The sequence below is a fragment of the Triturus cristatus genome, chromosome 2_2, assembly GCF_964204655.1.
Source record: "Triturus cristatus chromosome 2_2, aTriCri1.1, whole genome shotgun sequence".
NCBI lineage: Eukaryota > Metazoa > Chordata > Amphibia > Caudata > Salamandridae > Triturus > Triturus cristatus.
In genome coordinates this window covers 30,351,113-31,436,381 of record NC_140582.1, presented here as the reverse complement: position 1 = coordinate 31,436,381, position 1,085,269 = coordinate 30,351,113, and the positions used below count along the sequence as shown (strand labels likewise).

Genomic DNA, 1,085,269 nt, shown 5'->3' with positions numbered 1-1,085,269 from the left:
TGAAATGTGATGTGAAATGTGATGTGAAATGTGAAATGTGATGTGAAATGTGATGTGAAATGTGATGTGAATGTGAAATGTGAAATGTGATGTGAATGAAATGTGAAATGTGATGTGAAATGTGATGTGAAATGTGAAATGTAATGTGAAATGTGAAATGTGATGTGAAATGTGATGTGAAATGTGATGTGAAATGTGATGTGAAATGTGATGTGAAATGTGATGTGAAATGTGATGTGAAATGTGAAATGTGATGTGAAATGTGATGTGAAATGTGATGTGAAATGTGAAATGTGATGTGAAATGTGAAATGTGATGTGAAATGTGATGTGAAATGTGATGTGAAATGTGAAATGTGATGTGAAATGTGATGTGAAATGTGAAATGTGATGTGAAATGTGATGTGAAATGTGATGTGAATGTGAAATGTGATGTGAAATGTGAAATGTGATGTGAAATGTGATGTGAAATGTGATGTGAAATGTGAAATGTGATGTGAAATGTGATGTGAAATGTGAAATGTGATGTGAAATGTGATGTGAAATGTGATGTGAAATGTGAAATGTGATGTGAAATGTGAAATGTGATGTGAAATGTGAATGTGATGTGAAATGTGATGTGAAATGTGATGTGAAATGTGATGTGAAATGTGATGTGAAATGTGAATGTGATGTGAAATGTGAAATGTGATGTGAAATGTGAAATGTGATGTGAAATGTGAAATGTGATGTGAAATGTGATGTGAAATGTGATGTGAAATGTGATGTGAAATGTGATGTGAAATGTGAAATGTGATGTGAAATGTGATGTGAAATGTGATGTGAAATGTGAAATGTGATGTGAAATGTGATGTGAAATGTGAAATGTGATGTGAAATGTGAAATGTGATGTGAAATGTGAAATGTGATGTGAAATGTGAAATGTGATGTGAAATGTGAAATGTGATGTGAAATGTGATGTGAAATGTCATGTGAAATGTGAAATGTGATGTGAAATGTGATGTGAAATGTGAAATGTGATGTGAAATGTGATGTGAAATGTGAAATGTGAAATGTGATGTGAAATGAAATGTGAAATGTGATGTGAAATGTGATGTGAAATGTGAAATGTGATGTGAAATGTGAAATGTGATGTGAAATGTGATGTGAAATGTGAAATGTGATGTGAAATGTGATGTGAAATGTGATGTGAAATGTGATGTGAAATGTGATGTGAAATGTGAAATGTGATGTGAAATGTGAAATGTGATGTGAAATGTGAAGTGAAATGTGATGTGAAATGTGATGTGAAATGTGATGTGAAATGTGAAATGTGATGTGAAATGTGAAATGTGATGTGAAATGTGAAATGTGATGTGAAATGTGAAATGTGATGTGAAATGTGAAATGTGATGTGAAATGTGAAATGTGATGTGAAATGTGATGTGAAATGTGATGTGAAATGTGATGTGAAATGTGATGTGAAATGTGAAATGTGATGTGAAATGTGATGTAAAATGTGAAATGTGATGTGAAATGTGATGTGAAATGTGAAATGTGATGTGAAATGTGAAATGTGATGTGAAATGTGAAATGTGATTTGAAATGTGATGTGAAATGTGATGTGAAATGTGAAATGTGATGTGAAATGTGATGTGAAATGTGAAATGTGATGTGAAATGTGATGTGAAATGTGAAATGTGATGTGAAATGTGATGTGAAATGTGATGTGAAATGTGAAATGTGAAATGTGATGTGAAATGAAATGTGAAATGTGAAATGTGAAATGTGATGTGAAATGTGAAATGTGATGTGAAATGTGAAATGTGATGTGAAATGTGATGTGAAATGTGATGTGAAATGTGAAATGTGATGTGAAATGTGATGTGAAATGTGAATGTGATGTGAAATGTGATGTGAAATGTGAAATGTGATGTGAAATGTGATGTGAAATGTGATGTGAAATGTGAATGTGATGTGAAATGTGAAATGTGATGTGAAATGTGAAATGTGATGTGAAATGTGAAATGTGAAATGTGAAATGTGATGTGAAATGTGATGTGAAATGTGATGTGAAATGTGATGTGAAATGTGATGTGAAATGTGAATGTGATGTGAAATGTGAAATGTGATGTGAAATGTGAAATGTGATGTGAAATGTGAAATGTGATGTGAAATGTGATGTGAAATGTGATGTGAAATGTGAAATGTGATGTGAAATGTGAAATGTGATGTGAAATGTGAAATGTGATGTGAAATGTGATGTGAAATGTGAAATGTGATGTGAAATGTGAAATGTGAAATGTGAAATGTGATGTGAAATGAAATGTGAAATGTGATGTGAAATGTGATGTGAAATGTGATGTGAAATGAAATGTGAAATGTGATGTGAAATGTGATGTGAAATGTGAAATGTGAAATGTGATGTGAAATGTGATGTGAAATGTGAAATGTGATGTGAAATGTGAAATGTGATGTGAAATGTGAAATGTGATGTGAAATGTGATGTGAAATGTGATGTGAAATGTGAAATGTGATGTGAAATGTGATGTGAAATGTGAAATGTGATGTGAAATGTGATGTGAAATGTGAAATGTGATGTGAAATGTGATGTGAAATGTGATGTGAAATGTGATGTGAAATGTGAAATGTGATGTGAAATGTGAAATGTGATGTGAAATGTGATGTGAAATGTGATGTGAAATGTGATGTGAAATGTGAAATGTGATGTGAAATGTGAAATGTGATGTGAAATGTGAAATGTGATGTGAAATGTGAAATGTGATGTGAAATGTGATGTGAAATGTGATGTGAAATGTGATGTGAAATGTGAAATGTGATGTGAAATGTGAAATGTGATGTGAAATGTGAAATGTGATGTGAAATGTGATGTGAAATGTGATGTGAAATGTGATGTGAAATGTGATGTGAAATGTGATGTGAAATGTGAAATGTGATGTGAAATGTGATGTGAAATGTGATGTGAATGTGAAATGTGATGTGAAATGTGAAATGTGATGTGAAATGTGATGTGAAATGTGAAATGTGATGTGAAATGTGAAATGTGATGTGAAATGTGATGTGAAATGTGAAATGTGATGTGAAATGAAATGTGAAATGTGATGTGAAATGTGAAATGTGATGTGAAATGTGAAATGTGATGTGAAATGTGAAATGTGATGTGAAATGTGATGTGAAATGTGAAATGTGATGTGAAATGTGAATGTGATGTGAAATGTGAAATGTGATGTGAAATGTGAAATGTGATTTGAAATGTGATGTGAAATGTGATGTGAAATGTGATGTGAAATGTGAAATGTGATGTGAAATGTGATGTGAAATGTGATGTGAAATGTGAAATGTGATGTGAAATGTGAAATGTGATGTGAAATGTGATGTGAAATGTGATGTGAAATGTGATGTGAAATGTGATGTGAAATGTGAAATGTGATGTGAAATGTGAAATGTGATGTGAAATGTGATGTGAAATGTGAAATGTGATGTGAAATGTGAAATGTGATGTGAAATGTGATGTGAAATGTGATGTGAAATGTGATGTGAAATGTGAAATGTGAAATGTGATGTGAAATGTGATGTGAAATGTGATGTGAAATGTGAAATGTGATGTGAAATGTGAAATGTGATGTGAAATGTGATGTGAAATGTGATGTGAAATGTGAAATGTGATGTGAAATGAAATGTGAAATGTGATGTGAAATGTGATGTGAAATGTGAAATGTGATGTGAAATGTGAAATGTGATGTGAAATGTGATGTGAAATGTGATGTGAAATGTGAAATGTGATGTGAAATGTGATGTGAAATGTGAAATGTGATGTGAAATGTGATGTGAAATGTGAAATGTGATGTGAAATGTGATGTGAAATGTGATGTGAAATGTGAAATGTGAAATGTGATGGAAATGAAATGTGAAATGTGATGTGAAATGTGATGTGAAATGTGAAATGTGATGTGAAATGTGAAATGTGATGTGAAATGTGATGTGAAATGTGATGTGAAATGTGATGTGAAATGTGATGTGAAATGTGATGTGAAATGTGAAATGTGATGTGAAATGTGATGTGAAATGTGATGTGAAATGTGAAATGTGATGTGAAATGTGAAATGTGATGTGAAATGTGATGTGAAATGTGATGTGAAATGTGAAATGTGATGTGAAATGTGATGTGAAATGTGAAATGTGATGTGAAATGCGATGTGAAATGTGATGTGAAATGTGAAATGTGATGTGAAATGTGAAATGTGATGTGAAATGTGATGTGAAATGTGATGTGAAATGTGATGTGAAATGTGAAATGTGATGTGAAATGTGATGTGAAATGTGAAATGTGATGTGAAATGTGATGTGAAATGTGATGTGAAATGTGAAATGTGATGTGAAATGTGAAATGTGATGTGAAATGTGAAATGTGATGTGAAATGTGATGTGAAATGTGATGTGAAATGTGATGTGAAATGTGATGTGAAATGTGAAATGTGATGTGAAATGTGAAATGTGATGTGAAATGTGAAATGTGATGTGAAATGTGATGTGAAATGTGAAATGTGATGTGAAATGTGATGTGAAATGTGATGTGAAATGGTGAAATGTGATGTGAAATGTGATGTGAAATGTGAAATGTGATGTGAAATGTGAAATGTGATGTGAAATGTGAAATGTGATGTGAAATGTGATGTGAAATGTGAAATGTGATGTGAAATGAAATGTGAAATGTGATGTGAAATGTGAAATGTGATGTGAAATGTGAAATGTGATGTGAAATGTGAAATGTGATGTGAAATGTGATGTGAAATGTCATGTGAAATGTGAAATGTGATGTGAAATGTGATGTGAAATGTGAAATGTGATGTGAAATGTGATGTGAAATGTGAAATGTGATGTGAAATGTGATGTGAAATGTGAAATGTGAAATGTGATGTGAAATGAAATGTGAAATGTGATGTGAAATGTGATGTGAAATGTGAAATGTGATGTGAAATGTGAAATGTGATGTGAAATGTGAAATGTGATGTGAAATGTGATGTGAAATGTGATGTGAAATGTGAAATGTGATGTGAAATGTGAAATGTGATGTGAAATGTGATGTGAAATGTGAAATGTGATGTGAAATGTGATGTGAAATGTGATGTGAAATGTGATGTGAAATGTGATGTGAAATGTGAAATGTGATGTGAAATGTGAAATGTGATGTGAAATGTGATGTGAAATGTGATGTGAAATGTGATGTGAAATGTGATGTGAAATGTGAAATGTGATGTGAAATGTGAAATGTGATGTGAAAATGTGAAATGTGATGTGAAATGTGAAATGTGATGTGAAATGTGAAATGTGATGTGATGTGAAATGTGATGTGAAATGTGAAATGTGATGTGAAATGTGATGTGAAATGTGAAATGTGATGTGAAATGTGATGTAAAATGTGAAATGTGATGTGAAATGTGATGTGAAATGTGAAATGTGATGTGAAATGTGAAATGTGATGTGAAATGTGAAATGTGATTTGAAATGTGATGTGAAATGTGATGTGAAATGTGAAATGTGATGTGAAATGTGATGTGAAATGTGAAATGTGATGTGAAATGTGATGTGAAATGTGAAATGTGATGTGAAATGTGATGTGAAATGTGATGTGAAATGTGAAATGTGATGTGAAATGAAATGTGAAATGTGAAATGTGAAATGTGATGTGAAATGTGAAATGTGATGTGAAATGTGAAATGTGATGTGAAATGTGATGTGAAATGTGATGTGAAATGTGAAATGTGATGTGAAATGTGATGTGAAATGTGAAATGTGATGTGAAATGTGATGTGAAATGTGAAATGTGATGTGAAATGTGATGTGAAATGTGATGTGAAATGTGAAATGTGATGTGAAATGTGAAATGTGATGTGAAATGTGAAATGTGATGTGAAATGTGAATGTGAAATGTGAAATGTGATGTGAAATGTGATGTGAAATGTGATGTGAAATGTGATGTGAAATGTGATGTGAAATGTGAAATGTGATGTGAAATGTGAAATGTGATGTGAAATGTGAAATGTGATGTGAAATGTGAAATGTGATGTGAAATGTGAAATGTGATGTGAAATGTGATGTGAAATGTGATATGAAATGTGAAATGTGATGTGAAATGTGAAATGTGATGTGAAATGTGATGTGAAATGTGAAATGTGATGTGAAATGTGATGTGAAATGTGAAATGTGATGTGAAATGTGATGTGAAATGTGATGTGAAATGTGAAATGTGATGTGAAATGTGAAATGTGATGTGAAATGTGATGTGAAATGTGATGTGAAATGTGATGTGAAATGTGAAATGTGATGTGAAATGTGATGTGAAATGTGAAATGTGATGTGAAATGTGATGTGAAATGTGATGTGAAATGTGAAATGTGATGTGAAATGTGAAATGTGATGTGAAATGTGAAATGTGATGTGAAATGTGATGTGAAATGTGATGTGAAATGTGATGTGAAATGTGATGTGAAATGTGAAATGTGATGTGAAATGTGAAATGTGATGTGAAATGTGAAATGTGATGTGAAATGTGAAATGTGATGTGAAATGTGATGTGAAATGTGATGTGAAATGTGATGTGAAATGTGATGTGAAATGTGAAATGTGATGTGAAATGTGATGTGAAATGTGATGTGAAATGTGAAATGTGATGTGAAATGTGATGTGAAATGTGAAATGTGATGTGAAATGTGAAATGTGATGTGAAATGTGAAATGTGATGTGAAATGTGATGTGAAATGTGAAATGTGATGTGAAATGAAATGTGAAATGTGATGTGAAATGTGAAATGTGATGTGAAATGTGAAATGTGATGTGAAATGTGAAATGTGATGTGAAATGTGATGTGAAATGTCATGTGAAATGTGAAATGTTGAAATGTGATGTGAAATGTGAAATGTGATGTGAAATGTGATGTGAAATGTGAAATGTGTGAAATGTGAAATGTGAAATGTGATGTGAAATGAAATGTGAAATGTGATGTGAAATGTGATGTGAAATGTGAAATGTGATGTGAAATGTGAAATGTGATGTGAAATGTGAAATGTGATGTGAAATGTGATGTGAAATGTGATGTGAAATGTGAAATGTGATGTGAAATGTGAAATGTGATGTGAAATGTGATGTGAAATGTGAAATGTGATGTGAAATGTGATGTGAAATGTGATGTGAAATGTGATGTGAAATGTGAAATGTGATGTGAAATGTGAAATGTGATGTGAAATGTGATGTGAAATGTGATGTGAAATGTGATGTGAAATGTGATGTGAAATGTGAAATGTGATGTGAAATGTGAAATGTGAAATGTGAAATGTGATGTGAAATGTGAAATGTGATGTGAAATGTGATGTGAAATGTGATGTGAAATGTGGTGAAATGTAATGTGAAATGTGATGTGAAATGTGATGTGAAATGTGAAATGTGATGTGAAATGTGATGTGAAATGTGAAATGTGATGTGAAATGTGAAATGTGATGTGAAATGTGAAATGTGATTTGAAATGTGATGTGAAATGTGATGTGAAATGTGAAATGTGATGTGAAATGTGATGTGAAATGTGAAATGTGATGTGAAATGTGATGTGAAATGTGATGTGAAATGTGAAATGTGAAATGTGATGTGAAATGAAATGTGAAATGTGAAATGTGAAATGTGATGTGAAATGTGAAATGTGATGTGAAATGTGATGTGAAATGTGATGTGAAATGTGAAATGTGATGTGAAATGTGATGTGAAATGTGAAATGTGATGTGAAATGTGATGTGAAATGTGAAATGTGATGTGAAATGTGATGTGAAATGTGATGTGAAATGTGAAATGTGATGTGAAATGTGAAATGTGATGTGAAATGTGAAATGTGATGTGAAATGTGAAATGTGAAATGTGAAATGTGATGTGAAATGTGATGTGAAATGTGATGTGAAATGTGATGTGAAATGTGATGTGAAATGTGAAATGTGATGTGAAATGTGAAATGTGATGTGAAATGTGAAATGTGATGTGAAATGTGAAATGTGATGTGAAATGTGAAATGTGATGTGAAATGTGATGTGAAATGTGATATGAAATGTGAAATGTGATGTGAAATGTGAAATGTGATGTGAAATGTGATGTGAAATGTGAAATGTGATGTGAAATGTGAAATGTGAAATGTGATGTGAAATGAAATGTGAAATGTGATGTGAAATGTGATGTGAAATGTGATGTGAAATGAAATGTGAAATGTGATGTGAAATGTGATGTGAAATGTGAAATGTGAAATGTGATGTGAAATGTGATGTGAAATGTGAAATGTGATGTGAAATGTGAAATGTGATGTGAAATGTGAAATGTGATGTGAAATGTGATGTGAAATGTGATGTGAAATGTGAAATGTGATGTGAAATGTGATGTGAAATGTGAAATGTGATGTGAAATGTGATGTGAAATGTGAAATGTGATGTGAAATGTGATGTGAAATGTGATGTGAAATGTGAAATGTGATGTGAAATGTGAAATGTGATGTGAAATGTGAAATGTGATGTGAAATGTGATGTGAAATGTGATGTGAAATGTGATGTGAAATGTGATGTGAAATGTGAAATGTGATGTGAAATGTGAAATGTGATGTGAAATGTGAAATGTGATGTGAAATGTGAAATGTGATGTGAAATGTGATGTGAAATGTGATGTGAAATGTGATGTGAAATGTGAAATGTGATGTGAAATGTGAAATGTGATGTGAAATGTGAAATGTGATGTGAAATGTGATGTGAAATGTGATGTGAAATGTGATGTGAAATGTGATGTGAAATGTGAAATGTGATGTGAAATGTGATGTGAAATGTGATTTGAAATGTGAAATGGGATGTGAAATGTGAAATGTGATGTGAAATGTGATGTGAAATGTGAAATGTGATGTGAAATGTGAAATGTGATGTGAAATGTGATGTGAAATGTGAAATGTGATGTGAAATGAAATGTGAAATGTGATGTGAAATGTGAAATGTGATGTGAAATGTGAAATGTGATGTGAAATGTGAAATGTGATGTGAAATGTGATGTGAAATGTGAAATGTGATGTGAAATGTGAAATGTGATGTGAAATGTGAAATGTGATGTGAAATGTGATGTGAAATGTGATGTGAAATGTGATGTGAAATGTGAAATGTGAAATGTGATGTGAAATGAAATGTGAAATGTGATGTGAAATGTGATGTGAAATGTGAAATGTGATGTGAAATGTGAAATGTGATGTGAAATGTGAAATGTGATGTGAAATGTGATGTGAAATGTGATGTGAAATGTGATGTGAAATGTGAAATGTGATGTGAAATGTGAAATGTGATGTGAAATGTGATGTGAAATGTGAAATGTGATGTGAAATGTGATGTGAAATGTGATGTGAAATGTGATGTGAAATGTGAAATGTGATGTGAAATGTGAAATGTGATGTGAAATGTGATGTGAAATGTGATGTGAAATGTGATGTGAAATGTGATGTGAAATGTGAAATGTGATGTGAAATGTGAAATGTGATGTGAAATGTGATGTGAAATGTGAAATGTGATGTGAAATGTGAAATGTGATGTGAAATGTGAAATGTGATGTGAAATGTGAAATGTGATGTGAAATGTGATGTGAAATGTGATGTGAAATGTGAAATGTGATGTGAAATGTGATGTGAAATGTGAAATGTGATGTGAAATGGGATGTGAAATGTGAAATGTGATGTGAAATGTGATGTGAAATGTGAAATGTGATGTGAAATGTGAAATGTGATGTGAAATGTGATGTGAAATGTGATGTGAAATGTGAAATGTGATGTGAAATGTGATGTGAAATGTGAAATGTGATGTGAAATGTGATGTGAAATGTGATGTGAAATGTGAAATGTGAAAGTGATGTGAAATGAAATGTGAAATGTGATGTGAAATGTGAAATGTGATGTGAAATGTGAAATGTGATGTGAAATGTGAAATGTGATGTGAAATGTGATGTGAAATGTGATGTGAAATGTGAAATGTGATGTGAAATGTGATGTGAAATGTGAAATGTGATGTGAAATGTGATGTGAAATGTGATGTGAAATGTGAAATGTGATGTGAAATGTGAAATGTGATGTGAAATGTGAAATGTGATGTGAAATGTGAAATGTGAAATGTGACGTGAAATGTGATGTGAAATGTGAAATGTGATGTGAAATGTGATGTGAAATGTGATGTGAAATGTGAAATGTGATGTGAAATGTGAAATGTGATGTGAAACGTGAAATGTGAAATGTGAAATGTGATGTGAAATGTGATGTGAAATGTGATGTGAAATGTGATGTGAAATGTGATGTGAAATGTGAAATGTGATGTGAAATGTGAAATGTGATGTGAAATGTGAAATGTGATGTGAAATGTGAAATGTGATGTGAAATGTGATGTGAAATGTGATGTGAAATGTGAAATGTGATGTGAAATGTGATGTGAAATGTGAAATGTGATGTGAAATGTGAAATGTGATGTGAAATGTGATGTGAAATGTGATGTGAAATGTGAAATGTGATGTGAAATGTGAAATGTGATGTGAAATGTGATGTGAAATGTGATGTGAAATGTGATGTGAAATGTGAAATGTGATGTGAAATGTGAAATGTGATGTGAAATGTGATGTGAAATGTGATGTGAAATGTGATGTGAAATGTGATGTGAAATGTGAAATGTGATGTGAAATGTGAAATGTGATGTGAAATGTGAAATGTGATGTGAAATGTGATGTGAAATGTGATGTGAAATGTGATGTGAAATGTGATGTGAAATGTGAATGTGATGTGAAATGTGATGTGAAATGTGAAATGTGATGTGAAATGTGAAATGTGATGTGAAATGTGAAATGTGATGTGAAATGAAATGTGAAATGTGATGTGAAATGTGAAATGTGATGTGAAATGTGATGTGAAATGTGAAATGTGATGTGACATGTGAAATGTGATGTGAAATTAAATGTGAAATGTGATGTGAAATGTGAAATGTGATGTGAAATGTGAAATGTGATGTGAAATGTGAAATGTGATGTGAAATGTGAAATGTGATGTGAAATGTGATGTGAAATGTGATGTGAAATGTGAAATGTGATGTGAAATGTGATGTGAAATGTGAAATGTGATGTGAAATGTGATGTGAAATGTGATGTGAAATGTGAAATGTGATGTGAAATGTGAAATGTGATGTGAAATGTGAAATGTGATGTGAAATGTGATGTGAAATGTGAAATGTGATGTGAAATGTGAAATGTGATGTGAAATGTGAAATGTGATGTGAAATGTGATGTGAAATGTGATGTGAAATGTGATGTGAAATGTGAAATGTGATGTGAAATGTGATGTGAAATGTGATGTGAAATGTGATGTGAAATGTGAAATGTGATGTGAAATGTGATGTGAAATGTGATGTGAAATGTGATGTGAAATGTGAAATGTGATGTGAAATGTGATGTGAAATGTGAAATGTGATGTGAAATGTGAAATGTGATGTGAAATGTGATGTGAAATGTGAAATGTGATGTGAAATGTGATGTGAAATGTGAAATGTGATGTGAAATATGTGAAATGTGAAATGTGATGTGAAATGGGGGGGGGTGAAATTTGAATGTGAATGTGAAATGTGATGTGAAATGGTGATGTGATTTGAAATGTGATGTGAAATGTGAAATGTGATGTGAAATGTGATGTGAATTGTGAAATGTGATGTGAAATGTGATGTGAAATGTGATGTGAAAATGTGATGTGAAATGTGATGTGAAATGTGATGATGTGAAATGTGACTGTGATGTGAAATGTGATGTGAAATGTGAAATGTGATGTGAATATGTATAAATGTGAAGTGAAATGTGATGTGAAATGTATGTGAATGTGAAATGTGATGTGAAATGTGATGTGAAGTGAAATGTGATGTGAAATGTGAATGTGAATGTGAAATGTGATGTGAAATGTGATGTGAAATGTGAAATGTGATGTGAAATTGTGAAATGTGATGTGAAATGTGATGTGAAATGTGAATGTGATGTGAAATGTTGAAATGTGATGTGAAAAGTGAAATGTGAATGAAATTGAATGTGAAATGTGAAATGTGATGTTGAAATGTGATGTGAAATGTGATTGATGTGAAATGTGAATGTGGATGTGAAATGTGATGTGAAATGTGATGTGAAATGTGATGTGAAATGTGATGTGAAATGTGAAATGTGTATGTGAAATGTGATGTGAAATGTGATTGAATGTGAAATGTGTTGATGTGAAATGTGAAATGTGATGTGAAATGTGAAATGATGTGAAATGTGATGTGAAATTGAAATGTGATGTGAAATGTGATGTGAAATGTGAATGTGAATGTGAAATGTGAAATGTGATGTGAAATGTGATGTGAAATGTGATGTGAAATGTGATGTGAAATGTGATGTGAAATGTGAAATGTGATGTGAATGTGAAATGTGATGTGAAATGTGAAATGTGATGTGAAATGTGAAATGTGATGTGAAATGTGATGTGAAATGTGATGTGAATGATGAATGTGAATGTGAAATGTGAGTGAAATGTGATGTGAAATGTGATGTGAAGTGAAATGTGTTGTGAAATGTGAAATGTGATGTGAAATGTGAAATTGTGAGTAAGTGATGTGAAATGTGATGTGAAATGTGAAATGTGATGTGAAATGAAATGTGAAATGTGATGTGAAATGTGATGTGAATGTGAAATGTGATGTGAAATGTGATGTGAAAATGTGATGATGAAATGTGAATGTGAAATGTGATGTGAAATGTGATGTGAAATGTGATGTGAAATGTGAAATGTGATGTGAAATGTGAAATGTGAAATGTGATGTGAAATGTGATGATGTGAAATGTGATGTGAAATGTGAAATGTGATGTGAAATGTGAAATGTGAAGTGAAATGTGAAATGTGATGTGAAATGTGATGTGAAATGTGATGTGAAATGTGAAATGTGATGTGAAATGTTGTGAAATGTGAAATGTGATGTGAAATGTGATGTGAAATGTGAAATGTGATGTGAAATGTGATGTGAAATGTGATGTGAAATGTGAAATGTGAAATGTGATGTGAAATGTGAAATGTGATGTGAAATGTGAAATGTGATGTGAAATGTGAAATGTGATGTGAAATGTGATGTGAAATGTGATGTGAAATGTTGAAATGTGATGTGAAATGTGATGTGAAATGTGAAATGTGATGTGAAATGTGATGTGAAATGTGATGTGAAATGTGTAATGTGATGTGAAATGTGAAATGTGATGTGAAATGTGATGTGAATGTGATGTAAATGTGATGTGAAATGTGATGTGAAATGTGAAATGAGAATGTGAAATGTGATGTGAAATGTGAAATGTGATGTGAATGTGATGTGAAATGTGATGTGAAATGTCATGTGAAATGTGATGTGAAATGTGATGTGAAATGTGAAATGTGATGTGAATGTGAATGTGATGTGAAATGTGAAATGTGATGTGAAATGTGAGTGAAATGTGATGTGAAATGTGATGTGAAATGTGAAATGTGATGTGAAATGTGAAATGAAATGTGATGTGAAATGTGATGTGAAATGTGAAATGTGATGTGAAATGTGAATGTGATGTGAAATGTGAGTGAAATGTGAAATGTGATGTTGAAATGTGATGTGAAATGTGAAATGTGATGTGAAATGTGAAATGTGATGTGAAATGTGATGTGAAATGTGAAATGTGATGTGAAATGTGATGTGAATGTGATGTGAAATGTGATGTGAAATGTGATGTGAAATGTGAAATGTGATGTGAAATGTGAAATGTGATGTGAAATGTGAAATGTGATGTGAAATGTGATGTGAAATGTGATGTGAAATGTGATGTGAAATGTGAATGTGAAATGTGATGTGAAATGTGATGTGAAATGTGAAATTGATGTGAAATGTGAATAAATGTGATGTGAAATTTTGTGATGTGAAATGTGATGTGAAATGTGAAATGTGATGTGAAATGTGATGTGAATGTGAAATGTGATGTGAAATGTGATGTGAAATGTGATGTGAAATGTGAAGTGAAATGTGAAATGTGATGTGAAATGTGAAATGTGATGTGAAATGTGAAATTTGAAATGTGATGTGAAATGTGATGTGAAATGTGATGTGAAATGTGAAATGTGATGTGAAATGTGAAATGTGATGTGAAATGTGAAATGTGATGTGAAATGTGAAATGTGATGTGAAATGTGATGTGAAATGTGATGTGAAATGTGATGTGAAATGTGATGTGAAATGTGAAATGTGATGTGAAATGTGATGTGAAATGTGATGTGAAATGTGAAATGTGATGTGAAATGTGAAATGTGATGTGAAATGTGAAATGTGATGTGAAATGAAATGTGAAATGTGATGTGAAATGTGAAATGTGATGTGAAATGTGAAATGTGATGTGAAATGTGAAATGTGATGTGAAATGAAATGTGAAATGTGATGTGAAATGTGAAATGTGATGTGAAATGTGAAATGTGATGTGAAATGTGAAATGTGATGTGAAATGTGATGTGAAATGTGATGTGAAATGTGAAATGTGATGTGAAATGTGATGTGAAATGTGAAATGTGATGTGAAATGTGAAATGTGATGTGAAATGTGAAATGTGATGTGAAATGTGAAATGTGATGTGAAATGTGATGTGAAATGTGAAATGTGATGTGAAATGTGAAATGTGATGTGAAATGTGAAATGTGATGTGAAATGTGATGTGAAATGTGATGTGAAATGTGATGTGAAATGTGAAATGTTATGTGAAATGTGATGTGAAATGTGATGTGAAATGTGATGTGAAATGTGAAATGTGATGTGAAATGTGATGTGAAATGTGATGTGAAATGTGATATGAAATGTGATGTGAAATGTGATGTGAAATGTGATGTGAAATGTGAAATGTGATGTGAAATGTGATGTGAAATGTGAAATGTGATGTGAAATGTGATGTGAAATGTGATGTGAAATGTGATGTGAAATGTGAAATGTGATGTGAAATGTGATGTGAAATGTGAAATGTGATGTGAAATGTGATGTGAAATGTGATGTGAAATGTGAAATGTGATGTGAAATGTGATGTGAAATGTGAAATGTGATGTGAAATGTGATGTGAAATGTGATGTGAAATGTGAAATGTGATGTGAAATGTGATGTGAAATGTGAAATGTGATGTGAAATGTGAAATGTGATGTGAAATGTGATGTGAAATGTGAAATGTGATGTGAAATGTGAAATGTGATGTGAAATGTGATGTGAAATGTGAAATGTGATGTGAAATGAAATGTGAAATGTGATGTGAAATGTGATGTGAAATGTGATGTGAAATGTGAAATGTGATGTGAAATGTGAAATGTGATGTGAAATGTGAAATGTGATGTGAAATGTGATGTGAAATGTGATGTGAAATGTGAAATGTGATGTGAAATGTGATGTGAAATGTGAAATGTGATGTGAAATGTGATGTGAAATGTGAAATGTGATGTGAAATGTGATGTGAAATGTGATGTGAAATGTGATGTGAAATGTGAAATGTGATGTGAAATGTGATGTGAAATGTGAAATGTGATGTGAAATGTGAAATGTGATGTGAAATGTGATGTGAAATGTGAAATGTGAAATGTGATGTGAAATGTGATGTGAAATGTGATGTGAAATGTGATGTGAAATGTGATGTGAAATGTGAAATGTGATGTGAAATGTGAAATGTGATGTGAAATGTGAAATGTGATGTGAAATGTGATGTGAAATGTGAAATGTGATGTGAAATGTGAAATGTGATGTGAAATGTGATGTGAAATGTGAAATGTGATGTGAAATGAAATGTGAAATGTGATGTGAAATGTGATGTGAAATGTGATGTGAAATGTGAAATGTGATGTGAAATGTGAAATGTGATGTGAAATGTGAAATGTGATGTGAAATGTGATGTGAAATGTGATGTGAAATGTGAAATGTGATGTGAAATGTGATGTGAAATGTGAAATGTGATGTGAAATGTGATGTGAAATTATTCTCGAAGTCCATATTGATCATAAGGGGTACTAGACAGGGGTGTTCTCGTTCCCCATTAATATTCTCTCTAGTCATAGAGCCACTAGCAATAGCTTTACGTAATACAGCAGCTCAATGGGGTATACCACTGGGAGCAGAAACTCCTGCCATATTGTTATATGCGGACAATATCCTATTGTATATCAGGGACTTACAGGCGATACCCCCGGTCATACATAACACACTTAAATTATTTGTAGAAGTGTCAGGATCGGGTGTAAAATGGGGGAAATCATGTCTGTTCCCCTTCACTCCTGGTATAAATGCATCACCATTGACAGTGGACGGAGCAGCGGTGACATGGCAACCAGATATGTTTAGATATCTAGGTGTTCGTATATACCACACAGATCGAAATCTTTTGGATGGTAATCTATCCAGGGCCATCACAGCTTTAAGACCCCAAATTGAATTCTGGAAAATGCTCTATCTCTCTGTTGCAGGTAGAGTGGCGCTTATTAAAATGGTGATGGTACCCCGCCTGCTCTATTTTTTTGCGAACCTTCCACTGTATTTGCCAGGGTCCTTTATTTGACCATTACAGGGAATGATGAGGGACCTCATCTGGAATAATACGCGATGTAGGGTGGCACTTTCCAAATTGTACTCGCCCCAGACAAAGGTTGGTTTGGCTTTGCCCAACATGGAATTTTATTACCTGGCATCCCAGCTACAATGGGTTGCTAAATGGATGGAGGAACTCCACCTTGATGACACAGTGGAAGGAGGGTCCCCGTACACGTTGGACAGACTTCTTTTCCTTTTCCACCCATGCACCAGACCGAACAAACCTCTCCCATTCCTGGTACAGGCATCTCAGAAGTGTTTTCATAAGGCCCTGTACCTTACGAGACATATTACACCATATGCACCGTGCTAGAGAATCTAGGAATGCCAAAAGGGGGAGGCAGGGTCACCGGGACGACACTCTCAGTTTGATGGAATGCTAACATACACACCCTAGGGGACCTATTTATGGAAGGCGAGTTACGGCCATTCCTCTCTTTTACAGAGGAGGAAGGCGTTCCTCCAGGGCAATTCCTAAATCATACCTCCTGGATAACCACTTTGAAATGCCAGTGGGGTGACATATCGCAAGAATCCCCAACACACCTACTATTGCAACATATTCATGTTTTGGGCACGGGACGGCTCCTCATAAAATGGTTTGCAGACTCCATCCGCTCACATACTGTAGTTGACTTAATGTCTTTGCATAACAAATGGGAAGCAGACCTGACAAGACCTTATATGCCCAAAGAGTGGGGAATATTGCTGAATAGCCCTAGAAAAATTCTCTAGTAATGCAAAGTTTAGACTCATTCAATTCTATATAGTTCACAGAGCCTATTTTTCCCCAGATAAAATTAATAGGTTTAAAAAAAAAATGGATGCCTGTTGTTCGCAGTGTAACATGGTGGATGCAGACTTATTGCATATGTTGTGGTTGTGCCCCAGGCTCCTAGGTTACTGGCATGGAGTGATTACATTATTGAATGTCAGCATCGATAGGGTGTTGCCCAACACATGTGAGGCTTGTATAACAGGCGTATTTCCCAGGAAGGAAGAACAAAGGGCTACCTCTAGATTTTTACCTTGGGTGGTTTCTTAAGGGGCCAGCGAACCTAAGTGCCCTAGGCACTGTCTGTAGAATTGTCGTGGTTCTTATACCACTTTTTTAATATATGGTTTGGTCCCCCCCTGGGGCCCTATGATTCCAGTGCTATTTATTGTAACTATCAATGCTTGTTTGAATTGTATCTTTACCTCCGGTTTCATAAAGAGACTAGTGGATTATTCTTAGAATAAATACATATATTTTATATATATACCTGTGCGGGCTACTCTTTCATTTGGTCATTCAAGAGGTTATCTATGGTAAAACAATAATCTTAACACTCCTTCAAGACTTAGCCTGAAGGCTGCTCTCCACAGCTACCACTAGGATAGCTTTCTTTAAAGGTTGTCTTTTAACCTATCACCATAAGAGTCAAATTGGACTGGTACAAGGTGTCCCCTATAACTAGTAGACAGCATATGCCAGGCCAACTTCTCACATCCACCCTAAGGACATCAGACACGGACATACAGTCCTTTTTGGATGGTCTTGCCTTTCCCACACTCACACCTGACCAGTGAAAGGATCTAGATACTTCTATTACACTGGAGCAAGTGAAGGGCACAATGCGGACGCTACCCTCTGGCAGGGTATCGGGACCATATGGCTTTCCTCATGAATTTTATAAGACATACGCTGATATTTTAGATCCACGGTTGCTGGGGGTATATCAGGAGGCTTTTGAAGGCATTGCCCTTCCAGCTGCAATTAACTGAGGCCACTCTGATTTCCCTCCCGAAGCCGGGCAGAGATCTCATGCACACAGGTGCTTATCGCCCTCTGACTTTACTTAATGGGGATTATAAAATACTGGCGGGAGTTCTGGCAGGTAGGCTGGCCCGATCACTCCACATCTGGTACATCATGACCAAAATGGATTTGTTCCAGCCCACAACACCTCCCTGAATATCCGTAGGGTTTTCCAAGTGATGTGAAGTGCTGTGGAGAGTTAGCAAGCATCAGGATGTTTGATGCTGGATCTAGAGAAAGCCTTCGATATGGTGGAATGGCCATTTATGTTTGCGGTGGTACGGCGGTATGGGTTTGGGTCGTAATTATTAGCTTAGTCATATTGCTATACAAAACACCTACCCTGCGGGTCCGCTTGGGGAAATTATTCTCGAAGTCCATATTGATCATAAGGGGTACTAGACAGGGGTGTCCTCTTTCCCCATTAATATTCTCTCTAGTCATAGAGCCACTAGCAATAGCTTTACATAATACAGCAGCTCAATGGGGTATACCACTGGGAGCAGAAACTCCTGCCATATCGTTATATGCGGACAACATCCTATTGTATATCAGGGACTTACAGGCGATACCCCCGGTCATACATAACACACTTAAATTATTTTTAGAAGTGTCAGGATCGGGTGTAAACTGGGGGAAATCATGTCTGTTCCCCTTCACTCCTGGTATAAATGCATCACCATTGACAGTGGACGGAGCAGCGGTGACATGGCAACCAGATATGTTTAGATATCTAGGTGTTCGTATATACCACACAGATCGAAATCATTTGGATGGTAATCTATCCAGGGCCATCACAGCTTTAAGACCCCAAATTGAATTCTGGAAAATGCTCTATCTCTCTGTTGCAGGTAGAGTGGCGCTTATTAAAATGGTGATGGTACCCAGCCTGCTCTATTTTTTTGCGAACCTTCCACTGTATTTGCCAGGGTCCTTTATTTGACCATTACAGGGAATGATGAGGGACCTCATCTGGAATAATACGCGATGTAGGGTGGCACTTTCCAAATTGTACTCGCCCCAGACAAAGGTTGGTTTGGCTTTGCCCAACATGGAATTTTATTACCCGGCATCCCAGCTACAATGGGTTGCTAAATGGATGGAGGAACTCCACCTTGATGACACAGTGAAAGGAGGGTCCCCGTACACGTTGGACAGACTTCTTTTCCTTTTCCACCCATGCACCAGACCGAACAAACCTCTCCCATTCCTGGTACAGGCATCTCAGAAGTGTTTTCATAAGGCCCTGTACCTTACGAGACATATTACACCATATGCACCGCGCTAGAGAATCTAGGAATGCCAAAAGGGGGAGGCAGGGTCATCGGGACGACACTCTCAGTTTGATGGAATGCTGACATACACACCCAAGGGGACCTATTTATGGAAGGTGAGTTACGGCCATTCCTCTCTTTTACAGAGGAGGAAGGCGTCCCTCCAGGGCTATTCCTAAATCATACCTCCTGGATAACCACTTTGAAATGCCAGTGGGGTGACATATCGCAAGAACCCCCAACACACCTACTATTGCAACATATTCATGTTTTGGGCACGGGACGGCTCCTCATAAAATGGTTTGCAGACTCCATCCGCTCACATACTGTAGTTGACTTAATGTCTTTGCATAACAAATGGGAAGCAGACCTGACAAGACCTTATATGGCCAAAGAGTGGGGAATATTGCTGAATAGCCCTAGAAAAATTCTCTAGTAATGCAAAGTTTAGACTCATTCAATTCTATATAGTTCACAGAGCCTATTTTTCCCCAGATAAAATTAATAGGTTTAAAAAACAAATGGATGCCTGTTGTTCGCAGTGTAACATGGTGGATGCAGACTTATTGCATATGTTGTGGTTGTGCCCCAGGCTCCTAGGTTACTGGCATGGAGTGATTACATTATTGAATGTCAGCATGGATAGGGTGTTGCCCAACACATGTGAGGCTTGTATAACAGGCGTATTTCCCAGGAAGGAAGAACAAAGGGCTACCTCTAGATTTTTACCTTGGGTGGTTTCTTAAGGGGCCAGCGAACCTAAGTGCCCTAGGCACTGTCTGTAGAATTGTCGTGGGGTCTTATACCACTTTTTTAATATATGGTTTGGTCCCCCCCTGGGGCCCTATGATTCCAGTACTATTTATTGTAACTATCAATGCTTGTTTGAATTGTATCTTTACCTCCAGTTTCATAAAGAGACTAGTGGATTATTCTTAGAATAAATACATATATTTTATATATATACCTGTGCGGGCTACTCTTTCATTTGGTCATTCAAGAGGTTATCTATGGTAAAACAATAAGCTTAACACTCCTTCAAGACTTAGCCTGAAGGCTGCTCTCCACAGCTACCACTAGGATAGCTTTCTTTAAAGGTTGTCTTTTAACCTATCACCATAAGAGTCAAATTGGACTGGTGCAAGGTGTCCCCTATAACTAGTGGACAGCATATGCCAGGCCAACTTCTCACATCCACCCTAAGGACATCAGACACAGACATACAGTCCTTTTTGGATGGTCTTGCCTTTCCCACACTCACACCTGACCAGTGAAAGGATCTAAATACTTCTATTACACTGGAGCAAGTGAAGGGCACAATGCGGACGCTACCCTCTGGCAGGGTATCGGGACCAGATGGCTTTCCTCATGAATTTTATAAGACATACGCTGATATTTTAGATCCACGGTTGCTGGGGGTATATCAGGAGGCTTTTGAAGGCATTGCCCTTCCAGCTGCAATTAACTGAGGCCACTCTGATTTCCCTCCCGAAGCCGGGCAGAGATCTCATGCACACAGGTGCTTATCGCCCTCTGACTTTACTTAATGGGGATTATAAAATACTGGCGGGAGTTCTGGCAGGTAGGCTGGCCCGATCACTCCACATCTGGTGCATCATGACCAAAATGGATTTGTTCCAGCCCACAACACCTCCCTGAATATCCGTAGGGTTTTCCAAGTGATGTGAAGTGCTGTGGAGAGTTAGCAAGCATCAGGATGTTTGATGCTGGATCTAGAGAAAGCCTTCGATATGGTGGAATGGCCATTTATGTTTGCGGTGGTACGGCGGTATGGGTTTGGGTCGTAATTGTTAGCTTAGTCATATTGGTATACAAAACACCTACCCTGCGGGTCCGCTTGGGGAAATTATTCTCGAAGTCCATATTGATCATAAGGGGTACTAGACAGGGGTGTCCTCTTTCCCCATTAATATTCTCTCTAGTCATAGAGCCACTAGCAATAGCTTTACGTAATACAGCAGCTCAATGGGGTATACCACTGGGAGCAGAAACTCCTGCCATATCGTTATATGCGGACAATATCCTATTGTATATCAGGGACTTACAGGCGATACCCCCGGTCATACATAACACACTTAAATTATTTGTAGAAGTGTCAGGATCGGGTGTAAACTGGGGGAAATCATGTCTGTTCCCCTTCACTCCTGGTATAAATGCATCACCATTGACAGTGGACGGAGCAGCAGTGACATGGCAACCAGATATGTTTAGATATCTAGGTGTTCGTATATACCACACAGATCGAAATCTTTTGGATGGTAATCTATCCAGGGCCATCACAGCTTTAAGACCCCAAATTGAAATCTGGAAAATGCTCTATCTCTCTGTTGCAGGTAGAGTGGCGCTTATTAAAATGGTGATGGTACCCCGCCTGCTCTATTTTTTTGCGAACCTTCCACTGTATTTGCCAGGGTCCTTTATTTGACCATTACAGGGAATGATGAGGGACCTCATCTGGAATAATACGCGATGTAGGGTGGCACTTTCCAAATTGTACTCGCCCCAGACAAAGGTTGGTTTGGCTTTGCCCAACATGGAATTTTATTACCCGGCATCCCAGCTACAATGGGTTGCTAAATGGATGGAGGAACTCCACCTTGATGACACAGTGGAAGGAGGGTCCCCGTACACGTTGGACAGACTTCTTTTCCTTTTCCACCCATGCACCAGACCGAACAAACCTCTCCCATTCCTGGTACAGGCATCTCAGAAGTGTTTTCATAAGGCCCTGCACCTTACGAGACATATTACACCATATGCACCGCGCTAGAGAATCTAGGAATGCCAAAAGGGGGAGGCAGGGTCACCGGGACGACACTCTCAGTTTGATGGAATGCTGACATACACACCCTAGGGGACCTATTTATGGAAGGCGAGTTATGGCCATTCCTCTCTTTTACCGAGGAGGAAGGCGTCCCTCCAGGGCAATTCCTAAATCATACCTCCTGGATAACCACTTTGAAATGGCAGTGGGGTGACATATCGCAAGAACCCCCGACACACCTACTATTGCAACATATTCATGTTTTGGGCACGGGACGGCCCCTCATAAAATGGTTTGCAGACTCCATCCGCTCACATACTGTAGTTGACTTAATGTCTTTGCATAACAAATGGGAAGCAGACCTGGCAAGACCTTATATGCCCAAAGAGTGGGGAATATTGCTGAATAGCCCTAGAAAAATTCTCTAGTAATGCAAAGTTTAGACTCATTCAATTCTATATAGTTCACAGAGCCTATTTGTCCCCAGATAAAATTAATAGGTTTAAAAAAAAAAAAAATGGATGCCTGTTGTTCGCGGTGTAACATGGTGGATGCAGACTTATTGCATATGTTGTGGTTGTGCCCCAGGCTCCTAGGTTACTGGCATGGAGTGATTACATTATTGAATGTCAGCATGGATATGGGTGTTGCCGAACACATGTGAGGCTTGTATAACATGCGTATTTCCCAGGAAGAAAGAACAAAGGGCTACCTCTAGATTTTTAAACCTGGGTCTGGTGGTGACTAAAAGGCTTGTCACTCGCCGCTGGAAAGCAGCAGACCCCCTCTTCACCTACAATCTGAGCTAATTCCATGTTAAATTGGGCCATGGTTGAGGCGGTCTCATTATTAAGGGAAGACACGCTGGGACTTCGTAAGTTTCCCATTTCAGCAGCTTGGGGTACAATTCTGATGGCGCTTTAAGTAGGATTGATCCCAGACGACCCCCCGGATAATTCTGAGATAGTTTAATTCAATCTTTCATCAGATGTGGAACGACTTGTCAATGTGTTCAATAATATACATAATACTTACATATAATGGATCAGTGGGTAATAATCTGATACTGTGAATAACGCAGGCTGGGCTAAGTTGGATGGGGGTGTTGTGGTAGATGTAACTTTTTCCTTTCCTCTCCCAACCTCCCTCCTTCCCTGGTGGTTGTTCGCCTTTGTTAGTTGGAAAATAATCGATTTACTGTTACAGATCTAATAAACTGCTTGTTAAATGGGGCTTCTTGGTACTGTTAGAAAGATTGAGAGGGACCCCTTAGTAACCAAGGGAGATAGGGTACTACACCCAGATAAAAGGAAATGTTCCCTTGATTTTGCTAATTCACAGAGCATTAAGTATTGCGTCAGAAAAAGTTTATCTTTGGGAATTGAGTTTTTCTTTATTCTTTTAAAACAAATATATTCATCTTTGTAAATCATACAAATTCATTAAACAAAACATCCAGAATATTAAAAACCTTCTAAAATACAATACAGTTTCAATGCATTCACATAAACAAAAATGAAATTATATAAAAGGAATCTTTATAACACCATTATGACCAGCATAACGTTGAGACAAAAACACAATTTGTAAGATACAGAAACTTCTCTTTACGAGTGCACATCAGATTGAATTTTTGGAAATACAGTACATTATACATTGACAAATCTTGTATATACGTAATCTGTATTTGTTTTCTGATTGCGCTATCCACAGCGTCGACGCGTTTCGATGGTTTCAGACTGATAATCCCATTTTTATCAAGACCACATACTTTTGTCTCACACTTCAGGAATTTTCCTAGAACAAATAGATACAGTTACTATTCGTGCTTATACTAATTTTTGCCATACATTGATGGTCGTATTTAATTAAGTTTAGCGATTATCCGCTTAGTACTATTGCTTAGCTATTATTCGTCTTTCTATGTTGGGTCTATGGAAAGGATATATTTTGTAATTCTTTTTTTTTTTTTTTTTTTTTTATTAAAATTTTTATTGAAACAATAAAGCAGTTACAAGCATGGGCCTACAACCACCAGGGCCGGCCGCTAGATTCAGAAAGGATCGTACATTAGTTAAGGCAGTAGGCGACTCCTGGGGCCCAGCCCCGTAAATGGCACAGGATAGCTCGAAAGAAGCAGGAGACTTACATTTAACATAAATAACAACTAAAAACAAAAGGCGAGGCATAAGGGCAAAAAGGGTGGGTCAGGCTACATCCGGGGGACTCTACTCCAAATCTTCAATTAGCTATCAACAGGAGGGAGTACTGAAAGATCGGGGGTATTTTGTAATTCTTAAATCACATTTTGTTTAGAGTATCTGATGGTTATCCCTCTATGTTCTTAATATGGCAGCCGGATTCCCTGTATATTGACATCCTGTTTCCTGGCCTCGATATACGTGTGTATTCTACAATAGCCGCTGCTATTTTAATTAATGAGTTTTGGATGCGAATCTCCTCTCACCTCTGGGTTTGGCGATCTTATCCTGGCCCCTTATTCGTTTTAAAGTTCTATTAACCCACTTCTTTCAACTTCTTCGTGGTCTGGTATGATATATTTTGTTCTTTCTGAGTTGGAAGGGGGGAAGAGGGGAAAAAATCGGATTGTTTATAGAGCCTGGTTTATCTTTCTAGTTCACTTCGTTATAGGCATATGTCTTTCCTTGCCATTTAACTATCTCAATTACCTTCTCGTGATGAAGTCGGGTTTTCCTATTTTTAAAAGAAATCGTTTTTTCTTTTGTTTCTGTCTGTCAATTTTCTGTACTGCGCGGTATTTTAAAATGTTTCTTTCTGCGTCAGTATATCTGGAAAGAATGAGATAAAGAATTTTTGTCTAGGTTTTTCGTACTTGTCGTACTGGTAGTTTGTTGCTGCTAGCGTTTTAACAAGCCCTCATTGTCTCACCTGAATATACTTCTTGGTACTGCCTGAAGGAGATATTAGAACATTCTACAGGAGAAATACCTGTGGGTTCGTAATATACAACAATACTATGGAAATGTATTGCAAAAATGACTAGTTCTGAATATTGTTGTACAATGGTTGCGTAGATTGTTGCGTATACTATTACACCATATGGCATTGATTAGTATAAGTAGTGGTTGTATACCTACTGACTCACTGCAAAGTATAATTTGTAATATAGAGCTGGCTGATTCTATTGAATATATTACCTGTATGTATCGTAACATGCATATTTGAAAATGTCAATAAACAGATTAAACAAAAGAAATCACTGGATTTCGCACCCCGTTTGTGAACTAGGTTGCCTGCTTGAACAATCCCTTACTACCAACTTTGCTGCTCTAGTAAGAAATTGAGAGGAGAATGATCCTACTTGGTTAGTGAATGTTCTCTCCTTCCTGTGTACCCTGCTCATCAGTGATGTCACTGACCATGTCATGAATGATGTAATATGTGACGTCATCAGCAGTGCATTGTGGGGGAGCGAGTTATAGTTAGCTCAACTAACTATAACAGCTGAATTTCTCTGGCTTTGTATGAGTGAAATGTCCTACTAACTATAAAGTCCCTGAAACCTGTGCTTTTTTCAGTGAATTTGTAAGATTTTTTTAAATGCTAATTTCTAACTATGCCTACAGAGATAGGACATGTGCAGAAAGGTGCAGAAAGAAGCAAGAGATATACAGAAAGAACCAACAGAGGTGCAGAAAGAGGCCTTATTGTAAAGTTAAGCTGTGCCCTGGGCATCCCCCATTTTTCTGCTGACTGGTACTGGTGGTAACTGACTCTGACTGACCCTGGGCTCTGCCTAACCAGGCCCGGAGCCAGTGCTATGCTGAAATACACTTAGAATACAGTGAAACACCTACATACACTAGGGTACACTATGGGTTGGGGTACCCCTGTGATTGGCATGACCTCCCCTGTAAGGCCCTGGTACATAATAGGGCAGGGGGATTAAAACTACCTCTAAGTCCCTAGCATATAATAAGGCATGGCAGTTTAGAGGACAGCAGCCCTTTTCTGCACTTGCATGTGTGCACTGCAGAGCCTGAGGTCAGTTTAAAAGTAGCCCTGTGTGTGCAGAAAGAGGCAAGAGAGGTGTAGAAAGAGGCAAGAGAGGCACAGAAAGAGGGAAGAAGGCTGCAGAAAGAGGCAAGAGAGGTGCAGAAAGAAGCAAGAGAGGTGCAATAAGAAGCAAGAGAAGTACAGAAAGAAGCAACAGAAGTGCAGAAAGAGGGAAGAGGGGTGCAGAAAGAGGCAAGCAAAGTGCAGAAAGAAGCAAAATAGGAGCAGAAAGAGTCAAGAGAAGTTCCGAAAGAGGCATCAGAGGTGCAGAAATAGGCTGAAGAGATGCAGAAAGAGGGAACAGGGGTGCAGAAAGAGAGAAGAGGGGTGACGAAAGAGGCAAGAGGGGTGCAGAAATTTACAAGAGAGTTTCAGAAAGAAGGAAGAGCAGTGCAGTAAATACATGTGCAAGAGAGTAGCAGATAGAAGCAAGAGCAGTGCAGAAAGAACCAACAGAGGCTCAGAAAGAGACAAGAGGGGTACAGAAAGAGGCAAGAGAAGTACAGAAAAGAGCAAAAGAGGTACAGAAAGAGGTAAGAGGGGTTCAGAAAGAGGCAAGGGAGGTCCAGAAAGAACCAACAGAGATGCCAAAAGAGGCAAGAGGGGTGCAGAAAGAGGCAAGAGAAGGCCAAAAAGCAGCACAAGAGGTGCAGAAAGAGGCAAGGGAAGTTCAGAAAGAGGCAGCAGAGGTACACAAACAGGCAGAAGAGGTGCAGAAAGAGAGAAGAGGGGTGCCGGAAGAGGCAAGTAGGGGTGCAAAAATTTGCAAGAGAGGTGCAGAAAGAAGCAAGAGCAGTGCAGTAAGAAACAACAGAGGTGCAAAAGGAGGTAAGAGGAGTACAGAAAGAGGCAAAAGAAGAGAAGAAACAAGCAAAAGAGATGCGGAAAGAGGCTAGAGGGGTGCAGAAAGAGGCAAGAGAGATACAGAAAGAGGCAAGAGAGGTGGATAAAGAGGAAAGAACAGTGAGGAAAGAGGCAAGTGGGGTACAGAAAGAAGCAAGAGAGGTATAGAAAGAAGCAAGAGAAATGCAGAAAGAAACAACAGAGATGCAGAAAGAGGCAAGAGAACTTCAGAAAGAGGCAGCAGAGGTGCAGAAAGAGGGAACAGGAGTGCAGAAAGAGAGATGAGGGATGGCGAAAGAGGCAAGAGGGGGCAGAAATTTACATGAGAAGTGCAAAAAGAAGCAAGAGCAGTGCAGTAAATACATGTGCAAGAGAGTAGCAGATAGAAGCAAGAGCAGTGCAGAAAGAACAAACAGAGGTGCAGAAAGAGACACGAGAAGTGCAGAAAAAGCATAAGAAGTGCAGAAAGAGGCATGAGAGGAGCAGAAATAGGCAAGAGAGGTGCAGAAAGAACCAACATGGGTGCTAAAAGAGGCAAGGGGGTGCAGAAAGAGGCAAAAGAAGTGCAGAAAGGAGCAAAAGAGGTCAGAAAGAGGCAAGAGAAGTTCACAAAGAGGCAGCAGAGATGCAGAAACAGACAGAAGAGGTGCAGAAAGAGGGAGCAGGGGTGCAGAAAGAGAGATGAGGGGTGCTGAAAGAGGCAAGAGGGGTGCAGAAATTTGGACAAGAGGTGCAGAAAGAAACAAGCGCAGTGCAGTAAGAAACAACAGAGGTGCAGAAGGAGGTAAGAGGGGTACAAAAAGGGCCAAAAGAAGAGCAGAAACAAGCACACAAGATGCAGAAAGAGGCTAGAGAGGTGCAGAAAGAGGTAAGTGGGGTGCAGAAAGAAGCAAGACAGGTGTAGAAAGAAGCAAGAGAAGTGCAGAAAGAAACAAAAGAGGTGCAGAAGGAGGCAAGAGGGATGCAGAAAGAGGCAAGCGCAGTGCAGAAAGAACCGGTAAAGAAAGGGAAGGAGGATGTAGGAAGGTGGAATCGGACTATATGGTCACCCCCACTTTTTTCCTGGTGTTTTGCTGGTTTAGGACTTAGTTGGACTGGGATCCTGCTATTCAGGGCCCCAGTCTATCTGCTTTCTCTGTAAAATGGTTTCCATGTACATTAGGTACATTTATAATTGGATTCTGGAGTGCCTTATAAGCCCCTAGTATATGGTATACTATGTACCTAGGGCATAGGTACCACAGAGGCCTACCAGTGGCTGAATCATGTATTATGCCACCCCTGGGAAGCACTCCAAAATGGCACCACAGGTCTGCTACTGAAGCCTGGGTAAGGGTGTGCTTGCACCCCTTACAGTGGTATAGGCTACCTATATCCACACATATATACAGACACATATAAACCTATAAGTCACTCCTATGGCAGGCCTTGACAATCCTGAAGGCAGAGTGCTTGGTTTTGTGTGAGAGGGTGCCCAAGCATGAGCAGAGCCCCTCTGCAGCTTTTGGAAATACTTCCTTAAGGCTGGTCTGAGATACAGCCATACCATATACTCTTAAGTGCATTATAACCTCGCGGTAAATGCTAACTTTGGAATGGCTGCATCAAAACATGTCGTGTTTGGTGTCAAACGCTTTGCAATACTGCCCCCGCCAGTTCTGGCGGCGGGGGTAGCATTCCACCCTTCTAGAGGGAGAGACATGTTCACACTGGTCAAACCCGGTAGGACTTTCCTGAGCCCTGGCATCACAAAATGGATGCCTCTGCCACAGACACGGGTCTGGCCTCCTGCTGCTGACCGGAACTCCGGCAGGGGAGGCCTGGACAATAGGTTTCCTGTCGAAGGGCGGTGTAACCACCTCCCCAGAAAGGCAGATGTGTATTGGGGCTGGGCGAGAGCACTCTCTGGTGCTATGAAGTCCTGCACTGGGGGCACATTTGGTGTCCCTGTGCATAGTCCAGTTCAATATAGGAATCCAGTCCCTAGGACTAGAGATTACCCTGGACGAAACTCTGCAACATACATCCTGGACATTCGACGTTCTATCCTGACTAGAAGACTGAAGAAATCTCCCTTGGGGTCAAAGAGTGACTCCCCTGCTTGGCAGGCACAAAAGAAGCAACTGACCGGTCTGCATCGCTGAAGCTCTTGCCGGACGCCGAAATCTTTGCATCACCAGAGGTAGATTTCCAGACTTCCCCAAGGCTACCCTACATCCACAGCAAAGCTGAGGCCCGTGGCTATCGTGGGTGATGTGGAATCGTGACCCCTGGACACCGTGAACTTTTACAGCAACACTATCTTCCTGGTCCTCCTTGAAGTTGTGCTTTGGGCTCCGAGTAGCCCCAACCTTGAGCACCTCCTGCACCAAAGATTGCTGGCCTCCACTCCACGAGTGACCCGTGGGCCAGTTTCAAATGCGACCGCTCGAGGCTCTTTCGCGATCACTAGCCCGTTGGCTAGCAGGTCCCCATGAAGGCAACTCCTCTTCTGCTTGGGCTTTCCTGGTTGCTCCAGACGTGCCCTGACTTACCCTTGCTGGGTGAGTCCCTCAGACCTTGCTGGTCTGCACCGCAGTCCTTTCTCTAAATTCCAGTGACTTGCCGTTGCCAAGGCTTTTTGGATCCATTCTGGTGGACGACATCGCAGCACTCGACAGACTTTGTGGGACAGCTCGAATCTGGCTCGTGGACTTTGTCGACGCCTCCTGGAACTCATGGAGTCAAGACACCCATCAATTCACCTGAAGCACCCGACATCTGTGGGCATTGGTCCATCCTGCCCTCGGTCACTGGCAAGTGACCCAGACTCTGTCCCCTCTGCTTTCAGGTTCCTTCCATCCTAGATCGTGGTTGGATCTCTTCGGACACTTCTCCTCTTCCCGGCAGCAGCAGTTCTTTGCAGGCTTCCATTGAAATCGACGACGCGACCCGACACCAAAAGACACCTATGCACCCGGCTTCCCTGGGTGAGGTAACTTGAGTACTCCGGTGCTCCAGTGGGTGCTGGCCCCAGAACTTCTTAAGTCCAAAAGGGTTTAGTCCTGACTCGATTAGAAGTGGCCCTAATCTTTAAATTTCCAACCGCGACATTGCCTATAGAAGATAACGGGAACCCACGGTTGTGTTTACACACTGCATACAGTCCCCGTGGGTCCCCTGTGTCACTACCTTGGGTGGTTCCTTGGGGTCCCAGCGATTCTACAGGCTCTAGGCCTTTGTGTCTAGTTCAGTCGTGGTTCTTATACCACTTTTTTGGTATATGGTTTGGTACACCCCTAGGGCCCAAACATGTATTTGTGCTATTACTGATGCTTGCTCACTTATAAACTAAGTACTTCGAACTCCAGTCTCATAAAGAGACTAGAGGGGTGTGTTTTATCTTATATACATATATTTTGAATATATACCTGGTGTGATTGTCCTTTCATTTGATCATTCAAGAGATTATAGACTGGTAAAGCAAGCTGCTTTACGTTCCTTCAAGACTTAACCTGAGGCTGCTCTCCATAGCTACCACTAGGATAGCTTTCAATAAAGGTTGTCTTTAACCTATCACCATAAGGGGTTGTTTGGACTGATACAAGGTGCCCACTAGAACTAGTGGACAGCATATATCAGGCCACCTTCTCACAGAGGGTACAGAAAGAGGCACAAGGGGTGCAGAAAGAAGCAAGAGAGATATAGAATGAGGCAAGAGGGGTGCAGAAAGAGGCAAAAGGGGGGCAGAAAGAGGCAAGAGACGTACAGAAGGAAGCGCCAGAGGTGCAGAAAGAGGCAAGAAAAGTACAGAAAGAGGCATGAGAGTTGCAGAAACAGGTAAAAGAGGTGCACAAAGAGGGAACAGGGGCACACACAGAGGCAACAGAGGTACAGAAAGAACCAACAGCGATTCCAAAAAAGCAAGAGATGCAGAAATGTGCAAGAGAGTAGTAGATAGAAGCAAGAGCAGTGCAGAAAGACCCAACAGAGGTGCAGAGAGAGACAAGAGGGGTGCAGAAACAGGCAAGAGAAGTGCAAAAGAGGTGCAGAAAGAGGCAAGAGGGATGCAGAAAGAGGCAAGAGAGGAGCAGAGAGAGGCAAGAGAGGTGCACACAGAGGCACGAGGGGTGCGGACAGAGGCAAGAGAGGTGCAGAAAGAGGAAAGAGGAGTGCAGAAATTTGAAAGACAAGTGCAGAAAGAAGCAAGAGCAGTACCGAAACAACCAAGAGAAGTGCAGAAAGAGGCAAGAGGAGTGCACAAAGAGGCAAGAGAAGTGCAGAAAGAAGCAACAGAGATGCAGAAAGAGACAAGAGAACTGTAAAAAGAGGCAACAGAGTTGCAGAAACAGCAGAGATGTGCGGAAAGAGGAAACTGGGGTGCAGAAAGAGGCAAGAGAGGTGCAGAAAGAGGGAAAAGAGGTGTAGAAAGAGAGAAGAAGGGTGTAGAAAGAGGCAAGAGAGTTGCAGAAACAGGCAAAAGAGATACAGAAAGAAGCAAGAGCAGTGCAAAAAGAACCAACAGAGGTGCAGAAGGATGCAAGAGGGGTGCAGAAAGAGGCAAGAGGGGTGCAGAAATTTACAAGAGAGGCGCAGAAAGAAACAAGTGCAGCGCAGTAAGAAACAACAGAGGTACAGGTACAGAAGGAAGCAAGAGGGGTGCAGAAAGAGGCAAGAGCAGTGCAGACAGAACCAAGAGACGTGCAGGAAAAGAGAAGAAGGGTGCAGAAAGAGGGACAAGGGGTACAGAAAGATAGAAGAGAAGTGCAGAAAGAAGCAACACAGGTGCTAAAAGAGGCATGAAGGGTGCAGTAAGAGGCGAGAGAAGTGCAGAAAGAAGCAACAGAGGTACAGAAAGAGGCAAGAGAGGTGTAGAAAGAGGCAAGAGAGTTGCACAAAGAGAGAAGCGGGGTGCAGAAAGAGGCAAGAGGGATGCAGAAAGAAGCAAGTGGGGTGCAGAAAGAGGCAAGAGAGGTGCAGAAAGAGGCAAGAGAAGTACAGAAACGGCAAGAGAATTGCTGAAAGAAGCAACAAAGGTGTAGAAAGAAGCAAGAGAATTGCAGAAAGAGGTAAGAGAGATGCAGAAAGAGGGAAGACGAGTGTGGAAAGAGACAACAGGGGTGCAGAAAGAAGCAAGACAGGTCCAGAAAGAAGCATGGGAAGTGCAGAATGAAGCAACAGGGGCGCAGAAAGAGGCAAGAGAAGTGCAGAAAGAAGCAACAGAGATGCAGAAAGAGGCAAGAGAGTTGCAGAAACAGGCAAAAGAGATACAGAAATAGAGAACAGGGGTGCAGACAGAGGCAAGAGAGGTGCAGAAACAGGTCAGAGGGGTGCAGAAAGAGGCAAGAGGGGTGCAGAAGAAATTTGCAAGAGAGGTGCACAAAGAAGCAAGAGCAGTGCAAAAGAACCAACAGAGGTGCAAAAAGAGGCAAGTGAGGTACAGAAGGAGGCAAGAGAACTGCAGAAAGAGGCAAGTGAGTTGCAGAAAAAGGGAAAAGGGGTGCAGAAAGAGGGAACAGGTGGGCAGACTGAGGCAAGAGTAGTGGAGAAAGAGGGAAGAGGGGTGCAGAAAAAGGAAAGAGGGGTGCAGAAATTTGGAACAGGCGCAGAAAGAGGCAAGAGAATTGAAGAAAGAAGCAAAAGAGGTGCAGAAAGAGGCAAGAGAAGTTCAGAAAGAGGTAGCAGATGTGCGTGCAGAAACAGGCAGAAGAGGTGCATAAAGAGGGAGCAGGGGTGCAGAAAGAGAGAAGAGGGGTGCAAAAAGAGGCAAGAGGGGTGTAGAGATTTGCAAGAGAGGTGCAGAAAGAAGCAAGAGCAGTGCAGTAAGAAACAACAGAGATGCAGAAGGAGGCAAGAGGGGTACAGAAAGAGGTAAGTGAAGTGCACAACGAAGCAAAAGAGGTGCAGAAAGAGGCAAGAGGGGTGCACAAAGGATTAGGATAGGTGCACAAAGAGGCAAGAGGGGTACAGAAAGAGGCAGGAGGGGTGCAGAAAGAAGGAAGAGAAATGCAGAAAGAAGCAACAGAGGTGCTGAAAGAGGCACAAGGGGTGCAGAAAGAGAGAAGAGAGGTGCAGAAAGAAGCAACAGAGGTACAGAAAGAGGCAAAAGTGGTGCAGAAAGAGGCAAGAGAGGTATAGAAAGAGTCAAGAGAGTTGCACAAAGGGGGGAGAGGGGTGCAGAAACAGGCAAAAGGGGTGCAGAAAGAAGCAAGTGAGGTACAGAAAGAGGCAAGAGAGGTTCAGAAAGAAGAAAGGGAGGTGCAGAAACAGGCAAGAAAAGTGTTGAAAGGGTCAAGAGAGTTGCAGAAAGAGGCAAGTGAGGTGCAGAAGGAGGCAAGAGATCTACAGAAAGAGGCAAGAGAGTTACAGAAACAGGCAAAAGGGGTGCAGAAAAAGGGAACATGTGGGCAGACTGAGGCAAGAGAGGTGCAGAAAGAGGGAAGAGTGGTGCAGAAAGAGGCAAGAGGGGTGCAGAAAGCAGAAACAGAGATGCAGAAAGAAGCAAGAGACGTGCAGAAAGAAGCAACAGAGGTGCAGAAAGAGGCAAGAGGGGTACAAAAAGAGGCAAGTGAATTGCAGAACGAAGCAAAAGAGGTGCAGAAAGAACCAACACAGGTGCAAAAAAGAGGAAAGAGGGGTGCATACATTCGGAACAGAGGTGCGGAAAGAAGCAAGAGCAGTGCAGAAAGAACCAACAGAGGTGCAGAAAGAGGCAAGCGGCGTACAGAAAGAGGCAAGTGAAGTGCAGAGAAAAGCAAGAGGTGCAGAAAGGGTTAGGAGAGGCACAGAAAGAGGCAAAAGGGGTACAGAAAGAGGCAGGAGGATACAGAAAGAAAGAAGAGATCTGCAGAAAGAAGCAACAGAGGTGCTAAAGGAGGCAAGAGCACTGCAGAGAGAGACAAGAGAGTTGCAGAAACATGCAATAAAGCTACAGAAAGAGGGTACAGGGGTGCAGACAGTGGCAAGAGAGGTGCAGAAACAGGTAAGAGGGGTGCAGAAAGAGGCAATAGGGATACCGAAATTCGCAAGACAGGTGAAGAAAGAAGCAAGAGCAATGCAAACGAACCAACAGCGGTGCAATAAAGAGGCAAGTGAGGTGCAGAAGGAGGCAAGAGAACTGAAAAAAGAGGCAAGAGAGTTGCAGAAACAGGCAAAAGGGGTGCAGAAAGAGGGAACAGGTGGGCAGACTGGGGCAAGAGGGGTAGAGAAAGAGGGAAGAAGGGTGCAGAAAAAGGCAAGAGGGATGCAGAAATTTGGAACAGAGGTGCAGAAAGTAGCAAGAGCAGTGCAGAAAGAACAAACAGAGGTGCAGAAAGAGGCAAGAGGATACAGGAAGAGGCAAGTGAAGTGCAGAACAAAGCAAAAGAGGTGCAGAAAGAGCCAACAGAGGTGCAGCAAGAGGGGTGCAGAAAGGGTTAGGAGAGGTGCACAGAGAGGCAAGAGGGATACAGAAAGAGGCAGGAGGGGTTTAGAATGAAGACAGAGAACTGCAGAAAAAAGCAACAGAGGTGCTGAAAGAGGTACGAAGGGTGCAGAAAGAGACAAGAGAGGTGCAGAAAGATGCAACAGAGGTACAGAAAGAGGCAAGAGTGGTGCAGAAAGCAGGAAGAGAGGTGTAGAAAGAGGCAAGAGAGCTGCACAAAGAGGGAAGAGGGGTACAGAAACAGGCAAAATGTGTACAGAAAGAAGCAAGTGAGGTGCAGAAAGAGGCAAGAGAGGTGCAGAAACAGGCAAGAGAAGTGTTGAAAGAGGCAAGAGAGGTACAGAAGGAGGCTAGAGAACTGCGGAACGAGGCAAGAGAGTTGCAGAAAGAGGCGAGTGAGGTGCAGAAGGAGGCAAGAGAACTGCAGATAGAGGCAAGAGAGGAGGTGCAGAAAGAGGGAACAGGTAGGCAGACTGAGGCATGAGAGGTGCAGAAAGAGGGAGCAGAGGTGCAGAAAGAGAGAAGAGGGGTGCCAAAAGAGGCAAGAGGTGCAGAAAGAGGGAGCGGGGGTACAGAAAGAGAGAAGAGGGGTGCCAAAAGCGGCAAGAGGGGTGCGGAAATTTGCAAGAGAGGTGCAGAAAGAACCAAGACAAGTGCAGTAAGAAACAACTGAGGTGCATAAGGAGGCAAGAGGGGTACAGAAAGAGGCAAGTGAAGTGCAGAACGAAGCAAAAGAGGTGCAGAAAGAGCCAACAGAGGTGCAGCAAGAAGGGGTGCACAAAGGGTTAGGAGAGGTGCACAAAGAGGTAAGAGGGATACAGAAAGAGGCAGGAGGGGTTTAGAAAGAAGACAAAGAACTGCAGAAAGAAGCAACAGAGGTGCTGAAAGAGGCACGAAGGGTGCAGAAAGAGACAAGAGAGGTGCAGAAAGATGCAACAGAGGTACAGAAAGAGGCAAGAGTGGTGCAGAAAGAAGGAAGAGAGGTGTAGAAAGAGGCAGGAGAGCTGCACAAAGAGGAAATAGGGGTACAGAAACAGGCCAAAGGGGTGCAGAAAGAAGCAAGTGAGGTGCAGAAAGAAGCAAGAGAGGTGTAGAAAGAGGCAAGAGAGGTGCAGAAACAGGCAGGAGAAGTGTTGAAAGAGGCAAGAGAGGTGCAGAAGGAGGCAAGAGAACTACAGAAAGAGGCAAGAGAGTTGCAGAAAGAGATGAGTGAAGTGCAGAAGGAGGCAAGAGAACTGCAGAAAGAGGCAAGAGAGGAGGTGCAGAAAAAGGGAACAGGTAGGCAGACTGAGGCACAAGAGGTGCAGAAAGAAGGAAGAGGGTTGCAGAAAGAGGCAAGAAAAGTTCAGAAAGAGACAGCAGATGTGCTGAAACAGGGAGAAGAGGTGCAGAAAGAGGGAGCAGAGGTGCAGAAAGAGAGAAGAGGGGTGCCAAAAGCGGCAAGAGGTGCAGAAAGAGGGATCGGGGTGCAGAAAGAGAGAAGAGGGGTGCCAAAAGCGGCAAGAGGGGTGTGGAAATTTGCAAGAGAGGTGCAGAAAGAACCAAAACAAGTGCAGTAAGAAACAACAGAGGTGCATAAGGAGGCAAGAGGGGTACAGAAAGAGGCAAGTAAAATGCAGAACGAGGCAAAATAGGTGCAGAAAGAGCCAACAGAGGTGCAGCAAGAGGGGTGCAGAAAGGGTTAGGAGAGGTGCACAAAGAGGTAAGAGGGATACAGAAAGAGGCAGGAGGGGTTTAGAAAGAAGACAGAGAACTGCAGAAAGAAGCAAAAGAGGTGCTGAAAGAGGCACGAAGGGTGCAGAAAGAGACAAGAGAAGTGCAGAAAGATGCAACAGAGGTACAGAAAGAGGCAAGAGTGGTGCAGAAAGAGGGAAGAGAGGTGTAGAAAGAGACAAGAGAGCTGCACAAAGAGGAAAGAGGGGTACAGAAACAGGCCAAAGGGGTGCAGAAAGAAGCAAGTGGGGTGCAGAAAGAAGCAAGAGAGGTGCAGAAAGAGGCAAGAGAGGTTCAGAAACAGGCAAGAGAAGTGTTGAAAGAGGCGAGTGAGGTGCAGAAGGAGGCAAGAGAACTGCAGAAAGAGGCAAGAGAGGAGGTGCAGAAAGAGGGACCAGGTGGGACCAGGTGGGCAGACTGAGGCAAGAGAGGTACAGAAAGAGGGAAGAGGGTTGCAGGAAGAGGGAAGAGCAGTGCAGAAAGAAGCAACAGATGGGTGGAGAAAGAGGCAAGAGAAGTACAGAAACAGGGAACAGGGGTGCAGAAAGAGGCAAGAGTAGTACAGGAAGAAGCATGTGAGGTGCAGAAAGAGGCAACAGAGGTGCAGAAAGAGGCAAGAGAAGTGTAGAAAGAGGTAAGAGAGGTGCAAAAACAGGCAGGAGAGGTGCAGAAAGAGGGAACAGGGGTGCAGAAAGAGGCAAGCCTGGTACAGGAAGAAGCAAGTGAGGTGCAGAAAGAGGCAACAGAGGTGTAGAAAGAGGCAAGAGAGGTGCAGAAAGAGGCAAGAAGGTAGAAAAAGTGGAAGAGCTGAGCAGAAAGAGGCAAAAGAAGTGCAGAAAAAAAGAAAGTTGCAGAAAGTAGCAACAGAAATGCAGAAAGTGGCAAGAGAGACTCAGAAATCAGCAAGAGTGGTTTGCTCACCATTAGTGCCAATTTAACACCCACATTTAGCAATAAGTAACAGGTGACCAGACTAGGTTTGCAAAGGGCCTTCCACCATGCTGTAACACTTGTCACTGTGTTTTTGGTAATGTTTGACCCGTATGAGCTAGAAACAAGGCTTTTTTTTGTTCAAATCTGCAGATTAGGCAGTAGATGATAGATTATATGGCTAATGCGGAAAATGTATAACTGCGCGAAAGTCGGTGCAGTCAAACAGTAGCATAATTCCAGTCGCCCTGCTCATACCTCTCACTAGGTCCAGAAATGCTACTCACTGATTGCTTCTTTTTATCTTTGTATCCACATCATTTCACTGCACAAAATACCACATAATTCCACTACACACAAAGTACATCCACTCCACTCCAAAAACATTAGTAAGGAGGGCGGGGGGTAAAGAAGGCACAACAATGGGAGGGAGGGCGGGGGTAATGAAAGGCACAGACAATGGGATGGAGGATGCGGGGGGAGGGTAAAGAAGGCATGGACAATGGGAGGGAGGGTGGGGTTGTAAAGAAGGCATGATGGACTGAATGTAAGCAAAGCACATTGTGCCTGCAGTAAGGGAAACTTGATAAAGAAAATAGTGTTAAAGACTAAATAACAGGTACAGTGTAACAACCGAAGTAAAAGAGCCAATCGCCATGTGAGGCTACAAATGAAGACGAGGTGGTACTAAGGAGGGACTAACAAGCCTATTTAGGAATCAGAAGCCAGCATTTAGGAAGGACAATGACACAAGCCAATGGCAAATATGGGCGGAGAGTGGGCTGGGCTTCTATTGGGCTTCTATTCCCTACTCCACTACAACAAGTCCCGCAGAGCAGCGCATGTGCACTGACTCTAGGCTTGACCTAAAAAGAAGTGGGGGGACTTACCAACATAGGCAGAATAGATGTGATATCACAGCGCATAACATCACAGCGCATGACATCCCAAGAAGTGACATCACCACTTGTGACATCACGATGTGTGACATCGCATGTGAATCACATGAAGTGGCATCACAACCCATGACCTCACAGGAAGTGACATCAAATTTTAAACCTCACATATGTTTAGCAGGTCCATCATGAGTACATTTCAGTGCATTACAATATTTAGCTAATTAGATTTTGCCTTGGGGTTGCATCTATTTTTTTGCACAAACCCAATGCAAAATCAAATTTGTTAAATATTTTAATGCTCTCATCATGAGTACATTTGAGCGCATTACAATATTTAACAAATTAGATTTTGCATTGGGGTTGTGCCAAAATATTGATGTAACCCGACTCAAAATCTGGGTCTTAACTTATACAGTTATGTTTTTTAAACCTTGCCACAAAGAAATTGGCAACAAGGAGGAACATGGCAGTAAATCTGATCTGCTTAATTAGTTGCAATGTCTGTTTTTTTAAATATGTTATGAGGTTAAGGCATCTGCTGCAGAGATCTTTGTGTGCCAGCTAAACCTCAGGGAATAATAAGAATGGTAAGATAACTCTGGAGGATAATATATTTGCTGTAGAGATCTGTGTTTTGCCTAATCCAATTTTGAATCAAAGTGGCATAGATGGTTAATATGTCCCCTGCAAAGCTCATTATGTAACATGTAGATGGCAGATTAGTATTTTATGCAAATGGGTAAGTGGGTTAATGTTTTTAAGACAGAGATCCTTTTTTTACATGCAGTTCATAAATTGTAACCCTTCTAATATAACACAGTGTGGTATGAAGGACATGTGGCTCCTACACCATGTAACCCTCACTGCCTTATGTAACACATCATTTATATTGATGTACACATATGATTTGTTTTCAATATACACCCTGCATTGGGACGAGTTGTTCTAAAGCGCTATAAAAGAAATAAAACAAAAAAAGTGGTATTTAAATTGTTATTTGTGTAAATACTGGGGCGACCAACACATCTGACATTCTGGCATTGTATGCCTCTCTCTTATATACAGGGACTGCACAAAGTTAAAAGCATTTCTCTCCTAGGTATCTGTGAAGTGATAAGATGTGAGCCTTTGTTTTTCCCTCCATTGCATCTAGGTGTGAGGCTCCCAGACAGGATATTCCAACAAAAAGAGGCCAAATGGCCCCTTAACACCAGCGTTTATTAAGGGCGAAGCTGGAATCAAATAAGCCCTCTCCCCGCCTGCACTTTTCTGCAGGAGCTGCTGAAAGTGTCCCGGTGTCAGAAAAATATGACAGGACGAGTTCTGCATATTTCTGTGAATTCCGGGAGAAAGTGGCCATCTTTGCAGCAGGGGAGACGGGGTCTACTCTCTGAAAATTGTGGGTAGACAGCATCTACCCTCATCTATCGAGCCCTGGTTGTACCTCACTTTCCATTCCGCTGCAGCGGCTCCTTTATCCTAGCCCTGACACAATCCTCTGTCTTTTGTGGCCGTATCTGTGTAGCCATTCCCACGCTGCGGCCTCACAGATTTATTTATTGATGCTTTTCCACCTCAATTTTTGGTCCTTATGATTTAGACCATTCCTGTCTGACCTGAGGTGGCAGTTTCTTCCAGGGTGCTTAGCACTTCAGTGTCCTGGACTCTGTCACATCCTCTTTATGATCAGCAGGAGGGGCAACTGCTCTGGGCCATGAACATGGATTGCCAATATGGAGGTGAGAATAAGGTCCTGAGGAGTCTGCAAAAATGTTTTAAAAATCAGTTATATTGATGGCTGTGCTTGTGCATGGAATTTTTGTTAATCCTTTCCTGCATCAAACTGTGCTGGTGTGTTAATGCACTTTTCTCTAATGTCTCGCTTTGCTATTGTTATTCAGGATTTGCTTTTACTTTAATAGCAGGATGGCTGGTTGTTGAAAGTTGGGCGGGCAAAAGAAAAGTTTGGAACTCTGACCATGTTCAATTAATTAAGCTAGTTTTAGTCACAATTGGGAGAGGAGGGAGGGTCATCACCTGATTTAGATCCTGAGCCCGATGTATGGGTTGTGAAGGGCCCTAGGCATTAAGAATTCTAAAGAAAAGGGCAAGGATTCTGTCAAATCCTCAAGCTAGTCTTGCTTTACCCTCACCAGTGCAGATAGATAAGCTGATGCCTTGGTTTAACTTGTACCCAAACAAAAATGCAGCACAAATATTGTACCTTGGTTTCTCCCAGTGTTTTAGGATCTCCGACCCAGGGGTAGCACCAAAATTTCAGTGCAAAAACCATGTTCCAGTTCAGTCTCATGTGGTTGCTAAAAAAAACTTCAGAAGGAAGACTCTTTTGATAGGATAACGGTGTAGGAGAGTAGGATCTGCTTCACATGGGTACCCCCACTTTTTGCTGGTGTTTCACTGTTTTTCGACCTTAGTCTGGCTGTGGCCCTGCTAATCAGGACCACAGCCTAGCTGCTTCCTCTCTAAAATGGTTTCCATGTACATTAGGTACATTTCCAATTGGATTCTGGAGTGCCTTATAAGCCCCTAGTATATGGTATACTATGTACCTAGGGCATAGGTACCTCAGAGACCTACCAGGGGCTGAAGCATGTATTATGCCGCCCCTGGGAAGCACTCCAAAATGACACCACAGGTCTGCTACTGCAGCCTGGGTAAGGTGGTGCTTGCACCCCTTACTGTGATATAGGCTACCTATATCACTATCATTGCACACACATATAAAATCTATAAGTCACTCCTATGGCAGGCCTTAACAATCCTGAAGGCAGAGTGCTTGGTTTTTATGTGAGAGGGTGCCCCTGCATGAGCAGAGCCCCTCTGCGGCATTGGGAGTACCTCCTCTGATGCTGTTTGTGGTGCAGCCTGACCATATACTCTTAAGTGCATTATAACCACGCGGTAAATGCTAACTTTGGGATGGCTGCACTGAAACATGTTGTGTTTGGTGTCAAATGCTTTGGAATACTACCCCCCCCCGCCAGCTCTGGCATTCCACCCTTCTAGAGGGAGAGACGTGTTCACACTGGTCTAACCCGGTAGGGGAGGCCTGGACAATAGGTTTCCTGTCCCAGGGAGGTGTAACCACCTCCCCAGACAGGCAGATGTGTATTGGGGCTGGGCGGGAGCATTCTCTGGTGCTTTGAAGTCCTGCACTGGGTGCACATTTGGTATCCCTGTGCATAGTCCAGTTCAAAGCGGTTGCAGGGGTTACCTGCCCCTGCATGAAACTGGACAAAAGGAAATGGGTTTAACCACCCCTCTTTCCAAACCCTCCCATAGGTGGGTTCCCAGAGTATGTCCGACCCCCAAACTTTGTATAAGTATGGGAACCCAGTCCTTGCGTCTTTAGATTACCCTGGACGAAACTCTGCAAGATATATCCTGGACCTTTGACGTTCTACTTTGCTTAGAAGACTGAAGAAATCTCCCTTGGGGTCAAGGAGTTCCAGACTTCCCCGAGGCTACCCTGAGTCCACAGCAAAGCTGAGCCTGTGGCTATCGTGGGTGACATGGAACCGTGACCCCTGGACACTGTGAACTTTTGCTGCTCCAACACCTTCCTGATCTTCCTCGAAGTTGTGCTTTGGGCTCCGAGTAGCCCTAGCCTTGAGCATCTCCCACTCTGAAGATTTCTGGCCTGTACTCCACGAGTGACCCATGGGCCAGTTTCCAGTGCCACTGCTTGAGGCTCCTTCTCGATCGCTAGCCCGTTGGCTAGTAGGTCCCCATGAAGGCAACTCCTCTTCTGATTGGGCTTTCCTGGTTGCTCCAGACGTGCCTCAACTTACCATTGCTGGGTGAGAGGCCCAGACCTTGCTGGTCTGCACCGACGTCCTTTCTCTGATTCCAAGTGACTTGCCGTTGCCAAGGCTTGTTGGGTCCAATATGGTCGCTGATACCGCAGCACTCGACAGACTTCATGGGACAGCTCGAATCCAGCTCCTGGTTGTCATCAGCACTTCCTGGACCTCGTGGCTGAAGAGTCAAGACACCCATCAACTCACCTGAAGCACCCGACATATGTGGGCATTGGTCTATCCTACCCTTGATCACTTGTAAGTGACCCAGATTCTGTCCCCTCTGCTTTTAGGTTCCTTCCATCCTAGATCCAGGCTTGGATCTCTCCGGACACTTCTCCTCTTCATGGCAGCAGCACTTCCTGAGCAGCTTCCATTGAAAACAGCGACGCGACCCGACACCATTTGACACCTATGAACCCGGCTTCCCTGGGTGGGGTAACTCGAGTACTCCGGTGCTCCCGTGGGTGTTGGCCCTAGACACCTCTAAGTCCAAAAGGGTTCGCTCGTAGATATCTTCTAAGTGTCCTTAAACTCTAAATTTCCAACCGCGACATTCCTCATAGAAGTAAACAGCGATTTGCAGCTGTGTTCTCACACTGCACGCGTCCGCCGTGGGTACCCTGTGTCACTACCTTGGGTGGTTCCTTGTGGTCCAAGCACTTCTACAGGCTCTAGGCCTTGTGTCTAGCTCAGTCGTGGTTCTTATACCACTTTATTGGTAAATGGTTTGGTACGCCCCTAGGGCCCAAACGTATATTTGTGCTATTACTGTTGATTGCTAACTCGTAAATTAAGTACTTCGAACTCCAGTCTCATAAAGAGACTAGAGGGGTGTGTTTTATCTTGAATACATATATTTTAAATATATACCTGGTGGGGTTGTCCTTTCATTTGATCATTCAAGATATTATAGACTGGTAAAACAAGCTGCTTTACATTCCTTCAAGACTTAGCCTGAAGGTTGCTCTCCATAGCTACCACTAGGATAGCTTTCAATAAAGGTTGTCTTTGACCTATTCACCATAAGGGGTTGTTTGGACTGATACAGGGTGCCCATTATAACTAGTGGACATCATATATCAGGCCAACTTCTCACAAACAGGTCCTCTTGAGGCCCCATCTGTTGAGAGGTTTGTACGATCTCCTTGGCCTTGTCCCCATAAAAGAGCCTGTCCTGCACAGACTGATTCATAATCTCTCAGCCCCTAAAGGAGGGAACAATACTATAAACCCACAGGCTTGCTTAATAACATACCCATCTGTCTCTATGCATTATTAAGGTTAAGGAAGGTAGGACTTTGATCCCTCCTCGCCAAGATGGGCATTGAGTCTGCCTTTAGGCTTCTACCACAAAAGAGTGGGTTTCAAATTAGGAGCATGTATTATTATGACATGTGCATCTCCATGGGTTGTACAGTCTTCTGCGCCACCTATTTTAAACAGTTCAGTTCAGCTTTTGAGTGGATATTAACAAACAAAATTGTGTGTCAAGCTGTCATTCACTATCTGGACACCTTTCTCTTTATGGGGTAACTCTGCTCTGCTGACGACTGTGGGCATGCCTTGGAAGGTTTCGTTTAATCCTGAAGTTAGGGGTCCTGATTGCAGATGAAAAAGCAGTTGGCCAAGATACCTGCAGTAATTTCCTGGGCATTGACAATGACACTGTGGGCAACGAGTGTCACCTCCCGCCTGAGAAAGTGAGTGCCTTCAGCCAGCCAATCAGTACATTGTTATTGCCTTAATAAAATTGCTGAAGGTGCTAAAGATCATACTACCTACAGCCTTCATACTATGGTGAAAACTTTACAGATAGCCCATTTCTGAAGCAAAACAAGTACATGTATGTAGGTTAGTACCTGGTGAACATAGTCTTCTATGTTAAGTAAAAATTTTAATGTTGAGACGGTTCTGTCTAAGAGCACAAGACTGTTTACAATAGTTAGTAAGTAGTACGTAGAATCTTTAGGGTAAGTAAGGGCCACACAGCTGAGCTCGCAGGGCACCTCCTAGAGTGTCGGTCTTAGGGGAATCGGTTTCTGGAGAAGCAGGCCTTTCACTGTGGTGAAAACTTTACAGATAGCCCACTTCTGAAGCAAAACAAGTACATGTATGTAGGTTAGTACCTGGTGAACATAGTCTTCTATGTTAAGTAAAAATGTTAATGTTGAGACGGTTCTGTCTAAGAGCTCAAGACTGTTTACAATAGTTAGTAAGTAGTACGTAGAATCTTTGCCCTGCTGGAAACCTTTTCTGCAGTATCAAAAAACTTGTGTGGAACATACTGGACAGAACTTTTCCACTGTCACCTGCACACAGATTTACTGTTCAATACAGTTTTAGAACGTGTTCAATACCACTACACACCAATGGTGCATTGGGAGCACATCTGTTTTGTAAATGCTTACACCCAGTACCTGGACACAGGCTCTACAAAATTAGGTACAAAAGTAATATGGTAGCTACCCGCCACGAGCTAAACTATAAAACAAACTAGCATCAGTGACGGGATCAGTGATGTCATCAATGAAGTCATATGCGATGTCATCAGTGATTTCATAAATGATGTCATAGAACATGTAACGAGTGATGTAATATGTGAGGTCATAAGCAGCACATGGCGGGGACGCAAGTTACAGTTAGCTCTGCTAACTATAACTTGTGAATTTCTGTGTTTTTGTTTTGTTTAAAATGTTAATGTTGTCACTGACATATTCACCTAAGTATAACAGTACTTTAACTGTTGATTGTTTTCAGTGAATTTCTAGGGAGTTTTTAATGTAATACCCCAAAACCGTTCCCAGGATGCTTGTCTTCAGTCCAGGGGGGACCAGGCCTGGCAGTTCGGGCTAGACGGTTCCCATGAGGAACACGGTCAAGACATATTTGCATATGGCTGGGTCCAAACTCGGGTGGCTTAGTGAGGAAAATAACAATGGATTCAACCTAGATCTGTGACTAGGGGTGAGGGGTTGAAAAGTTTCAGCAATCTGTCCATCATCTTGTTGTATTTGCTATGTTCACCCTAAATGGCTAAGGGTATGCCCAGACGTGTGTCCCTTGCTCACCGTGCCACTGGATTCAAGCTCGCCTGACTGATGAGGGGTACTACTCCGAAACCGGTCCCAGGATGCTTGTTTCCGGACCAGGGAGGAATTGGCCTGGCAGTACGGGCTGGACTGTTCCCATGAGGAATAGGGTCAAGACTCTTTTGCATATGGCTGGGTCCAAACTGGGGTGGTATAGTGAGCAAAAGAACGATGGATTAAACCCAGATCTGTGACTGGGGATGAGTAGTTGAAAAGTTTCAGCACTCTGTACATCATCATGTTTGTAAAATGTTATTGCCATATGTAAAGCTAACCCCCACCACGCACGGCCTTTGGTCACAGGGCCTTCTGTTTTTTAAAAGGGAGGGGGCCACAGGGCCCCCCTCCCAGAGACTTATTAGGCCATGGGGACCCCATCCTCAGATCCTGTTCTTTTTTAGGTCTCGCCTGAGCTATCGCGTAAGTGATGCCCTGCGAGACATTTAGTAAGGGGCTTTTGAAAGTGCTCCCAAAGGCTGCAGGCAGATCAGGTACAGTGCATGTGCACCGGGCGCGCGCACCATCTGTCAGCCTGCGTGATCACTTTCGCGTCCTCTTTGATGTTCTCAGTGAGCCGAGTGGCCACTGAGAACATGAAAGCGGTCGCGAAAGTGCACATCATTTGCCAGCCTGCATGCCTCTCTCCACCTTAGTGCGCGCAACGTGCCCTACCCCCCTCCGTTATCCCACTTCCTGCTTGTTTTTTTAACCCAGAGCCTCCGTTCACATTGTATATCTTCTTGTTTCTTATTGCATTCCCTTTTTAGGGCTCGCGCTCCGCGTTGTTACTTACAGCTGACAACCCCGCACTGCGCTGTACTATCTGGAGCAGCGGCTTTAAAATAGGATTTTCTGATCTGCCCCTCCACCCCCCACTGACCCCCGAGCAGTGCCCACGCTGCGCGTGCCACTTTCCTGCCTTTCGCCACCAGAAGCCGGGCCAGAGTTTTAGCACTGATGCGGAAACCGAGCATTCATTGCCTCCTGCCTTCATACCAAGTCGCAGTCAAACTGAAAGCAAATAATTCCTGTCACCATTTCTGTTCCTCTGCGTTTTTACTGTTTTTAAAGAAAATGTGTGAAACGCATCTCTCAGCGAGTTGTCATAGGAGACTCGAGCTTCCTTATCGCTGGAATGTCTGATTACAGAATACCACTTTCCTGCGACGAGCCAACAGCGTGCTCAGGCCATCCAGGGCAAAGTTTCAGCTAAACCAACATATTCATGTTAAAATGTTGCGTATCGCACAACTCTACAAGGTTGAGAACTTTGTTTCAGCTTTTGCTCTGCTGTTTGACTCGAAACAGGCAACTGTAGCATGCTGAGCTTTAAGATTAGATTGTGTTTTTGTCTATTTTATCTATCTATCTATCTATCTATTCTCCCAGATTTCCATGTACTCTGTCATCCTTTCACACATCAATTCATCCTCTCATTTCCTTTTACTCTGCCATTCTTTCACCTACACATTCATCTATTCTCACCCACCCATCCATCTCTCACCCACACATTTACCAATCCTCTCACCCACTCATCTAACCACCCTCTCACCCACTCATATCACCATCCTCTCATCCATTTATCCATCCTTTCACCCACTTATTCAACCATCCTCTCACTCATTCATTATTCTATCCACCCAACCATCCATCTTTCACCCACCCACAAATGCATCCTTCCAGCCACCCATTCATCTTTTACCCACTCAGTGTTCATCCTTTCACCCATTCATCCATCATCCATCTTTTCACCCACTCATACACCCATCCTCTCACAAATTTATCCATGATTGCATGCACCCACTCATCCATATATCCTTTTATCAACCCATTCTTTCACCAGCTCATCCATCCATCCTTTTTTCCCCTTTTCTACTACTAGCCCATCTTTTTTCTTCTTTATTGCGTTAATGTTGCCCGTTTATCTGCCGAGTTGCAGACAGAAGAAGTACATATAGAGCCCCACCCCGCTCTAGCTGCTAAAGTGCGGGGTTCACAATGTCAATGCAATAGATCTATGATCTGTGGCTGAGAAGCTGGGGCGTGGCCTTTGGGGATGCTGCCCACCGGTTACTCGCGGCTGTCTCTCCCGTCTCCTTGTAACCCTACCCCTCCTTTAACCAGAGGCTCTCTGTTTCTAACCCGGTCACTTATTTCATCTCAGCCTTTCAGTCTATCCTTGTGGCACTCCCCACCACCACTCCAGGCTGTCTCTTCGCTCTCCTGGTCACCCTGTCCCTTCCTTCACTAGAGTCTCTGCTTCTTACCGGTCTCCTCCATTCACTTCACCCCTTCAGTCTCTCCTAATTGCCCTCCCTATGGGCTGTCTCTCCCTCTCCGAGTCACTCCTTTCCTCCTTTCACCAGAAGCTCTCGGCTTCTTAGTGGACTCCTCCTGCCACTGTCTTCTAGTGGCACTGCCATCCTGTACTACACGGGCTATCTCTCCCCTCGTCATTCTGTCCCTCCTTTCAGCAGAGGCTGTCCTTTTCTCAACCAGTCACTCATTTCATCTCAGTCTTTCAGTCTCTCATGGTGAGGATGGGGATGGAAGAAAGACTTGAGGGGACACCAGGGAGGAATAAAGTGATAACATTTGTGAACCTACATCATTCCAGTGCAGAGAAGCAAGGTGACTGGCTGCCTTCACCAGCTGGCATCTCATCATGCCAGTGCAGAGAAGCAGAGTGACTAGCTGCCTTCAGCAGCTGGTGCAGGGTGGCTGGCTGCCTCACACACATACACACACACACACACACAACCACAACCACACACAACCACACACATAACCACACACACACACACAACTACACACCCACACACACAACCACACAACCACACACACAACCACACACAACCACAAACACAACACACACAACCACACACACAACCACACCCACACAACCACAACCACACACACAACCACACCCAGCCACACACACCCAACCACACACACACAAACACACACACCACACACACACACCACACCACCACACACACACACAACCACACACACAACCACAACAACACACATAACCACAACCACACCTACAACCACACATACAGCCACACACACAACCACACACACAACCACACACACACAACCACACACAACCACACCATCCGTGCACACTTTCACCAGGCACAAACACCACCAGCTGTCAGTGCACGCTTTCACCAGGCACAAACACCACCAGCCGTCAGTGCATGCTTCCACCAGGCACACACCACCAGACGTCAGTGCATGCTTTCACCAGGCACACACACCACCAGCCGTCCATGCACGCTTTCACCAGGCACACACACACCACCAGCCGTCAGTGCACACTTTCACCAGGCACACTCACACCACCAGCCGTCATTGCATGCTTTCATCAGGCACACACCACCAGCTGTCAGTGCACGCTTTCACCAGGCACACACACCACCAGCCATCAGTGCACGCTTCCACCAGGCACACACACCACCAGCCGGTTGTGCACACTTCCACCAGGCACACACACCACCAGCCATCAGTGCACAATTTCTACAGGCACATACACCACCAGCCATCGGTGCACACATCAATTGTTAACGCATCCACAATTAACTATTGTAGCAATCGCAGTATGGAGCACTTACTTTTAAACATATTCATCTAAAGCGCAGCATGCCACCATTGCTACAAAAATAAATGCACATCATGTTGGCCTACAATTTATAGACTTTTGTTGCAATTGGTGTTGCAATATTTAGCAATGCCAATAGCTCAAACTTAATTAATGTGAGACCTATTGCATTGCAAATGCTTGTTACTAAAGGGGTGGAGGGCCACTTCCCCCACCCAACCCTTATTAGGCCCTAGGGACCCCATACCCCAGAGCTCCCTTTTTTTTTTAAAAAGAGGAGGTGGCCCAAGTGGAACCCTTCCCCAAGTCGTATTAAGCCCTGGGGACATTATCACCCTGGGCCTTTTTTTTAAAGAGGAGGGGGACCAAAAGTCCCTCTCCCTGAGCCTTATGAGGCCCTAGGGACCCCATTCCCAAGGGCCGTCTTTTTTATTTGTAAGGGGAGGGTGACCGTGCATCCACCTCCCTGAGCTTTAAAAAGCCCTGGGAACCCCATATCGCAGGACCTCTTTTTTTTTTTAAAGAAAGGGGACCAAGTGGCCCCCTTCCCTGAGTCTTATTAAGGCCGGGGGACCCCATTGCCATGGCCTTTTTCTTCATTAAAGGGTAGGAGGGCCATGCAGCTCTTCTCCAGAGCCTCATTAGGCCCTGGGGAACCCATTACCCAGGGTCATTTTCTTTTTATTAAATGGGAGGGGGCCCATATTAGGCCCCAGAGACCCCATTCCTCGGGGCCTTTTTTAAAAATAAAATGAGAGGGTCTTGTGGCACCCCTCCATGAGCCGTATTAGGTTCTGGGCACCCTATCCCATAGGGCCTTTATTTTTTTAAATAATGAGATGGGGGACCACGCGTCCACCCTCCTTGAGCCATTATCAGCCCCGGAAACCCCATGCCCGGGGCCCGTACTATTAAAGGTTGGTGGCCTGGTTCCTACCTAGGGCACCCACCATACATTTGTAGGGGACCACCAAGGGAGCCCCAAGGCCCCCACAACCCCAGCCGGCTCCCCACAGATGGCATTGCTCCCACCCAAAGGGAGCAGCTACTTATGCTGCTCCCTGTGGAAGGGAACAATATTTTGATCTGTTTCCCTGCCTGTATCAGTGCAGGCAGGGAAACATAAAATGTCCACTCGCAGCAGGCATAGGCATTGTTAAAGCTCTCAGCTACTGTCGTAGACTCAGTGTTTGCACCCTCTTGGCAAGAGTTTGAAAATGCTCCCGCCAAACAAGAGGAAACACATGTTTCCTTGCCTGCACTGGTATGGGGGGTAAACTACCTGGGATATATCTAGTGAGGGTGGGGTCCCCTGGGCCATTAAGGGCTGAGGGATGGGGGCTACATGGCCCCCTCCCCTTATTGAATACAGCCCCAGGGGTGGGCTCCCTGGGGCGTATAGTAAATAAATGCACCAGGACACCATTTTGGGGGTTTTTACGATCCCACAGGATCGCTAATTGTTTTTATAATGTTTTGGGTTTGACCCCAAGGGGGTCCTTCTGGGTCCCCCCCCCCCCCATGGCATAGAGGGCCAGAGGTGATCCTACCCTGTCCCCTTATATTATTTTTCTTTTTGTACTTCAGGGCAGGGAAGTAAGTCCCGAGTCCTGTAATGGCTGTCAGCAACATTTTTCTCATGTTGCTGGCAGCCAATCAGAGTGCTCGCTCATGCGGGAGTGAGATGGCCCAAGGAAAATAAAGCTCCCTGGGACAATCACAACACTCCATTTTTAAACTAGTCTCTCGACCCAACCATCCAGATATGCAATTATTTTTTACCTTTAATTTCTCAAAAACTACTGAACGGATTTACACCAAATCACACAAAGCACAATCTACTACCCAGTTCTAGCTTCCTGACAAATTTGGTTTAATTCCATTTAGCAGTTTTTGTTGTAGCCTTGTCTAAAGAATTCTATGAAAAATGCATGGGTTTTTTCAGTTTTGGGACCTTTCCTTTATCTCAGCCCCCGCATGGCGGATCACCCTGGAACTTTCCATGCACACGCTAATCAAATAGTAGCACCATTTTGCAAAGTTTGGTGGTTAATCGTCAAACGGTGCCAAAGTATTAGCAACACAAAAAAGGCGTTTCCTATGGAACAGCTGACCTAACTGTAGCCTCCTATTGGTGAATGCCACTAGGGTATACAAATATTATCTACTGGCAGCCCCCAGTAGGTAGTTATAGTTAGGACACCTAGTTTCCATAGGAAAATCATTTGTTGGCGTGCCTATATCTTTGGTGCCGTTTGATGAATAGTCACAAAAGTTTCCCAAAAAAGTGCCCCAGTGATTCTAGTTGTTCATGGAAGGTTTTGGGGTCATCCATCAAGTGGGGGACAAGAAAACAGGAATGGGTCAAATAAAGTGTGTTTCCCAAGTTAATTGCCAAAGGGACTTTAGAAACGACTACATTCCGAACCGCTGGACGGAGTTACACCAAACTTGGCAGAAAGGTACGTCTTGGTCCAGAAAGCACCCTTTTTGTTATTTGGTGTTAATCTGTTCAGGAGTTTTGGAGACATTAAAAGAAATCCAAATGTGTATAAATAGGTACGTGGCTCCTCCGAGAATCCGACAGTCCCTGTGCTGAAAACTGCTTGGCTGCCAACATTTCAACCAGGAAGTGTTAGCACCCATCTCGTGTCTCCCAAAAAGTTTTAAAAAAATTAAAGGACAGGGTAAGAATACCCTGACCCTCTAACCCTGGTCCTGGGGTGACCTTGGGCCAGGGCAAAAAACATAAAAAAATAAAATTGGCATGAAATCGCAACTGAGTTGCAAATCTGCTCTTGTTTACGGTTTAGCCTGTGAGTGGGCCAGGTCCCAGAGGCATAATAAGGAAAAGGAGGAGGGTGCACCTGGCACCCCTCCTGCGGCTCTTGTGAGCCCCAAGGACCACCACCTCCCCAGAGATAAATAAAAACAAATGGGGGGCCGTGCACCTACCACCTCCCCAAGGCTAAATAAAAAGTATTGGGGGCCCCAGAGGATGAGGTCCCCAGGGCCAAAATCGGCCTGGGGATGGGGGACATCTGTCCCACTCCCATTATTTAGTAATATGTGAGGTCATAAGCAGTGCATTGCAGGGGCGTAAGTTATAGTTAGCTTAGGTAACTATTACGTGCTGATATTCACTGGTTTTGAACGAGTGAAATTTGAGCCTAACTATAACGTTCCTGTAACCTTTGGTTTTTTCAGTGAATTTCTCAAGTTTTTTCAATTCTATTTCCTAATTATAATATCCCTGTAACCTTTGTTTTCTTTAGTGAATTTCTACAGTTTTTTAATTCTTTTTCCTAACTATAATATCCCTCTAACCTTTGTTTTTTAAGTGAATTTTTAATTTAAAAAAAATGTATTTCCTAATGGTAACCTGTAACCTTTGAGAGTGAGTGTGTGAGTGGCTATATAGGTAGGTGAGTGTGTGTGTGAATGGCTGTATGGGTCTGTGAGTAGGTGTGTGAATGGGTTTGTGGGTGTGTGATTGGCTGTATGGGTTTGTGAGTGGGTGTGTGAGTGACTGTATGGGTATGTACATGGCTGTGTAAGTGGGTGTAGGAGTGCCTGTATGGATCTGTGAGTGGGTGCATGAGTGTCTTAGTGGATCTGTGAGTGGGTGCATGAGTCACTGAGTGGGTCTGTACCTGGATGCATGAGTGTGTCTTTGAGCTGGTGAATGAGTGTCTGAGTGAGTCTGTTAGTGGGTGCATGAGTGTCTTTGAAGGTCTGTGAGTGGATGGATGAGTCTCTGGGTAGGTGTTTGAGTGGGTGCATGATTGTCTGAGTGGGCCTGTGTATGGTTGTATGAGTCTCTGAGTGGGTCTGTGAATGGATGAGTTAGTGTCTAAGTCAGTCAGTCAGTGGGTGCGAGAGTCTCTGAGTGGATCTGTGATTGGGTGCATAAATCTCTTAAGTGGGTCTGTAATTGGGACCATGAGTGTATGAGTAGTTCTGCGAGTGGGTGGATGAGTGTCTGAGTGGGTTTGTGAGAGTGTGCAAAAGTCTCTGAGTGGGTCTTTGAGTGGGTATGTGAGTATCTGAGTAGATCTGTGAATGGGTACGTGAGTATCTGAGTTTGTCTGTGAGAGGGTGTGTGAGTCTGAGTGGGTCTGTGAGTAGGTACATGAGTGTGTGAGTGGGTGTGTATCTCTGAATGGGTCTGTGAGTGTGTGTGTGAGTCTCTCAGTAGATCTGTGAGTAGGTGAATGAGTGCTTGAATGGATCTATGATTGGTTGCATGAGTGTCTGAGTGTGTCTGTCAATGGGTGCATGAGTCTTTGAGTAGGTCTGTGAGCGGGTGTGTGAGTGGGTCTTTGAGAAGGTGCGTGAGTGGGTCTTTCAGTGGGTGTGCGGTAAAAACAATAGGGGGCACATAGAAGCAGGTGCTTGTGCCAGCTCCCCCTGTGATTGTCCTCCTGTCCAGCTTGCCTGCAGTCCACTACCCTCTGTTGCCTTCAGTTTTGTGCCTCCTCTGCTTGTTTTCTGTTCGTTTTTCTCCTTCTACTTCTCTGCTCGCTCCTGTCCTCTATTTTGCTTCTTTCTGCTCATTCAGGCTGTTATTTAGCCTCTTTCTGATCGCTCCTGGCCTGTATTCTGCCTCTTGCTGCTGGTTACTGACCTCTATTTTGCCTCTTTCTGCTCACTCCTGACCTTTATTTTGCCTCCGTCTGCTCATTTCTGACCCTTCGTCTGCCTCTTGCATCTGGTTTCTGACCCCTGTTTTGTCTCTTTCTGCTCATTTCTGAACTTTAGTCAGCCTCTTTCTGCTCCCTTCTGACCTTTATTCTGCCTCTTTCTGCTCGTTTCTGACCTTTATTTTGCCTCTTCGTGCCTGTTTCTGACCTTTATTCTGTCTCTTTCTGCTCATTTCTGACCTTTATTCTACCTCTTGCTGCTCGTTTCTGACCTCTTTCTTCTTGTTCTGACCTTTATTCTACCTTTCTGCTAATTAATTACCTTTATTCCTCCTCTTTTTGCTCCCATCTGACCTTTATTCTGCCTCTTTCTGCTTTTTTCAAACCTTTACTTTGATTTTTTAAGCTTGTTTCTTACCTTTATTTTGTCTCATTCTGCTCATTGCTGACAGCTATTTTGCCTCTTTCTGCTCATTTTGTTATCTTTATTGTGCCCCTTTCTGTTTATTGCTGACCTTTATTTTGCCTCTTCCGGCTCATTTCTTACCTTTATTTTGCCTCTTTCTGCTCATTGCTGACCTTTATTTTGCTTCTATCTGCTCGTTGCTGACCCTCATGGTGCCTCTTTCTACTAATTTCTGACCTTTATTCTGCCTCTTTTTGCTTGTTTTTAACCTTTTTCTTGCCTCCTTCTGCTCATTGCTGACTTTTATTCTGCCTCTTTCAGCTACTTTCTAACCTTTATTCTGCCTCTTTCTGCTCATTGTTGACCTTTACTTTGCCTCTTTCTGCTAGTTTCTCACCTTTAGTTAGCATATTTCTGCTTGTTTCTCACCTATAATTAAGGCTCCCGGTTTTCCGTTATAACGGATTTTTACAGATAAATACAGACAGAAAACAATGTATTTTCTGTCTGTATTTATTTTAAAAATGAATAGATGCAGAAAATTGTGCTTCTTTTAAGTGACTCACAGTACTGTCTTTCATGATTTCTAGCCCAACACCTGAGCAGATGGACAGTATGGGAAATTAAAAAACAGGATGAAATTTCTTTAACCCCTTCAGCGCGGCGCGGATTTCCGCGCCACGCTGAAGATTCCGTGCGCGGGCGGGGCCATGACGGAACGGTTCCGTCATAAGCACAGCCCAACCGACGTGCATGACGGAACCGTTCCGTCAAGCGCGTCGAAGGGGTTAATCAATTGCATATGTCAACATACATTTGTGGTATTATGCTAATATTTAGTGGATGTATTGTTACGTAATATTTGGCAGCTTAACTAGCTAAATCACAACAGACATAAAAAAATGAGTGTGTGTCCATCAGTTAAATAAATATGGAATGTACAGATTTACAACTTCATTTATACTCAAAACACAAAATAAATATGGATAAATACATATCGAATGGCCCCAAAATAAATATGGATAAATACAGACGGAAAGGTTAAAAAAATAAATACAATAAAACTGGGAACCCTACCTATAATTTACTTTTTTTCCCTTGGGCCTGCGGGGGAGCATCAAGGCCCCTGTGGTCCCAGCTGGCTCCCGCCTCCTGCGGGAGCTGGCATTGCTGCTGCACGGTGGGAGCTGCTGGAAAGGCAGCTCCCTCCATGTAGGTGCCATCATTGCATCTCTTTCACTGACTGCATGTCTGCAGGCAGGGAAAGAAATAAAACCTCCACTTCCAGCAGGCGGGAGCACTTTGACAGCTCACGCCAGCTGGAACCAGAGTGTTTGCTTTTCCTTGGTGGGAGCTCCCACCAAGCAAAAGCAAACAGCTATGTCCGGGGGTGGGCACCCCAGGACATAGCAGGAGCCATCCTTGGGGGGTAGTGGTCCCCAGGGCCATGTTTGGCTCTGGTGGTGCGAGGCCCCCCTCCTTATTTTTGCACAGTCCACCTCATGGAGGTGGTGGTCACTGGGTCTGAGAACGCACGGCTCCCCTTCTTTAAAAAAAAATCCCTGGGGTGGTGGCGGCCCCTGGGGCACAGGGGGGTCTGCATGCCCTCTCTGCACCATATTAAAACAGACCCGGGCAGGTGGTGGTCCCGGGGGGTTTATTTGAGCCCATGGAGGGAGGTCCACATAGCCCCACTCCTATATTAATACATAGACCCGAGTAGGTGGTGGTCCCCGGGGCTCAAAGAACACCAGGAGGGGGATCCCATGTGCCCCCTTCCTATTTTAAGAAATTGTCCTCAGGACCTTACCGACCCAGGGACCCTTCACAAAATGGGCATGAAAACCCGCATTTGGTTTTTTTGCCGCAACTTTTGCAAATTTGTGGAAATCGTTTTTCCCCTGCCAAGATCCCTCTGGGACCCCAAGACCAAGGTTTGGGGGTCAGGGTATTCCTACCCTGCCCCTGCCCCCTTTCATTTTGTTCACATTTTTTAGTTGGACTCGGCTAAAGTCGAGTCCCGAGATGGCTGCCAACACTTCCTGGTTAAAGTGTTGGTAGCCAATCAGAGCTCTGCATTTCCCTGCACAAGCTTGTCATTATTCATGACACCAAATAACAACAAGCATTGGCATAGCCAATAGGTCTCACCTTTGGGACCTTATAAGTATTTAGTTATGCAGCACAATATCCTTGGTGCAACAACATCAACTGTTGCTTGGCTAAACACTTATAAGGTCCCAAAGGCGGTAGAGAGAGGTAGATAGAGAGAGGTAGAGATAGAGAGGTAGTGAGAGAGGTAGAGAGGTAGAGAGGTAGAGTGAGAGAGAGAGAGAGAGAGAGAGAGAGAGGTAGAGAGAGAGGTAGCGAGAGAGGGGTAGAGAGAGTGAGTTCGAGAGGTAGAGAGTTAGAGAGATAGAGAGTTAGAGAGAGAGAGTTAGAGAGAGAGGTAGAGAGAGAGAGGTAGAGAGAGAGAGGTAGAGAGAGGTAGAGAGAGGTAGAGAGGTAGAAAGAGGTAGAGAGAGTTAGAGAGAGAGAGAAAGGCAGAGAGGTAGAGAGAGAGGTAGAGAGGTAGACAGAGGTAGAGAGAGAGAGGTAGAGAGATAGGTAGGTAGAGAGGGAGAGAGGTAGAGAGAGAGGTAGAGAGAGAGAGGTAGAGAGAGAGAGGTAGAGAGAGAGAGGTAGGGAGAGAGAGAGAGGTAGAGAGAGAGGTAGAGAGGTAGAGAGGTAGAGAGAGAGGTAGAGATTGAGAGGTAGAGAGAGAGGTAGAGAGGTAGAGAGAGAGGTAGAGAGAGGGAGGTAGAGAGGGAGGTAGAGGGAGAGGTAGGTAGAGAGGGAGAGAAAGGTAGAGAGAGAGAGGTAGAGAGAGAGGTAGGGAAAGAGAGGTTGGGAGAGAGAGGGGTAGGGAGAGATAGAGGTAGGTAGAGAGAGACGTAGAGAGAGAGGTAGAGAGAGAGAGGTCGAGAGAGAGGTAGAGAGAGAGGTAGAGAGATAGAGAGAGAGAGAGAGAGAGAGAGAGAGAGAGAGAGAGAGGGAGAGAGAGAGAGAGAGAGAGGTAGAGAGAGAGGTAGAGAGAGAGAGGTAGAGAGGTAGAGAGAGAGAGGTAGTACATTGAGTGCAGTGACTGTCTTCCCTTGCAAAATAACTTGCAAGCCAGCAGGTGGTGGTACTGTAAATCGAGTCACCACACCGTACAGTTTATATTGCGCTATTCAAGACTTCAGCAGGAATTAAGATCACATTTAAGACCTATACCAGGAGTTCCTGGAATAACCATTATGGGGAAAGCACATGAACGGGGCACACATTAAAAACTTATCACACAAGTTTGGGGCAGCTAGAGCATCTACCTTTAAGTGGCAGACAGGCCCAGATAGCCCGAAAGCCACAAACTAGGTGGGAAGAAAATGTAAGTGTAAATAAGACAGGTTTGGCTTTAATATTCTCACCCTCATCTGATATCTGGTCATATACTCGACGAGGGCGAGATGTTTTGCGAAGTTTATCAGAGAATCTGCGGAGGGAGATGCATTGAAAATTACAACAAGGATTGGACAAATCAGACATGTCTTGGAAAATAATGCAACGAGCAAAGAGCCAGATACATATTCTTGTATCTTTCCTTATGGGAAAAAAATAAATAAAGGAAGCATAAAAATGCATTTAATAAAAAAGAAAATATTTCATTATATACGTAATCCTAGCAGCTATACCAGGAAGAGGGTGAGCAACAGAGGAAAGCCATCTGCTGATGCAGCTACCAATGAACTGGCAATCAGTGCAAGGGAACATTCTGGAAGCAGGAAGGCAAAAGTTGGTGAGGGAACGTAAGTAACCCAGAGTGTGAGAAATTAAACAAGCGAAGTAACTAAAGGGTATATAAATAAAAGGAGCATACGTCTTTTTACAAGGTTACCACTGAATTCGACAAGAAAAGCTTTTACGCGTCGACAAGTACACGGCAGAACAATATTTCAATCCATTTTCCTTTCTTACCAAACTCACAGAATAGTGTTTTGTTTAAAATATCCTTCACCTAGAAATGTCCGACCTTTTAGAAGAACGAGCTTTTTTTTAGCCCTTTTAGTGCTTGCAATAAAAAACTGAAAACTGCTTAGAGTGGAAATGCGAGTCTCTTTTCACAGTTTTCACAGCAGAGCCAAAGTGAAAGTTCGTGACGGAGGAGACAGATGGCGGCTGCACAATAGTGTGACATTTTCTGCCGGAGCCTGAAAATCGGAGAGGTTTTCTTTGTTCGCTGTCTCTGTAAGGCTTGTGAAATAGTTAAAAAATAGAGTTTCTCTGGTTGTAGCTCAGTTGAAATTAGAATTTAGTTACAAGCATGCTCATAAAATCACCCTTTTACATGAAGACAAGAGACTTGACACACCGATATAGTCTTCGTCCAAGATACGGAGACTAAAGGGCGAATAGAAAACAATGTTGAAGAAGGAGTGGAACTGAATAAACGGGCGCTAACCCGTTCCTGTGTTTATTGTAACATACGCCATCCCGAGTGGGCCATTGACACAGGGCTTAGTACCCCCAGGGGCACCCCGCTGTCCCCCCTCCCCCATAATAGGTTACCCAAATGACACACACAGGACAGTTGGTGTTGGGTAACAATGCTGCAGGTTTATTACATAATTCCAGAATATGTAATGGGTGGGTTATCTTACGGGCGATCCAAGGGCAGGCAACCAACTGGGTCGCCTGCCCGCCTGATGAGCCGGGCAGCGCGGGAGCGATGCCCGCGGTTGCTGCCCTCCAGGTGATTCTTTCTACGATCACGTGCCGTTGGTAATTCTACTCACGCCCCCCTTCTGGGGGCGGAGCGTCGCTTAGCAAGCCCCCGGTTGTTCAGGCCCACAACCGACCGCAGGACTAGCGGGGCGCCGACACGGCTTCCGGGACCCTCCCATGAGGCTCTTCGGTTTTGGCTCAGGCACCCCCTATGGTGCCGCGCAGAGGTACCCTTTGTACCGGCCTGCTTCCAGATCGCCCTGTAACTCCGCCACAGCCCTGGAGGCGGCTCACCGTCGCAGCCAGGGCCCCCCACCAACCCACTATAGTCTTTCCTGCAACCTCTCCTATCTAGGGCTTCCTGCAACTAGCTGGAAGGGAACCACCCTTGCAAAAGGAAGAGTTTGAAATTCTGCCACCTCATGACCGCGTGACAGCGCTAGCGGGACTCAAACCCTGTGAGATCCCTTATATCCACAGGCACAAGACTTACCAGTGAGCCATAGCTCCTGGTGTTGTAGATGGCCCCATCTATGTCCCCAAGGCCCGAGACGCTATCCTAGGGTCTGCTGAAATAAAGGACCCGTTGGGCCTGAGAAGATGTGCCAAGAACTATTCGCCCCCCATGCGGGAAGGTTACCCCCTTTACAATTCTGGGCCTGCCCGCTTAGGCTATTATGGCGAGAAGGGTTTTATTTAACCTTTGGACAGTCCCCTCTGACCGCTAAACCTGGAGCACAGGAGTGCTCCTGGCTGCCAGTGCGTGACCATGGGCAAGGGGCGACTCTTGCCCCTGCCCACCGTCCCTTATTCCTTATGGGAATTATGCCCCTACAAATCCCTCAGTGATGAAACCCCCTAGGCATACCAGCTGCGGGAATCTGACTGGCTTAAGTATTGCGCGCTGTCAGTAAAGTTCATGCATTGAGGATTGACTAAGTCCTGCTTCGCCCCTCCCATCATGCTCCCCAGTAGGAGGGTGGCAGGGGGGTGCCCCCCCTACAAACCCAGAGCATCCCCAGCGGTGCCAAATTCCTGCTCCGTTGAAGTGGAGATTTAGTGCACCGTGGGCGAGACAAATGTTCTATTGACATAATGTCCCCTTGTGTTTGCCCCACTGACACCCCAGTTCTTGGGACAGCAGCACCATATGTTGGCTGGCAGCGCCCCCTGAGCGCGGTAAAAGTGTCCGTAAACCAGGATCCCAGACTCCTGCAGCTGCAGTACGCGACCAGTGAATCCGGTGGGGATACCCCCAACCGCAATGGTCCTCTAGACATTAAGAAAAGCCCTCTTTTACCTGGGCCTATCTCCAAATGATGGTGTTTTCACCCAGCTGAAGGCCAGGGCCCGCCTATGGAGCCTGTTTACTTGTTTTGCTACTCGGCCCCCTTATGGGTAGGCCTCAGAGTTAGGGCATGCCGACTAGGCACCCACCTGGGTGTCCAGGTTACAGTCAGATATGTGTGATTTCCCCCATATCTATGCCACTATGAGTGACCGTTGAAGACGGCCCACATAAGCATGTTGGCGGGGCAGCATTGCGGGCTTAAGCATACCTCTTTTAGACTGTCGGCAGCGACCCGTGTTTAACTGTTACTAACATGGCAATGACCGTTCTCCGTTAGGACTATCCCCACTCTGGTCCGCCCTGCCCAAGGACTGATGCACTTGGGAGTGCGAGACCGTAAGCAACGGGGGTGGGTGTAAAGACAACAACAACGACAAACGACCCGAGCCCCCTTTCAGCCCAAGGTTGGAGACGAGGGACACGTGGTCACGTGTGGTCAGGATCGGACTGCGCGACCCTTGCTGTACATAGCACTTTTATATCGCGCGAACTCAACCCGAAGGTATAGCAGCGCTGTGCATATTTACACACATATTCGGGCACGGAGTGAGGTCATGACCCGCCAGGTCCGCGACCCTCGGGAACCCAGGCATACCAGGTCCAGCAGCTCGCATACATATTCGGGCACAGCGATATTCATTGATTTACCCAGCGTCACAAACCCAGCGCGAACTCGATTCGAACGTATTGGCGCGCAGAACGTGAGCACCGTATTTACATACATAATCGGGCACGGGGAGATTAAGTGATGTGCCCGGAGTCACAGCGCGACTCGCCCGACAGTATATGGAGCGCAGTCCATACGCCCCGTTTCTACATACATAATCGGGCACGGAAGTGGGATCATGAGCTGCCAAAATTCGCGACCCTCGGGGGCCCAGGTGGACCAGGCCCAGCAGCACGCATGCATATCTGGGCATGGGACGGTCAGTGATTTGCCCAGAGTCACAACCACAGCGCGAAATCGATCCGAAGGTAATGGCGCGCAGTTCATGAGCACCGTATAAACATGCATCATCGGGCACGTGGATATTAAATTATCTGCCCCGAGTCACAGGTGTTGGAGTGCAGTACATGAGCCCCGTATTTACATACCTATTCGGGCACGGTGGATTAGTGATTAGCTCAAACCGTAAAGTGTGCAAAATTAATAGAGCGCCGGACACGAGCATCGACCAAATAACCCATTCGGGTGCCGGGGGTGTCGTAATGCCCGGAATCACCGAATGCGCGCGAATGTGGGCACGAGCAAATTCTTGTGAATAATACATGCACTCGTATCAAGTGTCTGCATTATAGGAAGCCAGCCAATACATGTTTCATATTTATCTAGCGTGAACTCGACCCGAAGGTATCGGAGCAAAATCTTGTGAACCATGCCTGCATTTGTATCAAGTGTCTGCCTTATAGGAAGCCGGCACATACATACCGCATATTTGTATAGCGCGAACTCGCCGCCAAAGGTATTGGAGCGCTTTACATGAGCACCGTATTTACATTACACATGCCGGCACGGGGAGCGTAGGAGATTCGTACCATATAACACGATCCCCGTGCCAACTCACTCGAGCACCGCACCCGATTAACCATTGAGGTGCGGGGTGTTTAGTGATGCCCGTAATCGCGTACTGTGAACAATGCATGTAGTTGTGTCATGTATCTGCCTTATAGGAAGCCAGCACTTACATGTTGCATATTTATATAGCGCAAACTCGACCGGAAGGTATTGGAGGACTTTACATGAGCACCGTAATTACATTACACCTTCAAGCAGGGGTGCTTAAGAGAATCGTACCATATTACACGCTCCCCGTACCGCATCACGCGAGCACCGCACCAGATTATCCATTGAGGTGCGGGGGGGTTTAGTAATGCTCGTAATGTGAAAATGCATGAACTTATATCATGTATCTGCCTTATAGGAAGCCAGCAATTCATGTTGCATTATTATATAGCGCAAACTCGACCCGAAGGTATTGGAGCGCTTTACATGAGCACCTTATTTACATTACACATTTAAGCACGAGGAGCTTACAAGGTTCGTACCAGTTAACCATTGAGGTGCGGGGGTCTGAAATGCCCGTAATCGCATAATGCGGACGCGACCTCAAGGGGCGGAACCTGGCTTCCTTAAACCAGCGTCCAGCTCGCAGTCGTCGGACTACCCCCCCTCCGCAGGTCACCACGCCTAACGCACGCAGCCCACTGCATGCCCCCCCGCCCTCAACGGCAGCATAGCCGCAGGAGGGGGGACGATAACCGTACCCAGGGAGCGCCACGGGGGTTGCAGTGCTGGTGTATTAGGGCCGTGAACCCACGCTAATCTCCTAACGGCTCCCCCGGCGCAGGGTGTGCGGGTTCTTTGCCGGCCGCACCCCCATCCATTTACTTTGCTCACGAGGGCCGCTGCCATTGAGAAGTGTGCCCCGCGGGCGAAAGGCCGACGGACACACGATCGATACCGTGTGTAATGAGCGCTTTACCCTACACTGAATCTCGCTGCGGCGACGCTTGGGCAGGAGGTAGTCTAGAAGGCATTGAAGTGCTTTAACTAGTGCAGTGTTTCCATTACACATTCACGCATTCGGTGGCAGCGCATCCATTGCCCAGGACCACGCGGCCCGCTGCATGCCCCCGGCGCCCCCGGCAGCCAAAACCATGCATCCACGCGAATCATGTAAATGCCTCATAGGCAACCAGCAAACACCGCCTGCATAATTATATAGCGCCAACCCGACTTGCAGGAATTGGCGGCAATTCTTGTGCCCATACAACCTATGCATCCGCCTTGTTTAGGCAGCCTACCAGCCTGTTGCCTCATATATCGCGCAAATGACCGGAGGTATTGGAGCGCTTTACGTGTTCATCGCCGACATTGCAGGAATTGGCGGCGATTCTTGTGCCCATACAATCTATGCATCGCGCATCCGCCATTTTGTGCAGCCAACCAACCTGTTGCCTACTATGTAGCGCAAAATGCCCGGAGGTATTGGAGCGCTTTACGTGATCATCGCATTTCCCTTACACTAAGCAGTGGGAGCTCAGTACCGTAATACCGATCGAATACCAAAGCGTCCCGCGGTATTAGAGCACCTTACATGAGCGTCGTATTAACCTTACAAAGGGCGCTGGGAGAGCGCCCTCATGAGCATCGCATTACATTACCCAAGGCCCTGGGATCTCAGTACCGTAATAAACATTCGAGTACGAAAACGACCGAAGGTATTGTGGCGCCTTACATAGGCCTCGCATTCACTTTCACACAGGGCACTGTTGCTCAATCCCGTATTACCCGCTCAAATGCTAGCATCCCGCCGCCTGAATGCGGGAACACGGGGGAGGTTGCGGGCGTGCCAAAGCGGTGACGGTTCCTAACCCCCCCGCACCCTCAGCAGTCGTGCAAGCAGCGTGAGGGGGTCGGGGGGACCTGCTTCCTTAAATCAAGCTTCATTTTGGGGGCGACCGCGAGGCTCGAAATCCGCGACCACACTAAATACTGTCCTTATTTAAATCCGTTATATGGCGTGAACTCGACCCACAGGTCCTGGAGCGCTGAACATAGCATCGTACTTACATTACATACTCAGGCCCGGGGAGATTAACCGATTAGCCCCCGAATCACCGGGCGTGGACGCGGCCACGGGGCACGAACCCTGGTTTCCTGCACTGAGTCGGCAGTGCGGCCGGCGGACCACATCGCCCACGGAGATCTCGACCCGCGGGACCTGGAGCGCTGTACATAGCACCGCATTTACAATACCTCACAGGCACGGGGTGATTAAGTTCTTTTGCCCAGAATCACCGGGTATGGACGCGGCCACGAGGCTCGAACCCTGGATTCCTGTACCGAGTCGGCGGTGCAGCCAACGGACCACAGCGCCCACGGGATCTCGACACGCAGGTCCTGGAGTGCTGTACATAGCATCGTATTTACATTACGCATTCAGGCACGGGGAGATTAAGTGATTTGCCCAGAATCACCGGGTGTGGACGCGGCCATGGGCTCGAACCCTGGTTCCCTGCCCTGAGACGGCCGTGCCGCCGACGGACCGCATCGCCCACGGGGATCTCAACCCGCAATTCCTGGAGCACTGTATAGCCCGTATTTACATTACATATTCAGGTACTGGGGAATTAAGTGACTGTACATAGCCCGTATTTACATTACATATTCAGGTACTGGGGAATTAAGTGACTTGGGGCTTCTAACTTACGCAACCCTTTCGCGCCTTTTCCCCCGCACCACAAGGGGCCCCCAGTAGTCGGGCTAAGTCCATAAGTACACTGATGTTAACCGCTCTTTAGCCGGCGCCGCCGACGGACCGCTGCACCCGCCTGTCACGCCACCCATGCCCCCATCTTGCGCCCCCTCCGCCCGTGGCCAACCGAGCCACAGGGCCCCGTCGCCTGGTACTGCCCAGGGACAGGGCCGGGGCGGAGTGGGTGCAGCAAGACTCACCGTTGATCCTATTAACCGCGACGAGAGACGACCGATGCGGCATGGATCCGGGGACACAGCGACGAGCCTACGACCGTTGAAATGGCGAGGTGGGCCATTTGAGATGTCATCAGTGATGTCATGAGTGATGTCACTGACTATGTCATGAGTGATGTAATATGTGAAGTCACCAGCAGTGCATTGCGGGCGCACGAGTTATAGTTAACTGAACTAACTATAACGGGGGAATTTCAATGGTTTTGTACGAGTGAAAAGTCCAGCTAACTATAACGCCCCTGAAACCTATGGTTTTTTCAGTGAATTTTTAAGGTTTTTTAAATGCTAATTCCTAACTATAACATGCCTAAAACCTATGGTTTTTTCAGTGAATTTTAAAGGTTTTTTAAATGCTAATTTCTAACTATGCCTACAGAGATAGGACATGGGAAGAAAGAAGAAAAAACGCACAGAAAGAAAAAAAAGAAATGCAGAAAGAAGCAACAGAAGTCCTCAAAGACGAAGAGAAGTGCAGGAGGAAGGATGACGTGTAGAATGAACAAACAGAAGAGCAGAAAGAAGCCTTGTTGCAAAATCATCCTGTACCCTCAACTTTTTCAGACAGATACTGGTGGTAACTGAGTCTGACTAACCAGTCCTAGAGCCAGTGCTATGTTAAAAGACACTCAGAATACAGTGAAAACACCTACATACAATAGGGAACACTATGCGTTGGGGTCTCCCTGTGATTAGCATGACCTCCTCTGTAAGCCCCTAGTATATAATAGGGCAGGGGATTAAAACTACTTCTTAAAACGTGCCACAGGGCGTGTTTGCACACGTCACCTCAGGCCCCGTCCCCTCCCTTCCCCACTGTGTAAACACGGCCTGTGGCCGTTTTAAGTTGGGAGATTAAGTCCCCTTGAATCCTGAGGGTACCTAGGGGCAAAATAGCCCACTAGGTACGTCCAGTAAGCACCATTGCAGAGAGGTGTAAAAAGGGGCACGGCCTGCACCACCTCTCTGCAACGCAGAGCAGTGGCACTTACTGGAAGCACCTGGTGTGCTAGTTCGCCCCCAGGGTCCCTCAGGATTGAAAGGGAATTATTTCGCCAACTTAAAACGCGCCACAGGGCGTGTTTGCACACGTCACCTCAGGCCCCGTCCCCTCCCTTCACCATTGTGTAAGCGCGCCCTGTGGCCGTTCTAAGTTGAGAGATTAAGTCCCCTTGAATCCTAAGGGTCCCTAGGGTCAAACTAGCCCACTAGGTACCTCCAGTAATCGCCAAAGAGCTGCGTTGCATAGCGGTGTAAAAAGGGGCGTGGCCTCAGAACACCTGTCTGCAACACAGCTCCCTGGCGCATACTGGAGATACCTGTTGGGCTAGTTGGCCCTCAGGGACCCTCAGTATTGAAGGGGAATTAATTCCTCAACTTACAACTGGCCAGGGGGCGCGTTTGCAGAGTGCTGCAAGGAGGGGGCATGGCCTCCGGCGCGATGCCGGTCTTTTATTTATTTTATTTTTTTTAAGAAGGAGGGCTGTGTGGCCCCCTTCTTTTTCTAATTTATTGGCCCTGGGGACCCCATCCCCCAGGGCCTGCACCCTAATTTTTTTTGTTGAAAAAAATTAATTTGGAAGGGGGCCGCGTGGCCCCCCTCCCAAGGCACTAATCGGCCCCGGGGACCCCAACACCCGGATCATGGCCTTTTTTTTAAAATTCTTTAGGAGGGGGGCTGCGTTGCCCCCCTCCTCAGGCCGCTTATGGCCCCGGGGGATGGCCTTTGTTTTTTATTATTTAAAAAAATATATATTTATAGAAACACCTAGGACATGCTGGACAAACCGTATGTACCTATCACCATGTCGTTTATTTATAACAACATGGGTAGCTATTGACGGGCACATTTAATACACACGCACACCAAGCCATTCAGAGGGGATTCGACAAAAATTCGACCAAACTATGCAAGAAACCCCCCTCACGGTTAATAAAACACACATCCACCGCCGGATGTGTAATACTTTTTATTTTACTCTCTGGAAAGGAGACGAACCTCACTTGAGAGTCACAGCGTGCTCCTGGCTGAGCCCAATGCTGTGTTACACCCACCAGTGCCCGCCGAGTGCCACACACCTCTGTGTTGTATTCCACCAGCTAGTGCGTATGCTATGGCACTCTCTAGCCCATGTGCACTGTAACACCACCCCGTGAATATGTCATGCCACACTTGCCTTTGCACGGGTTATGTTGCCCCATCTAACGTGCCTTCCTCGATGCCTATGTTATAACGCACAGCGCTATGCCATACATATTACAATCTGGGATCCATACCTTTGTCACTGTGCATATGCAACGTTACACTCCCCAGCACATATTTTATATTACAACTTTAGAGACTAGTTAGGTTACACAACGCTGCCCTGTGCATATAACACTCCAAGACGCATATAGCATAGCACGCGCTAGTGCCTGTGCTATCTTGCGCTCTCCAATGAATCTGTCATTGCGCACAATGTATTGCATATTATATTTCATGCCCGGTTCATCTTATATCACACTTTTTGGTGCATAGTTTATACCATATACTATATCTAGTTTTCATTTTCAATTGTGCTCTCAGGACTAAGTTCTATATAACACTGCGTCCACCTACCCTTTTGACGGGCATTACATTTTGCGATGGGGGGTGGAGGGTCAGAGGGTGTTTCTGCCAAGTGAGCCCGGAGTCACAGTCACAAACGTCCTCTTCTTCATGAATAAAAGTGAGATTATGCTGAATACTTGTTCAAATTTTAAGTAGTTCGCACAGACACACATTTTAAAAACAATAAAGTTCCTAATACCCACCTTCTCTGAACAGTTAGCTTGCTGCCCCATCCACGTCCTCCCTATCCTAATTTGTCTGAATCCATGGATTAGGTTCCTCCCTCCTGACTTGTATGGTCTGATGTGCTGCCACTGCCCTCCATTTAGCATGATGTACCAGTCCACTCCTCCGGACCTCCATTGCCCAATTCTATGGCCCATCATTGACCTCCTGCTTAGCCTCTGTGCTTAGCTTGCTGCCCCTATTCTCCTTCCCCCTGCTCGTAGATGTCTTTGTGCATGCCCCTGCTCCATCCTTTTTGCCCACCATGTTCCATGGACATGCCACTCCTATCTACTCTGAGTGTTCTGTTGAGCTGCCACTCCCCTCCCACCTGCCTAGCATTGTCAGATGACTGTAACCTGTCCCTGCCACCTCCACCCTGCCTGTCCACATGCCATGCCCCTATCCCCTTCCTCCTGTCCTCCATGGTCCATTTTACTGCCACACCCTTCTGCCCTCCCTGGTCTGTTTTGCTGCAACTGCTCCTCCTGCCTGCCCCACGTCCTCTGTTGTGAGGCCCCTTCCCCTGAACTCTCTTGTCTGTGCCCAGGTGCTGACCCTCCCTTCTATCCACCATGGTCCTTTGTGCATGCCCCTGCACCCTCCTTCTTGCCCATCATAGCCATTGTGCTGCCACTAACCCCCCTGCTTGCCATGCATGGTCTTCTGTGCTGCCATGGCCCCTCCCACCTTCCCTGTCTGGTCAGCTAGCTGCCCCTGACCCCCCCCCCACCTTCCCCCCATGGTCTGTGTGTATGCCATCATAGTCTCACTGTTGCTCTCCATGCTGTGTCTTGTTTCTAGTGCCCATCCTGCCTGACCTCCATGGCCATCTTGTTGCTCCTGCTCTGCCCCCTTGCCCCCAGCCCTCTGTTTCCATGTGCAGACCCCTATTCCCTCCCTCCTGGCTTGTCTGTTCCATTGTAATGCCCCTGATCCGTCCCTCCTGCCCTTTATGGTCTGTTATGCTGCAGCTTTCTCTCCTGTCTGTCCATTATGGTCAGCTAGCTACCATTGCCTCTTTCCCTTCTGTTCTCTGTTGTCCATGTGCATGGTCCTGTCCCCTCCCTATTGCTTACTATGGATTGTTGTGCTGCACTCCCGTCCCGCATGCCCTGTGTGTTGTATTGTGCTGCTGCAAATCCTGATGCCTGCCCTGTAGGGTCAGTTTGGTGCACCTCTCCATGTCCCTCCTGTCCTCTGTTCTCCGAGTCCATGTCCCTACCCCAATTCCTCCTGCCTACCATGATCCAATGTACCATACTTGCGAACATTTTGAACTTGGTAAGAGGGAGATTTTGAAAAAAAAACTGGGGTATTGATTTTCCCCTTTGAGTTACATTGAAAAAGAGGAGATTGTAGACAGGAGACAGATCAAATAAAGCCCATTTGAGCTTAAAAACATTGGACGTTTCCTGGCTGAAACGGGTCTGTTGGCATGTATGGTTGTACTACCACTGCCTCTTCCTTCTGCCCACAATGGTCTATTATATTGCCACAGCCTCTCTTGACGGTCCTGTATTGTTGGTTTGTTGCCCCTGCCCCCCTTTCTACTGCCCTCCATAGTCTGTTGTGCTGCCACTGCCCTTCCTGCCTGCCCAGTGTGGTCAAATTGTTGCCTCTGCACTCTCCTACCTGCCTTCAATTTTCAGAGTCCGTGTCCCTGGCCTCTGCCTCTCAACAGTATCCCAATGAACAACTAGATTTCTAACATTCTATATTTATTACAAAAGTGTGGAACGCCTGAAGTCATCTTGATGTAATCAAAACTGTAATACCTAGAGCATTTCCTTTAGAAATTACATATATGAGAGGGTCTTTTTTGCATCAAAATTATGGTTAGTGCTCTAAAAAACTAAAATGAGGACATATTTTCTGAGTTTTCAAATAGCGACAAAGAACTTTTTAATTATTTGTAATCTTTATGTTTTTTTATCCAGTTGACCACTTGATTAAAGGTTGCACTTAGGGGAGAGGATGTGGTGTTACTTCCAGAGCTGCAGACTTTGCAACTGGGGAACCAGGTTGGAGTTTCTGCTTCAGCTCAACATTCTGTGATTCTGGTCAAATCACTTAATCTCCCCATGTCTACAACCAAAATGAATTTGATCTTGTGTGATGTAACCAATGCTCATGTAAAGCACTCCAATACCTGACAAGTCTGCACTATATAAATCTGCAAATACACAACAAATAAGTGTTTTGCACACTTCTTTCATTGGGCTACATGTGAGCTACATCTGGGTGATATTTGTGCTGCATTTGGCCTCTTTTGTCTCTGGTGGCCATCTTGGGAGATTTATTTGTTATGAAGTTTCCTAATTTTCTCATTTACTGCAGTTTCCTCAGTAGGAAATGCTTTCAGTTTTTTACTTTGATTCCATCAAGAAGAGATTCAGATATGTCACACATTTGCCATAAATTCTGAATGTTAGCACTCTAGTTGCTCATTAGATCACTGTAGTAAAGCTACTGCTCACCACGGAAGTCTGCTGCTGGTATTAAAAGTGCATGTTTCAGTCTGCATATCAGAATTTTTTAATGAAATAGAAAAGGATTTGAGAAGTCACTCAAAATGTGCCCTAATTTTTCTTTCTTCAGCACTAATCATAATTTCTATGGCAAAATGAACCCCCTCATTGTGTTCCTTTTTAAATTAAATGTTTTAAGTGTTACCAGTTTATTCCAATCAAGATGGCTTCAGGTGTGCCATACTTTTGTCATAAGTAAGACAGTAAGCGCTCTAGTTGTTCTTAAGAACACTCTGGGACATTCTGTCATTGGGCTATACTTGGGCTACATCTGGGTGATATTTGGGCTACATTTGGGCTCTTTTGTCTCTGGTGGCCATCTTGGGAGATTTATTTGTTATGAAGTTTCCTAATTTCCTCATTTACTGCAGTCTCCTCAGTGGGAATACTTTCAGTTTTTAATTTTGGTTCCATCAAGAAGGCATTCAGATGTGTCACACATTTGCCATAAATTCTGAATGTTAGCACTCTAGTTGCTCATTAGATCACTGTTGTAAAACTACTGCTCACCAGGGAAGTCTGCTGCTGGTATTCAAAGTGCATGTTTCAGTCTGCATGTCAGAATTTGTTTATGAAATAGAAGAGGATTTGAGAAGTCAAAATGTGCCCTAATGTTTCTTTCTGCAGAACTAATCATAATTTCTATGGCAAAATGAACCCCCTCATATTGTTCCTTTGTAAATTAAATGTTTTAAGTGCTACCACTTTATTCCAAGCAAGATGGCTTCAGGTGTGCCATACTTTTGTCATAAGTAAGACAGTAAGCGCTCTAGTTGTTCTTAAGAACACTCTGGGACATTCTGTCATTGGGCTATACTTGGGCTACATCTGGGTGATATTTGGGCTACATTTGGGCTCTTTTGTCTCTGGTGGCCATCTTGGGAGATTTATTTGTTATGAAGTTTCCTAATTTCCTCATTTACTGCAGTCTCCTCAGTAGGAAATACTTTCAGTTTTTTACTTTGGTTTCATCAAGAAGGCATTCAGATGTGCGACACATTTGCCATGAATTCTGAATGTTAGCACTCTAGTTGCTCATTAGATCACTGTAGTAAAGCTACTGCTCACCAGGGAAGCCTGCTGCTGGTATTCAAAGTGCATGTTTCAGTCTGCATGTCAGAATATTTTTATGAAATAGAAGAGGATTTGAGAAGTCAAAATGTGCCCTAATTTTTCTTTCTGCAGCACTAATCATAATTTCTATGGCAAAATGAACCCCCTCATTTTGTTCCTTTGGAAATTAAATGTTTTAAGTGTTACCACTTTATTCCAATCAAGATGGCTTCAGGTGTGCCATACTTTTGTCATAAGTAAGACTGTTAGCGCTCTAGTTGTTCGTTAGAACACTCTGGGACATTCTGTCATTGGGCTATACTTGGGCTACATCTGGGTGATATTTGGGCTACATTTGGGCTCATTTGTCTCTGGTGGCCATCTTGGGAGATTTATTTGTTATGAAGTTTCCTAATTTCCTCATTTACGGCAGTCTCCTCAGTAGGAAATACTTTCAGTTTGTTACTTTTTTTCCATCAAGAAGACATTCAGATGTGTCACACATTTGCCATAAATTCTGAATGTTAGCACTCTAGTTGCTCATTAGATCACTGTAGTAAAGCTACTGCTCACCAGGGAAGTCTGCTGCTGGTATTCAAAGTGCATGTTTCAGTCTGCATGTCAGAATATTTTTATGAAATAGAAGAGGATTTGAGAAGTCAAAATGTGCCCTAATTTTTCTTTCTGCAGCACTAATCATAATTTCTATGGCAAAACTAACCCCCTCATTTTGTTCCTTTGTAAATTAAATGTTTTAAGTGTTACCACTTTATTCCAATCAAGATGGCTTCAGGTGTGCCATACTTTTGTCATAAGTAAGACTGTTAGCGCTCCAGTTGTTCGTTAGAACACTCTGGGACATTCTGTCATTGGGCTACACTTGGGCTACATCTGGGTGATATTTGTGCTACATTTGGGCTCTTTTGTCTCTGGTGGTCATTTTGGGAGACTTATTTGTTATGAAGTTTCCTAATTTCCTCATTTACTACAGTCTCCTTGGTAGGAAATACTTTCAGTTTTTTACTTTGATTCCATCAAGAAGGCATTCAGATGTGTCACACATTTACCATAAATTCTGAATGTTAGCACTCTAGTTGCTTATTAGATCACTGTAGTAAAGCTACTGTTCACCAGGGAAGCCTGCTGCTGGTATTGAAAGTGCATGTTTCAGTCTGCATGTCAGAATTTTTTAATGAAATAGAAGAGGATTTGAGAAGTCACTCAAAATGTGCCCTAATTTTTCTTTCTGCAGCACTAATCATACTTCCTATGGCAAAATGAACCCCCTCATTGTGTTCCTTTTTAAATTAAATGTTTTAAGTGTTACCAGTTTATTCCAATCAAGATGGCTTCAGGTGTGCAATACGTTTGTCATAAGTAGGACTGTTAGCGCTCTAGTTGTTCTTTAGAACACTCTGGGAAGCTGCAGTAGAACACAAAGGAATCAACTGACAGTCTCTGCCCTTGTTGGATGTACATGTTTTACTGAGAATGCCAGACTTCATTCTCAGATGACTGAGAAAGATAATGTGAACTTACAGAAAATATGCTCGCAGTTTAGCTTATAGATCACCTTCCAAACCTCTGTGGGAAAAGCATGAGAAAATAGTTTTCTCTCAAACATGATTCATCATATCACAGCAGAAGGCTTTTTCACATGGTAAAATCACCTTAGAACACACCACAATTCCTAAAATGAGTATGGTACCATCAACCAATGATTTATAATGTAACTAAAGTCTTAAAACCTTCTATTAACTGCAACACTTTTTAATGAGGTGCTATCATGTATATTGGTCCCAAGATGGCTGCCAACACTTCTTGGATGAAGTACTGACAGCCAATCAGATCTCACGATGAGATGTGTGGTTAGGCTCCGCCCAGATATATCTATCTTTTTAACTAATTTTCTCAGGAACTACTGAACGGATTTACACCATTTAATCAAAAGGCACGAGTCTGAACTGAGGACTACCTCTTTGCCAAATTTGGTGTAATTCCGTTCAGCAGTTCGGGCTGTAGCTGCGTCAACTGGTCCTATGGGAAAATGCATGGGGAAATGGTATCATGTGATCAAGGCCTCCGCGAGGCTGAAACGCGTAATGGCGATGGTGCAGGGCATTTGAAAATACATTTTTGAATTTGCACAATAATTTGGGTCTATCTTCGTCTTGTGGATGGATGTTGGTGACGGAGGAATGGAAATATATATATATATACACACACACACACACACACACACACACATAAATATACGTTCTGTTGTGTACAGGAAGTTTTGGGGTGATTCGTTAAGCAGGTGCGAAGAAAACTGGGGTTAAAAAAGTGTTTTCCCATTTTAATTCTGAACATTTGTGTGAACGGTTATATAAGGCTGTGGTCTTCAAAGTTTACAATGCTGCACCACCCCAGTGGGGGGAAAAATCACCGGGCCCCCCTCAATTTTTCACAATCATTCTATTAAACTGCCAATGTTTAAATATGTAAAACTTATTTAAACATTGCAGTTAAGTTCTGTTACCATTTTAAAAATGCAATCAAATACATGATTGCTAAACATACCATTCTGATCAGGCTGGCCTTTCTAACGGGTAAAAGTATCCACAGTAGTAGAAATGGGGGTGGGGGTTTTGAAGAATATTTTGAGTCCCTTTCCTTTGACACCATCTACCAGACAGGATATAAATGACAAAAGTTTACAGTGGTGGCCCATTACAGAGCGGCTTACTGCAGCTAATTTGTTTCTGCGGAAAACAAACGGACTGTTATCAGTATAATGGCTTCTTTTGGCCAGAGCCTGGTGTTCCCCCTGGGACCACTTGAGGCCTCCTTAAGGGGGCCCACCCCCTAGTTTGAAAGAACCCTGATATAAAGGGACCAGGGTGGAGGTACTCTAACCCCATGTTTGAGAAATGGGGGTGCTATTGACACATGTTATGTGTGCAAAATGTATTTTTTTAATTGTGTGCTATATTCGCGACGATGCTGCAATTGTCAGCCCGGCCCCCATGTAATGTGTGGGGGCGTCACGAATATCATGGCGACATCACGAATATTGGTGGAAATATATATATTTTTTATATTTGTACAAACTTGCCGGTCACTGTCACAGACTCATGTACACACTCACACACTCACTCAGACATTTACATACATTCACATACCCACTCAGATACTCATGCACCTACTAACATACCCATTCAGGCACTCATGCACATACTTATAGACTCACTTGGAGAGTCAGGCACCCATGTACAGACCCACTCAGAGACTCACGCACCCACTTAGAGACCCACATATAGACTCATGCACACAGTCACACACCCACTTAAAGACTCTTACACCCAGGAGTTCATTACTATGCATGATATACTCTGTCTGCAGGAGACGTGGCTTACAGAAGAGATCTATCTTGATGGATATGTCACTTTTAATTGCCTGGCACAGAGCTCAAACATGGGTAGAGCCAAAGGAGGGTTGGTGATTTTGCTGTCAGTAAGTCTCCCGGTGCGAGTCAAATTCTATACCACAGTCGGCTCACACTCTCAGGTATTATGGTTGCAGCACAGGGGAGGGCGTAATGTCCTAATTATTAACCACTATAATAATGTATTTGATCAGGCCAGTACCCTAGTAGTTGATGAACTCGACTCAGCAGTTGACAGATTATGTGGGCTAAATCGCGTCTCCTTTGATATTCTGTGGGGAGGGGATTTTAACATTTATATGTGTCCTGATTCATTTACGAGCGTGTGTGGCTTTGAAGGGGACGGAGGGGTGGACCGGGCCCATTTTGTACATACGGCTTATGGGGAAGCTCTTAACACTCTTATGCAAAAACTGGATGTGTTAATACTTTTGCCAGGTAAAGATAATGAGGGCAATCAGGTCCCAACCTTCGTAGGAAGGAATTCAGCCACAATTATAGACTATCTATTAGTCTCAGAAAGTATTAATACTCTGTGTAGCACCCCGGAAATCCTAGATTTGGCCCTTAGTGATCATAATTGCATCACGATGCAATTGTTCTTCTGGGGGAGAAAGGATAGAGTAGTGTGTGGGACTGTTGGGGATATTATCCCCCATAGACCAAATGGCACAAGGATTAAATGGGCCAGGCATAATGCAGAGCAGCTGTTGACTAAAATTGTGGTTGCCTGTCTCCACGAGTTGGAACGCTGCCTCGATACTGATGTGGGTACCACTAGAATCCTTGTTGGGTTTGACAAAATAAATGAGATAACCAAAAAGATCTTGACAAACAACAAGGCTAAGGGACCAAGAGCTGTTATAGGCTGGCTTGATGGGGCATGCACAAAATCCTTACAAGAATTTAAAAAAAGCCCTCACTAGCAACCCCAGGGATAGGGTTGTTGTCAGTTCGCTAAGGTGTATTTATAAGGAGCACTTGATCCGAAGAAAGCAGGAGTTAAGGGAAGAAGCATGGGAAAATGTGTCTAAGGCAGCTGTGCTCAAGGATACTAAGTTATTTTGGAATACTGTAAATAGTCCCTTTCTCCAGAATGAGGTTTACCCAGTATTATCTGCCCAGGTTAGCGAGGAAAACTGGGTCTCTTATTTTTCTAGTATTTTTAATCCAGGGGGGTCAGCTCTGGGGAGTGCCGTGCCTATTGACTAGTCCTAATACTTTCCTTAATATTACCATCGCTGAGGTGGATAACGCCATCCGGTGTAGTAAGGGAGGTAAGGCACCCGGCCCTGACGGGGTTCCGATTGACCTTTACAAAGCTGATGTACAGCTATGGAGTCCTTTTTTAACTAAGGTCTTTAATGCAGTTGCCATGGCCACCTTCCCCCGGTCCTGGGGCGAGTCTATAATCATTCCAACATACAAGAAAGGAGATAGGGGCGAGGCTAAGAACTATCGCCCTATCTCACTTCTTGACTCCTCCCTGAAAATAATGAGTAGGGTGTTATTGTTGCGACTGGAGGAATGGGCAGAGGTCAATGGAATCCTTGCTGATTCCCAGTATGGGTTTCGCAAGGGGCTGGGCACGATTGAACAGTGCATTAACCTAGATTTGATTATAGGTAAATATACGCGTGCAAAACAGGGCTCTTTATTCCTCTGTTTTGCGGACCTTTCAAGTGCATTCGATCTGGTGGACCATGCATTACTGTGGACAACCCTACTGGATCTAGGTGCACCATCTGAAATTATTTATTTCCTGGCACGACTGTATAGTAAATTGTCGGCTAGGATTCGCTTTGGTCAAGCGGGAGAATGTACCACCAACATTAGAGTGGGTTGCGGCATTAGGCAAGGCTGTGTCCTCGCCCCCCTTCTTTTCTCCCTTTTTATTAATGCCATTGAGTCCGAGCTGAGACTGGTTAATGCTGATGCCCCAACTGCTGAAGGACTAGCAATTCCAGTATTGCTTTACGCAGACGACACAGTGCTTCTATCTAGAACCCCTGTCGGACTGCAGAGACTCATGGATACATTTTTGGATTTTATTAAAAGGAGAGAGCTCAAGATTAACAACTCTAAAACTTTCATTATGGCCTGTGGGAAGAAAGAAAAAAAATTAAGAACCTTTGTGTTTGATGATCAAACGATCCAAGTGGTTGAGAAATTTTGTTACTTGGGTATCACTTTTAATAGTGGTGGTTTATGGGCTCAGGAGATGTTTAATGTTAGGGCAAAAATGAGGAAATGTGCCTTTGGTATCTTTAAATTTGCTTCCAAATTGGGAAGTAGGCGCATATATGACATGTTGTATATTTACCGCCACAGATGTGTATCTTTGGCCCTTTATGGTTCAGGCGTGTGGGGACATTGTCGCCATGAGGCTTTACAAGTGGAGGAAAATACATTTTTAAAAAGGCTCCTTTGTTTACCATCCTCAGTCTCTACCAGACTGACCCACCATGAGGTCGTATTGGAGCACCTGGCAGACCTCATAGGATTAAGACCCCTACTGGTATGGAGATCTATCTGGTCTAAGGAGCAAACTGGCTTTACGAGGAAAATTATCAATGATTGCCTCCGTTTAGATAAATTTAGACTGATCCCATGGCTTAATTATACTATCACTACGTTTAGAGATGTGTTTAATTTGAACGTCTTTGAAGACCCTGCCTGCGCTATTGATATACCGAAGAAGGAGTTAAAACATGTTTATTTGGGCGGTAAAGCTAAACTACGTAGTGATGCCACATGCCAGTTCTCTACCCATATATATTACTATTCTTATAATTTGGCTGAATTTGGCTTCTCAAAGTATCTAAAAGTGGTCACTAAACACTCTCATCAGCATGTCCTTACTAGACTGCGACTAGGGATAGTTCATAAACTGGTAGCTTACCCTCCAATTAAGAAACATACCTCTGCCCCATGCCCGTGTGATGGGATTTCGAAACAAAGTTCTGAGCATTTTTTGTTGATTTGCCCATTATATTTGTGTTTTCGTATCACTTACCTGAAACCACTTTTTAAAAAATACTTTGTGCTCACTGCGAAATCCGCTATGAGCCTTCTATTTGCACTCGATGAACCTGATGTGTGTTACTTTACTGCTGTATATATTTTAAAATCTGTATCTGCAAGAAAAAGTATGTCCTTTTTATCTTAATGTGTTTAATCTGTTTTAGTCAAACCCATTGGTTTCCGTCTTCCCATTGTCATGAATTTTATTGTGCTTTTATGATTGTTTTCTAAAATGATCGAATAAAGTTTTCTGAACTGAACTGACTCTTACACCCACTCACAGACCCACCTGGGCACTCATGCACCCACTCACAGACACATTCAGAGAGTCATGCACCCACTCACAGACCCACTCAGACACTCATGCATGCACTCACAGACCCACTGAGAGACTCACATATCTACTCACAGACACACCCGGAGATGCATGCACCCACTCACAGACCCGCTGAGACCTGCAACCAGTTACAGACAGACTCAGAGACTCATGTACCCACTCACAGATATCTAATCAGATACTCAAACACACACTCATAGATCCATTGAGGCACTCTGCAACAACTCATAGACCCTCTTAGACACTCACATGACCAGTTAAAGACACACACACAGACTAATGTACCCACTGCCATTATTTAGTTAAAAAAGAACACTACTTTCTTAGGCTTGAGGAAGGCAAAGCAAGTGTGTTTTCTCTTGTATTCCATGTTTAAAATCGATCTAAAATCTGTATTGGAGAACAATCTGGGGTGACTGTGACAAGTGATTTCTTTCTCGTCCTCTCCTGGTGAAAGTCCATGATTCTACCTTTTAATTACGCTGAGTACATAAATGCCCAAAATCATCTGCAATCTTTGCCTGTTTGACCCCACCCCATTTTCCTTAGTAGTATGCAAAGGTCTTCCCATCTTTTCTCATGTTGAGAGGTCGCTTAACAAAAGGCCCCCAAGCACATTTCCCGCAGATTTTGGTGACACGTTATTGATGCAGAGGAATACGAGAACCTCTCCACCAAACAAGGAACACTTACATCATTTAGTTAAGGGAAAGCACCCCTGTTTGGTGGAGATTCACCTCTATGTAGTATCGTTGTTTTGGCTTGACGAGCATTTGTAGATGAAGAAGCTCGAGAACATTCACACTGGCGAAATGACATGCACACAAGGTCACCAGAAACATAACCTCGTGGTCCTTTACGCAGCTCTAGTGTCGAATATACACGAGACATTTACCCAACAAGACAGCACTTACTAATAAACCAAATGAAAGTACTCCAATTGGGTAGACATTTTCAGCAAAACTAGAGCCTCTTCTTGGAAAAAATGAGGCTCCATTCTGGCACTGGTGCTGATTTCATAGAAATTAAACATCAACGGGAAACACTTACAAATATAAACACAGAAGGTGCCCCAGTTGAAGCTCAACTGCAGTAAAGCACTAACTATCCCAACTTCTTGGGCTTGGCGATGGCAAACCAAGTTTATTTCATTTCATATTCCATGTTGAAAAATGATATGAAATCCTTAATAGAGGTGAATTCACCGCTGATCTATTGGAGCGCAATCTGATGTATAGTGAATGTGATGAGTGGTTTCTTACTTGTCGTGTCCTGTTGAGAGCAGAGTTCATGGTTCTCCCCTTAATTACCCTAAGTATGCAAAAGTGCAAAATGCATAGTACCACACACCCACTCACAGACATACATAGGTACTCACACACCAACTCACAGACTCACACAGGCACTCACACATCCACTCAGACACTCACACAGGCATTCACAGATCCACTCACAGACACACACAGGCACTCTTGGACACTCACACAGGTACTCACACACCCACTCACATATCCACACAGCCACTCACACACCCACTCACACAGGCACTCACAGACTCACTCACAGACCCACACAGCCACTCACACACCCACTCTCAAAGGTGACAGGATACAGTTAGGATTACAACGTTTTTAAAACTTAGAAATTCACTGAAAAAAACAAAGGTTACAGGAGCGTAAAGTTAGGCTCAGATTTCACACATACAAAACCAGTGAAATTCAGCAGTTATAGTTACCTGATCTAACTACAACATATGCCCCGCAATGCACTGCCTATGACCTCACACTTTACATCACTCATGACATGGTCAGTGGCATCACTGATGACATTAATGACAACATCACTGATTACTTTACTGATGACATCATCCAATGAGTGTGTTTTGTAAAAGTTTCTTGGAGTTAAAGATATATACTAAGCAGCTGTATTAGTTAAATTACTATTCTTTTTGTACTAGTAAATGAGTGACACTGTTTCTAATATATGTCATCTGAGTGGTACTGTAACTGTATCAGTGTGGGAGTCGGTGTCTGAGTAGCTGTGTGGGTGTGTGAGTGGCTGTATGGGTGAATAAGTGAGTCTGTGAGAGGCTGTATGGGTGAGTGAGTGACTGTGTGAGGGGCTGTATGGGTGGGTGAGTGTGTGCATGAGTCGCTGTCTCAGTGACTGTGGTTGCTGTGTGAGTGGCACTATGGGTGGATGCGTGTGGTTTTAAATGGCTGTATGGGTGACTGAGTGAGTGTGAATGGCTCTATGGGTGAGTGACTGGGTGTGTAAGTGGATGTATGGATAAGTGAGTGGATGTTTGACTAGGTGTATGGGTAAGTGAAAGGATGTGTGAGTGGCTGTTTTGTACAGTAAGTGTTTGAGTGGCTATATAGAGTGAGAAGGTGCATGAGTGATTGTATTGATGTGTGAATAGGTATGTATGTGGTTTTGTGGATGAGTGAATGAATATATGAGTGGCTCTATAGGTGAGTGAGTAGCTCCGGTAATAGTTGTATGGGTGAGTGAGTAGCAGTATGGGTGAGTGAGTGGTTGTGTGAGTGGCTGTGTAGGTGTGTGAATGGGTATGTGAGTGGTTGTATGGGTCTATGAGTGGGTGTGTGAGGGGTTTTGTGGGTCTGAGTAGCTGTATGTGTGGCTATATAGGTGAGTGAGTGGTTGTGAGAGTGGCTCTATAAGTGAGTGACTGTGTCGGTGATTATATGGGTCTGTGAATGGGTATGTGAGTGGTTGTGTGAGTGGGTGTATGAGAGGTTGTATGGGATGTGAGTGGGTGTGTGAGCAGTGCTGTGGATGATATCATCAGTGATGTCATTTGAGATGTCATCAGTGATGTCACTGACCATGTCATGAGTGATGTAATATGTGAGGTCATAAGCAATGCATTGCAGGGGCGTAAGTTATAGTTAGCTTGGGTAACTATTATGTGCTGATATTTACTGGTTGTGAACAATTGAAATCTGAGCCTAACTATAACGTTTCTGTAACCTTTGTTTTTTTCAATGTCCCTGTAACCTTTGTTTTCTTTAGTGAATTTCTACAGTTTTTAAATTCTTTTTCCTAACTATAATATTCCTCTAACCTTTGTTTTTTAAGTGATTTTTTAAGTTTGAAATGTTTTTATTTACTAATGGTAACCTGTAACCTTTGAGAATGAGTGTGTGAGTGTCTATATAGGTAGATGAATATATGTGTGTAATTGGCTGTATGGTTCTGTGAGTGGGTCTGTGAATGGGTTTGTGGGTGTGTGATTGGCTGTATGGGTTTGTGAGTGGGTGTGTGAGTGACTGTATGGGTATGTACATGACTATGTAAGTGGATGTGGGAGTGCCTGTGTGGATCTGTGAGTGGGTGCATGAGTGTCTTAGTGGCTCTGTGAGTGGATGCATGAGTGTCTGAGTGGGTCTGTGCCTGGATGCATGAGTGTGTCTTTGAGCTGGTGAATGAGTGTCTGAGTGAGTCTGTGAGTGGGTGCATGAGTGTCTTTGAATGTCTGTGAGTGGATGGATGAGTCTCTGGGTAGGTGAGTAAGTGGGTACGTGATTGTCTGAGTGGGCCTGTGTATGGTTGTATGAGTCTCTGAGTGGGTCTGTGAATGGATGAGTTAGTGTCTAAGTCAGTCAGTCAGTGGGTGCGTGAGTCTCTGAGTGGATCTGTGATTTGGTGCATGAGTCTCTAAATGGGTCCGTAATTGGGACCATGAGTGTATGAGTAGTTCTGCAAGTGGGTGGATGAGTGTCTGAGTGGGTCTGTGAGAATGTGCAAGAGTCTCTGAGTGGATCTTTGAGTGGGTATGTGAGTGTCTGAGTAGATCTGTGAATGGGTGCGTGAGTATCTGAGTTTGTCTGTGAATGGGTGTGTAAGTCTGAGTGGGTCGGTGAGTAGGTACATGAGTGTGTCAGCGGGTGAGTGAGTGGGTGTGTATCTCTGAATGGGTCTGTGAGTGTGTGTTTGAGTCTCTCAGGAGATCTATGAGTAGGTGAATGAGTGCTTGAATGGATCTATGAGTGGGTGCATGAGTGTCTGAGTGTGTCTGTCAATGGGTGCATGAGTCTCCGAGCAGGTCTGTGAGCAGGTGTGTGAGTGGGTCTGTGAGAAGGTACGTGAGTGGATCTTTCAGTGGGTGTGCGGTGAAAGCAATAGGGGGCACACAGAAGCAGATGCTTGTGCCAGCTCCCCCTGTGATGGTTCTCCTGTCCAGCTTGCCTGCAGTCCACTACCCTCTGCTGCCTTCAGTTTTGTTCCTCCTTCTGCTTGTTTTCTGTTAGTTTTTCTGCTTCTCCTTCTCTGCTCGCTCCTGCCCTCTATTTTGCTTCTTTCTCCTCGTTTAGGCTGTTATTTAGCCTCTTTCTGCTCGCTCCTGGCCTTTCTTCTGCCTCTTGCTGCTGGTTACTGACCTCTATTTTGCCTCTTGTTGCTGGCTTTTTACCTCTATTTTGCCGCTTTCTGATCATTGTGCCCATTGTTTTCCCTCTTTCTACTCACTCCTGACCTTTATTTTGCCCCTGTCTGCTCATTTTTTACCTTTAGTCTGCCTCTTGATGCTGGTTTCTGACCCCTGTTTTGGCTCTTTCTGCTCATTTCTGAACTTTAGTCAGCCTCTTTCTGCTCTCTTCTGACTTTTATTCTGCCTCTTTCTGCTCATTTCTGACCTTTAGTTTGTCTCTTCCTGCCTGTTTCTGACCTTTATTCTGTCTCTTTCTGCTCATTTCATACCTTTATTCTGCCTCTTGATGCTTGTTTCTGACTTCTATTTTACCTCTTTCTTCTCGTTCTTACTTTTATTCTACGTCTTTCAGCATGTTTCTCACCTGTTTTTTTGCCTCTTTCTGCTCGTTTCTCACCTTTATTTTACCCGTTTCTGCTCGTTTCTGACCTTTATTCTTCCTTTCTGCTAAGTTTTTTACCACTATTCCTCCTATTTTTGCTCCTATCTGATCTTTATTCTGCCACTTTCTGCTTTTTTCAAACCATCATTTTGATTTTTAACCTTGTTGCTGACCTTTAATTGCATCTGTCTGCTCATTTCTCAGCTCTATTTTGCCTTTTTCTGCTTGTTTCTTACCTTTTTAGCCTCTTGCTGCTCATTTCTGATCTTTATTCTGCCTCTTTCTTCTGATTTCTTACCTTTATTTTGTCTCTTTCTGCTCTTTGCTGACAGCTATTTTGGATCTTTCTGCTCGTTTCTCACCTTTATTTTGCCTCTTTCTGCTCATTTTTTACCTTTATTCTGCCTCTTTCTGTTTATTGCTGACCTTTAGTCTGCCTCTTTGAGCTCGTTTCTCACCTTTATTTTGCCTCCTTCTGCTCATTCCTGACCTTTATTTTGCCTCTTTCTGTTCATTTCTTACCTTTATTTTGCTTCTTCCGGCTCATTTCTTACCTTTATTTTGCCTCTTTCTGCTCGTCACTGACCTCTATTTTTCCTCTTTCTGCTCATTGCTGTCCTTTATTTTGCTTCTTTCTGCTCATTGTTATTCTTCCTCTTTCAGTTACTTTCTGACCTTTATTCTGCCTCTTTCTGCTCATTGCTGAACTTTATTTTGCCCCTTTCTGCTAGTTTCTCACCTTCATTTTGCATATTTCTGCTCGTTACTCACCTATAATTAAGGCTCCCTGTTTTCGTTTTTACTGCTTTTTACCGATAAATACAGACAGAAAACAATGTCTTTTCTGTCTGCATTTATTTAAAAAAATGAATAAATGCAGAAAATTGTGCTCCTTTTAAGTGACTCGCAGCACTGTCTTTCATGATTTCTAGCCAAACAGCTGAGCAGATGGACAGTATGGGAAATTAAAAACAGGATGAAATTTCTTTAATCAATTGCATATGTCAACATACATTTGTGGTATTATGCTAATATTTAGTGGATGTATTGTTACGTAATATTTGGCAGCTTAAATGGCTAAATCACGACAGACATAAAAAAATGAGTGTGTGTCTACGGGTTAAATAAATATGGAATGTACAGATTTGCAACTTTATTTATACTCAAAACACAAAAGAAATATGGACCAATACAGAAGGAAATGTTAAAAAACATAAATACAATAAAACCGGCGACCCTACTTATAATTTACCTTTTTTCCCCTGAGCCCGCGGGGAAGCCTCAAGGCCCCTGTGATCTCAGCTGGCTCCCCACCTCCTGCGGGAGCCGGCATTGCTGCTGCATGGTGGGAGCTGCTGGAAAGGCAGTTCCCTCCATGTAGGAGCCATCATTGCATGTCTTTCCCTGACTGCATGTCTGCGGACAGGGAAATAAATAAAACCTCCACTTTCAGCAGGCGAGAGCACTTTGACAGCTCACACCAGCTGGACCCGAAGTGTTTGATTTCCTTGGTGGGAGCTGTCAAAGCTCCGAACAAGCAAAAGCAAACAGTTATACCCGGGGGTGGGCACCCCAGGACATAGCAGGAGCCGGCCTTGGGGGGTAGTGGTCCCCAGGGACATGTATGGCTCCAGGCGATGCGAGGCCCCCCTCCTTGCCTTTGCACAGTCCACCTCGTGGAGGTGGTGGTCACTGGGTCTGAGAACGCACAGCTCTCCTTCTTTAAAAAAAATAAAAAAGAAATCCCCAGGCTGGTGGTGGTCCCTGGGGCACAGGAGGGTCTGCATGCCCCCTCCGCACCATATTAAAATAGACCCGGGCAGGTGGTGGTCCCTAGGGTTCATTTGAGCCCATGGAGGGCAGTCCGCCATGCCCCCCTCCTATTTTAAGAAATTGCCCCCAGGACCTGACCCACCGGGGAACCTTCACACAATGGGCATGGAAACCCGGATTTGTTTTTTTTGCCGCAAATTTTGCAAATTTGTTTTTTCCCTGCCGAGAACCCTCTGGGAGCCCAAGACCAAGATTTGGGGTTCAGGGTATTCCTACCCTGCCCCCTTTCCTTTTTTTCAAATTTTTTTGTAGGACTTGGCTGAAGCCGAGTCCCTAAATGGCTGCCAACACTTCCTGGTTAAAGTGTTGGTAGCCAATCAGAGCTCTGCATTTCCCTGAACGAGCTTGTCATAATATATGAATTAGTCACAATCGTAGATATACAAATTTGGATTTCTTTTAATTTCTCAAAAATTACTGAACGGATTTACACCAAATAACAAAAAGCACTATTTGTGTACAAAAAGCTAATTGTCTTCTAAATTTGGTGTAATTCTGTGCAGCTCTTTGGACTGTAGTCATGATCAAAACTCCTATGGGAATTAACATTGGAAACACACTTTTTTGACCTCCCCTTTTTCTTGGCTCCCGCTTGATGGATCAGCCCAAAACTTTCCATGTACAACTAGGCACACTTGTGAAGGAAAATTCCGTGAAGATTCATCAAAAGGCTCCAATGATATAGCCAAGTCAAAAACATGACTCTAACTATAATTACCTACTGGCAGTATGTATGTATGTATATAAGTTCGGTTAAGTTAAGTTCTGTTACAGTTTTAAAAATGCAATCAAATACATGATTGCTAAACATACCATTCTGATCAGGCTTGCCTTTCTAATGGGAAAAAGTATCCACAGTAGTAGAAATGGGGGTGGGGGTTTTGAAGAATATTTGGAGTCCCTTTCCTTTTGACACCATCTACCATCATCTGCCTGGTGACGGGCGTTCGGCAGGTCCTGTTGCGACGTTGCCGATGCCTCCGTGATTTCTCTGGATGGCCGCGGATGAGCCTGGCTGGGGCTCTCTCCTCCTGACCCTCCTGATTCGACGGCTGCTGCTTTTTGCTACCGCTGGCCCGCCTGCCTCACCGGAGGTTTTGGCAGGGTGGGAACTGCGGTGCGGCTCTCTGGGACTATCTGAGCCTGTCGGTTTCCGTCCCTGCCGGTGAAGCGCCCCTTCCGGTTTGGACTCATGCGGCGTCCCGTTCTCTGGACTGTTGCCTTGGAGCATGTGTCGGTCTCCCTTCGAACTGGGAGAACGGATTGGACACTGTTGCCCCCGCTGCCTGGGTGGTGTGCACATGGACGGCAGGGCTGTGCTTTGGAGACCACCTGCCCCCCCCCCTCCCTTTTGACTGTCTGGCTCCTTTCCCCTTCTTGTTCCTCCTCCGTTGGGTCGACTCCCTGGTTTTCTTCGGACTTGGCCCACCTTTTGGACTGGGACTCGTGTGTGCCCTGCCATTTTGGGACTGTCTCCTGTTGTCGCTCTTGTCCTTGGTCCGCCATCTTGCGAACGTTGTCTGTTCCTCCATCCCCACTGGTCTCCAGCTTGGCGACCTATCGATCGTCCTTCTTCTCCACGGATCTGCTCCCTGTTTGTGACTATTGTTTATTCATCTGGTCCCATCTCCGTTTTGTCTCTCTCTCTCTTTCCTGTCTCTATCTGCTTTTCTTACTTGTTTCTCGCTGATACTCTTGTGAATACCATGCTCTGTAAATTTGTAATATATAATTGTCCAACCCTAATCGCTTTTTAAATGTAATCTTGATTGTTTTGCAACTTGTATATATGTAATTCTAACCACTAGTATCTGTGGTAGAGGTATTTACTTATTACCGTTCTTATGTAATTTTAGAGTTTGTTCTGTTTGTTTCTTCTCCTTGGGTGAATCTTCAACTTGTATATATGCAACTGTAACCTCTAGTATTTGTAGTAGGCGTATGTACTGACTACTGTTCTTTTGCGATTTTAGAGTTGTTCTGTCTGTATCTTTTATGTAACTCCGAAGTCCTTATGTAATGTAACTGGTCCTTTTGTAAAGCGCTCTGAAACCTTTGGGTAAAGTTCGCACTATATAAAATCGCATTAAATAAAATTAAAATAAAATAAATAAAAATACCAGAAAGGATATAAATGACAAAAGTTGGTAGTGGTGGCCCATTACAGAGCGGCTTACTGCAGCTAATTTGTTTCTGCTGAAAACAAACGGACTGTTATCAGTATATTGGCTTCTTTTGGCCAGAGCCTGGTGTCTACCCTGGGACCACTTGAGGCCCCCTTAGGGGGAGTCCACCCCCCAGTTTGAAGAACCCTGATATAACGGATCAGGGTGGAGGTACTCTAACCCCATGTTTGAGAAATGGGGGTGCTATTGACACATGTTATGTGTGCAAAATGTTTTTTTTTAATTGTGTGCGATATTCGCGATGATGCTTCAATTGCAAGCACGGCCCCCGTGTAATGTGTGGGGGTGTCACGAATATCACGGCGACATCGTGAATATTGGTGGAAATATAATTTTTTTATATTTGTACATACTTGCTGGTTACTGTCACAGACTCATGTACACACTCACAAACTCACTCAGACATATACATCCATTCACATACCCACTCAGATACTCATGCACCCACTAACATACCATTCAGGTACTCATGCACACACTTATAGACTCACTCAGAGACTCACGCACCCACATAGAGACCCGCTCAAAGACTCGTGCGCAGTGACACATCCACTTAGAGACTCTTACACCCACTCACAGACCCACCTGGGCACTCAAGCACCCACTCACAGACACATTCAGAGAGCCATGCACCCACCTACAGACCCACTCAGACACTCATGCGTGCACTCACAGACCCACTGAGAGACTCACTGAGTGCACTCACAGACACACTCGGAGATGCATGCACTCACTCACAGGCCCATTGAGACCTGCAATCAGTTACAGACACACTCAGAGACTCACTCACCCACTCACATATCTAACCAGACACTCAAACACACACTCACAGATCCACTCAGGCACTCTGCACCACCTCACAGACCCACTCACAGGCCCGCTTAGACATTCACATAACCAGTTACAGACACACTCAGAGACTAATGCACCTACTGACTGACCCAATCAGACACTTATAAGCACTCGCATACCCACTGAGACACTTTTACATCTACCCACAGACCCACTGAGACACTCATGCACCCACTTACAGACCGACTCAGAGACTCATGCACCCACTAAGAGTAATGCACCTACTCACAGACCCACTTAGACACACAACTCACAGACCCACTCAGACTGATGTAGCCACTCACAGACCTTCTCAGAGACTCATGAACCTACTCACAGACCCACTGAGAGACTCATGTACCGAGTGACAGACCCACACAGAGAATCATGCACCTACTCACAGACCTACTCAGATACTCATGCATCCACTTATAGACCCGCTCAGATACTCATGCAGCCACTAACAGACCCACTGAGACACTCATACATCCACCACAGACCCTCTCAGAGATGCATGCACCCACTCACAGACCCGCTCAGACACTCACACAACCACTCACAGACACACTCAGAGACTCACACACCTACACACAAACCTAATCAGAGACTCAACCACACACTCACAGATCCTTTCAGGCACTCTTGCATCAACTCACAGACCAATTCAGTGACTCATGCCCTCACTCACAGACCTAGTACGAGACTCATGCCCATTCACAGACCCACTAAGAGATTCATGCACTCACTCACATACAAACTCATGCACCTGCTTGCATACCCACATAGAGACTCATGCATCCACTTTCAGACCCCAGTCAGAGAGTTATGCACCAATTTACAGACCCATTGAGAGACTGATGCAAACAGCTGCATAGTGACTGAGATAATCCTTTATCCACTGACATATTAAGTTATGAAGCCAGTTCTAAAAACACAACTTTGAAAACGACATCCCTAAACAACTAGTGTCAAACACAAATGTCTATGTATGTGTTTTAGAGTTTCTAAAAACTAAATACGCAGGGCCTGATTCACAAAGGTAAACTTAGACCAAAAGTCGAAGTGTAGACCTGAAGTCTAACCCTATTACTAGTAAAGTTAGATTTTATGTCTAAGTTTAGACCAAAAGTCTAACTTAGACCAAAAGTCTAACTTCACTACTACTAAAGTTAGACTTTTGGTCTAAGTTAGACTTTTGGTCTTAACTTAGACCAAAAGTCTAACTTTAGTAGTAGTAAAGTTAAACTTTAGGTCTAAAATTAGACTTCAGTTCTATACTTAGACTTTTGGTCTAAGTTTACCTTTGTGAATCAGGCCCACATTATCTGCGGTTAGCGAAGTCACCGCGAATTCCAGTATCGCCATGAAAACAGGAAATGCTAACTAAATGTGGTTTTGTTAAAAAATTATTATAGACTGACAACTTTAAAGAGGAGATAAGTAAAAAACTAGCGTCAAATATCAATTTAAATAGCTGTATATGCGTGTTTTAGAGTTTCTATAAAACAATCAGTATTCGCGAATAGCGAAGTCTCCGCGGACTCCGATGTCGCTGCAAAAACTGAAAACACTAAGTAAAAGTGGTTTTATTTAAAAAACATTATTGGTAGACAATTTTAAAGAGGAGATCAATAAACAACTACTCTCAAGCTTTAAAAATACTTGACATTTTCTCAAAATAAGTATAAATTAAACAGATGTTATAGTGAGGAAATATATTTTTACAAAACTTTTGAAATTCACTATAAAATTAAAGGTGGTAGGGACGTTATAGTTAGCAAACAGAATTTTAAAAAAACCTTAGAAATTCACTGAGAAAAACAAAGGTTACAGTGATATTAGAGTTAGGAATCAGCATTTAAAAAAACCTATGAAATTCACTTGTACAAAACCAGCAAAATTCAGCCTTATAGTTAGCGAGCCAATTATAACTAGTGACCCCGCAATGCACTGCTTATGACCTCACATATTACATCACTCATGTAATGGTCAGTGACATCATCCAGTGAATGGGAATGTTTTTGAGTCTTAAATATATATCTGTTGAATCAAAAGAGGGAGGGAGAAGCAGAGATTCATTCGGCTTCCATTAGGTACAGTCAAAATCAGAGTAGCATGAATCACATGTCCTGTTTTTTGCCAGGGTTTTACGATCTTGTGTTTTTGAGACCGTCATTCACATTTAACTCAGGGTGCGGTATATGTTGGTTCTCCGGATTATAGTCCAGAGCAGAGTTCTGGATTATAGTCGAGAGCATAAACTATTATATAACCAATGCCTGGAGGACTATAAACAGGCTATTATTAAAGCCAAAAGGACCTATTTCACTGCTAAAATAAACGAGGCGACACACTCCTCAAAAGAGCTGTCTAAAACTGTACAGACATTGGTCACCCCCCAACACTCAGGAAAATTTATACCTGACCAAGCCCTTTGTAATACAATGGCTGTTTTCTTCCAAAACAAAGTACAAGTAATATATGACGACCTTTTAAACTCAGTGAAAAGTAGGCCGGATAATAACCCTCCAAACATAAAGGTCTGGGCAACAAACAGCAGACTGGGCTGCTTTACGACGCTCAATATTGAGGAGGTTAATGACCTCCTGATATCCATTAAATCTGGTTCCCCAAATGATCCATGCCCCCCAGCAGTTTTCCATTTGGCCTCTAAGGCTATCAGCAAATATCTTACCCCCCTCCTGAAACAAGTATTAACAACAGGGAAATATCCTGAGGCATGGAAAAAAACCTGTATAAGGCCAATTCTAAAAAAACAGTCCTCAGATCCACTCGAACCAAAAAACTATCGGCCAATCTCCCGACTATCATTACCAGCAAAGGTTCTAGAAAAAGCCATAAATAAGGAGTTAATCCAGTATTTAGAAGACAATTCTTTACTGGATTGTACTCAACATGGATTTAGGCCCTGTCATTCAACAGAAACAGCATTGGTGCTGGCAACTGAGGAGATTCGAAGGACAGTGGATGGAGGCAGCAGAGCAATTTTGGTTCTGCTGGACCTCTCGGCGGCGTTTGACACCGTGAACCATTTGGTACTGGTGCAACGGCTGAAAGAGACAGGGGTGGAGGACACTGCACTAAACTTAATTTCCTCCTTTTTAGATGCCAGACAGCAAAATATACACTGGGAGAACATGCAATCGGGAACGTTCCTACTCCCATGTGGGGTTCCACAGGGGTCTGCCTTGTCTCCAACTCTTTTTAATATATATGTTGCCCCGTTGGCCAATCTGGTCAGGAAACATGGACTATCCATAATCATGTATGCCGATGATTCACAGCTTACTGTCTCAGTCGCGGAATCTTCTGATACAGTAGCTATCGGCTTCCATGCCTGTTTGAGGGACATTATGGAGTGGATGAGCATACATTTTTTAAAAATAAATACTGATAAAACCGAGGTCCTTGAATTTGGCAAAGGACCATCGGTATGGAACACTAGCTGGTGGCCTACGGAGGTGGGAGTATGCCCCACCCCGTTGCTATGGCTAAAAATCTAGGGGTGACTCTAGATAACCAACTAAATCTATCCGCCCATATTAATCAATTAACGTCCTCCTGTTTCTTCCTCTTAAAAACTCTGAGGAAAATATTCCCATTTATAGCAACCGAACTTCAAAAAACAATTGTAGTTGCACTTCTTTTATCTAAATTAGATTACTGCAACGCTCTTTTTGTGGGTATTGATAAAGCACAGGAAAGAAAGCTTCAGTCACTTCAGAATATGGCGGCTAGACTGCTCATGAATATTCCAAAGGGCCATCCTACCTCAGAGGCCGTTAAAACCCTTCATTGGCTCCCAGTCCGTCAGAGGGCTAATTTTAAAGCTTTATGTCTGGTACATAAGGCCCTCCATGGAGGTGTCTCCGGGGAATTTAGGAAACTCTTTACAAGATATCTCCCTGGTAGACCGCTCAGATCGTCCTCGGAAGGATTTGTCTGTGTTCCAAAAACACGGAAGGTTAGATGGGGAGGACGCACATTATCCTTCTGTGCGGCAAAACTATGGAACCAGATGCCATACCTTCTGCGCTGTCAACCGAATCGGGTGCGATTCAGGAAGGATCTAAAAACATGGCTTTTTGGAAAAAATTAAATACACACCTAGAGGGCTTATATCCAGGTTTCACAGTTTAGCGCCAAGACGCCACGGCATTTGCGCGCTCTACAAATAACAATTCAAATCAAATCAAATCAAATCCGCTCTGTCTGTTAGGTGAATAGCATCATCACTGTCTGTTGCTTATGACCTCACATATTACATCACTCATGACATGGTCAGTGACTTCACTGATGACATCTTAAATGACATCACTGATGGCATCACTGATGGCAGCATCCACAGAATCACTGATGCACCCACTCACACCCCATATAGCCTATCATACACACACTCCAACTTCCACACTAACATTCTGAAACTCATTTACATGCCCATACCAGTACTTACACACCCACTCACTTATTCATAGCTCTACACAAATATATCCACTCAGTCACCCATATAACCACTCATGCACCCACTTACTCACTAATACAGCCACTGACATATGCACTCATACACCCATACAGCCACTCACACACTGAGTCAGTCACTCATAGAGCTACTCACACACCTACTCATGCATACAGTTAGTCACACAGCTACTTACAGTTAAACACACACCTACTCACTTACCTATACAGATACTAACACATACTCACTCACCTACACAGTCACTGACACAAGTATACAATCAGCCATACAACCACTCTCAAATTCACTCACATACCCATACAGTCACTCATACACCCCATCACTCACCTATAAAGACTTTCACATACCAATCACTCACCGATATACCACGGACGCATGTACTCTGTCACCGATATAACCATACACACACATACTCACCCATACAACCCCTGGTGGACACATTCACTAACCCTTACAGCCACTGACTTTCCCACTCACTCACCCATACAGGCATTCACACACCCTCTCACCCACCCACATAGACACTCAGACAACCATACAGGTACTCAGACAACCAATCACTCACCCATACAGCAACTCACCTATCTACTCGCACACCCATTCAGCAACTTACACACCAACTGACAGACTGATACAGACATTCATACAACCAGTAATTCACCCATACATTCACTGAGACACCTAATCACTCATGTTTACAGTCACTCACGCAATCACTAAATCATCTATATAAGCACTCATACATCCACTGATTCACCAATACACCTTGCTATATATATTTAACATTCATAAACTGTTTAAAAACAGTCACAGTCACTGAATGAAGTCATCAGTGATGTAATTCAGGATGTCATCATTGATGTCATCAGTGATGCCACTGACCATGTCCTGAGTGATGTAATATGTATGATCATAAGCAGTGCATTGCAGGGGTGTGAGTTATAGATAATTCACTAACTATAATGGCTGAACTTCACAGTTTTGTTCAGTGAATATATATATATATATATATATATATATATATATATATATATATATATATATATATATATATATATATATATATATATATATATATATATATATATATATATATATATATATATATATATATATATATATATATATATATATTTGTTTTTTTTTAGCTCTGCCGCTGTCCCAGAAATGATGTTGCATTCCTCGTGATGTTTCCCTTTAAAACAAAAGCATACTTTTTAAAATCTATTCCTTGCGTGTTTCGGACTCTCATGAGTCCTTGATCACAGGCTACATATTTCGACATTGCAAACAAATTAAACCTCAGCTCACTTTGATATTTATTGCCTTCAGGTGGGTTCACTGCCAATTGCATTGTGGTGCTGGTAGTTTCTATATTTGCTTTCTCTCCAGTGGGAGTTTGTTAATGTCGAACTTTAAAACATTTTCATTGCCCTCCAGTGGGCTGTCAACTTTGCCAGTAAAATATTAAGTTTCTGTTCTCTCATATTCCGAAACTGACTTTACCCAGTCCAAGCCATGGACCTGAATTTCATTCAGCAGTGGTGCATACTTGCCAGCTAGACTGCCGTATAAATTGCTCTGCTTCTGTCCCAGAAATGAAGTTGCACTCCTCGTGAGGTTTTGCTTTAGAACAAAAGCAAACATACGAAATGCGTAAGGCATGAACTATTCCTGAATACGAATGGCCAGTTATTGCCTTGCAAATATTAAAACTCGGTATGAGTTATGAGTTGTGGAGTGCGCCTTCTTTGTGGACGAATTTGGGGTGAAGATATGACAGCTGTCCTGCCGTGAAGGTTGCACCGCCACTAGAATGAGAAGTGGAGCCGCAGGGGTACAGAACCAGTCACAGCCTCAAAGTGGAAACAGCGGATAGTAATTGAACTGGGCATTTGCTTTCAGAGGCGCACTGGAGGGCTAAAAATAATTATTACAAATTAGATGAAAGCAGAGCACACCCACTGAAGGGTAATATTTGTATCAAGGCACTACAAGTTCCATCATGCACGGAGACAAGTGAACTCACCTGTGAGGGTCCACTGGAGGGTGAAAAATGCTGGGATACGTTGCTGCTCCATTTGTCATGTAAGCCTCTGAACAAGGGCCGCGAGGCCCGAAATGCATTAGGCATGAACTATTTCTGAATAAGAATGGGCAGTTATTGTCTTGCAAATAATAAAACTCGGTACGAGTTACCTGTTTTGGAGTGTTCCTTGTTTCTGGACAAACTTGGCATATATATATATATATGTAGATAGTTATAGTTAGGACCATGTTTCCATAGGAAATCTGAAAATTCTATTTTGAATAACTTTGGCACCGGTTGACGAATCCTCGCGAAATTAATGGGGCGCTACGCTCCGCTCCTACCCTGAAAGTCTCGGGGTGATTCGTCAAGCGGGGGCTGAGAAAAAAGGGGGGTCCCAAAACGCGTTTTCCCCATGCATTTTTCCATAGGACCTTTAGACACAGCTACAGCCCGAACGGCTGAACAGAATTACTTGTAATTTGGCAGAGAGGTAGCCATAAGGTCAAGGAAGTGCCTTTTGTAGGTCTGGTGTAAATCTGTTCAGTAGTTCCTGAGAAAATAGTGTCAGCTTACCGTGCGCTTACGGTAAGCTTACCGTACGCGTACGGTGCCGTGCGCGAGCGCGTTTCTGATTGGTTGTTAGATCAAAGTAAACATTCGAATCGGTCGAAACCAGGAAGTATCGGCCGCCATTTTCTGTCTCTCGCACTGAAAAAAAAAGGTTGATAACATGAAAAGGGGGCAATGAAGAGAGTTGCGGACCCCCTAGCGTTCGTCAGGGGGTTCACGAAGGACCAAAAAGTATGAAAAAAGAAAAAAAAAGAATTAACAATCACATTTAATATATAAATCTAAGGACCCCCAAGAGAGAAAAAAAACAATTGATATTTTGTAAAAAATGGTGAGGCGTGCACGGTATGAAATGCGCCACGTGGGCGCACGGTGCGCGAAGCGCACCGAGTGCCCACAGCGCGTGCAGGGTGTGCGAAGCGCACCGCGCGCGCAAAAATTAAAAATAAATACATAACTTAGCATTTAAAAAACCGTACAAATTCACTGAAAAAACCATAGGTTTCACACACGTTATAGTTAGGAATTAGCATTTAAAAAACCTTGCAAATTCACTGAAAAAACCATAGGTTTCACACATGTTATAGTTAGCTGTACATTTCACTCGTAAAAAACCAATGAAATTCCACGTTATAGTTAGATCAGGTAACTATAACTTGCGCGACCGCAATCCACAATGTGTCATTTCAGATGTCATCATTGATGTGAAGAGTGATGTCACTGACCATGTCATGAGTGATGTAATATGTGACGTCATCAGCAGTTTATTGTGGGCGCGCAAGTTATAGTTACCTGATCTAACTATAACGTGGAATTTCATTGGTTTTTTACGAGTGAAATGTACAGCTAACTATAACATGTGTGAAACCTATGGTTTTTTCAGTGAATATATATATATATATATATATATATATATATATATATATATATATATATATATATATATATATATATATATATATTCTCCACAAAAGTTGCCCTTTAGGATCTGCCACTCACGCAGGGGTTACTGCACTCGATGCCACAGGTGGGTGGGTCTCAGCATGTCTCCAAGCCTTTCAGCACTGCCATACGCGTTTCGAGCTATAAGAAAGCTCTTGATCACTGGCACGATGAATGAAGAAGCAGGTGAGTGTGGAACATCTAATTTATTTAATTACAAGTCCCGCCCATGTGGGCGTCGCACTCGGGCATTCTGGATACTGTAGTTGCCTTCGTGTGCACAGACTCGAGGGAGTTATAGTTAGGACCTATTTTCCATAGGAAATCCGCAACATTCTATTTGGAATAAAGTTGGCGCCGATTGACGAATCTTCGCGAAATTTTCCAAACTTTTGGCCAGCTCCGGTCCGCTCCTATCCTGAACATTTCACGGTGATTCATCAAGCGGGGGCTGAGAAAAAATGGGGGGTCCCAAAACGCATTTTACCCATGCATTTTTCCATAGGACATGTTGACGCAACTACAGCGCGAACTGCTGAACGGAATTACACCAAATTTGGCAAAGAGGTAGTCCTCAGTTCAGACTCATGCCTTTTGCTTAAATGGTGTAAATCCGTTCAGTAGTTCCTGAGAAAATTAGAGTTAAAAAGATAGATATATCTGGGCGGAGCCTAACCACACATCTCATCGTGAGATCTGATTGGCTGTCAGTACTTCATCCAAGAAGTGTTGGCAGCCATCTTGGGACCAATATACATGATAGCACCTCATTAATAAGCATTGAAGTTAATAGAAGGTTTTAAGACTTTAGTTACATTATAAATCATTTGTTGATGGTACCATACTCATTTTAGGAATTGTGGTGTGTTCTAAGGTGATTTTACCATGTGAAAAAGCCTTCTGCTGTGATATGATGAATCATGTTTGAGAGAAAACTATTTTCTCATGCTTTTCCCACAGAGGTTTGGAAGGTGATCTATAAGCTAAACTGAGAGCATATTTTCTGTAAATTTACATTATCTTTCTCAGTCATGTGAGAATGAAGTCTGACATTATCAGTAAAACATGTACATCCAACAAGGGCAGAGACTGTCAGTTGATTCCTTTGTGTTCTACTGCAGCTTCCCAGAGTGTTCTAACGAACAACTAGAGCGCTAACAGTCTTACTTATGACAAAAGCATGGCACACCTGAAGCCATCTTGGTTGGAATAAAGTGGTAACACTTAAAACATTTCATTTACAAAGGAACAAAATGAGGGGGTTCATTTTGCCATAGAAATTATGATTAGTGCTGCAGAAAGAAAAATTAGGGCACATTTTGACTTCTCAAATCCTCTTCTATTTCATAAAAAAATTCTGACATGCAGACTGAAACATGCACTTTGAATACCAGCAGCAGACTTCCCTGGTGAGCAGTAGCTTTACTACAGCGATCTAATGAGCAACTAGAGTGCTAACATTCAGAATTTATAGCAAATGTGTGACACATCTGAATGCCTTCTTGATGGAACCAAAGTAAAAAACTGAAAGTATTTCCTACTGAGGAGACTGCAGTTAATGAGGAAATTAGGAAACTTCATAACAAATAAATCTCCCAAGATGGCCACCAGAGACAAAAGAGCCCAAATGTAGCCCAAATATTACCTAGATGTAGCCCATGTATAGCCCAATGACAGAATTTCCCAGAGTGTTCTTAAGAACAACTAGAGTGCTTACTGTCTTACTTATGACAAAAGTATGGCACACCTGAAGCCATCTTGATTGGAATAAACTGGTAACACTTAAAACATTTAATTTAAAAAGGAACACAATGAGGGGGTTCATTTTGCCATAGAAATTATGATTAGTGCTGAAGAAAGAAAAATTAGGGCACATTTTGAGTGACTTCTCAAATCCTCTTCTATTTCATAAAAAAATTCTGATATATAGACTGAAACATGCACTTTTAATACCAGCAGCAGACTTCCGTGGTGAGCAGTAGCTTTACTACAGTGATCTAATGAGCAACTAGAGTGCTAACATTCAGAATTTATGGCAAATGTGCGACATATCTGAATACCTTCTTGATGGAATCAAAGTAAAAAACTGAAAGCATTTCCTACTGAGGAGACTGCAGTAAATGAGGAAATTAGGAAACTTCATAACAAATAAATCTCCCAAGATGGCCACCAGAGACAAAAGAGCCCAAATGCAGCACAAATATCACCCAGATGTAGCCCACATGTAGCCCAATGACAGAAGTGTGCAAAACACTCATTTTTTGTGTATTTGCAGTTTTATATAGTGCAGACTTGTCAGGTATTGGAGTGCTTTACATGAGCATTGGTTACATCACACAAGATCAAATTCATTTTGGTTGTTGACATGGGGAGATTAAGTGATTTGACCAGAATCACAGAATGTTGAGCTGAAGCAGAAACTCCAACCTGGTTCCCCAGTTGCAAAGTCTGCAGCTCTGGAAGTAACACCACATCCTCTCCCCTAAGTGCAACATTTAATCAAGTGGTCAACTGGATAAAAAAACATAAAGATTACAAATAATTTAAAAGTTCTTTGTCGCTATTTGAAAACTCAGAAAATATGTCCTCATTTTAGTTTTTTAGAGCACTAACCATAATTTTGATGCAAATAAGACCCTCTCATATATGTAATTTCTAAAGGAAATGCTCTAGGTATTACAGTTTTGATTACATCAAGATGACGCCAGGCGTTCCACACTTTTGTAATAAATATAGAATGTTAGCAATCTAGTTGTTCATTGGGATACTGTTGAAAGGCAGAGGCCAGGGGCACGGACTCTGAAAGTTGAAGGCAGGTAGGAGAGTGTAGAGGCAACAATTTGACCATATTGGGCAGGCAGGAAGGGCAGTGGCAGCACAACAGACTATGGAGAGCAGTGGAAAGGGGGGCAGGGGCAACAAACCAACAATACTGGACTGGCAAGAGAGGCTGTGGCAATATAATAGACCATTGTGGGCAGAAGGAAGAGGCAGTGGTAGTACAACCATAGATGACAACAGACCCGTTTCAGCCAGGAAACGTCCAATGTTTTTAAGCTTAAATGGGCTTTATTTGATCTTTGTCCTGTCTACAATCTCCTCTTTTTCAATGTAACTCAAAGGGGAAAATCAATACCACAGCTTTTTTTCAAAATCTCCCTCTTACCAAGTTCAAAATGTTCGCAAGTATGGTACATTAGATCATGGTAGGCAGGAGGAATTGGGGTAGGGACATGGACTCGGATAACAGAGGACAGGAGGGACATGGAGAGGTGCACCAAACTGACCCTACAGGGCAGGCATCAGGGTTTGCAGCAGCACAATACACCACACAGGGCATGCGGGAAGGGAGTGCAGCACAACAATCCATAGAAAGCAATAGGGAGGGGACAGGAACATGCACATGGACAACAGAGAACAGAGGGGAAAGAGGCAATGGTAGCTAGCTGACCATAATGGACAGACAGGAGAGAAAGCTGCAGCATAACAGACCATAAAGGGCAGGAGGGACGGATCAGGGGCGTTACAATGGAACAGACAAGCCAGGAGGGAGGGAATAGGGGTCTGCACATGGAAACAGAGGGCTGGGGACAAGAGGGCAGGGCAGGAGCAGCAAGATGACCATGGAGGTCAGGCAGGATGGGCACTAGAAACAAGACACACCATGGAGAGCAACAGTGAGACTATGATGGCATACACACAGACCATGGAGGGAAGGTGGGAGGGGTCAGGGGCAGCACAGAAGACTATGTATGGTAAGCGGGAGGGTTAGTGGCAGCACAATTGCTATGATGGGCAAGAAGGAGGGTGCAGGGGCATGCACAAAGGACCATGGAGGATAGAAGGGAGGGTCAGGACCTGGGCACAGACAAGAGAGCTCAGGGGAAGGGGCCTCACAACAGACCGCGCGGGGCAGGCAGGAGGAGCAGTTGCAGCACAACAGACCAGGGAGGGCAGAAGGGTGTGGCAGTAAAATGGACCATGGAGGACAGGAGGAAGGGGATAGGGGCATGGCATGTGGACAGGCAGGGTGGAGGTGGCAGAGACAGGTTACAGTCATCTGACAATGCTAGGCAGGTGGGAGGGGAGTGGCAGCTCAACAGAACACTCAGAGTAGATAGGAGTGGCAGGTCCATGGAACATGGTGGGCAAAAAGGATGGAGCAGGGGCATGCACAAAGACATCGGAGGGCAGGGGGAAGGAGAATAGGGGCAGCATGCTAAGCACAGAGGCTAAGCAGGAGGTCAATGATGGGCCATAGAATTGGGCAATGGAGGGCAGGAGGAGAGGACTGGTACATCATGCTAAATGGAGGGCAGTGGCAGCACATCAGACCATGCATGGCAGGAGGGAGGAGGCTAGTCCATGGATTCAGACAACAGAGGATAGGGAGGACGTGGATGGGGCAGCAAGCTAACTGTTCAGAGAAGGTGGGTATTAGGAACTTTATTGTTTTTAAAATGTGTGTCTGTGCGAACTACTTAAAATATGAACAAGTATGCAGCATAATCTCACTTTTATTCAGGAAGAAGAGGACGTTTGTGACTGTGACTCCGGGCTCACTTGGCAGAAACACCCCCTGACCCTCCACCCCCCATCGCAAAATGTAATGCCCGTGAAAAGGGTAGGTGGACGCAGTGTTATATAGACCATAGTCCTGAGAGCACGATTGAAAATGAAAACTAGATATAGTATATGGTATAAACTATGCACCAAAAAGTGTGATAAAGGATGAACCGGGGCGTGAAATATAATATGCAATACATTGTGCGCAATGACAGATTCATTGGAGAGCGCGATATAGCACAGGCACTAGCGCGTGCTATGCGATATGCACCTTGGAGTGTAATATACACAGGGCAGTGTTGTGTAACCTAATTAGTCTCTAAATTGTAATATAAAATATGTGCTGGGGAGTGTAACGTTGCATATGCACTGTGACAAAGATATGGATCCCAGATTGTAATATGTATGGCATAGCGCTGTGCGTTATAACATAGGCATCGAGGAAGGCACGTTAGATGGGGCAATCTAACCTGTGCGAAGGCAAGTGTGGCATGACATATTCACGGGTTGGTGTTACAGTGCACATGGGCTAGAGAGTGTCATAGCATGCACACTAGCTGGTGGAATACAACACAGAGGTGTGTGGCACTCGACGGGCACTGGTGGGTGTAACACAGCATTGGGCTCAGCCAGGAGCACGCTGTGAATCTCAAGTGAGGTTTGTCTCCTTTCCAGAGAGTAAAATAAAAAGTATTACACATCCGGCGGTGGATGTGTGTTTTATTAACCGTGAGGGGGGTTTCTTGCATAGTTTGGTCGAATTTTTGTGGAATCCCCTTTGAATGGCTTGGTGTGCGTGTGTATTAAATGTGCCGTCAATAGCTACCCATGTTTGTATAAATAAACGACAAGGGTTTTTGCCATCTCATCAGTCACAGTGAAAAAAGACTATGTAAGTCAAAACCTTTTTAAAAACAAACAAAATTAAAAGTCATTTTGCAAATTAATTAAATAGCAGGTGCCTCACCTTGAAAAAATGAAAAGAAACTGTATATATATATACATGTATAAATGTCAGCTGAGAAACATGGAAAAAACATCACAGGTGAGAAATTGCAAGTGCAAGTGAATAACACCCAGGCATGATCCCTTAATGCGCTTTAAAAGGAAGAATTCCCCACCATATTCATAAAAGACAATTTAGCAAAATTGGTTCATTGGTCAAGTGACCATTGAGAGAATTGTTGGTATTGGGTGAGGGAGACAGAGGACCCTTCTAGGGATCGAGCGGTCGACTGGAGGGGACAGCAGGGTGATAAGGCAGTTAGGGAAATGGGAGATACTGTCAGAGAGAGAAACATCTGCACGTATGGGATAGAGTGGAATGACAGACAGGGACTGGCTACCTCCGGGCAAATGGTACTACCCTAAGCGAACATGAAGCTCTTCATCCTGGTTCAAACCTCCCGGGTGTTTGGAGTTGAGGCTGGATATGTACTTGGATTCTAGTCTTCTCAGTGCTCATTCCCTGTTCCCACCCTGATCCTGTCAATTCCAAAAAATGAGGTTTTTAAGTTCTCAGGTTTAGTGGAGCTATGTACAGTGTTGCAGTGTCTGTCCATGGGATATGTGACATCATTATTCCTGATTGCCCTTAAGTGCTCCAAAATACGCTTTTTTACCGGAAAGATAGTGCTCTCAACATACCTCAAACCACATACGCACACAAGGACATAAACAACAAATTCTGTGTTACAATTGATGAATTGGCGGATTTTGTATTGCCCGCCATTCGGAAGAGGCACTTTCTTGACATTGGTACTGTTGGAACAAGCCTTGCACTTCCCACATTTATGGAATCCTGGGAGCTCCCTCAACCACGTGTTGCTGTGTTTCTGACTGGGTTCCAATAAGCTGTGTACCAACATATCCCTCAGACAGTTACTCCTGCGGTATGTGATATTTGTGCTTGGGGTGACCAGTTTGCCAATAATAGGGTCCAGTTTAACTAGGTGCCAGCGTCTCCTGATAATGGCCTGGACCTTGCCACAATCAGAGTTGAAAGTTGTGATCAGTCTAATCACTGGTTCGCTTTCCTTCTTTTGCTTGGGTTTGAGTAGCGTTTCTCTCCCTACTCTACCCACCTTCCTCCTAGCCTCATCTACCACTTTGCATGTGTGGCCCCATGCAGAAATCTTTCTAGCATGACGCCTTCCTCTCTGGTGTATGCCTCTGCTGTGCTGCAATTATGCCTGGCTCTCAGCAGTTCACCATAGGGGATGCTATTCTTCAACTTGGGTGGGTGATGACTTTTAGCATGGAAGATGCTGTTACCAGCTGTTGCTTTCCTGTGTAGGCTAGTCTGTATGGTGTCATCCAGTACCTCTACACTGACGTCAAGAAAGTCTAGTCTTTTCCTACTGGTGGCGCTACTAAATTTCAAATTCAGTTCATTGTCCGAGATGGCTAGGAGGAATTTGTCAAGAGCATTCTAGGGGCCATACCAGATCAGAAAAATGTAATCAATGTATCTGGTCCAAAGGACCAGATACTTGGTGTATCCATAAAAGTCATTTGCCCAGACACATTCACACTCCCACCACCCCATGAGGATACAAGCGTAGCTCGGCGCGAAGCAACTGCCCATGGCAGACCGGACAGTTGCCTGTACCACTGCTGGCCATGCAAAAAGTAGTTGCTTTCTAGGCAGAAATGGAGCATCTCCAGTAGCATACTAGTGTGATCCCATGTGGCAATGGGTCTGTTCCTAAAATAGTGTTTGCAAGCGTTGATGCCTAGGTCATGGTTGATGCAGGTGTACAAGGACACCACATCAACCATTGCCATAATGTAAGTAGGTTGCTACGGGATGTCTGTGACCTTGGATATAAAATCCATGCTGTCACTGCAGTAAAAGGGCATGCTACACACATAGGGAAATAAAAAATGGTCCATATATATTGAAGTGTTTTCAAGGAGGCTATCACTGGCAGAATTGATCGGTCTTCCAGGTGGATTAGCGGGGTGTTTGTGCACCTTGGGTAACATGTAAAAGCAAGGGGAAACAGGTTTTTTTACAGTTAAAAACAAGAGTTCATCATTGTTCAAAAGACCAAGGGTGTGCCATTTTGACAACATGTTGTGGAAACAGTCAATGGTGGACACATACTGGGCTGCTGTGGTTCTCATGTAGCTACCAGAAAAGTCAAGCTGCCTCTTGGCTTCAGCGATATATTTCTTGACGTCCCATAAAACGACATTCCCGCCTTTGTCTGACAGCTTGATGACAAAGCCTGGAGCTTGCTTGAGGGATTCGAGTGCAACTTTCTGGCCTTTAGTTAGGTTAGTCGTGCACCCATTCTTATTCCCAGTTTCAAGTTTAAACATGTCCCGTACCACCACCTCATGGAAGGAATCAATGTTATTGTGTGAGGTGTTAGGATTGAACCTTGATTTGGGTTTAAAATTGCTGCGGTTTCTCTTGCTATATATATATATATATATATATATATATATATATATATATATATATATATATATATATATATATATATATATATATATATATATATATATATATATATATATATATATATATATATATATATATATATATATTAACTTATTAACTAAAGAAACCAAAGGTTACAGGGACGTTATAGCTAGGGTCAGATTTCACTTGTACAGAACTAGTGAAATTCAGCTGTTATAGTTAGCTGAGCTAACTATAACTTGCGCCCCCGCAATGCTCTGCTTATGACCTCACATATTACATCACTTATGACATGGTCAGTGACATCACTGATGACATCATCATCCAGTGAATGTGAATGTTTTTGAGTGTTAAATATATATCTGTTGAATCAAAAGAGGGAGGGAGAAGTAAAGATTCATTAGGCTTCCGTTAGGTACAGTCAAAATCAGAGTAGAATGAATCACATGTCCTGTTTTTGGCCAGGGTTTTACGATTATGTGTTTTTGAGACCCTTATTCACATTTAACTTAGGGTGCAGTATATGTTGGTTGTCCGCTCTGTCTGTAGGTGAATAGCATCATCATTGGGTCTTTTATCACTTGAGTGTTCAGTTCTCCAAGTGATTTACGTTCCTCCAGCTGGAGGGAGATCATCTGGTTTTTAGACAGTTGTAATTAGAAAGTGGATAGTATCTGAAAGAAATGAGCTAAATTAAAAATGACCTCCATTCCTTTGTGCGGCCTTTTATTATGGCAGGGAAGGGTCAACATTAGAAGGGGTGGGCGGTGCTAAGGTGGACGTGTTAATGATCCACTGCACCTGGTGTCAGGTCGTGGTAGGTCTACATATTTTGGCCCTCGGATGCCCTAACGGGTCTGTGGGCCTTCTTCAGGACCAAAGTGAAGCTGGCTACTTTTTATGTCGCTTGTAGGGAGTAAGAAAATCCCTTACCCCTCTTCATCAGTGAAGTCACTCGCTCAATTTCTTGTATATGTTATAGGTACCCCTTTTGCCTATAACTGGGAGAGATGGAATACAACAACAGTGTAGACATAACAACAGATCAATACATGTCATTGATTGTATTCATACAGTGGCTCATACTTAATGCAATGCTGTTCATGTAGTCTTTAACATAGTTGTCATTTCTCTTGGTGCTGCTGGGTACTATAGGTGCTGGTTTCTAAAGTGAAGTGTTAGTGCTTTTCTCTATCTTTGTCAGTGGAGATAAGATTGTATATTTCTCTTTGCAAGTACAGTCTTTTGGTGAAATAATCACAGTTTCCTTGTGGTATGGAATAATGTTATACCATACCAGTAAGGTAATGGTGATGTGTAGATCGGCTTGTGCATAAAGAATATTCCATTACAAGGTGTAGCTGTGCACGGGATTTGGTGTTAATTTTTATAGCGAGTCTTTAACATCCCACGGCTATAGTGCTGTTAAGTTGAGTGAAATGTCTTGAAGAAGTGGACGTTATATAGACGACATGCTGATGATCTGGAAAGGAACACCAGACACTCTTCCAGAATTTCATGCATGGATAAATACATTAGATTAATTTCTGAAGTCCACTACACAGCAAATGAGAAGAAACTAGACTTCCTCGACATCACTATCTATGTAGAGAACGACAACATCCATACTAAAACGTTCTACAAACCAACTGCCAAAAAGGAACAGTGGTGGGTGTACCGTCTAAAGACATACGATCAAGGATTGAATGATAACATACCTTGGCTTTCTATTACACATTGAAATATAGAATCTAGACATGAACAATGCAGTTCTAGGTTCAGTGGGAAAACAAGAGGGGTTCATTTATGTATTTCATTTTATTTTTAGAGTTTTCTATAGCGTGGACAAGAACCAGGAAAGGGTATCAGAGCGCTTTACAAAGAAACAGAGTAATTTGTAGAAACATTTTGCAGAGCAGACAAGGTATCAAAATATTTGTAAAAATGTTCAGCAGGTAGCAGACACAAAAAGGGAGACGATTTGTTTGGAGTAGTACGAACAAGTTCGGGCATGTGTATTTCAATGGGGCGACAATGTCATTAAGAGGTGTGGAGGGACAAATTTGGAGTTGTAGACTAGTTCAGTTCCATGCAATTCAGTGAGAGCTGGTGTGGAGGTGAGGTCCCATATGGTGAGGAATCTGCCAAGTTAAGGGAGGAATTTGCACATCAGGAATGAGTTTGCTTCCCTTTTGAATAGTGGTGTGGAAGAGATTATTCTGATGTACGGCGGTAGCGAGTTCCATATTCTGGTGCCGCTCCAGAGAAAGCTGTCAGACATTTTTTTCTTGCTGAAACGAGAGGGTTTCAGGAGTAGGTTGTTGGAGCTCCTTGAATGTCTGTTTCCTCTAGATAAGGTAAGTTTTGGGGATAGGTACTGTGGGGTATTGTGGTGTAGGGCTTTATGGGAAGTGCAAGCCAACTTTAGGTGGATTATAGCTTCATAAGGTAGCCTGTTGAGTGCCTTCAGGTGTGGCGAGATGTGGTCGAATTTTCTAGATCCTGCTAGGAGTTGTGCTGCTGCATCGAGACAGGCTTTTAAAGGGTCTGTTGAGATTTTAGGAAGTCCAGCAAGGGTGGTACATCCGTACTCCAACCTCGAGATGAGCAAGGCCTGCACTGCCGTTTTTAGGTCGTGGTTTTCAATGAATGGTTTCATTTTTCTGAGATAACTGAGGTGAAAACGGGCATTTTTAGCCAACAGGTTGATGTGTGTTTCCACGGTAAGGTTCTTATCCAGTGTAATTCCAAGCGATTTGGTGGAGTCCACCAGAGTTGGCGTGCAGTTCAGAGCAGTGATCACCTTGGTCCATTCTTTTATCTCCAGGGAGTTTTTAGGAGGTGAGATTAAGAGAAATTCAGTTTCTTCCGAGTTTAGCTTGAGGAAGTTGGTCGTTAGCCATTGGACGGTCTTTTTGAAAGCTTGATTCATCATTTTTATCTCTTTCACCGAGGAGATCTTGATGTACAATTGAGTGTCGTCCACGTACATGTGGTATGAAATATTTACCTGCTGTAATAGTTTGGTTAGAGGTTCAACATAGAGGTTGAATAGTGCTGGGGATAGGGTTGAGCCTTGTGGTACTCCTAGAAAGTTGGGTGAAGAGGGGGAGAGAATTTTGTTTACCATGAATGATTGCGTTCTGTTTTCCAAAAAAGATTTGAACCATTGAAGGACTGTGCCCGATAAACCCATCCTCATTTCCAGTCTTCTTAGTATTTTGTCATGATTGACCGTGTCGAACGCTGATGAGAGGTCGAGCAGGACTAGTAGGCAGGTTTTATTACGGTCAAGAGCGAGGAGAGCGTTGTCTACGATGTGCAGAATGGCTGTTTATGTGCTGTGGCCGGGTCTGAAACCCGATTGGCAGTCGTTTAGTAGTTTGAAATTCGTGATGTGTTGGTTCAGTTGTTGCTGAACACATTTTTCCAAGACCTTGGCTAGCATGGGAATGTTAGTTATAGGTCTGAAATTGTTAGGGTCAGAGGTGTTTGCTGTCGGTTTTTCTAGGATAGGGGTGACTTGACCAGTTTTTAGGCAATCTGGGATGTGACCTTGCGCTAGTGATGTGTTGATGATTTTAGTCCAGAGAGGTGTGATAATATGGTAGATACGGGGTAGGCAGTTTTAGGGTTATCTCTGCATACTGGAAAACTACACAGGAAATCAAATGCTGAACTCAGGAATCCCTGATCGCATAAAAACTGAAGAACTTAAACTGAACTGATAACTCGCTCTATACCTGAACCCTAGGGGATCTCTCTCAACACGACAAGTCCCACAACTCAAATTTATACATAACTGAGAACAATTCTACAATACAACAACCTCAGAATCGTAGGGGCTACAAATGAATTTAACATGGTGAATACTCTTTTTTGATCACCACTATTTAATTAATTAATCAAACGTTATGAACGTTGTAATTCCTTCTTGCAAAGAAAGATTCCAAAACTAGTCTTTCTACCATATTAACTACACTTGTGTGCTTAAAAAGCATCCACTTCGTGCCCACCTCTTCCACTCCCGGGGCACGAAGGACAGAGTCAGCACAAGCACGGACGTGACATCGCAAAGGTGAGGGTTAAGCTATTGGTCCCTGCTCTATAACCTTACTCGTTATTAGGCAACCAAACGTATTGATCTTGTGTTGCCCCTACAGGGCGAGTCTCCCCTTCAATCCCTGAAGGAGCAAAATCCATCTCCTAACAAATGTAACAATAAAAGCAACACAAACAGGACTTTATCTAATCAGAATACTTTAAGGTAAAAGTTAAAGTCATGTTTGTGTTGCTTTTATTGTTACATTTGTTAGAAGATGGATTTTCTAATCAGTATCTAATCAGAATACTTTAAGGTAAAAGTTACTCATGATCAAGGTTTAAGGAACACTTTATTCGATTGCTTTTTTAACAATCATAAAAGCACATAAAACATACAAAACTTTTACACAAAAATGTACACAAGATTAAAAATACGATAAACATTAAAAGCTTCTTAAAATTTGATATATAATTCAGCATAGTTAAAATCAAACAATACTAAAATGACTGTGCGCCTAAACAATCTCACTCCTTATATTACTATACTCTTCCTTTGGCAAAGCATTTTCTTCAGAAACATGGATATGCTACAGGCTATATTCTCGTTTTCTAGAAACTGGAGCTTGATTAGTGCCGGGCGAGATTGCCTCACCCCCAGAGCTTTTAAAAGTAGAACTAACCACACCTTCCTTAACTCCGTGTAAAATTTACAAAATAAAACTAAATGGATAGTAGATTGGACTGAGTGTTTATTGCACAGACATAATTGTAATTCTCGAACCCAATCATTCATTTTTGGAAAGGAGACGAATCTGTGGACAATCCCCAATCTAAACCTGGTTAGTAGCAGCCTATCATATCCACCAGGGACAAATGCTAAATATGGCTGCATACTAAAAGTAGTTAAAACCACCTGATGCTGCTGAACACTGAGCTTCACAGTCTCCCCAGACAATCTTAACATGTCCAATAACTAGAGACCCTCCTTTTTTAGGTTCTTTCTGGTATTCAGCTGGATAGTGCTCGGGTTAGTAAAATATTCTGGGTGACCTAAATCTCTCATAAACTCTTGCACAAACTTAACCCATTGGATCTTTAGGGCCCCATCCAAGTTCAGACTATCCCGTAGAATCTCCCTGTTCAACTTGGTCTGTTCTTTTGACCAGATCCTGTGCCAGAGGAGAATAGGTTCCAGTTTTATAAGGTCAGAGATAAATGGGAGGCCCAGCTCAGCATGACAGACGTATGTGGAGGTACTGGTTGGGACTGACAAAATATACATTAAAAAGTGTTTTCCACTAATTGTATAAGGTGTGTGTCTGCAAAGCCCCAGTCCCCCACTCCCTACATAGCGGTGGAAATGCATTTAGCTTTGTAAATTTGTATAAGCTCTCCTGGCGGTTTCCTACCCAATTTTTGGGAAAAGGTGGCCTGAGCAGTTGTTGTTCTAATAAACGCCAGCATTTTTGCAGAAACGGCTTGGGTCCATGGATCGTTCTGATTAAGTAAAATACCAAGAAATAAAAAACTCTTGGTGGGGGCTATTTTATGCCCATCCACAAACTTGTCCCTAGACCTTTGATTCCCCTGACCACATCTCATTATAAAAGTCTTTGTCGTGTTAATGGTAAGACCAAGATCCTTCATGAAATTAGAAAAACTGTTTAAAACCTCTTGGAGGTACGGAATCTGCGTACGGGACATCAGTACTGCGTCATCCGCATAAAGGAAGAGCAGGTATAGGAAAAGCACCTATTTGGGGAAAGTCTCAACCATTCTTAAGCAGTGCCTGCCCTAACCCATTAATATAAAGGTTAAAAAGGAAGGGGGCTAGAACACAACCTTGCCTAACCCCCCTCCTAATGGGGAAAGAGGTAGTACGCTCGCCACCCAGACCAAAGCGCACTCGTGCCTTTGCTCCACTGTAGAGGCGCATAAGAAAATGGATAATATTAGGGTCAACCCCCAGAATCTCAAGGACCTCCCCAACTATGCCATGCCATACAGAATCGAAGGCCTCAGTGAGGTCCACAAATGTTAAAAACAATCTGCCCTTCTTCACCCTAGTGTACCTCCCCACGAAGATGGCTAAATGTAAGCTCTGCTCTATTGTCCCTAGCCCCTCACGAAAAACCGTATTGAATATCAGATAAGATCTTGTTGTCCTCGACCCAATCATGTAGTCGTTCCAAAATAATTCGCCCCACAACTTTAGCCAAGGAATTCAATTAAGAAATGGGCCTATAGCAGCCAGGATCCTGACGGTCCCCTTTTAAAAAAAATAGGAACAATGATAGATTCCACCTAAGTCGACGGAAATGAGGCCTGGCAACTGGCATTTATTACTTGTGTGATAATTGGTCCCCAAAGATTGGTGTTTAACTTAAACAAGTCCACTGGGACCCCATCTGGCCCAGGGGCCTTGCCACCTAAACTAGCTAAGAGTGCTTTATTTACTTCCTCCAAGGTAAAATGGAGGTCCAAGTTATGGGTGGTTTCCTCTTGAATTTTGCTATGTTGGATGTTAGAGCTTCCCTGCCCGTTGTACATCGTGGAAAAATGTTCAATCCATTGATCCTCAGATATCGCAATTTCTATTGAGGGGCCCCCTCCCGGTGATAGCAATGGAGTTTTTACTGCTTTTCAAAAAGCAGCACTATCTTTTATTTGTGAGGCTATGTGGAGGGATTCCCACGCTTCTTTCCTCAGGGCGTTCTTTCTTTCTATGAGGGCCACCCTATAATACCTTCTTGCCTGCCTAATGTTAGTGTTCTTTCTTCGTAGTTTGTGTAACTCGCGCTTCAAGGTAGTATAAGGTCGTGTACACTTTGTGTCGAACCAACCCTGGGGGCCAGCCTTTTTTCGGTTTTGTGCATGTAATATTTTGCTTACCACACCTGCTATTACTTGGAAGGAAGATAAAATACTATCAGGAGTAGTTGACTCACTCAGGCAGGTGTCAAAGGCCAGTCTACATTTGATTACCAATTGTTTTGTAACCATTACGGGGTCCACCATGGACCAACGTAGAGTGTATCCATTTGACTTTATCGATCTTTACATTTGCTAGTGCCTGATCGACCTGATCTTCCCTTTCCGGTTTACTAGTAGGAAAAAAGACTGATATACACAGGGGGAAGTGGTCACTCAGCGAATTATCATCAACTATAAAGGAGTGCAACCTGGGTGCGTGGGTATTTGACAATAATTTATAGTCTATTGTTGAACATAGGCCTATGCCATAAACTCTGGGGCATAGAAAAGGGTCTGACACATAATTCATTTGCAAAACCCAGGTCCAGGGTAAAGACCAATTCATTAAACAACTCTCCTGTACTGGAGTGGCAAAAGTGGGTATTGCTTATACCTTCTTTATCATTAAAACCACATATTTTACTATCCTCATAGGAGCACAAAGCACAGTTAAAATTACCAGCCAATATTAGCATCCTATCTTTGGCATTATCATTACACAATTATTTCAAATCATTACTCAGTTTCTTAACCACGTTGAAAAGTTTGTCTGGTGGGATACTGTTGTAAATATTAGCCAATACAATACAATGGGTTACACTTAGATGCAGTATAGTTGGCTATTAATACCTTTCCCCTAGGTAAGTCTCAATCTTGTTTATTGTTAACCTATTAGATATATAAGTGCAGAGCCCACCTTTAGCTCTGCCACATGAGCCCCCAACTGCTTGCGTGTTACACATTTTGAATCCATTTATATGTATTGGTTCCTTCGCCCACGCTTCCTGGAAATACAAAATATCAAAATTTAATATAAAATCACACCATAGTGGATTACTAATCTTGGAACGTAAGCCTGATAAATTCCAAGAGATAAGACTACAGCCAGAACTCTCGGAAGTGCATTGTAGTCTAGCAGTTACCAAGGTATGGGAGTTAAGGTCGCCATCACAAATGGGTACTTGGGGTAAAGACTGAGGATCATGCGGTTCTAGGAGAGAAGCCTGGTTCTGTAGGGTAGAGCCGATATCTTGGGCTTCCTCCTTAGTAGAGTCTAGGAATGACATACAGTCTTCTTGCTCTATATTCACTTGAACTGTGTTGTCCTGCCTAAAAACCTTATCTCCAGAATACCCATATCGTCCACCAGCAGATCTTCGACAGGAGCTCAGAGGGGTCAGTCAGTCAATGTCTTCTAGAGTATTCAGAATATCAAATGATTACTGACTGGGACTGCATAATTTAACGGGTTTGCCCAAGTAAATCTCTCCTCCTCTGCAATATACCATGGGGGTCTAGGTGGTTGGTGGAAAAACCCCAGAGGTAGAATACTTATCCCCTTCGGCCTTACGGGCCAGTTGCCAGTCCTGTCTAGTATTGTCTGTACCAAACCTGGGGACCTGAATGTTAGACTTTCCTACCCAGCCGATCCGACGGGCCATCTTAAATTCTGAGAACAGCATATTAGTTATCCCCATCCTTGCACTCAGGAAACGTAGAGATTTATTCCTCAAGGTTGACCAATGCTCTTTGTCACTGGGCAACAAGGTAGGAACATCGGCCAACACCACAGTATACGGAGTTACTTCTGGGGGTAAATGTAGATTAGTAATTGGGCTGGGAGAAACCCTTTGATCAAAAGTCTGGCCCCTTAAAATACTTGTAGTCTGGGATCTCTCAGCTTGAGTATGACTTTCCATAACAGGGAGGGCCCTGTTTGAAACGTGTAAGGTCTGAGCGTGCCCAGTGCTCGCATCATCTATCACGTGTGGGGTCTCGGTGTTGTTTAATAAAGTGGATGCAAGTCTTGGACATGACAGATCACCCTTAGCCATATTGCTGGATTTAGCTATAGGGTTATGAGGTCTTGAATGGGGTTTAGAATGATACGCAACCCCATTCATATCATAGCCCTCAAGTTGATTATTGGAGAAAATGACTTCAGCCCTACTTTGACAATTATCAGGAGAGTTTGAAGAGGTACTAGTCACGGGTTTTTCAAGATTACCTAGCCTGGCTTACATTTGAGTTAACTTTTGCATTATCGGGTCCAGAAAGGCTGATACCATTGACTCTAACCTTTTCCAAAAGTCTTCCTTCTCCTGAGTTGGTGGTATTCCCTTTAACACTGCCTCCTTTAGTGCCGAAATCGGCCCCTGGTTAAACTCTTTATCAGCAGGTATAGTTTTGCGTCCTAATGACATTGGCAAGAGATGATTTTGTTTATGGCTACCTTTTCCTTTCGTAGATGGTGGTGCAAGGCTATTCCCGTGACTTACCTTTGCTTTCTGGCCCTTGGTGATTGCTTTTAGCCTAGATGGTTTATCAATTATCTCGGAAACATTAATAATTTCAGGGTCCGAGACCATAGAGGGTGACATGTTTGGTTGAGAAGAAATGTCTTTATGGTTAGTTTGTAACACAGTGGCAATAGATACAGATCGATTTTGGGAACTTTGGGGCTCTAGGGATAGTCTGCCGACTCGGCCCTCAATAAGAAGGTATCCAGTGTCCCTACAACTCCCTGCCCAGTTCCAGATTTGAGCCTATTCATTTTTTTTTTTAAACCCCCACTATGCAAACTCTAGTTCAACTATGCTAGTTTCACAATACCTTAGGATAATAACAGTAAAAAAAAAGTAATAATCGTCCCGGGATCGTAAAATGTCAATGATGTGGCCCAGCCTCCTTCGGTCTCTGATGGGCTCAGACGGCCCGTCCTTGGCCCGGGCTTTGCCCAGGCGTGGGCCAGGCACGCCAGCGCACGTCCCACGCTGCGGAAGCCCTGGCCTCCTTTTGAGCGCCTCTTGGATGACGTGTGTGGCGTACGCGCCGCTGAGGCTGCTGGGTGGTGTGGTCCATCACCCTCATGGCACTGAGAAAATAATCTGCGGCAACAGCGTAGTCCGGCGGCAAACTGAGGCAACGGCAGGCGTCAGTGAGTAAGTATGAGCTCATGATCAAAAACGGGACCACTAAACCCGCCAACACCTCGTAGCTTCCCTTTTCACAAACTATTTTTAAGTTCCTCTATTAAAGCATTATAGTCACGGAACTCAAAATTATCTTTTTCAAATGTCAATCAGTAGTGTATTGTGTCTATTACACTTTACCATCCATTCCCGATTTTACTTAAACCAACGGTGTCATCGGGATGAAACATGAATATTGTCGGGCTTTAATCCACCCATATTCGTTTGTCCATATTTACGAACAAAACGAGCCTACAGTCCTTTTATTTTATTTATTTATTCACTTAATCCTCCTCTTCAAGACATTTCACTCAACATCCGCGGGATATAAAAGACTTGCTATAAAAAGTAACACAAAATCTAGCACACAGCTACAGCTTGTTATGGAATGTTCTTTATGCACAAGCCAATCTAAACATCTAAACATCACCATCACTGTCAACTCACTGGTATGGGATAACATTATTCCATACCACAAAGGAACTGTGATTATTTCACCCAAAGACCGTACTTGCAAAGAGATATGTACAATCATATCTCCAATGACAATGACAGAGAAAAGTACTAACACTTTAGAAACCAGCACCTATAGTACCCAGCAGCACCCAGAGAAATGACAACTATGTTAAAGACCACATGAACAGCATTGCAATGTACCACTGTATGAATACAATCAATGAAATTTATTGATCTGTTGTTATGACTACACTGCTGTTCTATTCCATCTCTCCCAGTTATAGGCAAAAGGTGTACCTATAACCCATACAACAAGGTTAGCGCGTGAGCTTACTGATGAAGAGTTAAGTGATTTCCTTACTCCCTACAAGCTACATAAAAAGTAGCCAGCTTCACTTTGGTCCTGAAGTAGGCCAATAGAACCGTTAGGGCAGCCGAGGGCCGAATCATGTCGACCTACCAAGACCTGACGCCAGGTGTGGTGGATTATTAACACATTCACCTTAGCACCGCCGACCCCGTTTTAATATTGCCCCTTCCCTGTCATAATAAAAGACCGAGCAAGGGAATAGAGGTCATTTTTAATTTAGCTCACCTCTTTTGGACACTATCCACTTTCTAATCACAACTGTCTAAAAACCAGACGGTCTCCCTCCAGGTGGAGGAACACAAATCACTTGGAGAACTGAACACTCAAGTGATAAAAGACTCAATGATGATGCTATTCACCTAAGAGACAGAACGAAGAACCAACATAAACCGCACCCTGAGGTTAATGTGAACGAGGGTCTCAAGAATACAAGACCGTAAGATCCTGGCAAACAATTTGCGGTATACTGGCGTGCTGCCAGATCGCTGGTGGTGCTCAAACAGTAGCGCTACCGCTAGCGCTAGAAATGTAGAAAAATATCTCCAAAACCTTTTATGATAAAAGAGCCGGCACTCGTTGTCATGGGGTTTTCCCTGTTTATTGCGTCAGTCACATCGGACACAGGAACAAGCACAAGAGGTGCTCAATGAGCACCAATATGGCGCATTTTATGTCGAAAAAGGCAGCGTGACTGTCGAAACGCGTCCCTCTTGTGCTTGTTCCTGTGTCCGATGTGACTGACGCAATAAACAGGGAAAACCCCATGACAACGAGTGCCGGCTCTTTTATCATAAAAGGTTTTGGAGATATTTTTATATATATCTATATGTGTATATATATAGGTATATATATATTATTTACTGGCGGTCGCCAGTAGATAGTTATAGTTAGGACCGTGTTTCCATAGGAAATCCGCAACATTCTATTTTGAATAACTGTGGCGCCGGTTGACGAATCCTCGCAAAATTTTCAAAATAGGTGGGGCGCTCCGCTCCGCTCCGTCCCTGAAAGTCTCAGGGGGATTCGTCAAGCGGGGGCTGAGAAAGAGGGGGGGTCCCAAAACGCGTTTTCCCCATGCATTTTACCATAGTACCTTTAGTCCAAGCTACAGCCCGAATGGCTGAACAGAATTACTTGAAATTTGGCAGAGAGGTAGTCCTCAGGTCAGGGATGTGCCTTTTGCAGGTCTGGTGTAAATCTGTTCAGTAGTTCCTGAGAAAATAGCATTTAAAAGCATATATATATCTAGAAGCGCGCTCCGAGCGCGTACGGTAAGCTTACCGTACGCGCACGCTGCCGTGCGCGAGCTCAATTCTGATTGGTGGTTACATGACTGTAAACATTCGAATCAGTCGAAATCAGGAAGTGTCGGCCGCCATTTTGTGTGTCTCACACTGATAAACAAAGGTGGAGAACGTGAAAAGGGGGCAACGAAGAGAGTTGCAGACCCCCTAGCGTTTGTCAGGGGGTCCAAGAAGGACCCAAAAGTATGAAAAATACATTTAAATTTTTTTTTTTTAAACGCGGAGTGCGCGTACGGTAAGCTTACCGTACGCGCACGGCAGAAAAAAAACATTAAAAAAAAGAAATAAAAATCACATTTAAGTGTTTAGATATTAGGGGGCTCTAAAAAGAGCCGTTGTGTTTATGAAGTGTTTTTTTTGTGGTACCTACAAGTAAGTACCGATGCAGAGTCTAAAGTTCAAGAGGAAGACTCTGTTCCCTTCATCTGTGAAATGAGCGCGCACGGTGAAAAACCCAAAAAATGTTAAAAAAATTAAAAAAATTATTGTAAAATAAATATATAAAAAAAAAATAATACATACATAACTTAGCATTTAAAAAACCGTACAAATTCACTGAAAAAACCATAGGTTTCATACACGTTATAGTTAGGAATTAGCATTTAAAAAACCTTGCAAATTCACTTAAAAAAACATAGGTTTCACACATGTTATAGTTAGGTGGATATTTCACTCGTAAAAAACCAATGAAATTCCCCCGTTATAGTTAGTTCAGATAACTATAACTCGCGCGACCGCCACTCTATCACAAGGATGATCAGTGATGTCATGAGTGATGCCACTGACCATGTCATGAGTGATGTAATATGTGACGTCATGAGCAGGATTGCAGGGCAGAAGATGGTGTTTGATTTGTAAAAGCGGCGCGCCTTGCCGCAGAGATGCCCCACCGCAGATCCAGCGGGCCTGCAGCGCTTGGAATGTACGGGCGCTCCTTGGAAATGCAAAACGTGACTTTTGTGGGAGTTGAATATCAGCAAGCAATGGAGCTGTTTTCGTGTCTTAGCAAGCATTTGGAACCTACACTTTTATGATTGAAATTCCCTTTGCGCCCACCATGGCTAAAGTAGGACTACGGGTCCCATCATGCAAATTTGAGGGAAGTCCCATCTGGGCGGGGCCTATAGTATATCAGTCCACTCAGCTGTTGGGACTTTTAATCATTGCCAGTGAACAAGTGCATGGAGCACGAAACGCGTATGGCATTCGCTAGACTGTTTGACTGAGCCTTGCCTGCTGCCTGCAAAATAAAGAAGGTGAATTTTGCATTTGCGTGGCGTCTCTATGCAGGGCAGAAGATGGTGTTTGATATATATATATATATATATATATATATATATATATATATATATATATATATATATATCGGTCCGTCAGCTTGCTGCAGGAGCAGCCCCCAGGCCTGCGACGTTGGTGCTGTTAGTGGCAGCAGCAGCCACTATAATCCGATCAGAATCTTATATTCCGCTTCAATTCCAGGAATGAGAAGACAGCACACCAGGAAACCGCACAAAAACTTTAGTGTGCACTAGCTTTAGAAGGACGACGCGTTTCAGCGTTTGCCTTTGTCAAGTGACTTCCGACATGCCAATCATATATATATACCAAGGTGTATTTGTGAATCAGTGAGTGTATGACTGCCTGTATGGATGATTCAGTGGGTGCATGGCTAACTGTATAAGTGATTGGTTAGCAGTTGTGGCTGGCACAGAACGGGGCTGGGGGGCCAGGGGTGTAGTAAATTGTTTTTAAAATCTTACCTTATTGCCGTGTCTCTCATCATCCCTCTGTCAGGAAGCAGTAAGCACCCAGGCTCCCCATAGCCAATCACAACGCTGCAATGCAGTGTTGTGATTGGTAAGTACTGAGACTCCCCTGAGCCAATCACAACGCTGCAATGCAGCATTGTGATTGGTCTGAGTGCCGTCTTTTAGCGCTCAGCCAGGGACTGGGGGCCTGGGCATGTTCTCTACACAGGCTATATGCAGCCTTTGTGGAGAACATGCAAAGTGTGCATGACTGTTTGATCGGTCCCAGAGGGACGGCCAAACAGTCATGCACACTGATAACAGTGCATACCACTCCCCGTGGGTGCCTATTATCTCTCCTGGCCCCGCCTCCAAGACACAAAATAAATTGATAATAAACCATGGTTTATTATCGTTTTATTTTAATTTTATTTTTGCTGATGGAAGGAGGGGCGACACTCCTCCACCATAGCGGATGAGCCACCGCTGGTGATTAGGTGTCTCTGTGAATGTATGGGTGAGTTAGTAGGTTGTGTGAATGTCTGTATCAGCCTGTCAGTTGGTGTTTAAGTGGCTGTATGGGTTGGTGAGTGGGTGCGTGAGTGGCTGTATGGGTGACCGATTGGTCTGAGTACCTGTATGGGTGTATGAGTGTTTGTGTGGGTGAGGGAGGGGGTGTGACTGCCTGCATGGATGCATGAGTGGTGAGTCAGTGGCTGTATGGGTTAGTGAGTATGTGTGTGAGGTGCTGTATGGATGAGTATGTGTATGGCTGTGTCAGTAAGTGAGTGTCAGTGGTATATGGGTGAGTAACTGGGTATGAGAAAGGCAGTATAGGTGAGTTATGGGGTATGTGAGTGACTGCATGATTGAGTGAGTGAATGTGAGAGTAGGTGTATGGGTGAGTGTGTGCTTGTGTCAGTGACTGTATAGTTGAGTGAGCATGTGTTGGTATCTGTATGAGTGAGTGATTGGGTGTAAATGTATGAGTAGGTGGATGTATGATTGACTTTGGGTGAGTGAGTAGGTGTGTGAGTAGCTCTATGGGTGACTGACAATATGTGAGTGGGTGTATGTGTGGATATATCAGTGGCTGTATTAGTAAGTGAGTATGTGTATGACTGGCTGTATGGGTGAGTGAGTGGATGTGAGTACTGATCTATGAATCAGTGAGTAGCTGTATAAGTACTGGTATGGGTGTGTGAATGGGTTTGAGAATGGTAGTGTGGAAGTTGGAGTGGGTGTATGAAAGTTATATGGGGGTGTGAATGGGTGCGTCAGAGAGTCTGTGGATGATGTCCTGAGTGATGTCATTTGAGATGTCATCAGTGATGTCACTGACCATGTCATGAGTGATGTAATACGTGAAGTCATAAGCAGTGCATTGCGGGGGAGCGAGTTATAGAATGGCTGAATTTCACTGGTTTCGTACAAGTGAAATATGACCCTAAGTATAACATATCTGTAACCTTTGGTTTTATTTCAATTTCTAAGTTTTTAAAAAAAATTCTATTTGCTAACTATAATATCCCTGTAACCTTTGGTTTTTTTCAGTGACGTGCTAAGGTTCTTTAAATGCTAATTCCTAACGATAACGTCCCTGTAACCTTTGGTTTTTTTCAGTGAATTTCTAAGGTTTTTTATATTGTTAATTCCTAACTATAATGTCCCTGTAACCTTTGGTTCTTTTCAGTGAATTTCTATGGTTTTTTAACTAGTAGTCATGTTTGCAGAGTGGCCGAGAAAGGGGGCTGGGCCTACGACCAGGAATCAGGAATCCCACAGTGAAGAACTTACAGGAGGTAACAGGAGGTCTTCATGGTGCCCAAGGTCGCTCAGGAATAAAGTAGGCTTAATGTCCCAACCAGTAGTGCACCAAGACCCGCGTTTGCAGAGTGGTGGAGAAAGAAGGCATGGCCTCCCAAGACCACTTTGCAATCCCTCTGAGTGGGACTCACTGGAGATAACAGGAGGTGTAGTTGGCCCCCAAGGGCATCCTTGGGGGCCAACTACTCCTCTGTTACCTCGTAGGAGGCCATGCCCCTTTTCTCCATCACTCTGCAAGTGCACCTCCTGGCGTACTACTAGTAGGGGGATGTAGTCCTCTTGGTTGTTGGGTGTCCTTGGGGGCCAACTACCCCTCCTTTCACCTCCAGCAAGTCCCACACAGTGGATTTGCTAAGAGTTTTTTTCAGTGGCCACGTCCCTTTTCTGCACCAATCTGTAAAAGCACCTCCTGGCACTCTTCTAGTTGGTGGTTGAAATCCACTTGCCTCTTGAGGGTCCTTGGGGGCCAACTAGCCCTTCTGTTACCTCCAGTTACCTCCAGTGAGACCCACACTACTGGAGTGCAGAGAGGTGGTCGGAGGCCAAGATCCCTTTCTCCATCACTCTGCAAACGTGACTCTTGGCGCACTCCTGGTGGGGGGGAGAAGTCTACTTTAGTCCTGAGGCCCTCCGGAGGCAAGGGGACCTCATACCCCCACCAGAAGGGCACCCTCATTCTTCTAGCATCATCCAAATGGCACTGTGCAGGTAGGACTAATCAGCAATTCCATACTACAAGGTTGTCACAGAATTTCTAAGGGTAGTCCTGTCTCCATCCTCTCATTCTTCAGTGCCAGGGATCCTCCCTTTAGCTCCAGGATTTTCATGTCTGGGAAAGTTGTTATTGATCCACCATCATGTGCTACATTAAATCAAGGGTAATTCAAAATGGATCCCACTGGCTCCAGCAACCATACTCTCACCAAAACACTTAGTCTTGCAACCATCTATTCCTTACACACAAATAAACTCGACATGCATACAGAATATCAGTGCATGGGTCTGGGAGATCCACATAATCAGAACTTTACACGAGTGGGGCCAGTTGGCACCACATTCCATCTTAAGAAGAAAACATGCCTGTTAGAACTATGATCTACAAACACCAGTATGCTGCCACTACTACTTTATGTTAACAACCCAGGATATGGACAGTAGTCCCATGACAGGACAGAGAACGCACTTGGAGTGCCCTTCCAGGACACAAAACAGATTCTGGACTTCAGAGACATAATGGACAAACCCACACCACATTGCACATGCTAGCATAGGGTATTAGCAGTGCCACAAAAAATTCGGGATACCAGCTTCTTATAGTCGGTCACTTTGAGTGGGGGTACATGTCTGTTTATCAATTAGGGGACTTTCCTATTCAAGCGTTGCACAAATTTACTGTGAGGTACACTTTCTCACACCTCATTGGAAAGAAAGTTAAACTTCTAAATATCAGTAACAAATCATTACGTGGAACATATAATATTGAAATGTTCAGGCCATACACGTGTAGCAGTAGCAGTAACCTAACAAAGAGTTTGTGTTTTATTTTAAGCACAACACATAACTTAAGGGCAGACATTTCTTTAACAGAGAATACAAAAAGGAATACCTATCAAAAATCTATGTAGCATAACCTTCATACACTATTATTCAGAATACACAATCACTGAATATGTAAACATTCATTTTTGGAATGTATGTGGAAGTGAAGAAACAACCAAAATCTAGTGATCCAAGTTATATGGGACGGGTCATGTTAATTTCAAATGGGCTATACTATCAGTCGAAATCAGGAAGTGTCGGCCGCCATTTTGTGTGTCTCACACTGATAAACAAAGGTGGAGAACGTGAAAAGGGGGCAACGAAGAGAGTTGCAGACCCCCTAGCGTTTGTCAGGGGGTCCAAGAAGGACCCAAAAGTATGAAAAATACATTTAAATTTTTTTTTTTTAAACGTGGAGTGCGCGTACGGTAAGCTTACCGTACGCGCACGGCAGAAAAAAAACATTAAAAAAAAGAAATAAAAATCACATTTAAGTGTTTAGATATTAGGGGGCTCTAAAAAGAGCCGTTGTGTTTATGAAGTGTTTTTTTTGTGGTACCTACAAGTAAGTACCGATGCAGAGTCTAAAGTTCAAGAGGAAGACTCTGTTCCCTTCATCTGTGAAATGAGCGCGCACGGTGAAAAACCCAAAAAATGTTAAAAAAATAAAAAAAATTATTGTAAAATAAATATATAAAAAAAATAATAATACATACATAACTTAGCATTTAAAAAACCGTACAAATTCACTGAAAAAACCATAGGTTTCATACACGTTATAGTTAGGAATTAGCATTTAAAAAACCTTGCAAATTCACTTAAAAAAACATAGGTTTCACACATGTTATAGTTAGGTGGATATTTTACATTTGTAAAAAACCAATGAAATTCCCCCGTTATAGTTAGTTCAGATAACTATAACTCGCGCGACCGCCACTCTATCACAAGGATGATCAGTGATGTCATGAGTGATGCCACTGACCATGTCATGAGTGATGTAATATGTGACGTCATGAGCAGGATTGCAGGGCAGAAGATGGTGTTTGATTTGTAAAAGCGGCGCGCCTTGCCGCAGAGATGCCCCACCGCAGATCCAGCGGGCCTGCAGCGCTTGGAATGTACGGGCGCTCCTTGGAAATGCAAAACGTGACTTTTGTGGGAGTTGAATATCAGCAAGCAATGGAGCTGTTTTCGTGTCTTAGCAAGCATTTGAAACCTACACTTTTATGATTGAAATTCCCTTTGCGCCCACCATGGCTAAAGTAGGACTACGGGTCCCATCATGCAAATTTGAGGGAAGTCCCATCTGGGCGGGGCCTATAGTATATCAGTCCACTCAGCTGTTGGGACTTTTAATCATTGCCAGTGAACAAGTGCATGGAGCACGAAACGCGTATGGCATTCGCTAGACTGTTTGACTGAGCCTTGCCTGCTGCCTGCAAAATAAAGAAGGTGAATTTTGCATTTGCGTGGCGTCTCTATGCAGGGCAGAAGATGGTGTTTGATATATATATATATATATATATATATATATATATATATATATATATATATATATATATATATATATATATATATATATATATATATATATATATATATATATCGGTCCGTCAGCTTGCTGCAGGAGCAGCCCCCAGGCCTGCGACGTTGGTGCTGTTAGTGGCAGCAGCAGCCACTATAATCCGATCAGAATCTTATATTCCGCTTCAATTCCAGGAATGAGAAGACAGCACACCAGGAAACCGCACAAAAACTTTAGTGTGCACTAGCTTTAGAAGGACGACGCGTTTCAGCGTTTGCCTTTGTCAAGTGACTTCCGACATGCCAATCATATATATATACCAAGGTGTATTTGTGAATCAGTGAGTGTATGACTGCCTGTATGGATGATTCAGTGGGTGCATGGCTAACTGTATAAGTGATTGGTTAGCAGTTGTGGCTGGCACAGAACGGGGCTGGGGGGCCAGGGGTGTAGTAAATTGTTTTTAAAATCTTACCTTATTGCCGTGTCTCTCATCATCCCTCTGTCAGGAAGCAGTAAGCACCCAGGCTCCCCATAGCCAATCACAACGCTGCAATGCAGTGTTGTGATTGGTAAGTACTGAGACTCCCCTGAGCCAATCACAACGCTGCAATGCAGCATTGTGATTGGTCTGAGTGCCGTCTTTTAGCGCTCAGCCAGGGACTGGGGGCCTGGGCATGTTCTCTACACAGGCTATATGCAGCCTTTGTGGAGAACATGCAAAGTGTGCATGACTGTTTGATCGGTCCCAGAGGGACGGCCAAACAGTCATGCACACTGATAACAGTGCATACCACTCCCCGTGGGTGCCTATTATCTCTCCTGGCCCCGCCTCCAAGACACAAAATAAATTGATAATAAACCATGGTTTATTATCGTTTTATTTTAATTTTATTTTTGCTGATGGAAGGAGGGGCGACACTCCTCCACCATAGCGGATGAGCCACCGCTGGTGATTAGGTGTCTCTGTGAATGTATGGGTGAGTTAGTAGGTTGTGTGAATGTCTGTATCAGCCTGTCAGTTGGTGTTTAAGTGGCTGTATGGGTTGGTGAGTGGGTGCGTGAGTGGCTGTATGGGTGACCGATTGGTCTGAGTACCTGTATGGGTGTATGAGTGTTTGTGTGGGTGAGGGAGGGGGTGTGACTGCCTGCATGGATGCATGAGTGGTGAGTCAGTGGCTGTATGGGTTAGTGAGTATGTGTGTGAGGTGCTGTATGGATGAGTATGTGTATGGCTGTGTCAGTAAGTGAGTGTCAGTGGTATATGGGTGAGTAACTGGGTATGAGAAAGGCAGTATAGGTGAGTTATGGGGTATGTGAGTGACTGCATGATTGAGTGAGTGAATGTGAGAGTAGGTGTATGGGTGAGTGTGTGCTTGTGTCAGTGACTGTATAGTTGAGTGAGCATGTGTTGGTATCTGTATGAGTGAGTGATTGGGTGTAAATGTATGAGTAGGTGGATGTATGATTGACTTTGGGTGAGTGAGTAGGTGTGTGAGTAGCTCTATGGGTGACTGACAATATGTGAGTGGGTGTATGTGTGGATATATCAGTGGCTGTATTAGTAAGTGAGTATGTGTATGACTGGCTGTATGGGTGAGTGAGTGGATGTGAGTACTGATCTATGAATCAGTGAGTAGCTGTATAAGTACTGGTATGGGTGTGTGAATGGGTTTGAGAATGGTAGTGTGGAAGTTGGAGTGGGTGTATGAAAGTTATATGGGGGTGTGAATGGGTGCGTCAGAGAGTCTGTGGATGATGTCCTGAGTGATGTCATTTGAGATGTCATCAGTGATGTCACTGACCATGTCATGAGTGATGTAATACGTGAAGTCATAAGCAGTGCATTGCGGGGGAGCGAGTTATAGAATGGCTGAATTTCACTGGTTTCGTACAAGTGAAATATGACCCTAAGTATAACATATCTGTAACCTTTGGTTTTATTTCAATTTCTAAGTTTTTTAAAAAAATTCTATTTGCTAACTATAATATCCCTGTAACCTTTGGTTTTTTTCAGTGACGTGCTAAGGTTCTTTAAATGCTAATTCCTAACGATAACGTCCCTGTAACCTTTGGTTTTTTTCAGTGAATTTCTAAGGTTTTTTATATTGTTAATTCCTAACTATAATGTCCCTGTAACCTTTGGTTCTTTTCAGTGAATTTCTATGGTTTTTTAACTAGTAGTCATGTTTGCAGAGTGGCCGAGAAAGGGGGCTGGGCCTACGACCAGGAATCAGGAATCCCACAGTGAAGAACTTACAGGAGGTAACAGGAGGTCTTCATGGTGCCCAAGGTCGCTCAGGAATAAAGTAGGCTTAATGTCCCAACCAGTAGTGCACCAAGACCCGCGTTTGCAGAGTGGTGGAGAAAGAAGGCATGGCCTCCCAAGACCACTTTGCAATCCCTCTGAGTGGGACTCACTGGAGATAACAGGAGGTGTAGTTGGCCCCCAAGGGCATCCTTGGGGGCCAACTACTCCTCTGTTACCTCGTAGGAGGCCATGCCCCTTTTCTCCATCACTCTGCAAGTGCACCTCCTGGCGTACTACTAGTAGGGGGATGTAGTCCCCTTGGTTGTTGGGTGTCCTTGGGGGCCAACTACCCCTCCTTTCACCTCCAGCAAGTCCCACACAGTGGATTTGCTAAGAGTTTTTTTCAGTGGCCACGTCCCTTTTCTGCACCAATCTGTAAAAGCACCTCCTGGCACTCTTCTAGTTGGTGGTTGAAATCCACTTGCCTCTTGAGGGTCCTTGGGGGCCAACTAGCCCTTCTGTTACCTCCAGTTACCTCCAGTGAGACCCATACTACTGGAGTGCAGAGAGGTGGTCGGAGGCCAAGATCCCTTTCTCCATCACTCTGCAAACGTGACTCTTGGCGCACTCCTGGTGGGGGGGAGAAGTCTACTTTAGTCCTGAGGCCCTCCGGAGGCAAGGGGACCTCATACCCCCACCAGAAGGGCACCCTCATTCTTCTAGCATCATCCAAATGGCACTGTGCAGGTAGGACTAATCAGCAATTCCATACTACAAGGTTGTCACAGAATTTCTAAGGGTAGTCCTGTCTCCATCCTCTCATTCTTCAGTGCCAGGGATCCTCCCTTTAGCTCCAGGATTTTCATGTCTGGGAAAGTTGTTATTGATCCACCATCATGTGCTACATTAAATCAAGGGTAATTCAAAATGGATCCCACTGGCTCCAGCAACCATACTCTCACCAAAACACTTAGTCTTGCAACCATCTATTCCTTACACACAAATAAACTCGACATGCATACAGAATATCAGTGCATGGGTCTGGGAGATCCACATAATCAGAACTTTACACGAGTGGGGCCAGTTGGCACCACATTCCATCTTAAGAAGAAAACATGCCTGTTAGAACTATGATCTACAAACACCAGTATGCTGCCACTACTACTTTATGTTAACAACCCAGGATATGGACAGTAGTCCCATGACAGGACAGAGAACGCACTTGGAGTGCCCTTCCAGGACACAAAACAGATTCTGGACTTCAGAGACATAATGGACAAACCCACACCACATTGCACATGCTAGCATAGGGTATTAGCAGTGCCACAAAAAATTCGGGATACCAGCTTCTTATAGTCGGTCACTTTGAGTGGGGGTACATGTCTGTTTATCAATTAGGGGACTTTCCTATTCAAGCGTTGCACAAATTTACTGTGAGGTACACTTTCTCACACCTCATTGGAAAGAAAGTTAAACTTCTAAATATCAGTAACAAATCATTACGTGGAACATATAATATTGAAATGTTCAGGCCATACACGTGTAGCAGTAGCAGTAACCTAACAAAGAGTTTGTGTTTTATTTTAAGCACAACACATAACTTAAGGGCAGACATTTCTTTAACAGAGAATACAAAAAGGAATACCTATCAAAAATCTATGTAGCATAACCTTCATACACTATTATTCAGAATACACAATCACTGAATATGTAAACATTCATTTTTGGAATGTATGTGGAAGTGAAGAAACAACCAAAATCTAGTGATCCAAGTTATATGGGACGGGTCATGTTAATTTCAAATGGGCTATACTGCTACATGTAGAGCTATAACTGCTAGAAGGATGTGGAAAAAACATGGACCATATGAAACAGTCTTGTCTAACTGTCACTCTACTCTTCTTTGGGTGGAGTGATAATACGTTTACCCTTTTCCATTTTCAAAAAAACATGGTCCAAAGAAGCCAATATATTACAACTTATTTTTAAACTAGGCGCTAGGTGTATCATTGTGTGAATAATTTGTATTTAATTAGGCAGACAATTGCTAACCTCAATCAGTTATGTTTGTCAGTTTTTGTGTAGATGCTTCACTAAGGAACAAATTTAAAGAGGAAATCAAAAATGTATTGCTTTCCACTGCCATTGCTTTAGGAGTTCTGAGTGACATTACAACAGAAAGTTCTACTGGAAGGTTGAATGTAACAGGAAGTCCTCTACAACAAACTTTATTCATTTGTTAATTTGATTGGACAAAATTAATGTGTAGTACAATCAGTTATGAATATATCATAAATATCTCTGCAAATGGATGTTGGGAAAACTGTTTAAATGTAGCATTATCAAATCTCTCCACAGATTTGGAAAAATATGCATCAGAGAAAACCAAAACTCTCCTGGCTGATTGGAAGTGATCGTTTATAATACTAAAGTATATGATTCTCCTTTACATTCATTAATAACTACCAAGTAGATTGTTGATGAGGTTAGCTACACTGTCATTTTGGCCAAGAAACAGTACAGTCATTTTTCTGTGTTATTCTCTAGTTATAGTAAAAGAACCACATATCTTCTGGGAGGATCTTCTCTTCAGCTCCATACACTCTCAAACAGTTTCCACTTTCTCAGTAAAGACTTTTAGTTTGTTGGGCCACATAAATGTTGTGATGGTGCCAGGCTGATTCTATGCACCCCCCCAGGATGTGTAGGCCTAAAGTCCTGCTAGCTCACAGTGCCACCATAAGTACCCCTAAACCTAGTAAGGTAACAAATGGTTTGGGCAACCTCAGAACATGACAACCCTGACTCCCCAAGAAATCGTGGTAACGAATCTAGTACCTTTTTGCTCAAGTCACTTGTGCATTCTCAGGAAGATATACAAGAAATACACAAAAGGGTGTTTCAATATTTATTGAACCATTGTGATTCTTGTATAAAATATATGCACTGCAATGATTAATGACAAAAGCAGATAAAAGTAATTAGCAGTTTGAGAACAGTGAAAAGGAAAACAATGCCACCATTGTGCTAAAACAGTGTATATATGCTGGTATATAAGTACTGCGTATAGTGTACTCCTATGCGCTCCATAAACTAGTTACCTAGGGTGGGTGTTCTGCCAAGAATCCCCTACGGTCTGATTAACTCCCCATTACCTGAAGGCGAGTGTAAACAGGTCACAATCTTTTTCACAAGTTTGACATCTCTCCTCACAGAGGGTAAACAGGAATCAGCTGGGCTGAGACTCCAACAGCGACCTCGCAATGACAGCAGCATGCTCCTTTGATTTGAACATGGACATGCATGTATATTTATTATAACAGTAGCCATACTTTTGTGTCGAGGCTTCAGCCAGGCTGACATTGTTTTTTCTCTTATGACAAAAATGTCACCAAATGGACAAATAACAAACAACAGCATTTGCACAATGTGTGTTCAGGCCTTGTACAAAATATTCAACGTGTTGTGTTAGTGTGTTTACGAAGTGGAATTGTAAGCAGTGTGATTTCGGAGGAACTAATCCTGCACTGTCATGCAAGCAAATGTGTGTCAAAAGTACTTTTGTGGAAAAGACGGCAACTTAATAAATGTGTGTATGTAAAAATACACAGAGTTTCTTCTTGGGCTTAACCTAGCCATGTGACAACTCTTTGACTCATTCCCAGCCATCATGGAGAAATCTTGACACATATGTTTCTGTATGTGAATATCATTGCTAGTTTCTTGGCCTTGCTATCCTTACAGATAAAATTAAACAGTAGCCTTGGCACTTGAGTTCTGCCATACTGCCTAAATCCTTTTCAGTAACTGGGGCAACCACAAACTGCCCTATTTATAATGTCTAGTTTACAGAGTACTAATACTTGTGAAAGATACAGTGGACCTGATATCTGAGATGATTAAATAAGAGAATATATATGTGACATTTGGTGGCATGAATTCATGAGAATAAGGTCTTCATGTGGTAGAGTGGAACTTCGATAATGCTCTGTGATTAAAAGAGAAGGGTAGTATCCAATTAATCAAATCAAATCAAAAATTTGATTTGATTTGTATCCAATGAAATGTAGAACATTCCAAATTAACAATATTAATAACAATTATATTAACTGTGTCATTGTGCACACTTCTTTGCATAACAGATATTTATTTAGCAACGTTTTACCTCTTAACAGCAAATGTAAATTAGATAACATGTAAATATTATTTTCAAATCAATTGAAAACCACACTTAAACCTTTGTGCATATTTGTAATACTTTTAAGAGTCTTTCATATTTTTCCTTAGTATGTTGCAATTCCAGCAACAGTGTCTTTGACAATGTTACTGAGATATTGTTGATATTCACTTTCATCAGATTTTAAGATTTCTCAGTATCATGTTTTATGCAGACTATCATACAGTTGTCAGAACTGTAAACGAGTCCCAAAATCACACTTTTACTAAATTTCGTAGTTACAGAAAATTGAGAACAATAGGAATATTTAACTACTTGAGTATCTACTTGTTTGTGTTATGAAAGGAAGCTATCTGAAAAGAGTGAGATTTGAGCATTATTCTTATGTAATGCCTTAAGTTGGAATATTAAGTCAAGCGTAAGAATCTCAGAATATGGCATATTGATCCAGCGGATCAACAACAACAGATACTCCACTACCATATACTCACCTGGGCCCATAAACACACAGTGCATGAAACCGCTGGTTCTCGAGTTTATACTTTTCAATGTTTTAGGATTAGTTCTTTAATACTTATGCTCATCTCTGACTAACCCTTTCACAGATCAAAAAGTTCTTTCCTCTGGTCGATGGACCATTAATTGAACTAGTTGTTGGTGATAATTAACATAATTATAACTTTTCTATACTTTGGTGTAAATAACCACAGACTGAGGAAAGTTTTAAATCTGTAACTAAATTAAATGCATGTGAACCATTTCAAATACTGTACAGTCTGCATCATTCATAGGTGAGAAAATTCAATTCATTAAATCCAAAGAAAACATATACCTCGGACTCATACAATAATCAATGCTCAGAAAGGAGAGGACAGAGAGAAAAGTACATATGCAGGACAGGATAGTTGACATCTCTAAAATACCGACGATTGTGCCACACCCCTCTCTGACACTCTCTTCCTCCTCGAGATTCTTCTGTGATCTTCTGATCTAACCCAATTAAATTAGGATAGAAAATACTGCTTCAGGTTCTGCATTCGGCTCTTCATCAGCATCTCACAGCATCTCTTCCAGCATAAGCATAACATAGCATTGCGCTCTTCTCTCTCCAAATAACTAACTAAAGCTACCTTAATTATACCTTTCGTTCTTCATGTTCCACCCACTAAAGTTTTAATATCGTAAAAATACGAAATATGATTGGTCAGGCAAGGGGGGAAGCTTCATCACACCATGCTTACATGTCATTAACATCAGTTCAACTATTGTTCGCAAACCCATCCCATTCATTTTTATTCATAAATTGGGTTCTCACACGCCTTCATGTTTTATTGAAACAATATTGTAACATTTTTTATTAAGACTCAGCATCGTTGAACTCTTCACCGTCCGTTCCCAGGGAGTATCACTTTTACTTTGGCTCGCATTCAAAGTTTCAGTCATCGTTCCAGGCTCCCTTTCAGTGGACATGCGCAAACTTCACATGACTCAGCTTAATTCAGTTATACGAGAGAAGCCCAAATGCGCACTAGTGATAAAGTCAGAAAAACAAATATTAATTTCACAAATAAAGTAGTTGCACTGTATACCACCCACCTCTACTCTATTTCCCTTTACTTATTAATACTTTCCCCGCATTAGCATTATTACAATAGCTTGTTTTCGTTTCAAGTAAGCAGAAGCCATGAACGCGAGTCTTCAAGACTCCATTTTAGTATCTTCTGCTCATGCACCAGAATTTCCCTCCAAGCATTAAATCATCATCCTACGTAGATGTAGTTGATGCATGCGCACAACAGTTCCCCGTTTAAAGCGGTATTAGTCCGTCTTCATTGTTATCCGCATTTGCACACACATACGCAAGCTTCACTAACCCGCGTGTTCATGTGGTGCATATTAATTATTCACAAAACATTTATTTATTTATTTTGAAAGTTTTATAGAGCAAGAACAAGATCCTTGTGGATATCAGAGCGCTTTACATTACAACCAACTGTTAGTTAAACAAACAAGAATGTGCAGGTAACACTCATATAAAACAACATTTCGTGCAAATAGCGTAGGAGGCTTAAACATAGTAATGGATGGATAGTATAACAGGATCTCAAGAACTCGGGACTGAATAGATTGTGCTCATGTAAATTTTGCCATGAGAAACGCTTTAACTTCTTTTTTGAAAGATGCGGTGAGGCATTCAGTCTGGTTTCAGGGGGAGGTGTGTTCCATATTTTGGGCGCCATCCCTGAGAAGGATCGTTTATAAGTTTTCTTCTTGTTGAACCTTCGCGGTTTCAGTAATAGGTTTTCGACACTCCTTGAGGATCTTAGACCACCAGAGATCGTCAGTTTCTGCGCAAGGTAGCTAGGAGTGCTATGATGTAATGCTTTATGCGTCATGCACGCAATGTTTAGGTGGATTCTAGCTTCAAATGGTAGCCAGCTCAAGGCTTTTAAGTCAGGGGAAATGTGTGAACTTCTTTTCGAGCCAGTGATGAGTCTTGATGCAGCGTTGATAGAAGCTCTTAGGGGCGCTGTTGCAGCTTTCGGGAGGCCACATAAGGAGACACTTCCGTGCTCCACTCGAGGGATAGCTAGAGCTTGTACTGCCAGCTTGAAGTCATCGACTGGCAGGAAGGGTTTCAGCTTCCTCAGTGTGTTTATCTGGAAATTTGCTCCCTTTGTAGTGTTACTAATGTGTTTTTGCATCGTGAGGTTGCTGTCAAGAGTAATTCCCAAGGATTTTGCTGAGTCCACGATGGTTGGTTGAACGTTGAAGGCGGTAAGCTGTTTGATCAAGTCATGCATTAAGGGGACTTTGGCAGGTGGTGCTATGAGGAGGAGTTCTGTTTTTAGCGCGTTCAGTTTGAGATGGTTTTCTGATAGCCAGGACTGGGTGTTCCTGAGTGTGGAGTTAAGCACCTTAATGTCTTCTAGGGAGTTGATCTTGAGATATAGTTGTGTGTCGTCCGCGTACATATGAAAATGTATGTTAGATGCCTGTAGAATTTCAGTGAGAGGTTCCAGGAACAAGTTAAATAATGTCGGCGAAATTGAGGACCCTTGCGGAACCCCTAGTGTTACAGGTAAGGAATTGGAAAGCGTGTTGCTGACCTTGAATTTTTGTGTACGGTTATGGAGGAAGGAGGTAAACCAGTTTAACACTGTGCCTGACAGACCCATTCTATGCTCCAGGAGATCTATTAGTTTCTGGTGTTTGACCGTATCAAAGGCTGAGGAAAGGTCTAGCAGGATGAGTAAACACGATCCGTTCTGGTCAAGGATTTGTAACGCATCATCAATAATGTGTGTGATGGCTGATTCTGTGCTGTGACCTGCTCTGAAACCTGATTGGTGTTTATTTAGGAGGCCAAAGTGATCTATGTGATTAGTCAGTTGTCGGTGTACACATTTTTCCAGAAGTTTGGCCAAGGTGGGAATATTGGATATGGGACGATAGTTGTTAAGGTCCGTAGGGTCAGCTGTAGGTTTCTTTAGGATAGGTGAAACTTGACCTACCTTGAGGGAGTCCGGGATGCAGCCTTGTTGAAGTGAGCTGTTAATGATTTTGGTCCAAAGTGGAAGAAGCCAAGGTGAAAGGTCTTTGACTGCGTTGGCAGGAAGAGGGTCAATGAGGTGATTGGCCGGTTTCAGGGCGTTGAGAATCTTGCCCAGGGCTTCTTCAGTGTACGTGTCAAAGGAAGACCATGCTGCCTCGTTTTTGGACCAGGCTTAGAGGGGAGTTGGCATGGCGCGGTTGGAAATGAGGTGGTGATTTCCGTATGAGGAGCAGTGTGTAGTAATCGGTCATTGAGGAGATCCTTCATGATGTTATCGGTCTTCATATTAAAGAAGGTAGAGAATTCTTCACAGTTGGGTTGTGGGCGAGCTAGGTCTTGTAGCCGTTGGGGTGCGTCCTTGGATTGATTTTTGATTAATTCGAAAAGTTTTTTAGAACGATTTTTTGCTTGGTCTAGTTGGTGGCTTAAGAAGTCTGCTTTAGTGCGCTTAATCTTTTTGTAGTAGGCATTTCTCTTTTTCCTTAGTAGTTTAAGGTGGTTGGCAGATGGAACTGATCTCCAGTTGCGTTCCAAGGATCTGAGGGCCCGTCTGTCCTCATTAAGCAGAACTTTGTACCAGGGCTTGGAGTCTTTAGTGGGAGCTCTCTTAAGTTGCAGAGGGGCTACCTCATTATCAAGGTCATAGCGTTGAGATAGAGGTTGGTGAGATCATGGACGTCAGAGGTGCCTACAGGGGGCTGGAGCAGGTTGTAGCTGGAAGAGGATAGTGAGTTGGGGTGGAGTTTTTTCAAGTCTCTTTTCCAGATCTTGGGTTTTGTGGATTGCGCTGAGTCGAGTTTTGTAGTTTCCTTGATATAGAAGGCGATAATATGATGGTCCGACCAGTCACAGGGTTGAATCGACTCCAAATGGATGATGTCAATTTTGGAGATTATAAGGTCAAGGGTTGAGCCTTTATTGTGTGTCGGGCTGTTGCAAGATTGGATGAGGGCTAGATCTTCCAGGAAGTTTTTGAAGCTGTTGGCCACTGCGTCATTGTTGTCGTTCCAATGGAGATTGAAGTCGCCAAGGAATATTTGGGTATTTTGCTGCCCATTCTTAGTAGAGATCAAGTCCATGAGGTGTTCGATGAAGAGGAGGTGGTCTCCTGGAGGATGATAGATGATGTGGAGTGAGCATACTGGTTTGCCATTGCAGCTAATGTCCAGGCATAAGTATTAACACGATGCGAAAGTAGGCGATATGGCTCTGTTTATGGTGATATGATGTATACAGGCTATACCTCCCCCTATCTTGTCCGTTCTGTCTAATCTAATGATGTCGTAGTCGGGTGGTACTAGGATGTCGAGGAGAGGGGTGGGGGATTCTGTTAACCAGGTTTCAGTTAGAAATAACATGTCCAGCTCCTGAGAGATGATGAGGTCAGCTATGTCGGCTGCGTGTCTGGAGGCCGATCTACAGTTTAGCAGAGTGCATTTCAGATGGGGTGAAATGAGGGAAGAGGAGGGGTCCTGAGTGAGAGGGATTCTTCTTAGGTTATTATCACTGACTCTTCGGTTGTCGTGTGTAGCGGGTCTGCAGGGGTTGAGGGGGATAGTCGGGATGGTCATCTGGGAGGACGTAAGGGAGTTGGGGAGGGAGGGTTTGTAAGACTGCAGAAGAGAGAGAAGATCGCTCTCCGAGAACGGATTGATGCTGCGCATTGGGCGTGAAAGTGTGTTGTGGGAAGGAAGTGAGTTAAACGAGTGGATTGCATCCGAGCAAGTCTCTTTTCTACGAAGTCTTGCTCCATCAATCCCCTCTCTGATGGTATTTTGAGCCATCACAAAATTTCCCATCCCTAACCAGATGCCAACTTTAGCATATCTCAGCTCCTTTTTCTTCTCCTTTATTTTCGTCAATTTCTCCTTTTCCTTCCAAATGTTTAATCTTTTTATATAGCTTTCATTTTATCTCTTCCAGCTGAATTTCTTAGTATTCCCTCTTTCGTTTCTTTCCTTTCCCTTCTTTTTCTAAATGTATTCTTCTTCTCCCTTTGCTTCTGCAACACTTACATGTAATCATTATTGTCAATACTATTGTCATTATCACAACTACCGGTAATATTAGTTGATCTATGGAACTTTTCCCAAAATTAGCAAACCATTTCCCTATTGAAAATCCGATTGGCCGCACTCTGCTAGTCCTACCAGCGTGTTACCCCAAAGAATTGTGGTCCATGAAGTAGCGTCGGCGGGTACGCCTATGCCAAAAGTTTAAAATGAAAATGAGTGTCGCGTTAGCCATCCCTGGACACGTGTTTCGAGGTAGTTGCCTCTCGTCAGCAGGGAGTAGGTGTGGGTGTAGGGTTGCTGCGTAGGCTGCCAAAAAATATTCTCAGGTAAAGTACCACTCAAGGCGCGCAGGTGCGTAGCCAAGGGCTCGTCAGCCCCACCGGCTCAAGGGAGCCTGAATATAAACAAAAATCCGATTGGCCGCACTCTGCTAGTTCTACCAGCGTGTTACCCCAAAGAATTGTGGTCCATGAAGTAGCGTCGGCGGGTACGCCTATGCCAAAAGTTTAAAATGAAAATGAGTGTCGCGTTAGCCATCCCTGGACACGTGTTTCGAGGTAGTTGCCTCTCGTCAGCAGGGAGTAGGTGTGTGTGTAGGCTTGCTGCGTAGGCTGCCAAAAAATATTCTCAGGTAAAGTACCACTCAAGGCGCGCAGGTGCATAGCCAAGGGCTCGTCAGCCGCACCGGCTCAAGGGAGCCTGAATATAAACATACCACAAACTCCACCCTCTTCTGCCAATAAGATATCGAGAGCAAGACGATTTTGTAAAACCATAGACCTTATTGCAATCATTTCTGTATTAATCATTAAGAATCCTCCAGCCATATCTGAAGAGGATCAACAATTGTTGACAATTTGCAAATTTTACGTGAATTTAGAATGACTCCAACTGAGGGTATCAATGCACTAAATATATCACCTACAATTTCAGAAAAACTAGCTCTTCTTATCCGTGTTAGTCCATTAGATATTTCATTGATTCCATTGATTCTGTCCACATGATAGATCTTTGGAAAAACTATTCCAAAATAACAGTCCCATACCATCTTGCAGGTAACCTGTAATAGGCATTATTCCCGCACACGTAATAAACTCCTGGGAATACAGGATCGGTTCCCTCTTTTAATCCCCATCCGCCTAAAATTCGAAAGTTGTGTTCACATTCACTGGAACCAATGAAAATGTTATTGTAGTCTGTCTTTAACTTATGGAGGCAGAATTTCACAAAGTTTAGGGACATCGCAGCATGAGCCTCGCCCTTTGCATAAATTCCCTCTTTCTCAGCCCATGGAGGAACATGGGATTTCTGTTCAGAAGCCTTCTTTATTAAATCCTGTCTCCTTTCTTCTACTAAATTCAAAAACTCTTTTTCTTCTTCGCGTAATATACATGTTAGATTATCCTTGTGTGCTTGTGTTATATCTAGTTGAACTCATTGTTAAGAAAAATTCACTCATACACTCTGCATCTTTACTAGTTAGTATTGGATTCATACTCTTTCTAATAGGTAGTTCTGAAAATACTACATCTAAGTTAGAATAAAAATACTGAAGCTTTCCGGTTACATAAAATAAACTTGATAGAACGCTACATGATATACCATATGTCAAGGGTATATGGTGATAAGTCGCCCCCTCTGACACTGATGACGGTAATTTCATACAGGCATAACAATCACTAATTTCCATTGTAATAACGGACTGAAATAACAATTTAGCAAACACATTTAAAGACAAATCATTATCTGATTCATTATGATGATAGTTTATCTCAACTTCTACCCCTATTTCTATTTTAGTCTCCTTTATTCTATCTACTTTCTCATTAGTAGTTGTATTATTCTTTTTACTTGTCACCATTAACAAAGGTACTCCTACTGTTAATAATAACCACACTAATACTACTAATAAGGTACTACATAAGCAAAACCTAAGACATTTTTGTTTTATACTTCGTTTCGGTTGTTCAGTGACTTCAACTTCTGCCATTTTCATTTTTTTTTTTTTTTTTAAACAAATATTTGTCAAGTTGCACATATACTGCAGGGCTCTGCACCCCAGAGACAACTGCACAATACAACCATACAGTGATAATGACTTTGACTTTTGCATTTAATAACCAAACACATATTAACAACTCCCCCCACCTCCCCCCAGATCGCACCAAGTCCACATAAACCTGTCCACCGCCTAATGACACAGCAGGAAATGCTAGCCCCTCCGATCCCTCCCACAACCCGCCCCCATGGTCTAATAGTACGGGTGTGTATCATTCTGACAAATGTGCCTCTACCACCGGTGGCGGGTCCAACATCAGACCCCGATAGTCTGCCCACCGCTTCCAAATGTTGTAGTGTTTGCGCGGACACCCCCTAGCAATGAAAATGGGTTGTTCTAGCCCCATGCAGAAGTCCAGCCCATTCTTCCATGCAGCCACCGATGGGGCCCTAGATGCCTTCCATGCCCTGGCAATATCCTTTTTCGCCAGTGTAAAGCCCATTTGTAGGAGGTGTCGTTTATAGATATTACCCCCTACCTCCTCCATAACATGCAATAGGGTCAGCTGGGGTGTGCGGGGGAGCTCCCATCCCAGAACTTCCGAGAGGCAAGAACATACCCCACTCCAAAAGCGGCTGAGACGGACAGCTCCAGACCGTGTGAATAAATGTGCCCTCCTCCTGATTACAGCGAAGGCACATGGAGGAGGCAATCAGACCTGCCTTCCACAAACGCACTCTGGTGAAGTAGACCCCATGTAGATACTTGAACTGCACCAGCCGAAGGCGCATCGCTATTGCCGCTCCCCGCGGGGCTGCTAAGGCCTCAGTCCAATGCTCCTCCCCCAATGTGCCCACATCTTCCTCCCAAGCACTCCAAAGCCTCTGTAGCGTGGGGGAGCAATGAGTGACCAGGGATTGGTAAATTCAAGAGATCTTTCGGTCAGTGAGGTCTCCCATGAAGACTTTCGCCTCCAATGGGCTAAATTCTGGTAGTGACTCCAGGCCCTCTAAGCTAGGGGATAGGGCAAACTTCTGCCATTTTCAATTTGAGAAAAATTATTTTCTCTTTCTTTATTCACAATTTAGTCTCTTTTATTCTAAGGTGGTCTTAATCTGTTGTCATCAATCTGTGCAACATGAACTTTCTCAGGTTCCTCATGTAAATCTAAATTTTCAAATTCTTCTAGAATGACATTGGTCCACTTAGGGGCCTGCTTTTTTCTGTTTAGAATTCTCAGTCTTGGACTTCTTCGAGTGAGTTTTACTATTGGCTGTTTGGATTTAGTTTGACTTGAAATTTCATTTACTTGTTCTGGTGGTTTCTCTGATTTCCTTAAGTAGTTTCTTAATCTTTTCACTCCACCTGGCTAATTATCACCTTTTCTAACTCTTTTGACCTGAACTGCACTTTCACCTTTTTTGTCGTTTACTAAAGTTCTTTTATTCTCACTTGGTCTAGGCACAATCTGTTCTTGTTCTTCTTCCCTTTCTGTCTTTGTTCTGTATGTTCTGAATTTGGATTTTCTTCTACCTGCACCTGTTCAGGTCTTATTGTAGTTTGTTCTTCTTCTGCCTAAACCTGTTCTTCTAGATCTATCTGGTCATGTTCAGGTCTTATTTCAATTGGTTCTTCTTCTGTCTGAACTTCTTCTTCTTCTATCTCACCCTGCTCAGGTTTCTGAATAGCTTTGTTTCTTTCTACCTGTGTGTGTTCTTCTTTCCCTATCTTTTCCTCTCTACCTTCCTGTCTCTCTAATTTATTTGTTCTTCTTGTTTGGATAACTGGTATCCACTCTTCTTGACTTGTACGTGGTTGTTCATCATCTATTTGTCTTACAGAATCTGTCACCTTAGATTCTTCGACTTCACAACCTTCAGCTTCTGGTGTCTCATCTAATTCGGTCAGTTGCTGCTCTTGTTCTTCAGATGGGCTCGGAATTCTTCTGGTATGGCTAGCATGAATCCAATTGGGTAAACCTGCACACTTCACTGCTGTGGTAGTGACTAGTATGACTTGACGTGGTTTATCCCACCTGGGTGCTAGACACAATTTTCTTGCGTGTTTCCTCACTAACACCCAATCTCCAGGATTCAAATCATGCGCCTGGTCTGGCTGTCTGGCAACTGCGTCTTTTCCGACCTGATGAGAGACAGAACACACCATTTCAGCCAATCCTTTGCAATAGTCCAATACCAGATCATCAGTTATATTCATCAATTTATTTCCAGGAATAAATGCCTGTCTCATTGCCCTACCCATGAGCACTTCATGAGGACTCAATCTTGTTTTTCTGCCAGGAATGCTCCTGAGACCCATCAATACAAGAGGCACCGTTTCTGGCCATTTTAGCATTGCGGATGCACACACGTTCCCTAACCTTTACTTGATTGTGCCGTTCAGTTGTTCAACTATTCCAGAAGCCTCTGGACAATAAGCACAGTGCAGTTTTTGTTCAATGTTAAATGCAGCACAGATTAATCGAATTATCTCATTATTAAAATTAGGTCCTCTATCTGATTCCAAAGTAACTTAAAAACCGATTGAGGTATCAACTCCCTCAACAATAATTTAGCCACTGTGAGACTGTCATTTCTTCTTGTGGGGTATGCCTCTACCCATCTCGAGAACAGACACACTATGACAAGTACATACTGCAACCCATTGCACGGAGGCATCTCGATGGAATCTAACTGCAGTCTGGTGAAGGTTCCTTCTGCCTTTCCAATCTTTCTCCAACTGACCACTGTCTTCCTGCCTGCGTTTTGCTGCTGACAGATTAAGCATCTTTGGCAAAGGAATTCTGAGACTACCCTAAACTTTGGATTGTACCACCTCTGTCTGAATAGTCTGATCATGGAATCCCTGCCAATATGTGTTGTACCATGGTATACTCTTGCCATTTGAGAGAGTAGGTAATCTGGCATGACTGCACTGCCATCTAGGTACATCCACACTACATCTTCTGTCCTTTTTGTACAACCTGACTTTATCCAAATTTCTTTTTCCTTTTCCTCAACTTCTTCCTGCAACTGTCTGACCTCATCCTATGTTTCTGGAACTGAGAAAAACATAGGTTGACAGCTGGTTTCACCTGTTTCAACTTTTCTGTTAATTGCCATTGTATTTCTTGCACAATATTGAGCAATTTGATCTGCATACTTATTACCGGCAGTCACATAGTCATTTCCTGACTTATGTGCAGCACATTTGACAACAGCTATTTCTTTTGACAATTGCAATGCTTCCAATCAAGCCTTTACATTTTTACTGTTTCTGATCGGAGATCCTGAAGAAGTCAGAAATCCCCTCTGCATCCAGAGCTGGCCAAAGTCGTGCACAACCCTGAAACCATATTGACTATCCATAAATATGGTTATTTTCCAATTTTCCCAAATTTTACATGCCTTTGTTCAGGCCACCAATTCGGCTACTTGTGCAGACTTGACTCCCGGTAAACAGGATGCTTCAATGACTCCTGATATTTTGCATACAGTATATGCAGCGCTTAACCCTCCTTCTTCTGTTCTCAGACATGACCCATCCACAAACAACTCATGATCAGATTCCTTCAAGGGTGTTTCTTTTATATCCGGATGGGGCTTAGTACACAACTCAGTCACATCCAAACAATCATGATCAATCTCATCCTTCACTTCCTCACAACATGGATCTGGCAATAATGTGGCAGGATTCATTATTGTACATCTTATTACTGTTACATTTTCTGCTCCCAAAATCACTCTTTCATACTTTGTCAGCCGACTAGGAGTGAGATGTTGTGTTTGCGTTCTTGTCAAAAGAATCTCAACTGAGTGTGGAACGTACACCTTTATGGGATGTCCCATCACAATTGACTCACTTTGCTACAGACTCATACAGGTAGCAGCTACTGCTTTTAAGCAGCCAGGTAAGGCTGAAGCCACTGGATCCAAAGTGGCAGAGAAATATGCCACTGGACGTCGGCTCAATCCATGTCTCTGTGTTAAAATTGAAAGTGCACAATTTTCTCTCTCGCAACAAAACAGCGCAAATTCTTTCGAATAATCAGGCATGCCTAAGGCAGGGGCCTCACACAGACAATTTCACAATTTCACAAATGCTTCCAAACATTCGTCATTCCAATCAATTGGATCGTTCGCTCTTTTCCGAGTCAATTGTATCAGTAGTTTCCCTGGCAGGGATAAGCTATTTATCCACTGCCTACAATACCCAACCACTCCCAAAAACATTCTCATCTCTTTTTGTGTCTGGGGTAATTGCATTTGTTTGATTATTTTTATTCTTTCCGGGGCCACTTTTCTAACTCCTCTTTCTATTTTATCTCCTAAATATCTAACTTCTTGTTGACAAAACTGCAATTTTTCTGGAGATACCTTATGTCCTCCTTCGGCCAAATGGTTCAGTAATGCAATTGTGTCAGTGACACAATCTTCTTGTGTCTTTGATGCCACCAATAGGTCATCAATGTACTGAACCAGAACTGATTTCCTGGGCATAACTAATGACTCGAGACACTTTTTCAGGATTTGATTGAAAATTGAGGGACTCTCTGTGTACCCTTGACGAACTCTCGGCACCATGCCAAAATACGATTTTCGAACTGAAAGGAATGCTGTGTGCAAAGGTATGGAAAAGAATGCCTGACACATATCAATTACTGTAAACCAACCTGCATTCCAGGGTATTTGATAAAGAATCAATGCTGGATTCTGCACCACTGGGCAACAACGCACTACAATATTGTTTATTTTTCGCAAGTCCTGCACTATCCTGTACCTACCACTAGGCTTTTTTAGTCCCATGATTGGCGAATTACAAGGACTACTCATTATTTCTTTCAAAATTCCCTGTTTAATCATTTGGTCAATTACTGGTGCAACTCCTGCTTTTACTTCTGGACTCATTTTGTACTGTCGTGTGTTTGAGAAAACAGCACCTTCTTTTACCACTATTTTCACTGTATCTACATTCGCCATTAGCCCTATATCTTTTCCTGAAAAATCCCACACTTCTGGATTTACTGTGGCTCTCAATTCTTCTGGTAACTCACTTTCAGTTACTAATGAAAACATCTCATCCACTTCCGTACCTTGCTTAGCTAGCAACATCTTGTAAACAACATCCTCATCAGGTGTTTGGAAAGCAACACCATCAGGCGTACAGTAGATTGTGCAATTGATTTTGCACAATAGGTCTCTCCCTAACAGATTTACTGGGCTTGAGTCACAAACTACAAACCGATGCATGTCTTTAAAGTTTCCAATATGCACTTCCATTGGTTTTGTAACTGAGGTTCTAATCTGTTTGTTTGATACTCCTACAACTTGGATAGTTTCTCCCGAGAGGGGTTGGTTTGGAAAGTCTGCTGTTCTCACAGTAGACCGGGTAGCAACAGTGTCCAATAGAAAAGTGATGTCACTACCTTCAACTTTCCCATCAATAAATGGACCTGTCTGATCTACCGGCAAGGATGCGCCAATCACGCACTCCTCTTCCTCCCCCCTCAGGCACTGTCATTGCATATAGTCCGATTTGTCACTATTCTGCAAAAAATATTGTAAAACCACAGGGTTATTCTTACCACTTTCTCCGTGAAATCCGGTGTTCGCACTGTGTTTTTGAATGTTCACATGGTTGGGCATAGGAGGTTTTGGCACCTGATACTGTGGAGTAACTACCTGCTGCTGCTGTTGCTGTTTCGCAACCACTTCATTCTGCATCAGTGGATTTAAATTTGGATTTGGCCCATTATTATTCTGGACATTCTTACACTCGTTCTTCCAATGTCCAAGCTTTCCGCACGCATGACAAGGAAATGTCTTCCTTGCTTCCTCTCTATTCATTCGTCCTCGTCCTTTACCACCACTCGACACTTGGTCACTTTGACTCTAGTCTTTCATCTCATTATCAGTCTGGGAAATTAATTTTGCTTCCGGCTGCTCTACCAATTTCACTTGTGCCCACATCTTTTTCTCTTTTAGCTTTCTATGTTTTGCCTCAATGTCGTCGTCACAGTATTGTGCATAGTTCAATATTTCATCTATCGACTTACTTTCCTAGCACAACATGTGCTGCTGAATCATCTGACTAATCTCTGGTTTCAGACCATACACAAACCGATATACAAAATGTCCCATATCCTTATCTCCAATGTTCTTGAATCCACTATACTGCTTGAATACCTGCAACAATCTCTCATAGTATGCATGTATAGACTCGTTTGGCTCCTGAGTTGTTCTATCTATTTTTACCCAATCTGTCTCTTTAGGAGGAACTTTCCCTTTCAAAAACATAATCAGCTGGTGATACTTTTTCATCACCTCCTCTGATGGTGCTCCTGTTTTAGAATCTCTTGGATATTCCTCATTTGGCCAATCAACTGTAATCTCACATTATGTCCATAAATCAGCTGGTACAACAATATCGAATAAACCATCGAAATCCTTCAATAAAACCTTTCAAACTTTAACAAACCTTTCCACCTGTTTGTACCATTCAATTGGTTTCTCTCTCAACCTAGGGAAATCATTCGTAAATGACAAAATATCCTGTCTACTCCACGGAACATGAACATATCCACCACCAGGAACTTCTCTCATTGGACACATTCTCTCAGTCTTATCTGATTCTCTTACTGGAAATGCAGATGACGCTTCTCTCGCTTTTACTTCCTCTTTCTTTCTTATCCACCTAATCCTCCACTTGTCAATATCTCCCCACTTTCGCAAATTATTCATCAACTCTTTTATCTGTAGTCTTTTACCAGAAGTATTTACACATTCTAAATCCTTTTCAGTAAATTCCACTTGATATGGTTTCTGCAATAATTTCGACTTTCCTATATCTATTCCAAACTCAGAAGCAACTTCTGTTAATTTTTCATGAAATACTCTTGCTCTTCTAGTTATACTCTTACATAAGAATAACAACCCCTTATCATTGTAAAGGTTCAATCTTTCTGTGCTCACATTACCAGCTATCATCTCCTCTAAATCTACTTTCAATCTGCTGATATCTAGAATCTTTGGTTGGGAGTTTCGTTTTTCCATTCCCTGTGCCCATCTCTCTAAATCTTCATGAGTAACTGCTGTTGAACCTCCAGTCCCTATAGGGACCAAAGATCATTTTTCTCTCAAATTTCCCGGTAGAACTCTCTTCGGAGTTTCGGCTAACTGTTCCACATTCGGGAGATCCATTAATGAAATAACTGAATCACTCTAACTGGCCTGATCATCAGTAATCATTACTTCTTTCCTGGGATTACTTAATGGAATTGTCACAGCTTGAGGTTTCTGGTAAACCTTTTTATCTCCATATAATGGGATTACAGGACCAATAGTCACTGGTACTGTCAAATCGTCAGCATTTAAATTCAATTGACATATTTTCTGAACTAATTCTTCCTAGTTTTGTTTAAGGCTTCTCTCATTATCCTGCAACACCCTATTAACTGATACATCATGTAAAATTTGTGGGGTTAATGGCGTTCCTAGCATCGGTGCACTTGGGGTGACCCTACTGGGTTCTTCTTGATACGGTGGAGGCTTTTTAACTAAAATATCCTCCAATAATTCATCATTTGACTCACCATATCCTGTTGTATTCAAATGTTTCGTCTTTTCTTTACACTTGCCTCCTGACTGTTCTTCAGCCATTAATACTGGATACAAACCTTCTGTCACTACAGCTCTTCTCCAACGCTTCATTTGATCTCCACTTGACTCATACGGATGTCTAGGCAAAAATCCTCTAAATCTCCGACCACTTCTGAATTTTGGACGATCAAATGCCTCAATCTCCCATTCTTCCAACGCTTCATACTGTGTCATTCTATGATTTGGTTCTAACATATTCATTCTATCTCTCAAATTCTGAAGTATCTTTCGGTTAAAAGTGCCATGATACGGAAAAGCCAAAACACCATAACCTTTCGTATACTCCACCCAATTCTCCAACCAAACACATGTGTGATAGCCTTTCTCAATCATCATAAATGAAGCAGGCATTTTAGGTAGCGGAATAGGAATTCTCTCTCTAGTAATTACAGGTTTGTCCTTCTTAAAGAAATTTTTAATTTTCGTCATCGTCATTTTCTTTCGTCTTCCAAACATTTCAGACGGACGATACAGAAAATAGTCTTCTGTATATCTTTTAGCTCTATTACCTATGTCACGTCCTATATCAGCACGACTCACACCCGCAGTCAAATCAGGACTCAACATACGATTCTTTTCAACCACTCCTAGGGCGGCTTCTACCTATCAACCAATCAGACTTGGACTCGCGCTCGTGGTCTGACCAATGCCAGAGCGGCTTTTTGTGACGTCAGAATTGCTCCTTGCTACTGACCCTCCCTTTACAATTTGCTTCTTTCTCACGTCCGCTGTTCCAAACAATCCCAGCGTGGCTCTTTGTGACGTCAGTACAACTCCTGCCACTGACCCTCCCTTCACAAGGTAATACGAAAACGTATTTCTTCAACTTTTCTTAAAATAAATGTTTGTTAGTAACAACATAAAAACATTCGCTATTCTGTCTGTTCCACTAAACAAAAAATAGATTTCGACTTATTCTGGAGTTTCCGAATTACTCCTCTTCCACTGCGAGTAAAACCCCTGTTTACCTTTCATTCAAGCTCAGGGGAACCTGTTACTTCTTCAGTGTCACCCATATTGGGAAATAAGACCAAAGTTTCACCAGCGAACCCCTTTTGCTATCATTCGCACTCTACTTTTACACATATAGTCCTTAATTGAACACTACCAATCCTCCGTAGTTTCTCAGTGTTATGACAACAGACGAGTAACCTCCTGCACTGTGGCTTCTATCACCATCCGCTATTCCATTCCCAGGATGCCCAGGCAACCTCTGTACCTGTGCTTCTAGACGACAAAAAACAAGACACTAACTCTTTTGTTAAACATAAAACAATAATCAATAATACAATTTAGCACCAAACTAGTCAATAATAACCATAGCTTTGCTACCAGAAAACTGATCCAGCGGTTCAACAACAACAGATACTCCACTACCATATACTCATCTGGGCCCATAAACACACAGTGCGTAAAACCGCTGGTTCTCGAGTTTATAATTTTCAATGTTTTAGGATTAGTTATTTAATACTTATGCTCATCTCTGACTAACCCTTTCACAGATCAAAATGTTATTTCCTCTGGTCGATGGACCATTAGTTGAACTAGTTGATGGTGATAATTAATATAATTCTAACTTTTCTATACTTTGGAGTAAATAACCACAGACTCAGGACAGTTTTAAATCTTTATCTAAATTAAATTCATTTGAACCATTTCAAATACAGTACAGTCACCATCATTCATAGGAGAGAAAATTCAATTAATTAAATCCAAAGAAAACATATACCTCAGACTCATACAATAATCAATGCTCAGAAAGTAGAGGACAGAGAGAAAAGTACATATGAAAAGAATAACGAGAAATTACAATTACCAAGGATGGTGTGGAAGACCAACCCCCTGGCCAAGGAGCTGGTAAGGGTCCCCCGGGATAGGTCAGGAGACAAAGATATCAGGACAGGATTCAGGACAAGATAGTTGACCTCTCTAGAATATCGACGATTGCGCCGCACCCCTCTCTGACACTCTCTTCCTCCTCGAAATTCTTCCGCGATCTTCTGATCTAACCCAATTAAATTAGGATAGAAAATACTGCTTCAGGTTCTGCATTAGGCTCTTCATCAGCATCTCACAGCATCTCTCCCAGCATCAGCATAGCATAGCATTGCGCTCTTCTCTCTCCAACTAACTAACTAAAGCTACCTTAATTATACCTTTCGTTCTTCATGTTCCACTCACTAAAGTTTTAATATCATAAAAATATGAAATATGATTGGTCAGGCAAGGGGGGAAGCTCCATCACACCATGCTTACATGTCATTAACATCAGTTCCATTATTGTTCGCAAACCCAGCCCCTTAATTTTTATTCATAAATTGGGTTCTCACACGCCTTCACGTTTTATTGAAACAATATGATAGTATTTTTTAATAAGACTCTGCATCGTTGAACTCTTCACCAACCGTTCCCAGGGAGCATCACTTTTACTTTGGCTCGCATTCAAAGTTTCAGTCATCGTTCCGGGCTCCCTTTCAGTGGACATGCGCAAACTTCAAGTGACTCAGCTTAATTCAGTTATACGAGAGAGGCCCAAATGCGCACTAGTGATAAAGTCAGAAAGAAAAATATTAATCTCACAAATAAAGTGGTCGCACTGTATACCACTCACCTCTACTCTATTTCCCTTTACTTAATACTTTCGACGCATTAGTACAATAGCTTGTTTCCGTTTCAAGTAAGCAGATGCCATGCACGCGAGTCTTCAAGACTCCATTTTAGTATCTTCTGCTCATGTGTTAGAATTTCCCTCCAAGCATTAAATTGTCATCCTACGTAGATGTAGTTGAGTCATGCACACAACAGTTCCCCGATTAAAGCGGTATTAGTCCATCTTCATTGTTATCCGCATTAGTACACACATATGCAAGCTTCACTAACCCGCGTGTTCATGTGGTGCGTATTAGTTATTCAGAAAACATGATTAGTACTTCGTTAGTAAGTTAAACAAATGGATTGCATCCGAGCAAGTCTCTTTTCTACGAAACCTTGCTTCATCAATATGGACTCGCTCATTTTATGTCCTCCTAGCTTTCAACTGTAAGGTAAGCCTGCACCCCTATACAGGATCTACAACATAAGCCTTAACATTTTCATCACAAGCATAAGCTGACAATACTGGAAAGATGAGGCATCTGGAGTAATAATAGTGGTGCCATAATAAACCTATGCCAGTTATTTTTCCTGTATTTTAATCAATTTTTATCACTTGATGCTAGTTGCATTATATGATATAAAAAGATACATCCAAATAGTTCAAACGAGTTGAAAAGAAATCAAAACACGTTAACATTGTTATGTTTTATTATAGTGGTTTTTCTCCTTCATTTGTAAGATTTTTAGAATCACATTACAATCCAACTGTCTGGTTTGTGCTGACTTTTTAAACAAGTATAATATACATACAATTGACAATGTTGTTAGCTATAAAGAAAAATCTCATCTTTGATTGCATGAAATAGAATCAATACATCTATTCAACATTTTTGTTACGATGGGTGCACAGTTTCACCAAGTCATTTTATGATCTTTTTCAAATTTACAGACAAGAAAAAAAACGAAAGAAAACCCAGACATGCTGATAGGCAATGCTTTTTTATTTTAAAAATGCTTTTTTGCTGTTCAGTGTAGTATTTTCGTACACAATATTGATGAGAGGAATGTATTTGATCATCTTTCTATTACTATGTTTACAGGAACTTCTTGTAGATTTCAGAGTATTCAGAATAATAAAATTGGGAAACAACTGCACAGTTAAATCTAAAGTAACTCCGTGGACTTTTTTGCACAATGGTTGAAAGAGACTTTTCAGTACACTGCCCTTTTTATAATTTGCATCTGTGATTAGCACAATTACTCCAGACATTTTTTTATATATACTTTTAGGATATTCCTTCCTAATATTTCCTACGAAATCTTCCCTGGCTCAGGGTAGAGAATCACATTAAATTAAAAGCCCTGAGCTACATGTTAAAGATTAAAACTGGCACAGCCCCTTTATACCTTCTATCCTTAGTTCATCCTTACATACCAGCACGCTCTCTCCGTTCAACGTTTCAAGTAAAAATGTTGGTTCCAAGAATCAGACTACTACGCATGGGTGGTCGGTCTTTCGCCTACCTGGGTTCCTCCCTGTGGAACTCCCTTCCCGTTTCTTAACGAAATGAAACAGTTTATGGGAATTTTCACAGAGGTCTGAAAACTTGGTTGTTTAATAAGTAATTCTCCTTCTTGTGTCTCTTTTCTGCTCAGGCTGGCGCCGGAAAACCCTTCGGGGTAGCTGCGCACCATACAAATTCAAATAACATAACATAGGGTGGAGTATTTTAATAGCATTTGGCTTGAGGCAGTGGTTTTGGAGTTGCCATTTAGCATCAGCATAGAAAAATGTCTGTATATGTATTTTTATAGACATTCCTATTGCACAGTCATTTCATAGAACTTTCCTTTGCTTTTAGTTTATAGTTTTATACTGCATTTATAGTTTGCTGCATCATAGCTGAGACATATGTCTGTGACAGACATTTCAAGTACTGTTGTATATATGGTGTAATATATAAAGAATACAGAATAGTGGTGCACTCATCATGTATGGAGACTTTTACCCATATCAGCTTGGGCCCATTTAGTATGTCCATTAACACATCATCGTATATATAACACTTACACTTTGGGCCGGATTACGATGCGGTTCAGAAATCATTTCGACTGAATCGGTTCAGGAATGGTTTCTGACCGACTCGGATCGGGAGTCCGACCGACCGATTACGATGAATCCGGATTCTTCCACATATGATTCGGTCGGACTTCAATGGGAGCCTATGTTCCGACCTAATGCATAGTCTCCCATTGAAGAAAGGGGTGGCTGGGGAAAATCCGGAACCCTGTGGCGGGCACCCCCTGGTGCCTGCCACACTGTGCGTGGCTGATAAGGGGGACCCATGGGTACAACCACGGGCCCGATTGGGAAGGCTCCGGGTGCAGGGGGGCAAGCTACAGGTCCCCAAAGTCTGATTCCAACTGCTGATTCGAGTCAGACGGCACAATTCGGAAAGGCTTTAAGAATCCAGCATCATAATCGGTTGTTCGGAAACGCAGCCCATGGAGACGTACAAGTCTGCTCCATATGGCTCGGTCATCCGAATGCCATCGGGTTTGGATTAGGATATTCCTAACGCCTAACTCGCATCGTAATCAGGCCATTGGAAACCTTTCTGATTTGGTTGGAAAGACATGTTCCCAATCCGGAGGGAGCAAATGCCATCAGGAGGCCTTCCAAACTGCATCGTAATGGGGCCTTTGTGTATGAAGGACATGTTACCCAGCACACCAGTGGTTACTACGACTGCACCAAGGACTTATCACAGTTCCCACCTATATTACAGATTGTACACCCCAAGTTAATTTCTTATGGATATGGCAGCTTTATTATCTGCTTAAATGCCTTTGGATTGCACAGCAAGTACATTTTCATTTACATCATTCTTATTGAATGAGTAGTACTGACAAGCTTTAATGAGCCTGGATATCTTATTTCTCCGCATTGAACAAGCATGAGGTCAGTTTGTGTCGTGAAACTTTCTTGCTGTTTTGTGAGACCTTCTGAGCCTATCTTCTGAATTTTCATTCAATTTCTTTACCTTCTCTTAGTAACCATTACTTACTGGCTGGAGATACTTTACTTAAATGTATCCTCGAGAAAGTCCCATAAGGTACGAAACATGTGTCGGCTGTTACCATCCATGAAGAAATAACAGCAATATATCTTCAATTCGTCACTAAACAATAGTACTTGCAATCAAGGGACTAACAAACAACTGTACCCAGATTGAAGATATGATGTGTTATTCTTTGTGATGTTGATTTGAAGTAAAAAGAAAACACCAATCACCTGAATGTTTAAAGTTGTTAGTGATTTCAGGGGCATGGTCTATATACCATATAAGTAATAACAGTATTATATATACTATGATGGGTTAATGACATACTAAGTGGACCCAAACAGATATGAGTGAAGAAATTCAAACATGACGAGTGCTCCACTATTCTGTATTCTTTGTTGATAGCTGGCCTCAGAGATTCTTGGATTCAAATCAATCATCATCAAATGTTCTTTATTCTATTTATTTATTCTATAGCAATCATGAAAGCACAGTACAAACAATTAAAACAGTAAAAAATATTCAGTGAATACATGAGCTAGCCAGAAGCTACAAGTTCAGATATAAACATATAACACCCCAATACAAATCTAGATAAATAGCAGCATGCATTGCAATTATCTAAAAATTGCAATACAGTAATGGATGTCTAACTTATTTAAACTGTAAAGGCAAAACATTAGAAACATCTAATAATAAGAAGGAAATGGTTATGAATGATCAATGTAGGGGTCCAACCTAATAAAACCTAACAAACAAAAACCTCAATTTTAGGGCCCGCTATGTTAGTAGGAAATAATGGGGGCCACCTAAAACCATTAATCTAATCATCATCATCATCATAAATATCTTTATAAAATTTGCTTATACAATCATAAGAAGCACATTATTAAGAAAACATATAATAAATAATGCTATAACACAGAAATAATAATATTTTCACAAATTAGCAAAATACAACCTGCCAGAAACCGGGATAAAAAGCAGTAGACTTTAGGTGAGTCTAATAATTGCAGTAACAATAAGGCTGGATCTCACTTGATTAAAATTCAAAGGTACAAAGAGAAGGCGAACAGTTAGGACAAATAAAAACAATGTGCTAAGTGTCTAGTGCAGTGGTCAAATCACATGTGCAAAAAGGGCGATCTGATGGTTTATGCCACCCCATTAACAAATGCGGAAACAAGTTTAATCGAAAGTACGTTAACAGTCTTCTGTGCTGGGCTGACATATCCAGAGTTAAATACATTTCCATTTTATTTGTGGATTTCACCATCATAAAGTGCTTGTAACTGTCTTTATGTTGGGCCGCTTGGTTACCTCTCTTTTGGTTCGCCTAAAGACCTCTTTGACCCAAGCAAGGTCCAAATTAAGGATGGGTGCTGTCCAATTTAAGGATGGGTGCTGAACAGCGGAGGTCTGCCCAACGCCCCTAGAGTTGTTTTGACATAGCTTAGCCATGGTATGCGGTGGCTCAGATCCATATTCCAAGAAAAGGTTACGTTTTAGCACCATTTAGCATATTGTGATGCCACAATAAACAATTTCGATGATGGGGAATTACATGTTGGTTTTATGACTTTCTATTGGGGGAGCTATTAACATTGAGAAATTATGAAATAGATATTATTATTATGTATATGGTCATTAATAAATTGTTTACTTGTATATAGGTATATGTCTGAAACTTTTAAAGAGGGGACATTAAATTTGTCTCGATAAAGTTGGCCATTATTCTGTGAACACCACTGAAAAGTGTTGATGCTTGGGATACACTAAATCCAGTGTACAGGCCAGCACATGTGATAAGGAAATTTGGACTGCATATATGTGTGACATCTGATTTTTCCACTTGGATTTAGTTTACGAACCACTAATAAGTGTATTGTCGAATTTGTTTTCTGTCTCTCTCTTTTTCTGTTCTCCTTTTTTAATACATTCTCTTAGACTGTTGTAAAATGGGGATATGGTATATATACTGTTTGAAAGAAATATATATGTGATGTACTAGTTGCACTAAAACTTGGAGTTTTTTTAATCTCTTTTTATAAAATGAAATACTGTTTTTGAAATATACTACATTGATCAAAGGTGAATGTTTTTTATAATGGTGTGTAAGTGTATTCATTTTGTATGATGCACAATATTTAATGTTTTTAATAAAATTCAGCAGGTATTTTATCCTCCTTTAATGTGGTTGTTTTGTGGCATTGTAAACACAGACGCTTGGGTATACTTGATATGAATGGTTGAAAGTTCTCTTATATTTAAGGATCCTAGTATTTAGTTACCGAAAGGTATTTTAACTTTTCTTTGACTTGTTCTGCCCTGTCCCTTTGGTACGTGGGGCCTCTCTCTTATTATTGGGTGGTCAGATCCATATTCATACAGTCAAATCACAATCTTTCTATTGACCCTTCGATGCCAGGCCTTTTCCCCCCTTGTGCCATGCCCTTTTTTGGCTATTTGGGGCAGATCACGCTTAGGCCCCCATACCTTTTTGTCCACAAAAGGTATCCAGGCCAAATTTGTGTCCTTTTTTTCCAACATCCTGAGGATTCTAAAGTACCCAGGGTTTGTGAATTTCCCTGGAAAGGATCGAGAAATTAGGAAAAATACAGCAAAATTTAGCTTTTGGGTGAAAAAATGGGAAAAAAGTTCTGCAGAAGACAGCGTCTGTTTTTTCCCCTGCAAATAGTATCAACTAAGGGTTTATGGTGCTAAAATCACCATCTTCCCAGCTTTCAGGAACAGGCAGACTTTTGTCAGAAAACCAACATTTTCTACACAGTTATGGAATTTTACTGGGACATAGCCTATTTTTGTGCTTTAAACCTCTTTTCAATTAGTGGTAGAAATGGGAGTAAAACCAATAACGGATTCAAGAAAGCTATACATTTTCTAAAAGAACACAAAATTCTGAATTCAGCAAGGGGTCATTTGTGTAGATCTTTCAAGGTTTTCCTATAGAAAGTAACAGTTGAAATAAATAATATTGAAATTGAGTTGAAAAAAACAGCCATTTGTGCCTACATTTTTATCTATAACTTCTTCTCACTATGCTAGATTTTTTAAAACAATATACTGTTACGTCTGCGGGACCCTTCTGGTTCCAGAGATATGTCGGGCTTGTAGGTTCACCAAGAGCCCGAGGCACCCAGAGCCAATAACTGAGCTGCACCTTGCAATGGTTTTTCATTGTGTGCCGGGTATACAGGAAGGGGTGATTTGTGTGGGTGGCTCTCACCAGGTTCTGTTACCCAGAATCCCTTGTAAACCTCAAGCTTTTTTTAAAAAAAAAAACACATTTTCCTTACATTTCTGAGATGGAAAGATCTGGAATCTGCGTCGATCCACAATCTTCTACCCAGCCAGCATTCCCCAAAGTCTCCCGATAAAAATGGTACCACACTTGTGTAGGTAGGCCTAGTGCAATGCGGACACATCACATTTTTCCACAAAAAACTGACTCTTTTTTGCAATGTGCCAAGCTGTGGATTTTGGATCCTAGCTCAGCCGGCACCAAGGGAAACCTAGTAAACCTGTACATTATAGCAAACAAGACATCCAGGGGAATCCAGGATGGGATGACTTGTGTGGCTCTCCCCAGGTTCTGTTACCCAGAATCCCTTTCAAACCTCAAACTTTGTTTAAAAAAAACAGGAAAAAAAACATTTTCCTCACATTTCTGTGATGGAAATTTCTGGAGTCTGCAAGAAGCCAAAAACTTCCAAGCACCCAGCATCCCCCCCAAGTCTCCCGATATAAATGGTATCTCACTTGTGTCGGTAGGCCTAGTGGTCACAACAGGAAACGGCCCATAATGCAACATGGACAAATCAAATTTTTCCAGTGAAAACGTACCCTTTTTTTCCAATGTGCCAATGCTCTGGATTTTGGACCATAGCTAAATTTGAGGTTTGCAGGGGATTCTGGATAAGAAAATTTTGGGAGATCCACGCAAGTCACACCTCCCAGGACTCCCTATTTTCAAAACTGGCTGGGTTTGGTAGGTTTTTCTAGATGGCCACCGAGCCCGGGACCAAAAATGCAGATGACTCCTTCGCAAAACCAGGTAGCTTTGCGATCAATAATTTGGAAGTCTCCACAATACATTTTCGGCCATTTCCTGTTGCGGGCACTAGGCCTACCCACACAAGTGAGGTACCATTTTTATCTGGAGACCTGGGGGAACGCTGGGTGGTAGGAAATTGGCAGCAGCCCAGTGATCCCACAACTTTCCCACACAGAGAAGTGAGGAAAATGTGGGGGTTTTTAGCTAAATTTGAGGTTTGCAGGGTATTCTGGGTAGGAAAATGTTGGGAAATCCACACAAGCCACACCTTCTTGAAATCCCCTGGGTGTCTAGTTTTCAGAAATATCTGGGTTTGGTAGGTTTCTGTAGATGGCCGCTGGGCCTGGGACCAAAAACACAGGTGACTCCCTTGCAAAACCAGGTAGTTTTGCTATCTATAATTTTGAAGTCTCCACAGTACGTTCTGGGCCATTTCCGGTCATCGGCACTAGGCCTACCACACAAGAGAGATACCGTTTCTATTGTTAGACCTGGAGGAACTCTGGGTGGTAGGAAGTTTATGGCGGCCCGGTGATCCCACAACTTTCCCTCGCAGAAAAGTGAGGCAAATGTGATTTTTTTTAAGCTAAATGTATGGTTTGCTGGGGATTCTGGGTAGGAAAACGTTCTAGGATCCACGCAAGCCACACCTCCCTGGACTCCATAGTTTTAAGAACTGTCTGGGTATGGTTGGTTTCCTTAGATGGCCACTGAGCCTCGGACCAATAACCCAGGTGACCCCTTTGCAAAACGAGGTTGCTTTATGCTAGATAGCGGGCTCCCGAGGCTGTTTTGGACTAAAGGAAATCCCTCTGTGCCCGCACCAGAGGGATTACCTGTGCCATGTGCTCGGACTGTGGGGAGCTGTCCGACGCACGCGAGCACTGTAGCGTTGGACGGCTCCCGGCCGTCCGACGCACGGAAGGGGTCAGAAGTACGATTTAGTGGCACTAGCAGTATTACAGATGATACTGTTAGAATTTACAGTAGCATTTGATCCCAAGAGTAGTAGTAAGTCCAAAACTGTACTCCTAGTAGTGGCAGCAGTAGAAGCACTAGAAGTAGAATTAACTTTAGTTCCGTTTGTGGTAGGAGTTACAGCAGTATGTAGTGTATTATGGCCAACATTATGGGTAGTGGTTTTAGTAGCACATATCATAGTAACAATACAAGCATCAGTCATACTCGAACTTGTATTTCATATCATACTAGCACTAGAGGCATCAATAGTTAAAATGACAGAATGACCGCACAGGAGTCACTAGCACCTATTACTGTCTCTAGCAGCAATACGATCTCTAGTGATGGCACTGCTGGCAAATGTAGAAGAGGTTGTAAGGTTTTAAAGGGGGAATAGGTGGACAGGATTTCCATGTAAGTGGGCCTATAAGGGTCGCAGGCTCTGATTAGCAAGGCGGGCAACTGGACATGGGACGATAAGCCTGTTGCTGAGGCCAGTTAGTGAGCCGTTGTTTTGGGTGGACTAAGCAGTCCAATCAGCCAGGGCCAACCCTGTCTACACTGCAAGTGCACAATGTAATAGGCTGTTACTACAGCCTTTGCATACATATACTGAGCCTGACCCACCTCAGGCCGGTTAATTGTCAGATGCAGAATGACAATGGGATGCTCCTTCTGTCCCAGCATAAGCTATCCCTGCCTCTGGCTCCCTCCAGGAGCGGCAGAGGCTGCAAAGGGCAGTTGATGGGGAAGCCAGTAGCACTCACTTTGCAGAGGACTGGGGTAGGAAGAAGGCCTGCAAAGCTAGGGTGGTGGGAGACTGGTTAGGGCCAGCGAGGGAGTTCTTCCAGTTATGTGTGTCGCGCTCACCTCTGGAAGGGGGGCATAAATTAGTTTCTGTTGTTCTCCTCCTTTTCCTACCAGAGGCCCAGTTCACACTATGTAAAACTATTTTACAAATGTGAACGATTCTGCAATGTGGGCCACTTTTTTTTGGAGTGCCCGGGCCTAATTGTGATCCCAATCCGACCCTGAAGGGTTGGGATAGGACTGTTAGGTATAATGCATATGCCCTGGTTCAGAAGGAGTATAAGATTGACTGCGGTCACCAAGTACGGAGGCAATGTGGAGCACGATTATCCACTGTGTAAACTCGTCAAAAGCATTCAACCTTGCTTAAGTCTTTGACTGTCAAACTCCCTTCCCTGCCCCTGTCTGGTTTAACTTCCTGTTGCATGGTTTAAAATAGGATCACATTAAAGAGAATGGACAAAGTAAGCAAGATGTTGCGAAACATTAACAACAAAAGCTATGATGCTCTGTCCCTAGGAGGTTGGGCCTCATTAGCACACATAAATTGTTCCCTACCTGCTGCTTGAGGATTCTTTTGGATAATGTTGCCCGACTGTCTGTCGCTGCTCAGTTATTATTATAGTTTTCTATTACTAATTTTGTTTCCGCGCATGACAAATGTTTGTGGTATTGTCCAATGTGTGGACGATGTATACCCAGCTATGACGCTTGGGAGCCGAGCACATGGGCGAACATTGAGACCACTGTGATATTCTGTACCACTTTCCTGATGTGTAAGGTAATCTGTAAATGCATTTTCTTTACTTTGTGACCAGAAGGGACGGCATGTGATGTGACATCTCTGTGACATTGAACATAAGACAAGTTTAAAAAAAACAAAGTTACTAGAAAGAATTGCTGAGGAGACAGCCAGCATTACTCGAACATCACCAATATACCTCAAGATAAAGAAATGTGCGTATTCGCGTGACGTCAGTCGGTGGTTACTGCCCTAAGTGCTTTCTTCACGTGGTCCTATTATGCACTGTTAGCTCTTTCTTTGATATCTACGCTCAGGTCCAAAGAGTACGCTGAATACAGGTGGTTGCGGCCAGAACAACCTCCGTTACACCCGTCCTGCCTTTGAGTAAACTGGGCACCGTTGCAGACCCCCCAGGCAGAAGACGTCAGCCCCGACCCCCATCAGCTGCGGCTCGGTCTTCCTATCCGCGCTCCGCACCTCCCCTAAGAAGCTGTGAGCACCGGCCAGCACCGTTACCGACACCCCGGCTCTCCCAAACGCAGGAGCTGGAGGCAGTGCCTCGGAGGAAGGCCGCCTGCGCTCGTAGCCCGCCTGCTCCCGGGACGCGCCCCTTCCTGCAGGCTAGCAGCGCACTGCCCCTGGCGGCCGGGAGGCCTGTCCGTGACAGAGCTGGAGCCGGAGCCGAGCGGAGCATATCGAGGGAGGCAGACCAGAGCGTAGCGGCAGCTCGAGCGCACCACAGCCTGTCAGCATGGCGGTAAGCAAGCCGCATCCATCTCCCACACACCCCCAGCCCTGCTGCGCACACCGGCACCCGAGCGCTGCACACCGATCACAGGGACTCCATGGGAACAAGCGCAGCTGGGCGCATTGGCACCCCAAGCATTGGGTGTCGGTGTCTGCTGTTCTGATTTCTGTTTTTATTGGGACTTGGAGGGCATTAAGCCAGATTTGACAGGCTTCAGATACTTGGTTTAAAATGGTGGTAAGAGAGGATCGGCGGTATCTGGTCTATGCAGATGCGCTGAGTGGCAGATCCCTAACACAGCTAAGTTGCCAAGGAAATAAGAGTGCTGCGTTTTCAAGGCGAGAAAAGAGGCTGCAACCAGGTGCCCCCTACTAATGCAGCCCTGGCCTGAATTTTGGAAGTTAATGGTATTTCCTCGGGGTCCGCCTGTCCAATGGAGAACAAAGTAGCGCTCTAGCGGGGTTTACTTAAGCTAGCGGAACCCTATCTGGGGAGTGGCAGCGAGTGTGGATGTGTCACCCAGCCTGTCTGACTTCCACCAGAACGGCATGCCGCATCCAGGCTGCTGGAATGAATGTCTCCCGATTGCATGACAGTCAGAGCTCCTTCGGGTGACAGGAGGTCGGGGCTCGTGTATGCAGAGTGTAGCGACCGTAATGATACAAACCCAGCCCTTGCTTTTTCTTAACCTCGTTTATTTTGACCCCTATCCTCTTGTGACGGGAGGGGTTTTGAATAAGCATAACATTTACAGCCGGAGACTGACTGCGGTTTTGTCGCTGGGGGTCCTATTCCCGCATCTTGCAAAGCTCTTTATTCTGTGTTTTCATTGAGTAACAGTTGCCAGCCGACACTGTTGGAATCCCAGAAGTGTAACATATTTAGAAGTTGGTGGCCTGCGCATTTGTCAGTTCGCCCCTTCAGGAGAGTTTCCCACAACCCCCCGCCGATGGGCCTCACAGATCTGTAGACAGACCTTCGCAGGTTGAAGGGAACAGGAAACACTCTTTTTAGTTTTACCCTTAAATATGTCCTATGTCGCAAAAAATACAGAAACACAACATCCAAGAAATGACAACCATCTTAAGGAATGAATAAGTTAAACTTGAAATAAAAACGGCAACTAAATCGCTGACTTGGATTACCTTAACGCGTTTTACACTCAATGTTCAGAAAGTGACCAGTGTTTTTTTCTTTTCAGTAAAGGACATGATTCTAGGGTCTGATAAGGTATTGTTAAGTTCATTTACTACCAGGACTGAAACCTGAAGGGACCAGTCCCACTTAAAGTCCCGGTCACAGGCACTGACTGCATGGCAAGGTTTTATTTCGCCTATGAGTAACTGGCACAGTCTGGTTTCATGCCATGAGATGTCTCCTAAGTAGTGGTGTTCTCTCATACTCAGTCGCATGGCCACGCTCCAGGGATGCAGTGGCCACGCCAACACTGCAATGAGTTCCCGTGGTGCAAAAAATCTGGAAACATTCCAGCAGCCGTGGCTGTGCTGTGTTGTAACGGAATGACCACTCTGACTGGCACACCTTTGCACGCGGCACTGTAAAGTGTACTGGGGAACTTCTCGTGGTCCTTGGTGTACTCATACCATGCCCACAAGTAACTTACATTGCGTAGCACAGTCCATAGGACATCTGGAGGGAGGGTGGTATAAACACGCCTGTGGCGAGAACACATTGCCTGTTACTGGGGCTTGTAGTGGATATGGTCTAGCCCCTCAACTCTGGCATGACAAATGTTATCTCGCTGTCTCCTAGATTCATGTAGCCCTTCCCCGCTTCGCTTCCCTGTCCAAGTTCTCTACTTTCATCAAATACATCCTACACGTAGACTCTATGGGGCATATCAATAACAACCGGCGATAATTATTTCTAAGCGCACTTAGCGCTAGGATAATTATCGCCGGCTAGCGTGAATTTTCATCGCTGAGATAGCGTGCTATTAGCAACGCTTATCTCAATAGCGATAAAAATCCTCACGCTAACAGGCTAACGTGAGATTATCGCTGGAAACCCAGCGATAATCTCACGTTACCTTGTTGATAGGGACAGGCAAACTTAGCCATGATATCCTCCTTCCATAGGATATCATGGCTGTGAGAAGTTGGCCTGATATATGCTGTTCACTAGTTCTAGTGACCACCTTGTACCATGCCAAGCAACCCTTATGGTGTGGTTGTAAGTCAACCTTTTTGGACTAGCTGCCCTAGTGGTAGCGTAGGCTAAGCAGTCTTTGAGGCTAAACTCGTGATGCGTGTTAAGCAAGCTGTTTTACCAATAGTAACCCCCTTTTATACCAATGAAAGGACACCACACAGATATATATTCAAAATATATATGTATTTATTTCTCAAAGTAACCCCTAGTCTCTTTATGAGCACAGGAGCACAAATCGTCAAGCAAGATTATCACAGAATACACAGAAGTTGCACTTTATATGGATAGGCCCTGGTGGCCACTCGAACCATATACTAAAATAGTGGTATAAGTACCACGAACAGAAAAGGGAAAAGGCCTAGGGCCTCTAGAATCGCTGGGCCTACAAGGAGCTAACGTCAGTTAGTGACCAGGAGGTCCACGGGTGGCGTGTGCAGAGCAAATAGTCACACGCGTGCTCCCATAGGTTTCAATGGGTGCGTAAAAAGTACAAAGTTACTGCAAAAGGAATCTTCCGGATGACCTAGGAACCTAAGATTTGGAACACAGGCACTAGAGATGTATTACTACACATGGGCACCGGAGTACCAGCTTTACCTCACCCACAGGAAGCGGGTGCATAGGCCTCGAAGTGCATCGGGTTTCTTCTATCGGTTCCGTGGGGCCTGTAGACACAAGTGCTGCAGGCGGTCGGTCGGGAAGAGATGCAGTGGATCCAAGAGTGGATCGGAGATGTTGAAGACCTGTAAGCAGAGGGGACAGTGTTCACAGTCACTAGCCAGTGACCAGCGTGGCACCAGGTGGGTACCAGGCGATGTCGGGTGCAAACAGGTGATGAGGGGTAGCTTGTCTCCGCAGCCACGTGGTCCCTGAAGGTCGACGACGTCCAGGAGTCGGCTCACGAGCTGTCCCACGCAGGCTCTCGCTGTCGGCGGTGTCGGCGACTTGATCGAAGCAAACAAGCCTTGGCAAAAGCAATTGTAGAAGGATTCGGAAATCAGCTGTTGGTTCTGACCAGCAAGGTCAGAGGGATTGCTCCTTTGGAGGGGAGCAAGGGCCAGTCTGGAGCAACCAGACCAGCGGTGTTTGTCGTAGATTTCGTCGCCAAGATGGCCACTAGCCAGCGGGCCAGCAACCGGTTAGGCGCGTCGAGTGGCAAAATGCAGAAGGGCCCCACGCAGATCGTGGAGATGCTGGAGGGCTCACCTTTGGTGCAGATGCTGCTCGAGGGTTGGGCTTCTCAGGACCCAAAGCACAACTTGGAGGGAGCCTCGGTTGTTGCACTGGTCAGCTTGTCGTAGTCGTTTCAAGATGGCTGGCTCCACGTGTCTCGGTGCCTCCACGGGTCTCCTCTTTGCAGGGACTGTGGATCGGGCGGTGAGAGGTCTGGAGGTCCAGGTCTTGTCAGTCTCTGGGCTCGGGCTCCGGCGGGAGGCGGCGGCAAAGCAGACGTTGATTCGCTGGATGGTGCTTGCGTTAGCAAGGTGGTCACTCCCTGACCACAGGGGAGATTTTCTTCAGTCTTCTGTGCAGCAGAATGTCGAAGTTCCCGTCTTCTTCTTAGTTTCAAGTTGATTCCAGGATGTCTGAAGTCTTAGGACACAGCTCCTACCTTTATTCGGATTCTAGGGGCCGGACTACCTGCTAGGTCCCTCCCTATGGGTGGGACCAGGAAGGGGGGTGGTTACACCCCCAATCCTTTGTCCAGCTCGCCCCAGGCCCGGGACTGGTGTGCCCCAGGACCGGTTTGAACTGGCATATGCACCGAGGCTCCTTGTGAGCCACAGGCATGTCTGGTTTCTTTCAAGCCCTACCTGACCAATACACAAAATCCTGTCTGGGGTGGTGCACGCACCTCCCCTGGCAGGAAACCCTTTGTCCACACCTCCCAAGCTGGAAGGACTCCCAGCAGCAGGAGGGCAGACTTGTGTCTGTGGTGGCAGCATCCATTTTGTGGAGCTGAGGCTATGTCTGATTTTACCCGGGTTTCAGGTACTGTACATGTCGTGTCCCTCTAGAAGGGTGGAATGCTAACCCCGTCGCCAGAATTGGCGAGGGGTTAGTATTCCAATTCGTATGACACCTTACTCGACATGTTTTGATAAAGCCAAACCAAAGATAGCATTTAACCGCGAGGTTCATAATGCACTTAAGAGTATATGGTATGACGATATCTGGAAACAGTAGAAGGAAGTTGTTCCGACCACTGCAGACAGGCTCAGCTCATGCCAGAGCACCATCTCACATGGAACCAAGCACTCTGCCTTCAGGATTGTTAAAGGGTGAACACTAATGGAGGAGGGCTGGGAGCAGTTGAGCTGAGCCTGTAATATATAAACAATTGTAGTGCTAGAACTGCCCTTCTATTAAAGCTACCATTTTATTCTGGAGTACACATTTAGAAAGAGTGAAACAAAATGTGTCAGAAAAATGAATTCATTCTTTTGTTTGATTGAATCAATATTTTAATAATCTAATTTATAGATCTTTAGAACCTTCCTGTTGCCCGAGGGGCTGAATATTTAGAAAAAATAATTAATAGAATATTTACAACATTTGTACATTCAATCCTGACATATCACAAACACATCTCATGCAATCACATCCATTCCTACTATCACACAGACTTAATTCACATTGAAGCACAATTTTATCAATCAAAGGACCACAGAGTTAGTTATAAGAGCGCCAAGTTTGACTGCTAACACTTCATAATTTTCGGTATTTTAGCCTCTTGTGGTCACAGTATAAGGTCTACGCGTTTCGAGACCCATAGATCGTCGGGTCTCTCTTCAGGACCTGTAAAGTAATAATAAACCTAAATCAGTTTGGGTACTTCCCCTTAGCCTCTCTCAGCAATCTTTTTAAGGGAGCTCAAAGCATTTACCTTGTGTCAGATGGAGACGGACGGGATTAGTCTAAACAAAGAAGAAATAGTGGAAGAGTGTAAGGACAACCATACCTTTTTTAGAAAAAGAAGTGCATTCAGAAAATGAGTAAATTCGGAATTGACTTACAGTTATGTGGGTTTGCTAAACCAACGTGAGAATACTTGTTTGTTAAACAGGAAGGCAGCAGGTTGGGCTGGACCTGGTTGAAAAATTGGGGAAGCAACAGACATGGCATCAGATGGAGCTTAATGCTTTGGAGGGAAACACCTGGGTACGTCGCGTGTGAAAGCCAGGGTTTACCTTAAGTGGAAGTCTCTTGTAGTTGTGATTGAGTTTGGGCGTTCGGTGCGGGGACGCCGCTTTTCATCAGAAATGGTGATGGTCAACTCTGTGAAAAATCGGTACAATATTAAGAAACGGAGAAGGGGAAATTAAACAAAGGACTGATCAGACCGTAGTCTCAATCTTCCGGCGTTTCATACCTGTCGAAGTCAGAGGGTTTTCGCAAGGTGTCCGTTCGTTTCCGAGTTATTCTGCCGATTTTCGTCGCAATGATGTTCCCCTATTGATGACGTTTTATGCGTCTGGTAGCCAATTGGTTGAGAGATTAGGCATAGAAAGAGGACTAATCGAGGCGGCTCATCTGTAATAGAGTGTTGTTTGCTATACGTATCTCCTTCATAGGATAGCGTTTCTTAAAGCGAAAAAAGTTGCAAAAAGCGGTGATTCAAATTTAATTAGTTGCGTTAATTGCGGTCTCCGCAGAAAGATGATAAAACTCACGTACTAAATTCCAAGGAATTAAATTAAGTGAAATCCAACTCAGTCCGTGAATTTGGTGGTCCTTAAGCAAACATTTCAGATGTCGTCTGATGTAGTACTAAAAAAAGGGAAGAAAACAAGATCAATGTTGTTTATCTCTTAGGATGATGTGATTGGAGGGAAAACGACCCGGTGAAGGTGGAGAAATGGTTCCTATGGTGTAAGTTGACGTGACCTCATGAGTAATGGTTCAAAGAAAGAGGGGGGACAGGATGAACTAGTTCAACTCGCATAACGTCATATGTCAGCCCGTGGATAATTGGTTATACTAATGTATGTTATTTCGTGCAGGTTGGTTGTCCTTTTGTGACACTCATTCTCTTTGGATGGTTGATTCGAAATGATGGTACTTTGGTTTAGAAAGTAATACTGTCCTGGTAGAGATGACTCATAGTGTTCTGACCATGTACTAAGTTAAGTTGTACAGTTCAGAAAGTTCATTCAGGCCTTTGGTGGCAGAGTTGAATTTGAGAATAAGCATAGCTTCTGTTCTTGAGAGTTTCTGCTCCAGGTCGCCACCTCTTGTGTCTCTATTTACTTTGGCGATTACTGTCCATTTTAGATCTTTGATTTGGTGGTTGTTGGTTCGCCAATGGTTGACCAAAGGGGCTGATATAACATTGTTGTTGATCCTAGACTTATGTTGTGACATTCGAATTCGAATTTCTTGGCTAGTTTTGCCTATATAGACTAAATCACACGGGCATCGTATGGCATATATCACTGATTTACTTCGACAGTTGGTAAATGATTCGTGTTTCCAGTAAATCTGATTGTGTTCAAAGAGATCGCCTTCGATAGTCGTGTCACAACATGCACATGAGCCACATTTGCGATGGCCCTGAATGGGTTGTAGTCCTACATAATCCCGCACTGTCGGTGTTTTACTTTGTGGCATAGCTGCTCGGATGATTTGATTGGCAATATTGCGATCTTTTTTGAATGCAAATAGAGGATTTTGTTTCAGTGATACGTCTAGATTTTTTATTAGGTGCCAGTTCTGTATAATACATTTTCTCATTAGATATGAAGGAGATACGTATAGCAAACAACACTCTATTACAGATGAGCCGCCTCGATTAGTCCTCTTTCTATGCCTAATCTCTCAACCAATTGGCTACCAGACGCATAAAACGTCATCAATAGGGGAACATCATTGCGACGAAAATCGGCAGAATAACTCGGAAACGAACGGACACCTTGCGAAAACCCTCTGACTTCGACAGGTATGAAACGCCGGAAGATTGAGACTACGGTCTGATCAGTCCTTTGTTTAATTTCCCCTTCTCCGTTTCTTAATATTGTACCGATTTTTCACAGAGTTGACCATCACCATTTCTGATGAAAAGCGGCGTCCCCGCACCGAACGCCCAAACTCAATCACAACTACAAGAGACTTCCACTTAAGGTAAACCCTGGCTTTCACACGCGACGTACCCAGGTGTTTCCCTCCAAAGCATTAAGCTCCATCTGATGCCATGTCTGTTGCTTCCCCAATTTTTCAACCAGGTCCAGCCCAACCTGCTGCCTTCCTGTTTAACAAACAAGTATTCTCACGTTGGTTTAGCAAACCCACATAACTGTAAGTCAATTCCGAATTTACTCATTTTCTGAATGCACTTCTTTTTCTAAAAAAGGTATGGTTGTCCTTACACTCTTCCACTATTTCTTCTTTGTTTAGACTAATCCCGTCCGTCTCCATCTGACACAAGGTAAATGCTTTGAGCTCCCTTAAAAAGATTGCTGAGAGAGGCTAAAGGGAAGTACCCAAACTGATTTAGGTTTATTATTACTTTACAGGTCCTGAAGAGAGACCCGACGATCTATGGGTCTCGAAACGCGTAGACCTTATACTGTGACCACAAGAGGCTAAAATACCGAAAATTATGAAGTGTTAGCAGTCAAACTTGGCGCTCTTATAACTAACTCTGTGGTCCTTTGATTGTTAAAATTGTGCTTCAATGTGAATTAAGTCTGTGTGATAGTAGGAATGGATGTGATTGCATGAGATGTGTTTGTGATATGTCAGGATTGAATGTACAAATGTTGTAAATATTCTATTAATTATTTTTTCTAAATATTCAGCCCCTCGGGCAACAGGAAGGTTCTAAAGATCTATAAATTAGATTATTAAAATATTGATTCAATCAAACAAAAGAATGAATTCATTTTTCTTCAGGATTGTTAAGGCCTGCCATAGGAGTGACTTATAGGTTACCAGGTGTCCCATTTAAGGTTAGGTATAGGTATACTACACCTAAGTAAGAGGTGATTACACCAACTTACCCCAGCTGAGTGATCAGCCAGTTGTGTCAAATTGTTAGGCCAAGCCTGGGGTGGCATAATACATGCTGCAGCCCTTGGCAGGCCTTGGGTACACCAATGCCCTGGGTACCTAGTGTACACTGGTACAGGGGCTGACAGGGTGATCCAACCAATTGGGTATGTACCTAGGGTACATGGAGTCCATTTTAAAGAGAGAACAGCCAGGCTGAGATCCTGAATAGCAGGATCTCAGGCCAACTAAGTCGAAAAACCAGCTAGACACTAGGCAAAAATTTGGGGGTAACCATAGTCAGATATCCACCTTCCTACACAACCCCCCCCCAAACGAAGGGAGATAAGGCTGACCTTGACCAGGTAAACCTATATTGCCCAAGTGGCCATATAAGGAGGAACCAGCACTGGCATGGTTACCCCCTGTCTCATGGCCCACTAGGCAATCCCTCACCCTAAGGGTATCAGAGGGTCTCCACCATAGGGAATCTCTACCTTTGGTGTGTCTTGGCAAAGTAAAAGGCTGGTGTTGAGATGGAGTACTGAAGCGAGTGTCCTGAAAGTGAGGCCTCAGCTTCCTCCAATCCCCCTCCACCATGGATGCCTCTCTTTCCTTAACTGAGTTGCACTGTGCTCTCAGGGTCAGCCTCTGGCTACCTAAAGCTGGAGGCTGGGTCCCTTTTGTGGGCTTACTGGAGGGACAGGTCAGGTCTGGGGCCCTAAGGTCCCATGTTTGCCTGTGCCCAACAGAATCCCTCTGGGGGAGGTCCCTAACTACCTGTAAAGGAGATCCCTCAGGAATGTTTTTACCCATCACCTGACTAGGGCTACTAGCCAGGCAATCCTCATTCTTTTGATGGGGGGGTTCTTGTGGACAGGGGCCCTCTGGGGGTCCACTGGCCTCCCTGACCTCTGCAGCCCTGGGCTGACTGAGGCAGGGTAGAGAGAGGCAGGCTACCTGCACCAGACTGGGTCCCACCTTGGAAGGGGCCACTGACATCAGAGGCTCTGCCAGGCCAGGCCTGGCTACCTCTGGGGCAGTTCCTTCACAAGGGGTGAGGTCAGATCCCTGAGGAGGCTGACCTTTTCCTAATGTCTGGGGAGAGGGAGACTTTTCTTCCTCCCCACTACTCTCAGTTTGTGTGGAGTGATCCATTGTTTCAGGCTTCACTACACCTATGTCAGTCTGAGTATAGGCTGAGACCATTACAGCCTTGCCAACCTTTTCAGGGGGGCACTCAGTTTGTGTTTGAGCTGTGACTGTCACAGCTCTGCCAGTCTCTACAGGGAAGTCTGTCTGTGCCTGGGCTGTGGCTACCACTGCCCTTCCAACCTTTTCAGGGAGGAAATCTATTTGGACAGGGGTTGTGAATGGCACAACCCCCCTACCCTTTTGTGACAGGCCTACCATTTTAGAATGGGTGTCTTGTTCAACTCCAGCCCAAGCTGAGAGTTCTAAGTCATTCCCCAGTAAGCAGTCTACAGGCAAGGTTGGGGACACTGCCACCCTTTTAGGGCCAGTGACACCTCCCCAGCTGAGACATACCTCTGCCATGGGATGACTGTTCTGTTTGCCATCAATGTTGGTCACCTGGTAGGAGAAACCAGGCAAAAGCTGCTCAGAGGGAACTAGCCAATGGGCCACCATTGTGATGCTAGCTCCAGTGTCTCTGTAGGCCTCAGCTTTTGTACCATTGATGTAGGGCTCCTGTCTGTACCTACCCAAAGTGTTGGGACAGGCAGTGAAGTTGGCAAACCCCATGCCACCATCACAGACAAGAGTATCTGCTGCAGGGGAATTGGCTAAGCCAGGGTCCCCCTGTGTTCCCCAAGTAAACCCACCCAGATTTCTGGGGGCACTCCCACCACCTGGGGGATTACTGCTGACAGCAATAGGTGGTGTGACAGGAGTAATTGGAGGAACAGTTTTGTTTTTAGCCCTTGGGCAACCGCTGTCAGTTTTCCAATGCCCAGGAGTTTTACACTCATGGCAGTAGGGCTTTTTAGCTGTGGTAGAGGAGGGAGCTTGGGACCCACCACCCTGTGTGGAGTTTTGGGGCCCTGAGGAAGGTTTCTCTTTTTCTTTATCCCCACCCTTCTCTTGAGGCTTGGTGGTATCTTTCTTTTGGTCACCACCCTGGTTTTTAGGCCTGATCCTGGTCCTGACCCATTTATCTGCCCTCTTTCCCAATTCTTGGGGAGAGGTCAAATCTGAGTCTACCAGGTGTTGATGGAGAAGCTGGTTTTGACAATTACTTAAAATCTGCTCTCTCATCATCAAATTGTACAATCCTGTATAATCAGACACCTTACTTCCCAGCAACCAACCCTCCAAAGCCTTAGTGGCACATTCCACATATTCAGACCAGTCCTGAGTCTGTGTCTTCTGGGTGTCTCTGAACATTAACCTGTACTGTTCAGTGGTTAAGCCTAACCCATCAACTAGGACACTCTTCAGGACTCTGTAATTTCTGACATCCTCTTCTCTAACAGTGAGGAGTCTATCTCTGCCTCTCCCCTCAAAGGAGAGCCATAAGATTGCTGCCCACTGGTCTTCAGGAACCTGCTGCACTTTGCAGGCTCTCTCAAGAGCAGTCATCCATTTGTGGATGTCATCCCCACTTTTGTAGGGGGGCACAATCTTGGACAGGTTCCTATTGTCAAAGACCCTATCTTTGTCCCTAGGGACATTGCTGCCACCAGTGGGTATAGACCCACTCTCTCTATGCTGCCTAGCCTTGCTCAGTTTCTCTTCCATCAGGGCTACTTCTAGCTCCTGCTTCCTGATCCTCAGCTGGGCTTCTTGCATCTTGGCCTCATGTTCCCTCCTCTGAGGGGTGGTCATCCTTCTCCTGGAGTGACCTTGAGAGCCTCTAGAGCCATGGGAAGCATTGGAGTCACCTGAGCGATTCCTTTGCCTTCCAAGCCCTGTGTTAAGTCCACTGGGGAGATCCAGTGGGGTGAACCCACTGTCAGTCCCCAATAGCCTTGGTTTAGCTGGGCCAAGTATAATACTTGGCACTGGGCTAGTTCTCCCTTCATCATCACTACTTTCTGTATCCTCACCACTTTCCTCCCCTGTAGTATGATTCTCATCTAAGGGATGGCTATTGGAACTGGGTACCTCTGTAGTATCTTCAGAAGGGGGGCCTCCTGTTCCTGACCCTGAGGGGGCTAACTGGGAAGCTTTCTTGAGTGCTCTCTGATTCTCATCATTCTGTAAGAGCTCTCTGAGCTCAGCAGAGTTTGGGTTCTTGGGCTGTTTAAGGCCTCTAAGAGTTGCCAAATGCCTGAGCTCATTCTGATTAAGGGTAGCAAAGCTGGATGGTGCCCTCTGGGGGTCACTCTCAACAGAGATGGGTACAGTGGACCCCTCTGCCCCGGCCATTGCTCTTAAGTGTGGGTGGATGTGTTGCAATCTACCTACACTTGGGTTTACCTACTAAACCTATCTAGTAGTTGTAGTCAGGGTGTGCTACTCCCTTTGCTCTACAACAACTAAGTTCAGTAGAACTTAAGTATATCTAATCTTGTTTTATATGTACCTACAGGTACCTATGTGATCTTTCAATTGGTAACCAAGAGATTACAATGGTAAAACACAGCAAGCTCAAATCCAACCGCTGCTCACCAATGTGAGAAGTTGGCCTGGTATATGCTGTTCACTAGTTCTAGTGACCACCTTGTACCATGCCAAGCAACCCTTATGGTGTGGTTGTAAGTCAACCTTTTTGGACTAGCTGCCCTAGTGGTAGCGTAGGCTAAGCAGTCTTTGAGGCTAAACTCGTGATGCGTGTTAAGCAAGCTGTTTTACCAATAGTAACCCCCTTTTATACCAATGAAAGGACACCACACAGATATATATTCAAAATATATATGTATTTATTTCTCAAAGTAACCCCTAGTCTCTTTATGAGCACAGGAGCACAAATCGTCAAGCAAGATTATCACAGAATACACAGAAGTTGCACTTTATATGGATAGGCCCTGGTGGCCACTCGAACCATATACTAAAATAGTGGTATAAGTACCACGAACAGAAAAGGGAAAAGGCCTAGGGCCTCTAGAATCGCTGGGCCTACAAGGAGCTAACGTCAGTTAGTGACCAGGAGGTCCACGGGTGGCGTGTGCAGAGCAAATAGTCACACGCGTGCTCCCATAGGTTTCAATGGGTGCGTAAAAAGTACAAAGTTACTGCAAAAGGAATCTTCCGGATGACCTAGGAACCTAAGATTTGGAACACAGGCACTAGAGATGTATTACTACACATGGGCACCGGAGTACCAGCTTTACCTCACCCACAGGAAGCGGGTGCATAGGCCTCGAAGTGCGTCGGGTTTCTTCTATCGGTTCCGTGGGGCCTGTAGACACAAGTGCTGCAGGCGGTCGGTCGGGAAGAGATGCAGTGGATCCAAGAGTGGATCGGAGATGTTGAAGACCTGTAAGCAGAGGGGACAGTGTTCACAGTCACTAGCCAGTGACCAGCGTGGCACCAGGTGGGTACCAGGCGATGTCGGGTGCAAACAGGTGATGAGGGGTAGCTTGTCTCCGCAGCCACGTGGTCCCTGAAGGTCGACGACGTCCAGGAGTCGGCTCACGAGCTGTCCCACGCAGGCTCTCGCTGTCGGCGGTGTCGGCGACTTGATCGAAGCAAACAAGCCTTGGCAAAAGCAATTGTAGAAGGATTCGGAAATCAGCTGTTGGTTCTGACCAGCAAGGTCAGAGGGATTGCTCCTTTGGAGGGGAGCAAGGGCCAGTCTGGAGCAACCAGACCAGCGGTGTTTGTCGTAGATTTCGTCGCCAAGATGGCCACTAGCCAGCGGGCCAGCAACCGGTTAGGCGCGTCGAGTGGCAAAATGCAGAAGGGCCCCACGCAGATCGTGGAGATGCTGGAGGGCTCACCTTTGGTGCAGATGCTGCTCGAGGGTTGGGCTTCTCAGGACCCAAAGCACAACTTGGAGGGAGCCTCGGTTGTTGCACTGGTCAGCTTGTCGTAGTCGTTTCAAGATGGCTGGCTCCACGTGTCTCGGTGCCTCCACGGGTCTCCTCTTTGCAGGGACTGTGGATCGGGCGGTGAGAGGTCTGGAGGTCCAGGTCTTGTCAGTCTCTGGGCTCGGGCTCCGGCGGGAGGCGGCGGCAAAGCAGACGTTGATTCGCTGGATGGTGCTTGCGTTAGCAAGGTGGTCACTCCCTGACCACAGGGGAGATTTTCTTCAGTCTTCTGTGCAGCAGAATGTCGAAGTTCCCGTCTTCTTCTTAGTTTCAAGTTGATTCCAGGATGTCTGAAGTCTTAGGACACAGCTCCTACCTTTATTCGGATTCTAGGGGCCGGACTACCTGCTAGGTCCCTCCCTATGGGTGGGACCAGGAAGGGGGGTGGTTACACCCCCAATCCTTTGTCCAGCTCGCCCCAGGCCCGGGACTGGTGTGCCCCAGGACCGGTTTGAACTGGCATATGCACCGAGGCTCCTTGTGAGCCACAGGCATGTCTGGTTTCTTTCAAGCCCTACCTGACCAATACACAAAATCCTGTCTGGGGTGGTGCACGCACCTCCCCTGGCAGGAAACCCTTTGTCCACACCTCCCAAGCTGGAAGGACTCCCAGCAGCAGGAGGGCAGACTTGTGTCTGTGGTGGCAGCATCCATTTTGTGGAGCTGAGGCTATGTCTGATTTTACCCGGGTTTCAGGTACTGTACATGTCGTGTCCCTCTAGAAGGGTGGAATGCTAACCCCGTCGCCAGAATTGGCGAGGGGTTAGTATTCCAATTCGTATGACACCTTACTCGACATGTTTTGATAAAGCCAAACCAAAGATAGCATTTAACCGCGAGGTTCATAATGCACTTAAGAGTATATGGTATGACGATATCTGGAAACAGTAGAAGGAAGTTGTTCCGACCACTGCAGACAGGCTCAGCTCATGCCAGAGCACCATCTCACATGGAACCAAGCACTCTGCCTTCAGGATTGTTAAGGCCTGCCATAGGAGTGACTTATAGGTTACCAGGTGTCCCATTTAAGGTTAGGTATAGGTATACTACACCTAAGTAAGAGGTGATTACACCAACTTACCCCAGCTGAGTGATCAGCCAGTTGTGTCAAATTGTTAGGCCAAGCCTGGGGTGGCATAATACATGCTGCAGCCCTTGGCAGGCCTTGGGTACACCAATGCCCTGGGTACCTAGTGTACACTGGTACAGGGGCTGACAGGGTGATCCAACCAATTGGGTATGTACCTAGGGTACATGGAGTCCATTTTAAAGAGAGAACAGCCAGGCTGAGATCCTGAATAGCAGGATCTCAGGCCAACTAAGTCGAAAAACCAGCTAGACACTAGGCAAAAATTTGGGGGTAACCATAGTCAGATATCCACCTTCCTACAATGGCTAAGTCAGAAAAATACCAGACGTAAAAAAGCAGCGTTAACCGCGGTTAGCGCTGCTTTTTTTGTCTCTAACAGGGTTAGCAACATTCTTGATAATAGGAGAAATGTCGCTTAGCGACATTTCTCCTATTATTTTACTCTGGAACGCCCCCTTTGCATCTCATTAGAGATGCAAGGGGAAGCGTAGAGTAAAAGGGTACTAACATGCAAATTTGCATGTTAGCACCCTGTTGTTGATAGGGCGCTAGTTTTATCTCTCCTTTTTTGGCTTTTAAAGCCAAAAAAGCAGAGATAAAGCCCTTGTTGATATGCCCCTATGTTTCTGAATGCGGGCCAATGTATGCCAAGTCCGAAGGATGCACTCAAATAGTTCGGCCAATTTCTTGAACTTCATCAATGTTGAACATGTCTTGGTGTGTTCTCTGTCTGGTAAACACTGCTATGACCATTGATGCTGCTGCTAGCAGAGGTCTGCTAAGGAGTCCCAAGGCTTTCATTGATTGTTATATGTGCTTATGTATTAGCATTCTTCTGATCATGGGTCTCCATGCACTGGGAAGCGCCATGCTTTGAGGATTTGCATGTGTGACCAGCAGTGGTCTCTGAATGGGGGGCAGCCATGAACGAGGGGCTCTTGCTGAATGAGGCAGTGACAGGATTCTGTTGTCTGTAGTAATTCCATAGTTTACTTTGTTTTTAATTCGGCCTTGTTTACTTCTCTCTATAATTACTAGTGAACTTCGTCTCTTGACCTGGAGGGTTGTGACAGTTGAAGGAGGGAATGGTGTGCCAGTGGCTTGGAACTCGTGTGTGTTTTCCTACAGTCGGTTGTCCTACTTGGCATTCGTGTTGGGAAATGGGTGGTTGCAGGCAGAAAAAATAAATATAGTGTTTTTAACCACACGTTCTAAGTATCTTCGACCGTTTCGTGGTAAACCTCAACTAAGTGTTTGAATTTACTACTGCGCTGTGCCCAGCCATCAAGCCTCGTATAAAACAGTGTGTTCACGCACCTGGTCCTCTGACTGTACATTAAAATAGTAATCGCAGGCTTAAAAACGCTAGTGCGGATGTTTTTTTGTTTGTTTTACAACTGCAATTTGAGAAAAGGCAAAGGCTGTGGGTTTTTTCATATCCTAAATGTGAGCTACAGTGGTGTTATTTTTGGTAGGCTAGCCATAGGTTCACTCTTGCTTCCTCGTGGAAAATAAGCTTTTTTTAATGTTGTTTTAAATGTAAAAATGGAAAATCTGAATTTACTTAACTGCCTTATTTCCATTTTGGGATGAAATTCCTTCTATATATAATTAAAAATGGAGAAAAATATGTCGCTGCTTACAACACCATTTGCTTAAAAAAACCTTCCCATGCAGGCAGTTTATATGTGAAAGCAAAAGTCCGGAATGTGACTTTAAACAATGCATATATTTCTTAAATGTAATTCCTTAAGGGGCTCGAGGTTAACTCAATTCATAATGCTCGTGAGTTATGCATTTTTCCGAGAATTTGCAGCAGTGGTGCGTGACTGAAGATGAACAAAGATGCTCTGAAGCGGACGTTTCTGGGCCTCCCAGGCAGTCACATGTTTTCTTGATGATGAGGCCGCAAAGAACTCTGTACATTTGTTTAGTGAGTGAATATAAATTGCAGTGCTCTCTGCCTGTGAATGCAACTGGATTCATGCTTGCCACGGCACAGCGAGAAAAAAGCCCGTTTCTCAATAGTAGCTAAAATCACCTGTAACAGGACTAGTACATATTTATTTTTAATTTGCAGCAAAGTGGTGAATTTCTCTTGGCAGCTGAGTGCGTCCGGCGCCGCTTTAAATATATTTGGTTTCGGTGAAAGTGGCACACGCTCCGTCTTGAGTGAGGAATCAGACACTTTGTTGGAGTGCAGAGGGGTCTGCGGGGTCACGGTGGGCCGCCTGCAGCGAGCATAGTGATTCCAGCAATGTCCTGTTATACGCAGAGGACACGATTCCAGCTTCCCGACAGGGCTTCTGCGTTCCATGGAACTGTCCCCGCCTTCAGGAGTCACGGAGGTCAAGTGATGCTAAGTATTAGCACTTTCGTTCCTCGTGTTGTAGTTGACCTCTTTGGTGACGGAGCTGGTGCTCTGGTTTAGACGGTTAGGCAGGTCAAATGGGGGGGGGGGGGGGGGGGGGGACACGCCTGGTTACAAAAGTGCTGTTGAAGTTGAAATAGAAAACTGGTCAGACCTCAGACGGCGGTGGTGCCAGGGGTGCGTAATGGAACAGGCCAGTCTCGGGCAGTTAATGCTGGGCGATGAACTGGAGCCGTGCAGAGATGTAACGTAACTTCAGGCCCCCCTGAACAGTACATGGAGGAGCCCCCTCTCCGGTTAAGTCATGAGCTCACAGGCCTGGATACTGTACTGAGGGGGCCCCCTGGAGGTCGCTCCCACTCCCCCGTGGGCCTATCAGAGGGCGGGAGAAAGGAAGTGAGGCTGTTGGGCTGCCAGCTGTGGCACATCAGCTCGCAGTCTCAGCCCCTTGCCTCTTGGAGCTTCCGGTGTACACGGCCTACATTTTGTGTTGCCTTCCCATGGCTGACGCCCAAGACAACTGTTTGAATTTTCTCAGTTTATGAGTAAGGGAATGAGGACTGCCCACGCGCTTCTTGGGCATCCCTCATGCTTTTTAGCTTGTTGCCTTGTTCTGTTACAAACTGTCTCTCCTACTCTTATTGGCTGTAAATAATTGTGATTGTTGAAGGACAATGAGTTGATTAAACAGCTGGATTTTTACTTCATAGTCCGAGCTCAGACACTGGACGCATAACATAATGAGGATAAGGGAGGTTTGGACTTTGTGACTGTTTTCTAACTATAAAGTGTGGCCCTGCGCGATAACGACTCGAGAATGAGTCTTCCTACAATAAACACAGCATCAGCACACTACACCCAACTTACTTATGGAAGAAAGTAGCTCATTGTTTATTGCATAGCTTGAGGTAGTTTAAAATGGCACGTTCCAACGATCGGGGCTGAAACGTCCATCCTGATTGTGCCAGCTGAATTGAATTAATTTCCTGTCGGGTAATGACTTACCGGACCGAGTACTTCCGGGACAAAGTCCTCCATTCGGCAAGGTTTTACTTCTGGCTCTGCCTTTCCTGTACCTAACACATACATAGATTAGAGTCTTAGCTATCTCAGTGCCAGACAAACGAGATATTTTCTTTCTTGTGAAGTGGTCTGTGAGGAAAAAGCTGCTTGGAATACCACCTAAGTGAGAATGGTGTCAGAACGTGCATATTTACTCCCTCATACACCTATGCATTCCTCTAAGTGCTCCAGAGGTCGGTCTGTGCCTGTAACCTGCATGTCACACATACCATAGCTGTACATGTTAAGGGAACAATGAAAGCTTGTACTGGTTTTGCCGTGTTGCATCTGTTCTGTGGGAAGTGGAAGATTGCACTTGCTGCCTTTTGTGACGGATGAAAACGTGCTTTTCTACACCCATGCTGTGCCTGTTCTGTGAGGCAGGAAAGCTTGCACCTGTTCTACGATAAAGGGTGTTCCACTGCTATTGCTCTATCTTATGAAACAAGCTTTTCCAGAAACAATAGGTATTGCCTTTTGGCCCTATTGGCTTTGCCGTTACTGTGCAGCATTGGCAGAAGAAAGGTGCTATGATATGCCCGCTCTTGCCAGTCATGTCATTCTGTAGGCATGCATCAATATGCATACACACCTATAGAATGACGTGCACCATTTCCCCTTTTTTCTATTTATGAATCAAAGATGGCAGACGCCACTTGGATCAGTAAATAAAAAAATGCTTTTAGGTCTCGCCTGGCAAAAGCAGCGCATGCGCTGCCCTCGCTACGCAAATGCCTTTTGCAATCAATTCTCCCGAGGGCTTACATGCACGCGTCTGCATGGACAAAGATGGCTGCTCTCGCCATTTGTCCAAAGCACACATCATGCGCGTGTCCGTACGGACTGTGGACAGTCTGACGCCATCTTGTGACAATAGCTTTCTATTGTCATGGCAACCAAGCTTCGTCACGCTGCCTTGTTTAGGTTGCTGTGCTCCCGCCTCCCACCCGCTTCTACCAAGCCTGCACCAGGTTTTTTCATCATCTTAACTCCGAAATCAATTTACTTAAATAAATAGCCTCACACCCGCCCCACGTTTGTGCTCTGGCTTCAGATGTGTGTACATATCTAGGGCGGGGGGGTCCGGGGGTGCACGAGGTAACTGTAAACAGTCCTAAAAGAGGATTGGCTGGGACTGTGGCATATCGCAAACGATGAAACATGCTTTTGAACTGCCCAAATGCTTTCACTTTAACCCACTAAAACCTCTTCCAGCCCCAATGCCCTCACTTTACAAGTGAACACATGTGCGGTACTTACATGGTATTCAGCCTTATAGCTGCTGTTGATGTTTTAACGGATTCATTTGGCCATTACTTTAGAACTAACAAGTCGTTAATAACCAATCTGTAGGCAGAACATATTCTACGAGTCATCTTGGAGCGGGAGGTTTGGCAAATCTGTAAAATTACCTTAGATTGGAGAATCGGGGCCCACCTCATCTAATCTTAGTGCACTACTCAGAATTCCCAAGTGCTATTGGCTGTGCATTCCGCACGTGACTCTGTCCTCGCTTGGTGCTGCCGGTCGGTGTTTTGGCTTGGCTACCGGAGGTCTTCTTGAGATTAGTTGGTTACTTACCGGGCAGTGGCAGCTTGTTTCATTATAATCTGCCCTTTCTGACGTAAGGAATGTTATGGGAGAAGGGGTAATTTCTTGACCCTATCACGCCTGTTAGCCATTGATAGCTTCTGCTCAAGTTGGGACTGACAGCCATATGCGACGTGACTGGAGCCAAGAAAGATGCGGGTGACCGTCCTCTAAGTCTCATGTAGTTATTCTGTTGTTGCCCAAAACTGGCTCAATTCGCACCCTGCTGTGTACCTTGACCGCTCCCGAAATGTTAGAAAGCATGTTAAACTTAGGTTGTATGACTGTCCAGATCCCATTTCTCATTGCACCCACGTACAAGCTGTGTTCTGTATGGCACCTATATGCAAGTCTCATTAAGCATGGCACCCGTACCACTGAGAAGCTTCAGGATCACGTGTGCAATGGTAAACAATGTGTATTATTCATCGCTCGTCTTTTTGGAGTTTCTGTGATAAAGGACATGTTTCTTTCTGTGGAAGACAATAATATAAAGCCCTATTTCTTACCCCGTCAACCTGTTTAATTCTAGAATGCAATAAGTCCTAATGGGTTTTTAATTATATTTTGAAATTTGAAGAAAACAATCTTCCATCTTTTAATTTTGACTGGCGGTGACCCGTGAATTTCAGTAACCAAGAATCTTGTGAAGAGTGTGCCATAAAGTAGACCGCTCCTCTTCCCCGACCCACTTCTTCACTCCAGAGGCTTCCCTGGGAACGCGCGAGCGCTTTAAAACCATTTCAGCATGTCTGGCTGCAGTCCTGGGTGCATGCCCACAGTCCTGGCGTGATTCCACAGTGCCGAGCTGTTGGCGCTAGCTTGTTTCTCCGACAGGTCATATAAAGGTATTATCAAGTGGGGCCCATCCGTCAGCTGACTCAGACGGACCTCAGCCTCTGAGGATTCCAAAGTGCACTGCATACATACACACACTGTATTCGAGGCCTTCATTTTTAAGGCTGTGCTTTTACCTGGTCATGCCAAAAGATTTCTGCTGGTTGTATGTCCATTTGTTGGTGGTGAAAGCTTTCGATATTTGAATTTGTCAACTGCGATTGTATTCTAAACACCCTGGCAGTAGATGGAAACATTAAACGAGGGTGAGGATTATTAACATGGAGATAAAAACGTTCATTGTGAGTAGTGAAATTGAGCGCACTTGTATGCATGTGTCCATCATTGTGTTTATTTGTTGTATAGCTCAAAAATTCCTGGTGGCACACCACCCAGGATAATATCCTGCGTAGCTAAACACTTATAAGGTCCCAAAGGCGAGACCTATTGGCTATGCCAATGCTTGTTTAACGTGGAAGTACAAACTATCACTAAAAAGGTACTGCGGGGATTGAGGGACAACTTAGGAGCTGGAGGGAAGAGCAAGAGGGAGAAGGAGTAAAAAAGCAGCACATGAGGGAGAGAGCACCACAGGTGCAGAGGAGAAGCACAACATATGAATAACATGCATTGTGTGAGGAGGTAGGGGAAGCACATGAGAGAGCATGAGCAGCAGGCAGCATGAGGGAGAGCAAACAGCGGTGGGGAGAAACGCAGGGCCCTGTGTGGGAGTGTTTGGGGGAGAAGCACATGAAAGAGAGTAGCACATGAGGAAGAAAGCAATATGGAGCCTGGGGAAAGGGTAGTTGACAGAGGCCAAGTAGATAAGGGATAAAGCTTAAAAACACATGTACTCTCATGGTGTGGTTAATAAAAAATAAAACCCTTCCCTAAAGTGAGCAGTGGAGGTATGCAGGTTAACCAAACTATTGATTAAGAAGCAAGAGATGACGGTGACAGTAAAGCCAACCAGTGGTAAGCAATGGGCGGGCTGTAAACTCACTGTAAGTTCACAATAGGTCATTCACATCTAGGTAGCTCCTGCTGTCTGATAGATGAGATTTGGAAACCAAAGGTTATATTGAATGCTCTTCCATAGCATGTCATGTGGACCAGTGACTGTTTTTATTTTTTATTGGAGTTGTGGTTCTTGTAGAGCTCTCTTCCACCCACAGGCATCTTTGTCCTGTGATTGGCAGTATCGCGATCTAGAGTGGAAAAACTCTAATACTTATTAAATGTAAAGTAAAGTCTTTAATGTTTTCCGAAATTTCAGAAGATTAGGCTTGATACACAGAGCAAACAGAAAAAAGGATTTCGGTGGGAGGCCGCTGCCATCAAGAAGGTGCAACCAACTAATCTGGCTCTTCTTCTTATTTTTTTTAGCTTGATGAAGAAAGTGATGCTGTGATATAAGTGTCTGAAAGGGACGATACCAAGTGTGTTCCTAGGTTAGCATACAAAGCTTAATGCTCTAAACAGTGGGATTTAAAAGCTACACTTGAGCTTTGTGCCAAAATTCTGTGGTTGGGATAGACTTCTATATCAAGCCCCCTTGGCCTGGGTATGAGTCAACGGGACCGTGTTTCGTGTCTTCGCCCTACATAAGGGAGCCCGGCAGGGGTGCCCTCTCTGGCCCATGATTTTGCCTCGGCACTCAAACCGATTGCGACCTGGAGTCACCAGGACCCACTGATATGGGAAATCAGTGTGGACGGAGGCTGGGAAGAGCACGTCTCCCTCTATGCAGACAATGTCCTACTATACATCACACAACCATACCTCTGTTGTAGCCAGAATACTGACAGTCCTAGATCTCTGGGGCAGTTATTTAGGCTGTCGAATAAATTATACTAAATCCATAATTTTCCCTTTGTCAGGGTCTGCGACTTGACTCCTTGCTGACTGCATGGCACCAGTGGTGACAGAGGGATTTCAATATTTGGGTTTTTATGTCACCCATGACCCACACACGTTAATGCCTAGGAACATTCTCCCCAGATAAATAGGCTCCATGACAATGTAGCACATTGGCCTACCCTGCTACTGTCCTTAATGGGAAGAGTCTCCCTCTATAAAATGATGGCGCTCCCACGTCTCTTATATGTGCTCTAAAACACTCCGTTCGGGTTCCATCGGAGTTCTTCAGGAAGGTCGATCATGAGCTCCGCTTGCTTCTGTGGAATAAAGGCCAACCACACATCGCGTTAGGTAAATTGCAAAGGGGAGTATATGATGTCAGACTCACAATACCACTTCTCCTCCCCCATCCCATGGCCCGGCTCCACCCCTCCCTTCACACGCTGGCTCAGCCAGCAGCTGTAAAATAAAACAATATTAAAATATATTTGTATTTTTCAGCTGCTGGCTCCGAGCCAGTGAGGTAACGCTCCTCCGCCATTGCGGATGAGCCACCGCTGAATACTTCTGTCAATTATTGCATACTGTAGGGATATACACAACATCCATCTCAAACCTTCCCCTCCTTTTTAGGTCATAGCCTGCTAAACACATCTTAGGGACAATCAGAAAGCTGACCCAGGAAAATGCATTCTGCCTGTTGCTTACCATTAGGTTTGTGGTATGTAACTCACATTTTCTGGCTCTCAATTCCATTAAATACTTTATTTCAACTTTAACAACCATGAAAGCTCATGCAACATACAGACAATTTACAACCAACATTAGATAAAAAAGCTGGTCCTAGTGTAAATAATAATACAAGTAATTAAAACACATCAAATAAATTATATTAAAACAACGTTTTGAACCAAAACCGTATTTAGGACTGATGGCCCGCTACCCCACTCCACTATTGAACATAATAAATAATATTTCATCCTCAGCGGTCTTTAAAGTGCCAGTGCATCTTATACTTAATAGCCCTAGTGCAAGAGCAAATCCTCCCCTAAAAAGTCACCTTTAGCTTAGTAGCTCTAATTCTCCATGCCCATAATAAGAATCTAGACACACTAAACACAATTAACTCATTTGTGTCACATCTAAAAATTCTGGAAGCTTTACAATAATGAACAATTGCCAACAACTTACCCACAGGGAGAATCCATTTCTTATGGGGTATGATATAGATGGGGCAAAAGAATAAAAAGTGATCAATAGATTCCTCCAGCTGCAGGCAACAGGGGCAATTAGGGGTTGTGGGGCCATTTTTGTCCCACATGGCAGTAAAAGAATTTAAGGGTAAAGTGCCAAACCTAAACTTTATATACAAAGTTTTGGCCTGAGCTGGGTGTATTCTGTCCAGAAAAGGCGCAAAGCACGGGCCACTTTTATGACTCAGAAACGTCTCTGTTAGGATACCCACTCTTTGGTCTTTCCATAGTTGTTGCAGTGTACTTTCCCAATAGGTTTGTTTCATTGTTACTATGGTACCCTTTGCCAGTTTATCAGGATGTAGTGACACCTCTTCTATCTTGAGAAACTCACACAAAGCCTTTATCTTCTTTAACCAGGGCGTGCAGAGTTTCTTTTCCAGGCTAATAATCTCCGCCAAGGTTTTCCTATAAATTTCAAGTTCAGGCGTATTCCAGATTCGTCCCCAATACATTAAAAGTTTAAATAAAATCACATGATCAATTCTTTTTAAGCTCAGCTGGAGTCGAAATGGGGTACAAGGGGTGCTTCGAGGGAGATTAAAAATGTACTTAAAAAATTGACTTTCAGCACTATTGAGTGATGTTGTGCCTGTCCACCCCCAGAGCTCTGCGCCATATACCGCCCCTGACAGGGCTGTGGCTCTATATACTTCTAGAGCTGGAGTTACTGCTCCGCTGGAGGTAGTCTTGTATTTCTTGCCTATGGCCATGGCTCTTTGGAGCAGGATCCTTTTGATTTTCCTTCGCTGTTGTGCCCAGGACATCTTGTCAGGCAGTCTTACTCCCAGATGGTCAAAGGAATTTACTCGCTCCAAGGGAGCCACCTCAATCCTCATATTGCCTCTGAATAAGCGGTGGGGGTTTAATACCATAAATTTTTTTTTGCCACATTTATCTCAAGGCCCCTTTGTGCTGCAGAAGGATGAGAAGTGGTTTAGCAACAGCTGAAGTCTACACGATGTCCGAGATATTAAAAGCATGTCATCAGTGGACATTAGAATAGGGCACTCCTACCTGCTGATTTTTGTGCATCGTGATTGCATTTTGCTAGCCATTCTACTGCTCCATTTATGTTTAAGCTAAAAAGCGTAGGTGCCAGCATGCACCCCTGTCCGACACCACAATTCATTCTTATCTTAGCTGTAACATCTCCTCCCGCATTCCACCTGACCTGAGCAAATGATTTCAGATGTAAGGTTTTTAAGATTCCTATAAGGTTGTCCAGAATACAATAAGCCTCCAACATGGCCCAAAGGTTCTCCTTGGGAACCAGGTCTAATGCCGTCCCTCAGATAAATGAAGGCGACATAAAGATGGTCCTGCTTCAGGGTGATATACTTCCAGCACAATACCCTGAAGTGAAAGACCTTGTCCAAGGTACTGATCTTTGCCCTGATCCTTGCCTGACAATCCTCAAGGATATGATGGTCAGCTATCCAATCTTGTAGTTTGATTAAAATTTGCCTAGCAAATACGTTTTGACTATTGTCAATTAGGTTAATAGGTCTATATTGGAGGCTACATCATTCCTCCCCCTTTTATTAATAGGCACAACGATTGCTCCATGCCAGGAGAGGGGAATGTCCTCCCCCCTCAGAGTGGCACGCTAAGAGCGTTCAGGTATGGAACCCATATCTCAGGGCTAGACAAAAATAAATCTCCCGGGATACTGTCAGGACTTGGGGCCTTATCACTTTTTAATAAATGCAGCGCCTGTGTGGTTTCTGCCATCCCCAGAACTATGTTATCTTTTTTTTTTTTTGACAACACACTTTATTGGCATTTTAAGGACACCGGGGAACTCGCCCCTATACATGGTACCAATACGGATATAAGAATAGTGAGAATTGGCATCCCTGTTCGGCCCCCCCCTGGTCTGCAGAACATCAGACCCACAAACCCTCCCCCCCTCCCACACAGCACACCAACCCACAGTCCAACATGAATATGCAACATTTCCCATCAGTGTTCGTTCACTATGGTATCTTTTAGCATTGTCCTAGTCTTTTGCCCAATCTGGTCTACACCACTTCTCTCAGAGTATTCAATACCATTTTTTGACCATATTTTATAAAGCTCCGTAAAACGGGCTTTCCATACATTGGGTTGAACTGCTGAATTCAGGTCATTTCATGTAGTGTGAGTCGCAGAAGCTATTAAGTGCCAACACTCCGTAGTATTCCTGTTGTGTAGGGCTTCAGTAATTTTTTCCCACTGCTCTGTCTCCCACCCCCTTTTTGCCTTTGTGAGCTTATCTTTATAGGCTTTCATGGCTGTCAATATGCCCTTACGATCCCCCAGTTTTACTGCTTCTGTGATTGCCATTTTGGCCTGTCTACATTCGCTTGTAAACCACCCAGGAGGGACTGATCTGAAATTGCTCCTCTGCCTTTCTTTAGTAAGGAGCAGTTTTATTTGCCCCATAAGGTTCGAATGTAGATCTACAAAATTAATAACACTTGGCTCAAACGTCTCAAATGGGGCCAACCTATCGACATAAAGGTTATAGATACCTGACTATACTTTGTCATCATCTGGTAATAAAGCCCATTTCATATTCCTTCTACTGTTGCATGTATTTATTCTACTTATGGCAGAAGTTGTTCCCAGGTCGGATAGATTCACAAGGGATCTAGCACAGAAGTAGGCCCCTAATGCCTCATGATTACTAACATTTCTTGTTGCCACCCTTATATCAATTAAGAAGGACCAGAGGGGACTGTCCAACAAGATATAATCAATATTGCTCGTATACAATCCCCGCTTATAGGTTGGGTAAGCGGGACAGTCAGACTAGGTACAGCCATTATCAATATTCAGGCCATATGAAGCTATCACATCGATAATTTGTTCAACAGTCCTAGAATGACTTGCCTTATGATTTGAATCATCAACCAAGGCTGTCCTTGGCCCATAGCATTGTTCGGTCAGATGAAGCTGAATTAGACCCTCAGCAGTTTTATATTAAAATCACCTGCTATAAGTTTAAAATAAGTGTGATTTAAAGATTTGATCATCTGAGATAAATGGTTCGCCGTTCCTGAGAAGTGGTTTGCCTGAATAGAGCAAATGTACACATTTATAATTGCTATGTGCCCAGCCCCCAGTAAGGGGCCAGAGGAAATAACCACGCCCAATAAATCTCTACAATCGGATCTCGGTCTTTCTGCTTTGGAGAACAGTTCCATTTTGAGCCATATCAACAGCCCACCTGATGGTTTCTATTTGCTGGCTTTATTTGCATTAAGCTGTCGAGCTTGAGTTCGTCCCTCCGGTTGCCCAAAACTTGTTTACTGTATTCTTCCGTGAACTCGCTTTCTGCAAACAGATCTGTAAATGTTGTTCTTAACTTGTCAATGCTGTGCATTCAGAGACAGAGGGCAAATGTCAAGCTCTCTCTTCCAAGTGAGCGTAGTGTTTACTTTTCTTTCTCTGACTTCTTTGACTAATTCTAAAGTGTAGTGGAAACAAATATTTGAACACGATCAAAACACATCCCTACACTTGGTGATGACATTTGTACACATTATCATTTGTGTGCAGTAAAACCATATTTCAGTGCAAATGTAACGGTCATTTCAATTGAAAATATGTTGTGTGTAATGGCAGTGCACTACCACATCATGCATACTCCACACTACGCCACTTCACTCCACTCTATCCCCTTTCACTCTATGACAGGCCACTCCACTCTGCTCCTCTCTACGACACTCTACGCCATGCCACTCGACTCCACGCCACTCCAATCTACGATACTCACTCCATGACACAATACACCACTCCACTCCCCTCCATACCACTTACCCCACTCCACTGTACCCCACTTCAATCTACCCCTCCAATCTATTCCACTCCAGTGTACTCCAATTTACCCCACCCCACTTTGCTACAATCTACCCCAGTCTACTCCACTTCAATCTACTCCACTCCACCCCACTCCACTCTAATTTACCCTCCTGTACTCCAATCTACCTCACCCCAATGTACCCATCCCACACCTCCCAAATCTACCCCATTCCAGTATATCCCACTTAAATCTACCTCCCTCTAACCCAGTGATCTTTAAACTCCACTCCGATCTACCCCACTCCACTCTACCTCGCCAAACTACCCCACTCCAGCCATCCCTGTACAATCTACCCCACTTCAATCTACCCTGCTCCATTCCAATCTATCCATCTCTAATCAACCAAATCTACTCCACTCCACTCCACCGTAATCTAGCTGACTCCACTCCAATCTACCACACTCCACTCCACTCTTCCTTAATCTATCCCACTCCACTCTCGACTCCATTTCAATCAACTTCACTCCACTCTACCCCAATCTATCCCACTCCACTCTACCCCAGTATGCCACACTCGATTTCACTCTACGCTCCAGTGTACTCCAATTTACCCCACCCCACTTTGCTACAATCTACCCCAGTCTACTCCACTTCAATCTACTCCACTCCACCCCACTCTAATTTACCCTCCTGTACTCCAATCTACCTCACCCCAATGTACCCACCCCACACCTCCCAAATCTACCCCATTCCAATATATCCCACTTAAATCTACCTCACTCTAACCCAGTGATCTTTAAACTCCACTCCGATCTACCCCACTCCACTCCAATCTACCTCTCCAAACTACCCCACTCCAGCCATCCCTGTTCAATCTACCCCACTTCAATCTACCCTGTTTCATTCCAATCTATCCATCTCTAATCAACCAAATCTACTCCACTCCACTCCACCGTAATCTTTCTGACTCCACTCCAATCTATCACACTCCACTCCACTCTTCCTTAATCTATCCCACTCCACTCCAATCTCGACTCCATTTCAATCAACTTCACTCCACTCTACCCCAATCTATCCCACTCCACTCTACCCCAGTCTGCCACACTCGATTTCACTCTACCCAGTCGACCACACTGCACTTCACTCAAGTCATCCCCAATCAATCTACCTCACTCCAATCTACCCCAATCTACTCCACCACAGTCTGCCCCCACTCTACTGCAGGCTACCCCCACTCCAATCTACCCCACTCCACACTATCCCAGCCTAGTCCCTTCTACCTCCATCCATTCCATTCTACCCTACTATAATACACCCAATCTACCCCACTCTACTCTAGTCCACTCCACTCCACCCCAACCCACCCACTCTACTCTTCTCCAGTCTACCAGACTCCAATATATTCCCCTCCACTCTACCCCAATTTGCCCTACTCCATTATACCCCACTCTAATCAACCCTAACCTGCTTCACCCCAATCTACCCCAATCCAATCTACCTGATTTCAATCTACTCAATTTATCCACCTCAGTATAACCCGCCCCAGTCTACCTCAATCTATTCCACTCCAAATGTACTCCAGTCTACCTCACTCCAATCTACTCCAATTTACCCCACTCCATTCGACCCCCACTCTATTATAAGCCAATCTACTCCACACCACTACCCCACTCTAATCTACCACCACCCCACGACACTTTTAGCCATGCTGAACAGCAGCCACACTGGTGTACATAATGGCTAATACACATTATCAAAGCCAATAGCGCTTGCATAGGTGAGACCTATAGGCTTTGCCAATGCTTGTTGAGCCATGTCACCCAACTAACAGTCACACACGATCACTACGTACAAAAAAACGTACTACTTCCCTTTTCAAATCCATTCCCATCATACTATCCCTACTCTAAGCTTTACTAAACACACACGAAATCAAGAGTACCAACCTTACACAACTAATGCACAAACCTGTAATCTTGAGTTCAGTAGTAGCACGCTGCTTGCTGTTAAGTGCTTCAATGCCTCATCAGGCATAGTAAGTGATATATAAATACAATTTGCAATTTCAATTGACCAGGGTTTCTAATAGTGCACCCAGTGGAGGATTTTTATGTGCTTGTAACTGTGTCACTTTGTATTGCATTTTGTGAAATAATTCATGCACAGCTAGCTGCAACTGTGCTTCATTTAATACCTTTGATGCAAAATTAACACTAAAGGTGTTGTTCTAGTTCGCCTTTTTTGAGTGTTTGTCCGTCACTTGCTCAAGGTTACATTCTGTGTTAGTCAAATAACTTGTTGGGAAGACTCTCAGGTGCAGTTGCTGTGCTGTGCATGTTCTGATGAGATGCACTAAAGCTTACCTCCATCCACTCATGTCTTGAAGTTATAATAGTGCAACAATCTACTGAACTTTGCATTGGATTAGTAGGCACAACCACGGCCTCTTGGTAGATACTGCAGAAATACTTGAGTCTAATGATCCAGATGTTGCTGAAGTCAGCATCTGTTAGATTGTGATATAAAGGGCAGTCATGTACAAAGTAATGCACTTAGTCCCATCACAGATATTCCTCTGATATGCTGAGATGAACTGCTGTTCACTGATTAGTGAAGCCATCACTTTCTGCTTTCATAGATGTAATTTTTGTCCTAAGCTTTGTTTTTTAGGTCGAGCCTGGGCAGCGCATGCGCTGCTCTGCGAGGCATGATGTATTAAGGTAGGGACTTGAAGCTCTGCCCACTCTCCACCACAGGACACGCTCTCTCCTAGCGCTGAACATTTTTTTTATAGCATGGTCGCTAAACGCATTTGCAATGCAATAGGTCTCGCATTTGTGAGAGTTTAAGCTATTGGAATTGACAATGCCTTTTATTTATCTTTTTTTAAAACAACACATAAATAAAAGGCATTGTCATTTATAATGCCAATTGCTCAAACTCTCATAAATGCGAGACATATTGCATTGCAAATGCTTGTTGATTAGAGACCATCTTGGAAGCGTCAGAAACTGGTGCAATTGTAAAGCTCTTCTGGTCTTGATTTAACAACTGAAGGCCATTTTGTAACCTCCTGTTTACTCTGTGAAATGTTGTGTTCCACTGACACAGGAGCAATTTTGGAGGAGGATAGCTGTCTACATTACATGTCACGAATACGCCATTTGAAACACTTACCCATTACGTGGGCACCAGAGATACGTTCTGAGATTATTACGTTTTATTCAAAATCTCCCACTTTCCACCATTAAAATGTTGGCATTTATTCAGTTGGATCAAATTTCTGGCATCGCCTGTACCAAAGGAACATATGATTTTAGTGGTGATACGCCTATATTGTTAATGTATGAAGATGGGAGTTTGTTTCAAAAGCATGTTGTTAGAATCTGAACGGTAGGACGTTTTCAGAAACCTACCAGTTGTTACAAATGAACAAGGATAAGGGGATATAATTGAATCTGAAGAAGCCATGATGATTCTTCAAAGAAAATTTGAACTATAAGTGAATATTTCACTGAAAAGGTACTTGTTCTGTACCAGTGCTCTAAAAGAGGGCAAATTCTTTTGATTCGTTTTTTAATAATTTAAGGTCACTATCGATAGCCATGATGGATAAGATGATTAGGGAGCAAATCATTATTAACATCATAAATATTAAAATAAAGAAATATTGTGGGTTATTGGTGACCTCAAACTATAGGAAACAATTACTAATGCCAAGACAATACAACAATTTAAAACTTGGTTAAGGTCTGTATATGAAGAGAAATATGAACAAGATTAATCAATATTTCCTTCGCACTGATGTGACTTGCCCTCGATGCCACGCTGTAGGGGCAGACCTGCTACATCTGATGTGTCCTGTCCCCGGCTTGCATCGTATTGGCGATTGGTCACAGCTTCTCTGTCATTGTACTGAATGTACCATGGCACACACCTGAGAGGAGTGCAATCTGCATCTCTTTTCTAGCCTAAACATCAGAAGGTGACTTTACGTTTCCGGTACTTAGGGCTGCTGGTGGCTAGATGCCTGATCTCGAGGAGGTGGAAATCTACGGACCCTCCTCCATTAGCTTGGAGAAGTTCGCTACTGGTATGGACCAAAGCTGAAACCCTCTGCCCCACAAAATCCCCACTGCGACTCACTGGGAAGCGATATTACATGACTTTCAGGTGGGGTCCCCGGCTGAGTCAAGTTCCTTGGGAAATGCAGATCAGACAGCAGAAGGAGATGGGTGGTGTAGTGGGAAACCCCCTCCCTCTAGTGACTTGTACGCACCGGGTTTCATCCAAGTTGAGTGTAGACCTCCCGCATTTCCTGAGATAGACGGGGTCGGGGACATCTATGGTGTCTAGTACACTATAATATGGGTTGGCTGTTGTTGTTACAGATAGGCTAAGATTTTCCTGTTATTTGTGATCTGTCCCACCTTTTTTTCCCTCCTGCCTCCGGATTTCTATAAAGTTAACAAGGTACAATGACACATGAGCTATTCTTGGTGCTCTGCCCATGACCGACCGCTCCTTCCGGTCAATTAAGGGCACGCCTTCCCAACCGAATTCTCATGCATCATCCCCCCACTCAAAACGTAACATTGTTCTTACCTAATGTATTTCCTGCCGGTAGGGTGTGTGGATAGATGCATGATTATCTGCAGTATGTCTACCCCTCTGGTAAATGGTGACATGTTGTTTGTTTCACCTGTATTCCAACTCACGGCTGCATTTGTAAAACTGTATAATGATAATTACATATACTTGACGCTCGAGGTCTTATTGTTAACTGTTTATCAAAATGTATGAATCTGTCTTCAATGTCAGCTAGGATTTGCCTGGCATATCACCTCTTCTGCTATTTTATTGCAGGGGTCGTCGTGCAGATGTAACATTTATTACGCAGATATGCGCCTTCTGCACAGAAGTCCTAATTCGGAACTAAACTCTAGTGTTTATCCTATGATACGGGTTAACTAGTGTTTACTCACTACTGTAACTAAATTGTGATATGGACATAACATGCTTACCACAATATCTTGCTTGCATTATGTGTCCTTACGTCTTCCACTGTATACTATACTGCCTGTCACTTGCTTTGCCATTGTATTGTATAAACGGAAAAACTTCAATTAACAGACTCAAACAAATAAAATGGATAGAAATATGAAAGCAGAAAGCATGGAGGTTTTCCATGTTAATAATCATGTCAATAGAGTAGAAAATGGCAAAAAGAAGAAAATGGCTAAGACTTTCTTCAGTTGTAGGTGTGGTAGCCATACTCCGATAGCCTCATCCAAAGTATGCCCTGATGTTGGGAAATAGTGCTAAATTGTGGAATGATTGTGATTTTGCTAGAGCATGTTGTGACCTGGAAGGAATCTGTATGTGATAATCAAAATAACGGGAAGGTAGACCCAAGATCGACAGGGGAAAAGAACAAGGTCCTGGTGCAGGAAAAGAGCACACTTTTTAGGTCTCGCTTGGCGAAAGCAGCGCATGCGCTGCTCTCGTCAGAGAGGACCTTTTGGATTCGATTCTCCCCGTGGTCTCATGCTCGTGCCTGCATGGACGAAGATGGCTGCTCTCGCCATCTGTCCAAAGTAGACAGCATGCGCGTGTCCGTGGGACAGTGGACAGTCCGCCGCCATCTTGTTCACGCCGGCTTCCTTAAACTCTGGCTCCAGCGTGCTTTCACTTTAAACAGTGCACGCGCGACGGACCCAGAGTTGAAGGAATCCGGCGCTGGGACAGTCTACCGTAATCTGCGGTTTCCTAGAGCTATAAATATCAGCTGTTATTATTTTACTTGTCTTTTTTTTACGTTAGTGAGGATGAAATTCTAAGACGGCCTAAGACCGCCTCCTCGAGATTCGCATCCTTTAGGTTATACACGCAGTTCTCAGCAGCAGATGTACTAACCTACCCAGAAAGTTCAGTGAAGCAAGTGTCCAGATGACCCGGAAATGATGTGTATGTTATGAGATAGTATGTTGCTTGAGGCAAATTTTATGGAGCGTGCGAAGAAATGTGGGACATAGCCGATTTTGATGATTATCTTTTAGAAGAAGTCAAGAAATTGAAGGTAGAATGATTACAGTGACTTGATTATCAGGTAATAGTCTTTTCAGAATTAGGTCCACCAGTAGGATTGAAGAAAAACATTTTAGAAAGTGCTCATGTGGGGCATGGAGGCATGTCTCCAGTAAAGAAGCTAATAAGGATTGTTTTGGGGTGACCAGGAATGGATCACAACACAGAAAAGTGGGTGAGAGAATGCAGTTTGTGAACTAACAGTAACATGATTTGTAAGGTATATTTCGAGCCCCTCCCTCCTATTCAGTGTCTGCAACAACCATGACAGAAAATAGCTTTTGACATTTCTGGTCATTATACATAGACTTGCTTCCAGTTCTAGGTACTCGTTACTGATGATCATTTCCATTCAAAATAGCCAGAGGTTACTTTTGTGAGCAGCATTTTAATGCAAGATGTGATTGAGGTTTTTTAGGGATATTTTCCTAGAGAGGGTTTGTCAGACATTTTAATTTCTGTCAATGGAGTGAAGTTAACTTCTGGAGAGAAAAAAGGATTTCTGAGTTCAGGTAACATCAAGCATATGACAACTGCATATTATGATCCTCAGTTCAATAGGCAGGTTAAGGAGATTGATTTTAAAAGAAAGTATTAAGTTGGCATTATCTAATGTTTTGGATTTTAGAGAGTTTTTACGTAAAAAACGGTGACAGTTTTCAAGAAATAGCATTATGAAAGAAGGTACCTTTAAGCTACTTAAGGACAGGGAACCCATGTTGAACCATGTGCCCGGTCCTGAATCAGCTTGAGGTCCTTGTTGACCCTCGAGCCCAAAACAAGCCACAATTTCCTGTGCTACCTGCCTTCCACCCAACCTCTCACCTCAGGCTAAAAAAATAAAAACAAAACATTAATCTTCGATGTAAAAAAGGAGAGAGAAAGATATACCCATCTAGTGGTTGAATTCCATGGTGCAAAACCAGAACACCAAGGATCAATCGCAGCTTCCCCACTTTACCAAATTCCCTGATCCTAGGCAAATATGTTATTTTACTGAGCCTCCTGTTTTTATCATTACATAAACATTCAAATAGTGAGCGTGGGATGTGTGCTGTATAAAACCCTCTCCTTTATTATATTTTCGTAGATGTTAATGTTCCCTCATGCATTTTAAGAATCTAGGCCACATATGGGGTACACATGACAACTGGCGTGGCTCTTAGTTTACGAGTGGCATTGTTGGCTTGGGGGCATGACTGTTTCAATATTTAAGTTTAAATGCTGTCCCTGTTAATACGTTGCAATGCAGTGATAACACCTAATATACCTCGGCGAACCGCTTGTGCGTGTTAAATAAATACAAGTTTTTTCATTTTGAAGAGACATTATCATATTTTTGCATGATATCTGTTGTTGATTTACACAGCAAATATTTTCAAGGCTTGACTCGTGCACAGGCCCTTAGAGCCAAGCGTGGCTGTCTCTTGCTCGACTCTCCCTGTTAATTTGCCGGCTTGGCAACATCTAGTAAAAAATGTTGGTCATATGCTTCTGTTTTAGACCCCGAGGGCCAGGAGCTAATATTTGAATAAGCGTTTCTGTAAAATTCTCTTAATTCAATCTCAGAATGGCACTTGGGTCTCTGTTTACTTTAATAATTATATCTTGATAGTTTACCTGTTCTTCTATTTGCTTTTTTACTGGCTTTTCCAGATATTTTTTTATGTCATGGCCTAAAAATACCAACGAGACAGTAACGTACTGGCCAAGTGGCCAACCTGTTGGCACTGATGTAACGAAACTTGAGGGGGCCCCCCTGCAAGGCACGTGGAGGGACCCCCTCTGGACTCGATCAGGAGCTCTCCTGCCAGAGTACTGTGCTGAGGGGGCCCTGTGGAGCTTGGGTGCCCCACTGCACCGCAGGGGCTTCGGGTGCCTGTGTTACACCTCTGCGCTGTTGGTGAGCCCTGACACACCCCTGGCTTTCTGTAGTCTGCGGGACTAGAAAGTCAACCGCAAGAATAGAACGTAAATCGGCCTTGAAGAGCACTGTGCCGTTTCTCTTTCTCCAAAGCCCCTCGGCAGAAAATATTGAGGTTGTTCAGGGACTCCGGTGGGCCAAGTCATACGCTAGGCATTTTGGTCAATTCAATTTAAAGCTTTTATTCGATTTGTACATACAAATCATACAAGCAAAAGAATACATAGTTAAAATGTGTAAAATCGCCATATGACCACTTATAAGAAACAATGAGAAGACGTTATACAAAAGGCTAAAGTGCAACAATTAAGGAGTAATCTTGCCAGTTTGGGTCAACGTACTGTTATAGAAGCAAAACGTACATGAATGAACAATCAGGTGATCAGTGGGAAGTACTCAATAGGCCTATCCTGGCAGCTGTACATCAAAATTTATAAATAGTCATAAAATACTGTGGACATCAACAAAATAAAAATAATACCCTAATTACAAAGATGGTATAAAACTTGAGACATATATATACAAGCAAAAATGTAAACAGTAATAGCAGCATAATACAATACCTGGCAGCTGTATAACATAAGTACAGACAGGTAAGTATAAAAATCTTATAGTACAATACTTTCCCTGGCAGCTGTACATTTCAAGATAAAAGTAGCCAGGAAAAAACAAATCTCTTCGTTCTCTAATGAGAATAAAAGTATCAGTGCTGTTTCTGTGGTACGAATATTATATTTGATAAAAATTGGCTTAAGGTATTTTAACCTAAGAGAATGATAAAATTTACAAAGAAGTAAAAAGTGGCGACTATTCTGTCGGGAAATACTATCGCACGGACAGGGTATATCTGAACTGGTTCTTGTGTTTGGAAATGCAACCAGATGGTGAACAATACCCAATCTGACGCGTGTTAAAACATACTGATGAGAGGGACGGGTCACATACACAAGATAGGATTGGAACCCCGAAGTTAAATTTAAATCTTTATAAAATTTCACGGTAACAAGATTGCCAGAAATTTTATCTCGCTCTGCCTTTCGAAAATTTAAAAACGTTGTCTTGATTTCTTTTTTTGAAATAGAAACAACCTCTTCTGGCTCGCGGAATACATCTATATTAAAAAGAAGGAGATACCAACGGTGGATGTGTCTCAACCACTGTATGCGTGAGGAGTGATCCAGGCCTATACAATCAAGAATGATATCCTGAGTAAATCGGGTCTCTGGTTTAGCCCAAATAGAACGCCACAATAAAAGTGGCCGGACTGCTGCTAAATCCGAAATAAACTCGATCCCGACTTCTTCATGAATCAGCAGAGTGGAGGCAGAAGGGGGAACACATAACAACCTCCTTAAGAACTTATTTTCCTCCTTCTGCAGGGATGTACCCACACTATGGCCCCATACACCTGCCCCATACAGTGCAGAGGAGACACAACGAACATTGTATATGTTCATCATGTCTAAAATGCTTCGTGAGCCAAGTTTAGAGGCAAAACGAAAAATGCTGCCAGTAGATCGCAGCATTTTTAGTCTTATAGAATCAAATTCCGAGGTCCAAGACCCGATATTATTAAATGTAATTCCTAGATAACAAAAGGACTTGACAGGAGTCAACTTTTCCTTATCCAGAAAAAAGGTATGCTTTACCTGCTTAGCTGCCCGACCGCATGACATAACATACGTCTTAGTTTTATTCACGCGTAGCCGCCTAACTTGAATAAAATGCATAAAATTATCGATTAGGCGCTGAAGGCCCAACTGTGTACGGGATATGAGAACAGCGTCGTCCGCGTAAAGTAACAGCGGAACAGGTTTACCACCAATCAAGGGGGCATCTGCTGGGATGTCAACCAGAGAACGGTCGACGTCATTAATAAAGAGGGAAAATAGCAACGGGGCCAAAACGCATCCCTGGCGTATGCCCCGAGACACTTTAAAAAACGGGGTACATTCGCCAAGGGTGCCATAGCGGACCTTGCAAGAAAGTTTTTCGTAAAGTCTAGCTAAAAAATGGACTATTTCCCTCGGAGCCCCTGCATCTAGCAAAACCTCCCAAAGAATAGTGTGGTTAACCAAATCAAAAGCACTGCTCAAATCAGCAAAACATAAAAAAAGGTTGCCATTTTTAGCCACAGTATATTTATTAAGTAAAAGGTCCAAATTTACACATTGGTCCAATGTGCCCAGGCCTTTCCGAAAGCCATATTGGACTCTAGTTAAAATGTTAAAATCAGCTGCCCAATCTTCCAGCCTCTTGAGCAAAATCCTACTCATCACCTTCACAGAGGCGTCCAATAATGAAATTGGACGATAGTTAGAGGCCTCTGATTTGTCACCTTTCTTATGTAGAGGAATAATGACTGATTGACCCCAAGTGGGCGGGGGATTAGTTTCTGCCGCACAATTAAATATCCTCGCCAGGATGGGAGCCCATAAAGCTGGTTCATCTTTGTATAAATCCAGCGGGACCCCATCGGGGCCAGGGGCCTTACCTCCTTTGCTTAAAGAAATTGCTTCATGGCTTTCTTCTAATGTAATTCCCAACGAGAGGGGTAGCCATGAGATAGACTCAGGTAACATTGGCTCAAGAGGTAACCCTTCTGGATTAAAGATTTTGGAAAAGTGACTGACCCAATCGCTACATGCCACATAGGATGTTAATTCTGGAACATCTTCCTTATTGAGAAACGGGCTGTTAATGGTTTCCCAGTACAGTTTGCAGTTTTTGGTCTCGGCTGCTTCCTTCAACTTATCCCATGCCTCGGTCTGTAATACCCTTTTCCTGGTATTAATTGCTATTTTATATCTTGCCCTAAAAAATTGTATGTCCGTCTTAACGCGTGGATTAGTGCCTAAGGCATTCTTTAAATCACGGAGGGCGACTATACAGGTCTTATCGAACCACCCCTGCTTCGGACCGCTATTGGATAGCGAGGCCTTAGTAAAAATACCATCAATAATACTATTCATGGAGACAAAGTGAACTAATAAACAACCTAAGTCACAATCATCCTCCAAACAGGAACTAATTTGGTTCTTACATCTGGTGAGAACCTCCTTCTGCTTAACCTTGGAATTTAGTCCAGTCCATTTGATCCTTAGACCCTTCGGTCTAATAGGTACTAAGTCAGTAGAATAGGTACTAAGTCAGTAGAACATTTCCCACCTGAAACCGTCGAGGTACCATGCCTCAAAAGGGTAACCCGAAGGCTATTATGGTCACTGAGACTTTCTTCATTTACATGCAGATCGGTAAAACCTCCACTGCTAGACAACAGAATATGATCTATAAATGATCCAGCATCTCTGCCTGTAAATGTAGGGCATATTTTTGCCTGATTGTTAGTGTTACAATTTAACAGGGTCATGTCTAGTGTGACTAGCATATTATTTAATGTGGAACCATAACTGCAATGTTGGAAGTGAGGAGAATCATCCCTCACACCCAGACCCCCCCAGTGACTACTCATTGCTGCACCAAAACCACAGATGTTCCCGTAGGACAAATGGCAGGGTTGGAGATTAAAATCCCCTGCCCAGACAACCTCGGCCATTCTTTTCGAAATACCAAGGGCTTTAGTTATTTCCCTTTCTAGAGGCGGTAGAATATCCCCTCTAGTAGCATCAAAGAGATTGTTATAAAAATTTATCACAACTAAATCGATATTCTTCTTGCACTCCAACCTTATAACTTGGCTATGAGCCCCAACTGTCGTGCTGTATTTAACTGTACAATCGCACAGCTTGGTAGATATAAGCATTTTGGTCAATTGGCGTCCTTTCAGCCCCTGTTTCCATTCTTGTGCATTCGCCAAATATGCTGTTTCCACAGCAGTGATTGGACGGAAGGACAATGCTGAATGAAGGGCTGCAGCAGTTGCCCACTTCACGTCATGTCTAAAGGGCACAATATTTCTATTCACGGCGTGTAATCAGGGCGACTGGAATTATACTGTAAAATTAAGCAGGAAGGTTCACTAAATTGGTTTATGGAATATCGGAATTTTTATGTCCACCTGCCAAAATACCACAGCCATAATATTGATCACCAGAATATATTGAAGATAAGTATATATTGCTAAGCATGGGTTTACTTTTCTAAACTCCCGAAGTATTTATATACTTACTTCTGGAGTTAAGAAATATATATATATTTTCATTCGCGATGTTTCAAACAAACCCTCTGTAGTATCCTGTTCATGTTAATGTTAGGACATTTTCACTACCTGCTCAGCCAGTGTGAATCGTCATAGAGGGTTCTCGTCGTCGAGATGACCCGCGCGGCTTTACAAGTGAGGTAAGCAGCACGTGCAATGACAAACAACTGAAAAGCCGTCCGGACGTTGAATTCTGAGGAGAACAAATGATGTTTAAGCGCTCACCAGATAGTGGGAAACAAACATGAAGCAGTCCCCTAGGTCCACTGCCACCTCAATTGTTGCGATGCATATGTAGAGAGTGTTGAAACTCAACAAGCGTTGAATGACTCCACAAAACACTACATTTCAAAATGTCAGTTCCCCAATGAGGTAAAAAGAATGTGGACAAGATCACACAATGTAGACAGCGTATGATCGAACATGCTACACATGGGTAGTTTGCGCAATCAGAACGTCAGCTGCAGTGTACCCAAAACATGTGCTGCCAGATCCTTCAAACACCAAGCTGATGGCACAATGGGGTGAGACCTCCATACTAGTGCATACATCAAACTTGAATTTAGAGCTTGCCACATGTCACGAAGGGGACGTGATAACATTTATTTCGTGATCCCCTTCAGGGTGTAGACTGAATAAAATGTCCTTCCAGTTCAGTGCAACAAGCAATACCAATACTTTAGCAATGTAGAATTCAGCTAGATCCTCCATAGAAACATGTTCCTAGCACCGACAGACCAACATGTTGAATAGACAGCTGCCAGTAAGTTGTAGTGAGGGTACCAAAGGCTGAGTGGAAAATCTACAGTCCTTTTAAAAGTGTCAATGAGCGCAGCATGCTTAGACTGGGGCTGTCTGATGGAAAGACACTGGTGGTGCTGCAGGGCGTTGTGCTTCATTTTCACTTGTTTCTTGTGGACATCTTCGGTTTTCTGTAAGGAACACCTTGCTTTCTTCCTGTCGTCTTTGTTGTACTGAGAAGAACATCTTGGTTTCTCGCTTTTACTTTTCTGTGGATACCTCGGCTTTGTAATATACGTTACGTTGCCAGCATCTGTAGACTCTGTAGGAAGCTTCATCTTCAGGTCCTCTTTTGGCTGCCAGGTCCTCCAACTTGTCACCAAAATAATGTACTAATGAGGTCCACGCAGGTAGGATGTAGATTAAGAAGATGTATTGAAGTAGGTTACATGCAGAGGAGTTGTAGTGAAGCAGCCCCACCAGGAGCAGCCTGCCTCCTGCACAGCCCATTCTCAACTGTCCACTTCAGCTCACAGGCACCCAACATTCCAAAACGCATCATCACTCCACCATTCCATGCAGCACACAGCACATTCACACTGGCTGAGCAGGTAGGGAAAATGGCAGAACATTAACATGAACAGGATACCCTCCTAGCCACTTGCTACGATGACCCGTGGTCCAGGGTATGATGAGACCATATCATAGCCATGCAAAAGTGCATGCTGCTTCACGCACAATCCCCGACTCGCCGGTGCTATTACAACAATTGTATTCAAGGTTGCAACACGCCAAACTCCCTACGCGTTTTGGAGATAGCTGTCTCCTTGCTCATGGGTCAGGAGTTGGACACTCAATACGTCATTTATTGCACATTAATTCAATATTAACATCAAGGTAGGACATAGGTCAATGCATATTTTCTGTAAACATAGACGCCATTTTAACACGGAGTAGAATACATTTCAAAAGTTGCACGATTCTATTTTACTCTGACTTTGTCACATAAACCAACATTACAATTTATCCAAGGAATTTGGTATCCACTGTGTTCCAAATCTAGCCGCAGTGTGTGCAAAAAGGATCATGCCCTAATGGGTTTTAAATAAATCGACAAATTTATACAAATCGACAACGGCGCATATTTGGAAAATTCAGTCAACTTGCTTAAGAGAGAACATTTTGCATTTCTGCCTCAATAAATCACACCGCCATAGTTGAGGTGCAATGCAAGCTCGAAGACACAATGTATGATACTGGGCAATGGATCAAAGTAATCAAATCACCAGACCAGGGATGTAGCATTGTAGTAAGAAAGTAATCATATAAAATGAATCCAATGCTCCCATGGGCTCTTGCGTGCAGTTGTTATGACTCTAATTGAAATAAATGTTTTACCTTTTCTGAATGGTAAATTCAATACAAAAAGCAAGTGTTTTGCATCTTCAGTACACATACACAGAAGGCATTGTGCCTAGTGGGCTGGATATGGTTAATTAATCAGCATTCTATTAGAAAACCTTAGCACATTTCTGTGCCAAGGGCAACTAATCTTACTTCAGAAAGTCATAATGTCAGTCCTATATGAGTTGATATATAGCTTGAATGCTCATAAGTCACTGCATAAAGTTCTTCATGCAGTCAAAAGCCACATTACTGTAGCAAACCCTAGTGATGGCTGTGAAATCCTTCTGGTGAGAAAATTCTTCCTTCCTCATTCTGAGCTTGATTATACTAAATAATAAAGACATATTTTTTCTACTTTGCTCTCCATCCTTGTGCAGGAATTCTCCAAAGACCTACAAAATAAAATTAGAATAAGGTTAAAATCAGGTAGCGAGTGTCACTAATCCTGAAATTAAACACAGTTAACGGAAGGGTGTGAGGCAGATGGAGTTAAGACATGGTGTTATCTTGCTTGCGTCCCAACTGCCTTAGAAATTTCAGTGAACAGGCAATTTATCCTAAATGCACTGCTAATTCTTCATCATGATTGAGACCTACTGGATGTAGGGCATGGAAATTATTGATACATCTAGATTCCAGTCTCCATACTCTTAGAGTTCTATTGCCCCCTCTTGTGTTAGCTGCTATTCTGTCAAGAATGTAAAATTTAAGTAGGCGGGCATCACTTGACTGTTCTGTGAAAAAGTATCTGGCCACAGGATATTGTTTTTTAACATTAGTGATGACCCTCATGTGTTCCAAGATTTTTAGCTTTAGCTTTGTGAATGGTACTTCCAATGTAAAATGTATTACATGGGCAATTTAGCCAGTACACACAATAATCCAAGTTACATGTTCGATGTTATCGGACTTAAAATTTCTAGCAGTCAAAGTTCAGTTGAACGATCTTAGCATTTTCAGTGTACTTGCACACCTTACACCTGATATTAGTTTTCCTGGTGATAACGATACGGCATACCATGTCCTTTAAAAATGTGCTTTTTCGAAAAGCTAGTCTTGGGTAGGTATCGAAGTGTTTTGCAAGTATATCATATGTTTGCAGAACATGCCAAAAGGTGCTAAACGTATATGTTTGACTTCATGAGATGCTATATTGTATGTGGTCATGTATCTGATGGTGGAGGGCTTAGTATCTTGTTTTGGTTTACTGACAAACAGGTCTTTTCTTTTGATTGTGTTAACCTTTTCCAGAACTCTTTGTATCTTTTGTTTAGAGCATCCTCTCTCTTGAAACCTACTTGTCATGCATGCAGATTCTTGAAAGAATTTCACACTAGAGCTGCAATTTCTTCTCACCCTAAGCAATTCGCTGTAGGGTATGCTTTGAATTAAATTCCAAGGATGACTACTGGTGGCGTAAAATAAATTTTAATGCACACAAATACTGTCTGAACAAAAGTTTCACCTCGTTAGTACCACTTTAATACAGCAATTTGCACCAATAGGCTACAAATTAACCCTTTAAAGGTCTGCCATGTGACGCCACTAAGTGTGTTGCTTTTGTTTGAAACTTTGGATAAATTTGAGCTAGGAACAATTTTTTGTTGGTCTACAGATTATGCTGCAAATAATGGATTGTGTGTCAAATGCGATAAATCCATAATTTTGCAGAAGATACCTTGGCCATAGAGTTGCATAATTCAACTGGACCTGCCTACAATTTGATAGCTTATTATGTTCTGGGAACTGAAGTCATGGGTTGCTTTCGCTGAAATAACACACCTAATAACAATGATTTGCAATGGGAAAGCGTTGGACTAGAAGACATTGAGCTAGTTAACAACCTAAGCTGAAAATGGATGCAATGCCGTCATGCTTTCTGCTACACATGCAATGTCTCCAAATATGAGGTTCTAAATAGTTATATCAGAAAGTAAGCTAGGTTAGATTTCCCAATTTAAATGCATTGTGAGGAAGCAATTTTTAGAAAGACAAAATGGAAGAAATGCATAAAATAGAAACCTTTTTATAGCGCCTGATAATTAAAATTTTCCTAGCTATCGTACCGGAAAGTTTCAATTCTATTAAGGACTCGGAGGCGAGGATTATGCCTTCTTTCTTCACTTTATTTTGTACAGCAGCACAGAAAGAAGTAAATAAAGACTACGTTTCCCATGAACCATAGGGAAAAAAGTAGTCATTTACACTGTGATAACAACCAATCAACAAAAAGCAACAACGTCCAATCAGGGCCTCTCCAGCTCCCTATAGTCCTTTGTTAGTGTCCTGATCTTCTCTTTCGGAGCGCGAAGACAGCCAAACTCTCAACTTCAGGAGTCCTGTTTGTGGGTATCCGAACCTGCAACAAACAAGGCAGTATTACCAGGGGAAAAAACTACCCTAGGTATTCAGTAGTGAGGGAAAGAATACTTACTTCAGTACGGGGAGGGATGTCCTCTGAGAGCACAGGGCGGGATAATCCTCGCCTCCGAATCCTTAATAGAATTGAAACTTTCCGTTACGATAGCTAGGAAAATTTTCATTCTATGTCAGGACAGGAGGCGAGGATTATGCTTGTTTAAAGCTTGCCCACAACCAGCTGAGCCATATTTAGAATAGGCTTGAAGTAAAACCGCTTGAAGGCGGAATCTGAGGACCAGTCCGCCGCGTTGAGGATATCCTCCAAACGGGCACCCAGGCCAAACGCCTTAGACGCCATGGCCCCTCTCGTAGAGTGTGCCCCAAAGAGCCTGAGGTTAATGCCTGCCTCTTACATCACCCAACAAACCCATCTCGCGATGGTGGGTGAGGAAACCGCCTTAAAGGGCTTCCGGAGCGCAATGAGAAGCTGACGCTCACCCGGGGGACGGTAGTCGTCCGTCATTTCCTCGTATGCCTTGAGATAACGGACCACACAAAGTTTCGGAGAATCCGAGAATTACGGGTACGAGATGACTCTCGTGTGGCATTTTGTACGACGTGAAAGGGTAAATGTCACTCCATCCGGAGTGAACATCCGGCCCGAGATATCAAGAGCGCGCACATCCGACACTCGACGGCAAGACACCAGGCATAGAAGCATTGCAAGTTTTGCTGACAGCTCCTTGCGAGATAGAAACCTATTGGGGTGCCATGAAAGAAAAAGATTCAGGACTTGATTAACGTCCCATAAAGCTGAATACCGAGGCTCCGGCGGCAAGGAGAGTCGAATACCCCTTAGGAGTCTGCAAATCAAAGGATGCTCACCCACAGCCGAGCCACCAACCGGGACATGACCCGAAGAGATGGCGGACCTGAAAGTGTTAACCGAGCAATAGGCCAGGCCGTTGGACGCCAAATGCGCCAGAAAGTTCACAACGTGGACCACATCTGCGACCACGGGATCGAGATCCCGTCGCAGACACCAACGGAACCATCTGCACCACGCAGATTTGTATCTTTTAACGGTGCTATCCGCTGGCGATGAGGTCTTCAGCTGTTCGCAAAAGGCCTGGGGCTTGCCATCTGCCCCGGAAATCCTCCACGCCATGAGCCACAGTGAGTTTGTGGATACTAGAGGATGCGGAGTGCCGTACGGATCCTTGAGAAGATCCGGAACCCGGGGGAGTAGGATTGGAAAATCCCAAGAAAGTTCCAGTAGAACCGGAAACCACACTTGAGACCTCCACAGAGGGGTGACGAGAACCAGGTCTGCTAGCTGTCTGCGGACTTGGGCCGTTGTCCGGGTAATCATCGCAAAGGGAGGAAACGCATAGCCGCGCTCCTCGCTCCAGTCTTGGAGAAACGCATCCGTTGCTGCCACCCGAGGATCGGGCCTCCAGCTGAAAAACCGGGGAAGCTGGTGATCCAAGCGGGACGCAAACAGGTCCACCGTGAAGGGACCCCAAAGCTCGCTGAGAGATAGAAAAACCGTACGGTCCAACTGCCAAAGACTGGAGTCCCGGAAGTGGCGGGACTGGAAATCCGCCTCCACATTGTCCCGGCCGGGAAGATACTCCGCTGTGACCGACACCTGAGCGTCCAGGCAGTACTGCCAGAAGCTCGCCGCTAGGTCTGAGAGAGCTTTGGACTTGGTGCCTCCAAGATGGTTGATATAGCGGACGGCCGACATGTTGTCCATCTTCAAAAGTACACATGACTGTACGGAGTCTTTCGTCCAACACTTTAAGGCAAACGAGCCGGCCAGAAGCTCGAGACAATTTATATGTAACTTCTGTTCGTCGGGAGACCACAAGCCCCCCGTGGAAAGATCTCCGCAGCGAGCGCCCCAACCCAGCCTGCTGGCGTCCGACTCGATAACCAAATCCGGGACGGAACCGAAGATCGCTCTTCCGTTCCATGCCTCCATGTGCGTCAGCCACCATTGGATCTCGCTCTGAGCCTCGTCGGATAAGCGGATCTTGTGGGAGTACGAAAACCCCTTCCGGAGAAAGTATGCCTTGAGGCGCTGAAGGGCCCTGTAGTGGAGCGTTCACGGAAAAATCGCCTGAATCGAAGCTGAGAGAAGCCCCACCACACGGGCCAGCTGGCCAAGAGACACTCTCTGATGCGCCAGAACTCGACGCAACTCGTGGCGAATCTTTGCGAGTTTCTTGGCCGGCAGACTTAGAGTGGAGGCAGTGGAGTCGATGACGAACCCCAAAAAGGTAACGGACTGCGCCGGCTGAAGAAGGGACTTTTTCTCGTTGATCACAAAACCAAGATCTTGGAGGAGAGTCACTGTCATCTGGAGATGATCCGATAACATACGGGGACAGGGAGCCATCAAAAGGAGGTCGTCGAGATACACGATCAACCTGATCCCACGAGCCCTCAGGAATTCTACCACCGGTTTGAGCACCTTGGTGAAGCACCAGGGCGCGGAAGAAAGCCCGAAAGGGAGAGACGTGAACTCGTAGATCCGATGGCGCCAAGCGAACTGAAGAAACCGGCGGTGTGGACGGAAAATTGGGATTACCAGATACGCGTCCTTCAGATCCAGACGGACCATCCAGTCGTGAGGGCGAAGAACATCTCGAAGGAGGTGGATACCCTCCATTTTGAAATGGCGATAGACCAACCATCCGTTGAACTCGCTGAGATTTATGACCGGACGCTTGCCCCCGTTGGATTTGTCGACCAAAAAAAGATTGCTGAGGAAACCCCGCGGATGGAGCGTGTTGAGAGAGATGGCGCCTTTGCGAAGAAGGGAGGCCACCTCCTCGTCCACCAGACGTGCGTCGTGAAGCGAAAACTGAATGGGTCGCGGAGGAATCCGTTGCACTGGGTTTCCAAAATACTCTATGTGGACCCCCTCACTGTCTGAAGAACCCAGGCATCGCGGGTGATAGATAGCCATGCCCCGTAACAACTTGCCAGACGCCCCCCTATGTTTTGTGGGGAAAAAGGGAGAACACTCACCAGAGCTTGTGTTAGACGTTCCTCCCCTGTGTCCTCTGCCTGTGCCGCGGCGACCTCTTGTGGGGTAGAAATTCCCAAACTCCGACTGGTCCTGGTACTGACCGGAGCCTCTCTGGGTGGTTTGATGATTTTGTCGACCGGACGAGCGGCCCCTGCCTCGACCGGCCCCTCGAAAAACCCGAGGAAACACTTTCTTAATGGTGGATTGTGCCCTGTCCAGTGACGTGAAGGTGTTCACTAATTTCCCTAACTCTTTGATGAAGGGTTCTCCAAAGAGACCTCCCTGGGCAATAGCTCCCGCCTCTGAATCTGCCAAGTCACCAAGTTTGGGGTCGATCTTAATAAGGAGGGACCTCCGCCGCTCGGTGGAGAGAGCGCAGTTAGCGTTACCTAAAAATATCACCACCCGTTGAGCCCAGCCTGATAACATCTCGGGCGAAATCATAGACCCCGAAGCCTTGACTTCCTCTGCCATATCTAGAATTTTCGTGGCGGGCCCCAGGACGTCCAAGAGCTTGTCTTGGCACGCCCTCCAAGACCTGTCAATGCCCTTTTTTGGGTCCCTAATAAACTTCTGGAGGAACGTCGACATTCTAGGATCGATCTCAGGGGTAAGGGCAACCTTGCCCTCGAGGGAAGGGCGGGGGCATTCAGCTCGGAGACAACTGCGAGCCTCCTTTTCAAGCGGGCGCCTGATATGTTCTGCGACATAGGTCGCGACTTTCTCGACTGGGACCCAGTCGGAGGAACGTGGGTGGACAATGTCGTTGGGGTCCAACATGTCTGAAGGAGTTGGGGGTGGTTGTAAATCAGAAGGCCCCGAAGGGGTCTGCGCGACTTGCGAGGGACGGGATGGGAGCCAAGACCTGGACAGGCTGGCGTCAGGATCCCCGGAGGGCAATCCTGGGGCGGGAGAATCAACAGAACTCTTGCTGGGATGGCTATCGATGAAGGCTTGTCTTAGGCGCTCAAAAGCGTCCACATCCACCCCCTGAGCACAGGGGCGTTTAGGAGGCGGTGGGCCAGGGAGTTCTTGGGAAGTAGAAGGCAGAGCTGATCTACGCTCTAGACGCAAGAACGCTTGTTCTATTTTCTGCGTCAGCCTATCCTCCAAAGGGGAGATGGCTTGATCCACTGCTCTATAAATAGAGGTATCCACAGCTTCATAAAAAGCGTCACCCCATGGCATATCCGCCAGAGGGTCTTCCTCCTCCTCGTTGTAATCCTCATAAAAATCCATCACAGGTGAGGGAAGTGTAAGTAAAGCTTTTGCGCTGCAATTCGCAAAAAAAAATATTAACCAAAGCTGGGTGTCAGCGTATAATGTATACACGTGGCACAAACCACTAACTTTGTTGGGTGACTGGCCCTGAGGGGACAACGCTGGCCAAAGTAATTATAATCAAATAATTGCAGACAACTGGGCTGGGATTGTCCCCAAAAGAAAGCCAAAAGGCCACTACAGACCTCCAAAGGAGGCGTCAGCGCTCAACGAGCAAACAGACTTGAATCCCTGTTTCTGTGAAGGGAACGAGTGTCTAATTATACAAGATGGGCCGCGAGCGATATTGCCAGATTTGCGGACCCAGTACAGACCGTTAAACGGCGTTCACCTCAGCCCAGAGCTCCGTAGAAAGCGCGCGCGTCTCTGGAAAAACATTGACGAAAAACCAGAGACGCGACGCGTCAAGTCACAGCCTCCCACGCCCCCAGGCGGCGGGAGGAACGGAGCGCGCCAGCAGCGACCGCGTAGGAGCGAGAGGGAAACCTCTCGCTCCCGCGGTCAGAAAAAGCAAACACACGCGAAAGCAATGTCAGAAGAAAAACTCACGGAATACAAACGCGGTGACCGCGTGAAGAAACTGAAACGCGCTATCTACTAAAATAGCTAAAAAGAAACACCACAAGGAAATAGCTACATAAGCAAATCTACCATGAACATCACGCATACAAAGCGATTTAGCACAATAGAAACCTTAAAGGTACACCATAAATATCACAAAAGCCCCCCCAAACAGTAAAAGACTCTGAGGAGACTTAACTGGCTGCGCAGCAGCGAAGAAAGAGAAGATCAGGACACTAACAAAGGACTATAGGGAGCTGGAGAGGCCCTGATTGGACGTTGTTGCTTTTTGTTGATTGATTGTTATCACAGTGTAAATGACACATTTTTTCCCTATTGTTCATGGGAAACGTAGTCTTTATTTACTTCTTTCTGTGCTGCTGTACAAAATAAAGTGAAGAAAGAAGGCATAATCCTCGCCTCCAGTCCTGACATAGAATTCACTTTTGCTATTGCTAAGCATTGTAAAAAGATCAGGTTGTATCATACAATTAATGGTAATTACTTTATTAATGTCAGAGAATGGAAGTCTGAGGTGATCATGCCAGGATTCCAACCCGTGAATTGCAAATGTTAGCAGTGAGCGTTTAGCTCGCTGAATCATTTTGCTTGGAAGAAATGTTGCCACTTTGCTTCCCTTGTCTAATAGGCCTCTACGTTTATCTGGTGACACTGCCCTTAGTGCCCTACATCAGATTTTCCTGAATCTGTTTTAGTGATGCATCTATAAATTACCTTCTGTTTCTCTTCCCTCTCTTGATTTCTTATTCCATGACAATTTTGTATTAAAATTCATGATTTGTCACAGATTATCTCAGACTACTGTGTAGGGCACCTTGTCATAGAACGCTAACGCAAAGAACATGTATGCAGGGTGGCACGGGTCTTTCTGCGTGTGTGTCCCCTGCTGCTGATCACACACAGATCATGCAGGTCTTGCTGAAAAGTTGTGGGAAAAGGACCCTAAGGAAGTCCAGAGTGCAATGGGAACGCAGAAGAAGTAGCCTGCCAACAAGATGGCCGACTCCTTTCGGGTGGAGCCAATAGAGGTCCTCCGCTGTTTGCGGGGTGCTTTCGTCTGTGCCCCCCTGTTGCATGATCACTTGACGCCCTTAACCTTAAGGCTAAATAATATTTCTTCTTTGATGGATCGCAGTGATTCTCATCACCATTTTCTCCAATGCAAAGCTGAAGTCAAAACAATATTTGTAGGAGGAAAAATATAAATCTGAGCACGTGGTCTTCCAAACATTCTGCAATTTACCACAGAATGCAGTCTGATGTCCGAAGCTTCCGGCTTCCTTTTTACATCCAGTACATTGATCTGAAATGCCTGTCCTCTACCAACTCATTTTAACCGGTTCGACATAACCTAAAGATAGTAAAAAAAATACTGATCAGATTGCATATAAAATGCTCTGACCGACCCATCCCATGCGAATGCCTTCTAGCATTTCTGCAGCTCTCTGTATCTAGACCAATCCCTAATTTATGCCCCCTTTGCCGAGTAGAATTCATTACATTTTCTTTCCATACTATTTCATAATACTAAAAACCATAATGCCTCGTAATCCACCGCCGGTTTAACGCATCTTCTATAGTCCTTTGAGCCTTTCATGCTTTCTATTTTAGCCCAGAAGATGGAGTGCAATTGCATACACTGAAGTTCATCAGCCTGATTGGCAGTGCCCTCTTAGGGTTAAAAGCATTATTTTGCCATTAGTCTAGAATCTTGTTGAAAGCTGCATCTCTAAATTAAATCTAATGCGATTTTTGGAGTCCAGGATTTGCAGATAAAAGCACATTTTACTATGTTCGAATCGCTGCTTTGCCAAGCTCTCGTTTTTCTCACAGGACTATTCAGTCTAACCTATTGATAAATAAAACGTGGGTCTACTATTGTATGGGTCTATACCGATGTTCCTGCCCCTAAATTAGTCACATTAGTGAGATACCGTTTTCACCAGGAGAAATGTGTTGACGCTGGGTGGTGTGAATTTTGGGCATCCTTACATATTCTGAATACAGAAATTTAAGGGAAATGTCTGGCTCCGGCTGAAGTTTGACGTTCGGAGGGCATGCGCGAGAAAACCTTGTGGAATCCATGCAAGCCACATCATCCTTTATTTGCCTGGGTCTCTAGGTTTCAGAAATGGCCAGTGTTTGCAAAGTTCCCTGATTGCTAGCTGACCCACTGCAAAATTGCGCGGCCATTCACCATGGCAAGTGAGAGGAAATGGGGATTTACCGCCTCTTTTAGCCCATGTGTCAGAACTGCATCCTAAGAATCCACATTTCCACACTTTCCATGGGGATGCTCTAGGCCCCAGGGGCAGTAGGTGTGCAGGGGCTTTATTGGTGGGGGATCAGCCTGCTGTCAGAATGTACCAGCCCGCGCACCATTATTATTTAAATACCCGCTGCATCCACTGAGCTTTCTGCCCCCATTTGGGACCGCCTCCCTATTCTGTGGAGACTGGGGTTATGTCCCCCAATTTGACTCCCAGAGAGGTATAAAAACTGTTGGGACTTAGTGATGGGGATAAAGCGCGTTGTCTGTACAGGCCTTGCTGTACCTTATTTAAATAATATACCTGGTGTCTAGTGTTGTTCCTCGTCTCTCCTCAGATTTTGGAGGTAAATCCCCAATATCCCACCCTTTCTCACGGAGCTTCAGGGGTGGAGGCAAGGCTCAATACTCAAAGAGGTTGCCTCCACCCCTTCTTTTTTGTTTTGACCATTGTTTCCTGGTGTCAAAAGTAGATGTTTTGACCCCGCCACCTGGGTGAACAGAGTGGGGGTTAGCTTCCCCAGTCTGCCTCCCATGGTGGACAGAAACACTATGTGGGCTGTTATGTGGTGGGGGCACGGCCTGATCCCTGATAGACTGCCACCAACCCCACCCCTTCTTCTTTTTCTTTTTTTTGCCTTTCTGCCCCTGGTGTCTAGTGGGCTTTCTTACCCCAGTGGGCATGTTTTTCCTACACGAACAGTAAAGTATGGTGGTGGCAATGGTATGGCCATTATGATCTATTACTAGACAAAGACTTGAAATGTATGTAGGAACATTTGATGGCAAGCATCAGCGTCAGAGTTGCCTGATGTGTGAAATGATCTAACCTTACACACTAACTATGCTTTCTGGGTCTCGCCTTGCTATCGCGTAAGAGATCGCAAGGCGAGACTATAGGGGCTTTTAAAAGTGCTCCCAAAAAGCGGATTGCATTGCTAGCAAGCGCACAATCACGCCCTTGGTGCCGCCATGCACTCCGCCTTTTGGGAGCACTTCAAAGAGTCCGCTCCCCCGCCCCCAAGCGCGCGCGCCACGCTCCGCCGGGCTTGTTAAAGAGGCAGGCGTGGGTGTAAAGAACTGAAGTTGGTGGCCCCATTAAAGATAAGCTGCCCTCCCATGTTTTACGGCTCCGTGTGGCTTTCTACGAGACAGAGGTGCGGCCATGCCCTCGCCCCTGGCAACAGTTTCCCAAACTATGTCATTGAAATGCCACAGTCAGCAAACGCCATAAACGCGCGCTTTATGTGGCGTGAGTTTGCCTTTCACAGAATGCACCGATGCCACCTGGGGTGTGAACGGCGCTGAGGTGTTTGAGGGACGGTTCTCACCGTCTAGTCTCTCGGGCGGGTCCCTGCCCACCTCTGGGGGGAAGCGTCGTCCAGTGCACCCCGCGCTTTTACCTGGCGTGCCCAGTGGGGTTAGGGGTACGTCGTTTTCTGACGTGCAGGGTGGGATTGCCGGGCCGGCACGTTCTTTACGTGCGGTGGGCTACCGGCACGTCGTTTACCTACGGTGAGGTTACCGGCAGCGACAGTGTGGTTACCGGCACGTCATTTACCTCGGGTGAGTTACCCAGCAGTCGTTTACCAATTGTGCCTGGTGGTACCAGCACGTCGTTCGTTTACCTGGTGTGAGGTTATCGGCTCGTCCTTCTGAAGTGCCTGGCGGTGTTACCGGCACCTCGTTTATTGACGTGCGGTGCAGTGTGCAGGTACCGGCAAGTTCTTTACATGTGGTGGGTTACGGGCACCCCGCTTACCTGGGCTGCCTGGTGGGGTTACTTAACAAAACAGAGAGAGTGCCAATGCTGCACTTGACTTGCAAAAAAGTTTGAACCATGAACTGAATAAAACAGGTTCACTCTTGGCCACTTTTTTGTTGATTTTAATCAGAATTATTTTTGTGCAATAAATTAACTTATTCTTTTGCACGGTTTCCTTGAAACAATTAAAGCATTTCACAAGTCAAGTCAAGTGCAGCATTGGCACTCTCTCTGTTTTGTTAAGTTTATATGACTTGGCCTTGCTGCCTTAGAGTCAAAACCCAAGCTTGTTTTGCTAGCTGGTGGGGTTACTGGCACGTCGTTTAATGAAGTGCCGGCTGGGGTTACCGGCAAGTTCTTTACACGTGGTGGGTTACGGGCACGACGTTTACCTGGGGTGCCTGGTGGGGTTACTGGCACGTCTTTTACCCGATGTTACGGGCACTCGAAACCTGACGTGTCTGGCGGGATTACCGTGAGGTGGGGAAAAGTAGCAGGAGAAAAGGGACGCCCTTTTTGTAATTTTACCAATATCTACGTTTCCCACTAAAAACTAAACCTTAACACAATCACATAATTATCTCGAGCAAATACTTGAAAACGGAATAATAAAGGCGGTTCTCGTGTTGATTATGGTCTAGTTCAATGTGTACAAAACTAAGTTATTCGTGTAAAAGGTCAAACTTTCGACAAAAAATGGGCAAAAAAAAGTCAACCGCAGAGGTGGTGCAGTGAATACTCTCGCGTATATTACGTAATATTTATCCTAAATTAAAATGTTGTTGTGTAATGACAGTTTTATAATCCAACCTGCAATTTTGAATAGAAAACAGCTCAACAATATGTGCAACAGGGGACACTTTAGTTATCGACATTCACTATAGCACGACTCGCCGTATAAACGCAATTACGAATCAAAGAGGCGATCGGAGATGCGTCGAGGCTCATTTGAGTGAAACTGGGGGCGGGAGGAATTTAGTGCCAGTTGAATGTGTGCAAACATGCGCACCGAGGCACGCAATGTGCGTTTGGCATAGCAGTGACGCAATTGGAACGCTAGTGAATGTTTTTCCCGCCAACGCTTGACCTCCTAAAGTGGTTGTCTATCTCGATAGACATCGGAGATTCCGTGTAATAATGCTGAAAGGTGAAACGCCGCGTCCTAGTTTTGAACCTGAGGCTTGCTACACACATGTCCTTTTTTTAGGTCTCGACCTTGCTATCGCGTAAGCGATTGCAAAGCGAGACTATAGAGAGCGGGTTTGAAAAGTGCTCCCAAAAAGCGGATTGCATGGCTAGCACGCGCACAATCACGCGCATCATGCCGCCATGCAATCCGCCTTTTGGGAGCACTTCAAAGGGTCCGCTCCCCCGCCCCCAAGCGCGCGCGCGCCACGCTCCACCGCGCTTGTCTTTTTTTTTTTTTTAAACTTTAAGCGCGAGGCGCGCGTGCGGCCAATGCTTGTTCACCTCGTTAAGATGTTGTATTCCTGCGTCGCCGTGAACGTTCACGTGACTTCCCTTCAGGTCTTTAGTGGAGCCCGCCAGTGTTAAGGGTTCCAAGAAGTTCCGTTACCTCCATATCTACTAGGAAAGCGTGTCCTCAAACCTTCGGTGTACCGCCAGGTTAGTGAGTTCTTAGAACTCGGGTTATTGTCCGTTGTTTCCATTATTTTTTCACGATGGTACTCAGCGTACCGCTTTTGTTATTGCATGTGGTCCGACATATTTTCACAGTACACCTTCATATTTTCTTTGTCACAGCTATGAGCATTTTCTTTTCACTAGTGTTCACTTTCGGTTTTTCACACATACTCGCCGAGTGTGTATTTCTAACTCAGTGTATTCTGGGTTTCAGAAACTTGGGACTAGTTGCTGCTCCGCAGGATATAAATATCCTTGTGTCTTTTTAAGTAAGTCCCTTGCTGGCTTGAGATCCTCTTCACTCGTTTCCAGCACCAAGATTATTGCTTGTGGGTGTTCTTCCTGCTGGGTGTCGCTCTACACATACTCGCATACAATTTTCCACCACCATTTGAACTTCAGGAGTGTTTAGATGTGTGTTCATATTCAACCACTTTGTTTGCTTCTCAGTTCGTAGTTGGCATGTTTCTTCCATCCGTTGTCCATGCTCATTTGCGTACAGGGTGTATACTGCTTGTTGTCATGTATTCCACGTGGAATAGGTCTCACATTATTTAAGTTTGAGCTATTGGTGTTGCATTATTTAGCAATGAAAGTAGCTCAAACTTTAATAATGCGAGACCTATTGCATTGCAAATGCTTGTTCTTATATCTGTTTAGTACTTTTGTTCTTCTCTATAATGCCTAGTGCTCCACTGACTTAGGGGCCTAATTTGCGCCTTAATAATGTCTGTAATAAAGGATTGCATTAATAATTGACATTGACGTGTTTAATCTTAATCTGTTATGCCGCATGTGTATTGAGGAACATTAGTTATTGTAAATTATAATACTTTTACCATCTTGGTGGTAATTTTCCAGCAAGTATTGTTACTCCATAGCATCCTCTAGACATGCCAGCTTGCCCCATAAGTGAATCATGGATGTGTGCCTTAGTCTCTTTCTTTCTTTTCTTTTTTTCTTTTGTTTTATTAGAATTTTTTTTAATTATTTAGACTCAAAACGGCTGGCACAATCTCATTAAGGCTTTTTTTACCTTACCTTTTTATGTACACCGGTACTGGACATTTTTTTTCAAAATAATCTTAAGTGAACACTCTAATAATGTAAATACAAAGAGGTAAATAATTACTTCCCTTTCCACAGTTGGCCCAAATAAGTAAATTGAAAGTGCAACTACTGACCCTTCTTTATTTTATTAAGCATTTTCAGCACCTCGCCCTGACAAAGTCCCCAAATATATTGTTATGTTTTTCCAGTTGTGGGGAGGACAGATTTACCATGAAAGTTGCTGTCCACCCTGCTCTGTGCATCATCATTAGGACCGCCTAACATCACCTTCTTCTGTGGGGTGTGGGTAGAATTTATTTCACTGTTTATCGAGATCAAGTATATTGATTACCAGCAATAAATGATGCATTTCTGTATAGTGCTGTAAAGCCCTCCCCGGGAATGCAGAAAATGTAGTAATCCTATCTTCTGATTCTAAACCACAACCATAACACTGGATTATGTTGTATGTATGTAGTATTTCTGTAGTGCAAACATTTCCGGCAAGGCAGCGGAGCACTGTACAGGGCCAAAGGCTAGCATACAGTCAACGAGTGATAGCACAGGTAGTTGATTATTGGATTGTTACTGCATTATGACATAGTGCTAGCTCATCATAGCTGCTTCTCCTGTAATGTATTTCTGCCTCGGGAGGGAGTAGTGAGGCCCTTGGAACGGTATAGTCTCTTCTCTTAGAGACTCAGAACAGAAAAGAGAAGGACTACTACCGCATCCAGTTTCTTTGTCTGACACTTTTTAGCAATACTTATGTGGGAAGGTCGATAATTATGTAGTGATGCTGGTTTGGCTTCGCTATGTAATACTCTCACAATGCCGCTTAGGTGGTCCTTGGATTCACAATAATAAATCCTTAGCTCAGTCCTGGTAGATTGGCAAAGAGCAGTCCGGCTTTACTAGAGGAACATGTGTGAAGTATTTCAGAGTATCAAAATGGAGGATAAGTAATTGACACAACTTGAAAGGAATCTGACACCAATTGATAACAATAATGCAAATTTTTATAAATATTTAAGACACCAATACAAAGTCAACCGGATACTTAGAATCATAGTTATGGATTTTAGAAGCAACATTAAATCAGTGCAGAACAATACTGCATAACTTTAGCAGTACAGTTACTGGAAAAAAGCACTAGTGGCAATCAGTCACCTGCGGTCAAGTTGCGCGGAAACCAAGGAGGGTTAAGGTGATGCGGGTCCCAAACTGGTCAAACAATCAGGAATAAAACATTGGAGATGGATTACAGCTACTTAATCAGAACTGAACTGGCAGATATATGCCAAAACTTCTTGGCGTTCCCAACCAACCCAACATTGGTACAAGAACTGACATATCTCTACAACAGCAGTATGACCGACATAGCTCAGTAGGCGGCTCCTCTACTTTCAAAAAGGCAAAAGAAAAAAACTCCAGTACTGTGGTCCAATCAAAATATAAACAATGACATGAGACAACTAAGACATCTGCAACAACTATGGAGGAAGAACCCAAACACTACTCTCGTCAAACAATTGAGAAGGCACAGAATCTCAAACAAAAAGGCTATCTGGAAAGCCAAAACAGCAGCGATCATATCACAACTTGACAGAGCAAAGAACAGGCCTAGAAAACCTTTTGACATAATAAAACAACAATCAGGAAAACCTGCAGAATCCACAATTGAAAATGATTTGAAGGATATCTGCAACGCCTTCTCAACTTTCATTAAAGAGAAAATTGCAACCATAAGCAACTCCATCCCCTGCCAAGCTCGTGCCGAACCTAGTGAATCCATCTCCTCCCCCCCTCACAGTGCACAGCAAGGTCCCATATCCTCACACCTCAATTGTCTCAAGAAAAAATTGAGCCTTCTGGAACAGCTTCAGATCGCTATGTGAGAGGGAAGCCCAGAATACCTTTGAGTCAATGAAACCCACCTCACACTTCGACAACCCATTCCCTCCCGCCTACTGGAAGAGATCCACCATTCCATCACTCCCCTATGGACTAGAATTGTGAACATATCTGTCCAACAAGGATCCCTGCCAGAATGCTTGAAGATGGGCCAAGTACCTCCCCTACTAAAAAAAAGGGCTTGGACCACAAAGATTTAAATAACTTCCGACCGGTACCCAATCTGCCTTGTCTGGCTAAATTGGTTGAAAAATGCACCCACGTTCAGCTATCTGAACACATTAAGAATTTTGATCTATAAGATGATCACCAATCTGATGTCAGACTAGGTCACAACAATGAGGCCACCATTCTAAACAAACTTGATGATATCCAAACATTACTTGACCAAAACAAATCCTGTCTCCTTATACTTCTGGATCTATCAGCGGCATTCAACACGGTCAGCCATAAACGTCTCAGAGAAACTCTTGAATTCAGAATGAACCTATCAGGAGCAGTCTTTAACTGATTCACCTCCTGCTTGCAAAACTGTCAACAAAGAGTTAAAATCGGCAACACCCTATCCGATGTAACAAACCTTGACAGGGGTGTTCCAAAATGATCTACTATTCCACCAACGCTCTTCAATCTATACAGGTAACCACTCACAGAAATCCTGAAACAATCAAAAGTCTCGTACCACATGTATGTGATTGATATGCAACTTTACATCAAACTGTCCTCTCAACAGGATATCTGCAGACTGGATGATGCCCTGAGGAAAACTCAGGACTGGCTGGCACACAACCATCTAAAACTAAATCCGCTGAAAACCAAATTCATTCTTTTCACCCTACCCCTTGGAATGCAACAACCTCAACAATAGTATTATAACTTCATTTTGCTAAACTGCACACCAACCATCTGTGACTCTGTAAAATCACTAGGAATCACACTAGATTCTAATCTTGACACGTGAGCTCACATACAAGCGGCAACCAAAACTATTAGCCTACACCTACACCTCCTAAAAAAACATAAAACCATTCATACCACCTGGAGACCTCAAAACAGCGGTCTAATTGCCAGAGCTATCAAGCCTTGACTATGGAAATGCTACACTCATAGGTATTCCAAAAGCCTGCCTAGCCCCAGTGAAAGTAACATTAAATGCAGCAGCAAGACTTGTAACAGGCATGGCGCTATGATTGCATTTCCCCATCACTCTGAGCCCTCAACTGGCTCCCAGTGGATGCTAGGATCCAACTGAAGGTTGCATGCATAACTCACAAAGCTCTACACTATTCTGGTCCTAAATTCATACCAAAATTGGAGCTCCCTGCTACCCTCAACAAGAGCAATTACCTCCTTCAGGCTTTTTAACAAAAAAGTTGAAGCCTTACTACTAGAAAAACATGTAACATAAGAGACCTTTTACAACTGTAATTCACACTAGTGCATTTGGTATCGTATTGTTGTGTACCATGCTCTCCGATGTCTATGTACGTTGTATCATAAATGGTTGCTGCTTACTGTAAAGCAACCGTTTACAGCTCTTTGTCAGCTCTCTGATACCTTGATAGTCATTGTTCAGGCTATATAAAACACTATAAATAAAAAAATAAAATTAATAGGACCAGGCCACGACAGTCAGTTTTTACTTGGCTTGAGAAGCCGGGTGCTGAATTGTCCTTGTGATCTTGTTGCTGAAGCAGGAGCCAGTTTTACCGCTTACACGGTGCTGTTGAGGAAACAAGTGCAAAAAGTAAACAACAAGGCCACTGCTGGTGTTGGATGAATGTGTTACAGTGTTCCCTTGAACCAGTTTTACCACTCTCCCGGTGCTGGTGAGGAAACAAGTGTAATAGTAAACAACTAGACCACTGCTGGTGTTGAATGAAGGTGTTGCAGTGTTCCCTTGAGTTGCAGTGTCGAGTGAAGGTGGAAGTTGCCAGACTGGCCTCTAACAAGCCTCGGTAGTGGTAACCTCAACAGAAAGTACTTTCGACATCCGCAGGCCTGGGAGAAAAGGGTACCAGCCTGAAACTTGCTGTAGGTCAGGACTACAGGTCCCACAATGCACTGGACCATCTACTTTTGTGCGATCCCTCAGAGGACCAGATGACCAGCAATTCTTTTGTTCTGGTATCAGTTTGCAGGGAACTAGTGCCACTAGTCCAGGGGAGTCTGAAGTTGACGTTGCTCTCAAAGGGGCCCCTCTGTTTGGGGAAAACAGTCTTTGGTTCAGAACGAGTCACAATTGTGCAGTTCCAGGAAGGCGGCCACAGGTGCAGAGTACCACACCTTTCGTTTGTGCAGCTCTAGTTGATGCAGACTCGGGTCTCTTCCATGTCCTTTGTTGCAAGTTGGATCAGAACTGAGGTTCTGGTGTCAAGGCTAGCCCTTCAATCCTAGATTTAGGAGTGTTTGTGGTATGGGTGCAAGTGCCCAATGAGTACTTGCCCCAGCAGCTAATATGCCACTGAAAAGAGGCCACATCTGGGGTTGTGGCGCCTTTTCTACCCAGAACCCTCTATTCTGCCACCTTTTAAAGTGGCAGAAACCTTTCTTAGCTGTACAGACGGGTAGACCACCCTGGAGGTGTGACTTGCCTTCTGGGGGTGTAAACCTCCTGACTACCTAATTTTCACACATTCTCTGGTGCAAATGTGCCTGGGGGCAGAGGGAGAGCGGCTTCCTCCTTTGGGAGGCAGCCTGGTTGCCTATCACAAGCGATGTAAGCTTTGAAGCTCACCACTCTGATGTTCCACTTCACTAGCCATCCTGTCAGGGAGGGAGGTGTGACCACCTTCCCGTACAGACCATTGTTTCCTCCTGGGACAGTTCACACCTCCTGACAGGGGGTCAGATCCCTCTCTTGGTGGCAGCAGCTGCAGGCTGCCAGCCAGATCACAGGAAAGGCTGGGGCAACCAGGTAGGTAACCTTTAAGGTAGCCACCTGGGTGCATGCAATATCGACCTTGGCACGAGAATCATGTTGGGGTGATGAGGCAAGTTGTTTGATACCAAACATGACGTATTTTGGTGGTAACTTAATGAAGCTGACAGCCTCGAGGTTACCTAGGTTCCAGCCCATGTTATCCTATGGACCGCTGATGACTTATAGTAGACCTTAAAGGGAAAGGCTACTATAGGAACATATAAGCTTGCACTTATAGATCCTCACCTTTAATAAAATGCACCCCGCCTCCTGGGCACAGACGCCTTCCTTACGTGTGACTGGCATATATTAAAAATACTGCTTTGACCTTGCCTCACATGGTGAGGGCAAAGTCGAGTTTGAGCAATTTGCACTGCTCCTGCAGTCTGCTATGACAGGCCTGCTGTCATCTGTTTACTTGGGTCACTCAGGGTGGCATAAACAGTGCTTCAGGCCCTGGTGACCCTTTTAACTCCCATGCCTTGGGAACTACTGGTACCATATACTATGGTCTTATACTGGTGTTAAAGTCCTTTCCAATTGCGTTTAGCAATTTAACTATATCAGTTTTAGGGAAAGAGCTCTGGCATTGGGGACTGGGGAGCAGCCCCCACTGCACTTTCAAAGTCAAAGTAAAAAAAAACACTTTATTAGATTAAATAAAAATCATAAAAGTATACTATACAGTTATACAGTTAAAAAGTTTTAAAATTTCCAGAACATTTTATGCAGGTAAAAAAAATTTGAATATTAAAATACATTAGCAATAAATCCACACAAGCTAGAATTTGATAACAAAATATAACAAGGTGCATAATCCCAGTATTTCATGTATTATAGGCTGGTTAAATAAAATTATCTCATACAGTACTCGAATATGCGGTTACAACACCAGGACCTGCATTTGGGTTGAGTCTTTTTCTTCTACCCCGGATACAGGCAATCAGGAAATTGGCTACGCCAAACATTACTAAAGGGGTCTCCATTAATTGGAGATAGCACAAAGCGGGTTTAAACTGTACAAACCCCTTTTCCCTTAGCAGCGGTCTAATAAACTTTTTCCTGCTTTCGGAGAAGAAAGAACAGAAAAACACAAAATGAGTCTGGTCCTGATCAGAAAAATGATCACAGTCGCAGGGCACATTTTCATTTGGGTGGCACCACTTTTCATAATTTCCCAACAAAAAATGAACTTGATTAAATCTAAATTTTGTTAGGAGCCACCGATGATAGGGTCTGGTGACAATGGTCAAATAGGGTTAAATTGACAGAGACGAGATCAGCAAAAAATGAGACCTAACTGTAGGCTTTATAATTTCTATTGCTTCTCGTTCTGATTCACGCAGACTAATAAATTGAGTTTTTACCCATATAATGTCTTCTTTAATTAGATTTTCCGGGTTCGAGTATAATTCAGGGTGACCCAAAAAAGCTGCAGAAGTTTTGATGAAAGTCAGCCACAGAATGTCCGCCACTCCATCCCTCTCCATACAGTCTCTAATGATCTTATGATTTAGTGTAAGGTTCGGGTTCAGCCAGGTTTTAATCCAGAGTAAGAGTGGTGCCAGGTTTAAGACATCCGTAATATACCCTATCCCGAGCTCCATATGGGTTGCAAAGGATGATGTAGATTGGGGGAGACCCAGAACAGAACGAAGAAATGTATTTTCTTCTCTCTTGATTGGTGCTAGATCTTTATAGCCCCAAATACCTGCCCCGTACCTTGCTATGGCTAGGGTTTTGGCTTTATAAATCATCAGTATAGCCTCAGCTGGTTTACCACCCAATCTTTTGGCGAAACCCAATATAGCCGCCGAAGATCTTTTCACGGCTGCTACTTTGTTAGCAACTTGGGAACCCCAAGACCCTCTGTCATCAAACACTACACCAAGATAGGTGAATACTTTCACTCTCGATATTATTTGGCCATTACAAAAAAGTGTTCTCATATTTTTACTACCTTTCCCTATGGCCATGACGTGGGATTTCTCTACATTAGTAACTAGGTCCAGATTTTGCATAAAGACCCCAAAAGAATTTAGCAGATGTTGTAGGCCTATTGGGGTCCTTGAAAGTAGCACCGTATCATCAGCATATAATAGAACCGGGACTGCAGTTCCTCTCATACAAGGAACGTCCGCTGATGCAGACGTCAAGGAAGAACCCAGTGAATTTATATACAGAGAAAAAAGCATTGGGGCCAAAATACACCCCTGCCGAACTCCCCTGCCAGACTTGAGGCCAGCAGAACACTTCCTGTCTTGAGTTATGCGGATAACCGCTGTTAGATCTTTGTGTAGCTCCGCCAAGAAGCTCACCAGTGCCCGGTCTAAACCCAACTCCAGGAGCATTGTCCACAGCTTCGACCTATTAACTAGGTCAAAAGCTGTGGACAGGTCCATGAAGGCCAGATATATTGCCCCTTTTGTGTCTACAGTGTATTTGCTAACTATTAAATGCAAATTCAGGCACTGATCTTCGGTGCCTCGACCTGTTCGGAAACCATACTGGGCATTACAAATGATGTCATTATTAGTAGCCCAAGAGGAAATCCTAGACAAAATGACTTTCCCTAGAATTTTAAAGGATGAGTCCAATAGAGATATAGGCCGATAACATCTAGGGTCCCGCCTCTGGCCCTTCTTGAAGATCGGGACGATAATTGCTCGTGACCAGGAGGTAGGTAATCTGCTGTTATCTATACAGACCATGTTAAATACATTAGTGAGGACCACGGACCAGATGTTAGAATGTGCCTTAAACAAGTCGGCAGGTACTCCATCAGGGCCAGGGGCCTTATGAGCAACCGTCTCCTCGATAGCCTTTTGTGTCTCTTTAACAGTGAATCTCAGTGGGGGGTCTTCTTGGTTACATACAATCGGGGCAGAGACATCTGCAGGGAGGTCATTACCATAAAGTTTCCCGAAATGGGTTAGCCAATCATGCTCAGATATATTTGAATCAAGCGGGGTGTTTTCCTTGTCATTAAAAAGTGGGGAATTAATTATTTCCCAGAATTTAGAGCTATTCTTAAGGCTAGACTTGTCATACAAGGAGTCCCAGGCAGTTTTTTTAATGACATTTTTACGGGACTCAACAGTCATTTTATAGTATTTCCTTAGTCTGGCGACTTCTGCTTTATCTCTAGGACTCTTTTTCAATTCCATCAGTAGGTCTCTATGAGCTTTTGAACATTTTTGGTCAAACCAACCATGAGGTTTTTGCTCCTTACGTGGTGGCTTGCATGTTAAGTCTACAGCTACCTGCTGACATATTGAGTCAAAGGAGGATATAATGTCTCCACCCCACCTTAATGGGTCCAGGCAGTTGTTAATTTCCTTGCCCACCTTATCCCTCAGTGAGATATAAAAAGCCTCTGGGATTATTTTATTCCATTTAAGTTTTCTCCCCTGATCTTGTGCGGATAATTCCACGGGGGGGGACTAAATTTGTATTTATATTATCATTAAGTAGGTATGGATTATTGTTACGAAGCTCTAATAAGACTGGATTGTGATCACTAAAAGCAGCGTGAATTGCGTTATAAAAAATGACATTTTGCAACAACCCATAAGAGATAAAAATAAAATCTATAATAGTATTGCTGTTCCTGGCGCTAAAGGTAGCTACTCGGTCGTTAGTGTCGAAGAACTCTGGTTCAGCCAGTTCAACATCGGACAGTAGATCTTCTAGGGCAGCACCCTTTGAGGAGTGTTCAAAATGTACATTGGGCAAGAAATCAGTATCAGTTCTATCCCTATATTGACAATTCAGCTGGCACAAATGAGTATTAAAATCACCGAGAACAATTAAGTGAACAAAAGTGTTTTGACCATTCTTATAATTCGTTAAAAACTTAGCCAATGCAGTAATGTTTTCATTACAATATGTACCACAAGGGGAATTATAAAAATTAACATACACAATTTTGTGATTGTTTGGGGAAGTAAATTCCAAGGCTAAAAAATTTGGGGAAGAGGTGTTTAGAATTTTAGCGATTCCTATGTGTTTCACAGAGATCAGCAACAAAAGGCCCCCTCTATCTCTCCCAGAACTTGTTGCTGTAGCAGCTACAAAATACGATAGATATCCATCTAGCCAAAAATTACATTCCCTATCCCAAGTTTCCTGAAGTGCGACAACATCATACTCCTTAATTTGTTCAATCCATAAACTGTCCGCCCTCTTCGAGCGAAGCCCAGCAATGTTCCAGCTTATGATTTTAACTGGTTTGCCGGCTCCCATGTCCACAGTAGGTGTTCCATACAGCTGTGGTTTAGGAGCAGCATGGCAGGTCAGTCAGTCGTTTTTGTCTAAATGAGATAAAGCTGTGAACCTATTTGATAATTCCAAGGGAGCCCTGTTTGTTAGTCTAGTGACGTCAGTACGTCTTTGGACGGAGCCTGGTAGCTGTAGGGATCGAGTTAAGGAGTCAGTTGGACAACTCGGAACATCGTGGTGGCCACCAACACATAAGGGTGAGTTAGGGGGGTATGACTGGAGGTAAAAATAACCCAAAGGAACCACACGGACCCGACCTGGCTTAATATCAGTAGCATCCCAAAACAGACGGGCAGCCACATTAGGTCTATTAAAATTTACAATAATGCAATCTCCCGGTAGATTTTTTGGCGTGGGGCCTAGCCAGTCGACTCGTCTCGCTGTCATAACATGAGGGGAAACATTTTTTGGCCCTGTACAATTTTCATCACACCATGACATAACATTCTCTAATAGGGTACCCTGAGGCTCTTCCTCCTCTGGCTTTAAAGGGGGAATATTAACTAATACAGCGACGAGCGGGGTTGCCTCAGGTGGTAAATTAACACGGGGCTTTTTGCATGACCTAGTCCCACCCTGTGAGGAACCACCGTTATTCACAACAGGGATTCCCGAGGAAGTCACGGCGGGACCCTCTTCATGGCTTAGTTGGCTTGGGACCTTATTCTTATTCTTAGATTGCAGAGAGGAGGTATTAAGGGGTTTTGGCTGTAATTGGGTGTGTGCAGGTAAAGGCCGCCTTGATACTAAAGGGTTATCATTCCCTGTTATAGATGGATCGTGGTTAGCCGTACTTCCTACAATTTGCGATTGCGTACAATTCAATGATGTTAAAGAGGCCAATTTACTTATCTGATCACATTTCCCTAATATCTCCGCCACACATTCTCTCAAAGTCTCAACGATATCATTAGCAATACGAACAAGCGAAGTTTCTAACTTGTCCGTAAGAACTTTTTCCACCATATCCATTAGACGGGATTCAAAGTTACTTGTAGCCGAACGAGATTTTGAAGGATAGGGTCCATTCTTTTTAAGTGGTCTCTTTGGGAACCGTTTGACACGTCTAGTAGCTGTACCGGAGGCCTCTTGTGTGGGGTTTAGGGCAGTGTCAGTACACAAGGGAGTAAGGACCTCAAGGGTTGTTATAGGACATTAAGGCCGTGGTAAATCCTTAGACGAAATAATGTTAATCACAGGCTCCAAAGGAGTAGCTTGTCTGCCGAGCAGTGGAGACCCACTAGGAGCCAAACAACCATTTTGTATCCCTAGTTCCCGTTCTGTTTCAGCAATCTCTTGATTAAGTTTCCCTACAGCAGAGGTAAGGTACGTCATGATGTTGTTAGAAGTAGTAGTCATTCGGGGTACCTTCGCTTTCCCTGTCCCCCCTAGGGTTGATGATGGCAGTTTGCGCTTACCCATGGTGTAGCAGTCAACTCAGGGAGTGAGCCCGTCCCGTCCCTTGTCGTCCACTGACGGCCACAGACGGCCCGCCCTCTGCCCGGGCTCAGCCCGGCGACGCCCGCGCGCGTCCCACGACGCGGGGGGAGCCTCGATTGAAGTAGCGCCTCCGGGCGCGCTTTCCGCCGGATGTGGGCGGGACACAGGGTGGCTGCTGGGGGCTGTAGTCCTCCTCCACGGCGGCCTCGGTGCAACAGAGGCGGCGAGGGAGACTACCACCGATAAACCAGAGAGGTAAGAAGAGCTCTGCCTCCAAGCCCTCGAACCCGGTACAGGACTGCTGCGTGGCGTTGCGCTGTGTGGTCAGGAGCCGGTCCCCCACTTTCATAGTCTAAACGATCAGCATTGGAGCAAAATGTGAGGGGTGACCATACAAAAAGGGCACTTTCCTACAGCTAACTCCTGTGGCTGCTCCCTCTGTCAAGAGCACACTGTGCCCGGTTATTCAGACCCCTTGTCACGTTGCCCCTCCATGCAAAAGATGACTGCTGCTGGAGTCCATGCATACTTCTTCTCTGATGTTTAGATGTGGCCTGTCTGAGTAGTGGACAGTGATGGCTCTTACGCTTTTGTATGCATTTTGCACCTGCTTTATTTTGAAAGGCATTTCTTCGTATTCGCTGGCCAAGAGCCGAGTGCCTAGATCTAATGGCTCAGCTTCTCTAGTCTCTGAATGACTTAACACTGAAATCCAGCTGCTGCCTCCATTCACATGTTGAAAAGCGATTTTTGTCTTACAGAACCGTAAGGACAAATGGTGGGGTGTACAGTTCACCACTTAGCCGTCTATCTACAATATGATACCACCAGTAACATGCTGTGACTGAGCCTTACCAACTTCACGGGCAAAAAGACAGTGCAGAAAACACCACCTGCCCCATCCTGCTCAGAACACTGGCTGCCAAATGCAGCTCATATGCAGTTTTTGATATGCACACCCTATTCCCCCCCATGGTGCTCTTAATACCCCTATCTAATCAGGATGTATCTCTTAGGTTTCTTAGAGTCCCTACAGCCACAAGTATTCCCTGGTCTCCATTGCTTCATTTTTTATGATTTGTAAAACTCTTCTTTCACCTGGATTGTGCTCACCCCATCAGCCTGAGGTCACTGTATGTTAACTTTACATTTGTGAGTTTACTGCTTGATTACATCTCCAAATATTCACTGACACATCCAGTAGTTGACGCCTGTCTAGTTGAATCTTCAATAACTCAAATTCCAGGCACCCCAATGGACCCTACGATCAGCCCAGCTCTCCTACGCCATGGTCCCCCACACCAGAAAGATCAGATCGGGAGGCCGCTCCTTCTCTTTCCTCGCAGCCAGAGCCTGGAAAGCCCTTCCGCTCCACCTCAGACAGACATCGCGCCCCATCTTTGCAGGAAACCTCAAAACCTGGCTCTTCGACAGACCCACTCCTTGATGGACTGGAACCTGCGCCCCCCCACCCCCAGAGCCTTGAGACCCTTACGGGTAAGTAGTCACGCTCAACAAACACCTGATTGATTGATTGAAATATGACAGGTAACAGTGCGGGCTTCCTTACACACACTGAAGAAGTACAGCAGCAGGAAAAGGCATGGGTAATGCATATGGAAGGATAGAAACATCCCACCGGAGAGGCCAGTGCCTTCTCAAAACTCAGCTTTTCTCATGATTTAACCCGATGGTGAGTGGCACTCAACACCTACAGACACCCAGCGCTGAGCGCACTATAGAGATATACTACATACGTAGGCACACCACCCTTTCATGTCTGTCCTAATGAGGACTCACAGTTGGCTTCCATGAAGTATATTGTACTTTCTTCTCTAAAACATAATGTTCACTCGTTTACACGGTTCACCACAATTGGGGCTCCAGCGGTCGTCGCAGTGTGGATCACACTTGATAAACTGTGTTGAGTCTCATTCTTTGTCTTCCTCTTCCTCTTCCCCTTGCTCCACTGGACCAGTGCAGCTGATGCAGCAACAATGCACCTAGAGGTCATACAAGATACAGTCAGAAGTGCAAGCTTCCCTCAAGTGTATATAGAACAGATGCAGCAAAAACAGGAGCAGAGTGAGCTGCCTTCCCATAGTTACAGCCCAGGTTTACTGGCTTCCCAATGAGAGGTACTCAAGCCTTGTAGACGACGGAATAAGTATAATTAAATAAATAAATAATACCTATGCCGTCGTCTATTGGCTTCCCCACTGCCGCGCCATGCCCCACACGCTGGGCTTACCTGTGCCACCACTGCTGCGTCTGGCCCTTGAAATGGAAAATATTCTGGTACCTGGCTTCTCGGGAAGTATCATGTCTCCTGCGCTCCTTTAACCGCCAACCAGTACTGTGGGGAACAACCTTTACAACGCAACTTTTACAACGCACTACACTTACAACGCATTTTTTACAACGCAAAATCCATTACAACGCATTCCATTACAACGCATGACACTACAACGCATTTTTAAAAACTACCTTTACAACGCATTCCATTACAACGCATACTACCTTTACAAAGCATACCATTACAACGCATAATATTACACTACACTATCCAACACTTACCCTACTGTTGCACCCCCTGGAGTTAGAATAGTAATTTTTAACCCTATAGTATCCAACACTTACCCTACTGTTGCACCCCCTGGAGTTAGAATAGTAATTTTTACCCCTATACTATCCAACACTTACCCTACTGTTGCACCCCCTGGAGTTAGAATAGTAATTTTTACCCCTATACTATCCAACACTTACCCTACTGTTGCACCCCCTGGAGTTAGAATAGTAATTTTTACCCCTATACTATCCAACACTTACCCTACTGTTGCACCCCCTGGAGTTAGAATAGTATTTTTTACCCCTATACTATCCAACACTTACCCTACTGTTGCACCCCCTGGAGTTAGAATAGTAATTTTTACCCCTATACTATCCAACACTTACCCTACTGTTGCACCCCCTGGAGTTAGAATAGCAATTTTTACCCCTATACTATCCAACACTTACCCTACTGTTGCACCCCCTGGAGTTAGAATAGTAATTTTTACCCCTATACTACCCAACACTTACCCTACTGTTGCACCCCCTGGAGTTAGAATAGTAATTTTTACCCCTATACTATCCAACACTTACCCTACTGTTGCACCCCCTGGAGTTAGAATAGTAATTTTTACCACTATACTATCCAACACTTACCCTACTGTTGCACCCCCTGGAGTTAGAATAGTAATTTTTACCCCTATACTATCTAATACTTACCTTAAATGCAATTTAATATTATGCGTTGTAATGGTATGTGTTGTAAAGGTAGTAGGCGTTGTAATGGAATGCGTTGTAAAGGTAGTTTTTAGAAATGCGTTGTAGTGTCATGCGTTGTAATGCAATGCGTTGTAATGGATTTTGCGTTGTAAAAAATGCGTTGTAAGTGCATGCGTTGTAAAAGTGTGCGTTGTAGCGACATACATCCCAGTACTGTGCCACTGCTTTTAAACTAAGGACAAAATTCACACAAAATTTAAACACCTTAGATTTCAGCTAGCATTATATAATATTTCCTCTTTTTTTTTAGTTTCAGAAAATCCCCGCGAGCCTGTCTTGAGAAACGTAAACTTCAGGCGGACTCCTTTGTCCTCACACTTACTTCTGCAGATATTCATACTGCGACAATTTGCATGAGTAGGTATGGAGCAATATGCCTTTGCACATGTAAAGTTTCCCCTTTTTTCTCCAAATAAAATCCCTGTAGCCAGGTGCGCAATATGGCTGCTTCCTGTCAGATGTGGCATAGTGGGCAAAAAACGATGGTCTAGAATGCAGGTTAATTCAAGCATTCCACCCATCAAATGTTTTCTTACTTCAGCACCATGATCTAAGAGCTATGGGTATGCCCGGCCCCGGGTCCTGTGCTCAATAGGACTCGAGCACCCGACTGACCAGGCCAAATGGGACAAAACCACTTCAGGGTTTACTGTGCTCTTCTTCAGATAGATTCTGGCCTAGCAGTTTGAGCTGGACTATTTCTTTTGGAGTAGGATCAAGTCTGAGTTGCTCTGAGTGAGGTGGCATGGTGGGCAAAAACATTATGCACTGGAATGTGGTCCTAAGTCATCATCACGGTTTGAAATTAATTCAAGCATTCCCCTCCTATACTTTTCTGCTTTTTGCAAAATCTGCTGTAGTAATCACTATCTAGCTGTCGCATTCATTATGCAGAACACAGCATTGTATATTTGCTAAATGGCAAACAAAGGTTCCATGGATTTTGCTTGAGTTTGTACCTGGCCTTCCTAGTACATGTGGGACTGTTGTGACATCCTGGCCTTTTATACGTTCTAGTCTCTATTCCATTCATATCACAGAGTGACAACTGTGTGCTAATTGTTGAATATTTGCCATCTGCTGTTAGTGGGGTGTTTTAGCTCCTACCTTGTTCCTTTCTCTGAGCTTTGTAACCTTCACATCCTGGCTGTCTTGGCCACCTTGACTATGTACCATCTGACAGTCGTCCTTTGTTTTCATGTGATGAGATTGTCCACTACACGTCCGATCTGGCTGGTGGCCTCCCGGGGCCAGAATAAAAAATGTTATGGAATGGGTGTTCTGCAGATCAGTCCTGAGGGTAGACAAAGTAGTTCTGAGGGATGACGGAGGTGTCAGCAGGAGTCCAGTGACTCAACACTCTGACCTGGCATACAAACCTGCTCCCACCTTCTTCAAATATTGCTTAGGTCCTCAAAGCAGACTTCTGCACTAACCCTATTTTCATACACAGACTTCAATACCAGAATAATCCCCATATCAAAAACGATTTATTCGGGCCAAAGACATAAAAGTACATAAAAACACATAATTAATTAAATCAATCAATACAAAACATGCATAAATAGGTTTAAAAAACTCATCCAAGCGTAAATAACAATTTACATACAAAATATGTGCAAGTCAAACTACAGTAAAACCAGGTTCACTGCAAATATTTGGACCTTAATTTCCACATACATAACAGAAACTTTGAGACCGCAAACATTATGGATTACCTTGAATCAGTTCTCAATATCCTGATTGCTGTTCTATAATCTCGTATGCCCAGAAGCCGACAGAGGGGTAGTATCCATTTTCCCCGATATGCCCTGTAAGCTGGGCGAAAGAACAGAATATGTTTGATGGTGCCGTTGGATCCAGCACAAAGAGGGTAAGGGGCATATGTATCAAGCTAATTTTTACTCGCAAACGCTGCGAATCGCAAAATACAGCGTTTGCGATTAAAAATTCGCAAAATGGGATGTATTAGGCAAAATCCCATCGCAAAATTAAGGAATTGCTAATTTAGCGATTTCTTAATTTTGCGTAAGCATTTAAGAAATCGCAAATTGCGATTTCTTAAATGATATGTAAAAAGCACCCAAGTTGTGCGAATTGTCCTTAAGAAATCGCAAATTACCACCAACTTCCAGTTGGTGGTAATTTGCGATTTCCTTTCAAAATGCACTATTTTTAATTTTGCAAAGTGCCACGTGACGCTCATACATGCCCTTAGGGCATGTATGTGCGCCATATGCACACACATGCTAATTTCAGGGGTGCATCAGGGTGTCATCATGACACCCTTGCACCTTTGAAATTATTCTCAAATAGCGATTAGCAAATTGCGAATTCGCTATTTGTGAATTACTTCCCATTCATTCCTATGGGTCTCCTGGCCCATAGAAATAAATGGCCAGGTATTCCTTAATTGCGATTTCGCAATTTGCTAATCGCAATTAAGGAATTTTAAGAAATCGCAAAAAGTTTGCAATTTTTTAAATACATCCCGTTTTGCAATTCTCAAATAGCGATTCTTTAAAAATCGCTATTTGAGAATCGCAAATGGTGATGTTGATACATATGCCCCTAAGTTCCTTCCAGAGCCCTAAAAACTCGCAGCCATTTAGAAATAAAAGAACACAGAGGTAGAGTCCCATAATGACATTTCAAATATAATGACTTAGCTAATGGGGGCTCAACCTCTTCAAAAATTTAAAATTTACTTTAAAATCAAGAAATGCAGAAGCTAGGGAACCTGTACTCGCTTGCCCAATGTAGTTCGATGTCTTATACTGCCAATACAAGCTCTTAATGGCAGCCTTAGTGATCCCGCAAAGGACTTCTGGAGTAATCCATAGATTCGCACAGCCTATTTGGATAAAGGATTGCTGGATGTACCTAACGTATGCTATTTTTAGGGCACCAGGTGACCTGAGGACATCCTCTAGACCCTGCCTATAGGCTAGTAGCTTCCGTGTCACCCAAATTCTGCGCCAGTACAGTATAGGTCTAAGCCCTATTTTTGAGCTAAGTGCTCTCAGACAAGGGTCTAAGTGCGGAGTGCTAACAGGAAGGTCAGTCAGTGAGCGCATAAAACGTTTTTCAATTTTATCCAAATAGCTACAATCTTTGTGCCCCCGGAGTTCCGACAGCTTGCATATTGTAGATTTGTAGAGCTGGAGAGATAGGGCGAATTTGGGAGCCCCTAAGGGATAATTCTACCACAGTACTGCTTGAGCTTAAACCTGCATTTTACAATATGCGGAGACCAATCAAAGCGTTCAGTTAGTGTGACCCCTAAATAATCAAATATTGGGACTCGCTCCAGCTCGGCTCCATGCAGTTCAGGGTTAGCCCTCGATGTTGGACAAGCATTAAAGACCATGTACTTGGTCTTGCTGGTGTTGACCTTCAACCCGCTTTGCTTGCAGAAACACCCAAACTGAGCCAAGAGCTTTTGAAGCCCCATTGGAGATATGACAATCAGAATGGTGTTATTCCCAAACAGTAGGACCAGTATCCTAACACCAGCAAGACTTGGTGCATCATCCTCACAATTGGCCAAGTACGCCACCAGACCATTAATGAAAAGCAAAAATAAGGTTGGTGCCAAAACACATCTCTGTCTAACGCCCCGATTGACAGGGATGGCATCCATGAGTTTGCCCTGGGTTCCGCAGCGTACTTCTGCAAAGTTACCAGAGTGTAATCTAATCAAGACCAACAAAAGATACTTAGGGATGCCCATTTCACCCAGTACCTTCCAAAGAACCTCCCTTTTTTAGCTCCTACATTGTTCCTTTCTCTGAGCTTTGTAAACCTTCACATCCTGACTGTCTTCGCCGCCTTGACTATGTACCATCTGACAGTCTTCCTTTGTTTTCATGTGATGGGATTTTCCACCACATGTCCCATCTGGCTGGTGGCCTCCCGGGGCCAGAATAAAAAAAAGTATGGAATGGGTGTTCTGCAGATCAGTCCTGAGAGTAGACAAAGTAGTTCTGACAGATGACAGAGGTGTCAGCTGGAGTCCAGTGACCCAACACTCTGACCTGGCGTTTAAACCTGCTCCCACCTTCTGCATATATTGCTGAGGTGGTCAAAGCAGACTTCTGCACTAACCCTATTTTCATACACAGAGTTCAATACCAGGCTAATCCCAATATCAAAACTCTGCCCCTTACAGCGGCCTTCATTCACTGTTAGTGTCAGAAGGCCTCTAAGCTCATCTTTCTTCTGCCCATGCTATACCTGTGCTTTCTTTGAAGTAAGTGTGTGCCAATGATATGCATGTTTTGTGCAGGAGACAAACCTGCATAAATGGTATCTATGTTGTGCCGCTTCATTGAGTTTGTCGGAAAGTGCAATGCTCCTACTGCCTTTGAAGTAAAATGTCCTGTTTAGAGGCAAGAGTGAGGCAATGTACCACATTATATTGTATTTGTTTTACTACCTTTGATTTTAGACCAAGGCCAAGTTAACTCAAGGGTGGGGTCGGCATAAAAATGTTAGAACTTTGCATTAAAATGTTTGCCCTTGGCCACTTCAACATTTGAACACATTCTAAATCACATGCCTTTGGAGCTGCATTGTCAAAGAGGTAGCCAGCTCCACCAGCTAAATGACATAGAGCTCTGAATGGACTGCTAGCAGGGGGGCTTGGTGACCATCTGGCAACATGCATCAACTCTGGCTGGGTTGTCCAAATGTCTGCCTTTGTGGGACGTCGTTCAATACAGTTAGCACTTGCAGCAAACCTGAGAGAAACCTTCTCCCAGAATGTTTTGTAGAAGGCACAGCAGGCCATGTGGTGGAGGACTGGGGAAGGAAACTGAAATTGATGAAGAGAGCAAAAAGATTTTGGGATGGATAAGAGGGGTGGATGTAAGTCAGAGGGGAGATGAGCATGAGGGACTATGGTGGAGGATGGAAAAGTGTTGGAGTTGGTAAGGCTGTAGATAACGATGGGATGAGAAAGACTAAGAGGAGAAGGAGGAAATTCTCTTCAGTTGATTTGAAGAAGGAAGAATGAGTAGGTCAGTGGCTAAGAGAAGATGGAAGAAGGTGCTTGGTGGTTGTAGGATGACGAGCAAAGGCGGAACTCAGAGAAGGATAAGGAGGTGAGAGAGAGAAGGAGAGAGAGAAAGAGAGAGACAAAAAAACCCTAGCAAGCGATATCTAGGTAGAGAGACCAAAGCCTCGAGAATGTAAGACCATGAGATAGATACCCAGAGCGATAGAGAAAAGTTAAAACAATATTTACTTAGCATGTTGGCTCAAAGGGACTTTAGTTTTAGCCTCTGGTTGCCATAGAATGTTATTTTGCTTATTTGTCTGATTGTTTTAAAATTATATTTTGCTTTACTGTAATAGCCTTATAAGCCGTCATGTGATCATCCCGAAACACTGGGGAGCGAGAGAGAGCAAAAAATATGGGCAAGGGGGGAGAAAGGAAGGACACACAGCAGAGAGAATGTGCCTTGTGTATGAAGCGGTTATCCTCCAAGACATTGGTCTCCCACGAGACTGGCAGCAGTGCTTTATGGGTAGCCAGCCTTAAGCATCTGACCAGCAGCTATGCAGTGCAGAAACCTGGAAACAGTGGGTGGCAGGAGGGATCAGCAGAGTGAAGGCTGTTTTTGGGTTGTTGGGGTGATAGTGAGAGGAATCAGATGCTGACACAGCTTTGTAAATCTTGAAGTGATACTAAGATGGGTCAGATAGCATCCCTCTGAGGAAGGGAACTGTGCGGGTGCCCCACAATATCTAAAGTCCGACCCCTCATGAGACACCTACTAATAGCTTCTTTTCACTGTGTGCCCACTTCTGAAGACGTGTTGGAGGAAGATCTGACCTGGGAGGACAAAGGCCATTAGCTTTGGAGATTTTAGTTCTTTAATAGTTTAAGAGGTAGGAGGAAGCAGGTTGTGCTCGCAAGCCGGGTTGTGCAAATTACTCCTGTTTATCCAAAACCTAGTTCTTGATTGTTTTGATTTGACCCCATGATGCCCCAGGAAGCCAGACTACGCTTGTTTCTAGAAGTACATTGTTATGCTTTACAGAGCATCAATGCAAGAAGTCCTATTTCATAATCCTTTTGCTCCAACGTAAGGATTCCAATGAAATATAAGCACTACGCCATCTGTAAAAATATGTTGTATAAATGTCACAAACTTAAGGCTGTTGCATTTCCTCTTCTTGCACTCTTAGTAAATATTTTCAGAAATCATTAATATTTATTACTAGCCTGCTTCTAATGTTCATGGATGTGGTGCGTACTTGGGTGTTGGTTTTGTGCGGTCATGGACTTCAAATTACTGAAGAACCAAAGTGGACCAGACATTCCCTACCCTTTAAGCATGAAGGGCAATACATGGTTGATCCTTTGACCCACCTTGAGCCTCCCAAGACTCTCCATGTGACTGCTCAGAGAAGGGCTTGTAGAGCTGTGTTTAGTTTCTGATATAGCAACTGCCTTGATGAAGCAGAAATACCAAAGATACTGCCAGGGTTTGCCGACGGCTGTAGCCGCTGATACTGCTTGTTAACTCTAATTTTTGTGCTGGAGATGGGGTAATCACACTTTATGCTCAGTTTCAGTGCTTCTTCGTGTGCTGTTAGCTCCAGCATCTTTCCAATTTTGAGTTGCTTTCATCCTTCGGTATGTGCCAAGCATTATGCACGATGGAAGCTGAAATTCAGGTTTACCAAGTATTCCCTCTGAATACAGCTTCAACATCCTGTGCGTCATAGCATACCACAACAGTAATGGGGTCCTCAACTAATCATCGTAACCCAGGTTTTGAAAAAAGCCTATACCATCATTGATCAAAGTGTTAGCCCCCCAACAAACTCTGAGTCTAGTTGCACCCCTTCCTGTGGATAAAGGCTTTTTCAAATAGCCCCTGAAAAAAATGATGGTGTTCGGCAACTATCACATCATATTTGCAGACTGGCTTTTCCAGAACTATCGCTGCATATGCTTGTAGGTTAGGAAAACCCACTTCCAATGTTTAATACCCACAAAGGTACAGTTTTGTGCGTGTTCGCCATTTTACAAGTGACCAAACTCTGCTGTGTGGCTGAATTCTAAAATGGCCTATCACCCAACTCTCCCAGTAGCGTTCCTTTATTGGAGAACAACCATGAGTGACAGCCCACTGAGCTAACTAACCCATGCTGCTTGTTACAGGCAGTTGTGATATAAAAATCCGCCTTCTGAAAGCGCGCACGAATTTGAACCTTTTCAGTTTTCTGGTGTTGGGTAAAGTTTGCAGCTGAAGCTTAAAATGTATTTGTGGCATAAACAGCGGCATTGGAGCGCTTTAGGTGTAACAATCTATTTACAATAGACTATCTTTATAGCCTCAACTTTCAAATTCATTCTGAGGGAATCAGTTTAACTGGCACCTAATGACAAGGGAGGAGAATATTACTCTAGAAAGAGCATTTCAAAAATCCTTGAAAAATACATTTTCGGTCGAGCCTGGGCAGCGAATGCGCTACTCTACGTGGCATGATGTATTGGAGTATACACTTGAAGCCCCGCCCACTCTCCGCCAATATTTGTCATTGGCTTGAGTCATTGTCCTTCGTAAATGCTGGCTTCTGATTGGTAAATAGGCTTGTTAGTCCCTCCTTAGTACCGCCTTGTCTTCATTTGTAACCTCCCATGAGGACACCCCCTTTTACCTGTGTTGTTGCTCGGTAGGCTGTAATTACAGCTTCAGAGCACTATTTCGATTAATGGTTTTCGCATGCCTGCTGTTGCAGGCAGGACACGCTCTCTGGCAACTGCTTTATATTTTTTTTTTACATAGCACAGCACGCCACACGAATAGTGCTGGCCGTACCTTTGCTTTACTTGCCGCGCCAAACGAGAGCGCATGTTTTAAAAAAAATATATATTTTAAAAAATTGCATTGGCCAATGCCGCACTTACATTTTAATGTCAGCCGCACCCCTTTCCTTAAATCAGCCGAGTCTAGGAAAAGGGGCGTGGCCGCCATTAAAGTGAAAGCACTGTACAAAAAAAAAGCATTTGTTTGTCAACTTGACAAACAAATGCTTTTTTTTTTTTTTTTTTTTTACAAACGCCCCATACCGCTCTTTCACTTTAATGGCAGCCACCCCCCTTTCTTTAGACATAGCAGATCTAAAGAAAGGGGTGCGGCCGATATTAAATTTAAAGCGCTACATGGGGTGTTTTACAAACTAGCATTTATAATGCAATAGGTGTCACATTTACTAAACTCTCGGAAATGCGAGGCCTATTGCATTGCAATTAAAAATGCTTGTTAATTGTTTTCAGACGGTAAGGAGGTTTGCAGTTGTTCATATAGATTCCGGAATCTGGTTCCATAATATGTTAACTAGGCAGAAAAAATATGCCAGTGACAGTAAATGATAACTATGCACAAATTGAAAAAGAATTATTAATCTAGAGTGCGGTAAAGATTGTTTTAAATTCAGGTAATTGACAACGCGCTCCCTCATACGTTAATATTTCTGGAAAACATGAAAAGCTATGTTCTAAATATAGAGGTTTGGGGTTTCAAGGCAGTCATCCCACCCCACCCCCTGTTGGTGTGTTGGAGGCCTCATTACGCGGGGGCGGAGGGCTGTACTCGATGTCAAATACACGCTTGACACCTGGAGCATGGAGAGGGCGCATCCTGTTTATTTTATTCGGGAAATTATAATTGGCCTGAGAGGTCGTTTTGACAAAATACTCTTCATGTTATGTTTATCTTAAATCGGAGCTAGTTTACGATTGGAAAACTCAGCCTACAAAGACCATTTGTTTGATCCAAGGCAGCAGTCGGTGGAAATGTGACATCTGGGCCAGCTGTTACTGTGTTTTTTCAGCTCTGAGGGCTGCTAGCAGACTCTTGTTCTCCAAACGCTGCATCCGAAGAACGCAATGAAACTTAATAAAATAAAATGATGTACAGGTGTTTGTGACAATGTGGTATCCCACCCTAGCAAGCTCTTTTCTCCGGATTCTGGCGAGGGCACGTACATCGCCAGATTACGAATCTAAATGTGTGTCAGTGCAGCACACACAGTGGGTTCCCATGGACGCAGTAAATGCCAGGGCGGATAAACATTAGTGTGCGGCTATTCTGCGGCCACGGAGGGTCTGGCGTTGTTCTGGCGCCGGACACAGGCCCACTGTTGTCTGCTAAGAAGAGGCCCCTTATACAGTACAAAGCCCCCTCTGGAGAGAAGCCGTGCTTTCTCAGTGCCAGAAGCCAAACGGCGCAACAACAAGACTCGATGTTGCTGCGGATACTAATGTGCTGTCCAAGACATCCCCCCTCTGGAGAGACAGGATTTTCCGCTCTTCCCATTCAATTTTTGTCCTGGTCCTGGAACCTCTGGCAACTTGGATTTGGCGAGATGCACAGGCATGGAGCATTGCATGGGAAGTGGACATTGACGACCATACAGCTGTATATGCAGATGATGCTCTGCTATATCTGCTGCAGCCGCAGCTGTTGATTCGTAGGTTCATTCAGATACTACATGTTTATGGAGACACTTCAGGGCGAAGGGTTAGTTGGCATAAATCAGTGTTGGTCCCACGCAAACAGCCTGATGTGATAAGCAAGCTTGAGATCCCCAATTTGAGAGCCATCCGAGCCCCCTTCAGTTATCTGAGAATTGTCTCTTTGCAGCAATCAGAGTATTGGGAACTGAATATTGCCCACTGTTAGTGAAATTAAAACAACAGTTGACAGCTTGGGGCAAACTCACTACTTCCAGCATAGGAAAAGAGCTCTACAGAGCTCTTTATAAGATGATATCCCTGCCACAGTTACTTAACTCACTGCAAAATTATTCATGCCAACTGCTCTCTTTCTTCTTTAAGAACCTGCAATCCACTGTAACGTCCTACCTTTGGGGGGAGGCCTGTCGCAAGTCACCTTTAATAAATGGACATACTGCTTTGCTATTGGGTTACTCAGATGTTCCCCTTTAATGATTGACTATTCAGCTATAGAGACACTCCTGCAATTCTGCTTGTGCTGCTCTGCATTAAAAAGCAAGCACCACACTTGTATGGTACTTGTATGGGAGCAAGATCATGGAGTTTCAAGGATGCCAAAAACTAACGCAGTGTGGGCAGGCACTTTGATGCCTGCAGTGAATGGCCTGGAAGGTTTTGCACCATGGGATAACATTGGGATATCTAGACTGGGGGATGGGTGCAAATTTACACACAGTAAAAATATTGACCTCGGTGCAGAAATCGAATTATACAAGTCACAGTTCTTCCACTTTTGCAACTGTGCCACCCACCAAAAAAGTACAAAGATCTCCTGAATCCTATCCCTAACGTTAGCTCTATAGAGTCTAAATTAGTCCTGAAACACATGAAAACCAAGAGTATTGCCAGACTGTACCGGACACTGGTGGTCAGTGCACCAGATACCCATATAAAGCTGAGGATTAGATGAACTGCTGGTCTGGGTGCATTGGGAGACAAAGATTAGATTGATGCTGAAATGGCAACCAGGGTGTTGGCAATCTTGGTGAGAGTGCGACTCATTCGGTTGAAATTCCTCAGTAGACTATATTATACTCAAGATAGATTGCATAGGATGGGGAAGTCTCCCAATGCAAGTTTTACCACGATGGGACATTTCCGCATTTGATCTGGGACTTCCCCAAAATTCAAATGTACTGGCTGTGGCTCCATTTGAAAAACATTGGATTCTGTATTGTGAAATATTTCTTTCGGTTCATGCTTAAGGACTTAATCACAAATTTGAAATTGAACTGATTTTTGGCAGACGTGCATTGGTCTGTAGTTTTTTAAAGTTAAAAAAATGCAGGCCTAAATTAAATTTGGCTCATGAAATACAGAATATGAAAAAATTGACATATACATTTCGTTTAGAGCCTTTCGAGACCTTATATATTTCTTTCAACTTATTTGCACTCGTACAGCATTTTAGTCTTGTTGTAACTATTACCACATTTTCAAAGTACCCGCGTGTAAAATTAATTCAAAACATAAATTATTGATATTGTTTCTGGTGATTCATATCAGTACATATATGAAGATTTTTCCTTAAAAGTTACACAGCACTTGGTTTTACTATAAACATGTGGCACCCTTTTCTTCTTTTTCACTTTGTGCACAATTTCACATATGCAAAATATTGAGTTTAAGAATGAAACCTTTCAATTTCACACGTAAATATCTCTAAATCATATTAGATTTGATAAAATTCTTCACACAAATCATTTTGATAAGAATGGTTAGAAATCCTATATCACCTAAATACATCACAGTTACCTTTTGATTGATACACAATGGATTAGCAACTGAAACAGCTTAAACTATGAACCTATATTACTTAATGTATATGTTTCCATCCACCCTGCAATTGATCTGCATGTTTTTACGATGCAGTAACTATGTCTTCTCATTGATTTGTTTCTCATGATTCTTCAATGCATTGTTTGCACAGTGGGTGCACGTTTGTCATTTTTCTCTCAGATGTGTCATAATCGTTTTTACGTGTCAGCTAAAGGCATTCAGCAGTTTATCTTCTTCATTACCATAGTGGTTTCCACTTAAAGCAGGAACCGATGATAGAAGTTACTCTTAGCCTTAAGACCTTGCTCTACTCATGTGGAAACTATGTTTGTCATGTATTGAATGCAGTGCAAGTTGAGAACCACCCATCTACAACACGGTTCTCAAGGAAAGTAAGCCACCCCTGGCTGACAGCGATCATCCGAAGTGACATGCAGCCGGTGCTCCTCTGTATTGGCGGAGTAGCATCGCCCCACTACCTTGCTCAGAGCCAGCAAATGTAAATTAAACGATGTTCTTGCATTGCTTTATTTTGCATTTTCTGGCTCTTAGCCAGCACTGTAGGAAGAGGCAGGCCGAGGCATGAGAGGGGGGAGGAGGAATGCTACATGCACTCCCTAAGTGCTCATGTGTGTTTGGCGGGCCGTCTCAGGCCAACCAAAACACACATGCGCACTTAGGTTTCTCTGGCCCGGATGCATTGAGCAGCTTGGTTGGAGAAACCCCCGCAGACTCCCTGGCCTGAGAGGAGCGTCTTTCTAGCCCTCCGAGGCCAATCCCCATTGGATGGAAGTCTGTCTCAGGGTCTGCTGGGACCCAGGAAGAGGAGAGGCGGCGCAATGCGATGCTGGAGGAGGGCAGCAGACAATGGATTTAAAAAAAAATCTATTATTTCTAACACCCGCCCATGTAACCCCCCCTGCACTCCCCCTCTTGCGTTCCTTCTACCCGCCTCACCACCCTTCATTTGTGGTGGCCGCCACTAGTGACATGCCTGCTGAGCAAGCAGCTTCTGAATTAATCAGGCAATATTCTGCTTGAGTTTTGAGTTCTGAGGCAACAGCCTTTGTTAGTTCTCTAATTTGTATATTTCTGTTGTTTTAATTTCTTTGGCTCTGCTGTTGTTTTAGAGCATGCTGGGAATATTCAGGTATTTAAGACTTGGTTTCTGTCCCATCATAGTGTTTTGGATGTAGGAAGAAGATAGTGAGCTGGAATCGCTTTTAAAGTGTTCCTTTACATTCAGCTTTTCTACCCTGAAGACTTTAAATCGAAAGTGGATCCTGGCCAGTGCTTTGATGTTTTTATTTTGAATTTTAACCTCTTGAGTGCCCATGACGAGATGGTCTCGTCATGGACTGCGGTTGCGCTGTGCCCATGACGAGACTATCTCGTCATGAGTCCCGCCCGCTAATGAAACGCCCGGCACAGGGCGTGGAAAGGGCGGGGCACTCAAGGGGTTAAAGCCAGGAATGTCTTTAATCTCTTGTGCCCTCTGCCCCCAATCCCCTGGAATTGGTTTCTGAAGATATGTAAATGTATCTCTGTTGGGACTTAAAAGTTGTCTGCATGGTATTGGATGTGCAACCCTGCCCTGAGTGCCTAAATGTTCTGATGTCTGGATCCCTAATACGGATTTTTGTTGTCATACGCAAACACAGATCATGTGTGTGCTCCATGACATTGGCCTGTTTCACGGATTGCGGTCTTGTTTAACTGGTGGTGGTCCCCAAAGTGTTACCCTCATTGTTGTGAGAGGCTACTTCCTTCACTAGGAGTTAAGCAGAACAAGCACAGTGGTGGCAGCATACATTGTAGTGATTAGTAGATGTGAATAGGTTCTTTTAACATGCCCCACTGGAGCAAGGCCTGCAAGCTCACTCATTTTAAAGTTCAGCTACTGTTTGCTCAACTCACCCTTGGCCTACATCGGCTTAGTGTGTAGTGCTGCGCAACGCTTGAGTGGTCTATCTGTGCTGGATGCATATGTACCTGTGAGTGGTACAATACAGGGATAATACAGTATTGAGCAGTGCATGCGGGTGTCCCTGTGAGTGGCACAATATATGAAGGATGTTGTGCTGTGCAATGTGTGCAAGTTAAATGCATGTGCTAGGTGTATCTGTACCTGTGAATGGTGCAATACATGGAGGGCCCAGTGTGCGCATGTTAAGTGCATTTGCTGAGTGTATGTGGGCCTATGAGTGGTACAGTACTTGAAGGCTAAAGTGCTGTGCAGTGCGTGCTTGTTAAATGTATGTGCTGGATTTATATGTGCCTATGGGTGATACAGTACATTAAGGGTACAGTGCTGTGCGGTGCGTGTAGGTTGTATACATGTACTGACTGTATGTGTGCCTGTGGATCGTACAATATATAGAAGGCCCTGGGTTCCATTTTGGGAGGCCCAGGCCTTCATGATGAAACACAGAGAGGAGGTAGAAAAATCCCCCCCAGATTGATTTGTGTATTTCTGCATTTCTTTAAGCTGGGTGGAACACTCACTTGAGATGGGAGAGCCAGGCTCTCCCCTGCACACTTCAAAGCGCGCTCTTTGACTCAGTGAGGGGTCACAAGGAAGGGGCCTGGGAACATTTAAGGATTTAGTTGGAGCTGGTAAGAGAATCATAAAAGTAGGGCTAGAGCACTGAGTTAACCTTTTGATGGAACTATCACTGTGGCTGACATCCAGATGTGAACTCTAGTCACTCCCATGGACTGTGTTGTGGAGCTACCAGCTTTGGAGTCACTCCTGCTGTGACAGACTTCTTTAAAAAGGAAGAAGAGGGCAGAGGAGTGAGCACTTTAAAAGACGTGGACCCCCAACATGAACTCCAAAGACTCATATACTAAATCACATTTGGTGTCTGGAAATTAATTATAAGAAGGAGAGGTTGAGTCCCCAAAAACTGTCCTCTGCCAAGCAGCCAAACAGGCTGTGTGAGGAGGTGAAGCTCTCCAAGACTTATGCCTGTAACCAGGACTGTGGGTCAAGTCTCCCTGCATTTCACACACTAAGAATCCAAGATCACCTTCCCTTGAGCCTGAAGCACAATCGTCTGTCTCCTTCCCAACACCAGTGTGCCCTGTGAGGAAGAGGAGAGTGTTGGAGGGAGCGAGGTCCAGTGAGGAATCCTGTTGAGAGGATTCCCATTGTGGGGTGTGAGGAAATGGCTGCTGCACAGATTGGGTTGTTGCCCCTGTGCAGGACAAAGTCTGCGGCCCCTGTAGGCCACCGTGAAGTTAGCCATTGTGAATGCTGCGCCGACTGAGCTGGAGCCCGTGTGCAGCTAAGGACTGGCAGCCCCGTATGTCAGGAAGGGCTGCCGCACGTGAACTTTGTTGAACGTTATACAGATCGGGCCGGATCCTGTGTGCAGCTGAGAATCGGCAACACTTTATGCCAGGAGGGTCTGCCGTGCATACACCAGCTGTGCCTAGTGGGTCGGTGCCCGTGTACAGTAGGGACACCGTGACCTAGAATGCCAGAGGGGGTTACCGAACTTAGCCAGAACTGTATACAATTCCAGGGCATTGGCGGAGGAGTGAGGCCACTGTGGGAACCCCCACACATCTACCCCCGGATGAGGGATCAGCACTGGGACCTTTATGTCATCTTCCCTAATGTTATGGGGGAGACCAAAAAGCCTTTCTTACAACTAGGCGTCGTGAGGAACCACGTGTTAAGGAGATCGGTGATCAGCGAGTGCAGCCTGCTTCGGCTGCATGCTGTGAACTCACCTAGATCAGTCACTGCTACTCCTATGCCTGCAGAGGGGGCACACTCAGGAATTTCAGACCCTCCGAGCCTGCAGGTGCAGGTAAGACTGAATTGGGGCCAGTTGTCCCCAGGGAACCTTGCTGGCTAAAATAGCGTGTCAGCGCTGGAACTTTTTTGACTTTAGAACAGAGTCAGAGCAGACTCTTGAGACTTGGACTACTAGTGAGTCAACCCCTGGATTTTGCCAATGATGAATGGGGAATAACCACTATCGCTACGGTGAGGAGGAAGTGGGACAGGGAAACTGCAAAGGAAACTCTAGAATCACAACCTTAGGGGGAATTGTGTAGTTTGTGAATGTCATATTTCTCTGTCTTCATAGCAGTAGAAATAAAATACTTCTCTTTTCAGGTCACTGCCTACTGTCTACATCTTCTGGACTTTCAGAAGGTTGACCTGGGAATGCATTCTGCCCAAGGCTTGCTATTGGCTTGGTGGTTTGTAATCCATGTTTTCTGGCTTTCCATTTGCTGGCTTTATTTGCTTTAGGTTGTGTAGATTGAGTTTGTGCCTTCCCATTCTAAAGCTGTGTTTACAGTACTCTTCCGCAAACTTATTTTCTGTAATAAACAGGCCTTTATGTCTTATTCTTATCTCATCACATTTGCTGGGCATTCAGAGACCGAGGTCAAATGTTAAGCTGTGTTTTAGTGGTGTTTAGCTTACTTTCTGCTGACCTCAAAGTGAGAGCTTTTGTAGGAGAGTGGAATACAGCGTGCTTTCAACCTAGAGCCTGCTTGTGCCCTATTTTTAGGTTGAGCCTGGGCAGCACATGCGCTGCTCTGTGAAGCATTCTGTATTCAAGTATAGACATGAAGCCCCGCCCACTCTTTGCCCATATTTGTCATTGGCTTGTGTCAATGTCCTACATAAATGCTGATTCGTTAATAGACTTGTTAGTCCCTCCTTAGTAATGCCTTGCCTTAATTTTTAACATCCCATGAGGACTGTCCCTTTTACTTCTGTTTTACATGGTATGTCTTATTTAGTCTGTAAGCACTATTTTCTTTAATGAGTTTCTCCTACTGCAGGCACAACATGCTTTCCTGCAACATTCAGCCGCCATGCGCGCTTTCACTTTCCAAGCAGCCCGGGACAATGGCGACCATTTATTTGAAATGGAATAGGTCTCGCATTCACAAGAGTTTGAGGTACTGGCATTGTAAATGACAATGCCTTTTATTTATGTGTTAATTATCATAACAGATAAATAAAAGGCATTGTCATTTACAATGCCAATAGGTTAAACTCTCTGACATGCGAGACCTATTGCTTTGCAAAGGCTTGTTTAATTTTATTTTAGACACAGCCACCTCAAAAAGTATCTCGTTCTTCAGCTACACAAAACATTTGGAAATTGTTTGCAAAATTCCTCTTCTTTGGTGAGTCCATTTAATTTGTGAAACTTCCTTTTTAGGAACAAAGTATAACACTGCATTTCAGTATCAGCCTCAGCCTAACATATGGTGATCTTGGGCAATTTACACTGTTTATGGTCCATTCACTGTCAAGCACAGGATAAGATCTTTTCACAGGAAAGAGCCAGCCACATTGTAGCACAATTTAACAATGTTTGGTTTTCACTTTGATGTGTAAAGAATATGCTTTATTTATGACATCTGTGGCAACTTGTTTTGGAGAGTTGGATACGTTTAAAGTCACTTTTTATGAAAGCGTTTGTACTTATGTTTAACTACACAATAATTAATTATTCCCTCTGCAACTGTGCCTTTTTGGGAACACTTATATTACTGGTTAAAAACGATTTCCTCATTTGTCCTTGCAGGCAGTAGGGTCATGATTGGAATGGTGCAGCAGGTGCAGTGGCACAGGGGCCAAAAGGTCCAGGAAACCCACCGAACACTGATTATTGCTATATTTTACTACTAAACAAGCAGTCACAAGTGCAGTTACCCTACAGGCACCAGGGTCCTGATTTGAATGGTGCAGCAGGCGCAATGGCACAGGGGCTAAAAGCAGGGGCGTCTTCTCCACTATGGCGGAGGACCATCTCCCACCGCCACAGGGTAAAAAAAAGAAAACGATAATAAACCTGGGTTTATTATCGTTTTATTTTGTTTCCCGGCCAAATCTTGGGGCAGGGCCAGGAGAATGACATCCACCGACGGGGAGTGGTTGCACTGCTATCAGTGCGCATGACGGTTTTGCCAGCCGTCTCAGGCCGGCCAAGCCGCCATGCACACTGAAGTTCTCTCCAACCCAGCTGCATTGCTCGGTTGGAGACAGCAAAGCACAGGCTCCCAGTCTCCTTGGTAACGCAAATCATCGGCACTTCGTGGAAGCTTCAGGATTGGCTGCAGGGGAGTCTGGGAGTCTCTGCCTGCAGTGGAGTCATGAGAAGAGAAGAAGACAAAGATCTGGCGGGCTGCAGGCAGCAGGTAAGTTTTTTTGTTTTTCCTTTTTTTCGTTGTTCATCGCCCTCCCCATCCCACCAGCCGCTACTAGCTAAAAGGCCTAGGAAACCCACTGAACACCTAATATTCTATGTTATACTACTAAACAAGCATTTAGGAGTGCTTTTTTGGTTCTTTTGTAGCCATTGCACCCAAAGCAACACATAGCCTAAAGCAACGCTGTAATAAAATCTGCAACTTATTGGACTCTTCTGTCTACTTACAACTTATGTAACATTGAGCACATTTATATGGCACATTTTCACAGTTTCATTTGGTCCTAAAATGCTTCTAAATCTGGACACAATAACACATTGGCAAGGGCATTCTCCATTCTATAACGTTAGCACATAAGCCATTGTAAATACTATATAAAAGTGTATAACTTACCATATGGCATTTCATTCCATACCTATGCGAGATCTACTGGCTTTGTCTATGTTTTTTTAGCCATATTATACAACAGCTCTGACTTCAGTGCAGTATAACTGAAAGTTTAAAGAAAGCGCTGTAACGCGGACAACCCTGGCTGTGTCATACAGCTTTTGTTACATTACTAAAAACATCAGCAAAGCCAATAAATCTCACATAGGCAAGGCCTATTGGCTTTGCCAGTGCTTGTTTTGTAAAAGTGGGTATTCGACAGGCCAATGATTTATTGATGCCCGGTGTGTGCATTTTGAGTTGAGTCTGTGTTCACTCCCTTGTATTCACAGCTCTCCCCCAAGGGAGCTTTAGATTTCTCAGACCGCGCTATTACTGAAAGTGAAATGCTGAAGGGGGACTTGGTCCAGTTGCTCAAAATCCATAGTATGTCCAGGCCTGGGACATCAGGAGCAAAAGGCCTCAACACACACGGTTGGTCCCAGTAACCCATGCTTGCCCTGTGGCTCTCTGAAAGGGGCTCTGACAATCTCAGTATGTGAGCCAGAATTGACCCCCACAACTTTGTGGTGGATTTTTCTGCCTCTCCCCTTGTGGTGATAGAGGGCATTTGTTTAATTGCCTATCATACCTTGAGAGTGTATAGTAGCAGGAAGTGGCGGGCAGGATCATATAAGATAGTGTATCTGGAAAGGAAGTCAAAATGATGGTTATTGTCCATGCCACCCTACTCCCAGTGAACACCAGTTTTATGTATTTCTTTGTGGCACCCAAAGCTTCCTCCACAAAAAGATGTCCAGGAGAAAAATAGAAAAGAGTACAATTTTGAGTCAGTGTGTCTGATGCTGAGGGCCATTCAACTAGCAACAACAGGTTTGAAGGATGCGACCCTTTTGGGTAATCTGAGTAACGGAAGTTTGCAATACACAAATTCGATGCAATACAGTCCAGTGACCTAAAACGCAGGCAGAAGTTGAAAAACCGGGATTCTTACATTGTGGTATGTCGGGATATCAGAGGTAATCACGTACTCTTCAAACTTTTCAGAGCAGCAATTTGTGATTTATTTATTTTTATCTTAAATGCATAACACAATGTGTATTTGTAAAGCGCACTTTCACCCAAGGGTATCTTGGTGCTGAATGAAGATGTTTATTGTTACTCAAGTCATTAGTACTCATCTCATCAACCTCAGAAGGATGAAAGGCTGAGTGGGCCCACCGGGGCTTGAACCTGTGACCATGAGGTCAAACACAGGCCCCTACAGTGAATGCATTAGTGCACTAATCCAACAGGCTCGGCTCAGCGTAGCAACCATTGTGATTTTGTTAAATCTCCTAATCTTCCCATCGGTTTATGAAAGCAATTTGAAGTGCAGTTTGGAAGTTTGTAATTCAATATGAATAATATAAAAATGTACAGTTGTTCTCTGACAACACTGTTTACCATCACTATTCTCCTTTGAAATGTGTATTGTATTGTAGTTGCATTTGTATCATAGCCATAATCCTGACTAGGAGACGAAGCACATTTGTGGACAGATAATACCAGTATACTCCAAGATCGTGCTCTGGATGGGATTTATGTGTCTGTTCTGCGGCCTAGATTGTTAGTGTTTCTGTCCGGTGGCCTAGATAGGTATGTTTTTGTCCTGCGGCCTAGATTGGTAGTGTGTCTGTCCTGCGGCCTAGAATGGTAGTGTTTCTGTCCTACGGCCTAGATTGGTAGTCTGTCTGTCCTGCAGCCTATATTGGTATGTTTCTGTCATGTGGCCTAGATTGGTATGTTTCTTTCCTGCGGCCTAGATTGGTACTGTGTCTGTCCTGCGGCTGAAATTGGTATGTTTCTATCCTGCGGTCTAGATTGATAGTGTGTCTGTCCTACTGCCTAGATTGGTAGTGTTTTTGTCCTGCAGCCTAGATTGGTGGTGTGTCTGTCCTGCGGCCTATATTGGTATGTTTCTATCCTGCGGCCTAGATTGGTATGTTTCTATTTTGCGACCTAGATTGGTATGCTTCTGTTTTGCGACCTAAATTAGAAGTCTGTCTGTCCTGCGACCTAGATTGGTTTGTTTCTGTCCTGCAGCCTCGGTTGGTATGTTTCTGTCCTGCGGCCTAGATTGGTAGTGTCTGTCCTGCGGCCGAGATGGGTATGTTTCTGTCCCGCGGCCTAGATTGGTAGTCTGTCTGGCCTGCGGCCTAGATTGGTATGTATGTGTCCTACGGCCTAGATTGGTAGTGTCTGTCCTGCGGCCGAGATTGGTATGTTTCTGTCCTGCAGTCTAGATTGTTGGTGTGTCTGTCCTGCGACCTATATTAGTATGTTTCTGTCCTGCGGCCTAGATTGGTAGTGTGTCTGTCTTGCGACCTAGATCGGTAGTGTTTCTGTCCTGCGGCCTAGATTGGTAGTGTGTCTGTCCTGCAGCCTCGATTGGTATGTTTCTGTCCTGCGGCCTAAATTGGTAGTGTGTCTGTCCTGCGGCCTAGAATGATTGTGTTTCTGTCCTGCGGCCTAGATTGATAGTCTGTCTGTCCTGCGGCCTAGATTGGTATGTTTCTGTCCTGCGGCCTAGATTGGTAGTGTCTGTCCTGCGGCCGAGATTGGTATGTTTCTGTCCTGCGGCCTAGATTGGTAGTCTGTCTATCCTGCGGCCTAGATTGGTATGTATGTGTTCTGCGGCCTAGATTGGTATGTATGTGTCCTGCAGCCTAGATTGGTAGTGTCTGTCCTGCGGCCGAGATTGGTATGTTTCTGTCCTGCAGTCTAGATTGTTGGTGTGTCTGTCCTGCGACTTATATTAGTATGTTTCTGTCCTGCGGCCTAGATTGGTAGTGTGTCTGTCTTGCGACCTAGATCGGTAGTGTTTCTGTCCTGCGGCCTAGATTGGTAGTGTGTCTGTCCTGCAGCCTCGATTGGTATGTTTCTGTCCTGCGGCCTAAATTGGTAGTGTGTCTGTCCTGCGGCCTAGAATGATTGTGTTTCTGTCCTGCGGCCTAGATTGATAGTCTGTCTGTCCTGCGGCCTAGATTGGTATGTTTCTGTCCTGCGGCCTAGATTGGTAGTGTCTGTCCTGCGGCCGAGATTGGTATGTTTCTGTCCTGCGGCCTAGATTGGTAGTCTGTCTATCCTGCGGCCTAGATTGGTATGTATGTGTTCTGCGGCCTAGATTGGTATGTATGTGTCCTGCAGCCTAGATTGGTAGTGTCTGTCCTGCGGCCGAGATTGGTATGTTTCTGTCCTGCAGTCTAGATTGTTGGTGTGTCTGTCCTGCGACCTATATTAGTATGTTTCTGTCCTGCGGCCTAGATTGGTAGTGTGTCTGTCTTGCGACCTAGATCGGTAGTGTTTCTGTCCTGCGGCCTAGATTGGTAGTGTGTCTGTCCTGCAGCCTCGATTGGTATGTTTCTGTCCTGCGGCCTAAATTGGTAGTGTGTCTGTCCTGCGGCCTAGAATGGTAGTGTTTCTGTCCTGCGGCCTAGATTGATAGTCTGTCTGTCCTGCGACCTAAATTGGTATGTTTCCGTCCTGCGGCCTAGATTGGTAGTGTCTGTCCTGCGGCCGAGATTGGTATGTTTCTATCCTGCGGCCTAGATTGATAGTGTGTCTGTCCTAGCGCCTAGATTGGTAGTGTTTTTGTCCTGCAGCCTAAATCGGTGGTTTGTTTTTCCTGCGGCCTAGATTGGTCTGTTTCTGTCCTGCGGCCTAGATTGGTATGTTTTAGTGCTGTGCACAAAGTCTTGCCGGGTTTGGTTGCTGCCCTTGGCATGAATTGATGCATGAAAGGAGTGAGAGAGGAACCTGCTCAGGTTACAATAAAGCCAAAGAGTGCAGCGTTGCAGCGTCTTCCACAAATGAGAGCAGCACCCGAATGTTCCATTCTACTCCCTGCTATCCGACCATTTAACTCTGGCCTGCGGACTAATGCCGTGTTCAGTATACTATTTAATATCCTTAACCAATAAGACTTTGCCAGAAGACACGGCACCATAACATGCAAGAACAACGTCACGTGGCAGCTTTGTTTAACATGGGGGACCTTTGTGCATTTTGAAGGAACTGCCCCTTTAAATATCACCAGTCTTTCTGTACACTGAACTCCTTGCTTCTGATGTGTGCAGAGTGCTAGAAGCAACGTGGTGTGCTTATCTTGTGACCTGCTTGCTGCGATGTGCCCACGTGGTGCCAATGTATTTTTGGGAGCGTTTTATAACCCACATGAAATGCCATTTTCTTCATAGTTGGTGTCATGCTTTGTAAAGAACAGATGCCGTAGTTTTCTTCAGAGGCTCATCAATGTGTCTCCCGGATGTGAGTTTTCGCCTCCATTTTTCTGGACATTTGGGAGTCAGTCAGCCTCTAAATAATAAAGATAAAATTGAAGACGTTTCTGACTATTGATGTCACAAGTTTGGCCTCTCTGCCATTAACAGAACTTTGCCAAATTCCACTTCATATATCATTTTCCAGTCTGTTTTTGTTTTTCTGCTTCCGTCCTTTGCATGTTGTGCTCCAACAACTGCATTGTTAGGACTCGCTGAGTCAGCGCATGCGCTGCGAGACATTTAGTTAGTGGCTTTTGGAAATGCTTCCAAAGGCTGTTGCCGGCCTCGCTCTGCCTCTGCAATCAACACGGCTGCGCGCGCATCCCTCGCGTGCTGAGCACAGAGCGCGTCATCGCGATTGCGCTGACTTTCGCTTTCAAGGCCGCGCGGCGTTACGTTTACGGCCTCGCAGCCAATGCTTGTTGTATTTTGTCTCAATGTTTTCCCATTTTGCCCCCTCCTTTCTCATTCTTGCCTTCATTCCTTCCCTCTTCGCCTTTATTTCTCCCTCCCTACTGTGCTGTCTTTTTCTTCGTTTTTATCCCTTTCCTCTCCCGTTCTCTTTCGGTCTATTCCTATAGCAGATTCTCTCAACGATGCATACTTACTCTCTACCCTTCCCTCCCCTCCCTCTCGAATTTCTATGCATATGACTATCTCTTTGCTCCTCTCGTCACCCCCTCTCCTCTTTCTATGCCTCTTCCTCCCCCTTTCTCCACTTCACGTTCTCCTCTCACGTATTCTCACTCAATCTTCCCCTCCTTTACACCCCCTCCCTTCGCCCACCTTCTCCTTCGATCCATCAGCACACCTGCCACCTTGGCTTTGCGAGTGAGGTAGAGCCGTCTGACCGCTCTCTATCTGCCAGTCAGAGGCCCAACCCAGAACTCTCTGACTGCCCAACCCCTCGTCCTTCCACAGTAATGAGAAGGGGAAATTCAATTAAGATTTCTCCTGCTAGGCTACTAATAGAACAGACAGACGCCCTTTGCCTGCCTGGTTCAAGGAGGGACCTGACCTCTGACCTTACCGCTTGCAAATGTCCTCAACTGAACCTGGCCATCGCGTCACCCGAGAGTGTGCAAAGAACCGAATATGTTTCCGTTGCTACTGTACGCATAGCTGTACACATTATCTGCTGTTAATACACTGCCACAAGTGATGCATTTTTTCCTGTTAATGCACTCTTATATAAGTGGCATTGTTTACTGTAAATACACTATCACACAAGGGGCATTACCTGCTATTAATGCACTGTCACACATGCCATTACCTGTTAAGAGACTGCCACCAAAGAGAGAGTAATGCCCTGTTACAGGAGGAGTGCCCATTAATCCAGTGGAACACCTTTACTTCCATTAATGCCCTGGGGTAGCCCCAATATCCGTCAGTGGCCCCAGATTATAAACCGCTGCCGCAATAAATATCCAGGGATTGCTGTAATACCAAAATTAACGAGTGCCCACGAATAGTTCCACCGACACCGTTATTGTCTTCGGGTCCGATGACAGCAGTAGTGCCTTCATTAAAGCCCTAAAATCCGATGACAGCCGTATTGTCGTCATTAATGCCCCGGCATTCGGAGGGCATTCCCGGCCATGCCTCCTGGAGGTGTGCCCACGCGGACTCCTTCACCCGCCCTTTACCGCCTCTCTTCTGCTGATCACCACATATTTGCTGGGCGTCTCATCGCTCCAGCTGCTAATTTTATGCCCGGCTGCGATGCTGCGTAACCCGAGGCGGGCACCCCTCCCCACCTCCGGGTGCCAGAGGGCCAGGGGTTGAGCTGGTGCCAAGTCGGGGTCCTCTGACACCAGGGCGAAGACACTTCGCAGCTAGGTGGCTTTCTTAACCTCTGTCCCCTCCATGCTCCAGGACAGACCCCGCCTGACGGGCAGAGCATTCTCTGGACCTCCCTGCCGAGCACAAAATACGGACAAATGGACAGACTAAGCGCCTCCTTTGAACAGACGCTTCTCCAGATCCGAACACAGTATAGGGAGGCCTTAAGTTAGATGAAACAAGCATTGGCATAGCCAATAGGTCTCGCTTTTGGGACCTTATAAGTATTTAGTTATGCAGCACAATATCCTTGGGTCAACAACATCAACTGTTGCATGGCTAAACACTTATAAGGTCCCAAAAGCGAGACCTATTGGCTATGCCAATGCTTGTTTAATATGGCAGTTTGTGTTGACCATTGTGGCCAAAATAACTCCGGGGTCCAACAATGGTACACCAGATCATCCTTTTATTCAACAGCGCCCCGATTGTCCATCGCCTGCTGTACATCTGGACACCTACACCCAGTTGCAACCGGCATGGCTTGCGGGTTGGGGGGGGGGGAGTTGCAGGGGGGGGTCACACAAGTGGTCGCAATTGCAGGAGGGAGAACAATAAAAAAAACAATTTTTAAATAAAAATCACTTACCTTGCTGCTGCCGGGTCCTGCGTCTCTGCTCCTGCGCTCCTGCTCACCTGCTCCGACTTTAGGACCAGGAAGCTGGAAGCCAGGCTCCCTCCCCTAAGCCAATCACAACGCTGCAATGCATGGCGATCAGCCAGGGGCTGGAGGGGTGGGCATGTTCTCCATGCAGGCTGTACAGCAGCCTGCACTGAGAAGTGGGAAAGTGTGCATGACTGGTTTAGGAGGACCCAGAGGGCCGACCAAACAGCCTTGCGCACTAAGGAGTGGGCAAACCACTCCTCTCATGCCCTGTTAGCAGAGCAGCCTCGCCCACTTGCCTGCCCACAAAGGAAACATAAAACGATAATAACTGTAAGTTGTTATAATTTTATGTTTTTGCTTCTAGCACTGCTTGAAAGTAGTGGGGCAACGCTCCTCTACCATAGCGGAGGAGACACCCCTGCCTACATCCCTTTGATAAGTGAAGAACCTTTGGGAGCTGCTCTGGTCTCATAACTGCAAGTGAAGGAGAGGCTCTATGGAGGTGGCCTGCATTAGTCTGCTGGTGCCAGTGGTGCACTACTTACTGGCTGAGGCTTCTTCTACTAGTCCTCCAGATAAAAGGTACTCGTACACCGCAGGGTCTTAGAATTTGTGCCAGTGGTGCTACATAGATGTTGAAAAGAGTCTCAGGCAGGAATCCCTGGGGGACCCCTTTGTTGGAAAGTATCTTTCTTGACCTAAACTGACCCAAACAGACATGTTGGGTGCTTATTTGGGCAGGAGACTTCAATATTGAGACTTGTGTCTATTCATCTGATGATATTTGTGGCCATGAAGACACTAAAGGTAATAACGTGATGCATTTTCCCCATAATACATTTGGGGACGGAATAAATTTGCTGATATACATGTACAGTTTAGAAATGCTGACACAAAGCGGATGCATGCCCTTGCCGACTTTTTGTGGAAATAGTAGTACTTCCTGTATCAACCATTTTTTTTTATTTCAGCAAACAAAACTAATTTATCTAGTGCATTAGCTATCAATGCCTCCTACTATTGCGACCACGTTCTACTCACACTCTCAGTAGTATTACCAATTCAGCCACAATAAGTATTTCAGATGTCTATTTCAGTTGCTTTAGCCCAAAAAATGGGTTTAGCTTAAAATGGTTGGGAGTAAATGCATCACTGTTCTTGGAAGAATTGGTAAGAAGCAATCTAGAAGAGTTGTTCACTTGTACGGGAATTGAACCCCCACCTGATGAACTTGTTCTAGCTTTCAGTTGTACTACTTCAGCCATAGCAGACAAATTAAAAAAGAAGAGCGCCAGTAAACACATACAACCCACTGGGTGATTTGACCGACATTGTACACAGGTAAATTGCAAACTAAGAATGGCTCTACATAAATCCCCCAGGGATAGAGAAGAAATCAAGCTCCTTAGGTCTAATTATAAGCAGGTCCTCGGGCGACGTAAGGTTAAGATGCGGGATCAGGACTGGGTAGGTTTAGAACAGGCAGCCTACACAGGGGATAGTGGTTTATTTTGGAAAATTATAAACTCACCTTTTCTGTCAGATACTGCAGATCCCAAAATAGAAGTCTAGGTTTCTCCATCTATTTCTGGTGAACATTTCAAAGGCATTTTTAACCCTTGTATGGATTACTCTGTAACAATACAGAACGACACAAGTGGTCTACCTCTAATTCCTTTAAAACTGATTACAGTGGAGGAGGTGGTTGTAGCCATAGGAAAATCTGTTGCTTCTAAAGCCCCTGGCCCGACAGGGTACCAGATGACATTTTTATGGTCCCCACTGATTTATGGGAACCAATTCTAGCTAATTTTTTTAATGCTGCTGCTAGAGGAATTATCCCTTGTACCAGGACTAATTATATTATTGTACCTATATATAACAAGCATTGGCATAGCCAATAGGTCTCACCTTTGGGACCTTATAAGTGTTTAGTTATCCAGCACAATATACTTGGTGCAACAACATCAACTGTTGCATGGCTAAACACTTCTAAGGTTCCAAAGGCAAGACCTATTGGCTAAGCCAATGCTTGTTACAAGTAGCAACATGCTCCAAATAAACTTAGGGTCACTCACTCTGTGGACTTCACAACGAATCCTAATCATGGCTCCAGCTCTTACTACAATTTCAGCTCTCAAAGTTCTACAACAGCTCAACGTTACCCTCCTCTACCCTAACTCCAACAGTTAAATTTGCAAGGATAAGGAATAAAAGTATCCTGAGATTAAAATATGGCTGCACTTGGCTGGATAAAGCTATATGAGGTCAGGCGGATGGGTAAGCTGCATCGAGCACCACGTTTCCCCTCGTTTACACTGGTCATCGCCAAACATTCAGCTACTGACCCTGACTCCTCTCGACACCTGAGCCTTTCCCTAGCTGCTAGCCTGTGCTCTTCATTGCAGGCACCGCAAACGTTGCTTCACCAGCCATTGACTACCCACTGCTTCCCGAGAAGGGTGGGTGAGTAGCAACAGCACGAGAGAGAAGGCCCGTACAACAGCAAGCATCAGAGTAGCGGCAGCAGGCCAAACACCGACGCACCAAAAAAGAGACCACAGAACTAATAATCACCCAGAAGCCTGCAAGGACCTGCACAAGGGGAGACAGAAATGAGCATGGCTAGTTTTGAGCGCGGTAGACAGAGTGAGGTGAATACGGAAAAAAGGAAGACAGAAGAATCAGGGTGAGAAACAGAATGGCAAAAATGCAGGAGCGAGAGGCGTGTGGGGAGCGACAGAGATGAAGGACAGAAAGAGTGAGAGCTTCGGAGGGCAGATTTAGAGAGTGGGCCCGAGAGGTGATGGGGTCAAAAGTGGAGAGGGGAAGTGAAACTATGGGAAGAGAAAGAAAGTTTTGCTTGAGAGGAGAGAGAACGTGGAGACAGGGATTGGGGGATGGGACTGGCGCGTTAATGGTGAGGCAAAAAAAAGACGGAGAGGGCGGAGCGAGTGAGTGGGCGAGGAGAGAGGCGCGCGCATGAGTTTGCTGGCCTGGGAGTTGTGCGTGCATGCATATGTGCGTGCGCGCCCAGTCTGCTCTTTTTTGAAGCACATACTCATGCTTGTGGCACGCCCCTGCGCGCTCCCGCAAGGTGTATGCCGCCATAAGCACGAGTATGTGCTTCGAAAAAGAGCTGAACGACGGCTAAAGGTCTCCTAGCAGCACATGCGCGCTGCGTAGGCGAGACCTAAAAAGGAGATAGGGGGACTCTAGGTGTTACTGCTTGATATCCCCCTGTACTCCTCAGCCAAAATCCTGGGGAAAATTGTTTTAGAACGATTGGACGATTGGATGGGGGATAACCATGTGCTGACAGATGTTCACTATGGTTACAGGAAGGATATAGAGACCATGGAACAATGTATAAACCTCCATCTTATATTGAGAAAATATACATTAGCGAAGCAGGGTTTTAATGACCTCTTTTTGCTGATCTCTCCAGTGCCTTTGATTTAGTTAACCATTCAACTCTCTGGAAAACTTTGATTGACATGGGTGCTCCAATGGATATTGTCTCTCATCTCTCTCAGATGTACTCTTCTATGACCTCATGTGTAAGATTAGGACTGGCGGGAGAGTGCACATCGAGATTTAGTGTTAAAAGAGGGATAAGACAAGGGTGCATCATAGCTCCCACTCTTTTTCCCTTTATGTGAATGGGATTGACAGGGAGCTACAGATGATAGATGCTGATGCAACTAAAATTGGACCTCATTGTACCCCTGTGCTCCTATATGCAGACGATGCGGTGGTAATGTCCAGAACCACAAATGGTTTACAAGAATTAATTGATGGTTTTGGTGGATAAATGGAGCATAAAGATCTTAAATTTAATCTTGCTAAGACCTACACTATGGTGTGCAGAAGAGGCAGACCCGAAAAAAATCATACTTTGTCAGAGAACACAAAGTATCAGAAGTAAAGAATTTCTCTTATTTGGGTGCACTGTTCTCAAGTTCCGGTTCTTGGACTCCGCACTTAGAATTAGCAAAGCACTTAGAATTAGCAAAGTCACGTTTTTTAGATCAACTGAGGCTTTGTTTAGGTTTGCCAAGAAAGTAGGCAGTAAATCCATTTGGGAAATGTATCTTTCCAGGAGCAAAATGTATACCCTCAGCCATCTATGGAGCAATTCTCTGGGGAGTGAGGGAGCAAAATACTTTGCAAATAGACGAGAACCTATTCTTGGCCAGGCTTCTTTCTGTATCACGTTCAACCCCTATTTTTATTACTCACAGGGAACTGGGTGCAACATATGTGGGAAATAAAATCGACCTATCTGTAATTACTGGTTGGCATAACATTTGGAGCAAACCAGGTATGAAATTTACCAGAGATGTAATTAATGACAGCCTTGCCCTTGAGCACTGTAATAAAATTCCTTGGCTGGTGTAAGTCAATAGGCTTTTTATGGAAATTGACATAGAATTTCAAATTAAGAATCCAGCGAACATCCTACAGTATGGCAAGAATGAACTAAAAGCCATTGTTATCAAAAACCGTTCAAGCGAGAGGGAATGCAAGGAAATGCAGAAAACTACAGTAAATAATTACCTGAAAGGGCACTTACAAAGTGGATTGCAGGGCTATCTTGTGATGGTCACAGATATACAGAAAAGATTTTATCTTACCAGGTTCCGATTAGGCATTGCGCATCGTCTTGTAGGAAACCCACAAAGAGACACATGGTCTAATAAACTTCCTAGAATCCCTTGTGATGGAGTGTCAGTCAATCTTCAACTGATTTTGTATTATGTTGTGGTTTTCATTGGCAAATCAGGAAACGTGTTTTATGCCCTGTCCTATTATCGAGGAATTTTACAATGCATCTTGAAGCCTATAAGTATCTATGCATTTTTAAGACTGATTACATCTGTCATGCTGTTTCTCTTTTTATTAGTGGTGCTGTAAAAATGAGGAATACTATTACCTTTTTTGATAAATTGGTGATGAATACGATTAGCTATGTGCCATATATTTGGATTATCCTTCTTGTCTGATATTATGGTGTATTATTTTATTCTTAAATCATTATGGTTTTATGTAGTTTTAAACTGAGTTTTTTTTTATATAATGAATCTTACGATAGTTGTATATAATCATGTGTGCTTTTATGATTATATATAATCGACTAAAGCTGATTTTGACTGACTTGACATGTTGGATCTGGTTGTCAAGAAAGTCCCTGAGCCAAAGCAGAGCTCTGCCATGAATACCTGCTTCATGTAGTCTGTGGATAAGAGGGGAGTGGGAGACAATGTCAAACGCTGCAGACAGATCCAGTAAAACTATCATCCCTGGCTCTCCTGCATCTGAGTCAGATCTTATTGGTGAATGCCAACAATGCCGTCTCAGTACTATGTATTGTTCTAAAACCAGATTGCGAGGGGTCTAGGATCTCGCATGTTAGTTGTTTGTTAATGTGGCTTTCTAGAATTTTTGCAAGCAAAGGTAGTTAGTAGCAATATGGGTCTATAGTTAGCATGGACTTCAGGGTTAGTGGTGGGTTTTTAAAGAAGTGGAGATACTTTCACGCACTTGCAGTCATATCGATGACATAAGATGTCAACTTAAGATGTTAAGCTGATCCTGAGCCGTGTTGTGTGCAGTGCACAGTAAATACAGGGCGTGTGCTATGCATATGCCACAAACATAACGAGGTATCTTTATATTAAGAGCTGCCCTTAGTTGCTCCTGCCTTAGTTAATACCTTCTCTACCTGGCCAGAAGCGTAACATAAAATGATGCCCCACGCAAAATGTGGAGAGGGTGCCCAGAGTCTCTCATATCTCGTGGATAGCCATCGTCCTTGGCCGAAATAGGGCACATCTATTGGGTAGGGGGCTCACAAGCGGAGCAGGGGCCTGTGTTACACTCCTGTACCAGACCGTGATCCTCAGCCTCCACGTGCCTGGGGACTGACTGTCCTCATTGCTGGAGTGTTGGCAATGCGTACAGTATGACAGAGGAGAGGGCCACCCCTCCATGAAAAGATCAGTGCCTGGCCTTAACCGCCTTGTCCTTGTGTGCATGTGCAGCACGTGCTCTGGTATGAGGGGCTCCCAGAGCAGCATGCTATAGGACTCCTTGAGGCGTACCAGCACCAAGAAGACACACTTTGCTGTGCTAATGTGCCATACCTTCAATTTGATTAAGGGTAGGCTGATCCATGACCCTGGAAATCGCAATACAAAATATGAATAACTGGTGTTGTAACCAGATTTGTCACTCAGTAACGAGCTGTTTATAAGGCATCCATTTTTTAAAATAGTTTTACAGTGTTGATACAGGTTTTGTATATGATTTCCTGTAATCGGTGCTTTAAATGGGCAGGCACTGTCTGGTACGGAGTACCTGCACTTCTTTAATTTGAAAGGGAGGGTGCCTGCACTTCTCAGCACTGCTGCAATATATTTAATAGGAGAGTACCGGCACTTCTCGGAAGCAAACGTGCTGTAAATAGGGAGTACCTGCACTTCTATATGTCCAATTAAAGCACTGCCCTCTATAACACTGAATGCAAACGGTGGCGCAGGACAGATGATACCATGTGTCTTAATGCCTCCAGTATACCAGGTTGCCCAGTTACTGATGAAACAACAAGTATTTTTAGCTCATTTGGATTTATTTTACTTTGTCTAATGAGGTTGAGTTACACAGCGCCTTGGAATGTGTACTTTACTTTCAAGACCGTAGCTCCGGACGTGTTTGGGGTGTTACACCCTCCTAATGTGTTTTCTCATAAATAGTTGGGTCCAAGTGCATTCAGTCGGGTATGATGAGGTGTCTGTCAGATTTCACCAGGAATTTGTACATAACACAGACAAAAACACGCACTCTCCTCCTCTTAGCTTTGAAAGTCTTAAAAAATGTTGCTTATTTTACAAAAGATGTTGTTTTTTCTCTCTTAGTACCAATTAACAATCTGCCCTCCTCTCCCTTTCCACTGCCTCTCGCGTGCTCTACTGCTCACCATCACCCCCCAATCTTAATGACCAAGCTACGCCCCTGTTTACTCTTCCTCAAGAGGGAGAGATGGTGAAGCTGCAAACTTCGATCACTATTCCTCTCTGGACAGAGATTTTTGGCAGTATGTGAAAAAATTGTTTTCCCCTGGACTCCAAGTTTTTTAATACAAAAATGGCCACCTCCTGCTTGACAGCAGGATGTATTTTTTCCATTAAAACGCTGACAGCAAGTGCGCGTCGGGTAGCTGTTAATTGCAAATAATTCGATTTTAAGTAGGGATTATTTGTATGTGAAATTCTAGAGCACCAGCGTATCTCGCTTTTACTCAAGTAAAAGAATTATTTTAGGTAATGTATCTTCTTTAATTATTCTGGTTTTATTTAATTTTAGACCACGTTGTATTAACGTTCGCATTCTCAGCCATTCTCGACGCTAACAAAATTGACTCCTGAGTGGGTTTAAAGTCCTATTAATAATCCATTTGTTACTAAAGCACCGCTGGTGGTTTTGTGACTAAAGCCCAGCTGATGGGTCTAAGTACTGCCTATACAAAAGAGCCCTGCGGCCTCACTGGTGAGTAAAATTGATGTACTTTTGTTGAGAATGTGCCTGCAGGTTAAATTCGTGCGTTCTTATGAAAGCGCCCGGCAGTGCTGTCCCTGTTTTTGCCATAAACACCAGCAGATTATGTGTGGAAACCCTGAGGTTATTGTTGATGAATAACTTGTATCATTACCTCGAATGTTCTACATTATAAATCACCTGAACATTTTGTAACTTAAGCCCCTACATTTATTTCCACATTTAACGCCCGAGAGGTCTTATTGCATTTTTAAAATAATTTCTAATCTACAAACTAGTTTAAAGTGCATTTTAATAAATGTTAAGACTACAACAGTATCAAACGAGTGTGCCGCAATTGCTCAAAAAAGGCGCATTATGTTCATAAATGGGCGTCAGCGCACTGCCCCCAGAAATGGCATCATGTCAATAGCTTGTTGCTTCGGTAACATACCTTAACCGATTATTTGAATGATGAGTTGGTGCTTTGAGTCTTTTATGGAATGAACGAAAAGGGGGAGATTTTTGGACTCAAGCACAAGAAAGTGCTGCCACCAGAGAACCCTTTCTTATTCCAGAGGGAACCTGAGCAACTGGGTCTTGGCTGGGCTCTGGCGTTTCTCGGGAATGTACAGAGTAAATTTATTCTGAGGGAAAGGTGGCCCACCTCCGCGAAGGATTCTTGAGTTGTCGGGCACCTTAGATTCAGCCCTTCAGCGGAGTGACTGCCAATATAATACAGAGGTATAGGGAAGCATACCTGAGATAGTGAAGTCTGAACAGGGAACAAGCTTCGGCTGTTGGTGCTCTCTGAAGGCAATTGACAGTTTATAGGGAAAGTCAAGGGGGACCCATTCACGTAATGTGAATGGAACTTGATGAAAGCGATCACCAACGAGACAGGAAATGTTTACCCCAGCTATAGGACAAGGTCAGAGGTAATATAGAGCATTAATTTAAACATTGCATGTTATTTTGCAGCCATATTTAATTTTTTTAAATAAAAGTATTATTTCCAGGATTCTGATTGTTTTAGCTCTGATGGGATAGCTGCAAAGTAGGATATTTGGCAATGAGTTGTCCCAGAAAAACAATTAGAGCACCATTTTTTTGTGGGATTGAGGTTTTAGTTTGTTATAGCTCATCTGATTATCTACGCTGTTGCGGAAGAGAGAGAGACTTTCGTAACAGAGGGTAATTGGCATAATTATACAGTTTGTAGCGGAATGACTCTGCGATCAGCAATGGTGCCCCATTTGTAATTTTCTAAATGAGTGAAAATGCTGAGAACTTTGTGACACCAAAGATGGCTTGATTGAAAGGCATTGATGTGAATATTACTGAGTTGCACCTTTCCAAAACTGCTGATTCCTCTGTGTATAAGATTTCTGACTGCGAAGAGATGGCCGACTGTATCACAAGAAAAGATGGAAATAGTGTGGGACTCAGCAGAGTTTGTTCTGTTTGGGGTCCCATGAAGGATTTTTTTATGCAAAATATTTCTAAAAAAAACAGTGGGGGCCGGACCCAGCATCACAAAGGTATTAACCAGATTTCAAAGAGGAATTGCTAGTATAGTGATTAGTGCAAAGGCTTTTAATGTGATTGGTGATACACATCCAGTGCTAACCCACTATGAGAACACTTTCTCATAATTGTTAGCTCCAACCTTCAGCTGAAGTTGCAGAAGCATGTCAAATATAAGCATGGGCATTTCAGCTACATGGACTATTGCCATAACCTCTTGCCTCAAGCACCTTATAGCTATATGGCCTCCAGTTTTTAGAGCAACCTTCACATCATTGCACAAATCATGGGCTGAACATTAGCAGCAAACCAAGCTGGAGCTGCATCACACATCTGCGCGGAAATGATAGGTATTAAGTGTTTGCAGCTGTTCCTTTTGAGGAGATGTAGCTTCAGATATTAATTTAGAATAATGTGTCTTCCTTGTTCCTGAATGAGCCTATGTAAGCACTGGGGATGAAGTACCAACACAATTTTATTCTCACTTTTATAGTAAAGTCAATCTTCTCACTCGAGCTTCCATTTGCGAAAATTCGCTGAGTATAGCTGAGGTGAAAATTAGACACATTGAAGAATCTTATGGAGAGCCCTCCGATGAAATGGTACCAATATATCAGTCGGTCAGGAGTTCAATTCAGCAAGTCTATCCCATTCGGAGATATCAGTAGGGATATCCAGTGTGAATACTTGAGATATCAGGGAGCAACTATAGGATGCCTTCCAGCAAGGTACTTTTTCACAGGCGGATCACGAGTTGAGGCAGCTGGGCAGATTCTGCTTTCTGAACTAATGTTATAAATGAGAATAGTGCTCAGTAATGATTGGTCAATGCAAACGGGTGGAAATTTCAATTATTGTGGATGGAAACCATTACCAACTGGTGAAAAGCTAAGGCTTGCAAACTAGATGGCAAGTTTCTGGATGATGGTGAAATGTGACTAATTGAATCCTGCTGCTTTCAGAATTCTTGTCCCTTCCCACATCCACAAGACTCAGCTTCCTCACAGTAACTGAAATCTTACTTTTTTCTTTCTTTCAAAACAGATTTTTATTTGTGCTGACAGCCACATGTGGCCCTTTGGGCTGAATTCACGCATATTCAGAGCAATGTACATATGTAAGGAAGTAGTGTCTACATCACTACCTATCAAAAACAGAATAACATTCAATAATACAACAAAATGTGCCACGTCCCTGGTGTACTCCCAAGCTTTCACCCCCCGCGATATCCCTAAATAAATTGGAGACCGCTTAATTCACTGCTTTCTGGTTGAATTGTGTAGCATTCAAATAGCAACCCAGGTATATTTTGGGTTTTCCAAATTCTTGTTCTGTTTCAAAAGCCATTTTGGTGTCATTTGTATAAGAGTAAACCTAACTTGCACAGTATTTCCTATATTTTGAATTTTTATTGCAATGGCTGTAGACCTAATATCCTGTGGTAAACATCGCGCTGCTCACTGTGTTTGTTTTGAGTGTGACCATAGTTGAATAAAGCATGAATTTTGGTTAGGTCCTGAAGTAGTACCATATGGACTAAGTGGAGAATATGAAAGCCAGTGGTACAGTCTATCCCAATAAGCTATCTGCTATAATTTCAGGTTGGGGCTATCCCTTAGCATATATGTCGGGTCACAGCTTACTTGGTCACATATTTCTCTTCGAGTGACGGAGGAGGCCTGCTGGGCACAATTATATGGTGGATCAGTGCACATTGTGTAGTAATTAAAATGTAAGGATTTAAGCCTTGTTTCCCGGACATATCGGTCATCAGTAGAAAATAGGGATGACCAATCCTCTGGAGTGTAGTCTTGCTGTAGTCAAGTTGGCATGTTCAACAGGTTTGGAGAATGACTCATCGAAGAGAGTACCATAAAGTCCAGAGACTAACCCTTGTGAGACTCCCCACACTTCAATATAGTCTTCTATACTCCTGGCTGGTTGCTGTTTCTGTGATCTGTACTGTGGCAACCCCGCAATACACCCTATCATGCAAATAATTGTTGCATATGCTTTGATTGCTGGATTACTGACACTGTCTCCCAGGAAACCAGCACACCATCTGCTTTTCTCTGAAGTGATATCTGGAAGTAAACCACCTGCACATGTCACTATTTTGATACGGCTTAACATGACGCTCATATCAATCATGAAAGAGGGATCTGCAATAGGAGCAAAAATATGCATGGAATCTAAAATATCTGACATGTCCTTATAGGTCACCTTGATCCTAACATCATATCCTTCAACAATCATCTAAGTGAAATATAAAGAGGCTTGAGTCTGTAGAGGAAAGCTTGAACGACTGCCTGTAACCTTGACATGCCCATTTACTTCTACTCTGAGTTCTCCTTATAGGCTACGTAGTCTAGTCGCCCAATCACAGGTGCTACACAAACCTGAGCAGAAAGGTGTGCTTTGTACTAGACTTGATGATACTTCAACAACCCCTAACTCAGATAATGATTTTATGGCAAGACAGGAGGCTCACATGATGCATAAACTTTTATTTAATTCTTCCGAGGAGCAACTCTTAAAAGCTTCCAAAACAGAACTCAATTCACATCACAATAAAAAATAGAATCCTGAGTCCCATAAATACACCTTGTCCTCCATATTCCTCCTCTTTTGTTTGCTGCTTCTGAGCAGATGAGTATCATTGGATGTGCGGTTAATATTAGGATTGGATGATTGTTTATGTATTGTAGATATAGATGTATTGTAATTGTGGTCAGTTCCCGATGTATGGGTAATAATGTTGGTTTAATAGACATTTGGTAAGTTTCTGTTTTAATAGTATTTTGTCTTAATAGATTTTACCATTGATGAAATATGATTAAGGAAAGATTGTGAATTGAGGTATTGTGGGTAGACTAACTCTGCAATAATAAATATAACAAATACATGTGGGAAGCTTACTTCTCCAGTTAAGTGACGGTTATGCTCTTCGAGCACCATTTCAACGCGCTCTAGAGAGTAGGAGTTCTTTAAAAATCACCTTGCTCTCAGATTGAAAGATGTGGTCAGGCAGCAGCAGTCATTTCTTGTAGGACAGCCTTTTGAATGCATCTTGACGTTTGACCTCAGACTGCATGCTTTCACAGGAAATAGGGCTTTCCTCATGCCTATGTAGACATGTCTGACTTGTTAGATCAGAACGTGTTTTTTTTTTTTTAAAGAAGTAGGGCTTATTTAGAAACAATTGGGTTTGTTTCTAAATAAGTTAGCCATGTGAGGCGCTCTTCCTAGCAACAAAGCACTTCAGGTGTGGCATTCATTGCAGGAAAAAGTTAAAGTGGTGGTTGGGAGGTTTGATAAGTAAATGAATAGCCCCAAATAATGGAGAAAGGCTAGAAGGGACTAAATAGAAAAATATTAATAAAAATAGTCAGTATGACTAAGAAAGCTAATGACGGTTTGAGCCAAGAAGGCATTGTTAGGAAAATTATAGTTCTGGAACTGCATGATGCAATTCTAGAAATAGTGAATTGGGTACTAAGTAAGAAAAGAGAGTTTAAACAAGTACTTGATGAGAAATCATTTTCAGTATCAGATGAGGATCTAAATAGAGGTCCAGAAGGAAAATATATTAAGAAAAGTAAGTGTTTTGTCCAGGAAGAACGGTCTAAGGAAGAGTTGGTGTCTAAAGCGGCACAAAGAAAAGTCAGTTTAACACTGAAAGTGAGTTTGATCCAAAGGATGAATTAGAAATGACAGGTGAAACATCCAATATGGATGGGTATTTTCTGAACCTGGATTATAAGGAATGTTTAGATGAAGAGTTTGATGAGAATAGCAATAATAGATTTAAAGAAATGACAACAATTATGGATCCATTAGGTGACACGTTATTTGACCCTAGGGATATAAGACACCCAAAGGGTAAGCATTGGTGGCCCTTAAAACATGTGGCTAATTATATTAAGAACAGGATAAGAAAGCCACTAGAGAAAGATGAGAGAAACGTTATGAGTGCTGAATGCTCTCGTCCGTTGATAGAGAAGGATGTTACTTTAACACCTAATCTACACCCGTAATTAATAACTTACCTTTTTAAAATGGGCAGAGACCCTAGAAAGGGTTTAGAGAGATCATTACAAAGTACCAGAACAAGGTTCTATATATATTTTTTAATTCTTTTTATTTTTTATTTTCATTGCGCACATGTAATAGACAACATCTTTATCTATGAAATCTTACGTAAGAGTTTGTACATGCATTTTAGTACATTATCGCTTCTGCTGTAGGCATTGTTATAGTCTATCATATTACTTCTAAACATTTTTCTTGGGTCAAATTATAATGAAGAATATAGCTTCATTGTGTACATCATAGCGGTATTTGTCGCCTACCATTGGTTTTGATAGATGTATAATATTGCGCTGCAATGGGGAACATAACTAGAACTGAGGGTGAAATCAACTGGATACAATGTATAGGAGGAGATGTATGTTGCTGAACGTAATTGGGTATTGCTATGAGTTTTAGTTTCCAGCCACTTTGAATCAGGTCTCAAGAGAGAGTGCCTTAACCGGGTATGAGGTCTAATGCTTGTATTTGTCCCACATCCGTACCCTGTATGTTAGGTGCAATGGGGTGGTTATCCCGTTCGCTGATTGTGTGAAATTCTTCCTGAGGGGCTTGAGAGGAGGGTGGTGTTGTCTGAGGATATTGTGTGTGGTGTAGTATGCTTCAAGGTGTGGAGTAGTGTCTCCCACTGCATGGAGATTGGATGCTTCCGAGTGCCGCAGACTTGCTCGTGTCTTAGCACGTCTTCCTCTGATGCTCCCAATTTAATAATTGCCCCTCTCATAGCTGCCATTGGAGGTCCGGTCGGGGTCCTCCAGTGCATAACAATGCTTTGTTTGGCTAGTAAATGGGCGAGGGATGCAAATCGTGTTTCTACTTTGTGGTGCTTCTGATGCCTACATATACCTAATGCACTGGTTTCCCATGTGGCAATGTCTGTTAGCCCCGTCACCTCATGCAGTGTAGCGTGTATCATGCTCCGGTAGGATTGTAGTGTCAAACAACTCCAGAACATGTGGAGAAAGGGCGCACTAGGTTCTTGGCATCTTGGGCATAGGAATTGCGTGTACGGGTAGTATAATTGAAAGGTTTCTGGTATTAGATATGCCCGATGTAAAAGGAAGTATTGTATGTTTTCGAATTGGTGATTGCAGGATACTTTTTTTGGGAATTCCATTGCTTGTTCCCATTCCCTATCCTGGAGTGGCCTCTGAAACTCTGTCTCCCATTTTTCCCAAGGGGGATGAGTGTAGCTGTGCAAAGCTCTCGTATTGCCTTATATAACCAGGTCACTTTGTGGTGCCTGGTACCCATCTGTAGGATAGCATGAAGGACGGGGTGTTTAGTTGGCTCGGTGTCTGTCATGCGCCAGCAGTCTGCCACCAGCTGCCCATGTGTGATAAACTGTCCTCTTGGGAGATCAGTGTCGGCCATTAGCTCTGGAAATGAGAGCAAATTACCGTTTGCAAAGTGGGAGCTTGTTTCCGTGAGTGAGTGAGTGTTCTGCCTATATGTGAAGGGTTTGTGCCATATAATGGTTGTGGCCTCTGGTAAGGCCCAGTAGCAGCAATAGGGGGGAGTATAGAGGAGTTGTGAGTGATATTCGATGTATGTGCTTCATACATGCATGCGCTATTGTCATTTGTTAAGGATAGTTTAGCGTAGGTTTGGCCCCTGGTAAATAGTCTGCGCTGAGTCAGTGGAGCGGAGATTGGTCCAGTGCTTGTGTGGGTTTCTCCCAGCGCGTGTCCCGCCGTCCACTGTGACATCCATTGTAGTTGAGCTGCTAGGAAGTATGCCTCAAATGAGGGGGCCCCTAGTCCACCTTGGTCCATTGGTAATTGTAGTTTGGCCAAGGCTACCCGTCTTCGACCTGCCCCCATATTAAAGTGCTGAGGAGGGTGTCCTGTTCCTGGAAGAAGGAACGGGGGAACAACTGGGAGTTTAGTAAGGTAATAGAGCAGTCACTGGATGAGGATCATATTGGCCACTGCTATTTCCCGATGGGGGCTAAGGGAAGAGTTTTCCAGAAAATGACCGAGGAACGAATGCCTGTTAGTGCTTTTCAGTAGTTACCCTTGTAAATGTCTTGTGGGGTGTAATACAGGTGCACACCTAGGTATCGCGTTGCTTTAGCACTCCACGTTAGGTCGATTCCTCCAGCGTGCGCCTGTTGGGGAGGGAGATCGGCTGATAATGGGTATATTGTGGATTTGGCCCAATTGACTTTTAGGCCCGCTGTGGCCTTGAAGTCCGTCACAGAGGCAAAGATTGGAGTGAGGTCCAAGGTAATGTCTTGGACATAGATGAGCAGATCGTCCGCATACAGTGACATACTATGCTTAGTTCCCGCTATTGGGATTCCCCACCGTTCGCCCCCCTTTCAAAGCCGCATTGCCAGCGGTTCCATCGCTAGGGCAAATAGAATTGTCGAAGAACAAGGTTCTAGATATGCTTGGTCCGCTGGCAAGGAGTTTTGATACAGTGAAGGATGCGTACTTGAAAGAGAGTTATCTAAATATACAACTACTGAGAAGATGGTACCAATGTGCAATTCGTTTTTTGGACAATGTGAATGCAGGGCCTCTGGCTGAGAGACACAGAACAGTGTTAATCCTCATCAACCCTAAATTAGGCGATTTGGCTGGAAAAAAGTGAGGAGGCCAAAAACTATTATTCGGGGAAGAAATGGTTAAATCCCTGAGTAAATATGTATAGACATTTACTAGTCTAGCTAAAGCACATTTCTCAATGCGCAAAGTTTTTGCAAGGAATAGTTTTTATGGGAGAGCTGGGAGGAGATGGCAAGCTTTAAACCAAGCAAATTATAAGTCCCAGATGTCAGGATACCAAAATAATAGAATGTTAGGATACCAAAATTATGGACATTATAGAGGGAACCAAGGAGTACCACATTTTTATCTCCAATGGGAAGTGGAGGAATAGGTAGAACTGGAAGAGGATGTGGACTGGGTGCAAGGGAAAAGGTGAGTATGAAGACTGTTATTGATTCTATCCAAAAAAGGTGGTAGGAAGGTTAAGAGTTCCCCAAGATCAATGGAGGAAAATAGTGAAGGATCTATGGGTCTTGAAGACAATAGAAGGTTATCAAATAGAGTTCAATTCAGAACCTCACCAGTTAAAAGAACCAAACGACCAGATTTTTTAAAAAAGAGTTGAAGAATATTGTACAAGAGATGTTACTAATGATAGCGAATGATACAATAGTAAAAATAAGGGAGTAACAAAAAACAATTTGTGTTTACTTTGTTTCTGGTGGATGCAAGTAATACAGGATTGAGTGCCATATGCTCTGGGCATTAGACAGGTGGAGTTTGAAATGTGGAGGAAAAAGAGGAGCATATAAATTGTCTGAAGTTGAAAGTGGGTTCGCTTGCCCTACGTAGTTTCAGGAAAGAGTTGAGTGGAAGCTCAGTTTTATTGAAGATGGACGCTATAACTGCAGTAACATATATAAACAAATTGGGAAAGCAGGTCGAAGAAACTATCCGTTTTAGCAAAAGACATATGGGAATTTTGCTTGGAACAAAATATAGGATTGAAAGCAGGATATTTACTTGGTGTACACAATGTGGTGGTGGATTGGAATTCAAAGGATTTGACAGATTGCAGTGATTGAAAATTAAAGGAGCATTATTTTCAGAAGATTCTGGTAATGATGGGTCCATTTGTGGCTGATCTGTTTGCTTCCCGGTTGACTTTTCAGTTACCACATTATATCAGTTAGAGACCAGACCTGGGAGCAATAGCAGTAGATGTATTTTTGCAGTATTGGAGGGGAATGAAACTGTATGCATATCTCCCATTTCCTATGTTTCAAAGAGTGTTATTATAGGTGAGGAGGCAGAAATGTCGAATAGTACTAGTCACATCCTTTTGGAAAACACAAGCATGGTTTCCAACTATTATGGAAATGGCGATAGACATCCCATATTTGATAAAGTCATGCAAAGGTCTTTTAAGAGGAATAGAGAAGGAAGAGAACCCTTTGGTGGAGTCAGATTTGCTTAACCTTCTAGTATGGAGGCTATCAGCAGTTCAGGTAGATTCTCAGGTCTTTCGGCAACAGCTACAAACCTACTCAATGAGTCATGGGCTCCAGGAACTAGAAAGAGATATAGAAGTGCATGGCAAGTATGGTTACGTTGGTGCATGGAAAGGAATATGGATCCCGGGGAAGCAGATGAAATAGAGGTGGCAATTTGTTTTGCAGATTTATTTGAAAAAGGATTATCATATCAAACAGTTAATTGTTATAGATCAGCAGTTGCAGCAGGAAAAGGATTGTTTTAAGGTCCAATGATATTCAGGGTAATAAAAAGGATTCAGTTGAAGAGACTGCCTAGAGCAAATTATCGAACATTAAGGACCGTTGATTTGGTACTAAAGTTGTTTGAAAGATGGGGTCAAACAACAACTACCTAGGAGTAAGAGAACTAACATGGAAATTATCAACATTATTCTGTTTAATTTCTAACTGATTTCTGATGTAAGGGCATTAGAAGTGCCCAATAGATTTTCTTCAACCAGATGGAGTAATGTTTGAAATTTGGAAGAGTTCCTTGACAATGTCAGGTTCAGTATTTTACCCACAATTTGACAACTCTCCAAAAGTGTGTGTGGTTTTGTATGCATTAAAGAGTATGAAGCTAGGATGGTGGATAAAAGATGTGCTGGAGTGGATCAGCTGTTGATTTCATTTGTAAAACTGTGTTAAATCTGTCACAAATGCAACAATTGCCAGCTGGGTAAAGGCTGTAATGAGGGAAGCAGGTTTAGATTTGTCAAAATTTACAGCACACTCTGTCAGGGATACCATGGCAAGTAAGGTTTTCATGATAGGATAACTGGAGGATATTTTGAAGGCAGCAGATTGGTCTAATGCTGATATGTTTAGGATGTTTAGAAATTAAGAGTTCCTGGAGTACAGTAAGTTAATGATTTAACAGGAGCAAACTTGTTTAGGAATCAGAGAGATGATTTTGCTTTATTTTACAGATAACAAAGGCAGGTAAAGAAACCAGGAGGAGAACAAAGAAAATTAGAGAGAAGTGTCAAACAAAAGAGGAGGAATATGGAGGACAAGAAGTATTTTTGGGACTGAGGCTTCTGTTTTTCATTATGATGTGTAGTAAGTTCTGTCTTGGAAGCTTTTAAGAGTTGCTGCTCAGAAGGAGTGAATAAAAGTTTATGCATAATGCTAGTCTCCTTGTCCTTAATAAGATCTCAAATGTATATTCAGTAAACTTTTAAGAATCTGCATTCTCTATGAAGAGTTCATGCCCTGGCCACAGCAGCTGACTCTTGAGAGGACTCCATGGCGACTGAGGGCGAATGCCTGCAGCTGCTGTCTTGGAATGAGGTGGGATTATGACAAAAACTGAGTGATCCAGCATGGGGCAATTTCATTGATTCACATCACATAGTTCTGATTTTTAAGGAAACATAGGCAATACAACCAGTATATAGGCTAGATTTTACAACTTATAGCCTCAAAGCATTACCATCCAAAGCAGGCCTTCCATCTGGCAGCCAGGATATTTGGGGCAAACTATCAATAAAATGTGTAATAAAAAAATTAGAGAGCATCAGTCTGGGTTGGATTTATGTGGATATAATTGTTTTGTGGTGTACTTATATAATATCTACAGGGGGCGTGGCCGAGCATCTCGAGACACACTCTGATCGCGCTCCACATACTATCCCCTGTTTATCCTGGCCATCCTTAACTCCTGCTGGGTTTGCTGGTAGCTGCAGGCTGCATGGTGTGCGCGAGTGTTTCCTGTCCCCGTTGAAGCCATTGTTGCTTTGGTGTTGCAGACGGAGGATGAGCAGCAGAGAGTCTGACCTGTCTCCCCACATGGGCCTGCCCTCAGACACTTCCACCGGGACTATCGACCCTTGCTGAGGGCGCTGAGCTATTCGGCTACCCGTCCGCCGACGGAGTGGTGCAGCTTCCGCGCAACTGTATGGCCCTTGGACCCTGAGGGGCTGTGGCGTCGCCCCTGGGGTGAACATCCAGTCTCCCCTCTGGGTCCCGGCCCTCTCGGTTGGCTCGGGACTGAGGTGGAGGCCCTTCACCCATATGCAGCTGGGGCGGAGCATCTGCCTGGCAGGGGTGTAACCCTGCACTTGTGGTAGCCGCCGGTGTCTGGATGGGCAGCACGAGGGCCAGATCGAACCTGGGCTGCCTAACCCCCACTGCCTTGTGGTGAACTCTGGTAGCTGATCTGGGGGAGGGGGGCACAGAGGTCAGTCGGGCTTAGGCCCCCCTGCTGAGACGCATCGCCGGAGCAGCGGCAGCGCCCATAACATACACGGTGCCTAGATCTGCGGCACGAGGGTCCAATAGAGCCTGGGCTGCCTACCCCCCACTGGCTTGTGGTGAACTCTGAGAGCTGGTCTGATTCCCTGGTGGGGACAGGTTGTGGACCTTTCCCTCTGTGACTGTTGTCTTTAGTTGCGGGCTCTGTTCTGGTTCCTTATCTTCTGCCGCTGGAGGGATACAGTCGCCTTACTGCCAGTGTGCCCTCTGGCCTCAATGGACCATTACCTCTCGGCCACTGACATTGCCGGGCCTTGTAGTGGTGTCATGGCCTCCACAGGTGGCCCAAGGCTATGTCGGAGCCTCCCACCTTTCTGCTGCTGGGGCGCAACGAGGGGTGCGCGAGCCTGCTCCTGTCGTGACATCCAGAGGGGCCTCCCTGCTAGCGTGCTGTGTGTGCTTGAAACTGAATATTCGCTGGTGGAGGGGGCAGGTTCGGAGAGTGCGTGGAAACACCAGAAGGTGTAGGCCGGCTGAGCAACTGCAGGGGTAGTGCAGTGACCCCCGACCTGGCTGGCAGTGCCACGGGCCTCCACTGGCAGCAGCATAACACGTTGATGGCACCTGTCCGAGGGGGGCACGTGGGTCGATCAGGCCTAGGCTCCCCAGGAGGGCGTGACATAGGGGTAATCACAAGGCCTATAGAGCCAACAAAGCCCTGACAGGCACCACAAGGGTTGTTTCGGGCCTAGGCTGTCCAGCCCCCTCCTTCCGTGTGGTTGCCGTGGAGCTCCCTGTGCTGGGGGGCCCGGGAAATGTTCGGATCCGGGTCTTCGGGTGACAACGGACAGTGAGGTTCGCTAATGCTGCGAGAACTGAGTATATGTGCTACTGACCATGCGGATCCAGCCCTTTCGTGGAAAGATACACACGTGGGTGGTGTCCTTGGTGGGCAGCTGAGCATCCATTCGATACACTGGCACGCTCAGCCTTGCCGGCCCTCCTGGCATATCCAGGCCTGAAGCTTAACAGTCAGGGCCAGATTCAGATAGCTCACCTCCACAGATACTGCCTTCCTCTGGCCCCTCACCCGGATAAGCTCAATACGATGTGATCTATACAACTGATATTCAGGGCTTTCCCCTCGGGACTCTGTTGGACACATCCACTGCACCTACAGGTCTCTATGCCCAGTGCGCAGCAGCTGGCTAAGGGCCGCCTTCGCTCAGCCTCCGTTCAAGATGGCCCTCCTCAAGGTGCGGCTGGGGGAGCGTCTGGGGGGTGGGGAAACCCCCTGAGCCTAACCGTGCAGAACTATCGGCAAAGCTGGACTCAGTGCTGGCTGCTGTGGAGCGGATTGGCGCAGCATTGGACCATACCCGAACCTCACTTGAAGGCAGACTAGACAAGGTCACCTCCGACTTCATGCTTCTGCACGTAGACCACCAAAAACTGTCTGACCGAGTGCAGGAGACGGAGGTCACACTGGCAGAGCTACAACCTAAAACCCGCAATGACACTGCAACTCTGCTGGACCTGCATGACCCAGTCTGCACTCTCGAAGAGAAACTAAAGGACGCAGAGGTTTGCTCGTGTCGAAACAATGTGCGAGTGATAGGTCTGTCGGAGGGAACGGAGGGTCAGGATGCAGTAGGATATGCAGAGACCTGGCTAAAAGAGTTGCTTCCCCCAGGGGCACTCTCCACGCAATTTGTTGTTGAATGATCGCACAGGGTACCTGCTCAGAAATCACCTCCTGGGGCATGCCCAAGGCCTTTCCAGATCCGCCTGTTGAACTTCTGGGACTGGGATGTGAGGCTAAGGGAAGTGGGGAGACATCCGGGCCCAAAGGTACAAAATGTCTCAGTCTCCCTTTCCCGGACTATACTGCGCAGATGCAGAGGAGATGCGCCAACTTCGGAGCAGTGAAACGTCAGTTGAAAGCTCAAAACCTACGCTACTCGTTGCTATTCCCGGCCCGCCTTTGAGTAATCTATAACGGCACCACACGGTTCTTTGACTCCTCCTCTGACGCTTGGAACTGGCTGGAGGCAAGTGGACTGGCGACAGGAAGACCCCTCGGCACAGAAGAAGCACAGGGGTGGACGTCGAAGGGCCAGGGGCAAAAGATCACAACGGCGCATCTCTCCCGTCAGCGCACCGGACCCAGAACAGATTCTATTGGAGCGCCGGGACGCACTCCATATTGCATCGACCCTCCACCCTGCCAGACAATTATCCGAGTCTGCCTCTCCATCGCCTGCCAGTTCCAAAGGGGACGCTGACTCTTTGCAGGCCTGGTCTGCAGATCCGGACTCTCCTCGCCCTCCAGACGTCACCTCTCAAACGTCAGACAATATTGTATGCACAACAGATTGCATCAGCCTACAGCATAGACACTGGTTGCAGCTTCGTAGAGTTACACTACTGTTCCTTAAGTTCTCCCTTTGACACTCTACACTGTTTACTCATGCCAAGCTATACATAATTTAGATATACCCCAGGAGGCCAGGTATTAGCAATATGTAACCGGGGGATGGGGCAGTAGGAGCCATTCATCTCTTGTACACCCCCCTACACAGTCAACATCTGACTAAGTATTCTTCACCATGGTTCGGCGCACCGGTTTGGGTCAATCCCCGTTTGGGGTTCGCTCTTATGCAGTTTTTCCAACACGAGTTGAGTATTTTCGTTTCCCCATCGCTTATGTTGCCCTACACAGGGACATGAGGCCTCTCCTGCATTTTCTACACAGTGTAGCTGCTGCGCAACTAGAGTTTGTCACACCTACACAGGACGCATGACAAACATTAATATTATTTCCTGGAATGTCAGGGGCATAAACACCCCAGCATGCAGGTATTCCATATATGCCTACTTACGGTGCAGGTCCGCAGAGATTGCACTCCTACAGGAGACCCACCTGACAAGCTTTGAAGCAGACAGGCTTCGTCGTCGTTGCCGCAGCTATGTATGCAGCCCTAACTGTTCATCTCAGGCTAGAGGCGCCCTGATATAGGTGAAAGCAGGGATCCCATGGGAGGAAGATGGGGTTGAGGTCAACTCTGCTGGACGCTATGTTTGTATCAAGGTAGACTCAACGGGCAGACTCTCCTGCTAAGCTCAATTTATGCTCCCAACTCTGACCAGCATGCGTTCCTTGACAGCCCTTCCACCACACTATCCAGATGGGGAGGCATACCGGGGTGGGGACTTCAATTCGGTCTTGGATGTCTCACTCGATCGCTCCTTCCCACCTTACTCGCACCTCTTCCTCATCGAACGCAAGTTCTGCGCTCCTGGCAGGGGCACTGGTCTCTGACGGATTTATGGCCCGCACGCAACCCTGATCAGATGGTATATTCCTTCCACTCACTGGTGCATGATCTCCATGTCCGCCTGGACCGCATTCTAGCAACAGCAACACTGTTCCCATTAATTTGTGACACAGGCTACCTGGGCCGGACCTATTCAGATCATAATCCACAGATCATGTCGTTCAACTGGGAGGAGAGTTCCTCCCAGACCCCTATCTGACGGCAGCTCTGGAGGATCCTGCATTCCGATGCGTAGTGGAGGCGGCTTTGATCGGGTATTTTGAACACAATGTTGGCTCAATGAGCTCTCCTTTGGTAGAGTGCGAAGCCTTTAAGGCCACTGCCTATGTCTCACCTGGAGCACCCGCAATCAACTGGACGCCTCCCTCACCTCCATAGAGCGGAAGCTCCTTCATTGGGAAGCTCTAGCTGTCACATGTCCTGAGGCTCAGGAGCGGCTCGAGAAGCTGCTAACAAATCGGCTAGAAATGCTAGAATGGTTACGCTGACACAATTACCTTGCCCACTCCACCCGCACCCACTCCTCATCTGACTGAGCAGGTAAGCTGCTTGCATTCCTTGTTTGGCAGAAACGTCCACACCATCCCATACATGCCATTAGAGATGAGTTCGGGCAGATAACACACACTCATCGGGCATCCACGAGGCCATGACCAAACGTTACACCACATTTTATGCATCGAGTGCGCACGATGACTCCCAACAAATAGGTTCTTTCCTAGACTTGGTGCAGCTGCCCTCTCTAACCGTTGACCAGTTTCTGGAGTTAGACTCCCCCCTATCGGTAGAGGAGGTTCGGGAAGCTCTTGCGTTTCTGGCTTCTGGTAAGAGACCGGGACCTGACGGGTTTCCCACTGAGTCCTTCAAGACTTACGCAGAGACCCTAGTACCACGTCTACATGCACTCTACACATCAGCGCTTGACAGTGCAACTCTCTGCTCAGCTAACGTTGTCTCACTATTGAAGCCAGGCAGGGACCCCACGACCCTGGAGTCTTACCGACCTCTGGCAATCCTGAACACAGATTATAAAATCCTGGCGAAAGCTCTTGCACCTTACGTGCCCTTTCTGGTACACACTGACCAGAATGGTTTTGTGGTTACCAAAAAGGGGGGAATTAGAGGTTTCTAGAGGTTAGGTTCACCCTCCATCTTGTACGTAAATCAAAAAAGAACCTGAATGAACAGGTAAAAGAACCTAACCTGGGGGTGCCGGAAAAACAATTGGATTCCGATAATCACCCAAATAAGGAAGAAAGGGGCAAGACTTTTCCTTTCTTGAGTCCCCTCACTCACCAGGGTTTCCCCACGGTGACATGCTTCATCATTGGGGTCCTCTCAGTCCTCTACGGGCTGAGGCGTGCTGCAACTTGCGAATTTACGTAGGAGCACTTAAAACAGATTATGTGTAGTGCAAGTGTAGTGAAATGGAGTGGGACAAAGTGATTTAAAATAATCAACTAGTGGGCCAAATATATTTTATTCTTGCTCCTAGCTAATTGGTTAAAAAACGGGGTAATATGCTAAAGGCCCTAACTATAATGGATAGGTGTACCTAGCATATGGTCAACTAGTTTCGAGCTTCCCCAGCTCTTCTTCAGGACTACACCGGGACCAGCCCAGTGTACAAAACCACTCCTAGTAGACCTAAATAAGGTGAAGACAGTGAGACGCTGCAACTAATAGGCATGCGTTAGAATTAATACATACGTAAGTATACGTCTGGAGATATCTGTAGGGTATAAGAACACATATATTAAAGGATCAAAGACAAGTCAATATGCAAAGTCGATAGAGTCATTAGTGATCACACTATACACCAGTGTAGAGTACACTCTGTTTTCTAATGTGCCGCTATGTGGATATTCAAAAAGGCGTTAAATAAATGCTCCATGCAGGCGTTGTGCTACAAGGTGAATAAAAACGTCTTATGAATGCATATATTGCACATAAAACAAAAAAACAATCATGCGTCTGACACAACATATAACACATACAAGACTAACAAAATGCACAACATTACATACATGTTAGGAAGCAACAATATGCCTCATGGTCAACGAAGGGGGTGTGGAGATCTCGTACACCTAGAAGGATGATATATCAGGTCGTTAATAGGCATGATCGTTATTAGGATGGGCTCCGTATCTTTTAGCAAGCCATTGGAGGGAAGGAAAACGGAGTTAGAGTAAAAAGGTAAAGAGTACAATCTCCGTTAATACTGGAGGGCGTGCTGGACTTCCCCACGGGGCAGTTGACTTACTTGTACGTTGAAAACCACACTCTGGCACACCTACTAGAGTCCAAGCCTCCCGGACCGCATACTGCGTGGTTACGGGCGAGGTGTCTGATATCTGTTGGCATTTCCGCATAGAAAACAAGGAAGGACTTAGCGGTGGAGGACCTTGTCTGTGGTGGCCATATTGAAACGGGAAAAACTTATGAGTGTGTGCAGAGGACTCATAGGTCGTTGGGCAATGTCACTGGTTATGAAACAATATTGTGGGAAATAAAAGGAGAAAGGATGGGAGATAGTAAAACCAAATATCGGTCAGTGGGCCATGCGCGCTAAATGTCAAAAGATATGACGAATTATGCAGCCATGATGGATCAGGGTAAAGCCGGATCGGAGGTACTGTAGGCATCGGAACAGTAAAATCCCTGGGCAGTGTAATCCTCTGCAATAACTCTAATGTTAGAGTGGGAAAACTGTGTAAAGGTATAAATCCATCGCCCTATTGCGTTGTGGAACAAAAAATATATAAAATATATATTTCAGGAATGGGTTTGCAAACGATGTAAAAAAACTTATCAATAAAGTTACATGATTCAGGAAATGAAAAAAATAGGAAGTGGTAAGGATGATAAAAAATGTCTATTGCAACCCTAATATGTGGTGAAATGTCCCCATGGTATGTCATCATTGAGACCATTGAGGTCAGACCGTAACTTAAAAACCCAACGTTGCTCCTTTTCATGTAGTTTTCTTTCAAAATTGGGGTGGTTATCCACATGTTTAATGATCACCCAGCTGAAGTCATTAGGTGTGTGTTGTTGTTCAAGGAAATGCGTGGTCATTTTTGTATTGTTACGTTTGCACCTAAAATTGCTTCGGTGTTCTGTCATTCTTGTGTTCACTTTTCTTGTGGTCATCCCCACATAATGAAGGTTGCATATGCAGGTGATAAGGTATATCACACCTGTCGTATTGCAATTAGTGAATGATCGGAGGTTCCATGTTATGCCATTGTTACAAGTGATAGTTTTGGTTACACTGGTTAGGTGACATACGCTGCAGTTACCACATGGGTGATGGCCCTCTGGTAATGGGTGGAGCAAGCGTACAGGTCCGACAGTCTTTGCAGGGTTGGGCCTGGTGTGTACCAGATAGTTTTTCAAGTTTTTTGCTTTCCTGTGACTGAACATAGGTTTTTCTAAATCCAGACCACCAATATTTAGGATAAGCCTATGTTTTATTATTATTTTTGTTACTTGGTCTGAAGCGATGTTGAAGGTAGTGATACAGATTTGTCTTTTGTGGTTCTTTTCTGTATCCTCAGGTTTGTGTTCAAGGAGGGCTTCCCTGTTGTTGTTGGATGCTCTTTTTTGTGCTTTAGACACTAAATGTTGTGGGTATTGTCGTTGGACGAGTTTCTGTGAGAGGTCCTTTGCTTGGATGTTGTAATCATGCCGTGTGGTGCAATTGCGTCTTAGGCGCAAAAATTGTCCAAACGGGAGATTGTCTTTTAAACTTCTTGGATGGAAGCTGTCATATACTAGGAGGCAGTTTCTTGCCGTAGGCTTGAAATGTGTAGTGGTGATCAGTCGACCTTCCTGTGCTGTTATATTGAGATCAAGAAAAAACAAATTTGACCTACTCATAGTGTAGGTAAATTTTAAAAAAGGGTCTTGTTGGTTTAGCCAAAATAGGAACAACTCAAAACCCGCCTCGTCACCTTCCCAGATCAAAAACACATCATCAATGTATCTTTTCCATAATTTTATCTGGTCGATGTGCGGATTATTGTCATGGAGGATCTTGTGTTTCTCTAGATGGTGTACATAGAGCCCTGCTACGCTCGGCGCAAAGGTACGTCCCATGCTGGTACCGTGCGTTTGTTTGTACAGGGAGTTATTGAATTGAAAGAAATTTTCAGTCAGAGCCAGGCGACAACACTCAAGGACCACATGTCTAGGTGTGTGGTATTCCCAATTGTTTAGAAAGAGTACTTCCTCCAGGATGTCTAGCGTCTCCTTGTGTGGTAGACTCGTGTATAGGCTCTCCACGTCCAAACTGATAAGTATGCTAGTTCTGGGATCGAATTCCAGATTCTGAATCAAGCACTGGACAGCTTTCGTGTCCTGTAGGTACGTTTCTGTGGCTTGGACCAATGGTCGCAAGAATGCGTCTGCAAATTTAGACAAAGGTTCCAAAATTGAACCTATCCCTGATACTATAGGTCTGCCGGGGGGCGTCACCATAGATTTATGTATTTTAGGGATGGTGTAGAAATAAGGAATTACGGGTTTCTTGTTTTCCAAAAAATCTGCTTCCTTCTTGCTTATCCAATCATTGATCAGAGATTGCTCAACCAAGTTTGCGATCTCTATCCGTAGACGTTCTGTGGGGTCATTTGGTATAGGCAAATAGTTTCTTGCATCAGCCAATAGTCGAAGACATTCTGTCTGGTAGTCAAGTGTGTTTTGTAAGACTATTGCTCCACCTTTATCAGCTGGTTTTATTGTGAGATTTTTATCATTTGAAAGCTGATGGATGGCCTCTTGTTCGATTTTGCTAGTGTTGTGAAAGACCCTTATAGATTTCGGATCCATTTCAGTGATTTCCTTCATTACAGCTTTCTCAAAAGCTAGTAACTCAATGGGAAGGGTATTAGGTGGAGGTGTGAAGTTGGATTTTTTGTGTAATCCGGTGTCCGTCCTAGTGGTAATGTTAGGTTCTTTGTCTCTGAAATAGACTGCCAATTTGATCCTACGAATAAACTCTTTCAATTCGCAGATCAATTTGAATTTGTCCAATGTTGCTGTTGGAACAAAACCTAGTCCTTTTTCCAATACACTTTCTTGGATCGGTGTAAGAGTGAAATTGGATAAATTGACTACTAGGCTTGGTTGCTGCTCGTTGAGGGCATGTTTGGAGGACCCATACTCCGTGTGTGGCTCCTCACCGTTTCCAGGGGTTGGGCCCATTGTACTTGTTGTCCTCGTCTGTTTTTTTCTCTTAGGGGGGTCTTTCCTCTCCCTAAAAAAGACTGACTCTGGTCCTGGTTCTGAGATTCCTCCCAATAAGGGTAGGGTTGTGGTGGATATGGTTGATGAAATGGTGGTGGTCCATAGAAAAACTGAGGGGGAGGAGCGTATGGTGGAATGTTTTGATATGGGGACCAACCGAATCTTGGTCCGCCCCTGTTTCTTGAGCGTCCCCCTCTGGGTCGTCTGTTCCTGTTAGTAGGGTTATAATTATTACCTGGATCAGAAAAATCTGAGCCAGTGTCAGAGCCATCGCTATCCGTGTTATAACCTGGATTGCGATTTGTTGGAATATAGTCCTCCCTGGTGTAAGGATACATTTTTTCTTGCGAGAACTTTTTCTAGTCTTTTTTTAGTTTTATGTATTTGGTGTCTTTCAAGCCAATCTCAAATTCCGTCAAGCGACTGGAAGAACTCAATAAAACCATGACGGAATTTGAGATTGGCTTGAAAGACGCCAAATACATAAAACTAAAAAAAGACCAGAAAAAGTTCTCGCAAGAAAAAATGTATCCTTACACCAGGGAGGACTATATTCCAACAAATCGCAATCCAGGTTATTACACGGATAGCGATGGCTCTGACACTGGCTCAGATTTTTCTGATCCAGGTAATAATTATAACCCTACTAACAGGAACAGACGACCAAGAGGGGGACGCTCAAGAAACAGGGGCGGACCAAGATTCGGTTGGTCCCCATATCAAAACATTCCACCACACGCTCCTCCCCCTCAGTTTTTCTATGGACCACCACCATTTCATCAACCATATCCACCACAACCCTACCCTTATTGGGAGGAATCTCAGAACCAGGAACAGAGTCTGTCTTTTTTAGGGAGAGGACAGACCCCCCTAAGAGTAAAAAACAGACGAGGACAACAAGTACAATGGGCCCAACCCCTGGAAACGGTGAGGAGCCACACACGGAGTATGGGTCCTCCGAACATGCCCTCAACGAGCAGCAACCAAGCCTAGTAGTGAATCTATCCAATCTCACTCTTACACTGATCCAAGAAAGTGTATTGGAAAAAGGACTAGGTTTTGTTCCAACAGCAACATTGGACAAATTCAAATTGATCTGCGAATTGAAAGAGTTTATTCGTAGGATCAAATTGGCAGTCTATTTCAGAGACAAAGAACCTAACATTACCACTAGGACGGACACCGGATTACACAAAAAATCCAACTTCACACCTCCACCTAATACCCTTCCCATTGAGTTACTAGCTTTTGAGAAAGCTGTAATGAAGGAAATCACTGAAATGGATCCGAAATCTATAAGGGTCTTTCACAACACTAGCAAAATCGAACAAGAGGCCATCCATCAGCTTTCAAATGATAAAAATCTCACCATAAAACCAGCTGATAAAGGTGGAGCAATAGTCTTACAAAACACACTTGACTACCAGACAGAATGTCTTCGACTATTGGCTGATGCAAGAAACTATTTGCCTATACCAAATGACCCCACAGAACGTCTACGGATAGAGATCGCAAACTTGGTTGAGGAATCTCTGATCAATGATTGGATAAGCAAGAAGGAAGCAGATTTTTTGGAAAACAAGAAACCCGTAATTCCTTATTTCTACACCATCCCTAAAATACATAAATCTATGGTGACGCCCCCCGGCAGACCTATAGTATCAGGGATAGGTTCAATTTTGGAACCTTTGTCTAAATTTGCAGACGCATTCTTGCGACCATTGGTCCAAGCCACAGAAACGTACCTACAGGACACGAAAGCTGTCCTGTGCTTGATTCAGAATCTGGAATTCGATCCCAGAACTAGCATACTTATCAGTTTGGACGTGGAGAGCCTATACACGAGTCTACCACACAAGGAGACGCTAGACATCCTGGAGGAAGTACTCTTTCTAAACAATTGGGAATACCACACACCCAGACATGTGGTCCTTGAGTGTTGTCGCCTGGCTCTGACTGAAAATTTCTTTCAATTCAATAACTCCCTGTACAAACAAACGCACGGTACCAGCATGGGAAGTACCTTTGCGCCGAGCGTAGCAGGGCTCTATGTACACCATCTAGAGAAACACAAGATCCTCCATGACAATAATCCGCACATCGACCAGATAAAATTATGGAAAAGATACATTGATGATGTGTTTTTGATCTGGGAAGGTGACGAGGCGGGTTTTGAGTTGTTCCTATTTTGGCTAAACCAACAAGACCCTTTTTTTAAATTTACCTACACTATGAGTAGGTCAAATTTGTTTTTTCTTGACCTCAATATAACAGCACAGGAAGGTCGACTGATCACCACTACACATTTCAAGCCTACGGCAAGAAACTGCCTCCTAGTATATGACAGCTTCCATCCAAGAAGTTTAAAAGACAATCTCCCGTTTGGACAATATTTGCGCCTAAGACGCAATTGCACCACACGGCATGATTACAACATCCAAGCAAAGGACCTCTCACAGAAACTCGTCCAACGACAATACCCACAACATTTAGTGTCTAAAGCACAAAAAAGAGCATCCAACAACAGCAGGGAAGCCCTCCTTGAACACAAACCTGAGGATACAGAAAAGAACCACAAAAGACAAATCTGTATCACTACCTTCAACATCGCTTCAGACCAAGTAACAAAAATAATAAAAAAACATTGGCGTATCCTAAAAAGTGGTGGTCTGGATTTAGAAAAACCTATGTTCAGTCACAGGAAAGCAAAAAACTTGAAAAACTATCTGGTACACACCAGGCCCAACCCTGCAAAGACTGTCGGACCTGTACGCTTGCTCCACCCATTACCAGAGGGCCATCACCCATGTGGTAACTGCAGCGTATGTCACCTAACCAGTGTAACCAAAACTATCACTTGTAACAATGGCATAACATGGAACCTCCGATCATTCACTAATTGCAATACGACAGGTGTGATATACCTTATCACCTGCATATGCAACCTTCATTATGTGGGGATGACCACAAGAAAAGTGAACACAAGAATGACAGAACACCGAAGCAATTTTAGGTGCAAACGTAACAATACAAAAATGACCACGCATTTCCTTGAACAACAACACACACCTAATGACTTCAGCTGGGTGATCATTAAACATGTGGATAACCACCCCAATTTTGAAAGAAAACTACATGAAAAGGAGCAACGTTGGGTTTTTAAGTTACGGTCTGACATCAATGGTCTCAATGATGACATACCATGGGGACATTTCACCACAAATTAGGGTTGCAATAGACATTTTTTATCATCCTTACCACTTCCTATTTTTTTCATTTCCTGAATCATGTAACTTTATTGATAAGTTTTTTTACATCGTTTGCAAACCCATTCCTGAAATATATATTTTATATATTTTTTTGTTCCACAACGCAATAGGGCGATGGATTTATACCTTTACACAGTTTTCCCACTCTAACATTAGAGTTATTGCAGAGGATTACACTGCCCAGGGATTTTACTGTTCCGATGCCTACAGTACCTCCGATCCGGCTTTACCCTGATCCATCATGGCCGCATTATTCGTCATATCTTTTGACATTTAGCGCGCATGGCCCACTGACCGATATTTGGTTTTACTATCTCCCATCCTTTCTCCTTTTATTTCCCACAATATTGTTTCATAACCAGTGACATTGCCCAACGACCTATGAGTCTTCTGCACACACTCATAAGTTTTTCCCGTTTCAATATGGCCACCACAGACAAGGTCCTCCACCGCTAAGTCCTTCCTTGTTTTCTATGCGGAAATGCCAACAGATATCAGACACCTCGCCCGTAACCACGTAGTATGCGGTCATGGAGGCTTGGACTCTAGTAGGTGTGCCAGAGTGTGGTTTTCAACGTACAAGTAAGTCAACTGCCCCGTGGGGAAGTCCAGCACGCCCTCCAGTATTGACGGAGATTGTACTCTTTACCTTTTTACTCTAACTCCGTTTTCCTTCCCTCCAATGGCTTGCTAAAAGATACGGAGCCCATCCTAATAACGATCATGCCTATTAACGACCTGATATATCATCCTTCTAGGTGTACAAGATCTCCACACCCCCTCCGTTGACCATGAGGCATATTGTTGCTTCCTAACATGTATGTAATGTCGTGCATTTTGTTAGTCTTGTATGTGTTATATGTTGTGTCAGACGCATGATTGTTTTTTTGTTTTATGTGCAATATATGCATTCATAAGACGTTTTTATTCACCTTGTAGCACAACGCCTGCATGGAGCATTTATTTAACGCCTTTTTGAATATCCACATAGCGGCACATTAGAAAACAGAGTGTACTCTACACTGGTGTATAGTGTGATCACTAATGACTCTATCGACTTTGCATATTGACTGTCTTTGATCCTTTAATATATGTGTTCTTATACCCTACAGATATCTCCAGACGTATACTTACGTATGTATTAATTCTAACGCATGCCTATTAGTTGCAGCGTCTCACTGTCTTCACCTTATTTAGGTCTACTAGGAGTGGTTTTTTACACTGAGCTGGTCCCGGTGTAGTCCTGAAGAAGAGCTGGGGAAGCTCGAAACTAGTTGACCATATGCTAGGTACACCTATCCATTATAGTTAGGGCCTTTAGCATATTACCCCGTTTTTTAACCAATTAGCTAGGAGCAAGAATAAAATATATTTGGCCCACTAGTTGATTATTTTAAATCACTTTGTCCCACTCCATTTCACTACACTTGCACTACACATAATCTGTTTTAAGTGCTCCTACGTAAATTCGCAAGTTGCAGCACGCCTCAGCCCGTAGAGGACTGAGAGGACCCCAATGATGAAGCATGTCACCGTGGGGAAACCCTGGTGAGTGAGGGGACTCAAGAAAGGAAAAGTCTTGCCCCTTTCTTCCTTATTTGGGTGATTATCGGAATCCAATTGTTTTTCCGGCACCCCCAGGTTAGGTTCTTTTACCTGTTCATTCAGGTTCTTTTTTGATTTACATACAGAATGGTTTCGTCCCTGCCCAAAACACCGCACTCAACCTTTGTCGCTACTTCCGGTTAGCTGAATATGCCCCCCTGAACTGGCCACGCTCTGGATGCCTGGTGCTCGATTTCAAGAGAGCATTTGACTCTCTTGAGTGGGACTACCTCTTTGCTGTGCTACCAAGGTTCGGCATAGGCCCCTATTTTCTCAGCATGGTTTGGCTATTGTATAAACGCCCAACGATTTGCGTGAAAACTGGTCCCTACATATCAGACACTATCAGGGTGGGTCGTAGAACCCGGCAAGGCTGCCTCCTTTCCCCACTCCTTTTCTCCCTGGCGGTGGAGCCCCTGACGATGTTTATTCGTGACTGGGTAGACATCGGTAGTCCCCTGGGCGACAGCACACATACGATCTCCTTATATGCTGACAAACTCTTATTGTATGCAAGAGACCTCCACGCTATACCCCACTCGCTAGACTCTGTGCGAACACAGTTCGCTGTAGTGTCAGGGCTGAGGGTCAATGCAGCAAAATCCACCCTCTTCTCATTCTTGCTGTCTACTCCAGATCTGGGGTACTCACTGGGAGGGGTCCCAGTGTTGTGGTGTACTTGCATATTCCGGTACTTAGGTGTCCACATTTATTGTACCAAAGGTGACCTGTATGATGGGAACATTACTAGAGCCACCTCCTCCATTTACTCACAGATGGCATTCTGGAGGACTCTCCCTCTGTCCATCTCGGGGAGGGTAGTCCTTGCAAAAATGGTGATCCTCCCATGCCTTCTTTATTTTTTTGTGACCCTGCCGCTTTATATTCCCCCCTCATACTTCAGTAAGCTGGAAGCAAAGATCAGGGATTTTCTCTTTGGGGCGTCCAGACACAGGGTCTCCATTAAGAAGCTATATCTACCTGCATGACTGGGCGGGCTCGCGATGCCCAATTTTGAGCACTATTAGTTAGCAGTGCAGATAGAATGGGCAGCTAGATGCCTGGCCTCTAGACACCTGTCAGACACTGCCACACTGCAACCGCCAAAGGCGCTCCACACTTTTCTCAGTATGTTTCACCCTTGTGCTAAGCCCAAAAGAGCGGACTCCTTGCTGCTCTCCATAGTGTATAAATGCTACCGCAGAAGCCACTACATTACCCGTGGCACCACACCATATGCCCTGGCTCTTCCTTTTAATAGGGTCACCAAGGGAAGGGTCATACATCACGGCAACGGAACTGCGCAGTTGGGAAACAGCGGGCATTCACGACACAGGAGACCTTTTTAGAGACGGCACCCTAATCCCATTTACAGACTTAATCGCATCAGATGGCCTACCCCCGGGGCAATTCTTAACACACCGTGCGCTCATTGCTTCACTCTCCATCAGATGGGGTAACCTAGCAACAGAACCTCCCCACACACCACCTGTTGCAGTACTTGCATGTAATGGGTGCAGGGGGGCACTTGATACATTGGTTTGCCTCGTCCCTCCGTCAACACACTGCAATCCTACTATCCCCCCTGAAACAATACTGGGAGGAGGATCTAGGCCGTGAACTGTCAGAGCAGGAATAGGTGGTAATACTGGAAAGGTCGACACGAGTCCCTCGCAATCAACGCTTCCGGCAGATACAGTATTTTATCCTCCATCGTACATACCTCTCTCCCTCCCAGATAAACAAGTATTTTCATTGCACCGATTCCAAATGTACCAGGTGCTGCCTAACAGATGCAGATCTGCTATACATACTATGGTCTTGCCCGGCCCTGGCAGAGTACTGGACTGACATAGCGGCCGCTTTAGCCCACGTCACTAAACGCGTAATTCCCTTTCGCTGGCAGGTGTACGTTCTGCACCTCTTTAAGAGGGACAGGAAACACAAGTTCACCTCACGATTCCTAGGCCTGGCTGTAGTCAAATGATGGAAAGCACCAGTGGCACCTAATGCAGTTGCCTGGCGCGGCTCATTGCTCAACTGGGCCAGGGCAGAGGGGGTAGCTCTATGGAGGGAGGACCTTCTGGGGCTACGCAGGTTTCCCCTTGCAATAGACCGGGGGGCTATTGTGGGGGAATTACAGAAGATGACTGCATCCACAGTAGGCACACAGGAGGAAACAGGGCCCTCATCTGCGCCAGCGTAACATGCCACTTTCGCTTATGTGTCACCACACAGTGCCCCCCCTCGATCTCTGCTCAACATGTCGCATCATATGTCCCTACCGTGCACTGCAAGCTGGTAATCACCTGATACTACACTTTACGGCCTCAGGTCATGGGCGGTTACCCCCTTCCCTCAGTTTCATTATTTTGTCCTCATTTGGTATGGGGGTGTGGCATCGCGGCCCACACCGCCAAACTCGTAATCAGGCCCTTAATCTTAGTGCTTAAAATATGTGTCCATCTGTAATGGAACTAGTGCTCATGTGAAGGTCTCAGAAACCTTCGAATCGAGTTTGCTCTATATAAAAACGCACACAAAAAAAGTAACGATTGGGGAAGTTCTTACAGGCTCGAGAGGTGGGGGAAACAAAAAGGTGGCCTCTGTAGAGTGTTTAAACAAAAAAAAAGAGCACCCCAGTGAAATAAATAAATCAGAGTTTGGGTGTGAGACCGGTGTGGCTGGGGACGTTATTGGGTTTGTGAGAGGGGAAAAGAGGCAATGGTCATCAGCGCGAGTGAAAACACAAGGACTCGTGTGGAGTGCTCAGACACAAAGAAAAAAGTAGCTCCTCAAACAGGAGAAATGAATGGACACAAGAACTTGGTCCACGGGCTAAACACAAGAAAAGGCATGATGCATGCATGCCTTTTACAAATAGGGACAAAGTAAATGAGAGTGACATTGGAGTGAGCAAATGGTAAGCCTGTGGGGGGGCTAAAGCCCATAGATTGAACATAACGCATCTCTGCAAAACAGTGCATGCGCTGTCTAGCTGAGACCTAAAAAGGAACATCTGTGAATGGCATTTGTTGACTTGAGGGCAGCTTTCGATGTTGTCCCTAGACACAAACTATGGGACACCCTCAAGTCAATGGAAGTGTCACCTTACCTACCGAACATCCTAATAAGTCTATATCCACACTTACAGAAGAGTGGTGGTATGCTGCTCCAAAGTTCCGCTGCAGTTATCAAAATGTGTAGAGCTATTACCTCTAGATCAGAGTTACCTGCACTTGAGGTATATAGCGAGAAGGCTCAAACTGCAGGGGTAGATGTAATCCCAAAGAACTATCTAAGAAGGAGTCTTGAGGCATTAAATTAATCAGTCACAAAGCACTCCCATTCTACCACTCTGTCTTGATAAAGGCCTCAAGAAAATAGGTGATCTGTCTGCCTTTAGATCTTTGACTTTTTGGGTGAGACTGTGGACAACTCCCGAGCGTGTCTCATAGGAATCTCCTCCAAGAAATTCTGGAAATTTCGATAAGGTCCACACTATTCAATGGCTGCGCCATGTAAAACAATGGCTGAATGTTCTGGGGTTGGGAATCCTTTGGAATGATGTACTTTCCATTAACAGATTGACAAGACAACTGTCAAAGTCGCCTACTGGGACTATTTATTGGATCAGTTGCATACATCTATGATATGTGAAAGTCTCACTGATATGTTTTTGCCTATTAAACCTGCTCCTGCTCTCGAACCCTATATGGACGAGATCCTTATACATCAGGGTAGAAGCCTATACATTAAATTTAGATGCTGGAATTTATTTATTAACGGTTTATATGCAAATGGAAGTAAGCTTAGATACAATGGAAACTGCAAGGCATGCAAAAATGTTGTTGAGAATGTAGATCATGTCCTATTCTTCTACCAGGTGTATAAAGCAGCAAGAAGATGTTGGATAAGACGGTTGCGTTTAAACATTGGGATTAGACACTGCTGCTCTGTTTTAAGAATTTTCCATTCGGACCCAAACACGCCTATCATGTTAGCGCTGACAAAATATTTATGCGCTGTATGACTTTGTGGGAAGGGCTCGGGGTTTTTGTTATAAACGATTGTTTTAATCGAGCTGCTTTTGAATTGTGGTCTCTTTTTTCCTAATTTGCAAAGGCTTCCTAAGAAGGGGATGGGATTTCTGCTATAAATTAATGGTTCTATACAACTGTTTATTGGATACTGATTCTACCATTTATAACTAATACATATTTTCACATGATATACTGTATAGCTGATCTTACCTGAACTAAGTGTTTTAAAAAAAGATATATTCTTATGTGTTTTATGGGGTAGAATCTTCCAAACAAACATTTTGATTCGAATTTGACTGCCCAGACTGAAATTAGGAAATCTGTCACCTCAAATGCAAGGTCACAGATTTAGAAGACTGTTCATGTTGAGACATCATCTGGTTCTGTGGTGTCCCCAAAAAGGAAGAGAAAGGCGATGCTTGACCTTTTTTGGGTGAGCTCATACCTTGGCTGCTGAATATGCAATTTCGTGATGTGCCATACAGCTTTTTACCACAGTGGTGAAACACTGCCCTTCCAGGTCATCTGCTGGTTAAGACTTTCATTTGAAATCTTTGGCAGACACCGGTCTTAAATTAGCACGTTTATTGCTTATGTTATGTGATAAGCCTGAGCTACTAGGTTGATCTGACACAACACGACTCCACCAGATTGTTTAAGCATTGAGGGACCACAACAAGTCTTCTTTGCCATTTGAAGAATAATATTCCCACAATGCCAGCTATAGAGGAGGCTACAGCTTCCACTACTTGTACTTCCACCCTCACAGCCATATGAATTCTTCTTACGGTATTTGATTGTGTCTTTCTGTTACATAGATCTTATGGTTGAAAGGACACTTCCTTTCACTGGTTACAGAATGAAAGGTCCTCTCACGTCTCCACAAGATCTTCCTGTCTCTTTCTCCGAGTTCTTCATGGAATTTTGAATTGACCGTGATAGGTATGCCTTTCTGGCTGCTATCTGATCATTGATAATGGGTGTTTATACAATGAATACTAATATAGACTTTTTTTTAGTCAGATTTGTAATTTAGCCAAGAATTTTATGTCTGGATTCTGCACTGTGCTGGACCCCACATCTTCTGGGCACAGTCCTACTGGCCCCTAGCACTCTCAGTCCATTCCCTGTAATTGAGATCTACTCCCTCAACAGTTGTTCAAGTCATATTGTTATCGCAGTACTTCAACCTACCCCTTCACCCACTCGCTATAAATGTAAATGTAAATGTTGTAGAAAGAGTGATTCCAGTATTCTCTCTGTCTGCCTACCATCCTAGATAGTCATCGACGGCCCCTGCTATTGCTATCGTCCACTTACACACTACCTTAAAAATGCCAATGGCTATGGGACATCACTCTCTACACCCTGTAAAGGTAACATCTTTGAATTTAACTTGTATAATCGCATTCCTTAAACACCAAAGTTCCATATATTGCGCTTATTCAGGAAACGTATCTATCCTCTTTGGAATCTGAAAAGATTAAACGTGATGGGTAGGTCATGTAATTAGTAGCAGTCCCACACATTGCCCTACTGACTCGCCACATACTTCTTTCAGTGCCTTTAGGAAATGCAGAATAGATGTCCTTGTAAGGAAAAACCTTCGCCACAAACTTCTTAAGACTTGGACTCGATCATAATATATTTAAACTTTGAAGGCTGTAGCATTGCTCTTTGCTGAATGTAAGTTTGTTTTTATCAGTAATCAAAGTGGAACAAGATTATTGCCTAATAAATTATTATTTTAAGCTTTTTTGTTAAGACTGTGGTTTCATTTCTCAATACAGAAGGCAACTTCATTTTGACCTCACATACATCATATTAAAAATGAAATCATTTTGTCAAAGAATGTACATAGATTCTGAAGGGGGATGGTAATGTGGGTGGGTATTTATTTCTCTTTTATCTCTACAGTTTACGACCTACTGATGTAGACAATGCTGTTTACTTTAACATGAAATAATTCGGTCTGTCTTGCCTGTGTGGCACGTGTGTTTTAATGTACTTGCACACGTTATTTTCAAAGCTTAATTTCTACAGAATTTTTACTTGTTTCATTTTGCAAGTGCATCCACTGCCTCATACTATAGAACTGGTTATCAAGTGTCCTTTCTTGGCTGCTCTCCAGACACCGCCTTTGTCTGGAGTGATGTCCCCACAGCAGGATAGTCTCTGGCAAGAATCACCTACGACAAAGACACTAAGAGGTATGAGGTTTTGGCATTTGGATGCCATCAGCTCAAATTAAAGTGTGATCAAGGAGGACAAATGCTGGACCTCACCTAAAGGGTTCCATTCTTCATCCACAACAGAATCTACAGTTCCAAACCTCACACGTACCACCTACCACAATGCTTCAGGAAGTCTAATCAGCAGACCCTTATTAACAAACTCTTTATTGAATTTCCCAAGGGACCCAGTTACCATCTGCCTAATTTCAGTGTCTGGATCTCCACCCTCCAGCCACAAAGATGCACACAATACACTTGCACTATCGGGGAACTGTCTTAACCCTCCACACTCCACCTTGTGCCATGCCAAATCAGAGGCATCAAATGTATCCCACTTTGCTTTTGTACTTGATATTGTGAGCCACAATTGAAGGTGAACTTAAAAAGACATCCACTCCAGCATTTTCCATGTTGGCATATGCTTTCTTACATTGCTGTAATATTGAGGTTACAGCTTCCTTTTGTTGCAGTCTAAAGCACTCATATATGCGCTCAGCAATTACTTTACACTAAAACCCCTGAGCTGATCAGCTCAGCTTGCTGGAGCAGTGGTCTAGCAGTAGCCTGATTATAACAAGCATTTACAATGCAATGGTCTCGGCATTGGTAAAGTTAGAGCTATTGGCATTGCTCATGACATTATTTTTGTTTGTTTTTGTTTTTAAAACATTTAAAGAAACGGCATTGTTATTTACAATGTCAATAGCTTAATCACCCTCAAAAGCGAGACCTATTGCATTTGCACCCACACACAGAGCCACCTACACACACACTGATTAAGCTATTGACATTGTAAATAACAATGCCGTTTATTTACATGTTTTAAAAACAAAAACATAAACCAAAATAATGCCATGAGCAATGCCAATAGCTCTAACTTTACCAATGCCGAGACCATTGCATTGTAAATGCTTGTTTAGATAGACGGTGACAGGCACATGCAGATTTAGAGATACGGTGAGAGGCACTATACGTTACCACACTGATTGCGATATGCGCAGTACGCGCGCAGACATGCACACACGCGCGAACAGGGTGACACACCCGAGGGAAGAGAAGGAAGGTGTATGTGGCGGGATGGACTTTTTTTCTGACACTACTTTCTTCCTTCCAACTTAGGCTCTGTAAAAACTTAGCAGGCGAGCTAGTCTCCCAAATCACAGGATTCCCACTGACACAAAGACAGGCAGAGGAAAGAGAGAGAAAGACAGTAGCAAGAGCGGGGCGAAGAGACCGCGAAGAATGAGGAAACAGGGGCGTGGGAAGTGATCGCAGATAGAAGAGCAAAGAGAAATCAAAGAATGTGGAGAAAGAGAAGGGGAGAGAGAGAGAGAGGGGGGAAGAGATGGGAAAGAAAGACAGCAGCAAGATGGACCGAGGAGAATGGAATGATAAGTGGGGATCGAGAGAAAAGGGTAGACGGGCAGCAGAACAGCAAAGAGAGAGAGGGGGGGGAGAGCGGGAATAGAACGGAGAGCAAAAGAAAGAGAGGGAGGCGGAGGAGCAACACAGACCAAGGGACACATAGGCACACAACAAAACAAATAAAGAAAGTGCAAGGTAAGACAATGAGCGTTGGAAAGTACAGATAGACTGCGAAAGAAATGACGCAATATGCAATGGAGAAACGAGACCATTGCATTGTAAATGCTTGTTGGTAGTGCCTCTGAAAATAGTCAGCAGCACTTTCTTCCAAGCGCTGGACAGAGCGCTCTCACTCTACTGGAACTGGCCTATTTTGAGGAGAGGACGGGGTCAACGACCTGGGTTTTTATTTTCACCCATAGCCCCCTTCCCTCCCTCCTTGGGCTGTGGGGATCTGAGAGTAGGCAATTCTGTTAAGTGGGGTTTGGTTTGGCGGGCTGGAGATGTCCGGCACGAGGGTGTACGACACTCTGTGTCTGTGGCACTGACTGGGCAGGTGATTCATACACGTTTTGGAGATGGCAGTTTCGGTTCAGAACCTGCCATGGAATCAGGAACTCGTTTGGATCACAGGTCCGGGACCGGACCGGGTCCGACTCAGAGGTCCTCATGGATTCCAGGGTTGATGCCAGAGGCGCAACTAGATCCAAATTTTGGGGGGGGGGCGGGGGGCTAAGAAAAAATCTCGGGGAGGGGGCTGAATCTTTGAGAAATAGGCAGAGTGGAGCTGCAGGGGCTCTTAGTAGGGGTGAAACAACCGCAAGGCCTCATTAACATGCAAATGGTCTTTTAAAGGCCTGTGAAGTGCTCTGGTGCGGCTGTGTGCGCGCCCGGGAGCTGTCTCATCCCATGCTGCCACACACGCCGGGGGGGGGGGGGGGGGGGGCTGAAGCCCTTTGAGTCCATTTGGTGCTGCGCGCCTGATTGATGCATGTAGCATGTTTCGACCTCGGAGGGGTGATGGCACTGGCGGCTAGTGGGTAAGTTACATGAAGGCATGATCGGGCCGCGGCCGGAGTCCGGCCGGGATAGCCCCTCCTCATCATCAATCAGAGCCTGGCCTAGTCCTAGACTAGAGCCAGGCTGAGCCAGCCACCACCTCGCTCCGCCCCTGCTGACTGCTCACAACAACAAGCAGAAAGCTTGCATGGATATCAGCTGCACATAGTCCATCCATTTAGCTAATTATGCGACACGATAGACCCATGTTTATCACAAAAAACATACTGGAGGAAAGGAAAGGGAGAAAAACAAAATCTACTCTGGAACTTACAGCTCCCCACTCCAGCCAAACCACCAAATCTCATCTCTGCACATCCCCAGAGTAACAGTTTTACAGTAGAGTGTGAGAACTGTAGATATATGTGACCAAGAAAATAGAGAAAGAGGAGAGCGCACAAGTTGCTAATTAGATCAGATATCTGGAAAGGTCCGGTTCAACATTATTTTAGGAAGCAGTCCCTACTTGGCATACTACCACCCACGCTTTCCTTCTGCTCAACCTACCAGAAGGGCTGTAGTTGTTAGGGTGGAATTTAGAGAGTAGCAGTAAGCAATGGTGTAGTTTTCGCCACTCTGAGATGGAGAAAGTGATTCAGTGTGTTAACGCTGTTGGCCAGTGGTGATGGAGTTGTTCTTTTGGACAGAGTACACTGGCAGGAAGACAGCAGTGCCAGCGTACAAGTGTTTTACAGCCTGGGCCACATAGCCTACACCTGCAGGGAAACAAAACCATATAGTTATTTTGACTCAAATTTCGTTTACATTTATCTACTGGTCTTAGCTTCTTTTGCTTTATAGCTTTATTAATGAGCTTGGGCAGCTTGAGATAACTAGAAGAGAGCACAAACACAATCACAATTTCAAAGACAGACACAAAATAGTTGAATGTGGCAATAGGCTCTTTACCTCCAACAGTTCCATTTGAGAAGAGGCTAGTTGCCCGGCTCCCCCGGTTAGTGTATATGCAGCGCTGCCTAGTCACGCAGGATGTGAGAATTATATGCACACCAGCCATGTTTAGGCAGAGTCAATAAGAATATTTACCACAGCTCTTAACAAGTCAAAGATGTTAAAGGGGTGTGGTGACATCGAGCCGATTTTACAGCTTAACCTTTACATTTAAATTAGGAGGACTGGGGGAAATTCGAGATTTCAGAATTTAATTTAGCATGGTGGTGTACGATTTCATCATAGAACTATAAGATGCAGTTAGATCTGTTTGATACTTTATTTTGAATTAAGTCTCCGACAGCTGCGCATTTAAATAAAAAAAGGTTCTCCTTCCTATTGAACATGTATTGCATTTTAATCTCGCTCCACTTAAAACACCTTGTCTCGCATGAAAAGCAATATACCCAAATCTCCCTCCGCACACAAAAAATCGAAACCATCCAGTAAAACCAAAGCCTGAGATATAAATCTAAATTGCCTCTCAATATGTCTCGTTTTAATAAAATGCCCACCAAACACTTTCTCAGGGAAGGCACCTAGTGTCAGGAATGCCCATCCAACTCATCAATAGCGTATTTGTTACTGTAAAAGTTAAAAGGTAATCTAAGGGCTCTCATGCTAAACCAGCCCTTGTATCGCTAAATGTGTTCATGCCAATAAACTCACTATTGTCTCAAAAGCACACAACTTGTCAATTATATCACTACTAGAAACGTCAGATCAAGTTCTGATAACTACATACGAATTCCCTGTCTCATTCATGCACTAACTAGACACTGGCAACATACTGCTTATTACAAGAGAATACATTGTATGTACCTTGCTATTGTACTACTACTCTCCGTATGTTCAATAACGGACACCTACGAATATAGATCTCTCAAAAGCCCTACAATTATACTAATTCCAACCACGAATATATACAGCTATAGCTTTCCCAATTATTGTACTTATTGTGCCACAGCCCTCTGACCTGCAGATGTTGAGCAAGTTCTTAGCCCTTTACTCTTTGTTGTAGTATGGTAAAACCTCTAAAATACATACTGTTTCCTATAAAGACAGCAATTACTATACATTTGTACAGGCTATTACAAAAAGCGTACAAGTTGGTCACACTACTCCAAGAGACAGTGAATCAACAGACTAGTGTAGTTCAACCTGGAATGACGCTTCGCGGTCTCTCCAGTGAGATGCGAGCGTTAGTCACCATCGTTTGAGGTAGGCAATAGGTAAAAGTAGAAGTCTTACAAAGACGACAATGCAGGGACCTCCGAGGCCTACATCTTCACCCACCGAACACTGAAGCACCTCGAGCGGCAGCACGGGTTAAGGCTAAGCGGGTGCCTTAGACCATTGGAAAGCTGGGAGTCGGGGGGACCTTGGGGGTAATAGCGGGGAGCAGAAGTCAATAAAAACCCTAGTACAAAGTTAGCAGATAAGAAAGTAAATATCTTTATTACTCGGGCCCTCAGTTGGCCACCAGGAGCAGCTTCGTCAGCAGGACAACGGCCGAGCTTTAACAGTGGGGCTACAGCGAGCCCTCCTCAACATTCCACGGCACGAGACCCGGAGCTCGCGGACACGGCCGGGCGCTTCTGAATACAATACAACACCAGGCCGGGTGGCTCGCGGGTGGCGGATCGTGCCACAAAGGCAGCTGCGTGGCTAAGCCGGACACCAGTCAGTCGTGGCCTGCCTTGAGATGAGTACTTACTCACCAGCATTAGTCCCATTCAAGGGAGACGCCAGTGTCTTCAGGCTGGCCTCAGGCCTGGGCGCTGGCTCACTCGTACGGGCGGGCAGGCTGGGCCCCGGGCCGCAGGTTTCCACACAGAATAGTCAGTCACTCAGCATCTCTGCATTCCCGTCGCTGGAGCCCGCCCACTGACGGAAGGCAGGCAGAGTAGCCAGGCCTGAAATCCAAGACAAGCACGATTCACCTTGGAAAGACGCCCAAACATGCGCAAGTTTTACCAAAACAAGCCCAACGATAGGTACGAGGGAAGCCAAGGACAGTATTAAAACGACTTTACTTTCCGGCTAAAGTACTAACAAAGATACTCACCATGCAGTATAAACTCGATTCGCTGTGCTTTGTAGCTCGGTTGAAGGTTCTACCGAAAACCGCCAAAGACAGGAGCAAAAACCGTGCATTGAACAAGGTGTAGGTGCCCTGGAGAAACGTCTCTATTTTTACATTCTACATTTATTCACGTTACCCTTTAAAATGCGTTTGGACTTGATTTTACTAATTTTTATTTGTGATGAACTTGATTGGATTCGTGATGATCTGTAATGGAGCCAGTGCTGTCTGAGCTTGCCGAATTTAAAGTTTCACTCTTACCTAGTAACGAAGTCGGATTCCAGGCACAAGTTCTAAACAGAGCAGCAGCCGGACGCAGGGGGAGCGGACGATCACACCACTGCCTTTCTCCGAGGCAGAGCAGAAATGCCTCGGAGAAAGGCAGCGTCCTTTTCGGATTCGGGGGCGTGTTTTGCTGTTGTCTCCTCCCTGAGAATTTTCGCAAAAAACACGCCCCCCGATCCGAAAAGGACGGGGCCTAATCGGAGTGACTGACCTCTTCTCCAGTGGCTGGCCAGCATTTACGAGGCCAGCCAATGGAGAACAGGGGAGAAGAGGGGCGGGTTCAAGCCCCTCTTCTCCAAGTCATTAAATCTCGGAGCGAGACTGCGCAAGCGCAGCCTTCGCAGCCGAGACCTAAAAAAGACCTAATATTGTTCTATCTCACATGCAAGCAGTACTGTTTTTTCTACAGTTTTCATTCTCAAATTTCGTGTTGTCTCAAAAAGCATCCTCTGTGTTTCTAAAATCCTGCATGAAACACTGACCTTTACTAAAAGCTTATGACAGTTACCTCTCCGTTTTTCCTTCAAATGGCCTATCCTTTAATTTCATTTTCTGAGTGCCTCCTCTCTCTGAGCACAATCTCCTGTGTCATATGCATGTTTGCCCTAATCTCTACTATTGTGGATCTGCAAATTGACTACAGCTCATTTCAAAGATTGAAACCGCTCCTTCTTTGAAAGTCCTCCCCCTGCCACTCAACAATATCTAATCTCCTCTATCCCATTTTTAACCCCACCAATCATCTGTATGAACTCGCATACACCTACCACAAAGCAATTTGATTAAATGCATGGAATGGTGTGCTCGAGTGCACAAGCCTAATACCAATAACCTACAATAACCAATAACTCTGAACCAACCACACTGAACCTTGGGTTTGGGAGCAGAGTGCACGCGATCGAGATCAAACATCAAAGCGGCCGCGCGGCCGTGAAAGTAATCGCAGTAAAGCGTGGCGCGCGTGCCCGTGCACATGCACTGTAGCTCTAGGTTGGCCTGGTAGCACTTTCTGGAGCCCTCACAAAATGTCTCGCCAGACCAGACCAGCGCATGCGCTGGGTCAGGCGAGACCTAATGAATAGTCTGTGGAATCACAGAGTCAACCATCCAAAGATTTCCTTAGCCTGGGGGAATGAAGAAAGCTCCTTGAGCGACGGCAAAACACACATGTATACACCAATGCTTGTAAGTTTGGAAAAAGGTCACGTGATTCTTAAAAGCAAAACAACCAGCTGTCCAGTCTGAGGTCATGAGAAGACGTGAAACTACCTTAAATAGTAATATTAATATGCAGACATTTTGGCTGTGCCAGCTAGTCTCGTTTTCTCGCCTCCGGTCAGGAGCCAAGATGTAGGAATAGCTCCATGTCACAGACTGGCATTTCCTGTGAGCAAAGATAGCATCAACAAGAAGACCTGGCTGAAGCACGTTTTGGTTGTTATTGCTAGTGTACATATTCCACAGCATCACCCTCTCCCCATTTAGAACTGTATGTTTAATTTAACTATTCTGTATTGTAATTCTATATCTATGTGATTGTTTGTTACCTTTTTAATAATGTTTTTTTCATTGTCTGGTCATCCTTTTTACTGTGCATATAATTACATATTTTCAGGTTTTCTAAAGGGCGCTTTTACATAAAGAAAGCATCCTCGCTGGGCATTTGCATATTTATTGTAATTGTAATAATTATGTCGTATTGAACACTTCACACCACCTCCTTTGTGCCAGGTCATGGGTCCTGAGGAAGCTACTAGCAGTCTTGAGGCTTGGGGAGCCAACTAGGTGTCTGAGTACCCAGACTTATGGTTAGTGGGAAACACCTGCAGCCTCATCTGTGATATTTTTTTATTATCTCAATTACTGAAAGGCTGCATAGTAATGAATGTCTCTTCAATGTATTTGTAAACTATCCTCTTTCTGTGGTTGTAGGTGACACCGGAGGCCTTGAAATAAGGGAGGAACCTGTATTTCTCTCTCTCCATTCCTTCCTTCTGAAACTTATTTCAGAAGGAAGGCTTCCAACAGCTCTAACATTCCTGGATAGGTATATGGGCCCTCTTCCCTGCATGCCTGCCACCTCTAAGGTGAGCAAGTGGCTTCATCCCGTTACAGACACCTTATTCCTGGTCAGTCTTTCCTCCTACAGACCACTGTCATCTAGAAATACTCTCCAGTTGGTTCTTTTGAGGTGAGCCTGGTCTATAATTCCCAAAATGCATTGGTTGGATAAATAAAAGGCCAGGAATAGGAAATGACGACGTGGAATCATCTGGTAACTTTAGTTACCTCTGATCCTTTTTATTTTGCCTTTATTATATTTCATTACACCCGAATAAGTACACATGAGGATCCCCTCTGCTGTCTATTCACACCCTTTCCTGGCCGTGCATCTCAATCAGCCACTCCAAGTCCCCCACCTACTCCGATGACACTGAAAAAGCCTCAGGCCTTTGAAAATCCAACCCTCAACCATTTTTATACCCGTTGAGTATTCTATCCGTCATCATGTGTTTACATCCTGAATTTGACAAAACTGTCAGCAGAACAAGGAAAAATAAATGTTGCCTTTGTTTGTTCCTCAATCTGTATCCCAATGAAAAAGTATCTTATTTGCTGCTCCCATATGCTATCTGCTGCCTCAGGTTCCCGCTTCTTGTGGTGTCGTAAGGTGGCTACTTTACTGAGGATTAAAGTAGTTGTCAAGGCTAGTTTTTCCTTCAGTCATTCAATCAAGTTTATTTTGGGACAAAGCCCATAAAACATGATACCGTAAAATACAAAGGTCATGATGCAAGGTAGAATACTTAAAATGTGATTAGAAATATCTTGCAGTAACATTTCTCAGGGGAAAAATGAAACATAATTCACTCTTAAAAACAATATCCTTAAATTCCATGCCAACAGCAACAAGCATTGGCATAGCCAATAGGTCTCGCCTTTGGGATCTTATAAGTTTTTAGCCATGCAACAGTTGATGTTATTGCACCAAGGATATTGTGCTGCATAACTAAATACTTGTAAGGTCCCAAACGCGAGACCTATTGGCTATGATTGATTGCCTCTGTGTAATATGTGCGATGTAAAGTGCTCTGACACCCTACACTGGTATCAGTGGTGCTGTACATTTTCTGATACTTTATTATTTTGACATTTTACACATGCTAACAGTCTCTGGAAATGTTTGGCCTTATTAGTACCAGTGGAACATACAACTGCAGCAGTGAGAAAGGTGACCAGTCAACATTTGCAAAGGGCTGTCCACTTCACAGCAGCACAAGTCACATTTTATAGGAACTTTTGATACGCTTTAGCTATAAACAATTTACTAGTTAAAATCGTCAGATTATGCAGCAGATGATGTATTATGTGGCAAATATGGCAGAGCCATAATTATGTGTAAAACATTTGCAAACTATGATATTTTGCCATTCATGTTTTAACTGCTCTTGTGGATATGATTTTGATCCCAAAGTTGGTTCCCGATATGGTGCATTCCTTACACACCAGTGCTCATTCTCCACTTATTGCACTGTTTTTCGCAGCCATTCATGTCCATATATTCCGCTCCGCTCCTGTGTGCACCGAATTCAGATATGCCCAGTCTGTGTTTGAACAGCCTTGTAACATCATTTACTTTGATGGTAAACTCAGTCACAAGTAACATGGAAGCCGGAAGAGGAGGTGCCTTTATAGCAGATTTGACTATCAGGGGTTTATTGTTTGAACAAAATTGCAGGCAGGTGCTTTTCCAAGCCATGGTGTGTTAAGCACGAAAAGTGCCTGGGTTTCAGAGCATGGACTTTGCAAACATGGGCAGACAGACAGTAAAATATGAACTGTATCAATACCACACATTTTGGCACTGGCCACGCTAAAGAGTCTTGGCCGTAGTCAGACTATAAACTGTCCCTGGATACTGCCCTGCACCAGCCCAACTTTGCACGGATGGCAAGATGCACACATTGCTGAAGCAAAACAAATACCCTGGTAACTATTACTGCTCAGCACTTCTGAAGCGAACCTCAAAATCAAGGAACGGTTCTCAGAATGTCGGCGTTATGGCCGTGGTATGTGCGTGGAACTCCTGGCATTTGTGGACTGAACCAACTGAGCAGCATGGTGGCTTCTCGCCGTCCTGCTTGTTCTTGGAAGCGCGCGGTAGTGTGTATTTGCAGTTCCGGCCAGTTTCTGTGGCTCCACTGCCCTACTAGTGAGGAGAGACCCTGGAAAAATGGCAGCGGCCTGCCGGACGCTGTTGCCCCCCCAGTGCGGGGGAAGGGGGGGCGCGGGGGCGGCGGCCCTGCGGCGGAGGCCTGCGAGGCACTGTGCCTCGCCGAGCATCTGTTTCTGATTACCAGAGGCCTGTGGAAATTCCTCCTGGCCTGTTTGTCACAATACTGTCATTAAAGGGAAGCTCGTCCGAGGGGCAGGAATGCGCATACGGTTCCAATCACCCGCCCATGTGGTGTAACCCGAGCCGGGCCTGCAGTTCCTGACATTGGGCTACTGCTGGCGGGAGTTGCCTGCGCTCGAAACAAATGTCCGCGGGCTTTGCTCCGGGGGAGGAGAACTCTTTGCAGATACAATATCTTGCTATTTAATAAGCTACCCTGACCTATCAGGCGAGGTTGAACTTCCGGCGTCTGCCTCTTTCCAGCCCAGCCTCATTGCTTCCCATGATTTAAAAGGCATAGACCTGTGTTTCTAATATGCACGTTCATTATTTTTGAGATTAGTTAGTTTTATTCTAAACTCTGTTGACGAGCAGCAGTAAAGTATAAATTAGTGCTTTAAATAGGGAGGAAATAAGCGCAGGTACTCACCCAAATGAGCCTCGAACGGAGGTTGACGGGGTGGGAGGGTTGAGGCGGAACTATTGGCAGGCAAAAGCTGCAGGCATTTTAATTATTTTATTTAATACCAAGAGATCCAAGGTCGGTGAATGGGGTACTATTAACATGGGTTATGATATCATCTGTTATTTACAGTTCTTTGAAGTGGAAACTGTATCTTCCTCCCTAGCCCTGGAGCACGCAAATGAAATACACTGAACACGAAACTCTGCAGTGCACGTCTTTATTCTTCAACATACAATCAATCACACATTGCTCCTATTATAACCACAATTTAACACCTCCCAGCAGATTGTGTAATTCCTGTTTAGAGTCCCTCACCAGAACCCCAAGGGTGCTAGCTAAGGGTGGGCGGAATTTGCGAAATTGACTTTCGCAAATTATTGCGAAATTGCACAAAATCTCCGCGAGCATGCGAGACTTTCGCGCAGATGCGGAGATTGCTTTTCCCGCCCGTTCGCGATGTGTTTTTGTGTGCTCGCGGGGAAATATATCTCCAATTTGCCCATGCGGTTGCTAATGGGCGCGGCCATCTTGCTAACTATGCTTACTTCCTGTTCGCGATCGCAATGACTTGTTTGCGATCGCAAACTCTGGCAGGAGAGCGCGACCGGCTACCAACAATCCAACATCTTGTGGCGCGCGCGAACGGATAGGAAAACTCGTCGGCGAACGCAGGGACCCGGTAAGTCGCGCCCGAGAATGCATTTTTAAAGCGCGAACAAGAAAAATACTTCCATTTCGCGGCAGGTTGTGAAAGTTTTGACATTTTCGCGCTCTCCGCGGAACGCGAAAATGTCAAAATATTGCAAATTCCGCGAACGGAACGAAATTTACCGCCCAGGCCTAGTGCTAGCGCTCATAATCTCAAGACACTACAGAAGCAATGTGGTAATAAAGTATGTAAATGCACACATGATGATGTGTCAGGTTTAAAATTGAAGTTTGCCAAACTATATCAGAACTATTCTCACACGTGTCTCTCCCCTCTGAGGCTCTTCCCTGACTCCTTTCCTTCTATGCAATCTTTATACTTCCCACTGTTAACTTTCTGCTTACCAGGAGTGTCTGTCCTTTACCACTGTCTGAGTTCTAACTCTTTTCCCTGTTTCGTAACTATATTTCCTCTTGCCACATTTAGTGTCATGTTAATGATTTTGGGGGCCCTGGGCAAAACATATTTTGGTGGCACCTTTTTGGAACTTAGAACCCAACTTTTCATTTTATTACCATTTTCTGCCTATCAAGGCCCATGTTGCCTTCCAATATTGAATTATGCAATGAGGGCTAAGATACAGAAATACACAGAAGTGAGTTAGAGAAAAATGTACTTTCCCAGGGGGCTCCTTGAAAGGTGGGGGCCCTGGGCAATTGCCCACTTTGCCCATGCCTCAAAACCTCTCTGGCCTCATTCCTCCAGTCTCACCCCCTTTCCATGCTCATACTTGCTCCTTGTTGCTCTTTCAACTCTCATGTCTCACCCTTGTTCTTGCCAAAGTTCCTTTTCTTTCTGAGACATCTGTAACCTGTACCACTCTCCTTGCCTCATGCTATCCAATGTCCATCTTCCCACTCTCTTTCTCTCCATGTCCTGCTTTCCCCCTGTGCTCACCCTGTCTCTGTTTCTGATCAGGACCAGCTGAAGAACAAAGAGCTGGTAGTACATCCCCTCCCACCCATATTGCCCTACAAATAAGTGACAACCAGTCCACTTGTTGCATACATCCCTGGCCTTAGTGCTGCAGAGTTGTAATAATAATGAATGGTTTCGTCAGAGACTTATCATTCACCGCCATGTGTGAGTCAATCGAAACAGAGTACAATGTGCCTGCTGTACACAGTTCGCTGTGTGCTCCAGGCCGTTTCGGGCTGTATCCTCACCTGCATACCAAAAGCAGAAGTCTTATGTACAGAATGATGGAACACCCGTGATGCTATTGACTATGATAGGTCACTCTAATTTTTCATGCGCAGGGTGATTTGGGTCTCAGACCCGGGTGATTGCCTATCAACTATTTTGACTTAGGGACTCCTCCCTAAAACTGTGTGAATTTGTAATTGTAGCCCTGAGGAAGTCTGCTACATTGCAGCAAAGACGAAACAGGTGTTGGTGAAGGCGAAGTTGAAGTTGAAAAAACAAATGCGAAAATAAAGAATAGACTGTTGATGCCACGAACTCATTGTTGATTTATTGGAGTGCTTGGAGAATATTTCTTTTTATTTGGAACTTTTCCAAAAGGAGAAGTGCTTGGCATGCGTATTGCACATAAGGAGTGTACCCCTTCACCGTTGCACCAATTAGCATTTGGTGGAAAGCATGAAGGGCCAACTGGATTGACGGCCAGCAAAGGCTTCGGGTGACAAAGGGAATTCTGGCAAGTTTTATTTCACAGTGGCCCTGGCGCCAAGGGCCTATTTCAATTGAAATAAAATGCCCTTATACCACCTTTGTAAATGCTGTGCTTACACCCAGCCCAACATTATGGCAAAGCCTGGATCATTACTCTTCACTAAGGCGCTGCACATGCCAAGTCATGGCGATACTACCACAGGAGTAAACTTACTACAGATGTGCTTGCCTGGGATTAAGGCAAGTGCCGACAGCTTACTCTCCTTATTGACTCAATTGCACAATCTCCCCTACCGAAGGACCTTGATGAATTAGGGTAAGGAGCAGCGTGGCAACCCCTATCCTCATCTTCTATTGCATGTCAGTTTTCTGTGTAAGTGCTCCGCTTTATTCTTTAAAAGTTTCGGGTTCACTCAACTGATCACATAATTCCCCATCATAGTAATGCAAATGAGCACCTGCCTTTTACAGCATTGACACATTCCCTGCACCAGTTGCCACTTACCACCAACCAGCTCCACTGGCCTACATTCCTTTAACCACCCCTCCACTTGCTTATGGTTCTGCTGCGCACTGTGCCTATGCAGAGCTCGCGGGGTAGTGTGGTGGTACGGATAGCATTTTATTAGTGATGGGAACTGGAGACAAAGACACACATGCGACACACCTCATGTATGAAAGCACACACACACAACGCAGACACTGGCACACTCATACTCATGCAGAGCATGTGATACATTTGGTTTGTTTGTATTTTAAAAATGCTACATTCCAGCTGGCGGAGGTACAGGCGCACCTGCTTTGATTATCTTTGATTACCGCCCTCTCAACGCAGCCTTGGTACAGACAGGTTTACCTGTCACATCATTGTCGCTGTTTCCTACATTTCACAAAACAAGGCAGGCCTGACCAGCATCACCATCTACAATGTCATTGAGAGTGCAAGGCCTAATTAGGTCCTTCTCGGCCAATCAGTGTAGTGCAGTCCATCTCCTAAGCTTGGCAGCCTTTATGGATATGAAATGACCTGCAGCGGCTCAGCAGAGGGCGACACTGATGCCCAGTGTTTGTGCAGGCTCCACTGGGACTGGCGTGTCGGCAACAGGGCAGCACTTGTCCGGCAGTGCTAAGCATGTCTATCTTGAGCTGCACACTGCTCTGCTGTTTCTAAGCGTAGCAGTACTCTCCCCAGGCAAGGAGAAGCACCAGTACTCCAGGAGGGAAAATGTAGAAGTGCCAGTTCTCAGTACCTGTGAGTACTGGTCCATTTAAAGCACTGGTATGAATAGAAACTAAGGGTTATCAGTGGAACAAGGAGGTCCAGAGGGGCGAAAATGTCTATTGAAGACAAGCCATGACTAGGAAGGTGATTTCTTTTTATTGTTTAAGTTAATTAATACCACAACAATGCACTTTTTAATACATTAAAAACTGCAGTGAAAATTATTATATGTAAATCCTGAAAAAAAAGTCGTACAAATCTTTTTTTTTTGTGACAATTATCAGCTCTCAGCTCTGTATAAGATGTCATAAGTCAATTAATCTCTTAATAATATACTAAGGTTGTCAAAAGTTCATGACTGACGGCTAATTCGACCCAAGCATTAATTAACACATAGTCTACTGTGCGAGAGAGAAAGTTTCTCTAGACGACCTTGCCCTGCTCTCCATTATTTTAGAATGCAAAATTCTGGCTCAGGTCCAATCAGTCTTATTTGACTTTAAGGTGCAATACTCAAGATTTCATTTTTCAGTACATTCACGTGCGCAGAGAGGAACTTTATGAGTTGACAGTTCAGTGAGATGTCTGTTGGATCCAAGCTTGCTATAATTGCGGATGTGCATGTCCTTATACCTCTGGTGTTCATCGTATATTTTAAAAAAGTGGCTCGTGCTTGTGATAGTTTAGGACAAATGCAGAATAGATGAATAAAGTCCTCTTTGCTGCTCCCGCATAGTCTGCATTCTTTCGGCCCTTTGTGGCCCCATTTTGGCTGATTTGCAATGTACGGGAGTTTGCCTAGGCGGAGGGCCATTAGTTGTAACTTTTGATAGGCCGAGAATGTGACGTTTAGATACGGCACTGGGGTAAGTGTCTTATAGTTGGTAATTACCATCCAAGCAGGTTTTCTCTTGCTCAGGATGTTTTTGTTGACTAGCAGAGAGTGAGATGTTGCTGATTTGTTTATAGCTTGCTTGAAAGATGAATAAGACAAGTTGGTTTCCCACAGTTCACGTGTGCATGTTTCTGATAATGCTTTTTTAAAATATTGATTGTATGGAGATTTTTCGTCTTTCTCTAATTCCTCCCATGGCGCCTTGTTCAGTCCGATTCGGCTGCGTTTTGCTTCAGGCTATATACCATTGTTTAATGGTTGCATATATTCTCCCCAGCGTTTCGTTGGTTACCCCAAATTCTAGCCTCACCTGTGCTGGAGATGCGACCTGATGAACATGAAAAACTCTTATATAAATCGAAGCTTGAGATTTGTTTAGCTGGTCGGCGTCTTTCCCGTGTCGTGCCGTACTCCCATATGATATTGTTGGTAGCATTTTGGCTTTTATTGCTGCTAATAAGGGTTTAAATGAAGGCCCCTTCAGTTTTTTTGCTAGAGACCTAAAGGCGAATGATAAGGGGTTTGACCTCTGGGTCATGTATGCTTTTTGCTCCCCGTGATTCTGCCTATTGTCAATGTAGTAACCCAGGTACTTATAATTAGATACTGCTTTTAATTTCTTGCCTTCTAGTTGAAATTTCTGTTTGGCCGACAGATGTCTACTGATCAACAATGTTTTGCTTTTTGCGGTGTTTATCTCTATCCTGTTGCCGGCTATATATTCCAGCATTCCTACAAGTGATCTTTGTATGCCGATCTTAGTTAGGCTCATCAGTATGACATTGTCTGCGTATGATAAGTGTGATAATGATAGGGTACCTAATTTGGGTGGATGAGATATGATCGTATTCAGTTTTGGTGCCAGGTCTGACGTAAAAAGGTTAAAAAGATGCGGGCCAGAACACATCCTTTTTCCAGCCCTTTGGTAGGTATAACCTTTCTTGATAGCCTAGAACCATCTCCTAGCTTTACTCTCATCCACGGGTTAGAATATAAAAGCAGTATTCTTTGGAGTGTTTTTTCCGGGATGTTCCACTTACGCAGTTTCCCCCACATGATATGACGGTCCACGCTGTCAAATGCTGCCTTTAAGTCGACAAAATAGAGGTGAAGCTCTTGTTTCCTCTGGATATATTTGTCGGCAATCAGCGAGAGTGACAGGATATTTGTAATTGTCCTGCACCCTTTTCTGAACCCTGTTTGATTGGGTGGTATCCGTTTTGAAGTGTTAGACCAAATAGTCAGATCTTCCAGTAGTAATGAGGCGTAATACTTTGCAAATAGGTTTTATAGACTTCCGCTCCAGAAGTCGGGGGCTTGTTTGAAGACAAGTCATGACTAAATGAGCAAGCTCAAATTGTACGCAAGTCCTTTTAAGGACAATTATGGACATAACATGTTTATGGGGAGAGGAGTTGGCCTAACGGCTAGGGCGGTCGTCCTCAAATCTGGAGAACCAGGTTTGAGTCTCGGCAATGACGCTGAACATCCTGTGATTCTGGGCAAATCTCTTAATCTCCCCGTGCCTACCAAAAAAACATGAATGTATCCTCATGTAATGCATCTGGTGCAATGTAAGGCACTCTGATACCCATACCGGGTCAAGTTTGCGCTATATAAAACTCCGTAGAAAAAAATGAATAACCTTCCTCCTTAATGCTTCATTCAAAAGCTCATTTTACCTTGTATATTTAGACGAATGCAACTAGGAATAATCGTTTAGCCAGTTCCGTTTCAGCAGTTCTTTTCTTTTAATTTATTTAGATCTATTTCTATTAAATTAATTGACTACTACTAGGGAACATTCGTCACCTTCGTACTGTCTTGTCCCAGTGTTTCTTTTCTGCCTATCTCATTTCTACTATGTTTTCTAGGGTAGTAGTTGGTCTTCAGTCTCTGCCCCCTCCCGGGGCACTCACTGAGCAGCAAGTTGGGAGCCGATAGGGAACCCCACGTCCCCCGCAGCCTCAGTCGGGCCCCCCCATGGCGCAGGAGCCATCATTGCTCATACCCAGAGACGGCTGTAGCGCTGGTGGCGCCCGGTGCGACAATCATTTTTGGGGCCCCCACCTCCATGACCTCCTCCTCGGATTCTCTCACAACCACCGGGCAAAAGTGCCCCTCCTCTTTCCAATCATAAGTTATTGCTCAACACATTGCCCCCTCCTGAGGTAAGCGCCCCCTCCACAGGTCAGTGCCCAGTCCGGCTGCTCCTGTCGCACTGCCCTAAAGCCAGGCCTGCTCATACCCTGAGGGAGCAGCTGTTTTTGATGCTTTCTCTGGGCAAGAATAACATCGGTTCCCCTGCCTTGAGGAGCGTGGGCAAGGAAACAAAGTCTGCTCTCACCTGGCTGAGGCTGAGTCAGGCAGAAAAGGCTGCATCTTTAAACTCATATCGAAGTAGACATCCCGACTGTGATCCTAGGCCCTCGTGTAGCCCCAAACCCGTCTCTCTCATAGCAATTGATAAGAATCTATTAGATCTACTACTGATGGGTGCGACCAAACTCATACTGATTGAATGGAACCACATGTCCTCCTACACATGGTGGACATGAGTCACCTACATTCGCAGTACACACAAAATCTACCTCATTCAAGATGATGCTTCGAAATATTTCCACAAGATTGGGAAGTCTATCGATGGGTTCATGCAAAAAACAAACCTTCAGAAGTAGCAATCCTATTCTCCCAAACGAAATAATAAACATCTCCCAAACTACATACCTACCCACCAACAGGCTACCGGTAGGGCAAGTCCACTGCCTTACTTTCTCCCTTCCCACCTTCTCCTCCGTTTATTCTAGCCTCCATACTCTCACGAGGTACAAATCAATCGCCAAATACCATAAACAATAAATTAAGTCAGAGGGTATGCCGACACAGACTATGTATTGTCAATAATCTAGCATGAGGAGGTTTTGTAGTACAAGTTCCTTTATGACACTGGGCACTTTCTGCTGTGGATATTATTTCATTAGATATGTGGAGGCAATTTAAATTGATGAAGATTTCCCTGACAATGCTGTTAGTAAACCGGTCTTATGCTTTGGGGTGGTTGGTGTTGTACTACAATATCACATTTTAAGTATTGTTTAGCCAAACTGTTGTATCCAGAGTATCAAACTATCACAATATCATGAAGGTAATATTTTTAGGTAATTTTAATTGTATTTAAGTTCTTAACTCCACATCTTCTTATCTTGAAGATATATGTAGTAGGTTGTGACTACTTTTATTGATCAGAAGAAGCTCTCATCATTGAGCTCGGAAACCTCTGTCACAGAGGAAGGAGTGCTATTTTTCAAAAAAAGGTTTTTGTGGGTAGATATAGTGCTGGGTTTTCTCATTGATTTTCTTTGCGGTATTCCCTGAAAATGCTTGCCTGCTTGCATTCAGACTTTGTGCTTTCCAGCAGATTGCTAGTTCGGTTTCTTAGAATGTTAGCTTGGTTAGAAAGCAAGTTTGTTTTGTATTGGAAAGGAGTTCAGTGTATCATTTTCCGTCTGAAGGTCCTTTCCTTTTGAAAGAACAATTGCAGCACTTTTTCACCAAAACATTTAAAACCTTATTATTCTCTGGAGCGGAGGGTGGTCAGTAGCTTCAAAACATTATTGAGGTGCAAACCTGCCATGGTGAAGGCTCCCACCTCCTCAGGATAGACCATTTTTCCTTAATGACTTTCAGAGGATACTAAACAGTCTCCATACTCGATATCAAATTAAATTACAAGGTAAAAATAACGCATACCTTTCTGAATAAGGATACACAATAAATGAAACTCAAGTGAAAACTCCCCAATACTGAGCAAAACGTGTATTGGCTGTTTTTAATAAACAGTACAAATAACAAATCAAGGAATGTACTTGGAACCAAAGGTCCAGAAAGGGTTCATACATAGGATCTACTGACCCACACAGATCTAAAAATGAACATTGAGTAGACTTAATAAATATGATTGAAGAACAAAAATGGTTAATAACCTCAAAAGAGTCTGGAAACATTGAAGAAATTATTAGTCAGAGAAACATTGAAATAAAGCAAAGTGCCCACTGTACCTTAAGATTCCGTCCTATTGACGAAACACAAAGGTGAAGATAACTCCAGAGCAATGAAAACCTTGCACTGCGAAGCACCAACACTGTTAATGATAGGGTTCTGAGTGAGCTCTGGGGCAGTCAAGACCCTCTTCAGATTGGTTAACAAAATCCATTGCAATTTATCCAAGGTTTTCTAAGGGTTCCATAATATTGTTTTGAACTGTGGCCAGATAAAGCAAGCCATCTCACACCAAGCATTTAAGTACCACAAGCAGCGCTGATCATCAGTGTAATGTTGTGTGATGCCAAAAAGGATATTAAACCCTCAAACTGTGCACACTTCCCCTGGTAAATGGTCAGCAAGAAGACAGATGCACAGGCCCACCCCCTCCTGTCTAGTTTAGCACGCTCTTCTCTTGTGAGGTGTACCTCCTGTAATAATGCTTCTGTTATCCCTCTTGCCTTAGGTAGTGAGTAATGTACCACCACAATAGAATACCTTATTTCATTGGCCTCTCGGCTTTAGGGCATTCCGGGTACTGTGCATCGGGGAGGGGGGGGGGGGTCGTTGTTGCTGTGTTATGTGTCAGGAACAAGCAGAAATGCTGAAACTGCTTCACCCTGTGATTAGGTTATTTGGCTGCATCTCACACCATCATATCAGTGGCTATACCTGATTCATTGGTTACTCTGGGGCATCATTGGCTGGCAGTTGGGTTGATAGGAATTAGTTCTTGTTATCAAAGTGGGAGCTGAGGATGGGGGTGGAATAGGATTGTACAGTGTAGATGGGTTCCCAAGATGTGGAGGTTTAGAGTGGAGGTAGCTGTGGGATGATATTCATAAAATGAACTTGTTTTTTACATAAAATATCATATCACACCCCTGCTACATCTAAATACTATAGGAATTTTTAGGATGCCAGTTTGGGTTGTCCTTGCCAGAATTCAAACCCAAATCCATGGCTAGCTGATCCCACAGATACTTCCCTTAAATATAATTTCCTTTTTGAGCAGACAAGGGGTGCTAGCTCTAGTATTTGCACTTTTTTACTCTAATTTGCTTGCTTCTTATTTGATGACTTCCCGTCCTCCTCTTGTGTTTGTCCCTCCCCTGGAGCATAACCTCATTATGATCCTTTTGATTGGCTGATTTGTATCTTTCACTGTTAACATTCAGGGAACTACTTTTCACTGTTTAATCCAGCACGCCTTCATATTGCGTATGTTTTCTGACTCTCGACATTGTGAGCTTCTTCTCCCTCAAACAGCACTATGTTGCTCCCCACCCCTCCCAGAATATCTGTAAAACCATGGCAACATAGATATTTCTGCTGAGGGATGGCTGAAGAGCAGACTTGAGGGTTGGTTCTGTTTATCTCCTGCATTCCACATATTGCATTAAAGCACAAGCTTTGCCACACTAAGGCCTTCATGGCGCTGGGGGAGAGTCATCTGCTGCACTCCCTGGCATCTAGGTCAGAAGGTGCACTTTTCATGGCAGTGATCCTGGAGGACCATAAATCTGCTCCCCGGGCTTCTACAGAGCGTGGAATGTCTAAATCCTGTGGCAAGCATTTCCCTATATATTCTGACACTTCCGTAATCTTTTTATTCTGCTCAGAGCTTCCTGAGTGAATAGTGTTTGGAAAATAAACCTTGCTATTCCCCCAATTGGTATACTGCTTGTGTGTCCACCAGAACCTGAGATTTCATTGCGGCCCCTACCTGGTGTCCGAAAGCCCCTTGCACCAGAATGTCCTGCAGCTGCGGTCCTCCTTGGAAAGACTGCAATGGGCTATGGTTCAGTGCTGCTGAACTCTTGGGTGGACAAAAAAGGTGCACGTCCTGTGAGTGCTGCCCTTAAAGATTTGGTCCCCAGCTACACTGTCACCAAAAGTTGGCTTGCACAGAACTCTCTAACTGTGCATGTAAGACAATGCAGCTTAGTAAACCTGCCATGCTCTGTTTTTTTCATGGTGAAGCAACTTTAAAGCTAAGCAAAAACATTAATGTTGAACCTTTAAATTTAAACAAAGTCTACTTTGTTAAAAGTGATTATAACTTCTGGTAAGTATGTTTATGGGATGCCATTCACATGACATCTCCATTTGACCTTTCTAAACAACACCGTAAGACGACTTGACTTTTCACTATCACTGCCCCTGAGGGGTTCTTGGCATTGGTTGACTTTGCAGTAACATATGATTTCTGAGAATCCAGGAGGAATAGTCAATACTCGTTAGGCAGATTACTGAATTGTCCCTGAGTTCCACGGCTCCCAAGAATATGTCCCACAGAGCCTCCCACCTCATACAGGCCTACCATGCACATATTTACCACAACATCACTGTTCACATCCACACCCCTCCTACTCCATGCAGATGAACCCAGAATCCAACCCAGTACAACTCACTTCTACTACAGCCATGCAGGCTCTTGCAACTTAACCAACAACCTAATCTTCCATCTCTTAATTTATTCTTGTCTTCCTGCAGTTTACCCATGCTGTGCATCCATGACACCTCTCCCTAAAGCCTCACTCAGCACGTAGTCCAACTTCATGCCAAACTCCTGCTCAGCTTTCTACCTGGTTACTATCAGAGTGCCTGCACCACCAACCTCATAAGTATCCATCAACTGTACTACCTTACCTCGCTCATACACGTGCCTTAACAGCCCCACAGTCTGTACCCCTTACTGACCACAGCAGACTTAAGAGGCCTCCCAGGCAAGCCACCAATAACCTTTCAAGCTTTCGACTCTATCCTTGAAATACTATCCCAACTCATTCATCTATTTTTTACAGTCCTCCTAACCAAGCCCCTATAGTGTGGAATCATGTGAGCAGCGGATCATGTAGTCAATGAAGAAGGAGGCCATAGGCTAACATGCTATACTAGCACAGTAACATGTGCATTACATGTACCGTAACCCATCCATGGAACCAGATAGACATGTACATAATTACCACAATTACAAGTCACAACTGAACCTTCATGATACAAAGACCCTACCTTGCAAAGTGGACTACCACTTGATGACCCAGATATTGAGCAGAGAATGGAAAGTCGAGAACAGCATGATTGTCGTACCCTCTGTGTGAGCAGTATGTCTCTGAAACATAACGACTGTAAAACAGAAAGGCTCAAAGCCAAGACCAGGCTTGATCTCAGCATGCAGTGGAAGGCCAGGAGAAAAGTTCCTTAATAGGAGCGCCCTCCCATGGGTCAAACCGCCATGACATGATCATTTAGGCCCAAAGCAGGAGGAGGTTCTGTGAAGGGCGTATGCCTCTCTGAACAGAGATCTTGTCACATATTTGCATTCTGGGTTCATCCGCTTTTAATACTCGGCCGTGTTGCATCCCTTCAGTACTCACTGCCCCAAGCAGGGCACTGCCCAGCATCTGGATGCCTTTCACTATTTCATCTGTATTTATTGCTCAGCAGCTTAGTGACTGTGATTGGGGCATTAGCCTTCAGCACAGTTTATTTGACTGTTAAGTTTGAAGCAGCTTTGTGCCCTTTAGTCACCTCATAGCAGCATGATGTCTTTTACTAGGAAATGCAAATCAGAATGGTTACCTTCAGACCTTGAGTGACCCATTTAGTATCTGATGTTAGCATCTGCTTAGGTCGAGCCTACTAGACACTGAGTCATATTGTGGCTTATCAAGTGCACAGAGGGGCTTGGAGCCCGTCCACTGCTTACTATTGGTTGGCTTTCCTGTCATTCTCATTTGCCTGCTGCTTATTCATGTCTCAGGTTGACAATCTTGTGGTTGTCCCTCCCCTGAAGCATGGCCTGTTTACCATCGCCTGTGTGCTTCTCCCCATTGCCCCCGCATCCTCTTTGCTGCTTACTCCCACCTGCGCCCTCTGTCTTGCTTTGCCGTCCTTTCCGTGTGTTGCTGCCCAGTGGCTAAAAACCCTTGGCAAAGCTAACAGGTCAAAAAGGTGAAACCTACTGGCTTTGCCAATGCATGTTTTTACTAATCAAACCACCTGCTTTGACTGAGCTGTGAAAGAACCAGCAATCCCGCCCGTGTGCTTCGTACCCACCTACTAAATTATATCTGAGAGATTTCAGGCCTATTAAGGTCATTTGCCAAAGGAATGTGGCCACCACATCCGTGCCTTCTGATACCAGACGGTGCACGTGAGGGGACAGCAGTGAAAGGAATTCCCTGTGTGAGTGGTCGTGGCCCTCAGTAAGTCTCTTGCAGGACTGCATCATCTCTCTTTCGGACCACAAATGCCCCTTTATTTGGCTATTTAGGGGCTGCTGAAAGAGCGGTTTGGTAATAAGTGGTAGGCCACGTCTAACCGCAAGCCAGTTAAAGGAACGTAATGCCGTATGGGGTTTATTTTCCTTCAAAATGGCTTGTAGGTACCTTAGCGTTGGAAAGCCCTAAGAGCGGATTGTTGATTTTTTTCAGTATGGATTCAGCCAATAATGCCACAAAATAAGTTAATGCCTCAAAATATCTGTCTGCTCTTTAAAACGGCTGACCTAAAATATCAGCGCGTGCCCACGGCTTCCCAGCTGCGGTTTTTAGTCTTTATTTTCACACAAGCCGCGGTTTCGCTTGAAGAAGCGGAGCTATGCGCAGCATCTCGGTGGGATATGAATGTCTCCAGAGGAAGACCCTGACGTCAGCAGAACCCCTCCTCCTCGTGCTGTGCAACGAGCAATGCCCCAGTGGGGAGCACCTGAGACCCCAGGAGAGGAGCAGCTTGTATTAAACAATGTGCACGTCTTGGGGAGCTAAAGACTCTATACCTGTTTCCAGGGCAGCCATAGCAATGGTCTGTCCCTGATCGGTGGATGAAGGGTCTATTTACCAGGATGTTCAGGGCTTTAAACCTAGTCTCTGAAGGCAAGCGCGAATGTAAGGGGGCAGATGGACATATGGTAACTAGCTCAATAAAGCTATTTATAACACATAGGGAAGGACATGTTAATCTTTAAACTAAGAATACTGTAATGACAGATTTTTGAAGGGAGCCTTGCACGGAACGTGATGTGAGTGAAATGTGTTCCAAGACCAACGCAGTATTTATTTTTAATCCTATAAGGAACTAAATAGATGTATACAGCCGTAGGGCTGGAGAACAATACATTATTTTCAAAGAGACAAAAGGCTAAATTTGTACTATCCAAGCACACATGCTCTGCTTTTAATGGGCCTCCATTACATGCCACAGACTGACTGTCCCTATTTCAGTTCCCCCACTTGTGAAAAGGGTTTTTCGAATACTCTCTGACACTAGGAATTCACTTGGGCTGACTAGTCCATCTCTTTGACTGAAACTCTAAGTATTCCTTGCTGCGCTGCGAATTACCATCTTCTGCCTGGTGACGACACGTTTCACTTACTGGCACACAAGTTGCTGGCTGCGGACGGTGCCCCCTCAAGTACAAATATAGAAATGTTATCCCATTGAGCGTACTGCCCTCAGAAAATGTAAACAATGGCAGCATTGCTATTTCTCAGTGTCTCTAGAAGACTATGCTGAGAGGAAAGCTGGAGCTCGCCATCATCCAGGCTCAATGGACCCATGCTCACATACTCTAGTCAAACATGTCCCCTGGGACACAAGTCTTTGAAGTCGACTGGGTAAATTTGGGCGTGCTGCATTTTGCTTTTTGCCTAGATCTTGCAGCATCATTCTGTGATAGTAACTTGGATAGGCAGGGCCCAGTAAAGGGATACCCCGACTCGCCTTGCCTTATTCTAGGGGTATGAATATAAAGTGCAGGACAGATGCAGACGGCTTAGTCATCCTTTTCGATAATTTTGAACCGTATTCAACTGGCAGTGGGAAGAGGGCCTCTGCACTTTTTGCCAATTTCTTAATTGATAAAATCCCTCAGGCCCGTGATGCTAAAGTCCATGTGGTCCACCTATCTGGAGGATTAGGCCGAAGGCCGTCGAAACCATGCTGCAGCCTGTTGGGTCCTCTAAGAAGCAACAGTCGCCTTCCATGGACCTGCTCACTTACTAAGGGGCACGGATGCAGGGTCTGTGTCTCCATATAGAAGACCTCACCGATGAGACTTGAAGTGCCCTTTTGACCTAATGTTTAAGAAAGTCTTCATTGCTGATACTCACAATTGCGTGAATTAAGCAGCATGCCTAAACGAAGCGCACCTCCCCTTTGTCCCATCAACAGTGGATCCTAAAATTATGTGCACACACTATAAGCACTGCTGCTCAAGGGAGCTCCGGAAAGCAAATAATGTAGAAAAAACAAACATAGTGGTGCACCAACAGGAAATTTAAATAATACAAAAGTATCTTTATTTTGGTTTCAAACTGATGTCCTTCAACATATGGGTATACTTGTTGAACAAATGTGGAAGCCCTGAAGAGTTCACGGTGGTGAACGAAATTCTCTGTCTTTGGCTGTAACGCTTGGAATTACGAAAGTATATGACTGTCTTGAAACCAAAATAAGATATGGAACAGTCGATATCGTGATAGGACGTTAGTGTTTATATTTTCTGTTGGTGCACCACCATATTTGTTTTTTCTTCATTGCTGATACTGTTCAGTCACAGAGTTGAGTGTTCGCACCAGCACTCTTGGCTCATCTTTGACAGATGCCCTCTCTTTGAGACCGTCCTTACCACTATTGAAAGAGATGTCGAAACTTTGATTACCCACAGTGTGGACTAGATAGCCTTTCGGGGCCTTGATGATCTCTATAGCCGTTAACCTGCAACTGTATCGGATGAAAGAAGAACCCCACTTAAACCAATAAATAAGTGCACCATATAGTTTCACTAACTCCCTAATCAATCTCCCAACTACATTAATAATAGGGAACTCATAGTAATTTTATTAAGCGTTTAACTATGACACCCATCCTCTACATAGGTATGTTACGCAAAGCTAGATGGAACTCGTGGCCTCAACTCTGTGCATAAGACGCATGATACTTGAATCACCATATTGGTGCCTAGAAAACATATACATCTTTATTATGCAAATGCCATGGTTTGTATTTATTGTGTTTTGTTGTAATCAATATATCCAAAACGTATATCATAAGCAACTCTGAATGCTCTTGCCCAAGAAATATATATAACTAATCCAAATCAATAAAGAAATTGAAAAAAAACTGAGACTGTTACAAGAATATTTGGAAAACAAATAGCTCCAGCCCAGGGGTCATAGTAAAAAATGCCCCCTTGGTCTGGATCGAAAGGAGGATAATGTTGATCCTCTCGTATGCTCAATCGCACTCATGTGGTGCCTGCATCCCTTGGGATGATCACAGGTCGAGGTGTCTCATCCGCTGCCCTGAGAGACCGCACCTGGTCCAGGGCTCTGTTGAGTCCTCCAGAGCAGCAGCCAGCCATGGAGGTAAGCCAATCAATGATCCGAATAAGACATAACTGACTGATAAAGGGAGATTTTCTAGGACAACTGGAACTTCTGCCAGCGGAGTCGAGGCAGAAATGTATTTTCCATTGAAAGTTAGAACTCAAATCTTATTAGAGCTGAGCCATCCTTCAAACATTTTCGCTGTGATCACCAGCAAAGGCATATATAGCAAAAAAAAATTCTTGAAAACGTTTAACTATAATGGTTTTTGGCACCAAATATTTATAAATGAAGTGTTGAAGGTAACTAATAGAACTGGAGATAAAGCAGGGCATCCATCTGTTATAGTAGGTAGGGGAAGAGCCACACTAGATGAGATGAATGACTTTACCAACATCACACATATATGCATCAACTGCTAATTTAGTATAAAACATGCATTGGCAAAGCCAAAAACTCTCCATAGGCAAACTGATGCGATGGTTGCATTATGTATTAAGTTTTTTTATTGCAAGCGTATGCCACAAAAATCTAAAGATGAGAAAAAAAGACATGCTGCCACTTACATGTTGTGGGCATATTCATGCACCAAAAAATGAACCATTGTTCATAATTTTCATAGAGTAATATAGGTGCTTCGGAGTAGGCAAGTGTACTTGGAACAGGTATAGAAACCATTTTTAGGTATAATGCACATAACAGAAAATATGATTCTTATTGGTGCAATCAGAGGCACCACTACCTTTGAATTACTGTGACCTGAAAATACAGTTTAAATGCACAAGTATGAAGGGTCGTGGCTTGCGCGCTACACTGAATGGCAACTCTCCCGTGAGCTCCGTGGAGCCGCCCCCACGCAGTAGCCGTTTACGCTTTCAATGTTGCGTTCTAAAGGTGCGATCCGATGGGTGAACTTATGAGGACTTCGGCAGTGGCCCAGAGTGCCATAACCTTCAGCGATTGCGGCTCAATCCTGCTGGGATGGGTGACTTCCAAAATGGCGCCGCTGCTCTCTCCCATTTGTTTCAGAGCAGCATTGGAGGAACCAGGCTGTAGGGAAGGGTTGTGTGGGCTGCTCTCAAGAAATGTTTGAGGGGGTGAGTCGTAGATTTGGTGGATTCCTCTTTTGACCCCCTGGATGTCCCTGTGAACTTCACGCTGTAGCGCCTGCTGCATATCATATGCTAGTCATTGCTGCACATGCCTGGATACCTCCAAGCTCTTTTAAGCTGCATAACGATCCCTGCTTCTTACTTATGAGCCTCTAAGTTACGTGATCACCTGAAGGTCTTGAGCTGAATGCTCTCGACACCCACTTCTCTTCCCAGATGCAGTGGTTGATCTTAGAAGCCCCATGGGATATTTGTTGATGTATTTCCTTTATTGCACCGGGAAATACATGTAGGCTTTTTGCCCTTCACTCTCTGACCTTTAAGTGCTCATACACACTCTGGGTACTGGATTTATTCTAGATGTGACCTGCCTCTAACACCTGGAATCAAACTGCCCCTTTCGACTGCTATCTTTGACTGCTGACTTTGGCTGCTTCTAGTATTGATTTTAATTGCTGCATGAATGTCAGGAGTATTTTATTGTATGAATGCTATTCGACTCATTAATCGTTTCATATCCGCTTAGAAGGCTTACCGATTGTAAGAGATATGCTTATCAGGGCTATGGATTGTGGTACGATCTGAGCTGCAGCCCCTACATTGCACCTCGTACCCAGAGCATTACAACGATGCCCCCCCCTTATGCCCCTATTTGATTCACGTACCTCTCCCATATACTCTGATTTCACATTACGGCAGAATCCAGCGACTCGAAGGAGAAAAACGCTAAGGGGAAGCTAAAGCAAGTTAATCCGGATCCCCTACTTCCTGACTCTCCTATTCAGGATAAACCTGGAGACTCTGCAGCAATGGAGGTCATTCTATCTAAACTCGATGCTGTACATGACATTATTCAAAGTACTAAAACTAACACGGACCTCCTGCAAGTGGAGGTGGCTGCCATCGAATGATCTATCTAGTAGGCTTAACAGCGCTGAAGGAAGAATAAGCAATATAGAGGATCGCGCAACGGCCCATGGGACACAACTTCAAAGGGTCGATCAGGCTGTATCCTCTCTCAAAAGATATGTCACCGACATGGAAGAACGTAGTAGGCATGGTATTCTTAGAATTGTTGGCCTCCCTGAAGGGGTGGAGGATGAAGCCTCATCTATTGTTAAATTACTGGAGTCATGGCTCCCGGCTACTCTTCAAATATAATTTCGTAAAGACTTTGAAAAAGAGAGTGCCTACCGGATACCACCCTTCTAATGCAAACATTTACAACCCCACGACCAGTAGTTTTCAAACCTATACATCCCCAACATGCGGAGATAATTTTTGCACATGTGAGGAAATCCAGGGCGTCTCCTGACAAAGGTCTAAGATTTCTATTTGCCACGACTTCACAAGAGATATAGTTTTAAAGAGATAGTGCTTTCAGCCCTACGGAACAACTGTCTGAGAGGAATATCCCTTTTTCAGTTGCTGGTTCCTCCCATTGTAGGATCGTATTCAAGGATGCTCCTCAAATACAAATCTTTGATGAGCCATCAGAACTTGCCACTTTCCTGGACAACACCTCTGAGACTGAAATGGACGAGGATGGTGCCCCTGGTTCCTCGTATATTCCTCCACTTTTAAATGTTTGGTGTTTTATTGTTGTATCCTTTTTACCTGTGCACTGGTCATTTTTGCTCTCCTTAATGCTGGGACGTCTTTTTCCCTGGCCTGTAATGGACTTCAGTCTGTCATTTGTGGGGATATGATAAATCAGTTGTGTTTGCTGTGATTGGTTAAGCTATGTATAGTTTAATTTGTATTTTTTGGCTTTTTGTGTTATATATGTTTCACTTCACTTTTTACTGGAAAGCGGCAGGGAGGAGGGAAGGGAGAGGGAGGTCATTTTTCTTCATCTTCTCCTTTTCTTTTCTTTCTTGCTCTTCTTTTTTATTTTATTTTTTATATACTAATGCTCTGTGTACAGATGACCCTACCCATGTTCGTCCACCACTATCACTAATCTTTTGTAGCTCTATGACTAATTTGATGTTTTTCCTGTTTGCAGTTACAGGATATTACAATGAAGGTAAAAATCTTCTCTATTCTCCCCCACACCTATTGATGAATTAGAACTTTCTAATGTGCCTTTCATATATTTTCTGTGCGGTGAATTGCTCTGCGTTCCATCCTCTACGTGGATGCTCCCACAGCCTCCTAGGTTTCTACTTCATTCCTTGGGACCGGTCATCTTGGTTTTCAGAGTGACTTCTGTATGTGTCTTCTTTTTTGGGTTCTCCTTCATGTTCCTTTTATTTGTCTTCTCTTTTCTTTTTCACTTCTTTTCTCCACTGTTTACACCATGGAGTTTTTCTCTTTCAGTGTAGATGCTTCCTTTACATGACCCTCTTTTGTGGGCGGCAACGACTCAATTAATAACTGGACTCATTGTTGCCCTCTAAAAGGCCTGACCTGAAGGTTGTCTCTCTCAATGTGAAATTATTAAACCACACAGTAAAAAGTTAAAAGATACAGGCCATTGTATTGCTCTTAATGGGGACATAATTATTCTACAAGAAACCAAGATTGGTCACAAACATACTGTTTCATTGCGTTCTGGCCCGATATCTGACTTAGCATGCTTCCTGCTAGTTCTTAAAAAAATGGTGTTATTACATTCATCTCAAAGCGATCCAACCTTTCTATTATCTTTGTTGAACAAGACAACGAAGGCAGGTGGACCATAGCTAGACTCTCGCATGGAAATGACAAGCTCTCTGCCATTAATATCTATGCCCCAAATATTGACGATCTCCTGTTTTGGTATTTTATCAGTTCCAAACCTAATCCTTTATCTCAGTCGGCGAAACTAGTTGTAGGGGGTGACTTTAATCTTCCCATGAACATTTTTCTCAATAGACATTCAGCCTTTCATTATAGGCCTCCATGGGATCATAAGGCAATGCTCAATTCTTGCACAACACAAAAACTCTGTCACTTAGAGAACCCTATGGGTAGTGATTTTAAGTTTTTTTTTTCCTCTCAACATAATTCATGCTCCAGGATCGATTATATTTTGCTTAGTCCTGGTTTAGCTCAGGATATTCTGGATTCCTCAATAGAACCTAACCTGGTATCTGATCATGCAGATATCACTGTATCCTTTACGTTCTCCCCTATGTGCCATGAGTGAGGTAAATAGAGAATGGACAAAGAAATCTTAGCTTCTGAAGAAGACAGACTATGGCTGGGTGAGGAGATCTCTCAATTTGCGAATGAAAATTCTGGTTCAGTTTATTCTCCAGTAATTCTGTGGGATGCTTTGAAATGTGCCTTCAGGGTCTTCCTTATTAGTCGTATGTCCAAAAGAAATAAGGATCTCAGGACCTCTTTGTCGTCTCTCGATATATTAGTTAAGGGTAAGACATATCGTTATAGACACTCTAGAGATTCCTCTTTATTGGTGGATATTAAATGGCTCGAATATGAATACAATTCTATCGTTAGCAAAATAGCACACTTAGCAGTACAAGCTCCAAAAAGCAAGATACTCTTCTACCTAATTATTTCTGAAATTCAAACATAAGAATTTCATAATATCGGTGCTTAAAGACTTTCACGGTGTCATTAAAACAAAAACGGCAGATCTACTAGATTTTTTTTTTAAATTCTACACCCTGAAGCTCGGAGCCACGGTAGATACATGGGCGACCTTTCTTAGTCATGTCCCCATAAAACCCCGCTCTGATGACGTGACTAGCTCTCTTAATAAACCAATCAAAAGGAGGTAAATCTTACAAGCAACTAAACGTATTCCCGGGGGTAAGGCCCGTGGGCCAGATGGCCTTCCAATTGAATTCTATAAGTCCATCTCTGATACAATTTTGCCCCCTTTGGAATCTCTACTGTACGACTTCGTCACATCTGGGGCTGTTTCGGGTACATCAGCAGAAGTCACTACAGTTGTGATCCCTAAAGAGGGGAAGGACCATCTTGAGGCTAGGAATGACAGACCTATCTCCCTCCTCAATATGGAGGTATAGATTTATGCAAAGATTTTAGCATAACGTCTAGAACCCTTGATTACCAAATTCACATCAGTCACAGTCCAGGTTTGTTAAAGGTAGACTGGCATGTGATAATACTTGTCTCTTTTATCATGTGATCGAGAAAGCATCCCTAGGTAATTCCCCGGCCATAGTTGCAATAGACTTGGATGCAGAAAAAACTTTTGATATGGTATACTGGCCCTTCCTTAAAGCTGCATTGGATCGTTTTAATCTGGGTGAAACTTTTACTTCGATGGTTTTGTCTCTTTACGTGGACCCCATTGCCAGAATAAGAGTTAATGGGTCTCTCTCTACTGGCTTCTCTTTATATCAAGGTACTCGTCAGGGCTGCCCTATATCTCCACTGCTATTTCTTTTGGCAATAGATCCTTTATTGGTGTTGAACAATGATTCTACAGGTATTAATGGTGTTACTTTTGGTTCGCAAACATTTAAAACAGATGCATATGCGGATGATACACTTATTGTCTCTGAAAACCTTACACTACAATCCCCAAGCTTCTCTCTCTCATCCAATCCATTGCAGAATTCTTGGGATACTCGTTGAATAGAGATAAGACTGAGGTTATGCCTCTTAATATCAATTATCGCTCTTGCATTGGGCAATTGGATGTTCAATGGCAACCAAAAAAGATTAAAAATATCAGTGTATGGATTTCTAAGGACCTAGCGGATTCGATAACCACTAATAAACAGAAAATCTTAGACAAAATCAAAGACCAACTATCTTCTTAGTCACCTATATTTATATCTTGGTGGGGGACACCAGAGACTTTAAAAATGATGATCATGCCCCTTGTGAACTTCTTGGCCATGATGCTCCCTGTTCTGTTGTCTCCTAATTTTTTCACTACTTTAGATAAGTTAACATCTAATTTATTGTGGTTAAATAAAAAACATACAGTCAATCTTACGAAACTTAGACTCCTGCGTTCAATGAGGGGGTGATTTGCCAAATTGGTATGATTATCAAAGAGCTTTCTTTGTAGGCCGCAGAGTGAGTTGGCTTGATGTCTCAACTAACATGGTAGACCCTTGGCTTTTACTTGAACAACATCTTATGTCTCCATACTCTTTGTTCTCAGCCTAAACCATGAATTATTTTATGCTGCCCCACTCCTCTCACATCTTATATGACACAATCTGAGCTCTCAAACGTCTGGCCAAATCTTTATCCCCTAGGTTATCTAAATCTTCTGCCTTCTCACCATGGAATAACTCAAAACATCTTCTGTGATTTCAGCCTATATAGGCCTGGTTGGGCCCAAAGTGAAGTGAATTAATGTAGTGTCTGATTTGATGAAAGATGACCGTCCTCTTTGATTCGCTCTCCTACACACTATGTACTCACTATCTAATATGAATTTCTATCGTTTTTTAAAAAGATTTAAGCAATTAAAGCAAAAATCTCAAAATTTGGTACATTGCCTCACTCAAACTTTCTCCTCTTTATCCAGCAATTGAGTAGAGGGGTTCATGTCACGTCAAAAATATATGAAACCTTGCAGTGTTCTTATGTTCCCTCCTTCATCTTTTAAATAACGATGATTGACATATCCTCAGAAGTCAAATCTTCCTTCTATTCCTGATGATAATTGGCCAAATATTTCTTCTAATCTCCTTAATAATAAATTAGTCCCATCTCTTTCTCAAACGCATTTTTACACTGCACATTTTCTCTACTGGACACCGTCCACAATGTTCAAACTATATCTGCTTGAAATATGATCTATTGGTCTGGTAAACAAAAACAGTCATCAGAGTGTGGATTGGTTGCCCAAAACAGACAGTAACATCCGCCAAAGGAAACCGCTGAACCTGCTGTGACCAGAGCACTGTAGCCCAGCCGGCGCTGGACTTGTACGGGCTTAAAGAGGACTTCGAGGGACCCCGGCTCCTGTGGCCTAAGTTGCCCCATCTCAGCCGTGGACTGGGGAATAACCCCAGGAATACCCCGTCGACTGCACAGCACCCATAGCATCTTTCAGCATCCTCCGCATCCTGTATCCTCAGAATCAGAATCACTCCATTGACGTCTATGGCCATCTTTGTGTACAGTATGGAACTAGACCTGAGACTGCTTTGGTGACTGGTTAACTGTCCAAATATATTCCTTATTGGTCTCCCAGACCTTCTCCCTGTCATAATTGGTCACTCAGTCCGGACTAGAGTAGCCAAACACAACTCTTTCAAACTTTTCAGATGTTTCCAATCTTTCCGGTTACCAACGCTTGTTTATTATTTGAACTAAAAATCTGAGATTTATGTTTTACTTAAAAGTCTATATCTCTGGAACTCTTTGGTGGATTTTGCTCATCTTGGTGTCTAAAAATTCATAAACATATATATCTTTATAAATGGGTGTCAGATTTATTTTGTGTGGTGGGACTTTCCTATTCTGTTGTTTGGTGCTTCTGAATGTTTTACTCTAGTTCCTTTGTTTAAGCCTTGCTGCTTGAATCCACAGCTACGCAGGGTTGAGCAAGAGGTTTTTACAAACGAGCCTGACTGGACCCAAGACTTTTTTGTGAGCGTATTACACAGTGAGGTCACACAACCACACCATATAATACACCACAATCCTCAAAATTATTATGCCTCCCAGAGGCAAGGCAATATGATTGACTTAACATTGATATGTCTGTCATATATTTTGGTCATCTGTAAGATAACTTTGCTTGCTTTCTGAAGCACTGTTCATCGGCTAACTTTCATAGAGAAAATGTCTAGTTTGAGCACGTTTTAATCAACATCATTTGCTTCTCCTTCCTTTCTCCCATGTATTGCCTGACGTATGTTCCCCTCTTTAAAGATATAAAGTCCAAGCACCTTGAAGCCGCAGAGTTTACAAAAGTTTCATCAAGTGGTGTCCAGAATAGGTTAGGATATGAAAATCTGTGGGGGTCTCTATTGAAGAAAATCTCGGGTAAAGCCCTCACCGCTCTACTTATCGCTGTCATCACCTTTATAACATGTACTGTAGTCTCAAAATCCTTCCATAAACCGGATTCCACTTTCTATCCCCTTCCTTATGAGTCAGCTGAATCATTAGTGGTCAGCAGCTGTACAGGAAAAGCTTTGTAGTGAGCAGGTGACTCTTGTGAGGGACACTTGTGTCACACTGCTGGGGCATAAATGTGCTTCCTATTCACACTATTGTTACAGCTTTCTCACTTTCCTTGTACTAAGTATATGCAGGTATTGTATTAGTTGTTGTCAATAGAGGGGAGGGAGGTTAGAGGTATACGCTATAGGGAACTACCTGTAGTTCTAAACCTCATGTAAGGCTGTGCAAATAACACATCATAAATGCAGTGGTAGGAGTAGTCGAGCTTTGATTTCTTCTTGTACATTGAACAGTGCCCAGGGCATTGAGTTCAGTAGATGTTAATCATTGATGAGGGGCAGGAGGACGGCGCTGAGATCCCTGCTAGTCATGTAACCGCTTATCTGGCTTCTTGTGTTGTTTGAATGTTAATAATATCTGCCAAGTAAGCCACACCTGCAGGACTCTCAAAACTAGTTCCTCGAATGCTATTCAAGTTTTTCAAACATATATTGAATTATTGATGCGTAATAGTGAATAACGGGGATGTTTTTCATCGAGGAGTTCTGAGTGACATCAAATAGACAACAACAGCAAATCTCGAATTGTCCATGCGATCACCCAGAATTCTGCAGAACTCCTCCCCTCTCACACAGAGCAGAGGGGTGGCACCACGGGACAGCTGCTCTGTAAGTGTTTTTGTTAAAGCGGCCTCATAACCACTCTCAGAGCGGGTCTGTGAAGACCATACTGGCAAGGAAGAAGGTGGCTGGTACATGCACAGTGCCACCCGTGGTCTCTCGTCTCGCTTAGGTTGTGGAGACCTGGGAGACACTGAAAACCAACTTTTTGTCACTATGCGTAGGTTTTTGGAGACAGGTGAGCACCACAACAAAAGGAAAGAGAGCGCAAAAAAAGACTTCCTTATCGAAGCTGTATATAGCAACGATATTTATCTCAGCTGAGGGAAGCTGCTGAATCTCGTTGTCTAATCTAGTTTGTTTTGTTTGTGGCTGTAAATACATAGTATGTTTACAAGCCAAGTTACAGCCTGCTGCAATTGCAAGTCCTTTGAAGTTACCTTAACATGTATTCATGTCTTCTCTTTATTGTGATCTGTGAATGCGCAGGTCACCAAACCTTGAGAGGTAGTAGTTTGGTCAGCTGGGTGCAACTGTACCACTGCTACCTGTAGTAAGCACAGTACTAATGTTAGATATGTGGTCTCACAGTGGCTTAAAACGGGTGAATAATTAAATAAGCAGGTGTGTGAGGCATGTGAGCTGCACCCTTTTATCAAAGCGTTCACCTTCTTGCAGTAAAAAAAAACCACAGAGTTAATGTACTTTAAACAACAGGACTGAAAAAGAAATCCGACTTCTAATCTGCTGGATGTTGTTAACCTCGGGTAGGGGCAGGTAGCACGGGGGCATCGAAGATCATCTCCTTGTGAGTGACAGTATAAATTTTGGAATGAGTTAGTAAAGTCCTGGGCATTGTTTTTGCAAAATACAAAACTAAAGTAATTCATAAGCTGCCAGCAGAGCTGCTATATCCGTAATCTCTCCTCCATGTAAGTAACACATGGTGATGTCTTTACTGCTGAGTTGACAAGTGCCCTCCAGTATCTGAAGGCCACCTATATGAGGACGATACCATCCCATCAACTTTAGTGAAGAAAATCTCAAGTAAAACCCCGGCGGCACTACTTAACATAGTCCTCACTTTCCTTGGAAAGACCACAGATATGACTGTCACAACTCATCTACACAATAAGATCAAAAACAACACCGCAGTCTGGACTCTTGACTGCAGTATCGATAGGTCAGCTATCAAGGTGGTCGACAATGCCCTACAGGTCTGTGATAACTATGACTCTCGTCTCCTCATCCTGCTGTACCGCTCTACAGCGTTTATTATTGACTGTGAGCCTTAGTGCACTACCTCACATTCCGCTTCACCTTCATGGATTTCATCCGGCTATGGTTCAAGTCCTGGTGATCCCCAGGATCGGAGCCCATGCCGGTCTCCTGTAGCACCACCAAGTTTCCGCTCCTCACCAGTGATCTCCAACCTGTATGTGGAACCCCCTCTGAGCCCTGCTGGCCAACAAGAATATCTGAACCCACTGGTACGCTAAAGGCATGCTAAGCATTGATCCGTAAGCCCTCCTTTACTGCTGTCCTTGCCTGTATGTCCAAGTCCTACCTTAATTTGAACTCTAAGACTGAATTTGTATTCCTATCCCATTACTGCAGACAGCAACCGGTATTGGACTGACTTAGATGAATAGTGATGACTTAACTCCTTTACTTGTCGACACTGCCAAGTGTCTGGGCTTTTACATGGACCCCTAATTCAGGACCCACATCTTCTACAAGATTAACACTTCTTGACATCAATCAACCTTCCTCCACACTAAGAGGCCCTTCCTAATGGAAGCAGATTTAAATGTCATTTTATAAGTGTTTATTTCTTCTATAAATGCCTTCAAATAATCCAGTAAGTTCTACCTAGCAATCACATAATTAAGTAAAAACCAGATAATACCTTACATGATAATCACAATTAATTTAGTCAATAAATCAGACGTTCCAATCTCGGCATTTCCACCTCATTAGAGCGCATACACTTCTGGCCGGGCTCTATATTTTTGATGAACCTGTACTTAAAAGGTGGTCCGCTATACTAGGGACCCCGTCTACAGTTGGGTAGTAACACCTATGTGTCTCAAACCTGCTGTACATTTCCTCCGGTCATTGATTTAAGGAACTGCGCAGTAACTTCTCCTTCTGTTAGTGTTTTACAAGTAGTTGTGGTAGTGGATAAACCAGTGGTTTCAAATCTCTGTCCAAGGTATTTGTTGGAAATGGTTAAGCACCAGGCATCGGAGGCAGCGCCGGGCAAGGGCAAAACTACCAAAATCAGAAAGAGTGCTGTGGATAATTCCACCATATTGGAGATTGATAATCTAATAGAAGAGGTCGAGACTTTGCTAGGTAACAAGAGAAAACACATGTTACCTGACACCCCAAAATAGCACAGTTTTACAAGCAACACAATTATATGAAGCACTCTCAACAAGTAAAATACCTGCCCCTAGCTCACAGGTTGAGGGGCAAGGTGCAGATCCCCTTGCATGTGAACCTTTGAGGCACAATCTCCCTCACACCACCCAGACAATAGTTATTCCATCGATTGAAACGATGAATTTTGCCAGTTGAACCTCCCCCGAAGTAGGTAAAGTAGATTCTTCCATTCCCTGCATAAATTGACACTCTCCCCTGGTAGCCCCTGAGTGCAGTAGATCTCCAGACATAAGTGCTAAATTGGAAAGCAGAATACAGAGAGATCTATCTTTGAGGAAGCTTAGTTAAAAAATGGACGCATTGACAAAAGAGCTTAAAGAACTAAAAGGACTGGTGAGAATCCTGTTACAAACTGAAGGCCAGGTGGCAGGCTGGAGTACCTGTTCCCAGTCAAACCATTCAGTGACTGTTGAACCTGATAAGAAATATACTGGTAAGACTCAGTCAGAGTGCATTGAATTTGGTCTTAATCCCCAGCGTAGGCCATGCACCCTCTAGTTCCCTGAATAACCAAAGCAATATAGTGTTGGGTCGGGTCCAAGAGGTTCCCGGAATAAGGGTGAGAAGGACAATGATTACAGCGCTATGATAGGACCGAGGGCGATCAATAAACTTAGGTATTTGTCTTTATCCTCATCCCAATGACCTTACCATGGGTTGCCCCTTATGGATAACTGTGAGAGCTTCTCATTAAACCCTTCTTAGTATGATGAACTTTTACTCTAGCTTCTTGCTACAACCTGACAAATACACTAAAAAAGCACTCACAAATAGATAGGAAGTAGAGTTTACACGATAAACATCCCCAAGTTAAGTCAAAATGCAGGGGAGGATGGTGAATCTTTGATATCTGATATAATGCCCTGGATTGGGCATGAACGTCAATGTTTGTCGCTAGAGCGTGTAGACATACTAAGAGCCGAGCGAATCTTGAGTGACACTGGAGAGTATGATAATGTCTTACTCTTTTTGAGAGTCCAAGATATGGTGGATGGATTGATTTCAACTGAGCTAAGGTCAGCCCCACTCAAGTATTCACCAATACAATATGTTAAACATACCTATACCTTATTTATCTTGTGATTTGAGGCATATGCACAAACCTTTACCATAATCTATTGCAGTACCCATTGATATTCCACAAGCCAATAACTCCCTCCCAAGAGACTCACATTACCTGCTAGAAATGCAGACTCACTACCAAATGCAGATTGTGTATCAGCCAACTTTGAGTCTAGTGGCTGACTCTTTCCACCGGGGATGTCTTCTCAGTATGCAGATTCATCCGTCATGAATACTTCCCACCCACTAGTACTAATTCCAAGCTCTAATATTCCTATGAAATCACGATTGGTGACCCACACTTTTAAAGATAGCTCTCCAGACAACCCTATGGATGCACCTTTCCTCTCAAACAAGATGACAAACAACTCACTGAGCCTTTATATCGAATATTCTGGACCATCGCAGGGTTAAAGCAAAAATTCCTGGACTCTGATTGGCAGGATTACATCGATCAATTTCAACTCTGTATCTTACAAGAAGCCTGATTAACACAACTCCCCTACATTCCAGGATATAAAAAATATTGTGTAAATGCTACACCTTCCTCTAGTGCTAGGCCGTTAGGGGGTCTTGCTGTATGAGCGAAAATATTGTTGAATGTCCGTATTGAATTTTTTGAACATTGATTCCCCTGATATGCTAAGGCTAAGAATACTCACATAAAAGAGGCGTATTCAGGACTTTTTCAACATCTATATTAGGCAGAGATAGAGAAAATGGAATCTCCTACTTTAGTGGTATTGGAAAATTACTTAAATACTATAAAAACGAAGGGCATGATTGTTATAGGGAGGACCTTAATATTACATATGAGCCTATTTGTGGCTTTGACTTGGTTACTGAGGAGGATGAAACTTGGGGTATGCCTTCTCGTGATGCTAGTTCCAATGCTCCTTGTACTGTGGCTGCCATGCAGGTCGCCCTGCTGACTGTAGCACATGGTCTGCAGGCCTGCAATGGCACGTCTAAATCTGAACAATTCGGTTCACATACTTTTAAGAGTGGTATGACTAGATATAAAATCGATTACATCCTGTTAGGTATCTCCCTATGGTATAAAATGATAGATGTCAAGATAGATTCCAGGCATGATAGTGACCATCACCGTCTGCAATTAATAATGTCAGGATCCTTGATTTAGGAATTGCAGCTCCACTGGGTTTCCCATTGCACTGCCAACCGCTGGAAATGGCCGCAGATCTCTCAAGTGGTCAAACATACTAGGTAACAAAGTTGTCTTAACTGAAATCTATAATGTTTATTCCAATGCTCTGACTCCATTTACCAACCTCCCTGCTTCTGACATTCCCATATTTGACATCCATAACAACTTAGTTGAAAACTTAAAACCTTACTTAACTAAAGCACCATCTAAAAGTTCGGTAAGTGTGTCAATCAAGAATAATTCAAGAAATGCTTGGTACGTGAAGGGTTGTCGAATAGCCAAATTCAATCCCCTCTTGATGTCCATGCGGCTATAGCACAGCATAAGAGAGCACTGGCACTAGCTAAATGTAACTGGGATGACATTAATTGTATACACGTGATTGAAGCAGCAAAGACCGGTGATAACATGACACTTTGGAAAATCATAGCTGGGGAGCAAGGAGGCTGATTCATGGATCGAATGCTTTTTAAACCCAAATGAATGGGTCAAACAATTCTCCAACCTCTACTCACATGGAAATGATGATGATAACTTACTTCCTATAGCTTCTCATATACTACACAACAGTCATCTAATTAGTGATAAGCCAATACAATTATATTTTACTATGGAAGAGACAAAGCTGGCTATAGAGACTATTAAATTGTGCAATGCCCTGGGTCCAGATTAAATTCAAGTGGATCTCCTGCAGCATGATCTATCAATATGTCAATTTATTATGTAACTTCATAGCTTCATGAGCCCCGGTACCTGATACTTAGAAAGGAGCTGAGAATATTTGTATCTATAAAAAGGTGATCAACATGTTCCAGGCAACTATAGACCAATCAGTCTCCTGGACACCCTCCAAAAGGTTTACGCTAGACAGATTTTGAACAAGCTTACAGAAGGGATGGGGGGTAATAAGATTGTCAATCTATCAGGCTGGCTTTAGGTCGAGACTGAGCACAACAGACCAGGTGTTTGGGCTTATTTTTATTGTTCGGATGTACATGAAGTTGATGGATGGGCATTTATATATTGCTTTTCTTGACTTGAAGGCAGCATTTGACCTAGTCCCAAGGGGTTTAATGGGGGCCTCCTTCAAAAAGTAAGGAGTCCCTGAAGATCTCCTTACTAAATAATAAGGCTCCATCATGAGAACTATGATCAAGTCCGCTAGGGACTCCAGGGTGAACTAGAAGTGGCCCGGGTGCCTACGCTCCTATTAACAGACGACACACTCCTGTTATCGCAAACCCCGAGGGGTTTGCAGTTGCTATTGGATAATTGTAATGCATATTGTGAAAACAAGGGATTGGGAATCAATGTAAATAAACTAAATACAGGGTGATTAGACCTTATAAGTCCTTTAGAGACAACTTATGTCTGCGCCAGAAGAGGCTTGAAAATATTGCTACGTTCAAGTATTTGGGTATAATGCTTGATAGTAAATTGTCCTGGACTCCACTTGCACAAAGCGTAGAGCCGTTCTCCAACACAGTGCCATGGCAATACTCAACAAGCATTTACATAGCCAATAGGTCTCGCCTTTGGGACCTTATAAGTGTTTAGCCAGAGTTTTCGGCTTTGCCATTGTGTTCAAGCTATGTCGTAGAGTATTGTGGCTGCTGTGCAGCATGTCGAAAAGTTAGTATAAAAACGTGTTATAAGCATATTTGTTAACTTATATATAAACAAGAAGATATTATGTACAACTGAAAGACCCTATTAAAAAAGAATTAACTTAAAAATGTTTTCTAGTTTTGTGATTATTGTCCTACTACGTCGCCAGTGAAATTAAGATTTATTTTTATGGTTGTGTGTTTTCAGTGGCAGATGAGGTGTTATTATAATGTAGCTCACGTTTTCAAATCGGGATACATGTTTTAAAGAAAAAACAGATATATAATGATTAAAATCCAAAGAAAAATGGGATAGTGTGTATAATATGGACAGCAATGTTTCTTAGAAGGGCTGGTGGTGTTGGTGTAGTAAGTTCCTTTTTACAACTGTTTCGTAACACAAACAATCTCTTACAGAAAACAGAGAAGCTTTGCACAGAACTTCAAGAGCTGTTGTAAACAGGCAACTATGAGGTGTCATTTTAAAAATATAATTTGTATGCTGATGACTAAAATGGCAATATGGTCACTTATAATGTAGGGCGTTTTTAGGGGCTTCGAAAGTTTCATCCTTGTAGGCAGGGCATTGGTACCTCATTAACATCCAAATACAACAACAATCAACTGAAAGGTGGTGAACCAACGTTTGCGAGAGGCTTTGCACTGTGTGGCAACACGTGTCACCACGTTGAGTTAGAAACTCTTGACCTGGAAATTATGTATTGTCAAAATCTGCAGAATATGCAGCAGATGATGGATAATGTGACAAATACATATATATTAATGCGGAAAACTATGCGGCCATAGAATCGCACAAGTCCAGTGGCCTTCATAAATAACAGCAGCCATGAGCCCGGCTGGGCCTTAAGTCTTTTGAGTGTGCAGCGCGTGCACCTGAAGGAGAAAGGTGCCAGAACAGGAAGCAAGCTATTAAGGTGACCATAGGGGCCCAAGTAGCGCTATCCCACAGCAAGAACGACCAAAAGGGAGGGGTCGTCTTTAAATGTTTAACAGGCGATCATTGAAGTTTGGTGATATTCCTTTTACTTAAAGTCTTGAAATGATTGAGGACGATGGCCCACCTGCCACCAGGAGACTCTTTTATCAATACAACTGCAACTTCTTAACTCCATCAAGTGGATCCGCTGAATTCTTGTGAAATGAATTAGCGGGGGAGAGGGTTCAAAGAGGGCGGGTGCCGCGAGTGCCTGAGTAATTGCCATGCGGCCTCCACGCTTCCTCGACACCAGGTCTAGGCACAGGAGGCTACGGATGGCTCTCCCCAGGTCCTGGGAAGATAAATCGCTGCAGCGTCCATGGCTCTAACCTGACTCTGCTCAGGCCTGGGCACGCAGACGGCGAATTGCCTGCATATGGCTTGAGGAAGGCTATGGGCATACACGACGACGTCACGTGCTCTACCCAGGCCCTAGGCATGCAAACCTACTCACAAACTCTGCCTAGGCCCAGGGCACTGACAGACCTTTTGTACTGCCTGACTGAATCACCACAGGCCAGGCACCTGCGTGTGTGAATTCTGGCTTAGCCCCCTGCCAGCATACCAAAATGCACGTCCGATGCCTGAGAGGCGAACACCTGCATCCTGCCCCCTTGCGCATTCCCTCCCTCACCTCAATTGAATTCAGGAGGGAGAGACATAAAGGGAGTCCCAGAGCACTTTCACTTGTGGCCTGCACTCGGGCTGGGAGCAAAGGGTGCCCTAGAGGAGAGGGAGGGAAATGAAAATGTGTGGTGGGTGGTTAAGAGAAAGAGGAGGAGATAAGAGAGAGTGAAACGAGAAAAAGGGGTGACAACGAGGTGAGCGAGCAAAGGGGCGCTGTGAGAGAGATGGGATGGGGCGAGGAAAACTAGGAGAGGTATTAAAAGATTGCGAGAGAGGGAGAGAAATGAGGAAGTTGAGGAAAAGGCAGTGAAAAGAGCGACTTGGAGGGAGGGTGCAAAAAAACGGTGAAAATGACGAGATGATACAGATAAGAGGCAATGGAAAGAAGAGAATGTGTGCAAGGCTATCACAAGGGGGTTGAAAGAGAAAGCTATGAAAGAGAGCATTGGGACTAAGAACAAGGAGAGCAGAGTAAGGGAGAGTGAATCATATAAAATGAAGGCTAAAGAAAAAGGAGACAAAGGTGACATAAAGGTGCACAGAGTCCAGGAGACGAGATAAACAAGCGCAGAAAGAAAAGCGCGGCCGCAAAAGTTGAAGCGATGCCCAGCGTTTAGCTTACAGGAGCGAGCAGCGGTGGGCGCTTACTGGATGCCTGTAGACGCTGAGGGCACCACTCAAAGGGGTTTCAGTGGAGCGCGGCCGGAAGTCCATGTACAGCGTTTACCTTGCGTGAGCGAGCAGCGGCAGGCGCGATAATTGCAAACAGATGGCGCCGCTGCTCGCTCCCACAAGGTAACCGCTGTACATGCAAGAGTACTCATTGGAAACAGTGCAGTACATGCGCGAGTTTCCAAAAAAGTACGGAGTGATTCCAAGAGGTCACTCCAAAGCAGCGCTTGCGCACTGCGTAGGTGAGACCTAAAAGCATCAGACAACAATATATAGAGCCATCTCCCCAGCCATTAAAGCCTATAAGTCAAAAGCACAGGCAGCTCCCTTATATGGTGCTGAATTCTGGAGAATAAATAACACTGAAAAACTGACACTGGGTGAGAACAAATATGGATGATCTTTATTACATTTCCCCCAAAGTACTCCGCTTATGCCTCTGTTTGATGATGTAGCTCTTAAGAGAGTGTAGCATGTGGCAGCCTTATTAGGACCTCTGTTTTATTGGGTCGCCGATTATATAGAAAATAGGGGCTGCTGATTATACAGGGATTACAGAATCCCATGTATTATATTGAGAATCACTAATTTATTGCCTCAATGGGTATATTCATTTTCCTGAGGCCAGTGCATCTGTCTATAATCTGCCTTCTTATCAATTTAGCAGGATCCATGTGATGTAACATATGGGACAAGTTTACTGTTGCAGGCTCTCAACTAGGATCTGATGAGAATGATTATCTATGGTTTTACTAAATATTATTAGTCTCCTCCTTAATACTGTTGAATTTTCTGTGACAAAAGTGGTTCCGAAGAGAGTCTGTTGTGTACAAGTATTATTGGATAGCAGAACTCTCAAATGAAATCTAGCAGGTGCCCACTGAGTTCCTAACTAATTTTTTGGTGGGACCCTCCAACTGCATGATTTTCAATTTAAAGTGATTAATTTGTGGTGAATTCAGGAGGCAGTAGCCACCCAGCCTGTTAGGAAAGCACTGTAAACCAATCAGAAATTAGCTAACGACCACCATATTGTCCACATAATATAATTCTGTGTGATGGTGACCTGAAATAAATCACAGAGTAACTCTGAAATGAATTAAATAGTGGGGAGGGGTGAATAAGGAGGCAACACTGTTTGAATGCCTAGCTAGTAGATATATCTGGTTAGCAGTTTCATCAAAGTCTATTTCAACAGTTTACCACGTACCACTGTACAACTTCTTACTAGATCTTGGGGGACTCCAAAGTTCCTAGCTTAAGTCTATAAAGGAAACGGTCAGTGGTGTCAAAGACTTCTTCAGGGGCCCCGGACCCACAGTAGAAAGGATGACTTGACATCCACAGTACTTCACATACAAAATGAGCTAATCATTACAAAAATAATCTGTTGACTGATTCCGGTAGAAGCCTGTTCGTCTTTTCTTCAGCTCAGCCTTACAGGGCAGTTTAAGGGATACAGGGACACATCTTCCTTGGGGGCTTAACATAGTAGTAGTTAGGAGGTAGATGTCTGGTACCTCCCCTTGGTACCTGAAAGCATAGCCAGTGGCGAAAAGAAACTTGAGGGGTCCTCCCTGCAGAGTACCTGGAGGGGGCCCCTCAGCTCCATATCCACGAGCTCTCAGGCCATGCACAGTGTTGGAGGGGGCCCGCTCGAGCTTGCCCCCCTTCCCCCGCACCGCAGGGGCTAATATTATGCCACAGGCATCCTCCATGTAGTTGCATGCCTTAAATAGGTCTTCGCAAATACAGGAGGGTTACATCCCCCTCAGAAACGCTTTGGCTCCCACTAGTTGCACGCTTTGCAGTCCCGGCCTGCTGCGCCTTCACCATCCCTGGCACAGGAACTAAGACCTGAGATGCAGCACCAGAACAAGCAGCCACAGCCTCACCAGACTGAAATTCACAAAACGCAGAAGATGAGACGTCGGGGGTCTTCCTGCTATATTCCAAGGAGTAGCATTCCAGCCCAGCTCTCCCAGAATCTATTTTCAACTTCTGCAAAGAGATGAACGAGCATCTCCTCGGTAGCACCTCACCACTTTGTAATACGACACCCCTAAAGAGCCCTTATGCTTTCCCACGCCGACCTTCCCAGCCTTCAGCATAACTCCTCTCTCTGTTTGCCCCTCTGTCCTTGCTGCTGCCCGCCTAAGCCACTGCATTCTCCCCTCCTTGTGCACCAGCCACTCTAGTTTGTTTCCACTGCATAAATCAAATACATATTTTACGGCCTTCCATCAGGGTTTCATGGTTTGAAGTTCATTTATAAGAAATAGAAGGGAGCGCAGACTGGAACTCTCTTCCCGCACCATATACATGCCGACAAATGCCTTACTGCCCTCAGCAGAGATTGGAAATCTAGTTATGAGGTAAACACCGATTAGTTATTCTGCGCAAGACTCGATTCGAATCGAGCGCATCAATATGCATTACTGGTCGCGTCGTCAGAGGAAATCTGCGTATATTTTTAGTTCTTTCATCAATGCTTAAAAAATGTTACGCTTTATAACGGAGAGGGGAAAGAACAAGCATTTGCAATGCAACAGGTCTCACATTTGTGAGAGTTAGAGCTATTGGCGTTGTAAATGATAATATTTTTTACCCATGTGCTTTGGTTTGGAGTGTAGTGGATGTAGGTGGCGTGGAGTGGAATTGTGCGGGTTGAATTGGTATTGTTAGTTGTGGAATTCTATGAGGTAGAATTGTGTGGTGTGGATTAGTGTAGTGGAATTATGTGGTATGGTGTGCATTGTTTTTTGTGGATAGTAAAGATATGGTATTGAGTGCACTGGAATTATGTGGAGTGGCATTGTGCATTATGGAGTGTAATTATATGGAATGGTATTTCGTGTTCAGGAGTGGTATGTAGAGGAGTTTAATTATGTGGTATGCTGTTGTTTTTTGTGGCATGATGTGGAATTCTGTGGTATGGATTGAATGTACGTGGTGTGTTGTGTAATTGTGTTGCTGAGTTGAATGATGTGGTTTGATGTTGAATTATGTGGTGTGGAATGGAAATCTGAAGAGTTGAATTGTGTGGTGTGGAAGTGTGTAGCATTGAGTGAAATTATGCTGATTGTATAGGGAAGAGAAGGGGGATAGAGCACGTAGTTGTGAGGGAATAAGCACTAGAGATGAGAGTGAAAAGGGAAGGGTGATGGTGGAGTGGTGAGAAATAGAAATGAAGCCGATTGCAGAAGGGGGCAAAAAAATAGAAGAAAGGTGGAATCTATAAGGAGACTGGTGGAGCTAGAGGGGGAGGGAGTGGGAGAGGTGAAGGTAAGAGAAAGGTGGGGGATGATGGGGAGACCCTGTAGGACGTTGACATGGGAGGGTGACCGAAGGAGGACGAGGAGGAAGAGAGGACAATGGAACTGGGAGACAGAGAAACAGTGAAGAAATATGTAGAAGAAGAAGGCAGAGACCCAGGTGCGAGAATGAGGGAATGTGGAAAATATGCAGGCGACGGTGGAAGAGTGGAGGTGGGAGAGAACCAGGGAATAAAAGTGGAGCAGAGGGAAACTGGGAAATAGGGGTAATGGCCAGAGTGAAAGTGAGAGCGAGCAGTGGAGGTTAACTGCTTATATTTTTTTATGGACGATTTGTTGTCCCTGTTTTCTGTGCGTGGAGTAAGTCACTGTGGAATGTGCATGAGAAGGAACGATAGTGGAGAGCGAGGTAAGGAAGAGAGGGGTAAAGTTAATGGTGAGAAAGTGAACTGGTGAAGCTGGAGTGGGTGGAAGAATGAGTGGTGCAGGTAGAGAACCAGAGAGATGAGGGTGAGAGAATGAGTGGCGGAAGTCAGAGCAAAGCTGTGAAGGTGGAGGAAGTATGAGAGAAGATTGAAAAAGGAACTGGGACGGAAGCAGCGCTTAAATGTAGGGTGGCGCCGAGTGCAGGTGCATCTCTGAATATATGTTCTCCGTGGTGAGTACAGAGCTGGGCAACCGTGTGCATCCACGGCACGAAGTGGAGACCTAGTGTAGGCTGCCTGCCCAGCACCGAGTTCAGGGTTCGCACCAAATTGGTACCTAACCCACAGTATACGCAGGGCAGCAAGCAGAAAGTAGCACATTATTTATGTGCAACACTGGGCACAAGTATAAGCCTGGCACGGCATATGGGCTCAATATGCCCAGATGGAAAGCATGCAGGGCATGGTATAGGCAAAACCTGCAGGTTGACGTTCTCGGGGTCACTGAAGCTCCATCACATCAGGGGCTGGCAGTGTGTAGAGAGGAGCAGGCGACTCAACCACAAGGAAAAATATCTCCCGCACACCCTCATTCACCTTTATATAAAACTTTCAAAAAATAAAATCATCTGCAAATCTAGTGTTCTTCTGCAGGGACCCACGCCCAGCTCTGCTGTTCCAGCACTGGAGTCCGAACAGGGCTCTTCCAATGCACCTCATGCACACAACGCTGCAACTCCAGCAGTTAGAGCCGCGCATGGGCCTCTGCCGGGTCACCGCAATCTTGCCGTGGACTGCACCCGGCTGCATACTTTGAGCCACAAGAAACATCCCTTGCGCACCCCCCCCTGGCGATACATTGTTTGTTATCAAAGGGTTGTGAATAATCTAGGTTACCACCGTTTTATTCATTTTGGGAGGATGAAATGCAGAGCGCCACTACTGCGATTCGAACCTGCCCGGGATTGATGTATCTACACGCACACAGAAGGCTTCGTTCGTTACTCGGTGATGCCACATTAGATATATATGGCTTTTCCCCTTGACCTAACTAATAAACAGCACTCGCAACACTAATACACCTATCCAATCATCTCTCTTCTCCCCGACCTCCTACTAACACCCCCCCCACACAGACACATACACACACACAACTGTACTGGCAGACTCGCAAAATAAAACACCAATCTCCGACCGTGTTACACTACATTCCCCTTATAGTTAAAAAACACCACAGCCCATCGCTGCAGATCACTTCAAATAGAGTAGCGCTACATAACTTAGTACTGCATTTATTCACTGAATACTGTTCAGTTCAGTTCAATTTCTTTATTTCGATGGTTAAAAAATCATCATAAAAAGTACATATTATAAAAACATAGCAGCACATATAATTATACATTGCATTAATATAAAAATAACCATCGACCAAACTGTTACAATTCATATAAAATGCGATGTTGTATTCGAAATAAGTTAGTCTCTGGTGTTCCTTAATCTTACTGCCGCTTTCAAAAAGCTTATTACTGAGCATAAAGTATGCATATCGTTTGCTCTTTGAAGGAACAACAGGGCTATTTTGGCATGCCTGAATTTTCCATTTTTTTAAATTTCGACCAGAAACATACGCCTGGGAAAACGATAAAATGGGCATAATAATACAAAATGAAGGGTGTCCTGCGGAGACATATTGTCGCAGCCGTAGGCACCCTTCTGCTCAATAGTTACAGTAAAACCAGACGGATAGGATAAAATATTGTGCAACAAATTGAGCCTAAAACGACACATTAAAAATCTATCCTGCTGATTATACATCAAGAATAGATAAGGTTCCAAACCCACTGCATCTTTGACTAGGTAATGCGCTACAACTGTACGTTTTAATGCTAAAGCTTTAGTGTCCCTGAGCATCTCCAATTTATCAAGCAACAGTCTTTTAACTTGTAATTTACTATTCCTTGAGATTAGAGCAGGGGTACTAAAGAGGGTGTGCTGGTCCACGGACTCTAGAGTTGTTTTGACGTATTTCAGCCAGGGAATTAGCATCCCTTTATCCCTTTGTATGCAGTCAGTAAGGATTTCTTTGCTTAGTTCCGCCTCCGGGTTAGCCCAGATACTGAGCCAAGCCAAGACCAGTCTAATCTTGACCTGATCTACGATATATGGGGTTCCGAGTTCGGAATGTGCAATTTCAGCTGGTATTGAGTGAGGGATCTTGAGGATTCTACGAATAAATTTATCCTCCTCTAATTGTAACTGTTTGGCGTCCCTAAAGCCCCACACCTCTGCTCCATATACTGCTTTGGCTATACTTATTGAGCTATATAAGCTCATTATTTGCTCTGGGGACCAACGTCCCATTCTTTGGGCAAAGTTCATGATTGCACCACAAGAGGAGGCTAGTTTGGTACAGCGTTCCTCCAGCAGTTTATCAAATTGAATTTTGCCATCAAATAATAAACCTAAATATGGGAAGGTGGTTACAATACCCATAGTATGAGTCCCAATTTTGAACACCGGTTTTTTAATAGGTTTTTTGCCTGCTATCAGTGCAAAGGATTTAGTCAGATTCACGGAAAGATCTAATTTTTCCATAAAATCTACAAATCCATTGATCAGTGATTGAAGACTTCTCGGTGTCCGGGCGAGCAGAACCGCGTCATCTGCATACAAAAGTACCGGTATTTGACGCTTCCCTACCTTGGGACAATCAGCTGCCTGGGCTATGAGGCTTGACTCCAAATCGTTAATATATAATGAGAACAAGAAGGGGGCAAGAATGCACCCCTGCCTTACTCCGCTAGAGCATGAAAAGGAGTCGGTTTGCCCCCCCTCCATACTGAAGCGAACCCTAGCTGTGGTGTTCCAGTGTAGCTCTCTCAAGATGTTTATAAGTCCCTGGTCAATCCCCAAAGTATTCATCCTTTCCCAGAGTTTGCTTCTATTCACATTGTCGAAGGCCGCCGCCAGGTCCATGAACCCCATGTAAATGGTGCCATTACTCGCTCTAGTGTATTTGGCGACCAGTAAGTATAAATTTAAACATTGGTCACTGGTCGATTTTCCCGCTCTAAAACCGTACTGAGTATCCGCTATTGTGTGGTGCTCTTCCGTCCAGACCATTAAACGGTTTAAAACCACCCGCCCCAGTATTTTGGCCGAGACATCGATCAGGGATATGGGTCTGTAACATTGGGGGTTGTCCCTATTTCCTTTTTTAAAAATGGGTACAATTAAGGCAGTGGACCACGACCTCGGGAGTCCTGTTTTAATAGCTGCATTTAACACCCTCGTTAAGATTGGCGCCCACAAATCAATATTGCTTCTATACAAATCTGGAGGGGTGCCGTCGGGCCCTGGGGCTTTATTTGGTGTTAGTCCTTTGATTGCCTGTATAGTTTCAGCGAGTGTGAAATCCTGCACCCAGCTCCTTTTACTGTCCCATTCCCCTTCTTGCTTGGAGTCTTTAGAATGGTTGTAGAGACTCTCAAAATGGGTCACCCATTGCTGCGGGAGAATATTTGTACTGAGGATTGGGGCATTACAGTCATGAAAACAGGGCCTGTTTATGATCTTCCAGAATTCAGTAAAATCCCTGTTTTCTCCAGCCTCTCTTAAATCGGCCCATAATTCTGTTTTTAGGGTAGCCTTCCTTTCTTTGGTCTTGATTTTATAAATTTTTCTATACTTTGCCACTTCCGCTGCATCCCTTGGGTTTGCCTTAAGACTTGATTTTAAATTTCTTAGTGCTCGTGCGCAATTTGCGTCAAACCATCTTGGTTGGATCCCTGGTTTTCTGGGACCTTTTGTCTCTAGTAATTTTTCGGCAAGTTTGGTTAATTCCCTGAAAGCGGCAACTAGGTCAGCTCCCTCTATTTTAAAATCTAGACACTCTTCGACCCACTTTTTCCCCTTTACAATCAGTGCGGTGTAAAATTCAGGGGCATTGATTTTAGCCCATTTTAATCGCCTTCATTTCGGCATGACCCTTGTAAGGTATTTCTATAGATAAGGGATTATGATCGCTGAAGGGGCTCCACTTAGTGCTTACCTTCCCGATCCATTGTTTGGCAAAAGCGGATATCAGGATGTAGTCTATAATAGATGAGCATCCCCTTCCTTTAAAAGTTGGTACCAAGGTACCCTCTGGCCCTGGGGTTACCAAATCAATGGTATGTGCTAGTGAATGACTACCTATTAATTTTGTTAGTAATGTGCCCTCAGAACTATGCTCGAAGTGTGGCCCTTTTCTGAGTGGGCAGAGATCCCAATCTGTGGTTACCGATGTCAAGTATGAACAAAGGTGACAATTTAAATCTCCCATTAAAAGGATAAATTAATCTTCCCCTCCTTTTCTTAGAACAGTTTTCCGTTTTAATCTAAGATCAAGTTCCTCTAGCACGGCACTGAATACTGGATTCACCCACAGAACTGCACCACGCGGCACTCTCTGGAGTAAAATCATGTCACAGCACATCACTAGACAGCACGTGCACACAGGCGCGCACTGCACAGCCAGGGCCTACCATGAGCCTTTGCAGCAGTGGAAGGGTGGGGACCCTCCAGGGGAGGTGCGGGGGGGGGCTTTCAGCCCAAGATCAATGAATATCTGTCAGGTATGGAAGACTCGGTGGCCCCTCGCCACATTCTGCAGGGGGTGAGGGCCTAATTTTACGCTACACGGCTGTGCAGAGCACTGCGCCGATGACAGTAGGAACCACCACGTGTCACGAAAACCTCAACTATTTGAAACGTCACCCTCGAATGCGCTGCCACACAAATGGCTGGTAGCGCCGCGCTATTTGTGCAAAATAAGGATTGAACTTCTGCACTCATCGGACTGCGGTAAAAGGCCTCCGTAGAGCAACTCCAGAAACAAGGCGCGCGGCCGCTAATGTTAAAGTGTGACGTGCTGCCTTTGTGAAAGTAAAAGCAGGCGAGCAAGAGGAAGAGGCAGCAAGCCTCTCAGAGAAGGGGGGCTTGAGCGTGAGGCAAGGACACAACATGAAGAGACGCAGCGCACATGCGCTGCAATGCTAGGCGAGTGGGCGGGGCCTAAGGGAGACAGGGCGGTCACCAACCCCACTTCCAAAGAAACCGGACAGAAAACCAACGACAATAGATCTCGACAAGGCGAGCCGCGAATGTGCTGCAATGCAGGCGAGACCGAAAAAGTAGGAATGAGCGAATGTTTTTGTCTTTTCGTCAAAACCACCCAAAAAATTGAGTACGCCAGGTGGGGATGAGAGGAAAGATACTTTGCTCACAGGTTGGCCTCTCAATACTGCGCTTCTCGCACTGTCTTTTTGGTGAGCAGTCCCCATTTAAGAATAATATTCTCCTGGCGAGTAGCTCGAGGACTGCTATAACAGCATTTGAAGCTGCGTACCACACTGTTCACGCGCTTTACTTTTGTACTGCTTCATCGCGATGGTTAAATATTTTTTGTCTTTGATTTTGTAATTTGTTTTGAAGACACTCAGACACTTTGGCAGATGGAATCCACCAAGATTTAAGTGCAGTTCCAAGATGCTGTGTACATCACCATATGCTGTATTATATAAATCTGTGTGCCTTTTTCATACCTCAGATATTAATTTGATTTGTTCCAATAAAGTAAGTTGCAACAAAGGAAATTGTTGTGAATTGGGGCTGAGACACATTTTTAGGTTGAGCCTTCCAGACTACTCATACGCTGTCTGTTACCAGGCGTATTGTGGTTTACCAAATACATATAGAGGTTTGGAGCCCCCCCCATTGCCTGATATTGCTCGGCTTTCCTTTTCACTCTCATTTGCCTGCTTAATATTTGTGTCCCAGCATGTCAATCTTGTGTTTGTCCCTCCCATGGAGCACTGCCTCTTTACTGTCACTTTCACTGGCTGGCATTGTTCCTTCTTTTTTCTTTTGTGTGTAGCACTCCATGAGAGTGCATCTGTCATTGTTTGAATGCTTCTGCCCGCCCCTGCCTGTTGGGCTTGCCTGTGTCCTTCCCCCCGGTTGTCTGTCTGAACCCTCCATGTTGGTTTCCTGTCCCTCCTGCTCCCTCCTGTATTGCTTATGTTTTCCTAACACCCTCCGCCACCCAGCCATTGCTTCCATTCCAGCCCCCGCTGTTGCTTCTGTGCCTGCCGCACTCAAGCCGTGGCTTCCATTCCTACTCACCCCTTACTAATGCTATTAATTGCTGCCGGGTGTGAGAGTGACATGGAGTTTGCTGGCCCCTTTAAAGCCCTGGTGCTGAGTCTCTTAGTTACTGTGACAGCTTTCGACCCTCTGTGGGCAGATGGAGCTGCCTATACCAGTGCCTGTAACAAAGTCCCAGGGTCAGTCTATTACACTAAACAATAACAACAATGGCAACACGGATCGTGGTGTGCAAATCATGAGGGTATTTATTTATTTATTTATGCAATTTATTAAGCGCAACATATGCCCTTAGGCGTCTTGGCGCTACGACTTCAACATAGTGGGATAGTGGCCCACCTGCTGCTGCTGGAGCATCACTTTCGGACAATTGAACGGTCACTTCTGGGGCGGCTGGTGCAGTAATTTATGGAGTGGCTGGTGAGTCACAGGGCAGACCCTTCTCTTTTATATCCAATTGCAAATATGCTTGATGCAGTGTTGCACTACATGCCCATCCTCCTAACACCTCAGTCAGTGTACACTCATTTTGTTTGATTGTCTCTCATTCCCCCCCTCCCTGCTTAAAGGTTCTTGAAGTATTGTGGAAGAGAAAGCTTGGAATTTAAATCATCCGCTAGGAGACAGGATGTTAGCCCAAAGTGTGGATACATTTTGCCACATTTGGGAGCACTGTATTGACTCCAGTGTTGTTGAAGAGTTCGATTACTGGTTTATACACAGAGCCGTCTTGACTTTGGAATGGGGGATGCAAGGCAGGTTCTTTGGGGACCTATATCTGACGTCGTTGTCTGCATTCTAGCATCTCATGCCAAGGAAAGCCACTGTCTGAATTTCTTGGATGTATTCCATTTTAATTTTGCAGATATGATTTCTCTAATTTCTCCTTGCTGTCAGGGATGACCAGTAAATGCAGTTCCTTTTCAATGATTGAATTTATTGTCACTTGCATTTGCATGCTTCGTATGTAATGGCTTTCCGTGCCCCATCTTGTGTTTGTCCTCCCCTGGATCATGGCCTCTTTACCATCTCTCCTTTTGGCTGGCTTTTATCTTTCCACTGCTCTGTTTTAGGGAACATTTTTCTTTTCAGTTAAGCACTCCATGAGAGTGCATGTGTTATCCAGCTCTCTTCTTCACCTCCCATGTGCTCTTCCTAGATACCACCACGTGCCCCGTGTTTCTGGCCTGTGTACTTCTCCACCTGGCCCTCCCTCGAGCTCTGAGTTGTTTTCACCCTCATGTGGTTCTCACTCACACCCCTTGTTGCTGTCACTTTTGTGTGCTCCTCGCTGTCGTGTATGATTCTTCCTCCCCCTCTCCCCGTGCCCTTACACTCCACGTCCTGCTCTTCCCCATGCCTTGTGTCCTTCTTTTCATGTATGCTTCTCTCCTGACAATCCCAGTTTTGCTCGCTACCTTGTGAAAAGCTTTTCCCCTCTTTGCTCCCATCTGCTCACCATTTGCTCCTCTGTTATCCTCACTACCCCTCTAGTCATTTTTTAGGTCGAGACTAGACAACTCTTGCACTGTCTCTCGATCTGTTGTATACACTTTGAGGGCTAACAGCCCGCCCATTGATTTTTTTATTTGTTACAATGATTGTCCTTTAAAAAGCCTTACCTGCAATTGGTTAATGCCCCTTCTTTGTCCTTCCTTATTGTTCTTTGATTCCTCCCACGGAGCTTTGCCTAACTTTGGCTATCATTCCGCTTTTGTCTTGCCTCGTTCGTTTCAAGGGAATTTTTATTTTTTATTTTGCTCTTCCACAAGTTGGTGGCTGCTATTCCTTGCCTTGAATAATCAATAGCGGTTTGTTATACAAATGTATTTGTCAATGCAAAATTTCATTTGTGTGTTCCTTTTGTTGGTAGTAAATTTGCGTGGCTGTATTTTTAATTGTAAATTCAGATTTTTAACATTTTCTTCATTTCCGAGATGTAGTGCGTCCGTACATTGTTTATGCGTCTACGACTTATTCCTAGCCCTTCTCTTGTTTTCTTTAGATTTAAATCTTGCATGCCGCTTTCATGGGTCACCATTATGGCCACATCAAGAGGCTGCACGCCTTTTATTTTATCAGCATGGCGGCCGTGCACCTGCTTCACTTCCACCGCACTTCATGTTTCAGCATGCGAACATATACAGACTTCTCATTCACGAAAAACATAATGATCGCTCAAACTGGTAGAGATTACTGCGTTTGTGAATAATGTACGGTTTCACTCACGCTTGAACTTTTTTGGCTGAGTTTCAACATTCATGGATCATTTACTGGACTCACTGAGCCACTCAAAAAGAGTTGTGGAGAAGGAGGGTTGTATATCTAGAATAAAAAACAGCATGTGTGGTAAAAGTGTACAAAGCCTGTGAAGCCTCATTTAGAAGCAAACTTCTATGACACCAACCCCATCCCTTTATACGCACCTCCCCCACTTGCATGCAGGCGTGTGTTCGATGCGTGTGCAAAAGACTGGCACGAAGACCTAAGTAACGCCCGTGCAGGAACACAGGTTTTAGAAGCACAGGGTGTGGAACTTTCCTCAGCACAACGAGTGTGCAGAGCCCCAATGCATTCTTCTATGGCCTCTATATTGAAATCTGTGGAGCCTAGGCTCGTGGCACTTTCACCAGCAGCGTGTGCGTGCAGACATGCAGTGGAAACAGAACCCATTGGCACCCACAGAGCAACCGACTGCTTCCCTTCACCTCCGCACACAAAGACTTTTGCTGCGTACCACAAGGATCATTCCTCAGCCCCACCCTGTTCAACATCTACATGACCCGTCTCGCAGATGTCCTCATATCCCATGGCTTCAACATAATCTCCTTCACAGATGACACTCAACTGATCCTCTCATTCATTGAGGACCCCTCCAACAACAAAAACAATTTCTGCAATGCCATAACCAATGTAGCCAAATGGATGAGCAACAACTGCCACCAACTCAACTCTGACAAAACTGAAGTACCAATCTTCGGGAAGAACACTTCTGCATGGGACCACAGCTGGTGGTTTGCAGCACTCTGACCTACACCCACACTGACCGACCATACAATCAACCTCAGCATCATCCTCGAAAGTCAACTAACCATGAAACAACAAGTCAACACAGTCACCTCCTCCTGCTTCCACACACTTCACATGCTCTGCAGAATCTTCAGATGGATCCCGGCCAACACCAGAAAGACCGTCACTCAGGCACTTGTCACCAGCTGCTTCGACTACAGTAATGTCCTCTACTTCGGCATCTCCACCAAGCGCCTCAGAAGACTCCAAACCATATAGAACGCTGCAGCAAGACTCATCCTGGACCTCCCCAAACGAAACCACATCGACCCCACTTGAGATACCTCCACTGGCCCTCTATCCAGAAAAAATGCCTGTTCAAGATCCTCACGCACGCCTACAAAGCCCTCCACGACCTAGGACCTGCCTACGTCAACCATCAACTAAACTTCCAGCACCCCTCTAGACACCTGCGCTCCTCTTAACTTGCCCTCACACCCATCCCCTGCATCCGTCACAGCCGCAGTGGTGGCCGCTCTTTCTACTATATCACTGCCAAGACCTAGAACGACCTTCCTCTTCAGCACCAGATACCCCTGGGGTGACAGTGTAGCTCTTCACAAATGCTGTTGGATTGATTGATTGAGTGACCCACTGCACGCTGGGTGCATATGTAGGGCACTGAAGAAGAGCTGAGTGGCACTCTCACCTCAGCATGCACATGCACATGCACATACACATATGGTGCAAGCAGGACCCATTGGCACCCACCTCTGCATACATATGCAGGGCACTGAAGAAGATCCTAGCTCGTGAACAAGCTGTGAGGCTAGAGTACTGTGGCTCAGTCGGGTGGTGCATATACACAGTCTGGGAGCAGTGGCCCCTGGCGGCCCCCTTAAATGCACACATGCTGTGGGATCAGATACCTGTGTGGCACTTTTTCTCTGAGGCAAGTGTACTGACTGGCACCATAAACCCATAACACCCAGGGCTTTATGTGGGCCTGGCATCGGAATTGGTCGCTATCGGGCTCTGATTTTATATCCTGGCCTGACAATAACAAATGGTGGACAGGCCGAGCAAACGGTGGCTCATGCTACGTGAGTCACATGTAACACCTCCGCCCTTCTCACCGCTGTTACCAAATCGGCAAATGAAGTGTAACCCAAAGATGAATGCCAGGATGTAATTTTAAGGCCCTCGCAGCCTGGCATGCCTCCTTTCTTTTCTCGATAAGAGCAACATGACTGGAGTCACTTTGGAGCCACTTGCAGCTTCCCAGCTTGATATCCCGTGGAGTGAATCCGATCTTTCCTGCTGCAAATATGAGCTTTCCTGCTGGATGTGGAGTTGGAATCATCCCTGGACAGGTGCTACGTCCGAATAAGATGAGTGATGGATGGCACTGGCCTAGTTCTAAATAATGATTTAAAGACTGTGCATGTCCCCTTTTGTCACACCTTTTCCTCCTTCTCACCGCTTCATATTTCTGGATCACTTTTTGCGCTGCAGGGGCAGGATTTTGAGATGGATGCATATATCTGTGGGGGCAACCACTTCTGGGATCAAACAAGTCAGTAAATAAAGATGGCAGTTGTTTACCCTCCATGCTGAAGCGGAGCCCTGCAAGAGCCATGCTGAGGTGGATTTTAAACTGTGCCAAAATTTACATTAAAGAAAACCAATTATGAAATGCATAAGCCGAGACTCATTGTTTCTCTTATGTCATGTATTAATTTGATTGAAATTGAGGAGAGATGCGTCCGTGGGCATTAATTGTCAATGTGTCGTATTCATTTCCACTGCAGTTGCTCAAAAAAGCAAAAAGGTGCTTATTTTCTGGTCCAGGGAGGACCAGGCCTGGCAGTTCGGGCTGGACTGTTCGTATGTGGAGCAGGGTCTAGACTGATTTGCACATGGCCGGGTCCCAACTGGGATGGCATGTGAGCAAAAAAATGATGGATTTAACCCAGATCTGTGACAGGGGGTGAATGTTTGACAATGTTTAGCATTCCAACCATCATCTTTTTGTGTTGCTATAGTTGCTCAAAGAAGGGCAAGAAAGCTTGGAATTTGCCATGAACCCCACTTCATGGTCAACAATTAAATGGAGTTGGCACCTATATTGAGGGGCTGGGAATACGACATGGACTGGTGCATGCAGGCGGAGAGGGTGGTCTATGAGGGGAGGGGGTGCTCGCATAAATGGACGAAGGTATGGGGCAGGTGGAACGAAAATAGGGGAATGCTATGTGCACCTGTTGGGAGGCCGGATTTGAATGATATGGAGCAACAGGAGTGATACAAATAGTCCTGCCTTGGTAGATGCAGGTCAGAGATTAACACCTGGAACATTCTGATAATATTCTTGTTGTATAATAATGCTGCATATGCTGAGGCGGACTGTCATTGCTGTAATACTCTTTTTCTTTTCATATCGCAATAACATAAAGAATTGCAAAAAAACAAAAAAACAATGAAATGGAGGCTTACCTTTTACACACACAGCACAGTGCACATATGCTATATAAGCACTTACACAAGATGTTAAGGAAATATCAGGGTTTAAAGCAATACACAGCTGGGCATGCTTCCCCTGGGACCCCATGTTTCCATCTGCATGCAAGTATTTGCGTCCTCCAGGGAAAATGTGAACTCGGTGCAGTGTGCGACAAATTCATGTTTGAATTTGATAAACTGTCTTATAGACTATTAAAGCAAACACAAGAGATGTTTATATACAGCACACATCCTCATATAGGCCACTCTTCTTGAACAGGTTTGTCATACCCCTTTTAGAGACCCCCCCCCCCCCCCAAGTTTTTTCAGTCCACTTAAAGCCCTGGATTTCCCAATTGCATGTACATAAGTCTGTGGGACGCGAAGTCTGTGGGACGCGAGTTCTGTAGCACCCTCCTTTGGCGCATGTACGCAGACTGCCAGCGAACCTCTCTGGCACTACTCTCTGGCTGCAGAATCAGGACTCTTTAGGCCCCTTTCACGTGTACATATAAATAGTCTCCCGACACTAGCGCCCCCACCCTGTTTGCATGCACACATGATGTGGGGATCAGGCACTTGGAGCACCCTACTAGGGTACATGCACACAGAGTGGCAGCCAAACCCCCTACTCTTCCCCATGCTTACACACTTACTGTAGAATCATTACCCAGTGGCACCGTTTATGTCCACATATACAGTGGGGTACCCTACTGGAATACATGTGCACCGACTTGCAGCAGAGCCCCGTGGCACCCCATTCCTATTTGAATGCACATAGGGTGTGTGATCAGGGATTTAGGGCACCCTAACAGGTCACATGTAAACAGGCTTGCAGCAGAGTCCCATGGCGCCCCATTCCCGTTTGCACTCGCACAAGGTGTGGAATCAGGTAGTTGGGGTGTCAGTATCACTTGCTTATCAGGGTTACTATACTCCATAGTAATAGTTGGTGCATTTTGTACGCCCAGGGGTGAAGGCCCTACTCGCACATCGGTACCAACATAGCATATAGATATGGATAGCCCGTGTGGCATCATGGTGGCTAGTAATTTTCCCTGGTGGCAGACTCTTGAGTGGGGTATGCAGCTCACGACCATGGTCATTACAATTGTGTCGCTTTTTAAAATATTTACGAAACCTGGTGGTATTTTTAAATCGTGGAATGTTGCTTGTATAGTTTTGCAATGCAGTGGCAGCAAGCTATAATTACTTTGTGTGAGTAATGAGTTTACTTCAAGGCATCACACAGGCGAGGATCGTACGGTATTCTATGGTACTGGTAGCCTATGTATTACATTAAATGTTCAGGTTTATATGAAACGTTGGTCAGTTAATTTCGTAACATTATTTTCAAGATTTCTTGCCATATTTATTGTTTTGATAAACAAATTCTGTTTTTATTGATTGACAAAATAAAGAGAATACACCAGCCTTACAGTCCAACACCATAAAATTCCAGGACTTAAAAAGAAAAAAAAAGAAAACAGCACCACAAGATTTACAGGCAGAAGAATCGCGAGATAGGGAGTAAGAAGATGATGGTGTGCCAGAGCGACTTGCAGTCTACGAAGACAATGCCTAGTGCCACGCGAGGGCATGAATCCGCATTGGTCGGGGTGGGCCAGCGTGGACAAGTGGGGTTTGAGTCGTTGGGCATGGATCGTGGCGAACAGTTTAATCTCACTGTTGATGAGGTAGATGGGACAATAGTCCGCACATCGTGGTGAGGGTGTTTGAGACTTGGGAAGAACCACAATGGTGGCCAGATCTGTCTCCTGCAGAAAGGAACCCTTTTCAACAGCCTCCCGAAACAGCCCCGCCAAATGTGGAGTGTGAATGTCCAGATAATGCATGTAATACTCTTGAGGGAGGCCATCTGGACCCGGTGTCTTGCCGGGGGAAACGAGGGCAATCGCTCCCTCTATCTCCTCACGTTTGATGGGGCGATCAAGGTCTTTTTGGCTAATGGGATCTAGGCTGGGAAGGGGGTCACTCTCAACCTCCAACATATCAGCCAGTGAAAGGGATGGGGGTCTGGCCGCGTATAGTTGCTGATAATAGGAAGCAAAGGCACGGGCCATCCCGTCTGGGGAACGGCGCAACGACCCAATTCTTGCCATATTTATTGGTCAATACATGGGCTGTTGCTTTTGTTGATTGGTCTCAATGATTTCCGCGAGGTAACCCTTCTGGAAAATATTTGTTTTCCCGAAAAACATTATCTTTTGATCATAACACACTGAGTTATCCTAGTAATTCGCTTATCATGTTTTAAATTGAGTGCCATTAAACACAAGTAAAATATGCTCAAATATAAACACGCACGTATAACATAATATCATTTACGTCATATCGTATTTATCCCAGGATAATTTGCTGCATGGCTAAACACTTATAAGGTCTAAAAGGCAAGACCTATTGGCGATGCCAATGCTCGTTTCTAAAGCATGTGCTTTTGTGCTAAAAATATCTTAATTTTTCTTTATTTACCAATCCAGGTGTTATCCGCCATTTTGGAGTGGTAAATAAAACATTTTATGCAAAAGACACCAGTGTCATTCCACTGGCACATGCATGCGTCCTGAGGTATGTGCATGCATACATCATAACGCATGCGTGCTGCAGTGGAATGACACAAGAACAGAAGTAGTTGTCTCATTACTCTTATTTTTGTTTTTACGATGCTTCAAAGTGTTAGAAACAGCCCAACACTGTAGAGCATCATCAAAAGGCACTGGCAAAGCCAATAGTTTCAAAAGAGAGACTTATTGTTTTTGACAGTGATTGTTAGGCCTGGTTTGAGAGACTAAATTTATGAGAGCAACAGAAAAATGGCTTTAAGAAGCACTACTGAGAAAGAGGCTTTGGATATGATGACAAACCATGGATCAAGGATATAGACCTCATCTGTGTATTATTTAAAATGCAGTAGGCTAGGTCTTTGTATTGTGAAAAGCCTCTGTTACAGCCAATACGTCTTTATGTGTGGATTGTCATTACATTGAGTTACTAGTTGAAGACCGGTATTTTGTTGTGGGGAATCACACAGATTACTATTGTAGGCAAGTGTTTTGGTGTTGGTTACCCCCCTGTAACAATCCCTTAGGGGAGAAGGTGTGATCTTTGAGAATCCTTGTTATTCTGTTTTAGGAAGGGTTGTATATTGTTTTGTAAACTGTAATTTTCAATATATTTATAACTTTAGGACTGCTGAGAGAGGGAATTTGACTCTGCCCAAATATTGATTTCATTGAGTACAGATTTTGATTGGGCAGAAGTTTTGTGTTTCTTCTAAAAAAGGAGTGCCCAATGCAGCAGGGCTGAGTTGGTCATGGTGACAATCTTTTGATCAAGCCTCTAGGCTTGATCGGCCTATTACGACAAGTTACAACAAAGGCGGTAGGCCTGCCTTACTTATTGTTAAAAGCACATGTTAAGGTCAATAAACCTTTAAGGGTGGATGGTCATTACACTCTGAACTTGTTTAAAGTCTGTTAAGTTCACCAAACCCCCCTAGCGAAGCCATGGACGTAACTTCATCTCAGGACCTCTGCAACAAGCTCAGCTCCTACTTCCACCTGAAAATCAAGGCCCTCTACGACAACTTCAGCGAACAGACTCCTGACACCACCCCCCTCTCCACCACCGACAACCGGCCGACCATAACCACCTGGAAACCCGCTACCACTGAAGACACCACCAAGACCATGAAGAACACCCACTCAGGAACCCCCACGGACCCCTGCCCACCGCACATCTACCACAGAGCCGCTGCTGTCATATCTCCCAAACTAGGCCAGACCATCAACTCCTCCCTCAAATCCGGCATCTTCCCTGACGACTGGAAGCGGGCAGAAGTCAAGCCCCTCCTCAAGAAACGCTCGGCCGACCCGACGGACCTGAAAAACTACTGGCCCATCTCTCTCCTTCCCTTCGCAGCCAAAGTCACAGAGAGATTCATCAACGCCCAGCAGACCACCTTCTTTGAAGAGAACGCCATCCTCGCCTCCGCCCAGTCTGGATTTCGCAGCAACCACAGCACCGAGACCACCCTCCTTGCCGCCACTGATGACATCTGCATGCTCCTCAACCAGGGCCACACTGCATCTCTCATCCTACTAGACATCTCCGCGGCCTTTGACACCGTTGCACACCGCACTCTCGCAGCCAGACTCGACGACGCCGGTATACGAGGAACCGCCCTCGACTGGATCTGCTCCTTTCTCTCCGACAGAACCCAAAGGTCCAGACTTCCTCCCTTCCTTTCCGAACCTTCAAAGATCAACTGTGGAGTACCCCAATGATCCTCGCTCAGCCCCACGCTTTTCAACATCTACATCGCCCACCTCGCCGCCATAATCAGACAGCATGGACTCAGCATTGTATCTTGCCCCGACGACACCCAGCTCCTCCTCTCTCTCACGAAGAACCATGAAGACACCAGACTCAGCTTTCACGAAGTTATGAAAGACGTCGCAGCCTGGATCAGTGACAGCTGCCTAAAACTGAACTCGGAGAAGACCGAGGTCCTCGTCCTTGGTCCCTCCCTCATGGCATCGGATCAGCTCCTGGTGGCCCCCTGCCCTCTGAAACCCACCCACCCCGACGGACCACGCCCGGAACCTCGGCATCATTCTAGACTCCTCCCTCACCATGACCCGCTAGCTCAACGCCGTCGCCTTGACCTGCTTCAACTCCCTCCCCATCCTCCACAACACCTTCAAGTGGATCCCCCACGAATGCAGAAAGACCATCACCCACGTTCTCTTAACTAGCAGACTGGACTACGGTAATGCCTGTTATGCCGTAATCAACAAAACCCTGCTACACAAGCTCCAAACCATCCAGAACAACGCAGCTAGACTCGTCCTCAGAACCCCATGACACGAGCACATGACCCCGCACCTACGAGACCTCCACTGGCTCCCCATCGAGAAGAGAGTAACCTTCAAGCTATTCACCCATGCCTACAAATCCCTCCACAACATCGGACCCAAATACCTCAACGAAAGAGTCTCCTTCCACGTACCCAAAAGGAACCTCTGCTGCGCCAACCTCGCCCTGGCACAGACCCCACGCATTTGCAGATCTAGAGGAGGCGGAAAAGCCTTCTTCTACGTTGCAGCAAAGACCTGGAATGAGCTCCCAGTCAACATCAGACGCTTCCCCTCTCTGCAGACCTTCCGGAAGAACCTCAAGACCTGGCTTTTCGACTGATCCGTAGCTGCAGCCCCCTCCTCCCCCCCCCCGCGCCTTGAGACCCTCACAGGTGAGAAGCATGCTTCATAAACCCTTGATTGATTGATTGATTGAAGATGCTTTATATAGCATGAGAAATCAGAAGAACTGCAGCGATAACATTGAATGAAAACAATTAAAATACAAAACCAGATAACTAGTATAGATAACCTACAGGAAGAGCATGTATCCACACTAAATTAATAATTCTTATTAAATTCAAATATCTTTTATATTAATATGCCTAATGCAAAAAATGTTGCTAACTTTTAGATAATTATTTTAAAGATTTTGAAGATAAGAGAAGAAAGAGAAAAGGAAAAAGATAGAAGGGGAGGAAGATTACCGTACCTTGCAGAATGTTAGCATATTAAAACAACAGTGCAATGGAGAATACATCTCTAGGGCAAAACATTATTAACTGTAATGCAAATAAAGTAGTGAGTTCCGAATAAATCTCTATAAAGAAACCTGTTACTATAATAGCACATAATTATATACATTGATTTCTAGGGAGTTTTAAAACTTCAGCCATTGTGTTAACTTTAACAACATTGTTAGATAAAAAGAAAGTAAAAGGCAACCAAAATTCATCTCTTTTAATGGTCACATATGTAAAGGAGATGTTGGCCAAATTAGATCAGTGATTATAGCATATCATATTCCACCGTCAAAGGAACACAATAACGTCAGACTTCCACCGTAGTAGACCAAACTTCGGAAGAGCCACCCTAAAAAATTGCGCTCTATCAAATGGGATTTGAACTGCACAGGTTTCGGTAATCTTCTGCCATCCTTGTTGCTAAAACAATTTAATGTTCTGCATACAAAGAACATGTGCAATTAATCACTATTTGCACTGTTACAAGACCCCACACATTAACATTGGCTAGTTTCCATCTTACAGAGAGAACTTGAAGGTATAAAGAATCTATTCTGAAAGAAGCCCAGTGTTTTGTGGTACTTGCTGAACCAGGTGTTGAATTGATTTCTGAACAGCATTGCGTTAAGGCTTGTAGACCGGTATTTTGTGACAGGGAATCTCATAGATTACAATAGTAGGCAAGGGTTCTGGTGTTAGTTACCCCAGTTGCCAAACCCTTTGTACTTTGAAAATCCTTGTCATGCCATTTTAGGACGTGTTGTATATTGTTTTTCCACCTGTAATTTGGTACGGATTTGAAATTTTAAGACTTTATATCGATACATGTGCTCAATACTCTTGGCTGGCGTTTTCCTCTGGTGACAAGCCAACGATAAAGGCTATTGATCCGATTGATTTATTGTGAAAGATTATGTCAGATGCTATAGGTTTGATCTGTTTATTATTACATTTGGTACAAAAGCAGGAGGCTTAGAAAATGTATCGTGAAAGCCAGTTTTAAAAGCCAAAGGCCTTCAAGGTTGGATTATCATGACACTTTGTTAAAAACTGTAGACGGGTATTTTGTTACATTCAGCCTTACACATTAATGAAGTCGTTGGTGTTGGTTATCCCTTATGATAAGCCCTAGGGATATAGATTTGCGCTGTGATAATCCTTTGACTTATTTAAGTCAGTTAAAGTGAATAGACCTTTCAGGGTGGTTGTCATTTCAATGTATTGAAGCCTGTAGACAGGTATAGCACTAAATGGAATCTTAGATTTCTGTAAAAGGTAAGGGGTTGGGTGTTCGTTATCTCTCTGGCAAATGTCGGGAGTATAAGATTTGCACTGTGAAAATCCTTGTTTTCTCCCTCTCCAGAGCAGTTGCATATCGCTTCCCCAATACCAACTGGGTACATATTTATAAATTTATGACTCTATTTGATGGTTACCCTTTAGGAAAGCTTATGCCAATATAGTATGTCTAATATAGGTATGGTGATCAGCAATATAACTGATTAAGGCCTGATTGGTTAATTAGGGAAAGTTAAATCAGGAGCTAAAGGCTTTAATCTGTTAATTATGAAAGATTACAACAAAGGCAGCAGAAATGACTTGATTTGTGAAAATCATATTCTAACTCTAATAGACAGTTAAGGGTGGATTGGTATTGCACTGTGTTAATGCCTGTTTAAAATACATTTTGTCATGTGGAGTTTTGCAGCTTAGTGTAGTAAGCAAGAAGCAAGGATTTTTGTGTTGGTTACTTCTTTTGACAAACCCTGGGGGGGGGGGGGGGCTAGAACATCTGCACAGTGGGAATCCTTTTAGCTTTCTGCAAGGCCCTACATCATATACATAAACAGAGAGTTTTCTTTCACCTCTTTTCTTCCTGTATGAGTGTCTTTTATTTTCCGCTTCTCCCCTTGACAGCATGCTGCATGGGGTTGTGGATTAGCCCATTTTTGCCATTGGTTCTATATTCCTTTAACAGCCTTTTATTTGATCATGTGTTTTATGTACCTGAAAATGCATGCACTTCAGTGTCTGTTCCCCAGACAATCCAACGGGGACGCTAGCTTGCCGCTCCTTTCATCTGCAGTGAGCTACTTGATGTGCGGCCACTATTGCTAAACTGGGCGGCCATCTTGGAATGATATTGTTCATAGTGTATCATTTGACCTTTCCAAGTTGGCTATCATGGCTATAAGCATTTACTTTCACCACCTTGGATCAATACAAGAGTGATATGCTATACCATGTAGCATTTGAAGATGGTCGCCCATTAAAGTGTTCACTGAGTGGCCATCTTGGAATGGTATTGTGCAGAATGTATTATTAATTTTACCACTCCAACAGGGCTAAGGAATTGCTTCTGAACATGCCGCAGTTTTGAAACTTTAAAGGAACGATACACAATGTACAATATCATTTTATTAAAATTGTATTGTTTTATTGCAGCCAAATGCCTGCCACATATAGGTGTCAATATGTTTTCATTGTTCTACTTTTATTGTTTTTAAGCTATCTTCCATATGCTTGTTGAGTCTACGTGTCTGTTTTATTGTGGCTAGGTAAATCAGTGAGTGCAAGAATGAGTCTGTGACTGAAAAGTCACTTTCAGTTGTAAGACAGACTTAATAGCATCGATAGTGCTCGCTATTAATTTCCAAGTAATTTAAGACCAAGTGAGCAGAAATGTTTCCTAGATGTCCTGAAAGCAACTTATTTTTTTATTTTGTCATTTAACAAGATGATACAGAAGCACATTTGTCACCGCACACTGGTAACTTTGATGCACGAGTGAATACAAAGAATATAAAGAAAACAAAGACACCACCATGTTACAACATGTTTGCTTGACCCTTTGCCTTGGTACCATGCAACTAGGGGTGAGAAATGCTGAAAAGTAAGGAGTGAAGAGGATTGGTCTCGGGGGTAGGGATAAGCAGGCCCAGGGGGGGAGGGAAACCTATCATGAGCCTTGATAAGGCTGTGGTAAGTGGCCTGATGTCAGCCCCTGGGTCAGCAGCCAGGGCCATAGCATGGGTGTAGGTGGCCAAGAACAACATTTAGATGCCGTCAACCATTATCGGTCATCATTTAGGAAGGGCAACCATACATGGAGAAATGTGTCAGCCTTCTCTTGTAGATTATTGACGGTATGAGGCTGTTTTATACATTTCACTGAGCCATTCCTCGTGGGTGTGGGTGTGGAGGGAGCACCAGTGTTGAAGGACACTGATTTTTGGAGTCGTTAGTGCCGTATTAAGAAGCCTGCATTCATGGTGGGTTTCAGAAGGGAAGTCTGCTGTGTCAAGAAGCATGATCAGGGAACACACCATCAGGGCGGGTATCATTATTGTCCCACTCAGCGTGGTTCTGACATTCACCCACAATTTTCAGGCAGGGCAGTCGTACAGGATGTGTACCAGGTTGCATGCACGTATGATCACAGGGCTAACAATTGGCATAGGGCAGTAGCCCTAAAGCCTTGAGTTTCACCGGAGTCCAATGCCAGTCATGTTTCTTTTTGAAGAGGCAGAATTTCATCTTGGCCTCGCTCGCCCTTCAGCTCAGGTTGTCTAATAATTCATCCCAATCTTCCGCCTCATATTCCGCCTAGACCCTAGTCTGCCACTTAGTCCTCAGTCTCCCCGCCTGCGGTTGACAGTACATGTGCCGGATCAGAAGGTTGTAAAAGCCCGACATCGCTCCTTTGAAACTCTTCCACATATTGAGATAGGAGAGCATATGCATGTCTAGTTTGTGCATGACGGAGGAAACTTGCTATAATGGCTGTGCCGTTGCAGGTGCCATTGGTTTTTGAAACCTAACACTGTGGGCCCTCTAACTCTCCAGTGGGGGTGGGAGGGAAACACGCCCCATGAAATTAGGGAGGAAAACCCTGAAGGCGCCTATGCATCTGTCCGCTCTGCCTTCTCCAGGAAGCTGAAAAAGCAGAGATTGTCCCTGCGGCTCCTATTCTCCAGGTCAACGATCTTGCTGTGGAGGTGCCATAGTTTAGAGTCTCTGTCTGGGATGTGGTAAAGTCTTGTTTCCACCGCCATAGGGTGTTGTCCCCGTCCCCCCCCCCCTCCCCCCCCCCCCCACACACACACCTTGTGAAAGCCGGCAATGTCCACCCAGATGGACTTTGTTTCCGCCATGATGTCTGACATTTTTGAGTTTGTGCCCCACTGATGTAATTTCTTTAAGGAATAGGTCCAGCGTGGTGTTCAGGAATCCCTCAGATGGGGCAGATGGGGACTTGCCCTTGGAGATAGCCTCTGCAAAAAGCAGCTACCATGACAAATTCCTGTAGGCCATCGTACTCCATGCGGGAGTTCGGCGAGTGTATGTCCTCCCCGGGGGCGTGGGCTGAGCCTTGGTGGTTGGTGCGATGGTCCTGTCTGGAGGATGAACCGGTAGGCATAAGCAAGACAGGAAAATAGGCAGGGGCACGTCGTTCCCCGCCACCACCTAAGAGATGCCCTTGCGGCAGTGGTCCTGTTTCAGAGGGTCCACAGTGTCCTTCCTGCAACCTCCCTAACAATCTCTGGTCAGAGAGCGAGATGTAGAGGTAGCTGGGGGGAAGAAACAGAAATTGGTGACTGTAGAGCCTTTGCCTTTCTGGATGCTGTCTATGATCCAGGCAGCAGGGGACATCCCCCCATGAGATGGCTGCCCCCCCCCCCCCCGAGGCACACTTGGCATCCGTGATGAGGGCATGAACGGGTGGGGGCTACCCGCTTAACCAAGTCTCCAGATACTCCACCTCCTGTGGGTGAGCGTGTCAGTTCGTTCTCCTGGCAGAAATAAATGGGCAGGGCTGAAAAAGAGTTTTAAGGGGATTAAAGGATATACTTAAATTGAAAATATAACATTTAATCAAGATTGCAAGGCATATTCAACCAAGACAATGTTTATTAAAACACATTGCAGCCAACGGCATCCAGTGCATCCCATAAGTTAACATTACTTGACATGACACAGGGTACATACTTCACTCGATAAATTAGATAAAGATCAATGAATTACAAAAACAGGAGAGGGTACAAGTACCAAAGTCTGGAGGTGAAAGAGTAGTCCATGTATAACGAATAATCTGGAGATCACGCAGGAAAGGACTGTCTCCATCGTGTGTCAGAGAAAATGAGTAGCTTACCACGGGCTTTCAGCAGGGAAGTAAGCGGTTTCATACTTTCAAATGTACAAAAAAGGACGGGGTTGTTAGAAAGAGGGTATTCCATAAACAGTTTGTTTGCCCTGGGCATTTTGTTGAAAACGAACCCAGCCTGCAGAATAAGAGAGGAATGAAAAATCAGTATTGTGGCAGTCGAGAACGATTATTAATTTTAAAGATTTTTATCACGTTCTTTGCTGTTCTGTCAGTACTCAAATTTCCCACAGTGCACACATCGTCTTTGTTCCGGTATATTATGTTATGTTATAACAATTTGTAAAGCACAAAACTACCAGACAGGTGTCTCAGCTTTAAACTTCTCCTGAGTGAAAACAGAGGGCTGCTGGAGGAGACCTAATTGTTGAAAAGCCAGGTTTTTAATTTTTTTATGAACGTTAGTAGAGTAAAATCGCCCAGCTTGACTATTTGGGCTTGGTTCGATAAAAAGGATGCGACCAAAGATTTGGCCTAGTTCCTAATGCCTAGAGAGAAGATACTGTTGATCAGAAACCCATGATCAACCATATCAAAGGCCGCAGATAGGTCAAGTAGGGCAAGTGCAGCTGCCCCTCCTTTGTCTAGTACGAACCTTATCTCCTCATGGTTTTGATAAGAGCAGTTTCCATACTATGACTCTTCCTAAAGCCGAATTGAGTTTCGACCACCAAGTTAGGGCCATAGATGTATTGGGCCAATTGATCATTCATAATCTTTCCCACGAATTTGGCAGGCAACGGAAGACGCGCGATGGGCTGATAGTTATTAGTGTCTTCTGGGTCGAGGTTAGTTTTTTTTATTAACAGCCTTTTTCCATTGTGAGGGATAAATACCTGATGCAGACATTGAATTAAAAATCTTGGCCAGGATGGACCCTGGGAACTCCGGAAACTCCTTCAACGCAGTAGGCGGACACGGGTCCAGGGGTGAGCCTGATTTAGCAGTCCTCATCAAATCCGTTACCTGTTCAGAGGAAACTTGCGTGAACTCTCTGAAAGAAATACTTTGCGGTTGCTTAGTATGGGGGTCTAACTGACTCTAGGTATCAAAGGAGGCATTAAAGTTAGAATAGATTAAATCTACTTTAGACTGAAAGCTGAGAGCTAAAGAGTTACAGAATGCTTGGGTCGCTAAGTTGGCATGGCTACTGGAAGGAGCCGCACGTTTGGACACTACCTGAAACAATAGTTTGGTGGAGTCTTGAGCAGATTCTATTTCCCTCGTAAAGTAGCCACTCTTCTCCTTTATTAGGAGCATTTATAGTTGGCCAGAGCTAACTTGTAAAGAGATTTCTCCTGACTATCGTAGTCCCGGAGCCAGCGTCTTGTTTTCTGCAGCGTTGTTTCTCGAGCCTCAAGGCCTCGGAGTACCACGGCCTGCTCCCATTCAGCAATGCAGACTCCTTTATTTTAATCCTCTAAAGTCATGAAGCTGACCTACACCAGAGCTGTCCTTACCACCTATCCAGAATATTATTTATTCCACATCAGTTCTCAGTATTTATGTCTATCAACTTTAGATACATTGGAGTGTAACCCATCCTTTATGCATCACCAGACGTTTATGTCTTTGACTTCTAACATTTGATTTTGGTCAGAGTGAGATATCAATCGTTAAAAAGTTTAAAGGAACCACTTAATTGTTAACACATGCTGAGCTCTTGTATATGTTCCTATTACCTAGGTATGATTTCTCTTTTTTATGTTATTGTTCCATTTATTCATATAAGACCATTTAATACTAGATCTCATTTCCAATAGAATTGTAGAAAGTTTGTATGCCATTCCCTGGGAATCTGAAATTGTCAAGAGGGATTTCTCAAACGTCATTTTCTTTCTTATTGCTGTTACACTATGTGTAAGATGCAACACCTAATATTTATCTTGCGCATAGCACAGTCGCTTAGATTCATCCAGTTTGAAATAATGTTTCCACCGTGTGAACAATTTACTTTTTAAAACCGATTCAAGAACATTCTGTACCTAACCAATTTCGATTTATTCCAAGCATTGGCAAAGCCAATAGTTCGTCGTCATGAAACCTGCTGACTTTGCCAGTGCTTTTTGTTTTTTGTTGATGGTAACCACAAATGCGTATAAGTTTTATATTCGAAGTTCGCCACATCTGCAGCAGTCATCTTTGAATGAGATTTGCAGAAATAGAAAAAAATGTAAAGATGCCAGCTATGCATGCAGACATGTGATGGCCATCTTGAAATGTTTATATGCACGTTTTAAGATTGCCTCTTTCTGATAACACGGCAGGAAAAGAGGCTGAGGGGACAAGAAGATACTGGGTGGGAGTGGGTAAAGGGATTGGTGCCTATAAGAGAAGCACACAAGCATAGGGAGAAAAGCCATTGAATTAGGAGCAGGCAAGTGAGACAGACAACAAAGACATCAAATCAGGAGCAAGGGGCTGAACCAAAACTCACTCTATGTATATGTAATTCACTGGAAACAATTGGATTGGTCAACTGACCTCTAACACTGTGTGTAGGTGAGACCTAAAAAAGGCCCCATGTACAGCGTTCAAGTGAACTCTGGGTTCAAATGTATAGGGGTATGGGGCAAGAGGAAGGAGGTAAGGCAGCATAAGTATTAATTGGACTTTGGTATTTCCTAAGCCAAATTATATACCAATGTGATTGTTGAACACTGCACTCTCCATGTGTGTCCAATGCTTATCATTTTCTATCTTGAACCAGTCAGTCACTATTCTCAATAGAGATGCCTTCATAACACATTTTAAAATTGGGCAATACCAGTTCCCACTGCGATTTGTGACTTTGAAGAAGCCTAATTAGGATGTGGGGAGCCAACCTCTCTACAAAAAACGTACTGCAGTTTGTAGCAGCAGCATAACAAACTGGGTTCTACATCAATTGGAACAATCCGGAAAAGATATAATACTCTTAGAAGACTATTTATCTGAATAACATCAAACTTACCTATCTACAATATGAAAATAGGGGACCATCTTTTAAGACTTCTGTGTATGTCTGCTAATAAGGTTGGAATATTTGCCTTATAACGTTTAGATACACTTGGAGTGATCCTTTCACCAAAGTATTTGATACTGATAGAAGTACATCTGAGATCAAGATTATACTTTAAGTGTTTTGCCTCATCTTTCTTGAAGCTCACGTTAAGAATTTTAGATTGCCCCATATTAATCATCTACCCCACTACGTTTAAATCTTCAAGGTGGCAAACTAATTCTGGTAAAGATCTATCTGGGTCTCATTTTGCAAGGATAATGTTGTCTACGATGGTGGCAAACTTGGACCAATGGCTCAATAATGAGCGTGGAAAGCAGCAGAGAAGGAGGAGAATCCAGAAGGGTTATTTTCTGTAATTCAAAGAACCTTGATGGCTGAAGTGTCATAATGTAATATTCTAATTGTGTTTTTTTTTATAATTGGCCAACACTATTGGGACGTAATGAGTGACCTAACCCCTTACCTCAGAGACAAACCTCATAAAAGACCACTCTACCACCTTGGAAGATTTTTCAGCATCTAGTGAAATCACTGGAACTTTCTTTTTAGGTCTCGCCTACGCAGCGCGCATGTGCTGCTTAGGAGGGCCTTTAGCCGTTGCTCTGCTCATTTTCATGCACACACTTGTGCTTGTGGCGGCATCGACCTTGCGGGAGCGAGCAGCGGTGCACCACAAGCACGAGTGCAGTGCTTGAAAATGAGCAGACTGCTCTCCGAAGCGCACGCGCACCACTCGCGGGCTCACCTCCTGCTCCCTACCTCATCTCCCTCTCTCTCCTCGCCCACACGTCCCGGCCACTCACTCGCTCCGTCCTCTCCGCCTCTGCTCCCTCCCCTCTCACTCTTTTCTCTCTGAGCCCCTCTGCCTGTCCATCCTCTCCCACACCCACTTTCACTATCTCCTCACTCGCTCTCCTCCAACTTTCTTCCTCTCACTGTTCAGGTAGAGATGGCGCCTCCTCCCCTCTGGGCATTGAAGCTCTGCATAGCAACACCGACAAGTACATTGCCTTGTTCACAGGGCGCCACGCCTATACTGGCACCTCCCCCTGTTTACAATGCCCGAGGCAGAGCCATGTGGCGCCCTGAGCTGCTGCTGCCAACCCCTAAGTGTCATCCCCTTCACACCGGCACCGTGTTTAGAGCACCCGAGGCATCTCCCCTGTTTACAGTGCCCGAGGCATGGCCATATGGAGTCCCTGAGCTCCTGCATGCTTTATATTACCTCTGCGTCTCACTCAGCAGAACTCGAGATTCATTTCTGCTTTCCACAAGAGCCGCTTCTGCACAGCCAGATTACCGACGGCTCGGTGGTGGTGAGAGGTGTGGGATCGGGGGGAAGATGCCATTTAAATACATTCTTGCTTCACAATGCAGACTTACAGTTCAGCCAAGGAGGCAACCCCCTTGGCAGGGATACGTTGTTCTTACTTGGTGCATTGCCCACGTCTTCCCGCTCATGCTTCTGCATTCAATAGTTTTATTAGTTGAAATTCCTCTTGCTGACCCTTCGCTGCTTTCCTTATTTAAACAGTTGCATCTGATTGGCTCATGCTGTAAGATTGACTCCACAGCTCCCAGAGGTGGCAGGCTTCAGAGGCACTCGTGGGACAGTTTACCCCAACAAATTTAATATTCCGTTGCTATGCACCAATTGACAATCACTTTCAGAAATCGAAAGTAATACAAAAGGAGATATATCTCATTATTGAGTATTAATGTGCAAGTGGCAGTGAAAATGGTTTGGCAGCATAAAGCGCGAATATAGTGCCTGCATTGTGAGTAAAGCAAACGTCTCAGTTTAAGCAAGATAAGCTTTACAGAGAGTTTAGGGTGTTGATGTAAAAAGATATCCGACAATTGTTCAAGAGACAGTCCAACTAGCCAACTGACTCGGTAATAGTTCTGTGAGCCGCACTTCCCATAGAGACACCCATTAGTGGCGCCAAGACGCTATACTCAGGACTTCTAAGCACACAAGCTGTGGTAGCTGAAATCAGGCGTTCCGCTGTATGTAGGGTTTCTTAGACAAATTAAGCCCCGAGTACTCTTGAGTTAACTTGAGCCATCCAGCCAACTGCGACAACTTATCTCGATTGGTGGTTGGACAGCCTAATTATTTTCTTTGATTTCAAAAGTAAGCAGCATGTGTGGGAATAAATATATCCTCCTAGCCTTTCAAGTTTGCACGCTATGGTAGGAGGCAAAGACTGGCTAATTGGACAGGGGGAGGCCGAACAGCTTGATGTGGAAATGTTTTTGAAACATAATTTTCTGCACATTTAAAATTTCCTTCTTGCTGTACTATACAACTTTAACATATAAAGCCATGAGATTGCGAACATTTTGTATTATTTTTTTATTACATGGGTTCATTCTTTCAGAAGGAGTGCGTGATATCATATCCTTCTAATTTCAATTCTTTTATTCCCCACAATTTTTACAAGGCACTTTGTCTTTTTTACATGACTTTCCGAACAAAAATAGGGCTTTAAGTTTTAAACTTGGTAGACAAATAATTAAAACACTCCACTTCTAAACTGCTACTATGTTGCGGACAAGATTCTTTATGCTTAAGACCATAGGTTTATATTCCCACTGATCGCTTTCTCACCCAAGACAATAAATCATACAATTTATATTGTGAAATGGTATTATGTATGAACAGTGCAATACCAACAAGTGCCACTACTAAAATGCCACTTTAAAAACCGTCATATACAGCTTTTCAACTGCTTAGTGCACATCACCGTCACTGACCTCCCAGAAATCCCAGCTCACACCCTATACACTTCTAAAAAGAAAGTTAATCCTTACATCCAGGCTTTTACCTATTCTCAGCCTTGAATATTGTCCAGGAGCCATAACAGCTCAAGTACTGTTGTAGTTGGGTAGGGCAGTGATGGAATCCGAAAGAAACTCCGGAAACCCACTGATAAATCTAGCATTTTTACTGTACATGCACATCTGTGACATGGGGGTGTAAAGTAAACTGCGGATGCATGATGATGTGTTCAGTGCTTCTGTCTGGGCCATACATGCCCAGTGTCAAAGGGAAGCTTGTGCTGTTGTGCTTGTTCTGTTTGTGGGAGTCTAGTTATGCCTGGTGCTGCCTGTACTTTACTGTACTGTTTTCAGTGAGAAGAAAGCTTGCTCTGTTTGATGTTTGTAGATGTTGTGTGTGAGAAGCTGGCACTGATGCTTACCCTGCTCCTGTTCCTTGTAGGAGACGGCTGTAAAGTGCCAATGCTGTATCTCTCCTGCTGGTGAGGCAGGCCAGCACATCTACCGTCTACGCGCAATCAGTTTTATTTATGGTGGAAGCTTGCTCAGCGACATATCCCACCATCAATCGCTGCATACTTGCAGCAGGCGCATTTATCCACCTGGCTGTCTGCTGAGGATGCGCAGCCCCCCTTCTCTCTCCACTTCCCCATTTTCTCTGCATACCGTGCAGCAGGTGCCTGAACCTACCAGGCTCTCTCCCAATGATCCAGATGGCTTTCCTCTCATTGACTGACTAACTGACTCACTGACTGACTGACTGACTGTCCCACTCTCTCTCTCTCTCACTGACTGACTAAATGACTAACTGACTCTCTCACTCTTTCTCTCACTGACTGACTCTCACACTCTCACTGACTGACTGATTCTCTCTCACTGACTGACTCTCACTGATTGACTGACTGACACTCACTCACTCTCTCTCTCACTGACTGACTCTCTCACTGACTGACTGACTCTCTCTCTCACTGACTGACTCTCTCTCTCACTGACTGTCTCACTGACTGACTGACTGACTGACTCTCTCACTGACTGACTGACTCACTCTCTCTCACTGACTGACTCTCACTCTGACTATCTGACTCTCTCTCTCACTGACGGACTCTCACTCTCACTGTCTGACTCTCTCTCTCTCACTGACTGGCTCACTGACTAACCCTCTCACTCTCACTGACTGACTGACTCACTGACTGACTGACTAAATGACTGACTCTCTCACTCTTTCTCTCACTGACTGGCTCTCGCACTCTTTCACTGACTGACTGACTGACTCTCTCACTGACTGACTAACTGACTCACTGACTGACTGACTGCCCCACTCTCTCTCACTGACTGACTAAATGACTAACTGACTCTGTCACTCTTTCTCTCACTGACTGACTCTCGCACTCTCACTGACTGACTGATTCTCTCTCACTGACTGACTGACTCTCACTGATTCACTGACTGACTCTCACTCACTCTCTCTCTCACTGACTGACTCTCTCACTGACTGACTGACTCTCTCTCTCTCACTGACTGACTCTCTCTCACTGACTGTCTCACTGACTGACTGACTGACTCTCTCACTGACTGACTGACTCACTCTCTCTCACTGACTGACTCTCTCACTCTATCTGACTCTCTCTCTCACTGACTGGCTCCCTGATTAACCCTCTCACTGACTCACTGACTAAATGACTGACTCTCTCACTCTTTCTCTCACGGACTGGCTCTCGCACTCTTTCACTGACTGACTGACTCTCTCACTGGCTGACTGACTCACTCTCTCTCTCACTGACGGACTCTCACTCTCACTGTCAGACTCTCTCTCTCACTGACTGACTCTCTCTCTCTCTCACTGACTTTCTCACTCACTCACTGACTGACTGACTCTCTCACTCTCTCTCTCTTACTGACTGACTCGCTCACTGACTGGCTCACTGACTAACCCTCTCACTCTCTCTCTCTCTCTCTCTGACTGACTGACTCACTGACTGACTGACTAAATGACTGACTCGCTCACTCTTTCTCTCACTGACTGACTCTCGCACTCTCTCACTGAATGAGTGACTCATTCTCTTAATCCCTCTCTCACTGATTTACTCACTCTCTCACAGACTGACTCTCTGACTGATTGACTGACTGACACTCTCTCTCTCTTTGACTGACTGACACTCCCACTGACTGACTATTTCACTCTCTCTCACTGACTGACTCTCTCACTCTCTCTCACTGACTGACTCTCTCAATCTCTCTCTCTCTCTCTCTCACTCTCTCACTGACGGACTCACTCTCTCACTGACTGACTCACTCTCACTGACTGACTGACTCTCTTACTCTCTCCCACTGACTGGCTTTCTCACTCTCTCTCACTAACTGACTGACTCTCTCACTGACTGACTGACTCACTGACTGACTCACTGACTGACTCACTGACTGACTCTCACTCTCTCACTGACTGACTAACTGACTGACTCTCTCTCTCACTGACTGACTGACTCTCTCACTGACTGACTCTCTCACTCTCTCTCTCACTGAGTGACTCTCTCACTCTCTCTCTGACTCTCTCTCACTGACTGACTCTCTCTCTCACTGATTATCTCACTGACTGACTCTCTCTCTCTCACTGACTGACTGACTCTCTCACTGACTGGCTGACGCTCTTACTGACTGACTGACTCTCTCACTCTCTCGTTCACTGACTGACTGACTAACTGAATGCCTCTCTCACTGACTGTTATACAGGTACTATTTCCCAATCTTCACTCTCCTGTTATTTATGCCCCCCATAACAGGCAACCATTGGGACAGGCAGATAGAAGTTGCCAGCATTGAAAGGACAAAAAAAAACTCAAGACATTATTTATCGTTAATACTTTTTTAATATGGTCGTTCAGTTGTACATAATGCTTTCTTGGTAATGTATAAGGTAACAAAAATGATTCTGGCACTTCTGTATTATAACTTTACAGCATGCTGCAGACTTCTCTAAGGCACTGCTTAAAGACATAGGCAAAGTCAATATCTCTGGCTAAACACTTAAAAGGTCCCAAAGGCGAGACCTATTGGCTATGCTAATGCTTGTTATGTACTTTTTCAACCAGGTGGACTACGTGTTTAATATTATCCTGAGTCAGTCTTCCTTTCAAAAAAACAGAATGGTCCAGATGGACCAAACATGATTGGACTTTTCCAATTCTAGTGGGCAATATGTTAGTGAAAACATTTATGTCAGAGTTAAGGCGAGCTGTTGTCCAGCAAAAGGAGCACAATTGAAGGACCTTGCCCTGAATATGAATAACTGGTACCACCACCTCACACATGCAGGCTGTCACCATGCCCAAATCCTCTAATTTATTTAAAAAATACAGTTAACCTTAGCAGCAGATAGGATGCTACTGCCTTATAATAGTCGCCAGTAAATCCATCCGCCCTGGTGCTATATTAGTGGCAGACAGTGCATGACCTGTGATATTTCTTCTTATAATATTGGGGCATCCAACGGATCCCTCGGTTCCTAAGGCACCCTAGGTATTCCAGCATTCAAAATATGTTTCCTTTGCTAATCTTAAAGGTTGATCAAGTAATGCATTTGGCCCTTAAAACTGCCTTAAAGATGTCCCTACTCCCATTAGTGGCACCCCCCACCCCCAACACTTCATTTAGAGTGGAATACTCATCATTATGTGCCTCAAGCTCCTTCTTGAAGATCTGATCAATAAGAAGGAGGCGATGGTAACTGTAGAGACTTGCCAACATCACTGCAATCCCAGTACTAACTCATAGATATGTGATATTTGGCATAGTCTGATACTGCCATCACTCCTCACCAAAGCAAAAGGACTAGGTTGTTGCTCCCCAACTTATAATCAATGCATGACTATGATTTGTGGACATGTAAGAAGAATGTATAGTTCAACTCCTCTTCATTACCTTCATGCCAAATATCTTGTAGTCCCATTTCTCACAGTAGACCCTTAAGCTTTTTAGCGAACACAATGGAAATACTTTTTCCTACTCCTGACCTATCTAAAGACCCATGACAAAGTGCATCTAAACTCCCAGTAAACACAGCATACAGTATCACTAATAGGTAAGTTGTACAAGGAATACTTGAAGGTACGGCTTCTGACCAACACTCAGAGAATAAACTGTACCTAAGGAGAACGCTGCATTGCCGGTAGGGCATTACAAATCTACCTTCCATGTGTTTTTTCTGTCAACTAGCAAGTTGAAGTCTTTCTAAAAATATATAAGATAGCCACTCTGTCCTGCTTAGTAGAAGTGGATGAATACAATACTGTTGGAAACGCCCACTCCCACTCCGCAGGGTGGTGGTGGACTCCCCGAACACACTGTGGTAGCTTGGCTCGAGTGGTCAGGAAACAGGCGCAGTGCTAAGCATACAATATACCCATACAAGAACCATGCGTGCATCCGTTCCAAAAACGACTCTACACCGTAAAAATTATGAAAATATTCTTTCTTTATCTTTTTCTCTTAGTTGCTGATTGGAAAAATAAATAGGTCAATCACAATATACAAGTTTCAATTAGTGCAGGTCAAATAAGTATTGGCTGTTTGATGAAATAAATAGGGGTGATCATAAATAACAGGGCATAAATACAAGTGCAATATATACAGACAATTAAATACTTTGAGGCAATAAATACTGTACCAATAAATATTGTACACCAACAAGTCCTGTGGACCTATAAATATAGTGCAGCAATAAATAGGTAAAAACTCAATAAATACAGTATCCCCAATAAATAATTAAAAGTATACAGCAACCCTCATATAATCAGATGACACTTCAATTCTTAAGGGCTGATATGGCCCAGGCACAGCTTGTAGGGTTGTGGAAGGCTTGAGGGGGGCTACTCCCTGGCTGGGACAAGGCTGAGGCCTAATCTGAGGTAGATCCAAGGGGGGTATACCAGTGCCCTGGCTTTCTCTCTCCACACAACCTCTCTAGGTTAGTCCCAGTTCACCCCAGGCACAGTCAGGTGGGTTTCAGCACCTCCCTAGCCCCTTAGAGCAGTCTCTCAGGTCTCCACAGGGCCTTAGGCGCCCTCTACTCCACTTACTGCCCTTTTTCTGATGTTCCGACGCCGCTGGAGTCGTGTCGACGCCGTGAGGCGGTTCCGGTTCGGTCTCGGCGGCCTCGGCACAATGTCAGTTCTTTGACGACGCCGGCAGGCGGTTCCGGTCCGATGTCGGTGGCCTCGGTTCGATCTCGACCTCCGATTCGACGGCGTCGGGCAGTCTCTTCACGATGTCGACTTCGGGCGGCTCCGGTCCGATGGCGCTCTCGGCTCCGATGACGTCGGCCGGCCTGGCCTCGATGTCGACTTCCGGCGACTCCGGGGTGCGATCCTCACCCCCGACCTCCGGTGCTCCTCCTCACAGGCTCCGGGCGACTCCGGAGTGCGATCCTCACTCCCGACCTCCGGTGCTCCTCTACCTCGGTCTCCGACGACTCCGGAGGGCGGACTTCACTCCTCCGATGACGCCGCTCGCTCGACCTCAGTTCACTTCCTCCTCGACCTCTGGTATTCCTCACGACCTCCGTCGGCGCCCTCTCACGACCTCAGGCGGCTCCGGGTACGACGTCTGCTACTTCAGTCAGCGCCGCTTCTCCACCTCGGGCTCCAGGTCTTCAGGCTACTCGACGCCGGACTCCAGGGAAACCAGTTCTCAGGTCAGGATCTTGCTGCTTTCTGCTTCTAAGGCCTGCTCCTGCTGTTCAGGTCCTTAGGATGAGTTTTTCTGTCTTCTTCCCACACAGGGCTATAGGCTGGGATCCATCAGTAGGGACAAGTATCAAGGGTGGGTTTATGGACCCCACTCCAGGCACAAGTTTCCACCCCTGCTGCTTCACTCCTTCCTCCTTCACTGTTGTGCTCCTCTCTCTTCACCAGTCAGGTGCCAACTGCCAGCTCCAACTGCCAACTGCCTCTCTTATCCTCCCAACATTCTAAACGGTCTCCAACTGTCACAGAGTCCTGGAATCTCCTGGAATGTTCTGGAAGGTGCTGGTAGGTTCCAGTGGATGCTGGTGATGTCACAGGTGGCCACCATTTTGTGCTTCAGGCCCTCAGCCAGAAGTTTCAGGGGTAGCTAAAATGGCTCCCTGAATCTGCAGCAACACTAAAAAGTCTGGTGGTTCCCAAAAAGGAAAAATTCAAACAGGGTTTGAGGCAAAAGTGGGACAAAATAAATAATGATGAGGAGGGACCACCCAAAGGGCTGACAGGTCCCACACGCGTCCCCCCCAGCTGAAAGTGGGGAGAGCTACCCAACCCCTTGGGAGTTCTCATCACTAAGGCGGAAATACCTTGAGAGACCGTCTGCATTGGCGTGGTCCACTCCAGGCCGATGTTCCACCTGAAAGTCCATCCCCTGTAGGGAAATAGACCACCTCAACAACTTGGGATTCTCCCCCTTCATTTGCATCAGCCAACGAAGGGGTCGGTGGTCGGTCTGAACTAGGAAGTGCGAGCCAAACAGGTATGGCCGCAACTTCTTCAGAGCCCATACCACTGCAAAGGCTTCACGCTCTATTGCACTCCACTTCTGTTCCCTGGGAAGTAGTCTCCGGGATAGGAAGACCACGGGTTGATCCAGACCCTCTTCGTTGAGTTGCGATAACACTGCCCCAATGCCATGTTCTGATGCATCTGTCTGGACAATGAACTTCTTGGAAAAGTCTGGGGCCCTTAAGACCGGGGCCTCGCACATGGCTTTCTTCAATTTCTCAAAGGCTTGCTGACAAGCCTCCGTCCAGACTACCCGTCGAGGTTGTTTCTTGGACGTGAGCTCCGTGAGAGGGGCTACGATGGTACCGTACCCCTTCACGAAGCGGCGGTAATATCCCGTGAGGCCCAAAAATGCTCGGACCTCAGTCTGTGTCTTGGGGGGTTCCCAGGCCATGATGGCCTCGATCTTCGCCTGGAGGGGTTGCACCGCTCCCCTACCCACCAAGTGTCCAAGGTACACTACCGACCCCTGCCCGATCTGGCACTTGCTGGCCTTGATCGTCAATCCAGCTTGTCTCAGGGCCTGGAGAACAGCTTGCAGGTGACGCAAGTGATCCTCCCAGCTGTTACTGAAGACGGCTATGTCATCCAGATAAGCAGCAGAGAAACTCTCCATTCCGGTGAGGATCTGGTTTACCAGGCGCTGAAACGTGGCAGGTGCGTTCTTGAGCCCAAAGGGCATCACACAGAACTGGTAGTGGCCATTGGGCGTGGAGAAGGCTGACCTTTCCCTTGCTCCATCAGTCAAAGAGATCTGCCAGTACCCAGAGGTAAGGTCAAAGGTACTTAGATATTGGGCAGCTCCCAGCCGGTCAATTAATTCATCCGCCCTAGGGATCGGATGTGCATCAGTCTTTGTCACTGAATTCAGTCCCCGGTAGTCCACACAGAACCTCAGTTCTGGTTGGGCACCCGGTGGTGCAGCTTTCGGTACTAACACCACCGGACTAGACCAGGGGCTGCTAGAAGGTTCAATCACTCCTAGCTCCAGCATCTTAGTGACTTCACTATGAATGCTGGCCTTCACCTTGTCTGACATCCGGTAGATCTTGGACTTCACAGGTGGGCTGTCTCCTGTGTCCACGTCATGGACGCACAGGTGAGTCCTACCCGGGACAAGGGAGAACAACGCAGAGTACTGCCCCAGGGCCTGGCGACAGTCCTCCTGCTGTTCAGGAGTTAGAGATGGGGAGAGAATCACTCCCTCCACCGACCCATCCTTTTCCTGAGACGCAAACAGATCAGGGAGAGGCTCGCTTTCCACGTCCTCTCCTCCGTCAGTCACCATCATCAAGATGACTTCGGGCCTCTCGTGGTGGGGTTTGAGGCGGTTGGCATGCAGCACCCGCAGGGGCTGACGAGGGGTCTTCAGGTCCACCAAGTAGGTAGCCTTACCCTTCTTCTCCAACACCTCAAAGGGTCCTGACCAGCGATCCTGGAGGGCACTAAGCTCTCCTGGTTCGATCACCCACACCTTCTGGCCAGGCTCCAACTCCACCGGGTGAGCGTTGTGGTCATACCACGCCTTCATCACTGCTTGGCTGGCTTCCAAGTTGTCAGAAGCTTGCTTCCACAACTTAGCCATTTGGCTCCGGAAGGCCAGCATGTAGCTCACCACATCCTGGGGGAGCTTTCTGGGAGTTCTTTCCCATCCGTCTCTCACCAGGTTAAGAGGTCCACGTACAGGGTGCCCATACAGAAGCTCGAAGGGGCTGAAGCCCACTCCCTTCTGTGGCACTTCCCTGTAAGAAAAGAGTAGACAGGGTAGGAGGACGTCCCATTTCCTCCGCAGGCTTTCAGGCAGACTTCTGATCATGCCTTTTAAGGTTTTGTTAAACCTTTCCACCAGACCATTGGTCTGGGGGTGGTAAGGAGTTGTGAACCGGTAGGTCACTCCACACTCCTTCCACATTGCCCGCATATATGCTGACATGAAGTTGGTCCCCCTGTCGGACACAACTTCCTTGGGAAAACCCACTCGGGTAAAGATTCCCATCAGGGCCCTAGCCACAACAGGTGCTGTTATGGTCCTCAGAGGTATTGCCTCTGGGTACCTTGTGGCATGATCCACCAGAACCAGGATAAACCTGTGACCAGCTGTAGTTGGTGGATCTAATGGACCCACAATGTCGATGCCCACCCTTTCAAAGGGGGTGCTAACGACAGGAAGTGGTTCCAGGGGAGCTTTCAGCTTCACCCCTGTTTTCCCACTGGCTTGGCAAGACACACATGTCCGGCAGTAGGTATCGGACGACACTTTCATCTGAGGCCAATAAAAGTGTGGGACAAGACGGGCGAAGGTCTTGTCTTGCCCCAGGTGTCCTGCCAATGGTATCTCGTGAGCCAACTCCAGAAGGAAGGCTCGATAACGTTGAGGAACTACCAAGGCTCGTGACGATCCATGTAGGGGTGCCTTGGGTTCACTGTAGAGGAGGCCATCCTCCCAGTAAACACTGTAGTTCCCTTCAACGTTCCCTGCTGCCTGGGCTTCGGCCTGTCGCCTCAGCCCCTCAAGGGTAGGGCACTCCGTCTGGCCCTGGCAGAATTCCTCCCTGGACGGGCCTCCCTCCACGTGCCACTCGGCCGGGATGGGTAGGTCCTCCAGGTGGGTAACGTCCCCCTCCGCAGACTCCTGGTCCACCACCTCCGGTGGCCTATCCGTCCTACGGGGTGGAGACGCCGAGGCAGGCTCCTCCTGTCCTCGGTTCTTCCCTTGACTGGCAGCTGGCTGGGCCTTTGTTCCAGGCTCCAGCCGGAATGAACTCCCTCTTCGGGTAGTCGCGGACCTTGTGCTAACACAGGCCCAGTCAGGTGTACCCAGCATCTCGGTGTGAGTCCGGTATTCCACCTCCTTCCAAGCGTTGTGCTCCATGTCATTGCCCAGCAGACAATCGACTGGCACGGCAGGGCTTACGGCAACTCGAAGTGAACCTGCAACCCCCCCCCATTCAAAGGGAACCTCGGCCACGGGATAGTGGCCTGTTCTGCCGTCAGCCATCGCGGCTGGGTGGAGTACATCGGGAATTACCTGCTCTGGAGACACCAGTTGGCTACGCACCATAGTCATACTGGCTCCTGTGTCTCTCAGAGCCTCCCCTCTTTGGCCGTTGATGGTGATCCACTGCCCATACTTTGCGGTATTTGCGGGCACCTGGATCTTAGGAACCATCTCCCGTTCTCCCAGGGACACTAAAGTGACACCCGCCCACTCCCTTCCCTTAGTTAAGGGCATCTCCTCCCCGAGCACTACACTAGCTACTCCGGGGGGCTTTCCTCCAGTGGGAGGGGGTGATCGTTTCTGACACTTCGGATCTCCTTTATAGTGTCCAACGCCACCGCACTCGTAGCAATGGACAACCCTTGGCTGCTGACTCTGGCCAGGATGAGGGTTTCTGGGTGGGTTAGCCTTAGAGGTGAATCCTGTTCCCTTCCCTTGGAAGTTATTTTGGGGGCCTTTGGAGAACTCCTTTTTCTTTTCCCCTCCCTCTTTCTTCTGGGGGGCGCCCTGTCCGGCCTTTTGAGTATCCCCTCCAGTCCCCCTTGTGGACACCCGGGTACTAGCCCAAATGTCCGCCTCCTCAGCAAGCTTCCGGGGGCTGGTCAGCTTGCTATCCACCAGGTGTTGCCGCAGTTCAGGGAAACATTTCTCGAGTAGGTGTTCCTTCAGTACTAGGTCGAACAACTCCTCGTAGTTCCTTACTTCACTGCCCTGAATCCAACCTTCCAGTGCCTTCTTTGCATAGTCCAGGAAGTCCACCCAATTCTGTGTGCCCAGCTTGTGACTACCCCTGAACTTCTGTCTGTACTTTTCAGGTGTTAGTCCAAACTTTCTGATGAGCGCCAGTTTCATGGTGGGGTAGTGGGTCTGCTCATCCTCTTCGAGGGCCAATAAAGCATCCCTACCAGCTGGAGGCATGTACTTATACAATCCCCCTCCCCAGTACTTCACCGGAACCCCATGGGCCCTCAACGAGACCTCATAGGCTGCTAGCCACTTGGCGATGTCGTCACCCGCCCCATAGCTAGCTACTATGTCCTTTGGCAGGTAAGGTTTGGGTTCCCTGGTGGACTCTTGGATTTGGCTGCCACCATTAGGAACAGTTGGTGCTCCAATTCTTAGGATCTGAAGCTCTATCTCTTTCAGTCTTATCTCATGAGCCATCCTCTCTTTCTCCGTCTCATGAGCCAACCTCTGTTCCTCCTTCTCCTTCTCCAGCTTTGCTAAATCCCATGTGAGCTGTCTTTTCTCTCTCCGATCTGCTAACTCCACGCTGGATAAGCCCCCGCTAGAGACAGTGCTGCCCTTCCTAGAAAGTGTCCTGGGCCCTGCTGACAGGTTCCCCACCTCAGGTTGGTACATCTCAGCCCCCTCGGGGTCAGGCTCTCCATCCCTGTCTTCCTCCTCAGCCTTGCTTTCTCGGCGTTCCTCCCCCCAAGCCTTTAAGCTGGTTTGGAGTGCACCCTTCTTTGCTCCTGGGGGACAGTACACCCCCTCCCGCTGGCAAAACTCCCTGAGTTGGGCCACAGTGTACGTTTCTAGATTCTCTAGTACAAACTCCATCTTGCCCACTCAGGTTAGAGGACAGGTTTTGTGCAGTAACAATGCAGGGGGGTACCTTTAATAATACCTCCTCCCACCACCAGAGTAAATTTGGAAAAAAAAAAAACCCACAATTAGGAAGGCCGCTTTGAGAAAACTCCCGGTGTAGGCCTATGGACTACCCACAGTTATTGTTGAGTATACGTAGGCACAGCTCTATCCCACCGCTGAACACCAATTTATGTTGGAAACGCCCACTCCCACTCCGCAGGGTGGTGGTGGACTCCCCGAACACACTGTGGTAGCTTGGCTCGAGTGGTCAGGAAACAGGCGCAGTGCTAAGCATACAATATACCCATACAAGAACCATGCGTGCATCCGTTCCAAAAACGACTCTACACCGTAAAAATTATGAAAATATTCTTTCTTTATCTTTTTCTCTTAGTTGCTGATTGGAAAAATAAATAGGTCAATCACAATATACAAGTTTCAATTAGTGCAGGTCAAATAAGTATTGGCTGTTTGATGAAATAAATAGGGGTGATCATAAATAACAGGGCATAAATACAAGTGCAATATATACAGACAATTAAATACTTTGAGGCAATAAATACTGTACCAATAAATATTGTACACCAACAAGTCCTGTGGACCTATAAATATAGTGCAGCAATAAATAGGTAAAAACTCAATAAATACAGTATCCCCAATAAATAATTAAAAGTATACAGCAACCCTCATATAATCAGATGACACTTCAATTCTTAAGGGCTGATATGGCCCAGGCACAGCTTGTAGGGTTGTGGAAGGCTTGAGGGGGGCTACTCCCTGGCTGGGACAAGGCTGAGGCCTAATCTGAGGTAGATCCAAGGGGGGTATACCAGTGCCCTGGCTTTCTCTCTCCACACAACCTCTCTAGGTTAGTCCCAGTTCACCCCAGGCACAGTCAGGTGGGTTTCAGCACCTCCCTAGCCCCTTAGAGCAGTCTCTCAGGTCTCCACAGGGCCTTAGGCGCCCTCTACTCCACTTACTGCCCTTTTTCTGATGTTCCGACGCCGCTGGAGTCGTGTCGACGCCGTGAGGCGGTTCCGGTTCGGTCTCGGCGGCCTCGGCACAATGTCAGTTCTTTGACGACGCCGGCAGGCGGTTCCGGTCCGATGTCGGTGGCCTCGGTTCGATCTCGACCTCCGATTCGACGGCGTCGGGCAGTCTCTTCACGATGTCGACTTCGGGCGGCTCCGGTCCGATGGCGCTCTCGGCTCCGATGACGTCGGCCGGCCTGGCCTCGATGTCGACTTCCGGCGACTCCGGGGTGCGATCCTCACCCCCGACCTCCGGTGCTCCTCCTCACAGGCTCCGGGCGACTCCGGAGTGCGATCCTCACTCCCGACCTCCGGTGCTCCTCTACCTCGGTCTCCGACGACTCCGGAGGGCGGACTTCACTCCTCCGATGACGCCGCTCGCTCGACCTCGGTTCACTTCCTCCTCGACCTCTGGTATTCCTCACGACCTCCGTCGGCGCCCTCTCACGACCTCAGGCGGCTCCGGGTACGACGTCTGCTACTTCAGTCAGCGCCGCTTCTCCACCTCGGGCTCCAGGTCTTCAGGCTACTCGACGCCGGACTCCAGGGAAACCAGTTCTCAGGTCAGGATCTTGCTGCTTTCTGCTTCTAAGGCCTGCTCCTGCTGTTCAGGTCCTTAGGATGAGTTTTTCTGTCTTCTTCCCACACAGGGCTATAGGCTGGGATCCATCAGTAGGGACAAGTATCAAGGGTGGGTTTATGGACCCCACTCCAGGCACAAGTTTCCACCCCTGCTGCTTCACTCCTTCCTCCTTCACTGTTGTGCTCCTCTCTCTTCACCAGTCAGGTGCCAACTGCCAGCTCCAACTGCCAACTGCCTCTCTTATCCTCCCAACATTCTAAACGGTCTCCAACTGTCACAGAGTCCTGGAATCTCCTGGAATGTTCTGGAAGGTGCTGGTAGGTTCCAGTGGATGCTGGTGATGTCACAGGTGGCCACCATTTTGTGCTTCAGGCCCTCAGCCAGAAGTTTCAGGGGTAGCTAAAATGGCTCCCTGAATCTGCAGCAACACTAAAAAGTCTGGTGGTTCCCAAAAAGGAAAAATTCAAACAGGGTTTGAGGCAAAAGTGGGACAAAATAAATAATGATGAGGAGGGACCACCCAAAGGGCTGACAGGTCCCACAAATACAATGCAATAGGATGTGACCAATGTTTCATTCTGAACTTGTCGCACAAGTGAGATACTCCTCTTGTATGCACTCTACATCGGGGCTGTTCTTTCACAGGGGCTTCCAGATAGCAGTCTTCTTGGAGAGAGCATTTGACCTCTCGCATTATGCAAAGTAATATGGACCGTTTCAAAAGGCATTTCTGAGTTCCAAAATGTCATGTACCCAAGTTTTCAACACAGCTTTCAAGAGGGACACTATCAAACCGAAATTGTAATTTAAAGAAGGCCGTAATAATAATTACCTGTATTGGAATGACTCACCCTCCCCTCTAGCCTCCAAAACAAAACAGGTTAAAAAACATATTCAAAACCCTACAAATATGAAATCAATGGGAGCAAATCACCTTACCAGGAAAGACTCCCACAGGTAAGTGGAACCCTATCAAATGCTGAAATATCATACCAAATGGGCAATCTCAACTTCTGTGAGTTGTGGTAGAGGACTAAGCACAACACAACTTGCCTATCCCAGCCCATCAAGATATTCACACGAACAATGATTTTTGGTAGAAATATCTGCATAACAATTTCTGAGTGACATAGCAGTGAAGCTTTCAGACCATCTCTGGAAGATAGATAAGAACTCTTTAAAGAGCTACTTGTGCATTTCAGGAGAGTGAATCAGTCACCTTATTAATCAACTGGCTGGTACAGAGGGCTCACTCCCTGATTGCCATCTGGAGTAATTCCTCCTTTGTGCTTGTGATTTTCTCCAGGGCCTCATAGACTTCCCAGCCGATGATGCCAGTTAGGAGGACGATCGAGCAGTGGCACTTCCTCCATCCTCATCTCCTAGTGTGACATTCAACAGGTTGCGGCCTCAGATCTCTCAGTACAATGATGGGTCTTACTGTTTTGTTTAAACACAATTCCAAATAGAAAGATGCATTGCCCTCTCGATCGATTCTCATCCAACTCTAGATTTTTCAATGATGAGTTTAAAGGAATGTCATCTTTGGAAAGTAGATATGGAAATATCTTGGAACAGCATGCTTGAATGATCCCAGGAAGTCCATGTTTCTTCCTTGAGTCTTGCCACTTTCAATACTGCTTCCTTCTCTGTCTTTTCGATATTTCTGAAAACATGTCTTTGTCCAATCCAATAGACCCTATCCAGTTGTATATCCGCGTGACTGTCTCCAAACAAGGAGGAAATCAAACCTACCATAAAGGACTGGAAATTAGTTCCTTCTGACCCATTCTTCAGATCTTGGGCATGTATTTTTTCATTTCTCATGTGATTTGCTAGCTTCTTGCTCCTGGAGAACACACCGATGGCCTTCGTGCAAAAGGAGACTATCAATCGCATTATGCCAGTCCCCACACACTCCTTCAGTTTAATTTTGTTCTTCAACTCCATTACTCTATCACCTATCACATCCACATCTTTTCGTAGTGCCTCTATGGCAGAACTTACGTCAGTGTGCCAAGAGTTCTCATTAAGGTCCACTCATAGTTATTTTTTTTAAATTGCCAGGCTGTCCAACAGGTCATTCTTAGTTAAGACCATTGTGAAAGCCTCAGGAGAAAGACGTCTGCTCACCACTCACACTTCCCATCATCAGTGTATTTGGGGGGTGTTGGGAGTGGGGTGGCTGAAGACGAGGGATGGATGAATTTAATTATTTACCAAACATACTCACTCTCAATTTCCAGTCCCATGCCACTGGGATCTTATTACTTTAATCGTCTCCCTCATGCTCCTTACTCCTACACCTCTTCTCCCTCAAAACTATACATGCAAATTATCCACTCCTTCCCTCCTCACAACTCATTGTCCTTCTCTGGACAGTGGTGCCCTAGAGCTTCATTTAAGTTTTTTGAAAGAGGGACTCTTACGCCACAACTTTTGGGAGGCATTTTCTTTGGGAAGTGCAAATACTCCAATCCTAAAGTTTTAAGAGTAACTTAGGTTCCTAGACAACATGAAACTCTATAGAAGCACCAGGCAGAATCTTCCTTCTTGGAAAATTGTGTTTTCTGAGAGCAAGACGGAAAGCAGAGCAACCAATGAGATTGGTTTAGTGCCACTTTTAAGAGAGCAAATGGGAGGCGGTACATGATGCGGTCTGGAAGGGACAAAACTGGGCTTTACCCAGATTATGAATACAGTTGGTGCTCCCTAGTTAGAAGTTGTAGTGTTTGATATCCTGCCTAGCAAATTTAAAGATTTCTGTAATTTTCAGGCTTTAGAATGAATGTTAGCGCACCTGTTTCTGCCACATACTCATTGCTGGAAATGGAAGAGTGTGGAAGCCAAACAACTGCAAAAGCAGTTAAAAGATGAGTGAACATGAAGCATTGCAAGAGGGAATGTGGAGGTTGTTACAGTGAGGACACAAAACAGTGGGGTGTGGTCAGTAAGGGCTAGGGATGGGGTTGGGCAGATAACAGTGGGGGGGGGGCAGAGGCATAGAGATCTGGTGAGGAGAGTGGACAAAATGTAGTGAGGTGAAAACCGAAGGAGAGCTAGAGGGAGACCACACAGGAGGAAATAAAAGAGTGAGGGAGGGCTGGAATGGAAAACGCCATAATTGATTTAAGATGGAACGGCATGAAGGAAGAGGAGGCATGAGGAAGTGAGAGGATACACAGTTGGAAGGGCTGCAGGGGTTGAGAGGGCAAGAAATAGAAACAGAAACAAATGTGAAGAACCGTGGGTGGCATGAGGGGAGATGAGATAGTGATCATCATGAAGAAGAAAACTGTGTTTATTAAGGTTACATGTTAGACTTTTTTTGTTTATTTGTTAAAGCAAAAAGAAGATTTCAAGTAGAGTAGATGAATCATCATGTAGAGTAGATGAGGCATTATGACCTGCGTTGCAAGTTATTTTAAAGACAAGCTCACCAAAGGAGTAGTTAGAAATTAAAATATCCCCCATTTTCAATCAACCTCTGATGACACCTAATGAGTGAAGCAAGAAAGCCAACTTCCTAGATTAGTTCTATTCACTTAGACATCCTCCTCTGTATCCATTCTTCCTCCCACCCATTCATTCCTTGCTTTCCTTGCCCCATCATTTCATTATTCCAGCAATCGATTTACATTCTATCCATCCATCCACCCACTCATTCCTTCATCCAATCTTTTATTCATTCATTTACTTTCACATTTCCATCCATCTGTCCATCTTGCTTATCTTCCATCCATTTATCCCTACAATCTTTTGTCCATCCTTTCATCCACCTTTCCTTCCAACCTTTCACAAATGTATTTCTTTTATCTCTCCATCCAACCTTGCATCCTTTCACTCTTTCTTTGTTGTTTCCCCCTTCCTTGTTACACTTTTCTGTTTCAGGTTCTAACATCAGTTTAATTTTTTCTATCTTATTTTTCTTCACCCACTCACTCTATTTGCTGCTCTCTCTGCTCGCTTTAAATATTTTCATCATTTATTTTTCTCTTTCTTTCCCTGAACGTTGCTCACTTAGCAGCTCTTGATCCTCACCTATCAGTCATGCACTGCTCCTACTTTAGACCATTTTATCAGCCCTTGCCTGCAGAGAGAATAGGTCAAATGTAAAACTAATCAGTTGTCTGTAGGGCAGAGATTACCAGAGGATCGGTGTAGTGGCTACTCCCACTTAAGCTGCTAAAGCTGGGGGTTCCCTAAGCCACTGAAGCTCACCATCTCTGGTGGCTCTTGAAACACCCACAGCTGGGCTGCCATCACACTGAAGACAAAGGTGTTGAAAAAAAAAAGGGCAGTAGGCATTTGCCATCTGTGCGCCCAGGATCTATAACAGCATCCCCTTATCGATAAGGACCACCACAAGCTGCTCCATTGTTTTAATGAAAGACTTGAGGGCGTACCTCTTTAATGAACAGTACATCACAAAGCAGTAACAATCCAATAACCAGCTACCCCTTCTATCACTCATTGACTGTATACTTGCCTTTGGCCCCGTACATTGCTCCGCTGCAGTTTTGGCTAGGTTAGCATTATACAGATCCCACATATGCGCATCCATGCATTTGAGAGGTCTACTTTGCTTTTCAGACTTTTGCTGTCAGATCCCATTACAGGAGCCACAGGGCAAAGAGGGGCTTTTATGCCCCAATCTTGGTGGTTGAGTTTGTTTGCCACTGCTGGCCGGGAGTCTGCCATACTATGGTTCTGCAAACAGTGCCAACTACAAATCTTTTCACACTTGACTCTGAGTAGCAAGGGCACGCAGTCTCAGCCTTCTTAAGGAGGTAGTGTGGGGGGCAAGACCTGAGAAATCAACAGTCAACCAACAAACACATTTAAAATGAAACTGCATTTAGGATCATAAACTAAGTAGCAATAGGCAGTAAGACACTACACACCCCTTCTTCCTGCTAGTGTGGGGATCCTCTCTTACTTCCGCTATGGCCGTGACTTCATAGCGATAGTCCCTGACACACAATGGGTTTTAGGCAAAGATTAGGCACCGTTGCAAATGACTTAATTTCTTTACCAGACAATTTGTGCAGTTTTAGTTTTATGTCTCTTTACCCCTTTCTTGGCAAAATGTCTCAGTGAGCATGTCAGACTCACATGTACATGTTTTAGTGTCTAGTTCCTGGTGAGTGCCAGTGCTCGTGACTTACCTGTTCGGTTCTGTAACAGTTTGGGTGGCACGGTGGGAGCATACTGGCTCCCTCCTGCATGGCAGCAGTTTCTTTCAGATGTAGATTGGACTGGCAGCCTTGTTTGGAATGATGGTCACAAAGGAAGTTGGAGGGGTCAGGCATGTGCAGTGTTGCCTGTCCTCAGCAGCAGCAGTACTCCTGGCCGGCTATGGCAGCGTCTTGGATTGGCAGATGTTGCCTACAGGCCGGTTTTCTTGTGATTCTTTCCTTTAGCAGTAGCAGCTTCAGAACCCATTGAGCTTCTCACTTGTGCATAGACATGGTCATTCCTTCAGGGTCAGCAGCGGCAGCACCAGTCTTGTAGCCTGCAGCAATATACCAGGCAACACAAGTAGATGTTCAGGTAATGCCTCATGCTGCTTACACTGGCCACAACAGAGTTACTAGGGAGACACTTCCAAGACATAAGTCACTATTGGATTTGTGCTTTAAGGAAGTTCACTTTGTCTGGGTGCTCCTCGTGCCTGGAAGTAGCTGGACTTCTGAACAGTCTCTCCTCCTACAGTACCAGGCATACTCCTTCCTTCTCTCAGCAGGCACGCAGTCTGCTAGGTACTTCAGCCTGACCCTTAGCTTCTCCATCAGAAACAGCAGACTCCAGGTGATGATCCCTCACCTCTGGGAGATTGTCTGTCAGTCATCTGCCCTGGTTCCACTGCAGCTGATCAAGTATTCTGTGGAGCACTACTTCCTTGGACTGAAGCCAATCAATCAATCAATCAATCAATCAATCAAGGCATTTATAGAGCGTGCTACTCACCAGTGAGTGTCTCAAGGCACTGGGGGGGGAAGAGAGCTGCTACTGCTCGAACAGCCAGGTCTTGAGTAGCCTCCTGAAGGTCAGAAGGTCTTCGGTCTGCTGTAGGAGGGTGGGGAGGGCATTCCAGGGCTTGGCTGCGAGGTAGGAGAACAATCTGCCGCCGGTGGTCGTTCTTCAGATGCGGGGGGCGGTGGCGAGGTCGGTGGAGCGGAGCTGGCGATGTGGGGTGTAGAAGGTGAGCCGTCTGAGGTATGTTGGTCCGGTGTTGTGGAGTGCCTTGTGTGCGTGGGTGAGGAGCTTGAAGGTGATACTCTTGTTGACGGGAAGCCAGTGCAGGTCTTTCAGGTGGGGGGTGATGTGGCTGTGTCGAGGGATGTCGAGGATCAGGCGTGCCGAGGTGTTCTTTATGCGTTGCAGTCATTTCAGTAGTTTGGCCGGGGCTCCCGCGTAGAGGTCGTTTCCATAGTCCAACCTGCTGCTGACGAGGGCCTGGATGACCGTTCTTCTCGTGCCTGTGGGGATCCACCTGTAGATCTTTCGGAGAATGCAGAGGGTGTTGAGGCATGAGGATGAGATAGCGTTGACTTTCTTGGTCATGGAGAGAGTTGAGTCGAGGATGAAACCCAGGTTGCGTGCGCGGTCGGTGGGTGTAGGGGCTGCACCCATGGCAGTAGGCCACCAGGAGTCGTCCAAGGCTGAGGGGGTGGAGCCGAGGATGAGGACCTCCGTCTTGTCTGAGTTCAGTTTCAGACGGCTGTTCTTCATCCATTCTGCGACGGCTGTCATTCCTTCGTGGAGGTTGGTCTTGGCGGTGCCAGGGTCTTTGGTGAGGGAGAGGATCAGCTGTGCAAAGTGGGGTTGTTTGGATCACTTTCATACACATTGTCCATGCAGGCATGTGGATCCACTGTGTAACCAGTTTGGGTCGGATTCCTATCCTATGTCATGTCCAGGCTGCTCTCCAGACACAGCTTCTGTATAAAATTATGTCTTTCAAAGCCGGTAACAATGAGACTGGCAACAAACAGGAGTCCCCAAAACATGGGCACAATGAAGTGTGAGTTCTCTGCACCTGGATGTTATCATCCTGCCTGAAGCAGTAATCAGTGACAAACAAGAGTGGACCTTGCCTGGAAACATTTTCACCTTGATCAACAGAAGCTGCAATTCCACCTGTCACCCCTACTATCCACGAAATAGCAGTGAGCAGGAAGAACTAATCCGCAGTCCTTTGCTAACAAGGACTTCATGGAATTTCTAAAGGTAGCCCTTTCTCCGTCTTCCTCACTTCAGTGTATAGAGTTGCAGCCACAGGAATGCAGGCCTTACACTTCCACTTTCTGGGGAAGCTGTCCTCGCTCTCCAATCCTTTGCCATGCTAAACTAGGGGCACCTATAATGTATTCCATCAGGCCCCAGTACTCAGACTCTCCCAGCACACAGAGTCCAACTACCATACATGTGTTACACATGTACTGCATATAGACACATGGCATTGACACGGAATGTCACTGCAATGATGTAGGTTCCACATAACAGCAGGAAATTAGATAAGAGGGATCAGTCACCCTCACTGGGACAGAACAAAGGGTCTGGTCATACTATAAATTCAAAAAGCATGGTAAACTGTCACCACCGCTGTATGTGACATACCCATGCCAAAGACAGTAGTCCATTGCCTGATATAACTGCATGCTTGGTGTGGCCACCAGGTCACAGGGCATTTCCTAGACCTCCCATTGTTGGGAGCAGGCCTAGGTCTGTGCGGACATGGTGGAATAGCGTAACACTAGGGCCAAAATAAGTCAGGCTACCTGTTTCATATGCAGTCTGACACTCAGGGCAGGAGTAGACATCGGATCACCCTGCAGGGAACATTCCCATCCCAATACTTGCCAAACCACCATTATGCAAACTCGCTTGGCATAAACTTTCTACTACCCTTTACAGTGGACTACCCTGTTTCTCACCCTATACCTCTATAAATAAATCCAGTACCTCCACTCTCTCATTCAGCCCAAACCCGAAACCACTAGTAAGGTCCCCAAAATAACCCTTTCGAGACTCTTCCCTACTCCACCCCTCCTTGCATCATCTCATACCTCTTTTTACTATTCCGATCCCCCAAAACAAGCTTTTCTAAACCCTCCCTCTGACTCTTTACCCTCCACCTCCCTTTTACTAATCCCCCTCCACCTACCTTTAACTCATCCCAAGCCCCCTCCTACTGCTATGACCTCCAAAACAAAACAAAAAACCAATTCTAATTCCTCCCTTCTATCCCTCCACTATCCTTTTCAATCCAAATAACAGACTTACATGTCCATCGCTCAAATTAATTTCATATTTCACTATACTAATTCACCATTAACACTATATGTGTTCTAGAGTAGCGTGCTACTCGCTGTAAAAGCACTTCATCACCCCATCAGGAGTAGCAAGCACTATATAAGTGCAAACCTTTTTCCCTTTATCCCTCCACTATCCTTCTCAATCCAAATAACTAACATATCCACCACTCAAATTTCTTTAATATTTTCACTATACTATTTCACCATTAATCATTTATGGGTTCAGAAGTAGCGTGCTACTCGCTGAAAAAGCGCTTCAACACCCCATCAATGGTAGCAAGTGCTATATAAGGGCCAACCTTTTTTCTATCAATCCACTATCCTTCTCAATCCAAATAACTGACTAACATATTCACACTCAAATTACATTCATATTTTCACCATACTAATTCACCACTAATCCTTTATGGGTTCCGGAGAAGCGTGCTACTCGCCGAAAAAAACGCTTTGATGCCTCATAAGGGGTGTAAGGCGCTATATAAATAGAATTACAATTACAATAAACACAATATTGTGGTAGTGACGGAAAATATCTCCCAGGCAGCCAGAGATTAACACACTCTTCGCCGTAGAGCCATCCTCTCAAACACACATGGTCCTTGCAGCACCTGATTATAGTTACCTTTTAATGTAGCCAAAACCTGGCAGACAAGTTTTCCCTCTCATAGAGAGTGGGCGAAATATTCTCCTGGGTTTTGGAATTCCTTTGCCATGTACAAATGCATACATCATACAGTACCAGTGCCTACAGCTGGACATGCTTCCATAGCCAGAATTTGAGTCCATAGCCCTGTATGGCTGAAAGAAAGCCATGAATATTTTAGTCAAAGGCGGACACTGCTGTGGAAGGTTTCATCTCACAGTATTGGAGGTAAGAAAATATCCTGCCCAACATAAACTTTCACTCCTTCCCAAATGGCGATTGACTGCAGACGAATTTCAATAATTCTACTAATCCATGCTTTAACAACCGGTTGATTTCCACTGTTAATAGTGAGCGTTTCGACTATGGTGAAACCCTAATAAATAGCAGAATTGGGTTCATGCGTGGCGTGTGGTTTAAACCCAAATAGCTCGTCCTTGCAATTTGTTGTCATTCTTTGTGGGAGGATGCTATGAAGTATAAAATGTTCAGAAGGCCACAGCTTTAAACTATTGGCCAACATCTCTTTTCATCTGCTTTATGAAACACATTTCATAATAAAGCATTCACATGCATATGATAAAAAGTATTGCGATATTAATCCAAACTTAAAGACGAATGAAGTTCTTTTAGATCGTAAACAATGTTCTCCTCTTTACAGACTCCAAACACAGATGTTCGAAATTTGGGCTTGTCTGGTCATGTCGGTTTTGACAGTCTTCCGGATCAACTGGTCAACAAATCAATTTCACAAGGCTTCTGTTTCAACATCCTTTGTGTTGGTAAGTGAGACTAATGCATTTTGCTTATATGTATCAGGTATTTTATTAACAATATGACACATCTGGGTACCTAAATCTGAATAGTTTCAGAGCCGCAGCAAAATACCTACCATGAGAAGCTAGATTAGTGCCTATTAATGGAATGACGGCCATTTTTTGTGATCTCTGTTGCAACAGCCTATTGTGTCTTTTTACTTTTGATGTACTTGTCTATGCCTATCTTTTTGCTCAGTCAGCCCTATGTACAGCGCTCTGATACCCTTGGGTCATGTGCGCGCTTTATAAAACACTCTAAATAAAAAGAAACTTTGAGTGCTTAGTCAACATTATGTCCTTTGATGGTCAAGTCCGTCTGTGGAGGTTGGCTTCTTCTGTGCTGAGCTTTTCGATTAATTGAAGCAGCTCATTGTGCTCGGTTATGAACTGCCTGTAAACAGGGATTAAAATTCACATTCTGCTGTGATAAAGATGACATTGGACTGCGAGTGGTCTGGTGAGTAGGACTCGGGTAAAGGATGGCTTTAGTGTCTGTGTCACAGGCTTTTCTGGAAACTCTTTCCAGGCACCCTATTCCATTCCACATGCAGTATAATAAATCGGCCTCTTGTCACACACTCTTTTCCCTTGCCCACTGGAAAGACATCCTGCTGCCCCCTGGGTCGGTTTCTTCCATCCGGGCTCCTGGAAGTGTTCCAGCCCCCAGAGAAGGTGCTTGTGTCTGCATGTATGTTGTGGTATGTGAAGAGCAGAGGCGCAACTAGAGCCACATTTCTGGGGGGGCCACTAAATTTTTCGGGGGGGGGGGGGGCTGATTCTTCCAGCAATATGCAGAGTGGAGATGCAGGGGCTCTAAGAAGGGGTGAAAACACAACAAAGCCTCGTTAACACGTAAATGGTCTTTTAAAGACCTGTGAAGTGCTCAGGTGCGGCTGTGTGTGTACCCGGGAAGCTGTCTCAGCCGGGCTGACACACATGACGGGGAGGGGGTGAATCCCTTTGAGCCCAATGGGCATTGCGCTCCTGGTGAAGAGCGTATTTGTACACGACACAGATCTTTCTAGCCAAGAACAGCTGAAAAGACATGATGTAGGCGGACAGTCACCTATTATTTGATGGAGTCCTACTACCTCATTACGTGGCTCCTTGCGAAGGCACAGCGGTGATATATGCCGACGCTAATTGTGCAGGGCCTTTTTTTCTCCTTGTTTAAACACTTTGCTGCACATGGTAACAGACTAGGAAAGCAGTCTCATGTTATATGATCATCTCCTCGTTGACAAGAGGCATTCTACGTAATGGAAATGTCTGAATCACAATTAGAAATACCACTTCCGGTGCCGTGTCACTTAATAACCGCTTCTGGTTGCCATTTAAAATGATGTCTGTTTTATCCTGTCTGTCGAGCCTGCCGAATAGACTGTATTTAAGGTCATTGGAAGGGCACTTCCGGCTGCTGTCATTATTCTATTATATGGTTAAAACTTTATTAATGGAAAGCTAGGAAATCCGACATTGAAAAGCAGCTTTTCCAGATTAGTTATTTGATCTCTGTGTCCCCTGCCTTTCCTTCTTAATCTACTGTCTTAAAATAGATTTGAGATGTAATAATGACTTTGTTGTTCTAATTTCCTACAGGGATTGCTTCTGGGTTTTTTGGGTGTTTCTTTTGTAATTTCGCTAGTATGGCACAGATTCATGTGCTTCAGTAACTCCCACCAGAGCAGAATTTATGAACACAGTTCAACACTCTCCTTTTATTTGGGTCCAATTAAGTCAGGCGAACCTGTTTCTTTGCAGTTAGGGCCCTCAGTCAATAGTGATCAGTCTTGAATTCACCATTTGAAGACATTAGATTGTAGCTGTACTTTGCAAGATTGCTTCAGAAAAGGCTTCTGTTTTTTTTTATAAAAGAAGACAGTGAGCTACTGGTCAGGTGCTCCAAATGCCGGTTGCAGTAAAGCTATCACGTTCCCAGCAGCGCTTTCCGACTCTGGCTCCTGGTGCTGCTGGAGGAAGGGAGAAGCGCTGGACTCTGAAGATGAATGGTGTGCCAGGACAAGATCATGCAAAGAGGAGAAACATGTAGAGATCCAGCAGAAGTGAAGAAAAGGGTCTGGAGGCTAAGGCCTCCTAGCTCACTCGAGGGCATGTCCTGTTGGGGAAGGAGGTGTTTTGCTGATACAGAGATTGCGGGACACTAAATCCAGGGTGTCCGATGACCGAGATCTCATTGATCCTGTAGTGGTTAGAACCTCCAAGGTGACCAAACAAACCAGCAGCAGCCACTATACCCTTGACTACATCCCTCGTGGGGTTGAGCTGACTGGGACAGACCAACTAAACACCCATGAGTCTGTTGCTGGGCAAAGAGGAGCCAATAGGTCCTGTGACCATGCATTAGGCTAGTTGTACCCTAACATACTTCCACTCCTGACATGCAAGCATAGGCCTTATGATGACAAGGTTACGTTAAGAGCGACGAAGCCCAAAAAAACACTAAGGGACTCAAGACCCTTCCTTCGTGGGCTCTAACATAAACACACCCTATATTTTTGTCTCAGATCTTGTCAATACCTGTTCATCACAAGAAACTGCATTGAGCCGGTTGTGCCTGTCTTCCCACTAGGAACTGCTTGGCTCCCCTGAGTGGGAAAGGGAAGAGATCAAGGGGTTGTGAATACCCCAACTGATGACTGACTGAGGGCATGCTAAGGTTAAAAGAAGTGCAAATAAGGGAAAGGGAGATGTATTGACACATACAGCTGAAAAGAGGGTAGGTCTTGATGCAACAACATGTGCCTGGCTGGAGGTACCCTTAAAAGGTGAAACTGGAGCTATCCCCAAAGCTTTGGATCAGAAATGTATTCAGGTCTATGGGATTGCTGTCTTTCCTCTCGACAGACAGGACTCCAGTTCCTCATACCTTGACTAGGCTTATCGCTCCCCGCTCCCCCCCCACACCTCAGGTCTGTTATAGCTAACTACTAAACCACAGAGAAGCAATTCTGCATGTGCCCAGGTTCCTTCTTTTGCCTGATATTACCCAGGTGCAGAAACATAGCAAAAGCTTGAGCAGTGAAATGTGTTCAGAGAGAGAAGGCCTGAAATACTTGATACTTACACTGACACATGAACGGTCCAGACTGATGACAAATCCTGTTGCTTTTAAACTCCAGAATAGGTTTTGGGCTGGTTGGAGGGATGCTGGTGAACACGGCCCATGTAAACAAATAGGCTGAAGTCTAGAGATGGGTGAGCCAACAAATTAACAGGGGGAGCCGAGCCAGAGTGGAGCCAAGGGTCTGGCTTGGCTCAAAGAATCCGTGCTTGAGCCGAGTCATAGGAATATTTTAGCAAGCAGGTCATGCATCGAACAGTGTTACATTTGATTGTGAATTAAACAAAATATTTTAGCATTTGTTTGGTGTATACTTGTATTTGTGGTTCGATTTGGGATTCAAATCACAGACATTGCTTAGCCCGGGGGTCCCCTAATTCAATATTGACTCAAATTATAACGAATCCCTGAATCAGTTAATCGTAGCCCATAATTTTTTTTTAAATCTGATATCCAAGGTAATGGCTAAACAAATCCACCCGCTTTTACAAGAAGGGGTAGGGGGAGCACGATAAACTTTGGCCTGGGACTTGGTTCAGCAATTTGTGGGTTATGAGGTGCAGTCACTCCCACATAGTGACCATAACCCCATCATTGTAAAATTCCAACTTTTTTATCACCAAAGTACATCTGATAGGATTATACCCCCATTAAATATACAACAAATAAGGAAGCTCACTTAAAGCGGGGCACCATTAATCCAAATAAAAAATTTCAATTATCTGATTAGTAAGAACTCCAATGAGATCTTGATCTGCCTTTCTACGGGAGATGACCCCACAAAAAGTTTGGACAGCTTCATGGGGATCAGAAGAGCCATTTCCAGTGGACTTCTTTCAAATAAATTGCTCAAAGAGCTTGATGATCACTTGTGGTTTAGTTCTGAGTGTACCGCTGCACTTAAAGCCCTTAAGGCAGCTACCAATACCACCCCCCGAAATATTATGGAAATTAGACTACCAAGAATCAAATATAAGTAAGCAGTCCAGCAAAGAAAACAGGATTTTAGGGTGAATGCTTGGGAGGACCTAAATAAAGTCGCCCAGTTGAATGATTCCAGACTTTTCTGGAATATACTTAACCGCCCCTCTTTTTTGGATAGTTCATCCACAGAGATTGACTGTCATATCCCTGAACAAGAATGGATAACCATTTTTCTCTTGTCTTCGACCCGGATAAGAAGGGGGACTTGGACGCTAGGAATAATAGGCCTGTTTCCCGCTACATGAATGAATACTGGATAGCTGACTTTGTAGATTTCTCCTCTCTAACAAAAGCTAATGTGAGTGCTGCCAATGGAAAGGCCCCTAGTCCTGATGAGGTGCCAATAGACATATTTAAACAAAACAGAATTTTGGGCACCACTGCTCACAAATGTGTTGAGGGCAGCAGTAAAGTGTGGCCCAATTAATTAATGGAGGTATGCTATAATAGTAACTATCTTTAAAAAGGTGACAGAAACTCACCCACATGTTATCGCCCAGTATCATTGATAGATTCGACAGTACAGATTTTAGGGCGCATCATCTTGGGCAAACTTGAGGTGTGGGCGAAGACGAATTCCTTTTTTTGCCCGCTTCAATATGATTTCCGACCACACCAGGGTCCGTAGAGCAAGCCCTTAACCTCACACTTATCCTGCGTAAATATGTCAAGACCAGGAGAGGGGCCTTGCTTATGGATTTTATGGACCTCTACTGTGCCTTCGATCTTTTAGACATGGATATTTTATGGGACTTGGTGGAATAGGCGGGAGTAGAGACCCCTTTATTAGATCTTATAAGATGTTTACACCAGGACATCACAACCAGGGTGCACTATTCACAGTCTGGCTATTGCACAGCCCAGATAAAGGTTGTCAGAGGGTTAGGCAGCGGTACATATTTTAGCTCCTTTCCTTTTTCTCTTCTATCTAAACTTATAAACTCCCTAGCGACAGAACAAAGATCATACAGTGAAGAGGTCTCCAAAATTTGCACTCAGGCAGTGTTGTACACACATAAAGTGGTCCTTTCAGCTCGGACTGCTAATGGTTTTCATAAGCTCTATAAGCTCTTAAATGGTTTTAATGATTTTTTGCTTAGGCTCAAACTTAAGGTGAACCAACTAAAGTCCTTTGTTGTGACATGTGGTTCAACAATTCCTAAATCAAGAATGTTTTTTATAGGGGGCAGTTCTATTGAGAAAGTATCCACCTTCAATTATTTAGGTATTTTATTGGATGTAAGAGGGCGATGGAGCAGGCTAATGACCCAAAGATTGCAAAAGAGGGGGGCTACTTAAGATGCTAAATTTATATTTGCCAAAAAGCTGGGCCAAAAGCCAGTCCGAGAAACGATCCAGTTCTACAAAAGTAAATGTGTATCAGCCGCCACTCATGGGGCAGGGGCAGGAATTTGGGGTTATGCTGCCACAAGTAAACACCAGTTAGCTGAAAATAGTTACCTGTGCAGACTCTTAGCAATCCCACCAAAACCACCATGAGCGTTATCGCATGGCACTACTCCTCTTATGGTTAAATGTATGGAACACTCCTAAGGCACAATTTTCAAGACAGGTGCTGACGGATTGTTTAAGCCTAGCCAATATGACCGCGATCCCATGGCTGGGGTATATACAAAATAGCTACTACAGCCCGGGTTATAGTTACCTTTAGACAGGCCAGAAATCAGTGTCTCTAAATCCAAAGAACTAATCAAAGAGGCATATGATTCACACAGAATGGAAACTAGACTTGAGAGATCGTTGGACACGCCATCAGTGATCAGAGCCATGCAGCTATTTATATCCATTGGTATGGAGCCTTATTTAACTTGGATAAACAACCCAGAACATGGATTCTACCTCACTAGACTGAGACTGACTGAAGTTGACTTCCTTGTGGCTTTCCCCAAGGGGAGGAAGTACCTGGCATGCATCCCTTCCATGTTGTCCATGTGATACTGTTGCCGCCCAATCCACACCGCATTTCATGCTCTTTTGCACACTCTATGACTCAATTAGACTACGTTTCTTGCATCCAATATAAACAAGAACTTTACATCTTATAAAGTGGTTCTGATTGACCTGCTAGGCCTATTTTCCATTGAAGTTTGCACTGCTGTTTTAAGCTATATCATTGCTGCTATTGCATTAAGAAGAAACTATGCCTTTTAACTTTTAGCGAAGGGCCTTTTTGGATTCTGCTCTTTGGTCTCCTTGTCTTCCTATTGTTGTTTTTATTTTTTAAGTTTTTATTCACTATATTATATTATTTACTTCAATGTTATATTGTGCTTTTATGGTCAGAGATATGGCCGAATAAAGATATTTTGACTTGACTCAGTGTGGGTCCCTGGATTCCAGTAATGATTCAGTGGGGGCCAACAAAGTCAAAGGTTTAAGAATTGATGTGCTAAAGCGTTTCTCCTTAGTACAGCACATAATATCACTGTATTGAGAGGCATCCAGACATGATCTTAAAAACATTCCTGCTCACCGGCCAGGCCCCGATGACAATGGCTTTGGTGAACTTAGAGGCACGTCAGTTGTCATGTGTACCTTGTATGTGGCCTAGATTCTAATTCTACATCAAACAACACTATACTCTATTAAATCAGACCCAGGGTGTTTTTGTACAGCGCACAACCAGAACTGGCGTATATGAAAGTGCCCTCACATGTCTTAATGATGAAAAAGGAGCCTCGGTGAAATGACATATTTATTGTGCAACACACAGGACAAGCGGGGAAACTGGGTTTGATCCCAGGATATCTGGTTTGGCATTGTGCAATCCAGCCACTAAATGGGTCTATCCCTCTCCTTCGTTCATTTGAGATCAAAAATCAATCCTTTGTCTTTAATTTGTGACGCCTGAGGTTTCCTCCTTGGTGGCTCGAGGTTTCAGGTTTCAGCATCTATATCTTGGACCCCTCTCTAGGTCCATAAGAAATTATTTTAATTAACAGATTAATTACTGTGGCTACTGCTTTGGATTGGAAATCTCTGGAAGTTCCTGGAAAAACTCCATGAGAATGCCGATGAGTTTGAGGGATGGGGAAAGCACTCTCAAATGCTCGCAGTTACCACTGGGCAACTGGGAATGAGTGGAGCAAATGACTGGACCTTCGGACCACAATTTGAGCCATCATGCCTAACTGATAGAAAGGAAGTAGGAGACTAGGTCTGTCTGCACTTACTGTGCATAGGAAGAGAAGCTTGCACTCTCACAGAGTCTGCTATGAGAATCTGGAATGCTGCAGCCACTATGATAGTTTGGAGCAGTCAATTCAGAGGAAAAGCCCACAGTGGTGCTCGAAGCATCAAGTGTCCTCTCATTCCAGTGCCGGGACATGATGGGAATATCTTGTTTAAAGGACATCGGCGAGCCGTCTGGCGCAGAGTCCTTTGAGCAGTTGCGTAAAGAGTATAATTCAAGCTCTTCAGAGTCAAGTCTTTTCTTTCAGTACCTACGACTCCGACTCGCAATATGAAGGTGTGTCGAGACTTATGGGAGTGCCACATCTGATTTTCCCTAGAGAGCAGGGTTGTGGACAAGCCCTCGGTAAAGGGGGCAGTATCCCTGAATTGTAATATGCTAGTGACCAACTCCCTCAATGGTCTGGTGCGAACAAGAAAGAATGGGCAACAGATGTGCGTCCTCTTAAAAACACCAATCAAAAGAAAGGCCTGATGTACCCAGGGAGATAGCAATTAGAATGGGATTCAGAAGGGTCCAATTTAATATTCTTCACAGAATACATTACACGAGGGTCTGCCTCAAATTGTTTGGCAGAACTGCTAAATCAGGATAATTTAGAGGATGTGGGGAGTACCATTCCATCAAACAATTTAAGATTTCCCTGGGGTTCAGGTTTCCTGGAAGAGGGTTAAAATTAAATTGATTAAAGTTCTAGGTAGAAATAGTAATTGATATGCCTATATTAGACTGCATGTCACGTGGGAAATAGGGCAAACACCCTGCAAGTTCTGCAACACATGGCGGAGCTGGCACATTACACAACAAACGACCTGGCACGGGTACAGTTCAAACCCAAGTGCCAGTACTTTGAAAGAATCAACAATAGCCACTTGGAAAAAGAGTGCTCTTGCCCAAAAGATACTAGCAGAAATGGCTCAATTTGCCAGCTGGAGTTTCTGGGTACAGGCTCCAAAACAAGAAATGTACCCGCACAATGTGACGAAACGATCCCGAACAAAGACCGCGCAACAACAAGACGGGTGCACACTAATAGGTATTCCCCTCAGCGTCTCCTAGCAATGTCTTTCCTAACCTGAGAATACGCTGCGTTTTCTCACCAAAGAGACCTACGACAGCAAGTAGAATCATAGCTGACTCGCAAGTTTTGCATCACACAAGCGATTGGGGCTGGCTAGCTGCCAACTTGGCAGAGATGCACTTAATCCATTCCTAGCTTCCAGGAATCAAAACGGATGTCATCTCACAATAATGCAGTGGCAGCGTCCCTACAAATCATATAGAACATATTCGGGCTCAAGTCTACCATAAACAACACTGAAGCATTGAACTCTATACAGAGCTGTGACCTGCTATGCCTACAAGAAACCTGGACATTCACTATTGCTCATTCCGTGCTTTGCAGAAATCCAGCATCCTGCCAAAAATGCCAACGTATTAGATAGACCACCAGGAGGTCTAGTCATCTACGTCATTCTGGAACTGGCAGTAACGGCAGTAAAAATTAGCCTAACTACAGATATGGTACAGGCCGTATTACTGCAGGGCTTGACGCTGAAGGGGCACAAGTGATGAATGAAATGAACAAAAGTTTGGTAAAGCGCTGCTAATACCGTGAGGCGTCTAGGCACTAACAAGACTCCTATTCTGTTAATAAGCTTGTACTTCAACTGTAAAGATAGCCTGAGGTTTGGAAAGATAAGACATCTTGTAGGGACCATGGAAGAGGTTTTACACGCCTACCCCACTAGTGAGACAATAATACATGTCGACTTTAACACCAGCAACATAGTGGCCAAGTTCACGGATAAACTCCCGGCAGATCCTGTAGGCAGCATCTTACATACATTTCTAAAACACATCAATAGAAGTCAGCACAAGATGGACTTCCATCCACAATAAGGCCAAAGTCATACAATAACACCTTAACACTGGACTACGTGTTCATGAGTTACCGCCTCGCGGACCAACTCTTGGACTTCTCAAGATTACAGCAGCAGGCCAGCGATCATCTTCCACTAACTGCTGTGATAGCCTTGCAGTGACTCAGCCTCCACATTCCCAACACTCTGGGCTCCCCCACTGGGGAAATAACTTACATACTGCTACAAAGAGTGAAATGGAATAAAATCAACACCTTGTGCCTAGCAGAATAGAAAAGCAACTGGCAGTCGGAAAACATCGTTTGTTCTGGTGCGGATACATAATCACAATGGCCACCATTAGCAGCAGCCTTGCACCAATTGCGTCAAGGAAGACCAACCACCATGCACCCAGTGATCAAGGAAAAGGAGTGCTACCTCCGTCAATGCTACAGCGCGATGGTGAAAGAAAGCAAAAGAATGGTGAGGCCGGTCACCAACCTCTATAAACATATGGGGACTGAGGAGCTTTGCCTCAAATGCGTAACAGCAAGAAAATTACACTGCAGGTGTGCATGGTAGCACAAAAAACAACACGGAGACTGGCAATGGCTACACATTCACAAACTCCTAGAGCAAAGCAGACAGACTGAATTCTGGAAGTACGTTAAAGAACTCATTGGGCATCCTCATGACAGATGCAACAGTCTCAGCTTACGTATGGATCAAGCACGTCCAATCACTCTACTGCATGTCCTCCTCCAGAGCCAACAAAGCAGATCCTCCAGCGCTACATGACATAGTGCACGACCACCCACATGCTAAAAACAGGGTAGGGCATACAACTAGCCCCAACCAAATACAACGGCCTTGGACCTCAGCCGCTTGACTAAAATTCTTAAGCGCATAAGCCGGGACGGGGCCCCGGCCCTAACGGGCTCCCCACCTACCTATTTAAGGAGGATTATGAATTCTGTGCCTCCCTTCTCACTCCTCTTTAACAGCACTGTAGTGTAAACGCCACAGTCCCCGAATCTTGGAAGGGTTCGATTCTTCAACCTACACAAAAAGGGAGATAACACGGATTTGACAAACTACAGAATGGTTGCTTTGCTGGACATTGAAGCCAAGGCATATGCAAACCTACTATTAAACAATATAGACACCTGGGCTAGAGACGGGGGCTTTCTGCCCATCTATGAATCAGGCTTCAGGGAAGGGGCTTCTACTACGGATAACATCATAGCCTAAGCTTTCCTGGTCGAGCAGGCCACCCAGCTCAATAACCACCCCCTCTTTGCATGCTTTGTTGATGACTCCGCAAGTTTCGATGGCATGGAAAGGAGCATTCTCTAGAAAAAAATGACAAAACTGGGGAATCCCGTAAAAGCTCCTGGATACCGTAACAGCACTTTGTTCCGAAACCTGGGTCAGAATCAAGCTCACCCAAAACACAGCGACCACTTAAGTGTACATGGACCAAGGCCTTAAACAAGGATGTGTCCTTGTGCCCATGCTTTTCAACTTCCACACTGCTGAGCGAGGAAAATCCTTAAAAACTGCTAATCTGCTAGTACCTACATTTGGGCCGGAAGGGCTGTTTGTGATGCAGAACGCTGACGACATGATCCTAATGGACCATACAAAAGTGGGACTGCAGAGAGCCCTGGATGCATTAAATGCTTATAGCATCACCAACAAACTAGTGGCGAACTGCAAGAAGACCCAATAAGCACAAGCCAGAGTGGAGAGGGGGGAAACTCTTGAATTAAGGTTCGCTCCCAACTACAACTACCTGGGTGTGTGGTTTGCTAGCAACAGCAAGCCCAAGGTGAACATTACATGCACAGAAGAAAAGGGCAAGGTGGCTATCTATGCCTTGTTCAAACTTCCCTCTACCCTACACAGCCCAGCCACTGAGGTCGTACTAAAGGTAATCAGAGCAAAACTGCTACCTTCCATTTGTTACGGACAAATAGCATTCCCAAGAGGCCTAGTGCACACCATGGAGCGGGTGCAGTGCGGTGCCTACAAGCGCATCTTTCAAATCCCCACATATATTCGTAACTCTTTAGTACGCCTTGCGTTTAGCTTACACGAGCAATCCTTTGAGACTTGGGCAGCCATAGTCCGGTACTACTCCAGTGTTCGTGCATCATCTTCAAACACGATGAAAGAGATCTTGAAGGGCATCCCCTGGGCAGCATACCTGACCGTAGTCTGCTCTAAACTAAATCTGGTCACGGACAACTGGGAAAACCTTGTAAACCAGTCTACGGCTTTAAAACCTGCCCTGAATAAATATGTCAGACTCCTATCTAGTCTGGAAGACCTCAATTCTATTGAAGCTTCTAACAGCAATATTCAGGTCATACTGAACTCATGCAGAGAAAAGCACTGCCAGCCATACTTAAACTGTGCCTTAAGAAAGCCAGTCCTCAAGCAGATCCTATTTGCAAGACTCATGGCTCTTCCAATCAAAGACGTAAACGGCTGCTTGAAGTCACTAGCAAATACTGGGGCATGCAGACTATGTCACTTACAAGAGGAGTCCTTGGCTCATCTGATCTGCACATGCCCAGTCTTCTTAAATGCAAGCCGCTATTTCATAAACCTCATTTAAAAAATATATAATGTAGACACATGCAACAAGGGGAAAGACCTCCTCTTCAACCTAGAAACCCCCAAGAAGTTGGCAAGATTTATCAAATTCATTGAGCAATCATAACAGATACTAAAACCAATCAGTCTCTCGTAAACCTGTTGGCACTTCCTTATCACGTATCTGAACCCAGGTGGATAAAGAAAAGGCTACACTCCGAGGGGCAAACAGCACTCGGCACTTTAACCGACTTTAACCTAGGGGCGGGCACAAACTCGAAGGGCCCAGAACTCCGTAATATCAACCCAGGGCCCTGTCACCCCTGGTGAACCTGGGACTATTGTTTAACATCGACACTTCGCCCCTTAGTGGCCCCGCCTCTAGGTTGCCTGCCCGTAAGCCCTAAAAGCACAGTCCATGCCCTCGCAACTTCCGAAGTGCCTGAAACTGTCACAAGCACGGGCCCGCAGGCTCCTTTAGACATCCCTGCCCCCTCCTGACAGTCTTGACACACCAGCACTTAGTGCTTACTGCTGGCTGCGGGCAGGCTTTTATTACCGTTTTTACTGGGTGATGAATGTTGTTTTATCCGTTTTTTACATGTCGCGACATTTTGGTGAAATTTTAATTAATTGAAACAAATGAAGAATTATTTACTTACTGTAATAGTGGGCATCCTTGACACGTGGGGAGAACAGGGCCTCGTGAGATTTCTTATACATGCCTGCAAATGTAGGGCTAGTGGGGAATGGATGTGCAGGGCCCAATGCCCGATAACTGGACAAAAGCAAGGCTGTGAAGAGAATGGCGTAGCGAGCCAGGGGCTGCCTTATAAATTATGAAAAAATATATAGAGTGTGGATGCATCACTTAAAACTGTTAGGATCCTCTGCGTACCTACCCCCTGCCCCCCAAACCTAAGGACAGAAATGTGCCGTACTATATAATCCACGAAAGTTTAGCAATTGTATATTTTTTGTTACATGTAAGATGGCTCCACAGTCGGAGATGCTCGGTTAGTATGGAAAATGTACCAGCAATAAAAGTTGTTCCAGAAAACCTCAGCGGGAAGCCGTCTGCACAGCAGACACCGCTCTGCTCCGAATGCCACAAATTATACGGCATGAATTCGCTGCATTCCCCAACCAACTGCAGCGTGTCATGCTATCTCTCCACAAACCGCGTGCCTAATTGGACAACCACACCTCAAATTCTAAGAAGTATTTGGCACCACAACAATGTGTGTGTAATGTAATAGCTAGGGGTCAGAAGTATTACGATGCCAGTGACGCTCCTGCACATCATAGCCGTGCAGCCCATATCAGTCATTACTTGAGAGAGGACAGACAGGACTGTGGAAACAAGAGACTGGGACAAGAGAAATGGGTAAATAATAAAAAGGCAAAGAGATTAATAAAATAAAGAGATATGTCATTGCATGCCTTTTCATCCTTTTCACCAATAATATGATAGTTTGTGTCAAATGAAATACTTGGAAAGAGCTTTTCATCACATCTAAAAAATGTGGGAAAGGTGGCATTCATGGCATTGTACAGTCAATTCATAAACTGTATAATACTGCTGTATGTCACCTCATGTGCACATATACAATTAACAGGTACAGTGCATATTTTGAGATTGGCCACAGCCTCAGGCGGCGAGGGTTAGTTTCCCTCAGCCCTTGCTCTTTGCTTATGTCTGAACGGAATGGCAAAATCACTCACTCCTTTTCCGATTTTCAACCTGATTAAGAAAGTTTATACTTACGCATCCCTCTGATCAAATCTGGAATCAGCCATCGAACAAGAATGGCAGGGGTCTGTCTATCCAGAAAAACATCGAATGGCACTGGCATCATACTGATAAAACTTTACTTTACCGACTGCATCTGAAGCATAAGAGAAACTCCAGTTATGAGAACATAAGATTCCGACCGCCGGTGCAGCATTCTCACACCACCATTTTTATTTTATTTTCTTTCTGGTGTCTCCCTTGGTCTACCTAGATCTTTAGCCTAAGGACATGGAGCCATTGATTCCATGTCATCTGTACCTTAGGTCTTAAACACATCCAAGTTTCAAGTTCCTAACAAACCTTTTTTTTTTTTTTAACTCTTTTTATTTAAAGTTTGCATCATACATTTAGTACGGAACATGCATTTATCTTTAGGTTGCAGTTACAAATAGGAGCATAAAAGCAAAAGAATACACATGTGGTAATCAGCAATCATTTTACTTGGAGTCGCGATCCTCACAAACCTTAATTCTAAATCAGGAAACAAAGTATGGTAACTCAGGTCATAACCTTTGAGGACACTGAGGAACTTTGATTTACTATGCGAGAATCTGGTTTTTGCATGCAAGTTGCATCATTTACACTGTCTGTTTAGTGTAATTCTACTGGTAATTGGGGTTCCCGGGCTATCGCGCCAGCATATTAGGAAGAATCATATTTGGTGAGAGGATCATCACGATCCTTCTTGTTCCTAGGAGGATACAGAAGGAGTTTTTGTGACCAGTGAACTCTAAGAGCCTATATTGTGTTTGCCGCATTGCTCTCTGTTGCATTGGCTGGACATTGTATCTTAATTGCAGTTGTGGTAATTGCGCTACCCGTATCCGATCTCATTATTCACGCCACCTTTGAGTTCTACCTTGATGGCTGAACAAGCTGTGTTAGAGTTAAGAAGGTTTGGGAGATCAGTTTTCCACTGCCGCCCTAGAAAACTGTAATCTTGTGTTTGTACGCAACCCCAGCTATCCCTGCTTTGACACTGCTAGGTTGTCACTGTTGCTGCAACAATCAGGGAAAGGTTCTCTGACCAACATCCTTGTACAGTCTTAAATATGGATTTCTGTAAGCATTTGCATTGCAAAGTTGGTGATCATCCAAGAAGAAGACATCCTTGCCCACACAGATAAAACATAAGAACATGGGATGGCTGATGACCAATAACTGTGAGCCATATAAAGCTCTTCTGAAAAGAAGACAGAATGCAGTAGTCAAGCTACAGGACAAAGAGAAAGTGATTCTGGTTTAGAATTTGAGAGGAAGAATGGGAAGAAGCCACAACACTATGAAATGCAGAATCTAGGGATGCCAACACCAAATGGGTTTTGTATAATGTACTACATCAGTCCACTGTTACCTCACAAAGCAATGTATGGCAGTCACATACCATTTGCCACTGTGCCCAGGTTTGATTTATTTACTCACGTTTGGCTACTATTGCATTTTCCAAAAGGATTTACAATATTTGTTAAATACTGCAAATGTAAATATTCCATCTTTAAACACCGAGTTACTCACTATGTTGTGACAGCGAAACAATACCATTATCACAAGACACCATCATGGCATGTGGCGTACTTGTATAAAGCTCTGTACACTGACAGAGCAAAGGACAATGAATACCCCCAAACAAGATAAAAATTAAAGTCTTTTTGAGGCATCCACCCATAAACCTAAAACAAACCGATTACATTCTCCATACTTTCGCACTAACTCACACAGACCGTCACGAATGTAAGCAGTGTACAATGTCTCTACTAACGACACACAACCAAGCACAACAAAGTAAGAATGACTATCAAACTAAGATTTCTCCAGTTTAACTGATGGCTTTCCGCGATGCACACGAAAGAGTGCCCAGAAAATTAATGAGCTGAGAGGCTATAACAATTTTTCCCAGTGTCATACAGCTACGAATAAGAGATTACATTATATTATCACTACAAAAAGTCCATAATCAAGGTTAAATCGATTTTTACATAAAATTGTAAATTAAAAATAATCTCATTGAAAGTCAACAAAAGGTATGACTAATGCACATCTAGAAAGGGGCTTTTGCCAGTTTATTAATGAACTCTTTATTTTAAGTCGACTCTGACAGATGACTTCAGTATGGATGTTCTTGTGAAGTGTTGCCTCTTTTAACAAACCAAGTGTGCCTTTCTACTGTTGATTTTTTCTCTTGCTGCCTACCTTTCTGCTAATTATTATGCCACGAATCAGATTGCTGTGTCAGAAGTATCGCTGACCAGCTAAAACAACACCTCCATCCCATTTCTGGGCTTTTATTGTGAAGCACCAGGGACTTAGGGTCTTATTATAAGTTTGGTGGATGAGTTACTCTGGTACAAACATGACGGGTATCCCGTCCCCTGTACTGCAGGTTCTATAGGATATAATGACATTGTAATACGGCGGAAGGGATATCCGTCACGTTTGTGACGGAGTAACCCTGTCTGCCAAACTCTTAATCAGGCCCCTAGTCTTTCCCTTACCCTTCTAACCAAGGTACGTAGTTGCACAAAATGTAGGAGATCCTCTTACGAACAACATAAGCAAGAATAACTTTCTCTGCAGCATAATAAAACCACAAAGCAAGTTAACTCCCACTATTGACTACTCCATTCTCGTGGGCTTCTTACATTTTTCAACTACGGCTTTGGAGATGAAGCATCAGACAACCCTAGTAGTTCCAGGGCACTGTAATTGTCCAATGCCTGCTAAGCCATTTCTTGACGCGTACCCAAAGATCTCTGTGTTTTTTATCAGGGATCACATAGCTCTTGCAGACAAGGACCCCAGGTTTTTGTCTAGTACTGCCCATTTAAAGGCCCATCATTTTTGTTTCCATATAGATATAAACTTGGATGGCATGGCCATGCCTGCATGTTGTCTCCACAACTTGTCAATTATATTTGTTCACTTATAATATAAAATATGCAGCAGTCTTACTTGCTGCATATTTTAAGAGTGCAAATGTGCATTTTTATTGTATGGGTATGTAGCTAAAGTTCAGTTCCAAAACATTTATAAAATATCTAGGTAGCTGGAGTAGCCTCTCCCTACATTTCTATTCATGAGGGCCTACTATCTCCATACTTAAATCCAGAACCTATGTCCCAGCACCATCTGCTAGCTGTTTTGCTAGTTTAGCTTGGGCTACCATTGTGATATGTATTGAAAATGAATTTCCATCTTGCAAAGGGAACAATGAATTGCATTATATAAATCCTCATTATTATCCCCAAGTATGGGAGACTATGCACGTCGGTTTTTTCGCAACTTTCAGCTGAAACACGTTGCTAAGAAAGTGAAGCCAGTTCAGTACCAACCCTCTCTGATGGAAAAGTGAAGCCGTTCCTTCCTGAAACAGACCCCAGAACTATAGTACAAGCCATGTCCCTCGCATGTGTAGATGGAGTCCAAGCAGGACTCCATGGCCCATAGGCCATTGCTCTGCTACCGCTTACCCATAAAAACGATTCTTGGACTCTTGCTAATCATTATGATCTTTGATTTTACTGCGTTTATTTTCAAGCTGTTTGTGGTAGAATATTCTTCTGTGATGTGTAGCTGTGCTTGAAAGCCCTTTGGTGGATGGGCAATTAGAATAGAATCCGCAGCACCTAATAGCACCCGGACTTGAAACAGTTACACTACAGTTACAACCTGTGAAGCCATCAATGCCTCTTTATATAAATCATTGGGTACAGATATTCTTAGCAGTGCAAAGAATTTTTAAAAAGTGCTCAACCAGCCTGATTGCACCCAGTCACTATTACCCCACTCGCATCCACTGGTTCTGCATCTCCCCTTTCCTGATTGTGATGCACTCCTAACCTGGCACATTAACAGTGACTGAAAAAGAGCACCCAATTGTCTTCCTCTTAGATATTAGCATGTAGGCTGGATTTTCCTTTTCAGAGCCCTCCTGCTATGGTTATCAAGAGTTTTGTGTGTTTATATTTACTGTTGCCGACTCCGCCATCTACCACCTCATGTTTAGCAGTTCTTTCAATTTCATGGCTATCAGAAGTGTTTAGGGTTTACGTGAAGACTTGATATCCTCAATGTTTACTTGTTGTTTGAGGAGTTCCTTCCTCTGCTTCCATTCATTATCAAGCTAGCCACTTGTCTTCCCCATGAATTGCAGTCATTTTCCTTTTACTACCTTGGTGTCTGGTGACCAATGGCATCATGGAAGTTTTTATGTTTCGGTGATACCTGTTAAGGCCCTCTTGACATTTTCCTCAAGTTGACATATTTACTTTCATCATCATAGCATTGCCTACTGTTTCTTCTTGTTTGATCCCCTCATCCAATTGATGCATCAATTCGCCCCTCCAGGGGACGCTTACTTTCGTGTGAAATCTAGATATTCCAAGTTATTGAGGTTGGAAAGTCCTAATTTTGTTAAAGACATAGAGGTCAGTATGATGCCTCACTTTCTTGCTTTATTTTTAGGTCGAGCCTCGGTAGCGTATGCGCTGCTCTGCGAGGCATGCTGTATTCGAGTATGGACTTGAAGCTCCGCCCACTCCGAGCCCATATTTTTCATTGGCTTTTGTCATTGTCCTTTGTAAATGCTGGCTTCTGATTCGTTAATAGGCTTGTTAGTCACTCCTTACTACCGCATTGTCTTCATTTATAACCTCCCAAGAGGACTGGCCCTTTTACTTCTGTTGTTACACAGCATGTCTTATTTAGTCTGTAAGCACTATTTTCTGTAATGAGTTTCTCCTACTGCAGGCACGACATGCTTTCCTGCAACATTCAGCGCGCCATGTGTGCTTTCACTTTCCAAGCAGCCCAGGACAATGGCAGCCGTTTCTTTGAAATTAAATAGGTCTCACATTTCTTTATTGATGTGTTCATTATAAAAAATATAAATAAAAGGCAGTTCATTTACAATGCCAATAGCTTAAACTCTCGCAAATGCAAGATCTATTCCATTGCAAATGCTTGTTAAACCAGTAGCCAGAGACATTGAAATAACACAATGCAAAACCATGCTATCAACAAAAACTACAATTCCTATCAGCATTGGTGTGTTCACTACAGAAACAACACAGATGAGTAATTGGTCCTCCCAGTGCATCATGTCTACTTCTGTTTTGATGAAGAGCAGTTTTTCCATAGTGTGAAGAACTAGTAGCAATATGAAGATGAAATGGGTGAGGATAAAGGCCACATAACCCTCTCCTTCTTGTACTGATGACTCAAGTAAGCTTGGGAACTGTGACTGGTGTTTCCAAGACAAAACAAAGAGGAACTGTGAAAGAATTGGAGGGGACCAAATAGAAATACTCTGAGAAAACAATTTTTTGATTGAACATTTATTAAAAGGGATGGATAATTGTCACCTCTGTGTCTTTAATAAACTTAGTACTTTCCTCCATTAATAAATGAGAAAATCCGGATTTTATTACAAGATCAGGGGATCATATTATGCCAGTTTAAAGTTTAGCTACTACAGATGTAAATGCATGTGCCACAGGATTATAGCAAATTCTTTTAAATGTTGAAGCTTAAGTCCAATCAGCTGCTCTCAGAATTTCCTCCAAAATGGAGTCCAAATGGAAGAGGAGTTGGCCTAACGGCTAGGGCGCTCGACCTTGGACCTGGGGAACTGGGTTTGAGTCTCGTTAATGACGCTGAACATCCTGTGATTCTGGGCAAATCACTTAATCTCCCTGTGCCTAAGAAAAAAATGAATGTGTGTCCTCATGTAATGTAACTGGTGCTATGTAAAGCGCTCTGATACCTGATTGGATTCGGGTCAAGTTCGCGCTATATAAAACTCTGCAAAAAAATGCCTTGGAAACCATGCCGCCCATGAGAATTGAACCCCAAGACTGAAATATCAATTTAAACCAGTTGTATGGGCCATTTCGCCCATCTGTAAACAGTTGCAATAAATAGAGGTATGTAACGTTTTTTTCTGAACGGTATTAGAAGTTCAGAAGACTTTCTGAGAGCCGATGTATTTCTTTGTATTCTTTGAACCAATTCACTAAGCCAAGTTTTGGATAATCTGGAAAAGCACCTGAGTTAATTGTAGAAATAAGAGATTTTGCCTGCTGAAAATGGTAAAGAGTATTCCGGAATGAGTAATCTGCCTAGGAGACTAATCTAATGCTATCACGTTTGGAACTCTTATAACTTTAGTGATAATCCTTTGAATAATAGTGAATCATTCCTAGGCCACAAACTAAACATACTCATAACTAAACTTATATCTCATAGCACTTTATATTTAGGTACGGGAGAGATACTTATACTTATGCTTTTTAATATATATCGGATGAAAGGATGCTGCGCTACTGATTTTTCTATCTACAGAATAATGAATATGGCTGGCCTGTGCATTTTTATGGTATTATAACAGATACCAAAGAACGTTTGGTACTTGGTGCCCTAGAAAACTCAACAAATTTAACACTGTCTGCTGAAAGGCCTATGATGCTCCCGGAAGTCTTGAGACCTTCCACACCACCAACCTAAGAGTGCCTGACAGGTGCAGATTGTGAACTAGACCTGGTGGCTTCATAAGAAGATGATCAAAGAAAGAGAGAAAGATGGCAGTGTTTGTGGAAATTTGTGGAAAATGTAGATAACACACCTGAGAAAGCCAAAATGTAGTTATAATGATCAGGGATCCTAACTCTCTCCTCAATTTAGAAACAAAATGAGAAATCATTAAGAAAAGGGAAAATGCTTCAAGAAAGACCTTGATGCCAAGAATGAAGGAATGCATCTGTGCCCATAGCCATAGGTTCTGAATTCCAAATGAAAACGGACTTGTGTTTAGCATTCACTCTGGAAGCGAACAGGTCCACAGAGAAAGGACCACAAACATCTTGGAGGGCTTGAAAGATAGGAACATAAAGTTGCCAGTCCCTGGCATCTTTGAGATATCAAGTGTCTGTCTGCTTCTGAGTGGAGAGAGCCCAGAACGTACTCTGGTGTACCTGACAGCTGATGATGGTGTCACTACTCTTCAAATTATTTTTCCAGTTCTGTTAGTGCTTCTGACAGGTTGATTTATGTAACTTACTGATATAAGGTTGTTCATTTGAAGAAGGACCGAGTATGGCTGTGATGTTTTGTAAAACTTTGGATGACAAAGGAACCACCTCTAAACAGTGCAAATGTATGGATGACTCCTTCTGAAACTATGCACCTCCATTCTAGTGCGGGAAGCAACACTACCTGCCCCCCCCCCCAAACTCCCCACTCCCACCTTGACAAACTTGCTTAAAATTCAAAGATGCTCCTGGGTAAAATTAAATATTATGCCATTCCAGGCATGGAGATGGTCTAGCCACAAAGATGCTTCTTTCTTTGTTTTCCTAATTGTAAGAAATTGCTTTTTTTTGCATGATCACCCCCAAAGTTTTGGATTGATGCTGTTGGTTTTTCGACTCTGAGAGTGCACGGAGGTCTGCTAACCAGACCTCTGTACCAGTGTTCTAACCGCTTACAAAATGTATGTTAAATTGACTACCCCAAATTGACATAGGCTGACTTATTTATAAGTCCCTGGTATATGATACCAAAGGTACTCGGGGCATATAAGTTAGTGTCTACTCAGGGCTGCAGCACTTATTGTGCCACCGTCCATGTGACAAAGTACAACATGGCTTCCAGTCAGCCACTGCAGCCTAAAATGGCAGTTTCAAACTGCTATTTTGATGTTGCCATTGAAATCAATGGAAATGACCCCACATCCCTTAACCACAGTTACAGGTATCCCCTAAGGAAGGCCTATCGAGCCCTAAGGCCCTAAGGGGAGCAGTATATTATGTAGTGGGACATGTATTTTAATATTTCCCAACAGTAAAACTTCCAAATTGTCATTTTTACTGTGACAAAGCTTCTCCCTGTCAGAATTGGTCACCCAGTTCGGGCCAGAGTAGCCAAACACAACTCTTCCAAACTTTTCAAACTTTACGGTTACCAGTGTTTGTTTGCGCTTTGCACCAAAAAGCTGAGATTTATGTTTTCCTTAAAAGCATATATCTCAGGAACATCCTGGTGGCTTTTGCTCATCTTGGTGTCTAAAAATTCATACATATATAATCTATTTCTATAAATTTGTGTCAAATTTCTTTTGTGTTGTGTGACTTTCTTTTTCTGTTGTTTGGCTCTCCTAAATGCTTTACACTAGTTCCTTTTTAAAGCCTTGGTACTCAAAGTCACAGCTATCCAGAGTTGAGCAAGAGGTTTTACAAACAAGCTTGACTGGACCCAAGATGATTTTACGATTGTATTACATGGTAAGGTCCCACAACCTCACCAAATACACCAAAACCCTCAAATAAGTCCAAAGGTACTGTATTTGAGTAAGAAAGGCCTTGACGTATGTGATGGAACTTTCGACATTGAAGGGCTCAATAAGAAGCGGGCCAGAACACCACTTGAATTGATGATGCCAGTAAACCCTCTATTGTGTCATAGGGAGATAAGGGATACCGTCAAGAGGTGGGACAGCTCCATTTGAAGAGCTACCCGTTTGAGTCCTGCAAGTTTGCGAGTGGAAGAAAGACCATTGAAGTTGAAACCTAGGAACTCCAGTGACTGTGTAGGGCAGGGAATACATTGTTCCTTCTTAATCACAAGCCCTAAGCTTTCCAGAAATAAATTGCATAATGAGAAAGTTGAGGAGGAGCAAGGTTGTCCTGAGCCATAGTGAGAATATCTTCCAGGCAGAGTAATGTTTAATGGATATGCTTTCACCACAGTAATGTTTGCAAACTGGGTTGAAAAAAATTACTGTGGCAGCAAAAAAAATTGAATCAAAGTATCCAGATACATTTCTCATCCCAGAAGTATGCCTTCAATGAACTGCCCCCGATGCATTATCAAGAGGCCGGTGAATGCGAGCAGTGGTTCGTGGCTGGAGAATGAAGCAACCACACTTCTACCGAGGGGAGAGAAGGAGGATGCCAGGGCCGGACTGGGAACCAAAACCGGCCCTGACAAAGTGCCCGGCTAGCCCCCACGGGGCTGGCCGAGCACTTTGCCAGGGCCGGTTGTCGGCCGATTTTGTTACAGGGCCGATTTTGCAGCTATGCTGCAAAAACGGCCCTGTAACTAAAACGGCCCCCAGGGGCCCAAAACCGGCCCTCACCCGTGCGGTGCACCGGGGGATTGCCCGGTGCCCGCTGGGGCCAGTCCGGCCCTGGAGGAGGCTATGGGTTCAAACACTCTTGGTGTGAGTGACCCTTGTAGTTTATCTACTGCATCTCCTGCTGACCAGAGGGTGTGCTAGTAAGGGGAACAAACTGACCGTAAAGCTAAGTGGCTGAATATTATACAAAAACAATTATGCACAGTTTATCAGTGGTTCAAAACCTGTCATCTTTGATGCCTACCCAGAAGGCGCGTGCCTGTTTAGAAAATAACTCTAAGATTAATGAAGTATTTAGACTCAAAGGAGCAAAATTGAAACTTTGAAAGAGTCTTGTATATGTGAAGGAATTTGAAACTGGAGGCCAAAAATGAAGTTGATATGCTTAGCATGATTAATTGAACAGCACACAGAATGTAGCCTAGCTGACCGTGGCCTCAGCTGGAGTGTCAACAAAAAGACAGCATACATTAGGAGTAGCAAAGACAAAGTAATGTGCTTTAATGTAGCAGATATCTTCATCTTTAAGAATTAGAACTCGTATTTAAAACGCTCCAACCTTCCCAATAAAATACAATTTTCGTTTTTTTTTTAATTTGGCTGTGGAATTAAAAAAAATAACATATTTGGGTATTTGTTTGATGTATTGTTGATTCTGAACTTTTGAGCATTATTTTGAGGATGAAAGCTTATAATTGCTTAGGTCTGTGGTCCGCAATTTCCAATAATGAATTAGTTGGGGGTCCCTGGATTCCAATAATGATTCAGTGAAGGGTCCACAGAAGTAAAAGGGTTAAGAATCGGTGCAGTATATGACCGAGCCATTCTTTAACAAAGGAATAAAGGCACTTACCTCCATCTGCGCCGCAGCAAGAAAGAGGAGCACATAATATGCGTGGGGGAGGGCGTTGGAGGAATGAGTTAAAAAGGATTAAATACTCACATGTGTTGTTTTTGTAGTACACACGCCGAAGCCTGCTTGGAATTGTAATTTTTATATATGACTTGTGGTCCTGCATTGTCCTTCGATTTCAGCGTTTCTGTCTGATGGTTTGAAAATAAATCAAGAAAGTGAGGCATAATATTCACATCCGCCCATGTAATAAAATCCCGATGCAGGCAATATCTTCTATGTTCCCTTTATGACAAAGTAGAAGACATAATCAATTTCTAGTTTCCAGACTACTTCTAGTATCTCACATCTGGACCAGCCCCCTGCTTTCAGCAGGATATAACTGAGTTAGTAACTCCTACATAAAAATTGAGAAAGTCAAAAGGTTATGAATGTAGTTAAACCAGAGTATAGGACAAAAAATGATACAGCACAGCTTGGTTTTATGGGGCCGAGCCAGGAGGAGCATGGGTGGAGAACGCGAGCCTGCCGGTGAGCTGCAGTGAGAATAGAAAACAGACGTCTTTATTCGTGAGGGTCTGCACGCCGGGTGTGCCCAGCGACTGCGGAAGGGCCTCCCACACTGGGACATTGCAATCTTGGCTTTATATTCTCCAAGAACAATAAAGGGTCTTCATGGCAGTGGTAAAGCGGATTACCATTAGGGGGAAACCTGGGTCAGGGCTTTGTTATGATGGTTGATTCTCAGGGTGAACACAGGAACCTGTAAGACTGTCATTTGTGTATTTAGAGCATGTACAACCCAGTAGTGCAATAAATACACTGACGATGGTTGCTATAAAAATGGCAGAGTGATTGTCAGTGCCCTCGGGTTAACACCTGCAGCTCACAAGGCCCTGGTGGCAGACGCCGAGCACACGTCACTCTGCCCTTGATACAGCCATGGCAAACGCTCCCATATCTGCTTCAGAAGACTTCCTAGAGCCCCCAACGCTTGACAGATTTCTTGCCTCTGATAAAGCTTTCAGCCAGTTTGTGAAAGAGCAAAAGAGCTCTGACCTCCTCCCCCCATCATGTTCACATAGACCACCCACGCTTCCTGGTGATGTCACAGTGTAATATTACATCCTAAGCCTTTCGGCTAATGGTGGTGTCCTGTGCCTGTCAGTTGAGGCTTTGTGTTTGTGAATTAAAGCCATGCTGACTTGGGTAAACCATAAAATCTTCTGGCTGTGGTACAGGAGGAATGTAACCCCAAGTGCCAGCAAGGACAGACGAGAGGCACATACCTAGGGTACCTTGATATAATGGCTGTCCTAAGTGGTACATGCCATTCAAGCACAGCAGCCTCATTTATCCTCTCATGCGGTGCGTTGCTAGGCACCTCAGAGCATGGCTTTGCTGATCCCTGGAGCTGTGGACCTGTCACAGTGCTTAATCTATAAAACAATAGGTGTTGGTGCCCAAGTTTCTCTTGGAAGCCAGCCTGTGCCTCTGCCAATGTCGAGGTTGCTGAATTTCTAAAGGTTTCTGCTGCTCAAGCTTCCAGTCCTCCATCCATCACCAGACACTCCCTGAACCTTTTTTTTCACCCTTGAGCCGACGGCAGCTTCAAGCTTTTCAGATCCATCGAGTGCTGGCCCTTATCAAGGAGGCCCACGCAGACACATTAATTTGTGCACATCAGTCACACGTTTTGGCTAGAGCTGATGCTTAGCTCTCACAGAACACCAGGGGGAACTTAGGACCTTTCCTCCCCCTACCTTCTTACATCATTCTATGCCCTGAAGAAGCTCATGGTAAATGAACGAAACGCGTTGGCTGGTATTTTTTACTGTTGGATGCTTATGAAAAATAAAGGGTTTACTGAGACAACATAACAAGACTAAATGACTTATTGAAGGACCATTTCTTTTCACTGAAGTAGTGCACCACTCCAATCTTTTTTGGTTCTTCAATTCTGTTGCCTCTTCTGCTACATTTCTGTATGAAAGGCTGATGATTAAAAAATCAACGGCTTATTTACAAGTCCATTGCGCCGCCGGTGTGTCATGTTTTTGCCACCGGCGGAGCAAAGTGCAGACCCATATCTACGAGGCCCCGCAAAGACACTTTGCGTGGCTTTTCATGGCCTCGTAGATATGAGTAAGGCAAAGCAGCGCAAATCTCTGCGTTACCTTAGTGTGTGTCAATGAGGCGTTCCATGGGCATTGCAGTGGGTGTTTCTATGCAACACCCATGGAGTCTGACACACTCCCAGATATTCAAGGACTTGTAAACCTGGGAATGAGTCAAAAGCCTGTGCCTCCCCAAGGGAGCCATAACTAGGAGAAATAACTTTATTTTTCCTAATTTTTTCCTCTTTCTATGTGTGCTGCAGCACACATAGAAGGAGGAAAACGTCACCGTTGATTGTGTTTGTGCAGGAAGGTGTCCCTTCCTGCACAAAAGCAATTGTTCCTACAATGCAGACACCCTTGCACCATGGTGCAAGGGTGCCTGCATTGGCGCAAGGCAGCCAAAAGGGCGCCAGCGCAGTGGGAAAGGACAGGACGGCGCCGTATATCAGAAATATTGTATTGTTTGTAATTGCATTTGTATAGCGCATACTACCCCTGACGAGGCGTCTAAGGGATTTTTTCGGCGAGTAGCACGCTACTCCGGGACCCATAGGGGATTAGTGTTGCATTAGTAGAGTGAAACATGCAAGTAAATTTTAAGAGGTGGATAGGTTAGTCAGTTATTTGGATTCGGAAGGATAGAAGAGGATAAAATGTTTGTATTTATATAGCGCTTGTTACCCCTGATGAGATGTTGAAGCACGCTAATCCAGAAACCCATAAAGGCTTAGTGGTGAATTAGTATGGTGAAATATGAAAGTAATTTGAGTGGTGGATATTAGTCAGTTATTTGGAGTGAGAAGGATAATGGAGGGATAGAAGGGGAAGAAAGTTTTGCATTCATATAGCACCTGTTACCCCTGATGGGTGTTGAAGCGCTTTTCTGGCGTGTAGCACGCTACTCCGGAACCCATAAAGGACTAGTGTTGAAAATTAGTATAGTGAAATATGAAGTAATTTGAGTGGTAGACATGTTTTTCAGAAATTTGGATAGAGAAGGGTAGGTGGCGGGATAGAAGAGGGAAAGAGGTTTGTATTTATGTAGCGCTTGCTACCCCTGATGGGGTTTTGAAGCGCTTTTTTGGCGAGTAGCAGGCTACTCTGGAACCCATAAGGATTACAGTTGTATTAGTATGGTGAAACATTAAATTAATTTGAGTGGTGGATATGTTAGTCAGTTATTTGGATTGAGAAGTGTTGGGGAGGGGTAGAAAAGGGAAAAAAGGTTTGCATTTATATAGCGCTTGTAACCCTGATGGGGTATGACGCATTCCTACCCTTTCCTCTTGACGCAGCGCAGCGCAGCAAAGTGACTTACTGCGCTGCCCTGCGTCAAATGCTTGTAAATTAGACCCTAAGTCCTGATCCCCAATAAAGAGTGCTGGTCGGTCCCACCTGCAACCACCAGCTCAAATTAAGCACTGACGTTCCTGAAGGAACCACACTACTCCTGAGCTCTGATTATGCAAAGTCTGAGTCCAAATTGGTTCCTTCACCTACTTATGAGTCCATATTGTTCTGGCCACCTGCCCGTGGAGCCCTGGCGCTAGAGCAGGACCCTTTGAACCAATAAACTCACTCTCCCGGGCCCTACTGGTGCTTCAGGGAGTTTTCACCTCTGGGAAATGCTCCACCCCCACCCTCCAGATGAAAGCAGGCCCCCCTTCCGCATTGTTGAAGGGTGAGTCCTCATACAGTTAGTTTTTATTATTTCGCAACTTTTTAAGGGTGAAATAGAGCACTGTGTGGCTGCCTTTTGTTTTGTTTTTTTAACACCAGGAGACGTTTAACAGTAAAACATTGCATTTGTCACAAGCAGATGAGATTCTGTGCTCGAGAATGCCCGTGCTTACTTTCAATTGCCTTGCATCATGTTTCGAGTAGACAATGTTCTCATCTTCCAGCAATGAAGTGATCTTTGTTTGCCTTAAACATTCTTCGAGCAGCTGAACTATCAACTCATGGTATATCTGCGGATGCATTCCTTAAAACTTCCTGAAAAAAGTATGAGGGTCTCAAGTTCCCAGGCTGAACTTGTTCCTCAAACTGACCTACTCATCCTTCCACAGCTGCCCGGCAAACGGAATTCCATCCTAACTGACTGGCAAATAATGGGTTGTAAATCATATTTAAAAACTATAGTAAAGAAGGGAGAACAAAATGATAATGCCTTACGTGTGTCAGGCAATTTGCCCGGTATTACATTTTCCCAGGGAAAGAGTGCTTGTGCACTACTGTTCAATTCTTTTTAAGGGTGGTGAAGACTCTGGGATAGATTGCATACATTTGTACCATTCTCGGGTAATCTTGCACCAATATGTGGACCGATAGACTATAACATGTTGGCACTGATCAGTCTATACAGATATTTTTGGCACTGATTGTTTGGTACAACATTTCTTTTACACTGGTCAGTCTCTGTAAATGTTTTGTCAGAGGTCAGCTGGTAAGGCGTCATCGGTTGTTGCAAACGTTGGTGCTAAAGTTAGACACTAATGAAAATGTATATGCACATTCCCACACCAGCTGCCAGCGTGCTAGCAGCCCCAGACTCGCTTCAACTGGGCTGTGTGATTGCAAAGTAGGCTTAGTTTAAATACAACGCAGCGTCCATAGACTGCCGTTGTATATTTCGGATTTCCTAGTGTATGCTACAGGAAGGTAAACTAAACCTCACTACGAAAAGCAAATCCTTTACGACCACAAAAACCATGAAGATGATCTGCTTCACAGGGCCCATTCGCCCCACCGATTTACAAGGAGTGTGTTTTTTTAAGATCACTGCATATGAGCCATCGCTCGAATTACAGAAAAAGAAACTCTTGATTTACTGTTTGAGACCTAACTTTTGCAGTTATCCAGGCTTCTTTGCTTGCGTGTACCTCCGAGCGGCTGAGACCTAGGATTCTAAATCTGTTTTCACCGTTTCTTTGAATAGAAGAATAACATCTTTTCACAAGATGAGATGCTCCACTTCTTTGTACACATTTTGAATTCCTGTTGTAGATTGTTTATAGGGTCTGTTGATCATGTATATTACTCTTATAAACAACCTTTGGATTGTGATTTTGTTCAGTGTTACATTCCACATCACTAATCCTAAAGTTCTCTCCACAAATGCCCCGTGGAAAAAATAGTGATTGGGCTGCCGAATGCCAATGGAAACATTCAAGAAGCCGGCAAAGCTGAAGAGATGTCTTTATGCCACAAGCAAGAGATGCCTATGCATAAGAACACTGATAGTGGAAGACTTGCGATACTCCTCGGATACCTAGTGCATGCCTGGGGATGTCGGCGTGCAACCCTGTAGTAAATAATTATGTCAATAGCACGCGGATGGCTAGGACCGGGAGCAGTGTGGTCCCGATACGGCTTTGGTGCTCCCCGATTGGACCCATCTCTATTACATTTAAGATCAAGTTCAATATTCTGGGCTGAAACATTCTCAATAAGAATGACAGATACAAGTTCAAGTTTCTATATGAAATGAATAGGCAAACTACAAGAAATGTGCCATTAAAAGGTTTAGTAGCAAGGCATGCAATTCATGTGTACAAGAAACTTTGAAAATTCTGTATTAAATCGGGCATAGATTTGCCTTCTAAAGCTAGGGAAAAGGGGTTTTGGGTTACAGAGGGACCTGCGTCCCTTTATAGGACTTGGGACAATGACTCATACATTTCAACAGAGAGGCACAGTTCTCAGAGTGTGCACTGTCATGTCCTGTGTTTGTGTATATGAGGCTCTAGTGGTCCTCAGCAGACTCCTTACAAGTATTACGTAATCTGGTGGGTGTGGTTAACAAAGTTTATGACGCAGTACGTTCAGTAAATGGTTGGATGCTGAAGAATAAAGTCTTGCAAACCAGAGCTCCATGTCTGGGGTGGTCTGTTACATGCTCCCGGGCTGGGGAGGATGATACAAATGGCGATAAGATCGGGGATATGTGCCCCCAAGGATACAAGACTGCTCTCCCTGAGAGTTAGCCGTGGTCCAGCAAACTGCTAATGCTTGCCATGTGCGACTCAAAAAGGGGTCTACAATTGACGTATGTGGATTCTAAGCAAAGCTTCAGCTTTTGAGAGGTCCTTGAAGAAGGTGAAGGCCCTACGGAGGAGTACTATCAGTAAGCCTGTCAAAACTCTACTGGTATGGCCAAAAGTAGAGATACTGCGCCACAGCATAACACAGAGCCAGCACTGATGCAAACCTGAAACACTAAAGACAGTGATAACCAGGTATGAAGAAGCTTCAAAGGCAGCGACCGCCAGGTGCAAGAAAGCTATAAAGGCAAAGACAACCAGGCCACAGAACCACTAAAGGCAGCGAAAGGCAGGTATAATGCATAAAGTCAAGAGCGGTGATGAGCACATGCAAGAAACTAAACCATTACTCACAGTGAAGAAGGAAGATGGCATTCGCGGACCTCAGCTGGGGCACAACGACTCAAGTACTATTGAGCAGGCTGATGCTTGCAGATGTGCTACCTGACGAAGAGTCGCTGAAGATCAAATGCTGTCTGAACTGCATATACTCTGGACATTAGTAAGAAACAGCACAAAATACAATGCAGCTGTGTTCCTGTAACCACGGCCTCCTTTTGGTACCGCGAAAAGCAGAATATTGGTGCCAGATGGACTGCCTGGATCAAAACGTTCAATGACATCATATATGCTATAGAAGAAGCAGATGACACAAAGATCATCAAATACCTAAAGAACCTCGCAGGTGATGAAGTAAAGAAATGATAAAGGAGATATCACAAGCTAATAAAGTATCACACCGTCCGATCAAGAAGACGTTGGAGGCCAAGTTCAATCCAATGCCGAATGTTGACTATGTAAGGTCAACTTTCAACCAAGCAAGACATCAGCCTAGTGAGATGAAGGATGAGTTTGTTGAGAGACTCTATACCCTCATAAGCACTGCAAGTTTAATGAATTCAATGATGAGGAAGCCATGCATCTTAGTGTCATAGATGGTTGCCTCTCCAATTAATTTCGATGATACATGCTGTGAGAAACCCTTAGTTTGGAGAAAGTAGTCAAGTCTGCAAGAGCAGAGGAACGGTATGACCAACAAGCTTCTAATATGGAAGCTGGAACAATCCAAAATAAATCAGCACTGAGCATAAAAAAGTAAGCAGAAACACAAAGTAGAGGTCCACAGGGTGATGTCTCTGAAGAAAACCAAATTGTGTTTCTGCTGTGGACTCTCCTTTCCACAAGAAGGCAAATGTCCCGCCATTGGACTAATATGTAAAGGCTGCGGGAAGGAAAACCATTTCATAATGGATTGCAAAGTAAAACAGAAACTAAGTGCATCACAGAGAGATGAAAAGATGGACGCCAGAAAGTTCCAGAAGCACTCTAGCCACTCCTACATGGCCAAACAGCAGCATCGACTAAGGCAAGTATAAACAAAATGAAGTAGATAGTTATCAAATTCTTCGTCCAAAGGCTCTTTAACGTCATCATCAAGTGACAGTGAGGAAGATGGATGTGTGATGGTGATGTCAGTCACAGACAGACGCACACATGTAGGATTGGCTGCTTGCAAAGAAGAACATACATCTAAAAAGAATCACCACATAAAGCAACAATGGTCATTTGTGCATTGTCTTAAAATCACACCCAAGGTAAATGGTTGCCCTACAACTTTTGTTATAGACAGTGGTGTGTTAATAAAGATCATGCTGGCAGAAAAGTACAAAGAATTGTCTCCTATACCACGTCTCACACCGTCAAGTACAAAGGTAGCTGGGCAGCTTTTACGCCTTTGCAGAGTAAAGTACCCTTTGTAGCAACCGTGAGGCACAAGAAAATGTCAGTCTAAGCTCCAATTCATGTCCTCCCAGGTATGTTGGCGAGTGCATGTTTGATAATGCTGCTGACATGGGTCTGATCTCTATTAACTACAACTTGAATGCCCATTCTGAAATAGTGAGTCAATTCCTGACACTGTTTCATGGATTTGGGAAACTTAAGACAATGAAGGTGCAGATACACATAAATGAAGATATTCACCCTGTTGCACAGCAACACTGTCGAATTGCTTTTCACGTACGGGATGCCATTGAGAAAGAACTAGAAGGACAGTTAAACCATGACATCATCAAGCGCTGTACTAGTCTGACACCGTGGGTTTCACCCAATGTGGTAGTTCCAAAAAAGTACAGTGGATGTTCAGTGCACTTTTGTGTTGAAATGCGACAGGCCAACAAAGCTATCGATAGGGAAAGACATCCAGGTTCACATATAGCGGACATGATCATGCAGTTGAATGGCGCCAACATTTTCTCCCACCTTTTTTTGAACAAAGGCTATTGTCAACTTGAACTGTATGAAAATTGTAGGTACATTATTACCTTTTCAGCTCAAGTTAGTTTGTTCAGATATAAAAACCTCAGATTTGGTGTGTCGTCAGCATCAGAATCTTCCGAGATGTCATTCATCGAATATTTTAGCCTGCCACATATGCTTTTAAGTACAGTAATAATATACTGGTGCTTGGTTCTCCACCAAAAGAACATGATAAAGTACTTACACAAGTATGCTGTCTGCTTGCTGATACAGGTCTCACACTAAATGCAGAGAAGTGTGAGTTTCTTAAAAACAGACTTAACTTCTTGGGCATATTTTCTCTGAAAATGGAATGACTCCTAACCATGAAAACATACAAGCGTTGTCGTTCACTTGTCTTCCAGAAAATCTGAGAAGGCTTCAATCCTTCTTAGGCATGGCCAGCTACTACTCAAGGTACATTTGTGATTTTGCCGCTGTAAGTGTCCCTCTAAGAGAACTGACAAAGCGAGATGTTACGTTTGAATGGTCATACGAATGTGACTGAAGTTTCAAGAAATAAAAACATGCAATTGAAAATGCAACATAAATGGCTTACTTTGACCAAAAATTGTATTCAGAGATTGCGGTGGATGCAAGACCAGTGGGGTTGGGTGCGATCCTTGCCCAACACAACGGACAGCCTGATGCTCAGAGACACATTGTAGCCTGTGCTAGCCAGAGCCCATCTCAGACTGAACGTGCCTCTACTCAACCTAAGGAAGAAACCTTAGCTGTAGTATGGGTGTGTGAACACTTCCATGTGTTTCGGTATGGAAAGCATTTAATCTTTGTCACAGATTATCAGGCGTTGCTCACTATCTTTGGAAATCCGAAAGTCAAGAGGCCCCCCTCGCATCAAGAGGTGAGGGTTGCATCTGCAGGAGTATGATTACACTATTGTGCACAAACTGGGATTAAAACCCTGCAGACTACATTTCACGAGTGTCGCTACAGCGTCATAGTACAGCGTCCATAGCTGCTGAGGTCTACATTAATTTTGTAGTAATGTCAAGTGCTCCTGCATCTCTTTCTATTGAACAGACTCTTGACAGCTACTAATATGGACAAAGTCATGCCCAAGCTCTAAGCTAATGCAATCATGAAGGAAGCATACTCGACAACTTACGGATGATGTTGAGTAACAGGAATAATTCCTTTTACACATGATGGTATCCTATTGAGAGGGGCAGGAATAGTTATCCCTGAAAGTTATTGAACTGGCACACAAAGGACATTGTGGCATTGCTGCAGCTAAAAGAGCCCTCGGTGGTCGAGTGTGGTTTTTATGCCTAGATGAATGAGTTAAAAAGGGAACTTAAACTTGTCATCTATTCAACAGTATATCTGCCAAAACGACTCGGCACCCACTGAGCATGCTTGGCCTTTCTAAGCAAGCATGGGAGAGGACTGTGGTTGATGTCTTCGGCCCCCTCAATAATGGACATCATCTCATGGTAGTTGTCGCTGAGTACCCACGCTTTCCTCTAGTGGAAGACTTATCATCAACCACACAAGACAGTCATCGAGGGCTGGATGACATTTTCACAACATGGGGTGTTCCCTCCATTCTCAAATATGACAACAGTCCCCCCTTCAATAGCAGAGAGTTCAAAGACTTTCTTTGCTTGAACATCAACATCAGAAAAGTAAACCTCTCTGGCCACAGGCAAATGGCATTGTTGAATGACTCATGAGTGCTTGGAAAAGGGTGGTTCAGCGTGCTGTGCTGGAAGGCATCAACTTCAAATCAGCTTTATGCCCAGCCCTTGGTGCCTAACATTCCACCCCTCATTCCACAACAGGAGAAAGTCATGCCACCTTAATGTTCAGGAGAGCTCTTGGAACGAAGATACCATGTTGAGCACCAGTCGGTCAATAGACTCTGATAAGATTTGTGTCACCGAAACCACTCGCAAATGCAAAATGAAGTCTTACGCTAATAAGTGCCGATGCGCTTGAGACATGGTCATACAGATAGGAGGCCTAGATCTTGTCAATCAAAAGTGTACATGCAATAGTGACTCTCCATTTGATGCTGAACCGCTAAAAGTTGTGGCGCACAAAGGACATATCGTAACTGCTCAACAACCTGGAAAATCCATAACCATAGACTTGTCAAACTTTAAGGCTTTCCCTTGATGTCCGTCAGCTCCAGACCTCATGAGTGAGGCAAGTCTACCCAAGTGCCAAGTCAAGCATCCAATGCTGCTCAGTGATGCCAGATGTAGGCCCCCCTCCTCTATGACGTATAGCTAGATCCGGAAGACTGGTGCAAGCACCTCAACTGCTTATCAAGGAATTATGATATGTATATATATTGTTCATACTTTTTATTTAACAAAGGGGAGATGTTGTGTCCCGTGTTTGTGAGTCCTCTAGTGATCCTTGGCAGATTCCTTACAAGTATTATGTAATCTGGTGGGTGTGATTGGTGTGGTTAATAAAGTTTGACACACAGTTTGTTCAGTTAATGGTTGCACGCTGAAGAATAAAGATGTGTAAACCAGAGCTCCATACATGGCGTGGTCTGTTACATGCTCCTAGGCTTGGGAGGACGCTACATGCACCAATGAGGAACAAGCAAGAAGAAACATTTTACTACTGAATACCTTCGAGGGTTGTCCTACATTCAGTCAGTCAATCAATCAGTAGATTTGTAGACTGCTTCTTGTCACCCGTGAGGGAATCCGGGCAGGGTCCAGTTGATTAGCCGAATAGCCAGGTCTTCATGGACTTTTGAAACTCTGAAAGAGATAGAGAGGTCTGTAGATGAAAGGGTAGCTTATTCCATGTCTTTACTGCCAGATAGGAGAAGGAGCTACCTCAGCATCTGCTACATTGGATGCAAAGGGTGAGGATTAGAGAAAGGGATGCAGAGCGGAGGTGTCTGGCGGGCTGATGTAAGTACAGGTGATGGTATAAGTAGGCGGCTCTGCAATTGTGTAGGGCCTTGTATGCAAGGGTCAATAGCTTGAACAGGCATCTTTTCTGTACAGAGAGCCAGTGGAGTTCCCTAAGGTAGAGAGTGATGTGGGTTAATCTAGGAAGATCCAGGACGAGTCTGGCTGCTGCGTTCTGTATGGTCTGTAGTCGTCAGAGGAGGTGAGCTGTGATCCCTGCTTAGAGACCGTTGCCATAGCCCAGTCAGCTGGAGAGGAGGGCCAGGGTGATGGTGCTCTTGAGCTTTGGGATGGCCATTTGAATATCTAACAAAGCATGCGGAGGAAGAAGAAGCAGGAGGGGGAGACGGAGTTGACCTGAGTCGTCATGGTTAGCTTGTTGTCCAGAATGAGGCTTAGGTTCCTAGCGTGGTCAGTGGGAGTAGGAGTAGGCTCTAGTTCGGAGTTCCACCAGAATGCATCCTATGGGTAGCTTTTGTTTCCGAAAATCAGTACCTCTGTCTTGTCTGAGTTGAGCTTCAGGCAGTTGTCCTTCATCCAGTTGATGATGTCTGTCATGCAGTTGTGGAAGTTGGTCTTGGCGTTGATGGTGTCTTCGGAAAGGGAGAGTTGTGAGTCGTCGACGTAGGATATGATGTTGAGTCCATAGGTTTTTGGCAATGCTGGCCAGAGGTATCATTTTTGTTTTTTGTTTGTTTGAATCTGTTTTTATTGATTTTGGTGTTACATATCCATGAAAGGCAATGTGTCACATCAAGAGCCATCTATACATTGCTCCATCTATCAACATTCGAGATGCATTACTTTAAGTGGGTGGTAAACAAGACATACATATCTATGTCGTCGCTGGTTCAGAAATGAGGTGAACCCCAACAACTGGCCAGAGGTATCATATAAGTGTTGAAGAGGGTGGGTGTGAGCGAGGATCCTTGGGGTACTCCACAGAAGATTTCCTTGGGCTCGGAGGTGAAGGGAGAAGGTGGACCTTTTGCGTTCTACTGGTGAGGAAAGAGGCGATCCATCTGAAAACGGCTCCTTGGATGTCTATGTTGTGCAGCTTTGTGATGAGTATGTGGGCAACCATATCAAAGGCTGGTGAGAGGTCTAGGAGGATGAGAGCTGCTAGTCTTTCCTTGTTCGAACAGGGCTTGAATGTTGTCGATAGCCGTGATGAGGGCTGTCTCAGTACTTTGGTTGCTGCAGAATCCGAATTGGAAGGATTTGAGTTGGAGGTTCCATTCCAGATGTGAGGAGAGTTGTTGGTTGATGGTTTTTTCCAATATGTTGGTTGGGAACAGGAACAAGGAGATAGGTCTGTAGTTTCTGAGTTTCCTGGGGGTCTGCCAATGGTTTATTTAGTAGGGCATTGACTTCTGCATGCTTCCAGCCCTCGGGGAAGGTGGCCGTGGCAATTGGGGTGTTGAACAAGGTGGTGAGTACATGACTGATTCTGTCTTTGCCTAGGTTGAAGATGTGGTGAGAGTATGGGTTGGTTGGGGCCCCTCAGTGGACCGAGTTCATAATGGAGGCAGTGTCCTGTTGGGCGAGCTGGCTCCATTCGGTTAGTTGGAAGTCTGGGGTGGTAGCGGGGTCATTGTGTTGCTTGAAGAAGCCAGTGGGCTTGGGCTGGAGTTTGAAGTTTCATTAGATGTCGGTGATCTTGTCATGTAAGGAGTTTGCAAGGTTGACACAGAGTTCGTGTGAGAGGGTACTGTTGTTTGTTGTAGCTGAGTGGTAGAAGAATTATTTGACGATGTTGAAGAATATATTACTGTTATTTGAGCTTGAGTTGATGTGTGACGCTAGGACCTTTTTCTTCGATTCTCTCAACTGTCTGCTGTAGCGGTTGAGGGCTGTCTTGAAGGCGGTCTTGGCGGTTGTGTTCTTGCTGGTAAGCCATCTCCTTTCCAGTTGTTTAGAGTCGTTTAGCGGTTCTGAGGTCTTCAGTGTATCAGCTAGTTGCTTGGTGGACCTTCTGTGGGTGTTGTTGCTGATGGGAGTGGTGCTGTTGGTGCACTTGGTGATCCAATTGTTGAAGTTTCTGACGTTCTGGTCTTAGTTGTTGGAGGACATGGGGTAGGTGGTGTTGAGGGTGTTGATCCATGTGTCCTTTGCATCTCTTCAACTTTCACGTCAAGTCTCTTTCTTTTTCTTCCTCTCATTGCTTACAGGTTCTTGAGCCCACATTCCATTATACTGCTTGATGAAACTATCTTACAGGATTTTAGGAAAATAAGCACACATGTAATGCTAATTAGTATAACCAAAAGCGATGTTGGTAGAAATCTCAGAATTCCTCCACCTACACTGCAAGGAGCAAATACAACACAAGATGATTTTGCCGAATCATAGGTCTCATAGCAAGCTATTCCTTATTTATGATGGTTAGAGCTCCTGGGGTGTTAGTAGCTAGCCGATCTATTAAAGTTGATAGCCTTCTAATCTTAACCTTGTTTAATGCAATTCCTATTAGAGGTATAAGTGCTCCAAAAGGCATCACTAGGGATCAGCTTAAAACTACGCTTACTTCACTTTATATAGCACTCAAGAGGAAAATCTAGCTCATTAGTGTGATAGAACCTAGGGACATCTGGTTCTCCATAGCAACTACCTACCCAGTTATATGGTAACTGGAAATAAGCTGACATACCACATACCTAATAGATGTCTTTAATACTTACCTCTAATTCGGAAAAGGTTTTGTCTTTGAATGAATAATTATGTTCACATTCGCTCCATTCCAAATTCACAACAGTCTCATTTCCCTCTTGCTTTCTTATTATGCATAGGGATAACTTTTTTGCATGTCAGTGCTCAATTTCAAATGTGGTTCCTTCAAAGTCTTCTTAACCTTTAAAATAATATGTTCTGCACCAGTTTTTCCCCCCATTCTCTTCATCTATTCTTATCCTGTTATTTAGTTCATCTACAAATACCTTTATATATCTACTTATTTTATAGCTTACATCATGCATGCTTTGATTAGTAGCACTCATGTTAGTTACAGGAGTAAAGAATTTAATCAAATACTTACGCTGATCCCTAAACTTAAATTTTGTAAGAATGGATAACATGTTTAGTAGCCCACAAATATATATTAGCATCATTTACAATTGTCACATCTTCTAACAGCTTATCGTAATCAGAATAAAACAGTACTGTACAAAATTCTGGTGGTAGAAAAGATTTAGGAAAACAGAGCATGAAAATGAGTAAGAGGGGGTAAATGAAAATATACTGCCCTCTCAGCCGCAAAGGCTGGAAAGTAAGAACAAACATAAAAATGTTCTACTTGCATAACTTTCATTATTCGGCCAACATTTGAAAATAGACATTGTAACTATAAACATTCTCATGCTGTGGAACATGCAAAACCTTATTTTCGTGTACTGGTTTACTGACAACAAGTTTAATTGTGGTAATCACTGGGGTATGAGGGACATCAACTCTCAATAGATAAGCATCTAACAGTCCCCAAATCATAGACACAAACGTAGCAACTCCCAAAGCTACAAGCAAGACTTTGCAGTGTTGCTGCACCATGTTAGCTTAAATCAGATCAAGAAAATATCTGAATCTAAGATTGTGGCAGGAAACCCTCTAAAATTTATCCTATGGTTACTACTGTATCTCGAAAAATGCAGGGAGTTTTATTCTGCATCAGCTGAAGGCCTAAGGCTCGAACGTCCTCTGACTGTTAACCTAGCTCTCTAATCGTCCTTTTCAACGCTTGTCAGTGATTATTATGGGTGAGCTCTTTGTGTAACTGGTCTTAGCCTCAGGGAGGTTCGTAAACATTGGTTAGGCAGTCATCGAACTCGAAGTTGATTTTTGCAAGCTATATCCATTCCGGGCCTGAATACTTTCGATTGACTTTTCTCTCTCTTTTTTTGGGTCGCTTGAGTGTAGCCAAGTCTCTACTTTCCACCAACTTTCTATAGTCTAATGCAGATGCAGGGAGGATTTTAAGGTGTTGACATAGGTGGTCTAGGTATCGGGGGAAGCTCTCACAGCACTACAAAATGTGCAGCTTGGGCACGGATCACAACTTGGTCTGGATTATAACGGCACTCCCGCTTCCAGTGCCCCACCTTGCTTCAAATGTGTCAATGGGTAACCTTCCTTAGGGCTCTAATGCTGGTCTCTGAGATATTACCTCAACCTCTTCCTATGCCAGGGGCATGCCATCCATATGTCATGGAAACTCCTTGCATTGTCATTCTGTACATGGCATCTGCTTCAGGGCTTTGAAGTGAAGCTTTAAATCCCTTTGACCCCCCCCCATTCTGTGCTAACTAGGTTTGGGCTATCATTTACCTCTCCTTAAGCCCCGTTCGCTTGGCTTCCAAAATGCCTCTACAAAATGTTGCTCATTGCAGAATCTTGTCAACTGGTTTGCTCTGCCAACATAGGACATGTTAAATAATCTAGTTACTGCTTTTGGGTCTAAGTCCCTGCACAAAGGAGTCAAGAAACCCTCCCACGTTGTCTCCAAGTGTGCTCTCTGTACACCTGCGTTAACCTTTCAAAGTAGGTGTGCACCATTTTCGGTTCTTGTGAGGTTCTGAAAATATTGGGCCAATTCATTTCTCTTTGTGAAACCTTTGCCTTCGGATGTTTTATAGCTTTGGCTTACTTAGTTTTGACTACAGGCTAAGGGCTAGGGGATTCTGGTGTTGCCAGTCAACTGCCCTCTTACATTCTGCCCACAAATCCTTTGGGACCACCACCTTGAATAACACATCTAAAGCTTCCCACAAGACCTTTTAAATGATCTCAGTCTGTTCCATCTGTGTATACCACTTATCAGGATTTTCTCTAAGTTTTGGTAGGGAGTTTTTAAAATGGAAAAGATCTGATTGTGACCATGGGACATGTATGTATGCTCCTCCCTGTACTTCTCTCAAAGGATACTCCTTCACCATCCCTCCTGGGGTTCCTTCCTCATCTTCCTTAGCGCTCTCTTTCTTTCTTTTACCCTTGACCTTCTCCTTCCTGGACAGGAGCTCTCTGGATTTTTCTGTCTTGCGCCATTCCCTAATGTTCTCGATCAATTCCCTTACATGAGTCCATAAACCTCTTAACTTCAATCATTTTAACTCCTCGCCACCCATCATCATCCTAACATTCTTCCACAGCTTCTGTCTCTGGGTTATGTCAATTGCACACTTTTCTGCCACCTTTTTCATCCTTGCATGCGTCTCGCTCACCACTCTCGCTGCTTCCTTGCTCATGTAGAGCAACTCACTTTCATTGTTATTCGAGTCAAACTGTAGTTGTGCTACATTACAACAAGATAAACTGTCATTTGACCCAGGTTCCCCGATGTACCCTGATGTTGAAAAAGATACAGAAACTTACTTACCCAAGTGCCCAAACTATCTGAAGGGTTGGAAATCCAATGGGATCCCCTGCTTGCATTCGAATAGCAACTACTTGCTGCATTAAACCCAATTATTTGTCATGAGGGGGTGCATCAATACAGAAAATTAACTAATGTATTGGAAATAGGTGGGCCGTTTACAGGGCACCGAAACACGATATTCAGTTGGAGTTGTACGAGCTGTTTAGAAAATGATAAAAGTACTGAAATCTCCAAACTAAGACAGAAGAATTGTGTTCCCAACGACTTGTTAGCGCTTTTCTTTGTGCAGATTTCAGGGCCCATTGAGCACTATCGGATGAATCAAAGTTCACAACTAAGGCTGGAAAACCAATAATTACATTGGATGGCTGTGAAGCACATTAGGCTCCTCAAAAAACAGAGAATGAGTATGTTTCAAACCACGAGACATCATTAAAGGTTACAAGTTTACATAAGGCAAAAATCAGATTAGTATGATTGAATGTTCAAAATGTGTATGCTCAATTAATATGCAGGTCAAAATGAAATCAAAGCCTTAAATCAGAGGACAAACCAGCATGGGGTCTCTTCAAGGGCAAAGTCAAAAGAAAATCAGTTTTCTTATTAAGAGAGTATTCTAAATCTCCTACTGTGCTCTGCTCTAAACTGCATTGAAACTCAGTTTGAACTCCAATCTACTCTGCACTAACTTCAATTGCTTAATTTTAACATTTGATGCACCTACATACAGTTCTCATGTGGCAGTCTAATCTGGTTCAGCAAGATGATACAAGTATATGCTTGTTAGGCTCGTGGGACTCCTCACAATACAGCTTCTCTCAACATTGCATTCGATAAATAGGACTCCAGCTTCACCTAGAAATAAAATGCTCATGTCAAAAAGCAAGTTTGCAACCAGCATTAGCAATTTTAAAATGCGAATCTATATAAATTTAATATATATGAAAATACGTCACCAGAGTCAAGCTACTGTTAAGCGCAGACAGACAAATTGAGGGGTCTGGAAAATGTTTACTTTCTTTCAAAATGTTTACTTTGAATAATGAGCCTTCTTAAAGGCTTTCTGTAAACCTAATCTGAGCTAGCTCTAAAGACTATTGGTCATGGTATCCTGAAGTTCCAGACCTTTTTGATGTCTATGCTTTTTTAGGTTTTTGCAAGTTTATTGGTCACACATGTAAGCAGATTCAGCAGTAGTACGTTTGAAGGCATTGAGCCCACACGCTTCTTTGACTCTGCGCACACTCCTCTATTCGGACTACTGTCCGGAATCTGTAGATCCAGAGGGTGAGGTGACCAACCCACCATCCTTCAGCCGTCTATTCTCCCCCTTGCCTCGGTCGCACTATCAACAAATATGCTACCTCCCAATAGGTCTGAAAATTCAACATCTTGTACCAGTCTCCTACCACCCCCTCACTCAGCCTTCCCCACTTCCCTCGGGGGAGGGGGTTCGAAATCTAAGCAGAAAGAGAAAACGTTAAGAAGGCCAGTAGGTCTTGCCTGCATTTATAGTGAAAAATTTAGTGTGCTGAGCACAAACATTGCTGTGTTTATGTAAGATTATTAATGTGTATAGTTGTATTGAAGGAGGGCATTATTGATAAAGAGGTTGGGTGTGAAACATGAAATATATCTTAATTTCAATCTAGGATGGCTTTAACATGATGGTGGCTATAAAGGAACTATGGGCCACATTTATGAAACCATTATGCATTTGCAAACGGTGCGAATCGCTACATTAGACCACTTCAGAATGCAAAATAACCTTTCAAGATGTATGAAAGGCTTTGTAGTTGCAATTTTAGGGAATCACAAAAAATTGTGATTACTTAAAATTGTGACTACAAATAGGGAATCACAATTTGTAATTTCTCTGCACATGTACCAAGCATTTCCTAAATGCAAACTGAGCATTAAGGAAAGGCTATTACCATTTACCATTGACTCCAAATCGATGGTAACCATGTGCAATTTTTAAAAATGCACAAAAATGCATTTTTCATAGTGCCACGTAGCGTGCACATGCCCCTAGGGCATGTGTGTGCTTTACTTTTTTTTAAATCATGTTATTAATGATTTTTTCAAAGCAGCTCACATATACAGTAGCATTACTTTATCATTCATGCAAAGTACATACATGTTGACCATCTGTAGGAAGGTAGGATCCTTCTGCATGGTTTCCCCCACTTTTTGGCTGGTGCTCAACTGTTTTTGACTAGTATGACTGGGATTTTTCTAATCAGGACCCCAGTCTCTCTTCTTTCTCCCTTAAATTGTCATGTTCAGTACTTAGGTACATCCCAGATTGGATACCGAGGTCCCTTAAAGTCCCTAGTATATGCTACTAAGTTACCCAGGGCATAGGTACCCCATAGTTCCCCCATGAGCTGAAGCATGTATTATGCCACCCATGGCATGTATTATGCCATTGCAGCCTGTGTATGCCGGTGCTAGCACCACTTACTAAAGATATAGGTTTCCTATATCTACGGTCACTACACTTGAAACCTATAAGTCACCCCTATAGCAGGCCTTAGCAATCCTGAAGGCAGAGTGCTTGGTTCTAAGTGTGAGGGTGCCCCTGCATGAGCTTGACACCCCTACCGTCTACGTAGTCTATTCTCCCAGGGTGTAAGTGAAGCAGCCATATACCATATAGAGAAGCACCGCGTAATTACGCGATGACCATCTCAAAACTGGCTGCAATGAATCCTATCATGTTTAATATCAAACATTTTGGAATCATACCTCCACACCGTAAAGGGTGTGGGGGTATGATTCCAAGCACTGGAAGAGCCCTCCGTTAGGCTCTCCATGTCCCCGGTACCAGTCTTCTAGACCCGGACAGCATAAAATGGTTGCTGCTGACCAGAGACACGATTCTGCCCTTCTGCTGCTGAGCCAAGCTCAAGCAGGGGAAGGCATAACAATAGGCATCCTGTCACAGGGAGGTGTGACCACCTCCCAGACAGGATTTAGTGTATTGGGGCAGAGTGAGTGTGCTTGCCAGCACCACTCAGTCTGTATGAGGGGCACATTTGGTGTCCCCATGCATAATCCAGCTCAAACTAGTCCTGGGAGCTGCTGGCTCCCGCTCTGGTGCAAAACTGGACAAAGGACATGGGAGTAACCCGGGAGGGTCCCCTGAATCATCCCAAAACTTTCCAAAGGGTACTTAAGGGCTTAACTGTGGGTGGGTCCCTAGATTAGTCGTGGGACCAGATCAGACACCACTTCTTCTTCTACCATCTGGGCACTTTGGACTTCGTTTGGGCTCGACTTCGTCTTCCTTCCAGTCTGCTGCATTGTCTGTGCCTGTGCTCATACAGGAACCTTCCAAGGCCTGTGGGCATCAAAGACACGTGAAGCAATCTCCCTTGAATTGAAGGAGCTACTAAGTCAACTTGTTTGCTGATCCTGAGCTCCTCTGGACTCCGAAAGGTTCTGCAACACAATTGGTGGCTCTGCACAGCTCTCGAGACCTGCCCTCTCACCGAGTTTGAGGCCAGTATCCCTCGTGGGGGCTGCAATAACCGAACCCCTGTGCACCGTGCCAACTTGCAGTTTCAAAGGCTTGTTGGCTTCCTTCCAAGAAGATCTTCGGGCTCCAAGTAGCCCCAACCTCAAGCATCTCCAGTGACCAGAATCTTCGGCCACACCCCATCGTGTACATCGTAGCCTGCATCTTTTGGTGAGCTGCTTGAGGTCCTCTTGCAACTTCAGTGCCTTCGGCCTGTGAGTTTCTTTGAGGGTCACCTTTACTTCTGTTGGACTCCCCTGATTGCTCGGGCCTATCCTGACTCCCCTGCTTGTAGTGAGTCCCCTGGACCTTGCTAGTCCCGACACTGCACCTTCTTCGACTTCTGCATGGGTTGCATTTGCCAAGGCTTGTTGGTGCTCTCGCTGGACGGACACCGACCAATCAGCAATCGACATCCGATGTGAGACAGCTCGTGCATGGTTCCTGGTCTTCCTCGGCGCTGCCTGGTCCTCACAGCTGCAGAATCAAGGTCCTCGTCAACTCTCCTGCAACTCCCGACATTAGTGGGCATTCGTCTTCCAGATCTTCTGGTCACTCCTGACTGACATAGACTCTGTCCTCTCTGCTTGCAGGTACCTCTCAACTAGAATCCACCTTCGGATTTCACCGGATACTTTCTCCTTTGTCAGCAGCGGCACTTTCCTGAAGTCCTCCATTGGGTTCGACGGCGGTTTCCGGCATCACTTCACACCTATGCGCCCAACTTCCCTGGTGTAGATAACGTGGGTACTAGGGTATCCACGGGTGGGGTGGCTCTCCAACCTTCTGACTTCCACGGGATTTCTTTAGGGTTCACTGGGAAGGGTCCTCAATCTTTAAAAATCCAACCGCGACTTACACGTTGACTTGTATGGAGAACGCGGTCATGTTCCCACACTGCACACGATCTCCGCGGGGTTGCTAGTTACTCACCTTGGGTGATTCCTTGGAGGCCCGGCACTTCTACGTTCTCTAGACCTTGTCTTGATCCGAGTCGTGGTTCGTATACCACTTTCTTAGTATATGGGTTGGTCCCCCCCTGGGGTCCACTGTGTATTTCGTGCTATTTACTGTGATTTCTATGCAAAGTATTGTGTGCATTGTGCATATCTCCGGGAGGAGATACCTAAACATGTTTGTATAAATACCTTGTGTGGTTCTTTTTCACTTGATCAATACATATAAGATTGTGTTCTGGTAAAACAAGCTGCTTTACACTCCTCCTGGGCTAAGCCTGAAGGCTGCTCTCCACGGCTACCACTTAGAGAGCTTTCTATGGTTGTCTAAGACCCCCTAAATCACCATAAGGGTTGTCTGGACTGATGCAGGGTGTCCACTTACATAAGTGTACATCATATACCAGGTTAGATTCTCACACCATCATAATGTACATATTTTGATGTTATTTCAAATCCGAAATACAATAAGCATTGTTGATGTATTGACCTAGATATGTGATAGCTGTAACTGTAATACTAAGATTACAACACATGCTAATATTTTGGAGCAAAGTGCTCAACCCTTCCCCCTCGTGCCTTAAACTCACTTGAGTGGTCTGGTCGGACTTACGTACACATTAAACTTGAGGGGGCCAAGAACCTATGGGGGAGAGGAGAGAGAGAGTGTCAACGGCCTCAAAGCAGGTCTATCATTGTTAACATCACAATGTGTGGTGGTCCAGCATAAACGGGTGGCTCAGTTCGTGTATGCGCTAATCGGCAGTGGAGTAAGCTTCAAATTATTCTAGCAGGTGGGCCCTCAAGCCCCTGAATAACCGTCTAACTAAGTGGCTCCCATGGCCCCTTATGTGTAATGCTTGTAACAGTTGGAATGTAGGGGGCTCTTGTTGCTGCACGAGCCAGTGTCGGCAGGTAAGGTGTAGTATGGTAGCATGGGTCACAAACAATGTATTCGGTACATCATGGGTGCGCACAATGTCAGCGTGAGGCATTAAAGTTTTATCATTGAATAGAAATCCTACCGTTGTAACTCCAGCATTCCCCCAGGACGCCAATCTGTGGGCTGACAAAATCTCTTCGGTGTTGGGAGACCACAAAGAGGAATGTTCAGGGCATATGAGGTGCGTGTATTCGTGTATTTCAGTGCTACCTTTCAGTAGTGTAAAGCTATCTGGAGAAGTACGGGAATTTCCCTTGGTCTCCCAGGTTCTGGGCAAAGTAGAGCCTGTAGTGTTCCAAGCTGTAATTGTGCACGTGTGTACCCAATTTAGAACAAGTTATGTCCAGCTAGCCAATATGCCAGCTATTGTAACTGTCCAACTAAACAATACGCCTTAAAGTCCAGGGCTCCCATACCCCCTTTGGCTTTGGGCAATTGTACTTTTAGTGAGGCTAATCCGGCGGCGGCCCGAATCCCATATCAGGTCTATCAATAAGGAATTTAAGATTCTGAATATCCAAGCTGAAACAATCACTAGGAGGTTAACAAAGTTATATATGAGCCTCTGCAGCATCACCATCTTAGCTACTGCAAGACGTCCCGCTGTGGACAATGGTAATTTAATCCAAAATGTAATCCAAAAGGCCACCTGTGACTTTTGGGAGTTAATTGTGTGGACCAAGTTTCCTTCCAATGTGTCGTGGGTGTTTCTGTAGATCTGGATGCCCAGGTACTTAAAAGTGACCAGTTCGACCCTAAATTGTGCTATACCAAATTGTAAAGTGGGTAAGGTGTATGTATTGTAAAAGGAATATGCTATTGACTTCGAGGCATTTAGATGTAGCCTTGACACAGAGCCGGATCGGGTCAGGAGAGCTGCTAGTGGATGTAAATACATCCGTATGTCTTTAAAATACAAAAGCATATCGTCGGCATATAGAGATACCAAGTGCGTGATCGGGCCTATCGATATATCATTGGTTCTCATTGCTAGGCGTAAATGTTGGGCCAGGGGCTCTAGTGCCAATACAAATAGGAGCGGCGATAGGGGGGAAGCCCTGACGTGTCCCTCAGAACATTTGATATGCAGGAGAGATATTGTTACCTGTTTTTGCTCCTGCTGTTGGCATGGTGTAAAGCAATTGTACCCAACGGCAATAGTTGGGGGGGGGAGCCAAATTTTCTCAATGCGGCAAGCATGTAATTCCAGCTTTGGGAATCAAAGGCTTGCTGCATATTTAATGACAGACATCCTGTATGTGGGTGGTGGTCTTGGGCCATGTGACGTAAGCTGAAGAGACGACGTATATTTAGGTATGTACTTCGACGGGGTATAAAACCACTTTGGTCCGCGTGTATCAGGCGGGAAGGAGAGGAAGGAGACGCAATGCCAATATCTTACTAAGTATCTTGTATTCCGTATTGAGAATGGACAGGGGCCTATAGGAGGAGAGGTCCATAGGGGGTTTATCAGGCTTTAGTAAGGAAGTCACTATTGCCTCCTTAGTTGTGGGAGGCAAAGTTCCCTCCTCCAGAAATGTTTCATATAATTGTAACAGCCTTTTCATGTGTGATGACAGGAAGAGGTATAGATGCCAGGAAATCATCTGTAGATTCTGAAGGGGGCTGAGGGGGTCGCATAGAGGCGTGTGTAATAATCATGGAAAGCCTTATTAATCCCGGCCTGTGTAATCACTATTTCATGATATATAGTGTGTACAGCCTGTATGAGCATGGGGGAAGGTTGAGGACATAGTATGCGAGCCAGCAATGTGCCATATCTATCAGCTTCTGCGTGTCAGCGCTTAGTGTATGCGTTCAAGTCAATTAAGCGCAGGCGCTCTAGTAGTTCTGCCTATTTCACCCTGGCATCTTGGAGCCTCTCCTCTCCAAGTGCATCTGTCGGAGCCGCTACTTCCAGTGATTGCAATGTCGATTCCAATTCTGTGATGTCCTGGGAGACCTCATGTCTGGCTCCCACTAACTCCCCCATTGAGACCCCGCGAATCATTAATTTAAAGGCCTCCCATTTCACTGATCTCGTTGTAGCCGTGCCCGCATTGTCGGCAAAGTAAGAGGTGATTGATGTGGCTATAGTGTTCCTAAATACAGGGTCTTCTAAGAGTAAAGGCTCTAGGCACCCGGTTGGAATTGGGGATGAGACCCTGCCCCAGTTAATGGTCAATTCACGTGGGTTATGGGCTGAAATAGTCTTGCCTAAATAGGTGGTATGTGGTATAGTGGGGAGTAGGCCTAGTGTACATAAACATCTGTCTAGGCGTGAGTTTAAGCCATGGGGATGCGAGAAATAGGAATATTCATGCATGCTCATGTGTTGAAGTTGGCAGACGTCCTCCAAACCCCACCCAATCATCCATTGACGCAGAATCCTATCCTGTTGAATCGTTATTGTTGCAGGTAGTGGGAGGTGCAATCGGTCTAGACCTACATCAAGGACCGCATTAAAATCTCCCCCCAACAGCCAGGGATACTGTCACCATTCCAGTAAGGCGACTGACAAGCGGTATAGAAACGCCTCTTGGTAGGTGTTAGGTTCATATATTGAACCGAGTACTATCCGCATCCCATCTACAGTGCCATTTATTAGTACATATCTGCCTTGGTCATCAATCTTGCTATCTATTAGGGAGAATGGGACCCCTGCACATATCCACCCTACCGCCCCACGTGAGAAAGCCGAATAAGCAGTCGTATACAATTGCCCCCTCCATCTCCTTTGTAATTTAAGGGTTTCAGTAGGCATTGAGTGAGTTTCCTGAAGGTATACTATTTGGGCGCGGTGTCTGTGCAATTGGGCCAGTATTCTGTGTCGCTTTTGGATCAAGCTCATAACCCGTATATTCCATGTGATGAAATTATATGATTTAACCACTGACCCCATTAGGAATCAACATGCAGATCAGAAACTCCCATCCCCCAACCCACCAAGCGCTCCTCCAATATACGATCATCCAGACCATCATCAAGCTTAACAAATGAACAAATTCCCAATTCTCGGTCAATCGAGTCAACATCGTTTGACCAAACTTAACTGGAACTGATAACCTTCTATTTGCTGGCGCAGTTGTGAGATATGTACATTGTGCTCTTTCACCTTAGGTGCCATGAGGTCCAGCGTCACCTCCGAGGTCTTGACCCTATCCAATAATTTCCTGTGGTCATCTCATAACAAATTGAGGTCAGTAGAAATAGTCCCCAGTTGTTATGCAATGGCGGATCTGGACTCCTGTATCTCCTGCAGTATCATATCTAACGTATTTGCTGGGGGGTTTGAGACATCTTCTTCACCCAGTATGGAATGCATGGAGGAAGCCTCAGAGGGTGAAGAACAGGACTGGGCTCTCCCCGACGATGCTCCCTACTTTGCTTTCGTGTGCCCCATTGCCAGTGATGGGCTAGCCTGTGAAGGAGAATGTATAAGGGAAGACATCGTCCAACTGTTGAGCCCACTCACAGACAGTTCTATAGTTTAAAGCTTTATCTTCGCTGAGCCGCTCTTTGATGGGTATTTCGGGCCTTTCCCAAGGACAGCGCGCCACAGAGCAATTGCAGATGTACACTCAAGGTTGGCCGGTTTTAGACCCCTGTCTGAAGAGAGCAGTCAGCATCTTGTCGCCGGACCAGTCGTCATCAGTAGTCCGTTGTGGACCCCACTGTAGGGCACAGTCTCCGTAAGCCCCTCCCGCTCACTGCCATGATCCCGACAGGTTCCTCTGCTCCCCCCACAATTCACAATGCTGCAATTCTAGGGGGGACCGACCCATTGATGGCGTACTCAGTACCGTTGTAAGAGAGGCCTATGACCAGCAACACCCGGTGGACCACCATTTACACTTCCATTCAAGGTGCCAAGTTCAGCTACTAATGCCGCCCCAGGCTCCTGTGGATGCAGGGGCTCTGCTCACAGATACAATACTGGCAGGGGGAAGGAAGTCAAACGTGTGATCCAGTTAGTGTCAATTTAATGTCCGGAGCGGGGGGGGGGGCAGCCCACTCTGTGGACATCCATGTCACCACCTCAGCCCAGGTTGGTAATCTTCCCTGGATGATTTAAATGTACTTGGAGGCCTCACTATTGTCAGGCCCGGCGGTTATGCCTCTCTGCAGGCACGCGTCTCTCCCTCTGCCATCGCCTCCAAGGTCCCCTTAGGGGGGACTGTTAGCATTATACATTTGATCCACGGTTCATTCAATGCCTCCCCTGGAATTAGGTACTGCGCAAGGGGCCAATTTTCCCCTCGATTGACGCGCAGGATCAATTGGAAGCTATGGGGAAGGAGGGGTGGGGAAGCAAGGCTTTGTCCCCTTCGGAACAGTCTTCTTTTGCAGCAGGTGCTGCCTTACCCTTGCCGACACCTCTGGGGACACAGCGGGGGAGGCCGTCATCAGTAGCTGCAGGCGCGATGGTATGTAGACTTCTCCACCAGAGACCTGGGACGGCAGCAAGGCCTGCCCGCCCGCCCCTGATCCACCAACAGGATGCACAGGTAACAGTACGAGGGGGGGAGAGAAGCGAGGAAGGAGGAATTCACCACCATCAACACTTGATGCGGCCTCGGAGGGCACCGGTCGGGACGCCGCTGCGGGTCTCCACTCCTCCCGGCCACACCATGGCAACAGTTAAGGTCCCGATGGGCCTGCAGGAACTCACCGCAGGGCCTCAGGCCCCCTGTGCAGGGTTCGCAGGTCCATACACCAGGGCCGCCCTCCCAGGCAGCTCCCGGGGCAGTCAAGTGATTTCTGTTCCGCAGAGGTCAACAATCAAGTTCGAGGCATCACAGACCTCAATGCCGCAGGCAGGCCTGCGGCGTGCCGGGAGAGCTCTTTGCTCCTAGCCACTTTTGTGTCTGGCTCTGCCCAGTTCCGCGGCACCCATATAGCTTAGTAGTAGCTCTAGGGTTATTTGATGACACCGGGCTCAGTTTGTGCAGGGCTATGTGATGGATTGTTGTCCCGGGCCAGGAGCTCTTCGCTTATGCGACAGCCATTTTAGGCTGCTAGCCACGTCCCATCATGTGTGTGCTTTACATTGCACATTTTTTATGGGGGTTCTTCAGGGGGGTTTTAGGTACTCGGGCACCCTTGAGTGTGTATTACCTAATTTGGCGATTACCATTTAGGTAATCGCAAATTAGATAATGCAAAACCATTCTAATCTATGGTCCTTTTGGCCTATAGGTGCGAATGGAGCAGTATTACATAATAGGAATTACTAAATTGTGACTGCGAATCTTTAGGAATTGCTATTAGGTAATCGCTATTTTCTTACATACCATTTTGCATTCCTTAAGTAGCAATTATCTAAAAATCGTTATTTAGGGAATGCAACATGGATTTTTGATACATATGGCCCTAACAGTATTACTACCACTGAATCTGCCAGCTGTGTTTGACACTGTTGACTTTCAAAATGTATTACTGACACTAAACAAACTTGGCATTCAAGGAAGTATCGTAGATGGGATTTCCTCTTATGCCCAAGGCAGGCCCAGCATTGCCTTACTTCCGCTGTTGCAGTCAACAACTTTTACAATATAGTCTGGAGTTCCTCAAGGCTAAATTATCTATGTACTCCTACTCAATCCCTTCATGATGCCACTACCTAATCCAGTCAGTTCATTCAATCTAACTTGTTAGGCTAATGATACACAGATTATTGAATTATCAAAACTGGGCCACTGTCTCAATGTCACCAACGAATTGATGCTGACAGACCATTTTAAACCTATTTTTTCCAAAAACAGAGATCCTGACTTGCAGACGATGGAGAAATAATATTCCTACAACCTTCTAGCCCAAGTAGCTAGAGTATGCAGCAAAGAAAGGTAAGGTAACTTGCAGTGATCATGCACTCTGACTTCCAATTGATCCCACAAGTGACTCAAGTTACAACATTTTCCAACTACACAATGTAGAGTCTGCAAACTGTGGTGCAGAACAAAGGATAAAGAAAGCACCTTGCCAGAAGGAGCCCAGATTGTGGCTCTTGCAATGGAGATGGCCAGGAATTCCTTTTTTTGCATTTTTAGTTTTGGCGTGTATAGGTTTTTGTGTTTTTGTTTGGGTCTGGGTGTATTTTTATTGAGATTTTATATTGCTAGAAGCTGCATTTAGTTGGTGGCAGCAATTGACCACTGCACTCAATGAAGAGAGCTGTGCAGATAGATTCCTTGGTAGCTGCAAGGTGACTAGAAAATAAGCAGGAGCTGCAGGACTGAATGCCTGCCACATATCTAGACCTGTATGCAGATTTCAGGGTGGCATTGCTTTAAAAATCTACATAGGCCCTTTCTAATGCTACTCGTGAAGAGAGCCTGGGCTCCTCTCTTTATGGCCCAAAATAGCAGAAACTCCCTTTGTTACGTTAGATGGGTTGAAATAGAGTCGGACCTGGGGATCACAAAACCTCAAGTCAACCTTCAGGATCCTATATGGTTGATGTAAAATTGTTGTTGACTGTTTGAGAAAAACAGCAGACAGGTAGGAAGGTAAAATAAAGAAGGTGAGTGAGTGAGGGATATGTATAACCCAGTATGGCACCAGGGTGTCCGTGCTGGTCTCAGGTATTGGATCAGTCGGAGACCAAGGTGTACTGTTTGTCCTCAGTCATTAAGATCTGAAAAAGACTCATGAGTTATACAGTGCTCAGATTTCAGTACAACTCTGTCTCAGTACCCTGGTGTCCAGGTTGCAATAACCTGGCAATAAAGATTCAACAGGAGTGATGCTGCCTCACTTCCTTGAACCCACTGATGGCCATTCAAAGGATGTGTATGCTGGTCAACTGTTGATAGTGGGAACGGGGAATGGGACAAGAGAGAGAAACTGGTTCTTCTATGTCGTAGGATTTATCTCTGCATAAGAGGAGAGGGAAAATAGAGTCTGTGTAGTGTATAAGGATAAGGAGGGAGAAATTTACTTTAGGACAAGAACCCTCACTCCCTGTTAGGTGACATGCTTCATCATATGGGTTCCCTCCTCACACCGTGGTGTGGGCTACGACTCCCCGAGGGCAGGAGCTGAGATGTTTTCTCAAAGGATGAGCGTAAGAGAATACAGATGAATGAGGGGCAGAGTGCAGGGAAAGTAAGTAAGTGATTTAAAAAATGTCTCTCTGGATCCACTGAATTTTTATTAAGCGGTCACAAGGACATGATTAAGAAGCGAGATGGCTGGGATTCAACAGATATAGCCCTAGTTCAAGGGCAACATGTTTCTGCCATTTGTTGGTCCCCTGAAGGGATCCAGAGGCATTCGTCATGACCTCAACTAAGTAATCACTCTGCATATGTGAAAAAGGTAAATATACTGGCCACCACTGGAACTGGGCGGTCAGTTGTTCACAACCCTCTTCCCTTCAGAGGGGTTCGTGTACTGTGAAAAAATGATAATGTTATTACATTATAACCATGTTCAATTGTGTGTACTCTATTTGCCTGTGTATAATCATGCTTACCTATGGTACGATATTTCAAGCTCACTCTCTGTGCTCTTGTTCCATCTCGTGGTGCCCAGCTGAAAGGAGCATACAGCATTGTGTCTAATAATATGCAAACTTAGTACATACATGTTGTTCCAAAAAATGAGGGGGGAACAAACGGGCATTGCTGTTTCCTCTTTTGTAGCGGACATGATTCAGTGCTAAGCCTCCTTGAGATTTTGTAGTGTGGTGTTGCTTCTGTGTCATGCGTCTATCTTTCAATAGCCAGTACGTATTAGACCCCACCTCTGGGGGTACGTGCATTCCTAGCAGTTCTTGTCAATCCCAAGAGCACCTGACGATAACGCTTTCTAATTCACCATCACCCAGTCCATGGTGCATGCCTGTCAGTGTCCCTGGGGGAGCTATCAATGTGCGAAGTGCTACATGCCAAACCTGCTCTGAGGAACAAGGCGTGTGACGCATAGTCCAAAGGGGGACCTGCTGCGTGTGGCGGCGGTGTGCTTATGGTGATGAAGCGCAACCAGCCTGGCTACAAGGCCCCGCCCGTATCACCAAGCGTGTGTGGCGGGTACAGCGGAGGCCAAGTGGTGGAGGTTAACGTGTGCAGATACTTATCCTTGTCCTTGAACACCTGTGTGGCACCTGGCAATAAGGTTCAGGCGCAGCAACTATGGAATCGGTTGCCTGACAAGAAACACATTGAAACACGAAGCACTTATTATACACAGTGGATTAAAATGGATACCGTTGTTGCATATCTTGAGAGAGCCCAGTGGTGTACTGGGAAATTTAGTTTACCTTTGTCCCCCTTGTGTGCTTCGCTTAGTGCAGGTGTTGCAGCTCCAATGCCTCACTCCAAACTCACCCATGTTCTGCCCTCTACTTCGATTTCCTTTGCAGCAGGGAATTTTAGGGCTCTTGAAGTTCACAGGATTATGTATCCACACTGTAGGAACCAAACGTGGGTGAGTTGCTGCCTCCAAATTTTTTTGTGTGCCTATCATTGTTAATGCAGGCACAAGTAAGAAGTAAGAGTAAGTGTGCTCGTCAATGTACCCATTCTTCGCATGAAATATGATGTGCTTTTTACCGTTGATGAAGGCACAGCTATAAAATAGAAATGGCAGTAATGTTCAATATTTTCCCATATGGTAATTCGTTTCCTTTCTGTATGGGACTTCTTTTCCCTTTCATGGAATGCCCCAAATTTCTTTAGCAGTTTGGGCCTGTACAGCCCTATTTCACTCTACTAAAATGACCTTCAAAACCTTTTGGTCATTTTCTGGATGCTGTAGGGCTTACATCCACTGCCTAGATATGTGATAAGATGGCCACCGGGCCTGACATTTAACTTGCTGGCAGTGCCTGATTAGACGGCATGTCAAATCCCTACGAAATTAGAGTATTGGGATGGCCCAATCTCGGGAATCTGTATAAGGCAACAATGAGGCCCGAATATGTTGAAGCTGGTGCTGCTGGCGCTCGTCACCACATGATAAGAAAGACCACAGGTATGGTGCAGAGTATCTCAGATTATTGCCAGCGACACCAGGCTCTAGGCAGCAACTGCCTTCCTGGAACTCAAGACTTCGCTTTCTAATCCCCCCTGAGATTCAACCCATATTATTCCACTCCCAATCCCCTGGCACTAGATTAACCCAACAGTGGGTTAAAATAAAACAAGCACCACCTTCAAGCGAACACGCACCAGGATATAGAGGATCCTTGCAATCTTATTAAAAGTACTGATTCTGGTCACCTGATGAAATCTGAAATCCTACCTAGAAGCATGAGGAAGTTTGATCCTGAAAAATACCTTTGGTACTATAACCAGCCTAGAAGGACTCTTATAAAAAGCACAACCTCTTCAGAGGTGACTTCAGAGCCATCTATGGCTCGACATTGAAAATAGGCTCGAAACTCGAAAACACTTAAAGGAACACATTCAGGATGACTCTAACCAAGAACATAGCCAGGAGACTAGGGAGCCATTGAGCTTCACTCAAGCCTGGCTGGGTCTAAGGACTACGGCTGCTGATGGTATGGCACAGGATTTATAGATTTTCTGTGCTCCTGGAGGGGAACGCTGGAGAGAGCACATAGACCGTGAATAATGGTGGCCTACTGGCTGAGGCTTTGTTGGGCACCCTGTCCTATGGGCCATGGTGCTGGCAGTGGAGAACCTGGGATCCAAAGGGCTCTGCTAGTACACGGTGGGGCCCAGTGACTGCGGCATTGCTGTTGGAACAACAGTGAAGGGACTGCCGGGTGCTGCAGGGTTGGAAGCCTGGCTCTTTGATTTTGGTGTGTCATGGGCTGGGACTTTGGCCCCTCTCTCTTCTCTTCTTTGGGCTAGTGGTTGCGCCCTGACTTCAGAAGACAGATTGTTTGCGGGGGTCTGTGGATTGCTGCCTCCAGAGAAGGGCCTGCCCAATACCGGATCCTTCCCAGGGCCATGGAGTGTGGATGAAACAAGGCTGTTGTGAAGGTTGGGCTTGGACTGATGGTTGGGGGCTCCTGTAGAATGACTGCCATGGTGAAAGATCAAGCGCCTTCCCAGTTCAAGGCACAGATTGACAGATATGCTCGGCCAACTGGTCTGGGGTTTATGGCAGCGTTATACTCTGGCCCCGGGGATGATGTTGATGTGTTATGTAGGAGGACCCTTCACGTTATCTAGGACTCCAAGAGTGCTCTGGAACATAAGATGTGTGAAATTCAGATTTAGGGGTGACAGATGTTTCAGGGGAGGAAGTGTTGGGAAGGGGGAGTTGTGATACTGATGGGAGTTTTTGTTTGTTTATGTTGAATTTGAGGAACAGTTGATTAGGCTAATTTTTATGATGACAATCTAGTCCCCAACCCAAATCTACCGGGCAGGAACCCTCTCGATGGAGGGCAAAAATGATTTTGTATTCTCTCCTGGAATGTGAACGGCCTCAATAGTAAGAGCAAACGTAGTGCTGTGATGTAATACACCAAACTTTGGGCCCCTGATGTCTTCATTCTTAAGGTGACACACCTACAGGGCACTGTAGGCTCCTGAGCCATTACGGGTTCACAAGGGTCTATGATGCTGGGTGTACATCATGTTCCAGAGGAGTGGCCATTTTATTGTGAGAGACCGGTCCCCCTCAGGGTTACTGGGACTAGTGTGGATCTGTTGGGGAGATTTGTGTGACTGAATGGTACCCTTGAGGGCCACAATTGGTGTCTGAGGAGAGTCTATTTTTCCCCAGGCCTGGTTGAGAATACCCTGACACTGGCTACCAGCTACCTCCCACCAAGGTTTCACAGTGATTGGTGGGGACCTTAAATCCGTAAAGATCCCCACTCATGATGGTATTAATTCTGCCACCTGAACTCATCTGAATGTTCTGCAGAAATGGGAGATGGCACTGGGTATGGTAGATACCGGGGGCAGATGAAATCCAGATGGGAAGCTATTCATTTATTCTTCGTCACAGCACCTCTCGCTACCCATATAGATGACTTGTTTGTACCTTCCATGGATGTCAAACATATACTAGAAGTTCATATCCTCCCAACATGAATCACTGTCTGGGGAATGGTGGAGTTTTAATTCCTGGTGGCTTCCAGACGATCAGCTAGATGACAAGCTGCGTGAGCCTAACACCGAACACCGAATACTTTGCTCTTAATACTGCTACGGTCCTATGGGTCCTGATACTATGGGAGGCTTACTAGATGGTGATACATTGCAATGCCATCTCCCATATGGGGGGTAGTGAAAGACAAAGGAGTCAGGAAAGTCAGGAGTCAGGACATGGCTGCATTGGAGCATAGGTGATCTTGAGAAGACCTTTAACGACTCCTCTTCGGAGGACAGCCTTAGGACTCTCCAGCTGGCTCGCTCAGACCTGCTGCAGACCCTCTTGAACACCGCACAGTCTGTGTGGCTGTTAACCCACCATAGAGTCTATACAGAGCCGGCTTTAGCGCTATTGGCGCCGGTGTGACAATCCTTTTTGACACCCCAACAGGCTATGACTGCCTCCTCGGATTCTCTCACTAAAACCAGGCAAAAGTGCCCCTCATCTCTCCAATCATAAGTTATTTCTAAAAACAGCACCCTCCCCCCCCCTTGCCCCCCCCGAGGTCAGCGTCCAGTGCAACTGCACCGGTCGTACTACCCTAAAGCCGGCCCGGAGTCTATAAATGGAGGAATAAATCTTGAAAGATGCTGTCCTGGAATGCCAACTGGGATTTGGAGGCGGAGATTGTCCCATCCATTAGATCAGAAGGAACACTGAGGTGAACGGCCATGCCAAAATAGCGGCTACGTTAATTTTATTATTTAACAGAGACTATATGGGTAGGTCATCCCTTCTCGAGCTGAACAGACCTGCCCGATGGTGAGTGACCTGCTTTTACCCCGCCTTATCGAAGCCGACGGTCTAGCTTTGGATCCTCCGATTTCCTTGGAAGAGATTCTACAAGCAATATTAGAGATGCACTGAAGCAAGATATCTGGCCCTAATGGATTCCCTCCAGAGTTATTAAGAAAAATGCCGCTCATCCTAGTGACTTATGATGAGGCCTACCAGTTGGGTTCCTTACCTCGAGACTAGCACCAGGCTATCATTGGGATGATATTGAAGGAGGGAGAGCCTCCACAAAATGTAGTGTGGGTGAAACAAGTCCCAGAGACAGCCAGGGCACTAAATATCACCCCCTCATCAGAAGAACAAAGTCTGAGCTGCAGCGCTGGTCCACACCTGCCGTTGAATAGCATGGGTTGCGGTGCACTTTTCAAAATCCTTCCCATGCTTCTTATATATTCTCCAGAACAACCTTTCCTCTACAACTGCCCTTTTTCAGAGCCTTGAGGTCTTGGTGTGAACCTTTCTTTGGGACTGGGGTTGTGTTGCAAAGAGGGACATTGCCTGAAGGTGGAGAGATATTTGTGCCCCCTCCGGAGCAGAATGGAACAGTAGAATGGCTCACTCTGCCTCTCCAGTGGAAATAGTTTATTGGGTTAGGGCAAAACCAGTCCTGGGTTGCTTGTTTTCCTGTTCAGGGAGGACCTAGCCTGGTAGTTCAGGCCAGACTGTCCCCATTAGAGGAGGGTGAAAGCTGAGTTGCAAATGACTGGGTCCAATGTGTGCAAAATAACAATAGAATGGGATGTGCCCCTGAGTAATTACCAGTGGCTGAAATTAATTCAACCTTTCAATCCATCCCTTTTTGTATACTAAAAGTCCCAGGTCCCATATTTTCCTACTTTCAGGCAAGAATGGTATTAAGTGCAAACTATCTTTCATAGAAACCATTTATCACATTTGCAACCAATATTGCATTCGAGGACATACAAAGACCAACGAATCGGGGAGAAGAGTACCTGCCTAACATTCCTCTGTCACCCTCTCCTCAGGCTCAGGATGACCCTCCAGATTCACCCTCCTTGCCATGTCCCCACACAAGCACAGGTGACAAAGAGGATCAAGGTTCACTGTGTGAGCGCCTTGTCCCTCATAGTGAAGGCTCATGGAATATGTCCATAGTTAGGTTCGATAATGAGCAGCCAGTGGACAATGCCCCATGAGGGCATAACCTCCAGACTAAACTTTTCCCTAAGACAATCCTTTACACTGCGTAAAGTTCCTTATATCAAAGCATTCAAGAATGGTTTGAGGAGCTTTATCCCATCAAGAGCACCCCTGGGTGCCAAATTGGGATCTTATTAATGTCTTAGCCAACTTAATGGGTCCACCATTTGAGCCACTACATTCATGCTCACTGCAAGTGTTACCTCGGTAAGTTGTCTCTCTGATTGCTATCACTTTTTACACAGTTACAACATGCCTTCTGTAGATGAACCTTTCATTCAAGTTCACTAAGGCTATGTAATTGTGTGTACTCACCCAAGCTTTCCCCCAAATGGACCACCAACTTCTCACCTTAAACAATGAACGTCCAGCATTCTTTCAGAAGTCTCCAAGCAGAGCAGAAAGAGCAATACACTCTCTAGATGTAAATTTGCAACTGTGTACAATATTATTAGAATCAAACCATTATGCAGACCAAAACAATTATTATTGCCTTGACACACACACACAACTGAGTAAACATATTTCAGAGCGGGACATAGCCAGAAGGATTGTGCGATGCATACAAGTCTGCAGATATGTAAGGCAGCAACATGCTCCTCTGCACATACATTCACAAAGCATTTCTATTTATGTATGAACATGCATTTTTATCTATCTAGTATTTGTATTTGTGAACCCAGCCAAAATGCAGTGGATCACTGTCTGGGTTCAGTCACTGATTGTATTTGAGCTAAAAAAAACAGTGGAGATAGACTATTAGTTTATTGTGATGTAGTGTTCTTGTACGAGCTGTTGTTCCAGGTTCTCAGTGCATCAATGCAATGGGAGAGTTTAATGGTTTCTGGGCATTAGAAGTGCATGAGGCACCAGAGGTGGTGAGTTTTTCAGTCTAAAGGGCGGGGTGTCGATTGTTTTGGATTTGTGCAGGTTGCATCTGGTTTTTAAGACGGTGTGAGCTGGCAAGGCGAGCCTGTGGAGTTCTAGCAGAGCATGGCAATGTAGTCCTATTTCCTCAGTCGTGGCAGGGCATACCCATCCTACCTAGGATGCACTGAGGCTCTAGGCGTGACGAGTATGCCTAAACGTGGGTCATGTGCTCACTGTAACACAGGACTCTGGCTGCACCCTACTGATGAGGCGAAATAGGCTGAAATTCGCCTGTAGTTGCTAGTGTTCCCATTCAGAGGGGACCTGGCCGGAAAGCTCAGACTGGACTGTTCCTATTGGAGCAAGACCAAGGCTGTTTTGCATATGAATGGTTCCTGTTTAGAAAGGCATGATGGGAAAAGCAATGGCTGGGATTGCGATCTGGAGTAATTATCAGTAGCTCAGAATAATTCAAGCAGTTCACTTATAACGTTTTCGTTTTCATGTTTGATTATGTGACATCTAAAAAGTTGGCATAAATGGTGTCATTCTTTTGTGGTTCCCATCATTCGCCTTCCAGCACTCACCAGGTTTCCATCATATCATCTTTTCAAATGCCTCCTACATCACCTGTGGAATTCCTCAATGGCTGCCCCCTCGCTGGACCTCATCAGCATCTCTAGGCCCCCAGTCTACACACAGGATGGTCTTTACATTGTTTATCACATGTATATTGACCACGCACAGATGCAGATCAATCTGAAGAGAGCATCTTGGGAGGTTACCTTTTGCTGGGGATGGTATTTACCAGTGTCAGGTGTAGTCATCCGTGGGATGTAGTCATGAAAATTAGGTCTCATTAAGCCAAAATGTTCTCCATGAATCTGTTCTTAAAATTATTTTTGAAGATTCTATTTCAAGTTCCAACACGCAAATTCGACTACCTTGATAAGTGCCGTTCAATCATCTGAAAAGCAGCGTCCGCGTCCTGTTACAAATTCCTTGCTCTCTAATTTTCATGACTACTCGAGAAGGTACTAATTGGTCATAAAATAGTTCGTTTTTTGGATAGCCTTGACAAAGTCTAAGGGGAGACGAAACACGTGTTGGCAGGCAGTTCTTTTTTGGATGTACCACCAAAAAGAAAAATAAAGAGGAATACATCTGTGAAGACAAGCCAAAAATGTGGAGTCTGCTTTTCGAGTAGTATTGTATACCAACATATGGGAGATCATAGGCGTGTTAAAAAATAAGCCATTTTGGATTGTGTTATATTTTAATTGTGACTGATCTATTTAAATGTAAGGGAGTGCTACATATCTCTTTCAATTACTATAAAAAATCAGTGGGATGTAGCTTGCGCTGTCATTGAGCTGCGATGCTGCTATGCCCAAAACATTGCTCTGAAAGGTGAGGAGTGTAACGATGAGTGTATCTGGAGTTGCCTGTCTGTAGTATCGACTTAGGTTCCAAGAGGAGTGAATGCAAAGCGTGGCTGCAACTTGGTCAACCTCCCCTCCTGCCGTGAACCAAAGACCCACATGCGGCTTAGGTCAAGTGTAGTGCTTCGACAGGCTTTGAGAGAAGAAATCTCAACCCAGGGCCCGACTCTCAACTCTCCAAGAGTGTAAGGGGTTCAGTTTACCCCACGACCACTTTTCCCCTTTCCCTCATTGGAAGCCATTTATGCAAGGTACAATGCAAAGTTCTATTTTGCTTCGGGCTCATATCTGAATGTCAAAGAAGTAGGTATGGCTAGGTAAAAAGTAGCTGCAGGTTGCCACAGGAGCACCCTCCCCATCTCCCCACACCCCTGTAGGGGTGTCAGCAGGACAAGTGTCATGTTTATTAACTCCATGAAGTCTCCTTTTGGCTCACTAGTGTACACATCTTTCTCACCCAACATTAACACCAAAGAGAGAAGCTCACATGTTCTAAATGGTTTGAATAAAATGAATCTACTGCAAAAAATGACAAATTGTTAGCTTCCTAAATGAATGAAATGAAACATAATAATTGGTAGACATAGTTCTACAAAAAGAAAGTGACAGTGGAAATATTGAAAAAAGAATGCGTTTGATTTGGGAACTAAAACTCTGTTCTTGCTCTGACAGGTGAAACGGGAATTGGCAAATCTACATTAATGGACACAATATTTAACACCGAGTTTGAGAGTCACCCCGCATCCCACAACGAGCCTGGAGTGGGACTGAAAGCAAGAAGTTATGAGCTGCAGGAAAGCAATGTCCGCCTGAAGCTCACTGTTGTTGACACCGTCGGATTCGGCGATCAGATTAATAAAGATGACAGGTAAGACGTTCTGCTCCTGCATCCTGGTGCGAAGGGAATGGCCAGCATCAGTATCATTTAGTTGTATCTGGAAAATCTTTCAAAAAATGTTTTTATTTCAAGTTTATTTTACGTACAAAATGTTTCATTCCACGGGATAGTGATGTGCGCATACATGCTCTTGCAGTTAGTGTTGCTGTTTACTGAGTTACTGATACAAGTCTACTAGGATGCCTTCACCACCCAATGTTCTACCTTTTTGCGTACCCTGAAACGCGCCTGTTTTGTAACTGTGGGCTTCTAATCCCTCACACTGTTCATCCTTCTGGTTAGGCACCTTCACAGACTCTAATAATAGGTTCTATCTGTTCATGGCTTGCAGGTGTGGTACTCTTCTGATTTTAACAGCTTCTCACAAGATGGAAGTAGTCTTTGTTTGAAAGTATTTATGTCCATAGGGACAAATTCCTGACTTTCCTGTCTAGCAGTCAATTTTTTTTGAACACCTCACTTGTGAAAGGAAAAGAGATTCCACTTAAATATAACATTATCTTGTCATTTTTTAGAAGATCAATATTTTTTTCCCTTGCTGTGTAGAACTTATTCCCACAGCGGCTCTGCTCTCAAGCTTTTTCACATTATAAAGAACAATGTGCATTCCTAAAATTGTGTGCCTGTATCTGTGTCCATGAGAACAGCACTTATCAGAACAAGCATTAGTAAAAACATTAGTTCTAGTGTTGTTCGCCTTTCTTTTGGTCGTGCCCATTCTTTTGTTTGGCATGGTTTTTTAAAAACTTTATTTTTGGGGGATCTGCGGGATCCACACCAATATAAAAAAAAGCATTGGCCAACGCAAAATGTTTTTGGGGTTAAGAAGGACACATTGTCATAATAGTTCATGGCATTGAAGGGAACTATGTGTGTAGATGCGCTCCCTGCGAAAGACCAGATTTCTGTCACTCACAGTGAAGTTAACCAATGACTGATGTGGGCTGACTCACTACCTCATGCTGTAGTGGGCAGAAGAAATATGTGAATGACACAGCAGGCCAATGGATGCATTGAGATATATATATATATATATATATATATATATATATATATATATATATATATATATATATTCACTTAAAAAACCATAGGTTTCACGCATGTTATAGTTAGCTGGATATTTCACTCGTAAAAAACCAATGAAATTCCCCCGTTATAGTTAGTGCAGGCAACTATAACTCACGCGACCGCAATCCTCTGCTAATGACGTCAGATATTACATCACTGATGACATATGTGTCTTTATGAAAAATAAATATTTGTAATATATGTATAGCTAAAGATTAATGGAAGAAGACATGGGTAAATAAGTGTCTAAATACAGTGATGTAATATCTGACGTCATCAGCAGAGGATTGCGGTCGCGTGAGTTATAGTTGCCTGCACTAACTATAACGGGGGAATTTCATTGGTTTTTTACGAGTGAAATATCCAGCTAACTATAACATGTGTGAAACCTATGGTTTTTTAAGTGAATTTGCAAGGTTTTTTAAATGCTATTTCGTAACTATAACGTGTGTGAAACCTATGGTTTTTTCAGTGAATATATAAACATATAAATATAATCTGCATATCTATATAAATATAAATTCATGCAAACATATACATATATGCATACATATGCATGGTATGTACATGAAAGTTTGAAAAACTCTAATACAAGCAAAGCTAAAAAGCCACCTAATTACAAACAGAATTGCTTTAACTTAAATGAGGGCGAGACCTATTGCATTTTCAATGCTTGTTTACTTTGATTCCATCAAGAAGGCATTCAGATGTGTCCCACATTTTCCATAAATTCTGAATGGTAGCACTCTAGTTGCTCATTAGATCACTGTAGTAAAGCTACTGCTCACCAGGGAAGTCTGCTGCTGGTATTGAAAGTGCATGTTTCAGTCTGCATGTCAGAAGTTTTTAATGAAATAGAAGAGGATTTGATAAGTCACTCAAAATGTGCCCTAATTTTTCTTTTTTCCTCACCAATCATAATTTCTATGGCAAAATGAACCTCCTCATTGTGTTCCTTTTAAATTAAACTACTCACTCTCTACTACTCACTCGCTACTACTTTCTACTACTCACTCTCTACTACTCACTTTCTACTACTCTCTACTACTCTACTACTCTCTACTACTCACTCTCTACTACTCACTCTCTACTACTCTATACTACTCTCTACCACTCACTCTCTACTACTCTACTACTCACTCTCTACTACTCTCTACTACTCTCTCTCTACTACTCTCTCTCTCTACTACTCCCTCTCTACTACTCACTCTCTACTACTCACTCTCTACTACTCACTCTCTACTACTCTCTACTACTCACTCTCAACTACTCACTCTACTACTCTCTCTACTACTCACTCTACTACTCACTCTACTACTCTCTACCACTCACTCTCTACTACTCTCTCTCTCTACTACTCACTCTCTACTACTCACTCTACTACTCTCTACTACTCTCTACTACTCTCTACTACTCTCTACTACTCTCTCTGCTACTCACTTTCTACTACTCTCTACTACTCACTCTCTACTACTCACTCTCTACTACTCACTCTCTACTACTCACTCTCTACTACTCTACTACTCTCTACTACTCTCTCTACTACTCACTCTCTACTACTCACCCTCTACTACTCTCTACTACTCTCTCTCTACTACACACTCTCTACTACTTGCTCTCTACTACTCACTCTACTACTCACTCTACTACTCACTCTCTACTACTCCCTACTACTCCCTACTACTCACTCTACTACTCACTCTCTACTACTCTCTACTACTCACTCTCTACTTCTCCACTACTCTCTACTAATCACTCTCTACTACTCACTCTGTTCTACTCTCTACTACTCACTCTCTCTACTACTCTCTCTCTACTACTCACTCTCTACTACTCACTCTCTACTACTCACTCTCTACTACTCTCTCTCTACTACTCTCTACTACTCACTCTCTACTACTCTCTACTACTCACTCTCTACTACTCTCTACTACTCACTCTACTACTCATTCTCTACTACTCATTCTCTACTACTCTCTCTCTGCTACTCAGTCTCCACTACTCACTCTCTACTACTCTCTACTACTCACTCTCTAATACTCACTCTCTACTACTCCCTCTACTACTCACTCTCTACTACTCTCTACTACTCCCTCTACTACTCCCTCTCTACTACTCTCTACTACTCCCTCTACTACTCACTCTCTACTACTCTCTACTACTCTCTACTTCTCACTCGCTACTACTCTCTACTACTCACTCTCTACTGCTCACTACTACTCTCTCCTACTCACTCTCTGCTACTCTCTCTACTACTCTCTACTACTCTCTCTACTACTCTCTCTCTACTCTCTACTCTCTATTACTCATCCTCCACTCTCTACCTCTCTACCTTTCTCTACCTCTCTCTCTACTACTCTCTACCTCTCTACCTCTACCTCTCTACCTCTACCTCTCTATCTCTACCTCTACATCTCTACCTCTCTACCTCTCTCTACCTCTCTCTATGCACATATATGCATTTATATATATGTATGTGTATATATATGTATATACATACATATATAAACATATATATAATCTGCATATCTATATAAATACAAATATAAATGCATGCATACATATACAGATATGCATCTTATTTACATGACATTTTGAAAAACACTAATAAAAGCAAAGCTAAAAAGCCACCTAATTACAAACAGAATTGCTTTAACTTAAACGAGGGCGAGACCTATTGCATTTTCAATGCTTGTTTACTTTGGTTCCATCAAGAAGGCATTCAGATGTGACACATTTGCCATAAATTCTGAATGGTAGCACTCTAGTTCCTCATTAGATCACTGTAGTAAAGCTACTGCTCACCAGGGAAGTCTGCTGCTGGTATTCAAAGTGCATGTTTCAGTCTGCATGTCAGAACTTTTTAATGAAATAGAAGAGGATTTGAGAAGTCAAAATGTGCCATAAGTTTTCTTTCTGCAGCACTAGTCATAATTTCTATGGCAAAATGAACCCCCTCATTTTGTTCCTTGCAAATTAAATGTTTTAAATGTTACCACTTTATTCCAATCAAGATGGCTGCAGGTGTGCCATACTTTTGTCATAAGTAAGACTGTTAGCGCTCTAGTTGTTCTTTAAAACACTCTGGGATTTCTGTCATTGGGCTATACTTGGGCTACATCTCGGTGATATTTGTGCTACATTTGGGCTCTTTTGTCTCTGGTGGCCATCTTGGGAGACTTGTTATGAAGTTTCCTAATTTCCTCATTTACTGCAGTCTCCTCAGTAGGCATACTGTCAGTTTTTTACTTTGATTCAATGAAGAAGGCATTCAGATGTGTCACACATTTGCCATAAATTCAGAATGTTAGCACTCTAGTTGCTCATTAGATCACTGTAGTAAAGCTACTGCTCACCAGGGAAGTCTGCTGCTGGTATTGAAAGTGCATGTTTCAGTCTGCATGTCAGAATTCTTTAATGAAATAGAAGAGGATTTGAGAAGTCACTCAAAAAGTGCCCTAATTTTTCTTTCTGCTGCACTAAGCATACATTCTATGGCACAATAAACCCTCTCATTGTGTTCCTTTTTAAATTAAATGTTTTAAATGTTACCACTTTATTCCAATCAAGATGGCTTCAGGTGTGCCATACCTTTGTCATAAGTAAGACTGTTAGCGCTCTAGTTGTTCTTTGGAACACTCTGGGAAGCTGCAGTAGAACACAAAGGAATCAACTGACAGTCTCTGCCCTTGTTAGATGTACATGTTTTACTGAGAATGTCAGACTTCATTCTCACAGGACTGAGAAAGATAATGTGAATTTACAGAAAATATGCTCTCAGTTTAGCTTACAGATCACCTTCCAAACCTCTGTGGGAAAAGCATGTGAAAATAGTTTTCTCTCAAACATGATTCATGATATCCCAGCAGAAGGCTTTTTCACATGGTAAAATCACCTTAGAACATACTACAATTCCTAAAATGAGTATGGTACCATCAACAAATGATTTATAATGTAACTAAGGTCTTAAAACCTTCTATTAACTGCAATGCTTTTTAATGAGGTGCTATCATGTATATTGATCCCAAGATGGCTGCCAACACTTCTTGGATGAAGTGCTGACAGCCAATCAGATCTCACAATGAGATGTGTGGTTAGGCTCCGCCCAGATATGTATATGATTTTACTTTTGATTTTCTCAGGAACTACTGAACGGATTTACACCATATATGCAAAAGGCACATGCCTGACCTGAGGACTACCTCTTTGCCAAATTTCAAGTAATTCTGTTCAGCCGTTCTGGCTGTAGCTGTGTCTAAAGGTCCTATGGAAAAATGCATGGGGAAAACGCGTTTTGGGACCCCCCTTTTTTCTCGGCCCCCGCTTGACGAATCACCCCGAGACTTTCAGGGTAGGAGCTGAATGGAGCGCCCCATTAGTTTTGAAAATTTCGCGAGGATTCGTCAACCGGCGCCAAAGTTATTCAAAATAGAATTTTGAGATTTCCTATGGAAACTAGGTAGTAACTATAACTATCTACTGGCGGCCAGTAGATAATATATATATATATATATTCACTGAAAAAAACATGGTTTTCACACACGTTATAGTTAGGAATTAGCATTTAAAAAAACCTTAGAAATTCAATGAAAAAACCAAAGGTTTCACACATGTTATAGTTAGCTGGACATTTCACTCGTAAAAAACCAATGAAATTCCCCCGTTATAGTTAGTTCAGCTAACTATAACTCGCGCGCCCGCAATGCACTGCTGATGACGTCACATATTACATCACTCATGACATGGTCAGTGACATCACTCATGACATCACTGATGACATCTCAAATGACATCACTGATGACATCACTGATGACATCATCCAGTGAATGTGTGTTTTTCTGACAATTAAGTATGTTTTATATATGTATATCTCAAGGTCGATGGAAGAATAAATGGGTATATAAGTGTCTAAATGGATGATTTGTTTTTGAAAAATTGATTGTGTAACTGACTGATTAAGTGTATCATAGTGAATACATGGCTTAGTGAGTAATGTTTTAATATGTAAATATCTGTATCAGTCTCTCACTTTGTGTATAAGTGGCTGCATGGGTTGGTGAGTAGCTACATGGGTGTCTATATAGGTTATTAGTTGGTTTTATGAGTATCAGTCTGAGTGTCTGCATGGTTCAGTGGGGGTATTACGTAGTGCATAGGTGCATGAATGAGTGACTCACTCTTTGTATGTGTTGAAGACAGCATGTGTGCAGGACTCTATGGGTGGATGAGTGAGTGTATGGGTGTGTTAGTGAGTGAATGACTGTCTCAATAGTGTCTTTATGAGTAACTACATATGTTTTAAACTAGTATATGTGACTATTGGTGTATATAAGCGAATATATGTGAGAGTGAGAGATTGAAAGAGTTCCTCTATGAATAAGTATGTGTTTCTATAAGTGATTGTTTAAAAGACTAAGTATGTGTAAGTTTCCGTAGAAGTAAGTGTGGTGGTGTGTGTATAACTGTATATGCAGGTAAATGTCTGTTTGATTCTTTATTAGCATGAGTGACTATGTGTGTGAGTAACTCTATGGATGAGTGGCATTGTGTAACAGGATGTATAGGTGTATGAGTACATATGATGAGTGAGTACATGTATGAGTGACTGTATAGGACTGTTGGTGAATGAGTGGATATGTATGTGGATCTTAGAATTACTGAAGAGGTTGTTGTAACTGGTATTGGTATGTCCATTGTTTTGAACATTTTAGTCTCTATTTTTGAATGTGTGTATCAAAGGTTATATTAGGGTGAGAGGAGGTCTGCCACTCTATCACAAGGATGATGTCATCAGTGATGTCATCAGTGATGTCATTTGAGATGTCATCAGTGATGTCATGAGTGATGTCACTGACCATGTCATGAGTGATGTAATATGTGACGTCATCAACAGTGCATTGCGGGCGCGCGAGTTATAGTTAGCTGAACTAACTATAACGGGGGAATTTCATTGTTTTTTTACGAGTGAAATGTCCAGCTAACTATAACATGTGTGAAACCTTTGGTTTTTTCATTGAATTTCTAAGGTTTTTTAAATGCTAATTCCTAACTATAACGTGTGTGAAACCCATGTTTTTTTCAGTGAATTTGCAAGGTTTTTTAAATGCTAATTCTTATATTTTCCTTTTTTTTTTTTCTTTTTTTTTTTTTTGCAATGTTTTTTACATATTTTTATTTTAAATTTATATCCTCTTTAAAGACTATGGTTAAATTTTAAAAATTCTACAATGTATTTTTTATTTTTACCTTTTTTTTAAACTAAACAGGTAAGATTTAGTAGTATAACATAGTGAATCTTTTTTTCCCTTTTCTTTTTTTTTTTTTAGTATTTTTTTAACGTGCGCTTACCGTACGCGCACGTCTTGCTTTTAGTACGTTAGATTTCTACGCTGTTTGCGTACAGTTACGCAATTTGCGTAGACGTGCGTCACGCGCACGCGGCGCGTAACGCGTACGCTGCACGCGCATGTTACGCGGAAGTGAAGGGGCGTGCCTGTTTTGCGCATGCGCGCGTGCGCGTGTCTTTTTTACGCGCATGCGTACTTTTACCGTAAGCGCTCCGTAAGCACACCGTAAGCGTAACGTACGCGCACGTTGGGTCATGTGATCAAGAAACAACACTTTTGATTGGTTTTTACTACTTTCAGTTCTAGAACTCTCCTACACCACACCCATTCCCCTCATTTCTGCTTGTGATCCCTTAGGAGAAGGAGCTGAGTTGTCTTTGTGATACGATGGCAGAACAGCAGACCTCTTCAGAGAGTGAGGCTAGCAGCACTACCTTGAGGCAGAGAAGGAGGAAACAAAAGAGCTCTTTCATATGGGAGTATTTTTCTTTTCCAGAGGGCAAGAAAAAGGTAAATGCACCTTTAGTGACTTGTAAGCTTTGTGACCGTGTACTTTCAAGAGGGAATCCTAACAAGAAGTATTCCTTCGGGAATCACACTATGTTGAGACACCTTCATGATGTACACGGTAGGACATATGCTCGACATACTGGAGGAAACCCTTCAGTAAGTCAACCAAGCACATCCACAGCAGCTCAGCCTGGTCCATCATCTGCAGGGCCGAGTCCATCTTCGGCAGGTCAGCTGAGCCCTTCATCTGTGGGGGGAGCATCTCCTTTTTCTGGTCCTCTGGAAACTAACCATCTGTTTGCGAGGGTTACAATGCGGTGCGCCACTTGTCATGGTCTAATTTGTCATAGGGAGACCAGTGTTGCCCTAGTTAACAATAAAATAGACCAGCACATTTGTCCTACCGACTAATATTCCCATTCTTTCTTTCCTCTGTCCCTGTACGAACACAACGGCTCTTTTAAGAGCCAACCTTACCTTTCAACTTTTTTTTATATATTTTTTTAAACTTCTTTTTGATTTTTTTTTTTACCGTACGCGTACGGTACGCGTAACTTTTTTTTTTTTTTTTAAAAACACTAAAAATCAATTATCACATTACAAGGTCCTTGAGACATTACAATGAAAAACTGAAAATGTGATTGTGGAGAAGTGGAAAAAAGGGACCATGAAATTTTTGACTTACCATACCCACTCAAAAAATTATTTATTAATTAAAATTTAATTTAAATTGCTATAAAAATGGTTCAAGTTTTCGAAAATGTTCTTTCTCAATCTGAAAAAAACGAAAAAAGTATTAATATTTAATAAAACATTTTATAATACAGTACACATATTTACATATTTTCAAAAAACAATTTTTTGCCTTTTTTTTGCTGTTTTCAGAATATATTGCATTTCACTATAAATCGTGAAAGCAATTGCATTCATCACTTAACAGCGGGCAAAAAAAAATGACAATCTCAAAGATTGTTTAAAAAAAGCCCAGAATCTCTTCTCAGTTAAACATAACATTATCGAAATGCAAAATATTATTCATTAAAAATATCATCTAATAACAAAAACTATTTCTAAAAAATACCGTCTGACAATTTTCTTACAGAAGCATAATCTCAAAAAAAATATATCTCAAATAAATCCACAATACATCTAGCTTCCTTTCTTTTAGGCCAAATGTTAATTTTTGAAATTATTTTTTGATTAAATTTCCAACGATAATCCAATAAAATTTCAAAATTTAAATTGTACAGATGTTACCGATTCTCTCTAAAATTTTGGTTTCCGAAAGATTAATTAGGATTTAATTAAGTCCACAATACAACTGGATACCTTTCCTTTAGGCCAAATGGTAATTTTAAAAATCTTTTTTGATTACATTTCCAACGGTAATCCAATAAAATACAAAAATTTAAATTGTACAGATGTTACCGATTCTCTGTAAAATGTTGTTTTCTGAAACATTAATTAAGAATTATATAAGTCCACAATACAATTGGTTACCTTTCCTTTAGGCCAAATGATAATTTTAAAAATCTTTAAATTTGAAAATTCCAATGGTAATCCAAAAAAATGGTAAAATTGTTTTGTACAGATCTTGCCAAGTCTCTCTAAAATTTAGGTTTCAGAAAGATTAGATAGGAATTTGCTAAATCAAAAGGCAAACGTTGCTTGAAAATCAATTTTGAATCATTACACAGTGTCCAGCCTTTTTCACATTTAAGATAAACTGTGTAATGTCCAGAAGTAACAGAAGGTCCTTCATGGAAAATTATTGCAACTGTTACAAAAGTTTTTCCTGAAATTGATAATTGCTGTCCTGTAAACTTCTTTATTAAAGTATCCAATTTTGAACCATCAGCTCTACATCGTTGCATCATTAAAATTACATACTGTCCGTATTCCTTTAAAATTAACGTTGAAAACATGTCAGATTTACACTCACCGCATTGCATGCTATGATTAGCATCTTTAACTAATTTAGCAAAAGTGACTGTTTTACTCTCTGGCAATGTTAAATAAATAAACCTTTCAGAATCAACATTAGAGCCACATGTATTGAAACAGTTTTCACAACTATGTTCCCATTTATAAGACAGACCAAACAAATTTTCAATGTGTACACATTCCAGTACCTGAAGAAAATACAACAAGAATTCCTGTGCGTCTTGCTGTACATTTTGAGAAAACTGTGTACATCCTGAATATACATCTAAAAGTTTTCTAATTTCAGTAGCACTTTCTATTTGAGTTTTATCATTACTCAGCTTTTGAAAAAGGAGACTCAACTCAGAACAGAATCTTTTTCTCTGATTTACTATTATCCGCTCTTGCAAAATTTCCAGATAAAATGCAACATTCAGCACTACATTAGCGTAGCAGTTGACACCAGAGCTATTTTCAAAATGACATCCTACAACCTCTTCTTCATTTTCCTTTTTCTTTTTGCTTGCAATTACATCACTCCTCTTTTTTTTCCTCCTCTCTACATCCTCATTACAGATATTCTCATTTCTCCTTTTACGAGAAATTACACGTTTCTCTAACACAGGATACTGACCTAAATGAGGAGCATAGGTTCTTCTTAATCTATTGTACTCCTTTACACAATTTGCATCAGCACTAACTTTTGAATCATCAAAGTCTATCATGAATAAACCAGATAATGTTTTCACTCGTGACAAAGCTACATAAGCCATACCTTCTTTGAACACAGATGAACCAATGTTTACAAATGCACAATCTACAGTCAATCCTTGAGACTTGTGAATAGTTACAGCATATGCTAGAGAAAACGGAAACTGTTTCCTTTGTACATATAAGTCTTTCACAAGCATAAAACGAACTGTACAACGACAAATGTCTATAACTTCTTCTATCTGATCAAATTTTATTTTTAAACATTCAATTCCATCTTTTTTCTGATAATTAATAAAACTCACAACTCTTCCCATAGCTCCATTAACTAAACCTTTTTCAACATCCAAATTTCTCCTTAAAAATACTCTACAGTTCATGCAAACATATAGATTTTTTTCTAATCCAGCAGTTTTGGAAATGTTCTTCTCTAGTGAATCCAATTTATTTTTCAGTTTGCCTGTTAATGTGATAGTAATTCTTCCATCCTGAATTTTGTCCACTGCTTCCAATTTCCTGATATCTTCCTTTTCCAATTTCAAAAGCTCCTCATTGAATATTGAGCATTCACATAGAGTTGGCATTAAGCAGATGACACTTTTCTTTTCTGCAATGTTCTTGTATATCTTCTCTGCAACTATTTCTTCCTTTGGAAATAAATTATGTAGCAACCGACTCTGTAATGCTTTTGTGCCAGCTTCAGTGAGTAGTCCAATTCTGATATCTTTCAGAATACTTCCATATTCTTCATCGTTTGCTTGTCTCATATTAGTAGTAAGTTCCTTGTACTCAAAGAAGGACCAAATATTTGCATTACCGATGCTTCCCAATGACTTCTTTGTATCTTCATGTGTCACAGTATTAAACACTGGTTGTCCTTTAACTGGAGTAAGCTGTAGAAGATCCCCAAAAACTATGACATGTTTTCCACCAAATAACACGTCATAGTCTGTCCTTAGAGTTTGCTGCATTCTTAAATGCACAAAGGCAAGCATTAAGTTTGATACCATGCTCACCTCATCAATAATGAGAACTTGCATCTTCTTCAATACTCTTGAAACTTCCAAGCATGCTTCTCCAGTTAGCTTGTGGTATTGTATTTTGTTCTCATGCTCCACTGGTAACATTAGCAAACAATGTAAGGTGATTCCTTTTATGTTATATGCTGCTAACCCAGTTGGAGCAGTAACCACACAAGACAAAGTAGAATCTGTTTTTTGCTGTAGGTAGCTTCTGATGACTTTTATTAGGAAACTTTTTCCAGTTCCAGCTTGTCCGCTTACATACATCCTGATTGGATGAAATGATGTGCATGAGCACTCTTTTTTTCATGTAGTAATCCGTGATCAATTTTGTTTCTGATTTCTTCATAAATTTGTTGCTGCTCTTCATTCAGTTGTCTTTCCAAATTTGGTAAGTCTATAAATTCTTCTTGAGCTTGATTCATAGCCGTTTCCACTTCATTCATGGCTATTGCAGCTTCATTTTCAACGATTGGTTGTCCTAGGGGATCTTGACTGAGTGTTCCTGAACTTTGGCTGTCTTGAGAACTGTCTCTAGCTACTTCAGCTGCAATTGTAGTTTCCTGTTCAATTTCTTCATTTAACATTTGCACATAAGTTGTGAATGTACTGCATTGTATGCTGTCTTTGCAAGCATTAAATGAATCTTCATAGCTTTGAAATTCTCCCAGTAGTTCATCCTCTGTACGCCATGGTTTAAATAGCTGTAAAAGAGCCAAGTAGTAAAATTCCTTTTTGTCAGTAGTGTCACAACTCAGCTTCCTGTGATTTATCAAACTTCCTTTTGTTTGCTTCACCAAACATCCTTCCTCACCAATGACTTTATATTTTCCATTGTTGATGTCTTCTGCAGCTTTCCGTGAATAAATGTAGTTCTGCAGCACTTCATAGAGACACATGTTCTCCAGATGATGACTTCTCTTGGGATAATATGTGTCCAACATGTTTGATTTCAAAATATCTGTACTTTCTGGGTCATTCTCGGCCAAATATTCAATTTCTCCAACAGATTTCAGTACCCGATTTCTCATTGCTGCAAGGCCTAAACTTGCCCAAATTAATCTTCTTGATTTCGAGTAGAGACTTGCAGAAGATAACCTATCTGAACATTCGTAGGATCCAATTTCTCGATGCGATAACATCTTTAAACGGAAACTGTACAGCTTCTTACTGACAGTCTTCTCGTGGGAAATCTCTTCCCACATTTCCTTCAATTCAGTTTTTTCTGATTTAGTAATGTAAGACGTTACATATCGAGCAACAGCAATGGAATTGTCAGCTACATACTGTATATCCATGTTAGCATTCCACATGGATAAAATGACTGGGTTGTAGTCATTTATATTTTTTGATTCTTCTTTTCTTTTAAGGTTGTAGGTATTCTTAGGTGATTTTCTTGTGATAGTATGTCTCACAGATGACATAAAACTGTTTACTCTTCCATTTGAAAGAACAGGTCTAGGAAATCCAAATCGACATTTAGTGTAGTATTTATCTTTGCTCTTGTATTTCCGTCGACAGTATTTTCCACACCGATGACTTTGGAAACGTAAAACTTGCTCCTTTAGCTTTTTCTCTTCTGTGCTTTTTGGTATAGCACATGTTGCATATTCTTCAATGAAAGATAACACTGCTTCATCAGTATCTGTTCCAAACTTTGGGGCACCCTTGATCCACAACAGCATATGAATATGAGGAGCACCTCTTGCCTGGTACTCTTTTCTCCAAAAGAAATCCTCTACTTCTCCAAGAGGTGGATTTTTTTTATTGCAGATGAAGGACATCATAGCCTCAAATCTATGATTGAAATATCTGCAAACATTAACCGGATCCAATGAGCACAGTTCTCCAGCTGTCTTTTATTCGATGTTTTTAATGTTTGAATTTGCCTCTCGTAGAAAATCCACTAAATCATCCCAAGCGTACTCAGCACAGCTTAGGGTAAGGAACCATGTTGGTGTTCCTAAATTTCGTAACATGCATTTTAATTCACCATGGCGTCGGTACCAATATTCATTTGTCCCACGCTGACAAGCCATCAGATTGATGAGTTGTGTTTCCAAATGATTATCTCGGTGCTGCACTTTCTCCATAAAATCCTTAGCAGACACATTTTGTAAATGTACTCCACTTTTTAAAATGTGATTTACTGCATATGATAATGCAGACAAGTCGCTTTCAAATAAAAGATGGAATAAATAAGCAATACTTTGTCGAAATCTTGGGTCTTCTGCATATAGTCTTGTAGTCCGATACTCAGAAGCTGGAATCTGTTCTGGACGTTCATCGTATCGTCCTCCTTTTCCTGTAGGAAACAGCTGGGGAAAACATCGAGCTTCCAAGCTCTCCTCCCATACACTCACGGGAGTTCCTTTTGCTTTCCTCATCTGAAACAGATCAATATTGTCTCCCATAACTTCTTTTGAATGAAGAGGATGTATGCTAAAATGTTCATAAATTTCTTCTTCCTTTGACTTGTCCACTTTTTCAATTTGTCCAGTTGGTGTTTCTGTGTCTTCTTGTAAATCTTCTTCTTCTTCTTCTATATAAATTGATTCATACCATTTGTTATTCCTTTTCAAATACAAATTTGCTCTTTGAACTTTCCGTACATCTACCAGCTCCTGCCAAATCTTTTTATTCTTTGTAGGTACACCATTAACCAGAATAACTAATGGTTCAGTTTCCAAAGTATCTGCATCAATAGTTTCCATATTTTTTTTCAAATCCAAGGGCAAATACACCACTCTACCTTTTAAACCTCTCAGTAAATCAGAAGGAGGTAATTTACCAGTTTTGGGCTCCATACGTACTATGGTCTGGAACGGATGAACACATTGAATAAGTATAGACTCATATGTATTTAATTCAGAAAGTTCGGCAGGAATAACATCCAATTCTAAATTATTATGTACAGCTCTGGTCGGCATTCTATTTTCTTCTAACTTGTTGTAACAGTACTTACAAATACGCTGATCTTCACCCAATTGAAAACAATTTTCAAGAAATATATATGTGGCAAAATCCTTCCACTTATAATTATCTTCATTTTCACTTTTTCTGTAGAGATCAACATTCCTGGTTTGTTTTCTATAATGAGTTCTGCGGCAACAAATACAAGTAATATTTGGTCTTTCATTAGAGATTATTGCAAATTTTGTTATGTGATCATTAAATGTCTTACTTACAGAGGGTTCTACATTCTCTTCCACTTCTTCCTCATTTACTGTGTCCTTTTCTGCACTTTCTTGTTCTGGACCAAAGTAACAAAACTGAATTTCATCAATAACCTTCTCTACATCTGATACCGTTCCATGGAACAGAGCCCTATTCAATTCATCTAACTTTATTGCTGGACTTTTAGCAAAATACAACCGTCTCACAAACTTTCTCATTTCAGTATGATGAACAGCCAGCATCCTAAAATGATGAAAAACACTTTTACACACTTTTCTAGATAGACAAGCCAGAGAATGACCCTGCAAACCAGTATTCTCTCTCACTCTGCATGGATCTAGACTTTGAAGCACCTTAATCTTCTGTTTTACACTTTTTTTTACTATATTCTCTTAGAAACTCACGAAATTTATCAATAGATTCCTGACGCACAGTGCAAATACTACTACAATTCCAAGTGTACACTGGGGCTTTAGGACGTCTCCCCATAGCCTCATCCGCCATCACTTGTACCTCATCTCTTGGAACCATTTTCTCCTTCTCCATTATATAACCATTTTTCACTTCGTAAGCACGACCTCTGGTGTCAACTGCATGCAGCAAAGTATTACTTTGAAAATAACTCTCTTCATTAAAAAAAGGTTCACTACTTGAACTATGCATCCATTCTCCTAAAAACACTTTGCAAAAGTTTGTTCTTTTCACTTCTCTTTTCCTTTTGGTTTGTGATTTCAGTACATTAACCATTTTATCTAATGTACGCATCCTATTCAAAATTAAAATGAATAGTTTCCTTTTTAATTCTAATGCCTTAGCTGCAATGGCTTCAATTTCTTTTTTTCTCTTATAAAATTTAGCCTTTTGCTTATATTTCTTCACATCCTTTATCAAATTGGACATAACTCTTCTCTTAAACATTTTTCTTCGTATCTCTTTAAACGCTGTTTTTCTGTTTAAATTAATCTTTATTGTTTCTGAAGGTATATTTGCATTAACTAAATGCTCAATTTTTTCCTGTTCTTTTCTATTTAAAACATTCTTTCCAGTACAGACATTTTGTACATTTTTCCTTTTTTGAAGATGTTCTTTAAAAAATCTTTTGTCTGCTTACCAGAAGACTTTCTCTTTTTCCCAACATGAGCATCTCCAGCTAACTTAGGTCCTCCAGTTGTCTTCAAATATAGATTTTTTTTGTGGTTTTTCCTTTGTCTGGATTTTGTAGGCATCTTAAATTTTGTTCACTGCTCTTCAGCAATACCTGAAAAAAACTAAAAAAAAATTTCTTTATTTTATTTAAATATATTACTACATTTTTTATGATCTTTTCAAATCTTAAAATACTAAGTACCCCTTTCCTACAAGTGAAAATCACAATAACACCTTCACAAATTAAATGTCTAAAAACAATTCCTGTGTGCACACAGAGTCATGGTTTGAAATTAGGCAAAAAACGAAATTTCTTTGCCATTTTGAAAGCACACTTACTACTCTTTTTTTTGGCAAGTGATAAGTACTTTTACAATCTGACACATTTCTAATCCACTTTTCAGATTCTCAAAAAAGCACATGTCCAAACAGCTTTTTCAGACCAGAAACATCTATAACCTGGGTGACTGACTACACTCCAGAAAGGGCAACCAGCCTTAGTGATGCTGAATGTATTTGCATTACTAACTGCAACCTCAAACCCCACTCGGTTGTGAATACTGTGCATGATTCCACAGGATAAGCAGCTGGGTGTGTGCTAAGAGTCTGCTTCTGCATAAAAAAAATAGTTCCCCCTTTCCTACTAATGCAACTGTAAAATTACCAGAGCAATACGCAAAAAATCTCTGCCTGTAATTCCTCTTTGCACGCAGAGTCATGTTTTCATATTAGTCAGAAAACGAAATTTCTTTGCCAATTTGAAAGCACACTTACTACTCTTTTTTTTGGCAAGTGATAAGTACTTTTACAATCTGACACATTTCTAATCCACTTTTCAGATTCTCAAAAAAGCACATGTCCAAACAGCTTTTTGAGACCAGCAACATGTGTAACCTGGGTGACTGACTACACTCCAGCAAGGGCAACCAGCCTTAGTAATGCTGAATGTATTTGCATTACTGACTGCAACCTCAAACCCCACTCGGTTGTGAATACTGTGCATGATTCCACAGGATAAGCAGCTGGCTGTGTGCTAAGAGTCTGCTTCTGCACAAAAAAAATAGCTCCCCCTTTCCTACTAATGCAACTGTAAAATTACCAGAGCAATACGCAATAAATCTCTGCCTGTAATTCCTCTTTGCACACAGAGTCATGTTTTCATATTAGTCAGAAAACGAAATTTCTTTGCCAATTTGAAAGCACACTTACTACTCTTTTTTTTGGCAAGTGATAAGTACTTTTACAATCTGACACATTTCTAATCCACTTTTCTGATTCTCAAAAAAGCACATGTCCAAACAGCTTTTTGAGACCAGCAACATGTGTAACCCGGGTGACTGACTACACTCCAGCAAGGGCAACCAGCCTTACTGATGCTGAATGTATTTGCATTACTGACTGCAACCTCAAACCCCACTCGGTTGTGAATACTGTGCATGATTCCACAGGATAAGCAGCTGGCTGTGTGCTAAGAGTCTGCTTCTGCACAAAAAAAATAGTTCCCCCTTTCCTACTAATGCAACTGTAAAATTACCAGAGCAATACGCAATAAATCTCTGCCTGTAATTCCTCTTTGCACACAGAGTCATGTTTTCATATTAGTCAGAAAACGAAATTTCTTTGCCATTTTGAAAGCACACTTACTACTCTTTTTTTGGCAAGTGATAAGTACTTTTACAGTCTGACACATTTTGAATCCACTTTTCATATTCTCAAAAAAGCACATGTCCAGACAGCTTTTTGAGACCAGCAACATGTGTAACCTGGGTGACTGACTACACTTCAGCAAGGGCAACCAGCCTTAGTGATGCTGAATGTATTTGCATTACTGACTGCAACCTCAAACCCCACTCGGTTGTGAATACTGTGCATGATTCCACAGGATAAGCAGCTGGCTGTGTGCTAAGAGTCTGCTTCTGCATAAAAAAATAGCTCCCCCTTTCCATCTAATGCAAATGTAAAATCACCAGAGCAATACCAAACAGCTTTCTGAGACCAGCAACATCTGTAACCTGGGTGACTGACTACACTCCAGCAAGGGCAACCAGCCTTAGTGATGCTGAATGTATTTCCATTACTGACTGGAACCTCAAACCCTAAAAGTATTCCTTATTTATACCAGTACACCTTAATTTATGGTGAAAACATAGTCCATATTATTTTACATGTTCCTCACATTTAAATTTCTCCCAAAACACAAAATGATAAACACAACTTCAACAAAAGGAATTCCAATGCTATTATTCATTTCTTAATTTACCATATACATCCCCTCTCAAACTCTTAACTCACCTTTAAAATTAGTTAGTTGTGAAAGAAATGTGGCACTCAAACAGCAGATTATCAGAGCCAGGATCTCTGTTCTGTACACCTCCCTCCTCTCAGCAGAACCAGATAATGGCAATGTTTCCCTCTCTTTTTCCACACATATACATGTTAGTTTCAAATCTCAGTGCTTCCCCCTTTTTTTCAAATGTAATCACACATTTCTATTGGTTGAAAACCAACCCTTTTCAAAAAGTACCCTTCCCCCAACTTGACTTCTGCCTAGTACCCTTCCCCCAACTTGACTTCTGCCTGCTACCATAGCAACAGCTCATGGAACACTGCTGTGTGGATTCAGGTCAGAAGTTCAGCAGACAATGTTTCATTTTCAAAGTGCAAGAGTGCTTGACTTTTCAAACCTAACAGCAAATCCATAGTACTGTTCTTTGGTAACACATTTTTCTTTACCAATACAAATCATGCTTCTATAAATTGACACACACAGCCTAGTTTTTAGTGTAGAATGGTATGAAACAGCCAATCAGTTCTTTTTATTTAAAAAAAATATGTATGCCTCCATTTCCAAACTGTCTTTCATTTCTTTTTACCATTCTACTGAATTACACCTCCTGAGTGCATCCAGATCTCCTTGGAAGATGTTCACAGTGTGGATTGTAGGGCACAGCTATGTCTTCTGGAGTGAAAAGTATGCAGAGAAAACAGGTATGGTGAGAGACCTTGCTTTGCCAAATGTAGACATTAAATGGATTGGTCAGAGAGGGTTAAAGTGGCACCAATTGATGCCATTGGTGAAAACCTTCATGCAAATCCAACACCCTGACCTCATAATAGTGCACTGTGGTGGCAATGACCTAGGCACTTTGACTGGGGTAGGTCTGGAAATGCTTATGAAGGAGACCTTTGCACAACTGTTTTCACTTTTCCCTAAAACTGCCTTTGTGTTTTCTAACATATGCCAAAGGCAAAAATGGAACTGGTCCAATCATTTTTGTCCACAGATTGACAAAGCAAGAAAGCACGTCAACAAATCAGTTTCTGCTTTCCTCCGTGACTATGGTATGGGTTCCATTTACCACAACAACTTGCGTTACGACATGCAAGACATTTATAGAGGAGATGGTGTACACTTCAATGATGAAGGGAACAGAGTCTTCCTCTTGAACCTTAGACTCTGCATCGGTACTTACTTGTAGGTACCACTAAAAAATCACTTAACCCCTTCCATGCTGCGCAAATTCCGCCGCTGTGCTGACGGTTTCTTGCGCGGGCGTGGTCATGACGGAACGGTTCCGTCATGAGCACAGCTCAACCGTGGCTCATGACGGAACCGTTCCGTCATGAGCACCGAAGGGGTTAATAAACACAACGGCTCTTTTCAGAGCCCCCTAATATCTAAACACTTAAATCTGCATTTCATTTGATTTTTTTTTTTTTTTTTACCGTACGCGTACGGTGAGCTTACCGTACGCGTACCCCGCGATTTTTTTTAAAATTAATAAAAAAATTTTTTGTACTTTTCTGTCCTTCTTTGACCCCCTTTCAAATGTTAGGGGGTCTGTAACTCTCTTCCTTGCCCCCTTTTCAAGTTATCACCCTTTATTTTCTCAGTGAAACACACAAAATGGCGGCCGCCGCTTCCTGGTTTTGACCGATTCGAATGTTTACTAAGATCTAACAGCCAATCAGAATCGCGCTCGCGCACGTCACTGTACGCGTACGGTAAGCGCACCGTAAGCGCACCGTAAGCTGGCTCAGATATATATATTGATTTAAAGGCTATTTTCTCAGAATCTACTGAACAGATTTACAACAAACCTACAAAAGGCACTTCCTTGACCTGTAGACTACCTCTCTGCCAAATTTCAAGGAACTCTGTTCAGCCGTTCGGGCTGTAGCTGTGTCTAAAGGTCCTATGGAAAAATGCATGGGAAAAATGCGTTTTGTGACCCCCCTTTTATCTCGGCCCCCGCTTGACGAATCCCCCCGAGACTTTCAGGGTAGGAGCGGACCGTAGCGCCCCATTAGTTTTGAAAATTTCGCGAGGATTCGTCGACCGGCGCCAAAGTTATTCCAAATAGAATGTTGCGGTTTTCCTATGGAAACAGGGTCCTAACTATAACTACCTACTGGCGACTCCCAGTAGGTAATATATATATATATATATATATATTCACTGAAAAAACCATAGGTTTCACACACGTTATAGTTAGGAATTAGCATTTAAAAAACCTTGCAAATTCACTGAAAAAACCATAGGTTTCACACATGTTATAGTTAGCTGGACATTTCACTCGTACAAAACCATTGAAATTCCCCCGTTATAGTTAGTTCAGCTAACTATAACTCGCGCGACCGCAATCCACTGCTGATGACGTCACATATTACATCACTCATGACATGGTCAGTGACATCACTCATGACATCACTGATGACATCTCAAATGACATCACTGATGACATCACTAATATGTGACGTCATAAGCAGTGGATTGCAGTCGCGCGAGTTATAGTTAGCTGAACTAACTATAACGGGGGAATTTCAATGGTTTTGTACGAGTGAAATGTCCAGCTAACTATAACATGTGTGAAACCTATGGTTTTTTCAGTGAATTTGCAAGGTTTTTTAAATGCTAATTCCTAACTATAACGTGTGTGAAACCTATGGTTTTTTCAGTGAATTTGCAAGGTTTTTTAAATGCTAATTCCTAACTATAACGTGTGTGGATCCTATGGTTTTTTAAGTGAATTTGCAAGGTTTTTTAAATGCTAATTTCTAACTATAACGTGTGTGAAACCTATGGTTTTTTTAGTGAATTTGTAAGGTTTTTTAAATGCTAATATATGTATGTATTATTATATTTTTTATATATTTATTTTACAATAAACTACCTATGTATATAGTTATAGATTGACTGTATCCTGTAATATGGAATGGCTCAGCTCTTTTTTTTGAATTTGGATAAAGTTGAACAGCATAGTTAATATCTTCTATAAACTTATAAACAGTTTAAATTTTTTTCTTTTCTTTTAAGGGTTTTTCACGGTGCGCGCACCGTGCGCGCACCCCGCGATTTTTTGAAAAAAATAAAATGGTTTTTCCACCCTTCGGGGTCCTTCAGGGACCCCCTGGCAAAGGCTAGGGGGTCAGGAACTCTCTACCCTGCCCCCTTTTCACGTTCTCCACCTTTCTTTTTCACTGTCACACACAAAATGGCGTCCGACACTTCCTGATTTCGACCGATTGGAATGTTGACTGACATCTAACCACCAATCAGAATTACGCTCGCGCACATACAGTGCGCGCATATAGATATTTATGTACTTTTAACTGCAATTTTCTCAGGAACTACTGAACAGATTGACACCATATATGCAAAAGGCACATGCCTGACCTGAGGACTACCTCTTTGCCAAATTTCAAGTAACTCTGTTCAGCCGTTCGGGCTGTACCTTCGACTAAAGGTCCTATGGGAAAATGCATGGGGAAAATGCGTTTTGGGACCCCCCTTTTTTCTCAGCCCCCGCTTGACGAATCACCCCGAGACTTTATGGATAGTAGCTGAGCGGAGCGCCCCATTAGTTTTGAAAATTTCACGAAGATAAGTCAACCGGCGCCAAAGTTATTCAAAATAGAATTTTCAGATTTCCTATGGGAACTCGGTCATAACTATAACTATCTACTGGCGACCGCCAGTAGATAATATCTCCTATCCTACTGGTGGTCGTCAGTAGGTAATTATAGTTAGGACCAGTGCTTTAAATGGGGGAAAAATAGTGCAGGTACTCATTTAAATGTGGCTTGGGGCGGGGCTTAGGGCAAGGCATGCTGATACTTATTGACTTCGATACTACTTGCAGCACATACCAAAACACATGAGAAATGTCTTTCAATAAACAAAGCAGGTTTGTTTACTCATTACACAAAACGAAAGCCAAACGCGGCGATATTTTAACATTTCCTTGTATTGTAATATGTGCAACATCAATAATGATAATTGCACAATATTATATATTCTCGAATGACACAGAAAAAAAACAAGCAGACATGCACACACAAAGCATTCCACACATTTCCTTTAATATAACTTCCAAGAGTGTCTCTATTCTCTCCCCCTTTCCTCTCGTTTTTCTCTCACACAAAAACAATCACAGGCAAGCAGACAAACATACACAGACACTTAACAAAATAATCAGGTGGGATTAACGCCATTTGAACCTGGTTACCTCCCACGGCTTTCTTAATTAGGCTGTCACCGGGCTGCCTCGATGTCTGTGTTTGCAACCCAGCATGATGGTGAACACCCGGACGGTATGCAAATGAGCCCACGCTGAATTGTTCAGCCGGGCTCTGCTCAGGTCTACAGAAGTGCCTTGGCTATCAAAGAAAGGCCGCCAGCACCAGCGTGCCGGTACTCAGTACTGGTGAGTACCGGCCCATTTAAAGCACTGGTTAGTACCTAGTTTCCATAGGAAAGCAGTTTTATTATTTGCTAATAACTTTGGTGCCGTTTGATGAATCTTCGTGAAATTTTCAAAACTAATGGGCCACTCACTTCAGCTGGTGTGTTGAAAGTTTGGGAGTGATCCGTCAAGCAGGGACTGAGAAAAGGGGGGTCCCAAAAATTATTTTTCTCAATGTTAATTTCTATAAGAAACTTTAGACACGGCTACAGAACGAACTGTTGAACGAAACTACACCAAATTTGGCAAGAAGGTAGCTCTTGGTCTTTAAAGCACTCTTTTTGTTAAATGGTGTACATCGGTTCAGTAGTTCCTGAGATATGTAAAGATTTATCAGATGTACAACTGTGGCAGCGGTGGATCCACAAACCCTCCCGATCTTGTGCCTGAGATCTGATTGGCTGCCAACACTTCAAACCAGGAAGTGTTGGCAGCCACCTTGTGACTTGGTTGAACCGAAGCAGAAGAAAAAACGTTAAACAAGAAAAGGTGGCAGGGTAGAAACACCCTTACCCCCTAGGCCTTTTCAGGGGGGTCCCACAGGGACCCTCAGGGCCCAAAAAAAAATGGGGCTGGATTCCAGGTGGATCCACGAATCATGCATAAAAATTTAAAAAATGAAGATTGGACTCCCGTGCTTCATTTACTTTAGGCCCCTGGGTGGGCGAGGGTCTAGGGACAATACCAAATAGAGATGCGGGGTCGTGCATGGCCCCCGCAGCCCAAGGGACTGGCACCTCCCCGGGTCTAATAGTTTAAAGTGCTGGGGGGGCCATGCCCCCCCGCAGCCTCGGGTACCACCACCACCCCGGTGCTAATTTTGTAAAATGCTGGGCAGCCACGCAGCCCCCTACACAGCCTGGGAACCACCACCTCCCTGGGGCTATACTGAAAAAGGATGCGTGGGGGGCTCCGCCCCCACGCAGCCCCGGGGACCGCCACATCCTCAGGGCTCGTATACAAAAATGTCGATGGGCACGTGCCCCCTGCTGCCCCGGGGACCACCACCTCCCTGGGGCTCATATACAGAAATGTGGAGGGGCACATGCCCCCTGCTGCCCTGGAGACCACCACCTCCCCGGGGCTATTTTAAAAATGGGAGGGGCCGCGTGTCCGCCCTCCTGGAGCCGTAAATGGACCTGGGGATTGCCAGGGCGGGCTCCAGCAATGTCCTGGCGTGCCCACTAAAAAAAACAAAGGTTACAGGGACGTTATAGTTAGCAAATAGAATTTTAAACAACTTAGAAATTCACACAAAAAACAAAGGTTACAGGGATGTTGAAGTTAGCAAATAGAATGTAAAAAACCTTAGAAATTCACTAAAAAAAAAACAAAGGTTACAGGGACCTTATAGTTAGGCTGCCATTTCACTCGTACAAAACCAGAGAATTAAGCTGTTATAGTTACGTGAGTTAACTATAATTTGTGCCCCCACAATTCACTGCTTATGACCTCACATATTACATCACTCATGACATGGTCAGTAACATCACTGATCACATCCCAAATGACATCACCTATAACATCACTGAAGAAATCACCCCAATTATCTCTGACGCATCCACTCACACCCCTATAGAATCTTTTATACACCCACTGCCACTCCCACACAACCATTCACAAACCCATTGGCAGAGCCAAAAAAAGTACTTACACAGCCACTCACTAATTCATAGATCTAAACACACATCCCTTTGCTCACCCATACTGCCACTCATTCACCCGCTCGGTCACCAATACAGACATTGACATATTCGCTCATATACCCATACAGGCACTCACACACTGAGTGAGTCACCCATATAACTACTCACACACCTACACACTCACCCATACAGTCACTCATACAGGTACTTACTAACCCAAACAGTTACATACACATACACTTACTTGCTCATACAGATAGTAACACATACTCATTCACCTATACAGTCACTGACAAAAGCATGTACTCATCCATATAGCCACTCCCACATTCACTCACTCACGCATACAGTCACTCATATACCCAGTCACTCACCTATACTGCCTTTCACATAACCAGTTACTCACCCATACTGACACAAGCACTCAATCACCAAAGCTTCTCACACATGCACTCACTACCCCATACAGGCACTGACTCACTCATCCATACAGGCAGTCACCCACCTCCTCACCCACACACACAGACACGCAGGCAACCATAGAGAGAGTCAACCAATCAATCACCCATATAGCCATTCACATACCCACTAACACACTTATACATCAACTGACAGACAGATACATTCACACAACCAGACACTCATCCATACATTCACTGAGACACCTAATCACTCACTTATACAGTAAGTGACGCACCCACTCATTCATCCAAACAGTCACTCATAGACCTACTGATTCACCAATACACTTAGGTATATATATTTAACACTCATAAAGTTTTCTACTCCGTCACTGGATTATGTCATCACTGATGTCATCAGTGATATCATTTAAGATGTCATCAGTGATGCCACTGACCATGTCATGAGTGATATAATATGTGAGGCCATAAGCAGTGCATTGCGGGGGCACAAGTTATACTTAACTCAGATAACTATAACGGCTGGATTTCTCTGGTTTTGAACGAGTGAAATGTCAGCCTAACTCTAATGTTTATATATATATAAAATTGTAGTAAAATCAAAACATCTTGGTTAATGCCTGGCCTAAAAAGATACAGGCAAGTATACATTTGATGATTCATTTTAAGCTGAAGGGAACCACCTCTTGGTTATGAATATTCCTATTTATATCACTTTTTATGATCTTTGATCATCTTTATTATGATGGAAACTTTGACTGCTCTCATCAGTGGCACTAGCAGGTTTCCATTTACGTTTAATTAGTTATTCCCAAAGTAGTACTTTTGCTTCCTTTGCAGACTCTGATAACTGTAAGGACCAGAGTACAGGGAGCTATTTCAGTAAGAGTTGTCATTTACTTACAAGGTCACCTTGGGTCAGAGAACAGAAGTGTCATGGGAATGCAGTTGGCCATTTTTAGGTCTCGCGTCTAGCGATGCAGTGCGTAACCCTGCTCGCGCAGCGAGAGTCCTTTTGTCTGGGGTTCCGAAACGGACCCTGGAATTGTACACGCTCGTGCGTGTGTTTTTAGTTTTGGCTTCCGTTATTGGGCTTTGAGTGCGTGTTTTTTTTAAACAGAGCACGCAATAGGCCAAAGGTGGGCGCATTGCTCCGCCCATGGCCAATTGGTGTCTGTTACGCGCACCAAAGCCCATGTGGTTTCAATTATCGTGCCCAGACACGGGCGTGATGATTGAAAACATATGGCTCGCTGTGGCGCGCGGGCGCGCACCAGTAGCGGGCGTTTTTTTTTTCACAATAGCGATCGCTTTCAGTGCCGCTTGTTGCTTTTGCCACTGCTTATGAGGTATGGATGAGATTGGGTGGAAAAGTGGCTAGTTTTCCTAATTTGTTAATATGCTTGGCCAAGGTGGTGAATTTTCTCTGCAGTGAGCGAGCTCTTATGGGGGGGGGGGGGAGGGTGTTATTCCCGACGACTGTGTTGACGTAGGTTTATTTATTGCTCTTTACCACCTTGGAGATGGATATTCTCTCGGACGCCCCTCGCCACTCCCCCACACCCCTCCACAGGAGCGGGACGGAGTCAGGGAAGGTGTACAACCAGCATTGTTTGGCACTAACGAGGGGCGGGGGTGCCGGGAGGGTTACACCGACCCCACGTCCGCGACGCACAGCTACCAAGCCCCGCTCCTTGAGGCCTCACGCAGCCATGCTAGTGCTCGAGGTAGGGAGTGTTCAGGACCACTTCTCCGCGATGCCACGGGGCGCCCTGGCCCCAGAGGTACGGTCGTACGGCACTTCCCGGGGTCCACTTACTGGTATATATATATATATATATATATATGCAGAATGTCTCAGGATGAGACGTAACTGCAGTACAACAGAAGGTCTTATGAAATCTACTAACGAATTGTTTAGTAGACTAAAGAGCAGAGGGTACAAAACAGAAACCCTAGAGAAAGCCAGAAACAGAAGTGAGTTAAAGACACGGGAAGATCTTCTGTTTAAGAAACAAGAACAGAGTGCAAGCAAAGAGGCAGGCATTCCGAGATTGATCACAGGATTTAATGCATACCACACTACACTGAGAAAAATCCTGCACAAACATTGGCAGACAGTCCGTAGTGATCCGGTTTTGGGACCAAAATGCCCCAAAACCCCGGCCATTAGTTACAGAAGAGCTAAATCCATGCGGCAGGAATTGGTACGCAGCGCACCTTCTGTAGCGAAAAGTCAAACTTGGCTACAATCACCTAGAGGCTTTGTTAGGTGTAGTAGATGCAAAGCCTGCAAACACGGCAATAACACCAAGTCTGTTATAATGCCTTTCAGACATTCACCATACGTTATCCGTGGCAGCTTCAACTGCAAAACGGACTTTGCCGTGTACGTGCTACAATGCACATGCCCAAAACTGTATGTTGGCAGTACGATCCACCAAGTCCACGTTCGCATTTTGCAACACCTGAGAGCAATTGCGAATGATGACCAATCATACCCAGTGGCACGCCATATCAATCTGTGCCACGGTGGTAAGACCCAGGACCTCTCCTATTTTGTGATTGATAGTGTCCCTAAAAATCCTAGGGGAGGTAACAGGCAATTGGCATTGAGGAGATTGGAATCAAAATATATCATTCTCCTCAACTCCAAAATCCCACATGGGATGAATGCCGATGAAGCGCTTAATGTCCATCTCTGATTCATTATTTGAGAAGATTGGCCTCTTCGTTTGAACCCTTTTCTCGGAGCATGACTGTTCTAAACCTTAAAAATCTTTTCAGTTTTTTATGACATTTCACATTTACCTGTAAATACCACCCCACTATACAGATCGTATTTATTCTTTTTGCCCACTTGGGCGGAAGAATCCCTTAGCTTTGTATGTACTCCTTATCCCCTGGATTAGCACTAGGGGCTCTTTATGGTGATATTTAACCCACCCTTTTCCTTTTAATCTTTAACAGGTAGTGGCACTTGTCATCTACGCTGTTCCCTTCATGTGGATGTAAGGAAATTTTCCAAGTGGCAGTCCCCACTTTCTTTACTTTGCATTACGATGTATTTGTGGTCTCGTATTCTGAGACTGTACATACTAGCGTAGACTTGTGCAGGCCGGTTAAGTTCGCCTTTATGGTTGTATGATAATCATATGTCACATTCCCTCCTCTGCACGCCAATACAGCCACGTTGGTTTAGGGCACATTACATGGGACACACTGAGACTGGATGTTCCGCCTCTATTCGAGCGGTACTCCTAATCACTTTTGTGTTTTTCTATTTTTAGAGTGACTTTCGAACTCGATCTTTATTTAGGAAATAATTTGCCTAAAGATGCGAATATATATTGTTTAAATTACCAATGTATGTTATTACATATGTTCACGCACAAATGTATTTTGCAAAGTCACGGTGAAAAAACTTTTATGTCTATGACATGTACTGGTTGTCTAGGCAACCACAGGTAAATGGTGGAGGTATTTGTTTGGCTGACACTGACAGAACATTTCATGCAGTGAGCAAGGCGGTTTTACCGCCGAAACGCGTCTGACCTGAATTTGAAATAAATCGCCGTCTGTGCCATAATTCTTCACGGTGTTGGTGCCTGTTTGTGGAAAGACGATCAGGGTGTTTATATATATATATATATATATACATATATATATATATATATATATATAAATAATCTACTGGCGGTCGCCAGTAGATAGTTATAGTTAGGACCCTGTTTCCATAGGAAATCCGCAACATTCTATTTGGAATAACTTTGGCGCCGGTCGACGAATCCTCGCGAAATTTTCAAAATAGGTGGGGCGCTACGCTCTGCTCCTACCCTTAAAGTCTCGGGGGGGATTCGTCAAGCGGGGGCTGAAAATTTAAATGATTACCTTTCACAACGAAGCGCATAATATGTCCTCCATGTGCGCACGGTGCGCGAAGCGCATCGTGCGTACATGGCCCATCCCGCGTAACGTGGGCATGCGGTGTGCGCGGCGCACCGCGTGACCACCGTGCGTGCACGGCACTAACTGCGTTAGCGGAAATTTTAATCATGAAAAAACCATTGAAATTCCCCCGTTATAGTTAGTGCAGGCAACTATAACTCACGCAACCGCAATCCTCTGCTGATGACATATGTGTCTTTATGAAAAAAAAATATTTGCAATATATGTATAGCTAAAATTTAATGGAAGAAGACATGGGCAAATAAGTATCTAAATACAGTATTAGCATCAGCAGAGGATTGCGGTTGCGTGAGTTATAGTTGCCTGCACTAACTATAACGGGGGAATTTCAATGGTTTTTTCATGATTAAAATTTCCGCTAACTATAACATGTGTGAAACCTATGGTTTTTTCAGTGAATATATATATATATATATATATATATATATATTACATACATACACACACACGGAGGTGAGGAGCCACGATTGCGGGACTTAAATATGGGCAGTTGCTGTGATGTTCCCCCTCCTGAGGACCCACTTTGGGGAAAGAAATTGTTGTGCACGGAGCCTGTTTTAAAAATTACACAGCATCCATTGTGGAAAGGTTAAAGGACTTCAAGACCCAGAAAGCATACCTGCAAGGAAATCTCAAGAGGGTGGGGTCAAGTGTTTACATAGTCCTCTCAGCTGCAGTGACTTTTTGCACACGGCCAGTGATCAAGGGCTGATGAGCCCGAAACTTGTTTGGCAGTGCTACCGATGGAGGGTGTACTTCGATGTCACTGCTACCCACAATAAAGAAAGGATTTTCCCTACCTGTGATGGCGTCTCTTTAGCAGGGCAACCTGGAGTGTGTGTATATATATATATATATATATATATATATATATATATATATATTTCTCGAAACGTGTGGTGTATTTAGTTATGAAAGCGCACAAACACCCACGGCGCTCATTAAGGTTTGCGATATATTTATATATCATAAAGTACATGTGGACTGAATCTTCCATAATGTGTTTCCACAGGCAGTAAAGCACATCCGCGTGAAATTTATTCTGCGGCATTTTGTGCAGCTTCGTGACAACAGTGGTCTCTTTTCAGCAACAATTGAGCAGTTCGAAGTTTTATTCTCACCTCAGCGTTGCACATCACTTTCCAAAAGTCAGTGGTTTTGTGTCTTTCCTGGCCCATCTTGATAAAATTCTGATTAGACCTGGAAGAAATGCGTAGAGTGAGGTGCAACAGAGTGCTTTGAGGCTCCCTAGTGTTGTTTAGGCGCTTTTTCTCAGGCCACTCAAAATATGTGACAGTAAAACACAGTCTCAGGCCCGTGATTTTTCCCGCTGTAGTTTTAGTCCGCAGGATTTTACCACACGAGGTTTACAATGTTATGACTTTTTACGCCTTTAAACAATCTCCGTTTGTTGTGTTTCAAGGGCGCCTACCTAAAGATGAAATGTTTCCAGTTGCGTCTACCTGTAATATTTTTTATTTCTAAAGCTTCTTCTGTTCCTCAAAAGTGTTTGTCGGGGAATGGGGAGGATGCAGGGGCCTGAGGTCGGTGGCCGTGGATGACAGAGTTGCTTGAGAAGAATGCGTAGGTTTGCGCAGTTTTTGCTGTCGGTCCAGACTTCAGTGCTTTGGGTGCAAGAGGCAGGCAGCAGCGGTTTGTCATACTAGGAGGTGTTGGTCAGAGTACCCTGTCGAGGCGGGGGCGGGTTCATCCTGCTTGGAAGCATTGTCCTCTGCCCCAGAGTCGTGCTTGATTGGTCTCCTGCTGGTGTCGCTTATGTGCATTGTTTGTTAGCAGAGGTGGAATCTCTTCTCTGCCATATTGCGCCCTCACCAAGTCTCCCACCTCTGCATTAATGGCGGGGTCTGTAGCTCCTCGTCTTCCATAAGATCACAAAGCATAGCTATACTGTGTTTACCTGACCTGCTTAATTTGAGCAGATGGTTTCCAGTGCTCGGCACCGGCACTTAATAATCAACACCGGAACTTGTGACAGCTGCCACATGGTGACGCTGTTTGTATAATATAAAGATGATCAGAGCAGCAATTGTTTATTAATTCAGTATATATCAAAAACAACTAATACCTGCCACCCAAGCTATTTTTATGGCTTTGGGGACCTGGAATAGGCTGAATGTCACACTTGTAGCAGTGTGCGTGTTAGTAGTTTTGTGAGTACTGTCACTGGCAGCGCCAGCAGTGGCAATAGGTGGTTTAAGCTGCGGATGGCTCCTAACCAGAGCCCTGGCACATTTAAGCACTACCTGAGACAGAGAGACCCCCCCGCCCACCGCTCATCTCCTGAATCTGTCTTTTAATTGTTTCTGGAATTGGGAACCTTAGAAGATCTTTCCAAAATAAATGCTCAATCGAGGATTTAGAGTTATCGGCTTGCCCTCAAAGGGACTCAGCCATGCATCGGACTACGCACCAGCCAGGTCACAGTGCTTGTGTGGAGGCACTTCTGTATTCGCTAGGATGAGCACAGCATGCATACAGTCTCTACCTGAGCAGGGCCACAGAGTCCATTCAGTTAATTGCATTTGACCTCCAGGCCGTTCAATGTGCACTCTTCTGACTGGCGCTGCCCAACTCTTGCACACATCCCTTCCCCAGCATGGAACAGGAAACCTTAAGGAGCTCCGTTGCCTCTTCATACACAAACTAGCACTATTCAAGCTCCTTACCCATAGTTTCAAGGCACTACATAACACTGGCCAAGCATTCCTCCGCAAACTCATCTGCTTTCACAAGCCTTCCAGACACCTGCTCGCCCGGACTCCTAATTGCACACATCCCACACATACGGAAAACCAGATCCGGCAGTCGAGCCTTCTCCTGCATCGCTCCTAAGGTGCGGAGTGACCTTCTGCTACATGAGAGCCTCCTCCTCACTTCTTGAATTCCGCATGAAGCTGAAGACCTGGCTTTTTAGGTCGAGACCTCCCATGGCGACAGCGCCTGATTCGTGTGTTGTTGCTCAGTAGGCTTTAATTACAGCCTGCGAGTACTATTTTCTCAAATAGCGTTGTCTTGCCTGCCGTTGCAGGTAGGACACGCTCTCTCCTAACGCTCTTAATTTTTTTTTATAGCACATGCGCCAAACGCATTTGCAATGCAATAGATCTCGCATTTGCAAGAGTTTAAGCTATTGGCATTGTAAATGACAAGGCCTTTTATTTATCTGTTTTAAAAACAACACATAAATAAAAGGCATTGTCATTTACAATGCCAATTGCTCAAACTATCATAAATGCGAGACCTATTGCATTGCAAATGCTTGTTGGTTGTTTTCCTCTACCCTGTGGTACTTGTATATTGTCCCTGTTGCGCTCGGAGAATACATGTTTTGGTACATAACGCATGGTCCCGGACATGGCACCACATTATTAAAGCGCCTGTCGTGTTGCTATAAAATCACTACCGTGGCAAAGTTTTCATCCACACATGCACTGTTTTGCCTAGGCTTCTCCACAAAGTTTTCAGTGGTGAAAAAACATTATTTTTTTGGCATATTTCTTGTCAACTGAAAGGAGTACATTAGGTAATTGAAAACTAGAAAACAATGGAACGTGCCGAGCATGTTGCTATATGATGACATAGTCACTATTTAAAACACACAAAATAAATAATACATTGAAAAATGTAAAGGGTCGTGATTAGCGTTGGTAATGTTATATTCCGCTCCATTCTATGCTGTTTCTGCTGACTTGGCTTTTGCATACTGCCCTCATTGAGGGGTAAAAGTCCTTTGATGTAGGATTTGCAGTCAAGGCTGTTTGCTCAGCTGGCACATGCGGTGCCCTCCCTCCAGAGCCTGGGTGGGCTCAAACATAACACTTTACACTCAACAAGCAACTATCGCCTGTGGTCAAAGGAACACATTTTGGTACCTCCCACTTAGAAGGTGTGCTTTTAATATTTGAAGAATCAGTCACCCCACGGATTGGCTACTGCAATAGTTTCTACGTTGTAAGAACTTTCAGTCTCCTACAGGTGGCTTAACACCTAAGGGCAAGAATTATCTATAGACATTAGGCACATAATTAGTCTCTTTCACACTCGGGCCGTTTGTAGAAGACATTTATTTAGGATCTGTGGGAGCAAAAACCTACCCCAAAATTGATACTCTTTTACATTTAAACCACACACATACCCCAGTTTATTTGTTTTAGGGGCACATGCATCAAACTCCACATTTGCGATTTCCAAATAGAGATTTTTAAGGAATCCCCATTTGGTAATCGTAAATGCCTATGCATGTACGAATCGCAATACAATTTGCAATTCCTTAACATTAGCTAATAGTGATTCAGAATTTGTGAATCGCTATTAGCTAATGTAAGTCCATTTATTCCTAGGGGCCTACAGGTCCATAGGAATGAATGGTAATACATTCGCAAATTGCGAAGCACCCCCACCAAAAAGGTAAATGTGCACATGTGAAGCACACACATGTCCTAAGGGCAACTGTGCGCTACATGTTGTAGGAAAGTAGGATTTGCTTCTTATGTTTACCCCCACTTTTTGCTTGATGTTGCACTGTTTTTACTAGTCTGACTGGGATCCTGCTAATCAGGACCCCAGTCTATCTGCTTTCTCCTTTAAATTGTTATGCATGTACTTTGGTACACCCCAGATTGGATACTGGGGTACCCTTATAAGTCCCTAGTATATGGTATCCATGTACCCAGGGCATAGGCACCACAGACACCTCCCATGGGCTAAAGCATGTATTATGCCACCCATGAGACGCCATGCAAAATGGAACCTCAGGTCTTCTACTGCAACCTGTGTAAGCTGGTGCTTGCACCACTTACTCTAGATATAGGTTCACTATATCTATAGGTCACTACACTTACAACTTATAAGTCACCCCTATAGTAGGCCTTATCAATCCTGAAGGCAGGGTGCTGGTTTTTACGTGAGAGGGTGCCCCTGCATGAGCAGAGCCCCTCTGCTGCCTTCGGAGACCATTCTCCCGGGATGTCTGTGACTCAGCCGGACATATAGTTAGAGGTGCATTATAACCTTGCGGTAAATGCTATCTCGAAAATGGCTGCATATAAACATATCGTGGTTGGTATCAAACACCTTGGGATCATACCTCCATACTGGTAACCGGTGTGGGAGGATGATTCCACCCTTCTGAAGCGAACTTCTTGGGGTCATGGGTCTATCCGGTGCCAGCCTTCTCGACCCGGTCAGCACAAAATGGATGCTGCCGACTAGAGACACATTTCTGCCCTCCTGCTGCTGAGCCAAGCTTGAGCAGAGGAAGGCAGTACAATAGGCATCCAGTCACGGGGAGGTGTGAGCACCTCCCAGACAGGATTTAGTGTATTGGGGCTGGGTGGGTGCACTCTGAGAGTGCCTGAAAGTCTACTCTTGGGGCACATTTGGTGTCACTGTGCATAGTCCAGGTTAAACCAGTTCTGGGAGTCGTTGGTTCCTGCTCTGTCATGAAACTGGACAAAGGAATCTGTCCAACCCTCTCCAGTGGCTACAAAAGGGCTTACCTGACTGTAAGACTTTAGATTTTACGTGGACAAGATTTTACAAGAAGAAACCACTGACCTGCGACCGTCTGGACACTCTGCATTTTGCTGGACTTTGACTGGGCCTGACTTCGTTTCCCTCTCTGTCCAAAGCTTTGTCTTTGCCCTTGCTGCATACAGGCTCTGTGCAAGACCTGTAGTGCACTAAGGACAACCGAAGAATCTCCCTTGGGGTGAAGGAGTCCCTCCCCTGCATTCGCAAGCATCTCAACACAACTGACCGGTCTGCTGCTTCCTAGCAACACAGGAGGTGGGTTTCGAAGGTCCCTGAGGTTGATCTGCCCTCTCAGCAAATTTGAGGCCAGTATCCCTCGTGGGGACTGCATAACCCGAAGTCCTGTGCACCGCGTCTATTTGCAAGTGCATATGCTTGCTGGCGATTCCTGAGCTTGTGCATTAGACTCCGTGTTGTCCTGACCCTGAGCAGTATTTCCACCAAAGAACCCCAGCCTCCTCACACCGAGTTCTCCGTGAGCTGGTACTTTGTGATCTTGATCAAAGTTCCCTCGCGACTCCTAGTCATTCGGTCTGTGGGTTCTCCTGAGGGTCATCTTGAATTCTGTTGGGCTTTCCTAATTGCTCCAGACGTGCCCTGACTTCCCTTTTCTTGGTAAGTCCCCTGGTCCTTGCTGGTCCAAACCATAGCCTGCTTGACCTTCCTACTTGGGGTGCTTTTGCCAAGGCTTGTTGGTGCTCCAGCTGGACACCGACCCCTCAGCACTCGACATCCTTCGTGGTACAGCTTGCATCTGGCTCCTGGATGTCGCCGACATCTCCTAGTCCTCGTGGCTGCAGAGTCAAGGATCCATTCTTTGCACCTGAAGCACCCGACATCGGTGGGCATTAGTCTACTGAGCCCCTGGTCACTCTGAAGTGACCCAGACTCTGTCCCCTCTGCTTTCAGGTTCCTTCCTTCCAGAATCCAGGCTTGGATTCCACCGGACCCTTCTCGCCTTCACGGCAGCAAGATTTCTTCGCAGCCCTCCATTGAGAACAACAGCGGTTTCCGACACCACTCCAGACCTATGCACCCGGCTCCTATGGGATAGGTAACTCGGGTACTACGGTATCCACGGGTGGTGTGTCTCTCTAACCTCTTAAGTTCCAAAGGGTTTCCTTGAAGTCTTCCTAGGAGGGTCGTTAAACAGTAAAATGTAACCGCAACTTCCCCATAGAATTGTACGGAGCCTGCAGTCGTGTTAGCACACTGCACCCGTCCTCCGTGGGGTCCCTATCTACTTACCTTGGGTGGTTCCTTGGGATCCCAGCGATTCTACGTGCTCTAGACTTTGTCTTGACCCAAGTCGTGGTTGTTATACCACTATTTTAGTATATGGGTTGGTCTCCTCCTGGAGCACACTGTGTATTGTGCTACTTACAACTGTTCTATTGATCTCATATTGTGTGCTTTGTGTTCTATCCTCGTGTAGAGGATACTAGAGAGTGTTATATTAATAAATACATATTGTTATATAACTACTGTGTGGTTCTCCTTTCATTTAGTCAATATAGGAGGTGATGTTCTGGTAAAACAAGCTGCTTTACATTCCTTCAAGATTAAGCCTGAAGGCTGCTCTCCACAGCTACCACTAGGATAGCTTTCTAAAGTTTATATTTGACCTCATACATCATAAGGGTTGTTTGGACTGGTGCAAGGTGCCCACTTTAATTAGTGGACAGCATATATCAAGCCAACTTCTCACACATTTTGCTTTTAAAAATGCATTTTTGTGCATTTTTCAAAGCATGCACAAATTACCATCAACTTGAAGTTGATGGTAATTAGCGTTTCCCAAATGCACAGTTTGCCTTTAAGAAAGGCTACATGCATTGGCAAATAGGGATTCGCAAATTGAGATTCCCTAAATGCATTCGCAATTCCGGTAATCGCAAAAAAATGTGACTACCTAAATTGCAAATAAAAAAAGGTATATGCATCTTAAAAGGCCTTTTTCCATTCGCAAACGGGTCGATTCTGCAAATCGGGCCGTTTTCGAACAGAAAAAAGCTTGATGCATGTGCTCCTTTATTTCATGCTTAATTTGTCCAGCTATTTCCAGATATTTCCCATACTTAGCCCAGTTATTAGATTCTTCAAACTCTGAGATAGGCAAATCCTGAAAAGACAATGTTGAATTCCAGCAAGTAAGGAGTCAAAAACTATCAATCATTGTTATTAATCCCTTAACTGCTGGGGGTCCGCCCTCCCCCAGTGCTGAGCCCTTTATTGACTATTGGGGTAGTTTGCGCTTAGGGCTCCATACCTTTTTTTCCACATAAGGTATCCAGGCCAAATTTTTTTTTTTTTTCCAACATCCTGGGTATTCTAAAACTACCCAGGGTTTGTGGATTCCCCTAGAGTGGACAAAGAAAGTAGGCTAAGCATAGCTAAATTATGATTTTTTTTGGCAAAAATCGGAAAAAAGTGCTCTGCATAAAAGTGTCAATTTTATTCCTAAAAATGACATCAATGTACGGTTTGCTGTGCTAAAGTCACAATCTTCCCAGCTTTAAGGAACATCCTGAATAAAAAAAGCCTTATTGTCTTACCACAGTTTTTGCATTTTTCAAAGAGGTAGCTCATGTTTCCTATTTTTTGTGCTCTCAACCTATTTCCAGTTTGTGGTAAGGCAGAAAGTGTATAGTAAGCAAAATCCCAAATTCAGCAAGTGGTCATATGTGTAGATCCCTGAAGGTTTTCCCAAAGAAACTAACTGTTGAAATAAAGAAGTACTGAAAAAAAGTAGGAAAAAATGGCCATTTGTGGCAATGTTTTCATCTGTAACTTTTATTCACAAAGGCTGATTTACAAAAGTAATGTACCATTACGTCGGCTAGACTTTCTGGTTGTAGGGATTTATAGGGATTGTAGGTTCTCCAAGAACCCAAGGTACCAAGAGTCAACAACTGCGCTGCACAGTATAATGTTCAGTTAGTCAAAAGATCTTTATTAAACCATCAGCTGGTCATAAAAGCCACAGAATAAATACAAAGTTTATATCCAAATGATAACAAATACAATTGTTAAAAACCTAAAATCACAACAACATAGATATCACAATTAAAACAGACCAGTTTACATCGGATAGGATTTCCTGAGTGTTATAGTAGCAATTATGAATCTAAGTGTTGCATGACAAATTTCTGTGGAAGCAAGGGATTGTGAAAACCTTAAACCCTCTTTAAATGCGGTTAAGTGGCTGTGCAAAAGTGCTGGACGTAAAAATCGAGATCTTATCGGGTCATACAATGGGCAAAACCAGCATAACGTGCGCAGTGTACTTAGTGGAGATAGCATCACATGGACACTTCGTGTCCAAGGCGACCCTGCAGCCGGCCAAAGAAAAGGCAACTAAATGATGAATCAAATTTAGTCTTAACCTTGTCAGATAAAATCTGTGCTGCTGATCTCTTATCCCAGTTAAATAGCAATCAATTCCAGGACCATTAACAATTGGCATTAAATTTAAGGCAGCACTGGAAGTGAGAGACTTTTCAATTCTACATTCTTCTCTAAAAGAGGCAAAAGCCTCTTTAACTCTTGCTTTTGTCTGAGGGTCAATGCCTTCTGGGGTATCAAAAAGAGCTCTCAGATCGAAAGTGTAGAAAACCTTTTTTAGGTATGCCATCCATTGAATGGCATTCATGTTATCTAGGTTTAAACAGTCCCTCAGAACTTCACTGAAAAACTGGCCTGGTCAGTGCTCCATAATGCTACCCATAATAATAAAGGGGATATACCAGTATGGTCTTCCAGAAACCCCATCCCTACTTCAGCATGTGTGATAAAGCTTGGGGTGGATTTTGGCAGTGATAAAAGTCTACATAAAAACTTATTTTCTGCTATCTGCAACTTTCTTGGCACTGTATCACCCCACACTCCTGCCCCGTAGAAGCCCAGAGATAGGCACTTACTTTTGTATAGTTAAATCAACTCCCTAATTGGTTTATGTCCCAGCCTTTTAGCAAGCCTCAAAATTGCATCAACAGCTACCTCCATCTTTTACTATCTTTTGACTAATTAGACATTGCCAGGACCTATTAGTATCAATAAAAGGAGACCTAGGTAATTATATTGGGGTCCCTCCTAAGTTAAAACGTTTGGTCTTCGTGCTTTGGGGGCCACAGATCATTATAAAAGATTTCTGATGATTTACCTTAAGATTTAGGTTCTTCATAAAATCATTAAAACCCTTTAATAAGCTTTGAAATCCCTAAGCAGTTAGCCCCAGGAGAACTGCGTCATCTGCGTACAAAAGAACCGGGATTACACAGGAGCGGATTTCATTACAAGACCGGAGGCTAACATTATGCATACATTCTTTTATTGCCACTCCTGAGCAGCTCCTTTAAAGAACTTAGATTACAACAATCCAGAATAGAACATCTCAAACTCCAATAAATGTCTCCTGCACAGAATGCTCATCCTCTTTAAATGCTGCTCCTGAACAGATAAGTACTCTTTATATATCTGAATAATATTTGAATTTTGAATGCATGATTGATAAGATAAACAGAGAATGTTGATTAGCTTCTAATTTTCAGAAGCAGAATGGAATGAATGTAGTTGATGTGAATATTATTGGATTTTTGTATTGTGTTTAGTTATTAAAACGATCGAAAAATGATAATAATATAAGGTGCAGGAACGCAATTCTTTGATGGTTGTGGTGCTTGTGACCATGCAGGACTAAGCTATTTTAAAGTTAAAAGGCGAGTAAGGCAGTCGCGTTATCGCACGCTTGTTCTTTTAAAGTTTAAATACGAGTGAGGCAGTCGCGTTATCGCGCGCTTGTTTTCTTTGAATTTTAAAGTTAAAATGTATTAGCACGAGCATGATTAGATTTGACATTAGATTACTAACTCGCGTTATCGCACGCGTGTTAAATTTTTTTGCATTTGGAGGTTGGCGCGAGTATTGGGAGTAGCGCGCGCTGTCCTGTGATTGCCGTTGTTGCCATAACAGAATAAGAGTTATCACGCAAATGCGTGTATGAGCCACAGAGGAGGATTGACATTCTATTGGCCGCCGAGGTCTTGCGAAAGTTTGGTGGCCATTTTGGATTGGGAAGTTTTCAATGTTTTAGATGGAAGGATGCGTTGTATTGTTCGCGAGTAGTTGAATAAAAAAAAAAATAAGAAGAGGAAAGGTTTATCGGAGGAGCGTTTTTGAAGTCGGCAGTTGGAATTTTTTTTGTGAATTTGATTAGGTGTTGGTAGAGAGATTTTTAAAGAGTATTAAAATGAATTCAGAGAAGTCTAGTGCTTCACAGAATGTGAATGTAGTTGACGGGAGAGTCAGTGAAGAGAACCTCAGGAAATTAATTCAGACTGAGGTGAAAAGTTCAATGAGGGAGGTGATTCAGATTGTAATGGATAGGAAAAGGAAGGATAATAGGTCAGATGAAGATTTTTGGTCTTGTTCAGATGAGGAGGATGATGTTAGAGAGAAGAAAGGATATAAAAAAGTAAAAAAGAGTAAACATCTGAATAAGGATGGTAAAGATGGATTAAACTCCATAAGAAAGAATGATACCCTTGGCGGTACGCAAGCGAAAGGTGTCCGAAGCGGCAGAAAAGATGACTCGGATGATGAGAATACTATGGATGTGGATGAAAGAGATAAAAAGAGAGGGACAATAAGTTGATTGGTGAATATGTATTAGATGTGGATCAAGATGATGATCTAAATGATGACATTAAGAATGACCATCCATCAACTTCAAAGGTTACTTTAAAGGATCCATTAGGTGGAGCTATGCTTAATCCATATGAAATAAAGCATCCAAGAATGGGAAAGGATCCTAGGAAGGGATTGCAACGCTCTTTGAAGATATGTCAGGATCGATTAATGGACGTGTTGGGTCCTTTGGGGAAGATTTTAGACATGACTGAAGAGGCTTATTTAAATGGAGAAAATGTGGATATACAGTTATTACGTGGTTGGAGTCTGAGAGCAATGATTTTTTTAGGAAATGCAAACTCAGGATTGTTGGCAGAGAGACGGAAATCAGTTCTTTTTAAGATAAGTCCAATGTTAGTTGATTTGGCAAACAAGGAACATTGTGAGGATGCAAAGGGATTATTGTTTGGAGATGGCTTTGTTAAAAGTTTAGGAAAACATGTGGCTACTTTTACTGCACTTGATAGAGCACAGTCTAACATGAAGAAGGTATTTGGTGTTTTTGGAAGGGCTGGTAGACGGGGACCGTATGCCGGCCGAGGGATACAAAGGTCCCAGTTCTATTCACAATACAACTATTCAAATAGAGGTTCAGGAAGAGGTTTCCAAGGATCCTCTAATTTTTTCCCTCAAAGAGGAAGATACCAAAGATATAGAGGGGGAAGAGGAAGAAGTCAGTCGAATCAAGGAACACAGGGTGAGTATGTTGACACATTCTGGTTCTTCCCTCAGAAAAGTAGGAGGTCGTTTGAAGTATTTTGTAGAGGCATGGAAAAGGATTACACAGGATCCTTGGATTTTAAATGTGGTTCAGGGGTTCGAAATAGATTTTGTGGAAGAACCCTTTCAAAGAGTAGAACCAAAGAGTTAGTGTTTTGCAAGAAGATGGATATTGTAGATTTAGAAGTAAAAGAAATGTTGGAAAAGGAAGCGATATGTATGATAGAAGACGATTTAAGAGTTTATGTGAGCACACTTTTCTTGGTGGAAAAGAAAGAGAAAGGTTGGAGACCTGTGATAATTTAAGGAGTCTGAACCATTCCTTAGTTTACAGATTTTTCAAAATGGATGGGATTCACCTTCTGAGAGACATGTTGCAATCAGGGGAATGGTTGGTGAAATTGGATTTAAAGGATGCTTATTTCACCGTTCCAATGAAGGAGTGCAGCCAGAAGTTTCTTCAGTTCAGATGGAGAGGACATTTGTACCAGTTCCTTAGACTTCCTTTTGATCTGTCTTCGGCCCATGGTATTTTACCAAATTAATGAGAGTAGTTGTGGCTTTTTTCAGACTGAGAGGTTACAGGTTAATTGTTTATCTAGACAACATATTGTTGATGTCGCAGGATGCAGAAGAATTAACAGGACAGAATTTGTGGTGAGCAGGTTGGAAGATTTAGGTTTCTTGATAAACCAGAAGGAATCAGTTTTTGTACCAGCACAGAGTTTGGATTTTCTTGGTTTCACAATAGATACAAAGGAGGAGGTTTTAAGGTTGCCGAGGAAGAAAGTACAGATGATAAAGAAGGAAGTGCTGAGGGCTCAGAAGAAAGAGAGCATGACTTTGAGGGATTTGGCAAGGATTCTAGGTTTGCTTTGTTCGTCAGTTCAGGCGATTTTTCCAGGTACCCTTCATTATCGAGCATTACAGAGAGTGAAAGCGAATGCCTTGGGAAAGGGATTGTGGTTTGGGGACAAAATAGTGTTAGACAAGGAGGAAAAGGAAGAGCTGGAGTGGTGGATGCACAATTTGGAAGTTTGGAATGGAAGAGCAATTTTTGGTTGTCTTCCGGATGTTACTCTGGAGACGGATGCAAGCATGTTAGGATGGGGGGCTTGTTTGGATCATCTGGAAACAGATGGTGCTTGGTCAGAGGAGGAGAGAAAAATGCACATAAATTGTTTAGAATTGACTGCAGCTTTGTACGCATTGAAGAGTTTTTTGGTGAATTTGCAGGGTCGGACTGTGCTACTGAAGATGGACAACATTTCGGCTGTAGCTTATATAAACCGTATGGGAGGTTGCAGGTCAAAGAATCTTTCAGATGTGGCAAAAGTGTTGTGGATGTTTTGTCTGAAGAACAAGATAGCGTTGAGAGCAGAGTATCTTCCCGGTGTAAGAAATGTGGTGGTGGATTTGAATTCAAGACATGTGAAAGATTACAGCGATTGGATGCTGGGAAAGGAATATTTCATGAAAATACAGAAGGTTTGGGGTCCATTGGAGGTGGATCTGTTTGTGACAAGATTGGCTCACCAGATGGAGACGTTTTTCAGTTGGATGCCGGATCAGGAAGCTCTGGCTACGGATGCTTTTCAGCAGACATGGTTGAATCGGAAAGGTTGTGCGTTTCCTCCATTTGCAATGATTCAGAGGGTATTATTGAAAGTGAGGAGAGAAGGATGTCAAATAGTTTTGGTTACCCCCTTTTGGATTACTCATGCGTGGGGTCTGATGGTGCTGGAGTTGGTGTGCGATGTTCCTTCTTTAATGAAAACAGAGGAGGATTCGTTGATAAACGAGCAGGGAGAATTTCATCCTCTGATTTTGAATGGGGGGGTTGGACCTTCTTGTCTGGAAAGTGTCAGGGGATCCGGTTGCATCGAGGGACTTTCGAATGAGGCTGCAGAGTTGCGCGAGGAATCTTGGGCTCCAGGGACTAGGAGAAGGTATAAGGGAGTATGGAGAATTTCGATGTGTTGGTGCATGGAGAGATGTTTGGATCCCGTGGAAGCCCCTGTTGTAGAGATTTTAAATTTTCTTGTGGAGCATTTTAAAAAAGGTTTGAGTCATCGGACCATAAATTGTTATAGGTCCACAATTTCTGCAGGTCATGCTTTGTTAGGAGGAAATTCTATTGGGAATAATGTTTTGGTTTGTAGAGTATTGAAAAGCATGAGATTAAAAAGACCCCCCAGGCCACGTTATGATGTTATATGGGATGTGAATTGGGTTTTAAAGTTATTCTGTGAATGGTCTGCAAATAAATATTTGAGCAATAAGAATATTTCAATAAAATTAGCAACTCTGTTATGTTTGATTTCTTGCAAAAGAGAATCTGATGTTAAATGTTTAGAGTTGAATAATAGACATTTTATTCCAGATGGCGTGTATTTTTAAATTTTTAAAAGGACAAAGACTATGTCGACATCTGTGTTCTATCCTAAGTACGAGGAGTGCAGGAAATTATGTGTGGTGGATTGTTTGAGGGAATATGAGTGTAGAGTTGCTGAGAAAAGAAGGGATGGTGAACATCAATTGTTGATTTCTTTTGTGAAACCTTTTAGAGCAGTTAGTACTGCTACCATTTCAAGATAGGTGAGATGCGTTATGAGTGAGGCTGGTGTAGATATTGAAAAATACAAAGCACATTCTATTAGAGGTGCTATGGCAAGTAAGTCCTGTTTCATAGGTGGCAGTCTGGAGAGTATTATGAAAGCTGCTGATTGGTCAAATGCAGATACCTTTGCAAGACATTACTTTAGGCCAGTAAAGCATATGTCTAATGTTGTATTAAGAGGCTTTCAACATGCATAATGTTAGCCTCTGGTCTTGTAATGAAATGACGATTCTCAGATTAACATGAAAGGAGAATCAGGATTTCATTAAAGACACGGACGCTAACATTATCCCACCCTCCTCAGCCAAATATGAGGAGAGTTATGTTAGTTAAATGATTTTAAAAAATTTAAAAAAAGAAAGTTTAAAGAATATGCTGTTTAATATTTTTAAATTGAGGGTTTTGAGACATATCTTTATTTATAATATTTACTTATGCATGAGTATTTGTTTTATTTCAGAATAACGTTAATTTGGACAGGAATTTTCGAGGACTGGACTTACTGGATTTAAGAAGAAGAAAAAGATTTTGTTTCAAAGGATTGCATTTAAAAGAGGATGAGTATTCTGTGCAGTAGACATTTATTGGATTTTGAGATGTTCTATTCTAGATTGTTGTAATCTAAATTCTTTAAAGGAGCTGCTCAGGAGTGACAATAAAAGAATGTATGCATAATGTTAGCCTCCGTGTCTTTAATAAAATCCTGATTCTCTTTTTATGTTAATCAGAGAATCGTCATTCTCAGGATGTCTTTACTACAAGCCTCTATAAAAGTATCGAGGGAGTTAATGAAGAATAAAAGTAAAATGTTTTTTCATTGTGTGCAGAGTATAGACCAATTCATAAGGTGAAATATGCAGAGTGAAAAATGGGTATCAAGGGAACCTATGTATTTCTGAAATTGGCACAAGATATGGAGTTTAAGTAGTTTAGTAGGAGTGGTTACTTGTGCATCTCTTAATTTGTGGGTACTCGTACTAATATAATTTAGAGGCTAATTTTCAAAATGGCTTCTTGTCAATTGTGCATTTTATAGCTGCTATGCATTGGGAGGTCACTGAGAGGGTCCAATACGGATCAGGCAGGGAGTCCACTGCCCCAATTAAAATGAGCCGTGGAGTCCGCCAGGGCTGTGTGCTTGCCCCATTTTTATTTTGTCTGTATATAAATGATCTGGAAACTTCTATCATAAATGGGCACGTGGATGCACCCCAGATAGGCCGTAGGTTATTACCAGCTTTATTATATGCAGACGATTGTGTTTTAATGGCTCAAACCGGGGTGGGGCTGCAACGGCTTTTAACTGGTTTTTAATAATTTTATGAGTGACCTTGGCATCAAGACTAATGTTGCAAAATCTCAGATCATGGCGCTGGGCAAACATCCTACCACTGAAAAGACATTTTTTATAGGCAGTGAGAAATTGCTTCATGTGCCCACCTTTTCTTACTTAGGAGTTATTTTTGACTCAAAAAGCACATGGCTGTAGTTAATGGAGACAAGGATTAGGGGTTTTAATCAAAGCCTGGAAGCTATTTTTAGATTTAGTAAAAAGCTAGGCTCACGCCCTTTAAATGCAATAATTGAGATTTACAAGGCTCGCACGTGCGCTGCTACTTTATATGGCGCGGGAGTCTGGGGCTCATGCAATACTTAAGGTCTTCAGTGAGCGGAAAATATGTTTCTGAAACGCTTGCTGACCCTTCCACGAAGCACCCCAGCCACCATGTGCCATAGCGAACTTGGTGTGATTCCCCTATCCTTTCGAATACAACTAGCACCTCTTTTGCTGAGGTACAATATCTGGGCAAAGAAGAAACAGTTTTGAATCGTGCCATTATTATAGATTGTTTAAAACTAGAGTGGGCAAGCAAAATCCCTTGGCTCTTCTATGTCAAAGGCCAAATGAGGAACCTGGGTCTGTCAGATTGCTTCGACAACCCAGTAAATATTGCTAAAATACCAAGGGCCAAGTTAAAGAAAGAATATATGGCGTACTTGTATTTGGAAAGAGATACGCAGGAGATGGGAAAAAGAAGGGTTTTTGAACACTCACTTTTGGTTTGCTCAATGGGAACCGAGCCTTACCTTTCCTTTTACTGTAGCCATGTCAAATGATATTACCTTATAAGGTTTAGGTTTGGGACCTCACATCTATAGGTTTCATATCCACGAAATGTACATACAGGTGCTGGATTAGATGTCTGCCCATGTGATTCACAATCGAAGCAGAGCACGTTGCATATATGTTCTTTTGCAATCTCTACATTAATCCAAGGCACACTTTTTTAATACCACTTTTAAAACATTTGAAAATAAGAAGATGCCAGGCAGCTTTGCACTTTCTCCAGCTTTTAATGGATGAATTTATCTGTCTGATGGTTTATAGATATATCTCCTCTTCAGTTTGACTTAGAAATATTGTTGGGAAATGAGTTCGTATTACATCTTATCATTGCACTATATATTTATCGATGTTTTAAAATGTTGCCATATGGCACCAGGACTGTAGATTTTCTTTTTTTTTTTTTATTCTGCCTTAGTATAATTATTGTTGTGTCTAAGGCGGTGATATGAATTCCATTAGTTTTTTTTCGCATGGACATTTGTAAATTGTTTTTCTCTTCCTTTTAAGAAATATTGATCATATTGTTTATTTTTCTAAATCAGAAATTCTTTGTTTTTTATAATGTATTCTTTTATGGCTTGGAATACAGCCGAATAAAGATTTATCAATGAATGAATGAATGAATGAATGAAATTGTCTTCTTTCTTACACACATTGGCTTACATTTGGGAGGGGAACAAATTGAGCAAAATTTAATTGGTAATAATTAATGTTCTACTATTCTATGCACTCACATGTTTGCCTATAAATATGATTCCTCACATGTGTGGGTAGGGCTAGTGCCTGAGCCTGAAATTGCCTAAAATACAACACATCACATTTTTCCACTGAACACTGACACTTTTTTTACAAAGTGAGTAGCTGTGGATTTTGGGCTCCAGCTCAGCCGGCACCTAGGGAAACCCAGCAAACTTCCAGATTTTTTAAAACTAGACACCTGGTAGAATCCAGGGTGGGATGACTTGCATGACTCTCACCAGGTTTTCATACCCTGAATCCCTTGCAAATCTCAAACATTGACTAAAAAACCACATTTTCCTGACATTTATGTGATGGAAAGTTCGGGAATCTGTGGGGAGTAACAAATTTCATTCCACCCAGCTTTCCCCTAGTCTCCCGATAAAAATGGTACCTCACTTGTGTGGGTAGACCAAGTGCCCACGACAGGAAACAGACCAAAACGCAACAAGGATATATCACATTTTTCCACTCAAAACTGACCCTTTCTTTGCAAAGTAGGTAGCTGTGGATTTTGCGCCCTACCTCTGCTGGCACTTCGGGATACGTAGCAAACTTGCACATTTTAGAAAACTAGACACCTAGGGGGATCCAGGGTGGGGTGACTTGCATGAGTTCCCACTTGTCCCCTGTTAAGAACGATACCCCACTTGTGTGGGTGGGCCACAAGACCATGACACAAAATGGCAATAAAGCACTAATTGAGAGACAAGAAATCGGGGTAGCTGCAGTATTTTGTGTCTTGCTATGGTGCCACCCATGCAAAGCTACAAACCACAGCTATTTTTGAAAACTAGACAACCAAGTAATTCCAGGGTGGTGTGCAGTGCGTAGATCCCATGAGGTTTTCTTTCCCATGATGCTCTGCAAACCTCAAATTATGCCTGAAATCACACATTTCCCTCACATTTCTGTGATGGAAACTTACAAAAGTCCTATCACCCAGCGTTACCCCACTTGTGCAGATAAAACTGCACTACTTGTGTGGCTGAGCCTGGAACAAGAACGGCTACAACCGAGGTCAATGGGAGTCCCCTCGCAAGGTGGTTGTCATTGGAAGACTTGGGGTAGTGGTGGGTGATAGAACATGTGTGGCTCCCTGCAGATTTCAGATGTTTTTCTCACAGACATGTGAGGAAAGTGTGTGTTTTTAGTCAAACTTTGCAGGGCATTGTAGGTAAGAAAAAGCTGTGTAATCCACACGAAGCACGCCACCCTGGACACTCTTCTAGTTTTCAGAACTGTCTGGATCTGGTCGGATTTCCCAGGTGGCAGCCTACCCAAGCCCCCAACATTTGCAGCCATTCACCATTGCAAACAGAATGATATTGTGAGTTATACACACTCTCCTGGTCTCCTGGCCCATATGTAAAAACAACACCAAAAGGAATCCAGTGTCCTCTCATTTGCCATTGGGTGAGATTTCTTAGTCTGCAGGGGAGCAGAAGTACTGTTGAGGCTTTAGGGGCGAGGGTGGTGCAGATGGTAGGAAGAGCCACACCCATCTCATTATTTTTTTAAACATCCTCAGTTTTTCCTGGGGGGGGGCAAGAGGAAGAAACTCTACCCGAGCAGCCGGAGTTTAAAAAATAATAAAAGAATCCTTCTGGTGTTCTGCACCAGAGGGACCTTTGTGTGCCTATCCAGTGTCATCTAGTGGCCGACAGATCCACTGGGGAGGTAGTTCAGCAAAAGGCCTCTCATGGCAGAGCAGCGCATGCGCTGCTCTCGCCAGGCCGAGACCTAAAAAGGGTCTCTAGCAAAAAGGACGTGCTCTTTAACATTCAACCGTCTTCTCCTACCAAGATTTATTAGAGCAAAACCGTACCCCAAAATTTGGACTCCCCAAAATGCACCCATTTCTAAAAAATGTATTCAATACCCTCTATGCTAATGTCACCAGGAGATGTTCGAACAAAAAACAGAAACATTTAGACAATAGGACTTTCTCTCAGTGAATGGACTCAGTGAAAAAACCAAATCAGAGAAACTTGTTGCAATCTTACATCCGCACCACAGCAAGTTCAACAGTAGCACGGCAACTACTGCAGTGGAAATAAACCATTAAGTCAACAGATTACTGTGTTCTACGAAGCATGTGGGGAGAGGATGTGTGCAAGTTGGGCGTGCAAGATTGAGCGTCAGAGATGGCATCGATCTTGTACAAAATGGAGATTTATGCAGACATGTGGCCTAACTAAAACACATTAATGCCTTCCCTTCTATACATCATATGACATTTGTTTGAATTGCATCTCTAATAATTCAGTACCACACATGCACAGTGTCAGTTACAAATGTCTTCATGTAATGTCTCAACCAGAATGTGTCTTGGGGTGATGGTTTGCAGACAACTGTTAATTCTTACAATTCGAAATTATATTAAAGGGGAGCATGATTTACAGAGGGAACTCACTGCATTTCTAGTTTCCTCCTGTCAATAAAGGATCCTGAAACACTTTTACAACTTTCCTTGTGGATCTTGGAAGCTGCTGTATGCTGGTTGTTTCCTCCACAGATTTCCTCGTCATTTTTCTTCCTAGTTTGCTCCCAGTGATTTGGAACCTATCCACTAGATTTGTCAAAACTGACCTTCTGTTTGCCCATGTATTGACTTTGCACTCCAATACCTTTTTGACAGTAAGGCAGTCCTAAGAGCTGACCCCTACTCTAAAGCATAACACTGGTTATTATTTTTTCACAGAAAGTCAGTATGTAAGTGTGTAGAGATAAAAACTATTAAGTATGACTGGCTGATTGTTGCTCGTGCCTGCAAGTATGATGTATGTGATCCTCCCCAACTCATCACTTGTGGATACTGTTACTGAAATATATTTAAGATGAGTGGCTGTGGACCGTAGTAGAGGGCAGTCTCGGAACCACACCTGAAACCCACGTGACCTCTCCTTCTTCGAGCTGGCCTGTTCCTGTGCTGGGCTCTCTCGGAACTCTAGTTTTACTGTAAAAAAGGTTCTCATATGTATGTATGTATGTACATGGTATATCTATTATTTCAAACCTAGCCATAAGGCAGCGGAGTGCGATTTACCTGGTCACAAACAAGCATAAAGTAACAGTAATAGAGGGGTATTCCAGTTGTGAACGGGCAGCGCATAGTGAAATGGTGTGCTTTAAGGATGTGAGTCTTGATTCCATTAGCTCAGTTTGTATTGGGTATGAAGATTGGTCTATGGGCATTTCAAGACAGACTGAAGGAGTGATACAGCACTTTTATCAGGGCTTACTTATTACCTTAGCTGTCTTAAATGAGCCAATCGGTATGAAGCAGGTATGATAAGCTGCCTTCTCCAGAGGCCATTGGTACAGCTTTAAAGCACATTGTAAGTTCTCCGTTGCTCTCCTTATCTGATGTTTGATTTCCACCTCAGTCCCTATGATTCTTTCATAGTTCTCATCTAAACATTTCAATATTATGCCAACCTCATTGAGACATAAATGAATTAAAAATGGCAACAGTTTTCCAGCTATCATGTATGTGGCGCTGTTGTCCAGGGGAAGGTCCAATCTGGTGTTTGGAGGCTCTCATCGTCACTGATGAACTCTGCCAACTCAATCTTTTCCCGCTATGAAACCGTGATCAAGGAGGCATTTGCAGGTGCACGTGCTCTATATGCATTGGCCTCTTTGGAACTGAAATGCTGCAGTTTTCTTCTGATGTTCATGAAGGCACAGGTTGTTCTGAACCTGCAGCATGCTCCTAGTAATGGTGGACACAGGAAACTGAATTATGTACGCTAATTTCTTGTATACAAAGGACTGCTGCTGGTTCAGGGCTGGGGGCACAGTTTACAAACTGCTGTCGGCAGAACTGCCATGTAAAACAGAGATGTGATCATACTGTGGCCGGCAAAAGACTTGGGCTCCCAGGCTATGCATTGTATGGCTTCTTCCACAGAACCGTAAGAGAGGAAACAATGATGAATGTTTTCTTTGCTAAATATGCGCCTCTGGTATGGTTGAACTTTCTGGAGAATAGCAGACAATCTAAATAGTTGGCAGCTTAATACTGGCGTCACACCAAACCTCCTGGCAAGGGGAAGAGTTTAGGAAGGTGAAGGAGGAGAAGATGATAGGGTTATTAGTGTGGTAGGTACCCAAGATGCCGAGAAGTAACTTATTTGTGTTTTTTGGTCAGTGAAGCAGGACAGGGTGAGAGATCATGCAGTGCCCAGTGGCTACGAGACTGTCAGAAATTGGGTATGAACTTTCAGGAGGGAGATCAGGATGAGAAGAGCAGGTCTTGTGTTTGTCAACGTAGAGGTATAAGAAGAAGTCGCAAGAGGAAAGCAGGTTACCAAGAGAAGCGTTATAGAGGGAGAAAGGAAGGGCTCAAGGCAGAACCTTAGGGAGTGCCAATTCATTTCGGCATGCTTGGAAAGCGACAGGCAGGCCTGCCAAGTATCACACATCAGGCGTGACTCTAATGCATTTCAGTGTGGTGTTCCGCATCACCGCACTGAAATGTATTGTCACGCATTTTAATGCCACTGACTCTTGTACCAGCGCCGAAGTAATTGGCCCCGCCAGGCTGCTAGAGCGTGCGCCTGTGACCTGCGCCGGCTCCGCTGCTTCCCGCAGACTTGCTGGCCCGGGCGCTGCCACCAGCACAGGCTCAGTCAGTAACATAATCTTGTGCACATAGCTGCTACAAATGTATCTTAATTCCAGCCCGTGGCCTGGCTGAGTCACTCAGACTACAGCCCCGGCCGCCTGACCTCCCCGGGCCGTGGCAGTGCTGTATCCAATACCGAGACATCCGGGCGGTGCCTGCCCTACAGGAAGATCAGAACACTAAGAAACAGTGACTGAAGGTGAACCAGTCTATATCAGGGCGAGGGGTCCCAGGAGAGAATGCAGCGAGTACTGCATTAGTTCTTATTTAGAATAGTTTGCTTCTCAGATTTGGCCTGTTTTCAACCCTTTCGTATCTTTAATCGAAAGTGTGACATTCTCCATCTCACATAGGATGCTGATATTTATGGTGCCCTCCAGTGTAGGCTGACACGTTGTGTTATGTTTCTAATCTACATAATGGAGCGCTACAGTGCTGGCAGGCATCATGCTTTCATTTTGCTTTTGGCAGCATGTTTGCTTGCTATATGTGCAGCTGTTTCAATATGTTACCTTCCTTACTGTAAAAATGTAGCGAAAGTTTACATGTTTTAGGCCTTGATAGTTTTGTCTCAAGAGATAGGTGTCGCAAAACATGGTTAGTTTTTACAACATTTGATCAGATCAAGGATGAAAACCCAATAAAAAGACCAGGATTTGACCACTGATTGGGAGATGCCTTTGCGCTCGAGATTATCGTCAGAGGTCACGACAAATTGTCGATCTAGATCCGCACCCAACGGGAGAGTTAGCTGTGAAAGCAGGGAACCGTGCTGCGACTCTTGGCCTTCCTCGTGTCACATGTGGTCTCTCCTTCGGCATAGCTCCGATGACAAACAGCCATCTTAGAAACTCGACAGGCAGGGATGCTCTTTATTATCCCAGCTAACAAGATAAGTGCAGTTGTTAGAAATAGTAGTAGGATGTTGTTCAACTCGCTATAATACGCAAGATGCTCTTATTATTCTCATTAACCATTACAATAGTCACTGTTTTATTCTCTTTCTGTGTGGTCACAGTTCATATTTTATGTGTGAAATTAAGATTTTCAAAATAATGATTTTAAAACTACATGTTGCGGTTTCTCAGTCCAATCAATGATTGAGTGTGTTAGACACAAGATGAAAGAATTGTTTGGATTTCCCTGAATTTGCTTACTGGGACCCCTCATAGTAACCTGAAAACACTGCCTGGGCAAAGATAGCTTGGGTGGCTAGTATTGAGACTGTGGTTAATCAGGAATTTCTTACTCGGCATTGGTGCACTAAACTGAATCCTCGTACCCGTGGGTTAGAGGCAGGGGTGGGAGGAACTTGACTCCGCAGAATTCCGCTGAGTAATATAAAAACTCATCGAGTTTCTGCGGAGTTCTGCCAATAGGCATAAATGGGCACCTTGTGCTGTGATTTAGCATCTGGAGCGCGTTTCGCATTGAAAAATCAACACGAACGGCACCATGCGGTGCACCAGATAATGCAGCTAGTCAAATTGATTTTGCTGCTGCTTGAGTAGATTTTCTACTCGAGCAGCGGCCTTCTGACCCCTTGAGATAGAAAAATCACCCCGAATATCCACCTAGTGACTGGAAATTGTGCTGGGGGAGCGAAATCTTGCTCGCACATGCCAACTTACCGTTCTGCAACCGCATGGGAGAAAAAATTCCACCACGTGGTGATTGGTGAAATTTAGCCAAAATTCCACGTTACAAGAGTAGTGTGGAGTCACCAAAATTCCACCAATTCTGCAGGGAGAATGGAATATTTCACCCATTCATAGTTATAGGCCCTACATCTGTAGTTCTGTATTCATTCCAGAATTTGCATCAATTGGCTCCCATTATGGGACCACACATTTTTCTACACATTTTTAGTAGTTTTTGGGATAGCACACTCAAAACCAAGTGTTGCAAATATATGGAGATGTCTGTTTAAATATCTGTTTCAGGTTAAATATGAATCCCCTGTTTAATGTGGGTTCTGTCGAGCTTGACTCTTAAAACGGATTTTTCCCATTTTGTAGTTTCTGCTTTTTGAATCTTACGTTTATTAAATCTGTTCACTCAAAATGGTGGCTTCCAGTGCGATAGGAGTAAATTACAGAGAGGATGTTACGTAACATTAAAATAATTATGGTGTCCCTGATAATGGGTGAGCAGTCATATTTGGGGAACATGCACATTCTGTATATGCCTATGAGACTTTCGATTCATGGGTGCAGTGTGACCCTATAGTAGGTGCAATAGGGCACATTCACACATAAAAAGCTGCAAATACACTTGCGCAGCATATCATCACCTAGAAGCTGTCATGAACCCCAAAATGGTTTTGGTGAGTTGCTTCTTCACATACTCTGCTGATTTATCAATGGGCCACCTAGCCCGTACTGCCTGGGTATACATTTTACCCAAGTTCTGAAAATGTGGGACTTCATGATGTACTGGGTGAATTAAATGATATAGCTAATGTGTACAGGCAACTTATGCTGTATGTATTACAGGTAACGTAAAGCAGAGCAGCTCCTGTAGGACCTGCAGCACAGGGGCAGGTTGTTATTCGGGAAAGCAGTCCACAAACCATGCACAACATTATGTGCAAGGTGCCCTTGAAGCAAAATTGCTTTTTGGATTGCTCACAAGACAAACCACTTGGGAGCGGTCTATCCTCATAAAACACTCGAAGATAAGCATAGAATTTTAAATATGTGTCTTCCCTTCAGATGGTGCCACCATAGAGGAGTGTGATACCTGGGGAAATATATTTGTTATGTTATGTTATGTTAATTTAATCTTGTATAGCGCATATATACCGACAGGTCTCATAGCGCTCAGACATTTGTATGTATTTATACTACTATTCATTGTACACCCTCATTGGTGGTTCTTCCTGATGTATTAAGACAAGTGCAACATGAGCACCCAGCTCCATTAGCTCTGGATCTAGGTGTGAAATTAAAGTGGAATTTAGAAATAGTTTCCTCAATCATCCTGAGCAGCATCCGTGGAGAAGCCGTAACTCTGGCCAGACACAGGCAGCTGTTCCCATTCAACAACATTGACATTTTGTTACCAAAAGTAATTTCTGAAACATATATATCTGTGGATCATGATACTTTGGGTTCATTAACCCCTTCCATGCTCATGACGGAACGATTCCGTCATGAGCATCGGTTGAGCTGTGCTCATGACGGAACCGTTCCGTCATGGCCCCGCCCGCGCTCGAACCCTTCAGCACCGCGGGGGAATCCGCGCAGCGCTGAAGGGGTTAAACATCTCAAAGCCAAAAGCGATACTGAAAGTTCTGAACAGAAAAAAAGTTATATCTGAATCTAAAAAGAAGTAAAGGGTGAAACAGAAAAGATCAGACTGGATGTTTGTCAGCCTAAGAATCCAGTAAGAGTGGTTACAATTTGAGGGACTGTGATAAATTAAAAAGCCAGATGGGTATCAGTATTCCGATAGCCGCTCTTCCCATTCTCTTCAGAATTCTGATGATAAATGGACAGAGAAAAGTGAATGGAATGAGTACCATAGAATAGTCGATCATAGCAAGCTGAAAGGCGAATTAGGACGAGAAGCCAAGTCTATTGTTAAGAAAGAAGATGAAGGTCCTGATTCCAAGATATCTAAAAGGAAGAAAGTAGCTGGACTAGATCAAAAACATGCTGTGTGAAGAAGATACGCACAGATTTGAGGTATGACGTAAGGTTTATTCATGCAGAGTCATCTACAGCGCCTCCTCAACTGCCTCCTCTCAGCTCCAACATTTTGAGTCCAGCTTCATGTCAACATTCCAAAAAGGAACACAGGGTAAAACACCATTTTTATTCTTCTGAATCTTCTTGTCTAAACAAATGAGTGACTTTATGTCCCATGTCTCTACAAATTTTCACGAAATGACCCTTTTTTTTTTGCATTTTGTACATGTTACTCCTCTCGCCGAACACCTAGGGTAACTTGTCAAATGGTTAACATTACTAAATCTGAAGCATTTTAGTCTTCCACTCTCTTATTTCTGTTTGAATACTGCAGAGTTACTCCTTTTGCCTGGGTCAATTTTCTGTGCAGCTTTATTTGCACACCCATTGTCTGTGACTTTGTCTATTATTTTTGTACCTAATGACTCTTCCATCTCTCTCATACAAAATGCAGTATGTTCCATACTTTTGGCTTTGTTTACCGCTTGACACAAATCAGGGTTTTCAGCTAGCAGTCTTTCTTGTACCTTGTTATTACTCATGCACCCTGAGAAATACTTATGTCTTTCTAGCACTACATTGATCTTTACCCCAAATTATTCCTCTAGCTTTTTTAAGGTAGTTACTTGTGTTACTTCACTCTCACTGAATGTTGATAGTCACTGACAAATGATTTCCTTTTCCAGTGGTGACATGAAATGTAAAATACTCGTTGCTGAGGGCCAACAGGACAATCACTGACTATTCGCAGCCTTGAAGACTGTGCTTCTCGTTACCTCAGGTGGGAATTCCAGCTGGTTGCCGAGCAGGCAGTCGGACCTCTTGTTGATTTAATTCTGATTAAGGGAGCGACATGTCCTCATAGCAGGCTCCACCTCCTGACTCGCTGTCAACCAATCTCAACGTATTGATGAAGGCCACTTTGAAAGAAGGCTACGCCACGTCACTGGCTCCTACTCAAGGGCGGGGAACAGGCTCTTGCATAGAGAGGTCGTTGCAGGTGGGGACTGTTTCTACGACGTGTTTCCGGAATCGCCGTAAGCTCCTCCTTTTGAGCTTGACTTGCCCTGGTGACAAAGGTCTGTCTTCCTTTGGGGCAAGTGCGGTCAACCTACCAAAACACAGCAAAGCAGCTGCGCAGAACACCGAAACCTGCTCACGATGATGGAGTCTCCCTTCTCAGCCCTCAGGGGGACTAGGCACCAGTAGCGGCCGGCTAAGGTAAGAGCAGTGAGCCGGGGTGGGGGGGTCAGGTAAGTCAACATACGATGGAAGGAGTAAAATTAAATAAATAAATAAACCACTTAACTTGCGCTCGGAGGTGCGGCGAGCGCAAGGTAAGTGGTTTTATTTATTTTTTAAAATCTAATTTTACTTCTCCCGTCGTATGACAACTTACTCGACCGTGACCCAGCCTCACCACCTCACTGCTCTTACCTGTGCCGGCAGCCACCACTAGGCATGGTGACAGTGTCTTACACAGAGGGAGTATGTTAGAAGACGAAAAGTGAGCACTGCTTGGGTGCCTCCGGCCCTGGAATACCAGCACGTACAGCGCCTGAGTAGTCCTCGTTGACCACGGTAGGTGACACTTCACTTCATGGAAGACATTTGTGAGGACAATGTAATGCTCTTCACGCAGATGTATGGAAGAATCAGGAATCTGGGAAGAGGACTCTCAGCTGCTCCCTGTGCACTGATCCCCTCCTCGTCGCCAAATTTGAAGATGATACACACAAATCTGAGGTATGAAGTAAGCTTTATTTATGCAGTCCTCTACAGAGTTGCCTCAGCTGCCCCCTCTCAGCTCTAACATTTTAAGTCCAGCTTCATGCCAACATTCCAAATAGGAACATGGGGTAAAACAATGGGAAGAAAGTGTAGGGGTGAACAGGTAAGATAAGGGATGCACCATTCGATAAATTACAACAATGTGCAAATTACGGGTACTTCTGCAGAACGGGGCTTGGGTGTCTATACTTCTTGACAGCACAGCATAAGGGGCTTTAGTGCATCAAACTCTCCAGAGGATTCTGCTGGTGAAACTGACTGAAGAATTTAAACGGGTTGAAACCCCACTTAGACATTTAAGTCTCCCAGACAGGGTTTATGATGTGAAAATACATTTGAGGGTGACATACAGCACAAACATTGAAGCAGTGTCCTGGGTACATTTATCTGATACTTATGACACAATCCTTGCAGGGGACGACTGGCATCCAGTCTTTAGAAGGAATGCCCCTCATGGGGAAGTTATTAATGTTGCCTTTTCCTCCCTAGTATCTGAAGACATCAAGGGAAATCTATGCAAGTGAGTAGGCAGTAAAGCAAACCCCAACTTCATACAGAAACCAAGCTAAGTAGGATGAAGATTCTACTGCACATGCCATTCCCCTAAGGAGTGAGCACCAAATGCAAGCTCAATATTCACTGAAGCCAGACGCAAAGCACAACATAAGACATTAGAGATAAGTTACACAATCAAGGTATCATAGCGCCTAGAATTTTCTATGATGCTCCTTTTTTCCTGCCTTAAAACATGACAAGGCATATGGAATAGTCTTAGATTATAGAAATGGAAACTCACAGATGAGTACTTGCATAGATCAAAACGCTTTCAACACGGGACGCGTGACAAACATAGTACGCCACAAACATTTTAAAAAACTGGACATTTTCTATGGGTTCTTCAGTTGAAATACAGTGTTTGAAAGAGACTATCTATCTTTCCTTTAACAGATTTTATTCTTCTTTAAGAGATTGCCTATGGTGTATAAGAAAAGTCCTGGCTTATCCGTGGCATGCATCATGGAGATATTATGACCAGATCCTAAATCACAATCCTACATTGATGAGATTTGTATCACCCGTGATGATTTGAACACACTTGACCCGAGGGGACCGGATAGTGACAATACAGACCTCACATGCTTACCTGAACGTGATTTTCCACGGGTATGAATTATCCAGTGACTGGATGGGACTGGCACTGGACTTCCTTCATAAGTGTGCTCCCCTGTAACTTCTAAAAACGTAAAGAAAATTGCAGGCATTGGTAGGACTTCTTCATTTTGGACAGACTTACTTGCCATATTACTCTGACTGAGATAAGTCTGTGAATGTTTTAATTTCTCCCATGTGAAAGTTGAAATTATGTACTCTAATGAAAGGGTTGCAGCACAATAAATGAAGCGCCAGTACCATTTAGCATTTCAGTGAAACTCGCACCATTCCTGACAAAACGCGTGCTGAAGAGTGACAACATAGAATACAGCAATGAGCACAGCCCCAATCTCTTGAGAAGTTGAGGGAAATCCTCGACAGCTTGTGCTGTAAACACCTGAGGTGTTATAGAGTCGGAACCAGGTTCATCAGACAATTGGTCATCTCTAAGGCATCGAAGTCAGAAAAAATTCAGGTGTGGCGTTGTTGAGCGCTCATGCAAGGAAGCCGATCCAGCTGCCCCCTCCTGCTGTTCCCTCCAGCTTTCGGGCATGAGTGGGACCATCCTGGTTCAAATGGGGACCGAAAGGTAAAGTAGAGAGGGACAAACCACAAGAGCCCCTGTCAAAGGCCTCTACCCAGCCCCACACTACCTCCGGTTGAGTCCTGTGGGGTACGCAGCTAGATTTCGGGCCCTCACCTCCCCAAGGGAAAGGTCTGAGCGAAGCAGGGCCCCAAAACTCCTCTACTCTTTAGCCACCATGCTCAGCAGTTAAGCAACACTCCCTACTGATGCCAAATTCACTGATATGATCCAGGATGGAACTTCTGTTTCGACAAAGTTACACCATTAAGGCATGTCCTTATAGCCAATTGAAAGTGATGTATGTATGAACCGGGTTCTTTCCAAAACTCCTAGTACTTTAGCTAATCGCTCAGGTCCTAATTATAATAGTTTTATACCTGTAACGGTTACCACTTGTAAGTTGTGCTAACAATGGTTAGCACAATCAAACCTCATGGAGAATAGTGTAATTCTGCTGAGAGAGGAAAGAAGATGATTTTACAGAAGAGGTATTTTGATGGGTAAAGGTGTGAATGTTTGGCAGAAGGGGAATCATTATGGAGTCAAGGTGACAGTAAGGGGGAGCGCAGACCAACTGAACAGAAAGCAGTCTTGGAGAAGAATGGGGAGTGTTAGACATTGCAGTTGATGGAATAGATGGGTCACAGTTGATAGCTTGAGTAGAAATCTCACCAACATTGTTGTGCCAGGCTCCAGAGAGAAGGGCTAGGAGCTTGAGTTTGAAGCGAGTGAACAGTACTCTGGATGAGTGTGTCAGTTCCTATTTGAACAGAGTGTATTATTCAGAAAATTATAAGATTTTGTTTTGAGCGAAAATTCTTTATTCACTGAGGGTGGCTGTGAGAAGGTGGCCTGGTATATGCTGTCCACTAATTAAAGTGGGCACCCTGTACCAGTCCACACGACCCTTAAGATGTATGAGGTCAAAGATAACCTTTACAAAGCTATCCTAGTGGTAGCTGTGGAGAACAGCCTTCAGCTTAATCCTGAAGGAAAGTAAAGCAGCTTGTTTTACCAGAATATCACCTCCTAAATGACTAAATGAAAGGAGAACCACACAGTGTTGTATAAAAATATGTATTTATTAATATAACACTCTCTACTAGTCTCTATACAAGACTAGGGCCCAAAGTACACAATACTGAATCAGAACATTCGTAAATAGCAAAATACACAGCAGGCTCCAGGGGGAGACCGAACCATATGCTAAAAAAAATAGCATAACAACGACTTGACTAGACACAGTGCCTAGAGCACATAGAATCACTGGGACCCCAAGGAACCACCCAGAGGAGTGACACAGGGAGCCCACGGAGGATGGGTGCAGTGAGGAAACAGGAATACGTGCTCCGTACAACTCTATGGGAAAGTCGCGGTTGTAAAGTTACAAGTTAAGGACACTTTTAAGAGGACTTTGAGCAAACCCTTTGGAACATAGGAGTTTCTAAGGCCAACCCACCAGTGAATACCGAAGTACCCGTGTTACCTATCCCAGAGGAGCCGGGTGCACAGGGGTCAAGTGGTGTCGGAAACCTTCATCGTTTTCAATGGAGAGTTGCAAATAAGTACTGCAGCCAGGAGGGCAAAGAGTGTCTGGTGTTATCCAAGCCTGGATTCGAGGTGAGAAGAACCTGAAAGCAGAGGGGACAGAGTCTGGGTCACTTCAGGTGACCTGGGGCTCAGTAGTCGAATGCCCACCGATGTCGAGTGCTTCAGGAGTGAAGAAGGGTTGCTTGACTCTGCAGCCACAGGGACCAGGAGATGTCGAGGATGACCAGGATCTGGAGGTGAGCTCTTCCACGAAGGATGTCGAGAGCTGAGGGGTCGATGTCCGGCTGGAGTACCAACAAGCCTTGGCAAATGAACCCATGCGGTCAGAGTAAACAGGTTACGGTGTGGACCAGCAAGGTCCAGGGGACTCTCCAAGCAATGGAGAGTCGGGGCACGTCTGGAGCACCCAGGTAAGCCCAAGAACAAACAAGGTTACCCTCGTCAGGACCCACAGGCCAACGGACCAGGGATCGCGAGGAGACCTCAAGCAAGTTTGCAAAGTACCAGCCTACAGGACACTCGGCGAGTGGAGGCCGGAAATCTTCAGTGCAAATACTGCTCCGGGTCAGGACTATACGGAGTCCAATGCACAAGCTCGGGAATCGTCAACAAGCATATGCAACTGCAAATGTACGCGGTGCACAGGGGTTCAGGTTGCACGGTTCCCACAAGGGATACTGGTCTCAGAGTCGCTGAGAGGGCAGATCTACCTCAGGGACCTTCGGGAACCCACCTCCTGTGTTGCTGAAATCTTCAGAGTCCTCAGGAGCTCGGGAGAAGCAAACCGGTCAGATGTGTTTAGGTGCCTGCTTTTGCAGGGGAGTAACTCCTTTACTCCAAGGGAGATTCTTCAGTCATCCAGCGTCGTGCAGGCAGTCAAAGTACGTGGTTTCTTCTTAGCAGAATCTGGTCCAGGTAAAATCTAAAGTCCTGTAGTCAGGTAACCCACTTTATACCCATGGGAAGGGGTGGAAGGATTCTGTGGATCCTCCTAGGGGAGGGACAGGACAGAGGGGTGGCTATACCCATGTCCTTTGTCCAGTTTCACAACAGAGCAGGAGCCAATGGCTTCCAGAACTGGTTTGAGCTGGACTATGCACAGGGACACCAAATATGCCCCCAGTGCAGACTTTCTGGCACTCTCAGAGTGCACCCACTCAACCCCTATATACTAAACCCTGTCTGGGAGGTGGTCACACCTCCCTGTGACAGGATGCCTATTGTCATGTCTTCCTCTGCTCGAGCTTGGCTCAGCAGCAGGAGAGCAGAATTGTGTCTGTGGCTGGCAGCGTCCATTTTGTGCTGCCCAGGTCGAGAAAGCTGGTACCGGGTAGACCGGTGACCCACATATGTCCCTTTGGAAGGGTGGAATCATACCTTCCACACCAGTTACTGGTGTGGAGGTATGATTCCAAGGTGTTTGACACCAAACACAACATGTTTCTAAGCAGCCGTTTTAAAGTTAGCATTTACCGCGAGGTTATAATGCACTTAAACATATATGTCTGGCTGCATCACAGACAACCCCGGAGAATGGTCTCCGAAGGCTGCAGAGGGGCTCTGCTCATGCCGGGGCACCCTCTCGCGTAAAACCCAGCAGACTGCCTTCAGGATTGATAAGACCTGCCATAGGGGTGACTGAAAGGTATTTAAGTGTAGTGATTTAGACAGATATAGTGAACCTATATCTTAAGTAAGTGGTGCAAGCACCAGTTTACACAGTCTGCTGTAGCAGGATTGCCGTGTCAATTTGAATGGCGCCTCCTGGGTGGCATAATACATGCTTCAGCCCAAGGGAGGCCTCTGGGTTACCTATGCCCTGGGTACATGTTGTACCATATACTAGGGACTGATAAGGGTACCCAAGAATCCAATCTGGAGTGTACCTAAAGTACATACTTAGCAATTTAAGGGAGAAAGCAAATAGACTGGGGTGCTGAATAGCAGGATCCCAGTCAGACTAGTCTAAAAACAGTGTGACACCAGCAAAAAGTGGGTGTAACCATAAGAAGGAGATACTACTTTCCTACACAACCCCCTCAGACGCAAGGACATTAAACTAACCTTGACCAGTTGAGTCTCCATGTTCTAAGTGGAAATATCTGGAGAGTCCATCTGCATTGGCATGGTTACTCCCAGGTCTATGTTCCACTGTATAGTTCATCCTCTGTAGGGAAATGGACCACCTCAAAAGTTTGGGGTTTTCAACCTTCATCTGTTTTAGCCATAAGAGGGGCTTATGCTCTGTCTGAACAATGAAGTGAGTGCCAAACAGATATGGCTTCAACTTCTTCAGAGCCCAAACCACAGCAAAGTCTTCCCTCTCAATAGCTGACCATCGTTTCTTTCCGGGGGTCAGCCTTTTGCTAATAAAAGCTACTGGCTGATCCTGACCCTCTTCATTCAATTGTGATAACACAGCCCCTATCCCCAATTCAGATGCATCTGTTTGAACAATGAATTGTTTGGAATAATCGGGACTTTGCAGAATGGGAGCAGTGCACGTGGCCTGCTTCAGGTCATCATATGCCTTTTGACAGCTAACTGTCCACTGAACTTTCTTAGGCATTTCCTGGAAGTTAAGTCATTCAAAGGGGTCACTATGGAGCTATATCCTTTGACAAACCTCCTGTAGTACCCAGTCAGGCCCAAGAAAGCTCTGACCTGAGTCGGGGTGGTTGGACCAACCCAATCCATGATGGTTTGGATTTTGCTTTGCAATGGTTAAACCTGTCCTCCACCCACAAGGTGGCCTAGGTATACAACCTTACTCTGCCCTGTCTGGCACTTGGTGGCCTTGATAGTGATGCCTGCCTTTTGCAGGGCCTCTAGCACATTTCTCAGGTGGACCAGGTGATCCTCCCAGGTGGAGCTAAAGACAGCAATATCATCTAGATAAGCTGCACTATAGGCTTCCAGACCTGTGAGATCATTATTCACCAGCATTTGAAATGTGCCAGGTGCATTCTTCAAGCCAAAAGGCATCACCACAAACTGGTAGTGCCCAATAGGGGTTGAAAATGCTGTTTTTTGGTTTAGCATCCTCAGCTAATCTGATTTGCCAGTAACCAGCTGTCAGGTCAAATGTACTTAAGAACTTGGTTGAGGCCAAAGTATCAATCAGTTCATCTGCCCTTGGAATTGGATGAGCATCAGTCCTAGTGAGTGCATTGAGTTCCATGTAGTCAACACAGAACCTCATCTCTCTCGTACCACCCTAGGTGTGAGGTTTTGGTACCAAGACTACTGAACTAGCCAAAGGGCTATCTGAGGGCTCAATCACTCTCAGTTCCAACATCCTCTGGACTTCGGTCCTGATACAGTCCCTGACATGATCAGGTTGCCTGTAAATCTTATTTTTAACAGACAGGCTGTCACTTGTGTCCACCTCATGTGTACACCAGGTAGTCTGACTTGGAGTCAGTGAAAACATGTGTCTGTACTGATTGAGGACCTTCCTGCAATCAGTCTGTTGCTGCTCATTGAGGCTGCCTGCCAAGGCTACACCATCAACTGAACCATCATCAGGGTTCTGTGAGAGGAGATCAGGGAGTTGATCACTCTCTTCCTCCTGTCCCTCATCAGTAGCCATGAGCAAGCCCATGTCTGCCCTGTCCACATATGGCTTGAGCCTGTTCACATGGAGCACCCTATGGGGGCTCCTGGGAGTTCCAAGGTCCACTAGGTAGGTAACCTCTCCCTTTTGCTCAAGAATGGTATGGGCCCACTCCACTTGTCTTGGAGAGTTGCTGGGGCCCCAGGCTCCAACACTCATACCTTCTGTCCTGACTGATACACAGTCAAAACATCCTTTTGGTCATGCCAGGCCTTTTGCAATTCCTGGCTAGCCTCAAGGTTTTTGGAGGCCTTCTTCATGTACTCATCCATCCGGGAGCGGAGACCAAGTACATAGTCCACTATGTCTTGTTGAGGTGGTTTGAGAGGTAACTCCCATCCCTCCTTAACCAAACATAAGGGACCCCTAACTGGATGTCCAAACAGAAGTTCAACAGGGCTGTAACCAACCCCCTTCTGAGGAACCTCTCTGTAGGCAAAGAGAAGGCAGGGCAAAAGGATATCCCATCTACGCCTAAGCTTTTCAGGGAGACCTTTTATCATGCCCTTGAGGGTTTTGTTGAATCTCTCAACTAACCCATTGCATTGTGGGTGATAGGGTGTGGTGAATTTGTAATTCACTCCACACTCCTTCCACATAGTAGTCAGATGACCAAACATAAAGGTTGCATCTCCGTCTGATACTACCTCCTTAGGGAAACCCACCCTGGAAAAGTTTCCCAGGAGAGCTCTAGCCACAGCAGGAGCTGAGTTAGTCCTAAGGGGAATTGCCTCTGGATACCTAGTGGCATGGTCCACCACCACTAGTATGAATCTGTACCCAGATGCAGTTGTAGGATCCATGGGACCAACAATGTCAATCCCAACCCTCTCAAAGGGAACCCCCAAAACAGGTAGTGGTATCATGGGGACCTTTGTGATACCACCTGCCTTACCACTGGCTTGGTAAGTAATACAGGAGCGACAAAACTCCTTTGTGTCTTCTGTCATGTGAGGCCAGTGAAAGTGAGGGACAAGCCTGTCCCAGGTCTTACTTTGGCCTAGGTGTCATGCTTATGGAATTTCATGTGCCAGTGTTAATAGGAAGCCTCTGAACTTCAGAGGTATAACCGACCTCCTGGTAGCACCAGGCTTGGGGTCTCTACCCTCTGAATACAGAAGTCCATCATCCAAGTAGATACTGTGGCATCCACTGTGCTCCCAGCAGCCTCAGCAGCAGCTTGCTGTCTGAGGGGTTCAAGAGAGGGGCAGCTCAGCTGCTCCTGGCTCAGATATGCCCTGTAAGGGCCCCCTGTCCCCAAGAGCTCAACCTGGTCAGGTTCAAGTTCCTCTGAGACAGTTCCTTTACAGGGACTGAGATCATCTCCCTCAAGAGACTGATCCTCACTCTGTGGCAGGGGAAGACACTGCCTTACTCCTTCTGCTCCTTCTCTTGGAAAGCACCTGGTCCATCCTTTCAGGACCCAGAGCCTGTTCAGTGGAAGACATTTTTGCCTGTGACCTAGTTAAGGCAAACACATCTGCAGGGATGCCCAACATTTCTGCATGTGTCATGAGTTCCACTTCAGCCCAAGCTGAAGTCTCCAAATCATTGCGCAACAAGCATTCCACAGGGATGTCTGAGCTAACCACAACTTTATTAGGGCCCATTAACCCTCCCCAGGTGAAATTCACAACTGCCAAGGAATGACCTTTCCTGACATTGCTTGCATTGGTCACTTGGTACATCTCACCAAGTATGATCTGTTCAGGGTCCACAAGCGCTTTTGTCACCATTGTGACAATTGCACCTGTGTCCCTGTATGCCATGGCCTCCTTACCATTAATCAAAGGCTATTGTCTGTACTTGCCCAGGTTACTGGGACTGACAAATAAGGAGGCAATATCCATGCCTCCATCACAGACCAAAACAGCCTGAGTTGGAATTCTGACTAGGCCAGAATCCATCTCAGATCCCAAGGTAACCCTACTAAACCCTTGTTTTGTACTTCACCACTTGGAACTGAGCAAGGGGGAACAGTTGCCTTAGGGGCAGTGGTGGCTGGAGTACATTCATTGGCCCTTGGACAACTGGCATCTTTTGCCCAATGTGTCTTCTCTCTACAGATATTACACCAAGGTTTATTTTTACCTTTTCCTTTGTTATACTGTGACTCCCCCCAGATGCAGGTTTTTGGGGCCCTTGTGAAGACTTCTGGTCTTTACCCTTCTCCCCACCCATATCTGAGGTTTTAGCATCTTGCTTCTTTTGGTCACCACCTTGATTCGGAGTTTTCTGCTTCACCCTGGTTCTGACCCATTTGTCTGTCCCAATTCTTGGGGAGAGGTCAGATCAGAATCAACCAAGTACTGAAGCAAAAGCTGATTTTGGCAGTGATTAAGGATCTGCTCCCTCATAATTAAATTGTACAATCCTTCAAAATCATTCACTTTACTGCCAAGTAACCAGCCTTCCAGAGCCTTAGTAGCACAATCTACAAAGTCAACCCAGTCCTAAATCTCTCCCTTCTGGGTGTCTGTGAACTTAATCCTGCACCATTCAGTGGTTAAGCCAAACCCATCAATGAGAGCACTCTTCAGGACTGAATAATGGTCAGCATCCTCTTCCCTAACAGTGAGGAGCTTATCTCTACCTTTGTCAGCAAAGGAGAGCCACAAGATAGCTACCCACAGCTCCCAAGGTACCCTATGTACCTTACAGGCCCTCTCTAGTGCAGTTATTCATTTGTGGATGTCATCCCCACTCTGGTAGGAAGGGACTATCTTGTTCAGGGTCCTATGATCATGAGTATACTCTCTAACCCTAGGGACACTGTTGCTGCCACCATGGGACTCTAGTCCCAATCTCTGTGTTGCTCTCTGGACCTCTATGGATTCCCTGTCTAGGGCCAATTGCTCCATCTAGAGCCTGAGCTTGACTCTCTCAAGCTCCAGAAATTGGCACTGTCTATCATAAGAGGATTCCCTCTTATTTGATATGGAAGTCCCTACAGCAGTTCCTGTATGATTAGACTCCACAGATGGAGTTCTGGATCTCCTCGTTAAACTCTGTACTGTTTCTGGTGGAGTAAAGAGAGGGCCACTGGGGCCTTCTCCCCCACCTGAAGGATGATCTGTGTTGTCCACGTTATAATCTTCTTGATTCTCCTAGTCAGGGTTTGAGTCCAGATCAAAGAAGGTTTCACTTCCTGGCCTTCCCTCATTCCCTGCCCCACCCACTCTATCTACCTCATCAGACGCTGGGGTCTGCCTAAGGTCATCTAGGAGCAAAATCTCAATGAGACGTTGGGTGTTTGCTGTCTGTTCTCCCTGTCCTCAACTGCCTAGATGCACACATGGCTCTCAATTCTAGAAATGAGATGCCATTGTATCTAGTTGACAGAGAGCCACTGGCTTCTCCTCTAGAAGACATACTGGTGTTATGTGGTGTAGGCACCTACCTAACCTAGTGGAGACTAAACTCTCTTGAGTTGGAGAAAGGGTGTACTAGACCCTTGGCTTACCCAACTCCAAGTTCAGTAGAACTTACTTATTCTAATCTTGATGTATTATATGTACCTAATACTTAGTGGTTTTCAGTTAATCAATCAATGAGATTTATCTGGTAAAACAATAGCAAGCTTGAATCCCACCACTGCCACCAATGTGAGAAGGAGGCCTGGTATATGCTGTCCACTGATTAAAGTGGGCACCCTATACCAGTCCACACGACCCTTATGATGTATGAGTGTGATAATCTGAAATAATTTCTGTTAGCATAAGCTGAAGCCATCTTGGTTGTGGCATCCATTTTGTTGGCTTTGTAATTCTCCCATCCTCTACTGCTCTTTTTTTTTCCCTGCCTGTGCTGTCTATTTTAGTTGACTTCCTGGCTCAGCTAAAAGCTATGTGCCTGCTAAGAGGTTGTAGCTGCCAGAACACATGGTCGCAGATTCAACTGTCAATCATTTACTGCTGCCATAAACACTCCTGCTCCCCCTCCCACTTTGCTGACTAAGTGATCTCCCATCTGCCCATGTTTGTCGGTAACTATTCCTGTGTAGGCCTGTACCTTCTATTTGTATCCACATGCTTACCAGTGCAGAAAAAGCTGTATATAAGGCCTGTGTTCTGTAACTTCAATGTACTACCTCAGGCAGCACTTGAGAGTGCTGTGTGGACGTGGTCCCACTCATGAGTGATTAATAAACTTGTTATTAATTCCCAACTCCAGTGCTGATCTCTACTTTATTGGTTTTTGAACCCGTGGACAAAAGGGTGACCCTGCACCAGTGTACCCCTAAAAATGTATATTTCCACATGAGGTCAAAGATAACCTTTAGAAAGCTATCCTAGTGGTAGCTGTGGCGAGCAGCCTTCAGGCTTAATCTTGAAGGAATGGAAAGCAGCTTGTTTTACCAGAATATCACCTCCTAAATGACTAAGTGAAAGGAGAACCACAAAGTGGTGTATAAAAATATGTATTTATTGATATAACACTTTACTAGTCTCTGTACGAGACTAGGTCATAAAGTACAAGACTGAATCAATAGAACATTTGTAAATAGCAAAATACACAGCAGGCTCCAGGGCGAGACCGAACCAAATACTAAAACAATGGTATACTTGGTGTGACCATGAAAAAAATCACATGGGTAAGCTGATCACGCTTGGCCTATCGGACATGCACAGATTTTATTAGGTTGAGCCGGCAACAGCACATGCCATGCTTACGCATGCGCTCTCGCTTGCAAGACTATTGTGTATAACAAAGGGCGTGCAGCCGCCCATTGCTTCCCATTCATGGGCTTCTTTGTCACTCCTCTTTGGTGCCTCTTTATTGGCCAGCACAGGCTAAGCCATCACTTCCGTTCCCTTCCTGGAGCATGGATCAAGCACAGATTGATTCCTCTTAATTAGTGTCCATCCGCTGCCTGTGCTTTGATTGAAGTACTATTTCTTTTGTCCCCCTCCCCCTTGTGCCTGGGGCTTTTTTCCCCTCCTACCGACTCCATTCTCGATGTTGATGGCTCTCCAGTGTTATTTACTCCTTTTTTTTTTTAAGTGTTATATAGCGCGAACTCTAGCGCTTCACAGGAGCACCAATAACATAAAAAAAAAATTATTAAGTAGTCACGGGGATATTATATTACACAACGCTACGTTCATGTTTTTTTTTGTTTAGGCACGGGGCAAGTAGGCAATTTTCCCACAAACACAAAATGTTGAGCAAAAGATGAGTCTCAAACCTGCCTCACCAGTTCCAAAGTCGGCAGCTCTGGCTATAACTCCACATCCTGCTATAACACCACATCCTCTCCCCTGTGATTAATGCTAACAGTAAATTGTTTGATGCTGTTTTGTTTGCAGTGTTATCTAGCGCAAACTCAAGCGCTTTACAAGAGCACCAATTAAATTCTGTGTTATAGAGCACGAACTCAAGCGCTTTACAAGAGTTTTTATGTCTAATTTAAAAAGGCATTGGTAAAGTCAATAGGTCTCGCATATGAGAGCTATTGGCTTTGGCAATCTTTTGTAGCAATGTTGTAAAGCAGCGCTTATTGCTCTTCAGTAGAGCACTATACTCAGTGCGTTGAAACCAATGGCAGATCCTGAGGCACACTTACAGTGATTGGCACAAATCTTTTCAGCCTCTGCACTGCCAGTCATATTGTAAATGTCACACAGGGCCTACCATGTTGCACAATTGGTTAAAGGACTCCAGAGGTATACATGTATAGTGGTAACCAAAATAGAACATGATTATGTAGAAGGCATCAGGAAATGGGTAAGTATAAACCAAATGGTTTGAATGCTGCTTATGGTGCTGCAGAGGTAAGGAGTGTACGTTGGGTGTGTGCTGTGTGTGTCTGTTGGATAACCAACCGCCAAACCCTTATGTAACGTTGTGGGTGGGGGTGTGAGCATATGTTCCTCCTTTTCAGGGAGTATATTCTGGTCAGTAGGGTGAATTCTTACATAAATACAACACAGTAATCCAAGTTGATTTGAGTGAGAATGTTTCTTTTTATTCACCACTTGATTAAATCCATTTCACTCATTTTTAATTTTTCACAGAATGAGTTATTAGAGAAAGAGAACAGCCGACACGTGTTTCGCCCTATGTGGCAAGTTGAGCCAGGCCTTTCTCAAGGCTAGTCATTTCATTCCAGTGTCATGGTGTCAGACAATTAGTCTGTACATTTTCAAAATTATTTTAGGACGATTTATTTAAACATCCAATTTTGGAAGTAGGTCCAATAGTGGTCTCTCTATAAAGTGTTTCTGCTCAAAGGAGCCTTGTTCATAGTATACTAATATTGTCCGAAAGGATGCTAAACCTATATTTTTCTTTTTCTTTCTCTTGTGGGGGTGTACTGAAGTACTCGCCACCCAAGCTTCACCTCCACAGTGCTGTACAAGCCTCCCCGGGTTAAACTCCTGAACATTGTACATTGAGGGGGATGCTTGTGCGGGCGGCTCTTGCTGGAGTATTGCAGTACCTCATTAGAGGACAGCATTGGGTCCTGCAGGAATACTACAGTACTGCCGTTGCGCTGAATCCCTATTCCTATCCTGCCCTCTTTTACTCATTTTAAACACTTTTTTTAAGACAAGGGGGCTAGTCCCTGAGTCCTGTATTGGGTGCCACAACATGTTCATCCAAGTTGCTCCTGGACAATCAATGTGTAAAGAATCAGAGCAGAGGTACTGAAAAGGCAGATAGGAGAAAAGCTCCCTCAGCCAATCAGAGGGTCCTATATTTTTTTCCATTATAGCAGAACTCCTGCACTGCCAACCATCCGCATAAACCCAATTTTGCAACCCCTTCCATCCCACCCTGAGCACTTCTTTAAATCCAAATCACATGAAAAACGACGGAACGGACTTACGCCAAATAATGAAAAGCACACTTGCTGAGTAAAGTTACACGTTTCTGCCATATTTGGTATCATTCTGTATTGGTGGGCAAAGATTTTTATGGAAAATCAACATTTCCATATGATGAGAACTTTTTGTTTTGCTAATAGCTTTGGAGCCATTTAACAAATCTTCACAAAACTTCCCAAAAAATGTCTCATTCACCTCCGCTCCTTCCTAGAAAGTTTTGAGATGATGCACCAAGCAGGGGCAGCGAAAAAGAGGGCCCCAAAACATGTTTTTCCCATACCGTTTTTGATTGTAAAATTGAACAGCAATATAAAAAAACATCCTAATAGAATTACACCAGATTTGCGAGAAAGCAAACTTTTTGCAGAAAAAAAGTGCTTTTTGAGATTTGGTGTTAATCTGTTACATAGTTTTTGAGAAATTCTGTTTAAAATGTATGTATAGTTCACACTGCAGGGGATCCGTACATCGACAAATGAGAAGATAATATGTGATTGGCTGCCACAACATCAGCAACAATGTTGTGGTAGCCATTTTAAGAATTGAGTACTTGGTCCTGGTTTCCTGACTTTTATTTTTGAGAAAAAAATTGGGGGGCAAGGTAGGGATACCCTGACCCCCTAGCATTTCAGGGGGGCTCCCAGAGGGAACACCCCTGGGGCCAAAACCTCAAATACTTTAATGCTACAGCAGCTCCGCAGTAAAATTGGAATAAAAAAAGGGTGGTCTCTCTCCATTTTCAAATAAAAGCACCCTGGGGAGGCCAGAGCCCGGGGGTTGGCACAACTTTCATTTCTTTGGGAGGGGGTGTCCGCCCCCCCCCCCCCTCCGAGCCATTAAAAGGCCAAAGGGACCCCATCCGCCAGGGCCTGGAGTGTAATTTGGGGTGAGGGGCGTGAGTCCCCCATCCCCAGGCCAGAAGACAGCCACGAAGATAGCCAGTGTCCCGTAAACCCTATCCCCCAGGGAATTGACTAGTTCCCTGTCTGAATTTTGCTGCATGGTGGTGCCCCAGCATGATACTGAAGTAAATATGATTTGAGCTCTGAAGTTGTTAGGTGCTCGGTTTAGGCCAATGTAGCAAAGCAGCTCATTCCTTACATTGTCCTATTTCTCCCAATAACATTTCGGCTGTGACCTTTTGCCAGCTTATCCTATCGGGGTGCCAGGAATCAGTCCAGGCACTTCACCCAAAGTTTATCTTGTCCAACAAACGAGCAGGTCCTGTGGATTAGTGGGTACTACACAACGGTGCATCGCCAACGTTGGTTGGATTCTTATTTAACATTCTATCTGAGTAGTTCAGTTGTGCTTTCTCAGAGACCCCTACTCACCTCCAAACTGGAGATGTACATGGTCGGAAGTGAAATCCGCCTCAGCTGAGTAGGTATACCCTATGTATTGGCTGTAGGTTGCTCAAGGTTATAGGATACATTTACTTTTCCCCACAAATTGTGCAAACTATATCTCCATAAATTCATTTATTTTTTTTCTTCTCTCTTCACTCAATGTCTGTAAATGGAGAAGCAGGTGAAGAAGAAGCAGCAGCCGTAAATATTATCATATTGCTACAATATGGTCTCCCGGCAACAAGTGGAGATGTTACCTTTGTGGTTGTGGCACACGAAGCATTCAGATCAGAGGTATTCTATTCTTGGGTTAAATTCGCAGCTGCGGATGCATATACACAATTGTTTCACACTTAAATTGAATATGAAATACCAGAGGAATACTTTCTATATGTGAACATAGAAATTCCATTATCTTACCAAGAACACATAAATTGGTTTAAAGGCGCCCTCCCCCCCCCATACTGTGGAAAAAATGAGACTCGGTCCACTCAGTAAAGGAGCGATTTGCCGGTTCCTAGCTGCTTATACACCACATCCTATTCTTGCCAATTTAGATCCCACCAGAATTAACAACACTATGTGAAGATCTAGTAAAGATTTACAGAAGTCCTACACTGTTCATAATGCGAACACTCACAGTTAACCCTGTGCGGACTGCTCAGGCTGCACAACCAGAATTGGCTACCATGGGTATCAGCCCGCAAATGCTGAGTGCCGTAATGGGAAAGATTCCCACCGGTGGGTATCAAATTCCGCTCTGGAATGCACAAAAAATAAGCCAGCTCAAAGCAATTGTTTCTCATATGAGCCCGCAGGAAAAACACAGAATAGTCACAATTTGCTTGCCGATGGAGATGGCTCCCCTGGTGGAAGATTGTGCCAATTGGGGTACGGTCTTCGCTGCGGTTTACACCAGGACTCATGCTACCCCCTCAATAGCAGTTTTACCTGAAGTACTGAAACAAGTACAGAATGAGTATGGGGCAGCACCGGCCCTGACTTAGGGATGAAACTGAAGGACAATGTTGCAGCTGTATCTGCCATTATGTTGAATACCATGAAGGGGGAAGCAGCAGTATTGGCTATACACCATCACCTGAGGGAATTAACTCCTGCACAGCAAGACCGGTAATTGCTTAAAATTATTGAAGAAACTTATGTTACTCTAGGTAGATATAATTTGGGAGCTAGATCTGGGAAACCACAGGTTAAGAGTAATTCTGAAAAGGGTAACTAAGAAAATACCCGATTCTTCAAAGAAGAAATGGGACAATAAACAAGAAAACAAATAAAACAAAACACAATCACGGTGTGGTTCTCCTCAACAGGAAACCACTGAGAAGAAATACAATTTGAGAACCGGTGCTAATATTAGAAAGCCTGACAGGTTTCAGGATACTGATACACGTTCCTCTTGTTCCTTTCAGGATTCATCCGATACACTTTCGGAGAGCGGTGGATGGTCAGAGCACAGTTCAGAAGAGCTTGTGAAGCCGAAAAGGGAAACACATCGCACTTCAGACTACCTCCTTAAAAAAGAAGACAAACAAAAGATTCCTACACCTCAATAAAAAACAGAAGAAGGTAGATGGGATTAAAATAAGACATGCCCTGCTACGGAGGACTCTGCTTCTGAATGGGGAATGGGTTGTGATGAAGCTGGATAGAGCGGCAGAGGTCACGATAGCTCACCAGAACCTGATTGATTATTTGGCGGTAGTATCGCTGAGTGAGCATATCACAGTGGAATCACCTGATACAAGGTTAAGTGTCCACATTGTTTATACAAAATAACGCTCCAAATGGAGGGGAACAAACCCAGAAACATTAAGGCTCTCTTTTGGAAGAACCTGACTTATGGTTAGGACATTCTTTTGGCTGAAAAGAATTGGCCACCTGAGTTCATAGTGGAGTGCCCAATGGGGGAAATGGTAATTTTACCAGCTTTCTCTGACCTCGTTCCAGAATCAAACATTCATATGCCAAGGAGTGGGCATTAGTGCTAGTTCCTGAAATATACCATAATCATGTTGGAGGGGGGATGATGAGTCACCTCATTACGAGATCCCATAAAAATCAACTCCTCAACCCCGGAAACAGTACCCAATAAAACAGTAAGCTAAAAAACAAGTTAGGGAAATCCTAGAACAACTTGACTGCCAGGGTGGAATAGAAAGTTACACCTCGTCCATGAATAACCCCTTGTTTCCCATAACAAATTCAGAAAATTCATACTGTCTCATTTTAGACTACAGATATTTTAACACATCCACACGCACATTTATAGTACAAAATGAACACAGTGCCGCACTAATGAATAACATTATATGGAAAAAATACAAAACAACACTAGATATCTCAAATGGATTTTTCTGCCAGAATATAGCGCCTGAAAGCAGCTGTTTGACAGTATTTTCAGTGCTTGGTTCACAGCGACAATTTTGCCTTTTACCTTTAAGGGTATCAGAATGGTCCTCAGCTGTTTTCAGCCAGAGTGACACAGTTACTTTAAAATGGTGATGAGGAGGCATTGTCCTATGTAGATGATATTTATCTGACGGACAATGAATTGATCAAACACCTTGACAGAGAAGACCGCATAATTCTGGGGTTTGCTAACTTGGGTTACAAATTTAATTTAAAAAAAATCAAAAATAGACTACCTCAATGTCTTGTTTCTGAGGTATGAGTTGTCGAATGAAGGCAAAAGCCTGCAGCACATCTTTTAGAAAAATGCGCACTGCTCCAACCTCCAACAACTCTGAAAAGACTACAGTCCATTTTAGGATTCCTAAATTTTGGCAGAACATACATTTTGGATTACTCAGAATGAGCAAAACCATTCTACGATTTAATCAGACCTGATTTTTCAAGCAACCATTGGACACAGGAACATACAAACATTTTACGTTCTGTACAAGCTGACAGGATAGCTTCCAAACATTTACACACACGTGTAAACAAAACTAACCTAGTGATCTGCGGAGTCGCTGGACCAACCAGGTACACCTATATTACTTTCGATGAAGGTGCTACAGTACCCATTGCATACAAACCACATTTGTACCCAGACACTAAAATGAGTTTTGCCCCCCCTGAGAAAATTCTCAGAGTGGTACAGACTGCTGTGGTAAGAGAGAGAGCACTAGCACAGGGAAAACGCATAATTGTCATTAAGCCGGTACCGACCTTAGAGGCCTTTACAAAAGCAAACATTCCAAATGCCAAAGCATTACATCCGCAATGGATACAATGGGCAGACTCTCTCACTGCAACAGATGTAGACTACAGATTCGATTCTACATTACAAACAAAAGCATTCTTGCAGTACGAACAAGAATATCCTCTGCCGAATGAAATAATGCCTCTAGATCGATACGATTACATCATTTACACTGATGGTTCTGCTCTGTCTGCCATAGGGACACAACACCAATATTCCATGGCATGCGCAATCATAAAGGGGCGCATGCATGACGGAAAGTTCGGTCCTGAAAAAGCACACATTCAGTCCCTAGAGGATCATACAGCGCAGCTGGAAGAACTAAAAACCCAGATACTGTCACTACAAAGTACGGATCATGGATTCCCTACACTTAGTGTGTGATTCGTATTACTGTGTCCAGTCCTATAATGAATATCTTCACTATTGGGGCCAGAATGGATTTCGAGATTCCAAGGGTTGCACAATCAAGCACAAGCTGTTTAGAGGACAGGTGGCAAAGCTAAAAGAATGCTTGCCACGGGCTTATGATGTCCATACATTGAGTCATCAACATGTTGGCGTTCACGTTGAAGGGAATTCCATGGCTGATGAAGCTGCTAAGGCAATGGTGCGCACTGCTGCAGTTGCTGCAATCACTCGTTCCAGTGCGAGCTTAGACAGAGACATCATGGTGGCAGTCAGTGTTGCTCGCAACGACACACACATGCCAAAAGGCTTTCCACTCAAGTACTCCTACAAGTCAGATGCACAAAACATTCCATATGCTTGGATTCTAGGAGTGGGGATAGAGTTATACCAAACACTCATCGCAGATTTGGAATGAGACTAGTGCACATGAGGGTCTGGTTTCAGCGCACCCAGGGGTTACAGCTTTACTACTGATGGCCAGGTCTAACTAAACAGACCAAGGACTTTGTCCTCAAATGAGACATCTGCCAGCAGATGAAAGGCTCAACCATAGCACGTCTACCTCAGACACCTCTATTGAGCTCAGACAAGCCTCTGGCTTGTGTTTATTTGGATCACTGCAGCCCCTTACACTCAGATGGGGCCTACAGTACATACTGTAAAGCAGGCGTTCTTTTGTACACAATTCCAATATCAATCTCTAAAAATACAATAAGACAATAAACCAAGACTAATGTAAAAATTGATACATCATGATTAAAAATCCACAACATAAAAAAGAGAAAGAGGGAGAACGCACAGGAGACAATACAGTATGCCATAAAATCCTCAGCTAATTTGTACTAACAATCAATACAGCTACATGATTGGTATCTCTCATCTACTGTGCCGGTACGTTCTCCAAATGTAACTGTTGACACGTTTCGGCGGTATTCAACAAATTCCATCCACCTATTTTATACTCTTGCTAATCAATATAAATTAATCATTGGCGCCCCAAGAGCATTTTCTTACTTCTTCATTATGTATATATTTTTATTTTGAGCATTCCTCATCTTACTCCTTAGTTTATAAAGAATCTCAACCCTAGAACCGAATTATCCTCCATGAGACCTGTTTAAGGCGAGTTATCCTTTAGCATACGTTTACACTTAATTATCAGGGCAACATCCTTACTGGCCTCCTTCTACCTTCTTTACAAGCGGCGTCATTTAGCTCTAGTCTGCTTGATTTCTTCAATATAGTTCGTACACCTTAAGACTTAGTCCAACACACACTTTAGGATGATCTGTAAAGTAAGGGTAATATACTGAATTTAAGTTAGTTTTCGTGCTTTTGATAACTGTGAACATAATCCCAATAGGGGTGTATTGATGAGAAGACACATCTTAAGCTTTGGCATCTGATAAATGTGTAATATAAATAAAAAGCAATAACATAGTGAGCTTTGCAGAAAGCTTTTTTAAAGAAAGAGCTGCATTGTCAGGCCAGGGGTGAAACAAATTGAAAACCACATTCACATCTCACAATTTGCTATACTTTGGAAGAGGGAGTTCATCAAACGTTACTCCCTTTAAAAGATGACAGATGAGTGGATGTTCTCTGACTGGTTTGCCGTTGATACAGGAATGATTTAATTAGATTGCCTTTCTGTATAAGTTTATAATTCTAAAAGACTTACCTCCACTAGCTTCAGCTGCCAGAAAATTAACGATATAGATTATATTGGCTGAAAAGGAATCAAGATGTTTTCCCAAACACCAGCTTGACCATAAAGCCCTTGGGACTTGTAAGCTTTATTGGTTTCTGGAGCCTAGGCTTTGCTAATGAATTCTGAAGCCTCTGGTGAAATGAAATGAGAAGATTGGGCTGACCCGTTATTCTTCAAGCAGAAAGAGTGAGAGAGTTGTCAAGAATCGGATCATGAGGGTAGCTTAGAAGGTCCAGCAGAAGATTGGCAAAGGACTAAAGGAGGACTGGGAAGTCGATAGCCAGTTCCAGAAGAGGAAGAAACCAGACCTGAGATTGCCAGAATGGGATCGCCATTACCAGAAAATAATGAAAAGCTTAGTTGACTAACTCATACCAGCCCTGCAAGATCTGGACACCAGCTGAAGAAATGCAGCAGATGGCAATTGAGGCGTAAAGGAAAAAGATCGATGTTGAAAGGACCCTACTTTTGAGACAGACTGAAAAACTGAGGGATGAACTTTCCAATCGCTGAGGTCCCGCAGATTATGAGATTGCCAGTCTGCAATGGAATTGAGGTTGCCCCGTAGGTACTCAGCTCGGACCGTGATCTTGTTGAGAAGACATAAGTACCCAAAAACTTTTCCCAGTTCTGCTAAAGGTCTTGATTAAGTGCCGCCCAAATGGTTTATATAACATACTGCTGAAACATTGTCCATCCGAAGAAGGACGAAACAATGTACTCTGTCTTTTGCCAGGCTTTTTATTGTAAAGGAGTCTGCTACCATCTCTAAACAGTTGAAATGCAATTTAGACTCCTGGGGAGGCCATGTACCCCCAGTCGAGATTGTACCACAGCGGGCACCCCATGTCTTCCAGCTTGCGTCTGATTCTAATACAAGATCGGGTACTGACGACAAGATAGTCCTGCCGGTACAGGCGTCTAAGTGGCCTATCCACCATTGTAGATCTAAACTTGACTCTGGTCGATGCTGACAGACTCCAAATAGGCTAGCCCCTTGTTAAGATGACATATCTTTAGGCGCTGAAGAGAAGAGGACCCGGGAAAATCCCCTGTATGGAAGAAGACAGATGGCCTACTGCTCTTGCCAAAGATCTGAGAGCTAGTTGGGAACTGCAAAGAGTGTGATGAATCTCGGATTTGATTGCTTTTACCTTTGATTGAGGAAGATGAAAAGTAGCACTTGAAGAATTTACCAGAAAAGTGTGAAATTCGATTGGTTGAGTGGGAATCATTTATTTTTCTGGGTTAAAAAGAAAACCCAGCTCTGAAAGAAGAAAACAGGTGAGATGAAGATGGGCGCAAAGAGTCTGAAAGTTTTGACTCATGAGCAAAATGTCATCTAAATAAATGATCCGTCTGATAATGGCAGACGTGGGTGACGATGTGAGGAAAGACACAGCACTCCACTCTCGGTGCAAGGATCAAGAAACAGAGACGAGAGCCGCTCAACAGTACGGAACAGCAATAATACTATAATCAATCCAACAAGCATATATATTATTAATATGTATTAATGTAGTATTAATATTACAACGTTAGAACAATAATTACCACAATGCTACAGAAAGGTACGTATCTTAACTGTGAGCAGTGGGGCTGTTCGCAGTCAAGCAGGACATTATTTATGTTAGTATGATGTTATTGGTTGTAGTGATCATTATGTTTTTTATTCCCAATGACTAGCCTGTTGCTCAGCCTCTTGGGATTTGTAGTTTTAACATTCTTGACTGCTGTTATAGAAATAAAAGCAAGATTAGATAGCATAATGGGAGCCTCCGGTCTTGATATAAATTTGGAATACTGTAAACCATTATTGTCTACGGTCAATCAAATCCCAATTGGAATAATCGCTTATAAGCATGGACAATCCTGAGCCCAGGGCCTGGATGGCATCCCAGCTACCATTTTGTAATTGTCACCTTTTTTTGGGCAAAGCTTTTTAAGTCACTTTTGACCTTTTGCATTATATTTAACCAGATCCCTAATTCTTGGAAAGGAAGTCATATTGTGCTTGTTTATTGAAAAGGCGACATGTTTGACCCATTCAACTATCACCATATTGCCATGCTGACAGATGGGGAAGTGTTTGTAAAGGTTATTTTAAATGCATTGAAGATTTGGCTGATTGAAAAATATTTGCTTACAATTGAACAAATTGGATTTTGTTCCTCTTTCTCAAGCGTTTATAACATCCGTGTGAAAAATATGTGGAGGAAAAATATGAAATTCTATATTTGCTATATTGATTTTAGCTGAACATTTGATGCTGTAAATTTACCAACAAAAATTTGAATATTCCCTATCTTTTTAATAAGATAACATAACACGTATATTTGTAAAGCGCTCTTTGACCCAAGGGTATCTTGGCGTTGAATAACAGATGTTTATTGTTACCCAACTCAATGGTACTCATTTTATTAGCCTCAGAAGGATGAAAGGCTGAGTGGACCCACCGGAATTTGAACCTGTGATCATGCGGTTGAACACAGGCCCCTACTGTGGAGCATTAGTTCACTAAGCCACCAGACCTGGCTTTAATCAATCGTCACTCTGGCTGTGTGTGTTTATAGAGACACTCAATGTATTTACAATATGGATTTGTTTGGCTAACCGGTTAAAATAAGGATGTGTTTTAGCCCCTCTTTTATTTTCAGTCTACATATCTAATTTTCCGAACTCCATAAAATCATTTCATCCTTTTCTTCTGAAAATGGAAAATGAAGAAATATCATTTTAGCTATGCTGACCAATTAGTGCTGATTTACCATATTTCTGTGGGGCTACAGCGACAGAGAGGTACTGATGAGCGATACAGCTGTCATACAGTACATCTGCAAGAGTAATGAAGTGGGTTCTAGAAAGCTGTGTAGCAAGTCTATAGGAGCTTGTCATTTGGCACTGGACCAGGTGGTGTCAGCAGTAAAGTTGTAGGGAACAGAATGCCAAAGCCAGCACTCTATGCAGGATAATGTTGACTAATGATGAGTGGGAGATTGGGCAAGATATCCTGGTATACATTTTCTCCCAGTGATAAAAGCTTTTCAAGGACCTCTTCACCACTAGTCTTAATCAGACATGTGCTCCTTTTTATACCTTCGAATTTTTTCAGCTGTACTCTCTAGGTAAGATTCTAGCTATGATGGGAGAAGCCCATTTGACTATGCCTTTCCTCTCATTCTGGAGCTTCCCAAAGGGGCCCAAAAGAATAGAAGACACTTATGCCCTGATTATAGGATCTGGTGGTCCATGGACTGCCAGACTCGCGGAGCAGTCTCCCGACTGCCCTATTACGACATGGGCAATGGGACTGCCCTGCTGCAGCTGGTGCCTGGTGCCTCATGCCCTATCGATGCATACGGGGGGGGTACAACATGTGCCCCCCTGTGTGAATTCACACCAGTTCCTGAACGCCATGGACTTTTCAATCCATGCCATGCAGGAACTGTTTTTGGTTTTCCCATTGCGGTGCCCATTTTCAGGGCACCGCCGTGGGAATATCAAAAACAAAGCCCACCAGACAGAAGGAAACCCCTAATCTGGTGGGTGGTCCGACCACGGCTTTGGCGGTGCAGCAGTGTGACTGTGGGGCGGACCTAGCGCCGCTATGCCAAAGTCGTAATCAAGCCCTAAATGGGGGTGAGCCTTATTGCCAAAGAACGGGCAACAATGACTTGATTCTTAGGTCTTCTAAACCTCTGCCTCTACCCACCTTGTCTGCAGTCCCTGAAAGAAAACCTGCTCTCCTGCCAGGAGAGGAAGTTTCTACATCCATATTTATCAGCTTTGTGCCTCGCAGCCTGGGATTGAGAAAAATTCCTAATTTGATTACTCCCTGCCTGAAGCAGGGGTGTGTATAGTTTGGAAGCCAGATTTCTATCTACTGAATTAATCTATATTCAGGGAGATCTGAAAGGTATTCTGAATGATTTTCTGAAAGATATGAAGATCTAATTAATGTAGATATGTCCATGGCTTAACAGGTCTTTCCTTAGTGAGAGCTATGCTCATTACAGGAACTGAGGATCAAAGAAAGTTAGGAGTCTTCTCGCTTTAAATGTATTGACTTGAGCATAAATCATTCTTCTCCACAGTTGCATTCTTTTTTTAGTAGATGGTGAAGATATTATTTCAACCTGCTCCATGTGTTGCTTTGTTGTGGATATGAAATTGGTTCTTAGTTTCTTGATAGGTGCTCTGGTAAGTTCATTCACACTTGATCTTTACATTTACTAACAAGAAATAGTGTTTCTTTAGCAAGTAGAGAATTTCAATGCTTTATTAAACTCCCTTATGCAGCTATTCCACCTCAAAAGCTATTGTTAAGTACATGTCCCTCTGTTCTGCCCATGGTCTTTTTTTTTTTAACAACAGATTTTATTGTGTCAATATAGCCATCACCATGCAGAGCCCTGTAACCCAGAGACATCTGCCATATTCTTCATACATGTACATACAGGCAATAGACAATTGTGTATTTTGAGTCCCCCCAAATCCCACCCCAACGCCCCCCCCTACCCCCAACCCCCCAAAGATCGCACTTCCTACAGCCAGTCTTACTCTTCCCCCTTCGGTCCATCCCGCACTCCCCTCGCATCACACGCGCCCCTGCGCAACCCCCCCATGACCACCAATGTCCATGCACAGCTGCCCCAATGGATCTATCTCCCTCTCTACGGGGGGTGCCAGTTCGATTCCTCGGTAATCTGCCAATTTTTTTCCATATCTTATAGTGCTTGCGTGGGCACCCCCTGGCCTCGAACACGGGCTGCTCCAGCCCCATACAGAAGTCCAGGACGTTTTTCCATCTCATCATGGAAGGGGCTCGTGCTGCCTTCCACTCCCTAGCAATATCTCGCTTGGCCAGGGTGAGTCCCAGCAACAGAAGATGACGTTTGTATATGTTGCCCCCTATATCGTCCATGACATGAAGTAGAGCCAGCCGCGGCGAGCGGGGGATCCCCCACCCCAGCACCTCCGAGAGACACGCCAACACTCCCCTCCAGAATCGATCAAGGGATGCGCACTGCCATATAGTGTGCAAGAATGTGCCCTCTTCCCTGCCACACCTCAGGCACTCCAGGGAAGTAATCAGTCCCGCCCGCCACAGCCGTGCCCTTGTAAAGTACACCCTGTGCAGGTATTTAAATTGAACCAACCGGAGCCTCATGGCTATAGCAGCACCCCGCGGGGCGGCCAGCGCCTCCCTCCAATCCTCCTCCTCCAGGGCGCCCACATCCTCCTCCCAGTCCCCCCGAAGTTTGCTCAGTGTGGAGGAGCTATGTGTCACAAGGGATTGATAAATCCTGGAGATTTTTCTATCCGGTAGATCCCCCATGAAGACTTTCGCCTCCAAGGGGCTGAAGTCGGGAAGCGATTCCAACCCACCAGTTCGGTCGACAGGGCGTGCCTGAGCTGGAGGTATCTAAAAAATTGCTCACGAGGCATATGGAACTCCCTCTGTAGCTCATGGAAAGATTTAAGTTTCGTCCCTCTCATTACATACCCCAGCGTGGAAATGCCAACATCATCCCATCCCTTAAAGCCCTGTAGTGCCGCCAATTGGGGTAAGCGCCCATTGTGCCACAGGGGAGTCTCCCGCGTCAAGGTCCGCCACCATCCCATACGGCGCAAGGCCTGTCTCCAGATGTGAAAAACTACCTGCGTGACCGGGGGCAGCGCGCCCCTCAATGACGCCGAGTAGAGGAGCGTGTGCAGCGTGTGGCGTCCAATAAGCTGCCGTTTTAGCGCATACGCCGGGTCTCCCCGGTCCCCATACCACCACTCGTTAAGGACTAGAAAATGTGATGCTTGATAGTATGATAGAATATCCGAGGTCGCCAGCTCTCCACAGTAGGTGGACAGGAAGCACGTCCGCATAGCCACGCGCAACTTACCCCCCTCCCACAGTAATTGCCCTAGCGCCGAGTTCACCTGTCTGAACCAACCGGGTTGAATCTTGTACGGGTGGTTCTGCAACTGATATAGGAGCCGAGGGAGCGCCACCATTTTAAATATTGCCGACCGCCCATACAAGGTCAAAGGCATACGAGACCAGATTTTGATATCGGCGCGGATGCGCTCCCATACAGGGGCCACATTCCGCTCCCAGGAAACCGCTGGTACATCCGTCAAGAATACCCCCAAATACTTCAGTCCCCCCACCGCCGACTGGACCGAGGAAGCCCACGCCCCCATTTTTGTGCGCTCACCCAGCGCCCACAAGGTGGACTTGCGAGGGTTCATATATAAACCGGAAGTTTCCCCGAAAACCTGCATGATGCGCAGAAGCCGCGGCCCAGTCTTGTTCACGTCCATAAGAAAAAGGAGAACATCGTCCGCATATAGCGCAAACCGATCGGACAGGCCCATGGCCCATTCAAATCCCCGTACCTGCGCGTCTATGCGTATCCACCTAGCCAGCGGCTCCATAGCAAGTGCGAAAAGATATGGGGACAAGGGGCACCCCTGCCTCGTTCCACGTCCCAAGGAGAAAGCAGGAGAAGTAGCCCCCGCTACTCGCAGCGCCGCTGTTGCCCATGGTCTTTTTTAGAATGTCGCCTGTCTCAGATTTCTTTTTATGCCTTTTTAATCCCATCTCATGCCCAAAATCAAAATATAGGAGCAGATAAGCCATAAAGAAGTCTATTACTTTGAATTTGATTGTTCAGAGGACTTCAGGACCTATTAACTATAAGATTTTACGGCTTCAATAAGGTTAAAGCAGCGAGAAAATAGATTTATATCTAGGTGAATACTGCTGTGTATTACAAATGGACTATCATCTGCCAACGGAAAAACAACTGCAAAACTGTTGTTTGTGCACTCATAAGAAGCGATCCTACACTGGACATGTATTATGGGACAACTTTAACAGCCTTACGCACTTTGGCCAAGTTTGCATTCTTGACCCTGACCTATGACGAGAACCTCTTTTCGGTTGCTTGGCTCATTAGCAGCTTTTGTCTGAACATCTTGCTCTGAACTCTCTTGTTGCATTACACTCCTTGACCCTCCTCCTGTAGTGGGCGTGGCCCTGGGAGTGTTTCTACATAAGGAATCGATTACAATGGAAGTTGTACATCTTTAGTTCTGCATGACCAGATTCATAACCAAATCTGAGGATAACCACTGGCCATATAAATCCGTTCCATTTCCATTCATTGTATGTAAATGTCTCTTATGTGGCTAAGCTAAAAATCTGGTGTATCAGACCGTAGTAAATATGCATATGTTGGACACGTATGGATTAGAAGAGCAAGTCACTTTCTTTGGTAATGCTTTTTCTGATGTATTTTCTTCTCACAGGTTTCTCATTTCCCTCATAGGTCACCATCTTTCAATAAGATCATGTATTCTGTAATTGTTTCTCCGTTATTCTTTTCCGTTGGCTCAGCCTTTAATTCCCGCACTCTATATAGACACAAACGGCTTCTCTGGTTTTCAGTGTTTTCTTTGGGGGCAATGGACTTCCAAGCCTTCAAACACCCCGTTGAGAGTTAGGCTTGCTTTGCACTAAATTAAATGACTGAATAAAAGTATGAATTTGGCTTATCAAGTGGCTGTAAAGTCTATCGCCTTTTGGCTGATTTTTGAAATAGGATAGTGTTCTAAAATGCACCAATGAACCCATTGTTTCGCAGTTCCCTTGGGTGGGAGTCCCTAGGGGAGTAAAGGCCCATGGCCCGCTGGCTTTCTTTGCATCTCTTGCTCACCTTAGCTTGGGATTATGATTTATCTCCTGCCCCATAAAAGCTTTACCAGATGCAGCTGTCATATTCACCTAAAGAACTAATATCGGGTATGTTTTTATACTTTTCCTTAATTTTGACTATTGTACAATCAGAAAAGCTCTGCCTAAGTTCGAAAAAGGGTTCAACTATTGAAAATAAAATGTGCTTTCTCACAATATTGAAATTAGGAAGGCATGTAATATGCTGTGGTGCAGGGGCAGCCGACACGGCTCGCGGGTGGGAGAGCGGGCGCGGGGGTTGGGGGGCTTGCTTGCGGGATACTTTAAAATAAATAAATAAATAACACCCTGCCACCGCAGTCGGGTCCCGCGTCTTCTCTCCTGCTCGCCTGTGTCCAACTCAAGGTCGGAACAGGTAGCAGGCAGCCAGGCTCCCACCCCTAAGCTAATCACAACGCTTCAATGGAGCGTTGTGATTGGTCTGAGCGCCGCCAGGGGCTGTAGGGGTGGGCATGTTCTCCATGCAGGCTGTGATGCAACCTGCATGGAGAACAGGGGAGTGCACATGACTGTTTTGGGCAGTCCGAAAGGGCAGACTAAACAGTCATTGCGCACAGGAGTGTCTACCACTCCTCCCCGGCAGTTCTGCCCCGCCCCGCCCCGTCAGGCACTGCCACAGCAGGAGGAAAAAATAAAGTGATAATAACATTACGGTATTATTTTATTTTTTATTTTCTTTGCTGCTCCTGGCAGTGGGGCGACACTCCTCCGCCGTTTGGGACAGCTATATTCTAAGGTGACGATTTGTTCTCGTATGTAGTGTTCCTAAATATTAAAGAATGTTTGCAGGATCGAGCCCTTTATCCATACATGTGCATGCCTGACAGTGTTCTTCTGCAAGCCCACCCTACATGAAGGTTCTGTGTCTTCTTGTTTTTCAGTTATAAACCCATTGTGGAGTACATTGACACCCAGTTTGAGGCCTATCTGCAGGAGGAGCTAAAGATCAAGCGCTCACTGTACAATTACCACGACTCGCGGATCCATGCCTGTCTCTACTTCATTGCACCCACCGGCCATTCTCTTAAGTCTCTTGACCTGGTCACCATGAAGAAGCTTGACAGTAAGGTACTCGCTATTGGATTATACACACAGTTGCTACTCAGGGTTTTGTTTCTAAAGCTAGGCAACTAAAACTACACACAGAAAATAGTATCCAGGGGCAAGGCTTCAATGTGTTATTTTAGGTTACCTGATAGTTTTAGCATACTGCTGCTATTGATATGTCCCTCATAGCGCTCTGTGCCATCTAGTTGGCATGTGTCTACCAATCCACAGTGTCTTTGTCAACCGGTTTCCAGTGTCTGTACCCACTAATGTCTCTTTGCACCAGTTCACAGGTCTGCATCCACCACTCCCCATCTGTCTGTGTCAGTCCACCCCATGCACGAATATCTTCCTGCCACTGTGTGCGTTCTCCTGCCTCTGTGCTGTATGTACCTCGCTGTGCGGTCTCTTTATCCCTATGTTTTCCATGCTTGAGGTTTTGTTTATTTACCGAGTTTGTCTCTCCCTGGTCACATGCAATCATGTGCTGTGTCTCCCTGATCCAGTATCTGGTTCCGTGTCCCATTCCTGTTTTCCTTGGTTTGTTTTTACTGTGCTCTTTTTGCTGTTCCTGTGTCCCGTGTTTCCCTTTCCACATGTCCTGCTTTTAATAGCAATGTCTCGAATAATCCGTTTTGCCTGCGTTTCCCTCTCTTCTTGCTTGTATTTCCGTGTTCCAGTATAAATGGTTGGATGTTCGAATGTCAAAGATTTCCTTTGCCGTTGTATCTGTTTTTATGTGTGATTGCTTGTTTCCCTGTTCCGTTGCTTGACTATCTCTGCCCTGCAGCTGGGTTTCCCTGTCTTGGTGCAGGTGTTTCTCTCTGTTTTTCTTTCACAAGTCACAAGAGGAACCAGGGGGAGGTTTGGGAAGGAAAGAGTAGAGAAATCTCCAGCCTTAATGATGGAACAACGAGGTACGCGTCAAGGGTGCCCCTGTTCCCCAATCCCCTTTGCCCTTTATATCGATCCACTCATTCAGAAGATATTAGAGAGCCCTATGATAAGTCCTGTGGTGTGTAATGGCTATGAAAATAAGATTATGGCGTATGCAGATGATTTGGCAGTGATTACTACTAATCCTCAACAGGCACTTGTGGTTCTGGTCCAATTAGCTAAAATGTATGGTCGTCAATCTGGGTATCTGTTAAATGAATCTAAAACGCAAATCATATGTACTAAAAATATTGTTAAATCAGACCCCAGATTCATGGACTCTGCAAGCTATTTGGGGGTTAGAATTAATGCGTCAGTTGATAAGATTGTAGTGGAGAATTTTATTCCATTAGGCAAATCTATAGAGACCGATTTGAAAAGAATTGATGTTTTACACTTATCATTGATCGGGAGGGTCAATGTCCTCAAAATGACAATGTTCCCTAAGATTCTATATATGTTTCGTGCTATACCCCTCTTAGTTGAGGAGAAAGTTATTAAAAATCTGGAATCAATCTTTATAAGGTTTATATGGCAGTATGGGAAAATTAGGCGCTCTACGAATTTACTGTCACTTCCGAGGGAAAGGGGTGGGCTGACCCTACCTAATCTAAGGCTTTATCATTGGTCATGTTTGTTAACTCAAATGTCCATTCTTTTTCAGCCAACGCCATATCATAACCCAGTAGATAGGGATATTCAGATGCCACCTTCTATTTATGAGCTACTAGTTGGGAGAAAAGCATTAGGTCTCTTGATGTGTGAAGTTGATCGTAGATATTACAAAAGGGCTTGTTTTAAGATCTTGGATGGAGTATGGTGGGTCTGGAGGGCTATATCTAGGCTCTGCAAAATTCCTAAGATACACGCGTTACTCCACCTCTGTAATTCTAGTTTATTCTGGGGGATGGGTTTAGATAGAAATCTTCAGGTTTGGAAGGAGCAGGGAATCAAGACGCTAGGGGATATAGTGGGTGAAGATGGGATAAAGGGTTTCGATGTTCTCCAGCGCAGAGCCGGTATCCCCTCAAGTCATTGGCTCACTTATGTTCAACTGGCGAGCACACTTAAGGCTTTAAGACCAAGGTTGCCACTTATGTTAGAATTCCCCTTGATCGATATGCTGGTGAAAAGGGGTCTGAGAATTAAAACTATCTATATGTCCTTATTGGGTGAAATTCAAGATGATGTTGAGAAAATGGAGAATACTCTCGCACTAAAATTTGGGAACCCTGATGTTGATCTGGATATGGCTCTTTATTTGAACAAAAAACTATTTCGCTCTACGAATTTGAGGGCTCAGCACTACAAGACTTTGTTTGATTTTTATTATACCCCCGCTAAGCTTTTCGCATGGGGGGTTAGGGAAGATGACAGATGTCCTAGATGTAATATGGGACATGCAGATCTGTTGCATATGTTTTTTAATTGTGGTTCGCTAACAGTCATCCAGGGAGAGATAGTAAAATTTTGGGAGGAATTATTAGGTCAGAGGATCGATTTATCCCCTTCTCTGATGCTATTGGGCATAGACAATAGGCTAAATCTTGGAAAAGCCGAGGAAGCCCTGTTTTCCTTTCCGTAGCTGTACTTCGGATCTTAATCTCCTCAGTTTGGAAGGATACAAATGCTCCCTCTTTTCAGATATGGCTATCCAGATTATTGGGCATACATAATATAGAGATATCTCTGTATGCTCAGAAAGGGAAGAAAACCGGGGATTTTCGTAAATCTATCTGGTCTCCCATCTCCGACTGGATTGCGGCGAGACCGGGAGAGTGAGAAAATATAGCATTGTGAAATGTATATCTATCTTGCCTCTTTGACCTATTCTCTCTTTGATTAAGTTTTGTGAAGATAAAGAATATCTGTAATGCTGTTAATATTTGCTTTTGTTTGTTCTTCCTAATTATATCCAACTGCATAAATAAATAAAATTTGATGGAACAACGAAGGTGTCTATTTTTCAAGGACGAAAGCCCTCACCCACCCAGAAGTGGCATGCTTCATTACATGGCCCCTCCTCGCAGTGCTAGGCAGGTTCTACCATGTGTGGGCTACTACGCTCAATATATTGAGAGCTCTTTGGATGTTTCAAGGCCACAAAGTGGCTCGGGGGATCAGGGATCCACAGTGTAGGCTATGTGGAGTAGTCCCAGGATTCTTCGTTGGACGCAAGCAGTCAGTTCCAAGACCCCCCTACAGCCAAGCATCAATGGTGTATATCAAGTCAGTCTGAATCAGACTCTGGCTGAACAGGAGACAGAGGGTAGGAAAGGGAACACATCTAGAGTCCTGGATGACTGACTGCCAAATCATCAACTGTAAGGAATAACACACAATAAATTGTATGTCTTCAATATGTAATAGGGAACCAATGGTTAATAAAATAAAATCTGTATTTTTTGCAAGGGATTTTATAGCCGCTCGCCAGCTGGAGGCTAGGGAAGGCCTTCATTTTCAGGTTGGATTTATAAGAATTCCAGGTAGCCGTCACTGGTCCTGAGAAACCACTTGGAAAATTACAGTGACATTATTAAACAAACAACAAGGAGCAGACAATGTCTACAAAACAACTAGGATTGGCAAAGCCTATAGGTCTCGCCTAGGCACAAACTACTGGCTTTGTCAATGTGTTTTAGCCAGCATTGCTGCTGATCAGCATGACCAAAATTTTGTGGAGTAGATGAGAGTGCCGTAGAGTGGAATGGCAAAGAGTGGAGTAGAGTGGCGTGTATTGGAGGGGCATAGAGTGGAGTCACGTAGAGTGTGTACACTATAGTGGAGTAGAGTGGGCTGGTATATAGTGCGTTGGCCTACAGTGTTGTAGTGGCTTAGAGTGCAGCGGTGTAGCCTTCAGCAGCGCACACATTCAGTGTCGTAGATTAGAGTGTTGCATAGTAGAGTGTAGTGGCGTAGAGTGTAGTGGTGTGAGTGAAGTTGTGCAGAGTAGAGTGCCATAGAGTGTAGTGGTGCAGGGTAGAGTGTCCTATAGTGCAGTGCTGTAGAGTGGTGTTAAGTAGAGTGGCATAGAGTGCTGTGGCGTTGAGGACAGTTGTGCAGAGTTGAGTGCAGTGGTGTGGAGTGGCATAGAGTAGAGTTGACTGGCGTAGAGTGTAGTAGCTTAGAGTGGTGCAGAGTAAAATATAGTGCAGTAGACTGCAGTGATGTTGAGTGGTGCAGAGTGCAGTGGCGTAGAGTGGAGTGATGCAGAGTAGAGTGGCGTAGAGTCCAGTGGTGTAGAGTGCATTGTCATAAAATGCAGTAGTGCAGAGTAGAATGGTGTAGAGTTCAGTGGCATAGAGTGTAGTGTTGCTTAGTAGAGTGTCATGCAGTGCAGTGGTGTAGAGTGATGTAGTGTGCAGTGGCATAAAGTAGAGTGGTGTTAAGTAGAGTGGCATAGAGCGCATTGGTGTTCAGTACAGTGGTGCAGAGTAGAGTGCAGTAGAGTGGAGTGGTGTAGAATAGAGTGGACTGGTGTAGAGTGCATTGGTGTAGAATGCAGTGACATATAACTAAGCAGCATTATGTGCAGCGTCGTAGAATGCAGTGGCACAGATTAGAGTGGTGCATAGTTGGTGGAAGCTGGCTCTGTATATACTATACCAAAGTGAGGTATAATGTGCACAGAGTTCAGTGGAACCCCAAAGGTAGGCAGACGTAAAGTTAGATAGCACCTCACTCTCTATTTGGGTAGTGTGGTCAAGCAGTAAGGCAGTATCAGAGGACAGTGTTAAGCATTTGTTGTACACACTTAGTCATCAAATTAATTCACACACTCAAAAACTGAACTTCAGACCAAATATTTTTGTAAAAATATTCTTTTAGTTATTTATTTTCTAGAACGAAGCAAGCCAGGCACAGGTAAGCAATAAATACTTTACAATAGTAGTGCAGTTTGTAAAACAGTTTGAATTGAAATTGTATATGCATTTTGTTTTGACTTACAGTATTGTTTTAGAGAAATGCAATACTTTGTAAATACAGTACATAGGCTTGAATGGGCTTTTCAGTAAAATTACAGGTAAGTTACTTTTGAGATTACTTTTCTTACTCAGAGTAGTATACCTGGATACTACTCTGGGACATTTCCTGTAAACAGGTAAGTAAAATCGTTTTTGTTAGTTAGTGCAATTTTTTAAATGTTTTTAAATATATTTTTGTTTTATTTTTTTATGTTTAATTTTTTATTTAATTTATTTATTTATTATTTCAATTTTTTTAAATTATCTTTTTATTGTAACACGACAAAATTATGGCAGTACATCATCAAAATTACAAGCACAATTGAGCGTTGGCATCATTCCACGCTAGAACATTGCTCCTGGGCCACGCAGGGCCTCCACCCTTCTTATTTCCTGGAATACTGGCAGCATCAGATTGTTTCTGCTTGAGCCAAAGCCAGGGGTGTAACCCCCACCGGGGGGAGTTATTGCAATTTTAAAGAATTTCTTAAGGTTTTCAAACTCCACTCTTCCAAGAAAAACAGTCAATGTTATCCTATGGAGGAAAATAGTGTTATCAGTTTTGAGGTAAGTATTTGGTAGTGGGAGTTGATGTTCTGGGGGTGGACTCGGGGGCCAAGGATGCACTCTAGTTACACCCTCAGCTGCACTAGGGCGGCCGGGTGCAGAGTGCAGTGGTGCAGAGTATATTAGTGCAGAGTACAGTAGCATAGATTGCAGTGGCCTAGAGTGCAGTGTTGTAGAGTAGAGTGGCAGAGAGTGGAAATGCGTAGAGTGGTGCATAGTGGAGTGGTGCATAGTGGAGTGGCGTAGAGTGCAGTGGTGTATATTTGAATGATGTAGAGTTCAGTGGTGGAGAGTGAAGTGTTGCAGAGAAGAGTGTCGTAGAGAGCAGTGGTATAGTGTGCATTAGCGTAGGGTGCTGTTGTATAGATTGCAGTGGTGTAGAGTGAAGTGGTTTAGAGTAGAGTGGCGTAGAGTGCAGTGGTATAGAGTGCAGTAGCAAAGAGTAGATTGTTTGAAAGTAGAATGAAGTAGTGTAGAGTGCAATGGTTCAGGGCAGGGTGCAGTGGCGTGGAGTGATGTAGAGTAAAGTAGTGAGGAATGCAGTGGTTTTGAGTGGCGTACAGTGGATTGGTGCAGCGTGCAAGGGTGTAGAGTTGAGTGTTACACAGTACTGTGCATTGGCATAGAGTGCAGTGGCATAGAGTCCAGTGCTGCAAAGTGGAATAGAATGGAGTTGTGTAGAGTGCTTTGGAGTGGCTTAGACTGGAATGGTGAAGAGTAGAGTAGAGTTGCTTAGAATGCAGCATACAGTAGAGTAGAGAGGCGTAGAGTGAAGTGACAATGGCGTAGAGTGGAGTGATGCAGAGTGGAGTAGAGTTTAGTGGCACAACGTGCAGAGATGTGGAGTGGTGTAAAGTGAAGTGGGGCAGAGTAGAGTGCAGTGGCATGGGGTGGGGCACATCATAGTGGAGTATGCATGGTGTGGAAGCACACAGTCATTTCAGACAACCTATTTTCAATTGAAATGAGCATTACATTTGCACATACATACAGTTTTACTAATAAAACTATACAACGCACAAACGATAATGTGTGGAAATAGCATCACCTAGTATATTGATTTTTTTTTTTTAAACAAATTTTATTTGGCAAGGTTCACATATATTGCAGGGCTCTGTTCTCCAGAGACAACTACATAATCAAACCATACATGCACTTACTTTGACAATTTTCTTGTAAATACAATAAAGCATAAGAAATAACATAACGGGTTACCCCAACAGCATCCCCCCCTGGTCGCACTGAGTCCTTACACTCCAGAGCATATCTTATAAGTATAGTAGGAGGACCTACCCCCTCGGTCCCTCCCCCGCCCTGCACCTCCATTTCCAAACGCGTGCATGTAAGTCAGCCCGATGGGTGTGCCTCCGTTGATGGCGGTGGATCTAACAACAGGCCCCGATAATCTGCCCATCGTTTCCAGATCTTGTAATGTTTGTGGGGGCACCCCCTAGCAACACAAATGGGTTGTTCAAGCCCCATACAAAAATCCATGCCATTCTTCCACACGGTCACCGAAGGGGCCTGCGCCGCCTTCCATGCCCTGGAGATGTCCCTTTTCGCAAGAGGGAAGCCCAGTTGCAGCAGGTGCCGCTTGTATATATTGCCCCCTATGCCTTCCATGACATGAAGCAGGGCCAACCGAGGTGTGCGGGGGAGCTCCCACCCCAAAACCTCAGAGAGGCATTTAAATACTCCCCTCCAGAGCCGGTCTAGAGAAGGGCAGTGCCAGACTGTGTGGATAAATGTGCCCTCCGCATGGCCACAACTAAGACACATAGGAGAGGCTATTAGCCTCACTCTCCACAGGCGCACTCATGTAAAGTACACCCTATGCAGGTATTTGAACTAAATGAGGCAGAGTCGTACGGCTATGGCCGCCCCTTGTGGAGCAGCCAAAGTCTCAGTCCAGTCTTCCTCCTCCAGTGAACCCACGTCTCCCTCCCATTTCCCCCAGAGTTTCTGGAGTGATGAGGAGCAGTGTGTAACCAAGGACTGATATATCCGGGAGATTTTATGGTCCAAGAGGTCCCCCATAAACACTTTTGCTTCCAGAGGGCTGAATTCTGTCAGGGACTCTACCCCCTCTAGGCTGGGAAATAAGGCGTACCTAAACTGAAGATATCGATAGAACTGGGACCGCGGCATGTGGAATTCTTTCTGAAGGTCCTGGAAGGATTTGAGCATCAACCCCCTCATTACATCCCCAAGGGCTGAGATGCTGATATTATCCCAACCCCGAAACCCTTGTAGGGCCGCCAACTGTGGTAAGCGCCCATTGTTCCAGAGGGGAGTCTCCTGGGACAGCGTGTTCCACCATCCCATCCGACGCAGCGCCTGTCTCCAATTCTGGAACACCACCTATGTAACCGGCGGAAGTGAGCCACGTAATGATGCTGAGTAAAGTAGCGTATGTAGCGAGTGGTGGCCCATAAGTTGCCACTCCACCGCGTAAGCTGGGTCCCCCCTGTCACCGTACCACCACTCATTAAGGACCAGCAGGTGCGAGGCCTGGTAATACGACAATACCTGAGGACGCCAGACCCCCACAGTAGGTGGACAAGAAACAGGTTCGCAGGGCTACCCTCACCCTTCCCCCGCCCATAAAAATTGTCCAAGCGCTACATTTACCTGTCAGAACCATCGGGCCGGGATCTGATACGGGTGGTTCTGAAGTTGATAAAGGAGCCGGGGGAGCGCCACCATCTTAAAGATGGCCGATCTGCCATAGATCAATAGGGACATACGAGTCCAGGACTTGATATCGTTGCATATTCGTTCCAACACAGAAACCAAGTTACGCTCCCAGGAGACCGCTGGCACATCCAACAAGAATACACCTAGGTATTTCAGGCCCCCCACCGCTAGCTGGACAGAGGAGATCCACCCACCCGCACACGTCCGATCTCCGAGAATCCATACGTGGACTTGCGGGGATTCATATATAATCCAGAGGTCTCCCCGAAGATTTGCATAATACGTAGTAGCCACAGCCCCGTTCTATCCACAGCTGTAAGAAAAACAAGCATTTGCAATGCAATAGGTCTCGCATTTATGCGAGTTTGAGCTATTGCCATTGTAAATGACATTGCCTTTTATTTATGTTTTGATTTTCAAAACATAAATAAAAGGCATTTTCATTTACAATGCCAGTAGCTTAAACTCTCGCAAATGCGAGACCTATTGCATTGCAAATGCTTGTTTTAATGATGGGACTGAGTTCCAAAGTTTGCTTGTCTAACTGGAGGAAGAGGTTTCACAGGTTAGAATCTTTTTAATTGGCGGTGCAGTCAGTAAAGGGACAAGCATTGAGTGCATCAATGCCATTGTCCAAACACTTCACATGACGTGATAGGGCATCAGTGCACATACGCTTTCTCCAACCTGGCATTCCTGAGTCCAGTGCAGAAAGAAAGGGAAGAGTGGAAGCAATGTAGCACCCTGATATTTGCCCCCACCCTGCCCCATTCCTACATGGATGAAGGTACACTCTCCCTTTAGTCATCTGAATGAACCCCATTTTCTTCAAAACTGTTTTTGAAATCTTACATGAAACACAGAAGAGCAATGTTTACAGATCATATCCCATCATAAACATTTGTATATACTCTAGACAGCTTATATACATAATTATTAAATCAATTAAAACATAGTATTCCATTACAAGTTTCAGGCAAGAATCCTCTACCTCTAAGCCATTAGGGAAAATAGACATGAAGTCAGCATGTATAAAAGGGAGTATTCTGCATGACCCACAATCCTCTCTTCACCACCTTTGAGACAAATCATTCACAGCTCGTGGAAGGCTGATGCAATGCTCTGACATAGAACTACAGGTGACAATGATTTAAAGTTAGCACCCAGCATATTGTATGAATGGTATGTTTGTGTTACTTAATTACCTGTACAGTGATTCTCTGAAGGCAGGAATTATAATTCCAAGACATTTACAGACCTTCCAGTCTATTTAGGGATATATCGACATAATCCGAAAAGTGGGCTTAGTTAGGAGACGCCTCAAGCTCCATAATGTATGCAAATCACAGCTCAAACGTACATCAACTTCAAATCACTGTTTTCACAAATTGCTCTATTAGACTCTAAAAGGTATTTGAGATGGAAGTTAATTTCAGAGTAGCTGATACAAATTTTCACAGGCTGAACATGCTTTGCAACCTGTATGGAACAACAAACAAGTTTGCCTGCAACCAAAAATCCTGCAGTATGTATAACAGTGTTTGACCTAATTAAGGCATGTTTTTTGTCCGAAATCTGTTTTTGCCACACCCAAAAGGTCCCTTGCTTTCTCTTCCTATCATCAGCAACACCTTTAGCTAAGTATCACATCCGCCCGCCCGCACCTTTATTACACTCTTATAAAGCCAAATTGTGACGAAGCAGTTATGGGCTGTGTGCTCGGTTAACAAAATAAAAACAAGCATTGGTAAACACGAATGTTGATCTGTTAACTGTGACAATATCTGTAAAGCATTGTTTAAAACAAGCAAAAGATGTAGGTTTTCATTATTTTAATCCAACTTTTTAAAGAACCTATTGTAGCTGTTTAAATTGAAACTGGGGCACAGGAGCTTTTAAAAACAAGCACTGTGAAAGTCAACAAGAGCAGCAACGACACTTACCTAAGAATCTTCCCTGCGTAGCTGCAGCCAGACCTCTTGGCTGTAAAATAAAGGGTCTGCACGAAAAGTGGGCGGAGTGGCGCCGGCTCACTTGCTGGGAGGATCTGGAAATTAAAAGTTAAAGCGCTTGATCATTGCCAGAGGTGTGCAGAAGCCATTTTAGGCAGCCTGCTCTGTTTTTGCTGCGGGCGTATGCAACCTCCCCAAGCAGCTGTAAAGTGAAAGCGCTTGTTCCATTGCTAGCAGCCGGGGAAGCCATTGTAGGCAGCCTGCTCTAGTTTAGCTGAAGGCGCCGTGCCGAAAAAACAGAACGGTGAACAGCCTCCTGAAGCGTCGGCCATACTGTGATGAAGGGGGGCTGAAAATTAAAAGTGAAAGCAATTGATCCATTGTTTCCAGAAGATCAAAGCCATTTTATGCAGCTGATCATAACAGCAGCCTGCTCTGTTATTGGTGCGGACGTAGTGCAGGAAAAAAAGAAATGCGTGGTAGAAATGGTATATGGTAGAAACAAATAAAGTTGTGTCGCCTTTATTATTGCTCCCCGTAGCCACATTGCCACTTGTCCGTTCATGACATAAGAGGTTTTCGGACAGCTACCGACGCTTGTTCTAATATGACTACAGAAAGGGGTACACAAGGTAGTTTTACTGTGCAGATGCAACAGCAAGCCGTGGGCTGTATCAAGAGGGGGCTATTGTGATCCATCATAATAATGGACGTGGCATAGCCACCGAAGCTGCCCACAACAGGAGAAGCAGCAGGGTCGGAGGCGGTCACGGAGGCGTCTAGAAAGCCGCACGGGGACCAGTAGTTATCAAGACGAACGTTGAAGCGCAATCCGGTAATCACAGCCTTGGGAAGCCTATGTTTGGTTAAACTGTGTAGAGTGGGACACTCACGTCTGGCATACACAGGGACGGCTATGGCGGCGGCTGCGTGCCGCGGGAGTGTTTAACAGCTTGTAGGAGGAGCGTCTCCTTCAAGTGCCGCGGGAGTGTCTAAGAGCTTGCAGGAGGAGCAGCTCCTTTAGTATTACTGGCATGTTTCACGTTTATTAAACAACAAAGGCGAGACCTGTTGGCTATGCCAATGCTTGTTTTGTTTTGTGAGCGAGGCGTGTAACGTCATGCAGTCTCTTTGTCACAAATTGTAATCCTAAAATTAAATGCAGGGTTATGTTTGAGGATGGTATATATACTCCATTCCTGCCATGTTAACAAAAAACATGCAATGTACAGGAATGGTATTCATGAATATGTGAGCGCCCTTTTGCTCAGTTCCAACCTGAGGTGTTAGTCCCGTCAGCGGTTAAGGTAACTGAAGGGCAGAACTCTGAATTCTTTCCTGCATTAAAAGGAACGGAAACCCGTGCAGTGGATCTTCGTCTTCAACCTTGCAGTGCCTTGCTTGTTAATCTCCATCACAGAGCTTCACCCCATTCTTCATCCTGGATGCACAGGCTGTAGCAGAGAAATCTAAAAAAAATGACTAATATCCGATCGCGCCATTCCTCATACCTAAAGGCAGCTGGACAGGTTCGCCATCTTTGCGCAAATATATTTGAAATGGAAAGAGATCACTGTCTAGAAAGCATTCTAAATATTTTTTGTGATACATATTTGTACGGCACGCTTTCTTCCAGCGTTACTTATAGGCAGTGCCACAGAAAACAAGTTGATATAAAACTTTTATCATATTATGTTTTTTGAAAGCGCTTCATCTTGCACTGCGTTTCCAAGAGCTGTGTATTACAGATGTTATTATTGCCGAACTGGTAATAAATTCATAGACCTCATAACTATGGAATGAGTTGTTTTTGTGCGGATTTCAGCTCGAGCCACACTGATAAATGTATTTTCCAGAAGCGATCGTATAACACACTGAGCTATCCTGCTGAGGAATGAAAGAAGGCAAGATTTTTTTTCCCTTTAAATTTTTCTGTTCAGCGCAGCGGCGCTCAATTTGATCTGCACCACCCACCAGTGAGAGAAATGTCACTGCTAATAATAGGACTGTGAAGGGAACTCACGTAAAAGAATACACGGGAAAAAGACAATTGCGGATGTAGGCAACCTTTGAACAAGCCCGCAAGTGGTGCGCGCGCCACAGCGAGCGATCTGTTTCCAATTATCGCGCACGCATCTGTGCACGATAATTGCAAACAGATGTCGGGCCTGGGGGTAACCGACACCAATAGACCATGGGCGAAGCAATGCGCCCGCCTTTGGCCAATTGCGTGCTGTCTTTGTTAAAAAGACGCACGCAAAGGCCAATAGCGTGGCCCAAAAGGAAAAGCACAGGCTCGTGCGTGTGCTTTTCCTAGGTCAGTTTTCAAACCCCCTGCAAGAGGTCTCTCGCTGCGCGAGCAGTGCTGCGCACTGCAACGCTAGGCGCAACGTAAAAAGGACATCGTCCGCTTACAAAGCGATTCTATCCGAAAGTCCCTCCCCCCATTAAAATCCCTGTACCTGTGCATCAATGCGTATATTGATTTGTTTTGCTCATATTAAGATATCTGTTTCCAACATACTTCAGAATTAACAAAAAATGTGCTTCATTTGTTCGTTAATAATTCTGATATATTCTGAAATACTTATGCAGTTCATTTAAATGTTGTTGTGTGCTAGTAAAAAAACCTTCCTTACCTCCAGTATCCAACAAGATTGTCACATAAATCCTCTCACTTTAAAGTCAGAGAAAGAAAAGTATATATCAAGCTCCCTCCCTCAGAAGACAGAGCCTGACATTTGACCTCTGTCTTTGAATGCACAGCAAATGTGAAAAGATAAGAACAAGATTTACAGGCCTGTTTACAGAAAGTGGCTCTCCTGGATGAATATAAGGGGAGTTGGTGCGAAAAGGCTTTTCTCCTAGGGCGGCAGAAACTAACCCTGGACGGCCTAAAAGAAATAAAGCCATCTAGTTAAAAGCCAGAAAATGTGAGTTACAAACCACTAAGCCAATGTTAAGCAAGGGGCAGAATGTATTTGCAGGGAAGTCTTCTGAATGTCCCCAAGATGTATTTAGCAAACCAGACAGCTGCACTGTCTGGTGGGCTGCGACGTAAAAATTAGCTGGACCCCTAAGGAAAGCAATAAAAGTGCACATGAGGGAAGGCTGAGAACAAACTGGAGTGAGCAGCCTAAAGTGAAGCGATCTAGAGTTGCTACACTGAGTAAAGTTAGTATCTTGGCTTCTAATGCTGTTGCTGACTGCCTTTATCCAGAAAGCAAGGGAAAGTGTTGCTGCCATCTTGGATTGGTGAAAATGTATGCGGGAGGCGAGGAATGCTTAAATTCATTTCAGTCACTGGTGATTACTCACTCTGCATCCCAAGCCATTGTTTTTTGCCCACCAAGTCACCTCAGACCGGAACTGGTCACATGCAAATAAGCCTTGGTCCTGCTCCAGTAAGAACAGTCCAGTCAGAATTGTGTGGCAATGCTCCCTCTCAACTGGAACAAAATTCTTGACTGATTTTGGCCTACATGGAATGGGCTGTTCATTATTCTCAGTGTTGAAACCTGACGCAATCTTAGAGTGACCTGACTTGACCCCATGCAGGTTGATCTAGACACATTTGTCTCTCCAGTCTCCAACTTCCCAGTGAGCACAAATGTCAGGCTGTCCATGCATGTTAAACCCTCAACTCTGTATCACACAGCAAACCCTCTTGACAGCACAAAACAGTCCTTGGGCAATTTGTGTTGGACCTAAAAGGTCCCACCATGATGAATACTGACATTTAGAGAGGATGAGAGTCGGAATACATGATGCTTCCTGGTTTTTATTTCTAGTGTCAGTGTCTGTGCTTCCCTGCTGCCTCAGTCAGTGTTCCCCAACCCCATGGTTGTAATTTCCCCACTCAACGTTCTAAGTTTACTTGCCTCAGGGTCGGAGTTCCCCTCCCCCAGTGAGCTTCTCTTCTTGTTTTGGCCTGTTCATCTCAGTTCTGTGTGAAACTGGGTGTGGGCTCAATGTATGTGCATTTGGGTGTGAGCGCAAGACAGTGCCTTTCGGGTGCCAAGTGGTGAAGCTGCTGTTCGGGTGTCTTTAGGTGAGGTTGCCATCCATATGTCAGGGGGTGTGGTACACTGTAGTTGTCAGTGGATGTGAGTGCAATGAGGGGCCAGTGGATGTCTAGGCCACTGGATGTAGGTGGTGCTTGCATGCCTATGGGTTTGGGTGCTGGATAAGGACAGTGGGTGCCACTGGAGGTGTTTCTGAGCAAAGGCCAAATTTTAGTCCCAGTTAAGGTGTCATTGGGCATAGGTGCAGTGTAAGTGCCACTGTTTTTTTTTTTTTTTTTTTTTTTTTTTGAAACCGTTTATTGCAATCTCAAATATATACAGGTATGGGCCTACAACCTTCCGGCCGGCCGCTAAAGTGACGATAACAAATGACATACATACAATGAGGCACTTAGCTTTACAGAGACACTAAGGCAGGAGGTATCCACAACGCGGGCCATATGGCTCTGAGCCCACAATACGGTTTCATTTTATACAACACAACAACATAAATAAACACACACCCGCAAGGCAACCCACGATCAAAAGTGGCAGCACGTGCTCCTCAAATGGGGGACCCCAAACCATCCACTGAAAACCCCCGAGAGGGTAAGGGAAACAGGTCCGGGACTGGGAGAATACTGTGCTCGGAACTGAGGGAGGGAGTAAACTAGGGGGATGGAGCTGGGGAAGCGGGAGGCAGCAACGGCGGCTCGCAGATATCCCCTCGGTAGGCGTTCCAGGGGCCCCATATCTTCACCCATGCCCCAGGCTTACCCCGCGCCACATACACCACCTTTTCTCGGAACATGCACCAATCCATGTGTTCTTTCCAGGCCGACACCGCCGGGGACCTCTGGGATCCCCACAGCTGTGCAACGTCCCGTTTAGCCACCATATAGCCCAGAGTCACCCATCGCGTCTGCGGAACCGAGTAATCGGTCGGTTCCCACACATTCAGCAAACATCTCCTCGCTTCAGGCAATAGCGCGACATGCGTAACCGCTCGCAGGACCTCATGCACACCACGCCAGAATCGCTCCACCCTCGGGCATTCCCACAAAATGTGCAAAAAGGTCGCTGAAGCACCACACCCACGCTTACACAATCCGTCCTCAGCATAGCCCATACGCAGAAGCCTTGGCCCCGTCATGTACACCCGGTGGAGTATCTTAAGCTGGACGAAGCGAAGGCGAGCCGGGATGGCCACCTCCTTCGGAGAGGCCACCGCGGAAATCCAGTCCTCGTCGTCCAACTCCAGCCCATCGGCAACCCAGGCCTCGCGGAGGCCAGTCAGTAAGCCCGAGCGATCATTTATCAATTTCTTGTAAATGAGGGAGATCGTGCTGTCCGGAACATGGCCGTCTAGCACTCGATCCTCCAGGGGGGAGGACTCCGGGATGGAGGCCACGTCTGGGAAGACGGAGCCCAGCGCGTGACGGACCTGCAGGTACCGAAAGTATTCACTGCCCCGCAGCTGAAACTCCGCCTGCAACGTCTCGAATGTTTTAAATCCTCCCCTCGTCCAGAGATCCCCCACTGTACTGATGCCTATAGTGTCCCACTGCTCAAAGCCCTTCGAGGTCCACAGAGAGCCCAACCTCTCAGATGCATACAGCGGTGACGCCCGGGTCAAACGGTCCTTCCAGCCCATAGCTGCATTAGCCGCGTGCCATACTCGCACCATGACACGCGTGGGTCCCGTCAAGCGGGAATCGGGCACACTAGCGTAGAGCGCTCGATTGTAGTCGCCACCGGGCAGGAGCATCTTGTCCATTTCAAATGCCGGGTTTAGGGCGGGCCCATAGAGGCCCTGATTAATTGCAGCTAACTGGGAGGCCCAGTAATACCGTTTAATATCCGGGAGGGCAATCCCTCCGTCGTACCACGGGAGCGTCAACTTCGCCAAGGCTATACGCGGCCTCCCATCCCAGAACAGGCGGCGCTGTAGACCTTCCACTTCACGGAAGTAGCGCGCTGGGACCAGGTCCATAGTGTTCTGGAGAGCGTACAGGAAGCGCGGCAGTGACATCATCTTGAACAACGCCGCCCGGCCGAGCGGCGAAAGTGGCAAGCGCCGCCAGCGCGCGACGTCCTCCTTCAAGCGCTGGAGGGGGGGAAGCAAATTTCGCTCGTAGCGGGCCACCGGGTCCAGCGTAATGTAGACACCCAAGTATCGAAATCCCTCCGAGGCAATCTGGATCGGACAGCCCCGCGGGAGGACAGGAGCCTCCCCGGAAAGCACATAGACACAGGATTTGGCCCAGTTGATGACAAGGCCTGAATTGCGGCCAAAAGAGCGCAGAACATCGACCAGGACAATCAGTGATTTGCGCGGGGAGGCTAAGTACAAAAGGATGTCGTCTGCATAGAGAGACACGCGGTCCTCATACTCAGGGGTCCAACGGAGACCTCGGATAGAAGGGTGCCACCGCAGCCACTCTGCCAGGGGTTCCAAGGCCAGTGCGAACAGGAGCGGCGACAGGGGGCAACCCTGGCGCGTGCCCCGTCCCAGCACGAATGGGGCCGAGACTCGACCATTCACCACCACCTGCGCAAGTGGGTCCGAGTACAACAATTTGACCCAGCTGATAAAACCCGGCCCGAAGCCAAACTTCGCCAGCATCGCCCAGATGTACGGCCACTCGAGTGTGTCAAACGCCATAGTGGCGTCCAAAGACGCCAAGATGGCCGGCTCCCGCACGAACGGAACACGCGCCAGCACGCCGTGCAGGCGCCGCAGATTAAGAGCCGTATTGCGATGGGGGATAAAGCCGGACTGGTCTTGGTGGACCAGGTCGCCCACCACGCCGACCAGCCGGTTGGCGAGCACCTTGGCGAGGATTTTAGGTTCCGCATTCAAGAGCGAGATAGGCCGATAGGATGTGACCCGATCTCGAGGTCTCCCCTCCTTGTGGATGACCACGATGGTAGCCAGACGCTGGTCCGGCGGGAGGGAGCCCCGCGAGTGGGCCGCAAGGAACATTGCGCGGAGGTGGGGTGCCAGTACATCCGGTCGCAGCTTGTATAACTCGATAGGAATGCCGTTTGGGCCCATGGCCTTAGCAGAAGCGACCGAGCGGATGGCGAGGGCGATTTCGTCCGAGGTGGGGGCGGCATCCAGCGACTCCCTGTCCTCCACAGAAAGGGAGGGGAGCGCGATGTCACGCAGCAGGGCATGGGAATCCTCCTCCGAGCAGGGAGAAACCGGGGAATATACCTCGCGGAAATAGTCCGCGAAGCAAGAAACGATGCCTTCCGGCTCAATGACACGCACGCCATCCGTCCTCTCAATCAGCGGGACCACACGACTCGCTCTCTCCTTCTTATCCAGCCACGCAATCAACTTGCCCGCCTTATCACCCACATCATACAATCGCCCCTGTTGCTCTCTGCTGAGGCCCCTGGCCGCCTCCGTGACGAGGGCCCTATAGGCCGCCTGCTTAAGGTGCAAAACGTGGAGCGCAGCGTCAGTCACCCCACTCCCCAAATCACCCTCCAATTCAGTAATTTCGGCCTCCACCCGGGTCACCTCCTCCTGTGCGCGCCTCCGGGCATGGGAAATAAAGGAGAGGGCCTCCCCTCTCAGCACTGTCTTAAAAGCCTCCCACAGGGAGATAGCCGACAGAACTGACCCCACATTCTCCTCGAAATACCGTTGCAAGGATTTAATCAAGTCAGCGCGAATAGTGGGGTCGCGCAGGTACCAAGCGTTGATTGGAGCTACCCTGCCCTCCCCCCTCGGGAAGACATCCAAGTGCAACAGGAGCGGGGAGTGATCTGAAATGCCCCTCGCCAGATGGCGCACCTCCCCCACCCTCCCGGCATAGGCCGCAGGGACAAGGATATGATCAAGCCGCGAAAGGCTACCATGGGCACCCGAATGGAAGGTGTACTGCAGCTGAGTGGGATGCTTTAAACGCCAGCAGTCTACCAATCCCAGTGTGTCCAAAAGGCCCGACAGCCACGCCTGTGCCCGGGGGAGGTCCCTAGGGGGATAACGATCCATAGTCCCAGAAACCACCGCGTTGAAGTCCCCCCCAACCACCAGAAGCCCCCCCGGAAGGTCAAGAAGGAGGCGCCCCAGGTCCGCAAAGGTGGTGGGACGTACACTGAGACAAAGACGACTACTTTGCCCTCCATTCTCCCCACCAAAACAGTGTAGCGTCCCCTCTCATCATGGCGCACCTCGTCTATTTCTAGCGGGAGCGAGGTCTTGATCATAATGCCCACCCCTCGTGAGCCTGACGTAAAGCCCGAGTGGGCCACCAAACGATAACCACGTCGATTCATGGCACAAAAGGAGTTACCATTAAGGTGTGTCTCCTGCAGAAAGACCACATCAGGCGAAATCCGTTTCAGATACTGCAGGACCACACCCCGCTTAATCCTATCCCCCAGCCCGTTAACGTTCCAGGACAACAAAGTCAGGTCCCTACCCCCCATCACATACAGAAGCCATCATTTGTCCCCCCGAGAGCAACTCAAAAACACCAGTACAATAAAGGGTTTGCCTTGCGGTAGAAACGAACCACACCCCACCCCAACCCACCCATCCCAACAGAACTCCCCCCACCCTGCACCCCTGCATGAGCCCAAACAGCCCCCCCAAAGTGCAGTGTGCCTGTCGCCCCATAGAAGAAAACTAACTAGTCCCCCAGAGGAGGAGGGAGATCCCCCAAGAGACCCCGCACGACCTCCACAGGAGGGGAACTTACCCTAACAGTCAATGGTGACAATAACACAGCCCGGAGCAAGGCCTACCATTAGTCCCTTAGTCCTGATCCGGCGGGCCCTCCCCACCAACCGCTCCCCCCCCCGCCCCCCCGGCCCCGATCTCCGGGCAAAGTGTCCAGCCAGTCCCCGGCCGCCTCGGGACGATCAAAAAAGTGCGTGCGGCCATCTACCTCCACCCTCAGCTTAGCTGGAAAAAGCATAGAATATTTGAGATTCAGGTCTCGTAGGCGACGTTTGACACCCAGAAAGCTTAGTCTCTGTTTTTGGACCGCCGGGGTAAAGTCAGGATAGAAATTAATATCCATGTTATCAAGTCTGACTGGCCCTTGGAGCCTAGAAGTCTGCAGGATAGCGTCTCTGTCCCTAAAATTGAAGATCCGGGCGATGAGAGGCCTCGGAGGGGCGCCGATCTTAGGCCTACCCCCGGGGACCCTATGGGCCCGCTCCACTGCAAAGAATTTGCTCAGCCCCCGAGGCTGTAGGTGGGTGAGGACCAGGTCCTCCACGAACAGATCCGCTGCCTCCGCCTCTCGTCCCTCCGGCACCCCGATAATGCGGACGTTGTTTCTCCGGGCCCGACCCTCGGAATCCTCCAGTCGACGATTCATCAGGGCGCTCGCCTGGCCAAGCCTGCGCACCTCCTGTTGGAGGGCCGCCACGTCAGTTGTGAGGCCCGAGGTAGAGTGGGCCAAAGAATCGACCCGGTCATTTGTTTTAGACAAATCGGCTCTCACGAGGCCCACGTCCACGAGGACCGAGTCGATCTTCTGCGCCAGAGTGTCAAAGCGCTGGTCCACCGAGGCCTTCATCTCGGCGATGGCGCCCATGACGTCCCGGAGGGTCAGGTCCGTGGGCGGAACAGGAGCATCAGTCGGGCCCGTGGGGGACCTACGCAGCACCTCTGGAGATCCCTTCTGGAGGGTGTAGCGGTCCATGTTATTGGATTGTTGGGCCGTGCCACGACGGGTCGACTTCACCTTGGCCCGGTCGCCATCTTGTTTTGTGGCCATGGTCGCAATCCCCAAATCGAGCCAATCTCCTCAGAAAGGGGGCAGACAATCCCGTTCAAAGGCTCCGGGGGGGGGCGACCACCGCTCCTCAGGGCGGATCGCAGCCGGCGGGCCGGCAGGGCAGCCCAACGAGGCCACAGCACCGCACACCGCCCCGCAACCCAACCTCGCCTGGCAGCAAGGAGGGCGCAAAAGCGAAAGTGAAAGTGCGGGGTACGCGAGCCACCCAGCCTTGCCTGCCGCTGTTGTTCACTTTGTGTCCGGATCGCCCCACAACTCTAGTACGGGGGGCCGGCGTGGAGAAGGCCGCAAACCTCAATCGATGCTCCTGCCGGTGTCCGAGGTCCGATTTAAAAACGGAAAACGGGCGTCACCTCTGCACGGGCTCACAAATACAGTCCCCTCATCTGGGACAGGATTCTGTCAGGATTTATGCAGGAGGTCGCGGAGGTCCTCGGGAGCCTCGCACCTACGCGGCCATCTTGGTTGCGCGCTAGGCTCCTCCCCGCCACTGGTTTTTAATGCAGTAAGTGTGCCAGTGTACATTGATGCAGTGCTGGCGAAAAGGTGTATCACCACGCCTTTGTGTGCCTTTAAACTATTTTAAAGTCAATACTGCAAAAAACACATTTCCTATGTGATATATATTTTTGTGATGCACTCAGGACTGAAATTGTAATATTCTTTAATATTCTTGAAAGGGACATTTTATTTTGATTTGAGTGATGAACGTACGGTTCCGCTTCTTTCTTATGCGGATGATACTGTTCTATTGGCCCTAACAGCAAATGGCCTTCAAAAATCTCTTAATGCATTTTCCGATTTTATGTTGTCACTCGACCTAAAGGTTAATTTTACAAAATCTTATGTTATGGTCTGTGGGCCTAAAAAGACTAAAACCAGAAATTATGCAGCGGGTGCAAAGAGGATTGATAAAATTAATAATTGTAATTATCTAGGGAATCCTTTTAACAATAAGCTGAATTGGGATCCGCTTGTCACTACGTAGGTAGGGTGGTTGAGGGACTTTTCCGTTTTGCCTCCAAAATGGGACATAAACCGGGCTAGTTACACTCTATATAAAGCCAAATGCTTACCTGTGATAACATATGGTGCAGGCGTATGAGGGTATCATAACAGCCGCCAGTTGCAAATCATGGAAAATACTTTTCTAAAAAGACTACTGATGATTCCAAATTGTGCCCCCACAAGCTTTTGTCATTATGAGTTAGGGCTTGACTTTGTAGAAGATTGTATAAACATTGTCCTCTTACTTTTATGGGCCAAATGTGGTTATCGGAAGAGGTGGCATTCTCCAGAGAAATTATAAAAGATTGTCTTAACCTCGATGGCGCACTAACTATTCCCTGGCTTCGGCTTGTCAGGGATAGCTTTTATAAATTAGGTCTGGGACATTATTTTGATTGTCCAGCCAGTATCCATGAGAATGCGAAAAAGATCATAAAGGTGCATTCCGCAGGAGCAAACACTCGCCGCTCTCAACCTGAGGTAGCAGGCCCTCTTTGCTTATTCCCCGCTCAACATTAACGTTCACTACAAATATCCAGACACTTATTTTTTATTTAACAAGATTCCGTTTATTGACCATGCATTTCCTAGTAGCATTCCCGAAACAAACTGGTTGGGTAGACAACTTGGTGCCCTGCCCTTGTGACAATTTGGCAGCCCAAAGCACATCGCACTTTATGCTATTTTGCACTCTTTACAAAGAGCCTAGGAGAATATTTTCTGTCCCGATTTTAAAAGAAATTAGGACATGTTTTTATATCGATGGTTTTAATTATTTGCATTCTCTGGCTACAGCTGAGATATGCATTGGAGTTTCCAACTTTATGAAAGTTGCAATTGCTATTCGGAAACCATATTAGTAGTTGTAGCTGAACTGAATTAGCTAGAATCGTCATAGTACATTCTAAGTGTCTAGTTTAAGATTTTTAAGGACTGTATTCTTTTTATCCTACTCTCATCTCCCTCTTAATAATTGAACTGTACGATTCGCCTTCCACGTTGTTTTGTAAACAGGTTATTGTAATTATAGATTGTACTGCTGATTTTATGCACTTTTATGGTTCTCTTTTTTAAACCAAATAAAGTTACTTTGAACTTGATGAACATACGGTATTGAGTGAGGAGAACTTTCTGTTGCTTTTGGGTATACATTACAAGAACTTGAATATAGTGTCCAACGGTTTAACTACACCACAGTCACAGTAATTTTTGGCAGCTAAAACATCTGAATCACTGCCTCAGAAATACAGAACTAGGTCCAGAACATACTTACACTGCAAATGTATTCTCATCATCTCCAAAATAATTCTGTTATGTTATACAGATTTGTCGAGCATACTATCACCCTGGAGGTTATCCCCGCGCCAAGCAGCTAAGAATCTAAGCACACCTATGGCCTAATGGAACTACTCGAAAATCCAAGTCTTCAACCTCTTACGGAATTCAGGAAGTGAGGAGGTGGCTCTTATGTGTAGCAGCAGGTCGTTCCTCACTTTAGAAGTGATGTAGGAGAAGGCTCAGCTGCCAGATAATGTTTTCCCAATGTCTGGGAGTTTCTGCAAGTGGGAGTCCAGGTGTGTGAATGTGTCTGGAAAGTTAGTGAAAGCAGATGTAATTGTTGAGGTGTGCTGGGACAGTGTTATGTAGTGCCTTGAAAGTGTGAGTAAGTCTCTCTATAATATGAGTAATGTCAGGGTCTTGGCATTCATTCCAGTCCCACAAGCGATTGCAGCCTTGATGTTAGTAAGTAGATTCTCATCTTCGGTCCACATTTTACCTTATGTGAAGGCTTACGTGTGCACACTTTTAGACACCCTTCCTTCCTTGGTGGCTTTGTATCAGCAAAGGTTGGACTGATTTCTTAGATGCTGCAAGGGTCTTGTGCGATTATTGCACTGTCGACACTGGGATGCATGTGCAATATCAGTTACAGATCAGTAATAACTTCTACTACCTCACCTTTGTGAGCACCAGCTAGGGTGTATGAAAGTGTATGAAAGTGTAAGAAAGACTTATGAATGTTGGGCTGGGTGATGTCCATATGCACACAAGCAGTATGAAGGCCGCCAGAAGCCCAATACTCTTTAACTTCATTCGCGATGGCTCATTAAGTTGTCATTTTTCTGATGATCCTCTCCATCTTGCTCTCTTTTTGGAGTCTTCCACTTGCAACAGCCTATTATTGGTAATGGTACACTAGCTCCTTCCCCTCTATCTTTTTCTTTTACTTCCCTAATCTCCTGGGACAAAAATCAAATGTTAGTTAAATACTTGTTACATACCAGGTGATGTTAGCAAGCGCAGACATCTTGAGTATCACACTTAGATGTACGTTTCTGGCATGGCAACTCATCGAACTTCAATACATTGTTCACATAAATAGTTAATGTTGTCACAGTTTAGATAAGAGCGTGCATCCTCAATCAAAGAAGGAGTGAATACTTCTAATCTGGAAGGATCTGGGTATTCTCAATGTTTAACCCAAAACCTTCAACCAATCTCTGCCATTGGTGGTGAATATAGTCACCACTGTGGTAAACTGTTGGGCGGCGTCATCATTGGGTATCGCACCTAGGTACTTACTTCCCTAGGTGAGTACCACCTCCTTTCCAGAGAAATTATTAGTGTGATCCATCTAATGGTGTCTAAAAATACCTCCTGTATTTTCAAGGAATATTTTTAATGGGGTGGAAGATACAGGGTTAAGATTAAAAAGAAAAGGTGATTTTCTCGAATTTGTTAACTATCCGTGACATCATACCTGGGTGGTCAACATGTTTCGGCCTCGGCCTCTCGTGCCCTCTTGCAAAACAGGGTCTGGGTCTTCATCAGGACCTTTTTCCAATGTATTGGGTCCCTTACTGTTTTTTGATCCTTGTTTTTGATCTTCTTTTTTGACTCGTAAATTATTTACTTACGAGTCTTCAAACCAAATTTTTTGTTTTTTAGAAAGAAAGCCATGTTTTCTTTTAGCCTATAATTTCGGAAGAAATACGTTTTTAGTGTACATATTGGCACCTCTGTGTCTCGCTCAAATCTTCTTATCCCAGTAATGTGACACGGCCCTTCACAATCTTAGAGCGTATTTAAACATTACTCTTTTCAGTTTTTCATTTTTCAGTACTATGCAACTCATTTTTTTCAAGCAGGTGGGAGAGAATATATTTTTCCTCCACTGTGTTTAATACAAAAAAGTCATTTTTATGAAGGGAGAGGGAACATGCGGTCTCAACTTGGAAAAATAGAAAGAACAAGAATTAACAATAGGTTAAAAATTAGAAGTGAAAGGGAGAGAAGTGAAGTTTACCTTATACACCAATTCAGTTTGCCTCATAGGTATCAGACAGGGCGGGAAACTCTCTCGGCAACCTAAAGAATCATCACAATTTGAACATCATTGTCAGGCATAAATGGTAGATGACACATTATGTGGTTGTTTTCAAGTTCTGCACCTTTTTCTCATAAAACATTTTATCTTCTGTCATTTCAAAAAAACCTATATATCTACTGGGCTCTATTGTTCCATTCAAGATGTTATATAGTTTATATCTATTGTTGCGCATGTGAGGTAATGTCTTTAACCATGTACTAATGCCCAGTTAGTGAATGTTCACGTATCTGTTCTCAACGTTTGTTATCAAATCACCCTTCCTTATAGGGTTAAAAGTGAGCGTGGGCTGGTATTTTTTCTGTCTTTAATTCTATACTTCTAAAGCGCTCAGAGTTTTCACTGCTGGACTCCCAGTGGATTATTTGTAAGAAACCTCAAGCGTAGCAGTGGGCAAAAGGTCAAGGCGTGTAGGCATCTGACATATCTGTCAGAAGGGGATCACAGTCAGTTTATGATCCCCCGGTGCAATCACCTGTGTAGACCTTGTCCGTCCTGAATGGAGGTTGGTTTGTGTATGCCAGTCCTTTTTATGTTGGGCTGCCGGCATGAGCTGATTTTGAAAACTGCATTCAGGTGTGTTTGGAGAGTTTGGCAAATTTTTAGAAACATGTCTATGTGTTACTTATTTTTACATAACAAGGGTGATCGGTTAACAATTCTATCTTTTACATTTATAGGCAAAGAAGTTGTATTTTGGGGGCATATAAAAAAGGTTTTATAATTATGCTCTCATCCTCGAAATAATAATAATAAAGATTAGATGATGACATTTGAATTCACCCTTTTGTTAATTGGATAGTCGGGTTGATGGTAAAAAGATTTTTTTTTTGCATTTGTGTCTACTCTTTCCAGTGTTAACAAAATGATCCCTTCTAGCTTGTTTTCAGTGTGTTTGTGTTCAAGAAAGTGGTGACTCATCCCTGTTGTTGCTTTACCGCATCAGATGTTGCTGCAGTGTTCTCCTATGCATATTTTTGCTTTCCTGCAGGTCCTCCCAATCTATCTGTGTTGACATGGGTATGTAGTCATATAAATTATGTGACTTGTGTAGCAGTTGGTATGTGTTCTTATTGTCCAATTCATTTTAGTCTTTAGGTAGATGGACTTGACCTTTTTGATGAGATGACATCCACATCATGAGCTGCATGGAAAATGTCCTGTGATGAGTTGTAGACCCCAGATGTTGGGTACTGTTGCTCTTTTCTGGGGACGTTGTTTCAGTCTCGTGTGTACTATGTAATCCAGTTGGTTCTTTCCTCATTTGTTTGCAAATCTTGGTAGTGACCAGTCCAGGTCACCGGAGTTGATGATGTTCCAATGATTTTTTATAGCCTTTTTCACCTGATTTGTTGCTGTGCAGTAGGTTGTAACACAGGTTATAGTATTCATATCCTGGGGTTTGTTGGTTTCTTCCAAGAGGCACTTTCTTTTTTGGTTTCTTGAACATTTATTGCATTAATACAGGATCCGTGCAGGATATTTTTTCGCCGTGAGTTTTTCCATTAGGTCGTTAGCTTGTTTTTTTATAGTCTTTTAGATTGCTGCAATTGTGGTGAATTCTTAGTAATTTACTATATGGGAGGTTCTCTCTGCGTGGGCGTGGATAGAAGCTGTTAAAGGTCAACAAGCGGTTCCTATCCCCTGGTTTGTAGTTGGTCTTAGTACTCAGTTTGGTTTCGTCCGAAAAAATTGTTATGTCTAGGAAGGCCAGCTCTGTGCGGTGTGTAGAGCAGGTGAATTTAGAAAAATTGTTGGGGGCTTTGAGCCAGATCATAAATTCTTGGACATTTTCCTTGTCTCCTTGCCAGATGATGAAAATATCATCGATGTACCTCTTCCAAAATAATATCGCCTTTTTGTACGGATTTGTGTTGTTTAGTATGTGTGTCATCACAAACTCCCTTACTTTTTTATTGTTCTGTACTCCCTTAGAAGAACTAGATATTCTGTCATTTCTGAGAATGTGGCAGTAGGTTTACTTATGTCCTTCACGGTGTGATTTGTTCAACTTCCATGGTGGGATCAGTTCAAATAACTAACCACTGAAGCTAAACTGAAATCTTGCCAATGCTTTTAAAACAAATTTTGTAAACACACTGAGGACATTTCATTATAGCTATCCTTCCAAACAGGAAAGGCAATCTATCACAAACAAGGTAACATTTAGATGAATTAAGCCTGGTAGGCTTTGGACGCTTCTAAGAGCAGCACTCTGTTTTGGAATAGCTTGACAGTAAGTGGGTGGATAAAATAAATTTAGAAATCTGTTTTGGAACACTGTATTGACTTTCCAAAGGAAAGCTTGTACAAGTTGAAGAGGCTAATATGAGCCCATTCTCTTGGAGAAAACATGATAATAGTTCTGTGGGTGGGGAAACAAGCACACTTGTTTAGCGTAAGTAAACGGTAATCCTATTTGTAGCATTTACATGAATAAAATTACTGAATACAGCTTGAGACAGAAATACAAGATATTTGACTGTATAATTTCTCACACCAAGTACATAATTTTTTCACTCACTTTCTCTTTGCATTAACCTTTGTTGAGAAAACTGACAATCTTCAAAACGAGTTTTGGCAAACCGACAGGTCTCGCCTATGAGAACTAATGAGTTTGGCAGTGTTTTGTAGCCATGCTGTACAGCGGCACATTGCTTAGCAGTGTGACTAGGACAAACACAAAAACCACTATGACACAGTCAGAGCTAGTACACTCTTTTTTAAAAAGTGCATTAGTGCTGGATACACCATTGTGCCTTTAAATAATTTCTTTAGCCGCACTGCTATACAGCCAACCTACAAATCATTGCCAAAGTCGGCAATGCCCCTGGTGTACAGCATGAACAAAAGGCAATGGCAGAGCCAATAGTCTCAAACGCAAGTCCTGTTAGCTTTGCCAATGCTTGCTAGGTTTCATCACAACATTCTTGTGATTCTGACCAAATCAGTTAGTCTCCCCATGTGTGAAAAAGAAAACAAAAATTACATTTTGCAAAAAACCTCTATCACATAAAGAAAGCCACTGCACCCATGTCATAGTGGAAAAACATCTAAAAGCAGATAATGGCTGTTGCCATAATAACTACAGATAACATCTGTTGTCACAATAAAAGAAGATCACAATGAATATCCATCTTAAAGGAGAAAAGGGATTCTATGTAGTGTGTGTGGCATAGTAAAACATAGCTACCAATGACAAGAGCTTCAACAAAGACGAAAGGGAAAAAGAAAAAAGAAAAGTAGTGCCTTTATCACAGCATGATCAGCGGAAGCACATCGCTAAAGCAATCAGTCTTTGTTCCATGCTCCAGCCGAATGAAGAGGAACTGAAGCCAGCATGTGCTGGCCAATTAAAAGTCAGGCAATAAGAGTCACAATTAAGCCAACCAATGTTAAGCAGTGGGCAGGCAGCAAGCCGCTTGTTGCATAAAATATCTGTCGCAAGCGAGAGCGCATGCAGCCCATGTGCTGTCACAGACGAGACCTAATGTGATCCAGTTTCTGTGGGGTCAGCAAATGTCAAGATGGCTGCAGTGATAGACATTACAAAATCCTACCACAGCGCACTAGATGTTACGGCATGCGATGGGACGCCCATAAAAGGTGCAACAGGAGAGGAGGAAGCTGGTTCTACATTTTGGGAAGTCGGCGCAAGGAAGGAAGACGGTGGCCTGAACATGGAAGCGGATTTCCATGTGACAAAGGCTTCAATGGAGTGAGAGACCACCAAGAAAGAGAGACTCCTTGCTGCACTCACCCACGGAACTCCCCGAGCAAAGGAGAACCCTCTGGACCCAGATGCCATGACCCTGGAGGGCCGTGGCAGAACGCAAGTGTCGGGAAGGGGTGTTGTTGTAAAGGGGTGGTGGTCAGGGCTTTGGTCAAGCCCAAGGGTCTACACTAACGGACACATCAGCACTTGTGTCATTTGAAGCATCACTTAAGCTCAGCACAGTGGTGACTGGCAAGGTGGTCATAGACACAGTAGTTAATAAGACAGAGTAGGTCATTAATAGGTGTCATCAAACTTACAAAAGCTGTTTGCTTGGGTTTTTGTTTTCGAGGGTCACTACACTCCTGGGCAAGGAAATTCCAGAAGGGGAACTATGTACTCTGGCACCATCAAATATCCAAGAAGAAGATCCCAAACCTTAAGCAAACTACAAAAGAAAGGAGGGGAAATAAGAACAGTTATATATATTATGTAGAGTTGTATCCAATGAATCAAGGGTTTTGTTTTCGGATCACTAAGACCTGGTCATTATTTCCTTATTTGGATTAACGGGAAAAGAGCCAAGAAAGATGGGTGTGAGCCCCCACTAGACAACACCTAACTTGAATTGTAGAACACAGTAGCAAAGGAAGCTGATGCAATGGTTACATTTAGTTTTAGTTTTCTGGTAAACATATGACACAACATTAACCAAAAAAATAAAGAAGTGTGGTGCTTCCTAAACGTTGCAGTCACATGCTTTCAATTAAAAATGTTAAATTTCAAATACAATTAACCAGTCTATATAGCTGTAAAACAGCACAAATTGTTCTTAGAAGGCAGGTAAACTGTTAGCATGTATTTTAAATTTAATGTACATTGCAGAAAAATAAGATTCTGCTTGGCGCAAACGAAAGGTGCTATTAGTTTTGAATTACAGTAACCTTAATACATAGTCAAGAATGACAAAAAATAGTTAAAAAGGACAAAGACCGGAAAGAAAAGAAACATTGGCAAAGCCAATGGGTCTGGCATTGGTCACCAGCCCTTTGCCAATTTTTGTTTTGTTTTCTTATGGTTTTTGCAAAACTTTATTGTTCAGGAGGCTGCTGGTCCTTTTATCAATCTTAAGAAAAACATTGGCTAAAGGCAAAAATGTTTTTGGTCTAAAAAAAAGCACACATTACCATAGTACTCCTTGGCAGAGAAGGGTACTACTGTGTTTGTGAATATGTTATGGTATGCTGGCCTTATGAAAGGGCAGCAAACCGTGACTTATAGTGAACACAGCAATGGCTTAGGTCGGCTGATGCATTGCCCCTTGATACACGCTGGAGTGGGTGGAAGAAAAATGTGGATGACACAACCACATATGAATGGATGAAGTGTGACTAAAAACCCCTATAAATAGCTTTTATGTACTTATTTTTAGTAAAATCAAAAGCTATTGGCTAACAAAGACCTAAAAAAGGCAATTGTTATCCCATTTGTTGCCATCCTCATGCCTCTGAGGATGAGGGAAGGAAAGGGAGAATGAACAAGGAAGGAAAGAAAGAGTGAAAGACCGAAGGAAAGAAAAAAGTAAGAAAAGAAGACATGAAAGCAAGAAGGATTAAAAAAAGGATAGAAAAACAGGAAGAAGTCAGGAAAGACAAAGAAGGCAAGAAGGAAAGAAAGGAAGAAAGAAGGCAAGAAAAAAGGAAGGCAAGTAGTAAAATTAAAAGGTCTTAGATAACACAGTCCAAAAAAGCCAATAGCAATGCCATTGGCTGACAAACTCTTGCCTTTGAGAAAGAAAGAAAGAAAGAAAGAAAGAGAGGCAGTCACATAAACAAAGGAAACTCCAAAAGGAATTTACAATGGCATTTGCAGGAGCAAATACTGATAATACTGGAATGTACTGGTAGAAAGCGTCCTATTATCACATCAGGCTCTAAACACAAAGGAAACACAAAATTATTGAAGTAAAAACAAAAACACTGGCACTGAAGGGAACTACCTTGTGTGCTCATTGTGAGAGAGAAAAATGCAGTCACTCAAAGTGAAGTTAACCAGGGGCTTAAGTAGGCTGATCCATTGCCCAATGCTATATGCTGAAGTGGGAGGCAGCAAAATGTGAATGACACATTGACCAACGAATGGATGAAGAGAGCTGGCTGAAAGCCCCCTTAAGTAAGTATATTACACGTATAATTTTAGTAAAATGGAAAGGTCTTGGCTAACACCAGACCTAAAATCCATTGCAAAGTAAAGTATTTGCTGCACCAGTTCCTAGCACTGAAGCACAGTAGTTTTTAGACAGCTGGGAGTGTGAGAAGGCAAACATTAGATACAGTGCAAGAGAAACAAATGCTAAAGTGGACTCACCAGTTGTCCTATGCAGTGGTTGATGACAGTTGAACATATGTATGGATGATTATTAATCATTTTTTGGAAAACATGACTCCTGAAAACAATTTCACACTGTCTCCAAGCAAGACCTAAAACAATACATTGATGATAAAGTGTACATGTGCAACTTTGTCTTTTGAACACTATTCTATGAAAATAGTATACGAGTATGTCCCACAAACACCTTTTTTCACAGAGACTTGCTACTTTAATGATTTGCCGGAAAACACAGGACACTCAAAGCCAACAAATAGGCTGTGAGTTACAAGGATTGTTCATTATCTACTCGTACTGCTTCACTTAATATTGAAGTATAAAACGTAAACAAAAAAGGTATAAAATAAAAAGCTAGCCATATTATAAAGCAGTTTTTAATTGCTATAGTAGTACAGAAAGAAAAAAACAAAAGGAAACCGAAAAAGAAACTGTTTACCCATACCTTAATAAAGCATGTATTGGTGGTATCTAGGTTCACCAGTCATTCCTTATGACATAACCATTCAATTAGTTACACGTAGCAATTACTTCACACTTTATAGTATGTTATTGAAACTTATAGAGCGCACTATACCCTAAGGTGTCAAAGCACTAGCGGAGAACACCCAGTACCAGAACAAAAAGCAAAGAATCCCATTACTAAGGAAGATGGAGAGAGAAAAACCATGTTTTCAGCTCTTTTTGAATGCAACAAAGGAATTCGTTTCTGAGATGTAAATAGGCAGGGTATTCCACAATTTGGCTGCTACCACCAACAGAGACTGACCTCCCTATCTGTCCTTGCAGAATCTGGGAAATAACGTCTGCTTGTGAGAAGAAGATCTAAGAAACCTACTAGGGGAAATCACTGGAAAAGGGAATTGAGATGGCAGTAGCCTTTCTGATGCAAAATCTAGAAAGATCATACAGAGGGACTTAAAAAGAATCCTTTTTTTAACTGGAAGCCAGTGGAGGGACCAAATTCCTTCTCTGATTGAAAGATGCCTTGGGATGTTCAAGATAAGTCGAGCAGCTGCATTCTGAGCAACTTGCAGTTTGTTAATCAGCATTGATATTAGGGTACAGAGAGTTTCAATAATCGAATTGTGAGGTGATAATGGCTGATTGGCACAAATATATTGGAATATAAGGAAAAATCTTTCTCAGGGTCCTTATGGTAACGAGGCATGTACTCATGGTACGACTGACCTGAGACTCAAAGCTCAAGGTATTGTCAAACAGAACACCCTACGTACGTTTTTGGCTGATCTGACCAGGGTGGGAAGCGGTCCACAGTCCTCCACCCACCAGATGTTAGACCAAACAGACTCCTGACTGCCAAATATCAAAACCTCTGTCTTGTCAGCATTACGTTTAAGGGTGTTGTCTTTCATCCCCCTACTAATGCTAGACATACAGTGATTGAAATTCTTGGCTACAGAAATCAGATCGTTGGAAATGGACCCAATGATCCGGGTGTTATACGCGTACAACAGTACTTGGAACCCAAAAGAGCGCACCAATTCAGCCAAAGGAACAACATAAATATTGAATAGAGTCGGATTCAGGGATGAACACTGAGGGACTCTGCAAAGAAGACTGAAAGCTTTAGCCGTGAAGTCTCTACAGCTAACCAGTTGAACTCTGTTGGTGAGAACTGAGTGGAGGAGCTTGAAAGCAGACCTGCCAACACCGATTTGCTGTAGCCGTTCAATCATCCGTACCCGAGAAATGGTACAGAAAGCTGCAGATAAATCAAGCATCACAAGTATGGCCGCCCAGTATCTGAGTTTCCTCCTTCTAGTGGATTTACATTGTCCAGAGATTGCTTCAGTCACTTGGGCCTAATTCCCGGCTAGCTGTTCAGGCAAGCAAAGCTAGGCATTTTTGAATTGTGCAGGGGAATCAGAGTTTCCAGGAATGTAGCATTCATACCTCACAGAAACCATAAATAATGACATGGAGTTGAGATGGACTTTTAGCAAACATTTTTTTTTATCAACATACATTGTAGAAATAACTCTAAAGTTTCACGAAAATCAAATAGTCCTAGGAAATGTCTTAACAGCCAGCAATATCACACAACTTCCGATAAACGTGTGGATGAGCTTATTGCATGGAAAACGAAAAAGCATTTTTGTTTTATTTACAAAGAGTGGTAGATACCTATAGTTTTTAAACCCAGGAGGGCATGACATCTGAGATAATCTACCAAACGACCAGACTTTTGTTTTCAAAGCTAGAATCCTACTCAAATCCGGTGAGTAGTAATGTGTATGAATTTCACCTATTTTCCTTTGCATACGCATAATTTCCCTGTAAAAGTCAAAGTATTGCGTCAACTTTATTTCCTAACATTTCAGTGATGCAAAAATGATATTTGATGCCCTAGTGGTGGGAATTACCGTACTTCCCACAATAAAACAGTAGCCCATTGACATCAGTTATACAGTTTGGAAGAGGAACAGGCTAAACAAAGTGTACAATACATTTGACAAATTCTTTGGAAAAAAGATTCATCCAAATTTCACTTCACATGCAAAAAGCTACCCAAATGTGGGCATCCCACCGCTATGTAAATAGAGGAGCATGCAGCTAATAAATATCCATACTTAAATGATTTGAAATAAAAAAAAAAGTCTTCAACTGTTTCTTAAAGCGAAATTCCGCAAAGATGGTATGTAAAGTTAGTGGACGGTCGTACCACATCTTAACTGAGAGCAAGGCAAAAGAACGGCCCCTCTCCAGTCCCTTTGAATCTTTGGAACTTTCAGAAGAAGAGAATTGGAGAATCTCAGGGATCTCTTTTGACTGTAATGAATAAATCTGTCAATCAAATATGTTGAGCCTTTCTTATAGAATGCTCTGTGCGTCATCGTCAGGCTTTTAAAATAGATTCTCCTCTGTACTGGGAGCCTGTGAAGCAATTTAAGATGTGATGCAGTTGTCTGCTGGTGTGAATTTTAAGGAAAAGCCTGGCTTCTGCATTTTTACAGCCTGAAGCCAACAAACTAGATATAGGGGCAATCCAGGATAAAGGAAGTCTGCATAATACAGCCTGGAAGTGATAATAATATGCACAATGGTCTTACGTGCACTGACCGAAAGGAGGTTAAGAATGTTTTTTTAAGGAACATATAAGTGAAAAGCATGTCACGGCCAATGAAATAATGTGGGGGTAAAAGTAGAGATCAGAGTCCAATTTAATTCCTGGATTTCTTGCTCAGTTGAAGGGAACAAGGAGTTCACCCATGTTACTAGGTCACCACACATTAGACCAAGCAGAATGCAATCTCCCAAAAAACAGCATTCACTTTTGAGTGGCTTACGCTTAAGTAGCTTGTTTTCATCCAATCGGCAACCCTAGTAAGACCAGGCCTTAAAAGCTTCTTGCATCAATCTAGAAGACTTTTCTAAAGAGAAAATTGTTTGGGGTTTGTTGGTGTAGGAAAACACACTTACACCAAACGACTGGATGAATGCTGCAAGAGGAGCCATAGAGACAATAAATAAAGTAGGGCTCAATGGCGAGTCCTGCGGGACTCTGTGATTAAGCGATTTCATTGATGAGGAGAACGATGGAAGAGAAATAGTTTGGCATCTATCTGATAAAAACAGACTTCAGCAAACACTATGCTAAACCACATACACCTATGCCTGCCAGACGTTCCAACAGAATGGATTGTGACAGAGTGTCAAACAGTGCCGACAGATCAAGCAACACCAAGGTGGTAGATTGACCTCTGAAATCTTGAGTAGTGCTTATCAAGTGGTATTATTCGACCTGAAACTGGACTGAGTATTTTGAAGAAGATTCTGAACTATCAAATATTAAGAGAGCTGACAGTTTATTATTTTTTCCAAAATTTTTGAGGCAGCAGGTAACAACAATATAGTCCTGAAATTGGTCATATTAGAGGGTCAGTCTTGGGCTTTTTCAACAATGAGACCGCATGAGCATGCTTCCAATACTCCACAACCGTGGCTGTGGAAAGAGACTGAATACATTACCAATGTAGTATTGGGTTAACAACTGGCACTGCTGTAACCAAAAGATGAGGTAGACAGGGATCAGTTGGTGAGCTAGACCTACAATTGAGAATAGCTTGAGCAGAATCTTCAAGCAAACTGTAATTAAACTGAGCTAATTTACAACCAGTAGAAGAGACACCGTGAGAAAAGAGAAGTGTGATGAGTTGGTGTTTTAATCAGTTGCTTGAGGTTTGAAGAGGCCCCACTGTGAGTCACCCTCTGGATCTTTAGCGTGGTGAATGTGATCTGGCTATTAGAAAAGACATAGTGGGGGCAAGCAAGCAGGGCATAGTTTGGGGAGGTGCAGGGGATATGGACGCATGACATGGACAAGCCACAGCACCGGAACCATCTGTTCATGGCCTTCAGGTATGTACAACATGATTTGGGAACAGGGCCTTCAGTTTCCCAGGTCATGTTCTCTCTGACTGCTCTGCAGAGCCCTTGGTTGTGCACAGAAGATTCTGGACACAGATTGTGCTCTTTATGCATGCCTTGTGCCCACTCCTTACAATCTCAGACAATTCACATCCAGCTCTCGGTGCAGGTCCTTTCATCTGAAAAACAGCCAATAGAGACAGCAGATTCCTTACCTTAGAATTATCCCCAGGCGTCAGACTGGATCCGGAATTTTTTCGTGAGCAGTACCACTGTGGCCTCATAGGTCATGTTGTTCAGCTCTGTGTGGCGTCGTAGGTGTCGTCTGCACTGGAAGTGACGTCCGCTTTGCCCATTTAGGCGACACCTAGGCCTGCTGATGTCAGTTCTTTTCTTTCCATCGGGGGGGACAAGTCCTTCCAAAGGGCGGAGGAACATCGCCACCTGCTGCAAGCGCAGCAGGTAAATGTCATTTAAATAAAATGGCAATTACCATTTTACCACAACTTAAGTGTGTGGGTGGCGACGGGGACAGGGCGGGGCTGATGGCAGCAGTAGAATGACTTTGGAAGCTTCCAGCACGCATGTCAGATTGGCCGGCTGTCACAAGATGGCCGGCCTGATTTGTGCACTTCGGCCTGCACAATTCAAGCAGTGTTAAACTGTTTCGACTAGCTTAGAAGCCAGATCAATGGCTGCGGAGTGCAGACGCACGAGGCTCCTCCCCTTTGTACTTCAGTAACCCTTTGTGCCCCTGAGCCTCCACCCCCTCCTCTACATTTCAGCCGCATCTTTTGTAATTTGTTCGGACCCATTTTCAGCCTGTCGTATTGCACATCTACCTTTCCGTGGGCACCTCAACCTCGTACTAATTTGTACCAGATCGTCATTTAAATCTCAACCTCTTCTGCCTTTTCACACTCGTCTCTGGAGAGGATGTGCCCTAACAGCCAGAGCTGCTTGGAACTAGGGAACGGGAATCAGGTCTGGCATTGGTCCAACATTCTCTAATACTGGGCAAATTCCTTAATCTCCCCATGCCTACCAAATCATGAATGTGTCCCTGTATCTTCCATGTCGCTTTTCTCTTTAATGAAAGCCCTACAAAAGTTCTGTCAAGGATCCAATTAGCTTAATGGGATGGCTGCCAACCATGCTTACTCAAAGCAGGATGCTTGAAGAGCAGAAATCTGAGGCGAATAGGTGTTAAAAGGATATCATTGGCATTTGGAAGTCAGTTGAATACGTTGCTCGGCAAGTGTGCAGTTCTGGTCTGCTTTCCTTCATGTGTAACTTGGCTGTGTGTTTTTCGGGAAGGCAATAAAGACTGCTTATTTTTATGCTGCTTGCACTTGGCCACATTAGCATGAAGGACACAGACCTTTCAAGATGCCTTTTCAGTATCAGTTAACGCGCTTTGGTGGGTCCCTCGGTTTCCTACCGCATGGAGTTTTTATCACTTGTATCTTATCTAATGAAGTGATCGGTGCAATCGGCCTGATCACAATTATGTTTTTTACTTACCTCAATCATTGCTGAAGCGATTTATCTTGCATTCTGTGAAACCAATGCAGCATTGTGATTGGTCTGAGCACCGTGACATCGCGCTCAGCCAGGGGCTGGAGGGGTGGGCATGTGAAAGTGCTCATGACTGGTTTGGGCAGCCCGAGAGGGCCAACCAAACAGCCATTGCGCACTCCGGAGTGGGCAAACCACTCCTGTAAGCAGAGCTGCCCCGCCCGCCCACAAAGGAAAGTAAAAATGGTAATAACTAAAAGTTATCACCATTTTATGTTTTTGCTTCTCACACTGCGAGAAAGCAGTGGGGCGATGCTCCTCTGCCATAGCGGAGGAGCGGCCACTGCCAAGGACTCACTTTTAGAAAACACAGTAACCAAATAGGAAAAATTTTGAAATGCAGGATATTCTTTTTCACATTGATATAAATACATGTTTCAAGCCAGGATCAGAGCGCATGAGGGGTAAAGGTTAGGCAATTTAAGGACTTGAACTCTGGAAATACTCATTTTGTATGAAGGACACTATTGCAAGTTTTAGAATGATTAGACAGTGGCACAGTTTACTTTGTCAGTCATCCAAGCCTTGATTTTCACGAAAGTCTCTCGTGTCTTTTGGTCAAATCTAGGCAAAAAAGATGTGATATAGGATCAGACAGTGCTTAGAATAGGCGTCTCTGACGTTTCTCCTCTCTTTTGCTCTGCCCACTTAGTCAGTGCTGCTCGGGATGAAGTTAGAGGGCCACCTTTAAGAGGTCGGGGCTTTGGAAGGGTCACCATCCAATCCTTCATTTTGCTCTTCCTGGGTATCGGCAAGACCATCATCCCTTTCCAGTTCCTGGCTGTGATGCCTCCTCACCGCTGTGCCCTCTCTGCCCAGGTTGAGTTTGGGAACCTCACTGAGGAGGAGCTTCTCCTCATCAGCATCCCCAGGAAGCCTGATGACCCAGGAGCTCTCAGATGAGAAATGGTGCAGAGAACAGTTGCAGTAATATTAGTGAGCTGCTGCTGTTTACAATATTGAAAACACGTCACTATCTATGAATGTTAGATGGAAACACATTTAAAATATACACAAGTACGCCTGTGCGCTGTCAGTGACCTGGCCAAGGAGGGCATAAAAGTGTTGAAATTGAATCATAAATTGGAAACTGATCCAGAAAATCCTTATGATGTCCCTGTTGTATATGTGGCCTAGTTTCTTTTGATACGTGAAGCAACATTAACATGAAGCAAAGTTATTTTTAGTGAGATCAGACAGAACATGTCTTTCTACAGAGCATATACTGTTGAACGTGTGTATTTTAAGGAGCACTCATATGTGATAATGAAGAAAAGGGAGGCTTGGTGACTTAATATTTACTTAGGATCACACATTTTGGTTAAGCGGGGAAGCCGGAACTGGTTCCAGGATTTCTGTTTTACATTTTGCAGTTCAGACCCTGGGACCGGGTGGCTACCTTGCTCATGCCGTGAAAGTTGGAAAGAACTTTTACGCTCGCCACTTTCAGAAGTCACCAGCTGCCACTGCTTTCCATGCCAGCCAGAGCAGATCCTAGAAAAGCTACCCCATAATCTCTTTTTGATGCAAGTTTTTTTTCAACGTTTTGTTGAAGTCTTTTTTTGAAGTCTTACCTCCTGGTGTGGCAGGGATATCCTCCAAGAAAGTTGTCTTCAAGCCCTACGGCGCCTGTCACCGACAGATGTTGGTAACCGACCAGCACCTTATTTGCCTGTGGTGCCTCGAACTGGACCATGACCCGAATGCCGCCCTGACTACCACGCCATGCATCCATAGGCCTTGAGGTAGCAATCCCTCAAGCTTCTGATGGCTCGACCCTGCAACGCTTGAGGTCCCGGACACGTGAAAGTTCCAGTGAGCGGTTATGGAGTCCAAGGTCATCGTCCCACTCCATGGCATTGAGTCCTTTGAGTAAGTCTTGAATCCACAAGAAGAAAAAGAGTCAAAGCTCCCTTTGACTTCACCTTGTCCATTGACTGATGAGTCGAGGGAGCATCCCTCGAGGCCTGGCTCCGCGTTTGAGCCAAAACCTCTGAGCCTTCCCGCATTTCATGGAGACCGAGCGATCCCACACAGTCTCAAAGAGTTTTATGACTCCATGTGCCTCATATTTGAGTGTCACGTTCCCTCCGGTGTGCCTTCAAGCCCCATGGGTTCAGTATGGGACCCTACTGGATCCACTCCAGTGACTTTGGTGACAATTGGGCCCCAAGCATCCATAGATGGATTTGGATTAGTGCCGGTCATGCCATGTCAACCTTCCCCGGCACCGGTCCCGAGACTGGCGCTCCCGGCGCTGCCATCCCCATTCTCATCCACGAATCCAACACGGAGCCAGAGGGGCATCATGTGTCACTGGCTTTGGCACAGACTGGAGCCAGTTCTTCCAAGCTGGAGCCTGGACGCTATTCATATGGGCTATGTGTGGATCTGGGTAATGCCAGCAGACTGGACACTTCTTCAGATACTGGCACCGGCGACTGTACAGTAACCGGACTGCCTTAGGTACTTAGGCAAGACTCAATGTTCACTAATGAACATTTGATGTTGAAATTTGTATCTTACACGTCTGGCAGCCATTTCCCAGTTTGCTAACCAAATGCGGATTCTGAAAATACTTTGTGAGTTCATGTGGGGTGTACCCCTAGATAGTGCTGGGGTGATTACAAGAGGGATGGAAAATGCCTCTTTCCCAGGATAAAAAGCCAGTATGTACTGGTGGATGAGTTGACTACATTTCATAAGATGTATTTTTATGATTGAAATGTCTTTTAGTATTCTAGCTAACACACACCTTAACTTTAGTTACCTTCATGGGTTTTTGTTAACATTCGCTAGTACACGAATACTAAAAGGCAAAAACAAAACTACACAGTTAAGATTCAGGATTACCTATAAATTATAAAGTGAGATGAGGCTCAATTCAAAATCTCCATTACTAAAATAAGATGAAGTGCAGATACATTGATGCATAGCATCCATTTTAATATATTGCAAAGAAACTGTTGAAGACTATATGTGCTCTAGGTTTATAAAACGAACCCCAATTGTTCCAATAGAGGCTCCATTTTCTGTTCCCATCTCTCTGTTATGTACATATATTGGGTGTACGGATTTCCAGGTGTCTCAATTAGGCCCAAGAGCGTTAGGTTAATGCCTTACTTTTACGATAATCACTGACTATGGTAATTAGTTCAATTTCGATTCATTTATGTGCATTTATCATATGCAGAGATCCTGAAAATCTGGCATGGATCTGACTATTTTGATCTATGCTGGTCACTTGACGAAGAAGAATATGAAATGTTGTCATTGGGAGATGTGATCTACTGACAAAACTGTAAACTGCTTAGGCAATAAACATAGAACCGAAACCCAGCATACTTAGTCCATGAAATGGATTAAGCACGTTTATAATTCTCTTGTGACTAAGTTGTGATATGTATCAGAACGGTGGCTCTTAAAATCAGGTTACCTCCTACCCTTAAGCGTTGTACGAAAGAACTGACAATGAAATGCAACATTTGCTTATATCCAGGAAGTTGGTCTGCGTGATGCTACCACACCTTAGATGACGGACCCTTGAAAGTGGCTACCCCAAATGTATGGTGCTATTTCTATCGCTGTAAACATCCCCAGCTAAGAATCTCACCTACTGCAAGGAGTAAAACAACCAGGTCACAGTTCGTGTAAGCTCAGGTCATTTTAATACGGTAAACAATGTATTTTCTTTGCTTGACAGACTGGACTCCGCAGTTCACTGCTTCTCTAATTCATTTATGACAGAAAATGGACAAATTATTATTTATATGTTTTTTTCACTGAAAAAAGCAGAGCTTTTAAGTTAGTGACAAATAATCGTGGTATGAAGGGTTTATTTATTGGACTATTAGCTGGCCTAGGAGTTTTGATGGTAGTTTGGACATTGATAAAAAGTCATGGTGAACTTTCAATTATAATTTGTCACGGTTGACTGTAAGGAACTCTAGCCATTTGGCACATCATTCTATCTTACCATTGCAAAGGGATGTAATTATATGTTTGTCCTAAAACATACGAAAATGTTTAATGATGGAAAAACTTCAGCAATGTCATGTTGTGCAGTTCAGATGATTGTATAGTTGGAAAATTACAAAACTCCTCAAGATTAATTTTGTTGGATAAAATACTGGTTGCCGCTTCTTCCCGTAAGCCAAGATATTTAATGTATGAAGGAGGCTTCTTCCACATGACCTAATTAAACTTGCATACTCTGTAGTATCATTGAAGACATATGGCCCGATTCACAAATATTTTGCTTTGGGCAGCAGCTACTCTTGTAGTACTTCTGGTTTACTCCTAAATTCAAGGGGTAAGCCTGGAGAATTTACTAAATCAGGTAAAATCTGTGTGAGTCGGCTCGTTTGCTGCTGAAGACTCATGTGCGGGACCATCCGCAGTTAACATTTTGAGCAGGGGTAGACATCCGCTCCCAGGGCTCTGTAAAATACTGCCCGTTATTTGTCAGTTTCCTTTACCGATTTCCTGTCCAGCTTCAAGTACGAAATTACTTTGGTACAACTCTATTACATGTGGGTTTTCCCCAAAAAGTTTGTTTATAGATTTTAAGAATTTCTATGATCAAAAAGTATTTTACGAAGTGTATCAATAATCAAGCAGTGTGGTTTTGGGCCCTTACTTTTTAGGTCTCGCCTGACCCAGCGCATGCGCTGGTCTGGCGAGACTTATTGAGAGGGCTCCAAAAAGTGCTACCAGGCCAGCCTAGAGCTACAGTGCATGTGCGCGGGTGCGCGCGCCGCGCTTTACCGCGATTACTTTCGGTTTCGCGGCCGCTTTGCATAGCCAATACGTCTCGCTTTTGGGACCTTATAAGTATTTAGTTATACAACTGTTGCATGGCTAAACACTTATAAGGTCCCAAAGGCGAGACCTATTGGCTATGCCAATGCTTGTTATAGTTGTAATTTATGTATATAAATATTTTCTGGACTTCCCTTGGTCTGAGCATGTTGAGTGTCTTACTTGCTTAGAAATGAGTATAACTAATATGTAATTAGGCTATTCTGTTTTAGGTTTAAACCTATATTAACTGATAAAATTCCACTGAAAGGGGAAAAGCCCTGCCCAGTGTAAACATATAAGCACTGAAAAAACACCAGATCAACCACAAACTAAATGCCATTCAAAGAAAGGAGATCTGTTGAATTGCAACTTGTTCTGTTCCTTCCACCTTTGTGTCCCGTTATAGGTTGGCCCAGGGTCCCGATGTCCTGGATTTGTTGGGTTCATGGGTTCTGGCTTCCGTATTGTAAACAGTTTTTTGCCTTTCGATTAAACTGATGATTGCATTGTGTTGTTGTCCTAGTTCATTTGTAGGCTTGGGTACAATTCACTATGTGACGATGAGGCAATGCTGTGATTACTTACCAGTCCGTCTGTCGCTGTGCCGAATCAGGCCCTCCCCCCCGCCCTTTTTAGGACCAGTCCAACTCTGTGGTGTTTGGGCTTGGTACGGAACAAGAGGTATGGGCAGGGAGGGACTTTTATGAGTTGGGAAGGTGGGTTTGGAGGCACAGGCACCTCACTATGTGAGTCGGCATGGTGAGAGACAAACTCGGAATAAATCTATTACTGGTAAGTAATCGCAGCATGTTTTACCATCCGTGCCACAAGAGTATGGAATGCCCTGCCTATGGCACCGAAACTGGAATCTCATCACCTGGTTTACAGGAAAGGGTTGAAGACATGGTTCCTGCTCAAATGTTAAGGATGTTTTTACTATAGGAAATTTTAGGTCTGGATTTAACTATCTAGTGCCAGGACATCCACTGATAAACAAGCTCTCTAGAAATTCATTAACATAACACAACATGGCATGAGGTTGCCCATAAAAACACAGAGAAATGTGGTCTAGATGGGCTACCTACCATGGTATTGATCTTCCCCAGCTCCCCTTGCAATCCCCTTAAGAGCCTATCTTCACTGGGCGTTAACAGCCATCTTCTTGGCAAGTTTGTCTGGCTTTCTTATTCATTGTGTACAGGTTGTCAATGATGTATGCCTATATTGGGGGATGGGGACAGTTTGTGTGAAGTTTTGGTTGTTATGAATATTATGTTTACCAAATGTACCTTGTAGATGTCACAAATTGTGTAATGTGCTATTTTCTTGTGAACAACAGATATATGTCGGATACCTACTGACGAGGAACTTTGACACTGCAATAAAACATGTTTTAAAAAAAAACCTAAGACAACATTAGGTAGAGACTCATTTTGCTCTAATACCACCCAGCGAACAATATAGGTGTCTCCATGTTCTGCTGTATACAATATGGGCTGCCAGTGTAGTTTATATGTCCTCTTCTCACACATTAGCAATCGTTTCAAAAGTTCAATGTTTCAAAGAACAAATGATAATATTTGTGACGGAACCAGTTAAATTATTTTAGAGTGAGTAATATTATCTGTTGAAATATAACCCTGTTTCTTTTTTTGTCCTTTTTTCTGTCTACTCATTTTCACAGGTCAACATAATTCCTATTATAGCCAAAGCAGACACAGTGGCAAAAAATGAGCTACACGTCTTCAAAAGTAAGATTATGAGTGAACTGGTCAGTAATGGGGTGCAGATTTACCAGTTCCCGACAGATGAAGAAACTGTGGCAGAAATCAATGCTACCATGAGCGTAAGTGTCACAGTAGAGTGAGTGCGCTTAAGAGAGGAGTAACAGAAGCTCAATGTATTGTAATGCTAAGTATGAGTGAAGAAAATCATCAGTGTGTTTAGTTGTTAGTACGTCTTTGGAAATCTATCCATCTAGTGCTGATAAATGTTTTACCCAGGTGAGTACAGTATTCACTCTACCTGCTACTCTCTGGTGGATGCACTGGTATATTATTGTAACAACTGTTAAATGCCTCCAGTAGATATACAACTTCCCTTCCAATACTAAGATGAATTAATGGTAGAATGCCTTCCCTTCAGAGTGAGTGCTCAGGTGAGTGCTGCGACTAGGCCACTAGAGTGGAAGGCGTTATAAAGAAGGCAAATGACCTGTTGGACTCCAGTTGGTCTCCATAGGTAGCAGTTCAACACATGATATAATGGTGAAGAATAACAGTGGATTACCCTGGCATTGGGAACATGGTTTGGTAGACAGGGTGTACATATGATTGACTTGTTCCTTGGTTACAGTGTTCAGAGAGATAGAGAGTTGAGAGTTTGAGTGCCTGCAGTGAAAAGGCCTCTGAGCAGGGCCGGACTGGCCGTAGCGGGCACCGGGCAATCCCCCGGTGCGCCGCACGGGTGGGGGCCGGTTTTGGGCCCCTGGGGGCCTTTTTTGTTACAGGGCCGTTTTTGCAGCATAGCTGCAAAATCGGCCCTGTAACAAAATCGGCCGAAAACTGGCCACGGCAAAGAGCTCGGCGGCACCCCCAAACCCCAGTTTGTTGTTGTGATTTTAGACCCCATGGACTGAGGGACCTCCTCTACAACTGGCGCTCGATGGCCCAATTGACATTTGAAGCCTGGGCCGGACTATCCGAGGACACAGGGTGTTCGCAATGGACAATGAAGATATGACGGGAATGTGCGGGGGACTCGGAGTTACTCTCTCCCCTTACGCAAGTACAAAGTTATGGGATTAAAGCACTCTGCTGAGTTGGGGAGGCAGGTAGTTTTAAATCCGCAGTGCAGGGAGGGGGTGGAGGGATGGACACAGTTAATTGGTTTTGTATTAGTTTTTGTTCTATTTTTGTTAAAAGGTGCAATCACAGAGGTCACACTAGACGACACACTAGGAAATATTACACAGATGGTGCAAGACTTGATAAACTTTACGAACTATTATGACACAGACAAACTCAGAGATCGGTGAATTAAACCCCCAGACACAGGCAGCAACACCGTCCAGCCTTCCGCTGAGAGTGATATCATGGAATGTGAATGGCCTGGGAGATAAAACTAAACGGGGCCTAGTCCTGCAGTATATCCGACGTAGAAACCCCGCGGTTGCCCTCCTTCAGGAATCTCATCTAACGGAGACGACCTGTAAGGCCCTACACAGATGGGGCTTTAAAATTGTGGTGCACTTTACCTCCGGTTCCAGAGGGGTGGGGGTCCTAGCTTCCCATTGATTATAAATGGGACCAACAAGGATGATCAGGGGCGATTTGCAGCAATAACATGTCAATGGGACAGTAGAATATATAATATAGTGTCAGTATACGTCCCTCCAACGTTACATCAGACGGCCTTCACAGATCTGGGGAAATTCCTACTTACACTCCCACGTGGGGTATTAATAATGGGAGGCAACTTCAATGCCCCCATGAATGATTCCGTAGATAGAATGCCCCCTAGAGACCCTAGTGGTGCCAATCTTAAGTTAGTAGAGTTTGCAGAAGCTCTTTGCCTCCTGGACGTATGGAGGACCAAGTAGCCTACAGAAGGACAATATACATTCCACTCTGGAGTGCACAATAGTCTTCCCAGACTGGATTACATTTTTACGCTAGCATCGGGAGTGCTGGGACTGAAAGAGATCGCACCTTTACCTAGGGGTATATTGGACCACTCTCCATTTCTGATTACATATGGGACCTCTACCCTGACTCTGCGCAGGATATTCCCAATATACCCCGGTTACCTCAAAAATCATAAAATCAGTAGAGAACTCCTAAAAGTGACCAAGAACTATTTTGAAGACAATCAACACTCGGTCCCCTCTCCAACAACATTGTGGGAGGCCTACAAGACAGTACTCCGTGGGCATGCAATTTCACTAACTACTGGCCACAAGCGGGCACAGCAAAGTCACATCAATAATTTAGAACTAGAACTATTCTTGGCGGAGGCCGCACACATAGCTAACATTAACGAGACGACAACGCACGAGTTACACCTGGCACAACAGGCGTATAAAGCCTACACGTGGGAGGAGACTAAGACAAAACTCACATAAACACTGCACACTGTCTACGAATTGGGCGACAAAGCGGGTAAGCTCCTGGCCTGGTTAGAAAAGAAGGAGAGGGCAAGTAGATGTGTGGCGCAGATCTGCTTAGAGGACAGGTAACGGCTGAACCGCAACAAATAGCTGAAGCACTAGTGACACATTACAAAACAATCTAAACACCAACAGCCACAGCCTCGATGGAAGACAATCTAGCATTTCTCAAAGACATACACATGTCCACGCTAACCCCTGACGCAGCAGCGGCCCTGGAAGAAGATATAACACCGGAAGAACTCACACAGGCAATAGGCGCTTTACATGCGGGGAAAGCCCTGGGGCCCAACGGAATCCCGGTGGAACTCTATAAAAAAGCAGCACCCCAGCTAATACCACACCTGCTTGCCATGTATACAGATAGTTTAGAAAAGGGGATCCTCCCTAGAGATCAACGCCTAGCTACAATAGTCATGATACATAAACCAGGCAAACCACCACAGGAATGTATGTCCTATATGCCGATCTCCATGATAAATGCAGAAGCAAACATTTTAGCTAAGACACTGGCCACAAGATTACAGCTACATCTTGCCACGGTGATCCATCCAGATCAGTCAGGCTTTATGCCAAACCGTAACACGGCACTCAATTTGAGAAGACTCCATGGAGTTATAGCGCGTAGATCCACCATAGAAGAGGACGCAATGATTCTCTCCCTAGGTGCACAAATGGCGTTTGATTTAGTGGAATGGCCCTTCTGTTTTGCAGTCCTTGGTCACCTGGGGTTTGGTCCCAAATTCTGTGCATGGGTTCAGTTACTCTATACACAGCCACTGGCACAGGTAGTAGTAAATGGTCATGTATCGACAGACTTTCCATTAGAAAGGGGGACACGGCAGGTTTTCCCACTATCACCACTCCTGTTTGCGCTGGTGTTGAAACCTCTGGCCGCGTGGATATGACAGGACCCAGTGATACGTGGTCTAAGGTGGGCAATGGGCTGGAAAGATCGGATCTCGCTGTATGCGGACGATATACTTCTATACTTGACTTCCCGGGCACGCTACATTAACCCCTTCAGCGCGGCGGGAATTCCCCCGCGGTGCTGAAGGGTTCGAGCGCGGGCGGGGCCATGACGGAACGGTTCCGTCATGAGCACAGCGCAACCGATGCTCATGACGGAACCGTTCCGTCATGGGCATGGAAGGGGTTAATTGCCTTCTAGACATCTGAGTAGCATATGGACGAGTGTCCGGGTACACAATTAATTGGGCAAAATCACTTCTTTATATTCTGCACGGCCCTCTGCCGCGGCTCCCACGGGGATGTACACTCCAAATAGCAGACACAGGCTTCAAATACCTAGGGATATTCATAACGCACGATCAACCACAATTTATTGCACAACCCCTGATGAGATTCAAAGGCGACGTCAAACATTGGCACACACTGCCTTTAACATTGCTGGGAAGGGCATCCCTCTTCAGAATGTTGGCACTCCCCAGGTTCCTGTATGCACTACAAAATACACCGTTCCCCGTCTCCCCAGTATACTTCACAGCGATAAATGCAGAAGTGACCAGTCTGCTCTGGGCTGGGAAACCCCCCCCGTATAGCCATGCATAAACTCACGAGAAGTTGGTACGACGGTGGCATTGCCCTCCCTGATATTAAAATATATTATTGGGCTTCCCAGTTTATAGCCATCAACCAATGGCTGCACATACCCCAAGAGGATCCAGCATACCGAATGGATAGGCATCTACTGGACGCCACGGGATTATGGGAGCACTTTATATTAGAGTCAACAGAAACACTCTCACAGGTCCAACAGCACATACGATCCACATCTGGTTTGAGGCACTGAGAGCACTAGGATGGGAGAGTGTGATAACACAAGCTACACCATTGTGGGATACGAAGAAACTGGGTACATTGCGCAACACGAAAGGCTTCAAGAAATGGGATTTGATAGGAATATCGAAAATTGGAGATCTCTGGAAGAAAGGGGAGGTGGCCACATTTGCCCACCTACAGGCCACTTATGGACTAGCACAGACAGAAATCTTTTGCTATATGCAGGTCAGACACGCACTTCAGTCTGTGATCCCACCAGGAACACAGCCCGAAGAAGCCTCACCACTAGAAGATAGGCTCCTGACGGAACACCTTCACAGAAAGGCAATCTCACAAACCTATCGTAAAATTGTGAATAACCGCCCAGACCCCACAGTAGATTTGAAGGCCAGATGGCAAGTAGAAGTGGGCGATATGGATGAAGCAGACTGGCGGGAGACGCTGGCGTCCCCTAGGGAGGCAGCGATATCATCAAGGCTCAGGCTGGTTCAACTAAAATTCCTGCACCGCACATACTATACATGGACGCTACTACACAAAATAAACCGAACGGACACACCACTTTGTGTCAGGCAGTGTGGAGAATTAGGTACGCTATACCACACTCTCTGGCTCTGTCCGGAGATAGCATGCTATTGGAGAGTGGTGATGCGCACACTCTCACAAGTCACGACCGTCACGATACTCCCAGAACCAAAACGCTGTCTTCTCAATGTATGGGAATCTACAGACTTAAATAATATAGCTCAGGACTGGGTAACGCTAGGCATGACATTGGCTAAGCGAAATATAGCACAGCGCTGGCGATCCTTACTGATCCCTACACTCTGCCAATGGTGTAACGACATGGACATGGCAATGGTGGCAGAGAAGTCAGTATACATTCACCGAGGATGCCCCAAAAATGGGCAAGGGTGTGGGGTAAATGGAGCGCTTACCTTGGAAATATCTGCGAGCCACCACAGGAGGAGTCGGGGTCAGAGACTAGTGAATAATCACACCATAGTTTGCAAGGCTTACCGAATGTATTGTGGTTTGTTTTTTGGTCCGAAAAACCCAGAGGGTTGATTCACCGATGTCTGTATACAATACGAAAAGTAAACATAGAACGCTTTATCTCTGTATATGTACCATGGACGATTATGACATTAGATGCTATTGTAATGATAAATGCAATGTTAATAAAAAAAAAAAAAAATGTAAAACTAAAATGCATTCAAATGACCTCGAGGCACTGCCACGATAATGGTGTTTCAGCTCACTGTTTGCAGTGCTTATTCACTGCTGATGTTTCAAGACTTTATTCGCTGCATCAGCAGCAATAAAGCAGTGGTGCTTATAATCTGAAAGGTCCTCATGTCAACAATGTCACTATGTCAGTGAGTCATAGGTTATTGTACCATACTCACTAGTTCACTTACTGGACACTTTATAACCCTCAGCCTTTTTGGGTCTTGCTTAGGCAGCCTTTGTGCTGTCTCTTAGAGACATGCTGTATTCAGGTATGGACTTTAAGCTCCGCGCATCTTTTCAATTGCCTCCTATTAGTGTCCTTTGTAAATGGTGGCTTTTGATTTGTCAATAGGCTTAGTAGTCCCTCCTTACGACCTCCTTTTCTCCTGTTGTACCCTCCCATGAGGCTTGCCCCTGTTACATGTGTTGTTACTCTGGATGTTTTAATTAAAGTCTGTGAGCACTATTTTCTTAATTGTTTTTATCCTGCCTGAACGGCGCTGCTTTTATTTTATTTTCTTTCAGACTAGCAAAGCAATTTACTGCCTTTCTGAATGCGCTCAGCAGCTCGTTTTTCTCTCGTCCCCCAATCAGCCCCCTCCTGCAGTTAGGATCTATCTGTCCTATCCGGTCCTCTCATCGCGCACCCCTCCTCCATTCTTAACCATTTTCCTTGCTGCTGTCTCCTGAGCACCACTTGTTTTAGGACTTGTGTCCTGGCAATAAGTGCTTGCTTTCAGTGAGCATGATTGTGTACTGAGCTCTTTATGCGTGTGCGTGCCTGAATGCACTTTGTCTGCGTACCTCGCTCGTGTACATGGAGTGCTTAGATGTATTGCGCGTGTCTGTAGTGTGCAGTCATTTCACCTTATGCGCCTCAGGCGAAGAGTCCCACCTGTTGGTGCATCGTAAACTATCTCTCCCTTTCGTCCAAGCATTTCTCTCCCATTGCGGCAGTTCGAGTCCCGGTTTCGTCTCAACAACCAATTAATGCACTTCTTGCTTTTACCAATAGCAGCTCCGTGCTTCCCAAGCCTTTTTAAATTGCTACCTCATATTATCAGATGCCCTCGCAGTGCACTGCATGCATAACTTATATATGCAGTGGCGCCTCACTTCATGTTTGATCACGGCGCCTGTTTTTATTTTACTTGTTGTTGTACTTGCAAATTTCACTTCTAGGAGGAGGGGCGGGGTGCTCCAGGTCAACACCATGCTCACGCGCAGAAACAGCGAGCAAGGAGCGTAGGGTAGTCCATCTTCTTTCTGTATTTACCAATACTCCCAGAGCAGTCGTGCTGGGAACAGTAACTCAATTATGGCCTTGCAGCCCCCGCCTAAGTCTTGGGAGACCCAGCGGGGTCCGCCTGCCTCCAGCGCCTTTCAGTGAGTAGCGACACATCTCCTGCAGCGTATTTTCTTATTGCCATCTAAACTCTAGCACTTCTGGCACCTGCTGAGGTGCTCTTCCAGAGTGTGTGCTTCTCTGGCCGTTGTTCTGGTGTGTTATATATGGAAACATGCTCTAGTCATAATCCACGGACTCCCAGCTAGTAGATGACCCATTGGGAGGTTCACATTTGGAACATGTTTTAATCTTCACTGAATCAGTGTTTTCTCCCTCCTCCTTCTACCACTAACATGCTGCTGGGCCTCACTCCTACCACTAGCATGCTGACGGGCCTCACCCCTACCACTAACTGCTGCCCGAACTCCCGCTTTCACCGATGTGCAGTCCTCCTTCCTTCTACCACAAACTGCTGCCAGGCCTCCCGCCTACCACTAAGTGCTGCTGGATCTCCCTGTTTTCAACAATATTCACTCGTCCAGCCTTCTACCACTAACGAGAGCCGGATCGCCCCGATTTTTACCACCAACTGCAGTTAAGTATTCATATTTTTATTTTTTTATTTTTATTTTTAAATCTTTTTTTTATTTTGTTAACCCCTTCTGTGCCACGCCCTTTCCCCCTCCTGTGCCGGGCGTTTCATTAGTGGGCGGGTTTCATGACGAGATAGTCTCGTCATGGGCACAGCGCGACCGTGCTCCATGACGAGACTATCTCGTCATGGGCACAGAAGAGGTTAAAGTTAGGGCATAGCAAAGTCATATACATGAAACAGTTATTGCATTTTGCTGGTTCAGTACTCTTAAATAGTATGCATATCCTTGTTACAAACAGTACATAATGGATCACATTAATCAATCCACACAATTCTTTACGTTCCCTCCCCACTTCAATCCGAAACGTCCTCATTTGGCAATTCAGGTGGGTCACATATAAAGCCCCTATACTTGTTCCAGGCTCCCCATATTCTCCCCCATTTTTGGGGACAGCCTCGATTTACATACGCAGCTTTTTCTGAGACCATGGCCTCATCCATGTCCATACACCATTCAAGTATTCATATTTTACCACTAACTGTAGGTGGTTCTCTTTGCTTTTATCACTAACCGAGCCAGGGACTACGTGCTTTAACCCCTAAATGCAGTTGTCTGGCTCTGCTTTTACCACTAACCACAGCTGGATCTCCATGCCTTTAAAGTTCACATGTCCCACCTTCTGTCACTAAATGCATCAGGGTCTCCTTGATTTCACCACGAAACTGTTTGAGTATTTTAGCTATTACTACTATCTGCAGCCAAGTCTCTGTCCTTTTGCCCCTGACTACAGCCGGGTCTACCTGCTCTCATCCCTACTTCCTGCGGGGTTGCCTTGTTTTTTCCACTGCAGCTGGGTTCTCTGCTTTCACCTGTAACTACAGCCAAGATGCTAGGCTTTCACCACTTGACTATAGCTGAATATTTTTGCTCTTACCAGTGACTGCAGCTCAGTTTCCCTCCTGTTCGAATTAACTGAAGCTGGGCCACATTTTTTTTACCACTAACTGCATCTGGCTCTCCCTGCTGTCACGACTAAACCGTAGCGGATTACGTCTACTAGCACCACTAACTTCTGCCGGTTTCCCTGCTTTTACCCCTGTCTGCAGCTCACTCGCCCTGCTCTCACTGCTAAACATGACTCATACTTCCTGTCTTTATCTCCAACCTTAGTTGTCGCTCAGCTTTTACCACTGGCTACAGTAGTGTTTCCTTGCTGTTACCGACAACTTAACTCGCCCAAAAAGAAATAATTTTATAAATAATGCCACCATGTATTTTTGTATTGTGCACGAAAATTATGTATGTTATCCCTGTTTTATTTTGGACTGCAGTGGTGTCAGATCGAATATGAACATTTTGCTTTTTACCCTATTTTTTAGTTGGCTTGCACTGGCCACTGTTTTTTAGGTCTCGCCTGAGCCAGTGCTTTAGCGCTGCTCTCACGAGAGCTTTTCTAAACGGGGGATTTGGAAGTGCAAACTAGTGCTTTCAGGCCTCCAAATACAGTGCATGTGCGCCGGGCGCACGCACCATTTGGCAGCCTGCGTGATCATTTCGCGGCCGCTTTGATGTTCTCAGTGAGCCGCGCGGCCACTGAGAACATCAAAGCGGCCACGAAAGTGCTCACCATTTGCCAGCCTGAATGTCTCCACCCCGCCCCCCTCTGTGTCACTCTCTGTTGCACGACTGCTGCTCCCCTTCCTTTTGCACTCATTCACCTGTGTGTATCTCGCCATGGATTCCCAGCGCTCTCTCTCTTGCTTCCCAAATCCTGCGTTGCCTTAGCTCCTGCCGTCCCAACCCTCCTGTGTTGCTGCAGTGTTCCTTCCATGCCCCCCAACATCCCAGTGTTCCTTCGCCATTCTAACATTTATCAAAACTTCCGCCAGGCTGTCTCCGCTCATTCCTCCAGCACACTTTAAAAAATGCACATTTTATTTAGTTTTTTTTACCGAACCAACTAGGATCAATAACTAAAAAGAAATTTTAAAAAACTCCATAAAAAATAAATAAAAGAATTCAAACAAACTTTTACCATGCTGCACGGCATCATGTTACCACAGCGCAGATGTTAGGCAGTCTTGCTAAAAGCCATTGGCACTGCCAGTAGGTCACAAAAGCGAGACCTACTGGCTTTAAATATACTTTTTGTATACCTCTAAGGTCTCCTTCGTTGCTACTTCCCAATCTGTATTTGAGTCCTTCCCCTACACACTTTCTCCTCTTCCAAAAGGCCGCGTGCTGCTCTGGTCTCAAGCTTGAGAAGGCACATACTGCTGTCATCCAAGCGAAGCTCTGCTTGGCACCCTGGAACGAGGTCTGTGTAAGTACACACTCAAAGTAAACAAGCATTGGCATAGCCAATAGGTCTCGCCTTTGGGACCTTATAACTGTTTAGCCATGCAACAGTTATAGGATATTGTGCTGCATAACTAAATACTTATAAGGTCCCAAAAGCGAGACCTATTGGCTATGCCAATGTTTGTTTTAATTGTAAGGAGATCGTTAACCAAGTGTTCAGATAAAAGGTGTCCATCTGCTTTCTCTCTCTCTGCTTTTCTGAGGTTTTGGCTATGCGTGAGTACTTTGTTTTTTAGCAATGACTTTAATTGAAGATGAACTTTTCGGAATGTATGTTTTCTTTCCGTCCATGTGTACAAAAAATCAATTATATAATGGATTCTATTTGTCTCTGAACTATTGAAAAGCGCTCTGATACCCGCAAGGGTCATGTTCGCACTATATAAAACTTTCTAAATTAAATAAGTAGCAGTTATAGAAGTGGAGTTAAAGACAACAGTGGCATTTTTCACATTTCTCACCATTAGCTATGTTTGTAATAAATACAAATCTACAATCCTCTCTCAATATATCCTCTAACTTCACTCTCTGACTCACCCAAACCTCATTCTCCTACTATAATCTCCAGAATAACCCTTTCTAGACTCTTCAATCCTCTATCCCTACTTGCATCACCCAAACCTCATTTTACTACTAAGATCTCCCAAACAACCCCTCATGTATCCCTCCTTACAATAATCGAATTGAAGAGGAAAGACTTTCTACAGTCTTTCCTCTTCAATTCCTCCATTCTCCTTTCAATGTAACAGACCCGCATGTCCACTGCTCAAACAAATTCATATTTCCCTATACTAATTCACCACTAATTCTTTTGGGTTCCAGAGTAGCGTGCTACTCGCCGAAAAGCGATTTGACACCCAGTAAGTGCTATATAAATGAAATTACATGTACACACCCACGCAATATTTAAATACAGATGCAAAAAACCTCCCATGACCATGCCCCAAAACATATCTATGCCCTCAAAGAGAGTGATAAAAAAATATTTTTTAATATTGAAATCACTTGTTTGAAATGTAACCATCCTTAATACAGTGCTGTTTCTTAATTACACTGGTATGTGCTCTGTTCATCTTTGCCTGTTCACTTTGCTTTCTTGGTTGGGCATGTACTGCTCTCTCCCTACTCTGCTTCTTGTGTATAATGCTGCATTTCTTTCATCACTCTCCTTCTTATCCCTCCTCCTACTCTTCTACTCACTCTCCTTACTTGTGCCCAGTGGCAGCTGGCACAGATCGTGGGTGGCGGGTGGGGGAAGGGGGTAAAGGAAAAAATAAATAAAACTTTCCTCCTTGCCACATCTCTCTCTTCCTCTTCCCTCGTTGTCTTCCCTTCTTTTCCCCAGAACAGGAAGACCTGGCTTCCAGGCATCCCTAAGCCAATCACAACTCTGTAATGCAGCGTTGTGATTGGTCTGAGAGCCGTGGTTCGGCACTCAGCCAGGGCAGGGGAGCCTGGGCATGTACTCCACCCAGGCTGTAATGCAGCTTGGGGGAAGAACATGCAAAGTACACATGACTGTTCGGGCCAGCCTATTAGTCATTGCGCACTTACAGAGTGCTCACCACTCCTTCCCCCTGTTCTGAGAGAAGAGCAGCCCCGCCCCACAAAGATGCATCAGCGGGAACAAATACAATGATAATAAGAAGGAATTATCATCATTTTATTTTTCCTTTATCTCCTCTGCTGAAAGCAGTTGGCGGGTCCTGCACCTTAGCGGAAGAGCCGTCACTGGTGAGTCGGAACAAAAAAAGCAGGTCATGACAGAGAGTGCAAGTGGGGGAGAAGGCTGTATCAAGCAGCATTTGGGGAGGGTTGTGTGGCAATTGGAGGGGGCGAGGAGGAAACAGCACACAATAGAGAGATTCTGAAAACACATGCACTCACATGGAGTGCTCAAATTCAAATATAATAGTTCTCTGCATGTGAGCAATGAAAGATACAAATCTGTCCATCAAAAGTGTGGTAAAGAGACTATGCTCCAAGGGTTGGACCAACAAAAAGGAGGAAGGCAAACCATCGAGTAAGAAGCTACCAAATGACAGTGACAATAAACAACCCATTGTTAAGCAATGGGTGCACTTTAAGCCCACTGTAAGTTTTGTTATGGGGTCCACATGACGTCTTTCCTAACTAAACTGCTAAAAGCTGCCTGGTAGGCAACACGTTAAACAAGCATTGGCATAGCCAATAGGTCTCGCCTTTGGGACCTTTTAAGTGTTTAGCCATGCAACAGTTGCATAACTAAATACTTATAAGGTCCCAAAAGCGAGACCTATTGGCTATGCCAAGCGGCGTGAAAGTGATCGCGATCAAACATCAAAGCGGCCGCAAAAGTGAAATTAATCGCGCACATGCACTGTAGCTCTAGGCTGGCCTGGTAGCACTTTTTGGAGCCCTCTTAATAAGTCTCGCCAGTCCAGCGCATGCGCTGGGTCAGGTGAGACCTAAAAACACATCTGGCCTACTGCGAGCCGGTGGGTACAGCTGAAGGGAGCGTAAATAAAACGCGTGCTTGGCCAAAACCAAATGACTGCGACGTAGGTGCAAATACCTAAAGTGCGGCGTATTTTCAGAGTCTGCATACATCCTAGTGTGTGCAACAAATAGCTTCCAACTAAGTAAAGGAGTATCCTTCCCCTTGCTTCTCCTCTCCTGCAGGTCCATCTCCCGTTTGCTGTTGTCGGCAGCGCAGAAGAAGTGAAGATTGGTAACAAGATGGCGAAGGCCCGGCAGTACCCCTGGGGGGTCGTGCAGGGTGAGTTATTGCAGAATTGGGGCTGGGTGGCCTATTGATGTTGTTTTTATGTTTGCTAATATTAGCTGCTTGTGGACGGGGTGGGGAGGGAAAGAATGAAACGGACTCTGTGCACCACGTGTTTAACATACTTTGGTGACATCTGTTTTCTGGGGGTTCCGCTGCAGCTCCAGTTAAACTGTTCATGAAACGGTTCCAAGCCAAGCATTCCAGCCTTCTCACTGGAATGCATTGCAATGTACAAGGCACGTATCCTCTTTCGCTTTTACCGTCAATCACAGTTTTAGGATCGTCTTTCTTATGGAGGATGTACATTTTTGCGCGTTAATAACTTGCAGGTGATTGAAACGAGGCACCGTGAGAAAGACATGCATGCAGTGACAAACGCTAGTCGGTACTAAGAGCACAAAACCAATAATGTATCCAATCTCCCTTCATCATGATACCCCGCTTCTATTATGAAATCACCAGCACATATATTATGGGCCAACATGATTTTCTTCTCAATGCACCCATTTCTCTTATGAAATTTTGAGTCTTAGGGAACTCGATTTTCAGAATCAAGGCACGCCCACAGGTGGAGTATTTGATCAAAGACCGCCTACTTAATGCACGTTAACAGATGCTCAGGTGGCTTCTTATGGAGACAGTAAGGTCCAGTGTATACATGAAACGGTCCAGGAGACTCAAACTGGAATATGATGCTTTCGGAGGCCCAAGCTAACATGTTACACTTTCTATCGTTACCGTCATTTTTGTGGCTCTGGGGTACAAAAACATATTGAAATGGCATTCACTAAAAGTCCACTGACCCATGTATCCCATAATAGTCGACTGGAAACTTTAATTGAAAAAAAAAACCTGTAGGCTTTTTCATTTCTGACTCCTGAAAGGTAAGTTATCCATGAAATGGTGTAGAGTAACCACTATGCCCAAAAGGTCTGGTGAAGCAAGACTGAGTTGGGGTACCACTCTATTTCCGGGATCCTGGTCCATTCTGATTCAGAGTTTGCAAGCAGAACAGCATGTGGTCATCCTGAGGAAGTGGAAGTTAGAAAGGACGATCACATGACCCTCTCTTCTTTGGCTTGCCTTCTTCAGTAGAGACACTCTATATATTTTCGTAGATTTTGAACATTGTACGACAAGCAGGGAAATATATAAATTTAAGAAAATGATTCCCTACACTCTAGTATGGATTCTGCATTCCATCTCTGGATTCCTTCTTAAATCCAAGTTTCTTCTCTCCTGGATGCTCAGTGTCCACACTTGAATCAAAATTGTGAAACTCACCCACAATTTAATTTAAATCACATATATTGTGCATGATATTCAAGAAAAAAATATGGATGTCCTCTTCTGTCTGCTGAACACTGTGATTGGAAGCTACTATATTAAGCACATTGAAGTTTTCAGTTATGAAGACAGGGTCCTGCATTCAACATTCTATTAAATGTACATCATCCCTCTTAGTATACATTGTATATTGAAATATGTGCATGGGTACTTACTGATACTGCAAAAGGGTGTACACGTCTACATGTGGTTGGTCAGTGACCAAAACAATTAGATTAGGATAAAGGATACCAAACCCACTAACTGTCAACTGAATCATAGTTGTGTATTCTCAGCATCCATGGTTTTATCCAGTTCCAGTTTACCAAATAGGCAACGTAGGCACCGGCCTATGGGTCCCACTCCTTTTAGGGGCCCTGAAATAACGGATCAAAATATTAGTTCGAGGCATATGAGCTGTAGATGGTATACTTGTGCATAGATCGCCATCTGGTGTTGAGCTCGGATGTTTTCACTTTGTTTTTGTCTTGGAAGAAGTCTTTGTAGATACGAGGTAGGTGACTCCTCCTTAGGACGATAGTGCGCATGGGCATCGACTCCATCTCCAGATTGTTTTTGCCATGAAGGGTTATGATGGAGTTAGTAACAAATAGATAGAGATGTTCATGTGTAATGTATCTAAGTAAGATAGTACTGGAACAAATAGAGGTGTCCGGGGAGGCGGGTGGTTGTATACGAATGTACAGCTCTACATGCCAAGAACAGATGCATACTGGTAAGTAGCATTTTACGTTCGAGGCATATGAGCTGTAGATGGTATACTTGTGCATAGAATGTACAGCAGTTACCTCCTTAGCGGTGGCTACCTGTATCTGTTGCAGTGGTTTGAAAAAGTGTTCTTAATACAGCCTGGCCCACACTAGCTTGTTGTTTTGCTTGCACATCCACACAGTAGTGTTTTGTGAAAGTGTGCGGTGTAGACCAAGTTGCTGCTTTGCAGATGTCATCTAGGGGAATAATTCCTAAGAATGCCATAGAAGCCCCTAGTTTGCGTGTGGAATGAGCTCTAGGGGGAATGGTTAATGTGCGTTTGGCTTTAAGATAGCATATTTGGTCATTTAATAATCCACCTTGCAATCCCCGCTTCTGAAATGGGATTGACCTTATGAGGTGGGGAGAAAGCAGGGGTCGTGGCCAGCCAGCCAACATGGCGGATGCAAATCTCTAGCGCTCCGGCCGATATCCCCCAATTATCTGTTCAAATGATCCTCAAGTGGTGCCATCCATGCTGAATGCATGCGGAAGCGATGAGATGCCGAAGTAAGACACTCGCAGAGCCCAGTGAAGTACCCAGGGAGAGCGAGCGCACGCAGAGCCAAAGCGCGGAAAGAGACTGATGCCATGACTGGCGCCCGCGACTCTGCCCGAGGTGGCGAACGCCAGGCGGGACTACCGGAGGCAGCGGGAACGTTCAAGGCAGCGGCAGTGCTGATAACGGAGGGGACTCCCGAAGGCCGAGGACGGAAGACACATCCCCGAGACCAACTGGCGGTAAGCGGAGGTCTCTCAGTGGCGACCGCAAACACCCAGCGTTACCCGGAGAGACCCGCCATCTGGTGTGGCTGAGGCGAGGAGTGTGGTCGGCGGGAGGCGTACCTCTGAGGCAGTGAAGCGGCGCGGGAGGCGGCAAGACTGTACAGATACCTTGCCACCGAAGAGGAGAAGCGGGGCCTCTGCCTCACCCCACCACTGGCAGCATGGCCGTGTAACATGTGTAGGAAACACGCTAATTTTCTGGAAATGGAAGCCACTGAAGCGGTGTGAAGCCTTCAGAATCCGGGAATTGTTGAGCACCGGGAAAGTCCTGGGCCTGACAAGGTAGAGACAGTCAGATATTGGCGGGACAACCTCGGGGTAGCGAACCGAGGCCCTCTAGAGGCACGATTGGGCCGCAGTGACAGCGCTGCGATCACCTGGTGAGCGAAGGCGTAGAGAACAGACCGCATCGGCGGCGGACACCGGTGACGGGCCACTACGGGGGGGGGGGGTGAAATTCACAAGCTAGAGGAGTCGTGACACGAGGTGTGGTGCTCCCTGTGGGGATACTAGTCGGATACTAGTCGGAACTTCAGCACATTCAAGCTCCATCTACACTACAGTGGAGGCTGGGCACCTGTCCGGGGATGCCTGTGGGGCACAGAGAACCCCCCCCTTCTTCTCCAGGGGCACAGCGGAAGCCGCAACACGCCCTGTACCGACCACATTGAATGCAGCACATGAACCACACTGGGCTGAAACTTGCATGTGGACGTATAGGGCAACATAAGAGGCACTGACTGGCACAGACCAATAGCCCTGACGCAACAGCTGCCGGGCACCTGCGAGGGAAGACCAGTAAATAAGGCCCAGTCATTGGGGGCGATGCTAACTGCCACCCGGCTGTAAATCCTGGCACCCTGTCCTACAGGAAGGACACACACGTATTCAGACGAACATAACCTGCGTTCTTTGAAAATAGCGAGGCGCGAGTGGTACGGCTGGCCGCTGGTGACCCTGCCAGGTTACACACCTGAAGAGGTTCACACCTGCGAGGTGCCCAGACACTTGTTTGGAGCTTCCGCGATTGTATCGCTACCAGCGCAGCAGCCCTCAACGGCTAGTCACGAATGCCCACGGCGTAACAATTCATGATGGGCCGGATGCGCGCCAAACTGCAACAGGGTTCTCTACGCGTGAGCAGCCTGGATCCCACGCGCACGGGAGCTGAGGGAGAGATGGAGCCCACGACTACAGCCCTGGCAGCCAAGATGGACTCAGTACGCCCTGCGGTAGAGTAAATTGGCGCTGCATTGGAACACACCAGAACCTCCCTGGAGACCCGGATAGATAGTCACCTCGGATTTCACACTACTGCACGCAGACCACCGAAAACTGGCCGAAAAGGTCACAGAGCGAGGCCAAACACTCATAGATCTGCAACCTATCACTCAAAGCCACGCAGCTGCACTACAGGACATGATAGACCGCATACATGCCCTGGAGGATAGAGCAGAGGATGAGGAAGGGCGCTCTGCCGCAACAACATCCCCGTGGTGGGGCTGCCAGAAGGTGAGGAAGGCAGGAACCCAGAACAATACACGGAGCACTGGCTTCGCGAACTGCTTCCTCACGGATCGCTGTCAACGCAGTTTGTAGTGAAAAGAACCCACCACGTGCCGGCGCAGAAACCCCACCCGGGAGCTAGACTGCACCTGTTCATCTTCAGGATACTCAACTACAGGGACAGGGACGCAGTGCTACGTGAAACGTGCAAAATGGACAGCCTCAAAGTGAGTGGTAACCAAGTAATGCTCTTTCCAGACTACACCACCTTAGTGCAACGCCGCAGGAGAAACTATGCAGCAGTGAAGCGCCAACTCAAAAAGCTGGAACTACCATACTCATTGTTCTTCCCGGCTCGGCTGAGAGTGGTGGTGAAGGAAGGGACCTGTTTCTTCGATTCTCCTGCAGAGGTTTGGGACTGGTTGGAAGAGATGGGATGGTGGGCGGGCACAAGGCCCTCTGATCTTGAAAGGGACAATCCAACGGACTGGAGGAATAAACGGCGGAGACGCCATGGGCCGAGGCGTGACGCAGATCCGGGGATGGCAGCCCCGTGTCTGGAGAACATGAGAAGGGAGAGGAAAGATGCCCTAGCAGCTGTCACCACCATTGGATCCCCACGCGTCGAGGAACACTTTGACACTTGCATGAGTGACGCCCTGGTGATCAGTGGCTCATCGTCACCATTGACCGAAATATCTGATGACCCCGACCTACCAGTGGTAACGCCGCAAACCGCCAACTGAATCATAGGATAATGAACTGGCAAGCTGAACTTTGTCATAGGCAGCTCACGCAAGTAGATAGTTAATTTTACACTAATGTGCTCTTCTCTTGTGTTACAGAGGAGGGTGGGCCTGTGAGATTGCTGGCCACACTCGCCCATTGGGAGACAATGCGGAAGCCGCTGCGCACATGCCCGGCCAAGCTCCGTATATCACTGCAGGGGGAGGGTACGCATGGGATGCCACTAAACCTTGGGCCGACTGGACTCACACACTTCTCTAGATAACTACCTAGATGGCACACGATATGCGAAAGGAAATGGGGGGGGATAGTCACAGCAAAACACTATCTGAGCGCGTGACCCCTCAGGTAACACACTGACTTAATCTGTACTTTTACGTTGTTATAGAGGTTTGGACAGACATTCCGCAGAGTTCGCCCCAACTGTTATGTTGTTCCTTGTTCAATCATTGTTTTTGTTGCAGCAGACCAAAACACTAGCACATGTCCATGGCCCCCACACACCGCAGTACACCCCACCCTTGACGATCCCAGTGACTAGCCATATTAGCAATGACACCGGCTAATATAGTTACGCGGAACATATGCGGCATGCACACACCCACGCAACGTTACTCCATATTTGCCTACCTCCAGAGGCATTCGGCGGGAATTGCCTTGCTGCAAGAAACACATATGACACATCCAGAGCTAGACAAGCTGCGCAAGCGCTGGAGAGGACAGGTGTATGGCACAGTGTACTCTGCACATGCAAGGGGCACACTAATCTGGGTGAGAGCGGGCACCCCCTTCGTTTGTGAGGTTGTGGTGACTGACCCCGACGGCAGGTATACTCTGGTGCGGGGACCCTTAATGGTCAGGCAATATTATTAGGCTCGATATATGCCCCAAACGTAGATCAGCCGTCATTCCTAACGCAGCTGTCCTCACTACTGACACCTTATGCTGAACTCCCCTGGTTGCTGGGTGGGGACTTCAATTCGGTACTCGATGTACACATAGATAGGTCCTTCCCCCTCCTCCGAAAGACATCAGCTGTATCAAACGCACAGGTGCTCACGAACTGGCTATCACACTGGGCATTGTTAGATATATGGCGCATCCTCCATCCCAACAAACGTATCTATTCCTGCTACTCCGCGCTACACGACCTGCATGTACGCTTGGACAGGGTGGTGGGCTCCCATTCCCTACTTCCACTAGTTGAAACATCGGAATACCTGGGGCGGACACACTCTGACCATAACCCTCTGCAAATTCAGCTCAGCTGGGAAGCTGACCACCCTCCCATCCCCACATGGCGCCTCCAGCCTACTGTGCTGGAAGACCCTGAATTCCAAGCATCACTTGGTACGGCTGTCCTCACAAATTTTGAACTTAATGCAGGTACAGCAAGTAATGCTCTGGTGTAATGGGATGCCCATAAAACAGCGATCAGGGGTCACTGCCTCGGGGCCACATGGAACATACATAAGCAACTAACACAGTCGCTTACCCGCCTGGAATCACAGCTATTACAATATGAATGGGAGGGCGAGGGAGGGGGCAGACACTCTGACCACCTGGAAAGCCTCTGGGCTTAGCATGCGGAACTTATGGAGCAATTACGTTGCCATAACTACACAACCGCACACATGCCACAACAGATAGGGCGGGCCGCCTGTTAGCCTGGCTGCTGAAGCAAGAAAGTAAACACGCCCCAATTGGAGCTATACGTACACCGGAGGGAAACCTAGTATACACACAGCGCGAGATCCATAGAGTGATGGTAGATCACTACACACAACTATACCGATCAAGGAGACGTTGCCAAGGCCCAGAACTGGAAAGATTCCTAGAGCCCATCCAGCTGCCCATAGCATCAGAGACACATCAGGAGGCACTCAATGATCCCCTTACCTTAGAAGAACTTGGGGAAGCGATCCGATCTATGGCGTCCGGGAAAACGCCGGTTCCGGACGGCCTACCAGCCGAATATTATAAAGCCTATCAGGAATCTCTGGTGCAGCAGTTGCACACCCTCTACGACACAGCTCTAGAGGAGGACACGCTACCACACTCAATGCGCGAGGCCTACCTCGTGTCCCTGCTGAAACCAGATAGGGACCCCACAGCCCTGGGACCCCTGGCACTACTCAATGCGGACTACAAGATATTCGCCAAGGTGTTGGCAGAACGGCTAGCACTGGTAGTACCCGAATTGGTCCACAGTGACCAAAATGGATTTGTGCCTAAACGTAGCACGTCCTGAATCTGCGAAGGTTTTTTAGAGTGACGTCAGACAGTGTGAGAGCATGGCCCAGAGCGGGATGCCTTGTGTTAGACCTAGAAAAGGCCTTTGATTGTCTTGAATGGAACTATCTAGCGGCAGTGCTCTCAAGATATGAGCTAGGCCCCGGATTTCTTCAGATAGTTGGCCTCTTATATAAGAACCCTTGAACATTTCGGGTGCGGTTGGGGCCATACATCTCTGGCACTATTCCAATATGCAGGGGCACCAGGCAGGGGTGCCCACTATCACCCCTCCTGTTTTCTTTGGCAATAGAGCCTCTAGCAGCAGCGCTGCGTGCGACGGTAGGAGATGGAATGCCCCTGGGTGACGCGGTACACCAGGTGTCTCTGTACGCCGACGATCCCCTGATATACGTGAGGGACATAGAGAATATACCAACTCAGCTGGCGGATATATTGCGTGACTTCCATCTCGGGGCTCAACGTCAATGCTGGTAAGTCCTGCATCTATGCATTTGGAGAGGGAAGCAGAGATCCAGGTTACACACTAAACGATATAAGGGTACAATGGAGGGAGGACACCTTCCGCTATCTGGGTATCCAGATATACCGTAAACCGACGGATCTATTTGACGGCAATCTAGGCAGGGCCTTGGCGGCACTCAAATCGCAGGTGCACTTCTGGAGCACGCTCCCACTGATGGTCACTGGAAGAGTGGCACTATCCAAGATGGTGATCCTTCCCCACCTCCTGTACTACTTCACTACTCTTCCTCTATACATTCCGGCATCCTTCTTCGCCACACTCACTAACTTACTCAGGGATTTCCTCTGGGGGAACGCCAGACATAGAATGACACTGGCGAAATTGTACCTGCCGATCGACCAGGGGGGCGTTGCTGCGCCTTGCTTTGAGCATTACTACCTGGCCGCACAACTGCAGTGGATCTCTCGATGGCTTGCAGATAGGGGTTGCGATGACACTGCGACCACACTACCCCCCCTGCTCTCTGGAGCACATAAACAGGCTCTTTCATCTGGCCACCAAAGCCACTATGCCGAAGCCACTCCTTCTGGCGGTGGCATATAGGTGCTACCACCGTAGCCTCTACCTCACCAGAGCGCTCACTCCCTATGCGCCAGCAACACCCCTGGAGGGATCCCCTAATGGGCCCGGAGTACTCACACATACTGAGCTCAGGGACTGGCATGCAGCTGACGTGCAGACACTGGGAGATCTGTATAGGGATGGCATACTTCTACCATTTGAATCCCTAGCTGAAGACAAGGGGCTACCGTCAGGGCAATTTCTCAGACATCGATCGTTGGTTGCGACACTAACTGCCAAATGGGGTGACATGTCTACGGAACCGAGCCACAGGCATTTAGTCAGCTGGTTTGCGGCGTCACTTCGAACACATGCAGCGATCAGCCTGGGCCCACTCCGCCGCAAGTGGGAAGCAGATCTAGGGCGCCAATTGGAACATAGGGAATGGAAAAAAGTGTTGAAGAGCCCATTCCGCATACCCAGAAATATGCGATTCAGACAAATACAATTGTTTATAGTCCAGAGCATATCTTACACCCGAGATTATTAACAAATACTTTCACCGCGCAGATGCAGTGTGTCCCCACTGATCGAACCCGGTGCGGGACTGATCCATATGCTGTGGGATTGCCCTGGGCTGCATACCTATTGGCGCGCAGTCAGTGAGCAGTTACATGCATGCACAGGACGTGACATCCCCTTTGAATGGCCTGCTTACCTCTTGCACCATTTCTGTAGAACCCCGGCCACAAAAGTCACATCTAGGTTTCTTGACCTGGGATTGGTAGTTGCCAAGCGCCTTCTCACTAAGCGGTGGAAAGCACATGATGCACCACATATATGTGCCTGGAGGTACTCACTCTTGGCTTGGGCCAAAGCAGAAGAACTCGCCATATTGAGGGAAGAAACAATGGGACTGAGGAGGGAACCCATAGCTGTCCAATGGGGGGGGATTGCTCCGGGCCCTGTGACAGGCAGGGAGGGACAGTCCTAGGGGACAATCTGTGGAAAGATGATGTGAACACGCAGGGGGGGTCAGGCACCCTGCCAATAGTCAGCAGTAATATCAGGCGCAGGCATATACCTCACTTAACTCCCAATATGGGCATAGCCGCAGCCAATAGAGGGGGAGCTACTGTCAGGCTGATGCCATGAGGTGGAGGGGTGGGGGTGGGGGAAGGGGCATGTGGGGAGTTCATTGCACAGACATCGGTTAATGCTGCCATGGTTGGTTTGGTTTAGATCGTTTTGACCACAACATTTGTTCAACTGTATCTGTTGAGAGATTGGAAAGGACTCTGAAATACGCACCATTGAGCCCAAGCAATTAATGTACTGTAACGTTATCCTCTGTGAGATGAACTGTTTGGAAGGGTTAATCTCGACTATGTACCAGCGAAGGCACAGGAATATATGTCTAGTTCCACATTCAAGTTAAATGATACACTTCCAGCATGAATAGCCGGAGTAATGTACAGATGGCTCTCGATGTGACACGTTGCCTTTTATTGATATGTAATGCCAAGTACAATAAAATAAAAACAGATTTGGGGAAAAAAATGAGGTGGGGAGAAAGCCACAAAGAGCTGTTTAGTTTTTCTAAAGTATTTTGTCCTTTCAATGTAATAAAGTATTGCTCTTTTAACGTCTAGCGTGTGCAGAGCTCATTCTGCCACTGAGTCTGGTTGAGGGAAAAAAACTGGGAGTTCAACAGACTGGTTAAGATGGAAGGCAGAAACGACTTTAGGTAATATTTTTGCGTTAGATCTATAACCACTTTGCTATGATGGATTTGCAAAAATGGTTCTTGTATGGTTAATGCCTGGAGTTCAGTAACTCTTCTAAGAGATGTGATAGCTACTAGGAAGGCTATTTTCCAAGTAAGGAACTGTAGTTCGAATTGGTGCAGAGGTTCAAATGGGGAACCCATGAGTCTGGTAAGAACAATATTTAAATTCCATACCGGAGAGGGTGGAGCTCTGGGTGGAATTATTCTTTTAAGTCCTTCCATAAATTGTTTGATAGCGGGTACTCTAAACAAAGACAAGTGTTGTCTGTTTTGGAGGTAAGCTGCTATTGCAGCAAGATGTAGTTTTATGGATGTATATGCTAGGTTACATTGTTGTAGATGTAAGAGATAACATATAATGTTTTGAATAGAAGCATCTAGTGGATTGATTTTGTTATTTGTACAGTAGATTACAAATTGTTTCCACTTTGCGGCGTAACATGCTCTAGTGGTAGGAAGTCTAGCCTCTTTAATGATGTTCATGCAGTCTGGGAAAGATTAAGGTAGCCCAACTCTAAGACTTCAGGAGGCAGATCGCAAGGTTGAGTTGATTGGGATCTGGATGTCTTATCTCTCCATGGTTCTGAGTGAGTAGCTTGGGAGAGAGGCGTAGCTTTTGATGAGGAACTACTGATAGTTCCAAGAGGGTTGTGAACCATGGTTGTCAGGCCCATGTTGGAGCAACCAGGATCATTGTGAGGGAATGCTGTTTGAGCTTCCGAACCACTAACGGAATTAGTGTGAGAGGTGGAAAAGCGTAAGCAAAATTGCCTGACCAGTTCATCCATAGCACATTGCCTTTGAACAATGGGTGTGGATACCTGAACGCGAAGCTTGGGCATTTTGCGTTTTGATGTGTGGCGAACAGATCTATTTCTGGGTGGCCCCACATGTGAAAGAAAGGAAGAAGAACTTAAGGATGAAGTTCCCATTTGTGAATCTGCTGTGTTTGACGACTGAGCAGATCTGCGATCTGATTGTGTACCCCTGGGAGGTGTTCTAGAAGGAGATGTATGTTTTGCGGAATGGCCCATCTCCATATGCTTTGAGCTAGATGTGAAAGCTGTAGAGTGTGTGTCCCCCCCTGTTTCTGTATGTAGTACATTGCTGTCATGTTGTCTGTACGGACCAGGACAGCTTTGCCTACTAGATGGAGTTGAAAAGATTTTAATGCCAGAAAAATTGCCAGTAGTTCTAGGTATTTTTTGTGGTGTTGTTTTTGCTGCGGGGTCCATATGCCCTGAATGGTATGGTTTTGAAGATGAGCTTCCCAGCCGGCGAGCGATGCGTATGCTGTTAGCACTATCTGTGGAACCGGATCGAGGAACGGCCACTCTTTGGAAAGGTTTTGTACTTTCCACCACTGCAGAGAGTGATGTGTGTGGCTGTCCACCAACACCAAATCTGTTAGCTGACTTTGAACCTGGTTCCACTGACGTGCCAAACATTCCTGTAAGGGACGCATTTGGAGTCTTGCACAAGGGACGATGAGAATGCAAGAGACCATAATTCTGATCAACTGCACTAGCACTCGAGTGTTGTCGCTGAAATTTGGCTATTAGAGCTTGCATAGTGCTTATCCTGAGAGGGTTGGGGTATACTAAAGCGTTGGAAGTGTTTATCGTAGCTCCTAGGTATTGTTGTGTGTTGGACCGTTGGAGGTGGGATTTGGTGAGATTCACCATGAATCCCAAGTTGTGAAGCAGCTGGGGTGTTTTGTGTGTGTGTTTCACACAGCTGTTGTGTGACTTGGCTTTAATGAGCCAGCCGTCCAGATAAGGGAACATGTGAATGTGTTGTCTTCGTAAGTGGACCGCCACTACTGCGAGGCACTTGGTGAAGACTCTAGGTGCTGTAGTCACCCCGAATGGGAGGACTTTGAATTGGTAGTGTTGACCATCCACCACGAACCTGAGATATTTCCTGTGAGCGGGGTGAATGGAAATATGAAAGTAGGCGTCCTTTAGATCTAGTGTGGAGAGGAAGTCGCCTTGTTGAAGCAGTGGGAGCACCTGTTGGACAGTGACCATGTGGAAGTGGTCTGACTGAATGTAGAGGTTTAACGGTCTGAGGTCCAGTATTGGCCTGAGAGAACCGTCCTTTTTTGGAATTAGAAAGTAGAGGGAGTAAACCCCTGTGCCTTGATGAGGTAAGGGGACCGGTTCTATTGCATGTTTTTGTAATAGAGAGAGAACCTCTTGTTTTAGAGGAGTCAGATGTTCTGAGGACATTGGACGTTGTCTGGGAGGGACATTTGGGGGAGTGAAGGTGAGTTCCAGGCAATAACCATACTGGATAATTTGTCTTACCCACTTGTCCGTTGTGATCGAATTCCAGACAGGTAGGAACTGTGAGAGGCATCCCCCGACAGGAGTGGGATGATCGGGGGAAAGTGAAGGGAAGTCACTGTTTAGTGGTAGGGGAGTTGCTGGTATTGTTACCGCAACCTCTTCCCTTACCATTGTTGCCTCTGTACCCTCCATGAAAGTATCCTCTGGAGGAATTATTTTGATTGGTGCTGTTATAGGAAGAAGAGGGGTGCTCTGAGCCGATAGTTTTGGAGCCAGCCCTGTAAAAGGAGTGACAAAATGAACCTCTAGGGGAAAATAATTGCAAGGCTCCCATGGATTTGGCAGTTTCCGTATCCTTTTTCATCTTTTCTAAAGATGTATAGTATAGACTGTGGGCCCAAAAAGGTGCTCTTGGTCAAAGGGCTGATTTAGAATAGCGGACTGCACTTCCTGTTTGAATCTGGAGATTCGGAGCCAAGCGTGCCTGCGTAGCAAAACGCTAGTGTTAATGGCATGGGATGTGGTATCAGCTGCGTCAAGCGCAGATTTAATTGAGGTGTTAGTTATTAATTTCCCCTTCTGAACAAGGTCGTTAGCTTTTTCTTTATATTGGCCAGGAAGGTGTTGCATGAGCTTTTCAAGCTCATCATAATGAGCTCTGTCATACCTTGCCAACAAAGCTTGGGCGTTGGCAACTCACCAGTGATTTGCAGCCTGTGACGCGATACGTTTTCCAGATGTGTCTATGAGTTTGGATTCCTTATCAGAAGGAGGGGTCTCGCCTGTACTTTGAGAGTTTGCCCTCTTGTGTGCATTAGACATGACAAGAGAATCCAAAGGGACCTGACCTTTAATGTAAATTGGGTCATTGGGAGCTGCTTTATATTTTTTGTCCACTTTGCTGTTAAGAATCCTGGCTCTGACAGGGTCCTTAAAAACTTCTGGTGCATGTTTTAGCATGCCTTGTAACATTGGTAGGTGTGCGTGGACTTTTCTGAGGGTGCAAAGGTTTTGAGTAAAAAGTCTTCCTCTAAGGGATCAGAATGTAAGTGTACCCCGTGATATTGAGCAGCCCTATTAATTAATTGCGCAAAACCAATATTGTCGTCTGGTGGTGATGGCCTAGATGGATAGAGGTCCGGGTCATTATGTGGGTCGGGATCTGTGTTGTATTCATCCCAAGGGTCTATGTTGTGTGGGATGGTATGTGCATCATCATCATCCCCATCTGGATCTCCATTCCCACCCCTATCGGTATCCTCATCGTCATCAACTTGTGGTTGAGGCGAAAAAGTATGTTGTGGGGAGTGTTCTGGAGAAATTAAAAGATTTGGATCAGTTGGAGGGGGAGAAGGAGGTGGAGAAGTGTTTGTGGCCATTTCCTTTCATTTCTTGGGAATGTCATATTCCTCTGAAGTGTCCGTTTTCCTCTTTTTAGGAAGTTTGGCGACAACTTTACCAGTTTGTGAGTCTATATAATTTTTTTTTTATTTGGATCCGAAAAATCTGGTACAGACTCTGTGTCTGGGATGTCCTTTTTCTGTGCCGAAGATTTAGGGTCAGAATGTTCTTTAGACCGAGTCTCTGAGGCTTTCTGTGGGGTCTTGGACTCCTTAGGTTTTCGTGTAGGAGTTTGAGGCTCCAAGATTTTTTGGGGCTCCAAAGGTTTTTTCTGCTCTGATGGCGTTTTCGGCTCTGCAGATTTTTTCGGTTCCGAATGTTTGTCCTTGGTGTGTTTCTACGCCGAGGGCTTCGGTGTCAAGGCTGTCTTCGGTGCCAGAAGGCTTGTCTTTAGGTTTCATAGCCGGGCGTCTGAGAAATGTTGCCGGTGTCGACCTGAGCCCGAGGGCGAAGGTGTTACCGGAGCCTTAGGTTTGGTTTTTGGAGAGGGGTTTCGGTACTCACAGACTGCTGAGTCTGAGTGACTGTCTCCACTTCGACGTCGGAGTCGTCGCCCTCGGAGACGGAGATGTCTTCTTCATCACCTTGGTGTTCCGGCTAGACATTGGGATCTGCTTCGAAGATGTCTGGAATCGAGCTGCTTCCGCGAGACATTTTGTGATGTCGAGCCCGACGGTCACGGATGGTTTTCTTCGACCTGAACGATGCACAGGCCTCGCAGTTCTTGTCTTCGTGCTTCAGGGAGAGACAGAGATGACAAACCTCTTGCAAGTCCGTGTGTGGGAACTTAGCACCACACCCGGGGCATTTTTCGAAAGGAGTCCTTTCCATTGAATGGTGGCGAAGTCGGCGCGGATAGGCCCAACGGCCCGCGTCGAAGGTGTAGGAGTTGGTTTTAAAGATACGCGGCGAAAGGATAACACGATCGAGACAATACAGTCGAGTAGAGAGGGATTGCGCATCGAAGGGAGATTCAAAACCGATATCGATCTGGAGCGCAGCAAATCACATCCGAACCTGATGGCGGAAAAAAATAATCTGGAGATGGAGTCAATGCCCATGCGCACTATCGTCCTAAGGAGAAGTCACCTACCTTGTGACTACAAAGACTTCTTCCAAGACAAAAACAAAGTGCAAACATCCGAGCACAACACCAGATGGCGATCTATGCACAAGTATACCATCTACAGCTCTTATGCCTCCAACTAATATTGATTTGATATTGAAAGAAAATTACAATCAAGCTTTCTTAAATATTGTTTCCGAAAGATAGAAAAAAATGAATCAACTCAAAGAAACAAAAACTTTACATTAAAGACTTTATAGAGAATACTTAAAAAGTACATAAACCAGAGACATTAGATTCACATACTTTTGTCTCTTAAAATCTCATCTTCTGGCAGCTGTCAGTTTGTAAAAATATCTGTTGCATTGGGTATTAGGAGATAATTTGCAAGGGGAGGCCCGAAATTCTGTCTGTCTAGGGGCCTCCACTGGGTTTAATCCAGCACTGGTTGCATCTAGCACTCTATACAGCAAACATCCAGCTGTCAGGAACAAAGTTTGCTCCTGAGGTACTCTTCCCCTCTCCTCCCTTATACTTGATCATCTAGGGACATTTGTTCGGTGGTTCTGGGTAGTTCGTTATGTATTATATGAGCATGGTTAGCAAAGATCTTTGTGACAATATAGAAGCCATCATTTTGCTACTGCCCTTTTTTCAATACCCAATCAGATGCACTCCATGCCAAGCATGATTGGATCCAGTCTTACAAAGATTAGGGTAGGGAATTGGGTTAAATTGTGTGTGGATGTACCTTATAATTCTACATTGCAGGAGTTAGACCTAACATTAGCTGTTATGCCCTCTCTTTCACCATGAAAGCAGCCTCCTTTCAGTTAATTTCTCTCTATGGTATAAGCTTCTGACTCTTCTTTTAATAGTAGGATTGGACTGGTGTTTCACTCAAGCCTGGTCAACATACACACCAGAAGCCCCTTAGAACTCAGTGCCTGTCCCCTACCTCTTTTTTCACCACTTATTTTCCTGTCTTTTCCTCCTTGCCTTTCTCTCGCTTTCATAATATAGACAGGTGGGGTTAGCTATATAAACACCGATGTATAAACGGCACATACTCAACCTATGCTAACCCTGTAACAGCTGTTGCGATTGTTTTCTGTATAAAAATACATTTAAAAAAAGGGAGAAAAAAAAAGAACTGAAGCACTGGCAGTTACAGAGGGCATCCCGAACTCCACTGCACAGATACGCTAAGATGAAACAGAGTACAAGCTTCTCTAACATGGACACAGTTTCGCCCCAAAATGTTCTTCATATATTCTTATAGGTCTTACAAGATATAAAGGAATAATATACCCTTGCTGAGCATCATAAGACACAATATCCTAGGTATTGTCTACCAGCACTTTCTTCAACCACTTGACATTTTCTAGTTGTTCCAGTTTCAATAAGTTCGTCAGGCAAAGCTGAAGAAAGTCAAAGTAGTTGTCTGGCTTATTACTGCAGATCGAAATGGCCCGAAGTGGCCCTTAATGTGCTTGCTTTTTTTTCTTTTCTGTTCTTTTTTCCTTGATAATTGGTGCAATAAACAGTATTACATCAGTCAGTACTGTAAAAGAAGGCAGTCCACGTCTATTAATCCATCTCCAATTTCATTATTATTATTATTATTATCTCTTCTGATCCCGTCAACCCCAACCATCTGTGTGGTAATTAATCTGGACTGGGTATTGTAGGTTAGGGCATTCTTAGCATCTTGGGTGGTGGTCATGAAGTGCTTTCTATGCAGGGGTTTCAGAACAAGGGCTGTCAAACATATACTTCAACATTGCTAAGAAGGTAGCATAATGATTCAGACATAGATTAGCAGTGATCACAAGCGAGCCTGTTAGTCTAATTATAAGGTATGCCATTTTGGAACAATCCAACTATAACTAAACTAGACAAAATGCAAATTGAACCAAGAGAGTTTCCAGGTATTCTTTCACATCATAGGATCCCCATTGAATTTGATGTCAACGGAATGGGTCATAGGTAGGTCCAAAGGTGAACGGGTGTTTAGTTTTTGCTACAGTACACATTTTTCATTTTATTGCTTGTTGGAGGGTAGATAACAAACTGTGGACATCTAATCCTTTGATTTAGAGGGCCAGAAACTATGTTCTCACAACTGGTCAATGGCTGGATGTAGAAGTTGGCATTCCACCTTCTTCTTCGAGCTTTTGAGGAAAAGGCAACTCCTTCTACAAGCCACATTGTCTGTTTCAAGTGTTATACAGGTTACGGAGCAGAATGTCTCCCCGAAAGTAGTACCAGAAAGAAGAATCTAAAGGGCACAAAAACCTCCATGGGGCTGTGCACCAGTTGTAGATCTCTTCTTGCAAGGCTAAATCCTTGGATTAAGACCATCGCTGGTGCTGGAAAGACAGCAGTAGAAATGTTGCTGACAGGACTAGAGCAGGCAATACTTGAGCAGAAGTGAAGTATAAAAAAAAAACAACAGCAGCATCAATGAGGAAGAGTTGCTATGCAGTGATACACTGATTAGAGGCCTTTTTATATATTGGTACAGTACTGCAAAAAAGGGCAGGTTTCAGAACAGGGACCACCAGATGTAAAGGAGCTGTCCCTAGACTTACTAAAATGTTGTCCATGTTCAGTGGCCTTCATAGAACGGTGTTTCCCTGAAGCGGAGTTGACCCGTTAATTCCTTCTTACAGGTTTTACCTGTTGGTGACCTGGACCGAATTAGCACCAAGCCAACCACCTCACCTCTCATGATGAAAAAAATCTCAAAAGTCATGTGGCGAACTGCACTATGCAATGCTGTTTATTGATTCTGAAAAGCACATCTAGTGCATTAGAAGCAGCCCACAAGATAAGCAACATTCTGGCCTGCTTTATTCTCTATAACTAGGTACATCCTGCTAATAGAACACATTAGGGTGTAACAGATAGAGATATAACCCTACCCAAGCTTTGCTCACGCCGTGGACACACGTAAATTGTGGACTAGCAGGGCGATATCTTGCGGCCTTGCCGCCTGAGTGCCGGTCACTGGCGCTGCATTGAGAGCGTTGGGTTGCCAAACAGATCGACGCCGCGATGTGAGGGTAAAAGCAGTGTTGGAACATTGTGATGATACCGAAGGGAGATCCCGCAGAAATAATGTAGGCATACTGGGAATACCGGAAAGGAGTGAAGGTCGTAATCCCACCCAATTTGTGGAAACCTGGCTGCGAGAGCATGTATCGTAGGAGGGCCTGACGGATCTCTTTAGTGTGGAGAGAGCGCATAGGGTGCCGCTCAGGCCTCCCCTTCCGGGAGCCCCACCCAGACCACTAATAGCACGCATTCTGAATTATAAGGACAGGGACACAATACTATGTGCTGCAAGAGAGAATGCCCCAATCCGCTTTGAGAATAAAACGATCTCCCTATACCCGGATTTTACAGTAGCGGTCCAGAAGGCGAGAGCTACTTTTCAGGAAGTTTAAAAAGAAACTGAGAGCACACAATCTGAAGTACGCCTTACTTTTTCCGGCCTGTTTGAAAGTAATTTCTGGCCAAAAGATTATATTTTTTGATAACCCGTGGAAGTGGCGGACTGGCTGGAGATCACCTTCACGCCTCCTGTCTCCCAAAACTCGATCTTGCCGAACAACTCTGCACGATCCTTGTCGCAGCGTGAGAATGCAGTCAGCATGGAGGAGAATCGACGCCGTGGCAATGGTCCTGGTGTGAGCCCATCTATGGAACAGATCTCGGACAGCCAGAAGGACGCTCTCCTGACAGCGGCAGTCCTGGCGGAACATGATGCAGACTCCCGTGCTGTGTCTCTCCGCTCCTCAGACGAGGCCACAGCTCACTCAGACTCTGAAACCAGTCTAACATTGTCATTTGGTACCCCGTTCTTTATACTTATTTTAGGATGGTGGGGCGTGGGCTGGAGCGATGAGAATAATGTAACTAAATACGAGATAATGAGTGTTACAACCATGGTGATTGCCACCCCCCCCTTTGGAGACTGCACTGTGGTATTGTTTCTGTAGAGTTCCTGTTGAACTTTTTGTTATGGTTTGGTCCTCTGCTGTTCTCTGGGGGAACCTAGTATTGGGGAGTCTTTATAGTTTTGTAGGCTCAGCTTCAGTTTATGTGACATTGTATTGGCCCAGTGTTCTCTTTGTTCATAATAGACCATCTTACAAAAGACCTGATTGCACATCCTAGCAGATTTAAGTACAGCTCTTGGAATGTAAGAGGGCTCAGATCTGTTCATAAATGGCATAGACTATTGGCACAGTTTAACAGACGGAAAGTCAATGTTGCGTTTCTCCAGGAAACCCACCTAAGCCATGATGAAGCAGTTAAACTGCACAAGAAATGGCAGGGACAACTTTACTTTACGTCCTACTCGGCATTTGCTCGTGGAGCTGCGCTATGGCTTAGGAATGGTACTCCTTTTAAGTTACTAGAACAAAAGATAGACTTGAATGGTAGGTATGTCTTCATACGTGGATTGCTGGATGGTGAAAACATTGTAATGGGAAGCATATATGCTCCAAACACCAATCAAGACAAATTCCTGGAGGTCCTTAGTGCGATACTGGTGGGATGGGAGGACTACCCCTGGATACTAGGTGGAGATTTTAATGCGGTGCTTGATATTGATCTGGATAGGTCTCACCCCCCCTTGTACAACACGGGCTGTAGGAAACTGGCGGAAGCACTGAAAGGATGGGCAGATGGGTGGGGTTTAGAGATGCATGGCGTACGGCACACCCTACGGACAGGAAATACTCCTTCTACTCCCCGCCACACAAGTTACATACTAGAATTGACAGAATATTTTGCTCCTTAACTTTACTGGGCACCATCAGCGACTCGACACATTTGGGTAAAACACTATCTGATCATAATCCCGTAGAATTTATACTCCAGTGGGGCAGAATACCTACCCTAGTACCGACCTGGAAATTGCAGCCTCTTCTTTTAGAAGACCCGGTCTTTCGTACTGCACTTTCCACAGCCATAGAACATAACTTCACTGAAAATGCGGATACAGCGTTCACGCGTCAGATTGAGTGGGATGCCTTTAAAACTGTAATGAGAGGGGTAGCAATCAGTACAAAAGCAGGCGCACGACATGCCCTTATTGTCCAACTCACTGAGATCGAAAATAGCCTGGGTAAACTAGAGCAGGAAGCTGCACTGAATGACACACAACAAACGCCGCTACAAGAATCACATATCAAACTCGCTGACCTATTAGAAGACCTGCGTCTTCTAGACTACCGTCTATACACTCAGAAACAACATACTACGACGGAAAGGGCGGGTCCGCTTCTTGCTAAAATGATTAAGGACGTCCCGTCGGTGTCTCCTATTTTAGAGATTCGGAATATTGAGGGCAATATGGTATGTACACAACTTGACATACATAATGCTTTTAAAAACTATTATGAGACGTTATATGAAAAACCGTCTGAGTCTACTGACATAGACTTTGAGTCCTTTCTTTGACGGCCTGCAGCTCCCACACTTACTGCAAAACCATAAAGAGGAACTGGGACAGCCAGTGACTAGCATGGAAATTAAACAGGCGATTAACAGTTTACCTTGTAATAAGGCACCAGGAGGGGATGGTCTACCCATTGAATTCTACGCAATGTACTCTGACTTATTGGTGCCCCACTAACAGCAGCTGTACCAGACATCCTTAGAGACTGGCACTCTTCCTCTGGCCACTCTTCAGGCGACAGTGGTCTCGCTTCTGAAGCAGGGCCGAGATAGTACGGACATGGCGGGATATAAGCCCCTCTCATTATTAAATACGGACTATAAAATATTGAGTAAATTGTTGGTTCATACTGCAGCTGAAGCACGGCACTTAATATTAGGCGATTACATCAAATAATGGCACATACGCAGCCAACAGATGCTGCTGGGGGCTGCATTTTTCTGGATTTGCGTCAGGCCTTTGATTCCCTGCATTGGAATTATATGTTCTACGCAGGGGCGGCTGGTGGAATTTGAAACTAGTGGGGCGTAAGCTGAACGAATCAACGTATGCGAGCGAGCGAGCCCGACGGCAATAAGGGGGGTTCAGGGGGTGCAATTTTCAGCACTATTTCTGTGATAAATGGACTAAAAATGCAGTTCTTTTAGGCATTCATAAAAGGAAACTCATACATTTTTTCAGAGAATTTCTGGGTTGCCAAGCAGTATTAAGATGTTTGCAGGGCTACTGATTGCTGAACTAATTTGAATCAAAGACTACCTCTATGGAAGCAGAGGTAAACTGTTAGACGTGAGAACTTAAGGAAAACACGTATCCTGTAAATTGTTCAGTGATGCCCTCAGCTGTTATTTTTTAGACATCTTTCAGAAGCTGTGCAGGCTGGAGGAGTTTCATCATCTCTGCTGAAAGGTCAAGTAAGATCTTTCACATTGAGACCTGTGTCTACCACTCAATGAAATGCTGTTACCTTTCAGAAGTTGTGGTGTTTTTACTGAAGCATCTTTGTTGGTTTGCCACAGTGCAGGGAGAGGAATCCTTTCCAAGTAATATAGCGCATGGTTTCAGACTTAATGATTTTTCTACTCGTGGCACGTTTGTTTAGTGCTAAAGGGTGGCTGGCATCAGTTCAAACGGAAACTTCTTGCCAATTCTAAATGGAGTACTACATTTACATAAGTAAAAGTATATAAATATAATCTAGATACAACAATATTTCTTATTGTGCTTTTGGCATGATGGGGCAGAGGCAGTGGATAACTTTGTTTTCACTTTAAATCAGTTGTTAGCGCTAAGCCTGGAGTGCAAACATTTTCGCAAAAATTTAATTTGTAAATAAAACAACTTTAAAATCCCTATAGAAAGAACTGAACACTAAATTAGAGTCATGCAGCTGTCTGAAAAACATAGATGCCAAAATGGCATTTTTAAATTCACAAAAAGGTCTGAAGTACCGGGGATTTTAGGACCCCAGCGGTGCCAGGGATAGCACCCTATGACTTCGGGTTATCCTGTTGCTGTAGTATTATAAAAGACGCTCTCATGGTAATGCAACAAAGAAACTGGCAGAAGAAGCTGAAATATGAAAAAGACATCTTTATTAAAGTTTAAATGAGTGAGACTACGTCGCACAGAAGCCTTAGCAACTGAATGAGGCAGTCTGCAGAACAAAAAACAGTGTTCTCTTTTATAATGCATATTACGCTCTGGGCAACACCGCCCTTCTCTTGCAGTTGGTCATTCACATATTTTACTTCAAAGAACAAGCAGAGTCATGATTGCAATCTCACATTTCAGTTCAGCCAGCCCGCAATTATTTACCCAGCAAGGCTCAGATCCAACATCTGACCCCAATAAACATGAGCATCTCCTGTTTTGAGAAACAGGCCATAAAGCAGGAACAAGCAGGTGCGAAAGTGATTAGCCGGAGGCTTGTGTGCGATGAAAGGACTTTATGGTGTGTCAAGCCTTGATGCTAATCACAGGTGGCCGGAGGAAGGGGAGCTCGTGAGACCGGACTGACCTGGGGCAGCGGAGACCAGCTGCCCAGGTCATGGAGAAGTCAAGCAGAAAGTACATGTATTCTAAAGGCCCGTACTTGCTTATAATGTGTTTGTCTATGTGAGGGCAACTTATAAGATGGCCACCACTCCAAGATGGAACCCACGGAGTCAATGTATAATAACGTATACATAGTGCATTTGGCAATGGGACGTTATGCAAAGCGCTTGTAAATACCGCATTGACCAATCGCGGTTTGCTAATACATGAATAAACAGGGGTAGGGCCCTGTCTCCTACGTGGTCCCAAATACCAAAGTACGACAGACCCTCCTTTTGCCCTTACATAGGCAATCACTATACTCATTCTGATCTTAGTCCAGGTCTATATTCACCAGATCATCAAGATGTTGCTGATGGAGCAAAATCCTAGTACTTGGACTCTCTCTCTGGACAGGTCTCCTTGAACACGAAGAAGCACAAAGGCCACATATGGCAGGCCAAAATAAGCAATACCTCTATCTAGTGATGTTCACTACTAACTAGTGTCGATGCAGAAGCTGTATAGAGGAGTTGCTTACGAATTCTAATCTTTTAACCTGCTCATGTTCAGGAAAAGAGTGCAAAGAAACAGTAGTGGAAAAAAGACATAGGTTGAGAAGCGGGTGCAGAAGTCAATTGGGTAGAGAAAAACAATCCCACCCATAAATGACAACGTCATGTTTAAAACCCACTAGAAAACACGTTATTAAGAATATATATAGACAACGGGAGAAAATAGCGACCACTATTACAAATGAAATATTTAGTAACATTTTAGGGCTCCTATACATTTTTTTTATGTTCAGGTGAAACAGTGGTGACCCTCATCAATGCTCTGAGGTGAAAAGGGGGCACCTTTCCACAGAAAATGGATTTTATTCTGCTTATACTAGACAATGCCAGCAAAACAAACAGTCTTCTAACACCTAGTCTATACAATCACACGGAAACCTCTTGTGAAACCACCTATGCCCAGAGTCCGTTCAAAAAGCCTCACTGGCAGGCTTCTATTGTCCATCAAATCTTCTTCTGTTGTTTTCTTTGGCATGGGCTTCTTCATTCAAGCCTTTCATGAGAAAAGAAAGTACTGCTTAGTTGGAGTGCCCTCACAGCTCACTCGAGAGTCTCAATGTTTCAAGGCAGTGCGCCAGTATCTTTCCTTTGCAGCAGGCCCTACAGGTAGTGTGCTCTCCATTGATCAAGGGCACAGGTCATCTCGTGCAGATTCGGGACCATTCTCAGACTCCAACACTCGTCACTCAGTGTCAGAGGACGCTCAGGCTGCTCTTCCATAGGCACTGGAATGTATCAATCAATCAATCAATCAATCAATCAATCAATCAGTGACATTTATAGAGCGCACTACATACCCGTAGGGTCTCAAGGCGCTGGGGGTGGGGGGGTGCCGCTACTGCTCGAACAGCCATGTCTTCAGCTTCTTCCTGAAGGAGAGGTGGTCTTGGGTCAGGCGCAGGTCGGTCGGGAGGGAGTTCCAGGTCTTGGCGGCCAGGTAGGAGAAGGACCTTCCTCCTGTGGTCGCTCTTCGGATGCGGGGGACGGCGGCGAGGGCGAGGTTGGCTGATCGGAGGTGGCGTTTGGGAGCGTAGAAGTTGACTCGGCTGTTGAGGTAGCTCGGGCCTTGGTCGTGTAGCGCTTTGTGTGCGTGGGTGAGGAGGCGGAAGGTGATTCTTTTGTTGACGGGGAGCCAGTGAAGGTCTCTCAGATGTCCGGAGATGTGGCTGGTTCATGGGATGTCGAGGATGAGTCTGGCTGAGGCGTTCTGGATCCGCTGGAGTCTCTTCTGGAGCTTGGCGGTTGTACCGGCGTAGAGGGCGTTGCCGTAGTCCAGTCGGCTGGCGACGAGGGCCTGGGTGACGGTCCTCCTGGTCTCGGTGGGGATCCACCAGAAGATCTTCCGTAGCATGCGTAGGATGTTGAAGCACGCCGAGGAGACGGCGTTGACTTGCCTGGTCATGGAGAGGGAGGAGTCCAGGATGAAGCCCAGGTTGCGTGCATGGTCTGTCGGTTTGAGTGCGGTGCCCAGGGCGGGAGGCCACCAGGAGTCGTCCCAGGCGGAGGGTGAGGAGCCCAGGATGAGGACCTCCGTCTTGTCCGAGTTCAGCTTCAGGCGGCTGGTCGTCATCCACTCGGCTACGTCCTTCATCCCTTCGTGTAGGTTGGCTCTGGCGGCGGCGGGGTCGTTGGTCAGGGAGAGGATCAGCTGGGTGTCGTCGGCGTAGGAGATTATGTTGAGGTGGTGTTGCCGTGCGATGGCCGCGAGGGGGCTCATGTAGACATTGAAGAGGGTGGGGCTCAGCGAGGATCCTTGAGGGACGCCGCAGATGACATCGGTGGCCTCTGACTTGTACGGTGGTAGACGGACTTTCTGTGTTCTTCCGTCGAGGAAGGAGATGATCCATTCCAGCGCCTTGTCCTGGATTCCGACGTTGCTGAGGCGCTGTACTAGGGTGCGGTGGCAGACAGTGTCGAATGCTGCGGAGAGGTCTAGGAGGATGAGGGCCGCTGTTTCTCCGTTGTCCATCAGGGCTCGAATGTCATCGGTGGCGGCGATGAGGGCGGTCTCGGTGCTGTGATTGACTCGGAAGCCGGACTGTGAGGGGTCGAGGGATCCATTCGTTTCGAGGAAGGCGGCCATCTGCTTGTTGACGGTCTTCTCGATGACTTTGGCTGGAAACGGGAGGAGCGAGATGGGGCGGTAGTTCTTGAGTTCGGTGGGGTCCGCTGTGGGTTTCTTGAGTAGCGCGCTGAGTTCGGCGTGCTTCCAGCTCTCAGGGAAGGTGGCGGTGTCGAAGGATGTGTTGATGATGTCTCGCAGGTGGGGTGCGATGACAGCGTCAGCCTTGTTGAAGACGTGATGAGGGCAGGGGTCGGTCGGTGATCCGGAGTGGATGGAGTTCATCGTGCGGATGGTGTCTTCGGTGCTGATCGGAGTCCAGGCTTGGAGGGTGGTGGTGAGGGGTGGTTGTTCGGTCTTGGTGTGCGTTGGTTGGTTGCTGAAGCTGTTGTGTATGTCCGCGATCTTGTTGTGGAAGTATGAGGCGAGGGAGTTGCAGAGGTCTTGCGATGGGGTGATGTCGTTGTTTTCTGCGCTGGGGTTGGAGAGCTCTTTCACGATGTTGAAGAGTTCCTTGCAGTTGTGTGCGTTGTTGTCCAGCCGGTCCTTGAAAGCAGTTTTCTTGGCGGCGCGGATCAGCTGGTGGTGTTTCCGGGTGGCCAGCTTGAAGGTGGTCCTGTTGTCCGGTGTGGGATCCCTTCTCCAGACTTTCTCGAGGGCTCGGCAGTTCTTCTTGGAGCTCTTGAGTTCGTCGGTGAACCACGGGGCTTTCTTGCTGCCGGGTCTGCTGGGCGGGGTCCTCAGCGGGGCGAGTTCGTCCGCGCAGTTGTTGATCCACTGTGTGAGGTTGTTGGCGGCCTGGCTGGGGTTCGCTGAGCTGGCAGGGGGGTGCTGGCTCAGGGATGTGGCGAGCTGGTCTGCTGTGATCTTGTTCCAGCTTCTGCGGGCGGCCTGTTGCTGGTGGTGGTGGGTCGTCGTTCTCTTGAAGGTGAAGTGGACGCAGCTGTGGTCCGTCCATTGGAGCTCTGTGGCGTGGCTGAAGACGATGTCTTTGCAGGATGAGAAGACGGCGTCGAGTGTGTGTCCGGCGAGGTGAGTGGGGGTGGATACCAGCTGCTTGAGTCCAAGATTGGCGAGGTTGTCGAGCAGGGTGCTGGTGTTGCAGTCGTTGTTGTTCTCCAGGTGGAAGTTAAGGTCCCCCAGGAGGATGTAGTCGGCGGAGGGGAGGGCATGCGGGCTGACGAAGTCGGCGATGTCCTCGCTGAATTGTGTGCGTGGTCCCGGGGGTCGGTAGATCAGGGTGCCTCTGAGGGTGGTGTTTGGGTCGGTGTGGATCTGGAAATGCAGGTGTTCGGCGGTGGTCAGGGAGTTGTCGGTGCTGGTCGTGAGACGGATGGTGTTCCTGTGGATGATGGCGACGCCTCCTCCCATCTGGTTGGCGTTGCGGTCCCTCCGGACGATCTTGTAGCCCTCCGGGATGGCGATGGCGATGTCGGGAGCTGAAGAGGCGTTCATCCAGGTCTCCGTGAGGAAGGCCACGTCAGGGGCTGTGGCGTCTAGGAGGTTCCAGAGTTCCACGGCGTGTCTGTGGACGGAGCGGGTGTTGAGCAGGATGCACTTGAGGTGGGTGCTGCTGGTGTTTGGCTTGGCGGCTGCTGGTGCGGGGCAGGTCCGGATGCAGGAGAACTTGCAGGCGTGGCAGCTGAAAGGTCCGTGGGTGAGTCGTGGTGTGGCTTGGTGGCAGTCTGGGAGTCGGCCGGTGTTGAGTGCGATGAGAGTGGCGGCGGAGTACGTCAGGCGGGTAGGTCGGGGTCTTCGTGGGCCAGGGGTCCTGGCGCTGGTCGCGATCCGGTCGCGGACGGGCGCAGACGGGCTTACCTTTGGCGCGCCTTCGGCGCACAATCGGCGCGCCCGCTGCGCGTGACCGCTGCGCGTTCGCACGGTCGCCATATAAGGCGAAGTGCGCGGGTGGGCGGGGCAGCTGGGAGGCGGGAGCGGGGAGGGATACAGAAGGAAAAAGGGGCGGGGCTAAGCGGCGGTGGCGGGAAGCGGGGAGGGATACAGAAGGAAAAAGGGGCGGGGCTAAGCGGCGGTGGCGGGAAGCGGGGAGGGATACAGAAGGAAAAAGGGGCGGGGCTAAGCGGCGGTGGCGGGAAGCGGGGAGGGTGAGCGAGGATCGGCGAGGTAGGCGGGCAGACAGGGAGGAGACAGCGAGACACGGGCACAGTTACCAGAAAAATAAACAAAAACACGGGCACGGTTACACTGAAAGGAGAAGCACAGGTCACACAGTCAAGGGAATACAATTAGCACCAAAAACGATCAGCCGGCAGCGCGACAGGCAGCGAGGCAGCTAGGCAGGGCAGAGGAGCACACGCAGCAGCTGGTGGCCGTGCGGCGCGGGGGTGTCCCACAAGTGGGTCACACTCACCTGCGTCGCACGGTCGCCATATAAGGCCAAGTGCGCGGGTGGGCGGGGCAGCTGGGAGGCGGGAGCGGGGAGGGATACAGAAGGAAAAAGGGGCGGGGCTAAGCGGCGGTGGCGGGAAGCGGGGAGGGATACAGAAGGAAAAAGGGGCGGGGCTAAGCGGCGGTGGCGGGAAGCGGGGAGGGTGAGCGAGGATCGGCGAGGTAGGCGGGCAGACAGGGAGGAGACAGCGAGACACGGGCACAGTTACCAGAAAAATAAACAAAAACACGGGCACGGTTACACTGAAAGGAGAAGCACAGGTCACACAGTCAAGGGAATACAATTAGCACCAAAAACGATCAGCCGGCAGGCAGGCACGGACCGCGCCTCTCGGAGGAGGGGGCGTGGTCAGCGGCAGCGCGACAGGCAGCGAGGCAGCTAGGCAGGGCAGAGGAGCACACGCAGCAGCTGGTGGCCGTGCGGCGCGGGGGTGTCCCACAAGTGGGTCACACTCACCTGCGTCGCACGGTCGCCATATAAGGCCAAGTGCGCGGGTGGGCGGGGCAGCTGGGAGGCGGGAGCGGGGAGGGATACAGAAGGAAAAAGGGGCGGGGCTAAGCGGCGGTGGCGGGAAGCGGGGAGGGATACAGAAGGAAAAAGGGGCGGGCAGGAATGTAGTGCCTTCTGTCAATCTTGGATCCGCCGGTGCACTGCACTTCCATTGAAGCAAAGGAAAAGAGGGGGTGTGTGTGGCCAAAAACTCAGGCCAAGGGGCTCAAGGGACTGCACACTGTCAGAGGTTACCAGCACATGACAGGCGCTCTTTTGTACTGAAATTCTGGTTCTTGGCAAAACCAGCTCCTTCTTCCTTTCTGATGTTGAACGCCTTCTGATGAAGCAAGTGCGATGCTTTAAACAGTTTGTTGTATAACAAGGGGACTGTAAACAGGTGGCCTGCGGTCCTTCAAGGGAGTGGCCACACGCCATGGAACAATTTTGGTCCAGAATACACTGTCTTTCTCAGGAAGCAATACAAATAAAAAAAGGGCAGTAGGCAAAACAGTGCCTCTAAGCTTTTCAATTGGGTTTCCGTGTGAGAGCCTCCATCATCTAAGGGTAGATAACTACACGAGAATTCTATCTAAAATGGATGTCTTCACATATGGTGGCATTTTCTAATAGGGCAAACACATTTTTTTTTTCCTGAATGATTACATATAAGTGTTTCTAAATTCCTTATCTAGGACATTTCAATAGAGAAATCACATGATACAGATTATCATAGGCATGTAGAAACCTTTCACATCAGGTGCACTAGGCAATACACAGGCTAATAGTCAGATATGAAAACAAAAGACAAGAACTAGAGGGTCCTGATATTTGCATGATTAGAAACTTCTGGTCCCACCGAAAATTAAAGCAGCAGGAACAAAAGGGTAAAAGCTACATTAGAAATAGACATTGAAAATTCGTCATGTTCAAAAGGGTAAACGCAAGATATCTCCTATTGGTATGGAAAACTTGTCTTACTATAATATTGAGTCAGTTAGCCAGTCTATCGCTATCCTGACAGTCAGGCTGGAAAACATTGCAGCAGGCCTAAGGAAAATTCTTGGAAACCAGTCTGGTCATACAAAAGGGAATTGTACATAATATGGGGGTTCTTGGTGCATCACTGCAGTCTGGAAGTGTGAACCTGAACAATACACCTACAATAATAAATGGGTTGACTGATGAAAGGAATACGGAAAAGGGAATTGGAACTAGGACACAACTAAAATCCCCAATCACTAAGCATAATGCGACATTGGGCAGGGAAGAAACAAAAGCAATAAAAAATAAAAATCTATAGGAAGGACAATAATTTACTTGGGTGGTAGTCAGGCATGTGACATCACCAAGAGTACGGGTGATACACAAAAGGCCAAAGTCACATACGTTTTAACTCTACCGCTGGCGACTACACCATATACGGTAATCTTAGCTAATGTTCCAGTTCCTTCTGCAGGGAAAAATGAAAACCTAGTTTCCTTTTAAGAAGCAAAGGCCATATGCTACTTAGGAGACAGGACACCATTACCTAATGTAATATAGAAATTAAGCCACCTTGAGTCACAGATCTATAATTTCATCCTTAGGTCCAATCAAGGATACATAAATGTAGGGCTGCCTGTTCCTTTAAGGGAAGGGCAGTATAACGTGACAGGTGACACACTTTGATCCTGTAGATCTCTTTTAGTTTTCTGTAATACCATTATAGCCAATTTAGACATGCACTGGTTAAGTGTTGCCTCTCATGTTCACAGCATGAAATATCATTAGCTGTGGAATTTAGTAACCAGAACAAGTTCAACCAACTGTTGCGTAGCGATGGGCATCGTCATGACCATCCCCTTCACAACACAGGTAAACTTGTAATAGTATAAAAAGCAGCAACAAAAACAACGAAAACATGCAAAAAATAATAAAAACGCACAAAACATCAAGCCATCAGATATACTTGCTGTATATCAAGCACAAAAAGCATAGACAAAACAATAGCATATGTAAAAAAACGGTGACACACAACACCATGTCATGTACTTTATGCACTGTAAAACTGCAGCCCAAAACCCAATATTTGGGCCTGTTTAATTTGTCAGGTTTAAAATACTTACCTTCCTTTTTGACAGTAGATCACCAGGCAATGGAAATCTGCTGTCAAACATAACTCTACTGTTTCTCTTCTAACATACAGGACCAGCAAGAACAATTCATGATAGAACCAAATACACAAAAATAAATTGCATTACTTAACTGTTACCCTCTTGTCAGTCCTTTCAACATCCAGCCACTTAAGTTTTACATTTCTAGAAATAAAAAATCGTTACACTGACACTCCATAGTAATTTGGCACCTACAATTTCCACTGTGAAAAAGAAGTCTTAATTGGCAATGCATTCTCACGTAGGCATGTAGCCTTAAAGAAATTTTAGAAAAAGGCTGCATCTTGTTTTTTGTCTAAGACTTAATGCAACACTTCGTTTTCTGTTAAATAAGAGCAACTATAGCAGGCATCATTCTATTTTCTTTTTTAGAGCACCAATGTATCAGCAAAGCATTTAACATAATGTTTGGACTTTCAAAGAAAACCCCTTTTCCCGGTGGAATTAAGTTCTTTAGTTTTAGTGATGCTATGGAGAAACCAGAAACCCCACCTTTAGAGGCCCGTGTAGCAAGGTCATTCTGCATTCCACAGAGGCAAGGCCCTAATTTAAAAGGTCATAAAAGTCAACGTGGCAGCCTACTCATTGTTTACACTAAAGATAGCATCTCAGCAGCCTGACCGAGCCAGCCTCTGCAGCTCCCAACCCCCAGCTTCTGACACTCTGAATTCGTCAAAGCCAGAAGGCCTTCCTAATCCCTCCTAACTTGCAATAATTCGCTCTATGTTGAAAAATAATTTCTCCTTTTTAGGCGCTAAAAAAATTATCCCTATTCCCAGATTGTTAAACTACATGTACTGTGAATAATTCACAAAACTTAATAACACACATACCAGTTTTTAGAATAAATGCTTGTTGTAATCCTATGCAATGGTATACATTTCATCAACCTTAAGTGAATTGTATTCACAATGAGTTTTGATATTTTCTTCATCATTTAGTCATTTGCCTTTATTCGAGCTCTGTTAGTCCCTTTTATATTAGCATATGAAACTCAGTGCCTCCCGCCAGGTAATTACAATATTTTCACCCCTACTGCTAGAACCTGCAATCTCATCTTTCCTCTCCTACTTACTCAAACCGGTACCACATTCCTCTTCATTCCCTTCATCAATACAACCTTCCTCACGCTACTCTTCAAGTCTTTATTACTCCCCTTCATCATCTCTCTTCCCTCCACGGCATTGTATTTTCCCAATTGTTCTTCTCCTTCCTACGTATTACCCAGTTCCTATAACCGTAGTTGTACATTTCTCCACCCCTCTATCATTACTGACTTCATCACGTACCTGCTCACAAACATCCTCTTTTTCCTTCATCAAAAAACAATTCTCCATTTCTCTTTCTCTATGTGGGTGCTAACTCCATTAAGGCCGTTTTTTATTAACATCAAATAGTTGCGGGTTGTGACGCCATATTTTATTTAATTTCTCCAAGTTTTAAAAAAGGTCCTGTTTTTCATAGCGTGTTCAGTAGTATCGTGACAGACACAGCTAAAGTTAGAACCTTCAACCCTGACATTAAAACAAGCCTTTGTACTGGCACATTGACTCATTGAATCATAAGAAGGCACAACCTGTAAATATATATCAAAACCTAAACGTATGCATTTACTGAAGCCTGAGACACTTTAAACAGTACTCTGAATGAAAAGAAAATGCAATTGAAACAGTCTTTTTACCCAAATTCGACTTTGATATTTTAAGCATTAAAAAATGAATATCCTACAATTTTCTTGCATAATATGCATTACCAGAATGTCTATTACATAACCCATGAGTCAGGCATTGGAAATAATAACTTATACTTTATAAAAATGAGCTTGTTTGCGCCTGCGCCAAGGGAAAATTGTACGCGCGAATGCTTGTCATTTTAGTGATGCAACACAACTTAAATCAAATTTTAATGCTAGGAGGTCATAGTATGAGTATTAAGCTTTATAAATATCAAAAAACGATTTTGAAAAGCACTTATTTTTTAAAATAATTTTTCCCATGATTAATAATTTTCTTTTAAAAAAATTCCCAATTATTCGTTTTTGTGATAATCCCATGTATAAAAAACAAGCTGCATCCCTTGCCTATAATTTTGGACACATTTACTCACAAGCCTAAGCGCATAAGCCGAATTTGAAACGCGCCACATTTTTGCGCCACTTTCATTTAAAAGGACGGTTCTGCAAAATTCCACCCGTGTTTAACTGCAGCTGAAAAAGTTTGCCTGTGAACATCTAATAAACTGCATCTAAGGAAAATGCTGTAAATTTATTTACTTTTGCAAAAATAGATAATTTCGTTTTTGGGGCCTGATTTATATCTATCGAATGTGTTTCTAATTTTATCCTTTAAGCATTTAACTGCAGTTTTGTATATGTGCACAATTGCTCATTCTATAAATTAAAGAGCAACACATAGCTATTGTAGCACATCACATTGTTCATTTCTGGATTTTTGTTTTAAGTTTCTACTTGATATTAATTAACCAGCAAACTACTTAACAGACTGGAAACATCAGAAGACCCACAAACACATATTGAGCTCATTTCAGACATAAACAGAAAGGGGTCAAACAGACAATACAGCGCGCTTTAGCCATTTTTTTATAAATAGCGCCGTCGCAATTTACTTACGGAAGTTGCACTAATGAAAAAAACCACAGACATTTAAACACACAGTTGACTTACAAATCAATACGCATGACAGAAAGAAAGAACAGCTCACAGACTATACTTGAAACAAACCATTTGCAAATACTGTTGTAGGTCATATTTACAAGCAACGCTTTTCAATAGTGTTCCAAAAGGCTGCATGAACAGCCCCACAGACAGATGCATGTCCAAGAAGTAGTGAATGCACTCAATTCACTAGCTCTGCCTAGCAGAACACCACACAAAATCGTTGTGCATATCTTCATTCGTGAAACTGCGCAGAATGAAGGATCCTTGTTTTGTATTATGTCATATTTTAATTCCCTGGGGATACAAAATCACCAAGGAAGAAATATGTTTCTAAATCTAACCTATTTAGATATTTCCCACACTATGGTACCTTTCAAAACAAAAAGCAACACATTTTTCCATGTGAGCTTACAAACAGGCATGCCAAAAATATTGCGGAAAACGCAAGTATTATAATCAAAACCAAATGGAGAAATATCTCCTCATTACCTGCCTACGCAAATTGCAATTCGCATATCAAAACCTATACAAAACAAAAGCTACATTTCCAAATTTGCTAAGATCAGGCATCTTATAGCTCACTAATCTAGCTCCAAACTTCAAGGGTTTATCTCTACCAATAAACTCGCAAATATGCGAGACCCTCGGTTTTGGTAATTGCAATGACCAAATCAGAAACCAAGAAACCAACCCCTCGGCTTTGGTAATTGTGATAACCAAATTAAAGACCCAAAGAACCAAAGGACTGGGAGCGACCCATTTATACTTAACTCTTACTTTTATTAATCAAAAGGTTATCCAAATTCTAACTGTCAAGTTCTTCATAACAAAACGTCTTTTATAATACTCCCGCCAAAAAGGGTTCTAATCGGGAGTGACATCTTTTGGAGAGTCAAAGTCAGAAAGATCAGAGATATACTGGGCCGCAGAGACAAAGAATCCCCCAGAACCTCGGTACCTGCTTAGTGGATTTCTGTCCTGTTCTCCCCAGTAGATCTCTGTCCTCCGACAAGATCGCTCCTCCAGATAGTCACTTGTATTGATGCCACGCTGTCGGGCGCCAACTGAAGTACCGGGGATTTTAGGACCCCAGCGGTGCCAGGGATAGCACCCTATGACTTCGGGTTATCCTGTTGCTGTAGTATTATAAAAGACGCTCTCATGGTAATGCAACAAAGAAACTGGCAGAAGAAGCTGAAATATGAAAAAGACATCTTTATTAAACATTAAATGAGTGAGACTACGTCGCACAGAAGCCTTAGCAACTGAATGAGGCAGTCTGCAGAACAAAAACCAGTGTTCTCTTTTATAATGCATATTACGCTCTGGGCAACACCGCCCTTCTCTTGCAGTTGGTCATTCACATATTTTACTTCAAAGAACAAGCAGAGTCATGATTGCAATCTCACATTTCAGTTCAGCCAGCCCGCAATTATTTACCCAGCAAGGCTCAGATCCAACATCTGACCCCAATAAACATGAGCATCTCCTGTGTTGAGAAACAGGCCATAAAGCAGGAACAAGCAGGTGCGAAAGTGATTAGCCGGAGGCTTGTGTGCGATGAAAGGACTTTATGGTGTGTCAAGCCTTGATGCTAATCACAGGTGGCCGGAGGAAGGGGAGCTCGTGAGACCGGACTGACCTGGGGCAGCGGAGACCAGCTGCCCAGGTCATGGAGAAGTCAAGCAGAAAGTACATGTATTCTAAAGGCCCGTACTTGCTTATAATGTGTTTGTCTATGTGAGGGCAACTTATAAGATGGCCACCACTCCAAGATGGAACCCACGGAGTCAATGTATAATAACGTATACATAGTGCATTTGGCAATGGGACGTTATGCAAAGCGCTTGTAAATACCGCATTGACCAATCGCGGTTTGCTAATACATGAATAAACAGGGGTAGAGCCCTGTCTCCTACGTGGTCCCAAATACCAAAGTACGACAGTCTGAAACTGTCTTGTTTCCGGGTCATGAGGTATTCGTGACATTTAGCCTTCTAACTATAGATGTGCTACCAATCACATTACTTACAGTAGGCTACTTCAAAAACAAGAGACCCTATAAGCATTCCACCATGCATTATAAATAAGTTGGATTTGCTCGTGAGTTGTGCTCGATTCTGATGCAAATGAGACTTCATGGGAAGTCCTCTTAAGTCAGTTAAATAATGCTTTAGAAATGACCTTTCCCTACACGAACTGAATTCGCAATGCTACTAAAGTTTACCGAACAGCGCGGCTGCTTAAAATATCATCTATTTATCTCTGATTTCAACGTTCAAAGTTTCACCACACATATCATGCTTCCCTTTATAATAATGTAACTTGCTTTGTGGAAATTTGAATTTCTAGACAATATTCACATTTATTTAAGTAAGATATTTGTGTTTAAAGTCAAACTTTTTTAAAGACGGGCTCCTTTATTAATGTTGCAACAGGTGATACGATTCAAACCATAACAATAGTATTGGTGAATACATTGGGGCAAATATAAGTAGCAATGGATTGGTGCACAAGCTGGGAAGGTAAAAATTAGGGTAGAAATGTATGTTTTCTACTAAGCTTTAAAGGGCTGTTTAGGGAGCATCAAGATACACATGCTTCCGGAGACATGCCTATTACACTGCTTTTATAAACCTACTATATTTCAAACTATTCTTAACACGGTTCAGGGTTTTGCAGGTTCAGTAACATGATGTGGACTTACTTAGCAAAAAGATGTTTGTGTAAACTGGGCAGAATAGGTTCAGCCTAGACTGAAAAAAGAAAGCAAAATACAATGCGTAAACGAGTATCAGTAAAAGTCGCATTTACATAAGAAATTCAGAGTAGGCAGACTAATACAGTGTGAAAAAGCAACATAATGCAAAGGACTATCCTTCAAACAACAGAAACACGCTAATATAGTCTGGCACTAGAGAACACATAAAAAACTTCCAAATGCAAAACCAAACTTTGACAGAACCCAAAAAAGTACAAATCGAAAGTCCCAAAAACGTAGAAGGATAGGAGAGCAAAAGCACCTAACAAGGAAGAATTAACTTAAATTACCCAGGCAATGCACAACCCAATTATGCAATACACGGAAATGTCATGTAAATGTGACAAAAATACCTGAAAAAATGTCTGGGTACAGGAAGGAGTGCATGAACTGAAACATCAGTAAACGTGACCAGCAGTGGCAAAGCTATCAATACTGAAACCAGTACTGTGGTACGAGGGCTAAGAGCTGAGCTGGCTGGGACCCACATTGCACCAGTGGCTCTACTGTATTGTATGGGCTGCTGCCTCTGATCTCCACTAGCTGCTTAAGGCTCAGATCTTCTTGACCCTGCTTCGATAAAAACTGGAGAGGGAAAAGGAGACGCTTTAAGATATGCAGCTGCTGAAAAGAACAAGCATTTGCAATGCAATAGGTCTCGCATTGATGCGAGTTTGAGCTATTGACATTGTAAATAACAATGCCTTTTATTTAGGTTTTTAAAAAGAAAACAAAAATAAAAGACATTATTATTTGCAAATGTCAATAGTTCAAACTCGCGTCAATGCGAGAACTATGCAAAAACCAAAGAAAACGATGGACGGAGTGTTGAACATTGCAAGCACTCACCCCCAGTCAACTGATCTGGGTTTAATCCATCACCGTTCTTTAGCCCACTCTGCCACCCCAGTTCAGACATGGCCAAATGCAAATCAGTCTGACCCTGTGCCTCATGGGAACAGTCCAACCCGAACTGCCAAGCCATGCCTTCCCTGGACCGGAAACAAGCTTCCTAGGACCGGTTTCTGGCATTTCAGCCGTCTTCAGCCAGGCTTGCTTGAATCCAGTGGCAAAGTGAGCAAGGGACTCACGTCTGAGCATACCCTGCCAACTTATGGCATTGAAATTGCTTGTTAACTTCTAGTCTTCAAGACGGAAGTCAGGCACCCTTGCCCGGGACGTGGGCGGGGTCTGCTCCGGCAAAAACAGAAACCGGCGTGCCGTGCTAACGCGGGGCTCCCATGTTTAAGGGAGAGCCCCGCGGTGGCGGCCAGAGTGAAGAGAAGCCCCGGGTCCCAGGAGGGGGCCCGGGTGAAGAATGCGGCGGCCGAGGATGACCACAGCAGCGCGGGGCTCCCAGGAGTGCAGGGAAGCCCCGCAACAGAAGTGCTGCAGCCGTGAGGAGGAGCCCCCCCCCCCCCCCCCAGAAGAGCAGCCCGGTGAGTAAAGAAGGGCTGGGGGGGCTCCGTGTGGGCTATTGTTGCTCAGAATGACACTTTATGCCAACAATAGCCCACACAGAGTCTCCAACGGGGCTGGCATGTTATCGGAAGCGGGACAGGAGATGTGCACATTGCGTGTGTGCACGTGTGTTGACGTGCGCGTACACCGGCTCAAATCCGCCAAAAGCCTTGCGCGTGCCCATCTCCTGTCCCACTTCCGAGGCAAGTCAGCAACAATAGATCTCGCTGCAGACAGCAGCGCTTCGCGCTGCATTCGCAGGTGAGACCTAAAAACGAGGAGTGTAGAAACCACGGACTAAATTGAAAGTGCTGAAACTGGTGAGAAGGAAAGAAAGAGGTTCCTGGTCTGACAGATGGGAGTTAAAAATGTGAATAAAACGAGGTATTGATTGAGGGATTTTAGACAATGTTTTGGGAATTAAACATGATTTATTGCAGATTTTATTAAATAAGAAAAGTTTGGTAACTCGTAAATAAAAATTGATATTGAGAAAGGGGAGAGCGAGGATTATCAGGAAATAAACGTAAAGCAGGAACAGGAGAGAAAGCAGGTCGTCCAGAAAGAACTGGAGAGGAGAAAATGTAGCAGGGTGAGCAGCGAGTGGTGATAAAAGAATGGGAAGAGAAGGAGAGCTGTAGAGAGAAAAGGGGCCAGGGAAGGGAACAAAAACTGAACAGGAGCGAAAGAAAGCAGGATGAGGAAATAGTTCATGGGAGAGGAATCGAGAAAAATGCGAGAGTGGGGCGGTGAGTGAAGGAAAACAGTGCAGCCGCGAGCCAAGCGGGAACGCGTCTATTAAGAGGCTGTAAGTAGGTAAACTGCAGAAGTGTGAGGGAGTCTGGCAAACTAAAGATGAAACGGGTTTTGCAATTGCAATGTTCACAAATTGGGATTAAGGAAGCAGGGAATGACAGGAATTTAATGTATAAGTGAGATTTGGTTGATAATGTTTTCTGTAATGTTATGAAGTCATACTATAAACCGATCTTAATCAAGTGCCTTTTTCTGCTAACAAAGGTTGGTGACATATGGGGTATTGCACGTTGTATAACCATGTCACTGGTTCTTGTCAGCACGTTCAGTAACATCTGATAATTCTTCTGTAAAATAAGTGACGTCCACATTCCATTACCAACGGGCAGACTTTTGATGATGCAAACGTCTGCCAATGGCTTTGTAACTTAAGCAGCTCAGACGAGGTCGATGCAATACAAAACTTCACCCTAACCACATCCAGCATACACACTACGTACGTTTCAAGGCAACATCATCGGCACATTCACAGCAAATATGGGCGCCTTCAGCCACTGCTGTATCACGAGAAATACATCACATGCATACGCTTCGTGTCTTACATCAACACGTGCATATGCGAGCCCCATCTAAGCATCCGAATTAATCAAACTTGATGCGGATTTGCAAAAACACAAAATAGGATCTTACAAAAACACAGAAGTCTGAGCAAACAATGTGATTCAATTATGTTTTGGAGCGTACTCATCAATAATACATGCAACAGTGGTATGGGGAATTATTAAACACAAAGGGACGTCCTGCACATAGACTGCTCAAACGCAAACAGCACCTCTAGAACCTAGATGCTCAAGTATCCCGACTTTGCTTAGTCTCTTTGACGCCACATGACAGCCGAAAGAGTGTGAGCGGAAAGGCAACCAACGGAAAGCGACCCTAGATAATCATCTCGCAACCCCCTTCCTTAAACATCGAGACTAACTAACAGCACCTACCTGCAGGCACCTCGAGCGACGGGCAAGGTGCGCTATGACAAACGCCCTCAGTTACACAAAACTACCGGGGCTTCTCACGCTATCTGCCACCCGCATTGGTAGCTCTTATTTGCAATAGTCAAAAGAAATATGCCCCTTTTTGGCACATGTACAGATAACCTCACAAAACATACAAGTATCAAACTCAATCAATCACCAGAACAAGACACCAAATTCTGAACCCTAGTCACAAATTGTTGTATGTGCAAAATACTCTATTTTATTAAAAACATCACATAATAAAAATTGTAAGACAGTTACAAACCAATAAAATCAGTGTTAAACATTAAGCGTATTGTGCAATAAGCAGACAATACAAATTACAATAAAAAACAATTCAGAACATAGGGAGAACACAGGTAAGAAAAAATATTTTCTAATCCCAATTGTAAAGGAAGACAAAAGACCCAAATCAACTATTCTCCACAGTGTGGTTACTGTTAATCAATTCTTTCGAGAACAGATGTCAATCCAGTCTACAGTCTGCCTTTTTGGACTTGCGTCGACGCGTTTCGGTGGAAGGCTAGATATATAGGACCATCTTCTTCAGGACAATATTATTCTAATCTCCCACGGTACAGACAATCTACATGAATAATAAAAATTTATAACATTAAAACCATTTAAAATGCAAGCATTCTATATACATGTCATGACTTTTAGTATCGTTATTTGCAACTGCTCACAACAATCTTAGGTAAAAGAACAAATGCTATCTAAGGCAAATGGTTCCCCCCAGAAATAGTAGAGCTCCCCCAAAAACCTTTAGATAAACAAACAGTGTAGTTCTCCTGGTGATTGAACATACATAACAACCATGCTCAGCCATTCTTTAAAGCACCTATTCGAATCATACCATACTCACATACTTCTTCTCTTAGATATATTTAGAGGAAGCTGAACTCAATTTGATAAAGGTTGTTATTACCTTATAAGTTGACTAATACATCCAAGAGGTAGGTACTAGTAGACTTCTTGCTTTTTAGTTATCAAGCGGAATACGCTGAGTTCAGCGGGAACATGAGGCCTTTTATTCTGAAGGGATAGAAGTATTTGTAGAATTTAGAACCTTTCCTTTCCAGCTATAGTATGTATAGTGTATGAATCTCTATATTTTCGTTTACCTGCCTTACTGCCTTTTACTGTTTGATACCATTCGGGTTCCGAAGGTATATGAGCAGGTCTATATACTACAAGGGAAAGTACAAACATGAGTTGCATGTAGACATACTCATAATCGAGCCAAAAGAAAATGTGCTTAACACTTACTTTGAACTAAGTGTCGTTACCTATATAGCTCATCTGTAGGATACGACTGATGCTGTATTTATTCAGAGGACACCTTCATGAGGAGCCGTTACATAGATCCCCGATAAATTAGGAAGCTCTCGATGTCGCTTCGGTTTTAAAGATTCTACGATTTCTATAAAAAATGAAAAAACAAATATGAGACTAAATAAAATTAAGAGAGGGAATCGGTTACGATATACCCGTATCCAAGGTTGTTCTTCTTTATAGCACCATAGTGCAACTAATGGCTCACGGATACCATCTGACTGTCATAGGAATAGAACAAGAAATGAAATCTCCCTTACAGAAAAACCATGACCCTCCTAGTCAGTATCTAACACCGCAACGCTACTAAAATGTGGCCACGTAGTGTGTGTGTTGGAAAAAAACTATCAAAAAACTTAAACAGTCCGCTGGGCAGTAAAGAGTTCTAGAGACCAAGAACCCACAAACTAAGGCCCGAGACTCGACCATCCGATATTGAGAAAGACTTACCCGGTTCCAAGAGCGTGGATACCTCTACCTCATCTCGGGTGCGACGTATGTCAACTACAAATGCCAAGCTCCTTGCCTTATATCCATTCCTAAACGCGGGAGAGGCATCAAACAAGCCGCAGCTGTGGGGCATCTGAGAACAAGTCAAATGGGTGAACCTATGAGGCGGCCATCTTGGACTTCCCTGAAAACACTAGGGACTCTAGTATATGAAAAAATTATTAATACAGCTACATAGCCTGCCCGAGCCGAAAGATTGGGAGTATGTTGCAACTAATATCCTGTTAAACCCCAGAATGTATAACCAAGCAGGCACCGCTGTCATCCAGGCCCTCGAAGAAACTATCCGAGGAGTGGCAAAGTTAGGCACACGCGGCAGCCATATTTGTAAGGGGCATCTAAGATCAAGTCGTGAGGGAACAAAAAAGAGAGAGCAAAAAAGAAAGGCGGCCATCTTGAACTTTCCTAAAGAGGCCGAAGGTTCGTAAGCGTGGGAACCTAATCAAACTAATTAGTTACCGGTGCCTGTTGGGGCACACACCTTGGGGGTCAAGAGTATATTAGTTTGATGATACTCCCGTTCTTCTGGTTTGGGTATACATTTTTAAGATATAATAGCTCTGTACGCTTACGAACCTTCGGCCTCTTTAGGAAAGTTCAAGATGGCCGCCTTTCTTTTTTGCTCTCTCTTTTTTGTTCCCTCACGACTTGATCTTAGATGCCCCTTACAAATATGGCTGCCGCGTGTGCCTAACTTTGCCACTCCTCGGATGGTTTCTTCAAGGGCCGGGATGACAGCGGTGCCTGCTTGGTTATACATTCTGGGGTTTAACAGGATATTAGTTGCAACATACTCCCAATCTTTCGGCTCGGGCAGGCTATGTAGCTGTATTAATAATTTTTTCATATACTAGAGTCCCTAGTGTTTTCAGGGAAGTCCAAGATGGCCGCCTCATAGGTTCACCCATTTGACTTGTTCTCAGATGCCCCACAGCTGCGGCTTGTTTGATGCCTCTCCCGCGTTTAGGAATGGATATAAGGCAAGGAGCTTGGCATTTGTAGTTGACATACGTCGCACCCGAGATGAGGTAGAGGTATCCACGCTCTTGGAACCGGGTAAGTCTTTCTCAATATCGGATGGTCGAGTCTCGGGCCTTAGTTTGTGGGTTCTTGGTCTCTAGAACTCTTTACTGACCAGCGGACTGTTTAAGTTTTTTGATAGTTTTTTTCCAACACACACACTACGTGGCGACATTTTAGTAGCGTTGCGGTGTTAGATACTGACTAGGAGGGTCATGGTTTTTCTGTAAGGGAGATTTTATTTCTTGTTCTATTCCTATGACAGTCAGAGGGTATCCGTGAGCCATTAGTTGCACTATGGTGCTATAAAGAAGAACAACCTTGGATACGGGTATATCGTAACCGATTCCCTCTCTTAATTTTATTTAGTCTCATATTTGTTTTTTCATTTTTTATAGAAATCGTAGAATCTTTAAAACCGAAGCGACATCGAGAGCTTCCTAATTTATCGGGGATCTATGTAACGGCTCCTCATGAAGGTGTCCTCTGAATAAATACAGCATCAGTCGTATCCTACAGATGAGCTATATAGGTAACGACACTTAGTTCAAAGTAAGTGTTAAGCACATTTTCTTTTGGCTCGATTATGAGTATGTCTACATGCAACTCATGTTTGTACTTTCCCTTGTAGTATATAGACCTGCTCATATACCTTCGGAACCCGAATGGTATCAAACAGTAAAAGGCAGTAAGGCAGGTAAACGAAAATATAGAGATTTATACACTATACATACTATAGCTGGAAAGGAAAGGTTCTAAATTCTACAAATACTTCTATCCCTTCAGAATAAAAGGCCTCATGTTCCCGCTGAACTCAGCGTATTCCGCTTGATAACTAAAAAGCAAGAAGTCTACTAGTACCTATCTCTTGGATGTATTAGTCAACTTATAAGGTAATAACAACATTTATCAAATTGAGTTCAGCTTCCTCTAAATATATCTAAGAGAAGAAGTATGTGAGTATGGTATGATTCGAATAGGTGCTTTAAAGAATGGCTGAGCATGGTTGTTATGTATGTTCAATCACCAGGAGAACTACACTGTTTGTTTATCTAAAGGTTTTTGGGGGAACTCTACTATTTCTAGGGGGAACCATTTGCCTTAGATAGCATTTGTTCTTTTACCTAAGATTGTTGTGAGCAGTTGCAAATAACGATACCAAAAGTCATGACATGTATATAGAATGCTGGCATTTTAAATGGTTTTAATGTTATAAATTTTTATTATTCATGTAGATTGTCTGTACCGTGGGAGATTAGAATAATATTGTCCTGAAGAAGGTGGTCCTATATCTCTAGCCTTCCACCGAAACGCGTCGACGCAAGTCCAAAAAGGCAGACTGTAGACTGGATTGACATCTGTTCTCGAAAGAATTGATTAACAGTAACCACACTGTGGAGAATAGTTGATTTGGGTCTTTTGTCTTCCTTTACAATTGGGATTAGAAAATATTTTTTCTTACCTGTGTTCTCCCTATGTTCTGAATTGTTTTTTATTGTAATTTGTATTGTCTGCTTATTGCACAATAAGCTTAATGTTTAACACTGATTTTATTGGTTTGTAACTGTCTTACAATTTTTATTATGTGATGTTTTTAATAAAATAGAGTATTTTGCACATACAACAATTTGTGACTAGGGTTCAGAATTTGGTGTCTTGTTCTGGTGATTGATTGAGTTTGATACTTGTATGTTTTATGAGGTTATCTGTACATGTGCCAAAAAGGGGCATATTTCTTTTGACTATTGTCTCTTGGCGCTCTACCCCTTTTTGTGGCATAGAGCCCCTCTCTTCTATTTTACATTAGCTCTTATTTGCAACCCCGGGCCTTAGTTAGCGCCTCGAAGCAGCACCGCCCACTTTCTATTTAATGAAAATTACGACTATAAACGATCAGGGGTAGCACACGCCATATAAATACAATAGTGTATGCACTGTACTCCTTACTGTACACGCCCTCTGCTGCACCATCGCCTAAACCTGTCAGTCTACTTACAGCTCCTGGCAGGAAATCTCAGCCAAGGTGATTGAGAGTCCGCTTTTCACCCTCGGCCAGGGATCCCAACAGAGTGATGGAGATGGAGTCCTGGGTATTGACATGGAAGGCCGTGCCTGTCTCCACCTGTATAAGGTGCAGTCGCTGCTCGCAATATTCGCGAGAGGGGGGGGGCTTGCGGGGGTCGTGCTTGGGGGGGGAGGGGGGGCTTTAAAAATAAAGTTTTTTTTTTTTTTTTTTTAAACGTACCTGACCGCTGGGTCTGCGCCGCCTCTGTGTGTGCTCCTGGGCCGGGGTCCGCGTTGGCTCCTTCCAAAGTGGCCACTGGCAACTCCTCTCAGCCAATCCAGACGCTGCACCAGCAGCGCCAGGATTGGCTCGGGCATGGACTGCCCCCGCCCATAGGAGACCAGGGGCTGCGGCCACTGGCCAGTAGCAGCCCTCGCTCGCTCTCCTAATGTGCAGCTGGCGCAGCAGCACTGCAGGCTAATACTAGTGCACATGTTTGGGCTGGTCAGAAATATGACAAGTCTAAACCCGAACATGCGCACTGGGCCTGCCCTGCTGCTGCGCTACTGCTGTGTCTGTCAACAAGCGCTTCCCCACACCCTTCAGCGACGCGTCCTCTGACTCCGGCCGGCCGATTTCGAGTCAGGAGTCAGACGCGCCGGTGAAGTTAGTCCTCCTCGCTGTGGTCGCTGTGGGTGGGGCAACGACCCAATGGACGCACCGCCCCTGGTTCTACGCCCTTTCCAAAATTAACATACCGGAGGACTACATCAAGTGGGTGAGGCTGTTATACCTAAACCCCACGGCGCGGGCACGCACGGGACAGCATATTTCGCAGCAATACAGGGTTGCACGGGGTACCAGACAGGGCTGCCCACTGTCGCCCCTGCTATTCATCTTAGCTTTAGAACCTCTCTTGGATAAATTGCGTAATATATCAGGTCATAAGGGGATTGTACTGGGGCCCAACACACATATTGTCTCTGCATATGCAGATGATTTAATTCTATATTTCAAGAACCTAGACGGGGAATATGAACCTATACCTTCCATCTTTGACACAATCCAGAAGCTTTCAGGGCTCTCGATTAATGAGAACAAATCCTATGTTTATTTCTTTACTGACACAACACGTAGTGGGCCTCTAGGCTTTGGGAAATGGACGTTTCACATAGTACCTACTACTTTCAGATATCTAGGAATACACATATATAGGGTAACTACAGATCTCCTAGATGGCAACTTACGCCGCGCTATAACTGCTCTCAAGTCCCAAATAAGGTTCTGGACTTCCCTGCCTGTATCGGTGGCAGGCAAGGTGGCAATTGCCAAAATCGGTGATTTTTTCACTAATCTGCCCATTATGGTCCCAGCACAGATATTTAAATTATTGTCCTCCCTACCGATTGATTTAATCTGGGGAAGGGGTCGGAGGTGCATTGGAATCGCGATGCTACAATTAGATACTAAACAAGGAGGGTTGGGGGTCCCGGACCTGAAGGCTTACTGCTACATGAGTCAGTTACAATGGCTAGCGTACTGGTTGGCGGGAAGTAACCTACAGGAGATTGACATGTCTCAACTGGCTTGGCAAAGAGATCTACATACACTTTTATTACCCAACAGCAAAATTCCCCCGACGGCTCCGCATTTGTTAAGGGTTGCGTTGTTGTATTGGAGGAATGCTTTAAGATACACCAAAACAGTGACTCCATACGCCCCCACTATCCCCCTTCTGGGAATCTCCACCCAGTCGGGCACTGTTACAAATAGAAGAATGTTGGCTTGGGGGGATGCGGGAGTGCACACAGTGGGCACATTCTTTCTGAACGGTGCCTTGATGCCTCACGATGTCTTTGTCTGAGAACATGGAGTGCCGAACACACTGTTTCTTCTGCACGCTAGTGTTTCTTGCTACATACGTAACACCTGGGCCCCAGGGGGGATAGAACCGGCAACGCACACACTGCTCACTATGCAATTTTTGATGGGGAACGGGTGCCATTTAACGAGGTGGCTATACAGAGGGATCCGCACGATAACAGCGGTACCACTCCAACCCCTCCGTAATAGATGGGATGCGGATGTGGGCCGAGCACCCACTGACAAAGAATGGGGCACTATTTTGGAATACCCTAGGAAAGTATCGAGGAACCCTAAATTTAAGTTGTTACAGCTCATGCTCCTACATAGGGCCTACCTGACCCCACGCAGGCTGAGTTCTATGTTTCCAGACACGGTGGATGTATGCCCGAGTTGTCACTCCTCAGAAGCAGGTCTGATACATATGTTGTGGAACTGCCCACGATTACGACACTATTGGACATCAGTTTGTGCGATACTGAGAGACATTGCCCCGGTGCGAAATAATGGTTTGCTGGAGTTTTGCCTGCTGGGGCTGGGCCCGAAAGGGAAGAAGGATAACCCCGTTAACAAATTCTCTAACCTTGCCTTAATATTAGCTGAACGTAACATTACCATGAGATGGAAAACCGCCAGACCGCCATCGATACAGGAATGGCATAGTGAAATGGTAAGATGGGGGAAGGGCAGAGAGTGCTGAGCTGAAGAGGGAGGAACAAAGGGGGTTGCGAAAGAAGCCCATTTCTATGGAATGGAATATGTTATTGGAGGAGTTTATTGCTGTTGATCTGCAAACGTACTGACGGATTCCTGGTGCGCCCCCCCCCCCCCCCCTCGTGTTTTTTCTGAACAGACGATGTGGTCAATTAGAGCTAAAGTACATCTTTAAAATACAATGATGGTTGTTGTTATGGTGTGCAATATTAGATTTCTATGATTACGCTACACTGGGATGGACCGACCAACTGTTTGAATTTATGCTGAGTCTACGGGAGGGGGCTGGGTTCGGAAGTTGGTTTAGTTTCTTTTTAGTATGTAATTGGAAGAAATGTGATCACCAAAAACTGTTATCCTTCATAGGTCTATAACATTACAAAGTGGATTAAGCTGGGATCATACCGAACAGCACTTGAAGAGTAGTGTGCTGCTGTGGTTACCTCCATTTATTATATATCACCTGCGGTTGTACGCTCAGTGTACCACTTGGAGATACGCTCCCACTGTTGTTTCCTCCTGAAACGCTTATTGATGCCGTATGACGGTACTGACTAATGTCTGTGGATTTATTGTTTATCGTATATATTCAATAAAAATATGTTGACATTTAAAAAAAGAAAGAAAAGAAAAAACCCTACCCAAGCTTCTACCCATTCTTCCGTGCTAATATATTGAGATCAATGGCATTCTACTTTTGTTGCTCACTGATCTGAAGAGGGGATTTAAGGTGGAACCATCGGTTTTGGAGTGTGAATCTTTTCGGGATTTGCATGCTGCGCATCATCCTGCCACTTAGCAGTTGGACCTGGAATTGTCTCTTAGTCACTGTTCGCTTATAATTTTTTGTTGTTGTGGCCTTCGTCAAGTTGACCCTGTCCATACGAGTGCATAGTCAGGTACACAGAAATAAAGCGGTGCACAAATGAATATCCTTAGTTTAAAATACAAAAATATTGTAATAATTTTTAGCTGTTTCAAAATACTTCCATGCTGAAAGAAAAGTATATTTTCACTCCTTAAGAATTAATTTTACAACTAACTTCCAAATACTTTTCTTATTTCAACAACGTGGGTTGTGCGTGTTTGCTAATTCCTTAGTGTTACATTAATGCCTTGTTCACTTAAAATGTGTTGTGGGCAACACACAAATGCGTTGATAATCATGTATTGCAGTTATTCTTAGATGTAGCCAGATAATGAGGGTGTGCTGTAAGATTTATATTCCTGTAATCATCCTAATGTTATACTATCCTGCTCTGTCTGGGGAAAATACATTATTTTATTACTTTAAGGATGAACTTTATCCCTTGCACTAAGTGATTGACATACCTGATCATTTCAGTGGTTAGGCTGCAATTCTTAGTAGATATGCATTGTATGTGTTCTTTACAGAACCATCACAGATACATTTAAAACACAGAGCGATTCAGCGATGGCAAAAACTGTGCATCCTTTCGTGTGGACTGTCTAAATATTTAACATTGCCATGTACCTACACTCTAAAAATAAAAGCGCAAGAAAGAATGCAACCTATTTTTGCTTTAATTTTCATTATGGAAAATGTATAATGGCCAGTGACAAAAGTTGTAAAGCTAGTGATAAACCCTGTGACTAGATAAGGGATAAGAGGAGACAAGTTGTTTGGTGGTGCTGATGAAAGCTGGTTAGAAGGATGTACTAACACATTGATGTAATGTCTGCTTCTTTCTTAGTTGAAAACGAGAGTCACTGTGATTTTGTGAAGCTCAGGGAGATGCTGATTCGAGTGAACATGGAAGACCTGAGAGAGCAGACTCACATACGCCACTATGAGTTGTACAGGCGCTGTAAACTCGAGGAGATGGGATTTAAGGACACCGACCCTGACAGCAAGCCATTTAGGTAAAACACAGTTATGCCCTGGGTGTTGGTGTTTGGGTCATGCCTATGCATAAATGTGGTAACATAGAAACACAAAAGAATACTGACTGAGTTCTGGAGCACTTAATGTGTAAAAGGGACACGTATATATTAAAAAATGGGAAAACATAAAATTTACAAAAACACTTCTAAATTGGAAAGATTAACATTACAAGAGTGGAGTGCTTGGCGTTAATATGCTAAATTAAGCCCTGGTTCTTGAAAGAGTACTTGGCAGCATCATACAATTCTACAAATTATACATCCACAGGCCTTTTGAAGCTACTTGACAGGCATCGCGTGAACTAGTGCAATGCTCACTTCTCACACTCTCACTGTAGTGGGAAGGACAATCCCACACCCACAGTTTAGGAAAAGTTTCATGGGTAACTCACAACATGGAAGTACCTGGCAGCTTCAGCAGTAATGCTGAGGTTGTCTAATGCAGCATAGGGGCTCTATTATACAGGCCTGCTGATTAAATGCCAAATTGTGCAATAGTAAACATTTAAGCTGCATTATTACTGCCTCTTTGTTTGGATTTACCTGATACCATAACACTAGTCTGATTATTGTGGGTGTTAATTTACCCTGTGGTAATGTTTGATGTTGCCCTATAATTCTTCATCTTAACTCTCACACTTCTTCCCATTTTTAATTAACACTCAGTTTCTTCCGCACACTACATTATAGTGCTAATAATATGTTCAACCCTACTATTAGTTTGAGGATGATAAATAGCTGACATGTTTTCTATCGAATTACCATTTAAATAAGTAGCCAGCTCTCTATAGATCTCGTTTGCAACCAAGTGATGATCAGTAAGCGCAGCCATAAATGTATCACCATACACTGAATCCCATAGCCTCGCCTTCCTTGCACTCCTTATTGATAACAACCTCTAAACCTTTCTTCAACGTTCTCCTTGTTCTCATCTTCATTGTCTTAAGTAGCACCTAAAGACTGTATGCCGTGAGATTTCTATCACCAGGGAGAGCTGCTATTTTAGAATTATGAATCTGCAGTCGTTGTCCACTTGCCTATTTATGTCTCCTCGGATTCCAAATCTTTACTTCTGAAGATGGCTTTGAAGAAGGCCTTGACTGGCCTTTGTCCATCTGCACAATAAAAGTTTGTTCTCAATAAAAGAGTGAAATCTGCATTCAGTCCAGGACACAAACATGCTTCGTTTTCTGTCACAGAATGCCCCCCATTTGAGCCCTTCTAAACCCTTGATGCAAACCTAACATCTTGTGTCTTCCATCAGAATCCTATGAAAGTACTGCTCCAAAACAGTACTCCCTTTCATCTAAAGTGACAAACGTTTTGTCCTCTATCCGAAACCAACTAAGCATGGAAGCTCTCTCAAAATCCTCCTGGCATGTTTACACTTAATTTAGTCATTCCTATGTCCCCACACATGCAATGGATATTTTTATTCAACAAACTCCCCATAGCTAACTATTAATTGGTTCAATTTACAATAATCGTCACTTAACTTTGAAGTACTGTCAACCACTCCATGTTCATACAAGCCATCAACAATGTCTTCTTTCTCTCTTTCTCAAAATGTGGACCACACATGAGAACAACGTATTAGATGGAACCATCCTTTCATGAACTCCACTTCACGCAGTTTACTTGTCATTGTTTAAAAAGAAGTTGCAGGAATTTTCTGTCGGACTGTTCTAAACAGACACACAAAAGCCTTACCACCAAAATAAAGTCCTGGCTTGCCACCTGAACATGCACAGGACTATAGTTCTCACAGTCACAACTGCGTCTCCAGTTCCTGGTTCAACAGTCAGTCGCCTTTCCCCCAAACATCGGTGTTTTGGAGTACCCCGATTCTATACTGTGGTGTCTGAAAAAAGGCAAAGCTTTTAAAACCTGAGGAGGAAAAAGGGTTCTGAACTGTCCACATCATTGTCACTCACTACATGGTAGATACAGTCAAGATATCAGACATTCGGTCTAAAAGCCAGAACCCTTATCTGCTCAGTCGATATTCCCACACCTCACTGTCTGTTGTGATATTGTCAGATATGCTAAAGGCATCACTACAGGTGGGGCTGACATATTCAAAGCTTTGTTACCACTGCATGCATGTCTTCAGAGTATAGCTTTTGTATGCTGAGGAAAATGCACCCATACAGAGAGGAGGCAAAAAGCACATCTTCAAATGTGTTCACCTCTCATGAAATACCTAATGACATACTGAATGACAAACACAGCATTCCGCAGTAACCTCTCACACATTCAACATTCCACCAACCACTCACCTGTTATAAGACAGTTATTCGTAAACAACTCCCTGCTACTAAATATGAACAGCAAAGATTGAGACATGTATGGGAAAGCCCACATAAAGGACCTAGATCCCTTTGAATGCTAAACCTGCTATCACACCACATCTTACTGAAATTACAAAAAAGAGTGAAGGGTACTCATTTCAGTCCTAAGCTGCAAACAGTTGCCTCATATTGCACTCACAGGGACATGAAATGACTAAAATAGTAGATCTCCCCTGCTATTGTAGTTTTCAAATGGAAGGAGATCTGGTTCACTTCCTGTTGTGTTGCTTGTTGTTTGGCGATTGAGTTGTGTACCAAAAACCATTACTAACCATATGGCAAAAAATATAGAGAGGATATTCATTTATTTGGTGGAAAATCGAGACCCAATGTTCCTATTACCACCCTTGCATAAATGGTGTTAATAACCTGGGAGTGGAAATAAATTGGTTACAGTTGACTTAACCAATCTCTGGTTACTCAGTACCCTGGATTTTTGCCAAATTTCCACAAGTCTCAGGAATAACATTAGGAAAATGAATGTGGTCTCTGTTTGTACTCCAAATCTTATTGAAGGTTATTGGGAGCGTGGGGAATGGTGAATTCCCCAATTTTTTGCTTTGTTAGCTAGTTATTTTTGTTGGTGGTATAGTGAGTTGGGTTTGGGTATTTAGCCATATAGGCAAACACTACCTCTGCCCAAATGGACAGAATTCTTCCTCTATAACATGTAAAGTAGACTTGCAGTAAACCAGTAATCCTGCTGCGATTATCTTCATTCTCATTTATGCACTGCTACTGATGCCCCTGCTTGTCGTCTTCTGATGAAGTTCTATTTTCTCATAGATTGGTTATGGGAACAAATAGGATCACTGTTTTTTATAAATCCTACCTTTTGGTATTTTGTTTCAGTTCATTCATAGCATGAAAATGTGTTTTCTTGTCCAAGGTAAAAATAAATCTCACTAATTCAATTGCTGTTCATATTGTCTCAGTGTCCATTTTTAACTTGTAATTTCCCCACCCATTGCATCAATTGCTGTAGACTGGTTGTGGGCTATTCAGTAATTTTTGTGGATTTAGAGCATGGCCCAAGTACTGCTTCCTTTCTCTGTGAGTATCGTTCTGCTGCTCACTCTTTCTGACCTGGGCGACTTTTTCTTCTACTTTCAGCCCACACTAAGAGTGCAAAAGTTTGCAGGCTGTCTCCCCTCCTCCTCCTGGCCCTCTTCACGCCATTGTTTTCTCCATCCCCCTCCTGCGTTTTTGCCTTGCTGTTGTTTGCTCATCGCCCCTTTCCACGCCATTGTTGTTGCTTGATAATTGTTCCTCCTTCTCTCTATCATGGCTTTCACCATCCCCCACACACACACCATCATGGCTTGCCTGGTTCACCTCACGCCTCCTGTGTTGTTGCCCCATCATTGTTGCTTGCTCCATCCCACTTACCCTCACATTATTGCTTTAGCTGTTTCCCCCTACTTGTTGTTGCTTTCCTATCCCCCACCTACTTTCCTTTATCTGCCCTGCCTTCCCGCCCCCTCCCTCCAGTCATCGCTTCCTGTGTACACCCACCCCCTCCCACATCGTTGCTTGCCCCATCCCACCGATGTTACTTTTCCGCCCACTGACATCTGCCAGGAAAAAAAGTGCTATGACGTTGCCAGCACGGGCTTCTTCATAGAGTTTTACGCTAACTTTTATCCATAGCTAAAACACATTGGCAAAACCAATCGTTTTTGCAGAGACAAGACCTATAGGCTTTGGCAGTGTTTGCTGTAAAAAGAGGCAGGGCTAACTAAGGTACAGTCTTTCTTCAAGAAGATTTCGCTTTTAATTTACGTCTTACTTTGACAAATCATATGTAAACTAAATTGCATGAAATTGATTCTATAAATGAAGCGGCATGTATGTGTATGTAGGCATAGAGAGGGTTCTAGAATATGATTCAGTCCTCAGCACCATATAACATTCATCTTTCATTTGCCCTCATGGGACACATTTATTTTGCACTCAGTACAATAAACAGGAGCAGTTGCCGTTCTTTTATGTGCATGCTTTTGCTTTTACAGCCTTCAAGAGACATACGAGGCAAAAAGAAATGAGTTCCTCGGTGAACTCCAAAAAAAGGAGGAAGAAATGAGACAGATGTTTGTGATGAGGGTGAAGGAAAAGGAAGCAGAACTGAAGGAGGCGGAAAAGGATGTAAGAACCATCTAAATGTTTCGTTCAACTGGTTTCACATGTACTTCATTGTAACTTTAGTAAACGTGTCACACAATCAGAATCTTTGTCTTGATTGACCATATTTGAAAAGATAAAAAAGATGGCAGTAGGGACTAAAAACCCCATAAGAAATAATGTTAAATTAAATTATTTAAAATAGTTAAAATATAAATAAATATAAATTAATATTACAAAATATAAAATAATTATAAACTATTTAATAAATTATTTCGAATTTTAATTCAAAATAGGTTCTTCAATATTTCATAATTAAATAATAAATATGAACTATTTATATTTTTTTTAACAAATACTAAATATTTTACTATACTGTGTTCCTACATGTCTCCTGATAAAAAATCGTGCCTCGCTTGTGTGGCTGTGCCTAGTGCCTGCGACACGAAGAAAAAAACCCGCAACCTGCAGACATCACATTTCACCCAGCAAAATTAACGCTTTGTTTTTTATTTGATACAATGTGGGTATCTGTGGAATTTGAGCCCTAGCTTAGCCGCCAGCTACGGAAACCTACCAACCTCAGACATTTCTGAACTCTAGACATCCAGAGTCCAGGGTGATGTGTCTTGTGTGGATCCCACAAAATCTCTTTTTTTTTTTTTTTACAGTGAAGACCTTGCCATCCTCAACCATTGACTAAAATCCACCCATTGTTCTCCCTTTTATGTGGGAGAAAGTTCTGGAAGCTGTAGGGAATGGCTAAACTATCACCCAGCATCCCCATACTTCTCCCAATTCAAAAATGGTACCCCACTTGTGTGGCTGGGCCTAGAGACAACAACACAAAACCCTCCAAAACAGACATGGGGACATAAAAAAATGTGAGAAAGACTTGCCTGATTTGGCGCTGTAGGCAACTGGGGATTTTGTGCCCTGGCTCAGCCGCCACCCATGTAAACCTACCAAACTGAGGCTTTCCTGAAACCTACTCCACAACATTTTTTTGTTTTTACCAAGTCCTTGCAACCCTCGAACTTAGGCTAAAAAATACAAATTTTCCCACATTTCATGTGTGGGGATCTACAAATGTCATACCACTCAGCAGTCCAATATGTCTCCCGATAACAAAACTGTATGCCATATGTGTGGATGGGTCCAACCCCTGTACAGGAAAGGCCCCTAAATTTACCTCGAATGGATCAAATTTTTCTACTCAAAACTGACCCTTTTTTGCAATCTGGTAGCTGTGGATTTTGGGCCTGGGCTCGCCATCACCTAGAGATTCTACCAGACCCAGACATTTCTGAAAACTAGACACTCGGGTGGGGGAGGGGGGGGGGAGTCCAGAGTTGTTAGCTATGCATGGATCCCACAATGGTTTCTTACCCACAGTGCCATGCCTATCTCAAACTTTTCCTAAAATAACACATTTTCCTCATGTGGCAGAAGCAAATCAGACCAGGCACAATGTGAAACCTTGCAAGGAAACTGAAGATGTTGTCTCACCATGTATGGTGGTCAAAACAAGTACCTAATTTGTGCCGGTGGTTTCTGGTGCTCAGCACCTGCACTTAATTGTCAGCACCAGTACCTATGACAGTCAGAAACCTGGTGGTGCTGTTTTTGTAAATTTAGAGATGAACACAACTGTTGTGTAATAATTCAATATACATTAAGAATGACTAATACCTGCTGCCAAAGCCATTCTTTTAACTTTGGTGTCCTGAAAATGTCAGATTTGGCACAGGAGTGTGATTATTAATTATGCTGTAATACTGTAATTGACAGTGGCAATGAGCAGTGCAAGCAGAAGTGGGCAGCTGACTAGAGCCATGGCACTCATTTATATATATTTAAAACATTTTTTTAATTTTTTTATTGAAATTATCATAAAGTTACATAACATAACCAACAAAACAAGCCAGGTAATGTTACAACCAATCGACAGTTGCAGTGCTTGAAATGTCTTTCATATACATATAGCATAAGCAGTGAGTCTCTCCGGTACACTTAGATACATACACATATTACAACATCCACTGCATGCTCGGGGCCATTTTTGACTGATATGTCTACACATTAACATTGTTACATACTACTGGGACATCCAGTTGCGACATAGAGTGATGGGGTCAGACAGTGTCTACATATGCGGCACTTATTTAATTACAAACTGAGCACTGGTCAAAAGATAGATTGAACTCCCTGTACTAAAAAGATATACTTGCTTGCGATCTTAGAATTTGAGGGTTAGCAGTACTTCACAACTTAAAGCACTGTACTGCCCTTTTACAAACTTTCTGTTAACTAACTCCATAGGAAACCTTATCCTGAGTCTAGGAATGATACTTAGGTGAGATTAAAGTATAAAATATTCTGGTACGTCATCACAAGGGAAGGGGTCACTGCTCATCACACACAGACCTAGAGAGGTCTGCTGCCTTACGTAGCAGGGAGGGGGGTTGGGAGGGCAGGGAATAGGGTGCAGGGTAAGGGGGGCATATGGGGAGGGTGGGCAAGGGTGGGTAGGGGGGCTAAAAAAGCAGAAATTCCAGGAAAGCAATATAGTTGGACAGAAGACAAGATGTACCAGTGGCAGTAGTTACACCAGAAGGAGGGTAAGAGAGTGGCTGAAATGGCAATACAGGAAACAAGGAAGTCGCAAATATGGGTAGGTTGACTATATCCACAATTAATGTTGGTGGACTAAATGATAGAGGTAAAAGAAACCGGCCTGGGGAAATGCTGCGAGCACTAGGGGCCGACATTATATGTCAGCAAGAGACTCACATTCCCTGGCAGAAAAGAGGGATTAATATAATACCAGGGTATTCTCAAGTTATTTGCTCATCTCAGTCTACCAACACTAGAGGGGTGGCTATATATGGATCTCAGGGACTCTTACCTATTAAACGAGTTAAGTCGGACAAATGGGGTCGGTGGGCAATTGCTTTCATACCAAACCAATTTACTATTTGCACAGTATATGGCTCCAATATAGATGATGCAGATTTGTGGTCAAAGCTGGAGGTTGAATTAGCATCCTGGCCAACGCCTTTAATTATATGTGGGGACTTGAATATCCATGTAGATACCGGGGAGTGGGGTAAGGGATGGTATACAGGGAGGAAACCCCAGGTTTTTAAAGCTCTAAATGCTCTTATCGACAGCCATGGGCTGGTAGATATGTGGTCATATAAAAAAACAGGGGATCCAGGTTTTACTTATTTTTCATACCCACATAGGAAATATGTCAGACTTGATTATATTTTGGCTTCAGTCTCTCTCTTAGAGGGAGCACAGGTTAAAAGACTCCCTAAGGTCCTGTCGGACCATAACCCACTAGTAATGAGCATCGAGGTCTTGGCATACACAAAGGGTTTTTCAAAGTGGACATTTGATAAAAAATTACTAGCTACAGAAGGATTTATAGAGCATATTAGGGGGTGCACTAAACAGTTTTTCGATTTAAATAGATACAGTACATCAAGAGAAAATGTTTGGGACGCATATAAGGCAGGGCTTAGGGGTGAAATAACAAGCGTAGGGATATTTCATCAGAAACAACAGAGGGACAAAATACTTGCACTTACAGAGGAATTGAGTTTGAATGAGAGACAACATATGGCAGCCATAGTACAAAAACAGACAGAGGTACAAACTAGCCTAGAGTTAAAAGTAATCAGGATTAAGGCCAAAATTAATGGAATATACAATAAAAAAGGGGCGGAAAGATTTCAAACGGCAACACGGGATAACTATGAGTATGGGGAGATGATGGGGAAGCATCTGGCACTGCGAATAAAACAAAGGGTGGCGGCAAACAATATTTTACAATTAAGAGGGAAAGATGGAACGATGGCTACAGACATATCAGATATATTAAAAATACTTACCGATTTCTATCTGGTTCTCTATAGCTCCAGGGATTCAACATCAGATGGAATGGGGATAGCAATGGGGAATGTGGATCCTCAGTTGTCGGCACTTGAGGCAGATATTTTGTTGAATGAGGTCCTTGAGGCTTTAAGGACGGTGGCTTCAGGCAAGGCATCGGGCCCGGACGAGATTCCGATGGAGATATATAGAGCTCTACAGACAGAGTTGACCCCTCTATTGCTGGATTTGTTCCTATCGGTACAACAGAAGGGGGTCCCGCCACAATCTTGGCAGGAAACTAATATTGTGATATTTTTGAAGAAGGGAAAGAAGCTGGAAGACCCCGCCACATATAGACCAATATCTTTAATCAATACTGATGAGAAACTGTATTCCAAGATATTGGCTCTAAGATTGTCCAGGATAATTGGGACTCTAGTGAGTCCATGGCAACATGACTTCATTCCCAGCAGAAGTACCACGGACCATGTCCGAAGGGTTATTTCTTTATTTGATATCGCCGAAGCCACAGGGACACTGATGTCTTTGATATTTTTGGATGCGCAAAAAGCATTTGACCAAGTAGAATGGGCATACCTGTGGCAAAATTTAAGATCTAAGGGATTTGGCCCACGAATATTAATTGCCATTCAGGCTATGTATTTTGAAGCCACGCAAAAATACAGCTAATGGGGAAGGAGTCGGGTAGGATTAAGATCACTCGGGGGACAAGGCAGGGATGCCCATGCTCCCCTATTTTATTTGCCCTCTACATAGACCCTTTGATCAGATCCATGTTGGATGATCATGCAATCAAACCAATAGTGACTCTGGGCTATAATACCAAAGTGCTAGCCTACACCGCTCGCCTTGACCGTTTTCGCTTACACTGTGAACTGTCTGATTTCTTTAGAAAGCTAAAACTCAAACACTTCTTTGAAAAACACCAAACTAGTAGTCCCTCCTCGCCTGAGAGCGACACAGGGTTACGACTAAAATCCACCTTCACACCACCGCCTCATACTGTCCCAGCAGAACTTATCGCTTTTGAGCAGGCAGTATTCAATGACATTGAGGCATATGAAGACACTGGCACCTTCAAGAACATGAGTGCCACTGAGTTCCAGGCGCTGAAAACCCTCCAGTCAAATTCTTCCATTGTCATCAAACCAGCTGACAAGGGTGGGGGGCTTGTAATCCAGGACTCAACAGCTTATGACACTGAATGCAGACGCCTTCTGGCGGACAGGGTCAGTTACACCCCACTAACTATTGACCCTTCCCCTGAGCTGAAGACAATGATTATCAACCTGGTGGAGGAGGCTGAGTCCAACGGACATATAAGCAGACATGAGGCCGATTTCTTAACTAAAAGTGAAGGGATTATTCCCTACTTTTATACGTTACCTAAAACTCATAAGAACAAGTCCCCACCACCTGGCCGTCCTATTGTTTCCGGCATTGGTTCTCTCCTGGAGCCTCTGTCTATATACTGTGACTTTTTCCTAAAACCTTTGATCCAGAGCACATCAACCTACTTGAAAGACACCAAGAGCCTGCTGGTTCTTTTACAGGATGTAACCTTGACAGATGATCCAACCTTCCTGGTATCTTTAGACATAGAAAGTCTATATACCAGCATTCCCCAGGAAGATACCATCAGGGTCATCAGTGAGACTTTGGAGGTGAGTCCTTGGGACTTCCAGACCTCGAAACAGTTCATTGTTGACTGCGCCACCCTAGCCTTAGAAAAGAATTTCTTTGAATACGAAGGGACCCTCTTTCTCCAAGCCACCGGTACTTCCATGGGGAGTACCTTTGCTCCCAGTGTGGCAGGCCTTTACGTGTATGATTTCGAGAAAAAGTACATACTGACCCCCAACAACCCTTTCTCACTCTATATATCTTTTTGGAAAAGATATATAGACGACATTTTGGTGATCTGGAAAGGACCTGAAATCCAACTTGTAAAGTTTTTTGAATGGATTAACACCTGCGACCCCAGTCTGAAGTTCACCAACACTTATGACCAGAATGAGATAATCTTTCTGGATCTTACCATTACCAAACGGGAAGGCAAGCTACTTACAAAAACCTATTATAAATCGACCTAAAAAAACAACCTTTTAGCCTTCTCTAGTTTCCATCCACGACCGCTTAGAGAAAACCTCCCTTTTGGTCAATTTTTGCGTCTCAGACGCAACTGCGGTCGTATGGAAGACTTTCGCATTCAATCCGATAACCTATCCACAAAACTGAAAAAAAGAGGTTATCCAGAGAAAATTCTAAAACGCAGCTACAAGAGGGCTAAAAATCAACACAGAGAAGTGTTACTGGAGGATTCAGTAAAAGCAGCAGAAGATATTCCTCTGACATGTGTGACGACTTACAGCACGGCTTCCAATGCTGTTACTAAATCCATTCGAAAACATTGGGGCATCCTTATGAGTAACAACTTAAAATGGGAAAAACCCCTGTTTTCTTTCAGGAAGGCTAGAAGCATAAAGGATGCCCTAGTACACACGAGACCACGAATATCATCACCTGATAAAATCCCGTCTGTCCTACAATCCTGGAGACTTCCAAAAGTAACAGGGCATTTTCCTTGTGGGCAGTGCAGTGTGTGCCACCTCACGAAAGCAAGTAAGACTCTGAATCTGGAACAAGACAAAGTGTGGAGTCAACGTACACACACGAACTGTAACTCATCCAATGTCATCTACCTACTTACATGGCGTGTGGGATCGGATACGTTGGAATGACCACACGCAAAATCAAACAACGCATTGTTGAACACAGAAGCACAATCCGTTGTGGGAAAAGCATCACCAAAATGACAGAACACTATGCAGCCCTCAAACACACCCCTGACGACCTGACCTGGACTATAATTGAACAAATAAATCCAGGGATCAGAGCGACCAACATTCTGTTAGAAAAAGAACAACGTTGGATTTATCGCCTATCTAGTCATACTACGGGTTTCAACGATAATATCCCATGGGGCACAGTGTTAAAAAGATAATATGCCAATAAGATAATTTGTTGGAAGACAAAACATCTAACCAGTCACTTGATGGTTTACCATCTACGCTTTTATGACACCATTACACTGTGTTTCTGTTACAGATGCTCTTCAAAATGAACATGTCCTCAATAAGTCTTTGCCCTACTGAACACCCATTAGGCAATGATTCTTAGACTCCTGTCATTTCCTTGTTCGAAAGTATTAAAAATATTGCAGGTTCAGAGCAATAGGAACTGAGTAATGGGTAATATATAACATGTCTTCAATAAGCCTTTGCTTTACTGAACACCCAGTAGGCAATGATTCTTACACTCCTGTCATTGCCTTTGTCGAAATTATAAAAATATCGTAAAACCCGAAATACCATCGAAAACCCTCAACTCCTCCCAATAAAACCCATCGTGAAAAGGGTTTCCTCCGCTAAAGTAGTCACGTGCAGGCGGTACGCAAAATTAGCATAGTGTGCAAAGCCTCCCTTTTCCGTCACATTGAGATCCTATTGGCACCAATCCTCTACGAGTCTTAGTTTTCTCCCGGAAGTCTACCAATTTTACTTCGTCCTCTGATAGGCAGCAGTCTAGTTGTTTCCTTCCGCGTTAACGTCTCACGTGACAGACGTGATGACGTTACGCCTTCTGATTGGAAAACGCTTACTATTTTTTCCTCTCGGCTGCCCCGGACGTCAACATCCGAGTCCGCAGGAGGGCCAAGTAGGTGTTGCAGAGGGCTGGTGACTTTGGAGTAGTAAGTAAAGGCTCTGCAGTACGGATTTCCATACCTTTACTCCAACCATGTAAGTTTTTAACTTTTTTATTCTTTTCGCTCCCCGTCCAGAGTGTGACTACAAGTCCCGCCTCCCACCCGGACTCATGTAGTGAAACTGATTGGAACATCACGTAAGCACCATGATCGGCTTTCTCGATGTTCACCAATCCATATGACACGATAATCCTTTGAATCTCCATCACGAACCAAGCATTTTATTCTCTTTTCGCCTCCTAAAAGTCAGCCAGAGTGCAGTGCTGACCATCAGTGTGAAGGCGATACACTCATGCCGCTTTGCCGTATCACCCCAAAATAGGGTGTAGCACTTTTCCGGCACGATCAGTTATAGCGCTAAATGAGCACCACATGATTCTACCTTTTGAACACGGGTTGATACTAGTGAATTTTTTCCCGTAGGTTCAGAATAATGGGAAATTTCCACCATGTGTGTGCATGAAATACTTTCACAATACTTGTGTGATTAGCCCAAGCCTGTTTCCTGTGAAACTATATATGTATTGTGTGAATCACTGTTTGTTTGTTCTGTGTTGTTTTTTCTACTTTGCCTCAACAGAACTGAAGCTCTCAGAAATTCCTGAAGGGCAATCTTGACCGTAAGTCTTAAGCGGTATCAGACCCCACAGGTTAGGGTACGCCTTAGCGCGCGTATACCGCCGTGGTGGTCTCTCACTAGGTCCTGACGAATGCTTCGTGTATTAACGCCAGAAGCAGAAACATGTTGACCACTTTAATCACTTTGCACTAGATTTAGGACGTAGCTGGCCTAATTATCACCAGTTTCTAGTGTCCGCCACACTATTTTTAATTGTGTCCAGTTTACCACTATTAAAATTCCTTATTGGTTGAAACTGTGGCATATTTTAACTTACACTATCACCCTTTGCACTGCATCCACACACAAAAAACCAGCTCCGCTGTAATTCAGGCGTCGCAGCACACCGGGGAGACATTCGGTCTCTCCGGTGGGAACCCAATGATGAAGCATGTCACCAACTAGGTTGGTGAGTGAGGGTTCTTTTAAAAACATAGTGATTCACATTTCTAAATCGTTCTGCACTTGTTCACATCTGATGGACACACTCTTCTGTTGTTGATTTAGCCTACACAGACGACATTGCGGTTGTTACCCCCGACCCGCTAGGTGCTATAAATAAGATTGAAAGGGTTGCGGTAGAATTTGGGAAACAATCAGGCTATAGCCTAAACACCGACAAAACACAAATTGTATGTACCAGAAATACGCAATTCCAGGATCCACGTAGGACAGATTCAGCCACTTATTTAGGGTTAGCTATCACAGCGGAGGTAGGCACAACATGGGAAATAAATTCGGCTCCTCTCTTTAAAAAAATGGAGGGGGACCTGAAGAGACTGGATAACCTACACCTATCTATTATTGGCAGAGTAAATGTTTTAAAAATGACGATGTTTCCTAAGGTGTTTTATCTATTTCGGTGTATACCTTTGAAGCCGTAAAGTTGATATTTAAAAAGGTGGAGGGGATGTTTAGTCAATTTATATGGGGTTATGGGAAAATTAGAAGATCATTAAAATTTATGACCTTACCGCAACATCGGAGGGGGGGCGGCTGGCAGTTCCTAATCTTCTATATTATTTCTGGGCGGTAATGCTGCAACACATGAGTATCTTATTTAGGCCACAAATTTGGGATCAGGCCGGGGTAGTGGAGGTGGACAATGATACTCTGCCATTTATTTATGAATTAGCAATTGGCAAACTAGCATCAGGGCTAGTTTTAAGGCAATTATCTGGAAAAAAAACCACTTTGAAATACTACTGAAGTGAATTAGACTTCTCTAACGGTAGTATTGGAAAACTCAGTATACGAATAATAGAAAAAGAGAAATAAAATCTACACAGAAGGAGCAATGAAAGAAAATAAAAGTAAAAAAAAACCTTTCACCTATTCTACCAACTGCACAACCTTCAAAAAAGTACCACCCATTAAAAATACTAAACCTAAATACAAATGAAACACACCCAATATTAATGCAGCCAAAGGACTTACCTCCAAAATTCAACTGACCACAAAAACAGAACTAACCACCACCAAAATTCACAATGTGTTTTGCTAAAAAAATATATATGTGTGTCAGCACTTACAAATATAAAACCAATATGTACAGTAGGAATATCAATATCAATATCAATAGCATGAGCAACACTCTAGACATACAAGCTAAGCTGCAGTAACTATTTCAATAACTATGCCTGCCTGCACACATTTTCCCACAAAACGGTAATACAATGGACACATATAAGACCTTTTCCTATTGTGCTCTGCAGAGAGGCCAAAAGGGGGATGAGCATATAGTCCAACACATTTATGGCACATTGACAGGCACAGTTAGAAACGCATGCTGCCTTCAGCTTCAACTCCAGAGCTCTCACATTGTGCTCTATCTTGAGGACTTGAGGCAACTCAGTTCACAGTATCCACTATGCAGGTCACATGTGGCATGAAACAGTACTGAAACGCGCCAGTCAGAAAAAGCAAATACTTTATGTAATGTATGAAGATTTAAAGCATGATATGTTGAGCTCAATCATGAATGCCCACCTGATGACCACTAAAGGCAAACTAGTTCACAGCACCCACTATGCAGTAGTCATATGAGACCCGAAACATGCAGAATGACATAAAGCATCAAATGTTGAACCCCACTATGAACACCCACCAGCAACCTGACCACTGCAGGCAACTCAGTTCAAAGGATCCACTATTCAAGGGTCATATGTGGCATGAAACAGTAAACAGAAAAAGCAAAAATTTCTCTGGAATACAGAATGACATAATGCATGGAATGTTGAGTCCATTGTGAACACCAAACAACAACCTCATCACTGCAGGCAACTCAGTTTTCAATATCCATTATGCAGGTGTAACATGTGGCATAAGACATTATTGAAACACGCCATTGAGAAAAAGAAAAAACTTTTATGTAATACGGAAGGATGTAACACATGAAGTGTTGAGCCCGATCATCGGCAACCTGATCTCCACTACAGGTAATTAGTTCACAATATCCACTATGCAGGCATCACATGAGGCTCGAAACAGCATGAAGCAAACCATTAACACAAAAAAACAAAAGTGTCTAAAACTGCATTTTGGAGGCAAGGGCAAAAAATAAACCACCTCTCTAGAAACTAAAATAATGTGACATATTCTTCAAACTTCTGGAAGACAGTTGGAGCTGGCACTGTTTCCTATTTTCTTATTATTTGGGCAAGCTCATGCCTCATGTGACCTCCCTCACCAAGTCCTCAGAAGCAAAAATCCTCGGTGTCTAGTTGAAGTGGCAGGCGATCACATTCCACTATGATCACTCGGCACATTGTCAGCCAAGAAAGGTATTGCTGGGAAACAGTGTCTTAGCTTTCCAGCGATACTTCTATTTTTCCACAGTTCCTTGCAAGCATGTAGAAGGGCATAAACAATAAGGAGCTATAGGGGCAGAAAACCAGGTCATCCCCCACTCAAATAGTAATACACAACAAAGGACCTGTTCACACGGTGATGATAAGGCTCAAATCCCTACTAATTTGTTGTCTTTAAACAATCCATCACACCAGGTGTTAAACATATCCATCTACACTGGTGGGATTCGGATCACCAAATTAAAAAAAAAAATGTTAACAAAAAATCTGTCTGTTGTGTTAATTCTAACCCATGTCTGCCGACATATACCCATCCTACATGTGATAAACTATGGCTAATTTAGCCAAAACAGAAATGTGAAAAAAGTGTGAGAAAAGATTGGTGGTGCCTCACGGTAGTCTGGCTACATGGGTTAGAATTAACACAACAGACAGATTTTTTTTTTTTTATTAAAAAATTTGGTGATCCGAATCCCACCAGTGTAGATGGTATACGTTTAACCCCTGGTCTGATGGATTGTTTAAAGACAACAAATTAGTAGGGATTTGAGCCTTATCATCACCGTGTGAACAGGTCCTCTGTTGTGTATTACTAAGCATGTAGAAGGGGTCTGTTTTCAGCCCCTCTGCAATTGCCAGAAGACGTTTCATGGGTGCTGGTCTTGCAACTGATGTTATTTTGTCACTGAAGTGATTGAAGTTGCAAGACTGTCGCACCCCCATGACGAGGAGCAGGAGAGCCTTAAGTTCTGCTCTGATCCGGATGGGGGAGTGAAAGGGAGTGGGGCCTCAGAAGGGGACAACAGCTGCTGCACTGGTGCTAGGTGCTTTGAAGCAATGTCCACATCAGTACCGCCTGGTAGCAGCACTATTGTCTTGGTGGCCACATCAATAGAGCCTCAGTGGTTAAACTAAGAGACCACCAGTGGGTGAGCATTGTTGTGTTTCCATACATCTTCTCACCATGTAGTACATATGGCCACTTCCACTTGTTGGTTGCCCTGGCCAATGTTATGAAGGTGAGTGTCAATTCTCAAGGCTCTGCTGACAAGAAAGTGTAGAATATGTGTATCTGGTCATTTAGCCTGTAGATTAGGATTCCAGGAATTACCATGGTCAATACTGGCCAGTCACTTTGTGTAACACTAAAATGGTTTTCCATCTATTCAAAAGACACTATTTCACCTCAGTCAGCAAAGTTGAGATTAACTATCTCCAGTGGTTTGTCATAGCAGGAATGGAGGGACAATTGTGGAGGAGTGTCATTGCAGCTGTAGTAGTGCTTCTGTTGCCCCAGTTATGTCCCAAGGCTGGAGGGAGGTCGAGTAGGTGAGCTACATGAACAGAGTAAAGTGATTATAAGCTTTGCTGATGGCATAGGTCAATTCAGGAGGATTCATGTCTCAGTGTTTTCCAGTAACAATTTGGATGTTTATGCCAGGCACACACTAGACTTACCTAGCACCTTCCAACCTCTCCAACTATCGTCCAATCTTGATGCTTCCTTTATTGGGTCGGCTTCTGGAAGGACTAATAAACAAGCAACTCTCGAAGTACCTAGAGGTTAATAAGATCTTGGACCCATCTCAGTTGGGTTTCAGACCTTCACACAGTACAGAGACAGCATTAATAGCAGTCATCAACACATCAGAGGTTCCTTAGACACTAAAATACCATGTATGCTAGTGCTGCTAGACTTGCCTGTAGCATTCGATACTGTCTCATCCCTGGTTACTCCGTAGGGTACAGGAGATTGGAATTCATGAGACAACGTTAAACTGGCTTGGCGATTTTCTTTCCAATAGAAACCAAACTATTACTTTGGCATCTCTTATGTCTCGCATTTTGATGCTGGACAAGAGGGTGCCCCAGGACTGTTGTCTCAGCCCCTTGCTTTTCAACATATATGTTGCACCACTCGCCAAGAATGTAAAATCTTTCAATCAATCAATAATGAAATTTGTAGAGCGCACTACATACCCGTGAGGGTTTCAAGGCTCTGGGGTGAAGGGGGGGAGGCGGGGGGGAGCTGCTGCTATTGGTTGAAGAGCCAGGTCTTGAGTTGTCTCCTGAAGGTCAGCAGGTCTTCGGTTTGTCGCAGATAGAGGGGGAGGATGTTCCAGGTCTTGGCGGCGTGATGGGAGAAGAATCTGCCTCCGGAAGTAGTTCTCTGGATGCGTGGGACCGTGGCCAAGGCGTGGTAAGCGGAGCGGAGTTTCCTGTTGGGTACGTAGAAGGAGAGTCGACTGTTGAGATAGGCTGGGCTGGTTTTGTTTAGTGCCTTGTGTGCGTGGATCAGGAGCTTGAAGGAGATTCTTTTGTCGACGGGGAGCCAGTGCAGGTTCCTCAGGTGGTGGGTGATGTGGTCGCGGCATGCGACGTCGAGGATTGGCTTCCAAATAATATCATACGTAGACGACACACAGCTTATAATCTCCTTTGATAAAGACCTGCTCAAAGTGAAAGAAAACTTTTCACCTGGAATGACAATTGCGGCCTGGATGACAGAGAACTGTCTCCAATTGAATGCTGGAAAAACACAGATTATGCCATTTGGTAAGGCCCAACAGCTGTGGGATTCTGACTTGTGGCCGTGGAATTGGGCAGTGCACCCATACCCAAACAGGTGGATAAGAACTTGGGAGTTCGTCTTGACCAACCTCTAACTATGAAAGAGCAGGTGATGTCCATCTCAGGCTCATGTTTTCAAATCGTGCGCTTACTGAGAAGAGCCTTTCCATTCCTTCCACTTGCAGCGGAGTAAATTGTGGTTCAGGCTCTTGTGATTAACCATTTAGACTACAGTAATGTACTATTGGCTTCAGCAAATAAGACATTATCTAAACTAAAAGTTGTGCAGAACACTGCGGCTTGCCTCATGCGCAACCTTCCATCAGGGGCGGCATCCGCTCCCCTTCTGCATGCTTTACTTTGGCTACCGCTCCAGAAGAATCACTTTTAAAATGTGTTGCCTTACACATAAAGCCCTGACTGGAAAAGGTCCTTGTTACCTAGCTTCAAAACGTAGTCACTATTGCACGCCCAAACTCCTCAGATCTAGAGATAAAAAATATAACTGTTCCTCGTGTCAAAAAGGCCCATTCGGAGGGTAGGCTTTTCTCTTGCCTAGCCCCTTTCTATTGGAACAAGCTGCTGCAACATATACAAACTTGTTCAAACTACCTTCTCTTTAGGAAAGCACTTAAGACAACTCTGTTATAATGTAGTTTCTGCTTTTTGCCTATGTTTTATGGCTGCGCCAAGATAACCCTCCCATGCGATTCATGCTCATTATAAATTAAAATAACATAACATAGTACAAATGCGAAAAGAGTGTTCCTTTTTCTGTGGGTACGGCCATGATTCGATACTGATGGCTGTCTCTTCCTCCAGTAAAATCTGAACTGTGCAACCTATCCAGGATGGGGTCTACTTTCAAATTTTAGTTTCCTCTGCTCCACTTTCTGACCTCCCAATTGAGTGAAACTCCTATTTAGGTTAGCAACGAATTTGCTGTGGCTACAGAGACATGTACAGAGCTAATAATTAATGTCTTATATTGTAGTTTCACCTTAATGAAGGCAAATAGGCTCGGTCGATTCAATTATAGAAAGTGATCTCTTGAGGAATATAGCTTTGCTGCAGAATTAGTATTGTAGGATTGGCAGACTTACCCCTTCCAGTTTCTCTGAAGCTCTGATGGGACAACTTAAAGAAATTTAGATCCCAGGTTGTTAAGCATGCTTTTACCAATGAGGTAATGTGTAAGGCCTTTCACATTCAGAGAAATCATATTGAGGTCTCTGCGTTGCACAGTGTGTGTCAGTGCGGTTCAAAGTAGGGTGCCTTAAGCGTTTATTTGAAAGTGAAGTAAATGTTCAATTTCTACTGCAGTATGAAGACTATGTAAGGGTCACCCCTAGAGCCATGACTAGTATATAGATAGGTTTGCAGCTGTATCTATGTTCTGATAGAGAGGTCTCCAACACAGAAACTCTTGTTGGGGGGGGGGGGCGGCAGAAAAGAGGGAATAGGAATGTAGGTGACATACACTTGTAGCAGAAACATGTCCTTGTTCTAGATGGCTGTGGTTTGTTTATTCACATTTCCAACAAACACATTAATACACCCCCTTCACCCTGTACCACCCATCACCTTTCATCCCCCAGTACTGTATCAACATCTTCAGATCTGTCTCTACCAGCATCATGGATTCCCCAGCATTTTGCAATCCATAGTATTCCCACCATTTGCCCCACACCTGGGCATGCTTCTATGGACATCCCACTCCCTGTAAATAGTCTCCTTCATTTTGGAAACCAGTCCATTGCCTTCCACCATTCTGAGATTATATGTTGAATTGGGAAGCTTCATTTTCACTCAATATTGAACTTGGCTAGGACAGATGTGACACCCACAAACACCTGCTCGCCCCTATTCCTACCTCTGCTTTCCAGGATCCCCAAAAGACCCACTCTGGGTGTGAGTTCAGAGTGTCTTCCCAGCACCCCCGTAAGCATCCTAGCAACGCGCCCCTAGTATGGTAAAATGGCATGGCTCTGCTAGACCACATAAAAGAAGTCCTCATCAGGATGGGTGCATCGGAAGCATTTGGACATGGGAAGTATTCTGGTACACCAGAGGTGGCAGGGAGAGGTATGTATGGCCTATGAAGATAGTTTAGTTGAGTGGGTTGCAGTCTGGATGATAGAGCGATCTCTCTGGGGGCCATATGCGCAAAGCTTCAGTCTGCGATATTGAGCACCCTCACCCAGATCTCCCATGTGTGCTTCAGGGGCCCGAAAGTGTCTGACATTTTTTATGAGGGAACAGTATATTTTGGACACGCAACTATGGCCAATGCTGCCCATCAGCAAGTGCGCCACAAGCAAAAGCATACTGTGTCTGCAGTTCAGCAAAGGACTTTATATGAGCTCCTCACCATACATCACCTAGGGACGTGATACAGATCTTGCCCTATTGACCATATCTGTCCAGCAGGGCTGTGTGGAGCAGCCAGCAGCCATGACACAGCAGGGTCTGTTGTGTAAGTTTGTGATCCCAATTCTTGAATTGAAGCACTGCTCACTATCATAATAGCACTGCTTTGGTGGGCTGGAATGAGGCTTCCATACAAGTACCCTAGAACCCTGTCCTTACTCAGTAAGGCCAGTTCCGTGCTGTAAGCTGGGTTGCTCCAGCCCCCACTCATCCAGTTGTTAACGAACGGGAGTTGTGACACCCAATAATAGAGTTTGACATCACTCAGAACCATCAAACGTTGCTTAAAGGCATTTTTTCCATGCGAAACATAGGGAACACCCTCACCATAGGAAAGTCCGGAATAGTACATTGAGTTGTTTGAACCAAGAGTTGGGGATTGGGAGTGGAAAGTTTTGCAGTACGTAAAGATGTTTGGGAAGCAACATCATCATAAAAAGGGCCACCCCGCCCGGAGTGTGAAGCAACATCATCATAAAAAGGGCCACCCCGCCCGGAGTGTTTAGCACGAGACCAGATCAATACTGTAGCAATCTCTTTGTGTCTGCTAATAGAGGACTCAAGTTGAGGTTGGGTATAAGTTCCGGTAGGACTGATTTGTAGACCTCCAAGCATGTAAAACTAAGACGCTCAATAGGGATGGTGCCCAGCCAGCTCACTACTTCCATGTCACCCATCAGCGGGACCAACAGAGACTTGCCAAATTTAAACAGAGTCCAGAGGTCTCTTTGAAGGCCTGACAAAATCAAGGACCCAGGGACAAGACAGCTGCAAATGGGCCAGGAACAGGAGCACGTTGTTGGCATACAGGGCAGTCTTATCCTCTGTACCCTCCCTCCACTTTCACCTCCATAGCTGATCATCGTGCCGGAAAATTTGAGACAAAGGTTCTATCTACAGGGCGAAGAGAAGGGGAGTGGGCATTCCTGCCTTGTGCCTCTACATGTCAGAAAGGGGGCAGAGAGTGTGCCATTGATGAGGACTTGAGTGGAGGGCTCCCTGTAAAGGAGTCAGACAAGTCTGCAATATATCGGTCCAAAACCCATGTGATGGAGTACCTGGTTCAAGTAAGAGCAATCCACAGTGTTGTATGCTTTCTTGAAATCAGCCAATAGGAGTGCACAGGGATCAGTTACCTCGTGTCATGAGCACAACAGTGACACCTCAAATGCGATGGTGGGTGCTTCGGCTGGGCATAAAGCGCAATGATCGGCGTGAAAGAGATAGGACAGCACTAGCTGAAGCCTATTTGCGTAAATCAAAAGTTCTGCATTGATCAGTGAGATTGTCTTGTTAGAGGTGCAGGTTTTAGTGGCCTAAACCCGGTTGGAACAGACCACTATAATGGCCTCTTCCAGGTCTGGCGGAAAGGAACCCCGTTGTTCCGCTTCAGAGCAGAGATTCGCCAGATGAGGCATCAGCAGGAGTTGAAAACACCAATAGTATTCCACTGGGAACTCATCGGAACCGGGAGTCCTTCTGGTGTTCAAGTTGTGTATGACTGTCTCTATCTCATCTGCCGTAATGACAGACTTTATGTAGGCCCTTTGAAGCACCATGAGTCTAGACAGGGGTAAGTCCTGGAAGAATAGGTTAGAGCACTCCCATTTGGAGCAACAGTGATGGGACTACAGTCCTTGGTAATGGGCAGCAAATGTTTCCGCTATGCCCTCAGCGCTGTTGGCATAGTGCCCTATTGCACTCCTGACACCGGGAATTATCCTTGAAATCATCCCCCATTAGCTAACCAATAAAGGAGTTTACAATTTGTTTCAACATTCTGGTGGATGTTCTCCAGTGCTGGGGGGCTTCATCAAGTGCCAGCGCAAGCTGGTCTTGTCCACTTCAAATTGCCTGTGGAACCCCACAAGGGCACCCATAGATCAATGTTTCTCTAGCTTCAGTATTTGGGTTTCTAGCTGGGCCAGCGCCTCACCTTTGAGCCTATCCGCCCCACGGAGATAGGATTTGGCAATCCCCCTAATCGTGGCTTTGCTGACTGCCCAGAGTATTCCAGGGGAGGCCACTGATCACGAATTGATCTCAAAATACATTTTCAGTTCTGTCCAAATATGCTCCTGAAACTGCCTGTCAGTAAGATACCATGCAGGAAGCAACCACATCAGGTGCCTAGACTGAACTTGTGCATTGAAACTTATGGTCACTGGGGAGTGGTTAGAAATGCCTTCAGAAAGTATGTGTGCTGCTTTGAAATGTAACATGTTGGTGGCTGGAAGGAGATTGGTCCATGAGAGACCCTTGGTCAAAGCCCCAATTGTCGTGCCGCTCACTGTTGATGTTCCGTTGGGGGGGCCAAAGGAGTCCAGTACAGGACGAGGTGTTGTGTTGAAGTCTCCCCCCAAGGATGGTGGTCCCATGGGGAAACCCAGATGTGAACTCTGTAAGTGCCGCTAGAGTCTGGGTCAGAAGATGATGTGGGACGTAGATGCTTAGGAGGTTGATAAGTCTGCCATCCAGCATGCCCTCTACCAATACATAGCGGCCCTGTGGGTCCTGGCATGTCTTGGTCACCCTCAAGGGGAACATTTGTTGCAGGAGTATATCCACCCTCTAAAGCCTATGGTGTATCCTGTCTGATAAACCCGATCACAGCCGAATCTGCACAACCGTGAACCCTTGGTGCCCAACAGAGGGGTCTCTTGCAGCATCAGGACTGCCGGGTGTGTTCTTCTGGTGTAATGGAAGAATGCCACTTGATTGAGCCGATCCAACAGGCCATTAACATTCCACATCAATACTTGAATGCTAGCCATTCCAGAGTGGTGGAAGCCTGAGGTGAGGGTCCTGCCGGGAGGGTCACAGGAATCCCCTTCCTGAGTTGTGTGCAGGTGTAGGATAGTAGTGGATGGCTGTGCTGCCCGTTGCATATAACAAAACTCCCAAACCAAGGCTAAAAAGAAAACCATAAAACAGTCCCTTTCCCCTAACTCCCCCATCGCCATACTTCCACCCCAAAAGCATCTGTCACACCAACAAGTTCCCATAAAGCTCAACTTTTCTGTCACTACAGAAGGCATCAGAGGTGGACCTCCTCCTATCAACGATCTTCCATCCTGGGTACCTCGAGTGTGTACAAGTACCTAGAGTGAAGCCCTCGGACCCGGCAAATCAACGTTTCCCACTGCCCAATGTCCTCACCTCCTCAGGGAGGTGAATAAATGAGGGGCTTAGGCCAACCGCAGTCGTATGGGAGGGGGAGTACCTGTCTCATAATACCTCCTAAGCAGTAATCTCCCATAAGTCACTCGGAAGGAAGTGCTTCTCATGGGTAGGGGATCCCTGTTCTTGCCTCCGACGATCCCACTCTGCGCAGGAGGAGTTGGGCGAGATTCTGTGGCATCTCAGGCCTCCCTGGGACCTCAATGTTTTCTTGGCAATGGATACTCAGGGTCTCCGGGGTGCCTATGTCGCTGGTCTTCCTGGCAGAAAGGTGGTGGGTCCCCCCAGTGGAACTCACATCACTCCTCTGGCCTTGCAAAGAAATACGCTCGGGAGTCGTGGACTACTTTCATCCTTGCCGGGTATATCAGCATTTAAAATTAGGGCATTTCCAGCTGTTTCACTTTGACTGCATTAAATGGTTTACTCTGACTTTGAACTCATTTGGTGTCGTTCAGGAATATCATGATGCAAGTTGAGTCGAAGTAAATGATTACTTATATGTGTGCTTCTGGCAGTATTGGACCTGGTCACAGTGATTCAGTATAAAAGCAATCATAGGTCTGGGGGGGTACACTAGAAGGCAAGTGGGGGTACATTAGGAGGCAGGTGGTGAGCCAAGGCCCTGTGTGCTCTTTCTTTGAGGAACTAAGGTGAGAGGGCACCCTCCAGAACCGAGGACTTGATCCAAGTGTTGAGAAATTGCCTGGGGGCCGTGGATTCAACTCCCTCAGGGAATCCCACAAATTGGAGTTTGTTCAGTAAGATCTGTTTTCTGCATCTTCCAGCTTGTTTTTATGGGTGTGGGTAGTAGTGTTCAACTTGGCCTCACTAAAGGTCCTCCTCTGATGAGTGTATTGGGGGCTCTGCAAACCATTTGAGGCTGTGCCGGGGTGTGAGTCTGGTGTTCTAGATGAAACCACACCTGGTCGCTTACCACACCGATGACAGTGGGGCAGCTGGAGTTCTCCAGGAAAACACTGCCTCCTGCCTCTCGCCACAGCCCCCCCACCATGGATAAGGCTCACAGGGGCCACTTGGGAGCCTCACATTGGTGGGCCTTCAGAACCAGGTCACGGGTCACCCTCACTTGCACAGCACTGGGCTCTCCTCTGGCCACACCGCTGAGTCCCTTCAAGGGGCAGCCATCATCTTGGAAGGCTGCTGCTCGGCCCAGCTCAATACACTGCCACCACCCAACATGAGCTGCCTTGATCCGGGTGAACCCCCAAAAATCCAAAAGAGGGTAGGAGCCTGCAGTGGTCACAGATGACAAGATTGGGAGGTGGGGGGGTCTGGATGTCAGAGGAGGTCCAGAACATTTCTAAAACGTGTCTGCCATCCTGGCCTCTGTGGCATGCCCCCTAGAAGACCATAGGTAGTAGATCCTTTGTGTCTCTAAAAGATGTGCTATGCAACTGAATGTACAAGGGCCTCATTTGCCAAATGTATATTTATTATTGCCAAAATGTCAAACCTGTGTTGTGTGAGAGTGGGCACACATTGCATACTGTTCCTGTTGGTAGTCGAGTTGCAGCACAGCAGAGTGTTAAACAAATGTAAGCAGAAAAGCTTGTGTAAACTGGGAGCAAAAAGGAGGACTTATCTCACAATAGTGGGCAAATCTTAGCGGTAACCGAGCGGGGGTAAGTGCACAGGCTGGTATCCGAGGTAAAATAGGTGTGCCTAAATTGGGTGTTGACAGTAGGGTAACAAGGGCTGTGGATCTCACCAACGGGAGCTCTTTAGTATGGCACGTTAGTGGCTCCTATTGGAGGATCTCTTTAGGATATAATTGTAGAGTACTGTAGTGGAAAGCATGAGGTTACAAGAAGGCAAGTCTTGATACCTCCTGTGCTTTCTATTAAGGGGATCTGGACCTGTCTCTCCCTCAATGTCCTGTCGTTTTTGGTTCAGTACCAGGTAACATTTTTTAGTCTGTCTATGTGACGTTCTCGGTGCAACAGCAAGCAATACTGCGTTTGCTAATTGTTTCCAGAGCTTATCCTTTCCAGCCACAATCCTGCCACCTCTATTCTTCACTATCTTCACAAGGGATCTCAGATTGTCGCTGTCCCTCAGATCTCCTCTCCTTTAAAGCCAAGTGCCTGGTAACATTTTCTAGTCTCTCTTTCCTCGACATGACGTGAAGTACAAAATGTAGCAGTAGGCAGTACTGCCTGTGCAGTCTTTCCTGGCTGTTACAGTGCACTATGCAGCGTGATCAGCATGATGGTGAGTTCCGACAGGCCGAATGTAATGCCCCATTTCACAACTGAGAATTCAAAGAGAGAATATTCTTGGGTTTGGTACTTGTTTCATGTGAAAAGTCTGGTGAGAGCAATATCATTTGATTATCTTATTAATGAGTACTATATTTTTAGCAGTTTTGATGACCTGCCTGGCATGCTGGTAGCTGACAAAAAGCAAGTAATTTTGGGTCTTTCCACATTCTCCTCAGCTATTTTGGAGGGTATATTTGCTGCAGCCATTGGAATTCCAGGGGTGATGGGAAATTTATTTCTAGTAGCTCGGGGATTAACGAGGATGGGAATGATATATTGTCAGTTTACTCCATGTTTTCTGGCACGCTGAAAAACATCACATCTGCTTCTTCCTTCCAAATGTATGTATTTTCTGTTTATGAGCAGCACTTCACAGCTCCATTCTGTGGTGTTGGCCAGCAGGTCTTCAGAATCGCCAATCCTTCTTTTGCCAGCATTCAGTGTCACATTTAACAAAGCTATTTCTACATAAATAGATTTTACTTTGTTGCATACACTTCTATAGGGTTTGCCACCGTGTCAACGTACTGATAATAGCTCCTTTAGTAATTATTCCAGTAAGATCACTTCCATGTTTAAGCTGGATTTGGGAGCTTTATTTTGATTTTCTGCTACCCATCACTACAGTACATATAACATTGATTGGAAAACTGTCTTTAGACATCAAGGGTGATATTGTTGAGTGACATAAGTAAAAAGAAATGTAGGTGCTCTAAACCAGAGATGGGTCTTTGTAGCGCCCTTCATAGGGTGCAATCTTGTGTTGCTGCTGGTGATATCAGCCCCAGGTCTTCAGGGTAGTTGCTTCAGGCAAGCATAAAGTTTGTAAGAGGCCACACCACAATCTACACACCAGTGAGAGCTGATCTTAGATGAGTGTCAAGATCTTCACTTACTTTTCAGTCTTTCCACCATCACTCCCCAAGTTGGTCATGGTACCTCAGCTACAGACGTATAGGCACCGCTGAGCATAACAAACAGATCTTCAATTTGTGATGTTGTTTGTGTCCGTTTCTTTATCATATAGCAGTGCTGGGGAATAATGTGGGAGAATTATCACTTATAACTATATTTATTTCATCATTTCAATATTTTCCCTTACTTTGCCCATCTTTTGTACCTAGCTGTTTTCATTGCATTTTCCAAAACATTGCTTCTGAAATCCCCAATGCCTACTATTCATCTGACCTTCAGGGACTTTGACATTCTAGGATTTGGCGGTGAATTCACATGCATGGTTAAACAACTTCATATGTCACCCTTTGAGTGTATCACCACTACAGTCATACCTAAGTAGCCGCATTGTGCAGTGAAAGATCATTTTGCCAAGCACAGTCTATGGCACTAATGCATTTGCGTACAGGGTAATCTCACCATTTTCTCCTTTCGCATGGGTGATGCACTTGCCTGCCCCAGCAAACAAGACTCTCTTTTGGCATTTAACACCCCTGCACCAAAGCTGTGGTTGGGGTCTTCCGTCTTCATGTCCCACTGTTGAGTCATACCACTGCACTCCAGAAATATGCTGCAGGGCCTCTGTACACAGCAGTTGCTTTGGAAAACTGTGCAATCTATGCAGCACCATCTGTGATCTATGCATTGATGCTGTGGTGGAGCCCAGTACTCCAGGCTGATCAGGAGTGGGTGGGGATGTCCATGTGGATCCATTTCCTTCCCTATCTGCTTCTGTGATAGTTGCATTGAACCGTTGAGCAGATCCTCCTTTGCTGACAGTGCAGCCTACCAGTTTATCACCCTCACACTGCTGTTGAGGGTTCCTAGTCCCTGCTGCAGCTGGGCATTCAGTATGGTTATAAGTAGCTCTAGAGAAGCATAGTCGTATTGAATGCGGTCTAGCTTCACTTCCTGAAAAGTGCTCTTTGAGCACCACATGTTCAACAGTTAAAATGCTGTTAGCATGGCCTCTGGTAGCTGTGTCTTGTGCTCTTCATTGTGCAACAAAGAATGCTTTACTGTTCGACCCTGACTTTGGTTCTGTTGGGGTCTCTTGGGGAATACACTGTCAACAGAATTTTTATGTGCTTGAAATTCACTTTTAATAGTCCCCTTTTTTAATTTATTTACAGTCGGTGTTTTTTTTTTACTGGAACATAGATTTTAAAGATGTTTCTCTGGCAGTGATTGTAAGCTGCATGGTTTTGCTACCAAACATGTACAATAATTGTATTTTTATATTCTTGTAATTCTATTTTTGGTATAATAGTTTGTTAGCAAGTGATGACTTTTTATCAGTCGTGGGTTTGAGGAGATTTGATATAGTATGCCCATTTAGAGTTCTGGGGTCTGGCCAGTGCCAATATTCTTCACTGGGTTAGTGTTTCATAGTTTGTTTCAGATCTTGCATATGTGATTTCATGGAAGTAAGTCTCATTTGTGAATGCTAAAATAATCATCTTCACCATAGCAAATTATTAGTTTCATTAACTTTCTCTGCCCGGCTCCTCTGGTGGTTGTTATTTTCCTCTTGTTAGGTCGAGCCTGGGCAGCGCATGCGCTGCACTGCTGCATGATGTATTGGAGTATAGTATGGCATAGAAGTCCCGCCCACTCACTGTCCATATTTGTCATTGGCTTGTGTCATTGTCCTTCCTAAATGCTGGCTTTAGATACGTTAATAGACATGTTAGTCCCTCCTTAGTACCGCCTTATCTTCATTCATAACCTCCCATGAGCACTGGACCTTTTACTTCGGTTGTTACACGGTGAGTCTTTTTTAGTCTGTAAGCAGTATTTTCTTTAAGTAGTATCTCCTACTTCAGGCACAACATGCTTTCCTGCATCATTCAGCCCAGCCCGGGACAATGGCGGTCGCTTCTTTTCATAGGTTTCGCATTTACAAGAGTTTGAGCTATTGGCATTGTACATGACAATGCCTTTTAGTTATAAGTTAATTATCAAAACATATAAATAAAAGGCATTGTCATTTATAATGCCAATAGCTTAAACTCTCGCAAATGCGAGACCTATTGCATGGCAAATGCTTGTTTTCTCTAGTAGCTGTTTTGCAATAGGATTAACTATAGTCTAATGCTACAGGGTGGATTGCTCCAGTTGTTAAGGCTTCTGCACTGGAAAGTATTAAAAAAGGCTTAGGCAGGTTACAAAGATTTCAAATTAAAGGTACTAGATTATGTCTGAACTTCTGGAAACCGGATCATTCAATTTCAGAACCGAAAGCTGTCTAGTGGGTTACTGGTAGAGTCACGTTCCATGTTTAAAACTTATTATTGTTCATAAGGCCTACTGAAACACATTTCCTGAGTAGTTAGATAACTACAAAGCCTTGCCACTAACAAGTCTCAGGAATCGGTAATCGCTCACCTCATACTGAATCTAACAACAATTTAGAGCACCCTAAAGTCTTTAACTCCCTTTACCCAGGATCGAGGACAAAACCAATCCACTTGAACTGATTTTGCAGTTGCAAAGCCTGCGATTTGCAAAACTGGCTTTGCGACAGCAAACCATAAGTCATAATGTACTAATGGTAGTTTGTGAGGTGGAAAAGTCTCTCTGAATCACTAAGTGCCTTTGGTCACCTGCTTTGAATTGTAAGGGGGCATTTAGCTCTAGGAGTCAGGGGGCGAAGGGGTGAAAAAGACATAAAACTATTTTTAGCATTTTCTTATCTTAATAGTCCTAAAAAATAAAACCAAATAAGATATAAGGGGCAGGGTAGAGGCACCCTGAACTCCTGGGCCTTGTAGCTGGGATCCCGGAGGGACCTACCGCAAGGCTCAAATTAGAAAAAAAAATGTTTTCGGGGTGATCCGTGGATCAGCGGATCCACAGCAACATCTAATGTGACACCAAAGGCTGTGCGCAGCAGAGGGTTGGCGCCTGACCCCACTCCGCGCACAGTGATGAACATCTCACTTTATGATAAAAAAACATAGAAATACATTGAAAAAAACAAAGCTTAAAGTGATGTCATAGTTAGGAATTATAATAAGATCATGCTTTAAAATGAAGAGAACCTAGGAAATTCACTGAAAAAATCAAGGTTGACGGGATGTTATAGTAAGATGAAAATGTCAGTTAAAATGTACTATTTTAAAAGACCAAACCACAGAAATTCACCAGTTATAGTTATCTCAAGTATCCATAACTCTTGCCCTAAAGTAACTCTAACTCACGCCATCACCATGCACAGCTAATTACCTCACATATTTTATGGTATGTTCTATGCCATAATCGAGAACATCATTGCAACATCAGAAATGACATCATTGATGACAACACTGTGTATGGCAAGGGTGAGAATTATAGTTAATTTAGGGCTTGAGTTGTAGTTACTTGAGATAACTATCACTGGTGAATCTCTGTTGTTTTGTTCGATTAAAACAGTATGTGTTGACTGATATTTTCAGCTAACTATAATGCCTCTTTAAGTCTTGTTTTTCCCCCTGAATATATATATATATATTTCGATGACTGCCTTCTAACAACTCCAGCTGTTCAGAAGAAAAAATCCTCTCTGGAGATGATATGCAGTCCACATTAATTTATTTAGCCGCAGTACATATAAACTACACTAACCAACGAATTTTGACCTAACGGTCTTGATCACGGCACATTAGTCCATTTTCTATGTAATTGTAAGTGTTCCAATAGCCAAACACGTGACAAAGTTTTATAGGATTTACAGTCCTTCTTTACCCACATTTAAAACAAAAGTGATACGTTATTTAAAAACAAGTGTGTATATTTTATTTCATCACAAAGAAAAGCTATTATTACAGTTATTTAAAAAAATGAACTTGAATTAATTACATTATCTAAACAGAAAGATTAGGCAAATCAACCCTTTTTGGCCCAACAGCTGGCATGTAATGTACGCTTCTCAAGGTTTTACACATTTTATTCTTGAATACACTTATTGATTATTAGCCATGGCCATATTTACTCAATTATCATCATAACATCTTGATGTTGCGTAGCTTTTCATGTGTATCATGTGCCTTTACAGTTCTTTGTCATGTTTTTAAAATGCACTCTAGTAATTGACATCGGCTATATTGGGACAATTGTTAGTAGAACTTTCCACATCCATACAAACCTAACATAGAGTATGTGTACATCCTTATAATGTGAAAATGCTCACCAGTGGGCACATGTTGACCATCTAAAACCCTCCAGTGAGTTCCTTATTTAGTTGGCTGTCTTAGAATTGCCCAAGATCATGTTACACATACTACAAACCCGATCTTTGATTTTACTATGGCCCTAATGAATTATTTGATTTCCCTGAGTTTACTACCTAATAAATCCCTTATTTTCTGCCATACACTACATTAAAATGTGAAAGATGGTCCAGCCATAAATGAGATACACAAATAATTCATTTTGGTTGAGTTTATTTAGGGTCATGTTTCTCAAATTCAGAATTTACCATGATTGCAATTTGCATAAGGAGGTGTCTCTTTTTACCTCTTTCCTGCTTTTTTAGCTTATTAATGGCTTGGTACCTCAACTGTAATCAGCCACTTTCATGTTTCATCTCAAACTGTCTGGTGCCTGGATAATTACGGTCTTTATTTCTGATCGCTTGCGTGTGCTCCAACACTCATTTCTTCACTTCAAATTAAAAGATGTATTTATTCGAATTTATATGCAAATTCATAAAATATTCAAAGTACAATAAAAACATAAAATGTTAGCACTGTACAGTTCAGACTAAATATGCTTAACAGTTAAATGTCTATAAAAAACCATGCAGTACAAATATTGTAAATATGATACAATCTTAAGATGCTACTATGGGAGAGTTGCAAAGAGACTCGGGTATTTTAAATGTAGTCCCTTAACCCATTCAATTGACTGTATAGTGTCAATTATTTAAATAAATTAATGATTTGCGCCAATAAAGGCAGAGACGTTTTAAGGCATGGGCAAAGTGGGCTCTGGCCCAGGGCCCCAGCCTGTCAGGGGGCCCCCTGAGAGAGCCAGCTCTGTTCATGCCCAGATGACCTTGAATAATTCTTCAACAGATTGTTTCAAATACTGTTTTCCTTTAATTTACTTTTAATGTGAGTGGTGTGTGAGAGTCTATTACAAACATTTTGCAGTGAAATGTGTTTTTGTTTCATACAACATACATAAAAAGTTTATTTTAGATCAAAACAGGACCTTACATATTCGTATGTCACAGAGATTATTTGTAGTAATATTAGTGAAATACTGCTGTGTTACAATATTAAAAACACATCACTATCCTAAATATTAGAATGTAAACAGGTTTAGAATTTGGACCAGTGTGTTTGTGCATTGTCAGTGACCTGGCCAAAGAGGGCATACAAGAGCTAAACTGGATCATAAATTCAAAGCTATTGGAAAAGGGGTCCCCACAATGTTTGGCCCAGGGCCCCCACAATCCTTAAGACTTCCCTGAATAAAGGGTCATTTTAATAAAAGCAAGAATCATACTACATATTTTAATATTTGGTACATTTTTTAAAAAGATAAGAGCCGCCTGATGATGGACCACATCCTGTGACAGAAAAAGAGGGCATAATAGAAATTTTCTAATACCACTATAAAATGTACAAAACAGCATAAAGTGTGATGTCGGTTGTGTTGCCTTCCCATCACATGGGCATCTAGGTACATTTCGGGACCACGAATCAGCTTTTGGGAAGACCACTAGATGATGAATCAACTCAAAATGTAATCTTATGAGAAAAAACCTGTCATTAACACTTTTTACACCAATCAATTATTCTTTTATCCCTTGTTTAACATTGCCCAAGTAGTATTTGTAAATTGTAGGTTTTACAATTTCCTGAAGTTCTCTATGGGCTCTCTTTTTTCCAAGAAAAAGTATTTTAATTTCATATTTACTATATTTCAAGAAACTGTAAGGTTCTACGTGGTATAAGTCTGCCCCTAATTCCTGTAATTAGGATCTCACATTCTGCAACCACAGAATTTTATCAAAATGGTTAAAATCCAAACAGTCCCTAATAACCTCACTTGTAAATTTGGTACCCTCCTTTGACAAAATATTATGCCACTTCTCCAAGGTATTTAGATGGAAAGAATATTCAATAAATGTCATGCCTAGTTCTTTGTACACTACGAAAGTAGAGGTCGAACTAGGCACACCCAGGAGTCTCCATAAAAAAGTGTTTTCCTAGACCTGCAGTAGGTTGCACTTTACCCTATCCCACACCGGGGAGCCATAAAAGGCTACCGACAAACAATTACTTCCATAGAACTTAGTCATTTCTCTTTAGGGCGTATTTCCTATTTTCTTAGAAAAGCTAAAAACTGCAGCAATAGCCAGAATAAATTTCAATGTAGCCATTTCCATATGAGATGACCAATCACCTTTTTGGAAGAATGTGATACCCAGATGTCCCTGTGCAAAACCACTGTTCCCAGGTCTCCTCTTGTAAATGTTTTTCCTAGATTTTGTTTTAAGTCTCTATTCTCCATAAACATAACAAAGTTGTCAACCAGCCGCTGAAGGCCGTTTGCTGTCCTGGAGATGAGCACCACATCATCTGCGTATAACAGTATGGTGGTAGGACGTGCTAGCACCCTCGGAACATCAGCTTTCACATCTTGCAGAAAATGGCCCACATCATTAATATATAGAGAAAACAATAGAGGCGTAAGTACACATCCCTGCCTAATCCCCCGGGTCACCTGAAACTTATCTGTGTGTTGTTCGTTACTACCATAGCGCACAGATGATGTTAAGGAGGCATATAACTGGGAGAGAAAACACACAATTTCCCTTGGGGTGCCCATATCCATTAAGACCTGCCAAAAATCTGCATTGTTCCCCAGGTCGAAAGGGCTATACAGATCTGCAAAACACAAATGAATGTGCCCCTCCCTTGCTAGCGTATATTTACTTATAATAAGATGCACGCTAATCTCCTGTTCTACAAAGCCCATTTCCTTCCTGAACCCAAATTGTGCATAAGTCAAAATGTCATTTTCGTGGGCCGAGGTTTCCAGCCTAGCAAGGATCACTCTACCCAATATTTCACTGAGGAATCTTAAAGTGATATGGGGTGACAACACCTACCATCCTGTTTTTTAAAATGGGTACAATCACACTCTCTGTCCAGGTTTTTGGGAAATGGCCATTTACAGCAGCTTTAAAAATTTGAGAAAGGAACGGGACCCATAGAGAAAAATGTGATTTAAAAGCATTCATGGGGACCGCATCGGGCCCAGGAGCTTTTCCTACTGCACTATTCTCTAGCGCTGAGTTGACTTCCTTCAAAGTAATTACGTCTAATGGCACATAGTCGGTAGGACAAAATATATCCTGTGGTGCATCCACAGAGATATTTGCAGGATTAAAAATGGCACCTAAATGAGAGGTCCAAGCATCTATTGGGACTGTTACATCTAGGGTAGGCATAGTACTCTCTTTTAGGAAGGGTGAATTTATGATTTTCCAGAAGAGGATGTTATCACCAGTATCCGTTGCCTGTGCTAGATCTGCCCAGGCCTGCTCTTGGAGTTCCTTTTTCCTAGTATCTAACTCCATTTTGTACTTGGTTCTTAATTTCCAAATTTTGTCCCTATCTCTCAGTATCCCTTGAACGGCCTTTCTTAGAGCCTGGTTTAACCTTGAGCAGGACGAGTTGAACCACCGTCGACTTTTTAATCTCTTTCAAATAGATTTTGCCAGTCTGTGTAGTTTGGCCGAAATGGCTGCAGTAATCTTAGAAAAAGCTTCTACAAGTATATTATAATACCCCCCCCCCCCTTCAGTACAAATGACAAAAGAATTCCAATGCTCTGAGATAACAGTTTTAAATAGTAAGGGTCCATTTATCCCTGCCCATTTGATAATAACCAATTTGTTTCCAGAACGTTTGATAGGTGGTACTAATTATATTGCCTCATCTCTACTACAGGGAATATTAAGGGTTAGAACTAGCAGAGCATGGTGACTAAAAATTGTCTAATCTATTTTATGGCTTATGATTGTCTGTAGGTCTTTAGCTGAATTGAAAATATTATCAATAATAGAACAATGCCGATTGCCATAAAATGCTGGTAAAGCAGAACCATTCACCCCAGATTCCTGTTATTTCTAGATTAAGTTGCTATAATAGTTTATTTAGTTGTTCCCCATATGAATCAAGTCAGAAATGGGATTGATCTCACCCAAAACAATCTACGTAACCACAGGCTGCTCCACTTTTATTCTGATACTTATTTATATAAAATCAACTGCCCAGATATATATATAATTTGAATCCATCTTGTTTAAGAACACCTCCAAGTCCTTTCTTAATTCTATCACCACCCTGCTGCGTGTATTATTAAAAAGTTTATTATAGTAATTAATTAAAATAACCTTGTATGTTTGATCAATTACAAGGTACACCAGGTGATAATAGAGTGAATTAGTCATGGTTTTCCTAACAATAAAGGGCAGTGGATTTGAAATAAGTATAGTTAGGCCCCCTTTAGCTCGCTCATGTCATGATGGTGTTGCTGGGGTGTGGTCATTGGTGACAATATTATCCCCAACCCAAGTTTCCTGTAGACAAATTGTATTGCCAATTTTAATAACATTTTGCCAATCCAGGTTGTTTACTTCTGACTTTACTCCAGCCACATTCCGGCTCATAATCTTTTCAGTATCATTCATACCACCCCCATTAGATCCCTTTTGCATCCTGCTCTTACTTTGCCCTTCTTGGGTTTCTTTCCCCAGGTCCATCTCCTTACTGCCAAGCTATGTAATAATATAATGTCAATCCTGCTCCTCGAGGTGAGATATAGAAGTATATCTATTTGTGATGGTGATAGGTGGAGGTAATATATCAATTGAAACCTCTTAGAGGTTCAGACCGATAATGACTTCGGCAGGGTTCAGCAGTGGCTAAGTATGACCTGCTGGTACTTAGTGGTCTATAAAAAAAAGCCCAAAGGAAGGGCTTCAATTTTACCTGAATATGGTGACCCATGCTTCAAACCCTGTAATAATTTACCCACTATAAAGGACCTGTGAAAATTCATAATGACGCAGTCCTCTAGATTTTCCTTGGGGTGAATTCCAAGCCAGGGCACTCTTTTAACATATACTACTTTCCGAGAGATCTACAATCCAACCTGAGTTTGACTTTAACCAATGCACCGATTTATTTAACACGGTTTCGTAATCCTCCTTGCGCTCATTTGGAAGCCTTGGACCATCCTTTAGTGTGATGGTATAGGGGGGTGCATTCCGGAGGAAGATGGGGGTTTCCTCTTGCATAACGCTGGTCCTTTCCATTTATTTGCTCCCTGGTAATCTGTAGTACCCTGAGTTTTACTAGTTTCTGGGTTTAGAGTGGAATTAGAGATTCATGGGGTAGGGGGACTAGAAATTAAATCTACTTTGTTATTTTGTATCATCCGTGCATTTTGTCCACTGCTTATTCTTTATTGGGGTTCATATTCGTAGGGCCCAAAGGGGGTGCCCCCGGATTCATGTTTCCCTGCCACTGTCTCGCTCTTATAATATTACTTATAGTTGATATTTAGTTCAACATAACATCTAAACATAACAGGAGGGGGGCAATTTCCCGCTTAATCAAATCCCTGAAAATGTCTTTTCTGTTTCCCTGCTACAGATCCATAGGTGCGTATATTTGGAGGGGAGGAGGGATGGCAGTTTTACAAATCCTCAACAGAGGGCTAATGCAGACCATGATAAGTAACTGAGAATTTTTGCCCTTTAACTCCTGTCTCCATATGGTGCTGCTGTGCGGCTTTTTGTATTCTAGTAGCTTTATTCTTGCTTTCTGTTATAACAGACCTCTTTGCCTTTTTATTCTTGGGTGGCTATTGTCAGAGTATAGATCCCAAGAGCTCATGTCCTCCTTCGGGGACTCAATGCTATCTAGATCCAGAGGCAATTTCTTATCAGATGATATTGAATTGACATGTGTCAACAAGGGAGCTGGGCCGAGTGCTAGGTAGAGCCTCCTTGCAGTCAAATCTAGCTCCGCGTTTACCACCCCAATTGCCCTCTTTAGCTTACGATCAAGTGCAGTGTTCCTGGTCGTTGGACTGTGCCCTTGTATAGCACCGATTATCCTTCTTTTCCCCATATTAGTATGTACGTACCTGGATTGAATGTGCTGGTTTGCTCACAGGCCTCCAATTTAGGGAAAAACACATACAAAGTAAGCAGTAAAAACGTACCCTTCCCTGCCACAAAACACCCCAGTCCAAGTGGTCCAGCCCAGCCTCTTCCGGGCACGGATGGGCCCACCTTTGACCCAGGCTTCGCCCAGGCCCGTCCCGCGCTGCTGTAGTACAGGGCACCTTTAGCGTGATGGCATGGTCCCAAAATAACTAGCAAATCTTCAATTCACAGGCCGTGTTTCCTATATAAGCCGGTTTCATGGGTATTTTAAACAATACACTACAAATTTCCTGTTACATGTTCCCAGTTGTTGAATGTTCTCAATATCCCTTCCTTCAATTTGAACTCAATGATTGACTCTTCTATTCTGCAAATTTTGCCGTGAGTGCATTTCAGGAAGTCTGGCTGACTTTGCCATTTTATACTCTTTCCTCAAATGGCTATGCACAATTTTTTCATTAATACTTATGGCCATCATATAAGTCACTGCTGGCCTTGAGTTCAGAATTTTCTGTAGCGTTGGGCCACTTTCCAATGTTGACAGTATTCTCTTTACATCTTTGCTTTCCCTTGAACTATTCATGGCCTGTCTTATTTCATTACGCTCTTTGTTGATATCTTTAGTTTGAGCTTCCTTTTAATTTGCTGGTAGGTCTGTTCTTTTGCATTCTTCTGTCCTTATCAGACTCTTCCTGATCGTTGTATGGGAGTATCCCCTTTGCAAAGATCTTGCCTCTTTTCAATTCTTTTTCAGTCAAATAATTTCTCTTTATTCTTAAAAAACTCACCATAAGGTCACTGCGCTTAGGAACCTCTGAATGAAAGTTCTTTGCATGCAAACATTATTTGTTGAAGTAGGTTTACAATACAGGGTAGTCTCAATTTTGTTATTTTCAATGTATATTTGGGATATCCAGGAATGTTACTGTTTCTCTACTTATTTCATAAGTGAACCTCAGATTATCCCATTATTGTTCAAGATTAGGGTATGAATCTCAAATTCCTCCTTAGTGCCATCCCAAATGATCAAAAGGCCGTCAAAAAGCCTTAACCAAATTACAATTTTGTCCAGCATGTCTTCATTTTCCCCCCCTTTCAATCCCACCAACCCATAGTGAGATTTGCATAGTTTGGGGGAAAAACATTCTCCCATTTCATTCCAACATTTTGTTGATACATTTCTCCATTGAACAAAAACGTATTATTTGCAGGCATATCAATATCATTTTAACCACTGTCATAGTGTGCTCAAAATATTGTATATTTCTTTGACGCGGATAGTACTTACACACTTTGTCCCATTTCATTAATTATTCATTTTAATTTATTGTCTATTTTTTAAAATTATATTTAGAGTTCTAATTACAATAGAGTGACACTGTGTCCCTCAGAACCTGGGTATACAACAGAATATAATAACAATGTGTTCTGTTGGGAAAGGAATATTTCTTCAATAGTATGCACTTTGTCTTTTCATTTTAACATATCAATAAATGATTTACTGCTCACATGAGTCTGAATTTCCTTCGTATATTGTCATTCATCTGTCAAGGTTACAGAAATAAATAAAAAAAGACTGCTCCAGACAGTGACAAAAGAAAAGAGCTCATGCAGTGTGATCAAGTGATTGAAACAAAACAATAAAGACAACGCATCAGAGTGAGTCTAAGGGTGAACTACTACGAAGAATTGGGAATCAAATAATAGAATCACCCGGCAATTCCTTATTTCTAAGGCAACTCTCTGAGTCCCACTTGTGATCCCTGTTATTTCTATCACTCCCCCCACCCCTTCCTGCAGTTTGAATGCCCCTGATATTGGGGTTTTGGGTAAGAGTTAAATGGTGATATGAGGGGTGTTCTCATAAGGCCCTTAGTGGAGTCAAGCAACATGGAAAAGCTTCCCTCTTAGGAGTTAGAAGACAGTTTTTTGGGCAACAGTGGAAACACTTTTAGGACTTAATTCAGCTATTTAAGTACAGTGGAGTTTTGCAGCACTGGAGAAGTGAGCGCTGCCCCAATAATGGAGTCATTTATAGAATGTTTGATATTTTGCTCTTATACCACAATTTGGTAATACCTTTACCACAACTAGCTAGCACACCATTTATGCAAATGTAGGGTTGTTCCTCTCACTTTCTCTGCTAATATTGGTGTAAAATTAGCACAAGCTTTTCGTTGTACTCTGATACTAAAGGATATGCAATTTTCCTAAAAATTGCACTAAATGCAGTGAAAACCACTTCACACAGGATTTTTACGGTTTCTGCGTATTCTAAATGGCCCCTAAAATAGTATGCCCATCAATGAAACAATACTCCTTGTGTTAGTGCATGACTAATCTAAACTGTTTGTAATAATGGCATAGCTAGGAATGGTAAATTTCACTTGTTAGGTCTGGCTTGTGTCTAGGTGACATATTGTAGCAATTCTTTAAAATATACTTAGTGTGGGCTTTGGCATGGCTCCACTCGGAGGAGTATTACTCTCTCACCTAATGCTATCAGCTGGCAATGTATCATCTCACCTTCTAGGAAGTGCTTCCATGAGAATTCACACTGGATTATTCCGAAAAATAAATTGAACTATGCACGTTCACATTCAGTTCTTTTTCTTCTCTATGCATATTACACAGAAAGCAGTATTTTTTGCTGCTTTTCCCCAAAATTGGCATAGACAGTAAAACAGGCTTTAATGTTATAAAGAATATTTGTGCGTACATTGCATGCAAACAACATTTGTGAACGCCTGTGTTTCCAGTTATTGGTACAATAAAGCAAGACCTATTGGCTTTTCCAGTGCTTGTTTAATAAGAGGAAAAGGGAGGTTATCTCAAAGGGTTTTGTGTAAGGAGAACTACATTATGCCCCAGCAACTTTGAGGAATCTGCCACCCAGTTTTTCCCAGCATCTACTCCAGGTGAATACGTAGAACAGAGTATTCTACTATGTCAAAGGTATAAAGGTATTAATGCTGCAGGTCAAGCAGTTTCTCTCTCACATCCATCACCACTCTCTCTGTGTTGCCTGTAAAGATGGGGGCCAAATTGATTGTCGGCTAACAAGACATCCTTCTAGTTTTGCACCTGGTAAGTGTTCTATGATTTTTGCAGTAAAAGACATAGTGGATATAGATCTAAATCTCAGGGGATTAGCCGAGACTGACATTACAGCTGATGACAGACATCCTTCTGGGGAGAGGCATTATTAAACATGCACAGACCTTCTGCCAAGAGTTTGTGGGACAGAAAAACATAGCTGCAAAAGGTTCAACAAGGGTGACAGGGAAGCAGAAATAATAAAAGTAATACCTCAATCACAGTACGATCAGTGGAAGGACAGCAATCAAGCTGAAACAACATTACCTGGTCCATGCTCTAGCCAAAGGAAGAGGAAGTGAAGCCAGCACACGCTAGCCAATTAGAAGGCAACAAATATGATTGACAATGAAGTCAACAAATGTTAAGCAATGGGTGGGCTGCAAGCCCCTTGTTGTATACAATAGCTGTGTCCTTGTGTAACGTAGCCAGTGCTCGTGTAAAGAGCTCCAATACCTTTGGGTCGAGTTTGCGCTATATAAATCTGCAACAACCAAAAAAAATTGCTCTCTTAAGTGAGAATGAATATGCGGTCGCAAGCAAAATCTAATAAAAAAAATCCCTTTGTGTCAGGGACATTTCTGTCTTGTTTTTCTGAAACAAATCCCACTTTGGGAGTTTGCAGGTAAACTTATCCCATGTTATGTGGGAAAAATGCGAAAAAATGTAGGTCTTTTTTTATTGGAGGTTCCCTAATAGCCAGGGTAATTTTTTTCTGTTATTTAAGGATCTTATTTTCGATGAAATGGGTTTGGACTCTGCAGGTTCTGAATGCTAGATCAAAGAAGAGGAGAGCTTGTCATGGGATTTCTTAGATTTTCCCAAAAATTGGGTTGTCAATCTGTTAAGGAGATGGTAGACATTTATATGGCCAGAGGGATGTCTACTGCTACCTTTGGGGCAGGATTATGGGGTTATACTCCTAGTAACCCCCTTCAGGAGGAAGTTGATTTGCAATACCTGGAGGCCCTGCTTTTACTGAAACTATCATTACTTTGATCTTCTATTTGGTCTGAAGAGGAAACAAGTCTTACACAATTGATTATTACATATTGCCTTACCCTGGATCACGTGTCTCACATTCCCTGAATTACCTACATTAATAAGTCTTCTAGTACTCTGTTAAATATCCCTCTATTGCATGATCCCTCTAAAACTTTATCTCTTGACAAGTGTTTTATTAGGGTCACCTTTTTTAAACACAGATGTGATCGTAGAATGTATGATGAGTTGAAGAAATCAACTGTTGCCTTGTATATATGTCACTCCACAGAAAGGCTGTCAATTGCATTTGTTCCGTGTAACTACTATCCAGCATCGCCATGTTCTGACCAGATTTCGAGTTGGCACAGTTCATCATTCATTCGCCTTTTCAGACATTAAGACATGCCCGTCAGAAATGATACCCTGTCCTTGTGATGGTGTGTCCAAGCAATGTCCCCAGCGCTTTATGTTGTTTTGTGTGCTTTTTACAAGAATCTTAGGAGTTATTTTTTTAAACCAATGCTTCTTGCACAAAATATAAGAGATTATAAAAATGCACTGAGCTATTTATTAGCACTTGGGGATCCCCTTGCATGTATTAATGTAGCTCTATTTATAAAGGGGGCAATACAATCGAGGAAAAATATTATGTATTAGGGAGGATAATGGAAGGACATGGGGCTGGCTTTTTAGGTCTCGCCTGACCCAGTGCATGCGCTGGTCTGGCGAGACTTTTTGAGAGGGCTCTAAAAAGTGCTACCAGGCCAGCCTAGAGCTACAGTGCATGTGCGCGGGCGCGCACGCTGCGCTTTACCGCGATTACTTTCACTTTCACGGCCGCTTTGATGTTTGATCGCGATCACTTTCACTTTCGCGGCCGCTTGGCATAGCCAATAGGTCTCGCTTTTGGGACCTTATAAGTATTTAGTTATGCAACTGTTGCATGGCTAAACACTTATAAGGTCCCAAAGGCGAGACCTATTGGCTATGCCAATGTTTGTTATGTGTGTTTTAGCTAATTTTTATGATGACTTTCTATCATATTGTATGTACTTTTATGGCTGTTTTTCAACATGCTGAATAAAGTTTAATCGAATCGGGAGATTACAGTACAAGCCGTCTGCCACTGCAGTTTCACTGACAGTGATTTAACCTCTTTGGCGAGAGCACTTTCATCAAAAATGCCTCACTGAAGCTGTGGGGAACTCAAACCTTTGTGGGTGGACGGCTGCTGTGCTGGTGGAGTTAGAACTACAGCAGCCAAGTGGTTTGTTGGCCAATCTGCCGACCTTAAAATGACTCCCCAATTCTGTCCAAATATCTTATAGAAATAAAGGAAAAACCCACATAACTAACAGTGAAGAAAAGTATGCACTGTACGCGTGGAGGCTGGGGACGTAGAAGAATAGGAAAGCAGATTTTTAGTTGAGCTACGCAATAATATTTGCAACCGTTAAATTGGTTATTCTCACCACAGTTTACTTACGTATTCAGAGTATTATGTAGCAAGATTACCATCTGATCGCTTTTTTTTTATCTAGTAAAAACTCATGTTAAATAACTACTGACTTCATTAACTTAAATGAAAATTAGTATGACAAACAGGATATGGGCAATATGTTTTACAAATCTTTTGCCCTTCGGAGGATGTGGTTCGCTTCTTCATTTCTGTTTTACATGCCGCTGATGCACAGAACTGAAAACAAAAAGGTTTCAACAGTTTACAAAGAAAATAGGAATCAGGACAAAGTTTGATGCATCTATCAGTAAAAAAATTGACACGTTTTACAATTTTCCCCAAAAAGTGAAAACTTGTTGCAGATTAACAACATTTTTCACAGGCGTAAATTCGAACTATGCTTGGAAAACTGATATGCGCAGGTGTATAAACGTGTTTTACAAAAGCATAACGTGCACAATAAATGCGAACTGCCTAGACGTAATTTACAAATACAAAATATCAAGGTGGTTTCAGAGTTGTGGGCAAATAATTTCAGTTGCAATTTGGTGCATGTTCAAAACGCAGAAAATGTTAAGATATTTAAAAAATATATATGACAACGAGGTTACTCTTTCCCTCTCAGTGCATGCCATTATACCCACATAGCTCTATCGTAATCTGCCCAGAAGCTAGAGTAACATTCACCAGATAATGTAATTTTTACAGAAAGTCCTTAGGAAGGGAAGCTTTGTCAGTACCCCAATACACGTGAAGGATAGAGGTGCATATCATCAATGTATACCACCAGCAATCCATACATCACGAATGAGTCCTACCTCCTTGTACATGTATTAGCCCCAGGTTATGCAGCCGTATAAACAGGTCACACTTTGCATACGTTTCTCTTTTTTCACCCATGCCTTAGTGAATGAGTTTCATAGAGATGTAATTTACTATACTGTAATCAGAGTTGTCATACTATTGGAACAAATAATGAAGGAAAGGACAGAATTATATATATTTGGTTACGGGAAGGGAATTGTTTTTCATTAGATTGTTTTTCATCTCAGTGCACTTGACTGAAATGTGAGTTCTGATGAAACCCTTTATCACATGATTAAAATTACACACTAGCATATTTACCAGCAAAACATAATACCAGTATATTGCTCCTAATCTGCATGGTTTCATCACTGCCATAATTATGTAAGAATGTGACCCCTTCTATAACAGAATGCCTTAGAGTCTCTGGTTACAGGCCTGTCCTACTTCCCTTTACTTGATTGTGATGTACATGTCCAGATTTATAGGTGCAGCTTGACAGTGGTGTTAAGCATCTTTCTAAAAACTATTAAAGAAAACAACCTAGGCAGAGGGAGATAGAGTCAAGCATCCAAGACCATTCCATTTGGTAAAGTTGGGAAATAGAGAGTTTACCTCTGTTCTCTGTTTACCAAAGTATCACCTTAATAGCTACATCACACTGGGACTACAGCATGGATGCATTAGCTTGTAGGAGCAATGGTTATTAAGACTCAGAATTTCAAGTAACAAGGAAGAGGGTAACAGTAATGGTGGTCTTATAGTTCAAACGTAAGATGCCAATGCCCAGCTTCTGTTTCTCAGGAGAGGTCGTTGTGCTTTTCCTTTGTCCTCAATGAGCCTTACTTGCAACCAGATGTCTAGGTCAATAGGCAGCAGCAGTCGTGGCACAGTACTAACAAACCACGTAAACGGTGTATAGTACATTACATCTGGATTTGTATTATTGCCGTGCTTCTTGCCAAACACGGTGTTGAATGCAACATGTGGTAGCCACTTTTTGCCACTTTTTGTCGTTGCACACAATGTGTAGCTTAACCTTCTTAGCCACAACTAGTCTTGGTTACCTGGTTAAACCTTAACCTTAACCAGAGGACAAGCATGTTGTTCTCTGGAGGACTCACCCCAATCAACAGTTTTGAGAACAGGCGCTGACCCTTTACAGAAGCATCCAGTCATGCTGGGCGTTGACAAGGCATACAGCTCTTTGATCCAAATAGCCAGTAGTGCATGGCAACAGCGCTCTACTTTCAAAGTAGACTGTTACAATTCTGGTTTGTGGGGGCCAAGAAGAATGCTGCACTGTGCATCTGGCCCGCTGACTTCATCTTTTGCATCTCTGTGTGAGGGAAGCATCCTCCACTGTGCCAAGCCTTTTTGAAAACCAGTTATTTTGTCTTTTGAGTTTCTCTGTGTCTTCTACTCCATCTGGATGTTGGTGCCTGGACTGCTGTGTACCCGGGCAGACACTTAGGTATGCCTGCTCCCATGGGAGTATGCTATACTACAGAGGTTTGTGAGCCGGGATGGCATGCTGCAAGTTGCAGACCCCTCTGATCCACTGAATACTCCATCATGGTAAATGCAGAGTCAGGGTGCAAACATAATGAATTAGTATGCTGGGTTTGCAGAGACCATACATCCCTTCACAGAGTGCCTCTTGGACTTGGATGGCCACTGCATGCTTGGGTCTTTGCTGCTGTCTTTTTGTACAGGGACACATCAAAGAATTCCACATTTACCTTTAGAAAAGACTAGACTCAGTAGCGTTATTGTCTTCTTCAACTTAGGAAGTGGTAGAAGCTTGTCTCTTGGTGGCACCAACCGATTTTCAGGTGAGCAGTGCCCGAGTCTCCTTTGTGCGATGCATCTTGACCACAATATTGAAAGAGTGGCGACTAAAACCCTCTAGGGATGTCCAAATCTCCAGTACAGGTGAGTATACAGTAATATCAAATCAAAATGATATTGCTAGCTCAGGAGTTGGGGGCAGGAGTTGATTATGACATAGCCTTAATTTGAATAATTCTGCCATGGCTGTTGCCAGCAGTAGTCTTTAAAGTAATCACCAGTCGTTAATATTGAAATGTATTTGTCTTTCCCCCTGTTACTAATTTATTATTTAACCCGATCGGTAAGAGAATGCTTGCATCTTCAAATCCCATGCAAGGGTTGTGTCTTTAATCCAGAATGTAAGTGAGAAGCAATCCACTATGAATGGGGTGTTCATATTTCGCCGGATAGTTGGGTGAAGGACATTATCATCACAAAAGTATAATCGGAAGTTGGTGTTGGTGTTGTCAAGCTAAGGATATTACTTGAAATACTTTCTGATAATAAAGCCTGAGCACTCTAGATATAGTATGCTTGGTAGATGTCAAAGATCTTGCCATTACCATGTAGTATGTAAGCCTGGATTCAGGTCTTGTCAGATGCTGCATTCATGTGTTGTGTGATAGGCCAATAACTGGGAACACTCTTATCCTTTTCTATTGTTTGTAAGCTCCTGTTTGTTGTCGTCCAGCAGCATAGCTACATATTGTTCAATGTGTAATTCTTTGTTTATCACAAAGATAAGAGGGCAGTTTGCAACTGGCTAAGGCAAAGATGTATTTCCTTTTGCAGATGATTATATACTGTGACAAAAATATCTAGGGCGGGCGTCAATATGTTCATCTATTGAGTGATTTGTGTTTTTTTTATACAAAAACAATTATACAAAATGAAATGGAAAGTGTAGCTAGTGAAATTGTGAAGAATGCATTTGGTCTTTAGGCAACAAACTACTGAGCATGATGATTCATGAAATAAAATGGAGAGGTTCATTATAAAATGAAGATGAAATAGAAACGATAATCAACAAACAATATAAAATGGATATAGGAAGAAAAATACCCTGCTTCTTTGATCAAATTCCCTAATCATCTTTGTTTCCATAATGTTTACAAAAGAAAGTAAAGTATTCAGTTCATTGTTACTAATGCACGTCGCTTGATGTCCCACAGTCATGAAAGATGGATGATATACATTGCAACAAAAGGAGTTTCAGTAAACATGTGTTTGTTCCTACATGGCTCATGCTCTCAGCACTTTCTCAAGGCTTCAAAATGATATGTACCTAATATTTCATGTTAGTAAAATACATCAAATATCTAGTAAGAAATGTGTCAGATTATGTGCGAATGTCTCTGTCTAAACGGACTGGTGAGAAAAAATATGCCATAATGAATCATGATCGTCACAGAAGTTACGAAATAACAAACCTATACTTAGAAGGACCGGCTAGTGACCGTAATGAAGTGTATAATTACTATTCTAACTCCACGCGCGCTTTGATAGTAGGGTAGGTCATAAAGTACACCGAAGCAAGTCTAACTGAACTTTTATTTTTTTGACACCCTGACTCAAAATTACCTAATCACTACCTGTACCGGTCTTCATAACACACCTGTCCTAACAAAGATAGTGTTTGTCTGGTTCTGTTAAGGTTAACCCTTACTATGAGGGCTGATCCGGTCCTCACAGCGTGGCTTACACACACACACACACACGCACACACGCACACTCTCTCTTTCTCTCTCTCTCTCTCTCCCTCCCTCCATTTCTCTCTCTTCCTCCCTCCCGTGCTCCCTTTCTCTCTCTCTCTCTCTCTCTTCCTCCCTCCCTCCCTTGATCCCTTTCTCTCTCTCTCTCTTCCTTCCTTGCTCCCTTTCTCTCTCTGTCTTTCTCTCTCTCTCTCTATCTCTCTCTTCCTCCTTCCCTTCCTTGCTTCCTTTTTTCTCCTCTCTCCTTTGTGTTGTGATGGTTTAGGACAACTTTCCATCAAACAGGCATTTTTGAGTTGTCTTTAAAACTGCTTCTCATGGACAGACCTGCACAAAATTTGGCGCTTGGGTTGCGTATGCAACCAGGTTCCATCATTATAATTTGGAGCTGTGTGTAGGGGAAAGGAAATTAAGGGGGGGGGGATCATAAAACATGTGTTTTTCCATTTTGACTCTCACAGGACATTTTGCTAACTGCTACAGGAAAACATCTGAAAAATGTATGCTTAGCTTGCTGTAAAGGAGGAACTTTTCCCATAAAGTTTGTTTTTTGTGGTTTGGTGTAAATCTGGTCAGTAGTGTTTGATATATGCACGAAATTAGAGAGACTTAGCATATTCACCTTATTCTTGAGAATTTAAAATTCGTGCAGATCCATCAAAGGTGGGCATTCAAAATGCGTGTGCCAAACAAGAGTTAATTTGCTTATAACCTTGGCACTGTGTGATGAATTAGCACATAGTTTAGCATATGTTTAGAAAGATTAGTTTTCTCTTGGTATGTCAAGTTTTTGGCCAATCCATCAAGAGCAGGTGTAGTTAAAGGGGAGACAATACAATTTTAATTTGCTAGTAACATGCCATTGTTTGATGAATCTGCAACAAACGCGGCAGGCATTTAACAGGTTACACCCCGTGCAGGTATTGCAGATGTTGTGCAGATCCAATAGGGGGGAGGCAGAGTTAAAAGGATATCAAAATATTTTTAGCAATAACCTTGGTGCGGTTTGCTGGATCCGCACAAACTTTGACACAGGCTTAGAACGTATTGCTTATTGATGGTATTTTCAGTTTCATGTTGATGCTCTAACGTACACTGCTAATGTGAAGGGCAGAAAAGTTTTTTTTGCTAATAGATTTGATACCGTTAGATGAATCTGCACAACATTTGGCAAACGTTTAGCAGGATATCTTTCTGTTACTATGTTAAGTTTTGCATAAATCTGTCAAAGAGAGCAGTACATTTTTCATTCAGAATTATTTCCACTAATATCTTTGGTGCTATTTGCTGACCCTGAAACTTGACTAGCAGCAAATTAAGTCTAGTGAAAAAATATCAGGTTTCAAGCCCAACAAAGGGGTTGATTAGGATGTAGGGCGGATCGCCACCGCCCGCATGGCGGTGGCGATCCGCCCTACATCCTTCCCTGCCCACCATCCATTTCCCCCCCGCCACATTAGTATGGCAGGGGGTACCCCGGTGGACAGAAAGACCGTCCGCCGGTTTTCCGCCGGTCACACAGGTGACCAGGCGAAAAAGGGGCCTGATATGGTGGCGGTGTCTGCTAGACACCGCCATCCATATTAGGAAGGCCGCGTGGAGCAGCCTTTCCGTGGCGGCGTTGCTTTCACCGAAAGGCATGCGGAATGTGCTTACGGGGGCCCGTTGTGGGCCCCCAGGGTATTGGGGGGTGGGGGTGTAAGTACCCCCCTACATTGTCATGGGCAAGGTGGCAGGCACCACGTGGTGCCTGTCACCTTGTGCATGGCAATGCACACAGTGCATTCCCAGCATTGTGGTGGGCGGTGCTGTAAGCACCGCCCGCCACAATGCTGGGAATGGAGGATGCCACCGCCACCGTGGCGGTGGTATCCTAATTGCAGGTGTGGGACCGCCGCACCTCTGGCGGCCGGTCCCAGCACCGCTAGGGTTAGTCCGCCCGCCATCCTAATCGGCCCCAAACTTTGGTCGGTGTTGGCATGTTAAAGGAGAGGGTCTTGGGTCTTTGACTTACTAATAACTGTTGGTGTTTGAGTGATCAGTGTGACTTTTGATGGACAGTTTGAATGTTTAGCTTGTTATTGGTAGTTTGGGTTCCTTGTAAATGTCAAGGAGACACAGTTACAAGGGTGTGTGGAGTAAAAAATTAATATATTTCCTAATTATTTAGGTCTCATTTGACATAGTTGACAGATCTGCATAAACTCTGTCAGATTAATTAGAGGGCCAGAGTTCAAACTTAACTTGACACTGATTCTTAAATCTGCATGAAACTGGGCAGGCAGTTATCAAGCTAACCCAAGTGTGGACATGTCTAGTTTAATCCACATCAAACAAGGGGGCACACCCACTGTCCTGTAGAAACACACCCCTGCCATTAAACATTAATGCACAAACCATCCATAGGCAGTACAAACACCATAAATCATCACACAACCACCATCACTCATGTACATCCTCTTATGCACACTTACCTACCATCATGCATCCAAAGAGCAAACATCAAATGAGAGATGAAAATGTTCCCTAAAAAAACAAACCTATAAAAATAACCGATAACCACAGTTAAAATTAAGTCATGGTTAAAATAGTTCATTTACCTTTCCCTTTCCATGGCAAAAAAACATTCAGAAATTAATCAACAACACTGCAGTTGGAAATTTTATGGTTCAAATGCAAAACCTTAAACTCCCTGAAATTCACCAATTATGGAATGTTATGTGTACCATAACGTGCACCCCTTCCATGCACTGCTCCTGACCTCACTTGGCCTCACTGATGACATTTCAAATGACTTGCCTTGAAAATAACAGCACAAGAGTTTATGGAAGCTAAGAGGGGGTATATATCTAAAACAAACACATTTCAAAAACACTTGCTTAACTCCCATTTAAATTCCGCAGTAATTCATGTGCAGTTTGTTTCCCACTCTACAGCAAATCTTATTGTATAAAATTCTATCACTGTCAATATTCTACGATGCTCAAAAACTGAAATTGTGATAAAGATTTTTATAATTTAATCAGAATGATATCTAACATTCACGCACACACTCATACATTCTAAAAACCCGTTTCTGGTTCATATGGGATGCTCTAAAGTTAACAGCATTAGTTCAAAGACTTTGGTATACTGTGGTCCTGTGCAGTAAAGGTTTTGAATTGAACCATAATATCGCTTTATCTTTGGTTTTGTCAGTGATGTATATTTACAAGAGAATCCAACTTTTAACAGTGTAATTAATTTTTAGTACGGCACTGACTCATACATTCTGGGTGTATACATATAGAAAGAGAAAGAACAGTAAGCAAATTATATCTATGTCAACTGTACACAAAATTATAAATAATCTGAATGTTAAAAATATTTTGCAAGTCCTATTGGAAAAATGATGATTCTACAAAAGTTGAATATCATGAGATATGCGCATTCGTAAGTATCAATACAGATATCGATGTCATAAATAGGCATTCTACAATTAATCACCACAGTTCTCAACTCTGTACATAATCTACATAAAAGTTTAGTTTTTTACTGGGGTTTGTCAGAGAATACTCTGACATTATTAAATTATGAACACATCAAATACATTAAAGTCCATTATACAAAAGAAGAAAATGTAAGTGTAAATTGGTATAAAACAATTAAGGAATTCCAACCATTGTCAATGCTTCATAACCATAAATTTGTACAAGTGTACAATTGATATATGTTTTGACATACATTGAATGGCAGGACAGTTGCCTATTTTAGACTTTGGTGGGAAGGGCACTTCGTCGCAAATGTGATGCAGTACCATGTCCACCAAACCCTTGGTCTGCCTGCCTGCTTTAGCATAAGGCTGAGCTTAAATTTTGGGTCGCCAGAGCCCCCGTTGCCTTCCTCGAACAGCCCCTACTCCACCAGGCCAAAGACATTACACTGCCTGTCCTATTTAGGGTGAACAGTGGAGTGTCTTTTTTTCTGACCGTCACTGCCAAGAAAACAAGCATTGGCTTAGCCAATAGGTCTCGCTTTTGGGACCTTATAAGTATTTAGTTATGAAGCACAATATCCTTGGTGCAACAACATCAACTGTTGCATGACTAAACACTTATAAGGTACAAGGTTTAGCCATGCAACAGCTGATGTTGTTGCACCAAGGATATTGTGCTGCAAAACGAAATACTTATAAGGTCCCAAAAGCGAGACGTATTGGCTATGCCAATGCTTGTTTTTATTATGAGAGGGAGAGTACCGGCGCTTCTCAAGAGAAATGCTATACTTTTAATTGGAGAGTACCGGCACTTCTCAGAAACAAGCAGGTACTTTGGTACAGAGTACCTGCACTTCTATTTTTCCATTTCAAGCAATGCTGCGAAGTAAAGGTAACACACAGGGAAAAGACATACATTTTTATACAAACCATAGAATGGCTGCTTCTAACAAATTAAAAAGCATCATGTAATTAATTGCTCAAAGACGGGTCCTGTTTTCCTGAAACAAATCCCTGCACAGAGGCATTAAATGCACGACAGAAAATTCACTCTCCTGGCAGGCGTTCTTGCTCTTCGTGGTCAGCGCAATCAACCTGGAGCATGTTAAGGATATGCAGGACTACATAATATATTTTCCGTCTGGCAGCAGGTTCAGGTAATCATAATATTCGGACTTATTTCGAATACCGCCATTTTTATGTAAGCATATTAAAAGTGGAATGGTTCTCGGTTCAGCATGCCCACAAAATTCGCTCCTGTTGGATGGGCATCGGTGCAAATTATTTGATAATGGGAATAATAAGGCAAGGCGTAGTTAGATGCTTGGTTACTATAGTTTTCTTTATTAACTAGGTAAGTGTATGATACAAAGGGTCTTTTTATGCCAATCTTGTGTTCGCAGCTCACGGGCAGTAGATGGCAGCACAGTCTCACAAATGAGACTGAAGCTGATAAATCTTAAAGTGAATTAGCCATCGAGCTGCAAAACTCTACGAGGCATGCAAGGCAAGCAACTTAATGAACCGTGACATAGGAGTGTTGTCTTTCAAGACGTGCTCTGTGGTGAGGGAGGGGGAGGGAATTGCAAGGCGGAGAGAGGAATGCAAGGTAGGCCTGGGCTAAAATTCCGTTCCGCTCGCAGAAATTGCGATAATTTGACATTTTCGCGTTCTGCGGAGTGCGCGAAAATGTCGAAATTTCCGCAATCCGCATTTTACCGGAAATTTTTTGCTTGCTCACGCTGTAAAATAATACATTCTCGCGTGCGCGCGATCGCCTTACCTGAATCCCCGCATTCGCCGACAAGTTTTCCCGATCCGGTCGCGTTCTCCGCGAGATGTTGGATTGTTGGTAGCCATTTGCGCTGTCTTGCGACAGTTCGCGCCCGCAGTAACGTCATTCATCGCGCGATCACGTCTTTCTTCTCACGATCATGCACCGCGAGACAAGTGAAAACAAGATGGCCGTGCCCGCGAGCAACCGCATGGGTAAGTTGGCGAGCCGCGACCACGCAGAAAATACCGTGAACGGGCGGGAAAAAAACTTCTGCATCTTCGCGATATTTCCGTGTGTTTGCGGAGATTTTTAACATTTTCGCGATAATTTGCGAAAATGAATTTCGCAAATTCCGCCCACCCCTAATGCAAGGCAAGCAACTTAATGACCCGTGACGGAGGAGACAGATGGTGGCTGCGCGCGTGCACGCTCACGTGCACGCAAGCTGCAAGCTTTAGGCCACCAAAAGCCTGTGGCAGCACTTGGAAAACCCGTACATTAAATTTCTCGGCCAGAATGCGCTGGATCAGGCGAGACCTAAAAATGGCAGTGAGGGGCAGAAAAAAAATAATAACCCCCCAACGCTTTGTGAGAAAACTCCCAGTGTGTGAGGGTCATTAGTTTATTTGTATTTCAGAAACACACTCCCCTTTTGGGAGTTTGTTACTGAAAAACTAAATGTTTGGTGAATGGCTGCCAAAACCGATGGCAACCATCCACCAATTTATTTGTAGATTAATGGGAACCGCCATGATGCCGGCTCCCTTCAAGGTACTGAGATGACCACTGCACAGCCAGTCAACTCTAAATCTGAAGGGATGGTGGAGGCAAAGTCTTTCGCCACTCTTACAGTTGGAGGTCTGTCAAACCTTAAATCAAGCTCTAAGAATATAACTATTTTCAACAAAGTATTTTTTCACGCTGAAATGTGTATGAAAATGGGCCTGTGGTGTTCCCGTACAACTTCTAATCCTGATTTGGCGGGTAAATCCAGCCGTTTTGGGATTTTCCCAATACTCATAATAATGAAGGCCCCAGTGATGTCGCAAAACAACAGCAACATATACCCCCCTCTCAGCCATCAGAGCAGTATTAAACGGTGGCACAACATAGCACAGAGCTGTGAGCACTCTTTCCATCTCCCCCGATGAAAGGCCTCCCATTTCTGCCTCTTTATCAATGTCACACTATGGCCCAGATAGCATTGTATGTGAACCCAAGCCCCGGACTTCTGCCATTCTGCACATCCTAATAATAATGAGATTGCAAATAAGGCAGGGGAAGCTTTGTATGTCAATCAATCAATCAGTGACACTTGTAAAGCGCGCTACATACCCGTAGGGTCTCAAGGCGCTGGGGGGGGGGGGAGGGGGGGGTGCCGCTACTGCTCGAACAGCCAGGTCTTCAGCTTCTTCCTGAAGGAGAGGTGGTCTTGGGTCAGGCGCAGGTCGGTCGGGAGGGAGTTCCAGGTCTTGGCGGCCAGGTAGGAGAAGGACCTTCCTCCTGTAGTCGCTCTTCGGATGCGGGGGACGGCGGCGAGGGCGTGGTTGGCTGATCGGAGGTGGCGTTTGGGAGCGTGGAAGTTGACTCGGCTGTTGAGGTAGCCTTGGTCGTGTAGGGCTTTGTGTGCGTGGGTGAGGAGGCGGAAGGTGATTCTTTTGTTGACGGGGAGCCAGTGAAGGTCTCTCAGATGTCCGGAGATGTGGCTGGTTCGTGGGATGTCGAGGATGAGTCTGGCTGAGGCGTTCTGGATCCGCTGGAGTCTCTTCTGGAGCTTGGCGGTGGTACCGGCGTAGAGGGCGTTGCCGTAGTCCAGTCGGCTGGTGACGAGGGCCTGGGTGACGGTCTTCCTGGTCTCGGTGGGGATCCACCAGAAGATCTTCCGTAGCATGCGTAGGATGTTGAAGCACGCCGAGGAGACGTTGTTGACTTGCCTGGTCATGGAGAGGGAGGAGTCCAGGAGGAAGCCCAGGTTGCGTGCATGGTCTGTCGGTTTGGGTGCGGTGCCCAGGGCGGGAGGCCACCAGGAGTCGTCCCAGGCGGAGGGTGAGGAGCCCAGGATGAGGACCTCCGTCTTGTCCGAGTTCAGTTTCAGGCGGCTGGTCGTCATCCACTCGGCTACCTCTTTCATCCCTTCGTGCAGGTTGGATCTGGCGGCGGCGGGGTCGTTGGTCAGGGAGAGGATCAGTTGGGTGTCGTCGGCGTAGGAGATTATGCTGAGGTTGTGTTTGCGTACGATGGCCGCGAGGGGGCTCATGTAGACGTTGAAGAGGGTGGGGCTCAGAGATGATCCTTGAGGGACGCCGCAGGTGACTTCGGAGGCCTCTGACTTGTACGGTGGTAGGCGGACTCTCTGTGTTCTTCCGTCGAGGAAGGAGATGATCCAGTCCAGCGCCTTGTCCTGGATTCCGATGTTGCTGAGGCGCCGTACTAGGGTGCGGTGGCAGACCGTGTCGAATGCCGCAGAGAGGTCTAGGAGGATGAGGGCCGCTGTTTCTCCATTGTCCATCAGGGCTCGGATGTCATCGGTGGCGGCGATGAGGGCGGTCTCGGTGCTGTGATTGGCTCGGAAGCCGGACTGTGAGGGGTCGAGGGATCCGTTTGTCTCGAGGAAGGCGGCCATCTGCTTGTTGACGGTCTTCTCGATGACTTTGGCTGGAAACGGGAGGAGCGAGATGGGGCGGTAATTCTTGAGGTCGGTGGGGTCCGCTGTAGGTTTCTTTAGTAGGGCGCTGAGTTCGGCGTGCTTCCAGCTCTCAGGGAAGATGGTGGTGTGTGAAAGGCTTATTAAAAACGTATTCTCTGAATTAAAAAAACACAATACATATGCCTTCATTTCATTCGAGTACAAGGTGCCACTGTGAAACCATTGCACGCTGCATGATACTTCGTGGCTCTGGTGCATGCCCTGCTCCACGCAAGTCCAGTGTTGCCACTGAGTGGAGACAGCACTTTTGCTGCATGGTTTCTCCCCCAAGGTCCCCCCCGCCCCTTCCCCCCAGAGGCTTGGCGGGTGTGTGGGTGCCTGGGAAATTACTCCGAAATCCACAGAGCTGTAGAGCACCTTGGTGCTGTACTGGAAAGGGGGGGCTCTTGGCCCCCCCGCCTGCATGGCAGTGCGGCGACCTCCCCCGGACTTCTCGGTGGTGGGGCATGTTCACTGGGGGCGCGCCCTACCACCGATTGGCTGCCTACGTGACCCGGATGTCGTTAATCGACATCCGGGTCGGAAGGGAGGGGGGGGGGGCGGGCCACTGGGGGGGATAAAGCGGCGGGGAGCGCCCAGGTGACCCCCTTGTTCCCTGGACGCTCCCCCACATCGGACATGCCCACGGCGCTCAGGGCGGAAAACTTTAGTTTAGTGCTGAAGGGGAAACTAATAGGTCATGGCATGCAAGGAAGCGTGTTGTAATCAGTGGGCCCATGTAGTTAGCTGAGAACTCTCTAGTTTGGTCTTCTGCCAATGCAGCGCTGTGTGAAAGAGTTGTGTATAATATATATACACACTGTATATGTCTCAGACTTATGTTCGCAAAACTGTTCAGACCCTGATGAGAGCCGCGACCTGTCTTTAGCTCTGATTTCATCATTACTGTGTGTTTGGCCCTGTTTTGCCTGCCAACAGAAGAGAGTTTATTTCCTGCCAACCTTGGGTCACACATTTGCCTGTCTCTGGCTGTTACTGCTGGCCATTAGGCAGTGTGTGTGAATTATTCTTGAGCATGCACTGCCCTGCAGGAGGTGTGACTGGGCAGGACTGCCTGCTTCTGAGGCACCCTGCCATCAAGGCAATGAGCGCAGCTCGAAGACGAATGAATGATTCACTCAGGTGCTCTTCTGCAGTGATAAACATGCTGATCAGAGGCGAAGGCGAAATCACCCAGGCCCGATTTGTGAGGCGAGTCTTGGCATATGGGAGCTGCTGTGACGTAGAGCATGAACCATTGCTGCCAAATGTTACAGTAGGGCTGGGCACAAACAAATGTATTGCTTAATTTTGTACTACCTTCTGATTTGGAAAAGCCTTTGAAGAAAAATGATGGCGATATGTATATTTGTATAAGATGCGTAGATCGCTTGCAATGCCACCATTGAGAGCTCTGGAGCAAAGGCTGAAGTGGGTCAAAAAGGCGTTCAGAATACTTGCTTGATCATCCAATCCTTTGCCTCTCTGCTGAACAAACAGAGCAATGGTCACTTATTCTAGTTGCAATTGTGACTCTGTGCAACTGTGTGTGAAGGAGGTACACATTTGGCAAAATATTGAGAAGGCAAAAGTAAATGAAAATACAGTGTGTGTATGAAAGTGCCCCTTTTTGACATGGTCACCCCACTTTTTGCCCGGAAATTGATGTGGTTTGGACTGGAAGTGCACTGGGTCCCTGCTAACCAGGTACCCAGTGCCAGATCTCTTTCGTAAAACTGTATCACTGCACCCCAATTGACAATACCTTTGGCACTCCCTGTAAGTCCCTAGTAAGTGGTACCCTTGGTACCTAGGACAAGGAGGCCAAACGCGGGTCCTTACGGGTTGCAGCACTAATTGTGCTACCCTAAAGAATCCCTCACCAAACACATACAGACTGCCACTGCAAGCTGCGTGTTTTCATGCAGCCAAAAATGAAAACATGACATAGCACATAACCCTGTATGTCATGCCACAGACACCACATGGAGCATAGGTGAGACACCCCTACTTCAGGCCTTACAGACCTAAGGCAGGGTGCACTATACTACATGTGAGGGCATAACTGGATAAGCAGATATGCCCCAGTAATGGTCAACCCTATTGCTGCCAGTACAAATGAATAGGGAAGACATTTTTAGGTCTCGCCTAGGCAGCGCAAATGCGTTGCTCTAGGAGGGCCTTTAGCCATCGGTCTGCTCCTTTTCAAGCACACTCGTGCTTGTGCTGGCATCCACCTTGCGGGAGCGAGCAGCGGCGCGCGTTCTAATTGAAAACATATGGCTTTGGTTCCGCGGCTGCTCGCTCCCGCAAGGCGAAGGCCAGCACAAGCAAAAGTGTGCTTTAAAACAGCTGCTGCTTGTTTGCGTTCCAGCATTAGCCATTCACAGTGATTCAACACAGCGCGGGCCGCGCTTTTTTTTTTCATTCCCCCCTCACTCTCTTTCGCTCGCACTCTCTCTTTCGCTCTCTCTCTTTATTGTCGCAGGTCGCACAGAGACAGCAGTTCGTCTTACAATGTTCTTTGTAACGACAGTTAACAATAGCCTCAATATAAGGCAGACACTACTGAGCCATACAATATCACATTATAAGTTTTCCCTCATGCACGGCTCTCTCTCCAAAGTGTCCAATCACATTCCATTTTACTGAATTGCATTATTTTTGCAAGTCACTTTTCTAATACTGGCTGCGGGGCCTAAAATGCTTGAATAACTCAAGTAGCAGCAGTACTTTATCTGCTATGATTTCAAAATGACAATCAACAATCGCTTCCATTTATGGATGAAAGATACCATAGAGCCAACCACAGAGAAATTACCAGGGCTCTCCACGTCCACCACCACGTCCACCACCACCAACACATCCACCACCAACACATCCTCCACCACCACCACGTCCACCACCACCACGTCCATCACCACCACGTCCACCACCACGTCGTTGTCCACCACCACATCCACCACCACCACATCCACTACAACATCCACCACCACATCCACCACCACCATGTCCACCACCACCATGCCAACCACCACCACGTCCACCACCACATCCACCACCACCACGTCCACCACCATCACCATGTCCACCACCACCACAACATCCACCACCACCATGTCCACCACCATGTCCACCAGCACCACATTCACCACATCCACCACCACTTCCACCACCATGTCCACCACCACCAGCTCCACCACCACCACATGCACCACCACCATGTCCACCACCATCACCATGTCCACCACCATGTCCACCACCATCACCACGTCCACCACCACCATGTCCACCACGTCCACCACCACCACATCCACCACCACCATGTCCACCACCACCACATCCACCACCACCACCACATCCACCACCACCACTTCAACCACCACCACGTCCACCACGACCACCACGTCCACCACCATCATGTCCACCACCACCACGTCCACCACCATCATGTCCACCACCACCACGTCCACCACCACCAGGTCCACCACCACATCCACAGCCACGTCCACCACCACCACGTCCACCACCACCACGTCCACCACCTCAACCACCACCACGTCCACCACCACGTCCACCACCATGTCCACCACGTCCACCACCACCACGTCCACCACCACATCCACCACCACCACGTCCACCACCACCATGTACACCACCACGTCCACCACATACACCACCATGTACACCACTACAACGTCCACCACCACCATGTCCACCACCACCATGTCCACAACCACATCCACCACCATGTCCACCATCACCACCACCACATCCACCACCAGGTCCACCATCACCACGTTCACCAGCACCACCATGTCCACCACCACCACCATGTCCACCACCACCACCATGTCCACCACCACCAGGTCCACCATCACCACGTCCACCACCATGTCCCCCACCACTATGTCCACCATCACCACCATGTCCACCACCACCACGTCCACCACCACGTCCACATCCACAACCACGTCCACCATCACCACCACATCCATCACCACCATGTCCACCACCACCACGTCCACCACCACCACCACATCCACCACCACCACCACATCCACCACCACATCCACCACCACCACGTCCACCACCATGTCCACCACCACCATGTCCACCACCACCACCACGTCCACCACCAACGTGACAGATAAAGTGTCACTGGAGAGCAGGGGTAATAGGAGTGTAAACCCCGGCTGTACATGAGACTTTTAAGGATGCATTGGGTGCGAGAAGACGGGAATAGGGGCTAGAAGTATTACACCAGACCCAAGATAAATTTTGAAGAGGTGCAATGTCACAGGGGCTCCTGTAAAAGCACTTGCAGCATCTCTACTTCACAGTGACATACCTGCACAAGCCACTCACTCAAAACAAGCATTGGCATAGCCAATAGGTCTCTCCTTTGGGACCTTATAATTGTTTAGCCATGCAACACTTGATGATGTTGCACCAAGGATATTGTGCTGGATAACTAAACACTTATAAGGTCCCAAAGGCGAGACCTATTGGCTATGCCAATGCCTGTTGAGTACTTGTGCTGGACACTCATGAAAACGAGTTCCCCAGCAACATGATGGCTTCACTGAAAATAGGGATGTTTGGTATCAAACATCTTGCATTGATAAACCTACACTGATGCCAGTGTTGGATTTATTATTACACGCACACAGAGGGCACCTTAGAGGTGCCCCCAGAAAACCTACCAGCCTCTGTTGTGTTGACTGACTGGTTCTTGTCAGCCTGCTGCTACAGACGGTTTTCTGACCCCCAAGGGTGAGGGCCTTTGCTCTCAGGAGGTCAGAAAGAAAGCCTGCTTGGAAAGGGGGTTTTCACACCCCCTCCCACATAATGACCTGCTGATTAGCATTCCAAGGCAAGGGGGCTTCAAAGATGCCACCACCTTTGAAATGTGAGTCTGGCTTCCAACACAGGAGAGGAAGCCACCCTCCTTTGTCCAGAGTCCTTTGGCTCCTGGACAGGTGGGAACATTAGCTAGTCAGGGTGGCGTGCCCACCCTCAGGCTAGTACCATCCATAAGGTGGGCTACCTGAATTGGACACGACTTGTCAGAGTTGGCCATATTGAAGAAGGCAAACATGAATTCTGGGGCAGAGTAATGCCCACTTGCATCAAGTGGTCATATAGGGGGCGTAGTGACCCCATGGGTAAGTAGCCCATTGAGTACTACCCTACACTCCCCAAAATTGAATATTTAAGGGATCCCCTGGTGCCAGACAAGCAGATCCTGCTGACCTGAAAGAAGAAGAATGACGTGAAGAGTCACAAGGAGTAAGAAAAGAAGATCCAGCAACGGACTTTGTGCCAACCCTGCCGGCCTGTCTGCTGACTTCACCAGTTGCACCAAAAGCCGACTTGTCCTGCTGCTGTGGTGTCTCCCAAGCCTGCGAGACCCTCCAGTACTTCACCCAGGAACCAAGAACTCCTATAGGACAGTGGACCTGTTCCTCTGCATCCTGTTGGTACCAAAGACTGAGCTGTGAGGCTCCAAGACTGCAGAAACCCGACTCCGGAAAGCACCACTGCACCCGAGCCGCCTATCCCAAGCTAAAGTGAGACTACTGTGCCGACGTGGTCCCAAGACCCTCCAGATTCAAAGCCCACCTTGGGTTTCCCCACTGTTCACTTCTCAACGACACCTGCAGCCTCTGTTCGCCTGCCCCCTGTACAGCGACTGCTTCTGGTAAGAAACCCTGATGCCTAAGTACACCTCTCACTCGTCGCCCCTGGCCCATGGAGAAAATAACCAAAGGTGTCCCCAAGCATCATGAGGCCTGAGCCCCCATGTTGGTTCAGCCCAACTGACTGGCCTTCCAGTCAAAGCCTGCAGACTCTTTTTGTGAAAACCGATCCCCATTGACTTCCATTGGGCACCCCACGATGTTTTGCACCCTTGCACCCAGTCACCCTGGTGCCGCTGGTAATGTCTGGCTGGTGTGGCCTTGGACCTTACCCTCCACTCACCTTAAGTCCTAGAGATTGGCTTCGTAAGTCGCTGTACTATCCCTGAACTAGGTACTTGTTTTTCCTTCCTTAGGATAACATTTTAGTTTCTGAAAAATACACTTTAAATGCAAAAGTATTTCTATTGAAAAACATATTTACCTGATCAATTATATTGATTCTGGTGCCTAAAAGATAAGTGTTATTTTTATAAATTGGTGCGGATCGCCTTATTGAGTAGTGTTGATTATTTATGGACTATTCTGTGTATGTGCAGATTTCTAACACTCTCCTCTGATAAGCCTATGGCTGTTCGATCATACCACCCTCTAGAAGAGCACATTGGGATTGCTTGAGCAAGCCTCTGTCCACTCATAAGGGAACCCCTGGACTCTTTGCACCCTCATTTCGATATATCATATAAAGAGCCAGATTCCTACACAGTGGTACAGGCGAGTCGGTGCATTGTGTGTTTGGGGGCTGTGAAGTGAAGGAGATGTGAGGAAGTGCATTCAGGAGTCAGTGACAGGAGGCTGCTTATGAACATAAGATATGCTTATGGACAAGATGTGGAGAGAGAAAAGGGTGCACATGTCTAACGTAGAATGAGCATGATTGAGACACTCTGAAGACCACTACCCCTTCCACAGGCCTGAGTAATATATATTTCACAGTCTCACAATGAGGAACTCAGCATTGTTATCTTAAAGTCTGTGGTTATGATGAGTAACCTGCTACCTACGTCATTCTCATATGAAATCTCTTTATTGATGTCATAGCTACACTTTCATAATTGCTTTATCAACCTTCTTGCTATCTCAAATATGCTTCATAATGCATAGCTTGCCCACTTTTTAAAACATTTTCACGGGGAAAGAACACCCTCAAGCTCCACTTTTGACAGTCGGGCTTGCTCACTGCACTTGCTTGCCACCTGCCACTGATCACAAACGTTTTCACCCCAGCACATTCAAATGTCACCAGCCGCCAAGTCATTCCTCTACTTCTTGTCTTCAAGGAGTACGGGCCTCTTCCTTTGTCTGCTTTCCTCTGAAGCTTGAGTGTTGCATCCTGTCATATATATACAGATGATAAATCTCTCTACTGCATCAGTCCTGGTTAAAAGTAGATTGTTAATTCTTCTTCTCTGGATTGTTAATTCTTCTTCTCTGGATTCCACTAGCTTCATGAGAAGTTTGATCATCTAAAGAGGACTCATCAGGAAGAGAAAAAAAAGCTTGAAGACAAAAAGAAGGAAATTGAAGATGAGGTAAACATGTTTCAGAAGAAGAAAGCAGCAGCTCAGCTCCTCCAATCTCAGGCACAGCAGGCTGGCTCTCAGCAGACAAAGAAAGACAAGGACAAGAAAAAGTAAGAACGTGTAAAGTATACATGTTTGTGAGTCTGTGACAGCTCTTTGGTTTTGTTTTGTTGTGTGTTTGTAGTTTGCTTTTTTTCTCATTCAATCTGGAAACTGGCCTTTTAGCAACAGACTAATCACAATGTTTTTTTTCCTGGAAAGAAGTGAAGCACCCATCAAAACAAAAATATATTTTTCATAGCAATTATAATTTTTGTTTTTGGAAATCAATATAGTAAGAAGCTAGCTGGGGAGAAGTTGGTTCTTTCCCTGCCATTTCTAACTTTTGGGGTGGGCAATCGGCCCCCGGAAATCATTTGATTTGGGTCTGCCATTAAAGATTAAATAGAATGTAGCAGTTTTATGGTTTTGCACCGTCATTTTAGCCCAGATACTGTGCTTTGTATGTGTAAATACTTCTATTATTTTTTTTATGTGTAACAATACGGATTAATGTAGCAGCAACACATTAGTATAAAAAAGAAATGTATGTAAATACGTAGTATGTTACCTCGCATCCTTGCCTTCTACTGAATCTCATTTCTTTGGAAGTCCTTGACATCAAACTTGGAGGAAACTGGAGCTTAAATATTGCTCTTAATGCCCATAGGAGTGCATACAAATGTTCTGGCCATTGCCGACTGTTGTATAAAAAATATGCTGCTGTAGGTCATGCTGACTGTACATAAAAAAGGCTACGGTCTTTTAGATTTCTTGGCTGCCATTAACATTCCTAGCAGCTCAGAAGGGAGGCAGCAGTTCACCTAACACAGACCTTCCACTTTCTCTTAAGAGTTTCGTTGTATGACCTGCCACTGTCAGATCACCTTAATTATGACTATTACATAGAGGCCTCCATATTTTGGATTTGATCATTTTGATTTAGCGCCTTTCTTTTCTCCATTCCATTTTTTTTACCCCAGAAGGCAATACCTCCCCTGCCTCCAGTACTTACTTGGGTAACTTCCACTCAAGTGGCGCTGTTGCTGATTTGCAGATTTCACACTCTACCTGAGATCTATGAGTTACGGTGTAAAGCAGTCTGATGAATGATCTGACTGATTTTCCAAGACCGCCCAAAGTGGGCAAATTGCTTTAGTCTACGGATTTATCAAGAATCTGTTCAAAGTGCAAGGTTGCTATACTTAACTTAAATGCTTTAACTCTGTCTGCCAGGACTGGCTTTTGTTCAGACACAATAAACTTCTTTATAGGAGTGGCAAGATTTTGCTTGGGTTAAAAGGGGCTGGCGTTTGCTCAGAGAGTACCCTGGGCAAAACCAAATAAGGCGCCCCTCAGACCCCCACTTGTCCCCTTTTTACCTATGTATTGGAAATGTAGGAGGATTAAGAAAAAGGTGAAGGGGTCAAGATTAAGGAGCCCCATTAAAAGAAAAAACCAACAGAAGCAGACAAGGGCACCAGCATCCTTCAGAAACTGTATTTAAATACAGTATTCTTCGGACCTAAGTCGAAGGAAGACTGATGCAGACAGCAAACAATTTTGGGTGTTCCGGAGTTGGATGTCAATGGATTATTTTGTACTGTATACTATTTAGATAGATGTGCTTCTCTCTATGCCACTGGGTAGTTATAGTCAAGTCAGCTGTTCCATAGGAAAATAGTTTTTTTGTGTTGCTAATAACGTTTGTACCATTTGACGAATCTCCATGAAACTTTCCAAAAAGGTGCTACTGTGTGGCGAGTTTGTGCATGGAAAGTCTCGGGCAGATCGGTCTAGTTGGTGCTAAGAAAAAAGGGGGTCCCAAAATGCAACAGCCTCATGCATTTTCCATAGGCTTCTTTAGGCAGGGATACAGCAAAAACTGCTGAATGGAATTACACCAAATTTGGCAAAAAGCTAGATTTTGGTCCACAGATTGTGCTTTTTGTGATTTGCTGTAAATCCGTTCTGCAGGTTTTGAGAAATTAGGGTTAAAAAAATATAGGTATCGGGATGGGTGAGTTCGAGGGAGACTCGCGAGAGTCCCTTGAACCCAATTTAAAAACATAGTGTTCTAATTGGCCCAGGGAGCTTTTTTTCCCTTGGACCCATACGTTCACGCGAGTCAGCACTCTGATTGACGGCCAGCACCATGAATATTTTTTTGCTGGCAGCCATTACAGGACTCGGGAACTTAGAGCCACAGGTAAAAAGATTTGCATTAGGGATTACCTAATTGTGATTTTCTGCGAATTGCAATTGGGTAATCAGTTATAACAAATGTATGAAACTCAGAGTTTCATTTAGCGATTCATAGGGGGTCGATATTGACCGACTTCATTAATATTGATGAGGTACATCGCAATTTGCGATCCCCTAGGAAGCGCTAAAATCACGAGGATGGTGGCCTGCTGGGGTCAGCAGTCCACCATGTATGTGATTGCTTTTAAATAAAGCAATCTTTTTTTATTAAATGCAGCCCGTTTTCCCTAAAGAAAAACAGGCTGCATTAAAAAAATATATATATTAAAAGTTCTATTTTTATTTTTTTAAGAGCAAGCAGTGATCCATGGGACCACTGCCTGTCAGGGAAGGAGGCCCTACTCCCTCATTCCCTCTTAAAAGGTTTTTTACAACCATTCCCAAAGGGGAAGGGGTCCTTTGGGGACCTCTTCCCATTTGCAAATGGGTTACCACCAACTTAAAACCGGTGGTAAATTGTAAATGTTTTGCGACCGCATTCATGTCACAAAACATTCAGAACATACCGCTGCGATTCGCTATTTGGAAGGTACAGCCTAAACACGCCTCTTCTAAATGCCGTATTGCAAACCAATTTTGCGATTCAGTAACAGGTTACCGAATCGCTAAATAGGGTTTGATACATGTAAAAAGCCTTTTTTGTGTGCGCAAACAGGCCGATTCTGTGAAACGGTCCGTTTGTGAACGCAAAATTGGTTGATACATGTGGGCCTTAGTTCCCTGTCCTGAAGTAAAAAAAAAAAAAACATAAGAAGGAAGGGTAGGGATATCCTGTCCCCCAAAACCCCATTGAGGGGCCCAGAGAGCCCCCCCGGGCCAAAATGCAAAAGCCCTGGCACTTATTGCCGCAATCCCATGGGACTCCTGTGGGATGGTGAAAAAAAAACCAGAATGGCGGCCAGGCCCGCAATCTTAAGTCATACACCCAAGGGAGACCACCCCTGGGGCCACATTTCATAAGGGGAGAAGGACTCGCTGCCCCCCTCCCCGGGCCATTATAGAGGGGAGACATGGTGCATTGCTCCTCTCCCTGAACCATCAAAAGCCCTGGAGAGTCCACCCCCGGGTCACAAATGTTCACAGAGGAGGGGGCGTGCGCCCCCATCCCTGATCCTTTTATGGTCCTGGGGAGCCCAGAGCCAGCTCAACTAGCTGTTCTTGGGGAGCCAACCCCCGGTATACAGCGGTTTCCCTGCCCACACTGGTACGGGCAGGGAAACCTGTGTTTGCTCCCGTCTAGTTGGAGCATTTTCGAAACTCCCACCAAATGGAAGCAAACCCTGAGTTGCCTCCCAGCGGATGGGAGTTTTGAAAATGATCCTGCCCGCTAGGAGGAAACGTTTGATCTATTTCCCTTAAACAGATCAGGAGATTGTTGCCACCCTCAGGGAGCAGCATAAGTAGCTGCTCCTGCGTGCTGGAGCAGTGCTGGCTCCCTCAGTACACAGGGAACCAGCTTGGGCCACGGGGCCCTGGGGCTCCCCCAGCAGCCCCAATGTTGCAAATGGTGGGTACCCTGGGTGGGCACCAAGGCACCCACCTTGAAATAATGCAAGTCCAGGGGTATGGGATCCCCAGGGCCAAAAAAAGCTCAGGAAGGGGCGCCACGCGCCCCCCCTCCCTTTTCAGATATGAAGTGGCACTGGGGGATAGGGCCCCAAGGGCCTTTTGAAGGATCGGGGAGGGGGGCCTGTGCCCCCTTCCCTTTAAAAAAAAATATGGCCTGAGTGTGGGGTCCCCTGGGCCTGAAGAGGCTCGGGGAGGAGAGTCTCTAGCCCCCCCACCCTTTAAAACATATATGACCCAGGGCCTTTTTAAGGCACACTGAGGGAGTCAGGCAGCTCCCCTCTACCTTAAAAAAAATACAACCATAGGAGATGAGGTCCCCTGTCCTTAATAAACTCTGGGAGGGGGGCCACATGACCCCTGTTCCCTAAAGAGACTTGGGGAGTGTAGTTGTTTCGGCACTGGAGGTGGGCTCCTTGGTACCTATAATGGATCAGGGAAGGAGGCCCTACTCCCTCATTCCCTCTAAAACAAGCATCAAAAATGCAATAGGTCTTGCCTTATATTAAGTTAAAGCCATTTACTTTGCAATACAATACCATTAGCAAAGCAAATGGCTTTAACTTAATCAAAGGCGAGACCTATTGCATTTACAATGCCCCCCAGTCGGACCCCGCTTCTTAAACTCATCCAGGACTTGGTCGAGCTCTAGGAACTTCCCCTCACAGAACAGGGACCTGCTCCTCGGCCGCTGTGGGTACAGAGGGTCGTCACCCTACAGGGGCATCATTGTGACCTGGTACCGGGGGTCGCCGCGCTCTCTTGTGTGATAAAGCTGCGGGTCTCCCACTCTTGTGTGATGAAGCTGCGGTCTCTCTTTCCTTGTAGAGCACGCTGCATCTCTGCTCTCCTGCGGCCTGGCCTCTCACCGGTTCTATAATTCCAACACTTCTCTGGCCCTCTCCCCTCACCGCGGTTCTCTCTAGTTGAGTGCCTCCTCTGCAACTCTTCTGGGTTTTATCTTGTCTCCCTCCCCTCTCATGCCTCCCATTGGTCAGTATCGCTGCCCGTGGCCTTATAACTCAAGCCCTTATCACCGCTTGTCTCCGCCCCCAGCCCTACAAGAGAGGTGCAGAACCCCCCCCCCCATGAAAACAAGCATTGGCATAGCCAATAGGTCTCGCTTTTGGGACCTTATAAGTGTTTACCCATGCAACAGTTGCATAACTAAATACTTATAAGGTCCCAAAAGCGAGACCTATTGGCTATGCCAATGCTTGTTTCTGTTTATTACTGCTCTGTAGTAATGGCGGCGCACGGGTGCCACCATTACTACATATAAGTAATAAACAGGCTCGCGATCAAACATCAAAGCGGCCGCGAAAGTGAGGCATGCGCGCCCGTGCACATGCACTGTAGCTCTAGGCTACAGTGGTAGCACTTTTTTGAGCCCTCACAAAATGTCTCGCCAGACCAGCGCATGCGATGGGTCAGGCGAGACCTAAAAATGCACACAAGGGAGCAAACAGCACTTTTGCTGTCGTGATGTATTCATTCACATAGCGCTTTCCTCACTTTTCGTGCGGTCTAAAGCACTTTCTTGGTAGTTCAGATCTGTTTATTTAGTGCTTCAAACAACACTGGGGTCTTCAAGCACTCTTTGGACTGAATGATTGAAGGGCTGCTGTTTGTGGGTCGGCTTATATGGGACTTGCATTTATTTACATTTGTTGTGTACTGCCGGTGGGACCCCCATTCCACTGAAAGGCCCTGGAGCTCAGGGGGTCAGCCATTGAATTCATAGTTAATGTCCCCAGAATCCCTTGCGATGTATGCAGAGTGGTCTGCCTGCCCGTGCCTGCTGCTGTTTCACACAGGGATGTTTTCACGCATGCGTGCGCACCAGTGTACATACATGGATGCATGCATTCAGCATGGCCCACTGAAGCATGCGCGTGCACTAGTGTACATGGATGCATGCATTCAGCATGGCCGGGCGCCACGTGCGCCAGCGCCAGTGCATACCTTCAGCATGGCACAGTTGCACGTGCGCGCGCACCAGTGCACAAAAATGCATACCTTCAGGATGGCCCAGTTGTGCAAGCACCCGCACCAGTCTACATGGATGCATACTTTCAGCGTGTCCCAGTGACACATGCGCGTGCACCGCAGTTTGCTGCCCGGCGCATGGACGGATTTCTGTCCCATCCTAACCCCGTGTTTGGCCAATAGAAGCACCGAGTCTGTAAATGTACTTTCATGTTCTCGCTTAGAAGAGTGTGCAGATCTTTCCACCATACAAACCGGGTGTATTGGGATACCAGATAGCTCGGGCACCCTAAATAAAAGTGGCCCCAATTGCACACTGCGCCTTTTCGCAAAACACGGCTTTGGTGTTTTAAGTATTATGAAAAGAAGGGGGGGTTGTCTAAGAGAAGCAAGTTTTCTTAACTTCACTAACACAAAATATTGGAATGGTGCCAGGACTCTGTGCTCGGATTAGTGTGCACTGGTGACCCACACCTGGATATCAGTGAGGCCACTTGTGTTCAGATTCTGCATACATTACTGGCCCCCACCAGAGACTGGAAATGAAATGAAATGAAATGAAAAATTATATTTATATAGCGCGTAACTACCCGGAGGCCTCGTCGCGCTTCAGCAAAGCGACGAGTGAGGAAGAAAGAATGACATCCCTGCGGTAAAGAGGCAATAGAGGCCGCTCGGGCCCCCACTGGGCCGCTGGCTGGCGGCACCAAGACGGCAGATACAATCCAAATCGGCCGCTCCCCTAACCAAAGAAGCGCCCATTGCCCTGGTCACTGTCCTCCCTCCTCCCGCACAGTGCACCTGTCTGCACGGCCTGCGCTACCATCACTGACGACAGTACTAGTGTCACCCACCCCTGCAGTGCTGGGCAGTTCCACCCCATGTGGGCATAGCTGTCATCCTCTGGGGAGCACTGGGGCACCGTCCGTAGGTCGTGCCACAGATTTCACTGTCTGGCCGGCGCGAGGTGAGTTTGGGGGCCATGATTCCATGCTGTACTTTACATCTCCTCGTCCCGGAGCCGTGGGGTGCGCGCGCCACATCCGGACTCTGCCACCGTTTTCAGGTGCATTTCAGTCCGGCCAGGGGTTTGCTGGGGGGTCCAGCCTGGGTCTGCACAGGTGTGTGGTTCCCTGCCCTCGCACAGGCCGTTATTGTATTTGACATACACTGGTGGTCCCGGGCTCCTCCAGTCCATTATCACAGGCCGGACGAGCTGTTTTCCTTCTTCCTCGGGGAGTTCCTGGTTCACTAGAGCACCTTGAAACGTGCACCTCTGCTGCCCTTTTGCAGGCACTGTGAAGGCAGCTCAGGTGAGCAGGCGCTTGCTGCTGTTTTATCAAGACTCAGACATCAGTGCTGGTTCATTTGCATAAATCTGGGACTTCTTCGTCCTGAGAGAACACACAACCCCCCCCCCCCCCACAGTGTCAGGCGCATGTCAGCCTTTAAGAATCGGACCTCTGCCGAGCAGGATGATAGGGCCCCGCTGGACGGAAACTGTAGATGTGAGGGGGTGTATAGTACCATTCATAGCCTGGCCCCTCGGCGGCCCCTTCATTATTGTAATCTCTGCTTGGACAACCAGGGTCTTGTCTCTGAACACGGCCTGGGTGGGGTGACCGGGATATTAACAAAGCAGTAATCTGGGGGAGGTACCATCCCGGAGTGTTTACTTTCGCATCCCGCTTTCGCTTTAAGTGAAAGTGCGATGCGAAAATAAACATGCGGCTGACTTTGGCAAAGCTGAATGAGAAGAAAAAAGTGCGTGGGGACTAATGAAGGAGAGAGAGTGTCACGCCGCCGGTAAAGGATCAATTCCCGGTGGGCGGGGCCAAAAGGAGACAAGGCGGCAACAATAAGAAGCCTCCTTTACAATGAGAAGCCAGCGTTTTGCATGCATGATCACGCGAACCAATTAAAAAGATGGGCGGGGCTTCAACTCCGGCTCCGAGAGCTTTGGAATCTGTATTGATTCCAAGAAGCTCTTGAATGCGCGCTGCTTTCGCCAGCCGAGACCTAAAAAAGAAAAAAGGAGACTCAGTGTTGGGGGGGGGGACACATGGCCCCTTTCCCCTTTAAAATACATAAGTCTCTGGAGAATGAGGTCTCCAGGCCCATAATAGGTTCTGGGAGGGAAAACCACGTGTCCCGCCTCACCTTTAAAATATATATATATATATATATATATATTGCAAAGATTACTCCTTCCACCTCTACCACGGCAGCGAAGAAAGAGATACGAACCACTTTGTCTTCTCAGGCAAGATGTTTTATTCCATACCCAGCAGCATACGACAGATGACGCGTTTCGGGCTCAAGCGCCCTTGTTCACATAAAGGCTGCAATTGATTTCGCCATTTTTAAATAACATGCCCTTCCCACAATAGTCACATGATACAAAACTTAATGAATGACATGGAAAACAGACTTCATAAACATACCCCACGTAATGAATACATAGCGGTCAATGTAAAAATTCCTGGATAAATCCAATTTGTTATAAACAATTCATTCATTATGACTGCATAAATACATGCTATCGTTAACAGATTTGTGACTTCGGAAGGCAATGTGCAAAAATAATGTTTGTTCGTGTTTTTAAAGTGCATAGCAGAACTAATTGAAGAATTAATATTTCAAATCATTTATGTGCAAATTAATGTGATATTAAGTATAAAAAATATTGGTTACATAGAATGACCACACAGATAGAAAAAAATATATACTATATATACTATGTACATATAAACACACTCTATATACAAATATACATTTATCAGCAATCTACACCTGGCTAAGGCACCATTCTGAATATACTATGTATTAATACATGATGGCGTCAGCTTCTATTTGGAACACTTTCTTAATCTTTTCAAATTCAGATCGTGTCTGAATTTAATTATATTTTTAAAAAACAAACAGAAGAACGGTAATATCAAAACTCTGCCACAGTGTAAATATATCGCCAACTAAGCTTGTAAGTACAAATGTACCCACCATTGTTAATGTGTTATCTATCCATCTCGCGTGATCACACATTTCACCAATATTTACAAAATCCAAACAATAAATTGTATAAATTTACATCCAAAAAAAGCAAACTCAAAAAAATATATGTACCTCATATAAGTATATTATTTCGGGTTATCTACAGAAAAATTATTTATAGACATGTATACATATCTTCGGTGTTATTCAGACCATTTGGGCATTTGCTGTCGAAGTTAAGAATAAATTTAGTTTCTAATCTTCTTAGCATAGCCTCTCTGTTTCCTCCTCTGCGTGGTTTAGGAATAGCAGCTACCACATAATATTTTAGACAAGATAAATTATTACCATGAACTTGTTTAAAATGGCGCGCCACTGGGTAATTGGGATCACTATGCAGAATGGCACGCAGATGTTGCAGTATTCTCTCATGTGCCTGTAGTTTCGTACTTCCAATATAATGAAGCCCACAAGTATACGTGAGAACGTAAACTGCGAACTCGGTCTTACAATTATAGTTTCCCGTTATCTTGTGTGGTATAGGACTGAATGGAGTATAGTATTCTGTGGTGTTAACCCCGAACTTGCACGCCCGGCATGTTGAGCACTTGAAAAAACCATCTTTTGGTTTTAACCAATTAGATTTGGTTCTTATTTCTGGGCTAGTGATATCTAGTATTGCCCCCATATTTCTAGCTCTACTGAAAGTTATAGTGGGGATGGATGGCAGACTCATTTTTAAGACAGGATCAGTTAGTACTATTCCCCAATTTTTATTGACAATAGAACGGATTTTGCGTTCATTCTCACTATAAGCTGTGATAAGTCTAGGACATTGACTTTTAACTGTAACCCCAGGAGTATCTGATGGAACACATGATACCTCCAAGGCTGCTATTGGAGCCGGGAGTAAGCTAGCTCTAGATCTAGTTGATGTTTTAGTCAGAGCTTTGGTCAAAATCTCATCTGAGTAGCCTCTTACTTTCATTCGGTGCATGGATTCTGCAGCACATATGTTGAATTCTTCATCCGTGCTGCAAATCCTTTTCAGGCGTAATAATTCCCCATAGGGAATACTCGCAATTAGGTGTTTAGGGTGGGCACTGGAGGCATGGAGTGTTACATTGCCGGCAGTTGGTTTCCTGAAAAGGGTACTTTCTATTCTGTTGTTAGCTACATACAGTTTGACATCCAGAAATTCCAAACTGGAATTATCTATGTGGTGGGTAAAGTGGAGATTCAAATTATTAACATTAATGCTTTTAATGAATTCCAATGCTTTATTTTTATCACCACGCCACACGATGAAAATGTCATCGATGAATCTGTAGTAGTGTACTATGTTTTCATTGAAAACAGAAGAATAGTTCCTTTTAAGTACCTGCTCCTCCCACCAGCCTACGTGTAAACACGCATAGCTGGGGGAAAAGCAGGCACCCATAGCCACGCCCCTTAATTGCCTAAACATCTCCTTTCCAAATAAAAAGAAGTTGTTATTGAGACACCAATTCATCATACTCACTAGGGCCTTATTGTGCTGATAGAATTCACACGTTTTTTGGTCCAAAAAGAATTTTACAGCTGCCAGACCTACCTGGTGATCTATACTGGTATATAAGGATTCAATATCCAATGTAATTAGATACATCCCATCTAACCAGTGTATATTCTCGATCTTACTCAAGAAATCACCCGTGTCTTTTATGTAACTAGGCAGTGTTTTCACATGGTTTTGTAGAAAAAAGTCGATATATTGGCCCACTTGTTCAGCCACACTCCCTATAGCTGAAATAATGGGCCTGCCCGGTATGGGAGAAACACCTTTATGCACTTTTGGTATTAAATATAACACAGGTACAATAGGGTTCTCATTATGCATAAATTTAAATTCATCATTAGAAATGAGGCCATCACCACGAAGTTGTACTAACAGTTTCTTGAGAGAATCTGTGGCCCCTTTGTAGTTTTTAATGTTGGATGGTTCGTAGCAATCTTTGTTATTTAGTTGGCGTTTTGCCTCCTTGATGTAATCTTCTCGGGGCCAGATTACTAGATTGCCCCCTTTGTCTGATTTCTTAACGATGATTTCGTTGTTTTCACTTAATTTTTTCATTAACTGGGCATAGTCTCTTTTCTTTTTTTCAACTTGTTTTCTTTTTTTGATTTTTTTGGACTGTACTTGTTTGTTCAGTTTTTTAATGTCTTCCACTACACAGTCGTGGAACGTATCTAATGCGTCTCTTGGCATCATGGGGATATATTTGGATTTTTTCTTAAAGGGGCTGATCCCGGCACCCTTTTGTAGCAGATTGATGTTTTTAAGTCTGGTTTGCGTTAGAGCATCGTCATCAATTTCATCACTTGCTGCCTCACCAGTGTTTAAATCATATAGGTCTAAATACAATGGAATATCAGCTGCCCTAATGCCAAGATTTTCGTCAAGGTTATTAACTCCTTGTTGCAACTCTTCGTCTTTTTCCTTAACATGTTTTAAAGAAAAATGTTTTTTTAATTTAAGTTTTCTGACGAATTTGAAGACATCAATCCTCGTGGAGCTGTAATTAAAAGGTTGGCCCGGGCAAAAATTCAGACCCAAAGATAGCAACTTCTTCTCAGCATTTGATAGAGACACCTTGGACAAATTGATTATAGTCTTGTCCAGATCTACTTCTTCCGATTCCAGTTGCGTCTTCTGTTGTTGTTTCCTTTTTTGTTTGCTGATTTTTCTTCGTTCTTTCCTTCGTCTGTTTTTTCTTTTTGTGTTTTTTGTTGTTGCTTGTTGTCTGTTCTCGGTCTCAGTGATCGCAGTCTCTCTGCTACTAAAAAATCCAATTCTTCTCCTGCATCCAGTACTATCGCTGGTGTGGGTCTCTCTCCGCTTTCCGTACTAAGTTCGCTTGATGTTGAAACTGAATCAAAGCTAGCGCTGTCCGCTGCTGCTTCTTCCGTTGTAGTTGTTCTTTGCACATTGGTTTCCATGCTGTTTTTACTTCTCTGTTCCCCGAATTTTTTACGATTTTCGTTGTTATATTTTCGGGCGAATGTGAAGATTTGCCCATTGTTGTAATCAGCTTCATCCCTGGCAAACTTGTGTGCTTTGCGTTGTTTTATTTTGTCCTCATGTTTACGCAGTCTTTCCTCAATGGCATTTCTTGCACTTTTGATGAAATCGATCTTGGGGGATTTCTTTAACTCCTCTTCGATTTCTTCTATCTTTTTGATAATATCCACCCGATCTATTGCTGCGTATTTGATTAAGATACGGACCGAGGTCATGGAGGCTTCCAAGTTATTTTGTGCCCATTCCTTTAGCATGGCAGGGTTGGGATTGTCGTAACTAGGGGCCAAAAGGATACGAAGACCCCTCGGAACCCGTCCAACTTCTGCAGTGGCGTAGCTAGAGCTTGTGGCGCCCGGGGCTATCCCTCAGATTGCCGCCCCGGTGCGGGGGGGGGGGGGGTTGGGGGGGGAGAAAGGACAGCACGCACTTGAAAGAGGTCCGAGAGACACGTAGCATCGCCGCTAATAGTTACCTCGATCATGCAAGTTACATGCACATACATGACACGGTCCAGGGCTACACAGTTGAATACACCAGTGACCGGCAGTACAAAGGAGGACACACAGACTGCATGATCTATCTGGGGACTCAGAAAAACCACATGCGACATCTATCAGAAAGCTGCGTGAACGATTACCTGGTAATCACCTCAGCACAATGTAAACATGCACATACATGACACTGTTCGGGGATCCGTCATTTACAGCTGACAATAAATGACCAAACATCATGGTCCCCCCCCCATTAAAGCAGTGGGGACGTGCACAAACGTGATGTGCTCTGAGGACCCAGAGCCAACTTAACAGTGTCGAAGCCTGTAATTCTTTATCTTTCAAAAACAGCAAATTAATTATTCACAGGGAATGACTCACTGTGTGCCCTTAGAACTAAACTCAGCACAAAGGGGTCAGTCAGCTCCACAACCTTGCCAACACAGACCAGATACAAAGCCCGCTCTGGTGGCCCAATGGCAACAACCAGGGATCACGCCCTGTCATTACTTCTAAGCAGCAGCAACCAACTCCCTGGGACCCAAAGCCAGCTTGTAATAGTGCATCTCTCCTTAAGAGCAACCTCAGCACACACATGGTGCACAGCCTACTCAGGGGGCCCAAAGCTAAAATATAGGGAGTGGAGACACATTGTCATCACAATCCTTAAACACAGCTGTGGGGGCCATGGGAATATGTTCAACCCTATCCAGGGACTCCGTGAATAATCAGAAGAAACAAGAAACATTACATTTTTCTGCAATTTTGTTTTCACATTACTTTCATGGTAACCAACAGTGTTAAAAGTCTGCAAAAACAGTAAAATCATAATAACGTGTCTAGTATGGAACGCCAAGGCTGTGTAACACACGTCCCTGTAACACACGTCTTCAGCTGCCTCCCAGACCCGAATGTAGGCATGGCAGAACCAAGGTCTGGAGAAAAATAACCACTTAAAAGAAGTCCGAATATGAAGTAAGTTATGTGTGCTTTTACGCATGTGTGTTTCAAAATGTCCACGGCTCAATCATTGGACAGTGGTAGCTTGCTACTACTGGTATCGCTCTACTCACAGACATCCAGGAATAAAGCCCTTCATCAGATCCCTTACGCATTTCAAAAGGTTCATAACCTTAGTGGACACAGACCTGGATGCGCCTAGACAACTGCTGACTAACTGGAGCAATCACACTGGCAACCTGCGATCACAACTGGAGCTCTCGTAACCTAGGCCCTGGTGCCCTGGGATCAGAGAATACCAGGTTCTTCTCTTGTATCTTGTATCTCAATCTTTTGTGTTCCTTTCCTCCCACAAGCCAAAATGCTTAAGGTAAATAGCTCACACAACATTCAACTCTCTCTAGAACTCTAGGCTCTACAGATGAATGCATTATTTAGGAAGAGAGAGTAGAAAGGCTTGCCTGTGCTCGCAGGTAAATGTATCAATGAGAGAATGGAAGCAGAGAGGTCCGTTTATCCCTGCTGTTTCCTGAGGAGAATTACAAGAAGACATCAACATAAGGGCAGGGTACAGACTGACATTTACCCAGAGACAGGTGCAATAGTCCACATGTCTAACTTACTGGCGCTAACAGCACAGCCACCACTAGCTCAGATGAAGACTTATTCCACACTCAGCGCTTATAGTACAAGTATCACTCATATGTCACAGATAGCAAAAGTACTACTTACGTGCCACAGTGACCACAGCTATCATCACATGTCAAAGGCAGCTGATTAGTACCATTCATCTGATCAATCCCTTGCTCTTCTGGTTAATTTCTTACTCAGTACAAACAGCAAATCTATCCTTTAAGTTTTTTGTCAGCAGAGCTACTCTCACCAGACAACAAAGCATTCCCAAACAAGTTACAGGGAGCAAAGCTATGCCTTAATAGCAGCTGAGCTATCCCTGAATAGGCGATTGTCCTTCTGACAATCTGTCTGCACGGTGTCTAAGCAACTAGGGAACAGGGAACCAGTGAACAAGAGGGGTTCGGGAACTAATGCTTTCAGGATGGCGTTTGGAGAAAGAGAGCCTCTCATACTTTAGTGGGACAGGTAAAACAAAGGAACCGGGAGACGCAATAGATAGGCCTTGGAGACAGAGAGACCTTAATATTGAGCAGCTTTAGGCTGGGAAACATCAGGCAGAGTAGAAATGGAAGGCTAGAACAAGACAACAGAAACATTGAAAGCAAGAGACAGGCCAGTTCCAACTACAAGGATGCAGGCAAATAAGAACCTAGGGTGGAATGTTTGAATTTGAACCTAGATGAGGAACAATGCATACCAAAGGAGAAACATAAAATCCACAAATATTGCACTAGAATGACTCTTGCATCAACCACCTGTGTCATTTAAAAGGGCACATGGCATTACTTTCAAACAACACTACCATAGCTGACACTAATTAGGGGGAAGGATTCAAGGCCCTAACCTCCACTGTGAACCACCATGCAGAACCCCCAAACACACTCAACATTAACACAGGTTAGGCTGGAAAGTGTCAAGAGTCTCTCCTCCCCCCCCCCCCCACTCCCTTTATAGAACAGCTCTATGAGGATAACCAATGTCTTCCAAGCCAGCCACCCACATTAATGTGATTCAGTTCCTCTACTGGAAAACCTCTGATGGATGAATCACAATGTCTGCATAAAGTGCCGAGGCCAAGTAATTGGCTATCTCTGAACCATATCTGGCAGGTCAACATAACAGAACTACTGCTACACATGCTAAACAATGCTCTGTGTGTTTGGAAACGTTGCATACCAGCTGTCCATACTGTCCCTATGCTGTGTGTGAATTAGCGAAGCTTTAAGAGACCGTTCCACTTAAAAAAACAAAAGAAATCAAAATGACTGTCCTTGTTAATTTTTTTTATATTTAGCTGCTTACAATTGTGTTTCCATTATTTTTTTTGAAAATTTCCCAAATTAAGCTTGAATATTGACGTTCAAACAGTTTGAATCAAACTTCTATGTAGGTACACCAGGAATACACTGTTGTATGTATCAAGTCTGCATCATCTAGGGCTGTAAGGGCACAGCCTGTCACCATTTCACATAATTATATTAAAAAGTAACGAAGTGTGCAAGGATAAACGTTCCCTGTCTCTGTCCCCATTTCTCTCACAAGAGGAACCTAATAGACAAGAACTGCGCCGGGGCTTACCTGAATGAAGCTCCCCTCACGCTACATTCCACAAACAGTGCTCCAGGTTTAATTGTCTCGTCCTCGCAAGCACCAGGAGACCCCAAGCCTAGGCACCCCAAGCTCCTCTGCACAGTGCCGTCCACAGGAAGCGAAAGCACTATTTTGTGTCCCGACCCGGACCAGACCCCAGGCGGCGCGCACAATGAACTCGGACGCCTCCGCCCAGCGTGCAGTCAACCTTGCAGAAGCTCGTGCGACGTCACGGGCCTATGCTAGGTGGTGGTGGCGGCGTGCGTACGCTGCAGGCAGCAGTTGCAAGCAGCAGGTGGCAGTGCGCAAGCGCTCGTACTTCAAACAGGGCCGCGCGCGTGGCACTGGTGGCCCATTGCAGTGGCCTTTATAATTTATTTGGGGACACTGACACTACTGTAACAGTAGTGTCAGATTCCCCAAATAAATTATAAAGGCCGCCGCAACGGGCCACCAGTGCTGCGCGACCGCCACCCCAAACATAGTGCCGCCTGGGGCGGACCGCCCCCCTCTTAGCTACGCCCCTGGAATCAGGTGAGTGAGATGGGGCGTGAGAAGATGGGATGAAATGGGAAAAGGGAGGGTGGGGAAGGGAGATGCAATGGTGACTGAAGTGTAATGGATGGAATGTACGTGGATGGAAAGAGATGGGAGAGTGGTGGGATGGAATGCAATGGGAAAGTAAAAGGGATGGGGTGGTCTTTGGGATGGGCTATGATGCGAGGTGATGTGATGAGATGAGGAGAGGGTAGGTGGGGTTGGGGTTTGATCTTGTAGCGTTCAGATGGGATGGATTGAGAAGATGGTGAGGTAGGATTTGATGCAAATGGGATGGGGTGGGGTGAGATGTGAGGGAAGAAATGAGATGTGAGGGAAAGGGGTGAGATGGGCATGGTGGGGGTTTGGTTTGATGGGACAGGGTAGAGTTGTGGTATAGGGTGGGACAGGAAGGAGTGGGCCAGGGTGGAATGAGGTGTGATGAGAAGGCAGGGTACAGTGCTGCATGGTAATTGTTACTTCAATGCTGCACACTGGAGAACTGAATGTCAGCCTTGGATACATGGAGAATGTATGTGAGAAAGGACAATTGTAAGAGCACTTTTCAAAAACTTCAAATAAATAAGAGTTATTGGCACCTGAAGCATTACTACAATAAAAGTAAATTGGATTTTTTTCCAAATTAAATAACATATTCTATAATTACTCACAGAGTGCTCTGGTTATCAACCTTGAAAGGATGAAAGGCTAAGATCCACTTTACTGCGATTCAAACTTCTGACCTGCAGGTAAAACTAGAGGTCTTAACTTGCTGGGCCTTCTTGCTGGCTGCTGACGTATTACCACTCCTCCACCCACTCCTTCGGCATCGTAGTGCAGTGTGTGCACATTTTGAAACATAACTAATCAGTCCAGAAAGAAGTGCGGAGGAGCTATTCAGTTTCACAGTCCCGCAGGTTTTATATTACTAAAGAGAGAGAACGCACATATTAGCCCCACCTTCAGGGGCTGGAGCCTACTTCTGCTGCTAAATTAGCTGGGGTAAGGCTGATTTTGGATATTCGCGCTGAAGAGGAGAGAAAGAGTTGCTTTGCTGCAGAAGACGCAGGGCCTGCGCCACTAAAACATTTTAGAAATGCAGTGATCCAACCTCACGAGTGGGCAGTGGGAGGGCAAAAGTTTAAGCATTATCAAAATTTCACAGGCACTTTTGTAAAATGCGAGGCATTTTTACAAAAGTGTTGATATTGTGATTTTTTTTGCAATCATGACATCCTGAAGGGTTTGATTTACACCTTAAACAATAAGCATGCTAAATCTATTCATCGGTTTCTATGAAATGGTAAATGCAGTTCATCCCGAAAGTTTCCAACAGTCAGTTTATGTGGCATTTAACCGTTTTTCTATGAAATCACGTACAACCCTGTGGAGCAGGTAGGCACAGACTATGGCTGGTGCTTTGAAGAGACAGCCATTGTCACTTGGTGCTGTGTATCTGTGAAAGCATGCAGAACTTCCACAGATCAGACCCAGTGATGGCTCTCTGTGATCTCACTTCCAAGCAATCACCTGCTCGCACACTATCACCTGCTCACTCGCACGCAATCACCAGGCCTCGGGTCATCTACTGCATGCATTAGCTAGGCTGTGAAACAGTGGCGGTCTGTAGCCAATCAGTTCATGGACTGTCCAGTGCATCACACGTGAAAAACTATTTCAAGATGTTATGCACCTACCATATGTTTACTGCAGAATGTGTAACGTCATGCATATGGTTGCTAGATATCACAGCTGAACACTGACACACAGGCTCACCATAAACCCATGGCAAGTTTAATTCAAGAAACTAAAGAAGCTATAAACATATCACAAACACACCCTCCTTCACCCCCACTCAGTGGAGTGTGAACACGGAAGCACATTGGAGCAACTGTGCTTATAGCAGAACTCACAAAACTTGTGTACTTTGACATTTTTTTTTTTTTGCATATTTATATAGCGCAAACTCGACCCGAAGGTATTAGAGCCAGGGCCGGCTTAAGTACTGGTGGCGCCCTGTGCGACGTTTGTTGGCGCCCCCCCAATGACCACCTCCACCACCACAGGTATCTCTCGCTAGCACCCTTTAACAGTGACCAAGTCTCCATAACCACACTCTCTCAGATGCACTGAATTAGTTATAGCGCCACTCATACCAGTGTAGGGTGTCCGAGCACTTTGCATCACACACACATTACACAGAGACAATCAATCATACGCGTGTAAATCAGTGTATAGGAAATGTTACATAAGCCAAAGGACTAAAAGTGTAGGAGTCACATGTCATCCATACTGATAGGCAGTATAGTTTAAGAGTGCTTGGTGTGGAGAAGCACAAACTCCGAGGCGAAAATGAAACCGCGTAGTTGGGAGTTTTCTTTAATAATAAGAATCGATTTCAAGCCAAATTAACCCTTTTTGCAACATTAATTAATGTTATAATAATGTATACTCTGCAGTCTGTATGCAGTTCCAGGATGAAAGTTAATAGCTCACTATACTATATTAGGACTTTAAGTTATAAATTGCAAGTAACAAAAGGATGTCTCTTTTGATAGCAGTAACCTGCTGATCTGTTTGCATCATACGCACTCTGTAATCTACGTGGTACATGTTCTTTGCAGCAGGAATATTAACCCTCTGCACTAACTTCACCTAAATCAAAACCTCAACTATACAAAATGCTGATCTCTCGCCAGGAAGGTAATTAATCACACGGTGACATTTATGTAAGGCCTGGTAATTGGGGGGAATGGGGAGGGGGGGGGGGAGAAACGCTGCAGCAGGTGCTTCAAAAGCATAATAAAACTTTCAAACACGGCGCCGCCAGGAAGCCAGCACCTGGTGTGGTGACCTCGAGGCTCGAACTCTCGTTTCCAGCACCAAAGGCGGCAGTTTAGGCCGGCCGAGGGACCACATCCTCTCCCCTTCATTTAAAATCACTTACTTGCACCCGGCGTTCTCAAAAAGTGCCGTGGAGGGTCCTCTGGTCTCTGCCCTGCCTGGCTGTAGTCCACCACGTCCCCGAACAATTAACTGCTTCGAGCCTAGACTCGCAGATTTGTATTGTATCTATCCAGAGGCGCAACTAGAGCCAAATTTCGGGGGGGGGCTGAGCAAAGATTTCGGGGGGGGCTGAGCAAAAATTTCGGGGGGGGGGGCTGAACTTTAAGCAATAGGCAGAGTGGAGCTGCAGGGGCTCTTAGAAGGGGTGAAACAACAGCGAGGCCTCATTAATATGCAAATGGTCTTTAAAAGACCTGTGAAGTGCTCGGGCGCGGCTGTGTGTCTGCCCGGGAAGGTGTCTCATCCCGGGCTGCCACACACGACGGGGGGGGGGGGGTGGGGGGGGCTGAAGCCCTGCGAGTCCAATGGGTGTTGCGCGCCTGTATCTATCTATCTTCTCTCTGCCTGCAGCTCCGTCGGCCGCCTGCCACCACCTCCGCCCGGATTGCTGTCAACCTTGCAGAAGCTCGTGTCCTGCGACGTCACGGGCCTATGCTAGGTGGTGGCGGGCGGTGCGCATGCGCTTACATTTCAAACAGGGCCGCGCGCGCGGCACTTGTTGCCCGTTGCGGCGGCCTTTATAATTTATTTGGGGACACTGACTGACACTACTGTAACAGTAGTGTCAGTGTCCCCAAATAAATTATAAAGGCCGCCGTAAACGGGCAACAAGTGCCGCGCCCGCGCGGCTGCCGCCCTAAAAATAGTGCCGCCTGGGGCGGACCGCCCCCACCGCCCCCCCCTAGCTACGCGCCTGAACTTCTGCATATTTGCTTAATGAGCAATGTTCCCACCATTTGGTAATCTCCAAGCGTTTGTACTTTTCTAGTTCTTTTAACAGAGTCTTTTCGTTTTCATCCACCCTTGCCGATGTGCTTGCTATGGGTGCTATATTTCCGTTTGCAGGTAATCTTTTAGAGAACAATTCCTCCGCAGCCACTTCACGCTGGCGTACAGCCTCGTCTGTCATATTGACCGCTGGGTATATTTTACAATTGAAACTAGGGTTGTATTCCCGGTTAACTAATAAATGCCTAATATCTCCCCACCTCTGCCACAATGCCGTCGTCGTCACTCACCGGATATGGTCCCGCTTCAACTTCAAACTTTACTGCAGTTTTGCCCGCTGACCAATATCCTTCTTTTCTCATGCGAGATATATATACACATATATATATTCACTGAAAAAACCATAGGTTTCACACATGTTATAGTTAGCTGGACATTTTACTGATAAAAAACCAATGAAATTCCCCCGTTATAGTTACTGTAGGCAACTATAACTCACGTGACCGCAATCCTCTGCTGATGCTAATACTGTATTTAGACACTTATTTGCCCATGTCTTCTTCCATTAAATTTTAGCTATACATATATTACAAATATTTTTTTTTCATAAAGACACATATGTCATCAGCAGAGGATTACGGTTGCGTGAGTTATAGTTGCCTACAGTAACTATAACGGGGGAATTTCATTGGTTTTTTATCAGTAAAATGTCCAGCTAACTATAACATGTGTGAAACCTATGGTTTTTTCAGTGAATTTGCAAGGTTTTTTAAATGATAATTCCTAACTATAACGTGTGTGAAACCTATGGTTTTTTCAGTGAATTTGTACGTTTTTTTAAATGCTAAGTTACTTTACGCCATTTGTGGCGTGCGCGCCCATTTAACGCAGTTCGTTCCGTGCGCGCACGGTGCGCTTCGCGCACCGTGTGCGCACAGTGAGCACGCGGTGCGCTTCGCACACCGCGTGCCCACGTTACGCTAGATGGGCCATGAACGCACGATGCGCTTCGCGCACCGTGCGCACATGGAGGACATATGATGAGCATCGTTGTGACAGGTAAAATATATGTTTTGTTTTGCTGTAATAAGCCATGCGCAAATGGTGCCCTTCGGGCACCATTTGCACACGGGGTGAGGAGAATGTGGATGTTTTTTTTATTTATTTATTATTTATTACCGTACGCGTACGGTAAGCGTAATCGGCGAAATTTTCGAAAAAATTAAAATTGCCTTTTTTCACTTGGGGGATCGTTGGGGACTCCCTCGACATGGCTAGGTGCTTGGGAGCTGTCTAAACAGCCCCTTTACATGTTTTTGCACTTTGTTTTTCAACCCCCTGTCAGAGTGCGAGAGAGAAAATGGCGGCCGCCGCTTCCTGGTTTCGACCGATTCGAATGTTTACTAAGATCTAACGGCCAATCAGAATCGCGCTCGCGCACGTCACCGTACGCATACGGTAAGCGCACCGTAAGCTGGCTCAGATATATATATTGATTTAAAGGCTATTTTCTCAGAATCTACTGAACAGATTTACACCAAACCTACGAAAGGCACTTCCTTGACCTGAGGACTACCTCTCTGCCAAATTTCATTAAATTCTGTTCAGCCGTTCGGGCTGTAGCTCTGTCTAAAGGTCCTATGGAAAAATGCATGGGAAAAACGCGTTTTGGGACCCCCCTTTTATCTCAGCCCCCGCTTGACGAATCCCCCCGAGACTTTCAGGGTAGGAGCGGAGCTCAACGCCCCACCTATTTTGAAAATTTTGCGAGGATTCGTCGACCGGCGCCAAAGTTATTCAAAATAGAATGTTGCGGATTTCCTATGGTAAGAGGGTCCTAACTATAACTATCTACTGGCCACCGCCAGTAGATAATATATATATATATACACATATATATATATATATATATATATATATATATATATATATATATATATATATATATATATATATATATATATATATATATATATATATATATATATATATATATATATATATATACATACATACATACATACATACATATATATATATATATATATATATATATATATATATATATATATATATATATATATACATACATGCATACATATATATATATATATCCTTCATAAGATCGCTCCTTTGAAGAACCAGATCAGAGCCCACTTCAGATTCACAGGACTTCACTTTATTTTAAAACCAGCATGACACGTTTCAACTCGAATGCCTTTTTCAAATGCTGATGAACCTGTGTACGTGCTCAACTTCTTTAAATAAGTGTTGCCTCACTCCCATTGCAGGATACACTGGCTCTGTTTTGATTGCCAACAGTGTCTTGTTTTTAATAAAATGTATTCCCACAAAATCTCTCATCCAGCTGCATGCCTGCCTTTGAAGTTAACGCACCTGAACATGCAGCGCTAAGTAACCTAAGTTACATTTCCACCAGGCTGCGGCAGTTCAGCGGCTTCCAATACCTTGGAGTATCCTTTTGCCGATGCCACTGTTACCGCTGAACAACTTCGGATGGGTGCTCTACCGTGCCTGTGGCTGCATGTATATATCCAACACAAGATTGCTCCTTTGAAGAACCAGATCAGAGCTCACTTGGGATTCACAGGACTTCACTTTATTCTAAAACCAGAATGACGCTTTTCAGCTCGAATGCCTTTTTCAAATGCTGATGACACTGGTGTACGTGCTCAATGTCTTTAAATAGGTGTTGCCTCACTACCGTTGAAGGATACACTGGCTCTGTTTTGATTGCCAACAGTGTCTTGCTTTTAATAAAATTTATATCCGCAAAATCTTGCATCCTGCAGCATGCTTGCCTTTGAAGGTAACACACCTGAACATGCAGCGTTAAGTAACCTGCATCCTTCTGTGTAGTCACGGTCCGACTCCTGTTGGCAGGTTTACATTTCCTCCAGGCAGCGGCGGTTCAGCGGCATCCAATACCTTGGAGTATCCTTTTGCCGATGCCACTGTTGCCGCTGAACAACACCAGGATGTGTGCTCTACTGTGCCTGTGGCTGCACATATATATCCAACACAATATCGCTCATTTGGAGAACCAGATCAAAGCCCACTTCAGATTCACAGGACTATTTTAAAACCCGCTTGACACCTTTCAGCTCGAATGCTTTTATCAAATGCTGATGACACCCTTGTACGTGCTCAATGTCTTTAAAAAAATGTGTTGCCTCACTCCCATTGGAGGATAAACTGGCTCTGTTTTTATCTCTGCGAAATCTTGCATCCTGCAGCATGCTCAATGTCTTTAAATAGGTGTTGCCTCACTCCCGTTGAAGGATACACTGGCTCTGTTTTGATTGCCAACAGTGTCTTGCTTTTAATAAAATTTATATCTGCAAAATCTTGCATCCTGCAGCATGCTTGCCTTTGAAGTTAACACAGCTCAACATGCAGCATTAAGTAACCTGCATCCTTCCTTGTAGCCACGGTCCAACTCCTGTCGGCAGGTTTACATTTCCCCCAGGCTGCGGTGGTTCAGCGGCTTCCAATACCTTGGAGTATCATTTTGCCGATGCCACTGTTGCCTCTGAACAACTTCAGGATGGGTGCTCTACCATGCTGGTGGCTGCACGTATATATCCAACACAAGATTGGATCCCCAGGGCCTAAAGAGGTTTAGGGATTGGTGCCATGAGACCCCCCTAACCTTTAAAATACATAGGCCCTGAGGGACGGGGTCCTCTGTGCCTTTATAAGGCACTCAGAAGGGCCGCGCGGCCCCCCTCTCCTTTAAAAATAATACGGCCCTGGTAGCTAGGGCCCCTAAGCTAAATAAGGCTCGGGGAGGGGGAGCTTCGTGGTCCCCTTTAAAATTCATAATTCCCTGTGGGAATGGGGTTCCACGGCCTAATGAGGCTTGGGAAGGTGGGGGGGGCATGACCTCCCTCCCCTTTTTTCTTGTATTTGGACCCAAATGGGGTCCCCAAAGCCTGAAGGTCTACCTTATGCTGCTCACAGCAAAGTCTGTGCGCAGCGAGGGGTTGGTTGTCTGCAGGCGATTGAGACCAGGCCCTGCGGTCAACCACCTACAGCCAACCACCTACAGCCATGCGTGGCGGGGGTTGGCTTTAAGAATGGTTATAAAATATTACTTTACGTTAAAAAAAAACTAGAAATTCACTTTAAAAACAAAGGTTAAAGTAATGTTATAGTTAGGTGTGATAAAAAGTTTTGTTTTGTTCTTCAAAAAGAAAAAAACCCTTAGAAACCCACTGACAACACCAAAGCTACGTTCTAGTTAGGTGAATTTGTCAGTGACAACATTAATGTTTTGAACTAAAAAACCACAGAAATTCACCAGTTATAGTTAGCAAAGCTAACTTTAACTTGTGCCCCCACCATGCACTGCTTATGATCTTGCATATTACCCCACTCACGACATGTCCTGTGAGATCATTTATGACATCACTGATGACATCTCAAATTACATCATTGATGACTTCACTGTTGACATAATCCAAGCTTTTTTTCACACATTGCTCCATAAACTAGTATGGCATTTTAGGCAAAGTAAGAACAAATTAGCTCAGAATAATATGAAGCACAATTAATTCCATCACAGATACATCTCCCTTGGGTGTAGCAGGCATGGGTTATGTGCAACATAGTCCCTATACCATACACTTCATGGTAGCTGAGTTCACATTAACAATCAACCACTGATACACAAGAAACCCTTATCGCACACAGTGATCTATATGTATGCAAGTGTTCAGAGAAAGCCAAGTCCCTCAAGATACTCAATGTCCCTTCTAAAATTAATAAACTACTATGGGCAGCCTTTATCTATAACAAAGGTCTACCAGTCACCGAACTACAATGAGAAGTGAACTTGGTATGAGTAGTAAAGTGGGTACTTTAAACAGTGTTTACTCTATGGAGAGAGTTTACTCTATACCACACTGTTTGCAGGCAGTGAAAGGCATCAAAGAGTATTAAAAAGCAACTACTTAGAGCAGTGTACACTCTATGTAGAACCATAGAGACACTATTCGCTTAAAATAACGAAGGTCTGGAGGTGCTAAAGGTCGTACTACCTGTAGCCTTTATATTGTGCTGAAAACTTTACAGATACACCATCTTCTAAAGCTAAACAAGCACAAGTACATAGGTTAGTACCTGGTGCACACAGTCTTCCATGTTATGTAGAAAATGCTGAGACGATTCTGTCTAATAACTTAAGGCTGCTTACAATACTTAGTATCCACAACATAGAATATTTGCCCTGTTGGAAACATTTTCTGCAGAGCCAAAAAACTTCTGTGGAACATACTGGACAGAACTCGCCAACTTTCATATGTACACAACGTTACTCTTCGATACAGAGGTTTATAGGGTGGTCAATACCACTATACATCTACGATGTATTAGAAGCACATCCATTTTGTAAACACTTGCACCAAGTACCTGGACAAAGGCTATACAAAAATAGGTAGAAAAATAATATGGTAGCAGCCCGGCATTATGTAAACTTCAAAACAAACTAGCACACTCATTGGATGATATCATCAGTGATGTCATCAATGATGTTATTTGAGATGTCATAAACAATGTCATAGAACATGTAATGAGTGATGTAATATCTGAAGTCAAAAGCAGTTCATGGCGGGCCGTAAGTTATAGTTAGCTCTGCTAACTATAACTAGTGAATTTCAGTGTTATTTTTAATTCAAAACGTTAATGTTGTCACTGACCTATTCACCCAACTATAAAGTTACTTTAACCTTTGTTTTTTTCCAATACAAATATATATATATATATATATATTACCTACTGGCGGTCGCCAGTAGGTAGTTATAGTTAGGACCACGTTTCCATAGGAAATCCGCAACATTCTATTTTGAATAACTTTTGCGCCGGTCGACGAATCCTTGCGAATTTTTCAAAATAGGTGGGGCACTCCGCTCCGCTCCTACCCTGAAAGTCTCGGGGGGATTTGTCAAGCGGGGGCTGAGATAAAAGGGGGGTCCCAAAACACGTTTTTCCCATGCATTTTTCCATAGGACCTTTAGACACAGCTACAGCCCGAACGGCTGAACAGAATTACTTGAAATTTGGCAGAGAGGTAGTCCTCAGGTCAAGGAAGTGCCTTTTGTAGGTTTGGTGTAAATCTGTTCAGTAGATTCTGAGAAAATAGCCTTTAAATCAATATATATATCTGAGCCAGCTTACGGTGCGCTTACGGTGCGCTTACCGTACGCGTACGGTGGCGTGCGCGAGCGCGATTCTGATTGGCCCTTAGATCTTAGTAAACATTCGAATTGGTCGAAACCAGGAAGCGGCGGCCGCCATTTTCTCTCTCGCACTCTGAGGGGGGAGCTGATAAACAAATGCCAAAAACATATAAAGGGGCTGTTTAGACAGCGCCCATGCACATAACCATGTTAGTTGAGTCTTCAAAGATCCCCCAAGGCAAAAAACGGTAATTTTTTATTTTTCGAAAATTTCGCCGATTACGCTTACCGTACGCGTACGGTAAAAAAAAATTTTTAAAAAAAATCCACACTCTCTCCACCCCGTGTTCAAATGATGGCCGAAGGCCACCATTTGTGCATGGCATATAAGAACACAGCATTTCCCCAAAAAATTTCAACAGATTACCTATCACAAGGAAGCGCATAATATGTCCTCCATGTGCGCACGGTGCGCGAAGCGCATCGTGCGTACATGGCCCATCTAGCGTAACGTGGGCACGCGGTGCGCGTAGCGCACCGCGTGCCCACCGTGCGTGCACGGCACTAACTGCGTAAAGTGGGCGCGCGGTGCGCGAAGCGCACCGTGCGCACACGGAACGAACTGCGTTAAGTGGGCGCGCACGCCACGAATGGCGTAAAGTAACTTAGCATTTAAAAAACCGTACAAATTCACTGAAAAAACCGTAGGTTTCACACACGTTATAGTTAGGAATTAGCATTTAAAAAACCTGGCAAATTCACTGAAAAAACCATAGGTTTCACACATGTTATAGTTAGCGGAAATTTTACTGATAAAAAACCAATGAAATTCCCCCGTTATAGTTAGTGCAGGAAACTATAACACACGCGACCGCAATCTTCTGCTGATGACATATGTGTCTTTATGAAAAAAAAATATTTGTAATATATGTATAGCTAAAAATTTATGGAAGAAGACATGGGCAAATAAGTGTCTAAATACAGTATTAGCATCAGCAGAGGATTGCGGTCGCGTGAGTTATAGTTTCCTGCACTAACTATAACGGGGGAATTTCATTGGTTTTTTATCAGTAAAATTTCCGCTAACTATAACATGTGTGAAACCTATGGTTTTTTCAGTGAATTTGCAAGGTTTTTTAAATGCTAATTCCTAACTATAACGTGTGTGAAACCTATGGTTTTTTCAGTGAATATATATATATATATATAACCACAGATTGGCTCCGTGTTGTCGACCCCTGGCGCTTCTGTTTTCCGGTGCGGAACCTCGACAGTCTCTGAGATTAGTATCCTCAATGTTCTTTATTCAGCTTACAGCTTGCAAATCCTGGAGGAACAAACCAACGCGTTTCGCTATCCGCCGATAGCTTGGTCACGGTCAATATGCCTCATTCAAAACCACCAATAAAAACAGAGTGATGCTAAATCATGTGATCCGAGATGTCAATCATCATGCTTTCCTGTTCTCAAAGGCTTCTGGTTCTTTCTAGTAGTTTTTACGTTTATGCTAACATTCCATACGGGGAATTTTTAAGGCTACACCGCATCTGCTCAGAACAACATGAGTGGGAACAACATAGCAAAGACTCGGCAATAAGATTCAAACACCGGGCATACAAGAAAGAAATTATCAAAAGATGCTGGAAGCGTGCCAATGCAAAAAAGAGACTGACCATCATTAACTCTAAAAATCAAGGTGATAACACAGAGATAAATCAACCAACACCTATTAGACTCATCTTGGATCATTCAAAGGAAGTGAAACAAATAAGTGATATCCTACGTAAAAATTGGAAGCTCCTACAATTGGACCCAGTTGTAGGTGAACTCGTAGGGAAACATCCCAATATCACTTTTCGTCGTGCAAAAAACGTACGCGACAAACTAGTGCACAGTCATCATCAGGATAGCAAGAAAAAGAAAGGAACACAATGGCTGACAACCAAGGGTTTCAAAAAGTGCCACTCGTGCAAAGTCTGCCAAATAGCCAAGAATGTAACAGAGGTTTCACTACAAGATGGAAACAAAAGGTGGCTAATAAAAGATCTTATTACTTGCAAAAGCCAGTTCGTGGTATATGTCATCGAATGCCCGTGCCCACTCAAGTACATCGGCAGCACTAAGTGTGAGCTAAAAAAAAGTATTTTGGAACATGTAAGAGCCACGGTGAATAAAGACAGGAGTAACGCTGTTGCTAAGCATATGGAAAGCCACCATGGGAGTGACTGGAAATTACTCTGCTTCTATGCCCTGGAGACGATCCCTGTGCATGACAGAGGTGGAGACCGTGAGAAAAATTTTAGACGTCGAGAATCACGTCAGATTCTGAATTTCAGGACCTACACCCCTTGGGGGTTAAACCAAAGTGAAGAATTATATGTTCATTTATGATGTCTTCAAAAAATTGGGAGTTCTTTTGGTGATGCTCTTTGTTTTGAGAATAAGCATTAAGGGGTTCACACTGTAATGTCAATCACAATGGAATGCATTTCAATATGTATTGTCATATTAGCTGCTTAATCTTCTGTGTTTTGGTCACCATGACTAAATGATAATATTATTATTTTGTACATAGTTTAACAGTTACAGGAGTAATGACAGCCCACTGGAGGGCACATAATTATCAAATCATAAATTTGAAATATATAAGATTCAGATGACACAATGCATTGAACCCCACAGGTCAATAATCCCCCTTAAAAAATCAATGTTTATTACATCTTAACTGAACGGATAGATATAGCCCCAACAGAGAATTATTCTTGATGCCGTTACTTGCTACCATTAGCAGCTGATTAATTTGGGGTATGATCCTGTTTGATAATTTGTTCGCATATGCGTAATGTGTACTGATATTTCTTTCCATGATATTTAGCAGTCTATACGAATGTAACATCAACTTATAGGTAATGATAGCATAAACGTAAAAACTACTAGAACCAGAAGCCTTTGAGAACAGGAAAGCATGATGATTGACATCTCGGATCACATGATTTAGCATCACTCTGTTTTTATTGGTGGTTTTGAATGAGGCATATTGACCGTGACCAAGCTAGCGAAACGCGTTGGTTTGTCCCTCCAGGATTTGCAAGCTGTAAACTGAATAAAGAACATTGAGGATACTAATCTCAGAGACTGGGAGTGCGTGCCAATTATTTCCTTTGGGGATAGATGTTGAATATATATATATATATATATATATATATATATATATATATATATATATATATATATATATATATATTCCCAAGGAATCCAAATCCGGCGCAGCAGATTAAGTAGAGCCCACACGATCAATTTCTGCAGGTAAGTTTTTAATTAGATCACAGACAAGGACGCGTTTCGACCACGTCCGTGGTCTTGGTCACATACATATACACATACATGTATATATATATATATATATATATATATATATATATATACATACACATATACATATATATATATATAAAATCAATCAAATAAGGGTAACGAGTAATTTTAGGGTATAGGGGTGAGCAGTGGAAAGGAAGGTAAGGAGAATTTTAGGGTTTAGTGGTGGGTAGTGGTAAAGTGAGGTAAAGGAATATTTAGGGTGTAGTGGTGGGTAGCGGTAAAAAGAGGTAAAGTTAATATTAGGGTTAAGGAGTGGATAGTGGTAAAGGGAGGGATGGGTAATTTCAGAATTTAGAGGTGGGTAGTGCTAAAGAAAGGTAAGGAGTAAATTAAAAGGGTGGGACTTGCTCCCCTCCCCTCAAAATAGAAAATAATTAAATTAAATCTTAAATTTGGAATTTACGGTTCTGCAGTGGTAAAGGGGTTATGGCTAATTTTAGGGTTTTGGGGTGGGTAGTGGTAAAGAAAGGTTAGTAGTAAAGTAAAATAAAAGGGGTGACTTGGGCCCTCTCACCCCAAAAATGTAATGTAATATTCAATAAAAAAAAAATATAGTTACTTAATCCTGAAAGCAACTGTGCTGGGCTTCAACAAATTGTTTCCACCTTCCTTCAAGGCAAGCCTGTTTTGGCTCTGCAGGTGAAATAAACTGCTGATTTCTCCTATTCCAAGTTTCTCCAGAATATCTTGCCCTCAACTATTTGTGAATACCGATTAAGGCATGCATTTGTAGGTATTCACCATATTTTGTCTGGCACATCACCTTTGGAAAGCCTCTTGTCCTGTCTGTGCACATACAAATATTACTGCGAGCAAAATGATGTACTATGCTGGAGGATTGTGCACATTTATAAAATGTAGAATTCCTACTAATCTATATTCTTTAAACCTGTAACAGGGACTTCCCCCGCCAGATAATCTTTCTGTCACCTGTGTGCAAAACTTTGTAAATGCTGATGTAATTCTGCAAAACACTAGCAATGTACTGGATGGAGCCAATTGAGCCAATTCCATCTTTCCACATTAAAATCTTTATTCCTTCTATGTGTCACCCTTGACAGCATCTAGAGTTTGTCTGACTTAATCAGAACAGGTATGCCCTGTATCCTGTTCTTTTATCACCTTCCCATCTGCCAAATTAAAATCTACATATCTTCCTGTTCTTTGGTGTCCAGTGCTTGCCTGAGTCTTTTCCCTGTCCTCCCTTTTTTCATTTTCCATAATTCCATAGCACTGTCAAACCTTTACCATATAATTGTTTATTGGAAAATGTAATGTCTTTGTCACAACCATCTATCTCCCTAACTCAAACTCAACGTTTGAACATCTCAATCTATCCTCTCACCCTCTCCCATCTTTTTATTTAATTCTACTCAATTCTGCTGGGTCTGGCTTATCTCTCCATATCTCTGTTATTCCAATATCACCATTTATTTTGTCATCTACTTGAAGTCAGCATCAAATATAAACAGTAGGTCTCTTAATTGTCTTCTTTACCCTCACAAACTCCTCATTTTCTTTTTTTTTAGCTCAATTCCTTTACCTTCACCTAGATACCATGTTTGATTCTTTTTGTACAGATTCGTGATTTTATTTAAGAATGTATGACGAATTTAGAGATCTGGTGCAAAATGCAATACACATCATGTGAACAGTACTTCATCCTAATGTGACACATCTTCACAAAGGGTGAGACATATCTGGTGCTGTTATGGCAAGATGTTTATTTTCCCCGTCTGGCAGATGGCTTAATGGAGGTAATTCTTCAACGCATAGAATAAAAAGAAGACAGCCAATGTGTCTATCTAGGCGTCCTCTGGACTTCCATGACGGGCATGAAACCCTCATCTGATTTTTTGTCTTTACTTAGGCACTTACAGGCATGTGTGATATCTGTTGTCTGAAGTGATCTTCCTGATTACAATCCCCTTTTTGAGTCATGATGGCTTTCAGTACCAAACACATAACTCCTCTGCCTTTGTCTCAGGGCGTTCTTGGATTTCACCACTAAGCCTTAGGGATGCTGCGCTAAATTCTCCACAGTTATCCTGTGGGATTTCTGGAGTATCCCAGACTTGCTCTCTATCCAGTGCTCACTTTGATTGAGCTCATGTGGTCTTTGCAATGTTTGGGCTTTTTTTCTACTCCTACTTGGGGTCCTGTTATTTGGAGATTTTCATCAATGAAAGTGATGCTCCTTTGAGCTTTTCCGCCAGTACATACACTTGCCTGCAGCTCTGGGCCTTTTCTTAACATCAGGCTTCCTATGTTAGGTCATGGTACCTAATCATCCTGGTACCTCAGAACCCGTCTCGAATGCTGAGTTACATCTGACGTCACCTGCATATTTGTTTTGCACAGCCTACTGCCCTAAAGCTGAGGGTTGTTTTTCGATTCTCTGGAATGGAGGAGCAGCTTTACGCCTGGTTTACCATGCCTCATTTAAATATGAACTATGCCTGCCAGTTCAGCTGATCAGTCACATTCCTTTTGGCACAGGCTGACACCAAAGAGTCCTCTAGAGGTATTCCATAGTCAATTATTCTTCCTTCAGGCATGACTCTAGCCAGTTAGAGGCACAGCCCAGAATGGGAAGCTTCAGTTGAGTATTTATTTATTTCCAATGGGAAATATGGTGCTCTTGAGATTCATCTCAATTTCTGATTTCTTGTAGTTGCCTTTCGGGTCAAATGACTATCAGTGTCCATTCCTACGTGTCCTGCAGCTTGTGCCACATTTTGCAAGGTTTCTGGTATTGGGCATCCTTCCTCTTTACCTGGGCCTGACCTCTTTTCATGCTTGCACGGGCCTACTGGCATTCCAGCCTTTGGGGTCACAAAGTTAGTTGATTTAATGTGTGCATTGTTTTGTATTTTTTTGGAATGTGGTTCACACCTCATTCATCCACGGTCTACAAGTGCAGAGGTAACTCCTCTTGGACCCCCTCTGGGCCTCTGAACACTGCTTCCTGATTGGACTTAAACTGAGCTGTGCTGCACAGTCCCCTGATGGTTTTCTCAGAGTGAGCACTGTAGGTGGCATCTATGCACACCCTTTGTGCTACCTCATCAATGTTCTGTACTGCTACAGCAGTCTTACTGAGGAGTTTTCTTGATTTCTGGCCACTTCAGGGAGCCATGCCTTACCACATCCTACTGCACCCTTTTGTGAGTTGGCGTGTTGAGTAGCCATTCTTCCTTGCAGCCTGCAACCTGTCCTCTGCAATGCTAATGGATTCTAGTAATTTGGAGATGTTTTGTTATCTTCTGATTTTAAGTCTGGCAGACTGGAACGCATGTGGCACCCAAATCTGTTTTTTGGCTTTAGTTCCCACCTTCTCCTATGATGCCATTAGGGTGGTGCCTCATTAGAGTCTTGATGCAGAGCTAGCTGCTCACCGTAAAACTTATTTTAAAGGCTGTTACCTTGTCTGGGTCAAAATGTCAGAATGATTGTGGTATCCTGTTTGCCACTGTAGTTGATGTGGTGCTTACAAGGACAGATGTTTTTCTGTGAGACATATCTCCTACTTGAATGGCTGGGCAAGTGTCTCTTTCACAACTTCAATGACAGAATCTGCTATGAACTCTCCTTCTTAGGACACCACTGGCAGTGCTTTGCTGAACAATATTTGTAAAACGGCCTTTTTTCGAACTTGATTGTTGATGATTAGTGTGACTTTTCAGAGAACTCCTTCTGCACCTCGCCCGTCTTTTGCATGAACAATGGGGAGTGAAAGAACATTTAGAGAGGCCAGAATGCACCTTGCACGGGAACCATGAGCATACACAATGATATGAATGGTTCTGTTTCATTTAGTACTCACAGGTCATATAGTACTATAAGTGGTGCCCTGTGTTCAATGAGAGGGAATTATTTTAAAAAAGTTCAACCCCTCAACCACGCCATATGGCCTGCTTCATCTTAGGGCTTGACTCATAGATGAGGGAAACTCTTTATAGAATGCTGAGGGGGCAATTGGTATATTGGCATTGGTATTACATAAATCCTCATAGTCTAATTATCAGTGGTGCCCAACACTCAGAATGCCTCCAGCAAATGTGCAGCCTATCTTGCAAGGCTCAACAATATCTGATTATTAATAATCCCACTGTCTTTACCACATTACCAATAAAAGTTGTGAGGAAAGGCAAATACTAATGTTTTTTGTGCTAGAGAAGGATATAATTTACCATTCAAACCAACATGTTTCTGCACCGTGTAGTGCTCCCTATGATGCCAACTGCATTCATCAGGATTGTGATTGTGGTGAACAATCTTCTTAACCAATTAACATAACTGTATAAGGGTATAGGTACATCGTTGTTTTACATGTATTATGCAGAGCCTTCTATTTACTGTTCAGATGGCTGTGGGTGAAAGGAAGATACCAATAACTTCTTGTGCTATAAAATGTAGTGTGGAATCACAAAATACAGCTAAGGGGTATGGTGTATAACCATACGTTTATTCGTGGTATAACCATACGTTCATTCGTGTTACATTGGACTGATGTGCAACAGCCTCAGCAGACAACAGAAGTGTCACAAAGTAGTTTATACATTAGGGTGGATGAGAATAGATCACTTACCCTCTGCTTTTTTAAAGTTGAGCTTGCTGGCAAGGCATAGGGATCTATCAAGACTGGAAAAACCAATTGTACAGCAAGGATTTTTTTCCTTAACATGGCAGTCAGTCGGAATTGCATGGTCCTTCACTCACCATTGATTGCAGTCATGCATTCCTGAGACCCTTGTGATGTCACTACTGTACAGCAAAGGCATGGATTGCGCTGCAGTGTGTCTTCAAATGGGATGTGAGCAGTGTGCATGATAGCACTCACATTTCTGTTAGTCAGAGCCTTCGATTTTCATGGTTGCAGCTAATGCCCAAACTGAATTCTACTACTAGGTTGTAGGGTAGTCAAGGAATAGGGTCTTTCGGAAAGTTAATAGCTTCTTTAGTGTAGGCTCCTACAGTGATAATGTTTAAAGGTTGTATAGTAAACATTTGCAAAGTGTGAACAGTTACAATGTATCCAGGAAATAATATCATAGTGGAAACCTTTCCTTTATTTCAGGCCAGGAGTACCCTCTCTAGGGAGTGACCTAGAAAGGTTACTCACAAAGTTTATTAAAGTTGCATCTGATGCCAATGCATGCTATGATTTAATGAAACCAGGACACGGGTCCAAAGTCAATTAGTCCATTCCTGTTCGTAGCATGTGTGGCTCAGATGCACATGCTCTGTTTACTCCTGCCATCTAGTTTTGGGCAGAAATTATTGCAACCTGTTTTTCTTCTAAGAAGTCTTTCGAGTAACGAGGTCTCGGTGACTCCTCCTCTGGTCGTGTGTTGATCCCCATCTCGATGAGTTCATCAGTTCCCATTGCAGCCCCGACATCCGTTGCCTTTCCTCCCATTATGAGAAGACTCTCTGACACATTTTCTTTCTTGCATCACCTGCTACACTCCTTGAGTGCATTGTCATCGAGCGACCAGGTCACTTGGCCCTCAAGACTCTTCGGCCACTGCGTCCTCCAGACCACCTTCGGAGAATGAAGAAGCACTTGAGGTGACAGAACGGAGGCCCTTCAGAAGATGCCCACAGTGTCATTCCAAATAACCCTTGGCCGATCTCCATGCCGTCTGCAACCTCTGCCTCTTGCTTGATGGAGCTCAATAAGAGCCGGTGTGACTATTGCTCAGCATTCCGCAGCAAGAAACTCCTGTGCCAGGGGCGACACAGAAGATGGGCCCACAGCAGAATGTCCAAGTCCTTTTTAGAAATGCCAGACATCTTCAGCAAGGCTAATCTGCTTAGTGCCAATGAAGAGGAATCTGGTGAGTCAACCACTTGACCTTCCAGCGTGCCAAGTCAGTGCCAAGATCATTGACTTTGATGTCTTCGAGCCAAGGGAAGAACATCTAGAAGAAGAAGAGGCACCCGAAGACACTCCATCCACCTCTGTTGACCCCGTCCTTGTTTGAAAACCACGCCCCGCTTGAGTTCTATCAACACCCAAGCCTCTTTCAGAGCCCAGGAACAGCTGCACTTTGGAGCTGAGTGCTACCCCCATAGAGGTGGGTATCAAGCCCTGTGCCTAAGCCTCCACCACCATCAGGAGCGCCACAGGGCACGAGTGCTGGTCAACAACAAATCAAGGCCTCAGAGTTGAGGAAAGATCCTTCCAGGAGCCTCGACCCTTGGCAAGCCTGGCGTTCGAGGATGCCCATTGGTGCCAAAATCTCAAAGCTGCTTCACCATTGAGGGCAAAAACACCATTGGCGCAGAAGATTCTGTCATCCATGCCAAAACTGCTGCTGGCTTTGACGTCGTACGCTCCCAAAACTGAGGAAAGGGCAGTTCTTGAGAGAATGCAAGGGTAGCTGGATAAGAGAAAGAGGTGGATTATCATACATCGGTACACAGGCAAGATCCTTGCCTCACAAAAGACTCTACCAAAGAAAAACAGACTTGCTTTCAAACACGTCCCGTGACCAGTCAATTCTGTGTCACTGTTGCCCTCCAAGAAGCCTAAGGATAAAGCTTCTGCTCCTCCTCCCCCTCCACATTCACCTCCTATACTACCACCTTGTTAGACCTATCAGCCTAGGGTGTTCTTTCCCCAAACTTTTTGCCTCTCTTCCTCCATTTTGCTGAACCTATTTTTGTTGGCCTCAGGACTCTTGGCACTTTACCACTACTAACCAGTTCTATTGTGCTTGTGCTTCCTCCCCTAAAACATGACTAATTGGCATACTTCATTTACTTATTAGTCCCTTGTAGAGTGGTATACCATAAACTCAGGGCCTGTAAGTTAAATGATACCAGTGGGCCTGCAGCACCTATTGTGCCACCCACTTAGGTATCACTGTAAAACATGTCCCAGGCCTGTAATTGCAGCCTAAATGCAGTTTTTAACTGCCGTGTCGACTTGGCATTGAACCCCTCTTGTCAAGCCTTAGACTCCCCTTTTATTGCATATAAGTGACCCCTAAGGTAGCTCATAGGGCAGGGTGCTGTGTAATTAAAAGATTGGATGTGTACTCTTAGGTTTTACATGTCCTGGCAGTGAGAAACTCCTAACTTCGTTTTTCACTGCTGTGAGGCCTACCCCGCCCATAGGATAACCTTGGGGATTCCTTATTACATTTAATAAGCTGTAATTCTCAATTGGGAGCAGCTGGAGGTATCATGTTTGATGTCTATGAAATTGTAACCCTCTTCAATGGTAAAGTCAGATTTTTTTATTACACTTTGGAAAATGCTGCTCTTAGAAAGTTGGCATTTTCCTGTCCTTAGCCCTTTTATGCCTGTAGCCTGTCTTCTTCCCCTGCTCCTTGTAAAACAAGATGAGTCTGGTGATCATGGCCCCAGGTATTGTCATCTTGACTTTCCACCACCTCCTCGTAAAGGCCTTCTCTTGTCTTTGATTTAACACCGCCTCCTCCTTTTAAGGGTCTTGTCAGAATTCAACCTGCTATTTAGGAAGACTAAATGTGCTTTGTCTCACATCTTTGCTGCTGGATCAAGTGAAATTCAGGTTCTGCAACAGATAATGTCATTTGGAGAAAGATTTGTCCTAGTATTGTTTGTGTTCTGGTTGTGCATAGTACTTGTCCTTGACCTACAGATGCATAGCATAATTGGAAAAACACTGAATATGTTTCTTACCTTTTTTTACACACTCTGATTTCTTGTGATCTCTGTGTCTTGTGCAATTTCTAAATTGAACTTTTGTAGCCTCTATGTACAGGTGGTTAGTGAGACCATATTTCTAATGCCTGACTCTTCTTTTTTAAAAGCTTCCACTAGCATTCCATCAAGCAATTTTCAGCATTTATAATAATTATGTTTAACCAATCCCTCATACACCTTCAAATATAAAGCTCCAATTCTTTCTGAGTATGACCTGGTCCAGAAATATTATTGCTTCTTTTCTTACTATATGTCCTCCTGACGCTTCCTTTGCCCTCAAGTATTCTTCTATGGGTGCACCATGCAGGGCCATTCTTATCTATATTTCCATGATGCACTGAGCTCATGATCATCCCCATAGATTAGCGCTTCACTGATACTTTTCTCACCTAAGAGTGAATCATCTCGTCATTGAATGGTCAGCAGTTGTCTTCAACCATGCTATAGCTTGTTAAAAGCCTATTGACAACTAAAGCTCCCGGACTCCCGCGCATATGGAGATTTTGGATGTCCAAAAGGTCTGAAACAAGTGAGGATGGCTGTGGATTTTACACCAACTTCCCCACAGCTGAGCCTCTGCACTGGACAATCATGAACAAGGTGAAGTCAGAGGACATTTAGAGAGGCCAAAATATATCCTCCATGAGTACCATGAAAGTACCGTTGAATGCCCAGGCAAAATAAGCAGTGTCTCTGTTCAAGGAAATGGGTCTATGCATGGAGGGGTGATTCCTCTTGCCAGGGTGACTGCATAAATTCTCAAAGTCTAATTGTCAGTGATCGCCAATACTGATGTTGCTGCCTACAACTGTAAACCTTATTTCCATTGTCTCAACAATCTCTAACTGGTAGGCATCCCTCAGTTATCACCACATTAACAATGAAATTGTGTACAGGTTGTCGATTACTAAATATATTAGAACCGTTCTGCTATAGGATTAATATCAACAGGAATACATTCATCCTTCAAACCATCAAATCAACATATTTCTGCTCAATTCAATCCCCCCACTGGGGTAACGGGCCTTTAACAGAGATTCATCTTAACCTGTAAACATAACTTTGAAAGGATTTTTCTGCTAAAGGTCACGTGTAGTATATCAATCCTTCAATTTACTGTTTAGATCCTGTGGATAACAGGAAGATGCAGAAAACAACAACTTATTGTGATATAAATAATACTTTATAATCACAGAACCCAGAAAAGGGATGTTGTGTCAGAACATTGATCCATTTGTGGTCCAAAATGGAAGGATACCCTGCTCTCGCAGACGATGACAGCTGTGTCTCAAAGTAGATTATACCATAGCGAGATAAACTAATCAAATCATCTCACATTTGTCCTCTGGTGTAGTAAAGTGGTTCCTCCTGGCAACGCATAGGGACCTAGTGGGACTGGAAAAAACAAAAGTACAGTGAGAAGAGTTGTTTTTCTTTACCTTACATGTCAGGCGTCAACTGGTGCATCAATCGTGAGACTAAAGATGATTTGAGTAAGGTTGATCCCTGAAGTGGCACACTGAGCACAAAAATTAGACTGTAATGCCCTTGGAATAAATACCAGAGTCTGGAATAATTCAAGCATTGTACCCTTCACTTTTATTGTATTTGTCTCTCACTATTATTGGTAGGCGCACGTTTCTGTGATCATCTCGATGGTGCTGCCTTCCAGCCAAGGCATGGATCTGTCTGGAGTGTGGTTTATACGTGGAGCTGCAGCTTGTAAATGAGCGTGGATGGGCTGGCTAGTCGGTTAGTGAGAACCTGGGCATTCATAATTGCAGCTAAGATCCTGTAAAGTTTGGGGTTTTACCATATGTAATTATTAGGGAACCACTCGAGTACTTCCCATTTACAAGTCCTCTGCTGAGCACTTGGCAGGGAGGTGTTGTGGAATTCTTCCCTATAAGTGCTTCAGACTTGTGCTAACTATGCCACCATTCTGCCAGAGGATATGCAGGGCTCTTTCTGGGATGTTCTGTAAGGTTTGACTACTTTTGACTTTTGCAGAGGAAGTAGAGGCGTTTACTAGTTACTGCCCAGTTTCGGGTCCCCCATTACTTTTTGATTATCCAGGCAAGGTTCTCTGGTGTGTGCTTTTGCTTCTCCTTTTTGGCCTAGTCCAGGCATAAAGACATCTTTAGGGTTTATGGAGGTGTCCTTCAGTTTTCCTTGTTCTGTCTGTATTGCTGGGTGTGACCTCCTCCTCCTGCCTTTCAATGCCAGCTTCTTCCCCTTCTAAGTCGCAGCCTTCTGTGAAAGAAAGTGGGGTTAAGCATGATTAAAAGTAAAGACAAAAGCAGATGTCCGCTTTTTCAAGAGCGCTTGAGTAAGTACTCAAATGAGGGAGCTCGAATGAATGTGTTCCTTCTGGAAGCATGGTAAGGTACGTCAGAGGGAATCTTTTGCCGTTCCTTGAAAGCATAGGACCTTCAAATAAGTGGCCCCGGCTCCTGGTAAGGGAGGGCTCCAAATTCCTTTTGTTTTCTCCCTGTTTGTTAGTCTCCACTCTGCGGCCTTGCTGCTTGGCCTTACACTCTACCTCTGAAAAGGTTACGTAAGAGATGCGATTCGTGCTTTGTTATTCCTTGTTACTTCTTTCCCCTTGCCTCTGCTGTGAGGATGTTGCATGCTTCCCCTCAGCCCTTGTCCCCAGTTGGACTGTTCTTGACGCCAGTTATTCTATTACTGGGGGTCCGTCTTGATGCTGAATTTTAATATACACACAAGGCTGAACATTTCTACCCTGTACATGTTTTCCATGTCCAGTATTGAGCTGTTCCATCTAGCGACGCTGTCGGAGGAAGAGAAGAGTATCTTACCTCTCTGGTAGTATAGACGTTGCGCAGCCCGAGGACTAGAGTTTTGTAGTTCAGGAATTTAGACGTTTTGCCCTGAAACCACTATGCATTTAGCCTCTTTCCCCCACTCTCTGGCATACTCTGCACCTGACAATTGCTGCTGGGGGTCTCTTAAAGAAATAAATGCATGGAGGCTGCAATGCAAATCTAGCCACTTCATTCTAGTCTAACAATTGTGTTCAATTTGTGGAGCAAGCTATTTATAATGATTTATTTTATGGACTGAAAATTGAATACCGACACATTCACACAGATTAACTTTCAGTGCACCAGTACAATATACTGGAAAAGGTAACAGTTGGTAAGTTACAAAAGAAAAAGAAACTAGATGCCAACTTTAACTAACGGTGTGTACTGACTTGTTATGTGTGTTTCTAGATGTTAGAGTATGAGATAATGTTCTGATGTCTTGATTAGTGCATGAGCATCTGCCGAAGGTGAATGCTGGAGTCTGGCTCTAATAATTGTTTTGGCAGCATTTTTCCTTTTTGAGGTGTAGCCTTGGGTTAATGGGGGTATTGAGGGCAGGCAATTTCTGTTTCTAATTATTTTGTGTTTGTTTTTGTTTTGTTTTCTTCAACTTGCAGTGCAAGCTTCACATAAAGCCTGGCAAGCCAAGGATGTTCCCGCATTCACCTGCTTTAGCAGTACTGTGTTTCTGCCATCTGTGTATTTGGGCAAAATAACAATTAACTCATTTAATTAATCGATCCATTTGGGAGACTGGCGATGGGGTGAATGAATGAGGAAGATTACACCTTCAACTTGCATTAATAAAAAGGTCATTTTCCCCCTTTCAGGTCATATTGGCTCTATCTGTCAGTTAAAAAAATAAACCTTTCCATGTTTCTCCAGTGGGAGTTCATTTCGATTTATAGGACCGTGTTCCATACAAAAAAAACTGAAGCAAGCTGTGCCTTAGTTGATAAACACACATAAGCTGACTGAAGTCTTTTCTGCAGGATCATGAATGTGTATTCAGTTCGTTTGTACAGCTGTACAAAAAGAACAGCTTCTGTTGACACCATCCTGTACAGTTGGCAATGGATGGCATTTGCGCCAGTGCACCTGCCAAGATTGCTGAATTATTACAAGTATGTCCATCTTGGGTGAACACTTGGCAGTTTGCAGTCATTTTCAGACAGTGGTGGATGTAGTTCACTCAGGAGAAAAAGACAGGGGTCAAGACTGAAACAGTCTTATCGCACCAAAGATTGTTTTAAAATTTGCAGTAGGGCAACATTCTATGAAGGAATCAAATGAATTACAAAAAAAGGGTCCATGTGAGCGTTGTCAAAAATGATTTCGATCCAGGCACAACAGGTGCAGTTGTGCAGACCAGACCAATCTTCAATTTGACTTTCAAAATCGTGCCTCTCAAATCTGTACTTGGCAATAACTCCTTCCTGATTCGTGAAAGAACATACCTATATATATATATATATATATATATATATATATATATATATATATATATATATCCTATGCTTCAAACATAAACTTAGGGAGTTAAAATACTCACAAGCTACGTCCACTTTATTGTTATGATGTTAATCCTGATTGATCCAGGAAATGATTCCGCCGGTAAATAAAATTAATCCGGCTGCTTCGCTTTGCACAGCAACACTGACCAAGGCAAGAGCAAGCCAATATTACTTGTGTGTTAAGAACGCAAAATGTATATTCGATCACCGAGTCAATGAATTCTTAAGTCTTCTCCAGAAAAGAAGCCATTCCCCATCTACTGCTAATATACCAAGGAATAATCGACCTTTTAGGGCTATCTGTTATAACAGTTTGAGACATTCCTGGCTACCTCCTCATTCTCCCATGCACATGTTTGTGTGACTCCTCTCCTACTTCATGGAAGCGGACTGTGGATGAGAACACCAGATTCATTTTCAGAGAAAACTCCAGCTTCTCGTCTGAGCCATTTTCTTTTGTAGGGAGCAAGGTTGCACCTCTGAATCCTGTTCCCTGCATTTCTCACCCCAGCCCTCCATCACATGCTCGCAGTGCGCCGCGTCCTGGTATGAGGTCCAGCGCTAACTGGTGGTGGGACTCCTTGACCTGAGGCTAAAGGGAGCACTGGTGGTGGGAAGTGGGAGCATGAACTGCTTGATTCTAGGTGGACATCTCCTTTTTCCTTTAGGTTTACAAGTGAACTTTTAACGTGACATGCTTCCTTTTACGTACTTGAAAGAAATTGACTTAATTTGTGTCCTTTTATATCTTTAATGCCATTTCCTTTCTGGACAGGGCCTTTCCCTTTCTGATACATTCCAAGAGGTGGCGGCCCATGTTTACTCTATGACTTCTGGATTTCTTTCCCTCCTGCTGATCTTCTGCCAGCTTTCCCCTGCTCATAGCTAGGTAGTTTCATGTTTCTTTTCTCTATAGCTCACAAATGATTCACAAGTTTCACTACACTCACACTTACCAAGTCTTCCTGCTTCCGCCCTCACATTGGGATGGTGAAAGTGGTGCTTTTGTAGATACAATCCGTGGAAGGATTCTAGAGCAGGAACTTCACATGTTATTGAAACAGCCTAACTTGGATCTGTGGGGGGGTGGGGGGGGGGGGGATAAAAACAAATGTTTCTTAGTATTGGAGGGTCGAGAATCACACTGATGACTGATGCAGGAACCAGTGGTCAGAGCGCACATACATTCGCTAGACAGTTATTGCAGGCGGGGGCTCTGAGCTTCCCTCTGTGAGGGAGCTGGGACGAAGAGGAATGATTTTTGCATAGATACCGGCCAGTGTGATGAAAACGGAATCAAATTCTGTTTTCCACTTTTCTGGTTAGAGGTATGATTTGCAATTTGTTTTCTCATAGTTTGAGAACAGTTTCCTAACAATCAAGCTGTATGTGCTCACTCATTGCTTTTGCTTTCTTATGACCTGACTGCTTCGTTTATTCAGTGTTCCTTGTCTTATACGCTCATTTGTTTTTAACAGTTTTTCTTTGCCAAGTAACAGCATGATGACTAATGTTGGCTGTCTTTTTGTCTAGTCTTAACGTACTTTAGTAACTATTCTATCTCGTTTGCCTTAAGGTGGGGGAGGGGGGTAAAACACACATAGGACCACTAAACTATACAATTTTGAGCACTGTAAATGTATTTAAGTCTTTTCTTGCATACAGAAAATCACTACGTAAAACTCATAGCTCCATAGCATATGAAAGCTAATTGCCTGTGTTTTTTGTATATAACCCATAGGCCCTGTCTTGTTTGTTACTGCTATACCTCTCTTTTCTTTCTGTATCTGTTGCCTCTTTTCACAGTAGTCCTTGGCTGTGCACGGAATAAATACTCATGACAAATCTATCCGGATGTGCTCTCACCACTGCATGTAAGTATGGTATAACCTCGCAACTTTTATTGCCATGTACTTCATATTTCCAAATCTAGTTTTTTTTCTCCTTAAAAAAGCAATTGTTTTTACTTCAACTTCCCTTTCTTTAACGTCATGGGCAGCTAGACTGGGCACACTTTGACGTATTCATTAGACCGTAGTTTACAGAAGGTCTCCAAGGAGAAACGACACAACTGAATACAATTTGGATTGGTTCTGGCTGTCAAGTATGATTTTGATAGTTGGCATACCTGGCTCCTCTAAATCATGATCAGTGGCTTGGATTTCATTAATATCATTCATGGCCATTGATATTAGAAGAGGCTTTGTCTAACGCACCAGTAATTTGCGTTCGGACAGGGATCGGGAGCAACCCTTTTCCAAGTAATAGGAATTCAGACAGTTGAGCTTACCAGTGAGTTCCCGCAGCACAGTGGCGCTCCAGCAAATCTTGAGCACCGCATGCGGTCATCTCCATGATGGACGCTACTTCTAATATCTTAGTGCCCCCAAATAGAGAACAGACTACTGCTTGACTTAGCCCAGGACTAGGGGAATTTAGCTCTCACATGAACTGTGGCCAGTAAAACTGCTCAAGGGAAATATGATATTGATCAGAATTTGCCTCGGTTCTTCATTTACCCACCAGTGTTATTTAACACATAGGCAGTGTCCCATGATCACTCCGCCCATCTGTGATCATTTTCTCTATTTAAATAATCACATTCCATTCTCTGGTGAGTAGTAAGTGATTCATTTGGAATATTGCAGTCTACAAAGTCAACTGCATTGATACTTCTAGAAAACTTTAGGTAGATGTTTTCACCCTTGGTAGAAAGTATGAGAAAAAGCACCTGCAACTGTCCCTCAGCATAGTGCTCAGCAGCAAGCACAGATCCCTGTGTGAGGAGGAGAGTTTAGGTTGCACTCCATAATCCAGTCCTACAGTCTCCCTGATGTCCAGCCAGAGAACCCACTGTGATGGTTTACATTGGATATCTGTAGCCTGGTAAATGCAATGGAACCCATCACCGGCTCTGACAATTGCTATTGAACTCAGTGCCCGGTGGCTATCTATTGTAATCACTATAACTGGGGTCAGATCAAAACCAGCATGGTAGAGTAGTCGCTGTATCCTTGTGCCACTATACGTCTTTTCATATCCAGTGCCAACAGGATCTTACCTTAAGAGCAACCATCACAACCCTCCCTCTTGCTTTCTATGAATCTCCCTTTATCTGTAAATCCCTGGAATATTATGCTTTCTCTGTGTTGCAAGTATTTGTTATTCTTAATGTTTGTTTCAAGTTTAATCCTCTTCTGTTGCCACTTTTATATCCACTGGTTTTGCGCTTTTTGTTGATTTTCCTGAAATACATCATTGCCCATCCTCATCATCTTTTACATTTACATAAATGAAAGAAAAACTCCATTCCCACCTATAGCGTTTTCAAAGGGCCACTGGTACATCTGTGTCTGTACGTTGCATATAGCATGCTATTCATGGGGATGCTATGCCATGAACCCTTTCTATTATCTACCGAATATAGAGCTGTAAACAGCAGAAGGAATAATGTTATTTGTATGCTTTTTTATATATCACTTGCTTCAACTTGTACTCGAGTTAATACCTTGACAGTGTCTTTTTGAGGCCATTTTATAATGTACACAAAGTGGTAATGCAGTATAATTGTAATGTATGTATATAATTGATGTGTTAAATTTTTCATTATTGGTCAAACACATTTCATCTTGAAGTCGAAAAGTACACTCCATGTATCATTAGTGGGTACTGTGTATTGATTGAAGATCTCATTTTCATGTAATGATGTGTGCCGGGAAGTAGAATAAAACATCTTGTTTGTGTGCACGTTGTCAATCATTTTGTATTCCTTTGTGTGTTCTGATTGTATTTTCTTTCATGCACGACAGTCCAACTACATAATCTGGTAAACCTCCTGGGAAAAGTTCTCTAAATATTTTTGTTTTGGAAAAGGTAAGCTTGATGAAGCAAATCAGTATGTGTCTCTTCCCACTTCCCATCATGTCATAGGTGCCTTCGCCCTCAGAGCGGTCCATAGTACTGGACCTGCATCTTGTCCTGGTCTTGAAATGGCATCACCTGCTGATTGGACTCTTTCCCTTAAAACTCCACGCTGAAATCCATGGGTTACTGCCCCTGGGATTCGCCTCTGAGTTGTGTAAGCGCATTTCCTTTTAGCTCACCTTTGAATGTTTTTATTTATAAACACGAAGAAGGTCGTCAAAAGAAGTGCTCCTGGTCTCTACCATATGTAGTCCACAACATTCACATTTCCAAGCCAATGTACGGTAGGCAAAACTGCTGATTTTACTATTCACCTCTGACAGGTGTAAAGTCCATGAAAGAGAACTCTGGGGGTTTGTCTCTGTTAGTAACTGACAGGACTGAAACACAACTTTAAATGATGGCACCACAGGAGTGGACAATTTGCTGAGTAAGGTCCTGCTCTTGTGAAGAGCTCAAAGAAGGGTCCTGCCTCCCTCCGCTCACTGAGTTTGCCAGCCAGTTATTGAATGTTTTGGTCACATCCCTTGTGTGTTGGTCCCAGAAGTCAGCGCATCCTACCCTCAGTGCCCGTACACTTGTTGGCCTTTGGGTGCTGTTTGGCATGATCAAGTAGAGCAGAGATCTGGTTCACAAACCTAGAATCACTGTCTACCAGAGGCAAAGCATTTCAGCATCTTCTTCAGTGTGTTATTTGTGAGTAGCTAGGGAGGTTCTGAAAACTTACACGCTTTAAAGTGGATACCCACAAAATCACCTATGTCATTCAAAACAATACAGTTCCTCTCAATGAAACCAACTTGGAATTTGGAGACACTCTTGGACGAAGTGCAGCCACAGTTAGAAACATCATTATATCTGAAATTTCGATACGGTGTATTACAGATAAATTCAAATACATCAAAATGGGTCCGTAAACATGGGGACGAAAGTACTGAGTGTTGTGCATTATGCCACACGAGTGCAAAAGAAAATAAATTACATCTACTATTCTTCTGCCCAGCTTATACAAAATATTGAAGGAAATGGATCAAACCCATTTGCCGGCTATTGGGTACAAGATCCTGCTATGAGGCAGAAAGAATACTGAGAACAGACATCCCAAGGAGTGGTTTTCAGTGTTACTAGGTACCTGTTTGATGTAAGTTTATTAAGAAAAAAAGAAGGCCTGAAATTTTAGCTTAGTATACTTGAAGTATACCGGTTTTTGCATTCGCACTTTATTTAGCACATATGGAACATACTAATAATATTATATTAAGCTTTGCATTGTACTAACAAAAATGTGTTTTTTTGTATATTGTATCTGGTATATATTTTGTATTACTAGTATTTAAAAATCTTTTTTTAGAGTTGTAAACCAGGAAGTTTACATTACGGATGCCAGAAATGAAATGTTAGTCTTGGTAACCTACAATGAGATTTGATGTAACTCAATGTCTTTTAAATTCTTAAATTTTGACATTTTAACTATATTTTTTAACGGCTAAGAAAGGTCTTGTATTGGAAGTATGATTTCTAATACGTATGCATTGGTCTAGCGGTACCTTTTTGAAAGGTTATTATATGATATGTTTTTACTGTGATGTGTAATTTGATATTATACATCATTTATGGTTTTTTAAACCGAAATAAAGATTAACTGAGACCTATGTCATTTAAAACCTAATTAGTAGGTTTTTGGGCCACAAAGAGCACAAACTCTTTCAAACTTAAAACCCAGGAGAAAATGTAGGTGCTTTTGTAGATCAATGCAAAGTAGTACATATCGGGAGAACTGGCTGTAGGTTTCACTTTCTACAGGGTTTTCCTTTTTGAAATGTAATTTTGAATATAATTACAATGTAATACTTAAGTAGAGAAGAAGCAGGTTGCAAACAATGAGGCAATCTGATAAAAATAAAATCTGTAGCCCTCAAAATTACTTTGAGAAAATGTTTGCTTATAACTTACAAAAGTATTTTCAAAACGAGTTTCAAGATATTAGTCTGAGAAAACTGGCTTTTAGTAAGCCTGGCCTCATACACGGAAGAAATTAAAAACTGACATTGAAATGGGTCTCTATCTGGCTGGATGTTCATGTCGTTAATTATCTTTGCTGGCAAAACCCAGCTCAATTTCTAAACAGTGACTATAAAAACTGGTAGGGTATTGCATGTAAGCGATGTAGTTCCTGTTGACATTTCATTTATTTACATCATCCTGCATTCCCTAAGAGGTTTTGCTACATTCCAGGGTGTTGAGTTTCTCTTGTTTCTTTTTCCATGGAGCATATTACTGTTAGAAAGTGCATACTGTGAATTAAGTCACCTCTAGTATCTGTGTGAGTTTCAGTTGTGAGTGGTTGTAAAGAAACACAATTCAGAGCTCTGGAGTTGAGATCAAAGGCAGTGGGAGTTTCTGACAGTACCGGTCAGTGGGTCATGAAGGTGTTCAGAATACATCCATTTGCAGTATGAGGTCTCTTCTAAATTAACATGCTTAAAAAAATTCTGACATCTAGTAGTTGGGTCTGGAAGTGTCTTTGTTTTCTTAAAACTTTGGCCTATTAGCTTGTGGGTAGGAGTTGACATAGGTATAGCCCTGTATGAAGTCGACAGCAATCCCACAATGCCCATGTGCATCCCCGCCATGTTAGATTCTTTTTTCCGCCGTTGAGTACAGAGTGCATTAAAGAGCTCGTAATGTTTTTCGGCGCAGGTCGGCGAGAATTCTTAAAAAAATAGCAGAAAGCGGTTGAGGGAATAGCCGAGATGGGCGCTCAACGCTGGAGAGAGGTTTATCAGGAGATTGTTGAAGGGAATCAACATTCAGCTTATGTTAGGTAGTCAAGATGGGATACCTGGGGTCCCTCAACACCATTTTAGAGCATGAGCACACTCTTCAAGTTTTGCCCAAACCACCATCAAAAGTTGGCTCTGAATGATGAACACCCATTCTGTACGTTATGTCTGCCTAAAGACCATAAGTCAGAGAACTGCAACCCATGCTTATAATTTAAACCAAAAACTCTGGTTCCCAGTGATAAAATTCTTTTAGCACAAATACAGATTTAGCAGGCCTATCTGAGATGGAAAAGAAAAGAAGGGATGCTGTCAATGGAGGGGATGGGTTTCTCCGATGATGACGATATGGAGTCACAAGGGGCTCAGTGGGAACACCAAAAGGTCGAGCTCGAGACATGGGGTGAAAAAATAACACTGCAGAGACCCTAAACCCACAGTGCTGCATGCGCTTAAAACACCTGAGATGCGGATGGAAAAGGTATCCAAACATATGCCCAAGATGCTAAGCTCAAAACATTCAAGGTCCTTTCAGCAAGAGCATAGAATCACAAAGTTAAGCCATCAACACCAATGAAACATGCAGTTGAAGGATCTCAGCGACCTTTCCTTCCTACCAGGAAAGAAAAGCTCACCTGTAAGTGCCCTGTGAAAGACGTCGCCTTGACTTCCGAGGATGATCGAGCATGGAAAGGGAAGGAGGGGCGGGTGCCCTCGAAGGAAGAGGTCCATGGGCAACCTTAGACATCCAACGTCATCAATGTTTAGAGAAAGAAAAGGGCTTTGAAGGCAGAGATAGAAAATGTAATGAAGAAGAATAAAGCTATGATATCTCGGAAGGAAGCAAAAAGTCTGGCACAGGAGTTCATCTCGACAGAGCAGGAGGAAACACTTGAGGCAGGTCAGGATATAGAAATGGGAAAGAGGAGTTAATTTTCAGTGCTGACGCCAAGGACTTAGCGTTCCACAACAACCCACAGGGAGAAATGTTGTGGGAAGACATTGAGGCAGACTTGCCTCATGTGGAGATAGAATCTATCCCTCAAGCCCATCCCCTCCACATACCATGCAGTTGTAAAGAAAAAACAGTAGAAGCCTTTAGAGTGGAGATGGAAGTGGAGAAAGAAAATACATGTTTTCTTCTTGAAACACTGAGTCAGGTTTATATAAAGAACCAGTACCTCAAGATGCTGCCTGGTATAGTACAGTAGGGTAAGGAAATCTTGAGACCATCAATGGCATAAAAAAGAAATACAGAGCTTCCACTCAAGACCCTTAATACATGCAGGGGCATGTCAAGCCAGACCCACTGCTAGAAAAAGGGCCATGTCCCCTGCAGGTCTCGGAAAATCATGAAAATGTTACTAGATCTGCAGGTCTAATAACTTGAATAATCTACTCAACCTAACTGTAATGTACTTGACCCATAAACTGGTCTCAAATTGTGTGATTCTAGGCAAATATTCTATTTTACAGTGCCATCTTTTTATTCATTATCACATTTGAGAGCACCTTCAAATATATGAGTTCAACATTTCTGCTGTGCAAAAAAACCTCTTTTGTTTGATTCAATAGCTTGCTGCATGTATAATAAGAATCTAGCCCACATATAGCATACACATGATCCCAGACTTGCCCCTTAGTTCACTAATAGCATTGCCATCAGGGCAGAGGCAGAAGTGTTTCTCAGTTCATGTTTAAAAATTCACTTTTAATAAACATGGGGCCATATGTATAGAATTTAGGGATTGCGATTTCCTAATTACGAATCATAATTAGGAAATTGCAAGCCCAAATGTACAAAAACATAGAAGTTGGAAATAGCGAATCCTAATGGGGTTGTAATAGACCTACCTCATGAATATTAATGAGGTTGATTGCAGTTCAGCAGACAACAGTGTGTGATTGCTTTTTAATAGAGCAATCTTTTTCTTTTTTTTTTAAATGCAGCCCGTTTTCCTTAAAGGAAAGAAAGAAAATGAAAGGTTTAAGTTTCATATTTTAAGAGTAAGCAATGGTCCGTGGTACCACAGCCTACTAAAAATATTTGTATCAGCATTTACAGAGGAGACGGGGTCCCATGGGGACCCCTTCTCATTTATGAATGGTTACCACCACCCTTGAGGTGACGGTTAAAAATTGATTTTTCGACCGTAAATTGGTTGCAAAACATTCATACGTACCACTGCAAATCGGCATTAGGAAGGGACTCCCTAAACACACCCTTTCCAAATACTGATCCGCAAGCCCAAATTGGAATTCGAAAACATTTTACTGAATCGCAATTTGGCTTTTTTACATTTTGAAAACCTTTTTTGCGGTTGCAAATTACCAGATTCTGTTAATTGGGACGTTTGCGAACTCAAAAAATGTTTGTACATATGGCCCTGTATCACTAAAGCATGATGTGGTAGAGCACAGTCACTTACAGACAGTAAATTTCCAATTAAAATTACCAACACATTCTCATTAATATGCAGTTTTACTGCTAAAACTAGATACTGTATAAACAAAAATCTGTGAAAATTGGGTTTCTGCAAACACATTTATCATTTGAACATTACCAAGTAAAGTGTTCTTATTTTTTTGCATCGTATTAAAATATTTTTTTCTTTACACAGTGTGACAAGAAAATGGACTCTCATAACTATTGAAATATATTGTGAAATGTTTGTACAGTTCACTTATTAGGTATTTAAATGTTGTGTGTTAGAAAAAAACCTGACAGCCTTTGATTTCACACATTTTGTACAGCTGGGCAGACAGATGACTTTACAAAACGCTGGAGCTCTGCAGTCTCAGAAAGAAAAGTAATTGTAAGAAGACATAAACTGACTTCTGACCTCCCTCTCTGAACACAGAGAAAATGTGACAAGATAAAAACAAGATTTTCAGGCATCATTATTGCTTCTTTACTTTCTGAGTGAACAGAACAGCTGTAAATGTAAATGTAAATGTAAATGTCAAGGTACTTATAGAGCGCACTGTCACCAGACAGCCACCTTGCGGTGTCGCCTTTGCGGTTTCCTGGCGCTGATACTCATACCACTGTGGAACCCCTCCTGGCTTTCCCTGTGAAGTGTCCACTCCTGGGCACCCCCAGCGTGAAGCCAGGCATCCTTAGTGCTGTTGGGGCCAGTGTGGAGGCTAAGCAAGCTATTGCCCAGAGTTGCAGCGTGGGGCCAATGATTAGAATAGGCACTGAGGCGAGAATAGACAGGTCCGAGGAAATTGCGCTCGAGCCCCGCCGAGGCGGGAATCGAACCCTGGTCCCTGGACAGAATTCTGCTTCAGGGTCTGCCTCTCTAACCATTGAGCCACACTCCTCCACTGTTCATTATCAACTCGCCAGAACGGGCAAGAAGGCCCTAAATACAGCTTGCCCTGATGAAATCTGACTCACCATAGCAAGTGGACGAATAGTTTTCTCGAGGCCTACACTGTATCCATGTACCCCACACTCTCCCCGTCTGAAAGAGAGTAAAATGATGGAGGCTGTCTGAAGGAAAATGTAGAGAGGCGCTGCTGTGCAATGGTGGAATGCTAACTTAAACAGCTTGTTAAACTAGCATGCCATCCAATATTTGGAGGACTTGGAACACCTTATATCCCATCTCTCTGAGGAATGCCACAAAAAAGCATAAAGTATAATTGAGAGGAAGAGAGGGGGGCAATATTACCAACTCCTGCCTCAAGTTGACCTTTGAAAATGCGGATCCAGCAGGCAGACAATTAGCTACATGTATGATCATGAGGAAGAGTGCATGGTTGCATATCTTATGTTTTAAATCTGAGGATCAGTCAAGTATTATTGACAAGCCCCTCACAGGGAATCCGCTGTTTGGAATAGGCATGGACCAAATTCTGGAAGAGATGAAAAAGGAATTTGAGACATTGAATGTGATAAGAGCCCTCCAAGTTTACAGGCTCCCATTCATCAGATGAACCCTCCAGAGAGGAGAGGCCAGAGGAGACAAGGATTTTGGAACACAAACTTGGTAACAACCAGGGACCAGTCAGTTCCCCACACAATGGCAACAACCGTGGGAGAAAATAGATGGTACCGCAAAATTGAGACACCCCAATATTTATCTCACCTGCACCTCCCACGATTTATGGGATCAGAAACAGTGTTGAACCACAATTTCATGAAGTGATGCGTCCCTGCATTAAGGCACCTCACAAATCATCAAAATGTAGCTCATTAAAAATTCCAATTTAAGAATAATTTGAGTCCACTAAATAACTGAGTTCAAGCTCAATGAAAAGTTAAAGCGTATTATTACAAAATCCAACCTTTCCTTTCCCCCCTGCCTCCAGCGTAAACATGTGGACGTATTCAGATTCTTAAAATTACTATGATTAAAGCAGGTTCCTCTGCGTTTCTTTAGTACTCAGACCCTCAGGACAGCTTTATTATTGGTTTCTTTATCCGTTGCTTAGCTATCTTCTTTTATTATAGTGCTCATCGCTTTAGGTGTTGATGGGACTACAGTTTCAACTCCCAATTGTCAGTATATCCATAGAGCACTAAATAGTCATAATCCATAGAATCGCCATAAACATTATCACTGGATATTTTTACGAAACTTTCTTTAGCACGATATTGTCTTTGATTACTTCAACACTATTATGTCATTACCCGTTCACACTGAAGGAAATGTAATTCAATATACCCAAATGTGTGTATCTGGTACTGATTCTTGCTCTTATATGCATGTTTGTATCGGTCTAATCAAATGTCAATAACAATATATTTAACTAAAGGAAGGAAATCATCAAGTTAAAATAAATCTTTCACATCAATAGAAACAAGAGAAGCTGCACAAACAGTGCTGTTAATCCGATTCATACTAAGCAGACCCCAATCCAGCACCAATCTACCCTAGCTAATGCATTTACTCCCATGCACCTTGGAGCAAAAGGCACCATCTTAAATTAGACACACATCCTCCTGAAATGAAAGACTTAATATTTAAGAAACCCCTGTCTGTATGTATGTGGCGCCTCACAAAATACACTACCTTATGCGACAAGTAAACAAAAATAGGTTGATCTTGGATTTCGACAAATCTTATAATCAAATCCACAAAATAATAAAACAAAATCTTCTTCAATATAAATCACAAGTACAAATAATTCATCAAAATTACAGTAATCAAACCACCAATTGAACCCATAAGAAGCATTGCATAACCAAGTATCTCACACACAGCATAACAATCCATCTCAGATATAGACTTCAACAAAATAGCATAAACACATTAGAGTCACTCCATCACCAAAATCATTCCACCCTATTCATACTTACACTCCAGATCGCTCAGGAACAACACTGCAAATCAGGTTTCTCTGCAAAATCTCGATCCTGGAAACTCCACAAGGGATAATTCACTAATGTCTACAGCCTGGGGAAAAGAGGGGAAAAGAAAGATCTGGAAACTACAGGGGGTCTCCTATAACAAAAGGAGTTGTTCTTAAGCGTGCAACCATCCTCTGCTACCAAATTTGTGGAAGCAAATCGAGAGTACCCCAGAATTGAAACACCCCAAAATTTATCTAAACCAGACCTCCCACGATTTACTGTATCGGAGATGGTGTTGAACCTCAATTTCATGAGGCAATGTGTCAATGCCTTAAGGCACCTACCAAACATCAAAATCAATCAAATATAAGGATAATTTGAACCAACTCAAAAAACTGAGTTCTAGATCTATGAAAAGTTAAAGGGTTTTATTACAGAATTGAAAAATAAGAGGCACAGAGTTAATGCCATGAAGGCTCTCAGAATCAGAAAATATAGTCACAATGGGCAACAAAATCATCAGAAAAACAGCATCTCTTGCAGCATCACAGAAAGTTTAAAATCTTCTGGCTCATCCCAAAAATCACTTTTTTATACACAATTCTTGCATATTAAATCAATATTTCCACAGATTCATTGTGGTGTGAGCAAAAGTAACATTTCTTCAGCAGATCAGAGCACATGCAAAAAATAATCATCATTACCTTAACACCTAAGTACTATCCCATTTCCTTGAATAATTGTTCAGCACCCTGTATTCTGATATCATCTGGAGATGTTGGAACAAATATGAAACATTGAAAATAACACTTTCTTTGAATGAATGGATCCATCAAAGAAATGAAAAAACAGCTATTTTTAACAATATTATATCCAACTGTAGAAGGTTTGACATGAGCAAAACAATAACAGCAATAAAAATATATTATTATGATTTCAACTTGACTGTGTGCTTCAGTGTCTGTGGGGAGGGGATGTGCACAGGAGGTTAAGCATAAGTGACCGATATGACTTCCATTTGTTCAAGATGCATTCTATAGAAAAATATGGCCAAAACTAAAGCACATACACATTTACACACCATAAGAACCTTATTTCAAAAGCAACTGTATTAAATCAGTCTGCAATATAAAATCATGAGTGTAAATATGTATTGCACATTGTTAATGATGCACACAAATATAAATCTTTAAAACACTTCTACACAGCCTAAGCAATTTGTTTGTGGCATAAGGAAAACAAGGAGGAAGCTCCAGAGGATCTGCCTCTAGCTCAGCCATGTGACTCTGACACCACACCCCCACACACAGCACATTAACAGGGGGCAAATAAAGGACTTCCCGAAAAAATTGGGAAGCGATTTCCACAGAAAAGTGGGTTGTAAATATTATTTGTCACGATTACTGCATAGACTTTATACAAAAACCACCAAGAAAATTGCCAAAGCACCAGCATTTAAAAAAGAATCAGTTACAAGTCCCTTGGAAAGAGGTGCACGGGCTGATGTCAAAGAATGCAATTGAGAAGGTGCTGCAGGAGGAAAGAAATACAGGTGTCTACTCAGTTTGTTTTCTAGTGCCAAAGTAAGATCTGACCATGTGGCCTATTCTAGATCAGCAGTTTGTAAACAGATACATAAAGACAAAGACATTTCAGATGACAGCCTTGCAGGATGTTATTCCCTTTCTGGGCAAAGAGAACTTTCTAGCAACAGTGTCAAGGAAGCCTACTTCCACATCCCCATTCTCACAGCACACAAGCAATACATAAGGTTTGTACTGGAAGGGGACCATTACCAATAAAAAGTCCTGCCATTTGGAATATAGCCAGCTCCAAGAGTCTTTAAGAAGACGATAGAAGTAGTAGAAGTACTCCTAAGGAAATAGGCCATACAAGTTTACCCAAACCTAGATGATTGGTTATTAAAAAGAACATGACAAAGATAGCGTGACAACTACATACAAGTTCACAATAAACTGGGCAAAATCATCTACCACTCCAGAAAAAAGGAAAACTCTTCTAGGGGCAGAACTTCACACCCAGTTAACAATGCGTTTTGAACCATATGGAGGATCCAGGCCATGCTAGTCTAAATTTGCCTCTATCAGATGTTATAATCTATGATGGTAATGAATCTCCTAGGGATGATGGCTTCCTGCATCCACCTCATTCACAACAAGGGATTACACATGAGACCAGTAGATGAGTGGATGAGCAATCAATGGAATCAGGCAGCAGGCACGTGAGAGGATCAATGGAATCAGGCAGCAGGCACGTGAGAGGATCGAGTGGTTGAACAGATAAAGTCAACAAGAACGTGAGGAGGTGGAACCTAATGAATAAGCTCAGAGGGAGGCTACTAAAACAATCATCATTCCTATGAACTCCTCAATAGTAGGTTGAGGGGTGCACATGGAGACACTAAAGATTAGGGTTTTTGGTCAGCACAACATGAGAGTAAACACATCAACTTTCTGAAGTTGAAGAAAATCTTACTAGCACTGAAGGCATTCCAGAACCAGATTGGGGGGGCTGTACAGATACTAACGAACAACACATCAGCAATGTTTTACAACAAGCACAGGGTGACATGATCATGCCCACTGTCACAAATGGCCCCATAAATGTGGAAATGGGCCATTTCATTAATAGCAAATCATCCTCCCAGGACTGGAAAATGTACAAGTTGATGGGTTAGGCAGATAAGCAAGTTACACACATGACTGAGAGGTAAACCAATCTATAGTAGATACACTATTCCAGTTATGCAAAAGACCAGAGGTAGACCTCTTCACAACACAAGAAAACACAAAATGCCAGTACTTGGCAGAAAGGTATTACCATCCTCAGCTGTTAGGGAATGCCTTGTCAATAAGCTGATAGAGGATAATTGTGAACACTTTCCCCCTGTACCACTGATCCCAGCCGTTCTAGGGAAGTTCCAGAGCTCCGACATGGCAATGATCTTCATTACCCCATGATGGCCTCGTCAACCATGGTTCTCACACCTACTACAATTGTCGAAACACCAGTATGTCAAAATTCCCCTCCAAAGGGTCACTTTAACTATGCAACAAGGAAGGTATTCACCCAAATCCAGGAGAAATGCAAGTGACAGTTTGGTTTCTTTAATATCCAAAATTGAACACTGAATCTACAAAAGGCTACATTAAGTATCAGTAAGAAAGCATAGACCCAACTACTAGAAAATGCTACACTTTCAAGTGGAAGAGGTATATGACATGGTGCAATTGCAACACATAAATCTGGACATGGTTATAGTCCAATACCTAATGCATCTCACAAAATATAAACTTCCCAATGCTTCGTTGAGGATACATTCGGCTGCCCTTGCAGCTTACCTAAAAGGGCTATACACACATTATTTTTTCACTTTCGCTGATCAAAAGTTTCATGAAGGGGGGAAGAGGCTTTTTCCTGCCAAGGAGATACCATCCCTGCAATGGAGTCTTAACCAAGTGTTAGCAGGGTTAATGAAAGCGCCATTTAAACCCATGCATAAGACACCACTCAAACATCCTACATTACAAACACATGTTCTTGGTCGCTATCACATCACTAAGAAGAGTGTGCAAGATACAAGCTTGAATGGTGCATGAGCCATACATTTCCATTCACAAGCATAAAGTAATAATGTGGACACATCCAAAATTCCAACCAAAGGTCATCTTGCCTTCATACGTGAGAGACAACGATCATTATGCCAGCCTTCCAAACGCCTATTAATGCGGCAATTAGAGCTCTACACCCACTGGATGTCAGGAGGGTCCTTATTTATTACATCCAGCCAACACACATTATCAGAAAGGCACAACAGCTGTTCATGAGCCATTCAGCCCAGGCCTTAGGGGCATCTTTTTCAAAGAATACCATCGCTGAATGGATCGTACAGACTATTCAGCAAACAAATCGTTGCTTTCTAACCAAGGGCACACTCTAATAGGAAGAAGGGGGTGACAATGACCTTTATGGCGACCATCTGTCTGCAAGGAATGTTGAAAGGCAGCCACCTGGGTCTCAGAACATACTTTCACAAAGCATTGCTGCATTGATTTACAATCATATAAGGAGGTTGAAGTTGGACATGCTGTACTCAGAAATATTTTTGCTTCCACTCTCTCTTCTGCTCACCTCCTTAAGGTAGGTAATACTGTTACATAATCTGTGCAAAACATGTGAATCTAGAAGATACTTATGGTTTTGCAACTTAAAACTCTTAGATTCACATACAACCTCCCCCCCCCCCCCCCAACGTCCCCATTGCAGGAGGTTAGTAGAAGGGAAAAAAAGAATCTATCATGGCGGGTACAAACTGGGGCCTCATCACTGGCTATGTCTACTGATACCCATAAACTAACAGAGAAACGTTTTAGGAAAAGAAAGACACGTCGAAACCAAACCTGAACACAAAACTGTGCGGAGCATGTGAATCTAGAAGAGTTTCAAGCTGCAAAACCATAATTCCAGGTAAGTACCTGTTTTTTCATCCAATTCTTGGCTTCTGCAGAGAACAATGGTCATGTGTGCCAGTTGTAATTGCGATTCTGCACAGAAGTGTGTAAAGGAGTTACCAACTGTTGAAAAACAAGGTGAAAAAAAATGCAGTGCTTACAGATGAGTGGGTGTGTTGTGTCTGAGAGGATGGTGAAGTGAAGGAAATGTGTGCGAGACTGAAAAGAGGGCGCTGAACAGGAAAGAGTAGATGTGCAAAATATACAGACGAAAAATGTCAGAAAGATGGGAGGAGAAAAAAGGCGGAAATGTCTAACAGAGATTGCAGACAATAGTTCTGTAAAGCAAAAAAACAGTTATTAAAAGATTAGGATTATTACTGCCCCTTCTTCAGACTTTTCGTGATGTTTAATTCAGACTCATATTTGCAATTCTAATTATTCACAACAAAATCGATGTTACTTATTTAGCTGATATTGCAAACAAGCATTGACAAATCCAATATGCTTAGCTTATTTTAAGTGTATGTCCGTTACTGTGTGACATGTCTGGATGCAATAACAGAACGCTCAATGAGAGGCACCAAAATACTGGTTAGGGGATATGCCATGGGAAGCACAGGATTTAAGTTTACATTTTAAACCAAATACTTATCTACACAGGCCACACCTCTTGGAAATGATTCCTAGTTACATCTCTTTTAGTGACCCCACTTTTAAAATCCCACTTAAGCCCTGCACAATTGTCTTTGTTATAAAGACAAATTGATGTCCCCATCACTGATATATGAGGATGGACATGGAGGAACATGTTGTTGGAATTGCACAGTTCAACAGATATATCTTGCTGAAGCATTGTCAGACTCAGTAGGTCTAACATTCACACTCAGTGCTGGAAAAAACAATTACACATGCCAGCCGCAGTTAAAAATAATAAAATAAATATTCTGCTTTACACCATGCATGGATGAGATTATTAAATATGAAATATCAGAGTTTGCTTTTCGAATGTTAAATAGTCCCTCATGTATTCCAGTATCGGTGAAAGGCACATCCAAGCAGTCTATAGAATCAAAGTGTAAGAAATTGAGTTAGTGGCTGAGGGGGGTGAAACCCTACTCTAGCAGGAACGACAATCCTTGTCAGGGTGTGGCACAAGCAAACCCCAAATTAACCTGTGCTCAAACCTCTGGTAGTTTGGTATAAAGCAGTCAGGCTTAACGTAGAGTGAATGTGCAAAGTACTGATGCAGCACTTCGAACAGTAATAAAATAAAAAACACACCACTAAAGGGATCCTAAACCAGATTAGAAACAGAGTAGGTTTAAAAAAAAAAAAAAGACCAAAGTGACAATAATCCAATCGGTACAACTAGAGCTATGCAATTTTAAAGATTTACATGAAAATCCCGCCAAACAACCCAAAGCACTACTCGCAGCTATCTGGTCGAGTGAGACTGGGAGAAAATCACAAGTTCAGGCCGACCACGATGGAGCGCGAGTCAGAAACAGGGACCAGGTTAGTCCTGCTAAACAGTTACCTCCTCAGTGCAATGCAAAGAGTCCCATTCACAGTGGAGGGGGCCGCGAGGATCAGGGAAGTGTGGCAGACGATCGTCGATGTAGCACAAAAAGCAGGCCTTGTGTCGCGAACAAAACAAACACAAGGCGATGATGGACGGAGCGCTGAAACTTTTCAGACACTCACCCCCAGTCACAAATCTGGGTTGAATCCAACATCATTCTTTAGCTCACTTTGCCATCTCAGTTCAGTCCCAGCTATATGCAAATCAGTCTTGACCCTGTGCCTCATGGGAACAGTCCAGCCTGAACTGCCAAGCCAGGTCTTCCCTGAACCGGAAACAAGCATCCTGTGACCGGTTTCTGGGTAACAACCCTCATCAGCCAGGCTAGCTTGAATCCAGTGGCAAAGTAAGCAAGGCGGTCATCACTGTAGCAAGAATATCCTGTTGTCGTCGCAAATGGTCTGGGTGGTGCCTCAGAATTATGATCCCTGTGAGTGGTCAATGCTGTAGCGCAAAGGGTCCGGCTGACGGAACTTCACGTTGGTGGGCTGTGCAGGGTAGCAAGGTTTTAACAGGGCAGCAAGGTAGCAGTTCAGCAAGGTAGCAGTCCAGCAGAGTATCAGTCCTTTCAGCAGCACAGTAGTCCTTCTTCCTGCCAGAGTTTCTACAGGTTCAGAAGTGTACTTAGGGGGTTGGTGTCTGAGGTCCAATATAACTGAGTCTTCCTTTGAAGTGTGAGAAGCTTCTAGAGGTTTCCCTTTGAAGTGCACAGGCTTGCTGCATTCCCTGCCCTGGCTCATGATTAACTACAGGGGGTTTGCAGCCTTTTATGGGGAGGCAGTACACAGCATATTCAAGTGTAAGTAGGGCTGTGCTCAGCTCTACCCTCCCATCCAGCCAGTGATGGGCCATTCAGGCATACCTAAGTTCTCTATTGTGTGTGGCTGTATAGGAGGAAAACATAAAGCCCAACTGTCAGCCACACCCAGTCATGGGACCCAGAGCCAGGCTACAGACACTAAATGACTAAGGCAGGAAAACTGCAACTTTCTAAAAGTGGCATTCTCACACCACTTCACCCTACGAAACCCCAATCCAAGCCATTCCACTCTACGACACTCCACGACATGCCCCTCCACTCTAAGACACTATATTACACGCTATTCTATGACACATCACTCCACTCTACTCTGTCACTTTGTGACACTCTGCACAACTCCCTGTACACCACTCCATGCCACTTTACTCCACTATACTCTATGACATTGCACTCTACGCCACTTCTTTGTATAATATTTCACTCTACGGCACTCCACTTTAAGCCATTCCACTCAACGTTACTCCACTGTACGGCACTCCACTATACACCACTCAGTTTTACACCACTCCTTTATGTGCTATTCCACTCTACGTCGCTCCACTGTATGCCATTCCACTCTATGCATATCAAGTCTACACCACTGCACTCTACGGCACTACTTGTACGACACTGTCCTCCACTTGACTCTCCAACACACCACTTAATGACACCCCACACAATGACAGTACACTCTACGATGTAAAACACGTTTTCATTTAAAAAAAAAAAAAAACCATTAAAATTCAATGAGCAAACCAAAGATTGACACTTATTGATAGTAAAACATGTTTAATCTTTCAATACATACCAAACAAACTATGCAAAATATTAGAAATTCTAAAGTTATTGGTATACCTTAAATTTATCATTTATGCACCACCTCCAAATTACTAGAACACTCGCACCTCTGTTATCTGTGTTGTCAACTCGCTAGCCACACAACATTAACTAAAACTCATGCCCTAAAGTAACTATAACTCGCACCCTCACCATGCACTGCTAATTGCCCCACATATTACATCACTCATGACACATTCTATGATATCCCTGATAACATCACTGCAACATTTCAAATGACATCATTGTTGCCAAAAATGTACGTAACTGGGTGTGAATGAATTAAGAACCTGAGTTAGATCTTGGTCACTTTTTAGACCGTTTCACCGCTCGCCTACTTGGCGGGCCGTCCACTCTATTTAGATGTTGGTGAGTCTATGGACGAATGACAGTCCGAGTGCTGCCATCTCCGCCAGAATTTTTTTAATTTACATTTTTTTTTTTCGATTGCTGTGACTTTTGCTGGAACCAGCGCAACCCCCTCCCGTTACTCCTGCAAGTGTCCAGCGGGATCGAAAAACATTTAATAATAAAAAACAAAAGTAGGGTGGATGTTCCTCGTGTCAGGCAAGGCTCTACGGCCAACCCCACGATGTGCACGGGTGAAGGACGTGCAGCAAGAGGTTGGACTCAGCGGTCTGAGGGGGTTGAGGGAAGGGGAAGTGATGATAATAACATATTACCTTATGTTGAGATAACCTTAGAAAGTCATAGAAAAAATAAAGGTTAAGGAGATGTTATAGTTAGGCTTGGTAAGAATATTTTACTTCACATTAAAACAAAAAACTCAGAAATTTACCCAAAAACCCAAAGGTTAAATGATGTTATAGTTAGGTGAAAATGTCAGTTAAGGTAACATTGTAAACTAAAATAAAAACCAAAAATTCATTCGTGACAGTTCAATCAAGTAAGCAATGTTATTTAAATGATATGGCACATTCTCTGCCAGTATTATTTTTATCCAGTTGAACTGTATACATTTCTTGTGAAATCTGCATATAAAGTATGTGGCAATTACTGCAGCCATTAAAATTAAAAACAACCTCAGCATTTTAGTTTTAATCAGTGTGACTTGTTAGCTTCACTTTGAAGAAAACACATATTTCAAGCTAACTGCCACAACATACAATAATAACGAATATGTAACTGGTAATTAGTAATATGGCCCTCTATTGCGATTTTGGCTGTCCGGTGCCATTCACACAGAATTGGATGAAATTTGCCATGCCGGACCTTGGCTGGCTATACTCTGAATGAGTTAGTCACCCGGGGGCAGATTTACTAACCTTTCATGAAGAGTTGCGTGAAAGGGAGAGAGCAGAAATGCACTATGGGGGCATATTATCAAGGACGGCATTAAAATTATCGCAGGGTTTAACTACAGAAAACTGCAGTTAAAGCTGCGATAATGGGCTTGATAATATGCCCTGGAGAATTCCAATAGAAGCCCAGGCTCTGGTGTGAACCGGGCTTCTATGGGAAATCACAAGGGCATATAATCAAGGCCATTATCGCCGCTTTAGCGGCAGTTTTCTGACGCTAAACCAGCGATAATTTTTAATGCCGTCCTTGATAATATGCCCCTATATCTTTTAGGGTATGGCCTACTTCTTCTCTCATATAGCCCTGGAGCCCTTCAGGCAGCCTAGTGCCAACATAGGCACCCTTGTACCATGGTGGAGGGTGACTGCGTTACTGGCTGGATTGCTGTGTGCAGGAAGGGATACTTTCTTGTACAAAAACCATCATTAAAAGCAAATTCCTCTTTACATGTGTTGCTAGAATGTGGCACACGTGGAAAGAGGAAATAACGAGAATTAAAGATTTTTCTCCTTGTTACGCCTCTTTCGGACAGGTATGCCATTTTGGCACAGGCCCAAGTTTATTGACCTTAGTAAATCTGGCTTTGAGTAAAAATACATGACTGTATGCATAGGCACACCGATTCTCCAACCATGTAATGCCTACCTGACGCAGGGTAATACGAGGCAGCGCTGGGTGCTGCGTTGCATTACTCTATGGCTGAAAAGTGATGCAAAGCCATGCAAATATCGATTTGCGTGGCTTTGTAAATGTCACTTCAGCACTTGCGTTGCCTTGTGTTGGCTTGCATTATGCAAGGACAAAGCAAGTGCTTTGTAAATCTGGCCTCAGAGGTTTGGTAGCTTTGAGAGGGTCCGATAGATTTATATTTGTTTTTGAAGTAAATTTTGCTTACCTATGTCGGCCATATGAAGCATGGTTGGACTGGGTAAGGAAATTCAACTATCTCCCCCACATGTAGGAGGAAAGCTCCCTGCATTTTAGAAGGTTGTTTATGAGAAAAAAAATAATAAATGCTGGTCGTTTAGCAGCCTACTCAAAATTAATTTCAGACAAAAGTGTTCCTTTGATTCGGTGGAACCCCTTTTAGCAGAAATGATTTGCCAGTGTGGGACAGAAAACGTTATATAGGGCAGCCAGACTGCAATGGGTTGGGTGGGGTTTGAACCGAGGCGGACCTCCCACCAAGGTCTAAATGACTCCCTTAGTCTGTGGTTAGGAGATTCTTCTGTGTTGAGCAGTAAGTGTCACATCTTGGTATTTGACAGTTTGTTGTTGCCTCTATTATCTTCTTTGTTTTAACTTTGAAAGAACGGCCTAAATAGATTTTTTTTCTGAATTTCAATAGTTCCTCATGTTGCTGGAATGACTGCAGAGATTCTTTTCTCCAGCCATATTTTATGTGATTTTCAGAAACCTTGCTTGTCTCGTGCAAATAGATGATGAAAAAACAAGTTTTGTTCAAGGAATGATGTGCAGTACCACAGCTAAGCTCACGATCTGTGAAAGGTGTACTCCATCTAGACCCGTGATTGAGGCCAGGTGATATTCTTTTACCCAGCATGCTGAGCTGTAGTCCAACAATCAAGTGGGTTTTGGGTGAAGCTCACACTCCTACCTAGAGGCTTCCGGTGCAGTTGAAGGCTGGCTCTTAGTGGCCTCAAAGAATCTGCAAGTGTTTTCGAGTATTTTACTTGAACCAGTTGGCAGAAGGATTCTCTACTTCCTGCTGAATCTGTCGAAAAGGTCTGCTTGGTCATCATTTCTTTCCTGAGTGTTAAATACATTGTCAATTGCATTGACTAGTGTCCAAGCCGAAGAAATACTGCTTGGTTCTGTTTCCAATTTGGGGTAAATCCATATTCCCTTTCCAGCACTTTTTGTCTTTAACCCAGCATCCTTGACAAAAAAAGTACCAAACGATTGGTGGAATGCATAAGCTGATAAAAGCAACAATCAAGAATTCACCGTTCCCCTTGAGCTAAAGGTTTTGGGAGCACATTTAGTGGGGAACACTCTCGGGGTAAGGTACATTTGGTGCAACTTAGCGCTAACCACCCATTAACACTGGACGAGCTCAAGTGGGAGTAGGGGGTAAACATTTCTCTTCATCTCCTCCCTTTGACTGGCACAAAGGATAGCTCCCAGGTAAGGATATAGAAGGGCCTAGGTTCTATGCCTTTCTGACTAATGACTAATCACCAAACTCAAGGAACTAAATGGGTTTGGAGGAGGTAGATGAGTCTAAAAGATAGAACAAGCTGAGGTTTACTGCTTACATAACCAAACCACATTGTGCTGAAAGCCTGATCCGCATAATATGCTCAGGTCAAAGCTCCAGGTTGCGGGGTTCACGCAGGGTGGGAACAATGAGAGCAGTAGAGTTTTCTACCTAATTGTTGCGTAGCCCTGTGCCTTGCTTTTACGCTCATCCACCCATAGGCCCACATAACAACTCCTCTCTAGCTACAAGACAGCTTACTAACAAAAGCATATCCCTAAGCATTAGAAAAACATCCAGCTGTAAAATATCTTCCCCAGCCACCACGCAGAAAGGACCCTTCCTGCAGGGATATGGCCAAGTGAAGTGGAATTATGTGGTTCTGTGCCCCAGTATTTTCTGTATGATTATGGATGTGCCACACATGCAACATAAACTATCATGGTCTGCATAATTTGCAGTTTAACAACAAAAAAATGTTCTCGCTTAAACGGATCAAAAGTTACAAAAAACTTTGCCACACGTCTTGCCACACAGTAGTTCGAGTTTAGTTCAAGTTTATTGATAGTTCAAAATAAATGTCCTCATCAAAATATATTCTCCGCACTGGCAATCAATGTGCTGCCTAGCACCAACGCAGGCACCCTGGCATCATGGTGCAAGGGTGCTTTTGTTGTAAGCAGGATTGTTTTTGTGCCAAATGGAGCACCTTCCTGCACAAAAGCAATCCTGAGAGACATTTTCGTCTTTGTTGCAGAATGCAGTACACACAGAAAGAGGACAAAAATAGTAGAAATAAAGATATTTCTCCTTGTTACGCCTCCCCTGGGTAGGCGTAGCATTCCGACGCACTCCCAGGTCTACCAATATTAGTAAATCTGGGAATGCTTCAGAATCCATGGATCGATGCGTTGAGAACACCCAGTCTCCACCCATGGAACGCCTTCCCAGGGCAGAGTAATACAACACAGCCATTTATGTTGCATTATCCTGGATTTATCAAGCCACGCAATGTAGCCTTGCATAGCTTGATAAATCAAACTTAAGGATTGCGTCAATTTTGCGCCCTGCTGTGTGGTGTAAAAGCGATGCAACTCTAAGATAAATATGACCCATAGGGGCGATTGATTGGCTTAATTGCTCACTCATAACTGTACTTAGCAAATCAGTGCTGTAGACTTTTCACTTTTCTTTATATAACTGCTGTCCTACCACAAAACTCAGACGTGCCAGTATCATCCGGGCTATAATTGACTGTGTGATGCACACAGTTGTCTAGTGATCCATTTTGTAACTTTACTTCACCGGTGAGGCCTCTGGTATTGCATTCATTTTGGCCTGACAAAAAGTTTCAAATCATCCATATTGCACTGTAGAAGCGAGCAAACACACCCTAAAACAGGGCAATTTAGGTGGGGTTCCTAACCACCCACTTAATGTTCACAAGAATGGCCCTTATTGGAACATTGTAAAGTACAATTTTACGAATGTATGGACTAAAAGGCCATATGATGTACGTTAAATTAGAAAAGTAAATAACGAAAATTGAGATCAGTTCTGTCAGAAGATGTATTACCCAAATTGAAAAGAAATGTGGCGGGTACAAAATTCTGGCAGGTATTTGAGCCACGGGATCTGCTGTCAATGTCGGAGCGAATCGCCATATCATAATCCTATGCAGAGAACATACCAGCGTTTCAGTCTGTAATGCCCATCGATGTTTACTGTACCAGGGACTACTTGTATTGAAAGACTCACTATCCAGGGTGCTAGGAGTTGTACATGTTACTTATTATACGGCACAGTCCTGACCCTGCGATGATGCTTGGGTCTATTCAGAATGAAAACTGACCATTGCCCTGCATATATCTACATTACAACTAGATGCAATATCTCTGCCAGGCCACAAACTACATTGTCGAGGTATTTTAAGCACCACTGCCTTGCCAGCCAGTAACCCCATTGGTCTGGTGTGTAAAGCATCACGGAGATGGAAAAACTGACATTGTTGAATGTAAAGCAGCATGGCAATGCTAGTATGCAGATTGTCCTGGTTAGTAAAGCACCACTGACAATCATGCCAGTACTTACATGTACAGCACCCAGAATGAAATGTCATGCATGTCCTAATTCAATGTAAGCATTGTCACCAGTGTGTTGCCGTGACTGATTCCCACAATGCACTCCCCCACATACACACACACACACACACACCCTACTCACAGCAGTAGGGGCTGGAGTATCCAGGCTGGCCCTACAGCGCTTAAGAATAGAGAGCTAGCTGCTTCAGAGCTAAATGGAAGCCGTGCTACTCCCTTCATCGTTCATACTTTTTTGGTCCCGCGCGAAGTCCAAGCGGGTAGGAAGTCTTTGATGTCCATGAGCATGCGCGTGTTACAGCACTATGTAAACAATCCCTTGTTACTTTGTAGAAGGGTGCTTCTTTTATTCAGGGGAACCACGTGGGCTGCCCTAATGGTGTGTGCCCTCTCAAGGCGGTGCAGCGAGAACAGTGCAATGGGTCATGACAGGCCAACCATCCCTTAAAGCGTCCCAGCGGGGACTGGCCAGAGTGCTTGGACGTGTTACAGCACTATGTAACCAATCGCTTGTTACTTTGTAGAAGCTTGGGTGCTTCTTTTATTCAGGGGAACCACGTGGGCTGCCCTAATGGTGTGGGCCCTCTCAAGGCGGTGCAGTGAGAACAGTGCAATGGGTCATGACAGCCCAACCATCCCTTAAAGCGTCCCAGCGGGGACTGGCCAGAGTGCTTGGACGTGTTACAACACTATGTAACCAATCGCTTGTTACTTTGTAGAAGCTTGGGTGCTTCTTTTATTCAGGGGAACCACGTGGGCTGCCCTAATGGTGTGTGCCCTCTCAAGGCGGTGCAGCGAGAACAGTGCAATGGGTCAGCCCAACCATCCCTTTAAGCGTCCCAGCAGGGACTGGCCAGAGTGCTGGGATGGTCACAGCAGTCATTTGAGTCCTGTGTGAACTACCCGAGAAACTTTAATCACATCAACTGTCCACGTCACTCTAACTACTCCATCTTCACCCATGAAAATATCTATTGCTTCTGTATTTTTGTCACTGATTACGATTGCAGTCTTTTTCTTTATTGAATCCGTTTCGTCTTTCTTTCCTTCTTTTTCATTTCTGTAGCTTCTTCTTTATGTAACCTTCCTGTTGCCAGCTCTCCTCTCTTGCTACGGATATTTGCACATCAGAAATACAGCTTTATCAAAACGTGGCATCTTTTGACAAGCGCTGCACCCTACTCTTCAACAGAACTGTCTTGATCTCTGTAGACCAGAAATGACCCTAGTGTACGTTTGGACCGATGCCTGCCTGGTCACTGATTTCCACCAATGCAAACACCTATACGCATCGTACAGAAAATAACCCTCACCAGGAAAGTATTGTTTTTCAGCGCGCCAAACTGTCTGCGTTCCAAGATGGCGACGTGCAGTGTCCACTGCATGATCTCTTGGCAAAAAGTACTGTTTGCAGAACGGCCTGTTAACAACCTGATGTCGTTTATCTGCTGCATCTTTGCTTGGCTAGCCCTCTATTTGATCTACATTGGAATGAATTGTTTGTAGCAATGCTCCATTGTCGAGGTGACTGGATTTGCTATTGTATTCTGTGTGTTGCATACGAGGAATTTGCACTTTGATGTTGAAGTATGCACTGTCCATTTTTGATGATAGGCCTGTCTGTGTCCAGTGTTCTATTAACTGTAATGCTATAGTATTTATTTTGGAAAATGATTGATGACTTTTACAGAATAATTCAATGTATCTTTATAATGAGTACATTTTATCAGTATCTACGGTTGTCTGTGTAGGTTTACAAGTGCCAAAATAGTGGTTACAATCCAAGGATATTTTTACCACAGTACTCCACTGCTGCCAAAGACGGTTGTGGGGAGACAAGTTTACTTCTCACCTACATTTCCTGTTGCACTAACGTGCTTTATTTTAACTTAGTTACGATTTCCTAACTATATTTATTTCAATGAAATTCTTAAAATGTAAAGTAGGTTCACTGAACATATCAGCCTTTTGTGGGTGACAGGGTAGGTCTGATCTACGAACAAACCAGGAGGCTGCCCCTTCGGGCCAGCAGGATTGTGTTTGGAGACCTTGTATTAATATGGCAGCATGGGTTTCCAAACATCCCGCACATGTATAATTGAGAAGAGAACTCGCTCATCGACTTGACTTCAATTCAAATGTACAATTGTATTCCTTGCTCATTCCTATATTGTGCTGCATGTCAGCTGGAACTGTTTGTTGGAATCTGTGACTATTAGCCGAAGAAAACTAAGAAATATACCTCGTCCTGCTCTTATGCCCCTCACTCACTCTCCCCAGATCCACTCACAAGATCTCAATGCTTAAACGGCAAAATGCATGCACGAATAAAAAGTAATAAATCAATTACTTGAAGATAATGTCAATATTTTCAATCCATTTTCTTCAACCCGCTCCTTTGGTAATGTGAAGTGTGTGTAAGGGTCAGACATGCACCCCACTACCTTCCCAATTCAAAGTCGTTCCTCGCAAGAGTATACTCCACCGCCAAGATCATGCGCCCTATAAGCGAGAAACGATGCCACCACTCATCCTGTTACACTCCCCAAGCTGCTAAAAGACAACACCATAAGCCACGAATAGGAGGGAGCTTAGCTTAGGAAGTACAAGGACAATTACGATGCATCGACAGTTCTAAGATTGGCAGCAAGTAACTGAGGGACTATATCATCATCATCTTTTCATTCCAGTCCATTAGTATTAGCATGCACCCAACTCAACGTATGTGCCTTCCCAACACCCACCACACACAAAGCCAGTGCAGACTTGATATACTGAAGGCAAAGTCTAATAATAGAAACTCCCCCTACGCTGTAGCAATGGATAAAGACATTTGAGCTTTAACTTCTGCCCTGACTCACTCCAACTTCATCCTTACGGATTCATTTTTCAGTATTGTTTTGAACTCCATAAAGCCAAATCTCAGATATCCTGCAGAGACACACTCATGCACCTGGGCAAGTGGAGCTGCCAACAAAATCCTCAGACCTGACACATTCCTCCAAAATATTGGCTGCAGATATACCAGCTCAGTGCTAACTATGCAAGGTAGAAGTGAAAGGCTTGAAACCCTGACGAGCAGAATCACAGTTCGCCAACGAGAAAGGAATCTCATCAGTGCGAGTCAAGCGAATCACGCCCGGCATACAATTTTCTAAACCATGGAGGCGAGCCTCGGCTAGAGATGCCACCTCAGAAAATAATACCAAAAGCATTCCCTCTTTCTTATTATGGAAATAGGCTACTTGAGAGATGAACAAGGACCACGTAACACTAGAAAGCAATCACAAAAAACACACAGAAAAGGAGCCTTTGAATTTGGTAAACCCAGCTATCCCTGTCGGTAGGCTGCAGTGAGGGCCACTCAAAGCAAAACCTTAAAGAAAGCAATTGTGGAGATGTGACTAGGGGCATACCTAGGAGAGAGACACGCACCAAAGACATATCCAGAATGGAGCTAGAGGTGTTTCTATGCGACTGGACCCGAGAAATCCTCCACCAAACAGGAAACCAAGGCCTGTAACAAATTTAACCTAACCCAGAGTTCTCCAAAGATCAAGACGGTGATCCCCTGAATTGTACAGTATCAGCAGGTGTTTTTTTGCCTTTAGCTGCGCCGTCTGGGCAGTAGCAGTGCCAATTGCACTGAGACGGTATATTACATGTCAAATCTAGGTCACACCATCAGGAAGGTTTTTGAAGTTTCCCTAATATATTCCAAGACTGAGGTTAAAATATTAAACAAGCCTTTTGGACAATTTTGGGGGAAGCTGTGCCTTTCATAAATATTCAAAGATTGGAGTTACAATAGTAAGTTAGCTGGCCCACCCAATTTCTCCTGCCTGGGGAAAACAAATTAAGGCAAGGAGCTCAAGGCTGTGTACATTCACAAGTTCATTCCAGGTGCAAAGGAAAGTGACTATATGGGCAAACAATCTTTTTGCCACATTAGCTCAGCGCAAATTGGGCTCAGACCTGCAATTTTGTTTTCTCTGCACCTTTCGCCCTGTAAAACCTGGCAAAAGTTGCATGTGTCAAAAGAGGTCTTGATTTAAACTTTCAAAGGTCAGAAAGGAGGAGAATATGCTGTTTTTCCATGCAGTTGAATGAAAACTAGGCTAATCCTCATTCTGAACTTCGAGAATCGGAACTGGGAATTAAAATTACAAAGCGCTATATGGCCCCCCCCAGGAAAATGTAGCTTCTGAATATTCAAATCAGGTTGAATGACCATGTGATTGTCAATAATGGCAAACAGATTTTGAAGTACTTCTTCAGAAAAAGATGGATCTGAAATGCTCACAAGCTTTTTTTTTTTTCTTTGCAGAGTTTTATATAGCGCGAACTTGACCCGAATCCAATCAAGTATCAGAGCGCTTTACATAGCACCAGTTACGTTACATGAGGACACACATTCATTTTTGTTTTGTTAGGCACTGGGGAGATTAAGTGATTTGCCCAGAATCACAGGATGTTCAGCGTCATTACCGAGACTCGAACCCAGTTCCCCAGGTCCGAGGTCGAGCGCCCTAGCTGTTAGGCCAACTCCTCTACCCCAAGGGTGTAAACCCCTTCCATTGCTCCAAGTTCTAAAACATGCTCAGTACTGATCTTAACCTTTATGGGTGCAGGGTGTCTGGAGGCCCGAACAACCAAAGCTAAAATACAGGACAACCACTGCTGCTTGGGTCTCCAGCCTCATAACTTCCAACTAGGAGATGCAGTCTTTTAGAAATCTCAGAGGGAAGAATGGGGATCTGACGTGAGAGAGGCACTCTGGAACCCATTTGTGGGTTTCTAGAAGCTGGCATAGTTGAGAAACTGCCCCTTCCAACTCTAGATGGGAACAATCAAGATCTCTTCCACATCTGCACCCCTGACACTTAGCTGAGGCTGGTGAACCTGGGGAAAAGGGAAGAAAGGCACACTGGAAGGCTGGCGGCCATTACAACGAAGTGTCTACAGCCCTCATTTCACTATGCAGGACAGGGGCCCACGTTCAATCCTAGGCACTGAATATCTGTGAGATATGGGAAGATTCTGGGGCCCCTCTTCACAATCTGCATGGGGGGCATCATTTTGCATTACACCACAGATCCAGGAAGCAATAAAGCTGAACCGGTAAAGCAATGCATTGCCCCTTCTCACAAACATATCCAGAGCTGGAACTCCCAAATTGCAGTTACTAGACAGCACACATCTCCTAGGAGCAATGAAGCCCCAGAGAGGAGGGTAACACTTTGAATAAATTGTACGCCTGCCTCCTATTCACAGCATTCCTTTGCCCAGGTACAAATCGGCTCAACCACTGAAGAAAATGACCTGGAGGTAGTAAATTCTGGAGGCTCTATTGTTGGGCTAACCTACCTTATTGCCTATGAATTATTGATAATGCAAATGTCCCAAGGGCAAAAATAATCAAATTTGAGGACTGAGGGATTCCTTCACTGGCCTGGGTTGTCAGAGAGTCCAGGTCAAGACCAGCCATATCCCAAGTGTCTGTGGAGAGGGCCACAGTGGTTCGCTTGAACAGAGGGACACTTCTGACTGGGTTCTCTAGTAACAGCAACATATGCGGAAATCTGCTTAGAAAGCTGCACAACCAACCGGGCCTCTGGTTGGAATACCACACCCAATAAACATGAGAGCCTAACTTGGAATCAGGTAAGATTTTGTAATTGCAACAACGGCGGGCCTCTCTTGCCGCACCTCACCAGTTCCAAAAACAATAATGGTCGTGCAATCAACCCCAGGCGCCAGCCGTTGAGCAGCGTCACTGTGTTCCAGATCATCAAAGATTGAAGATAGATGGGGGTGCACAGTTCAGAAAGTCCAAGAGGCAGGTAGTTATAAATAAATATCTTCTTTATTTCAATTGTTAGAAAGTTCATCTGATAAAAAATATCCAGCCAACGCGTTTCATTCCCGCAAGGGGAACTTCATCAGGGCTGCAACATGACAAGACAACATATATATTACATTCAATTCATAAAACACAGGGCTAACAGAGCAGACAGACAGACTAAAAAACATTATCTTAAAAAAAGCCAACATAAACACAATCAAGAAGTAACCGTCAGACATTTCATCACTAAGTGATATATTAGATTGGATGGCAAGTCATACAATTGCACCTAAGCAAAGGTATCTGCAGTTTGTATGAGCAAGAATAGAGAGGAGTGTTCTGGACTATTATCAGTGTTCAATTTTTGTATATCCAGAGATATACCTTTCCAATATTTCCTTTTTAAAGAGGCATACTTCACATACCCCTAGTTCCATTATACACACATTTCCAAAAATTAATAAAACTTATCTCAAACTAATAAACATGACCAGTTAATAGACTGACCAATCTCTATGTTCTTTACATTGTCGTTGGGAGACTAGTCTCTGCATGTTCTATAAATGGTCATAAGGAGACTGATGCAAGGTGGAAGGGAGAAGATCGCTTTCTGGGTCTTATATAATTCAAAATTCAGCTAGAGTACCATCTCTCTAAGTTGTCACATAATTCAAGACAGTGTTATTGTATATTGGTTGAACATATTCATTCTATAACAGTTACATTTTCAATAAATAAACAGAAAAACGCATTCCTTAAGTTTCTAGTATTTCCTGTCTCCTTAAAGTTTCAAAAGATTCCAAAGAATTCCTAGGGTGCAGTGTATTGCCCTTACACCGATAATTCCTATGAAACAATTCAATATCTGATATTAGACTACAATCTCTAAAAGCCAATTCCCAACATATCCTGGAACTGAACAGACGAAACAAGTTAAAAAATATATTAGAAAATTCGTAAGGCGACAAGCATGTATCAATCAGGCGATGCCACTGGGGGGGCGACGCGTACCATATTCCTGATAGTATCATCATTTGATGGTAACAAGTATACAGTGATTATCAATATTCAATCAAAACCATAACCGCCCAAAGGACCACATGTCCCATCATAGACCGTGTCGCATCAAATAATCAATTAGAGCCATATCACAAGTAAATCTTCTCAAGAAAACCGCTACACTTAATACTAAATTATACACATTATAGGTAGACTGTCGTAGAGCCGCAACAGTAATGGCGATTGCTCCATTAGAGAGAGTACATTTAACGATAGAAGCCTGAACCGTTCAGGCAAAAGTGTGTTACCCCGTGTCTTTGGGATAGGTAGAAACGGGAAAGTCAAAACGACTCGACATTGGAATTTTAGTTCTAGATAGAGCGGTAACAGGCAATAGTTTGATCACAATCATAAAGAGATTCTAAAGACGGGGGACTAGACAGACAGAGCGATATGCCGGGATCCAGGCATGACCTTAGTGGTATGAATACCAGAGATTGCAGGGGTGAAATTGAACGACAATTGGGGGACAGTGACTGTTATGGAAAGCTTGACCACAATCCCACGCAAGACCTTATCATTGAGATCAATTTGAAATTAAGAGAATGGAGAGACATGGGTCTGATTAGTGAGCAGGAATTTAGGTATCTTAAAGTAGTATCGAGCAATACAAGGTACTATGGATCTGCCCATCATGTATATAGAAATGAAGATCCTGAAAGTTAATACTCTCCTTGCTGTATTCCATTGTTAGTTTGACATTATATGGGTTGATATTGAGGTATTCAAAATAGTCCCAGAGCTGTGACACAGTACCAGACCATAGGCAGATAATATCATCAATATACCTCCCCCAGAACACGATAAATTCAGTCCAGGGGGAGGCACATTTGTTCCACACATGCCCCCTCTCATACCATTCCATAAAGAGACAGGCATGAGAGGGGGCAAACATGAAACCCATGGCTGTACCTCTCTTCTGATGGTACCACGTGCCATCATATAGGAAGTAGTTCCTATTGAGGACTAGTTTCATCATCTCAATAATCATCTGATTTTGATCCATAAGATCTCTCTCTGTCAAGATAGAATTCAGCAGCCTTTAGGCCATGCTCATGCTGAATGCATGTGTATAAGCTGGTAACATCAAAGGTTACAAAGATGAGTTCATCAGAACAATCAAAATTTTGAATTGTAATCAGGATGTCTTTACTATCCTGGATATATGAGGGAAGGTCCAGGACATGTTTGCTTTTAAGGTCAATATGTTCAGAAATCTTTTCAGTCGCTGAGCCAATACCGGAGATAATAGGTCTTCCTGGGGGAAAATCTCCTTCTTTGTGAACTTTGGGGAAGATATACATACAAGGAAATTTGGGATTATCTACTTTAAGATACCTGAATTCCTGCTCACTAATCAGACCCATGTCTCTCCATTCTCTTAATTTCAAATTGATCTCAATGAGAAGGTCTTGCGTGGGATTGTGGTCAAGCTTTCCATAACAGTCAGTGTCCCCCAATTGTCGTTCAATTTCACCCCTGTAATCTCTGGTATTCATACCACTAAGGTCATGCCTGGATCCAGGCATATTGCTCTGTCTGTCTAGTCCCCGTCTTTAGAATCTCTTTATGATTGTGATCAAACTATTGCCTGTTACCACTCTATCTAGAATTAAAATTCCAATGTCGAGTCGTTTTGACTTTCCCGTTTCTACCTATCCCACAGATACGGGGTAGCACACTTTTGCATGAACGGTTCAGGCTTCTATCATTAAATGTACTCTCTCTAATGGAGCAATCTCCATTACTGTTGCGGCTCTGCGACGGTCTACCTATAATATGTATAATTTAGTATTAAGTGTAGCGGTTTTCCTAAGAAAATTTACTTGTGATATGGCTCTAATTGATTATTTGACGTGACACGGTGAATGATGGGAGATGTGGTCCTTCGGGTGGTTATGGTTTTGATTGAATATTGATAATCACTGTATACTTGTTACCATCAAATGATGATGCTATCAGGAATATGGTACGCGTCGCCCCTCAGTGGCATCGCCTGATTGATACACTCTTGTCGCCTTACGAATTTTCAAATATATTTTCAAACTTGTTTCGCCTGTTCAGTTCCAGGATATGTTGGGAATTGGCTTTTAGAGATATTGTAGTCTGATATTAGATATTGCATTCTTTCATAGGAATTATGGGTGTAAGGGCAATACACTGCACCCTAGGAATTCTTTGGAATCTTTTGAAACTTTAAGGAGACAGGAAATACTAGAAACTTAAGGTATGCGTTTTTCTGTTTATTTATTGAAAATGTAACTGTTATAGAATGAATATGTTCAACCAATATACAATAACACTGTCTTGTATTATGTGACAACTTAGAGAGATGGTACTCTAACTGAATTTTGAATTATATAAGACCCAGAAAGCGATCTTCTCCCTTCCACCTTGCATCAGTCTCCTTATGACCATTTATAGAACATGCAGAGACTAGTCTCCCAACGACAATGTAAAGAACATAGAGACTGGTCAGTCTATTAACTGGTCGTGTTTCTTAGTTTGAGATATGTTTTATTAATTTTTGGAAATGTGTGTATAATGGAAATAGGGGTATGTGAAGTATGCCTCTTTAAAGAGGAAATATTGGAAAGGTAAATCTCTGGATATACAAAAATTGAACACTGATATCAGTCCAGAACACTCCTCTCTATTTTTCTTCATACAAACTGCAGATACCTTTGCTTAGGTGCAATTGTATTACTTGCCATCCAATCTAATATATCACTTACTGATGAAATGTCTGACGGTTACTTCTTGGTTGTGTTTATGTTGGCTTTTTTGAAGATAATGTTTTTTAGTCTGTCTGTCTGCTCTGTTAGCCCTGTGTTTTATGATTTGAATGTAATATATATGTTGTCTTGTCATGTTGCAGCCCTGGTGAATTTCCCCTTGCGGGAATGAAACGCGTTGGCTGGATATTTTTTATCAGATGAACTTTCTAACAATTGAAATAAAGAAGATATTTATTTATAACTATCTGCCTCTTGGACTTTCTGAACTGTGCACCCCAATCTATCTTCAATCAGGTAAGATTTTGACCTACTGATAAGCAATGCAAGGGGACTCAGTAAATCATCATCCATAGTAGTCCTTAAATGTGCAAACTAGTCCGCATGCACCCTTAAACTAGTATTGCACTGTAATAACCCTCTTATGGAGAATACAACCAGGGCAAGACTTGCGTTAATTTCCTCTGGGCAGATTTCAGACTGAAAGACAATACTTGAAACCAAAAGTGTTGATTTTTGTTGGGAAAGACAAAGAAAGAAAAGTGGCTGGAATGCAAAGGAATGTTGATGTTTGCATCCTCCAAGTGCAAGGATTAAATGAACTCCCCTGGTGGAACAAAGTGGATGATTCTAGGAATGGTGCTCATCAAGAAATGGGTTGTCTGCATACACGTGGGCCCCCTTCAAGTTTAATATCATTCTTAAGTCCCCAGATTTCTTCTGAACGAGGAAGATCTGGAATTAGGTATCCTGACTCCTCTCCAGACTGGCACGATGACTTATTTTGATAAGTAGCCCTGAGACACTTGCTTGAAGAAGGTCTCTCTTGGAGCTGTCCATCGACCTTGGTAATGCTTTGGCCGAGTGACAACTCTGGAGGGATGCCCAGAGATGCCCCCACCTGGAGGGATACCCAAGAATTCAGTATGAAACTATGTGACAACAAACTCTCTGAACCAGGGATCGAATACTGGCTATGTTTATATCTTGAGGGGAGGCTGATGTTTTAAGCCCACGGTCAACCCTACTTGAAGGCATAGTCAAGAACAATGTGACAGTTTATAAGGCAGGGCTGCAGAATGATTCTCAACACCCTCCTTGTATAACTGGTCTCTGAAGTGGTCGCAGCTCCTGCTCGACTATCCATGGTGATATTAAGAATTGGCTTGCCAATGAATGGAGTACAACCCCTTGGAAGAGGTTTATCCTTTGTCAGAATGGAAGAGAGTATTTCTGCACCTTAAAGGCGTAATCCCTCATATTGTTCAAGGGCTGACTGAACAGCTTTTTTTCCTTAAAGAAGTTTGATGATGCTGCCATTCTGAACTTCCGCTGCTATCAAGTCCCTGTCTCAAACCAGCCAACCTACCCCCACTAAGGAACTCATGATAGCAGAAGATAAAAGCTGCAGAAGATCAAAGCCCAACCAAAGCAATATCTAGCAGGAAGTGAGTATGTGCCTCAATCCGGGTTAGCAGGTCAATGCAGTTTTGTCTCTCCTGGAGATCAAAGGAAAACTTTAACAAGTTCTAGAGTAAGGATTGGGAATATAGGCGGCATAGCTTCCAGCCCACAAGGAGAGATTAAGGTCATCATAAATGCAGTGCAGGGCCATGTCCACCAAGCAGGCCAGAGGGTCAGCAGAGACCTCAGTGGAAGGGGAATTGAGAGGTGTCAAGTTGGAGTGCCCCATCAAACGGGCCAGCACAGAACCAATCGTGATTATTTGAGGGGTCTCTTCTTCTGCCCTGGGTACATTCATGACATATATTTATAAACGGCACTTTTCAGGCCTATGTACCTCCATTATCTTAGTATAAGGCTTTTGATCACAGGATGATTAAGAAGCTTGGTCGAGAAAGGGCTCACTGAATGGCTCTCAGAGCTGCGTTTTAAGATCTGCACTGGCGTTAGCAGGGGATGCAGCGATGCGCTGCCACTCACAAGTATAACAAAGTGAAGGTGTTCTACCTTTGCACACCCTCCCTCCGCCAACCCCCTTCTGGGTATGACACCTTCACTCAAGTAGGCCTAAGGCCTTATCTAGCACAGGCCAGAAATAAAACAAAACTGATGGGAGTCATCTGGCAAGGCTTAGCAGAACACCTGCGTATATCTGTTGTCAAAAAATAAGGAGTGGTGTGGAAGACTCCCGTTACATGGACCTCAGGCTTGGGGTGGAGCCTACTGATGTGCCAACTCAACCCACATAGAAGTTGGTAGGCAGCGAGTTGACTGCTTGGATGGTGTGCACATCTCATTCTACACGTGAACGTGAAAGAGGAGGTGGAAATGGTTTTAAATTCCGGACCAATGACGATAACTCAGCATGTGACACCCATTAACTCCCACAATATGTAAACACGTAGTAAAATATGAGGACAATGCTTCAATAATTGTAAGCCACAGGCTTGAGTTGTGGAATGCTGTGTTATTTCACCAATGACACTTGTATACACACTTTGCATAGTTTCTGTTTAGGTGATGCTGTTCTATGGCTGTCACACCGGTAGCATCTCCCATTGCAGCAGATTTCGAGGCAGGAGGCTCTTGCTTTCAGTCTCACGCCACTCCTTGTTTGAAGTGGGATCCGGCGATCTTATGAACACACGCCAGTGTGGTCCATTCTGTGATGTATTTTTAGGAAATAACTTTTTTTTAGGGAGGAGCCAGAATAAACAAAGGAGGAAAATACTTAAGAAACAGAACATTCAACAAGAAGCTGAACTCTTCTTCCATGCATGTTACAATGTACCAAATGCCTAAATTATCAAAAAGTCCAGTAAAATGGTGGGGTTTTGGCTGTATATAGTCGATAGTGCAAAATATGTGTGTTGGTTTTCTACTGTTTTAAGCCCTATTTCGAGGAACATCTATTAAGGTGCATGCGATAGCTGCTCTTTTTAAGGTTGACAGTTTATTTTGTGAATAAAAACCATTTACGAACAGCTGACTGATATTTCATTTATTGCTGATGAAACTATTGTTTGTTACACCAATGACATTTCGAAGATGTTTGAGAGAAATCATGTTTGCCTTATGCTGTGAACTGCAGCTCTGCCCATAATCTCACGTTATTGTTTCAAATGCTGCAGCAGATTAAGAAGTAAACACAATTGACTTGGCTTCTTGCCTGTAAACTTTATTACTCTGAGTCCTAGTAAACCTCGCCACAGTCCTGAGTAAATGAGCTACCTTGTTGCTTGCGGACAGTATTTACCCATACCAAAATAACTGCACATGCCCACACCAACAGGGCTGCACAGGAAGTTGACTCTAACATCCCCATGTAGGTGGAGCCTAGCATGTGTGCTTCCTATAATAGCAAAGCCAAAAAAAACAGCCATATTAGTCAATTTTTAGTCGGTCATCCAGTGACCATATAAAAATTAAAATACAATAAAATCACAAAAAATACATTAAAAACTATTCTAAAAATTGTAGCTTCATATAATAATAATCTGGCATTGTAGATCTATAAAACTGAGATATAGCAAGCAAAAATAAAATGTCATGACTCAATTGCGGATCGTGTGCTTATGGCTAGCTGTTTAAAATTTGCAGTTAAGAAAACATTTGCTTACTGTAGACAATATTTGTAAAAACTCCATGGCAGCCCGACACTGTCTAAAGTTAGCCTGCTTCAGAAAAGGTAAAATAAGTATTTTTCTTTCTGAGGAATAACATTTGCAGAAGAGAATAAAGTGCAGGGTGCTTTGTTCAGTAAGTCCATCACATGGACATACAGGCAGATTAGCAGCAAATATACCCTGTCTGGGGTGTACAAATAAGAAGTGAACAGTGTTCAACCACAGTCTGGTAAGCAAAAATCTATGTTGTAGGTTGTTAACCCATGTCAGATACACCTCAATGCCAAAACAGATGTGAATTTGAGCATGGTCAACGAGAGTGGGCTTTCCCGCGTATTTTGACATTCTCTCCTCCGCACATTTGGCTAAAAACAGTTTGGTCAATGATCTAGAAAACTAGCAGAGAAGGTAAGTGGAGTTCTAAACAATTCAATTAGATCCAACCAATTACATGTCTTATATATGGATGTGATCCAATGTATCTTGAAACCCTTTTCCAATTTAAGACAGTCCGCTGTAATTAAATAGTTATGTGAGGTTTTCTCTTTGGTCTAAATTTTCAATCACAGCTAGAGCGGTTACAACTTCACACTGTCACTTAGGTACCCTAGCTCGTAGCCCAATTTCAGAATGACAAACATAATTGCTAGCAGGCTTAGGAACAGCTAGAAGACTTTGTATAAAACCATTTTCCACCTTCTCCAGCCTATGCTGGTCGCAGAGGCCCCATACACCAACCCCATATGTGGCACCTGGATAACACAACCTCTGTACTCCTTGCTAATGTGGTTACCCTGCCAGCTTTCAAAGTACCCCAGGTGAGTCTATCGTAAAAAAGTATTCGTAAGCAAGGATACAAAGAAACCTTGCTGATACCCATGCTGTTAACGACAAATGTCTTACTTTTCTTACCTCAGGGTCCAAACACCATTTTAGGAGTTTTCGATTGGTTTACCATCAGGTCCAAGCTGTTTATAAAGGCACAGAAGTGATCTAATAATCGCTGCAGACCATTCGCTTTTCTGGCCAATAGGACAGTGTCATTGGCATAAATCAGAGCAGGTACACTGCGATTCCCGACCATGGGACAATCAACGTTGTAATTCAACAAGTGTTTTTCCAAAACTTTAACATACAGTGAAAAAAGAAAAGGGGCCAATAGGCATCCCTGGCCCACACCGCAATCAAGTTTAAGAGCTTCAGTTATTCCCTCTGCTATGCCATACCTCACACAGGCAGTTACATCTAGATGGCGCTCCCTCAGAAAGTATTGATCAATTTTCCCTTCTTCCATCACATGACAGCTGTTTTCATTTGCCTGGGAGGAGAGGGAATGTAGGGCTGTGGTGAGGAAGACTATGACTCAGAGTAATGAGGCTCCATCTTCCTCGCCACAGTCCTTACTTAAATGAGTATATTCCAAAGCTAAAAGAACATTGATTACCACAATCGTTGTGTGCTACTCCAGGTGAATTTATTTGAACAAATGCGACCATCACCATGGATTACTCTACAGCTGACAAGACAGTAGAACCGCAAAAAGATGAGAAAATGTCACTCATTCTTAATTAATAATGAGAAATAAAGGTATTTTGGCAAGACCAGGTTGCAGCCATGTAAATGTCCTTCAAGGATGCTTCTTTGAAAGCTGCCCAGGAGGAAGACACTCTTCCTGCATGCCCCCCCCCCCTCCTCGTGCAGCATCCTTGAACATTAGCAAGCAGAGCAACTTCAGCCTTCTGATAGGCTTAGGAAATCACAGTTTTAATGCAAAGTCTCAGAGTAGAAACAGTCAAGCGTTTACCCTTGTTGGCCAAACCAAGTGTCAAGAAAAAAGTCTACCTTTCTGAAGGAAGCTGTTATCTCCAAGTAGATAGTGAGGGCCCTAACCAAATCAAGGATATGCCATGAAATCTTCTGATGAGAAAGAGGAGCCGGAAAAAAGGCAGGGAGGACCCTGTCTTGAGGAAGTTGAAAAGAGGAGGAGACCTTTGGTAGCAAAGAGAAATCTGGTCTTCGCACTATTTTGTAACAACATTTTTTGTAATATGGCTCATGAGAAAGCAGGACACTAATTTCTTCCAACCTCCAACCTTAATTTATAGCAAAAAGAAAACCCCTTTTTAAAGTCATGTATTTCAGGGAAACTGAAGAAAGAGATTCAAAGTGGGAACCCTGAAGGAAGTTAAATACCAATGGGAGGTACAGGAGAATGGACTATTGGCCTCTCCGGTGGATACTTCTTAACAAACGAGAGGCCAGGGGGTCAAAAGCGGGAAATTAATGGGCCCCTAATAGGTTTAATTGCGGGCCACTGGCTAAACATGGTAGAAACAGCCAATCCAAGGAGAGACCCATCTCTCAGAAATCCTCAAATCACTGTTCCCCTCAAAGGATGTTGGCAGAAGGCCTGTAGAAAAGCACAATTGGGTAAAATTACTCCAGTACCTCACATAAGTGTTAAGCCTAGTGCTTCTTCTATAGTTTTGGATGAATAAGGCAATCTTGGAAGAACAACCTAGCTATTCCAGCCTCCACCTGTTAATCGCCAGATCCTCAGGAAGAGCTGGTGGAGAGAGATTTCCAGCAAGATGGAAAATCTGATGGGAAATTGGACTAGACAAAATATCAAGGGAGGCTAAACTGCAAGACGGACCTACCATGGAAGGGAGGGTTTTATCTTCCAAAAGAGAACCACCAAGAGAACCTCCGTACTGTGCTCCTGAATTTTAGCTATGATTTTGCTGGTCAAGGGGAAAAACATAAAGAAGGACAGCCGACCATGAAAAGCTCATTGCATCCTATGCCCATGATTCCTTGCATGGAAGAAGAGTGCAAAAATTTGGGAGAAGAGCATCCCTCAGGTACGGAAACAGGTCCTGCCACGAGCCCAAAACTGATCTACTAAGAGAGCGGGAGACTGAGGAAGGGAATGTCTGACCCAATAGGTCTGCATCCCAATTCTCCCTGCCCGGGAGAGAAGTTGCCATCAGAGAGAGTAGACTCAGCTCAGTCTCCTATCTGCTCCACCAGGGATGTTAAAAGAGAGGCCTGGGCACCTTCGAGAGGATATGCCTAGGCGCTGGTGACTTGATTGTCTTTCCCGATTACCACTGGCCTATATTAAGGATCGCTGGAGAAAAAGGTAGAAGAGCTTTGTTAAACCGCTGAGGTCCCTTCCAATTCAAGGACCACTCTGACTCTGTGATGGTCCAGAGTTACCGAGTCAAGAGTAGCTCCCTTTTCCTAACTGCTCACATCCGTGGTGACTGTTATCAGTGGAGAAGAAGAGAGAGAGGGAAACTCCCCTTTTCAAGTTAGGGATTGTGAGCCACCACTGGGCAATTGCCATAGAGCCCAGAATGACAGAACATGGTTCACTAGATAAAACAGGTGGAATTGAGAACAAGGAGCAAAGAATTTGCCATGCTGCCTTTTACTCAGCCACTACCTCGCTGGAGCTTGTAACAGACTGAAAAGGCTCCTGAGCCGGGATATCACCTTCTATTGATGGGCAGGAGGGAGGAATACTCTCTCAGGATCTTTATGGAAGAAGGCACCAATGAATTGATGCTTTTGGGAAGGAACAAGAAGAGACTATTTGCCATTCAGGAGGCATATGTGCTTCTTGAGATAATTGCACATTAGCTGGTCAGCTTGCTGACCCTTGAGAAGAAAAGAAGCACAGAAGAGTCAGTCGTCTAGGAAGGGAAACGCAATCAAAACCAAGAAATGGAGATTGCCCACCAAAGGTGCCAAAGTCTTAGTGAAGACACTAGGTGCAGAAAAGAGGCCAAAAGAAAGGACAGAAAACCAAAAGTGCTGTCCCAAGACAAAAAAATCAGGGAAATCTTCCTCAAGATGGGTGCACGGGGATTTGCAAGTATGCTTCCAAGAGGTCACTTGAAGCCGAATACATTCCTGGGCAGACAAGAGGTTAGGATGTGCTGGAACCTCACCATTTTGAATCTCTGCCGGAAAATGTAGAGAGTCACTAGTCTGATGTGAAAAACTGGTCAGTATTCTCCCAAGGCCTTCTGCACACGAAACATCAGAGAATAGCCTCCTTGACCCTCTCTTCCTTTGGGACTGGTGTTGCCACTCCCTATACCAACAGATCGTGAATCCCCTTTTCCAAGGCTTGAAGTTTCTGTAAACTGCAAGGAGTAAGGGTTTGAATGATGAAGTTGTCCAGAATGGAAGAAATTCTATCCTGTATCCATACCTTACTAGCTTCAGCACCCAAGAGTCTGAAACAAAATAACTGATCCCTCCTGCAACTCTTTTCAGATAGTCATGCTTTTGGGCGAGAGAGAAAGTTGAGTGTTGCTGGGATTTTATCAGAGAAGGGAGTTCAACACCACCTGCCTAAACGAGCTGGATGATCCCCATCGCTGTAGATGTGTTACCAAAACCTCTCTGAAAGGAAAAACCTCTGCCCCTGGAAGGAGGTTCAGCTGGAGTAAGTAGCTTTTAGTCCCCAATAGATTTTCTAACCATCTCTTTGAGCTAAGAATCAAACCGCTTCACTCAATTAAAGCAAAGGTTACTCACATGGGACCCATTAGAGGAATTAGCCTTCCATGTCCTCATCGATATGACAGTCCCTGACCTGCTGCAGACAAGAATAAAGAGTCAAAACTTCCATCGGAGAGGAATCTAACCTGCTGCTCCATTATTGCAACTCTGGAGCCTCCATCATTGCCATCCTGAAACTCCTTAGCTAGAGCTAGAAAGCCATTTAAGAATGACTGCACGGTGTAGGATGCGTAGGCCCCTGCCATTATCTCAACATTGGCGGTAGAATAGAATCTTTTGGTGGAGCGCTCCACCTTTTTATCCACCTGGTAGGGTGACGAGGCGTCCTTGGAAAAAAAATCCCACTCAATGCCACTCCCTCCATCAGGAACCAATGGAAACTTGACGCCTCCAAGTCCGACTATTCTCTACCAAGAAGAACCCGAAGGGCCTTATTAATATGAATCGAATCGGGCTCCCTCCTCCTATAGCAACTGAAGAAATCATTCCCCTCAAGCTGCGGTTCTGAGATGGGGAAGGAAAGGTTCTCTCTTATGTGGCTGGATCCACCTTTAGATCCAAGCCCTGGACATATCTTCCCCCGAAGTCCTCTTCCTCCTAATGGACAGAATCAGGGTCTGCCGAATTGGAGAGATTGACAGGTTTGGATAATGGCTGAAATTCCCGGGCCAAAAAAGCTGCCTACACTGTCTTGCTTATCATGGTTTGCCATAAATTAACGTCCAAATTAATGTACTTGCAGGAAGGGCTGAAGGGGGCCCAACAGAACCCAAGCCTTCCTCATCCGAACTGGATTCTCTGTGTTTTCTTTTTGAGGCGGGTTTTGCCTCCCTCATGCTGCTGTTAAGATAGAGAAGTAGCACAGTTCCTAAGCCATTGCTTAGCAAAGTCAAAGCGAAGTACCTAATGGGATCTGACACTGTTGCGCACTGCGTGGCACACCCGAAGTGCCTGGAATCACATCCGAAGCTAGATGTAATGTTCTAAATCCCCACCAGGGGTAATGACTCCAGCACACGCAATTGCGTGTGTATACTGTATTTATTTACTTATATTACAATTAGGGCTCCCGGTTTTATGGTATTTATTTTTTTGCTATTTCCGTCTGTATTTATCCATATTTATTTTTTGGCCATTTTTTCTGTATTTATCCGCATTTATTTTTGCCACAAGCAAATGACTGACGCTACAGCTAGTATTTTTCCACATTTATTTCAGTCCCGAAAAACACATGTGCAACTGCTTGTACACGGACACAAGAGCAGAGGGGTTGCCAACTGTGTATTCACCATCGATCGACTGACCATCCAACTTTTCAATCATTTATACAACACTTTAGACATGGCTTCAAACAGTGAATATAATTCGCCATGTGATTAGATGAAAGAGGGAAGATTTGGGGGGGTTTGAGGGTAAAAGCACTGCTGCATTTGTTGTCTGTGTTACTGAAGCTTGCACTGCAACCATCTGGCTATGGCTACCCTTTGCCTTTCGAAAGCTTGTACTGGTGGTGCCCATGCATTCCTTTCTTCTGTGGGCAAATTGTCTGACATTAAAAAAGACAAAAATACTGCCGGTGGCAACCAGCGTTCAATGTTGCTTACTATTTACTGGTGTAATTTCGAGCTTTTAAGCCCCGTTTTGGTGGGATGATATCCCACACGAAGTGTCGTTCACAGGTGTGTTGCACAACTAATATACCCCCAAACAAGGCCTTCGGACTTTTAACGAACAGAAAAAAAGCTCTAAAAATATCAACCAGTACCTCACCTCGGAAACATCTGATCATTAGTTCACTCTGGTGAATTAAAGGTCATGGAATTGTCTTTTCTTAATCCTGCTATCTGGTATTTCCATGGCAAAGCGGCCCTGTGTATTTCCCGAACTCTGGACGCCCAGTGTCTGAGGTAACATTAATAGCCATGCGCGTTAATGATCAGGTAGTAATGGTGAACAAAACAGGCAGGATGTGGACTGAGCGTTATTTTAAGGGCCAGACAAACACAACTATTAAATGCATCATCGTGACTATTTGAAAGCACAGCTCGCAGAATACAATGCACAGTCCCTGAGCTGCAGTTATCCTAATCGTCACATCAATGAACATTAATTGCTGTTCTAAACAAACAAAAAAAGATACGACCCCCCCTGGTGCTGCCGGTACATACGGCGTGGGGGGGGCCTTAGCTTGAGTCCGAGGCTGCAGCGGCACAGACAGTGTCAGGAGCGGCATTCAAGGGTTAGTGTCCTGGGTCGCTGTGAGGCCGCCATTAATCTATCCCCTGAGGCCACAGAGTAACACTTACCTTGTGAAATGGCGACGGGCTGGCGCAGAGCTCACTCGAGCGGCAGAGCCCTGGAGATGACGAATTCAAGAGAAGGGCTGGGGCAGCAAGAAAAGAAACAGGGGCGTGGCAACTCTGGGCAGAAGAACAGCAGTGCAGCAAAATCTACTAGTGTTTTGCCGTTTCTAAATATAAATAGAGACAACGGAAAAACAATTTTCCGTCTGTATTTATATGTAAAAATCAGTTTAAACGGAAAACCGGGAGCCCTAAGTACAATACATTAAGGAGAGCGCCGGGAGACGTCCCATCCGCACCGCGGCTCCGCACTCCCTGCTGGAATCTAAGATGGCCGCCGCGTCCTACGTCATCACGCACACGCGAAGACTAGAACTCTACACTACATATCTCCCCCTTTACAGTCATACCAAAATACAAATAAACCATCGACTAGGGGTTACTTGCTGTTCGCTGTGTTCCCTTCACCCATCTTGAAGTCCTTGTACTTCACCGGCCTTACAACAGCTCTCCCCATGTGGGTTCACCTCACAGGAGTCAGGCCATGTGGGTGGGTGTAGGTTGTCTTTGACTGCGACTCCCATCATACTCTTGGCTACACCCCCCTTCCCAGCATGCCGATGCTTCCTCCCTCTTGACTCTGCTTCCCTGTGAGGGGGTGTGACAGCAATGGCAAGATGGCTGACTGTGTAGTCCTGATGTGTGATGTTGGCCATTTCCCAGCATGGCCTTGGGCTCCCCACAACAGAGCCCAGTGACAGACATCTTGTCAGTCCCTTCCCACTCCCTGTGAGGCGAGTATGTTTCAGTTTGATCTTGCTGGGCCATGTGGGTGGGTGTAGTTTGTCTGTGATTGCGACTCCCATCATACTCTTGGCTACACCTCCTTCCCAGCATACCCATACTTCCTCCCTCTTGACTCTGCTTCCCTGTGAGGGGGTGTGACAGCAATGGCAAGATGGCTGACTGTGAAATCCTGGTGTTTGTTTGGCTACAAGTCCCAAGTGAGCCCCTGTGCTTCACACAGCAGCACTCAGTACGGGGTATCTTTTGCTGATATTTCAATGAGGTGTGTGTCAATGCATTGTACCCGATGAGTTGTGTGGAGTTTGTGTTGAGGGGGGTTGTCTCCCCATACTGAGTAGTATGGTCAGGGCTGTCAGTTCTCCTTCCCATCATGAAACGTGCTTCCATTGTAGGGCGTGCAAGTTGTCTTTCAGGATGTCAGTCAGTGGTGTCCTGCTTGTGATTTGCACACAAGCCCTAGCAGGGCCTTGTGCTCCCCCCAGGAGGAGCCAGTGTCAGCCATCTTGTCAGTCATTTTCCACTCCCAGTGATGTGGGCATGTTTCTGAGAGGTCTTGATGGGCCAATCAGCATTATCTGTGACTACAGGCCCCATCATGCTTTTGGCTACACTCACTTCACCTGCATCCCCACTATTCCTTCCTGACAGTCAGCTGCACTGTGAGGTGGTGTGTTTGTGGTGGCAAACTGTCTGGTAGTGTCTATTTGGCTTAGTGCCACTGGCTTGCTCTATTTGTTTGTAGGTTGGTGCATGTCATGACACAGTCCCCAGTCACTATGAGATGGCAGGTATTGTGTGTGTCTGACTGGCATACACATCGTGGTATGTTTATCTATTGGTTAGTGTAACTTTGCTTGTGGTGCATGGTTTCACTGTCCCCTTGCCACACAATCTTGGGTATGTTGTTTGTGTACTCACCAGGCTCTAGGATGTGTGTTAGGCCATGGACGCTCTCTGGTGGTAGGATGTCCCGCACCTTCTCCTCCCAGGTCCTGAAGTAGACTGGTTTGGCAGGAGGGCCACCGCCGGTGCGCTGACTCAAGGCGTGATCTTTCTCGATGAGTTTCTTGACCCTCCTGCGCACGTCATACCACCTGTTCTGGATATCGTCCTTTGTGCACAGAGTCTGCCTCTGCAGCACAGATATAAGGCTGGCTGGCCCCCAGGGAGCTCACTTGCCTGCACTACATGCTACTGGACCACATCCCTGCTACCACTGCTGCTGTCTATGCATCCTCTGGCTCCTGCTATGGCACGTACTCTGGAGAGGGCCCCAGAAAGCTCTATGGGACACCCAGGAAGCAGGTGAGTGTGCTGTCCACTGCCTTCCTAATTATGCATTTTGTCTGACTAGCAGTACTAGCAGTGTGTACAGCAGTGGCAAGCATTCTCACTGACTACTTTCATCCCCCAAAGTGTGTAGGTACATGTAATGAATAATTTCCCTGCTGCTAAAGTGCATTATTGCAAGCTTAAACTATCCAGGCATTGTTAACATGTCAGACAGGCATGTGAGTTTTCTTTTTTTTTTTTTTTTTATTTTTTTTTGAAAATTTTATTGAACAATAAATCAATTACAAGCATGGGCCTACAACCACCAGGGCCGGCCGCTAGATTCAGAAAGGATCATACAGTTGTTAAGGCAGTAGTCGACTCCCGGGGCCCAGCCCCGTACATGGCTCCGGATAGTCCTAGGGAAGCAGGATACATAGGTTTAACATAAATAACAACTAAAAACAAAAGGCGAGGCATAAGGGCAAAAAGTGTGGGTCAGGCTACATCCGGGGGACTCTACTTCAGACCTTCAAATAGCTATCAAGAGGAAGGAGTACTGATAGGTCGGGGGGGGGTCACGGGAGAGGAACGTCTATATTCGGTTATTCCAAAAGTCGCAAGGAACCATCAAGGGTCAGGGGGACAAAGCAATATCGGTGTCCACTAGGGGGGGAGTACAGATACCCCCACGATACGCGTTCCATTGCCCCCAGATTCTACCCCATGCCCCCGGTTTACCACGAGCCACATACACAGTCTTCTCCCTGAACATGCACCAGTCCATGTTCTCCTTCCATACGGACACGGTGGGAGGCCGCTGGGAACCCCAAAGCTGCGCTATATCCCTCTTGGCAATCATGTTCCCCAGGGCCGCCCACCGAGTCTGAGCCGCGTTATAATCATTGGGCTCCCACACATTCAGGACACAGCGACGCACCTCCGGCAGCAGCGCAACCCCGGTGACTTGTCCCATGACCACATGAACCCGGCGCCAGTATTCCGCCACCTCGCGGCACTCCCAAAGGATATGGAGAAAGGTGGCACTGAGCCCACATCCCCGCTTACAGAGCCCGTCTTCAGAAAATCCCATCGAGACCAAACGGGGACCCGTCACATACACCCGGTGGAGAATCTTAAGCTGGACCAGGCGGAGACGGGCTGGAATGGCCACTTCCTTGGGGGACGACAGTGCGGACTGCCAGTCCTCGTCGTCCAGTTCCACCCCATCCCCCGTCCACGCCTCCCGAAGGCGCACCAAGAGGTCAGCCCGATTATTGATAAGTTTTTTATAAATTAAAGAGTCGGGGACATGACCATCGAGTATGCGGTCCTCGAGGGGCGAAGAAGCCGGGATCTTGGTCCCCTCCCCAAAAACAGAGAGCAGGGCGTGCCGAACCTGGGCGTAGCGGAAGAACTCCCTTTCCGTAAGTTCGTATTCGCTCTGGAGCGCCGCGAATGTTTTAACCGCACCCTTAATCCATAAGTCTCCCACTCTACTAATACCAATCGTGTCCCAACGTTCAAACCCCTTCGTTGTCCAGAGGCTTCCCAGTCGGTCGGAGGCAAACAGAGGAGTAGCACATGTTAATCGCTCACTCCAGCCCATGGCTACACTGGCCGCCTTCCAGATCCGTACCGCAATCTTAGTAGGGCCCGTAAGGGTCCGTCCAGCCGAGCTGGAGTAAAGTGCCCTGTTATAGTTTCCGCCGGGAAGCAGGAATTTATCCATCTCATACGCCGGATTCAAGCCAGGCGCATACGTGGCATGGTTAATGGCCGATAGCTGTGAGGCCCAATAATACCTGCGAATGTCGGGAAGCGCGATGCCCCCATCGTACCAGGGGAGAGTGAGCTTTGCCAGAGCGATACGCGCCCGTCCGTCCCACACCAGTCTCCTCTGCAGGCTCTCCACCTCCCGAAAGTAGGACACAGGAATGACATCGAAGGAGTTCTGAAGTGCATAGAGGAATCTGGGAAGGGACATCATTTTAAACTGTGCTGCCCGACCCAGCGGGGACAAGGGCAGCTTACACCACCGAGCCGTGTCCTCCCTCAAACGCCGAAGTGGAAGCAGGAGATTCTGCTCATAGCGAGCCACCGGGTCCAACGAGACGTATATCCCCAGGTATTTAAAGCCGGACAGAGATAATTGGATCGGAAGCCGAGGCGGCAAGAGAGGAGGGTCACCGGAGATAGGATAGACACAGGATTTAGACCAGTTGATCGTTCGACCCGAATTTCTCCCAAAGGAAGTCAGAACATCAAAGAGAACATTAAGCGACTGCCGCGGCGAGGTGAGATACAGGAGAATGTCGTCCGCATACAACGAGACCCGATCCTCGAAGCCCGGGGCCCACCGGATCCCTCTGATCGAGGGCTCCCAGCGGAGCCAAGCAGCGAGCGGCTCCAGGGCAAGAGCAAAGAGCAGAGGGGACAACGGGCACCCCTGCCTCGTACCCCTACCGAGAGCGAAGGGCCGAGAGACCCGCCCATTAACCACCACCTGAGCCATGGGTCCCGTGTAAAGAAGCTTCACCCAGCCAAGAAATCCTTCCCCAAAGCCGAATTTGGTCAAGACAGCCCAGAGGAATGGCCACTCGATGGTGTCAAAGGCCATCGTGGCGTCTAAAGAAACCAGCACGGCTGGTTCGGAGAGGTGCTCCGCCCTGGCGAGGGCGCCGTGAAGACGCCGCAAGTTAAGAGCGGTGTTACGATGAGGGATGAAGCCGCATTGATCAGGATGAATCAGATCGCAGATGACGCTCAACAAACGATTGGCAAGGACTTTAGCCAGGATTTTAGGCTCTGCGTTTAGCAGTGAAATAGGCCTGTAGGAGGCACAGCGGTCTCGTGGCTTACCGTCCTTGGGGATCACGACTATCGTAGCCAGACGCTGGTCGTCAGGAAGGGAACCTGCCTCAAGGGACTCCTGAAACATACGACGGAGGAAGGGCGCGAGTTTATCCGGGCGCAACTTATATAACTCAATAGGCAGACCGTTGGGACCCATCGCCTTGCCCGAACGAAGGGACCGAATCGCAGTTGCTATTTCATCTACAGACAAGGGGGCGTCCAGCTGCTCACGGTCTTCGACGGACAGGCAGGGCAAAGCAATATCCCTCAGCAGAAGGCAAGAGTCTTCTTCATCCCTATCAGTCACCGGGGAGTACACGGCCCGGAGGTGGTCAGCGAAACATTCCACAATCTCACCAGGCTCAGTCACACACACTCCATCCGAGACACGCAGCTCCGGGACCACACGATTCACTCTCTCCTTCTTATCCAGCCACGCAATCAACTTTCCCGCCTTGTCCCCGGCATCATACAATCGACCCTGCTGCTCCCTATACATCGTTTTGGCCGCGTCAGTGACAAGAGACCTGTATTCAAACTGTTTCAGGCTGAGGGCATGGAGCCCGTCCGGAGTGACACCCGTCTCCAAGGCCGACTCCAGCCCCGAGATGTCAGTCTCCAACTTCACCACTGCCTCACTCTTGAGCTTCTTAGCCACCACTATCTGGGAGAGGGCGTGTCCGCGGATTACGGTTTTAAAGGCTTCCCACAGGGACATTGCGGACGACACCGACCCCTCGTTTTCAAGGAAGTATTGGTCCATAGCCTTAACCAGGCTGTCGCGAGTCGTAGGGTCTCGCAGGTACCACGGGTTAATGGGAGCGATCCGCCCTGCAGACCGCGACTCGGTGTCAAAGAGCAGCCACAGCGGGGAATGATCGGAGATACCCCGCGCCAGGTGCCTAACCTCTCGAATCCGACCAGCCTGCGCCGCGGGCATAAGGAAATAGTCTAACCTAGAAAGACTCCCATGCGCCCCAGAGTGAAAGGTGTACTGACATTGGGTCGGATGCATTAATCTCCAACTATCTACCAGGCCGAAGGTCTCCAACAGTCCACCAAGCCATGCCTGGGCAGCGGGGAGGGCCCTGGGTGGGTGACGATCCAGGTCACCCGAAACCACCGAATTAAAGTCCCCGCCCATAAGCAAAAGACTATCCGGAAGTTCAAGCAGCATTCGACCCAAGTCCGCGAAGGTGGAGTTCTGGAGGCCCGGGGGGACGTAAACTGAGACCAGGGAAAGGGGCTGCCCCTCCCACCTCCCAGTCAGACACACATAGCGCCCTCTGTCATCCGAGACTACCCTAGTGATATCCAACGGAAGTGAGGATCGCAGGAGAATGCCCACCCCCCTGGAACCAGTTGTGAAACCAGAATGGGCCACGAGGCGGTATCCCCCCCTGTTCATTGCATGACAAACATTACCAATCAGATGCGTCTCCTGGATAAACACCACATCAGGAGTCAGACGACGCAAATACTGCAGTACTACACCCCGTTTGATACGGTCCCCCAACCCATTGACGTTCCATGACATCAGCCTCAACCCGTCCCCCCCCATCCCCTCCAATAGATCAAAGGCCCCCCAGTCAGTAGCACAGTTCCCGAATCTGGACAAAAATCAATACCTCGCCATGCAAACAGAAAACACACAACAAAACAACCCCTCCTTCCCCCCAACCCCCCCCCAAATCCAACTCCCCCCACCCTGCACCCCTGCGGGCCAAAAAACCCCCCCAACTTGCAGTGTGCCTGTCGCCCTACTAACCCCATTCTACGAAAAGACCCCGGAGGAGGAAAGGGACCCGTCCCCGCCCGCCCCCCACACAGGTCCTAGTGAGACAAAATGAACAAAAGAAGTAAAACCCAGCTGAACAGTGCAAAATGGCAAAATCAAGGACCAAAAGTCACTCCAAAGGGGACCCGCCACCTTCGGCCCCTGCAGAGGGCCCGGGACGGCCACCTCTGTCCGGCAGCGAGTCCAGCCAGTCACTCACGGCCACAGGAGAGTCAAAAAAGGCAGTCCGATCCTCATGTTCCACTCGGAGTTTTGCAGGGTAGAGCATAGAGTACTTTAGGCCCAGTTCACGGAGACGACGCTTCACCCCCTGGAATCCCATCCGCTGTTTCTGGACAAGTTGGGTAAAGTCCGGATAAAAGTTAATGGATGAGTTCTCATGACGAACCGGGCCGTGGACCCGTGAGGCCTGCAGAATCGCATCTCGGTCTCTATAGTGGAACAATTTGGCCACGATAGGCCTCGGGGGGGCCCCCGGCCGTGGCCGACCGCCCGGAACTCGATGGGCCCGCTCCACGGCAAAGAACTTACTTAGGCCTGCAGGGGTCAACTGTTGGAGGATGAGTTCCTCGACCAGGAGGTCAACCGGGCGGCTGTCGGAGGACTCCGGTACGCCTATGACACGGATGTTGTTGCGTCGGGCCCGTCCCTCGAAGTCCTCCAGCCGCCGGGCCATCTGATCGTTGACCACCTTGATGTCACCAAGCGCGGCCTGCAGGTCCGACACATCCGCACCCAGGGTTGAGGTCCGCGCATCGAGAGCCTGAACCCTCTCGTTAGTTTTGGAGAGATCTGCCCGAATTAAGGTGACATCGATTGCCACTGTGTCGATTTTACGGGCCAGGGCCTCGTATTGCGTGGCGATGGTTTCCCTGATGCCATCAATGGCGCCCATGATGTCCTGCAGGGAAAGCTCCGGAGAGACGGTCGTGCCACCACCGGCGGCGTCCGGGGGGGGGCCGGTCGCTCCAGGGGACCCTCTGCCCAGAGTGTAGCGGTCCATGTTGTTGACCTGGACCGGTCCCCCGCGGAGGGAGGCCTTAGTCTTACGCCCCTCGGGGCCCCCCTTGCCCCCCATGTGGTCACGGACACCGAAGGGGACCGCCGATCAAGAGTCGTAGGGGCACCGGCACCGCAGACCAGCGCCTCACCAGAGACCACAATATAGCGGTGCGGGGGGACCCAAGGCGATGGGCACACTAGTGGCAGGTGGAGACAAAGCCTCGCGCAGAGGCCAAGGAAACACCCCGCCACATCAAGTGCGTTCGCCGGCCAGCCCCCTGAAGTCCGAAAGTGAAACCGAAAGTGGTAGAGCGGCCACTGGCACCGCACTGCAGCCGCTGTTGTTCAATTACGACACGGCTCCACGGTTCACCTTCGCCCCGGGCACCTCCGTCGGGTGGGTCCCAAAAGTTCGAACAACGACAACTCAGGATTCCCAGGTCCGATTCGAGTTCTGAAAAGAGATACGTGCTCAGCCGGTCGTCATCTGCCAGATTCCATAAACCACATCAGGATATTATCAGGATAAATTCCGAGGAGCAGCAAGGGTCCGGGGAGCCCTGTGCTCACGCGACCATCTTGGATGCGCGCTAGGCTCCTCCCCGGCATGTGAGTTTTCATTCCCCATGGTTGCACTACCTGTGTAATTTATTTCCCTTTGTGATGATGACATGTATATCCAAATGTGTGCTGCACAAATCTGGGGCATGTGTGTTAATGTACTTTTCACTTTGTCATCCTCACAGGTTGATGCCCACCAGAAGCAGGAGATCTGGCTGACCAGCACCCGGGCTGTTCGTTCTGTGGGGGTCTACAAGCGCCGCATCCGCAACTGCCAGAAGAGGTGGCGGGACCTTCGGGGCTGGAACCGGAGGATAGCTAGAGTCCAGCTGAAGCTGTCACCTCCACGCAGGAGGGGCGGACACCGGACCCTGACTCCCCACATGCTCCGTATCCTGGCGGTGGTCTTCCCGGACCTGGATAGCCAGCTGAAGGCCAGACAGCAGCAGGAAGGGGGTAAGTCCATGCCTGATCTGTGTACTATGTCTGACATGCAAATATCAGTCTTTTGTCCTGGTCACACTTCCACATAACGTAGGTCTTGTAGTCCCAAACTCAGGTCCCTCATTTGTGTGATGCACCCTCCTCATCTGTTCCACAGGTGTGGCCCCCTCCAGTCTGTTGCTTGTGTCACTAGGGCACTGTGTCCCTGCAGTCAGCTATGCTTCAGGTACCGGTCAGCATCAGTTCCCGTGAATCTGTTGTGTGTTTCATGGGTGGGTCAATTGTTTACACAATGCCTGAGATATGACATGTGATCTGTGTGTGCCCTTGAGATGTGTACCAATTGCTGGTCTGACTCGCTACATGTGGCTGGGGTATTCCAAACAAACCCATGCAGAAGGGGACTCCAATTTTTGGGCATCAGGAGTATGTATATCAAGTATGTCACACTTGCTTAGCCACCTGACTACCCTAAAGGGCATTCTGAAACACTCTGTAATCCCACTCCTGTGTATGAAATTGCAGGATGTGCTTAGTGACATGTGCCCTCAGGTGTCTGCCTCTGTGTCATTAGGGTGTGGCTTGTTGATACGTACAACTGGGGTGTCCATGATTCAGAGGGACTGCGATGTGACTGTGACAGACAAGACCTGTGTGACATATAGGTGTGTGATCATCTGACAGCGCACAATGGTGTATGCAACTGTGTCCTTCATGCATCTGGGTTACATGCATGGCAGACTGTGATGTGTTAATGTACAGGGATTTGTGTTTGCTGAGACTCATATGAATGATTTGCATGATGTGGGGTCTTCTGGGTCCTGGATATGTTGTTTGCATGGGATGTGCAAGTGCGCCGGTCATCTGCAGAGTCAGCTTTACCCCTGAGATAGGATTGTGAGTCAGTGCATATTGTTGTTGTCTGGATGCCCTGCTCCTGTGACAGGAGACCGTGTTGACTGACTTTCAGGGCATCCCAGTGCCATGGCATTTAACTTGCTATGAGTGAGCCTGTGTTCAAGTGTGCACCATGCACCCCATTGTGGCCTTGCCCATCAGGACATGAGTACATCATAGTGTGTGTTGCTGGCATGCATCCCAAGCAGGTGAAATGATTCTCTGCCCATCCCTTCATCCGGACACCTGTACTGAGTCAGTCGCAAGAGATGTGCTGTGTGTATAGTGACATACTCCTACATGTTCACTTGCATGTACAACTAATGTGTGGGTGGTGCATGTTGGCACATTGGTGTGTTAGCATCCAACATGCAACGGACATATGTGTGAAAGTCAAGGAGGGATATGTGTGCCATGGTTGATGTTGAGAATGACAAATGTCTTATCCTAAACAGTGTTGGCACTTTGAGCTGTGTTCAGCTGATGATGACAGGGCTTGCCCTGTGATGTGATGTACTCACTGTGGTGTGTGCAGTCGGTGCAGGTGACTGATGTAGTTCTGTTACTTCCTATTCCTATCCAGATACATCCACAGCCACAGGAGGGGACAGCTGCACGGACCAGGAGAAGCCACAGAGCCTTACAGGGACAGAAGGAGAGGAGTCGGGTGGACCCAGTGGCACGGAGGGCGAGTTGAGACACACAGAGGAGTCGTCAGCACCATCCCCCCCAGCTGAAGATCACAGCAGCTCTGAGGATGACTCCCTTGTGGAGGCGGTTGTCAGCAGCCACCAAACCCCAGTTAGTGAGGCTGTCTCTGCCCCCGCCACCGCCACCACCACCACCATCCCCACCACCATCCCCACCACCATCCCCCTCCCCCTCCCATCGGCTCCCATCCCAGAGGTCCCTGTGGGCTCCCGTGTTTGTGAGCATGTCTCCTTTGTGCAGGGTACCGCACTCTCTGCCCCTGTGTCTCCTGCTGCCCTGAGTGAGGAGTCTGTGGACTTACTTAGACAGATCCATGTAGGGCAGACGTCGATGCTGAAGGTCCTCCATGCACACAACTGGTGTCATTCATGGAGGGCATTTCCTCGGGCATGTCTGCCCTACAGAGGACCAATCAGTCTGTGGCCTCCTCCCTGACGGCAGCAGTGTCCCTCCTCCAACAGTCCCGCACCCATCCTACCCCTGCACCACCCACGATTCCAAGCACCCTACCTGTCCCAAGCACAGAAACCCCCAAACCAAGGGCTAGACGTGCACGCAAGCAAGTGCAGGGGACTGATTCCACACTCACAGTGGCTGGTTTGCTGACACACACACAGTCATCCACAACCACTCCACAGTCCTCCGAGACCTCTCCCTCCCAGCCCCCTTCCCTTGCCTCACCTGCAACCCCATCCCCCCAGAAGCTCTTCCTCTGTGAGCTTGGCCTCTTCCCCACCGACCCTGCAGATCCTGATTACAAGGGGAAGAGGAAGTCCCCACACACAGAGGGGAGTGCCCTCCACACCCGGACACCATCCCCCAGGTGCAGTCAGACCGAGACGCCCACCAGCAAGTCCCCCCGGCGCAAGAAGAGCAAGACCCCCCCGCCACCCCGCAGCTCCAAGGCAAAGTCTCCGTCCTCCATCCCCCAGGCCACCACTCCAGAGGTTCCCCCGCCACTCCCTGCCCCGGGTTCCCCCACACACAGATACACCATCCCCAAAATGCTAAGGCCACCCCCCTAGCACTTGCTCCTCCACACCTGGTCAGACAGTTGATGCCACTGATGCGGGGACCGTTCCTCCCCCTGCCCTGCCGACCTCACCTGTCCCCCATTCCGCTCCCATGGATGTAGGCACTGCTTTGGAGTCCACGACCAACCCTTCTGACTTGGGCATTGCAGTGGTGAGCTTATCCACTCCATCTGACCTTCCCCCTGGAGTTGTGCCGGCACCCACCCCATCTGACTTGTGCCCCACAGTTATGACAGCACCCACCACTTCAGTCAGCTCCACTGCAGTTGCAAGTGTCTCACCTGCATCCCCCACCTCTTCACTGCCTCCTTCTGCTGCGCCCTGATCCTGTCCCTGCGGTGCCTGGCCTGCCCCCATGTATGCCCCTCCGAGGGGATGACCCCGGTCCTTAGCAGTGCAGGCAAGCAAGGTGTGACAGTTGTCACTCTAGTTCACTCCTTGGCATTTGGACACTTTTAATATGCTGAATAAAGCTTTTTTCTTTGTCCCTGTGAACTTGGTTTACAATGTTGCATACTGATGTGTTGATGTGAGGTACTCCCTGTGGTCCATTAGCTATGTAACCTATTCTGGTGGGTATCCATGCCATCCTTTGCAGTTACCTGGGTGTGTCAGGATCAACTATTTGGGTACATCTCTCTGTGAGCATTTCATTGGCATGGTCACATCTGTGGCTTGCACCCCTGCACATATGATGTGCTTCCCATTGTCCAAATTGTCACTTCCACATACTTTGTGCTCATCAAGACTAGACCTACAGGTGTGGGCATCATTGTAATAGGAGCAACTGGGGCCTCTTTGCAACTTGCTAGACATATGTTTTGGGTATGTGCAGATGACTTAGGGGAGACTCACGTACCCAGGCTGTTGTGACCGGAGCCTTCATTGTGTGGTAACTGATGGCTGACTGACCAAGTGTTCTGCAGACATGAGTGGGACTTGCGGTGAATATGTTTGGCACAGCTGGGCTCCCACAGGAGTTGTGTCCCCTCAAGTTAGTGTGTTGTCCAGTGACATGGCCTGGGCCCATGGTGTGTGTTGTATGTGCATGTGTGTGTGTCCACATCCCTGTTCATACACAGACAGTGTTCCCTTGATATGTTCCTGTTGTTGATGCTTGCTGAGTGGTACTGGGTTCATCCCACTACTTTTCCAATGGGCTACCAGATGTGTGGGTGCATGACACACTACTGTTAATTGGTGTATCATCATTGTGATTTGTCAGTTCTGAATGGTGATGATGTTGTCAGACACAGATGGGACACAGTCAGGGTTCCTCAAGGCACTTGTTTGTTCGCAATATCATGCAGTTGTCCCTAGGTGGTAGTTTTCAGTGATTGAGACATGTGTATGTGTGTGTGACTGCTCCCACTTGTCGGGTTCACGGCTGCGATGCTGGCAGGTGTCAGCATGGGTACCTTGTGTTTCTCCTTGGCATCTGCATTGTCCTGGGACTGTGGTAGGGATTCTGAAGGTTACATGATCTTTGAGGTCATAGCCATGTACCGCATACTGTGCAGTATGTCTGTCTTTCCCCAGGGTTGTAAACAGTCCTTGTGTGTTGTGTCTGTGCACCTTAGTTCCCCCCAACATTCCTGTGTTTGTCATGGGTGCATGTGCAATGTCACCTGTCCATGTGGACTTCACAGATACACATTGTTGCAGTTCAGGTGTGTGGTGTTGAGGGTGGACTGATGTGAATTTTTGCATGGATGGTCCCCAAGCTCCCGTTTGTCCAAGGATGAGGGGCCATGCTGAGTGATTTGTGTTTGTGTATGTTTGATGTACGTTTGTGGCACAGGACACATGTCTGGGTTTCCCAGTTTGTACGACATCTACCTTTGTCATCACAGTGGAGGTGTCATGTATGCTTGTGTCACCCCACTGTCTAGTCCCTGGGGGTAGTGGTGTTGTGTGTCAGTCTCTTGCTGTGTTAGTTGGTGTTCATTACAGCTTGTGTCACATATATCTGTTGTGCTTCCTCTCGTCTCCCAACACCTGATTGCCCACTGAGGGTGTCCCAATGATGGTTGACTTTTGTATGGCACTGTGTCCACATCTGTCACTGTGGTTCAGCCTCCCTCATGTGTTGTGTAGTTGCCTGGGGATACTGTGACACACACACACATGTTGTGTCCGATGTGCAGTGTGAGTTTGCCTGTTTGTGCATCTGCACCAGTGCATTGGTATTGCTGTTGTGGGCCTTTGTCTGGATGCTGTTTATGTGATTTTGCATGCTGTCCCTGTGAGTCATTTCACATCATTGTGCACATTCATCCTGGTTGTTGGGTGCCATTGCTGGCATGGAATGTGAGTTTGTGAGCTGACACCAACAGTCTACACATGTTGTTTTGATTAGTGTGTCTATTTTCGAGATGTGTGCATGCTTGATGATGGTCACTTCTGCTTTTGTGTCATTGTATGCTGTATGCATTGTCAGCCCCCATGTGTTGTGCTTGTCTGCACATGGCCGAGAGGGTTATGTTTTCACAGCACTGTTAGCCTCACCACATCTCTGTGTGTATGGGACACAACCACTAGTTTGCCCCAGAAGTGTTTGATGTGTTGAGAGCATGGATCATACATGCTGTTTATTATTTGCAGCTTTGACCATGATGACACTTACCTTTTGGTCACTGTAATGAGGGGGGTTTGGTCCCCATTACCACAATGCTCCACATCTGCTGCTTTTTTTTTGCCCCCACTTAACTTATGTTCTACATAGTGAGGGGGTGTTCTTTTTACATTGCCACAGTGCTATGGTGATGCTTGCCTTGTGTATGTCACACTCATGTGTTAGTCACACATGTGCTGTTACTTACATTGTATGCTCGTAGCCATAATCACTGTTGTGGGCATTTGTCACAGACTACACACTGTTGTCATGAAGTTATGGGGGATGTATTTTGCGGACATACCTGATGTTTGCGTATGCTGGATGTGTTGCGCATCACCCATCCTATGGCTGGGGGTGGCAGGGGTGATGGGCAACATAAGCCCTATCGCTGGGGGTGGCAGGGGTGATGGGCAACAGGTCCCCTGTGAGTGGTGGTGGCAGGGGTGATGGGCAACTGGTCCCCTATAGCTAGGGGGGCAGTAGTGATGGGCAACAGGTCCCCTATGGGTGTGGGTGGCAGGGGTGATGGGCAACAGGTCCCCTATGGGTGGGGTTGGCAGTAGTGATGGGCAACATAAGCCCTATGGGTGGGGGTGGCAGGGGTTATGGGCAACAGGTCCCCTGTGAGTGGTGGTGGGAGGGGTGATGGGCAACATAAGCCCTATGGCTGGGGGTGGCAGGAGTGATGGGCAACAGGTCCCCTGTGAGTGGGGGTGGCAGGGGTGATGGGCACCAGGTCCCCTGTGAGTGGTGGTGGCAGGGGTGATGGGCAACTGGTCACCTATGGCTGGGGGGGCAGTAGTGATGGGCAACAGGTCCCCTATGGGTGTGGGTGGCAGGAGTGATGGGCAACAGGTCCCCTATGGGTGGGGTTGGCAGTAGTGATGGGCAACATAAGCCCTATGGCTGGGGGTGGCAGCAGTGATGGGCAACATAAGCCCTATGGCTGGGGGTGGCAGTAGTGATGGGCAACATAAGCCCTATGGCTGGGGGTGGCAGTAGTGATGCGCAACAGGGCCCCTGTGAGTGGGGGTGGCAGGAGTGATGGGCAGCATAAGCCCTATGGCTGGGGGTGGCAAGGGTGATGGGCAGCAGGTCCCCAGTGAGTGGTGGTGGCAGGGGTGATGGGCAACATAAGCCCTATGGCTGGGGGTGGCAGGGGTGATGGGCAACAGGTCCCCTGTGAGTGGGGGTGGCAGGGGTGATGGGCAACAGGTCCCCTGTGAGTGGTGGTGGCAGGGGTGATGGGCAACTGGTCCCCTATGGGTGGGGGTGGCAGTAGTGATGGGCAACTGGTCCCCTATGGCTGGGGGGGCAGTAGTGATGGGCAACAGGTCACCTATGGGTGTGGGCGGCAGGGGTGATGGGCAGCAGGTCCCCTATGGGCGGGGTTGGCAGTAGTGATGGGCAACATAAGCCCTATGGCTGGGGGTGGCAGCAGTGATGGGCAACATAAGCCCTATGGGTGGGGGTGGCAGGGGTGATGGGCAACAGGTCCCCTGTGAGTGGTGGTGGCAGGGGTGATGGGCAACAGGTCCTCTGTGAGCGGTGGTGGCAGGGGTGATGGGCAACTGGTCCCCTATGGCTGGGGGTGGCAGGGGTGATGGGCAACAGGTCCCCTATGGGTGTGGGTGGCAGGGGTGATGGGCAACAGGTCCCCTATGGGTGGGGGTGGCAGTAGTGATGGGCAACATAAGTCCTATGGCTGGGGGTGGCAGTAGTGATGGGCAACATAAGCCCTATGGGTGGGGGTGGCAGGGGTGATGGGCAACAGGTCCCCTGTGAGTGGTGGTGGCAGGGGTGTTGGGCAACATAAGCCCTATGGCTGGGGGTGGCAGGGGTGATGGGCAACAGGTCCCCTGTGAGTGAGGGTAGCAGGGGTGATGGGCAACAGGTCCCCTGTGAGTGGGGGTGGCAGGGGTGATGGGCAACATAAGCCCTATGGCTGGGGGTGGCAGTAGTGATGGGCAACAGGGCCCCTGTGAGTGGTGGTGGCAGGGGTGATGGGCAACATAAAGCCTATGGCTGGGGGTGGCAGGGGTGATGGGCAACAGGTCCCCTATGGGTGTGGGTGGCAGGGGTGATGGGCAACAGGTCCCCTATGGGTGGGGGTGGCAGTAGTGATGGGCAACATAAGTCCTATGGCTGGGGGTGGCAGTAGTGATGGGCAACATAAGCCCTATGGGTGGGGGTGACAGGGGTGATGGGCAACAGGTCCCCTGTGAGTGGTGGTGGCAGTGGTGTTGGGCAACATAAGCCCTATGGCTGGGGTGGCAGGGGTGATGGGAAACAGGTCCCCTGTGAGTGAGGGTAGCAGGGGTGATGGGCAACAGGTCCCCTGTGAGTGGGGGTGGCAGGGGTGATGGGCAACATAAGCCCTATGGCTGGGGGTGGCAGTAGTGATGGGCAACAGGGCCCCTGTGAGTGGTGGTGGCAGGGGTGATGGGCAACATAAGCCCTATGGCTGGGGGTGGCAGAGGTGATGGGCAGCAGGTCCCCTGTGAGTGGTGGTGGCAGGGGTGATGGGCAACATAAGCCCTATGGCTGGGCGTAGCAGGGGTGATGGGCAACAGGTCCCCTGTGATTGGGGGTGGCAGGGGTGATGGGCAACAGGTCCCCTGTGAGTGGTGGTGGCAGGGGTGATGGGCAACTGGTCCCCTATGGGTGGGGGTGGCAGTAGTGATGGGCAGCAGGTCCCCTGTGAGTGGGGGTGGCAGGGGTGATGGGCAACATAAGCCCTGTGAGTGGAGGTGGCAGGGGTGATGGGCAACATAAGCCCTATGAATGGGGGTGGCAGGGGTGATGGGCAACAGGTCCCCTGTGAGTGGTGATGGGCAACATAAGCCCTATGGCTGGGGGTGGCAGGGGTAATGGGCAACAGGTCCCCTGTGAGTGGGGGTGGCAGGGGTGATGGGCAACAGGTCCCCTGTGAGTGGGGGTGGCAGGGGTGATGGCCAACATAAGCCCTATGGCTGGGGGTGGCAGGGGTGATGGGCAACAGGTCCCCTGTGAGTGGTGGTGGCAGGGGTGATGGGCAACATAAGCCCTATGGCTGGGGGTGGCAGGGGTGATGGGCAACAGGTCCCCTGTGGGTGGGGGTGGCAGGGTGATGGGCAACAGGTCCCCTATGGGTGGGGCTGGCAGTAGTGATGGGCAACATAAGCCCTATGGCTGGGGGTGGCAGCAGTGATGGGCAACATAAGCCCTATGGCTGGGGGTGGCAGTAGTGATGGGCAACATAAGCCCTATGGCTGGGGGTGGCAGTAGTGATGCGCAACAGGGCCCCTGTGAGTGGGGGTGGCAGGAGTGATGGGCAGCATAAGCCGTATGGCTGGGGGTGGCAGGGGTGATGGGCAGCAGGTCCCCAGTGAGTGGTGGTGGCAGGGGTTATGGGCAACATAAGCCCTATGGCTGGGGGTGGCAGGGGTGATGGGCAACAGGTCCCCTGTGAGTGGGGGTGACAGGGGTGATGGGCAACAGGTCCCCTGTGAGTGGTGGTGGCAGGGGTGATGGGCAACTGGTCCCCTATGGGTGGGGGTGGCAGTAGTGATGGGCAACTGGTCCCCTATGGCTGGGGGGGCAGTAGTGATGGGCAACAGGTCCCCTATGGGTGTGGGCGGCAGGGGTGATGGGCAACAGGTCCCCTATGGGTGGGGTTGGCAGTAGTGATGGGCAACATAAGCCCTATGGCTGGGGGTGGCAGCAGTGATGGGCAACATAAGCCCTATGGGTGGGGGTGGCAGGGGTGATGGGCAACAGGTCCCCTGTGAGTGGTGGTGGCAGGGGTGATGGGCAACATAAGCCCTATGGCTGGGGGTGGCAGGAGTGATGGGCAACAGGTCCCCTGTGAGTGGGGGTGGCAGGGGTGATGGGCAACAGGTACTCTGTGAGTGGTGGTGGCAGGGGTGATGGGCAACTGGTCCCCTATGGCTGGGGGTGGCAGGGGTGATGGGCAACAGGTCCCCTATGTGTGGGGGTGGCAGGGGTGATGGGCAACAGGTCCTCTGTGAGTGGTGGTGGCAGGGGTGATGGGCAACTGGTCCCCTATGGCTGGGGGTGGCAGGGGTGATGGGCAACAGGTCCCCTATGTGTGTGGGTGGCAGGGGTGATGGGCAACAGGTCCCCTATGGGTGGGGGTGGCAGTAGTGATGAGCAACATAAGTCCTATGGCCAGGGGTGGCAGTAGTGATGGGCAACATAAGCCCTATGGGTGGCAGGGGTGATGGGCAACAGGTCCCCTGTGAGTGGTGGTGGCAGGGGTGTTGGGCAACATAAGCCCTATGGCTGGGGGTGGCAGGGGTGATGGGCAACAGGTCCCCTGTGAGTGAGGGTAGCAGGGGTGATGGGCAACAGGTCCCCTGTGAGTGGGGGTGGCAGGGGTGATGGGCAACATAAGCCCTATGGCTGGGGGTGGCAGTAGTGATGGGCAACAGGGCCCCTGTGAGTGGTGGTGGCAGGGGTGATGGGCAACATAATCCCTATGGCTGGGGGTGGCAGGGGTGATGGGCAACAGGTCCCCTATGGGTGTGGGTGGCAGGGGTGATGGGCAACAGGTCCCCTATGGGTGGGGGTGGCAGTAGTGATGGGCAACATAAGTCCTATGGCTGGGGGTGGCAGTAGAGATGGGCAACATAAGCCCTATGGGTGGGGGTGGCAGGGGTGATGGGCAACAGGTCCACTGTGAGTGGTGGTGGCAGGAGTGTTGGGCAACATAAGCCCTATGGCTGGGGGTGGCAGGGGTGATGGGCAACAGGTCCCCTGTGAGTGAGGGTAGCAGGGGTGATGGGCAACAGGTCCCCTGTGAGTGGGGGTGGCAGGGGTGATGGGCAACATAAGCCCTATGGCTGGGGGTGGCAGTAGTGATGGGCAACAGGGCCCCTGTGAGTGGTGGTGGCAGGGGTGATGGGCAACATAAGCCCTATGGCTGGGGGTGGCAGGGGTGATGGGCAGCAGGTCCCCTGTGAGTGGTGGTGGCAGGGGTGATGGGCAACATAAGCCCTATGGCTGCGCGTGGCAGGGGTGATGGGCAACAGGTCCCCTGTGATTGGGGGTGGCAGGGGTGATGGGCAACAGGTCCCCTGTGAGTGGTGGTGGCAGGGGTGATGGGCAACTGGTCCCCTATGGGTGGGGGTGGCAGTAGTGATGGGCAGCAGGTCCCCTGTGAGTGGGGGTGGCAGGGGTGATGGGCAACATAAGCCCTGTGAGTGGAGGTGGCAGGGGTGATGGGCAACATAAGCCCTATGGCTGGGGGTGGCAGGGGTGATGGGCAACAGGTCCCCTGTGAGTGGTGATGGGCAACATAAGCTCTATGGCTGGGGGTGGCAGGGGTGATGGGCAACAGGTCCCCTGTGAGTGGGGGTGGCAGGGGTGATGGCCAACATAAGCCCTATGGCTGGGGTGGCAGGGGTGATGGGCAACAGGTCCCCTGTGAGTGGTGGTGGCAGGGGTGATGGGCAACATAAGCCCTATGGCTGGGGGTGGCAGGGGTGATGGGCAACAGGTCCCCTGTGGGTGGGGGTGGCAGGGTGATGGGCAACAGGTCCCCTGTGGGTGGGGTTGGCAGTAGTGATGGGCAACATAAGCCCTATGGCTGGGGGTGGCAGCAGTGATGGGCAACATAAGCCCTATGGCTGGGGGTGGCAGTAGTGATGCACAACAGGGCCCCTGTGAGTGGGGGTGGCAGGAGTGATGGGCAGCATAAGCCCTATGGCTGGGGGTGGCAGGGGTGATGGGCAGCAGGTCCCCTGTGAGTGGGGGTGGCAGGGGTGATGGGCAACAGGTCCCCTGTGAGTGGTGGTGGCAGGGGTGATGGGCAACTGGTCCCCTATGGGTGGGGGTGGCAGTAGTGATGGGCAACTGGTCCCCTATGGCTGGGGGGGCAGTAGTGATGGGCAACAGGTCCTCTATGGGTGTGGGCGGCAGGGGTGATGGGCAACAGGTCCCCTATGGGTGGGGTTGGCAGTAGTGATGGGCAACATAAGCCCTATGGCTGGGGGTGGCAGCAGTGATGGGCAACATAAGCCCTATGGGTGGGGGTGGCAGGGGTGATGGGCAACAGGTCCCCTGTGAGTGGTGGTGGCAGGGGTGATGGGCAACATAAGCCCTATGGCTGGGGGTGGCAGAAGTGATGGGCAACAGGTCCCCTGTGAGTGGGGTTGGCAGGGGTGATGGGCAACAGGTACTCTGTGAGTGGTGGTGGCAGGGGTGATGGGCAACTGGTCCCCTATGGCTGGGGGTGGCAGGGGTGATGGGCAACAGGTCCCCTATGTGTGTGGGTGGCAGGGGTGATGGGCAACAGGTCCCCTATGGGTGGGGGTGGCAGTAGTGATGGGCAACATAAGTCCTATGGCTGGGGGTGGCAGTAGTGATGGGCAACATAAGCCCTATGGCTGGGGGTGTCAGGGGTGATGGGCAACAGGTCCCCTGTGAGTGGTGGTGGCAGGGGTGTTGGGCAACATAAGCCCTATGGCTGGGGGTGGCAGGGGTGATGGGAACAGGTCCCCTGTGAGTGAGGGTAGCAGGGGTGATGGGCAACAGGTCCCCTGTGAGTGGGGGTGGCAGGGGTGATGGGCAACATGAGCCCTATGGCTGGGGGTGGCAGGAGTGATGGGCAACAGGGCCCGTGTGAGTGGTGGTGGCAGGGGTGATGGACAACATAAGCCCTATGGCTGGGGGTGGCAGGGGTGATGGGCAGCAGGTCCCCTGTGAGTGGTGGTGGCAGGGGTGATGGGCAACATAAGCCCTATGGCTGGGGGTGGCAGGGGTGATGGGCAACAGGTCCCCTGTGATTGGGGGTGGCAGGGGTGATGGGCAACAGGTCCCCTGTGAGTGGTGGTGGCAGGGGTGATGGGCAACTGGTCCCCTATGGGTGGGGGTGGCAGTAGTGATGGGCAACAGGTCCCCTGTGAGTGGGGGTGGCAGGGGTGATGGGCAACAGGTCCCCTGTGAGTGGGGGTGGCAGGGGTGATGGCCAACATAAGCCCTATGGCTGGGGGTGGCAGGGTTGATGGGCAACAGGTCCCCTGTGAGTGGTGGTGGCAGGGGTGATGGGCAACATAAGCCCTATGGCTGGGGGTGGCAGGGGTGATGGGCAACAGGTCCCCTGTGGGTGGGGGTGGCAGGGTGATGGGCAACAGGTCCCCTGTGAGTGGTGGTGCAGGGGTGATGGTCAACTGGTCACCTATGGGTGGGGGTGGCAGTAGTGATGGGCAACAGGTCCCCTGTGAGTTGGGGTGGCAGGGGTGATGGGCAACATAAGATCTATGGCTGGGGGTGGCAGGGGTGATGGGCAACATAAGCCCTGTGAGTGGGGGTGGCAGGGGTGATGAGCAACAGGCCCCCTGTGAGTGGGGGTGGCAGGGGTGCTGGGCAACAGGTCCCCTGTGAATGGTGGTGGCAGGGGTGATGGGCAACATAAGCCCTATGGCTGGGGGTGGCAGCAGTGATGGGCAACAGGTCCCCTATGGGAGGGGGTGTTAGTGGTGCTGGCCATGCAACCCCTATGGTGGGCTGTTGTTAGTGGCCAGGATGTATATCCCCTGTGTGTGTGTGCCATTTTGCGGGTATGTGTCGTTTGTTGGTGTTTTAGGTGTCTGACTTACCGCCTGCGCCATCGGTCCCTGATCCGGTCATAGATGCAGAGTACTGGTATGACCTGCGCGATGGGATTCATGATGTGTTTGTGTCGTACACGCTGCTTGTTGCTCCGTCTCATACCCGCTGCAAGCTGGTCCGTCTCGTAGCCGTGTATTGAGTTGTGGCGCGAATCGTAGCTGATATGCTTGTTTTCTGGATGCTGTGACGTCCTTTTGCGTGACGACCCGTCCGGCGCGTAGGAAGTACGCATCGTACTTGTCATGCCGGAAACTGCTATGGATACTGCTTCCGGGCGACTCGGTTCCTCTTTAGGAGTTACGGCTCGGGCGGAGAATGGGGCTTGAATCACAGCCTATGTGTTGGTCGTGTTTTTGGCAGTTAAGCGCATCGCACTTAATCTACAGGACGGACTGGCTCCGGGTACGTGTCGGTCGCACGGTAAGGCTATGGACAGCTGTCCGACCGGCCATCGGAATCTGCCCCTGAAATGGAAATGTTTAAATATTTGTAATAATATTTCATACAAGATATATATATTTTTAAAACACTCAACACCCTTATCCCCTATAAACCCAACATCCCGCTCCTATTATATATGAAATTAAAAAATAAAAATAATTTATTTCAAATATAAAAAACATAATTTGAATTTATTCCAAATAACATGTTAAAACACTTATATACAATTTATTACAAAATATACAAAATATGACACAATACTACACTTTATCAATATTTTCACACTACGATATTATGACATTCGATATATTGTACTTCGATATTTTACTACACATAACAATATCGATCTTTTTGCCATCGATATACAAAACATCGATATTTTGTACCATCGATATTTTACTTTCGATATTTTGGTATATTGATATAAAAAGTTTGATATTTTGACTACTCACCGCAGTGGTTGATGGAGTCAAAACAGCGGCGGTTTAGGCAGATTGGAGATAGCTTCTTGAACACTTTCCCATAAGATCTGCCTAACTCGCGGCGGGTGCCACCCTGTATGCAGATGTGGGGTCCGCTTGTTTCTCAACACCAGCAAAATGTGGGTGCACTCACGAGATGTTTCTAAAAACAGCTTTATTTATCACATGCGCATTTCAGCTTTTCGCCCCCATCAGTGTGGTAAAGCCATACTAGAACACCCTTGTAATTGAGTTTTTTAAATGTTCAGCGCTCTAATAGGCTGAATCTAGGGCCAATAGGGAGGCAGCATTCACCTTGGAGTGTCGATGACGCGTCAGTATCGACGTTTTCATACTACAATCATGGGTGTGAGTGCCCCAATTGCCTCTTCCCCCCGATGTTTTCTGGATGCCGGCCGACACCCACCCCGTTGGTCCTGCCACTGCCCTATGTTTACCGATATGGGCGGCTACGTTGTATGGTAAGTTCGTGCTTTTGGCATCTCTCGTCTGCCGCTGGATTTAAAAGTGGTGGATTCCCCGCAGGTGTCCGTCGAATGGTTTGCGGAGTGGTGGAGAAAGGGGGTGAGCCTCAGGCCAAGTCCTAGGAATCCGCTTTACAGGGGGTATCACGGGGACTTCTTGGCCCCCATAGTAACTCAGCATCCAAGAGGACTACATTCCCCAACCAGTAGCATTTGCAGAGTGGTGGAGAAAGGGGACGTGGCTACCAACAACCTCTCAGCACACCCACTGTGTGGGACTTGCTGGAGGTAACAGGAGAGGTAGTTGGCCCCCAAGGATCTTCAATAACCAAGGGGACTTCATCCCCCTACTAGTAGTGCGCCACAAGACATATTTGCAGAGTGGTGGAGAAAGGGGGCGTGACCTCCTATGATATCTCAGCAATCCCGCTGTGTGGAACTTACTGGAGGTAAGAGGCGGGGTAGTTAGGCCCCAAGGACGTACTTGGGGGCCAACTACCCCTCCTGTTACCTCCAGTATGTCCCACACAGCAGGATTGCTAAGAGGTCTTTGGAGGCTTTTCAAACCGTTAGAAACAGACAAGAAGAGAAACAAGAATGAACAGAAAGTCACTCAGATTCATTACAATATATAACAAAGAGCATTTGAGAGTACGAAAACGTTTACAAAAGCACTGGCACTTGTTTAGACATGATCCAACAATAGGACACCAGGTTGCTAGGAATACACAGATTACTTACAGAAAGTCAAAATCTTTAAGGGATTATCTAGTTAAGAGCGACAGCCTGGGAACAACGCAACAACATACCTGGCTTCAACAAAAAGAAGGGTTTAAAAATGTTAGGCCTGTTTACATGGAGCGAATATCACTGCTTTTAAAACAGTTTTTAACAAAACTGTAAAGGTAAAGGGTTTTTAACATGTAAATCAGATTTTGTTGTTTATATTTTAAAGTGCCCATGCAATAAAGTTTATGTCCCAGTACATAAAAGAATCCTTCAGCATAGAAGGGCAATAGTGAAAAAAGATTGTAGCTATCCAATAGCTAGGACTTTGAAAAGGAACGTTCCAGTAACCCAACAACACTAAGATATAGCTGCATAGCACAGGTGCATAAGAGGAGGGGGGGGGGAGACAGGGAGAAAGAGTTACGCAAACTTGAAACATACCTCATCCTAGAGTTGGATAGTAAAGACCAAATGGTTTCAACATGGATGAGGAGTTGTATACCTGTCTTTATTGAGCCTCCTGCAGCCCTCATAGAGCACTCATCAGAAGAGCAAGAAAAGAATGTACATATATTTTATAAGACAGGAAGTGGACAACAGGGCACATTTGGAGCACTTTTTTATTAAAGGGAATAATAAGTATTTTTCACTTTTTTAACATGGATCTTAGGAGAACTTTTTACTCTATGAAAGGTAGTGGGGTAAGCAGATAATCGTATTATCAAAGTAAAGTAGATCTAAGTTAATTACCACCCAAAGTATATTTGGTTATACTGTAGAGTAATGAGGGGATAGTGATTGGATTTATGGAGCACTTTAAGAGGAGGTTATTTGCACTTTATATTAGCACAATGTCAATGTTAGACGGCGACCTCAGAGGAGCCCGGAAAGGGGGTCCTGACTACCCTGAGACCCACCCTCAAAGTATCGTAGCCGAGCACTGGCGGGAGACTCCTCAGGAGGAGAAATCTCGTATCGAGGATCGTACTTCTGGCACCACACGACACAGAAACACCACACCGTGTGTCCTTAGGAATCAATCTTTATCAAACAGGTTAGCACTGCAAATATGTACAAGGAGAGCACGGGCTCAATGAGTCTCAGAAGGGATAGGGGGTAGCGGGACAGTCTCTGGTAAAAGGTTCAAGGCACGGACGTACCCGGCGCACAGCTCACAATCCTCGAGCTGGGGGGTAGGCTGGTTGTCGTGGGGTCCGGCGGGACCGGTGGAGTCTGTGGAAGCTGCGAGTCACTCAGCGGGCTCAGGTACTAGTTCGGAGGTCTTACGATCTTCAGGGAGCCGCGAGTCACTCAGCAGGGCTCAAGCACAAGTTCGGAGGTCTTACGATCTTCGGGGAGCCGCGAGTCACTCAGCAGGGCTCAGGTACAAGTTCGGAGGTCTTACGATCTTCAGGGAGCCGCGAGTCACTCAGCAGGGCTCAGGTACGAGTTCGGAGGTCTTACGATCTTCAGGGAGCCGCGAGTCACTCAGCAGGGCTCAGGTACAGTTCGGAGGTCTTACGATCTTCAGGGAGCCGCGAGTCACTCAGCAGGGCTCAGGTGGTTCTAAGTTCCAGGAGCCGCGACCGCGTCAGCAGGCTCTCGTTGTTCCAGCGTCCAATCTGCCGGACAGTCCCAGAGCACCCCTTGTTATAGGTCGACCCCTCTTTGATGTCCGGAGTCTGTGCAGGCAGGGGTCTTGTCACCTGGGGGTCGCTTGTCGGGGTTTCCTGCCATTGTCTTGTGATCTTTTCAGGGCCGGGTCGGGAGGAGTCCCAGACACCCAGCAGGCGTGGAGCCAGCTCTCAGGGAGGCCGGAGGGCCGATCGAAACCCATCGTCCCAGGGGAGTTCAGAGGTGCGACAGAAACTGCTCCTCCCTCTCTCATCCCCTGGAAGCGTGATGTCCTCCAGCCGGAGTGGCGCCTCTAGGCCCGGGTCGCGCTGGGGCCGGGCGGCCATCTTGGTGCATGAAGTGGGCACGCGGGCCCGGGGTGGCCGAAGGGGGAGAGGCCATGGACGAGGATGTCCGGGTCGGGTGCGTGTGTTCTGGTGGAAAGGATCGGTTAGGCCGTGAGCTCGGGGCTGCAGGTACCAGGTGAGGTGGTGCGGGGGACCAGTAGAGCCATGCTACGAGGCCGGGTCCAACACGCGTCCCCCCCAGCTGAAAGCCGGAGAGAACTGCCCATCATCTTGGGGGGTTCTCTTCGCTGAGGCGGAAGAACCGGGAGAGGCCGTCAGCGTTGGCGTGGTCCGTACCAGGGCGATGTTCTACGGTGAAATCCATCCCCTGGAGGGAGATTGACCACCGCAGTAGCTTGGGGTTTTCTCCCCGCATCTGCATGAGCCATCGCAAGGGCCGATGGTCGGTTTGGACTTTGAAATGGGTGCCGAACACGTAGGGGCGTAGTTTCTTGAGTGCCCAGACCACGGCAAAGGCTTCGCGCTCAATGGTGCTCCATCGCTGTTCCCTGGGCAACAGCCGCCGGCTGAGGAAGGCGACGGGCTGGTCTAGGCCTTGGTCATTCACCTGGGACAGGACGGCCCCAATGCCATGCTCGGAGGCGTCGGTTTGGACTACAAACTCCCTGGAGTAGTCGGGGGCCTGGAGGACGGGGGCCGTGCACATGGCCTTCTTTAGGGCATCGAACGCCTCCTGGCAGGCGGTCGTCCACTGCACCTTCTTTGGCTGTTTTTTGGATGTGAGTTCTGTGAGGGGGCCGACAAGGCTGCCATACCCCTTGATGAATCTTCGGTAGTAGCCAGTGAGGCCCAGAAAGGCTCGGACCTCCGTTTGGGTGGTGGGGGGTTCCCAGGCCACGATGGCGTCGATCTTCGGCTGTAGAGGGGCGACCTGGCCACTCCCGACCTGGTGCCCCAGGTAGACTACTGATCCTTGCCCAATTTGGCACTTGCTGGCTTTTACAGTGAGGCCTGCCTGGCGCAGGGCGGTTAGCACCCTCCGGAGGTGCTGGAGGTGCTCACTCCATTCGGAACTGAAAACGGCGATGTCGTCTAGATAGGCTGCGCTGAACTGTTCCAGCCCGGCCAGGACTCTATTCACCAGTCGCTGGAAGGTGGCCGGGGCATTTTTCATTCCGAAGGGCATTACGCGGAAGCGGTAATGCCCATCTGGGGTGGAGAAGGCGGACCGCTCCTTGGCTCCCTCGGTGAGCGCAATCTGCCAGTATCCGCAGGTGAGGTCGAAGATGCTGAGGAACCGGGCTGCCCCGAGTCGGTCAATGAGCTCGTCGGCTCGTGGAATGGGGTGGGCATCGGCTCGGGTGACGTCATTGAGCCCCCGGTAGTCCACACAGAACCGGAGCTCGGGGGCGACACCGGGGGCCGCTGCCTTCGGGACCAGGACCACGGGGCTGGCCCAGGGACTGTCAGATGGCTCGATCACCCCCATGGTCAACATCTTTGAGACTTCAGCTTGAATGCAGGACCGGACCCGGTCTGGGACCCGGTATGCTCGGTGTCTCACCGGCGGGCTGTCCCCGGTGTCCACGTCATGGACACACCAGTCGGTGACTCGGGGGATCAGGGAGAAGAGGTCGGCAAATTGTCCTAGTAGCTGGCGGCAGTCCTCTTGTTGCTGGGCAGTGAGAGCTGGGGCGAGGTTCACTCCCTCCACGGAGCCATCCTGCTCCTTGACACACAGGAGGTCCGGGAGGGGATCGGACTCATCTTCGGCCCCGTCATCGGTGGCCAGCAGGAGGCTTAGTTCTGTCCGCACGAAGTGAGGCTTGAGGCGGTTCACGTGAAGGACCCGAAGGGGATCCCGAGGCGACTGGACGTCCACCAAGTATGTGATTTGACTCTTCCGCTCAATCACTTTGTAGGGCCCGGTCCACCTGTCCTGGAGGGCGCCTGGCTTCACCGGGGCCATGACCCATACTTGTTGGCCCGGCTGGAACTCGACCAGAGTGGCATTCTGGTCGTACCAGCGCTTCATCTCTTCTTGGCTTGTCTCTAGGTTGGCCTCGGCCAGTGCTCGGAACTTCCTGGTCTGGTTCCGGAGGGTCAGAACATAGTGGAACACATCTCGTGGGGTGGTCTGGGGTGCCGCCTCCCACCCTTCCTTAACCAAGCTGAGGGGACCTCGGACGGGGTGTCCATAGAGCAACTCAAACGGGCTGAACCCTAGGGACTTCTGGGGGACCTCTCGGTAAGCGAACAAGAGGCAGGGGAGCAGGACGTCCCACTTACGCCGGAGGGGCTCTTCTAGGCCGGTGATCATCCCTTTCAGAGTCCTGTTAAACCTCTCTACTAGGCCGTTCCCTTGGGGATGGTACGGGGTGGTGAACTTGTAGGACACTCCACATTGTTGCCACAGGGACGTCATGTACTTCGAGATAAAATTAGTTCTGCGATCGCTCACGACCTCGCGGGGAAAGCCTACCCGGGAAAAGATCCCCATCAGGGCCCGGCCCACTACGGGGGCCGTGACGGTGCGTAGGGGGATCGCCTCAGGGTATCGGGTGGCGTGATCCACCAGGACCAGGATGAAACGTTGACCTTGGGAGGTGGGGGGGTCCAGTGGCCCCACGATGTCGATCCCGACTCGTTCGAAGGGGGTACTGACGACCGGGAAGGGTTGGAGGGGAGCCTTGCGCTTCCCCCCACTCTTCCCACTAGCTTGGCACGTGGGACAGGACTTGCAGTGGGCCTCTACAGCTGCTCTCATTCTAGGCCAGTAAAAATGGGTCACGAGACGGCTGTAGGTCTTGTCTTGACCCAGGTGGCCGGCGAGGGGGACGTCGTGGGCTAAGCCCAGGAGGAAGTCTCGGAAGCGGAGGGGTACCACCAGCACCCGTCCGGATCCCAGCTCCACCGACTTCTGCTCACTGTATAAAATGTTATTCTCCCAATAAATTCGGTGCGTTCCAGTTTGGTCGCCTGCGGCTTGGCCCTCGGCCTGGCGCCGTAGTCCGACCAGGGAAGGAGAAGTGGCTTGCTCCCGGCAAAACTCCTCCCGGGTGGGCCCGCCCTCGTGGCGCCATTGGGCTAACTCGGGTAGATCGCCCAACTCGGGGACCGGGGCGGTGTCGGACAGTGAGGGTTCGTCGCTGGTGACGGGCCCTTCCGATGGGGGGACGGGAGGACCCTCGGTGGTTACTGCTCTGACTTCTTCGGTCGGGGCGTCTTCGACTTCTCCCAGGGGGGGAAGTCGAGCGGACATAGATCGGGTGGTGGCGCACACCCACTCGGGGAGCCCCATCATCTCTAGGTGGGCCTTGCGTTCGACGTGCTTCCAGGGAGAACTCTCCAGGTCGTTCCCTAAGAGGCAGTCGACCGGCTGGGAGGTTCTTACGGCCACCCTCAGTTTACCTATCACTCCACCCCACTCAAACGGCACCAGAGCTACCTGACACATACTCTCTCTATTATCTGTGGAAATTACCGGGCAAAAGACGTTGGGGAGGATCTGCTCCTCGGGGACTAAGTGCCTGAGGACACCGGTGATGCTGGCCCCGGTGTCCCGCAGGGCCTCTATTTGGTGGCCATTGATCTTGACGAGCTGCCCGTATTTCTTCGTGTTGGAGGTCAGGAGGCTACCAGGGACCATCTCCCTATCTCCCAGGGATACTAGGGCCATGGCTGCGGGTTCCCACTCCCCGGTTTCCTCAACCTCCTCCCCCAGAGCTATGTTGGCTATCTGTCTTGCAGGGGTGTTTTGGGTGGCCATGGGGCATTCTGGGTCATTGGCGTAGTGCCCGGGCTTCTGGCAACGGAAACAAGTGACGGTTACCCTGTGTCCCCGTCTCCCGGGGGGTCCGGTTACTGGTGGGGGGGGGCGCTGGGAAAGGTGGAGATTGGGTCTTTGGGGGGCTAGGCTGGGACTCTCTCTGGCCTCCCTGGTTCCCCCCTCCTCTCTGGCGGGGTGGTCCCTGACTGGCTCGGGGGTATTCTCCTACCATGCCCCGGGTGACCCGGGTGTTGGTCCAGCGGTCTGCTTCCAACGCCAGCTTCCTGGGATCGGTGAGTTTGCTGTCAAGCAGATGCTGGCGTAGTTCCACAAAGCAGTTCGCAGCCAGGTGTTCCCACAACAGGAGGTCGGTGAGTTCCTCAAGGGTGGTGACTTTGCTGCCCTTGACCCACCCATCGAAGGCCCGACTAAAAAAGTTTACATATTCCACCCAGGTGGTGCCCGGGATTTTCCTGCAGTCCCGGAATCGCTGACGGTACATCTCGGGGGTGAGACCGTACCTTGTGAGTAGAGCCTCTTTCATGTGGCTGTAGGAGGTCTGCAGAGAGAGGGGTAGGTCGAGCAGGGTGTCTCTTCCTTCGCTCAGAAACCGTCCCCACAACCCTGCCCCCCAGTCCTTCTGCGGGACCCGATGGGAGGTCATGGCGACCTCGTAGGCCCTGAACCATTGTTGAATGTCATCGTTTTTATAATATTCCTTGACCACGTCCCTGGGGATGTGGACCTTCTGCTCCGCTGGGGAGGTCGCCTCTCGGTTTCCCGGGGGCCTCCCTTCCTCGCTTCTGGCCTTGAGCTCGATTTCTTTCAAGCTGCGTTCGTGCTCTAGTTGGAGCTTCCTTCCTTCGTGTTCCCGTTGGAGCTTCTTCTCTTCTAGCTCGCCTTGCACGCGCATTTGCTCTACTGCTAGCTTTTTCTCCGCTAACTTTAATTCGCCTTCGATTTTGAGTTTAGCTAACTCGAGTTCGTGATTGCGGCTTCTCTCTCTGTCCGCGAGTTCTTCTGGGGATAGGCCCCCGTCTGGTACGATGCCTCGCACCTGATTGCTGCTGCTTTCGCCTTGGGGGGGTTCGGCCTCGTCGGGGCGCTCCCCCGTGTCTTCCGGGCGGGAGGCCCCGGCATCCACCCAGGCTTTCAGTGCTTTCTGCAAATCTTCCTTGGTGTTGAGACCGGTGGTAGCGATTCTAAGTTCTTTGCAGAATTGCTTTAGTTCTTTGTGTGTGTATTCTTCTAGTTGTTCCACCTGGAACACCCTGTTGGCGTTGGTTTCTGCGGGGATCATGGCGTTTCCTTCTGCCATCTTTGTCGGTAGTGCGTCCGTCGTTCACGGTACGATCTCTCGGTGATGGGCCCGAATCCCACCGCTGCCACCAATGTTAGACGGCGACCTCAGAGGAGCCCGGAAAGGGGGTCCTGACTACCCTGAGACCCACCCTCAAAGTATCGTAGCCGGGCACTGGCGGGAGACTCCTCAGGAGGAGAAATCTCGTATCGAGGATCGTACTTCTGGCACCACACGACACAGAAACACCACACCGTGTGTCCTTAGGAATCAATCTTTATCAAACAGGTTAGCACTGCAAATATGTACAAGGAGAGCACGGGCTCAATGAGTCTCGGAAGGGATAGGGGATAGCGGGACAGTCTCTGGTAAAAGGTTCAAGGCACGGACGTACCCGGCGCACAGCTCACAATCCTCGAGCTGGGGGGTAGGCTGGTTGTCGTGGGGTCCGGCGGGACCGGTGGAGTCTGTGGAAGCCGCGAGTCACTCAGCGGGCTCAGGTACTAGTTCGGAGGTCTTACGATCTTCAGGGAGCCGCGAGTCACTCAGCAGGGCTCAAGCACAAGTTCGGAGGTCTTACGATCTTCAGGGAGCCGCGAGTCACTCAGCAGGGCTCAGGTACGAGTTCGGAGGTCTTATGATCTACAGGGAGCCGCGAGTCACTCAGCAGGGCTCAGGTACAGTTCGGAGGTCTTACGATCTTCAGGGAGCCGCGAGTCACTCAGCAGGGCTCAGGTGGTTCTAAGTTCCAGGAGCCGCGACCGCGTCAGCAGGCTCTCGTTGTTCCAGCGTCCAATCTGCCGGACAGTCCCAGAGCACCCCTTGTTATAGGTCGACCCCTCTTTGATGTCCGGAGTCTGTGCAGGCAGGGGTCTTGTCACCTGGGGGTCGCTTGTCGGGGTTTCCTGCCATTGTCTTGTGATCTTTTCAGGGCCGGGTCGGGAGGAGTCCCAGACACCCAGCAGGCGTGGAGCCAGCTCTCAGGGAGGCCGGAGGGCCGATCGAAACCCATCGTCCCAGGGGAGTTCAGAGGTGCGACAGAAACTGCTCCTCCCTCTCTCATCCCCTGGAAGCGTGATGTTCTCCAGCCGGAGTAGCGCCTCTAGGCCCGGGTCGCGCTGGGGCCGGGCGGCCATCTTGGTGCATGAAGTGGGCACGCGGGCCCGGGGTGGCCGAAGGGGGAGAGGCCATGGACGAGGATGTCCGGGTCGGGTGCGTGTGTTCTGGTGGAAAGGATCGGTTAGGCCGTGAGCTCGGGGCTGCAGGTACCAGGTGAGGTGGTGCGGGGGACCAGTAGAGCCATGCTACGAGGCCGGGTCCAACAGTCACTTTTTGCACTATAGCACTTTAGTAAGACCTCTGAAGTAGGGAAACCAGTCATAAGTATTTGGGGATTTCCCTAAATTATAAAGTAATTGGTTTTAATGAAGACAGAGGTATTTGTCGAGGAACTTTGTTATCAGCATTTAAGCACTAGTCACTTTATAGAATATATAAAGTGTACAATGAAACCTTGGGCCATAATGCATAACTGATTGGTGTTATTTTACTTTGTAAGGAGGTCTTCAGGACAATGAAAATGCCAGAGATAAAGGGCACTTGCCCATAAAACATGAATGTAAATAGCAATATACATACATGAAAAGTTATGCAATTAAATTGAAAAATGTAAAAGTTTTATAAGCTTTTATGTGAGAATAAGTAATCAATTCAATTGATACTATATTTATTTATTTAGGAGTTTTATATAGTGCTAGCCAGAACTGAGGGTATCAGAGCGCTTTACAACATGTATCAAAGATGCAATCAAACATAAGAAGTGACCGTAGTAGAAAATAATGATTCGTGACGAGTATAGTTCAAACACAAAGAGTATCAGATAAAGCGTAAGGATACATGACGAGTACAGTTCAAACACAAAGAGTAGCCGATAGACTCCATGATTCGTGGCAGATCCAGATCGGTGAGGGGGAGCACCGGAGAGAGACGAGAGGTATCGGTTCTCTTAACAGAGTGTGTGTATACTGAAGTGTGCGGGATTCGATGTAGAGTGTCGGAAGAGATCTGTTGAGGAAAAGTTCTCTGAGCTGGCTTTAGAATTTTGGATAGGAGGGGTTACTCCTGATATGAACTGGGATAGAGTTCCAGATTTTGGGCGCATTTCCAGAGAAGGCACGTGATGAGGCTTTATGTTTGCGAGCTTTTAGCGGGATGTGAAGTAGAGTGTTAGTACCTTTTAGGCTTCTTGACTGACCGGCTTTGTTGAGTTTGGCGGCAATGTATCCGGGTTTACCAGTATGCAGGGCTTTGAGAGTGAGACAGGCTGTTCTGAAGCTGGCACGCATTTCGGTAGGTATCCATTTTAGCTCTCTGAGAGCAGGACTGATGTGTTCATATTTTTTTACACCAGTGACCGTCCTGGCTGCTGTATTTAGAGTTGTTCTGAGGGGGGCTAAGTGGGATTTTGCTGTGCCTGTGAGGGTTGCGTTCCCGTAGTCCAAGCTGGACAAAACCAGGGATTGAGTGGCTTGTTTGAGGTCATTGGGAGGGATGAATGGCTTTATTTTGTTGAGCAGCTCTTGGCAGTATTTTTGATATGTTTGACCATGTCTAAGTTAGGGTCCAGAGTGATTCCCAGTGATTTTACAGAGTCAGCTGGGATGAGTCTGCAATTTAAAGCAACAATGGTTTTTAGCCATTCTGTGACTTGGGGAGTCTGTGCTTTGTTGGATATGATGAGTATTTCTGACTTGCCCTCGTTTAGTTTCAGGTGGTTGAGGGATAACCAGTGTTGGATTTCTTTCAGGGTGAGGTTTAGTCTTTGTATGGCATCAATAGAGGAGGTTTCTAGGTAGATCTGGGTATCGTCTGCATATAGGTGGAAGGGGATGTTGGCTTTATTGAGTATCTTGGTGAGGGGCTCCATGTAGATATTGAATAGTGCTGGGGAGAGAACTGATCCTTGCGGAACCCCCCTGTTCACGGGGAGTAGGTCTGACGTACTGTTTTTAAAAGAACCACTGTAGCACCACCTCGTTTGCTCCGACCCTTTCCCGCAGTACATTAATGAGCAGTTTGTGGTCAACCATGTCAAAGGCTGCCGATAGGTCCAGGAGGATGAGTAGGCAGCATCGATCATTATCAAGTGAGTTGTGAATGTCATCTATGACATTCAGGATTGCTGTCTCAGTGCTGCAACCTTTTCTGAAGCCTGATTGGTGAGGATCTAGGAAGTTGTTGAGAGGGAGATTAGATACAGGCCTGAAGTTGTTGAGCTCACTGGGGTCAGAGCCTGGTTTTCTTAGAAGTGGAGTGACTTGACCCATTTGGAGACAGTCTGGCAAGACTCCGGTTGGAGGTTTGTTGTCTGATGATATTAAAGAGTTCTTTGGGTCGATTTTTGGCATTTTTTAGTGTGTCAAAGAAGAAAGAGGTTTTCTCCATCTTAATGTGTTTTTTATATTCCCTGCGTTCGGATTTGAGTAGCTCTAGGTGGATTGTTGACGGGTTGTTTCTCCAGAGTCTTTCTGCAGCTCTTAGTTGTCTTCTTTCCAAGTTTAGATCTGTGTTGAACCAGGATCTTGACGGAATAGTCCTGTTTTATTTTTATTTTCAGGGGGGCAATCTAGTCGAGAATGGAGCTCATTGTTTTTTTAGACGTGGTTTTATGTCCTTTGAAATGCAGCTTCGTAGTAAATGCACATCATCTTGAAAAGGATAACATGGGAAAGTCAGACTTTAGGAACCATCAGTCACCCTTACCAAAAATGTTAATAAAACAAAAAAAGGAAATTAAAACGTCCCATTAAACATAAAAACACCTACAAAAAGGGGCAAATGGCCAAAAGTAGTTAGTCCACAAGAGAACAATCTTAAATACAAAGATGCATCTTTTAACCCCTTAACCGTGGCATAAATTCTGCCGCAGTGCGGGTGATTTATTGCGCGAGCGGGGCCGTGCCGGCCAACGAACGTGCGCAGCACTACCAAGGTAGTGCTCGCGACGGCTGTTGGCCGACGCGCGCATGCGAGGGGTTAATCACAAATCGTACCAAACAATGTTCTGCTCATCTGCAAAAACACAGAAATGCAGCACATTGGTAGTTTTTCATAAATAGCACATTTGAAATTGGTAGAAGCAGTTAAAGATATTACGTAGTAGATTTATTCTATGGCTCACTGTGGTCCTTCTAGCCATTATCTCTTCATGTGCACCTAACACTGACCAAAAGTGATTTCTGATTAATGTAATGAAACATACGGAGAAAGAAAAACAGTGAGGTGATATAAACAGGTATACTTAACTAATTTAGAGGCACTCTTGTGCATAGGCATCCACATTATAATTATACATGTAGGAGAAAGTAAAAGGATATACCCAGTTACTCCAGGTTGGCCGACTGGCAGCTAAATTGCTGTTTTGATGTGGCATGGATACCACAGATTCTGTCAGGTGAGCCATGCCTCTGTAAGTGGCAATTCACCGGAGTTCATGGCTATGCACCTTTTTCTTTTTAGAAGCTGTTCAATCTACCTTGCTAGACATGCCTTTTGATGGTCACCATCTGTTTGGCGCTCACGCTGATTCCGCTTTGCACCATTTTCGGGAGAGTCGAAGTGAAGCTGCATCTCAAGCCCTGTTTGCTATACCGTTCTCTTCTTATACCCCGTACTCAGTCTGTCCGGGGATGGCCTCCTTGATCTCTTTTCTGTGTGAGCTGTTCTAGGGCAGTGCCTGTAGGCGTCTTCTTTTCACTCGTCAACTCCGAGTGGCATCCGCTCTGGTGCTTCTGCCCTGGCAGGTATTTTCTTTACTTGCATTCTTAGCCTGTCGTGGACAGGTTGTGGTACCTGGTTGTTTTTGGGAGTGCGTCTTATTTTTTGGCCCCGTTCTATGCCGGTGGCTGCACAGTGTTCGTTTGCTTTCTCCCCAACTTCTCATTAGGGTATTTTCATAATACTGTGCGGATGCACTTTTGCCTTGTTCTTTGACCCATAGGGTACTTCGTCTGTATGCCTTACAGGTCTTCCTCCATATGTTTCTGACACGATAGTGCCCCTTTTAGGGGACTCCACATGCTGCGGTGCAACGGTGCACTTTGAAAGATGGTGTATGGGGGTTCATTTTGCTTACCCGTGTTGTTTGGTGTTTCTCCACACTAGCCAGAGAGTTTGTTCCTTCCACTCTATCTGGTGCCCTTCTTTCCTAGTAGACACAAGGGAAGGGCCATGGTTCTTGGCCTAGGGTGCATTTTCGGGTCCTGACCAAGGTGGTGTTCCTTCTTTACTCTCTTCAGGCGTTAGCAGTTTTTGTGCTAGTTCTCGCTATACATGGGCAAGATGGGCTCCTGATTTTCTCTTTCTCTTGTAAGGTTCCTTGTAGACCTATGTTGTCCGTATCTTGGCATGGGCGGCATAATTGTCGTCCCTTTTCTCTTCTGTACCTCTGTATGGCCTGTCTTAATTTGCTTCTGCCCTGCGCAAAGCTGCTGTTTCTTTTAGCATTGGGCAATGTTTTTGTGTTTGTTTGAGAGGTTTCCATGACACCTCCGATACCAACCCCAACATTTAGTTTCTGACCGGCCTGTTCTCCTGATATGCCTTCTACCCTTTTTGGGGATTCTGGCTATTTTCCATCTCCCATTTCTTTTCGAGCATGGGTTTCTTGACCACCCACTCTGGGTTGGTTTGTTCGGAAGTTAGTAATTCCTTGGGATACTTTTCTGGGGAGTTTCTTTCACTTGTCGCAAGTGTGTATACAGTTCCAATCCTTTGGAGGGTTTTTTCTACCTTGAACTAATAAGCATACCAAACACAATCTTGGGTGACGTCAGGATCCTCACTCATGATGTTAAATGGCTTGTTGTCCAGGCACAGGCCATCCCGTACAAACAGGATCTTTTATTTTGCTTCTGGCCTCCACGCTTGTTAGAATGCAGGCACTGCCTTTCCATCTGTTACTTCAGTACTTTACTCTGGTTCTTTTGTTTGTACCTTCGCTTGTGCTGTTAGTCTTTCCATATTATTCCTCTGTTTTATACTCTGCTTCAGCCAAGTCCCTTCCTCAACTGTTATTCTTTCTTTTGAGGTGGGGACTAGTTATCTGAATAGCCGCCCCGTGTTAGCCTTGTTCGACTCAAACCTTATTACAGTCCTCCATAGTAGCCTTTCTTTCTCTATTCTAGTGGGGTTGTTTCTCGCTTGCTGTTTTCTTTCAACTGTCGCTCGGCCGCCTCATCATAACTATTCAGTAGGTAGTGTTGTTTTCTGTCTGCTTGCTTTGTTTTCTGGAGTGTGTGATTCTACTCTATTCCTTTTTTACCGGGTCATGTGGCTGGTTGCCAGCGCACCGTTGTCCCATCTTCGGCCCATGAACGATATTGTGGCCATTAGGCCATCCTTAGGCACATTTTATTTACAGTGTATTTTCTGTATGTATGAATGTATGTGTATATATATATTGTTTGCTATGATCTGCTTCGCTGCATTTTATATATCAATTTGATATATGAACCCGGTCATCATTGTTTCTGATTTATTCTCATAACTTCTCTAATTGAGCACACTCTGGGTTTGCAGTATTTTATTTATGTCTATTACCATTGAGCATCATGATTAGGTGAAGTTGATTTTAAATTGGAAGGTCCGGCACCAGCGCGTCAGGTGATCAAGATCGCGGAGGCGATCGAAACGCGTCTGAGGCGGACACTTGTCTGACATAATGAATTAAACGTCGGAATTGAAACTTTGGAACCGTTTGTTGTCTTTACTTTTGGACGTCAGCATTGTGCACGGTGGAGAGGTCCATACCTGCTTTCAACTCCCTTTGTTTTATTGGGGAGGTCAGGACTTTGTCTCTCTCTCTCTCTATATATATATATATATATATATATATATATATATATATATATATATATATATATATATATATATATTCAATGAAAAAACCAAAGGTTTCACACATGTTATAGTTAGCTGGACATTTCACTCGTAAAAAACCATTGAAATTCCCCCGTTATAGTTAGTTCAGCTAACTATAACTCGCGCGCCCGCAATGCACTGCTGATGACGTCACATATTACATCACTCATGACATGGTCAGTGACATCACTCATGACATCACTGATGACATCTCAAATGACATCACTGATGACATCATCCAGTGAATGTGTGTGTTTCTGAAAATTAAATATGTTTTATATATGTATATCTCAAGGTCGATGGAAGAATAAATGGGTATATAAGTGTCTAAATGGATGATTTGTTTTTGAAAAATTGATTGTGTAACTGACTGATTAAGTGTATCATAGTGAATACATGGCTTAGTGAGTAATGTTTAAATATGTAAATATCTGTATCAGTCTCTCACTTTGTGTATAAGTGGCTTCATGGGTTGGTGAGTAGCTACATGGGTGTCTATATAGGTTATTAGTTGGTTTTATGAGTATCAGTCTGAGTGTCTGCATGGTTCGGTGGGGGTATTACGTAGTGCATAGGTGCATGAATGAATGACTCACTCTTTGTATGTGTTGAAGACAGCATGTGTGCAGGACTCTATGGGTGGATGAGTGAGTGTATGGGTGTGTTAGTGAGTGAATGACTGTCTCAATAGTGTCTTTATAAGTAACTACATATGTTTTAAACTAGTATATGTGACTATTGGTGTATATAAGCGAGTATATGTGAGAGTGAGAGATTGAAAGAGTTCCTGTATGAATAAGTATGTGTTTCTATAAGTGATTGTTTAAAAGACTAAGTATGTGTAAGTTTCCGTAGAAGTAAGTGTGGTGGTGTGTGTATAACTGTATATGCAAGTAAATGTATGTTTGATTCTTTTTTAGCATGAGTGACTATGTGTGTGAGTACCTCTATGGATGAGTGGCATTGTGTAACAGGATGTATAGGTGTATGAGTACATATGATGAGTGAGTACATGTATGAGTGACTGTATAGGACTGTTGGTGAATGAGTGGATGTGTATGTGGATCTTAGAATTACTGTATAGGTTGTTGTAACTGGTATTGGTATGTCCATTGTTTTTAAAATTTTAATTTCTATTTTTGAATGTGTGTATCAAAGGTTATATTAGGGGAAGAGGAGGTCTGCCACTCTATCACAAGGATGATGTCATCAGTGATGTCATCAGTGATGTCATTTGAGATGTCATCAGTGATGTCATGAGTGATGTCACTGACCATGTCATGAGTGATGTAATATGTGACGTCATCAGCAGTGCATTGCGGGCGCGCGAGTTATAGTTAGCTGAACTAACTATAACGGGGGAATTTCAATGGTTTTTTACGAGTGAAATGTCCAGCTAACTATAACATGTGTGAAACCTTTGGTTTTTTCATTGAATTTCTAAGGTTTTTTAAATTCTAATTCCTAACTATAACGTGTGTGAAACCCATGGTTTTTTCAGTGAATTTGCAAGGTTTTTTAAATGCTAATTCCTAACTATAACGTGTGTGAAACCCATGGTTTTTTCAGTGAATTTGCAAGATTTTTTAAATGCTAATTTTTTTTTTTTTCTTCTATTTTTTTAAACATATTTTTATTTTAATTTTCTATCCTTTTTTAAAGACTATGGTTACATTTTTAAAATTCTATAATATGTTTTTTTAATATATTTTATAAAATAAACAGGTAAAATTTATTAGCAATACATTTTTTCCTTTTTTTTAAATTTTTTTTTTAGTACGCGTACCGTAAGCTTACGGTAAGCGTACGGTTTCCGCAATGTCTGTAATTTATCTACGCTGTTTGCGTATAGTTACGCAATTTGCGGAGCCGCGCGTACTCCGCGTGGGACGCGTACGCGTGTACGCTACACGCGCACGTTACGCGGAAGTGTCGGGTAGTGACTGTTATGCGCATGCGCGCAAGCGCGTGTCTTTTTTACGCGTATGCACACTTTTGCCGTAAGCGCACCGTAAGCGTACCGTAAGCGTACGGTAGGTCATGTGATCATGAAACACAACTTTTGATTGGTTGAAACTACTTTCAGTTCTAGAACTCTCCTACACCACACCCATTCCCCTCATTTCTGCTTGTGATCCCTTAGGAGAAGGAGCTGGGTTGTCTTTGTGATACGATGGCAGAACAGCAGAGCTCTTCTGAGAGTGAGGCTAGCACTAGCAGCACTACCTTGAGGCAGAGAGCGAGGAAACAAAAGACCTCTTATGTATGGGATTATTTTACTTTTCCTGAAGGCCAGCAAAAGGTAAATGCACCCTTAGTTACTTGTAAGCTGTGTAAGCGTGTACTTTCAAGAGGTAATCCTGACAGGAAGTATTCCTTTGGGAATCATACCATGATGAGGCACCTCAGGGATGTACACAGAAGGACACATGCTCGACTTTTTGGAGGTAACCCTTCAGAAAGTCAACCAAGCACATCCACAGCAGCTCAGCCTGGACCATCATCTGCAGGGCTGACTCCTTCTTCTGCAGGTCAGGTGAGCCCTTCATCTGTGGGGGGAGCATCTCCTTTTGCTGGCCCTCTGGAAATTAACCCTCAATTTCTGAGGGTTGATATTCGATGTGCCTCTTGTCATGATCTAATTTGTCATAGGGAGACCAGTGTTTCCCTAGTGAACCTCAAAATAGATCAGCACACTTGTCACAGAGACTAATTTTCCCATTCTTTCTTTCCTCTCTCCCTGCATGAACACAACGGCTCTTTTAAGAGGCAACCTTATCTTTCATCTTTTTTTTATAGATGTTTTCAAAAACTTTTTTTTTTTTTTTTACCGTACGCGTACGGTGCGCGTAATTTTTTTTTTTTTTTTTAAAAAACACTAAAAATCAATAATCACATTACAAGGACTTTGAAACACTACAATTATTATTATTGACTTACCATACCCACTCAAAAAAATATTTATTCATTTGTTTTTTTTTTTTTAAATTGCTTTAAAAATGGTTCTAGTTTTCGAAAATTTTCTATATCAATCTGAAAAAAAAGAAAAAAAGTATTAATATTTTTTAAACATTTTAAAATACAGTACTCGTATTTACATATTTACCAAAAAATATTTTTGCCTTATTTTTGCTGTTTTCAGAATATATTGCATTTCACTTTAAATTGTGAAAGCAATTGCATTCATCATTTAACAGCGGGCAAAAAAAAAATAACAATCTCAAAGATTGTATTAAAAAAGCCCAGAATCTCTTCTCACTTAAACTTAACATTACAGAAATGCATAATATTCTAAAAAAATATCATCAAAAAACAATACTTATTTCTTTAAAATACCGTCTGATATTTTTGTTTCAGAAGTATAATCACAATATTATATCTCAAATAACTCCACAATACATCTGATTCCATTTCCTTTAGGCCAAATAGTAATTTTAAAATTTTTTTTGGATTAAATTTCAAACGGTAATCCAATAAAATTCTAAAGTTTAATTTGTCCAGATCTCACCGATTCTCTGTAACATTTTGGTTCAAGAATTTTTTTTTAATAATTTAATAAGTCCACAATAGAATTGGTTACTTTTCCGCATGGCCAAATAGTAATTTTTAAAATCATTTTTGAAAAAAATTTCCAATGGCACTCCAATAACATTCCAAAATTTAAATTGTGCAGATGTTACCGATTATCTCTAAATTATTGGTTTTTGAAAGTTTCATTAAAAATTAAAAAAGTCCACATTACAATTGGTTATCTTTCCATTAGGCCAAATGATAATTTAAAAAATCTTTTTTTTAGAAAATTCCAATGGTAATCCAGTAAAATGGTAAAATTATTTTGTCCAGATCTTGCCAAGTCTCTCTAAAATTTAGGTTTCAGGAAGATTAGATAGGAATTTGCTAAATCAAAAGGCAAACGTTGTTTGAAAATCAATTGGGAATCATTACACAGTGTCCAGCCTTTTTCACATTTAAGATAAACTGTGTAATGTCCAGAAGTAACAGTAGGTCCATCATGGAAAATTATTGCAACAGTTACAAAAGTTTTTCCTGAAATTGATAATTGCTGTCCTGTAAACTTCTTTATTAAAGTATCCAATTTTGAACCATCAGCTCTACATCGTTGCATCATTAAAATTACATACTGTCCGTATTCCTTTAAAATGAATGTTGAAAACATGTCAGATTTACACTCACCGCATTTCATGCTATGATTAGCATCTTTAACTAATTTTGCAAAAGTGACTGTTTTACTCTCTGGCAATGTCAAATAAATAAACCTTTCATTATCAACATTAGAGCCACATATATTATAACAGTTTTCACAACTATGTTCCCATTTATAAGAGAGACCAAATACATTTTCAATGGGAACCCCTTCTTCTTCCAGTACCTGAAGAAAATACATCAAGAATTCCTGTGCATCTTGCTGTACATTTTGAGAAAACTGTGTTCGTCCTGAACATATATCTAAAAGTTTTCTAATTTCAGTAGCACTTTCTATTTGAGTTTTATCTTTACTCAGCTTTTGAAAAAGGAGACTCAGCTCAGAACAGAATCTTTTTCCCTGATTTACTATTATCTGCTCTTGCAAACTTTCCAGATAAAATGCAACATTCAGCACTACATTTGCGTAGCAGTTGACACCAGAGCTATTTTCAAAATGACATCCTACAACCTGTTCTTCATTTTCCTTTTTCTTTTTGCTTGCAATTACATCACTCCTCTTTTTTTTCCTCTTCTCTACATCTTCATTACAGATATTCTCATTTTTTCTTTTACGAGAAACTACACGTTTCTCCAACACAGGATACTGACCTAAATGAGGAGCATAGCTTCTTCTTAATCTATTATACTCCTTTACACAGTTTGTATCAGCACTAACTTTTGAATCATCAAAGTCTATCATGAATAAACCTGATAATGTTTTCACTCGTGACAAAGCAACATATGCCATACCTTCTTTGAACACAGTTGAACCAATGTTCACAAATGCACAATCTACAGTCAATCCTTGAGACTTGTGAATAGTTACAGCATATGCTAGAGAAAACGGAAACTGCTTCCTACGTACATATAAGTCTTTCACAAGCATGAAACGAACTGTACAACGACAAATATCTTTAACTTCTTCTATCTGATCAAATTTTATTTTTAAACATTCAATTCCATCTTTTTTCTGATAATTAATAAAACCCACAACTCTTCCCATAGCTCCATTAACTAAACCTTTTTCAACATCCAAATTTCTTCTTAAAAATACTCTACAGTTCATGCAAACATATAGATTTTTTTCTAATCCAGCTGTTTTGGAGATGTTCTTCTCTAGTGAGTCCAATTTATTTTTCAGTTTGCCTGTTACTGTGACAGTAATTCTTCCATCCTCAATTTTGTCCACTGCTTCCAATTTCCTGATCTCTTCCTTTTCCAATTTCAAAAGCTCCTCATTAAATATTGAGCATTCACGTAGAGTTGGCATTAAGCAGATGACACTTTTGTTTTCTGCAATGTTCTTGTATATTTTCTCTGCAACTATTTCTTCCTTTGGAAATAAATTATGTAGCAGCCGACTCTGTAATGCTTTTTTGCCAACTTCTGTGAGTAGTCCAATTCTGATATCTTTCAGAATACTTCCATATTCTTCATCGCTTGCTTGCCTCATATTAGTAGTAAGTTCCTTGTACTCAAAGAAGGACCAAATATTTGTATTTCCGATGCTTCCCAATGACTTCTTCGTGTCTTCATGTGTGACAGTACTAAACACTGGTTGTCCTTTAACTGGAGTAAGTTGCAAAAGATCTCCAAAAACTATGACGTGTTTTCCACCAAATAACATGTCATAGTCTGTCTTCAAAATTTGCTGCATTCTTAAATGCACAAAGGCAAGCATTAAGTTTGATACCATGCTCACCTCATCAATAATGAGAACTTGCATCTTCTTCAATACTCTTGAAACTTCCAAGAATGCTTCTCCAGTTAGCTTGTTGTATTGTATTTTGTTCTCATGCTCCACTGGTAACATTAGCAAACGATGTAAAGTGATTCCTTTTATGTTATATGCTGCTAACCCAGTTGGAGCAGTAACCACACAAGACAAAGTAGAATCTGTTTTTTGCTGTAGGTAGCTTCTGATGACTTTTATAAGGAAACTTTTTCCAGTTCCAGCTTGTCCACTTACATACATCCTGATTGGATGAAATGATGTGCATGAGCACTCTTTTTTTTCATGTAGAAATCTGTGATCAATTTTGTTTCTGATCTCTTCATAAATTTGTTGCTGCTCTTGATTCAGTTGTCTTTCCAAATTTTCTAAGTCTATAAATTCTTCTTGAGCTTGATTCATAGCCGTTTCCACTTCATTCATGGCTATTGATGCTTCATTTTCAACGATTGGTTGTCCTAGGGGATCTTGACTGAGTGTTCCTGAACTTTGGCTGTCCTGAGAACTGTCTCTAGCTATTTCTGCTGCAATTGTAGTTTCCTGTTCAATTTCTTCATTTAACATTTGCAGATAACTTGAGAATGTACTGCATTGTATGCTGTCTTTGCAAGCATTAAAAGAATCTTCATAGCTTTGAAATTCTCCCAGTAGTTCATCCTCTGTACGCCATGGTTTAAACAACTGTAAAAGAGCCAAGTAGTAAAATTCCTTCTTGTCAGTAGTGTCGCAACTCAGCTTCCTGTGATTTATCAAACTTCCTTTTGTTTGCTTCACCAAACATCCTTCCTCACCAACGACTTTATATTTTCCATTGTTGATGTCTTCTGCGGCTTTCCGTGAATAAATGTAGTTCTGCAGCACTTCATAGAGACACATGTTCTCCAGATGTTGACTTCTCTTGGGATAATATGTGTCCAACATGTTTGATTTCAAAATATCTGTACTTTCTGGGTCATTCTCGGCCAAATATTCAATTTCTCCAACAGATTTCAGTACCCGATTTCTCATTGCTGCAAGGCCTAAACTTGCCCAAATTATTCTTCTTGACTTCGAGTAGAGACTTGCAGAAGATAACCTATCTGAACATTCGTAGGATCCAATTTCTCGATGCGATAACATCTTCAAACTGAAACTGTACAGCTTCTTACTGACAGTCTTCTCGTGAGAAATCTCTTCCCACATTTCCTTCAATTCTGTTTTTTCTGATTTCGTAATGTAAGACGTTACATATCGAGCAACAGCAATGGAATTGTCAGCTACATACTGTATATCCATGTTAGCGTTCCACATGGATAAAATGACTGGGTTGTAGTCATTTATATTTTTGGATTCTTCTTTTCTTTTTAGGTTGTAGGTATTCTTAGGTGATTTCCTTGTGATAGTATGTCTCACAGCTGACATAAAACTGTTGACTCTTCCATTTGAAAGAACAGGTCTAGGAAATCCAAATCGACACTTAGGTGCCGATCACAATCCGGTAAAAACCGGGTACGAACCGTCGGACGGAGCATATTCTCCGTCCGACGCGTACCCGGTCGTCAAAATATACAAACATGGAATTACGATTCGCACGGGTACACCATTACCGTACGAATCGTAAAAAAGACCGACCGAACAAAAAACACCTACCAATGCGATCCGGGAAAGCGCCGACCTGACGTCGGGACGCACGCAGCCAGCCATTCACGACCCAGGAATCACGATTCGCACCGACGTCACCCCGCACGGTGAATATTTTGCGGCAGCCAAAAACTGCCGGGAAATCAGGACGACGCGAACAAGGACCACCAGTACGCGACGGACAGACGACGACGCGAACAAGGAGGACCAGTACGTGACGGACAGACATGGACCCGAACCTACGAGTCATCCCTGCCCTCATAGCAGTCCACCTCCTCTACAGGTTACGACGCAGACGCCGCAGAAGGTCAGAATAACTAAGGGAGGGGGGAAAGTGGGGTGGGGTGGGGGTGGCACTACCAGGGCAGGCCACAAAACAACCACATGAGTGACACACTACACATGGCCTGGACATACCTGACTCCCATGCCCTGGTCACCACGAGGGGGTGGGGGCGTGTCCTGATAATCCAGCGACCGCCACAACGGAAGTCCGTCACCACGCGAACCGGCAACACAACCAGACAGGTACGTCCCGTACCCACGCCTGAAGAGCGTGGGTACGAGTCGGACCACGCCCACACACGTCACCCCAACAATGGCGGGACGGATTGCACCCACGTGGCAAAGGCCTGGGTACGGGCCGCACAAACATCACATAGCGTGGGGACGGATATGTACGGACCCTACCCCCACCCCGTATGCAAGGAGCGTACCCCCCACCCCAACAGTGAAAGTACGACCCGTACCCCCACCCGCGTATGCAAGGAGCGTACCCCCCTGCCCAACAGTGTAAGTACGACCCATACCCCCACCCACGAATGCATGGAGCGTACCCCCCATGCCAACAGTGTAAGTACGACTCGAACCCCCACCCACGAATGCAAGGAGCGTACCCCCCAGCCCAACAGTGTAAGTACGACCCGTACCCCCACCCACGAATGCAAGGAGCGTACCCCCCTGCCCAACAGTGTAAGTACGACCCGTACCCCCACCCACGAATGCATGGAGCGTACCCCCCATGCCAACAGTGTAAGTACGACTCGAACCCCCACCCACGAATGCAAGGAGCGTACCCCCCAGCCCAACAGTGTAAGTACGACCCGTACCCCCACCCACGAATGCAAGGAGCGTACCCCCCACCCCAACAGTGTAAGTACGACCCGTACCCCCACCCGCGAATGCAAGGAGCGTACCCCCCTGCCCAACAGTGTAAGTACGACCCGTACCCACACCCGCGGACGTACGGAGCGTACCCCCAGCCCAACAGTGTAAGTACGACCCGTACCCCCACCCGCGGACGTACGGAGCGTACCCCCAGCCCAACAGTGTAAGTACGACCCGTACCCCCACCCGCGGACGTACGGAGCGTACCCCCAGCCCAACAGTGTAAGTACGACCCGTACCCCCACCCGCGAATGCAAGGAGCGTACCCCCCTGCCCAACAGTGTAAGTACGACCCGTACCCCCACCGACGAATGCAAGGAGCGTACCCCCCACCCCAACAGTGTAAGTACGACCCGTACCCCCACCCGCGAATGCAAGGAGCGTACCCCCCTGCCCAACAGTGTAAGTACGACCCGTACCCACACCCGCGGACATACGGAGCGTACCCCCAGCCCAACAGTGTAAGTACGACCCGTACCCCCACCCGCGGACGTACGGAGCGTACCCCCAGCCCAACAGTGTAAGTACGACCCGTACCCCCACCCGCGGACGTACGGAGCGTACCCCCAGCCCAACAGTGTAAGTACGACCCGTACCCCCACCCGCGAATGCAAGGAGCGTACCCCCCTGCCCAACAGTGTAAGTACGACCCGTACCCCCACCGGCGAATGCAAGGAGCGTACCCCCCTGCCCAACAGTGTAAGTACGACCCGTACCCACACCCGCGGACGTACGGAGCGTACCCCCACCACACCAGTGTCAGTAGACTCGTACCCTCACCTCTAATGCAGTGTGCGTAACCCCACCGTGTATGTGCCAAGCGCACATATCCAGAAATCGGAGGTGTGTGTGCAGAGTCCACCCAGCAGTGCCCTGAGACAGGAGTGGTGGGTGTGGAGTCCTCCCAGCAGTGCCCTGAGACAGGAGGGGTGGGTGCCCATCACTCCCAGCAGTGCCCAGAGACAGGAGGGGTGTGTGCAGAGTCCTCCCAGCAGTGCCCTGAGACAGGAGGGGTGGGTGCAGAGTCCTCCCAGCAGTGCCCTGAGACAGGAGGGGTGGGTGCCCATCACTCCCAGCAGTGCCCAGAGACAGGAGGGGTGTGTGCAGAGTCCTCCCAGCAGTGCCCAGAGACAGGAGGGGTGTGTGCAGAGTCCTCCCAGCAGTGCCCTGACACAGGAGGGGTGGGTGTGGAGTCCTCCCAGCAGTGCCCTGAGACAGGAGGGGTGGGTGTGGAGTCCTCCCAGCAGTGCCCTGACACAGGAGGGGTGGGTGCAGAGTCCTCCCAGCAGTGCCCTGACACAGGAGGGGTGGGTGCAGAGTCCTCCCAGCAGTGCCCTGACACAGGAGGGGTGGGTGCAGAGTCCTCCCAGCAGTGCCCTGACACAGGAGGGGTGGGTGCAGAGTCCTCCCAGCAGTGCCCTGACACAGGAGGGGTGGGTGCAGAGTCCTCCCAGCAGTGCCCTGACACAGGAGGGGTGGGTGCAGAGTCCTCCCAGCAGTGCCCAGACACAGGAGGGGTGGGTGTGGAGTCCTCCCAGCAGTGCCCTGAGACAGGAGGGGTGGGTGTGGAGTCCTCCCAGCAGTGCCCTGACACAGGAGGGGTGGGTGCAGAGTCCTCCCAGCAGTGCCCTGACACAGGAGGGGTGGGTGCAGAGTCCTCCCAGCAGTGCCCTGACACAGGAGGGGTGGGTGTGGAGTCCTCCCAGCAGTGCCCTGAGACAGGAGGGGTGGGTGTGGAGTCCTCCCAGCAGTGCCCTGACACAGGAGGGGTGGGTGCAGAGTCCTCCCAGCAGTGCCCTGACACAGGAGGGGTGGGTGCAGAGTCCTCCCAGCAGTGCCCTGACACAGGAGGGGTGGGTGCAGAGTCCTCCCAGCAGTGCCCTGACACAGGAGGGGTGGGTGCAGAGTCCTCCCAGCAGTGCCCTGACACAGGAGGGGTGGGTGTGGAGTCCTCCCAGCAGTGCCCTGAGACAGGAGGGGTGGGTGCAGAGTCCTCCCAGCAGTGCCCTGAGACTGGAGGGGTGTAACACATGTGTGTGAGGCCAGAATTATCCACATGCATACTGGCTACAAGGGAACATGTCCCCATGAACTCATGTCAACAGACTCCACACACAAGTACAGTGATCACCAAGGATGCCACGATTGTCGCAGGTGGAGACATGGCCCTGCATGCATGGCCAAAGTAGAAGGGCTCCGTCACACACACAGCTCATGTAGACACAGCTCTGCGCTAAACATTGGGAACACCCTGCAGGGAAGAAAGCTGGGTACACAGAGGAAGGAATACACCCTTGGACAAGTGCACCATGCAGTAACTGCCTACATGAACAAAGAAAGTTAGCCAACACCTTGTGATGGCACACAGATCACAGGGTCCCACCAATGAGCAGTACACTACTACATATCCCACACACCCAAACCCTTACACACCACCCAAAACCATGTAGCAGCCTCACCAACACCAATACCAGCATAGCAGTAGTGTGATAATGAAAACAAAATTAAGCTTTATTCTGCAGGAGCACAATGTCCGTGGATCGCAGGCAGTTCAATCTTCACAAAGCCCATAGGGCAGTCAATGATTCTCAGCTGGATGGGGGACACAGTGGGATGCGTGTCCCCTACCTTGCCTGCACAGTCAAATGGCATCGTCTTCCACACTGGTGAGGGCATCAGGGGGGGGGGAGCAACAGGCACCGCAGGGACATCAGGGCAAAGGGGCGGCGTTGTGGGTGCAGGGATGGAGGAGTCCACCACAGGGGGTGGGTCAGTGCCAAAGGCGGAGGCCAGGATGGCACTACACACCTTTGCAAGGTCATCCAGGGAGTCCCCTGCACCCGAAGGGACCTCAGGCCCCAAGGAGGGGGGGGGGTCAGAGGGATGGGTCGCAGCGCCACCGGGGGAGGGTGGAGACAGGGGGGGAGACTCAACCACCCTGACCGGGGACCTCCGTGACCGCTTGCGTGGTGGTGTAACTGTGGGGCTCAGGGACAGAGCGGCCATGAAGGAGTCCTTGGGGGAGATGTGGCCAGGAGAGCTGAGGGGAGGGGATTTGGAGGGAGTGGACTGGGTGGAATGCGGACTCCCACTATGGCTGCGTGTCACACGTTTGCCCCCCGACCCAGTGGGTGTGCCTACCTCACCCTGTGTGTGCGTGTCAGGAGGAGTGCGGTGGACCTTCCCTGCTGGTGTGGTGCCCGTGTCCGTTGATGTGGGTGCATGCCGACGTCTGGGTGTACGTGTGACAGGCATGGGAGTGGGAAGTGTGGATGGGGCAGGGGTAGGTGGGGGGAGGTCGCGCTGCAGGAGACCCACTGCTGCAGTCAGTGTGGAGTCGATGGACCTCAGCAAGTTGCGTTGGTCAGCCTGCGATGAATGAATGCCCTCCAAGAAAGCCTCGATGTTGGTGAGGGTTTTGCCGTGGGCATGGAGGACATTAAGGATCGCAGCCTGACCAACCTGCAGTTGCCGCTGGATGTCCACAGACTCTGCATTGGCGGCAGCAGTGGAGACAGGGGCAGGGGGCGCGGTGCCTGGCAGGAAGGAGACATGCTGTGACCGGGCACGCTGGGAAGGGACACGAGCAAGTGGGAGGCGGCTGGTGGAAACTGAGGGGGCGGTGCGAGGTGTTGTTCCGCTGTCAGCTGCTGGTGCAGCCTCCGCCCACTCGGAGACATCGTCCCCGGACCTGTCAGCTTCGTAGTCTGATGTGCCAGTCGACAGGTCCTCGGCCACACTCTCCTCCGCCTCTGTCCCACTCGATGTGCCAGCCCCGATGTCACGGCTGGCACTGGTGCTCGGTCCCTCCGCCTGGTCTGTGTCCATGTCTCCCTCTGTGTCCCCCGACGATGCTGTGGGCAGGGTGGAGAGACAGAAATTATTCAGACACCTGTACACATCTGTCACATGAGTCCAATCTACATAGGTAACATTGCATGGCCTGAAAAGGAAGATCCCTAACATCTACTGAACAGGGTACCGATGTAGGGCATGCAACACACAGTTGGTTGAGCCACCATGCCACTGAAATACCATGGAGAGCATGAGACAATAGCGAAACACAGGAAAAGGAGTCTGACATAGCACCCAGGTCCTGGGGACAATCCAGCACTGCATCTGCACCACACAGCGTTTGCGAAAATACCGATGACCAGGGACCATATCCATGAACTTGAGACACATGCTGCATAGGTAATGCTGAAAACATGCACAACATGACTCGGTCACTGCACATTGCGTGTGTGTCCAGGCACATCACACACTGCCCAGACCCAGCAAGTGGTAATCAGGATTTAACACATAGGCATTGCCCGCCCCAACAAGACCCTACACGAGGCAAATTGTGGAGACACAGGTGGCACCAACATCTCATGGTCTGGGTGATACACACAGGGGCAGGCAAAAAGCAAGATTGGACGCCAAACAGCCAAGGTGCGCCTGTACAAATAATGAGGTACCAGTGCCCATCCTCAGATGAGTATAACAAGACACACAGGCACTGGCAACTGTGAGTATGAAGAAGGACAATCAGGTCAGGCTGCACAGTGGACACCTGTACAAATTAGCACGTCTATATACATGGTGACAGGGGACAATGGCACAGAGCACAACTTACGCTGTAGACACTGACAGTGGCCACGTTCATGATGACACATACACCACTGAGGAAAAGGTGCCCCAGGGGACAGTAGTGGGCACGCAACTACATGCTACTGAATGGTAATGACAGCAACACACGTCACCATCCCTGCACTATGTGTATCGCACAGTCATGCACATCATGTCACAGGCCACTACATAGGACATGCGCGCTGTAAGGCATGACACATGAGAGACCAACTCCCATGTCTGGAGTCAGCATCAGTGCCAACTGACATGGAACCCACATGCAGTGAACTTGACAGTGCACAGGCAAGGTCCCACAACCTGTTACACACCACCCCCACACATGATGCTACAGACATTGTTCCCGTGGACAAAGCGCCAGCCTACATTACCCTGGGAAGGAGTGACTACACACAGACCAGGGAACACATTGCAAGGAGGGGAAGGGTGGCAGGGGCACAGCGCTATACTGGGCCAAACAGGATCTGCACAGCACCTTTAAACCCTGCCAGTGGATTCATGCTACTGTGCCCTTACAAATGCCGGTGACACACAACAAACACACATGTACCTACCCCCTTCCGGCTGCTGCATCGCCTGTAAGCGCCTCTCCAGGTCTGGAAAGACCACCGGCAGCACACGCCTGTGGAGGTGGCTCAGACGGCGGCGGCCGCGGTTCTTGTGGCTCTCAGGTGAGTCCCCCAGCAGGAGCCGTGCAATCCTCCGCGTCCAGCACCGGATATCCTGCCAGCGTTTCCTTACCTGGGCCAGGCGCCGCCTCTGACCATCCACACCCCTCACGGCACTGACGGCGGTCAGCCAGATCTGCTCCTTGGCAGTGGCGCCTACCTGTGAGGAGGAACAAGTGACACCACATCAATACACCAGCCACATGTCACAGAGAGACATATGGGTACAAATTAGCTGGTAACAACAAGGCATGTCATGCAGCCAACGCATTGCACCTTTGTCATAGGGACATCATCCCCTGGTGAGGGAAAAAGCAGTACGTGCCACAGTGGGTACACAGGTGGAATGATGGCAATGTCACAATCAATGATCTAGGCTCACACTGTGCATCACACCCACCCCTCCTGGCTCAGGGCACTGCTGTGAGGACTCCACACCCACCCCTCCTGTCTCAGGGCACTGCTGGGAGGACTCTGCACCCACCCCTCCTGTCTCAGGGCACTGCTGGGAGGACTCTGCACACACCCCTCCTGTCTCAGGGCACTGCTGTGAGTGATAGGCCCCCACCCCTCCTGTCTCAGGGCACTGCTGTGAGGACTCCACACCCACCCCTCCTGTCTCAGGGCACTGCTGTGAGGACTCCACACCCACCCCTCCTGTCTCAGGGTACTGCTGGGAGGACTCTGCACCCACCCCTCCTGTCTCAGGGCACTGCTGGGAGGACTCTGCACACACCCCTCCTGTCTCAGGGCACTGCTGTGAGTGATAGGCCCCCACCCCTCCTGTCTCAGGGCACTGCTGGGAGACATCAGGCACCCCCCCCCCTGGGACCCCCCCGACAGTACATGGCATGTGTGTTACACCTGGACGCAATGGCAGAAGTCACAGTCACCACATAGGGACAGTCTGTGGCAGTGGCCTATGCACTCACCTGATAACCTGGTCGCCCATACAGCATGGAGTACTGTGGGAGGATCACATCCAGCAGAGCCATGTTCTCCTCCAGGGTGAATGGCTGTGTCCTCTCCACAGCCCTTGACATGGTTCCAGGGAATCAGTAGCAGCAGCTGGGTCGACGAATGCAAAGATGTGCAGGCAAGTGCTCCCTCATGAGACCTGGCTGCCTTATATGTGCCCTTCTGCCCAGTCTCATGCACAGGAGTACAGAGAGATTGGTCACTCACATTTGCATCCTATGTTTCCACCAATCCCTTCAAACCTAGCAGTCTGTGGGTTCTCTATCGGTTTCATTCTCCTGCATGATGTCAGCCCCACAAACACATTGCAACAAAGTAGACAAATCCCAACTGACTTCTGCTGTGCACCTTCCAGAACAATTTCCAATTTTGAACTTGGTCTCCATGACAACCAGCATGCATGTAGGCCTTAATACTTGTCCCCCATGTAATTTGGAGCATCACACACAGGTACGGTGCGTGTGGGGGCCCTAGGGCACCCCAAATGCATGGCAACGGCCCGTACATGCATGCCTACGCTCTCCATCACTTTTGGTCTGCACGCGTATGCGTACTCGTAGTGGTACGGACCGAACACTCGCATCTACGCTCACTATCACTACGGGTACGCATACGCGTGCAGACCCATAGTGATAGTGAGCGTAGATGCGAGTGTACGGTCCGTACCACTACGGGTACGCATACGCGTGCAGACCCATAGTGATAGTGAGCGTAGATGCGAGTGTACGGTCCGTACCACTACGGGTACGCATACGCGTGCAGACCCATAGTGATAGTGAGCGTAGATGCGAGTGTACGGTCCGTACCACTACGGGTACGCATACGCGTGCAGACCCATAGTGATAGTGAGCGTAGATGCGAGTGTACGGTCCGTACCACTACGGGTACGCATACGCGTGCAGACCCATAGTGATAGTGAGCGTAGATGCGAGTGTACGGTCCGTACCACTACGGGTACGCATACGCGTGCAGACCCATAGTGATAGTGAGCGTAGATGCGAGTGTACGGTCCGTACCACTACGGGTACGCATACGCGTGCAGACCCATAGTGGTACGGACCGTACACTCGCATCTACGCTCACTATCACTATGGGTCTGCACGCGTATGCGTACCCGTAGTGGTACGGACCGTACACTCGCATCTACGCTCACTATCACTATGGGTCTGCACGCGTATGCGTACCCGTAGTGGTACGGACCGTACACTCGCATCTACGCTCACTATCACTATGGGTCTGCACGCGTATGCGTACCCGTAGTGGTACGGACCGTACACTCGCATCTACGCTCGCCATCACGATGGGTACACATACGGCAGCACTCCCACAGTGATTTGGGAACATGCACAGGCCCTCTCAGCAGCAGTACGGCGGATTTTACACATCACTGTGGTGATAGGCGACACACATGTCGGAATAGGGCGGACATACTTGTCCATGGATGGACATACTTGTCCAGGAATGGACACCAAGGCATCGTCTGTGCATTACCACATGTGTTGGGCACAGGTGTCACAGGCTGTGATGTGGAACATGCCTCCTGAGTGGAGAAGGCACCAGATGTATGATGAGATGTGTACATGTGTACTGTGTGAGGGTGCAATGTGTGCCAGGCATGCCCTTGACTCCTTTGACATGTGTGCATGTGGGACTGCGCACTTGGGGTGAGCGTCACTGGCATGGCATGGACACCAACACACGGAAGTGTCCCATGATGCCCGGTACAGGGGTCATGACACATGACTCATCACTACCCACAGTGCACAATGTGACTATGCCATATATGTGTCCGGGATTTACATCGGGTTGATGTTGTTGCACCCTCAAAAGCTGCAGCCGTTGCAGCAACCAACATGTGGCTGTGTGTAGATTGTCATTGCACACTGTTCCCAACACCATGCCACATGTGTTACCGGATGTGAGGTGCACATGTATGCAAGGGACACGGAGTAGCGTGACAAGGCCATGTCAGCAAACTCACAAGGAATGTGTGGGGAGTCATGACATGTGCACCTTCATGGCAAGGTGTGTGGGCTGGACTAGTGTAATGTCATGTGACCTGTGGCTCAAGTGTTCCGCTGCCAGTCTCTGCAATCAGCATCACACTTCTGCTGATGTGTGGGTGTATGTCACTCCTGTCTTGCGTCGGGCAGTGCACTTGCACTGGGACACAGCTATTCCCATGGCGTGGCATGGGGAGGTTCTCAATCACCGTGTGTAGCTGGGTCTTGGAAGGAGTGTCACCTTGCATCCATACGTGTCCTGGGCATGTAGCACATGCCTGACTCCCTATGTGGCATGTGTGTATTGGCAGATGTACATGTGCTCAGTAGACATGAGTTGTTCTCGTAGTGCACTCACTCTTCCTTGTCACTTCCAAATTACTGCAGAGCGCCTCCTGTTGCCCGAAGAATTCCAGACTTGGCCACCATGCAGGAGAATGACAGGATCCGGCTCTACCGCTTCACCCAACCGTTGATTCTGGAGCTGACGGCGAGACTGGCACCACACCTGCAACCGCAGCACAGGTATCCTACGGCACTGACACCCCAGCTGAAGGTAATGGCTGCCCTACATTTCCTTGCCACGGGTACCTTCCAATATACCATAGCTCATGTTGGTGGCATGTCCCAGAGCATGTTCAGCGGTGTGCTGCATGATTTCTTGGAGGCCATGTTGATTCACCTGGATGACTTCATCAAGTTCCCAACCCCTGAACAGATGACTGAGGTCAAGCGTGGTTTCTATGCCCTGGGAGGGATGCCCCATGTCATTGGGTCCATAGATGGGACACATGTAGGTTTGGTACCACCACACGCACGGGAGGTGGCGTACCGCAATCGGAAGCACTACCACTCCATCAATGCCCTTGTGGTGTGTCTGTCCAACATGGTGATTTCACATGTCTGTGCTCGTTTTCCAGGATCAGCACACGATGCCTACATCATGAGGCGTAGCGGGATGCCTGATATGATGATGCAGCTGCGCAACGAACGTGCATGTGTTGTTGGTGGGTACAGTCTGTCTGTCCTGTATTCTGTTTGGCCGAGCAGCACTACCGCTTCGCCAGTTCTAACGATATCCATGTGCTTTCCATTTAGGGGACGCTGGCTATCCCAACATGCCTTGGCTGCTGACACCTCTCCGCAACCCCATCACGCCGGCCCAGCTCCGCTACAACACCGCCCATGGCCGGACAAGGCGAGTGATAGAGAGGACGTTTGGCATGCTGAAGAGCCGATTCCGGTGCCTCCACAAGACCGGCGGCGCACTCCCATATGCCCCGGCGAAGGTCTGCAAGATCTTCATGGTCTGCTGCATGCTGCACAACATGGCAGTTGAAAGAGCTGTGCCCCTCATCCTGGATCAAGATGACGAGGACCATCCACCCGTGGAGGACGAAGGGCTTGGCAATGGGGCTAGTGATGTGGAGGATGTGGAGCCGCAAGAGGACATCCGGACTCGGCTCATACGCGACTTCTTTGCTTAGTGGTGAGTACCAGGGTCTGAGTGTGCACGCATTGGTCCCCGTGTGGCATGCGTTGTGATGTGTGTCTCCACCTGCATGTATGGCACGTGGGTCAGAGGTGTGTGTGGGTGTGTCACTGGAGTGATGGTGGCAGTGATGGTAGTATTTCCCCAGGCATAATTGTGACCTAGCATGTTGTCATACATACATGTGTCGAGTAAATGCACATGCAAGTGGCTGTGCTTCTTGTGGCTGACTTCTTGTGTGTCTCTCTTCCCCAGGTACCTGCGCATGCCGTTTGCTGGTTGCATTGTTGTGGCACTGCTATTCCTCATGGACATGGCATCGTGGGCTGACTCAGCGTTACAGGCACGGACACGTTTGGAAGTCTCCATGGGGTAAGGGATGCATCTGGGGTGTATTGGGTGTGGCAGTTGTTCACGATGTGTGCACACTGCCCCGGTCGGGGTTTGGGTCCTCTGCAGACATGTGGCATCCCCATGGGACACGACATGCAGCTGGGTACACCTGAATAGATGGGCTGCCTGGTTGTCAGTCATCAGTGATGGGATGGTGGATTGTGATGAAGGCATCAATGTGTGTGACACTGCCCTCGGACACATACGGTTAACATTGTCTTGACATGGCGTGGGACTTCCACATCAGCGGATGTATGGTGTATGGCAGGCTCTCCGTGAGCAGCTGTGGGTATTTAGCTATTATCCGACACTTGTGTGCCAGTTCCATGGCTATCACGCATTTGTGCTGCAGAAGGGGGGTGCCAGTGTTGGAGCCACATGTTACTCCACATGATGTGTTCATGTGTACTTCAAGTTGCCTCTGCAATCCCAAACACATGACTATTAAAGGTGTCCCTATGCCTCCAAGGTGCCTCTTCTCAGTCAATGCTGGTGTGTTGGCACGGTGCATCCTGCATGTCTGGCATGGTATTCCCTGATTGTGGCTATGTGTCAATGTGTCGAGTGGCAAGATGCAAGCTGTGTGTGTGTGCTGAGACTGTGTAATGGGCATGATGTCCATGACTGTGTGGGTATTGTGACATGTGCCATCCCCATGCATCCAACGTTGTCCATGACCCCATTCTCTGCATCCACCGGACTCAAGCTTGCAGGACATGGTTCTGCCACCTGTCTACACGTACCTGGGTGCCCCCCAGGACACGGGCCAGGATCCCTGACCTCTGCGCATGAGTGTTGCTGTACTCAATGTGTCTGTCAGCACGGTTGTTCGGCCACCCCCTCAGCTGGTTCTGACCATCACGGGTGTGTATGGTGCTCCATGTCTGTCTTGCCTAGAAAACTGTGACCCATGTGTCCTGTGCCAGACTCAGGCCCCAGGGTGTGGATGGTTGAAGTGAACAGATGACTCAGGCATGTTTAGACTGTACAAGACACATGTTAGGTAATAATGCTACCAGCAGGCATCTACTCTTAATAGTGTGATTTATTATTGGGGGGGGGAGCCAAGTGAGGGCCTTTCCGGGATTAGGGAATCCAAAGTTCAGTAGGGGAGTTGGTGTCCTTGCCATTGGAAATCCTCAGAGTCCATGCCACAGTCTTTGTCAACATTGGTCAGCCAGTGACCAGCAGGGCCATGTGGCAGAGAATGTCTCTTGATGCTGTGATGCTGTTGCTCCAGTGGGCCAGGTGCCAGGCCAGGTGTCCTGGGAGATGGTGATGTAGCAGCCACCCTCACGGTCCTTTCCGTGGACGACCCGGCTTCCTGCGGGGAACCTCAGCAGCAGGCCGTGACGACGTCTGGGATGCTCCGTCGGATGTTTCCTCCTCCTCCTCATGATCCCTCCCTGTGGGTGGTGATGTTCTCCGCCTTCTGGCACAGGGAGGGTCGGCCATGGTGTCGGCCATCCGACGGAGTTCAGCGTGAATCCCCTGGGACGCCGTCACTTGCTGAGCCTGTCTGTCCTCCATCCTCCGTTGGTGTAGCTGTAGACAGGCTATTAGCTCCGCATGTTGCTGGGCCTGCTGGACCTTGATCCCCTCGAGGACGGACACAACCTGGGCCATGCCCGTGGTGTCCTGCCGGTATGAGTCCAGGATGTTACGGACATGGGAAAATACCGGATCCCCAGCCAACTGGTCAGGCTCGCGCCTCCGCCGCTCTCCACTCCCACCACCCCTGCCCACTTGCGTCTGGCCTGCACTTGTGGGCACATGGGGTCTCCGGGACCCCTGAGGGGTGGCATTGGCGTTGTCGCCTGCCTCCTCCTGGGTGCCCGGGACACCGTGTCCCTCCTGGCGAGCCTGGCTGCATTGTGGTGTTGGGGCAGGGATCCTGGGTGTCTCCTGGGATGTGGCAGGAGTGGGGGTGGTGGTTGGCACGGTTGTACCTGACGCAGGTGCTGCAGGTGGTTGGACACCAGAGGGGCCAGGTCGGTCGGGGTCGTCCGCAGAGTGGTGAGAGTGGTCGCTGCCGGTGGGATCGGTCTCCTGCAGATCCGGGTCCTGTGAGTGTTCCCCCCCAGTGTTGGGGGGTGCAGCACGACGTTGACCTGTGTGTGAGAGAGACAATGTTAATTTTGATCCATGCAACATCCATGTTTCATCCGTTACAAAGTTGGCACATTTCCTCTTGGAATTAGGATCTGTCTTGCATTCCACTCACAGTGCACTTGTGCATGTGTGTGTCCCTTGGGCACCAATTTGGCCCCTTTAACTATGTGTGGCACAGTCTTACTTGCTGCGTCAAGTGTGACTGCAGTCAGCAGTGGAGTGTGCATGTGTGCCGAGCTATGCGTTTGCGCCTTCCTTGTAGCACTGTACATGTGCACATGGAGTGGATCCACACACTCATATGATGCAGGTGGCTGTCCTTGTGCTCGTGTACAGGTTGTAACATGGCCCTGCGTTTTGCCATGATGAAGAGGGGGGGTTCTGGCACTGGGCACCCTTGTCTACATGCACGCAGTCCACCTGCTGACGAGCAGACATTCCCACACACCAAAGGACTGATTTGCTCTCCCTGTGTCTCCCTCCTTCTCTGTCCCCCTCTCCCTCCCTCTCTGTCCCCCTCTCCCTCCCTCCGTGTGTCAGCCTCCTCCCTCTGTCCGTCTCCCTCCCTCTCTGTCCCCCTCTCCCTCCCTCTCTGTCCCCCTCTCCCTCCCTCTCTGTCCCCCTCTCCCTCCCTCTGTGTCCCCCTCTCCCTCCCTCCGTGTGTCAGCCTCCTCCCTCTGTCCGTCTCCCTCCCTCTCAGTCCCCCTCTCCCTCCCTCTCTGTCCCCCTCTCCCTCCCCCTGTGTCCCCCTCTCCCTCCCTCCGTGTGTCAGCCTCCTCCCTCTGTCCCCCTCTCCCTCCCTCTCAGTCCCCCTCTCCCACCCTCTGTGTCCCCCTCTCCCTCCCTCCGTGTGTCAGCCTCCTCCCTCTGTCCGTCTCCCTCCCTCTCAGTCCCCCTCTCCCTCCCTCTCTGTCCCCCTCTCCCTCCCTCTGTGTCCCCCTCTCCCTCCCTCCGTGTGTCACCCTCTGTCACCTTGGCCCAGCTTCCTGGGCACACACTGTTAGCAGATCTTTGAGTGGCCCTTGGCCTGTTGATGTGAGTTTGTTTCTGATCTCCAGGCACCCATTTTGTCTGCTGTGTGTCTGTGCGCTGCTGCTGTGGTGGTGTGTGCTGCCACTCTTTCACACTGTTGGCTGTTCATTAGCTGCTGGCATGTGCAAAACAGTGCCTTCACCCCCATGTGTTGATGCAAGGCGTCCGCCATTTGCTGGCAAGTCATTCCTGTGTTGGGACACAGTGTTTGTCTGGCTGTGACCTAGGCCATATGGGCAGAGGGCATTGTTGTCTGCTTTGGAGTCGCACTATGTGATTCTTGGTGCCCAGCCTCCCGCCATCCGGGGTACCGTGTCATGTGTTGTTGTCTTCTGTGGCCTGTGACTTGACATTGTCCAGCTGGGTGCATGGGGCATGGTGGCAGCAGTGGCATGTGCCTGCTCATGGAGTGTGGTTGAGTAATGCGATGGCTTGTGGTGGTTGCGTGCCTGTTATTGATTTTGGTTGTGGTTGCAGTTCCCCCCATGTGAGGTGCGTTGTTTGTGTACTCACCCGGGTCTCGGAGTCCTTCTACTCCTTCAACTGCCTCCACCGGCAGTATGGCCATCACCCTCTCCTCCCAGGGATGGTACTGTACGGCTCTGCGGGAGGGCCCTCCTCCGGTGGCGTTGGCCTGGTCGTGTTCCTCCTGCCTCTTGGCTCTGACCCTCCTCCGCAGATCGTACCACCTGTTCTGGCAATCCTGCTTGGTCCTCCTGGTGTCCGCAACAGCATTCACAGCATCGACGATGGTCTGCCACATGGCTGTTTTGGCTGCCTGGCTGGTGCTTCTGACCAATGTTCCAAAGATCTGTGGCTCGACTCTGAGGATTTGATCAACAAGGACCTCCAACTCTCGGTGACTGAACTTTGGATTCTTGGTAGTGGGCATGGTGAGGGGTGTGGGTGGGGATGGTGTGGGTGTGGGGGGGGTGTGGATGTTGGGGGGGGGTGTGGATGGTTGTGTGTGTGTGTGTGTGAATGTGATGAGAGGGTGTTTGTGAGGGTGGTCGTTTGAAGGTGTGCAAGTGTAAGGTGTGGTGTAGCTTGTAGTCTGGTTCTGTGGTGTCTGGCAGCAGTGAGTCTGTTGGAAAGGCTCATGGTTTGTGTGTGTGGGCCCTTTTTATTGGTCCATGGGTGGGTGTGGCAGTTTTTGAATTTTGGGTGGGTGTGTTATAAGGAGTGGTGGTGTATTGGGCCTCTGTTTGTTTTTGGCAGTTGCAGGTCAGTGATTGTGTTATTTAAGTGGTTGTTGGCCATGTTTAGTGGCTGTGTGCCTTTCGACTGGTGTATTCTTGTGTTGTTTTATTTTGTCCTGGTTGTGTACGTGCGTTTTGAGCGTGTGTACGGTGTGTACATGGGCCATTTGGTTGTACGATTTTGTCCTTGTGTGTGGCTTTGTAAGACTCGTACATGCGGTTGTGATGTTGGGGCATGGGGTGCGCTCCGTACTTAGGAGGTTGTGTTGGGGGTGCGCCAGGAACGTACTGGGGTGGGGGTACGACTGGAACGTACTTGGGTGTAGGTACACGGGGGGTACGACACGTACAGGGGTGGGGGGTGTACATTGACGGTGGTACGACACGTACTGGGGTGGGGGTACGACTGGAACGTACTGGGGTGTAGGTACACGGGGGGTACGACACGTGCAGGGGTGGGGGGTGTACATTGACGGTGGTACGATACGTACTGGGGTGGGGGTACGACTGGAACGTACTGGGGTGTAGGTACACGGGGGGTACGACACGTCCTGTAGTGGGGGTACGACTCGAACGTACTTGGGTGTAGGTACACGGGGGGTACGACACGTCCAGGGGTGGGGGTACGACTGGAACGTACTTGGGTGTAGGTACACGGGGGGGTACGACACGTCCTGGGGTGGGGGTACGACTCGAACGTACTCGGGTGTAGGTACACGGGGGGTACGACACGTACTGGGGTGGGGGGGTGTACATTGACGGTGGTACGACACGTACTGGGGTGGGGGTACGACTGGAACGTACTGGGGTGTAGGTACACGGGGGGTACGACACGTACTGGGGTGGGGGTACGACTGGAACGTACTGGGGTGTAGGTACACGGGGGGTACGACACGTACTGGGGTGGGGGTACGACTGGAACGTACTGGGGTGTAGGTACACGGGGGGTATGACACGTCCTGGGGTGGGGGTACGACTCGAACGTACTTGGGTGTAGGTACACGGGGGGTACGACACGTCCAGGGGTGGGGGTACGACTGGAACGTACTTGGGTGTAGGTACACGGGGGGGTACGACACGTCCTGGGGTGGGGGTACGACTCGAACGTACTTGGGTGTAGGTACACGGGGGGGTACGACACGTACTGGGGTGGGGGGGTGTACATTGACGGTGGTACGACACGTACTGGGGTGGGGGTACGACTGGAACGTACTGGGGTGTAGGTACACGGGGGGTACGACACGTACTGGGGTGGGGGTACGACTGGAACGTACTGGGGTGTAGGTACACGGGGGGTATGACACGTACTGGGGTGGGGGTACGACTGGAACGTACTGGGGTGTAGGTACACGGGGGGTACGACACGTACTGGGGTGGGGGTACGACTGGAACGTACTGGGGTGTAGGTACACGGGGGGTACGACACGTCCTGGGGTGGGGGTACGACTCGAACGTACTTGGGTGTAGGTACACGGGGGGTACGACACGTCCAGGGGTGGGGGTACGACTGGAACGTACTTGGGTGTAGGTACACGGGGGGGTACGACACGTCCTGGGGTGGGGGTACGACTCGAACGTACTTGGGTGTAGGTACACGGGGGGTACGACACGTACTGGGGTGGGGGGTGTACATTGACGGTGGCACGACACGTCCTGGGGTGGGGGTACGACTGGAACGTACTTGGGTGTAGGTACACGGGGGGTACGACACGTCCAGGGGTGGGGGTACGACTGGAACGTACTTGGGTGTAGGTACACGGGGGGTACGACACGTCCAGGGGTGGGGGTACGACTGGAACGTACTGGGGTGGGGGTACACGGGGGGTACGACACGTACTGGGGTGGGGGGGTGTACATTGACGGTGGTACGACACGTACTGGGGTGGGGGTACGACTGGAACGTACTGGGGTGTAGGTACACGGGGGGTACGACACGTACTGGGGTGGGGGTACGACTGGAACGTACTGGGGTGTAGGTACACGGGGGGTACGACACGTCCTGGGGTGGGGGTACGACTCGAACGTACTTGGGTGTAGGTACACGGGGGGTACGACACGTCCAGGGGTGGGGGTACGACTGGAACGTACTTGGGTGTAGGTACACGGGGGGTACGACACGTCCTGGGGTGGGGGTACGACTCGAACGTACTTGGGTGTAGGTACACGGGGGGTACGACACGTACTGGGGTGGGGGGTGTACATTGACGGTGGTACGACACGTCCTGGGGTGGGGGTACGACTGGAACGTACTTGGGTGTAGGTACACGGGGGGGTACGACACGTCCTGGGGTGGGGGTACGACTCGAACGTACTGGGGTGGGGGTACACGGGGGTACGACACGTACAGGGGTGGGGGGGTGTACATTGACGGTGGTACGACACGTACTGGGGTGGGGGTACGACTGGAACGTACTGGGGTGTAGGTACACGGGGGGTACGACACGTACAGGGGTGGGGGGTGTACATTGACGGTGGTACGACACGTCCTGGGGTGGGGGTACGACTGGAACGTACTTGGGTGTAGGTACACGGGGGGTACGACACGTCCAGGGGTGGGGGTACGACTGGAACGTACTTGGGTGTAGGTACACGGGGGGTACGACACGTCCAGGGGTGGGGGTACGACTGGAACGTACTGGGGTGGGGGTACACGGGGGGTACGACACGTACTGGGGTGGGGGGGTGTACATTGACGGTGGTACGACACGTACTGGGGTGGGGGTACGACTGGAACGTACTGGGGTGTAGGTACACGGGGGGTACGACACGTACTGGGGTGGGGGTACGACTGGAACGTACTGGGGTGTAGGTACACGGGGGTATGACACGTACTGGGGTGGGGGTACGACTGGAACGTACTGGGGTGTAGGTACACGGGGGGTACGACACGTACTGGGGTGGGGGTACGACTGGAACGTACTGGGGTGTAGGTACACGGGGGGTACGACACGTCCTGGGGTGGGGGTACGACTCGAACGTACTTGGGTGTAGGTACACGGGGGGTACGACACGTCCAGGGGTGGGGGTACGACTGGAACGTACTTGGGTGTAGGTACACGGGGGGGTACGACACGTCCTGGGGTGGGGGTACGACTCGAACGTACTTGGGTGTAGGTACACGGGGGGTACGACACGTACTGGGGTGGGGGGTGTACATTGACGGTGGTACGACACGTCCTGGGGTGGGGGTACGACTGGAACGTACTTGGGTGTAGGTACACGGGGGGGTACGACACGTCCTGGGGTGGGGGTACGACTCGAACGTACTGGGGTGGGGGTACACGGGGGTACGACACGTACAGGGGTGGGGGGGTGTACATTGACGGTGGTACGACACGTACTGGGGTGGGGGTACGACTGGAACGTACTGGGGTGTAGGTACACGGGGGGTACGACACGTACAGGGGTGGGGGGTGTACATTGACGGTGGTACGACACGTACTGGGGTGGGGGTACGACTGGAACGTACTGGGGTGTAGGTACACGGGGGGTATGACACGTACTGGGGTGGGGGTACGACTGGAATGTACTGGGGTGTACATAGACGGTGGTACGACACGTACAGGGGTGGGGGGGTGTACATTGACGGTGGTACGACACGTCCTGGGGTGGGGGTACGACTGGAACGTACTTGGGTGTAGGTACACGGGGGGTACGACACGTCCAGGGGTGGGGGTACGACTGGAACGTACTGGGGTGGGGGTACACGGGGGTACGACACGTACAGGGGTGGGGGGGTGTACATTGACGGGGGTATGACACGTACTGGGGTGGGGGTTCGACTGGAACGTACTGGGGTGTACCTAGACGGGTGGGGGTATACATACACGGGGGGTACGTGTCGGACGTACGGGGGCTGGGGGGAGTGTTGGGCGCGTATGCGGGCACATGTCTCCATGGTTGCTATGGGTGTTCGGTGCGGACGGTGTTTTTTCCATACGGTTGTACGCTCGGACGCACGGGATGGATCGTGATTCCTCGGTCGGACTTGGCTTTTCACGTTTGTAAGGTAAATCGTCCGAGGACGTGTCGGACACATTTTCCGACCCGAGGACGTGTGGGGAATGATTCCCAGTGCGGTTCGTATGGACTTTTTACCATGCGAATCGTGATTGCCAGTTCGTACGGCACTTGTACGATTCGTACGGTAAAAAGACCCGATACGAGTCGCACGGGGGAATTTTTTACCGGATTGTGATCGGCACCTTAGTGTAGTATTTATCTTTGCTCTTGTATTTCCGTCGACAGTATTTTCCACACCGATGACTTTGGAAACGTAAAACTTGCTCCTTTAACTTTTTCTCTTCTGTGCTTTTTGGTATAGCACATGTTGCATATTCTTCAATGAAAGATAACACTGCTTCATCAGTATCTGTTCCAAACTTTGGGGCATCCTTGATCCACAACAGCATATGAATATGAGGAGCACCTCTTGCCTGGTACTCTTTTCTCCAAAAGAAATCTACTACTTCTCCAAGAGGTGGATTTTTTTTATTGCAGATGAAGGACATCATAGCCTCAAATCTATGATTGAAATATCTGCAAACATTAACCGGATCCAATGAGCACAGTTCTCCTGCTGTCTTGTATTCAATGTTTTTAATGTTTGAATTTGCCTCTCGTAGAAAATCCAGTAAATCATCCCAAGCGTACTCCGCACAGCTTAGGGTAACGAACCATGTTGGTGTTCCTAAATTCCGTAACATGCATTTTAGTTCACCATGGCGTCGGTACCAATATTCATTTGTCCCACGCTGACAAGCCATCAGATTGATCAGTTGTGTTTCCAAATGATCATCTCGGTGCTGCACTTTCTCCATAAAATCCTTAGCAGACACATTTTGTAAATGTACTCCACTTTTTAAAATGTGATTTACTGCATAAGACAGTGCAGACAAGTCGCTTTCAAATAAAAGATGGAACAAATAAGGAATACTTTGTCGAAATCTGGGATCTTCAGCATATAGTCTTGTAGTCCGATACTCAGAAGCTGGAATCTGTTCTGGACGTTCATCGTATCGTCCTCCTTTTCCTTTAGGAAACAGCTGGGGAAAACATCGAGCTTCCAAGCACTCCTCCCATACACTCACGGGAGTTCCTTTTGCTTTCTTCATCTGAAAGAGATCAATATTATCTCCCATAACTTCTTTTGAATGAAGAGGATGTATGCTAAAATGTTCATAAATTTCTTCTTCCTTTGACTTGTCCACTTTTTCAATTTGTCCAGTTGGTGTTTCTGTGTCTTCTTGTAAATCTTCTTCTTCTTCTTCTTCTATATAAATTGATTCATACCATTTGTTATTCCTTTTCAAATACAAATTTGCTCTTTGTACTTTCCGCACATCTACCAGCTCCTGCCAAATCTTCTTATTCTTTGTAGGTACACCATTAACCAGAATAATTAATGGTTCAGTTTCCAAAGTATCCGCATCAATAGTTTCCATATTTTTTTTCAAATCCAAGGGCAAATACACCACTCTTCCTTTTAAACCTCTCAGTAAATCAGAAGGAGGTAATTTACCAGTTTTGGGCTCCATACGTACTATGGTCTGGAACGGATGAACACATTGAATGAGTATAGACTCATATGTATTTAATTCAGAAAGTTCAGCAGGAATAGCATCCAATTCTAAATTATTATGTACAGCTCTGGTCGGCATTCTATTTTCCTCTAACTTGTTGTAACAGTATTTACAAATACGCTGATCTTCACCCAAATCAAAACAATTTTCTAGAAATATATATGTGGCAAAATCCTTCCACTTATAATTATCTTCATTTTCACTCTTTCTGTAGAGATCAACATTCCTAGTTTGTTTTCTATAATGAGTACTGTGGCAACAAATACAAGTAAAATTTGGTCTTTCATTAGAGACTATTGCAAATTTTGTTATATGATCATTAAATGTGTTACTTACAGAGGGTTCTACATTCTCTTCCACTTCTTCCTCATTTACTGTGTCCTTCTCTGCACTGTTTTGTTCAGGACCAAAGTAACAAAACTGAATTTCATCAACAACCTTCTCTACATCTGATACCGTTCCTCGGAACAGAGCCCTATTCAATTCATTTAACTTTATTGCTGGACTTTTGGCAAAATACAACCGTCTCACAAACTTTCTCATTTCAGTATGATGAACAGCCAGCATCCTAAAATGATGGAAAACACTATTGCACACTTTTCTAGATAGACAAGCCAGAGAATGACCCTGCAAACCAGTATTCTCTCTCACTCTGCATGGATCCAGACTTTGAAGCACCTTAATCTTCTGTTTTATACTTTTTTTACTATATTCTCTTAGAAACTCTCGAAATTTGTCAATAGATTCCTGACGCACAGTGCAAATACTACTACAATTCCAAGTGTACACTGGGGCTTTAGGACGTCTCCCCATAGCCTCATCTGCCATCACTTGTACCTCATCTCTTGGAACCATTATCTCCTTCTCCATTATGCAACCATTTTTTACTTCGTAAGAACGACCTCTGGTGTCAACTGCATGCAGCAAACTATTACTTTGAAAATAGCTCTCTTCATTAAAAAAAGGTTCACTACTTGAACTATGCATCCACTTTCCTAAAAACACTTTACAAAAGTTTGTTCTGTTCACTACTCTTTTCCTTTTGCTATGTGATTTCAGTACATTAACCATTTTGTCTAATGTACGCATCCTATTCAAAATTAAAATGAATAGTTTCCTTTTTAATTCTAATGCCTTTGCTGCAATGGCTTCTATTTCTTTTTTTCTTTTATAAAACTTTGTCTTTTTCTTATATTTCTTCACATCCTTCATCAAATTGGACATAACTCTTCTCTGAAACATTTTTCTACGTATATCTTTAAACGCTGTTTTTCTATTTATATAAATCTTTTCAGTTGCTGAAGGTATATTTGCATTAACTAAATTGTCAATTTTTTCCTCTCCTTTTTTGTTCAAAACATCCTTTCGAGTACAGACATTTTGTACATTTTTCATTCTTTTGAATATAGTTTTTAGAAATAGTTTTTTCTGCTTACCAGAAGATTTTTTCTTTTTCCCAACATGAGCATCTTCTACTAACTTTGGTCCTCTAGTTGTCTTCAAATATAGGTTTTTTTTGTGCGTTTTTTGAACTCTGGATTTTGTAGGCATCTTAAATTTTGTCCACTGCTCTTCAGCAATACCTGAAAAAAACTAAAAAAAAAATCCTTTATTTTATTTAAATATATTACTACATTTCTTTTCACAATAGTCACAAAACGTAATTTCTTTGCCAATTTGAATGCACACTTACTGCTCTTTTTTTTTGGCAAGTTAAAATCACTTTTACAGACTGACACATTATGAAACCACTTTTCAGTTTTTTAAAAAAGCCCATGTCCAGACTGCTTTTTCAGACCACCACCATGTGTATCCTCGGTGACTACCTACACTCCAGCAAGGGCAACCAGCCTTAGTGATGCTGAATGTATTTGCATTACAGACTGAAACCTGAAAACCCCACTCGCTTCTAAATACTGTGCATGATTATACATGGAAAGGAGCTGGGTGTGTGCTAAGAGTCTGCTTCTTCCCCCAAAAAATCGCTCCCCCTTTTTCCTACTAATGCAACTGTGAAATCACCAGAGCAAAACGCAATAAATCTCTGCCTGTAATTCCTATTTCCACACAGAGTCATGTTTTCACATTAGTCCCAAAATGAAATTTCTTTGCCAATTTGAAAGCACACTTACTGCTCTTTTTTTTTGGCAAGTGAAAATCACTTTTACAGACTGACACATTATGAAACCACTTTTCAGATTTTTTTTAAAAAAGCCCATGTCCAGACTGCTTTTTCAGACCACCACCATGTGTATCCTCGGTGACTGCCTACACTCCAGCAAGGGCAACCAGCCTTAGTGATGCTGAATGTATTTGCATTACAGACTGAAACCTGAAAACCCCACTCGCTTCTAAATACTGTGCATGATTATACATGGAAAGGAGCTGGGTGTGTGCTAAGAGTCTGCTTCTTCCCCCAAAAAATCGCTCCCCCTTTTTCCTACTAATGCAACTGTGAAATCACCAGAGCAAAACGCAATAAATCTCTGCCTGTAATTCCTATTTGCACACAGAGTCATGTTTTCACATTAGTCCCAAAACGAAATTTCTTTGCCAATTTGAATGCACACTTACTGCTCTTTTTTTTGGCAAGTGAAAATCACTTTTACAGACTGACACATTATGAAACCACTTTTCAGATTTTTTTAAAAAAGCCCATGTCCAGACTGCTTTTTCAGACCACCACCATGTGTATCCTCGGTGACTGCCTACACTCCAGCAAGGGCAACCAGCCTTAGTGATGCTGAATGTATTTGCATTACAGACTGAAACCTGAAAACCCCACTCGCTTGTAAATACTGTGCATGATTATACATGGAAAGGAGCTGGGTGTCTGCTAAGAGTCTGCTTCTTCCCCCAAAAAATCGCTCCCCCTTTTTCCTACTAATGCAACTGTGAAATCACCAGAGCAAAACGCAATAAATCTCTGCCTGTAATTCCTATTTCCACACAGAGTCATGTTTTCACATTAGTCCCAAAACGAAATTTCTTTGCCAATTTGAATGCACACTTACTGCTCTTTTTTTTTGGCAAGTGAAAATCACTTTTACAGACTGACACATTATGAATCCACTTTTTAGATTTTTTTAAAAAAGCCCATGTCCAGACTGCTTTTTCAGACCACCACCATGTGTATCCTCGGTGACTGCCTACACTCCAGCAAGGGCAACCAGCCTTAGTGATGCTGAATGTATTTGCATTACAGACTGAAACCTGAAAACCCCACTCGCTTGTAAATACTGTGCATGATTATACATGGAAAGGAGCTGGGTGTGTGCTAAGCGTCTGCTTCTTCCCCCAAAAAATCGCTCCCCCTTTTTCCTACTAATGCAACTGTGAAATCACCAGAGCAAAACGCAATAAATCTCTGCCTGTAAATCCTATTTGCACACAGAGTCATGTTTTCACATTAGTACCAAAACGAAATTTCTTTGCCAATTTAAATGCACACTTACTGCTCTTTTTTTTTGGCAAGTGAAAATCACTTTTACAGACTGACACATTATGAAACCATTTTTCAGATTTTTTTAAAAAAACCCATGTCCAGACTGCTTTTTCAGACCACCACCATGTGTATCCTCGGTGGCTGCCTACACTCCAGCAAGGGCAACCAGCCTTAGTGATGCTGAATGTATTTGCATTACAGACTGAAACCTCAAAACCCCACTCGCTTCTAAATACTGTGCATGATTCCACATGGTAAGCAGCTGGGTGTGTGCTAAGAGTCTGCTTCTTCCCCCAAAAAATCGCTCCCCCTTTTTACTACTAATGCAACTGTGAAATCACCAGAGCAAAACGCAATAAATCTCTGCCTGTAATTCCTATTTGCACACAGAGTCATGTTTTCACATTACTCCCAAAACGAAATTTCTTTGCCAATTTGAATGCACACTTACTGCTCTTTTTTTTTGGAAAGTGAAAATCACTTTTACAGACTGACACATTATGAAACCACTTTTCAGATTTTTTTAAAAGCCCATGTCCAGACTGCTTTTTCAGACCACCACCATGTGTATCCTCGGTGACTGCCTACACTCCAGCAAGGGCAACCAGCCTTAGTGATGCTGAATGTATTTGCATTACAGACTGAAACCTCAAAACCCCACTCGCTTCTAAATACTATGCATGATTATACATGGAAAGGAGCTGGGTGTGTGCTAAGAGTCTGCTTCTTCCCCCAAAAAATCGCTCCCCCTTTTTCCTACTAATGCAACTGTGAAATCACCAGAGCAAAACGCAATAAATCTCTGCCTGTAATTCCTATTTCCACACAGAGTCATGTTTTCACATTAGTCCCAAAACGAAATTTCTTTGCCAATTTGAATGCACACTTACTGCTCTTTTTTTTTGGCAAGTGAAAATCACTTTTACAGACTGACACATTATGAAACCACTTTTCAGATTTTTTTAAAAAAGCCCATGTCCAGACTGCTTTTTCAGACCACCACCATGTGTATCCTCGGTGACTGCCTACACTCCAGCAAGGGCAACCAGCCTTAGTGATGCTGAATGTATTTGCATTACAGACTGAAACCTGAAAACCCCACTCGCTTGTAAATACTGTGCATGATTATACATGGAAAGGAGCTGGGTGTCTGCTAAGAGTCTGCTTCTTCCCCCAAAAAATCGCTCCCCCTTTTTCCTACTAATGCAACTGTGAAATCACCAGAACAAAACGCAATAAATCTCTGCCTGTAATTCCTATTTCCACACAGAGTCATGTTTTCACATTAGTCCCAAAACGAAATTTCTTTGCCAATTTGAATGCACACTTACTGCTCTTTTTTTTTGGCAAGTGAAAATCACTTTTACAGACTGACACATTATGAATCCACTTTTTAGATTTTTTTAAAAAAGCCCTTGTCCAGACTGCTTTTTCAGACCACCACCATGTGTATCCTCGGTGACTGCCTACACTCCAGCAAGGGCAACCAGCCTTAGTGATGCTGAATGTATTTGCATTACAGACTGAAACCTCAAAACCCCACTCGCTTCTAAATACTGTGCATGATTCCACATGGTAAGCAGCTGGGTGTGTGCTAAGAGTCTGCTTCTTCCCCCAAAAAATCGCTCCCCCTTTTTCCTACTAATGCAACTGTGAAATCACCAGAGCAAAACGCAATAAATCTCTGCCTGTAATTCCTATTTGCACACAGAGTCATGTTTTCACATTACTCCCAAAACGAAATTTCTTTGCCAATTTGAATGCACACTTACTGCTCTTTTTTTTTGGCAAGTGAAAATCACTTTTACAGACTGACACATTATGAAACCACTTTTCAGATTTTTTTTAAAAGCCCATGTCCAGACTGCTTTTTCAGACCACCACCATGTGTATCCTCGGTGACTGCCTACACTCCAGCAAGGGCAACCAGCCTTAGTGATGCTGAATGTATTTGCATTACAGACTGAAACCTCAAAACCCCACTCGCTTCTAAATACTGTGCATGATTATACATGGAAAGGAGCTGGGTGTGTGCTAAGAGTCTGCTTCTTCCCCCAAAAAATCGCTCCCCCTTTTTCCTACTAATGCAACTGTGAAATCACCAGAGCAAAACGCAATAAATCTCTGCCTGTAATTCCTATTTGCACACAGAGTCATGTTTTCACATTAGTCCCAAAACGAAATTTCTTTGCCAATTTAAATGCACACTTACTGCTCTTTTTTTTTGGCAAGTGAAAATCACTTTTACAGACTGACACATTATGAATCCACTTTTTAGATTTTTTTAATTGCACATGTCCAGACTGCTTTTTCAGACCACCACCATGTGTATCCTCGGTGACTGCCTACACTCCAGCAAGGGCAACCAGCCTTAGTGATGCTGAATGTATTTGCATTACAGACTGAAACCTGAAAACCCCACTCGCTTCTAAATACTGTGCATGATTATACATGGAAAGGAGCTGGGTGTGTGCTAAGAGTCTGCTTCTTCCCCCAAAAAATCGCTCCCCCTTTTTCCTACTAATGCAACTGTGAAATCACCAGAGCAAAACGCAATAAATCTCTGCCTGTAAATCCTATTTGCACACAGAGTCATGTTTTCACATTAGTACCAAAACGAAATTTCTTTGCCAATTTAAATGCACACTTACTGCTCTTTTTTTTTGGCAAGTGAAAATCACTTTTACAGACTGACACATTATGAAACCACTTTTCAGATTTTTTTAAAAGCCCATGTCCAAACTGCTTTTTCAGACCAGCACCATTTGTAACCTGGGTGACTGCCTACACTCCAGCAAGGGCAACCAGCCTTAGTGATGCTGAATGTATTTGCATTACTGACTGCAACCTCAAACCCTTAAAGTATTCCTTATTTTTACCAGTACACCTTAATTTATCATGAAAAAATTGTCCATATTATTTTACATGTTCCTCACATTTAAATTTCTCCCAAAACAGAAAATAATAAACACAACTTCTACAAAAGGAATTCCAATTCTATTATTCATTTCTTAATTTACCATATACATCCCCTCTCAAACTCTAAACTCACCTTTAAAATTAGTTAGTTGTGAAAGAAATGTGGCACTCAAACAGCAGATTATCAGAGCCAGGATCTCTGTTCTCTACACCTCTCTCCTCTCAGCAGAACCAGATAATGGCAAACTTTCCCTCTATTTTTCCACACATATACATGTAAGTTTCAAATCTCAGTGCTTCCCCCTTTTTTTCAAATGTAATCACACATTTCTATTGGTTGAAAACCAACCCTTTTCCAAAAGTACCCTGCCCCCAACTTGACTTCTGCCTAGTACCCTTCCCCCAACTTGACTTCTGCCTGCTACCATAGCAACAGCTCATGGAACACTGCTGTGTGGAGTTAGGTCAGAAGTTCGCCACACAATGTTTCAATTCCACAGAGCAAGAGTGCTTGACTTTTCAAACCTAACAGCAAATCCATAGTACTGTTCTTTGGTAACACATTTTTTTGTACCAATACAAAACATGCTTCTATTAATTTACACATACAGCCTAGTTTTTATTCTAGAATGGTATGAAACAGCCAATCAGTTCTTTTTGTTTTGAAAAAAATATGTATGCCTCCATTTCCAAACTGTCTTTCTTTTCATATTGCCATTCTACTGAAAGACACCTCCTGAGTGCATCCAGTTCTCCTTTGAAGATGTTCACAGTGTGGATTGTAGGGCACAGCTATGTCTTCTGGAGTGAAAAGTTTGCAGAGAAAACAGGTATGGTGAGAGACCTTGCTTTGCCAAATGTAGACATTAAATGGATTGGTCAGAGAGGGTTAAAGTGGCACCAATTGATGCCATTGGTGAAATCCTTCATGCAAATCCAACACCCTGACCTCATAATAGTGCACTGTGGTGGCAATGACCTAGGCACTTTGACTGGGGTAGGTCTGGAAATGCTTATGAAGGACACCTTTGCACAACTGTTTTCACTTTTCCCTAAAACTGCCTTTGTGTTTTCCAACATATGCCAAAGGCAAAAATGGAACTGGTCCAATCATTTCTGTCCGCAAATTGACAAAGCAAGAATGCACGTCAACAAATCTGTTTCTGCTTTCCTCCGTGACTATGGTATGGGTGCCATTTACCACAACAACTTGCGTTATGACATGCAAGACATTTATAGAGGAGATGGTGTGCACTTCAATGATGAAGGGAACAGAGTCTTCCTCTTGAACCTTAGACTCTGCATCGGTACTTACTTGTAGGTACCACTTAAAAAATCACTTCATAAACACAACGGCTCTTTTTAGAGCCCCCTAATATCTAAACTCTTAAATCTGCATTTCATTTCTTTTTTATTTTTTTTTTCTTCCGTACGCTTACCGTAAGCTTACCGTACGCGTACCCCGTGTTTTTTTTTTAAATCAATAAATGTTTTCTTTGTACTTTTCTGTCCTTCTTTGACCCCCTCACAAATGTAAGGGGGTCTGTAACTCTCATCCTTGCCCCCTTTTCTTGTTTTCACTCTTTTTTTTCTGAGTGAAACACACAAAATGGCGGCCGCCGCTTCCTGGTTTCGGCCGATTCGAATGTTTACTAAGATCTAACAGCCAATCAGAATCGCGCTCGCGCACGCCACCGTACGCGTACGGTAAGCTTACGGTAAGCGTACCGTAAGCTGGCTCAGATATATATATTGATTTAAATGCTATTTTCTCAGGACCTACTGAACAGATTTACACCAAACCTACAAAAGGCACTTCCTTGACCTAGGGACTACCTCTCTGCCAAATTTCTAGTAATTCTGTTCAGCCGTTCGGGCTGTAGCCCTGTCTAAAGGTCCTATGGAAAAATGCATGGGAAAAACGCGTTTTGGGACCCCCCTTTTATCTCAGCCCCCGCTTGACGAATCCCCCCGAGACTTTCAGGGTAGGAGCGTAGCGTAGCGCCCCACCTATTTTGAGAAATTCGCGAGGATTCGTCGACCGGCGCCAAAGTTATTCCAAATAGAATGTTGCGGATTTCCTATGGAAAAGGGGTCCTAACTATAACTACCTACTGGCGACCGCCAGTAGGTAATATATATATATATAATATATATTCAACACTTCTACCACTCCAAGTCCTCTGCTCAGTAGACATCAGACAGCACCACAGTAATGGGAATTATTTTCATTTTGTTTATTTCAATTCCTCACCGCCAGTGCATAACAATAACACGTATATTACCTACTGGCGGTCGCCAGTAGGTAGTTATAGTTAGGACCCTGTTTCCATAGGAAATCCGCAACATTCTATTTTGAATAACTTTTGCGCCGGTCGACGAATCCTCGCGAATTTTTCAAAATAGGTGGGGCGCTACGCTCCGCTCCTTCCCTGAAAGTCTCGGGGGGATTCGTCAAGCGGGGGCTGAGATAAAAGGGGGGTCCCAAAACGCATTTTTCCCATGCATTTTTCCATAGGACCTTTAGACAGGGCTACAGCCCGAACGTCTGAACAGAATTACTAGAAATTTGGCAGAGAGGTAGTCCTCAGGTCAAGGAAGTGCCTTTTGTAGGTTTGGTGTAAATCTGTTCAGTAGATTCTGAGAAAATAGCCTTTAAATCAATATATATATCTGAGCCAGCTTACGGTGCGCTTACGGTACGCTTACCGTACGCGTAGGGTGGACGTGCGTGAGCGCGATTCTAATTGGCCCTTAGATCTTAGTAAACATTCGAATCGGTCGAAACCAGGAAGCGGCGGCCGCCATTTTGTGTATTTCACTCCGGTAAAAAAGGGTGATATCTTGAAAAGGGGGCAAGGAGGAGAGTTACAGACCCCCTAACATTTGTAAGGGGGTCAAAGAAGGACAGAAAAGTACAAAGAAAACATTTATTGATTTTAAAAAAAATCACGGGGTACGCGTACGGTAAGCGTACGGTAAAAAATAAAAAGAAAAAAAGAAATGAAATGCAGATTTAAGTGTTTAGATATTAGGGGGCTCTAAAAAGAGCAATACATTAGTAATTAGTAATCAGTAATGCAAATACATTTAGCATCACTAAGGCTGGTTGCCCTTGCTGGAGTGTAGGCAGTCACCCAGGTTACAAATGGTGCTGGTCTGAAAAAGCAGTTTGGACATGTGCTTTTTAAAAAATCTGAAAAGTGGATTCATAATGTGTCAGTCTGAAAAAGTGTTTATCACTTGCCAAAAAAAAGAGCAGTAAGTGTGCTTTCAAATTGGCAAAGAAATTTCGTTTTGTGACTAATGTGAAAACATGACTCTGTGTGCAAAGAGGAATTACAGGCAGAGATTTATTGCGTATTGCTCTGGTGATTTCACAGTTGCATTGGATGGAAAGGGGGAGCCATTTTTTGGTGCAGAAGCAGACTCTTAGCACACACCCAGCTGCTTACTATGTGGAATCATGCACAGTATTCACAAGCGAGTGGGGTTTGAGGTTTCAGTCAGTAATGCAAATACATTCAGCATCACTAAGGCTGGTTGCCCTTGCTGGAGTGTAGGCAGTCACCCAGGTTACAAATGGTGCTGGTCTGAAAAAGCAGTTTGGACATGAGCTTTTTAAAAAATCTGAAAAGTGGATTCATAATGTGTCAGTCTGTAAAAGTGTTTATCACTTGCCAAAAAAAGAGCAGTAAGTGTGCTTTCAAATTGGCAAAGAAATTTCGTTTTGTGACTAATGTGAAAACATGACTCTGTGTGTAAATAGGAATTGCAGGCATAGATTTATTGCGTATTGCTCTGGTGATTTCACAGTTGCATTAGATGGAAAGGGGGAGCCATTTTTTGGTGCAGAAGCAGACTCTTAGCACACACCCAGCTGCTTACCATGTGGAATCATGGACAGTATTCACAAGCGAGTGGGGTTTGAGGTTTCAGTCAGTAATGCAAATACATTCAGCATCACTAAGGCTGGTTGCCCTTGCTGGAGTGTAGGCAGTCACCCAGATTACAAATGGTGCTGGTCTGAAAAAGCAGTTTGGACATGTGCTTTTTAAAAAATCTGAAAAGTGGATTCATAATGTGTCAGTCTGTAAAAATGTTTATCACTTGCAAAAAAAAAGAGCAGTAAGTGTGCTTTCAAATTGGCAAAGAAATTTCGTTTTGTGACTAATGTGAAAACATGACTCTGTGTGCAAATAGGAATTACAGGCAGAGATTTATTGCGTATTGCTCTGGTGATTTCACAGTTGCATTAGATGGAAAGGGGGAGCCATTTTTTGGTGCAGAAGCAGACTCTTAGCACACACCCAGTTGCTTACCATGTGGAATCATGGACAGTATTCACAAGCGAGTGGGGTTTGAGGTTTCAGTCAGTAATGCAAATACATTCAGCATCACTAAGGCTGGTTGCCCTTGCTGGAGTGTAGGCAGTCACCCAGGTTACAAATGGTGCTGGTCTGAAAAAGCAGTTTGGACATGTGCTTTTTAAAAAATCTGAAAAGTGGATTCATAATGTGTCAGTCTGTAAAAGTGTTTATCACTTGCCAAAAAAAAGAGCAGTAAGTGTGCTTTCAAATTGGCAAAGAAATTTCGTTTAAGGGCCTAATGTGAAAACATGACTCTGTGTGCAAATAGGAATTACAGACAGAGATTTATTGCGTATTGCTCTGGTGATTTCACAGTTGCATTACATGGAAAGGGGGAGCCATTTTTTGGTGCAGAAGCAGACTCTTAGCACACACCCAGTTGCTTACCATGTGGAATCATGGACAGTATTCACAAGCGAGTGGGGTTTGAGGTTTCAGTCAGTAATGCAAATACATTCAGCATCACTAAGGCTGTTTGCCCTTGCTGGAGTGTAGGCAGTCACCCAGGTTACAAATGGTGCTGGTCTGAAAAAGCAGTTTGGACATGTGCTTTTTAAAAAATCTGAAAAGTGGATTCATAATGTGTCAGTCTGTAAAAGTGTTTATCACTTGCCAAAAAAAAGAGCAGTAAGTGTGCTTTTAAATTGGCAAAGAAATTTCGTTTAAGGGCCTAATGTGAAAACATGACTCTGTGTGCAAATAGGAATTACAGGCAGAGATTTATTGCGTATTGCTCTGGTGATTTCACAGTTGCATTAGATGGAAAGGGGGAGCCATTTTTTGGTGCAGAAGCAGACTCTTAACACACAGCCAGCTGCTTACCATGAGGAATCATGCACAGTATTCACAAGCGAGTGGGGTTTGAGGTTTCAGTCAGTAATGCAAATACATTCAGCATCACTAAGGCTGGTTGCCCTTGCTGGAGTGTAGGCAGTCACCCAGGTTACAAATGGTGCTGGTCTGAAAAAGCAGTTTGGACATGTGCTTTTTAAAAAATCTGAAAAGTGGATTCATAATGTGTCAGTCTGTAAAAGTGTTTATCACTTGCCAAAAAAAAGAGCAGTAAGTGTGCTTTCAAATTGGCAAAGAAATTTCGTTTTGTGACTAATGTGAAAACAAATGTAGTAATATATTTAATTAAAATAAAGGATTTTTTTTTAGTTTTTTTCAGGTATTGCTGAAGAGCAGTGAACAAAATTTAAGATGCCTACAAAATCCAGAGTAAAAAAAGACCACAAAAAAAACCTATATTTGAAGACAACTGGAGGACCTAAGTTAGTTGAAGATGCTCATGTTGGGAAGAAGAAAAAATCTTCTGGTAAGCAGACAAAAAATTTTCTAAAGAACATATTCAAAAAAAGGAAAAATGTACAAAATGTCTGTACTGGAAAGAATGATTTCAATCGAAAAGCACAGGAAAAAGTTGAGAATTTAGTTAATGCAAATATACCTTCTGCAACTAAAAAGATTAACTTAAACAGAAAAACAGCGTTTAAAGAGATACGTAGAAAAATGTTTCAGAGAAGAGTTATGTCCAATTTGATAAAGGATGTGAAGAAATATAAGCAAAAGGCTAAGTTTTATAAGAGAAAAAAGAAATTGAAGCCATTGCAGCAAAGGCATTAGAATTAAAAAGGAAACTATTCATTTTAATTTTGAATAGGATGCGTACATTAGACAAAATGGTTAATGTACTGAAATCACATAGCAAAAGGAAAAGAGTAGTGAACAGAACAAACTTTTCTAAAGTGTTTTTAGGAAAATGGATGCATAGTTCAAGTAGTGAACCTTTTTTTAATGAAGAGAGTTATTTTCAAAGTAATAGTTTGCTGCATGCAGTTGACACCAGAGGTCGTGCTTATGAAGTGAAAAATGGTTGCATAATGGAGAAGGAGATAATGGTTCCAAGAGATGAGGTACAAGTGATGGCGGATGAGGCTATGGGGAGACGTCCTAAAGCCCCAGTGTACACTTGGAATTGTAGTAGTATTTGCACTGTGCGTCAGGAATCTATTGATAAATTTCGTGAGTTTCTAAGAGAATATAGTAAAAAAAGTGTAAAACAGAAGATTAAGGTGCTTCAAAGTTTGGATCCATGCAGAGTGAGAGAGAATACTGGTTTGCAGGGTCATTCTCTGGCTTGTCTATCTAGAAAAGTGTGTAATAGTGTTTTCCATCATTTTAGGATGCTGGCTGTTCATCATACTGAAATGAGAAAGTTTGTGAGACGGTTGTATTTTGCTAAAAGTCCAGCAATAAAGTTAGATGAATTGAATAGGGCTCTGTTCCGTGGAACGGTATCAGATGTAGAGAAGGTTGTTGATGAAATTCAGTTTTGTTACTTTGGTCCTGAACAAAACAGTGCAGAGAAGGACACAGTAAATGAGGAAGAAGTGGAAGAGAATGTAGAACCCTCTGTAAGTAAGACATTTAATGATCACATAACAAAATTTGCAATAATCTCTAATGAAAGACCAAATATTACTTGTATTTGTTGCCGCAGAACTCATTATAGAAAACAAACCAGGTATGTTGATCTCTACAGAAAGAGTGAAAATGAAGATAATTATAAGTGGAAGGATTTTGCCACATATATATTTCTTGAAAATTGTTTTGAATTGGGTGAAGTTCAGCGTATTTGTAAATACTGTTACAACAAGTTAGAGGAAAATAGAATGCCGACCAGAGCTGTACATAATAATTTAGAATTGGATGCTATTCCTGCTGAACTTTCTGAATTAAATACATATGAGTCTATACTCATTCAATGTGTTCATCCGTTCCAGACCATAGTACGTATGGAGCCCAAAACTGGTAAATTACCTCCTTCAGATTTACTGAGAGGTTTAAAAGGTAGAGTGGTGTATTTGCCCTTGGATTTGAAAAAAAAATATGGAAACTATTGATGCGGATACTTTGGAAACTGAACCATTAATTATTCTGGTTAATGGTGTACCTACAAAGAATAAGAAGATTTGGCAGGAGCTGGTAGATGTACGGAAAGTACAAAGAGCAAATTTGTATTTGAAAAGGAATAACAAATGGTATGAATCAATTTATATAGAAGAAGAAGAAGAAGAAGATTTACAAGAAGACACAGAAACACCAACTGGACAAATTGAAAAAGTGGACAAGTCAAAGGAAGAAGAAATTTATGAACATTTTAGCATACATCCTCTTCATTCAAAAGAAGTTATGGGAGACAATATTGATCTATTTCAGATGAAGAAAGCAAAAGGAACTCCCGTGAGTGTATGGGAGGAGAGCTTGGAAGCTCGATGTTTTCCCCAGCTGTTTCCTAAAGGAAAAGGAGGACGATACGATGAACGTCCGGAACAGATTCCAGCTTCTGAGTATCGGACTACAAGACTATATGCTGAAGATCCCAGATTTCGACAAAGTATTCCTTATTTGTTCCATCTTTTATTTGAAAGCGACTTGTCTGCATTGTCTTATGCAGTAAATCACATTTTAAAAAGTGGAGTACATTTGCAAAATGTGTCTGCTAAGGATTTTATGGAGAAAGTGCAGCACCGAGATGATCATTTGGAAACACAACTGATCAATCTGATGGCTTGTCAGCGTGGGACAAATGAATATTGGTACCGACGCCATGGTGAATTAAAATGCATGTTACGGAATTTAGGAACACCAACATGGTTCGTTACCCTAAGCTGTGCGGAGTACGCTTGGGATGATTTACTGGATTTTCTACGAGAGGCAAATTCAAACATTAAAAACATCGAATACAAGACAGCAGGAGAACTGTGCTCATTGGATCCGGTTAATGTTTGCAGATATTTCAATCATAGATTTGAGGCTATGATGTCCTTCATCTGCAATAAAAAAAATCCACCTCTAGGAGAAGTAGTGGATTTCTTTTGGAGAAAAGAGTACCAGGCAAGAGGTGCTCCTCATATTCATATGCTGTTGTGGATCAAGGATGCCCCAAAGTTTGGAACAGATACTGATGAAGCAGTGTTATCTTACATTGAAGAATATGCAACATGTGCTATACCAAAAAGCACAGAAGAGAAAAAGTTAAAGGAGCAAGTTTTACGTTTCCAAAGTCATCGGTGTGGAAAATACTGTCGACGGAAATACAAGAGCAAAGATAAATACTACACTAAATGTCGATTTGGATTTCCTAGACCTGTTCTTTCAAATGGAAGAGTAAACAGTTTTATGTCATCTGTGAGACATACTATCACAAGAAAATCACCTAAGAATACCTACAACCTTAAAAGAAAAGAAGAATCAAAAAATATAAATGACTACAACCCAGTGATTTTATCCATGTGGAACGCTAACATGGATATACAGTATGTAGCTGACAATTCCATTGCTGTTGCTCGATATGTAACGTCTTACATTACGAAATCAGAAAAAACAGAATTGAAGGAAATGTGGGAAGAGATTTCTCACGAGAAAACTGTCAGTAAGAAGCTGTACAGTTTCAGTTTGAAGATGTTATCGCATCGAGAAATTGGATCCTACGAATGTTCAGATAGGTTATCTTCTGCAAGTCTCTACTCGAAATCAAGAAGAATAATTTGGGCAAGTTTAGGCCTTGCAGCAATGAGAAATCGGGTACTGAAATCTGTTGGAGAAATTGAATATTTGGCCGAGAATGACCCAGAAAGTACAGATATTTTGAAATCAAACATGTTGGACACATATTATCCCAAGAGAAGTCATCATCTGGAGAACATGTGTCTCTATGAAGTGCTGCAGAACTACATTTATTCACGGAAAGCCGCAGAAGACATCAACAATGGAAAATATAAAGTCATTGGTGAGGAAGGATGTTTGGTGAAGCAAACAAAAGGAAGTTTGATAAATCACCGGAAGCTGAGTTGCGACACTACTGACAAAAAGGAATTTTACTACTTGGCTCTTTTACAGCTGTTTAAACCATGGCGTACAGAGGATGAACTACTGGGAGAATTTCAAAGCTATGAAGATTCTTTTAATGCTTGCAAAGACAGCATACAATGCAATACATTCACAACTTATCTGCAAATGTTAAATAAAGAAATTGAACAGGAAACTACAATTGCAGCAGAAATAGCTAGAGACAGTTCTCAGGACAGCCAAAGTTCAGGAACACTCAGTCAAGATCCCCTAGGACAACCAATCGTTGAAAATGAAGCAGCAATAGCCATGAATGAAGTGGAAACGGCTATGAATCAAGCTCAAGGAGAATTTATAGACTTACAAAATTTGGAAAGACAACTGAACGAAGAGCAGCAACAAATTTATGAAGAGATCAGAAAAAAAATTGATCACGGATTTCTACATGACAAAAAAGAGTGCTCATGCACATCATTTCATCCAATCAGGATGTATGTAAGCGGACAAGCTGGAACTGGAAAAAGTTTCCTAATAAAAGTCATCAGAAGCTACCTACAGCAAAAAACGGATTCTACTTTGTCTTGTGTGGTTACTGCTCCAACTGGGTTAGCAGCATATAACATAAAAGGAATCACTTTACATAGTTTGCTAATGTTACCAGTGGAGCATGAGAACAAAATACAATACAACAAGCTAACTGGAGAAGCATGCTTGGAAGTTTCAAGAGTATTGAAGAAGATGCAAGTTCTCATTATTGATGAGGTGAGCATGGTATCAAACTTAATGCTTGCCTTTGTGCATTTAAGAATGCAGCAAATTCTGAAGACAGACTATGACGTGTTATTTGGAGGAAAACACGTCATAGTTTTTGGAGATCTTTTGCAACTTACTCCAGTTAAAGGACAACCAGTGTTTAATACTGTGACACATGAAGACACGAAGAAGTCATTGGGAAGCATCGGTAATACAAATATTTGGTCCTTCTTTGAGTACAAGGAACTTACAACTAATATGAGGCAAGCAAACGATGAAGAATATGGAAGTATTCTGAAAGATATCAGGATTGGACTACTCACAGAAGCTGGCAAAAAAGCATTACAGAGTCGGCTGCTACATAATTTATTTCCAAAGGAAGAAATAGTTGCAGAGAAGATATACAAGAACATTGCAGAAAACAAAAGTGTCATCTGCTTAATGCCAACTCTACGTGAATGCTCAATATTCAATGAGGAGCTTTTGAAATTGGAAAAGGAAGATATCAGGAAATTGGAAGCAGTGGACAAAATTGAGGATGGAAGAATTACTGTCACATTAACAGGCACACTAAAAAATAAAATGGATTCACTAGAGAAGAACATTTCCAAAACAGCTGGATTAGAAAAAAATCTATATGTTTGCATGAACTGTAGAGTATTTTTAAGGAGAAATTTGGATGTTGAAAAAGGTTTAGTTAATGGAGCTATGGGAAGAGTTGTGGGTTTTATTAATTATCAGAAAAAAGATGGAATTGAATGTTTAAAAATAAAATTTGATCAGATAGAAGAAGTTAAAGACATTTGTCGTTGTTCAGTTCGTTTCATGCTTGTGAAAGATTTATATGTACGTAGGAAGCAGTTTCCGTTTTCTCTAGCATATGCTGTAACTATTCACAAGTCTCAAGGATTGACTGTAGATTGTGCATTTGTGAACATTGGTTCAACTGTGTTCAAACAAGGTATGGCATATGTTGCTTTGTCACGAGTGAAAACATTATCAGGTTTATTCATGATAGACTTTGATGACTCAAAAGTTAGTGCTGATGCAAATTGTGTAAAGGAGTATAATAGATTAAGAAGAAGCTATGCTCCTCATTTAGGTCAGTATCCTGTGTTGGAGAAACGTGTAGTTTCTCGTAAAAGGAGAAATTAGAATATCTGTAATGAAGATGTAGAGAGGAGGAAAAAAAAGAGGAGTGATGTAATTGCAAGCAAAAAGAAAAAGGAAAATGAAGAACAGGTTGTAGGATGTCATTTTGAAAATAGCTCTGGTGTCAACTGCTACGCAAATGTAGTGCTGAATGTTGCATTTTATCTGGAAAGTGTGCAAGAGCAGATAATAGTAAATCAGGGAAAAAGATTCTGTTCTGAGTTGAGTCTCCTTTTTCAAAAGCTGAGTAATGATAAAACTCAAATAGAAAGTGCTACTGAAATTAGAAAACTTTTAGATGTATGTTCAGGACGAACACAGTTTTCTCAAAATGTACAGCAAGACGCACAGGAATTCTTGATGTTTTTTCTTCAGGTACTGGAAGAAGAAGGGGTTCCCATTGAAAATTTATTTGGTCTCTCTTATAAATGGGAACATAGTTGTGAAAACTGTTATAATATATGTGGCTCTAATGTTGATTCTGAAAGGTTTATTTATTTAACATTGCCAGAAAGTAAAACAGTCACTTTTGCTAAATTAGTTAAAGATGCTAATCATAGCATGGAATGCAGTGAGTGTCAATCTGACATGTTTTCAACGTTAATTTTAAAGGAATACGGACAGTATGTAATTTTAATGATGCAACGCTGTAAAGCTGATGGTTCAAAATTAGATACTTTAATAAAGAAGTCTTAAATGTGAAAAAGGCTGGACACTGTGTAATGATTCCCAATTGATTTTTAAGCAACGTTTGCCTTTTGATTTAGCAAATTCCTATCTAATCTTCCTGAAACCTAAATTTTAGAGAGATTTGGCAAGATCTGTACAAAACAATTTTACCATTTTATTGGATTACCATTGGAATTTTCAAAAAAAATGATTTTACAAATTATCATTTGGCCTAATGGAAAGGTAACCAATTGTAATGTGGACTTTTTCATTTTTTAATGAAACTTTGGAAAACCAAAAATTTAGAAAAAATCGGTAACATCTGCACAATTTAAATTTTGGAATGTTATTGGATTGCCATTGGAAATTTATTCAAAAAAGATTTTTAAAATTACTATTTGGCCATGCGGAAAGGTAAGCAGTTCTATTGTGGACTTATTTAATTATTAATAAATCTTTCGGAAACCAAAATGTTACAGAGAATCGGTGAGATCTGTACAATTTAAACTTTAGATTTTTATTGGATTACCATTGGAAATTTAACAAAAAAAGAATTTTAAAATTACTATTTGGCCTAAAGGAAATGGAACCAGATGTTTTGTGGAGTTATTTGAGATATATTATTGTGATTATACTTCTGGAACAAAAATATCAGACGGTATTTTAAAGAAATAAGTATTGATATTAGATGATATTTTTTAAGAATATTATGCATTTCTATAAAGTTATGTTTATGCAAAAAGAGATTGTGGGCTTTTTTAAAACAATCTTTGAGATTGTTAATTTTTTTTTTGCCTGCTGTTAAATGATGAATGCAATTGCTTTCACAATTTATAGTGAAATGCAATATTTTCTGAAAACAGCAAAAAAAAGGCAAAAATATTTTTTGAAAAATATGTAAATATGTGTACTGTATTATAAAATGTTTTATTAAATATTAATACTTTTTTCTTTTTTTTCAGATTGAGATAGAAAATTTTCGAAAACTAGAACCATTTTTAAAGCAATTAAAAAAAAATTTAAATGAATAAATCTTTTTTGGAGTGGGTATGGTAAGTCAATAATGTCATGGTCCCTTTTTTCCACTTCTCTACAATCACATTTTCAGTTTTTAATTGTAGTCTCTCAAGGACCTTGTAATTTGATAATTGATTTTTAGTGTTTTTTAAAAAAAAAAAAAAAATTACGCGTACCGTACGCGTACGGTAAAAAAAAAAAAAAAAAAAGTTTTTAAAAACATATATAAAAAATAGATGAAAGGTAAGGTTGGCTCTTAAAAGAGCCGTTGTGTTCATGCAGGGACAGAGGAAAGAAAGATTGGGAATATTAGTCGGTACGACAAGTGTGCTGATCTATTTTATTGTTCACTAGGGAAATACTGGTCTCCCTATGACAAATTAGATCATGACAAGTGGCGCACCGTATATCAACCCTCAGAAACCGAGGGTTAGTTTCCAGAGGACCAGAAAAAGGAGATGCTCCCCCCACAGATGAAGGGCTCACCTGACCTGCAGAAGAAGGACTCGGCCCTGCAGATGATGGTCCAGGCTGAGCTGCTGTGGATGTGCTTGGTTGATTTACTGAAGGGTTACCTTCAGTAAGTCGAGCATGTGTCCTTCTGTGTACATCCTTAAGGTGTCTCATCATGGTGTGATTCCCAAAGGAATACTTCCTGTCAGGATTCCCTCTTGAAAGTACACGCTTACACAGCTTGCAAGTCACTAAGGGTGCATTTACCTTTTGCTGGCCTTCTGGAAAAGTAAAATACTCCCATACGTAAGAGGTCTTTTGTTTCCTCGCTCTCTGCCTCAAGGTAGTGCTGCTAGCCTCACTCTCAGAAGAGCTCTGCTGTTCTGCCATCGTATCACAAAGACAACCCAGCTCCTTCTCCTAAGGGATCACAAGCAGAAATGAGGGGAATGGGTGTGGTGTAGGAGAGTTCTAGAACTGAAAGTAGTTTCAACCAATCAAAAGTTGTATTTCATGATCACATGACCTACCGTACGCTTACGGTGCGCTTACGGCAAAAGTACGCATGCGCGTAAAAAAGACACGCGCTCGCGCGCATGCGCATAACAGTCACTCCCCAACACTTCCGCGTAACGTGTGCGTGTAGCGTACACGCGTACGCGCCCCACGCGGAGTACGCGCGGCTATGCAAATTGCGTAACTATACGCAAACAGCGTAGATAAATTACGGACATTGCGTAAACCGTACGCTTACCGTAAGCTTACCGTACGCGCACTAAAAAAAAATTTAAAAAAAAGGAAAAAATGTATTGCTAATAAATTTTACCTGTTTATTTTATAAAAAATGTAAAATAAAAACATATTGTAGATTTTTAAAAATTTAACCATACTCTTTAAAAAAGGATAGAAAATTAAAATAAAAATATGTAAAAAAAAAAGAAGAAAAAAAAAGAAAATTAGCATTTAAAAAACCTTGCAAATTCACTGAAAAAACCATGGGTTTCACACACGTTATAGTTAGGAATTAGCATTTAAAAAACCTTGCAAATTCACTGAAAAAACCATGGGTTTCACACACGTTATAGTTAGGAATTAGCATTTAAAAAACCTTAGAAATTCAATGAAAAAACCAAAGGTTTCACACATGTTATAGTTAGCTGGACATTTCACTCGTAAAAAACCATTGAAATTCCCCCGTTATAGTTAGTTCAGCTAACTATAACTCGCGCGCCCGCAATGCACTACTGATGACGTCACATATTACATCACTCATGACATGGTCAGTGACATCACTCATGACATCACTGATGACATCTCAAATGACATCACTGATGACATCATCCTTGTGATAGAGTGGTAGACCTCCTCTCACCCTAATATAACCTTTGATACACACATTTAAAAATAGAGACTGAAATTTTCAAAAAAATGGACATACAAATAACAGTTACAACAACCTATTCAGTAATTCTAAGATCCACATACACATCCACTCATCCACCAACAATCCTATACAGTCACTCATACATGTACTCACACATCATATGTACTCATACACCTAAACATCCTGTAACACAATGCCACTCATTCATAGAGTTACTCACACATAGTCACTCATGCTAATAAAGAATCAAACATCCATTTACCTGCATATACAGTTATACACACACCACCACACTTACTTTTACAGAAACTTACACATACTTAGTCTTTTAAATAATCACTTATAGAAACACATACTTATTCATACAGGCACTCTTCCAATCTCTCACTCGCACATATACTTACTTATATTCACCAATAGTCATATATACTAGTTTAAAAAATATGTAGTTACTCATAAAGACACTATTGAGACAGTCATTCACTCACTAACACACCCATACACACACTCATCCACCCATACGGTCCTACACACATGCTGTCTTCAACACATACAAACAGTGAGTCACTCATTCATGCACCTATGCACTACATAATAACCCCCACCGAACCATGAAGACACTCACACACTCATACTGATACTCAAAAAACAACTAATAACCTATATAGACACTCATGTAGCTACTCACCAACCCATGCAGCCACTTATATACAAAGTGAGAGACTGATACAGGTATTTACAAATTTAAACATTACTCACTTAGCCATGTATTCATAAAGATACACTTAATCAGTCAGTTACACAATCAATTTTTAAAAAACAAATCATCAATTTAGACACTTATATACTCATTTATTCTTCCATCGACCTTGAGATATACATATATTAAACTTTTTTAATTTTCAGAAAAACACACATTCACTGGATGATGTCATCAGTGATGTCATTTGAGATGTCATCAGTGATGTCATGAGTGATGTCACTGACCATGTCATGAGTGATGTAATATGTGACGTCATCAGTAGTGCATTGCGGGCGCGCGAGTTATAGTTAGCTGAACTAACTATAACGGGGGAATTTCAATGGTTTTTTACGAGTGAAATGTCCAGCTAACTATAACATGTGTGAAACCTTTGGTTTTTTCATTGAATATATATATATATATATATATATATATATATATATATATATATAGATAGATATATAGATATATTTGCGATGTTTAAATTGGGAGCATGACCCACTTGCCCTCTCACGACCTAAACAGGAAAATGCTAATGAGGCGAACTGTGAGATTGCTTGGAAGGGATTCTGGAAGGAGAATATCCATTCACTCGGAGGAATTTTTGCGATATATATATATATATATATATATATATATATATATATATATTCACTGAAAAAACCATAGGTTTCACACATGTTATAGTTAGCTGTACATTTTACTGATAAAAAACCAATGAAATTCCCCCGTTATAGTTACTGTAGGCAACTATAACTCACGCGACCGTAATCCTCTGCTGATGCTAATACTGTATTTAGACACTTATTTGCCCATGTCTTCTTCCATTAAATTTTAGCTATACATATATTACAAATATTTTTTTTTCATAAAGACACATATGTCATCAGCAGAGGATTACGGTCGCGTGAAGTTATAGTTGCCTACAGTAACTATAACGGGGGAATTTCATTGGTTTTTTATCAGTAAAATGTACAGCTAACTATAACATGTGTGAAACCTATGGTTTTTTCAGTGAATATATATATATATATATATATATATCGAAAGCACTCCTGCGCCTACGCCTTGGAAAGCGCCTGTAAGTCCACAGTAAAGGAGCACGGACCACCGTTGAATGCAGTAGTTGTTTTATTTAACTCGAGGTAAGTCAGCCATGACGCGTTTCGGCTCCGTGGAGCCTTGATCACATGACACACCATGAAGTCACCCGTTAGTTTAAATACATTTTTTTCTTTTTTTCTCACATTTGATTGGTTACTACTTCCCGTTCAAATTTAAAGTGACAGTGCTTGTTAGTGCAAAATTACAATGATTTTTGTGCGGGGCTATTTGGGACACATCTCGGTAAAATACCGCGGTCTCTAATGACAGTTATACATACACAGCCGTGTATGTATGCCAATTACAATTATTAACATCTGTTGTTATGCTTCTGATTGATAAAAGCATTATTTACATGAATAAATAAATAAATAGATAAATATGCATAAATAAGCATAGATAACACATTACACACTGAAAAATATTCTAAAACCATATGTATGGGTTAAAATCATAGAAATACTTAGACGGATATAGAATGGTTAAAACTTTAGACGTAATAATCACAAGTTTGTGTGCAAATCTATCTATTGTTGAGTACAACATTCTGGTTTAAATACCATGTCAATGTCTTATTGTGTCAGTGTGTAATTTTACCAATCATAATTGATGCTATGTGTTATTTTGGCTGTGAGACCTGTTGTCTACCCCTAGTTTTTTGATATAAGTGACAAGGAAAAGTGTAAAGGAATAAGTGCAAAGATCGGTGTAAGTTATCAAAATTATTGTAAAAAGGCCTTTCACAAAAAATTATTGATTTAAAATGCACCTAAAAGTAACCGTAAAAATATGTATATGTTAAAACCAGGATAGAAGATATTCAATATCCTGCAGGGAAGGGGACTTCTTGGGTAAGTGAGGCCGCTATAAGTTACCTTGTCTAAAATGCATACGTGTTGAAGTTAATTTGAGACGGGACTAAGGTAAACTAAACTGTAGTACAACAGGAAGTGTCTGTTGTCAGCCCATGGTGTGTTGATTTGGTAAGATTCATGAAAGGTGATAAAGTCGAGTGGTTGTGGGGTACTGACATGCGGTTGTTGATCAACAGTTAGTCTGTTTCAGAGATAGGTATACATGTCTTCTGTTGCATTAAGGCCATTGGGGCTCTTGGAGTCTAGTTCTAAAATGAAGCGAGTCTCCATTTGTCTGAGAATCTTCTCTCTGTTGCCACCACGTTTGTTGAGAGGCACACAGTCGATTATAAAATATTTAAGAAGTTTAGGATCCGAGTGATGATGTTCAGCAAAATGGCGGGCCAATGGATAAGTGGAGTCTTTATTGGTTATCGCTCGAATATGTTGTAGTATCCTTTTGTGCCCCTGCAGCTTGGTACTTCTCACGTATTTCAGCTTGCAGGGGCACTCCAGGATATAGACAACATATTCCGTTTTACAGGAAAGGGCTTTATTAATGGTCTGTTCTTGATCGCTGAATGCAGTCTTGAATGTGAGTGTGTTAACCCCGCATTGGCAGGCTTTACAGCTGCTGCATTTAAAGAAGCCCTTTCGCTGACTGAGCCAACTACCTTTAGGTTTTGTGGTTGGATTGTTCTGCACTAGTTTGTCACGCATGTTAGGTGCCCTTCTGTTGGTAACGGACAATTTAGCAGGGACGGTAGGTCCTAAAATGGGATCATTCTTGATCAGAGGCCAACTTCTCTGTACAATTTTGTTAATTTCATGATGTTGTTTACTGAAGCCCAGTATCATCCGGAATTCATCTTTTTTTGGGCACAATGTGGTGTTGGGTAAAGATATTGGTGATTCATTAGGATGTATTTTGAGAAGAGCTGTTCTGTCTATTGTTGTACATTTGGTAATGGCGGCTTCAATGCATTTTCTAGAGTAGCCACGTTGGAGGAACCTGATACGGCTGTTGTGTTGGGCTTTTAGTAGTTCTTCCTCTGTGCTACAGATTCTCTTTAACCGAATCATTTCGCCATAGGGAATGCTTTGAACCAAATGTTTGGGGTGTAGACTAGTTGCGTGGAGGACTGAATTGACAGCTGTAGATTTGCGGTGAATTTTAGTTTCGATGTTGCCATTGTGTATATAGATTACTACATCTAAAAAAGTAACTTTAACAGCACTAATATCATATGTGAAATTTAAATTGATGTTGTTAGTGTTAAGCTTGTCAATAAAAGATTTTGCCTCCAGCTCAGTTCCATCCCATATTAAAAATAAATCATCAATATAACGCCACCAACATTTAACATTATTGTTGAGAGTGTCCGAAAAGTTTCTGTGTAGGACCAATTCTTCCCACCACCCCATGTGGAGGCAGGCGTAGCTTGGTGAAAAACGTGCACCCATTGCCACGCCTCGTAACTGTTGATAGACACAATTCTGGAATAAAAATAAGTTATTATGCAGACAAAAGTCTATCATGTCCATGAGAATTTTGCTGTGAGCTTGGTAAATAGGTGCTCTCTTGTCTAGATAGTATTGGACTGCTTTAAGACCGTCCAAGTGATTGATGCTCGTGTATAAAGCTGTGATATCCATTGCTATTAGTAGGTATCCTTCTTTCCATTTGAAGTTGTAAATTTTGGTTAGGAAATCCCCAGTGTCTCTAAGGTATGAAGGAAGTGCCTGTACGTAATCTTGTAGGAAATAGTCAATATATTGGGACGTGTTTTCTGTTAAGCTGTTTTTTGCCGAGATGATGGGGCGCCCTGGTGGTTTATTTGGGTTTTTATGTAATTTCGGAATGAAATAAATTTCTGGAGTTGTGGGTGAATTGTTTCGTAGGAAGCCATATTCATCTTTGTTGATCAGCCCCATGCTTCTCCATGCCATAAGCTTGCTGTAATAGCACTCATAGGTCGATTTGAGTTTAAAAGGATCGCTTCTCCGATAGCATTGTGTATCTGTGAGTTGGCTGAGGGCTTCAATGTTGTAGTCTTCCTTGGACCAAATCACTAAATTTCCGCCCTTGTCGGCATTTCTAATGACAATGTCTTGATTATTGGATAGCTTTTTCATGAGTTGATTGTATTTAATGTTTTGTTTTCGCGTCTTGGTTTTGCTGTACTTCTGATTTGATCTGTTTATTTTTAGGTTCAGATTTTTTAAACCCAAGATTATTTGTTCATGATACACGTCTATTGCGTCCCTGGGCATAATGGGTACAAAGACCGAGCGTGGTTTGAACTTGGATATTGGTCTTAATTTTTCTATATCTGAAGTCTTAATAGTTGCTGCTGCGTCTTGAGAATCTGTGGATGAAACTAATGATTGCAAGTCTCTGAATAGTGGCATGTCCTCGTTGGATAGACCAAAGACTTGAGGCGATTCACTTAGAGGAGGTGATGCTGAGGTTGCATTCTTAGGCTTCGTTTCTTTCATCAAGTGATATTTTCTTAGTTTTAATTTACGAATAGTTTTGTATACATCAATTCTGGTTGCCGCATAGTTAAATGAGCTCTCTGGACAGAACGACAGTCCCAGTGAAAGTAATTGTAGTTCGGCGTTATTCAGGGCCAAGGATGTTAGATTGGTCACAGTGATATTCTGTGTATGCGTTGGATCATCATCTATTTTCGATTCCATCTGCAGGTTTGATATCGTCTTGACGAGTCTCCTTTGATTTGCCCTTCTCCTTTCTCTTCGTTTGATTGTTTCTTTGTTGTTGTTTGTTGCGGCAGTCTTTTTGGTCGAAGTGTTTGTTTTCTCTCTTCGACTAAAAAATCAAGTTCTTCCGCGAGAGATATGGCCACTGGAACTCTTTTGTCTCTAATGTCTGCTTCTGTTTCGCTTTCTATTGCGGAACTCAGGTCTGATGTTGATGAATTGACTTGATGTGTCCCCTTGTAATGTGTGGGTCTTGTCTGTGACACATTGCTGAATTTTGATATCTTCATGTTTTCATATTTTTTTGCAAAAGTGAAGATGCGGCCACATTCATAATCAGCTTTGTCACGGTGATATTTATATGTTTTGCGTTCTCTGATCTTGTCTTCCTCTTTTTTTAGGCGTAGCAGCATTTCTTCTTTTAGTTTTTCAGACTCCACTTTTTGGTCCATGTCTGCTATTTCGACATTCAGAGTGTCTATTTGTGTTTGAAGTTTGAGACGATCTGACTCGGCATATTTTACTGGCAGCCTCACTAGTTTTCTGGAAGATTCCAGGTTGGTTTCTGCCCACTCTTTGAGCATCTGGGGGATCAGGTGTTTCATAGCTTGGGGCAATCAATATACGGAGCCCCCGGGGAATTCTCCCGACATCCAGATAGCGTTGTAAGGAGCGGCCCTCCCACCACTTGCTTTGTTCTCCTTTCATGAGTTTCTCTAAGCTCCGGTATTTGTCACGGAGACTTGTGTTTCTGGTTGGTGCTGGTGCATTATGGGCTGTGTAGTTTGTTTCCGGCGTGTTTGAGTCATCAAACATCGCTGAAGCGGCAGCCTCGCGATCTCTTAGCGTGTCGGCTGACATTGCCTCGAGTTTAAAATATATAGCAAGATTATAGACTTGCGGATGTGTGGAACTATAGATCAATCCTATATCGTCTCACTGTTCCAGTCTGTAGCACGCCCCTCTGCCCAGTATTATTACGTTTGTGGAATACCACTCCTACCTCACGGCTGCTGTCGGCACTCCCCGGGTCCTCCGGCTCGAGTTAGTGCTGTCCTGCTTCGCCTGGTTGTGTAGGTTCGTTTTATCCACTGTACGTTGCTGGGGGGCTGAACCGCCGATAATCCTCCCGGATTGTTGCTTGGTGTCCGTTGCCGGACGGCGTCTTCTTTGCGTGCTGTCAGCCCTAATGCGAGGGGGGGTCCGTGTGAAACCGGAGAAGGCAAAACCGGTTTAAAATATCGAAAGCACTCCTGCGCCTACGCCTTGGAAAGCGCCTGTAAGTCCACAGTAAAGGAGCACGGACCACCGTTGAATGCAGTAGTTGTTTTATTTAACTCGAGGTAAGTCAGCCATGACGCGTTTCGGCTCCGTGGAGCCTTGATCACATGACACGCCATGAAGTCACCCGTTAGTTTAAATACATTTTTTTCTTTTTTTCTCACATTTGATTGGTTACTACTTCCCGTTCAAATTTAAAGTGACAGTGCTTGTTAGTGCAAAATTACAATGATTTTTGTGCGGGGCTATTTGGGACACATCTACACATACATACATATATATATATATTTGTTTATTTTTTTCAGTGAAACAAAAAACAAAGGTTACAGGGACGTTATAGTCAGGCTGACTTTTCACTCATACAATACCAGAGAAATAGATACATGTATACAAGTATAGCATTTTGCATTTATTAACAAAACCACTTTTGGAATTACGCATTGTATCAATAGATTCTGAGGCATTAAGTCGATAACTTCTACTATAGTGTTTGCGCACACATTCTAAGGTTTAACAAGTATTCACAGAGTACAATTCGCTGACAGCCCGGAGGCCAGTCTGAAGTACCGACGGAGAGGTAAGGAGGGGGCGAGCAATTTGGGAGTCGGTTCATTGAGAACTGTATGCTAAGCTTTTGGTGCCTAAGAACTAGCAAAGCACATATATTCTTGTTTTACATCCACATTAGGTTGTGGTTTTTGGTTCTTTCTATGACACAACAGCGTTACATCATGTTGGGTACTTTACACAAGCTTAAGACATTATTTCATTTATTACTGTGTCAGAGCTGTGTTACATAAGCTTAGATCATCAACATAATGTTTTATTTTATATTATAGTTACACCATGACTTACCTGTAGATAATGTATCTGTGGGGATCCTGGAGGTTTTTGAGGTTTTAGTTTTTTAGGTTTATTTAAATGTTTGAAGGTATGTGAGATGGGCACGAACAGTACAAGTATCAATGCGCAACTTGTCTGTTTTGCTCCCACTTTTGAACAGAGCGGTGCATCCTTCTCTGAGCTGTCAGCCGGGTGAGGTGAGGCAGTTCTCCCACAGAAAGCTGGGTGAGTTTTTCAACATGGTTCAAATAATAGTATGTTGGCAAACATCAACTTGAGTTTTTGGTCAATAAGTGACAGTGTAGAGTTGACACTGTTGAGTAGCGGCTAGTATTGCTGTGATTTTTCTGTGTGTTGCCCCTCGGTGACATATGATTTCTCTGGTTCTTTTGACCCTCTATAGGAAAGAAGATATCCTTCTTACGTCGAAAGATGAGCCTATTTGTATGGTAGGGTGGCTACGGCCACTGTCGAATCTGACGTCCATACTTCTATATTTTGATTTGTCCTGTACACCATATCACCATATGTATTTTTTCCTGCAGTAGCATCTTTCCTATATCTATTTTGTTACTGGTCCTGAAGAAAGCCGGGTCAGGTGACCATCTCGGCTGAAACATGTCGACCATTTTATAAACAAGCCAGGAAATAGTCTATCTTTGTTTAAGACTATGGTTTTTTTTAGATATGAAACTTAGGCAATCCTGAATAAACATATTTTTTGCCTTAGTATTCATTTTTAAATTCACATTCACATTTGAGCACTGCACTATATTCTTTAGCTTCTGAGTATAACCCCTGGCAGGAGTATTTTTCTTCTTGGAATAATCAGGCTGAGCACTGAGCAGTACCTTCTGGCCTGCCATTGTGTACTTAGCTCTTTATTCCACAGAGTTTCAGATGACGATGCTCCGCCAGCAAGGGTGGGCTGATGAACTCTTAAACTTCCGCCCGGTGTTATCCTGATTCCGCTAAAGACCTTTTTGGTACTTTTTGTATTTCGTACTCAGCAGTTAATAGCTCGCTACTCTTTTAGACTCTGCACCTCCTATTAGTTTTTGATAATTTCTAATATACTATTTGTGCATACATTCCAAATGTTCATCTAGTATTCACAGAGTGCAACTTTCAGGACTGTATACCGTTCCAATATGGCCGTCGTAGAAACTACCAAGGTAGTACTATTCAAACAAAGTCCGATTTCTCTGTTGTGTGCTCTGTAGTATATGTGTAAATCTATCCCACACCTCAGTGTGTGAGCAAGCCTGCTGCGACAGGCGAAACGCGTTACTGGGAATTAAAGATCTGGTGGTGTTAACTATCTTGTGGTGATCATCTAATTTGGGAAAAAGGACACTATATCTATCTATGTATCTATCTATCTATCTATCTATCTATCTATCTATCTATCTATATATATATATATATATATATATATATATATATATATATATATTACCTACTGGCGGTCGCCAGTAGGTAGATATAGTTAGGACCTATTTTTCATAGGAAATCCGCAACATTCTATTCCCAAGAAGTCTGGCGCCGGTTGACGAATCCTTGTGAAATTTTCCAAACTTTTGGCCAGCTCCGCTCCGCTCCTACCCTGAAAATTGTGTGGTGATTCGTCAAGCGGGGGCCGAGAAAAAGGGGGGTCCCAAAACGCGTTTTCACCATGCAATTTCCCATAGGATCTATTGTCGCAGCTACAGCCCGAACCGCTGAACGGAATGACATCAAATTTGGCAAAGAGGTAGTCCTCAGTTCAGACTCGTGCCTTTTGCATAAATGGTGTGAATCCGTTCAGTAGTTCCTGAGAAAATTAGAGTTAAAAGTACATAAATATCTATGGCCGGGGAGGATCCGCGGACCCTACCCGCACCGTGAGCGCACCCTCCCCGAACCGAGCGCGCACCCTCCCGATAGCGCACTGAATGCTAATTGGCTGTCGAGTGTCTCTCTACATTCGAAACCACGAACTGTTGGCGGCCATTTTCTGCCTCGGTAGAAGCGAGGCTGAAGAAGCAAGGGGAATAAGTGTGTACAACATATAAAGGGGGCAGAGTGGAAATACTCTGACCCTCTAGAGGTGCTTAGGGGGTCCCAGAAGGACCCCCTGGGGCCCCCTTTTTAAAAAAAAAAAACGGCGAAATGCGCGCACGGTGCGCGCATCCTGTCGCGTTGGGTGCACGGTTCCACAGAATTGTTTTTAAAAAAAGACAAGAAATCATTGGTTGTATGACGACTTTGTACACTAAAAGGTAGGGTGTATATTTCTGTTTTTTAAAGGTATGATTCTTATTGGTTAACAAAAACAGATTGTAAGGAACATTATATATGATTAGCTGATATGTTGAAAAGTGAAGCACACTTCCTCTCTTGTGTAGGAACATTGTGTGCTGAACTTCTGACCTGTGTGCTTAGTGCAGTGTTCCATGACCTGTTTCTATGGTAACCGGCAGAAGGCAGATTGGGGAAAGGGTTGAAATGTATTTCAGTTGGAAAGGGTTGAAATGTTTAACCAATAGAAATGTGTGTTTGCTTTTGAGTTTATGTGTGAAGGATTGTGATTTGATGTTTACATGTATATGTGTGGAAAATGAAAGGGAATCTTTTCCATTCTTTGTTTTTGCTGAGAGGTGCACAGTGCAGAGATTCTGTAAAAGAAAATATGGTGAGTGACTGATATACTACTTAATCTCCAAAAGAACTTGAAAGATGAGTTATTTAATTGTGAGGGGATGTATTGTAGACTATTTTGATTTTAATCAGACTAATGTTTTTCTCCTGCTAAAGTGTAGGGAGTACTTTTTTTCTCTACAATCTTATTGACAGTGTGTGTGCATGTAGAAACCATTCTGTGATAAGTATTTGTGTTTTTCATGTGTTTGCAGACAGATAACTGTGCAGTTTTTATATTTTGGTAGAATTATAAACCAGTCATTGTTTATGAATTTGTGAAATGAGTTATGTTATGTTTCTATACTAAAATGTAGTACTACTTCTAGATGAAGAAATGTGTTTTGATATAGTGCAAGGGATAGTGTTGTTTGTCTAGAATCACACAGTGAGTCTGTGTGCATTTGGGAACCACTGTGAGAGAAGCATTTGGTAACATCGTGTATTTGCTGACAGATAACTGTTTTAACCTGTCATGTTGTGAAGTTATAGTAGCATTAGAAGACAGTTATGGCTTATGATTTGATTAAATGAGTCAGGCTTTGACAGAAAAGTGCAGTCCTGAAATATGTAGATTGTGTGCAGTTCCCTTACCACTTGCAGTGTAGTGAATGAGTTTTGGTAAACTCCTAGGGATAGTGGTGCTTGTCTAGAATCACAGTGTGAGTTAGTGTGTATTTGGGATCACTATGAGAGAAGCATTTGGTGACATCATGTATTTGCTGACAGATAACTTTTTAAAAACCTGTCATGTTGTGAAGTTTTAGTAGCATTAGAATCCAGTCTTTGCTTATGCGTTGATTAAATGAGTCATGCTTTGACACTGATGTGCTGTACTTAAATATGTAGATTGTGTGCAGTACCATTAACTCTTCTAGACTAGTGAATGAGTTTTGGTAAACTCCTAGGATAGTGTTGATTGTCTAAAATCACGCTGTGAGTCTGTGTGCATTTGGGTAAGGATTGTGAGAGAAGCATTTGGTAACATCGTGTATTTGCTGACAGATAACTGTTTTAAAACCGGTCATGTTGTCAAGTTTTAGTAGCATTAGAAGCCAGTTTTTGCTTATGCTTTGATTAAATGAGTCAGGCTTTGACACAAAAGTGCAGTCCTGAAATATGAAGATTGTGTGCAGTTCCCTTACCACTTCCTCAGTAGTGAATGCTTTTTGGTAAACTCCTAGGTATAGTGGTTGTTGTCTAGAATCACACTGTGAGTCTGTGTGCATTTGGGAACCACTGTGAGAGAAGCATTTGGTAACATTGTGTATTTTTTAGCAGATAACTCTTTTAAAACCTGTCATGTTGTCAAGTTTTAGTAGCATTAGAAGCTAGTCTTTGCTTATGCATTGATAAAATGAGTCAGGGTTTGACACTAAGGTGCAGTACCATGTACTATTCTCTTCACTGTGGCAGAACTGAAAATTTAAAAGTTTTACCTAAGCACTGTCCTAGAAGTAGTCTGATTATTTAGTCAGTTTCTAAGTACCAAATAGATTGCTTCAAATGTCTATGCAGTATGCATGTAGTGTTCTAACATACTATACACTTGTCTTTTACACCTTCAATTCCCTAGTCAGTATCCATACACTTCCAGGAAACACCCTGTCACTCCCTTTGCAGTCCTCTAGTGACCCATTCAACACCATGTACTAATCCATTCACTGTGCCATAACCCAAACACTTATAAATTCACCAAGACACTCTCTTTCCAGTACTCTAATGATTCAGTCACTGCCTAAGTATTCATGCACTGAGCCAGGCCTTAGCACATGGACTTTTTCAAACCCCTATCCACTATACATGCAGTCCTCTAACCACCTACACACTTGTCTTTCACACCTTCAATTCCCCAGTCAGTATCCATACACTTCCAGCAAACACCCTGTCACTCCCCTTGCACTCCTCTAGTGACCTTATTAAGCATCATGTACTAATCCATTCACTGCGCCAAACCCTAATAAATTCACCCAGGCACTCTCCTTGCAGTACTCTAATCATTCAGTCAGTACCCAAGTACTCATCCAGTGACCCAGGCCTTAGTATATGGACTGCTTCAAACGCCTATCCACTATGCATGCAGGCCTCTAACCACCTACACAATTGTCTTTCACACCTTCCATTCCCTAGTCAGTACCCATACACTTCCAGGAAACACCCTGTCACTCCCTTTGCAGTCCTCTAGTGACCCATTTAGCATCATGTACTAATCCATTCACTGTGTGAAAACTCAAACACTTATAAATTCACCAAGATACTATCTTTGCAGTACTCTAATCATTCAGTCAGTGCCTAAGTATTTATGCACTGAGCCAGGCCTTAGCACATGGACTGCTTCAAACCCCTATCCACTATGCATGCAGTCTTCTAACCACCTAGACACTTGTCTTTCACACTTTCAATTTCCTAGTCAGTATCCATACAGTCCAGCAAACATCTTGTCACTGCCTTTGCACTCCTCTGGTGACCCATTCAGTACCAAGTACTAATCCATTCCCTGTGCGAAAAGCCTAGCACTTATAAATTTACCTAGGCACTCTCCTGGCTGTACTGTAATCATTCAGTCAGTACCCAAGTAGTCATGCAGTGAGCCAGGCCTTAGCACATGGACTGCTTTAAATGACTATGCAGTATGGATGCAGTCCTCTAATCACCTACACAGTTGTGCTTCACACCTTCAATTCCCTAGTTAGTATTCATACTCTTCTAGCAAACACCCTGTCACTCACCCAGTGTGTCTCCTTATAGTACTGTAATCATTTAGTCGGTTAGCATGTAGAGTTTTAGTGAGATAGGCTTTAGGGCATGAACCGCTTCAAAGTAACCATCGTCACACTTGTGGTTCAGGGTCATAGTTTCTTAGTCAGTATTTATATAAAATGTGTTTGTACAGTAATGGAATAGTATAATTTTGAAAGTTATTAATATACATTTATTTGTGATTCTTTTTTACAGATACAGAACAGGAGTGTTTCTCATCTGTTTGCACTCTTCTCATGCAAGATTGTTTGGATGAAGGGTCCTTAGGTGTTTCATCATACTTGCTGTGCCGCATGAGTATTTTTTGTTAGGATCCCCTCGTAACAGAACTCTTTTGAAAATCTTGTGCATGAGAAAGGTGGTATTGGTCTTTGTTTGCCCCTCGAGAAAAGTAGAAAATTTCCACATCACTGAAGGAAAACGTTGTGGGCGTGGTGCATCCTCCAAAAATGCAACTTTAGATTTGGTGAATATTTTATAGCGACATCATTTACAGTTTTTGTAAGTTAAAAATTTTTGTTAGCTGTGTGTATTTTATATTTCTGTGATTTGTATTTTGAGAATGGCATGTTGGGTTTTTTTTAACAATCTTTGAGATTGTGTTTTTTTTGCCCGCTGTTAAGTGATGAGTACGATTGAAATCACTATTTTTAGTGAAATTTAATATATTCTGAGAACAGCAAAAAAGGCAAAAAAATTACTTTGTGGAAATTATGCTGTGTTGTAAAAAATGTATTATTACATGTTATAATTTTTTTTCCTTTTCTTTCACAGATCCAAATTTTAAAATAAGCAATTTATATGAATTTATATTTGAATGAAAAACAGAAAAAAAAGTATACAATTTTTTATTCCTATTACTGTGAAGGTAAGTTTAACTAAGTCTCAATATGCAGAATGAAGAGGCCTGCAAGAAGCTACAAAGTTGAAACACGTTTCTAAAAAACACTCTGTTTATGCAGTTTTGAAATCTGACCATAATCAGATATCATGTGACCTGCAAAAAAAGAGATTTGCGGGGTTCATAATATTTCACCTTTTTAGCTGTTGAAGGACCGCAATCATTTCAATTATTCTTCTTTGAACATCTTTGCAGACAAAACTCTGTGCTTACTTTCTATCATTCGCACGGACATTTAAAAACGGAAATATGTCACTTTTTGTAACATAGTTATTGTGCAATATACTCTTTTACATTTACAAAGAGAGGAAAAGGCACTCTGTGCACTTTTTATACTCCATGTAAATATAACCTCATCATGCACACCACTTTGTGTTGAAAGGGTGTTCTATACGTGTTGTTGTGCATAATTGCACTTAATGCTCATAGAACAAGACACATGTCTAGATTTATCAGAAATCATGAATCTCCATATGTGTGTGAATGGTGCACCATTCTAAAATTGGTGTAGGAAAGCACAACAAGGAGAATTGTTTTCATTTCTCCACATTTTTATATCTTCAATGCATGCTGAAATGTTCAGCATACATTGAAGGAGAAAAATGCATTTTCTCATTTTTTTGTGCAGGAAGGTGTGACTTCCTGCAGAAAAACAAAGAGCACATGACACAAATATCCTGGCACTACGGTGCAAGGGTGCCTGTGTCACCACATGGCTGCAGTTTAAGCAGCCGTGCAGACAGAAGCATAGATTTGCAACATATTTATGTACATATGTTGCATCCCTGTGCTTCGGAAGTACTACAGCACACTGCAGTTAAAGAGGTTACTGTGTGATGCTGCAGCACTTCCTCATACTTCTGCACTTATACATTCACCATATGCTACTTATGCATTCATTCAGTCAATTACGTACTACACATACATTCATCTAAACTAACACTAACAAAGAAATTTAGCTCCTTTTTTAAACCAGGAAAGTTAGTTCTTACAAGAACTTTTTTTTTCTTCTTTTATAATTTTTTGGGGGTTTTCTGAACAATTTTTAATTTATTGTGGTTTTTCTGCAAAATAAAAACAGGAGTAACCAAACAATGCACTTCTGGGAACAATAAAAAAAAACAAAAAAAACCTAGCAAATGTGACTTTCTTGGCGGCGGCAGATCAGATCGATCGACTGCTCACCATAGCACAAAGTCGCATTGCACTTAGTGCAGAGCACTTTTAAAAAATGAAATTGAGGATGGATGTCCACGGTTTGGGCTGATGGATGCACTCTTGATGTGCTCGGCTGCGATGAGGTGGATGGCGCAGGAGCAGGAGTGTTTCTCATCCGACGGCACTCTTCTCGTGCAAGATTGTTTGGATGAAGGGTCCTCATGTGCTTCATCATACTTGCCGTGCCGCAAGAGTATTTCTTGTTAGGATCCCCTCGCGACGGGACTCTTTTGCAAATCTTGCACGTGACCAAGGTGGCATTGGTCTTATTCTGCCCCTCGGGAAAAGTAGAAAAATTCCACACCACTGAAGAAAAACGTTCTGTGGGTGGTGCCTCCGGCAAAACTTCATCCTCAGAAGTATGAGGTGATGCAGGTGATGCCTGCTGCCCTGAAGCCCTTTTTGGTTGAAAAAAGTTAGAGCTAAGTGTAAACTTAGTCTAAAAAATCTTCTTCTCTCCAAAGAGATGGTGCTCCAAAGAAGGTCAAAGAAGAATGATTGAAATGGGTGGGGTCTTTCAATAGTTAGAAGAGGAAGTGTAATGAACCAATCAAATCTCTTTTTTTGCAGGTCACATGGGATCCGCACACCCTGCGCGTACGCAGCACGCACCCAGCGCGCATCCGCGAAATTGAATAAAAAAAATTATAGGATTAGATGTAAAAATATATTAGTTTTAAGACTAGTTTAGAGTTTGTCTATAATTAATATTCACATGAAATACATACATATGATTTTTTAAATGTTAAATACTTCGCGGGATCCGCGCACCCACCGCGTCATAGACGCAGATGACGCATCGCGGAAGCGCATAAACGTCGCGTTACGTACATCAAATGTGTCACGTATAGGCTGGGAGTCGCGTACCCATCGCATTGGAATCGCGCACTAACCACGTACCCGACGCATACCATGCGTGGATGCTATCGCGTAGGGATCGAGAACGGTGCGTATAGGGTCCGCGGATCCACAAACATAGAAAAAATATTTAAAATACAGTTTTGAACATATAGTTAAAAAAATATTTTTAAAAATATAAAAAAAATGTTTGAGAACCCATTAAGTTCAAATAATATTTTTCAATTTTTAAAAGAATTAATTGAAAAAATAGTTTAAAAAATGGTGATAAAAAAGTATTTTAAAAAGAAGATAATTAATGAAATTGACACACTGAATTTGAAAAATATAGAAATCCAATCAAAATCATTAAACATGATATCTTCAGAGATAAGTTATAGATAGGAATTAGGCTTTAAAAAACCTTTGAAATTCACTGAAAAAACCATACGTTTCATGCACGTTATAGTTAGGAATTGGCATTTAAAAAACCTTTGAAATTCACTGAAAAAACCAAAGGTTTCAGGGGCGTTATAGTTAGGAATCGGCATTTAAAAAACCTTAGAAATTCACTGAAAAAACCATAGGTTTTAGGGGCGTTATAGTTAGCTGGACTTTTCACTCATACAAAAACCTAGAAATTCCCCTGTTATAGTTAGTTCAGCTAACTATAACTCGCGCTCCCGCAATGCACTGCTGATGACGTCACATATTACATCACTCATAACAAATAAGTCTCCCAAGATGGCCACCAGAGACAAAAGAGCCCAAATGTAGCGCAAATATCACCCAGATGTAGCCCAAGTATAGCCCAATGACAGAATGTCCCAGAGTGTTCTAAAGAACAACTAGAGCGCTAACAGTCTTACTTATGACAAAAGTATGGCACACCTGAAGCCATCTTGATTGGAATAAAGTGGTAACATTTAATTTGCAAAGGAACAAAATGAGGGGGTTCATTTTGCCATAGAAATTATGATTAGTGCTGCAGAAAGAAAAATTAGGGCACATTTTGACTTCTCAAATCCTCTTCTATTTAATTAAAAAATTCTGACATGCAGACTGAAACATGCACTTTGAATATCAGCAGCAGACTTCCCTGGTGAGCAGTAGCTTTACTACAGTGATCTAATGAGCAACTAGAGTGCTAACATTCAGAATGTATGGCAAATGTGTGACACATCTGAATGCCTTCTTGATGGAACAAAAGTAAACAAGCATTGAAAATGCAATAGGTCTGGCCCTCGTTTAAGTTAAAGCAATTCTGTTTGTAATTAGGTGGCTTTTTAGCTTTGCTTGTATTAGTGTTTTTCAAACTTTCATGTACATAACATGCATATGTATGCATATATGTATATGTATGTATGCATTTATATAGATATGCAGATTATACATATATTTATATATGTATGTATATACATACACAAATATATATAAATGCATATGCATATATATGCATATATATATATGTGCCTATGTGTGCGTGTAGAGAGAGGTAGAGGTGCAGAGGTAGAGAGGTAGAGGTAGAGGTGTAGAGAGGTAGAGAGTAGTAGAGGGAGAGGTAGTGAGAGGTAGAGAGTAGAGATTGAGTAGTAGAGAGAGTAGCAGAGAGTGAGTAGTAGAGTGAGTAGCAGAGTGAGTAGTAGAGTGGGTAGTAGAGATTGAGTAGTAGAGAGTAGTAGAGTGAGTAGTAGAGTGTGAGTAGTAGAGAGTAGTAGAGAGTGAGTAGTAGAGTGAGTAGTAGAGAGTAGCAGAGAGTGAGTAGCAGAGAGTAGTAGAGAGTAGTAGAGAGTGAGTAGTAGAAAATGAGTAGTAGAGAGTAGTAGAGAGTGAGTAGTAGAGAGTAGTAGAGAGAGTAGTAGAGAGAGTAGTAGAGAGCGAGTAGTAGAGTAGTAGAGAGTAGTAGAGTAGTAGAGTGAGTAGTAGAGCGAGTAGTAGAGAGTAGTTGAGAGCGAGTAGTAGAGAGTAGTAGAGAGTGAGTAGTAGAGAGTGGTAGAGAGTGTAGTAGAGAGTGAGTAGTAGAGAGTAGTAGAGAGTGAGTTGTAGAGAGTGAGTAGTAGAGTGAGTAGTAGAGTGAGTAGTAGAGAGTGAGTGGTAGAGAGAAGTAGAGAGTAGTAGAGTGAGTAGTAGAGAGTGAGTAGTAGAGACAGTAGTAGAGTAGTAGAGAGTGAGTAGTAGAGAGCGAGTAGCAGAGAGCGAGTAGTAGAGAGCGAGTAGTGGAGAGTGAGTAGTAGAGAGTAGTAGAGAGTGAGTAGTAGAGTGAATAGTAGAGTGAATAGTAGAGTGAGTAGTAGTAGAGTAGTAGAGAGTGAGTAGTAGAGAGTGAGTAGTAGAGTAGCAGAGTGACTAGTAGAGAGTAGTAGAGAGTGAGTAGTAGAGTGTGACTAGTAGAGAGTAGTAGAGAGTAGTAGCGAGTGAGTAGTAGAGAGTGAGTAGTTGAGAAAGAGTAGTAGAGAGTAGTAGAGAGTGAGTAGTAGAGAGTAGTAGAGTGACTAGTGGAGAGTAGTAGAGAGTGAGTAGTAGAGAGTGAGTAGTAGAGTAGTAGAGCAGTCAGTCTGTGTCAGTCAGTCTGTGTCAGTCAGTCAGTGTCAGTCAGTCTGTGTCAGTCAGTCAGTGTAAGTCAGTCAGTGTCAGTCAGTCAGTGTCAGCTAGAGAAGCTCTGCTGACCTGGTTCTCTGGCTCTAAAGCAGCTCTGCTGACCTGGTCCATTGGCTCTAAAGCAGCTCTGCTGACCTGGTTCTCTGGCTCTAAAGCAGCTCTGCTGACCTGGTTCTATGGCTCTAAAGCAGCTCTGCTGACCTGGTTCTCTGGCCCTAGAGCAGCTCTGCTGACCTGGTTCTCTGGCTCTAAAGCAGCTCTGCTGACCTGGTTCTCTCCCTCTAGAGCAGCTCTGCTGACCTGGTTCTCTGGCTCTAAAGCTGCTCTGCTGACCTGGTTCTCTCCCTCTAAAGCAGCTCTGCTCACCTGGTTTCTCTGGCTCTAGAGCAGCTCTGCTGACCTGCTTCTCTGGCTCTAAAGCAGCTCTGCTGACCTGGTTCTCTCCCTCTAAAGCAGCTCTGCTGATCTGGTTCTCTGGCTCTAGAGCAGCTCTGCTGACCTGGTTCTCTGGCTCTAAAGCAGCTCTGCTGACCTGGTTCTCTGGCTCTAAAGTAGCTCTGCTGACCTGGTTCTCTCCCTCTAAAGAGCTCTGCTGACCTGGTTCTCTGGCTCCAAAGCAGTTCTGCTGACCTGGTTCTATGGCTCTAAAGCAGCTCTGCTGACCTGGTTCTCTGGCTCTAAAGCAGCTCTGCTGACCTGGTTCTCTGGCTCTAGAGCAGCTCTGCTGACCTGGTTCTCTGGCTCTAAAGCAGTCCTGCTGACCTGGTTCACTCCCTCTAAAGCATCTCTGCTGACCTGGTTTCTCTGGCTCTACAGCAACTCTGCTGACCTGGTTCTCGGCCTCTAGAGCTGCTCTGCTGACCTGGGTCTCTGGCTCTAGAACAGATCTGCTGACCTGGGTCTCTGGTGCTAGAGCAGCTCTGCTGACCTGCTTCTTAGGCTCTAGAGCAGCTCTGCTGACCTGGTTCTCTGGCTCTACAAAGTCTCTGCTGACCTGGTTTCTCTGGCTCTACAGCAGCTCTGCTGACCTGGTTCTCTGCGCTCACGATGCACGCACCCGACTTCGCGAAAATATATCTAAAAATAATATAAGTTTATTGGAAGTACAAATATATTTTATGAATATCTTAGATAATCTCTTGCCCTAATATTTATATTAAAGACATATACATATAATTTTGGATCATACATTTATTTTGCAGGAGTCGCGCACCCAGCGCGCCCCAGCATGTATATGACGTCACGCGGGACCTGCCACCGCGCAAGCATCTTGTACCGTAATGCGCACGTGTCATGAATGCGAGGGAGCAGGAGTCGTGGACTGGTTGCAGACCAATCACGCACATCATGTAATGTTAAATGTATATGATGTAACTGAAAAACACGCAGCTGTCGCACACCGTAAACGGATCCTTCATAACTTTTCTAAAAGGGCGGCTAGAATCCGCGCGCCCACCGTGATGTGTACGCTTTGACTGCGCGACTCCGAAAAAAAATTGTAAAAATGTTTTTTTTTAAAAGAAAATAATATAAATATATTAAAATAAAAAATGAAAACAAAGAAATGAATCAACATTTTAGTTTGAATGTTTTCCACACATTTTTTTTGCAATTTTCAGAAAAATATATAATGTTATTTAAACTGCAGAAAATCAGTACAAAAAAATAAGTATAACTACTATCTCACTTCAAAATTAGCATTTTAAAAACCTTAGAAATTCATTGAAAAAAAACATAGGTTCCTGAGACGTTATAGTTAGCTGGCTATTTCACTCGTACAAAACGATAGAAATTCCTCCATTATATTTAGTTCTGCTAACTATAACTCGCTCGCCCGCAATGCACTGCTGATGATGTCACATAATAAATAATTCAGGACATGGTCAGTGACATCACTGATGACATCTCGAATGACATCACTGATGACATCATCCACGCGAGAATCTGATACACCTCATCTTACACTAGTATAACCTTTCATCACTCACTGTAAAATACAGAGTACCATATTTGAAACCATTGACACACCAATACCAGTTATTACATACCCACTCACTGATTCCTAAGTCTACACACACAACTCCCCATTCAACAACAAAATCATTTATACATGCAGTAACTAATTAATAGAACACTATCAAATGCACTTATACACATATATAGACATTGACACATCAGCAGTCATCTTAGTCGGTTATGCAGTCATCCTACTCACTCATGAAAAAAATTAATCACACTTACATTTACTCACTTACACAATTATCCAACACCTCATTTATTCAAACACATAGTAACTCATAGTTAATATGTTAAAAAAATCACCATTACAATTATACACTCATTCATATAGTCACTCTCACAATCACTGACTCTTACACATACTTATTTATATACACCAACTCTCACATACAATGCCTTTTATTTTTTTACTTTGTTGAAGATGTACAACTAAAACATATATTCGCTCACCAACACACAAATAAATACTCTCAGTCCCCCAAACAACTGTTTCCACATGCACTCTTAAACCTATACACCTAGTCAATCAACCATTCACACATCTACGCATTTTGAAGGACAAACTCTGGTCTTAAAGAGCCGGTAAACGAAGCGAAACGAAGCGCCTGGTTAAAGGGCTTCATGTTTGGACGCATTTGTTTGATTTTCTAAACATTGCAGTCACAGTAGTCATTTGTAGTCACTGAAAGTCATTTTAGGAATTGTTTTCAGGATACCACTTTTAAAAATCACATACTGTTTCACTGATTTTAATTTTTTTTATATTTTTACCTGCACAAACGCACTTTAACCGGCAAAAGCGTCATCCCCGGTCCACCACGGATCCTTCCGTTTGTTGTGGAGGGATTTAGCACGCAAAACCGGAAGTGTGGGCTTTTCCTTAACGCACACGGTAGTTAGCAGTCTAGCTGCTAAAACACTGCATAAATTTGGATGCTGGCCCCGAAGCGCAGCGGACGCATTTTGAAGGACAAACTCTGGTCTTAAGGAGCCGGTAAACGAAGCGAAACGAAGCGCCTGGTTAAAGGGCTTCATGTTTGGACGCATTTGTTTGATTTACTAAACATTGCAGTCACAGTAGTCATTTGTAGTCACTGAAAGCCATTTTAGGAATTGTTTTCAGGATACTACTTTTAAAAATCACAAACTGTTTCACTGATTTTAAAAAATTGTATATTTTTACCTGCACAAACGCACTTTAACCGGCAAAAGCGTCATCCCCGGTCCACCACGGATCCTTCCGTTTGTTGTGGAGGGATTTAGCACGCAAAACCGGAAGTGTGGGCTTTTCCTTAACGCACACGGTAGTTAGCAGTCTAGCTGCTAAAACACTGCATAAATTTGGATGCTGGCCCCGAAGCGCAGCGGGCGCGCCGCTGGCACGCCGAAGGCGCGCCTAAGGAAAGCCCGTCTGCGCCCGTCCGCGCCTGGCTCAGACCCAGGGCCAGAACCCCTGGTTGCCCGGTAAACCACCCAGGGTCTCTCCACACCCAGACCCGTGATACCATGATCAAACCCAGCATACTTAAATACACATCTGCGCAGTTATTGGCCTTTTATACACCCCTGCTTCCTAACTGCACTAAAGCTCATTTATTAGGAGCTCTCTACACCTGTGAAAACTGTGGTTTTTGTTTTTCACCTAGTTTAAATGAAACAACCGGAAGCCTACTATCTAATCCTAACCCACTGGCTCCTCAAAATAACCCTTACTCTTTTTTCAGCATTAACTGTCGCTCCTTACCCAAACATAAATCTGACATCTTCGATCGTTTATCCAACGACCAACCTGATGCGATTTTCCTCACAGAAACCTGGCTCCAGGAGTGTTCAGGTCCTGATATTGCTGCTGCATTACCTGTTAATTATGCTATAGTGAGGAAAGATCGTACTCTGAAAATGGGTGGTGGGATAGCTGTTATTTTTAAGGAGGAGTTCAAATGCGACTTTGAACATCTCCCTTTTCTTGACTGTGAGGCTGCTATTTTTAAACTGACTCTTTCCCCTAAATTTACCTTTTCAGGTATACTCGTCTATCGTCCCCCTTCCTCCTCCGTATCTTGGATCTCGACTTTCGCTGAACTCATAGCTCCTTTAGCTATGAAATCAGCTAATTTCTCCATTTTAGGAGACCTTAATCTCCATTTAGAAAAGAAATCATGTAAAAGCAGCTCAAATCTTATTTCCGACTTAGCTTCCTTAAATTTAAACCTACTAAACTCTGTGCCCACACATACAGCAGGGCATCTCCTCGACCCTATTTTTTCTAATCTAACAGAGATCTCTTGCTCTTTGGCCATCCCAACAAGCTGGTCCGATCACTACCTTGTCAAATTTGACTTAACACTTCCAGCACATCTTTCATCAATTTCCAGCACGCCCGCTTTGCAATTTAGAAATTGGAAAAAGTTCGATATCATTGCTCTTAACACTCATTTAGATACCCATAAACCATGTTCCTCGCAACAAGTAAACCAACTATCATCTTCAGTGCAAAACTGGCTTACGGATGCCATTAACACATGTCTGCCTCTTACAAACAAAAAATTCGGAAACCATCGACCACCAGCCCCCTGGTTCACTGAGTCACTGAAAACGGAAAAAACTAACTGTAAAATTTTGGAGAGAAAATGGAGAAAGAATTACACTTCTTCATCTAAATCTGATTATAAAAGTGCCTTAAAAAATTATCATAAACTCTGCAAACTTGCTCGAGCAGACTTTGTTTCCATCACCATTGAAAATGCAACTAATTGTTCCAAAACTCTTTTTAACAACGTTAAGGAACTTGCAGGCTCCCAAACTCTAGCACAACCTTCTGCACTAACTAAACTTAAATGTGATGATTTGGCCACTTTCTTTATCCAAAAAGTCGACACAATATATCAAGATATTGTGCTGAAACAGGCTAAAAATTCCTCCACTGCTTTAACACCCCAGCCTCCTCTAGACAATATAAATCCTCTCCTAAATAAATTTGAGAAACCTGATCTCCTTGACCACTCTCTGGAAACTTGGCCTTTACTTACCATAGAAAGCCTAACTACACTTCTGAACAATATTAAATCGGGATCTCCAAATGACCCATTACCTATCTCAGTATTAAAACAATTAAGTTTTTCCCCTCTACTTGTGATAATGGATCTCTTAAATGCTTCACTTTAAGAAGCTTCCATTCCATCTACATGGAAACATGCCATGATCCACCCCCTTCTTAAAAAGACAAATGCTGACCCAGACGTATTGAGCAATTACCGTCCTATATCCCTGCTCCCGATTTTTTCTAAGATTCTGGAGAGACACATCCATTCGCACCTCACCCAATATGTGACTACTCACGGACTTCTTCACCCTTCTCAGTCGGGCTTCAGAGCAGGTTTTTCCACCGAAACCACCCTACTTGGGGTCACTGAAAGCTTACGTCACCATCTGGACAACGGGGACACAGTCGCGCTCATTTTACTTGATCTGAGCGCCGCCTTTGACACGGTGTCTCACACTGTGTTAATAAGGACACTTAAATCTCTGGGCATAAACGGACCCACTTTAAACTGGCTGACTGCTTTCCTTTCAAACCGCACCTTCCAAGTTTTCTCACATTCAGCCTGCTCTGAAGTCCACTCAATCGCCCATGGGGTACCACAGGGGTCCATTCTCAGCCCCTTGTTATTCAATCTCTATGTAAAACCACTTGCCGTGATAGCTGAGAGTTCAGGGCTATCTCTCTTTTCCTATGCGGACGATTCACAAATCATTTTTTCCCTCTCTTCACACAAAACCACTTTGCCTTCCAACCTCAAAATTGGACTGAGTAAAATAGCGTCTTGGATGCAAGAAAATTTTCTCAAACTAAACGGTGAAAACACTGAAATACTGGTACTAGGAAAAAATAAGGATCTTTGGAACCCCCAACACTGGCCTTGTAAAATGGGTGTCCTTCCTTCTCCCTCTCCCCAAGTCCGTAACCTGGGTATCACAATCGACGACTCACTTAGTATGCACCCCCAATCTGTCAAAGTCGCAGCGACCTGCTTCACCATTCTTAAATGGTTAAAAAAAATCTGTTGGATGCTTCCGGAAACCACAAGGAAAACAGTAGTCAATGCTCTTATTACATCCAGGCTTGACTATGGAAATGTACTTTATTTTGGCGCCAACAAATCTGTAGTCCAACGACTACAGACGGTACAAAACGCGGCAGTCAGACTCCTGTGGGGAGTCCCTAAAACTGCCTCCATTTCATCTTATCGATGCAAACTGCATTGGCTTAAAATCGAAAATCGGATTAAGTTCAAGGCACTGAGTTATATGCACAAAATCAAATCTTGTTGTGCTCCTAGATATCTTCAGTCCTTAGTCAGTCCTTATCTTCCCTCCCGAAATCTCCGCTCTGCCACCCAAGCAAGGTTTGTCATCCCAAGATTCAAATGAGCTCGGATGGGCGGCAGATCCTATTCTTACCTCGGCCCTATGTCCAGGAACTCTTTACCCACATCACTCCGGAACGAGACAAACTATACAAAATTTCGTAAGTCTTTAAAAACCTGGCTATTTAACAGATAAAGTTTCTACCGCTCTCTCATTCCATAGTTCCTGACTTCTGGTCCCTTGCGCCGGGAAACCCTTTTTGGGTAGCTGTTGCGCATTACAAATGTAAAAACTAAACTAAACTATGCATAGAGTTACACACACCCCATCCAACCACACACAAACTCAGTGTCCCATACAATTACTCACCCAACTAATCAATAACTTATATACACCCTCATGTAGTTAGTAACCAACTGATGCAGCATGTTATACAACAACAGTGATGCACACATTCACATAGTTTAGTTACTAATCCATGTATTAAGTGAGACACTTTTAATTACTCACTTAAACAGTCAGCTACTAAATCCTCCATCCAGACAGATATATATCCACTCAATCTTCAATACAGATTGGTATATATATATAATACATATTTAAATGTCAAACTAAACCACATTCAGTGGATGATGTCATCAGTGATGTTATCAATGATGTCATTTGAGATGTCATCAGTGATGTCACTGACCATGTCATGAATGATGCAATATGTGACATCATCAGCAGTGCATTGCGGGCGCGCGAGTTACAATTAGCAGAACTATAACGGAGGAATTTCTATGGTTTTGTACGAGTGAAATGTCCAACTAACTATAACACACCTGAAACCTATGTTTTTTTCTGTGAATTTCTAAGGTTTTTTAAATGCTAATTTCTAACTATAACGTCTCTGAAACCTATGGTTTTTTCAGTGAATTTCAAAGCTTTTTTAAATGCTAATTTCTAACTATAACGTCTCTGTAACCTATGGTTTTTTTCAGTGAAAAAATATATATATATATTTGTTTATTTTTTTCAGTGAAACAGAAAACAAATGTTACAGGGACGTTATAGTCAGGCTGACTTTTCACTCATACAAAACCAGAGAAATTCAGCCGTTATAGTTACCTGAGTTAACTATTGCTCGCGCCCTGCAATGCACTGCTTATGACCTCATGTATTACATCACTCAGGACATAACTAATGACATCAGTGATGACATCATCCATTGACTGTTTTTAAAAAGTTTGACTCTTAAATATATATACTAAGGTGTATTGCTGAATCAGTGGGTGGATGAGTGTCTGTATGGATGACTCAGTGGGTGCATGACTGACTGTATAAGTGGGTGATTAGGAGCCTCAGTGAATGCATAGGTGAGTAACTGGTTGTGTAAATGAGTGCATCTGTTAGTTGTTGGTAAAGTAGGTATATGAGTCTGTTGGTGGGTACATGAATGCCTATATGGATGACTTATTGGCTGTCTGATTACCTCTGAGGTTGTCTGGGTGTCTGCGTGTGTGGGTGAGGTTTGTGTCTCAATACACAAACCTATATTAGGACGGATCCCTAGTTAGGTTAGGGGGCCGAGAGGAACTCTATGAAGGAGTACACCCTCCCGTGGATAAACACTCAATCACTATAAGTACTCCCGTAATGGACCAATCAGCAATAGAAAACTCTGCTGCCAGCTCAGGTGTTGGTATGCCCTATTTGAAGTAAATAACACCACCTAGGCGTGGGGAAGGAGGCAAGTCCTTTTGTTGTTATTTTCCCTCACACACCCTAGTGGTGTCATGCTTCATCATTGGGACACCCCGGCGCCTAAAGGTCAGGGTGGGCTCGACCAGTATTTCAGGGAGCACTTGATGAGATGATTTTTGGCCAGGGGGTATAAAGATTAAAAAACGGCGTCAAACCCCAGTTTCCCTTTATTTTTGGGTTTGGCACTGATGTTAAAATATAAAGAAAAGGGTTGCTAGGGATATTATGGTCCTAGGACCCTATTGCCAAAATGTTTCTGTCCTTAATGCCCCGTCAAGGGTGCACGGACATTCATCAGGGCTTGTGCCCCCTGCGAGTTAGGGAAGAAGAAAGAGAAATTCCCTATACTATCATACAGTAAGGGCAGATAGCTGCTCCTTATTAAAATGTCATTCCGTAATTGAAATCACTCCATCTGTAAAAAACAAAAGTGACAAACAACATATATAGCGCGTCAGTTCTTTTTGGCAAAGAGACATATCAATATTAGCCATGTGTACTTCTCTGCCCATTCCACATCATCATACGTGAAACCCAGGGAAATAGAATGTGCGCGTGATTAAGGCATAACCACTCATTTATGTGACACACAGCAATTTGGCGTGTATCTAGTTTTTGTGGCGGAATTTTCCGCATTCTATTTACACTCATGAATATGGTGTCTGATTATCAAAATGGCGGTACTATACCGCATCCTATTCTCACACATCCATTTGCGTGTGTCTATAAGACAACAGTCTTATCAGTCAAACTTCCAGTATACAAACTCGAGTTTAAAACAAACCACTCCTTACTCATTCTCATGTCATGAATATAAACTAACTGTAGTCTTATGGTTATGCTTACCCCAATTTAGGAGAGGATAAACATCATGTGGGACCGCTACACGTGGGGTAGCCCTGTAGTCACACACTGTGTATTCATGCCAGACAATTAATTACATTCAAATCGGTAGGTTCACGATCAGATGACCGAGGTATAGGAAATTAGCCGATCATAGGGAGAACATCCAATCCCACATATAGTGGCCGAGATATGTAAGTGAAACAGAGAAAAGGAAAAACGAGAATGAGGTATAAAGGTTGCGCATTCGTTCACAATCAAACTATATCTCAACTCGCTCTCTCAATTTCATCCGCTGTCCGTTTCCATGTTACTCACGCCACCAAGGGTCCTGCCCCGTATGAACACCTATTCGGTATGGGTTCCCACAGCTTGGAATCACTGCCGTAACCGTAGCCACGATTTTAAAGCTTGTACGCAGGTCTTGATTGATGCTTCCGTTGTTTTCCGGAGTCTCGTAACACCGCCCTTCGCGGAAGTGAATCTTACACATGCGCCGTCTTGATCAACGTGGGACTTGTAGTTTTAATATTAACCGGGGGTAGTTCTGAAGGTGCAGACTCGTTGCTTCGAGTACTTCGTATTCTGATCTGCGTTAGAGATTTTATGAAGGAAAATGCTCCATCCTAAATATACGGGGCTCGTTTTAATGTGATTTCCGATAATATCAAAAAGTTATGTTATATTTAGTCGAGGACTATTGTATGTTCTCGTTCGTAGAAACGGAGAGGGAATGAAGGAATCTGCGTGGAGGGGATTATTATATCTGGAGAGTGGATCCCATGAATGAAGTGTAATGACTCCTCCCCTTTAGATGACAGAGTGACCATATTCCCAGGGGTGCATATATAAAAAAAATATATATATACACACATATACGCAAGGGTGTTTTAATATACATATATCCCAAGGACGCTTTGTATGATAAGATGGGGGGCTCAATCTATATAGAATTCCTGGATGTTCTAATAGCAAATTGATAAGCCTGAATCAAATGTATTGCAGAGAAAAGAGGTCATTATCATTAACATATGGCCCATGTATGAACATGGTGATGGGGAAGTTTAATCATAGCATACAGGGAAGGTTAGACTAATGATTCTTATTAAGTCGATTCCAAGGAATGTGGTCGTTAAGGCCAGTTATGTGGGTTTTCAATCTGTTGACCTGTTAGACCTGGCACCTTGGCGTGAGTTTCCCTTCCACTTTTTGATGGTGTGCCTCGATTGTTTTGCTGGTGTTGTCCGCTCAGGGCACTGCGCCACGGCTAATCCGTGCCGCAGTGCAAGTGCTCCCCAGGTAAAGTGTACCTGTAATTGATGTCCCTGATTGGTTTATTGGATTCACTGTCAGTCCCCAGTAAAGTGCACCAGGGGTGCCAGGGCTTGTGAGTGCCAATGCTGCTGGTGGGCTTGCAGCGCTGGTTGCGCCACCCACAGAAAGCGGCCTTGTAAAATGTGTCTAGGGTCTGCCACCGCAGACCCTGTGCGCGGTCTGGGACCGTCGCGCTGACTGCGCAAGTGCCCCCACTTGCCAGTCCCTAAAACCTTCCCTTACCTACATATTAGCCACCCCTCTGGTAGGCCCAAGGGCAGGGTGCATTGTAGGCATAAGGTAGGACATGCCCTGATGTGTGTGGCATGTCTTAGTAGTGAATTACAGCCATTTTCGATCTTCACTATTGAAGGCTACCTGCTCTCCATAGGCCAGAATGGGCTGCCGGGATCACGCCAACGCTGTGACCCCAGTGGACTCAGAGAGCATGGTAGAAGTGTCAAGTTTAGTATGCCTGAACTCAGAATAATAAAATACTTCTTGTAGCCAAGTTTATTTTAATATCCTGGGTTTGTAAATACTACTTTTAGAAAGTTAGTATTTACTGACCTGACCATCTCAGTCCGCCTCTGCTGTGTGTATGTGTTCTGCCTGGCAACAGTAAGGAGCAGGGTTGGGGAATCCCCAGAGACAGGTTGGCTGCCAGGTGGTGGGTAGAGAGGTGACACCTGGATGGGTGGGAGGAGTACACCTTGACTCTTGAATAGACCTGTGCTCTGCCACCACAAAGCCGGCGCCACCCCCTGTGGGGCGGCTGATGTCTCTGCCCTGCTGCTGAAAGGAAAGAGCAGAGTCACCATAACAAAGTGCTCCAGAACTGGACTGAGCCAGGCCTAGGCCCCCTGGCGCTAAAGAACAAAAGAATCATGGTATAAAAGTAGGAGCCTGGCTCCTAAGAAATCAGAATCCTGTTTACCACAAAGAACCTCTGCCCGACTAGAAGGAGAAGAAGACGCTGGAGGAGCTGGCCTGCTGCTTGCCTTGCTGAGAAAGGAGAGGAAGAGACTTACTGAAAAGACTTTGCTACTTTGTGCTTGAACATTCTCCAAGGGCTTGATCTGAGCTTGCCCCCTGAACTGAACCCCAGGACCAGTGGGTTCTCTGTGCTTTTGCTCGTCCTCCAATTCGAGCCGTGTGTGCATCCCGCTGGAAAGAGACTGCGCCCCTCATCGCCCCTCCTAGGGCCGTGACACTCAGAAGCTCGCCTGCCTCAAACCCGTGAGAGCCCCGCTCCGTCCGGAGCCGCTCTCTGTCCCAGGGCCAGGCCGCCTGCATCCCTGTCACCGCCTGCTACTGGAGCGCGCTGACCGCGCTATCACCCCTCCCGCCGGAAGCCGTCCGACGACTGTGATCTACGCCGGGTCATCCAGCTGCACTGACCGTGCCCTGCGACCCCGCTTCGCTATCCCCGGACATCTCAGGCCGCGCCGCCCCCGCTGTGGAGACCCTCCGGCACCGCCGTGCTAAAGGGTCGCTGGCCGCGCCTGCCTACTTGCCCACACCTGCTGATTGAGGACCCAAGAACACTTCTCAAGCTGAGAGTCGCCCTGACCTGTGCCGACTCTCCACATCACGAAAGAAGTTCCAGTATCGGGCTCGGGGCCCGCAACGCCTTATTTCCCCGTTCGCAGGAGCCGATCTCTGTGAGTACTGGAACCACAAGTGACATTTGCAAGAGACTGCAAAGTATCTATTTGAAGCTACGAACAACGAACATTTGCCTGCTTTACAACCTGGTGGCATAGCGAAAACGTTATTGGTCTTGTGATAAGTCTGCTGAGATATATCCTTATTTTTACATAAAGAAGCGTATTTTTATATATATCCAAGTCTGGTGTCCGTTTCTGGGGGGATTGATGTATTTACTGTGTGTATGATTGCAAGTGCTTAACCAACAACGCCTGAGGAATCGCCTTGGCTGCTCACGCCACGCGCCTAGAGGGTGAGCAAGGGTCATTCGCAAGGGGTTATCCTGCGCCCTGACGTGGAGGAGAGGGTTCCTGCTTGACCCAAGGGCAACCTTGCGCCAACCAGATATCCCCGACTCTAACATTGGTGGCAGCGGTGGGATTTCGGATTTGCACTTGTAATTTGCATACAGTGAATTATTAATCACCAGATAGTGAGAGCAGACCAAATAACGCAGCCACAGGTTTTTAATTGTTGAACTTTGTTGAGACATCTGCCATTACTGCAACCATGCCTGGCTCACTCTCCGCTGGAAGAGCACTCTCTGTGATTTCTGGAATGGATGAGGTGGATTGGGAGAGACTGGAAGGTTACACAACGGAGCAATTGAAAGGCTACAGTGTAAAGTTCAGAGTTCCCCATGCTGGATTCAGGAAGAAGAACCAGTACCTCAAGGCGCTGAGAGCCTGGAAGGAGTCACGAGACCCACGGAATGCGGGGGATATCGTTCCACCCGACAACCTTGAGGAGCCCAGCAGAGTCCGGTCGCCAGAGGAGCTGGCAGACAGGGCAGCCGACAGGGCGCATGCAATGGAGATGGCAAAGTTGGCAGGACAAATGGAAATGGAAAAGCAGAAGTTGGCCCTGGAGGCACAACAACGCCAAATGGATCATGATATAAGATTGAAGGACTTGGAGCTGAAGGCGAAAAGTTTGGACACCGCTCCTTCTGGTGGCAGCACTCCACCAGCGCAGGTAGAGTCCAAGGTGTACATCCCCAAAGATGTAGTAAAGGAGTATTTTAGAAAGGATGACATAGGGCAGTGGTTTAGAGCCTACGAGGTGGCCATGTCCTCACACCGGGTCCCTGAGAAAGACTGGGGAGCGGGGTTGTGGGGAAGGTTCCTTGCGGAAGGGCGAGACACACTGTTAGATTTGCCCTTAGAAGTCCAGACCTCATACCCCCATATGAAGGAAGCTTTAATGACCAGGTATGGGTTAACTCCTGAGCTATATAGACAGAGGTTCAGGGAGACCAAGAAGATCCCTGAGAGTACGTATGTGGAGTATGTGACCTTTTTCTGCAGAGCGCTGGATGGTTGGGTGAAGGGTAGCAAAGTGAATGATTATCAAGGGCTGCTTGATTTAATTGCATGGGAGCACTTGTCCAGTCAATGTTTTCCTGAGCTACGCCAGCACCTGATTGATAGCAAGCTGTCCAACCCGAGGAAGCTTGCTGAGGAGGCGGACCGCTGGCTCAGCACCAGGGTCCACAAGGGTCAAGTGGGAGACTCCGCCAAAGGTGGGCAGGGTCCCCAGCAGAAGAGTGGGGGGGACAGGGGTAAACAGAAAGGGTTCCAAAAAGGCCCCCAAAGTAATTCCCAAGGGAACCAGCAGAAGGGTTCTCAGCCTCCCCCACCCCCGCAGCAGAACGGGGCCCCGACAGGTAGACCTGTTCCAAAGGGGCCCTTCAATTGTTATAGGTGTGGTGACCCGGGTCACATTGCCTCTGATCCTAAGTGTCGCCTGTTTGGTAAGACCGCACCCACTGGTGCTCCACCCCGGCAAGTAGCTAGTGTTAACTTTGGGGAGGAGGTAGCAGTCCAGGAGGGTGGGGGTCCCGGGCAGATGACCCTAGTCTCGCTAGGAGACAGTGAGATGGTCCCTGTAACCTACCTGCCCTCTAACACTAAGAAATATGGGCAGGTGGTGACCATCAATGGAAAGAAGGTTGAGGCTCTTAGAGATACGGGAGCCAGCGTGACCTCGGTGAGGCAACACCTGGTGTCTCAAGAGCAAATTGTACCCAATGCCTACTGTAGGGTTGTCAATGCTGACAACGTAGAGAGTCGTTGTCCAATGGCTCAAGTTCCCTTTGAGTGGGGGGAGGTCTCTGGTACTCTACAAGTCGCTGTGAGAACTGACATGCCTGTAGACTGTCTGCTAGGGAACGACCTGGAGAGTTCCCCTTGGGAAAAGGTGGAGAAGACCACGCATCTGAGGATGGTGGGTCTACCCGACTGGGCGTGCGTGACCACCCGGTCCATGGCAGCCAGTAGGGGTGTTGAGAGGGTCCTGGAGCCTGAGGGAGAGGTCCAGGAACCGGCCTTAGGGAGAAGGCGCAGGAGGCGCGGGAAACCGTCCCCGAAGTTCCCACGGCCCAGGAGGAAGTAGACCCTGAGGGGGATGCTCTGGAGCCTACCGGGGAACAGATTGCCGAACTGGGAGATCTGCCTGAGCTGACCCATTGGCAGCAAGAAGGAGGTCCCTCCAGGGAGGAATTCTGCAGGGAGCAGAAAGAATGCCCTTCTCTCGTGGGTATGCGGCAACAGGCTGCAGACCAGGCCAACGGTGTTCAGGCCAAAACACACTACGTGTACTGGGAGAGTGACCTCCTGTATTCCGAGCCTAAGGCTGCTGAACCTGGGTCAGCCCGTGTGCTGGTGGTACCCCAGAAGTTCAGAACCTTCCTACTGGGGCTGGCTCACGATGTGCCGTTAGCAGGGCATTTGGGGATGGACAAGACCTATGACAGGCTTGTCACCCACTTCTACTGGCCCCAAATGCACAAGAATTCAGATTCCTACTGCCGAACCTGTCAGACTTGCCAGGCAAGTGGTAAGAGCGGAGGGAAGCACAAGGCTCCTCTGCAACCTTTCCCTGTGGTCGGTACGCCATTCCAACGAGTGGGTATTGATATTGTGGGGACTCTGGACCCCAAGACAGCCCTGGGCAACAGGTTCATCCTGGTCTTGGTGGACCATGCCACCCGGTACCCTGAAGCCATCCCTCTGAGGACAGTGACGGCCCCCGTGGTGGGACGGGCACTGATGGGAATTTTCTCCCGAGTGGGATTCCCTCTAGAGGTGGTGAGCGACAGGGGGACCAATTTCATATCCACATATATGAAATCCCTGTGGAAGGAGTGTGGGGTAACTTACAAGTTCACCACTCCTTACCACCCCCAAGGAAATGGGTTGGTTGAGAGATTCAACCGAACCCTCAAAGGCATGATCATGGGCCTGGACGGTCCAATGAGGCGTAAGTGGGACGTCCTCTTGCCATGCCTGCTCTTCGCTTACCGAGAGGTGCCGCAGAAGTCTCTAGGGTTCAGCCCCTTTGAGCTTCTGTATGGTCACCCGGTAAGAGGACCTCTGAGTTTGGTAAAGGAAGGCTGGGAGCAATCTCCCAGGAAACCTCCCCAGAATGTATATAGTTACATGCTGGCCTTCCGAAACCAGACTCGGCGTTTCAGGCAACTTGCTGAGGCAAATCTGGAAGCCAGCCAGGAGGAGATGAAGCGGTGGTACGACTGGAATGCCACTCTGGTAGAGCTTCAACCTGGACAAAAGGTGTGGGTCTTGGCCCCAGTGGAGCCTTGTGCACTTCAGGATAAGTGGACAGGTCCATTTGAGGTTGTGGAGCGCAAAAGTCCTATCACCTACTTGGTGGACATGCAGACTCCCAGGAACCCTTTGAGGGTCCTACATGTTAACCGCCTTAAGCCCCACTTAGAGAGGACCGAAGTGGGCATGCTGCTGGCCACTGATGATGGAATGGAAGAGGAGACCGAGCCTCTTCCTGACCTCTTAGTGGCCTCTGAGAAAGATGGGTCAGTGGATGGAGTTAACCTCTCACCCACCCTGACGCCCGAAGAACAAGAAGATTGCCGCCACTTGCTGGGACAGTTTTCCGACCGATTCTCCCTGGTTCCTGGTGTCACAGATTGGTGCGTCCATGATGTGGACACGGGAGACAGCTTACCTGTGAAGCACAAGGCTTACAGGGTAACTGACAGGGTCAGAGCTTGCATTAAGGAGGAGGTCTCCAAAATGCTTGCGCTAGGGGTGGTTGAGTCCTCCAGCAGTCCTTGGTCCAGCCCCGTGGTCTTGGTCCCCAAAGCTGCTGCGCCGGGAGCCACACCTGAACTCCGGTTCTGTGTGGACTACAGAGGACTCAATTCAGTAACGAAGACTGACGCGCACCCCATCCCCAGAGCTGATGAGCTCATTGATCGGCTGGGGGCTGCCCGGTTCCTCAGCACGTTTGACTTAACGTCTGGGTACTGGCAGATCGCCTTGACCGATGGGGCCAAAGAGAGGTCCGCATTCTCTACACCAGATGGGCACTTCCAGTTCCGAGTCATGCCATTTGGGATGAAGAATGCCCCTGCCACCTTTCAGAGGTTGGTCAACCAGGTACTGGTTGGGCTGGATGCGTTCAGTGCCGCCTACCTGGATGACATCGCAGTGTTCAGTGCCACCTGGCCCGAACACCTGCGCCACCTCTGGGAAGTGTTGATGGCTCTGCGCCGAGCAGGCCTCACGATCAAGGCAAGCAAGTGCCAGATCGGGCAGGGTTCCGTGGTGTACTTGGGACACCAAGTGGGGAGTGGCAAGGTGGCACCCTTGCAACCCAAAATTGAGACCATCCTGGCTTGGGAACCCCCCAAGACGCAGACCGCAGTGAGGGCCTTCCTGGGGCTCACTGGGTTCTACAGGAGGTTTGTCAAGGGCTATGGAACGATTGTTGCCCCCTTGACAGAGCTGACTTCCAAGAAGCAGCCCAGGAACGTGATTTGGACTGACACCTGTCAGAAAGCTTTCGACACCCTGAAGACTGCCATGTGCACGGCGCCCGTGCTCTTGGCCCCTGACTTCTCCAAGGAATTCCTAGTACAGACAGACGCTTCAGAGCATGGTGTAGGGGCTGTGCTCTCACAGATGACTGAGGAGGGCTGGGACCAACCCGTAGCCTTCATCAGTAGGAGGTTACTTCCACGGGAAAGTAGGTGGAGTGCAATTGAGCGAGAAGCATTTGCTGTGGTCTGGGCGCTGAAGAAGCTAAGACCCTACTTGTTTGGGTCTCACTTCCGGGTTCAGACGGACCACAGGCCCCTCAGATGGTTGATGCAAATGAGGGGTGAGAACCCGAAGCTGTTGAGGTGGTCCATCTCCCTACAGGGTATGGACTTTACGGTGGAACACCGTCCTGGTACAGATCACGCCAACACTGACGGTCTGTCCAGGTATTTCCGCCTTAGTGACGAGGAACCCCCTGGGCAAGGGTAGTTCTCCCCACATTTCAGCTGGAGGGGACACGTGTTAGACCTGGCACCTTGGCGTGAGTTTCCCTTCCACTTTTTGATGGTGTGCCTCGATTGTTTTGCTGGTGTTGTCCGCTCAGGGCACTGCGCCACGGCTAATCCGTGCCGCAGTGCAAGTGCTCCCCAGGTAAAGTGTACCTGTAATTGATGTCCCTGATTGGTTTATTGGATTCACTGTCAGTCCCCAGTAAAGTGCACCAGGGGTGCCAGGGCTTGTGAGTGCCAATGCTGCTGGTGGGCTTGCAGCGCTGGTTGCGCCACCCACAGAAAGCGGCCTTGTAAAATGTGTCTAGGGTCTGCCACCGCAGACCCTGTGCGCGGTCTGGGACCGTCGCGCTGACTGCGCAAGTGCCCCCACTTGCCAGTCCCTAAAACCTTCCCTTACCTACATATTAGCCACCCCTCTGGTAGGCCCAAGGGCAGGGTGCATTGTAGGCATAAGGTAGGACATGCCCTGATGTGTGTGGCATGTCTTAGTAGTGAATTACAGCCATTTTCGATCTTCACTATTGAAGGCTACCTGCTCTCCATAGGCCAGAATGGGCTGCCGGGATCACGCCAACGCTGTGACCCCAGTGGACTCAGAGAGCATGGTAGAAGTGTCAAGTTTAGTATGCCTGAACTCAGAATAATAAAATACTTCTTGTAGCCAAGTTTATTTTAATATCCTGGGTTTGTAAATACTACTTTTAGAAAGTTAGTATTTACTGACCTGACCATCTCAGTCCGCCTCTGCTGTGTGTATGTGTTCTGCCTGGCAACAGTAAGGAGCAGGGTTGGGGAATCCCCAGAGACAGGTTGGCTGCCAGGTGGTGGGTAGAGAGGTGACACCTGGATGGGTGGGAGGAGTACACCTTGACTCTTGAATAGACCTGTGCTCTGCCACCACAAAGCCGGCGCCACCCCCTGTGGGGCGGCTGATGTCTCTGCCCTGCTGCTGAAAGGAAAGAGCAGAGTCACCATAACAAAGTGCTCCAGAACTGGACTGAGCCAGGCCTAGGCCCCCTGGCGCTAAAGAACAAAAGAATCATGGTATAAAAGTAGGAGCCTGGCTCCTAAGAAATCAGAATCCTGTTTACCACAAAGAACCTCTGCCCGACTAGAAGGAGAAGAAGACGCTGGAGGAGCTGGCCTGCTGCTTGCCTTGCTGAGAAAGGAGAGGAAGAGACTTACTGAAAATACTTTGCTACTTTGTGCTTGAACATTCTCCAAGGGCTTGATCTGAGCTTGCCCCCTGAACTGAACCCCAGGACCAGTGGGTTCTCTGTGCTTTTGCTCGTCCTCCAATTCGAGCCGTGTGTGCATCCCGCTGGAAAGAGACTGCGCCCCTCATCGCCCCTCCTAGGGCCGTGACACTCAGAAGCTCGCCTGCCTCAAACCCGTGAGAGCCCCGCTCCGTCCGGAGCCGCTCTCTGTCCCAGGGCCAGGCCGCCTGCATCCCTGTCACCGCCTGCTACTGGAGCGCGCTGACCGCGCTATCACCCCTCCCGCCGGAAGCCGTCCGACGACTGTGATCTACGCCGGGTCATCCAGCTGCACTGACCGTGCCCTGCGACCCCGCTTCGCTATCCCCGGACATCTCAGGCCGCGCCGCCCCCGCTGTGGAGACCCTCCGGCACCGCCGTGCTAAAGGGTCGCTGGCCGCGCCTGCCTACTTGCCCACACCTGCTGATTGAGGACCCAAGAACACTTCTCAAGCTGAGAGTCGCCCTGACCTGTGCCGACTCTCCACATCACGAAAGAAGTTCCAGTATCGGGCTCGGGGCCCGCAACGCCTTATTTCCCCGTTCGCAGGAGCCGATCTCTGTGAGTACTGGAACCACAAGTGACATTTGCAAGAGACTGCAAAGTATCTATTTGAAGCTACGAACAACGAACATTTGCCTGCTTTACAACCTGGTGGCATAGCGAAAACGTTATTGGTCTTGTGATAAGTCTGCTGAGATATATCCTTATTTTTACATAAAGAAGCGTATTTTTATATATATCCAAGTCTGGTGTCCGTTTCTGGGGGGATTGATGTATTTACTGTGTGTATGATTGCAAGTGCTTAACCAACAACGCCTGAGGAATCGCCTTGGCTGCTCACGCCACGCGCCTAGAGGGTGAGCAAGGGTCATTCGCAAGGGGTTATCCTGCGCCCTGACGTGGAGGAGAGGGTTCCTGCTTGACCCAAGGGCAACCTTGCGCCAACCAGATATCCCCGACTCTAACATGACCCATCTTTGTTCTCGTTCCAGGAGGACCTTAGACATGTTTCCATCCCCTTTGACTTTTTCAATCACAGACCACCAGAGATCACTGTCTGAGTGTTTTTTCTCTAAGTAATGCGCAGTGAGTCTAGTTGCTGTTATGGATCTTCTGATGGTACTTCTATGTTCGTTAATACGAACTTTTATTTTTCTCCCTGTCATACCTATGTACAAAAGTTGGCATGGGCATTTGATTACATAGATTACTCTTTCCGAATTACAATTGGTATGGGATCTTTGTTCCCATTTGTAATGCATACCCAAATCAATTTCTTTTGTGTGTTCCGTAAATGCACATGCCACACATGACCCACATGGATAGTGGCCCACAACAGATGGTTGATTCCATAAGGTACTTTGGTAGGTGGTTTTCACTTTTTGTAAGTCCGTATGGATTAGTGTATCCCTCAGGCTTTTATTCCTTCTGAAAGAGAACATAGGTTTTTCGAATTTCAATTTGTTTGAAGTTAGTATTGGCCATTTCTTGTTGATAATTTTCTTGAACTCATTGGATGATGCATTAAAAGTAGATACGCAGATGAGAATATTGGGCTCATCCTTTTTATGAGTCTCCAGTAAAACATCCCGTGGAGTTTTTCGGGATCGTTTTTGTGCCTTTTCAATGATTCTTTTTGGATATGCTATTTCCGCCAATGTCTTAGTCAAGACTTGGGCCTCCAGTTTGTATTCTGTCAAGTCTGAACAGTTCTTACGTATGCGTAGGAACTGACCCACCGGTAGGTTTTCTCTCAACGCACGCGGATGGGCGCTATTAAAATGTAGCAAACTATTTTTGTCTGTGGGTTTGGTGTATAGAGAACTGACAATACCATTGTTCCTTGCACTGATCGTGACGTCAAGAAAAGATATATGGTCTTGGTCATTGTGAACTTCAGATGCGGATTGAGATTGTTGAGCCATGTATGAAACTGTCCTAATGTAGTTGTATCTCCTTCCCATATAACAAGAATGTCATCAATGTACCGCCACCATTTCTTTATGGTGGTTGAAAATGGATTAGGGGTCCATATATGTTCATCTTCGAAATGCCCCATGTATAGACATGCTATGCTCGGCGCACACGTACTGCCCATAGATGTTCCGTGGACTTGTAAATAGAGCTGGTCATCAAATCTAAAGAAATTCTCCTTCAGTGCCAAACGAGGTTTGTGTCTGCCTGCATAGATGAGTAAGTGGGTGAGTCAGTGCTCGTATGGGGTAGTGTGTGTGTGTCTAAGAAGCTGTTTGGGTGAGTGAGTGTCTGTATGGCTGTGTCGGTAATTGAGTGCATGTGTCAGCATGGGTGAGTAACTGGGTATGTGAAAGGCTGTATAGGTGAGTGATGGGGTATATGAGTGGCTGTATGCATGAGAGAGTGAATATGAGAGTGGCTATATGGATGAGCACGTGCTTCTGTCACTAACTGTATAGGTGAGTGAGTACATGTTACTATTTGTATAAGTAAGTGGGTGTGTGTTTAACTGTTTGGGTGAGTAAGTGACTGTGTGATTAACTGTATGGGTGAGTGTCTAGGTGTGAGTAGTTCTATGGCTGACTCACTCAGTGTGTGAGTGCCTGTGTGGGTATATGAGTGGATATGTCAATGGCTGTGTTAGTGACTGAGTGGGTCTATGAGTGGCAGTATGGGTGAGTGAGTGGATGTATGTATAGATCTATGAACCAGTGAGTGGGTGTGTAAATACTGGTATGGCTCGGTGAATGGGTTTGTAAATGGTTGTGTGGGAGTGGCAGTGGGTGTATAAAAGATTCTAAAGGGGTGTGAATGAGCATGTGAGATGCTGTGGGTGATGTCATCACTGATGTCATCAGTGGTGTCATTTGAGATGTTAAACACAAGGAGATGATGGATGGAGTGCTGAAACTTTTCAGACATTCGTCCCCAGTGACAGATCTGGGTTGAATCCATCATCGTTCTTTAGCTCATTTTGCCACCAAAGTTCAGACACAGCTATATGCAAATCAGTCTTGGCCCTGTGCCTCATGGGAACAGTCCCGCCTGAACTCACTATGTCATGAGTGATGTGATATGTGAGGTCATAAGCAGTGCATTGCGGGGGCACGAGTTATAGTTAACTCAGGAAACTGTAATGGCTGAATTTCTCTGGTTTTGTATGAGTGAAATGCCAGCCTAACTAGAACGTCCCTGTAACCTTTGGCTTCTTCACTGAATTTCTAATGTCTTTTAAATTGTATTTGCTAACTATAACGTCCCTGCAACCTTTGTTTTTTTAGTGAATTTCTAAGATGTTTTTCAAATTGTATTTGCTAGCTATAACGTCCTTGTAACTTATGTTTGTTTTGTGAATTTAAAAGGTTTTTTTTAATTCTAGTTCCTAACTATAACATCCCTGTAACCTTTGGTTCGCCCCCTTTCCCCACCACTCTGCAAGCCATTTGACGGACACCTGCAGGAAATCCACCACTTTTAAATCCAGTGGCAGACGAGGGATGCCAAAAGCAGGAACTTACCATACAACGTAGCTGCCCATACAGGTAAATATCAGGCAGTGGCAGGACTAGCGGGGTGGGTGTCGCCCGGCATCCAGGAAACACCGGGGAAAGAGGCAATTGGGACACTCACACCCATGACTGTAGAGCGCTGAACATTTAAAAAGACTCAGTAACAGTGCTATTCTAGTATTGCTTTACCGCACTGATGAAGGCGACCTGCTGAAACGCGTATGCGATAAATGAAGCCGTTTTTAGAAACATCCCGCGAGTACACTCAAATTTTTTCTGAGGAACAAGCGGACCCTACATCCGCAAACAGGGTGGCACCCGTCGTGAGTTCGGCACATCTTGTGGGAAACTGTTCAAGAAGAGAATATATATATATATATATATATATACCCCAGGATGGTCAGTTTCATTTTTATGGACTTTCGTGAGCATGTAAATATATATAACTTCATTGAAAAAAAACAAAGGTTACAGGGACAAGTGAAAAAAATAAAATAATATATATATATATATGTGTATATAAAAACAATTTCACCTCGGATTATAAAGATGACATCGGCACTCCTGTGGTTCAATCACTGCGGTTTATTTCAACTTAAAGCGATATAACATACACGCGTTCCGGCTCCCAGACGCAGCCTTGTTCACGATGGTGAGCATTTTACTGTTTTTCATTTATGTATCTTTACAAAAACAAACATAGAAAGTGGACAACTTCGATCCATTGCACTAGTTCCATTTACTAACAATGAGCGCCATCTTAACCCCTTCGGTGCTCATGACGGAATGGTTCCGTCATGACCCACGGTTGAGCTGTGCTCATGACGGAACCATTCCGTCATGAGCACACCCGCGCAAGATTCCGTCAGCACAGCGGCGGATTCTGCGCAGCATCGAAGGGGTTAAGATATGTTTTTGATAGAAACATATGCATTCGGAGAACACCTTTCAGACCTGATAACCCACTGCTCTCTCCAAGACTCCAACAACATAATACTAGGTGACCTCAACCTACACTGGAACGATAAAAACAACTCCCTGACCCAATCCCTGAACGATCTTCTTCGCAACAACAATCTTAAACAACACTGCACTAAAAAAAAACATAACAGGGGTGCAACTCTCGATGCCATCAATGCCCACGAAGACACAATCACGATAGATCACATCCTTCCTGTCGATTGGTCAGATCACCATATCATCCTATTCCACATCAATCAGTCATGCCCCCACCCATTCTGCACACAGGAACCCTTCCACTGTGTGAAAAATATTAGACAAATCCCCCACACCGACCTGGAAGAAAGGATAAGCACACTCCTTCCCATCACCGCATGCGAACCTTCGACAACCGAACTCACCTCGCACTACAATGAAACAATGACCTCCATTCTCGACTAGATTGCCCCCCTGAAACTAAAAAAAAACAGGACTATTCCTTCAAGATCCTGGTTCAACACAGATCTAAACTTGGAAAGAAGACAACTAAGAGCTGCAGAAAGACTCTGGAGAAACAACCCGTCAACAATCCACCTAGAGCTACTCAAATCCGACCGCAGGGAAAATAAAACACACATTAAGATGGAGAAAACCTCTTTCTTCTGTGACACACAAAAAAATGCCAAAAATCGATCCAAAGAACTCTCTAATATCATCAGAAAACAAACCTCCAAGCCACCCCCCCCACCCGCAGTGACGGCCTCCACAGAACTATGCAACAACTTTGCCAAATTCTTCAATGAGAAAATCAACAAGATTGAGCTCTCCTTGGACAACAACCTCCAAGCACCCAACTTAAGCCCTCCCCCCTGTAAAGAGGACCTCAACCCACCCAGTCACCCCCGAACACCTGGAAATCCTTTGCCCCCATCTCAGAAGCAGAGATCTCCAAATTGATTACCAGCTCCAAACCCTCATCACACTTCTCGGAACCTATCCCTGCGCAACTAGCTAAGAAACTCAATCTCACCCTAGGCCCACTTTGGACCAAGATTATAAGATTATTTTTGCCAAATGTCTACAAATCCTACTCAAGAAGTGACCTGATACTGTGAAACCTTTTCCTGCTGAAACAAATTAGTAGGACGGACATGGGGAAAAATCCTTGTCTAACCACATTGTGGTGCTGTGGGAAGTGGGGTTAGATAGAAAATTCATAAATCGGGCAGTATGACAGTTTTGCCCCAACCTGCTTAAATTATACAATGTAGAGCTAGGAGAACAGGTCGGAAATACTTTAAAATCAGCGAAAGAAGGTAGTGTCAACAGGAAGGATTTGGGATGCATTATAGGCAATGACCAGAGGAAAATGCCTGCCTATCACTGTAGGAAGTTCAAAGGTGTGCTTTGAAATCAATCCAGGCCAGCCTTGAAAGTGAACTCCAGATGGCAACTGCATGCTTCAAAGAAGGTGACTACTTATAATCACAGAGAAACATTTCCACACTTGGGACCCATTAACAGGCTACTAATGGATGAATCCAAAAAGGAATTTCCAAAATGTAAACAACACTTTTATGAAAAGGCAAGCAAGGCAGATGGCAGTTTGGCTTCAAAGTCCCTTGATAGAAGGGCAAGAGTGTTTATTTTCAATATTGCATTAGCTCAGGGTTAAACAACCTGTACAGACAGAAATAAATATAAAATGATCAATTTGACAAGATATTTAACAGTGGATCGGACTCTAATCCAAAAGATCAAGAAGCCTTCTCAAATAAGATGGCGCTACTGTCTTTCCAAGAGACAGATGGGCAAAATGTAGAGGGGCCTTTACCAGGGGAAGAAGTCCCTGCAAGTATAAAAGGACAAAAACTAATAAATATAGGCCCCTTATGGATTCACTGGATCCTGGCTGATGACTCTACGATATTTGTAACTTGAAACTGAAGCGGTCGTCCATTCTATGGCAGAAGCAGATAGAACCTGTATTCTTTTTGAGTTTAAGGCAGCTTTAATAAAGTAATTAGGAGCAAAAGGCACAACTTACAACAACGATTAGAAGAAAAGTACAAATTTAGTGTAAAATATATATGTCCATAGTAAAATAAATACCTGATACAATGACCATTAATGAACAAGAAAATAAGAACAGTAATAAAAACGTAGGTACCTTAGTGAAACAGAATTTTACGTTTTATAAATAAAAGGGATAAAGAGGAGAGAAGAAAAGAAAGAAAGAAAGAAAAAATCAACATCTGTACCAGATATAATCAGTACTGAATTCCGTTAACTAACATCATAAATGTTCAGACAACAAAGTGGCAATAGTATAATATCGTGATATGAACAATATACAAAGAGTAAATCACAAAACTCATGGCGGCCGAAAAGCAAAAGTATTGACCTTGCTACGCAACACAGGTGAGGATAAATAATTAGTAGGTGGAGACCAAAGGGCCTCCTTTCGAAGAAGTTGGTGAGAAGTGGTAGCAGAAGCTCTATCCAGCCTATGATGATAATAGAGAAGGTTCCACCAGCCAGAAAAGGTGACCTTAGTGGCATCTTTCCAGTTAGAAGTAATAACTTGAAAGCCAATGGCAAGTAACAAATCCACAAACAACCCCAACTTATGCGCATCAAACCAATTTGCAGATGTACTTCCCAAAATATAGAATGAATCTCAAAAGGAAAAGTAATAGAACAAATGGAGCAGATTGATTCACAAACCTTTATCCAAAAGAAGGTAATGTTAGGACAAAGAAAAAAGGAATGTAAATATGTACCAGGGGTGTTTGTGCAGCTCCAACAATTAGGAGATAAATCAGGACTGTATTTAGAGATAGACGCTGGGTTAAACACAACCTCTGATAGAAATAATATAAAATTTGAGTAGTGGTAGCATTACAGGATGTGTGTTGTATCCGTGTCCTGATAGAATTCTAAGTATGTACTGAAAAAGTGTGCTGCAAATCCAATTCCCATAAACGTTCCCCTTACTCTTGGGGCGGTTAGGAAGAGAAAAATGAAGATATTTATATATATTGGAGGTCCGAATGGAAGGGGAGGTAGACAATGGCTCTAATAAAGAATCCAATGAAGGATAGGAAGATCGAGAAAAAAGAAAACACTGTTGAGTTAGGAGCGTTCTTAAAGAATCATACTTAAGAAGGGAGGTAGCAGATATGGCAAATTTGAATTGGACTTTGTGAGAGGAAAGAAGGTGCCTTCCTCGAAACAAATGTTTAACTTGGACTATCCCTTTAGTAAACCAGTCCTTCCAAGAAATAGTATGGTTAGAAAGTTTAATTGATTTATTATGCCATAAAGAAGAATCAAGGAACACTTCCAGAGATGAAAGGGAATCGGTAAGGACCAGGAAAATAGTCGATATAGATTGTAAAATGGTGGGAGATTTAAATGAACGTGGGGGATGCGAAAAATTGGTGCACAGACAAAATATAGAGTTTTTTATTTCGACCTACATTTATATCGAGTCTTAAATATCGTAGGGACAGAATATCGACATCAAGAATATCGGGGACCAGAATATTGACCTGAAGGTAAGAAATATTGTTTTTATTAATATCGAAATTATTAATATCGATAGCAAAAATATTGGTTAATAATATCGATGTTTATGTTAGTGTTATGTATTTTAGTAAGTATTTTCTATGTATGTGTTCCACATGTTTTTTTTTTTTTTTTTTTAAAACATATGTATTAATTGCTTAGAAGTTAGTAACTTTTTTAAAGTAAATTTTGCATTTTATTATCGTAGCGGGTTGGGAGTTTATAGGGGAATAGGGTGGGAAGTAATTTAATTATAGTAAATTAATTCATCATTTGTAGACATTATTAATTACTTTAATTAAATTTTGAATTATAGTTCTGTAGCGGGTTGTGGGTTTATAGGGATATAGGGTGGGAAGTAATTTAATTGTAATTAAGTAATTATTTAATTTTATTTATTGGTATTGATAATTAATTTATTTTTAATTAATTATTAATTGGTAATTAATTTTGAATAATTGAGAATTATTTTAATTGTATTAATTTTTTATTGGAGCGGGTTGTGGGTTTATAGGGGAATAGGGTGGGAAGTAAATTAATTATTAATCAGGGATGTGGAATTCCTATAGCCCGATGCCCGGGATATATAGTTTGGGGTCTAGGGCAACAAGTTTTCATGTGTATTTTGTCCTTGGGACAAGTAGGCCACACAGGAACCCTTTGGATGCCAGTTTGCAGTATCAAATTATGGACCAGGGAAGGGTATTGTCTGCAGTTAAGGTAACATTTGTGTCCATGTGTTAATGCTGTTCAAACTTGTATCCATGGTTCATTAATTGCAAGCCTTTATTATTTTGGTGAGCGCTCTAAGTAAATGTTGTAAGCGCCGACTGCACTATGGACAGTGGATCCAGTATAAAAATGTGTACACGTTTTCAGTATTTAGCAATATGAGGCTATGTATACTACTCCCAGAATGCTCTATGATTAGATGCTAATTTTTGCAGAAGCTTGAAAGCAGGATTGATGATTCTTTGCATTCAAAATAAAATGTTCACAAAAAAAGCCAAAACATTTTGCTAAACTACTGAAAAACTTTAGGTACCATTTCTTTGCAGCATCATTTAGTAAAATGTGTTGATGTACACAAGCATTTCCCAAAGATATTCCTAATGGAAAATCAGTGTAACCAGTTTTAATAAGATTATGGAAGCATGAAAATAAACAAGCCTTGGTAAAGCCAGTAGGTCTGAAATTGTTAGTCAGCCTTTTGGATTTCTCAATGCGTGACTTGTTTTGGCATGGTTTTTGTAAAACCGTATTGGTGTGGGAGCTGCCGGGCCCTCACGATTATAACAAACATTGGCAAAAGCAAAAATAGTTTTGGTCTCAAAAAGCACACATTGCACAGTAGTTCCTGGCACTGAGCAAAACAACTGTGTCGATATAATCCTTGTGAAAGAACAGAATGCTGCCACAAGTAGGCCAAGAAATAGTACTCTTAGAAAATATTTGGAAGTGCATTTTAGCATGAGCAAATTTGCAGGTGTAGATTTGCTCATGCGAAAATCTGAGTGTGAACAAGTTTTCTTTCCCTCCATCCACTTTTTTCCTCAACCCTGGAAGAGGTATTGTATCTGCTATTGTCAGGAATAAATATCCAACCTTTCTCAGTATGGGAAAAGATTAGAGAAGAGTTGGTGAGCACCCTTAAAATATGCAAGTTAGTAGGTTTGCACAGGCTCAAAAAGGCATTCCAACTCTGGAACTGTTGTTTACCATTACCTTCAGCCCCAGTATGTAGATCCGGGTAAACGTGGCAACATAAGGGAATTGCTAGTATTCAAACCCTACTATGGAAGGAGCCCTGGCATAATCAGAGAGGGTATTTCACAGCTCTTATATAATGAGATTGCTGCCATAACTTGTCGCCGCATTACATGGCACAAAAGGGACAGGTGGATTTTGTTACAGGACAAGTAGTTTTATGAAGCAACCTGCCCCATGGACAAGCAGATATATTATTAAATTCCACACCCCTGAAATAATTATTATAAATTAATTATTGTTTATTTGTTAGTATTGATAATTCATTTACTGTTTCTTAATTATTAATTGTTAATTCATTTTTATTAATTAATTGATAAATATATTGTGTTAATTTAGTTGAGGAGTGGGTTGTGTGTTTATAGGGGAATAGGGCGGGAAGTAAGTTATTATAATTAAGTAATTATTCATAAATATATTTATTGGTATTGATAATTAATGTATTGTTAATTAATTATTAATTGGTAATTATTTTTATAAATTGATAATTATATTAATTGTGTTAAATTTTATGCGGAGTGGGTTGTGTGTTTATTGGCGAATTGGGTGGAAAGTAATTTAATGTTATTGAAGTAATTAATAAATTAAATTTTTTGGTATTTATAATTAATTTATTGTTAATTTATTAGTAAATCATTATTTAATAAAAAACATTTTTTATTGATAAGTATGTTATTTTTAACCTCAATGCTATCCAACACTTTCCATACTGTTGCTGTCAGGATTGGGCAAGCCTACTCTTCAAATTCCTCCCAGTTCTGGTTAAAAAGAAGGAAACTGTTAAATTACCCATGGAATCGGCTTCGCCGATTCTCTTCATATTGACAGTTCGTAACATTAGTTTCCGTTACGTCCTTCTCACCCAAGATGGTGGCCGCCATCTAATTCCCTAGTTGCTGGGTGTTCTAGTGTTTAGCTGTGGAGTAGTGTTTTTATTTCGCGTGCACTCCCCTCGCGCGCTTCACACTTCAACTGTAATTTTCCCTGGAGGAGGCAGTGTTTTGTACTGCGCTCCTCCGTGACAGTATATTTTCGTCTAGAACTATTGATTCCCAGTGATTCCTTTTGGAATTTCCGTGTCCGAGGTAATGGTGGAGTTATAGAGTCAAGTTTCCTGCGGGTGAGCGAAATTTCATTTCTGAAGACCGTTCTAGCCAACGCTTGGCATTGCGCTGACTTCTTGAGAGGAAGATGACGTCTGTAAGTAATTCCAGCTTTTGAAATTGCAGCGCTCTGTCAGCGTTTAGAGGAGGATTCTTTCGAGCGCATAACTCGTTATATCACATATGCGGTCAGAAGCGAGTGAAAATATTAAATCAACGTTTCCAGAGACTATTTAGTTTTGTATATAGTTGCAAGGAGAAGCCATAGACAAGAAAAGACTGCATAGACTTTTGAAGCAGCTTATTTCTTTGCTATTGAACAATACTAATACCAGTCAGCATTCAATTGAACTGTAAACTTTACCTTAGACAGCTGCGTATTAGATTTCCTACAAGAACTATTAGCAAGCAGAGTCTCAATCATTCTTCTCATCGTTGCATGTATGTAGCAAAGTATATATACATATATATATATATATAATATATTTGCCATCTTACACGCCAGTTGCATGCTGCATCTAAAAGGAAAAAGAAGAAGACAAAGCAGAATAACCTACATACATTTCGACTAAAGGTCCTATGGGAAAATGCATGGGGAAAACGTGTTTTGGGACGCCCCTTTTTTCTCAGCCCCCGCTTGATAAATCACCCCGAGACTTTCAGGGTAGGAGCTGAGCGGAGCGCCCCATTAGTTTTGAAAAATTCACGAAGATAAGTCAACCGGCGCCAAAGTTATTCAAAATAGAATTTTCAGATTTCCTATGGGAACTCGGTCCTAACCGACCGGCAGTAGATGATATATATATATATATATATATATATAGATATATATATTGTCGCTCCAATTTCTCTTTTTTTTCGAAGAAATTACCGCACTCACGGGGGACATTGAAGTCGTTCTTTATTAACGGCTTACAGCAAACAAAACAGACGCGTTTCGGCGTTAGCCTTCTTCGGTGTCACCGAAGAAGGCTAACGCCTGTTTTGTTTGCTGTAAGCCGTTAATAAAGAACGACTTCAATGTCCCCCGTGAGTGCGGTAATTTCTTCGAAAAAAAAGAGTAATTGGAGCGACACTAGAATAGCGGTTTCCACTACCGCAAACCGCACCCGCCCGAGAGTGCTTCGTATGGAACAGTGAAGACTGAGCGAGGATAGATATATATATATATATATATATATATATATTATACTTACAATCTTACACGCAGGTTGCATGCTGCATCTAAAAGGAAAAGAAGAAGACAAAGCAGAATAATATACATATATTTCTGCGCATGCTGAGTAGATAGAGAGGCTACCCACTGCAGAAAGACAGGTAAAGAGTAGAAAGAAAAGGCACTGTAGTTAAGTAAGCTAGAGCTAAGGAGGAGAAAGAAAAGGTTATTAATTATTTTAATTTGTGTTTTCAGATGTCTAAGCAGACTCTCATAAGACAGCAGTAGAAGGAGGCATTGCAGTGGAGTGTCTCTTGTCTTTCCCATCCCCCTTTCCCCCTCTTTACTGTTTGTGAATTTAATCATTCGCTGCAGTGGAGTTTGGGAGCTGGAGAATAGTTATTCTGCTCCTATGGAAGCTCACAAATTCAGGTACTAGCCTGCTGATAGATTGAAGTGCCAGTTACCAACTTCCACCCGGGTAGAATGGCTGAAGGATTGGATGTCAAGGCTCTGGCTTCAGTATTAGAAGGGATACAGAAACAGTTAAGTGAGACTATGGAAGTAAATAAAAATCTTACAGGGGAAGTTAGGAAGTCTAGTCAAGAAGCTAGTTTCCTCAGACAGAAATTAGATGATTTCGTTGCAGGTGTTAGTCCTGAGTCCAAAGAGCAAAAATCACAACACTGTTCACCGTCTCCTTCGGCGTCAGAATTGACCACACAAGTCATACACGCAATCTCTCCTACTATCCCTGTGGCAGCCCCGGAAAGATTTAGTGGGGATCCCCATAAGGCACAAAGTTTGCTTACTCAGTGCTCATTACACTTTCTCTGTAGACCTATCATATTTACGGAAAACCAATCCAAGGTGACCTTTTTACTGTCTTACCTGAGTGGAGATGCTGCAGCTTGGTCCATACCTTTGGTGAATTGCAATGACCCTATTCTCTACGATTTCGGAAAATTTAAGGAAGAATTCCTTCGATTTTTCGACCGAAGAACCATTTCTCAAACCACTGATAACGAGCTCTTGGATTTGAAGCAGGGAAATCGGGAGTTAGTAGCGTACCTTGCTCAGTTCAACAACTTGATTGTGGAGACTCAATGGCCTGAAGAAAAGAGAGCAGCAATTTTCTATAGAGGGTTAAAGGAGGAACTAAAGGATGGTTTAACTCAGATTCCTAAAAGACCCACAGACGTGTCAGAATTAATTGATTTGGTGCTCCAGATCGATCAGCGTCAAAATGAAAGAAGGAGTGAGCGTTGCAAAGAAATTAAGTATTTCCCACCTCGCCTTCATCGGATCCAGACTGAACCAGTGAAACTTGTTGAGTCCGTCGCTGGAGAAGAATCTATGCAAATTGGTTCGGTGCGTGGTCCCTTGACAAAGGAAGAGAGAGATAGGAGAAGACGTGGGAAGTCATGTATGTATTGTGGAAATTCAGGGCATTTTGTCAAGGAGTGTCCTAAGAAACCAAAGACCAACTCATGGGTAAAAAACAGGCCCCACCAGTAGGAGGAGTTGTTCTGGTGGGTGCGTCCGACAAGTCGACTCCAGATTCACAACTCGTTGCCAATACTCTACAATCAGCTGCTCCTCATCTGATTATTTCCAGTTTGATGTGATTTGAATCCACTGAAGTAGATGAGATTTGTCATGATTGACTATGGGGCAACTGGAAATTTTTGCGACATAAAGTTTGCTAAGTCCTTGGGAATTCAGTTCATACGTAAGGACAAACCTGAGTCAGTACGAGCGATTGAAGGAACCAATCTATCCTCGGGTCCAATCACCTATGATACAGAAGAAATAACCTTGATTGGCCCAGGTCAGCACAGACGTTTGCTGAAATTCTGTTTAATTGATGCCCCACAATTTCAGCTTATTTTGGGTATACACCTTGGCTGACTGAACATAATCCGAAGATTGATTGGGCCAGGAGATCGGTGGAGTTGAATTCTGAATATTGCAAGGAGCAGTGCTTTCATACTGATGAATTTTGCATACAACCTTCACAACCTTCGCTTTTGGCAGAACCATCTCAAGTGATCTGTGCTTCGGAAATTCAAGAACTTCCTAGTGAGTATATTGATTTGAAGGCAGTGTTCGATGAACAAGAGGCTAAGAAGTTACCCCCTCATTGGGAATACGACTGCAAGATTGAACTTGAACCTGGAGCGTCGTTGCCCTGCAGTAGAATCTATGCACTCTCTGAAGCTGAAATCTGTCACCTAAAGGAATATCTAGATCAGTATCTAGCAAACGGATTCATCAGGCCCTCCCAGTCTCCAGTTTCCTCCCCGTTGTTCTTCATTCCGAAGAAAGATGGAAATTTGAGGACCTGCATAGACTATTGAGCATTTAATTTAGTTACCAAAAAGAACTAATACCCTCTGCCTTTAATTTCGGAACTTCTGGATCAAGGGAAGGATGCCCGAATTTACACTAAGCTGGTCTTGAGAGAGGCCTACCATCTGGTGAGAATGGTCGAAGGGCATGAATGGAAGACTGCATTACGTACTAGATTTGGCCTATTCGAGTACCAAGTAATGCCATTCGGTCTGTGCAACGCCCCCGCAGCCTTCCAGCATTTCGTCAACGATGTTCTTCGGGAATTTTTGAATCGCTTTGCGGTGGTCTTCATCGATGACATCCTAATTTTTTCAGCTAATTTGGAGGATCATATTCAACATGTGCGTGCAATTTTGTATAAATTGCTTGACCATCAGCTTTTTGTGAAATTGGAGAAATGTGTTTTCCACTCTACCGGAGTTGAGTTTTTGGGGTTCATTTTGTCACCTGAAGGGGTTGCCATGGATGGCACCAAAGTGAAGGCAATCAAAGAGTGGCCTCTCCTTGCAACGTCACGGAAATTCAAAGATTCACTGGATTCGCCAATTTTTTATAAGCGTTGAATTCTAAATTTTTCAGAAAAGGTTAGCCCCCTTACTCGTCTTTTGAAGAAAAAAGATAAATTTTTGTGTAATACTGAAACTGAGGAGGCCTTTCAATCATTGAAAGAAATCTTTACCTCTGCCCCAATCTTGTTGCCTCCAAAGACAGAAGAACCCTTCTTTGTAGAAGCAGATGCGTCAGATCAGGATATTGGAGGAATTTTGTTACGACGACACAAAGACACCGGTCAACTCCATCCAGTTGCATTTCGTTCCTGAAAATTAACTGCAGCAGAAATTAACTACTTAATTGCAGCTAAGGAGTTGCTGGCAGTTAAGGATGCTTTCCAGGAGTGGCAGCATTATTTGCTAGGGGCCAAGCATAAAATCACAGTTTTTACAGATCACAGAAATTTGCAATTTCTGAAGTCAGCTCGAACTCTCACCCCTCGACAATTGAGATGGTCTTTGTTCTTTGCAGACTACGACTTTGTTTTGACATATAAGCCTGGAACCGCCAATGGAAAGGCTGACGCCTTGTCTCATCTTAAACAAGTGAACTCAAGGATATTAACAATGAAGGCCACGGGAGGAGGAGCCTAGCGCGCAACCAAGATGGCCGCGTAGGTGCGAGGCTCCCGAGGACCTCCGCGACCTCCTGAATTAATCCTGGCGATATCCTGTCCTTGTTGAGGGGACTGTGTTGGGGAACCGGAGCTGAGGCGCCACTCGTTTTTTGGGCTCGAATCGGACCCCGGACGCCGGTGGGAGCATCGATCGAAGGTTGTGGCCTTCTCCTCGCCGGCCCCCCGGATTGGAGTAGTGGGGCGATCCGGGGACAAAGTGAATAACAGCGGCGAACGGGGCTGGGCGACTGGCGTACCCCGCACTTTCGCTTTCGCTTTTGCGCCCTCCTAGCTCTCAGGCGGGGTCGGACTGCGGAGCGGGGTGTGGTGGTGTGGCCTTGTCCAGGAGCCCGGCTGACCCGCCGGCGGTGGGTTGACCCGCGGTTCGGTGGTCGCCCCTGCCCCCCCCCTGGCACCCGTGACTTGGTACAGCGGCCCGTTTGGGGTGCTTGGCACGACGGTGGAAGAGCCAGCATGTCCACCAAACAAGATGGCGACCGGGCGAAGGTGAAGACGACCCGCCGTGGCACGGCGCTCCAGGCCAACAGTATGGACCGCTACACGCTCCAGAAGGGTTCTCCGGAGACATCGCGTGTATCCCCGGTGGGCCCGACGGAGCCATCCGCTCATCCGGTGGATCTGACCCTCCGGGACGTCATGGGCGCCATCGCAGAGATGAAGGCCTCGGTGGACCAGCGTTTCGACACCTTAGCGCAAAAAATAGACTCGGTCCTGGTGGATGTGAGCCTTGTGAGGGCAGACTTGTCCAAAACGAACGACCGAGTCGACTCCCTGGCCCACACCACAACGAGCCTCACGACAGACGTGGTGGCCCTCCAGAAGGAGGTGCGCCGGCTTGGCCAGGCGAGCGCCCTGATGGACCGGCGACTGGAGGACTCCGAGGGTCGGGCCCGGAGGAATAATGTCCGTATTGTGGGGGTGCCGGAGGGACGAGAGGCGGAGGCGGCGGATCTTTTCGTGGAAGAGTTGATCCTGACCCATCTCCAGCCCCGGGGGCTGAGTAAGCTTTTTGCGGTGGAGCGTGCTCACCGGGTCCCCGGGGGCAGACCTAAGACTGGTGCCCCGCCGCGGCCTCTCATTGCCCGGATTTTTAATTTCCGGGACAGAGATGCTATCCTCCAGACCTCCAGACAACAGGGACCGGTCAAGCTTGACAACATGGAGGTACATTTCTACCCAGACTTTACCCCGGCGGTCCAGAAGCAGCGGCAGAGCTTTCTTGGTGTTAAACGTCTCCTAAGGGACCTGAACCTCAAGTACTCAATGCTCTTTCCAGCTAAGCTGAGGGTAGAGGTGGATGGTCGCACTCACTTCTTCGACCGGCCCGAGGTGGCTGGGGACTGGCTGGACACTCTGCCTGGAGATCGGGGCCGGGGGGGCGGGGGGGGCGCGGCTGGCGAGGAGGGCCCGCCGGAGCAGAATTGAGGGGTGACTGCATAGGCCTTGCTCTGGACGTTGTTCCTTCACCATTTATTGATTGCGTATTTTCCCCTCCTATGGAGGTCGTGCGGGGTCTGTTGGGGGCTTCCCTCCTCCTCTGGGGGACTAGTTAGTATTTTAGCTATGGGGCGACAGGCACACTGCACTTTGGGGGGGCTGTCTGGGCTCATGCAGGGGTGCAGGGAGGGGGGAGTTTTGTTGGGACCGGGGGGTGGGGGGGGTGTGTTGTTTGTTAGCACCGCAGGGCAAACCCGCTACTATGTTGTTGTTTTCAGGATGCTCGATGGGGGACGACCGATTGTTTCGACGTATGATGGGGGGTAGGGATTTGGCTGTGTTGTCATGGAATGTTAACGGCCTGGGGGATAGGATTAAGCGTGGTGTGGTCCTGCAGTACTTAAAACGTATTTCACCAGATGTTGTCTTTCTGCAGGAGACGCACCTTATAGGTAACTCCTTTCATGCAATGAACCGGCGGGGATATCGTTTGGCGGCCCATTCTGGCTTCACCTCGGGCTCGCGGGGGGTGGGTATTATGATCAAGAACTCGCTCCCGTTGGAGATTGATGAGGTGCGCCATGATGAGAGGGGACGCTACACGGTTCTGGTGGGAAGAATGGAGGGTAGAGTGTTTATCTTTATATCAGTGTACGTCCCGCCTGGGTTACAAGCCACCACATTTGCGGACCTGGGGCGCCTCCTTCTGGACCTTCCGAGTGGCCTGCTGGTGGTTGGAGGGGATTTTAATGCAGTAGCCTCTGGGTCTATGGATCGCCATCCCCCTAGGGACCTCCCCCGGGCACAGGCGTGGCTGCCCGGCCTTCTGGACACGCTGGGCCTGGTGGATTGCTGGCGATTAAAGCATCCTGCATTGCGACAGTACACCTTCCACTCGGGTGCCCATGGTAGCCTCTCGCGGCTTGATTACATCCTTGTCCCGGCGGCCCACGCAGGGAGGGTGGGGGAGGTGCGCCATCTGGCGCGGGGTATCTCAGACCACTCCCCATTGTTGTTGCATCTCGATGTCTTCCCAAGGGGGGATGGCAGGGTGGCCCCAATCAATGCATGGTATTTGCGCGACCCCACCATTCGTGCTGATTTGATCAAATCCCTACAGCGATATTTCGCTGAGAATGTGGGGTCAGTCTCTTCGGCCATCTCCCTGTGGGAGGCTTTCAAGGTAGTCCTTAGAGGGAGGCCCTCTCCTTTATCTCCCATGCCCGGCGGCGCGAGCGGTAGGAGGTGACCCGGGTAGAGGCCGAGATTGTGGAACTGGAGGGTGACCTGGGAAGCGGGGTAACAGACGACAAGTTGCATGTTCTACACCTAAAGCAGGCGGCCTATCGTGCCCTCATCACGGAGGCGGCCAGGGGCCTCAGTAGAGAGCAGCAGGGGCGATTGTATGATGTGGGTGATAAGGCTGGCAAATTGATTGCGTGGTTGGATAAGAGGGAGAGAGCGAGCCGTGTGGTGCCTTTGATTGAGAGTGTTGATGGTGCGTCTGTCACTGAGCCGGAAGCCATTGTCTCCTGCTTCGCGGATTATTTCCGCGAAGTCTACTCCCCGGTTTCCCCCTGCTCGGAGGCAGACTCCCATGCCCTGCTTCGGGACATCGCACTGCCCTCCCTAACGGTGGAGGACAGGGATTCGCTGGACGCCCCTCCCACCTCGGACGAAATTGCCTTGGCTATCCGCTCGGTTGCATCCGGCAAGGCCATGGGCCCCAATGGTATTCCCATCGAGCTCTATAAGCTACGCCCGGATGTGTTGGCGCCCCACCTGCGCGCGATGTTCCTTGCGGCCCACTCGCGGGGTTCCCTCCCGCCGGACCAGCGTCTAGCCACAATTGTGGTGATCCACAAGGAGGGGAGGCCCCGTGAACGGGTCACATCCTATAGGCCGATTTCGCTTTTGAACGCGGAGCCCAAAATCCTCGCCAAGGTGTTGGCCAACAGGTTGGTTGGCGTGGTGGGCGATTTGGTCCACCAAGACCAATCTGGTTTTATACCGCACCGCAACACGGCGCTCAATCTGCGGCGCTTGCACGGGGTGCTCGCGCGTGTCCCATTTGTGCGGGAGCCGGCCATCTTGGCGTCCTTGGACGCCACCATGGCGTTTGATACGCTTGAATGGCCATACATCTGGGCGATGCTGGCAAAATTCGGGTTTGGCCCGGGTTTCATTAGCTGGGTCAAATTGCTATATTCGGGCCCATTGGCGCAGGTGGTAGTGAATGGGCGAGTCTCGGCCCCATTCGCGCTGGGGAGGGGTACGCGACAGGGCTGCCCCCTGTCGCCTCTCCTGTTTGCCCTGGCCCTGGAGCCCCTGGCGGAGTGGCTGCGGTGGCACCCTTCTATCCGTGGTCTCCGCTGGACCCCCGAGCATGAGGACCGTGTGTCCCTCTATGCTGACGATATCCTTCTGTATCTCGCCTCCCCGCGTAAATCACTGATCGTCCTGGTTGATGTTTTGCGTTCATTCGGTCGCAACTCAGGCCTGGTCATCAACTGGGCGAAATCCTGTGTATATGTGCTCTCCGGGGAGGCTCCGGCCCTACCACGGGACTGTCCGATCCAGATTGCCTCCCAAGGTTTTCGGTACCTGGGTATCTATATCACTCTTGACCCGGAGGCTCGCTATGAGCGGAATTTGTTACCCCCCCTCCGGCGTTTGAGGGAGGACGTGGTGCGCTGGCGGCGTCTGCCGCTCTCGCCGCTCGGCCGAGCGGCCTTGTTTAAAATGATGTCCCTGCCACGCTTCCTCTACGCCCTCCAGAATACTATGGACTTGGTCCCGGCACGCTATTTCCGTGAGGTGGAGGGCCTCCAGCGGCGCCTGTTCTGGGACGGGAGGCCGCGCATTGCTCTGGCTAAATTGACGCTCCCGTGGTACGATGGGGGGGTCGCCCTCCCTGACATCAAACGGTATTACTGGGCCTCCCAACTAGCTGCAATTAATCATGGCCTTTACGGGCCTGCCCTGAACCCGGCATTTGAGATGGATAAGATGCTCCTGCCCGGTGGCGATTACAATCGAGCGCTCTACGCTGGCGCGCCCGACTCCCGTTTGACGGGACCGACGCGTGTCATGGTGCGTGTCTGGCACGCGGCTAATGCAGCTATGGGGTGGAAGGACCGTTTGACCCGGGCGTCACCGCTGTATGCGTCTGAGAGGTTGGGCTCCCTGTGGACGTCGAAGGGCTTCGAGAAGTGGGACACGATCGGAATCAGCACGGTGGGAGATCTCTGGACGAGGGGGGGATTCAAAACTTTTGAGACTCTGCAGGCGGAGTTCCAGCTGCAGGGCAGTGAGTACTTTCGGTACCTACAGGTCCGCCATGCGCTGGGCTCCGTCTTCTCGGATGTCGCATCCATTCCGGAGTCTTCCCCCCTGGAGGACAGAGTCCTAGATGGCCATGTCCCGGACAGCACGATTTCCCTCATATACAAAAAACTGATCAACGATAGATCGTGCCTGCTGACTAGTCTCCGCGAGGCTTGGGTTGCCGACGGGCTGGAGCTGGACGATGAGGATTGGACTTCCGCGGTGGCCTCTCCGAAAGAGGTGGCCATCCCGGCTCGCCTTCGTTTCGTCCAGCTCAAGATCCTTCACCGGGTTTACGTGACGGGGCCAAGGCTTCTGCGTATGGGTTTTGATGGTGATGGAATGTGTAAGCGTGGCTGTGGTGCGTTGGCGACTTTCATGCATATCTTGTGGGAGTGCCCGAAGGTGGAGCGATTCTGGCGTGGTGTGCATGAGGTCCTGCGTGTGGTGACGCGTGTTGCGCTGCTGCCTGAAGCGAGGAGATGCTTGCTGAATGTATGGGAACCGAATGACTATTCCGTCCCGCAGACGCGGTGGGTGACTCTGGGATACATGATAGCCAAGCGCGACATTGCTCAATTGTGGGGATCCCAGAGGCCCCCTGCGGTGTCGGCCTGGAAAGAGCATATGGATTGGTGTATGTTTCGTGAAAAGGTGGTGTATGTGGCGAGAGGTAAGCCTGGGGCGTGGGTGAAACTCTGGGGCCCCTGGAACGCCTACCGCGGGGGTATTTGTGAGCCACCACCGCTACCGGCTGCCTCGCCTGCTCCGTCTCCCTAGACGGCCCCCCTCCCTCAGCCGCGGGCGCGCGGTCCCCCAGTCCCTGATCTATTCCCATTCCCCTCTCCAGAGTTTTGCTGCTGGTTTGGATCCCCCACTTATGGAGCACGTGCTGTTATTTTGGATCGCGGGTTGCCTTGCGGGTGTGGTTTTTGGTGTTGTTTTGTTTCAAGAAAAGGGAACCGTACTGTGGGCTTGGAGCTGTGTGGCCTGCACCATTGATTACTCCTGTTTCACTGCTCTGCACTGCCTAGAGACTTTTATTGTATGTGTGCAATATGTTTTTGTCATTCTAGCGGCCGGCCGGATGGTTGTAGGCCCATACCTGTAACTTTTACGAACTGCAATAAACGGTTTCAAAAAAAAAAAAAAAACAATGAAGGCCACATCATCCCTGAGGAAAATAGTTTATGCAGATTTGGAAGATAAAATCAAGGAGTCCTTTTCAGAAGATGAAATGCAAGAGTGGGTCAAAGAAAATTCTGAAAGAGAAATTAAGTACGGAAAACCATATCATCTAGGAAATCTATACGTTCCCAGTGAGGAACTACGCAAGGTAGTGGTTCAACATTACCATGATGATCAATTGGCTGGACATAAAGGAGTGAAGAAGACTCTTGAATTGATAAGACGCGAATTCTGGTGGCCAGATCTTGAAGCTCAGGTGGGACAGTATGTGGCATCTTGTGAGCAGTGTGTAAAGGGAAAGGTTGTTAGGCAGGCCCCACAAGGTCTGCTCATGCCTTTGCCTGTTGCCCCAGCCCCATGGCATACAGTCTCTATGGATTTTATTGTAGATCTTCCTTCCAGTCAGGGGTTTTCCACCATCTGGGTGGTAGTAGACCATTTTACTAAGATGGCTCATTTTGTTCCTTTAAAATCCATCCCCAACTCTACTCCGCTAGCTGCCTTGTTTACCCAACACATCGTTAAATCACATGGAATTCCCAAGGTGGTTATTTCAGATCGGGCCCCCAATTTGTTTCACGGTTTTGGAGGGCCTTCTTGGGCAGATTGGGAGTAGATTCTCGTTTGTCTACCAGTTTCCACCCAGAGACTGATGGACAAACCAAGAGGGTCAACCAAGAGTTAGAACAATACCTATGACTTTATCTGATGGATCAAGAAGGGACTTGGTCAGTGTTAATTTGGGCTGCTGAATTTGCGTACAATAATGCAGTTCACTCATCCACTGGTTATTCCCCGTTCTTCCTAAATTCTGGTAGACATCCAAATACATTTGTGGGTAGAACAGAGAGTGAAGTACCAGCAGTAGAAGAGATGGTGCAGGAGATACAAAAAGTTTACCAAATAGCAACCCAGAATTTAGAGAAGGCTAAGGATTCTTATAAGAAACAGGCTGACAAGAAAAAGAGAGGGAATCCAGTATTTGAGTCAGGAGATAAGGTTTGGGTCTCTGCTCGGAATATGCGACTAAAAGGGAATCGAAAATTCCAGCCTCAATTTGTGGGACTGTATGTAGTGGACAAGATGGTGAATCCAGTTACTGTTAAGCTCAAGCTCCCTACTAGTTTAAGGATGCATCCAGTGTTTCATGTGTCTTTGATCAAACAAAATCCAGTGGGTTTGAGGAAGGATTTGCCACCAGCTCTGATCCAGTGTCAATCAGGTGAAGAGTTTGAAGTAAAACGAATCATTGACTCTAAGTTTAAGAAAGGCAATATTTTTTATCTTGTTGATTGGAAAGGTTTTGACCCAGAGGATCGATCCTGGGAACCGATTTCTAATGTTCATGCCCGAGACTGATTCGCGAATTTCACAGGACACATCCCCAAAAGCCCAAAGGAGTAGGAGGAGGGGTTTTGGTGGGGGGTACTGTCAGGATTGGGCAAGCCTACTCTTCAAATTCCTCCCAGTTCTGGTTAACAAGAAGAAGACTGTTAAATTACCCATAGAATTGGCTTTCGCTGATTCTCTTCATATTGACAGTTCGTATTATTAGTTTCCGTTTCGTCCTTCTCACCCAAGATGGCGGCCGCCATCTAATTCCCTAGTTGCTGGGTGTTCTAGTGTTTAGCTATGGAGTAGTGTTTTCATTTTGCGCGCGCAGCGCACTTCAACTGTCATTTTCTCTTGAGGAGGCAGTGTTTTGTACTGCGCTCCTCCGTGACAGTATATTTTCGTCCAGAACTATGGATTCCCAATGATTCCTTTTGGAATTTCCGTGTCCGAGGTAATGGTGGAGTTATAGAGTCCGGTTTCCTGCCGGGTAGCGAAATTTCATTTCTGAAGTCCATTCTAGCCAACGCTTGGCATTGCGCTGACTTCTTGACAGGAAGACGACGTCTGTAAGTAATTCCAGCTTCTGAAATTGCAGCGCACTGTCAGCGTTTAGAGGAGGATTCTTTCAAGCGCATAACTCGTTGGCATATCACATATGCGGTCAGAAGCGAGTGATAATATTAAAATCAACGTTTCCAGAGACTATTTAGTTTTGTATATAGTTGCAAGGAGAAGCCATAGACAAGAAAAGACTGCATAGACTTTTGAAGCAGCTTAGTTCTTTGCTATTGAACAATACTAATACCAGTCAGTATTCAATTGAACTGTGAACTCTACCTAAGACAGCTGCGCATTAGATTTCCTACAAGAACTATTAGTAAGCAGAGTCTCAATCATTCATCTCATCGTTGCATGAATGTAGCAATATATATATATACATATATATATTCACTGAAAAAACCATAGGTTTCACACACGTTATAGTTAGGAATTAGCATTTAAAAAACCTTGCAAATTCACTGAAAAAACCATAGGTTTCAGACATGTTATAGTTAGCGGAAATTTTACTGATAAAAAACCAATGAAATTCCCCCGTATAGTTAGTGCAGGCAACTATAACTCACGCGACCGCAATCCTCTGCTGATGCTAATACTGTATTTAGACACTTATTTGCCCATGTCTTCTTCCATAAATTTTTAGCTATACATATATTAGAAATATTTTTTTTTCATAAAGACACATATGTCATCAGCAGAAGATTGCGGTCGCGTGAGTTATAGTTGCCTGCACTAACTATAACGGGGGAATTTCATTGGTTTTTTATCAGTAAAATTTCCGCTAACTATAACATGTCTGAAACCTATGGTTTTTTCAGTGAATTTGCAAGGTTTTTTAAATGCTAATTCCTAACTATAACGTGTGTGAAACCTATGGTTTTTTCAGTGAATTTGTACGGTTTTTTAAATGCTAAGTTACTTTACGCCATTCGTGGCGTGCACGCCCACTTAACGCAGTTCGTTCCGTGCGCGCACGGTGCGCTTTGCGCACCGCGCGCCCACTTTACGCTTTGCGCACCGCGCGCCCACTTTACGCAGTTAGTGCCGTACACGCAAGGTGGGCACGCAGTGCGCTACGCGCACCGCGTGCCCACGTTACGCACTGTGCGCACATGGAGGACATATTATGCGCTTCCTTGTGATAGGTAATCTGTTAAATTTAATTTGTAAGTGATGACAATAATATGCCATGCACAGAGATTATTTTTTTTTTTATTAAAATTTTTAGCGTAAGCGCACCGTACGCGTACGGTAAGCGTAATCGGCGAAATTTTCAAAAAATAAAAATTTACCGTTTTTGGCCTTTGAGGACTCAACTAACATGGCTATGTGCATGGGCGCTGTCTAAACAGCCCCTTTATATGTTTTTTGCCTTTATTTACAGCCCCCCCCCTCAGAGTGCGAGAGAGAAAATGGCGGCCGCCGCTTCCTGGTTTCGACCGATTCGAATGTTTACTTAGATGTAACAGCCAATCAGAATCGCGCTCGCGCATGCCACCGTACGCGTACGGTAAGCGTACCGTAAGCTGGCTCAGATATATATATTGATTTAAAGGCTATTTTCTCAGAATCTACTGAACAGATTTACACCAAACCTACAAAAGGCACTTCCTTGACCTGAGGACTACCTCTCTGCCAAATTTCTAGTAATTCTGTTCAGCCGTTCGGGCTGTAGCCCTGTCTAAAGGTCCTATGGAAAAATGCATGGGAAAAACGCGTTTTGGGACCCCCCTTTTATCTCAGCCCCCGCTTGACGAATCCCCCCCGAGACTTTCAGGGTAGGAGCGGAGCGTAGCGCCCCACCTATTTTGAGAAATTCGCAAGGATTCGTCGACCGGCGCCAAAGTTATTCAAAATAGAATGTTGCGGATTTCCTATGGAAAAGGGGTCCTAACTATAACTACCTACTGGCGACCGCCAGTAGGTAATATATATATATATATTTTTTTTTTCACTGAAGAAACCATAGGCTTCAGGGGCGTTATAGTTAGCTGGACTTTTCACTCGTATAAAACCATTGAAATTCCCCCGTTATAGTTAGTTCAGCTAACTCTAACTTGCGCGCCCGCAATGCACTGCTGATGACGTCACATATTACATCACTCATGACATGGTCAGTGACATCACTCATTACATCACAGATGACATCTCAAATGACATCACTGATGACATCACTGATTACATCATCCAGTGAATGTGTGTTTTTCTGAAAATTACATATATTTTATATATGTATATCTCAAGGTCGATGGAAGAATAAATGGGTATATAAGTGTCTAAATGGATGATTTGTTTTTGAAAAATTGATTGTATAACTGACTGATTAAGTGTATCTTAGTGAATACATGGCTTAGTGAGTAATGTTTAAATATGTAAATATCTGTATCAGTCTCTCACTTTGTGTATAAGCGGCTGCATGGGTTGGTGAGTAGCTACATGAGTGTCTACATAGGTTATTAGTTGGTTTTTTGAGTATCAGTATGAGTGTCTGAGTGTCTGTATGGTTCGGTGGGGGGTATTACAAAGTGCATAATTGCATGAATGAGTGACTCACTGTTTGTATGTGTTGAAGACAGCATGTGTGCAGGACTGTATGGGTGGATGAGTGTGTGTCTGGGTGTGTTAGTGAGTGAATGACTGTCTCAATAGTGTCTTTATGAGTAACTACATATGTTTTAAACTAGTATATGTGACTATTGGTGTATATAAGTGAGTATATGTGAGAGTGAGACATTGAAAGAGTTCCTGTATGAAAAAGTATGTGTTTCTATAAGTGATTGTTTAAAAGACCAAGGTGCCGATCACGATCCGGTAAAAAATGTCCCCGTGCGACTCGTATCGGGTCTTTTTACCGTACGAATCGTACAAGTGCCGTACGAACTGGCAATCACGATTCGCATGGTAAAAAGTCCATACGAACCGCACTGGGAATCATTCCCCACACGTCCTCGGGTCGGAAAATGTGTCCGACACGTCCTCGGACGCTTTACCTTACAAACGTAAAAATCCAAGTCCGACCGAGGAATCACGATCCATCCCGTGCGTCCGAGCCTACAACCGTATGGAAAAAACACCGTCCGCACCGAATACCTATAGCAACCATGGAGACATGTGCCCGCATACGCGCCCAACACTCCCCCCAGCCCCCGTACGCCTGACACGTACCCCCCGTATATGTATACCCCCACCCGTCTAGGTACACCCCAGTACGTTCCAGTCGTACCCCCCCCTGTACGTGTCGTACCACCGTCAATGTATACCCCCCACCCCTGTACGTGTCGTACCACCGTCTATGTACACCCCAGTACGTTCGAGCCCCACCCCCACCCCAGTACGTGTCATACCCCCCGTGTACCTACACCCCAGTACGTTCCAGTCGTACCCCCACCCCAGTACGTGTCGTACCACCGTCCATGTACACCCCAGTACGTTCGAGCCCCACCCCCACCCCAGTACGTGTCATACCCCCCGTGTACCTACACCCCAGTACGTTCCAGTCGTACCCCCACCCCAGTACGTGTCGTACCACCGTCAATGTACACCCCCCCCTGTACGTGTCGTACCACCATCAATGTACACCCCCCCTGTACGTGTCGTACCACCGTCAATGTACACCCCCCCACCCCTGTACGTGTCGTACCACCGTCCATGTACACCCCAGTACGTTCGAGCCCCACCCCCACCCCAGTACGTGTCATACCCCCCGTGTACCTACACCACAGTACGTTCCAGTCGTACCCCCACCCCAGTACGTGTCGTACCAACGTCAATGTACACCCCCCCACCCCTGTACGTGTCGTACCACCGTCTATGTACACCCCAGTACGTTCGAGCCCCACCCCCACCCCAGTACGTGTCATACCCCCGTGTACCTACACCCCAGTACGTTCCAGTCGTACCCCCACCCCAGTACGTGTCGTACCACCGTCCATGTACACCCCAGTACGTTCGAGCCCCACCCCCACCCCAGTACGTGTCATACCCCCCGTGTACCTACACCCCAGTACGTTCCAGTCGTACCCCCACCCCAGTACGTGTCGTACCACCGTCAATGTACACCCCCCCCTGTACGTGTCGTACCACCGTCAATGTACACCCCCCCCCTGTACGTGTCGTACCACCGTCAATGTACACCCCCCCACCCCTGTACGTGTCGTACCACCGTCCATGTACACCCCAGTACGTTCGAGCCCCACCCCCACCCCAGTACATGTCATACCCCCCGTGTACCTACACCACAGTACGTTCCAGTCGTACCCCCACCCCAGTACGTGTCGTACCAACGTCAATGTACACCCCCCCACCCCTGTACGTGTCGTACCACCGTCTATGTACACCCCAGTATGTTCGAGCCCCACCCCCACCCCAGTACGTGTCATACCCCCCGTGTACCTACACCCCAGTACGTTCCAGTCGTACCCCCACCCCAGTACGTGTCGTACCACCGTCCATGTACACCCCAGTACGTTCGAGCCCCACCCCCACCCCAGTACGTGTCATACCCCCCCGTGTACCTACACCCCAGTACGTTCCAGTCGTACCCCCACCCCAGTACGTGTCGTACCACCGTCAATGTACACCCCCCCCTGTACGTGTCGTACCACCGTCAATGTACACCCCCCCCTGTACGTGTCGTACCACCGTCAATGTACACCCCCCCACCCCTGTACGTGTCGTACCACCGTCCATGTACACCCCAGTACGTTCGAGCCGCACCCCCACCCCAGTACGTGTCATACCCCCCGTGTACCTACACCACAGTACGTTCCAGTCGTACCCCCACCCCAGTACGTGTCGTACCAACGTCAATGTACACCCCCCCACCCCTGTACGTGTCGTACCACCGTCTATGTACACCCCAGTACGTTCGAGCCCCACCCCCACCCCAGTACGTGTCATACCCCCCGTGTACCTACACCCCAATACGTTCCAGTCGTACCCCCACCCCAGTACGTGTCGTACCACCGTCCATGGACACCCCAGTACGTTCCAGTCGTACCCCCACCCCAGTACGTGTCGTACCAACGTCAATGTACACCCCCCCACCCCTGTACGTGTCGTACCACCGTCTATGTACACCCCAGTACGTTCGAGCCCCACCCCCACCCCAGTACGTGTCATACCCCCCGTGTACCTACACCCCAATACGTTCCAGTCGTACCCCCACCCCAGTACGTGTCGTACCACCGTCCATGGACACCCCAGTACGTTCCAGTCGTACCCCCACCCCAGTACGTGTCATACCCCCGTGTACCTACACCCCAGTACGTTCCAGTCGTACCCCCACCCCAGTACGTGTCGTACCACCGTGAACCTACACCCCAGTAGTTCCTGGCGCACCCCCAACACAACCTCCTAAGTACGGAGCGCACCCCATGCCCCAACATCACGACCGCATGTACGAGTCGTACAAAGCCACACACAAGGACATAATCGTACAACCAAATGGCCCATGTACACACCGTACACACGCTCAAAACGCACGTACACAACCAGGACAAAATAAAACAACACAAGAATACACCATTCGAAAGGCACACAGCCACTAAACATGGCCAACAACCACTAAAATAACACAATCACTGACCTGCAACTGCCAAAAACAAACAGAGGCCCAATACACCACCACTCCTTATAACACACCCACCCAAAATTCAAAAACTGCCACACCCACCCATGGACCAATAAAAAGGGCCCACACACACAAACCATGAGCCTTTGCAACAGACTCACTGCTGCCAGACACCACAGAACCAGACTACAAGCTACACCACACCTTACACTTGCACACCTTCACACGACCACCCTCACAAACACCCTCTCATCACATTCACACACACACACAACCATCCACACCCCCCCCCCAACATCCACACACCCCCCACACCCACACCATCCCCACCCACACCCCTCACCATGCCCACTACCAAGAATCCAAAGTTCAGTCACCGAGAGTTGGAGGTCCTTGTTGATCAAATCCTCAGAGTCGAGCCACAGATCTTTGGAACATTGGTCAGAAGCACCAGCCAGGCAGCCAAAACAGCCATGTGGCAGACCATCGTCGATGCTGTGAATGCTGTTGCGGACACCAGGAGGACCAAGCAGGATTGCCAGAACAGGTGGTACGATCTGCGGAGGCGGGTCAGAGCCAAGAGGCAGGAGGAACACGACCAGGCCAACGCCACCGGAGGAGGGCCCTCCCGCAGAGCCGTACAGTACCATCCCTGGGAGGAGAGGGTGATGGCCATACTGCCGGTGGAGGCAGTTGAAGGAGTAGAAGGACTCCGAGACCCGGGTGAGTACACAAACAACGCACCTCACATGGGGGGAACTGCAACCACAACCAAAATTACTAACAGGCATGCAACCACCACAAGCCATCGCATGACTCAACCACACTCCATGAGCAGGCACATGCCACTGCTGCCACCATGCCCCATGCACCCAGCTGGACAATGTCAAGTCACAGGCCACAGAAGACAACAACACATGACACGGTAACCCGGATGGCGGGAGGCTGGGCACAAAAAATCACATAGTGCGACTCCAAAGCAGACAACAATGCCCTCTGCCCATATGGCCTAGGTCACAGCCAGACAAACACTGTGTCCCAACACAGGAATGACTTGCCAGCAAATGGCGGACGCCTTGCATCAACACATGGGGGTGAAGGCACTGTTTTGCACATGACAGCAGCTAATGAACAGCCAACATTGTGAAAGAGTGGCAGCACACACCACCACAGCAGCAGCGCACAGACACACAGCAGACAAAATGGGTGCCTGGAGATCAGAAACAAACTCACATCAACAGGCCAAGGGCCACTCAAAGATCTGCTAACAGTGTGTGCCCAGGAAGCTGGGCCAAGGTGACAGAGGGTGACACACGGAGGGAGGGAGAGGGGGACAGAGAGGGAGGGAGAGGGGGACAGAGAGGGAGGGAGAGGGGGACAGAGAGGGAGGGAGAGGGGGACAGAGAAGGAGGGAGACACAGGAAGACGGACAGAGGGAGGAGGCTGACACACAGAGGGAGGGAGAGGGGGACAGAGAGGGAGGGAGAGGGGGACAGAGAGGGAGGGAGAGGGGGACAGAGAGGGAGGGAGAGGGGGACAGAGAAGGAGGGAGACACAGGGAGAGCAAATCAGTCCTTTGGTGTGTGGGAATGTCTGCTCGTCAGCAGGTGGACTGCGTGCATGTAGACAAGGGTGGCCAGTGCCAGAACCCCCCCTCTTCATCTTGGCAAAACGCAGGGCCATGTCACAACCTGTACACGAGCACAAGGACAGCCACCTGCATCATATAAGTGTGTGGATCCACTCCATGTGCACATGTACAGTGCTACAAGGAAGGCGCAAATGCATGGCTCGCCACACCTGCACATTCCACTGCTGACTGCAGTCACACTTGACGCAGCAAGTAAGACTGTGCCACACATAGTTAAAGGGGCCAAATTGGTGCCCAAGGGACACACCCATGCACAAGTGCACTGTGAGTGGAATGCAAGACAGATCCTAATTCCAAGAGGAAATGTGCCAACTTTGAAACGGATGAAACATGGATGTTGCATGGACCAAAATTAACATTTTCTCTCTCACACACAGGTCAACGTCGTGCTGCACCCCCCAACACTGGGGGGGAACACTCACAGGACCCGGATCTGCAGGAGACCGATCCCACCGGCAGCGACCACTCTCACCACTCTGCGGACGACCCCGACCGACCTGGCCCCTCTGGTGTCCAACCACCTGCAGCACCTGCGTCAGGTACAACCGTGCCAACCACCACCCCCACTCCTGCCACATCCCAGGAGACACCCAGGATCCCTGCCCTAACACCACAATGCAGCCAGGCTCGCCAGGAGGGACACGGTGTCCCGGGCACCCAGGAGGAGGCAGGCGACAACGCCAATGCCACCCCTCAGGGGTCCCGGAGACCCGATGTGCCCACAAGTGCAGGCCAGACGCAAGTGGGCAGGGGTGGTGGGAGTGGAGGACGGCGGAGGCGCGAGCCTGACCAGTTGGCTGGGGATCCGGTATTTTCCCATGTCCGTAACATCCTGGACTCATACCGGCAGGACACCACGGGCATGGCCCAGGTTGTGTCCGTCCTCGAGGGGATCAAGGTCCAGCAGGCCCAGCAACATGCGGAGCTAATAGCCTGTCTACAGGTACACCAACGGAGGATGGAGGACAGACAGGCTGAGCAAGTGACGGCGTTCCAGGGGATTCACGCTACACTCCGTCGGATGGCCGACACCATGGCCGACCCTCCCTGTGCCAGAAGGCGGAGAACATCACCACCCACAGGGAGGGATCAGGAGGAGGAGGAGGAAGCATCCGACGGAGCATCCCAGACGTCGTCACGGCCTGCTGCTGAGGTTCCCCGCAGGAAGCCGGGTCGTCCACGGAAAGGACCGTGAGGGTGGCTGCTACATCACCATCTCCCAGGACACCTGGCCTGGCACCTGGCCCACTGGAGCAACAGCATCACAGCATCAAGAGACATTCTCTGCCACATGGCCCTGCTGGTCACTGGCTGACCAATGTTGACAAAGACTGTGGCATGGACTCTGAGGATTTCCAATGGCAAGGACACCAACTCCCCTACTGAACTTTGGATTCCCTAATCCCGGAAAGCCCCTCACTTTGTCCCCCCCCCCCCCCCCAATAATAAATCACACTATTAAGAGTAGATGCCTGCTGGTAGCATTATTACCTAACATGTGTCTTGTACAGTCTTAACATGCCTGAGTCATCTGTTCACTTCAACCATCCACACCCTGGGGCCTGAGTCTGGCACAGGACACATGGGTCACAGTTTATTAGGCAAGACAGACATGGAGCACCATACACACCCGTGATGGGCAGAACCAGCTGAGGGGGTGGCCGAACAACCGTGCTGACAGACACATTGAGTACAGCAACAGTCATGCGCAGAGGTCAGGGATCCTGGCCAGTGTCCTGGGGGGCACCCAGGTATGTGTAGACAGGTGGCAGAACCATGTCCTGCAAGCTTGAGTCCGGTGGATGCAGAGAATGGGGTCATGGACAACGTTGGATGCATGGGGATGGCACATGTCACAATACCCACACAGTCATGGACATCATGCCCAATACACAGTCTCAGCACACACACACAGCTTGCATCTTGCCACACGACACATTGACACATAGCCACAATCAGGCAATACCATGCCAGACATGCAGGATGCACCGTGCCAACACACCAGCATTGACTGAGAAGAGGCACCTTGGAGGCATAGGGACACCTTTATTAGTCATGTTTTTGGGATTGCAGAGGCAACTTGAAGTACACATGAACACATCATGTGGAGTAACATGTGGGTCCAACACTGGCACCCCCCTTCTGCACCACAAATGCGTGATAGCCATGGAACTGGCACACAAGTGTCGGCTAACAGCTAAAACCCACAGCTGCACACGGAGAGCCTGACATACACCATAGATCCGCTGATGTGGAAGTCCCACGCCATGCCAAGACAATGTCAACCGTATGTGTCCGAGGGCAGTGTCACACACATTGATGCCATCATCACAATCCACTATCCCATCACTGATGACTGACAACCAGGCAGCCCATCTATTCAGGTGTACCCAGCTGCATGTCGTGTCCCATGGGGATGCCACATGACTGCAGAGGAACCAAACACCGATCGGGGAAGTGTGCACACATCGTGAACAACAGCCACACCCAATACACCCCAGATGCATCCCTTACCCCATGGAGACTTCCAAACGTGTCCGTGCCTGTAACGCTGAGTCAGCCCACGATGTCATGTCCATGAGGAATAGCAGTGCCACAACAATGCAACCAGCAAACGGCATGCGCAGGTACCTGGGGAAGAGAGACACACAAGAAGTCAGCCACAAAAAGCACAGCCACTTGCATGTGCATTTACTCGACACATGTATGGATGACAACATGCTAGGTCACAATTATGACTGGGGAAATACTACCATCACTGCCACCATCACTCCAGTGACACACCCACACACACCTCTGACACACGTGCCATACATGCAGGTGGAGACACACATCACAACGCATGCCACACGGGGACCAATGCGTGCACACTCAGACACTGGTACTCACCACTAAGCAAAGAAGTCGCGTATGAGCCGAGTCCGGATGTCCTGTTGCGGCTCCACATCCTCCACATCACTAGCCCCATTGCCAAGCCCTTCGTCCTCCACGGGTGGATGGTCCTCGTCATGTTGATTCAGGATGAGTGGCACAGCTCTTTCAACTGCCATGTTGTGCAGCATGCAGCAGACCATGAAGATCTTGCAGACCTTCGCCGGGGCATAAGGGAGTGCACCGCCGGTCTTGTGGAGGCACCGGAATCGGCTCTTCAGCATGCCAAACGTCCTCTCTATCACTCGCCTTGTCCGGCCATGGGCGGTGTTATAGCGGAGCTGGGCCGGCGTGATGGGGTTGCGGAGAGGTGTCAGCAGCCAAGGCATGTTGGGATAGCCAGCGTCCCCTACATGGGAAGCACATGGACATCGTTAGAACTGGTGAGGCGGTCGTGCTGGTCGGCTATACAGAATACAGGACAGACAGACTGTACCCACCAACAACACATGCCCGTTCGTTGCGCAGCTGCATCATCATATCAGGCATCCCGCTACGCCTCATGATGTAGGCATCGTGTGCTGACCCTGGGAAACGAGCACAGACATGTGAAATCACCATATTGGACAGACACACCACAAGGGCATTGATGGAGTGGTAGTGCTTCCGATTGCGGTACGCCACCTCCCGTGCGTGTGGTGGTACCAAACCTACATGTGTCCCATCTATGGACCCAATGACATGGGGCATCCCTCCCAGGGCATAGAATCCACGCTTGACCTCAGTCATCTGTTCAGGGGTTGGGAACTTGATGAAGTCATCCAGGTGAATCAACATGGCCTCCAAGACATCATGCAGCACACCGCTGAACATGCTCTGGGACATGCCACCAACATGAGCTATGGTATTTTGGAAGGTACCCGTGGCAAGAAAATGTAGGGCAGCCATTACCTTCAGCTGGGGTGTCAGTGCCGTAGGATACCTGTGCTGCGGTTGCAGGTGTGGTGCCAGTCTCGCCGTCAGCTCCAGAATCAACGGTTGGGTGAAGCGGTAGAGCCGGATCCTGTCATTCTCCTGCATGGTAGCCAAGTCTGGAATTCTTCGGGCAAGAGGCGGCGCTCTGCAGTAATTTGGAAGTGACAAGGAAGAGTGAGTGCACTACGAGAACAACTCATGTCTACTGAGCACATGTAAATCTGGCAATACACACATGCTACATAGGGAGTCAGGTATGTGCTACATGCCCAGGACACGTATGGATGCAAGGTGACACTCCTTCCAAGACCCAGCTACACACGGTGATTGAGAACCTCCCCATGCCACGCCATGGAAATAGCTGTGTCCCAGTGCAAGTGCACAGCCCGACGCAAGACAGGAGTGACATACACCCACACATCAGCAGAAGTGGGATGCCGATTGCAGAGACTGGTAGCGGAACACTGGAACCACAGGTCACATGACATTACACTAGTCCAGCCCACACACCTTGCCATGAAGGTGCACATGTCATGACTCACCACACATTCCTTGTGAGGATGCTGACATGGCCTTGTCACGCTACTCCGTGTCCCATGCATACATGTGCACCTCACATCCGATAACACATGTGGCATGGTGTGCGGAACAGTGTGCAATGACAATCTACACACAGCCACATGTTGGTTGCTGCAACGGCTTCAGCTTTTGAGGGTGCTACAACATCAACCTGATGTAAATCCCGGACACATATATGACATAGTCACATTGTGCACTGTGGGTAGTGACAAGTCATGTGTCATGACCCCTGTACCGGGCATCATGGGACACTTCCGTGTGTTGGTGTCCGTGCCATGCCAGTGACGCTCACCCCAAGTGCGCAGTCCCACATGCACACATGTCAAAGGAGTCAAGGGCATGCCTGGCACACATTGCACCATCACACAGTACACCTGTACACATCTCATCATACATCTGGTGCCTTCTCCACTCAGGAGGCATGTTCCACATCACAGCCTGTGACACCTGTGCCCCACACATGTAGTAATGCACAGACGATGCCTTGATGTCCATTCCTGGACAAGTATGTCCATCCATGGACAAGTATGTCCATCCATGGACAAGTATGTCCATCCATGGACAAGTATGTCCGCCCTATTCCTACCTGTGTGTCGCCTATCACCACAGTGATGTGTAAAAACCGCCGTACTGCTGCTGAGAGGGCCTGTGCATGTTCCCAAATCACTGTGGGAGTGCTGCCGTATGTGTACCCATCGTGATGGCGAGCGTACAGGCATTTGTACGGTCCGTAGCACTACGAGTACGCATACGTGTGCAGACCCATAGTGATAGGGCCGTACACACGCATGTACGCTCACTATCACTATGGGTCTGCACGCGTATGCGTACCCGTAGTGGTACGGACCGTACACTCGCATCTACGCTCACTATCACTATGGGTCGGCACGCGTATGCGTACTCGTAGTGATGGTGAGCGTAGATGCGAGTGTACGGTCCGTACCACTACGGGTACGCATACGCGTGCAGACCCATAGTGATCGTGAGCGTAGATGCGAGTGTACGGTCCGTACCACTACGGGTACGCATACGCGTGCAGACCCATAGTGATCGTGAGCGTAGATGCGAGTGTACGGTCCGTACCACTACGGGTACGCATACGCGTGCAGACCCATAGTGATAGTGAGCGTAGATGCGAGTGTACGGTCCGTACCACTACGGGTACGCATACGCGTGCAGACCCATAGTGATAGTGAGCGTACATGCGTGTGTACGGTCCGTACCACTACGAGTATGCATACGCGTGCAGACCCATAGTGATAGTGAACGTAGACATGCATGTACGGGCCGTTGCCATGCATTTGGGGTGCCCTAGGGCCCCGAAACGCACCGTACCTGTGTGTGATGCTCCAAATTACATAGGGGACAAGTATTAAGGCCTACATGCATGCTGGTTGTCATGGAGACCAAGTTCAAATTTCGAAATTGTTCTGGAAGGTGCACAGCAGAAGTCAGTTGGAATTATTCTACTTTGTTGCAATGTGTTTGTGGGGCTGACATCATGCAGGAGAATGAAACCGATAGAGAACCCACACACTGCTAGGTTTGAAGGGATTGGTGGAAACATAGGATGCAAATGTGAGTGACCAATCACTCTGTACTCCTGTGCATGAGACTGGGCAGAAGGGCACATATAAGGCAGCCAGGTCCCATGAGGGAGCACTTGCCTGCACATCTTTGCATTCGTCGACCCAGCTGCTGCTACTGATTCCCTGGAACCATGTCAAGGGCTGTGGAGAGGACACAGCCATTCACCCTGGAGGAGAACATGGCTCTGCTGGATGTGATCCTCCCACAGTACTCCATGCTGTATGGGCGACCAGGGTATCAGGTGAGTGCATAGGCCACTGCCACAGACTGTCCCTATGTTGTGACTGTGACTTCTGCCATTGCGTCCAGGTGTAACACACATGCCATGTACTGTCGGGGGGGTCCCAGGGGGGGGGGTGCCTGATGTCTCCCAGCAGTGCCCTGAGACAGGAGGGGTGGGGGCCTATCACTCACAGCAGTGCCCTGAGACAGGAGGGGTGTGTGCAGAGTCCTCCCAGCAGTGCCCTGAGACAGGAGGGGTGTGTGCAGAGTCCTCCCAGCAGTGCCCTGAGACAGGAGGGGTGTGTGCAGAGTCCTCCCAGCAGTGCCCTGAGACAGGAGGGGTGTGTGCAGAGTCCTCCCAGCAGTGCCCTGAGACAGGAGGGGTGTGTGCAGAGTCCTCCCAGCAGTGCCCTGAGACAGGAGGGGTGGGGGCCTATCACTCACAGCAGTGCCCTGAGACAGGAGGGGTGGGGGCCTATCACTCACAGCAGTGCCCTGAGACAGGAGGGGTGGGTGTGATGCACAGTGTGAGCCTTGATCATTGATTGTGACATTGCCATCATTCCACCTGTGTACCCACTCTGGCACGTACTGCTTTTGCCCTCACCAGGGGATGATGTCCCTATGACAAAGGTGCAATGCGTTGGCTGCATGACATGCCTTGTTGTAACCAGCTAATTTGTACCCATATGTCTCTCTGTGACATGTGGCTGGTGTATTGATGTGGTGTCACTTGTTCCTCCTCACAGGTAGGCGCCACTGCCAAGGAGCAGATCTGGCTGACCGCCGTCAGTGCCGTGAGGGGTGTGGATGGTCGGAGGCGGAGCCTGCCCCAGGTGAGGAAACGCTGGCAGGATATCCGGTGCTGGACGCGGAGGATTGCACGGCTCCTGCTGGGGGACTCACCTGAGAGCCACAAGAACCGCGGCCGCCGCCGTCTGAGCCACCTCCACAGGCGTGTGCTGCCGGTGGTCTTTCCAGACCTGGAGAGGCGCTTACAGGCGATGCAGCAGCCGGAAGGGGGTAGGTACATTTGTGTGTGTTGTGTGTCACCGGCATTTGTAAGGGCACAGTAGCATGATTTCACTGGCAGGGTTTAAAGGTGCTGTGCAGATCCTGTTTGCCCCAGTATAGCGCTGTGCCCCTGCCACCCTTCCCCTCCTTGCAATGTGTTCCCTGGTCTGTGTGTAGTCACTCCTTCACAAGGTAATGTAGGCTGGCCCTTGGTCCACGAGAACAATGACTGTAGCATCATGTGTGGGGGTGGTGTGTAACAGGTTGTGGGACCTTGCCTGTGCACTGTCAAGTTCACTGCATGTGGGTTCCATGTCAGTTGCCACTGATGCTGACTCCAGACATGGGAGTTGGTCTCTCATGTGTCATGCCTTACAGCGCGCATGTCCTATGTAGTGGCCTGTGACATGATGTGCATGAGTGTGCGATACACATAGTGCAGGGATGGTGACGTGTGTTGCAGTCATTACCATTCAGTAGCATGTAGTTGCGTACCCACTACGGTCCCCTGGGGCACCTTTTCCTCAGTGGTGTATGTGTCATCATAAACGTGGCCAATCTCAGTGTCTACAGCGTAGGTTGTGCTCTGTGCCATTGTCCCCTGTCACCATGTATATAGACGTGCTATTATGTACAGGTGTCCACTGTGCAGCCTGACCTGATTGTCCTTCTTCATACTCACAGTTGCCAGTGCCTGTGTGTCTTTTACTACTCATCTGAGGATGGGCACTGGTACCTCATTATTTGTACAGGCGCACCTTGGCTGTTTTGCGTACAATCTTGCTTTTTGCCTGCCCCTGTGTGTATCACCCAGACTATGAGATGTTGGTGCCACCTGTGTCTCAACAATTTGCCTCGTGTAGGGTCTTGTTGGGGCGGGCAATGCCTATGTGTTAACTCCTGATTTCCACTTGCTGGGTCTGGGCAGTGTGTGATGTGTCTGGACACACACGCAAGGTGCAGTGACCGAGTCATGTTGTGCATGTTTTCAGCATTACCTATGCAGCATGTGTCTCAAGTTCATGGATATGCTCCCTGGTCATCGGTATTATTGCCAACGCTGTGTGGTGCAGATGCAGTGCTGGATTGTCCCCAGGGCCTGGGTGCTATGTCAGACTCCGTTTCCTGTGTTTAGCTATTGTCTCATGCTCTCCATGGTATTTCAGTGGCATGGTGGCTCAACCAACTGTGTGTTTCATGCCCTACATCGGTACCCTGTTCAGTAGATGTTAGGGATCTTCCTTTTCAGGCCATGCAATGTTACCTATGTAGATTGGACTCATGTGACAGATGTGTACAGGTGTCTGATTAATTTCTGTCTCTCCACCCTGCCCACAGCATCGTCGGGGGACACAGAGGGAGACATGGACACAGACCAGGCGGAGGGACCGAGCACCAGTGCCAGCCGTGACATCGGGTCTGGCACATCGAGTGGGACAGAGGCGGAGGAGAGTGTGGCCGAGGACCTGTCGACTGGCACATCAGACTACGAAGCTGACAGGTCCGAGGAGGATGTCTCCGAGTGGGCGGAGGCTGCACCAGCAGCTGACAGCGGAACAACACCTCGCACCGCCCCCTCAGTTTCCACCAGCCGCCTCCCACTTGCTCGTGTCCCTTCCCAGCGTGCCCGGTCACAGCATGTCTCCTTCCTGCCAGGCACCGCACCCCCTGCCCCTGTCTCCACTGCTGCCGCCAATGCAGAGTCTGTGGACATCCAGCGGCAACTGCAGGTTGGTCAGGCTGCGATCCTTAATGTCCTCCATGCCCACGGCAAAACCCTCACCAACATCGAGGCTTTCTTGGAGGGCATTCATTCATCGCAAGCTGACCAACGCAACTTGCTGAGGTCCATAGACTCCACACTGACTGCAGCAGTGGGTCTCCTGCAGCGCGACCTCCCCCCACCTACCCCTGCCCCATCCACACTTCCCACTCCCAAGCCTGTCCCACGTACACCCAGACGTCGGCATGCACCCACATCAACGGACACGGGCACCACACCAGCAGGGAAGGTCCACCGCACTCCTCCTGACACGCACACACAGGGTGAGGTAGGCACACCCACTGGGTCAGGGGGCAAACGTGTGACACGCAGCCATAGTGGGAGTCCGCATTCCACCCAGTCCACTCCCTCCAAATCCCCTCCCCTCAGCTCTCCTGGCCACATCTCCCCCAAGGACTCCTTCATGGCCGCTCTGTCCCTGAGCCCCACAGTTACACCACCACGCAAGCGGTCAAGGAGGTCCCCGGTCAGGGTGGTTGAGTCTCCCCCCCTGTCTCCACCCTCCCCCGGTGGCGCTGCGACCCATCCCTCTGACCCCCCCCCCTCCTTGGGGCCTGAGGTCCCTTCGGGTGCAGGGGACTCCCTGGAGGACCTTGCAAAGGTGTGTAGTGCCATCCTGGCCTCCGCCTTTGGCACTGACCCACCCCCTGTGGTGGAGTCCTCCATCCCTGCACCCACAACGCCGCCCCTTTGCCCTGATGTCCCTGCGGTGCCTGTTGCTTCCCCCCCCCTGATGCCCTCACCAGTGTGGAAGACGATGCCATTTGACTGTGCAGGCAAGGTAGGGGACACGCATCCCACTGTGTCCCCCATCCAGCTGAGAATCATTGACTGCCCTATGGGCTTTGTGAAGATTGTACTGCCTGCGATCCACGGACATTGTGCTCATGCTGAATAAAGCTTAATTTTGTTTTCATTATCACACTACTGCTATGCTGGTATTGGTGTTGGTGGGGCTGCTACATGGTTTTGGGTGGTGTGTATGGGTTTGGGTGTGTGGGATATGTAGTGGTGTACTGCTCATTGGTGGGACCCTAGGATCTGTGTGCCATCACAAGGTGTTGGCTAACTTTCTTTGTTCATGTGAGCAGTTACTGCATGGTGCACTTGTCCCAGGGTGTATTCCTTCCTCTGTGTACCCAGCTTTCTTCCCTGCAGGGTGTTCCCAATGTTTTGCGCAGAGCTGTGTCTACATGAGCTGTGTGTGTGACGGAGCCCTTCTACTTTGGCCATGCATGCAGGGCCATGTGTCCACCTGCAACAATCGTGGCATCCTTGGTGATCACTGTACTTGTGTGTGGAGTCTGTTGACATGAGTTCATGGGGACATGTTCCCTTGTAGCCAGTATGCATGTGGATAATTCTGGCCTCACACACATGTGTTACACCCCTCCTGTCTCAGGGCACTGCTGGGAGGACTCTGCACCCACCCCTCCTGTCTCAGGGCACTGCTGTGAGTGATAGGCCCCCACCCCTCCTGTCTCAGGGCACTGCTAGGAGGACTCTGCACCCACCCCTCCTGTCTCAGGGCACTGCTGGGAGGACTCCACACCCACCCCTCCTGTCTCAGGGCACTGCTGTGTGTGATAGGCCCCCACCCCTCCTGTCTCAGGGCACTGCTGGGAGGACTCCACACCCACCCCTCCTGTCTCAGGGCACTGCTGGGTGGACTCCACACCCACCCCTCCTGTCTCAGGGCACTGCTGTGTGTGATAGGCCCCCACCCCTCCTGTCTCAGGGCACTGCTGGGAGGACTCCACACCCACCCCTCCTGTCTCAGGGCACTGCTGTGAGTGATAGGCCCCCACCCCTCCTGTCTCAGGGCACTGCTGGGAGGACTCTGCACCCACCCCTCCTGTCTCAGGGCACTGCTGGGAGGACTCCACACCCACCCCTCCTGTCTCAGGGCACTGCTGTGTGTGATAGGCCCCCACCCCTCCTGTCTCAGGGCACTGCTGGGAGGACTCCACACCCACCCCTCCTGTCTCAGGGCACTGCTGTGAGTGATAGGCCCCCACCCCTCCTGTCTCAGGGCACTGCTGGGAGGACTCTGCACCCACCCCTCCTGTCTCAGGGCACTGCTGGGAGGACTCCACACCCACCCCTCCTGTCTCAGGGCACTGCTGGGTGGACTCTGCACACACACCTCCGATTTCAGGATATGTACGCTTGGAACATACACGGTGGGGGTACGCTCAATGCATTCGAGGTGAGGGTACGAGTCTACTTACACTGGTGTGGTGGGGGTACGCTCCATGCATACGCGGGTGGGGGTACGGGTCGTACTTACACTGGTGTGGTGGGGGTACGCTCCATGCATACGCGGGTGGGGGTACGGGTCGTACTTACACTGTTGGGGTGGGGGGTATGCTCCATGCATACGCGGGTGGGGTTTCGGGTCGTACTTACACTGTTGGGCTGGGGGGTACGCTCCTTGCATACGCGGGTGGGGGTACGGGTCGTACTTACACTGTTGGGGTGGGGGGTACGCTCCATGCATACGCGGGTGGGGGTACGGGTCGTACTTACACTGTTGGGCTGGGGGGTACGCTCCTTGCATACGCGGGTGAGGGTTCGAGTCGTACTTACACTGTTGGGGTGGGGGGTACGCTCCATGCATACGCGGGTGGGGGTACGGGTCGTACTTACACTGTTGGGCTGGGGGGTACGCTCCTTGCATACGCGGGTGAGGGTTCGAGTCGTACTTACACTGTTGGGGTGGGGGGTACGCTCCATGCATACGCGGGTGGGGGTACGGGTCGTACTTACACTGTTGGGCTGGGGGGTACGCTCCTTGCATACGCGGGTGAGGGTTCGAGTCGTACTTACACTGTTGGCATGGGGGGTGCGCTCCATGCATACGCGGGTGGGGGTACGGGTCGTACTTTCACTGTTGGGGTGGGGGGTACGCTCCTTGCATACGGGGTGGGGGTAGGGTCCGTACATATCCGTCCCCACGCTATGTGATGTTTGTGCGGCCCGTACCCAGGCCTTTGCCACGTGGGTGCGATCCGTCCCGCCATTGTTGGGGTGACGTGTGTGGGCGTGGTCCGACTCGTACCCACGCTCTTGAGGCGTGGGTACGGGACGTACCTGTCTGGTTGTGTTGCCGGTTCGCGTGGTGACGGACTTCCGTTGTGGCGGTCGCTGGCTTATCAGGACACGCCCCCACCCCCTCGTGGTGACCAGGGCATGGGAGTCAGGTATGTCCAGGCCATGTGTGGTGTGTGACTTATGTGGTTGTTTTGTGGCCTGCCCTGGTCGTGCCACCCCCACCCCACCCCACTTTCACCCCTCCCTTAGTTATTCTGACCTTCTGCGGCGTCTGCGTCGTAACCTGTAGAGGAGGTGGACTGCTATGAGGGCAGGGATGACTCGTAGGTTCGGGTCCATGTCTGTCCGTCGCGTACTGGTACTCCTTGCTCGCGTCGTCCTGTCGCGTACGGGTCCTCCTTGATCGCGTCGTCCTGTCGCGTACGGGTCCTCCTTGGTGGCGTCGTCCTGTGTGTCCGTCACGTACTGGTCCTCCTTGTTCGCGTCGTCGTCTGTCCGTCGCGTACTGGTGGTCCTTGTTCGCGTCGTCCTGATTTCCCGGCAGTTTTTGGCTGCCGCAAAATATTCACCGTGCGGGGTGACGTCGGTGCGAATCGTGATTCCTGGGTCGTGAATGGCTGGCTGCGAGCGTCCCGACGTCAGGTCGGCGCTTTCCCGGATCGCATTGGTAGGTGTTTTTTTGTTCGGTTGGGCTTTTTTACGATTCGTACGGTAATGGTGTACCCGTGCGAATCGTAATTCCTTGTTTGTAAAATTTGACGACCGGGTACGCGTCGGGCGGAGATTGTGCTCCGTCCGACGGTTCGTACCCGGTTTTTGCCGGATCGTGATCGGCACCCAAGTATGTGTAAGTTTCTGTAGAAGTAAGTGTGGTGGTGTGTGTATAACTGTATATGCAAGTAAATGGATGTTTGATTCTTTATTAGCATGAGTAACTATGTGTGTGAGTAACTCTATGGATGAGTTGCGTTGTGTAACAAGATGTATAGGTGTATGAGTACATATGATGAGTGAGTACATGTATGAGTGACTGTATAGGACTGTTGGTGAATGAGTGGATGTGTATGTGGATCTTAGAATTACTGAATAGGTTCTTGTAACTGATATTGGTATGTCCATTGTTTTGAAAATTTTAGTTTCTATTTTTGAATGTGTGTATCAAAGGTTATATTAGGGGGAGAGGAGGTCTGCCACTCTATCACAAGGATGATGTCATCAGTGATGTCATTTGAGATGTCATTTGAGATGTTATCAGTGATGTCATGAGTGATGTCACTGACCATGTCATGAGTGATGTAATATGTGACGTCATCAGCAGTGCATTGCGGGCGCGCGAGTTATAGTTAGCTGAACTAACTATAACGGGGGAATTTCAATGGTTTTATACGAGTGAAAAGTCCAGCTAACTATAATGCCCCTGAAACCTATGGTTTCCTCAGTGAATCTCTAAGGTTTTTTAAATGCTAATTCCTAACTATAACGTGCCTGAAACCTATGGTTTTTTCAGTGAATTTCAAAGGTTTTTTAAATGCTAATTTCTAACTATGCCTACAGAGATAGGACATGTGAAGAAAGAAAAGAAAACGCACAGCAAGAAAAACAAGAAATGCAGAAAGGAGCAACAGAAGTCCTCAAAGACGAAGAATAGTGCAGGAGGAAGGATAACGTGCAGAAAGAACAAACAGAAGAGCAGAAAGAAGCCTTGTTGCAAAATCATCCTGTACCCTCAACTTTTTCAGACGGATACTGGTGGTAACTGAGTCTGACTAACCAGTCCTAGATCCAGTGCTATGTTAAAAGACACTCAGAATACAGTGAAAACACCTACATACACTAGGGAACACTATGTGTTGGGGTCCCCCTGTGATCAGCATGACCTCCTCTGTAAGCCCTTAGTATATAATAGGGCAGGGGATTAAAACTACCTCTTAAAACGTGCCACAGGGTGTGTTTGCACACGTCACCTCAGGCCCCGTCCCCTCACTTCCCCACTGTGTAAACACGCCCTGTGGCCGTTTTAAGTTGGGAGATTAAGTCCCCTTGAATCCTAAGGGTCCCTAGGTTCCAACTAGACCACTAGGTACCTCCAGTAAGCGCCACAGAGCTGCGTTGCAGAGAGACGTAAAAAGGGGCACGGCATAGACCACCTCTCTGCAACACAGCGCAGTGGCACTTACTGGAAGCACCTGGTGGGCTAGTTGGCCCCCAGGGTCCCTCAGGATTGAAGGGGAATTATTTCCCCAACTTAAAACGCGCCAAAGGGCTTTTTTGCACACGTTAACTCAGGCCCCGTCCCCTCCCTTCACCACTGTGTAAACACACCCTGTGGCCGTTTTTAGTTGGGAGATTAAGTTCATTTGAATCCTGAGGTACCCTAGGGTCCAACTAGCCCACTAGGTACCTCCAGTAAGCGCCACAGAGCTGCGTTGCAGAGAAGTGTAAAAAGTGGCACGACCTGGACCATCTCTCTGCAACGCAGCTCAGTGGCGCTTACTGGAAGCAGCTGGTGGGCTAGTTAGCCCCCAGGGGCCCTCAGGATTGAAGGGGAATTATTTCCCCAACTTAAAACGCACCATAGGGTGTGTTTGCACATGTCACCTCAGGTCCCGTACCCTCCCTTCCCCACTGTGTAAACACGCCCTGTGGCCGTTTTTTAAGTTGGGAGATTAAGTCCCCTTGAATCCTGATGATCCCTAGTGGCAAAATAGCCCACTAGGTATGTCCAGTAAATGCCATTGCAGAGAGGTGTAAAAAGGGGCACGGCCTGGACCACCTCTCTGCAACGCAGCTCAGTGGCGCTTACTGGAAGCAGCTGGTGGGCTAGTTAGCCCCCAGGGTCCCTCAGGATTGAAAGGGAATTATTTCCCCAACTTAAAACGCGCCACAGGGCATGTCTGCACACGTCACCTCAGGCCCCGTCCTCTCCCTTCACCACTGTGTAAACGCGCCCTGTGGCCGTTCTAAGTTGAGAGATTAAGTCCCCTTCAATCCGAAGGGTCCCTAGGGTCAAACTAGCCCATAGGTACCTCCAGTAAGCGCCATAGAGCTGCGTTGCATAGAGATGTAAAAAGGGGCATGGCCTCAGAACACCTGTCTGCAACGCAGCTCCCTGGTGCATACTGGAGATACCTGTTGGGCTAGTTGGCCCTCAGGGACCCTCAGTATTGAAGGGGAATTAATTTCCCAACTTACAACTGGCCAGGGGGCGCGTTTGCAGAGTGCTGCAAAGAGGGGGGGCGTGGCCTAAGGCGCGATACCGGTCTTTTATTTTTTTTATTTTTTTAAGAAGGAGGGCTGTGTGGCCCCCCTTCTTGTTATAATTTACTGGCCCTGGGGACCCCATCCTCCAGGGCCTTCACCCTAATTTTGTTTTGTTGAAAAAAATAAATTTGGCCCTCCCAAGGCCTTAATCGGCCCCGGGGACCCCAATCACCGGGTCATGGCCTTTTTTTTTTTTATTCTTTAGGAGGGGGCTGCGTTGCCCCCCCCTCCTCAGGCCACTTATGGCCCCGGGGACCTCATCCCCCGGGGCCGGCCTTTGCTTTTTGTTATTTAAAAAATATATCTATTTATAGAAACACCTAAGACATGCTGGACAAACCGTATGTACCTATCACCATGACGATTTGCATGATATTCATTAAAAGGCGACTATGCATAGAATGAATCCACATGGAATGTATTTACACCGCTAGTGAAGCTCTGACATGTCTGACGCCCTACCGTGCCTAATCCCGGTGCCCCCGCCGGTGGGTACTCTCCAAGTAGACACCCTTGTCGTTTATTTATACAAACATGGGTAGCTATTGACGAGCACATTTAATATACACGCACACCAGGCCATTCAAAGGGGATTCGACAAAAAGTCGACCAAATTATGCAAAAAACCCCCCTTACGGTTAATAAAATACACATCCACCGCCGGATGTGTAATACTTTTTATTTTACTCTCTGGAAAGGAGACGAACCTCACTTGAGAATCACAGCGTGCTCAGGGCTGATCCCAATGCTGTGTTACACCCAACAGTGCCCGCTGAGTGCCTCACACCTCTGTGTTGTATTCCACCAGCTAGTTGTATTCCACCAGCACATATTTTATATTACAACTTTAGAGACTAGTTAGGTTACACAACACTGCCCTGTGCATAATACACTCCAAGGCGCATATCACATAGCACGCGCTAGTGCCTGTGCTATCTCGCGCTCTCCAATGAATCTGTCATTGCGCACAATGTATTGCATATTATATTTCATGCCCCGGTTCATCTTATATCACACTTTTTGGAGCATAGTTTATACCATATACTATATCTAGTTTTCATTTTCAATCGTGCTCTCAGGACTATGTTCTATATAACACTGCGTCCACCTACCCTTTTCACGGGCATTACATTTTGCGATGGGGGTGGAGGGTCAGGGGGTGCCTCTGCCAAGTGAGCCCTGAGTCATAGTCACAAACGTCCTCTTCTTCCTGAATAAAAGTGAGATTATGATGCATACTTGTTCATATTTTAAGTAGTTCGCACAGACACACATTTTAAAAACAATAAAGTTCCTAATACCCACCTTCTCTGAACAGTTAGCTTGCTGCCCCATCCACCTCCTTCCTATCCTCGGTTGTCTGAATCCATGGACTAGCCTCCTCCCTCCTGCCATGCATGGTCTGATGTGCTGCCACTGCCCTCCATTTAGCATGATGTACCAGTCCACTCCTCCTGCCCTCCATTGCCCAATTCTATGGTCCATCATTGACCTCCTGCTTAGCCTCTGTGCTTAGCTTGCTGCCCCTATTATCCTTCCGGCTGCCCTCCAATGTCTTTGTTCATGCCCCTGCTCCATCCTTCTTGCCCACCATGTTCCATGGACCTGCCACTCCTATCTACTCTGAGTGTTCTGTTGAGCTGCCACTCCCCTCCCACCTGCCTAGCATTGCCAGATGACTGTAACCTGTCCCTGCCACCTCCAGCCTGCCTGTCCACATGCCATGCCCCTATCCCCTTCCTCCTGTCCTCCATGGTCCATTTTACTGCCACAGCCTTCTGCCCTCCCTGGTCTGTTGTGCTGCAACTGCTCCTCCTGCCTGCCCCGCGCGGTCTGTTGTGAGGCCCCAGCTGCCCCTTACCCCCTACCATCTTCCCTCCATGGTCTGTGTGTATGCCATCATAGTCTCATTGTTGCTCTCCATGGTATGTCTCGTTTCTAGTGCCCATCCTGCCTGACCTCCATGGTCATCTTGCTGCTCCTGCCCTGCCCCCTTGCCCCCAGCCCTCTGTTTCCATGTGCAGACCCTATTCCCTCCCTCCTGGCTTGTCTGTTCCATTGTAATGCCCCTGATCCGTCCCTCCTGCCCTTTATGGTCTGTTATGCTGCAGCTTTCTCTCCTGTCTGTCCATTATGGTCAGCTAGCTACCATTGCCTCTTTCCCCTCTGTTCTCTGTTGTACATGTGCATAATCCTGTCCCCTCCCTATTGCTTTCTATGGATTGTTGTGCTGCACTCCCGTCCCGCATACACGCCATCCTCTACGATGCATTGGGGCACCTAACGGAGAAGAACAGTACAAACTATTAAGAAGAATTAAATGGAGGCCAATGCCAATTAACAAGTTCGACCGCTGGAAAAAAACGTGCGCAGGTTGGCAATTTGGCGCAAATAACAGGGGCATTATAGACAAATGGGATCATTTCGCCAATAAATTAGCCTCATTGCTTCGGGGGAACACAACACGCAGAACCCCTTTAGATTCATCATATACTCTTGGACTTGTCCCAGCAATTAAGGAAAGCGCCAAACAATTAAACGCCAAACGCAGGGCTCATCGGAAAACCGGATCAGCCCTCGCCAAAAGACAACTTAAAGAAGCCGCAAAAAGTCATTCGAAGCAAAAACATGAATGTATAGAGGCGAAATGGCTGAACATCTTCGATGTTTTAATAATTTAACTAATTAAATAATTAAACCCAAGGGACCACTAATAGAGTGAATTCACTCGATGCAGGCACCTGGGTAGCCCACGTGAAAACTCGGTATACGGATGATCAAAGTAAAATTTCTCTAAATAAATCCTCTACTGCAAGGGATGGAACAGTTAGTATTACAGCTGTACCCAAAACGCTAGATGACCCAGTTCCTCCAGGTAAAACCTTAGTTTGCACAACTTTAAAAAAGATTCGACACAATGGGGCACCGGGTCCCAATGGCCTGCCTGGCTCGCTTTTTAGGGCAGACACAACTTTTGGACGGAAAATCTAACCCAGCTATACGCCGAATGCAGGTTCCTGGATGACGTTCCAGACTCCTGGAGAGGATCGCTACTGCATCCTATATTTAAGAAAGGGCCAAAATCTGATCCTAAAAACTACCGTATGATCGCTTTGTTGGACATCGAGGGCAAGGCTTATGCAAGTACACTTCTGGCGGAACTAGCAGACTGGGCTAGCACCGAAGGCCTCCTGTCCTTCTTTCAAACTGGGTTCAGACCTGGAGCCTCGACGGTGGATAATATAATCGCCCCGTCATATCTAGCCCAAAAAGCCGTGACTCATCAAAGCCTTCCACTTTTTGCTTGATTTAGTGACTACTCAGCAGCCTTTGCTGGAGTAGATCGTACCATTCTCTGGCAGAAGCTGGCTCGCTGGAACATCAATCCATCCTTATCACAAGCTATTAGATTGTTGTATTCACGAACTTGGGTTAGAATCAAACTCTCGAGCGAGTTTGCTACAGAGAAAATCATCACGAACCATGGGCTAAAGCAAGGTTGTGTCCTGGCCCCGATGCTTTTTAATTTATACACTGCAGATATGGGCCAAGCCTTGATCGGAGCTACACTAGCCACACCCAGGATTGGGTGTATCAAGATCCAACTGATGCAATATGCTGACGATCTGGTACTCTTAGACCATACCAAAATTGGCTTACAAAAAGCACTCACGGCTCTTGCAACTTTCAATGCCAAAAACAAGCTGGTTGCCAACCCAACAAAGTCAAAAATAGTGATTTTTGGGCACTACCCTAAAAACAATTGGCAAAATGGAGGCTGGGTCAGCTGACTCTGGATTGCATACATCATTACAATTACTTGGGGGTTTGGTTCAGCGAAACGGGCCACCCAGGTGTTCACCTTCATAAAATGCAGATGAAAGGGAAAAGCATTATCTATGCCCTCTGTAAATTACACGCCACCTTACATAGTCCTTCAACAACGGCTTTTCAAAGAGTTCTGAGGGCAAAATTAATACCATCTCCTAATTACGCACAACAGGCATTCCCAGGGAAATTTGCAAAAGATCTAGAAAAAATTCTCTGCACAGCTTATAAAAAGCTATTTCACTTACTAGCCTGTACCAGGAATAATTTGGTTCGACTGGAATTCAACCTCAACCAACAAAAACTGGAAGAGATGGCCTTTTTGAGTAAATATTTTTACCTAACAACGGCGGCACCGGAGAACACAATGAAAGCTGTCTTACAAAACATTTTCCTAGAATCTGGCAATCCCTGGTCTGATGGTCTCGCCTCTGCCAAAGATCTCTTGCAACTTACAGCAGAGAACTGGGACACCAGGATAGTTAAGTATGCTACTATTAAAAGCAGAATAAAAAACAAGTACGTCTACGTTCCCGCACTATGGACATTGAGTCCCTGGCAACAAGAAGATTTCACGAGTCCCAAAGCCTCCCACATACAGTGCACAATCTCAAACCTCATCTTACGCAGGCCATGGGGAGACAAGCCCTACATAGGATTTTAGCAGCTAGGCTACATCCTCTCCCCCTTAAAGAATTATACCCCACCGGATCAGTAAGACCAGTGATCACAGAGTGCTGGCTCTGAAAATACAAACACGAGTCCTTGGCCCATATCTTGCTTTGCGGCCCGGCTCTGCGTCTAGTTCGCAGAATTTACCTTAGGCCCATTTTTTTGCAATTGGGCACTCGTACAGCAAAGGAGGCAGTCCATCAACTTTATACGCTGGATACAGTGAAGCACATGGCTACCTTTGGCAAATTTGTACAATATACCCGCACAAAATTGATGGAAACTCCTCTCTAAGCAATCTGGCAGGCATTTGTGCGGAGGCTGTACACTATCTTTTAATACTTGACTGGTTTTTTTGAAGCATGTACAAGAATTTTTTTTACATTCGCTGTGCACACAGATTTATTCTGTTTTAGATTTTGGATTTTAGACTTTTAGATTTTAATCTGAATGTTTTTTTCTTTTGTAATGGTTTTGAGTCACCACGCAAATAAAGTTTATTCATTCATTCATTCATTCATTCTACTATTTTAGTTAAATGTAACAAAGGACTTAGGAATTCTCACCTTAAGGATAAAAAAGTAAGAGAAAGAGGAAAGAAAAGAAGGTAGGAATAGAAGAAAGAGAAGTTGACAAACAGCCAAGAGACTTCAGTAAAAAAAGACAAAGTACACTTCCAGTGAGAAGAAAATAACATGGAGAGGCCGGAGTATGCGAGAGGAAGACATACAGCAGAATCAGCAAAGTCAAAGAGAAACGACAGAGACCACTAAGAACATCAAAGAATATAAATAGAATAAACAACAGCAATAAAAATCAAAGTACGTGGAGTTAAGCCAAATAGACAAATGGTACAAAAAACAAAATAGGAAAGGTGCATATTTAATGAAGGGAGTAACATTTCCAACAAATTAAGAGGAACTATACACATTGGGACTAGGAAGGGAGGCACAAGGAGGAGGACACATCAAGGAAGGGAATCTATGCTAGACATGAGACATCTGTAAAGGAGAAACCACGGAATTACTTAGGCAGGAACATCTTGAGAAAAGCAAACAAGCAACAACCACCAAGTGAGAGTGAAGGCAGTAACTAATAGTTTCTAAAAAATAAAAATATGTTATGAACATAAGAACTGAGACATATTAAGAAAGTCCATATTCAGGATTTCCCAAAGTCCATCTCTTCACCTTTGGTTCTAAAAATAAACTGCTTTAAATCTTATGGGAGGTCTAAAAGAGTAAGTCCTTTCCTTGTTGGTGACTTTAAAAAAAAACAAGGATGCACTAGACCATATCTAGTATTCATGGAATGAAGAGCAGGACGAAAGGAAAGTAACTAGTTAGGACGAGCAGCAGTAGCATGGGCCACATCCTGAGAGAAGAAAAGCCTCCGGCCAGACCATAACATTTGCTTTCCCTGCTTGGCCGCATAAATTACCATTAACATTTCAGTATATTCCAAAAAAAGGACAATTATCCCTCTTGAACGACTAGCTGAGAGAGGCCGAAGATGACTGCCCCCAGATTTGGGGCCAATGCGTACGCACTGTGCAGGTTAAGACTTGTACCTTCCTTAAGGTCTACTATTTGGGGAATATGAATGCTAAGAAAGGCTAGCCTATCAGATCCCTCCGCCCCTTTAGGAATACCATAAATTCTGAGATTATTCCTTCTGTTGCGGTTCTCCAAATCCTCCATTTTTTGTTTAAAAAGAACTATTTCCTTGGACATAGTTTCAATTTTAGTGGTCACATCCTGAACATCACTAATCTTTTTCTCTACCACGACACTCTAGATTCTAAGCCAGACCATTTCTCCTCTAGTCTCTTAAGAGTAGCATTGGTGTCGATAACAAAAGGTTTCAAAAGCTTTATTTCCTTGATAATGTCATCCAGAGTTAGAGGCAATGGAGATTTTGAAGGTGAACAGGGCTCCTTCTTTTGGCATTTTGAGGCAGTAATGGTGGAATCTTTACGGATAGAGGACTTGTTTGTATATGTAACCTTTGTGCCAGATGAGATGGGGAGCTCCATGTAATAAGAAAAGATAAGCCACCTAATGCGCCAAAGCCACAAATATCGCACAGATATCAGGAGCGAACCTATATTCAAAGAGCATCAGAGGAAATCCAATGAACGATGAGGAGGAGCACGGAAAAAGTTTCAATATGAATTTAGCTAGGAAACAGAGCAACAGCCGTCATTGTGAGACAATCAATCAAAAAGAACAGAAGAAATGCAGAAGGAATCCATATGATGACACAGCTGGTGAGCCAATCAGTCTGAAGAGCTAGGGGCCAGGAGAGGAAATTAAATAAACCAAGGCACTTCCAAAAAGTAAATGCAAATTACTCCAAATACCTTCAAAGCATGGCAGGGGCTAAGGAGGAATAGCGCATCATGCCAGGAAGGAGCTGTTTACCACCGCATACCGTGGTAAAGAAAATGGCAGCCGCAACCAGCAAAACGGAGAACGCGACACGGGGGAAACAGTGACAAAAAGGGCTTATTTGGAGTCAAAAAGGAGAAATACCTGTGTCCCTGCGTTCGCGTGTTCAAAGTCTCCACTTCATTCTGTGGAAACGAAAGGACTGCTGCTCCGAGTACACTATAGGTCATGGTCGAGGCATGGAGCTACACGAAACCGCAGCCATCTTGCAGGCAGATAAGCCATGCCCCCCTCAAACCCGTATTCTAAAACAAGAGAGGTGCCTACCCGGACTATTGTGCCACTCACATTGCAATAGTGCTTCTCGACATTGATTTACAAAGCTTTACTAAGATTTCTGGTACTACATTGGTGTATCTAATGCCTTTTTAAATATACTCTGCCAAGACAGGTTTCATAAGAGCCAGACAAATCATTGACAAATAGTTTCCCACCTGATAAAAAAGATGCTGAAGAGGAAGTTCCCCTTGGTTGTGATTTCTCCTGCTGCCGAAAAGGAATTGAATAAGGTTGATTGGACCTTTCTCAGTGGGGTCCTGTACAGAATCTAGGTAAAAGTAAGTTGAAATAAAAATGGCCAGTTATGTACATCTCTTGCAAGTGGTGACAATGGACAGTTTATTGCTGCTGAAGGGCGCTTGTCAGAGATGTACCCTCTTGCTTCTACAGATCATGCTCACAGCAGAACCACTGGCTATCCTATTAATGGATTGTGACAGGGTTAAAGGGGTTGACATTGAGACTGACTCACACAAACAAGATTTAAAATTGCACCCTCCTGACTCTGACCGATTAGAAGTAATACAACTGAGCCTTGTTGTACTGCTGCAATAAAAGCATACCCCAGCTTTTGGGCAATGATATTTGAAACATTTGCAGCTTTAGAGGGTTTACAAAGAACAGTGCTACTCTCTCTCGTGTACAAGAAAGGTGGCAAGACCAAAATGAAAAACTATTGCTCAGCAGTATTGTTAATCCCCATGGCAAAACATTTTATTGGAACACTTGAACTATTGTGCAGATAATACAGAGACCTCCCTGTGTCCCTGACTTGATTCCCTAGGGGAAGGTGCATGATGCATAAGAAGTTGCCGGTGACAAAGTGTCCTTATGTGTAGTATTCGCAGATGTTTGTGTATCTGATGCTGTTTATCATCCCTAGTTGTGGGGAAAAAATCGAGGGGGCATTCAGAGGAATTTCTATCCTTGATTATTGAATTTATAGCATGAATTGGGTTATAGTAAGAGTTGGCCAGAGGACCATGACTGAGAGGGATCCTCTATGATGGGATGTTAATCATGGTGTGTAATGGTACCACTTTTGTTTAAACCATTGCTTCAGCAATTTCCACGAAGCCCTGATCAAAAGTGGGGTAAATCCACCTCAATTAGTAGTAGAAGTAAAACAAAGTTTATTAGGACAATTATCCATAAAATAATCTAAAACAATAAAAACACCTGTACAATATAAAATTGACTTAAAACCCACTAGCCCTCCAAGAACAGCACACCATATTCATACCCGTCCGTGAAACTGTTTGACAGTAAGTATAAGACGTTCCTATCTGCCACATCAAGATAAAACATTTCAGACAACAGCTCCATCGCCTCCAACCTTTGTAATGCTCTGTATTTTAAAACAAGGGTCTAAAAAACTTAATATGAGCATTAATATAAAAAACACAATCCCTAAGAACATGAGACAAGAAACATTATACATTCAAGGGGCATGTGCATAAACCTTTACTATCCCGGATCACATTACACCATTTACCGGACGAAAAGATTGGGCTACACCTCAAGCTCACCTGTAAAATGTAAATCTGTAATTTAAGGTCAGGTATGTGTGGCAGATAAGGAAAAACCATGTCATGGCCAAGGATATTTAGTGAGAAGATGATGGAAGGCTTCTTCCTCAATAGGCCAAGTCCAGAGAACCAGCAACATTCCCACAGATTCTCTCAGAGCTAGTTTACTACGAAAAAGGGACCAAGTTACTATTTTACCTCACTGAGAATGCATATTTTCAAGATTCATTATCCTGTTTCTTGCTTCCCTAGCCCTCCTTTTTTCAAGGCCTAGGATCTCAACCCAACACAGTTTAGGTACCTTTGGGGCTTTGCTATCCACAGATTTCCCAACTCTTTTTGTAAAACTTTTTTTGTTTAACAACATGGTGTAGAAACAACATTACATAAATATCATGAGTATACTTGGGCGCAAGAGGAAAATCGTACAGTATTATCATCATATTGTAGGAGTCAAAGTCAGACTTGTCAATCAAGGGACAATTCTACACATAGCAGGTTCAAGTACAAACATTAATCAACTCAAAGACATTGGAACGATAGAGAGATGCAGCTCCCAGGCTACATAACATAGGGGGCATTGAGTTGTGTGTGGTCCTACACCCCCTTAAGATTCAGAATCCGTATCTCCATCACTAAGATCACCCTCATGAGGCATTCATAAAGAGCCACCCACACTTCCACATCCTCCTAGAGCTTAGCATCCGTTGCTGTTTTCAAACTTTAGGAGAAATTACGTTGCTAGAACTATAGCTGCTAAAAGGTCTGCTAGAAATTTACTAAAAAGCAAGGGGGCGAGTTGCATGGCCAAGATGGCGTCGCTCTCCGCTCCCACTGGGCCACTCACCGCGATTTTTATAGCCATCTGACCCACGGTGGAGCGGAATCAGCTCCTAAAAAACGCCGCACCACTGAGTCGTTGAGGTGGGGGTGGCTAAGCCCAGCAGACGGGTGCACGGTCACAACGATCTGCTGCGTGTAAATCTGCGGAACGCCTGGGAGGTTTGGCGAGCCCTCCGACGTCTGCGATAAGGCCTGGGCAGCTCTTTGCCGTCCCTACGTGACCTGCACACAATGTGTTATGGAGACGAGGCTCCCCCCCTGCACAGCAGCCGACATGCCGCAGCTGACCCGGGCGGGACGAGCCCTTGAGCGTGGCCATCACGCGAGGCCCCAGCCTGGCAGATAGGGGCAGGCCGCAACATCGGAGGTGAGGCGGGGGAGGGGCTGCAGCACCAGCAGCTGCTAGGGTGCCCTGCCGCCATCTTGCTTCACGCGGCGTTCCCCCCGCCTAGAGTCCCAAGCAGCGGTGAGCACCGGCCTACCCAGCAGCCCATCAGAGCCCCGGTGGGGGTGGAAGACCTGGGAACTGACTTTGCAGCGCATTTGATGCATCTGGGAGCTGACTGAGGTAGCAGGGAGAGCACCTTGGCCACAGAGGAGGTCACGGCGCTGGCAGAGGCGCAGCGGCATACTGTACTGCGAGCGGCCCCCGGGGGGGCACACAATGTACCTGTGACTGGGCCCGGATTGAGAATGCCACAGAAGACCCCGGTTTTGTGAACCCGGGAGGGCCACGGTACTGGAGGTGAGGCCGGGGAGGGGCCACAGAACTAACAGCTCCTGGGTTGCTGTGTCGCAACATCACTCTGCAGGACGCCCACACCATCCTTGCAGCGATCAGGCCCGAGAGACCGGCCACTAACGTGGATAACGCGCCCACGAGGGTGGCTGGAGTGATTAAGAGGCTGCCTGGGCCGCAGGAGCGAACGCATCGTCAGTGGAGGTGCGTGGCTGGCAGCGTTCCTCTGCTGCCTTGTTCAAGGGCCCCCTGGGGTTGTTGCAGAAGACGTTGACTTTCCTCGCCCGGAGATGAGAAGGAAGGGGTGCTTTGAGGAAACAGGGCATTCAGTGACAATCTTCTTGCAGAGGTCTTGTCCCTCTGCTCCTGCCCTCTGTCTTCCATGCTTACTACTCAGGGTGCGCTTACCCCCCCCCCATAACAGAGACGTTCGCACGAGGGGGGCCATGACCGCCCTTAAAGGCTGGAAAGACAGGTCGGTGAAGGACCTCCTGCTCAAAACTGCACAACAACCAAGGGCCAGCCCAGACCGGGGCGCGCAGGCAACGCGGAGGGAAGTGACAGTCCAGAGGCCGCGATCAGCCGCTCTTACCTAAATTCACTCTTCTGCTCTCTTCGTGATGACCTGTCCACCATGAAGCAGGAATTGCAGTCCGACCTGCATGAGGTTAGGCGAGACCTGGACTCCCTGGGAGAGCGCATCCACAGACTCGAAGAGCATCAAACGGGCCGCGATGAAGAGATTGAGCACCTCCAACAAGAAGTGCTGAGTCTGCAGGACCAGAACCGAGATCTACAGGCTCAAACCGAGGACCTGGCGAACAGGTCCAGACAGAACAACATTTGCATCCGAGGCCTGGCACACGCAGAAGGTGATGGCGACATTGAGGCTCTGGTCGTGGGCCTTTTTCGCTCTATACTTGGGGAGACAGCAGAGTGTCCGATCCAGCTGGACTGCACTCACAAGGTGGGCCCTAGGAGAGCGGTTTCCGCTCCCCCTGTTGACATACTGACCTGTGTCCACAACTACCAACTTAAGGAACAGATCCTTCGCGAGGCCCGTGGCCACCCGGACTTTACGTATCAAGGTCAGAAACCTATGCTCTTCCAAGAATTGGCTGCTTCTGCTTTGCTTAAACGTAAATCCTTCAGGCTGATCACACTTCACCTCAGGAACTCCGGCATAAAGTACTCCTGGGGGCATCGGTTTAGGTTGATCTTCCATTACCAAGGGGAACTGTGGCAACTTAGATCATTTACAAAGGCCTGCGCACTCCCAGGTATTGAGGAGCCTGCACCGGAGGAACTCCCTCGGACCCACGCCCTCGCAGACGCCGGAGTGGTCATGGATGGAACACTATTAAACCTCCCAGTTCGGCGGCACGCCCTGACCCGGACACTATAGCCAAGGAACGGCAGGCGGTCCTGTCGACTCTCGCAAGTATACCAGCGGACTGATCTGAAGCTTGCCCCAGTTGCAGTTCCTGCTCTACTAATTAATTTGAGACAAGCTGCTGGCCTGGATGTTCTTCTGGGCCTGCCTGGTGGGAGCGGGGAGCTGTCGGCCATTGGTACCCCTTTCTTCACTCTTCCTATGAGCAGGATGCTCAGGACATGGACTCTCGTAGTTCTAACTCATGTTTTTTTTTTGGGAGGGGGGGTTTGTTGTTCTCATTTTTGGGGTCTCCTTCCCCTTGCTGCGCTCCCCCTGTTTTGGGTGTGACTGGGTGCCGCTACAGTATCGTGTGCGTCATATGGGGCTTTGTCTTTCTCACTGTTGGGGCCTCCTTCCTTTTGCAGAGTTCCTTTCATGTGCAAGTGGGGTAACCACTCATGTCTGTCACAAGCAACCTACCCAGGCTACTTCGGCTTACTGACAATTGCGACTCCGCTGGTCCTTCGACACATGGCGGCCCCCCTCACTCGGGATAGATGGGTGTTAAGATTCTGACATTAAACGTCAAAGGGCTCAACAACCCAGTTAAGCGTAGGGCTATCTTATCCTATTTGGAAAATTCGGGGGCCCATATCTGCTTACTTCAAGAGACCCATTTGGTGTCCAGCGATACCCATAGAATGTGCTCTAAGGCCTTCCCGCAACAGTACTACTCCTCCCTCTCTACCAAAAAAGCTGGGGTAGCTATCGTAGTTGCCCGCTCGTTACCTGGGAGGTTGGAGGCCAAGGTGACGGAGATCAAAGGGCGGCTTCTGGCACATTTGGTGACAATAGGGGTGCACACCTTCACTCTGGCTTCTATCTACGTCCCTAACGAGGGTCAAGAGCCCTTTCTGCGCAAGGCGATAGGTGACTTAACTGTCACACCTGACCGACAAATCCTTCTCGGGGGTGACCTGAATATCGTGGTGAGCAGTCTAAATATCGAAACTTTAATTTCGACCTACAATAATATCGAGTTAAGAATATCGAAGGGACAGAATATCGATGTCAAGAATATCTATGGACAGAATATCGACCCTAAGGTAAGTAATATCGATTTCATTTATATCGATGTTAGTAATATCGAAATTAGTAATATCAATATGAAATATATCGATGTTACTAATATCCATGTCACTAATATCTATATTTATAATATTACTATGTGTTTTATTATGTATTTAATATGTATGTGTTAATAATTTTTTGTTAAGTGTTCTACTGGTTTAAAAATATATGTATACAATTTTTATATGTTAATAATGGTTTTTTTAAGTTAATTTTGTGTTTTAGTACTGTAGCGGGTTGTGGGTTTATAGGGGAATAGGGTGGGAAGTAATTTAATTATATGAATTTAATTATACATTTTTGGGAATTAAAAATTAATTTTAAATAATTTTAGCGTTTAAATTCTGTAGCGGGTTGTGGGTTTATAGGGGAACAGGGTGGGAAGTAATTTAATTATATGAAATTAATTATAAATTATTAGGAATTATAAAATAATTAAAAATAATTTTTGCGTTTAAATTCTGTAGCGGGTTGTGGGTTTATAGGGGAATAGGGTGGGAAGTAATTTAATTGTAATTAAGTAATATTTTTATTTATTTATTGGTATTGATAATTATATTATTTTTAATTAAGTATTAATTGGTAATTAATTATTATTAATTGGTAATTAGTTTTTATTAATTGATTAATTGATAATTATGTTAACTGTATTATTTTATTATTTGAGTGTTTTGTGTGTTTATAGGGGAATAGTGTTGGAAGTAATTGAAATCTAATTAAGTAATTATTAAATTTGTTGGGTATTGATAATTAATTAATTGGAGATTAATTATTAATTGGTAAATATTTCAAATTATAATAATTTGGTTATGAAAAATAATTTATTGTTGATTAATAATCAATTGGTAATTAAATATGTTTAAATATTATTTATTGATATTTCTAATTAATATACTAATAAGTAATTAATAATTGGTAAATGTATAATAATTAATAATTTGTGTATAAAAAATATGTAATTGTTTAATATTTTTTAATTGGTAATTAGTGTTTGATAATTATTTTTTGGTCTAAAAAATGTAATTGTTCAATATTTTTTAATTGGTAATTAATATTCATTAATTATTATTTATTAATAATTTATTGCTAATTAATTATTTATTGGTAGTTATGTTTTTAATAAATATCTATTGGTATTTGTAAGTCATTTTGAGTTATTTAATAATTAAATTATTAATTATTTAAAATAATTATTTTATTTATAAGTAAGCTATCCAACACTTGCCCTACTGTTGCACTCTCTGGAGTTGGAATAGTAATTTTTACCCCTACGCTATCCAACACTTTCCCTACTGTTGGACTCTCTGGAGTTGGAATAGTAATTTTTACCCCTACGCTATCCAACACTTTCCCTGCTGTTGCACTCTCTGGAGTTGGAATAGTAATTTTTACCCCTACGCTATCCAACACTTTCCCTACTGTTGCACTCTCTGGATTTGGAATAGTAATTTTTACCCCTACGCTATCCAACACTTTCCCTGCTGTTGCACTCTCTGGAGTTGGAATAGTAATTTTTACCCCTACGCTATCCAACACTTTCCCTACTGTTGCACTCTCTGGAGTTGGAATAGTAATTTTTACCACTACGCAATCCAACAGTTTCCTTACTGTTGCACTCTCTGGAGTTGGAATAGTAATTTTTACCCCTACGCTATCCAACACTTTCCCTGCTGTTGCACTCTCTGGAGTTGGAATAGTAATTTTTACCCCTATGCTATCCAACACTTTTCCTGCTGTTGCACTGTCTGGAGTTGGAATAGTAATTTTTACCCCTACGCTATCCAACACTTTCCCTACTGTTGCAGTCTTTGTAGTTGGAATAGTAATTTTTACCCCTACGCTATCCAACACTTTCTTTACTGTTGCACTCTCGGGAGTTGGAATAGTAATTTTTACCCCTACGCTATCCAACACTTTCCCTACTGTTGCACTCTCTGGAGTTAGAATAGTAATTTTTACCCCTACCCAATCCAACGCTTTCCCTGCTGTTGCAATCTTTGGAGTTGGAATAGTAATTTTTACCCCCACGCTATCCAACACTTTCCCTGCTGTTGCACTCTCTGGAGTTGGAATAGTAATTTTTACCCCTACGCTATCCAACACTTTCCCTACTGTTGCTCTCTCTGGAGTTGGAATAGTAATTTTTACCCCTACGCTATCCAACACTTTCCCTACTGTTGCACTCTCTGGAGTTGGAATAGTAATTTTTACCCCTACGCTATCCAACACTTTCCCTGCTGTTGCACTCTCTGGAGTTGGAATAGTAATTTTTACACCTACGCTATCCAACACTTTCCCTACTGTTGCACTCTCTGGATTTGGAATAGCAATTTTTACCCCTACGCTATCCAACACTTTCCCTGCTGTTGCACTCTCTGGAGTTGGAATAGTAATTTTTACCCCTACGCTATCCAACACTTTCCCTACTGTTGCACTCTCTGGAGTTGGAATAGTAATTTTTACCACTACGCAATCCAACAGTTTCCTTACTGTTGCACTCTCTGGAGTTGGAATAGTAATTTTTACCCCTACGCTATCCAACACTTTCCCTGCTGTTGCACTCTCTGGAGTTGGAATAGTAATTTTTACCCCTACGCTATCCAACACTTTCCCTGCTGTTGCACTGTCTGGAGTTGGAATAGTAATTTTTACCCCTACGCTATCCAACACTTTCCCTACTGTTGCAGTCTTTGTAGTTGGAATAGTAATTTTTACCCCTACGCTATCCAACACTTTCTTTACTGTTGCACTCTCGGGAGTTGGAATAGTAATTTTTACCCCTACGCTATCCAACACTTTCCCTACTGTTGCACTCTCTGGAGTTAGAATAGTAATTTTTACCCCTACCCAATCCAACACTTTCCCTGCTGTTGCAATCTTTGGAGTTGGAATAGTAATTTTTACCCCTACGCTATCCAACACTTTCCCTGCTGTTGCACTCTCTGGAGTTGGAATAGTAATTTTTACCCCTACGCTATCCAACACTTTCCCTACTGTTGCTCTCTCTGGAGTTGGAATAGTAATTTTTACCCCTACGCTATCCAACACTTTCCCTACTGTTGCACTCTCTGGAGTTGGAATAGTAATTTTTACCCCTACGCTATCCAACACTTTCCCTACTGTTGCACTCTCTGGACTTGGAATAGTAATTTTTACCCCTACACTATCCAACACTTTCCCTACTGTTCCACTCTCTGGAGTGGGAATAGTAATTTTTACCCTTACGCTATCCAACATTTTCCTTTCTGTTGTTTTTTTGGGAGCTGGAGTAGTAGTTTTATTGTCTCTGCTATTTAATATTTTTTTTATTATTTTAGCTAATGTAGTATATAATTAATTTTAACAATATTAAAATTAAATGTAATAGTTTTAATTTGTTATAAATAATTATTTAATTTTTATTTATGTTATTGTTTTGTGTGTAATGTTTTTGCAATTGTTAACATTTCTAAATAATGTATAATTTATTAAAATAATTATTAAAACATTATTAAGTAAGTATATATATTATATATTATATGTCTATGTTTAATAAATTTTTTATTAAATTATATTTATTAATTATTAATTGTTAACATTGTGAAATATATTTAATTATGTTTATTTTATTTATAAGTATTATTATGTTTATTTAACACATTTTTTATAACCAAAAAAAACCCGATATTTTTAAAAACGATATTTTTGCATCTATATTTTATTTTCGATATTTTTGTACTTACCATGTTGTAGATAGGATGTCGATATTCTTGACATCGATATTAGTGTTGCGATATTTGTGTAGGTCGAAATTCTGACTTTCGAAATTTTGTCAGAGAACCGAATATCGTATTCAATGGGCAGATTGACCGGTCAGCACAAAGACAGGGGCCCTTTCTAATACACACCGCCAATGGATGCTTGACCGAGGCTTAACGGATCTGTGGCGGCACTTCTACCCTCACACGCTCGACTATACGTTTTACTCGCACGCCTGGGGAACATACACTAGGCTGGACTACTTTTTAGCAACCCATACTCCCCTCCAGGCGGCGCAGACCTCAGTCATTGAGCCTCAGGCCCTCTCGGACCATGCGGCCCAGACTACGACATTGCTGTTCCCCCCTACATCTAGACCGTCATACTCCTGGAGACTTAGGGACATCCTCCTTCACAGGCCTGAAGTCGTAAGCCGCCTCACACAGACGCTAAAAGTCTACCTAGCCACAAATTACATGCAAAACACTTCCATTGTTTCACTTTGGGAAACACTCAAACTAGTAGCCCGGGGTGACTTCATAGCCACATCGGCGGCGGACAATAGGGCACGCAGAGAGAAGAGGGGTGAACTTTCCACACAGGTACTTGAATTGGAGGGGATCTATAAGAGGACCGGGGCCCCATGAATTTGGAGACAATTGAAACTGTCAGGGCACAACTGGCTAGCCTCGATCTTGATAGAGCAGAACATGCTGCGCTCTGCTCGAAGCATGCATTTTACACTGGGGTAGACAAATGCGGCCACTTACTGGCCCATAATTTGCGTGCACAAAAACAGGCAGCGACAGTCCCACTCCTTTATTCTGATGGGGGGGGGTCGAGGTAACGCGAGGTGAGGATATAGCGAACACCTTCCTGGATTTTTATGCTAACCTGCATACCGCAGTGTCTCTACCTGATCAGGGCCCGTCTGGTTACATACAAGGCATAACGCACTCCAAGCTGACCGCTGATCAAGCAGCATCACTCAATAGTCCTATCAGAGTCGGAAAAGTTATCTTGGCTATAGTTCATCTCAAACTCCTTAAATTCCCCCGTCCCAGAAGGCAATTACAGCCCTTTTTAATAAGACTTTTTGCCCGCTTGTAGCTCCTGTATTAACGCTTATTTAATGCTATTGATGATCAGAGGGAGCTACCGCCCACGATGCTTTTAGCGTCTTCCCAAACCCGGCAAAGACTATAGATACTGCGCCTCCTACAGGCCGATCTCTCTTGAATATTGACTTCAAGATTTTCAGGGGAATACTCGCAGCCAGACTAGGGCCTCTTATGCCGGGATTAATAGACCCCGACCAAGCCGGATTTGTCAATGCAATGCAGCAACAACACTAGAAGGTTGTTGCATCTCCTGGACAAGTCCCATCGACAATCAGAAGAGCGTGTTTTTCTATCAATAGATGCCGAAAAGGCCTTTGATAGGGTCCACTGGCCCTTCCTAGAGATCGTCCTAGAGAGCTTCGGGTTAAGGCTCCGCTTTTGCCAATGGGTTTTTAGCGGGTACAGCAGCCCCTCGGCCACTGTCAGAGTTAATGACTTCACCTCTACCCCTTTTACTATCGCCAGAGGCACGTGCCAGGGCTGCCCGCTCTCCCCTTATTATTTGCTCTCTACATGGAGCCACTGGCTCAACAGGTTAGAGAAAACCAATATATACAGGGGATCCTTTGGGGGGGGGGGAACTTCATACGATCAGCCTCTACGCTGATGATGTTGTGGACATAGTTCGGTCCCAGTGTTCTTGGCTGAACTGGAGGCATTTGCAACCGCCTATGGGTCTAAGGTCAATGTAGCCAAATCCCAAACACTAGGATTTTCCCTGAAGCAAACCACTCTCACGGCTCTGTCCCAAGTGTGCCCTATTAGATGGGATCAAAGGACTATGCCCTACCTTGGTATAACGTTATCTTTATCCACGGCCGAAACAACGTTCTTGAATTACTCCCAATTACAGCACCAAACCAAGCAGGAGCTCAAGCGGCGGCAGCCGTTCAATCTCTCCTGGTTGGGTAGAATAGCAGCCCTCAAGATGAGCATACTTCCTAAAATACAATATATCTTCCAGATCCTCCCGGTGGAGCCCCCGCTGGTGTTTTAAAGCAGCTACAATCTGAATTTAACGCTTTCGTCTGGGCAGATAAGAGTCCGCGAATAAGTAGAGACCTGGGTCTTAGACCTCATGATGAGGGGGGACTGGGGATCACGGATTTAGACCGTTATTATAAAGCGACGCAGCTGCGGACTCTATTGGAATGGGCTCAGCCAGAGTCTGAAAAGAGCTGGCTATTTATGGAACGCGCGTTGGCAAAAAAGGCCCTATGGAAGGTCCTGTTTCTTCGCAAGGCTTCCAGATCCCCAGGGCTATACGGCTCCCCTATAGCTCGTGCCACGCTGAAAGCATGGGATGCCACTGCTCTCCGCAATGGCTTGACGTCTTTTCCCTCGCCCCTCACCCCCATCACGGAAAATCCGGATTTCTCCCCAGGCCTTAACTGGGAGGCATTCTGTCAGTGGCACACAGCTAGACATAAGTCTGTTTTTTATTTTATCTCGGCGGTCCTCGCTCCTTTGAAGACTTGAAGTCTGACTCCCCCATACTGTAAACCGAACGCTACCACTACATGCAAATCAGACTTTGGGTTCTGCAGCCACAAATCCGCCCGGGAGCAGAGAGGCTCCTCACCCGATACGAGCGCTGGTTACTTTCGAAGCACTCCTCCAAACGATTGATCACAGAACTTTATCACATCCTACGTCCCCCCGAATCAGCGGCTAACTCGGCAGGACAAAGACGGTGGGAGGCTGAACTCGGCCGGGCCCCGACACCTAAAGAATGGTCGGACGTTTACTATGAAGCCTGTCACTTGGCATGCAATACATCCAGCATTGAAATGGCCACTAAATTCATGACTTACTCACTGTTATCTTACACCCTCCCGACTCCATAAACGCGACCCTGACCGCTCCCCTACTTGCTGGAGGGGATGCAACGCTGAAGGCACACTCTTTCGGGAATGCCCGATCCTCACTCCATACTGGCTACAAGTGCTAGACGAGATAGACAGCCACTTCGATACTATGCTCCTACGCTTCCCCGCATATGTAGTCCTTGGGGTGTCAGATAGACTTACCTTTCCCCTCAAGTCTCATAGGGGTAAGCAAATGGTATAGCCCTAGGGGCGGCACTACAGAACATATTGTCACATTGGGGCACAAATAGAACACCAACGGTGCAGGGGTGGCACATCGATTATGGTATGTTTTAGGTATGGAGCGCATCTCTTTCTCACTTTAGGGTGATGGGGCTTCCTTTGCTGAGGCATGGCAGCCCTTTGTCGCTTTGTTGTGCACTGAGTTCCGGGAACTGTCCTGCCCCGATACTTGCGATTTCTCCGCCTTCCTGAACTGGGTCACGGTACAAACTAAACATCGCAATTTAGTCTTTGCAGATGCAGGGTCCGTGTTTAGATCTGATGCCGGAATGTGTTATACGGGGGAGGAGATGGGAGGGGGGGTGGTAGTGGGGAGAGGAGGCAGGCTGGTTCAATTGGGTGTTTTTTGTTTCCGATGCTCTGTGTAGCACTGTCAAATTTGCTGTCCTATGACCCAGACCTCCCTATTCACTGCGTCTTGTTTGTTGACCATTCAACAAAAAGATTACAAACTAAAAAGCAAGGGGGCTAGGACACACCCTTGTCGAAGGCAATTCTTGATGGAATTTTCTTTAGATAATCTACCAGGTTTATCTAGCTCAACCTGTGACTAGTTGTCTGTGTGTAATGCTTGTAATGCACTAAGGAGGTCAGTTGGGAGATTCCAGGAGACAAGTTCCCCCCCATAGGAATTCCCTGCCCCTGTGTCATAGGCAGCCTGGAAACCAATGAAACAGCAATATGGCCTTTGGTTCACCTCCAGGGCCTTCAAATTATGACCCAGAGTCCAAAACAATGGTCTATGGTTGAGTGACCCTCCCCAGATCCTCCGTGCTCTATCGGCACAATTTTATTTTCAAATGCCCAACCATCCAGAATTGACCAAATGATTTTTGAAAACAGCTTCACTGAGATGTCCAAAAGGCTGATTAGTCTGCAATTTGAGGGGTCCGAACCATTCTCCTTTTTTAATATGGGTTTCAATATAGACTCCTTCCATGACAGGGGATAGTGACCCATTGAGGCAATCCAGCAAAACAGGAGGGAGTATACCCTAGCCCTCCACTCACTATTGGACTTAATTAGCACTACTGGGATATTATTGGAGCCTGAAGCTCTTGATAGCTTAATCCGATCACTTACTGCCCTTTACCTCATTTAATGAAAACCAGATCAGGGGCAGATTCTTATTGACAATACATTTAAGACTGAATATGATATGAGGGCTACCATACAGGTCAGCCAAGTACGCTGCCTAGGTATCCTGAGAAATCATACATGTTAAGGCCTCCCCCCATAAGGGCCGCTGGATTCATTTACTTTCATCCAAAACTCTCATTGCTTCCTTGATTGAATAATCTTCAGCATATCATCCCACTTGCTTGGGTAGAATGTGGCCTTTTTCTCTTTAATCAGTTGCCTGTATTGACACATTAGCCTGGACAGATCCTGATTGGAATCACCTTCTTGGCGCAACATGGCTTGTTTGGCTGTCCTTCTCCCAAGGCTTTTTATTTTTTTTGTTTGCCTCTGTTTATTAAAGTTTTTTTATTTATACATTACAGTATCAGATCTAATGTACAATAGGCAGTGGAGAATGCAAGACCATACAGTGCAGGCAGGATATTGTAGTAAACATAGTATGTTCACATCACAGTTCAGTCACAGTAGTGAGAAAAGAGTGGAGAACTCGTATAGTATGAACACTAGGGTTTAGTGCCATATTAGGACTACTACCTTGGAGGTGCATAGCTGTGAAGTTAACGTCCTTCTGTATAAAGACTCCTGCAATAGAATAGCAAAAAAGGTGACACACCAGGCAGTTCCAAGCTCACAATGGCAATAGATTCATGCATTATGATAAACAGACAACAAAAACCTCGAACGTCAAGGAATGCATGTATTATCATACAGCTTCATAAAGCAGCCATGAGGCAGAGTACATCATAACAACAAAAGAGAAAAGAAGCATGTCACCACTCACCAGTCTTATTGACATCTTACAGGTAATCATGTAGCTATCCAAACACCCGCTCAACAAAGAATACATCCGATAAAGGCAATGTCAAGTCTTGGGCAGGAAACGACTCAGGAGAGAGCGGTTGGCGACATGCCATTAATTGACCGGTAGAAGCAGTCTGCCAGATGCAGAGTGTTAGGAATAACTTGTGTGAGGGCGACATGCCATCTCTCCCGCTAACTGGGAGGTGGGACAAATCATAAAAAATAGGATGAATTTAGCTTGTCTGTAACCACATCGGCCCACGAAATTGCTAGTTGACTAGATTTTGTTTCACATTGATGCCCATTGACCACGCCTAGCTGAAGAGGCGTGTAAAATCCACATTTCTGTTTGGATGCCTCCCAGCACGTACAAGTCACTAAAGGGAGGGGAATCCCCTGCTGCACCCTCCACTCCTTTGTCGTCTGGTCTACATCCCTCAAGCGGCTGGGCTCTGTCGGGGATCCCTCCTGAAAATCATGCATTATCGCGTCTCAGAGAGTCACAATGGGGAATTTCTGAAGGCAAAGGGTCTCCTTTGTTTAGGGCGATGTTCTCAGTTTTGGCCCATGCCATTAGCGAACATCGCCAGACTATCAGTGGAGGAGGGTCAGGAGATTTCCACCTTTTCGTGATCAGGTGCTTAGCCACCAGCAGCCCTAAGTCCAGGAAGCATGAAGTCACCCTTTGTCGTTTACTTCTAGAGAAAAGGTGCAATATGCACTCCTCACAGGTGTGCACAATGATACATTCAGTGCAAGATGTCAGTAAAGCTCTGACCAACCGCCAATACGACGCAAGATCACATCATGTGCAGCAGGTCCATGCCCAAAGCATGGCATCTGGGGCAAGCCGAATCTGTGAGATGGAAATATCGGTTGATCTTCTCTGGGATAAGGTATGCTTTCTATGTAATGAAATACTGAATTAGGCAAAAACTGGTATTTTGGGGAATCCTGTTAGGGCTTTCTAGGATTGCAGCCCACTCTTTGTCCGGGCAAGTGCGGGCCAGGTTTGTTTCTGAGGGGGACGAGCGACGCCGCTGCTTGCTGCCACAGCAAAGCCGCAAACCATCTGGTAAGGCGCCTTCCAGTTCCCATCACGGGCAAGCATTGAACAGTAATGCGTCTGATGTTTGCTCGATGGGTCTCCACATCGGCATCCCAAAGCAGCGAGCATGGAGGTGTATAACAAAAATTGCCTTTGTATAGCCCATCCTTTTCTATCAATGTATTATAGGGTATCAGTATTCCCTCTTGGTAGAGATCACCTAGTGTGTGCAGGCCAGCTTCCCACCACATGGACATTTCAGTAGACGAGGCGACTAGTGGACAGTGGGGGGTGCCCAGTAAGGGTAGCGTTGGTGCGTAAGGAATCGTCAGCCGCGTGAGATAGCTTTTACGATAGGAGTGATGTGCAACATCCAGGCAGTAGGTGGTCAGCAAACGGCCACAAGCACAAGGATGAAACAACCTAAGCAATGCCTGGAGTGACCAAGGAGGCATGTGCATGGCTGTGTCAGTGAGGTGTAATCCCGCCAGCCACCTGGACACCCACTGTAGTTGAGAAGCAAGATAGTATTGTCCCTTATTAGGAACAGATATACCTCCCTGATTCGCGAGTAAATAGAGCTTGGAGAGCGCCACTCGACTGCGACAGCCATTTCAAACAAACTCCCTCATTGTTCGCTCAAATGCTCGATAAAAGAGGGGCGTGATACAATGGGGCAAATTAGTGAAATAATATAACAGCTGCGGCAGGACCAAGATCTTCAGCAGCGCTAGCCGTCCCATGACCGGCAGAGGAAGCGTGCACTAAAAAACATCTGAGATCGAATAGCCAACATAGAGTATACAAGGTGCCCATCAAGCAGATCAGTAGGTTTATGATAGCTTCTAATCTCAAGGAAGTGGAAGTGAAGTACTGGGTTTTTAAAACCCAGCGGTGCAGGGGAACACACCCTAAGACTTCGAGTTCTTCCTGTTTCAGACCCACAGAAACACAGAGTCTTCTAGGTGAAGTCAAAGATCGTATTTATTGGCTGCAGACCAATTACAGGTATCCGAGAAGTACAACACAATGTATGTTCTCAGGAGACTGCTTAAACTTACAGAAACGGCCTTCTCCGTATATACAAAACATCATGCTTCAGGCACACATTTCTCGTTTTACGATATGGTCATTCATATGTATTCATTACAAACGAAAAGGCAGAGTCAGATGAGCATCCCACATTCCAGTTCAGCCAGCCCACAATTATTTACCCAGCGAGGCTCAGATCCCTCATCAGATATCAGCAGACCCCAATAAACACGGGCACCTCCTGTTGGTAAAACAAGCCATAAAGCAGGAAGAGTCAGGTGTGAAAGAGATTAGCCAGAGGCTTGTGTGGGATGAAAAGGCTTTATAGTGAGTCAAACCCTGATGCTAATCACAGGTGGCCGTAGGACGGGGAGCTCGTGGGACCGGACTGACCTGGGGCGGTGGAGCCAAATCGCATAGGTCACAGAGAAGTCAATAGAAGGCACATGTGTTCTGAAGGCCTGTGCTTGTCCTTAATGTGTAGCCTATGTGAGGGCAACCATAAGATGGCCACTGCTCCAAGATGGAACCCACGAAGTCAATGTGTAATATCGTATACAAAGGCATTTATCGATAAAACGTTACGCAAAACACTTGTACATACTGCATTGGCCATTCGCGGTTCGCTGATACCGGAATAGGCAGGGTAGGGCCCTGCCTCCTACGCGGTCCCAAATTTTAAAGTACCACAGACCCTCCTTTTGCCCTTACATAGGCAATAACTATACTCATATTAATCCGAGTCCAGGTCCATATTCAGAAGGTCATGGAGATGTTGCTGTAGCATCATCCTATTACTTAGCTCGTCCCTCGATACAGGTTTCCTTACACATAATGTAGCACAGAGGCCACATATCGCGGGAGCACACTGTACACACAGACAGAACAGGAAAAGAATGGCTAAGATCATTCCAATGACCATCAGAATCTTCCAACCCCAGGCAGATATCAGTTCCCAGAACCACCCCATCAGTGACCAATCTCCTTTATCCACGTGAATAGATTCAGATATTTTATGCAGTTTGGAGATGGCTTGATAAGCTGTTGGAGCGTTATCTGGTATGAAAATGCAACAGCTAGATTGGATGACCTTACATACCCCTCCACGGTCTGCAAGTATGACGTCTAGAACCATACGGTTCTGCAAAGTCATGAGGCGATCCGCTTGGAGCTCAGCTTTCAAATTACCAAGGGCACCAGCCGTTACATTAACAGTAGATTCAACCACACAAGTCAGTTGTCTCAGGTTCCTACTATTGACCATCGGTCCCCAAAACGGCAGGAAACCCAAAAAGAAGTCTCCCGCTTCCTGACCGGCAGTATCCTCCTGACTAAAAACGCCTCTCACAACTCTGGTCTTGTGATAATCAGAGGCAGCAGTAAATGTCGGCGGTAGCAAATTTGCAATATAACATGTGCCCGAGAAATCAGGGGGCAACCATGTATATGCTCGGTCATTGCAAACAAAATATGTACCCTTGGCAGCCAAAAACGCAGGGGAAAACTGTGATGGAAAAGTGTACGTTTCAGTACAGTCACTTTTCCCCAGTTGAGCTCTTGGATTCTGACCATTACCTTGTAAACAGAACCGACCTATGTGGGGTACGACCCAAATTGGGGATGAGATTTTTCGCTGCCTTTCACCCAGACTAATGCTATACCCCGTCTCGTTCCAACCTACATAAGCTCGCAATTCATCCTTGGGAATAGATGAATATGCGTCGATATCTCTGCTCATATCAGCAACTCCTTTCATTAAGGCCTTATTGTTTGTGCTAGGTCTGATGGAACGCGGTTGTCGCGGGGAGTAGGCATCTAATGCAAAAAGAAACATGGTCTGGAATGCCCATGACGATCCATTATAGCTAAACGGCAGCACTAGATATGGGATACCCTTATTAATGGTATGTGGCATTAAACCACACACCCAGCAATTGGTTGTATTCATAACTAGTTGGTGCTGGTGTAGGAGTTGAATAAACGAGTTGTTTACGAACTCAGATCGTCTAGCTTGTTCGTGTTCAGGCAGAGGGTGGAAAGAGTGTAAGGAGACAGTAGGAGGAGGTATAGGCTGTACAGTGGGTGCAAATGGCACTTGAGAGGAGAAGTATACATAGCTACAGTAAACACCATCATACTAAATAGTATAAACAGACATAATAATACAAAACATTTGCTCTTCATTATTTTACATATTTTCGTTTTAAAGTTCATTTCCTCAGCGGGTCTCTCCATCTTGAAAAACTCCATCCTCTAATCGTGCCGCTCGCGGCGGGTGAGTATCTTCTGCTAAGGAGTACACCTGTCAGTCCAGGGAACGCCCCAGACCAACCAGAACCGTTGACCTAATGTCTTCGGCCTGTACCCCGAAGTCTTGGCACCGCGACCCTGCGGCTGAACCCGGATGGTGGTTCGAAAAATCAAAATCAAAAAGTCCTTCAGATGGGAGAGCTATAATATCAAAAAATAGTAAGGGAAGGGAATTTCTATTTGTCCATAGGCCTTGGTCTCAAGTTATAGCGGTTTCTGCCAGGTACTGTCTGGTCTTGAAACAAGAGTTCAGGCTCTGTGGTGTCTATTCGAGTTGACGGTGGCACAGCTTCCTGCAAAATATCGTCGCTTTCACGTTCTGAAGTCGTTCACTTTACACGTGCATCACTAAATGGCACAAAACGGGGGACAGTGTCAGTTTCGGAATCAGCGATACCCTCCTGGACCCACCGGTCATATGGTAGAGGCAAAGGGATCCGTTTGCAGTGGGCGCCGTGTATCCAATTCTTTTTCCCTTTCACTCGAACCGCTGATCTTGTTGATAGAAGTACGAGGTGAGGGCCAATCCAACGGGGCTCATCGTTGCTCTTTCGCTGAAAGTTTTTTATAAGCACCCACGAGCCAGGGTCGATAGGGTGTCCTGGAGCTTCAGAGGCCTGGGGCAGAGTATCGTGCACCTGTTGGTGTAAAACACGCAATTTAGCCGTCAATTCATACAGATAGTCAAGCAGTACTGGATGTTCGATTTCACAGAATTTTGTCGGTCTTGGCACACCCCATACATTGGCCGGGCGGCCAAATATGATCTCATATGGGCTAAGTCCCACTCGTGAATGCACAGTCATTCTTGTTGATAGGAGTGCTAAAGGCAGAGCGTCAGGCCATTTAAGACCGGAGCTCGCCTGGATTTTGGCCAATTTGAGTTTCAGAGTGCCATTGTAGCACTCTACTAATCCAGCTGATTGGGGGTGATTTGCAGCGTGGAACTTCTGCTTAATGCCTAATCCCTCACACACATTCTTCATCACTCCCATTATCACTCCGCACCATTCTTGGCATTCCAAACCTAGGGAAAAATTCTTTCACAAGGGCTTTGGCTGTGGATAAAGCAGTGTTGTCTTTTAGGGGATATGCTTCTATCCATTTTGAAAAAGCGCAAACAACAACCAGTACATATTTCAAGTTGTTGCACCTTTCCATGTGGATAGAATCTAGCTGCAAAACCTCAAATGGATATGATGGAGGCGCAAAATGACCAGCTGGAGTCGGGGTTCCCCTACCAGGATTGTATTTCAAACATACCATACAATTCTTGACCACATTCTCTGCACACTAGGGAATTCCAGCGTCCTGCCATACTGGAGCCAACAACTTACAGAATCCTTTCACACTGATATGTGCCATTCCATGTGCCATAGTAACCACTGGAAGCACATATGCATCAGGTAACAACCATCGCCGATGTTCTGACAAATCAACCCAACAACCATTCTCATCCAATTTACCCTTACTTTCTCTCCACTTGCTCAACTCTTTCTCTGTGGCTTCAGCTTGAAGGGACTTCACGCTCTCTATCGTGTCTTCACACATTCCAACATCACCAACCCATCTTGCAGGGCCTGCGACATACATTCGAGTCTTCACATCTTTTGCTGTTTCTTTCGCGATTTCGTCAGCAAATGCATTACCACGACCAACATCATCAGTGACCTTCTTGTGTGCACTGCATTTCATGATTGCAACTTGTAACGGTAAGGTCAGTGACTCAAGGAGATCATTCACCAACTGACCATTCTGAATTTTAGCTCCATGCGAAGTCAGGAACCCACATTCTTTCTATAATCGCCCAAAACTGTGAGCCACGCCAAAGGCGTACTGGCTGTCAGTATATATGTTCACTTTCATTCCTTCAGACAACACGCATGCTCTTGTAAGGGCAATTAATTCTGCTGCTTGAGCCGAATTATGTGGTATGCGTGCAGTCTCGACAATCGTGTGCAAAGTCGTGATAGCATATGCAGCAGTCGTATCACCATTCGGAAGCTTGAAGCACGAACCATCCACCCATAAGGTACCATCACACTCAGTTAGGGGAGTATCTTTAAGATCCACTCTCCCTTTCGTCTCCTCATCTGTTCTGAACAGACAATCATGCTGCTCAATCTCATCTAGGTCTGCTGGAATCGGCAATAATGTAGCTGGATTCAACGTGTTGTATCTCTTTATGTGTATATGGTTTGACAACAGTGTCAATTCATACCCTGACAATCGAGCACTAGTTAAGTGCTGTGTCTTGGTCCGGTTTAACAATGTGTCCACAGCATGCGGAACCATTACAATCAATGTGTTATTCATCACTAGTCCAGCAGACTGTCGAATAGACACAGCTGCTGCGGCTGTAGCTCTCAAACAACTTGGCAATGCCCTCGCTACCGGGTCCAAAGTTGACGAAAAATATGCGCATGGACGCGGTCTGTCGCCAAAAGGCTGTGTTAACACTGATAATGCGCAACCTTCCTTTTCATGAACATACAATGTAAAAGGCTTGCTGTAGTCAGGGGTACCCAACACAGGAGCTGAACATAATGCATCACGTAATTCCCAAAAACTTTTCTGACACTCTTCAGACCATGGGACAGGATTCGGTGTATTTTTACAGGTTAATGCTAACAAAGGTTTTGCCAGTAAAGAAAAACTTGGGATCCAGTGCCTACAGTATGAAGTAATGCCTAAGAAAGCACGCACTTCTCTCTGTGTTCTTGGCACACTCAATTGTGCAATGGCTTGAATTCTTTTTGGGGTCAGTTTCCTTCCCTCCTTCGATAAGAGATGACCTAAGTAGGTCACTTCTTGTCGACAATATTGCAGTTTTGAGAGAGACACTTTGTGATGAGAGGCAGACAAATGACGCAACAATGACAATGTAGCTTCTTTGCAAATCTTTTCAGTATCCGCGGTGATTAGTAAATCGTCAACGTACTGAATGAGGGTAGCACCACTAGATAAAACAAGTGCATCAAGCTGCGCTTTTAAAGCCTGACTGTATATTGATGGACTTTCACAGTAGCCCTGTGGAGCGCGTTTAAAACGGAAGCTTCGACCTCCTAAACTGAAGCCAAAAATGTCCCTGCTCTCCTCTGCAATTGGGATGCTAAAGAAAGCATTCTTTAAATCGATCACTGAGAACCATGCAGCGGAGGCTGGAATCATAGTTAACAAGGCAGTTATGTCAGGGACAACTGGAAACTGTGGCACAACAATCTTATTAACCTCTCTAAGATCAATCACAAATCTGTAAACAGATGGCTGTGAAGGGTCCGTACGTTTTAAAACAGGTAAAACAGGACTATTGCAAATGTTGCCTCTTGTCTCTTCGATTACACCCTTTTTAATCAAATCACTGATAATTGCTAACAACGCTTTCTGACCTTCATTGGAGATCTTGTTCTGGGGAATGCGTGGCAATCTGACATTGGCCTTTAAAGTGACCACATATGGCGGTATTTCCAAGAGACCCACATCATTGGGACCAGTAGCCTAAAGGACATCCGGAAGGGATGACAATTCAGGTGTTAATGTATTCTTTGACAAGTATATCGGGGAAATCACTTCCTTACCCAATGTAAGTTGTACTCCTGAGGGAGAACAATATAGCGTTGCATGCAATCTTTTTAACAGATCCAACCCTAACAGATTTTCACCACAACCCGTCGTTAGGATGAGGGGTGCTTTTAGCTCTCAAGGTCCAACAGAGAGTGGCATAGGACTAGAAATCGGGTTCCTAACTGGGGCGCCAGAAAAACCTACTGAAACATTCATTTCGCCAGACAAAGGCGCGCCAGGGACTTTTGAATGCATAATTGAACTCTTTGCAGCACCAGTATCCAGCAGAAAGGGCTCTGAGACACCCGCTGTGGTTACCTTAACATACGGTCCACTCTGATACACTGGCACTGAAACAACTCCCTCTCTCTGTCTATGGCTGTCCTAGTAATCATTACCTTCCATATTGTCGTCTTCTGCATAATAATCATTATTATAGTACTGAGCTGTATTACCAGTTGCATTGGCTTGCTGATCAAAGCTATTTATCGTATTTTGAGGCGGAAGAGGACGCGCGTTCTGGGGAACATTTCCACGCCCTCTACCTCTAGGAGCTTGCTGACCACCTCTACCTCTTGCGCCATACGCATTATTAGTACGCTGCAACAATCTAGGACAACTATACTTAAAATGACCTTCTTCTTTACAATACAAACATTGATTGGGACCTACAGGAACACGCTGTTGGGAATACTCAAACCTTTGCATGTTTCTCTGAAACTGTTGAGGTTGCTGATAATTACTTTGACTACCACGCGGTGGGTAGGCCTGTTGTAACAGAACTTTCGTCTTTAATTCCTTCGTTTTCTTGTCTGCTCTATCCTTCTCATCTTTATTCCTATTTTCGTAATACTGTGCAGTAGCCAGTATTTGCGCTGAAGAGGAAACAGCCCAAGAACTCTCTGAATCTTTTAACTTCTTACAGAACTCGGGAAGCAAGATATGCACAAATTTATCAACAAATAACCGTTGGCCACCTTCAGTACTCATGTCTTGACCACTGTGGTTGATAAATGTTTCTTCAAACCTAGTGAAGAAATCAGACACCGTTTCATCTTTCTTCTGTCTGCATGCCGATAGTTTATCCCAATTCACATGCATCGCGGGCATTAAAGTTTTCATGTAGGTAATAATTCTACCAGGGAGTTCTGCTACTAGGGGCTCAGGTTTTGCACCACCAACTTGTCTAGTGTCTGCGGCAATGATATTAGCCCATGTGTTACCTAATTCTGCAACGTGATCTACATTACGAATGGATCCCCATAAAGGCTGTGGAACAACATTCCCGAACAACATATCTATATCAGCTAGATTCATGACACACGATTCTGCAGTCTGTGATAATTCCTTATAATAACCTGCAGGGTTTTTACGGGGGTCAGGCAATGTCTGTTTAAGCGCTAACACTTCAGAACACTTCCATGGGACATGTACCCAAACACGCTGAAAATGTGGCAGAACAGGTGGAACAGCATTAGCATCACCAGGCCTCCAAACTGGAGGGACCTCACGCATTGGATATTGGCGCGCTTTTACCTTTTTCCCCACAGGGAATTCCTGTTCGAACAATGATTGTTGACAATCATCATTCCTGAAGGACAGTAAAGTCGCAACTGCTTTATCTACATCGGGACCCACAATTGTACCTTTTCCAAAATCAAATCGCACTCGACACAACTCCTGCGGGTTTGAGTTTGAACCATGATCTTCCAATTCCTCACAGAGGAATTCACACATTTTCTCAAACACATACTTCTGTTTTGGGGCTTCCCATTGGTGAAAAACGTTAACAACTGACTCCACATCATAGAGGGAAGAAAAAACAATCCACCTACGTGCCATATGGTCTAATACCTCTTTCTCTCCAGAATCAGGCAGCTGACTACGCAACTGCTTACGTTGTAAACCAGGGGTCATACTAGATGACCCAAAGAGAGGCGACATTAAACTAGTAACTACACTAGCTATTCGTTGTCGTGCAGAAGGAGAAGTTGAGGCGAAAACGGGGGGAAAGACAGAGGGAAGAAAAACGGGTGCAGATACAGGTACAGGGGCAGTGTCAGGAAGAGCACCAAGGGAGGCAGCTGATGTACTAGGCAAAGTCGCAGGAAGCGCAGGGGAGACAGGTAACAAAATTGGCGGCCCTTGAGAGGGCTGCGCTGTAGGGATAGGAGCCAGCTGAGGAGGAGCTGGCGGCTGTGGGGAGGCTTGCGGCACATTAACTGGAGGCTGCACATTTCCGACTGTGGAGGCGCTGTGGCGTTTTGCGCATACGGGGGTGGCGAACTTAGCAAATGGGACATTAGGGAATCTTTCTCTTTCGTCTCATCTTGTGGAAGGGGTGACAAAACTGGGTAACATTTATCGATCCCTAGTTTGAGCTGTCTATGTAACTGCTCATTCATTTGTTCCTCCTCATTATCTTTAAATTGTACAGCTGACTGCATCATTGACATACCCTTTTCTCTCTTATTCCCTTTTGCTAGCTTAATTTCCTTCTGTTTGGCTTCCTTTCGCCATAGGCGGAAAGAATCAAACATCACCGGCCGGGCTTTCTTTTTAAATAATTTAACTTCCAAATTATCTAAGATATCTGTATCGAAACTACCATTTTGGGGCCATTTCAAAACACCATCCTTCCTGGTGTATCGGACCCATATTTCATTATATGCAATGGGGCCCACGCCATGTTTTACATAAAGCTCATAAGTTGGAGTTCCAATTGGAGGAACCGGACACGAATCCTCTAATTGGGAATCCCTTTTACAACCCAAACAAAACAAACTTCCAAATACACTAGAACCAGGCATCTTCGCTCACTAGTCTAGTTTCAAACTTCAAAGGATTATCGAATACGATAATCTCGTGAATACACGAGTCCTCTGGCTTTGGCACTTGCAAGTTCCAAATCAAAGCGATCCCGAAGGATACCAACAATCCCGAAGGATACCAAACAAACTGGGAGAAGCTCCACTTATACTTAACTGAGGTATCGATGATCGATGGCGTCACCAGAAGACTCTCTCAATTGTTTCGCTCTACCAAATCGTCAAGGGTCCAAAACAGGGCGATTAATCAGGGCAGCAGTCCTTCGTAGCCGTCGGGACGCAGAGAACCTCGCAGAAAAGACTTTCGGACCACGTCGACATGCAGGGGTCGATGAAGTGGCGGCCTTCCTCCGGAATTTCCACACGAAGCTCTTCACGAACCTCTGGCTTGGACCGGTACCGCTGAAATCGCCCAACGTTGGGCGCCAACTGAAGTACTGGGTTTTTAAAACCCAGCGGTGCAGGGGAACACACCCTAAGACTTCGAGTTCTTCCTGTTTCAGACCCACAGAAACACAGAGTCTTCTAGGTGAAGTTAAAGATCGTATTTATTGGCTGCAGACCAATTACAGGTATCCGAGAAGTACAACACAATGTATGTTCTCAGGAGACTGCTTAAACTTACAGAAACGGCCTTCTCCTTATATACAAAACATCATGCTTCAGGCACACATTCCTCGTTTTACGATATGGTCATTCAAATGTTTTCATTACAAACAAAAAGGCAGAGTCATGATGACCATCCCACATTCCAGTTCAGCCAGCCCACAATTATTTACCCAGCGAGGCTCAGATCCCTCATCAGATATCAGCAGACCCCAATAAACACGGGCACCTCCTGTTGGTAAAACAAGCCATAAAGCAGGAAGAGTCAGGTGTGAAAGAGATTAGCCGGAGGCTTGTGTGGGATGAAAAGGCTTTATGGTGTGTCAAACCCTGATGCTAATCACAGGTGGCCATAGGACGGGGAGCTCGTGGGACCGGACTGACCTGGGGCGGTGGAGCCAAATCGCATAGGTCACAGAGAAGTCAATAGAAGGCACATGTGTTCTGAAGGCCTGTGCTTGTCCTTAATGTGTAGCCTATGTGAGGGCAACCATAAGATGGCCACTGCTCCAAGATGGAACCCACGAAGTCAATGTGTAATATCGTATACAAAGGCATTTATCGATAAAACGTTACGCAAAACACTTGTACATACTGCATTGGCCATTCGCGGTTCGCTGATACCGGAATAGGCAGGGTAGGGCCCTGCCTCCTACGCGGTCCCAAATTTTTAAGTACCACAGAAGAAGTTGGGCTGGCAGTCAAAGGGAACACCTCATAGCGTCAGGGCGGGATCAGGACATGTGGGCAAGAATGAGAACAAACAAGACTTCACCCAGTTTACTTTCAATCCAGAGATATCAGTGAAGTTGGTGAGTATGTGAGCCAGAACACTGGGAGCGACCCCACATCTTGGAGATAGAGAAAAAGCTCATCTTCGTAGAGAGATATGATGTGTGTATTGTCTCCGAGGGGAATGCCCCAATCAATACCTCACACACGAAGAACTGCTGATAGCAGTTTTGTGGCCAGGCAGAAAAGCAGAGGGGATAATGGGCACCCTTGGCAAGTGCCACGGCACACCGGAATAGGGTCTGAAATGTATGCACTTTATAGTATGCAGCGGGGAGGCCGTCCGGCCCAGGAGACTTCCCGGACGCGAAAGATTTAATGGCCTCACTGATCTCAAAAAGCAAAACAGGCTCCTCCCGTTGAGTGGGAGAGATAGCAGGTAGAGTTACACTGGAGAAAAAGTCAGCAAGGAGCTCTGGGTTAGGTGTAGCAGTGGATTTATATAGCGAATAGTTGTGATGCGTCAATTAGGCATGTATTTCATGTTGTGTGTGAAGGAGGCGACCTTCTTGGGCTTGCAGGGAAAGAATAGGATGCCGGGGCTGCTCCTGACATTAGCCATGGCAACAGCAGCCTGCACGGTCCAATACAGCATGGGTTCGCACAGAGCGTGCAGTGTAGTTGCAGCAGGGCAGCCGTTCGAGTAGCTCAGCATGCTTGCAGTGGACTTTGTCGAGGAGATGCACTGGGTCTGGGCAAGTTATGAAATGTGTTTCAAGAGACAAAAATTAATGTTCGATTTTCGCAATAGTGTTGTTTAGCTGCTAATGCATATTCCATGTGATTCTTTAAATGTGACCCCTAATGGTGACCTTAAAGGCATCACATTACGTAAGCCTGAGACAGCGTTAAGATCGAACTACTCTGTGGTGGTGACACCTAGTTTCTCCTGAAACGGTGGGTCTTCTAGTGCCGCTGGTTGGAGGCGCCACATAGGGAGGCAGGGACTTCCCCATCCCATGCCAGCGTCAGGAGCTAGGGGTTGTGGTCTGGGTGTGTGTGACCTAGGTAATCAATGTGATGGATTGTGGAGAGAAGAGTAGCTGACCCTACCATGCGGTCAATCCGCACATGTAGATTAAGCGGGTCGGAATAAACTCGCAAGGCTGGTTTGAGGCTGTGCCACAGGTCAGCAAGAGATCAGTGATGCAACCAATCACTCAAGGCATGGGCATTAGACAAGGCTGCTGTACATGGCAATGGAGGAAAAGAGAGATCCAGGGTAGTCTTGAGGACAGAATTAAAATCTCCACCTAGAAGGCAGGGAATCCTGCTGAAACGAGAAAGTATGCCTGATAGTGCAGCCAGACACCATCCAGGCGACCCGTATGAACACATATCTGCCTTCTGAGTCTGCCACTTCTTCTGCTATGGGTGGAGTCCCCGGTCTCACCTACACCAACAACCCCCTAGTGTACGAGGAGTAATTAGTGGTGAAAATCTGGTCCAACCACCAGCAACAAGCCTTGGCAGTCATCAGGTGTGTCTCCTGCAGTAATGCTATGTGGGTGGATCTGTTCTTAAGATACGAGTAGACTGCATAGCGTCGTGAGGGATTGTGCATACTGCGCACATTCCAGGTGACTGTATTAGTGTGGGTCATAGAGATGGTGCAGCAGGGCCACATACTCCTCACTTCCATGCCCTAACGAGTGGCCGTGACACATGCATGTGGGCATAGCGGCGTGAGGGAGTGTGCATACTGTGCACATTCCAGTTGACTGTATTAGTGTGGGTCATAGAGGTGGTGCAGCAGGGCCACATACCCCTCACTTCCGTGTCCTAACAAGTGGCCGTGAAACATGCATGTGGGCCAGTGAGCAAGGGCAAATGGTAGGGCTGTGTGTATGGGCAACAGGGCAGAAACATATGAAAATAATAAAGGGGGCAAATCCCAATATATAAAAGATTATTAGAGCAGTAGCGTAGATAGCGCCCGCCGAAACTACAGAACTGGTTGTGGCAACTTCCATGGATATCGATAAAATCGAGGAGGCGTGAGAATGTTCCAAAACAGACGGAGGCCACCCCGACATACAGGTTATAATATACTAGTAATCAACATACAACAAGGACAAAATGGCAACATTAAAGCGGAGGCCCAGAGAGCCACTGCACGATAAACAATTCATTAAGGCACATGCTGCAACCAGATCTCCCACCCTGCAGATTTCAGCCATAGATAACAAACAACTGTGCACCATATAAGGAGATAAATAGTTCTTGTAGGGCCATTGTAACCAATGATTTTGATCAGTCTGAGATTCAAATGATGTCATCCGCTGTCTGGGGCAGTATATCGTGAGGAGTGAATGCATCAGTGTGTGATGACCAGGTGTTAGTGGAGCCATCGTCACTGAGGGACTTCGGCGACTCAGCATCTCGATCAGCTCTGGAGGTGCAGTCACGCATTGTGGATGCCATTTGCAGAGCCTGCTGGTGTTTCGGCAGGATCTGTTCTAAATTCAGAACCACTTTCATGGGGTGGGGGCGAACGCGCCCTATTGTCTCTGACCCGTCAGTGTAGCTTACACAGGCCTATTTTCAGCAGCTCTGGCATTGGGGGGCCATGAGGCAACCAAGCAATTAGACTCCACCCAGGCCTCCTCTGCAGAATCAAAACAATGGGTGTGTCCTTTAAATGCCACTCGAAGACGGGCAGGGAATAGTAATGAGTAGCATAGGTCCAGTTCGCACAGTTGCCTCTTGACTGCTTGAAGGAAGTTCCTTTGTTTTTGAACTGCTACTGTGTAGTCTGCAAAGAGCATTTTCGAGGCATTGCTCACTTTGATTTCTGGAAGCTTACGTGATTCAAGTAGGATGGTCCCTAAAATTTAGTAGGTGGAATAAGAAGGGCCTAGGGAAAGGAGTAAATTCAGCATCAGGCATGTCAGTGTGGATCCATTTTTCAGAAAGCAACAGCATCCAGGCCCTCCTCCCCCTCTGGTAACCCCACCATACGGACATTGTTCCAGTGGGAGCTGCCCTCGGCATCTTCTACCTTGTGCTCCCGGGTGAGGACACTATAGACTAAAGATTGGAGTAAACCAGCGTGGTCATGAGTGATGGGCTGGAATTCAGACAGCGTGTGTTGAGCATCCCGCCCCTTAACAATGAACTTACAGTGGTCTGCATGGAGTAGATTAAAATCTGCCGTAACCTTTTCTATCCTGCCTTCCAACGATGTGCGTCAGCTCAAACGTGGCCCCTATCTTCTCCACCGCCTGTACGACCCAGTGTCTAGTTTAGTGCCCAGCGATACTTCTGGGAGGGGGGCCTCAGATCCTGTGTGTGCATCAGATCGTAGGTGCCCTACTCAGTAGGGGCAAGAGCCAACCGTCCAGCCGAGTGAAGGCAAACCATGGCTAGTTGCTGGGCTGTGGGCATCAGGAGGGCCTGTGTCAGTCAGGTGCTCAAAGAAGAGGTGTTGACGCGATTGAGCAAAGTGATTCTGTCCAAGTGCCGTAGCCCCCTTGATCGTCCGATCAGCAGTAGGTATAGCAGCCACCTCCAAACCTGTCGTATAGGCAAAAATTGGGATTCCACACAACGCTGGTGGCACCACAAGTGGGGGGGAGGAGGGGAGAGGTCTCCTATCTACTTAATAAGAGGCAGCGCGTTCAATTAGGTCTCTGTTACGGTATGTTCCTCACATCAGCAAAAGAGATATCCACCTGTGTGCTGGAAAGACCTTGCCACAGGGGAGGAAGCACAGCCCAGTGGAGGGCAGTTCCAAGGTGTGCAGCTTCCTTGATTGTCATCAACTGCCAGGGCCTAGTCAGGATGTGGCTTCACATTCTTACCGCACCTCACTGGCCTGCACAGATCATGGTGCATGCAGTTGTAACCTAGGGGCCTGCCCCCAATCCCACCCTTGTGCCCCTGCTCACTTACCAAGTAGCAGTCTGTTGGGGGCCAGGCCACGGTGTAGCTCCACAACTCCAGTCCTCAACGGGGAGTGCCCTCCACAATGCACAGGGCAGTGCGCACTGCCACAGCCGCCTCCAGCGCTGAACAGATCTAGGCACGACACAGCCCCCAGGTCCTTGAGGTGAAGATTGACCTCCACCATGCAACACTACCCCGTCGCGTACAGGCCACCACAGTACAGCCGCTGCAGCTCCCACCTTGGCCCAAAAGGGAAACCAGCCTGCAGCTGTGCCCCACTCAGAAGGGGTGGATGGGGACTATGACTGCAATCCCCAGCTGACTCAGCAGGTGTTTGCAAGGGGGCTGGCAGTAATGCCAGCAGGCTGTGCGCCCTCCTGCCCAGAGGCAGGCAAGACTGCCAGGCCCGCTGTCACAGGCCATCCAAACAGCACGGCGGGTCAGGCCACCACCACGCCGCAGCCTCCGATCTCCTCAACAGAGGAGCCAGCAGGGCAGGGATGGCACGAAACAGCAGCAGGGCACTCCAGGGATCAGATCAGCCTGGGTAGTTCCATTGTTGCAGACGCTATCATAGGATTAAGGGCAGATAACGGCCTCACTAGATCGCGCCTGCCATCTTGGCTGGCAGGCTCTCACCAGGCTTTTCATTTGTTAACAGGTGGAATCGAACCAACCCTTCCCTTTAACATGGAAGTTACCTGTGACCCACCATTTTTTATGTTTACATATGTGCAGTCCAACACGTTAATGAAGATCTCATTAAATTACAAGATTCTGTTCTCTTGGCTCTCAGAAAATACCTCAGTGTTTTCGGTTAGTTGATATGCTGCTAAAAGATGAAGGTGGGTAGGGTTGAGGCGAGTTGTGAGCCTCCCAGGGAAAGATATACCCAAGGGCAGTACCTTCTCCACTACCATGTGCTTGTGAAGATATAAAATAGCCGATGTGGCCCAATGGTCAGCACCCTCATATTTGGCCAGTTTAAAGTCTGAAAAGAGACAGAGCATATAGTTGTTGCAGCTGCTAGAATATCATTTTTAAATAGGACCATACAGGCATACCAGACCATTGTTCATCAGCCATTGGCTGAAAACCTTAACCTTCCTGCTTGACTGAGCCAGATGAAAACGAGGCTGGAGAGATAAAGTAACAATCCAGTATGTCTTCCATCTGAATGTCCGTCTGGGCAGGACACAGATGATCATTAAAATCCCCAGCCATTATTATAATTGTTTCCAGGAATTTTTCTAGGATTTCCAGGAAAAAAAATGATCAAAAGACTCCAGCCAGTCTTCCATTCTACACTACTCTTCTCTGTGGATGTATACATTTATCAATAAAAAAGTACACCTACATACGCGGTTCACACCAGGTTCAACCACAGAAAGCTGCATACCACTAGAAAAATTAATAACCTCCATTGGCTTCTTAATACCTTGGTTGATATTAGTGTTAAGACCCCTGCTGAGGCTCTACCCTTTCCTTGTCTAGAGCCTTTACTGTTCAATACTACAAAGCCATCTATTGTCTTGTTCTCTCTCAACCAAGACTCCTGAATGAACAGCACGATAGGGCTTTATTCTTTTATCCAGGTCACCACTCCTCTTAAGACGCTCAAACCTGTGTATGTTCTCAAATCGGGAGAGGATTCCTCCCTCTATGGCCCAGTAGGCTAATCTTCCGACTCCCAGGTATCGGGGAGCTACATTAAGGGAGCAAATCTATTTCCCTATTCCCAATCTGTTGTGCCAATCTGTTGTTTACAAGTACCACCCTCAAATTCTTGGATGTCTGGCTATCTTGTCATGCCCTCCTATCCGTTGGCCACAGCCTTTCATAGGGATAGGGTGTAATCTGCTCCCACTGACTGGGGGCTAGCCCACCATGTATACTTAAAAAAGAGGAGTTTCCATTTGAGACAGACGGCTTACATTTCTCTCTGGAGGGACACCTGACTAGTAAACCAGCCTTGGCAAGCTCTACTGCTGCCTTTGCTATCAAAAGAGCAATGCAGGGAGAAATGAAGGTTTTTATTATTCGTTTCCTTGCTCCCTGACCTGAAATCCCACAGAGACTTTATCATCTATGGATATCCCAGAGAGCAAGAAAGTTTGATGGAATATATTCAGAATTCTTGAGCGATTTGGGGGGTGGGAGGAGGGTTGCGGGGGTGGTGGTTTTCTTGCCTCTTGCGTGATTGCGGTTTCTTTTTAGCACCTGGAGAGTTGTTTTCCCTTTCCCTGATGATCACTGGAATGACTTTGGGTGCAGGGGCACAACCGTTTGATGGCTGGACGTTTGTAGCTGCCCAGCTTCTGACATGTTTTTACTACAAGCTGTGTGAGAGAGACTGAGGCTGATAAAATGCAACTAGGCGGGGTCCTCTTTTATCCTGGGATCCATATGTTGAGGGGCACTATCCTTACCTTTATTCTTTCCTCTGCACACTCTGTGCTCTAGAGGTTTAGCTATTCTTTTCATTCCTCTAAACCTCTGGGAAATATGGAAGAGTTACTTACCTTTGGTAACGATATATCTGGTAGAGACACAGTCTAGCCGCAGAGCCCTTAACTCCAGGCGTCAGACTGGATCCGGAAAATCTTTTTTCACCAGCAATACCTCTGCACGCCGGGAGGCAGCGGCGCACAGCTCCGTCCGGACGTCGTCTTCGAAAGTGACGTCAATGGAGCCATATAAGCCCATCCCGGCGTGCTGATGTCAGTTTTCTACAGGAAACTTTTCCGCGACAACGCAGAGCCGTGCAAAAAACTGCGATAGCACTGGACACAGTATGTGTTAAAAATGAATAAAATCATTGAAAAAGCACCCAGTACCCAGAGGGGCTGAAGGGAGCCTCAGAGTACTTGCTGCGAGCAAGGGCCCAAAAAATTGCCAAGCCGTGCCCCCCTTCGAGGGGGCAACGACAGCGGCACAAAAGATATGACAAGCGAGGCACAGCTTGTCACAACAGAAGGGAAATTAAAAGAACCACAATATTGAAGCAACATGTTGCAAGACAAGGGACTAGAAGTGAACACACACACTCCAGAGATTGAAGAACTATAGCACCAACAGAACCCAACCGACCCGACTGCCAGAGAAAGGAGGAGGCATAGGTGTGGGCAATGGGAGGGAATTAAAAACAGAATAACTCCACGCGTGAGTAGCACAGGAGGAGAACATGAGAAGGTAGTAAAAAGTATAGACCTGAACCACCTTAAAACGTGGACGGAGTGGAGAGCCAAAGGTCTCGAAAGCTGCCAAAGGAAGGTGCGAGAGCATGCAACCAACCAAACACTAGGATGGAGAGGAGTCTGAATGGCCCCACGTAGAACAACACACCCTACCCCAGAGTGAGGTGCGAGAGCACACCTCCGGAAGTCCAAAGCCACCACAAAGAGGGAGGCTAGGTGGAAAGACCCCATATGAAAAGGTCTTCGCAGAGTGGGGAGCATGGGCGGGCATTAAGGCATCTGCGGCTAGACTGTGTCTCTACCAGATATATCGTTACCGAAGGTAAGTAACTCTCCCACCTGATAGAGACATCTAGCCGCAGATTCCTTAACTTAGAATTAATACCAAAGCCATACCCCATAGGAGGAGGGTCTGCGAAACAACCACCAAGTTCCAGGAGAACATATTCATCAAGAGGCTGATGAAAAAACAGTGGAAACCGCAATACCAGGACAATGGGCATCAGACCCATGACCCACCGTAAGGAGCATGAACAAGGGATGGCAAAGACACCAAATCCGACAAGGGACGGTGTGAGACCTCTCTCGCCCAGACACAGACGAAAGGAAAACAGAACTAGAAAGCTCCGTGCCAACGTAAGAAACAATGCAGCTCGACCTTCAAAGAAGGATCCAGGCATCAGTCCCTATAACCCAAGAGGAACGAGGTACTAAGGGTCAAAACAACATGACAACTGCAGAGCATACCGCCTGAACACACACCACAGTGGAAGCCACAAGAAACAGGGGACAGTCGGAAGAACCGGAGCATGAGGCCCGTGGGTGGAAGAAAAAACACCTTAATGTGTACTGCCTAAGACATGTGACAACAGTGGCAGGGCCGAGCCCAGAGCCTAGTGCCAACAGAGACAGAGGAGCCACCATTTGAGCAAAAGCTTAGGAGGTAGGCATGCAGCCAAACAAATTAAAAGGCACCACTGTGTTAATAACCTGCAAGGCTATGAACACAAAGAGGACACTGTCCCAAAGGAAAGAGTAAGCAAGAATGTCTGACACTAAGGCAAAAAAGACTTAGTATGCGAGCACCCATGGCGTGTAGAACCCACTATATACACACAAGAGACAGGAATGTCGACACATGTACGTGGAGTGACTAAATCCTAAATAGGGGAGTAATGCAAGCGGCACCACGGCACCAGTGTGCTGCACAACAGTTAAGAATGCAGAAAGAATAACAGGTCCCCGAGGGGGAAGAATCCTGGTCTTCCGTGAGACAGTGGAAACATAGATCACAAGACTGCCCATAAATGATAGAAAGAAGGCACAGACAGAAGCCTGGTGCCAAAAGCCTACACCGCCAAAGACCGACACCGTCTACCAAAATGGAGAACGTCGAGAAGAATACACACACAGTAATGCCACCTAAAGAAGCACCTGTGCCATAATGGGAGTAAGAACTCACACATAGAAAAACATCAGGGGTGGAGCACAGATCCAGAGGCAGAAAAGCATAGACCAGAGCCACTCCTTGAGAACTAGCAATATGCACAGGACAGGAAGGGACAAACCGGACCCCGTGTCCTGCAAGAAGCAAGGAACCTGAGACCGTGCCAGGGAAGACCTCCCCTTACCCCCCAGGGGCGCATGTCCACCCTTAGACAGGCAAGACATGTACAGCGAGATTGTAGGAACATGCCAGGGTGACAAAACCCCCTACGGAGGCGGGGATGTATTACGGACCAACCATAGATAACCAATGGTAACCCTTGGAGAGAAACCAAGCCTATGGAACTCACCAGAGGAGACATCCTACAACAGTAGGAAGAGGCAGCTTGCGCCAAGGTACCTGGGCAAAGAAGAGTAGCAATATGATTGCCAACAAATACCCCACATAGGGTAAGGCAAAGGGTCCCTCTTGAGACAAGCTCGTAGGCAGAGGCTCAAAAGAAAGGTAAACACAGCTTAACCAGCTGTACCATAATAAGTAAACAACACGGCTGAGCAGCCATGTAACCCAGAACATCTGCAGCCCACAACGGGTAACAGAAAAGAGACACATATACAGGAGGCGCCTGACCGCCGAATCAGCATGGGCGGCAAAAAGAGTGACCCTATTAAATGTTATATCTCTAAGCCGCTCCTGAACATGCTCTGGGAAAATGCCATCACGCGTGGCAGTGTATGGCAACGTACTGGCCATAGTACGACCACAGGGTCTGTGGTGTCCATGGCAGACCGAATTGAAAAGTGTGCCATATCATGGCCATCACTGATTAGGCAGGCCAGATGGGCACGAGAGATCCTCAGCAAGGAGGGGAGGAGCCAGTCAACAGCATCCCAAAGGGCAAATGTAGCCCGAGTAAATACACACAACGTGTTGAGGGACCGGAGTCCTGAGCTGGCAGATGCAAACACATCGCGGCCACATGACTCCAACCACCGAGACTCCAGAGTGGGAGGATGCAACGGAACAGAAGTCACAGAGAGAGCTGCCTGAAGCACAAGTCCTCCAGCTCCAGGATGGAGGGTCAAACAGGCAGCGTCAGTGGGAGCCAGCGGATGTGCCACAGCACGATCCACGGGGTCCCCCGATGAGGGCCGTGCCCAAGTTCCGAGAAGGATGTCAAACAATGACTCCGCAAAAGGTACTGTTCCATGTTCCCCCGCGCCCTGGCGGAGAATATCCAGCAAAGGCTCCGAAGGACTAGAGACTGTGGGCAGCTCCAACCTTAAAATGTCTGCAGCGAGGGGAGGAGCCTAGCGCTTGACCAAGATGGCCGCGTGAGCCCTGAGCTCCCGCTACCCTCGCGCCCTCCGGCACTTATCCTGTCCTAAATCCTGATTTTTATGCACGGAATCTTGCAGATGAGTCACAGCTGGGGCGACTGACGCTGTCCGGGCGAGGATCGCCCACCGGGGACCGAAGTTGTGCATGGCGGAAGACTGCGGCCTACCTCCAAAGGATGCCAGGGGCTTGCGTTGGCAGGATGCCCGGCCACTAATTGAACAACAGCGGCCCTAGGTGGTGTGAGCTGACGGACGGATGCCGCTGCACTTTCGCTTTCTCGCCCTTTGTTTGCTCTGGCTTGGGAGCGCTTCACGCACATCCTCCTCTGTCTGGAGGACTTCCACTCAGTCCTGATTGACTGTTGTAGTCCTATTTGACCCCGTTTCCTCTAGCTGCGTGAGGGACGGCCTTTGGCACTGGATTGTCCTGCTGTTCGGGATGTCGACCAAATCGGAGGCGGACAGGTCGAAGTCTAAGACTACCCGGCGGGGAGGCTATACCCAATCCAACAATATGAATCGTTATGCCCAGCAGAAGGGGTCGCCCGGTGGATCGGGACAGTCGCTGGAAGCGCAGAAGGCCGATTCATCCCCTGCCTCGGAGCTATCGCTGCAGGATATCAAAGGGGCGATAGATGGGATGCAATCCTCGATTGGGCGACAGTTTGAGACCCTGGCGCACAAGGTGGACATGATTCTGATTGATGTCAACTTGATTCGCGCGGACCTGGGCAAAACCAACGAGCGGGTCAAGTCCCTGGACCTCAAGACCACTGGTCTAGCGGACGATGTCTCGGAACTTCAGGCTGAGGTTCGTAAGTTGCGAACCGCGAGTGACCTCTCCGCCCGCCGGCTCGAGGACTTCGAAGGTCGGGCCCGGCGCAATACTGTGCGCCTTATTGGGGTCCCGGAAACCTCAGAGGATCTCTCTGTGGATTTACTCGTCGAGGATTTGGTGGTGAATCATCTCGCGCCTAAGGGCCTCAGCAAGTTCTTTGCGGTGGAGCGGGCTCACCGAGTGCCTGGAGGACGGCCTAAGGTGGGAGCCCCCCCGAGACCGATTGTAGCCCGGATCTTTAATTTTCGGGATCGAGACGCTATCCTGCAAGCATCGAGGGTGACAGGCCCGGTCCCTTTTCAGAACGCCTCTGTGAGTTTTTATCCTGACTTCACCCAGATGGTGCAGAAACAGAGGCAGAGTTTCCTGGGGGTGAAGAGGCGGCTCAGGGATATGGACCTGAAGTATGCCATGCTTTTCCCCGCCAGGTTACGTGTGGTGTATGAGGACCGGACTTTCTTCTTCGAATCACCGGACATGGCAGGGGACTGGTTGGATGCGCTCCCTCGGCGGCAGCACGGCCGGGACAGCGTGGACGGAGCGGAAGGCGATCGTGATGGACAGAAGTGATACCTCCGGTGTTGGCACGTATTGACTCAGCCCCGGACAGTGACTCGCACCTTCCTGCAGTAATGGGAGGGCGGCGGGGGGAAGATAGGAGCTCTTTCCTCCCTTGGGGTACTTTTTGTAGATTTGTTTTTGATAGGGCGACAGGCACACTGCAAGTTGGGGGGGCTTTGTAAGCTGACGCAGGGGTGCAGGGAGGGGGGGGGATTTGGGATGTTGGGGTTGTTGTTGGGGGGTGTGTTTCTTTTCTTGCAAGGCGTAGCAATTGTTGTCAGCATTGTCCGATCATGGTTCTCCGGGGGGGTGGAGGTCTCTTTGTGTTCGGGGATAGGGGCTTAAGCGTAATCAGCTGGAATGTTAATGGCTTAGGGGACCGTATTAAACGGGGGATAGTCCTGCAATTCTTGAAACGGACCTCGCCAGATGTGGTCCACCTGCAGGAGACCCATCTTATAGGGAATACGTGTTATGCACTCAACAGAAAGGGCTATAAATTCATTCCTCACTCGGGGTTCTCCTCGGGCTCCAGGGGTGCGGGCATACTTGTTAGAGCTTCCCTACCATTCGAGGTTGATTCCACCATTGCTGATGACAGGGGGCGCTTTGTGGCTGTGGCGGGGAGATGGGAGGGCAGAACGTTGGTATTGGTTTCTGTTTATGTCCCTCCTGCCCTGCAGGCCTCCACGTTTGCTGATCTGGGCAAGGCCTTGTTGGAACTCCCCGAAGGGATGCTGGTGGTGGGAGGAGACTTCAATGCGGTTGGTTCTGGAATGCTTGATAGGTGTCCGCCCAGGGACACCGGGGGTGCTCAGAAGTGGCTTCCCGATTTTATAGACACTTTTGGTCTGGTAGACTGTTGGAGGCTACGGCACCCCACTCAGAGACAATATACCTTCCATTCCGGGGCCCACGGGAGTCTCTCCCGGATTGATTACTTGCTCACTCTGGCTGCGCACACCTCTTTGGTATCTGAGGCTAGGCACCTGGCACGGGGCATTTCTGATCATTCACCGGTGTGGGCCCGCTTGAATATTGGCCGGGTGGCGGGGGGCAGGGTGGCTCCCATTAACCCCTGGTATTTTCGTGACCCCAAGCTGCGCAGTGCGTTGCTGAAGTCAGTTGACCGTTATTTTCAAGAGAATCAGGGTTCAGTCGAATCTGCGGTGTCCTTGTGGGAAGCTTTTAAGACTGTGTTGAGAGGGGAGGCCCTCTCCCTGGTAGTGGCCGCCAAGCGGCGGAGAGATGCCGAGGTGACGCAAGTAGAGGACGAGATAGCGGCTTTGGAAGTGGCCTTGGAAGAGGATGTTACACCGGCCACACTGCATAATTTGAGTTTGAAGCAACTGGAATATAGGGATCTGGTGACGAACGCTGCTCAGACCCTTCATAGGGAGCAGCAGGGTGGACTGTATGATGTCGGCGATAAGGCCGGGAAATTACTGGCGTGGCTGGACAAAAAAGAGCGTGTCAATCGAGTGGTGCCGGAGTTGTCTACGGATGGGGTAGAGGTTGTTACTGACCCTGGTGGTATAGTTCAGTGTTTCTCGGACCATTTTCGCACGGTATACACCTCGGTCTCGGATAGGCCGACTGAGGATTCGTGTGACCTGTTGCGGGATATCGCTCTGCCCTGCCTTTCTGCCATTGATAGGGATGACCTCGATGGTGATATAACTGTCGACGAAGTGGCGGGTGCCATCCGCGCGTTGCGCTCCGGTAAGGCCTCGGGCCCAAATGGTTTGCCGGTTGAGCTGTATAAGCTTCATCCGGATAAGTTGGCTCCTCACCTGCGCGCCATGTTCGTGGAGGCGCGGGTGAATGGGTTTCTTCCGCTCGACCAGCGGCTGGCGACGATCGTGGTAATACATAAAGATGGTAGGCCCCGTGACAAGTGTGGCTCCTATCGGCCGATATCACTTCTCAATGCCGAGCCGAAAATCCTTGCTAAGCTCCTTGCTAACCGCCTGGTCCGGGTGCTTGGCGACTTAATCCACCCGGATCAGTCGGGCTTTATCCCGCACCGTAACACTGCACTGAATCTTAGACGCCTTCATGGTGTGATTGCCAGGACGGGCACGATGCGGGAGCCAGCTGTGGTGGCATCCCTCGATGCCACGATGGCCTTTGATACGGTGGAGTGGGCGTACCTGTGGGCTGTGCTAGCCAAGTTCGGCTTTGGGCCTGGATTTGTGGGCTGGGTGAGGTTGCTCTATGAGGGACCTCTCGCCAGCGTCGTGGTGAACGGGCGGGCGTCGGCACCGTTTGAGCTCGGGAGAGGCACCCGGCAGGGTTGTCCCCTGTCGCCGTTATTGTTCGCTCTTGCTCTTGAGCCGCTGGCGGCGTGGATACGATGGCACCCGGACATACGTGGGATTCGCTGGTCGCCTGACCACGAAGACCGTATTTCACTTTACGCCGACGACATTCTGCTATACCTCGCCTCGCCTAAGAAATCTCTGATAGTGGTTTGTGACGTCTTGACTTCTTTTGGCAGAAACTCTGGTCTTGTCATTAATTGGGGGAAGTCCTACTTGTATGTCCTGTGTGGTGATGTCCCGCGCAACTGCCCGCTCCAGATAGCCCAGCAGGGCTTTTTGTATTTGGGGATCTATATTTCCATCGATCCCATTTTGCGATACGAGAAGAACTTTCTCCCTCCCTTGGCGCGTCTGCGGCGGGACGTGGCGGGCTGGCGGCGGTTGCCGCTTTCCCTCCTTGGCCGTGCCGCTCTGTTCAAGATGATGTCTCTTCCCCGTTTCCTCTATGCCCTGCAGAATACTCTTGACTGGGTCCCGGCCAGTTACTTCCGTGAGGTTGAAAGCCACCAGCGCGCGCTATTGTGGGAAGGGCGTCCGCGTATAGCGATTGCTAAGTTGACGCTTCCGTGGTACGACGGGGGTATTGCGCTTCCGGACATCCGACGTTATTATTGGGCCACCCAGTTGAGTGCGATTAACCATGGTGTATATGGTCCGGCGCTGAGCCCTGGTTTCGCCATGGACCGATGGTTGCTACGTGGGGGTAACTACTCCAGAGCGCTGTATTCGAAGTCGTCAGACTTAACCCTAACGGGGCCCACCAGGGTGGCTGTGCATGTATGGAAGGTTGCGACGGATTCACTGGGCTGGAAGGGTAAGCTTACCCTCGCCACCCCTCTATTTGACTCCGATATTCTGGGTAAGCTTTGGCATACAAAAGGGTTTGAGAAATGGGACCTGATCGGCATATCCAGGGTTGGAGACCTCTTGGTTAAGGGTAGGATATAATCATTCGAGGAGCTGCAGAAGGAGTATGAGCTGGGGAGCACGGAGTTCTTCCGATACGCTCAAGTGTTCCACGCCTTGCGGTCAGTTCTTGTAGACGGGGAGAAGGTGCCTGAGTCCTCTCCGTTGGAGGACCGGATCCTGGATGGCCATATGCCAGAGAGTACGATCTCGCTCATTTATAAGAAACTTATTAATGTTCGTGCAGATCTTCTTCTAGGGTTACGTGCTCAATGGACCAGGGATGGCCTTGAACTAGATGACGAGGACTGGCAGTACGCAGTTTCCTCTCCCAAAGAGGTCGCGATCCCCGCACGCCTGCGGTTGGTGCAGCTTAAAATACTCCATAGGGTCTACGTGACGGGGCCCAGGCTGGTCCATATGGGTTTTTCTAAGGAGGGCTTATGTAAGAGAGGCTGTGGTATGGTGGGCACCTTCCTACATATTATTTGGGAATGCGGTGCGATTATGGAGTTTTGGAGGCGCATCCACGAGGTGATGGGGGAGGTGACGGGCATCGTCATGCAGCCTGAGGCGCGGTGTTGTCTTCTGAATGTTTGGGGTCCTACTGACCACGACGCGGCACAGACTCAGTGGGTGACCCTGGGTAACATGATTGCCAAGCGCGACATTGCTCGTCTGTGGGGCTCTAATGGGCCTCCTACATTGACAGCATGGATGGAAAACATGGATTGGAGCATGTTTAGGGAGAAGACAGTGTATTGTGCTCGAGGGCGCCCTCGGAAATGGCATTCTGTATGGGGGCGCTGGAACCAGTACAGAGGGGGCATATGCCTGCCCCCGGACCCGGATCCGCCCGAGGAGCAGCTTTCCCCTTAGCTTTCTTTCCGGCTTTGTACTTCTTGCTGATATGTGTATGTTTTCTTGAGTCTCTGACTTCCCCTCCCTTCCCTTACTACAGACCTGTGCCTGTTAGACGAAATGGGGCTCGCCTCCCCTGATGAGAACCCCTTCTGGTGCTTACGGTACTCATCGCCTTGCTTGTGTTTAGGTTTGGATTTGTGTTTATTTAAAACAGAACCTTCGATTCTTCTGTCATTGGAATGTTGACGCTAGCATGTGTTGTGTTTTTAAAGCTGCCGTACCTCCGGGTTGTCGGCTGAATAGCTGTGTCAATGATTTTACAGAATAAAGGTTTTTTTTAAAAAAAAAAAAAAAAGAAAAAATGTCTGCAGCCCCGCAAACAGCCTTGATGCACGTCCCACTAGCCTCCATGGCCCCACGAGGCGGTGAAATCAAGTCATCAGTAGTTGATGGATGCAAGCTAAACCGGCCACTTAATAGAGGCTCAGCAGCAGGATGAGTAGGCCAATGCTCCACTAGAGTCTACTCTGGAGAGCAGTGAAAAGACTCAGGGTGTGGTGAAACCACCGGGACCACATCCTCCACCACTAAAGCTGGCGAAGGTACTGCCGTTGATCGGCGTCAAGACAACGTCGAGCCGGTGTCAGAGACCTCTGAAGAGGCCCCGACTGGCGGAGTGGAGCAAGCGTCGGCGACCTCGGAAAAGGCCTCGACCGCACTAGTCGAGCCGGCGATCTCCAAAAAGTTCTCAACCCCCCCGAGTGGAGCCGGCATCGGCGACCTCCGAAGAGGCCTCGACTCCTCAAGTGGAGCTGGCGTCAGTGACCTCCGAAAATGTCCCGACCGTCTGAGTCGAGCCAGTGTCGGCGACCCCTGAAAAGGCCTTGACCGCTCGGAGTCGGACCGGCGTAGACTCAACATTCCCCGAGGTGGAAACCTGCGGGAGAGAGTATGCCGAATCTGTGTCGTGCCACCTCCAGCGATGCCGCAGGGAGTCTCGGAAGGCTGTGCGACAGCACTATGGAAGGGCTAGACGTCGTGGGATGCCCCTCCGGGCCGTGTCCCGATGTTGCGGCGACACTAATGTCAGAGTCCGGGCACTCGGTTGGAGCAGAGAGTAAACCCGCCGGTGGTGTCCCAACCCGAGTCCCTACTCCCCCTATGGGGCCCGGAGGCGTGCCAGGGAGGGGGGGGGGCAAATGCTTACCTGAGGTAGACGAATGATGGCGACGGAACCGCGTGGACGACTCCGTTCAGGACATCCGGGCAGCTTCATGCAGTGTTCCCGCAGTGCAAACATCACACTCCACGGAGTCATGGTGCTCTCCCAAGCATCATATAGAGTGTGTGAGGGTCCATCGCCGGCATCTGTCGAGCACGACTGGCACGGTTTGAAGCCCACAAGGACATCGACACACTGTACCTGGACGCGAAAGGGCGTCGAAAAGGCCTGCAATAAACAATGACAGGCCCAAGGTATTACTTTCCCGGATCCGCGTTAGGACATGGAAAAAAAGAAAACTGACGTCAGCATGCTGGAAGGGGGTTATATGGCTCCATTGTCGTCACTTCTGTGGACGTCAGGATGGAGCCGGGCGGTATTGCTGGGGAAAAAATATTTTGCGGATCCAGTCTGACCCCTAGGGGGATATTCTAAGTTAAGTAATCTGCGACTAGATGTCTCTAACAGATAATAGCTCAAGGAGAACTTGCAGAAGCCAAATATTTTTTCTAACATTGGGCATTTTGAGATATAAACTGAACCTTGTGTATTTGGCAAAGTCCCTCTACCTTCTGATGTACTAAGCCTTTGTCCAAAGCATCCCCGGGGAAAGGAGCCTTGGTTCCCATTCCCTCTCCTGCCGCTAACAAGTCCTTGTTAGGTTTACATAACTCAGTCATAATATCTTTCAAGTACTTTGATTGATACACCCGATTTGACCTAACGGCTACTAGGTTTCAGCAATGCTGAACAGCAGCCATGCTGGTGTACAACATAGCTAAAACATATTGGCAAAGCCAATAGCGATTGCATAGGGGAGTTCTATTGGCTTGCCAAATGCTTGTTTTATTTGTTATTTTTTTGTGCTTCTGTGAAATCTGACAAGAGCTAAAGCTGATTCTAGAAGCCAGACCTAAAATGAAGATGGTGTTAGAACATGGATTATCATACCCAGGACTATTACATTTTAGGTCTGAAGAAACAATGGAGCGGTAAAACATATTGGCATTAGCTCTTTTTAGAAAAGTTAACCTGATGGAAGGAGATAATCATTAATACATCGATAAACAGAACACCATGAAGATATTTAATACCAATATTGGTGCATCCTAAAAAAGTATTTTATGTAGCATGAAAGAGGCCCTTGGTGTGAGGCAACATTAACCAAAATTTAATTTAGCACAGAAGTCTAAAACTCCTCCTTTAAAAAAAAAAAAAGACTTGATTGATGGCTGTGTTTGTTCTAAATATATTTGTATTGATTTCCAAGAGTAGTTATTAAGATGTATAGCATGTAGTGCTGTTAACAACATCTTAATTTATACATTTATTCAAACAACTGTATAAAGCGGGTCCATGTGCTTTGCGTTATTTTTCGATTAACCACAGGTTGGTTGTTTTAATCACAGCATATATACGGCAGGTACTATGGAAAAGCTCCTTAAATGTTCTAACACTAATCTGTATAAGCTACAATGTGCCTTCACAGTAATCAAGGTAACTGTGCCATAATGCAGAAGGAGCGGAGTGTGTTGTGCATAAGCATGTATTGTCCATCTCCCAAGTCGAGAAAGTCATGAGGATCAGCCAGATATTTCTTGCCTTTTCATTATTGCAGTACAGCAGACACAAAGTGGGTAGTGTGCATCTATCGTGGTTTATTGCCAGATTTGCTTTTACCTAATTGCAACCCAAATCCCATGTCGAACTATTGAGTGTGTCACCTGTTTGATCGCCATCATTGTCACGTTTTCTGCCTCAGAACATCCATTTCTGCATTCAACCACAGACAGGCGAAATCTATCAATCTACAATTCATCTTCTTCTTGTGTTAGACAATCAAGCAGAGTAAACATGTGACGTGTCAGTTTTAGCTAGCCTGCTTTACCTATGATTTTTGTAATGGCGTTCTTGATTGTTTCCAAATATTCACCAATTATGACCTTGCCCCAGAGACCACATGCAAAAATTCAGCAGTTGTTGCTTTCAGGTACACTTTGATAATCTGTCATGGTTTCAGTGGTCGAAGTATGAGAACTGTGATGCTGAGCCCAATGGGGGCGGGGTCAAAGGCGCGGTTAAAAAAACAAAATATTCTGTACGTTTTTTTGGTCTTTCAACTTCAATAAAAATAACACACAGCTTTACTGAAAAGTACATGCAAGTTATACTTGCCAAGCCTGACACTTCCCTTTTCTTACACATTGGAAACCCCTATGGTAGGCCCAAGGTACCCCCCTGGACAGGATGCAGTGTATGAGAAAGGTAGGACATGTACTAGTGTGGGTCACATGTCCTGATAGTGAAATACTGCCAATTTCATTTTTCACTATTGAAAGGCTATCTTGCCCATTGGGTAGAATAGGGAATGCTGTGTAACATGTTTACCTGCATATTTTCCCATAGCAGCAAGATAGAAAGTTGGAATCTGGTATCCCTGAACTCAGAATTTAATAACACATCTTTTAGGGAGGATGATTTATAAATTCTACGTTTGGAAATGGCACTTTTAGAAAGTAGCTATTTTCTTGTTCAACCTTTCTGTGTGCTTCTGCCTGTTTGTGGATGGACTGTCTGGTTTGTGAGGGGCTGGGGTGGCTCCAGGAGACTGGGTGAGTCAGCACTAGGCTGAATAGACCTATCTGCATGTAGAGTGGTGGGAGGAGTAGCACCTGGGTCTGAATAGGGCTGTGCCTGCCTTCCACAATGCTGGCTCCACCTCCTGCAGTGTGTCTGATGGCCCTGGCCCACACTCAGAAAGGAAGAAGATGAGCACTGGCAGAATGCACCCAGAACTGGTTTGGACTGGGTCCAGGACCCATCACACATGAAGAACAAAGACCTTTTGGGTATAAATATCTGAGCTGAAGCCCCTAAATATTAGACAAGAAAACTTTGTGATCAAGAAGGAATCCCTGCCAAAGAGAACAGCTGAATACTGAGGAGGAGTGCTGCCCTTGCTGTGTGTCTAGGGCTGACCTGCAGTTTGCTGTTTCTGCTGAGGAAGAGGACTAAGGGACTTTCTGCAGTGTGGTGTGTCCCCCTGCTTGAAGAGGAACTGTGCTGTGTGCTTTGTACCTCTGAAGAGTCTCCAAGGCCCTGAGTAGAGCTGGCCTCCTGGTTCTGAAGTCCTAGGCACAAAAGGACTTCACCTCCAGCCTCCCTGAACTTCCTTCCTGGGAGTTCCAGTCTGCCAGGAGGGCCTGTAACTGTGTGTGAGGCCTTTCTGCTGTTGGGAGCCGACCAAGAGTAAGAAGAAGAAAATCTGTTTCCCGATACCGCCGCTGTGATGCTGCGACCTGCATCGAGGCCTGGGGGGGCGATCGTGAAGTGACGACGCTGCACCCGGCCTGCTCCGCAGCTCCAACGCCCTACGACACCCGCTGACACTGGCAGCAATCGTCCGTGACCGACGCCAGCGCTCGCATCGACTCCGTGTCTTCTGTTATTGCAGCGCTGATAACAGCCAAGGGTGACTCGCAAGAATCGCCGTCGCATCATCACCGGAGATGACATTGTTCTCCTTCGACATCGTGCATTGTCACCGACATCATTTTTCAAGGTACTGTTGTTCGGGGTCTGTGTGACTCTGCGCCCAACGACACGATCTTCGCAGGAGGCGTCCTCCTTTGGATTTTGCCCTGTCCTGACGTCGTGATAGACCCAGTTGGTGCTATTTGATTTCTACAAGTTTATTTTTGCAACAACCTTTCTAAAGACATACTACTGAGTTTTGTATGTTGGATTTTTGTCATTTTGGTCTTGTTTAAGTTTAGTAAAGATACTTTATTTTTCTAAACTGGTGTGGTATCCATTTGTGGCGTTTTCACTGTGTTACTGTGAGTGTTGGTACAAATACTTTACACATTGCCTTTGGGATAAGCCTGTCTGCTCGTGCCAAGCTACCAAGGGAGTGAGCAGGGGTTATCTGAAGTGTGTATTCCCCTTACCCGGACTAGAAGCAAGGGTCCCTATTTGGACAAAGGTACCTACCTCTGCCAACTAGAGACCCCCATTTCTAACAAAGTGCTTCTAAAATATAGATTTGAGTAATACCCAGACTGTAGAGAGAGCACATTTTTTTTATTAGTATTTTAAAAGTATACACTTCACAGCTCAACTGGTAGCTCCCTACAATACCTCTCAAAAAGAATAAATGTTTCACCAGGAAGCTTCAAGTGATTCCATCAATTAAAGCCAATGCGGCTTCCAAGCACCCTCTACATTTGCAGATTGACCAGCTATGCGCTTTTATATTTCTTTCAGAAAAGCAGGCACCCTGGTAAGAAGTCTTGTTTAGCTTTCTGCTCCTCCCTCAGTTTCCCTGCCTTACACTTCAGCTGAAACCTTTTAACTCTGGAAATTAACCATCCCTCCCGGGACAGATGTCTTTTCACAAAAAGTAGGGGAACTTTTTCTAAAATTAAAAAAGTACGAACACGTTGTGCCCCTCCGATCCCCCCCAACTTCGACCACTGCGTGGATTCATATGTAAAAGTAATTACATAGTAACCATTCAAATCATGCTTTCCTGGACACACTGGATGGGTGACTGAGAGCCGGACTCCATTTTGCGGCTGATTGATCCATACCTTAGTCCTCGCCTAAGTTCCCTCTAATGTGAGCGATCTGGCGCCCGCTCAGCCTCTGTCTTGTGCTTCGTAGAAAAACACTGAAAGCGTGCACACATCAATATTGGAGCATCAACATTTATTTTCAAAAGGCCAACTGTAATGCACTCCGGGTGTCAGCAAGACTTGCCTGCAGTGTTGAGGCTGCTGCACTGAATTCCTCCTGATCAGCTCTACAAAAACATTAAGTATTGCTAATATGCTGCCTGTTGTATGACACTTCTGCTTCAGCCCCAGCTTCCCAGATAAACGAAAGCAGGTAACTGAAACAACTTCTATGCATTTATTTATATAGCACTTACTACCTTTGACGAGGCGTTGCACCACATGTTCACAGTCTGCAAGGAGTATTCTGCTCAGGAACCTCTGACTACATCAACATTGGCCCTCTCCTTCTCATTCAGTGTGAGACTTTCTTTTCTGAGCGACTGTGATGGTAAACAGTTCTAAAGTATGCACACATCAGAAAACATTTATGTCTTGCCCTGCTCTTTTTGTTAACTATCCAAATGCTATTCAGATTGTACAAAACAAAATACCTTACGTGGCAGTTTTAAGTGTGTGCATTTAAAGCACCTTGATCCAAAATTAATGTGCCTGTAAAATCAAAACATATTTTAGTATGCTGCTACATTTGTCCTTGTACTATTTGAAGGGGGCTGGTGGAAATGGTAGTTTGCGAGACTGAGTTGTATAGATAATGATCCTAGTAAGTAAGTCTTTATTGTCAAATTAATAAAAATCATTACAATCATGGAGAATAAAACCAACAAGTTTTTAAAACAATAATCAAGATGATTTTTTTTAACAGAAGCATTACAAATTTTAAGATAATTCAGCGAAGACATGCCTTATTGGACCATTCAACTCACATAAAACATCATAAAAGTAATATTTTGTTCATTTAATTTCTTTATTTAACAACTCTATACAATAATAAGGTCTTCCATACGTTCAACCTTAGCTGCCTAGCCCAGCTCAGTAATTAAAGTGCCTTGGTGCAACCCCTTCGAACAAGCTATATTTGATGTGGGCCCATAACATATATAATAATAAATAATGATCCTAGTATATACTTTTGAGCAGTTTGTTGAAATATATATTGTCAGAGTTCTAACTTTTAGATTTGGAGTTTGCGCTTTACGCGTAACCCTCCTGGTCTGCAAATAGTAATCTATTGATGGGTCAGTGGTGAAATATCTATTTAATTAATTGAATGCGTTATTTCCTGCAATTGAATTGAGGTATAAATCAAGTTAAGCTAACACTGCACATTGTTAGGTATGCAAATAGTGCATGGACTATGTGTGCGCTTTGAAAATATTATAAAGCAACTGATTAATCATACCTCTCATTCCTAATTACTCTACCCGTTTTAGAGATTTAAGTGGACGGCTAAGGAGAAAACCTGAAGCTGTGTCATTAAATAGACAGCTTTTAGGAGTAAAACAATGGCATTGTTGAAATGGCTGGGACAGTGTGAGCTTCTGGAGAGATGTTTACTTTCATTCCCGGCAGGTCCTAATTTTGAGGATCACCATTTGGCTTGTATAATTCTCATCATTCGAGTACAATGGGGAGAATGACATTTTTTGGTCTGCCACTTGCCTTGACCTTTTGATTTCATTAACATAATGTATTTAATACACATACGTAGAGGGGCTTTCCACCTGTAACATTTATCCAGTGGTCTGTCGAGTCATTCACATTGTTCAACGTTACAGCATACAGCAGTAGTTGAGCCCACTTCAGCCCTTGGCTAATTTCACTGTGAGTGACAGCATTTGTTCTTGTATAAGGAGCATATCCACATACATAGTAGTTACCTTCAGTGCCAGGGACTACTAAGGTGATGTTTGCTTTGGTTTATATTGCCAGTTGCCCAGCCATTTCCCCAACGATAAAGGTGAACAACTCAAAACTATGTTGCACTCTCTCATTCCCTTCCAATTGGATAGGTATTGACTGGACTAAAACAAAGACCAGAAATTCTCTTCAATTTTGAGAATTTCCATGCGGTGCCTCTTTTTTGTACCAATCAGTCAGGGCTCTGGACTAAGCCTTTCTAGTGATTGCCCCATTTTGGGAGGTTCAGTACTTTCTTTTATGGGGCAGGATTGCCTACTCCCCCAAATAATTGGCTAAGTGGATCATCACTACTCTTGATCTCACACACAGTAGAGAATATTGTGCCCAAAAACATACTGTTGCCACCTGCAAAGAAAAATAATTAGAGGGAACATTGGTCCTCAGGCCATTTGCTTCACATCTCTTCTATGGCTCCTATTACCAGTCGGATGGCACTGGGGAAACTGTAAACTTGCATGAAAATTTACAGTTACTGTCCAATATGTCCACCCAGTATAGTCCAATTACCAGTTAAACCCAATCAAATCAGGATTTGACCTGGTTGTGAAATCACATGGAATTCCCACACTACGTGGGATTAACCGCATAATTTTACCATCTGCGCTGAGCAGGTGGTAAATGTAAGCAAGGACCACTGAGTGGGATAGGGGTAGAGGAAGGTAATTCCAGGCAGGTGTGAGAATTTTATACTCATTTAAAAAAAAAAAAAAAAAGCAGAAAATTAGGCTTAGCTGCTAATGCAGTCAAAGACTCCTGCAATTTTTCCAACAGGAATTACTAGTTGGAGAAGTCCGGTCTGGTTCTTTCACACCCGAAAAACAAGTTTGGGAAAACCTACCGATGCAGAATCAAATTAGATGGACTGAAATTCCATGTGGTAATTTGCCTTACCTGACTCAGAGTCAGGCCCAAATCATATTTTGCCATGCCTTATAATGCTCTGTTTTCCAGGGTTGTGAATTTTTTCCAGTTTCAGATGATCACCACTAGGTGTAGCACTTCATGTCTGTGGAGTTGCATCACATCACCAGGCCAGAAACACAGTTCTCGTAATTGAATGATAAATTAAGACCCCCCTCTTCCCCGACACTGCACATTATCAAGTAAGTGCTCCAAGTTACAGGTGATTTGAGTTGCCATAAGAAATTAATATGGTTTTGAATAGAGGTTGATTCATAAAGTTTAGGTTCCATGTGTGCCATTCATGACAAACATGCTATATTCTTTATTTATTTTAAAGGAATTTGGGTCAGCCTCCTTTAGCCATTGGCTGCTTTAGTTTCAGAACTTTCAGGCACAGTCTTGAGACACTTTCAATCCCATCTTAAATAGACCCACAGGGATAGTTCACTGCCACTGATTTACTATTGTACGTTTGGGTGAGTCCTTTCGCCTTCTATGAAATGCTTAAGAGACTATTTTACATCTGAGGTAAGTCAGAAAGTGGTCTAGCAGCACTGGATCAGTAGTTGACAGCCAGACTTCATTCTGCAATCCGCTTGATCCACACCTAAGTACCGGGGCTATTTTCTTCTTATCCCTTCTTAGGTGCTGAATAGAAGTTGGATAGTAATTCATGAAAAACAAAATATCTGAAAAAAGGATGTAACAGAAATTAAATCTATCTTTTTAGGTCTCGTCTTGCAAAAGACGTCTTGTGAAACATACCAAAAACCTTGTGGCTTTGTGCCACCTCACTTCTTACCATTGGATGAATTTGTCATTCTCATTTTTTTTGCTTCTTTTTCAATAGTTTTCTTTCCACTTCTGTTTGCTTGTCTCTTCTTTGAAGCATATCTTCTTTACCATCTTTTTGACTGGATAACTTGTATCCTTCCACTGCTCACATTCAGGGAAGTACTCTTTTCCTTAACTATCAGGGTTGCATGTGAGTTCATATTTTGTTTGTTACTCTCTGCACTATATTTCCTCTTTGCTTTGCACAGCCCCCCTCAAATACCTACCCCATGTTGCTACCTTGACACTAGACCCTGTCTCTTGCTTACCCCACCCCGGACTGAAAACAAATAGAGGCTTTTTTTGTCATTCAGTAGGCACACATTTGGTTTTGCATGTGCTCCTACTAAATGATGCAGCTGCAGCGCCATGATGCAAACGAGTCTTTCTTTTCAGATCAAAAAGGCAAAACCTATTGCCTTTCCCAATGCTTGTACTCTGCAGCATCACATTTTTAGATGCCTTTAGCTGCATACCTGCCCCTGTATAGCATGTACTAATGGGAAAATCAACCACTGAATGCCAAAACAGATTTGACATTTATACTACATGAACATGTTCACACTGCATGCCATACACGTCAAATCTTTTGGCATTGCCAATGCTGGTGGCTGTACACAAACGTATCTACTTACTTGTATTTCCAGTTCTCCAGACTTGACATATCACATTAGTTCACATATGTGAATCAATCCTCATTTTCAGCCTGGAGATCATCAGTACTTTTAAAATAATAAACTAAGTTAAAATGACCATGTAAGAAGGTGGAGTATAATGTAGTGATGCTGGTTAGGCTTCAGTATGCAATACTCTCACAGCACCCCAAAGATGGTCCTTGGATTCACAATAACAAATCCTTCGATCAGTCCTGATAAGAGTGGCAAAAAGCAGTCAGGCTTTACTATAGGAACATGTGCTAAGCATTTCAGAGTCCCAACGTGGACGATAATTAATTGGCACGACTCGAAAAAACCCCAACATCAATTAATAAAACCGATTTGTACATAAATTTAGACACCAAAACAAAGTCAATCAGATAGGTATAACCAGAGTTTTGGATTTTAGAAGCAAAATTAAATCAGTGCAAATCTTTTGCATTGCAGTCAATGGGCAAGAGCCTAGTGGCAATCCGTCACTTGCAGGTTGAGTTGCGTGGAACACAACAAGGGTTAAGGTGATGCAGGTCCAAGGACCAAGCCACAACATTCAGTTAAATTTTACCTGGCTCGAGAAGCCAGGGTGCAGAATTGTTCTGGCAGTTCTTGGTGTTGAAGCGGGAGCTGCGGGGGAGCTGGTCTTACATGGTGCTGGTGAGGAAACAGGTGCAAAAAGTCATCAATGAGGCCACTGCTGGTGTCGGATGAAGGTGTTGTGGTGTTCCCTTGAGTTGCAGTGTCAAGTAATGGTGGTGGTTGCCGAACTGGCGACCAACAAACCTGGTCAGCAAGAAGTTATTTCAAGGTCTGCTAGAAAATGGTAGCTGCATGAATCTTGCAGGAGGTTGGACTACATTTCCCACAATGCATTGGACCTTCTACTTTTAGACGTTCCCTCAGAGGGTCCGAAGGCCAGCGATTATTTGGTGCAGGGCACTAGTCCAGGGGAGTTTGGAGTAGTCTTTGGCTCTCAAGGAACAGGTTTTTGGTCGGGGACGAGTCAGTCATGCTGTTCCAAGAAGGTTGCCAAATGTGCGGAGTATCACTCCTTTGATTTGCGCAGCTCCTGTCATTGCAGACTTGCGTCTCTTCTGTGTCCTCTGGTGCTAGTCAGAACTGAAGTTCTGGTGCCAGGGGTGCTCCTTAAAATATTTTATTGGGGGTGTGGGTGCAAGTGACAAATGGCTCCTAGCTCCAGTGGCAAATCCACCCGAGGGTGACCTCATCCAGGGGCCTGCGTCACCTTTTCTTCCCACAACCCTCTATCCTGCTACTTTTAAAAAGGACAGAAACCTTCCTTATCTGTAAAGACCAGGTAGCCACCCTAGAGGTGCGGCTAGCCTTCTGGGGGTGTACACCTCCTGAATACCAAATTTTCCCACCTGCCCAGATGCAAATGTGCCTAGGGGGACGGCTGTTTGCTCTTGGGGTGGGGGGGCCTGGGTGCATATCATAGGCAGTGAAGGTGTTGAGGCTCACCACAATGATGTGCCACTTCATTAACCATCTTGTCAGGGAGGGAGGCCATTGTTTCTGGCTCCTGGAAGAGTTCACACCTCCTGGCAGGGGGTCAGATTCCTGGCTTTGGTGGCAACAGCTGTAGGCTGGGAGCCAGAGTACAGAAAAGGATGGGGCAATCAGGGTTTATGCTATAACGTCCTCGACAAAAGAATCGTGTCGGAGGTGATGCGGCACGGTTTTTGATACCAAACATGACATTATGGTGGTTCCTTAAAGGAGCTGGAGACCTCATGGTAACCCGGGTGCCAGCCCATGTTATCCTATGGAACGCTGATCACTTATAGTAGCCCTAAATGGAGATGGCTACTATAAGGATTAATAAGCTTGCTCTTACATGTCCTCACTTTTAACATAATGTACCTTACCACCTGGGCTCAGGAGGCCTTCCTTAGGGTTTGACTGGCATATATTAAAAATAGCGCATTGATCTTGCCACACAGGGTGAGGGCAAAGTCGAGTTTGAGCAGTTCGCACTGCTCCTGCAGCCTGAAATGGCAGGACTGCTGTCATCTGTTTACTTGGGTCACTCATGGTGGCACATACCGTGCTTCAGGCCCTGGTGACCCCTTTAACTCCCATGCCCTGAATTGTCATTGGTACCAGAAACTAGAGACTAATAAGGAGGTTAAAGATCTTGCCAATGAGGGTTACCAATTCACATGTATCGGATTTAGAGAGAATACTGGGACCAGGGCAGCAGGCTCCAGTGAACTTTCAATTATAACCAGCAGGATTGGAGCAAAAGGTGATGAGCGGCTAACCTATTACCTGCTAGTTCTCAGTGTCTATGTGGAAAAACCTGGAAAGGCCATCTGCATCGGCATGGTCAGTCCCTGGTCTGTGTTCCACTGTAAAGTCCATACCCTGTAGGAAAATGGACCACCTCAACAATTAGGGGTTCTCTCATCTGCATCAGCCATCTAAGAGGCCGTAAGGTCTCAGCTTCTTCAGGGACCTACCGCAGAAAAGACTTGCCTCTCAATGGCACTCCTACGCAGCTCTCTAGGAAGGCTGTGCCTGCTGATATAGACAGCTAGTTGATGCTGGCCCTAATAATTTTTTTTGTGACAACACTTCCCCAGACCCATGTTCAGAAGCATCTGTTTGGGCAATGAACTCCTTTCCGTAGTCTGGGGCCTTCAGGACAGGTGCTGAGCATATAGCTTCTCAATTTGTCAAAGGCCTTTTGGCACCCTGTGGCCCAATTACCTTCTAAGGTTGCTTTTTGGAGGTAGGTTCAGTGAGTGGGGCCACAATGGTCCAATACTCCTTTAAAAACCTTCTGTAGTATCCAGTTAAGCTAAGGCAAGCGCTGACTTGGGTCTGGTTCTTGGGAGCCTCCGACTCCAGAATGGTCTGGATCTTGGGTTGGCGAGGTTGGACTTGACCTCCACCTACAAGGTGGCATGTACACAACAGAACCCTGCTCTATCTGGCACTTGCTGTCTTTGATAGTTAGACCTGCCTGCTTCAGGGCATGTTAAAATTCCCTTCGGTGGACCAGGTGATCCTCCCAGGTGGAACCAAAGACAAGTATATCATTTAGATATGCTGCACTAAAGATGTCGAGACCTAAAAGAACCTGACACACCAACCTTTGAAAAGTGGCAGGTGCATTTTTCAAACTAAAAGGCATTACTTCAAATTGAAAGTGGCCTTCAGGGGTTTAAAATGCTGATCTCTCATTTGCTCCCTGGATGAGTCCAATCAGCCAGTACCCTGATGCTGAATCAAAAGTACTCAATAATTTGACACACCCATCTTGTCAATGGTCTCCTCTGCTCTTGGAATGGAGTGTGCATCAGTTTTAGTGACTGCATTTAAACCCCTGTAATGCACACAATACCTCATCTCTGGTTTTCCACCTTCCGAGTGAGGTTTGGGGAGCAGTACCACTGGGCTAGCCCAAGGACTGTCTGAAGGTTAAATCACCCTAGCTCTAGCACCTTGCTGACATCAGCCTCTATATCTTCCTTTTCAATCAATCAAAGTATTTGTAAAGCGCGCTACTCACCCGGAGGGTCTCAAGGCGCTAGGGAAGGGGGGGGGGTCCGCAACTGCTCGAACAGCCAAGTCTTGAGATGCTTCCTGAAGGAGAGGTGGTCTTGGGTGAGGCGGAGGTGGATGGGGAGGGAGTTCCATGTCTTGGCTGCCAGGTAGGAGAACGATCTTCCTCCCATGGTGGCTCTTCGAATGCGTGGAACGGCGGCGAGGGCGTGGCTGGAAGATCATAGCTGGCGGGTGGGAGTATAGAAGGTCAGGCGGTTGTTGAGGTACCTGGGGCCCAGGTTGTGGAGGGCTTTGTGTGCGTGGGTGAGCAGTCGGAACGGGATTCTCTTGCTGACGGGGAGCCAGTGAAGGTCTTTCAGGTGTCCGGAGATGTGGCTGTGTCGGGGGATGTCTAGGATGAGTCGTGCGGAGGCGTTCTGGATGCGTTGTAGTCTTTTCTGTAGTTTGGCTGTGGTTCCTGTGTAGAGGGTGTTGCCGTAGTCCAAACGGCTGGTGACGAGTGCCTGGGTTACCGTCTTCCTGGTTTCGGTGGGGATCCATCGGAAGATCTTTCGGAGCATGCGTAGGATGTTGAAGCATGATGATGAGACGGCGTTGACTTGTCTGGTCATCGAGAGGGAGGAGTCCAGGATGAAGCCCAGGTTGCGTGCGTGGTCTGTTGGTTTGGGTGCGCTGCCCAGGGCGGGGGGCCACCAGGAATCGTCCCAAGCAGAGGGTGATGGTCCGAGGATGAGGACTTCCGTCTTATCGGAGTTCAGTTTCAGGCGGCTGTTTGTCATCCATTCGGCTACGTCTTTCATCCCTTCGTGTAGGTTGGTTCTGGCGGTGGCTGGGTCATTGGTGAGGGAGAGGATTAGCTGGGTGTTGTTGGCGTAGGAGATGATGTTGAGGTTGTGTCGGCGTGCGATGGCTGCGAGGGGGCTCATGTAGACGTTGAAGAGGGTGGGGCTGAGTGATGATCCTTGTGGTACGCCGCAGATGACTTCGGTGGCCTCGGATCTGAACGGGGGAGGCGAACTCTATGGGTTCTTCCGGCAAGGAATGAGATGATCCACTCCAGGGCCTTCTCTTGGATTCCGATGTTGCGGAGGCGCTGCACCAGGGTGCGGTGGCAGACAGTATCGAATGCTGCGGAGAGGTCTAGGAGGATGAGGGCCGCTGTTTCCCAGTTGTCGAGCATGGTTCGGATGTCATCAGTGGCTGCGATGAGGGCGGTCTCGGTGCTGTGGTTGGCTCTGAAACCGGACTGCGAGTGGTCGAGGGATCCGTTCGTCTCGAGGAAGGTGGCAAGCGGTCTGTTGACGGTCTTCTCGATGACTTTGGCAGGGAACGGAAGGAGCGAGATGGGGCGGTAGTTCTTGAGGTCGGTGGGGTCTGCTGATGGTTTCTTCAGGAGGGCGCTGAGTTCGGCATGCTTCCAGCTCTCTGGGAAGGTGGCGGTGTTGAAGGAGCAGTTGATGATGTCCCGGAGTTGGGGTGCGATGACGGAGTCGGCCTTGCTGAAGATGTGGTGGGGGCATGGGTCGGTTGGTGATCCGGAGTGGATAGTGTTCATCGTGCGGATGGTGTCTTCGGTGCTGACCGGGATCCAGGCGCGGAGGGTGGTGGTGGGGGGCGTCGGTTCGGCGGTTGGGTGCGTGGGCTGTGCGCTGAAGCTGTTGTGTATGTCGGCGATCTTGCGGTGAAAGAACGAGGCCAGTGAGTCGCAGAGGTCTTGTGAGGGAGTGATGTCGTTTTCGGCGCTGGGGTTGGAGAGCTCTTTGACGATGTTGAAGAGTTCCTTGCTGTTGTGTGCGTTGTTGTCCAGTCGTTCCTTGAATGCTGTCCTCTTGGTGGTGTGGATCAGCTGGTGGTGTTTGCGGGCAGCTTGCTTGAGGGTGTTCATGTTGTCTGTAGTCGGGTTTTTTTTCTTGGAGTTCTTGAAGTCGTCGTTGAACTAAGGGACTGTCTTAACTTTGGTCCTGTTGGGATGGTTTTTCAGGGGTGCGAGGTCGTTGGCGCAGTTGGTGATCCACTGTGAGAGGTTGTTGGCTGCTTGGTTGGGGTCCGTTGAGCTGGCGGGAGGGTTCTGGCTCAGTGCTGTGGAGAGCTGGTCGGAGGTGATCTTGTTCCAGCTCCAGCGGGGAGCCTGTTGCTGGTGGTGGTGAGTCGTGGTTCTTCTGAAGCTGAAGTGGAAGCAGCTGTGGTCTGTCCAGTGGAGTCCGGTGGCGTGGCTGAAGGAGATGTGCTTGCTGGAGGAGAAGACTGGGTCAAGCGTGTGTCCGGCGTAATGTGTGGGGGTGTTCACCAGTTGCTTGAGTCCGAGGTTGGCGAGGTTGTCCAGTAAGGTGGTGGTGTTGTTGTCGCTGTTGTTCTCCAGGTGGAAGTTGAGATCTCCTAGGAGGATGTAGTCAGCGGAGGGGAGGGCGTGTGGGCTGATGAAGTCAGCGATGTCTTCACTGAATTGTGTGCGGGGTCCTGGGGGTCTGTAGATGAGGGTGCCTCTGAGAGTGGTCTTGGGGTCGGTGTGAATCTGGAAGTGAAGATGTTCGGCGGCTGTGAGGGTGTCGTCGGAGTTGGTCGTGATGCGGATGGTGTTCTTGTGGACGATGGCGATGCCTCCTCCAGTCTGGTTGATGCGGTCCCTCCGGGTGATCTTGTATCCGTCCGGGATGGCGATGTCGGGTGCTGAGGAGGCGTTCATCCATGTTTCCGTGAGGAAGGCTACGTCTGGAGATGTGGTGTCGAGCAGGTTCCAGATTTCTACGGCGTGCCTGTGGACGGAGCGGGTGTTGAGCAGGATGCACTTAAGATGGTTGGTGCTGGTGCTTGGCTTGGCGGGTGTCGTACGGGTCCGGATGCAGGAGAATTTGCAGGACTGGCAGGTGAAGGGTCCGTGGGTGCATCTTGGGGCTGCGCGGCAGCAGTCTGGGATACGGCCGGTGTTGAGTGCGATGAGGGCAGCGGCGTCGTAGGTCTGGCGGGTGGGCTGGCATCTGCGGGGGCCAGGGGGTCGGCGCTGGGCGCGGACCAGGTGCGGACGGGCGCAGACGGGCTTGCCTTAGGCGCGCCAGCGGCGCGCCCTCCATATGAGTGGGAGAGGGAGGGAACAGCAGCTGGGAGGTGGGAGCGAGGCAGCCAATAGGGGGAGAGTGGGCGGAGCTACGGGACGCGGTGGCGGGAATCGGGCAGCGAGGGACGGGAACAGAAGAAGGGAGCACTACTGGGCAAAATAGAGGTAAAACGAGGACACAAGGAGGCACAAAGGGGGTACAAGTCACAAGAGAAGGCAGGCAGGCAGGCACTCACACGAGTACAAAAAGAGAAGGGGGGCACTGGCACTCGGCAGGCAGTCGGTCTTGAGCAGCGGCAAGCGTCACACAGGGGGCTGCGTGGCGGTGAGGGGAGCGACCTGCCTGGTGAACAGGGTGAAAGGTCGCTCTCTCTACCGCTGCGCGGCCTCCATATGAGTGGGAGAGGGAGGGAGGAGCAGCTGGGAGGTGGGAGCGGGGCAGCCAATAGGGGGAGAGTGGGCGGAGCTACGGGACGCGGTGGCGGGAATCGGGCAGCGAGGGACGGGAACAAGAAGGGAGCACTACTGGGCAAAATAGAGGTAAAACGAGGACACAAGGAGGCACAAAGGGGGTACAAGTCACAAGAGAAGGCAGGCAGGCAGGCACTCACACGGGTACAAAAAGAGAAGGGGGGCACTGGCACTCGGCAGGCAGTCGGTCTTGAGCAGCGGCAAGCGTCACACAGGGGGCTGCGTGGCGGTGAGGGGAGCGACCTGCCTGGTGAACAGGGTCAAAGGTCGCTCTCTCTACCGCTGCGCGGCCTCCATATGAGTGGGAGAGGGAGGGAGGAGCAGCTGGGAGGTGGGAGCGGGGCGGCCAATAGGGTGAGTGGGCGGAGCTACGGGACGCGGTGGCGGGAATCGGGCAGCGAGGGACGGGAACAGAAGAAGGGAGCACTACTGGGCAAAATAGAGGTAAAACGAGGGCACAAGGAGGCACAAAGGGGGTACAAGTCACAAGAGAAGGCAGGCAGGCACTCACACGGGTACAAAAAGAGAAGGGGGGCACTGGCACTCGGCAGGCAGTCGGTCTTGAGCAGCGGCAGCGGCAAGCCTCACACAGGGGGCTGCGTGGCGGTGAGGGGAGCGACCTGCCTGGTGAACAGGGTCAAAGGATGTCACCAGTGTCCACATCATGGGTGCACCATGTTGTCCGACCAGGGGTCAAAGATAAGAACTCAGCAAACTGGCCTAGGACGTGCCTGCAGTCTGACTGCTGTTGCTCAGTAAGAGAGACTGATAAAACAACAACACCCTCTATTGGGTTATTTGACAGCAGGTCAAGGAGGGGTTCACTTGTCTCCTCCTGGCCTCCATCAATGACCATGAGCATGGTCATGTCAGCTCTGTTATGGTGCTGCTTTAGGCAATTTATATGAAGATCTCTGTGAGGACTCCTAGGGGTGCCTAAGTCTACCTAGTAGGTGACTTCCCCTTTCTTCTCCAAAATGTGATCGGGCTCAGTTCACTTGTCCTGGAGGACCCTGGGAGCCACCGCCTCCAACATCCACACCAACTGACCTGGTTGGTCCTCAACCAGTGCTGATGTTTGGTCATACGAATGCTTGATAAGCTCCTGGCTGGCCTCAATATGTTTGTTTGTCCTCTTCCTGTACTTAGCTATGCATGAACGCAGGCCTACATAGTCCACTATGTCTTGTTTGGGCTGTTTGAGAGGTTTCTCCCAGCCTTCCCTCACCAAACTTAGAGGACCCCTTAAAGGATGGCCCAACAGAAGTTGAAAAGAGCTGAAGCCACCACTCTTCTGTGGCACCTCTCTGTAGGTACACAAGAGACAAGGGAACAGGACATCCTATCTCCTTCTGAATTTTCCAGGGAGGCTCATAATCATGCCCTTCGTGGTTTTGCTGAATCTCTCAACTAAACCTTTTGTCTGGGAGTGTATGGGGGTGAACTTTTAGCTCACCCCACATAGGCTTCAGGGATGCAGACATGAAATATGTCCCTCTAAGATACTACCTCTTTAGGTAATCTCCCTCTGGTGAAGATACCAAGAAAGGCTTTTTCCACTGCAGGGGCAGTGAGTGACCTGAGGGAATTACCTATGGGTACCTATTGGCATGGTCCATTCCACTAGAATGAATCTGTTCCTAGATGCAGTTTGATATCAACGGGACCAACAGTTTCAATCCCTACCCACTCAAAGGGAGTCTCAACCACTGGAAGTTGAATTAGGGTAGACTTTGGTTGTGCCCGTCTTGCCACTGGCCTTCCTTAGGGGTAATTGGCATATATAAAAATAGTGCACTGACCTTGCCACACATGTTCAGCGCGAAGTTGAGGTCAAGCAGTTTGCACTGCTCCTGCAGTCTGCAATGGCATGACTGTTGTCATCTGCTTACTTGGCACACTCAGATTAGCACAAACAGTGCTTCAGGACCTGGTAACCCCTTTAGCTCCCATGTCCTTGGTACCACTGATACCATATACTATGGACTTATAAGGGGGGGGGTTAAAGTCCTTGCCAATTGGGATTACCAATTCACAAGTATCAGTTTTAGGGAGAGAGCACTGGCACTGGGGCCTGGGCAGCAGGCTCCAGGGTACTTTCATCATCATAACCATCAGGAATCCATAGCACAAGTATGAATGGTAGTAAGGCTTTAGTGACCCTCTAACTTGGGAGGAATGAGGATCGCATGAGAATCTGTGAAAGGTACCAATGCTGGAGAGCTGGAGTTAAAGGTAACTAATTTCTCCATCAGCATTGGATCTTTCATAAATTCACATACTTGAATCGGAACAGCAAACACTATATCAAATTCCTAAATACTGGGCATCAGGTTTACCTTGAATTAAACCAGCTGCGTAGAACTGGTTGACCCACTGCAGAGATTAGGCTGCTGCTTAAAATCCAGGCAGTAGTGCTTTGGTGAAAGTGGGCCTGTTTTTCCAAGTAACTGCACTGTAGAATTCTGAGTTGTGCTTATACATACTTTGTGAGGACGGTACCCATATTCTGCCCTGAAGCAGGCACTTAACATTAATGTGGCAGGAAGTAATGCATGCGGTCAGTGAGCAACGCTCTCCAACACAGGGCGGCCCGGCATGGATGGACTAAGGAGACTAATCCAGCGCATCTCGCGGCCGGGAATTCCAACATGGCGCCCGCGATCGGGCACCAGGAAAAGGAGGTCGGCAGTCCAGCCCCCGCATGCAGGGGAACGCCGGCTCAGGAAGAGGAGGGGCGAGAGGAAGGAGAAAAGAACGCGACTGAGCTGATCGGCGTGCTGTGGCTGCTGGAGGAGGAGAACCCCGAGGAGCTGGAGCTGCGGAGAGAGAGAAGCGCGGGGAAGGGAATCCAGGAGGAGGAGGAGGAGGATACCCCGACCGAAGAACCACCTGGAGGCAAGGTCCCAGAGTCAAGCCGGACTGAAGAGGAGGACGGTGAGGCTCTCCCTGCCACGACCCTGGAGGGTTGTGGCCACAGGCAAGCACCTTTCTTTTCGTATTTTTCCACGGGCTGGTGGAGGTTGGGTCGGTAAAGGGCACCTGTATGTGCATGTGCACCAAGCTCCGTATTCCCTCCACGTATTTCCCCCGAAGCCTTGCACACCACAGCCCCTTTCAACCCACACCATTCGACCCCCGGTGACGGTTCACTGACTACCTAAGCCCCTACATACCTGATCCCGGTCTGTCTTTTCCTCCAAGGGCCCTGCCTACTGACCCCTCTCCCTACATCCAGTGGGGTCGGAAGAATAGAACGCGAGGACGTCTCCTATCAAGAGAACGGGAGGGAGAGACTGACCCAGAAGTGTAGAGACTGAGACAAAGGACAAGGAGTCCTCCAATTTATTTGATTCATTGTCTTTTCTGGATTTATTTTTGTTTCACTTCCACATATTTCCTTTGATCTGACCATTAAAACCCTATATAACCATTCCCGACTCTCTGTTCTGTATAACCACTCGACCACAGTGGTATCAGAAGTGGGATAAGGTCATTCAAGACTGTCATGACCCAACCCATCACCATGGAAGCAATGGTCGCCCAGTTGGCCGAGGGTCAGAGGCACCTGCAGCTGGTCATCGAACACCAAAATCAAGAAGTAAAAAAAGAAAGGGAGGTCTTTCAAACCGCCCTAAAAGAGCAGCCAGCTGTTCTAACCACCAATCAGCAGGTCAAAGACACCGTCATCTTACGCCTCACTAACGCTATAAACACAGCCCGGGTCCACCCTAACATACCGAGTTCAGTATTGCAAAAGTATCAGGAGGGGGAGGATTTTGAATGGGTAGCCACCACAGCCGCTTGGCCTCCTGAGCGATGGGGCCAGTATGTAGCTCCCCTTCTATCCGGTGAACTCCAGGCCGCCTATCAGGCCGCCAATCCCTCCTGCCTTACACCCTACCCTGTGATTAAGAAGACCATTCTCGAGAGGTTAGGGTTTGATTCAGAGTATTATAGGGCTAAGTTTCGTAGGGAAAAGTGGGTGGTGGGCGACAACCCCAGGGCCCTGTACTACTGTATCAGGGACGTAGGAGAAAGGTGGTTGCAACCTAGTATGTCCCCTGTTGAAGAAATCACAGAGGTGTACTTAGAGCAATACCTAGAGGCCCTTCCCCCCAACACCCGTGCATGGCTAAAACAACACCCTCACCTGACGGTACAGACTGCTGTGGAACTAGCTTGTGCCTACCATAGGTCACCCGACTTCAGGGCCCAGCCCGTAAGAACCCCGACCTCGACAACCCAGAGGCCTGTCCCCAGACAGAACGAGAGCAGGGTTACCGGACTGGGAAAAGGTATAACAAGACCACCCATACACCCCGTCCCTACCCCGGCAGGGCCTCAGTGCTTTAAGTGTCTAGAATGGGGGCATATAGCTTGAAATTGCCCGGTCAAGAGTGAGGGAGTTGAGCCCATGGAGGTCAGACTAACCTGGGGTAGAGTACTTGTCACAGGGGGTGATCAGCTATGGTATAGGAAGACCATTCGCCTTAACGGCAAAACCATAGACGCCCTACTGGACACAGGATGCCACCACGGTGGTATCCAGGGAAGTGGTCCCTATCAGTCATATCACAGATGAAACCCAAATACAGGTATCTTGTCTACATGGGGATATCCGTTTGTACCCAGTGGCCAATGTCCTGATGGAAATCGATGGGGACCCAAAAGTATATCGAGTAGGGGTGGTACCGGCCCTTCTAGAAAAGGTTCTCCTTGGAACGGACCTACTCCGGTTCAATGAGTATTTGACAGACGTGTCCCATGAACAGCAGAAAGCCAACTGGTTGAAGGAAGCACCCTTCTATACAGCGGAGATACCGCAAAAGGCGACTAAAACACCAAAAACCAGGTTGGAAAAAAGAAAAGAGCACATATCGTAATCGATGACCTTGTCTTCCCCTGTCACCGGTCTTCTTTCCTCCCCAGACGAGAAAGTGGCCAGTCTGGAGTTTTAGGACAGCTCAACAGGAGGACAGCACTCTGACACATGCCTGGAACCAAGTCTGCAGAGAAGTGCCCCAGAAGGTAGGCCCGTACTTTTACGTTAAGAAAGGGATTCTCTATAGGATTAGCGGGGACAAGATAGAAAAAAAGGAGCAGTTACTCGTTCCCCTAGCGTTCAGAGAGCAAGCCTAACACATAGCCCATAGCCAGGCTGGAGGTGGACACTATGGCCAGGAACATACCCTCCGGTACTTGTTGAAGAAATTCTATTGGCCGGGGGTATATAAGGAAGTAGCCCGGTTCTGTGCCTCGTGCCCCAGGTGTCAATTAGTCAACCCCTCGACAGACAAAAAAGCACCGTTACGACCCCTGCCTATTATAGACGTCCCTTTCAAATGGGTAGGAATGGACCTGGTGGGCCCCCTTTTACCCTCAGCCAGGGGCCACCAATATATACTGGTGCTGGTAGATTATGCCACACGGTACCCCGAAGCCATACCCCTGACAAGTATGACCACCCTATCGGTTGCTCAAACCCTTATCTCGTTCTTCTCTAGGGTCGGATTGCCATTCGAAAACCTAACCGGCCAGGGAACACCCTTCATGTCCCAATTGATGAAGGAGGTCTGTAACCTTCTAGGTATCCGGCAGATCCGAACGGCGGTGTATCATCCCCAGACGGACGGTTTAGTAGAATGCTATAACCGGACTATAAAGACCATATTAAGAAAATGTATCACAGACACCGGGAGAGACTGGGACCGTAAGCTCCCTCTAGCACTGTTCGCTATACGAACACATGAGCAAAAATCCACAGGGCTCAGCCCATTTGAGTTAGTGTTTGGACATAGACCACGCACCCTTTTAGATATGGCAGCCGAGCAGTGGACGGAGGAGGAAGATGAGGGGAAACCTTTATTGGCGTACTCGCTGCCTTAAAAACAACCCTCGCTACTCTATGGGAAGAGGTCCACCAAAATATGGAGAAGGCCCAGCAAAGACAGAGGTTATATTACGACCTGGCAAGGGCCTTATACTGTAAAGGGGCAGGTAACCCCTGTTACCCACAGAGTTGCGGTTCCCAGAACAGGGTCCAAGGGGAAAGTGTTCCACATCAATCTATTGAAAAGTGGGAGCAATCCCCCCCTCGAAGCAAAGACGGTGGTATTTCTGTTAACAGTATTACCCGTTCAAAGCCCATAGAGATACCTCTCCAGCCTTCTGGCTTATTGTCCCTGGAACGGCCAGGAACAGGCGAAACACTTAGCAGTGGACAGAGGGGACAGCTGTACTCCGTTAGACTGTTTTCCGGGGCTCAGTTCCAGCCATCCGGGAAAAACCACCCTGGTAACCCATGACATAAAAACAGAAGCAGGGAAAGTGATAAACTAAGGCCCTATTGTATACCAGCAGCCAGACGCCAGGCGGTAGAAAACGAAGTAGACGCAATGCTGCGGGCGGATGTCATAGAAACCTCACAGAGTAACTGGTGTTCCCCAGTAGGGTTAGTACCCAAACCTGACGGAAGCCTCCGCTTTTGCATCGACTTCCGCCAACTCAACACCCACTCCAAATTCGACAGCTATCCCATGCTGAGAGTTGATGAGCTCGTAGAAAGACTGGGAGGGGCCCGTGTAATGTCTACCATCGATTTGACAAAGGGGTATTGGCAGATACCTCTCAGTTTGGCTGCCAAAGAGAAAACGCCTTTTCTACTCCCTCTGGCCTGTATCAGTTTAAGGTTATGCCCTTTGGTTTACACAGAGCCCCTGTGACGTTCCAGAGACTAATGGATGTCATTCTACGAGCCCATCAAACATATGCCGTGGCTTATCTGGACGATATTGCAGTATACAGCCCCGATTGGGAGACACACCTACAACACCTACAGTGTGTCTTCTCCTCTCTACACCAAGCAGGGCTTACACTCAACCCCAAGACCACCACCCTGGGAGCTGACCGGATAGAGTATTTGGATTACTCCATACAAGCAGGGACATTACGGCCCCAGTATACCAAGGTGGAAGCCATACAAAACATACCCAGACCAACCACTAAAAAGGATGTACGGGCATTCCTTGGCTTGGTAGGTTATTACAGACGTTTTATCCCAAACTTCTCATCCCTAGCATGCCCTCTCACGGACTTGTTTTCCCACCGATGCCCCAACAAACAGGTAGAGGGGACTGCTAACCAGGAACAAAGCTTCCAGTCCCTGAAATCCCTGCTATGTCAACCCTGTGTTAACGTGTCCCAATTTTGAACAACCATTTGTCTTGCAAACAGATGCTTGTGAGCGAGGCCTAGGGGCTATCCTATCGCAACCTGACCCGCAGGGAGAACTACGACCTTTCCTGTATCTCAGCCGTAAGCTGTTTCCCCGAGAAACCCACTACGCAACCATAGAGAAAGTGTGTTTAGCCATTAAGTGGGCTATGGAAGCCCTACAGTATTACCTACTTGGATACACTTTCTTTCTAATCACTGACCATGCACCTCTCACATGGCTCGCCACCCACAAAGACACAAACCCCAAGATACTCCGTTGGTTCCTTTCCTTACAGCCCTTTTCTTTTCAGACTCTCCATGCACCCGGACGAGCTCGAGAGAACATGGACTTTTTGTCTCAGTATCCAACGACTACATGGCCCAATCGTCCATGCTTGGAGGGAAGGTGGTGTAATCTGGCGCCTCTCTCGGCATGCTGCGGTTGCTGGAGGAGGAGAACCCCGAGGAGCTGGAGCTGCGGAGAGAGAGAGAAGTGCTGGGGAAGGGAATCCAGGAGGAGGATGAGGACACCCCGACCAAAAGGTCCCAGAGTCAAGCCAGCATGAGGAGGACGGTGAGAGCCTGGAGGGTCGTGGCCACAGGCAAGCACCTTTCTTTTCGTATTTTTCCACAGGCTGGTGGAGGTTGGGGCGGTAAAGGGCACCTGTATGTGCACCAAGCTCTGTATTCCCTCCACGTATTTCCCCCAAAGCCTTGCACAACACAGCCCCTTTCAACCCACACCATCCGACCCCCAGTGACGGTACACTGACTACCTCAGCCCCTACATTCCTGATCCCTGTCTTTTCCTCCGAGGGCCCTGCCTACTGACCCCTCTCCCTACATCCAGTGGGGTCGGAAGAATAGAACGCGAGGACGTCTCCTATCAAGAGAACGGGAGGGAGAGACGTAGTCAGAAGTGTAGAGACTGAGACAAAGGACAAGGAGCCCTCCAATGTATTTGATTCATTGTCTTTTCTGGACTTATTTTTGTTTCACATATAAGACTCCAAAGCGTGGCTAGGTTAAACATGCGCAAAATCAATAATTGTATAAGACAAAACAGTAAAATTTGCTCAAGGGAACAGAAAGGGAAACGGCCACCCACGTCCCAATACCCCTCTGGCACAGCAGGCACACAGAGGATAGGCACAAAACAAGATATTGTTCCAGAGCACTGACAAATAAGTGTTAAACGGAAAGTAATTAGTATTTTAAAAAGAGTTCAGTCCATATATTTCAGAAAAAAGATCTTCTTTAATTCTTTTATCCATTCCTTAGGATCTCCCCTTGTGGTCATAACACAACGGTTCGTGATAACAGGAAAACATAACTGTTGCAGCCAACACGTGTTTCGTCTTGGGAGAATGGCAACGCACCACACATTAGGTAAAACCTAAATGTGGTCCCATACAGTCTGGGTTTAGATATAAAATGTATCCCTCATAGATCAAAAATGCAATATTTGCACATATCTCAATCAATAAATCAATCCAGTCGGCACATCTCGTAAAGGAAAATGTATATCAGGAAAAGGAGAGTACTCCGGTCATAGTCAACGTCTAATATCTGTGTGTTGTGTTATGACCCCAAGGGGAGATCCTAAGGAATGGATAAAAGAATTAAAGATCTATTTTCTGAAATATATGGACTGAACTCTTTTTGAAATACTAATTACTTTCCGTTTAACACTTATTTGTCAGTGCTCGGGAACAATATCTTATTTTTGTTTCACTTCCACATATTTCCTTTGATCTGAACATTAAACCCCTATATAACGATTCCTGACTCTGTTCTGTATAACCACTCGACCACAGAGACAAATAGCAGATCAGACGTATTTATGTCCTTTATTTTGTTCAAGAAAATTTTATGCATCTTTGCAAATCTATTGTATGAAAAACTCTGTCAGTTGATGTAGTTGGATATGGAAAGGAGGAGTGAAGACAGGCTTATTAAAAGGGAAGTTTGAGGGAACTTTTGGCATCAACCTTGGCCTGATGTGCAAATGGACTTTATCCTTTGTAATATGAATAAGGTTCCTTTATTGTGAAGCCAGGAGTTATGCCACCCTCTTGGCTGAAGTGAGAGCAAAGAGCAATGGCTTTTTCTAGGACAGATAGTGGCGATATGTATGCAGATTTTATCAAAGGGTGTCCCCATGAGCTGATTAAGGACTGCGTTCAACTGCTGTGGAACAGTAGGACGATTAACAGGAAAAATACACTAAACAGGCCCTCCTTGATGATCCTTTTGAAAAACAATGATGTGGCATATGCTATTCTAAATTGTGATATTGTGGTCAGGTGAACTCGGACTGAGGAATATTTGAAACCTACTTGGGATAGATGCAGCAAGTACAGCAGCTCCTGGAAATGGGATTCAGTCCGTTCTTCCTGCACCACATAGAGAAGCGTTTCCACTAGGTGTTCTAAATTCTTGTTGTAGCTGGTGTACATACTTGTGATAGTATTGCTGTGACGGAGTATCTGACCATTGTCAGTTTGAAGTGGTTCTTCAAATGACTTGGTGGGTATAGGTTAGTCAGTCTACCAGAAGTAAAGCGATCATTCTGGGGCTATGTGAGTCAGGGAACAGTGCTGTGGAGGAGTTTTGGGCATTTCGCATTAGACACAACCCATAAAAAAGGTTGATGCCAGCCATTGTGCAGGCTAAGAACATCATTCAGTAGGCACATAGAGGCTTGGGCCTCTTCTTCTGATGGTGCCTTTACAAGCTTTTCATCCAAGTATGGGTACACCTGGTGACTGTACCTCTATAGGACGGCTGCCACAAGGGCCAGACACGTGTGAAATCTAAGGGGGGGGTGGATTTTAGACTGAAAGGGACTGCTCTGACAGGTAGCTGCTGCCCAACCATGGAGATTCACAGAACCATGGAGAATCACAGATACTGCCTGTGGTTTGCATATATGGAATCATGAACATAGGCTCTCTAGAACAGAGGTAAGGAATTCTCCTTCCTGCAGTACGAGAAGAAACTCTTGCAAGGTGACCATCCTAAAAGACTTTGTCCAGGAATTTGGCAAGTTCATGAAGGTTGGGTATAGATCTCCATTATCCAAGAAGCTGCAGTAGAATTGCCAATTTCTGTGAAACTTCAGTACGTGTTTGAGCGCTTCTTTGAAAAGAAGGAAAAGGATTTCCTGCTAAAGCTCCTTAACACGTGGATGGTATTCCTTCTTGGGTGGGCGATTGGGCAGTCATTCCAGGGCTCACAGTCAGCAATCAGTTGTAATTTTGTCACATTCAGAAATGAAGTGGGATTATCCTGCTCGCTACAGCCTGTGCAGGGATGGATCACCGACAGAATATCGACCGTCAAAATATCGAGGTAGCAAAATATCGACGCCAGAATATCAACATCAAGAATATCGACTTCCTATCTACAACATTGTGAGTACAAAAATATCGATGTCAAAAATATCGTTGTCAAAAATATTATTTTTAAATGTTAAAAAATTTATGTAAAATACAGTAAATATATATAATTAAAGTAAACAGTTAAAAATATTAAAAAGTATTAAAAAATAATAAACACATATAGGGGCCAATTCCGATCCTGGAAAAATTTTCCGCGTATGAATCGTATCCAGATTTTTTTCCGTCCGAATCGCACAAGTACCGTACAAACTGGCAAGTACGATTTGCATGGGAAAAAATACATACGAATCGCATTGGGAAAATTCCCCCAAACGTCCTCGGGTCGGAAAAAGTGTCCGACACGTCCCCGGACGATTTTACATACGAATCGGAAAACTGAAGTCCGAGCGCGCAAGTACGATCCATCCCGTCCGTCCGATTGTACAACCGTATGGAAAAAACACCGCACGGAGCGAACTTCAATAGCAACCATGGAGAAATGTGCCCGCATACGCGCCGTCCCCCCCCAGCCCCCCGCATCTACGCGCCGTCCCCCCCAGCCCCCGCATGTACGTGCCGCCCCCCCAGCCCCCAAATGTACGCGCCGTCCCCCCAGCCCCCCCGCGGATGGACGCGCCGTACCCCTAGCCCCCCCGCGGACAGACGCGCCGTCCCCCCAGCCCCCCCGCGAATGGACGCGCCGTACCCCTAGCCCCCCCCGCAGATGGACGCGCCGTCCCCACCCCACCCCCGTGTATGTACGGTGGGGGTCCGCACCGTACATACACGGGGGTGGGGTGGGGGTCCGCACCGTACATACATGGGGGGTGGGGTGGGGGTCCGCACGTACATACACGGGGGTGGGATGGGGGTCCGCACCGTACATACGGGGGGTGGGGTGGGGGTCTGCACCGTACATACACGTGGGGTGGGGTGGGAGTCCGCACCGTACATACACGGGGGGGGGGCCTGGGGGTACGGCGCATCCATCCGCGGCCTGGGGGGGTGTTCAGCGTGTACATACGGGGGGCTGTTCGGCGCGTACATCCGGGGGGCTGGGGGGTGTTCGGCGCGTACATACAGGGGGCTGGGGGGGGTACGGCGCGTACCAGGCCCCCAATTCCGCACGCATCGTGGCGTACTTCGCTTTTCTGGCACTTTTTGGGTGGCGTAAAAATATTGCCGTCCGGACTGCTGTCTGTTCGAATCGTACTTCCTGGTTCATGAAACGCAGCCTGAATGCGTCCCGACGTCACGTCGGCGCTGTCCCGGATCACATTGGTATGTATTTTTTCGTCGGTCGGTGTTTTTTACGATTCGTACGGAAATGGTGTTTCCGTGCGAATCGTACTTGCATGTTTGTAATGTTTTTTTCCCGGGTACGAGTCGGACGGAGAAAACGCTCCGACCGACGGTTCGTACCCGGTTTTTCCAGGATCGGAATCGGCCCCATAATGTTAAAAGAAATTAAACATATATATCTAAAATATAATATATATAGTTAGTCCATAAAAAGCAACACTTTGGAAAGCGTTGGATAGCGTAGGGGTCAAAATTACAATTTCCACTCCGGTGAGTGCAACAGCAGGGTAAGCATTGGATAGCGTAGGGGTAAAAATTACTATTCCCACTCCAGTGAGTGCTACAGTAGGGAAAGCGTTGGATAACGTAAGGGTTAAAATTACTATTCCCACTCCAGTGAGGGCTACAGTAGGGAAAGCGTTGGATAACGTAGGGGTTAAAATTACAATTCCCACTCCAGAGAGTGCAACAGTAGGGAAAACGTTGGATAGCGTAGGGTTTAAAAATAACATTGATAAATTAAATATTTTTTTAAATAAAATAATTGATTAATAAATTATCAATAAATTAATTAAAATACCAATAAATTAAAAATATTAATTACTTTAACATTAAATTACTTCCCACCCTATTCCCAAATAAAAACACAACTCAATCCACATAACATTTAAAACAATTAACATATCAATTAATGTTAATAAAACTTAATTACAGATTAATTAATAAACAATAAATTGATTAACTACACCAATAAATTAGTTAGTAATTACAAATAAATTACTTCCCACCTTATTCCCCTATAAAACCACATCCCGCTCCAATTAATGCAATTAACATAATTATCAATGAATCAATTTATAAAAATGAATAACCAATTAATAATTAATAAATCAATCAATACCAGTAAACAAAAAATCAACCCGCTACAGAACTAAAACGCAAAATTAAATTAAAAACAATGAATAATTCCTAAAAAAATGTTATTTAACTATAATTAAATTACTTCCCACCCTATTCCCCTATAAACCCACAACCCGCTATGGTACTAAAACGCATAATTTACTCTTAAATTAAATACTAACTTCTAATAAATGTATACATCTATGTAATAAAATACAATAATTAACAAAAAAATATATAACATACATATAAAATACATAGTAATATAAACATCGATATTATTAACATCGATATTTTTGTATCGATATTAATGACTTCGATATTATGTACATCGATATTTCTCACCTTAAATTCGATATTCTGGTCAACGATATTCTTAACATCGATATTCTGTCCCTACGATATAAAAAAAACTCAATATTAATGTACATCGATAAAAAAAAACTCTATACTATGTCTGTACACCGCAGGGATAGTAGGTGGCGGCTGCATGGGCTTGTTTGGTGGTATCCTGGGAACGCAAATGTGAACTACCCCACTTCATTCCTGCTGTGTGGCAACTCAGACGTCCTTAGCCTCTGACTGCGAAATACACTAGTTGTAGAGGAGAAGGGTAATAATGACTACCTCGTCTGCTGTATTGGTTGTAGGCCTCCATGTATGCAAGTGAAGATCTTGAGCCAGAAAAGGTTTAGAAGGGCATGTTCATTTTGTAGGGCTTTCAACAAGCAAGCTACATTGGATTCTGTTTTTATAATTCACAGTGCACCATACACATGAATGCCAAACAGTGTATTTATTTCAAGGGGCATGTCAAGTATCTTCACATTCACATATGAGCACAAGGCCTTGCTTCTTAAGGATAGCAGCACCTGATACCTGCAGAAAGTCTGTGCTGGAGATGTCCATCACTGCAACAATCGCGGCAGCTGAGGAGTTAGCTGCCTGCTTTACCCTTTTCCATCTTCTGGGATCACGTCTATCAAAGGTAAGATGTCATGCTACATTTGGATATCATAGTGGCTGATCATAGGTAGTGTTCGTTGCCTTTATGCATGTTGCCAACCTTACCCAAGTTATCTATAAATTTGACATCTGTGTCAAGGGGAGCAGAGATAAGCATTAAAGGACCATTTTTAAGATCTGTGTGCTACTGAGTCCAGTTTAGCGTGGCTGGTATAGCTTGCTGGAGTGAAGTAAGTTGCCCTATATTTCTTTTGAAGGTGCAGCACCACTACTTGAACTATGGAAGGAATAGTCATGAGTTTCATGAACGGCTTCCAGACAGGAGCCAAGACAGGGATGAACTTTGTTGTCTTCCTGGGCTGCTCCTTGAAGTCGTACAAAAATAACCGAAAGGGGTGGGAGCACACTGCTTCACCTCCCAGCACAGTTCGCCCCTTAGCATTATGGTAAATGCAATTCATGGTATGTGCTTACTTGAATATTTACTAAAGTATTCCACCAAAGTTGTTGCAGGTTAGTGCGGTAAATCTCTAGACACGTGTTTCTGGATATTCTCCGTCATCAGTAGAGATAAAAACGAATTTAATCTGGGGTTGCTGAGCAGGCTGCCACAATAGTTTCAGGTCTTAGTACCGCTCACAGGCGCATCTCCACGTCAGCTCAATGGCTCAAGGGAGCCTTTTCAAACAGAAAGGGGTGGGAGCACACTGCTTCACCTCCCAGCACAGTTCGCCCCTTAACATTATGGTAAATGCAGTTCATGGTACATGCTTACTTGAATATTTAGTAGAGTGACTCTGACCTGCTTGCAGATTGGATCACTCCCCACGCCGCACGGCTCCTCCCGAGTGCGTGTCTCCTCTCCTCCCGCTGCCGTAGTGGTCACGCCCCTGGTGTGCCCCCTGTGCTGCCTGCACTGTGCTCGCCGGATCATTAGTAATTTCACTGTTTGTTCCTTTTTGCTCTAACTTGTGATTGTTTCAGTCCCTGTTGCGCCCCTTCCCCGCCGCTGCCCCCCTGCGGCCTGCCCACTTTTCTTCTGTTTCCCGCTTCCCTGCCGCTGCCCCCCTGCGGCCCCGCCCACCTTGACCTCGGTACCCACCCATTGGCCACCCCACTCCCGCCTCCCAGCTGCTCCTCCCTCCCACTTGTCTTTTTATGGGGGACGCCGTGCGGAAGCGCAGCGGAGGCACGCAGCGGGCGCGCCGCTGGCGCACCTAATGCAAGCCCGTCTGCACCCGTCCGCGCCCAGAGCCAGGACCCCTGGACCCCGTGCACCCCGCAACGCCAGACTGCAATACGAGGCCAACACCCTCCTCTCTCTCAACACCGGCCGAGACCGCTGCTGCTTCCAGGCCGCCCCGAAACAGACCCATGGACCCTTCTCCTGCCACACCTGCAACTTCTCCTGCGACAGAACCACCAAGCATCTAAAGACCGGACCCAACCACCTCCGCTGCATACTCCTGAACACCCGCTCTGCATGCAAACACGCCATCGAGCTATGGGACCTCCTCGACCCCACGGCTCCAGACGTAGCCTTCCTGACCGAGACCTGGTGGAACGACTCCTCGGCACCGGACATCGCCATAGCCATCCCAGACGGATACAAGATATCCCGCAAGGACCGCACCCACGGAATCGGAGGAGGAATAACCATCGTCCACAAATCCACACTGCAGGTTCACACCTTCGCAGACGCCCCTCTCAACTCCACCGAACACCTCCACTTCCGGATCCACACCAACCCCAACACCACCCTCAGAGGAACACTCGTTTACAGACCTCCTGGACCCAGGGCCCCGTTCAACGACGCCATCGCCGGCCTCGCCAGCACCCACACACTCCCCTCCAGACTACATCCTCCTCGGGGACATAAACTACCATCTCGAGAACAACAATGACACCAACACCGCCACCTTGACCGACAACCTCGCCAACCTCGGATTTCGAAAACTCGTCACTGTACCCACCCACGCCGCCGGCCACACGCTCGACCCCATCTTCTCCACAAGCACCCACATCGCCTTCAACCACACCACCGAGCTCCACTGGACTGACCACCGCTGCATCCACTTCACGTTCAAGAAGGCAACCACGCACCACCGCACCCAACAGCTGCCCCGTCGCTGCTGGGGCAAAGTCACCAAGGATAAGCTAACCTCAGCCCTCGCCCCGAACCCACCCAGCAACCCCACCGACCCAGACGCCGCCGGCCGGAACCTCAGACAATGGATCGAAGACTGCGCCAACACTCTTGCCCCGCTTAAGAAACCCCCCCATCAACCACCCCGTCAAGAAAGCCGCCTTGTACACCGAGGAACTCCGGGACTCCAAACGCGCATGCCGGAAGCTGGAAAAAGCATGGCTCCACGACCGCACATCTGACAACCACACTGCCCTCAAAGACGCCACTCGCAGACATCACCAACTCATCAGAACAGCCAAAAGGTCCTTCTTCAAAACCCGCCTCGACAACAACGCGCACGACTGCAAAGAACTCTTTCCCATCGTGAAAGAACTCGCCAACCCCAGCGCCAACACCAACGACATCCCGCCCTCACAAGAACTGTACGACTCCCTGGCCATCTTCTTTCGCCGCAAAATCATCGACATCCACGACAGTTTCAACATACTGCCCGGCCGGGCCATGGCAGCCCCCATCCCGAACAACACCAACCTACTAACCTCCTGGGCCCACGTGAGCGACACTGACACACGCAAGACTATGAACTCCATGCACTCAGGATCGCCAGCAGACCCCTGCCCTCACCACGTGTTCAACAAAGCAGACGCCACCATCGCACCCCAACTACGGAAGGTCATCAACATCTCCTTCGACACAGCCACATTCCTGGAAAGCTGGAAACATGCCGAAATCAACGCCCTCCTTAAGAAGCCCAAAGCGGACCCCAAAGACCTCAAGCACTACAGGCCCATCTCCCTGCTCCCCTTCCCAGCGAAAGCCATCGAGAAGATCGTCAACAGACAGCTGACCCGCCACCTCGAAGACAACAATCTTCTAGATCCATCGCAATCTGGATTCAGACGGAACCACAGCACCGAGACAGCCCTCATCGCCGCCACAGACTACATCCGACGCCAACTAGACAACGGCGAAACCTCTGCCCTCATCCTCTTGGACCTATCAGCCGCCTTCGACACGGTCTGCCACCGCACACTAAGAACACACCTCCAAGAAGCCGGGATTCGGGACAAAGCACTGGACTGGACCTCCTCCTTCCTCACCGGCAGAACCCAGAGAGTCCGCCTCCCACCCTACAGAGCCGAAGCAACCGACCTCATCTGCGGCGTTCCCCAGGGCTCATCCCTCAGCCCGACTCTATTCAACATCTACATGGCCCCCCTCGCACAAGTGGCCCGTAAACACGACCTGAACATCATCTCCTACGCCGACGATACCCAGCTCATCCTCTCCCTTACCAAGGACCCGCACACCGCCAAGACCAACCTACACGAGGGTATGAAGGCCATCGCCGAATGGATGAGGAATTGCTGCCTGAAGCTGAACTCAGATAAGACGGAAGTCCTCATCCTCGGCCCTACTCCCTCCGCCTGGGACGACTCCTGGTGGCCAACTATGCTAGGAACAGCACCGACACCCACAGACCACGCACACAACTTGGGATTCATCCTCGACTCCTCCCTCTCCATGTCCAAACAGGTCAACGCCGTCTCCTCCTCCTGTTTCAACACCCTCAGCATGCTCCGCAGGATCTACAAGTGGATCCCGATCGAAACCAGAAGAACGGTGACCCAAGCCCTCGTCTGCAGCCGGCTAGACTACGGCAACGCACTCTATGCTGGAATCCCAACCAAACACCTACAGCGACTACAACGCATCCAGAACGCCTCAGCCCGCCTGATCCTCAACGTCCCACGTCACAGCCACATCAGCCCCACCTAAGAGACTTGCACTGGCTCCATGTCAACAAGAGGATCACCTTCAAACTCCTCACCCATGCACACAAAGCACTCCACAACTCCGGACCAACATACTTGAACAGCAGACCCAACTTCTACACCCCCACCCGCCACCTCCGCTACACAAGCCTCGCCCTCGCCACCGTCCCCCGAATCCCACGCACCACCGCCGGAGGCAGATCCTTCACCTACATCGCGGCCAAGACCTGGAACTCCCTCCCCACCCACCTGCGACAGACCCAGGACCTGCTCACCTTCAGGAGGCTCCTCAAGACCTGGCTCTTCGAGCAGTAGCAGCGGCCCCCCACCCCACCCTTCGGCGCATTGAGACCCTCACGGGTGTGTAGCGCGCTTTATAAATACTGTGATTGATTGAGAGTATTCCACCAAAGTTGGTGCAGGTTAGTGCTGTAAATCTCTAGACACATGTTTCTGGATGTCATCCGTAGAGATAAAAACGAATTTAATCTGGGGTTGCTGAGCAGGCTGCCACAACCCTTTCAGGTCTCAGTATCTCTCACAGGTGCATCTCCACAAGCTCGTCAGCTCAATGGCTCAAGAGAGCCTTTTCAAACAAAAAGGGGTGGGAGCACACTGCTTCACCTCCGAGCACAGTTCTCCCCTTAGCATTATGGTAAATGCAGTTCATGGTACATGCTCACTCGAATATTTACTGGACTGTTACACCAAAGTTGATGCAGGTTAGTGCTGTAAATCTCTAGACAGGTGTTTCTGGACATCATCCGTCGTCAGTAGAGATAAATACTAATTTAATCTGGGGTTGTTGGCAGGCTGCCACAATCCTTTCAGGTCTCAGTACCGCGGACAAGTACATCTCCACAAGCTCGTCAGCTCAATGGCGCCTTTTCAAACAAAAAGGAGCGGGAGCACACTGCTGTACCATGAACTGCATTTACCATAATGCTAAAGGGCTAACTGTGCTAGGAGGTGAAGCAGTGTGCTCCCACTCCTTTGTTTTACCTATGGTAACACTCTGGTGGCCTACCTACAGATTACTGACCTTAGACTAATGCCCTCAGGTGACAGACTGTATCCGGGGAATTCTGTAGCAGCACTTTTGAACGCAGACATGTGGCCCATTGTGGGTCCCGTACTGAGTCGATAAAGCCCCAAAAATGCACGATTAGAGCCACATATAAGCACAACCCTTTGACCTGATGTCACTTTGTCTTTTACTTTTCTGTGAAAAATAGTTGGTAATAGGGTTCTGATCACTAACTCGGGACCTCGTGAAATGTTCAAAATTGCCACTGCATAGAATGGAGAAGTGGGAAGGCAGGGAGGACTGCAGTTAGAAAGAGGGTTACCAGAGGTAAGTGACTTGTTCTTTTGATGGATACTTCTAACAGCAGATTCCTCACCTTAGAACAGGTACCAAAACAGTACTTCACCTCTGGAGTAGGGTCTGTGAAGTGGACTCACAAAAAGAAGTCTTGCAGAACTGAGTAGGTAAATTGCCCTTTCTGCCAGATCTGACTGTCACTGCAGCAGAGGCTGCTTCTTGGCCGGTGCACAGCACATCCTAATGATGATGCTTATCCAGCTAAATAAAGTCCTCTTCTACACAGCTTTTCCTTTTATTGTTCCAGAATCTACCCCCAAAAGTTGATTGTCAAGCTGATTGTCCTTAAATGTGAAAACTTAAAACCCATTTCAAGTTTAACCAATGGAGCCTCTCCTCCTCTTTTGAGAGGTGAGGTGGAGTTCATGACAAATACGCTGTGTGACACCTCATGATGTAGGGACCACTTGCAATCCGCCAAATGTCTGCTCAGCTTGCCTGCTCTAGCATTCAGGGACCCTGGTATGTGGTTGGCGAACAGGAAGATGTTCTGGTGCTCCGGTCCCCTTCAAAGACGCAAAGTCTCTTGTACAGATCCCAGGACCCCACAGCACCATTTTGCTTGCAGTTCCACATGACAGTGGTGTTGTCCATGAGAACCTGTATCAGCCTCTCCCTATGTAAAGCTTTAGAGGCAGAAAGAAGGCCCATAGCTCCAGAAGGCTGATGTGGAACCAGACCTCAAAGGAGACCAGAGGAATATGATCTCCACCTCCCCTATGTAAGCCACCCCAGCCCAGTATAAATGCATACGTCACTACTGTTATATCTGGGGGAGGGAGGGAGAGTGGACAAAAATGGCGGGTCAACATAAATAAAATGAAACAAAATACAAATAAAGATTTACATTTTTAAATTTTAAAAAAGTTTCACTCACCTTTTTAGGCTGCAGCACGTCCTTATTGTTCTCCGGCCTGCTCCCGACTTCTCCAGCGCAGATCTAGCAGCTCCTTATCCAGTCCAGACACTGCTCTCATGCTGCATGAGAGAAGTGTCTGGATTGACCGGAGAAGGCTGCCTCAGGCTCTGAAGAGCACTGAAGGGCCTGTAAATGTTCTCCAACCCGGTTGGAGAGCTTGAATTACGCATGTTCATTTGGCCATAATAATGTAGCCAGCCAAACCAACATGCGCAATTTACACTGAAAGGGCCAGTTGTCATTGCTGCCAATCAGCAGCAATGACGCACTGGCCCCGCCATGCCCTCTCCGTTCGGCAGAAAGACAGAAAACTAAAATGGTAATAAAATTCTTCTACTACCATTTTATTTTTCCGGCTTTCTGCAGCTGTGTGGAGCGAGGGACAGCGATCCTCCGTTCCCATGGAAGAACCGCAGCTGAGTGGACTACTGTAGGACAGATTGTGATGGTCAGCCATCACTGCAGATCATCAGCAGCCACCTCCAAGACGTGTATTATGTCTTAAAGATGGCCTCAAATCGTTCTTTTGCTGACCATGCCACCCCATGAGGAGCAGGGTCAAGACTGATTTGCATATGGCTGGGTCTGAACTGGGGTGGCATGGTCATCAAAAGAACTATGTAATTTGTTCCGCATTGCGTCTATCATTTTGTGTATCTTTTTCTTTATCGCCCCAAGTGCGCCGGGTATGCCCAGAGGTAGGTCCTGGGCTCACTGTGCCACTGGATTCAAGCTAGACTGGCAGATGAGGGGTGATACCCCGAAACTGGTCCCAGGATGCTTGTTTCTGGTCCAGGGAGGACCTGGCTTTGCAGTTCGGGCTGGACTGTTCCCATGAGGAGCAGCATTAAGACTGATTTGCATATGGCTGGGACTAAACTGGGGTGGCATGGTGAGAAAATGAACAATGAATTTAACCCAGATCTCTTGACTGGGGATGAATGTTTGATTTCCTGCGCATTCTGTCCATTATGTGTGTGTGTGTGTGTCTTTTAATGACAAAGTTTATCATCCATTGATTTTCAATGGATTCTAAATATGTATTCACTCATAGTAGACATCATCAATGATATTCAGGTTTGTATCGTTCTTCATAGTTTGTTACTGAAAAAACCAATACATTTCAGGTCACAGACCCTTCATCTGGGGCATTCCATAAGAGGATACAGTATAGGTTTGACAGAAACAAAAAAATTATAATTTACAAGGTACAAAGTCGCCCTCATGTCACCATCATGTATCATGGTGTGATTGTATTAACCCAAAGTTTCACTACACATCAAAAAACTAAATTCACTCTTAAGCCTTCCAATACAAACATCGGAAATCTCACTGATGCCTGCTATGAAAACCTGAGTGCAGAAAGCCAGACGTGAAGTACCAAAACATTTATTGAGTGCAAATTATTCATTCCCAAATATTAACACCTAATAAAACTGTTAATATCTTTCCATTTAGGGTAGCCACCGCATTAATCCTCTAAATAGAATGATGCTCCTGATCAAAGCAGTTACATTCTTAAAATGTTACAACGAGATGGTCACCCGGAAATGAACGATGAGAACGCAAACATCCTATAGGTGCATCAATGCTCAATAAAACTCAACGAAATAATTTGATTAAACTCACCTCAACACCACGACAGAAATATTTTTACAAAAATTGAACAAAAAAAGAAAAAAGATGACAAAATATTAAGTTAACTTTTTCAACTTCTAGCGGTTTCACCTTCAATATGCACTCTAAAAGGTACTCAATAAACCAGCTCAATTTAATTGCAAGAAACAGGACATTTCTGAGCTCTCAATCATCCCATTAAGATAGATGGCATCATAACATAACACGTGTATTTGTAAAGCGCACTTATCACCAGTGGGTCTCAAGGCGCTGAATAACAGATGTTTATTGTTACCCAACTCATTTTATCGACCTCAGATGGATGAAAGGCTGTGTGGACCAGCCGGGATTTGAACCTGTGACCATGAGGTCGAACACAGGCCCTTGCAGTGTTTGCATTAGTCCACTAAGCCACCAGACCCGGCGTCAAGCAACTTAATCAAATGCTACAATTTCTAGAATCTGGAATTGACAAATGTGACATTTTTTCATTGGATTGATTGGAAGTAGCAAGGTATTTTTGCTGAATTGCTCCATTTCGCTTTACATCACAGTTATTTCCAATGGAAGGATAAGTTTTTTTCTCCATAAGAATGGTACCGCTATGGGTTTTTCCGGGGCACCAATCTATGCAACACTTTTATGTCTTTATTTGAAACAATACAGTTTTAAACAGGATTGAAATGGTCATTTATTGATGCAACTTCGCTACATTGAAAATATTTTTAGCATGTTGAGAGGTAACAAGGAATAATTGTAAAGTAACATCAGAATACACAACATGAAGAATCGTAGTATCCAGTTCACTCATCAAACTGATAAGACTAAAATTCAGTTTCTGGATGTACTGGTAATCGTAGTGGGGTCATAAATACACAACTGTATATTGAAAACCAACGGATAAGAACATTGGTCTTCATTTTTAAAGCTTTCATCAGGGCCATCTTTGAAAGAACATTTACCTTTTCCTCAATTTATGCGTCTCAAAAGAATTACATCAGGTCCAGAAGAATACATAAGTACATTGGCTGTATATAAGGATAAATTCAGAGAAGAGGTTATCCGAAGAAAGTTATAAAATGCTCGGTTGAGAGAGTGCATAGAATTAACAGAGAAGTACTGCTACATAAGACTCAAAGAAAAAAACTCCTCCAGAATGTTTCTGTCTACATTTTCAAACAAATCTGTAATAAAGAAGGTCAAACGAGATAGGAGTTATTACACACAATCTGATTTTCAAGTGTTATTTAAAGTAAGACCTCTATTTGCATATTGACGTTCCAAAAAATCTAAGAAAGTTTGACCTCTAATAAAAAAGGATCTGTAAGAGGTGGTATCGGGATGAGGAAATGTAATCATTGTAAGCATTGTAATAATGCAATCACAGGCAATGTTGTTATACATCCAAAAAAAGGTTGTTCGATTCCTTTGAAGTTTTCTGGTAAGTGCAACAGTCAAAATTGTATCTATAGTTTAAAATACCCGTGTTGTTTATTGTATGTGAGAAGAATTGAAAGAAAGATAGACATGGATCACAGAACACAAAAGCAATAAACGGAATCAATATAAATAATCCAGTGTAGCTACAAACTAGAAAAAACAAGGTCACATGTGATTCAAGTATTCACCTCAACAAAGGCCTCCTTCAGAGAGAAATGTTACGGATTATGTTACTAGACACTATCCATCTTAATAGGATGAATGAGAGATTTTTTTTTTAAATTATATTGAGGTGGTTTATTTACCTATTTTTTGAGTGCCTATTGAATGTGAGACTGCTAGAGGTCGAAAAAGATTTGGTTTTGAATTATACCGTTATGGAGTCTGTGACAATTTTTTTCAAGTGTTTATTGTAATCATGAGCACTGTTGCACATTCAACAACATTTATATTCTTGGGGCATTCCATAAATGTCAAAATATCAAGTTCTGATCCTTGTTTTTTTAGATTTATGCCGTCATGGCGTTTGTAAGTTTTCACATTAATCATGGTACACGGAGAGGTTATATGATTTTCACTAACATTCGGGTGAAGTGGCATGTTGGAAATATGGTTTTATAACTTTTTCCGATCAATATGGTTTAAGTTGAGTGTTCACTTGAGAGTCTTGATGTCATGAATCAGTGCGTATGCCCTGATTGACATTTGTTGTCATGGAGTAAATCATTTGAATATGGGCACCGTATTGCTATACGTACTGGAGTTCACGTCCGGAGCACGAGACAGTTGGGGGTCGCAGTTGTCCTCCTTAGGTGGGGTTCTCGGATGTTTACTTTGGTTTTCAGTTCTTTTTCATTTGGTTTTATTAATTCTTTTTGGGTCGGGATATTGATGGTAATTTTGATTTAATGATTTAGTGAGCACTGACACCAAAAGAATGTTCAAGTTCTCTGCATTCATTTCTGGGTAACCATCTCGCTGTAACAGTTTAAATATGGAACTGCTGTGACTGTGGATGGTTGCATGATGCTATCCATCCATATTTTGAGGACTGTTGAAGTGGCTACCCTAAACGGAAAGGTATTTACAGTTTTTTTGAATGTGTTAATATTTAGGAATGATTAATTTGTGCTCGGTGAGTGTTTTGGTACTCCATGTCGGGCTATGTGCACTCAGGTTGTCATAGCAAGCATCGGTGAGGATCTTGATATACGTATCAGAAGAATTTAGAGTGAGCTTTGTTTTTTGAATTGTAGTTAAACTTTGGGGTAATTCAGTTGCACCCGGATACACGATAGTTGTGATGGAGCAGGTAGTGCAAAATGTTGTATACCTCCTCTATTTTGCATGAAAGTATTAATTGAATAACCTACTGATTATAATTTACTAATAGTGTGTGGTGATGTATTAAAATTAACCAACCTGCATACACAAATTACACGTGGGAACTTGCTATTTGCATGGCAAAATAACTAATAATTAAAATACGTACGCGTATTAACAGTAGTATATGTAATAATCAGATATCGCATGCTTTAGGTTGCCTTCGTGGAGGACCGTAAAGGTGAATATACTGCTTTAAATGTCGCTATATGCTAGGAAAATACTAATACATAAAGGGATTAGTGAGGGTATAACATTAGCAGTATTATTTCTTTGTATTAATTACTCTTTTGTGTTTGTTTCGCTTAAGTTGACATTTTGGCCTAGCAAAAGATGGCGGCAGAGTACGAGTTCAGAAGTGGCTACCATCTCGTGAGGCGTGAAGTCTAGTGCGCAGAATCGGATGGTATTGTGAACTCCCCAACGACCTCTGTACACGCCGTTCCTGTCAAGGATAGGTTATTGGTGGACTGCCAAAGACCCCGGAAGACCAGAACTGGTATAAATGAACAATGGACATTTTAGAAATATTGCAACATTCGGAACTTAATCATAACCATAAACATATCAGCAAAATCCATGTGAACCTGGACTATACAAAATCGGACGTTTTCCCCAGACCAATCGCATCCTTTCTCCGCCCAAAAACGTTTCATGTTATCCCGAAATGTATTATAAAAAGAGTAGTAGATTAGGGAGGGGCTAGTGCTATTCTTTCCAGACCTTTTCGATCACATTTGGCGGTTATTATGACTGCACACCCTCTTTAACCCCACATGCGATGACGGATGCTGGCACGATTTCTGGTCCTTTGATGATCTTTGGGACTGTAACGTGCTGAGCAAAGGACTTTCGGACTCTGAGATCTGGCCTGCTCTTTGGACAATTTAATGACAAAATTTGATTATGCTGAGCCAATGAAATAGAGAAAACCCAGATAGCCAGAATAGGTAAATATGGTGTTCTGCGATTTAATTAAATTGATCTAGAAAATCTAAGATCTGAAGAGACAAATGCCAATTTAATGAAATTTTAGATAAACAAATATTGATTAACAGAAATTATGAGTTTGTGGTTCTTCGTTAAAGAGAATAGAGGATTCTGAGTCTTAAATGTGTTTTAGCTGGTTCTAAATCACCATCAACCAATCCAGCTATTTGGTCCTATCGACCAAGTGGGCGGAGTACCTTGATGTTTAGGATTAGGAATCTATAGGTGGCGAATGTTAATGTATATGATGTAAGATAACTTTTCTCTCCCTATAGGTTATAATGTACTCCCACCCATTTCAATTAAATTCAACTAAGCTTTATTCGATTTTCAGAACAAAATCATAAAAGCATACATTAAAAAGTGCAATGAACATTAAGTACAGTTAAAACAGTCACCTAGGTTGGAAATATTATTAAAATATCTGTCATGTGTAAATCGTATAAGTTCATTTAAAAAGAAACTAGTATTCCTAAAGAATAGCAAAGTCTAAAACATAGGGTTGGTACTCATAGTGATTGAATTGAGTTCCGAAACCTGATGACCAGTTTTAGAAAGCTAGATACAGCATAAATAACAGATTCATTTTCTAGCTGTAGTAACCTGGTTATAGCTAATCTACACGTGCGAATACCCCATGCCTTTAAAATTGGTTTCAGAAAAGCCCCCCTTGGCGCCTGATAAAATTTACAAAATAAAACACAGTGAATATTTGATTGAGCAGAAATGTCATCACATGGGGATACTAAAATTTCGTTTGACCAATTATTACAATCTGGAAAGGTGGTCAGGCGAAAAAAAGTGCCTAGTCTAAAACGGGTCACTAGCATTCGAGCATAGCAGCTTGACTGAATTGAAAGGTACCCTTGAAGCCCTTCATGGATAGTGATTTGCTGATATCCAATGACTGCGGTTTTAGTTTTTTCCAGGTCCAGGTCTTTCTGGACACCGTTTCCATACTTGATGGCCTCACAAAATATTCTGGATGTCCGAGCTCAGTTAGCATGTTCTTTACATAGGTGAGCCATTTGATATTACTTATTCCATCGAGTTTAAGACAGTCAGTGATTAAATCTCTGTTTAATGAAGTCTCAGGGGTGACCCATATCTTGTGCCACAATAATGTTGGCGCAATTTTTATGACATCTGAAATGTATGATAGACCCAGCTCAATATGTACAATGTAGGTGGCTGATGATTTGGGGGCCCCTAATAGATAGCGAAGGAACTGATTTTCAGTTTTTTGTATCAGTTGTGGGTTTTCAATACCCCAAAGGCCGGACCCATAAGTGGCTGTAGAGATGCATTTTGCCTTATAAATTGAAATCAGTTCTTTCACAGGTCTGCCCCCTAGTTTGGCCGCAAAATTTTTCGGAGCGCCTATTGCCCGGGTAAAAGCTAAATGTCTGGCATTCAGTGCTGCATGCCAGTTGCCCTTCCTATCAAAATTTATTCCGAGGTAGGAAAATCGATCCGTGGTCTCGATCCTCCTGCCATCAAGGAAGATTGGACAGGGTGCTTTCTTTGTCCCGGGTCCACATGCCATGGTGTATGTTTTTGTGGTATTGACTTTTAACCCTCTGTCTCTCATGTAATTAGCGAATTTCAGGACGGCCCTCTGTAAGCCAATCCTAGTTCGAGACATGATAGCGGCATCATCAGCGTATAAAAATAGTGGCGCTGATGTTCCCAGGATAGTTGGGTAATCGTACTGTGACTCCCTTAGGTGTTGACCGATGGAATTTATATATAGGGTGAAGAGAAGGGGTGCTAAGATGCACCCCTGTCGCACCCCTCTCCTGATGGGAAACTTGTCAGAGTACTCGCCCATATTGCCATAGCGTAACCTGGCACCTGCATCCCTATATAGTGCTTTAATAAATTGGAGAATAATAAAATCTATACCCATTTCAGTGAATGTGGACCATAGTTCCTCGTGGTCCACACAATCAAAAGCGGAACTCAGCTCCACAAAGGTAACAAATAAGTTTTCCTTTTTGGCCTGAGTATACTTAGATAAAACTAAGGCCAAATTTAGTCCCTGCTCTATTGTACCTTTACCCGATCTGAATCCATACTGTAGGTTTGAGACTACGTCGTTCTCTTCTGCCCATAGTTGTATCCTATTTAAAATTATCCGGCCGGCTACCTTCATTAATGCATCGAGTAATGATATTGGCTGGTAACAGGTAGGGTCGTTTCTGTCACCTCTTTTAAAAATTGGGACGACTATAGCTTCAGACCAGGACGATAAAAACCCATGTTGGTTTGAGTGGTTTAAAACATTTGTTAACATGGGAGCCCAAAGATCAATCTCCGCTTTGTAGACGTCTATTGGGACTCCGTGCGGGCCCGGTGCTTTACCTGAAGGGCTTTCTTTGATTGCCTTAATGACCTCCTTACAAGTAAAAAGAATACCTAGCGGGAATGTATTCGGTGAGTTTGTAATATGTTGGGTGCCCGTCTCATCAGTCATGGGATTGACGGGGTCAGAGGGATTAACTTTGTCGTACAAGTGTTTAAAATGGTGGACCCAGATTTCCCCGTTGATGGCTATGTCTATAATGTCTGTCTGTTTATTCTGTAAATAAGGAGCACTTACCGCTTTCCAAAAAGCGGTATTGTCCTTGGATTTTGAATCTTCATACAGGGCCGACCAAGCCTCTTTCCTCAGAGATACTTTCCTAATTTTAACAGCCGACTGGTACAGCTTTCTAGCTTGGCGAATCTCCACAGAGCATTTTGGTGATGCATGCAATGCCCTTTTTAGGGCTGTGAGTGCTTTTGTACAGCTGTTGTCAAACCAACCGTGGGGGCTATTTGAATTTGGTCGATACTCCCTGGTTAGAAGCTTTTTCAGTTCCAGTTGTATTTTTAAAAACGAGCCCATAATTTATGGTGACTCCTCAGTTTGACAGACAAATGAGCATATCTTCTTGGGTTGTTAATGCTAAATTATATAGAAATCCTACAGGGTCTACCCTGTCCCATTTTATGGAATAACCATTTTTAGTAGCTAGGTTAATGGTGGGTTGGTATATAAATTTATCCACTGAGGTCTGTTGGCACCCTTTAATTTTTAAATTAAAAGAGATTGGGTAGTGATCGCTAAAAACAGCATCAAGTGTTTCCCATGTTAGTGCTAACCCTGCATGAGTTGTGGATAAAAGAGTAAAATCAATTGTTGAGTTGCACCCCCGCCCGTGAAAAGTTGGCTGAAACGGAATATTTGGAGTGCATAACTCGTTAATATAGGACAAATTAAAATGGAAGATCATATTATTAAACATATTTCCTGGGTTTGAATGGGTGAAATGGGTGGGATTGTCATCCTTTTGTTCAGCGAGGCCACAAATACCCTTAGAACCATTAGGGCAGACAGTACAATTAAAATCACCCAGCCAAATCAAAACCATCTCACCTTCTATCTGGTCCTTAAGAGTATTAACACTATGCATAAGTTTATCAATTACATTTTCTAAAATGTTTATTGGCACATTATTATAGAAATTTATTAGGGTCAGATTCTTTACATGACCCCAGCTGATTGTTAAAAAATCTGATAGTACTCAGTGGTCATGTATCCGAGTACTTTAATTTCCTCTATAATAGAAACGTATATACACAGGCCCCCTTTATTTCTCCCCTGTGGGCTTACTAGTGCGGGTGTATGAAAGGTCTGAAATCCAGGTATGTGCAATTCATCTACAGCCCACGTTTCCTGGAGGCAGAATATACTATAATTGGTAACTATATCTAACCACGGTTGATAGATCACTTTATTTGTAAGACCTGCAACGTTCCATGATAAAATGTTATGGATAGAATTTAGCCTCCTAGGGGAGGAGTCGTCAGTACCATCTCTGAGTGTGACCACTATAGTTGAAAGAGGAACTAACTTTATTTGATGTTCAGGTTGAGACATGGAGTCCATATATATTTTATCTAGATCATTCTGACCCTGGTCATTTGCTGCCTCTTGGGTTTTAATTCCCTTGTCCCAGTTTTTGTTCCCATCCCTACCTAGGCATGCATTTCTATGCTGGTCATTGGGGGCCACAGAAGTAGTTACATGAAAGTGGCCCTCCAAATTATTCCTCGTCTGTCAGTCCAAATCGTCTAAACCTGTTACTGCCTCAAAGTGATTGGCTAGAGGAATGGACCATTGTGGGTACTGGGCTGTGTTTTGTAAACTGTGATGTTGGTAGGGGAAGGGCCTATCTACATGTGATGATAATGGATAAGGGTCTACCCAATGGCTGGATAACCTAGAGGGTTGGGCAAGAGGGGTATGTCTAGAGTTCTTAAAAGTCTCACGAGTTGATCTGTTGTTACGGGGAATCAAGAGAGATTGAGGGTAAAAGTAGCTCAGATCACGGGTTGATATTCCTCCTCCTCCTCTCTCCAGGTACCAATCTACTATATGGGTAACTACCCTTCGGTCCTTGAAGTTAATGATTAAGATGTCCCCCTCTATATCTTTGGGTCTATGCCCTACCCAGGCTAGTCTTCTCACAAATAGAATTTCGCCATTTATGTTAGGGGGCAGGGGGCGTGGCTTGGCTGCCGACGGGCATGGACGCGTGAGCAGAGAGCTCCGCATCCAGCCCAGCCAAAAATCCTGTTCAACCTGCAGCCCCGGTGTTCCAGACGCCTGAAGGGCAGCCTTGAGTGCTCCGGTCCCCGACCACGGCGGAGCGGAGCGCGGCGCCGAGGGCTGGCGCCGCGCTGAGAGTAGCGGCAGCCGCAAGCAGCCGCCGGCCATCTTGGGCGGCCTGAGAGCAGCGGAGCAGCCGGGGCCCACAGTTTCGTGGGACCCGCCCGGAAGTGCAGCGCGACCGGCCGCGGACACCGGAAGTGGCGGCCCCAGCGAAGCGGAGGCCAGACCGGGTCGGAACCTACCCAAGGGGAGAGCCCAGCTGCTGCTAGCCCTTGCACCGCTGGAAACGGACGCGGCGGCTACCTGGAGGAGGAGGTGTGCTCCGAGGTGCTGAGAGCGGCCTGACGGAGGTGGGGTGCCCCGAGGAGCTGAGGGCGGCCTGAGGTGGGGCGGCGACCCTGGTGACGGCGGGGCTGCGGAACCCCCGGAGGCGCTGATAGCTGGCCAGGAGCGGGAGGACCGGCACCACGCAGGCCATTGTGGAGGTGGTCGGCCGGGTCTTGGACTGCCGACCGGGCCGAACGGATGGGTGGACTTTGCCTCGGGGGCGCAGTGAGGAGCTAAGTCTGCGGCCGACGGGGGTGCCTGCGGCTGTTACGCCGCGCTGCAGGGACGACAGGCTTGGAGGAGTGGAGCGGGTCCCCCTCGCTGGGGCCCCTCAGGGAGCACGACATCGGCGGTTCGGAGCAGGAGGGTGTGGTGCCTCGTGGTCGGAGAAGAGACCTGCCGTGACCACTGGGCTGAGGCCTGGCTCTGGTGGGTGACAGCCTCGCGGCCCCCTGGTGGGCTCCCTGACCTGGGAACATGGGCAAACCACGGCCCAAGCCGGGAGCGAATCCGGCGGACTCCGTGGGCGACTCGGCTGGTGGCCGGGATGGCAGGACTCGCGTAGACCCTGCGGCGGGGCTCCAGCAGCGTCGGATGGAACAAATCCTGCAGGCCATAGCAGATACCCGGACGGCGCTGCAGACGAACATTGCGCAGGTGTCCTCTGATCTGGGACTGCTGCGCACGGACCACAGGAAGCTGGTGGATAGGGTCAAGCAAACGGAGGATGCGTTGGATTTGGCAGCTCCGGCGCAGAAGGCATTGGAGGCCCAGTCAGCGGACCTTCTCAGGAGGGTGGCGGTCCTAGAGAAGAGGGCAGAGGATGCGGAGGGACGCAATCGCCGCAACAACATCCGTGTGGTGGGCCTGCCTGAAAAGATTGAAGGAGGGGACATGCTGGCTTATCTGGAGACCTGGCTGAAGGAGGTGGTGGCGCCGGGAGGACTGACGCAGTTTTACACCCTGGAGAGGGCGCACAGGGTCCCGGCCCGGCCCCCGGATCCGGGCCGACCTCCCAGGCCGGTGGTGGCTCGGCTGCTGCACTACAGGGACCGCGATATCATTCTCCAGAAGGCGAGATCCATGGGCCCCTATCAAGTGGAGAATGTCCCGGTATCAATCTATCCGGATTATCCCATGGAGGTCCAGCGCAGGCGCTCCTCCTTTCAGGCGGTGAAAAAGGCGCTACGGGACGAGGGCCTGCAGTACTCCTTACTGTTCCCGGCTCGCCTCAGAGTGGTGCTGGAAGGAAAGACGTTCTTCTTTACGGAACCCGCGGCGGCCTGGAGCTGGTTCGAATCGGCCCGAACGGGAGCAGCGGCGCATGAGGACGAGGAGGGACCGTCGGGGACCCGAGCGAGGGCCCGCCGCAGCAGGCGCAACAGGACACGGACAACAGGGGTCCGATCACCAGGAGCGTCTCAGACGGCGCTGGAGCGGTGGGCTGCGTTGCAGGCGGTCTCTGTGATATCGGGGGCCGCGGCCTCCCAGCCCAGTGATGACTCGGGCTCCAAGAGGGGCTCGGAGGCCTCCCTGTCGGATGGCCCCGGAGAGGATGCGGAGCTGCTACCGGACGTGACCCCAGGGACGGCAGATGAACTGCTGGACGCTTGAAGGAACTGGGACTTCCCCGGGTGCAGTAAGAGGCGCAGAGCGGGAGCTGTATGTATGTGGGGTGGAGGGCCCAGACCGGGCTTTGCGGGGTTGGGAGTGTGATCGGTAACTGCTGATGCCTTGCGGACCGGGGATCGTTGCTGGGGGGCCCTGGAGTGGGGAGCTGGAGAGCGGGAGATTTGAGGGGGCGAGGAACACCGGGGGGGGGGGGAATTGCAGAGACTGGGCGCGGATGCACAGCAGGGGACAGTCGACCGGCCCGTCTGGCGCAGAGCCACCACCTCACCCTCACGGACATTGTGAGACGCTGGTGGCTACCAGAGTGTTAGATATTGTTTGGGGTGGTATTTGGATGGGTAACTGCAGTTTAGCACCTGTTCTGGGGAGGGGAGGGCGTGTGGGGAGTTGTGGGGTTTCAGGGGAATGTCAGTGTGCCTCGGAGGGTTGGAGAAGAGTGGTTGGTAAGGCGATGGGATGGGGACCCCACCTGAACTGCGAGTCCTGACCTGGAATGTGAGGGGGCTCACCTCTATGGGGAGGAATGGGGAGAAAAAAAAAAAAAATAAAAAAAAAAAAAAAAAAAAAAAAAGGTTAGGGGGCAGAGGTCTGTTTTTTCTTAACCAGTAAATTACTTTATTTTTAAGTTCTTTAAACCCCTCCGTCTTCCCTGCTGTCAACTCTGGGACTCCTGTAAGTACTATAACATATGGAGCCACCTCGGGTGCGGGTGGCAGATCTATATGCTGACCCATTACTTTCGTGTTCCTATCCGGGGGAGGTGCCCTAGTGGTGGTTACGCTTTTACTTCCTTGTGTGTTCAGGGGTGCTGATGGTCTCACCGCCCCTGTTGTAGTAGGCGCACTGACAGTGTTGACCGGGATCAATGTGCTATCTGTAGATGGCGGTAAGATGTCCCCAGTAGTAGTGGAATTAAAGAGTTTCTGACCACAAGTGGTATGAGGTTGAATGTGAGTAGCCAGTTCCTTCAATAATTTACTATTAGATGAGGATACTTCCGCTAAAGTGTCCAATTGTTCACTCAGTTTCTTAACTCTCTCAAAAAGGGGCAATAGTAGGGATTTTACTAGATGTTCTATATTCTCTGCTAGGCCCTGGGTCAGGACAGACATAGGGGGTGCTTGGATGTTTTTAGCCTTTAAAGGGCTTATGAGTGATCTAGGTGTTTTAGCGCGTCTGCCTTTAGTCCCCTCCCCACCCCGCTTTCTCTTTGATGTGACCCCTAGCCCTGATATTTTGTATGGGATACAGTTTTTCTTGTTCCTAGGTTTAGGGTTAGGTAGCAAAATTGGTGAGGACTCCTCCAAAATAGATTCTAAAGAAGGATCCAAGTTTACAGTGATGATATCAGTCCCCCTAAAAGATTCTATAGTTGGCGACCGATCTTGTAAGAGTAGAGGAAAACCGGAGTCACTATTTAAATTTTTTTCAGTGAGTTGTATAGGTGGAGAGATCGCTGTTTGAATAGAACCCAGGGATGAGCGTTTGTTAAGATGAAGGTCTGAGGACATGCGACGTTCGGTAACAGCTATCTCATGATCTAGTTTCAAGGCAGCCTTAGTCAGGAAGTGATCTAGCATCCCTCTAAGGTTTCCTCCCACCAATGAATTCCTGCCTTTACTTAAACGTGTCGTCAATTTTTCAGACATTGTGTCCACGCAGCTTACCAAAGATCAACAATATGGAAATGCAATAGCAAATGTCAATTCAATTGTCAGTCCCAATCACAGGGCAAGAGTCTTACCTTCATGTCACGGAGGAAGAAACCAAGGGGTATAGCCCGGCCCGGCCCCGTCTGGCCACAGACGGCCACAGACGGTCCCGCCCTTGTCCCGGGCTTCTCCCAGCGCAACCCGCGCGCGATCCCGCGACGCGGGGGCTGCAGGCAATTTGTATCTCCTCCGGGGGCGGGAAAGCTCGTGGGCGGCTCTTCGCCGCTAGGCAGCCTGGATGATGCAGTCCCCCTCTCCGCGGCCGTGAGTCTTAAATGCGGCGGCGGGAGGACTGCGGGCGAGGGAGCGGCGGCGGGAGGACTGCGGGCGAGGGACAGCAGGAGCTGTCATCAGAGCAAGTAGTGAGGCCAGCGGTCAATGGGAGACCCGGTAGTCAAACAGCAGCAGCACCACATATCCGGCGCATCATTCCCCCTCCTGTGTGCAGACCTGTGAATGAGAAACGTGCAAGTGTTGGTGTTATGGGCCCCACCAATGAATGCGTGTGTGAATGAGTTAGTGTGACGGTGGGTCTGCGACGCATGGAGGGTAGTTGCGTTCTCACTACCCCCCCCCATCCCCCCCTCCCCCGAGTTGTTGTTTGCGCTGGATCAGTTTTTTCTCATAGCAGAATGATGGTTTTATTGCATTGGTTTGGTGATTATTGCTTGTAAATTGCTTATTGATTATTGACCGTGGAAAAGTCTAGGTTTACGTATTAACACTATGTTGAGTCGCGTTGTGTTCCATGTTGTTCGAGGACTTCTGGGATGTAGGAAGTCGGAAGTTTGTAACGATTCCATAGTAGAGCAGAGATAAGCGCTGTTCTCAGGAAAGACAGGATTGTTGTTGCCCTGTAAGTATACGGGGAAAACGTGTGACGATTGGAGTTGCACGACGCATTGTCTGTGTTCGATTCTGTAACATCGTCGTGTGTTGCCATTAGGGACATTTTCTGTATGAGAGAAGTGTATGGTAGCGAAGGTCATCTGTGAATTTTTGGTCTTAAGTGCCAGGAGTCCAAAAGGAGCTCTGATTACGCTTATCACTGGAAAGGTAAAAGGTGTTCCCTAAGCTTGTTAGAAGGATAAAGTAGACGGAAGTGCTACTTTATTAACAAATGAAATAATCCTGTAGTAGGGTAGAGGTAAGCGCTGCTCTCGGGAAAGACAGGATTCTGTGTGAATGAAGTACATTTTCCGTATGAATGTGTGTAAAAGAAATAGCATTCTGGTTAATTGTGAAACTCTGGTTTTAATTCTCAGGAGCATTGGGCCCCTCCAACAAGTGTTTTATTTCTGGAGAAAAGGTTAGCTAATGCTTGCTAGAAGGGTGAAGTAGAGGGAAGTGCTACTTTATCAACGGATGTAACGATTCTGTAGTAGGGCAGAGGTAACCGCTGCTCTTGGGAAAGACGGAATTCTTGTGAGAAAGGTCAGGGCTATCCTTTGTTAGCGAAACAGATAATGGTGGCGTTTTTATGTTGTTACTAACAGAATTTTAGTAAAACTGAATGTAAAAAGTTTACCGATAAATTTTGTCAAGGAGGGGTCAGCAGGAGCAGCAGCAGCGAGAAAAGCGGACGTCAGAAAGACCGCGCTGAGATTGGTCAGTCAGTAAGAGACGTAGATGCTCCAGATTGGTGCATTAGTGTACGCCGCGCTAGGAGTGGAGAATTACAGGGTGACGTCGACGCCCCGGATTGGTGCGTTAGTGAGAGTCGCGCTGGAATTGGAGGATTGCAAAAGTGACAGACGCTCAGGATTGGTGCGTTAGTGTGAGTCGCGCTACGATTGGATAGAACCAACAAAATAGTTGTAGAAGAAAACTATCTATACAGAAAAGAGAAAAATATGTATTACGAACAACCAGAAAAGGAGAAAAAGTCCTGGTTCGGTAAAATCAAGAACATATTTAAAAAGGACAAACCGATTGTGACTAGAGAGGGACAGTTGCTCCCTCCAGCGAAATCACCTGCATCTTTTATGACTACGAAATATGGTTATCATACATGTATTTGGTTAGACAATTGGGCAAAGTATACAAAAGATGATGGAGTTTTGGCATTTCCAGAACATTGTTCATTTAATTTAGCGTTTTGAGAAATCTGAGAGAAAGAATGATGAAATTAGAACCGAGATCTAGACCTACACAGTTTGAAGCATTGACAGAATGGGAAGATGAGATGTATGACAGAGAACAACAACGGAGTGGCGGACGGTATAGATATATGTTTGGTAGATCATATGGACAAGAGAATCAGGATGATAAAATGAAGAGATGGCAAAGTGCAAATATGACTGATGGGTTGTTTCCTATAAGAAATGTGGAAGAAACTACCAGTAGAAAATGTACGGAAAAGAGAAATAATACAGGATCAGAAAGTTATAAGTATGGTGTGCATGAGTCGGAAGATGATGTGCTTGAAGACATGTTTTATAAAAATCCACCCCCATATCAACCAAATTTCACATGGACACCGAGTGCCCCAGTAAAAGAATCTCCACAGAATATAAAATTTGAAACAGTACCACATGAGGCAGGAAGAAATAATCATTTTAGAGAAACAGAAAATACTCAAGTTAGTAAAATGGCTAATGAAAATTCAGCTGAATTGGCTAGAACTACTGTAGAATTGACTGAGATGATTAGAAGATTAACTAAAAATATGGAAGCAGTAACTTTTCCGGTAACAATAGGACCTGTAATGCCGATTTTTGATAAACAAAAGGATAGTGAGCATTGTCTGACGATTCCTTATAATGGAAACAGAGAAAATGAAATACAAAGACGAGATACAAGAGAAAATTTGTGGGGACAAACGGTAGGAATTTCTGAACAAAGTACTCCCAAACATTTGACAGTAAATCAGAGTTTAGTAAATAGAGCAATAATGACGACAGTCAGTGCCAGGATCACCAAAAGGATTAGAACAGACACTAAATGAAATGATTCCTGTAGGTCCTACTTCTGATTAAGTGATTGGCTAAGAAGTTTACAACAAAAAGATGCTGAGCCTAAAACTTTGGATGTGTCCAAATTAAAAATAGTATTAGAGGAATTGATAGTAGGGACTATTACTACAGAAAAATTAAAGAGCTATCAGGATGAAGAATTAATGTTTCTATGCAAAAGCATAACATGGAGAGCCAGAAATTTACATGAAAGACTAGAAGAAGTGGCAAATGAAATGGGTATTGATTTTGAAAAGGTAAAGTCATTACAAAAACCATATAGAGTAGATTTTTCTGAAAAAGACATTGAAAATCTAAACACAACAGGACGAATGATTCAGATTAAAGATTTAATCATATTACTGAGAAAATGGGGTGATGTAGACAAATGGAAGAGTAGATGGTTTCGAAAACGAGACGATGCAACGGATAAAACGCTTGCAGCTTACCCAGAAAGAGAAAAAGAAAAGGTAGTAACTGAATGTCCCATGAGAGAGATTCCGGGTGGAGGCTATGTACATGTCCCCTGGACTAGACAAGATATTTTGTCAATTTCCAATGATTTTCCACGACTGCACGAAAAGCCAGTTGAGTGTTACAGGCAGGTAGACAGGTTTGTAAATTTATCAAAGGTTCTATGGATTGATTTGAACAGTCTTTTTGATATAATAGTACCTGCAGATTTATGGACAGAGTGCAAGGTAATGAGTAGCTGGCCTATACAAGAATACCCTAGAGATCTAAAAACAGGTACCCCTGATCCAGAAGTAATGAGAAAATATGAACAAGCAATTACCTTTCTGAAAAATAAAGTACCTCCTAAAGAAACTGATTGGGTAAAAATTGATAAGCGAAAGAATCGGTACACGCTTACATTGAAAGGCTGATTCTTGCCTTTAAACAGTATAGTGGTGATGAAAACTTGAGTGAAAAGGATTTGAGTCATTTTGTATATCGATTTGTGTATGGATTGCGACCAGAAGTAAGTGAAATGATTAAACAGCATACAGTTGATTGGCAAAATAAAAAGATAGATGAAGTACTAAGACATGCAAAATATTTTAGTGATGAAATTGAAGCAAAGCAGCGTAAATTAAAAGAAAAAGCCATGTGGGATCAAGTAAAAGTAGCAGAAAGACAGGAAGCACAATTGATTGAACAAGCAACTGGTACAGGTATGAAACAAAAATTTAATATTGGAAAAGGGAAAGGACAATTTAATATAGATGAAGCAAAAAAGAAATGGCCATGTCATAATTGCGGAAGAATGGGGCATTGGAAATCTGAGTGTAAATTTCCCCCAAGTGCTAATGGTGATAATGCATCATTGAATTCACAGGTGCAGAAAGAGGTGAGTTGTCAACCGCAGCAACAGCAGCAGGTTGTTTCCCAACAGAATCAGGCGCCAAAACCGCCTTTTCCACAGAGCGTAAATCATCAGAAATACAGTAATGAGACAGGCTTCTACAACGAAGAACAGGTAACTAAACTGCCGCGCGCTAGTGCTGTTTCGCATTATTGGCTACGACGCGATGAGTGTGAGTCAGAAGAAGGTAATTGACAGTGCCGAGGGGAGGAAGAGGAGTGCGTACATGGCGAAACTCTAGAAGTAGACCAGACAGGCCCATTTGTGAATGAAAAGGTAAATGACGAAAACATTACTTTCCCAGTTGATATTGGTGCTACTCGCTCCACTGTTAGGTCAGCTGATGTTAAAAATCTTCCTCTCTCGGACGAAACGTTCCAAGTAGTTGGAGTAACCAACAGACAGATAAAAACGTATCTCACTGATCCAGTAAAAGATAGCATAGGGAAATTTTCTGAAATGCACCGCTTTGTCGTGTGCGATTCAAGCCCTGTAAATTTGTTAGGGAGAGATTTACTGTGTACGATGAATTGCACCATATTTTGTACTCCAGATGGTATAGCATTTGAGGCTCCAGATGAAGATGTACTGTATAAAATGACTATGGCTAATATGGAACCTGAGCTTACCGAGGCATTTGCTGTATTTAACCCTGAAGAGCTGCCTCAAGAGTTGAGAAAGAGAGTGAAGACGGAGGTATGGGATTTCACAGGAGAAGATGTGGGACTAATGAAAAATGTAGATTCTGTAAAAGTTGCTCTAAAAGAAGGAGTAAGTTACCCAAATATTCCACAGTACAAATTGACACCCGAGATAATTGCAGGAGTTACTCCTATAATAGACCGAATGATCAAGCAAGGTATTCTGAGAGAAATAATGAGCAGTCCATGTAATTCACCAATTATGGGTCTGAAGAAGCCTAATGGAACATTTAGAATAGTACAAGACCTGAGAAGAATAAATAAAATTGTTGTGTCATGTTGTCCCATTGTACCAAATCCATCCATGATTTTGTATCAGATTCCTCATGATGCAGAATGGTACACAGTGATTGACTTGTGTCATGCTTTCTTTTCTATCCCATTGCATCATGACATTCAACAAATGTTTGCGTTCCGATTTGGTGAACGTATCTTGGTATGGTGCTGAATCCCACAGGGGTACACAGAGTCCCTCAATATTCAATCAGATATTGAAAAAGTCTCTAGAAGATTTATAAATGCCTGAAAGTTCAGTTCTGGTACAATATATAGATGATTTGCTTGTAGCATCAAGAACTTGAGAAGCTTGTGTAGTGGATACCATTGCACTACTGAATCATTTGGCAGATGGAGGATTTAAGGTATCCCCATCGAAATTACAATTCTGTCAGAAAGAAGTACAATATTTAGGCCATAAAATTGAAAAAGGACTGAGAAAAGTAACTGCAGATAGAATCAAGATGATAAAAGGAATGAGAGCCCCAATGACACAAAGAGAAGTGAGAATGTTTCTTGGAATGGTTGGATACTGTCCCCAGTGGATAAGTAACTTTTCCCTGATTGCAAAACCTTTGGTACGCTTAACTAGAAGTGATGTAAAAGATCCCATTGAATTAAATAAAGAAGAATTGACGGCTTTTAAACAATTGAGAGACAGTTTATGAGAAGCACCAGCACTTGGTATGCCTGATTATGAAAAGCAATTTGAACTATATTGCAGCGAAAGAAATGGATGTTCACTTTCTGTATTAATACAGAAACATGGAAAACTAAGGAGACCAATTGCATATTTCTCAGCTATATTAGACCCTGTAGCTGAGGCATTGCCAGGTAGTCTGAAAGCTGTAGCAGCCACTTGCAAGAGTTTGGAACAAAGAGAAGGAATTGTGATGGGATATCCTGTGCGAGTGTTTGTACCTCATGATGTGGCAATCCTTTTAACAAGGAGCCGCATCCAGTTCATGACGCACAGTCGACTAACTTAATATGAGAAAGTTATCCTAGGTGCAACGAATTTGAGCTTGGTGAGAGGTTTGAATGTGAATCCTTCAACGTTACTGCCTGATGCTGAGAATGTGGAAGTCAGAGATGATGTGGATCATGACTGTTTGGAAGTGCTCGACTTCTGTACTAAACCCCGACCTGATATAAAACATTTGCCTTTGACAGAAAGGGACTATGTGACGTTTGAGGACGGATCATGTTTGAGAACAGATGAGGGAATTCTGAGTGCAGCATATGCAGTATGCACAGTAGCAGCTGTTTTGGAAGCATCGTGTCTGAAAGGAGTAAAATCAGCCCAAGTTGCTGAACTATTTGCCTTAACAAGAGCATGCAAGTTGGGAAAGAATTTGAGAGTGACTGTGATAACCGACAGTCAATATGGCTTCGGTGTAGTGCATGATTTTGACCAAATTTGGTCACAAAGAGGATTTTTGACCTCAAGTGGAACTCCTGTAAGGAATGCTGAAGTGGTTGGAAAATTGCTTGAGGCGATACAGCTGCCTAAGCAGTTAGCTGTCGTGAAGTGTGCAGCCCACACAAAGTCCAATGACTATGTATCGGCTGGCAATCAGTTTGCCAACAATATGGCTCAATATTGCGCACAAAATCAGAATTCAATAAATAAGAGAAAGAGAAATTAATTCATGTCCCTTGTTGTTTACTAACACTGTGAATACATGGGAGGAAGTAAGGCAGTTGCAGGAAGAAGCAGGGGATGAGGAAATGAGACAGTGGGTAAAAGCAGGATGTGCACCACGGGAAACAGATCATGTGTGGGTTTTTTCGGGATGGAAGACCAGTTATGCCTGATAGCATGGTGTCTGCTATGGCACAGATGCATCATGGACAAGCATATGTAGGAAGAGATGCAATGATCAGACTTTTTAAACAGACATGGTACAATGCTAAATTTAGACTTGTAGCTGAGAGTCTTTCTCAGAGATGTCTTATATGTCAAGAGTTCAATCTCGGAAGAAAGACAGTGGTTAGTCTGGGAACGATAGGTCAAGAAGGAGGGCCTTTCACCAGAATGCAGATTGACTTCATTGAAATGCCCCCCTGTAACAGGCTGAGGTATGTTTTAGTGATGGTTTGTCTGTTCTCACAGTGGGTGGAAGCATACCCAATGAGAAGAAGTGATGGAATTACAGTAGCCAAGCTGTTAAGAGAGTTCATTCCTAGGTTTGGTTTTCCAGTCACAATTGAGTCAGATAGAGGAAAACATTTTCATAATGATATCATGAAGTTGATTTGTGAAGCATTGAATGTACAACAGAAACTACATTGTGCCTATCGCCCAGAGTCTTCTGGTGTGGTGGAACAAGTAAATGGCACCATTAAAAACATCCTGGGAAAGATGTGTTTAGCCACAGGTTTGAAATGGCCTGATGTCTTGCCTCTGGTACTCATGACTATTAGATCAATTCCAGATAGGAATACAGGTCTGAGTCCCCATGAAATTGTCATGGGAAGAGCAATGCGACATGTCTTCATACCAGTCAACAAGCTATTGCCTATATCTGATGACTTGGTGTTGGATTATTGCGAGGGGTTGGCTGACTCCGTTCATTCTGTGTTCCATCAGTTGGATCGGATGCTACCACTCTTGAAAAGAAGCCAGCTCATGATTTGAGCCCAGGGGACTGGGTGAGAATAAAAGTGCACAGAAGACTAAACTGTTTGGTCCCACGTTTGGGAAAACCACGTCAGTTGATCTTGACCACGACAACCGCAGTAAAATGTGCAGGAGTGAAGAACTGGATTCATGCTAGTCACACCTTGCGAATTCCTAACCCCGTGGATAATAAAGAGGGAGAATACTTTGAAGAATCAGATACGAGCTCTGAATCAGATACTGAAGAAACAAGAACGAGAAAAACTCCTGAAAGGGGGGGAACCAGAACAAAGCCCAGCTATTGCACCAGAGAACCTTCCTTTAAGAAGAAAGTTACAGATGTCTGACACCAGCTCAGAATCAGACACTGAACCGGTCAAAGCACAAAAGCGAGGGATTAAAAACAGTGAAGAGACTGTAAAAGAAATTTTTGATAAGACTGTCCCAAATGAAAATTCAAGAGAAATTCCACCTGAAGTAATAAAATTAGATGGTAAGGTACCAGATACAGAGAGTGAGGGAAAGATTTTTGCGATAGACCCTCGAGGAGTTGTAGGGAATTCACACATCCAGTTAGAGGAAGGGACGGTTAGTCAGCAGGAAGATTGTGTGGAAGAACCACAAGGAGGGACAGAAGTAGGGAAAACACAGAAGTGGTGAAAAGAAGAACAGTTGAAAGTAAAAGTCAAGTTGGAACTGAATCAGAGGACAGCAATGAAGAAGTACCAGAAGGTTGAGTACTGAGAAAGAGAGCATGGAGAACTGAGAAAAATGAAAAAGGAAGTAAGTTGAAAAGACCAGCAAGAGATGAAATTTGGCCCAACAAGATAAAAAGGTTAAGATACAGATTGACACGAGTAAATTCATCTAGAGCTGAACAGGTGAATGAAGTGTCTAGCCAAGAGAAATTGAAAGACGTGGAACAAACGACAGCAGAAGAAAATAAGAGAACAAAAAAACCTAACCGGAAGTATAAGTCGCCGGAATGGTCATATGTGGCACTGCCTGAAATAAAAGAAGAGGCAGACAGCCAAGGGGATCCAGAGGTGACTATACCAGGAGTGGTTGAGGAAGACAAAGAATCGGAAATCCTGAGAGTTATCTTGTTCGCCATCGGAGAAGAGATGGATGTTCAGGAAATTCTGCAACAAGACTACGAAAAGAAAGTGAAAGATGATCAAATGCCAAATTGAAAAGATAAAAATGTTCAAAATGGAGAAACAATAAATTACCGGAAAAGACATTAAACTGAAAAGAACCAAGTAGGAGCTTAGAGCCTTGGGTTAGACAAAACTAGTTGTAAAGTAGAAGAGGCTAAGGCAAAAGACACTGATCATTTTTCGAAATGGCAAACACAGAAAATAGAAAATCTAAATGTGTGTTCCTTAGAAGATGGTTCAAAATGTGTTGTTGTTGTACATGATTACTAATGCTTCTGTGGAGTGCGTTAGCTCTAATGGTTTCATTTAAGGTTACACTAGAAACAATAGAAGGACATAGCGAGAATAAAACTAATGTAGAAAAGACTCAGAAGGTATATCCGACTAAAATAGATAGAAATTATTTACATAAATCTAGGTCTATAACTGATTTTTCTAACAAAGTATTTTCAAAGTTACTATACGAATATGTGAAGACGATGGACGTGAGGGATTGCTACGTCTGTACGCAGTTGCCAGCGTCTGTATCTGAGGGAGTGACTTACCATCACCTCCCAGTAACATATGGAATAACATGTAGTGTAATAGCAAGTTTATTTTTACAAAATAGGGAAATTAGAATATTATTTTTCAGACATAGATAATGTATTTTCACAAGTACCTGTAATTAACAAGTTGAATAAAGTAAAACCAGTGTTAAGTGAATTTTTCTTAGAAACTAAAGAATTAACATTAGAATCAATATTTAGAAATAATCTAACTTGCAGTTTAAAGAAGGAGGAGAAGGTTTTCTTGGATATGGTTGAAGAAAGGAGATTGAAAATGCAAAGGAAGGTACCTGAGGGAAAAGAAGAAAAGACAGTCTGGGATGTTGAAACAGAAAAACATTTGAAAGGAGAAGCTAGTCCAACAATGGCTTTAGATTGGCCTCAGAAAGGGAAGTTGTGTATTAGTAGGAATCAAACTGCATATGATAATTATTTTGTAGGCACTAGTGATTGCCATGATACTTATAGAATCATGAGTGGATGGTGATTTAAAGGAGGAAAGGATCCAGTTTTCCCTGGACTATATTTTATCTGCAGGAACAAAGCATATTATCGATTACCACATCATTGGTAAGGCACATGTTATCAAGGCCTGGTTTTCCCAAAGATATTCCATGTGGGAAGATGGTGCACATGAGTTAGGTAGTCAACTAACGCGTAAGAAAAGAGAATCTTGGTCAGAAATTGTAGGAGACATTTTTGGAGCGTTGATACCAGCAGTGGGAATATCTCTGAATGCACACAAAATTAGAAAATTATCAACAGTAGTGGATCGCTTGTCAACAAGCACCGCTGGAGGATTTTTATTAGTAAATACTGAAATGGTTGCCATGCGTGCCATGGTAATGCAAAATCGACTTGCCCTTGATATAATTTTGGCAAAAGAGGGTGGAGTCTGTGGAATACTGAAAGTTCAACATTGTTGTACTTACATTCCTGACGAAAGTCAAGATTTGAAGACCTACATTAGGAATATAACTGATTTGCATGAGGAAATTGTTCCACTGGAGATTGAAGTTATTTTGGAAAAGATTGGGAAAAAGTTTTCTACTATTAGGAACTTCTTACTTAAGCTAGGTAGTACCTTTATTGGTACAATATTAATTCCAGTAACATGCGTGATTATTTTAGTATTAATTCTAAGACTAGGATGTTTATGTAGCAAGAAAAGGAAATTACAAAAACATAAAAAGAGAAACTGTAAGAAATAAAGAGAAATAACGAGAAATAAAGAAAAGAAAGAGAATTTGAAGAAATAGAATTAGAAGAGTGGAAAGACAATATGTATAGAAAAACAAGAGAAGAAGAGACCGGGGAAACAGTAATGTAATCTAACAAAAGATTAAGAGTATTGAATTCATTTCTTTTACTAAATTTTTTCAAAATTTAAAGGTAGTGTGGTGATGTTAAAAATCACCAAAAGGGATTGATGGAGCAGGTAGTGCAACATTTTGTATACCTCCTCTATTTTGCATGAAAGTATTAATTGAATAACCTACTTATTATAATTTACTAATAGTGTGCGGTGATATATTAAAATTAACCAACCTGCATACACAAATTACACGTGGTAACTAGCTATTTGCATGGCAAAATAACTCTAATAACTAAAATACGTACGCATATTAACAGTAGCATATGTAATAGTTAGATATTGCATGCTTTATGTTGCTTTTGTGACGTTTGCACCTTCGTGGAGGACCGTAAAGGTGAATATACTGCTTTGAATGTCGCTATACGCTAGGAAAATACTAATACATAAAGGGATTAGTGAGGGTATAACATTAGCAGTATTATTTCTTTGTATTAATTACTCTTTTGTGTTTGTTTCGCATAAGTTGACATTTTGGTCTAGCAAAAGATGGCGGCAGAGTACGAGTTCCGAAGTGGCCACCGTCTCGTGAGGCGCAAAGTCTAGTGCGCAGAGCCGGATGGTACCGTGAACTCCCCAACGACCTCTGTACACACCGTTCCTGTCAAGGATAGGTTATTGGTGGACTGCCAAAGACCCCGGAAGACCAGAACTGGTATAAATGAACAATGGACATTTTAGAAATATTGCAACATTCGGAACTTGGTCATAACCGGAAACATATTAGCAAAATCCATGTGAACCTGGACTATACAAAATCGGACGTTTTCCTCGGACCAATCGCATCCTTTCTCCGCCCAAAAATGTTTCATATTATCCCGAAATTTATTATAAAAAGGAGTAGTAGATTAGGGAAGGGCTAGCGCTATTCTTTCCAGACCTTTTCGATCACATTCGGCGGTTATTATGACTGCACACCCTCTTTAACCCAACATGCGATGGCAGATGCTGGCACGATTTCTGGTCCTTTGATGATCTTTGGGACTGTAACGTGCTGAGCAAAGGACTTTCGGACTCTGAGATCTGGCCTGCTCTTTCGACAATTCAACGACAAAATTCGATTATGCTGAGCCAATGAAATAGAGAAAACCCAGATAGCCAGAATAGGTAAATATGGTGTTCTGCGATTTAATTAAATTGATCTAGAAAATCTAAGATCTGAAGAGACAAATGCTAATTTAATGAAATTTTAGATAAACAAATATTGATTAACAGAAATTATGAGTTTGTGGTTCTTCGTTAAAGAGAATAGAGGATTCTGAGTTTTAAATGTGTTTTAATTGGTTCTAAATCACCATCAACCAATCCAACTATTTGGTCCGATCGACCAAGTGGGCGGAGTGCCTTGATGTTTAGGATTAGGAATCTATAGGTGGCGAATGTTAATGTATATGATGTAAGATAACTTTTCTCTCCCTATAGGTTATAAGGTACTCCCACCCACATGTCCGGTGCATCATTCCTCCTCCTGTGTGCAGACCTGTGAATGAGAAACATGCAAGTGTTGGTGTTATGGGCCCCACCAATGAATGCGTGTGTGAATGAGTTGGTGTGACGGCGGGTCTAGTTGCATTCTCACTCACAACCCCCCCCCCCCCCAGAGTTGTTGTTTACGCTGGATCAGTTGCATGAGGACAACTTTGTGTGTAGGTCACAATATGGTTTCACATTCATTAAATCACAAGTTTTGTTTCTTGTGCCAAGCGTATACAGATTTATATGTATTTAATATGAAGAACGATACAAACCTGAATATCATGGATGAAGTATACTATGAGTGAATACATATTTTGAATCAATGGATGATAATGAACTTGGCCATTAAAGTCATCTTTTAATATTGAGATACTAATTGGTGTGGAACTGTTTTGCAAGTGATCCAGCCTACAGGCAGTAGAAAATACAGTTTGCCTTGGGACTGATATGCATGTTGTGTTGCTACCAGCAAAAATCAGTGTCTTCTAATTTTCCCACATCCCTTAGTGTCGGAGGTACTGCCTGTGGTACTGGAAGCAGAGCTGGTGGATGTTGTGGAGGGTGCATCTAAGGCACAGGTAATTGGCTGTTGTGGCGTGGGAACAGGATGCAGAAGTGTACTAGGTGGTGGCCCTGTGGATGATAAAGATGTGGAAGGTGAAGAATTAGCTTTTGAATGGCTTACATCATGTGTTTTCATAAAGAACAAATAACATTGGCAACACTCTTTCTGGTAGAGACTATCTATTTGCAGATTCCTCACTTTTTGAATTTTCCCCAGGAGTCAAACTGGATCTGGAAATGTTTCAGCAGCACCTATGCACGCCGGTAGGTGGTGCCTCATGTCTCCGCACTCACGCCATTCCTCTTTGGAAATGACGTGCGGAGTCTATACAGGTGCCATTCCCATATGCTGGAATCAGTTGCTTTTGAAACTCTCCACAGCCCCAGATGTAAAGCCCCAAAAGCACCTTGGCAGACCAGTGTGCAGATTCCTAAACTTGGGATATTATTAACAGATAGACTCCAACCACAGAACAGGGAGGACAAAAGGGTTGGTGAAGATTCTGTGGCTATATACCATCTATACCAGAAAGATTCCTCACCCTTTTAATAGATACCAAAGCAGTATCTAATTGAAAGTGGGCTGTAAAAGGACTCAAACCAGAAAGTCCTGTATAACCGGAGGAGGCAAATTGCCCTTCACGGCAGACCTGGTTGACTAGACAATATTGCTTCATGAATGTAAGGAGGGAATTCTAGGTAGTTTCCAGGCAAAGGTCTAGGACAGGGACTCCGTGTGTTAACGTAGAGGTAGCAGCTTTAGCCCTGATAGAATAAGCATGCAATCCTTCCGGAGGCTGATTTTTGTCCAGTGTGAAGCAGATCTCTATGCAGGGCATAACCTAGCGGGATATGGTTCTTCTCTGCACAGTCATGTCTTTTTTTCACTCCAGGGAACCTCAGAAAGTCATATCGTCCACCTGCTGTTCTCCTCCTCCTTAGAGAGGTGAGGTGAAGCACAGAACGCCAAGCAGGGTAATGGTCTGATTTACAAGTTGAGCCAATGTTATGGCAATGAGGAACACTGTCTAGAGGGTGAGGAGCAGCTAGGAACAGCTATGAAGCAGCTCAAATGGAATGCCCTTTAAAAAGAGGACTAAGTTGAGGTCCCACTGTGGCTTAACGAAGGGCAGGGAGAACAAATATTATAACCCTTTCAAAAAAAGAGGGCTGATCCTGGCAACCTCAAAAGCCAGGCTAAGGACAAAACAAAGAACACTTCAGATAACCTGGCGATCTGCGGACAACTGCACCAAGCCACAGTTGCATACAGTTTTAGTTGTGGGGTGCCTGGCTTCCAACAGGAAATCAACCCCCTCCAGCGAAAGGTCAAAGGTGTTCAGCTGTTGCCGCTCAATCTCCATGCATGAAGGTGGAGATTGTGAAGGCCAGGTGTAGGATCCTGCCTTATAACTGCAACAGTAGGTCCTCCCAGGGGAGGGGCGTGGGGCAGCCTGATCAGCAGACAGATGCTCAAGTCCAGGAACTCAGGATATAATACTCTCCCTGTCCAATCCGGAGCCACTAGGATGACTTGCACCCAGTCTGTCCTGATCTTCTTGAGATCTTGGAGCAGGAGTGGTATTGGAAGAAAGCCATACAAGAGTCACAAGTTCCACTTGAGGAAGAATGCATCTCTGAGTGAGAGACGCATTGGAATGTGCAGAAGTGATGACACTGACAATTCTTGGCGAATGTGAACACATTGAGCCACGGTTCTACTGATTAGCGAAATAGACTCAGCTTCACCTTCGGGTGTAACTGACACTCACTAGGCGATGGCAGCTGAGCTTGTTTTCCCTGGCATTCAATGATCCTGCCAGGTGGTTCACCACCAGGAAAATTCCTTGGTGGTCCAGCCACTTCCAGAGGCGCAAAGCCTTGTAGAACAAGGTCTGTGATCCAACCCCGCCCTCTTGGTTTGCTGTATCACATGGAGGTGGTGTCTCTGAGCACCTGTACAAGCCTCCCCTTGACGGACGGAAGGAAGGTTTTCAGCGCTAAGCAGATGGCCCTCAGCTTCAGTCGGTTAATATGGAGTCGGGATTTCCCTGGAGACCAGAGGCCTCTGTTCTCCAACTTTTCCAGGTCACTGCCCCAGCTCAGAAGTGACAAATCGCTCACCACTGTCAGCTCTGGTTGGGGAAGGGAGAGGAGTTTGTCACTGACACAATCACAGTCCAGAGACAACCACTGCAGATCTTTTGCAGTCTCCTACGAAATCTGAACGTGTTTGGAGAGGTCCTCTTGTTGTTGTGCTAACTGAGACTTTAGATCCCAATGCAGGGTCTGCATATGCCGCCTTGCGTGCTCGACCAGCAGGATGCAGGAGGCCTTCATTCCCAGTCGTTTCATAGTCTGCCTCCGAAAAATCCACGACAGAGGCTGAAAGATTAAGATTATAGCCCGAATGTCCTGGAATTTATTTCCCAGTGGAAAGGCACACAACTAACCATTTTCCAAACAGCTTTGATAAAGGAAAGCATCCGAGAAGGAGCCAGGTGTGATTTACACACGTTGATAGTGAACCCCAAAGAAGACAGGCGGTTAGTCATAGTCTGGAGGTGGATGGCGAGGGTCTGTCTTCAACAGCCAGTGGTCGAGGTAGGGGAAGACTGGCACACCTGACCATCACTTTTGTGAACACCTGAGGAGCACTGGTCAGACCACAGGGGAGCACAGCAAACAAAATGCTCCAGTCCCACCACCAACCACAGGTAATGTTGGAGGGCATGCAAGACAAGCGTATGGAAATAGGAGCCTTGCAGTTCTAACGCTACCATCCAATATCCAGGGTTTCGGGCAGACAAGGAATGGGCCAATGTGAGCATGTTGAGATTATTTCTGGTGGAGACGTTGAGAAGGTGCAGGTCTAAAATAGGCAGGAGGCCTCTGTTCTTTTCAAACATCAGGAAGTAGCAGGAGTGACAACCATATCTTACTTCTGGCACAGGCATGCTCTCAATAGCCCCTTTGGCTAAAAAACAAAACAATGGTACTTGGTTAGTCATTGGGGAAGAAGTGGAAGATGCGAACGTGCAGAAAGGAAGGGGAGTGCATAGCCCTTCCAAACAATTTGCAGGACCCACCTGTCTGATGTTGGCAAGAATCCTCGGATCCTGCCTCCCACTGGGTCGACATGCTCCACTAAGGGCACACTAAAGGGGGTTTTGCAAATAGAGCTGTAGGTGGGGTTGTGGCCCGTTGACCTTAGCCGCAGGAGAGGTGGGCACCATGGCAACAACTGTGAAACTTCTTGGCAACATGCTGGGATTGCATTGGCTGGCAGTATGGAGTACCTCTGCCAAAATTGTGAAAGGAGAGGTAGGGCTGATTTCGCTGGCAAGGTGGGGCAGATAAACCCAAGGTGCGTGCCTATACTCTGCTCTCCTTGAACTGCCCAGGAACTAAGTTTGCCTTGTCCCTAAACAAGCAAGTCCTATCAAACATCATGTGCATGAGGGACGACTGGACTTTGCCTGAAAAACCTGTCGCAGTCACGGTGAATGGCAACACTGGTGCTAATGGCCTGCCCAACAGAATCTGTGCTTTCCAAGCCACAATGTATCGTCAACTTGGAAGCATCCAAGCCATCCTGACCGGCTTAGGCAAGGATAGGTTGGAGATATTTGGGGACACCTAGGAGAACTTGAGCCACCGAGTCCCAAAGAAGAAAGAGACACCACCCCAGCAAGCATCTGGCATTCACTGACTTGAGCACCAATAGTACTTTGTCAAAAATTTCAACATATTTTTACCCTGACAGGGTGAGTGGTTGGGAATGTGCTGGGATTGGTCTTACTTGCACCATCAAACATTCGGGGGAGCAGTGCTGAGATAGAAAAGCAGGATCACCTGGGGAAGTGTAATGGTGTTGGTCAATTTGGAGGTTGACTGGTGGACCAGAGGAAGGTTTGGCCCATAAGGTGTCTTTAAGGTCTTGTAAAACGGCAGGAGGGGCTCAGAAGATGTTTGCCCTGGCTGTAGAGCTTCTATTATAACGTTAGTGGATGAGAGTTGGAGGTCAAGGACTTCAGCAGCCATACACATTACCATGGGTAGGAAGCAGACTCCTGAGTGGATGGTCCAAGGGTTGAGAGAAGGCCCATTTCGGTGTAGGTATTGCAACCCCTAGCCCCCTGCAAGTCATTATACCAATTGTCATCTTCATAGGGCTGAGCTAACTCATCATGCACATCATAATCAATGTCGGAATCCATGTCAAAAAGTGAATGTAGAGTTCATGGTCTTCCCTGTGGAGGTGGCAGAGCAAGTAGAGGAAGTGGCGCCTCAACTGTTATGGGCAGCATTGGACCGTACTATGAAAAGCTTCTCTTCTGTCATAGATGGATTCTGCATCGGTATCGACCGTGACGCCACAGGCGGGGTCCTGACTTGGGCAGGTACGCCATAATGGATTAGGAAGGTCCAGCTGGTGCAGAGGCGTACTGACTGGTGATTCTCAAGTGGAGGGCCTCTCAGCACCTTGGAGCCTAAAGGCATACCAGAAGGAGCTGAAGCATGACTGCGCTGAACTTTTCAAACTCTTTGGCTGACTCCGGGAGCAAGATCTAGATTCATGATACTATCCCTGTGCCTGCTCAGGCAATAAGAGTGGGAAGAGGGAGCTCTGATTTCTTATTTTTCTTTTTAAACTTACTAATGAAGACCAGCCTCTTGAGCTGCTTCTGCAACTCCTGGAGCAAGAACGGGATCGAACTTTGAATTTGGACTGCAACTTAGAGTAGGCTCTGCAAGGAGTTTTCTTATGTGTAGCGATGCAAGGTATGGCCTTGCCATCCCAGATGGCCTGTAGGTTCATCAACACACAGTCACTGTAGGTCTTGGAATCATGGCACGACCCCAGGCACACCTGATGGAGATTCGTCACAGACATATGCTTGCGACAATCCCTACAGGGTTTAAAACCTGTAGTTTTAGAAGGAGAAATTCCTTCGCATACTTTAGAATTTTGGAAAAAATATTAACATAACATTGTTATGGAAAACAAATTGAGGTAAAGTGTCTCAGAGACGAGAGGAAGCTCTAGATCAGAGTCAGGAGGCATGGAAATAAACGAACTGACGTCAGCATGTGTGAGTGGTGCCTATGTAGGCTCAGAGTATCATTTCTGGAGTGGAACGGCATTAGTGCGGAGCAGCATAGCGCCATCTACCGGAGCACAGAGGCAATGCTGTAACGTTTCTGGATCCAGTTTGACACCTTGGGAATATTCGAAAGGGGAGGGATCTGCAGTTAGAAGGCTCTATCAGAACATGACAGTCATTTGCATCACCGGAGATTTCATAGGTACCCTTTTTTTTACAACATTCCGAAGATGGACCATGAGGCGCACAACCCTCGTATTCTTTCAGTTGAAAATCTGTGTTACAATGTTTTTGAGTCTTTCCATGGTCACATTCTTCATACTTTGGTATATAGCGTAGATCCAACTGGGTTGGGCCATAAGCGGTGTCTGAGACCTGCTGCTGATCACTATTAGCCACCTGTAACTCAGAGTCCAAGATCTGCACAGGTAAATTAATGGAAACTTTCAGTGGCGAATGTAAGCTGACAGAGTCTCCACAGAAGGTAGAAGAGACCGCTCCGCCACAGTCGATGGAACCATCAATGGCGATCAGTGCTGGCACTGTTTACAGTGGAGCTGTGATCAGTCACAGGATCATTGATGGGACGGTGCGGATGACCTTGTTGTTGAAATGGCTGCCGTAGGCAGAATCATTGCCAAAGATGTCCCATGGCAGGTAAAATCATCTGTGACAGAATCTGTTTCGGTTGACGGAATGGTCTTACAGTGTCTTCACCGGTCCAGTGGCCGTTGACAATGACTTCTTACACATCAACAGTAAGGTCTTTATCAACAATTATATAGTCAGGAGATAAAAGTTCAGGAGAAAGAGTTTGCGACCACACTGGCACATTCAAGATCAGACTATACTAACTCAATGTCCTACAACGACTAACAAAAAAAAAATAAAAAAAGACAATTCCATTATCCATATGATCCATCATGCATGCAACACAGCCCATGCCATCTAATCGGTCAAGAGTTTGCCAACTCAATGACCCATCCAGATCAAGTTATACTCACACACCACCCTACACCAACAGTAAATAGACAACTCCTGGCACCAACATTTGGATAACTTGGTATCAAGTCATAAGGTTGCCCAAGTGTTTACCAACTCAACTGTTTATCTGTTCAAAACTTTATACTGATAAACCCATATCCCCAAATATATCACAACACATACCCACAGAATGGCTGCCGAGAGATACATCCATCAGAACATAAAATTCACCTGAAGTCGGGCAGTGAACATTAGTAAGTTTCAGCAGAATTAACACCTGGTATTAACAAATGGTAATGACCTATGGAAACAGATATCCATGCACAAAATGTCCTACAAAGATCCTGAACAGGGTGTAGCTGCTCACTATTCAACAGAGCCCATCACTAAACAATACATTGGTTTGCTTCAAAGATGTGCAACATATGTCCAAGGGTGCAGGATCCATGACAGATTTCTCAGATGTTGAATTCTAGGTCAAGATATTGCTGAGGATTAAATGGTAACAACAGCCTGAATTTATTTTCGTAGAAATATACCTATATGCCATGTTTCACAAACTCCTTAACTGGAAATGCACTTTTTTTGTGTGTGTTTACATAAAAATAAAAAGAACATTGTGTAAAAAAAGAAACAGTCCATGCTGTGTAAAGATGCTGCATTTCCTGGCTTGTCAGCTTTAGCATCAAACGAGTAGGGAAGATGGTGGACTAAACTGCCACTGCATAAATCACTAAGACGAGTAACCTGTGTAGTGTATTGTAAATAAAATAACGCTGGAACTCTTCTGGTTCTCACTGTACACCATAGGCCTGTGACGTAAGCGTTGGAAGGATGAAATGAAGGCAGGCTCAGAATGTTGAGTTCTGTCTTACATGCAGCGGAATAAAGACATGTAAAATAACTCAGTGTGTGGCGTGGTTATTGAGGAGTACCAGGGTTGGCAGGACGCTACAACTGGCAACAAGAAAGGGGATACAAAGCCCGTACACTGAAAGCGCTCTTCCAGAGTTTGCAGTGGTCCAGCAAACTGCTCGTGCATGCCACTTGTGCCACAGCCGAAGTGCAGAGTCAATGCTGGCACCAGTGGAGTCTCAGCGTAACGCTAGTCTGCATGAAATGCTTAAAGATAAGAAATCGTAATTGAAAGTCTGCTTGTTGGTGGCCAGGAACTGAATGAAAGGGCCTCAAATAAAAGGTACTGCACCACTACGCAAATTAATGCCTTACACACTACGGAGTAAGAACGCTAAAAGCAGATGCAACCAGGCTACGAAAGCAGCGAACAGTTATAGTTCAGTACAAGTCAAACTGAAATTCATGTGCTATAAAACAGATTAACCAGGTGTTTGTGAAGAAACATTTAAACACAACACTGACCAAATATCCTGACATTATCTGCTTTCATGGACTATTAGAATATAAGGTTGATCTACTTACTGAAATCACTAACAGCTCATTGTGCAATCGACATGCTGCGGAGCGGGCCCAGAAGTGGGTTGGGTGTTGTGCTAGCAGAGTTGTCCCCGAATGAAGCAGCCCACCACCAAAGCTGCCACGTAGGGTCTCGCAGCATTTCTCTAGACCACCATCAGTAAAGAGCTCCAATGGAGAGCCAGGATGAGATCCAAGCTCCAAAAGTCAATAAGGCTAACCCCGAAGCCAACACGTTGCTAAAGAAAATCTGCCTCATCAAGTTCCACAAGAAGCGCCCAAGAGACCACCACTGTCCACCATTGTATAAACGGCTGCTGCATTCTTAAAACTGCATCTGCATGTGATACAGCCAAGAAATACAAAATTTACAATAAAATGGACTGCATGGATAGAGACTTTTGAAGATTTCATAGATGAAAAACATGATAAAAAGATCATAAAATATTTGGGAAACATGGATGGTGAAGGAGTGAAAGAAGCCATGAAAACGATACCACAAGAAGATGAATTGACGTACGCTCAAATCAAAGCAGTTACGGGTGTCAAATTTAATCCGGTGTCAAATGTAGATTATGAAAGATACAAATTCAGTCAAGGACACCCGAGCCCAGGTGAAACCATCAATGAGTTTGAGAGATTGGATGTTCTGGTGAAGCACTGTAAATTCAATGAATTTAATAATGAGGACGATACCCACCTCAGAGTAATCAATGGATGTCTGTCAGATTCCTTTGGACGATGAATACTGAAAGAAACTGAGCTTAGAACAAGTCCTGAAGGCTGCCAGCGCTGAAGAGCGTGCTGATCGTCAAGCGATTGACATGGAGGCCGGAGGCGCCCAAAGTGCGTCAGTCACAAGCATGAAGAGTAAGCAAAGTTACAAGGCAGAGGGAAACAAGGCAATGTCTCCACAGAAAAAGAAAATGTATTACAGATGTGGACTGCCATTTCCAAATAAAGGTAAATGTCCTGCAATTGGACAAATATGCATCGGCTGTGGTAAAGCGAACCATTTTGTGACGACTTGCAAGGCAAAGAGAAAAGTACGTCACAGCGAGAAGACAAAATGGCTGACCGAACGCTACCTCGGAGACGTTTGACGCACTCCCACAAGGCCAAGCGGTCACACAAACCAAGGCAAATCGAAACCAAATGAAGTTGACCATCATCCAAATCATTGACAGTTTCTCAATATCGGTTTCCAGTGAAAGTAACAATGACAATTATGCAATGTCGATGTTTACTTCAGAAAGGCATGCACGTATGGGTCTAGTTGAATGTGAGGAAAAATCCAAGGTGAAGAAAAATCGACATGAAAAAGCACCACAAACCTTAAAATATTTTCTGAAGATCACTGTAAACATAAGCAGGTATTCAATACCATTCATAATTGACAGTGGTGCGCCAATAAATATCATGCCTGAGGAGAAGGATCAAGAATGATCTCAGTTACCACAATTTACGATGTCAAAGACTAAAGTATACACATGGGCTGACTCAATACACTTAAAGATTAAAGGTTCATTTGTAGCAATGATGGAAAGTAAGAAAGTTGCGGTACAACCGCCTATTCATGTAATTCAAGAAACAGCTTGCTGAGTTTCAACACTATTGCTGATATGGGACTGATATGAGTGAACTACAATATGAATGCTCATCATGAGATTGTAAGTCAATGTCCTTAATTATTTCATGGGTTAGGAATATTCAAAACACTGAAAGTAAACATACACATATTTGAGGATGTTTGTCCTGTTCAAAGGCACACACGAGTTGCATTTCACTTGTAAGAAGCTGCTGCAAAGGAGCTTAATTCATTGGTTAAACATGACATCATTGAACGCTCCACTAGTCTGACACCATGGGTTTCTCCCATTGTAATAGTGCCTAAAAGAAACCGTGAAGGAGCTGTACGCTTATGCGTTAACATGTATCAGGCCAACAAGGCAATTGAACAAGAGAGATATCGTGATCTGCACATTGCTGATATAACTAATTTGATGACATACTAGTTTTCTGAGCTACACAGAAAGAGCATTTCAAAGCTGCCATGCAAGTGTGTTTGCTGAATAATGCAGGCTTAGCTCTGAATGCTGACAAATGTGGATTACACAAGAAAAGCTATGATATTCTTTGGCCATGTTATTTCTGATGGGGGTATGAGACCTGATCAACTAAAGTACGAGCATTGCCTACTGCAAATCTCCCACACGACATTTCAATGTTATGCTTATTTCTTAGAATGGCAGTTACGGTTACTGTTCTAGGTACATACATGACTTTGCTACAGTCAGTACACCGTTACAAGAACTAACAAAAAAGAATGCGTCTTTTTATTGGTCACAAGAACGTGAGAAGAGCTTCCAAAAGATCAAGCAAGCTATTGAGAGTGCCACTGAAATGGCCTACTTTTGTTCCAAACTTCACATAGATGCTATCCCTGTCGGATTAAGCGCAATCCTTATGGCGCACAACAGACAGCCAAATGCCCAGGGGACTTATCGTGGCGTATGCCAGTAAAAGCCTGTCACAAACAGATCGTCCTTACTCGCAATATGAAAAAGAAAGTTTGGCAGTGGTCTGGGCTTGGGAATATTTCCACGTGTTTCTGTATGGAAAGCCCTTCAGAGTAGTGGAATGATCATCAAGCACTGCTGACGATATTCAGCAATCCCAAAACCAAAATGCCTCCTAGAACTGAACATTGGGGTTTGAGGTTAAAAGAATACAACAATTCTTCATCGTCCAGGGAAAGATCGGTATCCTGCTGATTATTTTTCAAGAGTGCCAGTATGAAGTCCCGGCTTCCCTTTTCAAAACAGTGGAAGCTTACATCAAGGTTATTGTGAAATCAAGCACACCGGCTGCCATGTCTTTAGAACAAATTGGCACCGCCACGAGCCAAGATAGTGACATGTTAAAGTTAAGACATTATTGCTCATCAATCGTGGAACCAGCACTCTGGACTTCTCACTAATGACAGTATGTGAAGTTCAAAAATATAAGAGATTAAATTTGTGACTCAAGAAGGCCTTATTTTGCGAGGTACACAAATTGTTACTCCCGAGAGTCTCTGACAAGTGATCGACGTCATCCATGAGGGACATCGAAGAATAGTTGCAACTAAGCGAGTTCTCTGTGATCAAGTCTGGTTTACGTATCTCGATAAAAGGGTCGAAAAAGAACTGACGATTTGTCACATATGTAACTGCCTTTCGTCTCAGGTTATTCAGCACCCTTTGAACACGTCAGAATTACCACATCATACTCTGGAGAAAACAGCTTTTGATTTCTGTAGCCATCTTGAAAATGGACATCATCTTCTAGTTTTTGTAGATGAATACTTCAATTGTCCATTGGTAGAAGACCTTACATCTACTGTACATGAAAAGGTTATTCAAAATTAGATGCCATCTTTGCGACATGGGGTAGACCTGCAATCTTGAATCTGACAATGGCCACCTTTTAATAGTCGAGAACTCAAAGACTTTTAATCCCCTCAATACAAAGCATCAACAAAGCACTCCTCTTTGGCCAAGGCAAATGGTATGGTAGATCAGTTCAGGAGTACTCTAAAGAAAGCTGTTCAGCCCCCTGTAATGGAGAAGCTCTACCTCAAAGTTGTTCTGAACACTACTCTTCGAGCTTACCATTCGACCCCTCAATCAATGACAGGGGAAAGCTCTGCAACTCTCATGTTCGGAAGAGCCATGATGATCAAGCTGCCCCAATGAACCAATCTCAGATCCGAGAATGAGAAAGACATTCATGATACAGACTTTTGTCGCAAAGAGAAGATGAAAATATATGTTGACAGACATGTAAAAGACGTCACCTTTACAAGAGGAGACCAAGTGCTTGTCAGACAACACTGATTAAGAAAGTCTGTTTTTTAGGCTGAACCCTTTACCATCACTAACACCAAAGGACACATGGTGACTGCCCAGCATCTGGGGAAGTCCCTTACAAGAGATGGCTCTCATTTTCGACATGTGATCCATCACTCACCAAATATCGATGTCAATGTGGGTCCCGACCGACTGTTAGTGACTGTGTCTGCTGATAATTCCACCTCACCTGTGCAGATCACGGACACTTCTACTGCCAGTTTTCAGTGACCTGATCAGGACGTGTGATTCAGGCAACACCGCTTAAATGAAGAAGTGTAATGATTATCTGTACAAGTGATAACTTTTAATTTAACAAAGAGGTAGATGTAGTATCTTGCAAATAAAAGAACGCTGTAGTCCTTTGGTTCCCTCTATACACCGAAGCCCTTTGATACAAGCGTTGGAGAGAAGAACTGAAGGCAGGCTTAGAATGTTGAGCTCCGACTTACACGTAGCGGAATAAATACGTGCAGAATTGCTCTCCATGTGTGGCGTGAGCATTGTGAGTACCTGGGCTGACAGGACACTACCACCTGTACCACCTCGGTGACCTTAGATTTCTATGATGGGAGCCGCCCACTGCTAACAGTCTGCTACTGTCCCTAATTCAAGTTTCTTCTACATTTGAACTTTATCTTATCTCTGATAGAAAGGGAAAGTGCTACGAAAGCTGGCCTGGTGTAACTATGTTGTGATGCAAGAATTCAGTTACCCGTCATGACAAATAATATATAGTTGGGATAAAATTCAAGAGACCAACTTCTTCCACTCTAGCCATACCTCGAGTATGTGGCCTCTACATGCATGCTCTATGAACAAGTAGCTTGCATCTTTGAGTAAAGCCTGTCCATTTTCTCCAGACTCATGAGAAGATCATAAAGAATTCAGAATACTGCCATAGAAATGCTTACAGACCAGTCAGAAGCCTTGGAAAAACCGATTGTGTAAGCCTAATAAAATGACCATCTGAATCAATGCAACTCGCAATATTCGCAAAAAGTATAAGTGGGACACGTAACAGTGATCCATCCAACTTGCACAAGGCTGGGCTAATGAAAGTCTATATAAGTCACCTTGTTTGTGATGATATACAAGTGTGTTGCACTAAAGAGGAATACATTTCACTCGGTAACTTTCACGCCTCAGTAAAATGTACGGATATACTGAATACATTTATAAGTGTTTAACAGTCTGTCTTTCATATTTTCCAATTAAAAGTAACTGGATGGGCTAAATTGACCTTTCAGGATCTTCCTACATGCTCTGCTTTTCTACAGTTGATCAAGAATGAAACTTTAACGACAGTACCCTCTACTCACCCAAAATGCATGGAGAGCACCTTAATTACTCAACTAAAGCAATAGGGTTTATTTATGAGGTACACCAGCCTTGGAAAACTACCTCACTACAAATCTGACATTCATGAGTGAATCAGTATGCTGTCAATTCCAAGTACCTGGCTTCATTTGAGTAAGCCCATCTTCACAGGCCCAATGACAATATGCGTAACTGGTGGCAGTGAATCCACACCAGCATATTGATATAAAACCTGCAGTTATATCACTACTATGATAACTACCATGCTGCACTGTTTTCCACTGTGGAAGGATAAAGACAAAAGATATTGCCAATCAGCGTACGAACATCGCCTACTGTTCCAGGATACTGATAGGAACATTCCATCTTTTAGGTCTTGAAATTTAGAGATGCCAGAAAGGAGTTTCAGAAACACTATAAAGGGGTTGGTTGAGAT

At 44.9% G+C, this 1,085,269-nt stretch overlaps 1 protein-coding gene across 5 annotated transcripts; it reads left to right on the top strand.

Moving 5' to 3' along the window:
• The first annotated feature begins 156,367 nt into the window (after window positions 1–156,367).
• Window positions 156,368–770,548, top strand: SEPTIN11 (septin 11). 5 transcript variants are annotated; one of them, XM_085640961.1, is made up of 11 exons: window positions 156,368–156,837; window positions 387,939–388,059; window positions 449,787–449,982; window positions 535,332–535,518; window positions 578,340–578,501; window positions 590,766–590,862; window positions 638,891–639,059; window positions 643,444–643,576; window positions 701,221–701,408; window positions 744,649–744,716; window positions 769,257–770,543. In XM_085640961.1, the coding sequence occupies exons 1-10, from the start codon at window positions 156,832–156,834 to the stop codon at window positions 744,671–744,673; spliced, it is 1,284 nt and encodes a 427-aa protein (XP_085497087.1). In that variant the 5' UTR covers window positions 156,368–156,831; the 3' UTR covers window positions 744,674–744,716; window positions 769,257–770,543. The 5 variants fall into 5 exon arrangements, with proteins under 5 accessions (XP_085497087.1, XP_085497089.1, XP_085497086.1 ...); XM_085640963.1 differs by lacking the exon at window positions 744,649–744,716 and having other exon boundaries at window positions 769,257–770,548; XM_085640960.1 differs by lacking the exon at window positions 769,257–770,543 and having other exon boundaries at window positions 744,649–746,589.
• Window positions 770,549–1,085,269: the final 314,721 nt, after the last annotated feature.

Coding starts and splice junctions, on each gene's coding strand:
- SEPTIN11 (XM_085640961.1), top strand. Junction 388,060..449,786: donor TTTCAACATCCTTTGTGTTG/GTAAGTGAGACT, acceptor TTGCTCTGACAG/GTGAAACGGGAATTGGCAAA. Junction 578,502..590,765: donor AAATCAATGCTACCATGAGC/GTAAGTGTCACA, acceptor CCTCTCCTGCAG/GTCCATCTCCCGTTTGCTGT.